Below are 1,100,027 nucleotides of genomic sequence, written 5' to 3'. Positions count from 1 at the left end.
TGTCTGTTCTCTGCTCCTTTTCATTTTGGGAGGAGGAGGAGGAGGAGGCAGGTCCTGGGACTTGAACTGAGATTCTGGGTGCTGGGTGCTGCCCCTAAGCTTTTGTGCTCAAGGCTAGTGCTCTTCCACTTTGAGCCACAGCTCCATTTCTGGCTTTTTGTTAGTTAATTGGAACTAAGAATCTCAAGGCCTTCCCTGCTCTGACTGGCTTCAAACTGTGATCCTCAAATCTCAGCCTCTTGAGTAGGTAGGATTACAGGAATCAGCCACTGGTGCCTGGCCTGTGCTCCTTCCTGAACCTAACAGGCTGATGGTTCCCAGGCCCCAGCCCTGGTGTCAGGATGGCAGCGTATTCTGGCATTTTCTAGCCAGTCCTGACTCTCAGCCAGTCCTGACTCTCATGTGGGCCCATTGTTGTGCCTCCCAGAGAACATGTGTCCTTGAGCACTGGAAACTCCATTGATTATCTTCACTGCTCATTCCCATCCCAATGCTGGACATGCAGTGGGTGCTTTAAAGACACTGGTCAGGATGAAGGTATGGGCATGTCCTGAGCCCGCAGCCTGGCTCAGGTGCCTCCCTACTGCAGAATCTTCTTAGTCAAGGCCTGCACAGGCCTGATGCCTTTTGTTCCCACCAATTAGGAAAAGGCTCAACTCCAGTTTTACCCAGAGGGCCCCTGAAAGGGCTAGACCCAGGGCGGCAGATTCTGACACCCCTCCCCATGCCACCCCACTCCCCCCACCCCCCTGCCCACCGTCCCCCCATTTCTTCAGCAGGCCTGGGCCCCAACTCTGGCCCAGAACACAAGAGCCAGAGCCAAGCACTTCTAGCATATACCACCACGGGTGATTTATTTAAGGGTCTCCAAATAATCACTTCAGTGTCACCATGGCAACCCTTCAGGTTGCCATGGAGACAGGAGCAGGAAACGTCCCCATGGAGACACCTGGGAGACTCTATAGGAAATCATTACCAGGTGGAGGGGGCTTAGGAAGGGGGAGCTGGGTAAATAAGGAGACAGCGCCATGGTCTGTGTGCTGGCCCAAGAAGCTGGCTAAAGGGGCAAAGTGGGGAGGACCAGCTTAGAAAGAAAGACTGGCGGTGGAGGCCAGGGGAATCATTATGAGACCTGGAAGAAAAGCAAGAGATTGGTAATGGTGGTGGTGGCTCCTAGAAAGACATTCAGAAAGATTTTTTTTTTGGGGGGGGGCAGTCGTGGGGCTTGAACTCAGGGCCTGCAGCCCCTCAGCCCCTGAGCTCTTTGGCTCTGCTACCACTTTGAGCCACAGCACTACTTCTGGTTTTCTGATGATTAATTGGAGATTAAATGGAGCCTGCTGCCCATGCTGGCTTTGAACTGCAATCCTCAGATCTCAGCTTCCTGAGTAGCTAGAGTTACAGGTTTGAGCCATTGGTGCCAGGCTCAGAAAGATTATTTTTTACTCTACATTCCTATGTAGTATTGGTATTTATTTTATCATAGTATATAAAGAATTATTCTTGGGCTGGGGATATGGCCTAGTGGCAAGAGTGCCTGCCTCATATACATGAGGCCCTGGGTTCGATTCCCCAGCACCACATATACAGAAAATGGCCAGAAGGGGCGCTGTGGCTCAAGTGGCAGAGTGCTAGCCTTGAGCAAAAAGAAGCCAGGGACAGTGCTCAGGCCCTGAGTCCAAGGCCCAGGAGTGGCCAAAAAAAAAAAAAATAGAATTATTCTTAAAATTGAAGAAGCCAGTTATGGAACATTAGCTATATTATTAAATACTTTGTGGCCCCAAACCAATCCTACATGTAGATCTTAGCTACCTTATGTAGATGAGGAAATTGCTCTTCAGAAAGGCCCAGGAAAGGCTGATGTCATGGCTCACACTTATAATCCCAGGTGCTGTGGAGGCAGAGAGTGGAAAGATCCACAATTCAAGGCCAGCATGAGTAAAAAGTTAGACCCCATGCCAACCAATACAAAGCTTGGTTGGGGAATGAAAAAATATAGCAGAGGGGCCCAACAGATGCACTGGACATTGATGAAAGTGAACTCAGAAACTCAAGGGTGGTGATGGAGGGAGGGAATGAGAAAGAAAGAGGGAACATGATACTAAGCAAAAGGAAAGAAATGTTCATATCACCTGATCTGGAAGAAATAGTTTTATTGTTAATGTTCGTAGAGTTAATAAGCTTTGTAGATTAGAATGATGATGTTCATCATTGTGAAAGTTAAAATGTGTACTGTGAAATTTATGTGTTACTTAATCTCAATAAAGAACAAAAAAAGCTTGCTTGGCATGCTGGCGTGTACTTGTCATCTCAGCAACTTGGGAAGCATAAGTAGGATTAAATTGTCCAGACTTGGCCTGGGCAAAAACATGAGGCCCTCCCTATTCAAAAGTAACTATAGCTAAAAGGTGAAGAGGCATGGCTCAAGTGACAAAGCACTTGACTAATGCCTGGCCCTGAGTTCAAAATTCAATCCCATCACAAAAGGGAAGGAAAGGAAGGAGGGATGGAGGGAGGGAGGGAAGCTGGAAGCCAGGTGTCTCTAGCTCACACCTGTAATCTTAGCTACTCAGGAGGCTGAGATCTGAGGATCACAGTTTAAAGCCGGCCTGAGCAGAAAAGTCTGTAAGACTCTTGTCTCCAACTAGCCAGCAAAACTCTGGAAGTGAAGCTATGACTCAAGTGTTAGAGCTCCATCCTTGATGGGAAAATGCAAAAGGCCAGCACCCAGGCCTTAAGTTCAAACCCTAATACTGGCCAAAAGAAAAAGCAAGTGGGCTCAGTGGGCCACCTCAGACCCACTGGTGTTTCAAATCTCAATGCCCTGTTTTTGGTAACGAGTCTACCTTGGCACCTGCTGTATTAATCAGAGTTTCTGGTGACAGAAAATAGAAACCAAATCTGACTAATGAAGCAGGAAGGTTTCGTTTTGCTTTGTTTATGGAAACGTGTCAGGCAGCTCACAGAATCATCTTGAAGGTTGGAAATCCAGGATGAGAAAATGGACACAAACCAAGAGTGACTGGCAGCAGGGACCCAGCTAGTCACACCTTGGCTTGATCTGGTCAGAACTCTGGTTACTGGCACAGTGGACCTAGCGCTGCCTCAGTCCTGACTGCCCAAGCAGGATTCTCCATTCTCCCTTGGATGAGGCATGGGTGTGACCAGGCTAGCCACCGAAGAACTGGGGACAAGGGAAAGGAGTACCTGTCATTCCTACCCTGCAGAATGGAAGGGGCAGTGGAGGAAAGGGGAATTGAGGTACCAGGTTGTTCAGAAAATGCCTTATCACTGAGGGTGACTGAGGGTACCAACAACTTTATTTCCATGAAGACAGCTGCCCGTGGCCGCCCTCTAGCCACTGGAGAGCATCTGCCGAGTGGCTTCTGCCCTGAGTCATCGGTGCTTTTATTTCTGGTACAAGAGCTTGAGCTCAGGGCCTTGCCCTCTTACTCAGCGTTTTCCATTACAGTTGGTGCTCTACCACTTAAGGCATACCTCTCCTTCCAGCTTTTTGCTGGTTCATTGGAGACAAACGTCTCAGATTTGTCTGCCTGACCTAGCTTCAAACCTTGATCCTCCCTCTCAGCGTCCTGAGTAGCTAGGACTACAGAGGTGAACCACTAGTGCCCAGCTAGAATATGGCTCTAACTATAGCACTATATAGGAAGGAAAAACAGGAAGGTAGAAAGTGGATCATGTTGAAGCACAATGCAATTATGGATGAAGATGGCAATGGGGACTGGGAGGGCAGAAAAAGAGAAAGCAATAGAGAACGTTATTCTGACTAAAATATATACACAACTGAAATATTGTGAAAATCCCCCTGGGTATAATTAATGCACACCAAACCAAAAAAAAAAAAAAAATCAGCCAGGAACTGATGGCTCAGGCCTGTAATCCTAGCTACTCATGAGGCTGAGATCTGAGGATCGTGGTTCAAAGCCAATCCGGGCAAGAAAGTCTATGAGACTCTTATCTCTGGAAAACTACTCAGAAAAAGCCCAAAGTGGCACTGTGGCTCAAGTGCTAGCCTTGAGAAAATGAGGCTTGGGACAGCGCAGGGTCCTGAGTGCAAGCCCCAGGACTGGCAAAAAAAAAAAAAAAAAAAAAAAAGCATGTCAGGAAAGCTTACCTTCCACAGGCCCCTCTCCAAATGCCTGTGCTCTGATGGACATGTTCCACCATAGCACCATCATACTTAACATAACCTTGAACTTTGACCTTCCAGGGTGCAGTCTAGTGCAGTCTAGTTTCCCAGGGCTGGAAGGTGGGAGCTGCCCTAGGGAACCTTTCCTGTTTCTCTCCATCCTCTGCTCCCTCCCCTCCAGCACCCTGCTCTGAACACTCTGGGAAGCCTTGCACAGAAGTATTGATTGACCTGTGTGCGTGTTTACAGAAATCAAACTTGCTGAGCAGACTGGCATGTGACTCAGAGCCTGCAGACAACCCTGGCTTTCTTTTTGCCCCTGCATCCTCGGCAGACAGCTCTGCCAACCCACCTGCGCAGCTTTCCCCAGACATTCCACATCCAGACGGCGGTGGTGCCGGAGTAAAGCTTCGGAGAAAAGGAAGGTATTAAGGGAGAATTAAGGCAAGGAAATGACTCAGCCCAGCATTAAGCCTGTAGGCATCCGGAGGAGTTCCCACGAGGCAGAGAAGGAGGGAGGGAGGGAGGGAGGGAGGGAGGGAGGGAGGGAGGGAGGGAGGGAGGGAGGGAGGGAGGGAGGGAGGGAGGGAGGGAGAGCGCTTCAGCTTTCAAGTTGATCTGGGAGAGTGGCTGAACTGGGGCTTACTCTGTCTGCCCCCTGAGCACAGGTCTGGGGAGGAAGGAGCCAGCCAGGCTCACCCAGAGGACAGTTGGTCATGGGCCTTTGGGGCTGGTATGTAAGACCAAACCCTTGGAGATTCAGAGGGAAGCCACCATTTTGTAGAGAACATACTTATGACAAGACCATTCATATTCAAGTAAGTGTGTGCGTGCATGCACACACCAGTACTGGAGCTTGAACTCAGAGCCTAGGTGTTTTCCTTTAGCTTTTTCACTTAAGACTGGCATCCTACCACTCGAGGCACAGCTCCACTTTTGGCTTTTTGCTGCGTTAGGGGTGAGTCCAACAAACTTTTCTGCCCAGGCTGGCTTTGAACTTCAGTCTTAATATCTCAACCTCTTAAGTAGTTATGATTACAGACAGACATGAGCCACCAGCACCTGGCCCAAATTCAAGTTGTTGACTGGACAAGATACTAGACTCAGAGTAATAGAGAGGGTGGAATTGTAACAGTGCAAATGTGTGGAGATGCAGTGATGAAATCCACCATCAATAACTAAGATAATTTAAGAAAACAAAATGTACTAGACTCTTGGAGACTGTTCTTCATTGAGCAAACCCAGCAGAACAAAATTACCATGCAGGTTGAATTCTTCCTTTTATCCCTTCCACGAATAGTTGAATGTGCCAGGGTATAGACTCAGTTTGGCAAGAATTTTAAAGAGTAAACCATCTCATCCCTGTGAAAGAGCCAGGCATGGAGAACACACATCGTAAGCCCAGGTAGGGATGTAGAGGCAGGAGGATTCCAAGTTGGAGGCCAGCCAAGACCACACATGGGAAACCTTATCTCAAAAATATAAACAAGTCAGGGCTGGGAATATGGCCTAGTGGCAAGAGTGCTTGCCTCGTATACCTGAAGCCCTGGGTTCGATTCCCCAGCACCACATATATGGAAAACGGCCAGAAGTGGCGCTGTGGCTCAAGTGGCAGAGTGCTAGCCTTGAGCAAAAAGAAGCCAGGGACAGTGCTCAGGCCCTGAGTCCAAGCCCAGGACTGGCAAAAAAAAAATAATAAAAATAAAAAAAAACATATATATATATATATATATATATATATATATATATATATATATATATATATATATATATATACAAGTCAGGCATGGTGGCTCAAACTCATAATCCTTGCTACTCAGAAGGGTGAGCTCTGAGGATTGCTGTTCAAAGCCAACCTGCACAGGAAAGTCTATGAGACTCTTCAGTTGACCAGAAAAAGCCAGAAGTGGAACTGTGGCTCAAGTGAGAAAGCTAAGCACAAGGCCTTGAGTTCAAGACCCTGTATCTACAACACAAAGAACAAGCACAGGACAGGAAGCAGAGAGGATTAGGCATCTAGTTTTTTGTGGGTGGGGAAGGTAGATTCTGGAAGAAAGATATAGAGTTGCTCTCTGGAGAGGAAATCTGACCAGACCAGAGAATTTTGGCTCTCGTGCTTAAGCAGTTTTAGGATTTGGGGGAAACTTCTCTGAATTCTTGAGCTTCAGTTTCCTTCTCTGTAAAAATAAGGAAAATACCAACACTCTGTAAGTGTAGTGAGGGATGAATAGAGAGTAACCTAACACAGGAGCTCTAGCATACAAATAGTCATTTAATGTAGCTTTCAGGATTGTTAAAGTCATTATTGGGGGGCTTAGTGGTAGAGTGCTTGCCTTGCATGCACAAAACCCTGGGTTCAATTCCTCAGCACCACATAAACAGAAAAAGCCAGAAGTGGCACTGTGGCTCAGGTAGTAGAGTGCTAGCCTTGAGCAAAAAGAAGCCAGGGACGGTGCTCAGGCCCTGAGTCCAAGGCCCAGGACTGGCAAAAAAAAAAAAAAAAGTCATTATTGTCCTTAATATATTTGTTGGGCAATGGTCACAGCCAAAGTTTAACTGATAGGTTAGTGTTTGACTATGAAGTACCTCACTGAGACCAGCCAAGAGTTGGAGCCCTCTCCCCAGCATTTAGGGGATTCTGGGACAAGAATGGATCCCCTCCTCCAGTTCGGTGTACATATGTACCCATGGATGTCCTGGGGGTGGATGTGGGGCTCAGCCACTGTGCAGCGTTTATGTTTTGTAGAGGCTGGGTGTAGGAGTTTCTTAGGAGAGGTGGACTGGAGAGGAGCCAAACAGAAATCCAGGGAGGAGGAAGGCAAGATGAAGGAGGGAAAGTCTGACTTAAACGGGCTGTGCGGGTACCCACACCTAGGCAATCTCGTAGTACCAAATGGCTTAGTTTTGCTAAATTCTAAATGTTAAATGTGTATGGTACTCTAACTAGCCTTTCCTCCCTCCCTTTATCCCCCCTCCCTCCCTTCCTTCCCTTCTCTCCCCTTCTTTCCCTTCCTCCCTTTTCCCCCTCTTTTCTCCCTTCTCCTTCTCCTTCTCTTTTCTCCCCATCTCTTTTCTTTCCTCTTTCTCCTCTCTCTCTGAGACTGGATTTCACTATGTAGCTCAGACTGGCCTAGAACACCCCACCTTCCTGCTTTAGCCTCCAGAATCCTGGGGTTACAGTCACACACCACAACTCTTGGCTTCTTTCCTTCTTCTTGTCTGCTATAATACAGATGTGATGGTTGAAGCTCAAGCAGCTCGACAGTGGAAGAAGAGCAAGGGAACCTGTACCATAGGGTACCATACAAGCTAGGAGAGCTGATTTCTGCCTTTCATTTCTGTGACAGAGTTAGTCTAGCATTACCTGGTGATTCCTGTCACTCACAAGAAAACAGTTTAAACTGTTGCAAGAACCAGTAAGCTTTGAACTTCCTCCCCTCTATGGTCTGTGCACCATTTTTCCCAGCTCCCCCCAGCTCTCACTCAGAAGAAAACATGGCATGGGAGTGTCATTGATCTTCCAGATGTAGGTCCAAACCCCTTAGAAAACAAGAAGCATTCTCTGGCAAAGATGAAAATCACAGGCTCCAGGGCTGGGAATATGGCCTAGTGGCAAGAGTGCTTGCCTCGTATACATGAAGCCCTGGGTTCGATTCCTCAGCACCACATATATAGAAAAGGCCTGAAGAGGCGCTGTGGCTCAACTGGCAGAGTGCTAGCCTTGAGCAAAAAGAAGCCAGGGACTATGCTCAGGATCTGAGTCCAAGTGCCAGGGCTGGCAAAAATTAAATAAAAATTAAATAAAATTAAATAAAAAAACAAGCCCCATAACCCACAAATTCCTCTTGCATATACTACATGGTGAGGGGATAGGACCCTTGTTAGTCCTCACTGATGATAGGAAACAATCCAAACGAGGAGGCCCCAGAGATGGCTGTTAGCTGGGGTGTGTGACCACGGGGGGGGGGGGGGGGGGGGGGAGAATTGATGAGCTGCCACACAATCATCCACAAGCAGAACTCCAGAATGTCCAAGTGCACAAAAGTAGCAGCAAGCCACAGAAGCAAACCTGCAGCTGTGGCAGATTCCAAACCAGGCAAGGTGCTACCCAGACACTCCTGGCCAGTAGTTAAGAGCTGCCACATCATGTTCCCACCCAGGTCCAGGACGGAGATGGGAGGAAGACAGAGAGAGGCCAGGGAAGGGCCATGGAGGGCTGCTTAAAAACTTTCATTCTTGTTTCTTTCCTTTCTTCCGTCCTCCCTTTATCTCTTCCTTCCCTCCTTCCCTTCTGCCCTCCCTCTCTCCCTCCCTCCCTCCCTTCCTCCCTTCTTCCCTTTCTTCCCCCTCCCTCCCTTTTTTTCCCTCCCTCCTTTCCTTCCTTCCTTCCTTCCTTCCTTCCTTCCTTCCTTCCTTCCTTCCTTCCTTCCTTCCTTCCTTCCTTCCTTCCTTCCTTCCTTCTTTCCTTTTCTTTCTCTCTTTGGTATGCCAGTACTAGAGCTTGAACTCAGGGCATGGATGCTGCCCTTGAGCTTTTTGCTCCAGGCTAGTGTTCTACTACTTGAACCACAAATCTACTTCTGACTTTTTTTGTGGTTAAAGATAAGAGTCTCATGGACTTTCCTGCCTGAACTAGCTTTGAACTGTGATCCTCAGATCTCAGCCTTCTGAGTAGCTAGGATTTCAAGTGTGAGCCACTGACACCCAGCAAGGTTCTATTTGTGTTCATTTTGTTTCTTTTCTTTTTCTTCCTTTCTCCCATACTTTTTTTTTCTGGTCCTGGCTTGAATGCTTGGCCTGGGCACTATCCCAGAGCTTTTGTGCTCAAGGCTAGCATTCTACCACTTGAGCCAGTGCTACACTTCTGGCTTTTTTTTTTTTTTCAGTAGTTTAGTTGAGCTAAGAGAGTCTCGTGGACTATTTTTTTTTTTTTTTGGCCTGGTTAGCTTTGAACTGTACTTGATTCTCAGATCTCAGGCTCCTGAGTAGCTAGGATTACCGTCATGTACCACCAACACTCAACCAGGTTCTATTTCTTACCTTGTTTCATAACTGCTGGGCAGGAAAGTCTGTGAGACTCTTATATGCAATTAGTCACCAAAAAGCCAGAAATGACTCAAGTAATAGAATGCTCAGGGCAACAGGGTGACAGTGGCTCATGCCTGGAAATCCTAGCTACTCAGGAGGCAGAAATCTGAGGATCACAATTCAAAGTTAGCTTGGGCAGGAAAGTCCATGAGACTTTTATCTCTAGTTAACCACCAGAAAACTGGAAGTCACACTGTGGTAGCCTTAAGCAGAAAAGCTCAGGGACAGCACCCAGGCCTGAGTTCAAGCCCCATAACCAACCAAAAAATCAAAACCAAACCTGTGGTGGCCCTGAACAGGCTTATGACTTGGCTTTTTCCTTTAGTGCTGGAGGAAGGAAACTAGAGAACAAGACTGTTTGATCAGAGACCTCTATAGGCAAAGACAGCCTTGGGTAAGTACTGAACTTTTGCTGTTTGGATGTCAGTATCCTCCCTGGGGAAAATAAAGGGGAGAAGTGACCTGAAGATATTTGAGGTATGTTCAGAACAAGAGGGACATGAGTGAAGGGGCAGCTAACCTGAGATCAGAGGTGACCTAGGCCATAGGGAAGCGTCAAGGAGCTCCCTCCCCGGCCTCCAAGGCTCCTCTCCCCATCCTCCAAGGCTCCTCCCCACCTAAAATATGGTCAGAACCATCTAATTTGCCGAGAAGCAATTGAGTCACAAATTGATTAAATCATTAGGCGATATAGAAATAAATAAAGCCCTACAAATAAAGTAAGTGTAGGCTATTTATTATGCCCAGCTCACTCTAGCAAGGGACTCAGCCATTGCCTCTGGTTTTCGACAGAGCTTCAGGCAGGCAGGGAAATGGGCAAGCATCACAGAGGTCAAGGGCAGCTTCAGGTGTGTCATGAAGGGCCTCTGGCATGGGGAAGGTGTAGGTCATCTAACAACCAGCAGGAAGGCCTATGGGATTGCTTAGGGGCACAGATTTGGCTTCCCCCACCCCCTATTGTTCCTAAGTTGCAAGAAGAGACAAAATTGGGAAGCTGGTAAGTATTGGTCAAATCTTGGCCATTTGAGGCTGGTTGCAGCAGGGACATTGCTGCTGACCTGGCTGCTGGCTCAGAGTTGTGTTTCACATATGGACTGCCCCTAGTCCATGTGTGTATTCATTCTGCCTGCCAGCTGGCAGCACCTCTGTCACAGACCTCCATCCCTTGCGTAGCTGGGCTGGCTTGAATGACTGCCTCCCCCCCCCCACCCCCCCCCCCCCCGCCCACCCAGTCCTCCTGACAGGTGCTTTCCATCCCAGGACAGCCAAGGAAAGCCGCATGGAGCTGGACAGCTCAGGCTGGAAGCTGAAGCCCCAGTGCATCTGGCCCCTGCTTTCCAGCTGTTGCCTTACACAAAGAAGGTTTGCTTTCTGAGAGGGGTGGCCTTGGTGGGGGTGGGGCTCCAGAGGCCTGGGATTCCATCACTTTCCAGCTTCATGCCACCTCCCCATCCTGAGCAGGCTGACTTGCTTCTTTGCACCTCATTGTGGTCCAGGGACATTGTTGCTGTGGGGTGGCACAGTGATTTCTGATTTACCCAAGCCAGAGTTCCCAGGCTCTATTGTCTATTTAACCTAGCTACAGTGACTTTTGAGAGTCTGACTAGGCCCAGCCCATAGGCTTATTTGCATCTGTGTTTATGCAAATACTTGTATAAATATGCATATATCTGAATGTGTCTATCTACCTTGTTCCCAGGAGGTTGATCTTATTCCCTAGATGGCAAATTAGTTCTGATGCTTTTTTAAAATCTCTCTGAACTCTCAGCCACTCCCTGGCATCAAAGATTGGAAGCTCACATACATTTCCAGAAGGGATGTGGAGTAGGCAGGTTACATCTCGCATCCAGACCTTTCCTGGTAGGTCCTGCCTATGAGTACAATGGACAGTCACTGGGAGCTGCAGGGAAGCGTCAGGACAGTCCTTGGAATAGAATTGGTGCTCCGGAAAGGGAGCTGTTCTGATTGGAGACACTGATCCTCTGTTGGGAGTTTCTAAGACCAACTGCCAACCACCCCAAACAGGCCATCTCCTCCTCAACCCCTTCCCCACACAATTCATTTTCTCAGCAAACAGCTTGAAGAAGTCCTGTCAGGCATCAGGCTGGATACTAGGGACATAGAGGCCAATCAGACAAGTGTACAGTCCAAGGGGATGGCCACTAAACATAGAGCCAGGAACCAGCAGCTCACAGCTGTAATTCTAACTACTCAGGAGTTTGAGATCCGATGATCCAGTTTCAAAGCCAGCCTGGGTAGAAAAGTCTGTGAGACAATTAATCATCAAAAAGTGGCTCAAGTGGGAAAAAGCTAAGGGACGGTGCCCAGGCCTTGAGTTCAAGCCCCAGAACTAGCACAGAACAAACAAAAAACAAAACATAGAACCACATCAAAAAGAAAATAAAGGGCTGGGAATATGGCCTAGTGGCAACAGTGCTTGCCTCGTATACATGAAGCCCTGGGTTCGATTCCCCAGCACCACATATATAGGAAACGACCAGAAGTGGCGCTGTGACTCAAGTGGCAGAGTGCTAGCCTTAAGCAAAAAGAAGCCAGGGACAGTTTATGACCCAGGACTGAAGAAAGAAAGAAAGAAAGAAAAAAAGAAAGAAAGAAAGAAAGAAAGAAAGAAAGCTCATGATGAATGAGTTATGGTGGCATAAGGAAGAAAGTCAATGGAGCACTGGTAGTACACCTGTAATCCTAGCTATCCAGGAGGCTGAGATCTGAGAATCGCAGTTCAAAGCCAGCCCAGGCAGGTAAGTCCATGGGACTCTTGTCTCCAATTAACCACCAGAAGCCAGAAGTGGCTCTGTGGCTCAAGTGGTAGAGCACTGCCCTTGAGCTGAAGAGCTCAGGAACAGCACCCAAATCCAGAGTTCAAGCCCTATGACAAAAAAAAAAAAAAGTTTCAAAGTCAGCCCAGGCTGACACATCTGACTCTTATCTTCAGTTGATCAGCAAAAAGCTAGAAGTGGAGCTGTGGTCCAAGAAGTGGTAGAGTACTAGCCTTGAGTGAAAAAGGTAAGGGACCACACTCAGGCCCTGCCTTCAAATCTCAGCACTGGCCCAATAAACAAAGGGGGAAATAGTTCACTGTACACTGGGGCTTCTGGGGATGGGAAGGATGGCTATAAGAATGAGAGGGTTTGGCTACACGAAGAGGAGGCAAAGAAGTGGGCAAGTGGTGAAGGAAGCTCTGGACTGGTGGAGACAGAGCAGGGGGTCCCAGAACACAGAGGATTTTTATAAGAGGTGAAGTTAGGTGACAGCAAACTTTGGATGTCTGACTAAGGATCTTCACTGTTCTGAAGGCAATGGAGAGCTAGTGTAGATTCCAGGGGAAGGAAGGAGTAGAATGGTGTTGCAAGGAGTCCAATCCTGCAGTGCATGCAGTGTGGATGGAAGGCGAGTCTGGCCAGGAAACAATCCACTTTCTGCTTGGTCCTTGGTCCAGCTCCATTGTTGTTAAATGGCCAGTCCTTTGACAGAAGCATCCAGAAAGACGTTTCCAAATGTGACATCAAACTAGTTTATGTGGAAGATGCTCCTTCAGAGTGTGAGCAGGAGCAAGAAATAGAGATGGGGAGCTGGGATTCAGGCCTGGCCTGGTTCCTGCAGAAATTTGTGTGGGTGTCTGGGAGGTAGAGGGCTCCAGTGGAAGGCCTAGGGCTCTACTGAGAACCAACCCAGGAGTAATTGGTTTGTGGTTTGGGGCAAGTCACTTCTCAGCCTTTCACTTGTGAAGCTGAGATGCATAGTAGCCTTAAGGCCTAACTCAAGAGTTATTTATTTCATTATTAATCATTAGTTAATCCTTCATTCAACATTTTCCATCTCTGATGCTAGAATTTTGCCTTATCCCAAGGCATCTGAGCAGGAGTCATTGCTAGATTGGAGAGAATGAGGGAAGGGTTAACAAGGATAAACTGATTGGCTGGATGGTAACTCCTTTGTACAATTACTTAAAGATAATAAAAATATAATTTAAAAAGAAAAAAGTTTCATTACTAGAAATAGGCCCCTGGTATCTTCCCTGTTGTAAAACCCAAGGCCGTCCTCTGACCCAGGAACAAATCACTCAGGAAGGAGGAGAGTTTCTTCATGATTTGAGAAGCTACTAAGAGCCAAGTTTAAGATCATCTGTTTGTGTGATAGGGTCTCACTGTGTATTCCAGACTGGCCTTGAACTCATGAGTCTCCTGCCACTGCCTCCTAAGTACTATGGTGACAGTGAGCAACACCATGCCAGTTTTTTCTAAGCCTGTCTAGCTTGTTTCATACTAACAGTATTCCTAAAAAGTTATGCAGAATACTGTTATTTTCACCATTGGAATTCCATTTTTAGCATTCTGGGCATGGGGCTCATTCTTTGAAAGAACTCTGCAAAAAATTCTTTGATGTAATGTCACATCTCAGATGTTGGACTGCTTGCAAGTGGGATGGGGGACCATTCCTAAGAAGGACTGCTCTCTCTCTCTCTCTCTCTCTCTCTCACATACACACACACACACACACACACACACACACACACACACACACACCCAGACTCCTGAGGTTTACCCTCACAGACACCCACACTGACATGGAAATGATCTGCACCTGCCCACAGTGTCCTCATCCTCTCGCACGCACATTCTGGCAAGCAGCCTGGCTTACTGCCAAAGAAGCTACATACACCCTTCGAGTAGCTGTGGCTTATTCATTAGAATCTGAAATCTGGGGTCAGAGGCCCCTAGGGACTCAGCTCAGTGAGCCTCCAGAGAAAGCCCAGTGTCTAGGTGTCTCTATTCAAAGCTTCCCCTCTACCAGTGGCTCATGCTCAGAATCCTAGATACACAGCCTTTTGTGAGCAGGTTAATATCCAAGGGTGGAAATGGGAAGAATGACTCTGAATCAAAGGGTAAGCATTCCCAGGCAGGCCTGGGCCTGCAGAAGGCTGGAAAGGGCCTCACCCTCAGGGCTCCTGGATACTTTGTGTAGAGCTCCAGCCTGCATGAAGAGGGGACAGTGTTAGAAGGACCACAGGCCACACTTCTACACAGGGCTAAGCAGGGGCTGGGGTGAAGGAAGGGCTACTTGTGCCTAGTAGTGGTGGCTGCTCTACAAATTCCTAAACAGCCACCAGCTTGCTCCCTGGGGCACTGGAGAGAGAGAGTCTTGATCTTCCCTCATGTTGCTTTTGATGCTTCTTTTCCAAGTGTTTTCCCTTCCAAGAATCCTTGTTTTGTTAATTACTTAATAATTATTATTTTGTTGCTGTTGTGCTGGTCCTGGGGCTTGAACTCAGGGCCTGAGTTTTTGTGGCCAAGGCTAATACTCTACCACTTGAATCACAGCTCCACTTTGGCTTTTTTTTTTTTTTTTTTTGGCCAGTCCTGGGCCTTGGACTCAGGGCCTAAGCACTGTCCCTGGCTTCTTCCCGCTCAAGGCTAGCACTCTGCCACTTGAGCCACAGCGCCACCTCTGGCCGTTTTCTGTATATGTGGTGCTGGGGAATCAAACCTAGGGCCTCGTGTATCCGAGGCAGGCACTCTTGCCACTAGGCTATATCCCCAGCCCCACTTTGGCTTTTTTGGTGATTAATTGGAGATAAAATTCTCAAGGAAGCAGGGCACTGGTGGCTCACACTTGTAATCCTAGCTACTCAGGAGGCTGAGCTCTGAAGATTGTGGTTCAAAGTCAGTTGGCGCAGAGAGAAGTCACCGAGCAACTCTTATCTCCAATTAGCCATTAAAAAAACCGGAAGTGGAGCTGTGGCTTAATTGATAGAGCACTAGCCTTGAGCACAAGGAGGCTCAAGGACAGCACTCAGGTCCTGAGTTCAAGCCCCATGACTGACCAAAATGAAAAAAAAAAAAAAAGATTCTCAAGGACTTTACTGCCTGGGCTGGCTTTGAACCATAATCCTCAGATCTCAGCCTAGAATTACAGGCATGAGCCACCAGAGTCTGGAGAGGAATCCTTGTTTAAAGCTGATGTGTGTGTGTATTGGGGGGAATGGGCATGAGGGGGGGGGGGGCGCTTGTGCTCAGGGCCCTGGCTCAAGGCTGAGCTTATCACTTGAACTATAGCTCCACTTACAGCTTTTTGATTGTTAGAGATGAGTATCACAGACTTGCCTGGTCTGGCTTCAAACCTTGATCCTCAGGTTTGAGCCTCCTGAGTAGCTAGGATTATAGGTGTGAGCCACCAGTACTGGGTGTTTCGTGTTTTTCCATAATGGTGAGGATCAATATACCCAGGGCCTCCCATGCCTATATCACTCAGTTACACTCTCCGGACTGCTGACATTCTTTTGAAGGAGAGCCTTAATTTAGAGTTCCTTAGCTCATTACACTCAGATGTTCATTTATTACCTAAAAAAAGAAAAAAAAATCCACTGAGCACCTGGCCTGTGGCTGGTTCAGTGCTGGGAGCAAGGAGGAGGCCCTTGTCTCGCCATCTGAACTCAGGCGACAGGGAACTCTTAGCTGGAGAGCAGCGACACGCACTCAGGAAACTGAAAACTTCTGTGTGAAATCTGAGCTACGTCTGGTGCTGGTGGACTTTTTCCTTTCCAAGGGAAACCAGAGCAGCAGTCCTTACTCCCATGGAGCAACTCTTTGATACTGAGGGGAAACTGAGGCACAGAGTTTTACCCAACATTTGGAAGCTAAGAAGTCACAATAGGCAGCATTTTAACTAGGTGCTCTGACCAGCAGAAATGCCATTTCAGAGTTGATAGAGTTGTAGAGGGCTTGGTTTAAGTCCCATCTTTTTTTTTTTTTTTTTTTTTTTTTAATGTCGGCCGATCGGTCATGGGGCTTGAACTCAGAGCCTCGGTGCTGTCCCGGGCTTTTGTGCTGAAGGTTAGTGCTATACCACTTTGAGCCACAGTGCCATTTCTGGCTTTCTAATGGTTAATTGGAGACAAGAGTCCCATAGCCCGCACGGTGGCTCACGCCTGTAATCCTAGCTAGTACTCAGGAGGCTGAGATCTGAGGATCATAGTTCAAAGCCAGCCTGGGCAGGAAAGTCTGTGAGACTCTTATCTCCAATAAACCTCTTAAAAACCAGAAGTGGAGCTGTGTCTCCTGTGGTAGAATGCTAGCCTTGAACTGAATAGCTCAGGGACAGTGCCCCGGCCCAGAGTTCAAGCCACAACTGACAAAAAAAGAAAAAAAAAAAAAAGGCTCACAGACGTTCCTGTCCAGACTGGCTTTGAAATGTGATCCTTAGATCTCAGCCTTTTGAGTAGTTAGGATTACAGGCATTCTCCTAAGCACCATACCCGAGGGTGATCCATGTGTCCAGTGTAGGGGCATTGAAATGAGGCTCAGGAAAGGCAAGTAACCAGCCTGGGAACACACAGTGAGGGTCACCTGTCACCCCCAAAGTACTTTCTCTATAGCAATGCAAGAGCATGGGGACACAGTAGGACTAAAGTCATGGAGAGAGAAGGAAGCCAGGGCAGGAGAGACAGCAGGAAGATGGGTTCATGAGGTGAAAGAGGTTGGCATGGGAAGAAGGGCAAGGAAAGGCTTTGAAAGGGCAACAGGAGGTGAATGGGGTAAGATTGGTTTTCGTGGGGAGTAGTGGTCAGCAGCAGGACTGTGAAGCCCCAGTCAGGAAGTGCTGATGTGGATGGGGGTCCCTTCCTAAGGACAGCAGAGAGGACGGGGAGGGCCTTGGGAATGGCGAGACTAAGTCTGACTATACCAAGTGAAAGGAGGGCGGAGCAGAGGTGGAGGTGGACAGTAAGTATGTGCACATGTGTGCTTGGGCTGGCATGCGTGTGCACACGCACGAAGGAACTGGATGGATTCAGAAGTATGGAAGAGCTCAGGAAGGGAGACACTCCTTTTTTTTTCTTAATTTTTATTTTTGCTGCTGGTACTGTTGCATTTGTCTCTTAGCTTTTTCACTCAAGGCTGGTGCTGTACCACTTGAACCACAACTCTACTTCTGGCTTCTTGGTGGTTAATTGGAGATAAGAGTCTCCTGAGCTTTCCTGCCCAGGATTTTTCTTTTCTTGTTTGTTGTGGGGCTTGAACGCAGGGCCTTGGCACTGCCCCTGAGCACTTTGGCTTAAGGCTAGTGCTCTACCACTTTGAGCTACAGCTCCACTTCCAGTTCTTTGGTGGTTAATTGGCGATAAGAGTTTCATGGACTTTCCTGTCCAGGCTGACTTTGAACCACCAAAGCCCTGGCTCCCAAAGAGAGAGAGAGAGAGAGAGAGAGAGAGAGAGAGAGAGAGAGAGAGAGAGAGAGAGAGAGAGAGAGAGAGAGAGAGAGAGAGAGAGCAGAAGCCAAGAAAGGTGGGTGAATTTACAAAGGAATTCTTAGGTAGCAGAAGAGTCAGGACACCATCCTCTCCTTCTCTCCTCTCTTTGTAAGAGGGTGTATATGCCCTTCCGGGGCCCTCAGTGACAAATTACCACCAAGTAAAGGTTTAAAACCAGAACTATGAGCTTTTCAGCTCATAGGGATCCTCCTGGAGGCGGTGAGGTCAAAACTGCTGCAGGCCTCTCCTTGTTCTGACTGGTGGTCACCCATGATCCCTTCTTGGGCTTGCAGTGTACCACTCCAGCCCCAGCCTCCTCTCCTATGTTGTTTTTCCTGTGGTATCTGGGTTCAAACTTCCTTTTTATAAGCACACAAGTCACTGGCTGAGGGCCATTCAAATCCAGCTGACCTCATTTTAACTGGATGGCATCTGCAAAGATCCTATCTCCAGATAAGGTCTCACTTTCCCAGGTACTGGGAGTTAGGAGTTGAATCTTTTTTTTTTGAGAGGGAGTGACACAATTCAACCCAGTGTAGGCACAAAGGAGGCAGAACATGAGAAGTTACCCTAAAGGGAATAAAAATATGGTACAGTATTAAAAAGTCAAAGCCGGGTGCTGCTGGCTCATGCCTGTAATCCTAGCTACGTGGGGTGGGGGTGGGGGGCTAAGATCTGAGGATCACGGTTCAAAGGCAGCCTGGGCAGTAAAGTCTGTGAGACTCTTATTTCCAATTAGCCACCAGAAAACTGGAAGTAGAGCTATCTATGGCTTGAAGTGGTAGAGTACCAGCCTTGAGCAAAAGAACTCAGGCACAGAGTCCAGGCCCTGAGTTCAAGCCCCATGACTGACAAAAAGAAAAAAAAAAGTCAAACTAAGGTAAAGAAACCTAAAATTGAGTATGGTTATGAACCTAACTATCTCCTCTAGTCTTTACATTTTGCATAAATTCCAAGAATTTCCAATAAAAGGTTATTGAAAGTGGTGTCCATTACTGCCCAGCTGCTGGGGAAAAACACTCTTACCCAACTGGGCTGTTTCTTGGGAAGGTTTCAGGGGAGAAACGCACATTCTCCATACCATCCTTGGAGAGTTACTGGGAGACTATATCCCACCTCCCCTCCCCCTCCTGCACCCTCCAGCATCCCAGTCTCAGGTATCCTTTGGATCATGGACTTACTCAGTTTGGTGTCCCCCACCTTGGCTGGTACTAGGACTTGAATGTAGAGTCTCCCAATCTCCCTTAGCTTTTTGTACTCAAAGTTGGCACTCTACCACTTAAGCCACACCTCCAATTCTGGCTCTTTGCTGGTTAATTGGAGATAAGGTCTCAGATTTGTCTGCCAGGCTGACTTTGAACCATGATCTTCAGATCTCAGCCTCTCAAGTTCTGAGTAGCTAGGATTCCAGGTGTGAGCTATCCCCCCCTCCCTCCCTCCCTTCATTTCTTTTGTGTTAGTACTGGGGCTTGAATTAAGGACCTGGACCCTGTCTCTGAGCTTTTGTACTCAAAGCTAGTGCTCTACCACTTGAGCAATAGCTCACTTTTTGGTGGCTAATTGGAGATAAGAGTTTCACAGACTTTGCTGCCTGGGCTGACTTTGAACAGTAATTAATCCTGAGATCTCAGCCCCCTGAGTAGCCAGGACTACAGGTGGTTGCTACTTATTTTTCTTCCTCTTTTTTTTCTTCTTCTTCTTCCTCTTCCTCCTCCTCCCCTCCTCCCCCCATCAGATTCTTTGATTCTGGGAGAAATGGAAGCATGGGGTGGCAATGACAGTCTTCAGAAGCTTCTGGGCCCTCACACTTGTAAATGAGATTCAGTGCTTGCAATGCAGACCTCTGAAGTGGCCCTTGGACCCCATGGAGGGGTTTTGGTGATCCTGATTCTGCAGTCAGGGGGTGGGGGTAAGGTGAGGCAAGTGGTCTGAATTTACTGAAGGCTGTAATAGAATAGGGAACATGTTCTTGGCTTAGAACCTGAGTACACCCTCTTGAAGTTATGGGGAAGACTAGGTAGCTCCCCGGTTTGCTACATGGAAGTGATATTTAGGGGAATGCACCTCCTGTGCTAGAAAGATCAAGGACTTCACGAGAAACCTCCACTATCCTTTCTCACTTCCCTTGCCAACACCAAACCCCTTTAGAATCTGGGGTCTGAATCTTGGTTAAAAGGTAGGTGAGGCTGGACTCTGTGTGGCTCATGCTTCTAATCCTAGCTACTCAGGAAGTGGAGATCTGAATGAGGACCACGCTCATGTCAGCCTCTTCAATTAACCAACAAGAAGCTAGAAGTGGGGCCAGGCTTCAGTGACAGAGCAGAAAAAGGAGGGCCAGAATCAGACCCTGAGTTCAAGCCCCAGTACATGTGAGAGGGGTGGGGCAGGTGGAAGGGGGACTGTTGGGAGAAGTGGACTAGGAGGGGAAAGATCTTAAGACAGTCTCAATTTAGGAAATTTTATTGGGAAATTTCTAAGTAAGACTGCTTGGGCCAGGAAAACCTCACAGATTCAAGGCAGATCTTAAATGGATGTCCAGGTTTAGGGGACCCCTCTCCCTCCATTGTGTCTAGACTTTGTTTAGGAGTCCTCAGGATAGGAGATCCCGAGTTGGGCCCCCGGGGGTTGGGGCGGGATTTGTGCGAGGTCTCCAGTACCTTCGGGGGGGAGACGGACCTGGCTGTGTGCCTGGCCTGACTCAGTGTCCCCGACTGGGTCTCGGGGAACCGGGAGAGCGCGGTCCCCGACTGGAGACCAGTGCGGGAGGAAGGGGGACCCCCTCCTCTCCGCCCCTTTCCTTTCCGCCGCCTCCCGGAGGGCAGGTCCGGGAAGGGAGAGGCCGGAGAGGCCGGCCGCGGCGGGGCGGGCGGCGATCACGGGGCCCCGGTGAGCCGGGACTGCGCCCGCGGGCCTCGGCGCGGGGCGCGGAGCCGTCGGGGACCCCGGTGAGGGCGGGGGGTTCGGCGGCGGGGCGGCCGCGCGCGGAGGCAGAGGGGGAGGGGGCATGCCCGGTTGGAGCCGGGCCTCCGGGCGCGCCCGGGCCGCCGTCCCCACCTCCGCCTCCTCCTTCTCCTCCTCCGTCTCCTCCTCCTCCGCCCCTTCCAGTCCCGCCGCCGCCGCCGCAGCCAACATGGCTGCGCTCCGGAGCCCGGCCGGCGGCCTCTGCTGAGCGCCGGTCCCCCGCGGCCCCGGGGCTCGCTCCCACCCCCAGGCGCGCAGACCCCCCCAGGCCCATGGCCCCCGCCGCCTCGCGCCTCCCTGCGCGCTAGGGCGGCCGCCCGGCCCGGCCGGGCCTCGGGGCGCCCCGGGGGTGCCGCGTCCGGCGGGGCGGGGGGTGGAGGCGGGGGGCGGCCCGCCGCCATGGAGCCCCGGCGCCGGGAGCTGCTCGCCCAGTGTCAGCAGAGCCTGGCGCAGGCCATGACCGAGGTGGAAGCGGTGCTCGGGCTGCTGGAGGCCGCGGGCGCGCTGAGCCCCGGCGAGCGGCGGCAGCTGGACGAGGAGGCGGCGGGAGGCGCCAAGGCGGAGCTGCTGCTCAAGCTGCTCCTGGCTAAGGAGCGGGACCACTTCCCGGACCTGCGCGCCGCGCTCGAGAAGACGCAGCCTCACCTGCTGCCCATCCTCTACCTGAACGGCGTGGTGGGGCCGCCGCCGCCGCCGCCGCCGCCCGCCGAGGGTGCGGGTGAGTGGCAGACGCCCCCGCCCCCGTCCCCGCCGGTCCCCCGCCTCCCCCCACCCCGGCGCGCCCCTCGGGGGACCGCGCCGCGGCCTTGGCTACCTGGCCCGGGCCGCGCCCCGGTGGCACCTGCCCTCCTTCTGTCCGTCTGGGGAGGGGCGAGGCCCCGCCGGCGAATTCACACCTCCTCCCCCAAGTCCCTCCGTCGCCGGGAACAATGCCCCCTCCCCCAGGGAAGGCCTCCCCTCTCCCTCTCCCCCTCAGGTGCTGCGGCGAGGAGCCCGCCCAAGGCCACCAGATCCGGTGGCCCGAGTGTGGGTGGGGTGGGGGAGACGGGGACCCCCCCCCCCCCCGCCATGCGCGTGGATCAGAGCTTTTTCTAAGGCTCTTCACCGTCTGCTGGTCGTCGGGGAGCCTGTGCTAGCCTTTGACCAGCGGTTCAATCTAGAAGGACGGGAAGGGGGGGATCTAGGCCAGGGACCACCGCCTCCCTCCCCCTCCTGCCACCCCGATTCACGACCACTGGTGCATTTTCTTTTTTACTTTGTGGTGTGTGCCAGCTTCCTTCCCCTGCCCAGGAAGAGTCGCAGTCTCTTTAACTGGCCCCCAGACTTGTGGTTGATTTATGCACAATGCCTGCCCAGGTTTCTTTGGGAACTGTGGGCCCGGAAAAGTTGGGGAAGTTGCGTTGCATCATGGGAAAATCCTAGTAGTGGTTGCTGGGACTCAGTTTTCTCCTCGAGAGCATGGAGCTGCCTGGGGAAGGAAGAGCTGGTGGCTGCTTCCCTGGCCTGGTGCCCTTTGGAACCCCTGTGTTCTTTGCTCGTGGAGGTGATTGATTTGTAAGTGTGTGTGTGTGTGTGTGTGTGTGTGTGTGTGTGTGTGTGTGTAGGGGGAGGGTACTTCTGGGAGTTGATGACTGGTGATAGTAAGGCTTGTCCAGGCCAGGTTAGACAAGGAGCAAAGGCATGGCACCAAGGAAGGAGAGCTACCTTTATTGTGCACCTACTACAGTGGCAGGCACTGGACTTTTATCATATTTGTTACTAACACCATGGGTTGCTAGCTAGCTTTAGTATTCTTGCTTTGCCAGAGAGAAAACTCTTGCTCAGAATAGTTAAAATGCCCAGAAAGATCTATTGTTCTATTTAACATGTTCAGAGCCAGGGCACAGAAGCTCCACATTTTCTGAGTCTTGTCCTTGACTTAAGAGTGAATCTATGTATGTATGTATGTATGTATGCATGCATCTATCTGTCTGTCTGTCTGTCTATCTATCTATCTATCTATCTATCTTATCTCATCTCATCTCAGTGGAGACTCTTATAAAAGCAGAGTGAAGCTAGAGAGCAGAAAACTGCCCTGAGCAACCTGTAGGTCAGAGGCAGAGGAGACCCGTTTATGTGGCTGTTAATAGCCTTACTTATTACTTATTAAGGGAGTGATTTTATAAGGTGTTCTGGTTGCAGCCTTCATGTGCACGGGCCATCCCAGCCTCAACCTTTTTTTTATAGCTTAAGGAAACTGACATACCGAGAACTAAACTATCAGCCACGTAGCAGGTCCTTCCATTGGTGGCTGTGCTGTCTCCTCCCCTTAGGGGGCTTCTGACTCTGACACCTCTGTCCCTCCAACCTACATTCTGTGCTTGAAAATGTGGCTGAATTGAGCGTTTGTGCCCATGGGTAGTCCTTTCCTGGGATAGTGCTTTGTGAGGTGTTATAAGAAGGGCCTATCAGATGTGGCCATGAGGATGAGGATGGTTGGATGGAGGGAGGGGTCTTGTCAGGCTCTTGTGTGTGTGTGCACGCATGTGCATGCACGCGTGTGCGTGTGCCTGTCCTGGGACTGGAACTTGGAGCCTGCTTAGCTTTTTTTCTGCTCAACTCTTCTAGTTGAGCCACACTTGCACCTCTGGCTTTATAAAAATCACTGGAGGTAAGTGTCTCATGGACTTTCCTGCCTGGGCTGGGCTTCCAGCCCTGATCCTTAGATCTCAGCCTCTGGTGTAGCTAGGATTACAAGTGTGAGCCATCAGCACCCAGCCCTATTTACTGTTGAAGGAGGAAGTTTATCAAAGATCTTTTTCCTGGTATCTTTTCAAGGTGGTATAGATATTAAAATGCAGGCTGGAAGTCCTCATTGGGATGCGGGTACATCAGCCTTAGCTTTAATCTCTGGACTAGAGAAATTAGTAGATGAATTCCATTAGATTTCATCTTTCCATGCTTGTGGAAGAAATGGAGTCTGAGTGCTATAGTTCTAGGAGCTAATCCTAACCTCTGAGTTCAGACACCTTTTCCCATGGTGCAGAATTCTGTGGCTTCGAAGAAGGTCATGAAATCCTTAGAAGGATGATCTTCAAGGGGAAGTTAAATTCATTTTATTTAATATAGTACAAAACGTTAAGCTAGCAATTGGTATGGCAAGATGCTACTTTGAGCCTTTTGGGAGGAGGGTGACAGGTTTTGTGTGTGTGTGTGTGTGTGTCTTCGTAAAGAATACATTACTCGGGGCTGGGGATATAGCCTAGTGGCAAGAGTGCCTGCCTCGGATACACGAGGCCCTAGGTTCGATTCCCCAGCACCACATATACAGAAAACGGCCAGAAGCGGCGCTGTGGCTCAAGTGGCAGAGTGCTAGCCTTGAGCGGGAAGAAGCCAGGGACAGTGCTCAGGCCCTGAGTCCAAGGCCCAGGACTGGCCAAAAAAAAAAAAAAAAAAAAAAAAAAAAAAAAAAAAAGAATACATTACTCTGCAGTGTTGGGGATCGAAACTAGAGCCTCACACTTGCTAGGCATGTACTTGACTGTGGAGCTACAGTATATCCTTTTCTTCTACCAGGGAGCTCTTCTCATGGGGCAAAGCTTAGCGCAAAAAGAGCTGCTCTGGTGGAGCAGGTGATGCACTAGTCTTCTCCCCAAGTGGCCGCAATCAAGGAAAAGCAGCTGTGCCTTCTGTCCCCTTCCACCTCTGGCACTCCCCTCCCTGGGTGTGGTTCTATAACTCTGTGAAGCAGTGAGGCCTCCCAGTGGAGCCCCAGAGAGGAACCAGCTGGCACTTCCAGGACCTAGAGCGTCAAGAGGAGCTAGCTGCTTTGTCCCCATCTCTCTAGTGGGAGATAGCATCATCTCCAGTTAGAACTTCTTGGCTGGACTCCGACCTTGTGGGCCTCTGTTCTAGGGTGCCCATCCCTGGTAGGCACTTGTGCGCTATGGAAGTCAGATCAGCAGGTTGTGGGCAGCCTATGTGGCCTCCGGAGCTGGAAGGAACCTGGGGAGAACATGTGCCTCTTGTTGCCTGGCAGGTGAGCAAAGCAAGCCTCTGGCCTAGCTAGATCCTGAACATTTATGACCCATCACCAGGCTCAGGCCTGGGGGTAAGGAAGTGACTAAGGTTGCTGGGTTTGGGGGCAGGAGGACTCCCATTCTGGTATTGATGGTTCAGAATTTGTTTCTTACTCTTCCCTCTCACTGATTCTGTGGCAACCCCAGTACACAGGACAGTGTCATAGAGTCTTCATTATGTTAGGTATGGGGAAGAAGTCACAGAGCTGTAAGGCACATGCGTCTTAGAGGCCAGCTCCCTCACTCCTGATTTCTTGTCTGGGAGCTGCTTTTCCTGTTACCTGACTAGCCCTTCTTACTCTGGTTTCAGGACATTTCCTGCCATTGGGGAATTCTGGGCTCCTGTAGTTTTTATTTTCTTGTCCCAGACCCGGTGGATCTGACCCTCCTCCAGTAAGAGAAGAGAGCTGCCCCTCTCTCCTGAGTGGCTCAAGGCTCAAGTCTCTGGTGGGGTGGCTTTTCTTCTGTCACAGTCATTTGGTCACTCCCTTTGTTCTCTTTTTGCATTCAGTTACAAGATCCTGCCTCTTCCCACCCACCTCCAGGGTGGGCCTCAGTGTCTTGACTATAAGGCCTTGCCTAGAGTGTTCGCCTGCCTTCGTCCCTGAGGCCCAGGGAGGATTGAGGCCTTGCACACTGGCATGTAGATGCACCCACGTGATTCTACCCACAGCTCAACACCTTGCTGGCAGGGGAGGGGTGATTTTGAGGCACTTAGTTGAAGGATAAAGATGCAGAAGAAGGCTTTCTGTTCTTCACAAGCTCTGTATACAGCGCTGTGTCCCCTGCAGCAGTGGCACTAGCTGCCGCCATGTAAACATGGAAACCTCCCCCTATCATTTTACACCAGACTTCTCTCAGGCAGGAACGGCAGAAGTTGGTGATGCCTGCTGGGCCTCTCCACCTGGTGTTTAGAGCTGAATGTTTCCATCCATTTTTTAATTATTATTACTTTGTGTGTGTGCTGGCCCTGGTTCTTGAACTCAGGGCCTGGGCACTATTATTGAGGTTTTTGTTGTCCACTCGAGCCACAGTTCTATGTCTGGTGTTTTTGCTGGTTAATTAGAGATAAAGAGTCTCACAGACTTTCCTGTTTGGGCTAGCTTTGAATCGTAATCCTCAGATCTGTTTCCTGAATAGTCGGATTATAGGCAGGAGCCACTGGTGCCTGTCTGAATGTTAATGTTCCTGTTCCTTCCCATCCCCTCACTCTACTCCACTTGTAAGTGGTTGATATGCTGTCACCAATGAGAACAGAGACAGCTGTGTCTGCTGAAGAAGCTGGAGAGGCTTCAGGGAGGGCCTGGCATTTGAGCTGGGGCTGAGAGTTTGGAACCCATAAAGGGCCAAAGATAGGGCCATCTGAGCGGCAGGCACAGCAAGATGATGTGTTTCCAGGATGCAGAAATTAGAGCAGCCTGCGCCAGGGGTGTGGCTGAAATGGTAGAGTGATCTTTCACACACCAAGCCCCGAGTTCAATCTCTCATACTTCCAAAAGCAGCTGGACCAGCCTGCCCAAAGAGGGGACTGATATTGGCCTTGGGTAGGAGGGAGATGGCAATGCAAAAGTAACCTGGAAGATTGTGCCTATGGTCTGGGAGCAATTCTTTTTTTTTTTTTTTTTGCCAGTCCTGGACCTTGGACTCAGGGCCTGAGCACTGTCCCTGGCTTCTTTTTGCTCAAGGCTATCACTCTTGCCACTTGAGCCACAGCGCCACTTCTGGCCGTTTTCTATATATATAGTGCTGGCAACTCGAACCCAGGGCTTCATGTGTACGAGGCAAGCACTCGGCCATATTCCTAGGCCATATTCCTAGCTCAGGAGCAATTCTTAAAAAGCCCTAATCCTGCCAGATTCTTCCAGCAAGACTAGGGTAGTTGGCTACTGGTTGTCATGTGTGGGTTGTTTTTTGTTTTTTGAGTAAGTAGAAGCTATGCTACCTAGACCTCTTGTCTCTCTAGTCCCTTTGGGCAACCGCCACCTTTTCTTCATTCACTCTGTCCTAGAAGGTCAGTCTGGGAAGGGGCACAAGGGAAATTCCTAACCATGGTAGCCTGCCTCCTCTACCCTCCCTTATCTTCTTTTTCTTGCTCTCTCCTTTCCCGTGCCACTGTAGTCCAGGCAGCCCCCAAACTATTGATTCTTCTACCACAGCCTATTGCGTGCTAGGATCCTAACAGGTGTGTGCTACCATGCCCAGCTTCTTTTTGGATTTTTAAATTGTGTTATTTGAGAAGAAGTGGCAGAGGAAGATGACAGTAACGGTTAAGAAGTTTGTCAGTGATTTTACTTCTCTCTGTTGTTAATAATACACTAATGTTCAGGGCACTTGTTTGCAAGTAACAGAAAGTTAGCTCAAACCATCTTAGGCAGAAAGGAGGAATGTGTTGGTTTAAATGCAGCTACTGTGTTGTGACATTTCAGTGACAGGATGTCTACACAGGAACCATCCAATCCAAGGACTATGTCACCTAGTGACACGTATGTAAGTCTATGGTGGTCACCCAACCCAGTGGATTAAGCCTCAGGTCCCTGCCTACCTCCATTCCTACCACCTGCCCCTGCCATGCCCCAGTGAATCCTGTGGCTCCCAGCATGGGAAGAATGATGGGCAAAATGATGTGGAAGAACAGGAAGAAAGCTTGGGAGAAGATATATAGACGCCACTTTCAGCATGACTTTCAGCAGTGACCCTCCCCGAGTACCTGGCCCTGTCTCTGGCTTGCTAGGGAGCATGGGAAGGTTGGCGGAGGCAGTCTTTTCCCCTGATTGGATAGATGTATATAGCTGAGCTGTGAATCAGGGGAGATGGTTTTGGGAGATGGTGAGCCCTATGAGCTAAATGCTAAAGACACATGTAAGATCTTAAAATGTGATTAAAAACAACCCTAAACTTTTTGTAATACTTGCAATTAGGAGTTTATTGTAGAAATTTAATTTGAAGCAAAGCCTGCTTTTTTTTTTTTTTAAATAATAGTGGTGCACTTGGGTGATTTAGTAGCACAGACATTTCTCAGCAGGCCTTTTCCTGACTGTGCTGGTGGCAAGGCTGCTGGGAAGTGGAGTCTAGCTGGCAGCTGATCCAGGCCCTGTCTTTGCTTTGTAATCTAATCAATCTCTCCTCCTTATCTCAATTTGCTATCTCAGATGTTTCTCTCATTTTGAAATTCTCTGTCCAAAACGGCTGTTTCTTTTGGGAAAAAGCAGAACAAAACATCCACTACTAGCTAAGTGTCTGTTGGCTTATTCCTATAATCCTAGATATTCAGGAGGCTGAGATGTGAGGCTCGAGATTCAAAGCCAGCTTAGGTAGGAAAGTTCGTGAGACTCTTAATTCCAGTGAGCAAACAAAAGCTGAAGTGGAGCTATGGTGCAAGTAGTAGAGCACCAGCTTTGATCAAAAAGCTAAGCAAAGAGAATAATATGGTCCTGAGTTCAAGCACTACTACCAGCACCAAAAACAAACAGACAGAGGGGCTAGGAATCTGGCCTAGTGGTGTAAAGTGCTCGCCTCCTATACATGAATCACCACATTCATAGAAAAAGCCAGAAGTGGCTCTGTGGCTCAAGTGGTAGAGCGCTAGCCTTGAGCAAAAAGAAGTCAGGGACAGTGCTCGGGCCCTGAGTTCAAGCCCCAGGATTGGCAAAAAGCAAAGCAAAACAAACAGACACATCAACTGCTTTATGATTTTGTGATGCTCTTTAACAATCCCTAGTAATAATAAAGGAGGGACATTTGTTACTGCAGTGAGCTCTGCAGAGTAACAGTGTTAGAGGAGACGTGAGTGCATTCTTACAACCAGGGAACGGAATTTCCTGAGACTTCTGAGGTGGTGGGACCTTATAAACAGGTTCAGTGGTTGTCAGGTGCTCATACTGTGGCTGTGGGCTTTTTTTTTTTTTTTTTTGGCTAGTACTGGGAATTGAACTCAGGGTTTCCCTCTCTTAGCTTCTTCCACTCAAGGCTGATATTCTACCACTCGAGCCACACATCCAGCCCTGGTTTTTCGCTGGTTAATTAGAGATAAGAGTCTCACAGACTATCTTATCATGTCAGCCCAGGCCAGCTTTGAACTGCAGTCCTCAAATCTCAGCCTTCAGAGTAGCTAGGATTACTGGCATGAGCCTCTTAGTTTCCTGGAGCTTCCCCCAATCCTCCCTCCCCCTCCCCCAGTTCAACAGTGAAATCAGAGGAGCAATAACTGCGGAGTTGCTCAGTCCTGAAGGCTTACAAACACTCCCTAGGTGTCTTCAGTCCCAGGCCACATGGAGATTGGGTTGGCCTAGGTTTCTGAGTCCTCCTGTACCAGCTTTCTACCATGATTGCCATTAATTTGATTTAGTGTTAGCAAGTAAGTGATTTTTCTTCTCTGGTTTTCTATTTCCTGAAAAAGTAAGCAGAGCAAGATAACTATTTTGTCTATGTTTTTGTCCTTCCTCATAACAAGCACCTGCCTATTCTGCAGCTCCACTGCAAGGGGTCCTGCAGTAATTTCTCTCCTGCAGTGCCTGGGAAGGCTGGAGCTCAGACCCAGCAGGCATTGCGCTAGAGTGCTAGGTTGCTTCTCCATCTGTGCAGCTGGCTGCTGGGTGTGTTCAGTGGAGAATTTTAAATGGGATGGATCTGGAGGGAAATGGTGTTTCCCCCCCCCCCCCTTAGCCATTTGCCTGAGACAGATTGCATATTTCTGTGTTGTGTGTCTATTGATCTTTTTGAGGTAGAGTTCCAGGAAAATGCTGCAGAACATTTTAAGCAGATACTTGGAATGTCTTTATGTTATCTATCATTGACCGGATGACCTTGACTTTCATTTTGTGCTAAGGGGGCATAGACCATTTGCTTGGAGTTTTTTAAATTGTTGGAAGGTTTATATAATGTAAGATTTTCCTTTGGGCTGTATTTTCCTTTTTTTCTTTTTCATTGTGACAACATATACAAAACATGAAATTTACTAGTTTTGAGGGCACAGTTCAGTGGTGTTAAATCCCATCTATCTCGAGAGCTTTTTCATCTTGCTGAATTGAAACTCTTGTATCCACTGAACAGTTAACTCTTTCTATACAACATTCACCTGGCACCCACCATTCTACTTTGTTTCCATGAATTTGAAATTACTTTGGATGTGCTTTATAAGTGGAGTGAGTATGTCTTCTTGTGACTGGTATATTATACTTAGTATGGTGTTCATCCATGTTGTGGTCAGTTTCATATGTGTGTGTGTGTGAAAGAGAGAGAGAGACAGAGAGAGAGAGAGAGAGAGAGAGAGAGAGAGAATATAATGGGGCTTGAACTCAGAGCCTAGGTACTGTTCCTGAACTTTTTTGCTCCAGGCTGGCACTCTGCCCACTTGAGTCAAAGCTGAACTTCTGGCTTTTTGCTAGTTATTGGAGCTAAGAATCTCATGGACTTTTCTGCCTAGGTTTGCTTTGAACTGTGATCTTTAGCTCTCAGCATCCTGAGTAGCTAGAATTAGAGGAGTAAGCCACCCAGTGCCCAGCTAAGAGGTTTTTTTTTTTGTTTCTTTGTTTTTTAAGGCTAATGAATGTATACCATGTTCCTCGGTTGATCTGTTGGTGAATACTATTTCTTTTCTTTTTGGCTATTGCAAGTCATGTAACTCTAAGCAGGAAATATACAGTATTCATGCCTGGTAGGCTGATATCTGTGGTTATATAATTCCAAGGAGATGCCATCAAGGAAAACTTGATATACTTAGGATGCATAGTTTAAGACTGATTCATTTTTCCCATAATGCCACCCAACTGCTGCTAAAGACTTGTTACCTTTCAACAAATAGCAAATTTTCACTGTATCACTGCAATTAAGCACATTAATGTGTGTGCCTTTTTGACTTGGAGGGAATTACCATTATGTTTGCCTGTTTGCTTTTTGGGAGGCATATTTTCACAAAATTAAAGCAGAGACAGACTCACAATCAGATAGTGATTTAAACACAACTGCCAATAACAAGAGACTGACAAGAGTTTCACACACAGAATGTGCAAGGAGTTTGAACGTTCTTGGTCTTGAAATTTTGTTCAATTTATAAAATTTATTCACTTTTTGACTGTGCTTGGTCGAAACCACATGTACTCTTCGAATAAGAAGGGCTTACTGTACAAATGTCTGCTTGGGCATGGAACCAGAAATGCAGTTGCTGGGTCATGTGGTAATTCTGCATTTAATGTTTGTGGTCCTGGAGGTGGAACTTAGGGCCTCTAGCTTCTAGGCAAGTGCTATACTACTTGAGCCATACACTAGGCCTATATTTAGTTGTGTGGAAGCATCACACACACATACATATACCATGTGGGAGGCTGAGGTAGGATCACAGGTTTGAGGCCAGCCTAGCTACCTAGTGACACCCTATCTTAAGAAAAGAAGTATGCAACTGTAAGGTCCACCCTCAGGAGGGCTCCATGAAGATGCCCACCACCTGTTAAGTCTGTGCCCAGTACCTATGTTACCTCGGTAACTGGCACACCTGGAAGTAGTTACCTCCCTCTTCTCTGAGGGCACATCCAACCCACCTGGCCATACTTCCCCTTTCCCTATATAATCGGGCTCAACACAAGCCCCTGGCTCTCTTTCCTTTTCCCTCTATTTCCTTTCCTCTCTTATTCTCTCTTGCTCCCTTTTTCTCTTTCCTTTTCTCTTCTTCCTTCCCCTCTGTCTCCCTGTGCCTCCATCTTGTGTGGGCCCCAATAAACTCCTTTCTCCTGGACCATGTGGCGGGTTTCCTTTCTGGCAAACCTTACATCTGGTGCTGAGATCCAGGAAAGGACAGAGTCAGGAGTCTCTGGATCATCTCCTCCCTCTTCTTTTTCTGTGGGTTAACCCACCTCCTTGACTGTCCCTCCTCGGACCAAATTGCCGAAAGCCAGAGGAAACTCACTTCATACTTCTCGTCTTTACCATTGCTGGCTACAAATCCACCACACCATCTCCTCTGTCTGGTGACTGACTCCGTTTACAGGTCCTCATTTGACTAACCATGCCAGAGGGACCCCTTATGCCTTTTTACCCAGTTTGTTCTCATTTCAGGGATGCCTGAATCAAGAATTTGACTCTACATCCTTGCAGATCCCCCTCTACATCTTTGCAGACCTCCCCACCCCCAACTATGTCCTTGTGGACCCCCATCTACATCCTTGTGGACCCCCCATCGATATGTCCTTGTGGACCCCCATTTATGTCCTTATGTACTCCTATGTCCTCAACCAGACTACTCCATAAAGTCAAGATGCCTCATAGGCTAGAAAATCAGTCTCAATGGCCTGACCTTTTGGCTTGTGCCCTTGAGAGTGTGACACAGGCTGGGTTCCAGGGACCCCTCCCCCACCCCTTACCCCTCTATGTTCCCTCTCAAAGGCTAGCCATTCTCGGTTTGATCTACTCCACAAGCTGAAGGAAAAAGCAAGCAGTTTTAGAGAAATAACTGACAAGTATTGTGGTTAATTCTTAATAAGTTATAGCTCCTGCCTCATGAGACTTCTTCTGGGCTTTATTCAAGGGCTGGCATCCACCACCAAGGGACAACTGCTGCTTGCCTTCTCTTGGAAGGGCCACACCTCCACCTTTTACCTTTAATTTTGATGCCCCTTGCCAGCAGGAAGTAGCCAGAGAGTCGGCTCCCTTTTTCATAATTATTAAAAGGCTGGAATGTAAGGTCCATCCCAGGAGGGCTCCATAAAGATGCCCCCCACCTGTTTAAGTCTGTGCCCAGTACCTGCGTTACCTAGGTAACTGGCACACCTAGAGGTAGTTGGTTACCTCCCACTTCTATGAGGTCACATCTGATCCACTTGGCCATACCTCTCACTTTTCCCTGTATAATCCGGCTCAACAGGAGTGCTCGCTCTCTTTCCTTTTTGCTTTCTTTCCTTTTCTCTCTTACTCTCTCTTTCCCTTTCTTTCTTTTTCTCTTCTTCCTTTTCCTCTTTCTCCCTGCCTCTCCATCTTGTGTGGCCTGGCAGTTGGCTCTCCCCCCAATAAACTCTTCTTGCCCGAACCATGTGGCAGGTTTCCTTTCTGGCAAACCTTACAGCAACCAATCAACCAGATCCCCCCCTAAACACTCCAAAAAAAACCCCCAAAACAACCAACACACACACGCAGACACAGACACAAAATGTGTGTATATATATATTTTCCTTATAATATGTTTTGGAAAGTCTCAGAACAGTTCTTTTGGGCTTCAAAGAAGGAGTTTAGTTTCAGTAGTTATTTGTGACTTTTGAGGGCAGAAGTTAACCATGTAATCCCAGCAGCATTACAAATGCTGGCAGTCCAAGGGCTGGTCACACATTTTCTTTATGTTTCTAGTGCTAGTATCTTTATCCCCAGAGGCTTTGAAGTATGTCAGTTATTTCTGCTTTGTAGACACTCCCTTAATCCATTCAGGGTTGGTTTGGTTTCTCGTCTTGAATCCAGGGTAACAGGCTGTGGAGATTTTCTTTCAAGAGGTCTTGCTCAGCATTTACCCAGGAAATATGTTCTGACAGGAGTTTGGTGGGTCTTTGATGCTGTCACTATCCGAGCACATTCTGTTGTTTGAAGCTTCTCTTTCGCTGATGGCTCTTGAGCATACTCCTGAGCAGTGTGCTTTGGGACTTGGCTAGAATGGTTGCAAACCATTTTTTTGTGGTGTGACCACAAAATCCTTTTGTCGTGAAGCATGGTACAACATCAGTGTTCAGAGGCATGCTTTTTTTTTTTTTTTTTTTTTTGGTGTGGGTCTTGGACCTTGAACTCAGGGCTTGACACTGTCCTAAAGCTTTATTGCTTATGGGTAGCATGCTACCACGTGAGCTAGAGCTCTACTTCTGGCTTTTTGGTGGTTAATTGGAGATAAGAGTCTTATGGACTATCTCATCAGGATGGCTTTGAACTGCAATCCTCTCAGTCTCCTGAGTGCCTAGGATTACAAGCCTGAATCACCCATGCCTGCGGAGAGGAATGCATTCTTTGAGAAATTTTGGCATTGCGCTTAGAATCTGGTCATCAGGGTACCATATCAGCATTTCCCCCATCCTCTTTGTCCAGAGCACCTCAACCTTGATCTTTCCCATTCTTTTCGATTTTGGTACCAGCTGAAATAGTCACATGTGAATCTGGGGACAGCAGCTGGTATTTATCTGTGTGTCCTCTTTGGGCCTCAGGTTCCCTCATGTGGCTGGACAGAAGGAAGTACGGTTTCTTGAGTATCATTCTTTTCTTTGAGATGGTGAATCCTCCTGAGGTCTTCCTTTGTGGCTTTGTGCCACTTTGGAAGAAGGTGTGGAAACTGTTTTGGAGGTTTAGTGTTTGCAGGTCTGGTGTCTGGTCACTGTTGGGCAGGACTTTCCTAAGCCCCCAAGAGGAGCTGGGCTGAGAATGATGGTCAGTCTTGAGAATGGTATGTTGCTTTATGGAGAATGAGTAACATGCATGAATAACATCTATAATTCTAGCTACTCAGGAGGCTGAGATCTGAGGATCACAGCTCGAAGCTAGCCTGGACAGGAAAGTCTGTGAGACTCTTATCTCTCACTAACCACTAAAAAGCTGCAAGTGGATCAGCGCTATAAGTGGTAGAGTGCCAATTGAGCAAAAAAGCTAAGAATCAGCACCCAGGCCCTGAGTTCAAGCCCCTGTATCAGCACAAATACACACACACACACACAATCCAGATACTATGTTACTTTACTCATAATACCTAAAAGTGATTTCTAAGAGATCTCTTCAAAACCAACCAAGAATATTAACTATAGTTTCAATCCCCAATCACCTGTATAATAATGCTTCTCTTGAAAACTCAATTGGACCTGGTCATAGTGTTGTCTGCTTGCATGAGATTCTGGAGCCTTTAGGGTAGAGCCAAACACAATTCAGACCTGCATTTATCTTCTGTCCATACTTTCCTCCTTGTCAATCTGTCCCTAGCCAGTACTCTGCTCTGTGCTGTCCACAGCTCTATCTAGGCTCTGGTAAGTGCTAAGCCAACAAAGATGAGAAGGACACCCAGACCCATCCTGAGTACCTCCAGCGTTAATGTCATCTAACCCTTGCTTGATATTCAGTTTTCCCTGTTCCAAAACTGTTCTTTTAATGAAGTCTTTGAAGTCATTGAATTACGTTGATGTCTTCTTTTGAGTTGTTTTTAAAAATTTTTAAATTTGTTTTATATATTTTATAGATACATATTTTGTTTCCTCTGCTGCCTTTTGAGTTGTTTTTATACCATGGGAGCTCTTCTTGCGCAGGCCTTTTGTTTTTGGGTATATACAAGTTCTCATTGTATTGCCCAGATTGGCCTGGAACTCATGATTCTCCTATCTCAGCCTCCCACGTGCTGGGATTGCAGGTGGAGTCCTACATCCATGTGAAGAAATCTTTACAATCTGTGCAGTCGAGCTATGGTGAACCATTCGGAGGGGTCACTGCCCTTCCCTGAAGGTACTACGCAGAGCCTCGGAGAGGAGAGAGTGGTTACTCTAGGGATGAACTGTGAAGTCTGTCCTTTAAACTGTGAAGCACTTTCAGAGTTGTTGTAAATCATTAAACATCTGAAGTGTAGGTATCCTCTGTGATTATTTATTTTTTAAAATAGCCTTCTGATCTTTTTTATTTCTTTTTAAAAAATCTTTTTGAAAAATTAACTGGACTCTTATGTGAACATCGGATGTGTAGCGTAGACAAGAAGAGCGTGATTGGGAGTGAGGGCCTGGAGTGTACCCCTTTCTCTTGTGGTCTTCTAGATGCCTCTCTTCAGGGTTCCAAGGAACACAGTTTAAAACCACTGGCCTGGATTTCATTTTCTGTTCTTTTCTGTCAGTTGTGGGGCTTGAACTCTGGGCCTGAGCACTGTCTCTGAGCTCTTATGCTCAAGGCTAGTACTCCACCACTTTGAGCCACAGTGCTACCTCGGGTTTTCTGATGGTTAATTGGAGATAAGAGTCTCCCAGACTCCTTTCCTGCCTGGGGTGGCTTTGAACTGCGATCCTCAGATCACAGCCTCCTGAGTAGCTAAGATTACAGGTGTGAGCACCTAGCAATGCTTTTGTTTTAAGATGCCTCTCCTGATGTGTGTATGAAAGAGAAGAGCCTCCTGAGAGCCTTATCTCCCTTCATCTGAGCCCAGGTGGTCTCAGAGGCTGCTGTTAGTGGCAGCCACGTTTTCATGGGTTCTCTGGTCTCTACTTGGTAGCTTTTTCTGTTTCTTTGTAGGTTCCTTTTGGAAATGAACCAATGGTTTAAAAAATGACAGATGACCCTAGTGTGGTTGGTAAAAAACCACTAATAAAAATCAGTACTCCTGGGGCTGGGAATATGGCCTAGTGGTAAAGTGCTCGCCTCCTACACATGAAGCCCTGGGTTCAATTCCTCAGCACCACATATATAGAAAAAGCCAGAAGTGGCGCTGTGGCTCAAGTGGCAGAGAGCTAGCCTTGAACAAAAAGAAGCTAGGGACAGTGCTCAGGCCCTGAGTCCAAGGCCCGGGACTGGCAAAAAACAAAACAAGAACAAAAATCAGTACTCCCCAGGACAGTGATGTGGAGACTGAAGCCTCAGGGAATGTCTAGAAAGGGGCTTTAAGAAGCAGTTATGTTTTGAAAATTTATTCTTGATGTAAAAAAAACAGATCTTGTCACTGGTTGGTTCTACTCTCCATTGCGTGCATGACCCATCCAGCCCCTGCTCTGGTGCAGCTTGCAGGAGGGTCTGCCACTGCCTGGATGGGAGGCTGAGCTCTTGGAGATGATTGTCTTGCTCTTGGAACTGACACCCTGGTGGCGGGCATGCACAGGGTCTGTGTTCTTTGGACAAGGGTGACCTCTCAGTCTACCTCAGTCTTACCTGTCTGAATGGTACCTGTCTAACTAAAGATGGCCTAGACCTTCAAATGAATTCACCTTGTTTGTGTGTGTGTGTGTGTGTGTGTGAGAGAGAGAGAGAGAGAGAGAGAGAGAGAGAGAGAGAGAGAGAGAGAGTATACTGGGGCTTGAACTCTGGGTCTTGGCTTGTGGCTTAGTTTTTTTTGCTCAAGGCTGGTGCTTTCCCACTGGAGCCACAGCTCTGCTTTCATCTTTTTGGTGACCAGGAAGAGTCTCATGAACTTTTCCTGCCCAGGCTGGCTTTGAACCACAGTCTTCAAACCTCAGTGTTTCAAGTAGCTAGGATGACAGGCGTAAGCTACCTGTGCCCATCAATTTTATTTATGTCTTTGTGAGTGTTGATACTGGGGTTTGAACTCAGGGCCTCATTTTCAATGTTTTGCTGGTTAATTGGAGATAAGAATATCTCAAACTTTTCTGCCTAGGCTGGCTTTAAACCTTCATCCTTAGATCTCAGCCTTCTGAGTCTCTGGGATTGTAGGTGTGAGCCTCCAGAACCTTGCTTATTCACATATTTTAATGTAAGAAGTGATTTTTTTAAAAAAAGATACTTATAGCCACCTCTCTTTTTCTCCACATCATCTTTCTTTTTCTCTGGTCACCATTTGTTTTTAAAATTTTTATTGTCAAATTGATGTACAGAGAGGTTACAGTGTCATACGTTAGGCATTGGATACATTTCTTGTACTGTTTGTTACCTCCTCCCTCATTCTCCCCTCCCCCTCCCCCTATCTTCTCCCCCCATGAGTTGTTCAGTTGATTTATATCAAACAGTTTTGCAAGTCTTGCTTTTGTAGTCATTTTTCTTTTTATCCTGTGTCTCTTGGTTTTGGTATTCCCTTTCGTTTTCCTAGTTCTAATATCAGTATACACAGTTTCCAATGTACTCAGATAAGATACAATGATAGTGCAGGTACAACCACAGGAAGGGGATACAAGAGGATCATCAACAATAGAAGCTACAGTTTCACATGGCATGTTGAAAGTAATTACAACAGTGATATAACAGTCGTTTCCATAACATGGAGTTCATTTCACTTAGCATCATCTTATGTAAAGTTCATAAGGGTATAGCTATTGGGTTCTTGTGATCCTCTGCTGTGACTAGCCTAAACCTGTGCTAATTATTCCCTATGAGGGAGACCATAGAGTCCATGTTTCTTTGGGTCTGGCTCACTTCACTTAGTATAATTTTTTCCAAGTCCTTCCATTTCCTTACGAATGGGGCAAAGGACATAGCTCGCAAGATAAATAGAAAGCCCACAGATTGGGAAAAGATCTTTACCGTCTATACAACAGACAAAGGCCTCATATCTAAAATATATGCAGAACTAAAAAAAATTACATTCCTCCAAAACAAAGAACCAATAGCCCCTTCAACAAGTGGGCTAAAGACTCAAAAAGAGACTTCTCTGATGAGGAAATGAGAACGGCCAAGAGACATATGAAAAAGTGCTCTACATCAGTGGCCATAAAAGAAATGCAAATCAAAACAACATTGAGATTCCATCTCATCCCAGTAAGAATGTCCTATATCAAGAAAGCTAACAATAACAAATGTTGGAGGGGATGTGGCCAAAAGGGAACCCTACTTCATTGTTGGTGGGAATGTAAACTGGTTCAGCCACTCTGGAAAACCATATGGAGATTCCTCAGAAGGTTAAACATAGAGCTCTCCTAAGACCCAGCAGCCCCACTTTTGGGCATCTACCCAAAAGACCACAAAGAAGAACACACTAAAGCCACCAGCACAACAATGCTCATCGCAGCACAATTTGTCATAGCTAAAATATGGAACCAACCCAGATGCCCCTCAGTAGACGAATGGATCAGGAAAATGTGGTACATATACACAATGGAATTTTATGCCTCTGGTCACCATTTGTGTTTTCCTATTTGCTTTGCTTAAGCAGCAGCCTACAATTGATTAGTACTATGTCAGGAAGGGACCTTGGCAGCTATTTTGTTCATATTTTTATTTCCCTTTTGGGAAAAAGCAGTCAAGGTTGCAAGGTGACTTGACTAGGCTCTTGTGATCTGCTGTGGGCAGGGCTGGACACAGGATCCAACAGCTCTCAGACCAAGAGCCGGCAGGGTGTGGGGTCTTGAAGCCTGGGCTGGTTTTTCTTGATTTGGGCCTGGTTTAGCAGCCACCGGTCCTTCCTTCCAGCAAGGACAGGCAAATAATGAATAGGACATTCCAGTTCACAGAGTTGTGCTCTATTCTCTCAGTCCTGTGCGTTGAACAAAATCTTGTCTCAGCCTGTGCAGTTTGTGTTTATGTCCTACAGATGGGCAAACTAGGCTGATCTTGATGGCTGGGCAGCTTGCTCAGGTGGCCAGCTGCTTGGGGGAGGAGGGCTGGAAATTTCCTTAATAAAGACCGTACTTGTTCTGTCCTAGGCTTTCCTGTGGAAGTCTGGGCTCACACCTTAGTGTCCTGAGCCCAGGACACTGCTCTCGCTTGCATCTCAGCATCCATTCCTCCCCATGCATGCTCTGAGCACCTGTCACACAGCGGGGTTTTCTGGATGTGAGCATAGGACATGACATCTAAATTTAGTGCTGAGTCAGGGAATGGGCTGACTTTGGCAGGAGGGACCTCCATGTGTCTTTCTTTTTGTGACGCAGCACAAACTCTGGGCCTGACTCCCATGACTTCTTCCTGCTTAGTCACAGGACAAAGTTCAAGCAGGAAAATGAGTTTCTGGCCCTGGGGGGGGGGGAGACCTTTTATAAAGATAAGAGGATAAGGCCCCAGGGACAGAGTTAGGGCTCACACCACAGCCAGATTCCTGCAACTGGATCCAGGAAAGAGTAAGAAAGTAAACAAAAACCAAAATGTGTTGATTTTATGACTCTGAAAGCAGCAGCTGACTCTGTGGTAGCTTAGGCTCAGACTGTGTGAGAATGTAATGAGCCCGTGTATTTTCCTTCTCATTTCCAGTAGAAAATGGAAGATGACTTCTATGTAGCTTGCCATAGTTCCCTCTTTCATGGGCTCAGGGAGAACAAAATAGTGAGTGGCCAGCTCCCTAGCTTTCTGTGAGCAGTTGTGACATCTCTAGTGTTTCATGCCTATAATCCTAGCTACTCAGGAGATCTGAGGACCCTGGTTCAAAGTGGGTCCAGGCAAGAAAGTCCTGAGAGTCTTATCTCCAATTAACCACCCAAAAGCTGGGAGTAGAGCTGTGGCTCAAGTGATAGAGCACCAGCCTTGAGCAAAATAGCTAAGGGACAGCACCTAGGCCCTGAGTTCAAGGCCTTGTACTGGTACACACACACACACACACACACACACACACACTCAACCAGTTGCATGTAACCCTCCTCTGTCCTCCTCTCTCCTAGTAAGGCTTCTTATGAAATGTCAGTGGAGCTGGTCACAGTGTCATCTGCTTGTGCTACATCCCATTCTTTTCCTGGTGGCTGGATTCAGACTCAGATTTTATCTATCTGTCCATCTCTCTCTTCCTCCATCTGTCAGCCTGCCCTCACCACTTCATACTAGGCTGTACGTGCTGAGCCCACAAAGATGACAAGGACCCTAGCATCATGAACACTGCTGTAGATCTGTACTGCTAAACTTGTTCTTTTAGTTGGAGTTGATGTTTTGTCTTGATCTTTCCCAAAGGCTTTACTTTTATTCTTTGTCTTTATTTTTTTCTTTTTGAAACCAGGTCTCACTATGTGGTCTAATTTGGCCTTGAACTTACAGTGTTCCTGTCTCTGCCTTCTGAGTGCTAGGATTACAGGTATGCCATACCATACCCAGCAAAGAACAACAAGTGCTGTGGTTCTAGATCTTCTAGAGATGCAGTAAAAGTAGTCAACATAGCCTACTGACTTCTTACCTTCCATTTTGTGGTTTGTAGTGCATGGCAAGGGTTTGTTTGTTGTTGTATATAAAACAAAGATTTTCAGAAGGTCAGCAAGCAGAAGATCCTATTTCTCCCCCCTTCCGCTCCCCTGAATTTGCCATCTTATTGGAAAGCCCAAGGATGAAGGGAAATGTGGGAGAGGATCCTTTCTGTGAATTGGAATCTGTGAGGGAGTCTTGGCTTTCCATCAGAGGTTTTTCTCACAGGCCCTGGGAGAATGAGGTCAGGTCACCAGCCTCTGGCTGCAGCTGGTACGGGATGCAGGCAGGCCTGACTGCTACTTCTCATCATCGTCTCCTGGGCTAGAGAGCAGCTGGGGTCAAGGGTGATTGTGTCCTGTTGAAGGAGGATGCCGTGGCCAGCGGGGGTAGGTGGGGATATAGACCAACCGCTCTTCTCACTCTTCCGTGGTCCCCTGATGAGTTTGGTTAGGACACCAAATCTTTGTGTGTTTCACGTCTGAGTGTGGTGGCTCCTGTATTTAGACGTAGGAGTCTCTTGGGGAGTTTGAGATGCATTTCCAGGTGGTAGTCTTCTTTATAAGGGAGGAGGAGGGTGTGGCTGAGGGGTGAGGTAGCTGAGGGGAAGGGAGTGATCACAGCTGTCCACCTTTGTCCCCACCACCAACTCCTATAATGTCTCCAGGCCTTGCTGTCCTCATCTCTCTAGGGGCATCCAAGATACTACCATCCCTAGGGGGTGCTGCAGGTGAATGGTCACATGCTCTTCAGGTGTGTGCTGGGAAGGTGATAGGTATTTGTGTTGCATGGGGAGGCTTTGTATTATTTTTGTATTGTTACTGTTTTTTTCCCCCCTTTTCTCCCATCAGCAACTCTTTAGCAACCTTTTTCTGGCCTTATAAGTGAGGACATGAAGGGATAGGCCAGGTTACTTGGGAGTCTGGTAGAATGATTGAAAGCCTAGACTTAATTAGTTCAAGGGCTAGTTGTGTGGCTGTCAGCCTGTTTCCTCCTCTGGGAAATGGGGGCAGTAAGTGGACCTGGTATGGTGAGGCTTAAAGGAGTTGCCGTTTTTGAAGTGGTAGGAGCCGTGCCTGGCGCCCAGGTCGGTGCGGTCAGCTCTCTTTGTTATTGTCACAGCTCTGTGGCTAATTGCCAAGGTGAACTGGAGCAGGGGACCAGCGTATTCACAGTCCCAGTGTTTGTTCACCTTTTACTCCCATAGTCGAGAAAGTCATTAAAAACACTCCTGTCCACCCCTCAATTGCGCATTCAGATTGTGGCCTTTTTTTTTTTTTTCCTTTGATGCTGGTCCTGAGGTTTGAACTCAGCACCTAGATGCTATCCTTCAGCTTTTTCACTCAGGGCTGCAGCTCTACTATTTGAGCCACAGTTCCATTTCTAGCTTTTTGGATGGTTAATTGGAGATAAGAGCCTTATGAACTTTTTTCTGGCTGGCTTTTTTTTCTGGTCAAGATCTTCAGATCTCAGTCTCCGGAAGAGCTAGAATTACTGGTGTGAACCATCAGTGCTCAGCTCAGGTGTGGCTTCTGACCAGAGCTTGTCTGCAGACCGGGTTCCTTGGTACTGGGGTCCTGGTCTGCGATCAAGTAAGTATGGGGATTGAGCAGGTTTTGTGACCTTTAGAGCAGTTTAACCTTGTGAGCCTCACTGGACTGGTAGAGAACACTTCAAGTGTGATCTGGTGGGTGTCATGTGATAGGAGCTGCACAGTCCTGCGCACTGGTGTAGAACCTGATGACTGCAACTAAAAAGGGGTGCTCTGTGTGGTTGCTGCCTGCCCTGGAGCCAGTGTCCTTGGGAGGGGCCTCGCCAGTAGAAGCAGCTGCTGGTTGTGGGCCGGTGTATGATGCTTTGCTCCAACAGCCTGTGACCACTCAAGGCTGTGTGGTCTCATGGTAGAGACTTGTTAATGAGCTGTCGTTTCCATTTCACGCCACTGACACGTCCTGTGGTAAATGCCTTCCTTGCTGTTGCCTTAGCAGGTGTGGCTCAGGCAGTTTAGTAAGAAGTCACTCTGGAACAGAGCCCAGTCTGCCTTGGAGACTGGGGGGGGAGATAGAGGTGGGGTAACGTTTGCTGCAGCCACTGTGGGGACATGGAAGCTCACAGTATTGCAGGTGCAACTGTCCTGGAGTCCCTGCCAGGGTTCGGCAAAGCCCTGTCCTCAGCCTCTCTCATGGGCTCCTTCAGGGTTCTGTGTGTGTCTTGAGGGGAAAGGCCTGGGTACTCACTGCTATGTGTGTGCTTGGTGTTCTCCCTTGAGCAGGATGGGCACGATGACTGTGAACCTGGTGAGACCCAGCCCTGCAAGCACGGTGAAACGTGGTCTATGAAAATGTGGGCAGTCAGGGCACTTCTACAAGCTGATGATGCAGAGCACCACCATTCCACAAGACCGCGAATATAGGCAAACACAGCGTCTGTGGTGTAGGAAGGGAAATGGGCATTAAGAGGAAATAAATGAAGCCTGGAGGAAAGAACCACACTGTGTCTTTGAGGGAGGGCCTCAGCTCTGCCCCATTACCTAGGTTGTGGTATTAGGGAGCTTGTGAATTGGGGCTGAACTGGTTAGTCCTCGTTAACATTCGCCCTGGAGTAACAGGGCTGGTTAAGTCCCCTGGCTATGAGGCAGTGGATGCACGGAGATGCCACCTAGATGATGATCTAGGTTGATTGTGGGAGCAGGTGGTTAACATGTGCTTGTTGTTGACATGCATTGTGCATACACTCCAGCTGCAGTGCACACCCCGCATTCTTTCCTGCTCATTGTGTAGGAGAATCAAGAGTTGCTGGATGTGGGTGGGTCACATCTGTAATCCTAGTTTACTCAGAAGGCTGAGAGCTGAGGACCACAGTTCAAAGCCAGCCCAGGCAGGAATATCTGTGTGACTCTTATCTTCAGTAACTACCACAAAGCTGGAAGTGGAGCTGAAAGCTCATGGACAGCACCCAGGTTCTGTGTTCACACCCCCGGATCCTGGGGAGGGGTGGAAAAGAAAAACAGTAGCCATCCATAATTTTAGTCAGTGAATTAGAAAAGCATTCTCTGTTTCATGTGTTTGCTGTGTACAACAAACCATGGATGACAGGGTGGCCAGAGATTTTGGCTTTAGAAGCATAAAGTCCTGCTCAGGATTGAGAGTAAGTTTTACTTTCCAGAACTTAGTGCTTCAAGGGGAAGGTGAGAGGAAGTGGGTATCCATTTGCTGGGAGGTTGTAACCTTAGCATGGTAGGGAAGGAGTTTGGTCAAGTTTCTGAGTGAGAGATAACCAGAGCTTACCAAACTGGGCTTAAGTTTATGTTTGACACTAAGAAAAAATTGCTGCGTTTGTGTGTGTGTGTGTGTGTGTGTGTGTGTGTGTGTGTGTGTGTGTGTGTGTGTGTGTGTTTGTTGCTTTAAAGAAATGGCAGGCACTGGTGGCTTATACCTGTGACCAACTAATAATAATAATAATAGTAGTAGTAGCAGGCTGAACATCCTTTGTCTCAAATGCATAGGACCAGAAGTGTTTCAGATTTGGAAGCATTTTGGGTTTTGGAATATTTAAATATAGACTTCATAGGTTGAACATCCCAAATTTAAAGTTGGAAATTCTCCAAAATATGAAACTTTGAGTTCCAGTATTCAGAAAGTTTTGGATCTTTGGAGCACTTTAAATTTGGGGTTTTCAGATCAGAGATGGCCAATTTAGGTATAAGTAGCAATGTCTGTCATCAAGAATTTAGAAAAGGGGCTGGGAAGGTGGCGTAGTGGTAGAGTGCTGCCTAGCATGCATGAAGTCCTGGGTTCAGTTCCTCGGTACCCCCATAAACACAAAAACCCGACAGTGGCTATGTGGCTCAAGTGATAGAGCACTAGCCTTGAACCTCAGGAACAGTGCCCAGGCCCTGAGTTTAAGCCCCAGGACTGGCAAAAAAAAAGAAAATATGAGATGAAAGAGAAATAAGTTGCAAGTGGTCATATTAACTGTAGTTGACTGCTATAAAGGCTCCCTCTTTCCCCCCTCCCCTTACTCTATCCCTCTATTTCCCCCATCCCCACCCCCTTTTTCTTTTGATCAGTGGTGGAGCTTGAACTCTGGGCCTGGGCACTGCCCCATGAGCTCTTTGCCCAGTTATCTGTGCCTACTTGCCTAAAAAGTTCTCTGAGGGAGAGCTGGGATATGAGGCCAGACAGAGGGACAGGAGGGGAGGAACGCCATGGTCATCATTTGTAACGTGGGTTTTAGTGTGGTTCTGTGAGTCTTCTGAGAGGAGTGCATAAACCTGGCTGCCATCATGAGGCAAGAAGCAACTCCCAGTTGCCTTTGGGACTGGCCGAGCCAGCTCTGGGAAAAGTGGGTCAGGACAGAGAGCTGTCTTTCCACGGCTTCCCCAAGGAGACCTCAGGCTGATACGCTGTTGGAGCTGGGTGCTACCATCCAGGTTTACCCAACTGTAGCTTCTTGCTGTCTAGATCAACAAAGAGGAGCTGCTTCTGCCTCTCAGCAGCTGTGTCCTATCCTAGGAATGGGAGTACCAGGCAGCCTGGGTGGACTCCCAACCAACCAGGGTCAGCACGACATAGATGAGGCCAGGTCCCCTCCCCTTGGTGACTCACAGTCGCCAACATGGCCTGCCATTGCTGCCCAGCGATGCTTTTCCTACCTTAACTTGATCCTGATAAGCAAAAGGGAGCAAGGGGGGAATTGGTGAGATTCTATCCCTTTGCCTTTGTGCTTGGGCAGTTATGTGTTTTTGAGAGAACTGTTAGTGTTGTGGCGGATTTGTGGGGTAGAGGAGCTAGAGGTGGAGCTAGAGATGGCCAAGGGCGTGGTGGGGAAGAGTCGTCCAGTGAAAACCTGCTCGTTTCCTTCTGAGGCAGCTTTGCTGGCTCCTCTCCTGCAGAGGATTCAGAAGGTGGTGGCCCGGGTTTGAAATATGTCCCTGGTGAGCCAGCTGCTTCTGAGGTAGCCTGCAGAGCTGGACACTTGCTGAGTGGGAGTGTGGCCATGAGAAAGTGGGATGAATGTCAGGAGAGCAGTAGAAAGCTGGCCCAGAGCCTGGAGCCAGTATCTACCACCCACTTACTGTGGTGCCAGGAGGCTGTGGTTCCTTCCCATCCCCCTCAGTGGCCCTAGTGCTGGTCTGATACTGTCCTCATTTTATGGATGTGGACACTGAGGCATGGAGTAGCTGAGGTAGCTGTCTTAAGTCTCAAGCCGGTGAGCCTGAGCTTTCCTTCCTTGGCTGCTGGCACCCGATGGCGTGCTTACCTGGCTGGGGTGGGGAGCCGCATCAGTATTCAGGGCTGTGATGATGGGAGGTTTTGGCCACCACTTTCTGCTGTCAGGTTTCAGTAGCCTGCAGGGTGGAGGAAGACTGGCCCCAGATGGGATAGTTGCCTCTATTTATATATTTTTTTTGCCAGTCCTGGGGCTTGAACTCCAGGCCTGAGCACTGTCCCTGGCTTCTTTTTGCTCAAGGCTAGCATTCTACCACTTGAGCCACAGTGCCCCTTCTGGCTTTTCTATTACGTGGTGCTGAGGAATGGAACCCAGGGCTTCATGTATAAGAGGCAAGCACTCTACCACTAGGCCATATTCCCAGCCCGTGGGATAGCTGCCTCTAGAGGCGGTGAGACCCCCAACCTGGGAGGTCTGGAAGGCCTCCTGGCCTAGCAGCTGTGGGAGTGAGTCAGTGCCTTCATTATTGGAGAGACAGGTTACGTGCTGCCCTAGTTCTTCCCATCCTCCTGGCTTCCCCGAGGTGTTCCCCAGACACACCCTTCCAAAGCTCCCCAGGAGAGCGGGCTCTTGTGGTCTGTAATCCTAGCTACTCAGAAGGCTGAGATCTGAGGATTTTGCAGTTTGAGGTTAGCCCAGGCAGGAAAGTCCAATGAGACTCTTTATCTCCAATTAATCACCTGAAAACCAGCATGGACCCATGTTCCCTGTCCTGTTCAATCCCTGCCCTACCCTCTCCCTCTTCCCCCAGCTTTAGTCAAGAATGGCCACTCTGAAGCTACAAACCCGACCACATGTGGGTAGGAGAGAGATCTTAGGATGGCCGCCCCATTCCTGAATGAGTTTTCCTCCTCAAGTCTGGGCATTCAGCATTTGGTGACCCCCGCATGGCCCGGCAGCTTTCCTCTACTTCCTCAGGAGCTCTGGGCAAGCCAGGGCCTGAAGGGACAGATCTCATGACTCACGTGCCCCGGGGAGCCCGCTCTCATGCCAGCCGGTGTCATCTGGGGGTCGGATTAAAAGATAACTCTGTTGGCAGGAGGAAGCAGGCCTTTGCTGCATTAGGAACAGATCCACGGTGGCTCTGCAGGATCTCTTGGTCCTGTCTCGCTGTCTCAGTACAGATGGTGCCCCCACCTCTGCCTCCTTCCTCATCACCAGCCTCTTCGTGGAGAGAGATAGGTGTTTAAGCGCTAGTGAGCACTCAATGGGATTTGCTTCCAGTTTCTTCTCTCTGGTCTCCTAGGAAAACAAAGGCCCAGGATGGCTGAGCTTCCTCTGTGGAAAGGTGCCTGGGCCTTTGGGGAGGTGCCGGGACACTGGCAGCTGGGTGAGCCTTGTCTCTTACACTGCCCCTTGCACTGGTGGGGCGGCAGTCACTACAGCCACAGGGGAAGCTGTTCTGGCACCCTTGCTGTGCTTGGCCAACAGGGGCTGGGCTGCCTGGTGAACAGTGCTTTCTTGCAGTTAGTTGTGTGCGTGTGGCCTCTCACTCCTGGACACTGAAGGGGAAGGCTAGACTTTGGAGGCCATCCTCTGGGGAGTGGGGGTGGAGGGGAGGGCCCTGCCTGGAAGTTCAGAATGTGGGTCAGGTGCCCCAGAGACAAAGCATACCTTCAGACTATTATTCTCTCTTAGCTCTTTCTGTGCAGGCCTTGTTTAGGGTGTCCCACATGCTTGGCTTTTCCTTTCTGCCACTCAGACTGGCTCGGTAGATTTTCTTTATGTGGTTGGTGGTTTTCCTTTTGGGTACATACAGCACAACAGCCCATGCAGTATCGCCTGCCTATTCTCAAATCAATTAAACAGCAGCAGTAGGCTAAATAAAGGTCTATTTGGACAGTGAAGTTATTTGTTTGCCCTTATGCTTGTTGAGTTTTTTTTGGTTTGATTTTTGTTTGATTTGAGATAGGGTCTCTTTATATAGGAGACTCTATAGAGTCTCCCTAGGCTGGCCTTGAACTCATGATCTTCTTGTCCTGAAAGCTGGAATTATAGACATACACTACTGAATACTGCTAGGTTTTTCTGTTTGAAACTGTGTGTCTGCGTGCGTGTGCATGCACACGTGTGTTGGTCCTGGGGCTTAAACTCAGGGCTAGAGCACTGTCTCTGAGTTTGTTTGTTGTTTTTTTGCCTGTTCTGGGGCTTGAACTCAGGGCCTGAGCACTGTCCCTGGCTTCTTTTTCCTCAAGGCTAGCACTCTACCACTTGAGCCACAGCGCCACTTCTGGCCTTTTCTATATATGTGGTGATGAGGAATTGAACCCAGGGCTTCATGTATACAAGGCAAGCACTTTACCAGTAGGCCATATTCCCAGCCTGAGCTTTATTTTTTATTTATTTATTTATTTTTGCCAGTCCTGGGCCTTGGACTCAGGGCCTGAGCACTGTCCCTGGCTTCTTTTTGCTCAAGGCTAGCACTCTGCCACTTGAGTCACACTTGAGGCAAGCACTCTTGCCACTAGGCTATATCCCCAGCCCCCTGAGCTTTATTTTTTTGCTCAAGATTGGCACTCTACCACTTGAGTCACAGCTCCACTTCTAGCTTCTTGATAGTTCATTGGAACTAAGAGTACCATGGACTTTCCTGACAGGACTGCCTTCAAACTGCAGTCCTCAAATCTCAGCCTCCTGAGTCGTTAGGATTATGGATGTGAGTACTGATACCTGCCTAAACATATTTTTAATAGTTACCTTTGTTTTTCACTCTTTTTTCCTCTTTAAATATTCAGACCCCTAGGAAGTTGCAGAGAATGGTGTGAGAGACAATTGTGTAATTTTCTTCTGGATTTATCAGGCTCAGCCTCTGCCCTGGGGCCCTTTCACTTTCCCTGTTATGTACAGGTTTTTTTTTTTTTTTTTTTTTTTTTTTTCTTCTCCTAATCCACTTGGAAATAAGTTGTAGCCTCAGGACACCTCATCCCTAGGCCCTGAAGAATTTGTCACACTGAAGCATCGTGGGACCAGGACACTTCCTTGCTTGAGTGACACATCACCTCTGTCATTCCCAAGAAACTCAACCCGGGTATAGCAGTATCTTCTAGTCTATTGTTCTCTTCCTTTGGTGATGGGAATTAAGCCTAGGGCTAAGGAGTGTGCTAGGCAAGTACTCTACTCCTAGCTTCACAGTTCTTTTTTTTTTTTTTTTTTTTTTTTGGCCAGTCCTGGGCCTTGGACTCAGGGCCTGAGCACTGTCCCTGGCTTCTTCCCGCTCAAGGCTAGCACTCTGCCTCTTGAGCCACAGCGCCACTTCTGGCCGTTTTCTGTATATGTGGTGCTGGGGAATCGAACCTAGGGCCTCGTGTATCCGAGGCAGGCGCTCTTGCCACTAGGCTATATCCCCAGCCCCAGCTTCACAGTTCTTTTAAATACCCAACCCTATTAACCTGTACAAGCCGTTTTGGTCAGTTGTGAGGCTTGAACTTGGGGCCTGCGCACTGTCACTGAGCTTTTTTTTTTTTTTGCTCAGGGCTAGTGCTCTACCACTTTGATCAACAGCATCACTTCTGGTTTTCTGGTGGTTAATTGGAGCTAAGTGTCTCATGGACTTTCCTACCCCCGCTGCATTTGAACCATAATCCTCAGATCTCAGCCCCCAGAGTAGCTAGGATTCCAGGCATGAGCCACCAGCGCTTGGCTGTACATGCCTTTTATATATGTGTGTGCTAATACTGGGACTTGAACCCTGTGGGGCCTCGGACACTTATTCAGCTTTCTTGTTTATGGCTGGTTGGCACTCCATACTTCTAGCCTGGCTTTTTGCTAGTTAATAAGATGGACTCTCATGGAATTTTCTTCAGAGGCTGGTTTCAAGCCTCCACCTTCCATATCTCTTGGCCTCCTGCATAGCTAGGATTACAGGTGTGAGCCACCAGTACCTGGTTTATATATGCCTTTTTATAGATATTTTAAAAGTTGAGGCTGGGCTGGGGAGATGGCCTAGTGGCAAGAGTGCTTGCCTTGTATACATGAAGCCCTGGGTTCGATTCCCCAGCACCACATATACAGAAAATGGCCAGAAGTGGTGTTGTGGTTCAAATGGCAGAGTGCTAGCCTTGAGCAAAACAGAAGCCAGGGACAGTGCTCAGGCCCTGCGAGTCCAAGGCCCAAGACTGGCAAAAAAAAAAAGTTGAGACTGTAATAATCCTGCTATACTTGGTTGTTATACTAGTGTTACTTTGAAAAGAAAGAATATGAATTGATTACAGGTGATTGACATCTTTGTTAGAACACATGGTTCTGATAGATACTCCTTGACACTGGGGATACTCCCTAAGCATTGGAGAGTTCTTGAAATTTGGCCAGGGTCTGGGAGATCTGCTTTCTTCTCTTTACAGACTCAGAAGTCAGAACCCCTGGAGAGACTTCACTAGAAGCCTTAGGATAAGCTCAGTTTATGCATTCTGAATGTCTTCTCTTTATGAAATCTGACACCTCTGAGTTTGGACATTTTAAACTATCCTGCTAAATTCTTTCAAGCCCTGGGCCCAAATGTGCTGTTGCCTGGAGGGTTACAGGTCATTTGACATAAAACAGAGAAAAGCCAGTCTTGTCTTTTACAAAGCTTAAACTTTCTCTCAGTCTTCAGTGTCCTTACCTCAGGTTCCCTCAGAGGGTTGGGCTGCCAGGGCTCCTTCAGGATAGGGCAGAGCTGGGGATGCGGAAGGGAGGAGGACGTGGGGGTAGAAGCCAGTGCTGGCCTGTCCTGGGCTCAGGTCTCTTGGCCCAGGCCTGCTGGGGCCTTCTGGGGCCATCCTTACAGGAACAGAATGGGACCACAAAATGAGCCTTGATGGAACTAAGTTTAGCCCTCTTACTGGGGCCATCCTTACAGGAACAGAATGGGACCACAAAATGAGCCTTGATGGAACTAAGTTTAGCCCTCTTATGGGACTGGTTATATTCTGGAAGGAGATAGGTACTGGGCCAGCAGGGAGGGCTTCTTGGAGAAGGTAGCCATTCTAAATGGAGGAGGTCTTTGGGGAGTCAGGGAGCTGAATAGGTCACCCGCCTCCAGCTGTACAAGTCTCTACTCTATTGATATCTCAGAAGAAATGGGGTAACAGGGCCTTTCAAGCCTTCGCGGTGTATTTGGAGGACAAGGTTACTTGGGATTTTTAATTACTCTTCCTGCTCCATCTCAAAACAATTAAAAAAAAACCCTTTATCCTTTACTGACAAAAGAGTGTGCAGTCATATAGAAAATTAGAAGAAAAAGAGAAGCATCTAGAATCCCAGAGGCAACCATCTTTCCCTTGAACTGGGTTTGGAAATGGAGCTCTTGAGGGTGCTAGGCATGGAACTAAGTGTGGTCTGGTTTCTGTTTCACTGTAGCCCTGGTAGATGGAGCTTTGTCATCTCTGTTTGCAGATGAGGTGATAGGGACACAGAGGAGGCACAGAATGGTTAAAGTGCTGAGACACATAGGCAGTCTCCACATGAGCTGGATTTTCTAGACAGATAGTTGGCCTCTGAAACCCTGGTGACCCTGGCAGCCATTTCAGTGGTTTCTGTGTATGTCCATGTTTGTCTCCCCTCAGGCTCCAGCTAGATGATGAAGCCTGGGACCCGACGCATTGGACAGCAGTAGACCTGGCAATTCTGTCCTGTCCCACAGACAAGGCCTATGACTGGTGGCTGGGGTTTCAGAACAAAGATTTGGCTACTTGCTCTGATTTTCCCATCAGTGAGAATTCAGGATGGCTGAATTGGAGGCAGGCAAAGTGTGTGGGGAGCAGAGAAAGGACTTAGCTCAAGGGAAGGAGTCTGGGCCACTGTTAATTGTATTTCTTTCATTAGTTAAATTTCTCCTGGGAAGAATGAGAAAGCAGGTAAGGGCTGTCTGTAGCCTTTTAGTCCTTGAAGTATGCTTTGGTTTGTTCCTTTTTGCTACTCATATGAGCTTCCTGCCCTTCCACTCCAGGGCCACATCAAATCCCTGGATGCAACTGGGAAGAACAGCTATGGACTGCCCGTGCTTTGGGGCTCTCTCTCTTCTGTGCTTGCTTTCCCATGTGAATTGAGTCTGAGTGTGTGCTCAGTACTCAACGAGGATACGGAAGAGGGGGACAATGGTGGCCTTACTAGGTGCTCCTCTGGGGAATCTCCCACCACGCACAAGCCTGTTAGGTCCCTCAGTGTATATTCACATTTTCTTCTCCCCCTTTTCTGGTGCTTCCTGATACTGGCAGGTAGGCAAGGTGAGGTCTGTTTTTCAACTGAGAAGAAACCAAGGCTCATGGAGTGGGCAGCCTAGGAGACCACACAGCCAGCTTGCTAGTGCCAGAGGTGGAGCTGGTGTCCAGTTCCTGCATCACATAGCATTGCCATTCTGAGATTGGTCATCTGGTCATTAGCACCTTCTGTGGGTCTTGTCTGAGAGGAGGACAGGAAGCCACAGCTCCTTGGTTTACCCTTAGCTGTGTGGTCCCCTCTCTTGGTCATTTACTGTCTGTCTGTCTCTGTCTGTCGGTCTATCTTCTATCATCTATCATTTCTTTTTCCTTCCTTTCATTCATCCATCATCCATCCATCCATCCATCCATCCATCCATCCATCCATCCATCCATCCATTAGTTTTTGGTGCTGAGAACAAATAGAACCAATTAGTATTCAGACCAGTCTTGGCTACATAAGGAAACTCTGTCTCAAAAAAGAAAACAAACAAGCAGGGTTAAGTAATGTACCACTGAGCTATACATGACCCTGGTGTGTGGGAACTCAACCTGAGTAGGTGCAGCTCACAGTGGTAATGCAGCGTACAGATGCAGGGCCCAGAGGTGGGCAGCACCTGACCCTGCTGGGACCTTGGTTTCCCCATCTATCGGAAGTGTGCATTGTATGACTTGATCCTTGAGGACCCTTTTGCCTTATGTCCCATGATTCTCCATGATGCCAGTGTTCTCCTGGAGGTTAAGCCACATCTAGTGGTATTGCAGGTGCACCCACGTCCGAGAGAGAGGGAGGAGCTGTGTTTTGCAGAACTATTTATCTTTTCATCAGCGGTTCCTCCTTCTCTGATGGGGCAGCTACATTTGTTTTGCGCCACCAAGGAGTGGTTTTTCACAGGTTGGCTTGGGTTGTGGCTGTGTTCCTGTGCCAGTAGGCTGACGTGGGTGACAGGGCAGGGGACAATGAAGGGCACATGTCAGGTGTGCTGCTGCCACTAGAGCAGGGTTGGGTGTTATTCCATTAGCTAGAGTGTCCCCCAGAAGCTGCTTTTGGTTCTTGGTTCTCGCTATTTGTCTGGGACGTGTGGGTACCCAGGGATGTGAGGGCAGGGCAAGATGGTTATTGGGGGAGGGGGTCCATGGTGCAGAGTCACCTGCAGGAAGACACAGGGATGGGCCCGAGGGTGGGGAAGAGGAGGGAAGTGCCCTGCCACCACGTGTTCCCTCTTTTGGGGTCTGGCTGAAGAGCTTGCTTGAGATCATACAGCCAGCACGAGGCAGAGCCAGATGCTCCCAAGACAGTGCACCTGTGTCCCAGAAGCGTGCTTCCCAGGGGGTGGGGTGATGGCAGAGGTGGGGTGAGGGAGCTCCTGCAGTGTGTGAGACACAACACCGAGCTGCCACCCTTCCACGGGCATCTAGTGCCTCTCTCATGGTGTTGTGTGGGAGTGATAAGTAGTGGGATGGTGGGAACAGTGTGAGCTGAATGACGTGGCTCTCTGGCCTTCTTGTCTGTGTGTCTGGGCGTGTGAAGGAGAGGAGCCAGCCCATCTGCACAGGGTGGCAGCCAATCCTGGAGCACAGAGTCGGAGGCTCACCCCTTTCCCTCCTGCCTCGAGTCCCTGGTGTGTCATGGGCTGGCTGTGGGTTGTGGCGATAACCCATCACGCCCTCCTTGAGAAGTCTTCAGTTCACGGTTTCCAAGCCCAGTGCCAAATGAAGATGGAGACTTTTGCTTCTGTATCCTTGTGGGTTTCAAGGCAGCAGCAGGGTGACAAGCCAAGCTTGGGGCCTTGTGAGAGTCCATAGCTCATACCACCCATCAGCCTGCCCTGGGCCCCAAGTGTGGGTGAAGCAGGCCTGGTAGAGTTTAGTCAGAACCATTCGGTAGCACACTAGGGTTCTTGGAGAGGAGATGAGTTCCAGCTATGAAACCTGGGAAGCACCCTTGGAGAGGTCCACTTGGAGCTGGGCCTGGAGAAATGGTGAGAGCAGATGGGAGACAGGAGTACCTGGCATGAGCTGAGAGAGCTTTGTAAGCAGAGGCCTGGACCCAGCCAGTGCAGACTCCAGAATGTCAGAAAAGGCAGCAAAGGGAGGCTGCATTCTGCAGCTGAAAGGAGAGGGTGCAGAGGTAGGTTTTTGGAAGTTCTTTTTGCAAGTGTGGCTCACCGAGTGTCCAGCAGTGCAGTGACTACTGGAGGTACTGTGAGACACTTAACTGCCAAGTGTCATTTGTCACATCCTCCTCTCCAAGCCATAATAGATAGGGAAGGGGGCTGGGAATATGGCCTAGTGGTAAAGTACTCATCTCGTATACATGAAGCCCTGGGTTCGATTCCTCATTACCACACATATATAGAAAAAGCCGGAAGTGGCGCTGTGGCTCAAGTGGCAGAATGCTAGCCTTGAGCAAAAAGAAACCAGGGACAGTGCTCAGGCCCTGAATTCAAGCCCCAGGCCTGGCAACAAAAACAAAACCAACCAAATAGATAGGGAAGCACAAATACAAGGAGGGACAGGGTATATGTCCATGGTGGGGATGGCAGAGCTGGGGTGCTGCAGGTGCACTGGAATGTGGGTGAAATCATTGAGCTTGAGAGGTGTCTTCAGATGATGATGGTGACAGGAAGTGATGAGCATGGGAGGGCTGCGGTCGGACAAGTGGACATGGATACCCAGCATCTCATGCTCAGGAGTTCCCGCAGCAGAAGGCCCCTTGCAGTCCTTGCGGATGCCCAGTGTCAATACCGACAGCATCACCCTGCTTTGGGAAAATGCTTGCCATTCTCACTGGTAAATCTTGCCAGCTGCTCTTTGTTTGACTTTCTCTAAGATTTTCCTTTATCTCCTTGGCCCCTTTGGGTCTTGTTGGGTATTCTTCCTGCCTCACCACCACGATCATTGTGACTTGATGCTGAATTTCAATGGCGCAAGTGTGGCTGGAGCAGCCGCAAGGGGTGGACCTGCCTCTCGAGGGGGTCTCAGCTGATGCTCTTGGCTTTGGAAGGTCCTGCACTTTGATGAGAATGTACGCCATCTCTGGTTTCTACCCAGAGCTTGATTGTGCCTGGCTCCATGACAGTGTCCACATGTCTCCACACAACCTCTAGGATGGCTGTACCTCCATCCTTGGAGCCTTCCCTGGCTATTCATGAGGTGCTTTGTATGCAGAAGCAGGCACAAAGACAACACAGCCTGGTCTCTTCTTCAGTCTAGAAGCAGAATCATGCTCATTCTCCTTCCTGGCAGTGGCCTTCTGAGCTTGGTAACTCAACACCACCTTGTTAATTATCTGCTGAGGTCACAGTGTGTCCTTGTCCCCACCCAGCCACCAGGACCACAGCACCTGGACTTGGCCAACTGGTTCCGTCACTGCTCTGGGCACTCATGGGAAACAAGTGGCCTTTGTGGTGAGCATGGACAGAGGGCACTGTCAGCCTGGATGAGCTGGCTGGACTGCTTGGAGCCAGAATAAACTCCTCTCCTTTTTTGTGTGTGTGTGGGGAGATGTTGGAGTGTACAGAATTGGAAAGAGTCTGTCCCCTCGGTTTCTAGGGAAGACTTGTCTCATGTTGTCTAGCTTGTACAAAGAAACTTCACCGCCAGCTGGAACGTGGCAGATCACCCCTATAATCCTAGCTACTTAGGAGGATGAGATCTGAGTATTGTGCTTTGAAGCCAGCCCAGACAGGATTGGGGCCTTGTAAATTTCCAGAATAAATGGATACAACTTATATAAAAGAAAACTGTACATTGCTTTGGGCCAGAAATTTTACCTATAAGAACCAACTTTTAGAATATGTGTACAAAAGACCATAAAGGCCAGACACTGGTAGCTGATGCCTGTGTCCTAGCTACTTAGAGGCTGAGATCTGAGGACAGAGACTCAAAGCCAGCCCAGACAGAAAAATCTCTGAGACCCTTTTCTCCAGTTAACCACCACAAAACCGTAAGTGGAGCTGTGCTTCAAGTGACAGAGTGCTAACCTTGAGCAAAACAGCTCAGGGAAAAGGCCCAGGCCCTGAGTTCAAGCTCTAGCTTGTGGTAGGGATGGTAGAGTTCCCAGGGGTAAAAGTACATGATATGTAATACACACACACACACACACACACACACACACACATATATGTATGTACATATATATATAGAGAGAGAGAGACAGAGGGAGAGAGAGACAGAGACAGACACAGAGACAGACAGACAGACACACAGAGACAGAGACTGACTTGCCCAGGCCTAGGAGCTTACTCTGTGGGCTCTGGCCATTTTCCTGGCCAGGTGTTCCCCTTGTCTCCTTGAAATGCATGATGCTGAGGGGAGCTGAGACTTGCAGACTTGAATGTTTCAATCTTGACAACTCTCCCTATTTTCCTGAAAGAGTCTTTCCATCACCCCCTCCCCAAACAAAACAAAACAAAAACAAATACCCTTCCCCACAACACATCACACATTACAAAAGACCCATGTCTCAGTTGAACTTGGCTAGTGTGACACGCAGCTTGAATGGCAAGTGTTTATTTATGGATTGGGATGGTCCTCACAGATGTCTTTGCTTTAGAATTCCGTTTGCCTGTACTCGGTGGTGGTGCGGAAGTAGGTTTGGGCACATTCCTTATCTGTCTGTTGAGACTATTTTAGGAGGTGCGAGTGAATGGTCCTAAATGAAAAAGTAGCTGGACCTTTAAAACAGTTTCAGACCAGTGTCATTAGCAAAAACTGCCTAGTAGATCTGCCTGATGAGTATTAGTAATCCTTTTTCTTTCTTTCCTTTTTTGTGTGCCAGTACTGTTTTCTTCTTTTTTGGTTGATCTTGGGGCTTGAACTCTGGGTCTGGGCGCTGTCCCTGAGCTCTTCAGCTCAAGGCTACTGCTTTACCACTTGAGCCACAGTGCCACTTCTGGTTTTCAGGTGGTTAATTGGAGATAAGAATCTCATGGCCTTTCCTGCTCAGGCTGGCTTTGAACTGTAATCCTCAGATCTCAGTCTCCCGAGTAGCAAGGATTACAGATAATGAGCCACTGGTCCCCGGCAGTACTCGGGTTTTGAACTCAGGTCCAGGTGCTGTCCTGTAGCTTTTTTGCTTGAGGTTGGTGCTCCATCATGTGATCTGCAATTCCACTTCTCACTTTTTTGCTGGTTAATTGGAGATAAAGAGTCTCTCTGATTTTCCTCCCCAGAATGGCTTTGAACTGTGATCCTCAGATCTCAGCCTCCAACCAGAGTATTAGCTAGGCATGAGACATCAGTACCTGGCTAGTTGCTTTTAACCCCTCTTTACCCTGTTCACCTGGGAATTCTACCATCCCTGCCACAGTTTTTTTGTGCATTCTTTGGTATTGCCCTTCCACGCTGGCTAATCCTGGGAAAAGATGTGATAACATGGTGGGGGCGGGGGAATGGGGGGACTTGAGCATCTCAGCTTCTCTTGCATTTTCCTCCTGCACTTTTTATTTGCTCTGTTGTGATGTCCCCACAGCCCTCCCCCTGCCCCCGGCCCATTTCATCTTTGATGTAGTCACCAAGGACAAAAAAAGCTCTTGGAAAATGAAAGACCAAGTTGTAGACTCAGAATATTTGCCCCCGAGGAAAACGCATGTTTGCACAAAATTCTTTCTGACAGTTTCCATTTAAGCTAAGAAGCTGGGAGCCCCTTGGGCCCTAGGAAATATAAAAATTGGCACTTGGTGGGGCTGCTGCTGCTGTTGGTGACACGGTGTGGGCCCCCCATCTGCCACAGGAGCTCTGAATTTTTCAGATGAGCATCGCTGGCTGGCTCTGAGTGGCTGTTGTTGCCCCAAGCACACACACTGCCTGTCGCTGCGGAGTCTGTCTGTCTGCCCCTCAAGGTCTCTGCTTTGTTTTTCTGAAATGTGATGAAATGAAACGTGCTTTAAAAATAGATGTTTTCTGGAGATGGTCTGGCTGGGCTCACTGGGCCCAGCAGCCTTGTTTCTGCCCCACGAGGCCCCTTATCTCATCTTGGTTGACGGGACATTGGCAAAGGAAGCTTGTATTTTTTTCTTTGTTTGTTCTTAGTTTTGATGACTTCTTTGCACACAAGCTGAAGACTTCATTGTGTTAGCTTAATTTTCTTTAACACACACGTATGTACACACACACACACACACATATATATAGTGATTATCAAAACAGTACAGTGCCTATTGAAATGAAAGGGAAGGGAAAAAGGAAAGGTATGAAGAGTAAGTCCAGAGCTATGGGAAGTAGAGGGTCTGGGTTTGTTTTAAGAATGTTTTGGGGCCTGAGTCTGGGGGTGTGGCGAGAAAGCAGGTGGCTTTTCAGCATTGCTCATCAGGTAGCCCAGGACTGGCTGTGTAGTGGCTGAGGAATGGGTGGGGAGGGGAGCTTAGGAGGCAGAGACAGCCTGGCTATTGCTACAGGCTCAGGCCTTCCTTGGAGGTGGTGAATCTGGTCATTCCTTTTTTGGCCATTGTAGGGCTTGAACTCTGGGCCTGGGCACTATCCTTGAGTTTATTTTGCTCAAGGCAAGCACTCTACCACTTGAACCACAGTAGCACTTCCTTTTTTTTTTTTTCCCCCCCTTGGAGAGAAGAATCTCACAGACTGTACTGTCCACACTGGCTTCGAACCACAATCCTCAAATCTTAGCCTCCTGAGTAGTTAAGATTACAGGTGTGAGCCACCAGTGCCAGGGTCCGTCTACTTCTTTCATGTTCCAAAAATCTTAGGGTTCATATCTGCAAAATGGAGCCAGTAGCAGAATCTCTCTCTCCCAGAGTGGTATGAGCTTTAAGTAAGACAACATCTACCTCTGATGGTGCTTCATGATGCCCATATGGATGGTGTATATGTGGGGAAGAGCTCTTACACAGGGGTTGGCATGACGAGGCACTGACTGACTGCTAGTCACGGTGTGATCTTGCCATAGCTGCCATAGCAGAGCACCACAGGCTTGGGGCTGAAATAACAGACTTCTGTTGTCTCACAGTTCTGGGGGCTTGAGGGCCAAGATCAAAGTGTTGGCAGGATCGGTGTCACCTAAGGCCTTTCTCCTTGGCTTTCCAGTGTCTGTCTTCTTCCTGTGTTTCACTTGAAGAGTCATTCTTCTTTTATAGCTATTCCTAATCTCCTCTCCTTATAAGGACCCCAGTCCTGTTGGATTAGGGCTTGTCCTGGCAGCTCTGTTTTAGTTCACCCACATCTTCCAATACAGTTGTTTTGTGCAGTTGTACTCTGATATGCCGAGGGTTAGGGCTTCAACATTAGAATTTGAGGGGGTGGGAATGGGAACATAGTTCAGCCTGTAACAGTCACTACCACTGTTCTTAGATGGTTTGTAGTCACAATGGCCTTGGGAGACTGGGCACTTCCAGCAAAGGGCAGGAAGGTCAAGCTGTGTGTATGGGCCTGGTAGGATTCCCCAGCCTTCCCTCCTTATCAGCAACATCTTTCAAATTTGGATTACTGGAGATGCTAAGGAGGAAGTGTCCTACAACTTGGCATTTCTAAACAGCAAGCTGGGTGATTCTGATGAACATCCAGGCTGGGAACCATTGGCCAGAATTGTGTTGACTAATATTCCTTTGGCTCTGAGAGCCTGGTCTGCTGAGAAACCATGGATCCTACCTTCTCTGTTCTGTATAGGCATTTGTAGGTGCAGAAGCTCGGGGTTGCAAGTGGTGATACAGGTAGAGGTCCTCGTCTCTTGAAAGGAAACTGGGCCTGTTTGCTGTCAGGGCTACTCACAGATATCCAGTGGTTTTGAATTCCCGGGACACTTGACTCCTAGGGGCCTAGTGTACTTTGGTTTTATTTGCTATCTTTTTACTCCTACCCCCCGCCCCCCTCGGTCCTGGAGCTTGAACTCAGGGCCTGGGTGCTATCCCTGACTCTCTGTGCTCGAGTGCTCCGGCAATTGAGCCACAGTACCACTTCCTATTTGCAATTTTTTTTTGGTCAGTTCTGAAGCTTGAACTTAGGGCCTGGGCTTCTTTTGCTTAAGGCTAGCACTCTAGCACTTGAGCCACTGGGCCACTTCTGGCTTTTTTTTGTGTATGTGTTACTGAGGACCGGAACCCAGGGCTTCATGAATGCTAGGCAAGCACTCTACCACTAAGCCACATTCCTAGCTCTTATTTGCTATCTTTTGAGGTTGATGTGGATTTTTCCCCCTCCTTATAAAAATAGGGGGATATTTTCTCCTGTTTTGTTGGTTGTGGAGCTTGAATTTAGGGCCTGGGCACTGTCCCTAAGCTCTTTTGCTCAAGGCTAGCACTCTACCACTTTGAGCCACAGCTCCATTTCCAGTTTCCTGGTGGTTTATTGAAAATAAGAATCTCATGGGGGGCTGGGAATATGGCCTAGTGGTAAAGTGCTTGCCTCGTATACATGAAGCACCGGGTTCGATTCCTCAGCACCACATATATAGAAAAAAAAAGCTGAAAGTAGCACTGTGGCTCAAGTGGTAGAGTGCTAGCCTTAAGCAAAGAGAAGCCAGGGGCAGTGCTCAGGCCTTGAGTTCAAGCCCCAGGACTGGCAAACAAGCAAAAGAATCTCATGGATTTTCCTGTCTAGGCTGGCTTTGAACTGTAATCCTCAGATCTCTGTCTCCTGAGTAGCTAGGATTATAGGCATGAGCCATCAGTGTCTGGATTCTTGTTACTTTCTTTTCTGTGGGTTGCTCATGTGTAATGACAACTCACTTCCTTTTGTGCATTTGAAATGCTTCCTTCCCCATTTTCTGTGGTTGACTTGGGGCAATTTGATGGCATTGTGTGGCCAGATTTTGCTGGGGTAAAGTGTGGGGGGGTGCTCTTTCAGAGTTTGAGGAGGAGGGAAGGGCTTGTCTCTGGGTATTGGAGGAGGCAGCGGCTGTGCACTTGAATTTCAGGTAAATGGGTCAGGGTTGGAGGGAAAGCAGCAGTTCTTTGTGGTGATAGAGCTGGTGCTGATTGATGGTCCCAGGGCCCCCTCTCTGCTTTTCCCCCCTCCATCCCTGACCTGGAGAGCATGGAAGTACTGAAAGGAAGAGGTGGTGACCCCAGGCACACGCTTGTGCTGATCCCCAGGCCTCCTCCAGGCCTCTGGCTGGCGGAGGAACAGCTGTCTGGCTGCTGTGATTCTTCAGAGACCTCCATCTTCTCTGTTTCTGTGCCAGTTAAACAAACACACACACACACACACACACACGCACACACACATACATGCACACATACATTTTGATCTTCCTCCTTTCAAGACAGCACTTAGCAGGAAAGGCCTTTATTTTATGAGTGGAATAATTAATTGTGGGTGTGCATGGTTAATTTTCCTTTCCTTGTCATATTTTAGCCTTGGGACATTCTTGATGTTTGAGGAGGGGACCCATAAAGGCAAAACTGAGATTCCTGAGGTTCAGGTGGGTCCGTTCCGTCCCTACCTGCTTCCCACATTTCTCTCCATCCACATCTGAGGTACACACTCCCATTTCTTGTTCCTCCTTTCAGAGGCTAGCCAGCCTGATAGTGACTTGAAGGTCGGGGATAGGGCCAATCTTATGCTGCTTTGCCAGGTTGGTTCTCAGACTGTATTCTGGCAGTTACAGGAACCCACATTCAATCCCCAAGTTCAAGCCAGGTGCCCATGCACACCTGTAATCCTAGAGTTACTCAGGAGGCTGAGATCTGAGGATTTGAGGTTTAAAGCCATGGTGGGCAGACAGATCCTTGAGACTCTTAATCTTCCAGCAAAAGCTGGAAGTGGGGCTGTGGCTCAAGGAGAGTGCTAGCCTTGAGGAAAAAAAAAAAAAAAAAAAAAAAAAGCCAGGGCACAGTGCCCAGGACTTGAGTTCAAGCCCCAGTACTAGTGCACACAAACACATGCATACACACACACAGACACTCTAAAGTGCAAATCTACAGCTTTGGGGTGAATTATGCACAGTGGGGGCAAACCAGGCTGCCTGAGGCTCGAGCTGTTTGTGCATCTGGGAAATCAGGGTCCTCTTGACCCAGGTCTGGCTCGTGAGACACAGAGATAGGGCCTGATTGACATGCCTCATGGCTGCTGCTTCCCAGGGTCTTCCTGAAGTGGCTGAATTTGTCAGCCTCCAGCTTTGGAGTCACAAGTTTGTGCAGCCTTGGCTGCACTGTCCTGAATGAAGTTCTGCATGGGAGTTTTCTATCAGGGAAGGAAAACCCCCAGGAGGCGAGCAACTGTCAGTACCTCCTTCTCATTTCTCTGCACTTGGAAGAGAGGCTTTGGAGAGAAGCTTGGCCAGCACCCTGGATCTACCTTTGCACCCAGCAGGGATCTCTTGAGGGCCATGAGGCTGCAGCTCCCCCAGCACCCTCCTCCCCCTTAATCCCTTGAATTGTGTGCACAGCCGGTTTGAGGTTTTGTCCTATTGTCTCCCGGTAGGTTTACCACAACTTTAAGCGAGTTGCATAACGTGACCTTCATTTCCTCCTCTGTAAAATGGACCCCTAAGGACAACCTCAGGGTTATTATGGAGTTAACTGAGCCATTGTACAGTCCCAGGACTGAACAGTGCTCGGTACTTATTAGCTGCTATAATTGTTACTATTAGAGTTCCCTGTTTGCTAGCGCTTTGCTTTACTCACTGTGACCTCATCACTGGGTCACAGCCTTCAATTTGGGCAGTACAGGAATGGAGAAGGGCAGGGTGGGAAGGGCCTTGGCTTGGCAGGCTGGCTCACCATGAGCATAACAGCACACGCTTGAGGCTGGCGATACAGCCCTGCAGAGACAATGCCAGGGATTTCTGTTCATCTCCCAGTATCTCTATGCTGAAAGCATTCCTTATCATCCTGTTCTACAGATAAGCACATGCAGGCACAGAGAGGATGGGGGACTTACCTGAGGGCACACAGCTAGTAATGGCAGAGTTGGGAATAAACTCAGGCAGGCTGGTCCCTAGGATCTCATTTGACCCCAGGCTCTGAGAGGGGGAGAGCCTTCTCCTGAGTCTCCCAGCAGCAGAGCATCCTCTGGTGTTCCTGGGCCTTAGCTGTTTCCTCTCAGAACTGGCCCAGAGTTATGCGGAGCATGGGACAGCTGTGGGGAGACCCAGCGGACATACATGCGGACACACATGAGTCTGGGAGTGGCAGGTGTGAGCTGAGGGTGGGGAGGTTGCTGTCAGCTCCTGATTTGGGGGTCCTTGAGCCTTCAGGGACAGCAGCTTTTCTTCTGCAGTGGCTGAAGGTGAGGCTAGCCTCCCTGTACCCTCTGCAGGGTCTCAGGTACCCCTTGTAAAGGACAGGAAGGCTGTGCTGGCTTGCCCAGTGCAGGTTACCAGGGTGGAAGTAGGAATCCCATGCTTCACAACTCCAGATGATGGAGGTGGAGGCGTGCAAGGGGTGCACTTCCATCCGGCCTGGCCAGGCTGCTTCAGGGGCTGGGTAGCCATAGGTTCCCTTATCACTTGAAGGATTTTACTGAAAGTTCTTTTGAAGTGGTCTTTGGGGCTGAGTCACACAGTAAACAGAATTAGCAAGCCTGGGCTCTTGCAGACAATGTCTCTGTCAGGGTTGTGCTGAGGGTCACAGGGCCAGCTGTCTCCCAGGAGCTTCTGCCTCCCCCTGGGCTTCTGTGAGCTTCCATTTGCATCCCAACTGCCAGTCCTGGTTACTCTTTATTGATAAGATTCATTTGATCACTCTTGTCAAAGGCACATAGAATGCATATCAACAGTGTATTTTAGCAGGTTATGCTTCATCCAGACACCACGGGTTGAGTGGAGAGAGTTAGCAGTGTTGGGCCCCACCCAGAGCTGCCCCATGTAGGACCTTGGGGCCCCTACTATCTGAGGCTGGCCTCACACTTGCCTTTTTTTTTTTTTTTTTTTTGCAATTAATTGAAAATATTTTTTAAGCTGTCCATGAAAAAATTAATTAATTTGTTGTCAAAGTGGTGTACAGAGGGGTTACAGTTTTATATGTAAGGCAGTGAGTACATTTCTTATCAAACTTGTTACCTCTTTCATTTTTCTCCCACCCCCCCCCCAACTCCTTCCCTCCCAGTTGTACAATTGGTTTACAGCATATTGTCTTGTATGTCTTGTAAGTATTGCTGCTGTGTTGGTTCACCTTTTACCCTTGTCTCTCCATTTTGGTGTTCGCCTCCCCTAGTTCCAATAAATGAATATACAATATCCAGGGTACCAAAGTCAGTTGCAGTGACATCAGGGGTAAAACCATGGGGAAGAAAGACAAAAGAAAAAGGCATCATTGCACATGGTACCTTGAAAATAACAACAATGATAGATCACTTATTTCCATAACGTGGAGTTCATTTTGCTTAGCATCATCATATCAATCTGTTTCCACAGCATTAAACTTTCCCCAGGTCTGCTCAAGAGCTCTGTAGGTGCTGTTCGGGGCCCTGCTGCCCTGTGGATGTGTGTGGTGGGGTAGTGGGACTGGCAACAGTCCCGCAGTCACCTAGGCCTCACTCAGGTGGTCTTGTCCTCCTGGGGTCTGGGGCCAGGTTCTGAGCTGCCTCAGGCCGTCAGTGTGGGGCAGAATTGTGTTCCCCTTGGATTGGGGGCCGTGCTGGGCATCAGAAGGTGCTGGGCTGAGCTGGGACTCCTGTTGGCCTCCAGACTTAATTGTGAAATCCCAGACACAGATGACGTCGGACACTCCCCCCCCCCCCCCCCGCCCGCCCCCCGGCCCCGCCCCCCCCAGCTCCTGGAAGCCACTGGTTTTTAGAAAGGACACCGTGTGACTTGGGGGAGTGACTCCTTTGCCTTTTCTTAACAGCCCTAACCACACAGGCCTTTAACACAACAATAGCCACAGAAACAAAGCAGGATCAAGACGTAGTCAGCACAGGGCCTTTTCCCCCTTGGTGACGTCCAAGGCTCTGGGAACATTGTAAAAACTGGGTCCTGTCCAATCTTAATCAGGAGCCCCCCACAAGCCTCAAGGAGCCTCGCCAGCTGCCTGGAGTGGGGGCCAGGACGATGCCTGAAGATGCAGATAAAGATGTCATGCTACCCCTGTGAACTTCCAAAGCCCAGTCAGGACTTTGGGGACTGGCAAGAGGGATAAAAATATGTTGGTTGGTGAACATCCCCCTTCCCCCTCCTCCCGCCAGTGAGGGAAGAAGCCTAGTGGAGAGAAAGGAGTGTGTCTGCCAAGCTTAATTAACAGTGGAAACTCGCCACGGGGGAGGAGAGAGACGATGTGGAGAGGAGGGGTGGTTTACTGGAAGATAGGGCACTGTGGGCGCCAGTACTAAGAAGAAGCAAGCGTTCCGTTCTGGCAGTGGTGGCTGGTTGCTGGCTGCTGGCGTAAGCCATACTGTCACAGGCTTGGTGGAGCTGAAGCAGAGATGGATGTCTGGAGGTGTGAGTGTGAGAGTTTATTCGTGCCTCCTTTCCTGAGTAGGTGTCTTTTCAAAACAATCCACCACATACCAGCTGGTCAGCCTTCCTTATTCTCATAGAGAAAAAAACAAAGCAAACATTTAATAAAAGCATGACAGTTGAGCTGAGAAAATAGACGTGGTGTTGGGTTTTTGTTCTGGGAGTTGTCCATGCGTTGGCTGATTGGATTTAATGAGTAGGGTATGGGAAGAGAGAGGATTTGAAGACAGGTATGGTGTTGTTTGTCCTATTGAGACAGAAATGTCAATGTACAGAGCTATCAGACTTGGCATTCAGGAATCTGGATGGGGTTCATTCGTTTTTCTAGTGAGGGCCAAATGTGGGAGTATTTTGGTTCTATCTCCCCTCAAATGATGTGTTAATGCCTGTTGTGAGGGCCAGACCAATGAATATGAGGACCCCCTGTGATCCCGCCCCCCTGGCCTTTCCTCTCCAGGCAGCTGTGTCAGTGTGGAGCTGTGGCCTCGTCCAGCGTAACCCACTGCTCCCAGCCCTGTTCTGGAGGACGGTCCTGCTGGACCACAGACCTAGCCATCTCCACCCCTGATCTTCCTCTTCAATGCATGCTAAGCAAGAGTCTTCTGAGACGTGGAGACAACTCAGTGCTGAGGCCACTGGTTCTAGATCTCACCATCCCTAGAGTTTCCTTTTTCCTGTTTTCTCTCTCCTTTGCTGGCACCCACATCTGCCAGCTAACTGGCTTCTGCCTCCTTATATAGTTTTCCCCTGTTCTCTAAAGGTCTCTCCTGTCTTCCCGATAGTCTCTTGATCCTGTCCCTGCCCTGTTTACCCCGTCTGTATATCTCTTGTCTTTACCTTCTGAGAGTACACAGGTCTTACATGGCAAGTCCAGAGTTGGGTTGGAAGAGACGCCCTGGCATCTGGCCCCGCATTTCCACTTCTGGAACCTGGGATCTCATCAGTTCTTGGCAGCTTTCTAACAGCAGGGCCCTGACATGTTCAATGCCTGTATTGCAAACATCCCACTCAGCCCAGCTGCACACCTCTTCATTGCATGGTTCTTTCCATTCTAGGAATAGAAGGTGCATCTCTCCCATTACCTGATGTGCTGTGACCTGCCATCTCTGCCTGTTGTACCTGTTCACGTCAGCTCCTAGTGGAGTTGGTTTTGCCCTTGTCTTTAGGATTAGGTCAACTTTCAGCCTTGGGGAGCAGTACCCACACTTTGTTTCCATTCTTCCTTGTGAAATATTGCTGAAAGGAGAGAGGCACAGAACTCTATCAATTAGGTGGCCGAACCTCATTGTGCAGGCTAGGAATCGGGTAGGCAGGCTGAGCACTGTACTCAGGGCCTGGACTTCCTGACTAGAGTTTCTTCTGATACCAGGCCTGTCCTGTCCTGTCCTGTCCTGTTCTGTTCTTCCTTCCCTCTCTCCTTCCCTCCCCCTCCCTTTTTCGTTCCCTCCTCCCTTCCTCTCTCCCATCCTTCCTATTTATTTTTGTGCCAGATCTGGGGCTTGAACTTGGAGAGGTCTGGGCACTGTTATTTAGCTTTTTCATTCAAGACTGGTGTTCTACCACTTGAGCCACACCTCTACTTTTGGCTTTTTGCTAGTTAATTGCAGTTAAGAGTCTCATGGACATTCCTGTCTGGGCTGGATTTAAACCAGGATCCTCAGATCTCAACCTTCTGAATAGCTAGAATTACAGACATGAGCTACTGGCACCTGGTGCCTATCTGGTTTTGAAAATACTTGAAACCAAACCATGATGGTTATATGCTCATAGCCAAAATTAACAGCATTAAGTGCAGATCCTGAAGCAAGCAAGCAAGCAAACAAGCAAACAAACAAAAATCCCCACGACTTCCTGGCTTTGGTAACAGTGTAATTGCCCATGATTTTTAAAGTGACTTGATCCCCCCGCCCTTCTCCCTTTCTCCTTCCCTCTTTCTCTTTCTCTTTTCCCCTTCTCTTTTGGCAGTACTGAGATTTGAACTCAGAGTGTTGTGCTTGTTAGGCAGGTACTACCTACAAGCCACATTTCCAGCCCTTTTCTTTTTTTCTTTGGTATTAGAGATTGGACTCAGGGCCTCGCACATGCTAGGCATGTACTCCACCAATTCTCCATACCCCAACCCAAGCCTAATGAGTAACTTGTATTGAGGGTTAGACACTGAATATCAAATTGCAAAGGATGGAGCTTGACTATGTTTAGAATGAAGGAGCAGAACAGCCAGGGAGAGAATGGGTAGTTGGGTTGGACTTCAGTGTGTTCTGTCGCTCCTGCATGGAAGTCAGAATTGTGCTGATAAAACTGCAGGGAATCCTCATACCCCATAGCACTGGGGCATGCTGCGCCTTAGCTGAATCTGTCCCAGGTATTCCAGCAAGAAGCCAGCTCCCCCCTGACCCTAGCCCTTTCTGTGTGTTGATCAGCTCTGGGGTGGAAAGGTGTGGGTGAATGAAGTAGAAGGCTGGGTGGAAATGTGTGTCTAGTTTATGCCCACCACACCTCCTGGGAACCTGGACTCGGGTTCCCTGATGTGGCAGTGGCTCCCGTAGCCTCACAGGGCCTGCAGAGCAGCTGGTCTGACAATGTTTGGGTTGTCAGTGCATGGCCCTTCTGGGTTAGTAACACATGGTCTCCCCTTCTATCTCTAGGCTCCACCTACAGTGTCCTGTCCATCATGCCGTCAGACTCGGAGAGCAGCAGCTCACTCAGCAGTGTGGGTGAGTAGCGTCCTCCTGGGAATACCAGATGGACCAGGGTTGGGGCACGAGTCAGGACAGGCCAGAAAGGGTCCCTGACATGGGAAGACAGTGGTCTCTCCTGTCCAGTTACTTGTGGAATCATCTTCTGTGGATGCTATGAACTTTTTTTTTTTTTTTGTCTCAGAAGTCTGACTCTGGCCGGGTGCTGGTGGCCCACGCCTATAACCCTAGCTATTCAGGAGGCTTAGATATGAGGATCAAGATTCAAAGCTTGCCTGGACAGGAACGTCCATGAAACCCTTATCTCTTATTAACTATCAAAAAGCCAAAAGTGGGGCTGGGAATATGGCCTAGTGGCAAGAGTGCTTGCCTCATATACATGAAGACCTGGGTTCAATTCCCCAGCACCACATATATAGAAAACGGCCAGAAGTGGCGCTGTGGCTCAAGTGGCAGAGTGCTAGCCTTGAGCAAAAAGAAGCCAGGGACAGTGCTCAGGCCCTGAGTCTAAGGCCCAGGACTGGCAAAAAGAAAAAGAAAAAAAGAAAAAAACAAAAGAAAATGACAGACTAGGAAAAGAAATTAAAAAAAAAAAAAAAAAAACCAAAAGTGGAGCTGTGGGGGCTGGGGATATGGCCTAGTGGCAAGAGTGCTTGCCTCATATACATGAGGCCCTAGGTTCGATTCCCCAGCACCACATATACAGAAAGCGGCCAGAAGTGGCGCTGTGGCTCAAGTGGCAGAGTGCTAGCCTTGAGCAAGAAGAAGCCAGGGACAGTGCTCAGGCCCTGAGTCTAAGCCCCAGGACTGGCCAAAAAAAAAAGTGGAGCTGTGGCTCAAGTGGTAGAGTGCTAGCCTTGAATGGAGTCTTGACTGTGGTGTTAGGAGGGAAGCCATTTCTTCATTTTAAGAGTGTCGGCTTTCTCGTGAGCCTGCTTCTTCATACCCTGAAAGACCTCGTTCAGTGAGACCAGCTCATTTTGAGGTCATCTTTTGTAGGAGGGGTGGTGTGTGGCTCCTGGGACAAGGGTAGCCAGCTGATGCTGGATCAGTTGTTTTCCGGTGTTTCAGAATCCTGTCAGGTGAGGCAAGCCCTGTCCCAGCTCACTAGGACAGCAGAAAGGACAGTGTTGTCCCTTTCTCACCTTCCCACACCTCTGAGCCCTGGTTACATCCCTCTGTCAGACACCCCTGATTGTCCCACCCCCAGGATGCTGGGCTTTTAGGTGTCCTGCCCAGATATCTGCTTTATGTCACGTGTATGGTGGGGGGGGGGCAGGGGATACTAGGATTTGATCTTAGGACCTTGGTGTTCTCCCTTAGCTTTTTTCATTCAAGGCTAGCATTTTACCATTTGAGCCCTAGCTCTACTCTGGCTTTTTGCTGGTTAATTGGAGATCAGAATGCCACAGACTTTTCTTCCTGGGCTGGCTTGGAACTGTGATTCTCAGATCTCAGCCTCCTGCATAGCTAGGATTAGTGTGAGCCACTCTGAATCTCTCTTGCTGGCCAGGGTTTGGGGAGTCCCCTGGAGAGCTTGGGTCCTCAGATGGTCCCTAGCTTCACCTGTGAGCAGGTCCTCACCCCTATGCCAATCACTTCAGGCTGCAGTGTCCTTCTGCAGAGGCCTCTTGGGGGGAGGGGTTGCTCAGCAAGACCCACACCCTATTCACTGTAACCTGCTCTTCCAACCTGCCCAGAGTGCTTGCTTGCTTCAAGAAGTGTGTCGTCTTCTTCTCCATTTATTCTGACCTAATTTTTCCTAGCCTGCTCATTCTCATCTTGGATAACTAGAGAGGTTTTAAGGAATGGGGAAGAGACATTACTGGGTACCATTTGCAAAATAAGCCTTAAATTCCATGCTGATTGAAGTAGCAGGTTTCTTATGAATGGACAAGTGCCTGGCTTGTTAGCAGAGCCTGAAGAACTCCTCCTGGGTCCCAGAGACAACTCCTTGGGAGGGGAGGCTCTGGTGTATTGGAGGAGGAAGGGAGTCGCCAGGAAGGCAGGAGCTGTTCCCTCTGACCTTTGACCACCCTTCCGGGGACGGCCTTTGGGGTTGGGAGCAATCCTGGGAAACATGCTTTTCTCAAGTCACCAGACATGTGGGAACATGCCCTCCTCTTGGAACATGTGTTCAGTGCCTACAGGGCTTGCCGAGAGGCAGGCTCCTGGGAGATGGAGGTGAGGGAGAGGGACAGAAAGAACAGCTCTGGGGAAGGTGAGTTCTGACCACAGGGAGCAGGCAGGGATGGCTTGCTTGCCTTGGGCCTTCTAGCAGTGCTCTGGTGCTGGGAGCCACTGGGAAGCAATTGGTTTTTGCTGCTGCTTGCTTTGGGTTCCTGAAAAGCAGAGCAGGAGTCAAGGATTCCAGCGCATTAGTGTCTGGCTGGAGAGCCAGAACTGGCAAGGCTGCAGCTGCTCTCCGGAATCCTCCCCTTCCATTCTGGGTAGGGGAAGAGCTGAGCTGGATGGAGGCTTGTTTAGAGCATGTGAGGGACGGAGTGGTCACTGCACTTCGTTTGTACCAGATGTCTGTACTTGCAGTGCCTTTGGGACAGAGAGCGGGGAGCCCGCTCTGGCCTGTAGATGCAGCTCTGGTCCAGGCCAGATGTAAAGTCTCAGACTTTACATCAGAATCAGAGGTACGTGGAGAGGAAAGATACCAAGTGCTGTGGACCAGGAGTGACCCAGGATTTCTGAGTCTGCATTGCTAAGGAATTCTGTAGTCTTGCTGAAGCTGACTAAGCAGTGATGGCTCTAGACACAGACTGTGCTGGCTAGTTCTGGACTGCAGGCAGGACTAGCCTGGTGCATCTGATGACCGTGCTCTGCCTCCATGCTACTCTCCTCTGGGTAGCCGGAGCCTGCTGGTGGCCAGAAGGGTTACCTGGGCATCCGCATTCCACCTGACCACTTTGGCTTGTGTGCCACTTTTCTCCTTGACTTCTACACCACAGGCCAACTTGAATACTGTCCAATTATAAACAAGGCCACCTGCTTCTTGCGTTTGCTTATAACATAGAAGGAATGTTCTCAGTGTGGCCTGCTTCCCCTGTGGTCCTATGAGGAGGCCTTTGAGGTAAAAATTATTTTGTTTGCTGGGCACTGATGGCTTACACCTATAATCCTCACTGCTCAGGAGGCTGAGTTCTGAGGGTTGTGGTTCAAAGTCAGCCTGAGCAGGAAAGTCTAAGACTCTTATCTCCAACTGACTGCCAGAAAACCAGAAGTGGAGCTGTGGCTCAAAGTGAAAGAGCACTAGCCTTGAGCAAAAAGAGCTCAGGGACAGCCCTGAGTTCAAGCCCTAGGAGCAACAATGCAAAAGAAAATGATTTCCAAAGAGTAGGATGTCTCCTGCCCTTTTCACTTTCCCTTCTTTACACAGGTATTGAGTGGGATTTTCCAAAAGGCTTCACTGCAGAGATGATACGTTAGCTGTCTTAGTGAAGCCAGACTATAGACATTACAAAGTACAAAGCTTGCTACTCTTTTCAGGACAGCCTTTTGTTCTCCAGTAGGAAGAAAGGGTAGTCATTGTTTCACTAAACTATCTTGGGTAGATTCATAGAGTTTTGGTTATTTAAAAATAAAAGGGCTGTGCACTGGTGGCTTACGTTTGTAACCTAGCTACTCCACAGGCCAAGCTCTGAAGATTGTAGTTCATTGCGAACTCAGGCACAAAAGTCCATTAGTACTCTTATCTCCAGTTAACTAGCAGAAAGCCAGCGTGGAAGTAGAGTTGTGGCTCAAGTGTTAGAGCACCAGACTTAAGTAGAAAAAGCCAAGTGAGAGCTTGAGGTCCTGCATTCAAGTGTCAGTACTAGAATTCACATGCACGTGTGTGTGTGTGCACACACATACTCACTATTAAATATTAAAAAAAAATTTTGGTTGGTTGTGGAGGTTGAACGCTTGAGTGCTATCTCTGAGCTCTTTTTGCTCAAGCCTAGTACTCTACTACTTTGAACCCTAGCTACTTCTGGTTTTCTGATGGGTAAGTGGAGACTTTCCTGCCTGGGTTGGCTTTGAACCACAATTCTCAGATCTCACCCTAAGTACCTAGGATTACAAGTGTGAGCCACTAGTGCTCGGCCAAAAATTCTTGATTCTCATCTCTAATCTGATATGTAACTTTTGGGTAGATACGGTGCATATTTAAAAAGCAGGAGCCAGGTATGGTGGTGCATCCCTGTAATCCCAGTACTTGGGAGGCCGGGAAAGGAGGTCCTTGCATTTAAGGCCGGTCTGGGCTGCACACTAAGATTTTGTTTCAACTGAAGAAGATGAAACAAATGAAAAATGTCTTGAAAAGCCTTTAGAAGTTGTTCCCAATTTTGAAGACTGTCTAGTGGTCCTCAGATCCAGAAATTTGGGCTGGGGGAGCATAACTTCAAACCCCCTCACTCCCATGTTGAACTCCTTGCCCTCCCTAGTTCTCCTAATCCTCCCTGGTTCTTCTAGAAGGTACAAGGCCCGGCTTTTGTCCCTGAAGCTAGCTTCATTTACCCAAGCCAGCAGCCCAACAAGGACCAGCAGAAGAGGGGTGGGCAGGACACCACAGACATACCCCTTGCATGTCCAGACAGGTGCTGTGTCCCCAGGGGTGGTTAAGCCCCCCTGAAGATGGCTGCCATGAGCTCCTCTGACCTTACCAAGGGTCTCCAAGACATAGGTGAGACACCAGGTGGATTTCTTTTGAAGTTCTGGGGATTGAATTTGCCAGGGTCTCTAGTGCTACCACTTGAGCCATATGCCCCTCAATCTTTTTTTTTTTTTTGGTCAGTTATAGGGCTTGAACTCAGGCTGGATGCTGTCCCTGAGCTCTTCAGAGCTCAAGTCTACTGTTCTACCACTTGAGCCATAGCGCCACTTCTGGTTTTCGGGTGGTTAATTGAAGATAAGAATCTCGCAGTCTTTTCTGCCTGGCCTGGCTTTGAACTGCGATCCTCAGATCTCAGCCTCCTGAGTAGTTAGGATTACAGGTGTGAGCCACCAGCGCCCAGCTCGCCTTAATCTTTTGTTTATTTGTTGAGATAGGGCCTCACTGACCTTATCCAGGCTGGTCTCTCAATCCACAACCCTCTTGCCTCTGCCTCTCAAGTAGCAGGGATTACAGATGTAAATAACCATGCCTAGCTTTCAGATGGACCTTGTTGAGTGGACTAGCTATAAAACCACCATTGATTAGTCTCTTTTCTGGGACATTTGAGTGGATGTGTGGGTTTCATTCTTCCTGGAGATGGATGTGGGTTTTGTCTGAGGCAGTCATGCTTTGTGAAAACACAAGGAGCACACAGTACTCTCTTTGGGTGCTGGTGGTGCTGGTGACATGTGCTAAGAACCTGGGTTGGCCTAGGCAGCCAAAGGCCCCAGGGCTTACCTGTGTTCCATCATATTTGGCTTGGATGTGAGCTGGCAGCCTCCTCCGAGCTGACGCAGCTAGGTTGGTTTGGAGCATGCTGGAGTCAGTAGGACTGCTGTGTAGTCTGAGCTGAGTGTCTAGTCATGGTGGGGGAGGATGGGGACCTGGCCTGTGGGTCCCAGCTTCTAGGCAGCTGTCCCGGTCCTTGGTGGTTTTACTGGGTCCCAAGTGTCCCCTCTTCCTCAGAGCTCCCAGGAGTCCTTTCTGCCTCTTGTGCCACATGTCTAGGGCTGAGTGACAGCCAGCATGTCCAGACTAGGCCAGGATGCGAAGATGAGGACCCTAAACCATTCCTGGAAGTGATAAAGCCAGATAGGGGGGAGTGTGGGTGTCCTTGGTGTCCACAGCCAAAGCCTGATGGTTCTGGACTCAGTTCTCAGCCCCACACCTCTGGCTGTCTGTGTTCTCGCCTGTGAAAAGGGGGCTGCCAGAGAACCCACCATTATCTCAGAATGAGGGGCTCAGAGCAACGTATCATCCCAACACAAGTTTGCTTACGGTCACCTGCCCCCAGGTACCACCGGGAAGGCACCATCGCCACCACCCCTCCTCACCGACCGACAGGTGAATGAGAAGGTGGAGAACCTCTCCATTCAGCTACGGCTGATGACTCGCGAGAGGAATGAACTGCGCAAGCGCCTGGCCTTTGCGACCCACGGGACAACCTTCGACAAGAGGTAGTAATGCCTCCCGGCTTCGTGTTGCCTGTGCATCTCCCCAGGCCTTGGGCTCATCTCTCCCTCGCTCTGGGCCTTCCCTGGTCCCCATGTCTTCTGCATCCCATTCCTAGGCCTGTGTGCACATCTGCCACTGTCTCCCAGAAGATCCCAGCCTGTCTCACTGTTGAGAGGGGCTCCCTATGCTCTATAAACACATGAACTGTTCCCTGCCATGTGTGTTCTTAGGAAGGGGAAATCTACCCAGGGCCCTTGTTTTGAAGAACATCATTGCTCTGCTTATTGGGTTTTAGAGGTAGCTACTGGGGCTGTGGAGTGGGGCAGGGAGAGAGTCTGTGTACTTGCTTGGTCCAGTGGCCTTCCTGCAGGAGGCAGTGGGACATGGAGCAGTTATTCCTTTCATTCCTACACTGGCAGGGGTCTGGTGAGGGGGCCTCATTCAAACATTAGGATTTAACCTCTGCTTTAGGAACGTTAAGAGTCAGTGTGTTTTTAGTCTGCGCCTTTAGGATGATGCCTGATTCCTGAGGCCATCTCTGTGAGGACAGGTCCCTTGGACGACACCAAGGCTGGGTGGGTGGATGTATGAATGTGTGAGCCCATGAGCCGGCACACTAGCCTGTCGTCATGCTCATCCACTCTGTGCTGTCTAAGGCTGTGTCTTGTGCAGCCAAGACAGAGTCCAAGTACTCATAATGGAAATTGTGGGTAGTCTGCAGAGCTCCAGGTATTTCCAGCTCTTGACCAAAAAAACAAACAAACAAAAAAACCAGTTTTCTGAACCTTTCTGTAGAACAAGGGGTCCCACATGCAAGTCTGCATGAGAATCTTCCAGCAAACTTGTAGAAACACAGGGGTCCACTTATCCTTCTCCACTCCAGGACAGGTGATTCTGGGGTCTGTGGTTGGGCCCGAGAACTTGCATGTCTGACACATTCCTGGATGACACAGTGCTGTATGTCTCGGGGGGAGGGGAAGGTATCCCCACTGTTCTTGGCCATTCTGAACCTGGGCTGCACCATGGCGTCCCCTGTGGAGTTTATGAAACAGTCCTAGGCTGGGGCTGTGTCTCTGTGGTAGAGCACTTGCTGAGCATGTGTGAAACCCTGGGCTCAGTTGTCAGCACTGCAAAAACAAAGCACTTGAAGAAACAACAACAACAAAATCTCATGTTTCAGTCTCAATACCTCCACCTTCCGGGATTTTAACATAATCAGTAAGGGATTGGTATTTTAATGTGTAGTCAAGAGTGAGAATCAGTGTTGTGAAGATAGTAGATCTGGGCTGATGTTGAGCAGTGCTCAACACTTACACCCAGGCAGGGCCCTCTGGTGCCAAGGCTCCCTCCATCAGAGGGGTCCTGCCCTGTGGGCTGAGAGAGGCCCCCATAGCCAAATTGTAACAAGTACCAGGTGGCTGTGGTATGCAGGCCAGGATGTAGGAGTCAAGGGGCTGGGAACACATAGGACACAGTCCTCGGTCATTGTGAACCTTGGGGTTTGTGTTCATGGGGGTGTTTTGCTCTCTGGGCCAGGCCCTACCACAGGCTAAATCCTGACTACGAGAGGCTGAAAATCCAATGTGTGCGGGCCATGTCTGACCTGCAGAGTCTGCAGAACCAGCACACCAATGCCTTGAAGAGGTGCGAGGAGGTGGCCAAGGAGACCGACTTCTATCAGTGAGTGTGCCTGTTTACCTGCGGCCCTGGCACCCACGGAACAGTTACCATCTGCCCTTCGCCTCTGGTCAAGCCAGGGGCCTGGGTTCTAGGCCTGCCTATGCCTCTTAGCAAGCAGATATTGGAGGAGTCCTGCCCTTGGGCCTATTTTTCTAGTGTAAAATAATTGCCAGCTTCTGAAGCCCATATGTAGAAGTGATTTATAACACCAGGCAGGAGCTCAGGCAGACCTGAGCCAGGGCTCTGGGCCTCTGTCTGAGGCCTTGCTGCAGCTTGTTTCTGTGGCACAGGCAGATGGGCCATGTGCTCCTTGGGTCTCCTGGTTGCCTCTCAGTCTTTGTCTGCCCACCTGCTGATGTTTGCATAGGCCCCAGTACTTGGAGGCACCAGGCCCTTACCCAGTGAGGGCTTATCTCTGTGCCTGGGGAGATACCTCTCCTCCTTTTGGTGTCAAGGTTTTAAAAAGTGATTTAAAAGCAGGTATGAGCTGCGGCCCATACCTGTAATCTTAGCTACTTGGGAGGATCAAGGTTCAAAGTCAGCCTAGAAAAGAAAAAAAGTCTTGTGAGACTCCATCTTGACAGAAGAAACTGAGCTTGGTGGTATGTGCCTGTTATCCCAGATATCAAGAAAAGCATAAAATAGGTGGATAATGGTTCAAGGATATGTGCAGTCAAAACTGGAGACCCTGTCTTAAATTAACTAGTGCAAAAATGGGCCGATGGCGAGGTTCAGCAATACAATGCTTAACTGACAAGCATGAAGCTCTGAGTCCAAACCCCAGACATCACCAAATAGAAAAGCAGCTTGAGGGCTGGGGATATGGCCTAGTGGCAAGAGAGCTTGCCTCATATACATGAGGCCCTGGGTTCGATTCCCCAGCACCACATATACAGAAAACGGCCAGAAGTGGCGCTGTGGCTCAAGTGGCAGAGTGCTAGCCTTGAGCAAAAGGAAGCCAGGGACAGTGCTCAGGCCCTGAGTCCAAGGCCCAGGACTGGCCAAAAAAAAAAAAGAAAAGAAAAGCAGCTTGAGTCTTTGGAGGTTGGCCTTTCGCTGGTTTTGGTCTGCTTCTGAGTCCTGCTGGCCTGGCCACTGTGGATTCTTGTCTGGGTCTTCATTGGTGATGTTGGGCCTGAGGGGTTGGTGAGGCCTCAGGGTGGAGGTGGGGGTGTGAGGCCAGCTGTGCTGACAGTGTATTTGTGGGGGGCTTTCAGCACACTCCACAGCCGGCTCCTGAGTGACCAGACTCAGCTGAAGGACGATGTGGATATGCTGAGGCGGGAAAACGGGCAGCTACTGCGGGAACGGAACCTGCTGCAGCAGTCCTGGGAAGACATGAAGCGGCTTCACGAGGAGGACCAGAAGGAGATTGGTGATCTCCGGGCCCAGCAGCAGCAGGTAGGGCTGGGTAGTCAGGGCTGCCCACATAATCCTTTAAGCAAGTATTTTTAGATGCCTGCCTCATGAATGACACAGGGGTATTGGGGAGCGAGGGCTCAGCCCTTTTTCTCCTGGAGGTCGCAGTCAGTGACAGGAGACCAGGTTAGTCACATCTTCACACACATTACACATCATCATGAGTATCACAGGGGCTTCCGGGAGGGGGTCAGAGGTGGTATACTATGTGGAGAGTAGCAGAGGGGTTAACTGAGGCTACGGTGAAGCACCTAGACCTCACTCCTCTGTATGGATCATGTGAGATTAAAGAGAAGGGAATTGCAAAACCATTTGGTGTAAACCAACTGAACAACTCATGGGAGGGAGAGGGAAAGGGGGAGGGGGGAGGGGGAATGAGGGAGGAGGTAACAAACAGTACAAGAAATGTACCCAAGGGGGGCTGGGGATATGGCCTGGTGGCAAGAGTGCTTGCCTCCTATACATGAGGCCCTGGGTTCAATTCCCCAGCACCACATATACAGAAAATGGCCAGAAGTGGCGCTGTGGCTCAAGTGGCAGAGTGCTAGCCTTGAGCAAAAGGAAGCCAGGGACAGTGCTCAGGCCCTGAGTCCAAGCCCCAGGACTGGAAAAAAAAAAAAAAAAAAGAAAGAAATGTACCCAAGGCCTAATGTATGAAACTGTAGCCTCTCAGTACATCACTTTGACAATAAATAAGAAAAAAAAAGGAGAGAAGGGAAATGGAGAGAGGAAGGGCAGGTGAATGCAGTCATTATAGTCTGGGTGCCTATGTACAAATGGAACCACGTGACTTGAGGGTGGTGAAAGGGGGGATGGAGTATGATGCTGGGTTAACATTGATCAAGATGCATTGTACTCATAACCTTGTTGAATTGAGACTCCTTTGTATAACTAATTAAAGATAATCTTAAAAAAATGAAGGGGGAAAAGAACTTGGAAATATTAGAGTCCTGTGCCCATGTGAACGGGAGTGATACTCTGTTACTGTTTGGGGAGTGGGTGTGGCCTGTGGCTCTTGATGATTCCTGGTCCCAAAGTAGCATCTTCACCTGGACAGAAGTATGAGTGGTAGTCTGCTGGAGCACTGGCTCCCGTGTGTGACACTGGGCACGTTCTTCTTTTTGTAGCTCCAGTCTGAACTGTTTTGGCTGCAGAAGGTTGTGGGAGTGGCTCATGACAGTCCCTATGTCTGTGGATGCTGGGAGAGACAGAGTTCTCCCTAGTGCTGAGGCATAGTCTGACTGACTATATATTCAAAACATAGGCTCCAGCAGAACATTTTTGGTCCCTGAGCAAAAGCAGAGCCTTGGGGTACTCTTAAAGCTGACGTGTCAGCGTAGCATTATCCTCATTGCCTTCTTTTCACTTAAATTGAAAAATAATTTTTTGGTGCCAATCCTGGGACTTGAACTCAGGGTCTGGGCACTCTTCTAAGATTTGTTTTTTGGCTCAGGGATAGCACTTCACCATTTAGGCCATAGCTCCACTTCTGGCTTTCTTTGGTACTTAACTAGAGATAAGAGTCTCCTGGACTTCTCTGCCTGGAATGGCTTCAAACCATGGTCCTCAAATCTGTTTTTGTTTTTGTTTTTGTTTTTTGCCAGTCCTGGGGCTTGGACTCAGGGCCTGAGCACTGTCCCTGGCTTCTTCTTGCTCAAGGCTAGCACTCTGCCACTTGAGCCACAGCGCCACTTCTGGCCATTTTCTGTATATGTGGTGCTGGGGAATTGAACCCAGGGCCTCATGTATAGGAGGCAAGCACTCTTGCCACTAGGCCATATCCCCAGCCCCCATGGTCCTCAAATCTGAATTTCTAGGATTATAGGTGTGAGCCACTGGTGCCCAACTGAAAAATGTGTGTGTGTGTGTCCCTAGTCCTTAAATTCAGGCTCTGAGCGCTATCCCTGAGCTTTATCTCTCAAGGCTAGCATTCTACCACTTTGAGCCACAGCTCCACTTTTGGCTTTTTGTGGTTAAGTGGGAGATAAGAGTCTCACGCACTTCTCTATCCAGGCTGGCTTTGAACTGCCATCCTTAGTTCTGAGCCTCCTGAGTAGCTAGGATTATAGGCATGAGCCACTGATAACTGGCTTTGAAAAACTTTTTATAACTGAAAAACTTACACAAAGTATGTAAGTCTTATTCCTGAAAATACCCTTCAAGACTAATTTGCCAGCTTTATGCCTCATCACACCCTCAAGTGTCTATGTATTTTTTAGAAACAAGGGCGCTTAGATACAATAGAAATGCAAACATTAAGTGCCACCCCCATCTGCTCATGTTATCCCACAGAGCCTTGCCAGTCTCAGGAGTATCTTCTGTAGTTGAGAGTGAAGCTTGGCATAGAGCTATCATGTCTCCTTTGGTCTCCTTTGGTTAGGAAGAGTTCCTTAGGCCTTCTTTGACATTCATCGCCTTGATGCTTCTGAAGGCCACAGACAGGCTGCTTTGTGGGGTCTCCCATAGCTTAGATTTGTCTGAAACTCATGGCTTGGTTTAATCTTTGCATCTGTGTGTGTGTGTATGTGTGTGTGCGTGTGTGTGTGTGTGTGTGTGTGTGGTGAGCTCATGCATGCGTGCATATACATACATACTGGTACAGGATGTTGAACTAAGGGTCTAGGTGTTGTCCCTTAGCTTTGGCACTCAAGGCTACCACTCTACCACTTGAACTATCGCTCCATTGCTGCTTTTTGGTAGTTGATTAGAGGTAGGAGTCAGATTTTCCTGCTCGGGGCTGACTTTAACCCTCAGTCCTCAGATCTCACTCTCCTAGGTAGTTAGGATTTACAGGCTGAACCACCAGCACTAGCTGCCTGGTGAATGATTAGGTGTTCTCCTTCAGTGGATGTGACACAGCATAAAAACATGGCAGATGCCTTTGCCTTCCACCAGGGTAACAAATGCCTGACATCTTCAGCTGATGAGGAGGGAAGATGTGTTTTGGCTCCTGTTTAGTGTTCAGTCCATGATTTTGGGGGCTCCTTGGTGCTGGGCCTGTGCTGGGCACATCCCTGTGGGAGAACTTGGCAGAAGAAACTTGCTCACCTCATGGCAGCTGAGGAGAAGAGAGAGATAGAGGACCGGGGTTTACTACCTTGCCGTGGTGCCCCAGGCTGAGAACCAAGTCTTTAGCACATGGGCCTCTGGTAAATGTTCTAGATCCAAACTACTGCAGCAAATGGAAGAAACTGGTCCCAAAGTAGCATGTGTTATGCTTCTGGGTATCTGAAGGGCTTAGAACAGGGATGTCCACCATTTGTGATGCTCTTGGGTTGGAGGAGGGGCAGTGACTGCAATGGGGTAGGTTTCTTTATAGAACCCTCATACATTGCTTGTGGTGATGTAAAATGGAAACACTCCTGAGAAAAACAGTGTCACAAGAATGTTCTGGAATTAGATAGTGGTAGTGTTGCACAAACTTGTGGATTCAAATCCTTGTACATACACCATAACTCCCCAAATTGCATGCTTTAAAAGTTACATACTGCACATTGTGTGGTATGTAACTCATAACTCAAGAGACAGAAAAAAAAGGAAAGATTTAAAATTTCAGCTTCTTAGGAAAAACAAAAATTTCTCAGGTTTAGTCTCTGTCTCCAGTTCTCTGGCTTTCTGAAGGCAAACATGGCTTTTTGAAACATTCAAGCATTGAGACTGTGACTATTCCCTTTCTCTTTCCCTTTCCTGTTTGTGCCCCTCTCCTAAAGGATGTGGGAAGTTTTTTCCTCTTTCTCCCCACATTGTTCCCCCCCCCCGCTTTTTTTTGCCAGTCCTGGGTCTTGAACTCAGGGCTTGGGCTCTGACATCGAGCCTCTCTGTGCTCAAGGCTCTACCACTTGAGCCACAGTGCCACTTCTGGCCTTTTCTGTTTATGTGGCACTGAGGAATCGAACCAAGGCTTCATACATGCTAGGCAAACACTCTACGGCTAAGCCACAATCCCAGTCCCAATCCCCTTTCTTTTTCTGTGGCTTTGGCCCTTGATGTTGGGAGTTACGTGGGTGGGATTCAGATCAGTCTTGGTTATTGTGGTTCACCAGCTTAGTTCTTCTAGACCCATTCTCTTTACTGAGACCTCACAGGGACCCTAGTAGGAGAGGAGACCAGGGAGAGCTAGGTGGGGTCTGTGAGCTGTCAGGCTCCCTGCTCCTCCGGCTGTCCTCTCACCAGGTCTGGAGTAGGTGCTTTCCTATGAGATACTCAGGTGATGGGTTGCCCACAGCTCTCCCGGGACATGTTCCCCTTTGGGCCTGAGGGCAGAGGACTATCTGGCTGGACAAGGCTGGTTTGGTTGCCTAGTTCCTCCCACGCCTTGTAAACTTGAAGAGGCCCTTGCAGGGTAAATGGTACTTACTTGTTTGACTTGTGTGTTTGCTGGAAGGATTTGTGGGGCCTCTTAGTCCTCTGCATGGTTTATCTCAGGAAATGAGGCTGTTCTGGGAGGGAGGGTAGATCTGGGCTTGGGCCTGGATCCCTCTGCCACTTGAGAGCAGCAGACAGGTGCTTTGTCCTTTGTGTATTTGTATGAGGGACACAAAAGCTGAGGGCCACAGCCCAGCCCTAGTACTGTCTTGTTTGTAGGTCACAGTACACCATCTTGTATTCCTCTGGTGTCCTGGGTAGAGACTGATAGATCTTAGTTGGGGAAGCAAAGCAGATGTTGTTTTTTTTTTTTTTTTACTATACTTTCTTTATTATTTATTATCTTTGGTTGCAAAAGGGGAAAAAAAAACAGAAGCCAAATCTTTTAGCAGTAATGGAGTTACTGACCCCCACCATAGCTCAATCTTAATTAGTAGAAGTGACCAACAGCCTCTGTGGAAGCCATGGGGCATATATCCATGCAGACTTCTTGTGTCATGATTAATATAAACAAAGTTCTGTTTTATTTCCTGGAACTTGCCTTTTAAAAGTTCTTTATTTTTTAAAATCTACAATATATCATGGCTCTCCTTGCATTTTCTGTTAATTCAAATATCTAACAAGAATTTCATGGTTTTGTTGTCAGTAATATATAAACACCACTCAATGTGTGAGGGTATTTTGATTGCTAGCACTCTTTATTATAAGCAATGTTTAGTAGACACACATATCTTCTTTGTTGCAGTTGGTCGTGGGGCTTAAACTCAGGGCTTAGGCACTGTCCCTGAGCTCTTATTGTTCAATGCTAGCACTCTATCACTTTGAACCAAAGTAGCTAGGATTACAGACATGAACCACCAGCATCCCACAATATGTTCTTATACTTGTCTCTCTGTCTGTCTCTGTGCCTGTTTGTCACTATTTTGTGCTGGTACTGAGGCTTGAGCTCTGTCCCTTAGTTTTTTTGCTTAAGACTAGTACACTACCACTTGAACCACAGCTCTGTGTACAGCTTTTAGGTGGTTAATTGGAGATATGAGTCTCACAGCCCCTGAGTAGCAAGGATACAGGTATCAGCCACTTTATTTTTTTGTACATATAGTCTAAAGTTTTATTCTTATAGGTAAAACTTAATGTCTAAGGCAGTGTACATTTTCTTTTAGGTAAGTTACACCAGTTACTTTGGAAACTTACAAAGCCCTAAGAGCTTTTCCTCTTTCCTCAGTCTTTAAAATTTACCTTTTTTCTCTTGTAACTTATAAAAGTCAACTTTCTTTTCCAAGGTATCCTAAATATTCTGCGTTCCATTACCCTTAGCTAGGAATTTGAATGTAACTCTGCGAGTTTGTGTGTACACGTGCATGAGGGACTCTACTGAGAACATAGTTTTCTATTGCTGAAAAGGAAAAGCAGATAGGATCATTCTTTGGCATTCATGTGGCCACAGTTTCCCCATGTTTTTCCCGAGGCTGTCAGTGACATAGTACAGACTATATTCAAAGCCCTCTTTTTTTTTTTTTTTGGCCAGTCCTGGGCCTTGGACTCAGGGCCTGAGCACTGTCCCTGGCTTCTTTTTGCTCAAGGCTAGCACTCTGCCACTTGAGCCACAGCGCCGCTTCTGGCCGTTTTCTGTATATGTGGTGCTGGGGAATCGAACCTAGGGCCTCGTGTATCCGAGGCAGGCACTCTTGCCACTAGGCGATATCCCCAGCCCCAAAGCCCTCTTTTTTTAATTTAATTTAATTTTTTTGGCCAGTCCTGGGCCTTGAACTCAGGGCCTGAGCACTGTCCCTGGCTTCTTTTTGCTCAAGGCTAGCACTCTGCCACTTGAGCCACAGCGCCACTTCTGGCCGCTTTCTGTATATGTGGTGCTGGGGAATTGAACCCAGGGCCTCATGTATACAAGGCAAGCACTCTTGCCACTAGGCCATATCCCTAGCCCCTCAAAGCCCTCTTGTAAGAGAGGACCTCGAGGCCTCTGTGCCTGTTGTGATGCCTGCATGCTGTCTTGTTGTTGGAGAATGACCCTTCAAGCCTCTGTGGCTGGTGTGGGGGCCAGAGGGCAGGGTGTGGGGGCCAGAGGGCAGGGCTTGGGAAGGTGGCATTTGGTTCCCAGTAAGCAATACCTCCTTGCAGGGTTTTTACCTGTAGAAGGGGCTGAGCCAGGGTAGTAATTATGATGGAAACAGAGCAGGGCTTGATCTCTGTCTCTGTCTCTCTTATCTCTTCTGAATCCAAGATCCCACCACATTATCAGAGCTGGGTTGAGAGCATCAGAAAGGATCCAGGGTTGCTTCTGGAATTTTCCCTGTCCTGTCTCTCAGGAATTTGTGGTGCATCGGCCCTGAATTTCTCCTGGATTATCATGTGGCCCTGGATCTAAGCTCTTCAAGGTCAGAGCACTCCAGGTTTTATTGTGGGTTGGCAATGGTGGCCTCTGCTGAGCTGCTCCTAAGCCAGGCCTCTGCTTCCTTCATCAAGGCCGCCTTGAAAATGAGTTTGTTTCTTAACAAAGCCTGGAGAACAGAGCCACTGTGGGAGAGCCTCTGGCTGTCCACTCACACCCAAGGCCTCCACCTTGCTGGACAGTAGACAGTGACCACAGAGGTTTCGTTCTGTATCCTCAAACCCCTTCTCATATGTCAGCTGGCTTATGAAAAGGAATAATGTATTTCTACTTTATACCATGCACAGAAGTCATTTAAATATTTAAATGGAACAAATAAAACTCAAATACTTGTAGAAGTAACAGTAGGAGAATATCTTTATGACCTCTAGATAGGGAGAAGAGAATTTCTTAAAACAACCAAAGCACAAATCACAAAGGAAGTCATTGATAGACTTTCCCCTCTATATTAAAATGTGAACCTTTAGCATAATAGAGGACACTACAGCAAATTAAGAAGCCATGCATTAGGAGAGGATATATGTAATGAGTATAACTTGGGAAGGGTTAGTTCCTATAGTTTAAAAGTAACTCTTGAAGGGGTAGGAGTATAGCTCAATGGGCAGTGTTTGCCAAGCATGCACAAGGCCCAGGTCAATCCCAGCACCGCAAAAACAGCCAACTACAGATTGAAGGAGAGAGAGGGAAAGAAGAGAAGGCAAGGGATAGGAATATACATTTCATAAAACATACATTCCACAAGCATGAAGAGAAAGTTGCCAGGGCTTTTTAGCAGTCAGTGATGTAAGTGATCTTGAGGATATTATGCTAAAAAAGATGCATACCATTTGATTCTCCTTCTAGAAATACAATAGATTAGCTGTGGGGGCTGGGGAGAGGGAAATGCAGAGTTGTTTAATGGGTACTATATGTTAGGTTTTTAAAGTAGGTAGCCGGTAAAGGAGAACGCCACGCGGTATTCAGGCAGGAGAGAACATTTATTACCGAACTGCTGGCCTGTGGCCAAGATGATCCATGGCCAGAGAGAAGGGAGAGAGAGAGAGAGAGACCCCCACCCAGCCCTGCTTTATTTAGGGCAGGGGCAAGGGGTGTGGCCAGGTGGATTAGGAGGTGACCTCAGGGAAAGGGGAGGTAACTGCCTCCAGGTCTGCAGGTTACCCAGGTAACTGGGTGGAGACTTAATGAGGTGGGGGCATCTGCATGTAGCCCTCAGGGAGAGGACCTAACACTAGCTAGTTCAGTTTTGCAAGAGGGAGAATGTTGTGGTGATTACTTGCACAATTTTGTGCACATACATAAAACTGTGTGCTCAAAGATGCTTAGAGTGACATGAAAGGCAAAACATATTATGGTTTTCCATAAATAAAAATTGAAAAAATAAGTGAATGTGCGATGTTCTCGGAGGTTGTGTTGGTAGCAGTCACTCAGAATTCCAATGGCAGCCGTTAGCGTAGCCACTTGGGGAGCAATTTGGTGTGCCTCCTAAATGTGAGTGAAAATCCATTTCCCAAGGTCTGGCCCCCTGCCTCCTTTAGATAGGCAAAGAAATTGTTATATGTGGGAGAATTGAAGGACAGCCTTGTGTGTGGCTGGGTTATTTCTGTTACCAAAACAGTGGCGACAGAGTCCATATCCCTGGGTCAGAGATAAAAGGGTGCTATGTACATTCGGTGAAATGCTTCTGGCACCCACCGGACTGAATGTCAAAGGCTCATGTGCCATTAAGTCACTAGGAGATTGACATAATGCGTTGGCCAGCGCTTGCACTCAATGCATTGGCCAGCTCTTGGCTGAGATGAGAAGAGAGGCTGCTCAGGTAAGAAGGGTGCACTGGGGGCTTGCACAGTCCCTGAGAAGTTAGGACTAATGTATAGTTTTTATTTTTTAAATTTTAAAGGAAGCTTTTAAATGACAGTGCAGGGCTCAGCTCCTGGGCCTTCCTGCTGCATCTGAGTATCGATTTCATTTCTATCATGAAGCATTTGTATGAAATAATTAAGGTCGAAGTGCCCAAGGAACCTACCTCTATAGCTTTTTACAGTGATTTCTGTCTTTGGTGTTCTTCTAACATTTCCTTTTATTAACAAGGAAAAGAGTGCTGGGTACCAGTGGCTCATACCTGTAAACCTAGCCATTCGGGAGGCTGAGATCTGAGGATCAAGGTTCAAAGCCCAGTACCACTCTGTGAGGCTCATCTCCAATTAACCACCAAAAAGTAGTGTGAAGCTGTGGCTCAAGTGATAGAGCAACAGGCTTGATCTGAGGTCAAGTTCCTATACCATCACAGAGAGGAGGAGGAAGGGGAGGGGGAGGGGGAGGGGGAGGGGGAGGGGGAGGGGGAAGAAAAGAGAGAGGGAAAGGGGAACGACAGGTGGGTGGAGCCTGCTGTCTAAGATGGCCTGGCTCCTCGGAAGTCTGTGTTTCATGCCTAATCCTGAGTCTCCAGGGAAGGAGTTTATATCTCTGCTTCTGCGGTTCTTTTTCTCACTCGGGTGCTGTTTGTGTGGTGTTTGTGTGGCTAGCTCTCCCTCCAGAGGGACTATTCCACAGTCCCAAGCGATCTTGTGATAAGTCAGGGCCCACGCAGTGAGCCAGGTGGTGGCTGGGCCGATGGAGCTGCCGGGCCTAAGCCAGCCTTTCCGGTTCTGTCCTGTCATTTGAGAAATAAGGAAACTGAAACCACAGAAGCAGTGACTCACTGAGTGCTCAGGTCCCCCTGGGTGCTCGGAAAGCCGGTGGGTCCCCAGGCAGGTGCTTCACCTATCTTGTCCTCCCACCCCCAGCTTGAACAGCACCACTCCAAGTTCACCTTCATGTAGAGAGATACTCCTGGATGTTTTTCCACCTCACTTAGATTGCACCTTCCCTGTGAGTCTTGAGGCTGTGCCCCCTTCTCCCTGCCTCTGCTTGAACCTACTTACCTTTGGACACCAGCCACCAATGGCAGCTACTCTGCCCTAACTCTTCTTGCTGTTCCCAAGTACTCAGCGCACGCGCGCGTGTGTGTGTCCGAGGCCTCCTGCCCTCCCCACTGCCCTCAGTGCTCAGGGCTCTGCTTTGAGTGTGTCCACACTCAGGGAACCTCCCAGGTTTCATCTCCTGTGCGGCCCTCCACTCCACTGCTCAGGAGTCTCTCCTGCACGGTATCTCATTCTGTTTATTTCTTAAAATGTTTGCTCTGAAGTTCCTGGGCTTGGTCTGTCTCTCTGTGTGTCCATATCCTCCGATGAGGCTATGGGGCCCATATGGTGCCCTCTGCTCTCTTTCTGTCCCACCCATCTTCACCAGCACCTGGAACAACACTGGACCATTTGAGGGGTCCTGTGATTTGCTAGGAGGACACGGAAGCCTGTGTGGTTAAGGTTTATAACCGCAGGACATAAAGCAGAGTCAACAAAGGGGAGGGGATGTCAGGAGGGACAGAGTTCAGAGGAAGCTGAGTGCTAGCTCTGCGGGTCCTTGCCCTTGTCCCACTGGAGTCCCAGCACACAGTGTGATAGCACAGGACATCCCAGCCCCTGGGGAGGCCTGGGGAACATGGGGGCCTGAGCTTCTACCCAGGGCTGGTCACATAGGTACCAGCAGGTAGAGCTCATAGAAGAAGGCTGGTGTTCAGCGCAGTCCTATTGTACAGACTAGGTGCTGTGGGCAAGGCTCATCACTTAGGCCAATACTTGCATCAGCATAGAGAGCCATTCGCTGTCAGGCTCCTCCAGCAGGCCTTGCAAAGGACAGAGGTGAAGTACCAGGCCTGCCACCTGAGCTTTCCTTTGCAGAACACTGTTGGCCTGTTTGCTTTGTGGCAGTGGGGATTCTCTGTATAATAATATGTATCTAAGAAAGGATGACTGTGTACAAACCAGCCCAGTGTGACGGCAGGGCATAGGTCAGACTTGATGACCCCTTAGGGCCCAAGAGTGACCCTTTGCCTGCTCACCACCAGCACCCGCAGACCAAGAAGCAGAGGGCGAGGTTGGCCCCGCCCCTCGGTAAACAGGATTTCCCCTGACCCCAGGTACTAAAGCACAACGGGTCATCAGAGATCCTGAACAAGCTGTACGACACGGCCATGGACAAGCTGGAGGTAGTCAAGAAGGACTACGACGCCCTGCGGAAGCGGTACAGTGAGAAGGTCGCCATCCACAACTCCGACCTGAGCCGCCTGGAGCAGCTGGGGGAGGAGAACCAGCGCCTGCTGAAGCAGACAGAGATGCTGACCCAGCAGAGGGACACGGCCATTCAGCTCCAGCACCAGTGCGCCCTGTCACTGAGAAGGTAGGGGCCGAGGGCAGAGCTGGCTGCCCATGCTCAAAGGAGTGGCCTGAGAGCCATGGGGTCCTGCCTTTGTGAACCTGCCATTAGCTCTAGTGCTCCCAGCCATGGCTCAGAGAAGCAGCAGCTCGGTTCTTTTGCTTTTTCCCTCCCTCCCTCCCTCCCTCCCTCCCTCCCTCCCTCCCTCCCTCCCTCCCTCCCTCCCTCCCTCCCTCCCTTCCTCTTTTCTTTCTTTTATCCTTCCTTCCTTCCTTCCTTCCTTCCTTCCTTCCTTCCTTCCTTCCTTCCTTCCTTCCTTCCTTCCTCCCTCCCTCCCTCCCTCCCTCTCTCCCTCCCTTCTTTCTTTCTCTCTCTCTCCTTCCTGTCTTCTTTCTTTCTCTCTGTCTTTTATTGTGCTGGTACCAGGGCTTGAACTCAAGGCCTTTTGTTTTGCTCTGCTTTTTAACTCATAGCGAGTGCTCTACCACTTGATCCATGCCTCAAGTCCAGCTTTTTTTTGCTGTTTAATTGGCAGGGTTTTCTGATTGTGCTGGTTTCCAATCGAAATTCTTAGATCTCAGCTTCCTGTTAGCTAGGCTTATAGGTATGAGCCACCTGCACCCACCTTGTACTCATGCCTCTCTCTTTCAATCAGGAACATAGCTGTTTTTGGTATGTGATGGAGTCCCATCAGAATTGGTGTGGTCAGGCACACTTTGGGGAAATAGTGGACTAGAATGGCCAACTACTTGTGTATAAGGCCTCCTGGCCTGGAACAACTGAGCTAATAACCTCAGGACCTTGGCCCGAAGCCCATGTTGCAAGGCCATGTCCTCCCTATCTGTGAAACGAGGTGCTCAGAACAAATCATCATTAAGGCCACTTTTATCCCTATCCTGTGATTTTGGCATTGCTTTTGTTTTGTCTTGTTTTTTTTTTTTTTCCCTGCCCCAAAATAATGTAGCTTGACTGTGGGAGAAATGCACTGTTTTTTCTAGTAGAGCAGAGGGCATGCAGTCCTCAATTCAACTTCTGGCGTTTGTAAAAGGCTGAGAAAAATTCCAAGCCCAGGGCACTAGTACTCCGTGACCGCTCTCCCTTGGGGGTACAGAGAATGACCTCACCCGAAACTTCATGCTTGACTGTCCAGCACAGTGGAGCTGGCAGGAGGTAGCAGTGCAGGCCAACAGCTGCCTGCATCTCCCTCCCTCCCATGTCCTGGCTGCTTTCCTCCTCCAGGTTCGAGGCAATCCACCATGAGCTAAATAAGGCTACAGCCCAGAACAAGGACCTGCAGTGGGAGATGGAGCTGCTGCAGTCAGAGCTGACGGAGCTGAGGACCACACAGGTGAAGACGGCCAAGGAATCGGAGAAGTACAAAGAGGAGCGAGATGCTGTGTACAGCGAGTACAAGCTCATCATGAGCGAGCGTGACCAGGTCATCTCTGAGCTGGACAAGCTGCAGACTGAGGTGGAGCTGGCTGAGTCCAAGCTTAAGAGCAGCACATCTGAGAAGAAGGCAGCCAGTGAGGAGATGGAGGCCCTGCGGCAGGTAGGTGGCTGTTCAGCAGGGGAGGCAGCTGCAGAGGGCATGGGGCAGGGGAGACGGCCTGATAGGAGTGGGAGGGTTCTCCTTGTAGGTCCAGTGCCAGCTCAGGCCCAGGGTGCAGCCCTAGTTGGGCTTCTGGGGAGAGGTGGGAGGGAGGTCTAGCTGTGGTCCTACATGGCATGCCCAGATGTGGTCCTAGCCAAACCCACACTTAACGTAGTCATGGATTGTCTGTGCTGCGAGGCAGTGATACCTCAGACTCCCTCGTTGTGAAGACCCAAGTTCTCAGAACCATAGATCCACTGTCCTTGCAGGATCTGAAGAGCCATTCTTGGGAGCCTGGGGTTGTAGCTCAGCGATAGAGCATTTGTTGGGCATACACAAGGCCCTGGGTTCAAAAAAGCAGAGAAGTGCCCCCTCAGGGACCTTTCCCCCAGCTGTGCACCTCTGCTCTGGGAAGGGGTGCTCAGGCTCTTTCTGGGGAAGCTGTGCTGCTGGGCTGACCTGGAGGCCTTTCTCCTACAGCCTTGCCCCAGGGGCTCTGGGAGCTGGGTCATTCAGTAGCATTGGGACTGGGCCGTTTTGCTCCTACCCTAAGTGATGAGTATGTATGGACTGTTTTCTTTCTCCCTGCTTACTCCCACCTCCTTGCTGATGTTCCCTTCCATGTATGTCCATGTATTTCCATGAATGCCCAGCTGGGCATGGACAGCCATGGACACTTCCGTCTGTCCTGACTGCCAGTGGTGAGGCTCTGATTAGAGTTTGTAGACTTGATTAATAGTTCTTTACTCCTGCTGCTTTTTTTGGGAGGGAGGGGGGAGTCAGTCATGGGGCTTGAACTCAGAGCCTTGGCACAGTTCCAGAGCTCTTTTTGCTCAAGGCTAGTACTCTACAACGTTGAGCCCCAGCACCACTTCTGTCTGTCTGGTAGTTAATTGGAGATAAGAGTCTCATGCACTTTCCTGCCTGAGCTGGCTTCGAACCATGATCCTCAGATCTCAGCCTCCTGAGTAGTTAGGATTATAGGCGTGTGCTACCAGTGCCCAGCTTACCCCTACCACTTGATTCTTTATTTCTGTGCTGGTCAGTTAGAATGCAGCTTTCAAAAGTGGAAGAAAGCAAAGTGTTAAAGGTCAAGTATATGGGCAGGAACAGTGTGCACAGAATGCTTTTGCCAGATCACTCGGTGATGGGCCTGAGGCAGTGCTGATGGCTGGTGGGTGACCAGGCTGGCCTTCCCACAGGCAGTGGTTCCTTCGATGTGCAGGCAGTGGGGTCTCTGGAGGTGTGAGGAATAAAGGCCTCCATAGTCATGGGACCCTCTTTCCCCTCTTCTCTTCTGCTGCCTCAGTTTCCTCGTCTGCAAGGTGGAAAGGATAAGGATAGTGCATCTGCTTCACAGGGTAGATGTGACGGTCTACTGACGTGATGTAGATGATCATTGAGTATTGGCCCACACAAGATAGGAGTGGTGGGTGTCTCCCTTACTACCCTGTTAGGATATGAAACTATTTCTGTTGGGAAATGGACCAAATAATGGCAATCCCAGACATACAGGCTGAGTCCTCTCACACCCTTGGAAGTCACGTGAAGAGGAGCATCCGCTGTGGTAACCCTTCACTTGGTTTGGTTTGGTTTCATGGTACTGGGGGTTGAACTCAGGACATTGTTCATGCCACCCGAGTATTCTACTTGGATAAAAAAATTTATTATTATTAAAAAGGTGATATATAGAGGGGTCACAGTTATATCAGTCAGATAATGAGTACATTTCTTTTTGGACAGTGTCACTCCCTTACCTACTCTCTCCTTGTTTTTCCCTCTCATCCTCACCCACAAGTTGTATGGTTCATTTTCAACAAGTGTCTAGTATCACTGCTGCATTTGTTCACCCTTTGTCCCTCTATTTCTGTGTGGATGAATTTTTTTATGTCGGTTGTGGGCCTTGAACTCTGAGCCTGGGAGCTGTCCCTGAGCTCTTCAACTCAAGGTTAGTGTTCTACCACTTAAGCCACATCACCTCTTCAAGTTTTCTGGTGGTTCATTGGAGATAAGTGTCTCACAGACTTTCCTGTCCAGGCTGGCTTTGAACCATGATCCTCAGATCTCATCTTCCTGAGTAGCTATGATTACAGCTGTGAGCCACCAGTGCCTGGCTTGGATGAAAGTTTTGATTGAATCACTATGCAAAGTAACTTTTTATAATAAGTTAAGGTAATGTACTAGAAGTTGGTAAATGTTCTACATAAATCTTTGAGTCTTTTTCTCATCCTGGTCATTGATGATTACTTGTTGGGAGACAGGTCTAAATAAAGAAATCAGAGTAATGGGAAGAAAACTTTGGAAATGACTGAATCAGTCGCCACAGTGAAGGTCCTGGAATGTTGAATGTACAGCAAACCCTCTCAATGGGTTATTGAGCTTTTAAGAGTTACACGTGCAGACTGGAAAGTGTGGGGAGCACTGAGGACTGTGGCTAGCCCAATTCCTTGGGGTACTAACTTCCAGTATGACGTGTGGCTGGGGTACAGACCTTGCCGCCGGAAGGCAGCCACCACTCCCCTGGCACTTGGGCATGCCCTCAGCCTGGAGCTGGGCTCTGACCTGTGCAGGGGCTGCTGGCCAGGTATCAAGTCACCTGCCGGGCAGGAATCTTTCCCAGGCATTGTTCAGTCAGCAGGCAGGAGAGGAGAACCCCCACCCCCTACCCCACCCCTGCAGTTCCTGGAGCTAAAATCCTCAGTTCCTCTTATAGCCTTGGCTCCATGCACAAGACCACTTGCCATCAGCCAGAGGGGACGGTCTGTGGCCGGGGCCATCTTGTCTAGGAGGTATGGATGGAGAGGAGTCAGCTCTTGGGTCAGGAGTCAGCTGTAAGCTGTCCAGCTGGTTGAGCTCCCTCACCACTGAACGTCTTCAGTCTGTTCAGCCCTGACAGTGCAGCTTTGTGATTCTGGATTTTGTGCTTCTAACTGCTTTCCTGCCCTCTCTCTGCATTCCTCCTCCCATCACATCTCTACTTCTTGTGTTATCTTGAGTGGCTTGAGGCAAAGAAGGGGTAGACAGTGGCACTGAGGGGTGGGGGATCTGGCAGAGTCTTAGTTCTTCCCCAGCTCCCAGAGTGGGAACAGGAAGAGGCCCTGGGCAGAGCTTCTGGAGGTGGAGCTGGTATGGCAGGCAGCAAGGGAGGACAGGAGAAGCACCGGGTAGAGTCGGCTCTCCACTAAGGATGGTGCCTTGGTCACCTCACACCGGGGATCTTGAAGCTGTCATCGGCATCATTAAGGGATCGAAGAGATCACTTGGGGTCCCCTCAGCTCCTCACTTCCACTGTCCCTTCTAAGAAAGCTTCTCCCTCTCCTCACTTCCTGCTAAAGCTTCTAGGAAACATTGCATCGGGGTGAATTCATTTTGGAAATGAGTAGAGTATGCGCCACCGAATGCCCTAGTGCTGGCCTTTATTTGTATTTTACCTCCAGCCCCAAGGGGATTTGTCACTCAGAGCAAGGTGACAGTACCTTTAGGAAACCAAGTATTAGAAGTAGTTTGAACATACAACTATACATCCGTATACTATCAAACAGCATGTATGAATTCTTAAAATGTGACTGTTAGCATTTATTGTAATAAGTTTTTTCACTGAGTTAATACAAACAACTCCCTAACTAGTGTGTGTGTGTGTATGTGTATGTGTGTGCGTGAAAATAGCACAGTAAACACATGTTCCACCCTGCATAAAAAGCAAGGGAGACACAAACTGAAAACATGAGCCCTGATTTTGGAATATGAGAGGGCCAGATCCCTGCCCTGGTGCTGTTTTGGGGTCAGTCCACACTTTCTGTCCAGCTTCCTCCAGCTCTTCGTGACTATGCATTTGAGATGAGATGTGATCATAAGCTAACTCCCGGTTTCAACTGTCTCCTTGATCCTCTTGGACACTCAGTGGGAACCTTGGAGACCTTTTTAAGTTTTCCTGTGGCCTGCATGTCTCCTGAGCCTGGTCATTTGGGGCAGGGGTTTTACCCATGTGGATAGCAGAGCCGGAGTGGAGCTTGCTTGCAATAGAGTATGTTAACTTTGAGCCCCTATGTCATCTAGGACTGGCATAAGCGTTGTGGGACTTCAATCTAGGGATTCTGAGTGTTTGATTTGAAATATTAAAAAGCCTGGCAAGACACAATACTTGAGATTTCTGCTTTGTGAAGAGATGGTACAGTACCTCACCAGTAGAAGTACTGGTGGTATACTTGATCTTTGACAATTAGTGTGTGTGGTCCCTGTATTGCAGACATGGCGGGGCTGAGTTGACCAGCCCTTGCCCCCTTCCCTGCCTCGAGTCACTGCTCTGTCACAAGAGCTCTTTGGAATGATGCAGTGGGCTCTGTGTAAGACCTGAACCTGCTAAGTGGCTGGGTGGGGCCTGGACGAAGCATTCCACAGGAGGCATTCCACCCAGCCAAGGCTGTGGTTCTGCTCCAGGCTTATGTGGGGCTGGCAGAGTCTGCCTTGGGCCCTCACCTTGTGCCTGGGTACAGGAAGGGGTATGCTGGCCTGGACATCCATCCTGCCCTCCAGAGTGTGAGCCACACCCCTTCACCGGTAGGTGGGCACTTATGATGCAGAAGGCTCAGTTTCCTCCCCCTCTGCTTGCTCTTTGATCCCAGATCAAAGAAACGGTGACCATGGATGCTGGGAGAGCCAACAAGGAGGTGGAGGTCCTTCGAAAGCAGTGCAAGGCTCTGTGCCAGGAGCTGAAGGAAGCCCTCCAGGAGGCAGATGTGGCCAAGTGCCGGCGGGACTGGGCCTTCCAGGAGCGTGACAAGATTGTGGCAGAGCGCGACAGCATCCGGTACGGGTGCCCTCTGGCAGGCATGGGTTCACGTCTCCCTAGGATGCACTGAGGTCTCTTGGGAGGGTCAAAATTGTTTGCCAGTGGATCAAGGCAAGATGCAGGGGCCTCCGAGCATCACCCCCGTCTGAGGCTGCAGCCCTGACTCTTGTCTTTGTGTCCCATTTCCCTGTTGCTTCACCCTGGATGTCCCAAATGTGTGCTGTATCCCGTGAGGCTTCTGTAAAGTGACACAGAGCCAACCTCTTTATTTTTGAGGGTCTCTGATGAGGGCAACACACGGGAAATGGATTCTCTCCACAAGTTCAAGAGGTGCCTGTGTGCCAGGATCTTTAGATCTCTTGGGCATGGAGACCTTGGGCGAGGCTCTCCAGTGCAAGCTCTCCCTGGGAAGGATCTGGGGCAGCCTAGACCACCCCCCCACGCATGAACATGGCATCTAGAGCCTCTGGCGGGATGTGGGGGGCACTTGGGCAGAAGGAAGTTTCCCTGTAGCATTGAGCTAGAATTTGAAGGATGAGTGGGGCTTGTTCAGGTGGCGACCAGGGAGGGAGGAGGGTGGGGTGCTCAGGGCAGGAGTGCGGTGTGCCTGTGGCCTGGTCCTGTAGCTGCGAATCAGGAGAGAGGCCCAGGAGGTCCTTGGGGGAGAGCAAAGGGGTGTGGGTGTGCTTCAGGGCTGGGGCAGAACGGGGATTGTCATGTGTTTGTTGACATGGGTGGGCGGGCTATGGGGGCATTCTGGAAGACCCCTTGTGGCTATGCAGAGGAAAGACCAGCACTGGTCAAGAAGTGGAGGTGGCAGTGCTACGCAGATGGAGCTCCTTGTCCTCTAGGGAGCGATCCTGCCTGGGCTGTGTGTGGGGAGGGTGGGCATATCTGATTCTGGGGTGACAGAACACAGCCCCCTGTGCAATGAGGTCATGCATCCCCACTCCCTTTCTGGGTGGTGGAGGTGGCCCAGGGGTTTCCTCCTTAGAGCCCATTGTGTCTGTCCAGAGCTTTGGGCCACAGAGATGGGTGAGACTGAGGCCTAGCTGAAGGGCCTTCCAGCTTGGTGGGAGGATGGCTTTGGAAACCCCTGCATGTGTGCCATTGAGACAAGTGGGTGATGGAGCATAGGGTCCTACCAGGGGACTGGGACTTCTCTGTAGAGGAGGGCCCCTGTGCTCCTAGAGCTGTGTTAGAATAGTGTGTGCAGAGCAGGGCCTCACCCCCAGGCACATCAAGATGAGTGGCAGTCTTGGAGTCTGACACCTGGTGACCGGCGTGTCTCTCCCAGGCATGCAGTGGGAATGGACTGGGTGGGCTTGCCCTTTGACTCCCAGGTGCTCTGTGTAGGAGTGAGGGGATGTCAGCAGGGGCTTGGGACCAGGGAGACGGGCTGCCAGGCTGTTGGCTACCCTTACCCCTCATGGTGACTTTGCCTTTGCCTGCCCTACCAGGACTCTGTGCGACAACCTGAGACGGGAGCGGGACCGGGCCGTGAGTGAGCTGGCCGAGGCCCTACGCAGCCTGGATGACACTCGGAAGCAGAAGAACGATGTCAGCCGGGAGCTTAAGGAGCTCAAGTAGGCTCGGGTGGGCACCTGCCTGGGGTGGGCATGGGCCTAGAGCATGGCATCCTCCTTTCCTTCAGGCTGAGACAGCCCCAGGTGTATCGGGCTTGTTCCTGTGTGCACCCCTTTCCCCCTGTCCCTGCACTCCACCTCGCTGCCGGTCTGTGGGATGGGGCCGCATGCAATTTCCTTGTCAGTTAACTAGAAATTTACAGCAGATGGCACCAAGCCTGATAAGTTTATGAAGGCGGGGCAGGCACCACACACCAAGGCATAGGGGAAGGAAGGTCTCAGCTCCTAGGCAGTCCATTTGAGACAGGCATGCAGGTAGCGTCCACCTTTTACTCTACAAAGCGAGTCTGCTCTGTTTAAGGAAGGGCCCATGAGAGGCACTTGGGAAATGGCACAAAACTTGGCACAGACCAAGTTGCTGCCCTAGCAGTGGTCATAAGGCACCAGAGGACACAGATGAGTGACATCTTTCACACAGGAGCAGCAGCCCCCCCACTTCCTCTAACCCCTCTCCTCCCTGCTCTGCCTTTGCCTCATTCTGTAAGCACTCCCTAGACCAACAGTTTCATCTATTAAATAGTACCCACAGGTGGTGGAGCGGCAGTACTCCAAGGCGGATTTGAAGTTCAGGGCCACAGCGACAGACTCTCCCCCAGGGAGGAGGCTTTGGATCTGGCATATGGTAGAATCAAGGGTGGACTTGCTTTACAGGAAAAGCCTGGAGCCTCCAGGAAGGCACGGGATGGGGTTGGCTTCTTGCTTGAGCTAGAGTGGCCCACCTGTGGAAGCATAGGCGCCCTCCATGGTGAGACAGACAGCATCAGTGCCCAGCGTGGGCGTGCTGGCCTGTGGGCTGTGACTTCCGCCGTGTCTCAGGAGAATAAGGCTTGGAGCTGAGTAGTGTTCTCAAACTGACCAGCTGGAGCCCAGCTCAGGCAAAGATGCAGATCCGGGAATCTGTCCTCTTGAACAGAAACACAAGCAGATCACATGTGTGCCAAGAGCTCGTGGATGAACTGGATCTTCCTCAAAGTTAAACTTTGAAATTTTGATGATGATGAAATCTAGTTAATTGATGTGTGTGTGCGCACGCACACGTGCACGCACACTCATTCACATGTCTCTATTGGGGCTTGAACTCAGGGCCTTGACCATTCATTTGGCTTTTTTGCTCAAGGCTGGCATTCTACCATATGAGTCACACCTTCACTTCCAGCTTTTTTGGTTAATTGGAGATAAGAGTCTCTCAGATTTGCCTGCCCAGGTTGGCTTCAAACTGTGATCCTCAGTTCCTAGCCTCCAGAGTAGCTAGGATTACAGTCATGAGTCACTGGTACCTGGAAAAATTTATTGATTGAAAACATTTTTTTCTTTCTGGCAGAACTGAGATTTGAACGCAGGGCTTTGTACTTGCTATGCAGATGCTCTACCACTTGAACATCCCAAACCACCTGTGCATGTGTGTGTGCATGCGTGTGTGTGTGTGTGTGTGTGTGTGTGTGTGTGTGGTGTGTGTGTGTGTGTGTGTGTGTGTGTTTGTGCCAGTACTGGGTCTTGAACTCAAGGTATGGGCACTATCCCTTAGCTTTTTTTGTCAAGGCTACTTGAGTCACAGTTCCCAAACCACACCTCCAATTTAAGGTAGTATCTTAAGTTTTTGCTCAGAGCTGACCTCAGATTATAATCCTTCTGATCCCTGCTTCCTGAGTAGCTGGGATTACGGGCTTAAGCCTCCACTCCCAGCCTGGTTTTTATAACATCTTAATGGATTCTGTTATATCTGTGGATTTCTTAATGTAGCTGTAGAGCTCAGAGATATCTATATTTGTTTGGCAAGTGCTTAGAATGGAACCCAGAGCTTTGCCTATGTTAAGCACACGTTGAATACTGAGCCCTTGGTCTTTAGAGATAGGGTCTTGCTATGTAGCTCAGACTAGTCTCAAACTCAAAATCCTTCAGCCTTGGCCTCCTGAGGGCTGGAATTACAAGTATGCACCACCACACCCAGCTTCTTTCTAGCAGTTTTATAGTTATGTCGTATGTTTCAGTCAGTGACCTATTTTGAGTTAATTTGTACATGAGATAAGGTGTTTGTTTTTGCTGTGGATGAGTGCTACTTGGTTAGTAGAGGGCTTGGATTACTTGTGCACTTTTGTATGCTTGTTGGGCTATTTCTAGGTTTCTTGTTCTTTTTGTAGGTCGGTGGGTCTCCATGCCAGTCCTGTGCAGACTCCAGTACAGTTGCCTTATAGTAAATCTTAGGAAGGGGATTTCTTCCACTTCATTCTTCATTCTAGATAAATTCAGGGAGCATTCCTGGTAGCTTTCACCTATAGTTGTAGCTACTCAGGAGGCTAAGATCTGAGGATTAAAGTTTGAAGCCAGCTTAAGCAGTAAAGTTTATGAGACTCTTATCTCAACCACTAAATGGTGAGAAGTAGAAGTGTGCTCAAGCGATAGAACAGTAGCATTGAACAAAAAAGCTCAGAGACAATGCCCAGGCCCTAGATTCAAGCCCTAGGACTGGCATATGCACGTATGTACACACACATAAACCAAAACCAACCAACCAAACAAACAAACAAAAACCATAACTATAAAAATCCACTGATAATCCAAGCAGCCTTTGCCTGCCCCTCCAGGCATTTTGGGGAGCTGATGTGGAATGCCAGAGGGAAGGAGCTTTGCTTAGAGTTCATGAATAGCTGCTTTGGTTGGAGCTGTGACTTGATGGGGTGTTTTGTTTCCCACAGGGCCATACCACATTTTCTCTGTTCACAGGGAACAGATGGAATCCCAGCTGGAAAAGGAGGCCCGGTTCCGGCAGCTGATGGCCCACAGCTCCCATGACTCTGCTATCGACACGGATTCGATGGAGTGGGAAACAGAAGTGGTTGAGTTTGAAAGGGAAACGGTAAGCTGCTTTGGGTGGATTTACTTCCCTGCTGTCTTCCACATGAAGACTTTGTGGGGAAGAGAGGATGGCTCTGTGGCAGTGCCCCCATTTCATTGGTGTTACTCTGGGGGACAGGAATGCATTCTTGCCCTGTAGCCGCCCAGGTTGGTTTCCTGTGTCTCACATTAGTGCTGGCACAGGGCAGAGAGGCTGGGACAAGGCAGAGCCGTGGAGATGCTTAGCAGTGGCCAGAGAGGCCGAAGGCAGCTTCTATGAGTAAAGATGAAAGATAGCTTCTCATTGTCAAGTGCTGCTGTTTTGACAGGAGGATGTTGATCTGAAGGCACTTGGGTTTGACATGGCAGAGGGTGTGAATGAGCCTTGTTTCCCTGGGGACTGTGGCATATTTGTCACTAAAGTGGACAAAGGAAGCATTGCTGATGGTCGCTTAAGGTAAGAAGTGAAGAGACCCAGGCCTTGGGGAGGAGGGGAGAAGGGCAGGGTCCTCCAATTGGACCCAAAGGATCCCCAGGGAGCCCAGTGGCAGTGAAATGAGTGTGCCCCCAACATCTGGCGACTCACAGAGTCTATCCAAGGTGTCAGGCTTAACTGAGATGCTCTTTGAGGAAGTTGCCTCTCTAGTGTCTGAGAATCTGGCTTTTTTCTGGGTGCCAGGTATTGTCTTTTGCTTCTCTGACTGGGTGGCAAAAGGTTCAGTGGTAGGTGGTGGGAGCCTAGGGCAGCCCCTCTTCTGTCACTGCATGAAGTAAGAGAAATCTACACAACCTAGATGCTGGTAGCTAAGAATCTCAGTTCAAAGCCAGCCTGGGCAGGAAAGTCCACACGACTCCTCTATCTAGTTAACCGCTATAAAGCTAAAAGTGTAGATGTGACTCGAGTGGTAGAGTACCACCCCTGAGGGAAGAGGCTAAGTAAAAGTACAAGGCCCCGAGTTCAAGCCTTAGTATTGGTACTGAAAAATCAAATGGCTTACATAGTCTTACTGCTTGCAGAATACTGGTGTAAGCATTTTATTTACTAATTCATTGATCTTTACAGTCCCATGAGGCGGGTTCAGTTGTTATTGTCCTCATGTTACAGATGAGGACTCTGAATGCCCAGAGGGAACTAGGGTAGCACAGCTGCTAAATGACAGAGCCAGGATTTGAATCATGGTCTACAAGCACACTTGTCTTTGGCCTTTTGCCACCCCTCCCCACATGGGAGTGGCAGGGGCTACCATGGGCCGTAGAGTCTGTGTGGGCACTGACCTGGGTGTATCCTTCCTCAGGGTCAATGACTGGCTGCTGAGGATCAATGATGTGGACCTCATCAACAAGGACAAGAAGCAGGCTATCAAGGCTCTTCTCCACGGGGAGGGAGCCATCAACATGGTTGTGCGGCGCAGGAAGTCCCTGGGGGGGAAGGTGGTCACACCCTTGCACATCAACCTCAGTGGACAGAAAGGTAGTGGACCTACCTGCTGGTGTGGCGAGTGCCCTTCTGGTGGCGAGGGAGAGATGGCACAGGGGTATAGTACTGATGTCATTTTATTGCCGCCCCTGTGCTCTCCTGGCAGGAGACTGTCTGGGTTCTGATTGTCTTGTTCACCAGGCCTGGTGGGATGAGGCTCAGTGGAGGTGGCTGGGTGGGGTGCTGGGCTGAGTATACTGTGTGAGGTCAGTCAATAGAGATGGGATGGGGGCCGCCCCACCAGCTCACCCAGGGCCCTCTTGTGGCTTGCAGACAGCGGCATCAGTCTGGAGAATGGAGTGTTTGCTGCTGCTGTGGTGCCAGGAAGCCCCGCCGCCAAAGAAGGGTCCCTTGTTGTGGGAGACAGGATTGTTGCAGTGAGTACCGAGGGCAGAGCCTGGCTCTCTGACACCCCTAGCGGCGACCTGAGAGCTTCGAGGACAGAGTCAGGGGCAGAGTTTTTATATCCACCTTGCTGTTGGGCCTTGCACTATGTGAACATGGAAAGAAAAACATTTTCCCTAATATGTGCTGAAATACTACGATGGTAAGTCCTGTGGACAATTAGGAACCACAGAAAATGCCAAGAAAGACTCATTTTTATTGCTAACACACATACACGTATATAAATAATCTAGCTTTTCTTCCGCAACTTTATACATAAATGTAGAGAAGGAACATTTTCCAAAAAATGAAGCAAGTCTATCAACATGTGATCTTTCAAAATACCTTTTGTGTGTTGGAGTGGGGGGAAGTTGTATATTTTTGAGGCAAAGTTGCTCAGGTTGGCTTCCACCAAATCCAAGTTCAAACCCTTGGACTCCAGCAATCTTCTTGCCTCAGGCTCCTGAGTAGCTGGGATTATAGGTACAAACCACTGTGCGTGAAATAACAATATGTTTTTTACTAAGTATCATATTTACTTTTAAGGTTTTTTTTTTTATTACCAAGATCAACCCTGTTTGTTGTAAAACAATGAAGTGACACAAAACTATTTAAAGTGGGAAGTGGCCTCCTTTCCCCTCCAAACTCTGCTCCTAGAGATCTCTGTCTGCTTGGATGTGTGTACTTTTCTGGAATTGGTTTGTTTTCTAAATAGGGATATGTGGTTTTCTTTCTTTTCTTTTTCCTTCCCTCCCTCCCTCCTCTATTTTTCTTTCGTTTTCTTTTCTTTTTGGTACTGGGGATCGAACTTTGCTACTGGGCTGCATCTCAACCCATGATTCTCATCCTATATTGTAGCTATCTTTCCAAGTCTATCTTAATTCATGTGTCACCCGCTCAATGTTGGGCTGTCAGTGTATGGTTTAGATCACCCCCTCCCGGGGGACTTGTGTATTTCCAATGTCTGCAATTGTACACAGGCCTACAGTGATGCCCACCTATGTGCATAGCCACTTCCAGGATACCTAATGGTATCTTGGTGACTAAACACTTAGAAATGCCAAGAGTTCACTGAGTCAAAGTGCGTGCATGGTTCAGACTTCTGACTGTCCTTCTGAAATTGAAAATGTCAAGCACCTTTCCTTGGCATGCATGCAAAATTCCAGTTATACAGTGGGCACATGACAATGCTTCCTTTGGTTCTAGACCCACCTACCTATTCCCAGACAAAAGCAATAGTTAGCATTATAGTGTTTTCTTCCAGAAACATCTCAAGGAACTCTGTGTGTGTGTGTGTGTGTGTGTGTGTGTGTGTGTGTGTGTGTGTGTGTGTGTGTGTGTACATTTTTTTTTTTCTTTTTGCCAGTCCTGGGGTTTGGCACTCAGGGCCTGAGCACTGTTTGTCCCTGGCTTCTATTTGCTCAAAGCTAATACTCTACCTCTTGAGCCACAGTGCTGCTTCTGGCTTTCTCTGTTTATGTCATGCTGAGGAATCGAACCCAGGGTTTCATGTATGCTAGGCAAGCACTCTACTGCTAAGCCACATTCCCAGCCCCTATTTTTATTGTATTTATTTGTCTTTGTTTTGTTGTAACCCAGATGGATTGCTCGCATTGCATTTTGTTTTTAATAACATGTTCTGGAGAGACTCAGAACTTCATATCTGCTTGAGTCCTTCCTTCCTTCCTTCTTTCCTTCCTTCCTTCCTTCCTTCCTTCCTTCCTTCCTTCCTTCCTTCCTTCCTTCCTGCCTGCCTGCCTGCCTGCCTGCCTTATTCCTGTTTTTTTTTTGAGGGGAGGTAGTTAATTGGATAAGATTGGATAAGACTCATGGATTTTCCTGATGAGGCTGGCTTTGAGCTATGATCCTCAGATCTCAGCCTCCTGAATAGTTAGGATGATGGGTGTGAGCCACCTGCACTTAGCCTTGTCTCATTTCCTTTTACGAAAGATTAGCTGTGTCTGGGAATGTGGCAGAGATGTGGGGAGGAGGCATCAAGAGACTGATTCTCAGTGACCTCGGGCAGTGCTGCATCTCATCTCATGGCTGTGGTCTTCCCAGTCCCCCCCCCTCCCCCCAGGCATATGGGTCTATCTGCCACTTCATAGACGATGGAGTGGGGCTGGAAGTTCTGAGCTGTAGCACTATGTGGGCAGGCAATTTCCCTGGGGTTCTTGGTATTCTGGCCCCAAAAGTATAAAAGGATATGAAGGGTTGTGATTTATCTGCCTTGGAAGCTCCTTGCTTGCCTTGGGCCTTACTATGGAGGGACATTCTCTCCTTTGCCAGTCCCTGATCTGGCACCTCATAGAACTGGGTCTGCTCTCCCCCATGGACTAGCAGAAGGGGCCTGTCAGTGGGGCTGAGGCTGCCCTGCCACAGACCTGATTGATTTTTTGCTTGGCCCTAGATCAATGGCATTGCACTGGACAACAAGTCTCTAAACGAATGTGAATCCCTACTGCGCAGCTGCCAGGACTCCTTGACCCTCTCCCTCCTGAAGGTAAGGACCCATACCTGCTCTGTTCCCACCTTCTGGAGGGAGGACAAAGCCCTAGCTTGGCATCAGCAGGAGCCCTGAAAACAGGATAGTGATTATAGAATGCAGGACGAACATGAAGTCTGGTTGGATCCTGGTTGAAAAGGAAAAGCCAGTTAGAAAAGCCGTGTTGGGGACAATTGGACACATTTGAATTTGGACTGGATAATTAGGTGGTCTCAAGTAATACTTAGTTTTTTTAGGTCTGGTGATGGCCTTGGTTATGTAGGAAATTGGCTTTATTTGAGGAAGTATAGGCTGAAGTGGTTAGGGGTGAAAGTCAAGGTATTCATGACTTTCCAGTGTCCTGCAGTACCAATACAGGTTCAAGGAGTGGGGAATGTCTGGCCCGTGGGCTTTATGTGACAGGACAGACTTGTGATACTTCTTGTCAGCTACCCTCGGCCTGACTGCCTGCATTCATCATTTTATATGGCTCATAATGATGTTATAAATATCCAAATGTCCATCAGCAGTAGCAAGGCTTCTCATCCCTGGACTGTAGATGATAAAGCCAATCTGATAAAACATTGAATTTAGTCAATGGGTTGATGTGCATCCATTTTATGTCCCTATTGTTTGTCTACCTGCTTAAAAAGATTAATAATAAAAGGCTGGAAAATAGACCCATTTACCTAAAAAAATACTAGAGACCTTTTCAGAAGCAGTTTTAGATTTTCAAAGCTGCTAGGCTGGTCCAGAGAATTACCACTTACTCTCTTACTCAGGCCCTCACTACTGCCCCTCCCTTGCTCCCTGTTATTGCTAAGCTACTTTTGTGTGGCACATAGTTATGAATGGCGAGTCAGTATGCTACCTGGTTTACATGACAGTTCCTTATGCTTCATTACATGGGGGTGTTGAAGGTTCTGTGGGTTCTGGCAAGTATGTACTAATGTATGGCCACCATTACAGTATTATGAAGATTCCCTGTGCTGTGCCCGTTTGTTCCCATCTCTCCTCAAGCTCCCAACTCCCCCACCCCATCCTCCTTCGTTTTGCCTTTCCCAGAATGCTGTGTGGTGGGAGCCCCACAGTATGTAGGCTCCTCAGACGACTTCTTTACTTAGTCACCTTCATTTATGGTTGTTCTCCTCGTGTCTTGGTGGCTTGGTAGCCCACTTCTGTTTAGCTCCGGTTAGTATTCCATGGCTTGGATGTGCCGTGGGGATTGACTGAATGCTTAGTGCAGGTGGTATGGACAGTAGTGCAAGTCAGGAGTACAATGATTGTTGTCTTGTGAGCTCAAAGCAGCCAGGTGCCATACGCGTGTGTGTGTGCCTGTCCATTGCTCCGCTGTGAGGATGGTTTTCAGCTCCTGATCCTGCAACTCTCCTTCCTTTTCGCTCCTCTGCCACGCCTGATCAGGTGTTCCCGCAGAGCTCCTCGTGGAGTGGCCAGAACATCTTTGAAAACGCCAAGGACACCGAAAAGTTGTTGGGCTTTCGAGTCCATGGGCCCGAGGTCCAGGTACACAATAAGCGGAACTTGGTACAGCACAATAACTCCACACAGACAGACATCTTCTACTTGGACCAGCTGGAGGACCGGAAGGACCTGGGCCTGGCTGGGGGCAGCAGCTCCTTTCTGCACAAGCCATTCCCCATCACCCCCCAGGCCTGCCCCAGCACTTCTGAGCGGAGCCTGAGTTCCTTCCGCTCCGATGCCTCTGGGGAGCGTGCCTATGGGCTGGCGGATATACGGAGCCGGCGGCCACTGCTGCCCTTCGAGACTGACATGGGGCCTTGTGGAGCAGTAGAGGCCCCCCTGGACAAGGTTGACCCTGAAGGTTCCAATAGCGGCGGGACCTGGCCTAAGGCTGTGCTCAGCTCAACAGCAGGGCCAGAAAAGCTGTCCGTCTACAAAAAGCCAAAGCAAAGAAAATCCATCTTTGACCCAAATACTTTCAAACGTCCCCAGACGCCCCCCAAAATAGAGTACCTGCTCCCAGGCCCTGGACCTGCTCACTCCCCCCAGCCCTCAAAGAGGGTGGGTCCTCTTACGCCCCCCAAACCACCCAGGAGGAGTGACTCAATCAAGTTCCAGCACAGACTGGAAACTAGTTCTGAGTCAGAGGCCACTTTGGTGGGCAGCTCCCCATCTACCAGCCCCCCAAGCGCCCCACCTCCTGACGTGGATCCTGGGGAACCCATGCATGCCTCACCCCCTCGCAAGGCCAGGGTCCGCATTGCCTCCAGCTACTACCATGAAGGAGATGGAGGGGACTCCTCCTGCCTACCGGCCAAGAAGTCCTGTGAGGAGGACCTCACATCCCAGAAGGCAGATGAGCTGGGGCAGAAGCGCCGTCGCCCCAAGTCCGCTCCCAGTTTCCGTCCCAAGCTTGCTCCGGTAGTGATTCCTGCTCAGTGTCTGGAGGTAGAGTTGAGCCCCAAGTGGGAGGGCCTGGCTGTGGGGATGCTGCAAAAAGGAGCTCTGGGCTAGGGCCTGGCCTGGACGGTGGGGAGCAGGTGGGTGTGAGGGGATGCCGGCAGGAAGCGGCCCCTGTAGGGAGGTGGGACATGGGGGTGGGGCGTGCACGGGAGTAGCAATGTGGCGTCAGAGAGAACATTCATGTTCTTGGGCAAGGGATTTGCTTCTCCTGTTCAACAAGAAGCTTTTGAACTTATACAACAAAGCCAGGTGCATGGCCTTGCCCTGTGGAGTTTGAGGGATGAATGACACACAGGAGACTGTTAGCTGGCGCCCCACCTCCAGATTGTGCGCACTCTAGTTTGCAGAAGGGGTGACTGAGTGTTGACACCCTCCCAGACACCAGCACAGCTACACCCACAGCCAGTGAGTTGTGCCCTTGTGCTGTGTCCTGAGGCACATGTCCTCTTACATACTCAGTATTTATTTGAAAGAAGGGAAGGTTTTGTCTGTAGTTGTCTTTTTTTTTTTTTAAATTTGTTTGCTGGTACGGAGACTTGAACTCAGGATCTGGGTGCTGTCCCTCAGCTCTTTTAATCAAGATTGCTACTCCTATTGTTTGAGCCGCACCCCCATTTTCACCTGGTGCCTTGCCATATGAGTCCCACCTCCATTTCTGGCTTTGTGTGGTGGTTCATTGGAGATAAGAGTCCCGCTGACTTTCCTGCCTGGGCTGCCTTTGAACTGGGATCCTGAGGTCCCAACCTCCTGAGTAGCTGGGATTCCAGGTACGAGCCGCAGGCGCCCAGCTTTGGTTGTCTTCTGAAGGGTGTGTAGAGGAAGGCAAGTCAGCATCTCCTGAGCCCGAGTGGGGGGAATGTGTACAGGGCAGCCCCCCAGCAAGTACTCCCTGTCTTGTCTGCAGGAACAGAAGTGCAGCCCAGCCAGTGGTGAGCTCTCCCCAGAGGCTCAGGAATGGTCCTCATACTCACCAGGGCACCCCAGCCGGCATGGCAATCCCCCACTGTATCCCAACAGGCCATCTGTGGGTGAGTTGGCGAGATGGGGGCTGGGAACAGGGTTGGCGTGGACTCTCAAGGCTGTGCGGGGGCTCCATAGAAGAGGAGCCCACTGTGGCTCCCAGCCCTCAGGCCTAGGGGGCCTGGAGCTGCTTCCCGTCTGCATCCCTGTCGTGTGCTCTCTCTCCATTGCAGCTGCAGTGATAGGAAGTCTGCAAGGGTTTTCTCTCTCTTTTTTTTTTAATACATGGGAAAAGGCCAAAGCCACAAAGGGAAACCAGTGCTTCAAACTCTTCCCCTTACAACCTTTTTCCTACAAGCCCGTGGTTGCTAGCTTGGTATATGAGGGAGGGTTTGCACCAGTCCAGGGCTATGTGCTTGTTTTGGGGCAATCATTCTTACCAGCCCATTTCTAGGCACTGTTCCTCGGAGCATGACACCCAGTACCACCGTGAGCTCCATCCTGAGAAACCCCATCTACACAGTGCGCAGCCACAGGGTCGGCCCCTGTAGCTCTCCACCCATACCTCGTGACGCTGGCCCCCAGGGCTTGCCTACCAGGTATGCAAAGGCACCTGCATCTCCTTGAGCCCCAACCCTCCTGCACTTAGAGTGAGGCCTTACTGGCTGCCCCGTGTGAGTCCCTTCTGCTGCCTGAAGGCCCTTGTTAGGTGCCACTCGTGAGAAGTGGCCAGGGGCAATCTGTTGTCCCCATCTGGGGAAGAGTGGCTCCTAGTCCGCCCCTGAGCTCAGGGAGGCCCAGGCAGTGAGCATGTCTGGCCCCAAGCTTTCTCCCCGACCCCTCACCTCTCTGATTCTCTTGCAGCGCCCAGCACCAGGGACGCCTGAGCCTGGACCTGAGCCACAGGGCCTGCGGTGACTACTCTGAGATGAGAGCCTCCCATGGCTCCAACTCACTGCCCTCCAGTGCCCGCCTTGGTAACTGCCACTCAGAACCCCACCATCCTGGGTGCTCCTGGTGGGCTCTCCTCCCTCCTGGGCCAACCCCTGCTCCTTCCCCTGGAGGGAGGACATCTTGGTCTGTTATGCCCATGGTGCTATGAGAACCACTTCCCTCCACCTGTAGCTTTCCTGGGTGGGGAGAGCCTTGCCCCTGTCCCTGGCTCATCTGTCATTCTTGGTGTTTGTACAGCCATTCACTCAGGAAAAATATAACTCAGAGGAGAGGCTCATGTGACTGGGAAAGGTGCTGGGCAGGACCTCTTAGGGGCTGGGGAGGGAAGAAAGCAGCTGCCCACATCACCTTGGTTCCAGTCAAGTCCCAGGCTGCCCGCATGGTGGTGGTCAGGTTGGGTTGAGGGTTCTTGTTCTGAAGCAATCTGTTTTCCCAGTGTCTCCAAGTCCTAGGAGCCAGGCACCCACTTTTCCCGACTCTTCCATCACAGGTCCCACAGGGGTGCTTGACAGTTTGAGCCTGTCACCCTTATGTCTGCTATATGATGGCAAGCTGTTGGGAGTGGTGTTTCATCATGAGATCTGAGGCTTTCTCTGTCTCCTTGCAATAGGGTCTTCTAGTAACTTGCAGTTCAAGGCAGAACGCATTAAGATCCCATTAACACCGAGATACCCCCGATCCGTCATGGGCTCTGACAGAGGTAAGAAGTGGACATGGCCTCTGGTGCGTGGCCTGCCATCCTGCCTTGTCCTCCTGGAACCTCTGGGTAGAGCTTCTGGTTTGCTTGTCATCTCGTTCAGTAAAGGCTTGCTGAGCTCTGCCTTAGGCCTGGTACTGAGCCCGGGCCCTGTGATTCTGTCCATATGGAGGCTATATCTGGACAGCAGAACATGGCTTCATTCCTTCCTCTCTCTCGGCAGGATCACTGTCACATTCTGAGTGCAGCACCCCTCCTCGGTCACCCCTGAGCGTCGACACCCTGTCCTCTTTTAGCCAGCCCCAGACCTCAGCCTCCACATTGCCCCGGATTGCCGTCAACCCTGCATCCCTTGGGGAACGGAGAAAAGACAGGTGAGTTGGGGGGTGGGCGTGGAATCTGTGGCCAAGATGAACAGTGGGCTAAAGCTTGGGCTTAGCTACAGGAGGAGCCAAGAGGGCCCCATTTTGGTTTGGTCCTGGGTCTAGCCACCCTAGTTTGGGTCACTCAGTAGCCAGTGGTATCCTGCTCATATGTCATTGGGACAGATTGTGGCACTCGGTACAGGGCTTAGCCCCAGTAAGGAGGCAAGGCATGTGTAGATGCAGGGAGGGAGAGCATGGGCTCCTCCCCCTGAGCCGTGACAAGTGATTCTGGAGATGACTTGGTGGTGACAGGGATGCCAGGGTTCCATCTACTATTTCCTAAGTCCACGTTTAGCATTTCACATATTTTCAGTTATGAAAGCCTCATAATTGCTCAGGACGTGTTATTGTTACTAGCCCTGTTTGACAGATGAGGAAGTTGGGTGACCTGTGTGGACATGGGATTTAGCAACTGTCCTGACTTATCTAGAGCCAGAACTCTTCCTTTCCCCATGCTTTCTGGTCCTAGATCTATTGGCTCTGTCTCTAGGTTCTCCTGCCCTGCTCACCCAAGGCTTTTTATTACAAGCTGCAGCACACGAGAAGCTAAGGGCGCAGCTTAGCCATTCATTGGTGTAGCAGTTTTAAGTGCAGGTGGTTTTGGAGCTCGGCTGCAGGTTCTCTTCCAGTAGGATGACCAGGAGCCTCCTCTGCAGTTCCTCTCCTTGCATGCCTCCCCTTCTCTGTCCTAAATGGAACTTTCTAGATCATATTTTTGTTCCTAGCAAGTGGAACAGCAGGAGTTGGAGGAAAGGTTCTAGCTAGATCATATTTGACTGGAGGACCTTAACTTGTGAGAGCATGGGCCCAGCAGGTATTCACCTAAGAGACTGAGGGGAGCAAAGGGTACTGAAATCCCAGATCAAGCCTGGGCAATCAGACTTTACCCAGGTGACACACATAGGTACATGCAGGGGTGGAATTAGTCATCCCCCCTCTGGCTTTCCTGAGTGAAATGTATACTCTTAGCTAGAGAAGCACCCCCTCACCTCCTCGCCATATACAAAGCTGGGAACTGCCCTGACTTGCAGTGCCCTGACACCATTAAGTATGGGTTTAACCTCTGCAACCTGTGCACAGCTTACTAATTGAAAGTAATACCTTTGTTTTTGTTGTTCTGGTCCTGGGGCTTGAACTTGTAGCCTGGGCATTGTCCCTGAATGGTTTCCCTAGTGGTTTTGGAGGTCAAGGTTAGAACTCTACCACCTAAGCCACAGTTCCACTTTTGCATTTTTTGGTGGTTAATTGGAGATACAAGTCTTAAAGACTTTCCTACCCAAGCTGGCTTCGAACTATGATCCTCCGATTTCAGCCTCCTGGGTAGCTAGAACTACAGGTGTGAACCATTGGCACCTGTCAAGGATAGTACCCTTTGTCCTGATTCTGAAGTTCACTGTCATGTACTCATTATGGAAAATTAGAAAAGTTAGGGAGAGAAAAGTTACATAGAATGTCTCCAACCAAACATTCAATTACTATTCACCTCTCTCTCTCTTTCTTGCTCTCTCTCTCTCTCTCTCTCTCTCACACACACACACACACACACACACACACACACACACACACACACATCCACACAGCACATTTGTATGGTACACGTAGGACTCTTACTCAGAGGTGAGGCACTAATGACATTCTATCACTTATCACTTGAGCCACAGTTTCACCTCTGGCTTTTTGCTGGGTTATTGGAAGGTCTCACAGATTTTCCTGCTTGGATTGGAAAGTCATCAGATCTCAGCTAGGACTAGAGGAACCACCAACACCCAGCTTAAAAAACTGTACTTAATGCTTGTTTTCTTTATATTATTTTACACACATAATTACATCCTTTTTAGTTAACATTATCTTTTCAGTGACTTGTGATTTTGTAAGTATATTATTATAAACCTATCTTAAAAGCACATTATTCCAAGAAGACTTAGTGCATAGTATCAAACATGTAAACCATCAGAGGACTCAAAAGTAAAATCAGACCACCTCCCTGAGACACGGGTATTGTGCATTTTTGGTCTGTTCTCTGTGGAGACCTGCGTGTGAATGCACACATACTTGTGTACTCACATTAGTGAACATGGAATTACCTATTGCCCTCTGCGTCTTGCCAGGTCAGGAAGCCGTGATGTATAGGCAAGTCAAGCAGCTTCTTGGCTTCTCTGGGGCTGTCATGTTGTCTTTCTTGCCTGCTCCTGTGTTGAGATAGACCTGTTGTGTGGAGATAAAGCAAACCAAAGGGCCATCTTGTGTGTGAGGAAGAAGGAACAGCTCATCCCCCCTGCTGGTGGCTGCGAGGGAGTGGCGTCCTCCCTCCCCTGTGCCCTGCTCCATCATTTCAGATTGGAGTGTGAGGATGGCATTCGGGTGGCTGTGTGGTAAGGGTTTTTGCCACTTGGAACCACTTGATGCCTTCTCACCGGTTGAGCTGTTAGGTGACTGCATGCAGAACTGGTGGATTTGGGAAGTGAAGATACCTGGGAGGCTTGGGGAGTGTAAGGACACTTTTAAAAGAATTTTAGTCTGCTGTTCCAAGAATGTAGGGACCTGTGGCCTGTGGAGCTTGGCAGCAGGGGTGCCTGGTTCGGGCCCCCCACCATATGGGTCTGTCCATGGGCCAGGAAGACCCAAGAAGTGAACACCAGACTGGTTCCCTCCTGCGGCCTTCGGCCTAGACTTGGTCCTGTATGCCCTGGAAGAAACAACAGGGCTGTGATGCTTAGCTCCCGTGTGGTCTTCCTGTTTTTTCTGTGTGCATGTTGCAGGTGTACAGGTTGTCTTCCTTCTCTGAGCTCCCTTCTCTTTGACCTTTGTCTATCCAGGTGTTTCTTCCACCACAGATCTCTTCTGAGGCTGCCCGTGGCCACCAGGCCCAGGTCCTCCTCGCTGAGGAGTCTGAGGTTGGCCTGACATGAGGCTCCCGTGCGCCCCTGCCCCTTGTGCTCTTGGGGCTGGTGGATGGCTCCTTGGGAAGCAAGGGCATGGTCACAGCCTTGCTCGGAGCCTCCCCGCTCCCCTTTTTCTCATGGCTTGGATTGGCAGCTGCTTACTTTCCATGATCAGTTCCCATCCCCCTATAGCCAGGAAACGTTAAAATGAATTGTTTCTCTCCTCTTTTCTAGAGGAGGAGTGTCATTCCAGAAGCCATCTCTGTTCCCTGAGGGTGTCTTGAGACTCCCTCTCCCCTGGGGGTTTACAAAGTGCATGTCCTGAGTCCACTCCTCTCAAAAACTCAAATGTTGTGTTGTCCCTGTGTTGGTGTTGTGTTCTGTCGGACTGTTGTCTGTTTCTGAGGCTGGGTGTTTCCATGTTTGTTTGGGTGCACTGTGTATGTATTGCATGACGTTTCAAGAACATGCATCTTTGACCATTTCTCCATCCAGCTGTGTCACTGAGGAGCACTGGGCTCTGAACCCTCCCTGCACGCATGCCTGCACGCCTCATCTCACATTCCCCATGCCTGTCCCCTGGCTCTGAGTCCCCCTGAACCTTTGTCTCTTTCCCAAGGCCCTATGTAGAAGAGCCACGCCACGTGAAGGTACAGAAGGGCTCAGAGCCCCTGGGCATCTCCATTGTGAGTGGAGAAAAGGGTGGCATCTATGTCTCCAAAGTGACTGTGGGGAGCATCGCGCACCAAGCTGGCCTTGAGTATGGGGACCAATTGCTTGAGGTGAGAGGGCATGGCCCCTTTTATCTTTCCCTTTTTTCCTCCTCTGAAAAGGCATTGTTTCCAGGCCTCAGCCCCTGTCCCCTGTCCCTGAACCCATCCTGGATGTCTCCCCAGTTCAATGGCATCAACCTGCGGAGCGCCACGGAGCAGCAGGCCCGGCTCATCATTGGGCAGCAGTGCGACACCATCACCATCCTGGCCCAGTACAACCCACAGATGCAGCAGCTCAGCAGCCACTCCCGCTCCAGGTGAGCCTCCTCCAGGTGCCCAGGGGGCGGGGTGGGGGAGGCAGGGGTACTGCTCACGTGAGGCGGGGGTCCAGTCCCTTTGGACTTGTGGTGGGGATGGGGAAGGGGGAAGAGGGCCCGACAGCTGCAAGTTCTGGGGATTCTGTTACTGGTGAAGGGAGGTGAGTAGCCTATAGGACTTGGGAGAATGGCCATCTATACAGAACATGTCTCCTGAAATGGGAAGCAGAAGGCTAGGGCCCAGTGCCCACAGCAGAGGGCTGTGACAGTCAAGGGCAGATGCCTTTGGGGATAAGATTGTGTGTGTGTGTGTGTGTGTGTGTGTGTGTGTGTGTGTGTGTGTACATATGTGCTTGCACTCGTGCTAGCTCTGGGGCTTGAACTCAGGACTTGGGTATGCTATCCCTGAGCTTTTTTTTTTAAAAAATTATTCATCTTTATTGGTAATATAGGATTTACACAGTTACATGCAGTTATATACATACTAAGACATAAATTTAAGACTATTTAAAACAAAAATGGGATGGAAAATGTACTAAACAACAAAGCAAGTGTCTTAACACAAAACCTTCAGATTATATACAAGCAAGAGGACCAACCATAAATTAACTTGTGCATAAAAAAATTACTTATCAAGTAATTCTTAATAAGAGAGCTGCCAAAACAAACTCTCAGACTTGATCACAACATCTAGCTTATTTTCTTTAATTCTCATTTGGTATAAAAGCTATTTGAATGAATGTGCCATTAAATTAAATACTTTCCTAAATACCAACAGATAAGTTTAAAAATAAAGAAATCATTTACATATAAAATATTATGGCCTCTGAATGAACTTATTTAATGATTTGGTCCTTTAGCCCTTCTCTGCTCATTCTGCCCAAATTTACCTCATTAACTCCAAATTGGAGAAAATTTCGTGAGAAGTTTCAATTTTACCAATATATGAAATTATACATCAAAACAACCATGTGAAGAAGTATCTAGTTTAACAAATTCTATGCTCAAAAGTAGAACCTTTCATCTGGGGTAACTTTAACATGTATAATATATTTAATCATATTTGATATTCTTTTATTTTAATGACTACTAACTTACAAAGTTAGGTTTCAAATGGCATTAAAGCATATTTATATCATTTGACTGTATACATGTGTTTTTAAAAACAAGAGACAAATACTTATAAATCCAGATCTTTACTCTTCCTTCCCACATGAAAAAAAAATTTTTCCTTCTTTTTTTGGGGGTTGGGGGGATTGGGGGGGCCTTGGGCCTTGAACTCAGTTCCTGGGTGTTGTCCCTGAGCCTCTTTGTGTTCAAGGCTAGCACTCTTACCACTTCCAGCTTTTTTTGAGCAGTTTACTGGAGATAAGAGACTGATGGATTTTCCTGCATGGGCTGGCTTTGAAACAGGATTACAGGTGTGAGCCACCATCATCCGGCTCCCACATTAAAGATTTTAAGAAAAATCTTACAGGTTTCAAGGACCAAATGGAATTTAAAAATTGGCCCAGAAACTTAAAAAAAAAAATCTTTTTCTCCCATCTCAAGAGTAATTACTTTAAAGAAATGGAGGTGGGGGGCTGGGGATATAGCCTAGTGGCAAGAGTGCCTGCCTCGGATACACGAGGCCCTAGGTTCGATTCCCCAGCACCACATATACAGAAAACGGCCAGAAGGGGCGCTGTGGCTCAAGTGGCAGAGTGCTAGCCTTGAGCGGGAAGAAGCCAGGGACAGTGCTCAGGCCCTGAGTCCAAGGCCCAGGACTGGCCAAAAAAAAAAAAAAAAAAAAAGAAATGGAGGTGGGGAGAAGTTACAGGAACTCTGGAGTACTGAGTTTACTTTGAAATGATCACACTTACCTTGCTTTATCAAACATTTCAACTCTATTGGCTAAATAAACTAATATACTTAAATAACCGGAAGAGAAAAAAATCATGTTTTCTTTTTTGTCAGCTGTAGGGCTTGAACTCAGGACCTGAGCAAAAAATTGTGTTTTCGTTAACTGAGAACCAAAACTTTTGGAGTAGTTGAACCTACTAAATATGTCTATTGTAAGATCTTCTTTCTTAGAAAGTAATATTCCTTCTCTTTTATTCCTGAAATTATATTTCATATAATCAAGTCATGGGCAACTATTAGCTAAATATTAGTGATATTAGCTCTAAGTAAATATTAGATCTAAGTAAATTACAAAGACTCATGGTACATATTTGTTATCTTGATACCAAACAGGGATAAACTGTAATCGTCCATTAAAAAAAGAACCATGACAAAAGCTTGTATTTTAGAACTGGGATAATTCTACAAAATTCCAAACATTTATTGGGAATGTTTTAGTTTATCTGCAAGTCATCTAGAAAAGTAACAGTACTGTTGTTGCTTTTGAGAAGAATTGCCTTGCTATGTTCAGCAGTCATTGTGAACATGTTTCACATTCAATCAATTTCTGCTTCTCAATTATATTTTGGAATAAGTTTTTTTTTTCTTGCCCCTGATTAGTGCTCTACCACTTGAGCCACAGTGGTACTTCCAGGGTTTTTGTTGTTGTTTGGTAGTTAATTGGAGATAAGGGTTTCCTGGGCTTTTAGGCCTCCCGAGTGGCTAGGATTACAGGTGTGAGTCAGGATTCTTGCTCGGTGACTGACTGTCCACAAGCGAGTGCTGGACACCTGCTCATGTCCATCCCCGTGCTCAGGGTCACAGAGCAGATGGTAGGGTGCATTCTCCAGGGCTGGACAGCGGGGCTTGTCTCCGTTGACAGACACTGAGGCAGAGGAAAAGGGACAGTGGCTCCAAGTGTCCCCTGGGCTGGGCACCTTTGGAGAGGACCTCCGAGTTGAGAACTGGCAGATCCTAGGGGCCTGGCGACACGAGTCCTCCTGTGTGTGCCTTGGCTCCGGGCACAGCTGTGTGGCCTGCGACCCAGGTAGGGGCTCAGGGTAGCTGCGTGCACCTTATGACTTCGGTCTTCCATCCCTAGCTCCCACCTGGACCCCGCTGGTGTCCACTCCACTCTTCAGAGCAGTGGTGCCACCACCCCGGAGCACCCCTCTGTCATCGACCCCCTGGTGGAGCAGGATGAGGGCCCTAGCACCCCTCCAGCCAAGCAGAGCGCTTCCAGCTCCAGGTGAGCAGATACAGGCTGTAGAAGCCCATATGCTCTTCTGCCTTTGTGAGGCTGAGCCATCTCTGAGGAGCGCAGGCACTGGGCACCCACCATACACCACGTTCTCAAAATCTGGGGGGGGGGAGGCAGGCGTGTTCTTCCCATTCCCCTACCCCCAACCCCCCCCCCCCCCCCGCTTCCCCTCCTATCTCGTGTCCTCACGACTCCTTTGTTACTTCCCCTCTTCAGTATCTCCTGTTCAGATACCGTCCCACAGTCATCACCAGCTAAGCCCTGAGGCTCTGGCTGTGGGCATTGTTGCTGTCCCCAAGGAGGTGCCAGGCTAGGGTCTGCGCGTGTGCGGCCAGCCACATGCTCAGTGGTCTGCCAGAGCATTCAGGAGTTGCATGGTCGCTGAGGCAGAGAGTGGAGACAGCTAGGTGCAGATGTCATGAGGAAGCCCTGCAGAGCAGCCAGGTAGAGGGAACAGTATCAGGGCTAGGCAGGTGCTCCTGAGAGCTGTGCATCTGCCAGCCTGGCCGGGGGTTAGAGGGGCCAGGAGAGGGCCGCCGAGGCCAGGGTGCAGAGCTGCCCCTCCTCAGTCCTGCTCAAGTCACTTCTTCAGCAAGGCCCCAGTGTCACCCAGAGGAGCTGGTTCCACACTGTCCACCAGGACCATGCCACACCGGAACATACCTGCTGCCAGATCTTAACCCCAGGCAGGCTTCTCCCCCTGGAGGCCTCCAAGGTCCTGCCTCCTTCACTCAGGTTGTCTACAGCCATCGCCAGCTTCCCTCCCCAAAGGTCTTGATGGCAAGGCCCCTACCTGAGCTGGCTTAGGGAGCGGCTGTGCACAGAGGCAGACGCACACAGTGCAGGGGGGAGGGATTTGGGGAGAGGAAGCAGGGCTGTGGGCCTCAGTTCTGCCCCTTACTGGCCTTGTGGCCTGGGGCCTTACTTCCACCTCACTGCCCCTTCTGCTCTTGCCCTGTCCATGAGTCAGTGAGACCTGAGCATAGGGCGCACCTCTCAGCCCCCTGGGGTTCTCAGGCCTTGGAAGCATACAGAGGCGGCCAGGGTGCCAGCCATTGCTTTGTCTCCTCCCTCTGTGTGAACCATGAGGTCCTTTATTTTCCTTCCTCAAAGGATGTTGGGAGATGCCAGCAAGAAGATGGCGGAGCCCCGAGTTGTCTCCCTCAAGAAGTCCCCGCTGGAGCTTGGAGTGCACGTGTGTGGTGGGAACCTGCGTGGGGTGTTTGTGGCTGAGGTGGAAGATGACAGTTCTGCCCGGGGGCCTGATGGCCTGGTGCCAGGAGACCTCATCCTCGAGGTAAGTCTGCTACCGAGAAGGCCGGCTGCCATCTGTCCTCTTGCATTGCCTCACCTGGAGACCCATGAGGGTTGCCGACTTGTCTTTGTAAACCTGCAAGGTTACCCAGTCCCTCTGGGAGGCCACTGGCAGTGAACAAGCCACCATGGCTTGGCTCATGGACAGCCAGAAGGAGATGTGCGTTATTGCGAGCAGCAGGCCTTGGAGCTGGTGGGAGGGTATCATCTCTCATCTCATTGAGGAGGTGGCACAGAGGTGGTACAGCTGCTGTTTTTTGTTTTTGTTGCCAGTCCTGGGGCTTGAACTCAGGGCCTGAGCACTGTCCCTGGCTTCTTTACTTGAGCCACAGCACCACTTCTGGCTTTTTCTATATATGTGGTGCTGAGGAATTGAACTCAGGGCTTCATGTATATGAGGCGAGCACTTTAACCACTAGGCCATATTCCCAGCCCCCCAGCTGCTGTTTTAAAAGCAGGACACAGGGCCCTTACTTGCTGGGAGCCTACTGAAGGCAGAGAAGATGCTCAGCAGGGGACCTGGTGGACAGGAACTATGCACAGGGCTAAGGCGCTGGGGAGACAGCAAGGATCCCACCTTTCCCACAGGGCTTGGGGAGGGCAGTCAGAATCAGATCCGGGGATGTGGACTCTGCCTTGATGCTATAACCGGCCACACCCTTCTCATCCCGGCCCCCTGTCCCTGGTCAGTATGGCAACCAGGAGGTGCGGAATAAGACTGTGGAGGAAGTATATGTGGAGATGCTGAAGCCCAAAGATGGCGTCCGCCTCAAGGTGCAGTACCGGCCCGAGGAATTTGCCAGGATCAAGGGCCTGCCTGGAGACAGCTTCTACATCAGGTGCCAGTAGAGGGGATGTGGGGTTAGGGGAGGGGCTCTCTGTGGAGATGGTGCTGGTGAATGGATCCTCCAAGGCTGGGCCATCATCCACATTACTCTTAGGAATTCTAGGGACATCCTTAGGGGACCACATGGACTCTTTGGGGTTTAGGGCTGTATAGTTGTCCTCTCCGTCCTCCTTCACCAGAGTCTTCAGAATCCTTTGCAGTAGATACGGATTTCAGGTGCCCACAGTGCCCCTAAGTGTCAGAAGAGCACAGCACAGATGGACAGCATCAGACATCCTCTAGGGTGGGCTCCGAGCCACTAGGATGCTCCCCGAGGCAGCTTTGAGACAGCAGGATGGGGCAGGGGCAGGAAGCAGTGACGCGAGTGGGAACCAGTGCGTTTCCATCTGAGGGAGTTCCATCACGGGCCCGAGGGCCTTCACTTTTCTGGCAGAGGTGGATAGGAAAGGCTCATTGGGAGTGAGCCCCAAGTCTTAGTGACGAAAATGGAGTGCTCGTGTCTTGTTCCATGAAGCCTGGGGCTCCCTCTTCTGAAAACCGTCCTAAGGATGGCTATCTTATGTCAGTGCCTGGAGACAGCCTGGAACCTGGCAGCAGACTTAGGAGCCCATCTCCCAAGGCTGCCTCCTGACGGAATGCCCTCTCCCGTGGTCCAGGGCCCTGTACGACCGGCTGGCAGAGGTGGAGCCCGAGCTGAGTTTCAAGAAAGATGACATCCTCTATGTGGACGACACCTTGCCCCAGGGCACGTTTGGGTCCTGGATGGCTTGGCAGCTGGACGAGAATGCTCAGAAGATTCAGCGTGGGCAGATTCCCAGCAAATATGTGTAAGTGTTCCCCATTTGTGGTGGGGGCCGGGCCCAGGCACTGGCACAGAGGTGAAGCTGGGTCTGGTGGCTGGGGGGCTGACTCTGCTGCTCACTCAGCTTCAGCGTTGTGCCAGCCACTAAAATCAATTTCCCAGCTAGGCTGAAGTGCTGTGTAGAAGCCTGGGAGCAAGCAGGAGCATGATACTTTTCTAAACAGAGCTGAAGTTCTACACCATACCACAGCCCCAATGTACAATTCAGTGGTCTTTAGTATATTTATAGATAGGTACATTTTAGTCATTTTATTGCCTCAAAAGGAAACTCCACACCCATTAGCAATTAGTATGTCAGTCTGTTTTCTATTGCTATAACAAAGAACCCCAAGTAAGAAAATTTACAAAGAAAACAGGTTTATTTAACTCTTACTTCTGGGTGCTGAGAGCGCATTGTCTGGGCCCCAACTGCTTACCCTCCAGCAAAGCCTCCTTGGCTGAGTCACAGTATGGTGGGAAACAGAAGGAGCCCGGGGTTGGTGGTGTAGCTCATGGTAGAGGCCAAGCCATTGAGCGAAAGCAATGGGTACTAAGTTTGAGTCTCAATCTTGGACCAAAAAAAAAAAAGCCGGGGGGGGGGGCGGTGGGACCAACCTTGTGCAGAAGGGAGAGGTCATTGGGCAGGGGAGAAAGAGGACAGTTATTATTCTCTTTCTGTAGCGACCCACTCCTGTGGGAACTCATGAGGCCCTGTGAGCGCTGTGTTAGTCTCTTCCATGGGCAGGGCATGCAGTGACCTCACCGTCTTCCACAGGGTCCCACCTCTTAAAGCTTCCCTCAGCTCCACATGGCCATACAGGGGACTGGGCTTCCTGCACACAGCCTTTGGGGGACACACGGACACCGTAGCACAGCTCTAGGCCTGGCCCCAGCCCGGGTGGGCTCCCCTCCCTCCGTGGCTGCCTGCTGGCAACTCCAGGAGGCCTGACGGGAGCTCAGGGGTGCCTGCCTTCCTGTGTACATGCGGTGCTTCCCAGCATTGATGTGTCCTGACTGCAGGATGGACCAAGAGTTCTCCAGGAGGCTCAGCATGTCTGAGGTGAAGGACGATAATGGCGCTGCAAAGACACTGTCGGCGGCTGCACGCCGGTCCTTCTTCCGCCGGAAACACAAGCACAAACGCAGTGGGTCTAAAGATGGCAAGGACCTCCTGGCCCTGGATACTTTTTCCAGTGACTCCCTTCCACTCTTCGAAGGCAAGTGGCGGAGCTTGTTTTGCCATGGGATCCTGGGTGGAGGGGTGTTGAAGTGTCATGTGGGGCTGAGCGATGTCATGTGTCACTGGGTGTTTTGCACACAGATCTGGAAGCGAGCCCTCAGAGACTTGATTTCTCTTACCGTGTCCGTGGCTCGGCTGGTGGGTGCTCTGTGGTGGCCACCATCTGGGAACCCGGGTTCCAAATGTCTTGTGGCTCTGCCCTATATCCTGAGGGTTGTTCTCATCTCCATGGTCAGAGCTGGCTCAAAGCCAGCATCCCTCAAATTCTGCCTCATGGGTGAGGGGCCAAGCAAAGGGTAAAACCTCTCCTGTTACTTCCTGGACAGTTCGGGGCTTCATGAGCATGCCTACCTGCAGGGGAGGCTGTGGCACCTGGTAAGCAGAGGAAAAAGGAGATGGGGGTGGATGCAGTGGGCAGAAGACACCTGAAACAGAAGAAAATGTAAGATGATGGGTCCGTGCCAGTTGGCTGCAGTGTCCGCAGAGGCAGGAGAAGCCTGTGCTTGACCCCATGAGTGATGGTGCCCATCGATGCCTGCTATTTGGGACTTCATGGTTACAGTTGGGGAAACCCCAGGCAGGGCCTGTGAGCTGCTCATTCTCCTGGCTCTGATTGGGGGAGTTAAAGACTGAAGTGAGCTCAGGGAGCGGAGGTTCCCAGGCCTGCCTCTGCCCAGGCTGAGCCCAGGACACCTATGTCTTTGCCCCTCAGATTCCGTGAGCCTGGCCTATCAGCGGGTCCAGAAGGTAGACTGCACCTCGCTGAGGCCAGTCCTGATTCTGGGGCCATTACTGGATGTGGTGAAGGAGATGCTGGTGAATGAGGCGCCTGGCAAGTTCTGCAGATGCCCACTTGGTAAGGGAGTCCTCCGTGCCCGCGGGGCTGTCCCCCTGCCCCCTGCCTCCAGGGCCATGGATGGTGGGCCACACACACAGCATCTCATGGCCATTGGAGGTCTCCAGCTCTCTGGGAGAGAGGACATTGGTGTGGCCCCCATGTTGCCCAGGCCCCCTCGTCCCTGCCCCGTCTGGCCTCCATGGGCCCAGGGCCTGACTTTTGCCTCTGTATGTACACTGCAGAGGTGATGAAGGCCTCCCAGCAGGCCATCGAGCGGGGTGTCAAGGACTGCCTGTTTGTCGACTACAAACGGAGGAGCGGCCATTTTGACGTGACCACCGTGGCTTCGATAAAGGAGATCACAGAAAAGGTACTAGTGGCGCTAGCCTGAGAGCTAGCCCTCCTCGCTGCCACATGTCCCTGGCCTTTGTGACTAGCACTTGGATCCCCTATGCGGGCCTGGGACTTCAGCGCACCTTGTGGTACCTGCTGCCTCTCCCTGCTGAGGGCATCGTGAAGCAGCTGCTTGGGAGGCTGAGGACCTGGCATTGCTCAGGCTCTGGCCCTGGGCTGCTCACCTCTCTGGGCTTAAGTTTTCTTCTCTGTTAAACAGTGGTGTCGGTTGTCACCGTGGCAGGTACTTAGTATGCAGCTGACGTGGATGAGCTCCATCCAGCCGGGGAGCTTCCTCCGGGGAGCTGCTGTGGGTTGTGGGTATTTTTGGGGGGGCTCTCACTCTGCCTGGTGTGTGGTGGATCCCATGGATGTATGACAGTCACAGACATGACAGGTACATGCCCCCCTCCTCTGCCACAGGCCCCTCTCATCCCTAACCAGCTCCTTCTCCATCAGAATAATGCTTGTGAGCCAGGTAGGGCTGCATGGAAGAAGAAACAGCACGAGATGTTGTGGAGTTGGGGCTGGCCAGACCCCACTCACCTGCTGCCTGCTGTTGGGGCAAATGGCAGTGGAGGGGAGGGTAGGACAGGATCCCCCTGGAGAAGGTCTCCCCTCTGTTGTTTGTGGGGATCTTTGTGAGGGACTGCTCTGTTGCCTCCTTTATGGAGGAAGGCGGACCAGTATGGGACCAGGGTGGGTCCCCTTGGTGACAGAAGATGTGTCCCTGCAAGGGCTGGTCCCCCTTGCCTGCCCTCCAGTGCTTACTTAGTGCCCTGCTCCCCAGAACCGGCACTGCCTCCTGGACATCGCCCCCCATGCCATCGAGCGTCTGCATCACATGCACATCTACCCCATCGTCATCTTCATCCACTACAAGAGTGCCAAGCACATCAAGTAGGTGCCTGGGCCTGGCTGGCGTGGGGCTGGGGCCCAGCCAGGGAGGGGCAGAGAACAGGAGTACCTATCTCCCCCTCCAGCCCATACCTGTGAACTCACCCATGGCGTCGCTTTCCCCTGCCCTGCCCCTGTCGGGGAGCCACCGTGGCTCCCCAGCATGGCCAGCTTTACCTGCCTAGCTCTCTTCCCACCATTCTTCTGGTCATGCTCTGCCAGAGGACAGCGCAGTGATGGAGGTGGGGGGAGGGGAGGGGAGGGAGAGGGCTGCTGCATCCAGCTCGCCCCCTGCTCACTAAGGCCTCTGTCCATCTGGCCTTTCTGTGCTGCTGAGCTCTGGGGTTGCCTATACTGAGGTTTCTGGGTTCCCCATCTGCCCAGAGCCCCTCCAGAGGGCCTGAGGTTATTGCTTTATGGGGCCACACCCAAGGCCTCAGGCCACAGCCCAGCCCTCCCTGCTTCGAAGGCCTTGGCCATGCTGGTCCCAAGAAGGGCAGAGGAGAACCTGGGAGGCCCTGGGCTCAGCCAGTGTCCCCCACTGTCCTGACAGGGAGCAGAGAGACCCTGTCTACCTGAGGGACAAGGTGACGCAGAGGCATTCCAAAGAGCAGTTTGAGACAGCTCAGAAGATCGAGCAGGAATACAGCAGGTACTTCACAGGTAGGTGCTTGGGGTCTGCACAGGACATGGATGTAGAGCGCCTTGGAGGGGGACAGTACTGTGCTGTGCCCTTTTGTTACAATGCCCTGAAGTCGCTGGCCACTGTCAGCATTTCCCCATGCTGCCGGGTTAAGCTCTCGGACACCTCTGGACGTCATTTTGACATCCATGTGCAGTGGCAGCTGTCTCTCAGCAGCACTGGGCACTGTCCCCAGCTGGACAGAAATCCCCATCCTCGAGGCCCTCCGTGAGCTCTCCGTGTAGGTGGCCACCTGTCCCCAGCAACCCCCAGGCAGGCCACTTGCTGTGGGGTTTACTGAGAAAAAAACTCACCGACGAGATACCACAGAAGTGTGGCCGCAGCATGCCTGCCACGTTCCGCCTGTAGGCTTCCTGCCTTGGGGGTTAAATCAGCCAGGTGTAGGGGTCAGGGCAGCTGCACAGAGATGGGACTGCGGTTGGAGCCATGTTGTGGGGAGCGCGGGACGTCCTATGGGCCAGATTGCTCCCGTGATTGTCCCATGTGCATGCACCTGCATGTTTTTTCCTTTCTAGGCTCACCACTGACACCAGTGGAGAAATGAAATTTAGCAACTCAGCAGATGTACACGTACACTGCCCTGTCTCTCAGGGCAGTTTCTAAGTGCTATGGCTGCTTTGTGACCCTGTCTCCTTTGTGGGGATCATACTCGGAGTGGCCAGGCCTGGCGTCCTCAGACGTGGCTGCCAGTGCTCGCCTTTGCTCCCACGGGCCTCTGGGCCCAGGACTCCTCCTTCCTTAGATCCCATCTGGCCTAGGATTGTGCCATGGGACCTGCTGCTGGCAGGGCCTTCACCACACGCTCCCAGACCACTTTCTTGCCGGTTGCCCCATACTTGGTCCTTGCCAATGCTAAGGCCAGCCCCTGCCAGACTTATCATCCTAATGTCAGTAGAGGTTTCTCCAGGGGGCAGTTTTCCTCTATTTGCTCTACCCCGTTTCCCAAGGAGGGAAGAGAGCTGGGTGGGGGGGGGCACTGAGATGCCACGTGCTGGCAGATAGGCAAGTGCTATAGCACAGCCTGAGGGTCTTTGCATGGAACTGAATGGTCTGGTGGGGGGGGGGCACTCTTCTACAGGAGTCATCCAAGGAGGGGCCCTGTCCAGCATCTGCGCTCAGATCTTGGCAATGGTCAGCCAAGAACAAAGCAAAGTCCTGTGGATCCCTGCCTGCCCACTCTAGAAGGCTGTACCAGGAGGCAACTCGGCCAGCCTGATGACTGGTGATGGGGAGGCCTGGCTCCCTCTTCTCCAGTGACTGAAGACAGGTCTGTCTGTCTGTCTGTCTGTGGACTGGCCAGGAAGGATGCAGAATCAGGACTCCACAAGCACCTCCCTCACAGCCTAAGGGCAGCAGCCACACCACCGGGATCCAGCCCCGGCCAGCAGGCTGCTCCTCCCAAGAGTGTGTTTACACGGTCATGTGACACAGGGGCTCAAGGCCCACCTTCCTATAGCCAGCCGACCAGAGATGCTGCACAGAGAACCTTCAGATCACACGTTTACAAGCCTTTTCTAAGTATTTGGTTGTTTATGTTTACTTGAATGGCTCCCTGCTGTGGGTGCCCAGCCCCTGCCCCGCCCCCGCCCCACCCATCCCTCTGTTGCTTTGGTTTTGCTTTTGTTCACGTCTGTCTTCAACAAAATGGCCCTGGAACCTCCTTGGGGGCCGCCTTACTTCCGGAGGTTCTTGTTGGTGGGACCAGAGCCATGTCGTGCCGTGGCAGGCCTCACTTCCTGGAGGGACACCGTTGACTGCAGGTGCTGGGACGGCTCCCTGGTGAGGGAGGATCAGTGCCTTGTGGGGCCAACTCACGGTAGCAGCATTTTCCCTCCCACGACGACGACTTACGGGAAGGCAGCTCTGGAGCTCCAATGCTCACCTGTCCGCCTGCTTCTCCTGGGCTCTCCTGCTTCCCCAGCTGTGGGGCTTTCGTGGCCAGGTGCCGGCCAGGCTCCACCCAGGTTCCGTGAGTCCTGGCCTCCTAAACGGTGCAATGTGCAGGGGGTCGTCCTGGCTCTGTCCAGCACAGAAGGTATATGCTTCTTCAGTATGAATCCACTCATGTTTCAGACTTTGAAAGGAGAGCTCTTAGGGGAAACGTAATGGCCACGAGCCTAGTGGAAAAATCTTGGACGAACACCCAGGACCTCAGCCTTCATCTTGGTTATAGTGCTCATAGCAGGAGCCTGACTCTGAGGATGTCTGCAGTCTGCATCAAATTTGTTTCTCTCTCTCTCTCTCTCTCTCTCTCTCTCTCTCACTCTCATTTGCACTTCTGATGCCAGGTACTCTTTCTTGGCTGAAGATTTGCGCTGGTTCCTTCCTTCAACTTTGTGTCCTGTTAATAGGTACTGTAAGCAGCTCCGTGCGTCATTAGGGGGGTAGGACCTATATTTTAATACTGTTCCTAACATTTCATTTTACTAGCAAGAAATCTTTGATTTCATTTTATTCTTTGTACTTTTAGACACTAGATTATAGTTTAGCCATTACTGACTTTTTTTTTAAAAAGGGATATATTTTCTTGCACAGTTGCTCAAAAAAAAAAAAAAAAAAGACAAGTTTCAGTCCTCAGTGCTGTCCTTATGTTTTTTACAGGTACAAGAGTTTTAGCTCAGACAAGTGAACTGTGTGCCACTCTGAGCACGGGGCTATTTTGTAGGCAGCAGGCTGAGCCGGGATGGGATTGGCAGTGCAGGCAGGTACGGATCTGACAGATGGATGTCCTGTGTCCTGTACTAAGATGTTACTTTGTATCAAAAGGTAAACAGACTTCAGTACAACAAATAAAGATCAAAGTCTGTGATCTGTCTATGTGTGATACCTGTGTGTCTTCTCTTCCTGAGCCTCCTCCCTCTCTTCCCCCCTAGCTTTCCCACCTCCTCTGCCGTGGGGGCAGAGGTCCTTGCTTGCTCTCGTGAGAATATGGAGTCCATTACCTCCTGCCTGTGTTGCATGGGGCAGTGGTGGCAGCTGGGCAGCTCTGTGTTCCTGTTCGGGCCTGCAGGTGTGGGCCAGGCTGTGGGATGCCCCGAGCAGCGAGCTGAGCCCTCTTCAGCCAGGGCTTTGTCCAGGACTGCCATGGGAAGGGGCCCATGTGGCACGGGATTGTGGGACCGTGGGCTCGTGCTCTGCATTTTCTGTATCTTCTGCAGGTTTCTCTTCCTCTCTCTCTAGCTTGGACAGTTATATTACTGAGATTCCAGGCCATTGATTCCTACCTGCATGGAGGCCTTGCAGGGAAGCCTTGAATATTCTACAGAGCAGTCCCTATAAGGGGACAATTCCCCTTTCCAATATGATCCTCCTATGTGGGTTGGGGGCGCAGCTGTATGGCAGCAGGGGTGTCTCAGCCCCAGAGTGATGTTTAGCTACAAGGCTCGGATCATGCTAGAAGGACGGGGCAGAGTTGGCGCTTTCTCCACCTTGGTGTTTGTCTTCAAAGATAGGGAAATGTATATGATTACTATGCCCCCTTCTCGTGCCAGCTTCTGTGATTCTGCGATGGATGTGAAATGCTCGAGTTTGGATCCCCCGAAAGACCTCCAGAGACCAAGACCAATGCAAGTAGCAAAAAGGGCATTTATTTCCAGCTAGCTCGGTCCTCCGCGCACTCAGCACGCTACTGACGCTAAAAGGCCCTGAGTATAGATTCAGCACAGGTTTTATACACTCTTTGGGGAAGGCAGGGACTTAAGCATACATCATAGCATCTTTTAACAAATCAACATACACCGCGGGAAAATTATAAAATAATTCTAAAGCATGTTTGGCGCATTTGTTGGCGGGAAGAAATCTGGGAAGGGTCATTGGTCAGATCAAGGGACTGACACATTTAAAATTGATTGGTTAAGCCATAGGGGTGTAGCAAGGGGGATATGTGCACAACTGAGGTTCTTAATTAGATACTGGTAACCACACCTGGGTGGGGGAGTCCTGGCATAACTCTAAAACTTGTTTTTCTTCTCTGCCGGTCACTCCTATGGGTGTTTATGGTTTTTTGGGTTTTTTTCTGAGAACTCTCTGTCCCAGGGCATTTTATGGTCTTTAGGACTTACAGTAAGGTCAGTCAGGTACAGAATGGGGTCTTAGTACAATATGGAGTTAGTCTGGTCCTTCACTCTGGCTCTACAGATGTGGAGGATTACTTGAGCTTCAGTTCTCTCCTGGCCTCACAGGGCAAGGCACGTCTCCCTACAAGGCTGGGGGAGGTGACCTGAGGCCTTGGAGGGGGGAGTAGGAACCAAGCAGGTCTGGAGTAGGAGCCATGTGTTGTTTGGAAAGAAGTTTGGGGCTTCTCTTCCTTAAGTTCCAAGCCATGAAGTTCACAGCAAAAGCAGATAGGGTACGTGGGTTTGCTCTGGGAAGGTAAGCGGCCACCACCTTTGGGGTTTATGAGCCCAGAAGACTACCTGGGTCATGGATGTCAGAGATGAAGGACACAGGGAAATGCAGAGTGAGGGCACACAGCATGAACAGCACTGGAGAGCTCGGGCTGGCATGGGGAGGGAGGGATCCAGGAGTCTAGGGCAGGATCCTGGCAGACCTGGCCCTTCTCTACTGCCCCTTCCACACCCTACATACTGACTTTTGGGCATGTGGTTCTGCCCCTCTAACTCATCTCAGCTGTCCTTGCTCTTTCATCTGCCCTCAACCATCCCGAATACAGGCTCTGGCCTCTTATGGTTCCCTCCAGCCCCCAATCATATCTCCATTTTTGCTATTATGTGCTTTTTGTCTTTTTTTTTTTCTGAATGTGGAATTTATCATCCATCCCATTTAGATCACCAAACACAAACATAGTTTACAAAATAACAGCCAGTGCATTCGCATTTAAGGAACGCGACTCTAAGCTTCCCTTCAGAAACCCTCCTGTGCCCACCACCCTGTTGAATTCCCTCCTCACCTCCGCCAAAGTAAGCACTAGAAGCATTTGTAACTTAATAATTTCTTTGCTGGCTGTGGTGACGCATGCCAGTAATCAATAAGGAGGGGGAGGCAGGAGGACCATGAGTTCGAGACTAGCCTGGACAAAACTTATTTTTCTTGCCTATGTGTGTAGTTAAGACTTCCAATGTAGACATCTATCTTCAAACAGCAGACTGTGTACTTTTGAAAGGACACATTTCTGGGAAAGTTCTTGGGAAGGCATGGTGTCACTAGGGTTGGGTTGGGTCTTCAGGCTGGTAGGAGGGGTCTCCATAGCCCCAGCTGGCACCACTGTGGTCAAGGGGGGGGGCTTCCTCTTTCTTTCTCTAGGGCACATCAGCTCCTAGAGCCTTTCAACAGTTGACGGAGGTCCACTGGATTGTCCTGGAGGCTTCCTCAGTACTGCCGGAGTAGAGGATTCAATCATAACCGCACAATAACCCTCCTGGCTTAACTTTCAGTTTATTAACAGGGTGATGACTAAGCCAAGTTGAGATATAAACGCCCATTTTCCTAAAACACAACAAGCATTTGGTTGTCTTTATAGGCTTGTCTTTACAGAAGCTTCTCTAGCGAGTTAATGGTTTATACATAAGGAGACATCCAGGCTTTACAAAGCCAGAGGGGTTGAAGAAGCTTGCCCTTGTCCCAGAGCTGCTGGCCAGCCTCTCGCTGAGCGGTCTCTTGCTGACAGGAAGTAAGCGTGGAGGTCACGCTCATCTCCCCACATTGTGACCCTTAAAAATGGGCAGAGGGTATGACAACCAAGAGTCTGTGAGGATAGATGGGGATGGCGGGTTGTCCCAAGTAAGAATGTACTAGACTGCCTCTCCACGCAAAGATGAAAATGACAAATATGTTACAGTGCTCAAGTCTTTGTGACAGCTTTCATTTTAACATTATCTACTAATAATTAGAGTAGAGGTCATAAACGCATGTTAACAGTTTATTTTTCTCTTCAAGTTTGGATTTTCTATTTTTAAAATGTATTTTATAATTTCTTAATTCCTTATCTTCTTAGAAACCAATTATTTGTTTTTTTTGGCTCCTCATCATATCCTACTGTATGTTTCTTATGACCTAAAGGCCTGGACCAGCAAGCAGCCTGCTTCTGGAGGTCATCGTCTACGGTACCTACAAACTATATGATTTAAAGCAGAATCAGCACCGCAGGTGCCCACACACTCAGCGTTAAGGATCAGCAGGCAGACAGGCTCCCTGTCTCAGGTGAAAGCCCCCTTTGGTTGGGCAGGGATGGCACCAAGGAAGCTGGTGAGAAGGGCTTGCACTGGGGGGGAAAATCTCCAGGTCTCTTCCCCTCAATTTCCACAGCAGTTGGAAGGGGATGGGGCTCAGTGCCTCAGAGTAGGGCTTACACCTGACCCACACAGATGCTTCACTCCTCCACTTGAGCTTGAGTTTTCTAGGGGTTGTACAACACATTCAGTCCTGCCGGTATTGATGGATCGGGTTACCACTCACTGGGCGAAGGCAGTGCCAGCCTGCCTTCAGGGCACTGGAGGTGATGAGATGGCTGCAAACATGTCCCTGAGGCAGTCTGCCATTGGTGGGTCGAGGGATTAAAGACAGTTGATGATTGGATACATTTAAAGAAGGCATGTATTGTTTGTTTCAGGGACGGTTGGGGCTCAAACACAGTATATGATGCTTATTGGCAGGTACCCTACTGCCTGAGCCATGCCTCTAACCCCGAGGTGGTTATAATCTTTATAGTGTCTGCCCATGGGTGGCACCTGATCAATGCTGAATTAGGGTCATCATACCAGCATTCCAGCTCCCAGGGAAGAACCTGGAACCAGGCCGGGGGCGTAGGTGGCTGGTACTGTCCAGCCGCGGCAGCTGACCTGTGCACGGCATTCTTCGCTGCACTAGAAGAGGGCTGAGAAGCCTTCCCTTGTCCTCAGGTGTCAGTGGGAGCCCTGTGGGGACCAAGGGCCTCCCATGCGGGGGGGGGGGGGGGAGGGGGGCTGCCCAGTTGTTCCAGAGCAGCCAGTTAGTGACATGAGAAACACGCATCCTGGCACATTGTCATCCTTGCACCAGAAAAGGACCCCGGGAATGGCCTACGCTCATGGCTGCCTTAGCAACCAGGGGTAAGTATGGACTCTGACATAGTACCCTCCGCTCCCTTCTCAACTGAGGTCCCGAAAGGCTGGTGGGAATTGGAGGCAGTGACCCAGAATCTATCTATAAGGAAGGGAAATGCAGGGAGAAGAGGAAGCTAGAGGCCCTCCCAGGCCTCCTCTGGGTGGTGCCCGGGGCTAGGATGCTGGGAGTTCAGTCACCACAAGGCTTCAGCTGGCCTCTGAGGGCCCTGTGGGGGCCTGGCTTCCCCATATCAGATTGTCTCCTTGGCTTAGAAGACCTCTCTCTGGAAGGATTTTGTGAGCAGACGGTCCTTGAGTGAACTCTGCTTTTCCTTGGCTTCAAAAACACAAAAGGTCCCACCAACAACAAGAAAATGTCCCCTCTCTGTCTCATACATTTGCTCTGCACCCCAGAAGGAAAACACGTTTTTATCAGGTTTGAGGTCCCTGCTTCTTTTCCTAAACACATACCTGGCTAAGTGAAATAGGAATCATACTCTTGATCATCTCACCCAGAAGGGAGAAAACACAGTGCTCGCCACCTCTGTTATATTGGTTCTTTTGTCTATATGAATGCAGAAAACATAGATACACCGTATTGCTGGCGCTCTTGGGGTAGCAAACGTTGCTGTCTGTTCAGACTGATGGATGGATGGAAGGCACTAAAGCTGCCGGACAAGCAGCCTAGAGACAAGAAGACACCTCTGTCAGATGAGAGCTTGGCAGAGGAGGGGCAACCAAGGATGCCCAAGCAGACCCTCAGAGAAAGCTGGGGGTGGGGGGTGGGGGGTGGGGGGAGAGTATATATACCAGGAGATGGAGGGGTACCTGGGGCTACGGGACCTGTTAGCATTTGCTTTTTTCTTTTTAATCTTTTAGGCATTTGAGAACGGAAAGTGGTTAGAAAAAGCCTTTCAAGATGCTTTTTTAAGAGCCCGAGATGTGACCCACCTTTATACCTGTGTGGGTAGAGGCCAGCCAGGGCCTGCTTGAGGACTGCTGAGAGGGTGGGGTTTTTTTTTTTGTGGAAAGCCAGCAAGGAAGAGTGCCTCGTGGGCACCACCGGCTCCCCTGGTGCCCCTGCCACTCTCTAGGCCTGGCACCTCGGGTGAGACTGATGAAGAAACTCAAGGACTTAGAAGGAGGGATGCTAGATGCTATGTTTCATTCCAGGACCTGGCAAAGAGGGTATCATGGCTGTCCCTGGGAGGGAGATGGGAGCCTTCCTGGGAGGGCCAGGAGAAGCAGGGACCCGAGCGGGGCCATGGGGCTGTCCTTCCGTGGCACACAGTGCACGGCATAGAAATGGCAAAATGGAAACCTTGCCCCCTGGCTCCTCGTAATCTTGTGCAGAGCACACCCCCATGGGAAAGGCGCCCAACACCAATCCCTGTCAGATACTACCCACAGATACTCTGTGTGGCCTGGGCTTTGAATTTTTCTCACGGTTAAAATGTTCATTTTCATTAAAAAAAAAAAAAATATATATATATATATATATATAGTGCCTTTGTCTGGCTTGTAACACCCCCTTTATTTCAAATAATGGTTAAAGAAAGGAAATCAGTTTAAATACTTATCTAATGAAAGGGTGACAAGCTTTACCATTTTATAATGCAGTAACAAGTCTGTTTTGACACAATGAGTTACATATGCAAAACTTGACTTTAAAAATAAAATGGCATACTTGGGACACACTGATTAAAATACATCTCGATGCAAAGACTATACCATCCTTTGATTGTGGATGTGAATACAGGTATCCAGAAAATGGCCAGACTGTATATAAGCAACCAAAGGGAGAAACTAAAAAGTCAAGAGTTCATAGCCGTTGGCCATGTGAGAGCTCTGGCTCTCGGCCCCTCTCTGTAGTATCACTCCACACCAGGAATAATGGATGATTTGAAGGAGAACTTGGCTCCTTATCCCCAAGTCTAATAGAGCAGGGCGGTCTGCCTGCGCCACTGGCCGTTGGAGAAGGTATGAATGGGCATAGGGCATGTCCTGGTTGGGGTGGGGAGGCTTTGGGAGGGCATCTTATACAGCTAGTCAGGAAGTCTACTCTGCTTTCTCTAGTTGACCCTACTATATTGGAAGCCTGGGCAAAGATTAGAGCAGCTGACAGGTTTTTTGTTTTTTAAACCAAGGCCTGGTCTTTGGCCATGATCACAAGAGTTGTTTGGCTCTGTGAGAACCATGGCCCAGAGTCCTGTATTTCGATATGGGCCAGCTATTTCCAGCTACTCCTCCATTCCCCCATTCTAGATGAAAGCCCCAGATAATATGATGATAAGATGCAACAGGAAGTAAACACGCAGCATCTGGGATGCGTTCTTGCCAAAAAAAAGTTTTGTCTATTTCTCATCCAGATTTTGAATCACTGGATTTGGGTCAGATTTTCTTTTTGGCATTGTGATAGACTACTCTCAGTTGTCTTTGTTTAGTACCAAACCACGTTGTTTTACATCCAGGCAGATGAATTATCTTACAATACTAAGGAAAAAAAAAAAAAAACACAACCAAGCAAGCACTTGCAAAGCATCCACTTCTAGATGAAACACAACCAATTTATGCGGCAAGGATCATTGCCCATAAAAACTGTACAAAAGAAATGTGAAAAACTAGAGTGATCAAGGTGGAAATAAGGAGTAGTCAACCTCAAGTGTGGTCAAGCTGGATTCATGTAGAATGGGGCAAGCCGGAGGAGGGTGTAGGAGGGAGGGCAGGAGCTAGTAGTGGATACATGAAAACAGGTGGTGGTAGTGAGCCGTGCCGTGTCCGGCAAAAGGCTCGAACCCCAGCTGACCGAGCCAGTCGTTGAGAGGTAGTCATTGAGAGGTGACTGGATCATGAGGGCTGTGGAGTAAAATTCACGGGTGGATTCCTCATTTGAATGGACAAGGAAAAGGTGGTGGAGGCTGAAGACTGATGACAGAATTGGGTGGCGGCTGAAGGTGTGGGGGGGTATCTCCAGAGGGCTGTCTTGCCACTGACTTCTTTCCCTCTGTCTCCCTGCTTCCCCCTCCTGGCTGGCGAGGACGAGCAGCTTCTTCTGCCTTTAACTCCCTGCTGCCACCACCTTTCTCACCTTAGACCCCAAAACTGTAGAGCCAGCTGACCTTTGTGAAGACTGAAACTTTAGGAACAGTGAGCCAATCTTTTCCTCCTCCTGGTTTTCTTTTGCAGGACTGAGAAACCCTGTAATTTATTTGTAATGTGATTGTCACTCCAAATTAGCTTTTATTATGTACTTAAAATTTTACATTATGGCATGGTGGGGTATGCCTGTAATGATAGCTGCTCCTAAATAGAGATTGAGAGGATCAAGTTCAAGGACAGCCTGGGCAGGAAGTTAGCCAGACCCTATCCCAAACAATAAGCTGGGTGAGGTGCGGGCACATCTCTAGTCCTAGGCTAGACAGGAGATGTAAATAGGATGTTTACCAACTGAGGCCATCCCTGGGCAAGAAACATGAGACCCTATTCAAAAAATAACTAAAGCAAAAAGGGGCTGGATCAGTGACTCAAAGTGGTAGCTAGTATGAGGCCTTGAGTTCAAATTTCAGTACCACTAAAGAAAAGAAGAGAGAAAAGATTTAAATCTGAAATAGCCTTCTGCCTCTTGCTTAGATTCAACATCATGGAAGAACATTGCTTGTCTCAGATTTGCCTACCTGCTTCTTTATTCAAGAGCCCAGTTGCATTATTTCATTTACTTGAGTCTCTTTCTCCTGCTTTCTCTCACCTTCTCTCCCATTCAGCTTACCTCCCTCTCCTCTCTCTCCCCCTCTCTGCTCTCTCTCTTTCTCTCCAATCTCAAAGTTTGTGTTGATCCTATTAGTCTCATTTACTCCGGCTCTCATCTCCATTATTTCTTCCCTTCTGCTGGCTCTAGCGCAGCCTGTTTCTGTTCTCATTTGACTTGAACTTTTTAATGTTCCCTGGGAGTCCCGCAGTGTCCCAGCACTTTCAGAACTCCACACAGCTTTGGCTGTCCTCAAAAGAGAGGCAAAGCATTGCTTCAGTTTTGTGAAATTGTTTCAACTTTTTAAGGCTGGCTTTGTGGCCTAAACATCAGGTCTCATCTGTACCCTAATGTGCGCTCTTGCAGCTGTCGGGAAAATATCCTAGAGACATCTGTGAAACCCATTTGGCATTCTTTTTTGGTCTGAGTGATCTATGCATTGATCACAGTGGGATAGTGCTAAGACTCCCCCAATATAATGGTATTGAAGTCTCTCACTTGGTGTCTGACTGTTCATTTTACCTGTTCCTTTCACTATTATGGACACAGGGTGCAAGAAAAGAGTCTGCAGAGGAGACCGTTACAGATTAGGAGTCTTAAGGGACTCATAAGCAAAAAGCATGGAATAAAATGTTTGGTAATGGGCATGGTGGTACACACCTGTAATCACAGCTACTCAGGAAGCAGAGATCTGGAGGATCACAATTTAAGGTCAACCCAGCCCAGGCAAAACATTTGCAAGGTCTCATCTCAACAAACAAGCCAGGCTTGGTGGTTCACATCTCTGTAATCCCAGTTATGTGGGAGGGAGTAGGTAGGAGCATTGTGATTTGAGGCTGGTCCTTGCAGTGAGGGGGTGAGAGTGGGGAAGAAAGCCACGAGACGCAATCTATAAAAAGGGCAAAGAAGGGCCTACGGCATGGCTCAAGTAGTGGAGCATCTGCCTAGCAAGTACTTCAAAAAATAAAAATAGAGGGTTCTTGGGAGACCATTGAGACTTGCAGTGACCTTAGGGAAACGTCCTAGGGTACCCGTGGCGTGGTGGAGGGGAGCCAGGGGCAGCAATGACAGCTCCACTCTTCACAGATGAGCAGCTAGTGCAATCCCCTCGGGGATGGTGTGTAAGAAGGTTTTGCTTCATGATTTAGGTGGTGGGCACGGGGCTCTTCACTCTCTAAACCAGGCTAGCCATTGCACATTCTGTAATTCTTAGGAAGAGAGTCCACCATCCTCCTTTATTCAAGTTATGACTTAACACAAGCAAAGCACAGGCTTGCCTTCCCTGACCCATTCACCTTTGACCTAACAGAATCATGCGCTGCCTACTTGCCCCCCACCCCCACCCCTGCCATGGAAATGTCCTCCTCTCGGAACCCGCGGCTTCTCCTCAGGCTATCCTTGTCGACATACATAAGCCTTTCGTTGGGGAACTGTGCTATCGCTCACTTAATACCCAGGACTGAGCTTTTTTTTTTTCCTCAGAGGCCCTCCCTTCTGCCATCGACAGCATCCTATAATCCTGTTCCAAAAGGAACAGTGAAGAAAAGTGTTCAAGACTATGGGCTGCACCCTCACTGCCTGGTCCCAAGACAGCATAGCTAAGTAACAGACAGACCCAGGCAGAGCAGAGCCCAGGGGCCTTTCGCTTAGACCATGCTGCCATCAAAACTCACTTACCCAGACTTCTCGGCAAGCAGCCCGCCACCTTGTAAGGTAGCGTTAGGGCACTAGAGGGGGCTGTGCATGGGGAGCACTGATTTGGGTTTGCTAGAAAGCAGATTCACCTGTGACTCTGCTTCTCTTTCTGTACCTTCCTTACAGGAGGAAGACCAAGCAGGGGACGCTGCTGGAGTGTCAGCCATCTATCACCACCATCAAGAAAGTGTGTGTCATTGCATATACCAGATGCCCTCTTCCCTGTTCGGGCCTTTCTGTAGCTGTGGCTGGCAGATCCCCGTGTCTGCCCTCACACATGCAAGCCTAAGAAGGCAGATTTGAGTTTCTGCTTGAAGTGGATGAGAGCAGGAGTGGCCTTGGGGCTGCCGGGAAGGGATGGACGCTCTCATCCATAGAGACACCGCCCCCCCCGCCCCCCCCTCCGCCCCCTCCATTTGACCGACAACAGAGGAGAAGACCAGGCAGGGCCCATCAAACTTTTTGAGCTAAGCGCCTTTGGGTGCAGGAGGCATTTTATAGCAACCAGTGATTGCTAGAATTGCCCAAGAGGCCCATTGGCTACCGTTTGGGGTACTTTGTTACTGGGAGTAACATGTACCTTACCATGTAAGGTGCATTCCTTAACAAGGCATCCTACTGCACCTGTTTACGTGGCTAGCATAGCCAGCGTCCAGCACACCAGCCGTGGAGTGGCTGATTCTCACCAGACAGCCATGGAGGGCCCTGACAGGAGCCCCCAGCCCGACTGCAGACACTTCTGTCCTTTCCCTGTGACCCCTCGCATCCTCCATGGACCTCATTCACCACTTGGAAAAATTTAAGTTTATAAGCTGCTTTTCCCTGAGTAGGGAAAATAGCCAGCCTTAAGGAGGAGCCGGGAAGTGGTAGGAAAAAAAACAACAACAAAGAAATGATCTCTTGCTCATTTTTTTTTTCTTTTCAACACTGCAATTTTTGTCAGCCAAGTTTTGGTGCTTTTGAAAGGGGAGGGCCTCACATCTGAAAAATAGCAGCTACTGGGTGATGGAGGAGACCGTCACTGGTAAGGTAAGATTTGGACTTGAGCCAACTCAAGGTTTTTGCTTTCCTGAGGTGGCTTAGGCCTGCCAAACATCAGTTCCTATTCAACGGCTGATTCCATGGCTTATTCCATGTCGTTTCTGTGGCTTCCAAGAGACCCACAGGAAGCTCAGATACCTTCTAGAACGAGTCAGGTCCTGACATGCCAGTACGAATGCCAGCCTTGTAGTTTAGGGCTGTCATCTGTCACTATCTGACACACCCAGAATGGCTGCTGGCTAGCAGGGTTGATTTGGAGTTTCTAGAAGCTTCTAGAAACCTCTAGAAGCTTCCTCAGCCTTTGTCAAACACTTCTTCCCCTGCACTCCATGAAAGGAAGTGAGTCAGATTTTCTAGTAGCTAAGAACAACTAAGGGAGATGAAGAAATCAGTACATTGTCCCCCAAAAGCAGTAATAATGGAAGTGGGCATATGTGGCCCTTTCTACGCACAGGGCCCCTTCCCCAGCAGTCTGTGGGTACTGGCTTTCTGAACCTTCATTCCAACCTTGTTTGGTAGGTACTCTTATCTCCTTTTACAGATGGAGAAACTGAGGCACAGAGCTATTGAGGAACTTACTGAAGGTCATACAGCTAGTCAGCAGCAGGGCCATGGTCTGTCTCCCACTTTCCCATGACACCTGCTCAGCTGAGCAGGTGGCCAGGGATGGCAACTAGCTGGCCCTTAAAGGGGAGGAGTGCCAGGGAGTGGAGGGCTGATCAAGTGTGCTCAAGGGACGCAGAGCCGGAGGGAAAGAGACACCCCACCAGAGTCCGGCTCCTGTTCCTCACCCCAGTCATTCTCAGTGAGGGCCACGACTTCTGAGGGCTTCCAGAGACAAGTCCCGAGTGCAGGAGTAGCTACCTTTCCAGCCTCCTTGTTCTTCCCCGAGAGGGCCTGGTTGGTGGCCGCCGGGTGGGCAGTCTCACTGGCGCAGGCAAGACTGTCATGTGCTATTATTAGGTATTAGGTGATTGCATCCTACACAAAAACAGCTTCCTATCTGGGACAATGACACGAGTTCTTCAAATGGCAAAAGTTGTCTTTTGGCAACCCACCAAGGATGGCACCCTCCCTCCACATTCATCCCTCCAACCCTGTCTTCCCACCCATACCTAGGCAGTCTAGGGGAGCCCCTCCCAAAGTGAGGTACTGCCAACTGTCGTGGAATTAGACTTCTTCAAAGTCTACGCAAGAGATGATTTTCCAGATACAAATTTTAGCACATTTAACTGCAAAAGGTTACTAGACATCTACACGAGGAGGCTGGACCATGGTGTAATGTGCTTTTCAAATATTTTGAATCAACAAAGCAGCCATTTTCCAGCATCCTGCTACTTCCAGTGTAGATGGGAGGCCGAGTTGGGGACCTTTGCTTGGGGACAGTGTCAAGCATTTAGAAGCCCAGCATCTGGGTATGGTGGGTGAAAAATCTTGGAGAAAACCTCCAAGTTCATGGGGACAGGTGGTTCGGTGTGCTTTCCTCGTGGGAGGCAGACTTCTTTCCCTTGGATTGGCGTCTTGTGCTTTTGCTGATTACCATCGCAAAGAACGGTCACCTGAGGAGGTGCTTGTGGCCAGGGCTTTGGCTGGCCCTGTGAAAAAGAGCCTAGAAACAAGACAGGGCAGCTGAGTGTAAAGGAATCTGTTGTGCACACCTGTAACCTCACCAGGGATCTGAACCATCAAGAACACCATCCTATTTGTGGGTAAAGAGTTCAGGGCTGTCCGTCTGGGGTCCGCAGAAACACTGCTCCCCAAACGCAGCTGACATCTGCTCTACAATTCTGCCAGGGAAAGAAAAGGCTGCATTCTTTCCTTGGATGGGGGTGAGGGTTGTGGGGGGGCACAAGGCTGAGCCTTCTTTTAGGAATTCTGGGGGCAAACTGAAGGGACCAAAAGACTCTAGGAATGATACTGGCCCTGCATACTGAATGGGGAGGCAGAAGGCCTGGGGTGGGCGGGGGGGGGGGGGTGTTAAAACACCCAAGTGCACAGTTGAGCCTGAACTCACAAAGTGACGTGCTGTTGCTTGTATGGAGGCCGGACATCTGAAGCTTCAGCAACTTGGCCTTCGGAATGAACCCTGTGGGTACACCCAAAAGCACTTTGACAGGTTTGAGTGGGGAATCGGGTAACAGACTACAAAATAACCAAAGGGGCCATCAGCAGCAGACCCAGGAGTGGAGTTCCAGGGGGCAGGTCCCCCTCAGTATGGGAAACACCTCTCCCTGGCCAGTGAGCAAGTTCCAAGACACCTACAGTTACTCAGACCCCAGGTTGTCTGGGTCACGGGTCCTGGACCTCCCAAAGGTCATTTTTAGGCCTGGTCCTTAGGCCAAGTTCATTCTTAAGCCTTAGTCCCATACTTGGGACTAGTACAAAGAACAAGGGCCCCTTATGCACATGTGCATCTGCATGAGTGAGCACACACACAGACGTTCCTTGTTAGCATTGTTCAGGTAGACAAGCCTGTCTCCCCCAGAAGAGATAGGGTGCCACCTCTGCTCCTGGGCCTCAAAGCCCTGCTGTGTCACACTGGTTACCTCCAAGACATGGACCTATGACATTTTCCCAAGCATTGATATGCAGGTGTTTGGTCAGAGAAGACGGGCCTTGCTGGGAGAAGAAGCTCAAGAGGCACATCCTAAGAGCCAACAAACAAATAAATGGTCAGACTTGTCCCTGACCTTTAAAGTACTGCAATGCTGGGGCTGGCTAGAGGCTAGCCAAGATTGGCCGCAGGCTACATGCAGCACCTCTAGCTCAGGCTCGGCACACATTAGTCAATTGATATCCTACAAGTGATCAGGTGTGTGACTAGCCAGCACCTGCCCACTGCTGTCCCACCTGCCCCTTAGGTAGCATTCTGCGTGTCTCTGAGGCTCTCGCTCACTCAGATGGCAGTGGTTTCATACCATCCTCCCTCCCCCAACTTGGACTTTGATCATGAAACTGTACACTTTCCACTTGTTCTGCTCAGGGATGCTACGATGACACACATCGCCCACAAAACAAGAAGTGGATTCTGTGCTTTCAAGAGCCAGGCAGGAATTCACAATGTATGAGTCCTTCCCTACCCCCGGCCCCACCCACATGAATCCCTGAATGGCTGGGATCCAGTCGTATTAACCACACCTCAACAGATCATTCCGGAAACATTGTTAATAGGGACCATCTTGTTGTGAAGTCAGGTTTAAGATGACCTCTCTTGTAGCCGCCAACATCTTCTTTCAGGGTTTTGATTCAATACAGATCTTAATACTCATCTTTGGTATCAAAAGTCCACTTGTGGTAGACTGCTTGAAAAGGTGCGTGGTTCCAAGGTTTCCCTAGGGGAAAGCTGCCAGTCATCCAGTGTGTCCTCCACACACAGCCACACTCTCCCATAGGTACAAAGACCAAGCCACAGGGAGGATTTATCCACAATGAAACCCCATCCTGTGAGGAATTCCTGAGACAAAACTCCCTTCCTTCTTACCCACAGAAGTGCAAAAAAAAAAAAAAAAAAAAAAAAAAGGATGCTCAGCCCATTCCTTAGGGCTGTGGAATTGCACTGCCTGTGGCCATGGCTTCCCTCCTAGGGGAGAGGCTCACCTCTATCCATGACTCCAGATGGTTCATGGGTACAAAAATGAAGCACATCCCAAGATGGCTGTTTATCACCCTCTTAAAAATGACAAGTAAACCATCTAAGTCCTACTTGAATCCTCATTTCATAAAGAAGCCAGTCAAAAGTAGGAGGACCCATCCAGGGAAGGGGAAGGGTGTTAAGTGTGCCTCCCCCTCTGTCCCAGGCTGAATCACAGAGAGACCCAGAGCTACAAGGTGGCCCAGCTTCCTCACTCAAGTGCCACTGAAAGCTAAAAGCTACCAAGCCAGTGAATGGGGTCCTGACCTCCCAAGGCGGGGTGTGCAGCCAGGAGAAGCGTCTGGTAAAGTGTTGCTCTAGGGATCCCCCTTTAAATGCCACAAATGTCCTGGAGTCAGGCTTCAAAGGGGCCTTGCCAGGGCCACTGTGACTTCAACGGAGTCCCCTGAGGCAAGGCATGGGGAGGCACCTCACATGGCAGTGCCTGCCCCTATGGGGGAGGGGTGTCCACAGTAGTCCATACAGTTGACCTGGGTGGGGGCACAGGGCACATCCCCCCCTCCCAACTTGGCCTGCTCTGGGCTGCTTGGCCTGTACATGGGGGCGCTGGAGCGCAGGGGGGCGGTGGTGACACCTGGTGGCTATGCCTAGCGGCCTAGACTAGTGTGGGGTGAGGCAAAGTCCCCTCGGGGTTAAACTAGCTCTAAGAGCATCACCTGACCACGGAGAGCAGGGACTGGCCTGTAGCCTGCGCACTCCAGCAGGGATGAGGCTGCCTTCCGGGGTCCCCTTGGCCTCTGCTCTGGAGGCCCTGCTCTGCCCCTGAAACCCTCCACTGCCTCCCTCCCTAGCACCGCAAAGCCAAGGACAGGACCTCTACACTCCAGTGGGCCAAAGGAAGACCGAATTATGACTCCCGTCCTACTGGGATTGAGACAAAAGGTTGAATTTTATGAAGCTATGTCTCTGTCAGCACAGAATAACCCCTGGCTGGCGATGCTCTCTCCAGGCTCATGGCTGCCTGGCCTGTGTTTCCATGTTTAATTCTTTTTGAAGTGGTAGTTTAAGTCTTAGAGGTAACCTGTAGTGGAGGGCTGGAACATCACAAAAGAATATAGAGATCTAGAGGGGAGAAAAGGAGGACGCCGCTGCCGCCCCCCTGCTGCCCCCAACACACACACACTGGGGAGCGAGGAGGATGGTCTAGAACTTTCCAGCCTTTCTCTGTCCAGGTAGGACTGCTAGGGGAATCTGCCCAGATCCTTCTCAATGTGTATGCATGCATTTCATCTTTTTACACATACAGGAGGTCATGCTGCATACATGGGCTTGCCCCCCCTTTTTTTTTTCTGAAATAAAGCAAAAACTAAGTTTATGTGAACTTACTGCAGTAAGCAAAAGCGTCCCTGGGGCAGGATCTGAGTGTCTCAAAAGAGTAGAGTCAGGAGTTGGGTAATTGTGAAGCTTTGAGAGTGTGGCAAGCATGGGGTGAGCCTCCTTTCCCATCAGCACCTAGGGGACAGCATGCCCGTGAGCCTCTTGGTGAGGGAGCCGCCCACTTGAATGCACTGACTGCAAGCATTTGCCTTCATTCCTGTCATCTCTAGCCTGACCTGGTTCCTTGTGTAGATGTACATTTCCAGCTGCTATCAACACCCCTCTGCCTCAAGATTTGCCAGGACTTTTCTCAGCTTTTTCTGGGGCTTGAAAAGTCTCTTTCACTTAAAAATAACTGTGTTGCTGAGTTTTCTTTGTAGTCCTTTAAAAAGCCAGTTGGTGTCTTGGAAGCCTCCCCTAGATGGAACGTATCTACTAATGTCATAGCAAAATAGTTTGTGTGTCCCATAGCCTCTAGCCTGAGTGTTAGCAATTTTACTGTAGATGACTATTGTTTCTCTAGTTTTGGGGTTCCCCCCCATACTCCATCTGTGATTTTCTGTGTCCTTTTTTACTTTCCCATTGAGATGAAACATATGACATACATAACCATTTTGCATAACATAACCATTTTAGAATTACAATTCAGTGGCATTTTGCACATTCACAATGAATACCTAACTCAAAAACAATTTCTTCACCCCCATCTGTCTTCCATCTGTCTGGTCCCTTCCCATCTCTCCCATTCCAGGCCCTAGCTAATAATCCCCTGTGTCTATGGGTCTACCTATTCTGGACACTTCATATTAATGGAGTTGTAGAATAGGTGGCATTTTTTGCGTCTTGCTTCTCTCACTTAGTGTAATGTTTCAGAAGTTCATCCGCACTATGGCATCTATTTACTTCATTCCTGCTTATAAACAATAATTTGCTATATATACCATTTCTTAACCGTTTGATCATTGATAAGACATTTGGGCAGTTATTACCTTTTTGCTATGAATATCCTGTTTGTTTCCATTTACTTTGAAAATGAAACAAAGGAGTGACTTGAGTTTGTGACTGAAACAACCTCCACAGGAGAGAAATCCAAAGTGCTTGTCTCTCAGGAGAACAAACTTCAAAAGGTTGAGCCAGCTGCCCCCTCCGTCATTTCCTCCCTCCACCAGATAGTCAGAAACAGATACAAGGGCTAGAGGAAGGGAGACCATCAAATCTGGGTGCTGATGATGGCTGGCACATTTCCAGCAATGCTCAATCGTCAACACTGTAATGACAGCATAAGAGGACACTTGTTTATTAAAGTTTATAAAATGTACTCCTGCACATTCTCTAGCATGCGTTAAAAGTGAGCTCACTCTCTCAAGTGACATCCTTGGGCTGCGTTCTGACTCATTGCACCAGACGAGGGGCTATTTTTCAAGATTATGGAGAAAGGGGAAAACTTAAATGGTGGTAGAGGATGTTTATTCATTATGCGAATGTGTAAATTAGCTGCAAGCAGCTGTAATTCATTTCCATGACACCTCTGTATAGCAAGGGGAAATGGTGAGCCCAGACTGTAAGCCTCCCAACAAACTGGCCTTTGTTCCTGGTGAGCAGGACTGAAGTCTGTGGCTGGGAAGGTAGAGGTGAGGGCAGGTGGCCTCCCCACTCCATCTGGCAGGAATGGGGTAGAGGATGCTACATGCCAAGGGCACACTGGGAAAGCTCTTGTTTGGAGCTAGCATGTTTTCTTAAAAATTGGAGTAAAGAATGCCAGAGAACAAAATGTGTATCTGTGTGTGTGTGTGTGTGTGTGTGTGTGTGTGTGTGTGTGTGTGTGTGTAGGGAGGAGCTGGGGAAGAATGAAAGAGAAGATTTGAGAAATTCAAACATTCTCAGAGTCACTAATAAGCTAAATCCCTCTTTAATTTTTACTCTTCCTAGGTGCTGGGGATTGAACAGGAGCCATCACAAAAGCGTGAACAGGTGTGTGTGTGTGTGTGTGTGTGTGTGTGTGTGTGTGTGTGTGTTTAAATAGTTACTCCAATTCCAGGTTTTAGAGTTTTTTGCTGTGTATCTTGAGTGAGAATATTGATCATGGAGTAATTCTCTTTTTGAAGGGCCTTATCTTCATTCATTTTTGGAAGACATTATATTGTTACAGGATCTGGGATGACCTTTTCTTTAGATTCTTAAAAAAATGACATGTCATTGCTTTCTGAGTAGTATGAGTTTCTTGGGTATATTTTGTTTGCCTTTGAGTTGGAAATTTTTTTTTTTGAGAAAAAAAATACAGTAGTGGGAATGAACACGTGGCCTTGCACTTGGCTAGGCAAGCACTGAACCACTTCAGCCATACCCTGGTTCTAATCTGAAAAACTTTTGGCCATTAATTCCCCAAATTTATCTTATGCTTTCTTTGTCTTTTCAAAGTCCAGCCATGCTAGATTGTTTGGCAAGTCTTTGGTCATTGTTTTCTGAGTGCTGTTTTCTTTCTCCTTGTTTCAATTTAGATTTTTTTCTGTGCACCTGTTCTTAGAGCTCGGCGCTGTCTCACTGAGCCTTTCAAAGCAATTCTTCACCTCTGACGTGTTTACTATATCAAGCATTTTCACTTCACTCCATTTCTGAAATCTCCCTCTGGTCACATATAGTCCTTTTTTTCCCAATCAGATTATTTAATATGTTGATTAATCACAGTAATTTCAAAGTTCCTATCTGGTAGTTCCAGAATTGAGTCATCTCTGAATCTAATTTTGTTGATGGGTTTGACCTTTGAAAACAGGTAGTTTAATCCTCTGTTTTACATTCTAAAAAAAAATTTACATTGGACATCATCTTACAAGACCAGAAGAGACTTGGATACTCATCAGGTAGGCCCACTACCGTCCTCCGGCTCTACCAACTGAGCTATCGAAGGGCACGTGAGACGTGGATAAATACTATTTATGCCCAGAAATGATGCTTCTGTTGTCAGCATGTGTGCACTCAAACCCATGTGTGTGTGTGTATGTGAAGGGAGTCAAGTCAACTTAGCCATGAGGTAGGCTGCTTTTTTCCTGGCTTTGGTTGATGGCCTCCCACTTCATGCATCACAGGCTTCAAAGTCCTTGAGCAGTGGGCTGCTGTTAACTTGTGCTTAGAGGGGGCCTAGGGTACCCCAATGTTTTACTCAGTATTCTCGCTTGTACTCAGAAGCTCCAGTAGTCCCAGCATGCCTGTAGCATGAGAGGCTGTCTGTCTATATCCTTGCCTTCCTCTTCAGTGGGAAATTGCAGTAGCTACTTATTGCTATGTCTTGGGGGCAATGGTAGGTTGTCATCTGCTGTCCTGGTCATCTTTACTACAGGCAGGCAGGGCTGTGTATGTTTTGGAAGTAGGTATCTCCCCCAAGTATTTCTGCTCCTTGTCCATGGTGACCAAATCGGCGTTGTATTTGTGGCTGGCTGTGCACAGAGCCACTTCCTACCACTCTTCCATGGCAGCAGTATGCTTCATAGAGGCATAGGATCTAGAGTTCAGAGAGTTTTTGCTTTTTTTCATTGCTGCCTAGTATGCCAGTACTAATGTGTGATCATGTATTTAATAATTCCCCTCCTGATGGACATATGTGGCATAAAACATCATCAAAAAACACCATAAGGTACTTTGTCCATGTGGCAGATCCCCTAGCATGCCTTGAAGCAGAATTTCTGCATTCAATTTTTACAAACGCTGAATTCCAATGAACTTTTACTGCCCTTTGCAAAAATGTAAAAAAAAAAAGACATTCTTACATTTTCTTAAATTTTCAGAAGCATTTACTTTACATTCATTTTCTTCTACATTAATAAAACAAACCACAAAGGATTTTGATTAAATGTCTCTGATATAACAAATATAAGCTGCATAGCTGATTCTTTTCCTGCAATTTCACTCTGCCTTGTACCACTGACTGAAGTCTGCCTCATATACACCTCTTGATAGTCTCTTTCAGCCTTGCTGGGTCAGAAAGAGCCTCTACCTCACAGCTACTGAGCTTTCCATCCAGGAGCCCAGAGCCCAGAAGTTCCTTCTCCACAGAGTCACAGCTCCTTTTCCCACTGTGCCATTCCCCAAGCTCCGAGTGGCAGATTCAGATCTGCTTGAAAATGTCCAGGCCATTATTATCGTTCTTTTATTTCTTCTCTTGTTGAGCCAAGGTCTCACTTTGTAGCCAGGCGGGCCCCAAACACGCATCGTAGTGCCTCATCCTTCCTTGTTTTGGATTACAGGTGTGACACTCATTGTTTATTTTTCTATGTTTTTTAAGGAAAACCTAGAATCTCACAAGTCTAAGAGGTCACTGAGGATATTTAGTAACCCCTCCTACTTATTTGCAGATGCTTTCGCCTAGCAATCTCACTTATCTCCATATATTTTCTGCCTCCCCAATTCTTAGTATCAACACATGCATATGTATATACTACTGTATCCTCACAATAACTTAAAACAACAACTGTTTCTTTCCATCCATCAGTCTATGAAGAGCTCTAGGGGTGAGAGTGGAAAGAATCTGGCCATAGGTCATGGCTCTAGAAAGTGGCAAATATGACTGAGAAATCATATTGCGCACGTCCATCTTCCCTTCCCCTCCAAAACTGTATGTCCTTCCTTGTGCTTTGGGAATGAGAAGCAGGGATTTAGGGTTGTGCTCCTGAATGAGAGAGGACCCTGCACCTATCAGCCCAGGCTCTGGAGATGAGGATTTGGCAGGGGGGGAGGGGGGAGGGGACCAAGAGAAGCCTGGCTCTACTCCCCATGAACCTCCACTTGGCTGGGAAGACAAGACACGCCTACAGAAAACAACAAGCTGAGTTGTCTTGGCCACTAAATTGTGCTGTTTTTCTTTCCAGCACCAGTCTTATCTGCACACCAGAAGTCGGTCACATGACCACCAGGCATGGGTGATCACACAGAGGCCTGCTCCTTCCTGTGGAGGTGGGCCGTGTGTGAGGGTGAATAGGGAGGCCCCAGGTAGGCCACCTAGACAAAGCTGGTTTCCAGTTGGCCTTGATACACAAGTACATCTCAGGTAAAGAGGACAAGAAAGGACAGGGAGCATCAGAGGTCCCTGTCCCTCTGCTCAGGCACTGAGGCATCTGTCTTCACATCTGCCTGGAAGGGCCAAGTTTACACCTGTCTCTCAAGTCCCCATCATGTCTGGAGATCCAAGCACAGGCTAGCAGAGGGTGGAGATCCAGGTTCTGTCCACCCGTGCTGGGCCCTCACTGGAGCTTCCAAAAGCAGTGGTTGCTTCAACACTTTTACTGCATGTGCCAGGCACAGGGGAACAAAGGTGAATAAGACATGGGCCTTGTTCCAGGAGGCTCTGTTGTGTGGAGTCCTGCCTGTCACTGGCTGTGTCTCTACCACCTGAGCTCCAAGGGTAGCCCTGTCTGTGTAGACAACTCCCGGGCTGCCTCTCACCTTCTCCGTGTAGCCAACATGGCCCTGTGGTGTGGCCTGGTCTCCCTGAGCCACAGAAGGGGTCCCTGAGTGCTTGTAGGCAGAGGATGTGGTCCCAGGATAGCTGAGGAACAGAGGAACAGAGAATGGGAGTGGAAGCTCCTGCCACCCAGTACCAATGTGCCCGTGGTTAGGTGCACTTCTGCAGATAGACCTGTGATTTCCCCTGGGGTTGTGGGTGCCCACAGCAGGTGGGGGAGGGCTGAAATGGGCTGAGGGACTCAACTGCCTGGCTGGGGAAAGTCTTGGTCAAAATATAGCCAGCTTAAATAATGTATATTAAGTACAGCATCACTCTTTTAAGATAAGAAAACTAGGGTTCCTGGAGTCTAATAGCCCAAGGGCCCTTACTGAAAATCTCAGTGTACAGTCTGGGCTGAAAGTCAAGGTCAGATTCCTCATGGGCACAAACACAAAAAGTGCTCAGCACTTCAGCACAATTCAGTGAATGGGTCTGAAGCACAATGTCAAGTACATCTACCTGGGCAATGCTTAGATGCCTGCCTTTGATATCATCAATCTTTGATGGGTTTTAGGTGGTAGGCAGTATCTTAAGGTCAAAGAATTGGATTAGCCCTAAGGAAAGTTTTTCTTTTGTTTTGTTTGTTTGTTTTAGAGAGGTATGCAAACAGGCAGTGAACCTTGAGCCTTTACGTGTGGGTCAGACACTGGATAGAGAGGGATACGATAATGGTCTCGAGTCCATTCAGTCTCCCTAGCCAAAGTAGCTTCAATTAAAAGACTAGATTCAGCATCCAGGGCAAGTCAACACTGTTAGGAAGGATTTCTATGTGATGTGTGGGAAACAAACACAGATAATGGTGTAAGGAATTCTCTGAGACCCCAGAGAGATCTTATTCTAAGAGTTACAGTTCCTAAAATATCCAACCAGGAGTACGTGTCCATAAATAATAGTTACGCATTAGAAGATGCGGTGCTGGGTGACTAAACACAGAAAGGAATCCATCCACCTTTCAGAAACTTTTATGCTGAAACAAACTCTTTTGATCATTGAAAAATGAAGATCTTTTGGGGATTTGGAGGCTTTAAAAAAAATTAGCTCTGTCCTGGCAGTTGTGGGTTGGGGGAGTCAAGCTGGGGCAGCCCTCTCCCTCCCCCTTCCGCCTCCCTCTTCCCCCTTGCCTGTGGTCCATGGTGGACTTATAGGGCTTGGATTTTGCCGGGGTTGGGGGAGCACGTGTTGCTCTGTAGCCTCTGGCTCAGCCTGCTGGCGCAGTGTGTCTTCGGGAGGTTTAGGGCACAGAGGCCCTGTCCTTGGGGTTACTAACGGTCACTTGCTGTGGTTGCACTACAGGGACCTACAAGAGTGCCATCTGCATGGGAGAGCGCAGTTGTCACTCACCCCTTCCCACCCACACCTTTTTCTTTTTTTTTCTCTTGCGGTCATGGGAAAATATCTTCAACTGGAACTGCAGTCTGGACTGTCTAATTGGGATGGTGGGTATATAATGGAAAATAGTATGTTTTACCTCTGGAGGGAGGGGAGAGCCAGCCTCCAGCCAGACCCAGGCCCGGAGATGGAGAGAACCCTAAAGGCGGGGGGGGGGGGGGTTGGGGGGACGGAGAAGGGTCGTGGTGTCTTGGGAGCAGAGTCCCCACAGTGCATGGGGCCCTCACGAGCAAGTGGCATAAGCTCCAGCCAGCAGAGGGATTGTCCACATGCATGACAAACAGCAGCACCTCTGAGACTGAGACTCAAGGAGAGGGCACATGAGTCGGGCAGTCTTTGAAGGGAGAGGCTGGTAGCTCTCGTTTAGCTTCTTAAAGGAATGTGTGGCACTCACTGGACCTCATTGGGGTAGTGGAAGGCAGTCTAGGCACCAAGTCCTGCCCTGGAGTGGCAGGTGCTAGGGATGTACAGATGAACAACATATAGATGCTGTTCTGCTTAGCCCTTATGTGAGAAGCATGCTCAAAGCTCCTTGAGGGTAGGAACCAGGCCCTGGGTGAGGGGAAGGGAGGAGATACTTCCAGGGAAAGCTAGACAGAGCTTCATAGAAGAAGTCAAAGAAGCTTGGAGCTACCACTGGAAGACCGAGTCTAATCTAGTACCGTAGAGGAGGAGGGAGGGGTTAAGTGGAGAAGCTGACAATACAGATCCAGGGGTCTGTGTGGGTTACTATCCAGAGCTGTGGTGGGACAAGCAGAAGGGAAGAGTGACACAGCTTTCATTTCCAGCTGGGGTCCTTTTTGGTCCAAGACCACAAGGCTCCAGGCAATCACACCAGAGGCCCGCTCCCTTCCTGTGGAGGCGGACTGTTGTGAGGGTGAATAGGGAGGCCCCAGATAGGCCACCTACACAAAGCTGGTTTCCAGTTGGCCTTGATAAACAAGTACATCTCAGGTAAAGAGGACAAGAAAGGACAGGGAGCATCAGATGACAGTTGTGCTCTGTAACAAATCCTTTGGGAAACTACTGAAATTTTCAAAAATGAGCATGTCATGGTCTACTTCTGGGAGCTAATGGCCGGGGAGTGAGCTACAGAGGGTGTGGGAGAACCCAGCTGGCCCCATCTGAGTCAAAATCAGTCACCTCGCTGCAGTCTCTAGGCCAGATCTGACTTGGAAATATTCCCTCCCTCTCTCTTGTCCTTCTCTTCCTGCCCTTTCTCTTCATTTTCTCTCTAAATTTTGTCATATGCAAGTATTAAAGGCAAAGACAGATACTTTCTTCCTCTGAAAACTGTGCTTTCAACCTGTTTGCTTTCAACATAGTCGCTCCTGGTATTTAACAATTTTTTTCATTTATTGTTTTAGGAAATATATTCAGGCTTCCTATCATTCTTATTTGGTTAGGTGCTGCTAAGAATTTCAGTTGTCTATGAGTCACTCTGTGATCATGGCTTTAAAGATCTCTACATTTTGAAATGTGTGATTTTCTCTGTGGTTTCATATTTGGAAGTTTTACTTTATTTTTTTTTCTTTAAAGAATGCAGCATGCCTCTGGGAAGGAACTGAATATGCAAAGACACCAAACTACACCAGGTTAGGCATGGTGCTGGCAGGGAATGTTCCTGAAAGAACACATGCCAATTCTAACAACAAGGCGCATGGCTACTTCCCTTGGCCATTCCGTTGTGCTATCCAGAGCTGGTCTGGGACAAGCAGAAGGGAAGAGTGACACAGCTTTCATTTCCAGCCGGGGTCCTGTTTGGCCCACGACCATGAGGCTCTGGGCCCGCTCCTTCCTGTGGAGGTGGGCCGTGTGTGAGGGTGAATAGGGAGGCCCCAGGTAGGCCACCTAGACAAAGTTGGTTTCCAGTTGGCCTTGATACACAAGTACATCTCAGGTAAAGAGGACAAGAAAGGACAGGGAGCATCAGAGGTCCCTGTCCCTCTGCTCAGGCACTGAGGCATCTGTCTTCACATCTGCCTGGAATGGCCGAGTTGACACCTGTCTCTCAAGTCCCCATCATGTCTGGAGATCAAAGCATAGGCTAGCAGAGGGTAGAGATCCAGGTTCTGTCCACCCGTGCTGGGCCCTCACTGGAGCCTCCAAAAGCAGTGGTTGCTTCAACACTTTTACTGCATGTGCCAGGCACAGGGGAACAAAGGTGAATAAGACATGGGCCTTGTTCCAGGAGGCTCTGTTGTGTGGAGTCCTGCCTGTCACTGGCTGTGTCTCTACCACCTGAGCTCCAAGGGTAGCCCTGTCTGTGTAGACAACTCCCGGGCTGCCTCTCGCCTTCTCTGTGTAGCCAACATGGCCCTGTGGTGTGGCCTGGTCTCCCTGAGCCACAGAAGGGGTCCCTGAGTGCTTGTAGGCAGAGGATGTGGTCCCAGGATAGCTGAGGAACAGAGAATGGGAGTGGAAGCTCCTGCCACCCAGTACCAATGTGTCCGTGGTTAGGTGCCATGGGCACTTCTGCAGATAGACCTGTGATTTCCCCTGGGGTTGTGGGTGCCCACAGCAGGTGGGGGAGGGCTGAAATGGGCTGAGGGACTCAACTCCTTGGCTGGGGAGAGAGTCCCTGTGAATTGGGTTTTCTGATGCAGATCTGCCTGCCTGACGCTTTGCAGGAAATCATCTCTGAGAGTCTACAACCCTTTTAGACATATGTTACCTAGCAAAGTTCTGTCAGGGATCCTATGGGACCAGGACAATGAGGAGAGGATGCTTTTTGATGGTAATGAAAAATACTTTTCACCTTTAGAGGAGCGCCATGCCTCGCTGGGCGATGAACAGGGTAGGGCTGGGTCGTTTGCTGCACAGACAGTAGCTGAACTGGGAGGAATGGCAACATAGCCTGGCATCGATGACAGCAGGGGGAGGACCTGCTGGGCATTGCAAGAGGGAGGGAGGGAGCCTGGCCTTAAGGGGGGGGGTGAAGGGCAGTTATCCATAGGTGTGTGTGGGGACTGGAATGTGGCCTTTTCTTCATAATTGACTTGAGATTTTAATAACAATGACTTTAACTGATCTGGGGTTCAGACAGCTTACAGCAGGTAGAGATCATGTTTATGTATATCCTGAGCCCTTTCACAATTTCTCAGTGCTTCTCCCTCCTTTCCTCCCCCCTTCCTCTGTCCCCTCTATTGGCCTCAACATCCAACATGGTTTTAAGTAGGCACAGAGACTGAATCTAGTGTCAGGAGGAAAATCACTCCAGAGTTAGCTGACAAGGCCAGTGGGGGCTTCGTGGGGAGCGGGGGACAGAAGACTCTCAGCCAAAACTGCTGTGTAGCCATCAGCACTTTGAGCAAGAAAAGGTCCTGAATTTAAGTCCTCTTGGCCCTGCTTCATTTCAGCTCTGGCCTCATGAGTCAGGTCTTTTTGCATGCATCTCTGAGCCATCTGGGTCATGACTGTGAATGCCAAGTGCGGGAACCAGAGGGTGTGCCAGGCTGGGGACACTGGTACCCTGTAGTGAGGGCAATTCCTATCTGTGAAAGCTGAGGGGTGAGGGTGGGGGGCTGTGAGCCCTGAGATTGGGTGGCTGTGGTCAGTGTTGCTCCTTTCCAAGGCCTCCGAGGACAAGTGTCAGCCTCGGCCAGACACATGTGGAGCCTTTGGTATCCTTCTGTATTGACTGCCCCCTCCTTCCCCAGCCCGGCTTCCTTGAATGCGAATCTGCAGAGAGCGAGCTAGAGATGTGTGGGTTAAACTGGGCCAGGAAAATGACATCCCCCCATGGACCACTGGTTTAATCTACATAGATCATCCATATGTGGATAAAGCACCGCGTGTTCCCGGCTCTGTGCAGAGTGCTTGTGATGCAAGGGTATTGGATCAGGCATGGGCTCTGCCCTCCAGCTGTTGGCAGCTGTCTGGTAAGGCCTCTGCTGTCAGGGAAGTCTCTCATGTTCACTCGTGGCCTGCGGGATGGGGGGTCAAGGGGAGGGGCATTTAGCCCTGTTAACAGTGTAAGAAAGTAGAGTAAGCTCCCAGCAAATCCACACCAAGAGCCCTGTTTGTTCTCTCTGCCCCTCTGACCATACCCAGGTGTTTACCTGCCTCACACCTTCGGTTCATGTAGAAGAGATCCTTATAGAACATTTTTGACCAAATGCTTTGGCCACATGTGGCTGCCTCCATCCCTCATGAATGCTAGATGCAATCCTGACATGGCCTCTCCCACCCCACCATCCTTTCCCCAAGAAGCAATCAAGCAATAACCATCTGTTTGAGGATCCTCTTGTTCATTAAGCCATTGTTTTTAAAAACAAACAAACAAACAAACCTGACTTCTCAGATGCTTTCTCTCAAATACTGTGGGTATGTATAGGAGAAATGGGGCCCAATTCTAATATTGCCAGTGTTAGCTGTAAGAAATAGCAACGCCAGCTGGGTATATGGCTCAACAGAAGAGCAGCTGCCTAGCAAGTATCAAGGTCCTGGGTCGAAAGCCCAATATTAAAAAAAAAAAAAAAAACCGCGAAGAGATTCCCCGCAGCCCCTCTGCCCTGTTACATTGAGTCCGAGGACCTATATCCTAGTCTTGACTATGGAGTGAGTTGGCCACAGGCTTTTCTTCTGAGCAATATTATATTATTGATAAGCTTGAGAGGATGGCAAGTCAGTGTGTACCTTATCCATGCGATCCTTTAGAGGAGTTCTAAGTACAAAACCACATACGGGAACTATGAAGAGCTCGGAAGCAACAAGATATGAACACCTAGCTCTTGGGGTCTATTCTGTATGTCAGGAACTTGTAGCTGAAGAGTGGGGTGGGAGCAGGAGGTGACGGGGTGCATTGTTCTTGTAGCTATGCTTCCTCTGGACTTGAACTCATCTGTTGTAGGGCCTTATCTGTGGCACTTTTATATGACTACGTTTATGACTAGGAAAGAGAGACCTTACATTTGCTCATACCTGGTCACTTAGGAAGATTACAGGATCAGAGTTAACGTCTCAGAGCATGTGTCTATTTACATGCCCAAACCTCTGAGTCCTAGACTTTCTCTGGGGGAAGGCACTCCTAGCCAGAGCTCAGGCTACGATAGAGAAATTTCCTTGTCTTCCTGTATGATAAAGTTCCCCTCCAATTTTCTGTGTTGGAAGAAAGGAGGTACTTTCATTGAACAATCTGGCAAGGCCAAAGGTTTCATTCTCCTTGAATACCCGGAGGGTATTAAAAGGCCAAGCTTCGTAAAAGAACAGTTCTGCCCTTCAACCTTCAGGTTGCTTCTGCCCCAGCTGCTTCTGCAGAACCCTCCAGCCACTCTCCTCCCTTTAGAGGTCTGGCTTTGGTGGGCTGGGGGTGGGGGTGGGGCGGTTACCATACCCTCTTACAAGCTCAGCTACGCAATAAAATCATGTTGGATCAACTGCACCCAACTCTTCAGGATTTTCTAGTCTGCCGGGACAGGAGCCTCATGGGCATCGGCAGCATTAGGTTCTCAGCGCCTCCAGAGGAGGAAGGCAGTGGATGGCTTGCTACAGAGCTACTAAGGTGGGGCAGGGGTGTGGCTAAGTCACTCATTCTCAAAGCCTGTAGTTTATTGAAATATTTCATTATCACCAAACAAAAGGACCTTCTTATCTAAGGTCCCTTTGTGCATGTAATTGAGAATAGCTTTGAGTTTGGGCAGTTTCCATCTTGGGGGGTGGGGCAAAGATGAGATTCTTCAATGTGAGGCCTTTTCAGGAGTCAAGACAAACTTAACTGCATGGATTCTGGACAATGGCAAGTTAATGGCAAAGCCCTGAGATTGTAGCCCCTTTCTCCTAGACCAGATGCCTGGTGAACCTAATTCAGCAATTCACACAGGGAGTCCTATTCCAGTGACCCACAACTAAACCAGCTCTTCTTGACAGTGGGATCCATTAATACAGAGGAGGGTGGGTGTGACCATTTACAGAAACGACTACAAATGTTCATTCTGCTCACGGCCTCAATACCATATCGCTACATTGGTAGCTGAGTGGCAATATGTAGGGAATTAATTTGATTGGTTTCCCTCCCTTTATTCATTCCTCCCAAGGTCCACCTTCACTCATAGCAGGTAAAGACAAATGCCTAAGGTCATAAAAGACACCCAAAAAGAGAAAGTAACGAGAGTTCAGGAACAACAGCTATCAGGAAGCTATGAACCACATCCCAGGTAGACTTTGAGTTCTCTATGCAAAGTTTGGCTGAAGATCACTTGACCTGCTGTTTGCTTGACTAAGAGACAAACCAACAAATCTTGAGGTTTTCAGATCTCCCATAGTCATAGCAACTTTGCTTTTCATTAAAAAAAATGTATTCTATACACTGAGCCAAGCTCAAAACAAAAGATGTTTTAAAGCAAGGAGATTGAATCACACACATTTCAGTGAAAGAGTTGTTAAATAAAAACAAGCCCATTCACGAGACTCTGTGTGTGTGTGTGTGTGTGTGTGTGTGTGTGTGTGTGTGTGTGTGTGTGTGTGTGTGTGTAGTGTGAAGGTCTTGCAAAAAAAACCAATAGCTCATTTTCCAGCATTCCACCAAACATACATCTTCATGCTGGAATGGAAGAGCTAAGTTTCCATCTATACCTTTAAAATTGCTGTCTGTCCCTGTCTGCGCCTGGCCACTGCCCGGCTCCACCCACTGACATCTTTGTTTCCCCATTTCTTCAGTTTCCAATGCTTGTAAAGCCATTCCAAACCAAGAGAACTACCTGAGGGAGCTCAGCTGGGCCGCATGGGGCTGCACTACCATCTTTCCAAGGGTCAAGTTTGGAAAGGCATTTCCTCTTTCTTCCTGACACCTACGGTTTTATGGATTGAAAAGATTTTGCAAAAGATCAGGCAACAGTAGAAGAAGTCTGGCTGTTCCCTTTAAGAGTCAAGCTTTCCTCTCCCCCACCTGTCTCCACAGCATTTATGCACCCCCCACCCCTGCCCCAGCTTGGGTATTCAGATCTTGTCTCACTTCCTTCAGAACCCAGGAGGTTTCCCCCTCATTGACTATCCTTCCATTTCATAAACTGATATCCTATTTACTGCCTGGAACATTTATTTTCTTCAAAAGGTCTTTCCTTATAGAATGTAATTTGTGGTCCCTGGAGATGCCATTCTCTTCAGACAGGGGTGCCATTGTGTGTGTGTGTGTGTGTGTGTGTGTGTGTGTGTGTGTGCGCACACAGTGACATTGGGGATAAGATACAGGATACCCACATGACAAGTCAGGTGAGTTGAATACTCTCTGGAAGACAACGAGGTGACAAGCGGCCACAGCCGACTCCCCCACTTTTTCCTCTACTTTTCCCACAAAGACAGTAAGGCTTGTCCAACTAGGCTCTCCTCTGTCTCTTTTCACTTGAGAAACTAAGTTTAATTCTTCAAAAGGAAAGGCTTATTGCATCTTGTATCTCCCTTTTGATGCCTAATATATGACTGGATGTGTGTTGAATGAACGAATGAATGTTCCTGTCAACAAGTGTGTCTCCCACATCCCAGCATCATGTGACTCAAATCCTCTCTAAAATGTCTAAAGTCCTCCTCTTCCATTTGTCCCCCTTCAAATCCACTTTCTTCCTTGGCATTTTGTTTCTCATAGTAGAACAATTACATAGTACAAACCTCCATTGTCTTGGATTCCTTTCCTGGATCTCAAATCAAATCCCACAGAACTAGTTCCTTCTCTATTTTTCAGCTGCCTAGCTACTACCCAGATTTCATCTAAAGCCCACATTCAGGCTCTTCTCATCCAGACCTGTACTTTCATTGACACCCTACGCTTAGGCCAGGCTAAACTACCTAAGACTTTCTAAAGTTCCAATAATTGGACTAGTTTAGAAATAAACACCATAGCTCCTGAAATGAGTGAAATGTAATTCAGATACCCGAGTGCCTGAACCATTTGAAGTCAGATAATTGCCTAGTCTCTCCTCCTTCCTTTTCTCCTCTGGTTCTTGAGGTAGAGTTTGTGCCTGAAGGGGCGGGGCGGGGTGGGGGGGTGGGGGTGGGGGTGGGGGTTGGGCAGGGAGAAGGTAGTTTGTTCACTGGTTCCCAGCCAGGTCTCTATCATTCTTCAATCTCTATGGTCTTCCTGGCTCAATTGCTCCTTTAATTTTAGTCTCTCTAGATCCCGCCTATTCTTCCAGGCAAAGCTTACATCCCAACATTTTGACATCTTTGCCAGCCACTTGCAAAGACCATTTATCATTAAAACTCTTGAATCTTTTAAGGAAAACAAGTTTTACTTAAAATGGAATATAATAAAATTAGCAGAAGAACTTGAAGTCTGTAAACCATAAAAAATGGAAATCAGATCTAAATTTTATTTAATTATTCATTTTTTAGATTTTATTTTGCTCCTAGGTCCATTGAATCTAATATACTTTTAACACAATTCTTACCCTAATCCCAGCTCTCTTCTTGCCACTCACCCCTAAAACTGGCAATGTTTTTGCTAAAATGAATACCAAGGACCCAACACAATCTGGAAAAAGAACTTTTAAAGCTTACTATTGGCCGATAAGCACCTGAAAAGATACTCAACATCATTAGCTATTAAGGAAATGCAAGTCAAAACTACAATACGAAACTCTTGGATCTCAGCCTCCAGAGTGCCTTGCTCCTGACCTCTGGACCTCATCTTACAATTTTTCTATTAATAATCCACTTCCTCAAGAAGGTCTCCTAAGGCAGCAAACCTCAATTCCTACGTAAAACCATCATCTACCCCTGCTCTTAATCCCAGCCCCTTAACTGAGCCCTTAACGTAGGGCTATGTCTCTTACACCTTATTATAATATAGCTAGAAGAGTGTGCTCAGAGTTCAACTCTGGGCCTCTTGATTTCTTCTATTCCTCATCTGGGCTTTCTAAATCCCAAGGGTACACTGAACATGTATTTTATCCAAGATTTAAGATACATATTATTGGGGATGGGGATATGGCCTAGTGGCAAGAGTGCCTGCCTCATATACATGAGGCCCTGGGTTCGATTCCCCAGTACCACATATACGGAAAATGGCCACAAGTGGCGCTGTGGCTCAAGTGGCAGAGTGCTAGCCTTGAGCAAAACAAAGCCAGGGACAGTGCTCAGGCCCTGAGTCTAAGCCCCAGGACTGGCCAAAAAAAAAAAAAAAAAAAAAAATACATATTATTGGGAGCCCTAACTACCAATGCTGTGAAGGGAGGCAGGGTACAAAAAACACCATGGGAAATTAAACAAAAGATGTCTCTAGGGCCCAGCATTTTTGTCCCACAGTATCCTCACACTCAAGGCAAATCTTCTAGGTGTGTATGGGGTATACAGTAATCAGACCCTCAGAGTGACAGTTAAGGGGGGGTGGGGCTTGGAGGCCGAGCCTCTAAATGACGGCTGACTGTTTGCCATCCTCTAGGCCCAAGCCTCCTTAAAGCAGCTGATATCTTTCCTCTAGTATTGGTACTTCATATCCAGCTTCTTCCTGGCTTCCCCAAAACTTATGGGTCTTTCAAGAAGTCAAAATATGTCCCACCCTAATTTCCCAACAAACAAATGTTTTGGGGGAGAGCACCCACTGCTTTGCCTTTTGTTCGAAAAAAGAAATCCCCATGTGTCTAGGAATTGAGAGTTTGTAAAACTCAAAGAAAGAAAAAGTTCAAATGCAACATTTTTTTCTAATCGAAAAAAGAAATCCCCATGTGTCTAGGAATTGAGAGTTTGTAAAACTCAAAGAAAGAAAAAGTTCAAATGCAACATTTTTTCTAAGAGTAGCCAGAGAAAAGGAAGAGAATTGCCAGGAAAGGATCTACAAATGTGAAGTCCTGAAGTCAAGTTTCATTAACTTCGAGGCTGCTGGCATCCAGTCAAGCTTGTCTTCTTTTTGAGCTAAAGTTGCCCCTTTGTGCCCCTCATTTCCCTCAGTGAGATCTTGGCACTCAAAGTTCTCTTTGCTCCAGATGCCAGATCCGTTTCAGGTGGAAAGGAAATATAAAGAGAAGCTATGATTTGTTGCCTTGTATAGGTCAAGAAAGCAATTTCCTTTAAAAAAAAAAAAAAAAAAGATACTAAAGGGGATGTTATGCCAAGTCGCGAAACGACCACCAAGAAGGCCACCGAGACTCAGACGTTCCAAAATGCAAAAGCAAGGCAAGACTTTATTCAGGCAAGCTGCAACTCAGGCCTCGTCCTACCCACCGACACAGCGGAGGTTAGGAGGAAGCCCCGAGCTGCGAATGCACAGGGCTTATAAAGGCAAAAAACAAAGTTACAGCCATCAGGTGTTCAAGCAAGACAGAAAACAAAATTACAACCATCCGGTGGTTCAAGCAAGCAAGATTAGGACACGGGTACAAATCTGATTGGCTCAGGGCTCGAGGCTCAGGGCTCGAGGCATTCTGGGGGCAGTTAGAGTTAAGCATTCCCAGCGGTTAGAGTTCTTGACCGGCTGGGCCCTAATAAGCTTGTCCTGGGTTTGCTCACAGGGCCTGCTTATCTCAGGTTCGTGTGGTAAAGTGGGGTTCGCGTGGTAAAGTGGGGCCTGACTTCAAAGTCTGGCTCTTCAGGGACTTCCTTCTCTTAGTCAAACTTGTCTAATGAGATCCATCTTCTTTCTCTGCTTTAGTTACCAACAAGTCCTAAGCTACATTTTTGTCTATGATTTGCGAGAGTACTTCTCTACACTCTTGACATTGCATTCCTTCTGTTTAAGTTTCCATTAACACTTTGATATCTTTATATTGGTCAATCCGAAAGGTTTTTTGCTGAAATCCCATTATACCATGACAGGGACCATTTCTCTCAGCTTCTAGAGATAATAGGCCACACCCAGGCAGGGACATGCAGAAGACAGGCTTCTTATTCTCCTCAGTAGTGGACTCACACTCTCCTCCAAGGCCAGGCAGCAGCCCTGGAGGTTCCTGGTGACCAGTCTTTGAAAGATTCCTAATGTGGGGGTCCTTCAGGGGGTCTACCCTTTTCTCTTTTCTCTGATATCCAAGCAGTTTCCTTGTTTCTGGAAGGTAAGCAGCACCCTTGAGGGCCCCTTCTCTAGCTCTTCTTTCCTCTTCTTCACTCTGCACCACACCCAGACACCTTTGCAACTGAGCCTGGGAGGCTGGGCCAGTCTAAAGAGTTTGGTTGCTCCAGCAACGAGGGCGGGGCTAAACGTACCAACTGCCGGCGGCGGTTATTCCTGGACTTTCAGTTGGTGCTCACCTGCCTGGAAGTCTGGCTGGGCGGTGCCTATTTTGAGAGGAAGGGGTGTGGCTTGACCCCAGGGTGGGTCAGGCTGGGAGTAAAACCCACTGAATCCCTGTGATCTTTCTCTCCACACTCAGCCATTGATATAGTTCAGTCCAGCCCCCAGTTGAATTCTGGGCCTGATAATTATGATGATGATGATGATGATAATAATAATAATAATGCAGGATAGACACAGAGAGTAAGTTTTCTAATGTTGTAATGAGAGGCCCCCAGAGCCAGAATTTTATCTAGGATGCTTGTTTCAAAAACTGAGCCCAGGGCCCTGCTACCTAGCCAGTCTCCTGTGGACTGAGTTTAGGAAGATTTTGTTTTTCTCCTGAGGCTTAATCTCAGCACTGTCCCTGAGCTCCAGGTTCCTGTTCTATCACTTTCTATTGTTTGTTTTGGTGGTTAATTGGAGATAAAAGTCTAACAGACTTTGGTGCCTTGCTTGTTGGTTTTGTTTTTTAAATAGTTGTTCTTAACTGAGTTGTATAAGTTTCCTTAAAAGATTCAGAGAATATCAGGATTATTGAATTTTTGCAAAATGCCTTTTCTGATTCAAATCATATAAATGTGTGATTTCTGAGCCAGGCACCAGTAGCTTAAACATACAATCCTAGCTGTTCAGGATGCTAAGGTGTGCAAGATCTCCTGGACACTGGAGGAGTGAAGATTTGGAGCACGGTGCTGGAAGGGATGCTAAAGAGTGTGCGAAGAGAAGGTGTAGCGTCTGAGAGGATTTTAGAGCAGGACAAATCGCCTATGTGTACTTGGGCTAATGGTCATTTTCTGAGTGCCCATGGAATTATCTTTTCTTAAATTCCATAATCTAAGGCAAATTGATGAAGGGAAGAGTGGACATATAATTTATTAACACCTCCTAAAATCTTACATCCCTCAAACACCTATATTCAGTAAGTACATCTATGACAGCCCGCCCCCCCTCCTCCCCCCCCTCCACAAGGGATATGTCTTTTTCTGATGGACACCTACCACTGCGGTCAGTACCAAGTCCTGCATATCTCTGTGTGTTTTCTTTTTCTCCCTACATATACATACCCATGACAGTTTAATTTAGAAATTAGGCAAATAAGAGATTAACCACAGCAATAATAAGATGATAATGAGGCCAAATATTGCAATGGAAATCATTTAAAACTTACAAGGTGTTTATTTCTGGGAATTTTCACTTAGTATTTTTGGACTATGGTTGACTTGACTGTGGGTAGCTGGAACCACAAATTCAGGGAGACTGCTGTATACGCATTTATAACCCAGTCCTCACCCTTCGGTGCATAGCTACCCCTTACTCAGAGAAAAGAAATGAAAAAGAACTTGATTTGCTGCTTTACGTCTGGTAGTCCATTGATATTCCATCCACATCAATAGTTATGCTACTCTTTTTCCTTTTGGTACTGAGTTGTTTTAAACTCAGTGTTGGGGTCAGCTGCACCTTTAAGGGGCCACAGCTGACCTCAGCCTGTCCCTCCCCTTCCTGTCTTTAACAGGAAGAGAAGGAAGTCTGACATCACTTGAGGGACAGCTCCTTGGGACCAATCAGGGGCCCTTCTCTTTTTTTTTTTTGGCCAGTCCTGGGCCTTGGACTCAGGGCCTGAGCACTGTCCCTGGCTTCTTCCCGCTCAAGGCTAGCACTCTGCCACTTGAGCCACAGCGCCGCTTCTGGCCGTTTTCTGTATATGTGGTGCTGGGGAATCGAACCTAGGGCCTCGTGTATCCGAGGCAGGCACTCTTGCCACTAGGCTATATCCCCAGCCCATGGGGCCCTTCTCTTGTGCCCGCCTTTAGGGTATATCTTGGAGGCTCCTCATTTGAAGAAACAGAAGCCCTAGAGGTTTTCTCCAGGGGCCACGCATCCCTGTCGTTCTTGGCGGTTTTGGGGCACCCTGCGACCACACGCCACCGAGGCTACCCGTGGCCATCGCTCCCGTGTGAGCGATAATGGACCACCCAGGAAGGGGCGGACAAGCCCCTTCCCCCCCAAGCGAGGGGAAGTCGAGAGAGAGAGAGAGCCCACAACTCAGGGCCTTGTACTTGCCTGGCTTGCTTGTGTAACTAGTGCTTATGACTTGAGTCACACCTCTAACCTGACATTTTTGTTAGTTTGGAGATGGAGTCTCATGGACTCTTTGGCCAGGGCTGGCCTGGAACCTCAATCCTCTGGACCTTCACCCCCTGAAGACCTAGAATTACAGGCACAAGCCACCAATTCTTGGCTTATTTCTACTACTGTCTTTAGAACTCAGAGGCTGTCATAGTTCTGCAACAAAATAAAGAAGTCCATGTGTTAAAATGCTTTTGCAGGAAGGCTTACTGGTGAAGACAGAGAGCTGTTGTTAATATTGACACTTCCACACACATTCTTGTTTCCCCATGTCTAGCAATCACTTCTCTGTGAGTATTTTCTTGACCTATAACAGAAAACATTGCATTTATTATTTTTTATTTCTTTTTTTGTCAGTTGTGGGACTTGAACTCAGAGCCCAGATGCTGTCCTTAATCTCTTTCAAAGCTAGTGTTCTACCACTGTGAGGCATAGTGCCACTTCCAGTTTTCTGGTGGTTAATTGGAGATAAGAGTCTCATAGACTTTTCTGCATGGACAGACTTTGAACCACAATCCTCAGATCTCAGCCTCTTTAGTAGCTAGGATTACATTGCATTTATTAGTAGCCAGTTAGAATATAATCTTTATAGGATTTACTGATGACACATATACTTTTATTTCATGCTTACACTTCCTAATCTTCCTGGGTCTCTTGATATTTGAGGGGTTAGTGAAGGATAGCAAAAGCTTAGAAATAAATATAAAACATGAGCTGCTTAAATAATGGGACATATCATTGTGGGAGACTACACACATGGAAAAGAATGGAGAGGCAGTTCACAGTCTACTGTGGAATCATCTTTCAGAACTATTAAGATAGTCATGCATAGAGGATGCAGAAAAAGTTCTTCCCCTGCCTCTTCTTTCTTTTTCTTGTTTCTTTTGCTGGTACTATGGCTTGAACTCAAGGCCTGGGCACTGTCCCTTAGCTTTTCTACTTAAGGCTGGCATTCTACCACTTGAGCCACGATAACTGGAGATAAGAGTCTCAAGAGCTGTCTGACTGGGCTGGCTCTGAACTGTTATCTCAGATCTCAACCTTCTAAGTAGCTAGGGTTACAGGTGAGAGCCCCCAGTGCCTGGCTTCCATATTTTGCACAAAGATGTTAGCACATCTTTGGCTTAAAGAGTGTGAAGTATCTCTTAAGAAGCTATATCCAAGAATGGAAAACACCTTTAAAACATGTCTTGGAAGGGAAGTTGTGTGCTGAGAGGGAGAAATTTTCAGTTTCTAATTTATATCTCTATATCTTTATATATTTCCTGAGTATAACTAGCACACAGTGAGCAATGCCTGGACATTTAACATTAATATACGTCATTCATGACAAAATTTCAGTTGTGGCAACACTTGCTTTGTAGTCTCCAGTTTAGGACTGTCTTAGCCCCTTCAAGCTGCTACAAGAAAACATTACAACTCCAGTGACTTGTAAACAACAGAGATTTATTGCCCAGAGTTCTGGAGACTGGGGAGTTTGACATTTGGTACAGAAGGTTAAAACAAAGTCACTTATATTTCCCATCAAACATTTCAGCATATATTCCCAACAGATAAGGATCAAAGAAATATGACCATGACTTTATTATTACACTCAACATTGCTTGAATAAAATCCAGAAATCTAAACACATCTCATTTGCAATCTCTCCAGAATGTGGTTTTACAGTTGGGTTTTTTTTTTTGTTTGTTTGTTTTGCATTAAGATGCAACAGTAGGCCATTCTGCTATGGCCTTAGGGGACAATCATGAAAGAAAACCTTCCCACCGGACAAGAACTGCAGGCAGTGCACCTGTTCCTACACTTACTAGAAGTAAGGATCTTCAGTGGTGGGGCGGGAGGGGGAGTGGCAAGGGGGTAGTGGCTGGCGTTCTGGCTGCATGGGGCTTTGAAGAAACATGGTTGGAAATCACAAAACCACAAGATAATGGATAGATCTCTCTCCTTGACTGGACGCAGAAGTGAAGATGCTTGCATCCATGTGGATGCACACATAGAGTACTGTCAGCAGAGGAAGGGTTTAGGGATTCAAGCAGTCAAGACAATCGGAATCAGCTAGCTTCTTTTCCCATATTCCTGGGTCCTTGACCAAAGGGCTCATAATCGCTGGGTACTTGTGGCTACTCAGGAGACTGAGACTTGAGGATCACTGTTCAGAGCAAGCACACACAGGAAAGTCCATGAGACTCTTCTTAAAAGACTGGAAGTGGAGCTGTGGTTTAAGTGATAGAGGGACAGCCTTGAGCAGAAAAGCTATAGACAGTGTCCAGGCCCTGAGTTCAAGCCCCAGAACTGGCACAGAGAGCTCATGAGTAAGGCCAGAGCAACTTGGCTGCTACTGCCTGCAATCCATCTGCTCACAGCCACTATTATGTGGCCAACTGCCAACAGCAGAGATCAACATGGAGTCCTCAGTATGACTCCAGCCCCTGGGGGAACTAGCTTGCTATCTCCCAAAATCTAACAGGTAGGTATTGGGTCACCTTGGCATCCTTATTTTGAATATGGGTTTACTTTCCCAGCTTGCATTACTTCTCCCCAAACTATTATCTATCCACACACACAGAGAATGTCTCATTCACCAGGGCAGCACGTTGCCTTGCCTTGCTTCTGACCAAGGAACTCGTCCCCCAGAATTTGGAGGGCGGCAGTGGACTCATGGAACTCGCTGGTCTATTATGATGTCTTTATTACTGAAGCTTTATAGGAAATGTGGAGATTGAACCCAGGCCTTACATATACCAGGTCAACATTCCATCACTGAGCTGCACACCCAGCCCCTCCCTTTGTTCTTTTTCCATTTGTCCTTGGCTATTCTAGGTTGGTCTTATGGATGTGTGTTTTCATGTTTTAGAATAAGCTCATAAATTGGCCCCCAGCTCCCCTCACCCCAGCAGCAATGAGCAGTGATATTGTAGACTCCATGGGCCATTTTGGAGAGAACTTGTCCTTCATGGTACCTGCCCTGACTGCTTTGCTCTGTGCCCACCAAGGACATAGCCCTGTGAGGTATCTTCTAGTGTTTCCCATTTCTCTCTCCAGGGTTTCATATTGTTATTGTCGAGCTCTTTCATATTCTTGGCGTTTTATCTCTTTGAATAGGATTATTTCCTTGCTTTCTTCCTAAGCATGTTTTTGTTACATGGAGACATGATGGTTGTTTCTATGTTGATTTTGTGTCCTACTTTGCTGCAAGTGTACATCAGATCAAAGAATTCCTCCCCTTTCTCTCCCCTCCCACCTCTCCTCTCTCCCCTTTCCCCATGTCCTTCAGGGCCTTTTAAGTGTTGGGTTGCCTCATAGGCAGCCAGGGATCATTTGACTTCTTCCTTTTTGAGCTGTATCCCTCTCTCTTGCCAGTTGCGGTGGCTAACATGGCCAGCACTACGCTGAATTGGAGCATTCGCAGCTTCAGTTCAGTGTTGCCTGTAGGATTGTCACAGATAGCCTTTATTATATGCAGGTGTGATCCCTCTATGTCTGGTTTCTTTAGACCTTTTATCAAGAGAGACACTGGATTTTTTTCTAAGGCCAATTTCCGCATCCATTGAGACAACCATGTGATTCTTGTCCTTGATTCTGTTTATGTGCTATATTACATTTATTGACTGGTGTATGATGAAGCATCGTGGTACCCCTGGAATGGTATCAACTTGATCATGGTGTCTGCCCTTTTAAATGTATCACCGAATTAAGTGTAAAAGTATTTTGTTGAAGGTTTTTGCATCCATGTTCATCAAAGGAATTAGTCAAGGAAACCATAAGGGTATTAGGTTCACCAAGGACATTTCCCTGCCAACCACCCAATTTTGTTCTCCTTATGGACAAATAATACACAGTCAAGGGTGTTTAACATTTCCTTGTGAATTTATTGTCCACTTGTATTTATTCTTAACAGAATAAGTACAATCACTTCAATGCATTTACCCATTTATTAATTGAATTATTTATTCTTTTGATATTTAATTTTTCTGGGTTCTTTATATTTTCTGGACACGAATTTCTTGTCAGATGAAAAGCTGGCAAAGATTCTTTTTCCTTATTCAATAGTCTGTCTCTCTGTTCTAGTAAGTCTTTCTTTTGATGTTCAGAGTCCTTTTTAAATTTTTTTATTAACATTCATTAATTATACAAAGTGTTTTCATTGTGCTATATCCATACATGCATACAATGTACTTTGAACAAAATCACCCTGTCTGGTACTCTTTCTTATCCCCATGCCTCCTTTGTAAAACAATTTGAATGGATTTGTTACTCTATTTTCACACATGCATTTAGAGGGCTTTGATTATATACACCCCCATATTCTCTTGTTACCTCCTCCCCTCTACCACCTTCTTTCTCTAAACAATCCCCACTTTAAAGCTGTGTGTCATTCCCCCCACATTCAATTCTGCAAAGAGAACATGCAGTATTTATCATTCTCAATCTAGTTTATTTGCTTAATCTGATCTTCAATTCCATCCATTTTCTTGCAAATGTAATTTCTTTCTCCTTTGTGGCTGAATAAAAAAGATGGATACACACACACACACAAACACACATTTTTTTTTTATTAATCAACTGATGAGTTTATCAACTGTATGTGGGGGGTGGGAAGGAGTGTAACCATTGTGGGGCCTGAACTCAGGGCCTAGGCCCTGACCCTGGGCTTTTATGCTCAAAGCTAGTGCTCTACCACTTGAGCCACAACTCCACCTCTGGCTGTTTTTCTGGTTAACTGGAGATAAAAATCTTACAGACTTTCCTGCCTGAGCTGGCTTCAAACTGTGATCCTCAGATCTCAGCCTGTTGAGTAGCTAGGATTACAGACATGAGCCACTGACCCACACCTCTCAACTGTGTTCTTGATGACAGCCATTCTATAGGATGAGATGGTGTTTCAAGGGAACTCAAGCAGCCAGATACAGAGAGGCCACACTTTAAGGGTCCAATCAAGGGTCTTTATGAGAAAGCCAGTGACTACAAGCAGACTAGCATCCCAAAGAACCTGCAGTGCCAAATGCTGTCAGCATAAAGTTTATAAAGGCCAAAAGTACAGACCAAGGCTGATGCTGCATGGTATGGGGATTAGAAAAATGTGTTTACTGAAGCAAAACAAGCCAGTTATGAGTTAACTCAGGGGGATAGTTAGGTTCCTTAGAAGTTAATTAGTGGGGACAATTGGAGAGTCTTAACAATCATGGCTAAAGGGTAGGGATTTCCCAGAATCTAACAATTCATGATACCTCTGCAGTTCTCAGAATGACCTAGGCTCCATCTATAGTTCTCAGAGAATTAAGTGAAAATGTACCTGTTACCTACTAAGACATTAAGATGGAGGTGGGGAAAGGATGGCATTGCTGGGCTGGGAATATGGCCTCATGGTAAAGTGCTCGCTTCATATACATGAAGCCCTGGGTTCGATTCCTCAGCACCACATATATAGAAAAAGCCGGAAGCGGCACTGTGGCTCAAGTGGCAGAGTCCTAGCCTTGAGCAAAAAGAAGCCAGGGACAGTGCTCAGGCCCTGAGTTCAAGCCCCAGGACTGGCAAAAAAAAAAAAAAAAGGATAGCATTGTGTTGGGGTTCAGCCTTGGCCTTGAGGGGGAAGGGCATTGGAGAGCACGCCCGAGATGCCGCCCTTTCCCCAGCCCTGGGGAATGCGGAAGCAGGCCACAATTCTCTGGGTCCGGAACCAGAAGAATAGGCTTTGCGAACAGCCCCCAAACTTTCTCGCCAGCCCATGTGCCCCCCAGTCTCGCGGGTTTTCCCCACCCTGGTGTGGTGCTATCCAAGTGATGTTAGCTCATGAGGGGGTCCTATGACAAGTTCGCAGCCAATCATCAGCCCTTGGTCGGTCACCCCTTCTCTTGTCACCTCCTACCATATCAGCCTTAGCCCATCCCTCATTAAATCAGATTTGCTCACGAAGCATCTCCGAGGTCCGTGTACGCCTGGCTTTCTTCACGGGTAAGGAGGGGAGTAAAGTGATCTCGTAAGGCCGTGTGCACCTGAGGTCTTTCCTGAGCCCCCCACTCCACCCTGGCCTTACCTGCGGGTCGGGTGACCAGGGGAGAGGGTGAGAAAGGGAGCTGTTAGCGGATAGCAGAGCCTGAATCCCCCCGCCAGGGGAGGCAACCGGAGCCCAGCAGCATTGCTTAGGCCCAGTATCTGTATTTCAATGGGATCTCAATGTAGTTTTGATTTGCACCTCTTTTATGGCTACAGATGTTGAAATTTCTTCATGTACTTATTGGCTGGTTGTACTTTTTTTGAGAAGGGTCTGTTCAATTCATTTGGCCATCTAGTAATTGGATTATTTGTTCTTTCAGTATTTAGTTAGAGCTCCTAGATAATATGGATATTCATCTTTTATCAAATAGCTGGCCATTCTGTAGGTTCTCTCTTGATTTAAACCACTATTTTAATTGTGATACAAAATCTTTTTAATTTGATGCAGTCCTATTTGTCAGTGCTTACTGTTATTTCCTAAGCAATTGGAGTCCTATTCAGAAAATAGTTGCCTATGACTATAACTTCAAAGGTTTTCCTTGAATCGTTTCAAGATTTCAGGTCTTCCATTAAAAACATAGATCCATTTTGAATTAATGATTTTGGTGTGCCAGTCCCAGGGCTTGAACTTAAGGCCTAGGTCTTATCCCTTAGCTCAATGTTAGCACTCTACTATTTGAACCAAAACTCTCCTCTGGCTTTTTTGGTGGTTAATTGGACATTTGACTCTCACAGACTTTTCTTCTCAGGCTGGGTTTGAAGCATAATCCTCAGATCTTAGCCTCCTGATTAGCTGGGATTACAGGCATGAGCCACCAGCCTCTGGCTATTTATTTATTTTTGTCTGATCCTGAGGCTTGAACTCAGGGTCTTGGCCCTGTCTCTAAGCTTATAGTGTTCAAAGCTAGTGCTCTACCACTTGAGCCACTTCCAGATTTTTTGGTAGTTAGCTAGAGACAAGAGTCTTGTGAATTTTCCTTCCTAGGCTGGCTTCAAACCATGACAATTCTCAGATCTCAACCTCTTGAATAACTAGGATTACAGGCACGAGACACTGACTCCCAGCTCTGAATTAATTTTTGACAGTGTGAGAGACAGAGATCTGGTTTCAGTCTTCTGTGTGCCCATATCCAATTTCCCTACCACAACTTGTTGATAAGATTATCCTCAGCATATGTTTTTGAACTTCTTTGTGAAAAATCAGATGGCTATAGCTGCATGGATTTTTTTTTTGTTCTATTGTTAGTCTTTGTGACTTTTTATGTAGGTACTGTGCTCTTTTTTTTTAAATTACTATGACTCAGTAGCATAATGTGTGTGTGTGTGTGTGTGTGTGTGTGAGTGCGCACGCGCGCACATTCGTGCGTGCGCGCTCTGGTATTGGGACTTGAACTCGGATTTTGTTTTTGCTTGGCTTTTTCACTCAAGGTTAACCATATCCCCACTTTCGGATTTTTTTTCTTAACTAGTTAATTGGAGATAAGAGTCTCCTGGACTTTTTCTTAACCTGGGTTGGCTTCAAACCTTGATCCTCAGATCTCAGCCTCCTGAGCAGCTGAGCTACTAATCTCTGGCTTTATACTAAAGTTAACTCTACCATTATGATAGATCCAACATTGCTTTTCTGCTCAGGGTTGTTTTTGTTAATTTGGATCTTTTGTGCTTCCTTATAGATTTTGCAAGTGATGTTGTTTTAAATGGAAAAATGGCAGGAGAATTTTTATGGGGGTTGCACTGAATCTGTTTAGCCACATTTACAATATTGATTCTGCCAACCTGTGAACATGGCGGGGTGGGGGGTGTCTTTCCATTTCCTAATGTCTTCTTCAGTTTTCACTGGTTTGGATAAAGGTTTGTCAATGTTGTCTATTGTTCTTTTCAAAAGAACCAACTCTGTTTCTTCCATTCATTGCCTTATTCTTTTTAGTTTCTTCTTCTTCTTCTTCTTCTTCTTCTTCTTCTTCTTCTTCTTCTTCTTCTTCTTCTTCTTCTTCTTCTTCTTCCTCTTCCTCTTCCTCTTCCTCTTCTTCTCAATCATGGGGCTTGAACTCAGGGCCTGGGTACTGTCCCTGAGCTCTTTTGCTCAAGGCTAGTGTTCTTCCACTTTGAGCCACACCTCCACTTCCAGTTTTCTGGTGGTTAATTGGAGATAAGAGTCTCACAGACTTTCCTCCTTGGCTGGCTTGGAACTGTAATCCTCAGATCTCAGCCTCCTGGGTAGCTAGGACCACAGCCACCAGTGCTTGGCATTTGTTCTTGTTTTTCTCGATCATGAGGTCATTTGAAATATCTGATTTTTTTTTTCTTCTGGTACTGGGGTTTGAACTCAGAGCCTCATGCTCTGACTTGGCTTTTTATTTTTTTTGCTCCAGGCTGGTGCCCTACCACTTGAGTCATACTGCCACTACTTCTGACTTTTGGGTGGTTAATTGGAGATAAGAGTCTCATGGGGTTTGGAGGCATGCATGGCTCAAATAGTAGAGCACCAGAAAATTGAGTGAAAGCATCAGATAACAAGTTCAAATCTCAGTCTTGGGCAGAAAAACAAAAAGGGATAAGAACCTCATAGACTTTTCTGCCTTGGCTGACTTCAAGTCTCAGTCCTCAGATCTCAACCTCCTGAGTAGCTAGTATTGTGAGACACTGGCACCTAGCAAGCTGCGGATTTCCGAAGCTTTCCTCTGCCCCACTGAGGGTTGGAACTGGGGCTCTTGGGGGGTGGGGAGCTTTGTACTTATAAACTTTAGTCTTGGATTCTCACTGATCAATCTTCTAAAATATGACTGCAAACACACCTTTCAAGATACTCAGTATCGTCTGGAACCCTCTAGTCCATCCTAAAATGTGTTTGGGAAACACATGAATCCTGGGAGGATTCCTAATGGCCATAAGTTATACAGCAGCCTATTTAGGCATAGATGGAGAAAGAAACTTGTAGATCTTCCACAGTAAACAGCAGTCCTAGGGGCTGATTGGTACTCAGAAGGAGCCACTTCAGCCCGTGAGCTAGGCATAGGCCAGGGCAGCGGTCACTCTGTACCCTAGAGAAGCCATGCTGAGACATCTTGTTCTTTGGTTGGGGGTGTGGATGTGTAGTCATTTAGAAAATTATTCCCGTTGGTACTTGCTTGAGAGGGTCATCCTTCATACAGGTTGTCCTAGGGGATTTTCTGTGCGTAAAGTCTTTGAGACCACAAGTTCAATTGCTCCCAGAAATATGAAGTCAGAAGGACTAAGTATGGCCCTGTTAGGTAAGAAAGAACAGTAAGAGACCCATCAGAAAGCTAAGTGTGTGTGTGTGCGCGCGCGCCTGTGTGCATGCGTGCATGTACATGTCAAGTCTAGTGTTATAGAACTGAGATACCGGGAGACTCTTTAGATCTGAAGCCTCCCCATCTGTCAGGTGATTCGAGAGCAACATCTAAGCACTTAGGCTAGAGCTAGAAAGCAAAATATTTTTAAAAATGTTGCCTTCCATAGGATTTATTATAATTATCATTACCATCATTTTAGCATTTTTAAAATCAGCTTGCATTAGTTATACAGAGAGGAATCTCAGTGCAACATTACCCCACGTTTACAAAGTATCCCAACCAAATCTCACTCCATCTTGTCTCTCTTCCCAGAAAAGCAAAAGCTCTGGGATCCCACTGTAGCTTGGGTAGGATCCTGAGCCAGCATCAACGGAGTCCCACTGTCATCCCACTAACAGATCCCTGGGGTCCACTCTGCAGGTTGGTCCTCAATAGTGACACCTCGTGGTAGCATCTGGCAATGGCAGCAGAGGTCTGAGCTTGCACGTTGCAGGTGGGATGCCAGGCAGCCACTCATGAAGATAGATTCTTGAGCAATGCAGAGGAGGGAGGAGGGCTCCGGAAGGAGGCCCTGGGCTTCCTGGCCACCTGCCACAGGGTGGGAAGCTGCTCAGGAAATTGTGAGAGGCGGCTCTGCTGAGTTCACCTTGTTCTGCTTCCATCTGTGAGAAGCTGGCAAGCTTCCCTGTATCTTTCTTCATTCTTACTTTTCAAGGTCGTGACATTAATAATGCCTTTCTCCTAAGGCTGTTGTGGGGATTAAATGAGCTGATGCATGTTAGAATAGTACCTGCGATATAGTAAAATATTCAGTAAATGTCGGATGCTGTTTGGATTATTAGGAAAGATCAAAAGAGATAAACTGGGTGCTGGTGGCTCACACCTATAATCTTAGCTACTCAGGAGGCTGAGATCTGAAGATTAGGGTTTGAAGCCAGCCTAGGCAAGAAAGGCCATGAGATTCTTATCTCCAATAAACTACTCAGAAAAAAAACAGCCAGAAGTGGTGCTGTGGCTCAAGTGGTAAAGTCATAGCCTTGAATAAAAAGAATCTCAGGTCCTGAGTTCAAGCCCCAGGACCAGCAGAGAGAGAGAGAGAGAGAGAGAGAGAGAGAGAGAGAGAAAGAGAGAGACAGAGACAGAGACAGAGACAGAGTCAGAGACAGAGACAGAGAGAGACAAAGAGAGACAGAGAGAGACAGAGAGACAGAGACAACCCTAGCACCCAAATTAGCCCTGAGAAGCTGCAGAGGTAGGTAGCATGACTGTCACTTTACAAAAGCTGACCTCAGAAAATGCATTGCCAGGGCGCTGGTTGCTCATGCCTGTAATCTTAGCTACTCAGGAGGCTCAGATCTGAGGATTAGGGTTCAAAGCCAGCCTTGGTAAGAAAGTCCATGAGACTCTTAATTCCAATAAATTACTCAGGTAACATCAGAAGTGGTGTGGTAGCTCAAGTGGTAGAGTGCTAGCCTTGAGCAAAAAGAAGCTCAGGTACAGCTCCCAGGCCCTGAATTCAAGCCCCAGGATCAGCACCAAAGAAAGAAAGAAAGGAAGGAAGGAAGGAAAGAAGGAAGTAAGGAGTCAAGGAAGGAAGGAAGGAAGGAAGGAAGGAAAAGAAAGAGAATGCAGACAACTCACTCCAGGACAGGCTTCATTTTGTCTGGTTGTCCCATATGATTTGCACATCCTGGAAGCTTGGAAATACCTAACCTAAAAACCAAACTTTCATGGTGTCCCAGCCACACTTAGAGTCCAAATTACTTTTAGGATAAAATTAAGTCCAAAGGAATCCCACAGGAAAACATCCCTAATCGTTTCTGACTTCTGTTCTCAAATATCCCTTTATCCATCTTCAGAGTATCTGCCTCAGTTTACCCTCATCTCCTCATTTCCTGCCTGCACTCTGTAGACATCTAACAGTCCTGCTGACCAGCAGCCCACCCTGTGTGCATGGTGAAGGGAATCTCTTTGTTGTTGTTCCAGAAGTATTTGGACCCATCTTCCCAAGTGCCCTTCACCCTGTGTTGTCTGCAGTGTGGTTGCCGGCCTTCCCGGGAAGCGGAATCCACCACAGCTGAGGATCCTATCTGCTCCACTAGAGTCCCCTGGAGATCTGGATGGCACCAAGCTTGGTGGTGTTGACGAGTGGGACACAGCATTCTTGAGGATCATTTGGGATTTAAAGGTGGTCACTTCATGAGTTTAGTATCAAATGCAACTCCTCATGTACCACAGGGGCAGGTAGGGAACAAACAGGAAGAAAATAAATGACCACACACTGTATGCATTCACGGACAAACCAAAATGGAATCCCTTTGTACATCTAATTGAAGCTAATGAAAAAAAAAAAAAAAAAGCTAGAGCTGAGTGCCAGTGGCTCATGCCTATAATCCTAGCTACTCAGGGGGCTGAGATCTGAAGATCACAGTTCAAAGCCAACTCAGACAGGGAAGTCCACAAGGCACTGTAACCAAGAGCCAGAAGTGGAGCTCAAGTCATAGAGCAGTAGCCTTGAGAAAGAAAAGCTCAAGGACAGTGCCCAGGCCCTGAGTTCAAGCAACAGAACCAGTACACACACACACACACACACACACACACACACACACACACACACACACACACACACACCCCTAAACCTTTGCTGTTAGGCAGAACACCAGAGCTCTGTAATCAACAACTACAGAAAAAAAAGGCTAGTATTTATGCCGGTATTTTGGGTATTTTGGGGTGATAGTTTAGACGCTTAGGTGGGTCCTTAGAACATAGGGGCAACCTGAAGACTTAAAGGACACACTAGACCATTAACAACAACTCCCCGCTCTTGTTTGTTAGGGATTCAGCAGAGGGGCTAGACACCTGTGAGCCGACTACCGGTGTTCAGGAATCATGTGACCACCTGTGTGACTTTGAATGTGTTCCTCAGTCCTGTGCGACCAGCACGACTCAAATGTAACCTCTCCCACAGTGACTGTGAGGAGAGAGTATTCAAAAAATTCTTAGAGCTGCCATGTGTGGCAGGTCTCGTATGGTGCACATGTTGTGGCTCTTATCATTGTTACCCCTGAAAACCCAGGCCTTGACCTGGGACCAGTAGCTCATACCTGTAACCCTAGCTACTCAGGAAGCTGAGATCGGAGGATCCTGATTCCATGCCAAGCCTGGGCAGAAAAGCCCTCGAGACTATTAGCTCCAAATTAGTCATCAAAAGTTGAGCTGGGACAGTGTTCTTTCTTTAGAGGCAACACAGTGCTTAAGCTGTGTCCACTGACTAATGACATACAGTGCATCTTTTCTAGCATCTTTCCCTTTATATCTTCCTGAGCAGGCTCTTTCATGAGCAAAATGTGTCCCCGTTTTCTTCCTTACCCTGGGCTTTGACCATGACATTTTCTGGGCTATGTGTGTCCAGACTTGAATTCAGAGCTTTGAGCTTTTGTTCAGCATTTCTTTTTTTTTTTTTTTTGCTGATGCTTTAACACTTGAGCCACCCTTTCACTCAGGCATTTTGCCAGTTAATTAGAAATAAGAATCTCAGTGGATTTTTCTGTTGGGGTTGGTTTTGAACTGTGATCCTCAGAGCTCAGCCTCCTGATTAGCTTTGATTCCAGGCTTAAGCCACTGGTCCCTAGCTGAGCATGGGGGAGTTTTATAGTAGGAAAGGACCTGATTCTGCATCGTAATCCCTTCATATGTTGGGGTCCACGAGCTCCTCTAAATGAGGTGCATGGGCCAAGGGCCTTTCTGGTGCACAAGTAAAAGCTTCTCACTTTTCTCCAGGTAAAGTCTGACATCTCTTTGGCTTCCGTTTTCTAGAGACCATTTTTGTTTGGAATCTGTGGACATTAGGCAGGCGGGATTTGCTCTAAGAAGCCCCAGAGCCCATCCAGCCTTGCCAATCAAAATGAGGTAATAAGTGATTGACTGATAAACGGAAACCTTGTCTGTCTGATCTGAGCCCTGGGAAAGAAGGATCAGGGCCAGAGGAGGGTGGGGTAGGTAAGGCCCTGGCTTGGGGCGGGGGTGGGGGGGTGGGGTGGGTGGGGTGGGTGGGGCTGGCTCCTGGAGTAGCTGGACATAGGCCTGGATCAGGAAACCTGGCCCTTGGAGAGCTCGGTTGGCTGGGTGACCTTCAGGTCCCATTTCTTCTGTCCGAAGATGAACACTCTCCTGTTTGCCCCTCCCTGTGTAGCTGAGTGCTACACGCACACGCTTGCACGCATGCATGCACGCACGCACGCACGCACGCACTCCTGACAGCAGCGCTGGGATAGGCTGATGGCGTATGCCTATTGGGCTGTTAGCAATTTGCCAAGCTGTCTTCATCCTGGTAATGTGGACCAGATGCTTCGGGTAGGCCTCGCTGACTCACCGCCAGCCCTGCCTGCTGGAGGACCTGGCCAGGGTCAGCACCCAGCCAGGCCGGCTGCCTTCCCATAAGTGCCCTGCCCAGGGGGGTGCGGGGGAGCAGGGCACAGGAGGAGCAAGCATTTAGGATTCTGAATGATGGGGACTTTTTCTAGTGGTTATGAAGATTCTTTTTTTTTTTTTTAAAGTGAGTCTTTTCTAAGGAGAAATAGGTATAAGTAAACATCTATGAGGAATTCAGAGGGTAGTTGAAAGCTGCATGCATTTGAGAGTGATGTCAAACCATACAATTTGCATGTTTAGTGGCTCTCTTCAGGGAGAAACATGTGCATTTGTCCTTACCTGGGGGGAGGGGGGATGGTAGGGGAGAGAAGGGAATGGTAAGACTGTAGCAGAGAGTGTGGGCATTCATCAGCCTCCCTTGAAATCATGGTTCTGCTTTCTAGGGACAGCCAGGATAGCTATGAAGGCCTCAGCCCTGCAGGACTCACAGATTTCGGCTACCCCCAAGCTGGGCACGGAGGCCTTTGTGTGCAGAGTGGGTACCCTGGGTAGGGACAGGCAGCAAAGCAGCTGAGCCCTTCCCTCAGCCTGGGGTCAGGAGAGCAGGAAGGTGGGAGGGAGGGAGGGTGGGCACAGCTTCTCAGAGGCCTCAGATTCCTTCAAATTGCAATAGAATAACCAGGGCATTCTCCTGACAGGATGGAGGATGACAAGGTCAACATAAATGTTGGCCTTGAGGGTACAGCAGTGCTAGAACACAGCACAGGTTCTGGGATACACCTCAGAGGTAGAGCTGCATGAGATCCTGGGTTTCATCCCCAGCAACTGCCTCAGAAACAGAATAATAGCATGATCATCTGGCTATTCTATGTAAGCTGAAGGCCTATGGACAAGAGGCCTGACCCTCCATGTCCTCTCAGAGCTCAGTGGTGCCAGCGCCCCCTGCTGTCCATGTCTGGTTCTCATCTGTAAACAGACAGCAGTGAACCTCAATGACCCTGAAGTTGCCTGGCAGCTCTATTCTCATAAGAAGTAAAAGGCAGAACTCTCCTCAGCCACGTGGGCAATTTAGGGCTGCTGTTTATCTACTCATTTTTCCCCCTTTCAATCATTTGAATCAGATGAATATGAGGTTTGCTGGGGACATAGATGATTGAGAAACAACTTATGCTTGATGTTGGAATTACACAGGGTAGGGCCTTCACCAAGCCCAGCCAGATAAAGGAGAGCTCCCTGGGAGAAGAAGCACTGGTGATGAGAGCTGAGGGCAAGGAGCTAGCCAGGCTTGGGAACTGAGGAGTGGGATTGGACAGAACCTCAGTTTTTCAAGGAGTTGGGGGCTGGCTGTATTCCATCCTTTTTTGGTGGCTCCTATTCCTCAGTAATAGACCCAAGGTCTCGAGAGGGGTGGCAGTGTGTCCGTCCATGTAGATAGGGGTGCTGTGCACAGAAGGACAAAGTGTTTGATTAAAACAACCATCCACACGTAGGAAGGCCTTCTGCCACGTGGAGAGATGCAGGGTGAACAGGTGCCTGAGACGGGGACGAAGAGGGATGAGAAAGGAAGAAAGACACAGAGAAAGCCTGAGGAATCAAAGTGGGGAAACACAGGGGGCCCTCCATCTCGGAGGACAAAGGGCACCAGTCCAGGCCCCAGGCAGCTTTTATTACCCAGCCTGACGCAGGAGGAATGGCAGTAAAGTTTGTACATAACTAATACTGGATGAATAAGTTTCTTCTCTAAAACAAACTGGGCCCCATTCTGGTAGAATAGTGACTCTGAGTGGAACAAGCTCTTAAGCTAACATCCTGGAGTCAACTAGCTGTCCACTTACCTTGGTTTGGTAGAAGAGTCAGGGATGGGCCCAGGGCCACTGTTCTCTGCGCTTGCCTAAGTCACCCTTGCCTATTAAGTATCCCTGGCATGGTGGCTCTGCATGTAGCCTTGCTCAGAGATATGAGTGGTCCCCAGCAGCCCTCCCCAGCTCTGCCCAGGTGCTGGTCAGGTTCTCATTGCTTGAGCCACTGTCCCACCAGCTGCCCAGGTGGCTCTGACTTATGTTTTTTTCTGCTGAGTTTTGCATTTAAGCAGGTTGAGGAGGGGATGGAGGTACCCAGCAATGCCCCCATTCCTCTCCTTGCTACCCTTAGAGTGGCCTCGCTTACAAGATACCTTCTGTTTCCAGAGGAGGAGACAAGCTTCCCTCTCCTCCTCAGCCAGCATTTCGGGGAAGCTGGAGGTGGTCAGCGTGGAGGGAGCTGTGTCCGGCTGGGCCTGCCACCCCCCCCCCCCCCCTGCCCCGTGCTTGCTTTATTCAAGGAAGCCAGTGATTTCTCTGACAGGAGACAGCAGCAGGATGGGCGGGCTACCGGTGCTCACACAAGGTGGCCAGGTTTCTTGTCTTGGTCCCTCTGTTTGATCAAAGACCTGCTGGCTCATCTCTTGTGAAAGCACTGAGGATGATGATGGACACCCCCCTCTCAGAGCAGAGGTTCTCAAAGGTAACTGCCTCAAAAGCACTTGGTCTCAGGAAGGCCTGTGTACCCGCCCAAAGGATTATGGGAGGTGGCTCCCTGGAAGCAAAGGAGCCTTGGAGTGAGAAGACTGAGGTGCTGGCCTGGTTAGCTCCTTACTAATGACAGGATTTTATAAAAGCCCTTCAAGGTATGATTCTGTGCCCTTCTGTGAAATAAAGCTACAGAACTCCCCCCCCCCCCCCATGACGTGGGGGTGCGGGAGAAGAGTCAGCGCAGTGATGGTCACCATAGTAATAAACGGGAGCTACAATGGGGCCAGGTTGGCTGCATATGGCTTTGCACATAGGACCCACCAAGGCCCATGGGCTCCTGTGGGAGCCTTTGGGAGCCATAACAGAGAGAGAGAGAGAGAGAGAGAGAGAGAGAGAGAGAGAGAGAGAGAGAGAGAGAGCGAGAGAGAGAGAGCGCGCTGAACACTGTCCTAGGCTCCCCACACCTGGCTGAGCTCCGTAGCAACCCCAGACCTCCTGTGTAGAAACCAGTCCATCTCTGCTTTGACAATAAGACACTGACAGAGATGATTCCCTAAGGCTAGGCTTCATCCATTAAAGTGGTCCGGGGAGATTACCATAAGAAGCCTGTCCAGGTGCTCAAGGCAGGGGAAAGGAAGAGAAGGGGTCTTGTAAAGGGTGACAGATAGGGGACAGGCGGCCTTTGTTCCCAGTGCCTAATTCTCTGAGAGTCCCAAGGCCATGGAGCTTCTTGGCAGTTGTTCTCAGCCCCCAGCACAGATGACTCAGAAGCAGGCAGGGACTCAAAACTCTTCTGTGAATGGGTCTCTCTCCTCTCACTTCTCGGGCAGCCAACCTAGCACGAGGCACCAGCCTCACCTGTCTGAAACAATAAAGATGAGGCATCATACGATGGTGGGAGTATGTGGTAGGGAAAAACGCTTCACCTCCTTAGCCAAGAGGCAAAACAAGAAGAGGAGAAAGGGACAGAGGTTGTACATTCTCCTCCAAATGCACACACCCAATGACCTAAAGTCCTCTCTCTAAGCCTTGCCTCTCTAAGTTTTCATTACCTCCCAGCAGCACCCCCTGGGGACCACTCCTTTGGGGACATTCAACAGTCAGTCTATAACCCATGTCCTTGCAGGCTACTTGGTTGCTGGTTCCTCTGACCCTATAGCGAGGAATCACAATGAATCAGACCTGAACTTCAAATTTGGATGCATGATTCTGGGTCTGACAACTCTGGGAAGGGAAAAGAAGTCACCCACGTTCATCTTTTACACTTCAGATTAGCTGAGAACAAAGAGTCAAGAAAGAAAAACAGGATCCAAATCCGTGTGGGAAGAATGTGAACAGCAAGGCTCAGAAAACTCCCAAGTGCTCACAGCCTGACCTCAGGTAGATGACTCTCCCTAGCTCTGCCAGCAGCAAGGGGAAGCCAGAGAGGCCACCCACAGGCCGAGAGCCAGGGGGACAGGCACTGTGTCTTCCAGGCCTCCTGGGCTGCTGGCCAATGACTGTCTCTGACTTTTCCCTGGGTCAAGGGAAGGACCCTGCAGGGATGAAGGTGGGAGCAGGGTGCCAGGATAAATGTCACAGCACAGGATGGCAGGCTTCCTGAGCCATCAAAGGGGAGAGAGGATGTCTTCAGTGCCCAGCAGGAAGAGATCTGCCTGCAGAGCCTGGAACCTATCATGTCTGTCCCCTCCCCGGGGGCCTGCGTACTTTAGTGTGCACTGATTGACAGCTGAGCAGGATGAAAGCAAAGGGCCTCAGAACCTGGACCCTAGGAAGTGGAGAGAGGGCAGCTGAGGACGCTGCAGACAGGAGGGAGATGATGGGCTACAACTGGGAGTGGCCCCAAGGGCTGCCAGAGGTAGCAGGGTCCTGAGGCTGATGGGAAGAAAGCAGGTGCAATGGGGATGGGCCAGGGTCTCTCCTGGCTGCAGGATCAGAGGCACATCTGAAAATGCATGTTGGAGAAGCCAGAAAGTGATAGACAAGGACACTTATTATGGGACAGATGGAGGAAGGGAGACCCTGTGTATTCATTAGGAAGGAGTGTGTGTGTGTGTGTGTGTGTGTGTGTGTGTGTGTGTGTGTATGTGTGTGTCATGAGTAGGGGGGAGAGAAAGAGAGAGACAGAGAGAGAGACAGAGAGGTGGGGGGAGAATCACATAACTAATTAGAGCCTGCTATCCATGTATCATCTTTTAGATTTTGACATGCCCTTGACCCATTTCATTATTTGTAAAGAAACACATGCATAAGGAACACTTGAAATCATGGAAGGAAAGCCAGAACGGTCATGTCGTAGACAAAGGAGAGCCCTGGCAACCCCGCACAGTGGGTGAGAATGGCTTAGTCAGTGTAAGCTAGATCCTTCCTGCTGCCTTCTCGTCCCTAGGTCAAAAGACAGACGGTGCCCATGGCGGCTCATGCTTGTAATCCTAGCTACCCAAGGTGGCTGAGATCTAAGGATTGCGGTTCAAAGCCAGCCTAGGCAGAAAAGTCCCAGACCCAGAGTTCAAGCCTCAGGACCAGTTAAAAAAAAAAAAAAAGGAGATGGGGGTGGGGACACCAAGTGTTAGGTGCAGAGACCCCTCCTTATAAGGAGATTCCCTCCTTCCCAAATAAAGGCTTTTTCCTGAGAGGATCAGAAGGACCAGGAATAAATTAATAATGAGTGGCCTCTCCCCATATGATCCCATCGAATGCCAGTATAGCCACCATGCCGATTCACCAATGGACTACTTGTCCCTTGAAGGACTCCTTTGCTCCACATTCCAATATTATGCCAGCTGTGAAACAAGACTTTTGGTTGGCGAATGACTTCTAGGGTCCCTTGTAGCCCTAACATCCTTCCTGACATCCCCTTCCTCTGCAGTTCCTCAGGGATGAGCTTTGTCTGCTGTCCTTGGGGGTGGGGGGAAAGGTGATTAATGGCAGCATCCGCCACTCTCGGGCCAAGCACCTGGCACCTCGCAGGCACCCAAACCTCTTTCCCCTCCTCATCTTCTCCGCTTCAGTCTGGCTCCTCTGAGTGCTTCATGTAGGCTTAAATGTCAGTTTGAAAAATAGGATTCCATTAAAAGATTACTATCTACCTTCTAACCCAGGTCCATGAGATAGAGTCGGTCCTTATTTGATTTGGTATGGGGGGGCATTTCAAAAGCAGGGTGTGTGTATGTGTTTGGGGGGAGCCAATTTATCATCCAGAGTGAGGCAGTCAGAAAGCAGGTTTCACTTGGGGCGTTGTGTATAAGTTGGCAAAGTGTTTCACAATGCATTCAGCGTCAGGCAGGCAGGCAGGCAGGCAGGCAGCAGGGGGGATGTCCGAGCTGAAGCACATCACCTGTGCCAGAGAATAGTTAACACCTGGCTGGATGCAAGTTCACATTGGGAAAAGGCCGGAGAAACACATGGTAAATGGGTAGGTAATTATGTATGGCAGACAGGAAGAGTTTCTACAAGGAATTCTTTAAACAGGCAATCCCTGGTGAGTTTTAACTAAATTTCTGTTATGTTTTTCCTCCCAGAGTGTGGTAAGGACTTCCTTAATAAGAGAGGCATGTTCTTAGAAGATTCATTTCATGGATGGGGCTTTCTCTGCGAATGACTAATCTGATTTTGGTCTCTACGGCGTGGCCTCTGCTGTGACTTTGATGGAAAGGTTTCTATATAACATGTGGCCTCTTGTGTCTACCTTCTTTCACTTCGCATAGGTTTTCTTTTTTCCTCCAATGTCCATCAAACTTTATCAGCTCTTTAATTTATGTACACATGTATTTGCAGTACGGGGGATTAAAACTTTTTGAATCTGCATGTCATGTCCATGTACTAGATATGGATATTCTACATACTGCACTATGTTAAATGAATTATACAATAAACATCAATATTACAAAAGCACAGGATAATATTTTCAAGGCTCAACCCAGTAGGTGACAATATTTCATGGTGTAACCACATCAAGTTTTAGTCTTCCTTTGGCTTATTGACGTGTGTGTGTGTGTATGTGTGTGTGTGTATGCATGTATGCATGGTGTGTGTATGCATGTGTGCATGTGTGTAGACTGGGGCTTGAATAGAGGTCTCTTAGCTTTTTCACTCAAGGTTGGTGCTTTACCACTTGAGCCATAGTTTTACTTCCAGCTTTGATAAGAGTCTCATGGACTTTACTGCCCTGGCTGGCTTCGAACTGTGCCCCTGGCTTCTAGGTTTAACTTTACATAAAATGTTGGAGGCTATTCGCCACTGCAGATGCACCCTTTCACCTCCCCACCAGCAATGTCTGAAGGCTCCAGCTTCCCTGAGCTCTGGCCAGCACTCCTCTTCATCTGTCTTTGGGTTCGGTCATGCTGGAGACTGTGACGGGCTATCTCCGTGTGCACTGAGTTGCATTTCCCTCATTCACTCTTGTGATGTATACCTATGTCTCTTGATCCTGAAATCCCTGCTTTATCTGCACCAACGAGGGGCAGAGATGAGAAGCACTGACTCGAGGGAAGAAAATCTTCCACCCTTCCCTCCTACTGTGGCTAGAGCGAGGGTTCCCTGTGTGAAAAAAGACATTGAACATAAGAGGAAAGGAAGTTGCTTTGAAGATACACAAGCGCTCAGACCAAAATAGACTTAAAAGATCAGGGCAGAGAAGACACCACGGAAGCGGAGAACTAATTCATTTAAGAAATAATTGACAAAAACGAAACAAACCCACTGGACAGTAATCCTTCTGACCCTAAGGGTTTTGTCCTGAGATTTCCCCCCCCCCACCCCAAGTAGTATGAATAGTACCAAACATACTAAAAATTTCCCTGAATGTACATGCCTATGCCCAATTTTAATTTATAAATCAGATGTAGTGAGAGATTATCAATAAGACACAGAAAGAGCAATTATGACAATGTACTAAAATCCAAGTTATGTGAATATGCTCTCTCTCTCCCCCTCATTCTCTAAGTATCTTACTGTGCTGTTCTTACCTTTCTTGTTGTGATATGAGTAACACCAAGTTTCTGTGATGGGATGAAATGAGGTGAAGGACATATGCATTGTGAAGTAGCATGAGCTTATTCATAAGTGTTACTTGAAGGTCAGGCACTGGTGGCTCTTGCCTGGAATCCTAGCTACTGAGGAGTCTGGGGTCTAGGGCATCACAGTACAAAGCCAGACAGAGCAGGAAAAGTCCATTAGACTCTTATCTCCAATTAACTACCAAAAAGCCAGAAGTGGAAGTATGGATCAAGAGGTAGATCACCAGAAAAACAAAACAGAATTAAGGGAGATCACTCCTGTACTCAACTGAGTTGGGGAACGCCCAGCCCAAGGGCCATAGAAAGCCTGGGAAATCATTGGCACATGGTGGAACAGACATGCATGCTTCTCCTATCTTTTTGTTGGCATCCGTGTCTGTCTTCCTGTTCTGACAGCTTTGTACAGTCTGTGGATGATGTTGTAAATATACAAGTGGCTCTTATAAGGTTCCCCTCCCCACTCGACATGATAAACCATCACAACTAGCAACAGCATAAACCAGCACCGAGATTCTCAAGGCCTGGAACCTTCACTCCTGCCCCTGCTCTTCACTGAAAGGCTCCCTGATGTCTTCAGCTACCACCTCTGCTTCACTGGGGTCTGGTTCCTTGGGGTTGTTAGGGGGCAAAATCAGTGCTGCTATCATAGCTATTTCACAGAACAATTACATCGCATGATTTTACATGTGAATTATCAGTCAATTGCAGATTGTACCAAAGAGCAAGTACTATAACTTTTCAGTCCTCAGTATCTGATAGCCTTTTGAACAATGCTTGTTGGAGCTCTCTGGCCATCCATCTTACAGTTCATCTACCTGTCCATCAACCCCTCCATCCACTCATCCATCAACTCATCTACTCATTGTCCATCCTTCCCTCCCTCCCTCCCTCTCTCTCCCTTCATCCACTCATCTATCCATCCACCTACCCATCCATCCATGCTTCTTTCCATTCCATTGACTCAGCTATCAGCTATCTGTTCATCCATCCATTATCTATCTCCCTTCTATCTGGCCATCTTCTCTCTCTCTTTCTATCTGCAACATACCCTTCAGTGATATCTTTGACCATGTACCAGTCATTTTTCTAACATAATATTTGTTTCTTACTACAGTTCTATTAACTGGAAGCTTATTTGCTTTCCCTCCCTCCCTCCCTCCCTTCCCTCCTTCCTCTTTCTCTTTCTTCCTTTTTTCTTTCCTTCTTTCTTTCATCTTTCTTTTGGCGCCAGTGCTGGGGCTTGAACCCAGGGGCTAGATGTTGTCCCTGAGCTTTTTTGCTCAAGGCTAGTGCTTTACCACTTGAGCCACAGTTCCATTGTTTTGGCAGCAAAGAGTCTTAATGGGCCTTCCTGCTTGGCTGGCTTTGAACTAGGGTCCTCAGATCTCAATCTTCTGAGTAGTTAGGATTATAGGCATGAGCTATTTGTGCCTAACTGGAAGTTTCTTTTCTTTTCTTTCTTTCTTTCTTTCTTTCTTTCTTTCTTTCTTTCTTTCTTTCTTTCTTTCTTTCTTTCTTTCTTTCTTTCTTTCTTTCTTCCTTTTTCTCTCTCTCTCTCCCTCCCTCCCTTCCTCCCTCCCTCCCTCTCTCTCTCTCTCTCTCTCTCTCTCTCTCTCTCTTTCTTGTCCAAGACTGGGACTTCAATTGGTACTTGCTGCTTTCCCTCATTGGTTAACACTCTACCAATGGAGCCATGCCTCCAACCCCTAGAAGTTACTTTTTTTGTGTGTACCTGGTCCTGGGGCTTGAACTCAGAGCCTGAGCACTGTCACAGAGCATCTTTTGCTCAAGGCTAGTGCTCTACCACTTGAGCCACAGTGCCACTTCGGGCTGTTTCTGAGTAGCTTGTTGGAGATAAGAGTCTCACATATTTTCCAGCCTGGGCTGGCTTTGAACTGTGGTCCTCAAATGTCAGTTTCCTGAGCAGCTAGGATTACATGTATGAGCCACTAGTGTCCAGTTGGAAGTTACTATTTTCACTTTATAGATGAGCAAACTGGGAACAGGGAAGTTAGAAAACTTGCCTAAAATCATACAACTAGTAGGGGGGAAAGCCAGAATCCGGACCCAGATAGGTTGCTGCAGCACACATGTGCCTGGTTCTGATACTATGGCCTTGTTGATGGACAGGAAACAAATGTGAACCTAGCAGAAGCTGGAGGTTTGTGCTGCTAGTGGCCTGGGTATTCTTCAGGTATTCATTGGGGCTGCTCTGCTTTGCATATACCTGTAATATCTAGATTGGCCACAAATTAGGAGGCCCATCAAAAATGGAGACAAGAAGAGTCTCTTGGAACCCACTTTGCTACTATTGGTTCTCACATGGTTGTCTCTACCCTTCATGGCTTCTGACATCATTTCCTTGAAGTTGGTCTCACCTGCTAGCCCTCTCTCTGCCCTTCCCTTAGAGGACTCTGTGGGGTCCACACCCATTGCTGCAGTGAGAGCTTGGGAGGCACAGACTTGATTGCTGAAGCTCTGGACTGCTCTGTATGCCTGGCCACCAGCATCCCCAGTATTGGGTAGGGAGCTCCGCAGAAGCTGCTGGAAGAAGGAGGAGGCAAGGCATCAGCGCCTGGATTTGGCCACATTTTCTCCCCAGCCCTGGTGAGTTACCTTCATCTTTGGATCTCCCTCACAGGCTGGTCTCAGCCCCTTTAGCTCAGGCCTTTTAAAAACAAGAGCTGCAAGAACTTTGTGGGTCAGGACTTAGGAGATGCGAAACATGCGGATGTAGCTTGGATTTGGAGTCTCCTCCAAGGGTTCATGCATGGAGAATTTGGTCCTTGATATGGACATGCTGGGAGGTGGTGGGAACTTTAAGGGTGGAGCCTTGTGTGAGATCACTACTTAGCCTGTCCCTTGCTCGGGCTTTGTGTCTTTGGGGTGAGCTCTCCCTTTTGCTGTGGCTCTGGTCATGGTGATGTCATCCACCACAAAGATTTTACCAGAGCAGAGCTGATGCTGGTACCATGCCCTTGTGAACCCTAGAACTATGAGTTAAATACTGTTTGTTTCTTTATAAAGTTATCAGCCACTGCTCTTTTTACATTTTAAATTAGCATCAATTATTGCGCTAAGGAATTCCATTTTGGTTTGTACATGAATGTATACAGTGTACCTTGATCAGACTCACCTCCTCCATCCCTCACCCTCTTCTCCTTTCTCCCCTTTCCAAAGAGATTTTTTTTGAAGGATACAGAATTGGCGATATAATGTAGAATGACCATTTATTTTCATCCTATTTTTTTATACCAAACTCACAGAGTGACCACCCTTAACTCCATAATGATTCTCAAGATTGGTGTGTCTACTTGTGGAAACAGCCCAGATGCCCCATAATAGATGGGTGGATCAAAAAAATATAGGACCTATACTCAATGGAATTTTACATAATCATTAGAAAGGATAACATTATGTCATTTGCAGGGAAATGGATGGACCTAGAACTAGTCACAGTAAGTAAGATAAGCCAAGCTCAGAGAGACAAAACATGCACGTTTTCTCTCACATGTGGAAGCTAGATCTAAAATACCCTGGGACATGGCAAATTATACAGATATCTTGGCATTCACACACAGTGAGACCAAAGGAGGATATTCTTAGGAGAGGAACACAATGGCACAATGCCTAAGTGCATCTGATCATACAAAATAATCCTTACTGAAATGAACTCCAGGAACTGGGAACAAGAGGTGGCCTTGGCCACTATGCTTCTATTCCAGAGCAGGCCCAAGGACCAAGTATGACTTGCAGGACCAGGTCTGACTTACTCTCTAGGCAAGGGCTGTGCACACAAGTTCTCAGGACATAGCAGTTGAATTGGACATCTGAAAGGAAATTAGACTCATCTACTCTAGTCCTTTCATTTTACAGGCATGGGAAACTGAGGCCCAATGAGGACAAGTGATTCGAACTAATATTTATAGCTAACAATGATGAGAGCCAGAGAACCAGGCCAGGCCTCACTGTGACTTTAGAAGCAGGGTTCTCTCTGTGGCACCAGGTGGCAGAGGCCCACAGGATACCTCTTCTCAGGAGATCCAAGCACAAAGACCCTGCCCTCCCCTGGCTCTGAGCTCTGGGAACATCTGGTGCTTAGCAATCAAATTGGAAGGCAGAGTGGCAGGGAGGGGCCAGCTAACCTTTGCAGTTTGAAATGCTTTCATAGGTGGAGAAGATAAAGAGCATTGGAAAAACAGGAGGATAGTGGCAACAATTATTCATGATTTATTAAAGACCTACTGCCAGCACACACACGTGTGTGTGTGTGTGTGTGTGTGTGTGTGTGTGTGTGTAGTGTAGGTTCTGGGGCTTGAACTTAAGGTATTCTTCTTGGATTTTTGACTCAAGGCTGGCACTCTACCACCCCATCCACACCTTCACTTCCTTTTTTTTTTTTTTTGCCATTCCTGAGCCTTGGACTCAGGGCCTGAGCACTGTCCCTGGCTTCTTTTTGCTCAAGGCTAGCACTCTGCCACTTGAGCCACAGTGCCACTTCTGGCTATTTTCTATATATGTGGTGCTGGGGAATCGAACTCAGGGCTTCATGTGTACGAGGCAAGCACTCTTGCCACTAGGCCATATTCCCAGCCCCCACTTCCTTATTTTTGATGATTAATTGGAGGTAAGAGTTTCATGGACTTTCTTGGCCTGGCTAGTTTTAAACCATGATTCTTAGATCTTAGCCTCCTGAATAGTTAGCATTACAGGTGTGAGCCTGTCCTCTTCTTTTTGGTGGTAGTGGTCTGTTTGTTTTTGCCAGTCATGGGCCTTGGATTCAGGGCCTGAGCACTATCCCTGGCTTCTTTTTGCTCAAGGTTAGCACTCTACCACTTGAGCCACAGCGCCACTTCTGGCCTTTTCCATATATGTGGTACTGAGGAATCGAACCCAGGGCTTCATGTACACGAGGTAAGCACTCTTGCCACTAGGCCATATTCCCAGCCTTGTCATCTTCTTTTTAACATGGGACAGAAATTCACAGTGCAGCCAGGAAGGCTGTCTGTCTGTCAGATACAGGTTCTCCTCTCTGTGTTATATAGAGTACCTGGGAAGAGATGTGTAGCTAAGGACTACATTTCCCAACCTCCTCTAAGGTAGGCTTAGCCATGTGGTTTACACAGAAAATTTTATTCCATCTAGAATTTATTTTGAGATAAGTTGTGATATAGGTTTCCACTGTATTCCTCCCATCATGGTTAAGCAGGTTATCTCATTCCAGTTCTCGAATGCCCTACTTTCTCATCTCTGCTTTGAATTACGCCTTTATGGTAATTATGCCTTCATTTGAATTATGCCTTTATAACTAGGCTCTGTTCTGCTTTGTGACTCGAATGGTCTATTAATGCACTGAGCCAAACTGTTTTAATTTCTATAGATTTAGGATAAATGATATAAATATTAGGTGAGGATGTCAATTTTTGTTTTTCTCTATCATTTTCCCCCCCAGATAATCTCATATTTGGTTTTTCCAGATGAGCTTCAGAGTAAGTTCTAGCCAAAAGAAATTAGTTGGATAATTTAACTGGGATTGCTTTGAATGAGAAAACTTTTTATAACACTGAAACGTTACCTTCAGGAATATGCATCATTTAACTTATTTAAGTACTATTAAAACTTCTCAGTGGAGTTTCAAGGTTTTCTTTTCCTAGAGACCCTGCATAGTTCCTATGTAATTGTTCTTGGATGTCTGGTCTATTTTTAAAAAAAAAAAACAATTACAAATGACATCTTTTCAGTATCTTTTCTTCGTCATCTGTAGTTTGTTTAAGCAGATGAGATCCAGGTCAGTTTGTTTTTCTGAAAAATTTCAGTTGACTTAGATATATAATCAAATCACTTGCAAATCACCCTAAATTTGCTTCCTCCGTTGTAATACAGTTACTTCTTATTTTCCTCCTTATCTAATTTCTCTGACTTGTGTTTGCAGAACAACCTTCAGCAGTGCTGAACTGCTGCTTTCCGAGATCCCTAGAGGCTCCTCAGTCACCGCTGGGTGCCATCAGCACCCTCAGGGGAAGAAGGGGGATGTGCTAAGAGTGGCCTCTGCGGAGAGGTAGTCACCTCACCCCGAGTTAGAGAGGACCTTCCTCACCCCCCAAGTCTGTGACCTCTGCCAGGGAACAATCTGTCCTCGGAATCCTTGACCTCTGCATCGCCCAAGTCAACCAACTGCAGATCGGAGACAGTCTAAGAAGCCTCCCATCTCTCCAGAACCTGCCCAGACCTTCTCCTGGATGCGATTTCCTAAATAATACAGCATGGCAGCTGCATCCATAGCATTCCCATTGCCTTTGGTATTATGAGTCATCTAGAGATGATTTCAGGTACATGAGGGAAGGTGCATAGATAAGAGACCAATAGCACATCACTTATATACTAGGGACTCCAGCATCTGCAGACTAAAGTATCTGCAGGAAGTCCTGGAACCAAACACTACCTGATACTGCAAGACAGGCATGTCTTTCCTCTTCACAGTAATCATACATCATGGGATGCATTCGATGTTGCTCTCCCCACTGGAGTGTGAGCTCTCCAGGGCACAGGTCTGTTTCTTGCTTGGCTATGCCCTGCCTGTCACTGAACAAACAGATTGTTAATATGTGTTTAATAAAATGACACAATAACAGACAACCCTTGGACTGCTTTGGGTAAAACATTTTCTTCCTAATAACTGCCTTTATCCTTTCACCCTTTGGTTATGCTGTTATCAAAAAAATAAACTCTGCAAATAAATCTATTCACAATAGCCACAGAGGTTGATATGGAATCAACTTCCACGTCCATCAGAAATAAAAACACCCAGAAGAGACATTTGTACACAAAGGAATACGATATAATCATAAAATGGATGAAAGGATCCTGTCATTGTGATAGCATGGACCCAACTGGAAGGAATTAAGTGAAACAAGTTGGGCATAGAAAGGCAAACACTATATATCCTTACTTATATATGTCAGCTAAAAAATAGATCTCAGAGAAGTAGAGAGTCGAATAGTGCTCACTGAAGGCTGGGAATTTTTTTTGAAGTTGTGTGTGTATGTGTGTGTGTGTGTGTGTGTGTGTGTGTGTGCGCGCACGCATGCCAGTACTGGGGCTGTCCTTGAGCTTTTATTTTTTTTTTCCCCTCAAGACTAGTGCTCTACCTCTTGAGCCATGGCTTCATTTCTGGCTTTTTGCCAGTTCATTGGAGGTAAGAGTCTCAGTACTTTCACTGCCTGGGCTGGCTTTGAACCACAATCCTCAGCAATCAGCCTCCTGAGTAGCTAGGATTACACATGTGAACCACCAGTGCCTGGCAAGGCCAAGAAGATTTAGAGAAGGTACAAAATGGTATAGGGGTACAGTTGGATAGAAGAATAATTTCATTTTTTATTATTTAAAAATTTTAAAGATGATCTCTAAATAGTTGTGCAAAGGGGTTTCAATTCAGCAAGTCAGTTTATGAGGACAATACATCTTGATCATTCTCCCTCATTTCTCCCAGCCCCCCATTACCCCCCCAAGTTACCTGTTTCCATTTTTACACATGCACCTCGAATACTGTGACTGTCTTACCCCATCCTTCTAAAGAATAACTCCTGGTGTTCAATAGCTTCATAAAGCAACTATGGTTGTCAGCACTTAACTGCATATTTCAAAGTGGCTAGGAGAAAAGATGTTGAATGTTTGCAACAGAAGGAAATGCCAAATGTGTGAGGTGAGGGGTATGCCTATTGCCCTGACCTGATCACTACTCACTATGTAACACTGAAATATTATACTCGATCCAATCATCATATGGAATTATTATGTATGTAAACCACCCAAATGGTTCTTCTCTCTCATAGGAAACAGGAGGTTCAGAGAAGGTAAGAGTTTGGCTCAAGATTGCTCAGCTCATAAATAGCAGAGCGAGAGATTCTGACTTCGTTTTCTTGTTCTTTCCATTGAATGGTATGTTGCTTCTTAGCTGACCACCCCTTAGGGTGATCTTTTGCAGAAGCTGTGAAGATTTTCCATTTTGATGATGAAATGTGACTTATTTTTAGTGAAATGTGACTTATTTTTAGCGGCTGATTGAAGGGAAAGAAGAAAGTGAATGTAAGAAATATTTGCTTCTTTCAGGTATTCTTGACCTTGCCCTGTGAGCAAGTCTTTCAGGATGAAATCTAGAAGTTTGTGTGGAAGTCTGGGAGGTAAGGAAGGCCGAGATTGTGATGGTGGCGGTGGTAATGTGTGTGTGTGTGTGTGTGTGTGTGTGTGTGTGTGTGTGTGTGTGTGTAAGAGGAGGGAGAGGACTAGAAGATGCAGCAGGCTGACATCCCTCACTCACTATCCAGATCCACAGGCCTCTGCTGCTGTAGTGCTGAGCCCTGGGGACAGTGACTCAACTTTGGCCCAGTTGGGGACAAGTGCCCGCCTCTTGGTTTGTGACCTTGCAGAGGATGACTCAGACTCCTGGGTCACTGGCTACTTGTCAGGTTTCCCTACATACACTTTGGGGATGTCCTGAAAGAGAATAAGAACACCCCAGTTCTTATCCCTCAGGATCCACATTCTGAAGGTGGAGAACTAGGTTAGCATTAAACTCCAATTCCACACTCACTTCCCCCTCATTCATTCATCATTTCAGTTACTTTCCACTGCCCCTCTGGAATTAACTCCCCTGACCTTCGTAAGTGAAGAATCAGAGGAAAGGTCACAAGATATCCCAGCTTCAGACATATCAGAGCTGGGGCTCCAACCTGGGGACTCTGACTGGCCCATGGTCAAAGGCAAGCAGAAAAGGCCAAGCCAGAGACCAGCAAATTCCGCGAGGGCAATACCAGGCCAGGCTGGCTCAAAGGTGAATTAGAGGAGGCTCGGGGAATGGCCCAGGGGAGTCTGAAAGGCAGGAGTCAGCAGGCTCCCTAGGGATGGACTAACAGTTTGATCTCACAGTAAGGAGAGAAGTGAGGGATTAAGCTCAGGCTCTGCCTTAAAGGGTACCTCTGAGTCAGCAACACAGAGGGCCAGGCTTCCCCTGAAAGGTGACCTTGGCAAAATGATGACATCAATAAATTTCAGCTACTTGTCACCCACCCTCCAGAGCTAAGCTGTGGTCTGACCCTACAAGGATCTACACTAAGCTTTGTGTCCATCTTCTGCTCCTCTCCCTTCTGCTCCCCCTACCCCCCGCACTCCAAGCTTCCCCTCCAACACCTCTGCAGATACTTAAGCTACCTATGGGGTTCTCAAAGACTCCCCAAAGCTCTCACACTGATGGTGAGGAAGGGTATCCTGGAAGGGATGTCTACAAGCACCCCTCGCTGCACGGGGGACCACTCTTTCTGCTTTGGGGTCCACACTAGTGATCTACAGGTTCAATAAAATGGAGTCCCCAGCCCAGGGGAGGGGGGCTTTCCCTGTCCCTGCCCTCCAAACAAGCAAAATGGAGCAGCCAGCCTGCCAGTGCTGACAGCCCTCGGCCACATGCCTCAATGTCACTATCAAAGTGGAAAATCTCCTGGGCTTATTTCTTTCCAGAGGGCTGGCCACCTCCCACCTCAGGCTGTATGAGTAGCTCCTCACCACGCAATCTAATATCCTGGTGAACATCACTCTGAAACCAAACCTGGTGTCCCCTGCCTGGCCCTAGTCCCTGTCAACCTTCTGCCCAGCTCCAAGCTGACCCAGCACTGGCGCCCTGTGGCTTGATCCTAAAAGGACTTGGCTTGAAAGTGACAGCTCATATTCAGATCTTCAGAGCAGGGACAAAGAGGCCAAATCTGAGGCCCTGGTCCTTGGGAACTTGGATCCTCTTAAAGCAGGTGATGAGTGATGTGCTCCCAGGTTCACTCTCAGGGACGTGGAAAGTCCTGTCATGGACCATCGCCACAGGTAGGGCCCTGTGAAGTCGGAAGACAGGGTCATAGTTAGGAACTATGCTTGTGGCAGGCTCCCTCGAACATTCCCAAAGCCAAAGGGTGTCATTAGTCCTCCAATCCCAGACCATTTTACCCTGTCTCTTGTTTTTAGGAAAACAAGAAGCTATGAGCACTATGAAGCCCTATCATGTGTGTGATCAAGGGGCCCTTGCACACACACACACACATGCACACATGCCTACCTCTGGCTTTTTTGGTCACCTTGCTTTACCCTCAATGAGAAATTGCTGCCCTATGAGACTAAACTTGCTTAGGAGAGTTGCTTCAAAGCAACAGGTTTCCTGCGGGTCCAGAGGCAGCCCCTGAGCTGACTTTCAAAACGACTTAAGCAATGACTTAAGTGACTTCAGTTATCAGTTTACACTCTGCTTAAGAACCTAAAATAGTACCCCTTTCTGCCACCCAACAGGTTAGATGATATTCAAGATCATTCTCCGCATCTCTAATGCTTTGCAATGTCCCCTTCCTCCTTTATACACAAACTCGTTCTGTCTCTCTCCCCTCCTCTTACCTCTGTTTCCATCTAACTCTTTCTCTTTTTTCTCTTCCATCTTCCCTCTTTCCTTATTTCTCATCTTATTCATTCATTCACTCTGTCTTTTCATGTTTCACTCTTCTCTTTTCCTCTCCCTTCTCTTTCCCTCTCCTCTTCTCTCCTTCCCCCTCCTTTTCTTCTTATCCTCCCTTGGTTGCTCTTTCTTAATTTCTGTTTCTACCCCTCTCCCTCTCCCTATCTCTCTCCCCCATTTATCTTCTTTCTCTTCCCTCTTTTCAGAAAGGTCATCCTTCTTGCTTCTGCTCCAGGCCCATGCTAGCTAAGCTGGGTTGGTTTTGCTTTTGTTCAAAATCATATCTTCTTCTGGGTCCCCTCCCTTCCTTCCTCCCTCCCTCCCTCCCTCCCTCCCTCCCTCCCTCCCTCCCTCCCTCCCTCCCTCCCTCCCTCCCTCCCTCCCTCCCTCCTTCCTTCCTTCCTTCCTTCCTTCCCTCCCTCCCTCCCTCCCTCTCCCTCCCTCCCTCCCTCTCCCTCCCTCTCCCTCCCTCCCTCCCTCCCTCCCTCCCTCCCTCCCTCCCTCCCTTCCTTCCTCCTTCCTTCCTTCCTTCCTTCCTTCCTTCCTTTCCTTCCTTCCTTCCTTCCTTCCTTCCTTCCTTCCTTCTTTCTTTCTTTCTTTCTTTCTTTCTTTCTTCTTTCTTTCTTTCTTTCTTTCTTTCTTTCTTTCTTTCTTTTGCCAGTCCTGGGGTTTGAACTCAGGACTGAGCACTGTCCCTGGCTTCTTTTTACTCAAGGCTAGCATTCTACCACTTGAGCCACAGAGCCACTCCTGGCCTTTTCTGTTTATGTGGTACTGAGGAATCGAACCCAGGGCTTCATGCATGTGAGGCAAGCACTCTACCACTAAGTGACAACCCCAGCCTAGGCCCCTTTCTTGTCAGGTTCCAGCAGTGTTCAAAACTGGCTGGGCCCTATTATCTTTCTCCATTTCTTGAGCTTCTTGTTCTAAGGGCACTGATCCCCTCTTTAACAAGACAATGAACTCTGTGAGGACATATGTTCTTCTGTTATTCTCCAGAGACAGCTAGCATAGGCACGACACACAGAGGCCATCTGGAAGCACTGAATATTTTGCTGAGACTTTTGGTTTGCAGGCATAATTTCTAGTTGCTTTAAAAAAATCCAAAAAAAGCAAAGCACAAGAAATGTAATCAGGAAGATTTTGGGTATTTCCCCCCACATAATGTTTAAAATGTTCTGAGTGCCTGTGTGTGTGTGTGTGTGTGTGTGTGTGTGTGTATGTGTGTGTGTGTGTGCACTCATACACATGCACATGATATGCTTGCTCTCAGAGGTGTACAGATAGTACTTCGGATCAAGACAAAATTAGGCTCATTAAGATGTTTGCTGACCATCTGCATGTGGGTGCCTCTACGCAGTCTTTAAATTGTCTTCATTTGAGATGCCTTTTTATTTTGCACATCGTAACAAACCCACAGTAATGACAGGGAGCCGAGGCTGGAATGCCTAATGAGCTGTGGCTGAAGAAATGATGTGATAGCAGCTTGCAGATTGTAATTAACACACGACCTCTATTATGTCCTATCAGAGTGGTATCTTCTTGCTGACAAGTAATTCCCTAAAATATAATCAGTTGTCTTTCCACATTTCCATGCAAAGACTAATTGGGAAGAGCTCTGCCTGGAAAGGCCACCCAGAGCAATCTAGGGACAATTACAAGGCACCAGTGGTGGCTGAGCACAATTACCTGGCTTTGAATACATTGTAAGAAGGGATGAGAGGGGCGAGGGTTTGGTTAGGCATTTAGACAGCATCTGCCCAGCACTTCCAGCTTCCTTAGGGGCTTCTGCAGAACCAACATGGCACCCTTGAGGAAAAGAGTAAAGCACTCCTCAAAGTTACATGAAAGGGCTAGAATCACTTTTTTTTTTCTTTTTGGAACAGGTACTGGAGCTTGAATATAGGCCTGGGCACTGTCCCTTATATTGGTTGCTCAAAGCTGGAGATCTATCCCTTGTGCAACACTTCCACTTCCAGCTTCTTGGCAATTAATTGGAGATAAGAGACTTTATTATTGCCCACATTGTCCCTGAGCCATAATCCTCAGATCTCAGCCTCCTGAGTAGCTAGGATTACAGGCGTGAGCCACCAGCACCTGGCTGGTCATTTCCTCCTTAAAGATACTAGTTAACATTAACTGTAGAAAAATATAAAATATTGGTAAATCATAAAACCACTACTAATGTCTTGATTCGTGTGGCTGTCACCACCATCATGGTCCTCATTGTTTTTGTTTACGAGCTTATATTCCCCTCCATGTACTTGGCTAAGTACCTTAATTAAGTATGCCATCTCTAGGTATAACACAGATTTTGCACAATAGGCAAGTAACTGTTGTCCACGTTAATAAATGGGAAAACTGAGACTTAGTTCTATTTCAGTCCATTCAAAACAATAGCTACAAGATATTTGGTTAGTTAGTTCCAATTCTGGGACTTAAATTGGGAGTCTGTGCACTGTCCCTTAGTTTATCTGCTAGTGTTCTCTCATCTAAGCCACAGCTCCATTTCTGACTTTTTGCTTTTTAATTGGAGATAAAAATTTGATGGATTTTACTTCCCAGACTGGCTTTGAACCACAATCATCTGATTTCAGCCTCCTGAGTAGCTAGGGTTACAGGTATGAACTGCTGGTGCTGCATATATATAAATTGTATAGGTCCTAGACTTAAACTTGGGGCTTAGGTGCTGTTGCTGAGCTTTTGTGCTCAGGGTTAGTGCTCTGCCACTTGAGCCACAGCTCTGCTTCTGGCTTTTTGGTGGTTAATTGGAGATAAGACTCTCATGGACTTTCCTGCCCAGGCTGACTTTGAACCATGATCTTCAGATCTCAGCCTCCTACATGGCTAGGATTACAGGCGTGAGCCACTGGCACCTGTCCTGGCTAGATATCTTATTCCAGTTCAAATTAGTGTCCCTATTACCGTGCTGTGTCTTCTTTTTCTATGACAAGAAATACACTCACTACCTTACATATGTGATTGTAACTCCTCTATACATCATCACCCTGACAATATTTTTTTTAAATGGGACTATGAATCCCTTTTTTCCTGGCTAACATAAAGTGTTGCCATGCCAGTGACATAAGAAGTGGGATGTGCAAGTGCTTTGCAGACAGGTGGCACCCATCCGGACAGCATACCTGCTGAATGTAAGTGGGTGCTACCCATCCAGTGGCATTTAATTGGTTCCCAACATGAAGCCTAGGAAGGTCTGAACAGTGTTTTGGTGAAGGCAAGGAAGGGAAGTGAGCGTTGTTGGCTATATGGGAACAGAACCCAAGGGAGAAAGAATGGCTTGGCCCAATGGGTAGGAGTGGCCAAATTGTGTCCTGCAATAGGGACCCCCTAATCTGTCCCATTATCATACCAGATAAGCATTTAGTCAGAATAAAAATGTGTCTTAGTATAAATACAGCTTCCTGACAAGTTCTTTAGCCCATCTTCCAACCCTACTGTCAACATATACAAGGTTTTGTTGTCCTCGCAGGTGCAGGACACCAGGAAATGCAGAATGGAAGATGAGGTAAACTCAGTTAGTGGTTAAAATGGGAGAAATGGGGCGACTCTTTTCTGCAGCCTGCCTCTCTAAGCTTCCTCTCTGCTGCCATTCTCTACTTCTTCCACCACGACTCATTCATTTAGAAATAGCAAAGCTCTGTCTTATGGGGTTGATGAGAGTGCTAGAGCCAGTAATAGATCCTCATGTTGAGAGATACCTCCGCATCCGAAGCGTCAGAACACCAGCCAGGTCTCCTGCCAGGCTTGGATGCGTGAGGTCCTGATGGCAACCTGGGAAATTAATTGAAGTTCTGTTGGGCAATTCTCTGCCAGGGCAACTCTCCAGCCCCCACTGTGGCTTTCGCATTTGTCTTGGAGGAAAACCAAACTGAAGCAGAGTTTGACCCAAAGTAGGTAGAACTGAATCATAATGGCCAACCTAGGCAGTTGAGAAGATGACTGGGGAGGGAAACTGGAGAACCTTAATGACCATGGGCTTTCTGAGTGGGAAGAAGAGGCAGCCACATCTGTTATGGACAGATGCCCATAATGTTTCCATCATGGTCAAGGCAAAGAACAGAGCTGAACTTGAACTCTCCTTCCATTCACTGGAAAAATGAACGCTTCCTGCCCCAAAGATCCATCACCCATCTCTCCCAGCCTGCAGAAATAACCATGAAGCTGTTTATACAAACAAACATCATACAATGGGCTCCATCTTCTATGTCTGAGAAACTGGGAGGCATAAGGAACCAGAGGTTGCTGTTGTGTTCACCACAGTGGTGGTGGCATCCTTAGGAGGGGCCATGAATGGGCATAGACTTGCTTTCAGTGCTGTGTTCTAAGTATCAAAGATCCTTCCTTCCTTCCCTCCCTTCCTCTTTCCTCCTCCCCCCTCCTTCCCCTCTCCTCCTCCTCCTCCTCCTCCTCCTCCTCCTCCTCCTCCTCCTCCTCCTCCTCCTCTTCCTCCTTCTCCTCCTCCTCCTCTTTCTCCTCCTCCTCCTTTGTTGGTAATGGGACTTGAACTCAGGGCCTGGGCAGTGTCCCTGAGCTCTTTTTTTTGCTCAAAGCTAGCACTCTACCACTTTGAGCCACAGCATCACTTCCAGTTTTCTGGTGGTAATTGGAGATAAGAGTCTCATGCACTTTCCTGCCCAAGCTGACTTTGAACTGCAATCCCCAGATCTCAGCCTCCTGAGTATCTAGGATTATGGGTGTGCCACTGGCACACAGCTTCAAAGATTATTTCTACCTTCCTTCTTGAAATCACTGCTGATCTTCATGGAGAAGGTGCTGTCAGTGTGGTATTTGCTCTAGTGAAATGTTATAGAGTGATACGCGGAGGAAGGATAATGGGTGGAGAATTTCTCAGTGGAAAATAATGCATGAGAACTTAGAAAATCAAGCCATCAGTAGTAGCAGTGAACATGTAGTTGGATAACCTGTGATTGAAAAAAGCTATCACTGAAGACTAAAACTGTGCAAAGGTGTAATGTGTCTATATCCTAATTGGTGTTCATACCATAGATCTTCCAACCCATTCGCCAGAATCATCACTACTAACCACTATCAATGACCAGTGATGTTGTTGGTGAGTTGTGGCTCTCTTAGAATCTCCAGGCTCTGAAGGATTTCCAGGGATGGGAGTAGAGACTAACCTTCACCTCCTTCTCCTACTATGTCTGGTGTGTTGTTCCTCAGCTCTGTCTGCACTGGCATGGAAGTGAAGAGTCTTCTTTTGGTTAGAGGTAAGACGTGGCCCCTGTAATGTGGAGTTCCAAGTCTTCATATCACAGCTTAACTCTCTCCCCACAGAGGGAGAAGGGCACTTTGGGAGCACATGGTGACACCTTCCTAACACCCTGCTTAGATGAGTTCCCATGGAGGTGAACCTCAGAAAAAGTAAATACCTAACAAAATACCCATGGCCTGGTCCTGAAGCCCTCGTGGATGATCTCCCTGAGCTGGGACCTGACAAACCATTTCTTTGAGTCTTTTTAACCCAAAAAGTCATTGCTTTCCTGTTTTCCCTGTCTCTAGCTCCATTAGATTCAACCCGCCCTTCACCTACTGTGCTCTGTCACCTTCAAAGGACAGGAGCCACTCCCCGCATCCCTGTTTCCAACTGTCAACGAACTTGAGCACCTTCCCCATCCTGACGCCTGTGGCTCAGGATCTTAAGTCTGAGGAGAGGGCAATGGTGGTAAGGAGGTCCCAAAGAAAGGCAAAGCCTCTCTCCCTCCCTCCCTCTCTCTCTCTCTCTCTCTCTCTCTCTCTCTCTCTCTCTCTCTCTCTCTCTCTCTCTCTCTCTCTCTCCTTCTCTCTCTATCTCCTTTCCTTCTTTCTCTCTCTTTCTTTTTGTTCTGGTACTGGTACTTGAGGGTCTGGGTGGGTCTGGGTGCTGTCCCTTAGCCTTTCTGTTCTACTACTTAAGCCATAACTTAGAGTAACTAGGACTAAAGACATGAGTCACCAGTGTGTGGCAGGGCTTTGTCTTTCTGAGTATCTTGCCCCACCCCCTTCACCACTACCTCTTGTGGCATCTTCCACCTGACCTATGGGGAGATTTGCCTATAGAAATGAATTATTCACACAGTTTCTGTGGAATAGAGAGAGCTGGGATTCTTCCAGGAGAGTTTTTCTACAAACCTGATCTATGGTGGCAGTCTTTGTTTTGCTTATTACTAAAGAATGTCATGGTTCAGGGGGCAAGTGGAAGTATGCCTGGGGGCTGGGCAGGAGACTTGTTTTTTGGATAGGTGCTAGTGGAGATAAAAATGGACTGGGGAGTGGGGAGTTATTGTCAGTGAGCACAGAGGCTTCATGTGGGGTGATGGAAATATTATGGAATTATGGTGGTGATGATCCTGTAACATTGTGAATGCATTTAAAGCCATTAAATTGTACATCTGAATATGGTTAACGTAGTTTTTGAAAAAGGAAAAGCAGGGGCTGGGAACATGGCCTAGTGGAAAGAGTGCTTGACTTGTATACATGAAGCCCTGGGTTCGATTCCTCAGCACCACATATATAGAAAACGGCAGGAAGTGGTGCTGTGGCTCAGAGGGCAGAGTGTTAGCCTTGAGCAAAGAGAAGCCAGGGACAGTGCTCAGGCCCTAAGTTCAAGGCCCAGGACTGGCAAAAAAGAAAGAAAAGCAAGGAAACAGTGGCTAAGCATAACATTTGGAGACATGACAGGGCATTAGTCCAGGAAACACTGGAAAGAGTCAAAGAGATGGCTTCCTCTTGTGCAGTGCCTGGCATGAGAGGGGTGTGCAGCATGGTGTAAGCCCTAAGGGGATCAATAGCTACAGGTGCTCATTTTCTTTGAGTCAGTGGTCTCTCAGCTGGAAATGCATTCTGAGGGCTCACTTCTACTTGCCCAAGATGAGAGAGGGCACAGGTGTTCCATGGTGCCAAGGTCAGCAGCAATACACGGTTGTATTTGGAAATAGCTCTAGTCTTCATCCAGAGGGAGCTGGTTAAATAAAGTAGGATAGAATTACAATATACAGTAGAGCTATGGCGTGTGTGTGTGTGTGTGTGTGTGTGTGTGTGTGTGTGTGTGACAGACAGAGAGACAGAGAGAAAGACAAATAGAGAGGGGGAGAGAGGAAGAGAAGAAAAACTTCCTACATACTAATGTTTACATTCTCCAGTAGGATCTGTTCACAGGAGGCTTTATGAAGTAAAAGCAGCATGGACAGAAGAGCAAGTCAGAGGTTTCACCTCTATGTAACAAGAGGAGAAATACAGAGTATGTCTGTTTGCACAAACACTGGAGGAAATGGTAGAAGCTAAGGAGAGTGGCCGTCCGAAGCAGGAGAGGCTGGATGAAGGCAGAAGGGTGAGCGAGACTCTCACTGTGGGATCCTATGTTGTTTTGATATTTTAAAAATATCAAACTGGCTTTTGAACCAAAATTCTTATTGTTTTTGTTTTTTTAAGTCATATAAATGAAGCAGTCAGAGCAGACAGAGCAGCCCTTTACAAACCCTAAAAGACTGTACAGACAAAAGAAGTTACTGGGAAAACAACAACATGGCCAGGTACTACTTTCTAAGAGGGAAATTCTGAGAGATGCATTGTGGGACAATTTTGCTATTGTGTGGACATCACAGAGTGAAATGAGGATGGCTACAGGATCACAAAGCAGTGTAAGGTCAGGGGACCACTGTCATGTATTTGTGATTTGTCACTGGCTAAAGTATGATTATGAGTGCATGACTACATCTTCATCTATTATTTCTTAAGTGCTTACCAGGTACTAGTGCTGTGTTAAGTACTTTATATGGGTCAAATTCTTTGATCTTTATACTACCTTCTCAGCACAATGATCTTCACCCTTCTATACAAGGAAACCATCAATCAAAGTAGTTAAACCGTCCAGGGTTATGTCTCAGAAGGACCAGAGCTGGGATTTGAATCCATATCTATTTGGCTGTGGACCTGTGGCTCTAGACTCTTCCCAGTCCTTTCCTTGTGCTATCTTCCCATAGCAGACTTTTTTACATGGGAGTTTTCTTTGTTTTATGCAATACGATAATTTGCCAAGAAAGTTTTCTCTTCTGTGTCATCCTTGGAAGAAAACCAACCATCTTGATACCACAACATAGACATGGTCTGTCCTCAGAAGCTATTTTTGGCCATAATTTTCCTACAATATCCAGATAAGTCATGATTAGGCACAGCACTTCTTTGTGGTTGTTCATGGGTTTCCGGAAATATCCATCTAGTACCCTGCTGGCTCCAACACCTTGGATGGAGCCCAGAAGAGGATTTGTATGGACTACATCTTTAAAGTGGCTAACAGTTTAGGAGTAACACACTTCTGAAGGCAACACTTGCACAAATGCATGGCAAAACCTGTTCCTGTGTTTAGATGACCTCAGAGTCAGGTACTTCAACATACAACTAGGTCTAGGTAATTACATACTCCCAGATGTGGCCCAACCATAAAATAAAAATGTAGTCATAAAAAAATTAGATCTCAGGGGGCTGGGGATATAGCCTAGTGGCAAGAGTGCCTGCCTCGGATACACGAGGCCCTAGGTTCAATTCCCCAGCACCACATATACAGAAAACGGCCAGAAGCGGCGCTGTGGCTCAAGTGGCAGAGTGCTAGCCTTGAGCGGGAAGAAGCCAGGGACAGTGCTCAGGCCCTGAGTCCAAGGCCCAGGACTGGCCAAAAAAAAAAAAAAAAAAAAAAAAAAATTAGATCTCAGAAGGTCTAAAAAATAGGATTCAAACTGGGCATTAGTGGATCATGCTTGTAATTCTAATGACTCAGGTAGCAGAGATCTGAAGATCAAGGCTTGAAGCCCAGGTAGGAGACTCTTATAAGGAGCCTGTGAGACTCTTATTTCCAATTAACCATCCAGAAAAAGAAAAAGAAAAGCTGGAAGTGAACCTGTAGCTCAAATGGTAGAGCACTAGCTTTGAGCACAAAAGCTCAGGGACAGTACCCAGGCCCTGAGATCAAGCTCCCAGGGTCAGCACACACTCACATAAACACACACATAAACACACACACAAACACACACACCACACACACACACACACACACACACACACCCCAGATTCAGAAATATGACTGCAGACTATCCTTGCAGTTGAGAAAAAGGACTCTATCCTTGCACTCCTGAGAAAGGACTTAAAATGGGGGCCCTCATAATGAAAACACTGAGAGTTGGGGATCAAAGCTTCAAGATGTATGTCGCAGGGCACAGACCTCTTGTAGGTAGAAAGGAAGGAGAGTTTTCAAATGACTCCACCAGGAAGTCTGCAACCTGCACGTACTCAGTGTGGAGTCCTAGCTGCCCTTTCTCATCCGGGCGCCATGCTGGATGACTGACTGGTCTCTCTCACAGTAGCTTGTGTGGTTCTGAAGTGAATGACGCTCTGTGCCCAGAAAGCTGGCAACTGACATGCAAGTTCTTCCCTGGAGAGGTGAGTGATGGGAGGTCTCCTAGAAACTGAAGGGCCAATTTGTTTCAGGATAAATGGCTTCTGTCTTATGTCCTGTTTGCCTTGTCGCAGCTGATTTTCCACTGCCAGACTAGAATGTCTGGGTCCAGCACTTGAGGTCAGAAGAAGAAACTCCTGATGATTGTTTTGTCTGTGCTGTAAGCAGCAGACAAGGTGTCCAGGAAGACTACCTCCAACAGGGCCAAGTCTCCACCCCTAACCATCCCCCCAGCTTATGAGGTCTAGGGTTCAGCTAGCATCCCTAGAAAAATCAAGTCTACTGTCTGTATCTGGATCTCTTCCTGATAAGGTTTGTTGGGGGTGAGGGGAGCTGGCTTTACTCTTGGTGACAGATGGCTTGAAGGTCAAAGGTGATTTCTAGAAAGAAGTCAAGGATCACCACATAATAGGAAGAATGAATTCTTTTCCCTTCTATATTTACCACTCTTTGACCACTGCTCTCCAATATGTATTTGTGTGTTCACACGTGTGTGTGCCTGTGCATATTATTCCTCCCTCTCCCTAATGACTACATTTCCTTCACCAGCTGGAGCAGAATCCTATACTTAAACTCAGTTCTGACATAATCTACCTGTCCAGAGTCACATACCACAGATGCAAGACTTAGTTAGCCCTGTGCCCAAGATTGTCTCCACATCAAATACCGGTTGCTGGGGCTCTAGGTTGCAGCAGGTGTTGCTGACTCTCTTGTTTTAAGTTGGAGGTCCTCACAGCTCAGCTCCAGCCCCAGATTTGATACTTTGCTAGACAGATCCCCAACCCAGGGAGGCATTTTATAGTTGCCCATTTACTCTAAAGGATTTTGTGATGGGTATGGATGAGCCGCCAGATGGAAGAAATGTACAGGGCAAGGAAGGTGCAGCTCCTGCACCCTCTCTAGGCATGGCATGCTCCAGGTACCGCCAGCAATTTGAAAGCACCCAAACCAGGAGGCTTCATTCCATAGGCACAGTTGATTCAATCCTGGGTCGCTGGTGATCAGCCAACTTTCAGCCTCTTTTCCCTTCCTGGAAACCAGGGGGATGCGTGTGGCCTGTTCCCCTGGCAACCAGCCCCATTCTAAGGCTTCCTGGGGGTCTCTATTCCTAGGTCATCTCATTGTCATACAAAAATGCCCAAATGCCTCACTTTGGAGACTTCAAGGGTTTTTCTTTTATAAGGAGCTATGTGCCAGGAAACCACTATGAAGATGAAATATGTATACTTCTTATAAATTACAAAATCACACTAGTGCTTGCCAAGATGGGGGAGAGAGAAATGCTCACCAGTAAGTTCTGGCAATTAGACAGTCTATCTGGCAATCTCAGTGAGAGTTTTCCTCAGCAGCTTTGGTAGCCTCGACTTCGGTTCAGGTCTGGGAGGCTGCTCCAGGACCAGGCTTCAGGAAGCCCAGGTGACCATGACTCAGCCAGTTGTGAGAGTTTCTATTCCACTCTATTGTGAGTAGTTTGTCTTTCCAATAGCAACTTTCAGAAACCCCCTTAGTACAGTGCTGCTCTTGATCTTGTGGATTCTCAATCTGCCTTGTAAGGGACCCTGCCTGCCTCTTGGTAGCCTCCTTCAGGAACTTGTTTGAATGTTCCTAGAGTTTGGGAAATGACCATAAAGACAGGTACACCCAGAGCTTGTTATTCCTCAAGGAAACGTTCCATGCTTGCAGAGAGAAATTGCCCATCCTTGCAGATCACATTTGGCCTTGGTGTCACTTGCTAAAAAATCTGTTCTCTTTCCTGTGTCTCACTGTGGACTAACCTGGAGACCTGAATCCCATGATCCTCTGCTTTGCTGCTGCTCCCTAGGACTGGCACACATTCAGTGGGATCCCCAAGTTCTTTCCAGATAGAGCTGGGTTCAGCAGAGCCCTATTCAACAAGCACAAATGGCAGGCATAGGTAGGCCTCAAGCTCCGAGAACCCATTTACGCTCCATCCACTCTCTCCATCCACTCGTTCCTTCTTTTTTTAAAAAAATTTAATTTATTTATTAGTTGAACACAAATTTTTTTGACAAGGTGTTGTCACTCGTTCCTTCTGAGGACATGGCATGGTTGTAATGTCCCTGCTGCAGGATGCAGGGGAAGCTGCATTCCACTGCAGGTTCTGGCTCCCCCATTCCTCTCGTGCCATCTTTCTTGACATGGTCATCAGGTTGGACCAGGTATTTCTTGGCTGCAAGGGCCTAAAGGATATTGCACAGTAGCCTGGCTTCTATCTACTAGGTGTTAGGAATAGCAGCACACTTGCCTTCCATACCCCAACCTCACCATCCAAAGATGCAGCAGCCAAAAAACACCAACAGCCTACAATGGGACCACTTAAGATGGTCACGCATCACTTGGCCCCAGTTTTCCTGAGTTAATTTAAAATCCTCTTGGTAACCAACAGCCCCCTCAACAAGTGGGCTAAGGACTTAAAAAGAGACTTCTCTGATGAGGAAATGAGAATGGCCAAGAGACATATGAAAAAGTACTCTACATCACTGGCCATAAAAGAATTGCAAACCAAAACAACATTGAGATTACACCTCACCCCAGTAAGAATGTCCTTTATTAAGAAAACTAACAATAATAAATGTTGGAGGGGATGTGGCCAAAAGGGAACCCTATTTCTTTGTTGGTGGGAATGTAAATTGGTTCAGCCACTCTGGAAAGCAGCATGGAGATTCCTCAGAAGGCTAAACATAGAGCTCTCCTATGACCCAGCAGTCCCACTTTTGGGCATCTACTCAAAAGACCACAAACAAGAAAACCCTAAATCTACCAGCACAACAATGTTCATCGCAGCACAATTTGCCATAGCTAAAATATGGAACCAACCCAGATGCCCCTCAGTAGACGAATGGATCAGGAAAATGTGGTACATATACACAATGGAATTTTATGCCTCTATCAGAAAGAATGACATTGCCCTATTTGTAAGGAAATGGAAGGACTTGGAAAAAATTATACTAAGTGAAGTGAGCCAGACCCAAAGAAACATGGACTCTATGGTCTCCCTCATAGGGAATAATTAGCACAGGTTTAGGCTAGTCACAGCAGAGAATCACAAGAGCCTAATAGCTATGCCTCTATGAATGCATAAGATGATGCTAAGTGAAATGAACACCATGTTATGGAAACGACTGTTATATCACTGTTGTAATTACTTTCAACATGCCATGTGAAACCGTAACTTCTATTGTTGATGATCCTCTTGTATCCCCTTCCTGTGGTTGTACCCGTGCTATCACTGTATCTCATCTGGGTACACTGGATACTGTATGTACTGGTATTAGAACTAGGGAAGTGAAAGGGACTATCAAAATCAAGAGACAAAGGCTAAAACGACAAACGACTCCAAAAGCAGTACTTGCAAAACCATTTGGTGTAAACCAACTGAACAACTTGTGGGGGGAGAGGAAGAAGGGGAGGGGGGAGGGGGGAATTAGGGAGGCAGTAACAAACAGTACAAGAAATGTACCCAAGGCCTAATGTATGAAACTGTAACCTCTCTGTACATCACTTTGACAATAAATAAGAAAAAAAATTCCTCTTGGTAGCATCTCCTGGGGAGTCTGTTGTCGGTGAGTGAGTCAGTTCTTAACTCTCAGGGGTCCATGGGTGCTTTTCAGAGGTCTGCAGTGTTGCTGTACAAATGGGTGTTTCCTTTTCCCTGGGTAGTTGGGACCTGTAGGTTTTTATGAACTTCCCAAATTAGTCTAAGAGATAAAAACATGAAAATAGATCAGATGCCAGTGGCTCACACCTGCAATCCTAGCTGCTCAGGAGGCTGAGATCTGAGGATCATTGTTCAAAGCCTGTGTAGGCAGCAAAGTCCATGAGACTTCTTGCCAATTAGCCAACAAAAAACTGGAAGTGGAGGTGTGGCTTAAGTGGCAGAGTGTCAACCTTGAGTGAAAAAAGCTCAGGGACAGTGCCTAGGCCCTGAGATCAAGCACCAGAACTGGCACAACACCCGCCCCCACCCCCCAAAAAATGGACACTCCCACTAGTGGCCAACTGGCTGTGGTAGGGAAGCGAGGAGCCATTGCTGGTGAAAGATGTGAAGTTGTTTGGGGGTGAATTACACAACACAAATGATCATTTCATGAGAGGAAAAAGAAGGAACTGGTTATACTAAGCAAAAGGAAAGAAATGCACATACCACCTGACCTGGAAGCAATTGTTGCATTGTTAATATTCATTGAGTTCATAAGCAATGTAGACTAGAATAGTGATGTCAATCATTGGTAAGGTTAAGAAAATGATGAAAGCAAGGGAGGGTGGGTTGGGGGGAGGGAAGACGGGAGAAAGATGAGAAAGGGGGTAACAAGTATGCCAAGAAATGTATATGTATTCACTACCTTAAGTATGTAAGTGTAACCCCTCTGTACCTCATCTTGACAATAAAAAATGATGATTTCAACAAGAGATCAGATGTGGTTCAAATTCACTGGTGTCTGAGGGGGGTGGCTCAGAGGGAGTCCTTGGCTGATGACTCTTGGTGCCTTGCTCCAAAGGCTTTAATAACTAAAGAAAAATGGTAAGTTGTAACCATTATTTGGTATCTTTCTTGAGAACTTTCTCTATGTGAAGTTCTATGTCGATTGCTTGGAGAGAAGTACAATTCAAGTTCAAGAACATTTCAAGTGTCAAGACCAGCATGCACGCACGCACGCACACACACACACACACACACACACACACACACATCTGTATTGAACATGGAAAGACTATTTTCCCTGTGATTATTCCTTGAGAAATACAGTGAAACACCTTTTATATAGTATTCACATTGTTCCAGGTACTGTAATCTAGGATCTAGAGACACACAGAGGGACAAGCAGAGGTTAAGTGCAACTGCTATGTGAGTTTACAGAAGGGCTTGAGCATCGATGGATGTGATTACTTGGATGGTCCTGGATCTAGTCCTCTATGGATTCTGGCAGATTGCTGAATATAGAACTGTCCACCGCCTAGATATTTGAAAACACACCCTTAAAAATAGTACATCATGTTACAATGGAACAGAACATCTATTTTAACTTGGATTTGAATTTGAACCACTGTAATTTTGGGGGCACAGATACTTTTTGTTCTTTTGTTCCTGGAATTCTCGTTGCTCTCTGGGACAAACCCCTTCTCCATTCACTACCATGTGAGGTGAGTTCCACTCATTCTTAGTCAGTTTGGCCTGATATTAAAACACTTCAACTCTTTTCTTTTTGTTTGAATCTGCCTGGCACATCTTTCCCCAGGCCTTTAGTTTCTGCTTTTCTGGCTTCTTCAATTACAGATAGATTCCTAGGAAATAGCACATTGTGGAACAATTTAAATCCACTCAGATACTTCTTTCTTTAAATTGGTGAGTGAAATCTCTTTACTGTAGTTTTAGGTATGTTTGGAAACAGCCTTCCATTGTCTCTTATTATTTCTCCTCCCTTCCTCCTTTAGGCTATTTCTTCTCCCTTCCTCCTTCCCTCCATCCCTTCCTCCCTCCCTCCCTCTCTCCTACCCTCCTTTCCTCCCTCCCCTTTCCCTCCTTCCCTTCCTTTATTTTTTGCCTTCTTTATTTTCCTGTTATCCCTTTTGGGTTTGAGAGTTATACATTTGATCTTTTTTTAAAAATTTGGGGCTAGGAATATGTCCTAGTGGAAGAGTGCTTGCCTCGCATACATGAAGCCCTGGGTTTGATTCCTCAGCACCACATAAACAGAAAACGCCAGAAGTGGCGCTGTGACTCAAGTGGTAGGGTGCTATCCTTGAGCAAAAGGAAGCCAGGGACAATGCTCAGGCCCTGGGTTCAAGCCCCAGGACTGGCAAAACAAACAAACAAAACCCCATAATTTTATTGTGATCGTTAGGACATTGTACAGAGGGCTTATCATTTCATAAATTAGGTAATGAGTACAGTTCTTTTTGGACAATGTCACCTCTTCTGGTTTCTCTTTTTCAAATTTATCCTTTGAGTATTCTTTTAGGGAGATTCTGTTGAGATAAAATTGTGTTTCAGTTTGCCTAAACATGTTTTATTTCTTCCAATAATAATAATGATAATAAGAATTATTATTATTATTTGACTGTGGGGCTTGAACTCAGAGCCTGGAACTGTCCTTGAGCTCTTTTTGCTCAAGGCTAGCTCTCTACCATTTTGAGCCACAGCACCATTTCTGATTTTCTGGTGGTTAATTGGAGGTAAGAGTCTCATGGACATTCCTTCCCAGGCTGGCTTTGAACCATGATCCTCAGATCTCAGTCTCCTGAGTAGCTAGGATGACAGGCATGAGCCACCAGTGCCTGGCTTCAGCTCTATGTTTGATTCACAAAGTAGTTCTGTGTGGACTTCAACATGGACACTTATTTACTTAAATTTTTTGTGCTGGGCCTGGGCTTGAATTGAAGGCCTGAATGCTGTCCTTGAGGTTTATTTTGCTCAAGGCTAAATACTATCACTTGTGCCACAGCTCCACTTCTGCCTTTTGGTTGGTTAACTGGAGATAAGATTCTTGTGGACTTTCCTGTTCAGGCTGATTTTGAAACCATGATCCTCAGCTGTCAGCCTCCTGAGTAGCTAGAATTACAGGTGTGAGCCACCAGCACCCAGTGTCACTTGCTTTTGTTTAGTCTTTTGAAGAAAAGTATTATCCCACTGGCCCTCATTTTAATTTTTTTGGTTGACCAGTTGGCTGACTCGTTGCCATGCCTCTGAAAGTAATTTTCCTTTTATCCTTGCTTTTGGTTTTTTACTTTTTAACTTAATGAATGATAATTTCTCTACAGATGTTTTTATTTGGGGTGGGGGAGGGAGGGATTAGGGTGGAGATAGGTCTTGCTAGGCATCTCAGATTGCCTAGAATTTACTACATAGCCCAGGGTGTCCTAAAACTCTTAGTTGTCCTACCTCTGCCCTTGAGTGCTGGGATTACAAGTGTGTATCACCATACTCAATTCTACAAGATTTTTTTAAAAACTGTATTCTGTTTAGAACTTGTGCACCCAGAATCTTAGTGTTCTTTGTCTCCATCCTATATAATCACTTTTCTAGAACTGTCAGGCATGTCATAAAAAAACTAGTTCTGGTTTCTAAAGCAAAAGTGATGTTAACAAGAAATGTTTTGCCTAAGCAAAAAATTTTCAAGACCCCATCTCAAAGCAATTAAAAGTTGAACATGACATGCCTGTCTGTCATTTCATCATTTGGGGAGTATAAACAGGAAGATTGAAGTCCAGACCAACTAAAGCATAAATAGAAAATCCTATTGAAATAAGAAGAAAGCAAAAAGGGTTAGGGGCATGGCACAAATGTTAGAGCACTTGCCTAACAACTATGAGACCCTGAGTTCAAACCCCAGTACTTCCAAAACATTAGCAAAATACAACTAAAGGCCTACATTACCTCTTAGCAGATACTGTGCTAAGAGCCCTTCATCAGAACTCTTCCATTTGATGCTCACACTGGATCGGGGAGGAGATGATTTTTTTTCTCCCTATGGTAGAGGAGAGGAACTTGAAATTGGAGAAACTAAGAAACTTGACCCATACCACACAGCCAGAGACAGAAGCAGAACTGAAATAGAGTAGAGTTCTGCAGAGCGGAAACAGCTTCCCTCCTGAGTGAGAGGTGGGGAGTCTAACCCAGCACTTAGGTTGGGTTATGATCTGAACTGTGTCAATCCATTTTGCAGCCCCCTTTTTTTGGGGGGGGGGTTTCCTGGCAGCAGTGGGGAGAGAGCTGCTACCAAGGAAGGACTTGGAGTTTTCAAATTGCTGAAAGCACAAAGCACATGACATAGGCTTACTAAATATTTACCTCATAAATAAATAATGGATTTTCCTTGTAGAACTGAGACTGAGCTCCAGAGACAGGGGAATAGGACACGTGCTGGTGAGATACTCTGTTCCAGTCTCTTCCTTTGGTTTAAAGCAAGTGCCTACTGAACTGGGGAGGCCAGTGTCATGTTCCAGACCCTGTGGCTGGCCAGGCCAGGGGCTGGGCTGGGTGGAATTGGCTTGAAATTCACCATGCAACAAGCCACTAGTGGTGACAGGGAGGCACTGTCCAGGCACTTGCAACCTCTCCTGCCTGGGTGGCAATGTCTAGACACTCTTTTGGCTGCCTCCGAGCCTTATCAATTCTTATCTTGGTGATGAGGATAAAGTGAAGGCAATTCCTACCTTGTCACTACTTCTAACACACAGCCTGAGCTCCTCTCCAGCCAGCACCACCCTGAAGATTCATGGGACTGGACTGTGGCTAGTGTGTGCTGCCCTAGTCAAGTGACCATGCCACATCCTAAATGTGTGTGTCCTAACTGGGAATTTATCAGAGATTCTGTGTCCTTCCTTCCTTCCTTCTTTCCTTCCTTCTTTCTTTTCTTCCTTCCTTCCTTCCTTCCTTCCTTCCTTCCTTCCTTCCTTCCTTCCTTCCTCCCTCCCTCCCTCCCTTCCTCCCTTCCCCTTCCTCCCTCCCTCCCTCCCTCCCCTCCCTCCCTCCCTCCCTCCCTCCCTCCCTTCCTTCCTCCCTTCCTTCCTTCCTTCCATGCCAGACCTATGGCTTGAACTCAGGGCTTAGGCACTGTCCCTGAGCTTTTGTGCTCAAGGCTAGCATTCTACCACTTGAGCCACACTTCCTCTTCCAGTCTCCACCCCCCCCATGCTTAATTGGAGAGATGAGTATCATGTATATTCATGTCTGGGCTGGCTTTGAACCATGATCCTTATATCTCAGCCTTCTAGGTAGCTAGAATTTTAGGAGGAAGCCACCAGTACCTGGCTTTGTGTCTTCCTTTTTAAAGAGAAAGTACTTGCCTGTACAAAGCCCCCCTCCACCACTTTTTTCCTCTACCACTTTTTATGACAGTCACATGCCATCTGTGGTTTGCTAGAGAAATAGAATGCCCAGGAGAGACCACCAACCCTGAGCAATGACAAGCCCCTTGCTCTTGTTCCTTGGGTTTCCCTAGTTTTCTCTCTGCTCCTGTGTGTCTCCTTGTCACCTTTCAGAGTTTGCTATCACCCACCCATGACTCATTCACACAAGATCTTCAAAGCTCCAGCCTGGCCTGTGTCTGGCCTGGTTCCCGTGAGAGCTGAGGAGCTGCGCTGCCAGCTGTACTGCTGAGTTGAAAGCCCCCCATAGGAGGCATTTCCTGAGCTCTAGGTCCCTGGTCTCTGTGGGAGTGCAGAGGCCCAGCGGCTGTGGCAGTAGCTCCCAGCATGTCTCTCCCAGCCTGGACACCCGTGAGGCTCTGGGTGCTGACTCACAGCTCAGCTTCCCTGCAATGGGGCTTCAACTGGGCAAAAGGCCCCAAGAATCCCCAAGGAGCCCTCAAGATCCTTTTAAAGAAAGGTCAACAAGAAAGAAGTCCCGAGGCCTGCTGGGAGCAGAAGAGTGGATAGAGAGGAAAGCTCTCCATCCAGCCCCAGCAGGCCCAGCAGCTGACGGATGGCATCTGAGAGGGTGGAAAGGGCATGGATCAGGATAGCTTCGGCTCAGCCATGGGGGGCAAAGAGGCTGGGAAGGGCGGGAATGGAGGCCACAGATAGCAGTTTTACATGCCATTCTGGGCCAGGTGTGTGCTCAACTTGCTTGAGTCTGTTTCCATATCATAGGTAATACTTCCCAGGGTGGCTCCTATACGAGTTAAATAAAGCAGGCAGGAAAGTGTTGTGATTCCCAGAAAATGGTACACCAAGGGTAAAGGATCTTGGTTCTCTGTGAAAAAGACACGCCCGTGCTCAATTCCAGAGTTCTTCTGGAACTCTGCTGCCACCCAGGCAGTCAGTCCCGGCCTCAGGTTAAGGGGGTCTCTAATGATGACCTCATGCTTGGACTTCAGGGTAGGTTTCCCATTCACTAGGTGAACTTTGACACTTAGGTTCTCCTTTAAAAAATGTTATTTCTTTTCTTTTTTTGCCAGTCCTGGGCCTTGGACTCAGGGCCTGGGCACTGTCCCTGGCTTCTTCCCACTCAAGGCTAGCACTCTGCCACTTGAGCCACAGCGCCCCTTCTGGCCGTTTTCCATATATATGGTGCTGGGGAATCGAACCGAGAGCTTCATGTGTAGGAGGCAAGCGCTCTTGCCACTAGGCCATATTCCCAGCCCCAAAAATGTTATTTCTTTTAACTTAATCTGTTGGAATTTATTTACCTTCGATATCTAGTGATGCTGGTTGTCCATGAAGCTGGAACTTGCCTTTGGAAATAAATTTCAGTGCATGGCAGTGTGTACTGAAAAACCAATAGGAAGTGAATGGTTGAAAAGGCACAGGTGGCCTGCCCTAAGAACTGGGGGGGGGGGGGGGCAGAGGGCTGTTTGAGGTAAATCTAGGAGCTGTGACACTTGCCTGACGTCATTGGTGGGTCACCAGTCCATGATGGCTGTTGAAAGGGCATGACCCTTCCATCTTTCCAGACCCAGGAGATGCTGAATTCACAAGACTCAGGGAAGAAGAGAAAACAGACACAGCCCTCAGGGGAAGTGCCCTGAGGGGACAAATTCTGTGTAGTCTTTACATTGGTTTTGATTCAAATGGTCTCCCACTGACTTTAATGGAAAGTCATTTTGGGGTTGGGCATATGATTAGAGACCATTGAATTTAATGGAAAGGCTTTTTCATAGGCTACCAGATGAAGACTCATCTCATTTCTACACTAATGATAAAGGGGCTGGAATTCCCATCGGAGCCATTATACCGGACACAAGCTATATATTGCCTTCTGAAATAGAGGCACTTATGCATACCAGCCAATCTGTCTCAGTACAGTGTCACCAAGACAGGTATTGGTAGAGGAGCCAAGAGAAAGTCCGATAAAAGGTCTAAGCTCACGAGTATTTCATCCCCCGTGGGGTTCCCAGGGCGGCTGGGGCAGTGAATGGTGTGTTTTGCCTGCCATACAGCTTTTAATTTTGTGACAAGGAGGGAACAACATGAGATGTATGGATGGCCAACAAGGAGTCTTGCTTGGCATGGCTTCCATTCTGCATAGCACCATGTTGGAAACCCACATGGCATGGTGTCCTGGTGCCCACCAGGGTGCTGCTAAGCAAGGGAGACAGTAGCATGCCTGCAGTGTCCTCCTCTAAGTCCACTGTGTTCTAGCCACACAGGGGTGGAGAGAGGCAAGGGCTCCTTCTGGAAGTCTGTGAAGTTTGTGGTCAAAGAGCTCCACATTAGAAGTAGCTATGGAGTTAGAGCCAATGAGATACTCAGCAGATGTCCCCATGAATGGATGGAATGTAAACCACTGTTCTGCCGTGGCACTTTCTAGAAGGACCAGGCATCTAACTGTGTTGTCTTTAGTTTGGCTTTGGGTCTGTGATGGCCATGGGAAAATGCTGCTGGTGACAGACTCAAGGAGCCAGGCGCTGGCCGGTGTAGAGGCTCCAGCTCTTTGTCCTGGTTTCAGGAAGCTTTCCTAGCCTGTGTCTCTTCCTTCTAGAAGTTGTATACCTCTTCTGGAAATGTGGCAAGCCTGTTCTAGAAATACATGATAAACTTCATTCTTGAAACTAGAGGCCGAGGCCAGCTTCATTGGTGGGCAGTGTGTGGGGGAAGTGGGGGTAGGGGGTGTGCATGCACATATGTGCCTGGTATTGGGGTTTGTACTCAGGAAACTGGGTGCTGTATCCTGAGCTTTTGTGCTCAGAGCTAGCACTCTACCACTTGAGCCACAGCACCACTTCTGGGTTTTTGTTCGTTTTTTTGAGTAGCTAATTGAAGATCCGAGTCTCACAGACTTCCCTGCTTGCACTGACTTCACACTGTGATGCTCAGATCTCAGGCTCCTTAGGCCTAGGATGACAGGTGTGAGCCACCCGGCCTTCTTGTGAGTGTGTACCTTGACAGGCAGGAGGGCCTGTGACTAAGGGGATTCGATGAGACCACGACACTACCACCTCCAAAGGCACTGGCTTGGATGTGCCAACAAAAGGAAGGGTTACTTTGAGGCTCTCATGAGCTGGCTCAAAAATTCTTCCATGGTGTTTTGGTGCAGCTACTTGGAAGGCAGAGGTCAGGGAGATCATGATGGGTTAGAGAAGCCCCATTCCCATCAATAAGCCAGGTGTGAACACAGCTGTAAGTCCAGCCATGTGAAAGATAGAGATGGGAGGACCCACATCTACGATTGACCCTGAGCAAAACCTGAAAGGCTTTTTGAAAAATGCCCAGTTATTAACTGATATACTAAACTAAAAGCTTGGGCTGACATGGTAAAAGCACCTGCCTGGCAAATGGGAGGCCCTGAGTTCAAGACCCACTACCAACAAAAGCAAGCACAGAAACAATCACAGAGAGCAAACAGAGGAGAGTGAATGTAGTGAAAACGTTTCATGCACGTGTTTGAAAATGGGACAGGGGAGCTTGTTGAAGTTGGTTTGGAAACAAAGAAGATGAGGTGAGGGAGAGTGGTGCAGAGGGTGGGTATGACCATGCCGCAGTGTTTGAATATATGAGTATGTAAACAAGGAATTACTTGGGTACCAGGTGCCAGTGGCTCAAACCTGCCATTCTGGGTACTCAGGAACCTGGGAACTGGCAGCCAGCCTAGGCAGGAAAAGTCGGTGAGACTCTTATGTTCAATTAACCACCCAAAAGCTGGCAGCGAAGCTGTGGTTCAAGTGGTAGAGTGCCACTCCTGAGCCAAAAAGCTAAGGGATAGTGAGTGCCCAGGACCAAGCCTAGTACTGGCACGCATACACGCAGGCGCACACACACCACATACACACGCACACTGAAATCCCTTTGTATATCAAGTGATGCTAATAAAATATGTAAAAGCCAAACTAAACAAAACATCTCCACTGGGAATATGCTACAGCCAGCTTGTCTCTCATTGTCCCTCTGTCCCTCACCTGCCTTCTCAAGGTGGCTGGGCCAGGGCCAGGGGGTGGAGCAGTGGAATCTTCTGAATATCTCTTGCCTGTGATAAGCCTTTGAACACAGTGTTAGAGTTACGTTAAAAACAGACTGTTTTGGAATAAGCCAGATGCCATCAGTGTGCCATCTGCTGGAATAATATTCAATTATTTTTCTTAAAAAGTGTTTCCCGTGATATTTAGCAACATGGAGAAAATGCTCGAAACTTCCTATCAAGAGACGAGAGGATAAATGCAAGTTGCTCAGTCTAAAACACCCAGGAGGAAACGTGTGAAATAAATATATAAAAACGTTAAGTTATCTGTGGGTGGTGAGATTCTAAGTTAAGTTACATATGCTTTTAGAAAACTTATATATTCCACATTCTTTATAATAAGTCTGAATTGCTCTTATAGGCAAAAAGAATTGCCTTGTAATCCCACCTGTCAATCTGTGCTCTATTTGCTATGCTTCAGTTCTATTCAGGAAGTTATTTCATCAGCCAATAAGTTCTAGAGTTTCCCACATTCTATCATAGAGAAGTCTCAGAGCTTCAGATTTTACATTGAGGTCATTGACTTGGTATTGGACCTGGGCGAGAGATAAGGATGCCATTGTACTCTTCTACATGTGGCCATCTAGCTCTCTATCTGTCAAAGAGGTGATCTTTCCTCCAGTGCATATTTTGAGCTCCTTGATTAAAAACTCAGTTGGCTGGAGGTATGTCTTCTGGTTTGTTTCCTTGATCTTCAGGTCTGTTTTTGTGCTGATACCATGTTTTTTTTTCTTTCAAATTTTTATCATCAAACTGATGTACAGAGAGGTTACAGTTTCATACGTTAGGCATTGGATACATTTCTTGTACTGTTACCTTGTCCCTCATACCCCCCCCCCACCTCCCCCTTTCCCTTTCCTCCCCTGAGGTGTTCAGTTCACTTACACCAAACAGTTTTGCAAGTATTGTTTTTGTAGTTGTTTGTCTTTTTTCACCCTGTGTCTCTCAATTTTGGTATTCCCTTTCAATTTCCTACTTCTAATACCAGTATACATGGTTTTCAGTATACTCAGATAAGATTACAGAGATAGTGTAGGTACAACCATATGGTTTTTATTTTATGGCTTTATAGGATAATCTCCAGCAATGACTCCCCCTGCCTCCTGTCTTTCTGCCAGTCCTGGGGTTTGAACTCACCCTAGGCACTGTCCCTGAGCTTCATTTTCCCCAGTGTAGTGCTTTACCACTTGAGCCACAGCTCTACTTCTGGCTTTTTTGGTAGTTTAGCAGAGATAAGAATCTCACAGACTGTCCTGCCTGGGCTGGCTTTGAACTGAGATCCTCAGATCTCAGCCTCCTGGGTAGTTAGGATTACAGACATGAGACACAAGAGCCAAGCTTTCTTTTCTTTTCTTTGTCATAAGATTCTAAGTATTTGTAGGAATAAATAACATTATAGCATGTTCTGAATCCATCTCTCCACCTTGGGAGCCAGGGATATCTCCTGTAACTCGAAGACCCTTTTGCCTGTTTAAAAAAATTATTATGATTGTTTAAATAATATTAATAATATTATTCACATGAATTTTATCCATTTGACTTTTAGCTAACTATGAATTGCAATATATCATATCAGACTAGGGAAGAAATGGGAGATTTCTTTTTCATTTAAATGTTACTTATCTCAGACAATTGGCCTCAATATAATTATTGCCTATCAGAGGTGTTTTTTTTTTTTTAAGATTTTTATTGTCAAGGTGATGTACAGAGGGGCAACAGTTAAAAAGTCAAGAACTGAGTACATTTCTCTTTGAGCAGTCACCTCTTCTCCCGTTTTCTTAGTTTTCCCCTCTGGATCCCTTTCCTCTGCAAGTTCATTTCCAGCAGTGCGTAGTGAGCATCACTGCTGAATGACTTCACCCTTTGTCCTACCGAAGCTTTGTTTTTAATTGTCATTTTTACTATGTAATCTTTCTTGTGGGAGAAGAGACTTCCCTGTTTGTATTTTCCTTTTGTCCTTGGAAAGAATTTACAAAAGTGAGCTTTTGATCTTCTGAGATATTTATGTCGAGTAGTCTGTATGGTGGCCAAGTCTACACCTACAGGCAAGGTAAACCGATGAACTGGACCTAATTTGATGGTGAAATCATATACTAAAGTAGCTAAGGGTGAAGTTAATTCTCTGTTGGTTTTGAAGAGCTCTTATGTTATTTTAGCCCTTATATTATTAGGTATAAGCTATGTATCACAAAATAGAGTCTGGCTTTTCTTCTGCAGAGTATTACCATTTCTCCTAAGATGATTTCTGAAAATGTAATTTTATTGCTATTATTTGGGTGCTGTACAGAGGGGCTGCCATTTCACAAGTCAGATAATGGAACCACGTCACCCCTTCCTTCGCCTTCCCCTGCTTCCCGCTCCCACCCCTACCCACATGACACATAGTTCACATTCCAGAGTACAAAATGCAGTGCTATGGCTGCATTTTGAATCTATTTTTTAAACAACATTATTGTCTTTAAGTAGTTCAAAGGAGATGTCATTTAACAAAAGCAGCTTATGAATTCAATGCACCTTGATCAGGGTCACCCCTTCAACGTCCCCATCCCCTTTGACCTATCTCTTCCCTCACTTTTCTTAATTGGTACATACAATGTGGTACACACAATGAATTCTTGATTGCACTCTACCCCTCCCCCCTTTATTCATCTACTTGGGCCATTTTTAAGAATTGTGCCTCCAAATTCCTCCTTATTATAAATCACAATAGCTCAATTGTCCCAGGGCATCAGACTCTCATGTCATGTCAAGAAACACTACAGGTTCAAGCCTCAGTCTACTTACCTGTAAATGGGAGATTAGCTACTGTGCTTTCTTACAGAGCCAAGAGTGCAGGAGGACTGAAGGAGGAGGGACAGGTTACTGTTGGCAGTTAGGAAAGACAGGCTATAAGGATTTGGGAGGATGAGGATTCCAGCAGAAGTTATAGCCAAGATCTGATGACAAGTTGTAGCTTTAGCATGAACCTTGCTATCTGTCCTCACCTGTGGTTTATACACTGTTAGGATTGATAAGTGGATCACTAATTTTTTTGATACACACATGGATATGCACATACACACATATATACGTATTTATACATATGTATATATTGCTTCCTCATCTCAAAATTATTCCTTTAAGTTGACAAAAATAATGTGTCTTGGAGAGAGAAAGAATGAGTGAATGCAGTTGTAATACCCAATGTAAGCATATGAAAATGGATGCCGATAAGCTGAGGGTTGGGAGAGATGGAGAGAATATCGAAGGGTAATGTTGGTCAAAATACATTGCACTCACAACGTGGTATGTTGATCTGAAACCCCTTTGTACAAATATGTAAAGATAATAAAAATTAAACCAAAAAAACCATGTTTTCACAGTATCTGTGATGTTCACTTACTTGTCCATTCTGCTGTTTTCAAGTATACAGGATGCAGTTGTTAGCTCATTCCTCCTGTCTAGTTGAAATTTGTATCCTTTGACCAGTTTCTCCTCAATCCATGCTTTCTCATCTTTATGGCTAGGACCTCCACCTCCCACCCTCAAATAGGGCAGTTTCTTCTGGGCATTTTTGTATTTCGAATTTCAGCTTGAATCAGTCCCTTTGTCACCAGTCAGGTGCCAGAAAAAATCCACCAGAGGGCGCTAGATCATTTAGTCACCAACTTGCCCTCTCTACAGCAGAGTCACAGATTTGCGGAAGCATTGTAACTGGGTCCTGGCCAGAGAAAACTAAATTCCAGTACACAGTAATTGTGCTGCCGGACTGACATCTAAGTAAATACCCTTCCTTTACCTTTTATAATCACTTTGATATTTTTTTCTTTATGTGCTTGTGCACTTAGTTGCCTTTATTTCTATTAAGTCAACTGGGATTGTTCAGATTAAGAACACTTAAGAAATCTGAAACCCCTGTTTTGCTTTGAAAGCTGCTATAGACATATGTGCACTTGGTAAAGAGCCTTCCTCTCTACCTGGGAAGCTTTTAAATGTATTTAAAGACAAATAAATGGCCCATGTTGTCTTTAGAGCAGAGTGAAGTTCCCACTTTTGTTCTGGCTTTAGTTTGAGCATAAATAGGGCTCGATTCCCAGCCTGTGGGTGCACCCTCAGTAGGTAAGGGTGTGCTGGGGCTATTAGCAGGTGCTTCTCCATACTCCACTTCCCAGGCTACCCGGGGGGGGGGGGCAAGACAATAGGGATGCATGGGTCATGGAACAGGATTGCTCACACAGGCTGGAGGGCCCTGCCATGCCCTGGAGTCTGTCTGTCTGTGGGGGCCTCTGGGCTGTTGCAGGTTACAGGGGTGACTGAATGATCCTGATCTCATCTACATCCTGACTGAGAGGCCTTGTGGGGTGCAGAACAGCAAACTGGAGACAGAGGATCCCCATCCCACCTGTATTCATTTCCTGTGGTGAAAGTGGTGGGAAATAAGAGGGTCTGGTATGAATTTGTACAACTTTTTTTTGGTGGGAGCGGGGGTCCTAGAGATTCCAGTCAAGATCTATATAAAGCTTTCTCCTTCATTATTTCACACAACCCATTGAGATAGACAGGCCTTGAATGAGAGAATACAATGAATGTGTGATACCTAAAATATCATTCTTAGTAAATAACCTTCCATACTTCCCTTTGCCTCTTATAATCACTTCTCCTTTTATGTGCCTGTGCACTTAGTTGCCTTTATTTCTATTAAGTCAGTTGGGATTGTTCACATTAGAATACTTAAGAAATCTTGTTTTAAGTTTGAGGTTCTGTGCAGTCTAGGCAGAATCCTTCCCTAAATTTGCACAGTCAGGTGCCAGGTTTGGAATGATACAGGAGTGTGTGTGTGAGGTGAAAAAGCTGGAGAGCACCAAGCAGAGGCTTGGTGATGGCTATTTCTGTATGACCATGGCACTGGCCATTCAGGGAGGAGGTGAGACACAGAGGGTGGTAGGAAGGAAAGGGTGCTGACTTAGAAAGTGAGAGTCTCCAACTTGGGGGGGGGAGGGAAGTCAAGGGGGAGAGAAGGTGGGAGAAATGAAGGAGAGGGTAACACTGTTGGAAAACAAAGGTACTCATTACCTTATACAACAGTAACCCCTCTGTACATCACCTTTACAATAAAAATAATTTAAAAAATTCTTACTGTATACCAAAAATGTTTGGAATAAAAGTTTATTCTGACTACAGAAAAAAAAAAAGCGAGCGTCTCTGATGAATTCCCATTGAGCCTGGGTTTGGGGTAACATGAGATTGCTAAAAGCTTCAGTCAGGCAAGGCTGGGGTAGGGGACAGCAGAAAGGGCTGCTATCTCCTGGGCCTTCAAGAAGGATGCTGAAATGATGAGGCCACACAGCTGGGGACTTACTTTGCAGTTTTGGGGACTGAAGGCAGGGTGGCCAGTTGTCTTTTATAATTATCCCAAGAGTGCCATTTTTTTGGGGAGAGGAATCCAGGCTGTTGGGGTTGTCTAGGAAAAGCTCAGAGGAATTGTTGGAAGTGCAGCTTTGTGGGTAGGCAGTCTTAATCCTTGGCTGCTCTTTTTCATGTTTTGGCTGTTCTGATTGAAATTGGACTTGATTTAAGGAAAGTCCCTAACTCTCTCCGCATATGCTGAAGGGCAAGGTACTGCCATATAGAGGACTAGTAAGTAAAGGAACCTCAGTGCTGCAGTTACTTCAAAGCCATTCTAAGGACAACTCCCTTGTCCTGGACTGGAAAAGCCCAGGGCTCCTGCATGTGTGGGGCTGATGTGGTAGAGAGATGCCTTAACTGGAGCTACCATTAGAGGTACATTGGATGACACACAGGGTGAGTAAGGGAATTACACTTTCTGGAAAATAATACCATTTGTAGTACTTTCCCTCTCCCAACCTACAATTCCTCTTCTCCCTGCCCTTCCTTCTCCCTGCCTCTCTTTTGTTCCCATGTTGGAATTTGAGCTCAGGTCCTTACAGTCTTGCTTAGCTTTTTGCTCAAGGTTGGTGCCCTACCACTTGAGTCACACCTTCACTTTTGGCTTTTTACTGGTTAATTAACGAGTCTCAGGGGCTTTCCTGCCCAGGCTGGCTTTGAACATTGATCCTCAAATCTCAGCCTTTTGAGTAGCTAGGATTGCAGGTGTGAGCCACCAGTGCCTGGCTCTGTAGCTCATTCACTTCCTGCTTTTTGGGGTGTTAAATTCTTAAGGGACTCTTCCTTTATCCCATTTCCCACTTTGACTTTGTCCTTCTCTCTTTTCTCTTGCACGTGTATACAGAGACTAATGAATGTGTTCTGAGTCAGTTAAAGCCTCTTCACTCAGCTTGGTGGTTCAGGGCCCCTTTTCCTCCCCGGTGTCCCAAGACCCAAGGGCAAGAGTGAGGCCAGCTTCGCATTTGGGCAGGTAGCATGTGTAGTTAAGGATGCTCACCTAGGCCAAAGTACCACGGGAAGAGCTGAAAGGAACTTGAGAATTCCAATTAGGCTTAAACTAATGAGCTGGAAACTTCGGGGAAATCTCTGTAGCAGTAAGGGGCGAATGTGATCATCTTCGTTTTAATTAGCACTGGAAAACCCTGTAGTTGGGCTGGGTAGCTGGAGGGAGGGTAGTGTCCAGAGGGAACACGTGTCTGAGAGCATCACAAGGGGGAATTCCGATGGTGGTGTGGGTACAGGGGCTGTGGAACAAGTCTGGGCTCCTGCATCTCTAGAGGGAGAGGAGGGAAGACCCTAATGGAGAAAGGCATCGTGGAGGAGTCTCCCCAGGAGCACTCCTTCCCCCAGATGCCCTCCTCACAGGATAGATGGGTGTCTGAAGCTACATAAAAGGGGAGCAGTCCCTTAAGGGTTGTCCATGGAGGCTGGCAGTGTGCAGGGAGCTAGGTCCCAGGTCCCTTCCATCATCTGGCCTGATTTCCCAGGCCGCCTCTGTGGCTTAATCAGGAAAAACACCTGCTGCTGTCAGAGTCACAGCCCACCCGCCAGCTCCCAGTTGGCCCTGCCCTTCAGCCACACACGGGGGGCCCTGGGGCACCTAGAACACTCTGAGAGGAGTGCCTCTCCTCTCAGTGGTGGTCTCTCTCCAGTGGTGGTCGGTCGGTGTGTATGTGTACCCTGTTGAAAGGTCCCCGTCGAGGGTCCCCCAAACCTTGCTGTCTTGGGTACTCCGCCCGTGGAACTGAGCTGCCAGCTTGCTCCTTCTGTTGTCCCCCACTGGGGGCTCCTTGGGGAGAAGGGGGCTGCCTGGGCTCCGGGGTTCTTCCCAGGCCCCCCACTGCGCACCTTGGGGAGAGACATGCTGAGTCTTGCGCCTAGGCTGGGGATGCTCCAGCCCCCGCTCTAGGGGATGAGGATGGAAGTCGGGGCGCTGGCTGAGCCATCACCGAGGGGTCCCTAAGCCCTGGCGAGTCGGCGAGGCCAGCCTCCTCCCTTCGGGCTTCGGGGCCGCCTGAGCCCGCGCCCGCTCCAGTTGCAGCAGCTGCCACTGCTGGCGGCTGCGGGGAGCGCGGGGCGCGCGCCGAAGGGCTCGGGTGGCGAGGACGGGGACGAGGAGCAGCCGGAGGAGGCGAGGAGGCCGAGAGCGCGGGAGGCCGAGGAGGCTCCGCGTCTTGGGAGACGCTGCTGGGGAGGGGGGAGGTCCCTGCGAGTCGGGGCTAGGTCGGCGGCGGTGGGCAGTGGCTGGGCTACGGGACGCCGAGAACCTGCCGGGGCCCTGCGCGCACCGGGGCGGCGATTGGGAAGCAGAGCGCAGCGGGGGGGTGGAGGCGGGCGGGCGGGCGCGGGGGGCACCGGGGGCACCCGGGGCTCCTTTTGCATTATTAACGCCTGGCCGCCGAAGAAGCCCCGAGCGGCGCGGGGCAGGCGCGGGGTCCCCGCTCGGAGCGCAGCGCACTCGCGTGGCGCACGGCGCGGCGCCGAGGATACCCGGGCCCGCGCGCGCAGAGTCGGGGCGGGCCCGGGGGTGGGAGCGGCGCAGAACCCCCCCTCCCGGGGGCACGAGCGGCCCGCGGCGCCCCCTGGGGCTCGCGGCGGCCCGGGGCGGCGGGGCGCAGGCCCGGGGAGGGGGAGCCGCCCGCCCGAGCGCGCCCCTCCCCCGCGGCCCGCTCCCCTCCCCCGGGCGGGCGGCGGCCGGCGGTATATATCCCCGCGCACCCCGCCAGGTCGCGCACGGCGCCCCGAGCCCCGGCGCCTCCCCGCCCCCCTCCCCGCGCCCCGCGCTCCGCGGCGGCGGCGGCGGCGGCAGTAGCGGCAACATGGCTGTCGATGGGTGCTCGGGGTGGCGCTGGCGGCGGGAGGAGCTCCCCCGAGCCCCGGCGCCGGCCGCCCGTTGCTAGCTATGGCAAATGGTGGCGGCAGCGGCGGCGGCGGCGGCAGCGGCGGCGGCGACGGCGGCGGCGGCGGAGGCAGCGGTTTTAGAATGAGTAGCAATATCCACGCGAACCATCTCAGCCTAGACGCGTCCTCCTCCTCCTCCTCCTCTTCCTCCTCCTCCTCCTCTTCCTCCTCCTCCTCCTCTTCTTCCTCCTCCTCCTCCTCTTCCTCCTCTTCCTCCTCGTCCTCGGTCCACGAGCCCAAGATGGATGCGCTCATCATACCGGTGACCATGGAGGTGCCGTGCGACAGCCGGGGCCAGCGCATGTGGTGGGCTTTCTTGGCCTCCTCCATGGTGACTTTCTTCGGGGGCCTCTTCATCATCTTGCTCTGGCGGACGCTCAAGTACCTGTGGACCGTGTGCTGCCACTGCGGGGGCAAGACCAAGGTAACGCGCGCCCCCCGCGCCCCGCCGCGCCCCGCGCCCCGCCGCCCGCAGCCCACCTCCCCGCGCGCCCGCACCCCTGGCCGCGCTCCCGTCCCTTCCCTTCCCTCGCGTTGCTTGCGTCCTGGGATTGGGGCAGCGGGCCGTGTGTGTGCGTGTGTGTGTGCGTGTGTGTGTGTGTGTGTGTAGGGGGTCCCCCCACCCCCAGCCGGTGCGCCCCGGGACGCGGACACCCGGACACCGGTGCTGTCTCGGTCCCCTTGTTTATGGTAGAGTAGTTGGCTACTGTGGCCGGGACCTGGATGGAAGACGCGCCCCTCTGGGGTGCCATGGTGCGGGGTTGAGGAGAGCCAACCCCGTGGGGATGGAGGAAGCGAGGGGCCCCCGCTAGGTGCGTGCCGCGCGGACCGCTCACCTGCCGCGGCCCTTTGGCGGTGGGCGAGGGGGCGCCCAGTGGTCCGCGCTTTCAGGAGCCTGTTGGGGAGATTGGAGTTTGTGGGGATCCGAAAGAAAGAAAGGTCCTTGGGCAAGGGAGAAAAAGAAAAAAGAATAATCGTTTGCATTAGGGAATCCCAGGGGAGAAACGTGGACAGAGGAAGTGGGGTGCTGCGGAGGTGTGTGGGGAGGTGTGGAAGGCAAGCAAAAGTTGGGGCGATCCATCCCAGAATTGAAGGCAACCCATTTGGGGCTGCCACTTTAGGAACGTGGTGAGGTCGCAAATCGGATGTCACCTTCCACTCCATCCCTTAGATTTTCTTGTACATCACCCCCTCTCACCCACACCCCTACTTCTTCGGTGTTCCCTGTATTCTCGCCCCTTTGGCCATCCGTCTTGGGTCCCCGGAAACATCACCAGCAGCGCGGGGCTGGAGCTTGAAAGCTGGCTGCTGGACTCCGGAGGCCACGGCTGGACGTTCCTTTAAGCTATTCCTAGCGCAGACGCCTACCAGCGCAGCAGCAGCAGTAGCGGCAGCGGCGGCGGCGGCAGCGACGGCAGCAGCCTTAAATGTATGGTTGCTAGGCTAACTTCCTGGGCTGTGGCCTTTCCCTAGATTTGTCCCTGTCCTCCATCCACAACTGGCTGGAGGTAAGGGACAGGGAAGGTATTTGAGAACTGCAGAAAATGATGATGATGATGATGATGATGATGATGATGATGATGATGATAACAATAATAGACCTGGTAAAAAGAAGCACTGAGCCTGCTCCTCGAAATTTCCATCAGAGAAGGACAAGAGCATCCAGAGTGTGGGGAAGGGGTATGATGCTTAGGGGAGTATTGCAAGACAGACATCTCCATCCCTAAATGTTAACAGCTTTCCCAGTAAAGTTAATCCCAGGACCCCTCTAACTTACGGGCACAGCAACTTGTGGCAGCTTAGTGGCTGCTGAGGGAAGGCAAGAGGTTGGAGGTGGAGGTGGGTGGGTGGGTGGGGGAGGCTGGCTGTAAAACCCCACGGGTGAAAGAAGCTCGTTCTCCCTGGTCATTAATTATACATCCTTGTTAGGTGCTGGAGCTCAGCTGTGTTTTGTGGCAGCACATTTGTGTTTTGGAAAATACTGATGTGTTGGAATAAGGGAGAAAAAGAAAAAAAATCCTTATCCTCCTCTGATTTCTCCCTGTTCCAGAGGCCTCCAGATGTTGGCTTACCAGCTGTATTTAGTGTTGGAGAGTCCCTCCTTTGTCAGGGAGAAAGACCTGGCACCTTCTAGAGAAGCCCCCAGACTAGGCAAGGCCCTAGGCACCTAGCAGGAAGCTGCCTTTACCATGGCTGGCATAGTATTCTTTACCCATTTCCTCTCCTCTACTTCCTCCCAAGCTCCAGTGCTGGGATTTTCTCCCTTTTACTGAGATTCACCAACTGTCCTCATGGGGAAACACTGCTCGGAGTCATATGTGTCTAAAGTATTTCTAGGCAGAGTGATATGTATGCCCTTAAAAGAACAACAACAACAACAACAACAACAAAAATCGCCTGTTTTGTTAAGAAACGGGCATTTTTGATCACTATGAACTTTACTTTTTTCTTTCAGTAAGTCAAAATAAGATGTGGTTCCGGGAGGTTGCAAATATAGCTTCCTATCTGTATTCAGGGTTACTTCATACAACTGCAGTGAATGAAACACTCATCAGATAGTTCATGTAGAGTCGCTCTTTCCTAAATGATGACCAAACAGAGCTTCTGTCAGTTTTCTAAAGATAATAGTTTAAAAAGATTTTTTTTTGGCAGTGATCATTAGAAGAAACAATCTGTACATATTTGGCTGTGTTTTGTACTTTCAAGACCAGCTGAGTGGACATAGCTGGCAGTTTCTAGAAAGAATCAACCTGGGATAAGAAGGGATTGTGGTTGATTGAAAAGATGTGCAGCCAGTATAGAATGAGACCAAGTTATTTTTTGCTATCATGAATCCATTTTTAAAACATCCCAGCGTCTCTTGATTTGCCCTTTGATTTGCTCAATTAAACTATGTATAATAAGCTCACTCTATCCAATAATGGTCATTCATGCCTTTTATAAGCTTTTCTTTCTACCTCTGAGGTTTGTATTCTTTGTGCAATCAGATTTTCTTTTTTTGTTCTTCGTTCCTTTTGCTTTCCGAGTATTTGATGGTTTTGTTGCAACTTGGTGCAGAAGAAAGTATTTGGCTTAAGTTTAGAACAATTATTTTCGTCTTCCCAAGCAGAGCTCAGCCGACTTTCCACAGAGCTCTGCTGGTCTTCACACATCTTCGTGGAGGTCTGAGGGAGCTTGAGGAGGAGCTGGAAACTTGGGTGTTTTCAATATCTGAGATTCCCAGTTAGAGAAGTTTCAGGAGAGAGCTCTGGTAACATTCTCTGACACATTTGGTCTTGGACTGAGCCTTTGTTTTGGATCAGAGGAACCCAGGACTGTTTATAAGCATCATGTGGCCCCGTCATTGGTACCTTTGGCCTCTGAACAGAACAGAGCACGTGACTTTAGTATGTGAAAGGAGTGGAATGTGGTCAATTTTAGGAAATAAAGGAAAAGCTACCACAGTTTCCCCTGTTGGAAACCTGGGCATTTCAGTCATTTTTTTGTGTGTGGTCCTTTCCCACATTATTGTTGTTGTTGTTATTTTCACTGTTGGATTTTGTCAAGAGCTCTCTGTGCAGTTGGCCGTGACATTTTGAGGTTCCATCCAGTTCTCCACTGTAGTGAACCGGGAGCTGCTGTATGCTATGGCAGCCTGGGTAAGGCCATGACTTTGAAGAAGTCACTTAACACCTCTGGTCTCTCTTTTCCCGTGTGTGCAATACGAGGGGTGAAATCTTTGCATTCTGTCTCTTCCTGGATTCCACATAAGAAAGTGGAAGGAGCAAGGCACCATGGGTAGAGCTTCTTTCAGCATGTCTCCTAGTTCCCTAGTTCTTGTAGGAATCCGGTCTGAGACCACTTTCATTTACGTCTACTGTTATGTTCTTATACAGGACCTCCTTGTCTGGGGAAACTGAGGCCACCCCCCTTGTTGGAGCTGTGGTTTGCAAGGTTGGGGAGGGGAGGTCTGTGTGTGGCTGGACATAAATTTATGGCTGTTGTCAGTTTGGGCTGTGGTCCTTTGCAGAAGCTTGGTCTTGCTCAAGGATGGTCTGCATGCATTGAATTATTGAGGTGTTGTTTCCATGGCTGTGTCTGAGAAAACAACACATTTTCTCTGTCAGGCTCATGACTAATATAAATATCAGATCCCATTACGGCTGGGTAATTACCCAGGGTCTGGCCTGGCACATTCAATCAGGGCTGTACCTTCAAGCGCCTTGGAACTCTTGATTCCAGATTAGCTCCAGTGCCTCCTCTCATCCTGTCCTGGCGATCTGCTGTAGCCATGACCTTCACATACTCCATTGCAGTTGGGTCACTTGAGGTGACCCAGAAGAAGTTCTTAGGTCCTTGTCATGGAGGAGCTCGGATGACCTGCCCTTGTTCAGAGAGATTGGGCCTCTCACGGCTGGTTTTCTTGCTGGAACTGCACCCTTTAGTACTTGGCAGATGGTAATCAACAGACCCAAGCTAAATGGTGGATCTCAGACTCATTGCCAGGGCCTCTTTCACTGATGATCAGGTAAAAAAAAGGTTTTGTTTCCTCATCTGTGAGGTACATACAATGATGGTCCTTCCCAGGATTCTTCTAAAGAGTAGCTGTGATAGGTAGACCAATAATTCAATATAGAGTATAGAGTAACTCAATATGTAATATATACTCACTCAATGTATCAACACCTCAATAATTCATTGCCTGGAGACCATCCCCAGCAAATATCTAGCACTTCGCAGGTGCTTGAAAGTGGAAGCTATCTTAGCTTTACAAATTGTGGGGCTTATTCTCTCTAGTTCATTGACCCGTGGGTCCCTGAAGGGCATAGATCGGAACAAATAGCATTTTTTTTTGAGCCAAAAGGTGCGTCTAGACCCCTGAAACCATGACTCATACAAACTGTCCTGTCGGACTGAGTTTTTTTTTTTTTTTTTTTTTTTTTTTTTTACTGTTGTAGTGTGAGATGATAGGACAGTCAGGGCAGCCAAGGAAGGCTCTGCAGATGAGGGCTTCCCAGGATGGTTGATGTGTTGTTGTTTTTGGTAGTGGCTAGGTAATGATGGTGTGGGGTCTTAGAGCTTTTGGAACTGTGTCATTTGGCTCGTGGCCATGGCGATGGAATGACGTGCCCTTGTAGAGGTACAATTCCCCTATCTGTTCTCCCAGGGCCTGAGCTCCTAGACCCATACCCCAAAATGATTTAACAGTATCCTGAACCCAGAACAGCTTTGCTGTGACAATCCCTGAGCAGGATTTCCCTAAATATGTTCTAGCATGCGCCTGTCCTTGAAGTTACCTTGAGCAAAATCTGCCATGTATGTATGGGTGAGCTGCCCCCCTTGGAGGATCACATGAGAAGCTTGAAGAAGTTGTGCGGGTGGAGAAACTGGTGGAATTGCCCTCCCTTTTTGTGCAGCCTTGCCCTAGCATCAGGTCCACTGTGTAGTGCCTAAGAGCCAGCCAATGACCTTGGACAAGGGCTTCAAGGCTTTGGGCCTCAATGTTCTCATTCCAGATTGGGGACTGTAATATTGCGGAGCCCTATGGGACAGATACTCTCATTAACCCTGCGGTAGGGCATGTCCCACGAGGGCATCAAGACCCGGGCTTCCTTTTGCAAGCCTTGGGTTGGCCTTGCTTCCAGGTGCCAAGGGAATTGGCCAAACATGCATTAGGAGGACAGGCAAAGCAATCCTACTGGAGAAGGAATTCCACAGACAAGGCCCGGTGGGCCATCTCTTCCGTGGAAAGAAACATTCATTGGGTGCCTGGTATCCTTTCTTTAAGTCTCTTTCTAGCTCTGTCTCTTTCTGTTTCTGTATTTGTATCTGTCTTTCTCTCTTTCTCTCTGTCTGTCTGCCTCACACATATGTAAACCTGATGCTACAGCAGTCAGGTTGACATTGGATTACAATGCCAAGACCTGTTTCCCAGAGTGGGTAGCGGGGGTGTTCCAGCTCACAGTGGTGGTGGCCACGCTAATCTGTGAGCCATAGTACCCAACACCACCTTTCCTTGCCCTCAGAACTGCAGAACCCCTGGAGGGATGCCTCTGTGGTTCTGGGGAACAAGACTTCGTTTGTGCTGTGACACTGGAGCCCTGGGGCTGTGAGGAGAACACTGTGCCTCATGGAGATATCTCTTGGGCTTCGGCAAGGCCAGGCTTCCCCAGGACCTCTGAGATTCCATTTCCGTGCTCAGCAGGAACATTCCAGCAGTGTCTCCTTAGAATATGTTGCAAGTGAGTGGCCCCTTGGTCCTGGGTATGCAGGGAAGGAGATAACAGAGTATCCTAGAGTTCTGCATAGAAAGATCCCCAAACAACAAGCAGCACTCTCAGATGTCTGCTCTCCAAGGCTGGGGCTGGAGAAGGCCTCTAGTGGTGCTTCTCCAGCCTTAAAATGCATGTACCTGGGTCGCTGTTGGCACATGCAGAGTCTCATTCACAAGGTCCAGGATGGGGCCTGAGACTCTGCCTTTCCGGCAGGACCCAGAGGAGGCAGGTGCTGTAACAGGGCACACGTCTTCTCAAGGATGTGGCTCATTCCTCAGCCATCCTCAGACAGACCCTCCCTGAAGACACTCGTGGTGAAGTATGGAAAGTTCCAGCTCCTCAATGGCAAGAAGGGACAGGAGTGAGAGCCTAGCTGTTCTGGCCAACCAGGGTGAGGGAGCCACTCTGGCCACTTTGATTTGCTTTGGCACCGCAGGGAAAGCTGACTCTTCAGATGCTTTCCCTCAAGGATCCCATAGTGGTGTTGGCCTGTGGCGGCCAGTGCAGCATTCTAGAATTTACAGGGTGTGGTCTATGTGTTGCCCATCAGTGTGTGGGCTCTCTCTCTTGCCAGTTGCTCACACCGTGAGGGGTGCGGCTTCCCGAAGTCCAGAATGGCAACTGAGCCAAACCACCAACTTGCAAAATTAAAGGCTAGGGGTGTAGCCAGGGCTGTGTGGTGGCGATACTCCCGGAAGCCAGCTGGTGGCCACACCTTCCAGAGCATTTGAAGTCAGCAGAATGACTGGCAGCCCTACTTTCCATAGGGATCTGGGTGGGCCTTACTGAATGCAAGGTTTGACTTCAAAGGGGCCTGGTGGGGGAGGGGGGCGGATGGGGACGTGGGGCCCTGTGCTGCCATGTCTTCCTTTGCAAGACCGGAGAATTTTTCTCAAGAATTCCAGCACACAACAGTGGAAGAAGCTTCTTTTCTCGCTGCAGCAAGGTTTCCACAGCTTCTACTGTCAGAGACTTTCTCCTCGAGATGTGCTTTTTATGTGGCACAACTGTCAGAGGGGAGACCCTACCTACATCTTAAGTATCTTTCAGCAGCCAGAGTGAAGAGGGACTAAGCGTAAGGGCCTGCTCACAGCAGGTTCTGGTCTTTTGGTTGTTGTTAGGCCGTTTTTAATACTGGAGATCAAATCAGGCCTCATGCTCGCTGCGGCATTTTTGCTCCAGCCATTTCACTTTTAGTTAGATTTTCATTTCATTGTTTTTGTTTTTGTTTGTTTTTTTTTGGATGGGGTCTTGTGCTACCTTGGTCCAAGCTGGCTTCAAACTTTGATCTGTCTACTTCTGCCTCCCGCGAAGCTGGGATTATGGGCATGTGCCACTCAGCTGGGCCTTTGGCTTTTGCTTTGATTGGTTTTTCAGTGCATACTTTGTGCCAGCAACTGAGGTAGGCACTAGAGGAAAAACGAATGACAGCTCAGTTTTGACTACCTGCTCATTTTGATTTTGGACTTTGGCTTGATGGAGTACGCAGACATGAAATCAGTTCTCTCCTCATGAGGTGACCACTCAGAGACCACTGAGTGGCACAGGAACTTCCTGAGGACAAGAACTTAGTCCTCAGAATAAACACAGACACACACACACACACACACGAACACACCCATACACAAGCACACACTCAAGCACACATATCCACACTTGCGCATACATGCACATTGCACACATGTGAATACACAAGACACACAAACAAATATACATGTGCACACCATATCCACACATACACACTCAAAGAGCCTCTTTCTTTTTTCATGGTGGTACTGGGGCCTAGACACTTAGCTTTTCCCCTAAAGGTTAGACCTCTATCACTGAAGCCATAACTCCACTTCCAGCTTTTTGCTGGGGATAAGACTCTTCAGAGATTTTCCTGCCTGGGCTGACTTTGAACTGGGATCCTTAGAACACAGCCTCCTGAGTAGTTAGGATTAGAGATGGGCCCACCAGCACCTGGTGGGGCCCTCTTTCTTGAGCTGTAGGCTGGGTAGGACTGTGATAAGGTACAAATACTGCTTTTTCTGGGTCATTTGTTTGAGGCTTTGGGCAAAATGGGTGGCTTGGTTTGGTGACCGAATGCTGTTTGAGTTATTCCTGGGTGTTAGTAAATCTTGCCATCTTGGACTCCCCTGACCAGTAGACGTTAGGGGTTTAGTTCATGTACATCAGCTGTTGGTGAGGCTGCTGAGTTAGGCAGGAGACGGAAGGTCAGTTTTGAAACAATGACTGCTTTAGGATGGAATTTGCTTTGTGTTTGGCATTATTTGGTGGTTGTCTTTGGGACATTATGTGTAATTGCCAATTTGGAAATGTAATTGGCACTCCTGGGCCAGAATGGATATATTTAACATCGTGAAACTGAGCCTGGGAACCATCTTGCTGCACGATCTCATTACCTGCATGACGAATGTTTTTTCTATGTGGCTAAAGATGAAATTATTTAAAACACCTCAATTGCTTTCTATTCTTTGTGTGTTTGTTTTTTTTATGATGCTGGGATGGAACCCAGGAGCTCATGCACACAAAGTGACTGCTCTACTACTGAGTCACACTCCTCCCCCTATTTCCTATATTTAATTTTTGTTTAATGTTTTCTTTTCTCTTTTGGAGACAGGGTCTTGCTATGTTTCCCATGCTGGTCTCAAACTCTTGATCCTCCTGTGTCAGCTTCCTGAGTGCTGGTATTACAGGTGTGCACCCCTGAGCCCTCCTTTCTTTCTTTGTGCTGTTTCATTGGCTTTCAAACTTGGAACTTTCATCTGATTGATTGTGAACATTTCAGAGAGAGCAGCAGAAAAGCCTGTACCCATTCAACCTGCCTTTCCCTCCATTGCTGGGTTTCTAACTTTGCTTCCTACTTTCTCATTCTCATTCTTGAGTACTCTGTTGGAAGTGGTGCCATCTCATTTTTGTTTCTAGCATAGTGTGGAGGATCACTTCTATTTGGAGAAGAGGTAACTGAGGGAAGCACTGGGAGTTTTCTTTTGCATGAGAAGGGAGGATTTCCACGCCCTCCGCCCCGACCCAAGGAAACTAGAATTTTAAAGCTGGACATGGTGGTGCCTAGCTGAAATCCTAGCACTTGGGAGGCCGAGGCAGGAGGATGCTGCATTTTAGGCCAACCTGTACTAGATAGCAAGACCCTGCCCTCCCACCTCCTAATTAGATTTGTCACTTGAAGTACAACATAGGTTTATGACCTGTTGATTTCTGGAACCATAGTATCTTTTTTAAAAAACAATTTTTTTTTTTTTTTTGCTTGTGTGGTAATAAGGAATCAAATGCCGGGCCTCATGTGTGCAAGGCAAGCACTCTACCACTGACCACATTCCCAGGCTACTACAATGTCTTTTGCAAAGAGCTTTATTATTATTATTTAAAAGTAATTGTACAAAGAGGTTTCAGTTCTGCAGGTCAGTTTATGAGTACAATGCATCTCGATCAGTGTCATCCGCAGAGTTTTTAAGGCAAGATTTCCAGTGATAGTCTGTTTGGGTTGAGTTCCGCCATGATGCATCTGCATGTTTGCAAATCATTGGGAGATTATCTATTAGCTACTGGGATGTCAGCACAGGCATTTCAGGTTGAGTATTCCTGTTTTCTGCCTTGTTCTTGCTCCCTTGTCTCTCTAGCAGATTCGGTTGTACTCTCACTCCTTGACTTTGAGACTGTACTTGGGGGTAGCGGTAGGGTAGGGCTGGAAATAGAGAGTGGCTTTGAAGGTTGAGGGCTTTCTGAAGTTTCAGGTTAGTGGACTCTGAGTAGGAACTTGATATAGACTTCACAGGCATGTGGCATTATAAATCATTGATGGGAGGGGACTTTGATTCCTTTGGTCTTTCTTCCTCCCAGCTCTGGGAGTTCTACTCCATCTCCAAGAGGGGCCAGTGTGTTCACAATCTCCTGAGATCACTATTCCATTGGAAATAAACTCTCCGTAGAAGGAACCTAGATCTTTCTTTTCTTTCCATTGCTTCTAGTCTTCTCTGGGACACACAGAACAAGTCTTGGTGGGTGACAGATTTCAAATTCTTAAATCCTCGCCCAGGAAGGTGCAGAGCTGGGTGGTTTAGATGTGGCAAAGTTGTTGAGACACTGAATGACTGCAGCTTTCCCTTTAGTTTCTCTGAATCCCCATCCTTTGAGACAGCCAGGTTCCTTTGCTCCACGTTTGGAACATGGCCCAGCATGGCTGTGGCTTCTTGAAATTTTCCCTCCAGGATCTGCTCATTTTTCTTTGATGCTGTGGAAAGCAGTTTTCCATTTTTCCTATGGTCTAAAGTCTCCTCTTTATCAATGGCCTGATACCTGTATTTCTGAGATGTGGCTTCTTCTGCAGGTTAGCCCTGGGGTTGGTGAATGGCAGGGTGATTTGGGGTGGGGGGTGGTGGCTGCATACTATTTATCAGATGTGGGACCTGGATTGTTTGCTGTGAAGCAAACACTCTGCTTTCTGGATGTCAGAATGGAGCTGCTCTTTAGAACTGAAGGCAGGCTTCTCCCCAGATTCTGATTTTTTTCCCTTGGGCTTCTGCTGCTGCCACTTTTCTCCCATACTCCACTGAACAGAAAGAAAGGAGAACCTATAAGAGGAGAGGTGGGGGCAGGAGAGAGAAGAGATGGTCACACCCAGGAAAATGGAGTTCTCGGGATCTGGAGCTGGGTAAATACAAATATAATAATCCCTCCCTCCCTCTCTCCCTTCTTCCCTCGGTCCCTCCCTCCTTTTCTTCTTTCCATCTTCCCTTTCCCTTTCCCCTTTTACTTTGTGCTGGTACTAGGGTTTGGACTTAGAGCCTGGGCACCTGTCCTTTAGCTTTTCACTCAAGACAAGTGCTCTACCATATGAGCCACAGCTCCACTTCTGGTTAAGTTCTGGTTAATTGGAGATAAGATTCTTTTGGATTTGTCTGCCTGGGCTGGCTTCAAACCATGATTCCCAGATCTCAACCTCCCGAGTAGCTAGGATTCCAGGTATATAACGCACTGGTGCCTGTTTTCTTTACCCTTTTTTTCTGGATGAGTAAGTCATATCAAGTGACCTTGCCTCCATGGAATAAGAGCCATGTGCAAAGACCTGTGCACTTTGGGAACATTTTGGCTTTCAAAGGAGAAGTTCCATGGGGCTAACTTGTAACCTGAGGCATGGTGGGGGTGGGGGTGGGCATGGGCTTCCCATATGAGGGTCACCAACCTTGTAAGGATCTTCTTTATTTGATTGTTATAGGTGAGTGGGGGCAATTCTCTCCTCTTGGGGGGAGGTTGCTGTATTGACTTTGCCTTTCCTTTATGTGGCTTGGAAAGGGGACCCCGTTAGTGTCCAGTGATGCTAATAAGAACTCCCCAAGCCTTAGAGGATAGATATAGAAGAGCAGGTGCATCTGATTGCTGGGGACTTCTGTAGCCAACATGAGCTGCAGCAGCTTTGGACGTTGTTTCCTCCTTTGTGCACCCGGGATGTTTGCCATGCTTGGAGGGAGAACGCTAGTGGCCCCTGAATTACGGCCACTTCTCCAGTGTATTGTGGCAGCCGCAGCCTGTCAGGTGACAGATTCTTAAAGAGTGTAGGAATGATGTCTGTAGCTGAACCCACAAGAGAACTCAACAGTTCGCCTCGGTCTTAAAAAAGAAATCTATTTCTTATGTTCATTTGCAACCTATTTTCCCCATAAGATTTATTTTTCAACTTCAGTGTTTTACATTTTTGTCCTTAATCCTCAGTGCACTGTATATTCATTGTAGAAAATGTAGGACACTTTCACACCTGTTAGGATGGCTACTATAAAAAACCAGCAAGTCACGAATGTTGGGTGAGGATGCAGAGAAATGAGAACCTGTGCTCTGCTTTGGAGAATGAAAAAATGGTGCATATACATGGACACAGGCATGGCATGGGTTTTTTTTTTTAATTAGAAATTGAATTGTCTTTGGTTGCCAATGCTCACACCCATAATCCTAGCTATTTGAGAGGCTGCGATCTGAGATCTGAGTATCTCAGTTCAAAGCCAGTTTAGGCAGTAAAATCCATGAGAGACTTTATCTCCAATTTATTACAAAAAAAAAATCTGGAAGTGGAGTTGTTGCTCAAGTGATAGAATACCATCCTGGAGCACAACGCAGGTCCTGAGATCAAGCCCCAGGACCAGTGACACACGCACATGCGCACACACACACCCCATTCAAATCTCCCCTCTGGAGGTGACCCACCATTGTTTCTGGGCATTTCCTCCTCTGTCTGGTTCATTCATCACTGGGACTTGGTCACAGACCCTTAAGGGGCACCAGGATGGCCTTGTTGGGGAGGATAGATCACTGATTGCAGAGAATTGAATGCAGCAGTCATTTTCTGTTATTGGCATCTATTCTTACTATGACTTTTTGTGGTGCTAGGATGGAGCCCAGGGCCTCACACGTGCCAGGCGTGTGCTCTGCTGCTGAACTACACTTCACCGAGTCTGCTCTTACAGTGAAGATACTGGACTGTGGAATTTTGATTCTGACTTACAAGTTACCATTGAAGAACTAAAGGTTCAGTGATTCAAGGCAGTGACTCAAGGGGCAGTTTTTGTTCTCCTCTAAATCGTAAGAATGGAATTTGATCGACATGTCCCCTGACCCTCAAGATTTACTTTGATGAGGTGACATAGTTAAGAATTGCAGCCAAGTGCTGGTGGGTCATGCCTGTAATCCTTCCTTCTCAGGAGGCTGAGATCTGAGGATCACAGTTTGAAGCCAGCTTGGGTAGACAGATCTGAGAGACTCTTATCTCCAGTTAGCCTACAAAAAACCAGAGGTGGAGATGTGGCTCAAGGGGAAGAGCACCTGTCTTGAGTAGAAAAGCTAAGTAAGAATATGGGGACTTGAACACAAACACACACACACACACACACACACACACACACACACACAGAGGAATTACCATCTGAGGACACAGTTCCATTGGAAATATTATCAAACCTATCATTTTTTAAAAAGACAGAAAGTCTCAGAAATAGGGTCTTGTTTTGGTGGCTCTGCACTTATTTCCAAAGACATAGCCACAGGAAAACTGTGGTTTTATTTTAATTTTCTGTGTTGGGGAAAGTTTGGAGACATCTTAGATTATAGACTATAAATAGGCTGTGATGATAGACTGTCTTGGTTGAGGTTGGGCATCAGAAACAACATCTGATTAAAGAGGAGGCTGTGCAAACCATCTTACTTTGATGCCCTCCCTTAACTCATCCCCAGAAGCAGCCTGGGAGCCAGGTCCTTCATCTCAGGCCTGGTCCATGGAGCAACCTGGCTACCTAGAGCAGGGATCTTGTTACCACTGCCTCCCCAGCCAGGAGGGAGCGTGCTAAAGGAATCCCCAAATAGTACTCTGAAATAACCCCCCCCCACCCCGCCCCTCAGCTGTAAGCAGCCAACCTACCAGAACTTACTGGAATAACTCTCTCAGGTTACATAATATCCATTTGATTATGTTACCAGGGCCACGCATTAAATTTTAACTTGTCACAGATAAATGATGTGAATACTTACAGATCCACAGAGTACCCAGTGGCTTTTGGGTTATTATTTAAGTGTGTTGGTGACTGCATAGGACATGAAGCAGCCTCACCATAAAAAACAAAAACAAGGTTCTTCCATGTTGGAGTTTACCCCTTATTAGGGGGTGCAAACACCCATCACGAATTTTTTTCCCCAAATAAACTAAACATTTAGACAGTAGCGATTGCAACTACAGAACCTGGGGACTTGTGGGCAAGAGCCAGCGATGACAGAGGTTTTGAAAACCATGGGAACCCGTTTATTTTCTGGTGATACATACTGCAAGCACAGTATTTTTAATGGATCCTCTAAGTCAGCAGCTGATGTGTTATCATGCAAATCTCTCCTGAGTTGCATGGAAACTAATAAAATCACAAAGTTTCTATTTGTGCTCTGTGCACACAGACTGCAATGAAACCAGAGCCACTATCTCCAGGCATGCTGTTATTTAAATGCCACGTGGGGTGGTAAAGCAATTTTAATAGTGGAAACAGAGAGCAGCAAGTGAGATGTCCCATCAGTGTCAGTTTCCTGCATCCTCTTTACTTCCCTACCTCAGAATTCGTTAAGGTGATTTTGTGTGTGTGTGTGTGTGTGTGTGTGTGTGTGTGTGTGTGTGTGTGTGTGTGCGCTTATATTGGGGTTGAATTTGGGACCTGGGTGCTGTCTCTTGGATGTTTGTTTGTTTGTTTTTTGGCTCAAAGCTTGCCCTCTACCACATGAGCCACAGCTCTACTTCTGGCTCTTTGGTGTGGTTACTTGGAGATAAGAGGCTCACAGACTTTCTTGTCCAGCAGGCTGGCTTTGAGTTAAATTGTGATCCTCAGCTCATGGTCTCCTGTGTAGCTAGGATTACAGGTGTGAACCACTGCCACCAGCTTTGTCTTTTTCTGCTCTAGCCTCATGTATACTTCGCTAGACAAGCACTACCACTGAGCTACCTCCTCAGCCTACAGGTAATTCATTTAGAACAAGACCCTCTACTCTCTGAGGCATCCAGTCTGTTGCTTACTTTAGAACAATTTTTTTGTTGTTCTTGTTCATGGGGCTTAAACTCAGGGCCTGGGAGCTGTCCCTGCTCTCTTCAATTCAAGGCTAGTGCTCTATCACTTAGAGCCACAGTGCTACTTCTGGTTTTCTGATGGTTAATTGGAGATAAAAGTCTCACAGACTTTCCTGCCTGGGCTGGCAGTAATACTCAGCCTCCTGAGTAGCTAGGGTTACAGATGTGACCCATCAGTGCCTGGCTAGAGTACGTTCTTGAGCTGCTGGTTCTCGAACATTCTCTCAACCCCTTTTTCTCTCATGTGTTAGGTCTCCTTTATGGAAGGATTTATGGAATGGAGGCAGGAATACGTTAGCTACCTTGCCAGGGCCCTCTTTTGGTGCAGGGCAGAGCCAGGTTTGAGTCTAGGCCAATGGGCAGTAGTGCTCAGACAACTCACCCCTCTGTGTCTCAGGTCGACATCTTGTCCTGTAGGGACTGGTACACTGGCTCTGCTCAGCTCATCCTGCTATTTGCTGAGGTGACATGGACAAAATTGAAAAGAGATGTTGCTGTGGAGATAGCAAGCACCATTTCTATATAAGATGGGAGGTCTCTGAACAAGTTCAGGGAATTCTCGACTGCCAGGATAGAAATGGACCTTCAGCATTATCTGGTCCTCTTAAACCATTGGAGTCACTGTTTTTCTTTCTGGAAAATGATATGCCCACCTTCTCTCCACCACCAAATAGGCAGGTGTTCAGTACATAGTTGTACAGATTGCTTACCATACACCTCCATGGCTGCTGTGAGATTCACATTGTATAATTCATTATTGTATTTGACATGCTATGGCACGTGTAACACACCCTTGAGTTGGGAGGGTACTTGCAGGTACAGAATAAATATTGGGACATTTTTTAAAGTCTTATCAGTCTTATTTGAGGTTTTGGAAGAAAACACTATTTTTAATCTTAATACATGCATGGAATATATTAGGATCAGGATGCAGAATTCAAGCATATTTTTTAAAAGATAAGAGATTATGTGAACACATACATGCACATGAGTGTGCACGTGTACACGTTTGTGCATGCATGTGTATGCATGCCCACATGTGCATGTATATGTGCGTATGCACACATGCAGTAGAACATGGAGTTGCAGAAGAGTTGGACCCCCATAACTGAGTTTTCTCATTGAACCATGACCTTGGGACCCTGGAAAGCACTGATGCTTCATTGTTCTCAGGAACCACCTGTTCCCCTCTCAGACTCCAAACCTGTCTTACCCAAAACATGGAAATCCTACCAAAGACAAATCAATTTATCTCAGTTCCCAGGGCTGTTAAAATTAAGTGCACTGAATGTTGGTGTGACCAAGGGCTCAGCCTGCATGCTTGGTGGGAGCTTGCACAGTCGCTGAGCTTTTTCCTTTGCTTTAGAAGGACTGATTCTCTGTTCTTCCCACACCCACGACCTGGGCACATGTTTTCATAGCTCAGTGCGGATCTCCTTCTAGATCATTAAGCATCATGGCAAACCTGACAAACTGCACGTGTGGAATATTTTGAAGCAGGAGATACCTTGGTCACTGAGCAAATCTTTGCTATCCTGACTGTCCTCTGGGGTCATGAGGTCATGCAAGGCAGGATTTTCTCACTGGCAATTGTGCCAGTGGCCATGTGTGATTCCAGGGGTACCATTCACATGGTAACCTCTGAAACTGTGCACAACCTCTGTGTGTGTGTGTGTGTGTGTGTGTGTGTGTGTGTGTGTCTTTTCTAGGCATCCATATAGCTTTGTTATAAGAGATGAAATTAGAAGCCCATTGTATGGACCATAATAGTCACTGTCAAAATGAATAAGAGAAATATCACAAACTTGGGATTCCAAGAAAATAGAATCGACGGGTGAAGGGTTGGCCAGAGAGAGTCCATTGGAACTATGTGCATGTGAAGACAGCTCCAGCCTGCCCTGAAAGCCCTTTTTTCCAACAGGCTTTTCCGGTGACTTCTGGCCCTGTGCATGCCTGATGGACATAGGTGATATCCTCAGCCCACGCTTGTTCTAAACCTGAGTCTTTGTGAAGGGTACAGGCTCAGGTGCCAGTCAGATGCGTCCTTGTGGCCCGTGGATGGTGAACAAGACCCTGAGGACTTAGGAGAGTTTTCCATCCTGCCAGTGATGCTATTTTTAGCTCCTCCCACGGCCCCTGCTGGCCCCAGGTGTTTGTCAGCACAGCAGACTGTGCAGGTGTGGAAAGTGGCTGTGGAGGCCTGGTTTGCCTTGTGTGTGCTATGGTAGTCCTGTTACCAGGCTGGGTAGCCAGGCAGTTCCCTGACTGTGACCAGGGCTGGTTGCATAATTGGCCTTTCTGTGCTGTGCTGGGTGAGGAGGCCAAGCCAGGGGAAAATCCGTGCGCTGTTCACTGTTCACTCTCCTAAGCGCTGGGGTGTTGGATGGGCTTGTGGACGTGGAATCTCCTGGCACCATGAGCTGCTGTTTTCGTTCTGGAGCTGTTGCCTGCGACTGCAGAGGGCCCCACGCTTGATTGATGTCTGTGTTGCTGGGAGACCTAGAGATTGCTTGGCATAGCTCAGGAAGGTCAGATGCAGAAGATGGGGCTGCCCTGCGCCTTCTCTTTTTTCCTCCCCATCCCTCAGAGCTTAGCTCATCTTGCTGGGGTGCCACCTCCCTGGGGGTCTTCTCCACCCCTCCATCGTCAGCCTCCTTCCTCTCCACCTTGGCTGGGGATCAGCCCTCTGACTCCACACTCTTGTTTCCTGTGCAGACACCCTGCCTCAGCTGCTGAAGACTCCTTGGGCACAGAGCTGGCAGTGTTTTCTCTTTTGTCCTGATTCTGACAGGTGGTCCTATGGGGTGGTCAGTGAGTCTCAGTTGATTAATGACCCTGTGGTCACTGGACTTCACAGAATGCCTTCAGCGAACCACAGCTCCCAGTATATTCACGTTCTGACCAGTGCCCCCAAATCAGGGCTGGCTCTGTGACTTGGTCCTCAATATAGTTAGGTGGAAGGGACCTTGTATGACTTCTCAGGCTAAGTAGAAAGAAATCTTGAGCCTTCCCTTTGGTCTCTTGCAACAAATTTTTTTTTGGGGGGGGGAAGCTAGCAGTCATATAAGTAGTAAGACTACCCTGAGAAAACCAAGCTGTGAAAGGGCCATGCCACACAGAAGTCTCTGAAGAAAGAGATGCTATTTATCAGGGAGTGGGGAGGAGAGAGGGGGGGTGAGGGAAAGAGACAGAGAGACTTTCCAAGGAGCACCAAGGCACAAGACATATGTGGACATATGTGAAGACACCATTTTGAAAGCGATCGTCTACTCCCCCTCCACCCACCCCACTGATACAGATCGGAGATGAACCAACCCTCTCTGAGTTCCTGACTTATAAAACATAATAAATCATCTAAAAATAAAATGTTTGTTTTAAGCCACCATGTATTGGGATGATTTGTTACATAGCAGCAGATAACTGGAACAAATACTATTTGGTGGGGACCTTCCCCGAGGCCCAGCTCTTACCTTTCAGGATTCTCTGAGCTCTCATTCATGGCTTTCTCCACTTAGCCACATTGTACAGCCTTTAGTTCATTAAAACATGTTGCTTTGTACCTCCTGCCTGTCAACTGTACTGGAATTTTCTTTCATTGTCTTTCCTGCTCTCTTCCACTTACTTGACTCCTCTTTATCCAGTGATCTAGTAAATGTCTTCCCTCTCCTCCCCCCCCACCCCCGCAACTTGATCCCTAGGGAGAAAAGTCCTTATTTGCAGTGCTTGCCAGTTCCCTTGGTGTAAATACTGTAGTTGATTTCCAGAGAGCACCATGAAGTCCCAGAGTGTGGAAGGAGATGTTATTAGCTGCATATTGCAGATGTGGGAGCTGAAGATACTGGGAGAAGTCCAGCCACCTTCCTGAGTAGACCACAGGCAGACGTGGACTCTGGCCCTGTAGACCACAGTCACTCTGTGCCACATGGCCTTCCTGGAAAACCCATGGCCTGCTGTGAGCACAGCAATGTGTCTTCTAGGCCGTGCTGATTTTTTGTTTTTAGACCAGTGGTCTTCCCATAGCTTTTCCTGTCTCTTTGCTTGGCTTGCCACACCTGGAAGGCCACAGCCATTCATTTATCTCATGGTGTCTGGTCTGCAGTGTGCCATGATCATGGGGATTTCGAGCCAGCAGACACCCGAGAATCTACCTTAAGGCCTGATTCGCGATGTATGTTAGTCAGTCTGGATCAGCTGCTGTCACAAGCAAACCCAACATGTCAGTGAGTTAACACAAAAGAACTGTACACAAAGCACCATGAACGGTATGTATTTGGGGCTGATGTAGGGCCTTGTTCCACACCATTCAGGGATCCTGGTTCCTTATGCCTGAAATCTCCCAAGGGTCTCTGAAGTTTCTCCTGGATCTTCTGTCTGGTGGTGAATGAACAGTTTGTTGGGAGTGGGGAGGGGGCACTTCTATCCACATTACATTTGTGCTTGCTTGGGCTGCCTCTTGCCCTATGGGGTTTGAATGTGTCATCATCTGCCACTCAGCTCTCTCTGGCTTTGACTGTGACCTTGAGTGGCCCTTCACCTGGAACATGCAGAACACAAAGGGGGATGGAGGACAGGAATTCCCACATCTCTTGTCTCGATCCCACGGTGGCATGCTGGACCCGTGGAAACAGCCTTTCACAGTAGCCCTTAACACCAGCTTCAGATTTGGTATTGGAGCCGAGTGGGTTCAAGAGTTCACTGCAGAGAAAATGGGGTCCAAGGTGAATAATCACTGAGCAGTAAGGCTGCTGTCCCGCAGTCCAGTGGCCTAGAACTTAACTGTCCAAATTAGGATCATCTCTCACTATAGTGAGTTCAGCGTGGCCACTGGGGGGTTGCCCTCATGGATCCAGTTTGCTGGCTTTCAATCACCGTCCTTCCTTCTGCTTGCTGACTTACAGACCTTGGGTGAACTGCCTGGCTTGGCTCCATCTCAGCTCACTCACCTGAAAAGCAGGGCTGAACATAGATAACCCTGTATGGACTTGTTGGAAAGACAGTGAATGTTAAAAGCTCAGACCAGCCCCGATACATGTCAAGTGTTGGTTACTATTGTTGCTTGTCAGGAGTCATCTAGGTGTTTGGTTGATCTCCATCTTCTGCGGTGACCCACCTCGGTTGGAGCGCATAGCTGTTCCCCCAGTTGGAATGGGGGCATTCCTGAATCCTGGGACTCTGTAGTTTTCACTTCTCATATGTAGATCCTGGAACTGCCAAGCTTACCTGACATGCTGTCCCCACACTGAGGGCTCCTTACAGGCAGGGGCCTGCTTATGCTCATCTCTGTTTCCTTAGCAACACAGAGCAGCACTCAGCAGCCTGACTGCAGGACAGAAAGAGGGTGTGGGTTCTTGAAAAGTGAGGGATAGGCTTGGTAGTGTTGATGCCATCTTTCAATGTTGTTGGGGTGTCCTCTCCTAAGTGTTTGAAATTCGCTTTGATATTTTACAATGCTGTCTGAGGAAGTTTTCTGTCAAGTGTAATGAATGAATGAACGAGTCAATGAATAAATGGGAGTGGAAGCCCATGTGGGTTGGGTATTTCTGGTCCTGCAAATGTGTAATGTTTTAAGTACTGAATCAGAAGGTTTTGGGTGCTTGTCAGTGAGTTCTGTGCTTGATGATTTCCAAAGAAAAGTTCTAGAGTTTTGACAGCATTGGAAATGCAAAGAGGCAGCATTCATTTTGAATGTTAATGTGGGTCTTTTAAATCCAGACTTGTGCACTTCATAGCTGATGCTGGAGTTGGACAAGGAGCTTTGAATCCCAGCTCTAGCCCTGCTCAGGGGCTTTGGACAAGGAACTTAACTTCAGAAGCTAACCTCACTTTCCGTGAATTCTACAAATACCTAGAGTTTTGGTGATGGCTTGGTGAGTGAGCATTTAGCACCTTGTAAGTGTTCAGCAAATGATACCTGCTGGGACTAGGTTGGCTGTTGTTCTAGATCTTTCTCCTCCCTCTGTAACCATGGCCTTGGTGACACCAGGGTGAAGAAGAGAAGGCTGCTGGAGAGACCTTGGTAGCTGGGGCCAGCACTAGAGATGGAGGCAGAGCTTAGGGTACAAGACAAATGATCCAGAAATACTCCCTTTCCTTCAGCCCTTATCACTCCCTGATGGAACCTCAGGAAGGAGAAGGAAAGGGGAAATGGAGGGGGAGGGAAGGAAGAATTTTGGAATATGAGAGGGCTCACTTTAAATGAATTAAATCTGGGGGTAGGGATGTGTGTGTTCAGTTTTCTCACCTGTAAAATGAGGATTGCAGGTAGTGATTCTAAGGGTCCCTGACACCCATAGTGCCCTGCATCTTTGGAAGAATCATTTTGTTCTTGACTGCTTTTTGTCGTACTGTCCACAGTCCACAGACTTTGTCAGATGGATACCAGCAAGGGCTAAAGGGGGCAGGCTGGGTGGAAGTCATGGAGGGTTCAGGAGGTCTTTCTCTCACCAGGCTGAGCTCTTTAGAGGCACTGGAGGGCCTGGGGGGCAGAACAGGAAGGGTCTGGCGGGCTCACCCTGTTTATCCCAAGGCTCTACCAAGAAGGATAGGAGCTGAGGTGCCAAGCAGGCAAGGAAGGCATAGCCTGCTTGTCTGATATCCTGATTTTTAGGTGGCAGTGGACCCTACCTGGGACTCTCTATCTTCTCTTTCTATGTGTTTTCTGATACACCAAGGTGGGCTGGGCACCTGTTCTAAGGTTTGCATAACATCTGGTATTTGTCCCCAAACATTGTCTTCTGTTGGGGATTGTGTGTTCTGAGCAATCCCAAACCTTCTTCCTGTAAGCAGAGTTCAATGAACAAATATTTTGCTCATTTATGTTTCATCCCATTGCCAGGTCTGGTGATGAGAAAGAGTCCAACTCTGTCATTGCCTATGCTGTTTCTATGGGAATCTTGCGATGGAGAGGGGGCTAGTGAGGATGGATGGAATGTAGTGAGGGAGAAAGGGCATGGATTGTGGGCACAGGGACTTGGGATCAGCCCTTGTCTCCCCTGCTGGGTGATCCTGGGTATCTTCCATTGGGCTGGGCAATTGCTTGCCCTTCCCAAACCCTGGCTTCTCTAAGTTGTAGGACGAAGACCACAGAGCTCTACCTGGCACGTGAGAACTCCTCAGAGAGTAATGGTCACCATTGCCATGGTGTATCTAAACACATTTGGTAGAAGTAGTTATATTCAAGCTCTACTCTGAGTCTGCTTTAGAGCAGGCATTGTAGAGAAAGGAAGATGAGCCTCCCCCCATCCCCCCAGTGAAGTCTACACTGCTCAGTCCTCAGCAGCTGGGTTGTAAGCTTCTAACTGGCTCCTGCAGGGTCCTGTGCACTCTGGGCTGCCGGCTGTTGGACAGGACGTGGGTCTCCTTCCTCCGTCTCCTCCCAGGGAGCACCCTGCAGACATTGGAAAGAAGAAGCTGGCACTTGGCAAACTCACCAGTAAATGCACTAGTATTGTACAGCACTGAAGTTTCTACTCGGGGCACCACATCTCGTCTGTGGCTTCTTGAGCTTGGAGGGTTTTTATTTCTGGAAGCCAAAGTGAAGCCTTTCAGACTTTCCCCAGATTCCAGGCTCCAAGAAGACGAGATGTCTGGGCAGTGCAGGGTATGGGAGATCTAGGGTGGTTGGACCTGCAAAGCTCCCCTCTCCTGTTTACCAGTGGCTTGGCACCACGTTCTAGAAGCGTCTCATGCCTGACTTCCCAAGAAGAAAGGACATTTTGTATGGTCTCTTGGTGTAAGTCTTGGACATCAGTTCCCTCTGGCAGACAAGCCCTCACCTGGGTTTGGTAAAATGACAGATCTGTTCTTTTCTTTCCCACCCACCCCCTCCATTCATGCTCCTTATGAAGAGGCCTCTGTCGGGTCGGCCACAGCCACAGGGAGAGGAGCCAGCTTCCTCCTTGAACCTTGCGGGGACCAGACTGTGGCAACTTGGATGGAGAAGGGAGGGGCCCCTCGAGAGGAAGGAAAACAGCCCATGGGAGAGCGGGGCAGTTTGAGCTTTTACTGCCCATGGGGAAATGGCAGCGTAGGGGTGAACTGTGACATCCGACCACTGGTGAACCCCTCTGTGCTCACATGTGGCAGCATGCAGCGTGGCTGCTTGCTGGAAGAACGTTTTCCTTTGTAGCCAAAATCAGTTGGCCCAAATGCCTTGGTGGGCTTCCTGTTCTATTCACTGGCTGCCCAGCAGAGTCTGATTTTTTTTTTTTTCAGGCCAATGCATTACTTGGGGGCCAGATAAGCTTGGAGATCTGACGGCGAGAGTGTTGGAGAAAGAGGCCCAGGACACTTAGAGGCAGGGTTGGTCAGCCCCCCGGCCAGCAGAGTTTCTTGAGCTCCTGGGAGATGCTGACCCCAATCTACCACGTGGGGAGGAGTGGGTGGTAGAGAGGCTGCTGATTATTGAGGACTCATCACATGCTTTTTTGTTGTTGACGTCACACTTGAGCTGTGAAGAGTCTACGGTAACCCTGAAGGACAGGTGCTGTCCAGGAGCTGAGACTCAGAGAGATTAGACTCTCACCTGGGGGTGGGGGGGGTGGGGAGAGGAGGTGTCACACAGCTGTGCCAGAGGTAGAGGTCAAACGTATACATTTAGTGAGAGTTCTCCATCATTTGTCATTTGTTTTCACCATAAGCAACTATTAAGCATCTATTGTATGCCAGTGTTCAGTGGAGGAAGTAAGGGGACAGTGGTCTGGAAATGGTGAACCCTAGTTTTCCCACCCAGGAACAAATTTTTGGTTTTAGAGCGGGGGTGTCCAATTTTATCCTGTGTTGGGAGAGCCAGGAGGTATGTCAGGGTTGTGTGGTGGAGACACAAGGGGGAGGTAGTGACAGTTCCTAGCTTCCGAGAGGAGAGGGTACCCCATATTTGAAACATGGCTCAAAGAATGAGAAGGGTCCTATCAGTGTTTTGGCTTTCTTTTGGGGAACACTACTGGGGTTTGAACTCAAGGCCTCCGACCTGCTTATGAGGCAGGTACTCTACCACCTGAACCACATCCTCAGCCTCTTTTGCTTTAGTTCTTTTTCTAAATAGGGTCTTGTGGTTTTGTCTGAGGCCAGCTTTGGACCACAATCCTCCCACCTATGCTTCCTTCCCATATAGCTAGGAAGACAGACACAAACCACCACGTTCCCACCTGTTGGTTGAACATTTTGCTAGGACTGGTCTCGAATCATTATCATCTCATTCTCTGCCTCCTGAATAGCTGGGATTATAGGCACGAGCCACTGTGCCCAATCCTACCTTTCACCGTTTAAATGAAGGCCTCTGTTTCAGGCAGGATGTGCCGTGTGAATTGGAGACATCGATGCTAGGCACTTATGTGTGTTGTGTAGCCCTCGGTTCTTGGAAGCTTGAACTCCATGTCTCATTCAGTTCAGAGACAATGGTGAAATGCAGACCGTGAGCACCGTGAAGGATTTGGAGGACTTGGAGCTCAGGGAACCCTCCCCAAAGCTTGTGTCCTTGGAAGGAAAAGCACGATGAATATTGGTGCATCTTTCTCTCTTCTTACATCCTTTGCATTTTGCGTGATAGGTCCTGGCCCTGTGAGCTAGAGCAGGTTGGTGACTGGCCTCTTCCTTTCCACTTTCCTTAACTACTCTCTCCCAGGCCCTGTGCGTCTCCCTGCTGCCTCTGCTGACTGAGTGGGGAGTTTCATCCCCTGAGGCTCTGGTGCTCAAAAGTCTCCTCTTCCTGTGTCACTGATTCAGGCTGAGGGTCTGGAGCAGCTGTGGTTTTTAAAGGGAAGTTTGGTTATTCACTTTTATGCCTTCTCCCATCTGGTGCTTATCTTGGCACATTTGAGGGGCTGTTGTCTAGTCCTGATGAAAACAATGATGTTGCTTTAATTTTTCTTTAAAAATTGGTTTAAAACTTTAAAAATGGGGCTGGGGATATAGCCTAGTGGCAAGAGTGCCTGCCTCGGATACACGAGGCCCTAGGTTTGATTCCCCAGCACCACATATACAGAAAACGGCCAGAAGCGGCGCTGTGGCTCAAGTGGCAGAGTGCTAGCCTTGAGCAGGAAGAAGCCAGGGACAGTGCTCGGGCCCTGAGTCCAAGGCCCAGGACTGGCCAAAAAAAAACTTTAAAAATGGATAAGAATAAAAATTGTCTATTTTTGTCATGTAGAACATGCTGTTTCAAAGTATGTATGCATGGAGCTTTAATTAACATATATTACATCACATACCTTTTTTTTGTGGTGAGAACACCCAAAACCCTTCCTAGCAAAGTTGAAGAATATGATACATTGCTATGATCTGTAGTTACTGTGTCAGCGGATCTCAGAGTTTCATCCTCCTATCTAACTGAAATTTTGTATTTTTGATCAGCCTTTCCCGTCCCCTGGGAACCCTTAGAAACCTTTTTAACAAAGTTGAAAAATATTCATTGTTATTTAGCTGTACTAGCATGTCAGCTGGGCTCTGAGTTTACTCCTCCTATCTCACTGAAAGTTTGTATTTTTGATCAACATTTCCTATGCCCTGGTAACCACCCTTCTCCTGCATTGCTTTGGGCTTTTCAACCACTTGTCATGTGAGATTGTGTCTTTCTTGTTCTGGGCCTGGCTTACTTCACTCAATTTTGTCCCCCAGCTTCATACATGTGGTCCTGAACATGTTGAATGCTATTCCATTCATAAAATAATATAATATTCCACGTTATAGAGCATGTCCTATGGACATACATGTAGGTTTTCTCCCCATGTTGTGAATAGTGTTGCAATAAACAGGTGCATTTTTGTTCTACTGATTTATTTCCTTTTCACTCAGTAGTGAGATTGCTTGATCAGATGATAGCTCTTGGTTTTTTTTTGGGGGGGGGGAGAGGGGAGGCAAGGTGATGGTGGTGGGGATTGAGACTAGGGCCCTGTGCATGTTAGGCAAGTGCTATACCACTGAGTTTCTTCTGGTAGTTCTATTTTAAACTTTTGATTAACCTTAATACTATTTCCCAATGTTTGAATGTGAGGAGAGGGCTGGGTGGAAGAGGGGCTGGGTGGAGGATGTGGATGAACCAGAAGGGAATAGGAAATAGATAAAGCCAGAATACGCAATGTACACATGTAGTACAGAAAGTGGGAAATATGACATGAGTCTGGGGGGAAGGGAACAGACCCGAATGGGGAGAATAATGAAAGGAGCTCTGACCAAGAAGCGCTAGGCACTTAGATGGACAGTTGCAACTTCTTTGCATAACAATGTGAAGTTTAGAAAAAAAACACACACTGCTTCCATAATGATTGCATCAATTTATGTTCATAATAACAGTGTGCAAGGGTTTCCTTTGCTCCACAACCTCTTGCCAACACTCTCACCTTTTGTATCTTAAATAATAGCACTTCTAAGGCAGGGAAGTGATAGCTCACGGTGGTTTTGATTTGCATTTCCCTGATGACTGGTGACAACAATAACACTTTTTATACACTCAATGGCCATTTGTGTATCTTTTCTTGAGAAGATGTCTTGTTTTGATAGAGAGGCTGAATCAAGCAGTGCTGGGCAGAGGGAAATGTGTGAGAGAACCTGGCCCGGGACAGACAGACAGAGAGCAGCAGCCCTGCCCTTCAGAGGCCTGAGCAGCTGCAGAGTCAGGGGCTGGGCTGGGCTGGGCAGATGCTTGTCTCATGTGAGAGATGATGGAATGTGGCAAACAGAAGTCGCCTGAGTGGGGGCTCAGGAGAGTTTCTATGGGTGACACCTGTAGGATGACTAGGCTTTAGCCAGTGTGGAGGGACCTGATGTCAGAGGGATGGGAACTGGAAGGAGGGGAAGGACGCAGAAAGACAGACTGCAGCATATTCCATATCCCAGGGCCCTAGGAGAGAGGGTGGAGGAGGAAAGAGAATGAGAGCAAGTGAAGGGAGGGCAGGACTGTGTCTCCATCTTACTGCTGAATATTTGATGGCCAGCATAGTGCTGAGCCCCAGATAACTTCTCAGGTGATAGAATGTATGTATTTTTTTTCTTCCACAAATTCAGTGCCTGAAGACAACACAAGTTATCCTTCCACAGTCCTTGGGGTCATCCTGCTGCCATCTGTCATTAGGGCTGGCTCTGCCCAGAGGATCTTTCTTACCTTTTGTAGTTCTGTCCTCCTTGTCTGTGAATTCCTCTTCAAAGCCCCTGGCTCCAGCCTCACTTCCTCTACTTCCTCTTTGGTGTCAGATCTCTCTCCACTTTCTCTTAGAAGGATTCTTGTGATTGTACCTAGGTCCCACCTGGAGGAAAATCCTGGATAATGTCTCCATGTTAGTACCACTAAGTTCATCACAGCCAGAGTCCCTTTTGCCAAAGGAAGGTGGTGTTCAAAGGTCCCTGGGGGTGTGGCTGTCAGTCTTTTGTCATTGTGACAAAATGCCTGACAGAAATAACCTAAGGGGAGAAGGACTCATTTGGACTCACTGTTCAGAGGTTCTAGTCCATCATGGCCAGGAAGGTGTAGCAGGACAGAGGTGCATGTGTTGGTACCCCGGAAGCAGAGGGAGAAGAGGAGAGGAAGGGGGGAGAAGGAGAGAGACAGGGAGAGAGGACAGGAGGGAAGGAGAGAGGAAGAGGGACACAGAGAGAATGAAAAAGAATGCCTGCTGTAGTGTGTTTTCCTCTGTTCCTCCTTGTATTCCCCGTGAGATCCCACTACCTGTGGAATGATCCTGCCATGTTCTTTCTTTTTTCGTTGGTCACGGTCTTTCCTTTAGTTAGTCCTCTCTGGAAGCACCTTTACAGACACACCCAGAGGTGTGCCCTCCTAGACAACTTCTCCATCTAAAAAAGCTGTCAAGAGTCATCATCCCACAGTTCAGTTGGGGGACCAGGGTGTTGCCCTGTACAGTGTTACAAAGGAATGGAGCTTTAAAGGGACAGAAAGTATGGAGGAGTCTAAGCAGCCTCATTAACCAGGGAGCAGTACCTCGGACTCACAGGTAAGAAGAGCCAGCCTTCAGTGTTTGCTACACTGGGGTCTTTCCCTGAGTGGGTCTCCCAGCTTTCTACACCTTTTTCAGCTACTCAGCTCCTTCCTTACCCTACACTCACCCTTCCTCTCATCTTCGCTCCCTTTTGATCTGATGATTCCTTCTAAGTATGTGATGAGAGGACCTAAAGATCTTCCCTCTAAGGCTCACTTCTGATCTGACTGGTTGGTGAGTCTGAGCTTGGAGTTGAGGGCACTGTGGTTTCTGCAAAGGAAGTTCTGAACAGGGGGATCCCAGCGACCACTGTTTAGGAAGGTTATCCATACTGGCTTCTGCAGAGGTCTTTGTGTCTGGTCAGGGTTCCTGTGGGGCTGAGAGAACACATGGCAGGAGTTTGTTGGCTGGACAAGAGAAGCCCTACTGCAGGAAGGGATGGCACTAAGTTACCTGAAGCACCCTGGTGAGGAAGTGACTGTGTACGCTGGTTAGCCTTCCGTCACTATAGCTAACACCTGAGAGAATCAACTAACAAATAGATGCAGTTGATTCTGGCTCATAGTTTTGGGGTTTCAGACTGTGCCATTGTTTGGCCTTATGTTGAAGCTGCATATCATGGTAGAAGCTTGTGATGGAAAAAGAAATGGCTTACTACATGATCAGGAAGTAAGGAAGAATGATGATCAGGTTAAGGTCCTTACAGTCCCCTTCAAAAGTCATATCCCCGACGACCTAAAGACCTTCCATTAGGCCATACCTTGTAAACACTGCCATCTTCAGGGTGTGCCACTCTGGGGCCACGTCTTAGTCACCTCGACCTATGGCACACAGTTCAGATCTCAACTATACCATGCTGTGTGCTCAGTTCCCTTCAATTTGGGGGCCCCAAGAAAAGGGCTTGGATGAGAAGCACTGTGGGTGCCAACTGGTCTTTCTAGGGAGGTTGCTCTAGATCTGGATCTTTCTCTGGAGGAGGCGCTTATTCTTAGGGCATCCTGGCTATTTAACAGCATTGCTTGTTATCTACAAAGGGATGAGGGCAGAGAGGGCTAGGGTGATTGGAGGTCTTCATCAAATGGGAAAACAGCTGGAGGAGAGTACAAAGCCATGGGAATTGTCATTCACATTCATGGGTGAGCTTTTTTTCCTGGGAGGAGCAGGGCAGGCAAAGCTTTGCAGAGAGGGGAGGAGATGGTTACTTAGCCTGTTCCCCAGTGATGGCTGGGCTGTAGGGAGGCCGCTTAGGACATGCACACTCTGAGGTACTCCTTGAGGCCGTCCCCGCAGGGGAAGGAGGCTGCTTTGAAGCACAGATGCTGCCCTGTGTTGGGAGAGACACAGCATAGGGCAGGAAGGTGTCCCACCCCCATCTTGCCCCCTGACAGCCCATCACTCAACCTCTTTGCAGTCTTTGAGACAGAATGAGAGGGCACAGCCAGGTACTGAGAGAGACAGGCCTGTCTTAGAACCTACTCTCTTCCTAGTAGTGTCACTTCCCAGGGCCTCAGATTCCCCAGCCCCCCGCAACTGTGAATATCACCAGACAGAGGCAAGGTTAGTGAAGCTTCCTTTTACACTCTTCATTTGGGGTCCTTGACTTCGATCGCAGAGTAAGAATTTCTGGACAAGTAACAATGGTAAGAAAACTTGACAGAGCTTTATTGAGTAAGTAAACAAGCAGGCAAGCAGACCAACAGACAAAAACCCAGAGAAACAGACGGTCAGAGACATATTCTAGCAGAGTGTGGGTGTTCTCATAGGTAGGTAGAGAAAGACACAGACATATAGACACACAGGGAGAGACAGGCCCAGAGAGAGAGGGGGACGCACCAAGAGACACCTAGAGAGAGACAGAGATAGAGTGACACACACACACACACACACACACACACACATACACGCACACCCAGAGAGATACACACACACAGAGACATAGACCCATAGAAATAAATAGGTCTTTGGGCTGTTGGGGTATTTACAGTGTAAAGGCAGGGGGTCTGGCTTTGAAATTATACAAAGACAGGTGCTTTGTCTTTGCTCTAATCATACCTGGTTATTCTCTGAGTTTCCAGGTAAGAATGCATCCTGCCACAAAAACAGATCCTTATCCTTGAGACCAGGAGGGGCCTGCTTTCTGCATTTTGGGGCAGGTGGCTTCAGTTTGGGTAAGCATTTTTCTCAGGAAGGCAGGCATAAATGCATCTCCCAGGGATGACTCCATCCCGTTGTCACTCTTGGAAGCAAAAGATAGCATTTCTAACTTTCTAAATACCTTATTTCTCAGTTGCCTTCACCAGGACTTAGTTTCCTTAAGTTATCCTGCCTCATGAGCACTCAGTAAGGAGCCTTTTCTCGTTGGGCAGCCTTGGAGAATCTCACAGTATTGTATCCCTAGCCTGTAGCTGGAGGGGGCTTTGAGGCATAATGTCGAATCACAGGGTGGGACGGACTGGAGCCAGCAGGTGGCTGTGGTAAGAGCTGTAGGTTTATGGTCTGTTGTGTTCTTGGGTGGGTTTAGGCCTTGGATCTCCTGGTGTGGTTGTGAACCTCAGTGACTTAGGCTGAGCACCTGCGTGACTGGAGCAGTGGGGCAAGGCAGGGAAGCCAGGACCCGAGTGTTCAGGTGAATCTGAGGCCAATCTGAGAGGAAAATGTTGCTTTCTAGTTGCCCATTTCTTGTCTGGTGACCCTGCTTCCTGAGCTCTTACGTAAGTCACTCTCAAAGGACCTGAGGAAGAGACTTTGCTAACCTTTAGAAACTAGTAAGTCTTGTGCCTGCCGACTGCTTTTGTTGAAAGAGACAACCCCCCAACCTTCCTTCAACAAGGAAGATTTCTGTGCCCATTCTGGGGGTTTTGCAAGAGGTAGCTGAGTGCTTGGATGATATCCTGCTGTCACTACCAACTGGTTTGACTGTCACCTACACTGAAGGAATGACTTCTGCTTCCCAGGAAGCCAAAGGGAGCCCCCGTCCTACCATGCACGGGCAGCCTGGGCCATCGAGAGTTGTTGGCTGTGAATGCAGGCAGCTTTTCTGGGGTGGCACTTGTTAGCACACCCCAGTGAGATCTAGCAAAGAGCACGGAACCTACACAGATGTTATGTACTATGAGGAGAACTTCCCCATGAAGTAAGGAACCTCCTCACGCTCATTTTATAAAAGGGGGAACTGAGGTCAAGTATCTCGTCCCGGGTCACCCAGCTAGTGAGTGAGAGGGCAGGATTTGAACTCGCATAGTCACACTCCACAGTCTGCTGTCAAGAATCAGCATCACTACAGAGCTGTGTCACTCCCTCGAGCCTGTCCATGTTCCCTGTTCCTGGAGTTGGGTAGTCCTGGGAGTAGGAGTGGAGTGTGAGGGGGGAGCCCCCCAACTGTTTCCTCTAGATGTACACCAGGAGGAACCCCAGAGAGGATGGAGGGGGTGTTCCTCCTTTTCTTCAACTCTGACACAAAGGCCCTTTCTCCTACAGGGACACAACACTTGGCCCATGTTAGGGTCCTCAGGAGGAAACCCACCTGCCTTGATGACAAGCAGGCATCTTCTTCCATACTGAGTCCCCTGTTGCCCTCCATGGCTGAGATGATGGAGATAAGGAGACCAGGGAAACTGCAGAGGCCTCCCAGCCAGCCTGGCTCTGCAGGGACTCCTGAGAACTCTGACATTACAAATGCCATTGCCTGTTGCTTTATTTTTAGCAGTAAGAGGGGCCCGGAGGGCAGCAGGGGGATGTGGGAATCCTATTTTTTGCTCTGTCTTGCTAATGGAACCTCTAGCAGTTTTTATGCCTGATTTATTTTTCTCTGAAATCTGTTATGCCTGCAGCCCCACATGGTACTTTTCCTTTGCTGCGGCTTAGAGGAACAAAATCGATGATGTCAACTGTTGGGCTTGCAAGCGAGTGTCTTCCCAGCTCTAGTTTCTCTGAGAAGGAAGGTGGCCATCACTCTGGTTTTCTTTCCTTCCCTGTCCTGGACTTGGGTAAGTCATGGTTGCCAAGAATCAGCTAGCTGTCCTGTGAGATGAACAAACATGCTCAGAGCTCCGAGGTGTTCCCTGGGGATGTTCAAGAATGTTCCCAGGACTGCCTCGATTGCCAGGCTTAGACCAGGACAGATCGGTATGTTTGGTTGTTGGTCCCACCCTGTAGGACTTGTAGAACTGAGGAGGGATATAAAGGTACAGGGCTGGAGAGACAGATGGTAAAATGTGGGACTATCTACTGGTTTGTTTCCATCAATTAACAAAATGGAAGCTTGAGGCCTGTTCAGTGGCTCATTCCTATAATCTCATCTATTTGGGAGGCTGAGGTTAGGAAGATTGCAGTTCAAGGGCAGCCCAAGCAAGATGTTCTTGAACCTCCCTCTTAACTAGTAAAAAGCTGCCAAGTACCTATCATCCTAGCTGGGTAGGAAGCATAAATATTTGGAGGATATTTTTTTCAGGTTCTTTTTATTTATTTATTTTTAATTAATTAATTAATTATTTATTTTTTTATATATTTTTTATTCTCAAACTGAATTACAGAGAGGTTACAGTTTCATACATTAGGCATTGGATACATTTCTTGTACTGTTTTTTGGAGGATCTTTGTCCAGGGTGGCCTACGCAAATAGTGAAATCCTATTAAAAAAATAACTAAAGTGAAAAGGGCTGGAGGGAGTGGCTCAAGTGGTAGATTCCCTGCCTAACCAACTCAGGGCTTTGAGTTCAAACCCCAGTACTGTCTAAAAGCAAACAACAAAGTAGCGTTATTAAGGTATTACTCATATGCTGTGCAGTAATCACCATTGCCTAATCCCAGGACATTTATCCTGCTTCTAAAAGAAACTCTTTCCTGTAAACAGCCAATCATTTCCCATTCCCTCTTCCCAATCCTGGCAGCTACTAATCTGCTCTCCCTCTGTGCTGAATTTCCTATGCTGAATATCCCATATATGTAGGATAGTACAATAAGTGGCTTCTCAGAGCTCTGGGTCCTGCTGCAGTAGCGAGCTCCTGACCTTTTCTCTGAACACATTTGTCTACAGCAGATGTGGGAGCCATCAGAATGGAAAGGGCTGGTGTCATGGGGGCATCTACATCTCTTAGCCGGGGCTTCAGTACCTGGGCAGGGAGTAGACAAATTCTGCTATCAAACATTGGTGAGTGATAAGGTGGAATCAATTCAGGAGCCCCTGGCTCATCACCAGGATTGTGAAATGCATGAAGGATAATCTCGCCTTGGTATCCTGTGGGGGAGGGTAATTCTGATGAGAAGCAGCCAGGTTAGCCTCTTAGGTAGATGGGGCTTTCTTGTAAACAGCGTTCAGCACTGCCTGAATCTAAACATTAATATCATTTGGGCCAGGAGTTGGTGGCTCAAGCCTGTCATCCTAGCTACTCAGGACTCTGGGGTCTAAGGATTGTGGTTCAATGCCAGCCTGGCACAAAAGTCAGTGAGATGCTTAAATCCAATTAACCAGCACAAAGTTAACATGAAAGGTGTGACTCAAGTGGTCAGGGACCAGCCTTGGGAAGAAAGCTAAGGAAACAGCACCCAGGCCCCTGAGTTCAAGCCCCAGTACACACATGCACAAATATCACCTGGGCCACCTGCTTTGATCCGGGGTCTAAATCATTTCCTCTGTCTCTGGACTAACTAGAACCTGGCTATGCCTTTGAAACCCAAGAGTTACCTGGTCCACTTCCTATCTGGTCGAGTCTCTGAGAAATCAGGTGGTCTTCGTGCTTCCAGGACCTTGGAGGGAGGGGAGGTAAACTGGTGATGACCTCCAACAACAAACCGACCATCGGGATTAGATGGTGGCCTCCAAAGTCCTGCTGACTCCTGCCTTGGAACCACTTGCAAAGGCTGCTTCTTCCTTAGGCTGAGGACAATACACCACCAGTGGATATTTTGGTGCCTAGATTATGATTGGAGAGCAGATGTCTACTCCAAGGGTGAGAGGGTTATGTGGTTTCCCATCAAAGCAATGGTGTTAATTGTGCTTGATTGGCTGGGCCCTGTGTAGGCTGCCTCCTATTGTACCAGACATGTATGGAATGGGTGTCACAGCCCTAGCCAGAATCATACATATGGATGGAACATATGTTCATTTGAATCTATGCTTTTAAATGGTATTTTTTCACCCGTGGGGATGTGGTTGGGACAGTGATTATGTTGGTGGCTGGTGTCCCTGGCCTTGAATGGGCTAGTCCAGTATGAGATCTCAGGCAGAAGCTTTACCTGGCATGTACCTGCCTCTCAGAGGTGAGGCACTTCAATGAGATCTTGTTTCTGAGTACATTTGGAAAAGGTGGAAAGGGCTGCCTGGGAAAGCCACGCAGTCAGACCTTCCTGTGCTCGAAGGGCTGGGTTGAAGTCTCATCTTTGCCTCGCAGATGAGAAAATTGCCTTTGCTCAGCGGGAGAGACCTTTGACCGTCTCGATTTGGGAAGAATCATTAAGTACCCATTATGTAGCTGTCGTTGTGCTAGGCAGCTTGACAAGCAGTTGAGTGTCTTGCAGCCTGGGAGGCTGAGCACTGAGCACTGGAGTGGAGTGGAATCAGCACGAGGAGTGGAGGGAGCAGGGTCCGTGTGGGGCCACCTGGGCTCTGTCACTTACTGACTATGATTGACCTTCAACCAGTGTCTGTAGAATTTTCTCTGTGTATTTGATACCCACTAGGGTGATTGTGAGGACTTCTTGGAAACGCTGACTCAACCCTACCTCCTGCTTGTCCTTTCCCTTTGCCCTCCATGCTTTTTGGTCTCACCACCTTCATTTTACAGTTGAGGAGACCTTGAGTCATCTTCATCTCAGCTAGAGATACCTCTGCAGTGAATGTCCTGGGGGAGCATTTTTATCCCCACTTAGATACCCATGGATGCAGGGAGCTCATCATCTCTAGAGACATTCTGTTTTCTACTGGGGTAATGGCACATAAACCTTAGAATACATGGAGATGGATGGTGAGGTATTTACATGGAAATAATGGGTTGTCCATCTTGAGAAAATGATATGGTCAGCTTGCTTCCTGTGGTGCAAGTGCAGAAGGATTTGTTGGGATGTGCAGATGGGTTGGCAGTGATGGCTTGATGACCCTCTTACTTAAGGGAGGCCTGTGTCACTTTAGGGACTAGTGAAAGTTTAGGATGGAGCAGAAAGTGATTAATGTAGAGTTACAGAGATAGGGAGGAAGGGTGTGGGGAGAGGAGATGGGGTGAAATGGATGTCAGGAGGGCTCTGGTTGTGGAGGGTGGAATGACAGTATGTCTAAGGCCACAGGCTCCATTTCTCCTCACCCTGAAAGTCAGTATTTGGCTTGTATCAACCAATGATTTGCAGTCCTCTTATCAAAAAAGACAAAGCTCTCTCTGATTGCTGGGGAAAAACATTTAGTGTATGCCAGCAGTCATATTTCATGATAAACCACTGCAAACTTGGCAATGGAATGCTTCCTTCATGTGATGACAGATTGCAACTAAAATGTAGAGTAAATGTTGTTCCTCAGAGGTGACCATGAGGCTCATTCTCTATGAGTCAGCTCTGTGTGACTGTGACCACTTTGAAAGAGGAGAGGTTAATTTTGGTTCCCTGTGCCTAGGTTTCCGTCCATTGGTTCGGTCTTGTGGCTCTGAGCCTTTGGTTGCACCGAGCATTGTGGTGGGAGGGTATAGAGGAGGAAGCCTGTTCCCTCATGGTGGCTCTGAAGCAAAGGCGAAGAAGAGAAGGAGCCAGGCTACTCCCCACAATGACCTAACTTCCTTCTACAAGGTCCCATCTCCCGAAGGTTCTACCTTCTAATATCACCACAGTCATTTAGCACAGCGCCTTTGGGATTCACCCAACTATAGCATATTCCATTCAAGCTAGGAATAAGATCCTAGCCGGCATCACCTCTCTCATTCAACATTGAGCCACAGGTCTGAGTTGATATAATAAGACAAGAAATAAGCAAGAAAGGTCTACAGATTGGAAAGGGCAAGATAATAGTATTTTTTAAAATCAATTCTTGTGGCTGGAGGAAATCCTAGACTCTGAATTTATAAATTATTAAGAGCATTGTAGCCCAACCGAGTAGCCAGATGTCAAATACAAAGATGCATGGTCTTCTACACAAGCCATTATCACAACGAAACCCCTGTGTATGCTTAACATATGCTAATAATGAAACCTCAAAAACAATGCATGGATTTCTAATGGACTATCAACAATGAATTGGAAAACACAGTGGAAGAAACAAGTCTGCATATATAGGGAGTGGGGGTTTGCTGTCACGTAATGGGACATCTGGGGTGCGAATGTCTTCCTCATTGCTGTTTGAACAGTAAGATGAAGCACTGTTGTGTACACTCAGCTCACTGGACAACATGGCTTTTACAGAGGAGGAACCTGTGGCCGGGAGCCTTTGTAGCCCCCTTGCTCAAGGTCACCCCGTGAAGAGGTGCAGCTGTGACCTTTCTCCTGTGTTTTCAGTAGTTACCATCTCCTATGATGTGTCTTGTCTTGCCAGCTTTTTCTTTGGCCTCCCCAATAGTGGCTGAGCCGGTAGGAGAGAGTCCAGGAGTATTTATATTGGTCGTTAGCATGTACTCTATGCTTTCTTTTATGAGCAACGGTTTGGTCTTTCTTATGTGCTTGGTGCATGTGGTACAGGCATGGCTGGCTTTCTTTCAAGAACACCGGCCTGAGATACACGGAGGGAAGAGAGGAGCAAGCAGTGGGGTGGCGAGGCTTTGGACTTCTAGGGACTTGTTGCTCTCTTTTCTTTTTTGTAAATATGTTTTAATTATCTTTATGTAGTTATACAAAGGAGTTACCACTAACATGTCAGTTTATGAGTACAATGCATCTTGAGTAGTAATCACCCTCTTCCTTGTTCTCCCCCACCCATCCCAAACCTCGTCATCCCCTCAATTTTCCTGTTTCCATTGGATATGCATTGAATATTATGACTTCTTTCTCCCCAATTCCTCTCCTCATCCATCTACTCCCTCCCCTTGACTGGCCCCCCTTCCCTACTGCCTTGTCTTCCTTCATGTCTTTGCTTTTTAACTTTACTGAATGACTCTTCAAAAGTTCTAAAGGTCGCATATGTTCACTACAGATGGGGAATTATGAGAGTAAAAGAAGATAGCCCTTTTCACTTCCTCTTTGATGGCTTGCTGATGCCACATGTTACTCTCCTAGGAGAAGCCCTTGAGAGGCTCTCCCACTCATTTCTTTAGGCTCCTGTCAAGATGCAATAGCAGATTTTCCATTCATCCACTGTGATTTGCTGAATGTTTACTCTGTGTTAGGTGCTTCAGGGAACAAGAGATAGAAAAATTCCAGTCCTTGGGATACTGAGAGTTCAGAGGGTTAGCCCATAGTGACGTATCTAAGGTACCAGTGAGCTGGGTGCTGGTGGCTCATACCTGTGATCCTCACTTAGATCTTAGGCTCGAGGCTCATGGCCAGGAATGTGCATGAAAGTGTTGGTCTCCAATTACCCAGAAAAAAAGCTAGACGTGGAGTTATGGCTCAAGTGGCAGACTGCCGCCCTTGAGTGAAAAAACTAAGGGACAGTGCCCAAACCCTGAGAACAAGCCCCGGCACCAACACACACACACACACACACACACACACACACACACACACACACACACACACACACACACACAGTACCAGCCACAATGGTAAATATGTTAGAGAAGAATAAAGAAGGGAAAAACTTCTCTCCACTCCTACACTTTGTAGTTTGAATTGAGGCCTCAGGGTGGAGTTCACCGAGAAGGTGAATTTTGTAGAGTCGTAAAGGACATAAACGGAAAGCCACAGGGATCTCTCGGGAGGAACACGGAGGCTGGGGACACGTTCAGAGGTCTTGAGGCAGGTGGGTACCTGCTCTTGTGCTATGTCAGCTGCAGCAGGAACAAGGTGGGTCAGGAAAATGGTAGGAAATGATGTCACAGATAAGGAAGGGAAGGAGCTGGTGGAGGGCAGAGTAGGGAGGGTGGTGTGGGCTTTTGGGTTATTTAATGGAAATAGGATCTTGTTATGAACTTCCTCCAGTTTCTTATTTATTAACCACCAAGAATCTTGTTCCTTTCGGGCTTATAGAATCTTCATGGTGGAAGTGTCCTGTAATCTACTCTATCTTTTTTTTTTTTAGGGTGGGGTAGACATTTAGGTTGTTTGGGGGGTCTCAACTCTTCTTTCTGCAGTAAACACATGCAGACAGGACACCTTCCCTTCTAGTGATTTTACTCTGTACGTTGGAAAGATTTTGAAGTAGATAGGTGAGTGTACACATTTAATTCTAACAGATGCTGATAGATGTCTCTCCAGAATGTAGATGGCATATTTTTGGAGGTGGGAGGAGTGGGTATAGAATTGTCTCTCTGATGCCTGGCTGAGCCCCTTACTAGCTTCCTTGTATTGACAGATGACACCTGGGGTGAGGTATATGGCCTTGGGAGTTAATGGGGACATTGCTTGCTCTTTTTTTAAAATCTTGTATTTATTTGCTGGTCGTGATGTCAGGAGAGCCGAGAAGATGAAAACACAGCTGTTGCCCTGCTGTTTGCATTACGGCTAATGTTCCATGTGCTCAAAATAAGCATAACACTGAGGAAGTACACAGAAACAGATTTACACCTTGTCAGATATTGAAGTGGGTTCCTGGAGCATCTTTTTTTTTTTTTTTTTTTTTTTTTTTGGCCAGTCCTGGGCCTTGGACTCAGGGCCTGAGCACTGTCCCTGGCTTCTTCTCGCTCAAGGCTAGCACTCTGCCACGTGAGCCACAGCGCCGCTTCTGGCCGTTTTTTCTGTATATGTGGTGCTGGGGAATCGAACCTAGGGCCTCGTGTATCCGAGGCAGGCACTCTTGCCACTAGGCTATATCCCCAGCCCTCCTGGAGCATCTTAAGGAGAGGGCTTTTCTACAGCATTCTGACTTGGTACCCCTGTAAGTGCCTACATCTACTCCCTCCCACACCCCTTATTCTACCCTGGGTCATTCCAGAGGGAGATCTTGTCAACTTTGAGGTTGACTTTTCATCTGTTTTGTGTACTCATGTGATTTGTACTGTTGGACATTTAGGCTGTTGCCCATCTGTTGCAGGTCAAACAATGAATAATCTTACACTTAAGTCTTTTTATACAGGGACAAGGATATACATTAGGTATGTTTCTAGATGTGGAAGAAACTGCATCAAAGACATTTGATGTTCACACACAGGTAAGTATAAAATCTGACTTCTGAAGGGAACCAGAGTTCCCATTCTTGGACAGTACATTGCTTCCATTCTCCTCGTGCCCAGTTCCAATAAGGGTTTTGTCATGCCATTTGATGTTTGCCAGCCTGACAGGTGAGGTGTTTTATATATATGGCACTGTCATTTTGTTTTGTTTTCCTTCTCATGACTCAGAGGAATCATCTTTTCCAATGTTCAAAAGCTGTTTCTGTGTTATGTTCATAGCTGTCTCATCTTCTCCCTGCCTTTTATTCTCCCTTGCAGATTGTTGATCTCTTGTCTGACCCCTTCCAACATGGCTCATCCACATCCTGAGGGTGTTGGACAATGTCATCAGATAACTGAACCTGCCTGACTAGCTAGAGGTTTATAGTCAAGTGTGGATGTCTAGGAGTTTGAGAGAAGGCAGTTCTCATCCCAACAGATTGCAGATCTGGGCTGCATTCAACGCCTGTCTGTGCTGTTCTTTGGCTCCTCAAGAGTCTAAACACAGATATCACAGAGAAATGGCTAGGTCCTGGAGTCCATCTTCTTGGTTATATCTTTTATAGGGCTTCATTTTCATCACTATTACTGGTTTGAGGAACTAGGAGGCTTGGCTGGCTGCTACTAAGATCCTTTCCTCCACTTGCTGGAATTTACAATGGCAGTGTGGGAGTTTCAGAACAATGGCTCTGCAGGGTCATTGAGCTCGTCAGGTGCTCAGGGCATATGACCCCACTCAGGAACACTACACAGGGGCTGTTTCCTACTTCTGTTGAATTGATTATTCACATGAACATGGGTGTTCCTAGTGGGACACTCTCCAAGCATTCACTGGGGGACATGGGTTCCTCAGACAGGGTTCTGCCTTATCTAGGCTCTCAGCATCCTCTGGCAGAAGGAAAAGAGAGAAGAGTACTGTGGGTGGGAGGATTTTACAGGTTATCTGCTCTACCCACACTCCTCAGACCCAGAACTTAGTCTCATGAATTAGCTGTGTGCCTGGCTGTCAGTCCTGACTCCAGGAGCATGGTGTGCTGCAGCTTATATTTTTATTTTATTTAAAGGACTACCTTTAAGTAATTGTACAAAAGGGTTTCAATTCAGCATGTCAGTTTATGAGTGCAGGGCAGGTTGGTCAATTTGCTCCTTCATCATTGTCCTCCCTCCATCTCTTCCAATCCTACCATCCCCTCTAGTTGCCCAGTGGCTCATATGTCCATTGAGCATCATGACGGCACTCACCCACCCTTCCCCTCTCCATTCGTCCCTCTCTCTCCCTCCTTTCCAGCCTAGGCCCCACCCCAAAAAAATGCATTTCAGCTTCCAGAATGTTAAACTACGTGCGTTCAAAGGAGTCACACCAGTGAAATCCTCCCCTCGTGCCATGTTTTTTCAGTGCCCATGTGTGACTTGCAAGTTTTCACATTGTCTCCTGTGGTGTGATCCCACTCCATCCTCGCAGCTCTGAGAGGAGGTACAGATCAGTGCTCATGACCTTGTTTAGAGCCGTGGAGGTGTGGTAGGTATAGAAAACCCGCACGAGTGTGTGTGGACATCAGCATGTGCAGAGAGGCCTCAGGAGCAAACTTTTACTCCAGAATGACAGAACGGTCGCTGACTCTGGGCTGACCTGGCCAGGCCTGGTCGTGTGCATGGTGGGAGTAGGAGAATAGGACTGGGAGACTCTGGGAAATTGGGGCCGGCTGGAGTGCATCCTGTGTCCCTGAGGGTGGCAAGAGTGTGAGGCATCTTGTGTCTTTGGAAAGATCAGTCAGGCACCTGGCTCATGGCAGGAAGATGTGGCCAGCGTGACCACATGGGATAACTTGTATCTCTAGGGGAGAGGACCACTCACCTTGGCTTTGGTCATGGTTCCTTTTTCGATCACCTGTGTGGAGCGTTAGCATTGGAATTGGGGCTTTTTCTTCACACTCTGATTTCCCTTTATTTCATTATTTCCAAGGCATCTGATGCTGCCGTGAGCTCAGCTGTGATGTCTCATCTGTTCTATTTCAGGCCATCAGAAAGCAAATGTGGGATGCTCTCCCCTCCCCTCTGGAGAAGGGCTGTGCTCTCAGGGGCCCACTGGATGGGTGAGCCCAGGCAGCTCCAGGCAACTCTGAATGCCTTTTCCTCCAGGAGAACCTTTGGGTTCCCCTACCATGAGTGACCAGTGGGAACTGTAGAGACAGTCATGGTTGGTGGTACAGGTCCTGGTGGCAGCAGAGACAGCAACAAGAAGCAGAAAGAAGACAAAGCCTTGTGTGACCCATGCTCAGGGCCCAATACTGCACTTCTAAGTGAATGGTCATTGAACTTTATTCTCTCTCATCTGTGCAGTAAAAATGCCTCCTATCCCACTGCTCTCACTGGGCTCTTCTGAGGATCATATAAGATGATGTATATAAAAATGCCTTGCAAATGGAAAATCACTCTGCAGTTGAAGGTATTATTATATGCATGGAACAATTGCATTTGCATCCTGGTGATTCATTTAGGGTAGGAGCCCTTGGAGCTAGTCACTGTTACCATCGTGACCCTGAGTTGTTCTCTGAAGCTGCAGTTACCATGCACAGTTTCTTTCGATGCTTTCCTGATCATGTGGTGTGAGCAGGGAGGCTTGGTTGAGGTCCCTGGAACTCAGGACTTCAGGCCAGTAGGCAGTGAGTTGTTTTGCTTTTGGTTGCTGGTGCCATGTCCTTTCTGAAGGGCTGGCACTCGGGGGCTTTGGGTGGGCCATTCATCCTTACTCATTAGGTGGAGTCTCAGCCTGACTCATGTCTGCTTGTTCATTCCAACTGTATTCTGAGCCCCACAGTTTGCAGTTCTGAGCAGCTTTGCACCATGCTCAGAGGAAGAGATCAGATGTGGAGAAGGGTGGACACAGAATCTAAGAGAGATGGGATTAGAATTCAAAGGGATTTGCTAATAAGAGAAGGTGAGGTAGAGGTGCCCTTGCTCCTGACCTTGCCCTTGCTGGGCCCAATCCTCTTCGTGTAATCTCTGTTCTTTTCTGGGGCTGTAACCACAATTTGGGGCCACTGCTTTGGGACTATGAGGCTCCCTCAAGAGAAGACCAAGGAGCACCCAACATGGCTATAAATATTCAGATGCTTGTCAGGCTAAAGTCTATTGGAAGTACTAGCAGGAAAGACTGACTTTGACCTCACCTGGATGGCATCTTCCTGCCTCCATAGTCTGTCATACATCTAGATAGAGGCACTCCCTTCTTAATCAATCAATCTCTCCTTCTCTTTCTGTCTATCTATTTTTTTTGTGCCAGTCCTGGGGCTTGGACTCAGGGCCTGGGAACTAGCTCGTCTAGTGCTAGTCACGGGTCCACTTCTGGCTTTTTGGTGGTTATTGGAAATAAGAGTCTCATGGAATTTCCTGCCTGCCTGGCTTTGAACTGTGATCCTCAGGACTCAGCAGTATTCTGAGCAGTTAGGATTTCAGATGTGAGTCAGTGGTGCCTGGCAGAAGCACCCCTTTTATAAATAAGCTATTTATGGGGCTGGGGATATGGCCTAGTGGCAAGAGTGCCTGCCTCATATACATGAGGCCCTGGGTTCGATTCCCCAGCACCACATATACAGAAAATGGCCAGAAGTGGCGCTGTGGCTCAAGTGGCAGAGTGCTAGCCTTGAGCAAAAAAAAGAAGCCAGGGACAGTGCTCAGGCCCTGAGTCCAAGCCCCAGGACTGGCCAAAACAAAACAAAAACAAAAAATAAATAAGCTATTTATACCATCTCTTTTACATTTGCCCCTTCTTTCTGTAGTGGATTAATCATTCAAAATATTATTCAGGAAAGTCATGAATTAGAGCAGAAGCTTCCTGTACACTCTCTGGCCAGCTTTTGGTAATGTCCACATCCTACTCAAACACTAGAAACCAAGAGTTCCATACGGGCATTCTGCTGTTCACCAAAGCAGAGACTCATTGAAGATCTTGCTTTTTGTCTTTTATTTTTCCTTCCCAGAGTCCATTCTAGGATCCCGGATTGTCTCCACCCATCAAGTCTCTTCATCTGTATCCTTCACCTTTCCTTATATGTCCTGACTTTGACACTTGCTAAGAGTATTCTTTACTGGTTCTCATGGATTGGCCCTATATTTGGGCTTGCCTGATGTTTCCTCAGTCAGTATACAGGGATGTTATTAGTGTTTATTGAATCTCTCCTTCAATGGGATGTCAGCTTCCTCACAGCAAGGGCCCTCGTCTATAGTTTGCTCTTGCTCATGAACATCTGTGTGCGCCTGGCACCTGCGATCAGTCAATATTTGCTGAGTGAATGGAGGAGGCTGTGAGCCTGGCGTTAACGATCATGAGGCGAGCGTCTTCCCGAAGTGTGAGTAACGCAGAATGGCATGTCACTGGCAGAGCCCTGACGGGAAGCTGGGCTGCCTGGATTTTCCAGCCCCCTTTCAGTCAGATCTTGTGATCTCCTGGTGGACCCAACCCTTATACAGATTGCTTGGTACACTGTCAGAGTGCTTAATTTACATGGTCTAGACTGGGAACTTGCATTTCCACTGACTTCATGGTGGCGTTGGTGCTGCTGCTCCTGCGACCCTTTTGGCTGTAGAAACATTGTTCTCCCAGTTCAGAGCAGAATCAGAGGAAGTCAGGAGGGCTTCCTGGAGAGGGAGGAGGGGACCAGTTGGGTCTGAGTGGAGTGGGAGAAGGTGTATAGCATCTTGCCACCATCACATCAAGCCTGTGATGCCTTTTCCTGTTGGAGTCTGCCTGCACTGTGGCCTTATCCAGCTTTTGTGGGATGCTTGATCTTGGCCAGGAGAGTCTGAGGCCCCAGAAGAGGAGGCTGACTAAGCCTCTGACTGTAGTTGACCTTGGCAGGAGCAGGTGGAGTCACTCTGAGACCTGGACGTGCCCTGTATTGCACAGGCTACCTAATGTGTTTATTTGCTGGAGCCCCACTCCTGGGCTGCTGGCACCATTGGAGGTGTTGCTGTTGGGCTCTGTGGCTCTATTTCTGTTTTCTAGTCTGGCACCAGCAGGGGCAGATGAGGTGTGTGGCCACCCTCGCTTTCCCATTCCTTCTTGGTCAAGTAGAAAAGTTGTGTCTCATCCAGGTGTCTGGAATAGGAAGCAGCTGGGTCCTGTTCAGGTCACAGAAGCTCTGTGGAGGAGGGAATAAGCCTCCTGGAAGCTAAACAGTTAAATGATATTTGGACTTAATAGACAGCTGTGGTAGGGGTGTGTGTGTGTGTGTGTGTGTGTGTGTGTGTGTCTAAACTTGCAGAATCACTTAAGAATTTTTATTCATTTTAAAATTTAATGTTAGAAGCTGGTGGATCATACATGTAATCCTAGCTAATCAAGACAGAGATCTGGGGGAACATAATTTGAAGCCACACACACACACACACACACACACACACACACACACACGATGGCTAGAGATCATCTGGAGAGACCACAATGTGAAACTGGAAGATTCTGAGCAGGAAGGTGGTAGAGCATCTCATCCAAATCACAGAAAGATGGAGAAGATGGGCCATCAGCATGCTTTCAATTCTGTCTTTTTCACTGGGCCCTAGGAAAGCAAAGCAGCACCTCCTCAGACTGAATTGCCCTATGTGCTTTGGGAGAATACAAAGGCATGGTTTTTAAGATCCACTTCTCTTTTGTATGTCTGCTTTACCCACCAAATTGGGGTAAAATCAGCAGATTATAGCTGGTGGAACAAATGTGGCCCACTACCTGTTTTTATAAATAAAGTTTTATTGAAACACAGCAGTGCCCATTTGTGTATGTACCATCCTGGACTGCTTTTATGCTTCAGTGGCCAAAGTCAGTCATTGCTACAGAGAGTGACTTCTTTTCATAGCCCAAAGTATTGACTCTCTGGTGTTTCCAGAATGATTTTGCCAGCCTCTGCATTAGTGGACAAGCTCCTTGGTAGTGGAAATGTGTTTCTTTGTGTCTTTCTCTGCCATGCTCATAGTAGGTGCTCCGTAAATACGTTGATTACTTTTGAAGCACCGTGGTTGGATTTGTCAAAGATGTGTACAGCTACCCGGCTGCCATCAGCATTTCCTTCCACTGTTAAGTCACTCTGTGGCCCAGTTTTCTCACTATAGAAAGAACATAATATTGTCTGTCTTGCTGAGTTCATTGATCTGTGGTGAATGTAGAGAAGGATATTAAAATTATTTATTAGAACCTCAGGCCTTGCTTTCAGGCTTCTGATCCCGAGCGTTGGGTCGTTCTCTCTGAAACTGTCTTTTCCTCCTGTCTCTACCCTTCTTTCAGTTGCCTTCTGACTCCAGGCTGAAGTATACACCTTGTTCATCCATGGTACTTCTTACATTGATTCTGACCTAGTTGTCCATCCTGATCTCTCACTCCTCCAGTGAAGCTTTCTACTTCATCCAGAATTTTCTCCACATTGTTCTCTGTGTAGGGGTTCCCTTTGCAAAGTTCTCTTTGTGTGGAACTCCATTACCCACTAAGCCCAAGCCCTTCTTCCCTCCTATTTCTATACTTCTTGTTTGCCTTTTGCAGCTACTTCTATATCTGAACTTGTGAAGTTTTTTTTTTTTTTTTTTTTTTGGCCAGTCCTGGGCCTTGGACTCAGGGCCTGAGCACTGTCTCTGGCTTCTTTTTGCTCAAGGCTAGTACTCTTCCACTTGAGCCACAGCTCCACTTCTGGCCGTTTTCTATGTATGTGGTGCTGGGGAATCGAACCCAGGGCTTCATGTATACGAGGCAAGCACTCTTGCCACTAGGCCATATTCCCAGCCCCATGATGTTTGTTTTTGGTTGATAGTGGGGCTTGAACTTGGGGCCTGGGCTTTGTTCCTGAGCTTTTTTGCTCAAGGGTAGTGCTCTACCACTTTGAGCAGTAATGCTACTTCTGGTTGTTAGGTGGTTAATTGGAGATAAGAGTCTCATGGTCTTTTCTGCTCAGGCTGGCTTTGAACGGCAATCCTCAGATCTCAGCCTTCTGAGTAGCTAGGATTACAGGCATGAACCACCAGTGCCCAGCTTGTGGAGTTCTTTGACTATGGCTAGCCTGAATCACTTTCTCATTTACCATGCAGCATAATATTTTATGTTGTTACTCTTATTCTTATTTTGGTTCCAGTCCTGAGGCTTGAACTCAGGGCCTAGGAAATGTCCCTGAGCTTCTTTCTCAAGACTAGAACTCTATCACCTGAGCCACAGTTCCACTTCCAACTTTTTGGAAGTTCACTGGAGATAAGAGTATTATGGACTTTCCTGCCCGAGCTAGCTTTGAACTGTTAACCTCAGATCCCAACCTACTAAGTAGCTAAGATTACAGGTGTGGGCAGTCAGCACCTGGCTGTTGTTAATTTCTAATTCTTGCTGTTGTTTGTTAAAAAAAAGAAACTACAGGGGGGTTTGGAATATAGACTAGTGGTAGAGTGCTTGCCTCGCATACATGAAGCCCTGGGGTTTGATTCCTTGGCATCACATATATAGAAAAAGCCAGAAGTGGCACTGTGACTTAAGTGGTAGTGTGCTAGCCTTGAGCAAAAAGAAGCCAGGGACAGTGCTCAGGCCCAGAGTTCAAGCCCCAGAACTGGCAAAAAAAAAAAAAAATACAGGGACCTTAACTCTAGACTCATGGGAACAGAACCTCCAAGGGGTAAAATCTAGACATCTAGACTTCTTTATTTGTCATGAAGCTCCTAAAGTGTTTTGATCCTGATCCAAGCTTGAAGACCACTTAGAGTGCTTGCAATATTATTTACCTTTCCATGGGCTCTTTCTTGAGTTTCCCAAACCAAAACACAACAACAGCAACAAACCTCACCACTCCCCAAACTCCATAGACAAAACCACACACATGTATATAGGCCTTATTATTACTTTTTTCAGACTAGCGCGCGCACACACGTGCGCGCACATATATATATATGTATATATATGAAGATAAAGGGAATGAGATGATTAGAATTAGAAGTAGGAACCCAATGAATGCTTGCCCGTTGATCTCTACAAGATCAGAATGTGCCTGCAAAGGAAAGGAGGCTCTAAAACCCAAGTTTATTACCAGGCTGGACTGGTGCTTTCCACAACCTCTGCTGAGGGTCGTACCTGCTGAGAAAGTCCATCTCTGCTCATTGAGCAGAACCTCTGGCCCTCTCTCGCTCGGTTCTCTCTTCTCTGATCTCTGGAAGCCTGTGAGACAAGGCTTCTTTCTTCTCCTCCTTGGCTTGTGTAAGCATTGCACAACTGTAGAAGTGCGCACTGCCAGGGAAAGTTTGTTTGGACACTTCAGAATGTAGAAGAGGGTTTCGCTTGTATAATGAGTTTTGCTTTCCCATTTCAGATGTCTGGAGAGAAATGCAAATGGTTTATCTCTGCCTCTTGAGGCATACTGCCTGTTTACACAAGCCTGTCTTTTGTGGCCTCTGAAGATACTTCTTGCTTGCTTCAGGGTATGATGATGCAACCTCATTGTTGAGTCTCTAAGCTAGAGATGGTGCTGGGACCTCACATGGCAGAGCACTATAGTCCAGAAAGAAATACATTCAAACAGTGCTTTGTTTGGAACCTTTGTGCAAGATTAAAACATACGATGCCATCCATCTATGGAGCAGGGAGAAGAAAGACCAGTGACCAATAATTAAAAACAGATGAAATATAAACAGAGCTAGGAGTTAGTAGTGAGGGTTAATTTACAGAATCTTCTCCATCCTTGGACACTTACAGGCAGCTCAGCAGAGGTGTGAGCCAGCATTTTGACTAATAACTCTTCTGATGGCATGCACACAGGATTTCCTCTACCTGCCATCCTCACCACATTCTGTGTGAGGGGAAAATGTAGACTCTAGAACTTCTTCCCTTTGCCCCTTATAATTCTACTCCATTAATATTAGGCTTGAATATTCCTATTCATTATGTTGAGGTTTTTGGCTTAATTTAAAAAATGGAGTGGATAATTATTAGCTTTTAATAAGCAATAACAGCTATCAGGGAGGGCTCATCTTTTAGTGTATCATTGCTTCTTCCTTTTGTTCATGAAACTCAATGAAAACTGTTCCCTATTTGAATCTCTACTGGTTTTTTTTTTTGTCTTTAAATAATTGTACAAATGGGCTCCTGTCCTGATCAGAGTCACTCCTTCCATCATTTTCCTCCTCTTCTAGCCCAACCCCACCCACTGGATCCATACTTCTTGTCTCAGTTCCACTGAACATGGACATGAGTGTGGCCTGCAGAGGATCCAGGCTGTGATTTTCTTTCTTTCTTTTCTTTACTTTTTGTGGAACACAAGAGTAGGCCATCTGGCATCCCACAATCTGCTTAGACTACAACTCCATTAGCCCCAGAACCAAGAACCCAATAGGAACAGCTCAGTAGAGAGACAGTGTGATGCAGTGTCCTAACTGAAGACAAAATCTGGCCCAGAGTCTCATTACCTTGGTTTTGGTCACAGGAACTGACTTAATGAAGGATAACATCTATGACATTCAGTCGTCACTCTGAGAAGTAGAGGGAAGAATGTATAAGGGTTGTTACTTGGTGTTCTAGCAAGCACTGTTCTGTTTCCCTTTGCAGGATTGGCATTCCATGCACACAGTAGAGCCTAGAAAAATTCATTCACCTGTCTTGCACAAGCTCAACATTCTATCCAGTTTTCTGTATTCTCATCACCTCTTCCATGACTGTTTATTTAATAGTGATGAGCTCATATGTCACATCATCTAAGGTGGTTTATGTACTTTTTGAGTGCGCATAGGAAGAGCTTTTTTATCCTGTCTCAGGATCTCTTCAGCATCCAAGAACTAAGGTACTACAGCCTTCTGTGTAGGTGTGTTACATGTCCTCATCAACACAAACACCGTGAAGACCATTGAGCCTCACACCTGCTTTTATTCTTCAAGGCATGTCTCTAGGGAGAGAATGGCTATTCATAGTAATGATGCTTCTGTAGGGAGAACTCCAAAACTGCCCCCCCACCAAACCTCCTTCCCATAGTGCCTTCCAGAACTTCTTTTCTGTCAGAAACGGGAGCCATTCTGACCACACACTCTGTCCCAATGAAACGCAATCTCTAAATCAACAACACATTTATCCATACACATGGTCTGTCTTTCAAAGGAGCGGAGGGTCCCGATTTTAATCCAGCATTTGTTCTGAAATCCATATATAAAAGTCTTCCACCCCTTAATCTGGTGGGAGTGAGACCATTTAGTTTCAGTACCGTGCTTGTTCTCGCATGACAGAAGAAATGGAGACACCTGTTGTTGTCTTCCTGTCCAGCGTGTCTGGACACTGTCTCTAGCAGCTTGTGTGACTCCCTTTGCCCTCACAGCCTTCAGCTGTGACACCATGAGTGGAGCATGAATGGAGCAGGTGAGAGGACTGTGAGCTGGGGGGTGGTGATGAAGAGCTTTCTGGTGTGCCCTTGGGTAGCTGGAGGAGCCACATGCAGGAAGATGGGGCAGAGTGCAGTGTCTCTGTGATACTTCTCAGAATTTGAAGAGCTGACCAAACCTCTGATCTCCAGGATGATACCACATAGCTAAGTCTTCTCCCTATTCATCCAGTGTTTCAGACAGAACTGGTCACTGAAAGGCCCTGGGCTGGGTTCCAGGGAGCGTGGACCATCTTCACTGCCCCACAGGGTTGTTCATAGGCTAATGCTCTTATCTGTGGATTAGATTGTTGGTGTTCATTGCTGAGGTTAGACTGTTCAGTGGGGAGGACTGAGAAATGGCCCACGGCAGCTGGTATGGACTGACAAGGTTTCTCTGACCTGGAGTTGCTGACATCTAGAGTCCCCAAATATGGCTCTTGGAGTTCTTGTAACTCAGTTGGACAATTAAAGAAATCACCAAATCAGATCATTGGTAAAATATGATAAAGCACAGCACAGGAGCTAAGGCACAGAGGTTGTCATCCCACCCCATAATTTCTGCTCATGTAATCTGTGTCACTTATGAATGAAACTTTATATATCATAAGTGGACATTTCTTAGTATTTCCTTCCTGAGATCACTCAGGAGTTGAGATTGGTGACCAGGAAGTTACCAATCACTTCCTTTAGGAAGTGGAGTTTTGTGCCCTTGCTCCATTTGTTGTTCCACCGCTGAGGCTGGACCTGGATAGTGGGTGTCTCTGGGAAAGCACTAAAGCTACAAATAGTCAACCCCTACCTCCTCTGCCACAGGCTAGGAAAGTTACCCAGAGGCCCAGGAGCAACTTGGATAAATTTAGTAGAAAGTCAAGTCATTTGTCAGAGTGAGGTGAGCCAGTTTCCCTCCAGGGTGGATTTGTGTCCTAGAGCTGGTCAGTAGTGCTTAGATGAATGATCTTAAAAATTAAAGATGTAAAAAAAGGACAAACAACTACAAAAGCAATACTTGCAAAACTGTTTGGTGTAAGTGAACTGAACACCTCAGGGGGGGGAAGGGAAAGGGGGAGGAGGGAGGGGGGTATGAGGGACAAGGTAACAAACAATACAAGAAATGTATCCAATGCCTAACATATGAAACTGTAACCTCTCTGTACATCAGTTTGATAATAAAAATTTGAAAAAAAAAATTAAAGATGCTCAGACTCCAAAGGCTACTCTTTCTAATGCATCCTACTAATCTTTTCTTGGGATGAGATTCTGGCATTACAACCAGGGCTCAAAGCCACCATCTGCCGTTGACCAGTGCCCTTGTGTGAGAAACGATCCCCACCCAGGCTCTCTGTCCAGCGTGTGTGTGCCAGGACCAGGATTCCAGTGGCCATTTGTGCCCCTATCCATCTTTCTGTACAAGCGGGCCAGTGATACATTGACCTCATTTCTGATGAATGACAACTGCTCATTGTGGGATCTGCTGTGGTCAGCCCAGGGTGGGGCTGACCATGGAGGGGCCCAAGTCTTCAAGTCCTTGGAACAGCAGCAAAGGTCAGGGACAGGGAGGAGTTGTCAGATCCACGAGGGATTGGCTGTGAGTGGTCAGAGGTCCCAACAGCAGTCTTGTTTGTGAGCTTGACATAGAGATGCAATTGGCCATGCCAACCCAGGGCCCAGGGGTGATATGTGTAGCCAAAAGAAAGCCAGGACTCCAGGGTGCTGCTGCTTGAAGCAGGAGGAGAGGGAGGTGCTAGAAAGATGTACCTTACCAGCATCAACTTTTCCCTGCATGTTCGTTAGGTGGCCGGTGGCTGGGTGTGGGTACAAGAGGATGGTAGAGGAAGTGGAGCCTCTCTGGCTGGCTGCTTGCTCTGAGTTTGTGGCTGTGCCCATAGCTAAGCAGTCCCTCATGTGTCACTGTGGGCTGAAGGTCTGATATGGAGGTGAATAGCGGACCAGGTGTCTGCCAAGGCCTCCACCACTCAGGTGAAGAAGGTCTTCTGAGGTGCCTTTGTGAGCATCCTTTTGGGGGCCCATGTTTCCTTAAACTTTTCTAGGAAGGGCAGTACTGCTTCCATGTCTCACGCATCCCAGAGGGGAACAATGTAGGACGTGGCAGGGTAGACTGCTTCCCTAAACAGAGCTTCAAGATGATAATACTAATTGTAGCAATTATTCAACTCTGATTCCACATCTTAACTTGTTTCTTCTTCATAATAATGATACCAGACAGGCATTGTTATTTCTGCATTATGGAGGTGGAAACCGAGGTCCATGGTCCCACGGTAACTTGTCTGGGCTAGCTACTGAATGAGTGTCAGGGCCAGGATTCAAACTCAGGTGGACTCGCTCCAGAGTCAGTGGCTCAATGTCTGTAATGATGTTCGTGACCTTGGAGGTAGATTCTACTTTTGGTACAATGGTTCTGGGTCTAGGTGGAGATACATTTTATTTGACCTCACTGCCAACATTTCTAGCCTCCCTACCTTTTTGAAAATACATGTGGAACTTCAGAGTAATATATCCTGAGGGCGTATCTTTTGGTTTGCTGAAGATTAAAAAAAACATTTTTACTTGGTGGTGGACTTTCTTGTCTGGAGGTCAGAGTCAGATGATAGCTTGCAGAATCGGCCCCTAATCCAGCTTGCTTCCTCCTCTTTGGAACTCAGTGCACTTTGATGCCTCCTGTCATCCATCCAGGAGTGGTGGGGCCGGGTCAAGTGTGGTGGGGCTTGTTGTTCCCGAGAGGCCACATCATGTATAGCCCTTCTGGTCACCATTGCACAGCAGCTTTGGGGTAAGTGGACATGATCTTGTGAGGAAGGACAAACAGACTGGAAGGAAGGCCTCCTTGTGCAGCAATAAGCATTTATTAAGGTTCCTGCCTGTCAAGGACTTGCTGCTGTGCTCGGCACAGTGTGGCCGTAGAAAGCACCCAGAGGCCTTGATCTGTGTTATTTGTATACAGAGCACAGACTGCGTGTACCAGTAGTCAGAGGAAGCTCAGGTTACCAGTAGAAAGGGTGCAAGGCAGGGGAATGGTCACAGGAATGACCTGGAAATCCGACTCTGGGTTCAAATCCTGGTTTGACTATAGACCAGCTGTGAGACCCTGGGGGATTTCCTTAGCTTCTCTTTTCTTTATTTTTCCCACCTGGAAAACAACGTTCTTCATTCCTATCTAATAAGGCCAGTGTAAGGATCAGAAGCACATATTTTTCAATATATGTGTAATTTATGTGTATTTGTGTGTATACGATTTAGGCTCACCTGGTCCATGAAGTGTAATGAAACTCTTGGTTGTTGTTTATGATCACGTGAAATGACGTGAAGATGGTTAGCGAGTGGCAATATACCCAAGAATGCACTGTCTTTCCCGGAAGCCTGGATCTTAGAGAAAGGCAGAGTCTGGTCCCTTCCAACTGTAGGTGAGGCAGGACGGTGCGGCAGTTAAGAATATAAGTTCTTCATCCTGGGGTGCAGTTACTTCTTGCTTGGTGTGCTACTTTAAATGTGTGAATTTCTGCTCTCCCTTGGTAGAACAGGGCATCATAATGTGTGAAATACAGAGCATTTCCTGGAGCCCTGGTGAAGACTTTGGAATATTCCCTCTGCAGAGCCTTGACTGCAAAGCCCAGCACAGTCATGTTGCTATTCTTCCCCTTGTATGCCATTGGCAGGTCACCAGCCACCTCCTGATGTAGTTCTCTAATCTGGAGAATGGGCTCAATCCCTCCTCAGGTGTAAGACTAGCAGTCTTGATCCCCAAAGATGGGAGGCTGTGCCTTCCTCCAATTCAGTTCTCTTGTTTCAGCTGTTTGTGTCACTCCCCTTGGGGCCCATAGCACCCTCTCTTACAGTGTTGATCGCTTCCGGTGTCTCTGCTATTGTGCTCAGCTGTGCTCTGAGCACCAGGTCCTTACCCAACACATGATGGGCACTCAGGAAGCTCAGTTCAGTGGAGAGCTCTGTCATGACAGGTTGAAGAATGAAAGGAACAGGTGTGTGTGTGTGTGTGTGTGTGTGTGTGTGTGTGTGTGTATACATGTGTGCACACAAGACTATATACACATAAGATTTTCTTTGTATGGAGGAAGAGAAGCCAGGAGATTCTGATAAGGACAACATATCTGGGAGCTCTGTCGTGAGAGGTATACACTCCCAGTCTCCTGTGACTCAGAGCAAGGACTCAGAGCAGCAGTTTCAAGGAGGCTAATGGCTGTTGGGGTGGTCAAGTTCCCTGATCTTATGCTAGTTTGCAGAAAGAGGCAAGGCATGGAGGTCTAGAGCTTTGCTACTCAAAGTAGTTGGAGAACCACCAGTGTGAGTCTCACCCAAGATCTATGGAGGCTAAGCCTGAATGTTCACCGATGCCTAGGTGTGCACACAGATAACTGAGAGCTGCTCTCCACCATTCCTGCTCAAGCTGGGATGCATTCTCCTTAGTCCACAGTCGAGGAGACAGGCCAGTCCCTGTTCTCAAGTTCTCAAGTTCTCAAGTTTTGAGCCTTTTCTTAGACCTAGACCAGCAGCATCAGCCTTACCTGGGAGCTTATTAGAAATGGAAACTCTCCAGTTCCAACCCGAACCAGGAGTCAGAGCCCGTGGGAGTGGGCATCGGTAAGATAGATAATCAGGAGCAAGGTCCTCTGACACTCTGTGCCCTCTCTGCATGTGGAATCATAAGGGGAGACCAAGAGACACATGTCTAGATAGAACTGAAGGGCACTTGGGTGTGACCCACACTGGGGACCCACAGAGCCCCATTATTGTACAGTCAGGATGGAGAACCCATGCCTATACCATGCACTAATGGCAGTTTACCTGGATGCTACTTAGGTAGACTAACACCTGTTTGCCTGCTAGTGACCTACTGTTTTGGGAGCATTATCATTGAGCTCTCTGGGAGCACAGAAAAGTACACAGGGAAATGGGTTTCCATCCGTCCCTCAAGAGGAAACTACGGTTGCCACCCTGGGGGAGGCTGGGCGGGAGGATACTCAGCACAGCCTCAGGAGCTGTATCATGGGTCCAAGTACTCGGTGCTGTAAAGACGATACTCTGCTTGATGCAATAGCCCTGTGCTAGAAATGGACATCGCTATGTGCTCCTTACCTTCAGCTCAGTTCTGGGGCTGATCTTGAGTGGGGTCTTTACTCTGCATCATCCCAGACCCTTGTATTAGAATGGTGGAACTGCCCCCTTTATTCTGGTGGTGGCAAGAATGAAGTTTAGAGAAATATTTACCCAAAGTAATCCCTTTGCTATGCTACTGCCTGTTGCCCAGGAAGCTGGGGAACAAACATTGAGTTCTCTTCATCATTGGAGGGGAGGAGCCGAGCTTTGCAAAAGCTAGGATGAGGCCCCTAGGGTAAGGAATGGTGGTGTGGTCCCAGCTCTTGCTGGGACGAGGAGTGTAGGGTACCCAAGGGCAACTACGTGCTCCAGTGGCTAAGAGGCAAGCTACAGGCGCTTCAGGTGCTACATTCCGGAGTCACTTGGCACACTAGGTATGGAGAGCCCTAACCTTATCGTAGAATCTAATTTGTAAGCACCATGCAGCTGTCTGGATTGACAACCCCTTTCGCTTGTCATTGCCCCTGAGACTTTGCTCAGAATCTTTTTGGTCATTTGCTGCCCTGCACTGTGGTTTCCCTGCCATACTTTTTCTCCTCCCATGAGCACCCTGTACCCACTGGGCCAGTGCTGGATAGCCTTTCTCTGGCCATCCTCTAGTCCAGAGCATCTCCTGATCTCTGTTCATTTCTGTCCCTTCTAAGAACCAGATTGTGCGCGTGTGTGAGTGTGTCAGAATATAGTTTTTTGAGATTAAATTCCATGGAGTTTGGATCTGTTGGACTTAAATGTGATTTTTTTTTTGTTTTTGGTGCCAGTCTTGGAGCTTGAATTCAGGGCCTTGGCACTGTCCCTGAGAATCTTCGACATATTTTGAATGATGGTGCATTTGTCTAGGTTCACAGCACTTTGTTTCCAGTTCTGAAGTCCCCCTAAATTCTGAATGTAATAATTGTTATTTAATTTGTGGGTTAACCAATCTGTCTGTCCTGAATGGATGAGAGGGGAGTTCTAGTCTTCATTCATCCAGTTTAGTCTGATACATGTCCCTGTAGAAATGTCTCTGTGTTTGATTCATCCAGCTTAAGACTCATAAATTTACCTTATTCACTCCCAAAGCTCCCAAACAGCTGGAATTCTAGAACACAACAAGTATGAAAGATTTGGGGTGAGGGTTTGTGGGCCTGAATATATGTACTTGGAGTATGATAATATGATTGATCAGTCAATGCCTGTGTTTTTGAGAGGAGGTGGTGATAGAGAGTGATAGAGGATTCTTCCAAGGGCTTTCAATGGCAGCAAGTAAGTAATGGCTATGAAGCACTTTGGAAACTCCGATTGATCTACATTTGTATGTATGAGGTATTGGGTATGGGCTTGTTTTTTGTTTTTGTTTTTTTAAGTCCCTGGGCTGGGAATAGATGGCCTAGTGGTAGAGTGCTTGCCTGATGTTTTTTTTTTTTTTTTTTTTTTTTTAGAAAAAGGTCTCAATTTTAGCCTCCATTGAAGAACTCACTGTCAGCTTTTACAGAAGCCCACATGTGTGTCTCTGGGGTGAAAAGGTGCCACTTGTTTGCTCTCCCCAGAGGAAGAATAGCCCAGAAAGGTACAAAGGCAGAAGGAAGCGTTCCTGCAGGCTTTGTAGATTCTGTCCCCGTATCTCTTGCTGTGTTTTAATATTTCTTTGTTCTTCATTCTTTATAATGTGCCAGGTTCCCATCAATGGGAATACACACAGGTAGGCACTTTTCTTACCCCTGGTTACCCTTATGTGTCAGTAAAAGAAAAATGCCCTCTGCTGTGGGTCCTTGCTCCTAGGGAAGCTTCAAAATTTTCAAAGCTTTTGCCTTGGAGGACCTGGATGAGTCGCCATGCCTGAGACTAGTCAAAGGTGTATCACTCTTTTAATTTGGCACAGGATAGGACCCAGATCTAGGGCCCAAGAGATATATGAAATGTCAAAAAGAACTGGATTTGAGGGGGTGTTGGGCTTTAAGCCAGGACTGAAAAGTATAGCCTTTACAAAACACACTAAGAACTGGGCACTGGTGGCTCATGCCTGAAATCCTAGCTACTCAGGAAGCTGAGACCTGAGGATCTAGGTTCAAAGCCAGTCTGGGCAGTTATCCACCAGAAAACCAGAGTGGTGCTATGGGTCAAGTAATAGAGCACTAGCTTTGAGTTGAAGAACTCAGGGACAGTGCCCAGGCCCAAGTTCAAGCCCCACAACCGACAAAATACAATACAATACAAAACAAAACAAAACACCCACTAAGGAGTCTGGCCAGGTGAAGTTTAGAAATGATTTCTCCAAATCTGGCTGTCCCTTGTCTAGGATACAGGGAACAGCTGGTTCAGTAGACGTGCGTAAGAGTGCCAAAGGAGACAGAAGACACGGGGAATTCTTTGTTTTGGCTCTGGGTTTGGTTGGAGATGTGGAGCAGAACCTCTTGTGAGAATGTCTCTTCATAGATCTGCCTTGAATGTTTATTATCTAGGTGACCCAGGCAACTCCAAGTTGTAAAAATTAAATTTGATGTAGTTTTGAGTTGGTAGCATCCCAGAGTATTTGTCAGAATCAAATACAAGCTCTTTCTAGAGGGCCATAGTCACAGATGGAGCTTTGAAGACTCCTGTAGGCAAAACCTAGTCTTTTAGATAGGAGCATTCATGTTCAGCATAAAACCTAATGAGGAAACCAGCCACCATGAGTGGTTAGCAGAAGCAATAAGCAGAGGGATCAGAGTCTACCAGTTTCAGATATGTGACTGATCATAGGTAGATAATGTCTTTAAAATATCAGAAAAAGGTGAGGAAGATACCTATACTATTTTTTTTAAATCCACGCATATATGAAGGAAAACAAGTAGAACTTCCAGAGATGAAAAATAAAACAACCAAAATTAAAAACACATACTCTTCAGCAATTGGAATATACTTTTACAGGTTTAATTTTGTCAGAAATAACAAGACACCAATTCTGAATAAGGATATGTCAAAGAGTAATTTGCACATTTTTTTAACAGGATGAATTTATTACAAGGCTTTGGAAGGAAAAAGACATTGGTCCCAAGCAGGCTTACTCCAGTCTAGAGTGATTCACTCCCATGCTGTGTAATGTTCAGTTCGATTGGGACTCTAGGATTCTCAATTTCTTCTTGTATACTCTGGCTCCATGTATTTATTTTGAGGGTTCATCTAGGTAGTTTGAAAAGGTCTTGTTTTTCTCTTTTCCTTTCCTTTCCTTGATTTTGAAGGTGCCATGATCTCTACCACCACTTCCCTTGGGAATGGTCCCAGTATTTGATTTCTTGTTTAGTTAATTTAGCCTTCAGGTGAATAAAAGGAATATGTCCATAACTGCCAACAGTTCCTCTCAGGACTGGTGTTGGTTGAGGAGTTACTCATATTTATCTGGGAGAAGCCAGTGAAGGCAGCTGGCCACTAGAAGGCAGGCCAGACGCCAGAGGGTCAGCTCTGGGCAGCCTGCTCTGGCCACGCTTCCCATCTGGGGGTAATGAGGAATGGCAGGATTCTGATCTTTAAGAGGGGTCTGAATGTGGCTAACATGGTGACAGATATGAATCTTAGCTGGACACAGCCTGTAAATTCCAATTAATCTGATCCCAACCCTTGGGAAATCTGCTTTGCATTGGACTTGAACACTGGTTCAGGTCTCAGGGCCCAGTCTGTTACATTGCCCAGCAAGCGTTCTGTCCCTTGTCCCCTTGGTTAGTTAGCTCTTCTAGAGGACAAGATCTGCCAGGATTGTCCCAGAGCTTGGGCTCCCTAGGCAGGGGGAGGGGAGGAGGAAATGGGAGCCATGCACGCAGAGATGCTCTAGGGCAGAAAGAGTCTGAGGTCAGACTTTTTCCCTTTCCTTTTTCCCCTTTATCCTCTCCCCCACCCCCCATCTTTCTCCTCATTATTTTTTATCCCATTGTCATCTGCCTTTGTCTGCTGTCTTTTTAAAAAAATTTTTCCTCTATCTTCTTTACTCTGCATAGAAGAAGAATGTAAGGTTATTTATTTTTTCCTTCTGTGAAATGAGCACAAGTGAGCATTTAGGGGGGTGGACTTCCTCTGAGTTTGCTTGGACCCAAGACAAAACTTGACACATGGTAAAATTTTCAAAGCAGGCAGTCAAATGGAATTGTCCTGGACATTGAAATAGCTTCTGACCCCTTTCCTGGTATGAGTCCAAGTTCTGATAATGGAATCCTACCCAGGAAGGGAAGCAGTGCCCACCTCCCACCTAAGGGAGGAAGTGGCAGTTCCTCCCCACCCCCCGGGGGGGAGGATGTTCAGCCAGCAGAAAACCTGCTGGGCCCAGCCTTGGAACTCAGCACGGTCATGCCTGTGGATGACGTCACCGGCCTTCCACGGGACAGCTGCAGCCAGCAGCAGGACACTCCAAGCATGCCAGTGGTAATTGGAAACCTTATTTTCAAATGCTTCCCACAGCATTCACGCATGGTGAGAAGAGCTTTTGCTGGGACACTTTCAGGTAGCTGCCCTGAGTGAGTCCCTTGGAGACTGGAGAGATCTGAGGTTGCCTTCCGCCTTCCCTGGGCCAGGGAAGATGGGGCAGGAGACAGTTTGTCAATAGGCTTTCATTTGGATAGACCCTCAGAGAGCCACAGTTTCTAGGCAATAATTGCCAATGCCTCTTCTTGCTAGTTCATGGGAAAACAATATTTCCTTTGTATTGACCTAGCATTGGTGCCTGGTCTTGTCTGTATATGTATCATGTGAATAGAAGACAAATTTAGGGGGAAGAAACATAAAAGGTTTAGAGAAGAAAATGTTTTATGCATTCACAAGTCTGAATGTGTACGAGGCAAAGAGATACCAGAGCTTGTAACCCTGTGTCCTCTGTTGAGAGAATTAGGTCTGTGAGGAGGCACAGAAACCTGGGAATCCCAGTGAAGATGGTAGGGAGGGGAGGGGAAGAAGCTCGTATTTACACACCTGTTGGATAGCCACAGTGCAGGGGGTGGGGGGTGGGGTGGGGGGGCTTGTACATGGAGACCTTGGAGTTTGTGCTTCAGAAAAGATTCTCCAGAATAGCATCTTTCATAGTACCACTCCAGTGCTGGTGCAGTGTCATATCAGATCTGCCCCTTTACTCTCATAGCTGCCTTCTTGGCTGGATGCTGTCACTAACACTTTTTGATAAGTGGGGGAAAGTGAGTCACTGAAGTCCAGTTGACACAGCTCAGTTGTTTAGGGCCTTCATTTGAATCAAAACCATCCCTAATGGCGCTCCTTGACTCCAGCTCTTTCCCACTAGGGTCTGCCTCTCTGTCTCTGTCTGTCTCTCTCTCTGTGTCATATGGGGGTGGGGGTGGGGATGGAACCCAGAGTCTTGCATATGTATTTGAATGCTCTACCATTCAACTACAGCCTCAGTCCCAGAATCTGTCTCAGAACCTGTTTTAATTGTGAGATAAACCCACAGCCCTTTATTTAATCCCTTTTACTCTGTTTCCTTTTGATCATCTTCTTAACCATCATATTCATCGATTACCACAAGATTGAACAGAGGCACTTTGGAGAAATGGGCTACAAAATGAAAGCTCTCTGCATTTCCACCCCCTGCCCCATGACTGTTTATCTCCCTGAAGTGAGGAGATTTGTCATCTAAAAATCTCATCAGCTTGGAGGTAATAGAGAGGGAGAAGGTAAACACTTGCAGGAGTGCAAGGAGGATAAGAAGACTAGGGGACACTTAAGGCCCAGTCAAAGGAAGAAAGTTCGAGGTTCAGGATTCAGCTGGGCGGGGTGTGGGGAGGGAGAGGGGAACAGTGGCATCTTGGCCTTTCTCACTGCTTTCTGGGTTATTGGGATTTCCTCTGGATGGCCCTGCCAGCAACCAAGTTGATCTCTCCAAAGACTTATTTCACATTGCAGCTCTGTCTTCTGCACTACCTGTTATGATGCTTAGAATCTCCAGCTCCTGTAGCCCAAAGTCAAGGTCTTTGCCTTCCAACCTAATTCCATTTCCAGATATCTCTGTGTCTCTCTCACCTGCCCCTTGACACTCTTTTTATTTTTTTTTAATATGGGATTCCCTTCTTCTTCTGGTTATCCCAGCTCCTGGTTTACTGGAAGCTTAGTTTATTGTTTTCATTCACTCAGCGCTCATAAAGCAGCTTGATGCTGGAAAAGAAGCTGGGAAAATCAGGACAGACAAAAGAGATCTCCTGACCTTGATGAGCTCTGGGTCTTGGGGAGGGATGCATAGGAAAGCGCCTTTGATCAGCTCTGTAAGATCCACTCCCCACCATAAATGATGCCCTCCTTTTCCATATAGCATTTTCTAGCCAGCTCTGTGGCTGTGAACTGGCCTTTCTCTAAAGCCCTGTGGATCCATGTCTCTGTCTCTTTTAGTTTCTTGTGTTCTGCCTAGTATAATCCACTTTCTTTTATTGCCAATATCTTTTGGATTTTAGCCTCAAGGAACATACCACTCTGCCTAGGACTGCACCATGTGTCTAATAATAGGAATGTACATTTATATCGAGCTTTGACTTTAAAGCTCGTCCACATCCGTGATTCCTCTTGCTTTCCCCAAACAACCCTAACAGGACAGGCAAGAAAAATGTGAGGAGCCTTGTTTTATAGCATGGGAGTGACTTGCTCAGATGCATACAGTTCCTAAGTAGCAGAGTTGTCAGCCTGGGCCTGGGGTCTTTCTGTGAGCTGACCACACAGTCCCATGGAATAGAGTCCCTTACATGGCCTCACACTGGACCTACATTCTTAAGGGATGCATCAGGAGACAAAAGGAAGTGAAAGGAGAATCCTGTGGCTGAAATTTAGGTGGTTCATTAATACAACAGGGAGGTACATGGGGCTGGTTGGATAAAGGGTGAGTTGTTCCTCTAGTTCTTCTTATCTGGATATTCTTTTTCCTCCATGAGCCTGGAGATAGCTGGTTGTAGTAACAGCAGAAGGAATCAAGGGTGGAGTTAGGGATAGAGCAGAAAAGATGGGCAGGAGAGCCAAATGTAGGGGTAGGTGACAGTGAGGGGCCTGTCAGTTCACCCTGTAGTGACACAGGATCTTGGGAGGGTTGATCACTCAAACTCACAACTTTCCTATCACCAGACATGAAGGAAAAACTATAGGTTTAACCACACTGCTTAAGTTTCAGAATCCTACATTCTTCTTCAAAGTATTTAGTGGAACTGGGGACGATGTGCACAGTAAGTAGAATCCCAGCTCCCTCTCACCTTGGCTGTTGATTTTCAGCTTGACAGGTGCAGTCAGGCTCTGGCCTATGAATGCTAGCCAGTTGGAAAGCTTGGGCCTTTGAAGCTCAGCTGTTTGAGCTACCTAGGTGTTAAAAAAAAATCTTACCTTGCTTTAACAAGAACAAAGTGTGTTTTCTTCAGCCTGGGCATGAATCAAAAAATAGTTGAACTTTTTTTTTCTTCTTCAAGTTTAAAAATAAAAAAAGTCACCTTTGGGCCAAGATCAAGAATGGAAAATTTCAAGACAGAGGAGTAATTTTTTTTCCATGTGCTCTGGGCAAGGGACGACAAGGCATTTTGATGGAAAGTTGTGTGTAAACATGAGCTGTGAGTCCTGCTACTTCATGAACCTTACAGTGTCAAATCCATTAAAATGCTGAGTCACAGTACCCTCCCCCTTCCTCCCCTCCCTCCCCACCCCCCACCACAAGGGAGTGTTCAGTGGGCCAGGTGACTGACCCTTGTGTAATTGGATACAAGCAACTAACAAAAGGAAAGGAAGAGGCAATTTAAAAGTCAGCTTCAGTGCTGGGAATATGGCCTAGTGGCAAGAGTGCTTGCCTCCTACACATGAAGCTCTTGGTTTGATTCCCCAGCACCACATATATGGAGAACGGCCAGAAGGGGCGCTGTGGCTCAGGTGGCAGAGTGCTAGCCTTAAGCGGGAAGAAGCCAGGGACAGTGCTCAGGCCCTGAGTCCAAGGCCCAGGACTGGCAAAAAAAAAAAAACAGCTTCAGCCTTGACCAAGGTGTCTCTGTCACACTAAGTGCAGGTTAGCACCTCACATGATCACACTGGAGGCCTCCTGTGGGGACAGGAATTCTGGCTACAGGGTGAAAGGAAGTGCTCTAGCTGTGTTCTGGAGGAAGGCTCCACGTGCACATGGCTGTAAGGTTTATTTGGGACTGTCGGGCTTTCTAGCAGGAAATGAGAAGCAGGTCTGGGCCAGGCAGTGGGAATGGCAGGTCATGGATTAGACACCTCCTCTCAGGGCCTTGTGGGAAGTGCTCTAGTGGGCGATCTGCCTCGCCCCACCCTAGCTCAATCCTATCTGGGATGCTGCACTGGTCAACATGTTTAATAATGGGAAAGGCAGGGCCATGATGTTCAAAAGAGGTCAACTGGCCAGGGCTGGAGACTCTGCTGTGCTGGAGACTCTCTGCTCTGCTGGAGGCTAAGTCTTTTGTATTTGTTCATAGGAAGGCCTTGAACTTCCAGGGAAGAGGAAGGTGATGACAAAGAACTCCAACGGAGGCTCTAATTTGGATGGTAACAGGTGTATAGAAAGGATGATGGTCCTACGAAACCCCACTGACAAGTGGGAGTGATGACGGGAACTTTTGGTAGTTCCATTATAACAAATCTGGAGAGATAGCCCCTGGCTGGCTGAGGTGAATACTGAAGGATATTATAGTTGCAGAGTTTTTGTTTGCAATCCTCTAGTTTCATAGTTCAATATTATTAATGTATGAAGACGTTTTTTATTTGTGTCAGTTTTACTGTTTCTGACAACAGCCTCTGAGGAAGTATACATTTGTGTGACAGACTGCCTCCAATGCTAATTCTAAATATAGAAACCGCCTCATAGATGCTGAAATCAGTCACACAAAATTCAGGTGGTGGCTCGGAAAAATATGAATACCCATGAGGCTGGCTTGGTCCCTGGTGGAAATTCGGGCAGCTGAGTCCCTCATTTAGGGCCCTGGAGTCGTCAGACCGTAGGCTGGCTCCTAGACACATGTAATCACATACATTTATGGACTGGAATCAGTGTGGATAGAGGAAGCCCCAAGCACCAACCAAACATCCTCAGAGTACAGTATGGGCACCTGAGTTTTCATCCTGACTCTTGCTTACCATCAATGTGTTCTGCTTGGTTTTCTAATGGTCCAAAGTGAGGATATTAAATTGTATATGCTCTGGGATCATTTCTTGATGTCAAACCCAGCAATTGGTAAAAACTTAGGTTATAGCTAAGAGCTGTAGCTCCTTTTTTTGTTGTTGGTTGTGCCAGGGATCAAACCCAGAGTATGTCACATACAAGGCGAGTGCTCTACCACTGGGCTACTTCCCTAACTACTCTAGCTCACTCTTATCTGGGATGTATAGTAGTCAACATATTTAATAGTCGGTAAAGCAGGGCTATAACTTTCAGAACAGACACGCTGGCCTAGGGTGGAGACTCCCTGCCATGCTTGATACTAAGTCTTTTGTAGCTTCTTATAGGGAAGTTTAGAAGCCTCCAGGGAAAGAGTAATATGATAGCAATGAACTTAGGGAATGGTCCACTCTAAGAGTAGAGAAGTCTTTCCATGTGTGACCACTAAAGCCAAAAGCCTATTCACTCTCTATGCCCAGAGTCAGCCCAGTCCCTGTTGCCTGGCAACACTTGGTAAGTGTTGGGATCATTCCAAGCTAGTCTAAAGCAGTGGAGTCTAATTGTGATGTCCTTGGGCCAACCCAAGACAATAGGGAGCACGGGCATGGATCTTGAAAGGTAGCTTATGATTCGGGCATCCTGTGGCCTTTGATCTTCTTCTAAGCAGCTCTGGCTGTGGACACAGGGGTCAAGTTTCCTGGATGCTAAGTAGCCCGCTCTTCAGCCCCCAAGAGCTGCACTTATGTGGTTTCTAGAGCCATTGAGCCTTTCCTTGGCAGGGTGGACCTTAGCAATTGACCTCCTAGCACTGGCCAGGAGCCATTGAGGGGAGGTGTTCAGTCCATGGCCTGCCATTTCCACAGCCTGGCTTAACCTCCACCTCACTTCCTTCTGCAAAGCTCAACAGCCCTAAATCAACCACAGAGCCATGGGTACGTTGGAGCCTTCCTCAAGCACACAGCTAGAGCTCTTCCAGAAAGCTACTTATATAAGGACCCCCTTATACTCTATAGAGTCCCTTATAAAAAGCCCCCTGTACTTTATGTTACAGATGGAGGGGGCGCTCTTAGTAATCCTAGAGAAGGCAAGAGATTCCTGACAGTGTATATGAGGAATCCATTCTTTCTTCTATCAGAAATAACATAGATTGAGGATAAGATGCTAAATGAAGCTATGGAAACATACAGCTACATTTTCCCCAATAGAATCTACCTCAGAAATAGTCAACATTGACTGAAAACTAAAAAATATTTGTCAAACATTGCTCCAGAGGCTTTGCATGAATTATCTGATTGATGTAGAATAAAGTTGTGTTATAATATATACAGTTGGATTTTGGTTTCTATTGATTCTACCCATATTCATGGATTCAAACTTGAAAATTTTTCAAAAACAATTGTGTCTGTACTAAACACATACAATTTCTTCTTTTTGTCATTATTCCCTAAACAGTACAGTACAACAACTAGATGCATAGCACTGACATTGTATTAGGTATCACAAACAATTTATAAATGATTTAAAACAAACTGGAGGGTATGCATAAGCTCTATGCAAAAACAGCGCCATTTACTGTGAGGGGCTTGAATATGTGTGGGGTTTAGTATGGGGCGGGGCTTCCTGAAACCAGTTCCCTAAGAGTGGTGAGGAAGAGCTATAATAAGGCCTGGTGATACAGGTGCCTGTATAATTCCACAGATAGCCACAGAGCTTTCACTTCTATTCTAAACAGTGTGTAAGGGCCACTTATGAAATGATATCACTGATGTCATCATCCCGCATTACGGGTAATAGATAGTGGTCGAAACCGCTGTTTGATTTGCCCAACACCACAGGGCTAGTAAGTGAGAGAACAAGGGCTTGAAAACGGCCTTTGAGCTCCATCCTCATACCATTCTCTACTTGCGATTAGATTAGCCCCATCTTCAGATGTAAAAGTAGAGGCTCAGAACAGGTAGATGATTTGTGTGGACCCCCATCCAGAGGCTGTACTTGTCCTTAGGCTATCTGTCAGCTGCTGGGCCACCATGTGTGACACATCAGTACTGGATTCAGGCTGGTGAACCAAGAGCTAAAGTTCTCAGTTCCAGCATCTTAGCTATTCCCCTCTCCATCCACCTCCCCTCCAGCATCTTTTTGATCAAGTTGCAAACGATGCAATAGCTGTTTGCTTGGGGGTCAATGAAGAGGGTATTTGGCTCATCTCTGCTTTGAGAAGTCTTCAGTCTTCAGGCTCCTAGGGTATCCTCCATCTTGGGAGGTATGCCTCTACTTGTGGTCATCGTTGTTGTTGTTGTTGGTCTCCTCTTCCAATTCCTCCTCCTCCTCCTCTGGTCTCCTTCTTCTGTTAGAATTATGACCCTTTCAGAAGTCAACTGGAATCAGAGGGAAAAGACTAAAGACTTCTGGGCCTTCTTCTCAACTACCTAGGGAGCTGAAGGCACCCTCTGCATAGATTTGCTGTGAATATCAGTTGAGATAGAGAATGTGAGGAGCTTTATAAATCATTTGTCTCCAGGTGAAAGAAAACAATTGATTATCATTAATTAATATTGCTACCACTTAACATTTATTAGCAGTTGCATACCCAAATGCCCCATATTCCTAGTAATTTTTCTGCACATTTAATCTGGGATACTAGCCTCCTTGGTTAGGGAATTTTATAAAGAGGAAAACAATTACTTCCTAGGCAATCTGAATTTCCTAACTTGCTTATGTTAATTGCAACTGTTTTTCTTTTTCCTGTTCTGGGGCTTGAACTCAAGACCTTACTCTGTAGCTTGACTTGTTTACTCAAGAATAGGACTTTTGGCTTTTGGCTGGTTAGTTGGGGATGAAGAGTTTCTCAGACTTTTCTGCCCAGGCTGACTTTGAACCATGATTCTCAGATGTTAGCTTCTTGAATAGCCAGGATTACAGGTGAGCCACCAGCACCTGCTTTAAACATTCTTGAAACTGTGGAAGTGGGAGATTCTGAATCATAGAGCCCCCTTTTCTCACTGTTTTTCGATACCTCCTGTTCCTTCCTGGGAACCCTGGAAAGAATAAGCATCATATTCTTTGTCACTACCCAAGAGTCCCCTGTGAATAGTATTGAACTGCACACTTGTCTCATAAACTCAGTAGGACCAATTTTATAGCCCTGTTTCTGTCACCTCTGGCTGTTTGGTATTTGTGTTGTCTACACATCCTTTATGCCCAGGACACACACAGGGTAGGAGAAGCTTTTGCCCTCCCATCTGGCTAATACTCATAACTCTGAATTCAACATGGGAGGACTAATTGTGGGCCTTGATTCATAGTGTTTCTAAAAGCTTTGGGGCAAGATTAAACTGCCCTTTGACAGTGATTGACAGCTTTCAAGATTGAAATAATGAGCCCAAAGCCCCAGGTCCCCTGCAAACCATTCTGGAGGTGATTTCTTTGTGTACCTCTCCTACATTTCAGAAACCTGCCTCTTGTGCTACTCAGTGCTCAATGGACACCACATTCATCTCCTGTTCTTTGGCTAGAATTAATTGCCAGACCATCTGAGGGAGTTATTTATATTAATACCACCCAGCTTGCTGCAGCTGGAGGACCATCAAGTGCAATGCCTGCTGTATTGCCTCAGTGACTGTAGTCCCAGCCCTGGCAGGGGCCAGTGGAGATCACTTTGAGGCATCAGGGTTTGATTGAGCCTGTGATTGATGGGCTCAAGGCTGGAGCTGGGGAAATAGCTCAGGAATTTCATTTCATTCAGGCATTTTGGCTTTCAGGTATATGTGTGATCATGGTATGGCAATTGGGTGATGATGGACGATGGTTTTGCTGAGTAGGCTGTGAGGCACTTGGTTGGGAGTGAACACCTGGGTAACTGTGCTTACCTTGATCCTCAGTGCTGAGTCCCTCTGGTCCATCTTTCTGGGGCCCTGGCTTCCATGTGATCCAATGTGATCATCGCTTTGAGACAAGGGAGGAATGTAGGCCCCACCTTACTGTATTACAGTCTCCATTATTGTCAGTTTCAAAGAGAGTACTTTAGAGATGACAGTAGTCTGTCACCTGAATTAGGACTCTGTGTGTGTGTGTGTGTGTGTGTGTGTGTGTGTGTGTGTGTGTGTGCGCGCGCATGCGCGCGCACCTGCTTGTATTGGGGCCTGAAATCGGGGCTTTGTCCCTTAGCTTCTCCCCCCCTCCACCCCCAATGCTGGTGCTCTGCCACTTGAGCCACAGCTCTACTTCCAGCTTTCTGGTGATTAACATGGACTTCCTTGCCCAGGCTGGCTTCAAACCATGATCCTCCGATCACAGCCTTCTGAGTAGCTAGGATTACAGGTGTAAACCACCAGCACCTGGCTCTGAATTAGGGCTTTTAATCCTCAAAAACATTGAGAACTACAAGTATATTTTTTAAAAGAAGAAACAGTATCAGAGAGGCTATGTGACTTGCCCAAAGCCCTTGGGTGGGGTGGCCAGAAACTAGATGCTACCTCTATAGATTCTTGCCCAGGCCTCTTTGGGAGGAGTATAGAACTTATTGGAAACCTACATTTTACTGTTGTTTCCTTAGAGACTGTTGATGTTGGTCTTAGGTCATTTTCTGGAAGCGATGATCAAGGAAGTAAAAGCTGAGCATGATTTACCTGGCTGGCTCCATCACAGAACCAGAGCCCTCCAAACACAACCAGGATTTCAGGGCACCTGAGCACCAACTTTATCTACAGTGCCACTTTAGTTAGGGGAGGAATTGGAGAGCTAAGTCTGGGTCTCTGTAATGTTCCATTAAAAAAAAAAATCTGTTCAGTACAGCCTCCAGAGTGTTGTGGCAATTTCCCTGTGCCAAATGGAAAATGGTGAAATGATGTTTTTACATTGATTCATACGTCATTCTTAACCCCAGCATGGAGGCTGGGGTGTTGGAACACTTGAAGACACTCAGCATAGGGCTCTGATTAAAGCTATGAGAAGCTCTTGGCTTGGACGACCTCCTCTTCCTCTTCCTCCTCTTCCTCCTCTTCCTCCTCCTCCTCCTCCTCTTCCTCCTCTCCTCCTTCTCCTTCAGTAAAACAGTTGTACAACTGTTTTTAAGTTCAGTTCAGAAAGTCAAGTTAGGAAAAAAAAATAGGCGACACTGATGTGTAATTGTAGTAAATAATTTTTCTTTTCTTGTTAGAAGGAAAGTTGGTTCTTTCTTGATTCTAAGATTAGTTCTCTAACACATACATTTCTGGATTTTTTTTTTCCCCCTTCTGCTCTGTAGGTCTTTGCTCTTGGGTACTCATTGATTCATTGAGTTCTATTTGGGCTTCAACCAATTCCCAGGAGACTCCAGGTGGTCTTGTAACATTGTCCTGTGGTCACTGTGGCGTGGCAGATGGGCCTGGCTCATTCTTTTCATGAAGTAGATCAGTTACACACTAAGGTTTTTCTGGTTCTCCAGCTACCAGGTCACTTCTGTAGCAAAAATGTTTTTCTCTTAAAGTCTAGACTGGATTGAAGATGGGATATTCCCTATGGTACATTTGCCTAGTGTGTACACCAGTGTGTGTGTGTGTGTGTGTGTGTGTGTGTGTGTGTGTGTGTGTGTTCATGAGCAGGTGCATGTGAGTGTACATGGATTTAGGACGTGGTTGGAGAAGAATTCTCATTAGGAAGTTTTCTGGGAAGGGAAATCATTATTATCTGATGGGAGCCAAGGAGAAATCAGCCCAGCTTGCACCCTCTTTGTGTGATCTCCTGGCTGTTCCTCTACCTTCCTTCATAAATCTCCCGTTTTCCTTGTGACTTTAAGCCTGGCCTAGCCCACGTGGCTGTGCCACTATGGTGGCTCTGGACATTCATCTAGCAATGGGGCTTCCCCACGTATAGAAGGGGTCTTTGGAGATGGGAAAGGAGAACTTTGAGGGAATGTAGGTTCCCCAGCTAGAGGCTCTTTGGGATTCTTTCAGGGATTTTTGTTGTTGTTCTTCATTTCCACATCGCAGAAGTGGTTGCTGGGCTATTTGCTTACCTTGTGAGAGAGGAAGGACAGCTCTTGTCAGGGGAGCCTTGGATGGTTTCTGTTCTGTGCCCTATGGCATTAACCCCAGCTTTCAGAGGGTGAAAAACAGCAGACCTGTCCCAGCTCTGGAAAATCTGGCTTTGGCCTGGCCCCAAGGAATTTGTTTGGTCTGCTTTGAAGAGCCTGCATTGCCTTTCCAAGGAACCCTGTGGGCTCCTCCTGTGAACTGTTGAGTGCCCTTGTTGGATGGTTCCCAATCACCTATTAGATTAACAATAGCCAAATAATGGATCCCCACAGAGTCCCACTCAACTGTGGTGGTGGGGGGGATTGAATACAGGACCCACATTATTTAAACTGGAGGCAGGATGCTTCTCTAGCCTGGAACCCCCTCCCCACCCTGCTGTTGATAGATGGTGAGGAAGGCAAGAGGAGGGGCCGGAGGGGGGTGGGGGCGGGGCACACAGTGTGCCAGGAGATCTTCTGTGCTTTTGGTCAAATTGAGCCCAGCGCCTGGCTGTGCCTCTATAGTGCTGTCTTGCTGTTGACATGGACCCCAGGATGGAGTTGGTGGGGTGCTTGGTGGGGTGTTAGCTAGGAGCAGTCTTGCTTTGGGTTGAGAGGGATACCCCTGAGGCTTGATAGCAGGGCTCCAGCTGTATGACTCAGCAGCAGCTTCTTCCGGCCTAGGGCGACTGCCGGCCCTGGCGAGATGTGCATTATGGATGAGCAGCTTCATTTTCAGGCAGGGTTGCCTGGTAACTGCCCGGCAGGCGGCTGGTGCATATCTTGGGTCAGCCAGCGCTTGCTCTGGTGGTGGGGAGCATTCGTTTTGTCCAGGAGTGCTGGGGCTACCACGGGCCATCTCTCGCCCTCTCCTCTCTCGAATGCCACTTTCCTCATTCATCTGAAGAGCCACTTGTATTTTATAAGGCCAGTGTAGGGATAGTTAAAATTCCTTTTCAAACTTGGAAGCCAAAAATAGGTTTATGGGAGTTCTGAGGTTGCAGAAAAATTTACAAAAAGATTTAAATTTCTGATTTGAGCCAATAAAAGGATGATATTGAGAAATTGGCACTGCTGTTTCATTACTAATGTTAATGTCTGTGCTGCTTGGGAAGTAAAATGCAGAGGTAGCATCTTTTTCTTTCTTCCTTTCTTTTTTGGCAGTCCTGGAGTTTGAACTCAGGGTTCTGTACTTGCCAGTCAGGTGCTGTGCTTGAGCCACACCCCTAGCCCCCTAGCATTTTGTGCTCTGGTTACTTGTTTGTTTGATTTTTGCCAGTCCTGGGGCTTGGACTCAGGGCCTGGACACTGTCCCTGGCTTCTTTTTGCTCAAAGTTAGCACTCTACCACTTTGAGCCACAGCACCACTTCTGGCTTTTTCTGTTTATGTGGTGCAGAGGAATCGAACCCAGGGCTTCATGCATGCAAGGCAAGCACTCTACCACTAAGCCATTTTCCCAGTCCTGTGCTCTGGTTACTTTTGAGATAAGGTCTTGCTTTTTGCCTTGGTCAACCTGGACCTTGACCCTTCTATTCCTGCTGCAGCTGGGACAACAGGCACACACCACTGTGCTCAGCTTTTCCAATTGAGATAGGGTGTCTTGCGAACTTTTCTGGTTGTTTGCTTTGGCTGGTCTCAAACCAGGATCCTCCCAATCTCAGCCTCCTGTGTAGGTGAGATGACAAATGTGAGCCACCACTGGCTTCAAGCTTCTTTGTGTATTTCTGAATGAGACCACACACTGCTTTAGGAAGCCAGTCCCCAGGGATCTTTGACAAAGAGACTATCATAAAGCATGGCAAAGGCAAGAGGGACAAAACCCCATCTTCTGGAGTGTGGAGGCCCAGCAGTTAAAAATTCCCAGTGCAAAACAGAACAGGGAGCAGAGGCGCACGCAGGTGCACTGTCCGGGTCGACACATGCTTTCTCTGAGTGTGCAAGGTGGAACTGAGTGCTGACCTGGCGTTAGCCGTTTTAGTCCTTCCCACATTCCTGCAGTATGCATGCACAGCCATTATCTGCCCTTGGAGAAGAGGAAAGAGACCCAGAGACTGACATTAAAATCCCACAACTGGGAACTGGAGGAATTAGAAGTCCAGCCCAGGACTGGCAGTGCCCTCCTGATCTCACGGGCTTAACCACAGCCCTGGGCTGCCTTTTTCAGCAGGAGAGGATCAGGCAATTATGGCAGCTGCTGCCCATGTGACAGCTTCAGCCCCTTTGCTCCCCCTTCATGCCTGCATGGCCTCTGCTTGTGGAGTTCTCTCCATCCCTTCACCTGCTAGCTTCTTATCCCCTCTGCTGGCCTTCCTACATCCAGACCCTCTCTCTACCCCTCCAGGCAATGAGAATGCTTGCAAATTGCAAACCTGTTTGGGAAGTTGTTCTGCTGTGGCTCAGAGGTCTTAGCATCTGTCCCTGACATTTGACCTCCTCCTTATCTCTCTGGCCCTTTGGGAATCTGTGAGCATATCCATAATCACATAACCTTGCATCCTCTCATGCCAGCTGAGCTAGATGGTGGGATGGCAAACTCCCCAGGCTCTACACATACCTGGCCAGGGTAGAGTGGTCCTTTCCCGATGGACTGAAGCTGCAGCATCAGCCGAACCCTGGCTGGTCTCTGATCATCCCTGTGTTTGTCAGAAATCTTCCATTCAGGCTGTATCTTGGCGTGCTACTGTGCCACCACTGGGCACTCCAATAACATTGGGAACAGTTTCTGGTCTCTTGGAGGGACAGATATAGGTTGGAAGGGTGAGACATTGGGAAGAGAATCCAGCATGGTGAACCCCAGCGTCTCAGAATCCAGTCTTCTTCTGCTCTTCTCTTTCTATGGGGCTCAAATGTCCCATTTGTAAAAGTGACCCATCAGAAATTTGGAGGTGTTTGGTTTTTTTTTTTTTTTTTTAAGATTGTCTTTATTTTTCTTTTATTATGCTGGTTCTAGAGCTTGAATTCGGGGTCTGGGCAGTGTCTCTTAGCTTTTTCACCCAACACTAGACTACAATTTGAATCACAGCTCTTTTTCTGGTGTTTTTTTTTTTGTTGTTGTTGTTGTTTGTTTTTTTCCCCTCATTAATTGGGGAGAAGAGAGTCTCACAGATTTTCCCGCCCAAGCTGGCTTTAAACTGCAATTCTCAGATCTCAGCCTCCTGAGTAGCTAGGATCATAGGAGTGAGCCATCAGCACCTAGCTGTCACTTGGGGCTTGTAAGAATTTTCTGCTGACCACACATGTACAGGGGAGTATTTTCCCACCATAGCTTGAGATGGTTTGTGCTTCTGTTGCTGAACATCACATGAATTTGAATATACAAAACTGTTTGATTTTTGTATAGTGCCAAGTTACTCCCTCTGAGCACAGTGTTTAATTAATAACATTTTGAGTTTTTTCCCATCACTCTGTGATAAATGCATTTGATATCATGTAAAAATAGAGTTCACACGCACACTTGAGTTAATTTCATGCCCCATTCTACTCCAGTATGTCCCCTGAGTGGCTTTGCATGCCCCATGGCACTGAAATCTAGTTGGAGGTCTTACATCTTGGAAAGCACAGTTTGGGGCAAGGGGGCTGTGAATCAGTTAGGTGGGGAAGGAAGCATATCCAGATAGTTTTCTACATTGATCACCTGTTTTGCATCCCTGGGCACTTATTTTCTCACTGATCACAGCCTCTCTCCACTTCAGACTTAATGGTTATGACAACATCTTACTGTAAAAGTGTTTCCCTCAGACAGTGAGCTCCATGTGTGTCCACACAGCCACCCTTCTGCTCAGACACAGCCAGCTCTGTTGGCTGGGGAGGCAGGCATGCCAGCCTCTGAGCTGCTTGCTTGGGAATGTTCTACAAGGGCTCCTTTCAGCACTTGCACCTCTCCGCGTCTGCGAGGTCACAAAGCTAATGTGGGCACGTTGACAACCTTGTAGATGGCAGAAAGCAATATGCAAATCCAAGAGACAAGAGGGAAAGTGAGGCAAGAGGGAGTGGGGCCCTAGGGACTTCTCTGGATTCTAGCAGCAAAAGGAAGGATAGCTCTGAATACATAGGCCCTCCTGGGAGTTAGCACAGGAAGTCTACGGTGTAGGTGCTGAGATAAACCCAGCCTCAGCCAGAGCTGTCTTCAGACAAGCCCCAGGGAAGGCTGATCTGCTTAGGCCTGCATGGGGCCAGATCTCTACCTTCTCCAGCCTGTCATCCTCCCAACCAAATGCTCTAGGACTTCCCTGAGAGATGGCCTTGTTTCTTCTTTTCTTTGTCCTTTGCTCTCCTCTGCCTTGCTGGTGAACAGACAAGGCTTGGATGTCACTACCAGGCTTGTTGAGAATCTCTTGAGTTTGCTGGGTTGGAGGTAGTCCCTGTGTAGTCCCTGAATTGCATACCTCTCCTCTCTACTTTTTTTTTTTTTTCAATGCCTTCTCTCTTAGCATCCTTCTCTTCTGAAAAGGCAGTTTTCTGAACAACCTAGTACTCGCCTGCCCCAGCAATAGTGGTGGGGAAAATGCTCCTTGTAGGAATCAGGTAATTCTGAGACATGGCTTTCCTGCAGTGGGCCTCAGGGTCCCTGTTTGTGGAGTGTGGTAGTCTGAGAACCTACCTCCGTGAGGGGATGTTTGTGATGGTGGAATTCAGACGTACAAGCTCCTACACTGTTCAGTGATTGGTTCTCCTGACTGGATGTGTGCGCCTCTAGTCTATTATTCCCAGACTGGAAAGACAGTATCACCCTCTCTGATGCCAGGGTAGAATGCCATGGCTTTGCAGAATCCTCATGCTGCATATGTTAGGCTCAGTGAGGCATGGAACTTGCCTTTCTTGTAGCTGCTCTATGCAAATGCCTAGAACAGTGTCTGGCCCTTGGTAGATGCTCAGTAGTTTTTGTCTGTGGTTGAGTTTTACAGGCTAGATGTAGAAACTAGCATTATCCCACTTGGCAAAAGCGACACCCCAGGCTTGGAGAAATGAAATGACTCTCCTACACTTGTGTACATGGTCAGTTGAGGGAAGACTCCAGGTGTCTGGAGTCCTAGTCCAGACTCCTTCCCCGTGGTTTGGCTGGAGAAGGAGCCCAAAACCTGGGCTACTGTCAGGTCAATTTCACAGATCCCGGTGTACTGCTTCCTTGGGTTTCCCCAGGAGACTTCTATCAAGCACACTGAGGGAGGGGGTGGTCATTTTCTTGAGCTGATAGGAAGGTAGTATCTTTGGAAGTCTTGGGGAAGCTTCTTTTTTTTTTTTTTTTGTACCAAATACATTCTAGAGATACTCTTTGCTCTTATAAAGGCCCAAGAGCCAGGTGGCCAGTGGCTCATACTATAAACCTAGCTACTCAGGAAGCTGAAATCTGAGGATCATGGTTTGCAGCCAGCCTGGCCAGAAAAGCCCTTGAGACTCTTCTCTCCAATTAACTACCAAAAAACCTGAAGTGAAGCTGTGGCTCAAGTAGCAGAGCATTGATCTTGAGTGAAAAAAACCAACTAAGAACATGAGCCCCTGAATTCAAGTCCCAGTATTAGTGTGTGTGCATGCGCATGCGTGTGCTCACACGCACACACACACTCAAAATTTCTTAAAGTTTTTCTAAACTAAGGATCATTTTTTTCTTCTCCTGTAAAAAGGGAGAGATTAATTTTTGGGGTACTGTGAGCCATCTACTAAAGTTACTCAACCAGCCCTGTGTAGTGTGGAATTAACTATAGACAATACAGAAAAGCTGAACATGGCTGTGTTGTAATAAAACTTTATTTACATAAGCAGACAGTGGCCCAGATTTGGCCTGTGCCTGCAGTATGTTGGTGTGCTAACCCCTGGTTTCAATGATTATCTTTGGGGTCATTTCCTTTGTCAGTCCTGGGCACTCTTTGAGCCAGCTATCCAAGGCAGAGGCAGTTTCATGTTTTGACTTCTTTCCTTGGCCTCTGCTTCACAGTCCTTTTCAATGAACATGCAGGAGAGGGTCTGGAAGGTTCTGGAAACAGTGCCTTCTTTGCAGAAGGCTTGTTCCTGTGCATGGAAAGACTTTCACTCCAAGTTCCAGTTTCACTGGAAAGGACACACTTAGGTGGGCTGGTCTGGGAGGCCCTGTCTTGGGTGAGGCTAGATTACTATAAATGTTCAAACACTTGGATTCTTGGCTTTTCTAAAGGTTCTTGCTTTCCTGAAGCCAAGAAAAATGAAAGGAAGGGCTGTCTGAGTTGAGGCATAATATTTAAGGTTTAGTGGGTAGGGTGACATAGAATCGACTAGTTCTGTTCATTCAGCCAAACCCGCATGTCTCCTTAATAATTTATGGTTATGGCTTACAGGCCTGTGGGGAACACAGTGGTATTGCTCAGAGCCTGGGGTAGATGTCTGGTTCCCACAAGGCACTATCTTTTGAGAAGACTATCCAGTATGATTCTCCCCCACCCCCCGGCCTCCCCCCTAGTTCCACTTTGCCCAGAGATTTGATGGAAATGTGAACTCTCCCAACCCCCATGTTATCGGTATCTTTCATTTTGACAGAGGAGTGTTGTTCTTCCGTGCTGGTGGATCATCCAGGCTGCGCAGGGTTCCTGGCTCTAGTTACGGGCCTTCTTTAGAAGACATGTTTGGCATAGTAGACAGATCATGGCTTCTGGGACAAGATTTATGTCTTGGTCATGAGTCATTACTTGAAATGGCCCTCAGGCAAGTTCTGGGGCCTCACTGAGGCTCACCTGCGTGAAGCAGGTGAGACAGTGCAGGTGGGACAGTGCAGCGGCACTGCTGTGTGATGCCGGGTGGGGGTTGGTCATGATTGTGGACCACAGTGCCTACCACATGGCTGGTGTCCACATAGGATAGGGGAGCTTGGGCTGTCTCACCATCTCTGGACGCATGCATGGGTGTGCATCCTTGAAGAGGAGCTGTGCAGTCATGTTTTGCAGTGGAAAGGATGGGAGACTACATACTGAGCAGGCTTTTCTGAGGGTCAGCTGTCCCTTCCTTTCCAGATGATCAGCCAGGATAGAAGCCAGGCAACACTGTGGAAGGGACAAAGGCCTGAGGATCTTGGATAATCTTATTTATCCACAAGAAGGGGGCAGCAGATCTGGGACTTGGGATCTCCTGGGCTGCCTTATTTGAAGGGCCAGTCTTGCTCTTTCTTGTCTTTGTTTTGGTGTTCTAGTAAATTCTGTAAGGCTAAGATGCTCCTTTCTTGTCCCTCTACAGGAAATGCCTTCTATGCAGGCATAGCCTACTTCCTCGTCTTCTGTTCTAATGGGGTAGTACCTGTCTCCTTTTTTCTGGCTGATGTACCGGAGCTTCTGGAGGGTTCCCAGTGGAGCTGGGTGGGGATGGGGGAGTTCTTAGCACACTGAATCAGTGATCTGGAAATTTGGTGGAGGAGTTAGGCCTTGAAGTATTGGAGGGGGAACAGGATAAAGAGGACAAAGAGGAGGCTGTAGAGGCTGTAGGCTGTAGAGATAGCACTCTCACTTACACAGACAGTGTGTGATCACAGGCAGCCCCACAGACTGTCCTCCAAATGCAAGAGCATTGGGGGTTGGTGAGAAAATGTAATTTCACTGTCTGGCTTCTGCTTGATTCCCTGTGGAGGTTCCTTCTGGGCTGTGTTGTTGGGTGTCTCCCTCCCCTGCTGGGACAGAAGGCCTGGAGTGAGAGCTCAGATGGTGCTCAGACTGGTCTCACAAGGGAGCTTGGGAGCCTTATGTATGCTCTGGGCCTGAGTGTGTGTGTGTGTGTGTGTGTGTGTGTGTGTGTGTGTGTGTGTGTGTGTGTGTGAATGCCTTGGATTTCAGGACATCAAGGACACTTCAGGGGGGATTTAGGGACAGGGCAGCAAGGTCAGCAGCCTGACTCAGTCCAGGCTGAGCTATATCGGGTCTCTGTTCCTAAGGCTGAGGCATGCTCACCCAGGCATGCAGCCATGTTTTCCAGGCCCCAGTCCATGGCCCTGCTGCCAACACAGGTGTGCATTTTGGTGAAGGCCATAGACCACTCTGCAGAATCAAAGCAGCAGACTATTTCCCTGGAGTCAGTGTTGTTCCTTTCTGGGAAGCTTGAAATCCTGGGAGAATGTTCCGGGCAAGGCTGGGGGCCTATGCCCAGATGCCTGTAGCTCTTGGCATAGGAGACACCAGGCTGTGTATGCTACTGGCCAGCCAGGCTAATGTACCTGGTGCAAATCAGACTCTGGGAGACTGTAAGCCCGAGAAAGTACCCACTCCAACTCTGCAGAGAGCCCACCCAGCCAGAGAGTAATCACGGTTCCTGCTAGAGGGCTCACACTTGGTAGAAAAATCTACTGAATGTTTTTATCCTCCACTTCCTCCCCTCACTGTCAGTGTATGTTAGGGGAGTAGAAACTCATTTGAATATGGGGCTATGAAAAAAATATCATTAAGAAGACAAATTGAAAAACACATATAATATACCTCTGTGCCAGATATAAGTTACTTTGCCCACACTACTGCGCCCATCCATTAACCTGGAGAGTTGGGAGTTGTCTGTGCTGTAAAACCCTCTTAGGAGGTATTCCCAAGTAACCTAACTACTGGAAACTCCTAAGAGCAGAACTTAAGGGGAAGCATCTAGGTAAGTGGATATTGGAATCTTGATGATTCTGTTAAATTACTCTACAATCTCATCACAAGTCAGAAGAAATACAGTCTCCTTTTGAGCACTTTTTATTAAAATTAAATTTTATTGATAAGGTGATATACAGAGAGGGTATAGTTACATAATAAGGTAGTGAGTACATTTCTTGTCATATTTGTTACACCCTTCTTCATTTTTCTTTCTCTTCCCCAGTTCAGATAAGCATATATACAATATCCAGTGTACCAGAATCTTATACAGTGACCACAGGGGGTATGTCACTTTTGCATCTGCTGTTGGGGTTATTATTTTTTTCTCTGGTATTGGGATTTGAACTCAGGGTCTGGATACTGTGCCTGAATATTCTTGCTCAATGCTGGCACTCTGTCACTTGATCCATACCTCTACTTCTGGATTTTTGGTGGTTAATTGGAGGTAAGAGTCTCACAGACTTTTCTGATGGTTTGCTTTGGACCACAATTCTCAGATCTCAGCCTCCTAAATAAGTAGGATTACAGGTGTGCCAGCTAACTACATCTCTTTTTAGATATTCTGGTCATTTGATGGCAACACTAAATGATTTCCTTGAGCCTATTTATCCCTAGTGGTAAATATTACCTCTCATCTATTTCTCCCTATGATACTAAGATTGCTTAATATTCCTTTTTTGTTCCTTTCTAATTTCATAATAGTATTATCATATTATCTGATTACATTCAAGGCTCTTTATGGACACACACACAATGTGCACACACACACACATGCACCTATGCGTGCACGCACACCCACCTACACACTCATAGAAGGGTACCTAGATCATCAAGTGATGGGAATTATTTTAAACATGAGATCACACTCTTCATTTTAACTTTGTGTAGTGACTTTGCTTAATTTTCAAAGAGGAAACAAATACATCTGAATGAAGTTTGTAGATCTGGACATATAGTTTTTCAGTGAAATGTATTTAAGGAAAAAAAAGTCACACTGAAATAACAAACAATATTAAAGAGTTGAAGTCATTATGTTCTGTTTATGGCTAATTTTAGGTTTAGACTTTGGATTCCATGCTATAAAAGATGAAGAAATAAACACTTGCATCCTTCCTCCTGCCTCCTACCTTCTTCCTTATTTTAGTAAAGGAATGAGTTAATGTAGTATCTCGTAAGTCCCAAAGTTGTTTCCCTCTGTAGGAATTCAACCTCTAATTGGTACTCTTCCTAATTTGTTTCTTAATATGAATTAGTATTATTTTGGTGCTTGTTTTATTCCTTTGGCCTGCAATCTAACTTTTCTTGTTTTACTGAATATATGTTCTTATTAATTTTATCAGGAACATAAGCACTTGGAAAGAATTTCCTGTTTCTTTTGGCTCCATTTTCTTCTAGGCAGAGTTCTTCATGTTCTGCAGGTTTCCAATTTTTTTCTTTCCCTTGTAATATGTGTCCTTTAATGCTGCAATTTAAAAATCTTGCTCATACTTAATTGGAGTAGCTCTGTCTGGTCCTAATTGTTTTGATTATATGAATAATACAAACACTTGATAACCAGTCTTTGGTATCTGACCTGAATCCTTAGTCTTTTGACATCTGAGCTGGAGTTTGAGATGATTTGTGATGCTTGCAAATTGTAAGGGGACCTGTGGGGTGGTGGAGGAGAAGACTCAGAGCTGTATATACCTCTGGATAACTACTTGCTGCCCTGAGATTTTTTTTTTCCTGGGCCTGACCTTGAACTCTGGGTCTGGCACTGTCCCTAAGCTCCTTTTGCTCAAGGCTAGCACTATACCACTTGAGCCATAGCATCAGTTCTAGCTTTTTCTGTGATTAATTAGGGATAAGAGTCTCATGAGCTTTGAAACGTGATCCTCAGATCTCAGCCTCTAATAGCTAGGATAATGGGGGAGAGCCACCCATGCCAGGCTTTACTCTGAGATTTTTGTTAAGTGCCCTATTCCAATGTTTTATTCCGCTAAGAGAAGGGGCTGGTATGCCATTTTCTGGGAGGTTGATATTGGATGAGTCTCTCAATTAAGCATTGAGCTCTGGAACCTATGCTTGTAGTAAGGGGGGTCTCCTAATTGTCCATGCTATTGTTTTAAGTTCTCTTCTCAGTTGTTCCTAGTTTGTCCCCCTCCAAGTTCTCTATATTGAGTCAGAGAAGGAGAAAATAGCAACTCCCCCATAGTCTGTCTCTCTCCAAATGCATAGGAATTAGTGGGAAACATCAGCATCTGGCCCTGGCAGTACTACTGCTCAGGGAAGGAGTGGGGTGAGGGGATGGCCAGTCTTCAAATTTCCAGACACCCCACATCTCCATGGGAGGTGTCAGTGGTACAAAGGGGAGCCAGTTCCTTGTTTGAGTGCTGCTGGTCTTCCTCCTTTGTTTAGTTTTTTCCCCACTTCATTATGGATTAGGACAGATAGTTATTATTGTGATCTGGCCCTACTTTGCCATCTTTTGTCAAAAGATTTCTGAGTATTATTTTTTTAAAACCTGCTTTCCCAGTTTCCACCTAGACATATAGAATCAGATGACACAGGAGATGGGGCAGAACAATTTATATTTTTACAGTTTTCAAGGCAATTCAAATAATTGGATAAGGGACTCATCTTACATTCCATTTAAGATTTTTTCCCCCATCCCTAAGATTCTGATTCCTTGTGTTCTTTTGAAGAAACAGGGATCAGTTAAGGTGTTGGCCCAGAGGTTCTCTCTAATATTCCCAGATGTGCCTTGCTATCACTGTAAAACAAGGGGCTTCATATCCCTACTTATCTAATGATTTCCTTTTGACTTTTGACTTGTAGATAGGAGGTGTCTCAGTGCATTTGAGATGTTGTGACTGAAGTGCTTTATACTGGGTGGCTATGAAACAACAGAAACGTTTCACAATTCTGGAGACTAGAAAGTGCAAGGTCAAGGCACTAGCAGCATCTCGCAGGAGCCTGCTGCCTGGTTCATAGATGAAGCCCTCTTTCTATGTCATCCTCACACTGTGGAAGGAATAAGGCATCTCTCTGGGGTCTCTTTCATGAGGGAACCAATCTCATTCAAAAGGGATGGGATTTCGGCCTGTGAATTTTGTTTTAGGGGGATGGGACATGAACATTCAAAGCGTAGAGAGAAGGCTGGAGAGTCTCCCAATGCCTTCTCTCCATGGTGATCTATAAATAACCTGCTAAGTTGTAGTGAACATCCCCTTGAATTCATGTGTATATAAGTGCATGTTAGAGTCACTTTGGAAGCATTTCAGATACAAATGTCTTCCTTGCTTGTGAATGGTACTATGAATGGCCCATGACCCCGGGTGTTCTTTGTGGCTTCCAGGACTGAGAGCCGATATGTTGCTTTTCCTTATTTCTTCAGTGACTCATGACCTATTCTCCACGGTCCTTCCTCATACTCCAAGCCTTGATTAGGGAACACATATTTTCCACTCACTGAATACTTTTCAAGGTTGTATGACCTAGAACAATGGGGTGTTGTGGTTGTAAGCATGAGTTTTAGAGCAATCAAAATCTGAATGAGGGTATGTTTTCTGCCCCTGCTGCCTATATTGATATGAACAAGTAACTCATGTTCTCTGTTCTCAAGTCTCCTTATGCAGAAGAGAGGTTTCAAATCTACCTTGCATTGTTTTGATGACAATACCTAGTTTTGAGCCAGATTAATCATAAGCTAAGTCAGTTTTCTTTTGGTTAGCATTTGCCTGGCATATTCTTTTCTGTCCCTTTCTTGCAAACATTTTACTAAGGGTTTGCTTTAGGTACAGATTTCATAATCATACAAAAGCCAATGCTTCACTTTTTTTTTTTTGCCAGTCCTGGGGTTTGAACTCAGGGCCTGAACACCGACCCTGGCTTCTTTTTGCTCAAGGCTAGCACTCTACCTCTTGAGCCACAGCGCCACTTATGGCTTTCTCTATGTATGTGGTGCTGAGGAATCAAACCCAGGGCTTCATGTATGAGGTAAGCACTCTACCACTAGGCCATATTCCCAGCATGCCTCACTTTTCAACCCAGGCAGATGATCTGTGTCTTTGAACAGGCAAATTTAATCCATGTATGTTTATTAAAATCTCTGGTATAGTATCTGAGTTCCCTCATGCTTCAGTTATTTCATTTTGGATTCTTGACTTCTCCTTTTCCCTTTCCTGTTTGATGTTGGATAGTTCAACACACACACACACACACACACACACACACACACACACACACTTTCCTTTGCCACTTCAGTAGCTATAGATCATATTTTATTTTTTTAGTGATTACTTAATTTTTTTTAACAGATGCACTTACCGTAAAATTTTCTCAGAACACTGAAAGTGACAGTCTTTTTATTAAAATTAATGTGCACAATCCCCAGCACAATGCTTGTCATTAAAGGGTATGAAATTCTAGTCACTACTATTCCTCTTACTACTGCCAACACTACAATGAATATTAACATCCCCATTTTGCCTAACTGAGCATTTCTATCCGTGAGTACCAAGAACCTGAGCAAGATGAAACTTGTGCAGAGGAGATCCTGGCTGGTGGTGCCATTTCTACCCACCCCCCCCCCCCGCCCCAAAAAAAAAGGAAGAATGGCAGGAGAGGCAGCATTCTGTCCTGGTTTATTTTGGTCCTAAGGCTCCAGGTAGCATCTCAATCACTTGTAAAATATTACACTGAGTGTTCAATAAGGCAAATGTGCAAAGCATTTAGCACATAGTAGGTAAAGGTAGTCCATAGCTCCTATATTAATATGAGTTGAACTTTCTCTTTTTTTATTTTTGTACCAATCCTGGAACTTGCACTCAGGGCTTGGGTGCTGTCCCTAAGCTTTTTGTGCTGAAAGGTTTTTTGTTTTTTAGGTGTTTAGTTGGAGATAAAAGTTTTACCGAGTTTCCTCCCCATATGTTGGCTTTGAAGTGCGATCCTCAGATTTCAGCCTCCCGGGTAGCTAGGACTGAACTTCCTTTTTAGAACATCTCACCTTTACCTAGTCTCCCTTCTACCCCCATCCCCAGCCAGGTCTGTGCCTGAGCTGCTCTTGGCTCTGACCCTTGACCCAAAGCTTCTGTGGACCGAGTATAACTATGGCTATGAAGTGTCTCGTGGTGATTCTAGGAGACATTCTTAGTGAATTAGGGATGAGGGACTGTCCAGATGGAGGTAGGTGTAAAGTGGAGCTTTGCTGGAGAGTGTTGTTTTTTGCACAACATATTGATCTCCTTAAGGTGGGAGAACAAGGAACCAGCCTCTCCTTTTTTGCTCTCAGCGTGTTGGTGGGAGACCAGGTGGGAGTGTGTGGCCCCCATGCTGGCTGTTTTTAGATGTACCATCAGGTGCTGCAGCTGCATGCCTGTGGCTCCCCTGGCAACGCAAAGGGCAGATTACGCAGAAGTAAGCTGTGTGTGCTCTGCTCTTCCCCAGCAGCCGCTGGCCGAGTTGGTGGGGGGCACAGATACTGTGAGGGGGGTGGGGATACATGTGCCAGAGACCACAGGTTGAGCACAGAATAGAGAATGAGGCCCTGAGTTCCCCATTGCTGATGGGCCCTGGAGAATGCGAGGGCCAGGAGTACGGCAAGGGATGGTTTGTGGACCCTGACATGCTGAGTTCTCTTCTTGCAGGTGTCCTGAAGTCTCTCCTTTGGGAGGATAGGGTTGTGGTATCTAGGTCTCTCAGTTTTGTATCATGTCTGGAGTCCACCATCAATGTGTTTCAGCCATCCCATCTGTGTAAAGCTATGTTATACAGATGTAACACAGAATGGCAGGTGTGTTCTGGGAGATGAACCCCAGGTTTTGAATCCACATGATCTCAGAAAAGCCACTGACTTGGGGACCTTTGCCATCTCGACAAGGCATATTCCTCCCCCCAGGGGTGGGGAAGTCAGCAGGATAGCAGATGGTAGACCTGCAGGCTCTCAAGGAGAGAGATGAGGAGCGAACAGGTCTGGAACATGGGCTTCTTAAACAGGTTGGGAGAGCTGGAACATGCAGGGTATAAATCCTTAAGTCCCCAGACTATTCCCCAGCACCTTGTCTTTAGCCATTGTGTATCTGCAGCCCCACTTATAGATGAAGGACCATGAATGGTAGTTGCAGGGGGCAGGTCACTGCTTAGCAGGAGGAAACTTGGTTGAGTAGGGACTCCTGGAGGGCTCTGGTCCAGTATCTGAACAATTATCCCTCACAGTGAAGGGCCTATCAGATTGATCCCTCTTGTGGTACCAGAACAGAGTTCTAGAGGCACACTGTTGGGTCAGCCCCTAAGGTGCTGAGAAGATCCGGAGAGTCCATACAGGAGTACCAGAATAGGAGGTACATGGGCTCAAGTACTGGAGGCCCATGGTCTAGCTGGGTTGGTGAGTACCTAGCTTCACATTAGCCTTGGAATTTAGGATTTGCATTCTCCACGACACACTGGAGGGAACTCAGGTTCAGAGAGTTTATGTGACTTTGCCAAGGCCACAGAACTGATAAGTAGTGGAGCTGAGATCCTATCTCAGCTATGATAGACTCAGGATCATGGATGAGGAGAATGAAGGCTCTGGTGTTACATAGTAAAGGGGGAGCAGGGAGATCATGGTGCTTCTTCAATGGCCACAAGACTTGGTGGAAAATCTTCACTCATAGGAGCATAATGGATTTTCCTGAGCTGATGGCCAAAAGTGAGTGTGTAAATATATGGGCTATGTAGGGTTTAAGATATGGCACATGTGAGCCGGGTAGGGTGTGTGTGAAGGAGACAGAGAGGAGAGGAAGAGGAGCGGAAAGAGCAAAGAAAGGAGAGAGAGAGAGAGAGAGAGAGAGAGAGAGAGAGAGAGAGAGAGAGAGAGAGAGGCAGGCTCCTGAAGTCTTGGCTCTGACTGTAACCCACTCATCCATCACTGAAGCCCATCCCATTTCTGATGAGCTCTGCCAAAACATCCAGAATATAAAGAGCAAAGGAATGGGCTGGGCTGCAGAGGATCGGCAGTGCCTGCTGTCTGAATGGCCCATTGCCATTGCCATGATTTGGCGCTGGAGCTCAGCGGGGCCACAGTGCTCCCCAGGAGCAGTCGTCATCTTAATAACAGATTGTTCCATGTACACAGGGCCAGGTTGTATTTCTTAAGCTTATTTCTTCCTTTAAAGGCAGACAAGAATGGAAAAGAGGGGGAGACAGAGAGTAAGTGAGATGGAGAGATTACAGGTATTCTTGACTAAGTTCCAAATTCTAGGGCAGAGGGAAGAGAGCGGTCAGAGTGATTTTTTTTTTTTTTTCACTTGTTGGCAAGCTCTGGAGTCACGCAGTACAGAGTTGCTTTATGAGTGAGCTCTCGTGCCTTGGTCTAGAGAAAAGTTATTTGCAGGCCAGTCCTGATATTTGCCTGTGGATTCAGGAATGAGAAGAAGGTGGCTTTGGGCCCTGTAAGATTGGAACTTGTTTTGCTGGTCAAAGGGCCCTTGTGGCAGCAGAGCAGATGCCCGGTGAGATGTGGAATCAGATAGACCAGAAGGAAGGCATCTCCTGCCATGGGAAGTGGAGAAGAAGTCCAACTCTAGAGAAATCCAGAGGACTGAGGAGTCCCGGAGTTGGAGGTCACTGATACTCTTTTAGAACTCTGGGGTTCCCTGTCTGTTCTTGGAGGTTTTAGAACGGATAATACCAAGTGTTCAGAGGCTGTTAAGGGAGAATCCACATACATGTGGAATAACTATGGAGTTGGGCCTGTGAAGGCAATGTACTACAGATAATAATTTTTCCTTTTCCTTTTTTTTGTTAAACCAGCCACAAAACACCTGAATGATAACTTCTCCTGCTTAGATTTTTCCAAGGGAGAGTGGTAAAGTCTTTGGACCAAATGCAGTGGCCAGCAGAAGTATAAGGTAGACATACAGGAGTACCGCGGGGCATTTTGACTTTTGAGTCCTGGTTAAAAAAAAAATTGGACATATTGGCTTTCCTTTCTAGAACCAAGATGACCTTAGTGGTTGTCATTAACGCATATGTACATGGTTCTCAGGAAATCATAGTAATTCCCTGACTCATGCTTTTATAAGGTCTTCATGTAAAGTTTGATATGCAGGTGAGCTCTGATCTTCACCATTCTCAGAGGAACCTTGTGGTTTTTCAGTGTAGGTTAGTTAGCTTGAGGGTCAGTTTGCATGCTATGAAGTGTAGGTACAGGGTGCAGGTTATTCATTATAGGTGTGTGTTGTTTGTATACATAGGTATATTTGGAGGTGTATTTTACAGACTGTAGATTGGGGTTACAGTTATAGGCTGTGAGCTGTAGGTAGAGGTTGGGAGATACAGGTTGGAGGTATAGATGTAAGTGGTAGGTATAGGTCAGAGGTTTTTGGTTGTAGGTAGAGGTTGCAGAGAAACAAATGACTTCCCAACAGGTCATGTACCATTGTAAATAGACAGAGCTGGACCTCAGAATTAAAACTTTTGATGTCAGAGTTCTTGATCTCTCTCAGAATATTATGTTTTCTCAGGGCAAATGATATGTTTCAAGTTAATATTTATGTTTTGCTGTTATAAAACAATAAATGTATGTATGTTTGGGTGCAAATAGAGGGAATACTTTATCTTTAGTTTCAACTGAGAGTCACTAATTCATTACCTTTGGTGCATTTTCTTGGGCCTTTTTATTTTGTAGCGATTCTGAATGACTTCAATGGTTACAGCTGTGATTATGCAGTTTATCCGGTTTGGGTGCTTCCCCCAATCTGGTAACAAATACTTCCCGTATAAATTCTCTTATGCAATGCTCTATGGGGTATCTGTATCATCATTTCTTAGTTTTTCTCATGTATAGGGCATTTAGGCTATTTATCCAAGTTGGCTGTTATAAATAATGTAATACCAATCATTTCTGAGCTAAATGTTTTCTTAATTTTGGGTGTTTTCCAAGCCATAGGAGAGGCTAGAAATGGCCTAGAGAGGCTCAGCTTGTGGCTACATGGCCACTGGTTCAAGAATGCTCTTGGCTGCGGCAGCATTAAGGTGGAGTGGTGTGGACCAGCCTTGGGGCAGCTGGAGGCTAGAGGGAAGGGTTCTTTCTTTGTAATCAGGAGCAGAACATTCAGGAATGGAGCCAAGGATAAAAAGAACTGGATTTGTGGAGCCAGCAGCAGTGTTGGCAAGAGGGGTAAGGAATAGCCACATTTTTATAACCTCCTTATTATTGGTCCATCTGACATTTTTGTCCTGAGTGGATCCTGACAATCAGCAGGTGATTCTGAACAGAGGGCCATCCTTCTCCTTTGGATTTGGGAAGCCCTCATTGTCATTGGCACTCATTAGAGAGGTCTTTGAAGTTATTGGTTGTCTGATAGACATCCTCATAGGGTTGGTGAGATCATGGAGAGGGTGGGGATGGACCGAGGCTGGCACACAAAGGCAGAGGGTCAAAGAGTATTGTTCTTGCACTCAAGGGAGTTGCAAGGCTCATGATTCCTACCTCCTGTTTTGCTGTTTCCCCCCTCCAGAGATGTGGGAAGTTGTACAAGTTCTGCACAACTCCTATGATTTGCCCAAGGCATATATAAGCTTCAGTGGTTTGGGAAACTAGACAAGGAGCCTCAGCTTTCAAGGTGTCCTTCCCTCATGTCACACAGCTCCCTACATGTGCTTCCTTGCTTTAGAAGTAGAGTCCTTGCTACTTGGAGTTAAGGTAGGATCTGACCTTGCTGAATTCCCCACATTAGCAGTCTCGAGTGATCCTGCAGAGTAAAGAAGACTCAGAGCCCATGAGGGTATAAAGGTGGAGCCCACCCTTGTTGAATGAACACATATACATCCACCCTACAAATCGTTCACTCCCTATGTCCCAAGAATAATGGCAGTGCTTTCATTCCTACAGGGGAGAACATATTTTAAGAGGAGCTATAGAATCTGCGAATTATAGCTGGTGGCAGAGCAGGGAAGAGTAACTTCAGGCTGTCAGGAGGATGTGAGTAGAGGGCATGACAGCTTTGGGGACCCTCTTCAGAATCACTAGGCTGTTGAAGATTGAGAGTCAAGGGGGGTTTGTTTCATAAATCTGGAATTTTTTATTTGGACTCTGGTTTTAAGTATTATTGACCCTCTAGGTTACTTTCAAAGAGTCATTTTCTCCTTTTTGTCTTGTTTACTTTCTCTCAAAAATGAAGAGGAGGGGCTGGGGATATGGCCTAGTGGCAAGAGTGGTTGCCTCATATACATGAGGCCCTGGGTTCGATTCCCCAGCACCACATATACAGAAAATGGCCAGAAGTGGCGCTGTGGCTCAGGTGGCAGAGTGCTAGCCTTGAGCAAAAAAGAAGCCAGGGACAGTGCTCAGGCCCTGAGTTCAAGCCCCAGGACTGACCAAAAAAAAATGAAGAGGTAATAGAATCTTGCTGCCAACCATGGAACCACCATTACCTCTTCCATGGCCACAATAGAAATGACCCTAGGAAATCCTGGCCCTGCTTAAAAAATGTTCTGCATTTGGAACCGTTTACCACATGTGGTGTCTATTGAGTGGGGCTCAGCCATTGGTTGGTTCTTGTTGGGAAACCTTGCAGGGAGTCTTTTCCAGGCTTAAAAATGAGTTAAAAAAAAAAAACAATGAGGGAAGAAGTAGACTGCCCCTAACTCCTTCCACTCAACAAGGGTGTTTGTATGGCGCATGTCTGTTTATTTGCTGGTCAGTCCCTTCACTGCCAGCCTCTTGCCTGCCTGGCTTGGCCAGATGTCCAAGCACCTATTGCCCTTCAGGGGAAAATCTTTTCCTCTTTCACACTAGGAGAGTCCAAGGCCACTTGTACGGAGTTACGTGGTGTGTATCAGTGCATGCCTGCGTGGGGAATTCTGCAGCTGGCACATTGCACAGTATGGGGATTTCTCACAAGGCTGAGATGCCCTGCAAGCCTCTTCTCCCTGCAGGCATGATTTGGTGTGCTTCCCCTGCAACTGCTGGTTTTATTTTGCAGGAGATGATTTCTGTTGCATATTGACTTGCTACTGGAAAACACTTTGGAGGGATAATGGGCTAGGTAGTTTTCCTCGTCATTTTTCTTTGTTGTTGTAGTTAAATTCATATGGGTAGCTGGGCTCTCCACTTAGACTTTATTGATTTCTGGATTTAGGAGATAGCTGTGTAATTGACAATTTCATCAGTGCTACGTGGGTGGAGAGAAACCCTGGACTTGGGGCTGCTGACTCGGCGCAAAGCTGCGTCAACCCTGCACACAGGCTGTGGCCAGGTTTGACATAGCTGGGTGACCTTGGGCAGATCCTTTTCACTATCCCTCTCTTGGCTCTCTCCTATGAAAGGCCAGATCAGATCATCTTATCATCAGCCTTCCTGGTTTGTGCATTTTCCAAGCTGTGTTTGTAGTGGGGTAGGGGAGGTCTTTTTCTTCAGTGCTCTGGGTGGGTATGAAGACTTGATGTCCTGTTTTTGAGATGGGCATCCTGTGTTTGAGTAGATACCACTGACTTCACAGGCTCTTGCCTCTCTGCTGTCTTCCCTGGAGGCTTGATGGCTGTGTATTTTGTCATGCACCTACACAGCTGAGTTCCTTGTGCCTAAGCTGAGTATGTTGCGGGGTCTGGTAGGGACAGTGGTATAACCTCTGGAAGGGGACAGGCTGACCCCAGACATTACCAGGGTAGGGAATAAACCTTGACCTTGTCAGTGTAAGTGGGCTGCGGCCACCTAGAGTTAGCCAGTGAGCACTCCAATGTGCCTCAGCTCTGTTTATGCACGCACAAATTACTCTTATTTCAGATTATCATGGAAAATCATGCCATTGAGTTTGTAGGATGGGATTAGATTGAAGAGGTGATAAAGATCATCAGTACTATTTACAACCCCTCAACTTTTATCCGTCCTTGTAACCCACAGACAAGCTAGCTGCTCCCAAGAGCAGCAAAGACGTGGGATCTGGAATCAGGCATGCCCCAAGTCTGCTGCTCAAAGCCCAGCCTGATGCTTTCTGTGGAGCCACTTTAAACTTGAGCCCCTCTTGAGTTTCCATTTATCTTCTCTAGAAAGGAAGAAGACAGGGAATGCGTAGGGCCCTGATTTGCAGCTCCTCCACCCTGGTGTAGAATATGCTGTGTGGAGCGACACAGATGAAGTTCTTATTATAGTTTGTATTTAAATGTGCTTGTGAAAAAATAGAACTAGCATATCAAAGCTCGTGATTTTACAGATATTATTTCCAGGACGATGCTATTTTTGAAAAAAGAAAGCAAGACAATTTCAAATTGACTTAAAGGATGATGTGTAGTGGTTACTAGCATAGGGCATGTGAACATTACAGAAGGTGGAAAGATCAGAGAGGACAGAATTTTGGATACTACTGAGCTACGCAACACTAAAAATCTCATATAGAATACACGTAGGTGTAGCTTTCTTTTCTGATACATTCCTGGAGCAGGGAATGTGTAGGACACTGGTGTAAGCAACTCCAGAGGAGTGTTGGTGGTGGCTAAACCTTGTGCATCCCATCAGCCTAGCAGTAAGGCCGTCTACCCCCATATGTGAGTGACTGTGGACAAGATGGCCCCTTTCTAGATCCTTCTGGGGGCAGTTGTTTATCTGATCATGTTAGAGCCCTTGATGAGATTTTTGGAGACAGTTTTTTCTATTTTAGGTTAGACTTAGATAATTTCAACTGTTTTTCTTTTCTTTCTTTCTTTCTTTCTTTCTTTTTTTTTTTTGAGATTGACACTGAGGCTTGAACTCAGGGCTTGGGTGATAACCTTTACCTTTTCCACTCAAGGCCAGTGTTCTTCCATTTGAGCCACAGCTCCACTTCTGGCTTTTCTTGATGGTTAATTGGAGACAGGAGTCTTATGGACTTTCCTGTTCAGGCTGGTTTTGAACCTTGATCCTTAGATCTCAGCCTCTTGCATAGTTAGGATTATAGGAATGACCCAATGGTGCTGGGAAATATCATTTTTCAGATAGAAAAACATAGAAATGTCCCAGAGAGATCTAGATGCACCCAAGAACACCCAAGGACACACACATGGAGGAGTAGCTGGGGTACCTCTCAGTTTGTCTTCTCCTAAGGGCGGCTCTTCCTGTCTGGCTTCTTATAATAATGGTCAGTACTTTATATTAGGAGTTCTTGGGATAGGACCTACCTGGACTAGGATGTGTAATTTCAGGACATTGAGGATCTGGTCTCCACCATTGCTTATGTCTCTGGTCTCTTGTGTTGGTGTATAGGCAGTGTAAGTAAAAATCATATCTTTAAAGCTCCATGTCTTGATTTTGATGTCTGACTTGTTGAATATCAGCTGGGTATGCTCCTGACTTCCCCATAAGATGAGTTTAACTTCCAAAGATTCGGGTGGGGTAGTAGTGAAAAGGGGCTGGCGCTTGGCTCCCTCTGTAAAAGAAATTGAGAATGAACTTGAAATCCTAGTGTCTGCCATCAATCAACTGCACTCAGGACCTCTCATTTCCCCAGGCTGTGGGTTGTTTGTCATGAACTATACCTGGAGTCTCAGGGTGTTTGTCCCTGTCAATCTTGGGGGTGGAGGTGGGGATAGGTTATCTAGGAACTGAGCTGCCCTAATTTATACTACTTTTTTAAAAATTAACTTTTTCATGATGTCTAGTTAACTGTTATTTTAACTCATTCAGTTACTTATGTATTTTGTGCTAGATATTTTGAGTGAATTGGATATCATCTTTTATCAAGCCTCTTCATAATTTAAGGTTAATCCACAGTGCAGAATATATGAGGACTGCATTTGTTCCTAGGGCTAAGTGGCATTCCACTGTGCGGCCATGCCAAGTTTTGTTTATCCCCTCTCTATGGATGAATGTTTGAGTTATTTCTTCTTTTGGCTATTATTAATAGGGCTGCTGTGTGTGTGTGTGTGTGTGTGTGCATACTTGCGTTTGATTCTTTGGGGTCTGTGCCTACAAGTGTAATTGCTGGGTCAGAGGTCATATTGTGTTTTATGTACTGAGGATGTTGCCGAGTTGTGAGAGTATACTTTTGCTCCACTCTGTTCAGAGGTACATCTTTCCCACTTGCTCTGTTGGGTGCAAGCTCCCGGGCACAGGTGGACATTTACAGTGCTAGACACTGGTTTTTGTCCCCGTTTGCCAATGAGGAGACTGAAGGGCAGTGCCTGAGTGGTCAGGCTAAGATCTGGACCCAGAGAGATGATTTCCAGAGCCCAGAAAGAAACACATGCCTCAGACATAGGAGTCCCCGCAGATAACATCAGCCGGAGCCCCAGGAGCTCCTGATTGTGACAGGAGGCTGTGTGTACTGCCTGGAGCCTGGGAGGGCCCCTGAGTGCATGAGCTGCATGAGGATCCACTCAACTGCATCTCGCCCTTTGGGTCTTTCCTCCCCTTGCCTCTGCTCCGCGTTTCTTTCTTGAAAAACCTCATCTTCTTCTCTACTCACAGATGGAAATGGTTTGTGGGCCATCCCAAAATAGAGCCAGGGAAGGACCCTGACATCTGGTAATGACTGAACGGAGAGAAGGTAGAGTAGGAGCTCTTCACATATTTAGGGGGTGTGCATAGGACCACGCAGAATGGGGGTTTTCATGGTAGGCTCCAAGTCTGCTGCACAGGTGACCTCAAGTTCAGCTGGTGCCAGTGTCCCAGGACACCTTTTCCTCCTCTTGTTATGGCCATAGCGCAGTATACCTCCTCCCCAATTGTGGAAGCAGTCCCCAGGAGGGGCAGGGGACACCATATTGCTCCAGAAGCCTGTGCATCCCTTGCCAAGGTGGAAGGTAGTGATTCCCGAGGCCTGGACTGGCCATGGAGAGAGGAAGCTCCCTGAAAGTGAAGAGAGAGCCCCAAAGTAGTATGTCCTGTGGAAGCTGGCCCCAATTGTGGCTCACAGTGCAGTCTGGAAGAGAGCCAGGACATATTAATACTGCATGAGGCAGTAAGGAGACCTTGGGCTTGAAACTGGAGCTATGGCCTAGAATGGAATCGGACAGTGGGCCTGTCTTAAAGGGACATGACATACTCCTGGAAGTATGTGGTGGTGGCATTATATCCCTTTAATGCTGCTTACTTACTATATTTGCACACAATGCCTCTGAGGGCAATGACAGTATCATGGGAGGTGTTTTTAATTGCACAGGGTGACATCAGTTAATGTCCCTTGACTTAATTGTTGTTTCTTTTGTTATTTTGGTAAGTGAGAGAGAGGGGAAAGAGGGAGAAGGAGAAGAAAAGTGGTGTGGAGGGAGGGGAGTGGTGGAGAGAGAGAGACAGAGAGAGAAAGAGAGAGAGAAGGAGAAAGAGACAGAGACAGAGAGACAGACAGACAGAGACAGAGACAGAGAAGAACATCTACATCTAACCCCCTTCAGTCTTTTGAACTCTCAGCTAGCAGGCAGATTGAGAGATGGTAGATTCATTCCCAGGTAGGCAAGAATAAATAGCCGTTCAGAGGCTCAGAACCACCAACACAGCAGCATCCCACCTCCAGGTGCCAATGTTGACTCTCTGGATGCTGTATCTGGATTTGTGGTATGCTCATCTCTCCATAGAAAAGGGTAAGTTCATTGTGAATGTTCAGGCCACTTACATTAATCTAGAATTCAAGCAATTAAAAGGCATTGATATCAGGTGAGATGCTACTGGCTTATGGCAAAGAAAGGATGCCAGGGACTTATTTGAAAGGGTGAGCTCTGCCTAGGTGGTGTCCTAGAGCATCTTCTGGTTATTGAAGGAAGATGGAGCTCTGTGTAGGAGCTACAGTGTTAAGATTGCTTTGGAGAGTCGAGTGTTATGGCTCACACCTGTAACCCTCGCAGCTCAGGAGGCTGACATCTGAGGAGACTGGTTCAAAGACAACCAAAGCAGGAATGTCTGTAAGACTCTTCAATGAACTGGCAAAAAGCTAGATGTGGAGGTGTGGTTCAAGTGGTAGAGCATCAGCCTTGAGGGATAAAGATAAAGAGTCAGCACCTAGGCTCTAACCTCAAAATCTAATACAGGAACAACAGCTAAAAAAGAATGCTTTTGACCACAAATAATGTCCAGTGTTGACGCAGATTGGCTTATGTGGTTAGGAACTACATCTCCCATATGTAGAGCATGGGTTAGTGAAAGGGGGCTCCCATGTGCAGAGGTCCCTCGTTCAGTGATGTGGTGACCTTGAAATTTCTTTGATTCTGTTTTTCTCATTGACAGCCTTGTGTTAAGCCAACTTCCTCATATGGCTGCAAGATGGCTGCCATTTTCCAGACATCACATCCAGACATAACAATGTACAGAAGAAGGGCAGGGGCCATCTCTTCTGGGGAGGGCTTTAGAGAGACAGGAAACCTTTTCCTCAACACCCCCAACAGTTTTTCCATTAGTCACAGTGACCAGAACAAAGTCACCAATCTGCCTTTGTGTCCGTCAGTGGCAGATGGAACATTCTGCTTGCTGTAGACTAGACAGATCTGGCTAGCCTGGGGAAGGAGTGGATGCAAAGTAGAGTAGAGGAGTGGAAATCAGAGCAAAATGAGGCCGTGCTGGTATAGGAAGGTAGGAGGAGCATGACACTTAGCTGTTTCTTGTGTCTATGAACAGCAAAACGTGGCTCCTGCCCACCTGGTCGTACCACAGAGGGATTTGGGAGGGAAATGAAACATCATCTTCTTGAATCTCCTTGAATCACCTCGGGTGTAGATGGAAACTAATCTCAAAAGTGGGGGTGGCTGCTGAAAGTGGCCTAATCCAGTCATTTGGGGTGTTCTGACTGATAGCTTGCAGCCCATGGAGCAGCACAGGAATCCAGGGCGGGAGAATGTTGGCAGGGCTTCTAGAAACTATTTTCAGGGCTTATTATTTTTAGTCAAGAAATGTATTGGCCCACCATTGAGTCTCTAGCCCTGCCCTCTGGGTTCTCTGGTTGATTGGGAGGGAAAATGGAGTGGAGGAATTGGTGGAGCACCCACAGGAGAGCCAGCCCCAGCCCTGGTGGGAATGTCCCGGCATGTCCAGTCCAATGCTGGGCATGTGGTCTGCTTCTCCACATTCTCACTGCCTCATTCCTAGGACTGAGTTACAACAGAGTTAGGAACACTATTGTCCTTCCACAAATGTGTGTCAGATTGTATCAATGACAAAGGCATGAGCCCCATGGGCGGGGGAAGGTTGATTTCATTTTACTTGTACCCTCCTGTACAAATCTGGCCACAAGATTAAGTCATAGTAGCTATTTCTAGACAAGCTTATCCAAATCAATCTGCCTTTTTGCAATGAATTCCTCTGTGGGTAGGAGTCTTGATGGTGGAGTGGCGATGGGTTCAGGAGTCAGGCAGGCAGCAGTGGAGGCTTGGTCTGCTGGCACTGATGAGGCTAGAAATTACGAGCTTATGTATCACTGTCTTTGATCCCAGCATGCAAAGGAAAATGGATGCTTCCCCTGTGTCTTCCTCTTCTTCATAACCCCCTGGGCGGTCTGCTTTCCCTGCATGCTTGTCTGTGGTGGTGTGTGGTGTGGGTGGGAAGGTAGCTCATGGGCGCCTGGAGCCCAGTCTCTCAGCCTTCGTAACGCAACACGGCAACCTGCAAGTGCACCAGGGTGCCCAGCATCGTCGCTTTTTCTTTTAGAACCACACCTCCTGGGCTGTCCATAATTGGACACTCAGACCTTTCCCTTTACTTAGAAGGTTCTAAGCCAGGATCCAGAGCCTGTGTAATTTGGGGAGTGTTGAAAATGTGAAGGAGTCTGGAGCAGTCTTGTCGGTATTCTGAGAGAGCTTGCCTGGCACATTCTTGGCTTCCTCGACATTTGGATGTTTGAGTCTAGCTGCTCTGGGGATGTGTTGTGCAAAGTTCTCCAGCTCTTTCATTCCTCAAGTACTGCAGTGCACCTTGCATGCTCCTTGCTGTCTGCTGTTCAGTATGGACAGATCTTAGGTTGCCGGTGTTGAGCTCTTTACAGATGACATTTTGTATTGACTTCACTTGGGCATTGAAGATAAATTTCCATGGTTGACTCATTTTCTCTGCCTTTCTCAACTGAACTATCCTGTGATATGAAGAAGTGGACAGGCCATACAGAAAAGAAGCAGAAAAACGGGAATGGTATCTATGACAGAAACACCCAAATCAGGAGAGGGCAGCTCTGCTGTCTCTCCAATGAGACGTCAGCTGGGGACAGACACAGCGTGCCTGTGTGGGTCTGACTGGTCCTCTTGCTCTCTGCAACCCCTTCTTGACATCAGCCTTGACAAACCATGGGACTTGTGTTCCTGGAGAGGGGCTACCTGGCTCTTGCTTCCTCTCGTAGCTTTCCTCTGTCTTCTTGTGTGGGTATTTGGACACAACTCAACATATGGGAAGCCGTATTTTCTGATGGGACTAACTCAAAGCAGAGTCTAATGCCAGTAATGCTTCCTCTCTTTTCTCCTCCTTTTGCTTTTCTCCCACCAGCACAGAGTAACATCTTTAAACCTTAAATATACTTCACAGTTACTCAGTCCCCAAATTCCTAGGGCTGCTGAGAAGTGGAGAGGTGAGCCGGGAAGGGAAAGTTATATCAGGGAAGGACAGTTGTCTGGAGGATCACGTGTCTCAGGCAGGAGGCATAAGCCCCTGAAGTATCAACCCCCCCCCCCCTCCGCCCTGTCCCAGCCTTCTCATGGTATTTCCTAATGGATGTGACCAGAAGATTCTGCTTACAGGAACTTTGAGGGCCTCCGAATCTTCCTGGGGTCTCTGGAGACTGTGGAGAGCAAGGATTTGGGTGGTAGTGATGACCATAGTCTAGGCCAGGGGTCTGGTGTTGGGGAATTTGGGACATACTAGGAGTGTCATTTTGTCTTGAGTTAAGGATAGTCACTTTGTGACTCCTTAGAGGTTTCCTTTGGCTAAGGGTGACAGAAAGGCTTCAGTCTGTCCACAGAGAACATGGTACACTCATTTCTACCTCTGGGGCTTTGTGTGTCCTTTTCTTTTTGGCTGTGGTTCCCCCTGCTGTTGTTATGCTGGCTCCTTCTTACCTGTCAGGTTTTAGCTGCAGAGCCCAACCTACAGTAGAGGTGCAATATAAATGCGTTGAGCCAACGAGTGAGGAGGAAAGCTCTTGAATGTTGAGGGAATAAGTACACAGAGATGTCAGTGAGATTTCTCTGCAGCTGAGTCTTTGGGGTTTTGATATCTCCCAAAGCCTGGGGCCATTGGGGGAAATGATGCTCAAGCCAACCCAGGACTTCATCTGTCACCATGAAGCCTAAGCTCGTATCACCACACGTCTTGGAGAAAGGCTTCTGTAGGTCTTCTAGGCTGCTGTCCCAAAGTAGGATAGGGGGCTGGGGATATAGCCTAGCGGCAAGAGTGCCTGCCTCGGATACACGAGGCCCTAGGTTCGATTCCCCAGCACCACATATACAGAAAACGGCCAGAAGCGGCGCTGTGGCTCAAGTGGCAGAGTGCTAGCCTTGAGCGGGAAGAAGCCAGGGACAGTGCTCAGGCCCTGAGTCCAAGGCCCAGGACTGGCAAAAAAAAAAAAAAAAAAAAAAAAAAGTAGGATAGGGGTGAAGGGAAGCGGACAGGTGTGAGGTGACTCCCAAGGCAGAGGGCTGGATACAATATGGGGTGGCTAGGGGTGACTGCTGGACATAGGGAAGTCTGAGGGAGAGCAAGGATGCTCCATTCCCCTCTGTGAGTATAAGAGTCCAGTGAGAGCTCATTGTTCCTTCTTAAGTTGGTAATGTCTTAATAATGACTACAGTAGTATCACTAATAGAGAGTGGTGGTATGTGCCAGGCGCGGTGCTGAGCTTGCGAAATCACTGAGGCTTCCCCAGTTTCTGTGCAATGCAAGGGCCTAGCTAGTGGAGTGACTCACCAGAGTCTACACACCTGGTGGGGCTGAGCCAGCCCTGACTTCATATAGACCCTCAGGTAAGACCCCTTTCTGATTTTCTCTGTCACCAAGCGGAGAGCATGTCTATTTCTAGGAGATTCTGAGCTTGAGCCTTAGAACACTTCCCCCCCCCCCCCAACCATCCTGTGTTTAACCAAGGAAGGGCTTAGCTGTTGAGATAATAGTAGAATTCCTGTGCTTTATAATTGCTCATGGTATTTATTGTTCTCATTGTTATTAATAAAAGCTGTCATTATTCAGCCTTTGGGTTAGTGAGTAGCAGCCAGCTCATTGACCTCGGTCATGATATTAATACTCTTTTTTAGTCACCTTTCAATTACCCAGGCTAATGGAAAGGAGACCAGTGCCCACAAATAATAATCATAAAACAAAAAAAAAATCAATTATCTGCCCACTGGAGTGTTGACTGACAAGTGGGTCCTAAGCCTTTGATGAGGCTGACCTTCAAACAAATATCTAGTTTCTGGCCACTTTTTGGGAAGTGTGAGGCAGGAAGTCGTCCATGCTCTGAATGCATGGATAGACAGAAAAGCAGATTTTTCCTGGGTCTGTCATCTCTGGGTAGAGATGGTATATGGATATCTTCAGTTGTCAAGGTGGGTATCGGAGTTGTTTTCCCCTTTCCTGAAGCAATTTAGGGGTGATGTAGCAAGTTGTCTTAATCCCCTTCTGAGCATTTGGCCCGCTGGTGTGGCCACATGGAAAATGTCAGCATACTGGCCCAAGCCAGGCGCAGACCCAAGCCAGTGAGCCTCGGAGCTCTGTGGGGCTGACGTGGTGTGCGGCTAGAAGCAAATGGAAAGGTCATAAAGGCCTGGGACAAGGGAGGGTATGGTGCCAAGAGTGCCGTCTGGTAACATTATATGCAGGATGAAACTGTAGTGAGGAGCGGAGAGATGCAGGGCTGGGAAAGAGACCTCAGCATTTTCCATGATTAACTTTCTAATAGTAACTGTGTGTGTGTGTACAGTAGTTGCTTAGCAACGGGGAGGCATCTTCTCGGGAGTGTGCATTAACATAGTACATGTGGCTTCCCATCCTCATCGGGTTTTCCCCTGCTTGCTGGGGGCAGGGATCAGATCACAGACCTGTTGTCCTTGGGACAGCTAAATGTGTCCCCTCTCCTAATTGATTCATTCCCTCTCCCTGGGAATCCTCAAGACTTAAGTGCCCTCAGAGCTTCTCCCCAGCAATAAGGCTACGTAGGGAGGTCATCACTGTAAGTCTGGGACAGAGCCCAGCTCTTGGATTTTCTTTTTCTTTTAAATGAACACCAGTTGGTTGTACATGGGCATCTTATTTTAATATGTCCCTTTATGATCGAAGTCACCTCCTCCATCATGTTCCTTCCTAATTCTTCCCCCTTTCCCAGGATAGCCCCATCCAGTATTTCCATTTTCTCTTAGTGCATAGAATTTTTTTTTTTTTTGGTGTGGTTGTGAGGCTTGAACTTAGGGGCCTGGGCACTATCCCTGAGCTCTTTTACTCAAGCCTAGTGCTCTATCACTTTGAGCCACAGTTCTACTTCTGCTTTTTGGGTGACTAATTGGAGATAAGAGTCTCACTGGGACTTTCCTGCCCAGGAAGAACCATGATATTCAGATCTCAGCCTCCTGAGTAGCTAGGATTACAAGCATGAGCCACCAGTGCCCAGCTCTTATGTTCATAGAATTTTTGTAGAACGATGTTTACCCTCCTTCCTCCTCGCTGTCTGCCTTCTCCCACTAGTATTCCATCAAGACATGTTTGAATTTCCTAATACATTAAATTATTGAAGTGGATATCACAATTGTATATGTATATCTGCATAGACCATGTTTTATTTATAACAGTTCTATCATTTATGATGCATCCATCTATCTGTCTATCTATCTATCTATCTATCTATCTATCTGTCTGTCTGTCTGTCTATCTACCTACCTATCTCTGTCTATCTATCTGTCTGTCTGTCTGTCTATCTACCTACCTACCTACCTCATCTATCCACTCATCTGTTCATCTGATCCTGCTTTTGTATATATATATATATATATGTATATATGTATATATATGCATCATATGTCTAGCAGTTCTTAGATTTTTAAGCAGCCCTAGAGATAAGTGATTGAGTCACACCAGGGTATTAGTAAGTTCACGTGCAGAAAAAGACACTTGGGGGCTAGAGGGCATTGCTATGAGTTTGACTGAACAGGCCCGCAGTATGTTGGCCTGTTCTAAGCACAGGACACAGACGGGAACAAGACCCAAATCTTCTCTCCTTTGGGACCCTATAATCCGGTGAGCAGGTGGCCAGGGAGGCAAATCTGAGGGAACAACATTCTGGGCATGTGGACTAGTCTCTGTAAAGTTCCTGCGAAGGGCACTTGGCAACTGGAGAGCTACTGTTGAACTTCCCAACCCTTCTTTCTGCCCTTTTCCCCTGTTTGATTTGCTTCGGCGGGGGCAGGGTGGGGGGGAACTTGTGGCCATCAGCCATACTTTCTGTTTGGCTTCTCAGTGTGCTTTAGTACTGCTTTCCCAACAGCAGCGCCTGGTCCAAGCTCACAGTGTGTTCCATGAGGCCAACGTTTTTGTCAGCTCTGGGTGGTGACACTTCCTTCTTCCTGTTGCAAGAGGAAATGAAGGAAAACGAGACAGTAGGAGGAGATACCTCATGCGAGGTGGGCTGGGGATGATGCTGTAGATATCTTGCATCCTTGTCTCCTGGGCCGGTGACTCAGCTGACAATCCAAGCAGGACTCTGTATCTCTTATGCGATAGACAGCTGACAGGTAAGTGCCCTGTTCCACCCTGGTGCCTCTGGCTTTCTGGATTCTCCAGGGAATCAGAGTCTCTGTCCTAATGCCATGTCACTGGAAGCCTAACCTCTTCTTGCAGGATGCCAAGGCCCCAGGGTATCTGTGGCATCCAAATGTGGGCCAGTTTTGTTTCTAGGGTCAGCTGTGCTGCCTAGGTGCTGCCGTGTGAGGCCTTTGAATCTTGTAGTGGGGGAGCCGTGGTATTCATTCTACACAGCTGGGCAGAGCAGAGTGCACATGGAAGCATTGTAGCTGGAGACACCAAGGCAGGGTCCTCCTTGTGTCTCATTTCTATCTCGTTTAGATCATCTTCTTCACCAACCTAGCCTTGCCCCCACCTAGGCATTGTCACTTGCACACATCCTTATGTTCCATGTGCCCAGATATCTTCAGCCCTCACCCCATCACCCACTTCCTGATGGTGCTCAATTGCTCAATTTCTTCCGCTCCTCCTTCTCAGTCTGCTGCGTACACCTGTTCCTTAGAGGACACCTGTCTTTACCTCTTACACTTATATCTGACCTGCTTGGAAGCACTGAGCACAGAAATGTGATGAGGGGAGAGAAGTGGAAAGTTCTGCAGGTGTCCTGACCACTGAGCAAAGGAGAAGGGAGGAGGAGCCTGAGTCACCTGCTTCTCAGCATGGGGTTTAGAGGCCCAAAGCAATGCTCTTTGGCAATGTCTCCCTTCTTCTTGATTTCCTTCATGAAGATGTGCACCCTGTGTCTCCCATGTATCAGGCCCTGTTTCATGCACTTGGGTTATAAGCTGAGAACAAAACGGACATGGGTCCTGCCCTGCATCCTGTGGGGTGCAAGTTCCAGTGGGGGAGATAGATTGTGCACAGCATTCATCGGGAAGCAGGTGGTGTCAGGGGCAAAAGCAAAGGGAAGAATGGTGACAATGGTAATGGAGAGGGACCCTTGTTCTTGAGGTGGGCTTTGGAGAGGTGTTAGGAAAGAGCAGAGGACCACCTATGGGCACTACCTATGGTCAGAGGATTGGCAAGAGCTAAAGGTATGGCTGAAACCAGGAAAGGCCAGGAGAAGTGGGTGCTGCAGGATAGTAATGATGGGGATGTCTTAAACACATGTCACTCAAAAGTCTGTAACTGGCGGAAGCCCCTGGGTGGGTGTGCTGTGGCTGGTGCTTAGCCAGCATGTGCCCCTTAGGGAGCTGCTTCTGATTTTCAAGCTCTGCCCTGGCTGCAGCTATGCCAAATAAATGGGTTGATGGACGGACGGACAGATGGATGGCTGGATGGAGAGGACTGGCTGCTCCCTAGGGGGCCATTGCTAGTGACAGCTCAGGGAGTGCTTGGAGCAGGGCATGCCAAGAGTTCTCATCTGAAAGCAGGGAGTTATGGGAGGAAGAAGACCTAGCTTTAGCGTGGGGAGGAGGAGACACTGAATCAGGATGAACCCCAAGGCTTGGGAGGTGGCAGATGAAGTGTGATGGAGGATTCCCATTTTTGTTACTTCCCTTGTCAAAGTGTGAGGCACCATGATTCTTGGCCTTTGCCTCTGACTGGAGCTGTATGTTTCGGGGGCAGCCAGGAATACCTCCCCTGGGAGAAGCAGGGAAGGATGGAGCCCTCTGCTCTGCCCTCCTCACAAGTACTACCACTTCTCTCTTTCTCAGTGGGAACAAACTGGGGGATGGGAGTGGGGGAATCTGCAAGAATGTGTGGCTCTGCCTCTATGGTTTCGTAGTTAATGTTTTTGCATTAATTACCTATACTTACAAAGTAGGAGGTTTGGGATTTTAAAAATCCGGGCTGTTAAGTTTTCTTTAAAAACAAAAACAGCAAAACAAAACAGAAAAAGGTTGGAGATCTGTGTGTGTGGCCTGTGTCCCCTCTGGGTGCTGACTGGCTGGCAGAGCAGTTAGCTCCACCCCCACCCCAGCACCTCTCACTTACCATAACAGGCTGGTTCCTTTGCAGCAGGAGCTTAGATCCCTTTTTTGGATTAAGGAAACAAAATTGTGGCTTGTGCCTCTTCAGGTTCTCAAGGATGGCTCTTGAGCCCTTAAGCTCTCTTTCCTCAGCTTGGAAGCCAGAGTTGGAGCCACAGGGACTAGGCAGGGCTCTGGGCTTCATCACTGAATGTCACAGGTCTTTTCTCCAGATTTTTGTCAAAAAGAAAAAAGAAAAAGGCATCTAAAAGTGAGTGGGTGCACAGGTAGAAGGTCAGAGGTCCATTGCAAATCTCAAAGGTTGAACACAGAGAAGCTCAAAGGCCCTGAAGAAATGACCTCAGCTTTCCTACTCCCTCTATCCCACTCTCTATGCTGGCACACAGGGAGTCTTTGTTGAAAGGAAGATGTGATCGCCAGATATTCCAAAGTATCTAATGACGAGTCTCTCTTCCTCCCTCTCTAGTCTGCAGCATGAGGTGGGATTTGCTTTGGCTCTAGTTCCTCAACCTAGGGGTGTGTGTGTGTGCTGATGGTAGTGGTGAGGGAGTTGGAGTCTTCTTGGGAACTCTGCTTCTTGTATGTGTGTTGTTCTTTCATTGTGGTCTATGTTGCAAGGGAGACATTCATTGTGCCTTTGTAGCAGGCTGGTCGGACAGGACCACACCTGGTTCAGGTCCTAGGTGACTGCTTCCATCCTCCAGTGTGTTAGTCCAGCAGCAAGGATGCAGAATGGCTTGCTTTCCCTGGCCGGAACTTTCCAGGCTAGCAAAGCCTGGCTGCCTCTGATGGACAGATGGGCATGTCTTTGAGTGCAGCACCACTTGGGGATCTGGAGGTGGCACTAACAGCTCCTTTGGACCCTAGGGAAGGCTTGCTGTGTTGGGGCAGGCGGAGGGACAAGTCACAACACTTTCCCATCACTGTTGTTACCAGGGAGGCACCAGACCCAGGTGCCAGGCGAGTAAATGGATTTTTCAGCCTGCGGAACTTCTAAACATAGGCTCCGCAGGGCCATCTGTGAATCACAGGCCCGCCTGCTGAGGGAGGGCAGGCCCAAGTTAGGAGCACCCAGATGCAAGGAGGGAGGCTAGCAAGATGGGATTGAGTCAGCCCCGCTGACAGGGTCTGGATCTCCTCCCAGGCCCCTAGGGAGGGGGTTCTATTGCCTGACTACGTACTAGAATGCCACAGCTGCTGGCAGTACTCGTGGCTGGGTGGAGCAGACCTGACCCAGGTGGAAGAATGGACTTTCAGTGTTAGTTTGTACCTTCTTGGCCTGCGGGCCTCGTGTATTTAACAAATGGGTTGCTTGATTTATTTTTTGAATCATTTTTTGTTGTTGCTGTTTTTGTTTTCTTTTTGTCTTGTTTGTTCATTTATCTGTCATGGGGAACGTAAGGGGAGGCACAGAAATGGAGGGACAGAGGGTGAACAAATGCAGCAGTAGTACCCACTAGACAGTATGTTGAAAATAAACTATATAACTTGTGGGTGGGGATAGGAGGGAAAACCTGGGAGAGAGTGAGGGAACAGGTGATACTGTCCAAAAAGAAATGTAGTCATTATCTGACTTATGTAACTTTAGCCCCTCTGCTCATCACCTTTATAATAACAATAAAACAATTTAAAAAGAATGATTCAGCTGTCTATTTGGGGATAGCTGTGACCCTCCCTTACTTATATTTATGTGACATTTTTGCAAAGCATTCTCCCATACCTTATCCAGGCTATCCATATCCCCTGAGCTTCCTTGAGGCCCCGGAAGAAGTGCGGGACTACAGATAACTAGAGGTTCTGCCCTTGGGCAGGTGATGGGCACTTACTGCTAACATCTAGGAAGACAATCATGTGAGGTGATAATGGGTATTTCTTTATGATGGTGGGAAAGGTATCTCTGAGGAGGTGATATTTGTCTGGAAAGTAAACTGGTAGGACTCTGGGGGAAGAGCATTTTGCATGAGAACAGATCCTACAAGGGCCCTGAGCTAGGAGAGTACTTGTTTTGAAAACTACAGATAATTCTCTGTTAGGAGTATAGGGCATGAGGGATATTAGCCCAGAGAGTGCTGAAAAGCTGTTTTTTATAGAGCTTTTCTGGTGATAGTGATGAGCATAGATTTCTACTTCAATACAACCATGGGACATTGAGAAACTATGATACTTTTGATGGGTGGCAGTGGCTCACACCTGTAATCCTAGTTATTCAGGAGGCTGAGATCTGAGGACTGTGGTTCAAAGCCAGCCTGAGAAAGGAAAGCCCATGAGACTCTTATCTCCAATTAAGAACCGAAAAGCCACAAGTGGAGCTGTGGCCCAAATGGTAGAGGCTTTGTGTGGAAAAGGAAAGGGACAACACCCAGGCTCTAAGTTCAAGCCCCAGGACACACACTTTCTCTCTCTTCTCTCTCTCTCTCTCTCTCTCTCTCTCTCTCTCACACACACACACATAAATACACACATGCACATGCAAACATGCACATCCATACACTCACAAATATAATTAATAATGGTAAGAATGGCACCTTTTATGTCATATATATTTAACCATGGAAAGGTGTAAAGATGAAAACAATTATATCCCAGAGATGATGTCTGTTAATATTTGGGTATAGTTCATAACAATCTCTTCTCTATGTAATCTCTCTTTGTCTCTGTACTGATCCTGGGGCTTGAACTCAGGGCCCGTATGCTGTCCCTGAGCTCTATCACTTGAGCCACAGCAACATATCCTGCTTTTTTGATGGTTAACTGGAGATAAGGGTCTCATGGACTTTCCTGCCTGGACTGGCTTTGAACCATGAATCACAGATCTCAGCCTCCTGAGTAACTAGGATTACAGGTTGAGCCACTAGTACCCGGCTGTCTTCTCTTTTTCAGTGACATGAAGTACTTTCTGAAGTAGGCCTACGGTGAGTGGTGTGTCTACGATCCCCCCTCCCCATTGTTATACCTGCCTGTTGTCTCCCCATTCTGTTTGAGATTATGCTGTGGTCAGGATCTACAGTAAGTGATTGGTTGTTCATTTCCATTCATATCACAGACTGTATTCTGAGCACAGATTCCTAGAGGCTGAACTTGATAAGCCAAAAGAATGTGCGTTATTATCATTTATTAATTATCATTATTCATATATATATATTATCAAGCTGCTTTCCAGAAAGATCTCATAGCGTTCATGAAGTCCTATCCAAAGTGTTCAAGACCCAGTGTCTTTTTCCCTTGACCTCCTCACTTACTTAGGAAGTCTGAAGGATGATGTAGAGAAAGCAAGGTAGCCTGGATCTGGGAGATCTCAGAGCTGAGGTAGCCTAGGCCCTGCATCTCAGTGCTGAGTTAGCCTGGGTCCTGCAGGTCTCAGAGCTGGGTTCAGGCCAGAGCACTGGCACCGGGTAGAATGTGGCACCTCATCAGAGCTGGGACAGAGCTAATTAGCACTCTGGCCCGCCAGGACCTGAGAGCTCGCCTGAAGGAAAGAACAGCCAGTTCAGGGATAATCCCTTGATATTGACGCTCTGGTTCCAGTCTAGAGATTTTTATCAGCACTGACGGCAAGTTCAGTTCTGGCAGGGCTGGTGTGCAAAGTCTGCTGAGCTGATTGGGCTCAGCTTTAAGATTCAGGCCTCAGGTGGCATTTTGGTGGCCCAAACTATAGGGGTGACTCTAATTTGCTTTCCTCCCCTCCCATAGATGGGGTACATTTGAACAAGCAAGGAACAACGTAGTCCCTGATGGCTCCTGAGCTTTCTCTCATTTCACAGAGAGCTAAAGGAACTGGCGAGAGTGCTTCTTTTCCTACAGTGTCCTGTGTAGTTATTTGCCCTCTCTTTGCATTTCCTCATTTTGAAATGGAGCATATGTTGTCTATTTGAGGGTTACCGCATGATGGTAGGGGTACACCTCAAGTGACGTGGTTCCTGTGGCAAAGTGGAAGAACATTTGTGTCACCATGCATAGGTTGGTTTGTGACAAGAGCCATGCTCAGCTACTTTTCAGGAAAAATCCCCAGTACACTTTTTTGAAACTGTAGTCCCCACACTGGGCATTAGACCCCTAAATTTGTTCCCTTGATGATTGTTTTGTATCTGAGATCTAAGACCCCCATTTCCCTTCCCCTCTTTCCTCTTCTGGTAGGAGCTACTTACTGTTTTATACTCTGTCCTGTGTGTATTTCACTTCTCCACATCTGTCTGTCTGTCTGTCTTTCTCCTTCATTTTGTGTCTCTCTGTCTTTCTTTGTGTCTCTTTATTTTTCTCTGTCTCCGTGTTTCTCTCTTGCCACTCTCTATACACACATATGTAAGCATGTATTTATATACAATATTTATGTACATTTATGTATATACATCTATTCTATACAGATATTCTAAATATAAGTGAGATCATGAAATACTTTTCTTTGTACTTACCTTATTATTTCATTTTTGCTTGGACTTCTGCCTTCCACATCCATCTGTGTAAATGGCAAAAGGCATTCATATTTAAATGAAAAAATTCACTTTGGAGTTGCAAAGTATTTCTGTTTATAAATTATTTTTCACTAGGCTATAAAAACAAATGTTTACTTGTCCTAGTCCACTTGGAAAATAGCACTGATCTTATCTTGAGCTGGTAGTCTAAACCTTGGTCTGGATTAAATGGCCTATGCTGAGAGGAAGATTTGTGATGACAGTGGGAGGGAGAAGAATGCTGAAGGGGACTAGTTTAGCTCATTCTTTTCCTCTCCTCTTTCTCTTTCGAAATTTCCACCCCCCCCCTCTCTCTCTCTCTCTCTCACACACACACACACACACACACACGCACACACACATACACACAAACACCCGCTACTTAAAAACATCTTAGGTATGCCGAGGCAAGTATGCAGGTATGGTGGTACATGCCTGTAATCCCAGTACTTGATGGGTGAGGGCTGAAGAGAAAGAATGGAGAGACTTTAAGGCCAGCCTGGGATAAGTAGGGAGACCTTGTCTTTAATAAAGGGGTGGATGCGACTGACTGACTGAATGAGACAGAACATCAACCTGACAATCTCTTTGATCTCTCTAAATGTAGGAACCCCAGACAGGGTTCTTTCTTTTGATTTTGGAATATGCCTGAAAGATAACTGGAGTGCCTGCCCATTCCTCCCTCATGGCCTGACCAACACTCTCTGTCCTAGGAGGCTCTACAAATTCCCAGAAGAGCTCTGAGGAGTTGTTCCCAGAGGGACATGACAGAGTAGGTTTCTCTCATGACATGTGGTTCTCTGGGATGTGCTTCCCTTGCCTTCTCTGGTCAGACCCTAGCAGTTTGCACCTCAGTGAGCCCCTGACGCACTTTCCTCCTGCCATTGCTGCTGTCCCTTGCATAGTTCAGGCCTCGGTTGCTGCTTGCTTGGGCTGTTGCAGCAATCTCTCATTTCTGATCAGTCGCTCACCTGACTAGCCACTGAAACTTTTAAATGTTAGCTGATGATCCCACATTCCTCATCAAAAACTCTTGCATGGCTCTTCATTAGCCAAAGGAAAACAAAAAGTCCCACAGAACACCATCCCTCTCAGTTTTATCTCCGTGTGTCCCTTGGCTCCAGCTGCCCAAGTATTTGCCTCTACTTTCCTGCCTTGTGGGATTCTTCATTCTACCCTTTTTGCTTCCTTGTCTTTGCGTCTGGGTTTCTTTAATCACACTAATTGTTCATGGATGGAGCCAAAGCCTGGTCTCCTAGAAGTTCAGTTTCTGGTGCACCAATAAGTAACCCCTTCCTCCTCTAAATATTCAGCTTCCGCCCCTTGCCGCTTCCTCTCTCAAAGCACTTTGTTTTTGTTGATGGTAGAATTTGAACTCAGGGCTTTGACTTCCCAGGCAAGTGTGCTACCACTTGAGCCATATCCCAGTTCTTTTTTTTTTTATTATTGTTTTAGTTATTTATTTCCATAAGGCCTCATTTTTTTTGACTGGGTGGGTCTCAAGCCATAATCCCTCTCCCTATATTCTTCCATATAGTGGGGATCACAGGAACGTACCATTAGGTTTCGTTTCTCTGTTGAGATGGAGTTTTGCTAACTTTTTGCCCAGGCTGGGCCTCAAACCTTGATCCTCCCAATCCCAAGCTGAAATCACCTGGCTAAGACAGCCTTTTATGTCTTCCTTTAGAGTTTCCTGACCCACCCACCCCCACTCCACCCACTCGTCGTACCTCTTCTGGCTGCTTAAGGACCTGGGTGCCCCCTTTGAGTGTTCCACATTGCAGGGTAAGGCAATACCCAGTAACTAATGGTTGGCCCCGAGTGGCCGGCGGTGGTGGTAAACCTTGGTTTTCATCCTTGCATTCATCTGCCTCAGCTTCTTCTGGGAGTTACACACTGCCTTGGCATACCTTACTCCAGCACGTGCAGGGGTGGCAGGCTAGTGATTCATGAGGAGGAGGTGGGAAAGGCCATCATTCTGGGAGCTGCTGACTCAGCTGCCAGCTGCCAGCCTGAGGCTCTTCCGGGCTGTGAATCAATGAATGGATGGCAGGAACGCACACATGGTCACCACGTTTGGCAGCTTTTGAGGGTACACATCCCAGGGTCTCACAGGGAATGCTCAAAGCTGCACTGTAAATATGGCTCACTGGCCGGGCGAAACAGATCTTGAACATTTAGGAATAGAAACACTTCAATCATATTTATAATGAATATTCTTTAATATCTGTCATGTGGAGCATGCATTTAAAAAGACAAGAGGTGACGTGTTATTGTTCCTGCTGCAGAATATTTGCTACCGATTACTGGTTGGATATCCAGCAGGTAGAAGGTAGGTTCTCCTATTGGCTTTCAGAGGCTGTGATGGAGAGGTTTGCAAAGGTCTGGGTCAGCCAGGCACCTGGCCTCTGTGGCTGCTCGTTTCTCTGTGGCCAGCTCCCTGCTATCCTCTAGGAAATAGTTCGTCTTCTCCAATGATTTTAAAGAATAAAAAGGCAGGAAGACAGGTTTGGAGTTCAGCAAGGAGCGGGCAGAAAAGTCTCATACCATTTACCTCTTGGTAGCTGATGGGTGAGTATGAATCCCTGAGTGGAGCCTCAGTGGGCCACTTACCCCCTGTGAGGCCTGAGCAGTCGGGAGGAGAGGTTTAAAGAACAGAATGAGAATAGTCAGGGCTTGTGAGTAAAAGGTCTATTACAAGAGCCCTGCTTACCCAGAAGCAAAAGTCACAGACTTCTCGAAGAGAAGAGATCCCATCACCCCAAAGATCAGTAATGTCTTTCTTCCCAGGTTTCTCCTTCTGGCTTTAGAAAACAGTCCCCTCCCTCACTCATATCTCAAGCTCAGTCCTTTCTTTGCAGGTTGGGGGCCAGAATGTGTCTGAGTTTCTGTGAGCATCCTCATTGGCTCCCCTGATTCAGAGCGCAGCCTGTATGGGGAAGCCTGGGAGTGCGCCCTAACAGGCTGGCTCTGGTCCAGGGGTCTCAGCTCCTTTCCCTTGGGAGCCAGCCTGGACCTTCTCTTTCCCCTCACTGCCTACTGCCTACACAGTTCCGAATCTCCCTAGTCCCCACCCATGCTGCTCCTGCGCAGAATGTGGTCAGGGAGGACAGGGAAAGTGGAGAGGCCTGGCCTCATCCCTGCAGCTGAACAGAGACCAAATCCAGAGGACATGGGAGGGGGCCTCTGCCTTTCCAGCAGAGGGAAATGAGTGCTGGAAACGTGATGCTAAATGGAACACGTCAGATAGCAGTGAAGGGCAAGCCCCAGCATCAGTTGGAAGAATATGTTCTTGTCAGGCAGGGACACAATGGAGAAAGAGCCCCTCTTCACATCAGTGTTTGACTGAGTAGCATTGAATCAGATGACCCCATGGGAAGAGCCCTCCAGCCAGTACTCAGTACCCTGCCCTCTGCACCCTTTGTGCCTTTACAAAATGAACCCTGGGCTAGGCACTGGTGGCTCATGCCTGTCATTCTAGCTACTCAGGAGGCTGAGATCTGAGGGTCTCTATTTGAAGCCAGTCAAGGCAGGAAAGTCCATGAGACTCTTATATCTAATTAATCAGCAAAAAAAAAAGCAAGAAGTCCAACTGTGGCTCAAGTGGTAGAGTGCAAGCCTTGAACAAGGAAAAATCTCAGTGACAGCATCCATGCCTCAAGTTTAAGCCCTGGTACCAACACACACACACACACACACACACACACACACCCCAGGCACAAAGCACATCCTTGTGCCAATGTCTAGATTGTTAAGTGAGTTTTGAGACACAAAGGTTTCAATGGCAAGGTGCAGCTGGTGGCTCTGGAGGCCTGGCCTCAGTCTCTTGGCATGTATTCTCATGAATGTAGACACCCCAGGGGCATATAGTTTCCCCTCTCCCCCTGCCCCCTCCCCGGAATAAAAGTGCCACAAGGAAAGGCACTTTCCTTGCCCAAATCACGATCCTTTGGTGGGGGTGTTAGGTGGAGATTTCTCTTCGTGACTTCTCTCTCTCTCTCTTCTCAAGGGCCTCCGCTGTTGTGTGTCATGGAAGCCTACAATAGCAGAAGGAAGCTGCTTGTGTAGTCCTCAGCTGTGTGGTTTAGTCCTTGTGGCTTGTTTGTTTTCTGCTGTGTGACCTCAGGGCTGTCTCAGCACATCTGGGTGCTTCCCCGTTTCACCTGTGAGCTAAGATTTCCTGGGGGTGATGTCTGTGGGCACTGAAAACCTTCCGTGGGTGATAGAACGGCAGTGATTTGCAGTCAGCCACAGAGAAATCCCCCGACACATCTCACATTTGAATTGCATCTTTGTGAGTGGAAAATTGTCTTCTGCCCCACAGGACATTTTGATTTAATTAGGTCACAGCTGACCCCGGTCTGCTTGCTGGTGCAGAGAATCTGCTGTGTGGTGCACACCTCTTGCCCATCCTGCCCTCTCCCCTTCCAGGGTGGTAGTGGGGCGATATCTTAGGCAGGATGTGCCTAGGACTCCACATGGTGCGTGCATGCGTGTGCCTTTCTCTTCTCTGCAGACCCTTGTGTGGGGGGGACGGGGGACGGGAGGGGATGGACTGCACCCAGTTCTGCAAGCTTACCGGGTGAGGAGGGGGAGGCAGAGATGGAGCGCGACGTGGGTGGGGAAGGAGGCCCTGAGATGACAAGCCGGGTGAGTCAGTCAGCTGCCTGCTCCAGCTGGAGATCCCCAGGGAGGGGTTGGTGGCACCGCCATATGCAGCAAGCGAGGACCAGCCCCGAGACGGTGTGGATTCGCTGTCAGGGGGCGGCACATCCGCTCTGGAAACAGGCACACATGAGTGGGTGCAGAAGCGGGTTTGCTGAGCAGGGGGCTGCAGAGCAGTGTGGTTCAAGGCACCCATCTGTGTTCTGTCCCTTCCAGAGATACCAAGAGGAGGGCTCTGAAGGTGGGCATCCTAGCTCCTCACCAGGCTGAGGTCAGAGCTCAGATCCCTGTTTGAAGCAAGCTGGGACAGAAAATTCCACAAGACTCTTATCTCCAATTAACCACCAAGAGAAAGCTGGAAGTGGAGCTGTGGCTCAACTGGTAGAGCACTAACACTAGCATAAAAACTCAGAGAGAGCATCCAGGCGCTGATTTCAACCCTTAGCATCAACACACACACACACACAGAAGGAGGCTCTGGTACTCTTTTATGTTTATGAATGGTGCATTGGAGGTCCAGAGAGGTTGAGACATTTGTGTAAAGTCATCCAGCAATGAAGAAATGGGGTAGGATTTGGCTGTGCCCTCTCTGGGGCCTCTGGACTCTGGTGGTTGCTAGGCTTGAACCCATATCTGATCCATCTGGGGAACTGCTTGGCTGCTCCTCAGGGCTTCTGACTCTGGTTGAGAAGCATATTTTATGAAGTTCCTGGGTGATGCTGGTGTGAAATCCAGGACCCAGGCTCTTCCTTGCCCTCTTTACTCACCTTCCCATCCTGGGTCTTCACTTTGTACCTGCTGGACAGTCCAGAGACCCTGTGTTACCCACCCATTCTCTCCGGTGTCTCTCCTGAATACCAGCCTTCTGGTCACTCAGTTGTGTCTTGTTTGGGTGACTTAATTTTAGGAACAAATAGCAGCTCTGCTGCTGTGTGTCTGTCATTTGTTTCCTTTATTTTTGACAATTTTCTCCTGTGGTTTGATGATTACTCAGTACATAACTTGGCTTTCAGACAATCACTTGGGATGATAGTATTCATTAAGCTAACTATCTATCTATCTATCTGTCTATCTGTTTGTCTATTGTCTATCTCTGAGACAAGGTCTGACTGTAGCCAAGTCTGGCCTGCAACTTGTTAATTTTGTACTTCTGCTTCCCAAATGCTGGTATTACAGGCATGAGCCATCACATGGAGCTTCTACTGTGTCTTATTTATCCTTCAGGTTTTACTTTCTTGGAAAGCAATGCCTCTCACCTGGCTTCTTTCACTTGATTTTTGCCTGGAATATTTTGGAATATTCTTTTGCTTGTACCTTTATTTTATCACTCTGCTTCAACTATGTTTCCTACAAAAACTATAGAGCTTTGGGTAGTTACAAATCACGTTAGGCCATCTTTTTGATGCTGTGTGTAATGTATGTCAAGTATGTTTTGGTCTTCTTTTTGGGGGGTGTGTTTCAGTGTCCTTTGTCTTTCTATATAGGAGTCATTTAAAAATTTCATCTCATACTTTTCTCTAGTAGATTGTGCTAGCTCAGCTTGTGTTGCTTCACGGGTGTTGGTAGTACTATTCAACCACACTGTGCTCATGGCTAATGCACAGGTGAAACAGCATCTTTTGACCCCTTGCCACATAAGGTACCAGCTTTTCTTCTTTCTCTTTCCTTATCCTCACGGTTATAGTCATGCTTCCTTTATGTAAACTTTAAACCTCTCTTGTATTATTACTATTATATTTTTTACAGCTTTACCTTTTCCTAAAGGAGGATTCATTTTCATTTGCACCTAAATAAACATTTCCTTCCCTTCCCTTTCTACTCCCTCCCCTCCCCCTTCCCCTTTCCCTTCCTTTCCTCCATACTCCCCCCCACCCCAATTTCCTCTCTGCTCAGGGATGGAACCTAGAGCCTTGTGCATGTGAGACAAAGCTCCATCACTGAGCTATATTGCTAGTCCTTGAAATTTGCTTCAAGTCTCATACCAGGCTTATGTGTCCTCCATTCAGAGTTCACCTGGCAGGCTTTCTTGAGTGCTTATGATTTTTCACCATGAAACTAAAACATGTGTATACATAGTAGTCAGGGAGACTTGGGACCTTCAGACCCAGCTTGGTGTCTTGAAAAGTTTTCTTGTATTTTTATTATGTTTCACTCTGGCTCATTTTGGATTGGCTGACTGCCCTCTTTGTCAGTCTTTTGTATGACTGGCCATTCTTTCTTAGGTGTCCTAGTATTTCTGCTTTTCTGTTTTTCCCTCTTTCTTTTGGGAGTGCTTGCTAAATGTGTCCTTCATAGTACGCCCTGTTTCAGAGATAAATGTTCTTGACTTCTTCTGCAGACTGAGTAGATGTTTTCCCAGTGCTTCACGAGTCCTTTCCTAGGCCCTGGCTATGGGCTATATCCTGTGTCCCTCTCAGAGTCCTCAGACCTACACTGAGTAACGGGTCTTAGTTGTGCTCACTGTATAGAGCAAAGAAACACATACTCAGCTCACCCTAGGCTCAGCCAGGGCCAGAGAAAGAGGGACCAGGGTTCAAGTCCAACCAGTTTCATACCAGAGCCTATGTCCTTGGCCATAGTTAGACTTCTACCCATCCCTTCCTGTTCAAATCTCCCTTCATTGTGTGCTAGTTTCTCTGCCTGGAACATTGCAGACAGGATGCCCTCACAGGTCTAGTGTCAGGCTCTTGAGGTTTTCTCCTCGTGGCAGGTAGAGTGCTGCGTGTGAATCTTCCACAGCAACCCTGGGAGGGGAAGTGTGTCTCACATGGTCCGGCCACGTGTGAGGCTGGACCGGTGAGCTGGAGACATCCGTGGCTCCAGCAGGCCCCTAATCCCTGTGACACGGATCTGCATTTCTTAAAGGCCACTGCACGGTGTGCCAACTGTTTGCATCTGGCTTGCTGTTTGACTTGGCCCCCATGCCAGGTACAGCCTGTGCTGGGACTTGTCCTTCCTGGAGCTGCCACCTGCCGTGTGGGGGACGAGCCCCTGCTCCAGCCAGTTTTCTTCTGCTGTACCTGCCACGTGATTCCTGGGACTTCCCAGAGTGGCCTCAGCTGCTGTGGATCCAGAGGGACCAGAGGGGTCCTGGGGGTCTTGTAGCTCCTCTGTTCCTGCCCAGCTCCCCTTCTTGGGCATTCCTGCTGCTTCTTGGGGAGTACCGTTCCCCAAGGAGCCCCCTTTCCTTCTGGCTTTCTATATCACTGATTTTTCTTTTCTTCCTCTGAGATTCCTTTGGATTATTGGAACCTGAGTGGCACCTGTTCCCAGCTTCCAGCTCTGTTGTGCGCATCTCAGGCTGGTTGTGTTCACCATCAGGGGGTCTCTGGGGCAGACGGCAGTATGTTCCTGTCACTGAGGGGCTCTTGTAAATGGCTGCTTCCCCTGAAGCCAGTTGTAGGAGGTTTCTTTCTCACTGCCTGTGCACGAGGAAATCTTCCTCCTGATCTTTAACTTTCTCCCTGCTCTTGGCCACAGACAGGAAATCATCATAGGAGAGGATCAAGCCCCTGAATTGGAGATTGAGGAAAAGGTGAGGTCTTTACAAAAGGGCCAGGATGCTTCAGTTCCATGCCAGTGCTGGTTCTGCCATCTGTGGAAGACTACACTCAGCTGTCCTTCAGGAGGGCAGGACGCTTTACAGTAAGGCACATGCTCCCTGCCAGCAGTAGTGCTTGAGTCACATGGTCTGAGGCTGGGGACTTGGTTTTTGAAATCTGTGTGGGGATTTCTGGTGCTCAGGTGTGGACACGCTAATACGACTTCATCCAGAGGCGAGGACAGCAGGTCAGGAAGGGACAGGCATGGACACAGTGGCAGTGTGTAAACTTACTCACCCTCCAGGGCATCCGGACTTGGCACTGCCTTGGGGCTCTGTCATGTCCTTGCTGTGTAGTTGATGGACAGTTGCTGCTACTCAGCTACCTGAGAGTTAGAGGGCTAGGATACGTTGTGTAAACAAAGGGCTTTTGCTTGCTCCAGTTTAAGCAGGGGTGTTCCCTTTGGACTTTGGTTGCTCATAAATGAAAGTAAGAAAGTACTGTCTGCTTTAGAAAACTCAGAAGCAAGACGAAATTGCGGGGTTCCCCCAATGAGAGCCTGGATAAAACCCAATAGAGGTCAGACACCCCAGGGTCAGCCATGAGGTCCTCCGGTGGCTGCTACATAAGCCACTGCTTGGCCCCTGGGGACGCAGGTCCTTCCATTGTCCTGGCCTGCAGAGTAGATTCTCACCACTTGTAAGATACAGGAGAAGGGAGGAGGGAAGCAAACATGCAGCTTGGGGAAGCAGCCCTTCAAAACTCTGGAGAGTAGGCTTTGAATTACCCTAGGGCACACAGCCATGGGACAAGCAATGACAATGGGAAAGGTATCCCCAGTGGTGTCTCCTGCCCGCTTTAGGTCTTGAGAAACTCATCTAACCCACTTGGCCTTCAGTTGTCTTGTCTATATAATGGGAACATGCACACAGCCCTTCACAGACTGCTGTGAAATCAAAGGTGCCAATAGATAGGGCCGTGTTTTGGGGTACCCACTGCTCTGATGATGTGCCGAACTGGTCCTCCGTGCCTTGAAGAGTGCTTCTTCCAGAACGTTCTTTGTACCATCCACAAAAGGTGCTTTTATGTTTACGACCAGCCTCTAGTAAGGAGTGCCTTGGTCGGAAGGGGGATGGAGAGGCAGGGAGGAGGAGGGATGGGTCTGGAGTCCAGGTTAGTGCTGAGGGAGGGCCAGGCTGTGTGGTCAGCTGCAGCAGCATGACTCAGGAACTCCGGGGAGGAACTGGGAGAAAGTCCTGGGGGACCTGCTTCTGAGGTGAGGCTCCCGGCCTCCAAGGCAGACTGTGTCCTTATCAGACTGATGCGCATCCAGAACCTCTGGCACACAGTCCCAGCCCGAGTGCTGGCTCGTTTACAGGCTGGGAGAAGGGCTTCAGTCTTGGGGCCTCTGGGAGAGCTATCAATTTCCTTTTCGGGTGAGGGGGCCTCTTCCTTGCCCTCTATGCTGCCTGGGTTGGCTCTCCTCTCCTCCTTTGCCTGCCTAACCCCCAGAATGGGACCCAAGCCAGGCCTATCACCAGAGTTGTAGGTAGCCAGGTGGGCCAGGGCCTTCCTGTCTTGTTGAGCCTGCACAGAAGGAGGTGGCATTTGTGTGGGTCTGTCTTTTAAACTGCTGCAGCAGGCCTGTCTGGGATTTTTTTTAAAAAAGAATTATTATTATTCCCTCCTTTTGCAGGGAGGAACCCCAGGCTCCAGGGTGCAAAGATTGGCTGTGTGCTTCAGTAGTGGATGAGCTAGGTGGAGGGGTTTCCCTGGTGCATAGTAGGCTCGTGGGAAAGAAACCCAATTACTTGATCAGCATGGCGTCAGGGTTTTCTGACCCTGTCCGTGTTCCTAGAGGCACCCATCTGTGCCCCTGACTAAGATGATGAGCCCTGTGTGCAGAGAAAATGCTTTCCTGCAGCCCCTGGGCTCTCTGCTCCGTGCTGCATGTGCTCCTTTCTCTGTGTACCTGTGTTGATGGATTGGTATGGTGTTAAACTTTTGGCTTTTTGTAGGCAACTCTAGGAGGGTGATGAGCTTTACAAATCTTCCCAGTGCCTAAAATTGAACCACACACATAATTCACTCACACACGCGCGGCTCAGTGGGCTTGCATTCTCCTGCTGTCTTGTCTCCAGCTCACGCTTGACACCTCAGAGTCTACACTTGGCCTCCAGCACACAACAGGGCCTGCCCTGGCTGGCCAGGACCAGATTCCTGACCTTTGCGCCTTGGGTCCCTGTGGGTAGCTTATTGCCATTCCAATTTCAAGCCCTCTGAGAGGCCACAGCAGGCCTCTCCAAGATGCCTTACTTCTACTTTCTAAGTACAGGGGTGGCTGAGAGAAGGGGTGATGGACAGGAGTACCCTGAGAGGGGGCCGGAGGCTGCCGCATGCATTTAGACAGCCTTGCCAGGGCTTGTACTTGCTACTGAGTCTGTTTACAGGGTTCTGAACCAGTGCCACAAAGTGTGTGGGGAGTCTGAGGAAATGAGCGCTCTGGACCACCCCTCCCTTACCATCTCCACATGGCCACACGTCCACACGGGGCCTTTGGAAGTGTTTTGCAGTGAAAGATGGAGGCATGGGCTGGTTCTAAGGAACTTGTCTGAAGTCCTGAAGTTTTAAGTTAGGGTTTAACCCACATCCCGAGTCCACATCTTTAGTAGCCTGCTACTTGATTTTCCCTAGACACCAGCCTACAAGGAAGCTTTTTGTACAACTTCCCTTATACCCCAGTTTCTTCACCTTTCACATACTGTATATTATCAAGTAGGAATTAGAGAAGTCCTTGAGCTTTTCTAGGCACGTGGAATGACGCTTGCCTTGTCCTATGCACTCAGCAATTGGCAACACTTAAAATAAGAAATACATGTACACAGGTGACCAAAAATAAAAGCTATTGGGTAAGGAAAACTGATGGGGTGACCCAGTTTTTCTAGTTTTGAATTAAATTGTGCAAGTATTGGGCCTTGAACTTGGGGGCCTAGGTGATCTCCCTTAGCTTTTTCACCACTTGACCTCCATGTCCAGCTTTTTGGTGGTTAATTAGAGATAAGAGTCTCACGGACTTTCCTGCTCTGATGGCTTCAAACCGTGATCCTCAGATCTCAGCCTCCTGTGTAGCTAGGATTACAGGCATGAGCCATTGGCATCAAACTTTTTATTTTAAAGTTTAATGTAGCAATGAAATTATTTGTATACTTATGGGGTACAGTGTGGTGCTTTGATACATGTAAGCATTCTATCCATTGATCATATCTATCACCTTAAACATCACTGTGAGATTCAAAGTCTTGTCTTCTAGCTATTTGGAAATACACAACACATTATCACTCTCTGTGGGCACCCTGCTCATGGCAGATCAATAGACAATGCAATGCCTCTTTATTACTGAGACAGAGTATGGAGTTCAGTGGGGTTGGGTTAGGAGAGAGGGTGGGGCTCACTTGGGCAGTAGAGACCAACTGGGAAAGAGCCAGGAGGCCGGTGTGCCACGAGCATAGAGCTGGGACTGATCACAAGAGACCTGTACTGGTTATGTGGATTTTGACCTATTGGCCACAGGTGAGCCTTGAGAGTTTTCATGAGTGTGTTGAGTGTCATTGGCCCAGATAGTCTCCTAGTTCATTTGACCTTGCAGCTCATCCCAGGGCAACAGATCAGCAGGTAGCACAAGGGGTTGGGGTGGAGGAAGTGGGGCACAAGAGATGCTCTCCATCAGAACTGGGCTTGGAGTATCCCTTGGCTCTGTGCACATCCAAGACTATAAGTTTATTACCTTTCAGCTGCTGTTTGTGTCACAAATGCCTGTCCCACTGGGGGCTCGTTAAAAATAACCTGGTGGCTAATAGCATTTCTCAAAATAACTGTCTGCACAGGGCTTTGCTGGGGCGAGTGGCTACTAAAATTAGATTTCTTAGGGATGGGGGTGGTAGTAGTTTGTGTGTGTGTATGTGTGTGTGTGGTTTCATGTATATGCATTTATATGTGTGTAAGAATTCATGTCATGCATTTGTGTGTGTGTGAGTTCATGCACATGCATTTGTGTGTGTGAGTTCATCTACATGCATTTGTGTGTGAGTCCATGTACATGCATTTATATGTGTGTGTGTGAATTCATGTACATGCATTTGTGTGTGAGTTCATATACATGCATTTGTGTGTGTTCATGTACATGCATTTATATATGTGTGTGTATGTGTATGTGTGAGAGAGAGTTAAACCCGTTTTCCCCCCGGGTGAGATTTACCTTTGTCTTCTTTTCCTTACGTGGTCCCTCTTTTCGTTGCTGGTGTCCTAGAGTGGAGTCCGCTGGGTCACCCTGTGGTCCCTGCTTCCTCTTGGGTCTGCAGCATGCTGGAGCAGTGTCCTCCCTTACCCCGCTGTGCTGCCCCAGAAGTGGGATGCTTGGAGGGTAGGGTGGCCTCGTTGCAGCTGCGGCCTCATTCTGTGGTGTGCCAGGTAATAATAGCACACCGTGGGGGGAACCTTGAGCAGTGCATCGTCCAAGGAGAAAACTGGGCCACGGAACGGTGTAGCAGCCCCACTCAAGGTGACCCAGTAACTGAGGGGTGTACATGATTTCCCAGGTGTTTATTCCAGACTAGAGACCCAGGAAGACATCAAGGCTCTCCCAAGCCTGTCCCTTGAAGGGACAGCAGACCCCAAGCTGACTCAAAGTCACTGGAGTAAGCGCCCAAGGATGGGTGGACCACACTGTGAACTGCACTTCAGAGAACTTGGGATGTAGGGAAACCTTGAGTTCATGTGAGAGCCAGTTTTCCCTTTGAATAGAAGAAAGGGATGGACTATTGGTTCAGTGGCACTTATTGAGTACCTGCTGTGGGCCTGGCTCTGCAGTAAGCACTGGGTTGCAATAACGTCCTAAACAAAGTTAAGAGGCCTTTACAAGCTGATGTGTTGGATGGACCAACAGTCCCTCACTTTTGATGGCTTGACTAAATGGTTCTTCGGCTTCATGATGAGGTGGAAGTGGTTTGCCTTCAGTAGAAATTGTGCTTTGAAGTTTTCAGTTTGCTTTTTCTCCTGGAATAGCAATACTGTATGAGACTCTTGTGATGTTGGATGCTGAATCTCCTACTTAGAAATTGCTGACTACATTAATGTGGCTTTTCCATTATCCAGCAATTAATTAAAAAAATTGTGGTAGTATTGGGGCTTGAACTCAGGGCCTCAGCTGCTGTTCTTGAGCTTTTTAAATTGTAGTTCAGCTGTGTGTATTAAGGGTGTGTAATGAATAACCATTCTGTTTTTCACTTTCTGCACAATATTCAATAAATTACATGAGATATTCAATACTTCATGCTTTTAAAAAATATAATGCCAGCACTGGGGCTTGGAATCAAAGCCAAAGTGCTGCCCCTTACCTTTTTCACTGAAGTCTCTAGCACTTGAGCCACAGCTCCACTTCTGACTTTTTGTTGGTTAATTGGAGATGAGTCTCAAGAATGATTCTTCTTAGAAAAATGATTCTCAGGTCTCACACTCCTGAGTGGCTAAGATTATAGGCATGAGCTACCAATGCCTAGCTTTAGCATTGTTATTTAAAAGACTTTTTGTTAGAAAATTTTGTCCAGCTACGGTTGGGCATAAGAGTTCTGAGCACATTTAAGCTAGGCTAGGCTAGGCCATATTTGGTAGGTTAGATCCAGTACATGCATATTTGATGTACCACATTTTCCTGTGATGCTAGGTTAATTGGGAAGTAAACCCTTATTGTTTGTTGAGGAGCATATGTATGTGGCAAACCCCAGGAGGATTGGGTCTCTGTGTGACCCTAAGTGAGAAAAGCACTCTCTAAACATGGGCTGGGTTTCTGTGCCTGATGGCCTTACATGGTTCTGGAGGGGACAGAGGCCCATGTTGGTGTGAACCTCCCCATTCCCTAAGGTATCTATCTGTATGAAGATGGAACATTCTCTTATGGAAAGAGACTCTGTGACCTTCGGCAAATTGCTTAACCTCTCTGAGCTTGTTGTTTTTTCAATGGCTAAATGTGAATAAGCACAGCACCAACCTCTAAAGGCTGCTGAAAAGATGGAAAAATGTAGCAGGTCTGGAGTACAAAATATAGCCACAATGTATGGTAGGACAGTGAAGACAATTGCTATTGGTAAAGACCCAATATTAATATTAAGCTCCTATAGGCTGGGTTTACCTAGAGGCAATACATCATTGTTTTTAATCAAGGTGATGACAACTCAAATTTTAAGTATTGTCAAGTTACTACTGCCTGGGAGGCCCCCTTGAGTTTTGGAGCTACTTACTGGAAGCTGGTTGGTTAATCTCTGAATTCCATGTGAAGAGGTGAGTGAGGCAGGGGTGCAACTTTTCAAAAGTTGACATGTAATCAAAGCATAATAATTTACACCCAGTGTTAGAGGGATCTTTCCCACGATCCCATGCATATGTCTACAGTAGGATATAGGACGTCTTAATCCAGTGGCTGTTATTAATGTGCTTTTGTCTCCCTTGAGACATTTGACCTGACTGGGGTGACTGCTATGGCATGTGGTAGGTAGAGACCAGGGTTGCTTTCAGTATCCTTCAATGTAGGGGGCAGCAGCTCTGTGGAACAAAATGGTAGTTGTGGTGTGGTTGAGGCATTCTGCTCAAATTTGAAGATGGAGAAGATACTTGAGGGTAGGGGAGTGACTTGATGAAGTTATCGAGAACCTAGCTCTTAGTTGGAGCTAGCATGCAAGTTAAGTCCGGTGACCAGAGGCAAGATCTTTTCCAAATTTGCCTGGGAAAATCAACATTCATTATGTTTGTGTGCTTTGCTGTAAGGCATTGCCACAGACTTTTTTCTTATACTGTCCTACGTTCTGCCTTGGGAAGTTTAATTCTGCCCTTGGATTGCTGATAGAAAGGGTTGGGCCAGGTAGCAAATGAAAATAGAGGATTCTTAATTACACTGGAATCTCATTTACTCGGTATGTATGTGCAGTACCTCTTCAGAAATATTTGGGGAATGTGCTAAACATTTATTTCTTATTTGTTCAAAGGTAAGGGGCATTCTGTCTTTTATCTGGTAACGAATGCAATTACATGAGACCCTAGGCTGGCTTCAGGCGTGTGGCCAGTGCGGGAGCTCCTGATGTTACTTCTAGACCCTCTCTCTGCCTGAGGAAGGCCTGGAACATTGAGCTGAGCTACATCCCTGGCAGCTCACCAGTTCCTGAGAGAGGGCCTGGCTGTCCGTGCTGGACCAAGGGTCTGTAAGATGAGAGTGTGATGAGTTGTCCTTTTTTTTTTTTTTTTTTTTAAATAACTGGAGAATAGTTTAAATGAAGTGTCAGCAAGTGACCCATGGTCTGGAACACCACGACTGGGGGGAAGTTATGGAGACTATTGCTTAATGAGGAGCCACGAGTCCTCTTCCTCTGGCTTCCAGGGGACAAGCAACCAGAGTCCAGGAACACTTGGCTGCAGTGTCTTCCACGACTCCAGCCCTGTCCCCATGTGGCCTCTGGGCTCTAAGCCTGCCCCTAGGTGCTGGAGCTGGGCAGCTGCACCTGGTCCAGGGGCAGAAGACAGGAACAAGTGATGCAGCCACAAACACTGGGGTTCAAAACAGGCAGCGACCTCCTGTTTCCCCCTCTGTATCCACACTGTAGGTCTGGGCCCCTGTCAGGTATCAGAATGGTACCCCTCTCCCAAGAGCATCTTCTTGATGGGGAGCCATGTATGCAGATACCCTGAAGGACACTCAGAAGGCCATGGCACCAACCTGGTGGCCTTGATTGTGATGAATCAGAACTGCTTTGAGAAGGGGTTGGGGATGAATGCTGTTCGCCAGCCCACTGGACATGCACCGGACAGCTGTTTGGGGATTCATTATGCTAACTGGCTGCAATGGTTGCCTGATATCCAGTAGCTGGTTGGCCCTGGCTTTTGTGAGGTAAATGCCCAGTTAAGTGTATGTTGAGTAAGTCATTGATGCAGGATTGTCAAGTATTGACTGAGCCAGAATCTTACAAGTTCTGAAGATGGGCTGAAGCCGCTACCTTCCAAACCCAAATGGGCTTCCGTATGATTGGGGTGGCCTTGCTCAAACACAGAGGATGGACCAACATGCTGACTTCTATCACCATCGATCTGGGCAGGACCATGACTTGGCCTTTCCTAATAGCTTCCAGATACTGCTGATGGTCGAAAGCCACACTTGGAGAAACACTGGCTTAAGTTACTGCCTTTTTCCAGACATCTCACATTTCAGTTCTGCTCTTATTAAAACATTCACTAATCAACACATTGAAAAAAGTCTTCATCAACTAGCTACCATGTTCCACGCACAAAGACTGGGAGCTAAAATGGTATCAGTAGCCAAGGAGCTCACAGTACATGAGGGAACTACATGGTACAACTGATTGCCACCCCATGGAATTGCTTCTATGGGGTCCTGTGTGGAAGAGGCAGCGGGCATGTGGGAGAAGGGCACAGGACAGAGTCCTTTGAAGACTAAAGTGATAGTGTCTCTGTGTGCACTTCTGTGTGGCCTTGTCTCCCCAGTTGACCTGTGAGATTTCTACCGCAGAAGATGAAATGACTCATGTGAATGTTTTGCGAGCTCAAATTCTATTGCCTATGTCTAGTTCTCAGGACATCCCTCCTGTCCCTACCTTCAACTTGTCACTGGAGTGTTTGGAGAATGCAGCCAACTTTCAAGCTTACAAGGAGACTAGAAACCTGCTCTGTACTCACAAAGTTCTTTTACAGGAGTCTAAAGTGGTCTTGGGCTACTGTTTAGCCAGGGGGAGTGACATGGCCTAAGGGCACCTCTTGAAGCCTAAGAAGGAGGCCTAGGAAACTTGCTCTTCACAACTTAGGAATGGGGGGAAGCCCATTCATGCTCCAAAGCCCAGAACAACAAGCTTCAACAGGGGAAAGGACAGTGTGCACTTGGTTCTGAACTGGCCTGGGAAGAACCCTGGGGCTGGACCTGGGGGCCAAGGCTGTTTCCCTTCCCGTTCTCCTCACACGTTCTTGTTCCTACTTTCTGGGCTTCGGGACTGACAGACAGGTGGAGAGCTAACCCAGCTCTATTCCTGGTTAATAGCACCAACATTCCCAACAGTGCATAGCTTATCCTCATCGAGAACTACTACATACATAGCAGTGTTGCTTGGGAATGCTTCAGATTGATGAACACATTGAAGAGGGTCAAAGAGGTCAAGTACAACCAATTATCTATCATCCATCTGTCTGTCTGTCTATCTGCTCTCACACACAGTTTGAAAGTATGTGCATACAGATCTTCATTCAATCTTTAGAACAACGCGGGGAGAGCAGGTGCAACCAGCCCCATTTTAAGGAAAAGAAAATTGAAGCAGCGGAAGTGGAGTGACTGTCCCCAAAGTACTCAGCATGTAAGCAGGTAGCAGGAAGTATGGATTCTGACAGGAAGACTCCCGGGCCTGAGGGCAGCGCCTGGGGTTCTGCTGCTCTTGGTAGAAGTGAGAGGTGGAGGAAAGGATGCAGTCCCTCTGTTCTCTTCCTCTGTGGACATCTGTACTTTCTCCAGAGTCTCCATCCTGGCCACTGCAATGTATGCTGTGCCTCTTTGCAATTGCATTTTGATCCACTATTGACATTTAGGTTATTAAGGTATTCCTCTTCTTCCTCCTCCAGTTCTTCCTCTTCGCCTTTCCCTTCCCTTCCTTCTTTTCCTCCAGCATCACCACCACCACCACCGTCATCACCATCACTATCACCATCACCATCCTCCTCCTCATCACCATCACCTTGTAGGATTGCAGCACTCTTGAGAGCAGTGCCTGACACCAGGCTCTCTCTGGATCTCCCAGGACACTAGAGAAGTCCCAGTTGGGCTGATAAACAATCAGTCTAACTCAGAGCCTGATGGGTACCCAGTCCACATCCAGGGTGACTGGCTGTCCAGGTTTACATGGAACTGTCCTGGGAGACCCCTCCATTGTGGGCCAGCTGGGCCATTTGGCCACCCATGATTATTAGTGGAGGCCCACTCCAGGGTCTGTCTGCTCTCTGGCTGCATGCCCAGTGCTCCTTCCCATGGCCTCTGGAGATGAGGATGCCCATCCCCCAATGCTGCCTTTACACCACAGACTTGTATGGGCGGCTATGGTCTTTATGGACACCTGGACACTTCTCACTCTGTTTTGGAGAAATGACCCTTCATAATCAAGAAGCTGAACCCTCACTTGGGTATGCTGGAGAGGCAGCATGTCTCCTTCAGGGGCTTGCCTTTAGCAAGAAGGAACTTTGTTTCCTCAGGAATTCCTCAGGCATGATCTGGCCACAGGGGCAAAGGGGCAGTGGACAGTCTCTCGTGGTCAGTTCAAATAGCAGTGGAATGCACAGGTCATTTTTTTAAACTGTTACAATAGTACAATATCTGTACATGAAAATGTTAAAGTATCTTGCTAGGCAAGCTCTTTACTACTTCAATACTTTGAGGCACACCTCTAGCCCTTTTTTCTAGATGATGATGATGATGATGATGATGATGGTTATTGATAGGGTCTTAGGGTCTCAGTGCACTTGTCTGGGCTGCCTCTGCCTCCTGAGTAGCTGGGATTATAAGTGTGGTCTATCATGCTCAACCCTAACATATCCATTTCTTTTTTTCTTTTTTTTCTTTCTTTTTGGCCAGTCCTGGGGCTAGGACTCAGGGACTGAGCACTGTCCCTGGCTTCTTTTTGCACAAGGCAAACACTCTGACACTTGAGCCACAGCGCCACTTCTGGCCATTTTCTGTATATGTGGTGCTGGGGAATTGAACCTAGGGCCTCATGAATAGGAGGCAGGCACTCTAGCCAGTAGGCCATATCCCCAGCCCCCATTTCTTTTTTTCTATCACCCTTTCTAATGATCATTACTTTACACATTGTGTCATGTATGCACTATTGGCACACATGGAGGTGTGTACACTGAGGAGAGAGACTCCTCCTTCATACATGGTTCCCACGTTGTAATGATAATGAGAAGGCTTGGCTCTAGATGGATATGAGGTTCACTTCCAGGAGAAAGTTAAGTTTAACATATAGTGGCTTAGATAATCTCTGCTAGTGATACTTAAGTGTCGTGAGATGTGTGTGCATACTACTTAAGGGCGTGTCCTGTGCACAGGGAGGGAATTTTATAGCAACAGTCTGTGTGTATCACTTTATGAGCTCTATACTAGGATGCTCAAGCTAGCTGGTGGATGATGGGAAGGTTAGACAGGGTACAGGTTCCCAGGTGAGCAGGCCTGCATGGTAGCATAAGCATCAACCTGCCAACTTGTTGGTGATGCAGATTCTTAGGTCCCCACCTCAGCTCTACCAAATCAGAGATGCTTTGTCGATGGCGACCCAGCTTACTTGTTTGAATTGTTCTCTCAGGCTATTCTGAGGCCTGAGTAAGACAGAAAACCACCGAGGTAGACTCACGGGCAGGAGCAGAGTGTGAATGCTGGCTTGCTCCCTGTTTATTCTGTGTCTTGAGGCAAGTTACAAGGAACCTGAAGCTTGATCTCCTCCTCTTACTGTGAGGCTCAGAATGGAAACAATTGATGTGATAGGCTTAGTGTTTTGCAGGGTGCACAAGAGGAACATAGCTGTGCTTATTATTTAGATTATTTATTACATCATAAAATGGTGTCTTCTAGAAGGAATGTGTTGATTTCTCTGTTCTTTCTTTCATTAGCTCTATGGCCTCGGGCAAGTCATTTTCCTTGCCTAGAAAACATGGATGACAACAGCCCCCCACAGGATCAAGTGACATGACACTTGACCAGGGCTTTGTGTTTGCAGAACTCCCAGACACATGTTTCTAGAGTTGTTCTCTGAAGTGGTAATTCTAGCTATTCAGGAGGCTGAGAGCTGAGCAGTGTGTGTGTGTGTGTGTGTGTGTGTGTGTGTGTGTGTGTGTGTGTGTGTGTGTACTGGGGCTAGAAAGTAGGACCTGGGCACTGTCTCTTTGCATTTTTTGTTGTTGTTAGTGGCTGGCACTCTGCCACTTGAGCCAGAGTTGCACTTCTGGATTTTTGGTAGTTGATTGGAGATAAAAAGTCTCATATATTTTGTTTGCCTGAGCTAGCTTCAAACCGTGGTTTTCAGCTCTCAGCATCCTGACTAGTTAGGATTATAGGCCTGAGCCACTGACACCCAGCCCTGTGAAACTCTTATCTCCATTTAACTACCAAGAAGCCAGAAGTTGAGCTGTGGTTCAAGTGGCACAGTACCAATCTTGAGGAAAAAAAAAGCTAAGGGACAATGCCCAGACCTTGAGTTCAAACCCCAGTACTGGAACACACATAAGCACAAAAATATATGTCTTCTGTGCCCAAATAGTAAATGAAAGAGGAGAAAGAATACAAGCAGAAATCTTACCACACCAGGTCCACAGGCTGAGACGCCAGGAGCTTTCTTACCCTGTGAGTTGCTTTGTTTTCTGTCTGTGGCCTCCGTCCTGGCCTCAGCCCACTTCCCCTGTGGCCTGATGTTGATCCCTTATTAAAATGTCACCTGCAACTCATGAAATCCCTGTGTGTTTTCCTGGTTGAGGCGAGGGTGGTGCTGCCTGCTCATTGTGTCTTTTTGTCACTGTGGTAATTGTTTAGGCCATGGTGCCAAGACATCCCATAAATTGCCTCCTCCCCTTCAGTGGCTCAGCGCTGTTTTTACAACACGAATAGTCCCAGTGCGGAGATAATCTGTGCTCATAATTTCACCAGTTCCTTAAGTGAGGGAAAAATGGGCAAGCAGCTTTCCTTTCCCTGCACACTCGTACACTTTCCGTGGTAGGGTCCAGTGACCACACACCCGTCTCCAAGAGGACTGCTGGGAGGTTGATGTCTGGCCCAAGAATCCCCAGAGCTCACGAGGTGCCTGCAGGGCAGAGATGGGGTGGGGAAGGTGGGAAGACAGCCTTGCTCCCTGCTCTTCTCTCCAGGAGGAGGACATGTGGCTCCTTTTTCACAGGCACCTGTCTCCCTGTGCTGTGCATGGACCGAGTGAGCAAGCACTTCTGTCACCACTCCATCTTCTCATGAGGCCCTGGTGAATAGGGACAGTGCGGAATGAGTTGGGCTCTGCAAATCATTTCTTTGCTTTCCTAACGAACTGCCTAGACACCTTGCTCCTGGAGGAGTTGTAGGCAATGGGGAAGAGGAGAAGGGTCAGAATGGAGAGGCTTCTGACAGTCTATTAGCAGGTAGAGGCAATTTGAAAGAAGCTAGAGTTGAATTCTATTCTGGTGGAAAATGTCTCCTTTCCAGACTCCTCTAGGCCCTGGGAAAAATTATTTGGGTGGATGTTCCACCTGGTGGGAACGTGTGTGTGTGTGTGTGTGTGTGTGTGTTGGTGTGGGGGTGAGAGAGACAGAGACAGACAGATAGAGAGGAGACAGAGACAGAGAGAAGACAGAAAGATAGAGATGGAGATAGAGGGAAAGAGAAAGATACAGAAAGATGGAGGGGGACAGAACGAGAGAAAAGGAAAGGGGCAGAGACAGAGAGAGAAAGAGGAGGACAGAGATAGTGACACAAAAGAGATAGAGGAGAGAGATAGACATGGAGAAAGACAGAGGGAGAAAGATACAAAGAGATAGAAGAGATAATGTGTGCTCAAGGTCTGTGGAAATGGATTCGGACATCTCGGGGTTGAAAAAATGTTTTGGGGGGTAGAGGAGAAAGAAAGAACTAGAATTCCATTTTGATTTTAACAAAAGGACCAAGAGAGCTCTGTAGACCTGAGGAAAGTATTCAGGTGATAGGGGCGGGGTGGATTCACAAGGAACCTGGGTTCCATACAGAAGACAAAGACCTTGCTGGCCAGGAAGTGAATCACTGAAGGGCGCGGGAAAGGTCTCAGATGGCCTCATGTGCTCTAGCTGGCAGAGATGGACAGAACGACCTTGTCCTTGTGCTGGGTGGCACATTTCAGTGGCAGGTGACTTGGAAGAGTCAGGAGGCACAGGCTACCTCCTTGTCCTGGTGTTGGGGCACTACTGTGACTTGGGCTCCTTCCCGACCTTGTCATGTTCTCAGACAGCTGTCCCTATGTCCGCTCCTTTCCTGTTCATAGATTGTCTTTAAGACGTAAACAGCGTCTGTGACCTTTGTCCTGGGCCCATGCGTGAGCATTTCACCCTAGTGAGGACAGGCGCTGAGTGGTGCTGCCTTTCCTCTGCCTTCTCAGCCAGCTGCTGCTCTGTCCTAGAAGGGCAGGGCCTCCCTGGAGCTGCTTCCTTCACTCACTGGAGCCATAAAAAATTAAACCTCAGGGTCATCAAATATTTAATCTGCCTGATGAATGAGTGAATACTTTTGCCAATCCTTATGAATTCTTTGCTTTGATTAAATAAAATTGAAGGATGAGCATTGTCTACCCAGTACTTTAGCTAAAGGCAACTCAGGGCAGTTGCCTTCTGCCAGGGCTCTGGCTTCAAGTATTGTAGAATCATTTGGTTCATGGCTCATTGCAGAGTCTTTGTGCTTCGGTAGTCGCCAAGAAGGACAGTGCTCAGCTCCAGTGTTCTCACATTCTTATCCTTATTTTTCTAATCTGCCACATGAGCATAACTACAACAACAACAACAATAGTAGTAATGATAATAATGATGCTAGTCAACTCACCTTTAAGATTGTATTTATCAAGAAACTCATCAAATGCTTAGGACCTGAAACCTAGCTAGTTCTAAGAAATTGTTAATACCATTATTGTTTAGTATGACTAGGTTCTTATTAGGAGAAACTATGCTTCCTTGGCTTGGGGGGAGGCTGAATCTGTCTAAGGACCTGTAGTCCTCTGGAATTTCAATTGACCTGTTCACTACCAAGTTTTCTTGTTCCTTCATTTATTAATTCAGAGCTCCTGAGTCCATTCTTCACCAAGATATGGAGCAAGACATTTGCTTTCCCTTAAGGAAGATATGCCTTCATTAGAGAAATAGCATGTGCGTACTGTGTGTGTGTGTGTGTGTGTGTGTGTGTGTGTGTGTGTGTGTTCATTGTGCAGGGACAGAGAGTTTATGCCATTGAGGAGACTGAGGACAGGGTCAGGAGGGAGGGACTGGCAGGAGGAAGAGGAATCAGCATAGGACAGCACCTTGGGGGAAGTCTGAACAGTTCCTATAGCATCAGAAGAGTTCAGAGGGAAGCCATACCTAGTCTTCATGTGTGCCCCATCTTCTTGTGCTTACTTAGAACTTAAGGATGTCCTTGTCTCCAGGCTAGCACTTGCTGAATTGCCAGTACTAGGGGGAGGGACTGCCTCCTTTTCCTTCTGGTGCTGTAATAGCCTAAAGCAAACAGACCCTTCCTGGATGCCATTGGCTTAGCTGAACGGAAATGGTGCCATTGCTGGTAAGGAGGTCCTGCTAGAAGTCCGGCCTGAGGCTGGTTCAGACCAGACCTTTATGACTATGCCACACCCAACCACAGACCAGAAACTGCAACCAGCATCTCTGTAGCCAGATGGGAGGTTATTGAGAGCTGTCCTGTCCCTGCCCTGCAGGCAACCCACTTCTGGTGGGAAACAAAAGGGATTCATTCTGATGTCTCAGTAACTTCTGATTTATTAGCCAATGGCTCAGTCATGCAAGGGACAGATGCCAATGCCACAGGTGACATACTTTGGCGTCCTAGTTGTCCAGGTCAGCCAGGTCCTCTGGGAGGCACAACCAGCTTCTGTTTTGGTTGCAGGCCAGAGTGCCCAGGAGACCATTGTCCTCTTTAACCTATTCAATCTGTTAATCGATGAGCAAGTACTTACGAGGCCAGAGGTGTCAGGTATTGGAGAAATCTCTAGGTGCCTTGGTAGGGGGCATGAGAAATTCTAAAGAGCTCACAGTTCAGTTGAGGGAAGCGAGGGACACAGGTTCCTGTAAAAGGTTAAACAACTTGTCCTAGCCAGAAAGACAAGACCCATGGGGAACAAGTCAGGAAATGTCACAGCTGGCTCTTCTCTATGAGAGGATATATATATATATATATATATATATATATATATATATATATATATCACATAGTGGCTTTTCTCCATCCCACAGAGCCAGAGGGAAGGGCACTTGGGGCCAGGAGGCCAGGGTGCAAGGCCTGTGGGATCTGGTGGTGACCTGTGACATCTTGACCACCTGGTTTTCTGAGTTTTTGTCTCTTTCTCAGGTGGGCCTGGCAGTACCTACCTGAGAGACATGACAAGGATTAGTATAGGACATAATGGATTGCCTGGTCAAGGGAAACCTTTCACTATGGAAGTTAAGTTACTGTTGTTGGCTTCAGAGGCCTGAGGATCTTTGGGGAAGGTGCTGAGCCCTGCCTTGCTTTGCCTGTTTTCTGGATAAGATATGGATGGAGACCATATGAAGAGGAAGACTGGCTAACCCCTGTGGAGAGTGAGGGTGGATGCCTGGCTCCCAGCACCAGAGAGCAAGTGCCTGCTATGGGCATCTTTCCTTCTGTTTGATCAGTTGCTCTGTATGAAAAGTGATAAACAATCTCTGTCTTCTTCTAAATCCCAACAAAGAGGAATAATATCTGTGCATCTTCCTTCCTGTTTCTTATGACTGTCCCAGTCCTTATCAAAGTCCTATGGGTGTACTGGAAACGGTTTACAAAGAACATAAGAATGCAAGGAAGCAGACATAAAAATCTCCCATAATCACAGCAAAAACATCCACTATTATTCATAGTTTGTTTTATATTCCCCAATGATATTATCGTACATTTTTCTTTATAATGCTGAGTTCTTAGAGTTAGGTTCAATTTAGTGTTCTGCTTTTTTTTACATCATCTGAACAGCATTTCTACATGCCTCTTTTTAATGACTGATATCTTATTATATTGACACTCACCTCTTTCTATTTGCTCTTTAGTCTTTCTTTCTTTCTTTCTGCTATTGTAAATGGCCTTGTATAGTATATCTTCTGCAGAGTTATATGCATTACCTCATTTGTTCTTATCAAACTTTGAGTACCTGTAGTGGGCAAGAAAATATGCAAGAAAAGTCCTGATAATGAAGCATCCATTAATGGGCCATTTGGCATTAAGAATAGTATAAGAAGACATTTTTAGGATGAAACCATGTGACATAGCAAGAAGACACACATATGAGATTCCACACATGCACACTTTTAAAAAAAATTCTTGATACATATTGACATTTATTACTTTCTGGGATGGTTGTACCAATTTGTCCTCCAACAAGCAATGCATTAGGGAATCCACACATGGACCCTTTTGTGATGTTATTTTCTGTTCTGTCCTGCTAGCTAGGGGAGAGGTCCATTGTTTTGGGCCTTGGTTTCCTCATCTGCATTCACTAGGAGGTTCTCAGCTGCCTCCTATCTGTGATTCTAACTACAAATATAAGCTCACCCAATGATCCATTTCTCTCATGACTCACTTAGGCTGTGTGTTTGCAGCCTTTCCTGGGGCACAGATGATGTTGTGGATGAGCTTGGACACAGTGTGTTCTCTTCCCCTCTCAAACACGATCAGAGTGTTCATTTGCTCAGCTCTTCTTTGTAAGGAGTTCAGGAGTTGATTGCAGCCTAGCTCTGCTGGCAATTGGGTAGAGCCTTTTTTTTTTTTTTTATATATAAGATTGTGAGCAGAACAATCAAGGAAGGAAAAGCGCTTCACCAAATCCTGACTTTCCAAGTGAGAAGTCCCATTTAAAACTCAGTTAGAGTAAGTCTTGGACAATTGGAACAACTCCTGCTAGGTAAAGTTCATTATAAAATCAGAGAATGTTATGGTCCTGAGAAATGGTGAGGGTGGAAAATAGGAAAGACTTCAATGATGCAATACAGTTCAAGGTCAGAGGGCATTTGATCCCTGCAGGATGTTTAGCTGAGTGATTCTATGGCAGTGCCCAGTATCTGCAGACCTTAGATGGTGACCGTATTATTCTCAGATCATAACATGACTGAGACTACCTAGAACACATCAGTCGAGACTAAAGGATTGCTCGCTTCCTAAAAATAGCACTTTCTTGATGGAGCTATGTCTGGCTTTGATAGCAACAAGAACTTACTTTTTAACAATTTACATAGAAGAAATCCAGTTCAGTTGACTCTTCAGTGACCAAGGGATACAAGTCTAAAGGCACACAGTAAGTGGTGTGAGTGATCTGTCAGTGTCACTTTCCTAGGTCACCCATTGCAACATTCCACGGTCCTAATCCTTACTCACAGTGGACAACCTTAATTTATCAGAGCCCTCTTTCTGACTAAGCCAAGATACCAGTCCTGATCTTTTCTAATGTGTTGCTCTAAGCAGCTATTACCAAACAATGGCGTTGATTTGCTCTTGTTTAAATAAAAATCTTCTTGCTGTCCCTAAGCATTGATGAATTCTTTGGCTATGAGCAGAACCTTATGGAAAAATGAAGTCACCTTCTAGAAGGTTCCTTGGCATGTATCCCCATAGGATGTGCTGGTAAATTGGTCTTCTCTAGTATAGGCTGTTTGTCAAGGACCTGAAGGCCATTTTAAGTCAGACCTATGAGTGTGAAGGCATGAATGTCCCTTCTGCCATCAGAGAGTAGAATCTGCACTGGTTCATGGGGTAGGGATGTATGTGTTGTTCCCAGAGTACCTGTCACCATGGTGTATCATGTATGTTCTATAGTAACATCTATGGCTATGCAAGGTCTGTTTGATCTCTGTGGCATAGGTGATGAAGGCTCAAGGAAGACAGAAAACCTGAAAGAAATTTTTCCTGAAGATCAGGTGTCCTGCTTCTCTCCATCAGTTCCCCAGGTGGTCTTTGTCATTTTGTGTTTTTAAGCTTTTTTTTTTTTTTAAGCTCTACTGTGACTTCCTGGAAGTCAGGGCCATGTCTTGCTTAATTCTGTGTCTTTAACTGCTATCTCTCCTCAGTCTCAACTACTATGACTAATAGAAAGGAAATGCTTGAGAAAATATTTATTGAGAAAATATTTATAGCATTCATAGCATTCATCTGTCCAATCATCCATCCATCCATCCATCCATCCATCCATCCATTCATCCAAGGAAGCAACAGGTATTTTTCCCCTTCCTCCTTTCTTCCAGTCCCACTAGGGCTGTCTTGGGTAAGAAGTTGCACTGCCCTCCCCCGACCCACACACATACTAGAGAAGAGGACATCAGTTTCTTGAAGTTTTTTGCTTCTCCACCAAGAGGCAAGGCATGAAGTGTGTAATTACAGCCCATGATGACAGGAGTCAAAAGTTCCCACCCAGCTTCATACCTGAGTTTAGAACTGTGTGGTTTCTGAGCAGTGGGCTCTCAATGTAGATACCTTGTCTAGATCACAAGGTAAGGAAGACATTAGAGCCAGGCTACAGGAGAGAAACTAGGGCCAAGAGAGACTAGGGTTCAGAAAGAGGAGACAGAATGGATTTAGAGCCATGGGAAAGAGTGGGAAGGCAAACAGCCCAGCTCTCCAATCATTTTCTGGGGCTGTCTTTGTTTTCTGACTTATAATGTGTTGCCTTTGGGGAATGGCCTTTTGACATGTGCTAATTATAAATTGTCCTTTGGTGCATTTTGAGAGTTCTAATAATTAGAATTTCTAATTTCAGCCCTTTGAACAGTTCCCAGCAGTCTCATCCTGTGAGAGTAGCACTTGACTAGTTTGCTCTTCTGCTCAAAATCCCTGCAGGAAGCCAACAGTCTGCACCTGGAGGAAGGATCTAGATTTGGAGGTGGATGGACACTTACAGTAACCCAATATAGTATATCTTAGAGAAGACCTTTCTCTTCTTTTGTATTTGTGCAATTTGGGGGTGGGGGGAGGATGTGTACAAATGTGTCAGTATTGAGGCTTGAACTCAGGACCTTGCACTCTTGCTTAGTTTTGTTTGTTTAAGGTGGGTAGTCCCATCTTTTTGCTGCTCAGTTGGAGATTTATCTCTCAGATTTATCTGCCTGAATTGACTTTGAACTGCAATCCTCAGATCTCAGCCTCTGGAGTACCTAGGATTATAGGTATGAGGCCTGGCAGTGTGTGCATGTTGTGTGTGTGCATGTTGTGTGTGTGTGTGTGTGTGTGTGTGTGTGTATGTGTGTGTGCATACTGATCCTGAGGCTTGAAATAATGGCCTGAGTACTGTCCCTGAGCTTTTTTGCTCAAGTTTAGCACTCTCCCACTTTAGCCATAGCTTCACATCTGGCTTGTTTGGAAGTTAATTGGAGATAAAATCTCATGGACTTTCCTGACTGGGCTGGCCTTGAACCACAGTCCTCAGATCCCAGCCTCCTAAGTAGTTAGGATTACAGGTGTGAGTCACTGGTGCTGACATAGTGTGCATTTTTAAAGAGAAAGTTTTTCAAGTCAAAACTACAGGGCAGAAGGTCTATAGAATAGAAAGAATGCTGGTTCTAGCTGGCCAGAGTCATGTTTTGGGCTCTTGTGCAACTTTGGGTTTCAGTTTACTGCCTCCAAGACTCTAGACCTGTGTTTGCCAAGTCTGCTCTAGACTTTGGTAGACTATTGGAGTCTACCAAATGTACTAATGATAAGCTCTGGTCATCATGAGTACTCTGCCAGTGTTAGTAGCTACATGGTTTTGTTGCAAGTGATTTGGTAACACTGTTACATAACTTTGTTTAAGGTCATGATAAAGCTCTGTAGGACTGTATAACAACTTGATAGCCAGTGTCAGGGAGATGAGGGCCTCATCAACTCCAACTCCATTTGAAGACCCTCTTGGGTATTTGAGGGGCTCCTACTTGATGTAGACATCAGCCTGAGAGGTCCCTTCCTTCCTGACACTCCCCTCCCTTCCTGACACTCCCCTTCCTTCCTGACAAGTCTCATAATGGCCATGTGTCAATACTCACACTTACAATGACATGAAAGGACATTTTACTGGCACATACCTGTTATCTCATTTACAGACCTGAGGTAGGGGGCAAAGCCAGATTATTGTTAAGTAGAGGAATCTAGATAAGATATGAAGATTCTAGGTTCAACAATCAGCCAAAAATTCTCCCCTTCTCCCTCCCCCCAGTTTCCAACATCACCCATCTATGTGCTTCTCTTGTGGTCCTCTCACCCTGGTCCTACTCATTGGCCCTGTTCTTCCTGTTACCAGGGATCCATTAAGCCTCAGAACTTGGATGGGTAAATATCAGTATTGAAGAGCCCTTTGAGTTCATTTGATTCAAATATTCCTGTTAACTGATGATGGAATCAGGGCCAAGATGACAGGGGAGTCCCAAAGACTACATAACTTCTTAAAGCATCTGGAATGAATCCATGAGATGATCTGCCTAGGACCAGGTGTCCTTTCTTATATATCATCCTGCTCGTTGTCCCTTGAAATACCCTCAGGTGGTCACGCAGAAGTGAAAGAGAAGTTTGAGGCATCATCGTTTTAGGCCAGTCTAGTCATTAAAAGAGAGAGCAAAACATTTAACCCACCCCCACCTCCTTACATAGGACAAGCACTATACCCTATGTGTTTGATAGAACTGCCATCTATTATCTCACAGTTTTGGAGGCTAGAAGGCCAAGGTCAAAGGGTTGACTGAGTTAGTTGATTTCCTCTGAGATTTCTTTCCCTGGCTTACAGGTGCCTATCATCCCCCTATCTTCATGTGGATTTCCCCACTGCCTTCAACCCAGTCTCCTCTTCTAAGGACACCATCATGTTGGGTTAGGAGTCATTCTCATGACTTCATTTGAATGTAATCAATTTTTTTAAAAGCCCCTGTCTCCAAATGCAGTCCCATTATAAAGCCCTGGGGCAGAGGAAGAAGCGAGGGAGTGGCTGACCTGAGCCCATAGCACTCTGTTTTACATTTCCTTGGGGTTGATGTTCACTTTTTGCTGTCTGTCTTTTTTGTTCACAGACATTTACATTTTATGCTTGTTTATTAGTGAATGTCAAGGAGAAAACCTGAGACCCCCAGCAGGAAATAAATGTGGTGGGGACATTAGAGAGGGAAGTAGAAGAGACTGTCCTATACCCACCCACCTTGGTTCCTATAAGTGCTCCAAGGACTGTTCCTGATGAGATAGGGGAGGAGAAAGCCCATTTAGCAGCAGTCAGGGCCGGGAGGGAGCTGGTGATCCTTCTAGGGAGCAAGGCTGATTAAGATAATTATATTAGCTGGCTCTCAAAGACACATATTTATAGCCTCAGCGGCACGTTATTAAGGACCTAATTTGGATCAGGACTCTGGGAATCTTATTTTTAGACCCAGTGGAGAACCTGGCAAGCAGGTGACCAGGAAATCTCTGGTAGCTCTGTTGAACCAGACTCTCAAGGTTGGAAGGAATGCAAAAGGTCATGGCAGTCACCCACCACGAGGCTTCTATCATTGCCCCAATCTCTTGCCTAGGGACCATCCAATCCTCTCTTAATTGCCATCTGGGCCAACGAGCCGGTTAACACACAAGAAGGCTCCTCATTCTATAAAAGTTAGGTTAAAGGAAAAGCCATAGGAAATTTTTTTTTCTTTATGAATCTTTGAACTATTGTTTTGGGCATCTTGGGAGGGAGAGAAGATTTCTAACCATTCAGTGTTTTACAAATCTTGGGGTGCCAGCCAGTGTTTCTCTCAGTTCTCATGGCTCTAGGCTGAGCGCCCTGAGTTTATCCTTCAGCTAGCTCAGGAGCTTCTACCACTCTGTCCTTGAGGGATGTGAATGTTCAGTTTGGGGACTGGAAACCCCACCAGGGCCTCCCATGTATAATACCAGGCCTCATGGCAGCTGTCATTCTGGATAGAGGTAGAATTTGGTGGCAGAAGCTGACTAGCCCTTGCTGAAAGCCATTGGGGAGAGGAGGCTATGGCTGAAAGGGCATTGCTCAACTGCCACTGAGGAAAACCATGACTGCTCAGGATACACAGAACTCAGCACTGTACTAAAGATGTTTCACTCATTTTCCCCATAACACCACCTAACTTCCACTGAAGATATACTGCCTTTCAGCAGATCCCAGACTTTTACTTTATCATTTCAATTGAGCAAATTAACGTATGTGTGTACGTGTGTGTGCCAGCATTAGAGCTTGAATTCAGAGCATGGGAATTGTCCCTTAGCTTTTCACTCAAGGCTGGTACTCTACCCCTTGAGCCACAGCTCCATTTCTGGCCTTTTTGGTGGTTAATTGGAAAGAGGAGTCTCACAGACATTTCTGCTTGAGCTGGCTTCCAACTGCAATCCTTAGGTCTCAGTCTCCTGAGTAGCCAAGATTACAGGTGTGAACCCCCAGCTCCCAGCAAGAACATTAACTTTTGACTTGCTTTCCAGGCATAATTTACTGTTGGGGAGTCATATTTTCACAAAATTAAGGACATTTAGTAGATCTCATATGGTTTAAATTCCTTCCTTCCTTCCTTCCTTCCTTCCTTCCTTCCTTCCTTCCTTCCTTCCTTCCTTCCTTCCTTCCTTCCTTCCTTCCTTCCTTCCTTCCTTCCTTCCTTCCTTCCTTCCTTCCTTCCTTCCTTCCTTCCTTCCTTCCTTCCTTCCTTCCTTCCTTCCTTCCTTCCTTCCTTCCTTCCTTCCTTCCTTCCTTCCTTCCTTCCTTCCTGATGCTTGGTCAAAACTGTAAAATCCACAAGTAAGGTGAGCTTACTGTTTATGTGCAGGTGAAGTGGGGGAGTATGTGGAAGTGTGTGTGTGTGTGTGTGTGATGCATTGTGTGTCAGTGGACAAGCTAGAGGTGCTTCTCTGGGACAGAGAGCTCTCTTATGACTCCCTTATCCATCACAGTTATTTTCCCTCCTCAGCCAGCAGAGCTGTGCTTAGATGACCTCAGGGAACAGTGTAGAAGAACCCAAGCTATAAGAAAAAACAAATGTGCAGAGATCGTGCTTCTTAGAAAGTAGCTTTTGGTGATTCTTCTAGAGAAACCAGGCTGCTTCAAATAAGATGAGAATTCCGTAAGTTAGATCCCAACAGGGTGTCAGATCCTGCAGGCTGGCTTTTCAAGATGATGAGGTGGCTTGTTTAGTGTGATCAGGCTTAGAGTGGAGTGGCTTCTTTCTACTCTTCGTCCTGCGTTGTGGCTAAAAATAAGACTCACAAATTAGATTTTTTTTTTCTTTTTCTTCACTAAAGAGAGCTGGCACAGAGCTGGAGGAGGCTCCTGATACTGAGACCCTGTGTGGGAGTGGAGTCCCTCCACAGCTCTCTTAGTCAGGGCATATGGTACTCTTTGCCATGTGGTTCTGGGGTAGAGCTCTGCCCAACCCTCCGCTCATGGGGCCACCGAGCCTTACCTTTGAGCAGCTGCAATGCCCGATTCTGACTGCTGTTTCCTTTGTTTGCCCCATCATGATGATTGCTGGGTTATCAGCGGTGTGAGCGGCACATCTAGGTCTATCTTGGTCTTCACTATGACCATGGCATCATGCAGGCAGGCTGTGGTCATGGGCCAGGTAAAGGAGGATATTTCCTTGCTGGGCGCCTTCTCCACAGTCAGCACAATCAAGGAAGGATTCACCTGCTTCTTTTCCCTGGCTCCCTTCAGTTGGTGAGCGGTGGTACATAGTTCACTGGGGTTTCTGCCTCTGCTCTAAATCCCACATCTTTCCAAAGGCCTGGGCAACAGGAAGCCAGAAGCTCAAGCAGGCACCCGACCTTGTCTCTGCTTATCTCTGCTGATGGATTAACAGAATCTTGGCAGCTTCCTAGGTCTTCATCTGCTATTAGCTGATTAAAATTAAAAAAGAAGAAGAAGAAAGGCAGAAAGAAATAAGTGTATCCTTGGATAGCTTTTTCCTTGCAGCACTGGATGACAGTCCAGCACTTGCAGCCACTTCCTGGCTGCTGCAGCCTGTTTTTTTGAATAGCTATTCTTCACCACCATCACTGGGAAAATGCATTAGCAAATTAAAAATTCCTATGTGAGTCAGAATGGAATGGCTTTGTTTTCTGGATTCTGAGTGACCTCAATTGTGGTGACCGGTGTCATACAAGTTTGGAAGAAGCATGTCACCAAACCTGTCCTAAATTGTTAAGATAGTGTGCTGCTGAGTGTGTGTGTACAGTTTGGCTAACCTCTGCCCTTGTGGGAGCCTTACCAACAGAGGTAGCTGTTGGTAAGTTCACACACATGTTCCAGTGAACATGTTCTAGGCCTCAGTGGGTCCTCTTTTGCTGTTTGTCATACTCAGGACCCTTTACAATACAAATGTCTTAACAAGACATAGGTCTGAAGTTGCTATCACCAGGCTGTATCTGCCTTGGGTGACTGGGTAGTTAGTTACAAGGGAGATTTCTTCTTGATTTTTATTTTTGTGCTAGTAATGGGGCTTGAACTGAGGGTCTAGGTGCTTACTCCCCTTAGCTCTTCGGCTCAAAGTTGGCACTTTACCACTAGAGCCCCAGCTCCACTTCCACAAGCTTTTTTTTTTTAACTGCTTAATTGGAGATATTAGAGTCTCATGGACTTTCCTGGCAGGCTGGCTTTGAACTACAATTTTTAGCACTCAGCCTCCTGAGTAGCTAGGATTTTAGGCATAAGCTCCCAATGCCTAGCATAAGGGTGACTTCTAACTTCCATGAAATGTTCATCGCTGTGGGCCTTGAGCTGCCTCCTCAGGTGTTCAACTTCACTAAACTAAGGAGAAGCAGGGGTCCTTGGTGGGCCTTTGAAGACCCTGAATATTATCTATCCCCTGGGGCTGTGGGTGAGCAGAATGGGTGCATGGAGTTGAGGGAAGGCCAAGGCCAGCACTTTAAGGGACTTGGAGTAAAGGGCTAGGGAAGGATGTGGATCTTAAAGGACCTGACGGCCTTTAGGACCTCACTGCCATGGGCTAGAGGCCCAGCCTCCTTCCTGACTCAGGAGAGTGAGTTTGAGATGTATCCCTCTTCTAGGACTTGGGTGGGAGGAGGCTCCTTATTAGAAGTAAGTGTGAGAAGCCTTTTGGAAATTGACTGCACTCCACCTACCTCTTTCCTCTGGGAGGAAGGTTTCCCTCAGGGAGAGAGTTGCTGGACCTGTGTAACACAGCACTACCAATGCGAAGACCTCAGGGCCACAAGTGGTTTCCTTGTAACTCCAGAGGCTGAGGTCTGAGACCCAGGAGCAGGCTGTAGTGTCTTCCTCCTGAGAATGAGATAGAGGATCAGCTCAGCTCCAAGTCTCTCTCTCTCTCTCTCTCTCTCTCTCTCTCTCTCTGTCTCTCATTGGCTTGTCGATCTGCAACTGACTTCAAAATAGTCTTATTTCTAGACATTCTATGTCCTGATTACTCCTATAAGGACACTGATCAGCTTGGATTACAGCTCACCCCAATGACCTTATTTTAACTTTACCACATCTTTAAAGATCTTATCCCAACATGTGGGCACATTCTGAAGTACTGCAGCTTTTGCCCTGACATAATGTCAGCCAATAAGAGGCACAGAGAGGCCAAGAAGCTTGTCTGTAGTCACACAGCTACAGATTTAGAAGTCAGGCAGTCTCACTCCAGAATCCTCAGGTTCTGATCATTTTGAATACAAAATAATAAAAAGGAGAAATCTCAAAGCAGAGTCGTGCAGATCATGTGTTCTATTTAAACATTTATATGAATTAAAGGAATGAGTTCTTTGGGGGAACCCCCCCAAACATCAAACACAATGGAATGGTACTATTCAGAGGATAAACTAATTGGTTATAGTAAGTAAATTATAATATGTAAATATAATATTCATTCTTACTGCACTGCCCAGTTGCGTCGTGGTAACAGTTTAAACTTCATGGTCCAGGTTGTCTTCTCTCTACTCCATTAGCATAGTTCTGTGAATATATTTATGGCTTTGGCAGAGATGGCTCCAGAGTTAAACTTCACATCCCTTGAGAATGCAGAACTGGACAAGGCTCCTCTTGTGCCTCTCTGGTCCCTTGGGAGGGACTTTCTGGAGCTGGTGGACCTTCTTTCCAATCTTTGGTCTTTGATCACTGCCCTCTGAAAAGTCTGGAGAGGTTGCCAGACACCGGTGGTGGCTCATGACTGTCATCCTAGCTACTCAGAGGCAGAGATGTGAGGATCACGATTTGAAGCCAGTCTAGGTAGGAAACTCTGTGAGACCCTTTTCTCCACCGAAAAGCTGGAAGTAGAAGTGTGGCTCAAGTGGTAGAGTGCCAACCTCGAACAAAAAGCTAAGGAACTAGGTCCTGATTTCAAGCCCCAGTACTGACACTCAAAAATGTTTTTTTTTTTAAATGTCTAGACAGGTAGGAATACACCTTGGCCAGGTTAGACAATATAGTACTTGCTTTCCCTACAGGTAAGGTGATAGTTACTGGTACAAAAGATGACCTTTCTGGGCTGTCTGTCCATATACCTCCATGTGTGCCTCAGAGTTCTGCCCCCCGATTCTCTGACTGAGAACTCAATTACAATGACTGGACCCCTGTTGGACTATGTATGCCCACTGGCACCCCAGCACCCTTGGGGCCTTCTAATTGCTCAGTGTCACATCTGCTGAACGCTGCTCAGCCATGCTGATTGCAGACGACGGCTTGGGAGATAGGCTTTCCATCGTGAACAAGTACAGTTGATAGAGAGGTGGATTAAAATGTAGTCATTTGGTGTGAAGCCTGTCCTGCCAACAGTGTGGCAATAAGCCATGAATTAAGATGAAAGCTGACACACGCACGAAGTGCAAGCCTCTGGGAAGCATCTGGAATGGAAGATTTTTCCTAACAGATGAATATATAAGGCCAAGAGCCATAGGAGGTGGTGGCGCATGTCAAATAGAAGTGGCACTGGTTTTATAATGTGATGACCTTCACAATCTGGCTTAGAGGTCACCTTGGAATCAGGAGACTGGCTCTGTCTTCTAGCTGGATTTTTTTTTTTAAAGCATACTATCCGCATTTCCCTCCTACCTTCCTCCTCCTCCAAGCTCTCTCCACTCTTCTTCTTTGGTGGTACTGGGGTTTGAACTCAAGGCCTTGTGCTTACTAAGCAGGTGCTCTATTGGGGACCCATCTCATCCTGCTTTTCCTTAGTTATTTTGAGATAGCACCTCCCTACCCAGGCATGTGCCTATATGGTCATATGGTCATTTGCCTGCTTTAGGCTTCCCACTATTCCTGGGACCACAGGGCACAATCCTATACAGGTCCAAATTCTTTCTGCTATGATGGAGTCTCACAGGCTGGCTTGGAATTGCAGCCTCTCCTCCCCCCGCCCTCCATCGTAATCTCTCACATAGGCTAGGATGGCAGGCATGCATCACTGTGCCCAGCTATGGGTTGAGAAAGGCCTTTGTGAACTTTTCTTTTCCTGGGCTAGCCTTGCACTGCAATCTTCCCATTTTCAGCTTCCTAAGTAGCTACAATTATAGGCATGGGTTACCAATGCTTGGGTCCTCTCCCTTCTTTTCAGTCTCCTTGGAAAGCCAGCTTCAAGCTTTTGAATCCAAGGTGGTAACTTGGGACACTCGTGGGATTCATCATTCCTCAGATCTGTGACCGGCACTGAGGTATACAGGTGTCTCTGGCATTTTCACTTTTCTTTCTTTTTTTTGTTAGTCCTAAAACTTGAATTCAAGGCCTGGGCACTGTCGCAGTGCTTTTGTGCTCAAGGCTAGCCTTCTACCACTTGAGCCATGGCTCCATTTGTAGATTATTGGTGATTAATTGGTGATAAGACTCTCATGGAATTTCTGGTCTGGGTTGACTTTGATTTGTGATCCTCAGATCTCAGCCTCTTGAGTAGCTAGGATTACAAGTATGAGCCACTGGCACCCAGTTTTTTCTTTCACCTTTCTGAACCTTATTCTTTTGTGAGAATTAGATTCCAACCTGGCTCTTGCAAGGTTAATGAAGTCTTCAGTGGCTGGTTATAAAATGCAGTGAAGGCCCTTTCTTTTTTGAAATTTAAAAGTCTAACATATATATATATATATATATATGTTATATAGATACTATATTTTTATATATAGCAAATATATATGGATTTTTTTCATTGTGTGCTCTCTCTCCCTATACATAGATATAGCTATAGATTTTTTTTTTTTTTTTTTTTTTTTTTGCCAGTCCTGGGCCTTGGACTCAGGGGCCTGAGCACCTTCCCTGGCTTCTTCCGGCTCAAGGCTAGCACTCTGCCACCTGAGCCACAGCGCCCCTTCTGGCCACTTTCCATATATGTGGAGCTGGGGAATCAAACCGAGAGCTTCATGTGTAGGAGGCAAGCACTCTTGCCACTAGGCCATATTCCCAGCCCATCTATAGATATTATTGTTGTTTATATACTCAGAAGACAAGACTATGTCCCCCACTGTAAGACTCTTGGAGCTTAGCACGGGGAAGTGGAGGTGTGGCTGAAGTAGTTAGGCACCAGCCTTGAGCGAAATAGCCAAGTGAGAGCAGGAGGTCCTGAGTTCAAGCCCCACTATGGGCACAAAGCTTAGCACAGTTTCTGGTATACAGTAGGTTCTGAATGCATGCATTCAGAAGCTAGGGTACATGGGTGGCTATGTCCGTTTTCCTTTTAGAGCTGAAGAAATAGATGGAGAGGTCGGGTTGGCAACCTACCTGCAACGAGACCATTCAGCCTTCATTGCAGTGTTCTCAGCTCCAGAGGGCCGGAGTTTACACATTTCTCCTCCCTATGTGGAGCTTACTATCAAACAGGAAAGACCTAGAGAAAGAGGAGGAGGGCTATGGGGGAGCCCTCCCTACTAGGCAGTGTGGGGAGTGAGGAGCAAGGGAAGCCAGATTCATGGGGTAAAGACTGGGGCACAGTGCATCCATGGGCCCCAAGGCCTGCCTTACCTCCCCCTTCAGTAGCTTGTAGTTGGTTCCTGATTCCCCTACCATGGGCACATCTTTACTGGGTTCCCACCCTCAGGCAGCTCTGTTCCTGTGTTTTCTTAGGCTGGTCTTGCGTCTTGCTCCCTGCCAGGGTAGACTTGGGTCTGTCCTTTCTCTTCCAGATGCCCTTGGGTGTCTTCACAGGTTGAGGCAGGGTGTAAATTTTCTAGCCCCAGAGGGCATCAAATACCTAGATCACGTGTGAGCAGCACCCCCTGTGGTTGTGCAGTGGAGCAACCTGGGGCTGAGGGAGGGAACTGGGAGCTTGACTTGGGCTGGTGCTCCCCTGTACTTTAACATACAGCCTGAGGACATTTCCAGGAAGGGCTGGCCTTGCATTATTAGTGTGTTTTACACAGGGTGTCTGGTATATGCTATTTTATTAATTCTCCCATAGTCTTGTAAGTCCTCCATTTTCCAGATGAGCAAGCTGAGAGCAGTGTATTTAAAGGCTTCACCTAAGGTGGGAACAGCATCTGGATTCTTCTTGAATTCTAAATCCCCACATGTTTCTGTATTGCCCTGAAGATTCTAAAACCCAGAAAAGCCAAGCAGCTTCAGAGATGGGAGGTGCCATCCAGAAGGCAGAAGAGAGGGCTGGACAAGGGTGCTTTTCCACCTGGAGTATGTCCTCTGAGCTGAAGACCGGCTGGTATCCCTGAGCCAGGGGCTAGCAACTTTGGGTTTAGTGGAACCTCCAGCCTGCAGGAAACTTTCCCGAAGCCCTGGGAAGGCTCACTGGTTTGCTCCCAGCATCCTTGGAAGCCAGGGTGGGAACACAGTCCTGGCTTATGAAGAGTTCTTCTTGCTGAGCATCATCAGATGTTTGGTTCCTGGGTAGAGACTGAGAAGAACCTAGGCCTGATCTTAGAACTCAACATCTGAATTCCTAGAATGTATGCAGGCTCCATTGGGTGTGTGTGTGTGTGTGTGTGTGTGTGTGTGTGTGTGTGTTTGTGTGTATGCACGCAAGGTGCGTGCGTCCGTGTGCTGACTCTTTCTTCTTATTTTGGCTCGGAATTTGCGCTTTGTTCTTTGGTTCTCTACCCAAGTAGGTGTATTCACCACTGTACTGCCAAATAGAAGACAGGTAGTTGGACACCTTAGGCCCTGGAGTTAATAACAGAAGGCAGCAATTAATTCTAGGAAGCAGGAAAAAGCAATAATTTAGAAACTTTCTATCTAGCCTCTGTGTTGTGATTTCTTTCCATGGCAGAGTTATCTCAATTCTGTTCAACTTAGATCAGAAACAGGGCGGCTCTCCCCTGCCTATCCTCACACAAGCCTAGGCTGACTCTCAAGAACATGATTAGGTAGGTTGAGTTTTTTGAAGAGAGTTTATCTTAGAAGGCTGGGAGCCTGTATTTTCATAAGGGCCCTGCTTCTCACTGGCTGTGTGACTCTGATATACTCACTTCACCTCTCTTAGCCTTGGAAGCCTCTTGTCTCAAATGAGAATTCAATCATGATTCTTGAGTTGCCAACATTCAAAGGGTAGAGCCAGGCTGAGGATTTCTAGCTAAGATGGTCTGGCTGACTTAGCAAAACTCAGCTTCACTGCTTCCTTGTTAAGCAAGAGGCTGCATCTTTTTTTCTTTTTTTTGACTTTTATTTTTAATTGAGAGACATTAGGCTTAAAATGAAATTAGGAAGCATTCTCCCTGATTGCAGCATGCCCTTCAAGGGTTGTCGCCCCATCTGCCTCTTTCTGCTGTAATGACTTCAAGATAGGAGAAAACTAGTAGCCTGGAGAAAATGGAATGCTAGGCACAGAAGGGCCTTTCACTTTTGTGCTGAAGGGTCTGCTTCCTATGAGAGAATCAAGACTCAGTCATTCCCTCACCCAGAGGAAGAAATCTCCTACCCAGAGAGCTCTAGCCTGTCCCACAGCCACACAGCAGCTAGCTGGCAATGGCTTCTCAGATTTTAATATGTTCAAGAGGCTCTCTTGAGGGTCTGTAAAAATGCAGATCTGGAGGTCTGGGGTGCAGCCTGAGAGTCTCTATTTCTGACAGAGCATCAAGAGTCCTCTCTTGGAGTAGTTAAGGGCCCCATAAAGCCCGGAGACTGGAGTTGAGGCAGCCAGTGTAGGAAGGAATAGCCCCTCATCCGGTGTAAGGTCTGGCTTACCTACAGCTTATTGTGTTCCATCTTTTCCTCGTTTCCTTTGTCTTCTGCTCCCCAGGCCTGGATGCCTTACTATCCTTGGCCTCCACAGCCCATTTCCTCCGCTTTCACCCTGCTCAGTTTATTTATTTATTTGTTTATTTATTTATTTATTTTTGGCCAGTCCTGGGCCTTGGACTCAGGGCCTGAACACTGCCCCTGGCTTCTTTTTGCTCAAGGCTAGCACTCTGTCACTTGAGCCACAACACCACTTCTGGCTGTTTTCTATATATGTGGTGCTATGGAATCGAACCCAGGGCTTCATGTATACAAGGCTAGCACTCTTGCCACTAGGCCATATTCCCAGCCCACGCTGCTCAGTCTTTAAGCAGAACATCTCAGCTGGTTTTGGAAAGGCCCCTGGCCCACCATCTTGCTGCTCTGCGCTTATGGCTCCTGTTCCATGGAGAGTTAAGTGCCCAAATTAACTCTCTCTTGGAGCAATAAGCCACCCTGAGTGCTAACCTAGTTGGTATTTTTAGAGCATGCTTCATCAATTACTTAACTTGCAGAGCGGCTCCTCCTTGCTCACTAGGGAGGTGCCACCAGAGAACGTTCCTCCTCAGGCTTTGCTGGCTGTACTTCTCCTTGGCTCCGGCTCCCAGGAGGTCAGGGCCCTTTCCCACTGCATCCTTACTGTTGAGGATGGACAGATCATCCACTCTCTTTTGTGGATGCTGATGAAGGTCAGGCCCAGAGAGGATATTGGATCAGGGCAGCATGGTGGTACCCAGCAGCAGCTCTCCTAAGTTTGGCTCTTGCCCGCTGAGCTGGGGAGAAGTCAGGGATAAAGGGGACCACAAAGATCTGGGACTCTCCTTCTTTCTGATGCACTGTTTGACAAGATGGCAGTCTGGAGGGAAGCCCAGTGGGGCTTGTGATCCTTGCCACCTCAGGAGCTGCAGAAAGTAGCCAGGGCCATGGTAGCCAATGGAATTTGCCACACCCTCTCCAGCTCAGGGAAACCTTCTGACTCCAGCCCCAGGCAAGTGGCCAAATGGCTTGGTTTGAGTAGCACAGTTCCTCCACCTCTGGCAGAGGTGTTAATGAGCTACCCTCTGCCATGAGGCTGGAGGGCCGGGATGAGCTGGAGAAGGCATCTCTGGGTTGGACTGAGGGAATGTGGCTTAGAAACCCACTTTGTCGGTTTTAACAGTACTCTGTGCATGAACCAGGGTTTGAGAGCATAAGTGATAAAACTTGAGCTACTGCTGTGTTGATGGCACCAGGCAAGATGCTGTGGGTGGCGAAGGCTCCAGGGAGTATGACCAGGACACCTTTTCTTTCTCAGCACCATGAGAATCAGCCTGAGAAAACCCACTTCTCTCTGTGTGCAAAGAAAAAGTTAGAAGCACCACGCAGGTGTGAGTGCATGGTGTGTGTGTATGTGTGTGTGTGTGTGTGTGCGTGCACATGTGTGCTCCTATGTGCATGTATATATGTGTTTGTTGGAGGGCACATATTTGTGTTTATGTGTGTAGATACATCTGTGAAAGTATGAGTATGTGTTTTTGTGTGAACATCTGTGTGTATGTGTGTGTGTTTAGATGTCTGTGGCACAAATGGGCACATATGCCCATTCTGTCTGTATATGCATGTTTATATGTCTGTATGTACGTATGTGCTCATGTGTAAATGTATGTGCTGGTGGCTGGTGCAAAAGTATGTATTTGTATATTTGCTTCTGTGTGTGCTTATGTATCTGTGTATTTGTCAGTGCGTGTCTGTGTCTGCTTGTGTTCATTATATGTGCTCATCTGTGTATGTGTGCATGTCTCGTGTGAATCTGTGGATTTAGGCTGAGACTCTGAAGAGTCCCCTCTGTGGTAGGCTGCAGCCCCAGCCTTCAGGTTGCTCTGGAGTCCACCATTGATAACCTGGATGGGGGACAGGACAGGACAGGACATGTTCCCTGTGGAAATTTCTCTTTATGTCTCTCTCTGCAGAAGATGTGGGGCAGGATTCAGTCTATACCTGGGCCCAGGCTGGGTACATGACAGACTGAAAGGGAGCCAGCCCTGTGGAGTGTAGGGGACCAGTCCTGCGAGTGCAGTACTGGAGAGGAGCAACGGTGGGAGATAAAGTTACTTTGGTGCAGGGAGCAGGACCAGCCTTAGGCTGAGGGTTGTGTGGTCCTAGAAAGGGATGAATGATGGGTGAGGATCTTACATTGACCAGTAATCTGCTTCTGACTGCCTCTGATACAAAAGACTTACTAAGCCTAATGCCATACTCAGTTAAGAATCCTGACTCTGCCTTTTACTATGTGATTTGGGGAAATGTTCTGTTAGCTGTGCTGTCTGCTATGGCAGCCAGCATCGCGGGTGGCTGTTGAGCTCTGGATATGTGGTGACTCAAGGACCATATGACTCAAGGACCATGTAAGAAACCAGAGTTCAGGTCAAGAGATCCAGGAGGAGTATAGGGGGAGCTGGTACTAAAGGTATCTGAAGACATAAAAAACTGAGCAGGAAGTGGAGAGGCAGCCCAGAGAAGGCTGACAACAGGAGGCGTTGAGCAGGAGGGAGAAGGGCACAATGGGGATGTCCAGGATCCAGTGGTGTCTAGTGGATGGTGAAACTCCAGAAAGTGGATGGGTTCCCTAAGGTCACAGACAGCAGGACTCTTGGGAGAGTAGGTGAAGGAATCACAATGCAGGAGACACCAGCCAGTGCAGAGACAGGAATGACTGAGTACCAGGTTTCTTCCCTTCTTGTTCCTGGCAGGCTTCTGTTGACATTTCAATTGGCCACACCTACCCAGAATACAGAGAGCAGGGGACTCTGGGAAATGTAGTCCATAGAAGAAGGATAGGGGCTAAGCAGGCAAACGAACAACAGGGTGGCCTGAGAGAGGCTTTGAGTGAGATGTTGGGGCCACTGAGTGCTCTTTAGGAAGTCTAATACACCTTACCACCCAAGAATGTAGCATATTTTGTCTGTATATATGTACATGCTTTACTCTGGAAGGAGCCTGCATTTTGCCTTAGATACTCAAGTTGGTCTGTGCCACCAAAGGGTTTATCATATATTCAAATTGTCTTAACACGTGGGAAATCTGAGAGACAGACACTCTCTTAGCAAGAGTGTCTACACTCTTGGTCTGGGGTCCTTTCACACAACTGGCTGTTGTTCTTCTATTGTTCCAGATGAGTGAGCTTGTTAGGGGAGTTCCCTGTGTGCTCTGCCTCTCCAGAGTCAGCTGCCTTTCTCCCTACATAGCCCTTCCCTGATCTCCCTCCAGCGTGCTCCCGCAGCTGGTGGCCACACCATCACAGACCTGGATCCTATTCTATAGGCACGGCCCGGTGCTCAGGGCAAGCAGAGCCGAGGCTGGACACGGAGCCTCACTCTCCTGCTTTCAGTCTCTCTCCATCCATGAACATTGCACCTGCCCTGTGCAGGTGGTCTGTTAATAGCAGGGGACATCCTGCTGATGGAGATAGATTATGACCTTGCTGTCATGGAGGTAGGGGCACAATCAGAAACATAAACAAGGGCACAAAGGCAGGAGCAAGACAATTTCCAGTCATTGTAGATACCAAGAAGATAATAGAACAGGATAATGAAGTGGAGTAGAGAGTGGAATTTCCTTTTAAGGGAAAGGTGTCTCCTAAGACAGACTTAGGAGATGTGAGGAGCTAGAAGGACGCAGCCTCTTTTCCAAGATCCTGAGAGAAACCTTGTCAGAGGAGGATAAGAACCTGTGCAGAGGCACCAAGGAAGGAATGAAAGAAGAAAAACCAGGTCGCTGCAGCTGAAGCCAAATGAAGCCTTTAACTCTAACTCTTCTGACTGCTCCTGCCCTGCTTCAGGCAGAATCCTCATGCGTCAGTGTGTGACTGGGTGGCAAAGACTCTCTTCCTAAACCACTCTCCATTCAACCAGGGCACTTGGCAGGTGGCTAGAAAGCCCGCTTTCTGCTTCCCAATGCCATCACTGAATTTTCACAGTGTCTCCAAGATACCAGGGGGACAGCAGATTGGTTCTGTGCAGTCCATCAGCCACACAAAAGCCCAGAGATCAAAGAGCACGGGCTTAATTTATTTTGTTTATATTGTAGAGAAAATAGCGCATCCTTGGGCTGAAAGCTCTGAAGACTAAAAGCTGAATGGAGAGGGGGAGCGTGGATTAAATGAATGGGCTGGCTGGGTCTGACCCAGTTTCCACTCAGCGCAGTGGTGATGGGGGAGGGATGGCATCCGGCTGTCTCTGGGGCTAGTCGTTTCTCCTCCTGCCCTTCATAGGAGATGGGCTTTCTGCACAAGTGAGATTTGATGGAAATGTCCTTGAAGGTGGCTGGCAAGGACGGGGGAGGGGCCCAGAGTGTAAAGGCCTCATATCCTGCTGAGTTGCCTTATACAATCCTATCAGCTTGGCAGTAGGGATAGCTACAGATATAGCTGAAACCCACCTAATTTTGTGTGTGTGTGCATGTGTGCTTGTACTAGGCCTTGAACTTGGGCCCCAGCACTGTCTCTTAGTTTTATGGCCAAGGCTAGTGCCCTGCCAACCTGAACCATAGTCCACTTCCAGTGCTTTGGTGGTTAATTGGAGATAAGAGTCTCACGGACTTCCCTGCCCAGGCTGGCTTCAAACCAATCCTCAGAGCTCAGCCTCCTGAGTCTCTAGGATTACAAGTGTCAGACGCTAGTACTTGGCTCTACTGAATTTTGTAGGTTCTCACCACATGAGAGTACAAAGAAACACATTGAGGGTGACAATTCTAAGAAAGCTGAGGGTGGACTGGGCAGGGCAGGCAGTAACCAGGTTGTGCTGTGTGTGGTGAATGAGACTTGGCCCAGAGAGCCTTGATTCTAGGAGTTCTCAGTTTAAGTTCCCTGGCTCCACCTTTCATTCGCTGTGTGACTTAGAGCGAGTTACTCAGTCTCTTCTATACCTCACTTTCTTGCCTCTAAAAGTCAGGGGATAATGATATGTGATGGTCCCACCTATCCAGGTGAGTTTCCAAAGGGATACAGTGCTCTAAAGTGCTGACTACCATGTAGTAGTAACTACTCAATTACAGTTGTTAGCCAAAATGAAAACCCACATGATGAGCTCAAAGGGACCAAGGATAATGTATGACTGTAGCCCTTGACAACTGTGAAGAAAAGGAGACAGGTGGAAATGGCAGGAAGTACAGGCAGTGGTGTCCACACAGGGAGGTAGGCCCTGTTCACAGACTGGGTGACTGAAAAGCACAGCTTTGGAATGCTCAGGCCTGTTGATGAGTTTTGTGCACCTCTAGATTGCTATACACAGCAATTCCTATGGGCACCTTAAAAGGAAGTATCACCCAAGAGTGATGGAAGACACTATCCACTATTTTGAATATCCACCACCAATTAAGGAATTAAACCTTCAATTTCTCACTCAAGGAAGGAAAATGCATCAAAAGAAGAGAATGTATCTGAACATAGTGATTGCTGAGGAACCCTGACTTGAATGATAGAATCTTACCAAGGGAGGATCCAGGAAGTCTAAGAGAGGTTGGAACACACTCAGCAGAAACCAAGTTTCAGCTCTGCAGAGGATAAAGCAGAGATCTTTATGACATTGCAAGCACAGAGTGAAAAGGACGAATGAGACAGGACAGAACTATTTCATGGTACAGGTGACTCTGTTAGCAAGCAGACCCAGTAAGAGTGGGTAGGATGGTAGCTTTCTTCTTCACCTAAAGTGGAAAAATTAAGTGGGGTCAATCTTCTAGAGAAACTGGGGAATCACTTTAAAAATACATTTGTAGGGCTGGGTGGGTTCTCCTGTATGGTCTTGAAGTACACCATAGATGTAACTGTAGACCTGGGGAGTCTCTGATTGTCTTTTCATAATGAGGCAATTCCCTCCCCCTTCTTTGAATGCCTAGTAATTGTTGGTTGGATGCTAAACATTTTACTTCATTGGGTGCTAGGTATTTTGATACTCTTATTTATTTATTTTTTTTTGCCAGTCCTGGGGCTTGGACTCAGGGCCTGAGCACTGTCCCTGGCTTCTTTTTGCTCAAGGCTAGCACTCTACCACTTGAGCCACAGCTCCACTTCTGGCTGTTTTCTATATATGTGGTGCTGAGGAATTGAACCCAGGGCTTCATGTATATGAGGCAAGCACTCTTGCCACTAGGCCATATTCCCAGCCCTTATTAATGTTCTTGAACTTTTATTCTGAAATATGGTTGAGTTATGTGCAGTTTGGTCCTGTGGGGTCTTGCTTTTAAGTGTTAGTAGATGTCACTAGTGGCCTTAACTGAAGGCTACTTTATTCCCACCCTGGAAGCAATGCTGTTTCTGAGTATTCCTTACAGTGACTTGGGAATCTGTCATTGGTGCTCTGGTCAGTGGGAACATAATCTATTCCTATCCAGTTCTGGGGGATTGTTCCCTTTGGTCCTTTGATTATGGGGCTTCTCTCCACGGCCTTGGGAAGTTGTCACAGAACTAACTCTGTGCTGAGGATATTTTACTAAAGAGTCAAGGACATCCTACAGCTGATTCCTGGAGCAGTCTGTGAGTGGCTCTCTCATGTCTGGGGACCTGTCCTGGGAATTCTACCCTCTTTGGTCTCCCGGCAACCCAGAGAGGAGGAAGTCAGTGCCGTCTTCTCTTTGCAGTAGCTGGGACACCCTTTTCAAGTGGGAACTGAGGCAATAGCTTGGGAATCGCTATCCTGCCTGGCCTGAGTTGCAGTATAGGAAGACTGTTGTTTAAAATGCTTTGTCAGGGCTGGGAATATGGCCTAGTGGCAAGAGTGCTTGCCTCTTATACATGAAGCCCTGGGTTCAATTCCCCAACACCACATATACAGAAAATGGCCAGAAGTGGTGCTGTGGCTCAAGTGGCAGAGTGCTAACCTTGAGCAAAAGAAAAAAAGAAGCCAGGAACAGTGCTCAGGCCCTGAGTCCAAGCCCTAGGACTGGCCAAAAGTTTTGTCAGGTGTGTGTGTGTGTGTGTGTGTGTGTGTGTGTGTGTGTGTGTGTGTTGTGGGAGGGTAAATCTGGTCCCTGCTACTTCCTTTGGAGTATCTTTGACTAGTAGGATAATACTGTTTTATGACCTGTAGAGTTCTGGAACTAGGAAGTTTGCTAAAATTTTTATTGGGCATTAGGATATGGGTTCTGGAATCTCCATGCTTTTCTGGCTCCTCCCTGGCTATGTTTTGGATTGGATTATCAAGATCAGGCTTTTGAGCCCTCAGAAAGCCCTCAGCCCCTCAAGTGCTGGCCAGCCAGAATGGCACATAAGCAGGACAAGTAGGAATCATCAATGCTCTTATGGAACCACTATCAACCTGTGGAGCTTCCTGAACAATGGCTCCACCCAAAGTGGAGCAATGATTTTATTTCTAGACTTGCCTTTGCACCAGGCTCTGTCCTCATGGAGGCCCAATTGCACAGATACCATTGCTTTTGTTCTCCAGGTGGAATGATGGAACTTCCTCAGATGCAGGGTTTGAATTCAGGAGCGTTTACCCCTAAACAAAATGCTGCAGTGCCCAGCACCTCTATCAGCATCTGAATTAGGGAGAACCTGAGAGCTGGAACTTAAATATGAACCAGTAGGACAAAATCAAGATGTCAGATGAGGGATCTTTCTTTGTGCCTGAAGGGAGAGCAGGAAGCATCACTGGAAGCAGATGGAGGCTCTCCTGGAGAAAGGCTGAATTTTAGAAGGAAACATAGAAATTACTGGGTCCCCATTTTATAGTTGTGGTTAGCAGAAGTCCAGTGGTCTAAGCTGTCACGTCAGTGTCACACTCATGTACAGACAGAAGCTCCTTGATAGGATTGTCCCTTAATGGTTTCCATTGTATTGAAGAACTTTTCTTTGTGCATTTCTAAATGATATAATTATCCCAGTAGCTTGACTCCACCTTGTTGATTATAAATAGATCACCACCTCGCCTCCTCATCACCATCCAATATGTCTTTCATGCTCAATTAAATGATCCCACTTACTTCATTTGCTAATCAACTTCTGCAAAAGTTAATTCTCCCAGTCTGTCTAGAAAAGACATCAGCCATACTTGATTTCCTGGGTCTCTACTTGATCCTTAAAGTTGAGCATAACTTCCTTTGTGTGATCATCTTGCCCGATTTGGGGTCGCACATGTGGTCTGAACTGTAGGCATTATTAGAGGGATCAGATGGGATTTAGAGTAGTAAGGGGACTTAGACTGCTCAAGGGGAAGAAATGATGGGGAGAAGACCTGGTCTGGTGACTGGTGACTCCCTCCTTCCTCTGGCCTGGTGGGGAGTGAGAGAAGGGAAAGGACTTACTGCTCATAGATATATAAGTGAAGATCATTAGGCAAATATGAGATCTGTGTTTCCCTGCTATTAGCAAAGCTTGGGGACTTAGGGGAAGAAGGTAAGGAGGAGAGAGTTTAGTCAGAGCAAGGAGTGCTCTATAGCCAAATGCTTGTTAGGCCTAGTTTGCTGCATGCAGGTAAGGTCTGTAATGACACACTCACTTCCCCTCTGTAGGTTTGTATTTAAGCTCTATGCCCTGCAGGGGGAGGGGGGGGACATGCAAGCTGTTGGTCTCTGGAAATGCAGGTCCCTGATGTTGTGGGCATCTGAGCAAGAGAAGCAGTTACTGGAACATATGTGTTATATGGACTGCTTAAACCTGTGCAGGTACACACGCAGCTTGTACTTGAATGTACCCAGACTAGACTTCAAGCCCAATTCCTGGGCTGCCTCCTCTGGAAGCTGTCTGTGTACCTAGCTACTCAATCCTCATGGGTGGGTTTAGGTCCCCCATTGATTCCTGCCTCAGGGTCTGAGGCACCTTTCTGCCATCTTACCCCTCACCTGCAGTGTACCTTCCTTTGGAGACAAAGTCCAGTGTGACCGGTACAGCTCCTTGCACACTTGTAGGGCATGAGACTCCTCATTTTATCTACCCAGTATCCTCTGGGGAGTGTATAGCTCAGTAAGATTGTTCCTTCTTTTTAATTCTGGGGTTGTTCTATATCAGAGTCCCTTGTATTTCCTGGGCCCAGGGCTGAGGGGTGAGGCTTTATTTGGGATTCTTGAGAAGACAGGGTTTAGTCCTATGCTTCAGATGGCCTTTGGTAGTGGATCTCAGAGCGCTGCTTCTGTCCTGTGGATTCTCCACTGTATGAGTGAGTCTGGGGTTGGTGATACTGAACTCCAGACTCTTCATGGTCCTTATTCGAGGTAGTACATTTTCTTATTCGCAGTGTGTTTTAAAAAGAGGCTTTTTATGATGACACATAAAAAGAATTAATGGTAATACATAAAAGTGTCTATAGTAGGAAATATGAGAAATGTGAAACATTATAAGGAGAAACCCGTATCATCTGTTATTCTACAGTGCAACGATTTCATTTGGGCATGTTTTATTATTAATACAAAGATACAGTTGTTGGACACTAGTGGCTCATGCCTATAATCCTAGCTACTCAGGAGGCTGAGATCTGGGGAGATATATATCTCCACCAGGCACCAGCAAGAAGCTGGAAGTGGAAGTGGCAGAGTACCTGCTGTAAGCAGAAAAGCTGAGAGACAGTGCCTAGGCCCCAAGTTCAAGTCCCAATACTAGCACAAAATAAATAAATAAATAAATAAATAAATAAATAAATAAAATCATTCTGAAAGTATTATTATTAGGTCTTAAGGTTTAAACAGAACTTTAGATATATTTAATTTTTATACACCAAAGTAACACATGTGATAAACATTCAAATAATTTATAAAGGAATAAAATGAAAAGTAAGTCTTCTACTCACATCCTTTCTAAATCTAATACCCTGAAACCTCTCTGTAAATTTATGGACTCTTTGCAGATTGTTCTGGGGGAGGAGAATACATATGCTAGTTTTTATACACTATAACACTTGGCCTATTTGTCACTTAAACTTTTCTTTATTGTCTTTAAGTAGTGTACAAAGAGATTTCAATTCAATATGTCAGTTAATGAGGACAATGCATCTTGACCAATGCCACCCTTTTCATCATTCTCCTTCATCTCTCCCAACCCCACCCATCCCCTCAAGCTATCTGGTCCCATTTTCACATTTGTACATTGAATATTATGGCCCATTTGGCCTCATGCATGCTAGGCAAGAGCTCTGTACTATGGAGCTACAAACTCAATCTTTACTTGTTACTTAAATCTTCAAAACTTGTTAAGAGCACTCTGGTCCTCCCTCCCCCAGCTCCCCATTTCATCAAGAAGCTATCCAGTCTCCATTCCTTGTTAGACATTGTACTTCTTTCAGTTCATTGAAAAAGGTAATAGTCCAGGCTAAAGACACTTTGCACATATAATTTTGTCCACTAATTGTTTTCAGAACAGATTTCTAGAATCTGTGGCATAGGATAGGAATTGTTATGGCTATTGGCAGATATTGTAAACTTATGATACATGTTTTCTTTTATGGAATAGGACCATTTCTCTTACCCCCTAAATTCTTTTTGCTGTTTGTAAGCTTTACAAAGTTATGTAGGAAGACTGAACTTTGCTAAAACATTCAGACATAAGTACAAGGAGTAAAAAGCAGAAGTCCCCTCTCCCCTCAGAAATAACCTGGATGACAGCCAAAGCAGGAATCGGAGGCCTGAATTCAAGTTTAGATGTTGCTGTTCATCAGCTTTGTGACACTGGATTAGTTACTTACTTACTGAGCCTTGGTCCTCTCATCTGTGAAGTAGCTGTGCCAACACTTGCTTTGTCAGACTGTCCTTGGCATAAAATAACTATGTGTAATTCCAGTTACTAGCACTGTTGATTGAAGGGTTAGCTGGTTTGTTGTTCTTCTTGTTGTTGTTCTTATATATGCTATAGTCTCAGGTTGAAGTGGTGCTAGGAAACCATTTCTTTGTGCTGCAAGATCACTTTAAAATCTGAGCCAACAGCATCCCCACACAAGTGGTAAACTGCCCACATAGGAGCTTGAAGCATAGCTGTGGTCTTTGAGCTTTGGCTTGTGTTTTAGTGTAGTTCTTCTCTTTGAGTTTAAAGGTCTTGTCACTCTTTAAAAAAAATGGATGCATCCTGGATTCTATTCCTGGGAACTTTGAGATCATAGAACTCAGGTAAGAGCAGTCTAGCTTGGGTGGGCATTCATTGAGTGTCCCCTGCAGAACCATTTTAGTCTGACACCCCAAACCCTGTTGCTTTAAACTCTACAAACATCTTTAGTAACACTAAGCCCTGGGTTGTTTTAACAGCATCTCTAATTATAACCTTTTTAATATTTATGGTGTTGTTACACTGCCCTGGTTAAAGTGCCATGGTGAGCAGTGTTGTTTTCACCAGGTGGAATCATTGCTGAGGAGGAGGTGTGGCCTTCCAGGGAATGAAGGGCTGGGCTTTTATGTGGGATGCGGAGCTTCCCATAGACCACTGCTCTGGATCCCAGGATCTGCAACACCCTAGCACAAGTCTCCCATTCAGCCTTTGGAAGCCAGAGAGCCGTGCTCCACTGATGCATTTCTGTGTCTCTGGCCTTGTGTTGTTTTTGTCTCCCCACTTAGCAGTTTGGGTCCATGCCGTGGGAAGAGAAGCAAGAGCTCCATCAACAAGTGAGGGGCTCAGCTGTTGGCTCCATATGCAAATCAAAGGCAAAAGCAAGGCTATGTGAACGTTGATGGATGATTGACTTGGTTAGAGGGGTTGGCCATGGGGTGTTTTTCCAGAACACCAAGTTTGGGCTCCAAATGTATGACAGTGCTTGAGAAAGAAGAGGCAGAGGCAGCCAGGAAGCTAGAGGGACAAGTCTAGGGCTCTGACATAAGCTTTGCAAAGCCTCAGCCAACCTAGCATGGAGCTCTGGGCTGAACTTGTCCAATGGAATTGATCCCTTGGAGCTGAAATCATTGGGATTCTGTACCCTACCACAGGTAGTGACAAGGTACAGTCATCCAAGGAAGGTGGCTTTGGGTGAGGCCGTGTTCAGCAGCCGAACCTGACTAGAAAGAATGTGGCATCCAGGAGCTGGCTACTGACTCATTCCCATACGTTCCTACTAGGCCATACGTTCTTACTTTCAGGAGACTGGGGCCAGCACAACTCCATGCCCTCCTAGATTGGTACAGGAGATTGAGGTCTATCTGGACCCTCAAGACCAGTTGAGAACCAGAGAAACTAGTCTGGAGAGCAGAGCAGTATGAACAAAGGAGTGGAGGTAGGGAACAGTGGGAGAAGAGCCGAACAGTGTGAGGAGCTCACAGCCTGAGCAGGAAGGCTGCCTCACTGCAAAATGGCCAGGGCCACCCAGTGGATTGCTTTACAGCTCTCTTCTGAAGCCACTGCTCCTACTCCTCTAAAGATGCCCAGCCAGCCTTCCATGTGCCTTCTCGAATGATATGGCATGGCCTTCATGCATGGCCCTCTAGCCACCTCTCCTTAGGCATCTGGGGGCATCAGCTGCCCCTTCCTGCACAGAGACTGGAGTTTCAAGGCTGTTTCTCCTTGAGAAGGCTAGATTGGCTTCTAGGACAGATGGCTGTAGCTTTGAACATTCGCTTGGACCCAGACACTTATCTCTCTTCAGGGGCTCTTCTGATCAAAGTATAGGGGATTTAGAGAGAAGGTAGAGGGCTCTGTGCTTGGAGAGGTCACCAGGGCCCTGTGGTTGGCATCTGAGCCAGGAGCTACTGGATGGGCAACCCGTGGTTTCGGGCATCAGTAGTCCCTCAGTGGAGGGAGAGCTGGTCTGCTGGCAGTGTACATCCCTCCTGACTCCCCAGAAAGCTCCACAGCTGTGGAGTCTTCACAGTTGAGTGGCTGTTCAGCTTCATGGGGTGAGGGGTAGAGTCCATGTGTCCTTAACCAAGAACACAAGACCCAAAGTACAGGACATGAGAACAAAGGCTTCATCCCGGGGTGAGGGGGGCAGGCGGCCTGGGCCTGGCCAAGTTTCTCTCCATACCTGCCCGCCCCAACACTGTCATCTTCTCTTTCCCCAGTGTCCTGTGTCTCCTGGGCTCTTGCGTCCATGTTGCCTCTTGGCGGCATACCTTCAGTCCTTGTCACATGCCTTTGGATTTCCTCTGTGTCCTCAGAGGCCCTGGCTTGGGTGTCATCATGGTATTTTGGGATTTGACGAAGGAGGAGAGATAGAGTCACCCTGTAGCCTGTTTGTGGATGGCCTCCTTGTGCCCTGAGTGATGGACCGTAGCAGGTTTCCCACAGTTATTCATATCAGCACCCAGGAAGCCAGGTCCCTGGCTGCCAATTGCTCTGGCTTGTACCTTAGCTGAGGCTGAGCGTCAGCTCTCTTCCTTGGGTCATCCTTCCCTCCCTCCCTCCCTCCCTCCCTCCCTCCCTCCCTCCCTCTCTCCCTGTGTCCTGTCCTGGGAAAAACAATAACAGCTCCTCTTACAGTAGATAGTAGAAGGGTATAAAGGGGCAGGTAATTAGAAGCTTCCCTTAAAGGATTTCTGATCTGCCAATTATCTACAAGCACATTTGAACAATGGTGTGAGATCTTTTTGTGTTTTATTTTCTTATCAATAACTGTGTATATATGTGTGTGAGTGTGTGTGTGTGTGTGTGTGTAAGAGAGAGAGTGGGGGGTGCTGGGGAAGAATTGGAAGAGGGAAAGAGAGAAAGGAGGAAGACAAGGAAACAGGAGGGGGAGAGAGAGGAAGGAAAGGAGAGAGGGAGGGAAGGAGCAAAGGAGAGAGAGAAAGAGGGAGGGAAGGGGAGAAGGTACAAGGAAATGAGGGAAGGAAAGAGAGAGGGAGGGGGCAGAGAGAAAGAGAGAGGATGCAGAAGACCTAGGTGGATTATCTCCTTTGAAAGTCCCCAGCACAGCTCAGCTCAGCTCCCCCATGGGGCCTGCATCAGCTCCATGTGCCAGCTTTATGTGGCAGATATTTATAGTTATTCACACAGAAAGCTGAGAACCTAGCCACCTGGTATTGCCTTGTGGCTTCTCTGATGTTTTCTAAACCTGAACAGAGCTGATTTCCCATCTCTAAACAATGCAAGGGGCACTGAGTTTGGGGCAAGCCTCAGACATCCCATAGGTGCTCAGACAACCTAGCTGTGTTGCCATAGAGACTGGAGTCTCTTGTCTGGTGCAGTGGCATGAGCCTGGTTACTTCTCCATGACCAGTCCCTGGAGAAACGGCACTGTTGACAATTAGTCACTGCTCAAGTCAGCAGCAAGGCAGGTGTATGCTTTTCTCTTTGCTCAGTGGGGGAGTTCACCCCAAGCTTTGCGGATGCCTGGGTAGGTCAGGGATGGTTTCCAGAGTGATTGAAGCCCTGGGGCTGGTCACTACCTGAGGACTGTCACCTCTGAATGGCAGACAAGAGAGGCACAGCTCCCAGACAAATGGATAGAACAGCACATATACTCATCATGTGACAAGTGAACTGGGCTCAAGTCAGCTAACAGGTGTCATTTCATTATTAATCCCAATCAAAGTCACTCATTGCTATTTAAGGATCTGGCTTCTTGGCCACCTACACCGTACCTCATCTGGCTGCCTGCAGCTTTGGCAACAGGAAAAAGTTTCCTTCTCTTCCCGCTCTGCCCTTGGAGAATTTACTCTGGTAAAACACTGGGTGTGAAGCTCAACCTTTCTCAAATGCAGGAGTAGGAGTAAATCACCCCAATAATTTGCCAGGCTGGCAAGTCAATGGCTACTGTGTGCTCATCACCGCTCTAGGTCACAGGCTTGTACTCTCAAGGCAGAGCTACATTTTCACCTTCATTTCTCAGGGGAAGAAATTGCAGCTCAGGTGGGCTAAAGGGATCCCAACACACACCTGGCACAGCTAAGCCTTCACCAAGGCCTCTGATTCCACAGCCCCCAAACCTCGTGCTCCACTGGAGAGCTCATGCAGGGCCAGGCAGGGCTAAGGTGGCTCACGGGGGTCTCAGTACATCACCAGGGGCCTAGAAGCATCTCGCCTGCCTTTGGGGATTTCTGTTCTTTTTTGTTTGTTTTTGTTGCCAGTCCTGGGGCTTGGACTCAGGGCCTGAGCACTGTCCCTGGCTTCTTTTGCTCAAGGCTAGCACTCTACCTCTTGAGCCACAGTGCCACTTCCGGCTTTTTTCTATATATGTGGTGCTGAGGAATCGAGCCCAGGGCTTCATGTATACGAGGTGAGCACTTTACCACTAGGCCATATTCCCAGCCCTTTGGGAGTTTCTGAACTCCTTTGAGGAGAATTTTCTAAGCTACTGACATACACAAGCTGGTGCTTGTGTCCATGAACACTGAAGAAACGTAGAGCCTAGTCTGCAGCTGGGACCTCAAAGCCCTGAGGACCCCCAAGGAGATCTTGGGGAACAATCATGGTCCCTTGAGAGGGGTGGCCCTTTCCCCCTCCTTGGGGGGTCAGCTAGCCCCTGTGGGGGCAGCTACGGGCCCTAGAGGCTTTCTTACTCACCTGGCTGCGCCTCAGTTGGGGGTGGGTGGGCATGTCCACTCAGGTCCTAGCCATCCTCACAGTGTGCATGGGGCAAACACCTGAGCTGAAAAGCCAACATGTGGTAGGAAGGAGGTGGCTCTCTCTCTTTTCATCCCTGTGTGCAGTGGGGACGTCTGAGCCAGGGAGGAAGGTGACCGGTAAGGAGTAGGAGGCAGATGCTTAGAGGTGTATTCAGGTTCACACTGGACCGTGTCCCAGGCTTCAGGACCAAGGTCACATGCACTAAGTAGACACTTCTGTCCCCCCGGTCTATCCTTGGGGGTAAAGAGGGGAGACCAGCAGTTTAGTGAGCGTGAGATGAGGCCAGTGAATAAAGGACACTGGGAGTTACTTGGACTCATAAGAGCTGTTGGTGACACACCTTTGAAAGCTGATTCTATGTCTTTTTCTCAAAGCCAGAGCCATCATTGCAACCACTGGACAGGTGTAGAAGCTGAGGTACTGAGCAAGCAAGCCACAGGCCTAAGCCCTTATAGCGAGTAAACAGTCAATTATTATTTTGTGCTGATCCTGGGGCTTGAACTCAGGGCTTGGGCACCGTCCCTGAGCTTTTGTACTCAAGATTAGTGTTCTACTCAGTACATAGCTCCACATCTGGTTTTTTGGTGGCTGATTAGAGATAAGTCTCTCACAGACTTTCCTGGCTAGGCTGGCTTTGAACTATGATCCTCAGATCTTAGCCTCCTGAGTAGCTAGGATTACAGGTGTGGGTGGCTGTCAGATCTTTAAGCCAACCTTATCTGGCTTCAGAGCTGGGACCCTGCTGGGACTGAGGGTGAGGTGGGTAGGAGGACAACCTTGGAGCAAGGTCAAGAGAAGCATTCAGGAGGCACCCACAGAGCCTGCTCTGGAGGATGAGACGGCTAGTGGACAGGAAGGATGGATGCTGGGGAGAAGTGTTAGACGGAGAGGAGAGGGGGCCCCTGGACCCCAAGCACCAGGAGTGACATTCAGCTCCCCTAGCCTGGGTCTGGGGGAGTGGGTGGTGCTGGGCAGTGATGATGAGGCAGAGGAGCCTCTGGTATGAACTAGCTATGCCTTGGCGCCATAAGCAAGAACACATCTAAGGCAAAGGTACTTTTCCAGTGTCCTGGGCCATCTCTTTCCTGACACCCTCCACTGTCTGAGATCACAAACCCCTCTGTGGAATCTGGAAGCAGGGACCCTGCTACCCTGAGAGCGTGGCAGCTCAAGTGGAGCAAGATGGACACTATGGGGTGAATGAACCCCTATTTTCTAGGTGTGTGTGTGTGTGTGTGTGTGTGTGTGTGTGTGTGTATGCAGGGGACCAGCCTTGTCTTCATTGGCAAGACTGAAAATAAAATCTTAACCTTTTGCCTAACACATCAATTTATAGCCATTAAATTGTGGGCAGGGGCCTCCTGGCTAGTAGACCCAATTCAGGGGTACAAGGGGGCCTTGTGCCTGATAGGAGGGATAAGAAGAGTGAGGGAAGGCAGCCTTGAGTGGATGTTCATGCTTCATTCCTTCCCAGTGTGTTTTCTGTCAACAGAAAGATTAAAAATAGCATGTAAGAATAAATATTCTCTTCACTGGATGTGGCTGGTGAGCCTTTGTATTCGATTTGCTTGCTTCCCCCAGGACTCAGAAAGATTACTTATAAACTGTTCCAGGAAGGAGCCCCGAGGAAGATTCTAGTGGTTCTCTTCCCTCACTGGCCTCTACTGTGCATTAGGACCTTGACCTCTTGCCTTCCCTTGAAGGCCCAAGAACTCCTAAGCTAATGCTTGTGAGATGACAGGGGCTTATACTTGGCTAGCGTGGCTTTAGCCCCTCAGGTCTGTACCCTGCTCTCCTAAGCCAGACGCAGCCTCCAGACATGTGGCTGCCCCTCGGAGTTTTGGTACTTCTTGGCACTCCACCCCCACTCCCGCCCCAAGCTCCCACCAATTTCCCACTCAGAGTTCAGATCTTGCTCACACGGAAAAAAAAAAAAAAAAAAAGCCAGATAACCTCCAACTCCTCTCATGTGATGTCACTTCCCCACATTCCCTTTTCCTTTTCTCGTCTTCTGAGCAATTAATCATATTCTCCCTGGCAGTCCTTCCTACGTTATCTCAAAGAGTTGCTCAAGTGTGATTAGTGTTGAAGCATCATCTCTGTTCTGAACCTTCACCTGGACCGTGGCTTCCTGGGTCCAGACAGTGGGCCCGACTGCATGGTGACCCTCCCAACCCCCACCCTGACTACTCCAGGGCTTGGTGGCTGAGCTCCATCCTTACTCTACCTCTTACTAACTGTAGGGTACATGGGAAGTTCTGACTCTCTGTGCCTCAGTTTCCTTACCAGTACGAGGCAGATAAAAATTGGCCCTTCTGGTGGTCTTGGGGCATGTTCACAAGGTTAGGAGCTGATGTAGCCCTCAGGGCTCAGGGAAATGTTTGGATGGTGTTCTACCTTATGTACCCTTTTCCCTGCGTTGTGATGAGGAGGAGGTAGAGCTGGCAGGATGTGTGTCCAGGATGTGTGCACACAAATGTTCCAGGTGCATGTCCTCTGTTGCGCCTGCCTCACCCTTCCCAGCCAGGAGGGAAGTGGTGAGAGTAGGTTGTAGATGACTTCTTCCTCCCTCCTGCCTTTCCTTCTCTCCTTCCCTTCTTTCCCTTCCCTTCTCTCCCTTCCTTCCTTGATAGTATTGGAATTTGAACTAAATAAAGACCTTGATTGAATGACACTTGACCACTTGAACCACCAGCCTAGGTTTTTTGTTGGTTATTTTAGTGCTGGAGTTTCATGGACTTTTTTGCCTGGGCTAGTTTTGAACCTTGAGCCTCTAGATCTCTGCCCTTTCTAGCTGTGTGACCCTGGCCCAATTAACCACACTAAGCCTCCTTCCCCTCATTTGTATAAATGAGGCTCATAGTCAAACCAACCAACTACAGGTGTGAAATGGTGCATTTGAAATACTTCTTAGGTAAGACTTAGGCATGACTGGTACACTCAACCGATAGACCTGATCCATCTTTACCAAATAGAGAACCATACTGGGGGACAATCTCAGAAGAGGTGACTGCCTTAAGGCATTACTTTCCAGAAAGAATCCTTGTTAGGAGCACAGAATGTCAGGGAGGGAAAGGCTTTGAGCTGAGAGCAGGGTGGGCAGAGAAAGAGGAAGAATCCAGGCAGCAAACAGTCTACAATTTGACAAAGACTTATTAACTGTAGGAAGGAGGTGGGGATGAGAGCCTGAGGGAGAACTGGAGGAGATGGGAGGAGGGGGGACGCCTTTGTGGGAGATAAGGGAGGAAAAGAGGGTTCCAGGTGAGCTTCTTACTCCTCACAGTGAGTTCCATGTCACTGAGTTCAAACCCTGTTGTCCACTGGATGTGGTTCTGGTTCTCCAGGAGGTTCCCTTCCCAGGGTGATTGTTCACCTTTGTACTTCAGATGCATCAAGCCTCCTCCCCCTCCCCCAAGAAGGCCTGGTCAGCTGTGGGCAACTCAGAAGCCTAGTTGGGGTATGGGCGGGGCCTCACTCAGCTCTCAGGCGTCTTGAAAGGCATGTTAGGAATTGTATGTAACCTGCTGTGTAAAGTTACCACAAACCACGTTCCCTTTGGTGGCTTATTCTGAATTTTTCTTTCTATAAGTGCCCTTCTATTTTTTGTTTTAAAACATCTTTTTTTTTTTTTTTGGCCAGTCCTGGGCCTTGGACTCAGGGCCTGAGCACTGTCCCTGGCTTCCTTTTGCTCAAGGCTAGCACTCTGCCACTTGAGCCACAGCGCCACTTCTGGCCGTTTTCTGTATATGTGGTGCTGGGGAATCGAACCCAGGGCCTCATGTATACGAGGCAAGTGCTCTTGCCACTAGGCCATATCCCCAGCCCATTTTAAAACATCTTATCAGTTGTAAAACTTCTATAATAGGAAATATCAAAGATAATTACCAAAGCAGCCCTAATCCCACCATCATAGCACAGGATGGCTGTCCTGATCTTTGATTTTTAGAAATGCTTTCAATTATAGTAAAATACATTTTAATCCTATACTATTGATAATATATTTTAAGCAAACTTCCTGCCTCTCACCCTCCCGCTCTCCTTCCCTTCCTCTCTTGTTCTTTTCAGCTCCTCCTATCCTTTTCCACTTGCTCTCTTTTGATATGTAATATTTCTATACTGCATCTAGTGTGTGTGTGTGTGTCCTGGGGCTTGAACCTAGGGTGCTGCTTCTGGGCACTGCCCCTGAGCCTTTGTGCTCCTGCTTTACCACTTGAGTCACACTCCACTTCCAGCTTTTTGGTGATTAATTGGAGATTAGTCTCATGGCCTTTTCTGCCTTGGCTGACTTTGAACTATGATCCTCTGAGCCTCTTGAGTAGCTAGGATTTCCAGGCCCCTATCCCTGGCCATAGAGCTTATTTCTTAATAGATTTCTTAATTGATATACATATCAATCCAGTCCTGCTCCATAGATCCCAGGCCAAGCCTATGGCATGTACTTTGGGTGCTACTGAATGATGGACAGATGGGTCTCAGATCCTGTCCTGGGGGGATTGGGGGTGGCAAAAGGATGCTGAAGACATGTGAAGAGAATTGGACATATGCTTTCAATGGTTTTCTTTTCCATCTGTCCAAGTAGAAGTTGTGTGTGTGTGTGTGCACATGCGCGTGCACATATACGTTCAAAGAAATCCCTACAATGATGTATGTCAGGGGGTTAGGCACTAGCAGTCTCTTTAAAGCTGTATACCCTCAACTTGGCTGTTGTGGCATTATTTTTCCTCCTATTAAAAAAATCAGCCTGTAATAATTGTATGTACTCAGGAGGTATACAGCAATAATTTGATGCATAGATACAATGTGCAGTGATCGGACAATTAGCACATCCACCTCCTTAAACATTGTCCTTTCTTTGCATTGGGAATCTTTGATGTTCTCACTTCTCCTCCCTCATCAACTACATAATAAATTGTCTTGAATTATGGCCACCCCACCATTCTATGGGACCGTGTCCCCAGGGGATTTTATGAGATTATTTCCGTTACTGCAGTCTTGCAGTGGGACACAGTTGGGTACTTGGTGATAGCATAAAACAAATGGCACGTCATCAGGGCGGCCATGCCTTTCTTGTGCTACTGAACACAGCTCCTGCTTTCAATGCTACATGATCTTGGGCAAGTCATGTATTTCTCTGTGCTCTTGTCCTTTTCTGTAAGAGAGATTCTCAACCCTGCCGAGGGGATAAATTAATGGAGACACTGTGAGCGAAGTACTTAGCACCAAGCCTGGTAGCCCAGTGTGACAGAGAGAAGACCCTTCCAGCCCTCCCTCCCTCCCCATCTTTCCTTACAGATTTCCTCTAGAGATTGAGAGACTTAATAGTTGGTGAACAAACACTCCAGTGTTTCAGGAAGCTCAGTGACAAAGGATTGCTTTTGGAGAGCGAAGAATCTGTGTAATGTAAGCATTCACATCCAGTTTAAGGTTTCCAATTTGGTAAGCCTGGAGTTGGTCACTCAGCTCCACCTGGCTAAGGTGGGTGCTGATGCTAGGTGAGGCTGGCATAGTGACTATGCTCAGAGGGGCTTCACAGTGGCTTCCCTAGCAGGACCCTGGGATGGACTGCCCTGCTTCTTTCACAATCCACCAATGTTCCATACCCACAGGCTCTTCACAGAGTCAACTGTCTCTACTATTTATCATTTGACTTAATTTTACTTTATTGACTTCATTCTTCTTTCTGAGACAGAATCTTGCTATGTAGCCTAGCCTGGCCTGAAACTATGATCTTCCTGTCTCAGCCTCCTGAGGAGTGCTGGTGTTGTAGGTGTGCATCACCCCACTCTGTTTGTACCTGAGAACCTTGTCTGTCTGACCTTCATCGGTGGTCTAGACTGTGGAGATAAATTATTTTAAGACCTGTTTTCCTCTTTGTAGGATTCTAGATCCCAGAGTAGGATGCAAGATGGAGAATTGATCTGGGTCACTGGACTCTCTGGGCTTTTCTGTCCTCCTCTGTAACATGGACACCAGTAGGAGAGACCTAACCAGAAAGTTGGGAGGTGGGATCCAGTCAGCAGATTTGTATTATTTCAGGGCTGTTGTTCCTGGGCGCGCTTGGTTTGCTTTGATATGAAGGAGTGTACTTGTGGTGTAGCTCTGGACAGTGAAGTAAATGTTAACATTTGTTTTGGGTTTGTGGTTGCTCTGAGTACAAGGTGCACCCTCAGGGTGTGCCAGCTCCTGTCTCGTGGGTAAGGCTTTGACTGCCAAGGAAGTCAGCCATCTTCCCTTTTTTTTCCAGCCCTGTTGGTCTTCTTGGGGAGAAAGTCTCTCCTGTTTTAAACACCTTTCACTCTCCTGTCACTGTCCTGACCAAAAGCAGAGCCAGCTTTGGGTGAGAGCTTTTGCCAGCCAGTTGTAGCTTCTAGCCAGAACTTAGCAACCTGCTTCTGTATTTCCTTGTGATTATTTTGAAGATTGTCTTCTCTATGTACTCTCTCAGCTGACATTACCCCAGTACATACAGGTGATAGCAGTTCTCATCTATAGCCCTGCCACAGACGTGCATCAATTGCAATTTATTTAGCTTACAAAATTCAAGTCCACTTAAAGACACAGGCTTAGTCACTAGTACAGAGAGGTGGAAGTTGAGAGGAGAGGGCCTTGTGGGTAACCCACTTAGGAAGCCAGTTCTGAACCAGATCTTCTCACTGCTTCCAGAAGCATTCACTGTATCTCCGACCCCACCAGTAACACATCACAAGGGGTGACTCCTATCAGCCCGAAAGTTCCTTGAGAGTGGAAGCATCTGTTTATTTAATTCTGATTTTGACTTATTTAATTTTTTTTTTTGTGTGCCAGGACTGTGGTTTGAACTCAGGGCCTTGGAATGTCACTTGACTTCCCTGCTCACAAGTGGGACCTTTTCACTGAGTCATGACTCCAGCCCAGTTTTTTGCTGGTTAATTAGAAATAGAGTCTCTTGGGGTTTTCTATCCAGGCTAGTCTCGAACTGAGATCCTCTAGGTCTCAGCCCTCCTGAGTAGCTGGGCTATCTTCAAAGGAGTGAGGTTGTTCAGCTTGGGAAGGCCAGTGTAGAAAAATGACCCAGGAAATTCTGAAAAGGACAGAATGGTGTTAGAAGTTTTATTATATTATCGATGTTTGTGAAGTATAATCCAGGTGTGTTGATGGACAAGACCTTGGCCGACAATATATTGCTTCCTCCAAACATAATTGAAGCTTGCTCTGTGCCAGCCACAACACAATGGGGGTATTCTCTGCATACAAAGATGACTTAGACTGTGACTGGTGGGAATTTCACAGAGCTTAGCAGGTGAGCCATGGAGGGCCGTGTGATAGAGTGGATGATACTGGCATGCATCCTGCTCAGGTGAGTACCCTGAGGAGGTCCTCCTTGGCTGGGCCCAATCCAGGTGAATGCGTTAGTGCTCCCCTGTGGAACAGGCAGGAAGTTGTCATCACTGGGTATATTTACTGGGTGGGAAGATCCAGATGGTGGTAGATCCGAGCTGTGTGAGGGTCCTGACGTACGTGTATCTTACATGGGCTGTGTAGCTCCTTTGTGTAATAGGAGGAATTAGACTGGAAGTGGGCCTCCAGGCTTCTGGACATGGGTCTGCTATGTATCCATTAATGATAGCTAGCCCAGTGACATGCTTATTGCTTCAGTTGATCTAGTAAATGTGGAAGTTGGACTGCCTGGCAGAGACACTTTACAGGCAGGTTTGTCATAATAGAGTCTTGGGAACGTTATTAACTCTGAAAGATGTAAATGGATGCTAGAAATAAAGAGGTAGGAAAGTTGGCAAAATGGTAGGCGAAGAAAAGTCATAAAACAGTTTTCTTCTTACCACAGGACTTTCCCATGCCTTTAATAGGCTGTTGTGGATAAATCATCAAGGTGGGGGTATGAAATGTACTGATTCTGAAACTCAGTTGACCGTGGAAGACTTATGTTATAGAGCAGGTGACCGACCTCATGTTTCTGGCCATCCAGGTTAGGAATCATGAGGCAAGAGACCAGTGGTTCCCACTTGGTGACAGATTTGGCTTTCTAGAGGATAGCTGTTCATGTCTGGGGACTTCACACTCTTCTCTTCCCTAGAGGGCAGGGAGGTGGCATCCCAGCAGCTCAGGGAAGGGTGGCAAGGTGAGAAGAATGCCATGTCTCCCTTTCCCCTGGTCTTGTTTCTACCTCAGCAGCCTAGCTGGGAGAAGCTTGCTTTGCTCAGGTGCCTGAGAAACTTGGCTTTCAGAGCCCATGACTGCCAAGAGAAGTTCCTGCAGATAGCTGAGATTCCAGGAAGACTCTCTCTGGCTCGTGGAGGCGCATTGTCTTTGCAAAGTGTGGAAACCACAGATGGTCATCAGGAAGATTCCCGGAGCTCCAGCCTCTCAGCCTTCATCTTTTTTTTTTAACTGCTATTATCTTTATTTTACAAATGAGGGATGGCCCAGGAATGTCGCCTCAGCCTTCATCTTGACCCCTGCTTTCCCCAAACACATTTTTTCCCCAGTAACCCAAATACACTAGATAATGGAAACTCCATCCAATGCTGACCCATAGGGGCCTAGATGGGACAGGGACACTTAGGTCTGAAGCACGGCTGTTAACAGTCCTCCATCCCAGGCAGAGTGCTGAGGCTCAGAGGCCAAAAACTGCTCAGGGACACATGGGTCAGGAACTATGAAAGGAAGGATTTGAACTTAGTTCTGCCAGAAGCTAGAGCTAAGCTCTTTGTATGTGCCCTTGAGGGCTGACTTGAAGCTGGTGCTTGGCTGCTATGTTTCTTGAAAGAAATTCCATGGCCCCAGGGACTCAGCCCAAACTCCAGGTGACAAACAGGCAGTGGTGTGCTGTCTGAGCCTCCAGGCCAGCAGGCTCTTGGCCCAGTTGAGTCCCATGCATCTTTAAACACCCTCCTGCCTTTGGAGGAAGTACCTGGGGAAATGTTGGAATTGAGCTGGAATTACGCCTGTAATCCTAGTTACTCAGGAGGCTGAGATCTGAGGCTTGCAGTTAGAAGCCAACCCAGGCAGAGAAGTTTGTGAGATTCTTACCTCCATTTAACCTCCAAAAAGCTGGAAGTGGAGTTCCAGCTCAACAGCTTCTAGGTCCTTGAGTTCAATTACTAGTACCAGCATGTACACACACACACACACACACCAACACACACACACACACACACACACCTGCCCCAGAAAAAACCAAAACTTGTTAGAGTGCTGTCTCGGGCCCCCCAACCATGTTTTACAAAGGGAGACCAACATTCAACAAATAAATCTGCACGTGGCTGTGGCATTTAAACTGCAGCTAGCCCAATGAAGGGGAGGATGGGTTGCTATGCGAAAGGAGAAGGGACGGGGGCCGCTAATTTAGACTGAGCCATGTTGTGTACATCTGTCAAAGCCAAACCCATCCTTCAAGGCCTGCAGAAATACCACCTCCCTCATTAAATCTGCCGGCTCCACAAACACTGTCTGCTGTCATTTAACAGGTCCTCCACCACACCACACACTCTTGTCTTCCTCTCTGGTGTCATCGTCTCCCTTTATTTAGTTTCAGGCGCTTGTCATGTTTACCCTGAGAGATTTTCAGCTCCTGGAAGGAAAGGTTGTGGGTTTGGAGGGAGCACTATGCTAGTGGGAGATGCGTGGTTGAAGAAGGGCCCAGGGAGTGGATGAGAACAGGCCTTCACTCCTCACCTCCTGCCACCTTTGTGGGGCAGCTGATCCTTGTGGGAAGAGCTATGGTTTCAGAGTCAGTTTTACCTAGGCTTAACTGGATCACTTGCTGGGTGACCACAGGCAGGTGGGTGCTTCCACTTCTCTGAGTCTCTTCATCTGAAGACTGAGACTTCATGGAGAGGGTTAGTGGAGCCTTGTAAGTTAGCAATGATGTGCCAGACCCCTCTAACGTCTTTCAAGGTCTACTCAAACCCACAGAGCATTTGTGGTGATTATCTTGTGGCTCAGAAAGATGAGGCTACAAAGGGCTTTTACTAACCAGTTCCAGATTGCACAGCAAACCAACCAATCAGCCAAAGATGGAATTGTGTCACTTTTTGGACAGTGTGCCAGGCCCCTCTTTAGTGAGTTCTCGAACTCTGTGATTGGAGGCTGGTACCACAGGTCTCACAGATCACTCTTTGGCCAGAGACTGACATGCTCTTCATGGATTGGCTGGGCGTTCAAGGTCAGCTGCTGACATTGGGAGCTGTGGGGGCTACTCAGGGGGCATCCCTGCTCCATTTGTCTTAGTCAGACCATCATTTCCTAGTGACCTCCCTCGAGTCTCCTTCCTGCAGTATGACTTGGATTACGCATACAGCATCAGGCTGTTCTCAAGTTCGCCTTCGACTCTGCTCCAGCTGCCAGCTATGTGCTGTCAGGGGTAGGAGAGGCAGGAAGGTGTTCAATTGGTTCTGATTTTTCATTCTGGCACCTCTTGAGAATACCAAGTTCCCACCCCCTGAGGTCCTGGTCCTCTCCATCAACAGCTTTCCTTTAGGGCTCCTTCCTGAGGTAGCAGACCCAGAACTATGTCTGCCTGCACTACTTTAGGGAATAAAAATTATACCTTTTATATCCCCCCCCCCAAAAAAAAAGAGAGCTATAATTTATGACTAAAACCAGGGTGCTCGGGCTGTGAAAATATCTACTGCTTAGTGGTTTCCATGTTGATTAGAGAAGCATTTATAGCTCAGATCGGGAGGAGATATGTCCTGTCAGTGACTCTGTGAGAAGCCAGAGCCCAGGATGGGGTGAAACTCAATCTCCCTAATTTATTCATTGACTTTTCTTTTTTAAACTGAAAATAAAGTCAGAGTTTTTTCCTTTGTTGTTGTTCAAAACCAGCCTAAGGTCATGAATCCCCTAGACTGTTAGATTATTTGATTTCCTCAGAGCCACCTCTCTCAAACACCCCACAGCTAGGGATGAGGATGAAGGGTCAGATAGCTGAATCTCAGTTTACTCTGAGTTCACACTGTCACCACCACCCCCCAAGATCAGCTCAGAGTTTCACCTGTCCTTGCCTTAGAGAATTCTGTTGGGTTTCCAAAACAAAATCCTAGAAAATGAGTGCCTTAAAAAAAAAATCACAGAAATGCCTTGTCTCACACTAGAGGGCAGACTTGACACCCAGATGTCCCCGTGAATTCTGGGGGAGAGACTTGTCTCTTCTGTGTTTCTGGGGTGGCCAGAAATCCTTGGCTTGCGGCCTCAGCACTCAGATCTCTAGTTCCATTGTCAGGTGACCTTCTCCTGGGTCCTTCACCTGGCATTATTCTTCCTATAGCATCTCCATTCTCTCCCGTGTCCTCGTTTGAGCTTGATGACAGCTACAAAGACTCTATGTCCAAATAAGGCCATATTCACTGATCTGGAAGGTCAAAACAAGTGAAATCCTTTGGCATATGCATTACTGCTCAGAACAAGTACTATGTCCTGGAGGAGTGGGTTAGAGTTTCTTCTGCCCATGTGGAGAAGCAGATAAGCTCGTAGAAATGAGATCACTGAAAGACACTCTCCGCCGGGCCACCCCCCCCCCCAATCTAAACTTTCACTGTATGTATAGCTTTGTACAGAAACAGTTTGGTGGGCCTGGTTCAGTGAGTCATGGGATCTTGCTAGTGTCTTGTTGGTCCCCCATAGGCCTCGGTGTTGAAGACTTGGTCTCCAATGGTGTCACTGGTGGAAGGTGGTGGATGTGAAGTCATTGGGAATATAACTTGAAGTGTTAGTGGAATCCTTGCCTGTTGCCTCTTTTTTTCCTTCCTGGTTGCCATGGGGTGAACAGACCTCCTTCACCATGGCTTCTACCATGATGTACAAACAGCTGGGCCAGGTGACCATGGACTGAAGGCTATGGAGTCCTGAGTCAAAAGATTCCTTTCTTCCTCTTAAATTGATTATCTTAGGCTATAAGATTACTTTGTAACCATGACAGAAACTGATTCACACAGGCATTGATCATGCATTTGCTGATGGGTTGAATATCCTGAAAGGGCAGGTACAAGAATCACAGGAGAGGGAGGTTGAATTAGCTGGTTGTGATGCTAATGGTTGTGCTGATGGGGATGAGTTAGGAGAGACTTTCTTGGAAAAATGCTCTTTAGGATGAATAGACAGGCTAGCCGGGGATGGGTGGAGAAGGTTACTATAGACAAGGGAAATAGTCCATGCAGCAGTCTGAGTGAGGAAATAGGGCTGCTCAGTGATAGAAGCCAGTTCCCACAGGGCTAGGACATAAAGAGAATTAGACCAAGGGTGACTGGATGCACAGTGGAGGCCAGAGACTCTAGAGCATCTCTGCAGGCCCCGCTGAGGATCCTGGACTTTACCCACAGGGCAGTGAGAATCACTAGGTAACCTAAGCAAAGGAATCATGAGGAAGACCAGAAATTTGCGTGGTCTTCCTGGCTTCAGTGTGAAGGGATGGCATAGCTTCATCCATGGAGCAAATGTGGACACCAGGGTGGTGCAAATAAGTAGAAGCTTAGTAGGCTGCTGGGGAGAGAAGTGGGATGGATTTGAGAGGTGAAGACTCCCTGTATTGCCTGCTCTTTCCTTGATAACCTAAGACCCTTGTTTCCTGGTTGATAGACCCTTGTTCCCTGCACCCTGATTCATTCATGAATATCAGTGACTTATTGCACAACTTCTAATTATTCATTAGGCCCAGTACTTTCATCTGTGAAATGTAAGAATTGCTTGATCTCAAAGGCTGACCTCAAGGTCCTTAGTGGGGCTAGGAGTGGGGGAAGTGGGGAGAGTTATATCCATGGGACTTACTTACAAGGAGCGGACTGAGGAACAATAATGCTCTTTAGGGAGAGCTCACCAACTCAGAGGTCTGGAGGAGCTCTTGGTGTAGGTGGCTTTTAAACTGTGTCTTAAAGAATGTGTAGGTGAATGCAGACATCATATTCCATGTGAAAAATGACACTAAGTAAATTGAGGGGATGGGTGGGGTTGGAAGAGATGGAGGAGAATGACAAAAAACGACCTTGATCAAGATTCATTGTACTCACAAACTGACCTGTTAAGCTGAAATCCCTTTGCAAACTACTTCAGCATTAACAAAACAAAAACCCAAATGCACGAGGTAACAAACAGTACAAGTAACAAGTAATCCAATGCCTAACATATGAAACTGTAACCTCTCTGTACATCAGTTTGATAATAGAAATTTGAAAAAAAAAAACCAAATGCATGAATAGGATTCAGCAAAGAATGAATGGTAATTAACCTACCACAATCAGCACAATAGGGTTGGGGACAAATTACAGTGGGTGCAGAAGAGAGCTAGGGGGTTCATGGGCTGATCAGGGTACAGAAGTGGCCCTGGGACTCCTACCTGGTTTGTAAAGGTGATTCAGACACCTTTGTGTTCCTGACACCTTAACCCACGCTGTAAGTAACCCCCAGTAACAGAGGTGCACCTGTGCTCTTGCTGTCTCTGTCTCTTTCCCTCTCTCCCTCTGTCCCTCTTTTCCCTCCTCCCCACTCCTTCCCACCGTCTTTTTCTTCCACTCTCTTCCTTCTTCCCTCTCTCTTTTTCTCTTTTTTTTTTCTCAAATTTTTATTATCAAACTGACGTACAGAAAGGTTACAGTATCATACGTTGGGCATTGGATACATTTCTTGTACTGTTTGTTGCCTTGTCCCTCATGCCCCCCTCCCTCCCCCCTTTCCCTCCCCCCCCCCCCAGGTGTTCAGTTCACTTACACCAAACAGTTTTGCAAGTATTGCTTTTGTAGTTATTTCTCTTTTTTTACCCTGTGTCTCTCGAATTTGGTATTCCCTTTGAATTTCCTACTTCCAATACCAGTAAACACGGTTTCCAATATACTCAGATAAGATTACAGAGATAGTGTAGGTACAAACATAGGAAGGTGATACAAAACATTATCAATAATAGAAACTACACATACACATAGGACGTTGAAAGTAGTTACAACTGTGATATATCACTTGTTTCCATAACATGGAGTTCATTTCAATTAGCATCATCTTATATGTTTCTAAGGGTATAGCTATTGGGCCTTGTGATGCTCTGCTATGGCTTGCCTAAACCTGTACTAATTATTCCCAATAAGGGAGGCCATAGAGTCCATGTTTCTTTGGGTCTGGCTCACTTCACTTAGTATAACTTTTTCCAAGTCCTTCCATTTCCTTACAAATGGAACAATGTCATTCTTTCTGATAGAGGCATAAAATTCCATTGTGTAAATGTACCACATTTTCCTGATCCATTCATCTATGGAGGGGCATCTGGGTTGGTTCCAGCTTCTCGCTATGACAAATTGTGCTGCGATGAACATTGTTGTGCTGGTGGCATTACTGTGATTTTGTTTGTGGGCTTTTGGATAGATACCCAACAGTGGGGCTGCTGGGTCATAGGGGAGTTCTATATTGAGCCTTCTGAGGAATCTCCATACTGCTTGCCAGAGTGGCTGAACCAGTTTACATTCCCACCAACAATGAAGTAGGGTTCCCTTTTGGGCACATCCCCTCCAACAATTGTTATTATTAGTTTTCTTGATATATGACATTCTTGTTGGGGTGAGATGGATCTTTTTCTCTTTTGAACTCTCTCTATCCCTACTTCCCCTTCTCTCCCTCCTTCTTCCAGTTTCTCCATCTCTCCCTTCCTCTCCCCCCTCCCCCTTCTTCTTTATCTTGGCTCTGCCTGCCTCATTTCATGGCCTTCCTAGGCAGGTACCAGCCATGAGTCACTTCCTCCTCCCCATGACCTCGTTTATAGTCAGAGCCCTGAACTTGAGCCAGCAACAAATTGTCATCTCCACAGGTCCTCTGGAGTCCTAGCCTCTTGATCCTGTGACTGTTTCTGGTCACCTTTGACCTCCCCAGCTTCCCCTCTGGCTGGTGTCCTGGGACCCATGGCTTTCACGGAGGTTTTCTCAAGCTTGTCATTTTGTGCTGGGCTGTGACACAGGGTTATGTGCAGGCTGAGGCTTCCATCCTGTGCTAGGAGAAACTTAATAAATGCTGCTGGTGGTGATGGCTCCCTTAAGAGCAATTTGGCCAATAAATTTTTAAAGGCCTTTTAAAATTAGTGAAATAAAATAGATATACAGAAAAGAATATCTTAAAAGTGCAAAATAGTTAATAATTATGAGAAAAATCTGCATCATTACCAACTGGGTAAAAAAATTAAGTGCAAAGGCCTGCATAATCATGGACCCTGCATCTGTGGGGGTCAGTCAACCATAGACCGAAAGTATCGGCCAGGAAGTGTCATGTCTGTACTGCCATGTAGATATTTTATTGCCAGGACTCCATGAACAATAGAGTATAATAATTATGTTGATTTTTTCTGCAATCTAAAGATGATTCAGTGTGTACAGGAGGATATAGACTGAGGTGTTCCACACTGGAGGATATGTGATGTGTATGGTTATGTGCATTACATACTAGTATACAAATATCAGTCCATTTTCTGCACTATGATAAAATATTTGAGGGGAAGTACTTTATAAAGAAAAGAAGTAGTGGGCACTAATGACTCATGCCTGCAATCTTCGCTACTCAAGAGGCTGAGATGTGAGGATCACAGTTCAAAGCCAGTCTGGGCAGGAAAGTCTGTGAGGCACTTACCTCCAATTAACCACCAGAAAACCAGAATTAGGGCTCTGGCTCAAAATGGCAGAGCCCTGGTCTTGAGCAAAAGAGCTCAGGGACAGCTTCCAGACCCTAAATTTAAGCTCTACAACCGCTCAAAAAAAGAAAAAAAAATGAAAAGAGGTTCTTGAGATTCAAGAGCATGGAGCCAGAATTTTCTGCTTCTCTATCTCGTAAGAAACCCTTGGCTGATTCAAACAAGCAGATAGTGTCATGGTAGAGAAATCACATGGTAAGACAGGAAACCAGGGGGAGATAAAGGGGCCAGGAAACCTTAACTCACTTTGGGAGACCAGCATGAATCCTTTTCAAGGGCACCCCCCAAAGACCTAAGCACCTGCCACTAGGCCCTGCCTCTTAAAGGTTCCTCCGTTTCAACATCACCACACTCTGTGGACCAGTCATCTGCCACACGGCCTCTAGGGCACCAGCTGTCTGTAGATTTTATAGCCTCTGAGTGAAGGGGTCCTGGAGCCACTCTTCTGGGTTACTCGCTGTATGGATGGTATTCTCAGAAGCTTGCTGATGGAGGGCTGACTTCTCCTCTCTGAGGACTCCAGACAAAGAAGTCTTAGTAACAACCATCTATGTATCACTCTTAATCAGCGGGAAAAGGAAATGAACAAGAGAGACTAGGGATTTAGACAACAATCTGACTTTTCTTCCACAGCTGCTCATACAAAAGAGGTCCCCCTATACATCAGTGCTAGGAACAGGAATGACAGTTGTTATAGAAACACACATCTTACAGAATTCCAGCTAAGGCAAGAACCGCAGCACTCAGACAGAGGCCCCTGTCCTACACGGCTCCTCTCTCCTGGCAGCCGTTAGAGTGTTGTCATGAGAGGTTTCTTAGATTTAGAATCTTCCCCTTTAGGGTTATCTGCTTCCCACTGCCTGCTTGGCAGGGCCTCATCCAGGCACAGAACACAGAGCCCTACACAGGCCCAGCATGTTGCTTTCATCTGGGGAGTTCGTGGGACCTCAGGCAGGAACATGACAGAAGTAAGAAGAGTTTGGTAATAACTAGTGGCCCAGACATTCAGATTTTAGACGACTTTGCAGAATTCATCTTATAACAGTTGTCTGGGCCCCAGTCTGGATAGTGTGTGTGTGTGTGTGTGTGTGTGTGTGTGTGTGTGTGTGTGTGTGTGTCAGTACTAGGACTTGAAATCAGGGCCTGAGTGCCATCCCTTAGCATTTTCACTCAGGCATTTTGATGGTGGATTGGACTTTCCTTTCCAATTGGCTTTGTAATTTGATCCTCAGATCTCAGCCTCCTGGGTAGCTAGGATTACAGGTGTGAGCCATGGGTGGCAGTGCCTTGCTTGGATAGATTCTTGTAGGAAGAGTCAAGTTTGATTGGGAATGAGGAGAAAACACCATCCACTAGAGTAGAAGTCTTATCATCTGAGAAATGTGTGTTACATGTACCTTTAGAAAGTTCATAGGTAGAGCTGCTTCCACTAGCAGCTCTTCAATGATATGTGCTGGGTGTGCTGGAGCCAAAGCACACATTGAGAAAGCTGATTAGGAAGTAGGGCTGGTGGGGAGAGGGGGTCCCCATACACAGGTGTGTGTCTAGAACTTTCAGCCTCCTGTTGGCTTGTTTTCTCCATCTGCTTTCATCTGAAGCTGCACCTACCACCTGACCAAGGTCTGCAGATGGAGAAAGGGTGCAAATGCTCTGGGTGTTGCTAGCCAACATTTCCAGATACTGGGTTGTTCTGGCTGGCTGGAAAACCTCATTGGAAGCCAGGCTGAATCACACCAGTTTCTAAGACATTCCTCAACCATGTTAGGCAAGAGTCCCCTGCTGACAAGCTGGGCTGGAAGGAAACCTGATAGAATTCTGCAAAAGCCAACCTAGAGACGGAAAGTTCTCACAGCTGCCCAGTCTCTTCCCAGGGTCCAGGGCTGGAGGGACTATGCAGAGGAGATTGATGAGCCTGGGGTCCCAAAGGGAGCCAAGGGTTTGCAGGACTGGGACACTGGCCTCTTCCTTATCCCACTCAATTGTAGACATCTAGAATTCAAAGGTTAACCAGATGTTAGCCAGTAGGCACAGTACTTGGCGAGCAAGGTTTTGACTCAGTCGGTTTTGACAGTTTTCATTGCACATTAGCAGTCCATCCGGGCTATCTTGTGTTTGGCTCCTGTGTTGGAAATCCAGATTCAAATTAGGTTGTGTGTCAGGACCCAGGGAGTGAGTATAGAAGCCTGAATTTGCTGACTCCAGGGTGCAAAAAAGCTTCTGGATCCCTGCAGGTCTGGTGTGACCTTCCTGCTAGCTGGGCAGAACTTCACATGGCTTGAGGCAGTCAATCCTAACTGACTTTGTATGCTCTGAAATCTGGCTATCTTCTGCTGCTCTCTTGCTCGGCCTTGGTTTCCCAAATGGAGGTCATGTTACAGGTTGGGAACGAAGGTCAGTGACCTAATTCCAACACCTTTTCTGACCTCAAGCCAAACCACGATCCAAGTCCAGCAATGGAAGAGGCAGGAAAATACCCAGTCGGTGAGGTGTGTAGACTCATAGTAGAGTGGGTCCTAAATCACCGTGGAATTTTTCCTGGAATGGGATGACTCCTTTTGTAAACAAGAACATTTGTCTTCTTTTGACTGACATGCCCGGTGAGGCGTGTGCCTGTCAGAAACCTCATGACTCTGATTTTGCTTGAGAGTTGGGTTGGCATTTGAAAATGGAGCTGGCTGCACAGAGACAGCCATTAGAGAGCCAGCCCCAGGTTAAGCGAGGAGGTAGGTCTGGAGAGCAGCCTGCTTTATCCAGATGCTAACCACTGGTTAACATAACTGCTTGCTGAGCAAGGTTTTAACTTTGTCAGTGTGTGCATAGTCACCCACATGAGTCTAATAAATTGCCTGCTGCTATCACTCAGATCTTCCATCCTAGCTAATTGGGAGGTGAGATTGGGGCATCTGTCCCTGTCTGTGTCCAGCCAAGGTACAAAATCAGGTGACTCCCAGCCCATGGCTGGGTGAGGTCGTTTGTGCTTGTCATCTAGCTATGGAGGAGCACAGTGGCTGGGCTCAGTGGCACACATGTGCCATCCCCAGAGACATAAGGAAGCGTAAGTGGGAGGATTGAAGGCCAGGTCAGCCTGAATATAAAGCAGAACCCTGCCTCTGAAAGAACCAAGACAAAAAAGGGGCTAGAGGCATGGTTCAGGCAGTAGAGCACCTGCCTAGCAAGAGAATGTGCTTTGTCGTCAAGGAGTTTCCAGGATAATCATGACATGTAGAGATGAAAAGACAAACTAAGGTTTCTAGTCCACACCTGCCCAGTGCTGAGATGGGGCGGGGGTGGTGCAGATTTGGATACCCAGATGAAGACAAGGGGAGCTCAGGGGGAAAGGGGCTGGTGGTGGGAGGGCTTCATTGACTATCTGGGATTTTTCTCAGGCTGGATGAAGATGGGTAGGGAACAATGGGGGAGGGAAATTCTAGGAAGAGGAATGGTCAGAAGAAGGGTGGGAGGGTGAGGAGGATCAGGTTCAATCCATGATGAGAACAGCTCGGGAAGGAGCCCCGAGAGAAGCAGGCTGAGCTGGAGGCCTTGAGGACCAGGTCTGGAGCACTGCAGGTTCTATGCTTTGAACAGTGTGCACTTGGCGGGATGTTTGAGATTCCAGACAGTCCAGGCAAAGAGTGGAAACATCCCAGACCAGAATGAAAACAAGGTTTGCTCATCATCCCTCCAATTTACCAAAAAGAGACTACAGTGTGCTAGGGGTGCTGTTCTGGGCTCTGAGCATGCGGCAGGGTCTTTGCTTGCATGCATGCTATTTACCAGAGAATAATCACACATGGATAAAAGAGGTGGCGCACAGGAGTTAGGAGGAAAAGCGCTGCAGGCTAAGGGAGAGGGTAACTTCTTTGTCAGCTGGGTGGTGGGCAGTGAGTGGCTGATGTTGCTCAGGAGTTCCTTATTGCCTTCTCCATGTTGTTTCTGTCTGTTGGCTGGGAGGGGACTATCCAGCCACAGGGCATTCATCCTACCTCTTGTCCACTGATGAGTTCTGTCTCCAAACCTTCCCTGGAGGGTGGCTTGGGGCCACTGCAACAACTGAAGTGTTTTCAGGGAGTGTGTTTGCGTTCTGTGCAATGCTAATAGTGAATTCCGGGCTCTGTGGTATGGCTGGAACCCACATGGGCCTTCTTCTCCACCAGTGCTCGCTGACTTTTGGAGCCCTGAGCACCAGAGGCCTAGGTTCTTCAGACCACTTTCCCTGACCCTTACCTATGTGACAGAGACACATAGGTAATGGCTGTGCTTCGCAGTGGGGAGCTTGGCCATTGGGAGAGTGGCATCTTAGGGCCTTCATTTTCCTACCAGATGAGGCATTAGAACTAGGCGAGTGTAGACTCTTCTTGGGATAGTCAATTAAACTTTAAAAACAGAGCGACTGTCTCACCAAGCTGTGAGCTTCTTATTTTGACAAGCAAGCCAGAGCAAAACAAAGAAACTGTCAAATGCCAGCTCTGCCATCATTGTCATTTCATTCAAAGGGCACATTGATACCCAACAAAGGAGTGAAGACAGAATGTCAAAGAAAAGGACAGTTCTTCCCGGAGAGGGCTGTTGTCTTCCCCTGGCTCATGCATGTTTTATTGTACTGATGCCTTTCCATTGAGAGAAAAAAATTCTGGGGCAGCACAGTTCTATGGCAATGGGACTGCAGTACTTTTGTGCCAATCTGCATGACCCTTTGCTGTGAAGGGTAAGGGCCTTTACCTGTATAAATTTCCTTGTCTCCGTGATAGCCTTGAGCTCCCCTTCCTTTTCTTCTCTCTTAAGGCTTTCCTAGTCTCTCAGTGGCCCCCTCTGGTGGCTTGGATGTCCCAAACCATCCTCAGGATTCTTTCTAGGAGTTGGGAGAAGGTAGGAGATGAGGAAGAGACAGTGTCTCCATTGACCAGGTAAATAAATCTCACCAACACCTGCTAAACTCCTCTAACTTTCAGTAGTGTCCCAACAACCTCCACCTTGTTTTAATTTGATTTGTCTTTTCTCCTCCAACCTTGACTGGTGAAGGTTAACTGAATCAGGGTAGCACAAAGTGTTCTGCCATCTTTTATGATCACATGGGCTGGGGAGTCCTGTGGGTTTCAACCACTTTGACAAAGAGGGGGAGAGATCAGTTTTCTTGTAGGTAAAGCATGGATTTTTAACCTCTTGGTGGGCAGAGCACTTCCCAAGGTTGTTCATTTGGGTTATGTGATACTAGGCTACTTAGAGAATCTTCACCATGTTTTTTTCATCATCATTGTGCTAGATACTTACAGCGACTATATGAAGAAAGTGTGTGTGTGTGTGTGTGTGTGTGTGTGTGTGTGTGTGTGTGTGTGTGTGTGTGCTGGTCCTGGGGCTTGAACTCAGGGCCTGGGCACTGTGCCTTAGCTTTTTTGCTCAAGACTGGTGCTTTTGCACTTGAGCCACATCTCAACTTCCATCCTGGGCTGGGAATATGGCCTAGTGGTAAAGTGCTCGCCTCATATGCATGAAGCCCTGGGTTCAATTCCTCAGCACCACGTATGTCGAAAAAAGCCAGAAGTGAAACTGTGACTCAAGAGGTAGAGTGCTAGCCTTGAGCGAAAAGAAGCCAGGGACAGTGCTCAGGCCCAGAGTCCACACCTCAGGACTGGCAACAAAAACAAAACAAATAAACTTCCATCCTTCTGCTGGTTAATTGCAGATAAAAGTCTTATGAATTTTTCTTTCTGGACTGGCTTTGAATAATGATCCTCAGATCTCAGCCTCTTGAGTAGCTAGGATTACAGGTATGAGCCACCAGTTTCCAGCAGGCAGGTATTTTTAAGCCTAGTTTGCTAATAATCAAATTGAGACCAGGATGAGATGGAGTGATATTCTCAAGGCTGCACATTTAAGTAAGAAAGGAACCAGAAGTCCAGACAACAATTCTTAGACAACACTACCTGGCCTTCCCATACTTCTTGATGCCATCTTTAATGAGCAGCTTGCTCCTCCTCTGAAGTCTGTGCCTCTTATGATACTAGGCTCCTCATTTCTAAGGCTCTGGAAACTCTGACTTATATATATAGCTTTGTAAGCTTCATCTCATCTAACATACACATGCAGTATATACATATATGCACATGCACACAAATATGCATTCACACATGTAAATGTATATATACATGCACTTTGCATACATATGAATATACATGCACACACATGTAGCCTGCATATCCACATGTATAAATACATATGTGCATGTGCACAGGAATGTGTATGCACACACATATACATCTTTACGCACAGAGACACGCACACGTGCGCGCGCACACACACACACATCTGCATTGAATAGAATGCATGGTTTCCTTGACCCAAGAAGCCATATTAAACTGCTTTCCTAAACATAAGGCAAGATTCTTCCAACAAGAAGCGTATTGGACCTAGTGGGTTTCTGTGGAACCTCCAGAGAGCCTCAGTGCCTTGTGGCTAGTCTTAAAAATTGAGGTAATAGTGCCTAACTTGCAATATTATTAACGAGATTCACTGAAATCACACAAAGCAATCAGAAAATTATATCCATTACTAATCCATCTGAACTTCTGGCCCTGACTCAGACCTGCTTGGTATGTTTACAGTTTTTCCACACTGGAAAATGTGCATGAGTTTTGTCGCCTAACTGGGGCCCAGTGATGGCTTCCTGTTGAGGTGGTTTTGAGCCATTTTCCTGGAGTAAGTAGGGTGGGAGCATTCTGTAGACTGTAGACTGTTCTGTTCTGTAAATTGGCATCTCCATCTTTGTGTTCTTGCAGATAACCAGGGTGTTCTGCACCTAACTGGGGACCCAGGCCCAAGAGTCATTGCTGAGGTCTCTGCTAATCCATTCCAAATCCTTATGGCCCCAATAGTGAACACACTGTCACTCTTTCTTATTTTATTAAGCTATTTGAAGAAGAGATTGCTGATTTACAAATGTGTTATACTGGTCAAGGTACATGCATTAGCCCTGAAAGTTTGGAGGCTGACTTGATTTTAGACAGCAAATGTGACTGTCAGCAAACATGCTGAATGTCTAATGGGTCCTTCTATTCCCAGGTTGGAATCCCCTCTCCTAGGCCCCTTTCTAAGTTCCTTTCCATACATGGCTGATCTGCCTAGTGCCGGTGGCTCATGCCTAACTACTCTGAGGCTGAGATCTGAAAAACAAGGTTTGAAGGCAGCTTGGGCAGATAAATCTGTGACACTCTTATCTCAAATTAACTACCAAAAAGCTGGAAGTGGAGCTTGAGTCCAGTGGTAGAGTGACAGCCTTAAGTGAAAAAGCTAAGAGACAGCATCCTGGCCCAGAGTCCAAGCACACACCAAACAAACAAACATAGACCCCCAAGCTAAACTAAACCAAAACTCAGTTTAGATGTCTATACCACAAACTTCTGTCATATAGAAGACATAGAAAATAAGATGATTGTTTTGGTAATAAGTTACTGCATTTCATAAGGAGAACAAAGCTCTTTCTAGCCCTCCCCCTTTCCTCCTTCCCTCCCTCCCTCTCTTCCTTCCTCCTTCTGCTCTTTCATTTGTTCTTGTTTTGGGCAGCATGAAAGAAAGAGTAAAGCCTGGCCTCTGAACTTAAGACTACAGGGGATTTTAATTTCAGCTCTGTCCCAGACAAGCAGTAATTACCCAGCCTTTCTGAGCTTTATAACATTCCTACCTTCAAGACTTGTCTGAGCATTAAATCCATGCAAAATGAGCAAGTAGCGAACATGGCCTGTAGATGCAGGAAGAGGATCAGGGACTTCCTGAGGACCAGCCATACCCCTTTAGAGAATGGTTTGCCTCTTAGAAGAGTGGATGGGTTCCCAGCCGCAGCCACATTCCCTACAATGGAAGTGATATCTGACGAACTTCCCAGGGCCACAGAACTGAGACGCCACGTGCAGGCCCAGTGAAAACTCTCTAGTACAAGTCTCAAAGTTGTAGAGCTCCTCAGGGAGCATTGGCACGTATGCTTCGATTCTGAGAGAAGGGAACCCTAGGCATAAAGACGGACTTATTAAGGGTCACCTGGCCTTTCTCCACCATCATTTTAAAAATTTTTTTTTTTTACCACAAAGACTTCTGAAGTGCAATTGTTAGCACAGAGTGCTTGGGAGCTTCGAAGGATGAAAACCTAGAAAGTAGGGACTGAAAAATCTCCTGAGGAGTAGGCATCTCAGGACAAGCAAGGACACTGCTTCACTCCCAAGCTTATCCAACTCCAGAGTGATGGGCTTTGCTGGGCCTTTGTTTGAAGCACCTGTGGCCTGTATTTATGGGCAGTGTGGATCCATGGACTCATGTCTCCAGAAGTGTGGTACAGGTTAACAAGCACAGAAGCTACTGGCTACCATCACCTGGTCCACATCTGTATCTGTTGCCCATGCGGGGAGCTCTGGTTGCATGGGGAGAGGTCTCCCTGAAGCCAGCAGCTGCCTGGCAATCTCTGAGCATCTGGGAAGAGGAGTCATAATTGAACTTCCCAAGGGCAGAGATGAACTCGGCCGCTGGCCCCTCCCAGCAGCTCTGGGAAGGGCGGTGGCAGGATTGTGTTATCTGAGTTCTCTTCTGCCCTATTTCTCTTCCCTGGAGTCTCAGAATGACCGTCTCCTCCTTCTCCATTCACAGAACTCTCACCATGAAAATCCCAGCTGGCGGTGCCCACATTATGCTTTATTTGCTTGAGCTGCTTTAGGTAATCTGCCTAATCCTCTAATATGCGGGATTATTGGTACCAGGGAGAATGGCTGGGTGGCCACCAGCCCAGGAGATGGAAGAGGCTGCCAGGGGTTTTCCTCCTCCTCTGCTGTTGGAACGGTGTGGGTGAGGGTGGTGGACCATTCCTCTGCCTCCAGGCCTGGGAACCCTCAGGCAAAAGGACCACAGCATTGTCTGCATGGAGATCTGGAGGCCTCAGGTCTGGAAAGGCTTGCAATCTAGTCATTCCTGGATCTTATGCCAAACTGTGCCACAGAGTGTCATCATCATCACCATCAGGACATAAAGTTACAACAGGCCTAGGAGTATTGACTCTGGAGATTCAAACATTTCCCCTCCAGAAATGAACTCTAGCAAGGGAAACAACTTAGGTGTATGGGGCGGGGGCGGTGTCTTTGATTTTCATGGACACCAGTTAGCATGGTCACTCATAGAAGCTTGGCTCTGCAGAACAGAAAATGGTGGGTTTAATGTTTCCCTAGCTTGAATTTCTCAGTCTCTGCTCAGAGGGGTTAAGTGGCTGTTGTAGACCCCACAGCCCATCCTTGGCAATGAAGTAACTTCCTACACTGAGATCCAGAACCCTTCATCCTGATGCTGTCTGCAGGAAAGTCCTTCTGCTATGTGTCCAGCTCAGGACAGCTGTGTTGGGGCCGTTGGCTCAGTGCTGCAGGAGAGGGGACTGGGAAAGGCAAACATGGCATTCCTGGGGACTGGTCTTAACTCAAGGCTTGGGTGAAGCTGGAAGTGGATCTGGAAGACTTGAGGACACAGGGAGACTGAGGCACAAGCAAAGCCCGGAAGGAAGTTTTCTAGCCCTTTCTCCTCCCACATCTTGGAATAACTCATGGCACCAGGTGCCCTGAGGGTTCAACACAGGGCTTCCAAGTACTGGAGATGCTCTCTGGCTCCATCCATCGCCCAGAGGAAATAGGAGAGGCGGGTCCCTGCCAGTCAGGCCAAGGTAGCCTCCTGACTCAGCTGAGTTCTCTGGAGCACTAGGTAGAGGAGCAAGTGTTCAGGGGCTCAGAATCAGCAAGGGGCAAGGGAGGAAGCCCCTTTTCATTGAGAAACATCTGCATAGAAAGCCTCAATTCTCTCTCTCTCTCTCTTTTTTTTTTGGTGGTGCCATTCTTGGAGCTTGAACTCAATATCTGGACACTGTTGCTTAGTGGTTTTGCTCAAGGCTGTTGCTCTACCACTTGAGCCACAGCTCTACTTCTGGCCTTTTAATGGTTAAATGGAAATAAGAATCTCACAGACTTTCTTACCTGAGCTGGCTTTAAGCCATGATCTTCAGATCTCAGCCTCCTGAGTAAAGCTAGGTATGAACCTGGGAATAGTTCAGGCAGAGAACCTCCATTTTTAGCAGGAGGGCCTAGCAGCCTGTTGGCGCAGTCATGTTCATTTCTCACTTGGTGTTGTGTACCTTGAAAAAGCTAGTTCAGCTGCCTTCCCAAGACACAGGGACCTGGACAATGGGTCACTGAGGTACACACACAGTAACCAGAAGTGGGGTGGATGGGGTGCTTGAAATGACAATCAGCCTCTCACTGTAGGGTCTGCTTTCTCTGCTCCGGCTCAAATGCTTATTTTCTCTCTTATTACCCTTGTATCGTCCTCTCCCCTAACCCTCGGCCTGCAGGTCTGTCAGGGTGAGACGTAGGGGCGGCTCCGGTCTGGCGTGCGCGCGACCCGCGTGGCAATGTGACCGTTATCCTACCCTGGGAGCTATGTACATAGACCATGGAGTCAGCTTCTGAGAGCGAACTAACTTTATTGAGAGAGGGACAAGGGGAGATGATCGGGGGAAGGGGGTTGGCCAGGATTCCCATAGGCCACGAGCTGTCAGGTGACCTCCAAGGGGCTGGTCACTTGACCTCCAAGGGGCTACGTCACTCTGAGCGTGCCAAACCAGGGCGGGGCTGGTAGGCGCCAGGCTGGCTGCCAGCTAAGTCGGGGGTCTCTTTGCCCGACCGGTTTCTCCGGATTCCAATGTAGAGAGGATGGAAAGGCCGCATTCCCCAGCTGGGGGAGGTGCCTCAGGCCCCTTCCATCTAGGGGGGAAGATGGACCCCAACATCTCACAGGTTCTTTGCCTGTCTTCTTGGGCTAACTGCTTTACCCTGCATCTATCAAATGGGGGCAGCAGTGCCTATCCCACAGGGCCTCTGTTATCATGCTCAGACATGGTAGCCAGTATTTACTGTTGGTACTTATTGGTAATATTATCTATTCTAGATATTGTTCTTGCTAAAAAGTGATTTCCCAGTGGCTTCAGCTCACCTCCTCTCCTTTCTCTCTTTCTACTCCTTTCTCCTCCACCAATGTCAGTACCTACTTCTGAGCTCATGATGGCCTAACATTGATGATGCAGCTTTGGACCAAATGGAGATTCTTTCCCTACTAGGGCTTTATGGAGACAATCCAAGCGCCAGGGCTTCCCATGGTGACAGAAATGTTCTGGAGAAATGAGCCCGGAGAGGGAGTTGTAGAGATGGGGTCACTTCCAATAGGACAGTCAGGGAAGTGCCCATGGATGATGAGGTGAGGCTGGAGCAAAAGGCCCTGGAGTGTTTGGAGAGCATGTCTGTATAAACAGACCTAAGATAGGAGTAGTCTTGGAAAGTTCTGGTAGCCCCCGGAGTGGCATGAGCAAGTTGCAGACTCACAGGATGGCAGAAAACAAAGGGACAGAATAGATGGGTGGGACTGTATGAATGAGAGACTGACATCCTGTGAGTGGGAGGGAAGGCCTCAGGAGGTTATGGGTACAGCAGTAATACTGAGTGAACTCAGAGCCCCGTACTTGCTCAGCTAACTTCTGCCACATGAGCCATGCTTCCAACTTGGCTTTCTGGCTGGTTATTCTGGAGATGGAATCTCATAAACCTTTCTGCCCAATCTTGTCTTGAACAACAGACCTCTAGATTTCAACCTCCTGAAGTAGCTAGGGCTATAAGCTACCAGCATGAGTTAGAGGGTTTAAAAAATGTCCTTCCTCCGAGATGACTGTTGCCTAAACAACTTCCCAGATGAAGAGCTCAGAAATTAAACTTGAGACAGACTTGTCAGCAGGGCAGGGCCTGGCCTCTTAATCCCCCTCCAGGCAGGCTCTGTGGGCCCGGCACCGCCAGTGCAGTCAGCTAGCAGGTGTGGTGCACCTGTGATGACTGTGGCGCCTGGCTCTGCAGACAGACAGGTGTGGAGACCTGGCAAGAGCAGATGTGGCATTCACTCACACTCCACAGGGAGGTGTGTCCAGCTCTGGGGCCTTGAGGAGAACTGGGAAATAAAACATCCTGATGGTCCAGAGACACTGTGACCTACTCTGCAAGGCACAGTTGGGTGGGGATGTTGGCCTGAGCCCTGGGCACTATGAAGCCCCTGGTTCTGGGATGCAGAGCTCCTTTCTCCAGACTAGCCCTACTTCCTTCCTAGAGCCAGAACTCAGAGATACTACTCCGACATTCCCTTTACAATGCTGTGAGTGCTTTGGGGAAGTGCTATGTCCTAAGTGACCAGGTTGTCTTTGTTCAGGATCTAATGTGGGGGGGGGGCGGCGGGGAGGCGGGGAGGCGGGGTGGTGGTGACAGGCAGGACTTACCCTTCCTAGAAGAAAACACAGAGCCTTCAAGAAGTTAGATGACTTTCTAGAGTCCACCCAGAAAGGCTAGTTTGGATCTGCATCACTTGATTATCAGAGTTCCTTCTCCTTCATCATGGCCTAGAGATTCCTACTGCCCTATCCAATTCAGAAAGGATGGGAGAGACACCCAGAGAGGAGAGCTGGGGTGTGAGGGGGGCTCTAGGATTAAAATGGGCTTTTGCCCTCCAGCTTTTTTCCCCAGGAAAGTCTGGGCCCTTCAAGGACAGCAGATTGGTCCCTGCTTTGAGGAGAGGAGAGACAGGGGCTCAGAGGATGCTGCTCTCTGGCCCTCAGTCTCCCTCATACTGGACATGGGAGGCTAGCCCAGTAGAGCTCAGAACCAGGGGGAATCTAAGAGGGACATTTGGTAATGGGCACACTCAGTATGGCAACCCCTTGCCAGACATCCTGGCTAGGGCCTCATGCTGCTGTTAAACTCGTCCCTCCCCCCCCAGGGGGGTATTGTTTAGTCAGAGGATAGCATCCCCAAGAGCCCATACTTGTCTAATATCCAATCTGCAGTTATTGAGGGGATACTCAGGGTCAGTGTCCCCCCCACCCCAAGGCCAAGCTGAGTTCGCCAGCCCCATGGCTGTGACCTTTGCACACTGAGCACTATGCTATGCCTTGCTGACCCACCACACTTCCCAACTAACCCACAGTGGGTGGGTGGGGGAGCACACCTGTCCCCACTGTGTACATACTGGGCCAAGCTACTGTGCTTGGGAGTCAGCTTGACTGTGAGGAAGTAGACTGAAGCCAAGGCTGGCTGGATGACATGCTCGCAGCTACTTGCTCTCAGGTACCCCAGCTCTAAAGTGAGGATGATTCCACCTGTCCAATGGATTTATTGAAAGGTTGAAACAGGATGATACACAGATGGGAATCACCTAATAAAATAGGCTTTTGATCTCCTGTTTTAATCTCTCTCTCTCTCTCTCTCTCTCTCTCTCTCTCTCTCTCTCTCTCTTTCTCTCTCACTCCTCTCTCTCTGGTTGTTTGTGGGCTTGAACTTGAAACCTTGGTGCTGTCCTTGAGCTTTTTCGCTCAAGGCTAGTGCTCTACCACTTTGAGCATAGCACCACTTCTGATTTTCTGGTGGTTAATTGGAGATAAGAGTCTCTTGGACTTTCCTACCCAGGCTGGCTTTGAACCATGATCCTGAGCCTCCTTAGTAGCTAGGATTACAGGCATGAGCCACTGGCACCAGGCTCTTGTGTTAAAAATTTCTTTGTCGCTGATACCCATTTCTGACTTGATATATGGTGGCTGTCACTGTTCTAATGGGCTGTGCCCTAGCCACCCTTACTGCTTCATGTCCCCAGCAGGAGCACTTAACCCTTCCCCCTGGCCCCTGGCCCTTTCCTGCAGTGGGTGGGTTAGAACACCTGCTGAGGACAGTTGAGGTCAATGGTGGAGAGCAGGGCCTCTCCTCTGGGATGAACCCGACTGTGGGATACACCAGGCTTGATACAGCTTCCTACTTCCCAAGCCCCTCCCCCAAGCCTGCCTCCCACATGTGGTAATTAAGCTCAGACATCTAGTGTAAGCAAATAATAACAAGGGCATTATCTCCCTTTAGTCTGTGTTTTTCCTTGCCTCTCATAAAGTAATTAAAATAATGAATGCCTTGTAAAACAATAGGTAACAGCGGCTAGCAAAATAGCATTGTCTTCCACACACCTCTTGTGCTGTGAATTATTGATGCGCTGAAGTTCCTGTGACCGCTGGGGACGCCCTGACTCCTGGCGCTTTTCATACTGATTTTCACTCTGCAGGCAGTGTCCTTGCCACCAGGAATGAGGGGCCCGGGGCCCAGCCCTTCTGGTCCCCAGGTGGCAGGCAGGGACCAGGCCAATAGGTGTGTCTCAAAAGCAAACACAAGACCAGGCACCCATGGCTCATCTCCTTAAATCCTAGCTGTTCAGGAGGCTGAGATCTGAGGATCAAGGTTCAAGCTTGGGCACGCAAAATCCAAGAGACTCAGATGTCCAATGAACCAGCAAAATGCTAAAAAAGTGGAAATATGTCATGAGTGGTAGAGAACTAGACTTGAGCAGAAAAATCTAAGCCAGAGCTGGTGGCCCTGAGTTCAAGCCCCAGTCCTGGCAAAACAGTTTTTGTTTTTCAAAAAAGCAAATGTAGAAGTCTTTGATTGGAGGGTCTGCTTCTTGCCCTGGCATCTTCCCCTTCCACTTATCTACTGCTCATTTCTGGAAAAGACACATGGTCCTGGTAGGAGGAGGAGGCCCAGGAAGAGCAGAGAGTGAGACCTGCCACCGATTTCAGATAAGAACAGGATTCATCCTGTGCTGCCAGTATGGCCAACTGCTGTGGTTTCCCAAATAGGGTCCCCCAGGCCAGCAGATGGGTGTTATCTGGGAGTTGGGTGGCAAACAAGCCCTCCACATGCTTGAGATGGCTGCTCTTTGGAGAACCTTGCTCTAACAGTGTCAATGTCAGTGTCAGGAGATGATGAGTGGAGCAGGTCATGGATGGATGGTGTGCCATTGGGCACTATGTGGTCTTGATGCTTGTGGAGCAGGAAATGCTCTTTCCATATCACAGAACTTCCCACAGTGACATGAGAGATGGAATCCCCTCTGAATCAAATCTGTGCCTCAGTTACTGGAACTGCCCACTTCCTCCTGGAGACCCACACATTTAGAGACACTGGTGGTTGAGATGGCAGGGAATCTGGGACCTAGATAAGTCCTGATAGGCCACTGAGACAGATCTGAGTTTGGACAGCAAGTGTGTCACATATCAGCATGTTTCATGGATACAGCCTGCTATTTGAACCCAGTTCCCTGTGTCTCAACATTCTCTCTCTCTCTCGCCAGGAGGTCCAGAAGATTAATAATGGCTCGAGCCAAGCAGATGGCACTCTCAAGCCAGTGGATGAAAAAGAGGAGGCAGTGGCAGCCGAAGTCGGCTGGATGACCTCCGTGAAGGACTGGGCAGGAGTGATGATATCTGCTCAGACGCTGACCGGCAGAGTTCTGGTAAGTCCCCAGCCCCTCCTACCCAGGAGGCCTTGCAGCTGGTTTGCGGCATGTGGCTTTGATTGTGAGATTTGTGATGTTGCATTGCATGGGTCTTCTCCATTCTAGTGAAACTTGGTGGTTGCATGAACAACCAGTGTTTAATAACAAGCTCTGTACTCTGAATTTGTAAGCCGGGAGCTTGCAATAGGGGTCTGCAGAGGAGCGTGGCTGGCATCCTGGACTATTGAAAGGATGTTCTGAGCTTTCTTTGCCAGCAAGACAGGTACACACACACACACACACACACACACACACACACACACACACACACACACAGAGAGAGAGAGAGAGAGAGAGAGAGAAAGAGAGAGAGAGAACAAGACTATCTTGGAATGAATCTAGGATTCAAGGAATTCTTTGAGTGTGCATCTCTGTGGTACCTTTTTGGCAAAGTTCCCACTGGCCTCTGTGCCACACAGACAACTCTCCTTGGAGCAGTGTCCTGACTCTCACTGTCTGAGATAAGGGGGCATTACTCTGGCACTATCTATCTACCTACCTACCTACCTACCTACCTACCTACCTATCTGTTAGTTCTGGGGATTGAACACAGGGCTTGGATGATGTTCTTTAGCTTTCTCTCTCAAGAGTAGTACTCCACCACTTAAGTCACATCTCTTTACTTCTTCTAACAGCTTTATGATGGTTAGTTGTGGATAAAAGTGTCAAGGATTTTCCTGCCAGGGATGGCTTTAAACTACAATAGTCAGATCTTAGCCTTCTGAGTAAGTAGGATTACAGTCACCAGCCACCAGCATCTGGTCATTAGGTGCCCTCATTTTTGATGAGGCTGTCACCTAGCCTGTATCACCTGCCGCTTCCCTATGCACTTCCTGCTCCTCTGTGATCTGCTTGTAGAGCTTGGATTCCCCGGTTGACTATGAGCTCCAGATTTGAAGCAGTGATCGTGGAGGAGTGGGGGACAGGGGAAAGGTCTGTGGTGACTGGCCATGCTAATGTTCCTGGGATGAAGGAGCATCTGGGATGTGAGTCAGTACAAAGACTAGGGAAGAACTGGGTGTCCCTGGGACCAGTTGCTTCCACCTGTCAGGCCCATGTACCTGCCACAAGCAGGCTCCTTCCTTGTGGTGGTAGCAGCACTGCCTACCAGCTTCCCTAGTCTTCCCTGGCTCGAGATTTTCTCTGGGAGCTGGCAGTGCTTTCTGAGTAACTTCTCATTGTGACTCGAGCAGTTTTGTGGGGGCTATCCTTCCTGGTTCAGTTAAGTATCCTTTGGCTTACCAACAGAAGCTGGGAACATGGCTCAAGTGATAGAGCACCTAAGTAGAAAGGCAAATCCCTGAGTTCAAAATCTCCCTTCCTCCCACCTCTTGCCCAGTGGAGAGAAAGAGTTCCAAGCTGTAGCGGAGAGGAGTACATCGTATTGTGGGAATAGAGGGTCCTCCAGTGAGATTGAGGGCTGCAAACACCGGCATTGACAACAAGGATGGCTAGGAGACCAGAGAGGTTGGAAACAGCTTGTTGTAGTCAAACTTATGAATGAGGAGGGTTGGAAGTTGGAGGTACCAAGAAAAGTCAGAGTGGTGAGCTACCGCCAAGTGATAGCACAAGAGGGGATTGCTATGGCCCTGAGGGACAAGGCTTGGACTGACACCAGGAGTGGAGGCAGGCAAATGGCTGTGGGTGATCTTTTGCAGGTAGATTTCCTAGGGTCAAGCATGCCTAGTAACCACTTTGACACTACTATCTCAGCCATCTTATCCAGAGCCTCTGTGAGCCAGGCAGCTGTGCTAATCGTGTACATCACCATCAATTTCAAGGGCAAGGACCACATCTCCTGTGTTGCTGGCATGGGTTAGGTGGTTATCACAAGGCAGCAAGCCAGTTACCTGGGCACCTAGCGCTCTAATAGTTGGGAAGATAAAAACACAGGGAGAGCCATGACTTGCCAAAAATATGCAGCTTTAAGTCACAGAGTTAGCCTGGTACCCAGGACCTCTAGTCTCCCAGTCTAGTGTTCTTTCTGTATGTTGAGTTCCCAGTTGAAGATAATGCCTTTTGTCTCCGAAGCCACCACCACTTGTCTTTGGCTGTGACACTTTGACATGATTACCCCAGCGCCAACTAGATCTAGACATCCCATGGCCTGTCCATTTTAACCTTTGCAGCTAGAGATGCTCTCTGCTCAGACCTCTTTGCTTGGGGCTGTATAAGGTGCCATTAGCTGTCTGAAGGTCTCTTGCAGAAACTTCCACTGGGGCCCTGCAGAATGCTGGGTGCCCAGCGAGCAGACCAGGGCAGCAGCCTTTTCTTTAGGAGACACAATTTTTCTGTACTCAAAGAATGGATTCTAATAAGGAAGTCTCAGCACACAGGAGAAAGCTGTCCTGCCTGTTCTGAACCCAAAGTTGTGTTTGTCTTGAGTTGTCCAAATATTTATCCCTGCAACATTGGGACCAGAGCAAGGCCAGATACTTGGCTGTTTGATTTCCTTTTTCAATTTCCAGTTTGTTCTCCTTGACAGATGCTCAGCAGCTTCCACATCTGGGACCCTTTCTCACCTGTCTGATTGTCACAAGTGATAGTCTCCAAGATAAGTAAGGCCCAGCGGGGAAGAATTTGCTCAAAGAGCCCTAGCTTATCATTGTAGGAGCTCTTAAGCAAGCACAGCATTGGTTGGATACTTTTTCTTACCTATACTTGGCTGGCACTCTGCTAGGCACAGGCAGAAAGCAGTGAGCAGTAGCAATTCAGGGTATGAATTATTATGTTGTTGAACTAAATAGAGAGAGTTCCAGAGCTCCATTTTAAAATGATAAGTGATCATCACTACTCAACAGAACCTTTTATAGTCAACACCTGGGGCCTCATCACCCATGTGATGAAATTCCTTGACCTTAGGGCTGCAAGTATCAGAATAGCCTTCTCTCTCTCTCTCTCTCTCTCTCTCTCTCTCTCTCTCTCTCTCTCTCTCTCTGTCCTTGGCACTAGGTTTAGCTGGACAAAAATAGCAAGTCTGGATAGATGAGCCCTCTTAGAAAGTTTTTCAAGGATTGCTGCTTCCTTTATCTTTATTTTTTGCCAGTACTGAGGCTTGAACTCAAGGTTTGGACACTGTCCTTCAGCATTTTTTGCTTAAGGCTGGTGGTGCTTTACCACTTGAGCCACAGATTCATTTTTGGCTTTTTGGTGGTTAATTAGAGATAAGAGACTCATAGACTTTTCTTCGCAGGCTGGCTTTGTACCATGATCCTCAGATAAGCCACTGGAACTGGCTTCCTTACTTTTTTTTTGTAATTAAAGCATATTTTTTTCTGATTATAAAAATACAGTTGACTTTCTTGTCTGCCAATTCTACATCCATGGGGTGGACAAACTCTATGTCAAAAATATTGGGAAAAGTTAAATTATATTGAGCATGTGTATTGTCTTGTTTGGGGTTGTCATTTCCTCATGAATACAGTATCTTCTGCCTTATAAAAACAGTGGACCAACTATTTACACAGCATCAACACGACATTACATATTTGAATACTATATGGATGGTTGAAAGGACCCCAGAACTTCTCTGCACTGCACCATTTATAGAAGGGACTTGAGCATTCTTGGGTTTTAGTGCACACATGAGCCCTGGAATCACACAACTACAGGCAGTCCATGCTTATTTTAGAATTCTAGAAAATGTTGGAGAAATTACTGATAAGATTCTAGGATGTGGAGCTGGCCCATATGGAGGGATATTTCAGTCTAGCAGTAAATATCACCAGGATTTTCCCCTTCTGTTCAGATTTTTCTGAGGACTTTCTTCCCTGTGTTTCATATAATCCCCCTTATGCATGGAGTCAGTAGTTATTTGTTCTAAAGGTTGTCTTGGGGCTGGGAATATGGCCTAGTGGCAAGAGTGCTTGCCTCCTACACATGAAGCTCTCGGTTCAATTCCCCAGCACCACATATATGGAAAATGGCCAGAAGGGGCGCTGTGGCTCAGGTGGCAGAGTGCTAGCCTTGAGCAGGAAGAAGCCAGGGATGGTGCTCAGGCCCTGAGTCCAAGGCCCAGGACTGGCCAATAAATAAATAAACAAACAAACAAATAAATAAATAAATAAATAAATGTTGTCTTGATTTTCCCAGTGAATACCAATGAACATCCTACATTGGAAAGAGGGGTCATGTGTTTTTCTGTGGGGGTTGTGATTGCAGGGGTCCCTGCACCCTGGGCACTCTCCCGACCAGCGGGAGAGGCGAGGAAGCGCACCCCACCGAGGGTGAACCCAGAATAGGTAATGAGCTGCGAGTCACCTGCACACAGCCCAACCCAACCTTTCTGCCGCGGTTAGACAGTTGACTAGGGAGAAGTTCAAGACTGCTCTCCCTTTATTGGCGCGAACCTGATCTTAAGTATGGGCAGTGGCGGCAGGAAGAGGAGGGGTGTAACGTACCTAGCCAGGGGCTACGATTGGTGGTCGGAGCTGTCAGTCAAGGGTGGAAGGCCATGGGACCTCCTTAAGGGGCAGCCTAAATCTATGTCACTACTAGCAGGACTGCCCCCAGGTTACCGCTGGCTGCCATCTTGCTGCACGTGGTCTTAAGGCTGGGAGGCTCGGCCAGCTAGAGCAGACTTTCCAGTTCCCGACCCAGAAGGCAGGCGGGGCTAGCCAGGATCCCTCTTCTGGGAGGTGGTGCAAACAAACACGCCCCCAGGGACTGAGGCAGGAGGGGGCTCTTCAGGGCCTCACTCCCAGGAGGTAGCGCCAACAGCCACACACCTCTGGGGAACAGGCGGGGCCATTCGGAGCGCCCCACAGTGATGAGACCCAGTCGGGGCCATTCGGAGCGCCCCACAGTGATGAGCCCAGTTGATGGTCTATGGAACTGCAGAGACTCTTAGGAATTTTCATTCTATGTTATGGTACCTCCCTTCACTTCCTCTGTTGTCTCTTTTCTTGTTTTCTTTTTGCCCTGAACTCCTGATTCCTTTGTTTGAAATGTATACATATGCATATGTGGTTATGAGCACTATACATGTCAAAAGTGAACCAGATTAAACTCTTTTAATGAGCTGGTATCTACATGTAGAGGACAAAAACACAGGGAGTTGCCACTTACATAGTTTGGTTACACTTTGTACAACCTTAAGTCCAAGTCAATAAAGGTATTAAGGTTTGTAAGTTTTCTGTAGCAAGTATATTAGGCTTTGTGGACTAGGTGGACTACCTGTGATGGTTGAACTGTGCCAATGACTCTGCCATTGTGGTGTGAAAGCAGTCACAAGCAGCCATGGCATGATGATTCTTTTTTTTTTTTTCTGCTGTCCTGGGGCTTGAACTCAGGGCCTGAGCACTGTCCCTGGCTTCTTTTTGCTCAAGGCTAGTACTCTGCCACTTGAGCCACAGTGCCACTTCTGGCCTTTTCTACATATGTGGTACTGAGGAATCGAACCCAGGACTTCATATATATGAGGCAAGCCCTCTTGCCACTAGGCCATATTCCGAGCTCTGGCATGATGGTTCTATAACAACTTTATTGACAGAAACAGATGATGAGCCAGATTTGTTTCATTAGGTCATGCTTTGCTGACACTTGGTCTAGTTTATCCCTTTGTCTTTAAAAAAAATTGTGTGCTGAGAGATAAAATATTTTCTAAGAGTAATGGAACAAGAGAAACTGTGTGGGTGTGTTTGCACGCACGCATGTATGCACTCGCACACAGTACACGCATTAGTACTGGGGCTTGAACTCAGGGCCTTACACACTTAGTATTTTTTTGTTCAAAGCTAATGCTCGACCACTTGAGCCACGTCTTCATTTCTGGCTTTTTGCTGGGTAATTGGATATGCAAGTTTCCTCAATTTGCCTTATTGGGCTGGTTTTGAACTGCAGTCCTCTGATCTCAGCCTCCTGAGTAGCTAAGATTTCAGGCATGGGTTTCTGGCACTTGGCCAGAGAACCCATTCATAAGGAGAAAAGTTACAAACACATAGGTAAACACAGGCACATACACACAATCATGCCTCCTCTATTGGCATCTAATTTCTGAATATTCTTGCTCATTTCTGTGTTGTTCTCAGGGCAACTGTCTTCTTAGGAAAATATGTCTGGTGGCCAAGGCCAAACCTTACCTCAAGGTAGGAACAAATATCTATACTTCCTCAATTTCCCCTCAACCCTGTAACAAAAACAGACTTGCCAACACAGCTACCAGCTCTTTAAGCAAAGGTAGGGCCCTTAGATTGACTGTGTTCAGTTACTTTCCACATTTTTTCCAAGCTACTACATTTGAATATAGCTCCAGGAAACACATGCATCTAATTCCACCAAGTGAAAACATTTGCTAAGTGCTGTAATGTCTGCGGGAATATTTATCAAGGCAAGGAGAAAGAAAGTGCCAGTCTCTTTCTTTATCTTTCTAAATACGTCACATGTGTGGCATTTATGTTACATACATAGCTTAGAACATTTTATTCTCATCCCCAATGTTTCAAAGGAGATATGTATCAACCATGCCTTTTAAATGGAAATAATAATCCTGCTGGCTTAATAACATTTAGTAGATGCACGCTCGCTATGAAATCAAACCAGATGAACCAAACAGATCTGCAACAAGCACAAGGTGAATCAGATCTGCTACATTCCTTATTGCAGTGATTTCTCTTAGGTGGCTCTTAGTCCTGGGATACTTCTCATTAGCATTTTTTTCAGTTTTCCCCCAGCGCTTGGTAGCCAATACATGCACAGCTCCCATGTCCATCTCTCTTCCTCTATGTCCCTTTTATTTTTACGTTTTTTTGGCGATTCTACTTAAAATTATTACATCATTTGCAAATGCTCTCTGGAACAGAAAGAGAAGTTTTTTTGGTAAGAATGGCCTGCCTATCAAGTAGGTATATCCTGCTTTCTATGCAAACAGGAGCAAACAGAGGGCTCATTTGTGCTAACACCCCTAAGGGAGGCTTCCCTTCAGAAGAGACATACTAAATTCCCTACCAGGACCGAAAAATTTGTCTTTACCTGTGCAGTTTACTCTGTGCAGAAATACAGAGTTCATACTTTGGGTATTAGTTAAAATGTCAAAGAAGCCAGGTGCTGGTGGCTCTTGCCTATAATCCTGGCTACTCAGAAGGCCAAGATCTGAGGATTCTGTTCAAAGACAGCCCAGGCAGTAAAGTCCATAAGACTCTTCTCTCCAATTAGCCACTGAAAAAAATGGACATGGAGATGTGCCTCAAGTGGTAGAGCCCCACCTTTGAGTGAAAAAAGCTAAGAGACAGCAGGCACAAAAAACAAACAAAAAACAAATGTCCAAGAAGTTAGATTGCATTTTTGCTATTAAACATGAAATTTTGTATTTATCTGATGAAAGATGGATTGTATTGACAATAGATTTGTGTTCCCACATCATTTACATGGATAGGAAAGCAAGAACGAAAAAAAGCATCAAGCAGGCTCCCAGGTCAGGTAGCTCGGAGCTGCCAATTACTGGAGATGGTCAAGGAGAGGCAGGCTTAGGGTTTAGCTACTGACAGTTGATCAGACTTGGCCCTCATTGTTTAATTAGTATACATGGAGCACCAGACCCAAGAGGTACTACAGGATAAAAAAAATGGTTCCTTGGGAACTTGGGTGGACTTCCTTTCTTGTCCCCTTTCTCTAGACCTGCCAAGGCATCCCGGCCTGCCAGTGCTCACAGAAGCACTACAAGGGAACAGAGGACTGATTTTACTTGCCCAGTAGTTTCCATTCTTATCTCCCCATGGGACCCTTTCCCCATGGGGCTGTGGACAGCATCTCACCAGCCCAGGGATGAACTAAGGATAGAGCCACCCCACTGTGGCTCATGGCTTCTTTTGTGTGGTTCATACGCTAGAGATACTTTTCCACTTTAAAATAAAGCTCCAGGGGAGAATATTTTTTAACTTGTGAAAATTATTTGAAATTCAAATTTCGGTGTCCATAAACAAAGTTCTATTTGGCATCTTGCCATGCTTGCTCATTTACATATTGTCTGTGCCTGCTTTTGTAACAGGAGACAACATAAGAGTGAGTAGTATCCACAGGGCCACAAGACAGCCTACAGTAATTACTGTCTGGCTCAGGAGAGGAGCGAGTTTCTTACCCCATCTGTGACTGGTGACATTCATTCTTCACTAAGTGGTTTATTTGCTGGGATTTGCTCCCAACTTATCCTCAGCACAAGACAATGAACAAGTTTATCAAATCTACCTCACTTCTCAGAGACACGCCTACATTTAATTCCACAAGCCCAACAAGATTTTATGTAGAGAGGAGGTAACAGAGGGGAGAGCAGGGGTGGGAAACCTAAGTTCCCAGGTTTCCATCCAGGATGAGTATATAAGCCTATTCTGTCCCCCCAATTTCAGAGGAATGTGCCTGAGAATTTGTAGCAGAATCACACCCCACATCTTCTCACTCCCCTTCCTGTCCTTCTCCAATCTTGCACACCATGCACACTCTCTCTCCCTCCCAGCTCAGAATCTAGTCCTTACTATAGAGAAAATCTTTGATGCAGGCCTGCAAGGCAATACTTAAGCTGGTCTGCAGGCTCTCCAGCATACTCTCTCAAGAGCAGCTGTTCATTTTGCATGCTGGTGTATTGGTTCCTTTGTTCTAACCTGGGTGATTGGGAAAATGAAGAAGCCTTTCAGAAATCAATCCTCTGGAGAGAGAAAGAGTTCTGGCTTAGCAGCTCCGTGCTGGCCACTGATCTCTGGCTTGGGAGGCGGGGGTTGGAGAGGTATCTTCTGAGGTCCCAGGAGAGGTACTATGCTGCTGTTACCCCTCCCTCTGGGATGTCAAGGCAAGGGAGGGTGCTGCTTTGTCCTTCCATCTCCCTTGCCCGTCTGTTCATTTCTCTGTATCCATTTACTTATATGTCCAATCACATCTGCTTATTGGTATTTCCCAGTGGAGCCGGCTCATCTGTGCCTCTGTTGGGCTGCCAAGCTGGATTGTCTGGGCTGAGCCTTCTGTCGTGGCTTCTTGCATTTCTTATTTATTTGTTTGGAACCCACAAGAAAGAAAGGTGGAGCCCCTCATGACATCAAACTTCTGTCTTCTGCTGCTCCTCCTTCCCAGGGAAGCTGCTCTGGCCCTCTGAACACAGTTGTTACAGCTGGGCAGTATAGTAAGGGCACAACATCCTCACCCTGCCTCTGTCCAGGGCTTTTATTCTGGGCACACTGCTTTATCTTGTGGAGCCTCAGTTTTCCCATCTGAAAGATGGGACTAAAGAGAGGCCTACCATCTTAATATTGTGGTAACGACCAAATGAATCAACATGAAAATTGTTTAGAGCAGTGCCTCTGGAGGGGGGCGGTGCTTGAAAAGTCTTGGCATCTTAGTTGGGAAATGCCATCCGTCTTGCTCCAGTTGACATGTTATGGCTGTTAGGGAGGCCCACGAGGTGGGAAAAAGAGAATAAATCCTTCCCTGGGTACAAAGATCAGACCCCAGATCATCACCTCTGACATCCTTTCCAATCGCTGAGCAGCTCTGGGCTTGGCCATCCAAAAGGCTTGAGCTGTACCCAGCAGGTCTTGGTTTAGGTTCAGCCACATGACAATGTTGGATCTGTGTTTATAGTTCATTCAGGCTCCTGCCAGCCTGACTCACCATGGTCAAGTTGGCCTGGAAATTCTCACTTCATCTAGCTCCCCAAGCTGACCAGGGCCCAGGGCTGGGCTCCTTCTGGAGCTATACATAGTGACTGTATGTGTCACAGGAACCACCTTGGCAAGAGGACAAATGAGTCTTGTGGAAAGAGGGTCAAGTAGTGCCTGCTGTGGTGCTCACACTCAGTCCTCCCAGGCTGTGGAGAGAGGCTGGCAGGACAGATTCAGGCTGGTTACACGGGCCAGATCAGCACTGGGATACCCAGAGGTATATTGAACAGCCATTTTGGTGGGATGTGGAACGAACATGGAGAGAGCATGCTGCACATGTGAACCATCTACTCTGAGCTTGAACTTGGGGCCTTACACTCTACCTTTTCTTTTTCACTCATGGTTGACATTCTGCCACTTAAGCAACCACCTCCACTTTGGGCTTTTTTTTTTTTTTTCTGTTTAGTTGGAGATAAGATCCCTCAGATTTGTCTTCCCAGGCTGGCTTTGAACTGTGATCCCCTGATCTCAGCTTTTTGAGTAGATAGGATTACAGGCATGAGCATGGTGCCTAGCTGTCCTTTAAACTCCTGATCCCTCCCCTCTAAACATTCCTCCAGACATTTCCAGAGGACCTTCTGGAAGCCAGGTGCCCTTCAAGGATTATGGGTACTTATCGGTTCTTCCAGAAAAAAAATCTGTAAAAGCGCAAACATCCAAATGTTGAAAGTGAAAATGTGAATGCTTCTGGGTGGCAAGGTTTCTGAAGTAGAGTTTGGTGATAAATCAGAGCCTGTCATCCATCTGTCAGTTTCTTGAGCAGCCCTGGGAGCTTGATTCTTCTCATCTTGTTCTCACATCCTGCGCATGTCTGTTGCTGGATCCCAGGGGTCTGAGTAAATAGGTTTACATGACTAGTGTTAACCAGACTCCCTCCTTTTCTTCTTTCCCTCCCTCCCAATCAGTAAAAACTGGCGCCCCCTGGAGGTTTTGTAGGATTTTTTTTTTAAACCTAGCTTTCTCAGAAAGGCCTCAGAGATTACTGATGGTTTACCAGTGTCAGATCAATATCCCAGAGGGCTGCGACTTTCCTTAGTGCTTCTATTCCAGCTGCGAGAATAGTTTATCAGGGAAACACAAAAATAGAGACAGAGGATGATGACAAAATTTGTCAGCTTTTGTTGTTGCTGGGAAACATGTGCTTGGAAAGTCACACGGGGGACCACACACAAGCTGATGCTTCCATGTTTAGGTTGCTGGACTATGTTTAGGAAAAGGCAGATGGACTCGTGTCTGTGGGCCCTGAAAAATCTCGATTGGGTGCACTAAGAGCCCCATTTTCAGGGTCTGAGTTCAGAATAAGGTTTCATTCCAGAAAAACAGTGATTTCAGGAGAACCACATTACCAGCATGCCACCACTTGTCCTAAAAACTTGTAATGTCAAAAATAGTTTCTTCTGTTTGAATAGATGCAGTGTTTGAACTTGGACGTGGCAGTTGCTGCTTCTCTGCCTTTGTGGGGGGTGGGGTGGGGGAGGGAGCTAGGCCTTGTCCCTTGGCTTTTTCACTCTACCATTTGAGCCATAGTTCCACTTCTAGCTGTTTGGTGATTAATTGGAAACAAGAGTCATGTGGTCTTCCCTGCCTAGGCTGAATTTTGAACTGACATACTCAGATCTCAATCTCCTGAGTAGTTTAGGATTATAGGCGTGATCCACTGATACCTGGATTTTCTGTCTTTCTTAAGGAATGAGGGCACTCCAAAACTCAGTTAAACATACCTGAGCCCCTTATGCTTCAGGGCTACGGAGTTCATAAACATGACCTTGTACTTACATGGATGGCCTTGGGAAAGGTGAGATGCCAGGAGGCCATGTGGCAGCTTGATTTCTAGTGTACCAGCCTGAAAAGGAAGTCTTTTGTCTTGCCCTGGAGCAGTGAAGATTCCTCTAAACCTGCTTGTACCTCTTTTCTGGGCAAGCAGATCTCTGGGCTTTCCATGCTTAGTGAAGGTGAGTTAATCCAGAAAATAAATGGAATGGACATACTGACTCCTGCCCCAGGACATGAGGCTTAGGACCTAGCAGAGTAATTAGAAAACTGGAGAAACCTTTACCTTCTCCAATCTGTTCCCAGGCTGTTCTAGCAAAGAGGCTCAAGTCTGACCTTTTTCTCATTCCCTTTTTAATATTCTTTTCTCTTTTTGTGACTATGTGTGGAGCACTTGTCCTGAGGGATAGAGAACAGTTCAGTGAATACTCAGGAGGATGAGGAACCTTGTATACATTGCCCTCCTGCAAATCCTATCTTCATTTGTTCTAACAATAGCTTGAAACAGAATCTGAAACAGGTTGGCTGGCCTTGTCTGTTGTGGAAACCTTCTAGGATCATTAGCCCCAAGTCTCTGACCAGAAAAGTATAGAGTGTGGAAGTGAAACCAGGTTTTTAGGTTCTAGGCCCAAAGTCCAGGAGTCCCAAGCTAGGTCTGGCCACTCACTGCCATATGACAAAGAGTTAGGAAGGACAAAGAGATCGATTTATTACATGGCAGCCATGGGAAGATAGCACTTTAGTACATTTTCAGCTGTCATTAACTTCAGCTGACATTAACTTCTGGTTAAATAGGGTGAACTAGGGGCGGGGAATGAGAAAGGTATGTATAGTTAATACAGATCCAAATCACAGGCATGGCTTGGTTAACCATTAGTTCAGCCTTTGTCCCTGGAGGAGCTCAGGAGAAGTTGCTACCACTTTATCACTGGAACAGAACAGAAACAAGATGGTCTCCTTAGCTTTCTGGGCTTCTTGCTGTGAGGTGATAAGAAGTCATTGCTTGTTGGAAGAGCAGTTTACCTTCCACACTGCCCCTTTCTGGTAACTGCAGAGTTGGCTGCTGCAGAGAATAGCTCAGATCAAAGGGCTCAGACACAAAGCTGGCTGGCTTTTAATTAATTCACAGGATCCAGCCAACACATCTTCTAAGTTGCCACTAACAGAAGCCCACCAGATTGTTTCCTCTGTGATGCATTGGACAGGGGTCTGTCCTGAGCTGGTTCTAGCAGCTGGGCATCCACTGAGCTGCCTGCCTGGGCTTGGGATCCAGTGTGAAAACAATTTCTGCAAAGGAAAATGGTTGTTTAGAGGAGCTGTGTGATCCCCTGAGGCCTGCATGGGCTCCCAGAGAAGCTGCCATGATGTTATTATCTTCCTCTGAGCCAGGAGCAGGACACCTTGGTTTCCGGGCTTCCTTGGTTTTCTTCAGGATGAATACTCAGTTGAGAAAGAGAGGAAATTGTTTTATCATGTAGGTCCATAATAGGTCTCTCTGAGCCTTGGGGTTTGGAGGCAGTGTTGGAGATCAATTCAAGATATAAGTGTGGAGGTGAGAATCACTTTTATCTGAGGACCTGTGGTCATCAGAATACTGTTCTAATCCTAGCTTGGCTGTAACTTTCCTAGGTGACCTTGGATAAGCCTTCCTCAAGGTTTTGGAGTCACCATGGGTAAAATTCCTATTAAGCGTTAAGTGTGTTCCTTTGTAGCCCCAAACACGGTTAGTTTATTCTTCCTCAAAGTCCTTTTATTAGGTCCTAGAGAGAGGCTACTGGAGAGATACCGTATGGAAGTCCCTTCATAGGACTAAGGATACCCAGTTTGCAAAGCCCTGGGTTTGTGTGCTGTTTCCCCAGAGAATGTGAGAACAGAGGCAGGTCTCCAGGGTCTCTGGGTTTGCAGGGGCTTAAAGATGGTCTTACAACAGACCTAGTGGAGGTGGTTCAGCAAGATAGTCTTTAGCAAACAGAGTTCTTCCTGCCTGGGCTGAGATAGAGACACCAAGACAGGGGAAAGAGGAACAAATAAGTAACCAGTTTCTCTTTCATTTAACTTTGCTTCAGAAACAACCTCTGGTGGTAATTATTTCTGCTATAGATTTTGTCAGACTCTTAATCCCTACCCTTTTGCCATAGGTGCATATTCTAGAGATACAAGGTGACATACAAAAACAATCTGCCTTCTGGAAAGATAATTTTGTGTACATTAAACAGACACATTAAGCCATTTAGAAGAGAGCTGTTTGTTCTCAGGAGACTAGAGGAAATCTGAATTTCTAATTCTGGGCTCTTTAATAATTTTCAAAAGAACTGAGGGTAATAATTAAATGTCTTTGAACTTCCGTGGGCTGTCTTCAATTCCATGACCTGAAAGCATTTGAAAAGGCATATAATTCACTCCCTTGATGTAGTTCTTAGGAGGGTAGAGTGGACGTTTGAATCGGGAGCCTAATGTCAAGTGGCTCAAAAAGTACCTAAGATCATTGTCAGAGCTGTGGACAGAATTGAGAAGAGCCTTGGTACTATTTTTAAAAATAGCCTTGGCTGCTCATTCTGGAAAGAAGGCCAGAGGAGAGAAAAGGTAGAACTTAGTTACGCATGTCCATAATGACAGAATACTTAGACACTCCATTTCTAATTCTAAGATTAGAAGAGAGCCAGTCCAGGATTGGCAACAAGATTATTTCCTGGTTCCATCCTGACTGATGCAAAGTACCCACAGAGGATTCAAAGTCCAGCCACAAGAGCCATCCAGGCTCTGCTCTAAAGAACACCGTTTGATTAGTGATGTCTGCCATGAGTGCCAGCTCAGAGGATGGCAGAATCAATGTTATATTTATGCCTTAGCTATTGGTTGTGGATTCTATTCCCTAGGCTTAACTTCCTGGGTGGCTTAGGTAGAGCTTGTCTGAGGCCATACCATCTGTCCCAGGCAGCATATGGGCTAGAACCCATGTCTGCTGACAATGATTAGCATTTGATGGCCCAGATTCATAGGTTGGGCCACAGAGGAACAAAGTTGTTGACTTCCTGTGTGAGCTTCCTTTTTCTTGTATTCCGCTCTTGCCTCCCCCCCCCCCCCCCGCCTCCCACCTCTGTATTGTAGCCTGACTTCAGATTTTTCCATCTGGAGACTCTTCAGTGTTTGGAGGAGCAGAGAGGTGTGGATTTCAGAGCCACTATTCTTTTGCAGACAAACACAAACACAAGGGCCTTTTCTCGCTCATTTGTTATGTCCACTCTGTTAGAATTCTCTTAGCAGGAAACACTCACAGAGCTCAGCCTTCCTCCTGCAATGCTTCCCAGCCTACTCCCGAGATCCATTCTCTCTCATCTCTGCAGCTGCCTTTCCTGCAACCCCCACCTTCAGCACCCTAAAATGCTTGTGGCAGGGGCTGATGCGTCATGGTGTCCTTCCTTCAGTCTCGCCTCCTATTTCTTCCTGATTTCCCTTTAGTGTTCTATCTCTTCAGCTATTCATGCTCACATCTTAATGGCTGTGCTTACAAAGATAAATCCATTTTGCCTCTGACCAAAAATAGTTTTCTGGCCTGACTTGAATTAAAAAGTCTGCCTGAGTTGCAGTCAGGAACCTGGGGCACCATCCTCAGTTTCGTCCGAGGAGCCATAAACGTTTGCTAAGAGTTTACCATCTCCATCAATATGAAAATGGGATTCCAAGACTTCAAATATGAAAGATAAATAACTAGGCAAATTTCAGCTTCTGTCAAAGCCAACATCTCTTCGCTGGTTTTATGAATCTACTTGCTGTGCCTTACCCTGGCAACATTTCCTTAAGAAATCACACAGAATCCTCTCCAAGGACATGTGCAAAACTGGGATGGGGTGGAGGATTTTAGGCAGTCAGTAGAGCTTGGAAGGAGGCTGACTGGTCCATCATGTTCCTGTGCTGTAACTCTCTTCAACTCTTCATTCTTCTTCCTCCCCTTCCAATATATTGGGAATTGGAATAGAGAACCCATAAGCTGGAAGACTTAAGCTAGCTTTCCCATTCTGGGGTTGTGATTTATCAGACACTGACACACAGGACAGTGTTTTGATGTCTCAGGCAATCTTTCACATTGAGGTGACCAGGAGGCTTTGTCAGGACTGACCTTGCTATCTTGTTTTCAGTGACCATTTGCATACAGGTCGGGGAGGCTTGGCTGGTGTTTTCATAGACCAAGGAGAGCATAGCACATTTTACCTTCTCTGGACACCAATCTTGTAGAGAGCCCAAGAGAGTTGGCCAATGAATGCTCCCTACGACTTTCTCCTGGTTGGGGTGAAACAGATAGAGACAGGCATGTGTGTGTGTGTGCACGTGTGTGTGCACATGTGTGTGTGCACATGTGTGTGTGTGTGTGTTGGTACTGGGGCTTGAATTTAAGGCCTGAGTGCTATCCCTTACCTTTTCCTCTCAAGGCTGGCACTCTACCACTTGATCCACAGCTTCACTTCCAGCTTTTTAGTGGCTATTTGGATATAAGAGTCACTCTCCTGCCCAGGCTAGCTTAGAACCATGATCCTCAGATCTCAGCTTACTGAGTAGCTAGGGTTATAGGCCTGAGCTGTGATTGGTACCTGGCTTGACACAGACATCATCCACCATAGCAGTAACCAAGTCCTCAGGGTTTGTTCTTTCTCCATTGTCCTGGAGCCCTGAACTTTCTTCTCACTCTAATGACTTCTATGCTGCTCTTCTCAACTGTCCCACCTCCCCCTGCACTCCATGTTGTACACCATTACCATGCGTTCTGAGGTTTCTCCATCCCCTGCAAACCTTCAGTCCTCTCTCATGGTTTAAAGACCACAATTTATGTGGACTGGTGGCACCCTGTCATCTGTCATTCCAACTGACCCATCCTTTGCTTTCCTTCACAGACTCTGGGGTCCAAACTCCACCTCTTCTGTCTGTCCCCTCTTTGAAAATCCAACAGTCATACATTCCATTTACCTACACTGGTGCCCAGGGCCCACACACATCTACCGCGCCCCCCCCCCCCAAAAAAAAAAAGTTCTTTTGCTGAATGGTTTAGGGCACAGGTTGTTGAGTCAGATTGGCTGAGTTTGACCTTGGCACTGGTTGGGCCAATGACAGAGGGCACTAATAGTAACCCTTTCATAGGGGTATTATGAAGATGAAATAACCCAACATTTGTAAAGGACTTAGAACAGTGTCTGGCAACAGACTAAGTATTATATAACTTGTTTGTTAATCAAAGACAATAAATGGTAAGTTCCTTGAGAAAAGGAAACATATTTTAGTTTTATAATCTCTTTTGTCTTATACTGAGATGAACCAGATTACTATGAAAATGAAAAAGAGAGAGAGAGAGAGAGAGAGAGAGAGAGAGAGAGAATTTTGTTATCTCTTCATTCAAATGATATTATCAAGTGTCTGGAAATACCAGAAATACTGTATGCTTGGTAGCGGTTGGTCACAAGAGAATGAGATATGGTCTCTGTCCTTAACATAAATCCATATTACACATGTTGAATGTAATGGTAGAAAACAGGTGATGGACATTATTTTTGTCTCATCCCCATGTTACACATGTGAGAAAACCAAGAAATAGAGAAGTTTTGATAACCTAGGTAAGATCATATGTCCAATAAACATTAGAGCAGGGATCCTAGATCTTGATGCCATTGGCCCTTTCTACTGTCTTCTGTGCATTTCATGAAATAATCAAGTAAGCATGTGAAAGTAGGAATGGAGGTACTTCCAAACACAGATGTCCCTTGCTATCAGACAGAGGACACGAGCAGGGAACCCAAGCCATGATGCCATAATTATTTGCCCAGTGGAAGTTTTACTATGGGGCACATGTGGGGAGCAGTTTCCTAGCTTCCGCCTCAGCCCCTGCTGCCTTCCCTTGATGTTGTTTGGCCATTTCTTTCTGTAGCAAGGTGATTTTTACTTTCTTCTCCTTTGAGCAATACCCAGGAAAGAAGGTGAATGTGACCGTAGGTGGGAAAAGCACGTCACCATTCCTGCTTTGATTGCCTTTCATCATCACAGGCCCCATTTGGAAGGTTTCCATAGGGACAGGGACATTACCTCTCCATTGGACTTCATCCATCACCAAATGATCAGAGCGCCAGGGAAGAAGTCTGGAGTGAGGCTGGCTGGTTTCCATGGCAACCGCTGCCTGCCTCAACCCTGCACACACACCTCCCTCTTCACGTAGGTGTGTGTTTATTTATTATTGGCTCGACCTGTGAGGGCTGAAGTGGCTACATAGGTGCCACCTTCACCTCCACGGCTGAGGTTATTACGGATGTGCAGCTGGGTGGTGGGGACAGAAGGGTTTGCGTGGTGAGGGAAACCTCTGGACCTTGTGTCGCCTGCCAGCATGATGACAGAGATCTCTAGGGAGAGGGCTGGACACGCTGATCTAGAACCAGTGGAGGCAGACACCATCTAGGCTGCACAGTGAATCACAACCTGTTTCCGGAGAACTGGTGGTGACGCACAGAGTTCCATAAACACACGGCTGGTTCCTCTCCCCTGGGGATGCCCAGGTGCTAGCTGAGCTGACACAGACCTAAGCAACTCTAGACATAGACTCTCCACCCTTTGCAGTGGCTACTGAGCACTGGAGAGATGGCCAGTCTGAATTAAGGTGTGCTGTATGTAGGAAATATAGTAGGAAAAGAAGATGACAGAATAACTTGTGTATTTCATTTCATATTAAATATTTGAAAATGGTAATGTTTGGGGTAGATTACATAAATATTATTATTAAAATTAATTTCAACTTTTTCTTTTTACTTAAAAAATATGCCTCTTAGTCTGGGTGTGGTGGTATACATCTCTAATCCCAGCACTTACAAGGTGAAAGGCAGAAGGATTAAGAATTCTAGGACGGCTAGGGCTATTAATAGATGGATGGAAGAAGAGGTGTTGTACAACAGTGAATTCTCTTAATACCACTGAACAGCTATATGAATAAAATGATAAATTCTGTCATGCAGATTTTACCTCATTGGTATCTATCTACTACCTATATACCATCTGTCTGTCTGTCTGTCTGTCCATCTGTGTCAGTGGGGGAACCATTCAGCGATGATCATGGCTGAGGGAAATGGTTCTCAGCATTAGAATTGGGCTGGACCCCTACAGAGCAACACAGGACTCAGATGGGAATCCAGTTTTGGGATAGACGTAGTGCATGTTAAGTCTCTGGGAGAAACAGAAGTTTTTTCCTTCTGTTGATACCCAACATGAGGAACAGGTTGCCAAGTATAATGCTTTCAGCCTAGTATGAACAAACTTCCAGGCAACAACTCAAAGATTTCCAAAATACTTTTGGTTCATCTGCACACACAATCCATTTTTCTTCTCTCTGGGAGTAACTGTTGCAGTCCTAGCTAGTAAGTGCTAATGTTCATTAAAGATGTACTAAGTGCTACCTAGGTGCTGATAGCTCATGCCTGAAATCCTCACTACTCAAGAGACTGAGATCTAAGTAAGGGACTTGGCTTAAAGCTAACTTGAGCAGGTAAGTCCATGAGACTCTTTTCTCCAATTAAGCCACAAGAAGACAGAAGTAAAGGTGTGGCTCAAATGGTAGACTGCCAGTCTTGAATGGAAAAGCTAAGGGACAGTACCCAGGCCCTGAATTTATGTCCCAGGATCATCATAACAAACAAACAAGTAAGAAGTGCCATACAAGTCAAATGTTTTCTTTGGGCTATATCTGTAGTTCTCCTATTGTTGCTCTAGGCATAGGTGACATATTCCTTCCCCTTCATTGATTTTGCCAGTGGAGGCACTGGTGTGAGTGGTAGATAACTTGTTTTAGTAATGGCAGACCTGGCAGAAATGCTGAACCAAAGGGACACTGAGTGTTTAATATTAAAAAATTGACTTAGCATGGCAGTATGGGTAAAGGATAGGTAATTATTCATCATGAGATGGACGGAGAGGTCTCAATGTGATTTTATTGCCTTAAGGCAGCCACTACCAATAGTAAAGTACTCTTTACTCTTGAAGTTGTAAATATGTGATCTAACTTTAAAATCTTGTGTTGATAGGCTTTCTGTATTCGTTTTCTTCCTTCTCTCTCTCTTTCTCTCTCTCTCTCTCTTTCTTTCTTTCTTTCTTTCTTTCTTTCTTTCTTTCTTTCTTTCTTTCTTTCTTTCTTTCTTTCTTTCTTTCTTTCTTTCTTTTTTGGTTGGTAATGGGGCTTTGAACTGCAGTCCTCAGATATCAGCCTCCTGAGTAGCTAGGATTACAGGCTAAGCCACCAGTGCTTGGAATATTCGTTTTCTTTAGGATTTGTGTGTTTCTTAGTTTTACTGTTGTTTGGTAGTTTTCTTTCTCTCTAGGTAGATGCTATTTATTGTTCTCAGTATTTTCTGCTTATTTTATTCTTTTTTGTGCTTATTTTATTTTACTTATTTTTGTGTACTAGGACTTGAATTCAGAGCCTGTGTGCAGTTCCTTAGCATTTGACTCCAGGTTGGCTCTCTCCCTCTTGAACCACACCTCTACTTCTGACTTTTTGGTGGTTAACTGGAGATAAGAGTCTCTCAGATTTGGCTGCCCAGGCTAACTTTGAGCCACAATCCTTATATCTTAGCCTTCTGGTTAGCTAGAATTATAGGTATGAGCCACTAGCACTCAGGCAAATTCTTTGTTCTCTCCTCCTGTATATTTATCTTGCTTTTTGCCTTTAGGCTTTACCTCTTAGCACCCCTTAATTATCTCTGAAAAACAATTCAAGGGAATTCTTACTGCTTGTTGGGTAAAAGAGAGGTTTCTATTTTAATTTAAAGGTAGTAGAAGATTTAATAATCTTCCTATCTTTAAAATATGATAACATGATGTTATCCTTTTACTTGGTTTATATCAGGAAAACATTGCAACTTCTTGCTGGACCAAGGTCTCTCATGAGATACAGAGAAGGCTTGATAGTCTGCTAATCTATTTGGCCAAGAAGTTCTTACTTGGTCTGTTGTCTTTCTTGGCTATTTATTATTCAATTTAACAGAAAAAAATAATGAAATCTACACCATTTTCAAAAGTGTCAGAGGAAGGCCTTTTATTTCCCAAACATCAGACAAAACATGTGCTTCTGCTTGTGAACCAAGAACTTCTGATTAGAAACAAGACAATTACCAAGGGTGTCAATGTATCTCATCTTGGTGTTTGTAATTGAACAATAAAAATGTGTGTGCATGGAATGAGACTTTTAATTTGAAGCAGAGGCTATGATGAAGAGCTCCCATTTACAACATTACACAAATAATCTTAGTATGGATAACAACTCTGTCCTAAAATTACATCCTTCTTGCCAAGTGAGTGCCGTAGATTGGGTGGTTTATGATTATGATAATGGTGCTTTATATTTGCATACAATTATCATAAAACTCCCACCCTGAGTTTCCTGGGTGGGATTCTGGATGTCTTTTGATCGCAGCACTATTGCATAGTGTTTTGCTTACTTTATCTCTTGGCCATGCCAGCACCAAGGGCAACTTGAAACCAGAGAATCCAGAACCACAGCTGCTCAGAGCATTACCTCCAGACTTAGCAGGCAGGGTCAATTAACAAACACTGACCAGGTGTGCTCATATAAAGGTCCCTATAAACTACCTTTGAGCTATAGTTGGGTGTCAAGGATGCTCACTAGGGAGTGCCCTAGGAACAAGTACCCAGGGGAAGAGGAAGAGGATGAAGGGTGCACTGAAGTTGTGCCATGATGCACAGTTGCTGTGATCTCAGCTGAGCTCATGGAGAATATTGAACCTAAGAGGAACTGTAAACATTGTCTACTCTAGGCTCACATGGCATTCATTCCCTTGACTTGATTAGTCATAGGAGATGGGTTGCTCCAAGGTTGTGACCCTGTCCAGGAAGCTCTCTACAACTGAGAATGCTGCAAGGAGGCTGGCCACGACTCTTCTAGCAATTGGGCACCAAGTCTTTCCTTGGAGGAGCCTCTGTCCATTACACTCTCACAGTGTCCAAGACACTGTGCTAAGGTTCTGCAGATGGTGTGCAGAACTGTGGCCTCTGTCTTCAGGGTGTTTGCAGAGCTGGGCTCAGCTCCCAGCAAGTCAGAAACTGTCATCAAGGCCTCTACCAGCCAGCTACTCAGTCACTGGCAGATAGGTACCAGTTTTGTGACTGCTTCTGAGTCCCCTGCACTCCAATGGCCCATGATTTTCTCAAGAAGCATATGAGGCCTTGCAGTGTTAAGCAATGCCAGGATGGAAGCTATAGGGCAGGACTTCCTGGATGGGATGGGAGTGTGTGTCACACAATGAGCCAGGAAACCAGGCTCACTCATAAGGCAGTGTACATCCCTGCACTCATAACCACCTTTGACAGTAGGTATGATGTGGTTCTGAGAACCCAGCAACTTCTGCTTTGCTGCCCTTGCCTATCTCCAGTGTCACCTGTGTAGTGTTCCCTCTGTGCTTGGGCTCAGCTGCCCCTGTCTGTGTTGTGCATCTCCATGCCTTCTCCATAAAGCCTTCATCACTTCCCCAGCCCACCTGCCTTCCTCCTCTTCTTGATTTCTCAGCACTCCTTGGTTGGTTGTAGCTATGTTCACTGATTGTTATCTTGCAAGTGTCCTACCCATCCTATAACATACACTTTCACATGGAACAGAGCTGTTATATACATATGAGTTGGGCCTTGAGTGAGGTTCCTGTGCTTATAGTTCTGATGGTCCTGCTGGGTGCTTCCTTCCCCTATCTTAGACACTGCTGTTCAGGCTCCTCTCTGGCCATCTGAGTCTTGAGATATTCTGGAACCCACCAATCCCTAGAGGTCTTGGAGAACCCATCAGCTTCCCATGAGGTTCACTAGCAATATGGCCTTATGCCTGTGTCTTTTGAGGGTCTATAATCTTTCTAACTCCAAGACAAAGGACACAGCAAAGCTTAGAAGTACAGTGACACTTGGATTCCTGAGAGGGAGTATGACATTGGATTGTATAAAGGTAGGCTTGGAGAATACCCAAAGATGGCTTTGGGCCTAAGGCCTTTCTGTCATCTAGCCCCTGTGACTAACACTTAATCAAATGGCCAAGGATGTGTTAAGAGGGAGAAATGTGTAAATGTTTAGAGTGTAGTGAGTTGTGAACTGCAAATGGCCCTGGCAGGCCTGTTTATAAGAAATGAACAGCTCAGGAATGAAATCCCAACAGCTCTTTTTGTTTGCTGGATAGAATTACCCAACTGATGGATGGAGGGAGTGTTCTGGTTGTTAAATATTTGGGCATTGGGAGTCTTTGATGTAGCATCTTATGACAACTGCTTGCAAAGTGAGCTCAGAGTAAGCTTAAAATAGCTCAGGGCCACGTGTTGGGAGAAGAATCCTCCGTGGTTGTTTGTAACTATACCTTGCAAGAGTACAGCAAGAATACAAGACTCTGGTAGATTGGACACTTGGAGAAGGAATTATCTCTGCCGTGTTCTACCACATAGGATACTTAAGGTTTGGGTGGTTGTGGAAAAGGCAGCCCACCAAGGAAAATGTTTAGTTAGCTACTGATATGCACTGAGACCAATTGACTCTTCTTCCCATCTCCCTTTCTCTTTATCTGCTTTTCTCAGTCGCCTTGCTTCCATTCCCTCATTGGGGAATTGAGGACCAAAGTTCCTCACCAAACTAGCCACATTCATTCATGAGTTAGAATGTGGCTGAAACTATGATAAAGGTCACACAGATGTAGACCTATAAGAATTTGACTTCCAAGAGAGAGAGACAGAGCTGGGCAAACAATTGCACTGCCATTTAACAATGACAGTGACAGAGAATTTAGGAGACCAGAGAATGATGGGTGGCTTGGCAGGATGAGGCAAGAGAAGAGGACCAAGGGAAGAACATCAGCCTGAGATTTCAAAGAGGCAGGTAGGTTTGGCAAAAAGGAAGGGCATGATGTGCTGGATAAACTAACTGCTTTTTAAGAAAGGTGTGAAGAATTAAAAGTGAGGCCTTTCTCATTTAATGCACTTATTGTGAGCTTTGATTGCCTGTGTTTGGCCCCAGGGCTTATGTAGGAAGTGGAGGGGATTACCACTCTCATGTGCCATGTGAAAAACAAGTTCTAGTGCTTCTGGAGTGATTCCATGGGACTTGGGCCATGGGCATATTTGGGAATGGGAAGACAAGGAGTTGCAGAGGAGAGACAGGGAGAGAACCTGACCTTTTGCTAAGCAGTAATACAGATGGTAAGCGATGATCAAGCCATTCATCTGTGTTCTGAACTTTATGTAGAACTTGCAGCCAGCCTTTTGGAAGGGCAAACAAGTGTAAGCATCTGGCAGTGCTCTGGGGTTGATAGTTTAGCTGGGAATACAATAGGCTCACAGGAAGGGCTGCTGTGTGTGATATGGATATAATAACTGCTCATGGCTTTGTGAGCAAGAGGGCTCTCTATGGCTTGGGTGGTCAGGAAGAATTTCTGCAGTGGAGATGCTCTTGATTAGTTAGGTCAGGCAGACCAAAGAACAGGAAGGGGCTGCAGGCAGGAACCTGGCTCCTAGTGGAGCCTGGAAGGTGGGATAGAAGTCCATGTTGCCTCAGGAGAAAGTGTGATGTGATAATGATAAAGGCTTGAGGGGTCAGGTGGCGAGGAGACTGGTAGAGGCTGGACCAACACAGCAAGAGTCTTGCCAGACGAAGAACACAGCTGCCTCTGAGATCTGGATAACTGTAGACATTTGATTAATTGTTTGTGATTATTTTTCCCCTTCAAGGGAGGTAAAAACTTTGCATTTTTGTGGAATCTCCTAATTTGTTACATGTTGTCAATTAAATAGAAAAATTCAAATCGTTGTGTGGGTCAAGAAATAGACTGCTGATCGGTAGGAGTAGCCCGTGGGGCTGCAGCCTGTGTGTTGTCTGTGTCCAGTGCAGTCACAGAGAGGCCTGAAGGCAGGTGTCACTGAGGGCAAGTGGTGGAGGGACATGGGCCAAAGCAACCGGGACAGGGCAACATGCCATTGTGACCCCGGGTCATATCATACTGTGCAGGGCCCACTCTGGCCAACACCTTCAGCCCAGAACAGACAGGTGGTAAAATAAAGAACAGAGAGTCACGGTGTTTGGTTCTAGGTTGGTGAGCAGTAAGCATCCAGTGTCTTTTCTCCATGGTCTTTAAAGAGGACAGGGGAAGGCTAGTCTGCACTTGGGAGGCGGGCAGGGGGATTTATCTGGGGATGCTTATTTAAATTGCTCAGGGGCCTCGTTGGTGAGACCGTGACATTAGCACCACACGAAGAGCAGGGAGATCTCAGCTCCAGAGTCACCTGAGCAGCAGGTCGCAGGTAGAGGAGGGAGATTTGGGCACCTATTGGATGTCAGGCACTTTCTGAACACTTCAAATAATTCTCCAAACTGTCCTGTAAAGTACTGAGCACTGTGGCTTTTAAGATCAGGGTTAGAGAGCCGCTTAGTGGCAAGGCTTGCATTGGAACTGGTTTGTGAAAGTCACGTGCATATCTGTATCCCCCCAACTACTGCACTGGTCCATGCTGTGTCCACCCTGTGTTCTATTTGTGCCTTATGGTGCGACCTTGGGTAAGTCCCCTCCTCCTTACGACAGAAAAGCAAGAGAGGAAAACCACAGTGCTTCTCTGCTCTCATCCCCCCCCCATGCTGTGCTCTATAATTGAGGCCTTTATAAAATGAAATCGTATGATTCTAAGAGTCTTTGAATGTCTCACTTCACACAAAGAGCTAGGATTCTGAGATGTGCTGGCCACATATTGAGAATGAACTTAGCATCCCTGTAGGAGAGAATATATTTTCACCATGCTTGGGAGAACTTTGTGTAGGAAATACATACACGGATATCTAAAAACCATTTTTCCAGCATGGTTGTCATTGAGGACCTGTCCTGGATGCCTAGAATACAGACTTGGCTATTATCATGTCTTCCTGCCCTTCTATACTCTCCAAATGTTCTTTTCCCTCTCCCCAAAGGATCTGCAGCTTCAAAGAGAAATATCATCAATGCAGCAAGGTCTATTTTTAACCTGCTGGGGTTGGTGCACATCCAAAGCAGAAGCATTAAGTTTTATATCTATTTTATCTACATCAGTTTCTTTGATCCCCAACTCCATTAAAAGATAAGCAAAACAGAGCTCTCTTCAGATAGCATTCAACTAGTTCATATTTTTTTTTTGGAGGGGGAGGACACCAAATGTGTCAGGTTCCAACTTGCTATGGCTGAGACATGCATTTAACATTTTCAAAGAAGCAAAGAAAAAGACAAGGAAAATGCTAATTACTCCTAGAGATTCAAGGAGGGTTTCCCTCCCAAATGTTCAACTGATTATTTGGTTTAGTAGATGGGGCAGGTGAAAGTGAAAAGTAAAGGTGTTATATTACCATGAAGCCAATATTTGAGATAATAGATCTTATCAATCATAGTCATGTGATTAGATTCTTCTCACATTCTTTCTTCTGTTTCTTCTTGCCTCAGTGTGTTCTAGAGAGACTTTCAAAAAAATAAGAGTTGGCCAGAAGATGTACCCTTGGAATGTTGTTCTAGTTCCTGGGCTGGGGAGGCAAAGTTCTCAAGGACAGGAGATGTGTGCATCAATCAGAGAAATATATCTGTCAAACAGAATTGCTCCTTGAAAGTTCCTTTGAAGTAATTCTTATCCTCAGCAGATTCTCATGTGGGTTAGAACCCTGTGGACATACAGGATTGAGAAGCAATGAACTGTAAGCATTATCAGATTGATAATGAGTGTGAGACCATAGCCATAGGAACCTAGATTGTTCTAATCCCTCTTCTGAATCTAGAGTAGAGCGTTGTACCTGGATGCCACTTGCAATCATTCCAGGAAAACTTCTAGTACCTACTCATCTTTAGAGATGGTCCATGAGAGTAAGGGGCTTATCTGATAAGTATTGGCGAGGCATAGACAGCTAGATTTTTATAAGTGTTCCCAGATAACTCCACTAGCATTTCCACTCTAGAGCAGTGATTCCCAAACTCTAATGAGCAGAGCAGTTTTTCTTGGGTTTTTGTTAGGATCCAGATTCTGAAGGTCTAGATAAATAACAAGGCATGTATCATGTTAGCGGACTGGAAGACTCATCATGATAACAATGTTTGTTCTCCCCCATATTTCTTGGTAGGTTTAACACAGTTCTAACCCAAACCTAAGCAGGACTTTTCATAGATACACGCAAGGCATTATTGCAGTTGATTTGGAAAAGTAAAAGAGCTAGAATGTTTGATGTCATCTTTCACAAAAAGAATATATATGGGAGACATCACACTACCTGATTTTAAGACCCAGTATAATGTTGTAATTAAGGCAATGCAGGGCTGACAAAAGGTAAAAAAATAGAATCTCAAAGTAGACAACAAGCATGGGAGATTGCTTCTTTTTTTTTTTCCTCTATAATTCTTTATTTTTTTTTCTCAAATTTTTATTATCAAACTGACGTACAGGGAGATTGCTTCTTAAAGGTTGGGGATGAATTGATGGAGAAGAACCGTCTCTTCTAAAAATGATGTTGAAACAATTAGACATCCAACAAGGAGAAAAAGACAAACCTCCACCTAGGCTTCAGACTGTACATAAATATTTATTCAGAATGAGTGTAGATGCAAAAGAAACTGTTAAAAGGAAAAGGTCATCAGCTTCTGTAGTCATCAGGGAAAAGCCAACTGAAGCCAAGATGAAGTCATAGATAGTGTCTGAAATAAAACAATATAACACAAAGGTGAAAATGGAAAGCAAGAGGAATACTTCTCAATTTTGGGAGGGGATGCACGATGGGACGGCCATTCAGGGAATGTCTGCAAGTTTGCTTAAAAGATAAACATATGTCTACTGTATGATAAGAATTACACTTCTGGGTAGCTACCAAAGGGAAGTGAAAATTTGTGTCTACATGAAAACATTCACAGACATGTTTATAGCGGCTCTATTTATGATCACTAAAAGTTGGGAACATCCCAAATATTTGTCCATGGGTGAATGGTAAAACCATTTGTAATACAACCTTGTGATGAATGATACTTACTGACAAAAAAGGTACAAACCACTGACGACACCAAACAAATCCTATGACTCTCAAAGACATTTTGCTAAGTTAGAGATGCCAATATTAAAAGATTGTATATTGTATGATTCCATTTATATAACTTTCTTGGAAAGATAAAATTGCAGTTATAAAGAACAAATCAGTGGTTATCAGGAGCTGGGAGAAGGAGGAAAGAGGATGTTAGTATATAAGATGGGGTTGGGTTTTTGTGTGTGTGTGTGTGTGTGTGTGTGTGTGTGTGTGTGTGTGTGTGCTAGTATTGGGGCTTGAAATGAGGGCCATGTGCTCTGGCTTGATTATTTTAATCAAGACTGGCACTTTATCACTTGAGCCACACTTCAAACATTTTACTGGTTGATTGGAGATAAAATTATCTTGGATTTATTTGCCTGGGGTGGCTTCAAATCAGGATCATCAGATCTCAGACTCCTGAGTAACTAGGTTTATAAGTGTGAGCTATTGGCATCTGGCACAAGATAGGTTTTTGGGGTGATGGAACCATTGTGATTGTGGTAGTGGCTACACAAATCTATACATGTATTAAAATTCTTGGAGTGGGGCTGGGAATGTGGGGCTTAGCAGTAGAGTGCTTGCCTAGCATGCATGAAGTGCTGGGTTTGATTCCTCAGTACCACAACAGAAAAAAACCAGAAGCGGCGCTGTGGCATAAGTGGTAGAGTGCCTTGAGCAAAAAGAAGCCAGGGACAGTGCTCAGGACCTGAGTCCAAGCCCCAGAACTGGCAAGAACAAACAAACAAACAAACAAAAACACCCAAAAAATTATTGGAGTGAAGGAGAAGGGAGACTGAGCAACAGGTCCTAAAGTTTAACTAGAAATAAGTTCAGGGGTTCTATTCCATTGTGTGTTGACTATAGGCATTGGTAATGTACTGAACAAGTTTCACAAACTCAAAAGGACCAGGTGTGTGATAGCTCATACCTGTAGCCACAGCTGCTCTGTAGGTAATGAGATCACAAGTTTAAGTACAGCCTGGGCACAGTTAGTGAAACTGCATGTCAAAAACGGAAGTGCTGGCATGTGGCTCAAGTAGTAGTGCAATTGCCCAGGAAAACTGAATTCAGTTCCCAGGGCTATGAAAAGGATTTTGAATGCTTTTTGTTGTTGTTGTTTTTGTTTTGTTGGTTTTTTTTGCCAGTCCTGGCACTTGGACTCAGGGCCTGAGCACTGTCCTTGGCTTCTTTTTTGCTCAAGGCTAGCACTCTGCCACTTGAGCCACAGCGCCACTTCTGGCCGTTTTCTATATATGAGGAATTGAATCCAGGGCTTCATGTGTACGGCAAGCGCTCTTGCCACTAGGCCATATTCCTAGCCCCCTGAATGTTTTAATCATGATTAATGTTTGAGAAGTTTGATATTTAACCTGATTTTAATATTATTTAATGTCTATGCACCAAACAGCTCATGATACCTTACATAATTTTTTATGTTAATAGAAAAATTATAGAATTGTTTGCCAGAATTAAAAAGGTTAATTCTGTTTGTAGTCTTTAAAATGGCTCTGCAAAGTGTAAATTGTGATTCAAAAAGTCTGGCGGTGAGGCCTGACACTCAGCATTTCTAACTAGCTCTTTCTTGGGTGCTACAGGTGCTGCTGGACGTATGGAGAAATGCTGTTCTTGGTAGAGTGAACTTTATAAAGACCCAACTTCAGCACATTTCATTCCTCTGCTGAAGCCTTTAATGATTCCATCCTTCCTCTGGGATGCTGTTTAAATACCTTACTAAAAGGCTCAGGAAATAACTCAGTGGTACAAACTTACCTACCACACACAAGGCCCCGGAGTTGATCCCTAGGATCTCAAAATAAAAAAGACCAATAACACTATTTCATTTAAATAGCTGCCAGTAAAAAGCAGGAAAGCATTAAAGTTTACTACGATCTTGAAAAAAGAAAACACACACCTTATCATTTCACAAACTACAAGGAAGCTTTTTGTACTGACATGTCCCATCTCACAGATGTCACTCATAGGAGTGGGTAGCTCTGCTGGGTGTGTAGATGATCGCACCCTCTTTCACCCTTCGTCGGGGTGAGTACCTTTACTCTCAGGCTGGCTAGAGAGGTGCCTTACCAGTGACACCCTCCTTGCCCCTGCATTTCCTGATCTTTCCCCTGCCCCATTGGGTGGCAGCCCTCCCAGTGTAGGGTAGACAATGGTTTCCTGCTCTCGGGCCTGTTTGGTTTCACAGGTCTTTCTTCTATGAATACCAGTGACTCAAGCCAGGACTTCTCATGAAGGAGGCTTAGTGTGCAGTGTTGTGCCTGGCCCAGAGTGAGGGTCACTGGGAGCTCAGAATAGGAAGACACACCTAATTCGGTAGAAACTGTGATCCAGTAGCAAGAAAGTATCTTGGTAGGATCTGGGGGGTGGGGTGGGGAGAATTAGGGACATTTTCAATCCTCTCAAGGCCAGAGAATGCATGGAAGGAAAGGAACTTTTCAAATCACACCCCATTGAACTTAGGCAAGGCCATCCAACACTCGCTGTGATTCCTTAGGGAGCTGGAGGTATAATCACTCTGAAACTTTCCTTCAGCCACTAGGCCACTGAGGACCCCTCTGCTGCCTCATAGATGGTGCCGCATGGACTTCTTTGTAGCTGCCTAAGCTTTCTCTGGCCAGCTCTAGATTTGTCCATCAGCCAGTGGGGGGCAGTGATTCTCGAAGTGTGGGGGCTTGGGCTGGGAGTATGGCTTAGTGGTAGAGTGCTTGCCTTGCATGCATGAAGCCCTGGGTTCGATTCCTCAGTACCACATAAACAGAAAAATCCGGAAGTGGTACTGTGGCTCAAGGTAGAGTGCTAGCCTTGATCAAAAGAAGTTCAGGGACAATGTCCAGGTCCCGAGTTCAAGCCCCAGGACTGGTTAAAAAAATAAGCGTGGGGACTTGCTGGACAGTTCATTGCTTTTTCCTCACCCAGATCCTACTCCATTAGAATGAATGCTGGGATGGGTCCCAGGAGGAATCCAAAAGGATGGCGATTTCATTCAATACCATGTCTGACAACTGAGAGAAGGGAAAGTCATATCTCTTTCTAGGCCTTTTGCTTTTTTTTTTCTTCAAATTTTTATTATCAAACTGATGTACAGAGAGGTTACAGTTTCATACATTAGGCATTGGATACATTTCTTGTACTGTTTGACACCTTGTCCCTCATTCCCCCTCCCTCCTCCCCCTTTCCCTTTCCCCTTCCCCTTCCCCATGAGGTGTTCAGTTCACTTACACCAAACAGTTTTTTGGTTTTTTTTGGCCAGTCCTGGGGCTTGGACTCAGGGCCTGAGCACCGTCCCTGGCCTCCTTCTGCTCAAGGCTAGCACTCTGCCACTTGAGCCACAGCGCCACTTCTGGCCATTTTCTGTATATGTGGTGCTGGGGAATCGAACCCAGGGCCTCATGTATATGAGGCAGGCACTCTTGCCACTAGGCCATATCCCCAGCCCCCACCAAACAGTTTTGCAAGTATTGCTTTTGTAGTTGTTTGTCTTTTTTTTACCCTGTGTCTCTCGATTTTGGTATTCCCTTTCAATTTCCTAGTTCTAATACCAGTATAGTCGGTTTCCAATATACTCAGATAAGATTACAGAGATAGTGTAGATACAACCACAGGAAGGTGATACAAGAACATCATCAATAGTAGAAGCTACAGATACGGCCTTTTGCTTTTATCAAGAGGGATGGAAGCACTGAGATGCTTAACAGTGGCCAGCTGTCCAGGTGTGGGTTGTTTGCCTGACTCTAATTGCCTTGGCCCCTTGGCCAAGAGCACTGTGACTTAGTTGCATGCTGGACTCTCAAGGCAGTCTCTGTACATATTGGCTGAATGCTTCATGTGACAGCCACAGCCCATCCCTTCCCTGCTCCTGTGCTATTTATTTCCCATGTAACTGCTTTCCTATTCCTATAACTAATGATCATCGTGTGTGTGTGTGTGTGTGTGTGTGTGTGTGTGTATCAGACCCTTCATGTGATTTAGTTTATGCAGTCTTCACACAATCCTATGAGGTGGGAAATATTACAGCCCTTTACAGCTGAGGCAGAGGGGTAGGGATCCACAACTTGGCCACCGTCACCCAAATGGCATCATGTGTTTCTGAGAGCCTACTGTGCACCCACCATCTAAGCATGAGGTACTCGGAACTTGGTCCAGAAGAGTGGGCTAACACGTGCAGATCGGGCCAATCAACCTGTGCAAGGATGTATGGGGCAGATGTGCTCGTGTCTGCTCCCACTGCTGTCACCTTTTCACCACTGTCTCGCTGCCTTGACTGCCCTCACCCCCATCTCCACCGTCCTCACTACTGTCCTTACCATCACCACCATCACCACCACCATCACCATCCTCACCACTGTCCTCACCATCACCACTATCACCACCATCATCACCGTCCTCACCATCACCACCATCATCACCATCATCGTCCTCATCACCATCACCACTGTCCTCACTATTGTCCTCACCATCATCACCATCACATCACCACTCACCACCATCACCACCGTCCTCACCATCACCATCCTCTCCACCATCCTCACCATCACCGTCCTCACCACCATCCTCACCATCACCACCGTCATGCCATCATCATTCATCAGCATCAGCATCATTTTATCCTCTCAGGGTATTACAATTTATGCATTGTGACAAAGATAATAAATCAAGAGCTTATTAGTGAAATACTAACAATGTTAGAACAGGCATGCACAGTGCTAGACGATTTGCAAAGCACTTCCTTAGAACTCAACTGCAGCTGAATATGGATGAAGGTACTGAATGGCTCACCTCACCACAGTCCGAGTTTATTCTTTTTCTAAGCCCTAATATATGATTCTCTTTGGAAATGCTACATATGTGTGGATCCTAGGCAGGGAGCTTCTCCACATTTTGCAGTAGTATGACTAAGACCCCGATAAATTAAAGTTATAGAGCTTGGTAGGGAAAAAGCCAGGAGGAAGCTGGTTTCTTAGTACCACCAGCATCCCTGTGAGAGGCAAGATGAATGGTCTGAACTATCTCTGGGCCAAGGGACAGAGAACAAGTTCTCAGGACTAGTGTAGGAAGCTGCCTACAAGTCCACATGCCAAAGCAAAGGAGGAACTTAATAGAATAGATGGAGATGAAGAATGAAGGGAAGACAAAGAGCGGATGAAACGATATATAGCCAGCCATAGATATGGCATCTGTCCCTACGAGAGGGACAGATAGTGCATTTTGTCCAATGCCTACCCTATGGGACCACCATACTGTCACCTACCCTGAATGACCTCCCCTCAACAGCCAAACCAGGTTGTGCAAGAAGTTTCTACCATGGGGGAGTGAGAGGCTCTTTAGGTTCAGAACTGTGGGTTTCAGTCTTGCTTTACCCACAGCTACCTTGTTGATTGGCCGTGAAACAGTCAATTAATGGAAACCATGTCTGTCTCTGGAAGGTTCTGGGAAGCATGTGGGTTGCTCAAGGGCTGGAAGTGGAAGATTTGCCATTGTGAGCTCAGAGTGGGTTATGAGGTCTTTCAGGGAGGCAGTGATGAGGTGCCCTTCATCCCCTGGTTGAATGTTGGGGTGTGAGGTAGTCTCTCAATCATTTGCCCTAATTTCCACTGCCTTCGGCTCTGCTTTGGTTAGTATAACCTTAGATTCTTTCATGCAGATGGCTCTTGCACCTCAATTTTTCTTTTGGCAGTGACTCCCTGGCAGTGCCCTCCTTGCTGCATAAACCTCAATTAATCCTTCATTAAAATGCAACAGAAACTAAAAGCCATCCCCCCCACCCCTTATTCCCCCTTTTTTCCCTGAGCAGATTAGATTTGTTGCGGCTCCATTGAAAAGGAAGTACTGAAAGCAGGTTCAGATTCTAGCCTGGCTCCTATTTATTTATAGCCTAAGTGATTTTAGCAACTGCTGTCAAGTAAAAACTGTTTAATTGGAGGCAGGTAAACACCCAATTCTGTCTCATGGCTAAGCAGCCCTCTCTGCTGGGGAGGGAGCATGGTGCCACACTGGAGACCACAGTGAATAGCCACTGCCGATTCAGGCTGTGACCCTTGGGTTAGAGTCACCCATGTCCTTGGGTAGAAAAAGCAAGAAGTTCTGGGGCTGAGCTCCCAATTCTGATTTGCCATTAATGATACTGCAAGGTATTGAGCTTCCTAGGAAAGAATTCCTTCACTAATTTAAAAAATGATCATCTTAGCCTGGCCTCAGTGGTTCATGCCTATAATTCTAGCTACTCAGGAGGCAGAAGTCAGGAAAATGTTCAAGCCAGCCCTAGCAAAAAGTGCTCAAGACCCCATCTCAACCAAGGGCTAGACCCACAGTTTTTGTCTGTCATCCTAACTATGTGGGAGCCTTAAAACAGGAGAATTATTATCCACGCTAGCCTGGGAGGCGGGAGTGGGGAAGCAAGGTCCCATCTCAAAAGCAACCAGAGCAAGAAGGACTAGAGGCATGGCTCAAGTGGTAGTGCCTGCCTAACAAGAGTGAAGTTCTGAGTTCACACCCCAGATCTACCATCAACACCAACAAATGTCATTAACTACTAATATCAACAAGCTGACAAGGCTCAATAGATGTGGCTTCTTAATTTGTGGTTCATGGAAAGCATAGAAACTGGCACTTTCATAATAAGTGACTGAATGAAGCCAGGCATTCGAGAATGGATCATTCGAGAATAGATCATTGAGGATCTACTAGGCTTCAGTTGCTATAGCAAATTGATGAAAAACATTAGGTAATGCCCTGGCTTTCAAGAGCTTACCTGGTGGCAAGGCAGTGGACAATAACCACAAAAAACTTGGTTCAAGGCATGTAGATAAGTCTCTTTAGATGAACAAGAAAGTGTAAGAGCGAAAATGGGTAGTAATAACTCATTAGGGGTGGTGAGGGAGTTTGCCTTAAAGAAGACATTTGAGCTAAGATCAGAAGGGAAAGTTGCCCAAAGAGCAGGAAGAGCATGTTTAGCTCTGGTGTGAAGAAAGAGCTGTGCAGAGCCCAGGAAGAAGAAGTAAGGGCAGGAAGGGCTGCATTGGCTAATGAAGCCAGTGTCTGGCAGGAAGGAGGCTGGGAGCAGGCCAAGGACCTGTTAGTCTTGTGGGCCAGAGGAAGCATTCTGTATTTTAGCCTGAGCACTCCGGAAAACTGTGGAAGGGCTTTAAGCAAAGAAGTAATGTGGTAATACTGTTTATTTGGACCAGATGGAATTGAATTGAATAAAAGGTTACTAAGAGTACAGATGCCATTTTTATGGGACGAGCTTCTGCACTTGTCCTGAAGACTGGTATAAGGTGAGGGTCGCAGGGAAGGAAGGTCTGGCTCTTTTTGGCTCTGGTTTCTGCTCTAGAGCTAGTGGACAGGGTCATGGTTGCTGCAGGCTCTAGAACTTTGGGGTCCTGCCCATCTGAAACCATAAATGTTCCCATAGCAGGACCCCTTATGCTTTTGTGTCTAAGAATCTCCAAGAGTGTGGGAATCCAGAAACTATGATCAGTTCTATGTTCTGAAACTAGAATCCCAATTTGATGGTTTAATCCCATGATTGATTAGAACTAAGCCACAGTATCAGGTGATGAAACATGGGTGAAGAAGTTTACCACATTGTTTTCAGGAGAAAAAAACACCAAACACCAACAAATCATAAAACTGCTTGCACTGCAGTGAGTCACCTTGACAGCACAAAGATTCGAATTATTTACCTCACAACCCGAGGATCTTGGTCCTCTTGGGAACCTACCTGTCCCTACTAGGAGATTGTTCAAGTCAAGCTGGCCTTGCATATCTTCCTTTCGCTGACGTGAGACCTCGGCTGCGTCATCTCCATATCTAGGGTGACTTGGTCTGCAGAATGGCAAGGGCTGTCTCTTTGCCCATCCAAACATAAGAGGTAGTCGGTGCAGCCCGTGGATGGATGCAAGTCTTCTTTCTAAGCTAACCACTAAGGAAAGAAAAGAGCCTCTGGACAAAGAGGGCTGATGGAGAGAAGAGTCAGTTCCAGGCACCCAGTGTTATAAACAGCATATGAGGCTCAGTGTCCTGTGGGATGGGTGGCTGGGTTCAAGGCAGGGTCTCAGGCAAAGTGTATCACCAAAAGCATCTCACATTTATTTATTTATTTATTTATTTATTTATTTATTTATTTATTTATTTATTTAATTGTTTATTGTCAAACTGATGTACAGAGTGGTTACAGTTTCATACGTTAGGCATTGGATACATTTCTTGTACTGTTTGTTACCTCCTCCCTTATTCCCCCTCCCCCTTCCCCCTTTCCCTCTCCCCCCATGAGTTGTTCAATTAGTTTACACCAAACAGTTCTGCAAGTATTGCTTTTGTAGTCGTTTGTCTTTTTATCCTGTCTCTCAATTTTGGTATTCCCTTTCACTTTCCTAGTTCTAATACCAGTATACACAGTTTACAATGTACTCAGATAAGATACAGTGATAGTGCAGGTACAACCACAGGAAGGGGATACAAGAGGATCATCAACAATAGAAGCTACGGTTTCACATGGCATGTTGAGAGTAATTACAACAGTGATATAATAGTCATTTCCATAACATGGAGTTCATTACACTTAGCATCATCTTATGTGTTCATAAGACCAAAGCTATTGGGCACTTGTGTTCCTCTGCTGTGACTAGCCTAAACCTTTGCTAATTATTCCCTATGAAGGAGATCATAGAGTCCATGTTTCTTTGGGTCTGGCTCACATTTATTTATTAAGTCCTGCTGTTTTCTGCATACTGTGCTTGACTCCAGTCACCTATGTATCCTTCCCGGGTCCATGAGATAGATGGGCCCACTGAGGCTCATCGTGTTATATACACTTCCCAAAGGCACACATATGTTCTTAGTTCTTTTGCTGTTGGGTCATAGCTTGTTCCTGCTTCCTGCATGTGTATATGGGGGATCAGCGATGCACCCTTTCCAATTGAGTGTTATAATGTGAAATCTTTCTCCTTGGGGTGTAGTGAAAAGCCCAGGGCTATTTTCTTGTGGCCTGTGAGTGTCCATCATGCTGTCCTTCACTATGCTGGGTCAGCCCAGCCTGCCCTCTGCCAGCTTGCTGGGGAGCTTGTGTTAGATAATGGATCTGCAAGGCCTTCAGGGAGGAGAGTGTGCAGGAGAGGTGGCTGAGGTGCTAATGGGCAGCTCCAATTGCTAGTAGCCTGCTGTGGGAGACCCTGGGCCTGGCACAGCTACAAATGGGCTCAGCTCCAAGGAATTCTCAACAGAGAGCTGGACCATGGTTTACCTGCACGGGGTCAGAAGTGGTGTTGCCTGAGCCTGTCACAAGCTCTGGTTTGCACAGCTAGGGAGGATCCTGAATGTCCCGCACTACTTGTTGACTGGCTCTGAGCATTGGGCAGGCCTCTTAGCTATGCTTCTCACAGACTAGCATCTGCCAGGGGTGCTTGATCTTTAGTATGGATTGTGTGGTCAGCAGGTACCTTGTCCTGCCCTATCACAGAAAGTGCCAGCTTGGTCTTGGGCTCCTAGAGACCTGGTTCACCTGCTCCTGCCCCTTGCTGCCCTGCTTCTGCTCTCTCTCTTCCTAGTAGTTGCTCTGAAGTGAGAAGGAACATTACTAGAGCAATTGGATAGAAATTGTACAGAAGTATACATCAAGTTTCCTCTAATCTTTGAGCTTTCCAAATCTCAGCTCATGGCTTGGAATTTCCAGTTGCCAATCTGGGGCCTGGCCTGAGATATGTCTGACAGTGATGATGGTGGTGATCACAATGATGATGCTGGCGAAGGAGGAGGAGGAGGAGGAGGAGGAGAAGAAGAAAAAGAAGAAAAAGAAGAAAAAGAAGAGGAAGAAACTATAGTTAAAATAGCTACCATTTGCCAGTTTTAACCAAGAGCAATTTAAACCTCATCACATTCAATTCTAACAACATCCTTGCAGGACAAGCATTAAAGTCATAGTAGAGATGTGAACATGAATTCTCAGAGAGAATTCTTGATTTTACCCAGATTGAAACAGCTGCAAGGTTACCGAGCTGAAGTTGACACCCACATCCTGAAGGACTTCAAAGCTGGGCTCTGCTCCCAGGGCACCTTGACTGTGATTTTCCCAAACCCCTGTATCCATCATCCAGAAGCTGTCAGTGCTGAGGGGGCCTCAGATCATTCCAGAAGTCTTCCCTTACCCTGACAGGGGAGAAGCTCAGGTTTCTGTCCTCCTCTGCTCTCCCTCTGTGTGGCTTCTGCTTTGCTTCTCCAGGGTCCTTTGGGCAGTGACAGAGACTCAAAGTGGCTACCTGCAGGTTCTTACCTGCATTTCTCTTTGGAGACTAGAAACACACTTGGGAAGTGAATGGCAAAATGAAAGGCAGTTAGTAAGATGAGCAGAGGAAGGCAGCAGCTCTTGGATGTGCAGAAGAACCCGTGTCACTCAGGCCCCCATTGGAGTTTGTCTTCAGAGTGGCTTTCAAGGAGTGGCCTCCTTGGCCTGGCAGACATCAAGGCAGAGGAAGATTCAGCCAGATTTGACAGAGCCTCTTTGAGAGACTCAGGGTCCAAAGAAAAGAAGACTTGGCCAGCTTGCCCATAGAGGGGAGGGCTGGAAAGCCCCGCAGCTCTTTGGCCTCTAGGCTGGAAGGTGACGAAGTTCTCAGAAGCTGTCCAATTGACGGCAGTGGCTTCCCTCCTTCTCCCCGGGAGCCCCCTTTCTTCAAGGAAGGCCTGCTCATCATCAATGCTCAGCAGAAACCCCCAGAATTATGGCTCTGGGTTTTTGAGTACCATTAACATTGGATTGTGTCTACTGGTTTATATGTGTTTTTTAAAGTATATTTTCTTTTATTTATAGACAAATCTATGCATCCCTTTAAGTCTAGGATGGCCCCTTCTTTCATGTGCAGTCAGTTCCAAGGATCATTTAAAAATGACTGGCATAATTCAGCATTCATAATGAAGTTATACTCTTGTGTATTTAGACCAGATGATTTCCCATGCCTTTGTAGTTGATATGATTAATTATTTGTCTTATCATTTTGTGCTGCTCAGATGTGTCACTTTTACATCTTTGCTTTCCCCCCTGTTTTGCCATTGTCTTGGCATTCACTCGTTCATTCAGCAGCTATACACTGAGCAGGTGCAGCATGCCAGGCCCAGGATACAGAAATGAACAACAAAACCCAACTGACTGGCAACTTAATCAAGAAGCAGAGGATTAGAGTTGATGTGGGGAAGCTTGATCACTGGCTCAGCAGTATTCTGTCTCAGAACTGACAGCTCTTGGGAGCTCTGTGGGTTCACTGGGAAACTGGGGCTGGGTGAAGAGGGGGGTACATTCCTAGTCTTTCTTGAATGGACTGAGAATCTGGTAATGAATGAGGCTGCCCAGGCTGGCACATACTGGTGCCTGGAGCTGGAGCTACTGTCTAAGGTTTCATCATGAGAGATTGCTTTTTATAGGGGAGCAGGTATGTGGTAGACTCTGGATTCCTACGTTGCTGCTCTCTTCTGATTATTCCCGGAGATCAGCACCTCTCCACTTGCGTTTGGCTGTGTCTGTGTTTGTCACCTTCAGCAAGGCTGTGTTGTTTGTTCCTGGAGTAGAGAGACATCTGTCATCCTCACTGAGCCTTGAACAGGTGCCACAGTCAAGACACTGGAGCCCATTGGGACACACACAACAGAAACAGCCCATCTTTGCTGTGCTTGCCTAGACATTGGCTGGGGGCAGGGGTGGGGGAAAACCTCCTGTTCCTGTGTGGCAGATTGTGTGTGCACCAATGGCTGGAAGACTTGAGCAAAAGGGCTCAAGACTTGTGGTGTGAAAGATCATCTTAACAGCAGAATTGCAAATTGTCAGTCTGCTAGGACGTGAATGCCTCGATACCTCTGCACGGAGGCAGGGTTATAGAGCTGATCTTAGCCATCATGAGGAAAGAGCAGTGTGGCACCTCACAGATGGAAAAGGGAGACGTCTCCTTTGGTCTGGTCTGAAACAAGTGCCGCGACCTTGCTATCTTCATGAACCAAGATTTGGTGAACACATACAGAAAATGGCACTGATGTTTAGCATTTAAAGGCTTTGCATAAGAGCAGGACAACTTGACTGAGGATGACTTCTAAAGCTAAACATAGAGGGATGAGGATAACAAGCAATGTGATAGGGTGGGAAGATAGAGAGCCAAGTGCAAATTCCCTTAGACTTGTAGGAAGATTCTGGAAATGGTTTCTGTGACAAACTATTTCCCCTTGGGAAATCACCTTTCTTTAGATTTTTTTAAATCTCTCCCTTCCTATGATCCAAAGCTAATGGTAGTTCCAGGCTTATTCTGGAGACGTCTGGACCAAGGGCAGGGTAGTAAGAACTATTGTGCTGCTTGACAGCTTCCTGTAAGCAACCTGGGAAAGCTGCTGGAGAGTTAGCTAATTAGAATTGAAGAGGGAAAACGGAAGAGGTGAGTCAAGCAATATTTTGGGAAAGAGTTGGTCTTTGTTAGGTCCTAAGCAGGGTGCTAGTACCTTATCCCAGGAAGAATGTGGGGTGACACTTGTCTGTAGATGGCACCTTGCTCTGATGCCTGGGATCTGGGGAGATGGAGGACAATGGACTATATCCAGATCTGTTACACTAGCTGATAGGCTAAGTCCTACTTTTTACCATGTGAGCTTAAAAAGAACCACTGGTAGGAAATGACTGGTCGGACTATGAACGCATCCTTGGAGGATTTCCAGTTAGCGTAGCCCACCCAAGCTTTCCATCAGGGTCTTGGGTATTTGGGGACACTATGAAGGGAGGTCTGGTCTCATAGTTTTTAACTGGGCTGTGCTGATCCTGAGGGATTTTAGCCAATCCTCACTCAGCCTCCTAAACTTCTCTCCCAAGGAGCTAGGCCACTTGGACCTTTTTTCCTATGCAATTCTTGTGCATAAATATTTTATTGAGACAAAGGCATCAGGAACTGGGATGTCTCCTTATATCCTGGACCAATTCATCTGCCAGCTCTCTGTGACTTTATGCTGATTCTGTGACTTGGTAGCTCCAGACCCCCAGTGAGCCTTCCCTCATCTTGCTTTTTTTTTTTTATTTCTAAGCGTCTCCTTTCTTTCTTGAGCTGACATTTGCATTCATAGCTTGTTCTTTCTGCATTTCCCCCAGATTATATTGTGACTCATCCTCCTCGTGTTGTGTTAAGTCATGAAGAGAATCTGAGCCCAGCAGTGTAACGGAGAGCCGTCTGCATAACGGGAGAAAGTTTCTGGCATCTATAAAACATCAATTTGAATACAGGATACTGAAGTAGAAGAAAGACTAGCTTTTCCCTTCATTTAAATTACTGTATCTCATAGGAGAATTAATTTAAAAAATAGCATATTCCAATAAAAGAGAAAGCTCTGCTAGATAAACAATGAAGATGTTTTCTTTAAAGAAACAATCCTTTATTCAGCTAGTGAGGAAATAAGGGAATAGAGAAAGATAAAATGGGTGGAATGTCCAGAACTAGGTTTTCACACCAGGGCTAAATTCTTCAGTGGGCTTCAAGCGGGGTCAGGCAGATTCCTTGGACCATCCATCTTGGCTCTGTCATCCTTGATTCTGAAGTCTATGGGTAACTATAAGTGCAAAGCCAGGCTCTGTTAACTGATAGGAGGCCTTGCCAGAATCAGTGCAGAATAGCATCTGGGAATCTTTATGTGTAAGTGAGAGCTATAGTTAAAGTTGCTAAGTTAATAAAAGGTTTGGAGATATAGATGTGGCTTCAGCACTAGAGTGCCAGCCTTAAGTGAAAAGCTGAGCCAGAGTACAAGGACCTGGGTTTGAGTCTTAGTACTGACACACAGAAAAAGGAGTGTGTGGTGGTGGTGGTTGGAAGTTGACATCTCAGATAATTGTTGCATGGAAGTTTTAAGACCCTTCATTTAAAAAAAGATAGTTTGTTAATCCAAATGGGAAAGGAAAACCATGCAAGGGAAGTAGTGAGGCTTCCCATTCAGAGAAGGGCTCCAATGGTAGGTCTAATAGAATCCTATCAGTGGGTGGGTGTTTTAGTGCCTCCTCCCATATCTCCTCATCTGGGCTGAATGTTCTTCACTGATGACCTGTGCATGAGCCACCCTGGCTCCTGTCATTGATTCAGTGGGTAACCAGGGCATTATGGGTAGAAGAAGCATTTGAGTGCAAGGACTCATAGCATTATTAAATTCATTCTTTTCCCCTGAAGATTATATAACTTCTAGTCTATGAAGCAGACTGACAATAGACAGGTAACGGGAAAAAAGACATACAAATTTTATTCATTGCCTAAGGCAAGGAGTAATGAGACTCATGAATGTGACTCAAAGAAGGACAGCTGAATATTACCTGGCACTTGAAGGGCTGCTGAGGGTCTCGGGTTTCCTGGGTGGGGGGAAGGGCTGATGCAGGCTCTAGAAGGTGGGGGTGGACCTGTGTAGTGAGTATAGTGAGTGTGAGTTGTTTTCTGATGTAGATGATTCCAGTCCTGGAGTCTCTTGCTGCCATTGGTTTGCTCTGGTTCTTCTTTCATCTCACACCTCTGCTTTCTAGTTTTATACTTGGTGTTGGTTTTATAGTTGAGCTGCCTTCCTCCAGATGGGATTTCATAGCAGAACCAAATTGTGTGTGTGTGTGTGTGTGTGTGTGTGTGTGTGTGTGTGTGTGTGTGTGTGAGTGATATTCATTTCTTACTATAAGTAGAAAACTCCTAAGTGGAAATACAGCTTCTCTTTTACATACAGAAGTTTGAGCAAAAAAATCTCAGCAGTAATACTCAGCGGGACAGATTGGTTGGCATGCATGTTTCTGAATCAGTCCCAATGGCCAGGACGAGAGGTCTGGTGGGCTTATGGGCAAACCTGAGCAGATATCCTTTCTTGGAGATGGATGGCAGACAGAGAGAACATTCCCAAACCAGAGGTATTGAGAGGAAGAAATGGCATGGGTTTCATTTCCAGAAGTAGCAGTAGCTTCTTGGCAGGTAAGGGTTTAGCTATGCACAGTGATGCCATGTGATCCAGTAGAAATGAAAGGCTAGCCCCAGGGAAGTCCTGGGGTGATGTGTGTTTTCCTTTTGATCCTGTTAGGTGATTTATTTCTGCTTATTTTCTTGCAATATTCCTACTCCTGCCATTTCACTCCTAGATGTCAGAAAGGCCATCCAGAACTTAATTTACCAACATGGATTTGATTTCCTAGAAAGCAGAGACAGGCTCTGGGGTTTATAGTTGAGCTTGATTGACAGGAGAGAAAACATGGTCAGAGTAGTATACAATTGTCATAATCTATGCAATGTAAAGCATCTCACACTTATATGTTTGTGCTTAGTTTGATACACAAAGAGATAAATAGGACATGTTCTTTGCTTCTGAGCTGTATGAAATTGCTTTGTGTTTATATTTACAGAAGAGAAAGAGTAATGTATTTCAATGGGAAGGAAGCAGAGGGAAGTGATGGATTTTGCCTGATCATAGAATAGGAAATGGAAAGAGACATTTGAGTGAGTTTTGATGGGTGAGTCGGAGTTTCCCATGTGGATATGCTGCAGAAGGAAACTGCTCTTTGACTAATGCATGAGTTTTATATGAGTTGGAGCTGCCAGGCTTAGGGAATATGCTATTATTACCTTGGTTCTGCCTTTCATTTATCAGATGGATGGTCTCAAAGATCCACATTTCTTTCCTTTAGATGTTTTCAACTGCAAACAACAGACACCCTAACAAACTGACTTAAATAATGAAAAAAGATTTATCATCTCATCATTTGGAAAGCACAGAATTGGACTCACTTAAGGTGAAGCTTACTCCATTGGGTCAACACTATCACTAAGGTTCTATCCATCTCTCTGTTCCATTTTACATCACGGTGTCTTCCTCAAATGCTGGCTCATTTGGGGGCCTTCAGATGACCAGCAAATCTTGTGCAGTTATATTACACTCTCCTTTTTAGTATGCTCAACAAGAAGGAAATGGTGTCTTTGTCCTAGTATTTCCAACAGCAGGCCCAGGGGTGACCTCAGTTGATCTGCCTTAAGTCACATGACCATATCTGAACCAATCATTTTGTTGCTGAAGGAAGATAAAAGATGGAATCAGTTGTCCTGGAGCTGCATGAAGCTCCAAATGCAATTTTGGGGACTAGTGGGAGGAAGAAAGGATAGTGGGTACTAGAAACATATCCACTGAGGGGAAAACATCAAACAGTTGTTTAACACAACATTTAGGTTAGTATGTTATCCCTTTGTTGGGATAGTAAAGACTGCATATAACTCCCTCAACGAATCTTTTTTTTTTTTTTGCCAGTCCTGGGCCTTGGACTTAGGGCCTGAGCACTGTCCCTGGCTTCTTTTTTCTTAAGGCTAGAACTCTGCCACTTGAGCCACAGTGCCACTTCTGGCCTTTTCTATATATGTGGTGCTGAGGAATAGAATCCAGGGCTTCATGCATGCTAGGGAAGCACTCTTGCCACTAGACCATATTCCCAGTCCCCCCTCAAAGAATCTTTGATGCTCAGTCTGTGGCCTTTCAAACTTGAGACTGCCTTGGTTAAGCCTACCATTGAACTATTTCCTTTTCTCTTTGTAGTCTCTTGCATTGTCCAGGTAAACTCACACTCTCTGTTAGTTGATGATGAATTTTTTATACAAACAAAGGAAGTTGGCACAATGGCCTAAGAGCCACACAGATTGATCTAGATTCTTGCATCATGCAATATCATAGACTGATTTCTTCAAAGAAGGTAACAGATTTGATGCAGCATTTCTTAAGCTTTCCTACCCTTCAAAATGATACCTCCTCCTTTCATGCAAAGGTAGCTGATTTCATTTTCATTCATGTAACAGCAAATAAAGACATTCCCACAATGCCTCATACTGATGAAGAGAACTATTTGAAGACATTAGCCAGTGGTGGCAAATTATATGTGAATTATAGCAGACATAAGCTGGCCCATGGGGAGACTAAGTGGCTGGAGAGAGCAGGCAGACTTGGCAATTAAGTTGGCATTACTAGGTTTTAAACAGACATATACCATGAAGACAAAGAATATATTGTATAGATAGACTGAGTTTCAATGCTAGTTCTGTCACTTATGAGCTGGGTCTGGGTGCAAGACCCAACTCTAGGTCTGGATCATGACTTAGTCATCAAGTTCTAATCTTTCATTCAAGGGATTTTCTCATGTCTTCTCTTGCCTCCAACTTAGCTTGGAAGATGGTGGTTGTCACTTTTGGCCTCAGATGTTTTACATTTATATATATATATATATTACGTGCATATACATATATATACCCATATATTTGTTTACCTGTTGTTATAATTACATGTGTAATTATAAAACTTTAATGTAATATATGCATATGCACATGTATACACACATAGATGTATATACATACTATATCTGTCTGTGTGCGTGTGTGTATCTGTGTACATACATACAATAACATGGAGTACACTTGAAACAGCCTCTGATAAGCCACCATAGGTGTGGTTAGTTATAAGCTTTGGAGACATTGCAGATATTGTCTGCACACAGCAGACACATGATAAATGTTAGACATTATAACAATAATCATGTTGATTGAACTGCTTAATAATAATGAGACTCATCTGGATAGAGCTTGATGGTTCCTGGAGCACTTGCTACCAAGACTGTCGTGCTTGGACCTCGTTACTACTTGGTGAGTTTGTCTTCCTGGGTCTGTGGGAAGGCTGAATGTCTCCCCAGGGTCTTGTGGCCAGGTGGTCACTATCAAGTCTAGGGCATAAACTGTGGTAAGGAGCTCCATAGTCCAGGACGTATTCTGCATCTCCTCATTCCCCATTCTGGAGGCTTCCCGGCCATTTGTCACAGCCTTGTTTGAAATGCATGTGGTTCTCATCTGTAATATTCTGATTGTCCCATTAATCTCCTTTAAGCTTCATGAAAAATACAAAGGGCTGGATCTCAAATAGTTACCAAGTTGTAATTTTGCATTCAGGGGGTTGTTTTCCATGGACGTGAAGAGACTCATGTTTTCCATTTGGCAATTGGCTTTCCCATTAAGTTAGGAAGAGCTGTCGCTTTCTGAATTACCAACCATTTTGAAAGCTTGCATCTATATATCTTCTATGTTGCTGTACTTTTTGTTATTTCTCTACCTTCATGTGTTCTCTTTTTTAATGGAGTTGTTTTATAGCAGTGACCAGAGGGGATGATAGGGAAATTTCTTTGGCTGCATTAAAGAAGCCTAGGACATCTAGTCACCCCATGTTGCTGGGACCCTGGTCACAGAGCAGTGCACAACAGAAATGGTAGCATTTGCTTTTTGTATATACATCACACAGATGTGCACACACACATGCATTATCATTGTCCTTCTAGGTCCTGGATTTTAGACTTAGTTCACAAATTTAATATGGTAGCCACTTGCCACATGTTGTTCAAATTCAGATCAAATGACAAGTTCAGTTGCTTATTTGCACTAACCACATTTCAAGTAGTCAATATTTTGAACACCCCCACGTAGAGGACATTTCTATCAGTTCAGGAAAATGTACCAATGTTTAGCAGGAAGAGAAGGGTCAGGAATTCGCTCAGGGGTGCTGAGCATTCAGTTTCACAGTATCAGAGATCAACTAGGGAGTATTTGTCGTTCATCGAGTGCCCCTCTCATTTCTAGAAGATTCATGTCCAGATAAATGAAAGCCTCTTATTCTTGTTTCCTATTGTAGCACCAGTATTCAATGACAGTAGGATTTTTTTCTGTCTTAGAGAGGAATATCAATGCATATTCTGTGACCTAATTTGAGCCTAACAGTTGGACAACATGCTACATATATTTTTATCCATTAGTAACTAGTATGAATATCAGAAGAAAGTCAATATAGACCAGCTTCACTTGCTTTAGAGAAATTCAGAAGAACTATCCAGCTATGTTGGCACTACTCAAACACTTACAAATGTATAATCCATACTGAACTTTAAAATATCTATCTGTGGATCACTCTAGTAGACTAATCTAATTTGGATAACTCTGTCTACTCATTCAACTCCAAAAGGTACATGCCAGAAATGACTGGAAGATCAGACTTGCCTTGGGTTATATCAAGTATCTATTTGTTGCTGTTTGGTTTTTAAATACTCAGATCACTGAGTTCTATATAACAGATGCAAGGAGGTTACGTCTCATTGCATGAATATCACAAGAAACCCATGATCTCTCTTGGGGTCCATCCAGACCTAGCTCTGAGAATGGCTTGTTAAGTCAGTTTGGAGAGTGTAACACACATCCTCAGACAAAGGTTCTGGATTCTTCTGTCCTTGGAAGGGAAGACAAGCAAGGATGGCTGCAGCTGCCTGGCCTACCGGAGCAAGGACAGTACCACAGCTGTTCCCGAGACCTGAAATCTGAGTGACAGAGTCTTGTTCAAGCAAGAGCTGACATGGCTACCTGAAATGGGGCTTGACCAGTCGTGCTCAGGGCCTCTGGCGAGTATCAGGGTCACTGTGTTCTCAGTCATCTGTGGCTGCTTTACCAGACAGGCTGGAGTCTGGCACCAAATGTCTGTAGATTTTTCCAGAGACCAGAATCTCAGAACAAGAAGATAATCTTCCCAAGGTGTCCTGGTAGTTTGAGTTGATTGTAGCTGTGGTAAGGACTTCCTTCCACCTGTGTTAGGGCCAGTGCTTGGGCATCTTTTTAACCTCTTACTCCTTTCAGAGTCCACTGGTATCAGGAAAATGAGAATCTCCTCACCACTGTCACTGACAAAGATTTCTAACATAGCTCAGAAGTAACTGCAATGGCTCTTTACATTTTCGTAGCCTTTTGGTTAAAGCCTTTAAGAGGCATTGTCACAGGGGTTTTCAAATGCTTCCCTTTGGTCCTATGACATCTTATCTAGACCCACAACTCATAGCACAGATAACAGTGGAGCTTGGACCAAAGAGAGAAAAGGATGCAACTCAGCCCACTGGACCTCTGTTCTCACCCCCACACCTTCCTCCGGCAGCTGAGTCAGCCCCTGAGTCACCACTGAGCAATCACTGTACCCCTGGAGCATTATCCCACCAAGTCGCACAAGCACCAGGTAGGACTGTGAGGTCATCACGGTGACTCGGTGCTGCCCCTGGGCAAGTGAGGCTGCCGAAGAGGGGAGTGTATCCCCCCAAACATTGCTGGACCCCGCTCAAGGAGGGCCTGCAGTCACAGGAAGGATCCCAATGGTTGGGATGGAGGTTGGAATCTGGGTAGAACTTTTCTAGGATAGAGCATATTTCTTACTAGTTCTGTGGAGGTGTTCAAGGCAAACTGCGAGTTACTGAACGCTGGCCTGACACACTAGCACTGTTCAAACACTTTCAGATGTTCCTGTCCCAACTGACTTCAACGAGGCTGTGTGTGCCTCTGGCACATGCTACTCTGAACACCTTCAGAGGATTTTTCTATCTTGCCTAGGATTGTATCTCAGGTTCCTTTGTCAACCTATGCTTGAGTACCTGGAAGCCCCTGCTAGGGTCTATATGCTGAATGCAAGGTCCGTGAACAGAATTAGATTGTCTGTGGGCAGGTGCATTTGCTTCTTAAGTAAGGATGAAGAGTTGCCCTTTGAGGACTCATTCATCCTTATGACTGTAACAAGTCATGTGCCAGGTGCCTCAGCATTCTGGCCTGTGTATGACTCACTGAAAGACTATAGCTTTCCTTGGAAACAGACAATTACAAGTTTTCCCAAATAAATGCTGGTATTAGATAGAACCAACCAATTAGTTGAAGTGACTATAAGCCATCATATTTCAGAACCTATTACTACCAACGCAATATAAAATTTGATTGCTGCTCTTATTCAGATCTGAACCTGAGGAAAGCAAAGACCTGGCCTATGGTCTAACCTTGGCTAATGATGTTCAGATTGACTAGATGTAGAAGAGCTGCCAATTGCTTTCATATGCAGAAAGGCAGAGGCTTAGAAGAAAACGAACTGGGCTCATTTTCGAACCTTGATTTCCTTGTTAACAAACAATGTTTTTGGAGCAGCTTGCTGGCTACTGGGATCTACATATCCATCCTAGAGATGGTATTGGTATGCACATCAGTGAGAGGACAGAGCAGTGACTTTGTTTAGTCAAGCTGTTCTCACAAACTGTCACTTATGAGTGACTTACGAGCAACAGAAATTCTTTTCACACAGTTCTGCTGTCTGAAAGTCAAGGAGCTAGAAGGTTCAGTATCTGTGAGGGCCCCATTTTCTGGTTCCTAGGAGACACCTAGGTGAAGTCCTCTAGGACATTTAAAGTAAGAGCACTCTGTGACTCGATCGCTTCCCAAAGGTTCACCTACTAATGCTATCACATTGGTCCTTCCTTCCTTCTTTCTTTTCTCCCTTCTTTCCTTCCTTCTTTCCTTCCTTCCTTCCTTCCTTCCTTCCTTCCTTCCTTCCTTCCTTCCTTCCTTCCTTCCTCCCTCCCTCCCTCCCTCCTTCCCTCCCTCCCTCCCTTCCTCTCTCCCTCCCTCCCTTTCTTCCTTCCCTAATACTGGGGATTAAACTCTGGACCATGTGATCATTTTGCAAATGTTCTACCACATAAGCTAGACCTCCAATCCTTTTTTCTTTCTTTTTTTTTTTTTGCCAGTCCTGGGGCTTGAACTCAGGGCCTGAGCACCATCCTTGAGCTCTTTTTGCTCAAGGCTAGCACTCTACCACTTGAGCCACAGCAGCACTTCTGGCTTTTTCCCTGCTTGTGGTACCGAGAAATCGAACCTAGGACTTCGTGAATGCTTGGCAAGCACTCTACCACTAGGCCAAACTCCCAGCCCTTAGACCTCTAATCTTGATTGCAGTTTGGTTTTGCCTGAGTCAGTCTTAGGCTGAGATCCTACCTTTCCCTTCTAAGTAGCTGGGGTTACAGGTGTGAGCCAACAGTCGTGACTCCTTACTGGTGACTTCAACGTATGAATGTGGAGGATCACAAACATTCAGACCATAGCAGTAAGAATGTGAATAATTGCATTAAGCAAGTGATTTTAGAGCAAAGTAACTCATCTTCAAAGGCTAATCTTTTGCTTTGAAATAATCTTTTGAAAAGCTTTCTTGGTTTGAAAATCAGCTCAGAGGAATTTAGGAAGAGACTGTAGATTTGCTTCGAGAGAGGGAAAAATGTACTGTTTTGTCTAGAATTCCAGTATTTTCTTTGCTCTGCAAAGGCATATCTCAAAGAACAGTGGCAGCCTATCCTCAGAACAAAAGCACTTAACTTCAGGAAATTGCTGGAATTTCTAGGAGTCATTGGGAAATAATTCAGCAGCTAACGAATATCACCCATTCCTCTCAGAATATTCAGTGTTCACAGCTGTCATCAAAGGGAATTGCAAAAATAAATGTTCGGAGCTTGTTTGGTGATATGGGCAGAGATATAAAAATATATGTATATAAACCTCTGTCTTTCTCACCTGGGAGGCTCCAGTAGCCCAAGTGGATGCCATAGTAGGTCTGGGTGTCTGCTTTCCAGGGCTGTTCCATGCTGAGCTCCTTTTCCTGGTCCTACCTTTGTTACTACCTCTTTGGACCTCTGTGAGAATTCAGATTTCTGACTAGCACATTTCTGCCAATCTAGACTAGAGGACAAAGAACAGCAGCAGCAGCAGCAGCAGCAGCAACAACAACAACAACAACCCCATAGAATGGATAATGGCTTCTCCCTTCTTTTTCCTTGTACTATATAGTGTTTCCCAGAACTGGTGGGAGGTGGTTCTAGCCTAATATAAATAAATATTTCTTGGATTATATGGCATGTCACACTGGTCCCCTCAAAGTTTAGGAGAGGATGAATATTTTATTGCCTTGTGATGGCTTCTCATTGACATATTGATGATGTTTCAAAGTACAGGACCCTCCTGCTCATGTACCCTAGTGGGATTCAATGGACCTTGACTGCCAGTGTCCCAGATAGCAGAGTACTACCCAGGTACTCACCTGGCTCAACCAGGACTTTAAATAACATTTGCACTCAGCCAGGTGAGTAACAGGACTCCGTTTTCAACATCTGAGTTTTTGGCTTTGAGCAGGTTATCTGTTACATGCCTCAGTTTTCTCAACTATAAATGAAGGAAATAAAAAGTATCTACCTCAGAGGGATGCTAGGAGCGTGAGCTGCTATAATTACACTCAGCACAGTTTCTAAATCATAATACTTTCTACATGTGTTAGTAGTTAACTACTACTAGTAATAATTAGTAGTTTGTTATTTGCTGAAGGTTTTTAACAGCATGCTAAGTGCTGTATTGTCTTGTCTTCATGTTACAGAATATGCTATCAGAATCCTACCATGGCTGAAAGACCACAAAGCTACATTGTTTCCTTTAATGCTACTCATAGTCTTTCAAGGATGATGGCGTCATCTATGATTCACAGACCAGGAAGGTCAAATATACTGGCATTGTAAGGAGACCAGCCTGAGTCACCCAGCAAATGCAGTACTCACACCCAAACCTCTGAGCCCACTGCACTGTCCTCAAACTTCTCTGTAGAGCTGCCCAGGGTCCCTAAGAGGGACCCAAATCCAGCAGCCTGGTCTCAGCCCTCCTCCTTACATAAATAAGGGAGACCTGAGTTAATTCTGCCCATCCCTAGCTTCTTGCCTTTGTACAAGTTACCTCTCTGATGTTGACTTTACTCTGTTGTGAGACAGTGATGGTGGTACCTATTCCCTATGAGTATAGAGGCTAAATGCGGTAACAGGTGCAGAGTTCAAGTACAAGATGTGGTATGTATTAGTGCTCTGTGAGTCCCCACTGACAACTACACCGAATGCCAGGTCTCCTGCTAGGGCACCTTCCATGCACAATCCCATGTAATCCCCACACCATTACCAGGAAAAAGGGACTCTTCATTTTTCACATGGTGAAATGGAGGATCCATAAGGTCAAGTGACTTACCCAAGTTGTTAGGGAGCAGACTTTCTCGATGGAGGCATCTTGCCCCTTCTTCCTCTTTAGATCCTTCATGCAATTCATTCCGTGGTTGTCAGGACCCTGCACTAGAGGACATGTTCATCCTGTCTGTGCTGGGCAGTGCTGTCATCTGGGCTTGAAGGCAGTGTTCTTGGCCCAGAAGAAGGTAGCAAAAATCTAGCAGTGTTTCACCAGGAGGGATGCACTGACAGTGCTATTGGTGTGCATCCTGGACTGGGGCTGGGGTCTTCCCCTATCAAGACCCAGCATCCCCAGTGAGTCTGTGTAGTTATTAAAACAGTCACGATGAGCAAAAGAAGCACTTTCTTGTGAGATCATTTGGAGGAAAGTATGGGCCAAACTCCCAACTGATCAGGGAGACAGCGCTTTACAGGAAGCGCAGGAACACACGGGATGCATTCCTCATCTGAATTCTCAAGATAAGCTCTAGTTAGCAATGTTAAAATTGTGGGCGCCCTTCAGTTTGAGGGACAGGAACCAAATAAATGACCTGAGGTAGCAGCCTCAAGACGTCTGAGTCACAGAGAAGGGAGGAAAAGGACAACAGGTGTGTTTTCCCCACCAAGCTGACTCAAAATCAAGGGGAAGAAGGGGGGTGGGTTACAAAGGGAGTATTTGTTTGGATGTTTTTTGTTTCCTGGTCATGAAAACACATTTGACTTTGCATGACTGGGTTTGAAATTGCTTACCTGCATCACTTGGTGCTGGCCCGTGTCTATGAGAAAGATTTCTGTAATGTTTGCTTTTCCCCCTCACGAGTGGGTGGGGGACCAAGAGCAGGTTCTAGTGTTCAGCTGAAGTGCTTTCCCCAGGGTAGCCCTGTTTCACCTTCCTTGGTGCTGGGAAGAGGAGTATGTGTACAAGGAAACTAGTATGGCTATGGTAAAAATCTGGGTGCCCATGGAGATGGGACCTGTAAGTCACAGGCAGAGCCATGAGGGAACAGGGCTGAAGGGGAAGCTAAGGCCAGGAGGGATGGGATGGAGGGGAACTATCATTTATTTGTCCAGTCAGCACTGTCTGAGCACTGACTGTATGCCAGACACTGTCAGGCAAGGCATGAGCATAGAGCAGTGATGAGTGAGGTCCAGTGGACACACAGTCACGTGTGGATGTGGGCGTGTGGAAACCGCAGAGTGTGTGTGTGTGTGTGTGTGTGTGTGTGTGTGTGTGTGTGTGTGACGGATTGGGAAACAAAGCCTGCTGGTGCCATTGTTTACGTGGTTATCCACCTTGCCTCTCCTCCACCCTGCCTAGTTAGTATGAAAAGCACTTTCTTCCTTTCCTCCCTCGCACTCTAGCATCTATCAGTTAGTACTCTAGGGTATTCATTTTGCCTTTATCCCTCCAGAGAAAGGGCAGACACAAGAATGAAATCTACCACTTCATTTTGCTGGGATTCATGTTTTAGATAGAAAAGAGACCACCATTTATGGATGCCTTGAATAAGAATCTTTCTTTCTGAGTCTCCTCCTCTCCCCTCTCTTCCTCCTCTCTCCTTCTATCCCTCCCTCTTCCTCCTCACCCTTTTTCTGGCCTGCTTTCTTTCTTTCTCTTTCTCCTTTTCCCTCCTCTCTCTTCCCCTCCCCTCCCCTCCCTTCCCTTCCTCTCTTCTCTGCTCCCCTCCCCACTCCTTTTTCAGTACTGGAAATTTAGTACTAGAATTGAACTCAGAGCCTGGAGCTTCCAGGGCAAGCACTCTACCACTTGAGCCCATCTCCCATTAGGAGTTTTAGATTTGAGTTTGTTTTCTGGACAGTGTCTTGTGCTTTTCAACTGGCCTGGCCTTGGCCAGTGGTTCCCCCTGCCCCCCAACTCCTCCATCCTAAGTAACTAGGATTACAGATGTCCAACCTCACACAAGCTTTGGCTCTTCTTTTGAAGTTGACCATGCTAGAAAAGGAGGAGTTGGACAATGAGGGGTAATGGTGAGTGCTACACTTAGGACAGGTCACACAGAGAGCTGGTAGGTTGAGGGTTCAACTATATAAAGAATTTAGAGCCATGTGTGGTACCCAGGAGACTAAATAAAAAGGTTGGGTAAACTCTGGAAGCAAATCAGGAAAACGCAAGGCAGCCATTTACTCACCATCCACTCATTCAGTCCGCTCATATTTGTCATAATACATCAAAAATTAAGGATTGAAAAAAATAGGACTGCTTGGCCTTCTTGATATTTACTATCTATGTAACCTTGAACAATTTACTAAATTATTCTCCATGTCTCAGGTTCTTCATTTGTAAAATTGGAACAAGCACTCTGAATAAAGGGAGGTTATTAGGAGGAATAAAAGTAGCTAACCATTATGATCTTTGCTCTTAGGATCCTCGTGTTCATTTGCTTTTCTGTGTCATTAGTCTTTTGAGTAACATTGGTCTGGTGTTGCGCAGGTATCCCCTTAAGGCAGGCACTGGTCTGTTGTTGAGCAAGTGACTCCTAAAGGCAGGTGAGGGCCCTAATTTGACCCATCGTACATCCTAATGGGGGAAAAAGTTTTATTTAAAAGCCAATAAATCAGTGCATAACATACTTTAGGATAGTGACAGGTTCTATGATGGTAACAGAAGATGATGAGTAAGGACCAGTGATTCCCAGAGAGGACTAGGGAAGAGGGACAGTCGTCCCTCCACACAAACATATTTATATTGAAAAATATGAAATGACTATTTGGGTATTTGAAGAGAGAGACAGATGGACAGGCAGACAGAGACAGAGAGACAGAAAGACAGTGGAAAAAGAAAGAGAGAGACAAAGAGACAGAGATAAAGAAAGGAGAAACCTTGATGTTCAAAGAGAGGAATGAGCATCCCCAAATTAATAGTTAAATAAGACTGATTCTGGGGCCAAATAAGGTTCAGGATAATTGTTTTTCCTATAGAGAGTCACTATAGCTCACAAATGAATTCATCTTTTTCTGTTTTCAGTACCAAATGTCCTTGGTAGATGCATTAATCCTCCTTTTTGCCTCGCTTCCTCCACCTGACCCACTCACCTCTGCTTGAATTGAAATTAAGGCCATTCATTTGGAAAACCTATGACTACCCTGCCTGTAGACAACTTACTTCCCACTCAGACTGGCTCTGCCACACTCCAGGCTGTGAGCCCTCAGGTATCTCTGCTGTCTCTATTAGTGTCCCTCTTAGACCAGTGGCTGAGGTGGTAAAGGTCAGTGAATGTTCCATTATTTCAGGATACTTCCAAGTCAGTTCCCATGGTTAGCTGGACATAGGAACTAAGAGACCTGCACTGCTTCTAGACTGAGGTGAGGATCCCTGGTGGAGAGTGTGACTTACATTCCCCTGATGGTACAGTGCAAGATGGTGGAAATTCCTTCTACCTGGGCCCTGGAGTGGGTGGTGGAGTGGAGCTACTTCTGTGCCATCAGGTTCTTGAACTTTCTGGATTCTGGCTGCCTTTGTAACTGGCTTCTGTTGTGTTTTATAGGTGATTGAAAACCTTTGAACAAATGAGTTGTTCTGTTTTAGATAGTTTTGCTCCAACACAGTTTTCAAAGGCTTTGAAAGTTCACTTTTTTTTTCCCTTTCTAAAACAACTTCCATATTTCTTCCTGCCCTGGTTACTGTAATTTGGGTTTTTTTTTCTAGAATATATTTCTCAAGATCTATGGTTGACTTATTTGTTCACATGCACATATAATATTATATAATTATGTATTATATGTAATATCATATATAATAAATAAATTATAGAAATATACAATAAACATTATATTTTATAATATACTACTATATAATAATTATATTATATATTATATAATGTAGCATTTACATTGTCTTAGTATGTTCATTTATATCACATATATTTATGATGGGAATATATGCACATTACATATATTCATATTATAAAAGTATTTGTATATATATACATATATATATAATTTCTCCTTCTGTATCCTTGATGCCTCCAATAGCACCTTACAAAGAGAGATGGTTGCTAAAAATGTGAATGAATGAATGAATGAATGCCAATCAAAGAGGAAGATATCTAGTGTCTTCAGTTCACTCATCCCCTTCCTTCACTGTTTAGGGCTGGGATGTGTAGTTTATAATGGCAGTTGATGCATGTTTAGAATGACAGCTTCAGAGCCAGATTGCCCATGCTCAAATACGACTTTCTGCCAGATGACAAATGAATCTGGGTTCGCCTCAGTTTCCTCAGTTGCCTCAGTAGTGGTAACTATTGCAGGGGAAGATGAAAAGTCTCAGGATAATGTCTGATTCATAGGAAGAGCCAAAGATGCATTACCATTCTATCAGCTGTTGGAAAGAAATGATCCCTTCCCCTGCCCTCAGTAACCTTGTCATGTGGCTTCAATGTTCACCTATGGTCCCTGGGGTCCATTAGGCAGGAAAGCACAGCCACACTGCTGCCCATTGTTACTTAACCCACCAAGTCTAGCAGAGGTGTCCCCAAAGAAAATGACCATCCTGGGTGGGGACTGAGGGTCTTTTCTTAGGGTTGAAACTCTCTGAGTCTTAGTAGGACCTTTCTCCTCAGCCTCTGTCCTTACCACTGACCTTCAGCAATATTTCCATAATTTTATTAAAAGCTAGTGTGTGCCGGCCTCCTGAGTGACACTTCACAGTGATGGGGCTCTGCTCTGCTCTGCATCGAGAACCTGTTCAATTATATGCTGCCTCTGTGGTGGACCCAACCACAGGCACACATTAGCTTCTGATGATAGCTTTGTCATGTCTCTCTTGACAGGAAGGAAATGAATTTACCTCGTGTCACCTCTGTAGGTTGCCAGCAGCCTCTGATAATAGCAGCTTTCATGTTTTCCAATTTCTATAAGAAGGAAACTTTCTGGCAGTGGCCAGTCCTGGTAGCCTGCATGTGGAGCATGCTTACCATGAGCTGGTCCTCATGGTGATGGGTGCTGCAATGGCTCATAGGGAAGTGATTGGGAATGGTGGTTTAAATTATAGATTAAGTCTTAATTTAATCTATCGATTAAGATTTGCCTCATGGGCTGGGAATATGGCCTAGTGGCAAGAGCGCTTGCCTCCTACACATGAAGCTCTGGGTTCGATTCCCCAGTACCACATATATGGAAAACGGCCAGAAGGGGCGCTGTGGCTCAGGTGGCAGAGTGCTAGCCTTGAGCGGGAAGAAGCCAGGGACAGTGCTCAGGCCCTGAGTCCAAGGCCCAGGACTGGCCAAAAAAAAAAAAAAAAAAAAAAAAAAAAAAAATTGCCTCGTAAGAGTAGAAAGCCTTGACCATTGCAAAGAGAAGAGTCCTAGACCTGTGGTGGTATAGGGTTTTGTTTCACTGATGCCTTGGGCAAATTTCTGAGTCTCCCTTGGTTTCTCTTTCCATTTGTAGAGCAGGCACAGTAATTACCTCCTAGGCTTAAGTGAGAGTAAATGAGCTGATACATACAAAGCCAGAGCTTAGCCATATGTAGAAAACTCAAAGTAGACCCAAGCCTAGCAGAAAACTCAAAGTAGACCCAAGCCTATCACCATGCACCAAGATCAACTCAAAATGGATCATGGACCTCAATATCAGACCTGAATCCTTGAAACTACTGAAGGACAGAGTAGGAAAGATGCTAGAACTTATAGGCACAGGAAGAAAATTCCTGAATATAGTCCCAGGGGCACAACAAATAGGGGAGAGACTCGACAAATGGGACTACTACAAATTAAAAAGTTTCTGCACAGCTAAAGACATAGCCACCAAAATAGAAAGACAGCCAACCATATGGGAAAAGATCTTTACCAGCACAGCAACAAAAGCCTAATATCTGTCATCTACAGAGAACTCAAAAAAATAAGCCCCTCCAAGCCCAATAAACCAAGTAGGAAATGGGCAAAGGAGCTAAACAGAGACTTCACAAGAGAAGAGATAAAAATGGCAAAGAAACATATGAGGAAATGTTCAACATCCCTGGTAGTGAAGGAAATGCAAATAAAAACAACCCTGAGATACCACTTCATTCCAGTTAGAATGGCCTATACTCTGAACTCAGGCAACAACAAATGCTGGAGGGGGTTCGGGGAAAGAGGTCCCTGTTGGTGGGAGTGCAAATTAGTACAACCACTTTGGAGAACAGTATGGAAGTTTCTCAAAAAGCTCAATATAGACCTACCCTATGACCCAGCCATACCACTCCTAGGCATCTATCCTGGACAACAGGTCCCAAGATATCAAAAAGACATTTGTACTTCCATGTTTATCGCTGCACAATTCACAATAGCCAAAATATGGAAACAACCCAGATGCCCATCCACAGATGAATGGATCCAAAAAATATGGTACCTATACACAATGGAATACTACATAGCGATTAGGAATGGTGAAATACTGTTATTCGCAGGGAAATGATCAGAACTTGAACAAATAATGTTGAGCGAGACAAGCCTAGAACACAGAAAACAAAGGGGCGTGATCTTCCTGATATATGACTGTTAAGATGGGGTGATGGAGAGACAGTAGAGACCAGGTCTGTGAAACCAAAAACTGCTTGTCAAATGGTATTTCCCACAGGATTGGGTCAGTGACCCAACATTATGTAACTAAAACCAAACAACTGCTCAACATATAAAGGTCAAAAATTGACCTCTCAGTGGAATACAACAGCTCAAAAGCTATGTATATACGTTCTTATAAGACTACTGTCGACATATTATCTAATGTCGACATTACATTCAAAGTCCTAGGCGAATTTTCTTTGGCGTAGGCCACGTGGCTACTGTATATGTTCTTGATACATTGTGTATTGTATCTACCTATTGTATTGTATATACCTATTGTGTATATGTCTACCTGACCTAGGGAAGGGAAAGAAAAACAGGGTGTAAGATACCACAAGAAATGTACACACTGCCCTACTATGTAACTGTACCCTTTTTTGCACAACACCTTATCAAAAAATTTCTGTTTAATTAATAAATAAATTTAAATTAAAAAAAGCCAGAGCTGTGGCTCAAGCAAAAAGGCCAAGTGAGTGAGGCCTTAAGTTCAAGCCTTGCTCCTGGCACCCACAGATTCACACAGGTGTGTGTGTGTGTGCACGCACACACACACACAACTATTTTTGCTATTGTTGTTATAAAAGGGACAGAACTAAAATTGAAATGTGTCTTTGCCATTTAGTAGCTATATGGCCTTGGATTCCTGTGGGCCATTTGTGAGATGAGAGGAGGGTAGATCATCCCTCGGGGTAGCTGTGAGGATCTAGTGAGTAGCCTATGAAATGCACGTAGAGCAGCTTGGCAGTGAGGAAGCTGAGGAGGTGCATCTAACCATCAGTCAGTCATCATCCGCTTGGGGGCGGGGAGCAGGTGAGCTGTCTCCTCACTCTATGGGAAGGTGGAGTAGAGGGAGCCTAGAGAGGCAAAGAGAACAGAGGTTGTCCGTAGTTCATGAAGGCTTTACCAGGGAGAGTTGTCCATCTCTAACCATACCACATTCCATGTTGGTCCAAGGAAACCTGACCCAGACCAGTCCGCGAGGCAAGAGGGATTCTGGGTATAGTGTGACTCCTCCTACCACTCTCAGGCTTGGCTGATAAATCCAGCCAGAAGGGCTGTAGTTCTGTGGCAGGCAGCAGATGCTCTATATGCTAAGAAGCCCATCTTTTGTCTACTTCTCACCTTTCCCTAGAGCAGTGCTGACAGCCAGGGCCATGCCTGTGGATAGAGAGAAGACAGAATTCCATGGTGCCTTGGAAACATCAACAAGCCAATTTTCTCTCAACCATTTTCTTGCTGTTTGATTTTTTAAAGTTGATATATTTCCAGTCTCCAGTTAATTCTCAATGGCAGTGTCAGCTCGTTCAGGAGAGTCCCTGTGCAAGAGGGGGTGATGAGGCTTTGGAAGGCACTTAAATCTGATTTCTGATTCAGAGTTGAAACAGGATACAAACTTTGGGCCCTTTCCTGCCTTTGTAGGATCTGCAGGGACACAAATTGCATCTGAGAAAGTTCAGCCTCAGGTGCTAGGCCTTGAGGCCTCTTTGAGGTCCAAGGGTTGTGGCTGCTGGATCCTTCTTGTTCTCTGAGACCACAACTTCAGCCAAACCCAGCAGCAAGAGCCCTTGTTTCCACCGAAGCCCAGGCTGCTGTGTTTGGGGACTTGGTGTTAATACATATGAGGGCGGTGCCCTCCAGAGTGCTAGTTAGACCAGGTGAATTGTTGTGTTCTTCCACAGTGAAAATGAGTGGGACGAGGGGGTGAGGGAGAAAGAGCCAGTTACAGACACATGCAGAGAAATAAAGAGAGAGGAGAGAGCCAGAGATGTGGTAACAAGAAAACTTAGACTACAAGTCAGGAAATGAGACAGACAAACTCATAGAAGGAGGCAGATGTGCAAGTAGAAAAGCATCATGATAGCTCCTAAGTATTGAGACTGGTGCCAGGCATTGACATACGATCTTGACATGCATCCGGCAGTCTTTGTAGCAATCTTGTAAAATTAAGATTATTGTCAATGCCATGTTATAGTTAAAACACTGAACACTCAGAAATGTAAACTGTTTTATGTAAGGCCCCCAACCTCTGTGAGGGAAATCAGGTTAGAAACCAGGTCTACTTGACTTCCAGAGCCCAGTTGCTCAGCTCCCTGCAAAGAGATCATGGCACTGAAGTGCCACTAAAGGGCACTGAGAGGCCCTGGCACTCCCTCTTACAACAGGGATGTGTTTGTAAAGAGGCACTGGGGAAGAAAGTGGGGGAATATTACACCTCTCTCTCTCTCTCTTGACTTCAGTGTTCATTAGACTTGAGTAATGGAAGAGCATATTTTCCCCAACAAGAAGCCTAGATGCAGGTTTGAACTGGGGTGAACAAGGCTGTTTCATCATGTCAGGACTGACTTCTCCAGTTTAGATCCTCCCAACTCTTTGATAGATGGGCAGTTTCAGGCTTTGGGTCTATTTCCAGGTAGGAAGAAGAGGGAAGGGCACCACTAGGGAAAACTGTGCCCTCTTCCCAATTGCACATCTTCAGAGCATGTACCATGTCCAGCTGTACATTCCCACAGCTGCAAGGAAGGCTGGAACATAATTATGGGCTTTGTTTCTGCTATGACAGGCACGCTAGAAATCCTTCTGTAGCTCAACAGTGGGGCCAAGGCTCAGCTTCTCCTGTAGCCCTCATACTTCATTCTATTCGAAGTTGTAGGCACATTCCTTGACTTGAGATGCTATTCTGAACTGACCTGATACAGGAGGTGGGAGAGGCAGTGCCCTCAGCTCTTTCCCCTTTCCATGTGGCTGGAGGTGGCACAAACACATTCCCATCTGTCATGTCTGAAAAAAATCAAGACCCAAGTCTCTCAGCTCTCAGATGCCTGCTTTCTGTGCAGCTGACGGCACGGCTCGCATCCCAGGGGAAGAGCGGATTAGCTCATCCAAGGAGCAAAGAGGCCAGGAAAGGGGGTGGAGGAGGCAGGGATGTGGAATTTTTCAAAATGTCATTTTATTGATTTGAAAGAGACATGGTAGAAGAAATGTGAGAGGTGGGTAAGAAGGGGCTCGGTGGAAGGGTGGAGTCTGACTCTCAACCGGCTTGTGTTTGGATTGGAGCCATCTTTAGACCAGTATTCCTCAACTGCACTTTAATTATTGATCAAGTGTTCACATATACCTTGCAAATATTTTTTCCTTAATGATTCCCTCGATGAGATTTTTATACCAAAGATGCATCCTTAATCTATTTATATACTGTATGGACATCTATGTTGCTCTGTAAGAGGAGTAAGCTAATTTTTTTCCACCCCAGATCAAAGTTTTATCTGCTCAGAGGACATTTTGCTTCCAGGGAGAATGTAGGCTTTAGCCTCTTCTCTGGGGCACATCTAGTTTTCCCTAGGGAAGGATAAGCTGGAACCCACCCCTCTAGGCTCAAAAGCAGAGCTGCCAATAGGAGTGACACAGATCTTGAACACCTATAACATGTCAGGCACCTGAAGGGACATGCTTCACATTCATTGCCTCCATCTGCTACTTGTGGGAGCTTTGAGTGGTCAGAGCTGGAATCTCTTTGACAAGTGAGGCTCTCAAAAATAAGAGCTTCACCCGTCCTGGAAGAGGTACACCTTGCCTGGGCAGAGGAGCTAACACTATTCCTATCATGGGTGGCTAAGTGTCACATGGAATTATGGCTTGGATATGAAGTATCCCCACAGAAGGCTCCAGTACTGTATTGAAGACTTGGTTTCCCAGATGGTGGCAGTCTCCTGAGAATTTTGGGAACTCTCTGGAGCCTTTAGGAGGTGGGGCTTAACTGGAGGAACTAGGTCACTAGGGATGTGTCCTTTGAGGGCTCTATCTTGTCACCCGTGGATACCTCTTCATTGCTTTTTCTCTGTTTCCTGCCTACCATGAGGTGAACAGCTTCTGTCACATGGTGTCTCATGATATTCTACCTCACCATGGCCTCATAATCAACAAGGTCAAGGACTATAGACTGAAACTCTAAAACCGTAAGCCAGAATAAATCCCTCCTCCCTTCACTTGTTTGGGTCAGGAATTTTATCCCTGTGACTAAAGTCTGATCATCAAGGAAAGATGGGATCAGAGCCAGTGGCTTGAGCAGAGAACCAAATGGACTGGAGTCAACAGTGGGCATTGTGTAGGCAAGGGCATGTGAACAGTCCCCAAAGGAGACATTGGGATAAAAAAGGGAGTTAATCTAAGGGGGAAACATAAGGAGCAGGAGTTTAGGACTTACAAGGGTCTCTAGCTGTAGAAGGGGTCTTTCAGTGCAGTGCTGTGAGATCCTCAGACAGAGGCCTGGATGGGGCTTATTTTCCCTGGGTGTTGGTTGTAGCATGGTATTGAGCTGGGGGCCCAGCCTGAGCCTGCCTTGCACCATCTTCACACAGTCCAAAAGCATTCTTTACAGGTTAGGATGAGAGAGTAGAGACATAAAAGTCAGGAATCTGGGGTTTCTAACTTAGAGTCTTCTAGAAATAGAGTGGTATTTTTAGAGTATCCAAATGGAGGAAATCTTCAAAGGAAAGGAGACTCTCTTTTACCAAAACACAGTGAGAATCTTGTTCCTTCATTCCTAAGGTCCTTCTAGCTCACTTACCTTCCCCTACAGACATTCGCAGCACTATTTACTGATGTAGTCATTGATATTTTATTAGCAAGAATAGGCTCCAGTAACAAAAGACCCCAAACTCATGGGTTGCTTCAAAAAATGACAACAACAAAGCTGTACCCCTTGGTAGTCATCGTCTCTGTTCAGCTAGTACTATAACCCAGGCTTTTGGAGCCTATATTTCCTCTACCCTAAGGCCTTTATTTTTTATTTTGCCAGGCTTGGGCCTTGAACTCAGGGCTTGGGCACTGTTCCTGAGCTTTTTGCTCAAGGCTAGTAATCTACCACTTGAGAGATTAATTGAGGATCAGAGTCTCATGGGGACTTTTCTGCCTGGGCTGGCTTTGAACTGTGATCATCAGATCCCAGCCTCCTGAATAGCTAGGATTATAGGCATGAGTTACTGGTGGCCCTGCTAAGGCCTTCATTTTAACATGCACTCCCACTATCATTGTACCAGGAGAAGAGGATATGGAGAATTGTGCATAGCTTCTGATGTTTCTGTCTAGGGTGACACATGCCATGTCCATTGATGAGACATGTTAGGCTTAGACTAACTTCAAAGGTTTCAGAGAGATGTCCTCTTGACTTGCGCTCAGGATGTAAAGTAATTAATTGTTGGCAGAACTAAAATTGACCACAGTGATGATAGCACATGAAAAAAATGTTAAACTGTTTCCTCAAGATGGAGTAGTAATGGTTTTAATGATCTCACCATCACCATGTGCCATGGGTTTTCTTTCTTTTCAAAGCACTCTGATGGAGTGAAATTTGGTGAACATTTCTTGGTTGACCCAACTGAGAGCAGTACCCATGGGCAAGGAATATGGTGAAGGAAGGAAATACAGTGTTTATTAAGTCTCATCTCTACAGCTAGCACAGCAGTAGATATACGGAGGAAAATCCCAGTCTCTGAGGGTGGGAGGTCTACTGAAGGTTACAAATGACTGGCCTCTAGATTCCAGAACATCCTCAGTCTGCCTCCATCCTGGTGCCAAGTATTCCTCTTGCTTGTTGATTGACTCTCTTACAAGACAGAGTAGGGAAGCTTCAAGAAGGAGATGGCCCATGAACCAGTGTCCCACAGGTAACAGATGGATGGTGTGTCCTTGGCCATCACAGTACTTTGCTTTGAATGTTGGCTTACTCAACTCCTTTCTCATTTGTTTCTAGTAGGGCAGGTATCGTTAGTCCCATTCAACAGACAAGAAAACAGAGTCATACATGGTGTATCATCTGGGTCTGCAGTGTTCTTTGAGGATGAGCATTCATCTCCTCTCTAGCTGTGTCAGTCAATCTGGACCTGCCAAATCTCAGCTTTTCCATCACTCAGCACCCAGTACTATCAATCAAGTGTTCTCAAATTGGTGGAGCTTAAAAATGACAGCCATTTGAAATGGAGTAGAATTCAGTATTATTAAAATAGCATTCTAAATTTTAATCTCACACATTGACTTTTTAATAGCTTCTACTTTCACTAAAAATTATGGGCCATGCTCACAGACATTCAATTTAAATACTGTCAGGCAAGATTGATTTCTTTTCCAGCATTACCAGATTTTCTTTCTTCTTTCTTTCCTTTAATTTTTGTAAAGAAATAAATGAGTTAACATTTTTACTACTTGGGAATTTTACCAGATACAAAATCTTTTCTTAAAAAAGAGTTTATCATTGTTTATAACACTTGTTCTTCAAGAAAATACTGAGGATTGAACTCTTAGATCTTGATGCTTACTAAGCAGATGCTCTACCACTTGGGCCATACCTTCTGACTATTTTGCTTTAGCAGGTAGAGTCTTGTGCTTTTACCTTCACTGGCCTTGGCTCATGATCCTAGCATCATCGGAGTAGTCGCGATTACTGGTGTGAGACACCGTGCTCATCTCCCTTTTATTATTTATGTTCTACTTTCTGGTCTTCTTTCCAGCCTATTCTCTGATAAGTAGAGAAAGTTCCTGAAAAGTGGTATGGGTTTTTTCCCCAGTGATCGTGCAGTGGTCAGTATGGGTTCCTTTGCTCCTTCCAGACTAAATCTCTCCCAAACTTGCCAAATCTCCCAGGAGATATCTAAGAAAGACATTCCTCTTTCACTGCTGTACCCTATGCTATTTTCCCAACTCTCTCTTGCACCTTTTCCCCTTGTTGTCTTCATGTACCCATTCACATTTCTATTTCTTACCTTGAACTAAGATTGGAAGAGCAGGGAGAGAAGAGATCTTGATAATGAGACACCAATAGGTGATGAGAAAAGTTGCGTAGAGGGCTTGAAGTCAGACCTGATCTAGATCTGAGTCTCTATTTTGTCAGTTGTGACTGTAAACTTCCCTCAGCTTGTCAGAGCTTTGGTTTTTCTCACTTGGAAATTGGACTTAGTGATATCTATCACACGATTTTATAGTATGGACCTAGGAGGAGTAGAGTGGTTACCAGGGAGTTGTAGCACTGTGATTAATGACTTTCATAGCTAATGGACCATTTTTTTCCCCTCTCTACTCTGGAGTCTGACACCCCAGCCCAGCAGTGCTCAGTTCTAGATACATATTAGACTCATCTAGGAGCCTTTTAAAAAGTGCCCAAGACCCCAGGCTTCACTCTAGAAAATCAAGTCAGAATCTGGGTGGGGAAGGTGTGCTTGATAAAAATTCTCTCCAGATGAATCAGATGCACGTGAGGTTGAAGAATGACTCTTCAGTTCCCAGGGTTGCCTAGAGCCTGGACACCTTTTCCTTTTTCGACCAGAAGAATCTTCTTTTAGTGCTTATGGGAAAAGGCCTAGATCTCCAATTAACAGTGGGCTGGCATTTTAGCTTTTCCTAACTCCCTAAGACAACCAAGAGAAGGGGTGGGGTGAAATGTAGAATCAGTGGGTGAGACACGTGTGTCACTCCTGCTTTCACCACTGTTATTTCCACACCATGGAGCAGAGAGGGGGAAAATGGATAAGGAAAAGAGGAGCATGAAAGAAGGGAGGCAGAGGGGCTGCCCTCATGGGACCTTCAGAAGCCCACTTAGATGATCTCCATTTCTGTACTCTGAAAGCACGTTAAGGGAGACCCAGTATGTGTCCACTAGCCATATCCAGTTAATGGACACCTGAAATCTGGTTTGTTTGAGTGAAGATGTTGTTGTGATGTATGTATATTCCAAAACTAATTTCCAAAAGTGAATTTTAGTAGCAAAAAAGAATTAAAAATATTGAATGCACATGGAAATGGTACTGTTTTGGATGTGGTAGGTTATGAAACTAGTTGGAGTTAACCTCACCTGCTCCTTTTTACTTTTCAGTGTTCTGCTAGAAACTTTCAAATGACCTCTAGAGCTCTCCTTATTGTATTTCTATCAGCACTGACCGAGCCTCTCTCTCGTTCAGTGCTCAATGGACATTTCACATGGTAATAGTCTTCATGCTTCCATGAGATAAACAATGAGGAACCTCAGCATCCCATATATGTTATGTTCCCCAAACACCATCACCAGCGTGCTCTGTACCCAGTAGGAAGTTGGTAGATATCTTCTGCATTTGTGAATAATGATATAATGGTGATAATGAAGATGATGATGTAAAAAAGGGTGATGTGAAAAGGTTTATAAGTTTTGTTTATTGAGAGTTTGTACAAAGCAAAACCATGCAAGATGAAACAGTCACATTTTCATTCTGAAGAAGCATCTTCCAATACTTCTTAATTTTTAAAATAATTTATGTACATAAAGATCCTTAGTATTGGGAGTGGAAATGTCTCTCATAATTTCTATTTAGAGTAATTTTTTTTTTAGTAAGAATGTTCCTAAAATATGTAGCAAACTCTTTCTGTGGGCCATTACTAACCAGTGAATGAATGAGACAAAAACCCAGTGCCTTTGGACCTTATCCTGTATGTGAAAGACAACACATCTCCAAGTAAAATGTTGACCTGTCAGGCAGATAAGCAATATCTCAGAGAAAAATAAGCAAAAGAAAATAAAGGGAAAGAGGTGTGGGTGCAGACAGGCGAATAACTTGTGAATCATGCATAGTGAATGCTTGATGTTAAGTAATAACTGGCCAGATTATAAGAGAAGATGAACAACTTTCTTGGCGTTCACTTGAGGCTCCGTTGACCTTCTTGTTTCAGCAGTCCCTCTAATGTTCTGTGTTCCTTTGTTTATTCATTCAACCAATGCAAGCATTGAAATCCTACTGTGTACTTCAGGCAATAGCGACATAGAGACTCAAGTTTCACCACACTGGGAGCTCCTTGCTTAGCCTCAGAAGCAGGAAGATAAGGCAGTTGTACCTCATACTCACTGCAAGCATCCTCTATCAGGCGACACTTCAGCAGTTGCAGAATCCATTGTTAGCCTCCAAAGGTAGCCCAAGCATTCCTCATCTGAACTGTTTTGGAATGCAGAGAGTGATGGAAAGTCCTTTTTGGGAGCCCAAGTCCTCAGCAAGTGCAGTGATGCTCTGATCATCATTTTGAGTCTGAAATGAGTTGAGGCCTAGAAAGAATGCAATTGCAATATAGTCTGAATTTGGACACAAAAGTGAGTTAATTTACCAAGAGAGGCACTAACCGCTGTGCAAAGTGATTCGAGATGATAGGATTCACATCTTGTCCTTTTCCATCTATTTTCTATCATTGTGATTTTACCTTTGGAACTGGATGACAGAATTGCGCCCTTCTCTAACTAAAGAAAGCTATTCCAGAACTCCAGGCAGGAAGCAAAATAAAACATGTGCTTCTGCCGGGAGCCTGTGGCTCATATCTGCAATTCTAGCTACTCAGAAGGCTGTGATCTGAGGATCACAGTTCTAAGCCAGTCTGGGTAGGAAAGTCGGTGAGACTCTTTTATCTTCAGTTATCCACCCAAAAGTCAGAGGTGGAGGAGCTGTGGCTCAAGTGGTAGAGTGTCAGCCTTGAGCAAAAAAGCTCAGGGACAACACCTAGAGCCTGAATTCAAGTCCTGGTTCCCACACAAAACAAACAAACAAAAATATGAAAACAAGGTCTATAGCCTATGTTGGCTGGCTGGACAAGAGTAGTATTTTACGTGTGTGTGTGTATGTGTGTGTGTGTGTGTGTGTGTGTGTGTGTGTATGTTCTCTTGGTAAACCCCCTCCACACTTAGACTTGGTTCTTTATTTCACTGTTGAATCCAGTGAAATTGTCTTAATGAGACCCACTCCCAGGCTCATTGCTCAATCAGTCTGTTGTCTTTCTGCAGTGGTCTGAATCAGACCGACTAAAGGATTTCCTTCTGAGAGCCATGAGATTTTTTTTTTCTGGTTTCAGTTTCTCTTCTCTCAATCCCTCTGGCTTCCTCACCCTGATCCCACACTGTCATTCCAAGACACTCCTAGCTCCACCTGCCTTTCCCACAATCCCCGGAACCATGCCTGATGCTCTGGGGCGGGAGGCAGATGGTAGAGCTGGCCATCTTGCCACACTGGGAGGCAGATGAAGGCAGCTAAGGTGACAGCAACAGGTGGGAAGGTGGAGTTTCTGAACAGAGTCTGCAGGAGACAACAAAACACCAATGACCCCTGAACAGAATAGCTCATTTGGCACCAGTGCTGCTGGCGCAAGGTGGCAGCAGCTACCTCAGCTCCTGTCCAAGCAGAGAATAATGTTGGGCAAATGGCTGGAAGTTTGGTATTTATGGCATTTTTGTATTATGGCATTGATGTCTGAATGGAGGTCCCTGAGCTCTGTTACAAATAAGACTTTTTGCCTCCATATTGTCCTGACCCAGAGCAACTTCTTCTCATTTTCCTCCCCTTTCCCTAACCAACTCCTGTGTACCCTTTGGGTATTAGCTTTAAGCCCCACATCCAGGGAAAGCACTCTTTATCTGTGCTTCCCAATCCCACATCCTGTCCGCCACACTGTTCCATATTCAATTCAGTTATCTGCTTCCCACACTGGGCTGTGCCCTCAATGACAAGAAGGCCTTTGTCTTGCTCCGAATTGTATTCCAGGGACTGAAAATGCATCCTGGGTTCTGTCAATATTTGTAAACTTACACGTATACCATCTGGGCACAAGCCATCATTCAGTTAATTATGGCTATCTCTTGATTATCCATTAAGGGAAGGAAGTAGCCATTTTGATAAGCCAAATGAGCAGATAATCCACAATTTATTTCTTTTAGGCTTTGAATCATTCCCCAGGAAAATTTTGGAGCAGAGACAGGTTGTCTGTCTTCTTGGTCATCCTGTATTTATTAAATAAATGTGAATATTGATAATTAGAAGATACCTTTCACTGTTTCCTGCTTCAGCATCCGTTTTCCTTCATGGGGATAGCCAACTAGAGTACAAGGGTGTTCTATGGAGATGGACATATCTTTATTGACCTACTATTGCCACAGTGCCAAGATACCAGAAAGCAATATTATAGAAAATCAGCATAAGGATACAAGAAGTTATTACTCATCATTAGCTAATATGTTCCTTATGCTCAGAACTACCAGTTTTTGGAGACCCAAGAGCGTGCCAAGTGTGTGTGGAAGCACATCATGGGATGTGTGCTCTGTGGGAATCATCCATGATAACTGAGCTCTCTGTGGTTCAGGCCTGGGGTTGGCAAAGCACAATAGTGCCCCAGAATGTTGTTGAAGACAGTGCATGCTGATGATGCCTCTTTTAGTCTAGGTTTCAGGTGATGTGATATGTTGTTGTTGGAGAGAGAATAAGGCTGGCCCAACAATAGCACTGACAAATGAAAGCATCTTTGTATTTCTGAAAAAACTTGGAATTTTCCCAGATTGTTATTCACCCTCTAGCACCGTGAGTGGACAGTACTATTTCATTTGACAAATGAAGAAAATCAATCCACCTAGGGGAAATTGTTTTCTGCAAGTAGTATAAGTAACAAGTAGTGGAGATTCAAGGATGTTCTTCCTGATTGCTTTGCCCACTAAACATTACTTCCTAGGTTTGCCATGCACTGGTGGATGTGTAATTTAGCAAGCCACATCAGTCTCTGGGCCTCTTCTACTTATTCTATACTCTCTCTGTCTCTCTGTCTCTGTCTCTGTCTCTGTCTGTCTCTCTCTGTCTCTCTCTCTCTCTGTGTGTGTGTGTGTGTGTGTGTGTGTGTGTGTGTGTGTGTGTGTGTGTTGACTGGGCTTACACTCAGGTCCTTATACTCTTGATTGGCTTTTTTTCACTCAAATTGGTGCTTTACCACTTGAGTTACACCTCTACTTTTGGCTTTTTGCTGGCTACTTGGAAATAATAGTTTCTTAGATTTATCTGTACAGGCTAGCTTCAAGGAGCAATCCTCAAGTTTCAGCCTCCTGAATAGCTAGGGGTAGAGGCAGCTAATACTGTACTCCCTACTTTTGAGAGTTGGTAAGATGAGTAAGGAACTAAGTTGCTTGACAGTGTTCAGGAAGGCTTTCGAGTTTAGGATATGGGGACATCTTTGTCACTGGTTGATTTCCAAAGGGGTCCCTGGAGCTTCTGTGTCATGGATGGCAGTATTGAGCCAAGAGCAAACATTCTTCAAAGGAGTGAGTCAGCTAAGGTCTTGCTCTGTTGATCTTCACAGCCTGAAAGAGCCCTGGGGCTCATGGGGCTCCTTCAGAAGCTGACAGAGAGAGGAGGAAGCAGGTAGGAATGGCCCTGAGCATGACAAGGAAGGAGGTGGAGAGCAGCTCTGTTGTGATATGACAGAAGGCAAGTAACTGTGTCACAGCTTTCCTGCAAATTATGGCCTCTTTTTAAAATAAAAATTTTGGAATTCTTTTTTATGTTGAAATGAATGTGAGAATAAATAAAGCATACTTCCCTCAGCTCATATTATCTGCTCACAATGTATTGAGTAGGGTAACTGGAGGGGCTACATATTAGAAAATACAGAGAAGATGGGAGGAAGGAGAGAAAGGACTTCTGTGTTAAGCCTGATTTGGAGCAATAGCAGTAACTACAGAAACAACTACCGCCATCAGTCTGTTTCCATGGATGTTTGTTCCAGAATCTCTTGGAGATCCCAAATCCACACATGCTCAAGTCCCTTATATAATCCAACCTCCTTTTTTGGCATATAACCTACACATATCTTCTCATATACTTCAAATTATCTCTACAGTACTTACAATATCTGGCTTGATGTTAATGGTATGCAAATATTTGTGACACCATATAGCTAGTGAATAATGACAAGAAAAAAGCCCATGAAATCAATTCAGACATGTTTTTTAAGTATCTTTTATCTGCAGTTGTTGCATCTGCAGTTATAGGGGCCCTAAATTTGCAGGGCTAATTGCATAATAGTAATAATAACTTTTCCTAGACTTTCACATGCCAGGCACTTTCTCAGCTCTGCGGGCACATTATTTTACTCTAAAAATTCCTAATACCATCACATGGTTAAATTTGGGAAGATGTTAATATCCTCTCCTTAGCAGGAGCAAATGGTTTCTCATGAGAGTCCTGGGGCTTGAACTCAGGGTTTGGGCACTGTTCCTGTGCTTTTTTGCTCAAGGCTAGTTCTCTACCCCTTGAGCCACAGCTCTACTTGTGGCTTTTTGATGATTAATTAGAGATAAGCATCTCATGGACTTTCCTCCTTTGGCTGTCTTCAAACTGTGATCCTCATATCTTAGCCTCCTGAGTAGCTAGGATTACAGTTGTAAGCCACTGGTGCCTAGCAAGAGCTTTTGAAATTTAATTTGGAATCAGGCTACAAGAGTGAGAAAGCCTAGTTCTTAATCCAAAACATGTTTATTCTCAATAGTTGTGTTTATTTGAACATAGAACCAAATAATCTTGAAAATCTCATAGAAGATATGAACTTTGGCTTCTATTTATCCCTCTAAATATGTGTTTTTGAGCAAGGCACTGGTGGCTCATGCTTATAATACCAGATACGCTGGAGACTGAAATCTGAAAATCACAGTTTGAAGCCAGCTCAGGCAAGAAAGTCCATTAAATTTCTATCTTTATAATAAGTCACCAAAAAGCCTGAAGTCACTGTGGAGCTCAAGTTGTAGAACCTTGAGCAAAAATGCTAAGGGACAGTACCCAGGTCCTGAATTCAAAACCCAGTACTAGCACAAAAATGTATATTTTCTTATTAAATACTATTGGCATTAATAAATTTTTCATGTGGTTGTAAGGTCTCTCTCCTCCCCCATACACATATAAAAAGGATGACCTTCTGTCAGCCTTTGGCCATTTGTTTCTTTCAGAACCATGGACAGGGACCTACATGTTTGCAAATGTTACTTGAGCTAAACCCTGTCCTTAGCTCCATTTATCATCCTTGGCTTGTTTTTGTACTTGTTGTGGGGAGTCACACCAGTGCTGTCTGTGTACACACCTGCTGACACGAGACTGGATGATGCTGTAAGCCTTTTCCAAGAATAGCCTGCAGAGCGGGTAACTGACCTTTGTTGTTGTTTGATTTGTTTTCTGTGCCTTTATTGGGACCTGACATGAACAATCCTTTGCCTTAGATGTGATGTGCCAGCCTGAGATTTGGTTGGTCACTGTAGTTGGTGCCGAAAATCAAAGCAAGTAATGGTCATTCCTCTGTTTCTCCATCATCAAATGATGATGATGACACCGATGATGCTGTGAATCTTCATTGTGTGATTACATTAAGCTGGGCACTGTCTTGATGAATGCTTTGCGTGTACTATTTGATTCAATACTCAGAACTGCATAATTTTAGAGACGGAGAAAACGAGATAGACAGGGAATGCGAGTTGTTCAAGATGATCCAGTTAGGCTTTAGGCAGTGGAGTAGCATCTCCATGCTGACCCTGAGATTATTCTCTGTGCACGGCAGCAGAGTCTTCAGGGTGGACAAAGGAGCTGACTTCTAAACACCTGTCCTCAATGCAGTGCAATGCTGTGACGAGAATTCTCCTTTATAGTTAGGGAAGAATGAGAGAGTAGTCACTGACTTGCCTGGGATCACACATATTATACAGAGGTAAATTCCTTCTCCTCTGTGATCTTCCCCTTCTTCCCAGTGGGTTGTGCTCTTCCCCCATAACAGACAGTCCTACTTTACCACAATGTCTACTTTTTCACTCTGGAGGGGGAGGTAGAAGATGCAGTTGGGATTTGATAGGATGTAGTGCTCAGCTCTCTGCTTTGCTTAGGACCCAAGCTTTCATAGACAAGGGGGTGTTGATTGTCTAGAGGTCAGGATGGCAGGAAAAGTTGAACCCAGAAGCAAACCTGAACAAGGGCTGATAAGTACCCCCAGCCTGGCTGCCTTTGCTGCACCCGCTGTTGCTGGCCTGCTGCTGGGAGAGGAATGTGAACCAGGGCTGGGCAGAGGAGCTTTTCTTTTTTTTTTTTTGGCCAGTCCTGGGGCTTGGACTCAGGGCCTGAGCACTGTCCCTGGCTTCTTCCCGCTCAAGGCTAGCACTCTGCCACTTGAGCCACAGCGCCGCTTCTGGCCATTTTCTGTATATGTGGTGCTGGGGAATCGAACCTAGGGCCTCGTGTATCCGAGGCAGGCACTCTTGCCACTAGGCTATATCCCCAGCCCCCAGAGGAGCTTTTCAAACAACCAAGCACACCATGTGCCTGTGGCAAGCAAGGGCTGGCAGTCCTCCTGTCGGCTGCTATGAATCCTCACTGGGGTATGGGAGCCCAGATTTGACCTTGTGGGGGTGGGGGAAGGCTGGTCTCACCTTGGTGTGGACTAGTTTTATGGACAACCTCAAAACGGAAACACCACCACCTGGTGGGCACCTAGGTCATTCTAGAGAACTCATTAAAGTACAACTGAGGAAGCATGGGAGAGCAGGACGGAGTGTCAGTGTCGGGTCCTCATCCAGTGGTCTTTCCACACAAATTTGATTACTACCCACAACAGGAAAATGTGATCAGTATTGTTGATTGCCAGTAAAACTTCAACCGGAAATCAAGCTTTGAGCTATACGCTTTGAAATTTGTGAGGATAAAGGAAACAATGGTCCTTTCTCTCAGAGAATGGATTGATGGCTTGAAGTATGAGATACAAAGCAGACCACAACTACCATCATCACCAACTGGTATTAGTGTTAAAACCAAAGTGAGATCACCCTCCATGCATAAGCTTAAACCTGGGATCCCAGATACCTTCTCCATCACCACCACCACCACCACCACCACCACCACCACCATCATCATCATCATCATCATCATCATCATCATCATCATCATCAAACCTATTGTAAGCACTCCCTGTGTGTCTGGCTCTGTACAACATTATTTGTATTATGTCTTCACTTAAAATTGATGGCAACCTTATTAGTAATCATACTTAGAGATTGGGTTCAAAGTGCTAAGTAGCTATTTTAAAAGCCCTCCATTATGAAACCCCACATGGGGAAGAGAGTTAATTAGGCACAAACAATAGAAACTTAGAAAAGGCAAAATCATGTGGATGTTTTGTAGCGATGGTGAGACTTGGGGTGTGGGACTTGAGACTTGTTTTCTATCAAGCTAAGGGAGATTTGAAAACAAAGTCTATTTTCTCCAAGCTACAGTGAGATTTGGACAGTGAAAACAGATAAGTAGAGTGGACAGACTTTGTAGGAAGGAGCTACCTAAAGGAAAGGCTAAAGCTTACACTAGGGAGCAATGTGGCCAGATCCCAGGTGAGCGTATGACCCAATTGCTATATAGCACATTCCTTATTCTAGACCATGCACAAGACTCTAAGCATGCAGTGAGGTAATGACCCTGTACTTAGGGTTGGGAGAGATGGTCCCCTAATCAGACGACCTTTACCACAGCTGGTAAGCACTGAACAAAGGCAACCTCCAATGTGTTCAGAGGAATGGAATCCAATTCAGTCCTCAGTATTTATAGTAAAGACCAGAGGAAGTCATGGGAGGACTCTGAATTGGTAAGGGCCCTGGATCAGACCATTTATTTGGTGAGATATTGCTAGAACTGTGGACAGTAGCCTTCGGGGACAAGGAAACCTATTGAGACAATGCAGGCACAAGCAACAAAGCCTTAACAAAATTTGGGTGGGCATCAGTGAGGAGCAACAAGGCAGGAAGGATCAAAAATGATATTCAGTAGATGGTGGAAGGGTAAGAGATGGACCCCAGCAGGCTTTCATGGAGTATATGTTAGGAGGCAGCTGGTCATTGACCTTAAGATCATTCTCTCCCCTTCCCTGCTCATTCTCTGGCTGGGATGGGGGAAACTATTAGTGACATTCCCTGGCTTGCTCAAGATGCATCCAAAGAGCCCAGAGCTGTAACACAAAGCTAGAGCTTCGGACTGTCGAGGGATATAATTCCACTCAAAGGCTGTCTCCTGTAGTCAGATTGGTCATGTTTACATGCACTGTGCCAGCCATGTCTGTTTTCCTCAATTCCCAGTGCCGAGGCTAGTGGCTGTTGGCAGGTGGGCGCTGGGAATCTTGGCTCGCTGTGGCAGGCAAGGAGGGAGACACAGCTGAAGCCAAGAGAAATATTAACTTGACATTTAGCAAAAGGATGAATCCATTTACTGCACTGAAACAATGAGGTGTTTGCATCCTGCCTTGGCTTCTGCTTTCTTGGCTCTTTTTTTGTTTGTTTGTTTGTTTGTTTTACTTCCCAGTGGTCTGGCTAGGATGCAGTCTTGGTCATATAAATCCTTCCAGTTAGTTTAAATTCAACTGGGATACTTGGATATGCGTGTGAGTTGGGTTTTTTTGTTTTGTTTTGTTGTTTTTTGTGGGGTTTTTTTTGGTTGGTTGGTTGATTTTGGTTTTGGTTTTTGAAGACAGGGTGTAGGCTATTTTGAAACTTAAGATCATCCCACCCCAATCTTGTACATGCTGAGATTGCAGGCATTCACCACCACAGCTGGCTGGGCTCACAGACTTTAAAACAGGCTTCCTTGAACTCCTGCTGCATCTGCCCTGTCTCGGTTTTCCAGAAACTGCTTGTAGGCAGGAAGGAGCACAGGCTGAATTCCTTGGGAATGTTGAGAGCACAGGAATTTAGTACTTACAGGGATTCTGTTATTCATCACCTTGCTGTGGCTCACTGAGATAGGCAGCAGAGGTGCCCTTCTAGGGCAGAAAACAAAGTCTAGGGCTCCTGGATGTTCTATGCCAGGATTGATATTGAACACTTTATGTATCACTTAATTCTCATCAGGACACAACAGTTGGCCCATTTTTTAGTTGAGGAAACTGGAAGAGTTTAAGGGTTTTTTTCAGCTTGGGATTGGCTGGGCCAGGAAGGAAGCCATATCTGCCTGACTCTTTGATAGTTGTACCACTGTCCAGGTGGTAGCATGGACAAGCCTCAAGAATGGACACAGTGACTGGACAGTGCTGTACTTCCTGGTTCCTGTCCTCTCCAGTAGCACAATCTTGATGGAACACGGTGTGTTCAAGAGTCAGGAAACGGTCATTCAACCTCAGTGCCCACCCCACCCCACATTCCAGAGGACACATCGTGTCTTCTCTTCTTGTCTTCCCCACCCTGGATCCATATCGTATTCTGCCTTCTACCATTTAGAAAATCACAGTATATTCTCTCCAGAAATCACTTCCTGGCAGACTCTACCCCTTATGGCCTGGCCTTGGATAGCTCTACTACTTGAGCCCAGTTCATAATCTGAAACACTCTTATTCCTTTTCCCCCACACCCCTCCCTCTGTGTCAGGACCAAGATCCAAAAGGCATGACATGATACTGGGCCTCTAAAATGTACAATGATGCATACAATGAGAGAGATAGACAGAGGTACAAAACACATCGTAATTTATCTGTAGGTTACTTAACTTTTCTTCAGTATTCAGATCTCATTCACGACTCTACCCAGGCTGTCTGTATACTGACAATTCATCCCACAGCTCATGTGTCTGATATATCCCTTGTCATAAAGTCACCCTCTTGTACCATAATGGGCCTGGCCATGGGTGGGATGAAGAGAAGCCAAACCAGGCTCTGCTCCTCTAAATGACATCTTTGACATCTTCATGGCTCACTGTGTCCCTACTGAGTCAGTTACCAAGCTTGCACAGGATGCAAAGGTGATTAGCAAAGGCTTTCCTGGTTAGAATCAGTGTCTCACCTCAATCCTACTCTTCCACGCACATTGGCATCTTTGTAGAGTTCAACTTGTCACTAACAGAAAAACCTAATTCCTGAGAGTCGTGGTTTCCAAACAAGGGATAAGTTGCCTCTGACAGCCAATCTGTTCTCAAGGTGACACTAGTGTCAGCCCCTTGGCCTCCATCAACTATTGATTGGGAGTCCAATGGTCTCCTGACCTAAAGGAACAAATATGCTTCTCGTTGCACATGAGGAAGTATTTGCCAGATGCTCTGTGGGAATGCGAAGGCCATGCTCCTCCATTTAAAGGCGATGCTTGCATATTGGAGTAGAATTTGTCCTGAAGACTAGCTCTGGGATTATGAATTCTGACCTTGGCTGGTTGAAATCAACAGTTTGGCCTAGATTCTCATTTTAGTGGTAAATCAGTCTTCAGAAGTAAACCCTTTGCATGTACTCCTACCTCAGGAAATCTCAGAGCCAGTGAGGATCTTGGACATTCTTCAAGTGTAAAAGCTGCAAAAAGAGATTTTGTACACTGGGATGTCGTGAGGGTGTTGCAGCCTGGATGGACTGAATTAAAATTTCTGCAGTCAGTATTTTATTTTTAATAGTTATTACTCCTTCCATTGCTTGGGAACAATTATCTGGCTTATCTCCCAGCTCTCAGGCAGAGAAGAATTTACAACTAAATTCTCCCAGTGTGAGTACTCTTACGGCCAGTCCTCACAATAATAATTCCCATTCTGATTCTGATTCTGAGGAGCAAAACTCTCACCAAAAGCTCAGGGTGACCCTCCTCTGGTTGGTTCCTCTCTTCCCCAAATATAGCAGGTCCTCTCATGTGGCATTTTCACGGTGCTCATAGGACAAAAGCAAAAGAGGGAACTTTCAGGTTCTGACAAACACATACATCCTGCGCATCTGGCCAGCTGCTCAGTGTTCTGGAACCCTTCTTCACCTGTGGTAATTATTTAATGATAAACTTGGAATTCAGACGTTGGTTGGGATACAAGAGTGGCTAAGTAAAATGATAACAACATAAAAGTCTCTTAACACTACAAAGTGATAACCAATGTAGAGAGATGTTTAATCATCATCTCATGCATTGCAATGTGCTATGGTAGAGGATATCTGTGGAGATGATGGAACTGAAAGATGAAACCAGCTTCAACCCGAGTCAGGTCTGCACAGAGATACCGTGGAGAACCAGCAGACTTCAGGGGATTCTGAATGAGTAAGAAATAGTGAGTTTTAAGCCTTGAAATTTTAGGGACCATTTGTTATGGCAGCATAGCATTGCCTCTCCTGGTTGACACAGTTGGTATCGTCTTGCAACAGACTCCCTTGTGGATAAGTTTCTAGTTCCTGGCATTTGTGGGATGCTTCTTCTCCTAAAATCTGAATGGAACTAGAACTTTCTAGGAACCCTGTCAAGCTGCAGTAATGATTTATTGAAGCAGAAAGAACATGGTTATTTTGAGCCATAGAAGAAAAAAAAAGAATTGTTGTCTTTCCACCAGAAATAAATTAAAATACAGGCAGAAAAATGACAAAGGAGGAAAAAACCCTAACAGCAATGCCCGATTTGTGAATGTGCTCTTTGAAAGTATTAATTACATGCTCATGCCATTTAAAAATATTAATTTAAATGCATACAGCTTGCAGAGCTCTTTTTTTTTTGTATGCTTGATGACTTTGGACAAAGCTAGCTGAGAATTAATTGATTAATAACAAGTTGTGGCTGTGTATGTTTTCACTGACAATATCCTTGATACCGGCTTCTTGGAGCTTGGCTTCTGACTGTGGGAGATGTGGTTTCCTCTGTAGGGAAATTGTATCACTTATCAGTGCTATCTCATAAGATCCTTTTTCCTCTGGCAAAGGCAAAAGTCACCTATTTGAGAATGGATGCACGTGTGTTGTTTTTTAGAGTTGTTTTAAAAGGTCTGTTTGGCACGTGTGATATACAGAATGATATGTAGGATGAGGCACTCCTACATCATGACCTATTACAAGCTGTAACATTTTACCCTGAGTAGTGCGTGCCATAGTATAAGAGATATGGCATTCTCCGGAAGTGAGTTGACTATATATAAACACCTTGCCTAGGGAGGGGAAAATATTAGAGTATTATATGAAATTTCCTTAGAAAATTTCTGGGAGAATAGGAGACAAGTCAGACACGTTGCGATGGGAGATGTGAAGTAGGGTGGGAGCTCCTCCAAGTCGAGTAGTGCAGAATGAGCATAAGCTGAGCGCTAGGGGATCTGCTCGGCCCTACAGCATTATTCCTGGAGGTGGACAAGGCTGTGGGTGGTACTAGGGCATGAACTCAGGGATTCTCACTTGCTGCTGATGACAAATTCTGATTTGCTTGGGGTGAGTGGTGAATGCCTGCCTCAGTGTGTCATAAAGGGTCGATTGATTTCTTTCACACAACACACAAGATTAGTTTAGATAAACACAGAATGGGTTAGAACTGTAGTCAGGTTTGTCTAGACCCTCTCAGGCTGGCGCTATGTTTATAGCTCCATATGACCATTATATAGGCCAAGCAATCTGTCTGAATCCTCGAATGTGGTGTGGCTTCAGGTGAAAAGGAGACATAAGAGAGGAAAGGTGCAGACAAGAAATCGGTCCCTTTGTGTATCCCAGCCTGGGGTTGTGAGAGGACAGAAGTAAGTAGGTCTACCCAGGCTGGAACAGTTGAATGACAAGAATCCAGAGGGGCAACATTAATCAAGATGGATTATACTGACAAATGGACATGTTGAATTGAAACCCCTTTATCCAACTACTTAAGGATAATAACCATGACAATCCAGAATCCAGAGATGCAGATTGTTGGATGTCACTGGGATTCCTCCTTCCTTCATCAAGTTTGCCTGAGGTCTTAGTCTCAGCTTTAAAGTCCACAGTCTCATTCCAACTAGATTCCTCATGGATGGTTCCATTCCTCACAGAGATCCCTGCACGTAGATGTCATTTCCCTTTGGAAGTCACCTTGTGTCCAGGTTAACTCTGCAGTCTCCTGTGTCCTTGCTGTGCCCACTTTTCTCATGGCATTTACCAGAGCAGATTTCTGTGCTGTTAGAAATTCTTCTTCAGGATTACTTGGTGGTGGTGCTGGTGGTAAAAATGAAAGGAAGATTCCATGGGCTAACTTTACAGACATGGAAAAGCTGAAGTTTGCTTGTAAGTCAAGAGAAGCTGAATTGTTCAATTATTCTTTATCAAAGAGAGCTACATCAGTCAGGTTTAGCCATGATCTACTACAGTAACAAGCATCCCAAATAGAGGCATAACTCCTCCCCCCACCAAAAAATGTTCATTTTATTTCTTGTAGAATATAGGTATATATGAGTTGTGGAGGGGAGGGCAGAGAGAGGTGACATGCATCATAGTGTGCAAAATGCATTAGCTGAGAAAACCACCTGGCCACACCTAGTTTCAAAGGAGACGAGAAGGCACAAACCTGCCAAATGCAAAGAGAGGAAAGAGCAAGGGTATTTGTAAACATCTCTGATAGCTGCCACAATGGGTGGAAGATGAGGGTCAGGAAGCTTTTTCAGGGAGAGTAGAGAACTTGCACTTCTTGGCTCACACTTCTCCCTAGAGGGGCTATGAGTGCCGGGGGCAGGGAAGGAAAGACTTGGTTCTGCCTTGGGTTAGAAGGAGCTAATGCCATGAGCTATGCGATTCGTGTCCCTTTCCCTACCTTTCCTGTCTCTGTTGCTTCTAAATACAATATATTGGAGTGTTGGATGGAGTAGCATTAGGTTGGGGCTTGGTGAACAAGAGAGAGTGTCTTAAGTCAATGCCACATGTTGGATAAACAAATAATTTGGGATGAAAATAAAAGCAGTACACCAAGGCCCAGGTACTAGATGAGCCAGCACAGCTGACATCTGGGTTGATGTTGTGATTTTGTTTCTCCTAAATTGTTCAAGGTCAAGGCATGTTTCTTGTTTGTGTGTATGTCCCCTGCAGAGCCCAAAACTGCCGTAGGTGAAGTTGCTGCTTAATTGCTTGTGGTATGTTTGTGGGTGAATGAGTAAGTCACAGATTCACTGCCACCTCCTTCCCCGCGCTCAGAGCCCTGCAGGTGGCCAGCAATCAGGAAGGTGTGGAATGGGCCAGTACTCCGCTCAGAAAGTGGAGCCCTCCATTCTGCATCCAACACTGGCCTCTCAGCCTGTCCCACTGCCCTCAAAGGGAAATGCAAAAGCCTCCCTCCATTCCCCTCACCTGCTAAGGTGAGGAGAGCTAGAACAGTGCAAAACACTGGGTTTGAGGAGCTGATTTGGGAGGAGGAGGTAGGGAAGGGGATGGTCAGGACACTGATTTTGGTTCTTTGGCTTGACTTTCCCACACATTCATGTGCTCATTTCCTCCTTTCACTTATTTATTCATCTCTCTACCATACACAAAGAAGACATGTGGTGGCTCTGCTTGATTCTTCATTGCAGTATTTCCAGCACACTTGCTCTGTGCCCAGCATTGTGCCAAACTCTAGAGGGAGAATCAAGAAGAGACAACACACAAAGCCTCTGTCAGCAGAGAGCAGCAGGAATCGGTGCTGTTACTTTATGTTTGTTTATTTATTTTTGTCAGTCATGGGGTTTGAACTCCAGGCCTGGGAGCTATCTCTGAGCTCTTTGTGCCACAGCACCCCTTCCACTTTTCTGGTGGTTAATTGGAGATAAGAGTCTCACAGACTTTCTTGCCCTAGCTAGCCTTGAACCACAATCTTCAGATCTCAGCCTCCTGAGTAGCTAGGATTACAGGCATGAGCCAGTAGTGCCTGGCTCAATGTTGTTACTTTAAAGTGACATAGTTCCCCTTACTTGTGGGGACCTGTCTTTGATGGTCTGAGCTGAAAATATTATGTAGGTAAATCTAGAAATAAACTATTTCTTTTCTAAACAGCTTGTATTACTATATATTATTATAACCGTTTCAGTTTGTCACTGGTTATTCATCTCTTACTGTGCCTACTTTATAAATTAAACTTTACCATAGGTGTGTAGGCCAAGAAAAGACAGTATTCTAAGCAGGGTTGGTACTATTCATGCCTTTAGGGGTCTTGGAGTGAATCTCCCATCAATAAGAGAGTATGGTTGTGTTTCTGATGTTCTAGAAATCTATGGAAATTGGCAGTATAGTCTAGTTCTACTAGGATACTAAATACTGGTGGGAGATGAAGCATGCACATTTGGAATGTGAACCAAAGAAACAGTCTATGCAGGAGCCTCAAAGTCCCTGGGGTTGTGACTTTCAGACCCGATTGAAAACTTCAGGGCCCTACCTGGGCAGAGGGGCAGTGAAGGCTCTTGGTCGGGATGGGGGCAGATTAAAACTATGACTGCTATACCCCATAATAGATTGACACCTAGTTTGGAGCAAGGAATCTACCTCCTTGTGCTCCTTTTCTATTTTAGAAGATCTCATGAAGCTGATGCGAGGTGCTGCTTTGTACAGTTCTTGTTGGTGTATCACTGAGTAACACCTGTGTTGGTTACATCTACAATGGGTGGAAGAGGTAGGCTTGGAGGATTACTATTGGAAGGAAGCCAGGGAAGGAGAGAGTACTAAGGGCACAGAAATACAAGGGGCCACTGGAAGTCTGCTCACAGGCCCTTGCTCTAGGGGACATTTACTTTTCCTCCATTCAAGCTCCCTCTCTCTGACTTTCTCATTGGCTCTGTGTGGTATCTGGTTTCTCTTTGCCTGCATGATGCCAGTTTAGTGCCAGGAAAGATGGAGGGTGTGGAAACATTGTAAAATGGATAGGCAAAATTTTTTTTCTTATCGTATCTTGATGACTTTTGTACAACTTCTACTCAAAAACTGGCTTCCAGGTCCCTGAAAGCAACAAGCTTTCAGCATCCTCAATACAGTTCCAGGCTGCTGCCAGTCCTGAGGACAGTCAACGGTATTCATCGTCACCACCCCCACCCCCACTGTCATCATCATCATGGCATCAGCAAATGCATTTGAAGTGGAGAGTCCCAGTTACCCAACACTGTACCTTCTTTGAGGCACATGGTTTCCCTGATGCAGCCTTAGTCCCAGGGCCAATTTCAGAGGTCACCTGAAGATAGACCCATGTGAGTCCACAAGGTGGGCTTCTTGCAGCTCCGCTAGTGGGTGGGCTCTGTCTTCATGAGGGAAGGGACAGGCAACAAGTGCCAAGGAGTTACCCCAAACAGTGAGCCTCCACCCAAGCTTTCAGTGGAACGGAGACCCCGTGGCTCGCAATAGTAACCACCCACCCACTAGTGTATCCTTCCTAGCTTCTTGCTTGCTAGGTCTTGCTTCCTGACTCCTTGAGTTTCCCTTCACTACCTTCCAGGTACGTAGTTTGCACCAGCTCTTTGCCTTTCAGTCTACTTGTAGCAGGAATCCAATCAAAGATTAACGTGATCCCTACATTATAGATGTAGGAAAAGATATCACATCCTGAAGCAGTAGCTTGAGGACTGTTCTCTGCCTTGGTTCTCAGCCCTGCCCTGACCATCTGTATTCCTTTTCTCCCACTCTCTCCATTATTATTATTATTTGTGTGTGCATGTGCATGCTTGTGCGTGTGTGTGCCACTACCAGGAATTGAACTCAGAGCCTTTCACTCTTGCTTGGCATTTTCATTCAAGGCTGATGTACTCTACCACTTGAGCCACAACTCCCGTGCAGTATTTTTCTGGTTAAAGGAAGGCAGAGCCTCTAGGACTTTCCTGCTTGGGTTGGCTTTGAAACTCATTAGATTTCAGCCTCCTGAATAAGTGGAGTAGAATTAGAGGTGTGAGCCACTGGCACCCAGCTTGGGCCTTAATTTTTAACTGAGGCACTGTAGACACCTTGTTCTGAGTCCTGGGGCTCTGACAGCTGACCCAAATTGCCCATGCATCTCTAGCTTGGCATCCTTGAGGTGAGCTCAGGCCCTAGCACTGACGGGTCCAGCTCAGCTTCTTTCTTTTCTATCAAGTAGCTGCCAACCCATTTCCCCCTGTTAGTATTTGTTGGCTAGACAGTGAAAGCATTCCTGAATTAAAGGCACAGAGAAATGACACTTGAATTCTCTGGGGAACAATTCTATGATGATGGATAAACATGTTAATTACTCAGAATTTAACCTCCAGCTGCTGCTTTTTCTTAGCTCTCTCCTTGGGCCCAGTACTTGGGTCCTGGCACACCGGATTCTCCGGAGCTCTCTGGCCTTGGAGAATCTCTCGTATTTCCCAAATCTGGGCAGTCATGTCGATGGGGGCCCTAGGAGTAGACAGGCAGGCCCCACCTGGGAGACAGTGAGTGGACAGGTAGATAAGTTAAGCCCTGGTTTTCCATGATGTGAGTTCAAATCTCAGCTCTTTCACACCTGTCGCTTGCTATTCCTCACTTCTCCAGGCTGTTGAATGGGTTGTTCTGAGGATTCAATATGTTCCTTGCTGGGAAGGACTTAAAATATACTTGCTGTACTAGGAATGATTTACTGTTATTATGATGACACGTCCTATGAAGATGGCCACCGTGGTGCCTCCCCCTCCTCTCCACAGGGTTTATCGGTTCATCTGTTTGTTCTTTCTTTAGTGTCCCTAAGACCTTGCTTCATACTCCCTTAGATAACTTTGCAACTCAGTTTTCTCCCCCTGAGCCTAACGTTAGCTCTCCGAGAGGAGAAGAGTGAGGCATCTTCATATAGATTCCTGGGACATGGTTGGGCCTTCTGCACATCAATTGATTTCTTTTATTAAACATTTAAAAATGGTTTGCAGGTGCTAGGTCCTATGCTAACGCACGGGCCCTGGTTGCAAGCAGCTTTTGGAAGTGAAGGCAGGATAGGGGAGTGATGCTCCAAAGCAAAGGGGGTGTGGCACAATGTGTGCCAGAGGTCCTTTCTGCTTGAGGGTTTGCTGTAACAAGAGCAAGTTCTGGAGCATGAGTTCTGGAACCCAGCACAAACATGGATTTCAGCATTGGCCATGCATCTTAGTGTATAATCTTGAAGAATACTCTAAACTCTGTAAAATGTGGGCAGTCCTGCTTCACTGTGATGCATTTGTTGTAAACGTGAGAAGTGAAAATACGAATAAGATCCTGAACTCTGTCACAGAGGAAGCACCAAGTGCCAGTCAATACAATGATGCTAATATTGCTGATGATAGCCTGTTGGGCATACAGTCCTTGTACTAAAAGGTACCTTCCCTCTCTGAGATTAGGATAACAGAATGACATGATCTGTATAAGACACATAACACTTTCTGAATGGCAAACTTTATCAGGTAACATTTACCCCAGGCTCTTTTTTTTTTTTTTTGGTCATTGCTTCTTTTCCATCTGTTCCTGTTTCCTCTGGGATATCAAGAGGGGTCCCCAAGTTGAAGGGTTGAGCTCTGTTCCCTAAGAAGCTGATCAAGGAGTTTCCAGCCATCAGGGTGCATTCCAGAGAAGTGTGGGGGTCTCCAGGCTGGGAATGGCTCACTGCTGATAGAATGTGTGAGAGTGCCAGCCAGATCCTACAGCTGCATTCAGAGGTTTATTAATATCGCCTAGAATTTACCTTCCCTGTTGGGAAAATTCCACTAGCATCTGATAAAAATGTAATGTGTGGCGGTCTTGTGCCAACGAGAGCCCTTGCCCTGTCTGCAGCTGTTAGAAAGTTTGTGCGGAGAGCTGCTGTACCTGCAGTGACTAAGGAACACAGAACAGGAAAAAAGGCTTCACATCTTCAAGGAGGAATTTGAGTTTCACACTTCATCTCATCAGGAGGGTCCCTCACACACGGCCACCCAACTTGGTGGTAAAAATGAACTTGAGAACTCCATCTCTTTCTCAAGGTACAGATTCTTTCACTAGGTGCTCAGCTGAGCACCCCACTCCCAATGGACACACTGGCCCCCTGGAAACAGTCCAAGGGACCTCACTTAGCTCCTTGTCTAGAATACAACCATGGAGAGTATCACTGAGAGGGATACTTGGTTGGCTGCAAATGACAGGAGCAGAAACCATAGTGGAGCACAGTAGTATTTCAGCCAGAAGGATCTCATGTGAGCTGTCCTGGAACTTGATCTTCCTAGTGGACACTATTAGAGGCAGATGGGGGACTCCTGCAGTCTTGCAGGAGAGTCCAGGGGAGAAGAACCAAGCTGTGTTTTCAAAGCAAACTGGAGCATGGCCCTGGGAAGTCCCATGTGATAGGGGTGTATGGTAGGGTGGTAGGTATGAGATAGCCCTTCTGATAGGTGATGTTTGTAATTAAGTCAGCAACAGAGAGCTCTGGAATCTTCTAGGTCAGAGTCACCTTTAGCCTGTTATAAAATGTCCAACGTCCTCACCCCAAAGGGAAAAGTCACTTGCTTAGTGTTGCATATGAAGTCAGTAGAAGGGAGCAGGGATAAACTAGAACAGTGTCTGGCTGCTCGTTATGATAGTCTTTCCACCACAATCCTGCCTTTCTTCCTTATGTGCTTACTGTTTCATTGGTTGGCTGGTTTTGTGCCAATAATTTGAGCTTAAACTCGGGACCTGGGCACCATCCCTTAGCCTTTTCTACTCAAGGCTGGTGCTCTACACCTTGAGCAACACCTCCGCCTCTGGCTTTTTGTTGGTTAGTGGGATGTAAGTCTCACAGGCTTTCCTATTTAGGCTGGCTTTGAATCATGACTCTTATATATCAGCTCCCCCCGTGCCCCTGCCAGCAGCTAAGATTTCAAGCATGAGTCACTATCAACCATCATGCAGTTATCTTTAATCTAGCCCCTTCTACCTGCCAGGCACCCTCCAAAGCAATCCATGTTTTTTGACCTTCACAGCACCCTTGCACTTGTGCATAGATTTGACCTTTGGTGTCACAGGTTGGAAGAGCTGCATAGGTTTGACCTTTGGTGTCACAGGTTGGAAGAGCTGCAAGGACTTCTCTCAAGTTAGAGACTCAAGTAGTAGATTCAGAGCTCTATCCTTGATGGGTGGCTCCTTGGACCATGATTGTAATGAGTAGGTTGTACAGTACTTCTCAAAGTTAGGTGCCTAGAAGAGCAGCCTCATCTGGAGCTTGCTGGAATGAGGATGTCCTGAATCATGAACTGTGGAATGGGTCCAGTCTTGTTTGCTCAAGCCTTTCTGGTGATTTAGAGGCAAGCTCAAGTTTGAGTTGGTCTAAGTATTGAATTGGTCTGGTAAAATTCTCCATTTGTACAGTGAGTCTCCTTTTCTGTGTTTATAAACCAAATTGCTGCCTTCTCACCATTCCTAAGGTCTTTGCTACCTTTTAGTTGCCCAGTTTGTAATGGTCCCTTGTAACCATGGCTTCTTCAGGATGCATGAGATTGGCATAAATTCTCTACTGCCCAGCAGGGATCTCTGTTCTTGAAGGCAGAAGAAATGGTGTTGTTGAGCCTTCTGTTGGCCAGAGGGGATTTTGAGAGTCCTGTCTGCTTTCACGCAGACTTGGACAATTTGATCCAGTCAAGTGGAAAATTAACAAACCAGAAAGGAAGGAGGCATGATTTGAGACACCAAATGTTCATTGCAAGCAGGGTGCTTCCAGATATCTTAGAATGGTGTTGGTGAGACCAGGAGGAATCCTATATCTGGAGATATTTTCCCATGGATTCAATAAATATTCATCTTGTCCTTGCCAAATGTCAGGCCCTTTGCTTTGCACTAGGATTATAAAGATGAAGCAATGCAGTCCTTGCCCACAGGGAGACCACCATCCAGTGTGATTATCTGGTGATGGGATTCTCCCACCAGAGAAAATGCAGTGGCTTTTAATTGTTGCAGTCGATGACGTGTGCTTAATGGAGTATCACCTACAAATAAATCCCCTGGTTATCCCATTGGTAGTCAGTGGCACTGAATGCTAATGAAGGCAGCTTTTTTTGGTGGTATGGGGTAGAAGAATTACAGCCCAGTGAAGGAGAGTCTGATGAAGACTTTATTATTTAATGAACCATGTCGTTGTGAACAGCTGTGGTATAACCCAGCCAGGACAATTATGCAAGTTGGATTATGTCTCCAGTAAATTGATTCTCCTTTATTTGATTAGGTTGATTCTCTAAAGACAAATTATTCCAGGTTGAATGAGAGTTAAAATAAATCACTATCTAAACTTTGCTTCTAAACTTTTAATCCTTGCCTTGTTTCTTGCTTTCAAATCTTCAGAGGAAGCATACAACAGCCACTCTACTGTTATCAGCAAGAGAACCAAGAATAATCGTGGATCTGTAATAGCTATTAGTGTGCTGTGTAAAAGACTCACACTGTCTTTTCTCTATGTGCTTGCTCAGGAGGGTGATAAGAGACAGGCAGGAAACCAAGACAATTTTTCTGTGAGCCCTCCAAAAAGCAGGGATCCAGTTCACCAAGCTGTTATCTTCCTTTACACACCACCAAATGCAAGCACACATTGTGAACAGAAATGGGCTCTACGTGAAATCCTTCCCAGACTCCTATTTGTGTCATTTTCAGTGTGCTAGGGCTGCCATCAGTCAGTGCAGTGCATTGTGGGTCATTGTGTACCTGGAACTTGTGATATCTGATTAGTGGGTCATCACAGTTGCCCTGGAAAAATGAAGCAATTTAGTGTCACAGTACATTTCATTATATGTACTATTGTTTGATGGATTTGTGTGTGTGTGTATGAGAGAGAGAGAGAGAGAAAGAGAGAGAGAGACACAGAGAGACATAGAGAGAGACACAGAGAGAGAAAATAGAGTGGGAGGGAAGAGAGAGAGAAGGAAAGGGAGAGGTATAGGAAGAAGTGGGAGGGCTGGGAATGTGGCTTATCAGTAGAGTGCTTGCCTTGCATGCATGAAACCGTGGGTTCGATTCCTCAGCACCACATAAACAGAAAAAGCCAGAAGTGGTGCTGTGGCTCAAGAGGTAGAGTGCTAGCTAGCCTTGAGCAAAAAGAAGCCAAGGACAGTGCTCAGGCTCTGAGTCCAAGCCCCAGGACTGGAAAAAAAAAGAGGAAGAAGTAGGAGAGGGAGATATGTATGTTCTAAATGGTGTTAGAAAGTATTTCAGGGGAGAGTTGTGGTCAAAACAGTTGAAAAATATTGAATATTGATAGCTCAGGCTCTTTCTTGGTTCACAGAGAAGGAATCAGGACATCACAGTTAGCTGCATAGGGACACAGACTTTGGGACAGATGGTGTGAGAACATTTAGGTACAGTTGGGGTCATGACCTGATGCTGGAATAGGTTCACCAAGTCCACAGCCTGGACCAGCTGGAGATCAGATGTTTGGCAGCATGGCAAACTTCACTCCAGGAGTCACTGATAAGCTGGACTTACATCAACACTGCCAAGTTGGCTAATGAGCAGATACAAGGCAGCTTCTCATGAAAACAATGCTTGTGTGTGTGTGCTGATACTGGAGCTTGACCTCAGCGTCTGTGTTTCCCTTACCTTTTTTGGCTCAAGGAAGGCATTCTACACTTGAGCCACAGCTCCACTTCCAGCTCTTTGGTTGTGAATTAGAGATAAGAGTTTTATGTTGAATCATGATCCTCTGATCACAGCCTCCTGAATAGCTAGAATTACAGATGGGAGCTGAAAGAGTCAAAGCTGTTCCTACTCTTCTCACAATCATTCTGAATAAATAGTATTTGTGTTAATCTAGGAAACTTCTTGTTTTTATAGCATTTCTGATTGACCGCAATTCCCAAAAGAATACTTGTGGATGAAATCTGTTTCCTGAAACAAGGGGAGCCCAAGAAGGCTGGGAGCTCACTTGTTTGGGATGTGACCTTTGAAGGAGTAGGTACCCCATGAATGGTTGGATTCGTTAAAAACTTCTAGCCTTGTTAAGACAGTGTATACCCATTGCAATATATCTGCTGTCTAGAAATATAAACCTGGCTTACTCTTACGACTTGTGACACATTTGAGGATCATTTTACTTCTAGAATACTCTTTTTTATCCTGTGTTTTACTCTACCCAACTCTTTCTTATTCTCCATTGCATTTACAGAATGATGGTCAAGGCTCACTAAATTGATTTCATGATCCACTAATAAGTTGAAACCTGCAATTTTAAAACTACCATATTTGATTATATTAAGAGTCTCTTTCAATCCTCAAATCCTGTGAGTCCATTATAAGTCACCACTATAATATTAGGGGCGTGAAATTGTATAGGCGACAGGCTTCCAGATAAAGTGGCTGAGTGACTGAAACCATCTGTTATTCATTCACTTACTCATTGATTCAGTTGCACGTTCATTCTGTTTATTTCTTGCCAGGATCCCGGTACCATAATTCACAGGCAGGGCCATGGTAATATTGATTAAATAAAGCAAAATCCTAGCCCTTGACAAAGTCTTAGTTTGATGCGCAGGTCTCCTGGCATTGGCAGGATTCCAGTGGCTGCTCATCCTGGGATGATTTGAGTAAGGACCACTCCCCTTGACCTTGATGTTCAACATATCTTCCTTTCTCTTCTTGTGTGAAATATTTAATCTTAAATCTTGGTCCAGTAGTAAAGGATTTCACATCCTGTACTTGATTTTTAAAAGAAAGGCCCCCAAATGAATATAGACTGTAAGACAAAGACTGGCAGGGCTGTGGAGGCCCAGTCTTCATGGATCCTGAACCAAATGGTCTAACGGGGAGAGAAGGAGCCCTAATTACTTGTTTCTATATTGGTTCATTTTTCACATAGACCACTATTCCTGCAAACCACCTGTCAGAGCCTCACAAATGAGATTGTTAGTGTTGAGAGCTACTCAGATTTCTTCTATTTTATTTTATTTTTGGCTGTGGGACTTATATTTGGTGCTAGGCACTGTCCCTGAGCTCTTTTGCTCAAGGTTAGTGCTCTATCACTTTGAGCCACAGTGCCACTTCTAGCTTTCTGGTGGTTAATTGGAGATAAGTGTCTCATAGATTTATCTCCCTGGGTTGATTTTTGAACCACGATCCTCAGATCTCAGCCTCCTGAGCAGCTAGGATTAGAGGCATGAACCACTGGCTCCCGGCTGCTACTCAGATTTCTTATGCTTAGGCTAGCTCTGTGTTCCAGTTAAAGGAGTCCCAGATGCAGGCAAGAGAAGAGTCTCTGCTTAACTATTTTTCAGCAAATGGCAATCCATCACAGACTAACCGAGTTAAAGAGGTTAAATGCAGGTTGTGCCCCGTGACTGCAGGCTCCTAGCCTTGTGTATGGTTTGCCCTTTGCCTGGGATGCTTCTCTGCCACTGCTTGCTCCCCCTCTTCACCCTGCCACTCTGTATCCTGAGTGAGTGATCTCTTCCTGTGATCTTCTCCCCGGATTTCTTCCCTTGAGGGATTATAACTGACTACTTCCTAGAGGATTGACTATACAAATCTCATTTGGGGGTTGAACCTAATGCCAGCTATAGAGAATGGAGCACCATGACATTCTTCTGCCTCATCTGCAATGCCATGTGAGCCCCAGAAAACACATGTTCTCCCAGGTATATGTTTGAAGGGTCCACTGAGATGATCTCCCAAAATGGGAGCAAAGCATTATCAGGGAGGAGAATGGCAAAGGGAATAAATAAGGCTCAGGAGTCTGAACAAGGGAAATAGACTCCCGTCTTGCAGAAGGCCATGCTCACTAATGTCCTCTGCGCAGAGGGTTGGATGATGAGACCAAGCCATGCCCAGTGTCTGCTCTAGTAAGGAAAGTCATTGGCACCAGGGACACTGGAAATACAGGATCATCCGTGATCCAGACCTCTCCTTTTGCCACCACCAGACCAAGGCTCAGAGCTGCAGAATGGCTTGCCTGTGGTCACTGTGAGAGTTGTATCCACTAAGACCAAGAGCAGTGGCTGCCTTGAAGGCTTTGAGGAAAAGGGCAACCGTCATCACTTCTCTTTTCCCTCTTATCTACTATCTTCTCTTGGGTATCTTTGTCCTTCCCTGGAGCTGGGAGACAGGGAGGTAGAAGCACCCATTGCCATGGAAACCAGCCGACAGCACTATGGTGAGCTTCTTTCTTCCTGGTGGTGGCTGTTGGTTGCACTGCTGGGCCTTGATGAGGACACCCAGGCCAGGCACAGCCATATTTACCACAGCAGAGGGCAGCAAGGACAACACATGACTTCAACAGAAATCGCCAGACTCAGTGAAGGGGCTGAGTCTGTAATTTTGCCTTCTCAAACCAGTTTCTCAGCCAGAGATCCCTGACAGAATTTAAGAATCTCTTCAAGAAGGAGATCAATCTTCAACAGAATTTGGCTTTTAGATACCAGAACTAAACTGTTCAACAGACAGTAGCTGTGGCTAGCAAGGCTCTGTTTGTCAGTCTTGCCAGAAGAAAATCCAAAATGAAGAGTTACAATTGAAAGAGAGAGGGAAAAGGAGGAAACTTACTTTACTTGCACACATATTTGAGTCTCCTAAACCTTCTAGGAGTTAAGTTAAGGCTTTCACAATAAATACTCTTCTCTGTTCATGAAGGACTGAGGATGGAGAGTGCAGGGGCTGGGAAGGTCCTTATTAGGTCATCTCATCTATCCTTCTGCTTCTGGGCCTATCCTAGTCCCACTTGTTTATAAAACACTCTGGAAAAGGTGATTTCATAAGCTCCCACAATAATTTGTTCCACTGTCTAACAATGCTTAATCTTAAAACCATCTTTCTTGTGGCAGGGCCAAATTCCTCCCACTGCTTCCAAAGCCCATCTATCTGTAGGCCAAGGACACTCAGAGGCAGCTGGGAATTGTGCACCAGGCATGGACTTAACCATCTGCACTCAAGTGTGCTGCCATTTTCACTCTTAGTTCAGGTGATGTTAGACAAGCCTGTTTCTTCCTGTGAAAAGGTTGGTGCAAAGGTATCAGGCCTTGCTATGTATCAGGAACCCAAACATGGCACCTGATCCACACAGATCCCACTCAGCATGTTCTGCTGCTTTGGGTTGTCCCAGGTGCCTTTGGTTCAAGTCTCAGGCATTAACACTTCGGAATTTGGGTCATGGGTCAATGTGAGGGGTGGAGGATGGCAGCACAAACGCAGGTAAGGGGAACTCATAGGTCCTGACCATTGGCCTTTTACTAACCAGTACAATCTGACTATACTAATGCATCAGCCTGAGTGGTTCCTTAAACATTACCAAGCAAATTCCTACCTCCAAGTCTTTGTGTCACTCATTCATGTTCATCAAGCTTTCATCGTCTCTGGAATCCCTCTAAACACAGAAAGACCCAATTAGAATCCATCTGTATGCAGGAATGTGATACAGCTCCAAACTCATGTGCCTGCTATCATGAAGGGAGGGAGAAGTTGATCCTGCATGGCTGGAGCATCAGTGGGCTGTTTCTGCCAAGGAAGAACCTCAGCCACCACCCAGCTGGCAAATGGTAGATGAGGAACTAAGGCCAAACTGGCCATCCTGGGTGTCAGCAGCAGGTCTAGAGCCTCAGGCTTGTATTCATAACTGTCTCAGGACTGGGGCTATTCCTAAAGCATGTGTAATGGGGTGGTACTGAGTCACACAGAAGGGAGATGGGTGGGGAGGGGTACATGTGGGGAGGCGGAGCATGTGGCAGTGTAGATAAATGAAACCAGGCAGTCAAGGTGCATGGTTATTTCTCATCCAGGTGCCTACCCCAGCATTCACTCCAGAGTTTGGATTCTGGAAGTAATAAAAAGCACTGATGCCAGGCACCAGTGGCTCATGCCTGAAATCCTAACTTCTTTTTTTTTTTTTTTTTTTTTGGCCAGTCCTGGGCCTTGGACTCAGGGCCTAAGCACTGTCCCTGGCTTCTTCCCGCTCAAGGCTAGCACTCTGCCACTTGAGCCACAGCGCCGCTTCTGGCCGTTTTCTGTATATGTGGTGCTGGGGAATCGAACCTAGGGCCTCGTGTATCTGAGGCAGGCACTCTTGCCACTAGGCTATGTCCCCAGCCCCTGAAATCCTAACTTCTTAGGAGGCTGAGATCTAAGGATCACTGTTTGAAGCAAAGAAATATGAGAGACTCTTATCTCCAATTAACTAGCAAAAAGCCAGAGATGGATGTATGGCTCAAGTGATAGAGCTCCATCCCGGAGCAAAAAAAGCTAAGGGAAAAACTCTCAGGCCATGAGTTCAAGTACCAGCAAACACACACACACACACACACACACACACACACACACACACACACAGAGCGAGAGAGCGAGCGAGCGAGAGAGAGAGAGAGAGAGAGAGAGAGCATTCATGACTTTCTTATCCCCCAACCTTTTGGGAGACAGCTGACTTGAATCCACATGTTGGGAAACTGGCAGGTTTATTGTTGATTATGGATGTTGCTTGGCTTGGCTTTTATAGGATTTGTTTTTTAAATGGAAAATTTCCCCTTTTATTTTCTTGTCTCTTTTCAAAAATTATCCTTAAGTAGTTGTACATAGGAGTTTCAGTTCAATCTGTCAGTTTATGAGTACAATCCATCTTGATCAAATTCTTGCTTTCCATCATTCTCTCCTATCTCTCTTAGCCCAGACATCCCCACAATTTACCTAGCTCTATTTTCACCTTTGCACATTGAGGACATTTCTTATATAGACTTGCTCTGTTGTTGGGGAGGTGCTGATCAGCCTTGGTGCACCTGCATGATAGAAACATCTAGAGAGTTTGGTTTAGGCTGGGAGGCTAGGAGAGAGCTATGTGAGGGTAGATGTGCGCATGTGTGTCTGTGATCCCCTTTGCTGCCTTCAAATTCTGTCATCGTGTCAAGGAAGCATCCTTCCTAAGGAAAGTAGCAGGTGCAAAGATGCTGACGCTAGATCCACTGAGGAAATACAGTTTTGATCACAGAAATGGTATTTATACATTCGGCTGGCACATGGTTGGCCCAGATGGGACAAATACTGTTGAGATGACAGGCCTCCTTTGGGCAAGGGAGAGGAAGTGGCTGTGAGAGCTCTGGGGAGGGATGCATAGTGCCCTGGAACTCAGGGGATTGTCATTCAAATCATGACCTTGCTGCACATTTACTTTGTGCTCCTGGGCAGCTGTTGAACAACTTGAACTTGTTTCTGGCTGGGTGCTCATCCGTCATTGGGGGTCCATTTCAGGGGAATTTATAGGCTCAGCTAAAATTAACATCTCTGGGGTGTGAGATACAGAGTTTTGAGCCCTCCAGCCTTAATCATCAGGGTGGACTCAGCAGATAAAGGTATGAACAGTGGTAGAGAGACCTACACATAAAGTGGCCACCAGTTTGGCCACATGTTGGTGTTAGGAAACTGCCAGGTGGCAGCCGGCGAGCGCCTTCTTTGCTATGATCTGAAACAGCTGCTGGGATTTAACAGTGCACTTAGAGGAATTACCTGGAATCACAGCAGGCATGATGGCATGGGAATGCATCTCTGTAAGCCAAGGCAAATGTCAGAGGGCAAGAAGCAGAGGCTTTACTGCCTTGCTGGGGGAAATGTAAATACAAGACTGAGATACTGCTCTAAATAGGAGCAGTGATTTCATCCAGGTTGTGCTTAGCTTGAAACCCTGGTTGTACAGCATGCAAAAAAGAGGAGCTGGACATGATTGGGGCCTATTTTCAGATCAAATGTTCAGGGAGTCCACGTTCTCTGGGCACCTGTGGGTGACCGCTGTTTTGGCCAGGCTTTAAAGGTAACACTGGGTAGCATGGAGCTGACCTCATTCATCTACTGTTTCTCCTACTTATCTGTCTCAGAACATGCCCAGGTTAGCCTCTCTTCCGAGTCCAGAGAGTTCCATCCACTGTATGCAGCATATGCTCATCTGTGATATTACACAGGCAGGCGCACTATGCCTGTGTTCTGGTGGCTTAAAGTCTTCTTGGGAGAGGTGAATAATGAGTTTGCAATGACTAGATGACAATGAAGATCACATTATCATGGAGATAAAAGAAATCTAGGCCAGATAAATATGCAGAGAGCTGATATGAATGTCCTCAGAGCTTGGAGTAATATAGGGGTGATATTAGCCTTGCGTGAGCCTTGTACAGCCTGACTGGAAGGTGCACCAGACTCAGATCCATGCCCCTTTCTGTCCTTGCAGTTGATGGACTTTGAACTTCAGGCAATAGGAGAGCTTGAGTTAGGTAGAAGGAAAAAGTTCTACCTATGTACCCTTTGGTAGGCCCAGAGGTCTATTTGACTGAAGATGCCTTGGGGCAGGATGGCTTGACTAGGTGGTGACTTGACTGAGGATCAACACTGGCTTCTCAGTGGCTTCCACTATGACCTGGCTAATGAGATTGGATCCTAAATGCTTTGCAAGTGCTAATAAGCCTAACCACACGATCCACTGTGTAACCCCTAAGTACCTCGTCCTTCTAGCATAAGCTGAGGCTGATGGCCCATCACCCCAACGTCTTAAATGTCACTGTGGTACACTTACCCCTTTCCTAGCTTGGTCTACTGTCACACCCTGTATAAACAATGCTATAGTGTCCTAAAACCTGCCAACATTCCATCCCAGACATCTTCTCCCCACCAAGATGATTGTTCTAGCTGCAGCCGTCAAGAACCTTCCTAAATGCCTTCCCAGTCACGTTAGTTTAATTTCCTCCTTAAAGCTCTTCTCTTGTCCCCAGTGTTCTTAGATGGAAGTCCTTATCATGAAATTCTCAGAAAACCAAATCCTTAGATGGAAATCTCCTTACAGTGTTGGAGGTGGCAGTTGTTTGATCTGGAATTTTGCCATTCTCGATGTGTTACTCCTAATGTGACTTAAGGACATAGAGATCATGGTCCTTTGGGTGGGGACTAGGATGCTATTCTTATTCTATTCCTTACAGATAGCTGGGCTTTTTCTTTGTCGCACTTAAGGAACTACTCTGTGTTACCTGTGCAGTCAGTGTTTGCTTAATGATTAATATCTGCTGTAGTTTGTGTCTGAAATATCTCCCCCCACCCCAAATAAAAGGCCCAGGTCCTCAACCTATTGGGAGGTGATGGAACCTGCAGCCCAAATCATTAGGGGTGGGAGGAGTACCCTCAAAGGGCATTGTGGGACTCTGGTCTCTTGCTCTCTGTTTTTCACTTTCTGGTCAACCATGAGGTAAGCATCTCATTCTACCAGGTTGCCCCCTCCTATATTAGAGACCCTAATGTAACAGAACCAATTGACTGTGGAATGAAACTATGAGCCAAAAGAAATTTTTCTTTTTAAAAAATAATTTAATTATCTGAGGCATTTTATTACAGAACTGACAACCTAACTCACACACTGTCTTCTTCCATTCACTCATAAGATCCCCGAGGACAGGGATCTTCGCAGCTTATTGTCTACTGCTGAAGACCCAGCACAGAAGCTTGTACCTTAAACAGGATTTCAGGACATGTTTGTAGAGGTAGTAAGTAGGTCCTTTGGATTTCTTCTGTGCTGTGTGCCCCATTGGCTAGAAAACCATCTAAGGTCATGTGAGCACCAGGCAACTCAGCCAGGTATTTCCTTCTTTAGATAAGCTTTATGCCTAGGTGTGTAGCAGAAGAGAGGCTTTCTACTCATAAACCAGCAAATTTGTAGTAGAAATCAGTGGGAGAGAATAAATATGAATCCCCATGATGGAATTTTATGGGCTGTTTTGTAGATTGTAATCACCCACTTAGAGTTTGCAAGCTGTTAATTTTGTTTGTAGTGAGGCCCAGGACTCTTGGGGAAGGGGTGTACAATATACAGGTCTGTAGTGTCAGATGCATGTATTTATGCCTCGAACCCCTGAGGGATTTGAAAAGAGATTGACAAGTGGGCTTTGGGGTGGCTGAAACCTTGGGGGCCTTTCCTCTAATTCTTCCCCTGGATGTGGTTCTGAAAACATTTGCCCATTGTTCTAGTGTTTTAATTTTACCCCAGTCTTCAGCTTCTCTCCTTCCTTTGGGCCAAGGGACTGTGCAGTTTTGTTTCCAATCCTTTGAAGAGCAAGTTCTGTCTTTTAAGAAAGTGATGAGCCCTAAAGAGGAGCAACATGGGTCAGAGGTGACAGGCTGTATTCCAGCTCGACTCTTTGGCTTGTGATCTCTAGCCACTTTGTCATTGCTGTTAATTTTTTGAAACACTTTTTCTTTCTCTACAAATTGAGACCAGTGCCCCAACTTCAAAGGGTGATTGTAGAGATAGAGGAGATGAAATAGGTGAAATGTATCATCCATAAAATACAGTTCAAAACTAAGAGTTTATGTAAATAGATAAAAATTATAGTTCATAAAGTGATTGTGAGGGTTGCTGTCTTAACATGAGCTCAGTACAGCTGAAACTAAGTGGTCCTATCTCTGTCAATGACAGGTTGGACAGCATCAGAATTAGCTTCCCTGGTCTAAGAGTCTGCATCAGTAAAATGAAAGGTTTATCCTCAATGACTTCTAAGTTGTTGCTACTCAAACTGGGGACTGTGAGGCAGCATCACCTGGGGACTTCCTAGAAATGCATATCCTCAAGCTGAATGTGGGTGGCTCATGCCTGTAATTCTAGCTACTCGGGGGACTTAGATCTGAGGATGGAAGTTCTAAGCCAGCCTGGGCAGATAAATCTTAAGACTCTTACATCCAATTAACCAAAAAAAAGTCAGAAATGGAGGTGTGGCTCAAGTGACAGTCATTGCAGGTTAACCTGAAAAGCTACTGTGTGCCACACCACCTCCGCCTTTCCTGTATCATTCTAGGAGTCTTTGCTTTCCATCCACATGTTTCTACCTTGAAGTTGCTTTGGAGTCTCAATTTGGTTTGTGGATTTATTAGGTGCATCAGGTATCCACATCAACAGGTGAACTGGGTGTCTACATCCGTAGGATAATGGAGCTGGATCTTATCCTGGCCCCTTTCTGCATTTCCCTTTCTCTACTTCCTGTCAACCATGACATGAACTGCTCTGGTCTTCTCTGCCATATGCTCTTCATCATGAAGGACTGATACTTCAGAAACTGTGAGCTAGAATAAATCTATACTCCTTTAAGTTGTTTTCTCTGGTATTTGGGTCATGGAGATACAAAGTAATGAATACATCTGAGCTCCATCTCTTTCTTCCATCTCTTTCATTGAATGAACCAGAAGAGCCCTCGTGAGCCAGGTGCCAGCGGCTCAGGCCTGTAATCCTAGCTACTCAGGAGGCTGAAATCTGAGGATCACAGTTTGGAACCTTCCCTGTGCAGAGAGTCTGTAAGACTTTATCTCCAATAAACTACTCAGAAAAAGCTAGAAGTAGAGTGCTAGCCTTGGGCACAAAGAGACTCAGGGACAGTGCCCAGACCCCAAGTTCAAGCCTTAGGACAGGCAAAGAAAAAAAAAGAGGTCTTGTCATAAGGTCATCTACATTTTACCATTTGTAAAGAATAAAAATAAATACATTCTCTCATTAGGACACAGCACTGTCCAGATATGAACAATCCAAAGGGGAGACAAATGTAAATCAGGTTTTCTAGGGTTTATCCTACCACACATTTTAGAGCCAGAAGTGCATGTATAACATCTTTAGTCAGATGGAGTAGGTTCCACCCCTTAGGCAAATGTTAGCTGGTGCTTGGGGCTGCACTGAGTTTAAGTACCAAGTCTTTCAGGAACTATGAATGACCAGGATCAGGAGTCTTCCAGTGAGGAATCTGCTCCTGGATGGACATCAGGTAGAAGCAAATATTGTTTTATTAATTCACCACCAAATGCTCTCCTCTTCCTTTAACTATTGAAATACACATCTGCTCTCTCTGGGAGACATGTCCTAGAACCCAGCAAACAGGATCAGGGCCCCCTTTCTGTCACTGTGAGTTTCCTGCTTCATATCCTGCAGCTTGGCTGCTGCTGAGATCTGAGGGCCCAAGTTAGAGGAAGAACAATTATATTCTGAGGTTCCCCTGTCCTGTATGGAGGTAAAGACAGGAAATGTGGGTTGGGATCCTAAGTGGGATCATCTGTCTCTACAGTTGTCCTTAAGTGATAGCAGAAAGATGCTTCATTTCCAGTCTCTTCGCTAATAGCATGCAATCATTCCTCAGAAAGCTCCCTAGTTGGGAAAAACACCTGCTGGGTGAAGACAATGGCCTCATTCTTTCTCATTCCTGTTTTCTCCTCTTACCATTTTCCCTTTCCCAGAGTTCCATCTTCCAGTGCAGGGAAATTAGGTTGTTGAGGTGAAACCATTCATGGTTTTGTAGCCCATCAACTTGCCCCATTGGCTCCTTAATATTACTTCCAAGGCCTATGTTTGTTACTCTTTTGGGAAAAGCCATAAGGACATCTGCGAAATGCCAGTCTTATGTCCCAATAGGGGAAATAGTATCTGTGAAGGGTGATAAACTAATGCTATGTGAAAACTGATAATGTTTTAAAGTCATTAGAGGATTGGAGCTGGCAATGGCTAGATTGCAATGAGTGTCATCTTTAGTCTTATTGCTGATGGAGACAAATGGAGCGGTGTTGTGGTTAAGAGTGCAGGTCCTGGAGTAATAGTTCATGGGTTCATGTTCTGAGTTTATGGATCTTGAACCCAACACTTTGTGTTTTTAACTTAATGCCACATGTGGAAACCAAGGTTAGGACACAGGGTAGTAGGCCTGTGCTGTCAACTGAGGTCCACAATAGAAGGTTGTGGAATCCCAGGGGTGACATGGGATTTAGAATAACTGACATCAACTATGAGTTTTTCTATCACAGAGGTTAAAGGTTGGGAAGTAGATAGATGCATTAAGTAACAGAAGTCTGTCAGAGGCTCCTTCTGTTCAAGAAACGCTCTCAGCAGGCTTCAGAATCTATCAGAATGAGGTTGGACCTAGACCAGGATCCTGAGTGGTGAGAGAAGAACAAGAGCTTTCCTGAAGGAGTTGAAACAGGGCTGCTCAGGTCCATATTAAAAGTGGGAGGATGGATATCAGTTTCCAACACCCTCCAAGGTGGACTCCTTTAATGTTTGCAGCCCAGCAGGCATTACTAATCCCATTTCAAAGCTGGAGAGGAGAGGCCAGAGGGGTTAGGTGACCTGTGGGAGGTTGCACAGCTTGGTGGCAGAATGAGGATTTGAGCTCAAGACGGATGTTACAGGATAGCACTGCTCAAATGTTCAGGGATATTGTGATATAAGGATGTTGGGGACACAGAGAGAGAGAGAGAGAGAGAGAGTGACAGAGACAGAGAGACAGAGAGACAGAGAGAGAGAGAGAGAGAGAGAGAGAGAGAGGGAGGGAGGGAGAATATGTATTCTCAGCCAGAAGCTCTGGAATGCAGAGCAGCCCTCCTCACGTCTGGATCCAAGGGCTTGGAGCAAGTTGTTCTACCTTTTGGTAAAAAGAGACTTGGAAGGCAGAGAACTAGGCCAGCTGAATATTGTGCTGTCTCTTAGTGAAAGGGCAGTCCTATAAGCACATGGAGACACCAACCTATCACCTGGCACACAGTGCAGTCACAGTAATTGATAGTTCTTCCCTGATGGACCCACTGCATCCCTGCCCCCCACGCCTGGCAGTTAAGATGGAAGGTCTCCTGCTTGCTTTTAATTGGCTTTGATTTGCCACCTTTCTTGATGGGTATGCCAGAACTGTGCATTCAGATGGGCTAAAAACATTAAAGCTGACTGAGATGCTCCGTTACTGTCATTTAAAAGTGTTTCAAGGCCTTTCTCACTATATTGCCAATTTCTCAGAGAAATAAACATTTAATGCCTTAATCAGATCTTGTCCTAGGCTGCATACACATAGAAATGCATGAGCATCCTCTAGGGGCTGTTGAAGCTAGCTTACTCCAAGTCTCCCATACGCAGTAGCAGCCTTGCATTGCAGTTGGTGACATGAATAATGCTCATAATTTGTTCCGCGTGGGATGTGGAGGGATAGCAAGATCTGCCATAGAGAGAAATGCCTGAGTTGGACACAAGAGGAAAAAAGGAAGGTTGGAAATAATCCCTTGGATGTGCATCTGGTTTACCTCAAAATGGATTTACCTTAAACATTAGAAGAAATTGGTTTCTCGTGGTTATCCTCACCACTTGCCATTTCTTCTAGACTCATACCTGCATGGATGTTATCTTGCATTCTAAGCATAGTCGCTTTGGAGAATTAGGTCATTTGTAGATCAAAACTTTACAGAAGTTGAGGTGTGTTTCTAGATTTCCAAGCGTAGCTGGCTTTAGAAAGGAAGGCTTAGTTTAAGGCAGGTTCCTTCATCTCCCAGCTTAGCTTTGACTGTGAGGGCTTAACCCACCTCAAAACAAGAAATGCATGGCCTGAGGAAGAGTTGCTAGGTTTTTGTAAGTGAGCTAAATCTTGATTCTCATAGAATTTGAGATGAGTATGGCCAGCTCCGTGTTACCTGGGAGGAATTCAGACTTTGAAGGGAAATGGGACTGACTAGAGCCAGAATGCATGCGACATTCATCTAGTGACTATTTAAAAATCCCAATACTCAAATCCCACTAATTAAATCAGAACATCCAGGACTATGGCGCTCACTAGGATCACAGAATTTCAGCCAGGGCTGCAAACCACTTAGCTACCTAAGATTCTCTTGCAAGTGTTTAGGAGTTGAGGTTTAAGAGTACCGTCATAAAGGATCCATAGGGCCTGGGGTGGAAAGGGCATGATGGCTTGGATGTCTTCTCAGTTCCCAGGGCTGTTAATGGAGACTAGGTTAGGTAGCTAGATTCTCCTGAAGAAAGAGCATCTTTAACACTGCTTCTGTGCCTATGCATGAAATGGTAATTAAAGATCATATTTCCTTGATTCTAAACGTGTATTGATTACCAAGATGCACAAGCAACTTAATATCTGCTCCCCCCACCAGGATTAGGGTAGGGAAAAACCTCTGTTAAATATGTATTAAATTATGCACTGATTGTGAGCTAGACCTTAATTTCACAATCATTGTATGCTGGGAAAAATATGACTGTTGGAATTGATCTAACAACATAATGATATAGTGCTTTACATAAATTAGCTTATTTAATCCTTACAATAATTTCTACCTGTGAAACAGGTGCTATTTCTCACCCCATTTTACACAGGAGGGAGTTGAGGCGCAAAGCAAGGTTAAAGATAGTATCTCAGGCTGGTTAGCTATGGGACTGGAATTATAAGTTTGATTTTTCAGAGGTAACTCAGTAAAAGTAACAAGAGCTGGGGCCACACCTCCTTAGGTTTCTTTCCTTCTCTAGTATCTAAGGAATTGGTATGGCCTTAATCAAGGCTCAGAACCCCCATATAAAAGAACTTTTAGCTGGAGTTGTTCCTGTTGAGCATTGCACAAGGATATTTGGCATAGGGAATGGGTGAGAATAGAGTCTGACTTGAGGTCCTTCACTAGGCCTTGATTCCAAAGAATTACTTCTAATTCCAAAATGGCTGAGCTGGAACTGCCCAAGGGAGAGAAGATGCAGCATAGGGCTGAGCAGAGAGCACCAAGCAAGCAATGGGCAGGGCCCCTCCCTGCTTCCTGGGGCTTCTTTCACTTTGCTGGACTCAGCTTCTAGAAGAGTGACTCCACTGGTCCTACTTGATCCGGGTAGATCCTTGTAACATGGGGGCTAGAGGTGGGAGGCACTCTGCTTGAGCACCTAGGTCTGGGCAGAGAGTGGTGATGCCGACCAATCCTTAGAGAGTGCTAAGTAAGGCAGGGGGGAGTTCAGGTCTGGGTGGAGGACATTCTGCTGATGCATCTGGGGGCTGCAAGCTGCCCAGGAAAATGAAGTGGCGAGGCTGAGGACCTGATATGGAGGAAATGCTAACAAGTTACAGTAGCATAAGTTGGGTAATGAGTACTTTTCTTTTTAAACAGTGTCACGTCTTCTCTCACTTCTCCCAGTTTTTTCCTCCGGATCCCTCTTCCCCACAAGTTGTATAGTTCATTTTCAGCATAGTATCTAGTGAGTACCACTGCTGCATTTGTTCACCCTAACCTTCCCCCAAATAGATAAACTTACATACAAGATAAAAGGTACAGAAATAAAAAACAGCAACAAAAGAGAAAACACACAAACCCAAACAAAAAGCAAAAGAACCCTCCTGTTTTCATTTCTTGGAGTTCATTTTAATGTGCATCATTTTATATTATCATATACATAGCTATTGCGCATTGTGGTCCTCTCCTAAGCGCATCCTCCTTTGGTCTCACTGTGTGAATGTTTAGAGGCCCGTATAATGGAAGGTCTTGGAAGGCTGTGTGGATCTGGGGCCCCTGGGGCCGAGCCTCAGGACAGGACTCCCTGGTTTTCCTGCTTTTTGCTCTGGCAAGGTGAGTGGACATGGCACAGAGGATACTGGGGCGGGCAGGGCCCACAGAACCCAGCAGCTCCTGGGTTCTAGAAATCAGTCCCGCTGGTTCAGGTTTCCTCCTCCTTTGCCCCCGCCCCCATTCTCCTGCTCTTTGGTGGGAAGGGAAAGCAGAACCTCTTAGTTACATTCCAGAACAACTTGGGTAATGGAAAGTACAAAAACAACTTAAACTTGTTTCCAAAGCTTGACAGGTCACACCGACTTCTCAGAAAGTGTCTGTTTGGACCCACAAAATGAAATAACATTTGGAGGCTTGCTGAAGGAGGGGTGAGGGGCTGCGGGTGACACAATTGCAGACACAGGCCAGATGAGAAATCCAGGCCCTGGCTGGACAGCGAGGTCCTTTCTGCTGCTAGCTTAAACAATCAAAGTAGCCGGAATCTTGGGACCCTGCTCTATAACACATTGCACCTGGGGATGGAAGGAAAGGGTTCATCCATGCTAAAGTTAGCTGTCATTGGAATGATGCCTTGTTTTCTTTTTTCAAAGAAGGAGGTGAGGTACAGCAGGAAGGCAAGGAAGGGGTGTTGTAGAGTGTGAGCTATCCTTACCACAACAACATTCAGCCAGCTCTGAAGAAAGTGCCCTGCTCTTCTCACATGCAGTAAGCCTGAATGACTACAGGGGCAGAATAAGTGAATATGTAGTATTATGAGATCGACCAAAAATCAGTGTTCTGATGACTCATTTAGCATTAGGGAAGCAGGGAGGCTTGTTCAATGCTCTGGGTGCCTGTGCAGTGGGGTTTCCGGTACCATGCTTCAGCCCCTTCCCCAGTGAATACCTTTACAGAATCTCCTCCTGCCCCCCACGCAGAGGGTACCCTCTGCAGCTTTGAGCTTATGACCATCGTGTGGGTGCATGGCACTTTTCTCTCAACCTGTTGGCTCTCAGGTCTTAGGAATGGCAGGAATTCTCAAATAAGGGGCCCTGGAGGCTGTCAGGGTGGTGGTAGTACTTTGGTTCAGTGGGGTATTTGATTCATGCCATCTGTAGAGAGTAGGTTTGGAGTAGAACCTGAAGTGTGTGTGTGTGTGTGTGTGTGTGTGTGTGTGTGTGTGTGTGTGTGTGCCCGCGCGCGCGCGCATGCGCTACATGCATGCACCAGTAAGGGGGCTTAAACTCAGGGTCTCTTGCTGTTGCTTAGCTTTATCACTCAAGTCTGGTATTCTACCATTTGAATCACACTTCCAGTTCCAACATTTTGCTGGTTAGGTGGAGATAATACTCCCATGAACTTTTCTGACTAGGATGACTTCAAACTGTGATTCTCAGATCTCAGCCTTCTGGGTAGCTAGACTTACAGGAATGAGCCGCCAGCGCCTGGCTAACTCTCTATTTTAAATCAGCTCCTCTGTAACTTCTCAGTTCTGGGAGTCCCCTGACCAGCCAGGACTCTGAGAGGACAACTGTCATCTCTTTGTTGACAAGTTCTGTCTGTTTTAGCAGAAGCACACAGAATTACTGGTGCATTTTTTTTTTACTTCATTTTGATAAATGTTATTTTTTATGATAAGAGGCACATAGGTATTGTACCTTTGTGTTCCTCTTCTAAGAGTATCCTCCTTTGGTCTCACTGTGTGTGCATCTGGTGTACTTTTATGATGTAACTCACGAATATAAAAGCAAAGGGTTGTATATAAAAGCATAGGGTTGCTAGCGTCTCAATGCCATCCAGGGTCTGAGATATGAGGAAGAGGCCAGCTAAAGGCCTCTGGGTGCCGATTGATGCTTTTGTTGTGCTATTTGGTGTAGCTCTTAGGAGTCCTGTGTGCACTCTCTTAAGGGCCAGCTGTCACATAGATGTCTTCATTTAGGTCTCCCTGTTGGATTGCAGGCAGGAGAAATGACCAAGCTGTGAAATGCATCTTCTCACTCCACTTCTGTTATGTCCTGATCTTAGGAATAAAGAAACTGAGCAATGAGAGAGCAGACATAACTCAGCTCAAAAAAGAATGTGTGCTTTTCTTTATTCTTCTCCCTTTCATAGATAGAGGCTTCCTCTTTTCTACCATTGGCCTTCGAGAGCAGTCAAATTAATGAGTGGATGTAGAGCCATACTAGCCTTGCCTCCAGACAGGAGCGCAGCACCTTGCCGTTTACAAACTAGGCTCACATACTAATCTTGTTTGACTTAATGAGATGATGATTCTACTGGTTATAAATCATCATAGCTGCACCATGTGTCATGCTTGACAACCACAGAGCTGGAATGAAGCTGTCACTAGAGTGAACAGAATGGATAGACACTGCTCCTAAGCAGAAAAGAGAAAGTCACGAAAATGGAGCCACGGAGGCTCTTGCTGTTGAATCTTTGGCCCTTCAGTAGTTCACGTGGAAGATGGCCCACACGATTGGCTACCAGATCAGATTCTGACGCTGAAAGGGACTTGAAGACGGTTGCTTGGGCTCCAAGTTGGAGCATATGGGTGGGGTAGGGTCTCCTGGTTTGTCGTTCTTGGGACAAAAAAGGCGATGGGAATGTGTCCTGATTTGTAGCTCTCTGGAAGCCAGTAGCATGCTGTGATTGTGCACTCCCCTCCACTCCACAGATAGTTTGCTGCAACCTCATCCAGGACTTCTCAACCAGGCACAAGACCCTCAGTCCTCCAAAATGGAGGTAGCTGAAACTGAGAAAAGTGAACACTTAGTTGGATATCTTAGGTGTGTGGTTTAAAGGTAGGTCAAGTTCTGGAAGATCTTCATTCATCTTCACCTTGACCTTCTAAACATTCTTCTTACATTTCATAACCACTAACTGGTTCTCATGAGCTTCTTCATAGAGCCACATCACCTTCTTGACAAATGGGACTGGCACATGCTCAGGTAGAAGTGTTATTCTGCTAAGAGAGCAGCAGTAGGGCTCTATCTAGGGTCCTTCTGCCATCAGTCTGTCTTCATTAGAGCTGGTGAGCTGCAAGGTTGGGCAGCCGGGCTACTGTCCTTCTGAAACTGACATTGGGCTTCAGTTGTTTTCAAACTTGTGTCTCTGTATGAGTTTCCTGTTGCTGCTGTAACAAATCACCATGGACTCAGTGGCTTAAAATAACAAGAACTTACCTTACAGCTTTGAACTCCGAAGCCTCACATCAGTCTCTCTGGGTGACACAAAGTGTCCATAGGAACTCAGGCACAGTGCGTGTGAGAGGACCTGCTTCCTTGATTCGTCTAGTTTATATAGGTTGGCTGCACTTGTGGTCTGCGTCCCCTTTTCATTCCACTCTGACTTTTGCTTCTGTTACCACATTTCCTTCTCTGCCTCAGAATCATTCTGCCTCCCTCTTGTGAGGACCCTGGGATGGCCTTATGCCAACTGATAGTCCGGTTAGCCTTTCTCATCGCAAGATCTTCAACTTAAATGGGCGCCGGTGGCTCACACCTGTAATCCTAGTTACTCAGGAGGCTGAGATCTGAGGATTGCAGTTTGAAGCCAGTACGGGCAGAAAAGTCTCTGTGAGACTCTTATCTCCAATTAACCACTCAAATAGCCAGAAGTGGTGCTGTATCTCAAATGGTAGAGCACTAGCCTTGAACACAAAAAGGTTCATGGACAGCACCAGGCCTTGAGTTCAAGCCCAAGGAACAGAATAAAAAAAAGATCCTTCAACTTAATGACACCAGAAAACCCCTCCTGCTAGGAAAGACTACATAGTCCCAGTGCTAGGGATAAAAAAAAAAAAAGGATGCATTTCATCAGTAGCCAAAGAACAATTCTACAACAAAGTTCAAGCTCAGACTGACATTTATTAGCAGTTCATGGATCAAGCAGTCTCCCTTGTGAGAAATAGATAGGTATGCGGATGAGCTGAGTAGAAAAGAGCAGAAAGGAAGAGAAAAAACTGTGAGTCTTCTAAACCTGTTTTTGTTTGTTTGTTTGTTTGTTTGTTTTGGGGTTTTTTGGAGAGTTAAAGCAGGAGAGACTTAATTATGCTGGCTCAAGCAGGCTGGGCCTTTTCTGGTTGGTTGCTCTGAATCTCCTGGTTATTTTTGTTTGCTGGTTTAAGCTGTCAAGAGTTCAGTTCAGCTTGATTGCCTGGCATCTGGAATGAGTGAGTCTAATCTAGTTGGGTCTGGTCCCTTGGAAACTTGGCCAATATATGCCTTTTTATAGTTGTCTTTTCCTACACATGTTACTGTATCTGTGGGATTAAAGGGGGGAGTATCTCACAACCTAGGGTGGATTCTAGAGTTACAACCAGACTACACAAGAGAGAGCCATTAAAAAACATATACCAAGCCAAGTGCCAAGCCTAGCTACTCAGGAGGCTGAGATGTGAGGATCAAGGTTTAAAGTCAATTCATGTAGTAAATTTCAGAAGACTTTGACCTCTAATTAACTAACAAAAAGTCACAAATGGAACTATGGCTCAAGTGATAGAGCAGGAGCTTTGGAGTGTAAACAGGACAGCATCCCAGCCCTGAGTTCAAGCCCCAGTACTGGCACTCACACAAAAAAGCAGATGCCAAGATGCCATGTCACATGCTAGGGGGAACACCCTAGGTCTCTTTGAGAATCACTAATTTGAAGGGACTTTCCATGTCAAAAATTGAGGCAGGGTGGGAATTTGGATCTGAGGGCTGTGGTGGAGCCCCATTCTAGGAGGAACAGGCCTGGCAGGGGCACAACATGCTCTGGGAGAGTGCAGCCACACTGGCTGTGGCCAGACTGCGTGGATGTGACACAGCTATTGTTTGTGAAAGAGATTTGACACTTCATTAGAGAAAAACTGTGTACAGAAACGTGGCAGAGGTTTCTTAACGGCCTTCTGATTAAAGAAGCAAACAGCCTAAATGCCAGATTAGTAGCATTTGGGGGAAGAATGCACGATGAGGACTGCATTTCTATTTTCTCCTTTCCCTCCGCCTTGCTTGGTGGCGTGCATTTTTCACTTTGAGGAAATGAGAAAGGGGCTGGCTGATGGGGCAGAGAAGGAGGTGGGAAACAGAGCAAAGCCTGGAAATAATGGCTCTCTTGTAGCCCCTGGGAGAGGGGGTAGGTTGTAGCTCCTGATTCAGTATGTTCAATTCCCAGAGTCCTGAAATGAAATCTGGTCAGCCTATGTGTGGCCTCAGAATGTAAGGGTTGGCTGCTGGGCCTGGGCCTTTCTACCAAGAACCTTCCAGAATGGTTGAGGAGGGGATTTCCAGGGCTTTCAGGGTAGTATAAAGGTGTGTTATTTTTGATCAGAGAATATACTAAAGGCAAGATGTCTCCCCTAAAACCATCCTTCTGAACCTGTGGCTGTCCATGTATCCCCCCTCCTATCTGGCCATGGTGGGGTGGGGAGTTAGTTTACTTTGACCTTCAAGATGCAGTGGTACATCTGGACAAGGAAATTATTTGGCAGAGTGAGGAGGATGCAGTATTAATATCTGATGTACATATATGAAAATGGAACTAGGAAAAGGGAGAGAATGGGTGGGGTTGTGACAGATAGGGGAGAACAATGACAGGAGTGACACTGATCATGATGCCCGTGTACTTACAGAGTGACATGTTGAATTGAAATCCCTTTGTAGAACTACTGAAAGATAATTTTTAAAAATAAAGACCTCTGGACAATGAAAAAACATCCTGTTCATTGACCAAAATGATCTTCTAAAATGTCAACCATCTGTAAATCCCCAACTCTTTGTCGTGGTCTTACTTCTAACCATATCATTGTGTAACGCCCACCTTTCACTCATGCTTTTAATTGTACCTACTTAGTTCCTGCCTAGAGCCCCTGGTCTTGTAGTTTCCCCTTCCAAGACTGTTTTTCCCTGGACATTTCCTGGGAGAACTCCACTGTAGTCTTCAGAATTTAGCTATGTGAAATGCCTCCTTGCTCCCTATGACATGGCTGATCACCCCTCAACTCCTGCCACCCCTCTCCTGTTTTTCTTTGTAGTCCTCCTTGCTTATAGTTGTAAGTAATGACTGTTTGCCTGGTGATGTGATTGCTTCTTTGATGACCATGTTTCTCCCCACTGAAATGTGACTTCTCAGAGGCAGTGGTCTGGTCGGTTGTAGTCAATTTCCCTAGAGGTTAGCATCCAGGCCACTTTCAGTAGGGGAGAAGATGTCATGTAGGGAGCTAGGTATGCTGGCTCAGGACAAGTAGAAAGGCCAGTTAGGCCACCGTTGGGATAGGCAAGAGCAGAAATTCAGAAATGAAAAGACAGAAGGAGGTGTCATGGAGGGGATTCATCCAGTCACTGCTGAAGACCTGAGAAAACCAGAGATGGAAGATAGACTTGGAGCTTCTCCCTTTCTTCTACTCTCAGGCTCCCTGCCACCCCTGCTCCCTCATAATTCCATTGGCTGAACTCAGAGTGAGCTATTGGCAAGAGTGTCTGGGTGACACAGTTCTTTGGAGGTTAGCCCCAGTCATCAAGAACATGGGGAAGAAGGTGGGAACCAACAAATCACTCCAGTGACTGGAGCTTTATCCGTCATCTCTCACAATCCCTGCACAAAGGAGGTTTTCAATACATAATGATTGAATGAATGAATGAAACACACCAGTTCACAGCAGTCAGTTCCACTGTCAATTCCAATGTGACCTATCGTGTCCTGATATTAAAATACCAGAGTCTAAGGTGGAGCTTTGAGGGAGGAGCGCTGAGAGCTGGAGTTCCTCAGTTATATCTTCTGTCCCATGTATGCCTTGTGCCTGGTGTGCTAGCTCTCGCTGCTACTCTGGCCCTGAGGAGAGAAAAGGATTTTTATTTCTGGAAATAACAGTCTTTCATGAGCCCTTTAATCTGAGTTCTCTGACACGTGTTATGTGCAGCCTTGTGTTATGTGAAGAATTTCCTTTGAAGACAGTTTTCAGCTTCCATTCCTTCTTTCAGTTTTAAAATTTGTAATGTCTGGGACCCTTCCCAGAACCCTGGTTTTATTACTGGTGTCCGAGTGTTAAGAGAAGAAGGTGCTTGGAGCGGAATTCCACATTTCCACAGATCCCTATCTGGTGACCTGGGGAATTTATTTCACATAGTAGAGCCTTGATTTGGTCTGTAAGGTGGAGCTAACAGCACCTTGGCAGGAACATGAAATAATGAAATAAAAGATCCAAGGAAATAACTGACCATAAAAGGCACTTGAAAATGTTATTCATTTTCTCCAAGCACTGGGAAAGGGCCCAGGGTCTTGAACCATCCCACCAACAGCTCATTCCAGTCTCTGTTCTGATGTTCAGGGTTCTTTCCCTTGGTTTTCCTCCATGGAAGAATTTGCTGTGGCAAAGGAGATGGTTGGCCATTTATTAATGCATCTTTTTATCCTCATGACATTGTGTCCCTCCAAAGGAGTAAATAAAGGTTTTATGAATCCCTCTAAGGATTTTTTACATGTAAAAAAATTATAATCTGCCTAAACTGATTTATGTGGGTCATTTGTGGAGTGCCTGCTTTTCTTTGTTCTCTTTTTCCTCTTGCTTTTTGCTGAGATTAGCTACCCGTTTCCAGAGTTTTGCATGAGGGATGATTTTTTTGAAGGGCAATATTTAGATGTTAGCATTGAATGGGACACTAGCAAAGCTATGTAAGTCTATTTTATTATAAGGAAATCTCAGCAGGTTAGAACCCAGGGACTTTTATTTAAACCTCTAATGGAGCAATGACAGCAGCCTGTAATTAAGGTATGTCTGAAAAGTGAGTGAAATTGAGTTGTAGAAAGGAAGGTAATAACCCATGGGGCTGGTGGTAAATTCAGAGGAAAAAGTTGCCAGGCAAGTGAGACTGGGAGGAAGTACTTCTGCGTGGGGTGAGGCATGGGTGTGTTAATGTTCCTGGACTTCAGTCTCAATTGCTGCTGTGGTAGTAGGTAAAAAGGCATCCTTTTAAAGAACACAGTGTGTCTGGTAGACACCCAGTTGTATTGATTTTCCAGATCTTTTCACTGCTTTTCCTGATCAGCCTCATGAGACAGGGATAGGAAATGAGCTATAGCCTTCAAAACAGTCACACAGACCCTTGTGCTTGCACAGCGCTGGGCTTAGTTAGGCTTAGGACAACACAGTTCTTCCTTTGTTTAAAAAAAAAAAAAAGACCAGTAAAGCTTCTTTGAACCTTGCTCTTCAAAGACAGACTCATTGTGCCATTCTTTTTTTTTTTTTTTTTTGAGGCACCCACAGAACTGACAGAAAGTGGAATTTCCCACACAAGACTAGGATTTCATCCACCTTTGTTTATGACCTTCATCTTTGCACTGTGTGTGTGCATGCGTGTGTGTGTGTGTGTGTGCGCCTATGTGTCTCTGTGTGTGCCAGTACTAAGGCATGAGCTCAGGCCTCCTTCATGCTCTGGCTTGGCAGTCTACTTGGAGCATACCTCTTCTTCTGGCTTTGTGGTTAATTCGTGATAAACACACACACACACACACACACACACACACACACACACACACAAAAAAAAAACCCTCACAGTCTCTTTTCTGCCTGCTCTGGCTACACACTGGACCCTCAGATCTCAGCCTTCTGAGTAACTAGTATTACAGGCGTGCACTACCAGTGCACGGGCTAGTCCTTGCAGTTTTGAAGGACAAATTTGAGTGTTGAAGGGAAGTGGCTTACTCCCAATTACGGGTCTGTGCACTTGAACAATCATAATGGAATGGAAGTGCAGGGAGACTCAGTTCCTCCGCCTTGGAGGACACAGGAGGACAGAACCTCCAGGGCAGTGGACCCCTACAGGAGAGGTGGGGACCCAGGCCTTTTGGGGCCCTTCTTCTGTGGAGGTGTCAAGACTAATTTGGCTTCTTTTGGCAGTACTACCCATTCCTCTGACCTGATCCCCGCCCTTTGTGTTTTAAAAGCACTTTAAGATGTTATTCTGTTTAAGCTCCACTACAACTTCATCCTTTTAAAATTCTGACCAATCAATATTGTTGTAAATATAACCCAGTTTAGTAAAAAGAAATGAAGAGCAATTTATTTCCAGGCCTCTTACTGATTTTTTTGTTTTTAAAAAACGATTATATAGTCAAAATGACTCTTTTCTTTTTTCATTATGTTGGGTGAAAGGTTTTTAAAAGCACACGTGTGGGTGGATGTGTGAGAGTGTCACCAGACTCAGGCCTAGGACTAGCTCTTTAACACGCCCCCCCTTCCATTTTGAACCCCTGACCACCAAAGACCTGCTTTCTGTTACTACAGTTTTCTTTTTTTCAAGAAAGGAAAATAATGGCAGATATGGTAACGCACGCCTGCCATCCTAGCTCAAAAAGCTGAAGCAGAAGGATTTTAAGGTTGAGACCAGCCTAGGCTACATAGCAAGATCCTATCTGAAGAATCACAAAAATTCCAAATAAGCATAATCCAAAGTGTGTGACATTTTGAAATTAGCTCTCCTATGGACCTTTTTTTTTTAGAGGTGGGATTTTTTTTAATTGGCAATAAACAATCAGAGCCGGAGGCATGGCTCAGATGGTAAAATGCTAGCCTCACAAGTGTAAGGCCCAGAGTTCAATCTCCAGTAACACAGAATTCAACTAACTGAACCAACCAAAACATGCATTTGATTGCACCTCTCTGTTAGCAAGCATGAACTATGAATAATCATACTCGGCTACCTATTTCATTGTAAAAGAAAAATTTTATGTGATATGTATTTTAAAGTGTCTATTTAAAGTCCCTTATATTTATGCTTCCTAGTTATACCTACTAAATTTGTGTCATGTTGAGATAGCATCTGTGAAAATCTAATAAAGTAAAATGAAATTTTACATCTTATGGTATAGGTATTCGTCAGGTCCTCTATTATTTCATTTAGGCAAATGAACACACTCTGGGAGGGGTGTTCCTGGCATCATGCCATTGTTTTCTCCTTTTATTCAAGCTTGGGGGAGTCTGAAAACCTCCTTAAAAGGCAATTTCACCAGGATTTAGTCATGAGGACTATCTGGTGTCTGTGAGATCTTCATCTCTGTTCTAGATACTGACACCTAGTGGACACTGAGTAACTTTGTCTGGCTGCAGTCCATCCCTTACCTAAGTACAGGTGGCCGGTGTGTGCTTGGAGGGAGGCCAGCTGGAGTTCCAGATGCTTGCTGATAATCAGAGCATTATCGATGTAGTGAAGCATGAGGGAGTCCTCTCACACGCCGGCCACATGCTGCTTGGGTAAACCCGAGCTTTGGGGCTGTTGGCTGCTGGGAGATCCCAGTCAATGGCTAGAAGGTTCTATGTGGGAAAAGAGCTGCCACAGAGGCAATTGGGAGAATGGATTTGATGATTTCCATCTGACACCCACCAGGATGCTTCCCAGGGAGCGGGAGAAGATAAACCTGTCTGTTACAGGCTCCCTTCTGCTTCAGACTCAAGACTGTCACTGCGAATGGACAGGGCTTTGTGGTCCCCAGAGGAGAGTGGGCTATGTGCAGTGTTCCTTTTCAAAGTGTAGAGGGCTCAGAGATGTCAAGGCCACACTGGGTGAATCAGCCTTTCTTCTGGCCCAGTCAGAAACTGGTATTTACTTCTGAGATACAATCTTGGGGTTATTAGGAAACCCTGTTTCTTTTTCTTTCAAGGAAGGTGGTTGAAATGTAAGTAAGAGTCACATTGGGGCTGGGAATATGGCCTAGTGGTAGAGTGCTTGCCTTGCATACATGAAGCCCTGGGTTCAATTCCTCAGCACCACATATATAGAAAAAGCCAGAAATAGTGCTGTGACTCAAATGGTAGAGTGCTAGCCTTGAGCATAAAGAAGCCAGAGACAGTGCCCAGGCCCTGAGTTCAAGGCCCAGGACTGGCCCAAAAAAAAAAAAAAAAAAAAAAAAAGGAGTCACTTTGTATGCTGAGCCTCAAATCTTCTGGAATTGGTTGATCAGTCAGTCAATTGGCTATAACAGACAGCTGTTATTAACCATTGCTGAGAGGTGCCAGGCTATTAGGAGTCAAGTATCAAGAAGCAGTGCTTAGGAAACATCTGTCTTCCAACTTTAGCATCTGACTAGATGATTTCTGTGTCCACTGTCAACCTTTTTCAAAAACAAAATATTTTTTTGTTTCTGGTATTGGGATTTGGAGTCAGTGCTTGGGTACTATGTTGTAGCTTTTTCACTCAAGACTAGCACTCTACCACTTGAGCCACAGCTCCACTTCTGGCTTTTTGGTGGCTAATTGGAGATAAGACTCTCATAGACATTTCTCCCTGAGTTGGCATTGAACCTCTATCCTTAGAACTCAACCTCCTTACTAGCTAGGATTATAAGCGTGAGACATTGGTGCCTGGCAAGTGCCGACCCTTCTGAACCTTGGTCTCTCCATCTGCAAAATGGGGGTGGCCACAGCACATCCTTTATCAGCTTGTTATGCAGATTGAATTGGTTGATATGTGCTAGGTAATTAACAGTCAGCAATCTATCCTTGTAAGTTACATTAGGGACTCCATGTTGGCTACTTCTACTGATCTTAGGCTGAGAACTGCTAGTGAAAGTGATAGTCTCACTGTGTAGGGAAAGAAGCTGAGGTTAACACAGGCTTAGTGTTGTGCCCCAGAGGGGTTGGTGCCAGAGTTGTCCCTTGACTCTTCACCTCTTTCTTCCCATTGCAGAGTAGAAAGATGCTGATCTGTACCAACACTTTGCTGTTGGGCATATTGTTGACTGGAAATCTCTATTAGCTTGGACTTTCATCAAGACAATAGTAGCTGCAAGTCACTGAAGAAGGATGTCACTGGCTGTAGTAGAGTTCAGCATATTTCTGCTGTGCTCATTTATCTGCATAATGACCACTCGTGTCGGTTTAAGAGGCAGTTGATAGTTAACTGGAATGTGTGCTTAGCTTCCATTTGCCAGCCAGGAGTGATAACAGAGTTCATTGCCACTTGATCCCCTGGGCCAGCCCTTCTCTGTCAATTTCTTTTTCCCTGGTGTTTGCCTTTTCCATCCAATTGTTCCAGTGACTAAGCCTGGCTTGGTGATGACAAGTTTGTTAATAGGGAACTCAAGATAAGGCAGCAGTAACTCCCTTCACCCTGAGAGTTTGCTGCCTGCCTGGTGAGTGACCCAGGGGCCTGTCAGTCCTTCCAGTGGATGGGTATGAGGCACTGGGGAGCAGGGAGGACCCTGGGCTTGACATTCGCTTGCACACATGGTGGCCTGTGCTCAACCTCCCCTCCCTCACCTCTCTCCTTGTACAAGTTCCTCCTGCCAACCCCCATGTGATTACTTTGGAAACGTGTTTTCTTTATATACTCAGACAGTGATTCAAGTCTGGCAGTTTGGTCAGTCCACAAGCCAGATAACTAGATCTCAGTTGCTAACACAAATGATCAGTCATCTGACTGAGGATCCCAAATCACTGCTCCTGTTACCTGAGTTTCTGGATCAGGCAGTGTTATCTAATGTTGCTAGGTAGATGTGGTGACATCATAGAGGTGGAATAACATGGCTGCATCTCTCTGCAGTTGTAGCTTTGGCTTTCTCCGTGCAGGCTCTACCAGTGTGAGGATTGTTGCTGGGCATGTGTGTGCTGCTCTGACTTCTCTCTGCCTGGTGTTTGTCTCTTTGAGTGCAAAGATGTGATGGTTGTTTATGCATACATGGAGGAGGGCTTGGGCCCATGGGCGAGACTTCCCCTGCATTCATTGTCACATTCCACTCCTCCTATTCGAGCAGTCAGAGCAAACCTTGAGAGAGAATGAACTAGTGGGTGTGAGTGAACAAATTCAGATCTGCTGAGCAGGCTACTTCCAGAAGCCGCCCTCAATTCCCCTGCCACTTGCCGAATGGACACCTTTCCTAAATGAGTGTGGCATTTGTACAGGGTGAAGGCCGTAGCTCAGGATGAAACGTGATTGCGTGCCTATTCCAATCCTTGCAGGGTGACTTTCCACTTAGGGTATTTTAAAGCACACATGTGGTGTTGGACCCATATAATAGTTGAGACTAGGAATATATAGGGTAGTCTGGACCCTAATCTCTGGTGCAATTTAGTTTGATGCATAAAGCTTCTGTAATCCCCCACACCTCCACTTACTGATCAGTTAATAACAGTGTGCTAGAGGGAATCACTGGTCTATAAATTCCATGAATTCAAATGTCTAACTCTAAATTTCTAGAATTCATTGGGAAGTCTGACTTTCAAGAGAGTTTTGGAAGTCTGAGTCTGACTTCAGTGAGAATCCCTCTGCATCACTTTGTGCAAGATGGACATTGTGGTGTGATTTGAGGCAGTGCCTTGGGTCAGCCCCCATGCTGTAGGCTCCCTGGTGAGCAGGATGAGTTTCATTTCACATTCTCTTGTGATCACAGGAAGAAACCTTCCCCTGAATTCTGCTGGTCCGCAACACCTCTCTAGATTTAATCAGCCTCAAGCCTCAGGTTCCAGGTCTTGGCCAGATGACTGCATCAGGATGGAACCAAACTTATCTGTCTCTTCTTGTCTGTTCTTCTCTCTCGTTATAGCCAACAAGAGCAGAAACCCATTTCAGTTAGTAATGTAGGGCTCCATGTTAAAAACAGGCTGGGCATCATTGGCTCACACCTCTCTCTTAACTTTTTCACTCAGGGCTGGAGCTCGCCCACTTGAGCCATAAATCCACTTCGGGCTTTTTGGTGGTTAATTGGAGATATGATTTTCCTGCCTGGGCTAGCTTTAAACCATGATCCTGGGATCTCAGCCTCTTGAGTAGCTTAAGATGATAGGCATGACCAACTCCCTCTGGGCTGAAGGTGTCTTTGTTTTTATACTTTTTGTTTATAGCTAAGCTTTTATACCTAGACTTGGTGTGGAGTCCATTAGAAGTGTGTTTACATATGTACCATGCATGTAGGGTACCCTTTGCTTTCTATAAACATTCAGCTCAATTAAATGCCTTTATTTTTTTTCTGAGTAAATTTTAAGACCATGAGCTACTGCTTACATTGGTAGGTCTTATTAAGCCACCAAGAGTATCATTAACTCATTTTATAAATTGCAAATGCTTACAGAATGCAGAAGAAATGAGACTACTTGAGGCCCATTCATGAGACAACAGAAAAGACAATTTGTTAATGCTGGCCTTTTTTTTGTGATTGTGTGAGAAATAAATGGATGCTTATATTAAGTGACTGTAAACTTAATTTAAGAATTCTTTATAAAGCAATTAAGTATATTCACAGAGGAATATTTCTGGTATTTTGTTCAGTATTTTCAGTGTAACCATGTCCTTTGAAGAAGGATAACAAAATCATTTCAAGCCCAAACTTGTCTCTACCAGCCTTCACACATCCTTGCTCTCCTTTCTCTTCTCCCCTACAACATGCATCTTTAACTTGAGGGTGCCACCTCAAGGGCTTTCTTTTGCCTTGCACTTTTGTTAGTAGCTCTACTGGAATTGTGTTCAGCTCCCCCATGCTCTTGACTTAGCCCAAGGTCAGATGTTATAGAGCAGATTGCTGGGTGAATGAACAAACCAAAAGTTCCCTGAGTTTGCTACAAGTCTCTCCTCAGTACCTAAGTCAGCACCAAACACACAAGAAGCACCTGATTAGGTATTTAATCTAAGGGGAGGCCTCCTGCTAGTCTTCCCCTAGTACCAAGAAATCTAGTTCTCCATCCATATTCCTTAAATTCTGATTTTGAGCCGTGGAGGGGTTGGATATGATGAGCTTACAGACTTCTCGGCCTGTACTGAACTTTCTCAGGACACTAACAGGAAATGCACTGTCCCTTCTCAAGCTACTGAGTCGACAAGTGTCATCTTTCTTTGAGGTGTGGCCCTTGAGGCTGCTTTCTAGAAGCTTATGGCTTCATTTGTGGGGGCTGGCTGATCTAAAAATGTTGCCTGCCCCCTAGGGCCCTTCTGCAGTGACAGCCAGGGATCTATCTGGACAGTTTGAGATGGAGGAAAGAGAAGTTACAATAGCCTTGTGGGAATCATTAATGCCAAAAGAAGGTAACTGATGGAGAAGGAAAATGGACATTTCCTACCTATATTTAGTATTGTGTGGCCAGTTGCTCTACCTCCCTAATTCATTCACAGTCACAGGTGAGCATGGGCCAACAGTGAGCAAAGGGCACACGAGGCCAGTCCATTCCTTGTGTTTTCCATTAGGGTACCATCCAGGAAGGAGTTATGGCCCTTTCTGTATTAACTCAGAAGAGGGAAAACCTCCCTGCCAGAGAGAGGAGTATGCTGGGGTTCAGGAGTCTGGGCTGAGTCCTTGTGTTCTTCACCCACCAATCTAATCTTTGTTGTTCCAGGCTGCATCCTGGGAAGAGGGGTGGGGATGGAGGGGTGGTCAGGGCTCCCAGTAGGGAGAATGGATGCTCAGGTGTGCCTTAGAAGAGGCTATCCTGTGTCTTTGGCCACCACCTATTCACCACCCATACACAAAGATGACTTGTTGCTCTGAGAGCCGAGGGGGTCCAAATTCAGCAAAGGATTCTTTTTTTTGTTTTTACTGCTAATAAAATTTTTATTATGAAATATTTATGGATTCGCCATACAAAAAATAAGATTACAGTGGATTTCATGTATACGTCTCTCAGCTTTCTCCATTGCGTACCTAGCTACATTTCCTTGATCCATTCGTGCCTTGATTGGCACATAGGCTGATTCTATGCATTAGTTATTATGAACAGCACCAAAATACACATGTGTTTATATAGTCTCTTCCAAGGAGGTGTATTACATTTCCCTTTTTATTGTCATTTGTTAATTTCTCATTGTCAGGGTTTTCATCATGATATTTCCATACATGCATATAATATACCAGCTTATCTATTACTCTTTTTTTATCCCCTCCATCTCTTTCTTCTTTTCCCTCATTTCCCCCTTATGATATTGAAATATATCTTTTTTTATTATCAAACTAAGTTACAGGGAGGTTACAGTTTCATACCTTTGGCATTGGATACATTTCTTGTACTGTTTGTTATCTCGTCCCTCATTCCCCCTCCCCCCTCCCCTTTCCCTCCCCCCCCCATGATTTGTTCAGTTCATTTACACCAAACAGTTTTGCAAGTATTGCTTTTGTAGTTGTTTATCTTTTTTTACTCTGTGTCTCTCGAATTTGGTATTCCCTTTCAATTTCCTAGTTCTAATACCAGTATACACGGTTTCCAATATACTCAGATAAGATACAGAGATAGTGTAGGTACAACCATAGGAAGCGGATACAAGAAGATCATCAGTGGGGCTGAGGATATGGCCTAGTGGCAAGAGTGCTTGCCTCGTATACATGAGGCCCTGGGTTCGATTCCCCAGCACCACATATACAGAAAATGGCCAGAAGTGGCGCTGTGGCTCAAGTGGCAGAGTGCTAGCCTTGAGCAAGAAGAAGCCAGGGACAGTGCTCAGGCCCTGAGTTCAAGCCCCAGGACTGGCCAAAAAAAAAAAAAAAAAAAAAGATCATCAGTAATAGAAGCTACAGTTACACATAGCACGTTGAAAGTAGTTACAACTGTGATATAGCAATTGTTTCCATAACATAGAGTTCATTTCACTTAGCATCATCTTATGTGTTCATAAGGGTATAGCTATTGGGCTCTTGTGATCCTCTTCAGCAAAGGATTCTTAGCAGGATGCTTGGCGGGAGACCACGTGAGGGGTCATCTGATCAAAGGAGCTTGGATGCGGGGGACAGGAGAGAATGTCCTAATGCAGAGGAGAACACGTATATGGTTTAGTGTGGGCACAGTAAAGGCACAGTTGAGTCACAGAGGAGCACCCAGTGTGTCTGGAGCTCATAGGAAGAAGAGACCAGAGGCCAGGCATCAGGTTGTACAAGCCACCATGGGGACCCAGACTATTTCTCGATTTATTTTCCTGCTGTGCTGTTGGAAAGAGAACAAAGCAATGAGAGGTGGGATAGAAAGGATGGAAGGAAGTGGGAAAACCTTGGAGGAGAAAAACAAAGTGATATTAATTGAAAATAAGATTTCCAAGTACAGTGGCAGCTGGGGCCAGGAAAGCAGAACATCCCTGGATTCCACCCAGCCCCAGCCATCCAGCCTTTAGAATCCACTCATCCATTTATGTAGCTTTGCTTTTATTCCCCCTGGATGTTTAATATAGTCATACGATATGTACTCTATCGTGTCTGGCTTTTCTCATGCAATGTAATGGTTTCCAGGCTCATCTGTAGTTGCGCTTCATTCCCTTTTTATTGATACTTAGGTCCTTCTTGACCCTCTGAAAAAATGCACTCTGTTTGTTCCTAGGCTGTCACTGCAGTCAGTGATTGTCTTCTGTCTTGTTGGATAACAGTGTCTGGATCAAGTCAGCCTAGATACAGGACATTTTCTAGCAGCTATTCTCTAGCTCTGCATTTCTGCTATGGCCCTGTGTTCTGGATCCTGAGGGCTCCTTCTATCTGGAGCAGCCATGTACAATTGCATAGGTTATGCACTTCACAGAGATGCCCAGATGAAGTACAAGATAGGATTCAAATATAATCCATACCCTATATACCAAGCCACCGACTACAGAATGAACCTGTGTCCATCTGGAGTTGAGGGGAGGGCTCCTTTGATTGACTGGTCTTTTTTAAGTCACCTAAGGGTATTCCAAATGGTTTATGGCAGTCCTTGGGGTGGCCTGCTGCCAGGTTGCAGACTTAATCACAGCTGAGGTCTTGGGAACTGTTTACATCTTTTATTTGAATCAAGACTGAGGTGGTAACCAGGCACTGGTGGCTCACACCTGTGATCCTAGCCACTCAGGAGGCTGAGACCTGAGGATCATGGTTCAAAGCCAGCCCAGGCAGGAGAGTCCACTCTTATTTCCAATTATCCACCAAAATGCCAGAAGCAAAGCTATGGCTCAAGTGGTAAAGCACCAACCTTGAGTGTAAAAACCAGGGACAGCATCCAGGCCCTGAGTTCAAGCCCCAGTCCTGGCACACACAGACAATAAAAGTCTGAGATGGTGACAAGATAGAAGATAAAAAGTACACAGATTTGTGTAAACAGATTAATGTGCAGATTTGATCCTACAAGGAAAACTTCCCTACTTTGTGCTCAGGATTTGGCAGCTCCCTGAGAGCAAGAGAGACCTTTCTGTTTCTCCCAGAAGCTTGCTCCTGAGATCTGACACCTCTGCTTCCCTCTGTATCTCCAACTTTCAAGCAGAACGTTTCTGAGATTGCACTGATGCGAAAAATGAGTTCTTCACAGAAGGGTCCAGTCATGGCTCTCAGATACCAAAATGAGTGTGTGGTAAAAGGTTTATTCTACCTCTTAGTCAGTGGGAGGAACCAGGCATGTGTATGATCATTTGAAAAATCCAGACTTAGTGGTAGATGAGGAATAGGTGGAAAGAAATACAAAAGTGTTTGCTCTGCCAGAGGAGATGGGAGATGTCAAGCGCATGGTGCCTGGAAAGAAGCAGAATTCTTTATGGGAGTTATGTAGACTGTAAAAACACCTTCAAGGTGGGGATGGGGTCTTACATGACCTTCTTTTCTGTGGAATCAGTTCCCCTGGTGTTGGCCCCAATTTGAGCTGCTTCTAGCACATTCCTGAACCTAGGTATGTTTGTGTTCTGGGTGAAACTTAAGCAAAGGTTGCTTTCAGGTTCCAAGTGGTCTTTGGTATGGAAGCTTACTTGTGGAGGAGGAAGACTAGCAACGTGCAAAGGGACCATGGTCAGGACAAAGGGGAAGCAAGTTTGGAGTGCAGCATCTGTTATTGTAGTCTGGGAACCATGGGCTGGATTGTATTCTCACCATCACTACCTATGTCCTCTGTGACCTTAGGGCTTGCTATCGATTTCTTTGCCTCTGTGTGACAGAAAAATAGGCATTATCTGTAAGCCTCATTGAAGGTCTCTCATTCGAAGTCCTGGTTAACTCTAGAGGGATTAATTTGCTTAGCTGTGCCATTTGTTTTCGTGTGGCGATCCTGACAATCTTGAAGTAAAGTGATCATCCACACCCTCCGTTTCTTCTATCTTACTATCCTTACTTTGCTGCCACAAATTACTTCCGCAGGTAGAGCCATTCCATGGGATTAAGTGTATCAAAGGTGAAGTTGGGAATCTTCTGTTCACCCCTGAAAAATCTAGTATGAGAAACCTTAAACCTTCTCTGGAGTTTCTTTCCATTTCTTCCAACTATCTAGTAGTTGAGGAATAATTTTTCTAAATGGAGTAGAACTTGCTGTTAAACTGGGTGCAGTGGCTTGCATCTGTAATCTGTGCTGTTCAGGAGGCTGAGAGTAGGAGGGTTTCGGTTTGAAGACAGCCTGAGCAAAAAAGTTCTCAAGACCATATCACAACCAGTAAAAAACTGGTATGTGATGGTATATGCCTATTTTGTGCAGGAAGTATCCATAGGAGAATTGTAATCCAGGCTTGCGCAGGCAAAAAGTGAGACCTTATTTGAAAAAATAATGAACACCAAAAAGATGTGGGGGATGTGCCTCAAGTGGTAGAGCCCTTGCCTAGTCAGCATAAAACTTTGAGTTCAGACAAGACCATACAAAAACCAGGAATGAAGCCAAGTGAAGCTGAAGCTCTGGAATACTTCTAAGATCTCCTTATGTTGAAATATACCATTCCTATTCATTGCAAGGGCCTCTTCAGGTATATTTTCCCTCCATGAAAAAAAGCCATTTTGATAGGAGCATCTATAACGGATTTACAATGTAATGTGTTGTGTCTATTCATTTTGCTGTACCTCACAAAGCTAGCCTTCAGAGGTATGGGTAATAGGGTAATAGTAGCCTGAAGAGGTTCTTTTCCTATTGGCCGTGACGCACTAATGACTTCACTTTCTGTCCATTTTCCTCCTGGGCTGGCAGAGGTAATATTCTTTCACAAATTAAGTCATCTGTTTCTTACTTTCACCACATCACATCATATATACCACATGTTAATCACCAAATTTCTTTGTCTCCACTGTCCCTATGCATTTTGACAATCTTGGGTTGAGGATGGACTTTGGAAAATGTTTTGTTCTTTTGTTTTCTTTTTGCCAGTCCTGGCGCTTGGACTCAGGGCCTGAACACTGTCCCTGGCTTCTTTTTGCTCAAGGCTAGCACTTTACCTCTTGAGCCACAGTGCCACTTCTGGCTCTTTCTATAAAGGTCATGCTAAGGAATTGAACCCAGGGCTTCATGTATGCAAGACAAGCACTCTACCACTAAGCCATATTCCCAGCCCATTTTATTCTTTTTCAGGTACAGGAGTGAAGAACAGCAGCCCCATCTCAGTTCAGCACACCTCATATCTGAGGTCTACTGGGATCTAGTGCCAAAGCTCGCATGTACTTCACATCCTTATAATTTTGTGTACATTGTTTTGTGTGCAAGTTCTAGGGCTTGAACTCAGGGTTTGGGTGCTGTTCTTTAGCTTTATTTCTTAAGGCTATAGTGCTCTACCACTTGAGCCACAGCTCCACTTCTGGCTGTTTTATTGGTGACTAGATGTAGATAAGAGTCTCATGAACCTTTCTGCCTGGGCTGGCTATGAGCCATGATCCTCAGATTTCAGCCTCCTGAGTAGTTAGTATGACAAATGTGAGCCACAGGTACCTAGTTTTATCTACTTTTGACAGATAATTTCCCCAGCCATTTTAGCACATGCCTGATCTGCTCCTCAATTCCTACAGTGTTTATTTTCTATCGCTCCTACTGATTCCTGTCTAACCAGACAGTCTGATGACATTGTCCATGCATTTGTTAGGTATTCATTGTGTCTCCCCACGAGAAATACATATTTCTTAAAAGACAGAGTTATACTGATACATTATCCATATTTATAGTTACTTCTCTATAGCACCCAGCAGGTTCAGGAGTCATGAGAGGTGCTGAGCTCATTCTTTTCCAGTTACCTGACTGGTACTAAGAGGCACAGCTCCTCACACAGCCCTGCAACAGAGCTCGCTGATGACAATGTCTCAATGGCAGAAGAGAGAAATGGCTTGCTTCTGAGTGGGAATGGGCTTTCAGAGCAAATGGAGATGGTGGTATGAACTTAGCTGAAAGAGCCCCTCTTGGCATTGAAGAAGGGCAGGAAAGAAACCTGTGATTGTTTGGATGGAAAGGAAACCTCTCTAGAGCCCTGTTTTCCTTGGAGCCTTAGAGGCAGAAAGGTCTCAACAGATCCTGTCTTCTGGGGATAAATGTGGACACCTCAGGCAGCCTTGAGAACTGCTGTGGTGCTGGGAACCAGGCGTACCGCAGGGGGAGTGTTTAGAAGGCAGTTGTTCCAGCCTGGTGTAAGGAGATGGCTCCATGAACCCGCTGTGCTGCAGTGTTGCTGGCGAGAAGGTGTTCTGTGGGATCCTGTTTGGGTTACAGAGCCAACTGCACAAATAACAAACCAGGGGCCTTTTTTGCAACATGATATGTGGTGGTATGTGCCATCCAAGAAAAAATGCCATCCTCAGTTTCTTGGAAGCCAGATATTTGGAGCACAGATTGAGTGCTGGTGTTGCGATCAGACCTGGCATCTCTGACAGGTTGGCATGCAGATTGTATATTGGCTGTACATACCTGAGGTTCCCCTAGGTAATTCCTTTCCCTGGGGAGGTACTGTCAATCATTTAGAAGCTTCTCAAATGCAGCAGCACTTTGGACAGTTGCATGCATAATGGAAGAAGGCATCATGTTGGCTGTGTTTGCATTTAGCAGTTGTTGACCTGTTTATTGTGAAAGGCCAGCATCAGAGCCCTAGGAATGCTCTTTCTTGTTCTCATTTGGCCTACAGCACAGCCCCCACACCCACTGCAAAGGCAACCTGTCATGGGCTCCTTATCTCTGCCCCTTGCTCCCTGAGGAGGGAGGGCTTGGTTCCCAGGAGAGTCTGCTCATGGCAGCAGATCCAGGACAGAGACGACAGACAGAAGAGATGAGCCCCACAGCTGGCTGGCATCTCAGGAAGGACTGGTACTTTGGAAGATCACAACTGTGGGCCCTTTACTGGCTGCGGGATGTTCAGTGGGGGTGGCGGGGTGGGGGTGGGGGTTACCTAACATCTCTGAGCCTTAATTTACGCAAATGTAAAACAAAGATTATCACAATAGGAACTATCTCTGAAAATATTTTTGGGGTGATGCAAAATGTATACTATATTTTGCTTGCTATTCATATTTTATGATAGAACTTAAGATATTACATGTTTTCCTATATTTAGTACAGACAGACAGATGAACAGACACGCATTATTGGTATATTCTTAAGCTAGGTCCAGTCACTACACTTTGGATAGCTCCCCACTGTGGACTTGGCTGAGATTTGTTACTTGTTTAGTCTGTGTAACTCTTGGAAGGACCTTACTCATTATACAGGGCACATCAAATTGATTATAATAGTCCCCTCTCACTAAGTAGTCATGAAATATGCCTTTTTGCTCCATCCTGAACCATCCTCAGGTTTTCCACACTGTATATCCTATCCACCAGTTCAAAACTATTGTGCCTTCCTGCTCTATCCTGCCCGGATGTGAGCCATCGCCATGTGTCAATACTGTGTATAATGTCCATCTGCCTTGGTTAACATACAAATGTCACTGTATCATAGTGCTTATGTTCAAGTCTAATACTCTACTATTTGAGCCATGGATCTACTTCAGCTTTTTGGTGGTTAATTGAAGATAAGAATTTCATCAACTTTCCTGCCCAGGTTGGCTTCAAACTGTGATTGTCAGATCTCAGCTTTCTGAGTAGCTAGGATTCCAGGCATGGGCTTCTGGCTCAGTGACTTTTAAGTTTGATGCTGGAGTTCTGCGTGGTGTCCAATTTCCTTGGCTTTCCTGTCCTCTAATTAAGAGGTCTTGGACTTAGAGATCAGATTTCCTGCACTCCTCTGAACCTCCTGCTCATCTGCAGTGAATGATACAGTCAGTAGGACAGTCTTGAAGCCTAGGACCTTTACTCAAACCTCAGCCCATGAACTTTAGGCCAGCACAGGCTCTCAAAAGGATCTGTATTCCAAAATGAAATTTTATGCCCTATTAGAAATAATGACATTGCCCCATTCGTAAGGAAATGGAAGGACTTGGAAAAAATTACACTAAGTGAACTGAGCCAGACCCAAAGAAACATGGACTCTATGGTCTCCCTCATAGGGAATAATTAGCACAGGTTTAGGCTAGTCACACCAGAGGATCACAAGAGCCCAATAGCTACACCTTTATGAACACATAAGATGATGCTAAGTGAAATGAACTCCATGTTATGGAAATGACTGTTATATCACTGTTGTAATTACTTTCAACATGTGATGTGAAACCGTAGTTTCTATTATTGATGACCCTCTTGTATCCCCCTCCTGTGGTTGTACCTGCACTATCTCTGTATCTTATCTGAGTACATTGGAAACTGTGTATACTGGTATTAGAACTAGGAAACTGAAAGGGAATACCAAAATCGAGAGACATAGGGTAAAAAGACAAATGACTACAAAAGCAATACTTGAAAAACTGTTTGGTGTAAGCCAACTGAACAACTCATGGGGGGAAAAGGGGAGGAGGGAGAGGAAATGAGGGAGGAGGTAACAAACAGTACGAGAAATGCATCCAATGCCTAACGTATGAAACTGTAACCTCTCTGTACATAAGTTTAACAATAATTTTTTAAAAGGATCTATATTCTATGTGGTCCATTCAGTGATAATCCATTCAAGAGACTAATGAAAATCCCTTTTACATCAAGATAACCATTGCCAAAAAGTTGGGTTGAAAAGGGATCTAAGGACTCATCTATGTGTTCACTGCACAGGATATGATGGGAGGAAAAGTCCACCCTGCCCACCTCTACCTGCCCTCCTCCATTCTCACCTGCTTATCCAGAGATGGCTTCTGGGGTCATGAGGTTCACCTTTCAACAGAAAGGAAATCTGGTGATAGTTGGCCAACTGGCCAGATTTATGCCATTTCCTCTGACAGTCGCTAATTGTTCATCACTTACACTCCTCCAAAGCCTGTAAACTCACCTCCCTTTTGTGTCTTTAGGGCAGTAAATGGTGTTGTGTGAACCAGCTGGGCTTTTGTGGTCTCCAGCACACACTGCTTGTGCTCTTGTCCCCTTATGTGCCTTGGCTTGGATGAAATAGTGGGCTTTCACCATGCACGGCTCAGCAGTGGTCTGTGTTTTATTGGACAATAAATTAATGCAGAACATTGCCATGGAAGCAGATAAATGGATAGGTCAGCAAAACACATCTTTTAAAGCAGGAAAATGGCCTTTTTTTCTCAGTAGCACCATTTAAATGATTAGCTCAGATATCATGAAGGTTACTTGACTGTGGAGGGGAGAGGGACCCAGTTTAAACACATTTCAGGAAACAGCAGCTTCTTCTCCAGGGATTGAGATGGGGTGGGAGGTGGGAATTTGTTTAGCATCCTAAGTTGCGGTAGTTGATTGGGTTTGTCATATGAATCTTACCTGAGTTTTAGGCCTATATGTAATACTTGGTTCAAAGCTTGCCATACCTACAGACTATAATCAGAATAGTCACACTTGAAGGAATTAAGAGAAATGTTTTATGATTTGTAGTAGACATTACCTGCCTGCCCATGGTTTTAATAATGGCATGACGGAAGGGGACTCTGAGAGAATATTCCTCATTTCAACACAAGTCTCACAGCACCAGGAAAAAGTATAGTCATTATCACAAAGGAAACAGAAGAGAGAAGACGTGTTCCTCCCTTCAATCCTGGATGTGTGTGTGTGTGTGTGTGTGTGTGTGTGTGTGTGTGTGTGTGCAAACATCTGGTTTTGCATGGCTTTTTATTACTCAGTTCTACAGGGCCTTTTTCTACCGAAACAGCAGCTCTGTAGGATATTTGCGGTGCTTAGCATATAATAAAAGATCAATATATATGTATTGAAAAATACAATTATGAACAGGTCGTTTTCACTCTCCAGTTCCATCCAGTATTTCCTTATAGCTTAACCACACTTCCATCAGCTCCTTCCCCAGTCCTGAGTTATTGCTGTCTTTCCTGCTCACCTGAGTAACTCTTTTTTTTTTTTCTCATTGCAAATGACAGCCTTGCTCTGGACCATATTTTCTATTGTCTCAATTTGACATTAAAATATTCTCATATTGATCTTTTCCTTTTCTTTTTTTAAATATCTATTCCACAAACCTTTTCAAGTTGCTATAAATTTTTTATCTGTTTCCGTAGGGCTAACTGAATTGCACAAGAGTGAACTCAATTCATCTTGCAAGAATAATAGCTTATCATACATAATAGTCTCTTCATGTAATGAGAGAAGAGCTCCAGAAAGTAATTTAGTGTTTTCTGGATTTTTTTTCCCCACCTCACTTCAAATGATTGGTCTCTATGCTTAATCACTCAAAAATTTGGCTTTCTGATAGAAATTGAATTTCCATTTTCATGTGACCAACCTACTGGTTTTTATTTTAGAAAGAGGGTAACAGAATGAGAGAGAGGCAAGATGAGAGACAACCCCCCACCCCAAAGGGTATGTACTCCCATGTCCATAATTTCATTTGAGTAAGTTTTGAGGGCTTATTCACAACTATCTTAGTAAGGATATTTACAAGATATAAATGTTATAAGATGTGAAATCAGAGAAAAGGGAAGATAGTTAATGCTTTTTGGATTTAGGGAATTAGTCCTGCTATTTTTTTTTTGTATGCATGTGTGTTTGCTGTGTGTGTGTGTGTGTGTGTGTGTGTGTGTGTGTGTGTGTGCACGCTAGTAGTGGGCCTTGAACTCAGGGCCTGGGTACTGTCTCAGCTTTTTTTCTCAAAGCTAGCACTCTACCACTTGGGCCTCATCTTCATTTTGAGCTTCTTTGTAGTTGATTAGAGATAAGAGTCTAGTGCACTTTTCTGCTTGGACTGGCTTTCAACTGCTATCCTCAAATCTCAGCCTCCAAGTAGCTCGGGTAATAGGCAGGGGCCACCTGTGCCTGGTTTGAGTCTTGGTTACTTTTGATCAAGGGAACTTTCCAATATTTTGAATTTCTGTTGCTTAGCATATTTCTAAGTGTGTTTTTTTCCTTCATTGATGTGGGTGAGAAGAAATGGCAGGTCTTGTCAAGAGATTGCTTTATTGGGACAGCCATCTACAGTAGAAATGTGTTTAAAAAGATAAGCGCCATTTTGAACACAGTGTGCTGTGTCCTTGGCAAGGAATCTGAAAGATGACTCAAAAGCTTTCTTGAAACACTGCCATATAATTAAAGAAAACCAACTTAATGATCTAACATTTAGCATTATCCTTTATAGTTTTGCTGGTGGACTGGAAAGCAGCGGCAAAAATAGCTTCATTTAATTAGGATGAGAAACATAACAAACACATGTAGATGCATGGGTGTGTGTATTTACTTCATTTGAGAAATCATTATTTGTAGAAATAGTCCACTATGTATGAGCAAGAAAATTAATTAAAGGTCTGTGCATTGTCCTCCCCATTTATTCATCAACAAGCATTCGCTGAGGATGAGTCTTGTGCTGTGCATAAAGAGGATCACAGGAAGGCTGCTGCAATATCCAGGCCTAGCCTGCAGGGGCTTATGTCTCATTGGGAAAACAAGTCACACACAGAAAAAGCAATGTATACTCCAGGTAGCATGGAATTGAGTGCCCTGCGAAAGATGCAAAGGGATCTACTATAATGAGTAAGGGCAAACAGGAATCTTTAGGTAGAAATTTCCTTTCTCCTGCCCTTGTTTCTCCCTCTTTCCTCCTTCTCTCCCTTCCTTTTTCTTCCATCTCTCTCACTTTCCTTCCACCCTCCTCTCTCCTTCCCTCCTTCCTTCCCCCACTTTGTCCTCCCCCTTCTTCCCTTCCTTCCTTCCTTCCTTCCTTCCTTCCTTCCTTCTTTCTTTCCTTCCTCCTCCTTCCCTCCCTTCCTCTTTTGCTCCTCTCTCCCTCCCTCCTTTCTTTCTTCTTCTTCCTCCCCACTTCCTCCCTTCCTTCTTTATCACTTCCTTCCTATTTCCTCCCTTCCTGTTTCTCACTCTCCCTTTCTCTCTACTCCCCTTTTGTCCTTCCATCCTTCCCTCCCTCCCTCCTTTCCTCTCTCTCCCTTTCTTTGTTCCTGACTGGGATAATAGTTACAATGCAGATGGCATTTGTTACAGTGTAGTGGGATTCAGGTTGTCCACATGATTTTCACCATCCAATTATTAATCTTTAATATTAAGTACATGATTAAATAAAATATTGTGGGCACATTGATTTAAATATGTATTTTAAACATGAATATCATCTATCTTTTTATTGTGGCTGATTAGAATATTTTAAATGACAAATGTGACTTGAATTCTGTGCTGATTGGAGGGCTCTCTGCTCAAGGCACATGTGAACTTCTGGCCTGAAGTCCCCCACACCCCGTGTCTCAAGAAACAAGGGTTTGAGTGATGAGGGAATCCCCGCTGTGTACTGGGGACCCTGAGATAGTGTCCAGAGGACCAGTTCTCCATAGCCCCAAATTCCCCCCAGCACCCATTTGCTTATTCCAGTTCTCCTTACTGGGATCAGCAGGTGTGATTTTTTCCCCCCTTAGATTTCACAGCGGGAGTGGTACAAGAGAGCTTGGAACTCATCTTGCACATGACCTCCATTTTGCTCAGAAAGATGTGGGTTTGGCTAGAATTGGTTGGTCTTTTAGCCCTGTTCTACTCATATCTGCTTCCTCTTGACAGCCCCTTAATGATTGACACCTGCATTGATTGCCACTAGTGGGAAATGACAGGCAGCAGCTGTCCACCCATCCTGATGCTTCAGGGCCAAGCTCATAGGTGCCTCGGAGTGGGAGGTGACAGGACCTGTGCTTGCTTGCAGGATCCTGCAGAGCCAGGCAGCCCCTGAAGCAACTTAGGCTTCTGAAGTCCAGACAGCAGCTAATGGTTCACTCATTGATGTGTTCTGATTCAGTCCTGGCCATCACATTAGTCAGTCCTGCAGTGCCAAGGAAGAGTATGGGTGTGTTTAGAAGGAGGCATTGCTCCTCAGTGGCTGCCTTGACTAATGAGCACTCGATGCTGATGAGCGTTCAAGGTCAAGCAAGTGGAGACATTGGAGAGCAGGGGAGTGCCCTCTTTGCTCACACAGACCTGATTCTCTTGGGCATCTAGGCTCCTGACTTCTTTGTCCCTGCTGCTTAAATGTTGTCCACTTTCAAACACATGCTATCAGTGGTTCTCAGACTTATCCGTACATTGGAATTTCTGATACAACAGGAAAATATTAATAATGCCTATCCTGGTCCCAGAAGTCTTGTAGGTATAACCTAGCTTTTAAAGATTATTAAATCCTTCCCTGAGAGGATCTGATACATTAAAATACTTTTGTCAAAAGGGTATCAGAATTACAGGGGAACAGAGTATAAGGTACCTATGTTTATCAGGTCTTTGGAATCAGAACACTTGGAAATGCACTTTTAACCAACACCCTAAGTGAATATTCAGTGCATTATAAGTTCATCACGCTTCATATGATTTTCTTCATGATTCCTAATGCTTTTTAAGAAGGCCAAGAAAAACAATGACAATAAAACTGAAAGGAAGTCCTCTAATGGTAAAATGTCAAGATCTTAGATGGGAGATGTTTGGGAAACAGACGGTTCTTAAGAAATTCTAAACGTCTCTGAAATGAGAAGCTCTAAAATTCCCTGAAATGATGACATGGAGGTGAGCAGCCTTCCAGGCAGCTACTCAGTTCTGTGCACTGGAAGGATGGCTGATGTCTTCTTTGGGTCTTTCTCTTCCTCATGGCTATGGATGTCTGAGGGCAACATCCAGATAAATGGGTCATGAATTAAAAACATCATTAGTTCAAAATCCACTTAATTTATCCAGCCCACCAAACATCTTAGCCAGGGGTTAACTGTTTCCAGTCATAATCTCATGGCTCAAGGCCACTGCCCAGCATTGCAAGACATTGTTCTTCTCAGTAGCTCAGGGAAAGAGACAAACTCAAAATGCACATTTCTGCCTAATTCATTTTGCTTTCCCACCATCATCAAGTAATGAAATCCTAGGCTGAACTGTGTGTGTGTGTGTGTGTGTGTGTGTGTGTGTGTGTGTGTGTGTGTGTGTGTAGCATCCATATAGAACTCTCCAGCTTTCTGTGTTTGGTACTTTCTATTTTTGTTGGAATTCAGAGACTCCTCAGACACATTCTCACAAGTCTTGCTTGTAATGCTGAATGGAAGCATGTCTTCAAAAATCTAAACCTGTCAAATTCAAGTGAGGATTTTAATAGTTTTATTAGCACTGGTGACATTCTATTTAATCTCTGCAGTACCTTCCTAGGGAGAAGACATCAGCTTCAGTTAAAAACAAGAAGACCTTTCTGGCCTTATCAAATCCATCTACCTAGACTCTAAAAACGATTTCTGGCTAGTTCAGGATTTTTTAAGACTAGAGGTAATTTTCTATTTTTCTGCTTTTTTGTGAGTTGTTGAACTCAAGATCTCATGCTCCATAGGCAGGGTCTTCTGTCACTTGAATCCTCACCCTGTTTCTTTTTGCTTTTGCTATACTTTAGATAGAATCTTGTGCCTTTGTTCCAGCTGGCCTCATTCTGTGATCCTCCTATCTCTGCCTCCCAAGTAACTGAGATTACAGGCTTGAACACCATGCTAGCTTGAAATGTCTTTTAATAGACTTTCACTATGAGGCTGGGGCTTATCAGCAACCATCAGCTTATGGTAGTGCTGAAAGCTATAACATTTCCCCCAATGGAAATCCATCTTGTCATAGATACCTTATGGGGATTTCGTCCACATAGCACATATCAACAATGTATTTGTACACCCGTATTCAGTGACAACACAAACTATCTCAAAAGGATTCTTTTCTTTTAAATGATGGTGTTAGATAGCCATCTACCAAGATAGTTTGGTGGAAATGCAGATTCTTGCCCCTCCCCCATGCCCTGAGTCCAAGGCTATAGGACATCAAGTCTGTCTTCAAAGCACCCCTTTCAGATAACTCCAATGGAGACCTGTGGTAATTGCTATCTCCCCAGACATCCAAAGGAGCAGATGCTCAGCTATCCCCTAGGCCTCTGTCAACCTGTACATTGAGGACTGCGGGGGAGTTCAGTGTACACATGTGAAAAGGGAGTTTGTAGAGTTAAGAGAGCTGGGACAGAATGCTGGAAGGGATGGCAGTGTACTTATAAACTGAAAAGTTGAATTGTAAACCCTTGTACCACTATTAAAATATATACATATGAATGGAAAGTGGAGTTCAAGTTGCACAGTAGGGTACATCTGTCTTCTACTCTCTGTTCCCTGCTGACTCAGCCCTGGGCCTCTAGGAAACAGATACTAATGAGTGAAGCAAGCAGAACTGTACAACAGAGGGAAAGCTTACGGAAATGAATTCTTGTTCCTAGCAATCCCTTTTTTGTTATTGTTGTTAGTCATAAGGCTTGAACTCAGGGCTTTAATGCTGTCCCTGAGATTTTCTGCTCAAGGCTAACACTCTACCACTTTGAGCCATAGCATCACTTCTGGTTTTCTGGTGGTTAATTGGAGATAAGCGTCTCATGGACTTTCCTGCTTGGGCTGGCTTTGAATCGCAATCCTCAGATTTCAGCCTCCTGAGTAGCTAGGATTAGGGGCATGAGCCACCAGCACAGAGCTTGCTGGCAGTTTCTTAATGTAATACAATGAGGAGTGGTTATGGGTGATATCTTCAGCTGTCCTGAAATTCACAGCCCAAGCTCTGGTAAGGCCATACTTGGCTCCATATATACTTGGGAAACACAGAAAAACTGCAAGAAGCACCAGGAAGCCTCACAGTTTTGATCTCTCCCTGGAAAAACTGTTGAAGCTCTTAAAAATATGAAAGAGATGTTGGGCTCTGGTGGCTTCTGCCTGTAATCCTAGTTACTCAGGAGGCTGAGATCTGAGGATTGCAGTTGGAAGTAAGTGTGGACAGGAAAGTCTGTGAGACTCTTATCTGTATCCCCCCCCCCAAAAAAAAACAGAAGTAGAGATGTGGCTCAAATGGTTAAGTGCTAGCCTTAGCCTTGAGTATAAAAGCTCAGTGACAACATTCAGGCCATGAGTTCAAGCCTCAAGACTGGCACCAAATATCACACAGACACACATATGTATATATGTTCCTATGTGTATATATATATATATACATGTATATGTGTATATGAGAGATTTATATGTCTAATATATATCATATATTATATGTATATATACATATATATATGAGAGAGAAAGCTCTGTGTAGATTTTCTGTCCTTGCTGGTGGCATGGTAGAGAATCTTGCTGATGCCCTAACCATGCACCTGGTGTGCCTGTGGAAGATGCTGATGTATGAATCTCATACATATGCTCTTCCTCCCGGTACATATGCTCTTCTGACACTCAGTGACCTTGAAGAGACCATAAAGGACATTCCACTATGTCCTTTTCTTCTCTTTAGTTTGCACAAAACAGTGTGATGCTAAGAAAGACAAGAAAACTTTGCATCCTCTCACCCCCAAACAGAACAGCTCATATGTGTGAGAGGAGGATTAGGAGGCAGAACTCCAGCTCCCCAGATCCTATCCCTCTTTCCAACCCTTACTGGCTGACAGAGATCTGTGAGGTGGTTGCAGAATATGCAAAGACACCCAGGTGGGACAGCTCATCCTTTCTAAGTCAACAGCACTGCCATATTGGCTGGGGTATCTGCCCTCACTCAGAGCCATGTATTGCTGGCTCTGGCTCGTGAAAGGGTGTGACCAGGTCTTGACTGTCCACGCCTTTGAGGCTTTGACTGGAGAGGGGAATCTCAGCGTCCACACCAGGTCTCTGTGGCCTCACAACCCACCCAAAACAAACAAACACTAAAAGTGAAATACACCAGACACTAAAGTGATAAATGCTGTAAAATTTCATTCCCATGAGGTCAGTAAGATAGCTCAGTTCATACAAAGGGAAATTGGAATGATCATTCCCAGAGGTTGTGGGCAGCGGGGATGGAGACTTATAGAGTACAGAGGTTACGTTTTACATCATACGGAGTTCTGGGGAAGGAGGATGGAGATGGTTGTACAACTCTGAGTGTACTGATTTATGTACATGGCTGCTTACAAGTGGCTGAAATGGCAAATCATATGCATGGCATACAATATGTAACACATATGAACACATTACAATTGTGTTAAAGTAGACAGACAGACAGACAGACAGACAGACAGACAGACAGACAGATAGATAGATAGATAGATAGATAGATAGATAGATAGATAGATAGATAGATAGATAGACAGATAATTGAAGAACCTACAGGATTTGACAAGTTGGGCAAAGATGGCTATACATTGAATCCTTGATGACTGTGAGTAGTGATTGATGACCTATAGACAATTTCTCATCTTGCAAATCTAATTAAATTTCAAATCCAGTTGGCCAAACTAACATGCATATAAGCCAGATGATTGCTCACTATGCTCGTTAGCTGCAGACTTGGGAGTACCACCCACAGAAAGTGGTTTTCCTCCAGGTTTTCAATAATTAGACAAGAAAGTTCCTTCAGACCTTACCTGTAAAATGTAGATTTTTTTTTATTTTACCAATATACTGGTTTCAATGTTGGTAAAATTATACAACCCCTTCAGTTTTATGATGCAGTGATATAAGATTTCAGTGTCATTAATCTTGACTTTGGGAGAGACGTAGGTTTTAGGGGAATTGTCTGACTTTACTGTTATGATTGTTTTTCTTCATTTCACTTTCTGATTTCATTTATAAGTTAGGACCCCAGAGGAACAGCTTTGACTTTTCTGTATTTTTAATTTGGGCAAAAGGAAATAAGCATTGGCAAAATCCAGGAGGTACGAAGAGTCTTGAGACAACTGGGGACCACTAACCAGCAGAAAACCATGTTTGGCTCAAAAGCAAGGTCACCCCGGTTTCTTACAAGGAGAAACATAAGGCAACTAGGTTGTAATAATGTCCCAGAGTCGACTTTGGAGAACATTAAACATCAAGAAGAGCTAGGCACAGGTGACTCAATGCCTGTAATCCTATCTACTTAAACAGGCTGAGATCTAAGGATCACTGTTCAAAGCCAGCCCAGGCAGGAAAGTCTGTGGGAGTCTTATCTCCAATTACCTACCAAAAATAGGAAGAGGAGTTGTGACTCACTCAAGTGGTAGAAGGTTAGCCTTAAGCAAGAAAAGCTCAGGAATAGTGTGTAGTCCCTGAGTTCATGTTCTAGTACCAGCACAAAATACATTACAAAACAGAGGAGGGAGGGAGAGAAAAGGTGAGGGAGGAGGAGCTGGAGGAGGAAGAGAATTCAAGCCCTTCACCTCTATCTGTATTAGTCATATCTATCTCAGCCCTCTCCCCCAATCCATTATGGCACTTCACTTTGTATATATGCCAGCAGATATGTGATTTATAAGAAACTGGGTCTTTGTAGTTTACACTAAGAAGTTGTCTGATTATTTTCCAAGGCTACACTTTTTTTTCATTTCATTTTTCCTATCGACAGTAATTTTGAAATGAAATGATCTTGTTTTTTGTGGGGTTTTTTTCCAGTAGTAGGGCTTGAACTCTGGACCTGGGCACTATCGCTGAGATAAGAATCTCACAGACTTTCCTTCCCCAGGCTGGCTTTGAACCACAATCCTCAGATCTCAGCCTCCTGAGTAGCTGGGATTACAGGTGTGAGCCACTAACGCCCAGCGACCTTGTTTAAAACACAGGCAGAGAAGCATTGCTGAGCATGTAACTCGTTAATAAATATTGGTAGAGTTTAAGCATTTGTGATTAGCAGTCTATCAGTTTATCTCTGTGTTTCTTGTGGTGTGTACAAGTATATTGATATTTATATACAGGCGCTGTCCATGTTCATTTATGATGTGAATGCTGATTTTTCATCATTTCATATCTCTGTGCCCCCCCCCTTTACATCATATGCTTCACTTAGCCCTTTCAGATTCCTAGCCCTGATGTACATCTCACTACTCCATTTTTTCACTCCCCTACATCTTCTGCCATGGTCCGTGGTCCTCATGTCTCTCTGTAAGGCTGTTGATCTCTAGCATTTTGGCTTTCCATGGACCCCTATTCTTTTTGTGTATGTGTGCTAGTAGTGGGGGCTTGAACTCAGAGCCTTATGCTCTTGTTTGGCTTTTTCTGCTCAAGGTTGGCACTCCACCACTTCAGCTACACCTCCACTTCTGATTTCTTGCTGGTTAATTGGCAGTAGGGGCCTCTGGGATTTATCTGTCTGGGCTGATCTCAGCACCTGAGTAGCTAGGATTACAGACTTCCAATGGGGCCTCCACTCTTGTTCAAAACCTTTTCTCTCGTGACAATTGTCAATGTGATATGGCCACCTCCCTCTCTCCTTCCTACCCCTTCCATTCTACCCTCTCTCCTTCCTCCTTCCCATTCTCCATCCAGGGCTTACCCATTATTCCCTGATGACTTCCACTGTCCATTCTTTCTGATCCAGACTCCATATCTATGCACAAGAGTCTCCCATTAACCCTGTTTATGCACAGTGCACCCTCATTCTCCACTGTGATACTCTTCATCCCCACTCCAGTCTGGGTCCTGCTATCACCCAGAAATACATCCCTGTGCCTGTATCTTACTACTAAATCTACGTAGTAAGATGGTCCATGTCCTTCTATCCTTCTTTTGCTTACACTACATGAAATCTCCAAACTTACTGTCCGCACTGAAAGCATAGGTCCTGGCCATCCCAGAGGACCATGCGTAGATAACACAGGCAGGAGAAGAAAGTTCATAAGGAGGTTTATTAGTGGGGCCATAGTTCCCACGGGAGAGGGAGCTACCTGGCATCTGCACCTTATCCAGGTGGCAGCTTCTCTCTAGGGAGGTAAAGGGGAAGTAGTTAAGTAGTGAGTAGGAGTGGCTCATTAGATATGGGTGGATCTGGGGGCTAGTGGGAGGAGCTGAGGACCTGAGGCTAGGGAAATGCTAACATGCACTTTCCCCAGATATCTCTACTTAACAAATACTACTTCAACCTTGCAGTTTAGTGCTGACTGAAGATGAATGTGTAATCTACCTTCATAGAGCTTGCAGTCCTGCAGAGAAAGCAGATGATTGAGTGATAGTAAAGAGCAGTGTGAAACCGTGGATGTACTAACTGCTACAAAATCAGACTATGACTGGGCAGCAGTGGCTCAGGTCTCGTAATACAAGCTACTCAGGAGGCTGTGATCTGAGGGTGGCAGTTCAAAGCCTTTCTAGGCAGGAAAGTCCATGAGACTCTTATCTCCAATTATCTACCAAAGAAGCCAGAGTTGGTGGAACACTAACTTGGAACACAAAAGCTCATAGATAACACCCAGGCCCTGAGGTAAAATCCCAGTACTGGCGCGCGCACACACACACACACACACACACACACACACACACACACACACACACACACACACACATCAGCCCATGGTTATGGGTAACTTTTTACATTAGAGGGTCAAGAAATAGCAGTAGAGCTGATTTCTGGTGGATGGGTAGCCTGTGAGATGGAGCAAGGCTTCTAAGAGCGGGAAAATGCTGTGCCAAGGCCCTTTGGTGTAGGTAGGGATAGAGTATACCAGAGTGAAAGAGAACTGAATGTGCCATGTAATTGAAATCTGGACAAGGAAGAAGAATGTGCAAAGAGAAGAGGAAAAGATGACTCTTCAAGCTCTTCTCCCTATCAGAAGCTATGGAAGTCATTTGGAGCTATATAAGGAGGGATTTTTTAAATTTTGTGCATCTCCTGAAAAATCCTATCCAGGCTGGGAATATAGCCTAGTGGCAAGAGTGCTTGCATCATATACATGAAGCCCTGGGTTTGATTCCCCAGCACCACATATATAGAAAACGGCCAGAAGTGGCGCTGTGGCTCAAGTGGTAGAGTGCTAGCCTTGAGCAAAAAGAAGCCAGGGACAGTGCTCAGGCCCTGAGTCTAAGGCCCAGGACTGGCAAAAAAAAAAAAAAAAATTCTATCCAGTGTATACTGTACATAGCTTCAAAGTATTATAATTTTGAACTACCAGATCCAACTGCCTGTTAGACCATAGGTATTTTTCCTAGGCTTTCTTATATGTGAATGTGGGGTTGGGAAATTATGTGCTTAGCCTGTGCAAATGTGCAAAGCTCTGCACTGAACAACAGCAATAAGCCCCAGACTCGAAACCTCATATGTGGGTGCCCCACACTGGTCTCTTCTTGGAAACTCTGTGCATTGCATTTTAGTTCTGAGATTTCACACACCAACCGCTGAAAACAGCTCTTTATCCTTTCTTTCCTCTTGAACATGTTTCCCCCTAAAGCATCGTTTGGAGTGTTGGCTTACAGAGATCAAATCACAACATTTTGTTTTTTGCACTTCTGTAAGTCAAACGTTGTGTGCCAGGATGTCAGGCAAGGGCTTTGAAGCAACTTTGGATGTGTAACTAGTACCATCAAAATAATTTTCTTTTCTTCTTACTTTTTGTCTGTCATGGGGCTTGAACTCTGGGCCTGGGCATTGTCCCTGAGCTCTTCAGCTCAAAGGTAGTGCTCTATTACTTTGGGCCACAGTGCTGCTTCCAGTTTTCTGGTGGTTAATTGGAGATAAGAGTGTTATGGACTCTGCCCAGGCTGGCTTTGAAATGCAGTCCTCAGATCTCAGCCTCCTGAGTAGCTAAGATTGCAGGTGTGAGTTACTGGTGCCAAGCTCAAAATACTTTTCACACTTTCAAAATCTTGTTTTTTAAATATGATAGCAAAATTATCTTTGGTGGTAGCAATAGTCTATCTTCTTCTGTTGGGACCCATTAATGATTTAGGAACATGAGAACATACTGTAATATTTGCTTGACTATAAAAAGTGAATTCTTCCCTTTCTTCTTCAGTAAGAACATTAAGACTCAGAGCTGTAAAATCTGCAGAAGCACAAGCTTTCTACAGACTCCCAAAGGCAGGAGGGAAGGGACAGACCCTCACTCACATGCTTGTAGTGATGACAGAACTGAGCCCAAACTGGAGAGAGTGCAGGAATAGCCCTTCATTCGACTCTAGCATTAGTCCTGTGGGCCAACAACTGCATAATCAGGTGATTTAACCAGTCTCTAGTTTGTGCATGGAATTTTATGAAAGAGATTTCTACACAGATTTTGTACCAAGCATTATTATCATTTTCATCATATCACCATGCTGAATTATAATTACATACAAAAGACATATCAATGCTGCCTTCTCAAAGTTTTTAGGAATTCTGCCATTTGCATTATCTGCCAAGGTCCCTACCTACTTGTCCTCTGTTCCAACTCATCATTGCACAGATTGGCAGACACAGTCCCAGAGAGATTCAGTGACACATTGCAGATCATACCGCTTCACAGGGTCCTGTGTTCACCTCTGCACACATCCTTATTCTCTGTGCCTGGAGTCTCTTCTCCTGCCTAGCACAGCCTGGAGAGGATATAGGGTATCAGGAAATCTTTTCTTTTTCTGGATTTTTTCATCCTCCTCCATTCTTTCCTTTCCATACTGGGAGTTTGTAGTGACAAGGATGTCACGTCTATATCTGAGCCTTCCTTTGACATCCCGAAAGCATCTGTCTGTGTGTCACATTTCTTATATCTACAAGGGACTCCTGAGTGATTTCAACTTCTGCATTCTTTGCTGGCAGAAGGCAAAGGCCAGGCCTGATACTGCTATTTTAGCTTTTGTTATTTCCCTGTCTCTTGCTGTGGGCCTTGGACATTTCTGTTCAAATAAATGTTTGTTGGAGTTGTTAAATTCACTGGACCAAACATTATAATTTAGATGTTGGAATAATATTATCTCTCAGAAACAAAATGTTCCCAGATGGTTTTGCCTTGGGATTTATTCTGTCTGTTTTTTCTCTATGTATTGTCAATTTTATTGTATGTAAATCAAACAAAAAAATACCCTCATTGCAAAACTGTCTATTTTCCGAGAAAGGGCTCTGCTACCTATAGCTGAGGCTACATCAAACATGGGCACTCATTAATTAGGGTCATTTGTTCTGCTGTGAGCTAAGGAGAATGTGGAAGGCCTGCTCAAGAGAGAATTAATTCATCCTTCTCTCTGTGCTTTCTTGAGTACTCCTTGCAGATTCTCCAAGCCTGCAGGCCTCATACATATGTTTTAATGGGCTAATTGTTGAGGCGACATTTGTAAATTAATCTTTGACTTGAGCTAAGTGGTTTCCCCTAATGGTTTTAACTCAGCAACTCCCACACTTGGCAACAAGTCAGATCCCTGGGAGAATCTGTTAAAAACAGAGATGCCAGGCCCCATTCTACAAGGCTCTGGTACCAAGGTGGGACAAGGGAACTTCTGGATGTTATATTTTGTTTGGTACAGGTATTGGGGCTTGAACTAGGCACTATTCTCTTCCTTAGCTTTTTTTTTGCTCAAGGCTGGTGCTCTACCAATTGAACCACTTCAAGCTTTTTGCTTGTTAATCAGAGATAAGAGTTTCATGGACTTAATGCTCTAGTTGGCTTTGAACTGTGGTTCTCAGATCTCAGTTAGGATCCTTAGATCCTAGGATTATAGACATGAGCGACTGGCGCCCTGTTGGGACCTTTGCTTTTATAAAGTCCTCCTTCTAGCATAGCACTTTAGGCTTGTCACCTTTGGACCCTTAGCTATGACTCCATTTCTGAAGATGATGAAAAGCGTTTGGACCTCAGTTGGAGTCAAGGGTCTTGAAGAAGCTCTGAAGATGCTCCTTTCCAGAATTGGTCATCTCTGTGTACACATTGCTGAGTCTGTCTTTTTCTGTCAGCTCTGATCAGTTATATACTTGGCCGTACTGTTTTCTATCTTTGTGACTTTTCTCTGGCATTTCAAAAATCTGGCCTGTTGTGATTTCCACCTAGGAAAATAGTTGTAAACTGCTTTCCACTCTCCGCCTATCACCAGAACCCACTGGAAGAAGGAGGACAAACTTTTGTTTTGTTTTAACACACTGTGTACGTTCCTTGGCATTCTTCTGTGCAAACACTTGTCATGTGTCATCTTGAGTTATAAAAATAGGTGAGTCATGAGCACTATTGTTCCAATGACATTTATCAAATTGCTTTTGTTTTAAGATCCCTGGCACTCTGGAAATATCACTCAGTGTTCCAATATCACCACGCAGCGTATGGGTATTTTCAGTAAATCCCAGCGCATGCAGCAAGTACCATCCAAGATAACTGAGGTGACAGGGTGAGTCTGGTCTAGGAGAAGTCAGACAAGTTGGACAGATCCTGGTGAAAGCTGGCAGAAGCCTTGTCTTGAGTGGTGATAGGCAAATGACACCTTAGGTCTCCAGACTCTGGTGTGGGATGGGCTTGGTCAAGGACGTTGAGGGACAGGTATCAGGGATACAAAGCGGCTGAGACAAAGATCCACATGGCAGGAAAGTTGGTCACTGTAAGGGTCATTCTGTGACTGCCCCCCACCCCCAGAAGGGCAAGTGTGTTTTGCTATCTGGGGTATTATGCTTTTGCTTGACCTCATCTTACCATCTCCCTTGGGTTTTGGTCCTCTTTTTATCTCCGGGTTTATAGAGGCAGGCATATAGAAAGATCCACAGCAGCCCTACCCCTTCCTGGATACTTTGAGAATTAAGGGATTCCCTGGTTTCCACCCTCTACTTACTCAGAACCCACTTGTTCAAAAGCTTGTTATGCATTTGCTATACTTACACAGTATAATTTGGTCACAAATTGCACAACAACATAGGATTAGTCTATGCAAATTTTCCTTCTGCTCTTAGCCTATCTGAGAGATGCTGATATTTGAGTTTGCATCTGAAGAGGCTAGCAGGGTCTCCTTTCACTTTGTCACTGGCTGATTTGCTTAAATAGATTAAATCTATGTACATATACTCAAAGCATATGGAATCTCTCAATTGATAAAGTGTATTTTAATAGTCCAAAGGGAACGTCAGTCTTATTTCTCTTAGGCCTTATGCACTGTATGTTACATGAATACTTAGATGAAGTATATTACTGTATAGTAATACTGCAACATAACTGTTATCACTTAAACTAAAATCTAGTCATTTTGTATCCTTAAGATTCACATATGGTGGGTATTTGTTAGAGTTAGAGAAAGAGTGAGAGTAGACTCTTTCTTCTGGTGGCTTTACTGGGGCCACATGGAAGGAATCTCTGCTGGATTGACATTTCCAGGGCTAAGTTGTTGTGTTTCTGTAGCACTTGGATCCAGGTTAACAGTGTAATCAAGACCAACATGATAAGAAGCAATCTAGCAAGTAAAGGTTACATCCATCCCCCTCCATACTGGGAAACCCTTGTTCCCTATCAGCTGGTGGTGGTGAGAGGTAAGAAGGACAGTCTGGAGTCCCCTTAGCTCTCAGGAAAGAAAAAGCCTTGCAGAAGGATGTTGTGGACCCAGGCATAAGACCACTAGACAGAGCAGCAGCCAGGGCCAGTTCCTGGCTCTCTCAGCCTACCTGGGAGACTCTGGTATTTGAGTTTGCATCTTAAGAGGCTAGAAGGATTGCTTCCCTCCTCTAGTCACTGGCTGATTTGCTTAAATAAGTGACACATTATCCCCCATCACACATGCCAAGAGGGAGGCAGCTGGGACAAATTAGTGACAGTTACTCAGGACAGCCTGATGTTGGGAAACCTTTGCCTTTGCAGAAGTGCCAAGATTTTAATTCTTCGTGAATGGCACAGATGCTACCTGCAAGGAATTCAATTTTCCTTTCCTGCCACGGCGGCTTTTAGTGACTTAGGGCTCGATAGCGAGCTGATAGAGGCTCAGCATTCACAGATACACAGAGCCAAATTGACAGGGATTAATCCTGGATCTGCTGTTTATGAATGAAGAGATCCCTCCCTTCTTTTCTGGCCACACCCTTTTCCCTTTGCAGCTTTTTGAGAATGAGGTCAGGCCCAGGATCTAACTGCTTATGTCTCAAAAATAGCAGCACAGTTCCAAATTAATCTCAAGCGATTTGTTTTGCTGTCTTCTTCAGTTAATAGAGGAAAAAAGCAAATACTCCCACCCCCTCTCTTTCTGTACCTTTGCAAGAAATACAGGAATGAATATGGGTGCGGAGAGAAATGGAGAATGATCCAGTCAAGAGGGATTCTAATGGGTAGCTAGCTGGTAATGACTGACAGAATGCATGAGTGGCCTTGGATTCAATTGGATCATGTTTTGGATTTTAATCCAAAACGGAAGGATAAAAGGAACCCCCAGTAGTGCATTGCTATAATACTTTTTTTTTTTTCCAAAATGAGATTTTAGCAGTTGCTGTGTAAGCTGCACATTTCTTACACCATGCCGTGGTTGGACCGTGGTTGTCTGTACTGTGTGACTTACTTTCCCTGTCTAGTAGACCTGCCATGAGTGAAATGAGTATTTCAAGCTGACTTGATTTCATTGTCCATCCTGTGAAATAGAAAGATGTGCAACTTCTCTCTCTGTTGCACACATATTCTGACACATAGAAAGAGAAGGAAAGGAGAGAGTGTGAGAGTGAGAGAACGAAAGAGAGGGAAGAAGAGGGGGAAAAGAGAGGTAGAGAGAGGAGAGACTTAAGAGGCATGCACAGATTGACTTTACTTAAATTGAGCTTCACCTCTAACCATTATCCAATGTCAGTGGGATGTCAGTACATGGATATCCCAGAGACTGAAGCTCCTCAGGCTTTCCCCTCAGCAGCTTCTCTAGGATATTAACATATCTAAAGGGTATTTGTTGACTGGCAGGTGGGCATTGTGAGCCCTGGTGCTGTTTACTTTCTGTTTCCAACTTCCATTATTGTCTGGAAGCTTCTTTTTATGCTGGACTATCCTTTATTTGCATTCATAGTCTCCTTTGTGAAAGCATTAAATAAAGACATTAGAACCTTGAGTGTGGAGAGAAGTGTCAGTTATCAGGCTAATCTGCTACATATTCATTAGATGGACTTCGGAGTGACAGAATCCATCGAAGGTGGTGCTCAAACTGTCATTTGTGTCAAAGGTGATTCATTTTGAATGGAGAGTGTAAAGTAGTAGATGAATTGCCATATAACTGGCTGAATGTATTGTCTAATGTGGCACCTAAGTTGTTTTCACTAAACAAGTAAGAAGTATTATAACAGAAGATATGATTTTAAATATGTGGTATATATGCAATGAAGGTATCTGTATCTTGCATATCTATCTAAATCTATCATTTGTCATGTATAATTATCTATGTATCGGACATTTATACAAACAAATATGTAATTTTCAACTGGATATCTCTTGTATTGAGACAGAAAGTAGATTAGTGATGCTTGGGAGATGGACAGGACTAACTTAACAGACATGAGGGCCCAATGAGATCCCAAGAAGGGATTAAAAAAAGTGATCTGAAATGATCATGATGATCACACAATTTGGTAAATTTACTAAGTCATTGAAGAAGTATATGCTTAAAATATAGTATAGCAATTATCATGCAGGAAAGCTATTAACAATTAGTATTCCGGAACTTGAGTCCCTTTAGGTGCTAGGTTATGTATAATATGAGGATAATATCACCTTGAATTTTACCTGGTCTCTCTCCTCCTGAGGTTTCATGACTTCAGCTGCAAAGACTTTGGGCCTTGATAAGACAGGGTCAGATAAAAACCCAGTGCTGGGCTGGGAATATGGCCTAGTTGGCAAGAGTGCTTGCCTCATATACATGAAGCCCTGGCACCACATATATAGAAAAAGCCAGAGTGGCGATGTGGCTTGAATGCTAGCCTTGAGCAAAAAGAAGCCAGGGACAGTGCTCAGGCCCTGAGTCCAAGCCCCATGACTGGCAAAAAACAAAAACAAAACAAAACAAACAAACAAAAAACAGTCCCTAAGTTGTAAAAGTCTTCCCTGACCCCTGTTGGCCAGGAGTGAGGTTGCTGTCCACTACCAGGTAGAGTCAGCTTCAAGGTTTTCTGTGAGGCAGAAATGGCACAAAATTTCAAGCAGGGCCTGCCCTTCACAACTGCTGATGTATATCGAAAACACAAACATCTGCTGCTCGCCTCTTAAGTGATGGCATTCTCTCTTCTTTTGCAGGTTGTCTTAGTCTTTGCTCTCAGCATTGGTGCACTTGTAATATACTTCATAGATTCATCAAAGTAAGTATTCAAATGGGTTGTCCTGCTCTTTTTCCCCCTGAAACAATCATGACCCTTTACACTGGTGAATTTACTTACCTGAATACCAACCTTTGAGGGAACCTCCTGAGGGCCAAAGGCATTGCAAGGAAGGCAGTCTGATCTGTGCCCATTTTCAGAGCGGGAAAGAAAGGAAATCTTCAGAGGGAAGGTGACTGCTGGGTATTATTTATTTTTAAATAGCTTTTTCCATATGAGGCATTTGTGCTGAAGATGTCATGAAGCTAAGAGGGCTTTGGTGAAAATTTAAGCCTCTGGGAGGGCAACAGATGAGAGTTTGAGCTAGTCTGGTTGTATTGTAGGATCCCTGTCTCTTTGGGGTTTCCTGTGTTTTGATCTTATTGGAGGCTAATTTAGAAAACATGGTGCTCATATTTCACCTGCCACCTGAACATTCAGCCAAAACACCATTCACTGATGCTTCTTAGTTCATGAGGACTTCAGCGGTGGGGTGAGTTTTCCCATGGGCTCTCAGCGTGGACACTAGAGCAAACCCCTGGGTGTAGTTGAGAGCCTGGGCCACAGAGGGGGGAGACCTAGAGCTGAAGAGAGTACCCACTAGGGCTGCTAAGTGGTGCTGTCTGCCTTGGCTCCTGCAAGGGCTCCCCTGGGTGCCTCATGAGCTTCAACTCTCCTGGGAAATGAACAGTGCTGGAATTTGACTTGATTTTCTGTTCTGACGTAAACATGACAACTCAGGCCACGGACAGTGGCTTTGAACTTGCTGCCTTCTCATTCTGTGAGTTTTGTTTTTTTTAAACTCCATTAACTCTATCCCTGGTAGACACTACTAGATCTTTGATCCTAAGAAACCAGCCTGGTGTCCCTGTTGGCTTGGGACTGTGGGGGTGCCCAAGTGTTGGATTTAGTGTTCTTTTCCCGTGGCTCAGAGTGGTGGTCATTTTGCGCATACCTAAACACTGAGTTTCTCAGAGTCCTCTGAGACTTGTGTTCAGTTGAGAGCAGAGGGAAAGTGTCACGTCAGGGAAATAAAGAAGCAACATTACCAACTCTACTCACCTGTCTCTGAGAGTCATCTAAAACTGAGGCTGTCAGAATTCCCAGAGTCCACTCCATGCCCAAGACTTTCACCCAGCTCAGATGGAGAGTGCTTTAAACACTCCATGGCATGAGATTTCACAGGCTTCCTCCATCAGAAATTCTTAACCAAGAAGAAGAGTGCTCCTAAGTTCGGGAGATCTCAATTGATGGACCACTGAAGGTAAGTTCCATTTTTGACCTTTTTCTGGACTATATTAGAATTGAACTAAAGATTTCTCAAGACCTGGCCTCATGTCTTTACTCTCTCTCTCTAGAGATTTTCTCAACATGTGGCAGATTGCATACCCTGTTGATGCTCATGCCGAGGGCTCAGGAAAGAGGTTTGGACATAAACTCTGTCTCCCATGTGGAGGTGAGCATGCTGGGCCATTGAAAGGACAGATTCCCGGCCTCACCTTCATTCCCTTCACCTCCCTTTTCAACTATTTGTATTATTTTTTTTTGAAATAAAGTTCTATGAGATGGGTTGAGATGGTGTCCTTTTTTTAAAAGAAAGAAAGAAAGTTTTGCCTGGTGTCAGGTGTTCTTTGGCTGTGCGGATTCTTATGTCCTTGTCTCTAGGGAAGAGGTTGGGAAAGTATGAAGCCCCCATTGTAGACACACTGCCCCCATACCTTGCTTACTCCCATGTCCTGTGGATTTAATTCTGATGCAGAGAATCCTAGAGAAGCTGGCATTTGCTTTCCAATTATGATTTTAAAAAATTAAGTCTGTTCTCAGCTCTCTTTTACTATGCCAGAAAAAGAAATAATAAAACGGAGACCATCCTCATCCTCCCTAGTGACTACAGAGCCTTATCTTAACTTCAGTCTTTCTTCTGTGACACAGAACTCTGTGGTTTACTGTAGCAAGACTGTGGCTATAAGATGACATGGTATTTACAAGCTCCTGTCTGCTCGTCATGTGCACTACTTCATTTGGTCCTCAGATTGTCTCTCAAGGCTCTCAACCCCAGGAGCTCAGTCAACAGTCAGAGCAAAGATGCCTTCTGTCTTCCTGAAGAAGGCCAGCAATCACACTCTGTTTAAGTGGAAGAATTAAGGTGGTGTCTGTAAAGCCACCATTATTGGTAGCCCACAGGTTTCCATATTTAAAACCAAATGAAGCCTGTTGGATAGATCATAATCAATCTTAGTGAGCAAGATAAAATGAAATTTTATCCACATGACAATGCAGATAGAAAGAAGATAAGAAAATAGAATGAAAATTCTTAAAATTCATTTTTTTAAAAGATTTACAACGATTACCAGTTTAACAGATGATTTGGCTGGCCGTTTGGGCACCTTGGAGAGCAGTTCTAACTTCTCTTGGGAGCTCTACCAAGTCATCAATCTGGTATTCTTGAGATGAATTTCAGTTACTATTTCCTCCATCCAAATAGATAAACCAGAAATGAACCTGATTAGCCTGATGTTATCCATGAAAGGGCTTGTCTCTGCAATTAAACAGAGCTGGCCTCACTAAAATGTTAGGCATTTTCTAGTTGTATATGCAAGCTCAAGATGTGAGGCATTCTGCACTCTGCCCATCGGAAAGTGTGTAAAGCAGGCTACAGTGGCCAGCCCCTCTGAGCTCAGGGAAGCCCCTATAGTATGCACACATAGTCAAAAGACTCAGATCCCACCTCTGTGTGTCAGGTGAAGGATGTTTAGATACATGGCAGATAAATAATTAGATAAAAAAACTGATGCTTGATGATCTTTTTACCTTTGGAAGTTCAGTTCACTCTCAAGAGATGGAGGATAAGTCACTTCCAAAGGCATCTTCGTTTGTGTGTCTTTTGTGTTGAGCTCTTAGGTAGAGACAGATAGAACCCTGAGTGGGTCTTCCTCACTTAAGGATCTGGGAAGTCCTCCTTTGAGTCTTAATTTTCCTCTAGAGATCACTACAGAAGAACCATTTGTGTATCCTCAAGTGATTACTGTATAAGGCAGATGGTCCGCAGAGTTCCTGGAGTTGAGAGACAAAGAGAATTACAGTCAAGTGTGCCGAAACGATGCTTCATCGCCCCAGTGGATGATGTCTGCAAAGACCTAGACGAGGAGAGATATTCCACAAGGGCTTTGGGCAGACATAAATATCTGTGCTTTCACCAACACTGAGACACTTGACCCACTTGCCCTCACAGGGAGCCTATCCGGCATGTCCCCCTTAGCCACTCGATGCACATATTGTCCAAAGGAATTTTCTTTTCCATTCTTTTCAAAAGGCCCTCCTACCCAATCCCTGTCACACGTCACTGCAGCTTCTAATTCTGTCATTTTTCTAGTGCCTCCACAGGTACCTTTTCTCCCATGCATTCTGTCTGGTGCCTGTGAAGCAAAGATTTAAAATAAAACAACAACAAAAATAAATTTGTATGACCACGTCAAAAGTGCCTTGCAGTACAAGTGAGGGCCAGCGTCACTGATGCCAGTTCCCCAGGACACAGGAACAGTAATTCTTACCTAATAGCTATGGGAGGAAAAAGGAAAAGAAAGGATGGGGATGTCAGGGTGAGGGCAGGATTTATGGGTTGCATAATGCAGCAGTCCCATTGTTTTCTTTTTTCCAGAATTTCAGGTGCAAGCTGGAACAGACAGCGGCTGGAGCTCTGCATATTTGCATTTTTGTTCCAGGGGCATTCTGGGAAAGGATGACTCATATATGTGAAGATATTTATTCATTTTGATTCATGTTTAAATGCTGCTATTCCTTATGCTGCCCTTACGTGGGTTATGAATATTTAATGCTGCATATACAGCAAACGAAGGTCAAGTTCTGATCATTGGTGACTTCAAGGCAGGCTCTTGTCTCTAAGAGGCATGCTACCTGCTGTTAGCAGAGTAAAACTGAAAGGTTATGCATTGTTAAATTTTTCCTTAATGACTTTATCTGCTCCAAAATGGTTGGTACACAGTAAGGGCGCCTGCTGGTTTTGCCAGCCTCTGCTCTTGGCTTCTGGTTTCTGCACTGCTGGTTGGAGAATACGGACATTAGAAAGGAGGAGGGAATCACAGCACAAATTTTGTAGAGCTTTGAACCCAAGTGCTCCATAGCCTGGGAAACAGTGATATTGTGAATGGAAAATTTCTCTCCTCGGTCTTTAAAGTTTTGCCTTTTGTATTCACTCATTCATTCATTCACTCATTCATTCCTACAAATTCACTTATTTGTTCATGCAAGACATCTTGAGTGTGATGATGTTGAATACTTGCTAATAACTGAAATTTCTTATGGCTGAGCAAGGTTAAGGAAAACTCTAAGGTTGCAATCGGAATTGTCCAGACTGATTTTAGTTTCTAAAATAACACTGACACTGTTGTTGTAATGAGAATGCTTAGAACTTTAATAGGACCAGGTAGTCATGTCACAGTTTTATCTGTCTGTATCTATCTCACGTAACCTTTCATGCCACTGCTGAAAAATTTTTACCTTGCAAAAAAGGAAAAGAGGATAGATGGTTGAAGCAACTAGCAGTTGCTACCGATGTGCAGTGTGTGAGCTACAGTACTAGGCATTTTAAAATAAAAGACATGTGCAGCTCCAATGGATTCTCTTGACCACTTCCTTGGATCAATAGTACCATCTCAACTTTATAGATGAGGAGTCTGAAGCCGCAAATGTTGCTCCAAACCACATTGTTAATAAATGGAAGAAACAGGGTCTGAGTCAGCCTCACTCATTCGAAAACCATATTTCTCCCAAGGCCAAGAAGTATAATTCCAGATTGGGGCAGTAACTAAAGCCCTTTTGAGGGCTTTAGTGCGATGTTGCAAGAAGTGTAAGTGGCATTTCCTTAGCCCGCCAAGTCTTCTCTTTTCTGTTTTCTTTTGTTCTCCACGTCCTCATTCTTGCCCTTGATCAGAGTCTACAGTGGACAGTGTTTAGGAAGGTCCCAACATATGTTTCCCCATAAGATTCTTCCATTGGTCATGGACTGTCAGATTTCTCTTTGGGATTTGATTCCTTCCCACTAATGGCTTAATAAGACCCTCTTCTTCTTTTGCTTTTTATCTTAGAAACACGTTGTGATGAAACAGTGGCATAAGGTCAAGGACATTAGTGGTGCAGGCCTCCTAATCTTGCCACTCATGAGGTTGAGATCTGAGGATCATGGTTTGAAGCTAGTCCATGTAGTAAACTCCATGAGAGTCTTTGTTTCCAATTAAGATAGCAAAAAGCTGGAAGTAAAGCTATGGCTCAAATGGTAGAACACCAGCCATGAATGAAAAAGCTAAGGGACAGCACCCAGACCCTGAGTTTAAGTATCACTGTTGGTATGTGAGCACACACACACACACACACACACATACACACACACACACACACACACACACACACACACACACGATCAAGTTAGCCAAAAATGGGAGAGTTCACTATTCATTCTAAGTAGAAAGATCCTAAGTTTCCCCATTTTGACCTTGTTCTTGGTTCCCGTTATTTCACACACTGGACTAGATTATGAGATATTTCTTCTTTCTTGTTCAATAAATTCGTCTCTCCCTTTAGAGTTGGCAAGATTTAGCTATTGTGATTTTGTACTAGGTAGCAGCCAAGCATAGGGAAGGAAGCATTTCAGCTTGTCTTCGTTCCTGGCTCTCTCAATGGATCAGGGCCTTTCTAGGTGTTGTTCTAAATAATTAGTTGTAGCATTCTGCTTTTGTGTCTTGTTTAAGAAGCCATGGCAGACATTTAACCTTTGTTGAAGAAGTCAACACAAACCACTGTGCCTGCAAAGCATCTCTCTACTCTTTTTCTTCTTTTCCTTTGTAAAATACTCTCCCCTCAATTTTCTCCATCCCTCCCTGACATTTTTATTGCTAGGCTTAGGTTTGGAAAATTATGGGTAAGGAAAGTTCAAGGGCAGGATGTTCAGAACAGCCCTGCACATCTGTGAAGGGAACACAACAGGAGAGCCAGCAGCTGTTGAAAGAATAGAATGTCAGATGGTAGAGGAGCCTAGCCCCTGGGGGAAGGGGAAGAGGAGACTCCTTCCGGGCAGAGATGCTCTAAATAACTCCCAATCGGAAGTCCTTGTCTGCTCTCAGAATTTAACCTTCGATGGCACCACTCAATCCTCTGATATGGGAGGAATCCTAACTCAACCTTTCTAACTCAACAGGTCTTTCCAGAAACCATTCTTCCACTAATTAAGAATAAATCTAAATGAGAAGATGGGTAGAGAGTACATCTAGTAAGAGAGCCAATTTCTCTGTGTGTGTTTTTGTCTCCATGTGGGTAGATCTGGGGATAAGCGTTCTTTCATGGTATAGCAGATTGGCTCTATTTGTCTCAGAGTTCCAACCTTTCAAGGTTGTGAGGCAGTCTCTGACACCTTAGTAATTTCTCACTGCATGTGTTTATTTATTTCTCATCCCTAAGCACTGCAATACAACAACTGCTTACATGGCATTTATTTTCTTTTCAGTATTATTTGTAACCTAGAGAGGATACAACGTATCTGGGGAAAGGTATATACATTATATATACAAGTACTACACCATTTGAATATTTTTATTTTATTTTCTCTTTCAATTCAGTGTGTTAGTTTGTGGGTATCGTGCATCCTGATCAATGTCGCCCCTGCCATCATTCTTCCCTTACTATAACATTTTAAATAAGGAGCATGGGCATCCCTGGTTTTTGGCATCTGTGGGGAATCCTGTAACAAGGTAAAATATCAGAGCATGAAGACATCAGAGGCCTTTCCGTGCCACTTTCCCTGTACCTCAGTATCTTTTTTGGTGAACAAAGGCTAGGTAAGAAGTTCAAGGACACCTAAGTATCCAGGAGCAGAGATACATCCAGAAGCCAGAGCTCTTCCCTTCAAGCCCAGCCCCTTTTCTACATGAACTCTTGGGTCCTTTGTTCAAAATTTAAATGGCAAAGACAATAGCCTACCCTCTGAATACAAAGCATACGTTGGCTTTTTATGCCAATTCTGGATTCTCAGGCCTTCACCATGAGGCAAAGTTTAGAGCCAAAGGCTAGCACAAAAATCTTCGCAGGTGAAACCAAGGCCAGTGGCTTTTGGGATTAGTTTATTTCATCTCCATTGGTAGGGGGCCTTGAATTCCTTGGTGTGCATGGCCCTATGCTGTTTCCCTCTGTCTCTCTGTCTCTCTGTGTACTGTTTTAGGGTGAGTGATGAGTTCAGCTTTGTCACAGAAGGCTAACAAGACTGAATACTGTGGCGTGGTGGGTTTGGAATTTGATGTTCATTGATTTTTGAGGATATTTTGCCCACTGATCATTTTTAGTCTGATGGCTGTGTCTATAAACCCATATTTACTCTACATTCAAGGTGAGATTGGGTTATTTCTATCTTGACCACTGCTCCCCACAACTTAAAACAAATATCTTAGATGACCTGATGCTCTCTGTGCCTTCTTTGAAAATAATGGTTATTTCAGGGAAAACAAGGGAGATGCACCCCTCCTTTCAGACCCTGTAGTTCTTCTTGTCCTCTGCAATTAGCAAGAGCTTATGCCACAAGAGGGTTGAATCTTCCTCCTGGCATCAGAGGAGGCTCTCCCTAATGTCACAGACTGGACTGAGAGTCAGAGGATCCCAAAGGTCAGAGTAGGAGCCAGCTGGAGTAAAATGCTGTGGTGTGAAATTCAAACCAGGGCAGAGTTTGTGCCTAACATGGCCATCCATGGTGGCACTAGGTAGTGGCCACTGGTACAGCTTCATTATGGGGCTAAGGGGCTGGAGGAGATGTGACCTTTTGCTTGCCTTTTATCCCTTGTCCTTTGTCCTGACAGCTTGACAAATGGTAGCTAGCCAGTGATGAGTTATTTGTGCATTAAAATTAGAATACTTTGCAGCAAGTATGCTTTTGGGACTTTTTAATGCATATGTCATTGTTTGCAGAATTTGCCTGCCTACATGTGTACATGTGTATGAAGAGAAATCATGTTTCCCCCTGTAAGTGAAGTTGGAAGGCAGAACATGGGGGTTACTGACACCAGACTCATGACAATAGTAGACAAGCTGGGATCGTGTGTGATCAGAGGCCTCAAAGGTGTCAGTCAGATCTGTCAATTAGATCTCTATTGACTATACAGGACATTTTGTTTGTTCTTGGGCATATTGATTGCTACAAGTAAGGCTGAATTTTTTCAATTGAGATATTTTAATTTATGTTTTTAGGAAGGTCAGTAAGACCAAGTGAAATAACAAAATAAATGTACGAGAATCAGTAGGCAGTGTATTATATAATCTATAGTATATCAGCTATTATATATGTGCTCTTGGTGCTGAGCACAGAAGGAGATGAGACATGGCTGGATTTGGACACTCTGGAAAACTGAGATGAGACAGAAGACTCAATCTCTTGACCCCCATGAAACCATAATGAGAGTGACATTCATTATAGTCTTCACCCTAAAATTTTCACTTTTATAAGTAAGCCAAGTCAAACCCTATCTTGAAGTTGGCACAGAGAACAGGAAATCAGGAAGTTGTGTATCAGGAAGGTTTACTGTCTTCAGTGATCCCAGTTTGCAAGAGCATACAACTGAAACTGTTGGGAAGTTTTGCAAGTGGCTGGAAGATGCCCACTCTATCTTCTAAAACTGAGTTCAGCCAGCTTTACAGGCATCTTACTTATGGGCTTGCCACATGCAGAGCATGGCAGAGATGACATAGGGAGGAAGGTAGGCCACAAAATGAGGCCACACAAGTGGCCTCCAGGCCATTCCTGGGCCCAGGATGCTAGGAAGAGACCAGCATCTGCCCCAGGGTTCCACTGCAATTTTCCTGACTTCTCACTTCTGTCTCTTTGGGTCCTTTCCTCATCTAGAATACTAAAAGATATATCTTGTAGTTACTTTCATATAAAAACAAACAGAGGAATATGGTCTAGTGGTAGAGTGCTTGCCTAGCATGTATGAAGCCCTGGGTTCGATTCCTCAGCACCACCTATATAGAAGAAGCTGGAAGTGGCGCTGTGGCTCAACTGGTAGAGAGCTAGCCTTGAGCAAAAAGAAGCCAGGGACAGTGCTTGGGCCCTGCGTTCAAGCCTCAGTTCTGGCAAAACAAACAAACAGAATCCATGCTGGATTCATTAATAACATTTTACTCACTTATTGGTTGCTATTGGTTATGTTTTTGGTTTCTAAGGAAGTTAACATTAAGGCATTCTTATGGATCTCTAGAAGCATGTTCCTAACCTCTACACCTATTCTACCTCATGGAGAAGTTGACTCTATTTCTTTCTCTTTGTCCCAACCTTCCCTCTAGAAGTTTCCAGATAAGAGAACACATTCGGAGATAGATGCCTTTGACCACAGTTATCTGGATGCCATCAAAGTGTTGCAGAGGAGAAAATAAATATTCTATCTAGGCACCGGTGGCTCACGCATTTAATCCTAGCTACTCCTGAGACTAAGGTCTAAGGATCGTGGTTCAAATCCAGCCCAGGCAAAAATGTCTGTGAGACTCTTACCTCCAATACACTACTCAGAAAAAATTGGAAGTAGTGCTATGGCTCAAGTGGTACAGTGCTAGCCTTGAACAAAAGAAACTCAGGAATGGTACTCAGGAACTCAGGCCCTGAGTTCAAGCCCCAGGATGGGCACAAAAAAATCCACTTATTATATAAGCCTTCTCTTACAACCTAATTTTGGTAAGTACTCACCTCAGCCATCCAGTATTGTAACAAGTGGCACCTGTGGCCCAATCTACCAAAAAACTTAAGAAAACCTAATATTGTTGCTGTTCTCCATTTTGGGAAAACATGCTTTTCCTATTCTTATATCTCAAAACTGTCTTTACTGGTTTAAGAGATCTGTTTCACTGTGAGAGGCAATATTTTGTCCATCAGAGGGCTGTAAGCCTACCTAGACAGGCAGGGCAGATGTTAAAATGGAAGGAGGCAAATGTGATAAGGACCAGGACAATCTGAGAGTGTGGGTCTGTCCTATATGGGCACAGTCCTTGCCAATCACTTCCAAGCAGAAATGTAGACTCCAGCAGCCAAGCCTGTTTCTGAGAAAAGCAAGCCTGTATATTTCATCTCCAGTTAAAAAATATTGGACATTAATTCAAAACATTTAAAGGCCTCTCCAGGCCAAGCAAAACACCTCTGGCAGGCCAGATTTGGCCCTCCTATTTTCAACTTTTGTTCTAAACTTTCAAAATCTCTCTCTCTTTCTGTCTCTCTCTGTCTCTCTCTCTCTCACTCTGTCTCTCTCTCCCTCACCCCCCCCCCCCCTGCTTGAATTAGCTCTGCTTCCTGCTTGCCAGAAAATATTCTTAACTCTTGCTTCTCTCTCTCCCCAAACAGGTCCCCTTTTCCCTCCAAGGCGGGGAATTCTTAGTCTCTGGATGCTTAGAATCATTTCCTGTCTATCACCTTTTCAAACACTGCTTAGTGAACTGTCCACTTTTTCTCTAGGAAAATACTATATTCCACCACCATAAATCAACTACAACTTACTATAAAGCCCTAGCGTGACATATCACTAGATCTACGTCATCTCTGAAAATAACGTCGTTAGAACCTCATAAACATACACTGTTTGTTTAAGAACTACAAGAGCTTTTTAAACATGGTTGCTAAGTCACAGGGCATATTTTCCAGGGCATAAATGGAAGCAAACCTATCCTTCTCAAATTATCCAATTCTTTATAAGAAGAGAGGCCCATTCTGCTCATGGATTAACTCGACCAAAACAGTGTTGATGATTGTTGGAGACTATCTTACTTAGCTAAGTGGACTTGTGATACAAAACACAGCTTCATTTCTAGTCTAGGTAGATATAAGGCATGAGTCGACATAGATTAATTCTGGCCACACATAAAAGCTCAGTTTATTGAATGTTCAGTATTTACTGATGACACTCTTGTGGTATCTTTTCTCCATAAAACAACATCAGATTTGGTTCCAGGTCTGGGCTACAGCCCTATGACTGACCTTTCTCTTTTCCCATGGAAACTTGGCATTTCATGCTAGGGTAGCATTAGGCTTTGTTTGAATATGGTGCCTTGAGCTCAGATATTTTCAGAACTGGGGAAAATGATAGCCAAATGATGTCAGTCAGCCAGTTCATTCCAGTAGAGCTGCTTCTCCTGTGTGGCTTCTGCGTGGAAAACACCACGACCACTTTGTAGCTATCCAGACACTCAGAAAGAAGCTGCAGGAAGGGCACATGTTGGAATTCAAGGTGACTTTCACCAGGATGCTCTGCTTCTTGTGCCTTTCTGTTCCTAGCAGTAAGGGAACTTGGTTCTGAGGAGATGATATTTTCCTATGCTTCATCACCCCATGCCACAAAGTATAAAGAATGAACCCATAGCCTAGTTTGAGAATCATTTGATCTCGGTGCCCTAAAGGGCACTGCGGGGATGGGATGTAGAAAAGGCGGAAGAAGCATAGGTGTAATTAGGTGACTCCACCTGCAAGTGCTTTTCCTCTAGGAGCAGTCAGAAGTGCGGGAGGAGTGCATGAAGGACCATGCCCTCTGCATAATAGGATAAACAGGAATAATAAGGCCAGGTCTGTAAAGAGCAGCATTAATAATTGAGATGTGCACCAGGCAGCTGTGCAGCCTGCCAGTGCCTTCCAGCACAATCTGTTATCAGGAAAGGGCAGGGCGGGGGGAAAGGGGGGGAGGCGGTGAAGAAAGGGGGGCAGGTTTGGTGTCTGTGTGTACGCATGTGCATATGGTTCTGCCAGGAAGCACGAATGAGTAGAGCTTTGGCAGCTTCAGCAAGTGAATGCAGAGAAGGCAATGGGTGTAGCTCACTTCCCATGTAGATATGTGTGGGGGGGAGGGGTGCTTTTGTGGGTCAAGGAAGTCACCCTAATTTGACAGAAAGCAGAAAAGCATCTGGGGCCCCAAGAGACCTTCTCTCCTCTGAATTCTCTGCTTCCTCCAGATCCCATTCTATTCCAATGAAAACTACAGACATTCTTTGTTTTTCAAAGACCCTAACCTCAGTTCTTAGGACCACGTAGTGATCGCCTTAAAACCCTCACTGATGTCCTTGGGAACCCCACTGATGTCCTTGGAATTCCCACTAATGACCTTGGACCCCTCCCACTAAGAATTGCTAGTCTGTAAGTTTCCTTCCTTAGCTCAGTCGTCCCTGTTCCTTCTTCCAGGAAGATCCTGGACTCCACAGAGGGCTGTCTCCATACTCTATAAAGCCAAATGAATTTCATTTGGGAACTTGGTCCTTTTTGGTTGTTGAACATGTCCAAGTGTAGCCCCTTCAACTCCCCCTCATTGGCCATGAAGAAACAATATTGGTGAAGCCAGGGAAGGGAGAGTCTTGCTTCATAGCTCTTCCTTCTGTTTCCTGCAGCACAGAAAGGAAGAGGTGAGGTGACTATACTGGGAAGAGCTCAGAGCTCTTTGCTTTGGGCTTCTCTTAGGCCTGTGAGTTGCCACCTGTTCTTAGGGAACAGGCTCCTCTTTAGGCTGTGATTCAGGTGTGCAAGCCATCTGCAGCTGGCCACTCCACCTGAGACCCCTTGCTGCTGAGCCAGGACCCAGAAACCCTTGGGGTGTCCAAACAGACACACACACAGCTGCTACCTCTTTGCCTTGAATCCTCCACCCACCGGGGGGAGGAAGAGGCAGATGTGGGGAGTCCCTGGGGATACCTGCTAGCCCACCGGCCATTCTCCAGTCTGATCTGACAGAAAGCAGAAAGAACAGCTCAGGCAGGGAAAGGCCCCCACTCTCCTCTGAATTCTCTGCTTCCTTCGGATTCTTCCCTGCCCTCACCTGTCTCCCAGCCAGCCAACTGTGACAGTTTAATTGGTGCAAGGAAGGCAAGGCAGCAGGAAGCAGGCAGTGGTGACCAGCGTTCTGGAAGACAGAGACTCCCCGGAGACGTCCAGGGGAACCATGACAGACAGGCCTTAAAGCACTGCATGTGGGCAGAAAGAAATGCTGCCCAGCTTCCTCCTCCTTGGATGGGTTAGGCATTTTATTAGTTGGAAGGACCCTCTTTATGGAGGGCCAAAAGCTCTGTTCGGAAATCAAGATTGGTGGGAAAGATGCCTACTGGTTAGTTGAAGAGTTTGGAAGCCGCCCTGCCCTGCTTTGTTTTTCTCTCCCCTCCTCCCGCTCCCCTTTTTATCTGTGTAGCTCTGGGTAAGCTCGTTAACCTTTCCAAGTAAGATGGGGTCAGAGCAGTGATGAGCAACAGAAATAATACCTACCTGAGCACAGTGTACGGATAAATGTAGAGGGGGCGTGGAAACGTTCTCAGCACCATGCCTGTATATTGGACATTTTGATGCAGGATTTGCTTGGAAGCTCGTTGTCAGGTCTTGGGCAAGGTGTGAGGATAGCAAAGCTAAGAGGCAAGGTTTTCATGGCGCAGCAGTGATGAGGATCAGTTATCGAGGGCTGTGGACAAGACCACTGCTTCTGAGAACTGCAATCTCAACTCCTGAATGCTTTGTGAGAGCAGTAAAGGAGCCACTGCATGTTCCAAAGACGGGTCTGTGCAACCTGGAGTCAAAGTTCAACTATGAAGCTCTGGATTATTTGGTCCAGATGATTTTGTGGCTTTTGTTTCAGTCATATCTATAGATCCATATACACTAAAAACATGTGTGTGCACTGGCCTGCAATGACATTTCTGCAGAAATGCCTATGGTAACAAGTAGCTTGAGGAACACTAGATTTGAGTCCAGAAGAGAGAGTCTATGCCTCCTGGTGCAGTAATTTGGGGAAACTTTAGGGAAGAAGACAGGCTAATTATGATGGCTCCCATAATTGGATAATGCAGAATTAGATGATTCTCACTTTTGACACCAGCTGCAAGTTTAGAGGGGAGTGTTAAGCCATTTCCCAAACTGCTATTAGCTTTATTAATTTGCTAGGAGAAACAGAACTCATGATAGCAATAGAATTCACGGTTACAATTTATTACAGGGAAAGGACTTTGATTAAAATCAGCCAAGGGAACAACAGAATCTAGAAAGGATTCAGACACGGAGTTCCCATTATTTCCTCCCCGTGGAGTCCGTGCTTTCTTTCCAGCAGCACTGGGTAACTGCATTAGCAAGAGCATTGCCAATCAGAAGGAGCTTTGCCTGAGCCCCTGTGTTCAGAGGTTTTTCTGAGCGCACACTAGGTGGTTGCTCTCATGGCCAGTCAAAATCTCCACTCTGGAGGTTGGCTGATGCTCCATGACCCCAAATCACACTGTTAACACCACAAATCATATCGTTAAACTTTCTGTCGTATTCAGCACTCCCCCACCCCGTGCTGCTGCCTAGAATTAGATTGTGACCCATATTGCTGGCTCAAGACTCCAGGAAAAGACATTCTTATCAAGTGTGATATTTCAAGATACACTGTGACAAAGGCCAGAGCTTTCTTTGGAAAAAAAAACAAAAACCCTTAATATCTTTGTAAAACTGTCAGTGAGGGACCTTGCTGGCCAGAAGAGGAGCCTTTCCTGGGAAGGATTGGGAGTGGGTCCTTCAACTGAAAAGAGACTTTCCAAATCCTTGGGTGAGAAGGATTGCTCAGAGATCTGTCTTGGTATAAGAACTCAAAAGGAAGCACATACAGGAAAGGATGGCTTTGGAAATGACTTCTCCATCTTTTTATTTTATTATTATTGCTATTAAGTAGTGCTACAAAGGAGTTACAATTCCACCAAGTCAGGTTATTAATAAGTCAGCAGTTCCATACAATTCCATCAGTCAGCTTTTTGGTCAGTGTCACCCCTTCCTTTATTCTCTTCCATTTTCCCTCTCCCATCCAGCCCTCCACTCAAGTTACATAGTATCCTCCATCTCTTGCAGGAGCTCTGAAAGGGGAGAGTATCATCAAGCACCCACCTGAAACACAGAAGTGAACTCATCAGAGTCCACTGTCTACTTGTGCAACCCGCGTACACCGAACACAGGGAAATGCTACTTTCCTAACTTGGGTGCCTCAAGGCTCTAGGAATGTCAGCACCCTCACTGATGAAAATACGACACATCATGCACGACCATGCAGAATAGCCTGCCAGAGGAACCTGTGGCAGGGGAACCTGCGGCAGGGGAACCTGTAGCAGGAGACAGGAGAGGGGCTGCCTGCATGCACACGCCCCGTGTAGGAGAGTTACTCTTGGAATGGGCCTTTGCAGATGAGGAGGGCTTCCTATGCCTTTGTCCTCTGTGGACCTGGTCGATGTGGATGGCTGTCTATCTCCCGGCATTCTCAGCATCTCTAGAGAGGAGAATGTCTGTCTCCCTGCTCCACTTTCATTTCCCTGCTATAAAATGGGGTGAGGTCCAAGTCAAAGAACATGGGCCATCCAGCTGGGAACAAGAACAGAGCTGCCATGACACTGGGCCACTCTGCCCTCTTGCAGCCTGACCAATGATACAACCTCCAGCAAGGAACAATCATAACTGTGCAATCAAATTAACTTGAATTCCAGCTTAATGAAGTGCTTAATGCCCCGAATGAGGCTGAGCCCTAATATTTAGAGAAGCAAGCTGGGCCCTAGGAAAGGAGTAAACAGGCTTTGGATAATGCCTGTTAGTATTAACTGTGCTTACAAAACCAATCTTTCCTGAAATTTATCCTCTCAAAGGAGGATAACCCATTAACACCCAATTCTGCTGTATATTTTTTTTGTGGTCAAAACCTGATAGTATAAAGCTAGGGCATAGTGGTTACAAATACTGATTCTGTCAATTATTGGCTGTGTGGCTTTGGATAGGAAATTAACTTCTCTGAACCTTAGTTGCCTCAACTGTAAACATTAGCAACACATTCCTGTCCCTTAGTAGTGAGAGCTGTGAATAACATTCTGATACAAGACCTTAGACACACCAGTATCTGTTCTACTTGATAATAATCATGATGATAATGATCATGATGATGATGATGATCTTGATCATGATCATGGCAAATATATGAAGCTATTTTCAGCATGAATTACACATCACTAATTTGGTATCTGCCTACTTTATTTTCATTAAGCTGATGACTTAGCTCTTGTTTAGGAAATTACTGCTGATTCTGAAATGGACTCAATATTTATTGCATCTCCATATGTTTCCAGGCACCATTTTAGGCCCTAATAAATGTTAGTGCCAGGGAGTGACAGGCAATAGACAAATTGAAAAATAAATAAAGGAGATGGTCTCAGTTAAAGATAAGTGGCAGAACTCAGGGATACTATCTCTCACCTCTTTGTTCTCAAGGCTGACCTGGTGGGCCACCAAAGTCTCTGCCTACTTCTCAGAATGTTATTATCTATAAATGCATAACTTACGAGCATCAGAGAACAAGTAAGCCAATTATACAGAAATGCTGCTAATAGAATACAATAAACAAATTTATAGTTGAATCTGCTTGCTTCTCGATTAACGTGCTCTTTTTTTTTGAGCTCTAATACCAGTTCTAACATAATATCACAATTTTAAAATGGAATCAATGTATTTTTTTTTTTTTTTGGCCAGTCCTGGGCCTTGGACTCAGGGCCTGAGCACTGTCCCTGGCTTCTTCCCGCTCAAGGCTAGCACTCCGCCACTTGAGCCACAGCGCCGCTTCTGGCCGTTTTCTGAATATGTGGTGCTGGGGAATCGAACCTAGGGCCTCGTGTATCCGAGGCAGGCACTCTTGCCACTAGGCTATATCCCCAGCCCGGAATCAATGTATTTTGAAGTAGCTGCCACAATTATAATCTGGGGTCTCTGCTTTTAGCAAAATCAAAAATACCATTAACAATATTCTAGTCTGTTGGCTGCCTTTGTACTTAAAACAGTGAATCTGAATTAGATGTTAATAAAAATAACGATTTTTTCCTCATGCATATTCATGGTATCTCTAAATACTGTCCCTGTTCCTGTCAGGAGACAGTGGTACCAGGTTAAGAACCCTTAGAATAGAGAGTTATGGCTTGAGCTGTGACTTCAGAGAGATATTTTTTTAATATAAAAAGAATTTCCTCCTTTTAAAAGTCAGTATGGTTGCCTCGTATACATGAGGCCCTGGGTTCAATTCCCCAGCACCACATATACAGAAAACGGCCAGAAGTGGCGCTGTGGCTCAAGTGGCAGAGTGCTAGCCTTGAGCAAAAGGAAGCCAGGGACAGTGCTCAGGCCCTGAGTTCAAGGCCCAGGACTGGCCAAAAAAAAAAAAAAAGTCAGTATGGACCAGGCATAATGGCTCATACCTGTATTTCCAGTTGCTCAGAAGGCAAACATTAGGAGGATCATAGTCTAAGGCCAGCATAGGCAAAAAAAAAAAAAAAAAAAAGCTAGTAAGACTCTATTTCAATCAGTAAGCTAAATGTGGTGCTGGACCTATCATCTCAGCTATGAGGGAGACTATAGTTAAGAGGGGTGAAGACTGAAGCTGGGCATGGACAAAAGCATGAAACTTTCTCTGAAAAATAACTAGAGCAAAAACTGACTCAAGTGATAGAGCATCTGCCTACAAGTGTGATATACTGAATTCAAACCCTAGTACCAAAAACTAAATAGTAAGGACAATTGGATAGCCATATGTAAAGGAGTAAAGTGGGAAGCTTACCTTACACCACAGACAAAATTAACTCAAAATGGGTTAAGGACCTACCTAAAAAGCAAAACTGTCTAACAGGAGAAAACTTAAGGATAAGCTTTTAAAATATTGGTATTTTTCTGTTCAAAGAAACACTTTTGTGTTTCAAAGGACTTTACAAAGAAATTGGAAATATAACATGAAGATTTGGGCTAAATATGACATACCATATATCTGATAACAGTCTTCTATCTGGATTGTATAATGAACGCTTACAGTTCAGTAATGAAAAGATAGCCCAGTACAAATGTAGGCAGAGACCACAAATAGATCATTCTCTAAAAAAGGCATAAAAATGGCCAGAAAATACATGAAAGAATGTTCAGCGCAGTAGTCATCAGGGAACTGCAGCTAAAATATACAGCAAGAAGCCACTTCACACTCAGCGAGCTATCTACAACAGACAAGACAGATCATAGCAAGCATTGGCAAGGATGTGGACAAATTGCAACCCTCTGGGGACAAATGACAACTTTCATGTGTTGCTCTTGGGAGTGTAAAATGATGTAAACATTTTAAAGATGGGCTAACAATTGCTCAAAAATCTAAATACAGAGTTTTCATAGGACATAATCCTACTCGCCCAAGAGAAACAAAAACATATGTCCACACAAAACATGTACCTGAGTATTCATGTCATTAGTCATAATAGCTAAGAAGTCCCGGGCAGGGACAGGCACAGACATACAGACATCCTGGGAACTTGAGCTTTCAGCCAAAAGGGGAGCAGGCACTTCTCCATTATGTTTTATTTTAACTGTATGAGAATTATATTATATTTATTTATTTTCTTATTTATTGTCAATGTACAGAGAGGTTACGATTTCATACGTTAGGCCTTGGGTACATTTCTTTTTTTTTTTTTTTTTTTGGCCAGTCCTGGGCCTTGGACTCAGGGCCTGAGCACTGTCCCTGGCTTCTTCCCGCTCAAGGCTAGCACTCTGCCACGTGAGCCACAGCGCCGCTTCTGGCCGTTTTTTCTGTATATGTGGTGCTGGGGAATCGAACCTAGGGCCTCGTGTATCCGAGGCAGGCACTCTTGCCACTAGGCTATATCCCCAGCCCCTTGGGTACATTTCTTATACTGTTTGTTACCTCCTCCCTCATTCCCACTTCCCCCTCCCCCTTTCCCTCTCCCTCCATGAGTTGTTCAGTTGGTTTACCCCAAATGGTTTTGCAAGTATTGCTTTTATAGTCGTTTCTCTTTTTATCCTTTGTCTCTCGATTTTGATAAGGCCATTTATTTCCTCCCTTCTCTCCACTGAGAGCCCAGCTGCTAGTTCCTTTAAATGAAGTAAGAGAGGTTTGATTTCTATCCCCAGACTTTGCCAGTAAGATTTTAGCTGGATAATTCCAGGTCAGACAGATGTGCACAGCTGGTTTTTCTCATCTGTAGAGGAATGAGTGTATTAGACAGCTTCTGAAACATCCTCTTCGATACTTCTTCATCCATTTGTCAGGGGTGGGGAACATTCAGCCCATTGGGCCATCTCAGGCCCAACAGATCATCTGGTATAGCCTCGACAAGGCAAATGTAGATGGGATTTGAAATTCCTGGAGCCCTTTTCAAAGCAAAATTTTATAAGTCTAGGCCCACAAATGATAATATATATATATATCCAAATGGGCCTTGTCAAGTAAAACATCTCCATTCCTGCTTAAATGCTCTTCCACATCAGTGTTTGGCATCAACAGAAAAAAGGATGTGGTCTTCAAACCATCTGCCTTTAAATGTACTTTATCAGGGTATTTTTTGCGCCAAATTATACTGGATTAATATTTAAATGTTAATGTTGGTTCTTGGGATCAGTTGATGGAGGTGAGGCAGATTGAGCTGCATGACAAATGGAGAAAGTGACCTGTACGTGTTAGTTTTACTCGTCTTAGTTACTTTTGTTTACTTTCCATCCTGTCCATGATCCAGGATAGACAAACTTGAAATAGTTATTGCTCTTCACATTCATCCCAGAACATGGCCTTCATACTCATCCTTAATCAGGAAGAAGAATTCTTGAACACCAACCTACTTTACTTTGGAGGAACCAATGGTATTTACCAACTACTTGCAATGCATGCATGCACTCTATCTCCCCAGTAGTGTGTACTGCATCCCAGTGAAGTCACTTACTCTTCTCTTGGGTCAAGCATGCTGGCTCTCCATTCATCATGTGCCGAGGGCCACTCCTCTCTCAAGGTCATCCCAATGATAGTAAGGGTCTGGTACCATGTAAGAGGCTGGCACTTTGGGTCTACAGTTAGCCCCAGGTAGAATTTCTGATCCCTGAGTGCGGTCAAGCAGAGGAACAGATTGACCATGATCCTCCTCCCTCTCCCTCCCAAGTAGGTGAGGTTATAGGCACAATACCACTATGCCAGTTTGAATTCAAGATAGCATCTGGCTAACTTTTCTTTTTTTTTTTTGGCCTAGGCTGTCCTCAAACCATAATTCTCCCATTTCTACCTTCAGCATACTTGGAATTATGGGTGTGAGCCACCATGCCTGGCCAAATTGTGCTTTTTCTTTTCTGTTGGCTTAATACTGATTTAGCAGAGACTATGCTTTGTGTGGGGAAAGGGAAGGAGAAAGAGGGAGAAAAGTGTCACTGAAAGCTGCTTTGGGGCATTAGTGTCTCATAGTAGTTCAGAGCCTGTCTTCTTGGTCATGGAATTGTGTATTGGGGAGTCTCGCCCTCAGAAGGAGCTTTTACAAGTCTTCTTCCTGGTCCGGTGCTATGAGTATTCTCCCTGCAAATCTGACTTTTCCATCCTGCTCCTGCTTCAGTGATCTCTTGGGCACCTTGTGTGCGTACTGCCAAGAAGCTAACCAGTTGGCAAAAATAGCCTGCCCCTAATTCATTTCTGGCAGAGAGTTTTCAAAAATAATTTTTAATTAAATGAGTACTTGAGGGAAGGCACGGTGCTAAAAGCCCCTTGCAAATATCATCTAATTCAATCCTCATAATAGCCAAGAAAGCTGAGATGAGTGTCAGTCTCAGCATCCAGCGGGGGAAGCCAAGGCATGGAGAGGCTTGCTTTCTGGGACAGAAGTGGCAGAAGTTGGAATTGACCCCAACTTTAATCTCTGCCTTTCACTTGGGCAAAAATCCCACAGTACTTCTTTCAAAGTTGGGGTTCCAGATTCCTGAAAATGACAACAGAGTGAAGGCAGGCTAAGAATGATCTCACCCTAATACTTTGCAGGTAGCAAACTGGGTGATTAGTTTCTGGATGGAGATCGGTGTAATAGTCATCTGGAATGCAAGTCTTTTCAAGACCAGCCCATCTCTAAAGAAGATTCCATTATGATCTGGCTCCCCCAAAGGATAGCATGTATGTCACCTGGTGCATCAGGGAGCACCTTGCAAGTCTCCTGCTGTCTGTAGGCTTATGCTGAAAGCTTAGGGTGACAGAGATTTGAAAACCACAAGTATCGCCTGGGACCCTTGGACTTTCCAAGCCAGAACCTAGGTTTCATCAGACACTCAGCACAGAAGAGAGTCCATCACTAGAATATTTGTGATTGTTTGGTGGGCGGGGGGAGACTAATATAGACCAAAAACTTGATGCAGAGAATTTTCTCTTTTCGGTTTTTCTCTGTGGATCCGAAATTGCTTGATACTGTTTCCAAAATGCTGACAGCAGTGGAAATAGCATTCATAGAATAATTATCTAACATGCCACGACCTCCAGCCTCAGGCCTGGCAGGGGAAACAAAGCCTTGGGCAGAGGGGAAGTCTCTCTCTATCTCTCTCTCTCTGCATTAGCATTTCCATAAGAAGGAGATATCTGGCTTTTAGGATGAACTAAAAGTACAAGTGGAGCATATTCTACAATGCACCTCTCTGAGTGCCTTCTGATTCTTCTCTTGGACTTGGGCCACTAATAAAATAGAAGTGACGGAGAGCCTCCCACTGCGCATGCAGGAGTGTGCAATTGTTCCGGGAGCCTCTCGTTTTCTTCTGAACCCCCCTCAGAGCAGTAACAATCTATTCTTCATTTCTGTTCAACATGTCCAGTCCCGAGCTGGACCAGGGCAAGATAAATGTCTCCCAGTGGCTGCGTTGTAGATTACTGAGTGCCACTTGTCACTGCTTTTCTCCCTGGGAAAGGTTTGAAATGAGATTGTTGTCGACAGACTGTCCGTGATAAATGATTTGGGGAGTAAGAAAATGCTTTCAGAGTGGAACCTCACCATATCACTCTGACAAATGTTGGTGGCCACAGAGAATGATCCAGTGCACACTCAGGCTTGTGGAAGTAGGAGGCCATGGTTTCAAGCCAGGATGGGTCAAGTAGGATGACTTCCCAGGAAAAGACCAAGGGAGGCAGGGAATTTTGGTTCTGCAATTAATAACAAAGCCCAGAGTATTTTTGATCAGAGGAAGATCCATAGGCTAAGGGCAGAGTACATCTCCCGGCTCTGGACTGCACTTTGTTCACGTATAGCTGTTAGAAACGGGGCGACCGACACAGGCTATAAATAGAGCTGGGACAGGGACACGCAGCAAGGGCAAGAACCTCCAGGCAGCACTCTCCACCTGTTATTTGTCGGTGACCCTTTCTGAAAAATCATAAAAATAGGATGCCCTTCTTCTAATATTGTTTGCTATTTCAAAACAGTTTAAATGCCATGTTTAAGAATCACAATGGACTGATAGAATTTTCTTTTTCCAGCTATACAGGGTTCCACGTCCCCTTCTGTATCCAGGGACGGGATAGAGAGGGGGCAACACGAAATAGCTTGCCAACAGAAGCCCCAGAGCCCTGACAGGACTCCTCTACATTCAGACTCAACGGTGGCATGCTGGGGTTTCTTTCTTAGAACAAGGTCCTGGAAAAGGGGTCTGTGGAGCCATCAAAGGGGCAGCCAGCAGCGGTTCTTGGTTTTGTTTTGGTTTTTGGTTTTGTGAGGCTGTTTTAGGTTGTTGTTGTTGGTGGTGGTGGTGGTAGTGTGGTGTGTGTGTGCTGGTACTGGGGCTTGAACTCAGGGCCTGGGCCATGTCATTTAGCATTTTTGTTCAAGGCTAGCACTCTATCACTTGAACCACCACTCAACTTCTGGCTTTTTGCTAGTTAATTTCTAGGTAAGCATGTCACAGCCTTTTCTGCCCAGGCTAAGCTTCAAACTGTGATCCTCGGATCTTAAGTAGCTAGTATTGCAGGCACAAGTCACTGGCACCCAGCAATTCTAGTTTCTTGAAGATTGCTGCTCTCCTCCATTTGGAAATGTAGCACCACAGCCTCCCGGTGCCTGCTGGGTCCCAAACAGTGACTCCTCCTGAGGCCTCAGGAGGAAGGACACATTTCCCTGTGGTGGCTCCATGCCCAAGGCCAGCCTGGGCACAGCCAGTGGCAGGTACAGCAGTGTTACCTGCTGCATGGGTTTTGAAGGGAGGCCGAGTGCTACGCTTTGCGGATCTTTGCTGAAGAGGATCTTTGCTCTGAGGTGGGAAAGGAGAGCCAACTAACTCACCCCAGAGAATTTCGGGGAATGCCAGAATTGGCTTTTGCCATGACATCAGAGCAGCGCCTGCTGGTTTTTCTCGGCCAGGGAGAAGTCTTCTGCAGCAGTTGGAGAGAGATGGGCTGTGCTCCTCCTACCCATCTTGTCCTTCCTGGATGATGCATCCTTTTTCTAAGGCATTCAGTGTTTGTTAGAAGAGCAGATGGACTGATGGAGGCCTGAGAGGGAAATATGTGCCAAGACCAACATTTTGGTCATCTCCAGTGCCAGCTCTTTTGCTGCAAAGTCTATGCCCCTTGTCCATCCCAGACTGCTCAGTTTCTCTGCCTTTTGTGCCTAGCCAATGACATCATGCTCTTTCCTCCCTCCTTCCCTCTGTTCCTTCCTTTTCTTTCCTTCCTTCCTCCTTTCCTTCCTTTCTTCCTTTTTGTGTCATTGCTGGGCTTTAACATCAGAAACTGGGCACTGAACTTTTTGCTGAAAACCAGTCTTCTACCACTAACTCCACTTCTGGCTTTTTGGTGGATAATTGGAAATAAGAGTCTCAAGACTTCCCTGCCTGAGCTGTCTTTGACCCATGATCTTGATATTTCAGCCTCCTGAGTAGCAGGGATTATAGGCATGAGCCACCAGCACCTGACATCCTCTCCTTTGAGTTACTGGAAGGCCATTTCCAGAGATTTCTTTTGGGCTCTATGGTGAGGAGAGAGGAGGATGGGAAGGGGCAGAAGAAACAAGCTAGAAGGCAAGTGTTGAGGAATTATCTAGCAAACAGTAAAAATTATCTGCACTATGCATAATTATGGTGGTTCAACCCACTAGGCTGAAGCACCATTAGAACCTCTCTCTTCAGATTAAAATTAATTGGAATCTTGGTTTATTTATCTTTTCCGTTGGTGAACCCTGACTCCTCCTGATTTTATTAAAATCATTGAGTAGACTAGTGAGGAGACTCATCAGTGATTTCATTGAATTCCACAAGGCCATTATGGGCCAGACCCACTTTACTAGTGGCCCATCAGGGACTCCTAGAGATTTCTGAGCCCCTGATTATTCCTGTTTTTGTTTTACAAAAACAGAAAATAGGTAGCCACATGAATTTAGGTGTCATTTATGTCTTGAGATAGACTTTTTGCAGAAACCAGAATATGTGGCTAGAGGGGTGAGGAGGATCAGATCCAAAAGCTTGAGGAATTTTCAATTTCAAACCAGCAGAAGGAGAAGCAAAGGGTTCCAGGAAGTAGAGCTATGACTGCAATGGAAGAGCACTAGTCTTGAGCAAAAAAGGCCAACTGAAGATCTTGGGGCCTTGAATTCAAGCCCCAGTACAGACATTCCCCCCTCCCCCCTTTACACAATATGATACAACCTTTTGTTCCTTGTGTCCAGAAAGTAGTCTTAGAGAATACTGTTAAAATGGCTGTTTTAATGCAAAAAAAGACCCAAATGCCCTTCAACTCACTCTTCTCCCCTGTTGGAAGTTTCCCATTTAGTCTCCAGAAATATCAGAAAGAATGAAGACATTTTTCTTGCCCAACTCTAAGGAAGCCAGTACTTCTATCTTCAGAGACACAGCAGAGATGGGAGCCCAGAGTCACAGGGCAGCCTCAGAGTGTGGGTGTCTCCTTGAATCTGTGGATTCTCAATCCCTGGGTGGACTCTTAGCCCTAACCTGGAAATGATGATGAGTAAGTCAGTCCATAATCAAAGCACAAATTGCCCGAATCTGAATTCTACCTCATCACTTACCAGCCAAGAGAACTTGGAAGCGTTGCATAACCTCTTTGTGCCTCTAATTCCTCATCTGTAACAGGAAGCTAAGATGCATACAAGACATCACAACACATGAAGTTGTCCTGGTTTAATTTAGAGCAGTATATGGAGGGAAACTGGCCTGAATTCTATTTATTGTTGTTAATAATATTATTTACACTCCACAGGTTTCAGGTCCTCTACTTGTAGAGGAGATAATGGGTCCTCTACTTGCAGCTGGAGATAATGGGGTCAGGGTGAGGCTGTTGGTTGAGTGTACATACAGTGAGTGCTCAGAGCATGCTGACAGAGCATGAAGGACATGTCTGGGCTTGGCAACAATGAGTCATGAAATCTACTGACAAGAAACAGACCAGGGGCCATCTTGACAGCTCCAACGTGGACAATGAGATCGGGGAATTGCATAAACCCCCGAGTGAGTGAGAACCCTTGAAATACTCATCTTCCTTGACCTGTGTTCTCAAACACTTTCTACAGATGAAAGCTGCCAGGGTGGAGACCAGGCCACACAGCCAGCACAACTGTAGGAGCCCAAGACTGCCATGATGGCACAGGAATGGAATGGTTTGAGCACAATGAACCAGAATAGCCTCAGTCCTTTGTCTGGGAAATTTCTGTTGTCAGTTCTTTGGTGGTAGTGCTGAAAAGCAAATGTGTTAGGTTTCTCCTCAGGAGAATAACAGTTAGACTGTAGTTTACTGATGGGAAACAGAAAGAACAAAACCCATATGCTTTTCTAGGCCTTGTGGTTTGAAATGGTGATTGTCCCTGGATGGCACTTCAGGAACACAGTATCTGAAAGAACTTGGGAGAGGCCTATTTTTTTTTTAAAAAAAAGGGTAGAGCATTAGTGTCATAAAATGTGTAAGTATTAGAGAAGGGAGCCTTCTGCCTATGGCATCTCTGAGTTCCTGGGGGAAATAGATAGAATGAAACCTCCCCTCTGTAGAAGTAGTAGCTGAGGGGCTGGGAACATGGCCTAGTGGCAAGAGTGCTTGCCTTGCATACATGAAGTCCTGGGTTCGATTCCTCAGCACCACATATATAGAAAAGGCCATGAGTGGTGCTGTGGCGCAAGTGGTAGAGTGCTAACCATAAGCAAAAAGAAGCCAGGGAGTGCTCAGGCCCTGAGTTCAAGCACCTGGACTGGCAAAAAAAAAAAAGTAGTAGCTGACCCCATAGTGGAGGGGCTTAACTCTGAAAGACCTTTGTGTGGCCAAAGAAAAAATGCCTATGGGATGCTTGGTGTTGATGGTTCATGCATGTTGTCCTGGTAGCTCCAGAGGCTGAGATCCAGAGGATTGTGGTTTGAGGCCAGCTTAGGCAGAAAAGCTCTCCAAAGTCTAGCTCCAAAATAATCAGCAAAAAGACAGGCTGGAGGCATGGTTCACATGATAGAGTGCCAGCTGAGCAAGACTAAGACCTTTAGGCCTTTAGCTCAAACCTCAGTACTGCCAATAAATTTTACAAAATATAAAAAAATAATATATAAGTATATAAGCAACTCCATATTGGTTGTATTGTCCTAAGAAGGGATGGGGACCAGGGAACCTGCCTGTATGGGGCATGGCTTACCTTCAGTGAGTGAATTTGGCATCCTTTGACTGTTGAAGATGACCAAGGAGTTAGAGACTTCATATTTACAAGGAGATCATAGGAGCCATTTGAGAATGAGGTCGTAGACGTTTTCCATTTTGCCACCCCTCCACTGTCAAAAGGATACATTTTTCTCTAAGTCTCTCCTCCTCTGCTCTCCTATCTCCAATGCTGGCCTTGGGATTCCATTCCTGGACTCGCACTTGCTCATTGTCTTTCAGGGAGCAGCCCCTCAGCACTCCTGTGATGCTGAGATGTGTATTGAAAGCATTACAGAAATGTCTGTGAAGACTAGGGTAGACAGGTAAAAACTGTTAAGCCTTTATAAAACATTTTGGTACCATGACATTCCTGTACATCAAGAGTCCCAGATGGGGCCTGGGGATGCATCTCCAGGAACAGAGCACCTGCCTAGCAAGTGCAAGTTCCTGCTTTCAAACCCCATAACAACCTTCTTCCAAAATAAAGAGCACAAGGTAGTCTGAGGAGGAGTATATATAGATGACCACCACGTGGAAAGCAAAAAACGAATGACCCAAATTCAAACCAGAGATTAGGAATCGACTGTTTTCAGCAACGGAAATTCTTGTTGATTTCAGGATAGAGACTACTGTGTAAATCCATTGGAGCTGCACATAATTTCCAGAAATAAAGTGGCGTATGACAGCATACCACACTGCTTTTCTTCTCATCTTATTTTTCCTTTTCTATTTCCTTCCATCTGGGCCATACTTTGGTTCATTCAGGTTTTCATTCTTGCAGCCCTTGGAAAGAAACACCTCAAGTATTAAAGGTAGAAAATGCAAAGGTATCTGTTGGGATCTGAACGATCCCTTTCTCCCCAAATTCTCGGGGAGAATGGTCCGAACCTCAAAACGCTACGAGAGAGCACTCGACCTTATCTTCCGCCCGCAGAAGGTGAGGGAATGCTCTCGCTGGTCTGCGTTTAGCCGAGGAGAGTGAACTACTGAAGCCCCCCGTCCCTGCCCCTCCTCACGTGTCGACGATCGGCGCAGAGAAAGAGAGACTCCAGGGAGACGGTCTGAGGTTATGAACCGAACTCACCGCCCAAGGGGCGGGGGAAGGTTTTTATTGTGGTGGGTAAGGCGGGAAGGTGGGCTTCGCTAATTGGCTGAACTGGGCTGTCTCGGTCAGAGTGGCACCTGGGACTCCCCCCATGGGCTGACGTCACGCCCCAATAGGACCGCCCCTTGGCACCGGCGGCGCCATCTTGGAGGCATCCACGTGGGCCTGAAATCGAGATGGGAGGCGGGCCAAGCCAGAACTACTCCTTCCGGTTCCGGACCCGGGAGGGGTAGGAGTGGCTTCCGGCCATTTGCTCCCAAGGCGGGAAGAAGGGTGGTCGATCGGGGACCGCCCCTCTACATGTCCGGCCAGCATCCCCACAGGTATCCAAAAATATTCTTATAAAAGTAAATAAAACTTGAAAAAAGAAAGCAAACAAACACATTAAAAACAACAACAACAACAAAACAGGTGCAGTAGAACATACTTGTAGCCCCAGTTACTCCAGAGACTGAGACAGGAGAATCTCTTGAGCCAAGAAGTTCCAGGCTAGCCTAGGCAGATTCAATCTCAGGCTTCTTGCAGCTTTTTAATTTCTTCTGTCTAGGTTTTACATTAAAATAATGCCTCAACTTTTTAAAAATTAATGGCAGCTTATAGTTGAGTACTATCTGCACTGTTAAAGAGAGTAGAGGTATGTGTTACATGTGTGTGATGTTTTATGTGTATCTGAAGCCTTGACCTAAGCCATCTCCTATGGTGTGGGCATCAGGAGGACAGGTAGTGATTTTGGCAAGCCCTGCAGACTTCTCACTGAACTTTTGTGTGCGAAATGTCCCCATGCACAGCTAGGAAATTCAGTAACAGTAACTTTCCTGAAGACTGCCCAGATGAGTGTTTGATCATGAGTTCTTCATCTTCATCTCCTACTTACCCAGTCCTCTCCTTTCCTCTGTCTTTCTAGACAGTCTTGTTCACTGCTGGCTCATAAAGGAGTCTACTGAGCAGGCAACTTCAGCTACACCGCTTTTCTTCCTCCTCCCCTGCCTGTCATCCTTCTCTCCATCTTCCTCTCCTTCCTCTTCTCTCTTCTTCCCATCTTTATTGTGATGCTATCATAAACCATAGCATTCACACATCTAAATGGATGGTATCTTTTTAGTATATGCAGAGCTATGTGACCATCACCACCACCTAATTCAGGATATTTTTAACAATCTTCAAAGAAAACCTTGAGCACTCATTCTACTCCACACCCAAATCTTGCGAGGTCCCTCTAGGCATTGCTCCACTCTCTGCAGTTATCAGTGGAGCGTGATGGGACAGGAAACTGGTCATGGGGGTGAGGGGTGAGTAAAACTAATGGTCATAAGTGCACAGATTTGAGAGTCCAGTGTTTCTGATGGTCTGTGTATCTCTATGGATAAGACAGGCATTAGGGTGGCCTGGGAAAGCAGAGCCTGGAACTGAGTCTAGTCATTGCTCTCAGGCCCATTTGTAAGGATGTGGGTGTTTTTTTCTACTACCTTGTTTCCTGTGCACTGTCCACACTCTCAGATTTAAAATAAGCACATAGGAATGGTGATTTCAGATTTTTAAGTCCATCACCAACAGCTCTTGCTTCATGTCTAAGGATGACTGTTTGATGATCCAGTTCTTCGAGAACCGGGATCTTCTGTTCTCATGAGTGCCTTCTGGAAACTTCTTTGGCTGCACCCTGGAACTTCTGTCCTCACAAATGCTTTCTGATGATTTGCATAGATCATAAATATCATTGTTAGATTATGAAGACAAGCTGGGAGTTGGTGGCTCAGGCCTATAACCCTAGCTACTCAGGAAGCTAAGAGCTGAGGATCACAGTTCAAAGCCAGCCAATCAGGAAAGTCTGTGAGACTCTTATCTCCAATTAACCACTAAAATGTCAGAAGTGGAACTGTGGCTCAAGTGACAGACCACTAGCTTTGAGGAAAAACAACAACAACAACCAAAAAACACTCAGGGACAGCGCCTATTCCCTGAGTTCAAGCTCCAGGACTGGCACAAACAAACAAACAAAAAATTAGTGAGACAGACATGACTAGAAAATCCAAGTATAGATGCTGACAGTTGCTGACCAAGGCTTCTGCCTTTGCTGAGCCACATCCCAGGCAAGCCAAGGGCTGGCACCCTTTGCCCGGTACCCTGGGCACATTTCTATATCATTCCATATCATAACTGTATGATTATACATCATAACAATGGGATTTCAACAGTTATTATTACACATTCTAATTATGTGATTACTCAGTCTTTCACCAATTATGTAATTAGATTTAATTACACCAATTGCACAAATAAACGATAGTCAACTACAAATTACTTAAAAATAAAAACCAGAACTCTTTGTATGTCGGCAGTTGCCCCAAAAACAAGAATAGAAGGCGAGGAATGGAAGAAAGTTTAGGAAACCAATCAGCAAGTGAAAGGGCAGAAGGAACTGGGATATGGGGAGATCCTTAAGGAGAACCTCAGGACATCATCTTATAGGGAAGTTTTGTTTTTCCCTCCTATGATTGAGGGGTAGGAACTAGAGACAGGAGCACAGGAAATGCTGAATTCCCTTTGCTGTGACTTAGTTCTCCAACTGCATAGCTCACCAAGAAAGGAGGAAAGAAAACAATGAGAATGAAGTTAGAATGGAGGGAAGGGAGGGAGAAGCAGAGGAGGAGATGAAGAGAGAGAGAGAATATATCAAGTTTCACGTGAAATTAAAATGACAGTCCAGCCAGGCATTGGTGGCTCACGCCTGTAATCCTAGCTACTCAGGAGGCTGAGGTCTGAGGGTCCTGTTGGAAGCCAACCCCAGGCAGGAAAGTCCTTGAGATTTTTTTTTTAAATGAAATGTATTTATTTTGCCAGTCCTGGGCCTTCGACTCAGGTCCTGAGCACTGTCTCTGGCTTCTTTTTTTTTTTGCTCAAGGCTGAGCCACAGCGCCTCTTCTGGCCATTTTCTATACATGTGGTGCTGGGGAATCGAACCCAGGGCCTCATGTATATGAGGCAAGCACTCTTGCCAGTAGGTCATATTCCCAGCTCCTTGAGATTCTTACCTCCAGTTAACAATCAAAGAACTGGAAGCCAAGCTGTGGCTCCAGTGGTAGAGTACTACCATTTATCAACAAATGTTCAAAGACAGCGCCTAGGCCCTGAGTTCAAGTACCAGGACCTTCATGAAGGAATAAAATAGAATCAATTATAGTATATTTTAATGAGGAGCAGAGCATCACTGCTAGGATAGTTCAAATTCGCTGTGATGCTTAGTCCTTACTTAACTCCTTGTGCTATATCTGCTTTTGTTTTTCTCTCTTTTGCTCTTGATTTCATTTCCCATATCACTTCTTCCTCTTATTAGAGACTAGAACTTCCAGACTGGTGGCCTATCAAATTTTTTGCGAGTATAATATGTCAGACCAAAAACAAATAGGTGAGAAATTTGGTCTTTAGTGAAAGAAGTAATGTCATTCTGTACCGTTTTTCTTTGGCATTATCTTGGATAATTGGGTGGTTTGAACAAGTAGGCCTATACAAACATTAAGACTTGGGGCTCAACCACAGATGGACACCTCTTCTCTTTTTTTCTTCAGAGACATTCCTGAAGAATAGGTTTTCTCTGGCTTCGCTCTCAGAGCTAGCATGGAGAATAGTGGTGTGCATGCCCAATGGAATATCATTCTTCCATAAAGCAGCACCAAGGATGGAACTGGAGACCTCACATTAAATGATACACACTAGGTATAGAAAGACAGGTACCACACATTCTGCCTCATATGTGAGAGCTAAAAACGTTGATATGAATATAAAATACTGATGACTTGAGGCTGAGCAATGTAGAAAGGATAAGGATGAACCAAGATTTGTTGGCTAGCAAGTACCAAAACATAGCGAAATGGGAGAAGTAAATTATGGTGTTCCTCAGCACAGTTTGGTGACTAGTCGATAGTAACCTATTATATAGCTGATACAGGTCCAGAAGAGAGGAGTGTGAAAGCAGCCGACCTAACAATATGACAAGGAGAGAGAAATTCTAATTACCTGCTTTGAGCTGGACAATTATATACATGTGTCAAACTATCAGACTGAACTTTATGAATATGTGCAATTAATACACAGTAATAAAACAAGTAAATAATAGAGAACAGAGACAGCTGTGTTTGACAAGGGCTCCATCTCAGCTGCTCCTGTGCCCTGCACTGCTGGAGGGGAGAGGAACGAGCCCTCTGTGGGGGTGGGCGCAGGCACACATCTGGGGGGCTGGGTTCGCCGCCTTCACAAGCCTCCAAAGAGAACTAATTGTTAGTGCTGCTTCAGTGCCTATATACTTAGGGAAAATTATGCATGGGGCTTGGCTGGGTACTGATAATCACCAAGCATCAGGATTGCTCAACACCTGCCCTAGGAACTCAGAGGGTTGACAGGATGAGGATTACTCCAAAAGTACACATAATGGCTTCATACTGCTACATAAATAAGCTGTGGTGCTATTGAGGGACATGTTGGGGGCTCAGCATAGTTGAGCAGCTCTTGCCTACATATGAAAAATTAACCAATGGCAAACCTTCAGCAACACAGTGAGGAGAAAATGCATTCTTATGTCGTAATTTAAAAAAAAAACACAACAACTTTTGAATCCATTCTCTTCTACTGTCCATGGAAGCAAGTGGGGATGGGCTCTAGGTGTTTCTGTCTGTCCTATGGTTTCAGCAAAGACCTAGGAACATGCCTCATGGCTTTGTTCTTCTGCAACAGGCCTTTTCTACCTACGTGTGCATTTATACCTGGGGAGACTCACCTATAGCCAGGTGGAACCTGGAACAGTGGTGTTAGAAATTTGAGCAAGCAGACCATAGGAAACCGGGACCAAGGGAGGGGAATTAGGATGGAACCATGCAGCTTAAATAGCTTTCCTAGTCTCCAAAAAGTTGCCCCAAGACAGGGGGAGAGGCTTGACAGCAGGCTTGTTATGTTGGCCTGGTGTTCCAATCTCCGCTTTCTCTGTCATGTGCTAGGAAGGTGCATAGTGGGTGACACCCAGACACAAAGCAGCCGAAAGCATTTTCTCAATTAAGAGCAAAGCAGCAAGGCAGTTTCCTACAGCAAGGGAAATTGCTAAGCAGATGTGGCATTATTACAGATGCTCAGCTCAGCTGGTCATTCCTAGTTTGTGATTCCCAAAGGAAGCATCAGAGAGAAGGTTAAAGTTCACTGGTGCATAAGGCTTGGACAGGAACCTGCACCTGTGTCTGTCTGTTTAGTGTGTGTGTGTGTGTGTGTGTGTGTGTGTGTGTGTGTGTGTGTGTGTCTGTGTGTGTGTGTGTGTGTGTCTGTGTGTCTGTGTGTCTGTGTGTGTATGTATGCATTTAGGTACTGGGACTTGAACTCGGGACCTCTCACCCTTGCTTGGCTTTTACATTCAAGGCACTCAGTAGGGTGCCACAGGCTCCACTTCTAGCTTTTTGGTGGCTATTAGAGATAAGAGTGTCATGGACTCTTCTGTGCCCTGGATAGCTTTGAACTACAATCAGATCTCAGCCTCCTGAGTAGCTAGGATTACAGGCGTGAGCCACCAGCACCCAGCAGAATCTGCATATTATAGAAACCTTTTCCTCAAGTGTTACCGTGTTCCTGCAGTGCTGGCTGTCTTAAACGCAAGGAGAGTTGCTCCAGAATGCCTTAGATCATGGTAGGAAAAGCAGTACCCCCTGGACAGGCATCCCTGAGGAAGGGAGGGGAGAATTGCCACATGGTCATGGCCAGCCATAGCCATTCACCCAGCAAGTTTTCATCATCTGATGTTGGAAATTCAAGCTATCTACTCCTTGGAAACCGGGACTAAGAGTACTCAACACCAGTGTGGCAGTATGCCACTGGGGAATCACATTGTTTTTGTGTATCTGCCGCTCCTGAGATTTGAACTAAGGGCCTGGGCACTGTCCCTGAACTATCATTCTCATGGCTAGTGCTCTACTGCTCTATCCATAGCTCTACTTCTGGCTTTTTGGTGGGTAATTGGAGATAAGAGTCTCACAAACTTTCCTGCCTGGACTGGCTTTCTACCACAATCCTCAGATCTCAGCCTCCTGGATAGCCAGGATTACAGGCATGAGTCACTGGTACCTGGATCCTACCTCACTTTTATGCTCTCTAACTCCACAAGTAGTTTTTATGTTTATTTAACTTACAATATGCATAGAGTGCCAAGATAAGTCCATTGCAAACACAATTCCATTTGGTTTTTTCCATTTGATGATACTTCAGAAGGATTAAGTACATTGCTGAGGTCACATGGTCAGTGACTGAAGCTGGAATTTGAGCCCTTGGTCTGAATCCAGATTCTTAATCCTTAGATTAAACATTCTGGTCTATTCTAATATCTACAGACCTCAGGCCAGCTTCCCCCATTGTAGCTGTACTTTTAAGCCTGAAACTAAAATTTATGGAATGACACTCCTTTAAATATACATATGGAATGACACTCCTTTAAATATACATAATAAGCAAAGATTTGCATCCACACTGAACAGGCTGTCAATTTCTTCTTCACCTAACCTAGAAAAGTAATTGACCAGCATATATTCTGTTTTGCTTTCAAGTAAGATTGCAAGTATGTGGTTCAGTGTGTCAAAAACTGAATGTTGAACATCTCTCTGGAAACAAGTATTTTATAGACTGTTGCCATACCAAGTGAAGACAGTCGCCCGTGGCTCACACCTGTTATCTTAGCTCCTCAGGAAGCTGAGGTCTGAGGATCATAGTCAAAGCCAGCCCAAGCAGGAAAGTCTATGAGACTCTTATCTCCAGTTAACCACCCACAAATATGGAAGTGGAGCTGTGGCTCAAGTGGTAGAGCATTAGCTTTGAGCACAAAAGCTCAGGGACAGTGCCTAGGCCCTAAGTTCAAGCCCAAGGATCATAATTTTAAAAAATTGCAAAGAAGTCTTCTTTGTAGCCAGATCTTTCCAAGAGCAGATGGGAGCTTTACATTAAGCAGTGATCATATGATCCTTTCCTCAGTGCCAGTCTCTCTAAGAACTTGTCATATCTCAATTCATTTAAACTTCACAATTCCATGCGATGGATTTTAAAACATCCCTATTGATTTGAAAAACAGTGCATTTCATGTCATCTTGATACTTTTCAAGAACTCCTTACTGAATGAACATTGAGTCAGGACATAATGAGATTAAAATCTTTTATTTTCAATGTCAGACAGTGATGCTCCTGTACTAATTTAATTCTCTTAGCGTTAATAGATCACTTTAAACTGAGGGAAAACATTTAGCATTTATGTGATTGTTTTTGTCCTTTTGTATGTGTTTATTGAGTTTCATTATGATACTTTCATAATTGTATATAGTGCACTTTGATACTATTGAGTCACCATCATCCTCTTTATTCCACCTATTCTCTCCCACTTGTTGCCCTCCTTTTTCATATAGTTTCTTTTCTACTTTAATTAGAAAAAAATCTTGCTGGGCACCAATGTCTTATGCCTATAATTCTAGCTATATAAGAGGCTGAGATCTGAGGACTGTGGTTCAAAGCCAGCCCAGGCAGGAAAGTCTTACCGCAAATTGATCAGCGAAAAGCCAGAAATGGAGTTCTGCCTCAAGTGGTAGAGTGCCAGCCTTGAGCAAAAGAGCTCAGGGCCAATGTGTAGTCCCTGAGTTCAAGCCCCAGTACTGGCACACACACACACACACACACACACACACACACACACACACACACACACAAAACAAAACAAAAATCTAGGGGCTGGGGATATGGCCTAGTGGCAAGAGAGCTTGCCTCGTATACATGAGGCCCTGGGTTCGATTCCCCAGCACCACATATGCAGAAAACGGCCAGAAGTGGCGCTGTGGCTCAAGTGGCAGAGTGCTAGCCTTGAGCAAAAGGAAGCCAGGGACAGTGCTCAGGCCCTGAGTCCAAGGCCCAGGACTGGCCAAAAAATAAAATAAAATCTAGATATACTACATATATCATAAAACATACAATACCATGTCTAACAAAAGAAAATAGCCTCTGCCTGAGTGGTGAATGCTGGAATAGAAATACCCATAATGCCAAGTGCAAGCCCAGGAAAGAGCTCAGTTTGCCCTGGATAAGGGAAAGATCAGGGAAATCTTCCTGGAAGAGGTAGCCACTAAAATGAGTGTTCAGACATTGCTGAGAAGAGTTTTAAAGGGACCCATATGGATATGAAACAGAGGGGTGAGTGCTACCAATCATTCATTCTTAATTATGTGTTGACTCTTGGAGTAGTCAGATCTTCCTGGGAGTCTTCTGTCCTGGTTAGGAAAAGCTCACACGAAAGTATCGGAATCAGCATTGCTCTTTCTCCTCTTTCAGCAGGTGTGTCCAGTTCTGGTGAATGCTTTGAATACCTCATATGTCCCCAGATCAAGTTGTTCTTCTTCTTTATGCTTTAAAGGGTGAAAGGAGGGCATTCCAGACTCTTCTCCATGGATCCAACACACCTACCTGCAGGTGGCAGCAGGCAGGTTAACAGCAGAGACGCATCTTGTATTCCAGGAAGGATTGAACCTCTCTTGCTGCGTTCTCTTCCACTGAGACTTCAGTTCCAGGAGATTTTTGTTCTTTGCACATTTCTTCCTTTCCCTTTCATCCCTCGCTAAGGAAGTTTCTCAGAAAGATAAAAATGATTGTCATGTTCCTTGTGAAGTCTTTGGTATTCTCAGGATTCAGTCTTAAGGTCGATTTTCAGTCTTCTTGTTCCTTCAAACAGAAATGATTAGAAACAAACACTACTTCAGTGGATGAGGTAGATGGCACCCATGTGTGATTTGGGGGAAAGGGGAAGTGCTGCAATGATACCTATATTCTCCTGCCTTTGGAACATGTTGAAATGTCATGATTAGAACATCTAAATGTATGGAAGAACACCTATTCATTCTAGAAGGCTTTTCAGTACTTGGTACCTAGTAGGTCGCAGTCTCACCTTGAACTTGAATTAAGTAGGTATGTGTTATTGGCTTCTTAGGAAGGTGGCCACTGAGTTTAGTTCCTGACTAGACTAATTCAAAGGAAAAGCTCTTAGAACCTCGTAGCTTTACTCAAGCACAGCTAATTAGTTACCAGGGATCTGTTTACCTACAATTGCTCTGGATTCATTCGTAGGAATTTCTTTATCACATCACATTAATGACTTCTATTTATGGGGTGCTGATTCTGCCTTGTCTGAGATTTCTTGCAGTGGATAAATGATGCCTTTGATTCCGTGAGTTTCCTTTTGAGAAAAGAAAGAAGATAGTTAATTTTCATCTCTATAATTCCTCGTGCCTCTCTGTATCTTTTGGAATTAAATCCAATACTCCACGTGTAACAGCTTTCTAAAGACAGCAGTTTGCAGATTTGTTCAAGGCCTATATCATCACAAATAAATGGCTGGCCTGGCCCCTGGCTCCTGTGAAACCAAACAGGTGAAAAACTGATTTAAAAACAGCAACAACAACAACAACAACAATATTTTGCAGTAGTTTAGGATTTGAAATTCACAAGAAGATGTCAAAAGAGTACAGTTTTCCTGGGTGCCCCCCATCTTGTCTCCCCAGTGACAATACTGTTATACCCAGGAACAGCACCCTCAGCAGGCAACTGATACAGGCCCTGGACTGTTATCTCAGAAATAGACCGTCGCTTTTTCATTTTGCCAGTTTTCCAGCCAATTTCTCCTTTTGGCTATATGGTTACAGGACATTTCATTCCTTGGAGACTTTTGTTTTATCTTCCTCAATCAGCATACAGAACTCTTGTAACATCACAAAGTAACTCTTACGAGGAAATGATTTTTATTTTAGTTACTTATTTTGGCAATACTGGGATTTGAATTTGGGTGCAGGCACTCTGTCCCAGCTTTATTTGCTTAAAGCTGGTGCTCTACCATGCAAGCCATGACTCCAGTCCAGTTTATTTTTATGTTTTTTGTTAATTGGAAAAAAGAATCTTATAGACTTTCCTGCCCAGGCTGGCTGAAAACTGTGCTGCTCAGATCTCAACTTCCTGAGTAGCTAGGACAGGGGCAAGCCACCAATGCCTGGCTTGCTGGTTACTTTTGAAGGTCTCATTTTTTGCTGTGCCCCGTCTTAGACTTTCCCTTAGCTAAGACAGCAGGCATATGCTACTAAATCCAGCTTCTCACTGAGAAGTTATCTCTGGAACCTTTTTCTGCCCAGGTTAGTCTTGGCCCATGCATGATCCAAACAATCTCATTCTCCCAAGTAGCAAGGCATGAGCCACAGGCATAAGACTCCAAATTGTTTTTAAAGAAAGCAACATTAAAAAAAATGTTTATTTTCAAACTTATGTACAGAGAGGTTACAGTTTCATATGTTAGGCATTGGATACATTTCTTTTACTGTTTGTTACCTCCTCCCTCATTCCCTCCTCCCCTCTCCCCCTTTCCCTCCCCCCCCCCAAGAGTTGTTCAGTTCATTTACACCAAACAGTTTTGCAAGTAAAGAAAGCAACATTTTTTAAAAAGACATATACGGTCATATTAATGAATTTTAAAATGCTACTAATTTCAAAATGATAGATTGCAATTTAAAATGTGACTTAACAATCTTTTTAAAATGCTACTCAGCTAATCATAAACATAAGGCTGTTTTTTTTTTAAATTATCCATTTGCTTGTTCAACTCTTCTTCTCCCCCATCCCATCTAATAAAAGAATCCCTAAATAAGTTAGTCTAGTGTAGGTGTACTGTACCCTGCAGTTATTCTGGCTTTGGTGTGCTCACCTAAGGTCCCTCACAGAGCCATCTGCATAGAGGAGCATGGGGTCTCTCAGGTCCTCAGGCCTGGGGAGGACCTGCTGGCACTCAAGGAGCTACTGAGAATGATAAGGATCCCTGTGCATAGGAGCCCTTCCTCCCTGTGACTCACAGGAACGTGGCCTGGGGCAGGTGACTCTAATGCCATCTCCTATGCTTGCACACATGGTGTCGGTATACATTTGTGCACAGTTAGCACAGTCACATTCAGGAAGGAGGAAACAGTTTGGGTTGAGCTGTTATCATTTTACCCATTCAGGAGAGAAAGGAGAGGGAATATCAGGAAGTTGAGAATAATTCACATTCTTCCCAGGCCCAGACTCATCCTTTCTCTGCTTTCCAATGGTGAATTACTAGTATTGTCAACCAGAGGTCTAAGTTAAGTGTTTTCAGCATGAGAAGTCCAGCCATTCATCTCAACACTCCAATGATAAGGACTGGGTAGTGGTGAAGGGTGAAAAAGATTATTAGTGCTTAGGCAAGAGAAAGAGGAAACATTTGGCCCATTTTTGGGGTGCTGGCATGAGGTTTAAAGGAAGACTTGGAGTGGGGAAGACAGGTGTGCATAATTAAGCTGTTCCAAGTAAAGTGCAGTCCGTTTGATTATTATTTGAGTTCTGGTTCTCGAAAATAGCCAGAAGTCCTTGTCGCTTGAGGGGGACAGTCTGGTCCCCTTGAGATAATTGCTCCTGCTGCAGGGTGTAGCCTCATCATCAGAGATGATTGTCCTCATCTGTGAGGGTGATTGGTCCTCCTTGAGTGGGAGTAGTTAGGCTTCCTGGTCATGAAGACATTATTGATCAGACTCTCTGTTCAAGGAATCCAAGGCGACTGCAGAAGAGAATGGCTCAGAGCATTGGAAACGTGAACAATGGAGGCCAAGATGTCAACCTTTTTAATCCTGCTTTGGGTTAACTTTGGGCTCACGTGAGGAAGCCAGTGCTTTTCAATGAAACGCGGTTTCTAGGTACCTGTTATTGTGACAGCCACCTGGGTTGTATATTTTCTTTCCAGCCTTAGTTAAGACTGGCCACACTGTCTTCTGAAAAAGGATGCTCTAGGGACCACCCTTTCCTGCTGAGCAATCCCTGCCCAGAGCATCTTCCAGGCAGCCTGCTAAGCAGTGAGGTGGGCATGGTCGGAGGGGATGTGTCTGTGATCCTAAGGTGAGCTCAGGGAATCATGTAGGTTTTCTCCACAAAGCTGTGTGAAGAGGGTTCTCATTCCCCAAGTCAGCAAGTGGACACTCTTCCTGGCTTCATGGACATCCCTCTAGAATAGATTTGAAACAAAGGGAAACCTACCTAACAAGTGTGATCACGCAATCACAGCGATACGGAGACAAGACTCCAGGTTTCTGCTTCATTAGCTGAGGGTGTATGGTTCCCATGATGTCTGCACTTGAAGGTAGAGTTTAACTGGACACCCATCAAACACATTTGGTCCCTTTTTAAGGAGAAAAGCATGTGGTTAGAAAATAGCATCTTCCCCCTTATTTTCCTGACTCCAACAGCAAGAACAAAAGAAGGCTCAGGCACATTGAATATAACTCAAAGAGCCATGTAGTTTAATCTTAGCTTGGAAGTCTTCCCTCTTGGCTCTGGCCATTACACAAAATCTGAAGATGCTGCCTGATATCTCAGGCAACCTTCTGGAATTGGCAATATCTGAACTCCTGGAGCACAGGACTCGTGTAGAAAAATTATCTTATTATGCACTCTCCTTAGAGCCTAACTGTACCTAGGGTTAGGTGAGCATTTAGAAGGTGGTGGAGCTTAATAGCTTGGTAGTATCACTATGGTCTTCAAGAAGTGAGCCATGAAGGCCAAGGGTCAGCCATGATTGTTCCATTGGCTGGAACTTTGACTGCTGTAGTTTGTCCATGGGTTTAGCAAGCACATATGTATGTCTGCTTTGTGTAGATTCTTGTTATCATTTGGAGACTGCTTTCCAAGTAGAAAAAGACGAGCCTTGGAGTAGGAAGGTTATTTCAAAAGATAAAGAACCATGTGCTTTAATTTCTTTGTGATACAAAGACTACTGCAGTAGAACATGGACTGCTATGGCTCAGATAATCACTTTAGTGGCATTGTGGCTGTAGTCCTTGCCCTTGAAGACCCCCTATAGCAGCAGGCCCTGAAGAGGGAATACTGGTGGATGTGAAGGTACTTGAATTGTGCTACAGTAACAATTTTCAGCTTAGAGTTTTCATAGGTGACATTTTTCCTTTGGAGTTCAATTTGACAACTTGAACTCCTGATTTCCATGTTCTCCTACTTCCGCTTCATTTTCTATGTTGCCCTCAGAGTTGACTCGCTGTAAAACAATGGCATCATTTCCCTGCATTTGAACTTCTGCCCATGTGGTCAAACTAGTCAGGCTACCCATATGGGGAGCCCATGAGCTTCACCATTTCCTGACTGGCCTCCTCCAGTCCTGCACTGATCATCCTTTAACTCTGTTTCTGCCCACACTATCCCTGCGTGAGTGTCTGATCTTAGCATTTCTTCCCAGTGGGTGTCTGCTCATCACCAAGGCCTATCTCAGACATTCATCAGAGACTGGTTTCTGATTCCAGAGCCCACCTTCTGATTCCCGATCCCTTTGGCGTTTCTTTTAGCCTAAATTTAAGTATTCATCATCATGATCAGAATAGCCATTGCTGACATAGCATCCACCATGTGCTGCCCACTAACAAAGCTGTTAACATTTACTAAGTCATTGACTTGACTGAACAACTTCCCAAGGTAGGCATTTTTCGTATTTGTGGGTGAGGAGTTTGAAGCACAGAGAGAGAAGTGATTTCACAGAACTAGCTAGTAGAATTCTGTGTTGACAGAAATTAAAATCTGGGTAAATTCCCATACTTAATGGAAAGGTGTTCAAAAGCAGGAGCTATGTTTTCTGTTCCATAAAACTAACCACTGCAGAGCTTATCACTGAAAAAGTACCCTGGAGATGTTTGTTGAGTGAATAATAATATTGACTTTATCTTAGCATGCAAAACTGTACTTTAAACTGGACACCCAGTGGCTCTTGACTATAATCCTAACTATATAGAAGACAGATCTAAGAACAATAGTTCGATGCCAGCTCAAGCAGGAAAGTCTATGAGATGCTTATCGATACTTAACCACCAAAATGCTGAAAGTGGAGCTATGGCTCCAGGGGTAGAGTGCCAGCATTAAACAAAGCACACTAAGGGAAAAGTGGCCAGGTTCAAGGAGTTCAAGCCCTGATACTGGCACCAAAATAGCAACAAACAAAACTAAAGCAAAAAACTGTAATCTGCATGAAAGTATGTTATTCAATTTAAGCCCTTAAGTTTTAATTTTTATTTTTAATTTTAATTTAATTTTGTGACAGTCTGAGGCCTTGAACTCAGGGTCTCATATTCTCCTTTGACAGTTTCACTCAAAGTTGGTATTCTACCACCTGAGCCACACCTCAACTTCTGGCTTTTTGCTGATTAATTGGGGATAAGAGTCTCTCAAACTTTTCTGCCCAGGCTGGCTTTGAGCCATGATCCCCAGATCTCAGCCTCCTGAGTAGCTAGGACAAAAAGGTATGAGCCATTGGCACCTGGCAAGCCCCTTAATATATGAAAGGGAAGAAGTTGTGACCAAATGGAAGCAGTGGCATGGGAAGGGATGAGGAAAGAGCCTTGTGCAGCCAATCTACTTGCTTGTGTCTCCCTATCTGGGCAGAGCCTGGGTCCTGGTGTGTTCAGCTCACGGTGTTCAGCTCCTTCAAGTTGACAGTCAAAGCTGTCACCACGGGGAATGAGAACCCCGGCTTCCAGGAAAGCATGTGAAAAGCCATGGCTAACCACGAGGCTGTCTTTCCCATCATTTACAACCAGAGCCAGTCAGGAGGAATTCCAAGCTAGGATTAAAACACTTGGCTCTTTGAGTTGTGTCCAGTATATCTGGGGTCACAAAAGGCAGAAAGATTAGGGGGAAATGTGTGAAGCAGGTTACTGAGAAGAAAGCATTCTTCATGGCTAATGTTGCCTTGGTATTAGAAGAGAGCTTGACAGACCTCTGCTGAATCAAAGAACTTCAAGCTTTTTAACTTCTTAGTGGTTCACTGATCATTTTGAAACCCGTATACACACACGCATGCATGTGCATATGCTTACACACATTTGGAGTGTGATTCGTATCTAAGTTTCCATTAAGTGCTTGATATACATGGGGTAAACTCACAGTTTGACCTTCCACTGCCATGCCTTCTGAGATGAAGGAAAGAGGGATTTGTTGGGAGTGAGTATAAATTTGGGTCATAGGTGGCTCTGGTAAGGAGACCTGAGCTTTCACAACTGTTGTGTTCCCTAAACACCATGTTCCATCCTGAGAGTCCTCGTGAACACTGTAACCTCATTGTGAAGGGTATTGGCAATTGACTGAATCTTATTTACCTGCTCAAACTCAACTTTGCTTCTGTAATAAACATGGTGTGTATCTAACTGATGCCTCACTCTTCCTGAGTTTGCAAAAACATCTTAACAATTATTGTAAATATTAAAAGCAAAATGTTAAAGCAAAAGACACCATGTAAAAATATGGAAGAATGTATGCATATGAAACTATGACTGGGGAAACCATCTCATCAGAGTAACAACCAGTTCTGTCCTCCCCAGCCCTTCTGTCTCTCCCCTTCTCTGCCCCAAAGCTGCCTCTACGCGCGTGTAATGCCAGTGCTCTGTACCGTGTTCTGTTTATAGTGGTTTGAACCTTTTTTCTGCCTGTGTCTCTCATTGCTGAAGTAACACACTTCTCTCATATCAACTCTTACCCAGGAGCCGCACAGCAGACTCTTTGATGTAGGTCTTTTCTGCATGGCAGCCAAGGCCAAGTCATGGTTTACATTGCATGATGCAACCTCACCCTTTTGGTTGTCACCTTCAGGTTAATTAGATCCTCTCCCTGCACTGCACATGCATGCGACGTGCTTTTCCTGTTGTCCCTGAATGTAGCAAGCACTGGACGCATGCATGGAATTAAAGCGACGAGCATTTCAATACATTGGAAGCACCAGAAGCTAGGATTCTTCTCGGAAATCCTTGGGACACCTAATGTATCAGACGAGATCGGACGCGTTCAGGGTGGTATGGCCGTAGACCCTAATGTATCAATGTACCACAAAAGGGACTCTGTCCCTTGGAATTTCAACAGTGGAACTTTGGGAAAAGAAAAAGGAATCACTTGTTAGGTTTGTGCCCAGTCCACCCTAATGACCACAAATTTAGCTGAAATCCCTTTTCTAATAAAAGTAGCAACTTACCTAATGACTACTAGGCCCCTTCCCAATTCTATGTGGATGTACTAAAGTCACCAGTTTTACCGTTCCCTTTTACATCATTCTGGGAATTGTTGTCTAGTTTGGTTTGGCATAGACCTAGTAAATATATAGACTTTTAAAAAACCTAATACCTCTTAAGTAGAATGCCCTATGAAATGCAATCATTTACTTTTCCAATAGTGTGTGTAAGGCTATCATTAATTAGACTTTAAAAAGCATAAAAATAATAATACAATAAAGGAGTATTATGTTCATTGGAAGCATGTTGACATGGCATTCAGTAATATTGATGAATATGTATGATCATTTTTCAACTTGTTGAAATACACATTTTTTTTTGCTGCAGGGTTGCCTAATAACTTTCTTTTACAAGTGATTTTTATTTTCCTGTGCTGTTTCCTTTCTTTTTCAGTATTTTTCCTTTTTGAACATGTAATTTTTTTCTTCCTTATATTCTCAGAATGACCTCTTTAAAAAAAACAAACCAAACCTGATTATAAAGATCTGTTTTTCTTACTTGATTTTCTGAAGTTTCAGGAATATAGGCACTTTACATTTTAGACATACATTGTCTGCAACTTGAGAAAAGTTGAAAAATGGGGCTTTATCCAGCTCTGGTGATCCTAGAGAAGGAATGAAAATCTCTGGTGGTGCATTTTGTCAGAGCCCCTTATACCAAACATGCGTATAACCAGTCAGACTAATAGCTGAATGCTTCTCATCTTATTGGTCTCGTGTTATGTTTGCCTCACATCTGGGGTAAGAGCAGTGGGTTTAAACTCTTCCTACTTTCCTCTTCCCCTCATTCTGTTAAACACACTCTATTCACTCTACTGAAATGGACTTCACTTGACATTGCATAATGTGCTCTTTTGGTAGTGAGTAAAGAAGTTCTGTGAGTGGGAACGTTTTCCTTCCTTAAAGGAGCTTACAAGGGATTTACAGTACAGACTGTGCAGGCCAGTGGTTCTGACCAGTGTGTTGGAATGTTCTGCCTTACTTGTGAGAGCTTTCATTTAAGACTTTGGTAAAGCTAATGTCTGAATCTTTTTGTGAGGTTCTGCAGAACAGAGCCATTTTCCTGTTTCTCAGAAAAACATAAGCTTCCTGATACAGTGAGAGGGCAGTGGAGAGTGAGGATAAGTGGATCCACTCACTGACAAGGGACAAAATCCTACGAAATTTACCTCGTAGGCCCTCACAGAAATGTTTCTTCAGCAATGGGGACAACAACCCTAGAGAGCAATCAAAGATGTTTGATTCTATTGAGCTAAAAAGGAACTGCAGGAGGGAACCAAGGAAAAGAAGCTTCACCCAATGAGCAGAGGAATCACAATATTCTTTCTAACTTGGATCTGAAAGTCAAGTGGACACCCATTGGCGTGGTAGAGTTATTTGTTGGCATAATCAGGGGAAAAATCAATTTTGATAAAGTAATGATTTTCAGTACTTACCAGAAGCAAAAGGGATATAATATACAAGGAAAAAACTGCACCAGGAATGAAGAAAATCTTTTCATAAAATGATTAAAAATGAAATGAGAAGAGTATCTATCTATCTATATATCCTTAAATATATGACTGTCTGGTGACAGGAATTCGAATTCATTGTCCTTTCCCCCATTCACAAAGGGAGGTGGCTTGTTTCTAAAGGTGACTTGTCCCATCTGACTTCCCATTGTGGTATTGGGTCTCCACTGCCCAGGTTGCTTTATGACATTCCTAAGAAATGACACCCTCTTTGTGCTCAGGAGATTCATGACTACTAATAATTACATCCCCGACTCTCCTTTTTGGCTGTGAGGCTGCTGGGCTTGCAACAAAACTCCTAAATAGGAATACATACAAACTGTCCATGCCTCAGCCATCCACCAAAGACAGAGCTAGTTTTTTCCTTGTGCAGTAAGAGTATAATTGTTTTCTGTGCTCCATGTCAGAAAGACCTGTGCTACGTCTATTCCTCCACCATTAAAAAAAAAAAATCTTCGGTAACAATACAACCTCAGAATATCAGAAACAGAGCTATCGTAACTATCCCTTAGCATTGCATATAAATTCATGTGTAACTTTTAGCAAACTAGCATCCTTGTGTTGAATAAATACATTGTGTGACATTGCCTTTTTACTCTTGAAAGAGAAGCAGCAGATAAGGGGAGCAACTGTTCCTTTGCATCATTATTTTTTCTCCAGATGCTTTCAGAGTTTCTGATTGACAGGTCTTCCACAGTGGGATTTTGCTAATGTAGGAACTAGAAGGGACTGCTCTAATGCCTTCTAGATGTAGTTGGGTTGGAACTGTCATGGGCCGCTTAGGATGTTGGCTGAGGTTGTGGTTCCTCAAAGAGAACAGGGAAAGGATCTGCCACGTACATCCCCAACACCCCCTTTGGATTAGATTCCAAGAACATGCTAGGTATGGCTGTGGAGTTGGCAGTGTGGGCTTCCCCATCTTAGTCCCTGCAGGTTGACATATAGCAATGTAGCAATGCCCAGTTCAGGCTGCCTAGGTCTGTCAGAATTACGTCCAAGGAAAGGAGGAGGATAAGGGAAGAGAGCATAGGGGTTAGTTATATATGGGGCCAGTGCAAGTCTCTGCAAATCAAAGACCAACATGTGAAGAAGAAGGCCTAAGTGTCAGAGCTTGATGTCTGCACAACACTTCAGTAACAACTCAAAGAAGTCCCACAAAGATGTAACAGCTTACTGTGTGATAGAAAAATCTCAATCTACTTGCTCAACTTTGCCCTGATGGGCAGTTCATAGCCAGCCTTTAGCAAAAGAGGACTACTGCTTTTCTTTAGGCCCCTCTATAATAATGAGACCTAGCACAAGAAGGCTTAAAGCCCAAGTGAAGTGCATTGAAACTGTGTTCCTTTACAAATGGGAGCACTGGACCATTGATATCCAGTGCTTGTTGGTTATTACTGTAGAGATGATTGCTTATGGGCCTTTTAATGTATTTGTGACAACATTTAGTATCCAGAAGAAAAGCCATTGGCAGCAACTGGATGAATCTTCTATTCTTGCCCAAGTAAATGTTCCTGAAGGGGGGAAGGGAGCAAAACACACACACACACACACACACACACACACACACACACCATGCTTGGTGTGTTTTGGTTCCCAGATTTCCATCAGAAACTGGGAAATTTTTTCTGGCCCCTTTTCTCTATATCTAATCACTTCACCTAGACCCTCCACTTTGTGAATGGGCTCAGAGTGGGGTTGTAGTTGGAGTAAAAACCTATATTTGTAGTGAAGGGTTCTGGATATGTGTGTCCATGCATGTGTGCCCACCCACAAGTACCACCACATAGCTATACATGGCTTATTGACCCTGCTCGTGAGGAATTTTAGTGTTTTGGTATGTTCATGAGTATGAATTCATGTAGTATTCTTCAAATCATCTACTCCATCATTTCCCTCTACTGCATGAGAACTTGTTAAAGAAGCGATGGTCAGAATTAGTGGACGTAGGGAAATGGGTGTATAAGAATGAATCCTTATGATTCCTCTGGAAATGTAGTGCAAACTAAATCTAGCAGTTCTTGTTTGGCAAGACTTAGTTTTATGTAATAGCTGGACTCTGATTTATTACATAAAAGTTGCTGGCAAATACGAGTACTAATTCTACTCTGGTAACCACTGTGATTGAAATAATTGTAATATGTAGATATGCTAGAGAAAATAAGCATTAGTGGGTAGGTTGTCTTGGACATCATTCCAAGATCCCAACAGTGAAGAAATACATATTACAGAAGTAGAATTGGAAAAGATATTTAGAAGATGCATGGTTGTCTCATCCTTTGCCTCTCCTCCAGATCTGCTTAAAGCCAGATCTACTTTAAATGAATTTCTTTTCTCCCTAAAGACCTGGGGATAAGAGGAATGCCCATCTTCCTGTGAACACTCAGTAAAATGATTTGTGGTTTTCTCTGTCAGGAAATATTGGTTAACTATTTAATAGACTGCCAAAGTGAAGCTGCCTTCCCTGTGTTTCTTTAATATAACCCGAATCAATACTTAATATCACACCAAGAGTAGTGAGATCTCCAATCAAGAGCTCATAGCACATCTTATCAGCCAGTTGAATCACATTAGAACACTTGATAGGATACAATAAATCATATATAAATGGAGACACAACTTAGAAATAATGGATTGTGCTGTGTGTGGCTCACAAGAGGCTGAGATCTGAAGATTTCAATTTGATGCCAGCTTAGATAGGAAAGTCACTGGAATGGCAGATGTAGAAGTATGGCTCAAGGAGTAGAGCACCAGGGAAGAAAGGAGGAAAGGGGAGGAAGGGAGGAAGGAAGAGAGGGAGGGAGGGAGGGAAAGAGGGAGGGAGGGAAAGGAGAGGAGAAAAAGATTGATTCTGTTAATCTCCATTTATTTTGATCACTACCACTTTGGGGACAATTTCTATAAACTGTTATTTCTATGATCACCATTTTAAATAGTTTTAAGCATACCTCTTACTTGTTGAAGTGTTCTTACCTACTTATCTGACACCATCCTTACAACAGCTTCTGAAATTTGTGTCTTTATCCCCAGTTTACAGACAGGAAAACCAAACTTGGAGAAGTCAACTCATTTTCCCAAGATAATATAAAGCTATCAGTGCTACTGGTGGAATTTTAATTCATCCATTGGTATCCAAAACTGACCAACTTGCTGACTGTTGTAGAGGTTGACTTGTTCATATTTTGCATTTGATTAACATGCATTAGTATATTAAAAATAGAGAATGAAGATGAAAATGGGGCCTCAAAGCTTCTACACCTTCTTGAAAGAAAATGTTGAGGAGCTTCAATAAGAAACAGCAGGGAGTTTCATGGAAACAAATTATATATACCTGTTCCATTGAGAAACCCAGTATGCGAGAAACTGACATGTTTTGTTTTCTCCATCAACCATCTGTGTCATTCTCTTTGTTTCCTAGAACAATACCTCATCCTCAGGACCAATTACACAGGTAGACACCCAGTGCTATACAATTCCTCTGAAGTCTATTGCTAGCATCCTGCCAGTGTTCTCTGTATTCAGAGAGCAGCAGCTAGGGTTTATATGCCTCAATTTATGTCAACACGCTTCCAACCATGCATATGTTTATGGCCACTGGACCCTTCTTGTTGTTAGAACAGAGGCATAATTAGAAGCTGCTGTCAGAAAGATGAATGGATCTAGTGATACAAATCAGAACTGAGGACTTCCCGAAAAGCCATTTAACCGGCGAACTTGGAATCGTGGTAGATCAATACCACAGAGTAACACAAAGTATTTTCTAGTCACACTAGTACCATTGTGATGTCCAGGAAAAGTGTTTTGTGATTAAACATTGATCCCATTTTGATGTAATTATTATTAGTATTGATTAGTCATTGAACACAAACCCATTTGTCAAGTATAGCAGCTTAGAAGACACCTACCTCGCTATGTCTGTCCTGTGATAAAGTCATTGCTGATCTAGGATACTTGCCTCAGTAAAGATAAAAGAAGGCACGGCTTATTGAACATATGTCCCCACCCCCATATAAATAGTAAAGGTAAACTCTGAAGTGCACAGCTATGGTTAGGTGATTGGAATTGGCCCTGCGAAAAGCAGATACATTCAAAACTTCCATTTAGGACTTAAAAGTTTTGGGGTGCTATCCATTTGGGGAGACAATGTTCTATTTAAGTGGCAGTTCTTTTCTCAATACTTAATTAGTATCACATCATTCACACTAAATCCATTATTGTTATTAGTTCAGAAGATACTTTCCTGAGGCCTAAAGACATATAAATAATAACACTGCTTTTTAGACGGAGGTACATGGCAAAGACTTTCCCTTTAAAAATCAGTGCCAATCTGAATAGTGGAGATTTTATATTCCTAGTTTTGTAAGCAGGTAAATTGAGGAACTTTGTTTGCCCAATATACCAGATATTAACAGGAAAAAAGACCTTGGAAATCACTCAGATCTGTCCACTCCTGAGCTGTGGATAAATCCCAAGGAATGTGTGTCTACGTGATGATTTTTCCTTTCTATTCTGGTTGGATGGAATGGGATGCCAGACTTGTTGTTGAGTTCATAATTAGGAGTGATCAAAGAATCTAAACAGTATCAGCTTTCCCTATGCTCACTTTTGCTCTAGAATAAGAGAAGGTGAGGGAAATTGGAGCATGTTGAGGGTCATGAGCCAGCAGATGTATTCATTACTAGGAACCATTGCCATATAATGGAAGAGCTTCCCCTCAGCAGAAAGGACTGTTCTCTCTCATGGTAGTCAATCAGAGAGGCAAAGTGGTGTAGCAGCAAGGCTAACTGGTCTCTAACCCAACTCTACCACCCAGCTACCCATTTAACTTGGTAGGTATTTGAATCTCTGCCTTTCTGTCTGTAGAGCAGATATTTTAACCAAGTATCTATTTTTAGATTTCCCTACCATGAGGACCAAATGCAATAGTCCCTATATAACTATTACCTGGGGTTATAATATTGAATTGCAGAAGACTTGACCATGCTCTGAATGAAGCACATAGGAATTGTAATGCTGTAGAGATTCAAAGACAAGCGAGGCAGAAAAGGGCACACATTATTTGCAAAAGCCAAGCCTTTAGGTTGGCCTTGAATGCTGCCTGAGATCTGAATGTATGGGTAGAAAAGCATTTGAAGAGGTCACAGCAAAATTATAGATGGAGAACTGAGGATACCCGAGTCCCATTTATGAAGGCAGCAATTCCTGGTGGCAAGGGGTTTGGACAGAAACCCAGTAGCAAGATGAGAGATGCGAAGGGAAGTAGGAGGTCTGGAGGATCTTTACAGCCAGGCTTAGAGTTGGTGCACGAGGCAGGTGGTGCCAGGGTGCTGCAGAAATGACAGCTTTTAATTAGATTCATCTGGCAATATTGTAGAGTTGAGAAGAGTCTGCCGTCATTAATTTTATTGAATTGATTCAAGTCTGTGGTGCCAGAGGGGCCAGAACTCTGTTGGTCTCTAATTCTGATGGGAGTCAACAGGACCCCGTTCAGTTTAAAAAGGGACTGGTTGCAAGAGTGAGGAGATTCTGAATGTAGGGAATTATTTCAGAAAGTGCTATTTTGTTCCTCAGCCAGTCCCTTGCCTATTAAATCCTCTGGAGTGTTTGTTGTTGCTTCACATTTCTTTATCCCTATAAATCACCATCTCTGTAGCCCCTCCCCATCTAGACCTCATCATTTCTCCTTTTAATCTGAGAGTGAAAAATGTGCTCAGCAGGTGCTCTCTGATCGTTAATTGCAACGTCCACTGGTGACGCTTGCACGGTGGCGTCGTAATTACTTCCCTGTATCCTTTTAATTTTTTCCTCCTCTTGTTCACATCTGAAACTGAAAATATCTGTTCAACCCCTTGATCTGAACAATTAGTTAAGTGGTATGCAGCTGGCTATCCGGAGGCGGCTCACACCCTTACTCATCTCTGTTCAGGTTTGAATAGGAATCTTCTTAAACAGCAATGCCTGTAATTAGCACGCAGTTGAAATAAAATTCTTAAGAAGTGATGTTTCTCAAAGTGGGGTCCCCAGGTAAACAGCATTGGCATTTTGGGGAGGGAAACCATTAGAAGAACAAATAGCTCAGAAACAGGGGCACAAGCATAGAACTTAAGAAGCCCTCCAAGTACATGCCATAGCCAAAGTTTGAGAAGCACTATTGTGGAGAAGTAATGTCACAGGATTGGGCAGCCAGACACAAAGAGGAAACCAGACCCGGGCAGGGGGGAGCAGTCCAGTGGAGAAGCTGAGAAGGGCCAGTTCCAACTTCTCATAGAAGATACCGACCTCCAGAGGAACCACTGTCAGCAGGGAGATTATTGTCTTTGGCCTTCTCTGCTGGTTGGAAGAAAACCTGGGTCAGCCCTTGCTTCAAGGCCTTGTGCCTTTGGAAGTTCCAAAGTCAGTCTTCAGGAAGATCCGTTTGTTGAATCTTCCTGCTCAGGGACTTATATTGGAAATTATATTGGTGAATAGATGAAGAGTTATGTTTCCCATATTGGCTGAGTCTTATTTTGTCTCCCTAGAGATATCTATACGGAAAATACTGTGTTTGGAGGGTAAAGAGGAAATAAGAGTTTGTAGTTTCGCCTCAATCCTAGGCTGAAGTTTTTTTAATTTTATATATATATATTTATTATCAAACTGAATTACAGAGAGGTTACAGTTTCATACATTAGGCATTGGATACATTTCTTGTACTGTTTGTTACCTCGTCCCTCATTCCCCCCTCCCCCTCCCCCATTCCCTTCCCCCTCACCCCCCCATGAGTTGTTCAGTTGTTCAGTTCATTTTACCTATAAGAAAAAGCTCTTCATTGAGTTTTCTTTAAATGCACTCCTAGGCTCTTGGTCAAAACCCTACATTTGTCTAAGGTTTTAGCATCACACTGGCTCTCCAGATGAGAAGACCCTAGGAATGAATAGTCTACCAGCTACTGAGAATCATTAAGTCCTCAAAGTCTATGCCATCAGTTAACCAAGGATGCAAGCCAGTCTGCCACTCCCAGAGTCAGAATTAAGAGCTTTCCATTCTTAAAATACCACATTTGCATTTTCCTACTGGCAACATGCACCCACCTAAAGCCTTCGCTGAGGTGGGCAGGGCATCAGGAGAACAGAGCTATAAATTCAAGAGCATGACCCAGAATAGCTAGCTGTCTTTTGTGGTTTAAAATGGCACCACTATCTCCTTGCTCATACTCAAAAATTCCTTGTTTCTGAACAAGGAAACTCTCCTGATTTATATGAAGAGGAAGAGGAGTTTACATTTCATTCTCTTCCTATTACTCATTAAGAAGAAGACTCTTGGAGAGAAAAATACATCCCAGTCGGTCAAGCTTTTGATTATTGAATGATGTATTCTCTTTTTACAAGCTCAGTGGACTTCCCCCTGGGTTGTTTCCATGTGAGGAATGAAATAATGGGGCTTTGGAATCTCTGTTCTGGGCCTCTGATTGCGTGAGTGTATGAACTATAGGTACTTAGAGGGTTTATCTCAGAGGGGATCCTGGTAAACAGTTCTGATGCCACTTGAAAAACCAGGTCAGGGCATTGCTCCTGGGTCTCCTGTGGTAAGCAAGAAATAGCTAAAAGGAAAGTAAAAGACATTCCCTCATCACTCTGTTCCTCCTGCGCCTCAATGCCTAGCTATTTTGTCTCCTCTCCCACCGGTTCATGTGTTAGGGTGGAGTAGCACATACTACCTGTGAGCTTAGCAACAGCTAGAACTCTAGAAATCATCATGAGATGCTGTTGCAGTCAGTTCTAAATCATTAAAAGCATAGGGAGAAGGGGTCTGTTACATTTTCTATCTTGTTTTCTGCACACTGGGGGAGGGGTGTTGAGGTATATTTTTCAGCACAGTATTATCTGGCTTGAAGCCTTTTCACTATTGTTCTGGGGTATGAACAATACAGAGGGAACAACAGAAATGATCAAAAAGTAAAGAATGACAGACATTTACTACAGCCAGGTTACAGCTCTAGTAGCCAGGGTGTCTGATAGGGTTACACCTTGCAGGTCTTGTTCTGGAAATTAACAACTCATCACCATAGCTGGAGATTTTAGAAGTGAACCTCATTCACTCAGGTCCTGGCTTTCCCTTTTTCTTCCCTTCATTTATATGCACACCTATGTAGGTGAGCAGCCAGAGAGCAGTGATGGGCTATGATACTTAGTGCCTTTTTGCTTCTGTCTCCTTTTGGCATAAGCAAACTCCACATTGTCTTTTCTTCCATTTCCCCACCTTAGTGAGAACCAGGCTGTTACAATGACTTTTGCAAAAGCACTGTGTTCAGTGCAGTTGTTTTTGTGCAGTCTGCTTAGTTTGTAAACACAGATGTAGTATACTCTTCCTGCTTGTCTGGGGGTTTTACCACATCTTGGTGGCTTGGGAGATGACTAGGGGCATGACTGACCTGTAATTGGGATGAAGAATGGAGAAAGCCAGTGCATGTAACTTGAGTAGAGAACCCCATGGACTGATGTACTATGCCTCTAGGTGGGCCTTGCATTTCCTGCCCTGCACATCCCTGCCTGTTGAATAGCAAGCATTGTCTTGACTGAAGTACAACTATACTAACTGGTATTGCCTACAATAATTTCCAAAGCCCATGCTGCTTGGAAATCCTTCATCTCTTGACTAGCAAGGAAGATCTTTCCCTAGGTGCTTCCCAACTAGGGGAAAGTATTTTGGTTTTCTCTTCCTCTTTCCCTCACCTCACTTAGTTTTTTTGTTCCTGGCCTGGGTGCTATCTGCTTATGGATAACAGTACACCATGAATTCTCATTCACAGCTTTGAGATGGTTAGGAGGCTTTCCTGCTTCCCGCTCCGTTCAAACCTTGGGATGTTTTACACACTGAACCTCTGATCAGTTGGCCTTGGCAAAGTACATGGGAGTGATGTACCAGTTTGTATAGTGGTGTCCTTATGAACTGCCTACTGAAGAAAATAGAGTGTGCTGGGGATATGCATTGGCTGCTTGACATACATATAGAGCCAGTTTACTTGCATGCCAGAGCAAACAAAAATTAACCCTTAGAGTACTGCTTCAACACTTTGGTTTAACCACCTTGAATTTTATGGGTTGAGTCATGGTTTCATCTCTAGATCGGAGTATCTCACAGAAAGTCCATATTCAGTCTCCTTGATGGTTTGCTTGAAGATGCTCCCAGGTTCTTTATTTACTAACCCACAGATGGCTCTTTTATAAAATTCCAAACATGGCCCCCGTATTGATGGAAAATATGCTGGAAGGCACAAGAGATAGATTTTTTTTTTTTGCCATGGCATCTGTCCTCTTAAAGAAGGAAGTCAGTTCTTTAAGGGTTAATGTGAAATCAAGGAACTTTATGATCATCTCTCCTGCTTGTCCTTCCTCCAAGGTGTTTGCATGATCCTCTTTAGACTCTTAGTTCAACTGTTGGATGATGATTAAAAAAATAATACATATATAAACACTTTCCCAAGCCTAAAAATCAAAGCAAAGAACAAAACACTGAATGATTGAATGGAAAGCCCCTTGGCAATGCTTGCTTGATTATCACAGAGGGTAGAAAAACCAAATGTCTTATTTGATGAACATTCATTTCATCCTCTGCCCTGTGTAGCATCATTTCTCGGCATTGTGGGAGCTGTGATGATGTTTTTCCATTTACCTCTTGCTTTTTGTTTTCTTCCTGTTAATAGCCCAATAGAATCCTGCCAGAATTTCTACAAAGATTTCACATTACAGATCGACATGGCTTTCAACGTGTTCTTCCTTCTCTACTTTGGCTTGCGGGTAAGTTTGGTATTAGCATTCAGTACTCTTAAACCCCGGGATCATCCTCGATCTGCATTGGCTCTCACAGGCAAAGTGAAGCCCAAGGTCTCTTCATGACAGACAACATACTTGCATTCTGATTTTCCAGTCTGTGAGAGAACCCCTTCCTTAACTAGGATATGTTAATGTTATGTCAAGGGGAAGAAACAAATTGAAATAATGATGATACTGCTATTGGACAACTATTTGTTTTTCCTCCCTCTTTTCAAACATACATGCATTGCTTTCTTTAAAATTAAATGGAACAAGGGCTGGGAATATGGCCTAGTGGCAAGAGTGTTTGCCTCGTATATATGAAGCCCTGGGTTCAATTCCCCAGCACCACATATATAGAAAACGGCCAGAAGTAGCGCTGTGGCTCAAGTGGCAGAGTGCTAGCCTTGAGCAAAAAGAAGCCAGGGACAGTGCTCAGGCCCTGAATTCAAGGCCCAGGACTGGCAAAAAATAAGAATAAATGGAACAAGCCCTTTAGTTCTTAAAAATCATAGCTAGCTCTGCCCACTCAGCTCAGAGAGCAGCTGAGAGAGAGAGCCAGGAAAGTAGACTGGCATGATTTGAAGCTTGAAGAACATGAACTAGACCCTATTGCACAAGTACTGTCCAAAATCTGAATTACATAGATGTGTGTGTGTGTGTACAAAATTATATTTATATTAGAGAGTTGAGACTGCTCAACATTCTCTATGAGGCTGTTGAAAACTACAAAGACTATATCATCTGGTTAGCATATAGTCCCTTTCTAGAAATGGCTGTGTGTCCAAGAAAATAAGCATGTGACTGACGTAAGAGAGCATATGAGATGAATAGAACATCTTTCAGACCCTGACAGAAACCCAACGTTTATTCTCTGGCAAAAGAATATAGATTGAATGTCAACACAACACCATGATTCTCATTTCCCCCCTCTCTCCTGTTTCTTCTTTCCCAAAGTTCATTGCAGCCAATGACAAGCTGTGGTTCTGGCTGGAGGTGAACTCTGTAGTAGACTTCTTCACGGTCCCTCCTGTGTTTGTGTCAGTGTACTTGAACAGAAGTTGGCTTGGTAAGTCCATCTCTTTTGCCTTCTTGTTACTAATTCCTGAGCCATGGCCAAATTATAGAATCTAGGGTGGATAAGGAGTCTGGGCTTGTCCTGTGCAGAGAAAGTTTTGTGTATTAAGATGAACAACTCTTTTGGAGTTGGGGAAGTGCTGGTGACTCTTCTCTTTGGGGACAGAAGTTCAGTAGGATCTGTGCATTTAGTGCTATGGTTTTATTAGTGTTGAAGCTCAGGGGCCATCTTTGTCACGGCCAATATTTCTACTCATGGTTCTGTCACTATTCATTCAGAAACTTGGAGTCAGGATTGATTAAAGAAGTCCATGGGCACAAGGCCAGCTTTCAGAGTGACTGACTTCGGTGCCCAAGATGGCTTGCCTGCCAGAGTTAGCTTCTGCCTACTTCTTAATCTATGCATGGCTTACTTATAATTGTGAATTCCTTTGTGAGGCAGGGCAAAGTGAAGCTGCTTAAGCCACCTCTGACATTCCAGGAGAGTAAGCTCTCTTCATGTATAAGGGAGACTTTTTACTGGTACTGTTAGTAGATCACTTCCTATACTTGCTCGATAGGTCACTTCCTGTGCCTTCCCAAGAAGTCATTTCCTATTTCTCCTCAAGAGGGAACTTTTTGTGTCAGGATTAGGACAATTAGATGGGAAAAGAACTTATTGAGAATATGGTCATGGAAGCAAAGGGCTTAGAGCCACAGCTTCACCTTTTACTTGCTGCATTTTTAAAAAAATTGTTAAGCAATTGTGGAAGTGTTTCTCCTTCCATGTTATCTACTGAGGCAGAAGGGAAGCTGAAATAAGACTTGGAGGAGTCTTTGGGGGTTCCTTCTGTCTTTATATTTTAGATTTTTTTACTTAATTCCACCCACCCCCCCCGCAGAGAAATGCATACGTAGTATAACCAGTGAAGATATTGAAAGATGCGCAAAGAAAATAGCAGCCATCTCTTTTGTTCTCACCCCTGTAGACTTTGCCCTTGAGATGTTTTATGTCCACACACCTCCACAACTTTCTCCCATGCTCATTCCAACACAAAGTGATCGTGGGTGGGAATGAGTAACAGCATTTGAGGAGGATGCTATTTACATTGAAAACGGAGTCAATCACACTGCACTGAAGTTTGGCTCTCCTTGTGAATATGTAACAGACATCCTTTCAGCTCTGTAACAATTGGTTTTATAAAATTTTATGACAGTTGTGAAAAACTCGATTATTTTTTTGTAGCACAGAAGACATTGTCATAAACCTAGTTGATGGCCACCTGAATGTTTTCATTTTTTTCTCCCTCATTATAAGCAATGTTATAATAACCTCTTTCCATCCATATATTTGTGCATATATCTGTCTCTATTGTTTCACATTCCTGGAAAATAAATTGCTGCATCAAAGAATACTATATTTTATTTCATAGGTGTTGATATAAAACATTTTAAAAATGTTATTTCAAGATGTACTTACTTCTAGTAGCAATATGTTTTGATATTTTGGTAGCATTGTGAATTTATTACATACCCAGTGTCAAGTTTTTAAATAAGTGTCTTAAATATGTGATCACACTCATGCACCTGCATGTATGTGTGGACATGTGTGTGTGGGGGGGGTGTATCCATCTAAGGATTCCATTTCCTATTGGATTTCTCATTGTGACTAAATTTACCTGCTACGTGGAGACATTTTCATCTTTGGTCAGAGATGAGCTGTGTCTACTGGGTTTTCTATCCAACAGGTAGAAAGACACACACAAACTCCCCATGTATTTGAGTGGACCCTATATGTGTCTGTGAGAGGAGGATCCCAGCTGTCCCCCATCCACACTGTTAACTGGCATTATGACCTGGGGACTTGCTTTTCTTCACCCTGCCTTTTGTTTTTCTTCTGTAACATAGAATTTGGACTCTGATTTCTAAGATACTTTCAGCTGTCTTTAAGAAGAGTCTTGAAGAGACTGGGAAGTTAAGTTACTTGAGTCAAAATTATGTGAGGTTTTTTTTTTTTTTTCCCTGTACTTGAGCTTGAACTCAGTGCCTGTGCTTGCTAGGCAGGTGTTTACCACCACTTCAGTTTTATCATCCATACCTTTTGCTTTAAATTATTTTTCAGGTAAAGTCTTGATTTGTGTTCTGAATATTCTGTACTATTCTTCCCAGGCTCTTCTGAACTATGATCCTTTGGATCTCAGCCTACTGAGTAGGTAGGATTAAAGACATTAGCCACTAGCACCTGCCTCATTAAACATGTTTAATTGGAAACGTACTTTCCATCAGGCATGAGTCCAGATGACTGGGAAATAATACTAATTATTAAAATTGCCATGGGGCCAGGAGCGGTGAAAACCATGGGCCTAAAATATAAGTAAATAAATAAGCGATGCTGTATACCAGGAAGCATTTGTACTATCAAAACCGAAGTGCAGACCAATGCTCGTTGGGATCATGAGATAGCATCTTCTCTCTTGTAAAAGGGAACACCTTTAATGAAACACTTTGGGTTTCTTTGATCGCTCATCTTGGGTAAGATCCCAAACAGATCTGTCTATTATGAGAGATAATTGTTCAGTATAATAGTGTTTTCAGGAGAATTCTCTGCCCGATTTAATACTGGGTAATTACATCATGGAACAATTATTATACCAATGAGCTGCCAGAGACAAAAATGAACATTTCCAGGAGATCCACTCTACCAAGTAGAAGAAGTGATCCCTTAAGACAAGGGCACTGCGGGCAGCTCTGTAGCCTGGACAGCGGAAGGGTCCAGCTTTTGCTGGCTGAGCTTTGGGAGACGATGTAAAAAACAAGTCCATTCCCATCCCACACACTTTGGAAAGTGAAGGCCTGGGCGATTGCTGCCGCCAGGGTGAATAAACTCCAGAGTGAAAGCCAACGCCCTAGCCCTGACCTTTTTCAATGCACAACCCACACCACATTTCTTGCCAGGCACATAGGCTGGCCTGTTAAATGGCACATTATATATGTAATTTATCTTAGCTCACTCAACACTGGGTTCACAGAAACACAGCTGTGTATTCCGTTTCTGCAGCATGCCTGGCACTTTGCTGAGTCCCTCGCCTACATCAACTCAATCTTCAGAGTAAACCTATGGGGTGGAATTGCTATGTACCCTATAGACCCTATAGTTCTCTTGTTCAAGGTCACACAGCCCTGATGTGTCAAAGGGTCAGCTTATCCCGGATTTTGTCCATACCTGCCTTCTGTCTTTGCACCTCTGACTTTACCCTTGGACGATTTGGGATTTTGAGACCCGGACTGGGAATGACTGAGTCCTTCCATCTCTTCTTACTCATGCAGGACTTCCCTTGAGGCAAGACAAGAGGAGGAGAGGTCTTCTTTAAGAATAAGCATTATCATTCGGCATGGCATTGTAGTCCTATGATTCGAATACTGGGGAGGCTGAGGCAGAAGGATCATGAGTTTGAGGTTAGACTGAGCAATATAGGGAGATCTTGTCCAAAACAAACAAAAACAAGTGAACATTCTCATGTCTCCATTTTCCCCCTGGAAGTGGCACATCTCCAGTTTCTAGAACTACCATGAGAGCCAGGGCAGTGATGGGATGTATTTGAGCATATTGGAAATCCAGTCTGCTGCACCTGGGACATGGACCAATAGCTCTCACCCTTCCTCCATCCTCCATTAATAGAGAAATGGGTCTTGGTCAAGCTCGGGGCTCACCCAACTCATTTCTCCTTGCCTTTAGCCACTTACTAGTGGGTCCCTTTGAGCAAGGTCATTTTACCCACTGTAGGCTCAGATGCATCAGTCTTACCCCCTGTAAAATTGGGCAATAATAATAGGCACCTGCAGGGCTCAATGCAGGGCTCTGCTAAGGGAATGTGAACAGTGAAGCAGGTACATAGCTTGCATTTAGTGTGCAGAAGCCATAACTAAGCCCTGCCCCTTCTTCCCAGACTGCTCGTTATACATTTTAAAGCACCAGAGGAGAAGACCAACTCAAGTGGAACCAAAAATAAGGCCGCAGGATGTAAAGACATCCATGTCTCTGGCGGCAAGTTGCTGCTTATTTTAATCCCTGTTCCCACACGCCTGCTTATTCAATGTTGTTTCCCTTGCAAGATCCTTCCCCCTACCTAGCTAAAATAAGTGCACTTTAAAAGATGGATCTTATTTTGAGACCTGAAGCACATGCTCTGGAGAAGGCCCATGGGTTTGTTTGTCTTGTTCTTTTAAGGAACAGTGTCCCCAGAAGAGAGCAGGGGACTCTGTGCTTCTTTCTTTCCCTTGAGTGTTTTGGTTGAGGGTCCTCTGAGATGGTTAGAGAAACTCCTACTCACTGGGCAGGTATCTAATGCCACTTTAACTTATTACTCTTTTGGTGCTTGGGGCAGTTGAAGGTGGGGAGGGGACGTTTATCCTAGGGCCTTGTCCATTCTAGATAAATACTCCATCACAACTGAGCTACACCTTCAGCCCTCTGTACCCCACTGCTATTGAACATTGATTGTAATCCTCAGCCCTGGGATAAGAGGAATACAGACCTAATTGCCCCCTTTCCAAGTTGCACTTTGGTTCCCAACAGGTGTCGCCCTGACTAATACAATTGAGATACAGTCAGGAGCACAGTCCCTAAAACAATATGGAAGACTGTTCGTCTGACTTTCTTGTCCATGTAGGATCTGGCCTTAGAACTTACAGTTTCCAGTAAACTCCTATCCCAAAATAGAAAACTGCTAAAATATACAAAAATACGTTAGTGCCCAGTCACAGGGCAATTAAAATAATTTAGGTACCTACTTATAAATATGTGCCTGGGCTGTCCTTTTTCATGTGTCACAAGGTGATAAAAACAGGATTATAAAAAGAAAAGTACAGGGTCTTAAAAACAACAACAATAGGACAAAGTGTAGATCTCTCATTAGTGGCTAAGGTTTCAATCTTACTTCGGAACCAAAATAAACATGCACAGTGACAGCACGTTACACCACCTGCTGTATAATTAAGTCCGAAATGTCTAGGTGAGGGGCGGAAAGGCCGTGAGAGTTCAGGGAAGGGGGCTGGGGGGGAGAGAACTCATGTGGGTGGAGGAGTAGGAGTGGCTCCCACAGGAGGCTGAGCCTCTACTGAGGCCTGTAGGGCAGGGGGAGGATGGCAGAGAGGGAGGAAGCCAATTTTGCTCAGCTTACAGAAGCCCACCCCACCTGGCAGGTGGCTGATGCCCACAATGACATCATCTCCCCCCGCCCCCAGGTCCCCAATAATATGCTGTGCCTTTGATTTCTCTCATTGCAGCAATGGATAACCCTGACACTGCCTTAAAGCCACCCAGGTGGATTTTCTCACAGCTGGGTGGGTTCGAAGTCTCACAGGGACCTCTCTAAGGTAAAGATCAAGATGCTTTCAGGGCTGACTCTTCTCTGGAGACTCCAGGAAGACAGCCTTTCCTTTTCTAGCTTTAGGTGGCCATTTCTGTCCCGGCTCATTTCTCCTTGGTCCACCATCAAAGCCAACAAGAGTTGGCACTGTTGGGATCTCCTATTCTATCACCTCCTCTTCCGTTTCTCCTTTTCTACTTTCAAGGACCCTTGTGGTTACACTGGCTCACCTTGGTAGCAGGACAATCTCTCCAACTCAGGATTTGTTGCTTGGCAGCAGGAATATGTCTGATGGCTATCTTCCTTTGCCATGTAAGATACTGCAGTTACAGGTCCTGCAGGTTCATGTGGGCATTTCTGAGAAGCCATCATCCCTCCTGCCGATGAGGGTCTTATAACTCCCATTCTATCGAAGGGAAAACGCAAGGCTTAGAGAGGTTAAGTCTTTGCCCCTAGTCCTAGCTCCACAAAGAACCTCATCTGGGAACTAGTGGCCCCATTCAGATCTGCCAGTGCTGCAGCATAGCCCTTCACAACTCAGGGCTTCTGGCAGAACTCAGGGCTCCACCATCTCCCCTTGCTGTAGTGGTCCAGCTGGATGGTTTCAGTTTGATTGCTTTTGTGGTTGCTTGGGTTGTTTGAGTCTTGCTGCATAGCCCAGGCTGCCCTTGAACTCACAATCCTTTGTCCTCAGCTTTCTAAGTACTGAAACCGCAGGTGTATGTGAGCCCCCACCCCCAGCTTGTCAAGCGTGTTTGGAAAGGAGACCTTGGGGAAGTCTGTACTCTGCTCCTCTGTGGTGGCTGTTTTCTTATGCATGGAAATAGATGCACTAGTAGGCAGACTTGCACACTGTTGCTTCCTTGGTTGGCACCTCCCTGTGCGGCTCCCGCAACCAAGGGGAATGTGCTGGTCTCCATGTTCCTGCATCAAAGCCCTCTTCTCTTTCTTTCTTTCTTTTTTTAATTGTTATTGTAAAGATGATGTACAGAGGGGTTACAGTTACATAAGTCAGGTAAAAAGTACATCTCCTTCTTAACAGTGTCACCCCTTAAAAGCCCTCTTTTTGGGGGAATCATGACTTCTTGCTTCTATGGAGTTGGCAAGGCAAAGGGTCATGATGGCATACCATTGTTGTGAGAAGGAGAGTGATGTCAAAAGTCAGAACTCTACCCTTCCTCTTTCATAGTTGCCTCCTGAGCTCTACTGAAGTCCAGGGCGTCTTCCTGTGACCTCCATGGCCACTCTACACTGGGCAGGGGTGGGGGATGTGCCTCCCTTCAGGTCAGTGTTGCTCTGTTAAGATCGAGATTTTCATTGATCGGCTTCTGCATCGGGTAAGAATATTTCATCAAGATATACAATATTGGCCAAGCTGGGAAGTTGTGGACCGATTTCAGGTTTTTATGATGTCAGTAATTTGCAGCATATTGGAAAACTTACAAACATACAAGCCAAAAGCCAAAATGAGATTTATTCATAATGTGTGAAGCCCCAGAAGACATCCAGGACTCCCAGCCTCCCCTCCTCCTGCAATGCCCGGCTCTGCCCTCAGCTCCTTCCCCTCATGCTGTGAGAAAGTTCCCCCCTCTCTACCCTGTACCCCTCTCCACTATGCCCCCTTTTGTGCTCTATCTGCCGCGCGCTGCTCCCCCATTCTCCCAGTAGGAATGTGTTCATCTTTTGACTTTTTCCATCCTCCAATGATGAGTGTTCTAAGCATGCGTAAGTTGTCGGCTTTGTGCCATAGGGTGGATATCCTTGTGCACACATGGCAGGGACCTTGTCTGCCTGGTGTTTTGGCTGAGTTCCTCACACCTCAAACAGTGCCTGGCACATAGGTCTTGCTTGTTGAGCGAATGAATAAGCAAGTGTTCTTAGGAGAGTATTTAACAATTACTGAGAGCTCAGCAAGAGCTGGCACTGCACATCTTATAGGCATTTGTTAAGTTAATATCTACAATAACTTAAGGAATAGAATCTCTTATCGTAGTTGAGGAAGCTTGGGTTCAGGGATGAAAATAACTTTCCCAGGTGGGAAGTTACTAGAACCAAGAACCCTTCCAAGGGCAGTCTGATTCTGAACACCTTGCATTTAAAACACAAGGTCAATGTTTCTCAAAGAGTGGTTTCCATTGAACATATGAGACATGAAGAGTCTTAGAAGCCAATTCTGACCCATAAATCAGAAACTGGATGATCTTCAAAGCCAGCCCAGGCAGGAAAGTCCATGAGACTCTTCTCTCCAGTTAACCACCAGAAAACCAGAAGTGATGCTATGACTCAAAGTGATAGAGAGCTAGCCTTGAGCAAAAAGAGCTGAGGGATAGAGCCCAAGTCCTGAGATCAACCCCCACAATGAACAATAAATACATAAGTAAATAGCACCAGAAAGCTTCCAAAACTCGACACAGAGGCCATATTCCTAAGCAATTACAGCAGGATCTTTGGGTTGGAGGTGGAGTGATCTGAACATTCTCTTTCTCTCTCTCTCTCTCTCTCTCTCTCTCTCTCTCTCTCTCATATATATATATATGTACACACACACACACACACACACACACACATATCATCCAGTTGTGCCTAAAGTGCAGGATGGCTGAGAAGCACTTGTATCACTCTCCTATGAATTTTGAGTTAATTACTTCCTGAAGAGTGCTTTCTAAGTGTTCAGGTACATTTGAAGCACGGGGAGAGCTAGTTAGGATAGACTTTTTAGGTCAGTGGAGTGGGGGGGGGGTCTGCATATTTATCAGCATCTGGGCATAGCCTGAGGCCCAGGCTTTAAGTTGCCAGGCTTGGCAGCCTAGACTAGTCTGATCACGATGCAAGCTCTTTAGCCACATTATATTTCAGTGTTGGTAAAATCAAGTCAAGTTAAATTAAAAATCCAGTACCTCCAAAAACCTGCATTTCAACTGTCCAGTAGCTCAATGTGGCTAGTGCTTACTGTGTCAGGTGGCACAAATATAGAGTTCTTCCCATTATTCTAGAAAGTTCTATCCAGCTATGCTGCCTTAGGATGGGAATATGGGGTGTGTCATAAGCACCATGATTTCTCACTTTGGAAATGCAGTAGAGGTTTAGAGAAACTTTTGAAATAGTAGTTAAAGTACCACTGGTGGCAAGCCTATATTCAAAGGAATCAAAGACTCTTCTTGAATGGGTGATAACAAAATCACTAGTTTAAAAGTCATCTTTAGCTGGGAATATGGCCTAGTGGCAAGAGTGCTTGCCTTGTATACATGAAGCCATGGGTTCGATTCCTCAGCACCACATATATAGAAAATGGCCAGAAGTGGCACTGTGGCTCAAGTGGCAGAGTGCTAGCCTTGAGCAGAAAGAAACCATGGACAGTGCTCAGGCCCCGAGTTCAAACCCCAGGACTGGCAAAAAAAAGTCATCTTTAAAAACACCCTACCACACTATACACATTCTGTTACATCTGTCTAAGGGCTTGGCAAGCAATTGTCTACAAAAGAAACACATTGGAGTCCAGCATCTGTAATCCTAGCTGCTCAGGAGGCTGAGATCTGAGGCTCATGGTTTGAGGCCAGCCTGGACAGGAAAGTGCATAGGATTCTTTGCTCCAGTTAATCACCAAAAAGTTGGGAGAAGAGCTGTGGTTCCATTGGTAGGAGCGCTCAGGGACCGCACCTAAGCCCTGAGTTTAAACCCTGGGATCCTAGCTCCAGCCTCTTCCTCGGCTTCAGCTTTGGAGTGGCCTTTGGAGCACTACAGATGGTCTCTGGCGCCTTCTAGAGGATGGTCATAGAATTTCTGGATTCATTTGTGATGAAGAAGCCAGGGAAGGAAGAGGAACACAGTCGCTCCTGTCCAGAGGTGACCACTAGTGGTTGTCAGGGTGGAACAGGCTCGCCCTGGATTCCCACCAGTAATCTGGCATCTGCTAACTGAACCTGACTCCACCGCTGTGACCGTGAGCACCCTTCACCCCCCACTCCCCTTCTGAGATTCTTGGACTGTCTTATACAATTAGCCAAATTAACAAAAATTATCCTTACAACTACTCTCAGACTGTCTTGAAATAATATCATTTTAAAGATCATGGGTGAACTGAATGTGTTTCTCAAAATTCCTTAGTTAAAGCTTAATTCCAGCACAGGTGTGAACTTCCCAGCCTTCAAAAAGGTGAGCAATCCATTTCTGTCATAAATTACCTAGACTAAGGTATTTTGTTGGAGGCTTCCAAATGGACTAAAGCATGGGGCTCCGCGCTTTGCCAGAGCTTTCTGTTGTTTTTGTTTGAAGCAGGGATAACTCAGGCAGGGCACCCTGGGTGTGGTATTGAGGGTGAATGACTGAAGTGTGGCAAGATAAACAGCCTTATGTTTGGTCCCTGTGAATGGGCTTTAGAGAAGGAAGCCCCAGCAATGCAGAATGATTAAGTTTGGATAGATTTCAGAGAGCTGCTGTGGCAGCTTAAAAAGTGCTTCTCAAGAAATTACACCTCCCTAAGAGATTTCCAGTTGTGTTCTCTTGATATTGCTTCGTCGGGGACATGCTTTAAATAAGATGCCCTCTGTAGGTAACAGAAGTTCCAAATCCTCATCGACTTGCATGGCTCTGTGAAGCGCCAAATTGGTAATAACTTCCTAAAATGAATGTCTTCAAGGAATGAATTCAGCAGTAGGTTTCCACAGATGCCAGCACTTCCCCAGATGGCTGTACTTCATCTGGGATGTTCTAAGAGCAGCCTCCTTCTGCAACCTCCATCTTTAAGACTGGATATCTATTTACCTTGGCATCATCTTTATATTTACACTGATCCTTTATTCTTTTCCATGAGATTCTGGCCAGCACAGATTTACCTGACTAGTGAGTCAGGCAGGAAGCAACAAACAACAGGAAGGCGCTCAGGGGCAGAACAACCTCATTTATCCCACTAAACCTGCACACAAATGGCTCACAGACAGGGAAACCACAGATCTTGCCTTCATGAGATGGTGATAATTTAATCAAGTAGACACTGTTTAAGGAAGAACTGTAAGTTTATAGGAATTTGGAGGAAGAGCAGATGGGAGGAAGTGGACCAGCCCAGCCGAAAGGAGATTCCAGGTATCTAAAAAAAATCACCATATTTTAAAATTAATTTATTATCAAAGTTATGTACAGAGGGGTTACAGTGCCCTACATAAGGCAATGAGTACATTTCCTATCCAGCTTGTTACCTCCTCCCTTATTTTTTTCTCCCACCTTCCGCCCTCTCCATTTCCCTCCTCCCCATGAGTTGTACAGTTGGTTTATATCATATAGTTTCGCAAGTATTGCTATTGCATTGGTTTGTCTTTTTATACTTTGTCTCTCAGTTTTGATGCTCCCCTTCCCTTCCCTAGTTCTGATAAACATATATAAAATACCCAGGGTACCAAAATCAGTTACAGTGGCATTAGGGGCAAAAATGTGGGAAAGAAAGACAAAAGAAAAAGGCATAATTTCACATGATATGTTGAAAATAACAACACCAATGTTAAGCACTTGTTTCTATGACTTGGAGTTCATTTCACTTGGCATCATCTTATGTGTTCATATGGACGTAGCTATTGTGATCTTCTGTTAGGATTATCCTAGATGTGTACTAATTGTTCCCAATAAGGGAAACCATAGAGTCCATGTTTCTTTGGGTCTGGCTCAAGGGTCTGACTGTATTCTCACTACAGCATCATTGCTCATGGTGTGCAATCTTCAGGCAAGCACACGACTGGGAAGCTTATTAGAAAGGAAAATCCTCAGAGTATCCAGAAACCTGCCAAATCTTGCAGAGCAAGATCTGAGGAAGTTTGTTCTAACAACCCCCCAGGGTGGCTCTTTTACAGGTCAAAGTCACCTTGACAGTCTATGAGAATTATTTGGGGGAGCTTGGCCATTTCTTGTTGTCCTGGTCAGACTGAACTTCAGTCCCAGGACATGAGAATTGCTGGGGTGGAACGCAGCCATGGAAATGATTTCAAGTTCCCCCAAAATTTCACTGTGAGTTGAGGGCCATTTTAAAACCAGAGCCTCTGAACAGTGATGGTTCTTAAACCAGAGGAGCATACCCCAAAACAGGAGACATTAATAAAAACTAAAACCCCCCAAACCTAAGTTTCTACAAAACTAAGTTTCTTACAAAAAAAAAAAATCTATTGAGCCAGCCCTTCTGGACATCTGATTAAGGACAGCCACTGTTGGACGCAGATCCACACAGTCTAGATCAGCACTTCGCAAGTTTCATTGTGCATCCTGGGCAGTAGGAAGTCGGCTTAAGACATAGGTGTCTAGGGGCTGGGAATATGGCCTAGTGGCAAGAGTGCTTGATTTGTATACATGAAGCCCTAGGTTCGATTCCCCAGCACCACATATATAGAAAATGGCCAGAAGTGGCGCCGTGGCTCAAGTGGCAGAGTGCTAGCCTTGAGCAAAGAGAAGCCAGAGACAGTGCTCAGGCCCTGAGACCAAGGCCCAGGACTGGCAAAAAAAAAAAAAAGACATAGGTCTCTAGAGGTGGGGCCTGATTTTCCAACCTGTTCCCAAGTGATGGTTCTGCAGTTGGGTGGAGACCACATCTGGAGCCCTGAACAGGAATCTGAGGCGGGGCTTGCTGCTGTGCCCTTTTTCAGGAGTCTGCTACTTGAGTAACCCTTGCTATTTTTTTTTTAACCCTTGCTATTTTTATGCATCCCAAACATCAGTATCTTTCCTGACATATTTCAGCATTTGGGGAAGCTGTTTGACATTTAAATCATAAGCATTTCCATCTTAGGACAGACCCAGCTCACTCAGCTTGAACTGAGGAGCTACTGGAAAACCTCTGGCCTTCCACGCCACCATCCCCTCATGTGTTCTGTATCTTGGCTTCCTGGTGGCACAGGGGACAGCCTTGTTTGTTTAATGTTCTCTACTGTCTCCTCCAGAGCCAGTTTGTTTATCTTTTTCTAACCACCAGGAATTAGGAAGTGAATTTAAGAAAATGGGAAGTGGAGGTTAGAGAAGGAAAAGGAGCAGGGAGGCCCCACAACCCAATTCCCAGCCCTTTCCCTGGAGGCTGGCTTCCTCTCCCCCCAGCCCTTCAGCTCGCTCCTCCAGGGGAAGCAGGCTCTGAGGACCTGGGTCCTCCCCAACTCCAAGACCATTTATTCTAATAAACCTCCCTTCCTATCCTCTTAGCACCTAGAGAGCCTGGTCCTAGACTCAGGGGTGCTTGCACATGTAAGAGTGGATGATGCGTGATGAGCATCTTCAGATTTTATGAAATGTATTGCAGAATTCTGAATAGATAACCAATCCTTGAAAAGCACTGCTGTGTCCTGGCATCTCAGTTATAAGACTCAACTTCTCTGTTTAAGTAAGATAGGGATTCAGCAGGTGTTCCAACTGCTAACTTGCTATATTCCTGGTGGATTGTAAAACTTGTCCTGGTCAGATTGAGGTCACAGTATTCCTTCCTTCCTTCCTTCCTTCCTTCCTTCCTTCCTTCCTTCCTTCCTTCCTTCCTTCCTTCCTTCCTTCCTTCCTTCCTCCCTCCCTCCCTCCCTCCCTCCCTCCCTCCCTTCCTGTCTTCCACTCCCAAGCCACTCTTGATCATAAAGGAACTGTGGAAACTTACGGTGCCCTGATGCACACGTCCTGGGTCACCAGTTACACCTGCAGTTGACCAATCCATCCCACAATCTGTTTTTGTAAGTAAAGTTTTATTAGAACCCAGATACACAAATTCATTGACACATTGTCCATGGCGATGAAATGAAGACATAGGGCCCAACAAGTCTAAAATATTTACTATGTTGCTCTTTACAGAAAGCCTATGAATAGCAACTGTGCTATATATTCTTTATGTTATGTTTGCTACTAATCAGTTGTGTGTGTGTGTGTGTGTGTGTGTGTGTGTGTGTGTGTGTATCAGTACTAGGACTTAAACTCAGAGCCTCACACTCTCACTTGGCTTTTGTGCTTATGGCTGGTGCTGTACCACTTCGGCCATGCCTCGAATCTAGCTTTTTTTGTTGGCTAACTGCAGATGAGAGTCTTCTAACTTTCCTGCCTGGGCTGACTTCCTTGGATCTCAGCCTTCTGAGTAGCTAGGATTACAGGCTTGAGCCACCCAAACCTGACAATTATCATTATGTTCCTTAGCCTTTAGAAACTGGTATGGCTTTGCAGCACTATTTTTCTGCTTGAGACACTTGTAATCCTGGTGTTTCCTCTATAGGAAATGGTCATATTAAGCTATTTTCCTTCTTACCCTATCTATTGTCTAGTATCTGTTGCAAAGCCTATCATTTGGCACCTGCTGACAATAACAAACAGCCCACATCAGATAAATAAACCAACAAATATTTATTCCCTGGGGTGAGTGAATATTTTAGCAAACTTAAAACACTGTCACTTGAATTTGCAAACGGGGCCAGAAATCCTTTCAAGTGTTATGAGCTAAGTGTAAGTTGTCTGAGGACTTCTTATATTCCTCCCCCTCCCGTTTTATAAAGAAATGACTGTACTTATTTTTTGCCATGGTGGCCTTACTTGCCTTAAAGACCAGTGTCTCCCATAGGGTGGGAAGGATGGAACCAGGCTTCACTGGGTGACAGCAGAGAGCACAGGCTATCTCATGCACCCACTTGACCTAGGTGTGTGGCTTCCTCCAGTCCTAGGTTAGCTCTGGTCCTTCTAGAGCTCTACTTCATTTTCCAGGCCACCATCTGGAAAGATTTTCTGTCCAGCACTGCCACCTAGTGACAGAAAGCAGGAATTGAAAACATGCTGCAGCCCTCCCATTTCTGTTTCCTTCAATTCTGGCTGATTGACCTCAGTTGAAAGAAAACCTTAACATATTAATAACCTTAAGGTATCAATTATTTATTGATTGATGGGGTACTAGGGTTTACACTCAGGGGCTAGGTGCTATCTTCATATTTTTCATTCAAGGCTGGTGCTCTACTACTTGAGCCACACCTCTGCTTCTGGTTTTTGGTGATTAGCTGCAGGTAAGAGACTCACAGACTTTCCTGCCCAGGCTGGCTTTGAACTGAGAGCCTCAGCTTCCTGATTGGCTAGGATTACAGATGTGAGCCACCAGCACCTGATCTGGTTAGTTTTTAACTTTTTGAAAGTAACACGTCCCTTAAGAAGTCTCTTGCCAAATGGGTATGGGGTGACTCACGCCTGTAATTCTAGCTTACTCAGGAGGCTGAGATCTGAGAATCATGGTTCAAAGCCAGTCCAGGCAGGAAAGTCCCTGACACTCTTATCTTCATTAGCCAACCAATAGCCAGAAGTACAGCTGTGGCTTAAGTGATTGAATGCTAACCTTGAGTGAAAACAGCTCAGGGACCAGGCCCAGGCCCTGAGTTCAGACCCCAACACACACACACACACACACACACACACACACACACACACACACACACACTGTCTCCAGCCTGTGTGGAGCAAAGCCTTGACTGAAACCAGCTTTCTATGCAAAGTAAATCTATGTGGACAACTAGGGCAGGCAGGGCAGGGATCACCCCGATTCTGTCACATAGATGGCATTGCTTTCCATTAAAATGAGGAACAACCTCCTAGGCTTTTGAAATCCTTTTAAGGTAAGATAGTTTTCTTCTTTTTCTTTCTTTCTTTTTTTTTTTTTTTGGCTGAATTCATTTTGAATTGGAAAGAGATTTTGGCATGATCTGTGACTACATTTTGCATATCAAACTGATGGCTTAAAAAAAACGAAAGAAGTCACAGATTCTGAGTAGATATATTTATGAGGTCTAAGCAGAAATAGGAACTTTCTTATTAAACCTGAGTCTACTCATAATATGTGTACCTCAGCGCAGCGGAAGCAATTTATGAGCCAGAACTAGAGCGTTTGAATGTGAACCATGTGGCACCATTCCTGTGATAAGTGCTATTATTTCATTCTTTGTCCATGGGAGGGAGGCTAGTGCAATATTACAATAGCCATTGGGCAGGGCCTAAAGGTCATTTCTGTGCAAGATAACAGGGCTTTTCAAATGCTAGGACTGCAGCTGCTAGCAGATGCCACATGATAGAAAAGACTAGCAAACATAGTGACTGTTTTAATTTCTTGTTATTATTAAGGAGTTGAACAAAGGGGTTAGAATTCCATAAGTCAGTTAATGAGTACAAGACTTCTTGGACAATGTCCCCTTTAATTGTGACAATTTTTATCCTGAGTTGTTTGAGCTTGTATCAAGTAATCTCTTTCTTTCTTTCTTTCTTTCTTTCTTTCTTTCTTTCTTTCTTTCTTTCTTTCTTTCTTTCTTTCTTTCTTTTCTTTCCCTCCCTCCCTCCCTCCCTCTCCCCCTTCCCTCCCTCCCTCCCTCCCTCCTTCCTCCTATCACGACATTTCTGTCATTTTCTTCGACTCCCTGGCTATTGCTAAGTATATTTTAGATAGAAAAAAAGTTGGTAAGAAACTGAATGAGAGGTTTATGACACGAGAATTACAACTCTGGATTTCTTATTGTTATATGGGAAGTTTAGGATTTTCAGGAAAGAAACCCTATGTGGGCAGTAGGCTTTGTTAATCTGGAACTAATAGGGATCCTGGCTATAGGGTGGTCAGAGAGTACACTGGTGAGGAGGTTAGAGCTGTGGCAGGACCAGGCAGTTATTAGGGAAAGCAAAGCAAATGACCCATGGGTGTAAACAGACCTTTGTCAAAACCATGTTTGTGGGGTCTGTATAGAAAGGAAAGCAACTGCATCCCGGGCAGGCAGGATCTACAAAACAACCCTGGAATCAGGGTCCAGGGCTCCTGTGTTCTACATTCTTAAAAAAGTATCAATAGCCTGTTTTGGAGTGGAAGAGAGAGAGGGAGAGAGAGATTTATGGGTATGTGAGTATGTTTTAAAATAGCCATCTGTCTTGAAATAGCAACTTTAGAAATATGTGTAGAAAGAAAACCTTCATGATTCTTAGCTCTAATGGGCCAGTTTATGAAGTCAGTGTCCTCTCTGTTCCCTGGTGCTGTCTGTTCAGCCTGGCCACCATTATGACAGAAACCTTGAGGAGACCTTGGCTAAAACCCCAAGGTCTACTCCCTGTCCTCTGTCAGCTCTGATCTGTGCACTCGCTGGTGTGGGCTGCTTCGCCCTGGGCAGGGCTCCCCTGTCACTCAGGAGGAGATGCACTGGGGAGGTGGAGCGAGGCTGCCTCAGGTCCACAGAGATGAATGAATCAGAAAGCCAGATGGGGGCCCGCTCTCAGGGCATGAGGAAAGACAGGGGGCTAATGGCAGAGGGGTTGGAGACACCATATCCCTCCTTTATTTTAGTTGTGAGAAAACAGAGATACAAGCATGCCAAGGGATTTGTTCACTCATGAAACATTTCTTTCATTTATTCAACAATAGTGCTCTTCGGGTCTCCCGTGCATCAGGCTTCACTCTAGGGGTTGGGATTGTGAAGAGGAATGGAGCATTGTAGGGAGCTGAAAGAAGCCTGTCATGAAGTTATCTACCAGACAAACATGACTGAGAATGCAAAGGGTTTTAGGGCAGAAAAGAGAAGGGACAAAAAAAAAATAAGCCCACCTTAGAACTCCAGTTTGACTTAACACTAGGTGGTAACAATAATGGATTTTGGTGTAAAATGGAAGGCTGCCCTGCGTAGCATGAGTATACTGTACTTGCTAAGAGACTTGGAGATTATATGTTCCTCCAGACCAGGATTGTAGGGTCATGATGATGGCCATCTTCTCACTATCATGTTTGATTCCCAGAACTGAGCAGAGCACTAGACATAAGGAAGAAACCAACTGATGTCCCTAAATGAGCAACAAAATCAATGACAAAACAGTCAGCGCACCTGAATTCTATTCCATAGGATATTAATCAACAAAATTCTTCAGTGACTTGCCAGATAGGAAATCTTTTCAGCATTGGGGGCATCCAATCACTTTGTCACTATTTACCTCTTACTTTAGATGAATCACCTATAGGTAATACGTAGAAGAATGGATACAACTCTGTGCCAATTAACCTTTATTCATGGACACTGAATTTTGGATTTCTGTTTTTGTGTTTCTTGAAATACTTATTCTAAGCTGAGTGCTACTGGCTCATGCCTATAATCAAAACTACTTAGGAAGCTGACAAAGGGAGAATCACAGTTCCAGGTTAGCCTAGGCAGAAAAGTTGGTGATGTTTCATCTCAGTGGAAGAATCTGGGCAATGATGGCTTGTACTTGTCACTCCAGTTACAAATGAATGCCTAAAATAGGTGGATCACAGTCTAGACTCAGGCCTAGGCAGAAAGCAAGGCCCTATCTTAAAAATAAGCAGTGCAAAAATGGGAGGGGGAGATTGGAGGCATAGTTCAGTGGTAGAGTACCTACCTAGCCAATATGAGGCCTAGAATTCAAACTCCATGCATATATATATATATATATATATATGTGTGTGTGTGTATGTATATATGCATTATAAATATACATATATATGCATTCATACATTTAAATAGTATACCTACTTAGTATCCACATATCTTATATGTAGTTCAAATATTTTAAATATATATCCTACATATTTATCTTATATATAGTTCTAATACTTTCCACTACTTAAAAATATGGAATAAAAACCACACACTTAATGTATGTCCTTTGTGTAAAAGCTGGTAATAAGCCATGGATTACCAAGCCTACTGCAGCAGGGTTAAGGTAGAAATTTTGTGATGCATTTAATTGATTCGTCCATTCATCCACTTGAGCATTTACTGTGTACTTTCTGTGTGCCACAGTCTGTACTAGGCACTGGATGTACAAACAGAATTATTAGTCACCAGTATAAAACTATGATGATTATCCCTTGAAGGATGAGTCACAGCTGTGTAGTAAATAAGAATCCCACAATCTGTTTAATTAATGTCTACTGAGTGCCCTAAAAGTAATTGGGTTTTTCAATATCACACCTTCCACCTGCCACAGCATTATTTTGCAGAATGGAAAAATCAGTGGCGATGAGTGATTACCCCATCAAGTCCAAGTAATATTTTTTGTCCAGTGCTCAGCAACTTCCTGCTAGCTCTGTCTCGTTCTTGCCTATTGGAGAGTGTCAGGGAGTTTGCAGATCATTTACCATGAGATCAGGGAGAAAGATTTAGGAAAAAACAATTCATCTTCTCTCATGTAGCTTGGGTCTTCTCAAGCCTAATCTCAATCATAATTAGAGACCAAGATGCCACCATCTCTGGTTTGTAGGCAGAAAGCAATACAAATCCTTGGCTAGTGTACTTTTGGAAGATAAAGTTCACAGGGCTGGGAATATGGACTAGTGGTAGAGTGCTTGCCTTGTATACATGAAGCCCTGGGCTCGATTCCTCAGCACCACATATATAGAAAAAGCCAGAAGTGGCTTTGTGGCTCAAGTGGCAGAGTGCTAGCCTTGAGCAAAAAGAAGCCAGGGACCATGCTCATGTTACCCTGAGTTCAAGCCCCAGGACTGACCAAAAAAAAAAAAGTAGTCCACAAAAATATTAATTAAAGTAGAAGCAAAGTTAAGATTAGAACCTTAAAAAAGTTTTTCATACTTCCCTTGTTTGCTTGCTTCTGATCTGTCTTCATTCCATATTCTGCTCCAGGAAGTAATTTCTTTCTCCATCGCCACCAATTTTGTAATTGTTCTGAATCCTTTGGGGAAACTCCAGAGCAAATGGCCTTAAATAGGAACTTAATTGTCTAAGAAATTTTTATTTGCTTATGAGAGTGGTTTGGTCTACTGCATTAACTGCATGGTGAATAACTCCCTTAGCTGCAGTGAGTTTTATAGCCTCTTGGTTGTAGGATTATAGTTCTTACAGAAAAGGATGCTTGCTGTGGGGTGACCTAAAGTGCTTTAACTGGGTACAAAGTGCCTTTAACTGGGTACAAAGCAATAACAACTTATTAGAATCAAAATGCCTCTGGAGGTCTGACCATGGCAGAAAGAGGAAAGAGCAGAATTTGCAGATGTTATGTAGGACTGATAAAGGACTCGTTCAACAGACATACTAATCACAACTGTACCTATTATGCATAGCATACTGTAAGATGTAAGACACCATTTGGTCTAGAGTAGCTTAATCTAGTTATAATGTGAGAATTCAAGATACTTTTTCTAAAATGAGAATTTAAATTCGCTGGTGAGCAAATATAACAGAGGGATGAATAAACAGTGAAATAATACACTGAAGAGGAAATGTTAGATATACATTTAAACACATGCAAATGCACTTTACCTTTGGATATATTTCAGGTGCTAATTATGTGATATATACATACTTCCACACATATAAAACACATGTCAATGCATGTACATAAAGAAGATAGTGATGGAATCTCTTATGCCTAACTTTTTTCAGAACAGCTCTTTGGCTAGCATGATTCTATAACTAATATTAAAGCCAGTAAAATAGCCATTATTTCCTTATTCCACATCCCTTATTCTTGAAGGCCATCTCATGGTCAAGGGCCATGGTGTGGACAATGTTTCCATCAAGGGAAGTACTAACCAAGCCTGTGGCTTACCATATTATGTAGATGAAAAGAGCTTATGTAGGGAGACAAGTCCTTGTAGAAAAATAGGCTAGTAAGTCAAGATCAGGCTGTCGGCAATGTGTGTGTTTCATGGTGAGAGAGCAAGCAGGCCTAAGTTCTGCGTTGCTGAGTCTCCTGCTTGGATCTCTTTGATTCTTAGTTTGAAGGGGAACAAAGCATAGTGAAAGAATGGCCTCCTTGGCTAGTAGGTGGGATCTACCAGGATTTCTTGAGTTTACTTAGGCAATAGGACTGTTGAGCCAGTAGAAAACATTTAGCAAATGCTTTTGTGCTTGATGGGCTTCCTGGAGTGAGGGCTCTTGTTATTCAACATTGTTAGGGATGGACGAAAATGATCTAAGAAGTCTGTGATAGAGCTAATATTGAACAACTAGCAAACAATATAGCTAGGCCTGGAATTAGGACCTGTTAACAGATGACACTCCCAATATAAGAGTTACCCTGTGTCCCTGATCTGCCTTATGGTTGTGGACCAGTTAGCTTAGTTGAATATCCAGATGAGATAAGTTATTACATGATTTGGAGTGATAGATATTGTGTGCTGTAAGTAGAGAGCAGGTAGATGAGCCTGTGGCCATGGGATTTTGTAGGAGAGGTGAACTGAGGGGTCCTTAAAGCTCAGGTGGAGTGTAGCTGAAAGAGAAGGAGGGGGCAAGGGCAATGAGAAGAGAGAGAACGCAACTGGAGGAGGAATTGCACACTGCTTTTTGGAACCCCTAAGTAGCCTCAGAGGGGTGTTTGAGATGGTGTGGGTATGGAGTGGCTGATGGTGGGTGCTCACAGTATGTGGTAGTCTGTGGAAACCTTTGCGGAAGAGTGGGGGTAATTGGAAATGACCCCACTGTAACTTGGTCTCTGACGCCCTCTTGTGGATGCACATCAGATGGAATTCTTCTACCTCTCCAGCTCTTAAGCCATTCTTTTCATGTTATTTGCATTCATTCAAAAGGTATTTGAACATCCCAGGCCCCGTGTTAAATCTCAGCCAAGCTATTCACAGCATAGCTTGCTTAATGTTTGGCGACTTTATACAGGAATGAAAGAGCAAAAGGAGAGGCTCACATTCCTAGGAGAGACAGTGTTGGGGTGGGGGGGCAAGCAGCAAAAAGACAACCTAAGTCCTCAAGGAAATCTCTACTGAAATTTAAAAGAAAACAAAACAAAGGGGTAGTATTTTGGTGAGTTCACGGATTCTGAAGGAGAACTTAACTAACTAGAGAAGAGGAGAAATAGGCAAAGCAAGGCCAACCTGAGGGTAAGGATTTGCCTACTAGACAAAGGCTAAAGTCGTGTAAAAGCAAGAAACTAGGTGTTGGGTTGGAGGTAGGAGTAAGGGAAGGATAGAGGATGCAGGATAAATATTTCCAGGTCAGATGGAACAGGACCATCTGGCCCAAGGTGATTGCTGCCTCCCCTTAGGCAAGCCCTGGGCAGAAATGGTGCAGTTCTGGGAAGTTTTCCAACTCAAAGCCCAAGACAAAGTCCATCTTTGCCATGGAGATGGCACATCTCTCCAAGACCAGTAATTTAAGAAGAAAGAAAAAAAACAGCAGTGATACCATATAGAAGAAAAGATAGAAATGGGTAGATGGTATTCCTAGACTATTGTTTGCCTAACATAAAAGCAAGAAATGAACTATCTTTTAATAGCTCACCATTCTGGGGTTTAGTGGGGGAAAATCAAAATATACTAGTGCCCTCCCAGACCTTGGATGGTTAATGACAGCACCTGAAATTTCGTGTAAAATTATAACCTTGTAATTCAAAGCTGTGTCATATATTTTCTAGCCTATAGTGTAAATTATGTACAAATTGGAAAAGAATCAGAGAAAATCCTACACAACACAAAGCTTACCAAGTGTTGTTATTCTTCATGTATGTGTTAAGTATAAACCTGTGTTAAAAAATGAGGGAAGGGTCTTTTGGTCAAGATCAGTACCACATTTTGTTCAGGACTGGATGGGGAGCTGCTCAGACTACCCCAGGCTACCTACCATACCAAGAGTACACAGCCCTCTCTACTCTCTTCTCTTTCTCCTTTGAAGAGCTCTCACCTTAAGCCCTCTCTTCTCCTGACACAAAGCGTGGGCACCTACCTCAGCTTGAACTTGACTCAGACTTTAAATCCAGGCACGAGCCTTTTCCTCTGCCTTGGAAAAAGAATCCTCCCCAGGAAACCAAAGGCTCAGGCGGGACACTTTATTTGAAAGCCACGATTGGGATTTCTGCAAAACTCCAGGAAGGCATTGACACTAGCTGTGGAGGAGGAAAGGAAGGGAGCTAGGAGTAAGCCAGGACTCAGGGAAGAGGAGCTTCCCCGAGAAGGTGCAGGGGGTAAGGGAGAAGGACCTTCAGTGATCAGGAGAGAAAAAGCCTGAGCCTGAGGCCTGAGAAACCCCTGAGGTCCAGGCTGCAGCACTGCCCACCTTGTTGACCTTGAACCACAAAGTATCTTCTCAGGATCCAGCCACCTTAATGAAAAGAGGCACTCTGGCTTTCACTACCTGAGAGAATTACCGGGAACATCAAAGGAAGAATCCCATGTTTTAATCCTGAGCCAAAGACCAGGGGACATCATTCTTTAGCTCTGCCTGTTCTGGTTTTCTCACATTGCCTGAAGCCCTGTTCCCTTAAAGAAGAGTCTTCAGGACAATGGGCTGACTCAACTTCCTTTCTCCCTAAGCCCCTTTCCTTTTGTTTGGGCTACTTTTTATCTTTATAATTATTCCTGAACATTTTCTCTGAACCTGTTGGAAATTTGATCTCATCCCTGTTTATAATCCGTCTGCGACATGATTACCATTTTCCGGATTTGAATCTTAACTTTTCCGAGTCACTCTCCACCTGCCCCTACCCCTGCGCACCAGAAGTGGGAAGGGAAGCAGCTCAGACAGAGAAGCCTGCTGGGGAGGTGGCCATGCAGGTCACAGGGACTGGAGCTCGCCCTTGTGGTCCTGGAGCAGGTGCCAGGATGCAGTTCCCATGAAAGGCAGTGGAGCTTGGAGACACTGCAGCCTCGTGCTCAGTGTCGCAAGCTGTGGAATTTGTCCTCACTCAAAGAAAGACAAGGATGTTTTGCTTGATACATTGTGTCCCCGGAACCATAATCCTCCAATCCTCCCCCCTTTTCCAAGTTAAAGGAGCCCTTATTTTGTTCTAGAATGAAGGAGATTGTGTTTTACAGGATAGAGTAAAAAAAAAAAAGGCTAAAAACCAAAGTGTAGATACCTTCATTCTGTATTTTCAAGGTAATTCTATTTAGAAATAGAAGTACTCAGAAAATTCAAAGCGGGAGTGCACATATAATGCAAAACAATTTGATTGCATTAGGTGAAAATCATTTTAAATATCATTCCATCTACTACATAAAGAAGCTCTACAAAGACAAAGTTATATAAAATGAGCTTAGACTATTTTTGGCTGTTTAAAATAAAAATTTTAATTTAATTTATTTAAGAAATAAGAAATGCTGGACTTACAGTTCTGAAAGCAATTAAGAAAAAAAAATGGCCAGGTGCTGATGGCTCACAGCTGTAATCCTAGCTACTCAGGAGGCTGAGAACTAAGGATGGTAGTGAGAAGCCAGCCCAGCCAGGGAAGAAAGTCCATGAGACTTTTATCTACCATTAACTACCAAAAAGTCAGAAGTAGAGGTGTGGCTCAAGTGGTAGACTGCTAAGCCTTGAGTGAAAAGCTAAAGAAAGGACTGTGCCCAGGCCGAGTTCAAGCCTCAGTACCAACACACACACACACACACACACACACACACACACACACACACACACACACAGGAAAGTGGACTTAGGCTTTCTTCATTTTAGTTTTTATTGTGCTTTGTGTTAAGCTTTGTGTTGTGAGAGGAGGACATGACCACGCCCTCCTTTCCTGCCAACCTCTCCCCTCCTCTTTCCATTTTAACATGGAGTTCTGCTGGGGCTACCGCTCCTATTTTTACTTGCTCTTAAGTGAGTGCTTTTCAGTGTCCAGAACTTGTCCCAGAACTTGTTTTTCATAGTGCCTTTTGCTGTTTCAGCTCAGATCCTGTCGGTGGGGAATCTATCTCCAGGAGAGTGGGAAGAGGATGTTGGGTAGAGGTGAAGAATTTTGATGGATGATATCCATGGGGCATTGTGCGAGAGGCCGCCTGAGTAGTAACTGAGCATGTTTAGAACAAAGCAGCAGTGGACTAGCCGTAACCTGACTCTGTAGTCTTGAGCCCCTGCCTGTCCTCCTATTGCAGAGTAACTGTGGACAAGCTATCTATCCTCTCCATACCTCAATTGCCATATCAATAACACCCACAGCCACTTCTTGTAAGATGTTGTGTGGATTAAATGAACTACTGGGGAAAAAAAAACAGATTAGAAAAGTATTCAATCCACCATAAGGGTTAGTGCTTATTATAGAGTCACACTTCCTAAAGATCAGTAGCAGGCGGAAGGGAGTGTTCTAACAAATCTCACACTTATCTCTCTTTTCTAGTCCTTCTCAGGGACCTTTTAAAATGTCAAGTCATTTTTAAATAAATCTGATTGTACTGTTCATCTCTGTTTTTAAAAATTAAATATTTTAATTGCTATCATAAAGGTAATATATGAGGGGTTACCATTTCGTAAGTCAGGTAACGAGTACATTTCTTTTTGGACAATGTCACCCCTTCCTTTGCTCTGTCTGTATAGTTTACTTCTTTATGCTCCTTTCTGGCTTTCTTCTCCTCACTGTTGTTATGGAGGACAGCACCCCTCCTCTTTCCTGGACTCAGAACTTCCTAGCAAAAGCTGTTCCCCGGCACCCATGGAACTTCTCCCCTTGTTGGATAGCCTCCCCCTCCCCCATTGTATGATACTGGTCCCTGCTTCTCCCAGAAATGGCGCTCTTTCATCCTTTGGTTCTCGGTTTGATTTGTAAGCACTTGTAGAAATTCCAAATGACTTGGTTAATTGCTTGGTTGATAGTTTTTGTGTGGTTACTCTTCTCTGCCCATCAGACTGTAAACTTCTTTGAAGGCTTGGAATCCTGTCTGTCCTCCCCAGGGGCTTGTCTTCCACAGTAGGCAACACCTGGCACTGGCTTCTGCCCTATAAATGTATCCAGTGAGCTGTGGTATCTCCATACGTCCCCGGGGATATCCCCACCTCTCCATGTATGTATAGATGGACTTACCTTCCTGTATGCAGGTGCTAGTTATCTCTAAGCATATAGATACTGACTTATCCAGGCAACATTCCAGCCCTTTCATTATTGCTTTTCTCTTCGCATGGCAATGATCTAAGTCATGAAGTACCTGAACCAGGGCTGGGGGGCAGGGCATAGAAGAAAAGATTTGAAAGGCCAGTGTCAGTCCATGGATATACTGAGCTGAATGCAGTTTCATTCCATAGTTTCAGCAACCTGGGAACTATTAGGTCTTCCCTGGAGAGCATCCCCCTCCCCACTTCAGCCCATGAAAGGTAGTATGTGTAGCCTTACCAGAAATCATCTGCCTGAAAACAGTAATCACCTGTCAATCACCTGACTATGAGTCAGCAAAGGACCCCAGACTCTGGGATCACATCCTCATCCACTGAGGTCACTTCCTGAACCTCCCTGGTCATGTCTCCTTCAGACAGTGAGGGGCTCCCCAGGCTCTGAGATCACTTCCGCATCTGCTGTGGTCACACCTCCTCCTCACCTTTCCCTATATAATCCCTCTCAACCACAAGTTCACTCTCTTCCTCTTCTTTTCCTCTCTTTCCTCCTCTCTTCTTCTCTCTCTGCCTGCCTCCATCTTGTGTGGGCTGGCAGTTTGCTCTCCCTCCAATAAGCCCTTTTCTGCCTGAACCACATGGTGGTCTCCTTTTGCCCAACCTTAGGGGAAGTAGAGTTCTTTTTGCCCCTGCCAAACCCTTTGCCCTCACTTCTAGCTAGTGATGGATTTTGAATTGCCAGCATGACTATCCTTTGCTGAAGGGCTTGTGCAGTCACTGAAGGCCTGCGGGCCTGCCTTCTGCTCTTCAGGGTTAGGTAGTTGGTGCTCTACTCAAGCTAGGAGGTGATGGATGAAGTCTCAGTGTCCTTTTCCTCAATGAGAAAACTCTGCTGTGTACATGTGTAGTTATGTGTGGGGAAGTCACTGAATAACCCCCTCCCCCCAAGAATCTATTTATAATCAAGTCAATCTCTCAGGTTCTGCTTTAGAGCACCCCATTTTATAAAACAATAAGGAATTTTCCCTCTCTCTCTTTCTGTGTCTCCCTCTCCAAGAGATTGCAGAATCAATCAAAAGCACAGCATATAAATGGCAGAAACAGGATTTAAATTAAATCAATGAATTTATTGAGCATCTACTATGGGCACTGGACTCTCCTAGGTGCTGAAATGAGAAGGTGAAAAAGATTATCTTCTTTTTTATTTATATTTTTTTTCATTTTTTAATTGTTACTACAAAGATGATGTACCAGTTACATGAGTCAGGTAGAGAGTACATTTCTTTTTGGACAATGCCACCTCTTCCCTCTCTCACCCTCAGTTTTTCCCTCTTGTCCCCACCTACAAGTTATGTAGTCCATTTTCAACATAATGTCTAGTAATTGCTGCATTTGTTCACCCTTTGTCTCTCCATTTCTGTGTCCCACTTACCTTCCCTAAGACAGATAAATGAACAAACAAGACAAAAAGAAAACAAAAGCAACAACAAAGAAAGAAACCTCTTGTTTCCATTCCTGAAGTTGATTTCAATATTCTTTTGTATGATCAGAGGTACAGAGGCATTGTACCTTTGTGTTCCTCCCCCAAGAATATCCTCCTTTGGTCTCACTGTGTGTGAATGCCTAGAGTCCTACATAATGAATCATCTTCTTTTTTATTTATGTGTTTTTGTTTTTTTTTTGGCCAGTCCTGGGCCTTGGACTCAGGGCCTGAGCACTGTCCCTGGCTTCTTCCCGCTCAAGGCTAGCACTCTGCCACTTGAGCCACAGCGCCGCTTCTGGCCGTTTTTTTCTGTATATGTGGTGCTGGGGAATCGAACCTAGGGCCTCGTGTATCCGAGGCAGGCACTCTTGCCACTAGGCTATATCCCCAGCCCCTATTTATATGTTGTTTTTTTTTAAAAAAAAAAAAAACACCAAAAAAACCTATTTTTATTGAGTAACTGTACAAAGGAAGGGGTTTCAATTCCAGAATTTAGGTTATAAGTAAATGCATCTTAATCAAAGTCACCTGGAAAAGAACAATCTTAAGCCTGACCTCTGTCTTAAACAGTTCGTAGAGATAAAATTAGTCGTAAATGTTCGAAGTCTCTGCTCTTAATCACAATTTTCTACTAAAATGGTGATTGCCCGCCCCCCTTTGCAGTGGAAGCTCTTTTCTGTAAGAAGCTTGTGAGATTCCAGCTCCTCTTCAGCCTTGAGATCACAAGAAAACTATGCTTTCTCAGATTAAAGCTTTTGGTTCATGATACAAGCTGGAGAAAACTGCAAGATTTGCTGATTCAATGACATTGTTGCCCAGTATCATAAAAATCTTTCTTCATTAGTGAGTGCAATTAGCATTCACAAAAAGAAATCATTCCACAAGGAGAGCCCACTGAGATGTAACATCTTGTTCTGTTTGCTATTCTCCTGATGTTGAGTGGGATCATTCAAAAATTCAGTCTCCTGATAAATTCACTGGTCCATGTTCAAGTGTATCTGGTCCAGCTGGGAGGGCAGAGACTGTGTCAGTCGTGAGGTAATTCACAGGAGTAATTCAGTACTCCATGTATAGGATAACATTTGTGCGTACTTTCAAAAGAACAACAGAAATTGCATATTCTGAGAATGATTTTTATTTTCCTTTCCTGGTCTGTTTTAAATCAGTAATGTTTCTTTGTTGGCAAGTGACCTTCAGCAGCAGACAGCCACATCATTCTAGGCCTTGGAGCTTCTGTTAGCTCTCTGCTGCAATGATAAAATACTTACGCAACGTAAAGCAGTGGTGTTTTATTTTTAGCTCACAGGTTCAGAAGTTTTAATCCATCATCATTTGGCCCTGTTGCCTTTGGGCCTGTGATGAGGCAAAACATGTTGGTGGGAGCACACCTCCTGGTGGCCAGGAAGCAAAGAGAGACAGGAAAGGACTAGGGTTTCAAACTCCCCTTCAAGGGTGCCATCTCAGTGACCTAACTTCTGCCCACTCTGTTCCGCTAAGGTTGTTGTGAGCTTTAGGGGACGTTCCAGACCCACTTTATACCAGATCTGAAAGGGACATTTGAGATTATCAGCTACCAACTATTGCAGGCACTCCTTTTCTCCTTCCCTTATTTAGTTCCTTATTACAAACCTGGTCACAAAGAGTGAAGATGACTTGTGTCAGGTGATAGGGAGTTGAAATTATCCTGAAACTAAAACCTATTTTGATTTTTCAAATTGGCATATACTTCTCTCCACAGCCAATAAAATTAATTTTTTTTCTTAAGTGTTACTAGGGTCATAAAGTCAGAGCCTCATGCCAGCTAGGTAAATGCTCTACCGGTTGAACCACCCCTTCAGCCCTTTTTGCTGTATTTCTGAGATAAGTTTTCATGTTCTTGCCTAGGGCTACATGAACTACTCTTCCTCCAACTTCCATTTTTTCCATAGCAGGGGTGACAGGCGTGGGCCATGACACGCATTTCTTTTTCTTGCTGAGATGAAATCTTGCAAACTTTTTGTCTGAGTTGGCTTCAAGTGGATATCCTCCTAATTTCTTCCTCCTGAGTATCTGAGATAATAAGGGTGATCACTATGTCCTATATCACTTTTAAAAGATACCTAATCAGTCCCAATAAATTACTGTGATTACTCATTTACTGTTTTTATTTTTAATTACTTTTTGTCATGGTTTATATTTATATGTTTAGTGGCAGAGGGAATCAGTCTTTTACTCTTTTTGGCTCTAATAGTCCAAAAAAGAAGTTAACTGAAAAAGAAGCAGCATCCTATTATTAACCAGTACATGTTTGTACCCATGGTCTTCTCCTTTGCCATTGGGAATATCTGCTTATTTATATCATCTGCTGTCCATTGCTGTGGCTGGGAGATAGGCATTTGATGGCAGAAGAAGAGAGGGTTTGACCTGTTTCACCCCCTAATTGGATAATCAGTCCAGAATAATGGTGGTTTGATTTGATTTGCAAACCTATACCTCAGGCAATTGGCAAAGAAAAACAGTGAGAGGCAGGAGGTGAGGGTGGTACTTATTTCCACTCTGGCAGGAAGGGGGAATCCACTTATTGCTAATGATAAAGTAGTAGACCTATCTTATTTATTTTCCCATAAATCATGTCTTGATAGGCATTTTCCTAGTCTGAGCCTAACTTGCTGGAGCTTTCTTATCTAAGCGATTTTTCCTGTTGTGTGGGGATTGTTTTGCGAGGATCAAGAATCTCTGCTTCGGTGTGATCCATCTTCATCAGTGAAGTCATATGCTGTAAGACATTATCTGTTGCCATGTGAACGTGGAGCAGATGCTCTTGGGCCTCTCACACTGGTGCTGTGAAAGGATGGAGTCTCCATCCTGGAATCCCACACAGAGATGGATGAGAGAGAATTGGTAGGTCAATGAAGCCTGTCCTTCAAATTCAGACCAGGGATTTCCTCTCCTCAGGAGCAAATTGGGCTTTGGGCAGCAACACCGGATTATTTTGTAAGACAGTGCTAAAAGTTGTTTTGAACCTAGCACACCATCTTGCCTAGCACAGTTCTTTTAACTACCTGAGCCAGATGGTAAAGACTTTACGATAATAAGGAGTTCATGTGCTAAGGTCAGTTTATATTCATTCCCCCATTTGTTCAACAATGTTTGTCTTGCCACATAGCCCCAGATGTCTTGGAACTTACAATATATCCAGTCTAGCCTTGAATTTGAGGTCTTTTTGCCTCAGCCTCATGAGTGCTGAGATTATAGGTGTGAGCCAACATGCTCACACCTATGTTTCAACACATATTTAGTGAGTGTCAATATAAACTGGCCATTGGTAATAGGACCAGAAATAAAAAGAATTACTCAGCCATTTATATAGAGCAGAACATCTGATGAAATATGGACTTTGGCCAGAGATTTTACAATTAGAAAATAGGACTTCTAGGTCAGGTGCTGGTGCTCACACCTGTAATCCTAGCTTCTCAGAAGGCTGAGGTCTGAGGATCTGGTTTCAAAGCTAGACTATTCAGCAAAGTCCATGAAACTCTTACCTAGAGTTAACCACCAAAAAGTCCAAAGTGGAAGTGTGATTCTAGTGGTAGAGTGCTAGCGTTGAATGAAAAACCTAAGGGATACCCCCCAGGCCTTAGTTCAAGCCTCAATACTGGCATTCCCTCCCTGCGCCCCCCACCCCCCGCCGCCCCAGGCCTCAAAAAAAAAAAAAGACAAGAAAAATAGTATTTCCAATTTGTTTTGGACCATTTATAAGCGAGGCATCTATAGGAGGGGGAGTATCTAACAATTCATCTTTTGTAAGGTATTTATTCTCCTATTAGGTTAAATAGATCTTGAAATCCTAACCGGTCAAAATCAGAGAATTACCCTAATTGAGCATTGGGAAAACTCACTTTAAGCATTGATGACGTTCCTGGCCATGCTAGTTGCTACAGACTTGGCACAAACACTACACAAAGACCCTCATTTCTATGAGGTCATTATTTCTATGTACCTGAATTAAACTAGGAAAATATAGTGGAGTCTTAGGTGCTCGAGTGTGTGCTGCAGGGAGAAGAAGCCTTCCCTGTACGTTGTTCCCTTCAGACATCCACATTGCACGGCCTACATGCACCTCTTGTTGGCAAATGAGCCTCCTTTTCTCCCTCCAGAGTAATACTGAGATCTGGGGTTGACAATCGATGGCCTAAATGCTAAATCCAGATGGTTGTCTACTTTTGGAAATCAACCTTTATTGTAACATATTGTCTGGGGACAGTTCTTGCAAGACAATAGCTAAGCTGAGTACTTCTGTAGAGATCTTGGGGGCTTGCAAAGCCTGAAATATTTGCTCTCTGGCCCTTGACCTAAAACCCTTTTCCATCTCCTGGTTTTGATTATCTGTGTTGATCCTGGTGTTAATATAGAGCATCACCACAAAACAGCTGGGGTGTACCTAAGGGAAAAAAATCAATCCCCATTCCTAATCAGACACTCCATTTCCATGTTCCAAGTTGTCCTTAAATTAATTCTGAGCATCAAAACTAAACTGAACCAAATCCATGATGCCTGAGGCCCATCATGATTTTTTTCGCCAGCCTGAGATTCGGTATTATGCTTTCTGCCTTTATGGAGAACTAAATCAAGAGTCCCCATTTGGAAAGAGTGCTCCGTTCTTTGTAAACTGTAATTGAAGACATAATTCACAGTGTTTTTCGGTCTTTATTCATAAGCCACCAGCACAGAAATACTGCTGGAGTTTAATTTGCAGATAAAGTTGCTCTTTGAATTGACTTTATGGGTTTTCCCAGCTCACCATCAGCATAGCTTGGTGTGTTTCCCTCCTGTCACAGGTAACATAAAAGCACAGAGACAATTTCAGCAATGGGCTTCACAGTCAGATCTTCGCAGGCAACAGAGCTGATACCAAGTTGAGCAAAGCAGAGGGCTGGACACACATTCTAAGGAAACCTTCAGTCTCAGGACTGTGTAAGGCACAATCAGCCCCCATAAGGGGTGTCTCATAACATGCTGTACCTGAAGTGTATCTCTGGCTCTCATCTCAGTGTTAGCTGGCACCCAGGCACATCCAGCTTTCCCCTTTTGGAACCTGGTGACTCCCCTTACACAGGCCTTTCTTAACCACATAAATGCATTTGGATCTTCCCTGTGGTGGCTAGAGATGCAGCTCTCGCAGATCAAACCCATAGGCACTTGAGTGGCCCGAGATGACCATCTGTCACCTATGGATGCAAATGTCAGGCAAGCTGGAAGCTTGCGGCTGCGTGTCAGCTTCCCAGATGGGGCTCCCCATAGGAAGTAGGATTAGAGAGCCTGATTCCAGTCTGTTCTTGAAGCTCATCTTGGGGAGGAGGAGAGGAGATTGGATGACAGTGGATTTATTTGTACCCAACATCACGCATGCTGTGCCAGGACAGAATGTACCTCAGAAGCAGTTTCCTTGGGAATAGACGAAACTATAGGGACAAGAAGTTGGTGACGTTTCACACCAGCTGGTGGTGAGAGGAGGAGGAGGTGGGAGGAATGAGCCAAATTAGAGACTGCCCACCCTTCTGATGGTTAGTTCTTAGGAGGAAGGAGACAAAGAGGCGAGGGAGGTTTCTGGGGTGGAGGGAATGGAGGAACTGGAGATTAGGAAAGAGGTTTTTGTACAGTCTAATCAGAGAGCAAAAGAAAGCATCTTTTCCCCTTGTTCTTCAAGGCCTTCTACAGATACTACGGGCATCTGCTTCCCAGTCATAGTAAGAGTAAGAGCATGATGGAGAGGTAGCCCAAAAGTAATTCACACAAACAGCCTAGGATTCTGAGAATAAATTACAGTATAAGTAATACATGCCTGATCCTTTAACACGTGTTCTTTTTTTGTTGCAAATTTCAGACACTGGCTGCTAAGAATAGGACTGAGCAATGCTTGCTAACAAATAGATATTTGGTCATTATTGGCCTCCCAGTGAGTCCCTTCCTGCCCCCTCCCTCTGTATATGCCACCTGCCTAAGGCCAGGGAGTTTGGTAGTTTGCTTTCCCATTCATATTTCTCAACGAGAGATAAATGACTCCCAGGGAGATGTTTCATTGATATCACTCAGTCCATTAGATCCAAGGAAGTGGGGGGGATATAAGCAGGAAAGTTTAAAGTAGACCAGGAAATGGTGCTTATGTTGCACGTTCTGTATGACAGGCATTTAAAAACACACACAGGAATGATTCATTATCATCAACATATCCTTAGAGGCAAACAGGTGTACAGGTAAACAGTCACAACATCCTAGGGGGGAAAGATGCAAAGCCAGGATTCAAGCACATGTGTCTGGAGAAGCCTTTCTTATTGGGTAGGTGGCAAATACAGAGGAAGGGATGCAGTGTATCTGCTTGATCATAGTATATGTATTTTTTTAAAACAGATTTTTTAAAGTTTTTATTATAAAACTGATGTACAGAGAGGTTACAGTTTCATACGTTAGGCATTGGATACATTTCTTGTACTATTCGTGACCTTGTCCCTCATACCCCCCTCCCCCTCCCCCTTACCCTTTCCCCCCTGAGGTGTTCAGTTCACTTACACCAAACAGTTTTGCAAGTATTGCTTTTGTAGTTGTTTCTCTTTTTTTACCCTGTGTCTCTCAATTTTGGTATTCCCTTTCAATTTCCTAGTTCTAATACCAGTATACACAGTTTCCAATATACTCAGATAAGATTACAGAGATAGTGTAGATACAATCACAGGAAGGTGATACAAGAACATCATCAACAGTAGAAGCTACAGATACACATGGGATGTTGAAAGTAGTTACAACGATATAACAATTGTCTCCATAACTTGGAGTTCATTTCACTTAGCATCATCTTATGTCATCATAAGGGCATAGCTATTGGGCTCTTGTGATCCTCTGCTGTGACTTGCCTAAACCTGTGCTAATTATTCCCAATAAGGGAGACCATAGAGTCCATGTTTCTTTGGGTCTGGCTCACTTCACTTAGTATAATTTTTTCCAAGTCCTTCCATTTACTTACAAATGGGGCAATGTCATTCTTTCTGATAGAGGCATAAAATTCCATTGTGTATATGTACCACATTTTCCTGATCCATTCGTCTACGGAGGGGCATCTGGGTTGGTTCCAGATTCTCGCTATGACAAATTGCGCTGCAATGAACATTGTTGTGCTGGTGGCTTTACTCTGATTTTGTTTGTGGTTTTTTGGATAGATAACCAAAAGTGGGGTTGCTGGGTCATAGGGGAGTTCTACATTTAGCCTTCTGAGGAATCTCCATACTGCTTGCCAGAGTGGCTGAACCAGTTTACATTCCCACCAACAATGAAGTAGGGTTCCCTTTTGGCCACATCCCTCCAACAATTGTTGTTGTTAGTTTTCTTGATATATGACATTCTTACTGGGGTGAGATGGAATCTCAATGTTGTTTTGATTTGCATTTCTTTTATGGCCAGTGATGTAGAGCACTTTTTCATATGTCTCTTGGCCATTCTCATTTCCTCATCAGAGAAGTCTCTTTGTAAGTCTTTAGCCCACTTGATGAACGGGCTATTGGTTCTTCGCGGTTTTGTTTTGGAAGAAGGTAATTTTTTTAGTTCTGCATATATTTTAGATATGAGGCCTTTGTCCATTGAATGGCCGGTAAAGATCTTCTCCCAGTCTGTGGGCTTTCTGTTTATCTTGCGAGCTATGTCCTTTGCCATGCAGAAGCTCTGCAGTTTGATGCAGTCCCTTTTGTCCAACCTTTCTTTGATTTGTAGCCTTTCTGGGTCTTTGTTAAGGAAGTTCCGTCCTGCGCCAAGCAGTCCAAGTGTTTCTCCTACTCCTTCCTTTAGTGTTTTCAGGGTGTCTGTTTTGATTTCGAGGTCTTTAATCCATTTGGAATTGATTTTGGTGCAGGGTGATATATAAGGATCTAGTTTTAGTTTGTTGCATGTGTTGAGCCAGTTTTTCCAGCACCATTTGTTAAAGAGGTTATCTTTCTTCCAAACTATTGTTTTAGCCCCTTTATCAAAGATTAAGTAGGCGTAGTTTTGTGGGTTCATTCCCGGGTCTTCAATTCTGTTCCATTGGTCTTCAGGCCTGTTCTGGTGCCAATACCAAGCTGTTTTTATTACTATAGCTTTATAATACAACTTGAAGTTGGGTATTGTAATTCCTCCAGCACTGTTTTTTCTGCTTAGGATTGTTTTTGCTATTCTAGGTCTTTTATTGTTCCATATGAATTTCTGGATTGCTTCCTCTATTTCATCAAAAAATGGTGTTGGGATATTAATGGGTATTGCATTGAATTTGTAGATAGCCTTTGGCAATATTGCCATTTTGATTATATTAATCCTCCCAATCCAGGAGCATGGGAGTTTTTTCCATTTCCTTAGTTCTGACTTAATTTCGTTTTTCAAAGTTTTAAAGTTCTCCTCAAAGAGGTCTTTCACTTCTTTGGTTAAGGTTATTCCTAGGTATTTTATGTTTTGGGGGGCTATTGCAAAGGGAGTTGCTTTCCTGATATCAGCCTCGGTCTTTGGGTCGTTAGCATAGAGAAAGGCCGTTGATTTTTGAAGGTTTATTTTATATCCTGCCACTTTGCCAAAGTTTTGGATCAGCTCTAGTAGCTTGGGGGTAGAGTCTATGGGATTCTTTAGGTATAGGATCATGTCATCTGCGAAGAGAGAAAGTTTAACTTCATCTTTACCTACTTGGATCCCCTTTATATTTTCTTCTTGCCTGATTGCTCTGGCTAGGAATTCTAGTACTATGTTGAAGAGCAGGGGAGAGAGTGGACATCCCTGCCTTGTTCCTGATTTTAAAGGGAATACCTTTAGTTTTACACCATTTAGAGTTATGCTTGCTGTTGGTTTGTCATAAACTGCCTTGATTATATTCAGGAATGTTCCCTGGAATCCCAGTTTTCCAGGGCTTTTAGCATAAATGGGTGCTGGATTTTATCAAACGCTTTTTCTGCATCCAGAGATAAAACCATGTGGTTCTTTAGCTTGCTCCGGTTGATGTGGTGGATTACATTAATTGACTTGCGTATATTACACCAACTTTGCATCCCTAGGATGAATCCAGTTTGATCGTGGTGTATGATTTTTTTGATGACCTGTTGAAGTCGATTGGCCAGAATTTTGTTGAGAATTTTTGCGTCTATGTTCATCAGGGAGATCGGTCTATAGTCCTCCTTCCGTGATGAGTCCCTGCCTGGTTTTGGGATGAGGGTTATACTGGCTTCATAGAATGAGTCTGGAAGTGAACGTTCTCTTTCAATTTCATTGAAGAGTTTGAGAAATATTGGTGTGAGTTCTGTTTTGAAGGCCTTGTAGAATTCTGCAGTGAACCCGTCTGGACCTGGGCTTTTCTTGGATGGGAGATCATTTATTGCCATTTCTATTTCAATACTGGATATGGGTCTGTTTAGAAGGTTTAAATCTTCATGGTTCAGTTTGGGGATATGAATTTTTTCTAGGAAATCATCCATTTCTTCCAAGTTCTCGAATTTGTTGGCATAAAGGATTGCAAAATAGTCCCTTATTATTTTCTGAATTTCGGTTATTTCTGTGGTGATGTTACCTGTTTTATCTCTTATCTTGTTTATTTGAGTGTGCTGCCTTTGTTTTTTGGTCAGGTTTGCCAGGGGTCTGTCTATCTTGTTGATTTTTTCAAAGAACCAACTCTTTGTTTTGTTGATTCTTTCGATGGTTTTTTCATCTCTAATTGATTTAATTCTGATTTGATTTTAATTATTTGCTTCCGTCTATTGATTTGGGGTTTGGCTTGTTGTTCTCTCTCAAGGAAATTAAGGTGCTTCCTTAAATTATTGAGTTGCTGTTTCTCCAGTTTGTTGATGTATGCACTCAGAGATATAAATTTTCCTCTGAGTACTGCCTTTGCTGTGTACCAAAGGGGCTGGTACTTTGTGTCCTCAACTTGGTTGAATTCCATAAACATTTGAATTTCCATTTTAATTTCTTCAGTGACCCTCTGATGGTTCAGCAGTGTGTTGTTTAGTCTCCATGAATTGTAGCAATTTCTGTAGTGGCTGTTTGAGTTGAGCTCTAATTTTATTCCATTGTGATCTGAGAGAATGCAGGGAATGGTTTTGATACTTCTGAATTTGTACAGATTTTCTTTGTGCCCTAAGATGTGATCTATTTTGGAGAATGTTCCATGTGCTGCCGAAAAGAATGTGTATTCTGTCCTTGCTGGGTGGAATATTCTGTAGATGTCGATTAAGTCTAGTTGGTCTATGCAATTGTTTAGTTCTGTGGTTTCTTTGTTCATTTTTTGGCGTGTTGATCTGTCCAGAGGTGATAGTGGAGTGTTAAAGTCCCCAACTCTCAATGTGTTTGGGTCTATGAGTGTTTTTAGAGTCAGTAGTGTTTGTTTGATGAAGTTGGGTGCTCCTGCATTTGGTGTGTAGATATTTAGAATGGTTATATCTTCCTGTAGGAGAGATCCCTTTACTAGTATGTAGTAACCTTCTTTGTCTCTTCTTACCTTTTTTAATTTGAAGTCAATTTTGTCTGATACTAGGATTGCAACTCCAGCCTGCTTATGGGGGCCATTTGCTTGATAGATTTGTTTCCAGCCTTTCACTTTTAGAAGATGTTTACTTTTGCTGGATAGATGTGTCTCTTGGAGGCAGCAGAAAGATGGATCTTGATTTTTTTTTTTTTTTTTTTTGGCCAGTCCTGGGCCTTGGACTCAGGGCCTGAGCACTGTCCCTGGCTTCTTCCCACTCAAGGCTAGCACTCTGCCACTTGAGCCACAGCGCCGCTTCTGGCCATTTTCTGTATATGTGGTGCTGGGGAATCGAACCTAGGGCCTCGTGTATCCGAGGCAGGCACTCTTGCCACTAGGCTATATCCCCAGCCCATGGATCTTGATTTTTGATCCAACTTATGAGCCTATGTCATTTGATTGGAGAATTAAGTCCATTAATGTTGACAGTTAGGATTGAGAGATGATCGTTTGTTCCTTTCATTATCACTATCTTGTTTAAAGCTGTGTCTTCCCATTTCTTGATTTGATGTTTACTAATAGGGTTCATGTCTCTCTCTGTATTGGGATCTTGATTATTATCCCTGTATAGTACATCTTTGAGGATTTTCTGTAAAGCTGGTTTGGTGGAGATATATTGTTTCAGTTTTTCCTTACTGTGGAAGACTTTTATTTGACCTTCGGCTATGAATGAGAGTTTGGCTGGGTACAGAATTCTTGGTTGGTAGTTATTTTTATTTAGTGTTTGGTATACTTCATTCCAGGCTCTCCTTGCTTTCATGGTCTCTGCTGAGAAGTCTGGGGTAATTCAAAACATTTTTTTTGCCATTTCATTATTAACCATTTTAGGGTGTGGTGTCTATGCTGATGTGTACATTTTTTCACATAATGTCTTTATCAGATTTTGGTTTCATGGCTGTACTGGCCCCATAAAACTCATGGTGAAGCATTTGCTTTTCCTCTATTTTCTGCAAGAATTTATGCAAAATTAGTATTATTCTTCCATCAGAAGAAAGCACCTGAACCTCATTGTTTCTTTGCAGGAATGTTTTCAATTGAAAATTCAATTTATTTAACATGTATACAGTATTGTAGATTTTGTATTTCTACTTTGGTCAGTTTGAAAAGGTTGTGCTTTTAAGAGTTTTTTTTTCTTGGTTTTTATCAGTCACAAGGCTTGAACTCAGGATCTGGGGGCTGTCCCTGAGCTTTTTCATTCAGTGTAGTGCTCCACCACTGTGAGTCACAGCGCCACTTCCAGTTTTTCTGGTGGTTCCTTGGAGATAAGAGTCTCACAGACTTCTCTGCCTAGGCTGGCTTCTAACAATGATTCTCAGATCTCAGCCTCCTGAGTGGCTAGGATTACAGGTGTGAACTGCTGGCACCTGCCTTTCCATTTCATTTGTTTATCAAATTTGTGGATATAACAACTATTCATAAAGTTTCATTTCTCTCCTCTTTTCCACATGGTACCAGAAGTTTATCTGTCATTTCAACATCAGTGCTGATAAGTCAGCCTCCCACAATATTTTTCATCAAAACACCCTGAGTTCTTCCATATTGGGAGCAGGTGACTTTCCTCCCTTCAAATTATTTGTCATCCAGTCCCTCAACCTGAAAACATTGCCATCACCACAGTCCTCCTCTTTTTAACTGCCTGTCTAGCCTCATGTATTAGTTTCTAATGTGCAGTCCTTTCTGATATGTACATTGCGATTTGGTTCACACGCGTGCATGTTTATGTAGAGCACACTGACATGCATATTTGACTATGCAGGAGGCATAACATGCATACTTACCTTTGCATTTCATTCGCAGCACCTTACTCAAATCACTAATTAATTACAGTGTGATAGAGCCTTTATATTGCTCCATCATCCCATGTGCTAAAAATGCCACCATGGCTGGATCTGTACGATTTCTACAAACCACCGAGTTACCCAACACTGAGCACAGTGCTCAACATAAAACAGGTGGTCTGCACATCATGACCTGGCAAGTACACTAAACTAAATGATGCTGGGGAGAATTAAGTGATTCTTGGAAAATTCTGTCTAATAATCTTAGCTTTGCAAGAAGGCTAGAAACAAAGATGGGGACCAAGCTGGAGTCTTACAGAGTCCAGATCTTTCTCTGCTTGCCTTGCCAGCCTTTCCTCTCCTTTTGTTCCTTCTATGTTTTGGTTTTTATCCGTGCAGTGGGATGGAGCCGTGTGATCTCTGGGAGTGACATGACAGAATAGAATAGCTTGGTCAGCCTGCACTGCACAGATTCCTTTTTGGACAGTTCCAGAGGCTGGAAGTTCACGATCAGGTGGCTGTATGGTCAGGAATGTCTTTCCAGACAGCAGGTGGCTATGCCTGGTCTTCATGTGGCAGAAGGAAGGAAAGAACAATCTCTCCCATATAGTATCTCTTCTTAGGAGGGCTTTAGCTCCATCCTGATGGTCTCATGAGCCTTATGACCCCATATGCACTCAAATACTCTCAGAGGTCCCTCTTGTAAATAGTATCCCCATACTGTTAGAGATCAAACAGAGGAATTTAAGGTGTGAGGCCATTTCAGTGTTCACCATGCCTGAAGATGGACCCAGAGGTGTAATCAGCAGAGATGCTGAAAAGGAGAGGATGAGGAGGTGTGGAGTGCTGGCTCTGGTGGCAGAGAGTTCGCCTCGCTTCCTCTGGAAAGCCTGCGTCCTCCTTCGAGGATCAGCAGGAGGTTTGCCAACTTGGGTCACCTGGGAGGAGGGGGACCATTTTCCTTGTAGTAGAGTGTGGGATGCTGAAGCAGGAGTCCTCCCCATGCCTCCTTGAAGGCAAAGCAGGATCAGGAACATAGATGTGACTCAGTGGGTCCAGACTGCATCCTCTCTCTCTCACACCCTGCTCTGCACCACCCAATCAGAGAGATTACTTCTCCTTCCAGCCCCCTACACCATGTCCAAAGGAGCTTACATGGTAATTTCCAGAATGAAGCCGCAGGATCAGCTTGTCGGACACAGCGGATCAGAGCCCCCCCCCCCTCCCCACGACCTCCCTCTGACGAGCCTGGCGCATTGCATGCCCACAGCGCGGCGGGTTCCTGCCAGAGGGGTGGTAGGTGAGGGAGGAAAGGCTATCAGCTCCACCAAGTGATAGTTGCTGTTGAGTCTCTGCCGGGGGCAGGAGGAGCACAGAATTTTCTAGAACATCAGCTTGGTGCAGGAAGCGAGCCAAGGGGTGCCCACAGCTCTCCGCCTGGCACCTCGGCCATGATCCCCAGTAAGCTTCTGGTGTACCATCACCCAGCCAGCACCAGCACCGCTGAGGCGGGCACCCCCAGCAGGCGCCGCAAGAAGTCCCTGGGGGACTTGTTCCACAAGGGCTACCGGGTGAGGTCCGGGCCCCCCGCCCTCGAGAAGGAGGAACCTGAGAGCTTCTGGCAGTCGGTGGCATCTTGCTGCAGGGTTTGTGCCTCCTGGGGTAAGGTTTCCCCCCAACCACAGCGCCTCTCCTCCTCCGTGGACCCTGTATGTCCAGAGGCAAGAGACAAGTGCTGTCACCCGGGGCTGGAATTGGGGAGGTGCTTAGCATCATCCTTTCCTGCTTCATGGGAGTATCCACAGAACTCAGGTGGGTGGGGGGTGGGGGGAGAAAAAGAGAGGCAAAAACACCCTCTTTTCTTGGTGAACTTACATGGCCTCTGGCACTCCTGGATGGTAGGAAGCCATTAGGAGAGGCACATCTCAGAAGCACCAGGGAAAGTTTGGCAAGTGACTGCAGCAAGCTCTTCCTGTTATTAAGTGGCAATAAAGTGCAGTGAGTCAGCCTTTCCAGGGAGGGAGGTGCTTTTGAACTATTGATGTTGCCTTTTGGAGGACAACACTGGAAATTGCATTTTCTTTCCTTTTGTGCTTGAACTGGGCTGTGGTGCTTGAACTGGGCTGTGAGATTCTGCCCTGGTCTGTCATGGGGGTTGCTGCCTTATTCATTCCTAGAAAAAAATCCTAAGTTCTCTAGGTAGATTTTCTTTTCTCAATTACCTTCTGATAATAGGGATCTGGTTTTATTTGGGTATACATAATGCATAGAGTTTCAAATATATAGCTTAAATTTACATTTCCAGACCTAAAAATTCCAGTCTTAGATGAGGAGCAGCTTTATTTCCAGAAGAGCTAGTGGAAATGTAAGCATCTTTAAAATGAAATATGGTCCCTTTGAAACTCAGCTTAAGATTCTGGTGGGGAGCATGTCCTGTTCAAATGCCTCTATAGGATGTCGTTAGGCACAGCAAACTTCCAATTAACAAGCGATAGGCAAATCTAGTCAATTATATATATGTATGTATGAATGTATGTATGTATGTATATATATATATATATATATATATATATATATATACACACACACACACGCACTGGCAAAAAGGCTTCCTTTGCACAAATAGAATACCTGGAATCTAAATATTAATGTGGCTCTAATAGGTCTTATTGCCTCTCCACTGTTGTCATGAAATGCTGTGGCAGTATTAAAGCAGCAAGGGAAAGAAGTGTGTAGGATAGGTACCTCAACTAAGAGAAATAAGACTATTTCACAAGGCAAAATTAGTAAAGTTATGAGCTTAACTTTGTGTCCAACAGCCTTCTACTTTTTCCCTTCCCTTCCCCCCTTCCCGTTCCCTTCCCTTCTCCTGTTTTTTTTTTTTTTTTTTTTTTTTTTTTTTTTTGTCAGTCCTGACCCTTGAACTCAGGGTCTAAGCACTGTCCCTGACTTTTTTTTGCTCGAGGATAGCACTCTACCACTTGAGCCACAGTACCACTTACAGCTTTTCCTATATATGTGGTGCTGAGGAATTGAACCCAGGGCTTCATGTATATGAGGCGAGCACTTTACTACTAGGCCATATTCCCAGCCCCCACTTCTCTTCTCTTCTCTCTCCTTTCTTCTCTTCTGATTTCCTCTCCTCTTCTAGTCTCTCCTCTTCTCCCTTCCCATTCTCTCTTCTCATCTCTCCTCTCTTCTCCCCTCTTCTCTCCTGTCCCTTTATTGTACCAGAGCTGTGGCTTGACCACACAACTTTGAGCTCTTGCTTGGCTTATTTTCACTAAAGGCGGTCATTTCACCACTTGAGCCACAGTTCTACTTCTGGGTTTTGGGGGGAGTTAAACGGAGATAAGAAACAGTCTTTTCTGCTTGGTCTGGCTTTGAACAGCCCTGAGACCTCAGCCTCCTGAATAGCTAGGATTATAGGTGTGATCTGCTGGGGCCAGGCTCTGGCTCTTTCTGAAAAGCTGGCGTGAAGTCTGATGGACTGTAGGGCGGCAAGCAAGCAGGAAACTAAGCCTGTGGCTAATGGGTAATGGCAGTTTGGCCTGTGATTCGAGACATGGAGAGGAAAAAGTCAAGTTATGTTGCCTGCATTGAAGAGTAAAGTTAACAAGGCCATTTCCTTTTTCAAAATGTATTTCTCTACCTTTGGGATCCTCTGTTCATACAGAAGACCCTGGGAGCAGGAGTTTCATCCTTGACCCTTTGCTGTCTAGAGCCAAGTGGTTGGCATAGAGCAAGAACTCAGTACTCATGTGAGGGACCAGTCAATGAATAGATCAGGGAACACATCAATGAGCAGGTAACAATCCCAGTGTGAACATTAACTGATACTTGGTATTCATCAGATCAGGAGCTTGGACTGGGAGAAAGCAGGATATACAACAGCCTAAATAATTGCCCATGGGAAAGAGTGACAAGGCCGGTCGAGGCAGATCCATTCATAGAACAGGCTTTGAGGCAGATCCGTTCATAGAACAGGCTGTGAGTGGAGGACTGAAAGCCCACAGACATTACAGAGTGGGAAAGATAGTTCTCTCTGCTCCAGCTGAAAGGAGAGTATCACAGTTGCAGTGTGCTGGGCTCAGAAGCAAACCCCAGCTAGAATGCAAGGTGGGTCCAGAAAGATGTGGCAATCACTCCAAGCGAGCTTCCACCCTGATAATCTGGCCCTTGGTTTAATCCTCAGGCTGCAAGGCCAGATGACAATGACCTTGTCAGACACCACAAAAATAATTACTCTTCAGGATTTGCTGGGAGAGAGGTCCTGCAGGGATTGGAAAGGGCAAGGGATGATTGAGCCTTTCAGCTTTTTGGATTTAAAGATTAAGGAGGGAAAGGGAAAGGAAAGCAGCAGATTGGAAAGCCCTGATGGGCTTTCCAGCATGGGCCAGGATGTGCTCGCACTTGCTCATTCTCTCTTCACTTTTGAGTCTCTTAGGCTGGGGGAAGGAGAAACCTGAAGAGTGAAAGCTATATTGTGTATCTGCATATTCCTTTGTCTTGGGCAATAAGGCAATTCTCTATCTGTCTATGAAAAGGAGTCCTAACCTGTCCAGTTGGTTACTGTTGAAATTCCCTCACTCTAGCCTTCAGACAATCTTCACCTGGTGTTCAGGTCCTAGGTACCAAGGCTGACTCTCTGAGGCATAGCACAGGCTGGGGTTGGAGGTACCTATGGGCCTCAGGTGACTGAATCCTGAATGCAAGTGCAAGACTCAGAGTCCTGACTTGCTAGTGACTTTAGAACCACACAGAAACCTTCAGGATAGGTAGAAATGTTAGTGCAAATCTTACAAAATGTTTTATAAACCAAAGCAAAGTTTTAACAATAAAATAATTCCTACAAAAAGGAAGCTACCACAGTTGTCCCTTTATGTAAGTTTTCATTTCTCATAGGCCTATTGGTTTTATGGTTTTGTCATTGGTTATTGGTTATATGTACTTTATATTTACTTTTTAAAGTTTGATTGCTTGCTTCTTTCTCTTTCTTTCTTTCTTTCTTTTTTTCTTTCTTTCTTTCTTTCTTTCTTTTCTTCCCTCTCTTACTCTTCCCACCTTCCCTCTATCCCCTTTCTTTCTCCCTTTCCTTTCAGTGCCAGGGTTTGAACTCAGGGCCTTGTACTTGCTATGCAGGTTCTCTACTACTTGAGCCATGACACTACCACTTTCCTCTTCAGGATCTTTTAAAAAATTTCCTCCTGGGCAAGCCTTGATTATGATCTTCCTTCTCATGCCTCCATCTTCTTCTCATTCTCATGCCTTCACATATTCCTTCTCATGCCTTCCAGCTGGTATGACAGATTTGAACCACTATGCCCAGTTGGTTGTTGTTGAGATGGGATTCTCAATATATTTTCCCCTAAGCTGGTCTTAAACTTCCAATCTTCACCTCCAAAGTAGCTAGGGTTCCAGGTGCAAGTCACTGTGCCTGGCTAGTGTTTCCAGCTTTATATTTTAATTTGTGGAGGGGGGGAACAAAGGACATACAACATGAAATTTACTATCTTAATTATTTTAAATGTACAATTCAGCAAGACTAGTATATTTGCATTGTGTCAAGAATGCATCCAACTTTCAACCCTGGACGTTTACCCTCATTTAAATAATTCCCATTTTTACCCTACTCCAGTTTCTGGTAATCCTTATTATATGTATGGTGGGGAGAGTAAGAGAGGGAAGTAAGGTAAGAGGGAGGGAAAGAAAGAAAGAAGGAAGCAAGCAAGCAAACCAGAAACCAAGAAAAAAGTAAATATAAAGTACATATAACCAATGACAAAACCATAATATATATAATATATATAATATATATATGCAATGGCACTATATATATTATGGATATATATATATTTTTTTTTAATGGAATGCAGGGCCATATGCTTCCTAAGCTGGTATTCGACCACTTGAGCAACACTTTCATTCCTGAGTTTTGTTGATTATTCTTGAGCCAGAATCTTGAGAACTTTTCTGCTCAGGCTGGTCTTGAATCTTGGTACTTCCACTCTCAGGTTCCAAGTAGCTGGGATTACAGATATGAGCCACTGGTGCCTGGCCACTATTACAGTTTTCTTTGTCCTATTTAAAATTTTAACATAAGCATTTTCCTGATTTGATTTTTTTCAACATAAGGAAGTTGTCCTAAAGTTAAAAAAAAATCAACTTTTAGGTTTTAAGCTGTTAATTTCTTTCTTATCAAATGAATTATTTTTGCAATGAAGGTCTTTGTTCCTGTAGCATTTTCCTGTATTTTGATCTATTTTCTTAGGCGACACATAATAGGATTAGCTTGATTAATAATGCTGAATTACTTTTTGAAAAGTTTTTAAAATCAATTTATAATCCCACTGCCAAATTATAAGACCATCTCATTGCACAGTCCTAAGGCAAAACTCAAATATATTGCTAATTATGTGTAATAAATAAAATGCTTACTGTGTTATGCTGAATTTACACTTATTTTATTTTTTAAATTTCAAGACATTTTCATAAGCCATTCTGTTGTTTAATATATCTATTGAATTTATATTTATTCTACTGAATGGAAAATTTGTATCCTTGGCCCTTCCTTACACCAGCAGCTGCTCTAGCCCTAGAAATACAAGATTAACCCTTTCAGATTCCATGTGAGATTATGCAGTATTCCTATCTCTAGGTGTGGCTCATCTCACTTAACATAATGTCCTCAGGTTCATCCATGTTTTTCCAAATGGCAGGATTTTCTCCTTTTTGTATATATTGGCATGCCATTGTGTATTGTAGACCATATGTTCAAAGGCCCACTCATCCATTAGGCACATGGATTGATTCCATATAGATCGAATGATGCTTCAGTAAGTATGGATGAAAGTTGTCTCTTCCACATACCAATTTCAGTGCTCTGTGGATACAGATCTAGTAATAGGATTGCTGGATTGGATGGTACATGCATTTTTCACTTTTGGAAGGACACCATTACTGTTTTGCATAGTTCCTGTACTCACTTACACACAAAGGTTTCCTTATTATGCATTCTTATCCCTGTTTCTTTTTCTTTGATCTTTTTGATATGGCCAGTCTACCTGGTAGAAGATGGTATGTCAATTGTGGTTTGTAAACTTTTAAAAAAAATTTTGAGGTAAAGTCACACTGTGTCACTCAGGCTGCCCTCCAACTTTACATCTTCTTGCTTCTGTTTCCAGAGTTTTAGGATAACAGATGTACACCTCCATGCCTGGCTTTCTCACTGTGATTTCATTTTATGATTTTTTATAACTAATGCTACCCTATTTATGTCATCACTCTGTTTTCTCCATTTCTGTTAGTGTTAGTCTTGTATGAAATTTCCAACTTTTTTATTTCGAACATTCCTGGGTTTTCAAGGTGACTTTGGTAAGCAGCACAGATCTGGAATTTGTTATTGTTGCTTTTACATGTTAGCTCGGTCTCTGTCTTCTCATAGAATGAATTTAACCCACTTGCTTTTATCGTGCTTATGAATATATTTGGGCTTTTGTTCTTTTGATTTCTTTATAATTAACTCACTCTGGGGGACTTTTGCTTTCAGTTATATCAGTTAATTTCCTATGTTCTTTTATTCCACTTTGATTAAACTTTGTTTTCTTTTCTATCTTCCTAAAGGTTTGGAATGATTAGTTTCAAAATACATTCTTAAGTTTTTTGTTTTTTGTCAGTCATGGGGCTTGAACTCTGGGCCTGAGCACTGTCCCTGAGCTCTTCAGCTCAAGGCTAGCACTCTACTACTTGAGCTACAGCGCCATTTCCAGTTTTCTTGTGATTAATTAGAGATAAGAGTCTCATGGACTTTACTGCCGGAGCTGTCTTTGAACTGCAATCCTTAGATCTTAGCCTCCTGAGTAGCTAGGATTACAGGCATGAGCCACCAGCACCTGCATATTCTTAAGTTTTAGGCATATGTACTGCTTAAAGCAGCATTCTTCTTTTTGTGAAAGCATTGCGATTTGAACTCAGGGCCTCCTGCTTGCTTGGCAAGTGTTCTACCACTTGAGCCACACCTCTAACTCCTTCTTTTCATTTGTTGTTTTTTAAGATAGAGACTCAATTTATGCCCAGGCCAGCCTGGGCTACAATCCTCTTACTTGGGCTTTCCTGAGTCACTGAGGTGGACAAACATGCATCACTGTATCCAGGGGTTTTGCTTCCTCTTCTAGCAAGGGTGGCAGGAGCACACCCCTGTACCCAGCCATTGAGTGAGATGAAGTCCGAAAACTTTTTTTTTTTTTTTGGCCAGTCCTGGGCCTTGGACTCAGGGCCTGAGCACTGTCCCTGGCTTCTTTTTTTGCTCAAGGCTAGCACTCTGCCACTTGAGCCACAGTGCCACTTCTGGCCGTTTTCTGTATATGTGGTGCTGGGGAATCGAACCCAGGGCCTCATGTATACGAGGCAGGCTCTCTCGCCACTAGGCCATATCCCCAGCCCAACCGAAAACTTTTTGTGACCAGGCTGGTTTTGAAATATGACCCCTTGATCTCTGCCTCTCAAGTATCAAGGATGACAGGCTTGTGAAAATGCTCCCAGCTGCAAGCACTGTGCTCAAGTTCCCCACCCACATACTCAAAACTAATTTTATGTTGAAATAGGTCAGTAATAGCATTTTCCCTTGAAACAAGATGAGAATGTTAACATATCTTTCTTTCTTCTGCTGCCCCTACATGCTTCCATCTTCTAGGTAGATTCTGAGATTTTAATTTAAGATTAATGCTAGTGTTATTTATAAAATACTCATTTAACAACTAAGCCATTCAGATATTTTGTCTTTTTTAGTATCTATCATTCATGTATGTAGGTATGTATGTATGTATCTACTTACCTACCTACCTATCTGTTTATTTTGTGCTGGTCCTAGAGCTTGAACTCAGGGCCTGGGTGCTGTCTTTGAGCTATTTTGCTCAAGAATGGTGCTCTACCACTTGATCCACAGCTCCACTTCTGGCCTTTTGCTGCTTAATTGGAGAGAAGCGTCTCACAAACATTCCTGACTGGGCTAGCTTTGAACCATGATCTTCCAATCTCAGCCTCCTGAGTAGCTAGGATTAAATATACTACCAGTGCCCCAGATTCAGTAATATTTTCTGTGTCATACTTTTTTTGGTTCTGTTTTCTTTTTAGACAGCTATGAATAGGTACATTACTTTGCTCCAATTAATTCTCCTGGGAACTGTGAGGGAATCTGATGTCAGTTTTCCTGCGTGCATTGTAACCTAGATATTTGTGACAATATTTGTTTCCCATTGCTACAAAGGGTTTTTCTTTCTCCTCCTGTAGGTTATGAAATGTTACCATTATCTGCTTGTGCTTTTGAAATACAATATCTTTTTTTTTTTTTTTTTTTTTTTTTGGCCAGTCCTGGGCCTTGGACTCAGGGCCTAAGCACTGTCTCTGGCTTCTTCCCGCTCAAGGCTAGCACTCTGCCACTTGAGCCACAGCGCCACTTCTGGCCGTTTTCTGTATATGTGGTGCTGGGGAATCGAACCTAGGGCCTCGTGTATCCGAGGCAGGCACTCTTGCCACTAGGCTATATCCCCAGCCTGAAATACAATATCTTTGAAATATAGTCTGCTGGACATTCTATGGGACTTTGAAATCTGAAGACACAAGTCCATTTGTTTTTTCTAGGAAACTGCATTCTAATATTATCAACTCTGTTTCCTGTTCTTGATTTCCTTTGTTTCTCCTGACTATTAGGTAGCATGAGTTTTGAATATTCTCTGTCTTCCATGACTTTTAACTTTTCTTTCAAGCTTTTCACCTTGTTTGAATCCAGCCTTGGAGGTTGCTGGCTATGTGTGTCCCCTTAGCTCTGTCTGAAGGTTGCTGGCTATGCGTGTTCCCCCTAGCTCTATCTATTCTGCTGGCCTGTCGAAGTTTTGATATGGAACATTTTAACTTACAAGATGTTGTGTTTTTTTCTACTTTTTGAGTTGACATATCTTCTCACATCATTTTATGTTTTTTCAATTTGACTTTTTCTCTAAAGCCATTTTCCCAAATAGCTTTGTTATAGCTACACTAATCCTTAAGTGTGTGTTTACTGGAAGATAGGCCTATTTCTGAGTAAAGCTTGATTCTTGCAATATTCTCATAGATTTGGTTTTGTGCTCACCAAGGAGCTGGGGATTTTCTGTAGCCTCTCTGTGATAATGCCTGTTTATGGCTGCTTGTCTGGAGAGCTCCTGTCTTCTCAAAAGCTGGTTTCGTTTTGCCAGGGCACTCTGGAATTTGCCCTGCTCTAATACCTGCATTGCCTCTCTGCCTGCCCTGTCCACCTCTTTACACCTCTGCTCCACTGATTGCTCCAGTTCTGCACTCCAGGCAATCAGATCCCAAATCACTCCTTTCCTTCTTGTTTGGGGCTGTCCTTTCCCCCCTCACTGTGGTCTTCTTGCTTCACCACCTCCTCAGCCTCCCTCTGAGGGAGATAAGGCTCACATTCTCCTGTAATTATGAAAACACTTAGCCACAGTTACCCTCCAGTAACCCACAAGGCATGGATTCCAGGTCTCCCATCAAATGGCACAGTGTCTTCATATACCTTACACATATTCTCCTGGGTACTTTAAATCATAACTAATATAATAGAGCTGCGGAACTATATTGTTTAGAAAATAATGCAAAAAAAGAGTGTGTACCCTGTTTAGTATAAATACAGTTGTTGTTTTTCCCCCCAAGTGTTTTCAATCCCAGGGTAGTTGACTCTGAGGATAAGTGTTCTATGGATATAGTATTTTTCCTTATTTGTGTACTCATATGAAGCTAGAGTTTCCAGCTTTGCTAAGTTCATTTTCAACATAGTATATACTTTTGTTGGCAGTATTATGGTTGATGTTCAACCTCAGGGCCTCATGCTTGTTAGGCGGGTACTTTATCACTTGAGTTACAAGTCTCAGCCCTAGTTAGCTTTCAGTTATTCTTTGGTTGGGTCTTTACTGCCCCTCTACCACTTTAGGATTATATTCATGAGATCTATAGACAAACCACTGTGTCCAATCTTCCATGTTTATCCAATTGTCCATGTTTTCATTCATGAATGAATTGTATAGGTGGTATATTCTTTAAAGTTAGGTAGATAGGCAGTGTGCTAAGTGGATCAATGATTAGTTTTAGGTTACTCAGCGATTACTCATGAACAGAGAAAATTGCATTGAAAGAGCAAAATGAATCTTGGACCTTTTGACATGTTATTAACCAAAATAAATAAATCAATATGGAATAATAAAAGTTAAGAGAAGAGAAAATAGTTCATAACTAGAATTTTTGTATCTCTTATCTTAGTGATATGAGAATAGTTTATTTAGGTGTACTGAAGATCAGCTTTTGGTACCAAATTTATGTTTGTTTTTGTATCAGTTCTGGGGTCTGAGGCTCAGGGCCTGCGTGCTGTCTTTGAGCTTTTTTGTTCAAAGCGAGTGTTCTACCAGTTTACCCACAACTCCACTTCTGGCTTTTTGGTGGTAAATTGATGAGAAGAGTCTCACAGACTTTTCTGGATAGCTTGGCTTTGAACCATGATCCTCAGATCTCAGCCTTCTAAGTAGCTAGGATTATAGGTATGAGTCATCAGCACCTGGCTAGTTTTTTTTTTTTTTTTTAACAAAGTAAAGTCAATTATTTTCCATCTTTTTTTAAAAAAGATATTGGAATCATAATAAAATATAAATGTTTAAAAAAATTCTGTGACAATTGTGAACAGGCTTCAAGGAAAGCTATGACTACAGTTTTCAATTTCTGTTTCTGTTTCAATTTATGGTTTTCTGTTCTTATATTTATCAAGTTTCAAAATTTATATGATAATAAGTCATTGTTCTTAGGTTACCAGTTTTATTAACAAATAATTACAGGTAACTTTTTTTATTGGATCAACCAGATGTAAATACTACTTTCCTCTCCAAATCTTGCACTGAATTCATTATATTATAAGAAACCTCTTATCATACTATTGATTCTCTTTATTTATAGCTACGTGGTATATTCTTTAAAATTAACTTAGGCAGTGTGCTAAGTGGGTCAGTTATTGGTTTTAAGTTATTCAGTGATTATTCATGAACAGGGAGAATTGCTTTGAGAAGGCAAAATAAAGCTTAATTGTTTAATATGCTATTAACAATAAATAAAGAAATAAACATATCAACATGGAATAATAAATTAAAAGGAAAGAAAACAGAAAATAGTCCAAATCAGAGGCCCCCAAATATGGTTGTCCATTAACATTGGACCTCTTTTTTTTTTTTTTAAGTACTAGGCATTGAGCTCAGGGCTTTCATCTTTCAAGGCAGGTACTGCACCATCCGAGCCACACCTCCAGCCCCTTTTGGCATTGGTTTATTTTCAAGGTAGCGTCTCACTTTATGCTCAGGCTGGCCTGGACTTCCATCTTCCTCCTGCATCAGGCAGGATGACAGTGACAGTGACTGACACTACGCTTCCCCCTTAGTGGGGATAAGAGATGAGTGCCTCCAAGCCCAGCCACTGATGGAGATGGAGTCTTGCTAACTTTTCTGCCTTGAACAAGGATCCTCAATTCTCTACCTCCCAAGTGGTTAGGACTACAAGCTTGGGTCAGTTGTGTTGTAGGGGAACTCAGTTGTGAGAAACAGAGAAGCCACATTTTGAGAGGTTGAATTGGGTGTCTTTATTGGAAAGCTGGTGACTGTAGGGAGACTCCTGTCACAAAGACCTGCAGCCCCACGAATACACTTGCGACTGTTAGAAACTGAGCCATGGCAGTAGTAAAACAAAGAAGATTCAGAAAAACAATATCAACAAACCAGGTAAACTCTAAAGGAGAGCTAAAGTGGGACAGGCACCATGGAGACTGAAAGAGAGCGAGGAGACAGGAGATAGGCAACATGGCACAATTGTGCTTGGGCTGGTCTGGGCCTAAATAGTGTCAGGATCAGGATGCAGAGTCACAGGAAAATAGAGTCTCGGGAGTTCGAGGCACAGGACTGACAGGTCCAGTAACCTATTGTCCAAGTCCCTGCACCTGCCTCTAGGAATTCAGGCATACATATCACCTGGGGGTGGGACTTCCTGCCTTTACCATGAAGACAAGATGGTGCCAGTTCCTTATCATCTACCACATGGCCAATATAGTGCCAGTTAGACCCAGTACCCTTATTTCAATTGCATCTGGTAGGATTGGGAATTTTTAAAGATTTCAACGCCCAAGTTATTGCCTGACTAATTAAGGCAGGATACCAAGGGCTGGGAGCAGAATCCATGCTGTTAAAAAAATCCCCAGCTGGCTGTAGCTGTGGTCGCCATGTCTGGAAATCACAGACCTGCAACCTTGCTTTGTCAGACGGAGTGAAGTCAGTGGCTCCAGACACAACTTACTGCTTGTTTCCAGGTGCACAGTGGCCCACCCCACCTACGACTCTCTCAGACCAAACATGGATGCTTACAGAGCACAGGAACTCTATGTACACTGGACTGGCAGGTTTCCAAGGCAGGTATAAGCTATTAGTCCCCCTGGCCTTTTAATATGAAGAAAATTTCACTGGAAGAAGCCACATCCCACTTGTTTACATGTCCTTTAAGCAAACTGAGTCCTTGTGATAGACTCTAAATTAGTTACTATTTGCCCACTTAGAAAAATAGTCTGCAGTGCTCCTCCACCTTGATGATTGCAGAGTTTTGAGACTCTCTGTCTGGCTTAGACACATCCTTAAGTCAGTGGAGGGGGTTGGGGCTGAGACCCACAGACCAACCATTCCGGAAGGTTCCCAGGAGATTTAAGTGTATGTAACATACAGAGGAGGTTCAGCAATACTGCCCTGCAACCAGGAAGAAAAAAATGCAGATGTGATAAAAGAAAGCAGAATGCTGGGGATAGTCTTCTGAATTGTTAGAAAGAAAGAAAGAAAGAAAGAAAGAAAGGAAGGAAGGAAGGAAGGAAGGAAGGAAGGAAGGAAGGAAAGAAGGAAGGAAGGAAGAAAGAAGCCAGGATCCAGTGGCTCACACCTGTAATCCCAACTACTTAGGAGGTTGAGATCTGAGGATCAGGTTCAAAACCAGCAGGGGTAGGGAAGTCTTCTTGTCTCCACTTAACCAACAAAAAACCAAAAGTGGAATTGTGGCTCAGGTTGTTAGAGCACCAGCCTTGCGTGTGAGAAAGCCAAGTGAAAGCACAAGGCCCCTAGTTCAAGCCTCAGGACCAGCCCAAGTAAAAATAAAAAGAACCAAAGATACATTCGAACATGTGATAAATTTTAGAGTGAGGGGGGCAACCTAAGCAAAATTGTAGACTTAAAAAGAAGGAAAAAACCCTTAAACAATACTGAAAGATGAATGGTGGACTGGGGGATAGTATATACTACATAATACTCTTGTAAAAGCACTTGAATACAGTTGTAAGAATGAATGTAGAGGCAAATTGGCTAGTGCTATTATAAAGCTCATAAGTAAAGTGAGTCATGATTATATAAAAATATTTAACTTCATTTGTTAACGTAGAAAAGCAAAATAAAAAAAAACAATGGGCTTTTCTTGGGGGGGGGGCTATTATGTTTGAGCTTTTGCTTAACTCCTCTCCCTAGCCCTCCTTCCTTCTTCCCTCCCTTCCCTCATCCCTCTCACACTTCCTTTCCTCCCTTCTTCCCTTCCCTTCTCCTTCCCTCTTTCCCTCACTCAGCCTTCTTCCTTCTTTTCCTTCTCATCCTCCTTTCCTCTTTCTCTTTCTCCTTTTCTCCTCCCTTCCTCTTTCCCTTTTTCCTTTTCTCCTCCATTCCTCTTTCCCTCCCTCACAGTACTCAATGCAGTGAGGAATGTAGCAAAAAAAAAAAATCAACTTACACGCTAGTTGAAAATGCAGATTGCTCAGACACGTTGACAAGATGCATCCTATGCCAAGTGCCAGAGGTTCATGCCTGCAATCCTAGCTACTTGGAGGCTGAGATTTGAGGTTTGTGGTTCAAAGCCAGCCCGGGCAGGAAAGTCAGTGAGATTCTTATCTCCAATTGACTTCCAAAGATCCAGAAGTGGAGCTATAACTCAAGTGGTGGTAGAACACTACCCATGGGGGGGAAAAAAAAAAGCTCAGGGACAGTGCCTAGACCCTGAATTCAAGCCCCAAGACCAGATGGCATACACACAGCATATCTGTGCTATCGTTCAAATCTGCAATGTCTCTTAATGGCTCATGTCTTAAAGCTAACTTCCAACCATCCTACTTCATTTTTAAACTCTTTAATTTATCTCATAGAGATAGGCAAGCACAGTGCTGGTGGGAGATTACCTGGTGGGCTGGAGGCTTCAGTGGAAACCTTCAAAAACATTCTTCCCAGCCCATGATTCCTAGATCCCCATTCTGATTCAATGCATCTTTTCAAACTCCTTGAAAAAAATTCTTTTGCACAAACTGAGAAAAAGTACATTTGTTAGAAGTTGGGACTTTCAAAAATAAAAATTGTTGTTGTTTTCTCTTGAATGACCACTTGACTAGATACAGACGTCTTGGGATAGACTATCTGAAAACTGAACACTGTCCCAATTATTATTTGTGTCAGTCAGGTCCCCAGTGCTGTGACAAAGTAAACAACTGGCGAATAAATCCTGATGTGACCTGGAAGAAGGGTGTATTTGGGTTCAAGTTTCCAAGGATTTTGTCTAGGGCTACTTGGCCATGTTGCCCTGGGCCTGTGGCAGGGCCGAGCAGTGGGTGGGCAATGTGTAGTCCAGCAAAGCTAGTCACCTCATGGTGGTTGGGGAGCATAAAAGAAAAAATGAGGGCTGGGTGCTGGAGGTTTATGCCTATAATCTTAGCTACTCAGGAGGCTGAGATCTGAGAATCATGGCTCAAAGCCAGTCCAGGCAGGAAACTCCATGAGACTCTTATCTCCAACAAACTACTCAAAACAAAACAACAACTGGAAGTGGCACTGTGGCTCAAGTGGTAGAGCATTCATTGGCCTTGAACAAAAGAAGCTCAGGGATGGGGGGGGGAAGGGCAAGGGGGAGGTGGGAAGGGGGTCTGAGGGACAAGGTAACAAACAGTACAAGAAATGTATCCAATGCCTAACATATGAAACTGTAACCTCTCTGTACATCAGTTTGATAATAAAAATTTGAAAAAAAAAAAAAAAAAAGAAGCTCAGGGACAATACCCAGGCCCAGAGTTCAAGCCCCAGGACTGGAAGGGGGGCATAGTTCCCAGCATCCCATTCATCCCCCTTAAGGGCACATCCCCAATGATCTAACTTTCTCCCACTAGGCCCCACCTCTTAAAAGTTCTAGCAACTTTCACAGGTTAGAGGTCATACCGTTACCTATGAACTTTTTGGGAATTTTAAGATCCAGATCATAACATTATTTAACATTTAAGCTACATAAATTGCCTTACTGGTAAATACTATACTATACTATACTATACTAATTTCTGGAATAATCTTGTGTTCAGCAAGACATATTCTTTTTTTTCCGATTTTTTATTATCAAACGGATGTATAGAGAGGTTACAGTTTCATACGTTAGGCATTGGATACATTTCTTGTACTGTTTGTTACCTTGTCCCTCATACCCCCCTCCCTTCTCCCCCTTTCCCTTCCCCCCACCCCAGGTGTTCAGTTCACTTACACCAAACAGTTTTGCAAGTATTGCTTTTGTAGTTGTTTGTCTTTTCTTTCTTTTTTTTTTTTTACCCCGTGTCTCTCAATTTTGGTATTCCCTTTCAATTTCCTAGTTCCAATACCAGTATACACGGTTTCCAATATACTCAGATAAGATTACAGAGATAGTGTAGGTACAACCACAGGAAGGTGATAAAAGAACATCATCAATAATAGATGCTACAGATACACATGGGATGTTGAAAGTAGTTACAACTGTGATATAACAATTGTTTCCATAACATGGAGTTCATTTCACTTAGCATCATCTTATGTGTTCATAAGGGTATAGCTATTGGGCCTTGTGATGCTCTGCTATGACTTGCCTAAACCTGTACTAATTATTCCCAATAAGGGAGACCATAGAGTCCATGTTTCTTTGGGTCTGGCTCACTTCACTTAGTATAATGTTTTCCAAGTCCTTTCATTTCCTTACAAATGGGACAATGTCATTCTTTCTGATAGAGGCATGACATTCCATTGTGTATATGTACCACATTTTCCTCATCTATTCGTCTACTGAGGGGCATCTGGGTTGGTTCCAGATTCTAGCTATGACAAACTGTGCTGCGATGAACATTGTTGTGCTGGTGGCATTACTGTGATTTTGTTTGTGGTCTTTTGGATAGATATCCAAAAGTGGGGTTGCTGGGTCATAGGGGAGTTCTACATTTAGCCTTCTGAGGAATCTCCATACTGCTTGCCAGAGTGGCTAAACCAGTTTACATTCCCACCAACAATGAAGTAGGGTTCCCTTTTGGCCACATCCCTCCAACAATTGTTATTGTTAGTTTTCTTGATATATGACATTCTTACTGGGGTGAGATGGAATCTCAATGTTGGTTTGATTTGCATTTCTTTTATGGCCAGTGATATAGAGCATTTTTTCATATGTCTCTTGGCCATTCTCATTTCCTCATCAGAGAAGTCTCTTTGTAAGTCTTTAGCCCACTTGATGAGGGGGCTATTGGTTCTTTGCGGTTTTGTTTTGGAAGAAGGTAATTTTTTTAGTTCTGCATATATTTTAGATATGAGGCCTTTGTCCGTTGAATGGCCGGTAAAGATCTTCTCCCAGTCTGTGGGCTTTCTGTTTATCTTGTGACCTATGTCCTTTGCCATGCAGAAGCTCTGCAGTTTGATGCAGTCCCATTTGTCCAACCTTTCTTTGATTTGTATCCTTTCTGGGTCTTTGTTAAGGAAGTTCCATCCTGCGCCAAGGAGCCCAAGTGTTTCTCCTACTCCTTCCTTTAGTGTTTTCAGGGTGTCTGTTTTGATTTCAAGGTCTTTAATCCATTTGGAATTGATTTTGGTGCAGGGTGATATATAAGGATCTAGTTTTAGTTTGTTGCATGTGTTGAGCCAGTTTTTCCAGCACCACTTGTTAAAGAGGCTATCTTTCTTCCATACTATTGTTTTAGCTCCTTTATCAAAGATTAAATAGGCATAGTTCTGTGGGTCCATTTCTTGGTCTTCAATTCTGTTCCATTGGTCTTCAGGCCTGTTCTGGTGCCAATACCAAGCTGTTTTTGTTACTATAGCTTTATAATACAGCTTGAAGTTGGGTATTGTAATTCCTCCCGCACTGTTCTTTCTGCTTAGGATTGTTTTTGCTATTCTAGGTCTTTTATTGTTCCATATGAATTTCTGGATTGCTTCCTCTATTTCATTAAAAAATGGTGTTAGGACATATTCTTTTCAGATGAAAAATTGTCCTTTTAAGTCTTTGACATTTTCTCCCTCTCCCTTCATACTATCAGCCCCTCCTCCCTGAGTGTCAAGTTTGGTCTTCCTTATTTCCAAAATAGTTCCATTGTGGACCACTTAGAAGACTCCTTGTTCAAACAGAAGGGAGGGAACTTCATCCTGGGATCCCTGGTGAATTCCCAGTGCTTCTTCCCATCCTGTATTAGATTCCCCATCATGCATTGCATGGGGGTGAAGCTGTCTGTCAATTTAACCCGCTGACTCTTGGTTCCATATCTGGTACCTGAAGGGGGTGGAACATTTTATGAAATGCTTTTGAAAACATGGAAAAGGAAATTGCTTTGGGAGTGGGTATGATATTCAATGTGCCTTGATGCTGGATAGTCAGCCATTTGTACATAAATTCTCCCATGGGGTGTGCAAGGTGTTAGGCCCATGGTTGACCTCATAGGGTTTTGACTCCTGACTTTGACTGCAATAAAAATTAAGTTTTCTCTTGGCTATGAAAACACAATCATATTTTGTGCTTTAAAGAGTTCCTTCATTGTGTTTTCCTTTTCTGTCTCTGCCTCTGGCTCTGTCTGTCTCTCTCTTTCTCTCTCTGTCATTTTTTCTTTCCCACCTAAAGCCACAGCCTCACTCAAGGGGAGGTTGAGTGGATTTATAAAGGACACATATTCATCCTGACATTTGTAAAAATGCTGTTATTTAAGTTAAATTGTGGGATCTTACTGATCTCTCCCTCTCACACACACTTTCTTTTCTTTTTTCTTTTGGGAGAAAATATAAACTCTTACAGAAAAGCTAGACAATGTTATGGCCCTTCCTCCTCATTTTAGAGGGCTGAAAATAAAGATGAAAAAATTCCAAGCAAAGACATGGATGATCCGATTTAGTCTTAATCTGCTTTTAGCACAAGGGTTACACTGAGCAGTCACAACTCCCAGTATTCTTCAGAGATAAAATCCTGTCAGGCCTCCAGGTAACTTAGAAACAGTGCTCAAATCACAGCTCACCAAAGGGAAGGGAAGCCATTAACCTGGGCCCTCCCCAGGCCTTTCTCCTTTAAGTGGCTCCAAATAGACTTCCTTTGATGAGAAAGCCAGTTTACCTACTGAAATTAAAGCAGTCAAGAATCAGCATGAAGGAATGTGTCCAAGGTACCAGGCTATTTATCTTCTGCAAGGACTCCTTATCCCTCCAACCCCAAAATGGTAGACTGTGGACATTAAATCCACATTATTGAAGATAATTGTTTAATTTCTCTTTCCAGGTTTGAGATTTTTACGAGCCCTCAGACTGATACAGTTTTCAGAAATCTTGCAGTTTCTGAATATCCTGAAAACCAGGTAAGATGTTCTTTCTCCTGCTTTTCCCTATCATGGCACCTGGTACCAACCTGTAAAACAAATGTCAAATGCATTTGATTTCATCCTGGTATTGTTAGAGTCCTGCTAGTCACAGAGAGAGGGACCTACGGCAGAGACAGAGAGAAACCAGACCAGGGCGTGTGTTGTCATCTTTAGCAAAGACAAGGAGGGAGCTAACTGGAATGGGCAGATGGGGAAGCAGGGTGGTTTGGGTTGGAGGAACCGATATCTGGGTGCTGAGTGGGGTTGTTCAGTGATGAGGCTCTGTGTCCCATCCACAGGAGTTGAGGGATGGATTTGCTCATTGATCGCAGAGCCCTGGCAGCCAGGTCCTAAATTGCAACTTTATGACACCACTAAATAAGAAATTGAACTTGGTCATAAAGGCAAGAAAAGCAATGCTCTTTGAAAGGCAATCACAAGCCCCGTACGGCAAACAGAAAATCATTTCATTTCTAAGTACATTTTAGATGTTCACTTTATATCTAGAGAGCCCTTGGGGCTTGCTGGGTGAATTGCCTTCTGGGGAAACCCTAAAAACCTCCAGCCAAATGCAGCGTGACTGTTTGTGTTAACTCTGTTATGATGTAGAGAACGCAAACTGGACCAGGAGCAAAACTCTCCTGGGGATACCCTGGCTGATGACCTGCCTTTCGCACAGCTGGCCTGAGCCCAGGGCTGTGCTGATAAATACACTAATAAAAGGCGTTAGACGTACTCTAATGGAGAATAAGTACAGGGCATAAATTTCTCTTCTAGGAAATTGCACTTTAAGGAGCTTGCTGCTAATGTTCCGTTTCCTCTTTCTTTGGTTGGCCTTAACATGTTTGATAAATGACTGGAAAACAGGACACCTTTGTATTTAGTGATTTATAATTAGTAAAACTGCATGTCTGAGGTCTGGATTCAGCATAGTTTTCTCAGTTACAAAGGTTGGGGAGTTGGCTTTGTGAGTCTGACACAGTCCAACAAACTCAACCAGCTTCTTTTGTGTGTTTGTGTTTTGATTTCTTTTGTTACTGCTATTGTTTTGCAATGCATCTTGACCAGTGTCACCCCTCCACTAGGCTCCCACATTTCCCAACCCTAATCACCCCTCAATTTTCCTGGTTCCGTTTTCACATATGTACATTGAATGTTGTGACTGCAGTCCAGATTATCGTCACCTTTCCAACTATTTACCAATTTAAATGTGAGATAAAATTTACTTACTATAGGTTGAATTCAAAGTGAAAGTTGCCATTGAAGTCTTAAAGTATGTCCTGTCCCTTCCATTTCATTGTCTGTAGTAGGGATCTCTGTTTATTTGCACACAATATTACTCAGTGCACATTGTTTGACTTCAAATCCTCTGAGCCACAACAGTCTTATGGCTCTTCTGTTCTGTAGACTCATAGTACTCTTGAAATCTCAATGATCAACAAAACAAAGCCAACACCACAATATTTATCTATATCACACTTACTCCATAGACTCTGTGTGTGTGTGTGTGTGTGTGTGTGTGTGTGAGAGAGAGAGAGAGAGAGAGAGAGAGAGAGAGAGAGAGGGCCTTCAATTCAGGCACTTGCAATTTGGCTTAGATTTTTTCATTCAAGGCTCACACTCTACCAGTTGCTTCTGGCTTTTCGCTGGTTAATGGGAGATAAGAGTCTCCTCTGATCTCAGCCTCCTGAGAGGCTAGGAGTACAAGTGTGAGCCATCAGTCCATGGCTTAGACTGTGTGTTTAAAGATAGAATTGGTAAACACCCACAACAAGCACGGGTTTTGTCCCAAGAGGTTTTCTTTCTAGTGGGGTGTTGTTATACAGAGTCAGGGACACACTTGGGTCACGCTCCCTGTTTCACACTTACTGACTGACATGAACATTTTAAGAGAGGTTGCTAGCCCTGCTCTGAGGAACAAGGTGAAGGAAGAGAGAGCTGTGGTTGGAATCAGGAACGATAATCAAGTTCTGAGTTCCTGCTAGGGGCTCACCCGTTTTCCACTCCATGGCAAAGATTCCTTTCCTTCCTTCCAGTGAGGAATAAGCTCAGGCTTCCCAGAGGACAGCCCCCTGTGACTATGCACTTAAGGTGCTTCATTTCCCAATGTAGATGGCAGAAAGTGGAAGCAGCCAGCTGCAGGAAGAGAAGATACTGCACTGAGAAACAGCAGGCCAAGGGAAGAGGCATGGGGTGGCAGCTGGTTGGTCATCTCCCATCCTGGCCCTCAATAACTTTTCTCCAGAATTCTACTTCCCACTAAAGTAACTTCTGTGTTGGCTGATGTGCCTCACCACTGGGATCGCACAACTGGGATGTCCCTGAGTGCCTATGATTCCTAGTCAGGAACAAGTATTGCATGAATCGTAGGAGCCTGAAGTCAGTGCCCATTTGTACTGGCAGCATGATGAATGCTGAGATAGGTGCATAGTGAGGAAAGCCCCAGCCTGGCTGCTGTCTGGTGTTCTGGGTATGAAGGTAGCCATGTGCCCAGGTACTGAGTGCCATTGAAGAGCAGCATTGAGCCAGGCTGGGCAGGGGCTGTGGGTTCAGGCAAGGATCATTGCAAGGAGAAGGAGATGTTGCAGGTAAATCTTATAGAAAACTAGGTGTCTGTCATTCTGGGATTGTGGTGTGTGTGGGGTGGGGGTGAGGGAATTCTAAGAAGCCTGGAGGCTTTAAGACAACTTTCAGAAAACCTCTGTCCCCAGGTGGCTGGCTAGTCCAGCCTCTTTTCTTCTGCCACCCCCAAGCACAGATCCTGGAAGTTCTCTGCAGAGTCATAAAACCTGGACTCTTAGGGGTTTGCCTCTGGAGGGGTGGAATTATTTGATTCCTCCATTCTCTGCTACTTGCATGGAGACCTTCTGTGTGTGTGAGAGATCAAGGAGATTTGTCTGGCTTTCTGCAACGGTGAATCCTTGACAATTTGTGACATTTGGTGAGGATGGAGGCTCTGCAAGTGCGAGGCTATGGGACGATTTGAACTTGCAGCTTCCCGTTGTTCAGTCCTTCCACTGCTTGGTTGAGCTGAGAGCTGGATGCATCAGGCCAGAGAGGTGCATGGGGAGGGGGAGTGGTGAAGACTCAGGACAGCAGGAGGAAAACCAGACTGAAAAGGATGATGCTAGCAAGTCTTACTTATGTGACCAGTATGAGGGCAGGTCATCATCAAATTGCAAGCCAACAAGAGAGCCTAGAGTATTCCATATCCTGACATGGCTTGTTTAAGGGAGTCTGGGAGTCTTCAGGTCATTGTCTGAGCTTTGGGAAGTTCCTCAGTTACCTACCCTACAGACTGGTGAACTAGCATAGAGGTACTGGATCACTTAGTCGTGGTCAGAGTCACATAGGCAGCTCTGGTTCTGGGCTGCAAACCCGTATCCTGCTGCATGTTGATGGTGATGAGTGGTGCATGGTTCACCTAGCACACACACACTCTCTCTCTCTCTCTCTCTCTCTCTCTCTCTCTCTCTCTCTCTCTGTCTCTCTCTCTCCATATATATACATATATACAATCAAGAAGAAAATTGCTTTATTCTTTTTAGTAATTACAAAAGTAAAATATTTCAACAATACAGGAAAGTATGAATGGTGAAGTAAAATCGTTCCCATATTGCACCATTTTGAGGTAACCATTGGTATCTACCATGTCTCCTTTATGACATATAGCATTTGTATGTGTCATCCCTCACCTGTGTTAATACATTTGAGAGGGGCATTTAGACATTAAAATTTTATGATCTCTATGACTTTAGAAATGGCTTCAGCCAGGTAGTGATGGCTAATGCCTGTTATCCTAAGTCCTCAGGAAACTGAGATCTGAAGATCACAGTTTAAAGAGAACTGGCAGGAAAGTCCATGAGACGATTACCTCCATGATCCTCATATCTCAGCTCCTGGGTATCTAACCAGCAAAAAGATGGAAGTGGAACTGTGGCTCAAGTGGTGGAACACCAGCGCCCAGGCCCTGAATTCAAGCTGCAATATCAGCACCAAAGGGGACAAAATAAAAGGATAAGGAGAGGCCAAATCACAAAAGCTCTTAGATTCATGGATTTTTACTGAGAGCAAGATGGTATTGAACGATTTTAATCAAGAGAGGAAATGTGATGAGATTTACATTCTGGAATGATTCACTATTCTATCATTGGTATAGAGAGTAGGTTTGGAGTGTGTAAGACCTCACAGTCCAGAGAAGAAATACGAAGTGGCTGGAGGAGGAGAAGGGGTGTACAGTTGTCTAAAGACAAAATTTGATTTTGTTTCACAACATAGCTTATGATTCAGACCATTTATCTCAGTAAGGTACAGTCCAGTTGACTTTTCAGGGTTGAAATGTTTAACATCTTCCCAGCTCCAGTAGCAATAAAACATGATAGAACCACTGGCACCTGGCTATACCCTCAGCCAGAAACAGGGAGGAAAATTGAAGATGTAATTATTATAAATGATGGAATGTTGGTGCTTCTGTTCTCTCTTAATGCCACAGATGGGAATTAGGGAAGCAAATCATTGCTTCCTTGGGTAAAGTAGATACCTTGTTAAGTAGCCTGAGGACAAAGATGGCACTTGGTAGCTTTGGTTTGCAGCTGTCATGGCAGCAGTCTGGCTCTCTCCCAGCATCCACACATCCACAGTCCTGGAGGAGATTCCTGTGCCTGCTCACTGAGGAACTGCTGTTGACCACTGATGTAGCTTCCTTCATTGGCTGGGAAGAGCTCATGGAGCTGGAGTTCAGAAGTTGTAATGGCCTTCTTTAGGTGGGTTGGGTTCTCATGATAAAAGCACAACCCATCCTCTCAGAACAAGAAAGAAACCAGAATCTGAACGATCCTAATAATTCTCTCTCTCTCTCTCTCTCTCTTTCTGTGTGTGTGTGTGTGTGTGTGTGTGTGTGTGTGTGTGTGTGTGTGTACTGAGGCTTGAACTCAGGGCCTGAGCTCTGTCCCTTAGCATTTGTGCTCAAGGCTGGTGCTCTACCACTTGAGCCACAGCTCCACTACCAGCTTCTTGGTAGTTTACTGGAAATAAGAGTCTTACAATAGTTTTCTGCCTGGGCTGACTTTGAACTATGAGTCTCATATCTCCACTCCCTGAGCAGGTAGGATCACTAAACACTCAGGATACTCGTATCTAGGATTACTCGTTTCTAGGTATGAGCCACCAGCACCTGGTCACTTTCACCATGGGTGATTTCATGTTTTGTCCAATTTCTTGGCTGTGAAGGCTTTGTTTGGCTATCCCCATGGTTAGTTTGCCATGAGAGCACAACCTTGCTCCTGACAACCCCTCATTGCTCCCAAGGAAACTCACTCAGGCTAACAAGGGCCACATTTTAGGGGATGGAGAAGGTCCACTGAGGGTTAATCTTGCATCTCTTGCACATAGCTTTTAGATGATTGCTTGGTCATAGAGTTTAATTTGGAAAGCAAATTCCTAATCGTGGGGATCTGTGACACTGTTGATGTCATACAAATAATCAGATTTCACAGCAGAACATGCACTGTTTCAGCAAGGATGATTAAATGTTCCCCACACAGCGAGCACTCCCTCAAGCCCCATCAGTATCCCTGGGACAATGATTTAGAGACTAATAATCACCATACTTAGGTCATTTTCCAAAAGCACCAAGAGACTTAGAGATGCCCGACCGAGCTAATATCTTGAAATGGCTCAGTGTGGTTGTTGCTGGCTCCATGCTCTGTGAAGGCCCCGAGGATTTGGGAGTTTGTAAGTGAATCAATTTGGTGTTTAATTCTCCCCCGAGGAAAGGAATTGTGCATGCTTCTCTGAGATCTCTCCCTTTGCCTCTGTCTTCATGTTCCTTATCTTTTCCTTATTCTCTAGTGTTGAGGCACAGCTTAGAGGGGCTGAAAAGGCAGCAGAGGAAGAAGATCTTTCTCTGTTTTGATTTTCTGTTGAGAAGCCTGTTGGGGGCAGGAGGTGATGATAATGTGGCCCAAACTCAGGCAGCTCCTGGATCATCATGGTTGCTCTCCCTGGTAGGGGTCACTGGGTACATCCCTAATAGCTGTTCCCTTTATCTTTACTCTCCTAATCTCTGGTAGGTAGGATTACTCTTCCAGAGGCTGTGGAGAGGGCTATCTCTTGAAGGAAGAGATGAAGGGCATATCGCAAGGTGACCGGAAAAAAAGGCCCAAGTGCTAACCAGCTTCACATCACTACAACTAATTCTCTGAGACAATCAACCTACCCAGGGTTCGTGGTTTTAGAAGATCCAGACCATACTCATTTGTCCCCATTGTTTTGGGCGGGTGGTGGTGTAGCACATGGTGGTGGGAGTGTGTGTGGAACAGCATTTCTCACTTCATGACCAGGAAACAGAAGCGGGGAGGGGAGGAGCTGGAGTCCCACAGTCCCCTTCCAGGGGACATTGTGGGGACTGCTACAGACCTCCCACAGGGCCCTACCTGTCTAGGGTTCCAGGATGTCCCCAAAACATAGCCTGGGACCACCTCTCCAATGCCTGGGCCTGTAAGGGGGTGGGGGGGGACAGTCCAGATATGAATGGGAGCAACCATCATGGAGACATTCTCCTTGATGCCAGTCTGAGCATTTAGATCCTGGAAACAAAGTACCTGAGTCCACATCTCAGCTCTGCTGCTTCCTGCACTCCAGGATGGTCCACAGGGGCATTTCAGGGCTCAGAAGAGTTGTAACACAAGGCCTTTAGAAGATGGAGCATGTATTGAGCACCTCACATGAGCTGTAGAAGTGTCCTCTCATGTCATTTCTATGACACTAACCTCTTAAGGAGTGGACACCTGGTTCCCCAAAAGAAAGAGATGGCCAGGGAGAGGGCAGGGGTGCCACGGATGGGTTGACCCAGAGAGGTGGGCTGAGCGTCTCTTGAACCTGTACAACAAGGCTCCAACTGGGAGAAACAAAAAGGTAGCAAACAGACTTCTCTTCTGCAAGGCATAGCAGGGATCACAAGTGCCAGGTAACCATCTAAAACGTGACCAGAAGGTCCTGAGACAGTGGGATTCATGACCAGTGAATAGCTGGAGGTGAGAGCCTGGAAGGAAAGTCACTTTGTCTTGGAAGTATTGCATTGTATCATATCGTATCGTATCATGTTGTATTGAAAGAAAGCTTTATTTGAGGGAGAGGTGGGGAGTGAATCTGCCTCAGAGGAATGGAAACTAGATAGATGAGCAAGGTTTTGTGGTTTGGTAGTAGTGACCAGTCATCCATAGCCTTGGATCTATGATGACAGGTGCAGTTGTTCACATGGAAGGGTCAGGTTGTAGCAGGAGATGCTGGGGCTTCCGGGGTTATTGATGACAGGAGGGTTGGAGTTGGGTGTCACCATGGATGTCACCTGTTGGCATCAGCACTCTACTCTGCCCCTTGAGAATGAGCAGGATGAAGTTTAGTGGATGACCACAGAGGAAGAGATGGATTTACTCTGTAGCTATTTACAGAGGTCCTACTGTTCCTGGGATCCAGACAGAAAAGACCCCCAATTTCTTAGAGCTTAAAGTTTAACGAGTGGTAGGTGAATCATCCAGGGAACACCAGTGGATAAGAACACTACTAGTTATAAGGTTCTGGGATGCTGGCCATGTCTGTGGTCTCAGCGTCTCACCCCAAGATGCTGTATAAACTACAGAGGGAAATGGGGCGGGGGGGGGGGGAAGCGGGTTGCAGAGAGGAGATCTGGTGTTTCTGCCTTAGCTAAGTGAGTGGGTCTCACATCTATTAGTTCAGGTTTCCCAGCAGAGACACTTAACAGAAATGATTAAATAGGATTTAATCCTGAAGAAACAATCAGACAAATCTAGAATCTAGAATATTCTATAAGACAGCTTGAGTTCACCTCGAATTAAACGTCATTCAGAGCAAAGTTTTAAAGAGGGGCGGGGGCACAGGGTAGAGGTGAGTGTTACTTGTAGATTAAAAGAGGCTAAAATAGGGACTGGCAAGCTATAGTTTGTGGGCTAATGCAGTCTGATGTCTGTGTGAAGTTTTAGTGAAGCACAACCACACCTATTCTATCATGTATTTTTCTCAGCTGCTTTCAAATTATAATCACTAGAGTTGAGTAGTGGCAACAGCCATTGTATAGCCTGCAAAACCTCAAGCATTCAATAACTCTCTGTACAGAGAAAACATCCTGACCTCTGGATTAAAGCCACATATATATCCAGATGTGAAGCTCGGCCTTGATCCATTCCCAGATGGGGGCGGAGGTGGGAGGAAAACATCAATGATGCCTGAGAACTGGTGGTATATTTAAATAAGGATTGCCTGTTAGATGAGGTGAAGGAACCCGTGCTCGTTTTCTTAGATGTGACACTATATTGCACTTAGATCCCAACCTGTCTTCTTTCAGGAACTGAATGCTGAGATATTTGTAGAGATTGTCTTGTGACGTCTACAACTTATGTGTCAATAAAGTCAATTGAATAACAATGGGAAGTGAAAGGACAAGAAAATGAAGACTATGTAGAGATAAGCTAGACAGAGTGCCTGGGGGCCTTAATTGGTGGGAAGTTTTCTTTGCATTTCCCATTGGATTTGAAGTGTTTCCAAAGTAGAAGTCAAGTTCTAACAAAATGGAGAGGGTCCTTTCTGGAATGGCTCTGAGTAGCCCAGATGCAGTCAGTCTCCCTGTAGGCTGTGCTGTGACTCTAGGAGCTAATTCCCTGCCAGTGGCCGAGCCTACCTTAGTTCACTGGCAGGCAGCTCCTACAAGGGTCTTCCTCTGTAACATGGGGTCTCTACTTGTTGTCTCTTTCCCACAGCAATTCCATCAAGCTGGTGAATTTACTCTCCATATTTATCAGCACGTGGCTGACTGCCGCTGGCTTCATTCATTTGGTAAGTAAAGACCCTTCAGCTTGGAACAGAGCAAGGCCCTTGGCAAATCCCATTAGAGAGATGTGTTAGCTCAGTTGTAGATGGGGAATTGGGAAGCAGACACTTCATGGCCTTAGTTTCTAACGCTTCAATTTCAGACTAGTTCTAAATGATAAGTGACCAATAACCTGCCTTTTCCAGCTCACCAGGCTTGCTTGCTTTGGGAGACTTCAGATTCCTTTTAAATTCTGACTGCAGTACTCAGAGTAAGCCACAAGATGGCAGTGAATCCACAGTTTTAAAAAATTGCTCCAAATAGCTCTGGGGCTAAGGTTGAAAGTTTGACCCACATCTCTTTGTAAACAAATTCAGATCCCTTAAATTTTTTCCCTCCACTTCGCTCTTACTAAACGATGCTTTTGATTCTTTTGTATGATTAGTTGTCGTTATTTTATACCTCAAAAATGTTAATTTTGTTTTTTTTATTAATATCTTTGAAAGCCTTCTATTATTAAGTCAAACTCTTCTCACCTCCCCAAGGCAGATTTTTTTCTCTCTGCATTTAGTGAGCATAGCAATTGTTGGAAGTGCCTTTCATACAAACATAGACATAGGGGGCTGGGAGCTGGGAGTATGGCCTAGTGGTAAAGTGCTCGCCTTGTATGCATGAAGCCCTGGGTTCGATTCCTCAGCACCGCATATATAGAAAAAGCCACAAATGGCGCTGTGGCTCAAGTGGTGAAGTGCTAGCCTTGAGCAAAAGAAGTCAGGCACAGTGCTCAGGCCCTGAGTTCAAGCCCCAGGACTGGCAAAAAACAAACCTAGACATAGTACCAGAAGATGCTCCATCATAACAGGCAATTCTGAATACAGATGATGACCTTTCCTATCTGATCTAGGGGTCATTACACAACCCTGTAGGCTGGTGGGATTCTTGGTGGAGCTTACCCCTCATTTATCTGATTCTTGAACCCTAGCACCAAAATGCCAGAATTACAGCCGTGGAAGGGATAATTGTCTTCAAGGAGTTGGTGACCTCATCTTACCGTTTAAGGAACTACCTTCTAGTGCACCAGGAAGCCTTTTGTCACCTAGGGGGCAAACTAGCTTTCGACAGAGGCCAAGTTCCAGAACATTCTGAAGAGGCAGAACTAACCTGGGCACTGACAGCCCCATAGGCCTTTGCAGGGGGAGTCGTGAGCATTGGCTCCTTGTACTGTGGCCCCACGGTTACTTCAGATGGAGGACAGGACTATATGTCTAAACAGCCCTGGGCCCAAGCTTTCCCAGTGCCACCATGTCTGTTTGGCATCCCCTGCTAGTTCTAGTGACAGCTGCCCAGATGGGTACTTGTGTCAGACACACAGACCTGTCTGTCTCACAAAACTAGAAATACTGCGTGGTCCTGTGGAGAGAGTTTGCAGACCCCTGGCCTAAGTTGCTGTGCAAAAGCAAATTGTACCCCTGAGTTCAGTCTTTGTGCTCCCGGGAAAAGCCCTGAGACTGAGGCGCTAAACCGTGGTTGGCGTTTTACAGAGGAGGCCATGCAGGATCCAACTCAGAGGTTATGTTTGGGGTTTGGGCAGATCTACAGGAGAAAGGCCCACTTGGCATTGGTCAAAACAATGAATGAACGCTCCCCGACCCTCACCCCCCCACCTTCCCCCGGTCCCTGTGGAAGGTTTGGGAGTTCTGCAGAGCTAGGATTTCTGAGCGCCAGATCCTCAGAGACTTAGTGGGAAGAAGGTGGGAGGAAGCCTCAGCAGCTCCTTCCTGGAGAGAGTGCTGTACACATTGGAAGAGCCAATGTCCTGTTTTACTGGGTGTCAGACTCTTTGCAAGGCAGAGAATATTGGACAGCACGACTCTCTGTGCTTCTTGCTCTCTGTCCCAGCCCGCTGGAGGCCATCCTCATGGTCCCTGCCTCCTCTATCCAGGCAGCGGCCGGTCTTCCTGCGCTCCAGGGATCGAAGCTCCTTGTGCTGAGAGTGAGGAGCTTGAGGAGGTTGCCTCTGGAACCTCGCTGCCTGGGCTGTGTGCAGGTGTCTGTGACTACATGCTTCTTTTCTCTCCTTTATCCCCCCTGCTTTAGGTGGAGAATTCAGGGGACCCATGGGAAAATTTCCAAAACAACCAGGCACTCACCTACTGGGAATGCGTCTATTTACTCATGGTCACCATGTCCACCGTGGGTTATGGAGACGTTTATGCCAAAACTACACTTGGGCGCCTCTTCATGGTCTTCTTCATCCTCGGGGGACTGGTAAAGAAAAAAAATCAAACTCTTTGATATTCCTGTTCATTTTTTACGTTCACTGCTATTTTCTACTTCCCGAAGGCTCTGTATTTGCAGTACCACATTTTGGTATTGGAAGCAAGTGATTGCCTTTGTACTGCAATCAAGCTAAGTAAATCCGAACTCCATGATGACTGCCCTGCAGGGCCCCTCATGTTATGCTTGTCCCAAGGGCCCAGGCAGGTCAGCCTGATTTGGGGACCTCCATGTAGCCAGGGGCAAGCCTAATTGTCTTAAGGAAAGGATGACATTAGCAAGTGAGAGTGCTTGTCCCTTAAGAATGCAACTCGACTGTCCTTGACAGTTGTGGTCACCTGACCCCAGCAGTTGCTGTCTGCGCTCCGGACAGCTTGCGGTTTCCACAGCTCCCTTTCCCCTTCTGCTCCTCGCCCCCCATCCCAGACTCCCAACAAACACTGTGGCTGGTGCCTGCCCGAAAGAGAAGCGGCCCCCTCCCAGAGGGCAGAGAACCACATCACCACGAGCAAAGCGTGGTTTTGTCCACACTTCTCTCCACTCCACAGTGACCCCTTGGCATGTTGTCCCTCTTTCCTAAGTCAGAAAGGTGCAGAATGCGCAGCTCCTTGTGTAACAGTCAGCTATTCATCATGGTGCAATATTAGGGGATTTCTGGCAACCCATTGGTGTTTCTGGTGGTTTGCCTTTTGAAGTAGAATAGTTTAATTTGTCCTGTGTATGTATGAGGTAAGTGCTTCAAATTTTAACTCCCTGACAGCTTGTACCTATGTGCACCATGCACACATTTATATGAAGTGAAGCATACACACCTCTCTCGGTTTTGTATGCAGGGGTCATGTACTTTTCAACAAATGCATATAAATGTGGTGTGTGTGTGTGCATTAGCCACGGCTTTGCTGTAGCATTTTTGAGGAGTTAGGAAACTGATTTATTTACCCAGCCACAGGAAGATGTTTGTTGGACAAAACATGGCACATTTGTGTTTCCCTTGCTATCTTTTCCTCTCGTGTAATTTCTTAAATTGACCTGTTGTGCTTTTTGAGTCCATCTTTTTAAAGTGGAAAAGATTATTTTTTAAATTTTCCTTTTGGCATTTATTGTCTTCAATAAATCACTCATATAAAGTATTAATGTTCTTTTGCATGTTAATAGGAAGAAAGGTCTTCTTTTCAAAATGAGTGTGTGTGTGTGTGTGTGTGTGTGTGTGTGTGTGTGTGTGTGTGTGTGTGCAATTTTGCCAGGGAAGAACTCTGTTATGTACTTTTCTTTAGGAACAAGAGTTAGATGTCAGTTTATTTATTCTTGTCTCCTATGTATTTTTCTTGACTGATTTTTTTTTTCAGTTTTCTTTTTTCTGCCCCCTAGCTGTCTGGGTTGGCTAATGGTTGTGTGTCTTGTGTATTTTCAAGAACTTGCCCCCCTTTTGTCCCTTATTTATATTTTTATAATCCAACATATTAATATGTACTTCTACAGATCCAATCCTTTTGTGTTTTCAGATCTTAGTATCCGTTCCCCCTTTCTGAAAAGGTCATCCCCCTTCTTTGGCCTGTCTTTTTAGTCTCTCTTCTGTCTCCCCTCTTCTCCTCAGGCCATGTTTGCCAGCTACGTCCCTGAAATCATAGAGTTAATAGGAAACCGCAAGAAATACGGGGGCTCCTATAGTGCGGTTAGTGGAAGAAAGTAAGTACGCCAAGAGGTTTTGCTGCCTCTCCTGTGGTGCAATCCTCTCTGCATGCCTTTTTTTTTTTTTTTTTTTTTTGGCTCTTGTTTCTTTGTTTCATGCATGTAGGCAATGTTTGCCCGCTACGTGCCCGAAATTGCTGCTCTCATCCTGAATCGGAATAAATTCGGCGGGACTTTTAACAAACATGGAGGCAGAAAGTAAGTCAGTTGTACCAGAGAAGATGTGATTGAGTGGTTTTGGTTTCCTTAGAGTCCCTGGGGTGGTGACCTTGAATGCGGCCCCCCTCCCAGCTGATCTGGGAGCTTCCCTGCTAAGGCCAGTTCATGGTCTGCAGGGGGATCCCAGATCATGCCTGGCTGAAGTTGTCACAGGCAAATACTTACCATGGCTTTGTTACTATTTACAATTCCCGAGAGAGAATGGATTCACCTTAAAGGGGTTCGTACAGAACTAGAACCATATTTTCTCTTCTGATCCTGAATTAATGGACCAAGTTCGTTCATTATTCACACCATCTGACCATGTGATGGAATTCTGGTCCCTGCACTGTGGCAATGCCCTGTGAGGGTGGTTTCTGTGTCACAGTCATGAAGGAGGCAGGAACGGGTCACTCAGTCCAGATCAGAGGCCTGGTGGCCACTAGGACACGAGTTCTGCTCCTCAGAGGGGTGGATGGCTCAGTTCTGGCTTCTTCTGGATAGCAAACATTCTCTTCCCAATACAGGAAGCTCCCGATGAGCCTGTGTTCTGCTTTGGAGACAAGGGTTCTTCCTTCTCAGGAGCCATTTTAATTTGTACTCTGGCCATGTCATTAATATTGATATCATCAGTCAACCAATACTAATGTTGATATCAATGCACAGGTCCAATATCAATGAGACATTCCACTTCCATGTTAGTGACAAGGCCATCCCTTCTCCATCCTCTGCCACAGCATCGTCTTTATAGGACAGTGTTAAGGGGTGGTGAAGGTAGTGGCTTTTCATTTATTTATTTTTAAAGCCTCAGGGTGGGGAGGGGGGACGGACACTGGGCCCACTTTCTTAGTGTGTGCTGTGCTCCACACACACCCCGATGTGGACATCTCCAGCCCCCACTCTCGAGGAGTCTTCTCTCCTAACCTTATGACTTTATCATCCTTATTAATAACCTTATAATCTAAGATTCCAATATCCGGGTGACAAGGGGGAGCATGCGTCATTGCTCACGGGCCCTTGCAGTCATGGAGTCTCCCACCATGGACATTATTTTTGCTTTGTTTTCTTCCTCCTTTTATCATCTGCTTATTAGCTTATTTTATCTTTTATGAAACTATAAACTATACATGCAGCCAGTAAATTCTCTTTTCCCTCCATGACTGTGCCCCACTCTTGCCTTGACAGCCAGCCGTTGCTGGATGGAGCGGAGCCCTCGCTCTCTCTGGTCATTGCTTCCAGTGCATCCTGAGCTCAGGTGTCCAGACCTCCGTTCAGAAAATGAGGAGGTGGAGAACAGGGCTCATTTCCTTGAACTACCCACAGGACACTCGTTTCCTGTCAGAGGCACAAAGGGCAGTGGAGGGAGAGGAGGCCAGTTGGCATCTCTCCGGTGAGCGATCCACCTCCTTCCATCTTCCTCAAATGGGCCCCTCCCTCCTTTCCCGATTACCTTAACGACCCTGGAAGCCACCCTGGATACGGTTAGAACCAAGCTGTTCTGATTTCTGGGCCATTGGTTGGATCCAAAAGGCCAAATAAGTCCAGCGATTCCCTTTGGTCATTTGTCTCATGCCAAGAGGAGAAAGAAAACAGAGCTTCTCAATTTGGTTTCCTTTAAGATGTGGATAGGTTGCTGGACAGCAGAAGGTGTTCTGAGGGCCCTGGGATGGGGGTGGGGTGGGGTGGGCTACTCTTTTGATGGCCTCCTCATCCCATTGTCTCAGCTAGTATTTCTTTATCACGACCCCCAAGGAGTCAATAAAATCAATTGCTCTGGAGCCTGGGTTGAAAATATTTCTTACCTTTCACTTCAGGTGAAAGTTTTTTCTTTTCTTTTCTTTTTTCTAGTATAGTATGCCTGGCCCCATGTGGGTGGGCTGGTGGCCAGCTGCCTTTGTTGATGGGTGGGCCAAAGGCATCCCTGAGACCAAGACTCCCTGTTTGCCTCAGGTCTGATGGGAGCAGCCCCATGCCCTGCCATTTCCACTCAAATGCCCACCTGCTGATGACTGCAGACCACAGACTTCCTGTGGCTTTGTTCTGGCTCTATAACCTTTTATCACCACTTTCAGGCTGGTTTCTGTCTCTTCACTCTCTCTTTTTTCTTCTCCCTTTATGAAAATGTACTTTGCTTTTCATGTTCTCTTTGGGTCTCCCCACCTCCCACCCCCCCTTGACCTTATGGACCAAGAGTCCCTCCTGTCATCAATCCTGGGACCATTCCACTTTACTTTATGCATTGTTTCCTGGTTCAAAAGCTAATTACTAAGTAGTTTAAAGAAGCCTTTTGGTCACTTAGATCTTTCATCGGAAAAATATAAGCTTGGGAAAGAAATGGTAATAAAGGGCCATTAGCACCCTTTGTTTGATGTTGTTTTTCCAGTCAGTAGAACAAGATTGATGAAATGTTATGTTTGGCCAAAATTTGAGTTTTCATTTGGAATTCAGTGTTGAGAGAATGGGCTGTCAGAATCAATAAGTTTTCTTTCACTTGGGATGTGGGCATGTGGTAGTAATTAGCAATATAAGGTCTTTAGTTGAGCAACCGAGCATGGATTCTGGCAGCAAATGTAATGAGAAACTACAGTTGTTCTATTTCTAATGTCAAAAAGTTTCCAGATAAAATTAAATGCATTTGCAAGAGGAAAGCAGCTAAACTTTGCAGAAAGATAGAGTTCAGACTCTTAAAATAGCATGCAGCGCTCTGAGGTTTTGTATATGCAAAATATGTATATGCTTTATCCATGGGCACACATTACATACACTCTGTTCTCCAGGACCGAGTCAAACAAATGCCGAGAAAGTAATTAAAACATATACATAGTTAAAGGATTTGTTTATGGGTGCATATTATATTTAGAAGTAACCTCTCTAAGAATACATTAACTTGTCAGAGAACCCAAGGTAACTCATGACCTAAAACTAGAGAGACACAAAACTTTGAAATCCAAAGATTATTCAGAAATTAAAAAGATCAGGCAGAGCAGTTCAGAACTTTGTTTACATAACACCCATGTTCAGGATATTGGAGCATATGAAGATTTCATTGACACTTCATTTCCACTTTTAATCAATGTTTTGGCATAATGTAAATACTTCATGGAACAGCCTTAAAACCTCCTTCTCCTCCACACACAGTCCAAGTCCCAGGGTGGCTTACTCATACATTTTCAGCACCTCCCATGCTCCAGTGTGTGCATGCCTATGTGCTTGCATACTTGTGTGCATGCTCTGTCATGCAATTGATAGAACTGCAATTATTACCTCCTAAGAATAGGGACTTGGGTGTCGACTATCAACGGTTCAGTAAGTGGCCCAAGCAGACAATTTCACCTAATCAAGACAGCGGGGGACAATTAACCTCTTGAGCTGAGACCCTGAATCTTATTCTAAAGAACAGTCCTTCTGCAGGAGTAGCCCCTTGTGCCTCCAAGGGCCACAGCTTCTTTTCCTTCATGTGAGGCCAAAGCTGCTCAGAGGTGGGGGAAGCATAAGGGATGCTGAGGCTCCCATGGCCTTTGAGTCCCCAGCTTCTTCTCGTTCCTCCCACAGTGTGTGTGTGCCTTCCCTAGAGGCTTACTCTCTTAAGTGTGATTCATCCCACTGCTGGTTAGTTTATGAGAACTGACAAGATCATGATCTGAGGTCATGTGGCCAAGGGCCATGGAAAATAATTGGCCACAGAGTGGAATCCAACTGCTGTAACCCCCTGGATAGAGTCGGCCCAGCTGAGTCCCTTGTGTTTTCCACGATGGGACTTTGGGGACCCCAAAATGGAGGTGTTCCAAGGCCAGGTGTTTGGAGAGGAGAATGGGATGCATTTACAGTGTCTCATTTTTTTTTTTTGGTAGCAAAGTGTTGGAGGATATGTAGAAAAGAACCAGTGATACAATAGTAGGAGTAAGCAGAGGGTGACTGGAAAGTGAATTAGACAGTCATGGCAGAAAATACCCCAGGATGGTGATGTTATAGTCACAATCTGGTTTGGAGAATAGATATCAAGACAAACCCATCTATTGTTATAATTCAGGATAGCTGCTTAAGAGCTCTGTGCCAGCCATGGAGGAATACAGGATGAACCCATTTTATCTGAGGAGTCTGAGCATCAGCAGAGTTTGGTATCTGTGAGGGATCTGGACTCCAATCTCCCAGGATGCAGATCGATGACTCTACTTCCCTCCCAGGTTCTAATTGCTGGTTCCTGAGGACAGGGCCTTGGACATCATCTCCTAGTTGCTTACCATTGAATCTTCATTTAGCTGTGTTTTTCCTCTTATCAGAAATAGACTATTGAGCTCACTCACATCCTTTCTTCCTTTCCTCCTATCTGTCATGTGTCAACATGAAGCTTCAACCCACACATTCCATCACACTCAGTTTGGTCCACTGTAGTGGTTCTAGACCCATTTTTAAATGACTTGGAATTGAAAAGGGGCTGTGTTCTACCAGAACATGGCTATTTCTTCACCAAAACTCATTGAATCTGTCCAACCTCCCCTCCATAGTCCACACTTGCATTTGAAGAGATTTAACAGGAGTCATGCCTTCATGTCCATCCATGACACATATGTCTCTTGACTGCTCACCACCAGGGAGATGGATTCCTGCACCTCATAAAACCTGCCAACCATGCCACAGCTCACTCTCTCTCTCTCTCTCCAAGCTCTATGCTATACTGTTTGCCCACATAAGTGGTTAGGAAGTTCAGCCTCACAGCTTATTTAAACTTCCTCAGGTTCCCCAAGGTGAGAGCCTTCCTGTAACACCATTTCCATGTCTTCTCTTTCTGAGAAGGCCTCTGGCCTCCAGCACTCATGAACAGGGTCTGGTGATTCATGTGGTGCTGACTCGGGCCAATACCACAGGCCCCTTTTCCTTTCCTGTTTACGTGCATCTCCAGCAACACTCACTCTAGCTTCTCCTGGGGCTGTGAGGGGCCCAACTGCTCTTGTGAGGCATGTTTCCTCTAGGATGTCATTTACGATTTCTCTATCTCAGGCATCACTCTGGTTGAAATGTGACCGAAGCTTTGCATTTTACACAAATCTTTGATCCCTTGTCAAGTAAGCCAGTCAGCTCACTCGCTTTGCGGCCCACGTGTCTCCCCAGCAATGTCTTCAGATTCCTAGATTTTAAAAAGCCATAAATTAGCAAATCATCAACATATCGCCAGGAAGGATCATCTGGTAGCGATTCTAGTCAGAAGGAAACATGGGCCCCAATAACTGATCTTCACAGAGATATGAAGAACTGTAGACAGACAGATACAGTAAATAGGAAGACAAATAGATAATTCAAGTTGACAGATCATCTTGGACTGATTAGGCATTCTGCTTTGATTAGCATTAAACTTTTGGGGAACAGAGGGAAAAAAAAGGAGATTGTCCTAATACTTTGGGAAAATGACCCCTTGACTACTTCTGAAATTCGGCACTGAGAGGCAGATTCCAAAAGTACTTGTCATCTGATTCTGTATCACAAAATGCAGTGTGCCAGGTATTCTTTTCCAAAGACAGGGGGTCTTGGTGAGTGTGGATGGGGGTACTTCTTGCCTTGGCATCTGTTTCAGATTCATCTAAGCCACATCTTCAGTCCCTTTCAAACTTGAAGCTCTATTAAAAGAGACTTGGATGCATATTAAATCAATTTCCTGATCATGCCGATGGGATGAAGGCTTGCTCCCCCATCCCCCACCCCCTCCCCACATTCTTGCCGTCTGTCTTCCTTTCCACACACTTATCAAAATGTTCCCGCTATTGTTCTAAAAACAAGAATAGAAATGTAGGTGGGAGATGAACTGTGTACCTAAAAAAAATATATTCAAGCCTAGATTTTTGCTCTCAAATATTCTTTCTTTCATTACAAAAAAAAGCCCCACTGAACCTAAATTTTGATTATGACTTTGCTAATTTTAATCCCTGAAGATTCTTTCTGTTCAGCTTCACACTTGATGGAGTGAGTTCTTACTGGGTAGATTTAGAATCCCAGGCATCCGAGACAAAGCTGTACCGGGCTTTCTGTCTTCCTGGTATGTCATTCATTCTGATAGAAGTCTTTCCAGAGCTGTGACAAGCAGTTCCTCTTAGATTTGGGGTTCACCCCACAGTGGCTGTCATCATACTCTGAAAATAAACCAGGAAACTTTCTAACTGGCCAAGTCCAGTGTCTCATTTTATTAAAATACGATAGAAGCCAATGCGGTGTGAAAGTCATAGAAATCTGATTCTGTTGCTGTCAGGACTGAGCTGCCACATCTAGTTCTGGTGTTATACAACCATGGCCTGAACCCCAAAATGATGAGGACAGCTCCAGATGTAGGCAGCACTTGTCAGAAAAAGTAGTCTCTATGTCCTCCTCCCTTCCCTGTGCTTTTCTGAGAAAGAGATATAGGGGCAGGTCAGAGATAGATGCATATCCATCCATCCATTGAGAAAGGTTTTTATGACTTTAGTCATTGTCTTAAATGTACATGCCAGGGAGAATAAAGGGCAAATTTGGAAAATACTCATTCTAGCACTTTGCCTCAACAAATGATTAGTTGAATGCCTACCATGTGCCAAGCACTGTGTGGGCTTTGAGGTTAAGGGGTTGAACATGACAATCTAATTCTTGCTTTCCTGGGGAGTATCCAAGACTTCCACAAATCAGAACCACCCACGGAGTCAGTAAGCTAATTAGAAGCTGGATTACATAGGAGCATCCTCCCAGTGAAATGCTCTTTTGACAGGAATTTTGTCCAACAAAACCATGAAGGTGTGAAGTAATCATGAAAGCCTGAAGTGCATTAGCAGGAAGGCTCCTGAGAAGTATGTGAGCATTCCTGTCACCGAAGGGACCCAGGAGAGCAGTTAAGACAGAGGCACCATCAGAGCACCTTAAAAACTTAGGCCCCTAAAATGTCATGAGTGGACCTAGGAAAAGAGGGATGCAGAGGCATTTGAGAGGGTGGGGGAGCTGCTGATGCTACCCTGAAGTCTACTGCTTTCCAGACCCCACAGTGCTTCAGCAAGCCTTTGAACGTGTGACTGAGACTTTTGCAAGTGCACATGGTACATGGTCACTGACCAGCGATGGATTTATATCCAGCAAGCCCATTAGAGATAATAAATGCTGTAGTCAGAAAATGTACCCAACAATTGCTCAAAATTATTTTACACTAAGCCTTTTTCATTCTACAGTATTGAGGTTTGAACTCAAAACTTTGTTCGTGCTTGGTAAGTGCTCTCTCTCTCTCTCTCTCTCTGTGTCTCGCCACAACCCTAGCCCCTTTTGCTTTTCTTAGTTATTTTTCAAATGCAGTCTCATGTTTTTGTCCAAGCTAGCCCTAGTTTGTGATCATCCAAACTATAATTCCCATGCAGCTGGGACCATCAAGCCTAGCTTAGTTGTTTTAGTTGAGGTCTTGCTATTTCCTCCCATCCTTCACCTTCTGAGGCTGGCCTTGAACTACCAGTCCCTCAATCTCTGCCTCCAGATCAGCTGAGATTATAGACATGAACTACCCTGCTCAGACACACAAAGATTTATTTATAATCAGGTGTTTAATATTCCATATAATGTAACCTTGCACTGAAAATGAGCAACAGAATGGTTGCACAAGTACACTTTTTTTTTTTTGCATCATCACCACATGGAAAAACTTTTAAGTAGAACCATCTTAGGTTGGGGACCATCTGAAGGTATGTTGAGTTGACTCAGTGTGACTGTTCCTGTTCAGTCAAGGCAACACCTGGAGTTTGGCTGGAGAGCAGGGGTGGATGTGGTGACTTGAGTGTCACTGTAGGAGGTGAGTCCCAACCACACAGCATGTGCTCTGGGTCCATGAAGTATGACTTACCAGATATGTTAACTCCTAGAGATGATGGTCACTTCTCAAATCAAAATGCTTTTCACAGCAGAGTTAAGAACTGTTTTTGGTGTGGTCTCATTCCCCCTGTAATCCACCTTTATTCCCAAAGAGCAAATCAAATATTTGCCTGCCTCAGTCTTCACATTTTTCAATCCCTACTTGTTGAAACTCAATATTGTCTCATAGAGACAGGCAAGTAGTTTTTGGTTTGAGGAGAGAAAGGTGGTACTCAGGTCCCAGTTTCTGTGTAAGAACTGAGAACCATTTTAGGATTGAAAAAGTCAGGTTAAGGGTAGCATGATTTATTCTAAAACGGCTAAGAGCAGGGTGCCAGTGGCTCATGCATGTAATCTTCGATACACATGAGGCTGAGATAAAGGGTCACAGTTCAATGCCAGGCTCTTATCTCTAACCACGAAAAGCTAGAATCTCAAGTGGTGGAGCTCCAATCTTGAGCACAAAAACTCAAGGACAGCATCTAGGCCCTGAGTTAAAATCCAAAGTCTAGTACAAAAAAATAAAAATAAAAATCTACCAGCACAAACATGTTCATTACAGAATTACTTACCATAGCCAAGAGATGGAATCAGCCCAGCTGCCCCTCGATGGATGAATGGATTAAGAAAATGTGATAAATACCACATAAACGCACACAATGGAGTTCTACTCATCTGTCAGAAAGAATAATATTGTACAATTTGTAAGGAAATAGAAAGACTTGGAAAAAATTATATTAAGCGAAGTAAGCCAGACCCAGGAAAACATAGGTTACATGGTTTCCCTCATTTGTGGTACCTAGAAGGTGCCTATAAATCTACAAGTACACAATGGGTGATAAGCAAGGGGTTACAAATGAATTAACTAAAGTATAATTGATCATGGAGAGCACAAATGGTATAATTCTTTAGAAAGACTAAGTCAAAGCCCAACAAAATAAGTATCAGGAAATGGGCATTCATAAGAAGAGAGAGTAGGGCAAAACCAGCGAAGTCTCTCACATTGAGCTTCTGATGATTTATTAAGACTTGGACTAAGCTTCATTGTAGGATACAAGCTACATCTTTGTGTGGTCATTCCTCCTTCATGGTCTGACTATAATCCAGTGTATGGTCTAATCATGGATGCCTCATTATGATTTGTATCACGGATCCAAAGACACTACGGGGTGTCTTAGGTCCCAACTACAAGTGATAAGTTGTGCAGGTGCTCCAGGTCTGGTTAGGACCTCTCAGTGTGTGTTATTGGCTCCGCCAGCATCTCTGCTCTGTCTTTGGGGCTCTGTTTTACAGAGGTGCTTTTGCTACACTGTTGGGGTCTGTTTGCTCAGGCTTCTGCCCCCACTTAGGGAGACAGCAAAACAGCCTGCCTTCTGTAGAATAGCTCTGTTGACAGCTGGATACCATGATTACTTCATTCTCTTCCTCACTAGGAGGGAGAATGCATTGCTATCCATTTTGATTAGCAAAGTAGCAGATATGGCCAAGGGTAGGAAATCATCTTAACATTGAACCTCTTTGGGCTCCTTCCTTCCTTCCTTCCTTCCTTCCTTCCTTCCTTCCTTCCTTCCTTCCTTCCTTCCTTCCTTCCTCTCTTCCTTCCCTCCCTCCCTCCCTTCCTTTCTTCCTTCTTTCCCTTCCTTCCTTCCTCCCTTCCTTCCCTCCCTCCCTCTCTTCCTTTATTCCTTTCTTCTTTCTGTTTTTCCTTTCCCTCCCTTCCTGTCTCTCTCCCTCACTTCATAGGGTCATAGTGAAGCTTTGGGATTCCTTTACAAAGTTGAAATAAGGGAGTAGGTTTGAGGTGGTAGAATCAGCCAGTATTGCAATTAATGAACAGTTCAATTTCTTCTGTGCTTTCCAAGGCATAGGTAGGTGTCTAAGCTAAACTGAGCCTATTTTTCTAGGCTGTCCATGGCTCAACAAATAGGTATTGAAAGGCTTGCAAGTTTTGGAGGCCTTGAGCTAGGTACTAGAGTAGGGAGCAAAGCTGATCCCCATTGCCTGAGGTTAGTCTTTGCTGGTGACAAAAACCCACACATATAAGTCACTCCTTTGGGGACGGGCTCTCCTTGGAGGTGAAAGTGGGGAGATGTGAATTAAATTTGCCTGCTGCCACTTTTGCGGTGGGGCTATGAGCCTGCGGGAGAGAGCTGAGAAGCAGTGATCCTAAAAGACAAGAAAGGGAGAGCTGCGTTAAGACAAAGCAGCCAGAAGTAAGGCCCACTCAGGATGGAACATGAAGCCTGATTTGCATGAGTCTCACGGAGATGCAGAGCCTTGAAGATCCATGTGAAATCTAGTAGGGAAAACTGACCGCTGTGTGGCTGGGTCATTGGGCCTCTAACCACTCCGCTTCTTGTCTGATAAAATACTGTCCATCCTCCTTGATGAAGGTGTCTTAAAACCCATTCCCCTCTTGTCAAGGGTTACCAGCAGCATGCACACTACGAGAGGTGGGGTGAGGAAGGCATGATTAGAAGACTCAGCAGAAAGACAGAAGAGAGTCGAGCATATGTATTTGATATAAATATTATAGTTTTACAGAGACATCTAGATCAATATATGCCACATTTCATCTACCTCTTTGACAAAGTGAGCACAATGTATTCAGAGAAAGCTGTATAGGATTTTCAATTTACTCTCTATGATTTATTGTGACAGGATAGCTATGGGTTTTTTAAGTTCTTTATACTTGTTCCAGTAAAAATGGATATAGTATCTTTAAAAATAAACAGCTCAGAGCTGTGCATTTTACGTTGTCTTCCTGGAGCGAGGCTCTGCGAAGGAGAGATCTAAGATGCCCCCTCCCTCATGAGGCCTGATTGAAGTCAGATTTGCTGCAGTCACCTTCAAGGAGGGTAGGTGGTACTCGGGATGGTGGGGGCTGCAAACAAGGAAATCAATTAAGAAGCAATTGCTGACATCTAGACATGATAAAATGATGGTGTAAAGTAGAGTGGGAGGCTCAGCGGTGGTTGATAGGCACAGCCCCATCCCAGGCTCCTTTACCTGGTACCAGCTACGCCTTCTCTTTAGAAGCATCAAACAGACATAGAGAAAGAAAGAGATGGAAGGAGATATCCACCTATATATGACACTCGCCACATCACTGGACCTCAGTTTCCCCATTAAACCAATAAAAGCACTAGGCTAAGCATTTGCTGATGGCTAAGATAATCCTGTCATGATCTTACTGTCACAATTGCTCTTTTCAAAAGCCAGTGGCTCTAAGAACCACTTCCTGATCTTTTTTTTTTTTTTTTAAGTGTGTAGGCTTTCACTCTTACGGAACTAAACTCATGCTCATTGACTCTCTGGATGCCTCATTCATGACAGCTTTCTGAAGCCCTTTCTGGTGGCTGCTGACTCATCCTTCTGTTGTGCTTTCTGCCCTAAGTGTATCCTAAAAGTGATTTGCTGAACTGAGCTCTGAAACTGGGGTTCTGGCTCACACAGGCACCGAGAGAAGTAGAATGACAGGGAAATGCATGAGGCCATACTGGAGAGGTGAAAATGTTTCATGACAGAATAGCCACAACTATTTAGTGAGGATCAGCCCATCAAACAAGGGAGTGGCGATTTCCTGGTGATCCCTAATAATAGAGTATTGTTTTTCGGCTATGAAATCACACACCTTTTGATGCCGTGTCTGTTCTGTGGTCTACAGGTGGTACCCATTCCTAATTGGCCCTGTCTGGGGGATCCATTCTGAATGCCAGGCACTTCTTATTCCTTTCCGGAAAGTATCCTCTTATCACTAAGATGCTTCCTGTGCATCTGAGATGGATCTTTTCACCCAACACATTAATATTACTTTATGTCTAATGTTACTTTTGCCTAAGAAATACTTGTTCACAGAGCTCAGTGGAGTTTTAAAACTGGGAGGTTGTAGATAGAATGCTTATCTAGAATGTGCAAGGGCCTGGGTTCAGTCCCTAGAACAGAAAACAAAAAGTTACTATGATCTGTTAAAGTTACTACAAAGTTACTGTGGAGTTCCTTTGAAAGTATTGTATCTTTAGTGGGCATGACAGGGCACACCTATGAGCCCAGCACTAGGAGCCTGAGGCAGAGGGAGTGTGAGTTCAAGGTTAGCCCAGGCTACAAAGCAAGACTGTCTTAAACAAACAAAATCCAAGTCCATAAAATCGAATGAATATAAAGTAGATTGGCTTAGGTCTCTTGGCCATCTTCATCAACAGATTGGTTAAGCATAGAAATCAGACAAGAAGACCACCAGGGGCTGAAAATGTTCCCACACAGAGCCGCATGGGAGCAGCTTTTCTGTATCTTCTCAGCTTAGTTGTCCTGGTTGTTCTCTGTTGTAAATGGATCACATAGATTGTTATTATTCTTTGGGCTTTTGGGCTGCTGAGAAAGTGTTGATCTAGGCAGGACATAAAATGACTTAAAGAGATCTTTAAGTTATTTTCAAGCCTCTTGGCTTGCCAAATTGAGTGACTAAAGTTAAAATTTGGTTTAGAGTTCCTGGATTGGTGTGATGGATGATTTATTATATTATTCAGACTTTTCTGCCTTGAGCCATCTAGCCCAACTAGATGCAGCCACAATCAACTGATACTATATCCTGGATCCGTCATGTTTACTTCCTGTGCTATGTCAGACAGGCAGCTTTAGGAAACTGAAGTTCAGAAAGGTTACCTGAAAAGACAGGACACACTTTTGCTTGAGGATTATGGTACATGTGCATTGCACAGCATGTTGCAACTGCTGTAAACTAGTGTACAAATGTCGCAGGGCCTCGATCATTTTATAATATTGCAATGGGCAACCCCTTTTCTACTCCTCACATGTATTATCTCCTCATATTATCTCAGTCTTTGTGACAACCTTTTGAATCAGGTTCCAGTCTCCAGCTCCTCAAAAGTTCTAATTTATTAGTTTGAGAATGTAACATTGGTACCCAAGACTAGTCACCAAGTGTCTGATGATGTATCTCACTTTGTAGTTATGTACATATCATGGAATCCAACAAGGATCATCTTGGATAAAGGTCTTTCTGGCTTCTTCAAATCATGTTGTAAATTAATTATGGTTGTGTCCATGCAGGGAAGGTACTTCTGATCTCACTTAGGATATTTTCAGTTATATTTTGAATAATGGAGGATACAATAAATTTTGCTTTTCATCTCCTTGCCATGATATCCTTCTTCAAACTAATGTCCCACAAGCTCTGGCTACAGTGCTGAGAATATTTCTGGAAAACAAATCTTCCCTATTTTCCACACATCCCTCATATTCCTACAGGACCTGTGTCTCTTGCAGGGAGAGGGGCTGGAGGGGTAGATCTGACAGGGTGGCTGCTGGTGAGAGAGGCTGCCTCTCTCTTCCCAGCCATCAATTCTGACTGCATTCAAACATTTTCAATCTGTGGACTCCTTGATAACTTCCACTGTATGGGAAACAAAATGGAGGGAAATGATTATTGGCACAAAAGGGGGAGGCTGTAAATCTTCAAATCAGATACAGGACAGATTGGAACAATATGGGCTCTTCAAGGTTGCCATGATAATGTACCTAATAACTCTCCCTGGGCAAAAAGGCAATCTGCTTTCAATCAATCTTGCTTTTTTTTTTCCCCTGAGCAAAAATACCAATTATGTTGAAGGAAGATTTTTTTTCTTCCGTTTTTGATAAGGACTGTTCTCCATACTAGAAATCATGCTATAGCTAAAAGATATATATTTTCAGTTGTCTAGAATAGTATTGGACAGCTAGCACCGAATGAAAAAAAAGTCAATCTTTTTATTTTCTTCTGTCCTTTCCTGCCAGCATCTGTCTACTTCTTAAGAGAAGTGAAAGCTAATTAAAGGCTTAAAGGGTAATATTGATTGCATCAGAATATATTTTATATGTACCCGGCACATTTTCAAGTAAGAGAACCCTGACGTTTTTTTCTAAGGCTGAATAAATCAGCTGGGTGAGCATTTGATTCAAGGGTGAGGTACAGGGGAGGTGGGGAGCTCATCTCCTCCCCATTCACCTCACACTTATCTGCCTGAGGATGAATGACTTCAGAAGAGCAAGTGGGGTTGCTGGCAGACATTCATTCCCGTCTCTGTGTGTTGGATAGGAAGAATGAATCTTCGAGCATTGCCCCAGACCTATCATTGACTTGCACCCAGCATTGAATAATAAGTAGAAATATGTTAGTGCAGAACTTTGAACTTTGCAATGTCTGGTATAGGAGGCTACCTGGGTGACAGTAACCTCTCAGGTTCTCAGGCCTTGGATGGGAATAAGTACCTTTTCCAGAATCTCACACAGTCTCGGTAACAGAGGGAAAACCATATCTGACTTACTTTTTCCTTCACGCCATATTGTCGATTTTGAGAAGAGCTGTCTGTGGGATTCATGTTAGTGTTGTTGGAAGTCTCCAGGGAAAAAGCATTAGAATGACACCAGACAATTCCATTGTTATTTGTGGTGAGGTCAAGTCTGGAAGAGAATTTCCACAAGCAGCATTTTGAAGATATAATAGAAAACGTATACAAGCAGCCTAGGGCTGGTGGCTCATACCTACAATCCTAGCTACTTGGGGAACTGCAAACAGGAGGATTGCCTGCCATTTTAGACCAACTTGGATAGGAAAGCCTCCCAGAATCCATCTCATTTGAAAGAACTCAGATGTGGTCCTGCATGTCTGTCAGTCCAGCTACCACTGGGAAGTAAAAAAATAAAAATAAAAAAGGCAATCATGGTCTAGGAACACACTTGAGAAGGAAGTAAGGCACTATTTCAGAAATAACCAGCACAAAATGGGCTGGAGACAAAACTCAGTGTTAGAGCATCTGCCGACTGAGTGTAAGACCCTATGTTCAAGCCCCAGTATCATCAGAGTATCACTTATCTAATCTAAGTGTTGAGATTATATCACATCTTCTGATAAACTGTATATTCTTTAGTCTTATACTAAGGGAAAATTCAAGGAGGTAGGCTTTAGGCATGAAGTTTGGATGAGTAGACAGGGGACCTTTGCTAATTTAGCAGGTACAGGCTAAGAGCAAAGTGACCAGGTTATGGTATCTTTCTTGAAGTAGCCCATTTATGGTCACAGCTTCCTTCCCCTTCCTGGCCATCCCTTGCCTGATCATTACTTGTACCTCCATAACAATAACAGTTCATAATGGCTATGTTATTAACTACCTCGTGCATATTATTGATTTACTCTTTGTTCTGCACCATTACTCTTTCCCCAGTGAGTTTACTACATTATTCTCACATACTCAGTCAGGCACCAAATTACCATGAAAGGGAAGATTCGTGTAATGGCATCTCATGGGACATCACCTAAGCCATCGTCACTGCCTCTGTGTCAGAGCTGCCTCCAGCCAAAGGGCTTTGTGCACAGAGCAATTATGAAGTGCAAGGGATCTGGCCCTTCTAGGTCTTAGGCAGCAAATTGCTTCACCCTATGCAATGTGCTCCACTTGCAAAGTACAACTAAAGATCCACCCTGTGTCACTACAGACCGAGGGGCCCAAGGAGATGAGTTAATCCTCTTGCTACATACAGTGGCGTTTGCTAGAAAGCCAGTTTGTAGCTAGCTCCATAGATAAATCTCAGCTTTTGTCCCAGAGTTAATTCTTACGTTCAAGTGCTTTCTCCTAGTTGAGCATCAAGAGGCAAATATAAATGGGCATGAGACAGCCTGGTGCCGAGGTCATTTTACTTGAGGAGTAGAAAGATGGTAAAGGAACTATTCATCTCAGTAGTTCTGGACAAGAGGTTCACCTTCCCTGGAGACAGACCATCCTAGAACAAAGCCAGCATTTCCAGCCTCCTGTCTTTCTAGCTTCTTCGTGTCTCTCAGGGAATCTGTTTAACTCTCATGGAAATCCCAAGCACCCTCATTTGGTAGCCTCTGGAGCCAACACAACCAGCATCACAATCTCCGATTCTATATGCATCCCATGCCCATTTAGCCCTGAGTAATGCTCACTTACTGTAAAGTGTTACATGGCCCCATTGTCAGAGAAGTTATGGTGGAAAAATGCAAAAATTTCCTTTTTACTGCTTATGGCCAGCTGAGCCTATAACTTGTCAAGCTGCACATTAGCCACCCTGATAAAAGTCCGCTTTCTTACACACAAAATCATCGTTTCAGCAAGATTTGTTATCTCATTACCTGATAAGCTCTATGTCATAAACCAAGACTCATACAGTAAATCTCCCGGGAGGACGCTTTGTGGGCAGAAAGGGAGAGATATGAATCTGGAAGGGACTTGATAATGCAGCATTTAAGCCGCAAGCATAATGTCACTTATTGTTAAATGCATAAAACCACTTGGCCAAACGGTTGGGCTTTTAATAGGATTTTGTGTGTGTGTGTGCAGCATCAGGTGAACAGCCATATGCTTTTTCTTTCTTTCTTTATTTTTTTTCTGTCTGGGAGTCTCTGAGCACCTGCTAGCACTGCTGCTTTGCCTCATAGCCCTCTGGGGACAGGCATGGTGGCTTTCATTGAAGTGGAGGGAGGAGATGGAGGCCCTCCCACCCGCCGCCACCCACAGCTGCTTGCTTCTGCTGCCTTGCTGGAGATGGGGGTGTGAGGGTGACATCCGTGGGGCTTGGCCTGATTTCACTGACGTCTCCCATTCAGGCACATTGTGGTCTGTGGACACATCACTCTGGAGAGTGTTTCCAACTTCCTGAAGGACTTCCTGCACAAGGACCGGGATGATGTCAATGTGGAGATCGTCTTTCTTCACAAGTAAGAGCCTGCTGAAGACTGTCCATGCTGCCACACACTCCAGGCTGGCTGCCTGAGGACTCGCAGCCATGGTGATGGGAGTGGTTAGATATGGAGGCAGAGATGAATAAGTCAGGAGGTTCTGGAGAGGATGTTACCCATTCAGTGGGAGAGGAATCAGCACACAAGTGGGTCCCCTGGCCAACACAGAGCCTGCCTCCATGCAGGCGGTTCTGGGACCCCATCTGAGTTTCTCTCAGGAAGAAATGTCAGTGGGGTTCACTGTGGCTCCCACCTAGCATTGCTGTTCCCTGGGCAGTACAGCCCAGGTGTGTGTGTGTGTGTGTGTGTGTGTGTGTGTGTGTGTGTGTGTGTGTAGCTCCTGGTGCAGAATATTAGCCTGATAATGTGGGTCCTGTAGGAAGAGCACAGGCATAGAGAGTGACCAAGCAAGACAGCTGCAGAGGAGGAAGCTGGGGATTAGGTCATGATTAGGTCTGCTGTGTCTGAGAGTCTCTGAGCACCCCTCACTAGCACTCCACCAGCAGTCTCTTAACCCATCGCAGAGTAGGGTGCATCTTCAGTCTGAATCCCACCTCAACCCATTGTTGGAGGAGCCAGTTACTGCATCTTCCCCGTGCCTCCCGTTCCATACCCATAAATCAGGGAAATAAAAACGCCTCCTTCTTGGACTGTTGTGAGAGTGTAATGAAACGATTCATGTATGGCAGGGAATGCTCGATGGAGGCGAGCTATTGTCATAAAAGGGAAAAGGGAGTAAGAGTGCTTCATCAGTCAGGAGGTGTGTGTCATGGGCATTGTGTGGGGAGAAGAGCAAGAGACCGTCTTTCTACTCAATACAATGGCTCCTGCTGTAGCCGATTCTCTTTTGAGGACACAAGATGAGAGAGGGTTTGGGGCCTCTGCTATGCTGACATGAGTGGTCCCATAACTGTCTTCTTTGCTGCGAAGCTGAGTAAGGCCATTCCTGGCACATTGTCAAAGGGCCAGCATAAAGCACATTTGTTGGTGTAGGCTTGACAGGGTGTTGGCCACCCTAAGACTCAGTCTTCCTCTGGGAGTCTCCGAGGTTAAAATCCCAGGAGCTCTCAGTTCCAGGGCGTATATTTTTCCCTCTGGCATTTGTTTACACGATGGCCTACTTCTGAATCGTCACTTTGTAAGAAGAGGAATATTTTTTTCTTCACCATATTGCAAACAGGTAGATTGAGCCCTGGGGACTGAGTCAGTGCCTGGCTGCTGCTGACCAGCTGTGGGTGGGGCCAGTTCTCTGTGGAGGGAATGTTCTAGAGATATGTAAAGCCTGTAAGTTCTGCCCTCTCCATGGCCGAACATTTCATTGTGAGCACACAGACAACTAGATGAAAATAACATTGAGCTTGTGTTGATTAGCTTAGTTTAGTGAAGTGATAGAACTGCAAGGGACATCTCTCTCAAAGACAGGCCAGTGCTACCCACATGACCACCGAGTGATTAAAAGGACTAGTTGATATTTGTACAGACAGCTAATCTTCACTACTGTTTAAATTGTGTTTAACAAGTAGGCTTCTAATGATTTAATTGTTAGGGTTCATCTTTGTGTCCCTAGACTCTATCAGTGTCACCCTTATCATAGGTGGCCCAATTAATTAATCCCTCAAAGTTCTGGGTCAATAGAATACCATCCCATTGGGTTGTTAGGAGATTCAAATGAGTTAATGGTTGTCAAGGGTTTTGAAGGCTTTCTATAAATAGGAGACACTCTATAAAGGTTATCAATGATTATAACTACATGCTTAACACATGTTTGGTAAGTGGTACTTTAGAAAGGTTGTTGGCACATCAGAGTTGTAACTCAACATCCTCTCTCCTGTTACCCAGTACCATCTCTGTAGGTGGTATGCAGTTCTCATATCTGCAGAATTAGTAAATGAAAGTAGGTGAACTGCTTGTTTGATTCTAGTCCTTCGAGGGGAAAGCTCCCCCCCCCCCCAAGTGGATTCAATGAAGTCTAATCACCTTTAAGGAGCTTGCTGATTCCTGTTCTAGCTTCATGCAGAAAACACCCCACAGGCACACAGAAATAATGCCTAGTCGGGCATCTCCTGGTGTCCCAGTCAAGTTGACACAAAAATATACATCACCGTGATGTTGCAGCTCTAGCTTCTCCAATAAAATCAGAGACAAGAAAATGGGCAATATTCCTGTATGTTCCATAGGCCCCCAGCCTCCTCTACTAGACTTGGTCTTTAGTTAAAGGATGTGTCTTTGAAGGTCAAGAACTTTCACCACATCATCCTGTGGTGATTGGAGGAAAGGGAGGCACGGAGGCTAAACTCCTGAATCCTTATATTAATGGCTGTTTCTCTTCCTCCCATGCAGCATCTCCCCTAACCTGGAGCTCGAGGCTCTGTTCAAACGACATTTTACTCAGGTGGAGTTTTATCAGGGTTCAGTCCTCAATCCACATGATCTAGCACGAGTCAAGGTAAGAAGGAAGAGAAGTGAATGTGGGGGCGGGGTGGGACTCTGTGCTCAGGGAACATACCTGTCAGGATGACCAATAACAATCTCCAGAATCTCTAAAAAGATAACTCAGATACCACCAACCTTGACTTTACCCTTCTACTGTGCCCAGGAGTTTGCTCTGCTGGTACATGCCAGGCCATTGAGGAACATTCCACAGTTAGACTACTCTTAATCTAAAGCTAATTTTAGTGATTGCTGGGCATACCTAAGAGTCTTAATACAATATAGCAATCAATTGATTCCCATTGTGAATACATGAGTGGGATTCAATATAGCTCCAACATTCATTCATCACATCTGAAAGAAAAAATAAAGGAAAAAAATAAAATCTTACAAAGCCATAGAACTTTGGCTCTGAACCTTTTTCCTCAGCAAAGACTCAAAGTGCAAAACTTAACTTGAAAGGTACCTGGCATCATTTGGTAATAAGCTAATTGTTTCCCCGCCCCCCCCCCCCCGGAACCTGCTAAATTAGCATCTTCTTCCAAAACGCCTTCAAAATTTAGAAGCGACAGTGACATGATAGCAAAATGGAATCTGTTACTTAATTTGTTTCACATAGATTTTGTAAGCTTGTTCAATAGCCACATGCCAGTGGGTATTCATCAATATGGCTGAAGCCACTGAAATTTAAATGCTAACTATGGTCACCACATATTTCTATAAATACTATAATTGACAAGCATACATAATCCAAGAGGATCTGCATAAATTCTTTGCATTACTAAGGAAATCTACAGACAATTTATGACATACCACGGAGGCAACCGTGCCCTCCCACCCATGCAGGAATGGTCTAGTAAGTACAACATACCAAGGAGATAGATTGCAGATCAGGGACACCATCAGAATTCTCATGCTTATTTAGGCCACTTAATATTATCCAGACATGACCCAAGTTATGGTTAATGTGAAATCTTAGAAGAACAGTGAAAAGAGGGTTTTTTTTTTTGTGTGTGTGTGTGTTCATGGACCTAATTTAAATGCAAGCAGTTATTGCCCTATCAGATTCATGGGCAGCTCTAGGCAATAAACCCCTCTTGGTTCATGTTTAGATATGTTTGTAGGTTGAAATTTGAGTTCATCTGTAACATATCATTACATATATATATACATACATACATATACACATGCATACACATTTATATAGGTCTGCTGTCTTTTGAATATCTGAATACTAAACAACACAGAGCTATCACCTACATTAGAACTCTGGCCTTTTCTTAGTCCATAGATGATGATGATGCTTAAAAAAAAAGCTTAGGTGAAGGCTTTGGAAGCTAAATTTCTGAATCCGCAACTGCTCAGTTAACTTGCTAATGTGAGGGAAGAGACATAGTCCAGCAACATCTATTTTTCTGTCTAGAAACTTAGTTTGATGGCGCAGATAATTGAGCAAGGAGGTGAGGAGGGAATTAAAAGGCTTAATTAATCGCATTTAAGGAACCTGGCAATCCACATGTAAGTGGCTATGCCAAAGTCTAATTGCCAGCAACAATAAGATGAAATGTTTATCCCTTAATGAGAACCTGCAGCCTACACATTTAACAAAAACTATAATCATCAAGGATTGCTTTTTCTTTTCTTTTCTTGCAAAAACACAAGGTTTTAAACCAACTGAACAACTCATGGGGGGGGGGAGAGAAAGGGGGAAGGGGGAGGGAGGAATGAAGGAGGGGGTAACAAACAGTACAAGAAATGTATCCAGTGCCTAACCTATGAAACTGTAACCTCTCTGTACATCACTTTGACAATAAATAAGAAAAAACACACAAAGGTTCTCTAAGAGCTGACAACAGAGAGAGAGAGAGAGAGAGAGAGAGAGAGAGAGAAAGAGAGAGAGAGAGAGAGAGAACAGTGCAGTGTGGCTGTTTATATGCTTGTGTTCTGTGATTTTTTTTTTCCTTTTGGTGTCTCAGATAGAGTCAGCAGACGCGTGCCTGATCCTTGCCAATAAGTACTGCGCTGACCCGGATGCTGAGGATGCCTCCAACATCATGAGGTAATGCTGGGGTTACGTCTGGGGAAGGCCTGAGGCTCAACCCTCGGTGGTTCAGTCCTCCGTGGCTGATTTACAGTCTTTTTGGGATGTGCACAGGGTATTCACTAACTTTGCAGGATCATCTTTCTCACATCAGCTGCTCCACCATTGGTACCCTCGTGATGTCTTCAATTGCTGTCACTAGGGGGCAGTCTTGCTGGTCTCTGGAGGAGGGAGACAGGGAGACTACTAAACCTGCCCAGGGCGGGTATTACCTAGAGAATTATCTAGCCCCAAAATTTCAACAGTGTTAGAGCCAGCCCAGTGTTCACAGCAGGTTGATTAGTATCACCCCAAATTGGTGATTGAGTACTCAGTGTGTGTCAACCCATTTCCCCAAATGAGTATTGTTCACTGAACACATTTTCAGTGATTCTATTAACAAGAATCTCAGAGACATTGTAACAGTGAGTGCTTCTTAAGCCTTTTTGGCTACAGATGCCTACCTGTGTTTCTTTAGGTATAATAGTTCTCGGGGAGAACCCCCTGTAAAACACCTCCCAGAGCCTTTTAGGACATGGTTAGCTCTTTCTAGCTTTAATTTGGCTCCAATGTTAATGTTATACTTTTTTCTCATTGCAGAAGAGTATCTATTCAATGTTTGTTCTCTCCCTAGACCTGTAGTCACAACTCAGGACTCTGAAATGCCTAAAAAGCCAAGATGCTTTGCTTTTTTGGAATGTGTCTCTTCTCCAGCACGAACTGAGGAATAGCTGAACAGGGTTAAAGAGACTCTTCTGGAGATGGGAGGAGCTAGGAGAAGGCATTTCACTCATGCTGTGTTCCCAGGCACTTGTGCTTAGTTGTGAACACCCACCTTGTGATCCACACAAAGGTCCCCCTCTCCCTGCAGCTTGCTTCACTGTGTGTCCTGGAAATAACCTGATGATGGAGGTTGGGAAGTTTTCCCTGTGTCTTTGTCACATTCTCAGTTACTTTGTTTTTGTTTGAAGTCAATGGCCTCAGGTGACATGATCTTTCTTATCAGTGATGCAGAGGAATTCCTTTGGTGCATTTGGGATGAGCAGGTCCCCAGCACAGCCTGTGGTCCTTGTGTCCGGCAGGCGAGATCTGGCACAACCTTCACTTTCCTTTGGCAATAGGGCTTAGAGCAGTGTTTTTAGGAAGTCATTGCATGGACTCTTACAAGCCTTGGGCTTGCAGGGCTATAGAAAAAGTGGAGTGAGAATAGGCTTCAGACTTGGCCCGCCTGTAACAAGTGACTATATTGGAAAAGCTGAGTGTCACTGGTCCCTTTTTAAAGCAAGTGGTATTTGCATCCTTTGATGTATTTTTTTCATTGCTGTTTGATGCCATTTGAAGTAATGTAAATGTAATCTTTAAGGAACCAGGCTTCCTTATCTTTAAAATTTCAAGCAAACTAACAAACAGAAACCCAGAAGATGACCTCACAGAGGAGTTTAAGACTCAAAAGATGAGTGATAGAATAATAATGATGGTAAATAAATAAATAATAATAGTAATGAGAGAAATTATAGCTTTGAAATAGGTCTGTCTCTTGTGACATTTTAATTAAACCCTGAATGTAATAGGGTTAATATAAACACAAATAGGTACCGGGGTATAGAAATTTTCCACTATAGGTAATATCAGAAATGTATTGGAGCCATGCAGCTAGAACTAGAATTAAGGCCTACAATGAAATGGGAAGCCCAGGGTTAAAAATGGGTTCTCTTTTTTTCTCTTATTTGTGTATTTCCCCTTCTCCTTAGTGTAATAAGGCCCAGTCTGCCCCTTTTGAAATTAAAATGTTAAAGAGCCACTTGAAAAGAGCTAACGCAGCTAACTGGCCAATGCTGTGAGTTGTACTGAGAGCTTGACAGAGGTTCAAAGTCTGTGAGTTATAAGCAGAGCCCAGCACAACACTTTTTCAAAAACAAAATGAGATCCTTCAAGTGCAAAAGCCCAGAGTAGATTTGCAGGGAGAGGCCCTTTCTTGATCTATTTCCTAAATTCACAAGTGACAGCTTTTTTGGAGAAAGCTGTTTCTGGGCTGCCTTCTTCTCCATCTTTATACAAAAGGGGGCAAAGTGGCTGGCAATGCTTGATAGGAATTTTGTGGGGGCAGTTGGAGTAAATACATTTATTTAAAAAATCTAGCTTAGGAGGTGGGCCTTTCTGTGGAATTCCATTCTTTAGCCTTCTTTGTCACAGAAGGAAATGCACAATGTCACCTCTGACAGGGTTGGTAATGACAAAAACCATAACTTACAAGTAGAGAGAGCTTTTAATGATTTCAAAGCATTTTCACATCTGGTCTCCCATTTGCTCCTCATACCAAGCTTGTGAAGTAAATAAAGCAGGTACCATTGCCTACCCCATGTCCAGATGAGGAAGAAGGAACAGAAAGCCCAGGGATTTCCTGAAGGTCACTGGTTCATTAACACACTAGCTGGAGTGGGAGCCAGGTGTTTCCATTCATCTTCTCCCCGCACTTCCCCTTTCAGCCCTGTGATGGACAGCAGGAGGACTCCTGGCGAGGAGCAGACTTAGGGTGGCTGTTGCCCAGGATGGACTGAGGGCATTGGGTGGGAATTACTTCCAAGATTATGACTTCTGCAAGGCACTAGCACTTGTGTCTGACCAACACTTGAGTCATTCTCTAACTATGGAAAGTTGAGCCTTTCCAGATCATATTTTCAGAGTGAGAGTAGACAAGTATGTTGACAATAAGAACTGTTCCTTGGGAGGCTTATTTATTTACCATTATTATCTCCAAGTTGTTAACTTGGAGAATGGGACTCATAGCAGATGGTTTGGGGGCTGGGTCCTGAGGTTTGGGAGATTCTGCACCTCCATAGACCCCAGGATTGCAGCTTACCTCCGGTGAAGGCGGTGACTGTGCTGCAGACACTCCCACCTTTAGTCTATACACGTATAGTGCCTGTCAGCCAGGCATTACAGGGCCCCTCATGTTTTATAATGCCCAAGACATGCACTGCAGTCTGGTGATTTCTTTGAAGCATTATCAAGAGGTATGGTTGTAGTTATTCAGCTTAATTTGGAGCAGTGATTGCAGTCACTCTGCATGGCTGTAGCTGCTAGCCTTCCCAGTGTCCTATTTAAAGATAATGAAATGAATCCTCCTTGGATTCACTTTATCATAAGGAAAGGCTACTTAAACTCTGCTTTTCTCTCTTTTTTCAGAGTGATCTCTATAAAGAACTACCACCCGAAGATCAGAATCATCACTCAGATGCTGCAGTACCACAACAAGGTATGAGGGTGGACTGTTTTCTGAGTCCAGTCTCTTCTCCTTCACGAAACACACACACACACACACACACACACACACACACACACACACACACACACCCCCTGGTATTGAGGAAAGGTCTAGTAAAGACATATGATGGTTAAAAATTTTTCCCTGGGCTTTTCTTCAGCCAAGTAACTTGTGTGCAATGGGCTCCTGACAGAACACCTTCATATATTCTGTTCATTCATTCTGGAAGCATCTGTACAACTCCTTGATTCAAATATTTATATATTCTTAGATTATATCCATACCTACATTCAAAGAGCTTTCATTTCTATGGATGGCAGCCATTTCACCAAATAATATGTAGTGGTACTTATAGTGTGATTAGCATCTCCCTGACCCCCATATGGATACTAGTGAAGCAAGTCTTATTTTGTGACCTCAGAAACTTAGCAGGTGAAGTATGGAGTGTTCTAGGTGAGTGTCAGGGCCTAGCTATCTGAGACCAGATGAACTCGAAGGAACAAAATGCAAGTCATGTGGTGAAAGTGGAACCTGAAATTTTCGAATTTGAACTGAGACTTCGAAGGGTTGAATTCAGGAACTGAGGTGGCTATCCAAAGATTAAACCCAGAGGAATGATCCTAATATTAGAGCCGACAATGGAGGTTGAGTGGAAAGAACTAAACCACAGAGTGTATGTTATCTTCTTGTGATTGCTACTTGGTGAGTCAGTGGAAAGCCTCTCATCCAAAGGCAGTGTTCCTTTGCTCAGCCTGACAGTAAAGTCCCTGGAAAACAGCTTTGGGGGAGGAAAGGTGGCACCTTGCTCTATTTGATATGGTACCAGTTATCTCCTTAATGAAGCTTAGAAGCTGGAGGATGCTTTGGTACCTGGGGCCAGGTGTCCTGTCTGAACAGAATAACTCCCTGCTGGGTTGTGAGGGAGAACATGTACCATCTTATAGGCCATATTACCTATGAAATAGGCAGTCAGGTGACCCAGAAAAAACCCCATTCTGCCAAAGGCACCAGCACCATGCCATTATTTCTTAATTGCTGGCAATTGCTGGCCCATTTTGCTGTGTGGAGGCCCATCAGAGGCCATCGTGGAGTGGAGCCTGCTGTCGGCAACTGGCCCACTGCTTGAAACTGCTGCCCAGTGCCAATCATTGCCCAACCCTCGGCAGGTGGCTCCACTGCAGAGCATGTGGCTCTTCAGTCAGTGGGTTTGGTGGTGGGCACCCAAGGTCACATTCCCTTGTTTGCCCCTGGAAATCTGAAGAGATAAAGTAAGGATATTGGTAACTCGCAGGTGTCAATCTGGAGAAGGGTTTCGATGGCAGTCCCTGTGGGAAGAGGTGAATTTTATTAGCCAGACTGTGGCTGGTGACAGCTCCTGCCTCGAGGAACACTATTTCTTTCATTTGTGATTTGAAATTTCATTTAGAGTAGGAGTGCTTTAAGCTGTTGTTTAGCTTTTCGGCTGGATTTAGACTGAATTGGAAAAATTAATGTTGTATGTTTAGAAAGGGATGTCAGTTCCTTTTTTTCTCTTTCCAGTGGTGCTGATGTAGCATCTTCAAGAAATTAAGAATGATTTTCAGCTATGTAGTTCTTGTCAAACTCCAAGCAGCGCAACTAGCCTAAAGGTCCAGATGGTACCTGATCACTAATCACATGAGCACAGCATCCGGAATGTCTTGGCCGGCCTTCTGCATTGTAGATTTTTTGCAGAAATGACGACATCAGCAGACCCACGATTATTTGCTTAAAACACATCTTGTTTAGAATCATCCCAGACTATTTGGGTTTCAGGGTCAGGCAAAAAAAATCAGATGCAGAACTCTGTAAGATTGGTAAGGATATGAGGGATAATTTTGACATAAGGTGTTTTTCCCCTCTATTATCTCATCTCTCCATTTTAGAGCAGGAGTAGAAAGTCCACCTGTCATGTGCTTCCTTGTGGCGTTTCAAGAGGACAGTTCATCACTGCATCACAGCTTTACTCTTCCCCTTCCTCCAAGCTTTTCTCCCTCTTCTCTTTCAATATCTTTTCCTTTCTCTCTTGGCACCTTCTCTGTATCCATCCTAGATGCCCATAGATCTACACTCATTTAAGCCTGCTTAAATGGGCAAAACTGGAGTGTGTGTGTGTGAGAGAGAGAGAGAGTGTGTGTGTGTGTGTGTGTGTGTGTGTGTGTGTGTAACTATGTTGCTATGAACACATTCCAAAAGACAGTTGATCCCATAATTGGACACAAGACTTGAAACAGAAACAGTGTCTATCTTCTATGATATAATGGTGGTTGATATCTAGATCCTAGAAGGATAGAGGAAAAATGTCTCCTTTCTTTTCATCAGAACTATTCTTGAGTCTGTCTTCATAATAATTACGGGTATTTTTATCCTATTTTATGGGCTTAAAGGAGCTTTGACTTTCCTGATCTAACTTAGTCCTCATTGGGCCATCTGTGCATTGTAGCATTCTAGTGTAACTTCAGACTATGGGTGTGACATGGAAAGAATAGCTCTGGTGAGTGCAGAGACCTGTCATGTGGCAGTCAGAGAGCTAGGACACAATAGTAAATTGCCACCTCTTGAAATGGTGTCAAAGCTCCTTGAACCAAGCTGTGGTTCTTAAGAGCAGCTTTATAGAAGGTCCAAAGTAAATCTCTCTAGTATTTCCACGTTTTATGGACAGAAGCGATTTCAGTTTGGCTATCTCTGAAAAGACAAGAGAAATGGTGCTTGTGCTGTTTGGAGTGTAGATGCTTTGGAACTCTTCAAGCAAAGAACAATTTGTGACATTTTAGAAAAGTGTCACTCCTAATGATCTGTCAATTAATGGATTTCTTTTCCCAGCAGATGGGAGCAAAAGAGGACTTGAAAGCCAAAGTGGCATTTTCTCTAACTTGGAAACCAAGTCCCAACTAACTGTCCCATGCAATACAAGATTGTTGAGCTTTCTACCAACCCTTAGCAGTGGGCAGTAGTTGTGTTAGTCAGTGGTAGTCACAACTGCCTGAGATAATCAACTTGTAATGAGCAAAATGATCTTTTTGCTTACATTTTGGAGGTTTTAGTACAAGATTAAATGGTGCTGCTCCTTAGCCCTTTGGTGACTTTGTATATCATCACAGAAGACTGTAGTGAAATAAAATTGCTTAGCTCAGAGCCAAAAACTAAGAGAGACGAGGCTTCCAGCTATCCACTTCAGGGCACACCCCCAATAACCTAGGGAGTACCTGGTGGGCCTTACCCTCACAAAAGCTGTATCATCCTCAATAGCACCACCTAGAGATCAAACTTTGATCACCTGGGCTTTGACAGGCCATTTAAAGATTTTAATGTCATCAGTGTTTTTCCTCTTTATTGGTCTTCTTTATTTCTCCTGGTGCTTCCTCAATGTTTTATATGTGGTAAGAGGTGGGTCTGGAATTAATCTCTGTTGGTTTCTTCTTGAGGTGATGGGTGATCCAGTAGCAGAGAAATGGAGGGAGGTCCTGGTTTGCAGAGACCTGCTCTTTGTCTCCTTTGAGTTAGAGAGGAAGTGTCTCCAGACTCTTTTGTGGTGATGTTGGCATTTCCTATCAGTCCCAACTTCCCTCAAGTGAAAGAGGAACAAAATGTTTGAGTTAGTGGGTCAGTCTCTCCTCCTGGTTTTATGCACACAGCCTTTCCTCCCAGCCTTTGGCACATCCACCTCACTTTCTGCCCCAAGATTGGAGGAAATATGATGGCCAAGGAAAGAAGCCATGGATCCTGAAACAAACGTGACTTTTATGTGTAATAACATGAGAAATATGCCTAAAAAACTCAAACCAGATGGGTCCTCATGAGGGACCCACGACTGAAATGTCTGGGCTTCATACCCTGCACGGCACAGGGGGATTTGACAGGCGATCTGGAAAAGGTTTTCCTTGTTTGTCGCAAGGTAGCATGAAGGTGATGTGGTGTCTCTCTAGGGCTTGGACCACCCGGATTTCCTGTTCTGCACATGTTCATTGCTTGAGTGAAAACTTCTCCTCATTGATGATGTCGCTACACATGAAATACTTCTTCCCTTCAGTTAATGCTTTCTCTTATAATGCCAGGAAAGTAAAGGGGAGCCAGTGAAGAGTTGGGGAAGAGATGTGAGGAAGAGGAACGTGAATTGTCCTAACTGAGCACAGGGTGTGGGGTTAGCCCCTGGTACTTGCCTCTGTAGGAATCACCATCTGCTCCTGTCCCCACAGGGGCTGCATTCACAATGTTCTCACTGGGGAGCATGTGGGCATCTCTGAGGGAGGATTAACCACGGCTGCTTTAGGACTCATAAGATTGTCCCAGAAGTAGCTGTTGCGAGAAGGGATTTTGTAGGAGTGGTGTTTCTACACAAAGAGCATGGAACCCTTGGCCTTGCTCTTTATTTCTACAATGTGGTCTTTCATCCTACTTGTATAACTCACCTAATTGCCCGAAAAGAGAAGAAAAGCCTCCCTCAGAATCTCTCATTTGCTGATAGGTGGAAAGAAGTCATTTCAGAGTTATAGAATCTTGGCAAGGGCTTAGACAGGCCCTGGGACTCAAAAGCCTATGCAAATCAGGACATTTTTTTTCTGCAACAAGTTGGGGCAATAATACTTCTAAAGTATGAAGACCTTGTGTTTTTGAGGCAAGCCTCTCCATTTATTAGAGAGAGTACATCCTGAGAAAGCCCTTTTATCAAGTAAGCCAAATACTTGCTCTATGTAATATATTCTATTTCCAGCCACTGGAATAAAGCCAGTCTAACACAACAGCACCTGAGCTACTCAGATGGAATCATCCTGATGCTGTAAGGAGGGGTGGCCCTTCTATAGACGAGACATTTCTGGCTCTTTACTGTTCCTCCAAAGATCTATTTCAGAACAGTCACCTCCTCTTGTCTCTGTCCTTTTCCTTTGGAAGCTGTTTGATTAATCATTTTCCTTCCTTAAACCTGACTGCTAAAACTGGAATTTGTCTGACCTGTTTACACACAATGAAACACTAATTTCTCTTGCTCTAGAGACAGTTTCTAACATGCAAACATTAGCTTTCTCTGTAATATGTCACATGGCTTCTATTTGAGGGTTTAGTTAGCCACAGACTTCTTATCCCCTCTCTCTCTCGTTCTCTCTCTCTCTCTGTTTCTCTCCCATTTGTGTGTATTTTTTGTGTCTTCTGCCAAATTAGATGTTCTCATTTCAAATTAATATACTTGATTAATTTGAACTTAAATGCTAAACCTACTTTTTGCTTTTTAAACTAAACTTTTGTTCAACTATAGATTGTTTCTGAATTTATACTTCTTTATTTTAGTATATGACCTGTGACTCTCCACTTAAAATTAATTGTACCAGTTTGCATCTGGGCCATGTCTTGGGATCTGACTTAATTGTTTTTTTAAAAAAAGACCAGTCTGGGCTGAGAATATGGCCTAGTGGCAAGAGTGCTTGACTCGTATACATGAAGCCCTGGGTTCGATTCCCCAGTACCACATATATAGAAAATGACCAGAAGCGATGCTGTGGCTCAAGTGGCAGAGTGCTAGCCTTGAGCAAAGAGAAGCCAGGGACAGTGCTCAGGCCCTGAGTCCAAAGCCTAGGACTGGCAAAAAAAAAAAAAAAAAAAAAAAAGACCAGTCTGTCTGCAACAGGTTGTAAGATGTGTAGGATGTATTTTTCAGATAATTTAGGGTAGTGTTTCTTAAGGTGTGCCCCCCACCCCTGACCAGAATCACTGGCCTCCTTACTGCATTACTCTGATGCCTCTGTGAACAAAATGCCTAAAAGAATAACCTAAAAGAGAGATTAGCTGGGCACTAGTGGGTCACATTTGTAATCCTAGCTATTCAGTATGCTGAGACCTGTGGATCACAGTTCAAAGCCAGCCAGGGCAGAAAAAATGTATGAGACTCTCATCTCCAAATCAAACATCGAAGTCCTGTAAGTACAACTGTGGCTAAAGTGGTAGAGTACAAGGCTCGAGCAAAAGAAGCTCAGGGACAGAGCCTGGCCCCGGCTCTGAGTTCAAGCCCCAGGAATGGCATAAAAAAAGAACAAGAAGAAGAAGAAGAGGAGGAGGAAGAGGAGGAGGAGGAGGAGGAAGAGGAGGAAGAGGAGGAGGAGGAGGAGGAGAAGAAGATTCATTTAGACTCACAGCTTGAGAGGTGTCAGTCTGTCGTTGTAGGCAGGGCAGGGTGGAGGCAGAGTAGTTCACATCATGGCAGCTGGGACTCAGAGAGAAAGGAATCTATACAGGGTTAGAGGGTAATAGAGGATATGCCTTTCCAGACAGACTTTATCTGACTAGGACCCAAATAGAGGATATGCCTCTCCAGACAGACTTTATCTGACTGGGACCCACTTCCTACCATAAATTGTTTCATTCGGTTTGAGCCCTCATGTTCTAATTATCTCTGAAAATACCCTCTCAGACCACCTCAGAAGCAGCCTTGATTAATCTTCTAGGTGTTTCCTAATTACAGTCAAGGTGACTATTAAGATTATCACACATCGAAAAATGACCAATTCTCTGGCCCCTCCCCATGTCTTCAGAATGAGAAGTCTGTGGTTTTATAAACTCTGCAAGTGAGTCTGATGTGTACTCAAATTTTGGAGTCACTGACCTAGAGTACTGGGGAGGTGGGCAAGGAAGAAATCAAGGACACACAGGCTCCTGGCAGTCCTGGGCTATTTGAGGAGCCAATTTATGAACAAGCTAGCCAGACCTCCTAGTGCTAGTGTGAGTTGATGTGTCTACCACCAGAGAAAACTCCCTCTAGGCCTCTGTATTTGGCTACTTGACAAACATGGGAGAGCTAAGGCTTGGTGGTGCAGAGACATCATTGCAAAGAGCTGGAGGTCTGATGGACAGAAGTGCAGAACAAAACACCAAGCACCAGATCCAAGCAAGGGAAAGAAAGGAAACATCTGAATGACCCGAAGTACCTGGGCAATTGGCCGTATTTCCCAGGAGAGATTTGAGGCAATCAAGCATGTAACGAAGCAAGGTCTCATACCTGTGTTTGTTTCCACAGGCCCATCTGCTAAACATCCCGAGCTGGAATTGGAAAGAGGGCGATGATGCAATATGCCTTGCAGAGCTGAAGTTGGGTTTCATAGCCCAGAGCTGCCTGGCTCAAGGCCTCTCCACGATGCTCGCCAACCTCTTCTCCATGAGGTCATTCATAAAGGTAACGTCTTGTCTTATTAGAGCACATTAGCCCAGGATTCCATTTGTCCTGGGGTTGAGCAGAGCGCAGCTTAAACTCAAAACAGATCGACGGGCTTTAACCACTTTGGTTAAGGAGAAATTCCTTGTTAGAGGTTTGGGCATGAAGCCAGCTCTTTTCAAAATTATGTTTTTATTTTTATTTGGCACATCCACGGCCATTAAATGATTGTTCAAAGCACAATCCTCTCTCTTTTTTTTTAGATAAACCACATGTTTATCTATCAACAAAGCCTCCGCTGTTAAAACAAAAATATGATTTATATACATTCCATATGGCACCAGAGCGCCTAAAGAAAAGAATTATCATTTTGCTCTTTTATATCAAGTGGCTGGTGGACCTCTCACTGTGTGGATAAATGCAGACCATGTGTTTGTGCTGGAGCCCAAACCCCAACAACATAATTCATTTATTTATTTCTGCACAATCAAGGAGGCCAGCAAGGCTGACATGCCATGGCTATTTGAATGGAGAGCGAAACAATGAGGGGAGTCGTTTACCCCTTGAGGCCTGGCAGTCTGGATACATTCATCTCCTCAGAGCTGCCTGCACAGACACTGCCTGAGGACCAGCTTAGGCCCAGAGAGACTAGACCAATGTGTCCTCATAGGCCAGAGGAGTCTGATTGGGAGTGGGATCTAGAACATTGTACTGGGGGTCCAGCCTCTCCTACTCAGAAGGCTTCGGGAGCTTGAAATAACAGTAACTCCATTCCTTGTCCTTAGGTTGCTCTTCACTTAGGCAAACTGGAACACCAAGTATGGCCAACCCTGCCAACTTTGGGCCTGTCTTATTTATTAGTACTGGTGTCAATTGACTCCAGAACTAGCTTTGCATCTTCCTTCCTGCTCTGGAAGCAGTAGAATTAGGAGTGGTCAAAGTGGGAAATTAGTTAGCCAACCAAGGAGGTCCTGCAAAAGAGGTCAGAAAGCCTGAAATTAAAAGCTGGAGACTTCTTGCCTTTTGCCCTCATGGCTGCTATAGCCACTGCCAGCAAGTGGCTTTGGTTGTGGTAAGAGGGGTGGGAGCGAGAAGATGCATATGTGAGTATGCTCACCCTGTATGTCTCTTGAGTTGTGTTGTAAAGAGCAGGGGTTTGCTGGGTCATTGCCCACTGTGCCCATTATGTAGCCGGCATTATGTAGCCAATAGTTACATGACTTTACAAAAAAAGGAACAAATTGTGTTGGGGCCCCTTCAGTCACTTCAGCAGCACTCCTAGTAATTGATATTTTGATTTAACACCTTTCTCTCCTCTGGTTATTATGGTGCCCCAAGCCTCGAGGCTCAATCCCGTTTGCAAATAAGGACATTGCATTCCTTCACATTTCTTTGGAAATCCAGGCAGCCATTGTCCTGCCTGGATCAAACTGAATGCAGGCAAACTCGAAGCAACAGGGAGGTCTGTGTGGCTTTGTTTAGAAACAGGCCTCAAGGCCAGATGTAGCCAGATGTAGAGTCCCAGAACTCTTCTCTTCCATGCAAGAAGCTCAGACCCAGGATAAAGGGCTGTCACCGCAAGAACTCCTCTGGCTCCTTCCACCAGGCTCTGGTGGTTTTCTTCATGGAGGGGACTGCTTGCAGGCCCGGGCACCTGGTCTGAGTTGCAGGGCTCTGCTTCCTCGTGTTGATGTGACATGGGTCTTGGCAGAGCCCCATCGCAGATGGGCCCACTTGACATGCGTCTGTTTTGATTTTGTGGTGCCTTCATGGTAACTAGAGCTGCCTGTCAGGAAAATTAATAAAATGGATGTGATGCTGTTATTACCAGCGGGGAGAGCTTCGGCCCAACTTTCCTCAGGACCCTAATGGGCCTCACCTCTAAAGCCAAGGACATCCCCTCCCACTCTGCTGATCCCATTGCCAAGTTCCTATTTAGGAAGAGCCTGTGGGAAAGGCGGGACCCTGCCCTGGTGTAACTGAAAACACATTTCCCTCCCAGGGTTATGTTACTGCAGTATTTTTTTGTCTGGGAGCCAACTCCCCTGTGTTTGGGAGTAGCTGTCTGAATATTGCCATTTGACATTGAAGTGGTCTCTGTGTTGCAATTCACAAAGGGGCATGACCTGAAAATGACAAGGCTCCCCCTTCCTCTAGTTTCCATGTAGAGTAAGCTCAGCCTTCTTCATCCATTCCCATTCTGTCCTCTTTCCCTAGTGTATGCTCCAGGCCCCAGGACCTCTTTTAGGACACAGTGAACAGTGTCAATGTTCTCTTTGGAGTGTTTTACATATTATGTGTTACATTTCACATAAACTTTTTTTTAATATATTGTGTGTTATTCATTCTGGAAATCACAAAGGCCTGGGCTAGTTTTCTTTGGGGATGGGAACAGGTGGAGAAGGAAATCTGCAAAAGGATTGTTGTTTGCAGAAATTGCTTCCTTCCCCAGTGACCCTGTGTACTCCGGTGGAGAAATGATCAGTATTTCCTTGGGGAGAGACATACTGTATGGATGGAGATGGAAGGGAGGTGACCTTGGCAGCACAGAATCCTTTGGGAATACTTAGCATTTTTGGAAGCCAAAGGTCAAGTGTGAGCTCACCTTCTCCTTTGCCCTGGGCTTTCAGGATCTGCTTTTTTGTTCTGCAGTATATGTTATACTCTATTGCTGCCCCCAAAAAGGGAGTCAAGACAATTATAGTATATCACAGGTGGCATTGTGGCCATCCACTGGGCCTTGTATTGGGCATGGCACCAAAAGGGCATAACCTAAGGTAATAAAGTTACACAAAAGAGAAAGGGAGTCCTGGAATATCGGAATTACAGCATAGCAGTGTCCAGAAATACAATAGCACGTATGTTTATCCCTCACCCATGCCATTCACAGATGCTAACCACATGGACCTAAGGCATTGCCCCATAAAACCTAGTTCTCATTTGGATATGTTATTGCTGAATTGATCTAAACATGAGGGGAATCAATTTATAATCATAACTCAACTCTTCAGGTGTTATGAACTTTTTTCGTGTGTGTGTGTGTGTGTGTGTGTGTGTGTGTGTGTGTGTTTGTGTACTGGTACTGGAGTTTGAACTGGAGGTTCTATTCCTTAGCTTTCTCTTTCAAGACTGACACTCAACCACTTGGATCACAGCTCCACTTCTGGCTTTTTGGTACTTAATTGGAGATAAGACTCTTACAGACTTTCCTGCCTGGGCTGGCTTTGGACCAGGATCCTCAGATCCCAGCCTCTTAAGTTGCTAGGATTAAAATCATGAGCTACCATACCAACACCCATCAGGGTGATTAACTCTTACCATTGTTTTTCATTTTACATCAAAACTTCCACCATAGCACATTTAAATATTTCTTAGGCTTGCTATCATTTTAATTTTGCTAATCTCTCATTTTACACACACGCAAACACACTAACACATGTGCACATATTCATGCACAACCTCCAATTTAGCATGCAGTCTCCAGTTGTTTCTCTCTTAAGTCAGTTATGAAGAATGGGGAAAAAGTGTGACATGTTTCTGTATTTTGTATTTTCCTCCCCATGTTCAATATTTGGACAGGGTGAAGTGTTACTAATCACAGTCCAGCTTATCTGTTATTTTCTACTTCTGAAGAAGGAAGCACTGAGGAAACCTGGCTCTTGCCTTTCATATCACAGATTTGCTGTGTTCATGGCTGGACCCACACATGATTTGTTTATTATTTTGCTTACTATTGTATGATAAATGTTCGACAATACATAGTCCTCACACAAATTGTAGATAAGGGAATCGTTTCATTTCTTTCTTCTTTTTTTTTTTTTGTAGCCTGAAATTCATTTTGTTTTTGAAGCTGGGCTTGATGTCTTAGGCCCAAGTGATCCTCCAACCTCAACTTCCCAAGTAGTTGAAAACACAGACAATGTGCTACCAGGCATGGTTAAAGGAATCCGTTTTAATATCCCTAGTTTGGGTTGTATTTGTGCATATATGTGTTTTTATACATGTACATATATAAAAACAACCTGGCTTATAGGCTGAAAATATAAATCAAGAGCCTTTAATAATTGCCAAAATATACTGAATCCTAACTATGTGCAAAGCCTTATACTTAATGGTATATGTACATACATAAACATGCAAACATAGGTATGTATATTATGTGTATATGTATATGTGTGTATACACACACACACACACACACATGCTCTATTTATTTCTTTTTTTTTTTTTTTTTTTTTTTTTTTTTCTCAAATTTTTATTTTCAAACTGACGTACAGAGAGGTTACAGTATCATACGTTGGGCGTTGGATACATTTCTTGTACTGTTTGTTGCCTTGTCCCTCATGTCCCCCTCCCTCCCCCCCTTCCCTCCCCCCCGCCCAGTTGTTCAGTTCACTTACACCAAACAGTTTTGCAAGTATTGCTTTTGTAGTTATTTCTCTTTTTTTTACCCCGTGTCTCTCGAATTTGGTATTCCCTTTGAATTTCCTACTTCCAATACCAGTAAACACGGTTTCCAATATACTCAGATAAGATTACAGAGGTAGTGTAGGTACAAACATAGGAAGGTGATACAAAACATCATCAATAATAGAAACTACACATTCACATAGGACATTGAAAGTAGTTATAACTGTGATATATCACTTGTTTCCATATCATGGAGTTCATTTCACTTAGCATCATCTTATGTGTTCCTAAGGGTATAGCTATTGGGCCTTGTGATGCTCTGCTATGGCTTGCCTAAACCTGTACTAATTATTCCCAATAAGGGAGGCCATAGAGTCCATGTTTCTTTGGGTCTGGCTCACTTCACTTAGTATAACTTTTTCCAAGTCCTTCCATTTCCTTACAAATGGAACAATGTCATTCTTTCTGATAGAGGCATAAAATTCCATTGTGTAAATGTACCACATTTTCCTGATCCATTCATCTATGGAGGGGCATCTGGGTTGGTTCCAGCTTCTCGCTATGACAAATTGTGCTGCGATGAACATTGTTGTGCTGGTGGCATTACTGTGATTTTGTTTGTGGTCTTTTGGATAGATACCCAACAGTGGGGCTGCTGGGTCATAGGGGAGTTCTATATTGAGCCTTCTGAGGAATCTCCATACTGCTTGCCAGAGTGGCTGAACCAGTTTACATTCCCACCAACAATGAAGTAGGGTTCCCTTTTGGCCACATCCCCTCCAACAATTGTTATTATTAGTTTTCTTGATATATGACATTCTTGCTGGGGTGAGATGGAATCTCAATGTTGTTTTGATTTGCATTTCCTTTATGGCCAGTGATGTAGAGCATTTTTTCATATGTCTATTGGCCATTCTCATTTCCTCATCAGAGAAGTTTCTTTGTAAGTCTTTAGCCCACTTGATGAGGGGGCTGTTGGTTCTTTGCAGTTTTGTTTTGGAAGAAGGTAATTTTTTTAGTTCTGCATATATTTTAGAGATGAGGCCTTTGTCTGTTGAATGTCCGGTAAAGATTTTCTCCCAGTCTGTGGGCTTTCTGTTTATCTTGAGAGCTATGTCCTTTGCCGTGCAGAAGCTCTGGAGTTTGATGCAATCCCATTTGTCCAACCTTTCTTTGATTTGTAGCCTTTCAGGGTCTTTGTTAAGGAAGTTCTGTCCTGTGCCAAGGAGCCCAAGTGTTTCTCCTACTCCTTCCTTTAGTGTCTTCAGGGTGCCTGTTTTGATTTCAAGGTCTTTAATCCATTTGGAATTGATTTTGGTGCAGGGTGATATATAAGGATCTAGTTTTAGTTTGTTGCATGTGTTGAGCCAGTTTTGCCAGCACCACTTGTTAAAGAGGCTATCTTTCTTCCATACTATTGTTTTAGCTCCTTTATCAAAGATTAAGTAGGCATAGTTCTGTGGGTTTAATTCTGGGTCTTCAATTCTGTTCCATTGGTCTTCAGGCCTGTTCCGGTGCCAATACCAAGCTGTTTTTATTACTATAGCTTTATAATACAGCTTGAAGTTGGGTATTGTAATTCCTCCAGCACTGTTCTTTCTGCTTAGGAGTGTTTTTGCTATTCTAGGTCTTTTATTGTTCCATATGAATTTCTGGATTGCTTCCTCTATTTCATTAAAGAATGGTGTTGGGATATTAATGGGTATTGCATTGAATTTGTAGATAGCCTTTGGCAATATTGCCATTTTGATTATATTAATCCTCCCAATCCAGGAGCATGGGAGGTTTTTCCATTTTCTTAGTTCTGACTTAATTTCATTTTTCAAGCTTTTAAAGTTCTCTTCAAAGAGGTCTTTCACTTCTTTGGTTAAGGTTATTCCTAGGTATTTTATGTTTTTGGGGGCTATTGCAAAAGGAGTTGCTTTCCTGATTTCAGCCTCGGTCTTCGGGTTGTTAGCATAGAGAAAGGCCGTTGATTTTTGAAGGTTTATTTTATATCCTGCGACTTTGCCAAAGTTTTGTATCAGCTCTAGTAGCTTGGGGGTAGAGTCTATGGGATTCTTTAGGTATAGGATCATGTCATCTGCGAAGAGAGAAAGTTTAACTTCATCTTTTCCTATTTGGATCCCCTTTATATTCTCTTCTTGCCTAATTGCTCTGGCTAGGAATTCTAGTACTATGTTGAAGAGCAGGGGAGAGAGTGGACATCCCTGCCTTGTTCCTGATTTTAAAGGGAATGGCTTTAGTTTTTCACCATTTAGAGTTATGCTTGCTGTTGGTTTGTCATAAACTGCCTTGATTATATTCAGGAATGTTCCCTGGAATCCCATTTTTTCCAGGGCTTTTAGCATAAATGGGTGCTGGATTTTATCGAACGCTTTTTCCGCATCCAGCGATAAAACCATGTGGTTCTTTACCTTGCTCCGGTTGATGTGGTGGATTACATTAATTGACTTGCGTATATTAAACCAGCTTTGCATCCCTGGGATGAATCCAGTTTGATCGTGGTGTATGATTTTTTTGATGACTTGTTGAAGTCGATTGGCCAGAATTTTGTTGAGAATTTTTGCATCTATGTTCATCAGGGAGATTGGTCTGTAGTCCTCTTTCCGTGATGAGTCCCTGCCTGGTTTTGGGATGAGGGTTATACTGGCTTCATAAAATGAGTCTGGCAGTGAACGTTCTCTTTCAATTTCATTGAAGAGTTTGAGAAATATTGGAGTGAGTTCTGTTTTGAAGGCCTTGTAGAATTCTGCTGTGAATCCATCTGGACCTGGGCTTTTCTTGGATGGGAGATCATTTATTGCTGTTTCTATTTCAATACTGGATATGGGTCTGTTTAGAAGGTTTAAGTCTTCATAGTTGAGTTTGGGGGTATCAATTTTTTCTAGGAAATCATCCATTTCTTCCAAGTTCTCGAATTTGTTGGCATAAAGGTTTGCAAAATAGTCCCTTATTATTTTCTGAATTTCGGTTATTTCTGTGGTGATGCTACCTGTTTCATCTCTTATCTTGTTTATTTGAGTGTGCTGCCTTCGTTCTTTGGTCAGGTTTGCCAGGGGTCTGTCTATCTTGTTGATTTTTTCAAAGAACCAACTCTTTGTTTTGTTGATTCTTTCGATGGTTTTTTTCGTCTCTAATTGATTTAATTCTGATTTGATTTTAATTATTTGCTTCCGTCTATTGACTTGGGGTTTGGCTTGCTGTTCTCTCTCCAGAAAATTAAGGTGCTTCCTTAAATTACTGAGTTGCTGTTTCTCCAGTTTGTTGATGTATGTACTCAGAGATATAAATTTTCCTCTAAGTACTGCCTTTGCTGTGTCCCAAAGGAGCTGGTACTTTGTGCCCTCAACTTGGTTGAAGTCCATAAACATTTGAATTTCTGTTTTAATTTCTTCAATGATCCACTGATGGTTCAGCAGTGTGTTCTTTAGTCTCCATGAATTGTGGGGTTTTCTGTGGTGGCTGAATGAGTTGAGCTCTAATTTTATTCCATTGTGGTCTGAAAGAATGCAGGGAATGATTTTGATACTTCTGAATTTGTACAGATTTTCTTTGTGCCCTAAGATGTGATCTATTTTGGAGAATGTTCCGTGTGCTGCCGAAAAGAATGTGTATTCTGTCCTTGCTGGGTGGAATATTCTGTAGATGTCGATTAAGTCTAGTTGGTCTATGCAATTGTTTAGTTCTGTGGTTTCTTTGTTCAGTTTTTGGCGTGTTGATCTGTCCAGAGGTGATAGTGGAGTGTTAAAGTCCCCCACTATCATTGTGTTTGGGTCTATGAATGTTTTTAGAGCCAGTAGTGTTTGTTTGATGAAGTTGGGTGCTCCTGCATTTGGCGTGTAGATATTTAGGATGGTTATTTCTTCCTGTTGGAGAGATCCTTTTACTAGTATGTAGTAACCTTCTTTGTCTCTTCTTACCTTTTTTAATTTGAAGTCAATTTTGTCTGATACTAGGATTGCAACTCCAGCCTGCTTATGGGGGCCATTTGCTTGATAGATTTGTTTCCAGCCTTTCACTTTTAGAAGATGTTTACTTTTGCTGGATAGATGTGTCTCTTGGAGGCAGCAGAAAGATGGATCTTGATTTTTGATCCAACTTATGAGCCTATGTCGTTTGATTGGAGAATTAAGTCCATTAATGTTGACAGTTAGGATTGAGAGGTGATCGTTTGTTCCTTTCATTATCACTGTCTTGTTTGAAGCTGTGTCTTCCCATTTCTTGATCTAGTGTTTACTAATTAGGGTTCATTTCTCTGTCTGTGTTGGGATCCTGATTATTTTCCCTGTATAGTACATCTTTAAGGATTTTGTGTAAAGCTGGTTTGGTGGAGATATATTGTTTCAGTTTTTCCTTATTGTGGAAGACTTTTATTTGACCTTCGGCTATGAAGGAGAGTTTGGCGGGGTACAGAATTCTTGGTTGGTAGTTATTTTTATTTAGAGTTTGGTATACTTCATTCCAGGCTCTCCTTGCTTTCATGGTCTCTGCTGAGAAGTCTGGGGTAATTCTGATTGCTTTTCCCTTATATGTGATTGTTTTCTTTGCCCTAACAGCTTTGAGTATTTTTTCCTTGCACTCTGCAGAAGCTGTTTTGATCACAATGTGTCGATGGGAAGTCCTATTCTGGTCTGGTCGATTTGGGGTTCTAAATGCTTCTTGTATCTGTATAGGCCTTTCCTTCTGGATATTTGGGAAGTTCTCAGCTAATATTCTGTTAAATAGGTTGCCTATCCCATTAACCTCTTTCTCCAAGTTTTCCTCAATACCTATTATCCTTAAATTGGGCTTCCTGATTGTGTCTTGAATCTCCTGTAGCGATCTGTTTTGTTGCTTGGACTGGATTTGTATTGATTTTTGATCTTTCTCCATAGAATCTAAGGAATCTTCAGCTCCTGAGATTCGATCCTCTGCTTCAGTTAGTCGGGACTGTAGGCTAACTACTTGATTTCGAATCTCTTTTCCTTCTGACTGGTCTTTCCTGATGTTTTCCATGTCATTTCTTAGGTCCTGTATGGACTTCTTTACTTCATTAACTTCATTACTTTGGTTTTGAGTGTTGTCTCTCAAATCTTTAAGTTGGGTAGCTATCTTTTCACTTGACTCTTGAAGCTCACTTATCTTTCTATTTGTGGATGCCATGAAATTCTCCATTAATTTTTGCTTTGCCTCCTCACGCTCTAACATAATTGACTGAAGAGATTCAAACTTTTCATTTATCATGTTTATCAGTAAACTTTGTAGAGCATTTTGGGGGTTTTCTTCTATGTTTTTGATTGACTGCTCTGCTTCCTGCTTGTTTTGGGTGGGGGATAAGACTTCATTATTTGCCATCTTTCTTGTGTTTCTTCTGCCCATTTGAATTGGGAATGCCAACCTACCAGCACCTGTGAGCACTGTTTAAGACCCAAAGCAGCCCTTACCAAGCACTGTTGTGTAAATCTTACAATTTCACAATTATAAACAGATAACTTGTATACCTGTCTCTAAAGTTAGATTTGGTGTTCTAAAGAATACAATTTCAATATAACATCTGATCCTGGGCCCTGTATTCAGTAGTTACTTATTTACTGTTACAACCTTATACGCAATTCTTGTTTTTATATTAAGTTCTTTTAGGACTGGCTTTCTCTGTGAACCCCTTTGATTCACTCGTATTAAGCTGTGATATCCTCTATCCAATAACCAGAAGTCAATGGAACCTGGAGGTCCAGGCAGTAAGTCCGGAGGGTAAGTTGGAGGTAGTAAAGAGAATAGAGTAAACTGTATTGGGGGGGTGGTGGTGGTGATTTTGGTTTAGTTTCAGTGACGTGGAAATGTGGAGAAGAGTAGAATCAGTAGAAAGAACATTCATAAAATGACAGACGCTGGAGAGTTATCAGAAAAGGGTGTAGGTGTTATTTATAGGAAAGTAATTTTATAGGAAGAGGACGCAATGAGAGAAATGAAGTAAAAATACTGGAAGACAGATACACAAAACAGAGAAAAATTATTTAACAAGGAAGTATAAGTAAATAAAAAGGAAAATAACCGAAAAGGAACAAACCTAGCAAATAAACAAACACACAAAAAAACTTGATACAACAAACCAGTAAAAATGGAAAACAAACAAACAAACCAAAAAAAAAAAAAACAAAAACAAAAGAAAAAACAGCCAATGATGTTTCAGGTGTGAAAAAATTAAAAAGAAAATTTAAAAGAAAAGTTAAAAAAAAAATGTTTGAAAAGAAAAAGAAACCAGTCTCTCGTTTCCCTGCAATGGACTGCAGTCTATTTTCCTGATTGGCTGATTTGACTTGATTTCAGTTGGCAAGGGGTGGTTCTGTTCTGACTTTCTCCCCTGTTGGTGCAATCGTGGGTCTCTGAGGTTCGCACAGCTTGCAGGCAGGCCTTGGGCGTCCTCTGTCGATGGGGACGTGGGCAGTCACAGGAACTGTGGCTCCTCTGTCTGCTGTTGGGCCGCTGCCTTTGATGCCTGGTCTTGACTAGACTGTGAACTCAGCAGAGCATGGCGCCTCTAGCCTGTTTTGCTCCACTAAGAGTTGCTTGCCTGAGGGAGGCGGCCTCCTTGGCATAGGTAGCTATGGAATGCAGCTCCGTTTTGGGCTGGGAATTAGTTTCCTCTGTGACGGGACCGTTTAGCTGTCCCCGGAACTGTTTGTTCCTCCTTCTGTTGTTTCCGTGCCCCTGGTAGCTGCTCGCAGCTTTTGCTTTAAGTTTAGAAGTTCCGGCGGGCAGGGCGGGGCTTCTCTGGCTAGGCCCCGGACTCGCCTCCCACCAGGGCAGGGGGCGTTCTTCTGGGCGGAGCTGGTTCTCACTGATTCCGCCCCTCCTGCCCTTTTCAAAGATGGCTTTTTTGACCTCGCTTTCCCCAGGCCCGCTTCAGTTTCAGTCTGGTCTGACCCTATGCCAGTGGCAAAGATGGCGCTTTGCTCTGGCGGTGGGGACAGGGATGCCTTCCAGAAGCTGGACTGTGGGCACAAGCGAAAATAATTTTTTTTTTTTTTTTTTGCGGGGTACTCACGCGGTCTCTGCGATGTCAGGTCCTCCGTGCTCGGCTGCCGTCTGGAGTATTTCTCGCTTTAGCTGCGTGGAGTGCTGGGGGCTGTGCCCGGCACTGTGCCGGAGCCGGCGTTGGCGCCGCGGCGGGACGCCGCCTGGAGCTCAAAACTGTGTTTTCAGACCAGCAAAGTCGATTTTTCCTTCCTTGTACACCTTGACCAGCATGCATTTAATCACACCACATGGAATGCTCTGTTCCCAGCAAGCGCTGTCAGCATGGGGTTCTTCCTCCCACACCACCGCAGGACAAGGCCTCATCTGAGCACCGTCTATTTATTTCTTATTGTGATTGCAGTCTGAATGGGGCTGCATATAGCTTGCAGTTGACCAGTCAAAATGATCACATGCAAGCAGACTGGTTCCAGCTTTGTCCTTGAGTCTTTTAGGAGGAAATAAATGATAAGCAGAATGCTTATCTTGTAGTGCAAGTCTTACCCTTCTGGAATTGGTTTTATGGAAACCATCAGTTCAATAGAGATTTCATAGGTATCTACTGGATTTCAGACAGTGTGCTCCACATACCAACATGTTTGGAGCTGGTAGCCACCATTAAGCTTTAGAAAACTTCTGTTCTGACTGGGCTGTGCAAGCCCACATGTGCATAGCTCCATCCTGTGGCTTTTGTTCATCTTTTTCTGTAAGAACAGAGGGCAGTGCATGGTGACAGGTAATGAACTAGCTAAGTCTAGGCTGAAGCAGGATAAGGACTGAATTAACCTCATGAAGTGGGTGGTATAGGTCAATGTTCCTAGAAGAAAGTGAGTGCATTTGAGTTCTCTGGAGAAACAGAACCCATTGTGTGTGTGTGTGTGTGTGTGTGTGTATGTGTGTGTGCATGTGTGTACATGTATACATGTGTGTGTTTGTCCATTCAACCATACACTGCATATAAAACAGTGGTCCTGGGAGAATGGAAGCGTTGAGAAGCCAGGGCTACTTAATGAGGCCTCAGTACCTAGACAGCGACAGAGTCTAAGTAGAAGTGGAGGAAACATTTGTTGAATAAATGAGCGAATGAGTAGGCTTGTTCTGTCTGGCAGGCCTCTGTTACAGACAGCTTGGGCAGGGCCAGGACTAACAAGGACTAACAAGTGGGTATGGTTTTTGAGTCTGGAAACTTGTTTGCTACTGTATGTGGTTCCTGTTGCCAAATGAAAGAGCTTAGTTAGATTCATTGTAGAAGCCTGAAATGCAAAGCTTTACAATGTGGGGCGAGGACTGTGATGGAGGCGGCCTAGATTTGGTTCTAAACCATCCTGACTGCCAGAAAATCCTGCCTGTGTGTTGTTTAAATTCACAGATCAAAATAAACAGCCGTGAACGGAGATGAATTTGCTAAGCCTCAACACCCGATTTGAGTGAGCACCATCACAGGCACTCTCCTTCTTCCTACCTGCATAGGTTTAGATCAGAGGCTTTGGTTGAAGAGACCTCCTCCTCCTCTTCCTCCACCACTCTCTTTGCCCAAGAGAAATGGGAAGTCCAGCCATTTCCATGAGAAGGCATTCAAATAAAGAGAGAGGTAATCCATGAGCTATTAACAGAGATTCCCTTTCCCCCATGGTCCTGGTAATTTCTAGAACATTGAATTAAAGAATCCTCAGACCTTTACAAATTCTCAAGGCAAACATTATTAGCAAAGAAGAAGCTCCGACAGCATATTAGAAGATTACCGGAAAATGCCAGTGGAACTTCTGAATACAATAAAAGAAGTTGAACCTCTCTCTTCCCCCATCTTTCCTCTTTCTCCCTCCCTCCTTCTCTCTAACATGATTAGAAAGTCATTTCATGTGTCTTATACATTTGGTCAGTCAAAGGCAAACGTACATGATTGATGGTGACAGGGGACACATTTAACTCGTTATTCTTTCCTTCGGAGCAAAATGATTTGTGTAAACTGTCTGTCTAGCATTAAAGGTAAAACAAACTTAGAAACCCCAAAATGTTATATTTTCATCTAATATTTTCCTTTTGGTTTTTATAGCTGTAATCACATATGGATTCTTTTATTTGCTTCTTGGCATGGACTGAACAAAAGGAAAGGCAGCCCAGAAAGATTATATAGCATACAGACCTCAGTGCCCAGTGAGGACGGGCTCATGAAAGCCATGATCGTCAAGACTTAATGTGACAAGCAGGAGAAGCTGGGGCTGTCCCTGGCCTGTCCCTGGTGGCAGAATAGTGTCACTCCTGTGAAATCAGGACCATCTTCTTGAGCAAGCCTGCTGTCAAATATCACACTGTGCTCTCTCAGATGTTATGGGCTTTTCATTAGCTGGGTGGATTCCAAATCAAGCAAACACCATTGATTGTATACAGTGGGTATTTTGTCAAGAATTTCACAATAATAAGAGTATCTTAGGCATGTGTATAGCTCTTTGCAGTTTACAAGATGCACACTTGTATGCTAATAGTAGGGCTTGAACTAGGGCCTGGAGACCATCGGTTGGCATTTACCCACAAGGCTGGCTGGCACTCTACCACTTGAGTCACAACTCCAATGGTTTCCAGCTTTTTGGTGGTTAATTGGAGATATGAGTCTCATAGACTTTTGTGCTGGGGCTGGCTTACAACTGCTATCCTCATGTCTTAGCTTCCTGAGTAGTTTTATAGATGTCAGCCACCACCATGGGCTAAGATACATGTATTTTTACTTTTCTTTCTGAAGTTATTCTTTTTATACTTATTTATTGTCAAAGTGATGTACAGAGAGGTTACAGTTTCATACGTTAGGCCTTGGGTACATTTCTTGTACTGTTTATTACCTCCTCCCTCATTGCCCCCTCCCCCTTTCCCTCTCCCTCCAGGAGTTGTTCACTTGGTTTACACCACATGGTTTTGCAAGTATTGCTTTTGGAGTCGTTTGTCTTTTTATCCTTTGTCTCTCGATTTTGATATTCCCTTTCACTTTCCTAGTTCTAATACCAGTATATACAGTATCCAGTGTACTCAGATGAGATACAGTGATAGAGCGGGTACAACCACAGGGAGGGGATACAAGAGGACCATCAACAATAGAAGCTACGGTTTCACATGGCATGTTGAAAGTAATTACAACAGTGATATAACAGTCGTTTCCATAACATGGGGTTCATTTCACTTAGCATCATCTTATGCGTTCACAAGGGCATAGCTATTAGGCTCTTGTGATCCTCTGCTGTGACTAGCCTAAACCTGTGCTAATTATTTACTATGAGGGAGACTATAGAGTCCATGTTTCTTTGGGTCTGGCTCAGTTCACTTAGTATAATTTTTCCAAGTCCTTCCATTTCCTTACTAGTGGGGCAATGCCATTCTTTCTAATAGAGGAATAAAATTCCATTGTGTATATGTACATTTTCCTGATCCATTCGTACACTGAGGGGAATCTGGGTTGGTTCCATATTTTAGCTATGACAAATTGTGCTACAATGAACATTGTTGTGCTGGTGGCTTTAGTGTGTTTTTGTTTGTGGTCATATAGATGGCCAAAAGTGGGGCTGCTGGGCCATAGGGGAACTCTATGGTTAGCCTTCTGAGGAATCTCCAAACTACTTTCCAGAGTGGCTGAACCAGCTCACATTCCCACCAACAATGAAGTAGGGTTCCCTTTTGGCTACATTCCCCTCCAACATTTGTTCTTGCTAGTTTTCTTGATAAAGGACCTTCTTACTGGGGTGAGGTAGAATCTCAATGTTGTTTTGATTAGCATTTCTTTTATGGCCAATGACATAGAGCACTTTTTCATATGTCTCTTCGCCATTCTCATTTCCTCATCAGAGAAGTCTCTTTTTAAGTCTTTAGCCCACTTGTTGAGGGGGCTATTGGGTCTTTGCAGTTTTGGTTTGAAAGAATGTAATTTTTTTAGTTCTGAATACATTTTAGATATGAGGCCTTTGTCCATTGTATGGCCGGTAAAGATCTTTTTCCAATCTGTGGGCTTTCTGTTTGTCTTGCAAGCTATGCCCTTTGCCCTGCAGAAGCTCTGAAGTTTGATGCAGTCCCATTTGTCCAACCTTTCTTTGATTTGTGGCATTTTTGGGTCTCTATTAAGGAAGTTTTGTCCTCTGCCAAGGAGCCCAAGTATTTCTCCTACTTCTTCTTTTAGTGTTTTCAGGGTATCTGTTTTAATTTCGAGGTGTTTGATTCATTTGGAATTGATTTTGGTGCAGGGTGATATATAAGGATCTAGTTTTAGTTTGTTGCAGGTGTTGAGCCAGTTTTGCCAGCACCATTTGTTAAAGACGCTATCTTTCTTTCATCCTATTTTTTTAGCTCCTTTATCAAAGATTAAGTAGGCATAGTTCTGTGGGTTCATTTCTGGGTCCTCAGTCCTGTTCCATTGGTCTTCAGGCCTGTTCCTGTGCCAATACCATGCTGTTTCTATTACTATAGCTTTGTAATACAGCTTGAAGTTTGGAATTGTAATTCCTCCAGCAATGTTCTTTCTGCTTAGGATTGTTTTTGCTATTCGTGGTCTTTTATTCCATATGAATTTCTGGATTGCTTCCTCTATTTCATTAAAAAATGGTGTTGGGGGCTGGGGATATGGCCTAGTGGTAAGAGTGCTTGCCTCCTATACATGAAGCCCTGTGTTCAATTCCCCAGCACCACATATATAGAAAATGGCTAGAAGTGGCGCTGTGGCTCAAGTGGCAGAGTGCTAGCCTTGAGCAAAAAGAAGCTAGGGACAGTGCTCAGGCCCTGAGTCCAAGGCCCAGGACTGGCAAAGAAAAAAAAAAGAAAAAAAATGGTGTTGGGATATTAATGGGTATTGCATTGAATTTGTAGATAGCCTTTGGCAATATTGCCATTTTGAGGATTAATATAATTAATACTCCCAATCCAGGAACATTGGAGGTTTTACCATTTCCTTAGTTCCGCCTTAATTTCCTTTTTTCATGTTTCTAAAGTCCTCATCATAGAGGTCTTTCACTTCTTTGGTTAAGGCTATTCCTAGGTATTTTATGTTTTTTGAGGCTACTGCAAAAGGAGTTTGCTTTCCTGATTTTGGCCTTGGTCCTCAGGTCATTAGCATATAGAAAGGCCATTGATTTTTGAGGGTTTATTTTATATCCTGCAACTTTGCCAATGTTTTGGATCAGCTCTAGTAGCTTGGGAGTAGAGTCTATGGGGTTCTTTAGGTATACGATCATGTCCTCTGCGAAGAGAGAAAGTTTAACTTCATCTTTTCCTATTTGGATCCCTTTTATGTTTTCTTCTTGCCTAATTGCTCTGGCTAGGAATTCTAGTACTAAACCAAATTCTAGTACCAAAAACAAATCAATAGCAAAATAAAATCATCATGTTATGTTCATGAATATATGCAGTTATTACTTGTAGATTATACTTCAATAAATTGAAAATATGTTGAAGAGGAGAGGAGAGAGCAGACATCCCTGTCTTGCTCCTGATTTTAATGGGAATGGCTTTAGCTTTTCACCATTTAGAATTATGCTTGCTGTTGGTTTGTCACAGACTGCCTTTATTATATTCAGGAATGTTCCCTAGAATCCTAGTTTTTCCAGGGCTTTTATCATAAATGGGTGCTGGATTTTATCGAACACCTTTTCTGCATCTAGAGGTATAACCATGTGATTTTTACCTTGCTCCATCAATCCGGTGGTGGATTACATTAATTGACTTATGTATATTGAACCAACTTTGCATCCCTGGGATGAATCCCGTTTGATCATGGTGTATGATTTTTTTGATGACCTGTTGAAGTCAATTGGCCAGAATTTTGTTGAGAGTTTTTGCATCAATGTTCATCAGGGAAATCGGTCTATAGTTTTCTTTCCATGATGAGTCCCTGCCTGGTTTTGGGATGAGGGTTATACTGGCTTCATAGAATGTGTTTGGTAGTGAACTTTCTCTTTCAAGTTCATTGAAGAGTTTGAGAAATATTGGTGTGAGTTCTGTTTTGAAGGCCTTGTAGAATTCTGCTGTGAATCCATCTGGACCTGGGCTTTGCTTGGATGGGAGATCTCTTATTGCTGTTTCTATTTCAATGCTGGATATGGGTCTGTTTAGAAGGTTTAAATCTTCATGGTTAAGTTTGGGGATATCAATTTTTGTTAGGAAATCGTTCATTTCTTCCAGGTTCTTGAATTTGTTGGCGTAAAGCTTTGCAAAATAGTCCTTTATTTTGTTCTGAATTTTGGTTGTGTCTGTGGTCATGTTACCTATTTCATCTCTAATCTTGTTTATTTGGGCGTTCTGCCTTCGTTTTGGTCAGGTTTTCTAGGGGTCTGTCTATCTTGTTAATTTTTTCAAAGAACCAAGTCTTCATTTTGTTGATTCTTTCGATGTTTTTTTTTTTTTACTCTAAATCATTTAATTCTGATTTGATTTTAATTATTTGCTTCCATCTATTGACTTGGGGTTTGGCTTGTTCTCTTTCGAGGAGCTTAAGGTGCTTCCCTAAGTAGTTGAGTTGTTGTTTCTCCAGTTTGCTGGTGTATTCACTCAGAGATATAAATTTTCCTCTGAGTACTGCCTTTGCTGTGTCCCAAAGGAGCTGGTACTTTGTGTACTCATCTTGGTTTAATTCCATAAACATTTGAATTTCTGTTTTAGTTACTTCAATGACCCACTGATGACTCAGCAGTGTGTTGCTTAATCTCCATGAATTGTAGGATTTCCTGTGGTGGCTGTTTGAGTTGAGCTCTAATTTTATTCCTTTGTGGTCTGAGAGAATGCAGGGAATGATTTCGATACTTCTGAATTTGTACAGATTTGCTTTGTGTCCCAAGATGTGATCTATTTTGGAGAATGTTCCATGTGCTGCTGAAAAGAATGTGCATTATGGTGTTGCTGGATGGAATATTCTGTAGATGTCTGTTATGTCTAGTTGGTCTAGCAGTTGTTTAGTTCTGTGGTTTCTTTGCTCAGTTTTTGGTGTGTTATTCTGTCCAGAGGTGATAGTGGAGTGTAGCTATTATGAAAGGAACAAACGATCATCTGTCAATCCTAACTCACATTAATGGACTTTATTCTCCAATTAAATGACATAGGCTCATAAGTTGGATCAGGAATCAAGATCCATCTTTCTGCTGCCTCCAAGAGACACATCTATCCAGCAAAAGCAAACACCTTCTAAAAGTGAAAGGCTGGAATAAAATCTACCAAGCAAATGGAACCCATAAGCAGGCAGGAGTTGCAATTCTAGTATCAGATAAAATTGACTTCAAATTAAAATAGGTAAGAAGACACCAAGAAGGTTACTACATACTAATAAAAGGATCTCTCCGACAGGAGGATATAACCATCCTAAATATCTACACACCAAATACAGGAGCACCCAACTTCATCAAACACTACTGACTCTAAAAACACTCATAGACCCAAACACATTGATAGTTGAAGTTAATTTTTATTTTTTTTAGATACATGAGCATTTGATGGAATCTCATCTGGGAAATATGCTAGATGAAAAGTAGCTAGTGTCTCTGATGCTTTCTCAACTGTGACTGGAGTAGGAAGTGTTATGCCTAGATTTCCGGTCCCCAGAGACCACCAGGGAGCCGATAACGGTGCAAATGCACGAGAGTCTTTATTGCAAGCTCGAACCTGGACTCCCAACCATCACTGAAGCAGCAGATCTGGATTGAGAATCCCGACCCTCAGATAGGCAGGGTTTTTATTGTGATCACAACAGGGGCAGGGTATTTCCAACTTGGCAGATTGGATGGCATTTAGCAAGCAAGTTTTGTCCTATTTCTATTGGCTATGTACGCTTTCAGTTATCTATTTTGGCTTTGATAGTGGGAACTGGCCTCGATATCAGGAACTGACAACACGTGGTCACGTAGCACTGATACAGGGGGTTAGTGCAGGGGGTAGAGCAAGTCACAAATGGGTTAAACAAGCCGTTTACAGAAGCAGAATATTGTGGTCAGGCTGACCTAGTACCAACTTTATTTTAACAATTGCAACCATGTTTTTCCATTACTACTAAGCAAGCTTGAGTGGGCTAAAACAATCCAGTACTCAATCATAAGTAAACTAACCCAACAGTTACCATGGCATTTCTACTACTATTATTGTTATTTCTATAGTCTATGATCATTTTTACTGTCTGTTACCATGGTTGCTACCCAGGTACAGAGGTGAATAAGTGCTCCCTATATTTTTAAATGTCAAACTATAAGAAACTAGTCTCACGGGTGGGGGTGCATCCCTCTATCATGGAGTCATCACCAGGATTTAGACGCTGTTAGAATTTTAACACTAAAACTTATATTTAGTTACTCCAGTTTTCAAGTCAGCCCCAACAGAAGAACCAGAACATGTGCCACTCCCTTCTTTGGGAAGGCAGAAATCAGAAGGTGATGCACTTCTGGCTGCCCCTCTGGCTGGGAAGAATAAAGCCAAAGCCAGCACTCCACTGAATTTTGGGGTTCTTAATATTCCCTGTTATTCCATATCACTGCCTCTAGAAAAAAATGTTTCAACCATAAACACTGCTTCATTTTTGTTGTTGTTGTTTGCCAGTCCTGGCGCTTGAACTCGGGGCTTGAGTGCTGTTCCAGAGCTTTTTGTGAAAAAGGCTGGTGCTCTACCACTTGAGCCACAGTGCCACTTCCAGCTTTTTCTGAGGACTTTATTGGAAATAGTCTTACCAACCTTCCTGCTTGGGCTGGCTTGGAACCAAGATCCTCAGATCTCAGACTCCTGAATAACTAGGATTACAGGCATGAGCCACCAGCTCCTGGCTACTGCTTGGCTTTATATACAAATCAATAGCTTCTGTGAATAGAAACTTCTTTTCAATACCTGTAACCAAAATAATATTGCTGCCAACATTGCCAAACTGCATAAATGGAGATAGTGTTCAAAGATAGGAAATAGTCTGATCACTTCCTCTGTGATGGCTTAATGTGGAAAAGATCCAGACAGTTGTATCTTTCTAGAATACATGATGAAAGGACCTGTTGCTTAACTCAGATGCTTCAATGGAGAGGGAAGAGAGTGGGTGATGTGTTTGCTGAGGAGTATGTGAGAAAGAGGATATGCTTACTTTTTACTACCTGAAGGAAGGAAAAGGTTAGAATGCAGTATGGTAGCCTGGGATGGGAAAGTTAGTAAAGAAGTAAGATCCAGAAGAACTAAGCAGTATTAACAAAGGAAGAAAGGAACACTCGGAACACAGACACTCTATGTGTGTGTGTGTGTGTGTGTTTGTGTGTGTTTGTGTGCAGGTAATGTGGCTTGAATGCAGGGACTTGCATGCTCCCTTAGTGTTTTTGCTCAAGGCTAGACCCCTACCACTTGATGCACAGCTCCATTACCAGCTTTCTACTGGTTAATTGGAGATAAGAGTGTCATAGATGGTTTCACCCAAGCTGGCTTTAAACTGAAATATTGAAATCTCAGCCTCCTGAATAGCTAGGATTATAGGCTTGAGGCACTGGAACCTGGTTAACTTGATGCTTTATAGAATAAGTTTATGTTTAACTTTAAAAGAAATTCCCTGATGGTTTCTCAGAATGGCCATGCCATTTGTTTGTCAGCAATGCATGAGTTCCTGTTGCTCCTTGTTAACACTTGCTATTGTCAGCATTTTATTTCAGTCAATCTAGCAGATATATAATCATGTCTCCTAAGGTTTTAATATGTATTTCCCCAGTGGATACTGCTCTTGGACACCTCTTTATGTGGTTATTAGCCCTCGAATCCCCTTTCTAGTAAATACTTGGTCCATTTTTTAATTAGGTTGATTTTTACATTTTTATTATGGAGGAATTCCTTAGTCTAATTACATGGTTAGGAATACAATTAGTAGACATTTCCTTCTACTCTGCAAATTATCTTTTGCCACATTTTAAACACTGTCTTTCCCAGGGAAAAGTTTTTGGAATTACTCTAGAAACGTTCAATGTAGAGTTACCATATGATCCAGCATTTCCACTCCTTAGGTATTGACTCAGAAGAAATGGAATAATTCGAGGTATTTTTTTTTACCTCAAACCTAGGTACTTAAAACAGTAGTTTTATTCTTTTCTGCTTTTTTGGAGGCCTGAAGTCCACAGACTAAACTCAAACTACAGGCAGTCTTGTTCCTTCTGGCAGCTTCAGATGAGAATCTGACTGCTTGTATTTTCTAATTGCCATGGGCTTCTTACTTTCCTTGCTCATGACCTGTTATATCACTCCAGAGTTTTGCGTCCTCTGTCATCTCTTTTCTATTCTTTATTCAAGTCTCCTTGGCTATAGATTCCCCCTGCAAGGGCATTTGAGATTTTATTTAGGGTTCACCGGATCGTTCAGGATAACCTGTCCATCTCAGGCTTGAATGCAGTACTCCTTTTGCCACGTGAAGTAATAATATTCACAACTTTCAGGAATTAGGGTGTGGCCTCTTTGGGGGCCATTATCCAGCCTGCCATAGTCTGCCCTCTGGCACTTCAAGATCTCACTTGCCAAATACATTCATGACACCCCAGTTCCTCCCAAACATCTTAGTCCTGAAGTCTCAGCTGAAGTCTAAACTGTCATCGAAAGGTCATCAAGTTGGAGTATAATCCGTCCTGGGAAAACTTCCTATCTATATGTGGATCTCTGTAGTTGAAAAGGCAAGTACAGTCATGAGACTAAAGAATAATGGAACTAAAATCCCTCTCCCCTGGTGACATAATAGCTGCACCCATTGCTCCTGTGATGCTTGTGTAAACAAACTGACTATGCTGCTATTTGTATAAAAGTGCATTTCACAGTTGTGTACAGTACAGAATACTTCATCCTTTACTGTTGACTTTTACTATTCTATGTTCTTTTGTTACCTTAAGAGTTAACTATAGCTGGACACTGGTGGGTCACACCTGCAATCCTAACTACACAGGAGGCTAAGATCCAAGGCTCACTGTTCAACGCCAGCATGGAGAGAAATGTCTGTGAGACTCTTATCTCCAGTTATCCACCAAAAAGCCAGAAGTGGAACTGTCATGCAAGTGGTAGAATATGAACTTTGAGTAGAAAAAGCTAATGGACAGCACCCAAGCCCTCAGTTCAAGCTCCAGTATTGGCCTGTGCACGCACGTGCACCAGGAGTTAACTTTTACTTATAAAATTGTTTTGGCTATAAAATAGTATGGCATCTTATGCCTGTAGCAGCTTCACAGTTCTCATATCCATTCATTAAGAGGTTGTAGCCAGTGACTGACCTGTGCCTTGTAGGTCTGTGTAATGCACTCGCTGATGCCTCTTTCAGAATGTAACCTGGTTGTGAAATGATGCACAGAAACACACTGGAGGACAGCTGTAGACACTTCCATTCCAGAAAAGAGAAAATGGAAGGAAGACACAGATTTCAGGCGATTTCAAAATTCATTCGGACAAACTTAATTTTCAAACTTAATTTAGCCCTCCATGGCTTAAAATTGGCGTTAAGTAGCGTGACCCCTCCAAATGCATTCTTTTAAAAAATTGCTGTCTATTCTCAAGTCTCTTGTTTTTCCATGTAAATCGTGGAGTCAGCTTATCAATATCTACAAAATTCCTGCTGCTATTTTGATTGGAATCATATTAAACCTGTGGCTAACTTAGTGGGGCATTGTGGCATTGTCATTTTCATTATATTGAATCTTTCTATCCATGAATGTGGCTTTCCCAGTTACTTAAGTCATTAAAGTGTTCTGTAGGTTTCAGGATAAAGAATCTGTACATGTTTGGTTAGATTATAATTCAACCTTACAGCTTTGGGAGCTGTCGAAAAGGTACCATAACATTTTGTTTTCCAATTGTTTTATGGTAGTTTGTAGGTAGATGAATTTTTTTTTATGTTGGCCTTGTCTTCTGCAACTATAGTGCACTGGGTACTATTCCTTGAAGAGTAAAGATGGGGCTGGTAATAAAGCCCAGTGGTAGAGAACTTGCCTAGCATGCAATAGGTCCTGGCCTAGTACGTCGGAGACTCTGAGTTCCATGCTCAGTGCCACCAAAGTAAAGAAAAGATGAGTGAGAATAGACTTCATTCTGTCATTCTCAGTCTTAGAGGAAATGTTTGACCTTCTGTTATGCATAGCATTAGCTATAGATATTTTGGAAAACACAGTTCTTTTTTAGTTCTAGTTTTATGAGTGGTGTGTGTGTGTGTGTGTGTGTGTGTGTGTGTGTGTGTGTGTGTGTGTGTGTGTGTGTTTGAAAGCCAGAAATAGATATTCAATTTTGCTTGCTCTGCATCAATTGATGCCATATTTTTCTTCTTCAGATTGTAATATGATAGATAACATTGATCAGAGTTGGAGCTATGGGACTAGACACTGAGCACACCTGAATTAAGTCCCCGTTAGTTGGTCAGTGTGATAAGATATATTGATGGGTTTTATTTGCTAATCTTTTTTATGAATTTCCTTTTTTCTAATTAGTGTATGGAGGAATGTTGGTTCACAGATATCTATATTTTTTATGGTTTGAATTTAGGACCTTGTATTTGCTAAGGAAGGTGCTCTACCACTGAGCCATACCTCCAGTTCCAGGGTATTTTTTGTTGGTTAGTTGGAGAATCTCACAAACTCTTCTACCCAGGTTGACTTTGAATTTCAATCCTTAGATCTCAGCTTCCTGAGTAGTCAGGATTACAGGCATGAGCTACAGCTTCCCAGTCCTTTATTGTCTTTTTGACCTATAGGGTCTGTACTGATAACTCCTCTTTCATTAATGTTTTTGTCTCTGTCTCTGTCTCTCTGTCTCTCTCTTTCTCATTGTGGAGCTTGTACTTAGGGCCTGAGCACTGTCTTTGAGCTTTTTCTGCTCAAAGCTAATATTCTTCCACTTAGAACCACAGCACCACTTTTCTAGTGGTTAACTGGAAAGATAAGAGTCTCATGGGCTTTCTGGTGTGGGATGGCTTTGAACTGTGATCCTCAGATCTCAGCTTCCTGAGTACCAAGGGTTATAAGTGTGAGCCACTAATGCCAGGTTTTTCTCTCTTGTTACTTATCACTTTTCTAGTTATAAATTTTGCTGATATGTTCAACAAATCAGTGTTGATTTCCTTATTTCCTTTAATTTTTCTTTCTGCTTCCTTTTTTATTATTTTGCTCTTCTTTTCTAGCTTCTTAAAATTAAATTACAGATTTGAGACTCCTCATTCTTCATGCAGTCATTTGATGCTATACATTACTTTTCCGTTTTGGCTACATTTTGAGACTTTAATTAATTGTATATTTTCAATTGTTTCTCAGTTAAAATATTTTCTAATTTTACTTAAGACTTCTATTATCCATGGATTACTTAGAAGTATGTTGCTTAATTTCAAAGTATTTGGAAATATTTGTATTATTGATTCCAATATGGTTAAATATGAGTCTGTTTTCTCTAATTTCAGTTCTTTTTCTTTTTTTTTGCTAGGCCAGGGCCTTGGACTCAGGGCCTGAGCACTGTCCCTGGCTTCTTTTTGCTCAAGGCTAGCACTCTACCACTTGAGCCACAGTGCCACTTCTGGCCATTTTCTATATATATATGGTGCTGGGGACTCGAATCCAGAGCTTCATGTATATGAGGCAAGCACTCTTGCCACTAGGCCATATTCCAAGCCCCTTCAGTTCATTTTTATAAGGTATAGTTTTTGAGGCTGAGTCTCACCTCTGGTTCCTTTCAAGTTTTCTCTTTATCTTTGTTTTCTATTGTCTAATTGCCATATATTTGGGCATTATTCCTTTGTGTTTTCCTCTGGGGATTCTTTGCTCTTTGGGTGAAATATTGGAAGTTTTCATTCATTATTTCTGCTGTTACTGCTCTGTACCATAGTCTTTCTGCTTTCCTTAGATTCCTGTAGCCCAAATGGTGGATCTTTTCCTAATGTTTCACAGTATTCAAAGGCTTTGTTCTAAAAAATTCTGTCTGTTGTTCAAATTGTACAACATAATGAATGCCCTGTATTTAAATTAATTCATTCTTCTATCATCTCCATTCCGCTACTGAGCCCAACCAAGGAATGTTTTAGTCAACTGATCATTCAGTTCTGCAATTGCCATTTGGTTTTTCTTTTTGTTTTATTTCTTTACAAAAGACATTTGCCTTTTAATTTTTTACCAAAGTGTTCCCCCTTAGTTGTTGAGATGTTTTCAGGACAGCTGCATTAAAATCTTTGTCGGATAACACCCACATCTGTGCAGCTAGTACTTAGCATCTGCTAATTGTGTTTTCTCATGCGAGTTGAGATTTTCCTGGTGCTTCTTCTTCTTTATTGTATCCTGGAGATCTTCATTCTTTTATCATGAAACTTTGAGTATTGTTTAAATCTTACAAGATGGTTGATCATTTTATTTTAGGTTGTAATTGCCCTGATTGATTTTAGGCTATACATTCTTATCAGACTTCGGTGGGTTGTGATTCCAATGTTATTTGTGTTTTCAAGGCATTAACAATGCCATCTGCATCTGTCCCACATCAACAGCAGCCTGAATCAAGGTCTCACTCTAGCCCTCCAAGTCTGTATGTACTATCTAAAACCAGTTCTATCCAGGAACAACTGAGGGTGAGCCCAAGAGTTTGCTAAAGGTCTATTTTCCAAGACTTCTCTCATTGGTCTCCCAGGAATTTCAGGTCCATGACTTCTTTTAAAAAATACATACATACATACATACATACATACATATCATGCTTTGTTGTACTGTTCCTGTGACTGGGTGTGTATTTGGGGGTCACCTTGTGGAAGAGCAGAGAGAAACAAATGACAGTGAGAAGTGGGGGATTCATCCTCACTGCCTGGGACCTCAGGCTCTCCTTTCATCTGTGTTTTCACTGCCACTACTGCTGCTCCCCCTTCCCCCCACTAGATGGGTAGGGGTGTGAGTTGCAAGGGAAAAGAAGACTCAGAGAGAAAGAAAAACCAATCAGTGACTTGTCATTTTTCTTTTCTATCTTCTGAATCAGAATGGGGGCTTCTTCTCGATTATTCTCTATCTACATTCTGGGGACTACTCCCAGGTCTTGAGTTCAGATCAGAGGCTACAAGTGGAAAATAGTTGTAGATAGTTTGTGAGTTTTTTGGCTCTTTCAATATGGTTCTTCTTCCTTATCTCCCTACTACTCTTTCCAGAGACTTCAACTAGCTGCAGCAAGCATTCTGCCCAGGTCTAATGGCTGCATTTAGTGGGAGTGACTGGATGGACTGTTTCTGCTTCATCTTATCCAGAACTAGAAAGCCTAATGTCCTCAGAAAGCTATATTCTACATTTGTCCTCAGATTCAAATTCATTTAGCTGATTAATAGAGGCTTGGGGGTACCAAAGTTGCTGAGGTCAATTTTAGTATCCATGTGCCGTCTTGGAAAATAACATCCTACAGAACCTTTCAATTGAATATTCTCTCTCTCTGTCTCTCTCTGTCTCTCTCTGTCTCTCTCTCTGTCTCTCTCTCTGTCTCTCTCTCTGTCTGTCTGTCTGTCTCTCTCTCTCTCTCTGTGTGTGTGTGTGTGTGTGTGTGTTTGACCATTAACTGCCAAATGTATTTCATGGTCACAAGAGTGATGCAGGCCTGATGGTTAAGTACATTTCAAGTTCAGAGAAATACAGACTTGAGGTTTGTAGGCCATTTGCATTGCATGATGAGACAGTGGAATTAGTTGGCATATATGAATGAGAGATATGATTTTCTCTCTTTAAAAAAATGCCCTTTCTGTAGCTAGGGCATCTCTGCACTGTTGAAATACCACGTGCCTCCCTGCTCACTGCCTGGATATGCGATAGCTTTTTATTTTTGGTTTGGCTGCAGAAGTCTGGATTCATCCCTAGCCTCCATAGGTATGGATCAGGTTTGAAGCATTGACTTGATTGTTTTCTTCTTTTTCTAGATTGCAGCAAAAGAGTTATCACAACTTTTTTTTTTTTGCCAGTCCTGGGGGTTGAACTCAGGGCCTGAGCACTGTCCCTGGCTTCTTTTTGCTCAAGACTAGCACTCTACCACTTGAACCACAGTACCACTTCCAACTCTTTCTGCTTATATGGTGCTGAGGAATTGAACCCAGGGCTTCATGCATGGTAGGCAAGCACTCTACTGCTATACCACATTCCCAGCCTAGATATTGCAACTTCTGCTTTCTTGTTTGGGTGACGGTTTGGCAAGGAGGAGGTGCTTTTCTTCAGTGGATGGCTATTTCTCCTTCTCTTTGAATAGACTAGTAAGGAAAACCCCAGAGAAAGAGAGGCCTATTCAGTGTCCCTTACAGAATAGGATTATGGATCCTGGTCTAGTCACAATTAGACTCAATTATTCACAGAGAGGATCTCAGTTGGTGTTTCCCTATCCATATCTGCCGGTGATCACAATTTTATACAAGTCCATTTCCACAGCCCTCCTCCTTCCCGTTCACCTGCTCTTGTAAAGTACAAGGGTTGTTATACAGCTGGACATTTGTCAGGAGGATGAGGAGGATTTTAAGACTATGACTGAGGAAATGACATCCCATAAGACCTTGAGCAGGTTACTCACCTTTCTGATTTTACTTGTTGTTAAAAAAAAAAGAACTTAAGGGATAACAATATGTGAAACCCCCTAACCCTTTGTTTATACATTTTTGCATTCTTCCTTCTCAGGGGTGGGTAGTCTGTACTATGTGGGTTTATGCTTTGTGACTGTGTTAGAACTAAGTCATTGATGAGCAAAGACAACGGAATAAGGCTGATATCAAATTCTCCTTTAGGGTGGCATAAAGACATCCTTATGTATATTGCTTACAATTTTGTGTCACTAACGTTTTTGTAGGTGACTGGCATTGGGGAGGAGGTCCTTAGAATTCTTAATGATAAGATATAGAATCAGCAGCATTTCTTGACTGCGTACATTTTTTTCTTTTCAGGGCAGCAGTATTGTTCATTCGCTTAAATGACACAGGTTCCCCCAATCTTCCCAGCCTTTCTGTCAATCTCCATCTTGCTCAAAGGTAGATAATTTTATCTGCACATATAGGTGAGAACGAGGTGCATCTGTGTAGCTTTTCTTCAGGCCTTTTATGCCAGTGGAGCTTGCTGACTATCCTTTCTCCTGTATTAATGAAATCACACCTGGCAAGTGTGACTGTGTTCAAGACAGAGAACCCTGCAATGTAGTGGCTAGGAGGAGAACAGCTGCATTGGAATGAGTCACCTGCAGAGAATTCAGAGAGGGTAGCAGCCTCCCAGGTCCTGTCCAGGGATTGAAATGTATTATCGACTTGAACTTGTTCATAAGTCAAGTGAGCCCAGGGCCAGAGAGACCTTCCCTGCTAAACAGGTTCATTGCAAGTCACCCATGTCATCTCATCGAATGCCATCTGTGAGATGAGGGCACACTTAAAGATTTTTCTAGGCCTACTGACCTATAATGAGTGCTAAAACCTTTCCAGAAACGCAGTGAGAGGGAGAAAAATGTGTTTCTCAGATCTCTTCTCAAAAGGCCTAAAGTTTATGGCTACATAGAATACTTTTGTCAGCTAATTGGGGTGGGAGAGATTAGTCCCTCTTTTTCCAAGAGGCATACTCAAAGTAATGTCTTGCTTTTGAAAAATCTTGGGTTTGCTTGCCTTAAATCTTGTCTTTAGCTGAGAAGAGAATGCACAATTGAACCAGGATTGAATTACCAGGGCAATTACCAGCTTGAGGGCTCTAACTAGGAGTTGTCTAACCTGGGAGTTGTTCCTCTGTCTTACCACCCTACTGATTGGTTATCCTTTCTTCCAAATACAAGTTGAGCAGGTTTTACTTTCTTTCTTTCTTTTGTTTTTTTTTTTTTGAAATGCTGTCATGAAAAAGTAGTAGTTTATTAGCATGCTCATTATGTGGACCAAAAATATGCCAAGCATCATTTCAAAATTAGCCTGGGAGATCAAGCTGCAAGTATGGAGCCAAGGTGATTTGATAAGAAAACGATGAAAGATGAGAACAGAGTTTAGGGAGAACCAACTGGGTTGTGTTGGCAAGCATCAAACCTAAAAGCCAGCAGGAGCTTGTTAGCGCCGGCCACCAGGTCCTTGCTCCCAACTCTTTTCAGAAGGCTAGATTGGGCCATGCTGTATCAGTGTAATGGTGCTGCTGTCAGGGGACTCCTATTTAGGAAAACTATCAAGTCTTTCAAATACTTAACTCCTCTCCCATGATTGTTTTTTGACTCAGAATTCACTTACTTGTCCTTAGGGAAGTCCTCAGAGGGAAGGGAAGACTTCCATAGAACACTTGCAGCCCTCTGGGGACAAATTTCTTAGCATTTCTCCTCCAGATGATGATCAGGGGTGCTCCAACTTCTTCCCACAATAGGAAGCCATGAAGCAGAGGCCCACCATCTAATTGGTTCCTGTTCCTGTTTGGACAATAGAGAAATCTTCATTATCATCATTGCTATCATCACTTCTTATGCTGATATGTACATTTGAGAGCAGACTCTCACCAGATTATGGATTGCCTACAAAGTGCACACTCAATAAATACTCTCTTTTAGTATGATTATATCACATGTACCTTCACAAATACAGCCTTTTCCCAGGCTGCATATTTCTGTATATCTATTATCTTATTCCAGCTACCTTCCTAGAGATAGGTATTATTGATGAAGATGAGGGGATTCATGCTTAGAACCATTGGCTCAGAGACACATGATGAAACTGGGGTTTGAACCCTGATTGTGCCTTTACTTAGGATTTTTGCTATTTGCTAGTATATGCAGGAAGCACTCAGGATCATACTATCTGTCCTCCCTCCCCCCATCTTCCAAGCCCACCACAATACCTTAGCAATTTTTAGACTGCCTGCGTCCAATCTCTGGACCGAATGTCTTTTTGATGAAACCTAAAATTCACTCTAGGAAGCCACCGAAGGGGAATTTCTGAAGTCATTTCTAACTTCCTGTGAAAATATTCTCTAACTGGCAAGAGATTGTCCAGATAACAATGAATACACAATAAACCTGGTGCCTCTGCCTTTGATACCTGGCTCACAAATAACCCATTTGGCTTCCCAATCACTCTGATACCTAAAGCTAGCAGAATTTATGCTGGAGGCTGGAATGACTCTGTTCAGCCAGAAAGCAAAAGTTTATGACCAAACCCTTTGCTCTGAAATGAAATCTAGTCTCTTTGGCTCGACTTTATTAGGCCATATTGTACAGCGATAGGAGACATAAGTACCCAGAATCTGCTGTCACTAAAACAGAACTGGGTTGGCAAGCAATGGTATCCTCACTCCCAATATGCCTTCCTAAACTGGAAAGTTGAATAGAAATTATGGATGCAAATCCGGGCTATTTCTCAAACTTTATTTTTAATTGATTTAAGTACAGGCATGATATATTGTTACTGTATCTACATAGTACACATTCAAATGGAGATGGAGCTATTATTGAGGTCATTGGGTCAATGGAGAGAGACTGAGGAGATAAACGGACCCCTGAAATCTTGTTTAGACCAGTTACCACAACAATCCAAACACTAGGATACCCACATTATACCTAATTATTCACAAGCTTTATCTGTAAATAGCTCCAATATTTGGTGGTATTAAAGAAAAAAAGAGAGAATTTTGATCTGTAACTCAAATCCCTCAGGTTTCAATGGATTTTCCCCTAATCTCTGGTCCTCAGAGACTAAATGGAGAATCATTGTTTCCTGTTCCTCACTGTTTGTGGCATTTGCTCCTTGACACTCCAAGTGGGGTCCATGTATGCCCAACATTAGCATTATCTAGGAACATATTAGAAGACCTTAGACCATACTCCTACATTATGGCATCAGCGCTTCATTTTTCCAAGTATATACACATATATATGTATATGTATTGTGTATGTATATGTATGTGTGTGTGTGTGTGTGTGTGTGTGTGTGTGTGTGTGTAGGTGATGTACATCCAAGTTTGGGAAGTGCTTGAAGATTTGGAGGACTTTCAAGTAAAATCTCAGACCCATCCACTATAAGGTATGACTGCTTGCTAACCTAGTTAACCAATAGTCTAAAATTCTGAACATTCTCCCAAGTCATAGATAATTCTCTAGTTGTTTGTGTTATCAAAAGCAAGCTCATATGGTCACTGATAGTTCACACCTATAATTCTGACTACTCTGAAGGCTGAGATCTGACATTTGAGGTCCCAAGCCAGCCTTGAGCTGTAAAGCCTGTGAGATTCATAACTCCAGTTAAGCACCCAAAAGCCAGAAGAAAAAAAAAATCTTCACAGTTATTCTTGGCGTTCATTTTAGAATTTAGCAGTAATGAAATTGCTAAATATAGATTTCTGTGTTCTCAGATGATTTGCTTTTGAATTGTTGTTTGACTTGACATTGGAATCCAAACACTGAAGAGGCAAAGGTAAAGAGAGAATGAGTCCTCTGAGGAGGAGCACATAGCCTGGGGCTAGGAGAAAGGGATGAGGGAGGATTTCTTGGGGGAAGAAAGCTTCCTGTTGGTTTGGTGCGGAGGCACCAGTTCTTGAAGAGTTCTTTCTTTCAAACTCAGATCTCCAAATTATTGGATTTAAATTTTAGGAAACAGTAAGCCATTTGCTAAGTTGTTCTGTGATTACAATGTTTTTCCCAGGAAATGTGGTGCATTGTAAGAAGTTGTTTGGGAAGTTTTAAAAATGACCCAATTATACACATTCTCTGTTAGACTACAGAATTTTCCAGCCCATAGAGGCAAAAAGAAAAGGTTTGTTTCATGCTCTAACACTAAATGATGTGAAATTATTCCTGCAAATATATGTTTAGAAGTGCTTATTTCTTTGCATCTTGATCTCCTGTTTCCTCCTGATTAGCTCAACTCAACAAATATCCATCAAGTGTCATTTATTTGCAAGGCGTGATGCTTCTTCTTCTAGAAGATAGAGTTGAAGAAAATCATCTTAAGGGACCTGCAATTGAACCAGAGGGGCTCACATTCTGATTGCTGCTTTATTGTAGTTACTGTTAGATGTTAGAAGAATCAGATACTCTGAGAGTAACAAATGGCAACTAGAGCCCAGAGAGCACTTGCTGTGCAGTAGCTCATGTCCTAAGCACTCAGAGCCCTTCATCTCCTTCAGTATTTCCAGCTTCCATTAAAGCAAAGTGGATGTTGGGTGCTGGTAGCTTACAACTATAATCTTAGCTACTTAATAGGCTGTGGTCTGAGGATCATGGTTCAAAGACAGCTCAGACAGGAAAGTCCTTAAGACTTTTATGTACAATTCACCACCAGAAAGCCAGAAGTAAAGCTGTGGCTCCAGATACAGGACTAGCCATGAATGAAAAAGCTAAGAGGCGATGCCCAGACCCCAAGTGCAAGCCCCAATACCAGCACAGAAGAAGAAGAAAAAATTTACATGTTGAAAACGGTACTCATCTCCTGTCACATAGATATTCTAATTTCTAGGTAGTTTTTTTTTTTCAAAGTTTGCATGGTTCTCTTTGTACTCACTATTCCTTTGTCTTTAATTTGCCTGGCTTTTTTTTTTTTTTTTTGATGCCTGAACTGGGACTTGAACTTTGGACCTGATCTGAATGCTATCCCTGAGCTTTGTGTTCAGGGCTAGCACTCTACCACCTTAGTGACAGCTCCACTTCCAGCCTTTTTTGGTGCTTAACTGGAGATAAGAGTCTCACAGACTTCCATGCCCAAGCTAACTTTGAACTGTAATCTTCAGATCTCAGCCTCTTGAGTAGCTAGGATTACAGATGTGAGCCATTGGTGCCTGGCTGCATTGCCTATTATTTCTTATTGCTCCACAAATAATCTGGGTTAGAGCTCTGTTGTGAGGAAAATGCCATGTATTTGACTGCTTTTGCCTGTGGTGTGGTCTGGTAAATTCTATGTAAATCTTATGTGAATTGATTTTTTCCTCCTATTACCTGATGGAAGAAATCTCATTTGATAATCTGCAGTCCACTTGTCTGGGAGCATAAGGAATTTGGCTCAAGTCCACCCCCTAAATTAATCTTTGGAGTTGTTTATTTACTCTTTCTCTGCCGAAGCAACCAGTTAGCTGGAAACACATCAAATCTACAATAATTTGTTTTAATCGACATTGTTCTGAGGCCTTTGGAAAAAAAATCTGAGAACCTTTCATCCTATTCATTCTTTCTGGAAAATGTGATGTGAAATAGGCCATAATCACGAATGCCAAATTGTTATGGAGTCTGTGAAAACTAGTGCCCTGCTCTCAGAAAGGCTGCTGACCTGAGCCCTCATCCAAGAAGCACAGAATTGTGATAGGCCATTTGGCACAGAGTAGAAGTACATTCTGGAAAGGTGCAAATCATCATTCTCCTCTGCTTTCTTCCTCGGGCTCCCACTTTATCACTGGTTCACTGTGCCCCAGAAAGCCGTGCAGGGAGCCATTCTGTGAGCTGCACCAGGAAGAGCCCAACACACATGATTCCCATGTTTGATTTTTTTTAAAACCTATTAGTTGCTTTTAGGATGCTTCATATTGAACAGTGCAGTTGCTAGGAAGGGACTGGAAAGAATTAATCACAATTTCTTTGATCAACATGGTGACAAAGTTCACAGGTACCGGAGCACAGAAAGAAATAGAGGAGAGATTCCAAACAGCTTGGTGAAGTCTGGACAATGCCCTGTTTTCCATAACATTGTTTTTCTTTTTCCCCCCAGCAAGAAATGAGGGTTTGCATCATTCTATCAGCTTTTGCCCAGTGCCTGAGCCCTGATGGGTATGCCAGATCTCACTCATTTTAGTTAGCAAGTCTATGCAGTGGTCAGCTAAGAACACACAAATTCAGATACCAAGTTTATTGTTGAAGCCAAAAGAGGTGAACACCTCCTGTGGGTGCTGTCCCATCTCTGTCAGAATAAATAGGTTTTTATGGCTTCTACACTAATGTCAGCCAGTTTGTGTCACTGAACTCTGTTTTAGACTGTCACATTAGAAAGGACTGTGACAATGCATTGTGTAATTTATATATCTGAGCATCCATTCTTAGGTTAATTCTATTAAAACACTGCTATGATTTAAAACTGCATCTCTTAGAAGAAGATGGTTCACTGAGAATTCAGAGAGATTATTTTAAAATAATAAATGTAATAAAATGCTGAAACACTAACCCCCTACTCTCCATTTTGGGCAGCCATAGTATGTAGATGTTACGACTCATTTCTTCTTAGTGCAGCTATTAACATAATGATCATTGGTTTCTACAATTTCCTTTTAGTTCTTTATTTTTGATGTGCATAATATTATATATCTATACATATATGTTTGGATTAAAGCAATGTGCTTGTTTTCAATTAAATAAGGATTGGTGTATGATCATTTTGGGGATTCATTGTATGGCTTCAGAGGCAGGGGTAGATTTTTTTTTTTTTTCAGAATTGTTTTGGCTTCAACTAAGAGAATTCTTCAGACTCTTTACTGGGAACAGAAATCACAGTGACTATCACAGACCTCAGCCAGGAGAGCTGAAATGTTCACATTCACCAGGCTGTTAGCATTAGAGAAACACACTTTCCCCCTAATCAAAGGAAGCATAAAAAATAAAAGGCATCATTACATACTGATCATTGGTAACACACACAGAATCGGCAATCAGGAAGGTGAGATTGTGCCAGGAGTTAGGACTGGTATTTCCAGTTGGAAGGTAAATCTGCTCTGTGGTGGAGCTGTCTGCCCATGGATGGTGTTAAAACCATTTGCTTGGGAGGTTAAACTAGACTGGTTGAAAAATTAGATAATGAAAGGTAGATAAATAAAGCCATGAGAGGGGTAGAGAAGCTAGCCCAATGGCTCATTCCCTTTCCTCCCTGATGACGCTGGGTGGGTTTGATGAATAAGAACCCACAGCACATCACCTGCTCATCCTTGCTGGGCATTCTGTGGAAACAGCTGGGGCAGGATATGACAACCAGAGGATAAATGCGGCCTTAGGAAATGGTTTGCCTTTGACTGATTGCGGAATGGCTGGAAAATTAATTTTGGCACCTTTCTCCTAGTCATTTTGGCCACATTTCTTCATTTTCCCCCCCCTTTGCTGGGTGTGTCTTCGCATTACTGTTAAAAATACGTTGACAACACAAATGTGGAGAAAAGCCTGCAACTATTTTCAGGAAGAACTTGTAGGCTGGGTTGGTTCCATTTTCTCTGATAGAATCAATGCTTCCATGCTTTGACCGGAGGCCTGTTATTTGTCAAAGGGGAATTTCAACGGCCGGCCATAACAATCTTCACTTCTCCAGAGATCTCTATTCACTGTCATGTTTTTGGTGTTAAGCACAAGGTTGTAAGACAACAAGCAATCCATCTCTCATCCTATTTGCCAATAAAATAAGTCATAATACTAGTGCTCTCCTGAAAGTTCTGTAGTGTAAATCTTTTCCTAATGCATACTAAAATTTCTTCAGATCCGTTAAAATCAGTGGATATCTTCCTTAAGGCAAATTATTGAGATTTTTTTGAGTTGAGGGAATTCAGAAGTTCACTCATTGCAGTTCACTTTTTGAAGTCAAACCATTTAGCAACAGAAATGGTTGAGTGACTATTTTTTTAAGGTCCCATTCTAGGAAAGACTAATTTGTGGATAACTAGCACACGCTCAGGAATACCACAGTTCCTATCTAACCTGTAAGAGTAGGTTGAAAACTGTTCTTTCTAATGAAGTCAGCCTGTGCGATCTAACCACCCAGACTGTGGACAAAGCAGACAAATGGCAGTGACGCAGGAAGCATCCAGTTTATTTGTACATTTGTTTTCTGGCTTTTTGTATGCCAGAGTGTCACCAACATATGATGGCTGTGTCCTTTCATGCTTTCCACCCACATTTCCGTCCCATCCAAATGTTGTATTTTGCCCAGTTCGTTGAGAATTCAGTCATGGACAAGATGCTTTTACATAAGAACAGGATAAGCAGTGTTTACAGAGCAGGGTATAGTGATGCCTTCCAGTAACCGCGGGAGGCAAAGGCAGGAACAGGTGGAGTTTGAGGCCTACATTTTAAAAGGAAGATTTGGGCAGCTCATACCTGTAATACTAGCTATTCAAAAGGCTGAAATTTGAAGATCGTAGTTCACATCCAGCCTGAGCAGAAAAATCAGTAAGACTCTTATCTTTAACCCCCAAAAAGCCTGAAGTAGAGCTGTAGCACAAGTGGCAGTGCACTAGACTTGAATAAAAAGCACCTAGGCTCTGAGTTCATGCCCTAATACTGGCACAGTGATTTGGGTGGGGGGAGAGAAAAAGACAGAGCGTGAGGGAGAGAGAGAGATCCTCAGCTCAAGGGGGCATTCTAAGATTTTGCCTCCCTCCCTCCCTCCCTCCCTCCTTCCCTCCTTCTCCCCTGCTCTCTTTTTCCCTCCCTCCCTCCCTTCCTCTCTTCCTTCCTCCTTTTCTCCCTCTTTCACTCCCTCTGTTCCTCCCTTCTTCCCTTCCTCCCTTCCTTTCCTCCCTCCCTTCTTCCCTTCCCCATCCCTTTCTTCTACATCCCCCCCCCCGTTTTTGCTAGATTACTTTCAAAGTTTGATTCCAATGTAAAATCCTTCTAGAAATGCCTAGCATAAAGAAATTTGTTGAGAAAACCAGTTCAACTCAGTTAGGAGAAGATACTTATTACAATGAAATTTGGGATAAGAACCCTCTGAAACTACATTTTTGTTATGATATTCAAGGTAGAGTGTCTTTTTCTCTAGAGAACTGTTCTGTTTCGCTGTAATATGTGTATGCTCTTAAAAGCCTTTAAGACATTATGGGAATCTGTATCATTCCAGCCCTCAGGAATCTCTCTGTTCGGATATAAACTTTCCTAATATTTTTTGCAGTTTTATGAACATATAGATAACTATACCGTGTTTTTTAAGAATAGGACTAGACTATGCACATTGTTTTGTGATGTACCTTTTAATTTCCATGAAGAGATATTTTATCATAACCTTTTCATCATTTTTCAGTATTCTGTTGTAAAAGTATGCCACTTGTGGATTTTTTTTCCTTTTTTTTCATGAGTAGAAAGCCTTATAGATATCTTTGTGTTTACCTGCTTATATCTTTGTTATTGCTATATTTAAAAAGTACATATTTACACAAGCTTTGGAAGCAACTGCAGAGCTACTCTCTGGAAAATGTTGAAGCCCGTGATCTGCCCATCATTATTGTGGGCTAGTGCTATGAATCCACAGTTGTAGAAATGACTGAGGTTTCAGAACATGTAGTGTTTGAAGAGAGTACATCTCAAGCCCATGAGCTCCACCTCATTAAACGCTTCCCGTCGGTGCTGTGGAAGTGTTTCTGTTGCTAAGAAGGTCATCAGCCAGGAAGGTTAGCGCTGTATAAGTAGCGCATTCCTGGGTTTGTCAGACTGTAACTCAAGTTCTCCTCTTAGAGTCTATAGTTGTACTTTAAATCCTTGTCTTCTGTGTTCTTGCTTAGATTGAAGAAGACACCTGGCAGAAATACTACTTGGAAGGAGTCTCCAATGAAATGTACACAGAATATCTCTCCAGTGCCTTCGTGGGTCTATCCTTCCCTACTGTTTGTGAGTAAGTGACAGTTCATCGGATGCTCTCTGGCTCCTGGGGATGTGTCCTGTGCTCCTTGCAGAAGGCTTTCTGCCACTTGGTGATCACTGGGGAGGGTTTTGGGTGCTCAGCTCTGCACATTTTGACACATAGCAAAGCGATCATGATGTAGTCCCTGCCTTGAAGGTTTCCACTGACTCCAATTTTTCTTGCAAGCCTGAGAATCTTGGGTGTGGCTGCATCATTTCTACTAAACTTAGCAATTGTATTTAACCTTCATATTTTGAATTACACTTCCATGGTGTAGACATTTGTATGAAGGCTGTTAGGAAGCCATGCCTCTTTGATTTTCTTCTCTTTCCTTCCTTCCCTTCTCTTTTCTTCATTTTTTTGTTTTCTTCTCTTTTCTATTTTCTTCCCTTCCTTTTTTCCTTTCTTCTTTCTTCCTTTCTTTTATCCTCCCTCTCTCCCTTCCTCCCTTGCTCACTTGCTCCCTTCCTTCCTTCCATCCTTCCTTGTGGTAGGGATTAATCCAGGTTCTGGCACATACTAAGCATGCACTATACCATCCTCATTTTTTTGGGAAAAAAACAAATCTTTCCAGCCCCTGGATAAAGGGATTTTAATCTGCCATCTACTCAAGACAGATTATGGTGACCTTAAAGACCCAGTGGCAATGAAGACATTGCAAGTATTTTTGCCATGGGCTGAGGAAATGTGGAACCAAGTGTACAGAGAGAGCTTGGAACAGGCCTCAGCCAAGTAGCCCCCACAGGGCCCCATACCATGTTATAGAGCACCAAGGCTTAGCTTCTTGTACTGGTTGGTGCACAAGATAGACCCGAGGTTGGCAGCCACAGCTTTCCAGTCTCCCAGGCTGAACAATGGTCCTTTAGGAGCTGACCTGGCCTCAGGAGCTCCAGGTGTCCCGACTGAGGCATGATGCTGTCTCTCAGACTGTCCACTTAGAACCTCAGTGGTTGGGTTCAAGTCAAACTAAATGGAAACACAATTTCCCCGAGGATGGTGGAACTTTAATCATGGCCCACTGACCCTGGCAAAGGGTTTGGCATCTGGTCTCACTGTTAAAACCTGAGAAGAAATGGGGATCTGGAAGCCCTAGGGTTGAGGAAGAAAAGGGTCATTTCCTTGTGCTCTGTGTTTAATTAGGAAGGAAGTCTAGCTTCTGGAATGAAATGTCTGAAGGTGTCCAATGAAACCAGAGCACCCTTTACAATAAAGGGGAGAGGGAAGGAGTTTTGAGCTCTTGGGGCTATGGGGCCTGTTCTCCACACAGCAGGGAGGGACAAGGAGGGCTTCTGTTTACCTGGAGACTCCCCTCAGTGTGCACAGCAGGTGTTCTATGCCAGTCCCTAGGACCAGACCCCAAGCACTCCAAAATAGTTTGGCTGTTTACTGAAATTTCTCACCCTTGTCTGTAAGTGAAAGTTTAAATGTTAAATGGACTGGAAAAGTGAATAGGTAATTGATTCAGAAGGAGTTATTTTCTGAAAATGGATGCCCTGCTGTAATGGCCATGTGTTCCTTTCTTGGAGAGCTATTTCTTTCTTTTCTTTTTCGTTTTCTTTTTTTAACTGTGAGAAGAAGTTAACCATTCAGAGGCCCTGGGACCCTGAAGCTGTTCCCAGGAGACTTTCTTCTCCTTGGAGTTCATCCTGCCTAGGAGGAAAATCCAGACCTACAGCAGGTCTTAACAGATCCTGGCAATATGTAAATGTGACTGAAGCTGCAAGTGTGCCACATAGAAATAGTCTGAGCAGCATAGCATACCTGGTAGGAGGCAGGTTCTATGGTATTAGAAGTGTGAGGATCACGAAGTACCTTTTGTTTGCCCATTGTGTTTTCTAGGTTTGAATAGTATTTATGAGTGAAAAGTATTTCCCCCAAAGTCCCTTGGAACTCTCCTGTCACCCTCCTCTTTTTTTTTAAATTAACTTTTTATTGTCCTTACATAGTTGTCCAAAGGGGTTTCAATTCAATATGACATTTTGTGAATATAATACATCTTGATTAATGTCACCCCTTTCATCTTTCTTTCCTATCTCTTTCAACCTCACCCATCTCCTCAGTTAAGTGAAGTAAATCAGGCTCAGAGAGATAAAGGATGCATGTTATTTTTTCTCATCTGTAGAACTTAGATCTAAATTATAAATACATACTAAAATGTTTATATGCATATAAACACAAACATGTCAACTAAAATATTGTATACGCAGGGGAGGAACAACTAACTTAACTTACAATTTAACAAAATGTCTTTTGGGGAGGCTAGTTGGAGGTCAAGGGGTAGGGCAGCTGACATGCAGAGAGGAATGGGTGGGCAAATGCAGTCATCATATTCAATGTCCCTTTGTGAAAATGGACCTAGGCACCATCTTCTGCCCTTGGAAACCAGGTTAGCTCATTGTAAGATAGGTGAGGACTGCTCTCCCTAGAGGTTATAACTGGGATAGACACAGTGGTGCATTGGGTCTATGGCAATGTTTAATTTTTTGAAGGCTATGTTTGCTAACATTTCAAAGTAGTGATATTTCACATAAGAACTAAATTCTAAACCCTCTTGTAAACTTGAGATGGCCACCAAGGACATGCACATCTATTAAATGCTAACTGGCTCCAAAGAGATGTATAGTCCCTCCTACCCTGATGTCTTAAACAAGGCCAGATTTCCATCAATAATTCCAGGTCTGGTGGTATAGACAGGTGATTTTGCTAACCTTGATCTTCTAGGTGGTGTGATACTTCACTGGCCTTCGGTCTAACAGCCTGGTCTAGAGGATTTAGAGACTCCTCCAATATTTCCCTTGATTGATTTTCCTATTTAGAACGTCCCAAGAAGGGGTGGGGAGGAGGGGAGAGGAATCTTTCAGAACTACCTTATTGTCAGAGAATTTAGTATTTGGTCAGTAAAGCTTCTGCATTACAATACAAAAAAAAGAGCAACTTCTGATGTGAGTGAGAATGTATTTAACTTAGTGCTATTATTCCTTTAATGCAGTGATTCAGCAGAGGTGCAACTAATCAATAAAGAAAGGACACTTAATGAGATTTAGGAACATCCCAAAACATTGAAGCTCTTCTCAAGCATTTGATTATCTGGAGGCTTAATTATCTGTGTTTTCTACTTTAAATTAAAGAAAAGCCATAACTCAAAGTTACCAGCAGTTTAATGATAACACTCTTCAATTCAGGTTAATTAAAGCACAGCAGTAATTAGAGTGTAGTGTTGTACATCACCGGGCTGGGGCATAAGTATTTTCATTACAGTAAGAATTGGCTATTCAATTTCCAGATGACATAAAGGATGCCAAAATATATTTTAAGCTGGTTTGTGGAGAATTAAAAAAAAAAAAAAAGAATCGGGGGCGGGGGGGGGAGCATTCTGGGTATAATAAAGCACAGATAAAATATACAGATTTTTCAGAGCAGTTTCTGTAATTATGTGCTGCACTAAAACAATATGTGGCCAATAATGTCTAAAAGCATGAAAAGAAATAAATTTACTCTTCCCCTGGGCTGGCAGAGTGCCACCCTACAGGCTGGGATCGCTGCGTGGGATTGCTTGTAGCTTTCTCGGGGGTTGAGAGAGTCACCCTATGAGCAGATAAGAGAGATACCTCTGTAGGTGAAATTCAAGTCATTTCCCCAAAGATCAGGAAGGGGGCTGGATGGAGATGAGGGAGGGGCAGAGGCCCAAACTAGCTTTTCAAAAATTTCAAGCCTCCTGTGTGTTGGTGGCTCTTACCTGTAATCCTAGCTACTCGGGAAACAGTGCTGAGGATCATGGTTGGAAACCAGCCCAGGTAGGGAAGTTCATGAAATTCTTATCACCAATTACCACTCCCCCCCCACACACACAAGAAAAAGCTGGAAGTAGAGCTGTGGCTCCAGTGTGAGACTGTAGCCTTGGGCAAAAGAAGCTCAGGAAGAGGGCCTAGGTTTTTAAGTTCGAGCCCCAGGATTGGCATGCTCTCATGTGCGTACACACATACAATTCATGCCAGTGATGAGACATCAAGTACATACATTGACTGCATACAGTCCAGCATTTGGGGCCATGAATGTACATGATCAAAAGAGATGTCTTTGCCCTAAAACAAGAAGATAATTTAGACAAAATGTAAAATTACTCTAACCTTTTCTCTCCATTTGCTCATTTATCCACTTCCCCCCTTAACAGTTCTGTGATGTTTATATTAATGTAGCTGTCCCTGTTTTATATAAACAAGGGTACTGTGGTTCAGGGGACACAGGTACTCCTGTGTCCAGTCATTTGGAGGGCAATTACTGGAGCCAGGATTTCAAGGTGTAGTCTTTGTTCCATTAGGAACCACTCAGACTATGTGCTAGTTGAATAGTGAATGGTTCATTAAGACCCGCCTAGGAGCATATACAATGGAGCAATAGGCAGCCTCCATCTCCAGATGTTAATCACTGGATTAAGTCCTGAAGTCTGCATTCTGACCAACAAACTGCATGAATCTGACTCAAAGTCTGAGTCCTGGAAACACCTATTTCATATCAGGCCTCTACCTCACACTCTTTCTGTGCTCTGCACCCCATCACTGGAATGGGTTAGCCAATCCTTAGCACGGTCGATGGGCTTTGTTGCACGTGCGAGGGTTAAAATGGTGATCTCCACGTGTGCTTCTTTCTTCCCTTCCCTCCTTCCTCCTGTAGGGTGTTCTGCAGTCTCCAGGGGCAGAGGAATGAGTCTGTCCTCTGCTGTGCCATGCAGATCCCTGACTGCCCTTCCCATACTCCCTGCTTAATCTTAACCAGGACAGGGAAAAGAAGTGGGGACCTGGACCCTTCCGTGCCCACGGTCAGTTCTCTTTACTGGACAGGTAAAAGAGCTCCTGCTTGAGAAGAGCAAAGAAGCCATCGAGCAGAGAAGTCCAGGGGAAGCAAGGGTCCTTCATGGTTCTACCTCAGAGTCATCATCTCAGGGACTTTTTTTTTGGAAATCATGGTGGACACAGCCTTTACCTTCCCAGGATGCTGGGAAGAATGTACTCTTTGCTTAAAAGGAACCAGTCATTGTGCTCTTGGTTTTGCCTTGGCTCCTTGGCCCTGGGCTCTGTGGCAGTAGTGTTGCAGCAGAAGAGTTTGAGATGTGCGGGAGAGAGATTATTTGCTGATAGCTGACACCAGCTCCCTTTCCATCTGGCTCCTCACTGACTTCTGCAAGCCGCCTTGAGGAAGCAGGTGGCTAGTGCCCAGCCTGCAGAAAGAAGGCTAGGGCTAGGATGCCATCTGAGATCACTTTGTGATTTATATGGTGAGAGTCACAGAGGACTGGGGTCAAAATCCCCAATCAGCCACTTGCTGGATATGTGACTTGCGGCGAGATACTTGATTTCTGTGCACCTCCTTCTGTGCACCTCCTTCTGTGCACCTCCTTCTCTCCCGAGTCAGCAGCCTGACTTTGGACTTGGTGCCTACTCCCAGTTTCCTCATCTGTAAAAACAGAATGGCCCTTGCAGCTCTCAGCAGATTATATCCTTTCTTCCCCTTCCATCTTTTCCCCATACCCTCAAATAGAAGCAACTACAAGGAAAGATGCATTATAGTATTCCTAACTTTTATTAACTCTCTCTCTCTCTTTTTTTTTTGGTATGTGTATGTACCAATACTGGGGCCTAAACTCAGGGCTTGGGTGCTGTCCCTGAGCTCTTCAGCCCAAGACTAGTGCTTTACCACTTGAACCACAGCTCTACTTCCAGTTTTTCTTTTTAGGTGATTAACTGGAGATAAGCGTGGCAAGGGCTTTCCTGCCCCGGCTGTCTTCCATTCACAATCCTGAGATCCCAGTCTCCCTAGTAGCTAGGATTACAGGTGTGAGCCACCAGCATCCAGCTTCTGTTTACTATTGTTTAGTAAGTTCTCCGGTCAATTTGCCACTAGTCAGTGGGCTAGATATCTAATAAACTGGGAATATTGTCACCATTTTGCCGAGCTTAGAGCCAGTTCTGGAGAAACTTGCAGTTTGTTCACATACATGCACACGAAGAAATTAGTGATAATACAAATATCAAATAAAGGGGTTGGTTTCCCTTTCAGTCCCACCTTCAGAGTTCGCCATCTGGTTGGGGGCAGTATTGCCCATCTTCAGGGATTCCAGATATGCATGGGGGGGTGGGGGTACAGACATGTGGAGCCCAGAGCTGAACTTTCTAGAGTATCCTCCCATGGAAGTCACCAGGAGAGGCTTCCTGGAAACAAGGCCATCTGCCCTATGCCTTATAAGGAGGTTGGATGCAATTAGGAGGGAAAGAGGGGAGTGGGTATTCTAAACAGTCCAGGACAGAGAGTAGCAACAGAAGGCCTCATAGTCCATCAGAATATTCTGGACACACAAACCTCTGAGATTTGCCAGGGAGAACACATGGGTTCCCCCCTTAGAAGGGAGAGGAAATCACATCAGATATATTTCCATGTATGTTGCTTTGGGGGAAGTAGGGGTAATATTTTCAACACAAGAGTTTGTGATGGTGAGGATGCCCTCACCTGCCCCCCGGTAGGTAATGTATAGAGGAGGGAGGTGGACAGAAGGAGCTGGAGGAACATAAAGCTTCAGCAATTCAGCTGACCAGGGGGAGAACACTGTGTTCCAGGCTCTGAGCCTCATAGTGAGCCTATTAGGCAGTCACTCACCATTTGCCAAGTATAAAAGCTTAATTGTATCAGACTTTACAGCTCAGAGGGGATTAGGACAAAAGATGTATTTAAAAATATGATGTGTCTCTTGCCCCTTTGCAGTTGATGGAGCAGTTAAAATTCACATTTGATGTGGAGTATTTAATTTGGGGAACTCCAGTCAACTCTCCCCATCGGCTGTCTTAAAGGGCAGGAATTCTGTGCCCTCAATCAGCTGCAAGTGGGGGTGCTCCCAGCTGCTCATGGGGTGTGTGTGTGTGTGTGTGTGTGTGTGTGTGTGTGTGTGTGTGTGTGATATATTTAAGAGTAGCCCTTCCATTTTACCATTAACAAAGATGTTATGAAACCTAGTTTAGCTGGGCCTGGGCACTGGTGGCTGACCACTTATAATCCTAGCTATCCAGGAGGCTGAGTCTTACAAAGTTTCAAAACAAGTCTTGTAACTAGACATTTTATCCCAAGAAGCTATCATTTTGAAACAAGGCTCTTGAAGATGAATGTGCTCCATTTTAACCCCTTGATGGTACATGCCTACTTTCCCAAGCCATCATGTGTACCTAACATCAACTCTGATCATTCAGTCAGCCTGCCGTTCTTAAGGCTTCTGGGTGGCTGGAGAGGGGCAGGTGCTTCCTAGAGGAGGATCCAGGGGCAGAGGGCGTGATGGAGGCTGCTTCTCTCCCCTGACACCATCCTGGTGGAAAGCTCATCTTTAACCACTCCAAACCCATCCTTACAGACTTTTCCTGGGCATAGAAGATGGCACAAACTCTGTGACAAGTTTCCATGCTTGATTCACACCAGCAAGTAATCTTTCCACTCAAGGGGGGCTGATTTAATGGCAAGAACAATTTATTTCACCCTGGTAGGTAGAAACCGTTGGACTCAAATTCTTAAGAGCCTTTGTTCCAGGAACATCTGGGCTGAAACTACTATAGTTAATAGATGATGCTAAGAAAAAAAAAGAAAGGAAGGAAGGAAGAAATAGAGGACTTTGTATAATGTCATTGTCAAATTTGGTAAGCCTCTACTTAACAATGATCAGGAAAGCAATCTAATCTTGTTGTTACAACAGTTTTAGTGCAGATTGCTGGTTTAAGACCTTTTTGTTACAAGTGACATTTATTTTTCTGAAGACAGAAGTTATTTGATTTCCCTTGTAATTATGTTTGCATTCAGCTACAACTTTTTTTTCCAAAGGAGGTCTAGGATATTTTAGTTTAAAAACCAAGAATTAAATTCTTGCTAACTTATGGCTCATTTTGTTCTTCTGGTCACATTGTGAAGCCTGTCTTGCTTTCTCCTTCCCTGGACCCTAATCATCCTTCCTGAACTCATATCAGTCCTGTATACCCTGACATCCACAGCCCAGATCCACACAGAAGAATCTGTTCAAAGCTAGTGCTCTGCCACTCTGAGCCACAGAGCCACTTCTAGCTTTTTCTGTGATTAATTGGAGATAAAGAATCTTATGGACATTTATGTCTGGGCTGACTTTGAACAGCGATCCTCAGATCTCAGCCTCCTGAGTAGTTAGAATCCTAACAAACATGAGCCACCAGCTCCAAGCTTGCATTCTTCCTTTTCAATCTGTTGGCTTCTAATAAACAACACAAATTAAGAAGCATTTTGTGTTGGGGTCCTATACTCACTTCCTGTGCTCTGCTCAGACTTTCCTAGTTTTCTTTCCCTCTTTGTATGTTCTCCTTTGCTCCAGAAAATGCTGCTGGTGTTTACTTACCCAGTTATTTAATGAACTTTTATTGAAAGCTTACAGTTTTTACTTCCCAAATTCCAGAGAGGCAAAACATGCATCTATACTGAAGAGCTCAATCTAGACAGTAAACTAGGGCTCACTACAGTAGCTTCCCTTATTATCTGCACAAGTCTGGCCTCTCCCCTTAGGCCCTCTGTGTTGGTCTGCTCTCCCCTCCTTGGTTCTCCTACACCAGAGGCTCAAACTTCCTCTACCTCTTTAAGCCCACACTCCTGACAACTCTGCATGGCAGGTTCACTCCCAGAGGGAAACCACGTTTCTGCTTCCAGTCTAAATCATTGTTTATCATTCAGTGTAGTTTGTCAGTACCCAGAGTCTACCTGTTAGAGCAAGGTTTAAAGACGTGGACCCCTATAGAGCTCGGGCAATTAGCAACAAAGGGAGAAGACTGAGGTTGTCTAAGCAGTCAGAGTGGTGGGAACTGTGGCACTTTGGAGAATACATTTCCCTCCTGGCAACGTAAAGGCTCATGGTTCCAGTCACTTCAGCCCTATGGACTGCTGTTCTGGTGTGGCCATGTTTTATTAAAAGGTATACCTTTTAATGTCTCTTTTCCAGCTCTGTGTGTGTGTGTGTGTGTGTGTGTGTGTGTGTGTGTACAGGCATTGGAGCCTTATGTTCTTGTTTAGTTTTTTACCCCCATAAGGCTAGTGCTCTACCACTTGCATCATGCTCCACTTCCAGCTTTTTGCTGGTTAATTGAAGATAAGCATCTCACAGAGTTTGCCAGGGTGCAGACGTGATCCCGAATTTTAAGAACACTGTGCTGTCCACACAGTGAGTGTCTGTCTGGTATCTGCTCGTGTGAGAAATGCCTGCACAGCACACTGCATCAAGACCTCATTTTCATTTCACTTCTTTCTTTTAAAAAAAAATGCAAAAGCTGTTTGATCTTAAGCCAGTTTCTTCATCTTCTTTAGCTTAGGACTTGCATTTTTCCTCTTCTGCGTAAGATCAGGATCAGTCAGTTTGTAGCACCCAACTCTGTAAATGCATGAAGTGGCCTCCTTTACCTATGTCCATGTGGCTTGCATCCCTTGGTCTCTCTCCCCTCCCATCTGTGACTAGTGAGCTCCAGCTCATTTGGGGTTAAAGGGCTCCTTAAGAAAAGAAAGTTTCTGTCTGGCTCTGTCAGGATCACCTTAGGTAGGAATCTGGAAGTCAGGAAGCTATAATTTTAAAACCAGAAGACACTCAGAGATCTTCTGGCCCTCCATCAGTGAGACTAAGGAATGTGTACCAGGCTGTGTGGATTTTGTTGTCTTCTGCCTCAGGAAGCTCCTCCCCAGTTGGTAAATAGCATGGTAGTAAGAAATAATTCACCATTACTATGAACCAATTCTTCCTCTTCGTAGACCAGGTCTATAGAAGTAATTAAGATCTTTGATCCCGTGAACTACTAGAATCCCAAATTGGAATGATTATTGCTCATAGGATATCAACAAATTAACTTTCTCATGAGCCATGCTAGCCTTGACTTTTTGGCATATAACTACTATTTACATTAGATAATGATTACCCTAATCTGGTAATTTGGTCCAATAAACATAATATAAACTACATGATTTTTTTTAAAAAACCAACAATTTAAGCTTCAGAAGGAACAACTCCCACAAAGGGAGCATGTGAGTGGAGCTCTAGGGGACATAAAAGAAGAAGGGCATTTCCCCACACTGTTGGATATGTGTGTTGGTGTTACAGTGAGTCACATAATCGGCACAAAGTTCAAGTCATTAAAGTCTGCTGGTGGGAATCAGAAAACCTGCAAATCACTGGGAGAGCCCCACTAGGCCTGGATGGAAGTGCTCCTTTGAAATCCAGCTGTCTGTTGAAGGCAAGGCCAGGGAATCATGACCTTGCATGTAGAAAACAGTAACTGATCTCACTCCATGTGGAGAGACTGAGGTCTCTACAAGCACCTTTCTTACAAGTAACAAATCGCATGTCCAGCCTGTTTGCTGATGATACCTCTTTGTTTTATATTAACTGAAGGCCTTTTCCACGCACTTGGAATCAGTTTGTAAACCCTGTGCGGTGGCAAGCAAAGTCACACGACCCTGTTTTCCTACCCCTGCTCTCTGATCTCCTGAACTATGTGTGGATTTTGTTCACTCAGCTTCAGCTCTGCAGGCTTTACTGTTGGTTCTCCAACGCTCAAAGCTGTTGCCTGCCTAAAGGCCTTTGTACTAGTCTTGTCTACTCCCTATAAAACTCTTTCCCCGCTGGGAATATGGCCTAATGGCAAGAGTGCTTGCCTCGTATACATGAAGCCCTGGGTTCGATTCCTCAGAACCACATATATAGAAAAGGCCAGAAGTGGCGCTGTGGTTCAAGAGGCAGAGTGCTAGCCTTGAGCAAAAAGAAGCCAGGGACAGTGCTCAGGCCCAGAGTTCAAGCTCCAGGACTGGTGAAAGAAAGAAAGAGAGAAAGGAAGAAAGAAAGAAAGAAAGAAAGAAAGAAAGAAAGAAAGAAAGAAAGAAAGAAAGAAAGAAAGAAAGAAAGAAAGAAAGAAACTCTTTCCCCTTATCTTCTCATTGGTGCTTCCTCCTCCTTCTCCAGTGTTCTCTGAATCCTCACAGAATGGGCCTCCTGAACCAGCCAGCATCAATGGACCACCCATTGTGCAGTTACTCTTTAGTCCCATTTATGCTGTTTTTTTATGATTATTTGTTTCTTGGGTAGGCCTTGTTATCATCTTGAAATTCATTGCTTATTCATGAGTATATTTCACTTACTACCTATCTCTCCCAATGCAAAATCAGCTTTACACGAGTTGAAGCTATTGTATATCTTGCCTGCAAGAGACCTAAAACAAGTTAAATGGTTTTTAGGAGCCTTAGTTTTGCTACTTGTAAAACAGAGATATCTACAGAAGTCTGAATAGAAGAGTAATATTTCTTTCAAGGATCTTGTGGGGGAACAAATAGAGCTATCAGAAAACCCCCACCTTTCAACTAATTCTTCATCTCTTTACCATTCTGGAACTAAATAACCATTAACATATTTTTCAGTCAACTAATCTTTTGTTTTTCAAAAAATTCTTAAAGGAGAGGGGAGGGGTGGAGAGGGAGACAATAAAAAAAAAGTTTTTAAAGTACTCAGGGCACTAATGGCTCACTCTTGTTATCCTATCTACTCTGGCAGCTGGGATTTGGGGGTCATAGTTCAAAGCCAGTCTGGGCAGGAAAGTCTGTGAAACTCTAATCTCCAATGAACCAGCAAAACGCCAAAAGTGAAGCAAGCTGTGGCTCATCTGATAGAATGCCAGCCTTGACTGAAAAAGCTAAAGGACAGTTCAGGCCCTGAGTTTAAGCCCCAGTACCAGCCAACACACACACACACACACACACCCACACACACACACACACACCCACCCACACACACACCCCTTAAAACATAAATGATAATGCTCATTGTAGAAATTTCTAAAATATTTGATTCATTTTATTGCTTATGAGTATTTATTTCTATGAGTATCTATTTCTATATATTTTATGAGTACATATTTATTTCCACCTAATTGTATCATTATTTACATGTGTAATCTTTTATATAATATTAATTGTTAATCTCATACCTTGACACATTCTTCAAAAAGTCATTTTCAATGCTGTCTGACACCATATTACTGGACATTGAGGTTGCTTTTGATTTGTGCACTCTATAAATAACACTACCCTGAACATCTTTATGCACAAGTACCTTATAACTCCTCTTTTACTCAGGCATGAAACCCAGTGAATGGTAATCATTCATTTTCTGAGCTTCTGTATATTGAAGGGTCCATTCCTTGTGCACCAGGAAGAATTCCATGAAGTCCAAAACTCTTCAAAAAGTTGCTCTGCTTCAGGAGGGAAAGCCCAGACACATGAAAACAGTAGGGAGCAATCCACTGGGCCTAACAACAAGGCAATCGTTGGGTCATATGGCATTGGATAATATTCAAAATGGCCAGTGGAAAATTGGCTATGTGTTTCAGCAGCAGCCAGAGTGCTGGAGGAGTCTTGAAAATTTAAAAAAAAAAAAAAGTCAGAGATAAGCAGTAGCTGGAGAAGACCTACTGTGTGGAAGGCTAGATGGGTCCATGTCTGGGAGGATGGTCAGGAGGAGAGGAGGAGGCATTGGGGCTGGGGGAAGTGCCATGCAAGACTGAAGGTGGGGAGGCAGGGCCCAGGCAGCCTCCCAACAGTCTGGTCTGCTCTTGGGAGCTCCGGACAGACAAGGTGAGACAGCTTGGGTAGAGCCAGAAGCGCCAGAGATCTAGTCACGTGCTGGGCACTTAGAGGCTAGGTCTTATTACCCTCATTCTTAGCACACAGGGGTCTGCTTGGAACAACAATATGAGCCATTTGTACAAAAGACCAAAATGGAATCCAAATGACATGTCCAGCTGCTCCAAATCTCTCCCTCCCTCTGCAGTTAACATTTTACTACCCGACCAAGTAACTAATGAATCTGGCCCGCTGCAAATCCCTGGGTGCCAGTCCGCGCTCAGGCTCTGTGTCTAGACATCCAGACCCGAGTTTCCATTTTCACGTGGTGCACTCAGCACCTTATCACTTGGGAGAAATCAGGTTTCATGGGGGGAGGTGGGGAGGTGCTGTTTGCACCCCTTCCCTTGGGCACTGGGTGGTGGGTGGAGGATCCCTTTGGATAATGACTGTGTCAGAAAGACTGGCAGGCAGTATTGGTGTTCATCCCGAAGCACTGACCAGGAGACTTCTCCATTTCATTTCAGGCTGTGTTTTGTGAAGCTAAAGCTCCTAATGATAGCCATTGAGTACAAGTCCGCCAACCGAGAGAGCCGGTAAGTGTGTTCGTGACCCAGTGGCCTGTTGGCATTTATGGTACGAGTGCACTTTGGGAATGGTTGCTTTACTCTCCTTCTTGCACATGAGTTATTTGCTTGGAGGCTGATGCAGCACCTCTTGGCCGCTGCATATTAAGGCACATGGCTTCTATCTCAGGCCAGTCTGGCTTCTTCAGCCCTACTAGGTGTCCAGAAAGGATTTCTCCTGAGGAAGGGGAGGAGCCAGTCAAGGTGTCACCCAGTCGTTCCAACTTGTGCTTGCCACACAGTGTAAAAGCAGAGTGAGGTGCTTGAAACCCTTTTTTAACTACTGTGGGCAAGAATGCAGGTGGACTATGGTCTCCATTACAGCAGGCCTGAGGTAGAGCCATGATGGGAGACCCCCCCCAGCTCTCTCCATAGCCAAATTACAAGCAGCCTATTGTGTACCATATGTGCTTTTTTTCCCAAACAGCCGAAATCCAGGTGGCAGAATATCAGCTTCATGTAAATTATCCAGAAGAGCAGAGCTTAGAGACACGATTGCTCTTTATTTATTTATTTTGCACTTAATTATGTGCAAATCATACTGAAGAGGGATGGGGTCTGGGTGACATAGATAACACCCAGTCAATACAAGCCCTCACCGTTGGAAGGGGCCGTGTCATGTTAGCAGAGCGTGTGGTTGATGGGGTACTGGATGGATTACAGATGAACTAGACATAATTTTTGCTCCCTAAATCTTATAAACAGTTTTGGAAGAAAGCTGGTTGAAAGATGTTCTGGCTTTTGTTGTCTGAATGATATATCCAAATGTCTGTTTCTGCTTTAATAAATCATTTGTTCCAACAGATGCACAAGTGTAGGGCATGGATAATCCTGTGCCTCATGCCTTTGTAACTGAGTAGAGTTCAGAACAAGACTCAAGGGTCCTTGCTGATGTCATTTAAGGGGTTTTCATTGTCTGGATGAATAACCCCAATGAAGCTAGACTTCTCAATGTATAGTCTATGACTGTGACAAAAACCAAAAACACTGGATGGGACACAAGTCATTCCAATGTTTTCTCTGACCTTCACTGCCAGATCTGATTGCATACAAAGCCAATCTGATCAAATTCTGAGCTATTTCTTTCTGAAAATTCAAAATCTACCAAAAGGAAGACAAATGGTAGATTTACTGGCCATAGGTAGAGCATGGCCATAGCAGCTGACAAATCTATATGTAGCTATACATTTTTCTTCTCTGTGTTGGTGAAGTGAAGAATATTATTTGCAAAACTTTGAGCTAGGGCTGGGGATATGGCCTAGTGGCAAGAGCGCTTGCCTCATATACTTGAAGCCCTGGGTTCGATTCCCCAGCACCACATATACAGAAAATGGCCAGAAGTGGCACTGTGACTCAAGTGGCAGAGTGCTAGCCTTGAGCAAAAAAAAAAAAAAAAAAAAAAAAAAAAAGAAGCCAGGGACAGTGCTCAGGCCCTGAGTCCAAGGCCCTGGACTGGCAAAAAAAACAAAACAAAACAAACAAAAAAAAACTAACAAAAACAAAAAAAACAACTTTGAGCTAGTCTGGCCATTCGCTCTTCGACAAAAAAGGTAGACCGTTCTGGGGTTACCTTGGCCATACTTTTGCCCTTCCTCATTGTACCTGTGCAGTGGGGGCGGGAGAGTTGTACAGAGGAGGATTTTGCAAATGATATTCTTTGTGTTGCCAAGTCAGTAAATCTTTGTGGAATGGCCTGTTCTATTGATTTGAGCATCTCAACAACAACAGCAACAAAAAGTGTCATGATGTAGGTGTTGCTAATGTTAAGTAGTTTTTTTTTCTTCTTTTTGACCATTCTGGAAAATTTTCATGGCAGGAAAGACCTGTACCATGAACCTTGATCATTTGTCTCCTATTAGCCAGCTTTGGGTTACAGGGAAAGAGAGGGAAAGGCAGCTTATGAATCCCTGTGAATCTGCTGTCACCATTGTGAGAAAATGAACCAGCACTATCCCTGAAGACAACCAGCTTTTCTTTGAGTGCCCTATAAAGCCATCTGTATATGGACGTTAGGGTACTTTTTTTCCAGAAAAAGGATAGAAAGGACATGTTTGGCTTTGCTGAGGCTTTCTGTGTGCCATTGCTGCGTTGGTCCACATTCTGGCTTGGTGTTGGTATATAAGTACATTGGTGCTTGTGGAAAAAGGAAATGTGAGCATCCCCCTCAGGACACAAGACATACCCACATCACATCTGGGTCCAAAATATGGTATTTTGACCCTTGCTGAGAAAACAATTTTAATTTTCTTCACTTACAAAGTGTCCTTGCCTTCTCCTCTGACATTTTTAACTGACCAGGTGTTAAAATTCAGAGAAGCCCGATTCTCCTTTCCAGTCCCTTACCTTCAACCTGTGTATAACTCCCTCCTCTGTCGTTGATTTCACCCCATAATACTGTTTTCATGCTTTGCTGAAAAACAAACAACACAATAACAAAAAAACAAAAACCTTGTTTTCACATGCATCCTTCCAATGATTTGAAACAAAGGTTTTATTTCTTCTTTCCTTCTGGTGTCAGTCAATTTATTATCAAAGTGTTTGATTTTTAAATTCTTTTCTTGTCGTTTTTGCAGAAGCCGAAAGCGGTATGCACTCTCCGTTAACTTTCCTTCAAACCTCCACCCTCTGTCTTCACTCCTAAGCACAGGACTAACCATTTGCCAAGAATTCAAGAAGAAAGATTATATACTTGGATATATAATCTCATTCCCTTGTCTAGTATATATGTATATGATATATATATGTATGTATCACACACATATATATATATATACACACACCTTTCTCCAACTAGAGTATCTAAAAAGTTGAAAGTAGCTTACTGCTGTCCTTGTTTGGTTTGTTGGTTCTTTTAGATGATGCACTAACTTCTTCGCAGGAAACCTTTAAAAAAAAAAAAGGAAAAAAGACATAGTCCTGTTTTCAGTCAAGGCACCAATGATGGGAACAAATGCTTAAAATGAAAAGGAGGACGCTTCTCTTCAGCCCTTTGTGTCTGTTTTCTGTATTGTCCTGTTGTGTTTTGGTGTCCACCAGATGTGGGTGCCATCTTGTCTGCATCCCATATCCACATCCCCAGTGACCTCTTCCTCCCTGTGTTGACTTTCCAGAACAGTTTCTGTCCTTTATCCACAAACAGAGACCAAGCTCTTACACTGCTATTTCCCCTCGTGCTTCTTTTGGCAATCTCCTGCTGAATATTTAATTTCTTGGGCAGTGCTCAGGAAGAACTCAGAATGCTGCTGTTGAATTGCTAGATGATCACACTCTAGCTGAATGAGTACTGTTTATTGGGATGAACTCATGGCTTTTTCCTCTAGTGTGTCTGGACATCTTTCTGAATATGCAGTATCTCAACTTTCACCATGTGATTTTGCCCTGTTTTGATGTTGTTTTATGTTGCATGAAGCATGACTACATCATTTTTTTTTCTAAAGGTGGCTTTCTGGGTTAAAATTTCCCAGCATAGTTGTTCTTCTTTTTCAATAATATGTTCTCTAAGACAGTATTATTGAAAACAGATTATTGAGATGCCGATGTGTTCATCTTTTCAAGAGTTGCTTTTCTCTGTGGTTGTAGTCACTGTTATATGTTTTTATTTACTGTGTGTGTGTGTGTGTGTGTGTGTGTGTGTGTGTGTATTTGTCTGGAACTCTTTCCAAAGTCAGCTTTTCTGTGACTCTTTGAGTAGATACGTATAAATAGAGGTGGCTTCCTGTCAGTTTGGCATTGTTGATATGATCCAACTGCAAGAAGTTACTGCAACACTGAATCTTCAAAGGTCCACAGTGGTTGCACCTCTGCTGTTGGCCTTTGGCCCTGGAGTCCTCTGACCTTGTGGTGAAGGCATGTTGTGGTGTAGGCATGACTTGTTCTAAAGTGTACTCTATAGAAAGTGACATGGCTTGCTCCCAGAACCAATTACTCAACACTCTTCTTCCTAGATTAGCTATTTCTACTGACCTATGTGGCTATTCTTTTCTATCATGTGCAAAAATGCATTTTGAAATTTCACTTTGGAAATTATTGACATGAATTCGGTTATGTAAGTCATTGCCAATGTCATTGGCTGACCGCAGTGGCCATTTGAGTCCTCTCGACTGGGAGCAACCTTTATTTTGCTGTCTCTCTGTAAGTGCATTGGGCTTAACTAAGTTGAAGCATGGAATACACACCTGTGTCTCCTGCACATATTCTACAGTACAAGTGTGCGTCTAGCTGTGTGGGACTTCAGCAGTGCATATTGAAAGCCCAGATGAAAAGTTCCAGAAGGGTGGCAAGGTTTGAGATTGGCTAGGAGGGTGAGCTAAGGGGTCCTCTGTATCCTAACACCACCACAAAGTACAATTCAGTTATACCTCTGAGAGGGGACACAATGGTCATTCAAGTTCCAACTAAAAACAAGTGTATAGGAACTCATTTGCTTAGAAAGACCTTTTATCACTGGAACAATTTCATCTGGGCATGACATGAATGGAAGTCCTCAGTGGTTCTTATTTGCTTGCTCTAGTTAATGAAGTCCCAATACCTTGCTAGACACAAGTATAACTACCATGTTATCTACTGTAAACTTTATCCTCACATGAGTTGGGATATTTTCTCGGTTGCTTGAGGAATGGTACATAACACCTATCCAAAAACGGAGGGAAGTGGGAAAAAAATACACCACTACCATATTTATTCATAATGATGGAGGCTTTCTTTAAATACAAAATCTGGTTCTGTTGGATAACCAGTCACTGGTTGGGTTGTAACACACAACAACAAATACATAAGATTATTGATGATTGAAGAAGAGATCATTAGATATTTCCAGTTATGATGCATGTTAGGGAAGGGGAAAAAATCATTTCTTCCCTACCTGTCCTGGTCTTCCATTCTGCCTCAAATTCAGCCATTGCTGTCCAATTCAGCAAGAGATGCCCAATGAAATGCCATACATATTACTACTTCTCAAAGGCCTTGGGCAGGCATCTTCCCATTGCCTGGAGACCTGCTACTCCAAGTGGATGTGTTCTGTTCTTAGGGACACAGATCTCAGCTCTAAGGGATTTGCTTTCAGTGTTGACATCAATTGTTTTAGTTTCTCAGTCAACTGTTTTAACTTCCCCAAAGTGTCCCAAGTGGGTAACTATTTATCTATCAGCATACTTTCATATTCATACTGAATGCCTCTGGGACACTTTTAGCTCAGTGGCAAATCTCCTAGAGGATATGGGTCACCCTGACAGATGAGAACTGCAGCTTGGTTTTTTGAGAGAATAGAGGCACTTCCCCTTCCCCGTATTAGAGAAAAAGAAAAAAACTATTAGAACCAAAATCAATGACTTCTCTCTTTTTTTTTTTTATTCATTCAACAAAAATGCTGAAAAGCACTTGTTGCATGCTGGGCTCTATTCCTTGCTACTATGTAAGACTCAAAGGTAAACCTGGTAGCATTTTTTTCACCCTCTATTTTTAGGGTTTTCTTGCAGAAAATATGTGTTTTCTCTGTATAGTGGGTAGTCACAGAGAAAGTTTACATAGAACTAGCCCAAGAGTGAGAGAAAAGGAGAGAGTAAGGAACCTTGGAGAAGGGACCAACTACACCGGCCCTGGGACCCAGCTGTCACTCAGTGTCTTCAGTAGAAATTGGCAAGGTCAGAGGGGAAAAAGGGAATGAGTTATGTGTTCCTTCAAATGAGGGAATGCCTACCCCTGCCAAGAAGATGTCCTTAATGGGATTCTGTTAATGGATATATGGGCTTTTTTTTTTTTGGTAAAAATTTTCCTGATTCCTCACTTGACAGATTTTGAAGTTTATTTCTGTTAAGCTAGTGAATTAGTCCAAGTTGGAGCCAGAGGCCTGATTTAAAGGGGCACACAGGGAGAGAGATTTCTGGAAGTCATGAGAACCAAACAAACTTGACATTTTATATTCTCCTGAAAAGACCAGAGATCTCTGGGGAAAAATATGTATTTTCCATTAGAAATTCCATAACAAGTTTTATGAGTGGTAGGAATTTTTCAGGAGGAAAAAAAAAAGGATGGGTAAGGGAGAGGAACTCTTACTGTTTTACGTTTAACTTATGGGGGTCTAGGGAGCACAGGGAGCATCTTTATGCATCTAGTCATGGTTTTTTCCTTTCTTCAAAGTCTGGATATATTCTTCTGAATTCCATCCAGAAAACATGTCTTATCTTACCTTTTTTTTTTTTTTTTTGCTGGTCTAGGGGCTTGAACTCAAGGCCTGAGCACCATCCCTGGCTTCTTTTTGCTCAAGGCTAGCACTCTGTCACTTGAGCCACAGCACCACTTCTGGCTGTTTTCTGTATATGTGGTGCTGGGGAATTGAACCCAGGCCTTCATGTATAGGAGGCAAGCACTCTTGCCACTAGGCCATATTCCCAGCCCTCTTAGCTTATCTTGCTATCTATAAATAGCACAGCTTCACCCCTTACACCAAAATTAGCTGAGTCTTTCACTCCCTCCACAGTAAACACAGAAGCAACTGTATGGAACAGGAATTGGCCTCCTGTGAAACTTTTTTTTTTTTTTTTTTTTTTTTTGCCAGTCCTGGGGCTTGATTGAACTCAGGGCCTGAGCACTGTCCCTGGCTTCTTCCCGCTCAAGGCTAGCACTCTGCCGCTTGAGCCACAGCACCGCTTCTGGCGGTTTTCTGTATATGTGGTGCTGGGGAATCGAACCTAGGGCCTCGTGTATCTGAGGCAGGCACTCTTGCCACTAGGCTATATCCCCAGCCCTCCTGTGAAACTTTTGAGCTTGGCATTCTAAGTTGAGATAACTCTTACGGGTTTCAAACTTCTTTTGTTTTTCCCACATGAAGTTCCTAGTGTTTGAACTCAGGGCCCGAATGTTGTCCCTGAGCTGTTGTGCTTAAGGCTAGTGCTCTACCACATGAACCACAGCTCCCTTTACGTCTTTTTGGAGATAGAAGTTTCATAGACTTTCCTGCTGAGGCCTGTTTTGAACCATGATCCTCAAATCACAGTGTCCTGAATAGGTAGGATTACGTGCATAAGCCACTGGCACCTGGCAAGGATCTAACTCTTAAGGCTCCAGCAGTACAGAATACTTTGTGAACACCCTTATGCAGTATTCTGCAGTGTACTTTAACCTGTAACATCATCTTGATTTGGGTAAGGTGCTTGATAAGGAGCACTGGATCACTGCACATCTCTTCATAGAAAACAAAATTTATCTGGGCATTTTGTGCAAGAATAAAAATAACAGTAACCAAGATACCACTAAGCCATTTGTATTTGATCCCTCTTAATTCTCTGAAGAAAAGCTGTATTTATCATGTATTTCCTCCTATTCGAGGAAAACAATTGAGTTCTAGTGAGGGTTTAGTAATTCTAAGCTATGTACATTCTGGTCCATTCTCTTCAAGATGGCAGAAAATCAGAGGACTTGTGATATCAAAATGGGAGTTGGCAGAGGGGTAATTAAGAAGAAGCTGAATGAAACTGTGCTATCAAGATATTCTGTCACTTTCTCACTGAGAAGAAATCTCATTATTGCCTGTGATTCTGGGGCAGAACAGTCAAGTCTTCAGACTCTTACTATACTTTAGTGTTAATAACAGCAACAATACAAGCTAGCTTTCCTTTTGTTGGGTCATGTTATAAGGAATGGTGGATGTTCTTGTAACCACTAGCAATTATTTTTAGCAGTAATGATCTGCTCTGAGTTCTCCCTACAGAACAAAAGTTCACCTGAGTCCTTCCTGTGTTGATATATATATATAATATGTTGATATATATATATATCACTCTGATGATAGCAACACTTTTCAGGAATGGTTTTACCAAGAGAAAAAAAAGATTACATGTTAATTGCAACGTTCCGTTTTGATTGCTTTGGATAGCCAAGGACTTCCTTTAGCTTGACTCCAAATAGCTGTTACCTTGATCATCAGCTTTTCAGATCAAAGAAAATTTTTGTTGTCTCTTGCTTGGTTTCCAGTCCTGACATTTAGCAATCCATTAAGCCCAAAACCTCATCTCTGACTCTGAGTAGGAAAGTCCTGGATTTTGCTTTTTATCTGTAGAAAATTAAACTTGTTTGTTTCATCCATTTATTAGATTATGATTCATTTATCTGCACTGTCAATCCAAACACAACTTGGTCAGCTAATCTGTTTAGAATGCTTTGAAACAGGACATTGTATATATAGATCCTTTTCTCTAGGGCAAAAGTTGTTTTAGTGATAATTTTCATTTTTCTTCTATCGTTTGCTCCAGTTAGGACATGCTAGGCATACATCTTCTTCAAAAATCTCACATGTTTTTACAAACAGCCCACTGGACATATTTAAGTATAGTTAAGTGCTGCTGTTCTTTTTCACTGTTTGTATGGATCCATTCTTCCCTACATGGGCTCCAGTTAGAAGTCTCCTTCCATGTCCTTACCCAAGTTCTGAATGTGTTTACTTGGCTTCTGCATTGATTATGGGTGTCTTGTACCATTCCCCACAGCAACATTTCCTATGTATACATGTATGTTTCTGTATACATATAGGGGTTCCATTAATGCTCAGTCATCTTATGGAAAATTGGTATCACTAGAGTTTCCTTAGAACAGTAATGTTCCAACGCTTACTGCCCATAGTACTGTCCATAGTTTCGAAAAGAACACATTGCAAGGAAGTTTGCTTCAAGTCAAATGCCTACCATGGAAGCTAGACTGTTCCATTATGCAAACACAGGCCCTACAACCAAGATTTGTTTTGAGTTCCTCAACAGAAGTATGCCAGCCTGAGAATTAAACAAGAAAACGTCATAATGGCACGGTCAAACTAAGTGTATGGGCCAGTGAACTTTAGGCTCTAGAAAAAAATCTTTGGGGGAAAGCGTTAGACTAGTGGGGCCCCTATAAGAAAAACAACAGTGTAGTGTTGCCTTCATGGTTTTATTCAGAACATGAGCTCACATGTGTGTCTTCTTTATTTGTTTTTGTTCTTTTTTTTTCCCACTGAGCAGTATATTAATTAATCCTGGAAACCACCTTAAGATCCAAGAAGGTACTTTAGGATTTTTCATCGCAAGTGATGCCAAAGAAGTTAAAAGGTAAGAGTTTAATTTTCATCTGTCTTCTTTTCAGTCTTCGAGGTGGACTTTCTGGTCTGCTGAGGTGAACATACTTTCATACGCACAGGGCTCTTACTGACCACCCCCACCCCCAACCTCTGCACAATCCTATAGGCAACAGATGGTACCAGGTTTTAGGAAAGAGACTGGGCTTTCAAAAGTCTCCATGTTTTCACAGAGGTGATTCTTTGTTTTCAAAGACGAATATTAAAGTTTTACAACTTGGAAGCCTAGTTATCTTTTCCTTTATCTTCAAGGCCCAGATAGATAACTATTATGTGCTAGCACAACAGGATAACCTCTTCCTTGTTCAGGGCTCTTTTCATAATATTCCTTGGGCAAATAGACTTGAGAATGACAAACTCTCTATGGTAGATGCAAAATGAAAGTGGGATTAATTTTAGATCAAACATTAAATTACTTGTGTTCCTATTTGAGATTTTCCTAGTGAGGGACTGAAGTTGTCAGCTTCCGTTGTAAAAGGCTTTGACAGATACAGTACAGGATTTCATTGACCTCAGTTTTTCATGACTTGTGTTAGTAATGTCCTTATGCCTTTTAAGGGACTCATAAGGTTTTCCATAACAACTTAGAGTATTATTGTAATTCATGCCACTTATTTTTCAACTTGGGACATTTTACCAGAAGAGAATAGGATGGAAATAACCAGACAGGTCACTCAATGCAGTAATACGACACAGTTTAATTCAATTATTGATAGTTTGGGGTCTGAAATTGCTTATGGAAGCCCCCTTTGTCTTCATTTGATAAGTTCTTACTCTAAGGCAGGCCTATGCTAGGTGTGCTAACATTGTCTGTTTCTGCTCCTCAAAATTACCCTGGAAGGTAAGTCTTGTTAAACACTCAAGGCTTTGGTTTTCTTGTCGGTAATATTGAGATAAATGGCTGTACACAGACCATGCAGCACATAAGCCAGTGGCAAAGCCCAGAATGGAGCTGATCTTTCCTTTCCTTTCCACCAGATGTGATGATGTACACATGCTTATGTGGAAGGCTCACTCGTCATTCTCTCGGTACTGATGAGTCTTGCTGCTTACTCATGAATTCACTCACGACCTTCTGAGAAGGCTAGCATTACTCTTTCCTGGTTTCCATATGAGGAAACGGAGGCACAATTTCTTAAACAACACGCCTCACATTACACTACTAGAGAGTAATAAAGCCAGGATTTAAATCCAGGAGGTCCAGTCCGAGGGCATGTACACTTAATTATATAAAGGAACATGCATCTGACATGCTGAGAACAGAATAAGGATATTTGACAACCAATACTTAGGCCTTTTTCCCCCTCTTCCTACCTATTCTAAAAACTTTCAGAAAAAGCAGTATATGAGTTAGAGCAACATACCATCTTAAAAAATGAGTTCTTCAATAACTTAAATTTAGTCCCATAAATTGGGAAAATATTCCCTTTATTCACTTGTGGGAAGGAAATACCCCCCTACTTAGTTGATGGAACTTCATGGCTCTTCAAGAGTACCTTGAGACTGAAGGTCATATAAAAGGAAAGTGGGGGTGAGTGGGGTCAACTCTCACTACTGTCAGATCGCTGGAGAAGAAAATCATGTTCTCATCCTGATACAGGACACAAAAGCTCCAAGAAGCCATGTGCTCACACCTATGGTCCTAGCTACTCAACAGGCTGAGACCTGAGGATCATGGTTCAAAGCTAATCCGAGCGGACAAATCCAAGACCCTCTTATCTACAATTAACCAGCAAAAAATCAGAAGTGTAGGTATGGCTCAAGTGGTAGAGCACCAGCCTTGAGCAAAAAAAGCCAAGCAAGCATGTTAGGCCCTGAGTTCAAGCGCCAGTACCAGCAGTTAAGCAAGCAAACAAAGAAACAACTTGAAGCAGCATCCCAGCTCTCAGCAAGGGAGACTGAGAGCCCTGCAGCACTGTGCAGCAGGCTTACCTCCCAGATAGCAAATATGCAGTGAAGTTTCCATTCGTGTAATTCTATTTCTTATTTCATCTCTCACTAATGAATGTCACAAATACCAGGCAGTCCAAAGAACAAATTACCTCCTCTATTAGAGAGCACAGCATGTCTCATTTCGGTGCTTTATGGTATTCACAAATACAAGCTGACACCATCAGCTACAACTACAGCCTGTGTAGGGTATGTTAGAGCAAATGCTATCAGTGAGGGCATTTCAAATAGATGGAGATGTAGAAACCCACAGGGAGGACATTGGAGCTCTGAATGAAACGAAACAAGTTTTGTACAAATGAGAAAGGAAATTATGATGATCTAGTACTAAAAATGTAACAATAACAACAAAAAACCCAAAAGCAACTAAAAGAATTTAATGAATTCTAGCTCAGAGAAACTTCCAGATTCAGGGCTTTAGAAATAGACACACGAACCCTTTCAATACCAGTCTTTAAGTATTTTCCATTTTCAGTAACCTTAGAACATAATCCAGAAGCACATTGACTCTTGAAGACATCATTTTTGTTTGAGTTATAATTAAAAAAATTAACTAGTTGCCACATTGAAAAAAGTCACTTGCGTTTATATATAAACCTTTATGACTGTTTTTTCTCCTGAAAACTAGGCTTACCTTATGCCAGAAAGCATTCCCATACTCATTTATTCATTTATTCATTCATTCATTCGTTCATTCATTCATTCATCAAATGTCCAGAAGTCAGCCCAGGCTATGGAGGCTTTGTACATGGTGCCAAGAATCCTTTGAGGCTCACCTTCTAGAATGGAGAGAATTTTAGGATGCTTATTTTTTTTATTTATTTTTTTTTTTTGCCAGTCCTGGGGCTTGGACTCAGGGCCTGAGTACTGTCCCTGGCTTCTTTTTGCTCAAGGCTAGTACTCTGCCACTTGAGCCACAGCGCCCCTTCTGGCCATTTTCTGTATATGTGGTGCTGGGGAATTGAACCCAGGGCCTCATGTATAGGAGGCAAGCACTCTTGCCACTAGGCCATATCCCCAGCCCTAGGATGCTTATTTTTAAAATTCATAGTGAAACAACACATGATTTTCATTGGAAATAAGAGAAGGCTGCTCCAAGGAGGTGTCAGCTGAGCACTGAGAGGAATGAAGGACAATAATCTATCAAGCAAAGATCAGCCATGAAAAGGACATAGTGTGAGAAGAAATTAATTGTGTGCAGAGACCCCACCACATAAAGTGTGGCTGTGGAATAGAGGAAGGAAAGAGCATTAAGAGATGAGATCAGAAAGAAAAAGGCTGATTTCCTAACACTCTACGAAGAAGAAGTTGTTACAAAGGGAAAGGTTTAAGCTGGTTTTAAAGGTTTGAGGCTGTTTTGCCTGCATCACAGGTAACTCATTACCTTATTTGTCTGACCCTGGGAGAGATCATGCTAAATAAAAGAAGCCAGATGCAGAAATTCAAGTTCCTCATGGTCTTACTTATATGTACAGTCTAAAAATGTCAAAACTATAGGAGCAAGAAATAGAGCAGTGGGGCTGGGAATATGGCCTAGTGGCAAGAGTGCTTGCCTCCTACACATGAAGCTCTTGGTTCAATTCTCCAGCACCACATATATGGAAAACGGCCAGAAAGGGCACTGTGGCTCAAGTGGCAGAGTGCTAGCCTTGAGCAGGAAGAAGCCAGGGACACTGCTTAGGCCCTGAGTCCAAGGCCCAGGACTGGCCAAAAAAAAAAGTAAAGAAATAGAGCAGTGGTTACTAGGGATCAGTTGGTTAAACTGAAGAATTGATGATCAAGGCATATAAAACTCCCATGAGACAGTAGAAACAAATTCAAGAGATCTATTGTACAGCCTGGTGACCATAGATTAAAACCAGGCATTGAATTCTTGAAAATTGCCCAAAGAATACTGACTAAGGAATGTCATTACAAAAAAATGACAAGTATGTAAAGTAATATGCATCAATTAGCTTGATTTACCCATTCTATAATATAAACATATTTCAAAATATCATGGCATATATCCCAAAGCATCTATAATTTTGTCAGTTGAAAATAAAAGTTTTAAAAGGATCCAGCTTTTATCCATTCCGACTCATCATCTCTTTGGTAGAGGTATATTTAAGACCTTGGACTCAGGGATTTGAGACCTGGCTTTGCCCCTTGGAGCTGTGTAAGTGATGGCAGGTCATTTAAATCTTTCTATGCTTCAGTTTCCTGATCTGTAAAACAGAGGTAAAAATGGTACCTTGTTCAAAGTGTTGTTTGAAGATTAAATATGGTAAAACATCTAGAAAACATCTAGAATAAGGCCTGGCCTGTCATCTGCCCTCTACAAGGATTAGCTATCATTATAGTTTCTATTATTACTAACTACAAGACCATCGCATAGGACAGAAAATGGCCAAAGTGGATATGAAGTTACTTGGTTTGATATGATGCTTGATTTCTTATCTGTCAGGCCTGGCAAGGCAGATCACCACCCACTGCATCTTAACCACTGTGCCACACAGGGCAATCAGACATGTCCTTCACTTTTCTCACAAATCGGATGAAAACTGGCGTATAAAAAAGGGCATTGCGCTTGGAGAGTTCCTGGGCTAGCTGAGTGGTAGCCTGGCAAAACTTTGAGCAAGTCATGATGACCTCCTCAATTTACCCGTGAGAACAGAGATTTGGCTGCCGTATCTCCACCCTCCCTTCCAAATCTAAAAGCCATTATTACACTAGTATCCAATCAGTACCTACCAGAATTGCAAGTCTTGTGAAAATCCTAAGGAGGAACTTAGCAATCAAAAGGTCAAGAATTGTGTTTATTACTTTAGCCCCAGTCAAGAAATGACCATGTTTACCCTTGGTATTCAATTTAATGTTGGGAGTAGTGAAGGTGCTAAGCCAGGGATTTTTGTTTGTTTGTTCCTGGATCCAGAAGTTTATGAGATTGTTCCAATGAATTTTATCACCTCTCCAGTATAGATACTCTCTACATATAATAGGACTGAGTTCCAATAAACCCCTCATAAGTTGAAAATCTCAGAATTCAAAAATACATTTAAGATTGGGTGCTGGTGGCTCATATCTGTAATCCTAGTTACTCAGGAAGTTGAAATCTGAGGACCCAGTTCTAAGCCAATCACAGGCAGAAAATTCCCTGAGACTCTTATCACCAATTAACCACCAAGAAAAAAAAACCAAAACAAAACAGAAGTAGAGCTGTGCTTCAAGTGTTAGAGCACTAGCTTTGAGTAATAAAGAGCTCAGGGACAGCACACAGAACAAGTTCAAGCCCCAAGACCTGCACACACACAAAAATACATTTAATACAACTAACTTGCCATATATTGTAGGTTAGCTTAGCCTAAGCTTGGAACACTAATGGAGGAAAATCATGTAACACAAATTCCATTTTAGATTATTATTCATGTTGAGTATGTCATGTGATTTATTAAATCCTGTACTGAAAGTGAGCCTCTGAATGCTGGTATAGTTACACTCTCACAAATTCTAAATCAAGGACCAGCTATGCTGAAGGGAACAGACAGCCCAGGCTGTATGGATTTTAAATGGTGCTCCAATGACATCATTTTACCTCATTACTGGTATTATTTTTTTGAGCTCAAGACCTTGTATTTGCTCAGATTTGCTGTTCCACAGCTCCTTTGCAGATGGAGGTTTGAAGACTTTTCTGCCCAAGCTGGCTCTGGATCCTCCAGATCTCAGCCTCCTGAGTGTCTAGCATTACAGATAGGAGCCTCTGGTTTCCACCTCACCCGATGTTATCTTTGAATAGCCTATGCATTTGATGCATGTTGTAATAATCTTGTATTGACACTTAAATCAGATAAGGGGATTTCCCCTCCATTGTTGCTATTGTTTACTTATCCTAGGCCTCCTTCTACCTATGCCATTGCTCACCCCAGTCCAATGGGCAACTCCAGTGAGATGAAAACCTTCATTAATTACCTGTGCTTAAGGGGTCAACATAATGGAAATGAGGCCACTAGTTTCGGAATGAAATGGGTTATCAATCGCCAGAGGGACCCCTGGACCCACTGCCTTTGTGGCTTCCTCTCCTTCCTCCTTCTCAACCCTCTTTTACTCTAACAAGAAAAGGTGCTTTCAAAGTGTCAAGGTTAATATTTGTATTTGACTGAGGACTGGTACCCTCCTGTTTCCTTTAACATGTATTTGACTGAACTGTGGGGATTTTAGAGCTATATTTAATCCTCTCACCTCCACAAAGGCTCTGGGCGCTCGTGTCCCAAAGTCCAGCATTAAATATTGTTCTCAACAGTGAAAATCAAGGGAGCAAACATGAGCAAACTTTCTCCCTGATTTTATTTTATTTTTTTCCCTTTCTAATGGGAGTTTATGAAAAGAGGAATTAACTCAAATCACAGAATCCTGTTTGAAATAAATGGGTCTTGCAACAAACATTTCCGTCTGCAAACGTCTAAACTTTTCAAAAGATTAAAGGAAATTAGTGCTGGCATGTTTCATTAATTTGGCACCACGGTGGAGGAAATGTGGTACTCATTTCATTTGGGCAGATTATGGAATGTGTCAGTTTTTCCATTCTCTTTCTCCAGGGCATATTTTTACTGCAAGGCCTGTCATGATGACATCACAGATCCCAAAAGAATTAAAAAATGCGGCTGCAAAAGGCGTAAGTAGTGTTTCTTTTCCCTCCCAGCTCTCCTTCCTAGTCCCCAGTTCCTTTTCCTTCTCCTCTTCCTGGTAGAGAAACATGAACCATTAAGAAGGTTCTCTTCAATGTTTATGTTTCTCCCCGCAGTTTAAAGAGACATGAAATAAATGCTCATCCTCATTTGCTAGAGCAGAAGATGAAAACTCATTCCCATGAGTACCAGGGTGTGAAATGAATACGTCCTCTCTATTTCTTAACTCTAGAGGAACATCTAGTGTCCACTAATAAGCACAGTGGCTAGAAAGGAGGGCACCGAAAATCATAGAGGAGGGAAATCTTTGAGTACCCATTTCTAGTGGATAAGAGGCCACCAAATATAAAGGTGGCAAACCAGAACATTGAGTCTCAGGAACTTAGTCTCCAAGACGGGATGTTGACAGTCTTTCCAGTAGCAATTCCTATAGGCCTTCATATCAAAAGTCAGAAATTTGGATTCTGATTTCCAGGAGTTGCCTCAAGGAAAGAATGCTGCCCTGTGGGGGACTGTTTAGCATAGTCCTCAAGGTGAACCTGAAGCACATTTCTTTTTGGGGGTGTTCTAGACTGAGTTCAGGAGCCCCCAGCACAGCCTGTCTCTCTGTGTATCTCCTCTAGCACCTTATGCACTAATGAAAATGAAAATATTGCCTGGTGAGTGCTGCAGATACCCTGGCTTAAATCATCCTTACCTGGGGAAGACCATTCATTTAGCAGCAATTAGGACACGTTGCCTAATTGAAACTGTACTGAGCCCTACTGAAAAAGAAAAATGATTCCTTCTCTCCTGTGGTGATTTAGTGTCCTAAAAGTTCTTTGTGGTAGTGGCTTTGATCCTTACCATAACCCTGTGTAATTGCCAGGGGCTATTGTGAATCCCATTTTACACAGAGAGACCCAAAGCTTCTGATTGTCAAGGGAATGAGAGTGCTGAGAATCACACAGCCAACACACAGGGTTCCAGGTCCTCTCTTGGGGATGTTCTCTGAGTGCCATCATCTTGTATAAAGGAGAGATTAACTAGATGGGTGACCTTGACCTCAGGTCAGATGAGAAGGAGCAGGGTGCTAAAAGCTCAACTCAGTGGAGATACACTAACTGAAACAGAGGCCTTTGTCACTGCCTTGCTAAGGGGGCACATAGCGTTTGATGCCTAAAATGTTAGACACAAAGATGGCACTGCTGGGCATAAAGCCATTACTCAGTCTCGGGTATCTCAGTTATCTCCTGGCTTGGAGAAATTTCTGCAAAAATCCTCCCAGGCTGGCTACAAAACTAGCTCAGGCCTTCTGTTTGCCTCTCATCTTCTCTGCTACTTCACATATTCACTTCCAGCTTCTCAAAACCCATCGCCCTACAGAGACGAGCATTTACTGATTGAGGCCCAAGAAATTCCAATTTCAATATCCTACCAAGATGAGTGAGTAAGATGCAGAAGAAGCCTAGCCCCCATCCCATCTCCCAGGCTCCAAGGCTCGCTAGCCTTCTCAGGGTGTCCACCCAGCCCTGCTCAATTGACTGTGAATGCAGAAGCATAGCTCAGTTGACCAGGAATCCCCCAGCTCCTTCTCATCCAAGGAAATAGGACATCTTGAGAGTAGAGACAATTGTGTGCACACACACACAAGAGAGAGAGAGAGCAAGAGAGGAGAGAGGAGGGAGGGAGGGAGAGAGAGGAAAAGGAGGAAGGGAGAGAGAGACAGAGGAGAGAGGAGGGAGGGAGAGAGAGAGGAGAGAGGAGGGAGAGAAAGAGACAAATGTAAGAAGATGAACTCTTTTGTAAGGAAACTCTTGTAGGGAGGGGTTGAGAATGGTAGAGTACAGAGGCCAATCATTGATGAGAAGAAATTTCAAAAGAACCTCATTCCACAGAGACATCAACAAAATGTCCAGACTATGATTTACTAATGTATTTCCGAGTGTCCTCCATTCAAGGTGCATCCTTGGTGTCAAGGATGAACTGGGGAGTGAGATAAAGTCCTTTGCTCCCACAGAACTTCACTCTAGTGAATGGAGACAGAGTTTCATCATGTAAGCAGCTGAATAAATTCACTGAGTGAGAGCTAAGTGCAAGAAGAAAAACAAGACTACCTGAGTGTGTGAGGAATTTTGTTAGGATGCTAGCTATCATAGGTTGTACTCCAAAAGACTGCATTTGGGAGGTGACATTGAAGCTGAGACTTAATCCTAGTAGGTGGAAGAACTAGGCAATAGGCCCAAAGGCAGGAATTCATTTTTTTTTTTTTTTTGCCAGTCCTGGGACTTGGACTCAGGGCCTGAGCACTGTCCCTGGCTTCTTTTTGCTCAAGGCTAGCACTCTGCCACTTGAGTCACAGCGCCACTTCTGGCCATTTTCTATATATGTGGTGCTGGGGAATTGAACCCAGGGCCTCATGTATACGGTGCAAGCACTCTTGCCACTAGGCCATATCCCCAGCCCCAGAAATTAATTTTTGTAACAGTTGATAGAAAGATATAAAGGCTGATGAGGCAAATGACACTGGGGAAAGAGTGGTGTAAGATGAGATCAGAGATCAGAGCAGGGACCATGGTAAGAATCTGGGGTTTAGTTCTATAGGAGGAAGTCATTGGAAAATTTCAAGCAAGGAAATGACATCCGTTCTCAGTCAAAAAGATCTTTCTGGTGTCTAGATAGAGATGATCGGGAAGCACAGGTAGAAGAGAATGTATACAGAGAGAGAGCCTCTTTAACTCAAAGAAACTGAAATGACAGTGTCATGACAGACCAATTTCATGAGTTTTTACAAGCAAAGAGCTGACTTCCAGGGTACTTTTCAGTCTTGGTTCCATGCAAGCAAATAGTAGTAAATTTTAGCTTTATTCTGGGGAAGAAAGGGTCGTCATCATTTAAAAGAACTTTATATTACCTTTGTTTCCCCTAAAGTTTGTTGAGCTAGTGAAGTATATGTTCTACCATGAAGCTGGGCCCCGTTGCTCTGAAACTAGAGCTACCACCAACCCTTGCCAGTGTGGCAAGGCCCTCAGCAGTGAGGCTCATGTTTTGACAGCAGTCAGAACTGTCCATATGTCATTCTTCTTTATTAAAAGGCCATAACCCAGAGTATGGAATGCAGATATGGGTGGGATTATGAATTATTGAATATAAACCCCCATGTACATGCTGGACAAGTAAGGAAGTAGAAGATAGGTTTGGACTGTAAAGACATTTTGGTTAGAGAGACATAGGATTATTAATAGCATACTAGGGTGGTCACCAAGTCGATGGATGGTACTCTGTTTTAAAGATGTCAGTGGGCCCATCTGATCATTTATCTAAATCTATTAGTCTATGTATGGATAATTCACCCTAAAATGGTAAGTAGCAGTGAGGGTGCAGTTATTGACAGTCTCCCACCTTTATCCACCGTGCCCTAACCACTTTCCCCAATCCAATTCTTCTCCCTTTCTTCCTCACCCCACTCCTTATTCCCCTCCATCCAATAACCTTCGACATCTCATGCCACATTACCTAGAGATATGGAGTGTGGACATTCCATTTCTGGAAGTCGTGTGGTAGTATATTTTAACAAAGTTTGCATTTCTTTCCACTTATTCATAGCTCTCCATGCAGGAAGTGAGTTCAATTCAGCTGTCTGGCCAACGAGCAGGCTCTTAGAGCCTACCATTTATCCATTTTCTTTTTTCTGTATAACAGACCTGGTCTAATGATTTATTTTCCCTCCCAGCCTCTGAAAATTTGCCCAGGGTAGACTCCTAAGGGACCAAGTCATGTTTAGACTGATGTGTTTGTAGGAATTTTCTTGAACTTCTAATTATTGATGTATCTTTGATTTTTTTTTTCCCTCTTTGCTGCCTCGGAATTCGGCCCCTACTCTATTTTAACTGCACACTGGTAGTGATCTATTGTGAGTAAAACAAGTTCCCAGTAGCCCGAAGTCCAGTTCCCCTTTGTCTTTCTTTAGTGGAGACACTTCTTTTATTTTCCGTACAGCTTCAGTTTCATTTGAGTTTTTGGTATTCATGTTGCATGTAGCAGTGACATCATTCTCCCACTCACTCATGCCCTGCCCTAGTCTGCGGAGCAGCCTAATGTTGGAGAGTCTTCCGAACCCACTCCCCACACCTCCACCCACTTCCTACCTCCAAAGAGCTTCTGATGTGGTCTTATTTTTCCATTTGAAAATAAGACCTTGACAACAGTGTGTTTCTCTTGAAGGCCTTGTCTCAGGACTTTTAAGGGACACTGATGAGGCTGGGGTAGTTACCACTCTAGCTCAAGATACTTCCTCCATCAAGAGTCATTGTCATGCCTGCCTTTAATGAGTTATAATGGGTCTCCCCAGCTGTGGAGCTTAAAGTCCTCCCCTTGAGAAAACACCTAGTAGGCTACATATATATTCCTGTGTTGTGAGATATATATGACATGCGCCAATACTTTATATGTAAAAATGTATATTTTTATATATAAGCATAGAAAATACTCCACAGAGAGAGGAATGTGCTCATTACAGTATGTGTTGTGCCTCTCTATCAAGAAGGCACTTGCTAGAGAATTAACTGGCTACCTGACTCTAGGACTTTAAGGACCTGAACTACCTTCCTGAAGATAAGTATTTCTAAGGGGGTAATTATGTACTACAGTCTGTGAGGTTCTCTTGCTTTAAAATAACGTTTCTCCTTTATGAGTCAGTCCTGTGCAGTGCCTCCATGATTGTTAGGCAGATATCTTGGAGGATCTATGTATTTGTTACAGAAATAAAATCTGGTTTAAGGAGAATGCACTAACAAGAGGTCTGAACAGGTTCTTGTCCGTCTTCAGGCCTCTTAACTTACTTGAAGCCAAGAATTCCTTTTCACACAACCAGATCTGACAGAGGAAGAGGAGCTTTTAAAGACACTGTTTCCATGGGTAACTTGGCCATCTTGCTCTCAGTAGCCATCAGAGTTGGGTTTTTGCTCATGAATATAAATGCCCGATGAAAGCAAAATGAGATCCTGTCTGTAGCTCACTTGGTCCAACGGCTCTGGAACTTGGAGAAGAATGTTCCAGCACTCAATCCTCTTATATTTCTTTGCAGCAGAAGAAGTAAGTTGGCCATCTGATTTTGGCTAGTCTTCTATGTTTGGAGGGTATAAAATGACAATGTTAAAAAACAAACTCAAACACTGACCTTCTTTTCAACACAAGCCTGCCTATATGGACTCGGTGGCTCCCTTCTTCCATAGATTATCTTATTGCTTTGAAGCATGGCCCAGGGTATGAGCCTTATTCCATACCTGCAGATTTTCGCATACTTTTTAACACATCTTCAGAATTACAGGGAAATGGGATGCCAATCAACAGATAAATGCAGTCAAATTCTTCTACCTGTCCCAGCTACAACGTGAGTGTTGAGGGCTGAATCAATAGCTCCAAGCTCTGTGATGCTGACATTAACAAGCTTTGTTTTTTTCCTCTCTTACTGTTCTTAAAAGACTTGAAGACTTTTCTTCCTCCTCCAAAAGGTAATAGGAAGATTTTTCTAAGTGAAGACATCATTCTTCCTTCATAGGACCTGAAACAATGTTCTCCAATTCTCAGTGTCACATCAAACAAAGCACCTCAAACTTAAACCTTAGTGGACTCCTCTCCTATGGAAATTTTTGTTTATAATTTTGGTTGTTAGTTTCATGCTTGGGAATAATATGTCCCTCCGAGGCAGATTTGAAAAGTGAGGTTGTGATCTGAAAAGTGTCTATTAATTGAATGGCAGATATTTTTTTCCCCTTCCCTTGCATTTGCTCCAGTTTGATACCTAAAATATTTCTCTCCCAGCACTTGGAAAGCTTCTACCTGGATCTCTCTTTCCAGGACTACTTTTCCTGCCCCTTCCAATCCACCCTGGAAATTAACATCCTACAATTGCAAATTGGCTGTCCATTTGGTTGCTGCTCCAGGAGGCAGATGGTGCAGAGGGCAGGATAGCTTCCAGCTTTCCCTTCCTTTCCAGGTTTGGCTTGGAAAGGCTCAGCAGAGCTTAAACAGCACAGAACCTGGGTCTGACTGCTGATTGTCAGTTTGTTCCCAGTAACTGTGGTACATCTGCAGCAGGTTTCATCTTTGCTCACCATGACCTCTAAAGATAGAACAACAACAACAAAAAATCAGTTGTCCAAGCTCCTGTCTGAGAAATCTTTCCATTTTAAACACTCAAGAGTAAACAGATACTTTTGATGGTGTCCATTATGGAAATACTTTCATTTCAACGCTATAAATACTACTAGGAAGTCATAATGGAAATACTGGATGAATATCAATTTTATGGTGGTGAAGAAAGGCGCACATAAAAGCCATTTCTCAAAATTTGAAACTTCTCAACCATAGTTTTTCTTCTTTTTTGGAGGAAGGTGAGACCCAAAGTCTAATTCTTGGCAACCACATAACTTCTTTGAATCTGTGGCACTGCTCCAAGAACAAGAACCTTATGATGTGGGCCAATGAGAAAGCAGAGTCCCTGGAGACTTACATTTTTGCTTTTTCAGAGTTAAGTTGGCCTATGGAGGGCAATTAATTGAGCATAAAGTTCCAAGAGACTTAAGAAAGAATGACAAGTAGCTACAGGCTTCACACCTGCAGAGATGCCCTCTTGTCTGTGCTCAGTCTCAGGAAGCTGCAGCAAAGAATAGGTTTGCAAGACACCATTATTGATCGCTCAAAGATCATCTCTTAAGACCTCTCATCCCTTTGTCCCAGAACATCTGTTGTTCATTGGAATATCCATTGAGTTGAAATTGCATTGCACACATTTCGATTCTGAGGGCACAGTAGGGCCCTCTTGTTGCTCCTTTCAGAGAAAGGCCAGCAAGTTCAGCTTGATGCCTATGATGTTCAGCTGCAAGCCCATTCCGGCCCACTAGATGTCCTCATAGATCTACTTTGTATTGCCATTGAAATCCTTTGGAAAATCTTTCTCCAAGGATTTGGGGAGAGAGCAACAAATAACTACTAAGAAAAATAAATCAGCAAACACTACTGAGGTGGTGTGGGGGAGTGCTTTGTATGGCCATAGAATAGATAAGAGACTTACTTCCTTTTTAAACAAATACTGAAACTTTCCAAGTGGCTTTTGGTTACCTAAACTTGAGAGTTTAAAGTTACTCTCTCTGATTCCTAAAATTAATCTTCTAGCCCAGGTCAGTTTTAGAAAAGGCAACAATCACCAATAAAATACTATTGATTCTGAATATCCATGAAACGCAAGGAGAAGGAAGCCTAGAAGTGTTGAAGTAATCCCCAATTAGGAGAGTAACCACAACATGTGAACCAATTTCACATTTCAACTCAGGAGTATGTGTAATTTTACACACGGCGTATCTACAGCTTCTGAAACACTTACCATCAGGGAGGGAGATATACCTCTTAATTAAGGAGTTTGTCCATGACTTGAATCATTTCCCAAAGGCAATCTCTTCCTAGCTGGTACATATATCCTTCAAGCCTGACGGATCACTCTGCAAGATGGAAGGTTAGTTAGCCTTCCCTTTTAGGAAAGTGGGCCTGGAAATACATAGGGAAGACACCAATGTGGGAGAAAGGGTCAACGCACATGGATTCTTCCAGAAGTAGAGAAGGAGTCACCCTCCAAACTGGTGGACCCTGATCTAGCCATTGTGTTTCATGAAGGTTTGTCAACATCTGGGGCTCAATCGTTTTTAACTGTTTCTGTCTTGTCTCTGAGCCTCTCATTGATCATTCTTGCTGGTGTGTGTGTGTGTGTGTGTGTGTGTGTGTGTGTGTGTGTGTGTGTGTTGTGTATAGTTTGTCTTTTGATATTTCTAATTTGCATTTGGTGTGAATGTAAAAATGACTCAGAAGGAATGACGAGTAATAGCATGTTTTCCTTTTTATGTATATGCTGCTTTGGAATGTGACTGCTTATAATTAACAGTTAATCTTCTTATAGCAAATGGTGTGGTTTGGTTTGATTTTTTTTGTTGTTGTTTCTTGCTGCTTTGATTACCAGTTTCAGCCTGTTCCTGCATGTTAACAGTATGAAATTTTAGAACAATGCATGGTCTCCGGAACAGCCAACCATGACAGTTGCAAACAGTCCCTGAGAGCCACTGGGTTTGATGTTCTGTTTCTTTCTGAACACTTACAAAGTAAGAGGTTTAAATCCCTCATTGTGATGGGATTACCTCTGACCAAATACTTTCAAGAGTTGCTCTATTTCTATCTTAATGACTGTACATTATATATATATGTGGGGGGTGTATATATATATATATATATATATATATATAATGTACAAGAACTCTCTTTCCCCATCAGTGTGTCAGATTTCATTATTGTGCATGAACCTAAAATGCCAGTATGGAAATGAAAACCAGGGACTGTTGCTAATGAGAAGCATAGCATTTCTGAGTTTGATGGGCTGCTCTTCTGCTACAGCATTTGATTAATTTTTTTTCAAAACAACTTATCTACAGGGAAACAAAATACCATCCTCATTTTTCTCTCCTCTGTATAAATAACAAATCAATATTTCCAGTCAAAAAACTAAGAAAAGAAAAACAAAGCATTGCTTCTCCAACTTGTATACCAGATCTGGATTCATTCAACTTGTATACCAGATCTGGATTCATTAAAAAAAAATGTTTTCATGTCTTTACTGGAGGACTTCTCCCCACTGCCACTGTTTCGTGATTTCAGCCACTCTTCTTTGTTTGGGATGTCTGGACATTCAAAGTTATGCGTTTAAAATTCCAAATTCCTCTGAATCAAATGCTATAGTGGGAGTTTTTTTTTTTTTTTAAGCTAAGCCTGAGGGAATGATGTACAGTGCGTTGAACAGGGCTGGGGTTGCACGATGATCTCAATGAGCCCGGATGCTAAAAGAACCTGTCACTAAAAATGTGAGCCAAGTTCACAGGAATGCAGATGCTACTGAAAAGTTCTCTCCATCTCCCCCAGTGCCTGTTCTTCACAATCATAACGTTACCTTTGCTTGACAAATATACTGGATGGCAAGTCATATAAAGGTCTTAGAACAGGACTTGACCCATTTGAGAGATTTAAACCCCTTTCCTGGTGACTGTAACCTTCAAAGAGGGCAAAACCATAAGCTGTATTTTAAAATTAGAGGGCAGCCATTCTCTCTACAAAGGGCAAGAAAGAGGGTGGAAGCTGAGTTTCCATATGAAACATATGGTCCCGGGGGATTACACAGATCCAGTTTGAGTGCACTGTTTGACTGTGATCCTTGAAATAAGTAATGGAGTCTTCTCCCACCTTGTGGGTTCTTGCTAAGTGATTAAAACACATTTGCCTGTTGTAGCATCAAAATATACAGAAAGCTTCTCTGGTACTGAAATATAAATTGACTTGAAGGGTAGAAGTGAAGGCCACTGGAAAGTACCATAGTACTTGGAGAAACTTTTGCAGGTCAATCTCTGGGAGGAATCCCAAGGCAGCACACAACCATCTACCTTCCCAAGAGCCTTCACGGGAGCGTGCAAACATCAATCAACTATTTCCCTGTTCTTTGGTTTCCTATTTTGTCATTTTGTATTTATTTTGGCCACTATTTCCTATACAAGTAAAAGAAATATGATGGACACATGGATTGCTTTCTGAATTTTTGATGTGTGTGTGTGGAGGGATAGGCATATGGAAATCTCAGATTTAGCTTTAAGCAAAACAAGCTCCCATAAGTAGCTAAACACATTCCAGTAGCACAGTGTCTCATATACATTTGGTCATTTCTTATTTGTGAACTTTCTTGAATGGGAAGTATGCAGTGTTTACCTTGAGTAGCTGCATTTCTTATATGGACAAATTTGGATATTTGTTCTGTCAAGAGTAAATTTAAATTCCTGTAGCTATCATGTAAACTCCTCCCGGGAAGTTCAGCAAAGGCCTTCTCAGATTCCATATTAACACATTAACATGTAGTCATTTCACATTTAATTTGGTGAAAGTTTGTCCCAGACTCTGCCTGGTGCCTGGAAATGGATGGAAATGTGGAAAGCCTATGGATTAGATACGTTTGCATCTTGAAAGAACCATTTATAACATACCAAATAAGCAATTACTGAATTGATGACCTGTGTGTTTCTATTGTCCTCCCACATTGTTTGTGCCAGGTGGGGTTGTGTGGGTTACTTTTTTTGCTGTTTATAATTTCTTATTGTTTTCATCCATGAGTCTAGATGTATTTAGCTATGCCCTTTTCCTATGGTTACTGCTTCACCAAAGAGAGAAAGAGAGAGAAAAAAATTAATATGCAGCAGCCTTGGGGGATGATAAAGACAATTTATAATTTCACTGATTTTCTTTCTTTTTTATGTATCAACAAACTGTTACCAAGAATCACTATGCATTTATTTATTTTTTTTTCTGGGTCAAGACTGTTAATGTGAACTAAGACCTGTGTTCAATCCCTCCAGCGCCCCTTGCAGCTACCTAGCTGTGTGTGACCTTGCCATTAACTGCCGCTCTTCCTCTCCTCCCACCCATCCACGTGGTTATAGCCAAGATGTCTATCTACAAGAGAATGAGCCGGGCATGTTGTTTTGATTGCGGACGTTCTGAGCGTGACTGCTCGTGCATGTCAGGCCGTGTGCGTGGTAACGTGGACACCCTTGAAAGAGCCTTCCCACTCTCTTCTGTCTCTGTGAATGAGTGCTCCACCACTTTCCGTGCCTGTAAGTTCAACCTCAACATACACAGTTCTGTGTCTGTGTCGTCTGTGGTCAGTCCCGTCCGTGGGTGTTGTGTCCTGTGTCGGGCTGGTGTTTTCTTCCCCATGTGACCTTGTATGTGGTGTGTGTTGTCCCTGGCTGCCTGTGTCTCTGTGTACATGCAGAAGAGGGTCACCCTTCTGATCTTGCTGGCTTTACTGTACTTCTGAAAATCATGAACAAACTGGAAAGAACAATCTGCTGCTATTCTTCTTTTCTCTTGGCTCAATAAGTGGAAAGGTAAAGTTTAAGTGACAGCCATAGGAAATACTAGATTCATACCGAACTATGTGACAATGTATATCTTTATGTCTTGGAGATGGCTATAAATTGGATTGGATTGATAGGGAGAACAAGATAGCCCTGGCATTCCAAAGCAGAGCAGGATTTAGATGCAGTTATGTGAATAAAAATCTACCTATCCATCTAGCTATAGATCTATCAATCTATGTATCTATATCTTCCTATCTTCCTTCCTTCCCCTCTTCCTTCTTCCTCTCTTTCTCTGTCTCTCTCTTCTTTCTCTCTCTTTCTTTCTTTTTCCTTCTCTTTGTTCTTTTTCTGTTTTTCTAATTACATCTCATTCCCTAGTCCCAGATTTTTATCTTATGCTCTAGAAATTAGTATTTATTTTACTTATTGACAGTACTGGTGCTTTAACTCAAAGCTTCACACTCTTGCTTAGCTTTTTCACACTCTACTACTTGAGCTACAGATCCACTTCTGACTTTATGCTAGTTAATGGGAGGTAGGAATTTCATGGACTTTTCTGCCCCAGGCTTGCTTTGAACCTCAGCCCTCAGATCTCAGCCTCCTGAGTAGCTAGGATTATAGTATGACCCATTCATTACCCAGCTGAAAAGAGTATTTTAAATTCAACAACTTGTGAAGGTTCTAGAGTTTTCCCTTAAAGAGATGACTAATTCAAAGGATGATTCCATTAATACCTTTCCTCTTTGAAGAATATAGCTGTATTTAACTAAGATATTGCAGCAATTGTGAGTCTAAGTAGCAAGTAAAAAAAGTCTTGAATCTCTGGGGTTTGTTTGGGTTCTTTTTTCTTTAGTCTATAGCATATAACTTTGTTGCTTGCAAGCTCAGTGATGAAGAACCTGGTGTCATGCAGCTGGTTTTGGGTGAGGTGCACATTCTTAACTCATGTGTCCCAGTGTGGAAGGTAAACCCCAGTTTGTGCAGTGGTGATGGAAGCTAGTCCCAGTTTGTGCATTGGTGATGCACAAGGACTTACTGAGTAAGGGAACTCCAACTCTGCTTTACACACTGAACTGTGAGCCAGGCTCAGTGCTTGCTGATGTTCCAACTTGTAATTCAGATCTGAGGCAGGACCTATACATTGAGTTGTATTGGAGGCATTTGGAAAAGGTCGTTCTAGAACCGGAGAACCATCCTCTGATTTATGACTTGCTAGTTCTCTAGAATAATTCCACGGGACAATATTGACTTACGGGTGACAACAAAGGAGGTTGCTTGGGGAGGAGTCAGGAAGCACCAACCACATTTGCCTAAACTATTGGAAAGGAAGCATCCTATGAAGTCTTTCTTAAGAAAGCCACAATATGAGTTCTTTTCCCTTTATTTACCTGCATGAGTTCTTTCTCATTTATATGCTACTCTGCAGATGACCCAGGTCACAGCTGCACAGAGAATTTCATGACATCTGGCAAGTCATGAGGTTCAAAGACAGATGGGGATGAAGATAAGGAGGTGAACTGTAGATGTACCAATGGGCTACCTCTCTTTGATTGTCAGTGGTGCGTGTAACTACCAACCATCTTCTACCTAAGACACAACTTCTATTCTCAGGTAATCAATTAGGCTCTAAAACCTGGGCCTCAGATTCAGTGGAACAAAGGGAGGAGCTACTTTGGCTTCGGGTTAGAGCTCCCAAGCTCATGTCTTAGGACTGGCCCTCTGTACCAGTCACAGCATAGTCTGTGTTCCCATTCAAGGACCATGATGCCCAGTGTGTGTCATTTCCATTTAATTCCAGAGAAGCCATAGAGGGACTTTTCAGCTCTGCAACTGAACCCAAGCATTGATGGAGACCAAGAGAAGAATCACTGGGGTTGGGGTTTTCCTGCCTTCTCAGAAACACTCTGCACAGGACCTTCTTCTTGTCCTTTTGTGTCTCTGCCTTCAGCCTCCGTCATGGAAACTCGAGGCTTTGGGCTGTGTGTTGAAGCCCTAACTGGTAGTGACAGCTCAGGGGGAGGTTTGCCTTCTCTGTTTCCTTCTCTTCCCACCGTCATCACTCCATCAAACAAAAGCAGACTTCATCCATCCCTGTGTGAGACCACTCACCTTTGACCGCTAATAATAAGTTAGAAAAATCCATTCCAATTTGAGCCCCTTCATGTGCCCACATAAGCCCTTCTTCTCCAATTAAAACATGCCTCTGCCTTTGCTGAACCCCACCACTGGCAGAGCGCCATGCTGACCCCCGACGTTCCTCGCTGGTGGCGGCGCTGGGTGATACCCATTTGACAGAGTGAGTTGACTCACAGAGCAGTGGTGAGAGTGGTCTTTTCATTAAATATGAGCAGATGTGAGATGTAGAGGCTCTGACAATTAGAAATGGCAGGAGAAGGGCCCTGGAATCAAAGTGAGGTCAGATGGGCGGATCAGATTACTTCTCTTACATTCTTTAGTTGTTCTGAAAATCATTTTGAATTAGTGTCAGTGGAGCCATGATGGGTTTTGCCCTTTGTCTTTTATGCCGAGGCTGTATTGTTTCCCAAGATACTCATTAAAGGTCATTATACTATTATGGAGCTTTCTTTGGTCGCTGGTTCCCAGTTGAGCCCGGTGTGCTTAGGAGGCAGCTTAATTCGTTTCTTCTTCGTCTTCCTCTCTCACTTGGCTTTCTTTCTTTTTTAAAATAATTTCTTATAAAGGGAAAAATTTCCGTTTTTCAAGGGACATTAAACTGAAACATAAAGTGCCATTACTAGTGGGAAGAGAGGTAGCTGGCTCCCAGAGGAGTAGTAACATATTAAAAGTGTTCACATTATTTTACAAACATGCCTTCTCACACCCCCCACCTCTCCCTCTGATTTCACACATCCTCCATTGGAGGTGTGGCCCGTGACCTAGGACCAGTCATTGCTGACTCCTAGGCTAAGGAACCAGGTGCCCCCTTCTATTGAACTCATAAGGAAATGGTAAGTCAGAATGTGTGGCTGTAAAGACCTGCAGGGTGGAAGGACTCTTTTAGAAACCATTCCCCAAATAAATAAACAAATAACATAAAACACAAGTGTCAGAAAAGACAGTGAACAAGAATATTTTAATGTTACTTAAGAATCTTAGCATTGTTTAATCAATTGTTTAAAATTCATTTAAGTAAAATGATACAACAAACTTAATATTATTAACAATAGTGCAAGACTATTGTAATATGGGTAGGAATGAATTGTTCAGAGGCTATTATCATTTTCTAATTGCTTTGACTTTTATCTCTGCTTCAGATGGTCCTCCACAGGAGTCTAAACTCTCATCAAAGATACCAGGAGAGAGCTGTGTACAATGGCTCACGCCTGTAATCCTAATTACTTTAGAGGCTGAGATCTGAGGTCATGGCTTAGAGGTAGATAGCTCAGTCAGGAAAGCCCATGAGAGTCTTCACTCCAATTAAACAGCAAATAGCTAGAAGTAGAGCCAGGGCTCGACTGGTAGAGCACCATCCTTGAGCAACAAAGCTAAGGGACAGTGCCCAGGTGTTGAGTTCAAGCCCCAGTCTCAGCATTAAAGGAAATAAAAAGATATCAGAATGGTGTGTGGCCCAGGTTTTTCACATGTAGTACCTTGTTTACACAAAAATGTAGTGTTCTAGCACTATCTAGTGTACAAAGTAAACATCGAGCAACATAGTACACATTTGTGTAGGTGTAAATTCTGGTCCATTTCACTATTCCTGGTACCATTTTGTGAAACTCACCTTGTCTCTCTTTGGAGGTTTATTCTTGTGCTTTTTGTTCTTGCCTAATATCTGATGGCTTGATATAATAGAAAGAGACGAGTAAAATTATGATGCCGTGACAACCTAGGGCCATCTTGCCTCAGACCTGCTGAGACCTACCTGATGTGGTTCTGGTCGCAGGCTGTCAGCAATGCTGGTTACAAGCAAATTAATAGTGTGGTAGAAGATGAGCAGGGTTTGTGCTTGAACTTGGAACTACTTTGAGCTCAAGTACGCAGGCGCTCACTCATGCCCACCTTTCAATTTACCAATGGCTTAAACCTGCAAGATTACATACACAATTTGCAAACTACTGATATCTAACTTTAAATTGTGTATGACTTTTATTTGGGATATAAATGTAACATAGGGAGGCATTGGGTTAGGATGGTGAAACTGAGAGGCAGAGTCCAATACAGTTAGGTTGAAGGGAGACATACCCAAATTGCTTTAGAGTAATCTTGAGGCTTGTCAGATAATAAACAAAAATCAGCTTTTGCAGAGTGGCCTTTGGTTTGTGTGGGAAGAGAATTAACATTGCCAATGGTCACTTTAGTGAACTAATGGCATTTTAAAGAACATAAAATCAGGTACTAGGGCAAGGGATGGAAATGAGTTCACAGGACACACCTATGCTGAACGTCTCCAGTACCTGCGAAAGCAGAAGAGATTTAAGATGCCACCTTTAAAGACCAGCAGTCTGTAATTATCTCATTCCTCTTATGTATAGTTTGGGGATCTAATCAGACTCCCCAGTCCTAGATTTTATTTATGCTACTTCTGGGTCTTGGAAACAAATGAGTCCATCTTCTCACTACTACTACACCGGCAAGAGAAAGATAGATAAAGGAAAGAGAGAAGAAGTATTCTTAGCACTGGTCAGTTTTTTTATTTATTTTATTTTATTTTATTTTTGCCAGTCCTGGGGCTTGAACTCAAGGCCTGGGCACTGTCTTTTGCTCAAGGCTATCGTTCTACCACTTGAGGTACAACACTACTTCCTGCTTTTTCTGCATAGTTAATCTGAGATAAGATTCTCAGGGACTTTCCTACCTAGGCTGGCTTTGAACTACTACTCTCAGATGCCAGCCTCCAGAGTAGCTAGGATGATAGGCGTGAGCCCCTCGCACCTGGATAGCACTGGTCAATTTTAATGTTAGTTCCCATAAATTTTGAAATTGTGATACAGTGCCACAAATGCATATGGTACAATGTGAGTTTTGTATTTGTGTCTATGTATATGGATTGTATCACTTCAGTCATGGACCATATATTTCTTTGTGGTGAGACAAAATGTCATCTTGTAGTTATTTTGAAATATACACTAAACTGTTGCCAGCTGTAGTCACCCTACTGTACAACAGAACACTAGAACAAATTCCTCCTAACTTGGTGCCCATTGGTCAGCCTCTTCTTTCTAGCATGTGGTTTTTTTTTGGGAGGGGGAGGGTTGTTTTGAGCCCCTGTATCCAAGTCTCTAGTTTTCCATTTTTTCATCCCATCCCTGCTGGTGTGAATCTCTGTCTCCCTGTCTCTTTCCCAGATCCTTTCTTTGTCAACATCCTGGCCATGCGTTTACTTCAAACAGTACAGGAGATTCTCACTTCACTCCTTTTAGTCAACCTCAATCTGTGAATCTTGATTTGCTATTATTTCATTACAGAAAAAGGAAGCAGAAAGGCAGATGGGTCTAGGCCACCATTTAGTCATTCCATATAGTTGAGATAATGTCCCCAAGAGGAGCCTTTTGTAGGATCTCATGCAAGACTTGTTCTCTGTAGGCCCCCGGAGCAGTGGGCTGGTTGGAAATATGCCTTCTTATGGGCATTGAGTCTATATATGGTCAGCTTTCCAAATCAGCATTGAGCCAGTTTCAGGAGTGTTTTTTAAACATGCTGGTACAAAATTTCCTTTGAGAAAAATCCCTCAGATGATTGTCTCTAGAGAACACCAGACAAGCCCCATTTTCACCTGGAACAAATGTTTACTGAGGTCTCATGTCAGGGAAAGTATTCAATTTGCATTTAGGAGCTTTGTTGTACCTTCACTTCTTAATCTCCCGGTTCCCCCAAAGTATTGCTGAATTCCTTAAATTAAATATACTATTGACAATGGACCGTATACAGGTGAAAACTAAGGGAGCAGTAGGCTAAATCATTTTCCAAAAGATATTCTTCAAAATAGAACTGAGAGATCAGAAGAATGAAGGTTGGAAGGAGGGGAAAGCAAAGGATCCTTTGTGTGTACCCTTGTCTCTTAGACTCCCCCCCTCCCCCAGCCATTTCTAGGGATCTGATGCTATAAAAATGTCTTTGCTCTTTAAAGATGAACTAGAAAAGACGTTGGCATGCCACATATATGCCAGGCAGAGGTCCTTATGAAAGGTGACATGGAGATTATGTTTGCGTTTTTATTTCAGGACGGTGGCTGGTTGTCGGGAGACTCATGGTGACAGCTTCCACCACCAGGCGAGGGTTCCTCCCTCCTGCCTCCATGGTGGAGGACAGATGTGGCCAGTTAGCACTCCATCTCCCCTCCTCCCCCACGATCTCAGGTGACAGATGCCAGGGCTAGACTGCCTTCCACTTGAGCTTTCTTGTCAAGGCTCTGCCTTGAGCCCAAATCCTGACCTTTACCGTATGAAATAAAGTACTGATGAACAAGCAGAGGTTTGAATTAGAGCAGGCTTGGAGCAAATGTCAAGTCCATCTTCTGCCTCCTTCCTCCACCTGCAAGGAACCTACATTAGGCCCAGTCTGGAGTCACCAGCGCCTTAGGCTTTATGAGTCTGGGGAGACATAACTTATTAACAAAGAGTTATTAAATTTTTATCAATTTTACAACACAATGTAAATGCCTCCGATGAATCTACATTGTATTCATTATCATTTAAAACGTTAATTAAGTCAAAGTTGCATTTAATTTCTCTCTAAATGGGCCTCTGGGAAGAGGCTTTTAGAAACATCTGTGGGAGTGTGCAGCTGTGGAGCTGGGAATCCCCCTGCCTATATTCAGGATAGCCCCCCGAGTTGATTTCTATGGTTTGTCTGCAGCTAATTTGTGGTGATGTGTTTGGGCATTGTCTCAAATTAGTATCAGGCTGATAATGGTGTAAAGGCACTGGGGGAGGGGCTCCTGAGCCCACAGTGCAGGCTTCACTCTATCCTGCCTTCCAATCCCATCCAAACTGGAACCAGCCACTTGATGTGTGGTTCCTCTTCTCTCCATCATGCCTTGGGATGTCCCTTCTTCATATGGTGCCCATCATTTCAGCTAGATTACTTCCTTTATCCGAGACGGACCATTGTCATCTGGCCCAGTCAATGAGGGATGTTTGCCAGTGCGCTCATACAAAAAGATCTTAGCATTTGGGATCTTTGACTCTCACTAAAGATTCAAAGTATCAGTGGCTGAATGGAAAGTATTTTCAGGATTGAATGGATATAGAAATTATAAACAGGTCATGTTCATTAATGAGGAAAGACAAAGAGGAAGCATACTTAGGGGTGTGTGTGTGTGTGTGTGTGTGTGTATAATTGCTTTTCCCTTTTAAGGTAAGGATAATGTATCAGGGCCATGGGCCAAACAGAATCTCTAATTATTATTGTATAGGCCAAGCAGAGATTTGTTACTATGAGGAAACTAGGAAGTGGCCAGGTGGCTAACCTGGATTCCTATTAAGACTTAGTGTGATTTCCTCTCTGCCTTGTGCAAGGCGCTCTGTCAACAGAGCAAGGAGGTGTATGCCTGTACCATTGTGGTGCTGAACACATGTAATATTGTGACTCCATGTCTTTGACAAGACACTGATAATTCAGTCTCTACTATTTGTAGTACTGAGTATTTGCAGGTACTATAAACTGAGGCAGGTATAAAAAGGCCCATATGCAGATGATACAGATAAGGCTGAGAAGTTTGAAAGAGCTGTTAAGGGATGAAGCAGTAGAGGTGAGGTTAGGAAACAAGTTGTGTGGCTTCATCTTCTCTGGAGTCCATTGGGGCTCTTAATGACTGGTGCAGTTGACTAGGATTATTTCTCTGTGCACGCTGGTACTAGGGCTTTAGCTCAGGTACTAGGTACCTGTCATTTTGCTCTTTTTACTCCAGGCTGGTTCTCTATCACTTGAGTCACATTTCTACTTTTAATTTTTTTCTTGCTAATTGGAGATAAGAATCTCAGATACTTTTCTGCCTGGGCTGGCTTTGAACCATGATCCTCAGATCCCAGCCTCCTGATTTATTATGATTACATCTGTGCCCCACTCAGTTGACTAAGATTGCTATGTCAATGGGAAAGAAGGAAAAGACTAGAGGAGCCACAGACTGGAGGCAGCTTGTCACCCCAGTAAGGCTGGGACCTAAGAGAGCAGTCCAAGGAGAGGATCCCCTCTCTGGGGTATTAGGGCTCCATCCTTGGTTAGGCCAAGTTTATTTTTGTTTTCTTTTTGCTACTCCTGGGGCTTGAACTCAGGGCCTGAGTACTGTCTCTGGCTTCTTTCTGCTCAAGGCTAGCACTCTACCACTTGAGCCACAGCACCACTTCTGGCTTTTTCTATATATGTAGTGCTGAGGAATTGAACCCAGGGCTTCATGTATGGGAGGCAAGCACTCTACCACTGGGCCATATTCCCAGCCCTAGGCCAAGGTTTTTGTTTATCATCTCTAATACAATAGAAAGCACTTAAGCTGTTTGATCAGGGAAATGAATCACAGTCACTTTGTTTTAGGAATACGAAAGTGGCAGCCATAATGAAGGGGCTAGCAATGATTGGAAGGCTACTGAGAGTCCTGCTTTCAGCTGGGAGAAGTCAAAGAGTTAGTAAAGCTGTGAAAGGAGGAGGGAGGACCCAGCTCTTCAGAGCAGCTTTTATAAGAGGATGCATCCCCCTTATCCACTAGGCATTCTTGCAGCTGAAAGGCTTTATCCACAGGCAAGTCTAAGAAGTTTCAGAATTTTCTTTTCTTTTAAGAAAGTTTAATTAGTGGCCCTGAAGCAATTGAATTCTATTAGTTAAATTTTATGAACTTAACTCTTTCCAACTGACCAGTAGCCATTAGATCCGCTTAGGCTTACCCGCGTGCCAAGACTGGAGACCTCCTCAGCTCTATTCACTCCCACTGGCCTGGAGGATCTACTCCACCCAAGTGCTTCCCTCCCCTGAATATCTTATTCTGCTCTCAACATCTTCCCAAGTGGAATAACTCACATCTTGAGTATGCTCAGCTTCAACCACTGGTGCAAGAGAATGTGGGTCCAGGCCGAGCCATAGACACAAGTGTAACCACCAGCTACAACCTGGGACCAGTTCTGAACATGCTGGCACCAAATACATGGCTACAGCTCATGAGAATCACCTTTTCTAATCCCCACATATGGTATTGAGACTTCTGTCCTCCTGTCTTTTTGAGGGAGACAGCATGTCTTCTATCTATGGATGGGGAGAAAACCTAAGTAGTTCACATCCTATTCACTGAAAATCCACTGTAGTTTTCAACCACTTATCCCACTCCAGTGGAAATACAAAACACATTTCCTGTGAAGTACTGCCACACAAAATGTTAGGAAGCCATGGGGCATTTCTAAGTACCATGGTACAATTTTCTTTTCCATTCTATTTCTTTGTGTGTGCAACCTTTGTCTGTGTTCATGATGTTTCTATGTGAGCATCCGTGACTACAGCATTTGCGTACATCATCAACCCAAAGAGGCATTAAAACAGCATGGGAGGAGAAGCACTTGAGTCCCAGGTCTCGCTATAGCAGTTGGGTGTGCCTGCTGCCAATGCTAATGTCTGGAAGTGAAATGTGGCAAAATGCACTCAGCCAATGAGCTGTGTTCTCCTCCTCTCTTGAAGGCTTTCTCCTAAAGCAACATGTTGAATTACTTAATCGGGGCATCCTCTCTCTTCATTCTCTATTTGCTGAGAAGAGTTCTGCTTTCCCCTGCAAGGAACCTATGTGAACAGAGCCAAGTCTGACATGGTTATTGTCAGACCAGATTCATATTGAAAATCTCTGAGGGAGTGGAAAAGACTGCTTTGTAAATAGTTGGAGAGTGCTTGGTTTGGAGGGAGATTATACCCAGAGATGTTTGTTCTGAGATCCTCTATTGGGCTCACAAGTCTACCTTTCTTTTGTGACCCTCTCATTTGGCCATTTTTAAGAGGAACTGTCTTCTCATATTCAAGAGAAATAATGAGACAAGATGTTCCTGGATCCTTCTCACCTACTGGAAAGCTTCTGTCATATTTTGAATATCATCCAGGGTCCCTAGGGCTATAGAAGGGACCCTAATGAACACAGGGCTGAATCATTTGAAGCAGATCTGCTACAGTGATGATCAATTGCCCTGAGAGACTTTTCCATGAAATGAGAAGACTCGAGGCTCAGGCTGGAACATTTCCTTAACCTCTGTTTTGGGCCAACATCAACTTTATTGAGCTGGAACCCATTGGATTGCCTTCAGTCAAGAATAGGCCTGGAGGCTTTCTTCCTTCTCTCCAGTGTCAGAAATGTAGTAGGCTGGCATCCTTGGCTGGCATGCCTGTATTGGCAAGAATACTTAAGTGGGAAATAGCCGGAAGGATTCCAGTTTAGTAAATGTTTGATGAGTAAGAGAATGAATAAATGAAGTGACTCTCAGCCATTCAAGAGTACGCAGTACGCCAGAGCCGACTGATCTAAGATCCATGAAGTTTCCCGAAGCTTTCTAAGCGGCTTACCATGGAGAGTATGCCCATCAACATGAAGACCTAAGATGCACAAGAAGATGAAGAAAGGGAATCGTACTAAGAAACAAAGGCAAAACATGAAAAGCATCTATTAGTAGATCAAGTCAGTATTCCTTGTACAGGGTAAACCCTGGGGAAGAAGGTCTAGGAAGAGTCGCAAAGGGAGAAAAGTGAACTATCAGACTGGCAAAGATCTGTGTTTTCAAGTCAGGAGTGGTAGGGATCCTACCACATGTGGAGTATTTAGAAAAGTGAATGACTTGAGATGTTTGCAGTTCCTTTTTTACTAATTTCAGCAGACCTGGTCATAGTCCTGTGAGTTAGGATGGCACAAAGGCAAAGCACTGGGTAGGCAGCTCTACAGTAGGCTCATGGAGGAAAGAGCTCTAATTAATTATCTATAGGTAACGCCACCAAGCTGCTCAAATGGGAGGAACATGGAAGGCCTCTCCCGACCATTCGGACCACTGACTTTGTAGACTGAATCCAACAGCGGCACTTAGGTGACACTTGTCCCACTCCGGGGATATTGAGTATCCCATAGCTATTTTCTCTCTGTCATTTGTGTATTCTGCTTGAGACAAAGAAGAGGACACAAATGTTGCTGACTGCTCTCAGATCGCTCTCTGTCTGCACCAAGCACCCCCTGACCTTCCAGTGTCTCCGAGGTGCTCCCTGTAGTGGTCAGTGCTGAGCTGCCCTTTCTTCACTGCAGGTCTATATGTTTCCATGGTTGGCTTTTAACACATCCGACTGAGGGTGCACATCCCACAGGGATGCTTCACAGACAAAAGAATACCCAGTGTTACTGAAAAGGCAGGTAGAATGACCTGCAGAGAAGAGACCCCGAGTGAGCAGATGACAGATTCCAGAAATGGAGACAAGAGATAAAGACTCTGAGGCCGGAGGGGGTCTGGAAGTCTTGGCACTTGAGTGTGAAATCATCAGGCATTTGTTGGGGGAATCCTGCTTCTTTTCAGATTGCAGCTAAGGAGACAAAGATGCTAGTCACTTAGGAGGACATTGTTTTTTGCCTTTTTTCTATGTTAGTAGATTCTCAAGCCATTCTCCCTCACTGTGCAGTCATGAAAATAATCTCATGAGCAGTTAAAGACTGAAAATTCTAGAGGCTCTCTGAACAGGGAAAGAGACACTGGTTGAGATTTATGTGTTTTCTGGGGACTTAAAAGTTATTCCTGGGGTGGCCAAGGTTTGGATCTGTGGATGCTCAGTGGCTGCTGGTTGCTCCAGGAAGAGTTTGTTCTCTACCCTGGTGAGAGGCCCTGCCCTTTGCTCATTTGCCTTGGGCAACCCTAACATCTACCCTTCTGACTACCGTGAGGCTCTGCTCACTGGAGGATAGAAACGTTGTAGATCAGTGTTCAAACATTGTTGTGGATCAGTGTTCGCTTCTGGGATAGGGTCTAGAGATAGAGAGAAAGCCCACAAGTTTTTTTTTTTTTTTTTTTTACAGGTTTGTCCTTTAATATTAGCTGTTCTTTTTTAATCTCTCTCTCTTTTCCCCTAGGAGGGGAGGAAGTACCCTTTTCCCTAGGATATATGGTTTTTCTAAATTTTCTGCTGGCTACTGAGGATTCCAAAGAAAACAAACAAACACCTTCTCATGGTCTTCGAACACCAGTGGTCATTCAAGACAGGATAACCTTTAGCCTTCTGTTGTTAGATTTAATATGATTCTCAAAATGCTTTACAGTCTAGTTTCAGTAAACACTCTTCTTTTATGCAAGTACTGGGGCTTGAACTTGGGGCCTGGGAGCGCTACCTTAGCTTTTTTTCTTCAAGGCTGGTGTTCTGCCACTTTGAGCCACAGCTCCACTTCTAGATTTTTCACTGGCTGATTGGAGATAGTTTCACAGACTTTTTTGCTTGAGCTGGTTTGAAACCTTACTCCTCAGATCTCAGCCTCTTGAGTAACTAGGATTATAGGCATGAGCTCCTGAAGCCTGGCTTCCAGTCATTTTTTTAGTTACATTTCCCACCTCAGTAGTCTCTATGTATATCATCTCCAAAAATCTCCTCTTCTTATTACATGATGCTCTTCTAATGTTATCTTGTGCTCATTTCTTTTCTTCACCTCTTCAAGCTGGTGGCAATTTTCTCTTTAAAGTAGAGGTCAGCAGACCACAGCCCAGAGCTACATGGTCTGAGTGTGTAGTTTTAGTGTGCCACCACCACATCCTTTGTCTGCCTGTTGTCCCTGGCTGCTTTTAAGGTGCACAGCCAAGCTGCATGCGTAGCTGCGACCGAGACCATATGGCTCCAGCTCTCTGGTACACAAAAAGCTTTTACTACTTGACCTGGTAAGGAGAAAGCTTGCCAATCCTTGCTTTGCTCAAAGATGGCCATGGTTAGGAAGCCAAACTCCAAGTCAGAATTAATAGGTCTCTTCTGTAAGCCGGTATTTCTAAGTTAGTCCCACCGAGAGCCAGCAGGGCCTTTTTGTCCAGACTGGCTGCAAACCTGAATACTCCACATCTCAACCTCCTGAGTAGGCAGGGTTATAAGCATGAGCCATGGGTGCTCAGCTAGTTGATCACTTTTTAAAAAAATCAACAACTCTTTATTGAGTTGGGTTTTTCAAGAAGCAAATAATCACAACAAACAAAAAGTCTTCTTGGCCTTTCACGGTCTCAACACGTGGCACACAGTAGCCAAGAACACAGTGGGAATTCAACGGATTCTGGCAGAATGACACTTAAACCCTGTTGGGGAATCAGGTGTTCATAGTTTAGAGAAGAAGATCTCTTCTTCCTTCTTTGTTGCCTTCCTTTGTGTAGAACAGAATGGTCGTGTAATTAGATCCTTTGGCTGCTGGGCAGCTCTTGAATAGATTGATCTAGAATTGCTGCTTCTGCCGGTGTCACGTGACTTCTTTTGTTTCTGCTGTCAGACATACAGTGTTGGGGCTCCTTGGAGGTCCTGTGGGGTGTTGATACATTCCCTTCTGTAAGTCCTTGCAGGTTTAAGCCTCAGTAGGAGGCATGATAAGGCGACCAGCCCTGTAGTGTCACTCCTTCCTGAACAGTCTCCGCCTCTCCTCGGGATCCATAATCCATCAAGTTCTTCTCGTCCAACTGTGATTCCTTATGGACTTGAATTTAACTCAGTTTCTCTGAAGGCAAGACAGACTTCTAATCCATTGGGCCCTAGCCAGCTGCCTAGACATAATTACCTTGCTTGCCTAAGACATTGATTATGCAGGTCTTTCACACCTCCTGGAAACTCATCCTGATCATCATGTGTCTCCAATAGCTGGGAGAGGAGAAGCAGCCCTTTGCCTGTGCCCCTGACCCTACCAAGTTCCTCTTGTAGCTATCAGGAGGCACTCTGGGATCAAAGGTCACCGAGAGGCATTCTGGCATTTGATTGGCTTTCACCCTGCTGGGACTGATGGAGGCACAGGGTCCCACAGCCACTAGTGGAGACAGTCCAGTTATATGTGTATATCTTAAAATCCACTCTTGGTTGCCACATGCCTCACTTTTTGTTGGGTAGGGGTTAAATTTCAGTAGCTCCTTTTATTAAGAGTGTGTTCTCCACCAGCTGAATAGGGCATTTGCCTGCCTCTCAGAGCAACTGACAAGCCTCTCCTTCTCCTTCCTCTTCAAAGCCTGTGTTACCAGAGCAGTGGTTTTGCATCACATCAGATGAGGACAACATAACAACTGTCATTTTAAAAACAGTTCTTGGGGCTCTTGGATCAGATTTGGGGTTTGTTTGTTCCTAGTGAAAAGTCTGATCTCAATTGCATTAGCCTATCCTTTAAGCTACATTTTAACTCTTTTTTTTTTCAGCTAGAGATGAAATCAGAGTTTTAAGGAGTGTCCTCATTGGATATGAACCACCTGATTTCACAGCCCATGCCTTAGTTCTGTTCTGACAAAATCAGCCTTCTCTGTCACATAGGGGTCACTTGCACTGATGATACAAGATGCCTTTGGTCGGTACCTGGGTGTTAATTTGTTTCACAGTTTCTTTTGCAGATACAATCAGGGACAGTATCACATTCTTGTTTCTCTTTATTGTGTTCCTCTGCTATCACATTTGTGTGATCTTTTTTTCTCCTTCTGAAAAATGACAGGTAATGTTTCTCTGTATCAGTGACTTATATTCCCTACAACTTCCTTATTGCCATTTAAAAAATGTAACATTTTATAGATGCAATCTTAGTTATTTATAGCTCAGCCTTTGTTATAAGAGAAAATACCCTAAATGACATCCAGCTTAGTTACATTTTTTTAAAGAAAGGGGAAAAATTCTTTGAGAAACATTTTCCTCTCAATTGTAAATGAAGGAAAAGTTCTCAGTTAATAAGCTCAAAATACATTTTCCCCTGATTTCTTTGTACATCGAAATGGATGAACATTACTGTTATGTAAGTGATCAAGTTGTAGTGCTTAATAACACGTTGTTAGAACAAAAGTTGCTCTCCCTTTTGATTTATTTGGGTCTTTACTGGGTGACAATGCTTTACATATTAGAATTGCGTTGTCAACAATTAACATTCTAGCTTTTTATATAACCCATACGCCAGGTAATAGAGGATTATTAAATTGCATCCAGTGTGTTAGAAATCTACCGACTGGTAATAAAATTCTTATGTATAACAGCAGCTGAGAAATATTGCTGTATATTTATGCATAGATTGCAAGATAGATAGTCCTCAATGGCAAAGTGAGTTCAAAATTCAGGTCTGCCAGCAGGTGGCGCTGCTTCTCTATGAATGAAACCCCCTGCCTGGAAGATGTGTTCATAGTACCTCTTCTACTTTTGTACCTCTTCTCTTTTCCATGATTCTTTCTGATGTTTCATTACATTATTTCTCTAAAACAAATATCCCTGATGGGTTTTAAAGAGGTATATGTTTATTAAGACAACACCTCCCAATTGCTAATATATAGAGAGGTGGATATATGATAGGTAGATAGGTAGGTAGGTAGATAGATAGATAGATAGATATTTTTAAATATGAGTTGCACGGCATAAGACTGGCTTGGAGCAAGTCCTGGTTAAACCAATGTGATAATGTGTTTCAAAAGTAATTGCCCCAAACCAGATTCTCACTCTAAAATTGGCTACTATCGATCGTTGCTATGTGGCAAAACCCCACATTTGTTTATTTATATGAATGAATTTCCAAGATACTAGTCCACCCCCCAAAAATGAGGAACGTCTTTAGAAAGATGTCTATGTACTCTATCAACTTCCTCTATAAAATAATGCTTGCTGGATGCTCTTTCTTCAGGAATTACTAATTTAGATTCCAAGTATATCAAAGAATGTTGCTTTCCTCTCTGAGCCAAAACTAAATTTTGGGAAATGGGGTAAGTTTGATGTTTGTTTTTAAAATAGGGTTTTTCATAGAAAACCTGACCAACTCATTAACTTGAGTATCTAGTGAACTCAAAACACAGGCATATAGGCAAGCAACATTTTGATTCTTTTCTTCACCCATACCCTGGTTTTTGACTTAAAAAGAACAACACATCTACTTAAAAAGAAACAATTTTAAAAGAATCTACAATATGTATATATTGTATAGTAAGATGTTTGGGCATAAACACTGGCCTGCACGAGAGACAGATGGTGGATTCATTGAGGGTACAGAAGGAGAGAATTCAAATACATTGCAGGAAAACTCATTCATTTGTTTCTCTCATTATTAAGTTCTCCCTGTCAGACTGTAAAGAACTTGGAATATATAGATTTTTTACATGGTTCATAATGTCATCATTTGAAACCCTTCACTTTGAGAATCTATTAGGAGTTTTCTGTTTTGAGGTTTTAAAATCTCAGACTTTTGGGTGGGGGGGCAGATAGAGATCTAAATAATATAATGTACATTTTCATTCATTCTACCTGTGTGCTTTAGAAAGTTACATGGGGGAAAATTTCCTTCTCTGTGAATTTGCTTTCTTGGAGAAGGAAAAGTGTTTGACAGTGGTTCTGGGAGCTATGGGTGGCTGTCAGTTGTTAGGTTAAAGTCGCACCCAGTGGCCCTCCTTATACTTCTCTGCATGGCAGATGGGGTCCAGTTGCAGCAGAAGGGAGGCATTGGCCATCCTGAACTCACTGCATGGTCCACTTGGCCCATCTCTAAGAAGTCAATTTCTGAAGCTCACAGGCCTGCGTATTCTGTCAAATCTACTTCCCAGGCTAAAACTGGGCCCCCAGAGTGGAAATAGGCATTGCAGTTAATTCCATGTGCTTTCCTAGGCATCATTCAGACCTTATGCCATTCAAGCAGCCTGAAAGCAAGAGGACTGAGCTCAGCAGGGTTTGAGAGACTTTTCCAAGCTGAAAACCCTACTCACTACCATCTTTGAATCTGAATGTTTAGAACAAAGTAGGGTCCCTGTCAGAGGATAGAAATTCTTCTCAGATATATTTTCCAGTTGTTCCTTTCGGGATTAAAGCCTTTACACTTTCAGCTCTTAGTCCCTCCCCTACCCTCCATAGATTTTCCAACTCAAGCCAAACTAGCTTCCTTATAATCTCCCAAGTTCATGTTTTCCGACCTCCTAGCCTCTATTTAATTTGCCTCTTCTGTCTGGCATGCCCTTCCCAAACTTTGTGGCCAATCCTTGCTTCATTCCACCTACTGTAACCCACGCACTCCATAGGTCTTCATCTTTGTTGACATTTATGTAAGTCTACTGTCTCTGAGATGAGGGTTCTAAAGCATGGAGCCATCTGCTACTAGACGCCAGCTCATAGCAAGAGGCAAGAAGGATTGTGGGCATGCCTCACACCAGGTCTGTGCCATCCAAGAGTCAGACCAACATCTTGGTCCATCCTGATCTTGTTGAAAATCCTCCTACCTTGTCCTGAACATCTGCTCTCCTGAACATCTGCTCTCTGTACTTACCCACCAGGAATCCACTTCGTCCTTGTTTAACATTAACATACAGCATCTTCTGTATGGTTTTCTTTCTATAATTCGTAAATTATCATGCACATTTTTGGGATGCAACTGTCTCATTTCTTCAGCTATGGCCCTCTCTTATTGTATATGTTCAAAAAGCTTTTTTTTTTAAAAGAAAAGTAGAAGACAGACAAAGCAATAACCCCATTTCACCCCCTCAGTTTTTTTCATTGAATAAGTAGGCATGGATCCTCCACAAAGTTCCCTAGTCCTCCTGTCCTTCCCTCTACCTCAACCCTAGGACCTCCCACCAGAAACTCCAGGGAGCTGGAACTTCCTGCCATCCAGAACAAACAGTGGGGTTTCTCCCAAGTTTCCTCTTGGATTCCATTTGTGCCTTTCCAGCTTTTTCCAGTTGAGACCCATTGAAATACTTTCTGGCTCTGTTTTTAGGACACTTGCCAAGGTGGGTCACTTGGCCTGAGGAATTCATAGGGGCCACATGATCCCTGGGCAAAGGATGGGGGTGGGGTGGGGAACCCCTGCCTCACTGCACCTCACTGCCATCCTTGGATAGGGCACTGGTTGCTTGGAAGATGGGGGAGAGTAAGAATCATTTCAATAACTTGCCACCAAAAGATAGATGTCTGCCACGTAGACAAGGACTCCATAGCAAAGAGCTCCCAGTCCTTGGACTCTTCCAAGCCAAGAAAATAAGGCAGTGTGCTGTTAAGAGCTTGCTAAATTCTTATAAGCACTTTTTTATATTTCTGGTCCCTTCCCAGGATGATCTTATGAGTCAGGTGTTCCTATTTTGTACAGGAGACAACAGAAGCTTGGTGATCAGCCAGCCACATAGTTTAGACCCAGCCATGGAGTTCCACAGCCATTATCCTACCCTACCTGCCTCTTGGTATGAGGTGATGTTTAGTAGATGGCAGTTTATTCCAGCCCTCTGACACAGGTGGTACCTTCCTAGAATAGAGACTTGGCTTTCTACAAGACTTTCAAATAGAAGTTAGAAATTTATGCACCAACTTTCAACTTGAAGATTGTTGTCTTCCTGTCCCTTGAACTCTGTAGACATACACGATGGGGCTGAGCAGAGCCAGCCCGTGACAGGTGAAAGCATTTTGTCCCTTGGCTGTCATACTATGGCCTGTGGTTGTTACATTGAATCCCATGGAATCTCTGAAACATGTTGTCTTCATTTGTCCAGCAGGGATAGCAACAGATCTTTGAACATCAGTGTATTGAGTAACTTCTGTGAGATCAGGGCTGGAATGAGGGTCATAGCTGAGACCTGGGCTGGTGGCCCAGTTCCAGAAGCTCAGATTCTCATGCTGCTAGGATGGGCACAGATCTGGTGGCAAATGATCTAGGTTCCAACCAACAGGACTAGGCTCTCGTTCTAGGTTTGCATGGGAGGATAGCTTTGTATGGCCCAAAGTGCTGTTCCACTGCTACAGCGTGCCTCACTCGCTCACTGTGCAGAGCAGGAAGGGCCCACCGCACACAAACAATTTAAAATGCTGCATGGGAACTGTCTGATGATAAATTATAGTAGAAGCAGATAATGATTTTATAGTTCAAGAGCATCTTTAGAAGGTGACTATGTCCTTAAGAAATACACTAAATGCTGTGTTTAGTGCAAAATCACAATCCAGACTGGTCCTTACCTCCCAAGGTTAAAAACATACTGTATTTCTAAAGTGTGCTGGCAGCACATTCTTCATCACGCACCTGGGCTGCCCGAAGGATCCATGCGTTTACCTTTATCGGAGTTTCTGAGCAAGTATCAGGGTGAGCATCTGGAATACATATTAGAATTCTGTGGGGCTCTTGACACCCTGCGCTCAATGGCAGATAAAGCATTTATAGATGAGACCATAATAATAAAGGTAATAATAATAATAATAATGGCCCTTATCTGTACATCCTATGACTCAGAAAACTTTTTTTTTTACATCTCTGCAGTTAGATTCTAGACTGGTTTTCCACTAGCCAAATCCGTTGGGGCAAGCGTTCATTTTCACAATTGTAAAGTGAGAACGGAAATGAAAGTATAATCGACATTTCCTGCCAGTGTTTAGTTCCAACTCTTGGAGGGGGGTGGGGTCAGGGAAATAAAAACAGAGGCAGAAAGTAAGATCTGAGTCAAAAGGTAGCCGCAAATAAAAACTGCCCCTACTCCCCAAGTGAAGACTTAAAGCAACCATTGTGTGAGCCAGGAGAATTTGATAAGGGGTTGAAATAAAGCCCAGGAGCTGAGACCCAACCCCCTTCTCTGGTTTCTGTTTCTCACCTCTGGCAGGTGGCAAAGCGCTGCTTTCTGAGGCAGTGTGATCTTTTCTCTACCCCTCCTGATAACTGACAATTTGTAAATCCAGGAGGAAGCACAGTGGCCAGGCCATTCCCTCACGATCTCATGCAAACAGCATGAAGTGATTGAAAGAAATAATTTGTGTTTCAAAATCACCTTGTTCGGTGCTGTTGGACTGGTAGAAACAGCACCTCTGAGACTCTCAGGAGACAGGGCCAGGGACATGACAGAATTGGTATGAGGCGTGGGAGCACTTGCTTTGGGTTCAAAGTTTCAGAGTGTAAGCCATTTCCTTAAGGAACCGAGGGAATGAGTCATAGCATCTTTGGGATGAGTCTTACATAATACCTAAGAAATACCTTGGAAATACTTTAGAAATATCTCAACAGAAAAGCTGTGTATAGTGTAAAACCACAATCCAGAGTGGTCCTTACCTCCAAGGTTAAAAAACGTACCTGTATTTCCATGAAGAAAATGTCATAATTTTAAATGACAACATAATTAATAGTGACATGAATGTTAGGATTGGAGCACTGAAGACGGAGAGGACATGAGAGAAGGAGGGGCTGTGGGCCAGGACTGTGTGTGACATCCTGCATACATTTTCTCTCGATACATTTCAGAGGGACCTGATTTTACCCACAGCAAATCCTAATCTTTGTGATAATAAACCACAGTACAAAAAACTTCTTTTGTAGGCTCCCTAAATTCTGTTACATTCTGCTCTGTCTTGGTTAAATGTCTGGATTGTAAAAACAAAACAAAACAAAAATCCACCATCTCTTAATTCCCAATGATCGTTTTAGATACACAGCTCAGAAAGATCAGCATTAACTTTAAACAACAACAAAAAGTATTAGCTTGGTGCTCTGATCTTTAAACACTATTGCTTTGTAAGCTCCAACTGATGATTTTTTTAAGGATACTGCAAGGAAAGGGTGGGTAGGAGGAGACAGCATAATTATAAATTCATAAATATATAATTCCATGGCTTTAATGGGCTAGACATGGGGTTGTCTGCTCCTTTAAGAAAATAACAGATGTCCTGATGGAACCCATAATCTGGGCTGTATGAAATTCTAGCCAAACGGATGGGCACATTTCCTTTTCTTTTCTTTTTTTTTTCCCCCCGAAACTACCTTTGATAAGAAATGCATTACAAACTCATCAGTTTGGCTTCCTGTTAACAAAGAGACAGCAGCCGTCTGGATCATTCTGGATTCCCGGTGAAGCTGCCAGGCCCGGTATCCTCTAACTACAGCCTCGCTGCCTTGACAAGGGGCAGATGAATTCAGGAGTTATTGTGCAGGGGTTTAAATCTATGCGGCAGCTGACGGTTGAAATAATCATCTATATATCGCTCTGAGCGAGCCGGGGAAAGGTTGAAGCTGTATATTTTCAGCATATCTAGTCTAATGGTTAATCTGTTGTCTCGTACGGGGGGCGCTGGCAGGGTAGACCGGCAGAGCACGCTGACAGCCGGGAGGAATGGCTCACGCAAGATGTGTTTTGTTTCCATTCTCCAAGTACTGGGTGGAGGGAGCTAACTTAGCTGAAGTCAGACAATGTGAAAACACCTGACTCAAGTCCTCATGCCCCAGGGGGAAAACAGGCCTCTCAGAGCTGGCTGGCTGGTAGGAACATTTAGGGGGTCACTTGACCACCTCTAGTGGTCCCCCTCCCCAGGCCCCCAGATCAGTGCATTCCAAGTGAATTCTGTATGAAGTTCTAACTGGCAGGTGGTAGGCAGGGATGGACACTGTCCTTTAGGAAACACAGAAAAATAAAGCAAAATGTGTGAAGAATAAACTGTTGTTGTTCTGTGAGGGGTCAGCTGGGGAACAGCTCAGCTCCATGGCTTTCCTCACAGCTTCCTGCTGAGGGCAGAGGGGGGAGAGCAGTTGTGATGTGATCACATCCACTTACCCACTCACCAAGCGTCCTCCCTTCTCCTCTTGCTCTCCTCCTTCTCTCCCTCCCTCCTTCCCTCCCTCCCTCCCTCCCTTCCTTCCTTTCTTCCTTCCTTCCTTCCTTCCTTCCTCTCTCCCTACCTTTCTTCCTTCCCTCCCTCCTCCCTTCCATTCCTTGTCTTCCTCCCTCCCTCCCTCCCTCCCTTCCTTCCTCCCTCCCTCCCTCCCTTCCTTCCTTCCTTCCTCCCTCCCTCCCTTCCTCCTTCCCTCCCTCCCTTCCTCCCTCATCCCTCCCTTCCTTCCTCCCTCATCCCTCCCTCCCTCCCTTCCTTCCTTCCTTCCTTCCTTCCTTCCTTCCTTCCTTCCTTCCTTCCTTCCTTCCTTTCTTCCTTCCATCCTTTCTTTCTTCCTTCCTTCTTTTCTTTTCTTTCTTTCTTAGAACTAGTGTTTTAACCTGGACCTTGTGCTTGCTAGGCAAATGTTCTACCATGGGACACACACACACACACACAGCCCTTTGTACCTTGGTTATTTCTCAGTCTTCTGCTTCTGGCTCTGGCTAGCTTGGAGTACCATCCTCCTAAATAGATCCCACGCATAGCTGGGATCACAGGTGCAAGCCACCAACTGTGGCTTGTTGGTTGAGATGGGTTCTCATTAACATTTGCCTGGGCTGGTCTCAAACTAAGATCCTCCCATCTCTTCTTGAATAGCTTTGGCTTTTCATATATGTGACCCACTATGTCCAGCCTGTGTTTGTTTTTCTTGAGACAGGGACTTGCTATGTAGCTTAGGCTGACCTTCACTTGGACCTTCCTATCTCAACCTTCTGATGCTGGTATTAGAGGCAAGTACCACTACCTGCAATCTACCTGGCTCTCATAGCACTTTAATATGCTAAGAAATATTATCCTTCTTGAATCTGTATCCCCAACTATATAAAAGTAACCTAGCTCATGGACTACACAAAAGCAAATGGTTGCTTGTGCTGATCAAGAGAAAGGCAAGAAGAAAGTAGCTGTTCAAGCCAGGGATGTGCAAATTCCATTTCTACTTACACATCCTCCACAAGCGTGTACTCTGCATGCTAGGGATAGAGCAGGAGCCAGTCCAGCCTTGAACTGAAAGGCTCTACCAGTTGGTGTGGAACAGGGAGGCAAGGAAAGGAAAATAGAAAAGGGGCTATTCTTATCTAATTCTTTGGAGCTGGATTCAAAGTCAAAATTATCTTCCCTCAACTACTCTTTCCAATCTTCAAACGGTATTGTAGTAATTCAGGGATGCTCTTGACTTTCTTATTTCAATTGTGCATTTCCTCTTAGTATTTCAGGGTTCATATCTGAATTTTTCTTGGGAATGGAGAGTGAGAGGGAAGGAGTAAGGGAGAAAAGGGAAGGGAAGAAGAAAAGGGAGAAAGGAAAGGATGAAGGAAAGGGAAAGATCAAAGGCAACCACATCTCCAAAAAGGATTTTCTACTCAATCCTGGCAGTATTGGCAAAGAATTAGGGCAGGTGCAGTTTATTTAATTGATTGATTGATTCATTCATTCATGAGGATGCCTGCCAGAGCTGAAGTTCTACAGGGACCTTTGGTAAATGCTGGAATCGGTATACACATAAGACAGAAGGCCTGTAGCTTAAGATGGGGCTGAGGATAGCTGGGTACCCTTGGTACATTGCATCTCCCCCACTTCATTTCAGAGGATCCTTTAGGCCTGCAGTATTTGTGTACAGAACATTGCACTCCAGGTTGTGTGAATTCTGTTTGTGGATTTGTATATTTTTGTACTATATACATATATATTTATACATATATAATATATATTTATATATTTATTTATATTTTATTTATATTTATTTATATTATTTTATTTATATTTATATATTTATATATATATTTTTCCTTTTATCCCTTATAGGAGATAGATTCTTTCATTACTCCGGGTTTTTACACTCAACACTTTAACAGTTCAGGTTTCTTGGGCAGTGATCGGAGCCAGAAAGATGCCCTGTGATTAACTTCTACATAACCTGTGCTTCCCGAAAGTCTCCTGTCTATCCTCCCATGTGCAGCACAAAAGCCAGAGATGGGGAAGCATGAGTAGCACACCATGGGGCTGGTGATCCCTCTGCCTACCCCTAGTAGCACAAGAAGGGCCACTGCAAATCATTTCTTCCTGTATCTATCCTCAGTATCCTCATTAACTGTATCTTCATTATACAGAATGACAGATTTCATTTTTTTTTAAATCTACACTCTCTAGGTTTTCCAAATAAATACTTCCCTACTTCTTAGGTACAGGCTGTGAAAATTTTCTGCCCCATAACGTGTACGTGTGAAAATGTGACCATTCCATTTTGAAGAGTTTTAGATATTTGAGATCTTGGGATTGGTAGGGATGCTGCTTTGTTCTCTTTTTGTGCAGGTCTTAGGACTTGAACTCAGGGCCTGGGTGCTGTTTCTTAATTTTTCTACTTGAGGCCAACACTCTGCTACTTGAGACATAGCTCTACTGCCAGCTTTTTGGTAGTTAATTGGAGATAAGAGTCTCATGGACTTCCCTGCTTGGGCTGCCTTCAAACTGTGATCCACAGATCACGGCTTCCTGAGTAGCTAGGATTAAGATGTGAGCCCTAAGCACTCGGTGTGGGGCTGTTTTTTGAGGGGTAGCACTGTTCATCTTTTTATTGCCTAGATGTCATTGTCTTCCAGAATCTTTCAAAAATACATGTATAGACTGGTTCTATTCATGTTGCAGCAAAGCATTCTTGTGAATGAGTAGTTTCCCAAGATTGTTAGAACCAGGAAACTCTCATTCTAAATATTTCACCCACACTATGTCCCCTGCGCTCTAGTTTAAGCTACTCACCGCCTGTCCACACAGTAGTTAGATCCTAGCCACACTTGCACAATCAAGGCAGTGATGGGCACATGGCATTCACCAAGAAGGGATTCACCCAGAAACGTCAGTCACCTGGTCCTGCCTAATTTGTAATTACATGACACCCAACTCACAGTATGGTCACTTACCCAGTATGTGTTGCTGTTGTTCATTTTCCACACTTGCCTGTGGAAGATTCCGTGTCCTCTCAGCAGTTCCATCTATGTGACAGGCAGCAGGGCCTCTGAGGGGCCTCAGTGACAGCCCAGGAGGCATTCCTGGGCAGAGTAGGCAGCGTTCCATGCTCCCACCCCAGCATCGCCCTCTAGTGGCCTCACTCTGAAGCCTGGACTTCCTGGTGGAAGTGGGGTGGATGTGTGAGAGGAAAGCCAGGTCAGCCAGGGAAGTTCTGTCCCCAGCAAAATCACGTATGGCAAATGGTGGTTTATTTCGATGTTGATGGTTTCTCTTGGGGAAAAGTTTAATAGACACACAGAAGACAGGAAGCCCTCTGGTAGAACTCTGTCCCAGCAATTGTGCCCTTGCTCTTTGCCCCCCTCCCCAATTTTAGAGAAACAGCATCAGAATCTGGAACCCACTCCACGCACACACTTTCTCCCCCATGTCACTGATGAAGCAAAGAGACAATACATATCACTCTTCCTTCCTTTCCTGCCTCTAGAAGGTGGTATGAGGATGGAACCCAGGGCGTCACACATACCAAGCAAGCACTACCACTGAGCTAGTACCCTAATTCTAACTATCACTCTCTCCGAGGGCGTGGCAAAGCCTGGGCATTCAATGTAAGCTAAGTGGCAGTATCATAACCGAGGGGGCTGAGCAGGCCAGCACTCTGAGATGAAAAGCAGTAGTTGAACACAGAGAGATAACAACTTGAAATAGAGTGATTATTTGGCTGTATACCTTTTAGTAGTTTTCAGGAGATAGTAGGTCTGGGCCTACTGCTACACTGAGTTTTCTGTACATTGTCAGAGAGGAGAGGCACTCTGGATATTTGGGGGATTTCACAGGTATCACCCCTCCTGACATCAAGGATGATGTTGTAGCAAACAGTGTTCTGAGAAGTCATCAGGGTAAAAGAAAAGGAAATTCAAAACAAAAAGCCCGTAATTCAGCTTTGAGGGAGAGACCTCCATTTTTCATCCAAAGCTACGATTAGATTTGATATGAAAATTGGTCTGGGAGTTTGTTTTTTTGTTTTTGTTTTTTTTTTGGTTTTGGTTTTTTTTTTTTTGTAATGAAGATTTCACTAAGGATTAATTTCCATTTTCTTTTCTCATTGTTTGGCAGTCAAGGCTGAAGCTAGATCACGCTATCACAAAGACCCATTTGAGTCCAGGAATGCAACTCCCATTTCTCGGCTTGTGACCGAGCCAGGTGAAGAAGTGGCTGGGAGACCCCTCCCAATAATTTAACAAGAATTGCCCTATGACCCTCAGTGTTTCACCTTAACATGGCTAAACACAACGGGAGAAGAGAGCTCTACTACCATAGATTTCAGCATGTGTTTAGTTTGTTGGGCAACAAAATAGCAAACTGGGAAAAAAAAAACCAAACAACAACAGCATTAAAAAAAACAATAAATAATCATGAAAATGACCCCACTCTCAATCTTTCAGCTTGCTGCAGACAGTAATCAGAAGCCCCGTTAGTTAGATGCCTTTGTGTTCAAACCGCTTTGCATGAGTCTTAACTCTGAGCGGTTCCAGTGTGAATATGACATTACTAATGATCTGCTAAGTGTGTACAGATGTGAGTTTCTCCAGATGCAGTGATTAATAACGTAATGGAGATAGCTGGTTGACTCATGTTAATGGCTTGTTTGCCTTTTATTACTTTTGTGAGTTTATTTGCTTTGAACTTTTTTTTTTACTCTAGCCAACAAACTCACCTTGAAGTCTTAAAGGAGTTTATTGTTATTAATCTTGGGGTAAGGTTGAAGGGGACAGAGAAGGAGGGATGTACCCCAGGCTGGAGCTGAGGATTCCATCGAAGACACACATTAGGAAAGCCAAAAGCCATAGTCTTTGTCCCCTGTAGTTTCAAAGCTGTATGGGTGAACCTTGACACAATGTTTGCAACTTGGTGAGGCAGATAAAGGAAGAGATTTTTCTTTAAAAAAAAAAAATCTAGTAAAATACGTGATCATTTTGGAGTAAGGCCAGATCTCTGGCCGGTGTTTCTGGAAGAAGCTGCCTTTGCTCTTGCTTGTGAAAGGAATTCTGATGAAAAGTCAAATGAAATGTTGTTACAGATGTTCAACTCGGCATTAAGGCTGTTGGAATTACCACCCCATCTTAAATCAATTCCCAGAACATTGTCTGGAGGTTATGTCACTGAAATAATGAATCCTCTTTAGTCAAGTCTAAGCAAACATGTTAAAACATCATTGTAACTTTAAATTAAACTCTCGCGCAAACCAGGGGATCCGAAGCCTCATTAGACTTGCCTGACATTTTTCTAGCGCCTGAGTCTTCACCAACTGTAAAACTGTTAGATTCGGAGCCTATTAGACAAGGGAGCGTGGGGGAAGTTACAACAGAACATTAAGTGTTATACTTAGGGATGTACAAAAACAAGCCCTTGAATTTTATGAGTTACTTGGAGATTGGATAGAGTTCAGCTCCCATAAAACAAGTCTGCATTCGATTCCTGAACTTGTTTGTTTTAAAAAGAGCTGGTACATCAAGTTTCTTTGAAGGCTCCCATCTTCCTGTGACTCACTCCACCCAGGGACAAGTGGAAATGTGAGAGAGAAAAAGAGAGGTGTATCGCCTTTAGTCCGAAGTAGGTTAAATATGAGCCCATAAATGTGCCTTGTCATGAGGTAGAACCCGTTACCTCAACACATTTGTCTTTTATGAACGTGAGTTAAATTTAAGTCTCCCTTTTTAATTCCACTTTGTCATTCCTCTCATGGAGCTACAGAAGCCATGAAATGAAAATTATATTTTATGGCTGAACTAAAAGTTTTCCCTTAAATGTGCTTTCTTTAAATATGCATGGATGGATAGGAATCCATATAAAGGAGAATAATTAAATATGCTTTATGTCCTCCTTACGACAAAGAAGTTGTCCCTTGCTTCTCTTGGGAGATGGAAGCCATATGTCATGGCTTCTATCACAAACATTCACCGATGCTCCAGTCTCTTCAGAGAGCAAAATTCCAGGCCCTAAGCACAGGAGGAATGCTTTGAACACGGTTTCATGGATGACAGCAAACCCCAGTTTAAATACAGTATGATTATGATGAATGGTCTCTGTGAGTTGCACTGAAAACACATAGTCTCCTTGCACACAAGGAGGCATACTTTCCTATCACTGTGAGGCATCTGTCTGGGGCTGGCTGATGTGTGTGAACCAGCCAGCTCTCCCATCCGAAGCTCCATGCCAGCAAACAGCCCAGGGGCAGGGTACAGGATGACGGACACTCAACCCAAGACTACCATCTCTCGTCAATGCAGTACAATGAGGAAGCGAAAGAACCCCCACAGGAACACTGGGGACCATGCCTTCTGCCTGGGTCTTCACTAGTACAGATTGATCGCACCTCCAGACACCATCCTAGTGATACGGAGTCACCTTGAAGAGAGCTGGGTTCAAGAAAAGATCTCCATGTCGGTTGCAAAGCCTGGTGTGAAAGAGGAGAACAGAACTCACACCCTCACTGGACCCACCACTCAAGCACACACACACACACACACACACGTGTGTGTGTCATCCAGCCTTTATAAAAAGGTGACCTTGTTCAGAAGAGAAAGTGTAAGGCTACACTGTGTACAATTCTCTTTGCCCCTCCCTCCTTTCCTCCTATCTTCTCTCCCTCCTTCTTTTCTCTTTTCTTTCCTCTCTCTTTCTCTCTCTCTTTCACATACTCTCTCTCCCTCCCTCTCTCTCTCTCTCTCTCTCTCTCTCTCTCTCTCTCTCTCACACACACACACACACACACACACACACACACTCCCACTGCTACCCTATTATTGCCTTGGACATCCAGTCCCCTATCTTGTGAAAGGAAGATGAATTTAGGTCAAGCCCGGAGTGCCTGTTTGCTTGCTGAGAGATGCATATCACCTCTAAGTGATTTTTTTTCCAATACCATTTATGTGGCTTGTATTTATTTCCTTTAATCTTTTAAGTGCTGTTTAGTCTCTGTGTGATTTGCTGTGGTTACTCATTTCTGATAAGATGCGATATCTTCACAGCCACCCAGTCCCTGCCTGGAGCCCTCTGTGATGGGTCTGGTCACAGCCTGAGCCCCCTCCGGGCTGGGCAGGGTGGGGGGAGCAGGTGGTGAAGGGAAGGAGCTGTGAGCCTTGGCGGAAGCTTTCGTACCTCTAGCTTTCCTGCTATCCATCTTATTTCACACCAAATTCTTATTCCCTTTCCCTGGGCCCACTAGTATGAGGCAATCCCAGATTGACAGTAGAAGCAGGGTGTATAAAAAGCGCTCTCCTCTCCTCTGAGACAAGTGTGGACTGTGGTTGGAGTATTACGATCCCTTCAGGACCGTGGATCATAACCTACTAAATGTATTTAAGGTTTTCAAGGAAGTAACATATAATGCATGCTATGGGATGGGCCATTCTGGGTAATACTAAATAGTTGGGATGATTCTTTTCTCCTGTTATCTAAAGATTCCTGTGCTATTAATCTGTATATCTCAAGTGTCTTCTGATGTTGCTTTTGCTATACTGTTAATGTTTCTCTTCTTAGATTGAAGGTGACCTCCTACATTCTGAGTTTCAGGGCTGTTTCCTCCTAGTCTCTGTGGCAGTGGCAGTCGACCTACCCTAAGAATCTAAGGATCCGATTTTTCCTTCTTGACATTACAGCATTAGCCTGGATCATGGGGGCTGGGAAGAGCAGGGCTAGAATTTTGCAGCTGAGGCCCTTGGGTGACAGGTTGTGGGGTGGGGGTGGGGGGTATGCGTGTGCATCTTGCTAATTATCAAGCAGCGCTCTTAAAAAGAAGCATGGTGCCAGCGTCTACAGCTACAAAGCTTGTTAGTAGGTGTCTTGGGGCAAAGCAGTAGTGTGCTGCGTTGTGAGTGAAGCTTCCTATTGCTTAGCAGTCTGTGTGGTTTCCAATCTCTTCTGCTGGCCCCTCATCACTTCATCAGAGATTCCATTCAATGGTAGGTGCGCCCTGCATCCCACTACTCTCCTGTCCTGGCTGGTCCTCCGGTCTTAGCAAGCTGATCAGCCCCACATGCCTCCTCACTGGGTGCTGGGAAGATGAGAGCTGGGCTGGGGATTCTTGAGCCCACCCGTGCCAATGTTCTGAGTCCTGACACTGGAACATTGGTTCTTAAGGCCTAGAATCCTTCGCCTCTCTTCAGAGCTCTTTCTGTGGTGTTAAGGGGTTAGGAAGCTAGGAAGCTGGACCCTTAGGAGAAGCAGCAGGTGATTTCCAACACAACCTTACTTCTGATATTGGTTATGAGAAGACGCCTTCGATTAACCCAGCAAAGCAAAGTTACCAAAACGAACTCTGAAGAGTAACCATCGACCGTGTCACACACACACATGTTTATTTTTTGTATGCAGACAAATCCTGGTTTCTTTTTTCTTTGTTGTTGTTTCTGTCATTTTCTTTCTTAGTTCAGGGCATTTACAAACTGTTGTAGTCTGTTTCAAGTGCATGCTCAAGTGCTAGAGCCGTAAAGATGTGTTTTGCTTCAACTCTTTTGAGCCGGCCTCCTTTCACTAATGCATTTGGTCTTTGTCACTGGGGTCCTAAAAGACAGCCCTGAATTCCTAGTGAGTGACTGAGCCTTGAGTGTGTGACTATGCTATCTTGCCTGTATTTCAGTCTACCCTCAAACTGTTCATAATCTCATGAGCTACCTATATTTCCAGTTGAAGACGAGCAGCCATCAACACTGTCACCCAAAAAAAAACAACGCAACGGGGGCATGAGGAATTCACCCAACACCTCTCCGAAGCTGATGAGGTAAGCAAGGTTCCTCCTCCACACACATGGTGTGTCCCCTCTCCTCCTTCTTCTCCCTTGGACTGGCCCCCTCCCCAGCCTGCCTAGGCCCCAGATTCTCCTCCTTCACCGGCAATCATGGGGGAGGGGAGCAAGATCGTTCTATGGCTTCTTAAAGGCTGGAGTATTTATTCTGTCAGCTTGTCAGCACTTAATGATAGAGCTGAAAAAATTCTGTCATGAAAAACAGTTTGAAAAGCTGTTTGAAAAATACATAGGCTTTAAAGTCTTAGCTGTCACCATGTCCTGTCTGTGTGTAGTTTCTAAACAGCAGTGGCACTAATGACGCTGGGAACCAATCAGAGCAACTCTGTGGTTAGTTTGCCTGCGGCAAGTCTCTTTCTGCTGGAGTCCCTCGGAGGACTGTTTTCTGTACTTAAGGCCATATGTGAGATGTATCATCACAATCAAAAATGAACCTGAAGATTACCTTCCTTTTATCCTGTCGATTGAAATCAAATTTCTGCTAATTGATTTTGACTGAAGAAAAAAAGTCTAATAATCTGTGGACTTGCCAACGTAAAGTTCAAAAGTAATCTAGTTGTGCTCAGAGTAAAAGCAATATTAATTATGAAATTAATTATGAATTCCTTCCTTCCTTCTTTCCTTCCTTCCTTCCTTCCTTCCTTCCTTCCTTCCTTCCTTCCTTCCTTCCTTCCTTCCTTCTTTCCTTCCTTCCTTCCCTTCCTTTCCTTCTCCTCTTCTCTCTCTTTCCTTCTCTCTGCCTTCCTTCCTTCCTTTCTAAATGGAAGAAGTCTAGACATAGAACTTATCCTCTAGAGATACTAAGTGAAACTAACTTTCCACAGAGTTCTACCAGTTCCTTTTCTTGGCCTATTCGTCTCTCATCTCCCCTTTGTGTAATTCATCTGCCAATGCCAATACTTTGTTCTCCTGACCTCCAAGTCCTCTAATATCTGCATAATCCAAGGGTGATTGCAGATTTGCACTGCTTCCCCAATGGGTCCTTGCCATGGGGACGCCAGCCACCTTGACAGGACTTTTCTTTTTTCCAAGAGGGACCATTGCCATTGGCCCTTATTCCTCTTCTGGTTATTGAGATGCAGTAATGTTGCTCTCCATTCTTCTTGGTCACATTTCAATCTCCTTAGCCCTCCAATCTGCCCATTTGCCCAGGACCTAGTGCCCGAGCTGTCTTTCTTCAGCCGTGGTACACTTGCCTTCCTTCCTTCCTTCCTTCCTTCCTTCCTTCCTTCCTTCCTTCCTTCCTTCCTTCCTTCCCTCCATCCTTTCCCCCCTCCCTCCCTCCCTCCCTCTTTTTTTCTTCCTTCCTTCCTTCCTTCCTTCCTTCCTTCCTTCCTTCCTTCCTTCCTTCCTCCCTCCCTCCCTCCCTCCCTCCCTCCCTCCCTCCCTCCCTCCCTCCCTCCCTCCCTCCCTCTTTCTTTCTTTCTTTCTTTCTTTCTTTCTTTCTTTCTTTCTTTCTTTCTTTCTTTCTTTCTTTCTTCCTTTCTTTCTTTCTTTTTTTTTTTTTTTGCCAGTCCTGGGGCTTGGACTCAGGGCCTGAACACTGTCCCTGGCTTCTTCCCGCTCAAGGCTAGCACTCTGCCACTTGAGCCACAGCGCCGCTTCTGGCCGTTTTCTGTATGTGTGGTGCTGGGGAATCGAACCTAGGGCCTCGTGTATCCGAGGCAGGCACTCTTGCCACTAGGCTATATCCCCAGCCCTCTTTCTTTCTTTTTGTCCATCCTGGGGCTTGAACTCAGGGCCTGGGTGCTGTCCCTGAGCTTCATTTAGCTCAGAGCTAGCACTCTACCACTTGAGCCACAGCGCCACTTCCAGCTTTTTCTGTTTATGTGATACTGTGGAATGGAACCCAGGGTTTCATGCATGCTAGGCAAGCACTCTACCACTGAGCCACATTCCCAGCCTTCGCGTTTCTTGATGGCAGTTTCACTAGCACCATCTCCTTTGCCTTTATGACCATCTCCGCTGAAGAGTTCTCTTCTGTCCCCCAGCTCAGCCATGCTGGAATATGGCTGATTTACATGCTTGTTTACAGTTTATAAGGGGGAATAAAATACTCCCAACTGCCAAGCTGCTCGTTTTTTATGACACTGGCTGTCACCCTAGCCTTGCCTTCCTATTTACTCACCTTGAAGTAATCGACTTATCTAATGCTAATAGTTTTCTCCATTTAAGGGAGGGAAAAAGAGAGAGAGGGAACACCCATTACACTTCTTTTGCCTAAATTTAGAGGAGCAAATAAATAAATAAAGAGAAGCCTGGAAAAATCTGAACCCTTTGGAGCCCAATTCTCTGTCCCTGTTTGCTATGTAAAGTATGGCTCATTGCTTTGATCTTGAGCAATAATAATTCTAAGGAGTTATACTGTTTTCATATGCTTCAAAGCTGTGTCAAAGTTTTGCAGCTTAAGGGTACTTCTTTATTCTGTTGGCTCTTGGGTACCAAGATGACAGGTCTCCTGTATGAGGTGGAGGCCTTTTTAAGTCGTAGCCTTCAGCAAAACATCAAATTACCAAATCCAGGGTAACATACTTCTACACAAATGCCTTTCCTGTAGATATATTATACCATATATATTAAATACTTTAGTGTTACACGCTCCATTTTATGTGCAATAGAAAGTGATGGTTTGAGGTAGCCTGGGGTGGGGGGAAGGACTCTTTTTTTTTCCACAAGCAGAAAAAGCTAGTGTATACCATATCAAGTATGGTTTTTACAGGACTTTCTGCCCGAAGGCCTTTGTAAATAAGTAATGATCAACAGATTGGCTGTGGGTTTTTGAAAAGCATGCCTATGTCAGTTTGCATGATGGGGGAGAATTTTCAAAGTGGATCTTGCTTTCATTGCCTGCCGGATAGGGGCTGTGGGAGACAGTCATCCCAGGCCAGAGCTGTCTGCTTCATCGTACATCAGAATTGCTAAACGGGGGTCAGGTGTGAGCTAAACCTGCCAAGCTACAGAACTCGGGGCTTCAAATATTGGTGCCTGTGGGATGCTACTGCCACCGTGGCGATATTCACCGGGAGTTTTCATACCACCTGCCCACAATGCTCTCTGTCGAGGCTCAGCTGGATTGGGCCAGGAAGTGTTAGACACTCCCCCAGACCCAGACTTCCTATCTCCTAGGCACTTCACATCCTCTGACTGAGGTCAGAGGAGCAAGGATAGGGTCTCTGCTGAGCTGAGCCCTGCCTATTCGGTAACTTCTGTAACTTCTAACCTCTACATGAAGGCCCTATCTGGAGGGCCTTTGGGTGTGCTTTGGAATATCCAGGACCAGCCGTGAGCCTGGGGAAACTATTTTTGTTAGATTCCTCTTGTTGATTGGCAGAAAACAGAGGGGTATGCTCAGCTTCTTCTGGCTTTCTCATTTGCCCCTATCCCCACCCCTTTCTACTCTTCAAAAGGCAGGGGGCCTCTGAGGTCCTATTCCTTATGAGCTAAAAAAATCCATAAAGGAAGCTAATGGCTTATTTGAGGTGGGTTTTTTGACATGACTTTGCAGCTCACTGTTGGAGCAGAAATCAATCACCCCGAGTGTGGGCAGGTTTTAGTGGCCTATGGACAGTGATAGGAACAGCCCCAAGAGAAACCCCAAAGCCCAGAATGGGCCAAGATGGGCTCTAATTTACCACCATAGCTTCTGCAAATAAAACAGACTTGGCTGTGAGGGTTCCTTCTAATCATCTGCCAGCAGGAAATGCCATGGGGACTTTTCACTAATGGGTCCTTGTCTCCCTGTTGTTCCAGTACCAGGCTTGGCTTGGTGTTTTAGTGTCACTTAATTCTCTGCACCATCATTAGGTGAACAGCCTTGCTTTGTGTCTGTATGGGGAAGTAGTGTTGTTTCATCATCCCCGACAGAAAAACAACTCTCCCAGGCAGAGCCACATGGTAAGAGTCTGTGTGCCAGACCATGTCATAACCATTGGCTCCCGCCCACTGAGGAGCAAGCTGTGCCTGTCCCAGGCTCCTGACTCCATGCACGCATCTATTATGTCCCTTTGTTGGTGGTCACATAATATGAAATCATTGCCTGAGTTTCTTTTAGCTTTCTACCCAAATCACCAAGCCCTTGTCGCCCTCACCCAGGCTTCCCTCTTTTGTAGATTGGCACCTTGCAAGGACTGCCTTTCCATAGTTGCAGAAAGCTCTGGAGAGAAATAACTTATTCTCTAAATAGTAATGGAAAGGGCTCTTAATTTGGTGTTTTGCAGATCCTTTTCTATGAATACCCTCTGGAAAGTCTCTCTAGGAAAGACACACACACACACACACACACACACACACACACACACACACACACACACAAAACAAGTATATTGAGCTGGGCACTGGTAGCTCATGCCTGTCTTAGCTATTTAGGGAGGCTGGGACCTAAAGATCACTGTTCAAAGCCAGCCAGAGCAGGAAAGTTTGTGAAACTCTTATCTTCAGTTAACCACCAAAAAGCCAGAAGTAGAGGTGTGTCTCAAGTGGCACAGAGCCAACTGGAGTGGTAGAGGCTGGGGAACAGCTATGGGGCTCTGAGATCAAGCCCCAGTCCACTGAAAATTACGCCGCCTACACTTACAACAGATTCATAGGTTTTTGAAATTCCCACTTCTGAATTGCATGTCCAACTTCAAGCAGTTTTATCAGCAGGTGCATTTTAGGTGGTGAGAATATTTCTCTAGAGGATAGGGGACATACAGTACATACTGTGTGCCCTTGCCTAGGGCCCCAAAAGTCTGTCTACCTCAGCTGCATGTTTCAATTCAATTTTCTTCCTTTTAAAATTAAATTAAGGTGTGTGTGTGTGTGTGTGTGTGTGTGTGTGTGTGTGTGTGTGTGTTTAATTTTATTTATTGCCAGTCCTGGGACTTGAACTCTGAGCCTGGGTACTGTTCTGAGCTTTTGTGCTCAAGGATAGCACTCTCCTACTTGAGCCACAGCTCCACTTCTGGCTTTCTGTGGTTAACTGGAGATAAGAGTCTTACAGACTTTCATGACTAGGCTGGCTTTGAACCTTGATCCTCAGATCACAGCCTTCTGAGTAGCTAGTATTACAGGTGTGATCCATCGACAACAGCTGAATTTTTTAATCATTATTTTTAAGCAGTTGTACAAAGGGGTTTCAATTTAATGTAACAATGTATGAGTACAGTGCATCAAATTTCCAGCTAGAAAAAAATTATTGGGAGCCTGCCAGTTTTCAGGGGGTTGTGGAAGGTCTTGAAGGATTTAAAGTAAGATGGAATGGAAGAGATCCTTGTCTTTAAAATGCTGACAGTTTAATGTTGGAGACAGGGAAAACACACACACAGCAGAACAGCGTTAGAATAGCTTAAGAATTCTATCAGCAGGGGATATGAGAACAGTACCTGACACTAATTTTTGAAGGAGGTCTCATTTTCTCTAGCCCAGAGGAAAATCTGTGTCTAATACTAGTATGTGCTCTTCCTCATGGTTTACTCTAACCCCTATTTAACAGATGAGGAAACTGAAGCATGGGCAAGGACAAGCATATCTTGTAATCTGGACTAGGAAGGTGAAGAAAATAGCAGAAGCTCTCCAATGACAATAAATGTCTTAGTAGGCTACAGCAAGGGGTGTTTTGTGTGACATCACTGGAGTTGAAAATTTGGGAGATTTTTATCTGGCTTCCAGTCATGGAGGATCTTGCCTTTGGAAGGCTATGAGGAACACATGCATGTTTGGGAGGAAGTGATGATCCAAACTGATCATTAATAGTGACATAAGGATGGGTTTACAATCCTCCATTAGGGCCTTTCTGAGACCCATCAGCACAGAAGTGAGAGGGAGAGGGCCCTCCCAGCCCCAGCCTCTGCCCAGGTCCTTTGGGCACCACAGAACTCAGGGTTTGCAATAGGGGACTATGGGACAGTCCAGGCTAGACATTTTTCCCATGAAGGATGCATAGCATTTCTGACATCAGTTCTGAGATTTGCAATAAGGTAAAAAAGCATAGACCACGAGAACTGATGTAGGATGTGTCAGGCAGACAATTTACACAAAGAGATAACTCTCAGCTGGGCCAAGCCAGGATAATTGACGATACCCCAAACAGAGAAATTGAACACTTTGAGGAGAGTTTTATGTCATGAGACCCAGGAAATATTAGACCTTCCTTTCCTGAATGGGAGGGCAGATATGATTTGAGGAGAACAGATTACCCTCTCGGGCATTGACTGATCATTAGGTGGAGTACGCGCATCTGCCTGTTAAGTCTCATTCCCTCTCTTTTGACTCATACCTTTCACGGGGACTTTCTGTTAAGGCTTCCCACATCAGAGCCTGCCAGGGTGACAGATCCCACTAATAGAAAATGGCAAAATGGCCTAGAGCCAACTCATGGATAGAATGCCACCCTTACAATTCCTTCCATTGTCAGGAGGAGAAGGAAGTCAGGGACAAGCATAGCTAAGAAAATTCACCTCCTAATGTATAAACTAATAGCAAATGACAGTCCCCTATGGGAGCAGAGAAGAAGGAAATCATGGGTGTCATGATAGCAAAGTTTGGGTGGACTTGACACAGGTCCCTGGACAAGTTCATGCTCAGCAGAGCATAATTAATTATCCTGTCTTCTTGCTTCAGAAGAATTTCATACAGTCTCCTCCAGGACTCAGGACCAACTCAATGTCTTCCCAACATAAAGGTATTCATTTCTGTCCTCTAAGAATGGTGGATGCCTAACGGAAAGAAGTGCATTAGATGGGAACAGGATTTTTTAAAAATTCAAGTAGTCCCAGAGAAGCTACAAAGGGACCTAGGTTTGCTAGGTTTGCTGACTGAAGTTTTGCCATGGCAACTCCATGGATGGCCATCTAGTGAAAGGTGAAGGCAAAGCGCCGGGAAGGCCTGTCTCAGGGGCAGAGACTTCAGGTAGGTACAGTGTTGAGAGACTGGCTAAGGCAGGAATTAGAATTCCAAAGCAGGATCCTTGCAGAGTGATACTAAGCAGTAAACATCCACAACTAACAGGCACACAGAAATGAGGCAGGTCTAGTTGGAGCTGTGTATGGGAACTGAGCATACAAATACGATTCCTTCAGAGAACTCCTGAGTGCTAACCCAATATCTTGTGTCTGAAACTGGCATCTTGTGTCTGAAACTGGCAAAGAACCAGGTATGTGACATGACACTTGAAAGTTGTACTCATGGATGTAAAGACTGGGCATCAGGCTGTCTTCTACAAAACAGAAGAAGAGATAGGAAGAATGAAGGTCAGGGGGATTGTCCTGCACATACAATAACCAGTGTATAATTTGCTTCCTAAATTTGTTGCTTGTCTTATGGGAATTCAGGTCTGTAAGAGAGTCATTAGTGTAGAAGTGTACAAGTGAAGGCTTCCTGTCAAGGCTTGACATAGATCTTTCAAGGTCCAGAGTCACCTAGAGTCAGAAGAGATGACTGGCTCAATATATTCTCGTCCCCAGTCCCTCCATTTGAATCTCAGGGTCAGGATGAGGGTGAGAGGCATCTGAGGGATCTCCTTATGTTCTGTGGTCCCGACACCTGACTGTGTCCTTCTAGAATTGGTTCCTGAACGAAAGCACAGCCTTCCAGTCTGTGTGCTGATGACAGATGCTAGCTTCAAACCCATTTAGATGTTTGCTTTAAGCACAACTTTAGGGCTTGTTTTCAAACTTTAGTGGGCCTTCAGAATGGACTTGGTTATAGAACTATTTGTTGCAGCTCTACAGGTTCCATGGATCTGAATTTGCATCTCTGCCAGGCTTTCAGGGGATGCTGGTCCTGCAGGCCTATGGCCGGTGACATTTTGAGACCTCCCTTCCTATGCATCAGAGCGGCGAGAGAGGCTTGTAGTCACAGGCCTTGCCTCTCACAAGTCTTCAGACACTGCACTGGAACACCGAGTATTTCCTTCATTAGGACTCTGCCTGGACCGCTGTGGCTATCACAGGTGATCCGTCCCTGTTGATTAGTTTGGTCAGTGGCTCCAGGCAAACTCGAGGCAGTCTTGAGTGGCCAGAGACAAATTTTCTTGTTTCCTTATCATGGTGAATACCCTGTGTCCTGACTCAAAAACCGTTTCTGGATGCAAAAGTTAATGCAATAGATAAAAACAAACTGTCGCAAGATAACAAAAGTGAATACAGCTGGCTGCTGGTGGCTCCTGCCTGTAATATTAGCTATACAGGACCTGGAGGAACTCAGTTCAGATCCAACCTGGGTAGACTAATCTGGGAGACTATTACCTTTAATTAACCACTAGCAAGCCAGAAGTGGAGCTGCCAATCAAGGGGCAGAGCACCAGCTTTGAGTGACAAAGCTAAGCAAGAATTCAATTTACTGAGTCCAAGCCTCAGTGTTGGTACACACACACACACACACACACACACACACACACACACACACACACGATTATCACTGGGAACACATACTAAATCTTTATTGAATGATTCAAGAGTATTGAGAGACTGAGATAACTGAACTTTTTTAAAATTTGGTTGTTTATGAGCATCTACTCTACCTTCTACTAGATTCTGATACATAGGGGAAAAAAAGTAGGAGACCTAAGGAAGCTGCCATCTAATGGATGAACCTGGTGTGTACTTTATCACTGAAGAACATCTATCACCTGAGTTGACAGACTTTTGATCCAAACTGTGAGGTCCAAGAAACTCCTTAGCATCTATAACATTGTGTCTGATGTAATAGATGCTCAGTAAATCAGGATTTGCCACTTTGATGAAAGACCTACTGAGGAATAAAGTATTTATCTATATGTTATCAACCTTCTAATTTCTTGGGGTAACCCATGAAGGGTAAGCCCCCACTTGGGAGGATGTTTGCCAAGACAGAAAAAGACTTCTCAGGTAATGAGATCTGACAATCAGGAAGGGTACAATTCAGAAGTCAGTCTAGAAGTTTCTTCTTTCACAACTTGTTACTTGGTGTGTGTGTGTGTGTGTGTGTGTGTGTGTGTGTGTGTGTGTGTGTGTGTGCACATGCACGCGCAGGTGCTGGGGTTTGAATTCAGATCCTAGGTGCTGTCCCTTAGCCTTTTCTCTCAAAGCTGATGCTCAGTCACTTGAGCCACACCTCCATTTATGTCTTTTTGTTGGGTAATGGATGCGTAGAGTCTCATAGACTTTCTTGCTCCAGCCTTCTTTGAGCCAGGATTTTCAAATCTCAGTCTCTTAAGTAGGTAGGATTTCAGACAGGAGCCACTGGCACCTGGATTGCTTATTTGTATTTAAATATAAATTTCTGAAGTCCATGGTTGAACCCAGTGCTCAAAAAAAAAAAGGCACAGATATTTTCTGTATTTGCCTGCAAGGAGAACTGTGCTCTTTAAAATATAATCCTGGCTTCCACACAGCAAGTCTGGTAGAAAAGGGTTTTGTGGTTTAGCTCTAGGCTGTTGTCTTCAAGGCAAGCTTTTTGTGTTTCTGCTGTAGCAGGGCATTTAGTTCACTTCCTGAGATTAATTGATGGCAAGTGTCATTCCTGGCTCTGCAAACCCTCCAAAGAAAGATCTTTTTTCTCTTTTACTTGAAGTCAGGCATGCTTAATTTCAAGCTGGGACTTTGGAGGCATGAGCTGAGATGCAGGGAGCAGGGATATAAAAAATGTAACACAACTGGGGTTTTTCTGTTGTTCTTAAAAAGAAAAAAAAGATGGGCATTCCTAAACCAGTCTTCAGATATTTGGAATGCAACCAAGAATTGCTTAGCATTAATTGACTTCTGAGTCTCTCCTTAGCCCATTATCCTAACAAGGGCTCATGGAGTGATTTTTTTCTACTGAGTATTCACCCAAGCTGTATATGCTGGCGCAGATGATTGTTCTCTCTTTATAGTTCAGTGTTCTTGGACTTAGACTGCAACAGAGAATGTGCAAAAAGGGATGGTGAAGGATGAGGCCCTTCCTCACCAATCTTGTCTCTCTTGTCACATAATATGGTACCTGAATCATGACACACACACACACATACTCTTTCCCATGGATACACACAGAAATGACCTACAAGTATGACTCTAATGACTCAGAATAATGTTTCAGTCATCGTAAGGGTTTAACTCATGGTTGGTGTTCCTCAGAGCATCCACAATCCTAGTTCCCTGTAGCCAAAGGTGCAGTAGTGACCCCGTGTTTTTATGATGGGACTTCTGTACCTTGCTGGACTCTTTCCACCATCACTACAGCTACAAATACATGACTAGATCCCAAGCCAAGTATGGAAAAGGGTAATGCTGATAACAAAGATGCCAATGACCATTCCAATTCCAATATAATAATAAGACCAATACAGAAACAATAATAGTCTATATTTCTTCTAGATGTTCTCACAGGATTCATGTTGCATATGTAATATGTGTGTAACTGTGCAATCCTCAAGCCCACTGATTAATGGTGGTATTAACATTCTCATTTTGTGCAGGGAACAACTGGGCAAGCAATAGGGAAACCCAAGCTTGAAGACAGACATGTTGGTTCCAGAGCCTTTAACCTTATGCGACACTGTCACTTTAGGTTTTTATGGTAAGAGGTAAAGACAGCATTGGGGAAGGCAGGGACATTGGCCCACTCTCTGAAGATGCTGTGTAGTTTTGATATATTTCCATGCATTGCTAAAATGATTACAGAGCACCATCCTCCCTTCCCTGAACAGGCAAGACAGGAAGCTCAAGGAACACCAGGCAGTCAGCTGAGGACTCTGGGGCGTGACATGCCTGCTTTTCTTCAGGGTGGACTACTGTATTAATTTCCTCATCATGTTGTACCAAACAAAAAGCCACAGACTTGGTTCTTAAACAGCCAGGATTTACTTTCTCACAGTTTTGGAGGGTAAATGTCCAAAATCAAGGTCTTTTCAGGGTTACTTACTTCTGGGGCTATTAGGGAGGATCTGCTCTAGGTTCTCTCCTGACTTGTAGATAGCCCTCCCTCCTTCATTCCCTCCTTCTCTTCTTTTCTCACCCCTTCCCTTCTTCCTCCTCCTCTTTTCCCTCCTTCTCCTCTTCTTCCCAGTCTCCTGTCTCCTCTCCCCTCTCCCCTCTCTCCTCTCTAATACTGGGAATTAAACCCAGGAACTCATGCACGCTAAAAGTGCTGTATCACTTTGAACCACACTTCCAACCCTTTTGTTCTTACCTTATTTTTGAGATTGAATGTCTCTAACTTTGCCCAGTCTGGAATTCATGATGTTCCTTCCTGTATCTCTAGAGTATCTTAGATTACAAGTATGTGCCACTATCTCTGTCCTGGCCAGATCAGTGTCTTTGTTCTGACCATCAGATCAGTTTGCTGCTTAAAGAGTCACTTTGAGCCTTTGCAAATGGTGCTCTCCATCATCCTGCAAACTAACCATGTTGGAATGCCTTGCTCAGGGAGCTTCCTCTTATTTCTTCCAATTCCTCTGGGTCTCCCCCTACCACAGCAATATTGATTCGTGTGCATGATGGCACATACTTGGACTTTCTTCTAATTATACAAACCCCAGAATCCTTGATTTAGAAGCAGAAGAGCTTCAGACCACCTGCCTCTTCACTTTCCCTGTAAGGCAAGGATCTGTCAACAACTGAAGCCAAAATAAGCACTAGAAATTACTACAGGATCAGGCATGGTAAACATTATCTTCTCCTGCCCGTAGTAATCACTAATACTTCTTTTCCTGGAGTTGCTTACCCTCTAAACACCCTCCCATACACAAGGATCCAGTGAATTTGGAACAACGCTGGTCTTTAATGGAACGATATATAAATCAATCCTCCATGCTTCTTACCTCCCATCTTTGTCCCCATAACATTTCTTCACCCATTCCCCCTTGGACTTTTACTGCCCCAAAGTGGTCCAGTTGTTCTGAACTCCTTCCAGCTGCTTGGCTCCCAAGGAGAGCTACTGCTTCAAAAGATCGTCTAGGCTCACCCAACATTTGCAGCTAAATCCTTCTCCCATCCCCAGCTATTCTAGAATATCTCAAACGACAGGAAGCCCACTGCCTTGGGAAACAACTCATTTTGATTCTGAAAGACATTTCATTTTTATGATGTGCTTCTGTATTTTTTAAAGCATAATCTTGGTTTTACCAAAATTCGATTCAGCATTGGCCATACTCGAACAGTCGGCATCATCTTCCATTTGGCTGAAGATCTCTGGCATTCCTGGGCCTTAGGTTAGGCCACACCATGGCTTAGGCACTATTTTGTTTTTGATCCTTTTTGATTTGGGCCTTATTTCTCAGAATGGGTCCTAAGAGAGTCACTGGTGGAACAACAGAATGTGTGGAGATTCACTCCCAGATTGCCTGGTTCAGGTCAAATGCTGATTGCTTTATGAAGCCTGCTTTCATGCCCATCAAGGCCAGCCAGGGAACCGCATCGTTCTTGGTGCCTTCCCTACTTAGTCTATGCTATGTATGTTACTTTGCCCTAATATGTACCATGATGGTTTGCATTTTCTGCCTCCTGCGGCCTTGTGCAGCCTCCCTTTGGCTAGACATTCTATCTTAATCATGACTGTATCTTCCTTTCCTGGCTCAGAATAGGAGATTCATGTTTATTGATCGCTTTGCTGATTAAAGAAACCAAAGTTAGCCTTCCAGGTCCTATGGCTGGTCTGAAAAGGAAATATGTGTGTTCAGGGAGATTTTTGATGTGTCTCAGAGTAAATCCTGTGGGAGAAAATCTGGATGATGTATATAGAAATTATCCAAGCCAGCCCAAGAGATTTGAGGAGCGGAAAAAGAATGTAAAATGGAGTGTGCCAGATACTTCCTGCCTACTTCTGGGTGTCCCAGTACAAGTCATGGTTTATAAAACGAGTGTCAAATTACCTGCTTTATCTGGACCTCTACCCCAATTAGTGAAACTCCCCATTCATTGTCTTCCTCTTATGATTGATAGAGATTGATGATCAGGCATTCTCATTTTCTAAGATGAAGGTTAAAGGTCACTGCCACCAAGAAATTCTTCTTTCCCCAAAAGAACCAAACCAAAACACACCTCTTCTCTTCTAGGCATGGATTTTATAAAATGAGCTTTTTGTCAACTAATTCCTGTGTTTTCTTTATGTGGACTTAGTCTTTTAAGCCCTGAATGTACTGGAGATGGATCACAGTCTTTTCTGAGTTCACACTTTCTCTCCAGCCAAGAAACAAGGGCAGGAGGATTTGAACTTGGCTCTTTATTTTCAGAATGAGTTTATTAGACCCTTTTTTTGGGGGGGGGGAGTGGCATAATGTTTTCATCAAGGGCTAGGGAAAATTCATTTGATTCCATTTTTCCAAACCTTTTCTCTGGGAACTGTTTCCATGGAATATATTGTCTATCTATGGAATTATTGAAAAAAATTTTCAAGAACTAAAGGAAAACCCTGAAAATTTGCTTGCTACCCAGTTTGTGACCAGTTCTTTTCAGCAACTGTCCTTTTATTTTAGCCTTCTTGACTCATCTCTCAGTATGTGAGAGGTAACCTGGTGATTCCCAACACCTGAAGATCTCCTAAAAACCTGGTCATGGAGGTGCTACTCTGAGTTAGTTTGTTCTTCTTTTGCAGAATTTTCTCATATGGTATTTGTCATCTCCTGTGGCCTAAAAGCAAATCTGCAGGAAAAGTGTTTTCCTGTCTCCGTGGGGATAAAGAAGACTAGCCAGTCATAGTATATAGATATCCAAGAGCTTAATTATAGGTCTTTGAATAAAATTAAAGACATTATTATATTACTGTCCTACTTTATGCATTCTGGGTAGATTTCCAAGGGGAAAATATTAAAACAAAAATAAAAATTATCCTTCAGTGTCGGAATTAAGACTGTTTTAATGACAGAATCACTTCATCATACATTTATGAATAATGTAGACCTATTTCTTTAAAAAAATCTTGACTTGGCAATATTATTTGGGCTGGTTACCTTCAGCATGAGAATAGTTCAGTCAGGTCTGCCTGGGAACATGTCTTAGTTTTATGTAGTTGGCCTTATAGAAACCAAGAATGGCTTCCCTCCAAACTAGCATGTGTACTTCTATCAGAAATAGGATTATGAATAGAATCATGCATGGTAATGTAGAAGCTTTTTGTTTTTTGTTTTTGTTTTTGCTGGTCCTGGGGCTTGGGCTCTGTCCTTGAGCCTCTGTATTCATAGCTAGGCTAGCGCTCTACCACTTGAGCCACAGCACCACTTCCGGCTTTTTTTGAGTAGTTTATTGGAAGTCTCATGGACTTTCCTGCCCAGGCTGGCTTTGAACTTCAATCCCCAAATCTCAGCCTCCTGAGTAGCTAGGATTATAGATGTGAGCCCTGGTGCCCAGCTGGCTTTTTTTAATGTTATGGAACAGTTACATCTTCCTGATTTTATTGTCATTGCTAATGTAATCCAGGAGGTTCTGCCTACCCACTGGAGGCGAGGCATCTATGAGCCCTCTTGTTTTGCTACCTACAGACAAGGCAAGAGGATGGTGCATAGAGCCCTGAGGATTGGAGACAGGTTTATTAAGATGCATCTGAGCTTGAGGCTCTCATCCACAGGATGCTGCATTGGGAAGGGGGAGAGGCATCATCGGATGCTTAGTGCAAATACAGTTGTCAAGGCGAGGAGTGAGGGTGTTGTTTAGTATTGAAATCATGTATTCCAGATGTGGGCATTTGGTAGTCAATCTGTTCTGAAGTGACATGCTGCTGAATCTTTAAAGGGCTTCAGCCAGAGAGAGCAAAATCTGATTGGGCAAATTGCTAAAATATTTAAAGTGCAGCCTGTTAAAGCTTTTACTGCGAAGAGCATCACGTCAGAAGTTGTAGTCAGAAAGAGTGAGTAATTGGCTTTCCATCCTGATGCCAGTCAGCCAGCATGAGACTCTATTCCTATTCCTTCCTCTTCATTGCCAATGCTAATAGCAACCCTTTGTGCGTGTGTGTGTGTGTGTGTGTGTGTACGTGTGTGCATGTGTGGGCACGCACACACACATGCTGAGGAAATTGGATATCTGGTAAAACTAGAGAATGAGGAGTATAATGGTCTTATAAGGGGAAACTGAAGCCACAAAATGGCACGAGGCCAGGCATGAGGCAAGAGCCAGGCACAAATATTACTGGAAAAAGGTCAAGCAAGTGCCCTTCTAGGTGGATGGTCATGGTTTGGGGCAATTGTCTTTGATGAGGTGGGTGCTGCAAGCAAGGAATGTACATGAGTAGCAGCCAGTTTCTCAGCATCGTTCATCGCCTCTGAGATGTCACTCAGGGGGCACTTTCCATATATAATTTATCACATTTTCCACTCAGCGTTGCCTGTCCTTTTCTCCCCAGGCACGACCCCTTGTTAATTCCTGGCAATGATCAGATTGACAACATGGACTCTAACGTGAAGAAGTATGACTCTACTGGGATGTTTCACTGGTGTGCACCCAAGGAGATTGAGAAAGTCATTCTGGTGAGTGACCAGTGCCATCCACTTCCGCCCTCTGTGATGCTTACTTGGAGTGAGATTTTTCTCAAGTAGATAATGGATGATATCTTCCAGGGTCTCAGTTATTTTTGGTGACTGAAATTCTGCACAGAGACTCAAGCAGCTAAAAGCCTGATCAGAACATGAGCCAAGAGCAGAATTTTCTACCTCTAAATATTTATCAGCTTGTTGCAATAGTGCTACTGTAAAGCATCATGGGAGGAAAGATGTGTATCATTACGCTCCATGTCACTCTAAGGGCATCTTAGATGCCTGTGTCACCTAGTGGCCACATGGCCTTGGGCACTTCTCTCCTCTCTCCTCTCTTGGTAGTATATCCATGGATTGATAATAATAACTATTATTATTGTTGCTTCGGCTCACTCATGTGTAAGAAGATAAAGTGAGAATGGTCCTCACTAATAGGGTTATTAGGGAAATTAAATTCCAGCATATGGCTCCATAGAATTGCCTATACCATTTCCTGTTTTTAATAATAATATTAGCACTATTATCCTTCAGTGCCACCAACTGTTATCCTTCACTGCCATCCTGCAATGTTACCTGCGCTATTGCTTATTCACAGGCATGTCTTTGAATCCTTACAGATACAAACCTCACACATCTGTGGTCCACCTTAGTGGGTGTTGTAGGCAGGCAAGTGCATTTGCTCATGACACTGTAGAACCAGGATCCACGGTGGACAGGATGATGCTCAGATCCCAAGTTCATGGGTGGTACATGAGCCCCCTCAAAGCAGCAGTGTGCCCAGGAGATAACAGTCCATTCTACTCTAGGGTATCCACCCTATTAACAGCTTTAGGTTTCAATGCTTGCATTGGCTTTCCTAGAGGTTATTGTCTTGCTCGTCCATGAAAAATGGCTGAATAATTGGGAAAGTCAAATGGAAATGTTCTTTCTTCCTTCTGCCTCTAATCCTCAGATGGCCAGGGACCTCCTCCTGTGTCAGCTAGGAAAATCCTATCATTTCTGAGGTCCTGGCCACCTTCCCTAACAAGGGCTTTCCAGGTCCCCAGAATGGCTTTGTATGCTAATCCGCTAGATATTTTTCCACCATGTTTTATTGAGTGTATGTTTTCTCAGCATAATTATCAAGGAGCATTTAACACCAGTGAAGTATCTGACTGGAGGCTGTCTCCAAGTCAGGAAAGCTACAGACAAAAGTCTAGGAAGTGAAAATTCTTGGCAAACTGTCATTGTGCTACTTACCAGGAGTGAGAATGTTCTAAGCACTGAACTTTTTTTTTTTTCTGTGAGTTTCTTTCTTTTGTCCTGGCCACACATTGACCTTATTGGTCTGAATTCTTGACGTTCCCCTCTTGTGGTGCTGAATGCTGAGTGCTACATCTGGGAGCCAGCGTTTTAATAGTTTGCCCAGACTTTCCTGAGCAATGTCATTGACTGGAAAGAAAGACTGCAGAGAGACAAGTTCTTCTGAAAATGAGATCGTTTTAGAAAATATTTGGTGCAAGCCTACTATGTATTAGGCACTCTTGTTCCAGAGGAATAATACCTACAGCTTGTAGTCTACAGAGCACTTCTTAGGCAAGTGAGCACACAAGAATATTTCAGATGTTAATGAAGGGCTATGAGGGAAAGAAAGCAGGGTCTTGGATTAGAAAAGGACAGGGAGGCGCTGTGTAGACAGGGTGATCTACCAAGGCTCCTCTGTAACAGCACTGGAGTAGTGGAGAATGACGTGAAAAATCAGCATTGTGAATTGGTGTTGACCCATTGGGTGCAGGACGTTATGGCTTTTGGAATTACAATATAGAAGAGATCATCCCAATCTTGAGGCAACGATGGAATATAGAAATGTAGCCATAGAATAACCTACTAAGACTGAAGAGCTGTGGGGCACAGAGTGCTATTCAGACATCAGGGAGATGTACTGGTGTGTGTTTAATATAAATAGGTGTTGTCAGAAGGGCCTTACAGCTATGAAGTCCCAGCTTAGGGCAGGCCTTGAAGGACAGATGCCCAGAGAACATGTGAGTCATTTTTCTAATGTGTCTTAAACTTGGAAGAATTACTCTCCCAGGGCTGAGAAATGTGGATTTTTTTTAAAGTTGTTTGGAGGATATTGTCATGGAACATTTGAGAATTTGGTATTTTGATCCCAGCTTGAAGTTTCTAGGGTCAACATCTGGATCTGGGACGCTCTAGTCACTGGTGCCTATCCAATCCTGGATTCTAGATTTCTGTCTTCCATTCTGGACCCATTCCTGTTCCCTCTGGCTTAGGGAGGACAGCCAACCTCCCAGGTGATCAGGCCAATTAAAAATCATTAGGATTCCCCATCCCAGAACACCATAGATTGGTTGACTCTCTGCTTGTGATACCATGCGCTGTCAATGTCCATGCAGCCCAGGTAACCAACTCCAGTCCTTCTCCATGAGTCACAGGAGATGTGAGCTCCCCACAGGGTCTTCTTTGGTCACAGTTTATAAAGCATTTCTTACAGCCCATGTCTCAGGTTCCCTTGCACTGTTACAGAGAGAAACCAATAATGGTGACAGCCTCTGCTTTATTCTAACGATCAGGGAATGAATGCTTGCTTCCTCCTCTCCTTGGAGGTTACTATAATAACCCTGACATCGTTGTGAATTGCAATATTGGCATTTAAACAATCAATACACTGGTCAATGCTAGGGATTAAATCAAGCAGAGTTTGATATGTGCAGTGGACATTAATATGCCTCCCCCAAAGCATTGTTAGCCACATGGGGCCAGCCAGGCATGCAGCGGGTATACAGAGAGGACTGCAGGCACTACAGGAAGCACTGGGTTAGAAGAGGCAGAGAAAAGACCGCAGCTAGCTTTCTTGCATTGTACTCTTCACTGGCCCTATGTGCCAAACAGACATGGTGGACAAGCATTTCTACTTCCTAGGAAACTGAAGACTTCCACATTGAAGTTTTTGTCTCCTTTGTGGATATAGATCTGGAGTGGGGGGAAGAGTTTGTTTCTCTTTCTGATTTGTCTTTAAACGTTTCAGTGATATTGTTGGAGGGTTCTTTCTTTTATGTGGTAAGCACCTCCAGGAATGACCCTGGAAACCCCAGGACAGCATTGGACAGGAGTCAACAATCCTTTCCTGTAAATAAATGATTTAGATCTCAAGGGCCATATGTTCTGTGCAACTTGCATGAAGGCAGCCATAGAAAGTACTTACATGTATGAACTGGGCTGTGTTCCAATGAAACTTTATTGGAAGTTAAATTTCATATCATGGTTGCCTATGATGACATGTTCGGTTTGGATTTATTTCAACCATATTGAAGTTCAGTAGCTATACAGGCTCAATGGTCACACAAACTGCAATAGAGTGGACCAGACAAAGTCTGCAAGCTATGGTAGCCAGCTCCTCACTTTGGATATCACATTCTATCCTCTATGCCATCATGAACTATAATACTTCACCAAGAATTCTAAACCTAAAGACTCAGATTCCTTAAGCTGAGACCTGCAAGGCATCCAACCAATTTAGAAAAGAGCCTGGAAAAGCATCTCATTTTAATCAACAATATCATGGAAACAAAGACTTCCTTTACTAACTTGCAAGAACGATTGCTTTCTTCTCACTTTCTTCCTGATGATCATTGTGAAATATCTTTTGTTCACATAGATGTATGACATACCTTTCTTCAATCTCTTGCCAGAGAAGGTAGTGATGGATTAATACATGTTTGCCTGTATTTGTTGTATAAATACAATTTCTACATATATACTCAAATATATAGAGCACCTTGATATAACGAAATAGCTGCATAAGGAAAATGCAGTACTATAATGAAATACCAGAGGCAGCTAACTTATAAAGAGCAAAGTCTAGCTCCCTGTTTTAGAGATTCAAAGTCCAAAACTGGGCTCCTTGTTTGTTTGGTCTCTGGTGAGAGGAATGGAGGATATCATATCTTAGCAGGAGCATACAGGAGAAACAAAACAATCATATTTGGAACAAGGGCAGAGGCTAAGCATAACCAGGGTTTCTCCTTTGGTGTTTTTTACTGATCCTCTTGCAAACTCAAGGGTTGTGAACTACAAAAGACATGACACCTAAGCTGTCTCACAATGATCTAAGTACCTTCCATTAGGTCCCACTCCCAAAGTTTCACTATATAATAGTGCATCCTGAGTACCAAGCCTTCAATTACCATGGCTTCTTGGGGGATATTCAGACAACAACCAAGCCAAAGCACTATTCTATAACAAGCACTCAACCAGTAATTGCTTGACTCTTTGCACCAATGATGTTTTCTGTCCTTACACAAATGCCATAAGGTCTTTTTGCCAATGCTCCTGCCTTTTTTCCCTCATTTCAGACTCGAAGCGAAGCAGCCATGACTGTCCTGAGTGGCCACGTGGTGGTCTGCATCTTTGGGGATGTCAGCTCCGCCCTGATTGGCCTGCGGAACCTGGTGATGCCACTCAGGGCCAGCAACTTCCACTACCACGAGCTCAAGCACATTGTGTTTGTGGGCTCTATCGAGTACCTCAAGCGGGAATGGGAGACGCTTCACAACTTCCCTAAAGTGTCCATATTGCCTGTAAGTCCAAGATCACATTATTGATGCTTTTTCTCTTATTTTTACTCACAAAAGGAAATAAAAATCCCAGATGGATGTAATCGTTGAAGCTTTGATCACGTCTCTGCTTCTTCATCTGGGTTTGGGCCTGAGGACGCAGTCCTTCTCTGGCGCACTGTCTAGGAAAATCCAAACCCTAGGAGACCTTATTAAAAGGGAATGTGAAGCCCAGCGCAGTCTCTCATCAGGCCTGGAGTTGAGCTGGTATCACATCTATTAACCATGTCAGCATCTAAACTCTCTCTTGCCTACACAAAGCATTGTGTTTCCACATTGTGAGGCTTACACAAGGAGTTTACATGTAGAAGTGTTGGTGGCATTTTACATAAGACACTGTTAATGCTTTCATTCTGAGCCACCTTCTGCTTTTGCCAAATAAATGTAAGTAACAGGGTTCTTTATTTCTGCTGTACATAAAGCTAGCCTTCTCTGTGGGCCACCCCAATCCATTTGCTTAAAAGTCCAGCAATGTTTCCATGGCTCCATATATGTGTGTGTATGCATGTAAGTGTGCAAGTCTACATGCATACACACACACACACACACACAAATGCCTGTCATATTCTTGATCATGAATACTAAGACCTCCATCTATAAAGAAGAATTCGGAATCCTCACAATTTAGTGTGAGTGCATTGGATACATTATTTAGGAGTCAGATAACTACTTTCTAACCATATTCAATGTTTACTTTTGTAAAGCTGTGGAGTATTATGGTTTTCAACACTTGACATGGTGGCTCACCAATTAATAGCAGCAATTCTTTTCTTCAGACATTTTCCTTGTAAATTTATACCTCCTGATATGGAATAAGGTGGAATTCTCTATCTGTGGAGAGGCCCATCTTTTCCTCTACTTGTAAAATCAAAAGACATTATTTCTGTTATGAACTTCCAGAACTTTAGGGATGAAAAAATTAATCTAAGTAATATTATGCATTTAAAAACATGTAAGCCTCCATCTGCCAACAGTACACTTAAGTTACCCCCATTTGCCTCATAGAACCGGCCCAGTAGGTCCTCAATAAATATTTAAAGGAATAAAACATCTCAGATAAATCTCTTTGTGATGCAGGGATGGAAACCAAATGTGTAAGTGAATGCATGTAGTTAAAGAGAGTCACTGAAAGACAAACGAATGTCTCACATTGACATTTACTGTTTATAGTTTGCTAATTTCAGAGGAAAATGGTAGATTTTATTTAATATTACATTTGCTGTTCCAAGTAATTCCTTGACCTCCAAAATTATCTTTGTCAATAGTTGTTTGATGGTGTGTGTGTGTGTGTGTGTGTGTGTGTGTGTGTGTGTGTGTGTGTGTGTGTGTGTTTTCTGTAGGTCCCTGTATACATTTGCCCACCTACCTCCATGGCCATTAATAAGATCTTATATTTACAGATCTTTTACAAACCCTCTAAAATTTATCACATTCAAACACAACAGATTTGTACAAAATGGGTCTTGGCCTTTTTCTTTTCATATTTCTTTATTTAAACAGAATGAGTGCTGGTGGCTCATGTCTGTAACCCAAGCTACTCAGGGGGCTGAGATCTGAGGATTCCGATTCCAAACCAGCCCAGAAAGGTTCCCATGAGATGCTTATTGCCAATTATCCACTCAAAACACTAGAACAGGAGCTGTGACTCAAAGTCGTAGATCACTAGTTTTGAGCAAAAGAATTCAGGGACAGCACCTAGGCTCTGAGTTCAAGCCCTACAATTGATAAAAAAAAAAAATTAAACAGTACCCCGTGTATAGCTCCAGTCCAGAGGGACAAGAAAGCTTTTTGTGTGTATCATTTTTTGTTGTTTGAAATCATATATCTCTAGCTGTACAGGGATTGTTATATCACAGTTGTGCAGGATTCTCTACAAGATGAAAATGAAAAGAATATGGATGAAGGCAACTGAGGTTTATGCACTGACAATCCAATGCAGGAAACTGACCAGACTTATTTTATACCAAGAAAGCATAGAAAATGACATTCTTTTCCTTTTCCCAGTAGTTGCTACATCAGCACCTGGCCACAGTAACTTCTCAGCACCCCTATCACTAGATGCCATTCAGCCATGGCACTAGCTTGAAGCAATAATTGGGGGAATAGACCTGGAATAGAATCATGACTGCCACTGAGTCATAAAGGAAGGTTAACGGGCTCCATATTGTCTGTCTTCCCACTTCTTCAAGTCATTTCTTCAAGAAAGCTGAGAAAGGAAGACAACAGAGATACATGAAGCACTTAAGAAGTCCTGGGTTTGTGTAGCCTGTATATTGAATACAACTAGGGTCAGCAGTCAGGCAAGGGGACACTAATTTCAGGCTGGAGACTATACCCAAGGAGGACGGGGGCTAGATGAGAGTCCCAAAGTGGTGTCGCATGGTTCTGGGGAGCTCTGCCATGGATGGCCTCATTGGTTAAGCTGGACCCTGCCTGAGGACACAGAGCCTGTGGAACCCAAAGCCTTCCCCTCATTTATACCTGTTACAGTCCTAGACTGTCATTAACTCTCAATGTGGATTTTTCCATTGTCTTATGTTGCTATAGGGATTAAAAAAATCTGTTTACTGGCTTATTTATTTTTAATTACACTGGTAATATACAAATATGTTCTCTTTATAAAAATTTAAACAATGTAGAAATATATGAAGTAAAAAAGCAAACTTTCCCTTTCATCTCTTCCATTCTTTTCCTCTCCCTAGAGGTAATTACTGTTATTAGTTTAGTATGTATTTTTTCCTGAGTTTTCTCCTTTGAATTTGCATATATTTATAAATATGTTTATAAATATCTAATTTTATTTTGAGTTTTTTGTTACTATAAATGAAGCTAAAGTTTTCCAATTGTTCTAGAACTTTTTTTACTTATCGCCCTATCTTAGAGATGATTCCGTCACAGACTGAAAAGAGCTAGATTTGCCCCTGCTTGTTGTAGACTCTTTATTGTGTCCATGACTAATAGTATAACTATTTCTATGTAGCTGTGTAATCGTGTGAGTTGTTTTTAGTTCTTGCTGAAAATAAGCAAAAAAAAAAAATACGTGACTGGATTTTCTCCTTCCAGTCTCCCCTTCTTGAGATGAAGATAGCCTCTACTTCTTCCCACCTTCTCCAGATTGAGCAGAGCTCTGAGCCCTGACATGCCACACCCTGCTACCTGGGCAACCTTGGCTGCACTGGAAATTCTAGTTGGAACTGCCATCTTTTGCTGGAGACAGAAGTGACCTGCTAGTAAATAAACAGGCATTCAAAACCCACCCCCTCGTTACATTGTGAAAGCCAGAGGTTGCCACAGGACACTTCCTTAAATCAAGACAATTTCCAGGCAGGAAGAAGATGTAGACCCTGGCATTATTCCTCCTTCGTTTGTTAGTAATGGCTTGATTGAGTATTGAGAGCCGGCCTGAAATGCTGCCATCAGCACTGACTACCCTTTAGATTAGCACACAGCCCCTATTCCCTGAAATGTAGTTAGGCCAGCTTAATGTCAAGGCATAAAAAAGATACTTGTTAAATAATTTCCCAAAGCTCCAGCTCAGTCTTTAATTTGTTTTTTTTCTCCCTTCTCCCCTCCCCTCTCTCTCTTCTTCCCCCTCCTTCCCTTCTTCCCTCCCTCCCTCTCTCCCTCCCTCCCTCCTTTTATTTTTCTTTCCTCTATGCCAAAGGGTACGCCATTAAGTCGGGCTGATTTAAGGGCTGTCAACATCAACCTCTGTGACATGTGTGTTATCCTGTCAGCCAATCAGAATAATATTGATGATACTTCGCTGCAGGACAAGGAATGCATCTTGGCGTCACTCAACATCAAATCTATGCAGTTTGATGACAGCATCGGGGTCTTGCAGGCTAATTCCCAAGGTAAGGACAGCCTGTAATACTTCTCTGCTGTGCCTACGGGGGACAGGGGCTGGCAAGAGGGATATCCTTCACTCAGTAATTCAAAAAGGCTCATGTCAGCCTGCCTGCCAGTGAAACTTGTGGTGGTGGCCGTGATGTCTTTCAGAGCAGCATCTGCTCCTCTTCCTGCCATCCCAGGATGCCAGCCTGATCCCTGATTTATGCCTCCATCCAAAATGCACACTAGGTTGCTCCACAGACAATAAACAAGTTTTTAAATGACCATTCCCTCGGCCTTTCCCAACAGTGGCTTTCTGGCCAGGGTCACCAGCTAAGTGTCAGAGAATTGGAAAAAAATGCTAGGTGTACAATTTCCTATCAAACTGAGATGGCAATGTTAACTTGTTCCATTCTTAGGGCTGCAGCTAAGACTCTGCTGACCAAGGGCTGGTGATCTTTGGAAAGGACACTAAAAGTCATTTAGCAAGAAGTGACACTTGTCAGCCCATATGTTTTCCTGGAGGTGGTGCGACAGCTTTAAATGACACCCAGTTGCCTTCTTCTCTGCCCCCAATCTTCCCTGTCATTTACTTTGGGATCCTGGGCAGGTGGTTACAAGTGAAGATGTCATCTCAGAGCCCCAGAGAGGCAGCATAACAAAAGCACCATAACAAATGACCTCTGAAGTCAGGAGATAGATGGATGGATAGTGTGTGAGATGTCTCCTCTTGAATGACACCTTGGTATGGGATTACCATGGAATATGGAGTGGTTGTCATGTGTGGCCTAGTGGATGGGTGTGGTTGGCTGGTTGATGGGGGCTTGAGTCCAATCATTCTAGGATGCGGAATGAGATGGTCCATGAGCACTGCAGTTGCTGGATGGTCACCTTACTGGAGGTTGGGCAAAGATTCACATACAGGGCTTCCTGGAAGCTCAGCTTGCTCATCCACTATCTTAAAAAAAATTCTTTTTAATAGTCCTGGGGCTTGAACTCAGGGCCTAGGCACTGTCCCTGAGACTCTTTGTGCTTAAGGCTAGCACTGTATATCACTTGAGTAACAACACCGCTTTGGAGATGAGTCTCAAGGACTTTGCTGCCCTGGCTTCAAGCCACGATCCTCAGCTCTCAGCCTCCTGAGTAGCTAGGATTACAAGTGTGAGCCACTGGTCCTGGCTACCCATTATCTTTGACAACTTGGCATCACTACCCCTTTCTCAATTCTGCTCAGCATTGCAGTGAAGCTAGGAGCAGTGGTTTCTGGGATCCTCTTTCCTAGTGGTGACTTTCTGGCCTGGGTTCTGGCATGGAGAGGAGAGCTGGCCTCTCAAAGAAGAGCCCTGAGATGACATTGGGAAAACAGAGGCAAAAGAGAGGGCTTGGTTCTTTGGAGGTTCAAAGCCAGGCTTACAAGGGATCATGGCTTTGTTGCTGGGGACTGAGGAGGAGGTGGGGGCTTCCCTGGAGATCCAGAGATTCACAGCTATTTCTGGGGAGGTAAGAAGAACCTTCTGATTTGGTGTTGACTGGGAGAAGACAAAGGTGGCCTCTTTGGCTTTGATTTCTCCAGCCCTTCTAGTGGTTATCATAACCTCAGTTTTCCACATCATGTGGAATTCATGTTGAAATAATGTAGCATCCATTCTTCTGCCATTATTACCTTGGGTGAGGCCTGATTTTGACCTCTCCACCATTCTCCCCGTTCCCCTTAAATCAAAATCTTAGCATCTGTTTAGATGTGCAAGAGAGCACCATACCATGCCAAGGCCTTGGCAGAGGCCTTGAGCTCTGACTGGCCACCCATGAGGGTGGCAAAGCCTCTTGTTCCCTGTATGGCCTGCAGGGCAGCACTGAGAGAAAGGATGTGAGAAGACCATAAGGTGTTCTTCCAGGAAGTGAAGGAGGAAGGCAGGAATGCTGGCCTTGTCTTTGAAGCCCTTGCTGTTCAGTGTATCTTCCACCATCTTCACGCCAGCACAAGCATCACTCGGAGAATTCTGTGGGAGATAGAGAATCTCATGGCCCACACCAAACCTACCTGTCAGAAGTGCATTATAACAAGGTCTTAGGTGACTTAGATGTGCCCCTTTAAGCCACAGCAAGTCTCTCTATACCAGAAACCTGGTACAATGAACATACAACCAGAACAGACATATCTCTGGTCCCAGGGAGGCAGCATGAGAGGAAACAGAGGCAGGACATTGGGTAGAGGTGAAATGGAGGATGCAAGACGGGCAGGAACACACCCTTTTCTTCAGCATGGCTAGGTTCTCCCAATTCAATCATCTTGACTTTCTGTAGATGAGAATCTAAATGTATAATCCATTGGCATGTACATCTGACAGAAGTGTGTCTTTTCACCCTTTTTAACCTTAGCCTGCCTCTCAAATCTGGTACAATGACCAAGCTGCCAACAATGTTTCCACTCTTCTCAAAAGCCTTGCTTATTATTTTTAGCAAGGAAAATAGATTTGGTCAAGAGATATGAAGGAAAGAGAAAGGGAACTCCCATTTCATGTGAGGAAGGAAAGAAAGGCCTTGTTTCTTTTGTATATGTTTGTGTTCACACCTCTGTGTTCTGAATGTTGGAGCCTCCCTCAGAATTCATGCAGTGAAATCTGAGAGCCCTCAATGTGCTAAGATTAGGAGGCAGAGAGTGGTGGGAGGTGATTAGGTCACAAGAGGGAGCCCTCATGAATGGGATTAGAGCCTTATGCAAGAGGACTGACAAACTCCAGACCCCTCTCTGCCACATGGAGACAGAACTACAGGATGTCATTTATGAACCAGAAATTGGGCTCCCTCAGACACCAAAAAAACCCTGATCACATGATCTCGAACTTCTCAGCTTCCAGAACTGTGAGAAGTAAACCTCTGTCATGCATTAGCCACCAGTTGTTATAGCAGCTCCATGGACTAAGAAACATATGCAATCCAAGTAGCCCCGGGGTGGGGGCCTATGACCAGGAGTCATTCTCCTGGTTTTCCGGATAGCAGTGGAGAGGAATATGTTTATCCCAGAACCTGCGGCCATTCTGTTCTGCTTTTCAGGACAGAATGGTGAAACTTAGGCAGGGAAGCCCACACTTCCCCCTTATTTTCTTGTCCTGTCTGTCTGTGATTTCTACACTGTACTTTGGGGACACTGTAGCCTTCCAAAGGCAGCATGTATCTGGCCATCAACACAGAGAGATCAACTTCTCCCCAGTGCTCACATCTGGGTCTAGCCTCATACTTGGCTCTTTGGGTCCCTTCCAGCCCATGGCTAGCTAAATAAAGTGAGTGTCCCTTTTCTGAGAGCCTTTTGGTTAACTGGAGTGTCCAATGGTGGCCTTAGATACTTGGAGGATTTCTAAGCTCCAAGGGAACAAAGGATTTCCTAGCCTGAGGGTGTGCCTCAAGTGCTACAAGTGCCTGCCTAACAAGCATGAGGCCCCAAGTTCAAACCTCAGTATCACCGAAAGAAAGAAAAAGAGAGGGCTGGGGATATGGCCTAGTGGCAAGAGTGTCTGCCTTGGATACACGAGGCCCTAGGTTCGATTCCCCAGCACCACATATACAGAAAACGGCCAGAAGCGGTGCTGTGGCTCAAGTGGCAGAGTGCTAGCCTTGAGCGGGAAGAAGCCAGGGACAGTGCTCAGGCCCTGAGTCCAAGGCCCAGGACTGGCAAAAAAAAAAAAAAAAAAAAAAAAAAGAAAAAGAGAAATGGATTTTGTTACTTTCATTTTAGGAAACAAATACATCTCTACTCCAACTGATAATTATACAGATTCCTTGCTTCTCCAACTGCATCTTTTATCATTATGTATTCTGTGGTACTTTATGAAACCCTGTCTTCTACTTCGTTAGGAGACGGAGTTCCCATTTCTTTATAATCCAGCCACATGGAAACCTGGACTTGGGATAAGTGATGTGCCCTTGGGCCAGAATATTCATATAATCTTATGAACAGTTTTTCTAACATGAAAAATGTCTTCACACCGAGATTAGTGGTCAGTCACTGCATGTTACTATGTCCTGTCCCTTTTCTCTTCATTTCCCTCTTCATTGTGCACATCTTCTAGTGTCACTTTTCTAGCCCACATGGTGTCAGAACTAACCTAGCCGAGGGATTCTGGGCCAGACACTTTCTGCAAGGATGGGAGATGTGATGGTTGGTTGTCAAAAACAATTACAGGAGAAGGTGGCGTACCCCATGCTGGATGGTACATCCAATGTGACATTTGGGTCTATGAGATGCAGTTTTAATATACAGCAGGCAAAACTGCAGTGACAATTATATAAAGCAGGTGAAGCCGCTTCTTGCTGGTCAGCAAACATCAGCTCAGAACCACTTTACAGCTCTTTACCAGCAACTAAGTGCCTTTATTTACAGAGTGCCTGTCATTTCCCTTTGGCTGCAGAGCTGGTGTATTATTTAGCACGCATTTATCTGGGGAAAACATTTCAATTTAAATCAGCTGGTACAACAGTGGCTCTTGCCAGACTGTTTCCCTGTGGTTGTAAAAGACAAGAAGTGTGTCTGATCTTGAAGAGAGGGTAAGCAAGGAAAGCTCCATTGTTGGAGAGCCTCAGGGGTCAGTACCTGAATAAATATAGCACAGGATGGAGTTTTTCATTCTTCTTTAAAAAAAAAATAGCAACATGTAAAATGAGCATCTTAGAGCTTATTCCCACATCTTCCAGTAAGGGGTAACTCTTAAGGGAACAAAATAAGTGGAATTAGGTGTGTCCACATACATTGTTACCACAAAGGCCAAGGAGCCTCTAATTCAGTCTCTCCATAGTCCTGAAGAGGAGACAGGCTGGTCAACCATGACAATACAAGGAGATAGGAGCCATGTTTGCATAGAGGTCTTCATTTTACCTTCTGAGGCCTTCAGATGTTTTCTAAGAAGAGAGGACAGCTATGGGTGGGTTGGTATTAGAACTAGGGAAGTGAAAGGGCATATCAAAATCGAGAGACAAAGGATAAAAAGACAAACAACTCCAAAAGTAATACTTGCAAAACCATTTGGTGTAAACCAACTGAACAACTCATGGAGGGAGAGGGAGAGGGGGAAGTAGAAGGGGATAGTGAGGGAGGAGGTAACAAACAGTACAAGAAATATACCCAAGGCCTAACGTATAAAACTGTAACCTCTCTGTACATCACTTTGACAATAAATAAGAAAAAAACAAATACTTCAATTGTCCAAAAAAAAAAAAGAAAGAAAGTATGTGGTTAACAAACACTTGAAATTAGGAACTAAGGAGTTTAATGTCTTTGTAGATTTAAATTGTTTTTTTTAAGGCTTATCACGTTTTTTATTAAATTTTACTGACAATGTGATGTACAGAAGGGGTACAGTTACATAAGGTAGTGATTACACTTCTTACCATATTTGTTACACTCTCCCTCATTTTTCTTTCCACTCCCTAGTTCAGATAAGCATATATACAGTATCAAGTGTACCAAAATCATAAACAGGAATCACATGGGGTACGCCACAGGAAATTCACCTCGTACATAAAACCTAATGACAATGATAAAAATCCTCCTATTTCCCTCTCTTGGTGTTCATTTTGCTTAGCCTCATGTAGATTTAAATTGTCACATGTGGCTAGTGGCTACCATACTGGATAGATTAACTGTAGAGCATAGATTTGATGTTGTGCTATTTGGATTTAGGAGAGACCTTAAAGATTTATAAATTACCTTTGAAAACAATGATAATAGGCAAAAAAAAAAAAGCATGGCTAAAGATGGGAAGAGACACAGGCACGAACGATGCAGAAAAGTATTGCAGTGGTTCAGGAAGGGCTGGAAGGGAGGCTGACAATCCGAGCAAAAGTTAACAAGACTCTATCAGAATCAAACTGGCATGGTAGTTCGTGCCTGTGCTCCTGGCTCTTCACGATGAGGAGATAGGAGGTTCAAGACCAGTTAGGGAAGAGTTAGCCTGAGGACCTTTGTCTGAAAAACAAATTTAAAGCAAAGGATTGGGGGTGTGACCCAAGTGGTATAGAATGCTTTCTAGAAAGCATGAGTTTCCCTCAGTTTTGCAAAAAGGGAAGGGGAGGGGAGAGGAGAGGCGAGGAGGGGATGGAAACGAAGGGACATGCATTTCTTCAATCACTCCCTTCAATCCAGGATGCATGTACTAGTCACATGAGATACTTTAAAAACTGTTGACCCCTACGTTGCACCTGAGCGGTTATGATTTGTGTAGCCTGAGGTGTACCTGACATCAAGAGCTTTGTAGTTTCTAGATGATCCTCACAAACAGCCATAGATGAGGAGGCTGCTCTAGGCGGTCCTGAGAGTTCTGAGAGGTAAGGAGGTTACTGTTTCTGTTGTCCGGATGAGGAGACTTTAGGCCGGAGCAGTCGAGGCATGATCTAACTGGGCTCTCTTTGCCTTGGCTTCTGGGGATTCATCTGTGGTGTTGCTTCCTCAGGACAATTCTGTTAGCTTGACTTGATGATCCAGCCTCTTCCTTCCATATTTTTTGGATTTCATCAGAGTTCCTAGGGACTTGAAGTGACTTAAGTACAGAAAAAAAATGGGGTAGGGGATGGAGAATGGAGCTACTTTCTGTTCAACTGGCTGTGTTTATCATGTGTTTCGGGGTGATAAGTGTAGGATGCTAGCTGCCCAGCAGTCCAAGCTTCCAGTTCACAGTCTTTGGTAGGTGATAGCGCTGAGATCCAAAACTTACATTGCTGTCCATCATCTTAAAGCCAGCAGGTTTGCTCCCACAAAGGAAGCCTAATTGGGCTTTCATGTTGGGGTATTTGATGTTCATAAATATGAACGTTGATGTCAATATTCCTCTGTTCCTTTTCCTGTTCTATGCCCTGCATTAATCTGATTCATGTTTCCTACCCCATAGGTGTCAGCCCAACTTCACAAACACTTACCGAGATTGTGCATGGTAGGCACTGCTAGCTAGACATGGAACATGAAACACATTCTTGGCACTCCAACCTCCTGTATAATGGTGATAGTTCTGTTCCACAATATTGCAATTGGATTGCAGTTGGTAGGAGTTCATGTTGGGGATAGAAACAAGAGGCTATGAGTTTGAGAGAGATGCTTTGAAAAATTTGCATGGAGTTGCAGCAGGTGGAGAGGAGTGCTGGCTTGAGTCAAAGAGAATAGAAATGAGAATGTGGGGGTATGTGGAGATGGATTAAAGAGACAGAAATAAGTACAATTTGGCTGCAGTGCAATGAATACATGACAGAAGGAAGAGGTAAAGTAAAAGGTGGGTCAGGAAATAAGAAATAACTTTTTTCTGAATTAGGAAACTGTAAATATTTTTATGAGTTTACAACTTAAGGAGCCATGGGTAATTCATTTGGCTCTGGGGAGCCACAGAAGGCTTCAGGGCACAAGAGTGATAGCACTGGACCTGCGCTTCAGGGAGATTGATCTGGCAATGGGAACTCTGTGTTGAATAGGAAAACAAAAGCAGAAGATGCAGAGATGTTGATTAGAAGCTGGGGCTATCCAGAAGGAAGAGAAGAAAACCTTGAACTAAAAAAGGTAATGAGAGGTTGTAGCATGAGACACTGCAGAGGTAAGACAGACCTCAAGGACAGCATGTGGCCTTCCTCCCAGTGAGGAGACCACCCACCTGTAAGAGGAGGCCTGCAGAACAGACAGGCAGGCTGTAGGAGAAGGCAGTTTGGGTGAGGTTGGTTAGGTGTGGCTCATTTCCTCAGAGATGACAGGGAAAATGCAAGTAGGCCCTAAAACAGATGGGGTAAAAATGGAGTCTCAAGTCCGGGAGCCATTGGAGCATCAGAGGAGGAAGGGCAGGTGGTGCAAAGTTGGAATCTGAGGACCAACTCAGAATTGGGATCCAGAAGGGACTATTGATAGAGGCTAAGGCCTGATCACCAACATCCCAGGGGAGAAGCCGAGACATCAAACCCAGGGTACCTGAGTATGGCCTGGTTTTCCTTACCTCCTCCACATCAAATATTCTATATTCTGTGCCTCTTTATAGCCACTTACTTAAAAAAAGATAGTCTTATATGCATGCACACTCACACATACAAACACACACACAGACACAGACACACACACACACACACACACACACACACACACACACACACACACAGCCCTCTGTTACCTGAAGCTGTGATTACACAAAATGAATGCCCAGACATAAACAGGTGCTCTTCTTTGTCTGTATTTCAGCGAATGTTAAAAGCCTCCAGCAGGATATGATTTTTTCTTTATAAGCATGGCAGCAGCCCTTGAGATAGAGTGTTAATTGGGCACATAGGGTCTGCCCTCTCTATCCTAAAGTCTGAGATACTCTTTATGGTTTCAGAGAAGAAAGTGAGACTTCTGTCTCAGCTTTGGGTAGACAATGTGAATTAGGATCTCTAAATTAGTAGATAACAAACAGAAGGGTTCTCAAGGACTTTTCCTCAAACGAAACTCTGAGAAAAAGCACAGGATGGAATTCAGTGAGGACCACTGAGCGCTAATTTTTACGTGATTGCTGAAGACAGGCTGGATACATCTTGTTGATGAAAATTGTGTGATTTGTTTTGAGAAGGGATCATTTCATTGTGGTCAGTATGAGGCATATGTCAAAAGCTATGAAGATTTGAAGGGAAAAACGTGACACAATGAAGAATGTTGGGAAGGAAACAATGAGATTGTCCCTGCGCATGTCACTTACCCTAAGAAGCTAAGAGTAGCAGACTTTGTCACTTACTGCATTGGACAAAAACCAGGAACAATGGCTAATGATGAAAGAGAACCAGATCATCGTCCAACATAAGGAAGACATTTCCTGAAGAGAGTGGATTGCCTCAAAATATACTGAGTGTCCTACCATTTGCCAAAGGGAAGTTATTGCCAGGCTCTTCCCAATGGGAGGGAGACAGGATGAGATGAATCCTGTGGTCCTTTTATAACTGAGGGTCTTGGGTATGTCTTGATTTTTTTTTTATTACATCAGGATCTGCATTTATACGATCTGCATTGTTGCTCCAGAGGGAGAGCTATGGTGTTTGGCAGGACTGGGGTCATGAGTCTTTTAGTGGAAACACTCACATCCTTCCTGAATGGTGCTTTGTCTTTATGTCTGAAGATGCAGAATGTCCAGCACTGGGTGAGCAGCTGTACATCTGGCTTTTCCATTACAGTGACAGACCACCCTATCCCCAATTCCCATGCCACTCTTCAACACCTACCCTTCCCACTTTTCTCCCCTTTCCACTTCCCCAGGCCCAACATCCCGCACTCTCAGAAGATCCCTCTCCCCTGGAGACAAACCTAAACACATCATCTCCTACACATCCTCCTTTCCCAAAGCCTTCTGCTCCCATATAGCATTTCATTACCACCACATTCCCTCTCAATTCTGGAACGGCAGTGGGGGCAGGGGGAGGAGAAGCCATTTCTCTTTATACCCACCGAAAGGACAAAGCTCAGTGCAAAAATCTTTTCCTTCCATTGTAACTGAAACTGCACATTGGCTTTCATCCCAAAAACCAGAAAGACAATTATACTTAACTGTTTCAGAGATTTATAAATACCACACTAGAGTAGCCTCAAGGTAGTAACTTTAGATACCCAGCCCAATAATTTTCTTTTATTGGTTTGTGATTTAGATCTTATTTTGAGTCCTCTATAATAAGAGTAGTACATTTCATTAAAAGAGCTTACTAAACAATAAAGAAAAATCTGGCTTAGGGCTCTGAGCGGGTCTGGAGTACAGAAAAAGGGGTCTGCCCTGTGGCATTTCTTCTGTGGACATCACAAGATGAATCTCAGCACCTGTATTTCAGCAAAGCAACCCTTAGAAATGTTTTCCTCTTTTTCCAACAACTTCAACCTAAGAGAATTTATCCTAGGCAGCACATTTTTTATCATATGAGAGATCCTCTTTCTAAGATTGCCATTTGCCATTTTGTAACCAATTCCTAATGAAAAACAAGAAATAACGGCAGATAAATAACAATACTAAAGATTGAGAACCACAGAGGGCTTTCACACTTCTCAGAAATGAAGATCTTTCTAGAAGATTGTCATCAGGGACAAAATAAATCATTGTTCTCCTTTTACCTGCATACAGAACATATTACTTCCCCATTCAGACTGTGCCCATTGCAGTAAGAGGAAATCTCAGCCTTACAGACAGAAAACAGATGTGGAGTAGTGTTAAGATGGACTGAACTCAGCACCTTAGCATCAGGCTCTCACATTTTAGCTTTCTCTCAAAAGAAGTGTGCCTGGTTTGTACCTTTAAAAATAAATAGTTGAATTAAAAAAATCTCATCTAATCTCCCCAATGACCTGTTTAGACAGAAGTTGTTTTCTTATGGATGACAAACAGAGGCTCAGGCAAACCAAGCGCCTTTTTCAAAGGTTTATAGCTAGTCAAGAGCACATGGACTAGATCCCCAAATGATTTGATTACAAACCTATGCTTTCCTCAGGACATCAGACTGCTCCAGGAAAGACAACGGTGCCTGTATTCTGAAGAGACAGATCCCACATCTGTCCATCTCTGTTGTGGGAGCATTTCTGAGAATGTGCCTTCAAGGGACATACATAAGATGCGTCTACTTCACCTCCAAATAACCCTTGTACCCCTAGGATTGAAGCTTGTTTGGAATCTTTCTCATCTTTAGGAACTTCACTGTTGAAAGGGGAGAAGGGTCCAGGGGTATCCCTGGTCTTACCCATCAAAATAGTGGAATATACCAAGATTCCCTTTGAGTCTTTCTTGCTAGAATCCATGAAGCCAAGAGTAGAGTTGAAGGAAATAGGAAGCATTCTATTTAGTCTACTCATGACTTGTACTACAAGTGGGTTCTTAGTGTGTGTGTGTGTGTGTGTGTGTGTGTGTGTGTGTGTGTGTGTGTGTGTGCTGGGAGTGAGACTAGAACTTCGGGTCTGGAATGGCACTCTACTTCTGTTTTGTTGTTTTACTAGTTAATTGCAGATAAGAGTCTTATGGTCTTTTTTGCCCAGACTGGTTTCAAGCTGCAGTCCTCAAATCTCAGCCTCCTGGGTAGTTAGGATTACAGGCAAGAGCCAATATCACCTGGCTTCCCTCTTAATGTGGATTGCATAATTAGATTTTAAAGATGTCTGGAAAGGGGTGGAATATTTCAGGCCCAGCCATTGCTTTCTTCCATCAAGAAACATACAGAGCATTCCCAAGGTTATCTGCTTGTTTCTTTCCCCAGGTGGATGTTTCTGAAAATATCCACAGAAGACAGAATGAAAACAGAAGATGATAGTAAACAGATCCCTTCATCCTTCAAAGCTTAGGATTTTAGGCAGGATATTAGGCTTGAAATTTTCCAGAGAGATGGCCCTGTGGGAGCCAGGCAGAATTGTGTAATCAAAGGAAGGAGAAAGAAGTCCTGTCATCCTATGTACTTCCTATGGTCCATGATGAAATTCTGGATAACGATAGATCCAGCATCCTTTTCCTGAGCATCAGTTTGCCTTATATACTTTATGCCTGAGGCCAAGGATTGCTCTTTGCATAGGCTCTGCCATCATGGAGCTAATTGGATCCACAGACAGAAGTGACAGACATATAAAATAAGCTGTATGGCATAATTTGGATGCACATATTTAATAATATAGGACTTGGAGCATTCCAGGGCACCTTGTAAAGTTCATAATATGAGCCATTTGTAACTTTCTGAGGCATAGATTTAATCCACATGCTGTGGAAATAGCATGCATGCCTTGCGCTAGCAAATGAGCCCAGCCAATCATCCAGTGCATTTTTGTCTCTACCCATCTTTTTATAGGCAAAAGCTCATGTGACATTCTCAAACTCTTGTTGCTTTTTTCTCCTAGGCGGCCCCCAAAAGAAGACAACTGATTTATAAATGACTTTAGTTCTGGATTTATAGAGTATTTAAAGATATAAATGATCCTTAAATGCTTCAATTACATTTTATGAAGTGTTTTGGCAGAAAATTATTTCCTCAGATTTTAGGACAGTATATTAGTCATTAGGCATGTGCTACATATCCCTAGTAAAGATTTTCCTACCAGATACTTGAAGTGCCAGGTGGATGGTGCCATGGGTGGGTCAGGAGATGACAGAGACAGCTTTGGGCTACCCACTCTCAGGGGAGTTCCCACAGTCAAAGTGGACTGGAATCTTAAAGCAAGTGATTAGTCTAAGTCTAAGTCAAGCGACTAGCAGGCATTTGGAAGGCGTCAAAGCTGGGTGAGAGCCGGCACGTGATCAGGAAAGGCCTCATGTATTTCTCAAAGGGTACCTTGTCTGTGTCTACTCATTGTGCTACCAAGAAACTAAAGAGGGCACCTTTGTTGATAAATCTGCTATTAACATGAATATACCTCACAAAAATGACTGTTGACTGATCTCCCCACCCCTACTGACTGCAGAAATGTATCTAAATGTTTAGTCTAGGTTCTCAGATGTAAGAGACACTTAGCAGAGATTTAGCAAGTGAATGACTGAAGGATTTACTCCTGTTATCTGCTCTTTGCAGTCTGCTCTCTTTTAGCATGCCTACAAATGGGATGACATAGTTCCATACCTTTTAAAATACCACATACAACTGGGGACTAGGCAAGAATTAAAGACTGTTTGGTATTAACATTGAATTTTTCTGTAGGCACTTTGGTCAGACAGCCAAGCCTCCTCTAAATACAAACTGTCCCATTCCTGTAACCTTTGCTAATAGCTTCTGACCCTCAGCCTTTTGGCTGCCCTCATTGGATATATGATTACATAATGCCAATGTAAGGCCTGAAGAGACTGTGGGATTAAAATCTCAGAGTTCAACAAAGGACAGACAACATCTCCACTTTCTGCTCCAGAAAGTGTTGGTTGGCCCTTGCGAACTCCCTGGCTATGTAAGAATGTTTCAACAAAAGACTGGGGAGAGGGGTACTCATAAGATAAGCTTGGCTGGACTGGTTTCTGATGGCAAATCACAAAAGTGCAGGCCCTACTGAAGGTACAGTCATGCAGTGTCAAAGGAGCAGGCTTTAAGTCCTTCTTCTGTCCACCATATGTAACTTGGTTAAAGTCACCTCACCTAAAAAACCCTTAGGAATCATCCTGTGAATATAAAAGATACCGGCTGCAGAGAGTTCTGTTAAGAAAAGTAAATCGTCCAGGGCTTTAGAAATAGTCTTGTAGTCTGTTTAATCATGGCACATTAAGGTAGTCTTTGGACAGACAGCTTGGGATGCTAGCTCTGCCTCTTAGTTGGCCCACATCAATGATTTACCCTCTCCATGCTTCCTTTTTCACACTGAGAGTATTAATAGCACCTGGGTCACTGGGTTGCTCTGAGAATCAAATGAGGGGCAGAGCTTTCTAAAGTCCATACAGTAGTGTTAAGTGTCCAAAAAAGTTATTCTTTTACTTTGATTAGCTAATGTGCAGTATTTAGCCTTTATACCACATACAGCATCTATGGGTAAGTGGATGAGAAGCACTTTGTACCTGGGATGTAGTTAGAGATCAAGCAGCATTAACTACTGCTGTTGTGATTGTTACCACTCCAAAATGATGACTGAATATCTTGCGATTAGAATTACTGTTCACTTTACTTGTCTGTAAATACACACAGGCAATACAGCATGATGAAAAAAGGCAGGACACCATTGGGTAGTGCGAGGCCCAGGTAAGGCAGTACAAAGGTCTACAGAGTTGAGGAAGAATTGGGAAGATTGACAGTGGCCGCTGAGATTTTCCTTGCATAGAGAGGTTAGCATGGTGCCACACAGTGGAGCTGCTTCACGAAGCAGAGGTGAGGCCTGGAGCAGCTCCGTGATGAAAGGTCTCTTAAAATGGTCCCCTGTGGTGATTGGTTATGGCAGGTGTCCTAATGTTCAGTGAAAGGACAGAACTGCTGCTAGGGTGCTATTCTGGCTAGATATCAGGGGTCCCTCATTTCTTCTTTTGCCTCTTTTTATTTTCCCCCTAGTTAGGAATGTATAGCAGGTTAGGATTGAATTAGAGGTAAGATCTGGACTTGCCCTAATAAAACGATGCATCTTTTCTCTGTCCCTCTACTTACTCCCTCATACGAAGATATTGGTGCATGCAAATTCAAGAGGTTTTCCTAGCCCACTGGCTTTCCCCCCACCTCCAGCTGTATTATACTATATGGGACAAATAAAAGATTATATATATTTAAGGTGATAATTCAATATACATATCCATTGTGAAATGAACACCATAGTTATAAACAGGAGGGGGGTATTTGATACTCTATTAGAAAATTTCAACTACCCTAGACAGTATTACTAACTATAAAATCACCACTCTGTATGCTAGATCCCAGAATCTATTTGTCTTCTAACTGAAATATTGTATACATGGCTCAACATTGACCCCATTCCCTTCAGTCTCCAATCATCACTGTGCTGTCTCTCTGCTTCTATGAGTCTGGCTTTTTTTAAGATTCTATATATACATGAGATTACTCAGTATTTGTCTTGCTATCACTTAGTATGGTATCTTTTCAAGTTCATCCATCTTTCTGCAGATGTCACAGAGCCCATGTTGAGAAGCATGGGCCCTTAATATCTGGTGTTCCATAGTGAACCATCTTCATTTAATTATCATCACCCCGCTGATTCACTAAAGCTGATCTCTCAATAGACACAGAAGCCTTGTCAGGGAGGTTGCTAGAAAGTTTGGACAGCATTTAATAGACATTATGGAAATACAGGATATAATGAGACTTACACATTGATTCACAAACTTATACACAGTTCTTGCCTTCTACATTCTAATCCAAAGAGAGCAGGGAAAATCAACTAGTGGAAAAAGCCCACTTGAGACATCAATGTAGGTGGGCACAAGTACTTTTTTGAATATCTCATTGGCATAGGAAATGGAGGAATTCTGAGAATCCATCAGGCTACAGTTTCAAAGGCAAGCAAGAAGGGCAAATAATGAGAATATCAGGATTGAAGTTTCACACTTAATCCATAAACCTTTGTTCCAGTTGTAGGGCTTGAAGTCAGGGCTTGGGTGCTGTCTCTGAGCTGTTGTACTCAAGCATAGCACTCTACCACTTGTGCCATGCTTCCACTTGCAGCTTTTTGGTGCGTAATTGGAGAAAAGAGTCTCATGAACTTTTCCTCCTCAGCTGGCTTCAAACCATGATCCTCAGATCTCAGCCTTCTGAGTAGCTAGGATTGCAGAGCAGGTGTGAGCTACTGTAGACCCAGTTTAAACCTCCTTTTGTAGGCCTCCAGATGATTATAAATTCACTATAGCTTTCTTTTTATTGGTATTTTTGGGGGTGTTCACAGTTGTAAAGGACGTCTTTTTTATTGAGCAGGTATGTCTCATTTACTTATTTATTTGCAATTAAAATACTAAGGAACTTTTAAAAAGGAACTGTTTTCAATGAGTATTAATTATATACCATGCACGGAAGCAATTCCCTCTATGTTATGAAATATTAAATCAAAATGTCTACTGTTCCCACTTGTCCCAGAGATAAATACAGCAGTATTTTGAAGCCCCTCTTGGAGCTGTTTTTGCCTGCAAATTTATTGTTTTGTCTCCATTTTCAGAAAGCCCTGTTTTCTGTGAAGTATAGCACTCTAGGTAGTTTTTAAGGCACAAACTCCTCTGGAGTCGCCTGTGTCGGCAACAACTCTTATGTAGATGGCACACGAGGGATGGTGGGTTGATCGGCTCCTTTAAGATGACGAATGGGCAGAGAGTGTTATTGTCTTTGATTGCACGCCTTACATCATCTGTATGGAGGAATAAGAGGGCCATACTTTATCTTTAGCCATTTTATAAATATTTTAAGTCCTTATCGTTGCCTAAAGATATTAAAGCATATTTTATAGTAGTCGGAATATAAATATTATATATAGCACAAGATACCAAAGTAGTTTAATGAATTCATAATTTTCTGGTCACATTTATTGGGAATGTGTTTTATGTTCCAAAAGTTCCATTTAAAGAATAAGATGCCATTCTGCTCCCTGACAACAGGGAGGTTCCAACCTATGAAAGATTCCATTATGAAGCAAAGAGGCCAGAAATCCAGGCCCTGGGAGAGACTTTTCTCAATCTCTACATTTAAAAGTATCCATACAAATAATTTTTTGAATAAATAGTTTGAGTGCTTGTTTAATTCATATAGTATCTCCAACAGAAGGCTTTATTTATTTATTTATTTAGTCCTGGTACTGGGGCTTGAACTCAGGGCCACCTATCCCTTTGCTTTTTTGCTCAAGGTTGGCATTCTACTGCATTAATCATAATTCTACTTCCTGCTTTTTGCTGGTTAATTGGAAATAAGAGTCTCATAAAAGCCAGGTGCCCATGGCTCATGCCTGGAAGCCTAGCTACTCTGGAGGCTGAGATCTAAGGATCATGGTTTGAAGCCAGCCCATGCATAAAAAGTCCATGAGACACTCATCTCCAATTAATAACAGAAAAAGCTGGAAGTAGTAGTGTGGCTCACGTGGTAGAGTGCTAGCCTTGAGCCAAAAGGAGCTCAGAGAGAGTGCCGAAGTCCAGAGTTCAGGCCCTATGACCCACAAAAAAAATAAAAGAGTCTCCAGGACTTTCTGCCCAGGCTGGTTTCAAACTGTGATAATCAGGTCTTAACCTCCAGGGTAGGTAACTGAATAGTTAGTATTACAGGTGTGAACCACTAGCAGTGCCTGGCCAAATGGGAGACTTTTAATAGTCCTTTCCCTCTGTTTCCAAGAGATGGATTCCAAAACTCTAAGTAAGATGATAAAAATGAAATTTTAAACTTGCCAACCTATCCCTCTCTAGTTCCTTTTTATAAACCGAATAGGGACACTGTTTGCTATGATGATGACATGATTATTAGGCAGTTGATAGGGCCAGTGGCTTCCCAATGCACTCTGAATAGATCACCCTAAAGTAAAGAGTACTAAGTTGCTTTTTCCTTTTCTGATATGCAAGGGTGTGACAGGTAGAATATGACTGCACCTCTTTTCAATTTCCCACTGAAATATAAAGATTTTCTTGTTTAATATTTCACAAAGTTTCTCCAGCTCCCAGTGGGAGTCCATGCTGGGTAATGCTTGCTAATTACCAACAACAAAACTAGACATACAACGCTGGTAAATTACCTGACCCTTTCCATTTTAATGAGACAACAAGGATTTCTCCAAGTGATGTTGTTTCACTGGTTAATGGTGTCAGCAATGTTGTAATTGTGGGTTGAGACACATTAGCTGAACAACCCCATGTAGAAAGGGCTCTCTCTCAACGAGCCCTTTGGAGACGACGACCATATTATCATTAAGCCTTTGTCATTTGCATGTTGCTAATCACTTACTTTATTATCCTGCATAACCATTGTCTTTCTTTAATTGCTCTTTAAATTAAAATTAAAAATAGTTCTAAAGCCCACAATGGCTGGAATAGCATCTTGATTATGAAGATATCTTCACAGAAATGAAACAACTGGTAATAGATGGCTAGGATTACGAGAGAGTCTTACCGTTATGTACTGTGCTTGCTGGCCTCAGGGGCCTAATTGTGGCGGTTTCTCTTCCTTTAGCCCATACTGTTTGTTTAATAAATGGTTATTTATGGCCTTTTTGATCATTATAGCAACTTCGGAGAAAGTACATTCTTTTCATTGGCTTGTGCACTGAAGTTGCATTCTCTTAGGCACAGGGATAGAGCTGATTCGGAAGGCAGGCTCTGTGTTACAGTTTGTGAGGGCATCCAAAGAAAGACTCTCCATTTCCCTAGCCTAGCTTCTTCTGGGACAGCTAATTTTTTTTTTTTTTTTTGGCCAGTCCTGGGCCTTGGACTCAGGGCCTGAGCACCGTCCCTGGCTTCTTCCCGCTCAAGGCTAGCATACTCTGCCACCTGAGCCACAGCACCCCTTCTGGCCATTTTCCATATATGTGGTTCTGGGGAATCGAACCGAGAGCTTCATGTGTAGGAGGCAAGCTCTCTTGCCACTAGGCCATATTCCCAGCCTGGGACAGCTAATTTTTAATGCATAGGATCTATATGTCAGGACTGAAAGGGATCCTAGAGTCATTCCCATTGCACAGATGAAGAAACAGGATCAGAGCAGTTGCTGTAACGATGACCACACAGCAACAAACAAATCCATGCTTTAGAGGTCATGCCCCAGAAGAAGGAAGTGGTCAAGCCTGGGGTTGTGATGTGAGGGTTTTCCGTTTCTCTTATATGCATATAGCCAAGTGTTTGTTGACAGAATACCAGATCTTCCTTAAACAAATCCATGAAGGCCTCTGCAGCCACTCTTCACTATGGATAAACCAAAGCCAGAATTATCAGGGCTCCAATATTATGTATGGTACTCCTAACTAGAAGAACTTTGCGGGTATTGTCTTGGCCTCGTTTTATGGATAGGAAAACCAAGTATGGGTTGTACAATCAATGTACACACACGTACTCACATGTGTGAGTTAGGGTCTGATGTGTGCTAAACTCTGTTGTGTCTTTGACTTTCTCTGTTGGCACTACTTCCCTATCATTGATGGATATTAAGTTAATACTTACAGAGTGCTTAATCTGTGCTAGACATTGTTGTAAGCAATTTCATTGTGCTATTTTAACCCATTTAATCTTCCTACCATATTCTATTTCCATTTTACAGATGGGGAAACTGAGGCACAGAATTTCAATAAACTTTCCTAGATCAGAGAGATTGAGATAGGTTGGAATCATGAAGACTGGTTCAGTCTGATTCTAGCGTTAAAGCTCTTGCCTATGATGTTGGGATTCATTTGAGGTTGTGGTTAAAGAGTAGTTAATGAGCATACTGTGAACAGGGTTTGCCAGAATCAAACTAGCTCCAAAGCACATTCTCCTTTAGTGAGAATGTGTGTATACACACATGTGCGTGCCTGGCTCCAAGATTCAAGATACTAGTTCTATGTGCACCCACTAGCATAGACATAGATGCAGAAAATTCCTTCATGCTAAAAACAAACACTTAAAATTAATTCTCTTTAAGGATCATCAGATGCTTGCAAGCTCAGCCACTGTTTTAGGCTGGGTATGCCATTGCTAGAATCACCCAGAGACAGCTGGCTGAAAGTCCTTAAGTGATGAGATTCTGCTTTTCCGAACTGTGTGGCAATGCCTTGGATCACTTAACAAATCTGTCTTTTACAGCTACTTAATTTTCTGTGCACTTAAGATACGGGCATTTTAGTCTCCTTGTGATTTTGTAGCATTGGGTTTTGCTACTTTGGCCACTGGCTCACAGGAAACCAAACAACTGGGACCCATTTGGCATTTGGTGTTTTTAAATGTAAGAGGACATTTGAACTCCATGACAAATGCTGAAAAACAAAGCCCATAGCTCTGAGAGCAGAAAGGAACTGTTTATAATGAAAAGGTGGTTCCATTTTCAGTCAATCTATCACTTTAATGAGCTCTTTGCATTTCTTTGATTAATGCCCACCAAACGAGGAGGGAAAAAATTGATGTAATGGAAACAAAATGGTATATAGTCTTGGCAGCACAAGGGGGGATTTCTGTGTTTTATTGGTACCCACGTCATATCACCATCTTGCAGTGTATATGTCTGCATGTTCTCTGGCATAGAAATCCCTTAGTTTACTAGAAATGTGAGTCAGTATGAAAACAGAGTTGCTGTGTCACTGCCTGAACAGCATTTGTCATTTCCAATAGGAATTAAAGAATAAACAGATAATGATAAGGAAAGGTTCGATAAACTCTCTTATTGAAACAAGGATTTCAATAGGTGAATGAAGGTCAAGAAACAATGATGAAAAACATTTCATCATTAGCAGGTGATAAAATTAATGGGTAATTACCATTCATTCATGTTGAGATTGAAACAATGCAGGTGAAGACAACCATATGATTAACTAAATTCAAGAAGTCAAGGTTGGCTTCCTGAAGGAGATGACATGATGGAGAGGCAAGAGCTGGGCAGGGGAAAAGGAGGACAGTATGTGTGAAGCGGGTAAGCATGGTGGGAGTGGAAACTAGAATCAGAAGCTATCACTTTTCATCTCTTCTAAAAACCGACATGGCACATGTAGCTTTTCGTGGGCTTCTTACAGTGGCAAAGAAGGCTTCCCATAATCATATTCTGGTCACGGTGCTGAGATCCAGTGGCTCTTTTTTCTAACCACAATAAGTTGAAGTTCTGTTTCATTTAAATTAATTTTCATTTTGATTGTCACAAGTTTGAATGGCTCTTGTTAAATGTTGGGAGGTTGAAACATAGAGGCCGGAGAATCTTGAGAACTCCCCTCCCCCCCGCCCCCCACTCTTTTATTCTGTAACCTTGAACTGGTCACTTCCCCCTGAGAATTTTTGGTCTCTCAAAGACATTTTGGATCCTCTAGATCCAGAAGGCCTGCTCAATACCATGTCAACCCCCACTGCCAGCATGACAAGATCACACAAAGCTTTGCTATTTCGGGGGTTTTATTTTTCTTCTGCTAGTTTGTATTTGTGAATTGTTTCACAAATAAAATAGCTTGAAAAATTATTACACAAATGAATATTTAGTTTAAGCTGGGCACTCACTGGTGGCTTTCACCTGTAATCCTATCTACTTAGGAGACTGAGATGAGGATCATAGTTTGAAGCCATCTGGGGCAGGAATGTTCATGAGACTCTTACCTCCAATTAACTATCAAAAAAAAACTGAAAGTGGGAGCTGTGGATCAAGTGGTAGTGCACCAGCCTTGAGCAAAGAGGCTGAGGGACAGCACTTAGGCTCTGAGTTCAAGCCCCCCATTCTGGCGCGCACACACACACACACACACACACACACACACACAAATATTCAATTTAGGAACTCATGTAAGCAAAAGGGGAAATATACATTTTTACTACTTTACTACCTACACCTAAGAAATATGACTAATTAATCATGTAGCTGTAATACTTCTCCCCTCAAAGTAATGAATCCTATATCATTTTCCTGTGTCATTAAGTGTCTTTCTGCAATACTTTTAGTGGATACACAATTTTATCATAATCTATTTCCTAAAACTTGACACTTGTTTTCCAGTTTAACATTGTTATTGAATAATTATGAAAGAAACATTGCAGTCCAATCATTAAGATGTGGAGGTTACCTAATGTATGAAATTGTAACCTCTCTGTACATCAGTTTGATAATAAAAATTTGAAGAAAAAAGATGTGGAGGTTATGATTACTTACATATTTTTGAATGTGATAGTTTTAGGTAAAATTTTAAGCCATTTGATTCATACTGACAGAGCATGTCTTAGATTGAACATTGTAAGATGAATAAAGAGAGAACTAAAATCAGTTGAGAAATTTTGAGGAACAAGGTCTTGGTCAAATGAAGACATTAAACCAAGTGAACATTAGGTTTCTTTCCAAATCTATAGCTATACTTGTGTTTGAGTTGGGATTGGTTTTATTTAGTTTTTCCCTTCTCTTCCATCAACCATGCCCTTTGAGAGACAAATATTAGACCATATGTTCCTTAAATTAACTTTAAAGAAAGAGACTGTCTTCTTGGAAAGATGACTCTTGGAAATATATTTGTTTCATGTATAAGATTTGTGTAAGTACTCAATATATCTTACAAAGTTTAATGGACAAATAGCTATGGAGAAGTTTTGTTTGGTTGGTTTCATTTGCTTTGGTTTGGGTTGAATCCAAAATGTAAACTCTGAAAAGGATGAGCTGTACTATTTGGTGGGTACAGCCAGCTCTCCAAGGCAATAATCAAATACAAGCTCTACAAAAATGTACCATTAAAAAGTGTCATTGTTAGCTAGGCACCAGTGGCTCATGCCTGTCATCCTAGTTACTACTCAGGAGGCTGAGATCTGGAGAATGGTAGTTTCTTCCCAGGCAAAAATGTTCATGAGACTTTGTCTCCAAAATAACCAGCAAAAATCCTTGCTGTAAAATGGGACAAGTGGTAGAGAACCAGCTGTAAGCAAGCAAGCCAAGCAAGCAGAGTGATCCCAGAATTCAGATCTAAGCACTACCAAATAAATAAATAAGAGTCAATGTTACTTATTGTAAATAGAAATAAATAGGGACAGCAGAACCAACCCAATGCTGTCAACGGTCACTAGTCACAGTGAGAGGTAAACCTTAAATAAGGAAGCAGTCATTATTTTTTGATAGAAAATCTGATTCTTGTGAACAATTATCAATACCAGAAGACCATACTATCTAGGGGCTTTGGTTTCAGGGTATAAAGAAGGATTAAAAGAGTCACCAGACTGCAGTGCCTCTGGCTTTAGGATGTCAGAGCTTTGTGCCCCAGACTCCTCAGTTCTTGATTTATTTGCCTCCTTTTCACCCCATGGTGAACAAAGTGGATATCAGTAGCCATTATATGCAACCACAGCCTTTTTTAACGTCTTTTACCTAAGGTCCTCAAGGACCTAGATTGGACCCAGGTTGATGAGGACAGGCCCATCAGTGCTGAAGCCAGGATGATGGAGGACTGTCTTTCGGGGTCTGGGAAGTCCGGCTCTTGGCTTCATGGTATCCCTTCTGTGTCCAGAATGGGAACAAAGTTGTTCCCATCCACCATCACTGCAGAATGGGTTCAAGTCCATAATAACTGGTAACAACTATTCTGTTTCTGCAACTGTCTAATTTTGTGACCTAGGAACCAATAACTTTTCAGCTCTCAGCCTCGGTTTCTTCCTCTACAAAGTAGAGTGATTTATTAGAGGACTTCCCATACTCCTGCATCTCTAACATAGAATGATGGCTGAAGAGTCTATATTGGTGGATCCAATCCACCACTGGTGGATGGTGTAGTTGAGGTTTCACTGAGTTGTCTGTTTATGTGGTTTCCAAGCCCTGTCTTTATGCTCTGGTCAGAGGAAAATGACCATCTTCAGCCTTTGTACCAAGTAAGGGTTATTTGGCCTAAAACAGATATCGACACAGACAAAAGTTGTAGGAGAGTCCTCCTCTGTCCTCCTTGACATTGACTTCTAGTGTCCTATTTCTTCCAGGTGGAAAGTGGTCAGTTAATTGCGTTGGTAAATGTTCTTTTCTTGAGTATACATAGTCAATTTCCTAGCTTTCCTGACTCTGGACTCCATGTTGGTGGGAAGCCACTGAAACTACTCTTAAAAAAAATAACAAGGATAACCTGAGACATTTCTTTTTTCAGTATGGAGATTTGAATATAGGATGCCTGCCCCGCTTGCTAAGCAGTTGTTTTACCACTGAGCCATATCTTCAGTCCTTTTTGCACTGCTTATTTTTGAGATAGGTTCTTGCTTCCTGGCTGAGCACATACCTGCTGCAATCTGCCTATTTTAAGAGACTTTCTGTCATTGTTGGGATAGCATGTATGCCTCGCCACACCAGCTTCTTTCTGATGAGGTGTAAACTCAGAAAACTTTCTGCCTACTTGCCTTAGGACCGTGACTCTCCCAAGCTCCCACATAGATAAGATAACTGATTACCACTAAAACTAACTATATGCATACAAAGGATTTTGTGATTTTTCTGCCCTGGCTGGCTTTGAACCACAATCTGCCTGGTCTTCGCTTCCTAAGTAGTTAGCATACAAAGCATGAAACACTGGCACCTAGTTTGAGGGTTTTTCCTTAACTAGATTCTTCTTATAGTTTTTTCCAAAAACTGCTTTCTGAAATCAACACTGTGTGCATAGATTCCCACCTCCCCCCAAGTGAGAAGGCAATTGTGCTTCTCTACATGGAATTTTCTGTACTTGAGCTGCTGAAGAATTTGTTGGAATACATACTGCAAAAATGACTGCTGTGGCTATTACTGAAGTTGCTCAGGGGAGCTATTCAGATGCCTCATTTATTGGAGCTTAATAGATTAAAAGTCCAAATTGAGTCTCATGATATAAGCCTAATCAAGTTCTAATCTGCATAATTTTCCCATAACCAGCAATGGGAAATTTGGATAATTTATGTTCTAGCAGTTGCCAATCATGTGTTAAATAGCATTGTTGCATTTACTTATCAAAATATTTTTATTGATCTTCGCTTCATCTGGCATTTGGCTTTGGGATTCTTTTTTATTTTTTTTCCTGGACTTAACAGCAAATTTAATTCATCTCCTAGATGATGTAATATGAGATGTTTCTCTTGATTTTAACACGTCTTTATAGATCATTTTTAACAGTGATCTTTCCCTTTTACAACTTCATATTGAATACCTGTCTCAGCAAACCTAGATGACTGGGCCTAATTTATTTCCCTAGTTTAACGTAGCATATGGATTTCTAACCATCATTTATATGCATACAATAAAAGATAATTTGGCTTGCCACTTGAACCAATTCCTTTATGTTAAATCTACAGGGTTGGAGAAAGCACTTACCTTCATTTTTCCATTTAGTCTAGGGGAGGTGATAGATAAGAATTTCCACTTCCCTCTCTCCCTGGAAAGGCTTGAGGATCTAACTAGGGAAGATTTAGAAAGTACTTTGTATTTCCCCTATGGAAAAGTACTGTAATAAAGCATTTATTATATGTACTGAGTTGTACATGCTGCCGTATCAAAGCAAGTTAAGCCTAACTAAAATGGGTCCCCGTTGTTGTCTGCTATTGTTTAAAAGTAAAAACAATACCAGTAAAAAAAAAAAAAAAAGCAACATTGGCTCAGTCCTGGAAATTGCTTGCCAGAGTTGGTACCTGAAAAGAGAGACCACCCCTGGATTAGGAAATGGAACTTGGAGGGCAGTGGCTGTAGGAGAGACAGTGTCTGGCTGTGTCAACCAGATCTGTCCAGTGCCAACTGGTTATGGCATGGCCAAGTTGTATGAATGCTCTGAATATATATATATAGTGTCTGTCTTGGGGCTTGAACTTAAGGCTGAGCACTGCCTCTGAGCTTTTTTGGCTTAAGGCTAGAGTTCTACCACTTAAGCCATAGTTCCACTTCTGGCTTCTTTTGGTAGCTACATAGAGATATGAGTCTCAAAATTTTCCCGCCCAGGCTGGCTTTGAGCCACTGTCTTCAGATCTCAGCCTCCTGAGTGGCATGAGCCACTGGTACATGGCAACTGCTCTGAATCTTATTGACCTCTGTACAAAATGGAGAGATTAATAGTCCCTCAACTCATAGGGTTGTGAAGAGGAAGAAACGAGATGATCTATGAGGAAAAGCTTTTAGCCCAGACTGGCCTAAGGAGAAACAATGTGGCATGCTGTCTTAGAGGGGACTGTGGATCTAGTTTAGTGAGTTTAAAACTGGGGGCTGCACCTTTGGGCAAGTTGCTTATCTTCTCTATGTTTTATTTTGCCTCATGGGCAAAATGTCTCCTTAGGATAGTTCAGAGAACTGATTATATTAGGTGGGTAGAGTTTAGGACATCATAAGCACTCAATAAATGTTGACTGTTATGCTGGAGGCATGACTCAGTAGTGGAGCACCTGCCTAGCAAAAATGAAGCCTTTGAGTTCAACACCTCTCTGCCCAGTACTGCCAAAGAATTGCTAACTGTTACAGTTTTTATTTCCTTCAGGTTCTATGCAAGCCCCCTTCTTCATTCTCACTTCCCTTCACCAGTCTAGCTGTAGCACATTTCTGACTTGGCTTTGAGTTCCAGGACATTGAGCCCTTCCTCTTTTCTAACTCACAGATGGACACACCCTCCTACATCCTCATGTAGTGTCTCTTAGATGTCACGTACATATGGCAGCATAGGTCCCAAACAATTAAATTCTTTAAAATAATCTTGTTATTTACTGTGTCTTTTCTCCTGACCTTTTTTTTTTTCAGGAATAGGTCAAGTATTTGTGTTAGATTCTTTAGTCCCAAGCTATCCTAACTGAAATACCACTGTCTGAACATTTCGTTAAAGGGCACTTAGCCTTTCCCAAGCCACCTCAACGAGGTCCAGTTTTACCAAGCCTTGGGAATAAATAACCAGTCTTACCAAAATAATACTAAACTCTGCTGACTTTTGTTTAACTGAATCTGATCAGAGTGCATGTGGTACTCCTTAAATTAAAGGAGCAGGAGATGGGGTCTGGAAAATAGAAGGCCCCAGAAAGCTAAGAAGCTTTCTTCATGAAAACTGGTCACCAGTTTTCTATATACCTAAAGGAAATCCCAGCACTCCCTATGTCTAGACTCAACCTTTCTTAGATACTTAGTGCTGAATTGTTATTGCAGGGCTAATCTGATTATTTTAAATGAAATACATCTACAGTACTTCTTAGCTTCTCATTAATTTTCTAGTCTATTCTTTTTTGTGAAATTTCTAATCCTTCTTCAGTTCTTTATCCTTAGGGAATGGTTATCATTGGTGTTGTGCCTCTCCATAAATATTTGTTTGTTACCTGGTAAAATATTACCATTGATAGCCAGCATTTTTGAGTGCTTGCTTTATACTCAGCATTGTACTTTCCTGCTTAGCTTACAACTGCCCTAACATAGCAGGCATTATGGCTTGTGAATAAAAAAAACAGGGTAGAGAGATTCTGTGCAATGCTTATAGTTACAAAGCTAAGAAGTGGATGGTGTGTGTGTGTGTGTGTGTGTGTGTGTGTGTGTGTGTGTGTACGTACATGAATGCACCAGTACTGGGATTTGAACTGAGGGCCTGGCCTTGTTCCTTCGTTTTTCCACTCAAGGCTACTGCTCTACCACTTGAGTCATATCTCTTAATTCTGGCTTTTGGCTGGCTTATGGAGGATAAGGGTCTTACAGACTTTCTACAGAGGCTGGTTTTGAGATGCAATCCTCAGATATGAGTGGCTAGGATTACATGTGTGAGCCACCGGTGTCCAGCCAGATGGACCAATTTTAACTGCAGATATCTGACTTAAGGCCAGGGCTCTTTAATATTCCTTTCTATTTTTTCCACATGCCAAGAACTTTCTATACAATCCAGAGGTTTGAATAAACAAGAAAACCCTATCTCTTGTCTAAGTTCTTCCCTGGCATTCAAAATGAAAATATTTGGCATGAATTGCTCAAAAGATTTATGGATCATACTCAAAGCCTAAAACAGATAAAGGACACCCATCATGCCTGCCTCTGAGGACTGGGATGGGGAGGGAGGGGCCTTCTCTTGAAGAGACAAAGTGGCTTTTAGAAGTGATTTTTAGCACAAAATTTGTCTCCATGCTCATGCTCCATGGACAGCAATGAGGACATGCCTGAAGAATCAGGAGTACGTCTCAGCTAGAGGCTTGAACTGTAGTAGATGAATTAAACAAGTATTTTCCTGAGAACTTTATTCTCTCTCTCTCTCTCTCTCTCTCTCCCTTCCTCCCCCTCTCCCTCCCTCCACCCTCAGACTGATATTCTTAGTGGCTTCTTTGGTAAAATATGAGTTTGTTTCTAAAATTAGCTCAACGGTTAGCTTAACAAAGGAAGGGAACCTTGCCCAGCTCCCCTGTCCTCTGAGCTGCCAGGTATGTGGAGCGCATTCCGCGTGCAGGTGTGTGCACACAGAGCTCAAGCAGTGTGCCATGTGGAGACTCAGAGTGCTGCCAACTCTAACATGGTGAGGGGTGAGACAGCCAAGGAGCTGGTCATAATTGAGAACTGCGACTCAATGAGGGGTGACAATGCCATCACTCGCCCTCTGAGGCCAGACTGCCTTGTCCCTTCTTGATGGAAGGTGCCTGGATCTCTCTTCTCTCCAAAGTCATTTAGGAAATTTGGGTCGAGTCTGATGTTTCAGGCAATAATTTTACCATTTCGGACTCCCTAAGAAGACAAAAATGCAGTCAATTTTGCTCATCTTCACTAGAACTCTACAGTCTAGGAAAATAAGAAGTCTATTTCTAGTTGTGGTAGTTGATGTTGTGTGTGTGTGTGTGTGTGTGTGTTTGTGTGTGTGTGTGTGTGTGTGTGTGCGCCAGTCCTGAGCTTGCACTCAGGTCCTGGGCACTGTCCTTTGAGCTATTTGGTTCAAAGATAGCACTCTACCTCTTGAGCCACAGCTCCATTTCTGGCTTTTTTGGTGGTTAATTGGAGCTAAGAGTCTCACAGACTTTGCTGCCTGGGCATAGCTTCGAATTTGATCCTCAGGTCTCAGATTCTTAAGCAGCTAGGATTATAGGCATGAGACAGCTGGTGCCTAGCTTGATATATACCTCTTAAAATATGCTACTAAAAAAGTAGCAAAATAAGGCCAGGCACTGGTGGCTCATACCTGTAATTCTAGCTACTCAGAAGGCTGAGCTCTGAGAATTGTGGTTTGAAGCCATCCCTAGCAGAAAACTCTGTGGGTCTCTTATCTCCAGTTGACCAGCAAGAAGCCAGAAGTGGAAGTATGTAGAGTGCCAAGCCTTGAGAGAAAAAGCTAAGGGAAAGAGCGAGGTCCTGAGTTCAAGCCTTAGTAGCAACACAGACAAACCAAAAGGAGGTATTATTCTTGCTGAGGTTTTGTCATCAACAAAAGCAAGCTGTTTGTTGGGTTGCACATGGGTGGAGGGAGAGAAAGACCTTCAGTGGAAGGATGTCTTTGTGGACACCTCCTAGTTTGTCAGTTGCAAATGCTAATGGAGGCAGCCTTGGTGACTGAAGGGGAAAATGGAATATGAAAGCCAATGGAAAGAGGCCTCTGAAGCAGGCATGTCATTTCTAAATGAAGGTTTCATGCAAAAGAATTGAGTCTTTTTTTCCCTACAGTTGAAAATGGAATCTTTAAATAAGATAAAATAAAAGGATGCCTTGGCTGGTTGCAAGTCCCATAATGAAATACAGATTTCCTAATACTGCGTGACCTGCATTTCTCCCTGCTTTATGGGTGCTATTCCTTGACGTACAAACCCATATTTTCTCAAGTCAGCATTTGATGATGGATGTCAAAATACAGTCCATGTATTATGCATATAGCATTACCGATTTAAGGTGTTTACTTGTCAAGTTGAAGAAATTCAAAAACGTCACATCCACTGAATCTGCACAGCTGTCATATGCAGTTTTTCATGCTCTTGAATGAAACTTCTGATGAAAACAGTTTAGTTTCCCCCCTTTCTATTCTAGGGGAAGAAAACAGCTAGCATTTAAAATGTGTGTTTGTAGTTATGGGCTTGGCTTGAAAACACACAAGTTCTAAAGTTGAGGAAGATGGACACTATAATGTCATTCAAACTGACTTACCCTGTTCACAGTGAATTCACATAAAGAACAAAGTAAAGTGCAATCATGAAAAGGTACTATGGAAAACTACTTTTCTTCCAGAAAAAAAAAGTTTGCCACTTGATAGGAAATTTATACCCAGGAGAGCAGAAAACAATAATAAAAAAAAGCCCTTATATATATTTTTCTGGCATTTCATGCATTATATACTTCCAAAACAACAGGCAATTATTGAGTACCTGCCATATCATTCCTGATTCACACATGCCCCAAATGCCAGATTCAACCCATCTTGTCATTTTATTGGGTATGGAGTCAAATCCGGTCACATCATCTATTTGAAGTTATGTCCTCAGAAACTTAGTGAGTGACTTTGTGCCTGTGAGACTCAAGTTTGCCAAGGAAGCCCATGTGCAATTTACCGACGGTGAAGGGGAGAAACCAAGTTGCTGTCCTCTAAGGCTGGAGGTAGGCAAGTTACCTCACAACCAGCACGGGGCCAATGGCTCCATATGTCCTAGGCTAGCTTCCTCCCACTTAATGTATGAAGCCAGTAAGTTTCTCATATGTCTCTATATGTATCCTAAGGAAGCAGTCATTAGGCTTGGCTGTGATGATGTCTCACTACTCTCATTAAACTTGAACTTAAAGTTGTGTGTGTGTGTGTGTGTGTGTGTGTGTGTGTGTGTGTGTAAAACCTTTTTGTTTTTTTTTGTCCTAGTACTGTGGTCTCTAGCACTCTACTGCTTGAACTACAGCTTCATTTCTGGCTTTTTGCTGGCTAATTGGAGATAAAAGTCTCACAGGCTCTGCTGTAGCTAGCCTAAACCTGTGCTAATTATTCCCTATGAGGGAGACCATAGAGTCCATGTTTCTTTGGGTCTGGCTCAGTTCACTTAGTATAATTTTTTCCAAGTCCTTCCATTTCCTTATGAATGGGCCAATGTCATTCTTTCTGATAGAGGCATTAAATTCCATTGTGTATATGTACCACATTTTCCTGATCCATTCGTCTACTGAGGAGCATCAGGGTTGGTTCCATATTTTAACTATGACAAATTGTTCTGCGATGAACATTGTTGTGCTGGTGGCTTTAGTGTGTTCTTGTTTGTGGTTTTTTGTGTAGATGACCAAAAGTGGGGCTGCTGGGTCATAGGAGAGCTCTATGTTTAGCCTTCTGAGGAATCTCCATACTGTTTTCCAGAGTGGCTGAACCAGCTCACATTCCCACCAACAATGAAGTAGGAATCCCTTTTGGCCACATCCCCTCCAACATTTATTATTGTTAGTTTTCTTGATAAAGGACATTCTTATTGGGCTGAGGTGGAGCCTAATAGCTATGCCCCTATGAACACATAAGATGATGCTAAGTGAAATGAACTCCATGTTATGGAAACGACTGTTATATCACTGTTGTAATTACTTTCAACATGCCATGTGAAACCATAGCTTCTATTGTTGATGATTCTCTTGTATCCCCTTCCTGTGGTTGTACCTGCACTATCACTATCTCATCTGAGTACACTGGATAGTGTATATACTGGTATTAGAACTAGGGAAGTGAAAGGGAATATCAAAATCAAGAGACAAAGGATAAAAAGACAACTCCAAAAGCAATTCTTGCAAAACCATTTGGTGTAAACCAACTTAACAACTCATGGGGGAAGAGGGAAAGGGGGAGAAGAGAAGGGGAATCGAGGGAAAAGGCAATAAACAGTACAAGAAATGTACCCAAGGCCTAACATATGAAACTGTAACCTCTCTGTACATCACTTTGACAATAAATAAGAAAAAAAGTCTCACAGGCTGTTTTGCTTGGAATGTCTTAAAATTAGGATCCTCAGATCTCAGCTTTCTGAGTAGCTAGGATTATAGGCGTAAGCCACTAGTTGCCCTGTCCTCCCCCACCTAAAATATTACCTCTTAAGAAATCCTACTGGGCACTGTGGCTCCTCATCTCAGGAGGCAGAGATTTGGTGGGTCACATTTTCAGGCAAACCCAGGAAAAAGTTAGGGAGTGCCTCATCTCTATATAACAAGGCAGGTATGGGGGTCCCCATCTCTCAACCCAGCTACACAGGTGGCATAAATAGAAATAGCTTGTTTCAGGCCAATCCAGGCAAAAATGAGAAACACTATTTGAAAAATAACTTAAAAAAAAGAAGATGGTGTGTGGCTCAGGGGGTAGAGTGCCTGTTTAGCATGCATAAGGCCCTGAGTTCAAGCCCCTGTACCACCAAGAAGAAGAAATCTTGAGAAAGGTTGGTTTTAGGGTGGCTACCTTAAGGAACTTTTCTGTCCCTCAGTTCAGCCAGGATCATTCTGTTTTGTCTGGGGCTGGTGTTCTGTATTGATGGTGACCACCACAAGTCTTTGTACTGCAGAAATATGTAGAGCAGAGAGAATCTCTTCTTCAGTGATTCAGATTCCCCCCTGACATCTCAACACCCTGAACTCTGTCAAATGCCAGGCCTCCGGCATTCCCTGGCAGGAGGATAACCAATCAATTTGTTTAAGCCAACAGTCAGACTGGGTTAGGTTATGCTGTGGTAATGACAAAAACAAACATATCTCAGTTGGTTTAAAGCAATATGATTTTCTTTTTCATTCAGACCAAATGCTTTGTGGGTCGGGGTAACTCTCCAGAGTTGTTGTCTAGCCTTCATCTCCATGGTAACCTGTGTCCCACAGTTTCTGTAACATGGGAAAAGGAAGACAGCAAGGGCATACTTGTATCAGAAGTGATTTCACTTTGCTCTGCTCACTTCTCATGGGCCAGAGTATTTCATGTTCTGTGTGGTTGAATTTGGCTTCAAGGGGTCAGAAGTCAATCTTCCTGTGTGTGTGGAAGGTAAGGTGTATCAAGTCTGTAAGCTGCATAAATCACTGACATGGCTTAGGGTCTTAGGGAACTGTCACAGTGGGTTGGAATTGCACTGGTTTCTTTTGTTATCCTAAAAAATAGCTCATCAGAGTTGCTGCTGGAAGTGCTAATTATTGACCTATAAATAACACATAAGCTACGTTTTACAGGGGCGGGAGTTGTGCATTTCTCTGATTGCACTTTCTTCTCTCTTCTGTTCCCACTAGGATTCACACCTCCGGGAATGGACAGATCCTCTCCAGATAACAGCCCAGTGCACGGGATGTTGCGCCAGCCATCCATCACTACTGGGGTCAACATCCCTATCATCACTGAACTCGGTAGGGGTCATTGTCAACTCTGGGTACGCGCACACGCACACACACACACACACACACACACACATATAATCTTTATTTTATCCTCCCAGATCATACAGGATATGAGGATGATGGCCTGTGTCTAGTCCTTTGTAGCTTCATAGGCTACAGTGGAGTTTGTTAGGGGAAAGGGTTAGAGAGAAGGTATGGATAGAACTATAGTAGATTACTTGAAGGAAAAACTGATCTTTCTTTCCTCTGAGATGAATAGACAGTTTCCTTGGTACTGACCACTGCTTTCAAAGGAGTGTAAGATGATGGCTTTAAAATCGGGGAATCTGTTGGCGAAGTGGGGAGAATGAAGGAAAGGCTTTGTTCCGAGATTCTTTCTGGTGATTTTTTTCACCAGAGCCAAACTTTTGGATCCATCTGTCTGGATGGCTCCTGCATTGTGAACCCTCTGCTGATACACTAAACCTCGAGTCAAAGCCAAGCCTGTTCTGAGAAGGAGATAGAGCACTAGGCTGATATGTACAACTCTTCATTTAATTTTTCCTAGTTGAATTTCTCAACCAAAAGCCATTTTTAGCAGGTAACTACTCTATTCCAGAAAAAAAAAAAAGAGGGGATTTTGAGAGTCGCCTTGGTGGCCTGTGGAATCTACTTCTATTGTGGCCAGCCTGGTCCTAAGATACTAAGTATGAATTTGCTAAACTAAGCTGAGTGGTTCTTTCCCCACAAGACAAATACCAACTAAACTGCCCGTGGTCCTGGGTCCTTTTACTTTAGAATGTTTTCTCTGTTGTTCCCTCACTCTGTTCTTTTTCTGTACTTTCCTCCACTCCCTTTCCCCTAACCCTGAAATGCCCTATCCAATTAGCTAAACCGGGCAAGTTGCCTTTGGTATCTGTCAATCAGGAAAAAAACAGTGGGACGCACATTCTAATGATAACTGAACTGGGTAAGAAGCACTGCTTTTCCTTGCTATCAGTATCTCCTTTTGTTTTGTTCTTGATGTTTCTGATGATCATTGGCTTGGGGTTTTTTGTTGTTGTTTCTATTTTATTTTTTATTTTTATTTCACTGGGCTGTAACAGAAAGCACTACCCCATGGCACTGCTTTGAATGTGTTTTTATTTGTGGCTCTGGTTGGAATCGACTGTCTTGTTCTCGCGTTTCTTAATGATTTCCCCCCCCTCACCCCCACAGCATCAGTCTACCTTTGATCACACCCATCTGACCTGGCAGTTGTTTCCAAAGCATCTTTGCTTCTAATTCATTTTCTGTGGCCTGAGCCTTTTTTTTTTTTTTTTGCACATGTGCCCTGCACTCCTGCCTTCTCTCTCTATTCCTCTTCCAACACACTGTCAGTTTGACTGACATGTCTTCACAGCTCTCAGAGGAAGTCAAAGGAGGAATATAAAAATTTTAAGATAAGAAACCTAAGACGGCACTTTCCCTCCAGCTGTTTATTTTCCTTTATTCTGACTTTATTTGCCTTTTTTTCCCTCTACTAGGCCCTTTCTCAGAAGCTCTGGTTCTGAAATCATAAAAGCAGCTCCTTCCTAGGGGATCCTCTCTACCTAAAGCTAGATTTCGAGTGAGGTATAGAAGATGAGGTCAGCAGCCCTGCACTCTGACTCTCAACCCCAGGTGGCCCAGAGCCCTCTCTGAGAGGTTCATAGTGGATTTGTCTGGAAGATAAAGAGCTCTGGTCATAACTGTATTTGTCAGGCCTTTCCACAGTTGCCATGACTTGGTTAACAACCTCCATGAAGGGCACCCATCAGTAGCAGGTCTCAGAACTGGGGATTGATCTTCTAAATAGAGACAGGGAGAAGGCTGCCAGCAGAGGTATAGATGGAGAGGTGGAGAGAGCTCCTGCCTTCAAATGACTCACAAATGAAAGGAGCACTCTATTTTCTTGGCCCCAAAATATATTTCAAAATAAGAGAGCAGGCTTTTAACACAGTAATCTTACTCGTGAGGTGTCTAGAAAGGAAGGAATAAATTGTCCACCATTCACTACTGCCTTATTGTTGACGTAGCTATTTATCAGGACAAATTCACTCAGGTCAAGGAGTACCACACTATTTTCTGTTTCCAAGCCTAGGAGAGGTATCTTTTTCATGTTTAGTGGGGTTGGCTAAAAGCCTAGGTTTCTAGATTGCTCGTCTCAGAGCTATAGGGGTCATAAGAGACCCAGGGAGCTCATGTGGCCCAGATTTCTGGTTGAAAAATTCACCCAAACATCTCCATCTCGGAAACCTATAGCAGTATTTCAAAAACATCAATTCCAGGAATTTCTTCTGCCAGTTGGAATTCATGGCCACTCACTGACTACAATATCCTGGTTTGTGATTAGTGGTTAGGTGAGGGGAGCTTTGTTTAGCTCTGAGTCAATAATTTGAATAATTTGGTTATTTGAGAAGCATAGGGACTGTCCTAAAGATCTTCACTAGATGCCTTGTTTGTATTCAAAGAGGTACTCTGGTGCTCATACCTCTTCCTTCTGCCTTAAACCCTATTTCTCTGGTAGTCATACTATTATCCTCTGAACAAGTCTCTTCCTACCCCACACCCCACAGATATTAGCCATTTATCCACATATTCTGAGATGTGTACTTTATAACACTAGGTCAGTCTTCATCTGCCTGGAGATTTTCAATGAATGTTAGCATAGCAAAGCTTCCTCAGAGTTCCACTAGGAAAAAAATAGAAAAAAAAAAACACCTTAGTTTGGAGCTGTTTAACACACTGTCTCCCAACGGTATTTGTGTTACTGTTCTGGGAGGTAGGTTTTGAGCCATCTTGGTTGTTTTCCTGAGAATGGACAGTCCAAAACAATAGACAAGATTTTTCCCTGAACCCTGGCTAGTGTTTCAGAGTCCTTTTTCAAGGGTATACTTCCCCAAATTATTGAAAATCTAGAATCTCCTCTATAGGTGTAGCCATTTAACCCCCCTATTTAATGCCATCCTCTCTCTGTCCCTTGAAAAGAAATAACAGATACTATGACACTATAGATACATATATACATCACCAGCAGCTGTTATAAGTAAGCACATTTTTTTCACATCTGGACTCTAGCTTATATTTCCTGATCTCAAAAGAAGAATGCCCAAGGCCAACAACATGCTTTTTGACTGTAAAAGACAAAATTACATCTGGGCACCAGTGGTGGCTTATACCTACAATCTTAACTATTCAGGAAGCTGAGATTTGAGGATTACAATTTGAAGCTAGCCTGGGCAGAAAAATCCCATAAGACTTTTATCTCCATTTAACCACACACAGAAAAACTGAACATGGAATTGTGGCTCAAGTGCTAGAGTGCTAGCCTCAAGCACAAAAACTCAGGGACAGCACCCAAGCTCTGAGTTCAAGCCCCACAACTAACATGCACATACACACAAAAAATATTACAGCAAACTAGTTTTGAAGTATTATTTAACATTATTTACAATTCTAAAATGGGGCAGTAGCTCAAGCCCAGAATACAGACAAGTGATAGCCATAGCCAGATAAAAAGGAAAGGAAATAGAGAACAGGGAGGTAAGGTATAGAGAGAGTCTGATTAGTTACAGGTAACATCAATCATATCTTAACCTAGTTGGATTGGCTTCTTGTGATTGGCTGAGACTCAGCTACTTGTTACAGGGATAGGTTACAGTGTTTACATATCAAGTTTACATATCAAGGTTACAGGTCCATATATATGGAAACACTGGTAGGCCAAACTTGAAATATGTATGAATTAGCTTTAAACCACACTTACTTAGTTTGACAGGAAAAACAGAGGTAAGGGAGGAAAAGCTAACATTTGAAGGATCCACTAAAGCAAAACGTCAGTGTCTCTTAGAGAGGCAGAGGGAAGCCGAGTATCTTCACAGTGTAATGAGTTAGCAGACCTTTGACATCAGAAGGGCAATTGTGACAATAGCTCCTGTTTATCCAGCACATGGCATGACCTAGGGCCTGTGCCAGGTCTGATCTTATCGAGTCTCTTAACAATCTCATGAGAAAACTGCCATACCTTCCCCCATTTTACAGGTAGAGCAACTGAGGTATAGGATCATGCAGTACTTTGCACAAGGATGTTGGTGACAGAGATTGAACTTAAAGTCTGCCTATTTTTCAGAAGCTAGAAACTAAGAAACTGTGATCCGCCTGCTGCTAAAGCAGCAGAGACCACAATGTGATCAACTTTGGAAAAACGAAGCAAAGATTTCCATTAGAGTCTTTCTCTAGGGAAAAAAGATGGTGTCATTTAAAAATAATTCCATGCCTAGCCATTTATCCTATTACCATTTATTCTGCCTCATGCAATAAACAAAGTTTTTTTGCGTTTTTTTAAAGAGAAAGTTATCAAGAAAGTTACTTTAAAAATTAAAACAATAACTCTAGAAATGAGAATTAGCTGCTGATACATACAGGAAGGATTCAGAGAAAGCAAACCTCATCTATTGTCTTCTTAAAAGCACCATAATTATTCCAGAACTCACATGTGCCTTCCTTCCCGCCCCCTGACGACACTTCCCCTATTACTTGCTCTGCAAAAGTGATAATTTCTGAAGCCAAGATGGGAATGGAAATTAATTTGTCATTTAATTTTTAATGAGCTAAAGACATCTGAGTGACACAACTAATCAGTCTGTGCCTGTGTGCAGGAGGAATCCTTGAGGGCTCCTCAAATGGAAATGAAATACAACATCCAGTGCTACCGTACCTGCTGAAGGAGCACAGAAAAGACTGAGCTGGGGCTGGGAATATGGCCTAGTGGCAAGAGTGCTCGCCTCCCATACATGAAGTCCTGGGTTCGATTCCCCAGCACCACGTATACAGAAAATGGCCAGAGGTGGTGCTGTGGCCTAAGTGGCAGAGTGCTAGCCTTGAGCAAAGAAAAGCCAGGGACAGTGCTCAGGCCCTGAGTCCAAGCCCCAGGACTGGCAAAAAAAAAAAAAAAAAGGAAAGACTGAGCTGTTTCAGAAGGGGAATGGGAGAACGTGGGTGGAGCCTGGCAACTTAGAATTCAGAGAAAACCCTTGTCAGCAAGTAGCAGAAGGCAACTGGGATCCAGCCCCACCCCCTTGGGGATTCCTGAGGGTTCCACAAGACCTGTTCATTGGATGCCTCAATTCAAGACCCATGGACATCCAGGCACTCACCACACAGGCAATCCCCAGGGCAGACTATGGATCTTGCTATTTGCCTTTGCTGTGCCTCTGGTCCATTGCTCTTTTCCTCTGAATATGTTGCTTTCTTTGCTCTGTGGCTTATTATCCCAGCATGGCTACTCATCATTGAAATATGTTCATCTCTCAAAGGACTTGGCTACCAAAAAAACGCTAAAAGGTGTTTTTCAGTCATGATTCTGAAACTATGCCAAAGGACTAGTCAGTATATGCTACTAGTCCCCAGCAGCCTTCCACGGAGCAAGTCTGCTACACTACATTGCTCTTCAGGTCTCAGAAATTGAGACAACCCAACAGAAGCAGTCCGTTGAGTCCCACTGGTTCCCAGCCCCAAGATCCATCAACAGCTTCCCTCTGCTTTTGTTTCCTTTGTAGTGATTTCCATGTCTCTAAACCAGTCTCCTGGTCTCGCTCTCTGGCGCCACTAGCCTTGTGTCTCTTAGGTTCTCATTCTTACCTTCTACTTTTTCTAGTGAATGACACAAATGTTCAGTTTTTGGACCAAGACGATGACGATGACCCCGACACAGAACTGTACCTCACACAGCCCTTCGCTTGTGGGACAGCCTTTGCCGTCAGTGTCCTGGACTCACTCATGAGTGCGGTAAGTCTGTCCAGTTCCCTCCTTCCTTATTCCATGGGTGGGGAATGTGCCTATGGCCACCTCCAGTGTCAGAGGCAATAACCAGAGCTTGCACTATGGCAGCCAGCACAGAAAGCCATCAGGAAGTTTTATGCTGACATTAATCAAACCATCATACAAGTAAACATTTGGGTATACAAATTCTTAAAAAAACAAAAAACAAGAGAAGCAGGAAAGAATAGAACCTGGTCTTGGGGGATCTGAGAAAGATTGCTCAAGAAAATAATGCATACTTTATAACAAGATCTGAGCCCTAGAGAAGGGAGATTTTTGAGTGGAGTATATGCCCCAGAGGAGAGGGTCTGGTGGTAATGGGGAACCAACTTTCTCAAGGAAGGCAAAGAATGCCTGCATGCTGTGTGTTCTACCATAGTACAAGACAGGGCAAATGGGCCAAGATTAGATGTATAGGAAAACAAAACCCATTCTCAAGAGCAACAAGGAGTCAATAAAGTTGAAGAGTGCTGTAATGAGCTCATGGAGTAGGGGATTACCTTACCTGGTTTTCTGAGAATGGCTTGGATGGGCAAGAAGGCAGCAGAAAGGTCTGAATAAGTGGTTATTGTACCTAGGACTAAGGTGAAGTTGTAGAGATAGGGGAAGGTGGTTAGATTTAAGTAGTATTTTTGGTAAAATTGATAAGATTTTGTGACTAGATTAAACATAATCAGTAGGTAGAAAGAACAATGTGCCTTCCACAAGTAACTCTGGAGTCTTTGTCAGTGAGAAAGCAATCTGGATTTACCAGGCATGGGCAAGGCTTGACTGGTTTTCTGTTGCAGGATGGCAAAGAGAGGTGGATAGCTGAGAGATTGAAGGCAGCTCTGTTGTATTTTTTTTTATTTTTTCAAATAGCTTGATGTGTATCAATTGGTCAAGACATTTCTTTTCTCCATTTTTGCACCCTAAAGCAAATAACAATTAAAAGAATGGATTCCAGGTTAATGGAGCCATCTTTCACCACAAAAGGCAAAAGCAGACATTTAGAATGGGTCATAGCCTGGGTATTGTGAAGCCTTCCCACTGAGCGTCTTTATTTACTGTATAGAAATCCTGTTCATTTTTGAGTTCTCAAGCTCCCAATTTGTAAAACCGCAGACATAGGCTGGATAAAAACTGACCTTTGGAGAATCCATGAAGCAGAGTTTTATTGAACACATTAAAACCATAAACATAACTCACAGAGTCTTTATATACATACATTTCTTAAACTGCTTAAGAAGGTTATTCTCTTGAATGTGTTAAACAACTGATATGCTAATTATGCATTATTCTCATCTATTCATTAAAGCTAATTCCAGAAGGACCTCTATTTGAGGAAAGAAAAAAAAAACTCATAGTGTGTTTTAAGACTAATTTAGGTTATTCTATATCCCCAAATGTGGTCCAGCTGCAAGTATATCTCAGTTAAAAATCAGAATTATGGATATAAAAATAACAATGCAATGACTTTCATCTGAATTAAAATTGAGTGGGCATCATTCCATGGCATTGCTTTCCAAAGCAGCAGGATATAAAATAGGCCGTAGGGAGAATACTCCTGGCTTTCTTAGGGCTCATGAACCAGCCAGTTGATATTAAGACTGACTTCCTACTCATAATACCTAGTAATGATGGGCTCAGCTTTGAGAAATTGGAGCAGGTTGGAAGGAACCATAGAAGATATACAATGTATTCTGTAATGCACAAGATTCTGTCAGGCCACATCAACTCGAAATCAGACTTTGACTCATCTCTTTCAAAATGTTTTCTTTTCATTATGATCCTAGTTGGAGAGATTTCAGAACACTGTTTTCACTTTTAAAAAAAAAAACCTCACGAATACCTGTTTACTGTCATTATTTTCTTAGAACTAAAAAGTATTTTTGGTTAAAAATTTTTATATTTACACAATGATCTAACACGTATGCGTATTGGACAATCAATGTATTCTGGGATAGGACTAGCTACACCATTGGCAAAGTGTTTTGTTTTTTTTCCGTAGATTATTAAGAGTTTTAAAATGTTGTCAGCAGAATATTAAAGCAATATAGGGCCCCTGCTGAGCACAGACCCTGTTCAAACACTCAGACAGCCCACCCTAGTTCTAAGGAATGCAGTGGATTGAGTAGCCAAGAGCTTCTACACAGCAAGAGGGACATATGGTGGCCCTAGTGTGGAGGGAAGGAACACATCTGGATTTGAGTTTCACAGATAGCTAGATCATAACTAGGGAGTTCAATTCCAGAAATTTACATGAAAGATCAAGGGGAATTGGTTTGAAATAATGGTTTATAAAAGCCATATCTAATGTCCTTTGGAAATCCAAATTAAAATGTTTAGGAAAGAGTGGGTAGAAAAAGGATGGATACAATGGTAGGAGTACGAGAGCAGTAACTCTTTTGCAATTCTAGCCTGGAATAAGGGGGATCAGGAACCCAGAGTTTGCCATGGAATTAACTAGCAGCAGCCATATTTACTCTGGGCCTAGAACTGTGTCAGGCACTTCTGATCTTTCCGACAGTCATGTGACTTGACCAGGCTTAAAGGTTGAAGACAGACTTCCCAACTGGCCTATTGACAGTGACTTTTCAGATCAATCATCAGCATTCCTATCAAATCAATGCAGAGCTTGTTTTCATTGTGTCAGATGAACAAGCTGTGGAGTGAGGTTCTGAACTGGGTCTAGTGCAACAGACCCAATATATACCTAGATCTTTTGATAAAGTATTACCTGTGATTTCTTTTATTTTCTCACCCAAATGTAATCTCTGAAAAAACAGATAAGTCATGTACCCAAGCAGTAACTAGAAGGAACTAAAAGGCAGGAATACAAACAGCAGGAGCCTGAGGTAAGCTTCCATCTCAGGCATTCCCTCACAGGCACCATTGCAACAGCCACACAAATCTCTGTAGATGTCAATGGTCTTCTTTTTCGAGCATTCCTCCCCAAATTGCCACTTAATCATGTGTCTAAACATTCCCTGAATATTGTCCTTCATAACTCAACTCCTGCTGCTTACTGCTTCATTTGTTAAAAGAATAATGTTTTGATTCATCACAGCCATTCCTGGAACAGATAGGGATGTTTGAGACATGGCCTTGTGCCTTCATCCTACAAATCAAAGGCAGAAACTCACTGTGAGGAGGAATAATTACCCTTATGGGTAGAGGAAGAACACAACTTAGAGGTGTATTTTTTTCAGAGTGATCTCAGCCTGCTGCTTTCTTGCTTTTCCTTTCCCTCTTTCTGCCCTTATCTCTGTCTCTATCTTTGTCTATCTCACTCTCTGTCCGTTTCTCTCAATCTCTTTCAATATCTCTTTCTCTCTCTCGTGCGTGCACGCGTGGCAAGGAAGCCTGTTTATTTTTAGGGCTGAAACTAGCTTGTGAGTGTTCAGGTATCTTTTGCACCTGGATACCACCTCTCTTTCCCCCCAAACCAATCTAAGTTCTACCAGGAACACCCTAGAAAGAGAAGATAAGATGTGGACCCCAGAGTGGGGCTGTTTGGACCCAGACAACTTACTATGTAATCTGAAACTCTCCCTGCAGACAGACAGACACATAACAGTCCATGAACTGGGCCACAACAAAAGAGCTGTCCCCATGTTCTGTCCCTCTGGCAAACCAGTTCTTCTGAACCCATGAACATACCCCTACTCTCACACCATGCCAGGCAGACCTGTGTTAGAGGGAGAGGGAAACCCAATAGTTCTCATCTCTCATGGAAGGAAAATACTAAAAATAAAAATCCACACCAGGAAAACTAGCAAATATAAAAAATGGCAGCTATGACATGGAAAATGACAATTTTAGAGCAATTATAAACGAAAGGCAGAGTGCCATTAAAGTTAAGGCAATGTTATTAAAAGATGTGTTAATTTTCAGTTAAATTTTCTATAAAAGACCAATTAGTTTAAAAGGCTTGACAGCATTAACTGTGAAACATAAGCTCCGGTAATTATCCTTTAAAAAAAATAAGGAGAGGAAGATGTTCAAGCTTGGTGGCGGGGGAGACTCATGGGGGAAGGATGGCACCAGGCGGGCATTAGGTGGCACTGGTAGGCCGGATGGTCTAACACAGGCTAGATGGCGTTGGGGGCTCAGGTTTCCCTGTGGCAGTGCCTTGCTCCTTGGGCTGGCATTTCATAGTTTCCTGTTTCCTTATGTAACCTAGGGATCACTCGGATTTACAGGCCAAGGGCATATCAATGTGGAGCTCTCTGCATTAGGCCTAGGAACACAGATGCATGGAAAGAGGACATTTCTAAGTTAGATGCACTGCTAGTGCTTTTTTTCTTTAATTTCTGGTAATGCAGGTTTGAACTCAGGGCTTCTCACTTAAGTAAATGAGAAGCTTGGCTTACTTGCTTGGCTGATGCTCCACTATTTGACTCATGCCTCCAGACTTCTTTTTGCTGCTTATTTTGGAGACAAAGTGTCAGAGACTTTTTGGCTCAAGCTGGCTTTGAAGCTCAATCCTCCAGAGTTCACACTTCTAAGTAGCTAGGATTACAGGTGTGAGCCATGGTCATTCAACTGGTTGATCATTCTTTTTACCAACAACCGTTTATCAGTTGTACGTAAGAACTTATACAAATGATCTCTCATTTAACAAGCTATTGGTTTTTCATCCAAGTCTGAGACAGAAAAGTTACATAACGTTCCCATTGATTCTTTGTTTTTTTTCCTTTCTTCTTTCCTCTTTCTTTCTTTTCTTTCTTTCTTTTTGTCAGTCATAACTCTTGAACTCAGGCCTGGGCAACTGTCTCTGAGCTCTTTTGCTCAAGGTTAATGCTCTACCACTTGGAGCCACAGCACCACTCCCAGTTTCTGATGGTTCATTAGAGATAAGAGTCTCATGATCTTTCTTTCTCAGACCACCAGGATCCTTAGATCTCAGCATCCTGAATAGGTAGGATTACAGGATTACTGGCACCTGGCTTTTTTTTTTTTTCTATTCTTCCTTCGTTACATTCTCTCTTCCTCCCTCCTGCCTCCCAGTTCTTTCTCTCTTTTCTTTCTTTCTTTTTCCTTTCTCTTTCTCCCTTCATTTGTTTCTTCCTTCGTTCCTTCCTTCGTTCCTTCCTTCTTTCCTTCCTTCCCTCGTCTCTTTTTTCTTCCTTTCTTCCTTTTTTCTGTGATACTAGGGTTTGAACTTAGGCTTCATGATTGCTAGGCAGGAGCTCTACCACTTAAGTCACATTTCAGTACTTTTTTGTTCTCTCTGTCTATCTGTCTCTGTCTCTCTCTGTTTCTCTCTCTCTCTCTCTCTCTCTCTCTCTCTTTCTCTCTCTCTCTCTCATAGTCTCACTTTTTGTTCAGGGCTAGCCTGGACTATAATATATTTATGTTCTCACAATAGCTTGGATGACAGGCATGCATGAACACACCACCATGCTGAGTTATTGTTGAGACAGAACTTACTGTTCTCAAACCACCATCCTTAAAGGACTTCCTTAAGGACTTTTTAAAAAATATATTGTACCCTATAACTATAGGTAATTTTATTTCTTTGTATCTTATATGGTTGTCTTTTATTTCTTTGAGCTTGGCTAGCATCTCTGGCAAATTGTTGAAGAAATGGTATGAGAGTTCCCTCCTTGTTGTCCTTCTGGTCCTTAAAGGAAAACATCAATTCTTTTTGCCATTAAGTCTTACATGTTAACTGTGGGCTTTTCTTCTGTGCTCTATATGAGGGTGAAGAAGTTGCCTCTGTCCCAGTATGTTGTAAGCTTATGAAAGAGGACTGGATTCTGTTACCTGCTTCTTTGGTCCACTGGAATTCCTTCATCTTACTCCAAAAAGGAGAACTGATTCAATGTGTAAAGTCAGCTTTCCTGTCATTTAATCTTTTACTATTTCTGATATGTAGTCCAAATGTTTTACAATTTTATTCTGATGTCTATGTAAATTCTTTCTACATTTTTCTTTCATTTCTTCTCGGAATTATTTAGCCAGTCTAAAGGATTAAAGGATGCATTTCCTTTATATCTTGAACACTGTATTTCTCTATTTTAGGCATTTGGGCCATTCTCTCCTCTCTTCCTCTCTCCTCTCTTTCTCTCTCCTCTCTTCCCCCCTCCTCCCCTGGCATGCTCTTTCTCTTTCTAATTTTGAGCTAGGAGCTAGGTGTGGTCAGTTTTCCAGTCTGCTCTGCCATCCATCCACCTTACATACAGTTAGAATTTTCCCCTCGGTCTTGATGTAGGATGTTAATTGTAACACAAAAGCCTTCATCAACGTTCTGTGACCTGCTCTTATCTTACTTATTTCATGGGGTAGGCATGGCTGAGGAATAGCATCCTGCTTGTGAAGATGGGTGGTCTGACGTTGGGAAGATGAATTCCCCTTGGCCATTTGGAAAATGTCTGCACAGGCTCTGTAGAATACCATTCCCTTAGTCTCTTCAGCTGCTGATTCATCCAGAATGAGATTCCCCACCCTTCTCCAACTCCACCCAGAGAGATTTGCTGTCCAGTTCCCGAGTCTGGAAGGAACTTTGGAGGGGAAGCACAGGTTTAAGTACCAAACAACATGGCCTTTGTGGTCCAAAGCCCTGCAGGGAACACACGAACCCAAAAGACTGACCAAAAAAGGGAAGGCTGGCGATGAGGGAGTGAGGCTGTGTCATTGGCGAAGGCCCTGCATCTCTGATACTAGGCCAGAAGTTTGTATCAGAGAGCCCAGGTACTTAGTGCTTCAGGAAGATTGAGGCATCCAGTCCCCATGGTCCCCTATTATTCCAGATGATGACATTGAAGCACAAAAGTGTGAAATAACTTTCCAAGGCCACACGGCTCCCGAGAGGAGGAGGCAGCATTTCCCTGGCAGCCCAACTCCACCTCGGGCAGACACATCCCCTCTTCTAGGCATCCTTGCTCTTCTCTCCCACATGTCCCAGCTCCAATCTGGGCATCAGTTCTCCTCAAGGCCTAGCAGGCTTTGAACAGTTTCGTCCATTTACTTTGCAGTTGGTATTTTGTAAATTTGAGTGAGTATTTTCATGAGAAATTGTGAAATACAGACTCAGTGGTAACACCGTCTTCTCACAAGTCCTCATGGGACTCTTTGTGTTATAACCTTAACCTTCATGACTGTGTTTAGTTTATGACTGAGAAAAAAATGAAGCCCAGGGTACTTAGGCATCATTTCATGCCTCCACGTCATCCTTTGTCTTGACAAAGGATTGCCAAGAAGGGTGAGGGTGACCCTCACTGGGCTTCGTCCTCCTTCATTCTCCAGGTAGCCCAAGAGCTACTGAATTACAGTGCACCTGTAATTCACCCTCCCCACCAGAGGTCATCAGTTATCAAACCCCAGAGCAAAGAGTTGGTTTGATTTTTCTTATTATCCCACTTGATTTCTCCTTACACAGGAAAATGGAATGCAACGCCTTGAACAGAGATTTCCCTCAAATTAGGCTGGGTGACAAATGTCTTTTTAAGCTCTTTCATTTGACATCCTATTAATTTTTTAAAGCTCTCATTGTTTCCTTCCCAACAGACCTGTTAGGTTTCAGATGTGAGACAAATGTACACTTAGAGGGAAAATTCTTTAATAAGCTCTATTTTCCTCAGACGACTGAGGTTAGTTTAACAAACACAAGCCAAACTCCACACAGCGGGACTCTTACTTCTTCATAAATTTACCTGGCTTATTTATTGATGGAGACTTCTTGTTTAGACTGTTAACAAAGCATATGATAAATTGTTTCATGTGTGGCATTAGTGATTCTTTTGGTATCTCATTCCTGCATAGAAAGACATGGTGCCATTTGTGGGGTGGGGTTAGCAGCTTCCTAGCCCATGGGTGACAGGATCTTAAGGGCAGTTCTGCCTCGATTAGCCATCTAGGCATGCTAGTTTATTACTTGTGTCACAAGTCCTAGAGTTGGCAAGGAAATTTGCAAAGAGACAAGACAGGGTTTGCGTCCCTACCAATACTAGTGATGGTAAACACCACTTATTTCAGACTTTAGCCCTTTAAATAAAATCCCTTGAGGTTTTTTTTTTCTTCTTAAGTCAGTCTCTTGTGGTGGAGTCAAGCAAGAGAGAAAAGAATGGAATAATTGGAGGCTGCTGTCTTTTCACTTCCCACATAAAATTATTTGAAGAGACAGGCCAGAACTTTACATGGGCGATACTAAGAAAACTTGTAATTTGGATGTCGGCTGTCATGACTTTAGGATGTGTTGCTGAAGGGTGTCCCCCCCCCCCCATCTTCCCACAGACATACTTCAATGACAATATCCTCACCCTGATACGGACTCTGGTGACCGGAGGAGCTACACCAGAACTGGAGGCTCTCATTGCTGAGGAGAATGCACTTCGAGGGGGCTACAGCACCCCTCAGACGCTGGCCAATAGGGACCGCTGTCGTGTGGCCCAGTTAGCGCTGCTGGATGGGCCCTTTGCAGACTTGGGGGTGAGTTCACTTTCTAGAGGCTGCCTGACTCCATTGATCCAAATGAAGTTGATGTCACATTAGACAATCTGTCTTTTCTCCCTCTGGAAACAAGAAATGAGAGATATGATGTGCTATGCACTGGGTGCTACTTTGTGCTTAGTGACTCATTTGAATTCTCCAGGATTCTTAGTGTCTGTGTCTTTACAACCAAGACGCGGATGACTTTCAAAACACTAAGGGCAGGTGTGAGCACCTAGCACCCACAGGATTTGTTAGATCCTTCAGATGCTTCTTATTCAAAACCTAGGTCTTATCATATCTGAGGCTAGACTTGGTCGCTCTTTCCTCTTCCCCTTCCTGTGACAGAGGTGACCCACTTCTCCCGTTGGGTGCTGTTCACAGCTATATATACACATCCAGCAGCCCAAAAGATGTGTCCAGTGGATGGAACCATGAAACTCAGCAACCAAGAAAAATACACTACACAGTGTTGTGCACGATGTTCAAGAGTAGAAAGATTTTTCTCCATGTGCTGAGACACACTGATGCCTACTTTCAGATTAATTGTGAGCTGGGGCCTACGTTTGACTAAACTTTTCCCCCCTCTCTCAGTTCATGGATTTGAACTTGGGGCTTTGTACTTGCTAGGCACTCTACTACTTAAGTCATGACTCTACCCAGTTTGTGGCCTATTTGTGGCCAGTTTGTGGTTTATTTGTTCTGCCAATCCTAGGGCTTGAACTCAGGGCCTAGGTGCTATCCTTGAGTTTTGTTTTTTTTTTTCCTTAAGTCTAGCACTCAACGACTTGAACCCCACTTTCACTTCCTGCTTTTTGGTGGTTGATTGGAGATAGGAATGTCATGGACTATTTTGTCCGGGCTGTGTTTGAACAGTGATCTTCAGAGCTCAATCTCCTGAGTACCTAGGATTACAGGTACAAGCCACTGGAGCCCAGCCTGTTCTGGTTATTTTTGAAAGAAGAAACTTGCTTTTCACCCAGGCCAGCCTAGACTGTGATTGTCCTATTTATACTTCCCACTGTAGCTGGGATGACAGATGCACCCCATCATCTTGGACTTCTTCTGTTGCGATAAAAGGGCCTCACAAACATTCTTGCCTGGGCTGGCTTAGAACCTCTATCCTCCCTATCTTACCCTTCCATGTAATTGGGGTGACAAGTCTGTACGACTGTTCCCAGCTAATACTTAAGATTGGATCTTGTGAACTTTTTGTGCAAGGGTAACCACAAACTCTGTCTTAGCCTCCTAAGTAGCTAGAATGACAGACATGCGCCACTGTACTTGGTTTAGAGTGAACTTATTTTTGAAAGACAATTTTCATAATTGGTGAATCTTTTATTATTTTCTTTAAGTAGTTGTACAAGAGTTTCCATTTAACAAAGCAGTTTATGAATACATTATATCTTGATCGATGTCACCCCTTTTAACATTCTCACCAATCCCTCCCCTAACTTTGTGACTCTTTATAACTATTATTTATTTACATACATAACGGAACAGGAAAAATACTTTAAATTATGGCAGTATATGGCCCCATTTTGTAATGTGACATCCTTATGAAAATCCCACTGATGGGAAGGACAATCCCAGTCCCAGGATCTCCGAGACCCTTCCTATGTTATAGCATCCACTTGGAGCCCCTGGCCTGGCTGTATGAAGCTGACATTGCATCTCCAAGTGGCTGTGTTTGCTTTCACCTTCTGAGTCAGGTCTTAGACTTGGGAGAGGTGATTGGGAACTGATCAGAACTGTGAATCCCAGTTTTTCTATCTGCAGACCCGTAAGCTCCTGAGGAAACACTTGCTCTTCCCCCTTGCCATCTCTGAGGTCTGCAAATTGTGCTTTTCACACAGCCCTTCCCTGAAAGTCTGTCACCCTAGGAAGTGGTGGGGTCTTCTCTCCTTGTAGTGATTTTCATTATCACTTGGGCCGTTTTGACAACAAGATCGGCTGTAGTGGACACAGCTGAGCTGGGGCAAACACATAATCACTGTGGTGCAGAGCTTGTTTCTTTTCCTCAGTCGACATACATTTGAGACCTTTAGGTGTGACACCCTCACTTCCAGTAAGTGAATGGCACTTAGAGCTGCCATTGCCGTAGGTGGAAAACTGGAGGGACCCTAGAGGAAACCTTTCATTGTCAGATCCCTCAAATCAGCTCCACTGGATGTAGGCTGTTAACCATGTGGATTTCTTCAGCCACAACCCAGAGGCACAGACCCTCCAATTCACAAGACAACAAAACAAGCTTTTATGAAAAGCCTCTCTTCCCCCTGGACCTGGACTTGCAGGCAAATAAAAAGGATGTTTCTCTCTGTTCTTTTGTTATCTCCCAGGATGGTGGTTGTTATGGTGATCTGTTCTGCAAAGCTCTGAAAACCTATAACATGCTTTGCTTTGGAATTTACCGGCTGAGAGATGCCCACCTCAGCACCCCCAGCCAGTGTACAAAGAGGTGAGTGTCTTTGCGCTGTCTGTGGTGAGCACCACCCAAACACAGAGACTGACACCTTCTGTCCCCTACGGGCGAGGGGATGGTACATAGGCGTTCATGTTCACAACATGCAAATCAATCTGCTCAATGCAAATCACTCTGCTCACATTAAACTTGACAGTGATCTTGAAACCTAATAAGCAGAGGATGTTGTAGGCACTGTGGGAAGAATTCAAGTTTTGTAAAATAAATATACAAAAGCCAAGACCTGCAACTTCAGTGAATGGTACCCTTTGGTACCCAGTGACAAAGATATTGCACATAGCTAGTATTTAAGATAGAGATATATCCTAAACTTATTTATTTAAGATCAGTGTGTTCTATCTTGGACTTGTGTATTTCACTTCATATACGTTTCACTGACTCTTTTCCTTTTATGTTTTTAAGAAAATTAACAATTTAAGTAGTAAAGTAACAGCTTAGGCATGCTAGTTATGTTTGGCTAGCATGTGTTTAAATAAATTTATGGCAGGCAGAAATTAAGAGTTCATTTCAGAATTATTCAAAGCAATGAATTTGTATAACATACCTCAGGAAGCAATGGTACATAGGTAAGTTTTTTTCAGTTCTGCATGTCAGACCTACTCTGGGAACTTAAAAAAAAAATCAATATTTTGAGCCAGGCCCTGGTGTCTCACACCTATAATCCTAGCTACTCAGGAGGCTGAGACCAGCTCAGGCAGGAATGGCCATAGACCCTGATCTCCAATTAATCACCAGAAATCCAGAAGTGGTTTTGGTGGTGCTCTAACTCAGTGGTAGAGCTCTAGTCTTGAGCAAAAAAGCTCAGGGACAACACATAGGCCCCAAGTTCAAGTCCCACAATGGACAAAAAAAAAAATTAAAACATTATTTTATTTTAACTGGTGTGTAAGAAACACACACAAACACACACATGTCTAGAAATGCATACAACTTTATGTATCTGTACCCAGGAATTACAGCATGTAGCCAGATAACAATTGCCACAGACCAGTGAGCTTCCAAAGCTTAGCAAACACGAGTCTCACATGCCCTTGCCCTTATGAAGAACAAAGTTCTGAGCCTAACACATTGGATCATGCCTATAATCTCAGTTATTTAGGAGGAGATAGGAAGATCATGGTCTATGGCTAGCCTGGGAAAAGGTGTGGAAAGAAAGCCTAACGGAACAACCCTAAAAGCAGAAGGACTCGGGGAGAAGGGTAATAGAGGCTTGCCTAGAGAGTGGAAGGCCCTTGAGTTCAATCCCCAGTAGAATATGATTTTTCCTGAGGCTCTCAGGTGGTGCTTATCTGTCTGGCCTTGAAGAACATATGGAGATTTGCTGGTATCAAGAAAAAATGGTGATTTCTGTGGTTTTTGCCTGGTGTTAGCCAGCACCTCTGCCTGGCCCCATGGCTGGCTGCTTTGGTGGAGATATAAAGTAGTAAATATCACTGAACTTGAAAGAGAAGTTGAGGGGCGCTTTGGACCAGCTCATCTCAAATCCATTTACGCAACCCCATTCCTTTTCCACTTCAAGGAGCATTGAGTTCTCTACCTGTTCACTTCAGACTGTGACACCTCTGCTTTCCCTGCCTAGGTATGTCATCACCAACCCCCCCTATGAGTTTGAGCTCGTGCCGACAGATCTGATCTTCTGCTTGATGCAGTTTGACCACAACGCCGGCCAGTCCCGGGCCAGCCTGTCCCATTCCTCTCAGTCTTCACAGTCCTCCAGCAAGAAGAGCTCGTCCGTCCACTCTATCCCATCCACAGCAAACAGGCAGAACCGGCCCAAGTCCAGAGAATCGCGGGACAAACAGAAGTACGTGCAGGAAGAGCGGCTTTGATTTGTGCATCCACCGCCACCGTGTGTGAAACTGTATCCGCCACTCATTTTTCCAGTTGGTGTTTCCAACAAAGTAACTTTCCCAGTTTTCCCTGTAGTCCTCCCCTCTTTTATTTTTTTACACATATTTGCATATGTATGATAGTGTGCATGTGGTTGTCATTTTTATTTCACCACCATAAAACCCTTGAGCACAACAACAAATAAGCAGACGGACCAAAAAAAGTTATTTATGATTCTAGGAGAAATATAACCCAAAGGCATGCTCCAGACATAAATAGCTCACTTCAAGAATGAGTGCACAGATTAGAAAAGAACACTCATGATCAATGTTAGGTAAAGCCAGGTGTATTTAACGTGCAAGAAAAGTTGATTCTGATTTATCAGGATAATCAGGGTGCTTTGGGTTTTGATTTTGTTGGTTTGTTTTCCTTTAGTGCTCTCTCTCTTTCTCTCTCTCTTTCTATTTCAACACATACACCATAAGTTAACACACATTTATTTGAAAGAAGACACCAAAAAGCAATGAAAATGTATTGATCATTTCTACTGTCTGGGCTGAAGTATCACAAAGCATTTGAAAAGCTTTCACACATTGTGGGGATAATTATTAAATACCTGCTTGTTGCAAGATAGCATCGAAGATGGTGTTTTTTTTTTTTTCCAGTTACTCAGTAAGGGCTTTTGTCCCAAAGCTAGCTTCCTTTGGGAGTTTATATGAACATTTCTAACTTAATACAGAGGCGAATGTATCCAATCCCAGTCATTTAAGGGAGAAGAGGTTTGATTGCATATTCAATTGTTTCCTGCTCCTTAGGCTGCCATATGAATAGCTATTTTTTTCCTTTACTTTTGACATTTGGGATGAAAAGCCATATGTATCATAAATATCAGATGTAAACCATTAGAAACTGCCTTCCTGGGACTTTTACATCTTTAAAAGGTGAAGTACTTACCTTATGTACAGAATAAATAATGCTCAGGAAAGAGCAAGTATTTTTCCATGAGCTCTCAGGGGACCTTTTTACTCCCCTTTGTTTGATTAGTGAGAGCCCCAATGCCAGGTAGAAGCTGGGGCCACGGTGATGGTGGAATGAGAGGAAGATAAACCCAGAAGTAGAAATGTTTCTGTAGGAGCAATCTGCTAAGTAAGCCAGGATATTGGAGGAGCAAGCCACAATTGGCTAAGAAAACAAAAGCTGGTGACTACCTTCAATTCTTGGTACAGCTGCATGACGCTTGGTCCCAAAGCAGAAAACAGGTGGGAAAAAGTTGTTCATTCTCTATTTCTTTTTTCTTTCTTTCTCTATTTTTTTTTGTGCAGGTACTAAGGTTTGAACTCAGGGCCTGGGCATTGACTGTCCTTTAGCTTTTTTGCTCAAGGCTGCCACTGTGCCACTTGAGCCACATTTCCACTCTGGCTTTTTGATGGTTAAGTGGATATAAGAGTCTCATAGACTTTTCTGTCCAGGCTCACTTTGAACTGGGATTCTCAGATCTCAGCCCCCTGAGGAGCTAGGATTCACAGGTGTGAGCCACCAGTTCCCAGCTCGCCCTCCATTTCTTAAACATAGCCAATTCACTTAGGCAGGCAAGTGACAATAATAGAGAATTGCTCCTCGTTATTGTAAGATGAGGGATAAGAAAGGTGCAACAGTGAGCCAAACACATTTTAGTATGCTTCTCTTTTGTTTGCTTTCCTTTATTTTTTTAACAGTACACATGGGAGGAAAATTAGAAAAAAAAAACACCCTGTTTTTCAAAATATAGTTGTCAGATATTTTATGCATGCAAAATCATATTTTAGGTAATGCAACAGTTCTTTAAAAATTGGCCATTTACTACCATAACCAAATTCTTGTATGGATAGACTAGCCCTGTGCTAGTTTAAACCTATTTGAGATGTTTAATTAAAAAAAAATCCATATGTTAGGAGCAGAAAGGAGGAAGGGAAAAAAATACTACAGCTGTACCATCTCTAAAAAGGTGTTTTTATGGTGAATGTTTTGGGTTTAGATTTTTGGACCCCCCTGTCCCCTTCAGCATGATAGTTTTGGAGATTTGCTTGCTGTGTGAATTGACAAGCACTTTTACTGACAAAAATATGGTGAAGCTGAGTCAGAACCACGTTTCCCCACCCACATACACACCAAAGACAGAGACAACACAGCTTTCAAACCAGTGATAAGGTGGGGACTACTGTATACATGTATATTTAATAGCCCTATGAGTGGAAGACATTTTTTCAAATTATTTTTGTCCCTATATATTTTGATTTATATATGATGTATAAGTATCTATCTCTTTATATATAACTATATATATATGTAACTATATATATAACTATATATAATACCCCCTAGTTTGGGATCATAAGGAGCTCTTTCTTCATGCATTCTTTGCAAAGGAGGTTAAAAAATTATGCCCTCCAAACATTTATAACGCTAAGAATCTGCCAGTTAAAGTGCTCAACAGGAAATATGACAGTTTCAAAGCATTGTAAAACTCACATAGCTTACTTCTCTCTCTAAAGTGCGACAAGGATGAATAGAATGGGCCAAGGTATGACAATTAATGGTTTTGCATGACCTAGCCACTGCTGGGGGTTTTCTTCTATAACGTTGTCCTTGTGAAAACTTTGTGAAATTAAAAAAAAAAGGAGTTACCAATTTTATTCTGTTATTGGTTTATTTTTTTTAATTTATATTGTTCTGTTTGTGGTTTTAGTTATTTTGTTTTGCTTTTTCTCTGCCCCTCTTCCCATTTCCCTCTCTTTTTACCCCTTCCTTCTTCTTTCTTCCTCCACTTTTTCAATTGCTCAGCGCCATGAGGCTGTGTTGCTGCTATGGCCTTAGAGTTTGTTTTGATGTTCTTGGATTGGGGGTGTGGTTGGTTAATTGGGGCGGGGGGGGACTTTCTCTCCATCTGGCTTGCCTTCAAATCTGCACGTGGCCTCCCTGCCCACCTTGGTACCTTGCTCCAAGTCCAAAAGCATTTTCCCATTGAGAAACCCAGCTTCCTCCACTCCCCCTCCCATCACCACCACCCTAACCCAGCTCCCCATTGGTCTGTTCACATCTCTGTGTTTTATCTTGGCAAGACCTACCAAATCAAAAATGATGCTAGTTGATGCTAAACTTTCCAGAAAAAGCTTGGCAGCCATCCCAAGCCTGCTCCTCTGTAATTATTGTATCCTCCTGTTAGTTAAACCAGGTGGGCTATTGATGGCACAGCATTGATCACCTTTTAGTCCAAACAGTCTGATATAAAGTTAAGACTGTTCAGCTGTATGAATCAACTTGAGACCCATGTCCAGTTGTCAGGGGGCTGATGGCTCAGTTTTTATATTACCCCAATGTCCCCTGCCACTTATCTTTGGCTGTTGGCTAAATCCCCAGCAGAGATTGGGCAGATAGAAGTCAATCCAAAGTTTTCTGTGCAATCTTGTTAGCAAATCGAATGAGATTATATTGCATTTGTGATGGGACTGGAATGGGAACAGACTATGACATGAGATGAAATTTGGGTGTCTTCCCGGGATTTGGGGCACACAACCCCCAGCTAGCAGATAACTGAGACTGGATCATAGGTGGGTAATGATGTGCTTGATGATGGAAAAGCTGTCTTGATTATTTCTACTTTACTAGCTGATGTTTCTGTATTATATTTGCCTTAGCACACTGAAGATTCTTCCCCATTGTTTTCTGTATTGATTCTAAGCTTCCCCTTTCTCCTTCAGGGGAACATCAGCTCATTTAAGAAGGAAGCATAACAAGCTTCTTACATTATATCTCTTCCCTACTCCTTCTCTGAAAACAGAAACAAAAAACATGTCAAGGGAAAGGGTGAGAGATTTCTTTGAGAAGAAAGTGCCTACCTGCAGGTAACATCAAGCACATATAGGAATCCACAGGTCTGGATTGTAGAAGAGTCACAGTTCTTAAGCCATTTGCTCCAGGTTGCTTCAGCTACTCAGCCTCAATCATCTAATGATCATAGAGGCATCAGTGTCCCTAACAATTACAATTGAGGTCTTTCCCAAAGTCCTCCCAAACAGATCTTTATGCTTACCTAAATTCCTGCCACGATTAGGACAGGTTTCTAGTTCTATCATAAATACTGAGGATAATGATCCAGAACCTTAGAATAGGTGCTAGGTATATCTGAAAGAAATTTGATCTGGAAATTTTTAATCCCTTTAGCTTTCAAAAAATAGTTATCATTATGCCCTTGGCTTATCTTGAAACAAAATTTCAATGAATACTTGGAAGCGCTCCACATAAACTCCACTTCATGGTATATCAAATTCAGGAGCTGGGTGTGGCTTTCAACCTAGGGGATGGTCCTGTAATCTCAGATAATAGAGACACTGACTGTGCCTGCTGGCAACATTGTTAGGATCCAAGATGACCAGAATTTTTAAAAAAAAATGTTTTTGACTGATTCTTCTTCAGCATGGGAAAAGCCTAAATAAAGGTGTCTGTATCCCAATAGAGACAATTAAATCAACCTAGTCAGTTCCTATGGCAACAGGCTCCTTAAAGGAGAAACTCTAGGGGCTGGAGAAGTCAAGACAGGGTAAAAATCAATTCCTCCATCAGTTTCTTTGACTCCACTCCTACTTTATCCTAATATGTTAAAGAATAAGCACCTGCCATTAAGTTGGTTGACTATGGAGATGCATTTCCACAGAGAGGAAAAGGGTGAAGAGTCTGTCCTTAGGGCTTTGGCTGGTCACAGGACCACAGAGGGTAGGTGAGCAAGTAAAGGGTGGAGAGGCAGTGTGCTCAGGGAATTAGTCAAAAGAGACACAGAGTCACAGTAGCACACTGCAAAGAAAATGAGATTGACCCCAACCCCCTGTGGTTCTGGCATAAACAATTTCCATCGTTCTGGAATAGCCATATTCTGTCCAAGGAGAGGAGAAGAGACAGTGGGTGGGGTTGGGAGTCATCAAGGTTTGGAGAGCAGAAGAAGGAAGCCACATTTTACACCTAGGAAGTGCTCAGCATTTTGCTGTGAAGGTTTGTTAGCCTTTACTTGCTCACCTACCCTCTATCCAAACAGATCTTTCCCTTCCATACCTTCATTCTCTAATCCTTGGCTTGTGGGCTTGTGGAGAACAGGACTAATTATTCTGAATGCCTTTACTGTGTCATGCTCTCCCCTTTTCTGCAGTCTTCTCTGGGGAGTAGTAATATGAAAGGCTAATTCCCACAGAGCCAGCGAGAGCTGGCTGTCCAATACAGCCTGCCTCTTCCTCTGCCTGTCATACACCACATAGTTTAGCCCTTCCTTACCATAGCACTCCTCAGTGGACCCTGCTCACCTGGAGCCCTGTGGCTGAAGGAATTGCTAACTCTGGCTCTAGATCTTATTATCTCAAGGAAGACACTAGTTATGAGAGGCATCAATAGACCACAGTGAGACATAGAGAGGCACTCCAGAACAGCCACATTCCTGAGCTCTCCAATATAACACCATCACCCTGTCTTTTCCTTCACCTTCCAGATGAGGAAAACCTCTCACCATATTCTCCCATATCATCTCTACAGCCACAATTCCCACTCTTCAGGCCTTCCTCCCCCACAGACACACACACACACACACACACACACACACACACACACACACACATTCTCCAAGTCCTGGCTCCTCTGTTGAAGAGCTTCATTAGCAATCACATTCAGAGAGTATTACCTCTCTTTATGGAATCCTCCAGTACCTTTAGTACTCAAATCAATTCTATCCTTAGACTAAAAGTTAAGACCTTACTTCCTACAGGAGTCTAGCCATTCTTCTCAGTACATTACTGACATTACCACGTTTAATTCTGTGATCATCGTACAGGATCTGACAGAATCTCCATTTGGCGGATGTGGAAATGGAGACACACACAGTCTATATAGTTAGCCACTATGATATGATGCCCCTAACATTATTAATGATATGAATAATATTAATGACTGACTTAATTTGCTTGCCCTGTAGCTAAACTTCTAGTAAGTGAGTGCTGCGTGTGCACCAAATCCTCCCCCTACTGAAACAACAATCCTCAGTCCTATGCTGCACAAGAGAAATGATGCTAAGATAAATTATGCAACATTACTTGCTCAACTCATGCAATTAGTGTGTGAGTGAGCCAGACCTTTTTGAATTTAACCTACCCCTGTCACCATTTCCTGAGCCACCTCTTCATGGTGCATTCATGGTGGACAGCTTGCAGCATAGCTGATCTGGAAAAATGACTTCTCCCTAGAGCAATGCCAATTTCTTTTTCAACCATTTTAAAATTTTGTTCTGCTAGTTCACTTGCCACAGACCGGGACCCTTCATAGTCCACTAACTGTTTTGTGACTGAAACTCCTGGCGGGTCCTACATTGAGCTGAGAGTAATGACATCATGCATTGTATCTCCTACAAGGGTAGGAAATAAACAGGGCTGTTTTACTCTGTCCATGGGAGGCTCTTCATATTTTAGGACTGAAAATCCAACTCCCAGAAATCTTTCTGTCTTGTGGAAGAAGGTAGAGAGTAGAACTAAATGCAAGGGATTGGATTTCACCTTGGCCACATCAACATTGATTTGAATTCCTGCTCAGAATTCCTTCTTCCTCCTGGTCATTTTTGCAGCCACCAATTGGCACAGGTTCTTCTCTGGCAGACAAGAGTCAGCCAAATTGTCACTCTCAAACTTGAAGCGGCCTATATGGAGCCAAGGATATGGCGACCATTAAAATGTGTGCTCCTCTGAAACTTCCGAGGATGCTTCATAAAATACCTTTTCAGGAAAATATCGAGAGCATACACATATTTCCATTTCCTCAACACTTTGGAGATTCGGCGTGTTGAAGGCTAATCAAGTCTCTACTGAATTCACACATTCCTGTCTTAGGAGCCCCCAGAATGAAATAGCTGTGTTCTCAGACCTGATGAGAATCTTACTTCTTCACCAGGAAGTGGCTTCCTATGACCCCTTCTTTGTCCCGAAGCTGTATGGGTGAAACACAGGGCCTCCGCTGCTTAGATTAGACTTGATGCAGAGGTTCAGGCAAGAAATCCAAAGAGAAAGAGAGAAGTTTCAATAGGGGAATAACACTCTTTTTTTTTTTATAGAAATTGATATTCTCTGTGGTAAAAGATCAATGAGCCAATGGTAAAGACTAAATTCTGAACAATTATTCCCTGAAACAATTGTTTAAATTTTTTTTAATGAATTACAGTTGTTAGAGCTTTTACCACAAAGACCTCCTCCTTTTCCATCAGAAGAGTTACTGTTCAAAGATGGCATGCCCAACCTAGCTCTTAAATCTCTCTGCAAATTCATTCTACAAAACAGAACAACCAAAGCCAAGGGTGACTCTGGAAAACAGAGCACAAACATCAGGCTTCGCGCTGAACGTCATCTTTACACATATACTGTTTGGAAGAAATCATAGTTTGAAATTGTTTCAGAAGCTTGGCAATGCTTTTAAAACATGATAACCATCACACTTTACTCTTCCCTGAAAGGTTAGTTTAATCGTAGATCACAAAAAATTGGTTTCCACAAATGCATAATGGTTCATCTATGTCACACTTGAACTAAATGGTTTTTTAAATGGAGCTGAAATTATTTTGATGTGTACACAGACCCAGATTTCTATACAACCTTTTTTATCCAGCCCATCAGGAGTCTTGCCTCTAAAGCCTCATTAATAATTCAGATGTGCTGATGACTTTAAAAGATCTATGGAATTGAAGCTTAGGGGGAAAAAACCCTCTGCTTGACAAAAAGATAAATGAATGTAGAAAGAAGCTGTAGGAATCTGGCAAGCTGTAGATCATCTCAGAACAGATTGTAACTTTATCATTCTGTCAGTGGGAATAATTTAAAGCACTTAATCAGTTAGCTTCACTGTGAGGATGTAGCATTATGAATTCCTATCGTCCAATCTGTTCAAATCAAAGTGAACTTAATTATAATAGGTGAGAGAGCTAGAGCAGGAGGGAGTGTGAGAGAGAACTAGGCAAGTGGTAACAAGTGTCCTGAGGGCTAAACTGAACTGTGGAACAAAAGGTGGTGAGGCTTTTTCCAGGAATATCCCTCTCCCAGTAACCAACCATCAACAGCAGCATTGAGGGCACACGAAGTAGTAACAGTATGAACCCACAAGAAACAAGCAGAATTGTCATGATCTAATCATAGATGTTTAGTTTATGTGCTATTATACACACACACACACACACACACACACACACACACCCCACACCAGCCAGATGAGTGATCTTTTACTAACATGTCAGTCTAGAGCCATCTACAAAGCAGTTGTGAAGTCTTAGTTGGCAGAAAAGGAAACTGGAGCAATCATTAATGAACTCTCTAACAGTGATTGTGCTTAAAAGCTGTTTTCCAGTAAAGGTATGATTCCCAAGCAAGGGGGCTCTGTGTGTTCAGTCCCTTCCTATCTATGCATATGGCCAATTTCCTGGAAATTTTCAATCCTAGGAAAAGACAGGGGTGAGTCCTAAATAGCTCTGCATTGCTGAGCAGAGCTAGATCATGCCTAACCTCCCTACTGCCTAAGCCTGCAGTACCTTGCAGTTCTCCTCAGCCATTTCTTGTATCTAGGGTGAAAATGACAAGCCAGCATTGAGCTCCCTTATTAACAGCTTGTTTTATTACAGTCCATTTGGCTATTGCCACTTGAAACTCTTATCATAACTTTATACCCACTAGAGTTCTCTTTCAAAGCCCTCTTCTAAAACGTTGCTCGTTATTCTCGTGTTCACTCCCATTGGCCAGCAAAGTCACTGGGTTTCCTTTAAGCTCTCTAAAGCTGGCTGTGAAAGAGTTGATAATGTGCTTTTGAATCTGCTGGTAATAAAGCCAAGTCAAGGCAAGGGAAAAGAGGCAACATGGAAGATTCTAGATTGCTTGATCTGAGTCAGAAAAGATACCCCTGCACTCTAACTGGTACATGCTCAGATCTTTCCTCAGACACAAGGTCTACCCCAATTCCTGATTCACTCAGAGTCTCCTGGCCACTAAAACGTTTCAGACCATTAAAATGACTCCAGAGAACATTGCCAGAGTTCATCTTCCAACCCTTCCTTGGTCTCTGAGGTTCCCCTCTGGCCCTGGAGCCTCTAAGTCTCCATGGCACATTTTTTCCCTCCTTGTTACAGGAAGCAGAGGTATGTTTCAGGTTCTGGGTCCTCCCTCCACCGCACAATCTCTTAGCAATTACTCACTGTCGGCTTCCATCGATTACCTTTTTGCATTTTTTTTTCAATGAACTTTCCAAAAGCTTTACTCTAGGACTAATTAAGCTTCTCATTTCTCCTTCTTGTTCTCTATCCATTTACCCTTTAGCAGAAAAGAAATGGTTTACAGATGAACCGGATAATGCCTATCCCAGAAACATTCAAATCAAGCCCATGAGTACCCACATGGTTAACCAGATCAACCAATACAAATCCACAAGCAGCTTGATTCCTCCAATCAGAGAAGTCGAAGATGAATGTTGACTCCCAGGAGACCAGAACTATTTTTTTAAAGCCTGACAAACTTCACAAATGGTGACGTGACTTTTTCTTCCTCTTACATGATGAATCACTAGTGGGAACATTAGGATAAGCAAGAACTGCAAGAAAATAAAGTAGACAGGATTGCTCTCTTTGTCTGCCTTGAATATTGCTTCCATGTATTTTGGAAAAGAAAATTATTTCATTTATAAATGAACATACTAAAATAGTCATGTATAGCCTCTATCATTTAAAATTATTTTTATTTATTAGAAAATATATTTTTCTTTTCATTTTCATTGTCAAATATCTTCCCTATATCTAAACAATGCAAAATCAACATGGAGAAGTGGCCAGACTCCTTTGTGCATATTTCTCTTCCTTCTCTCTCTTTGCTTTGAGGAGGATGATGGTCACCACCTCATCTAATTGTATTTAAGGGAAATGGATTATTAAAGTAATTTGAAAGTGGTTCACAATGTATCCATATATTTGGGGAAATCCAGAACAGAATATGAAAGGGGGCAGCTTGAACAGCTACTTCTTTTCTGGATGGGTGTGTATTTTGATCTGCGTTGACACCAGCTCTTAATAAATCAAAACGTATTTATTTTCACAGTTTTAAAAAATCAAGTTTTTGTAGCTTTAGCTTTCATTCTGTATTCCTCATCCCTTTGTTCCTATAGTTAAGGAGAAGACCTTCTTGCTTCCTCTCCTACAGCTCCAGATCAGGTTTGCCCAGACATCTGTCAATGCTGGGAGGACTGTGGAATTTCCACCTGGGATACGATGTTAAGGACCAGATTTGTACAAACATGGCTTGATTTGCTCTGATGGTGGGGACTCCTAAATGCTGTTATGATTCTCATTTCATATTCCCAAACTACTCAAGCAAGTGATTTCAATTTTAACAGGATCTGGTGAACTCTCCTTCTAATCCTTCCCCAAGTCTCAGAGCTTCGTAGCCTGAAAGTTTGGGAACACCAATGAACAGTTTTACTTAAGAACAGGATCTGAGTTGCACTCATTCTTCTCACTGAGTTTTTGTTGGAAAGCCAGAAAGTGTCTATCTACCATTATGGAGATGATTTTCGCCCAGATTTTAATTTGCTGGCTTGCCTTGATTTAATTGCTGGGACAATACACACACACACACAGACACACACACACACACACACACACACACACACACACACACACTGCTAAAACAAGTAAAATAATAATATCAAAAAAAGAAAGTAACTGATGCACTTAATACAGACTGTTAGAAAAAGGCCTTTGAAAAAACAATTACCAGCAATGAAATAAACTGTATCAGCCACTTCAAACTGTGGTCAACAGATTTTTTTTTTCCTAACCACAAGAAACAATTAAGATGTCTTAGAAACTCTGCTGTTGCTTGCATGCTCAGTGTACAATTGCCCCAACAACTGTTTTGTTCCAATGACTTAACAAGTCTTTCAACTTCAAAACTGTCGATTTTCCACAACCATCAGGGTCTCTGGAGAAGCATGGATGTGATAGTGACTTTTTATGTTCTTAAAAATGTAAACTGTGGATAATTAACCAAACTAGTCAAAATATTTCCCCAAAGTCTCATGGTATCTATTTCATTAACTTTTTAGGCCATGACCCTGTGTTACTAGTTATGATAGTGCAAACCAGATCAGAGCAAAGCAATGAAATCACCATGAAAACACATGTCCACTAAGTCCTCCAATTACCAACATAAGCCAAATGAGCTTCCACCTCTGTCTACTCCCTGCAGAGCCAATGTAGTCGTGCTTGCACCTCGTAGGCATTGTCCTGCAGTGACTTGTTGGACTGTGGTTACTCTGTTGTCACGTTTTGTAGAATTAGTTCTATAAAAGTATTGTGAATATAATGTATGTCCAATTGGATTGTTTAAAAAACAGTACTTATAATCAATCACTAGTCTACTCAGCTGATTGAATGATGTCAACGGTCTCTATTCAGGCTTATACACATTTCTTGGTTTCCAATAAAATCAAAAGTGTTTGTGGGGAGAGCCCCCCCACCCCCCGGCTAGGATACCAGAGAGCTTTTCTGAAAGCTAGGCCTTCTTTGACATAATGATTTTGCATTGGGGTCACCTAAGTACATTCACACTAATCCACGCTCTTCTTTCCTTCATGAGCCATGGTGGACTCTTCTTCATTCTCCTTCCTGATAACCACCTCTGAAATTGTGGTAGGTCTTTGGGAATCACCTCAAGAAACTTCCCTTGGAGGAATATCAGGCACAATGCTCAGTGTCCTCCTCTTTCTCGTGTTCCTCTGTATCAAGGTAATGTGGAAGTAGCAGAGTTCTCCATCCCCATCTCAGGTTTATTTATGATATCCTACAAAAACAAAGATGGTAGAAATTTATTTTCTCATGTGGTAGGGCACTAGGCTCATGGTCATGAATTATTCTGAGCCAGAAAATAAAATTGGGCATGGCTTTAGAAGATATCCAAAATAAAATAGATGGTGGCCCCTTTGGTAAAAACTGGTGCCTGTGAAGTTGAAAAGGAAATGAAAACAGAAGCAACATTTCTAGACAAATGGAAAAATCTAGGAAATACCAGAGCTTCCTAATTTCTATTTATTGACTTCTGAGTCTTCACCCATCTCTGTTGTGAAAGGCTATCTTCCTGTTTGCATTCACTTTAATCCAATGACAGTCTTATTCAACATATTGCAGGATATAAGATTCTGAACTTCCATCCCAGTTTCGGGTTCCAGAAAAGCCATTTTCCCATACTAATGATGCTTGGGTGCTTTGGAACTCAGATTCACCAACAAGCTGTTTACAAAGCAGAAAGTCCTTACTATACGTGCATTACCACTAATGCTACCTTTCCCATTGAGAAAACTGCTATTTCATTCAGCTTGAAAACCAGCTTTGGTTAATCCTGTTATCTCCATTACATGCATACAATGACTAATATGTAATTCAAATCTCAACACCCCTAAGTTCCTGCTATGTTCCCACTCAAGACCTGGGCTTCAAGAAGTGGTCAGTCTAACTTTTCACTTCATTTTCCGTTCACATGACTTTTCTTCACACTAACTATCTCTCTGCTACTAGCATTCACAAATGTAACTTTGATCAGTTAGTCTCATCATCAGAAAGAACCCTGCAAGAAAAAAGGAAAGAGGAACAAATAGAGAAAGGTATAAAGAGGAAGAGAACAAGAATATCAAATACAGTGATTATGAGGCACCTTGACTTCCAATCAACTCCATCCAACTTGGACATTGAGTCTGGATGTAGTCTGTTCACATTTCATTTGCTGCTGTTTGCTGCTTTTGGAACAGTGATAAATGGTAAAAATCACCAGTTCACATGGCCACAGTGAGGGAAAGACCATCACTACTTATGGCTTGACTCACCCTGCTTAAAAAGCCAAAGGAATTGAGAAATCACTTTCAACTCTGCTAGTAAAATATCTTGTCTTACCTGTTGTGTTTGCTCTATATTCCCAATGGGTATTTTTCTTCTGCTTGGAAGAGATGATTTAACATTTAAATTCTGTGATCATTGGAGGAAGTGATTAGGCCCTTTGGATTTACTTATGAGAGTAAAGTAGTTAAAAATCACTTCCCCCTAATTGTACTAATGTGGCCACCATGATTGTTTAAGTGTTTCTTTTTCTGACTGATTTTTGCCCCAAAATATATGGGTTACTAGTAATTTTAATATTGCCATAAAATAAGGTAGTGTGGAGAATTTTTTATTTATTTAAGAAAATATAAAGCCTAACTTGTCATTGTTATGGTAAGATTGCTTAAATCAGGCTGAAAGCATAGCTCAGTGGTAGAGTGTCTAACATTTGAGAAGTCCCAGGCTTAATCCCTATCACCAATAGAAAAACATAGATTGCTCAAAATATATTCAGGATGGAGCCCAAGTGCCCAAATATAGCAGCCCCTGGAAATAGTTGTAAATTTCATAATAGTAGACCTTCATATCAGTGGATTGGAGAAAGTATTCTCAATTAGATGACTTATACAAGATTGCCCTATTTTACTATTTGCTTTTTAAAATTGTTGTTGTTTGTATGAAAATGGCCCCCAGGTTATCTCCAGAGGAAACAAGACATTCATCTAGCAGCTGGGTAGAAAGAATATATATCATTTCAAACTACCAAGAGCCAGGTCATGGGTATTCTGCTAAGACCTAGTTCTTTGGTTGGAAGAAGAGCTTATATTGGACTGTGGCTTGGGAAGAATGCACACAAATATAATACTGGTGGGCACTAGAGGCATTTCTGTGGGAAACGGGAGGCTGAGCTATGAGGGTTTGCCAGAGATGGATGACTTAGTGGCGTATAATGCATTGACGGGGTATTTCAGTGTAGAGACCACTTTGCCTTGGTGGCATGATTATGTAGAAAAACTAAGAAAAACTAAATTGAGCTCTCATGAAAAGAGCTTTAAAGTAAATAGTCTAAGGGTGCAGCTAAGAAGTTCAAAGTTCATTTTGAAAGTCCTAGGCAATTGGTAAAATTTTAAGCAAAACAACAACAACAACAACAAAAGAGATGCAGCCAGGCACTGGTGGCTCACAACTGTAATCCTAGCTAATTGGAAGGCTTAGATCTAAGAATTACGGTTCAAAGCCAGCCTGGGCAGGAAAGTCCTTGAGACTAGTATCTCTAATTAATCACCAGAAAACCAGAGGTAGAGCTGTAGCTCAAAGTGGTAAAGTGCTAACCTTGAGCAGAAAAGGTCAGGGACAGCACTTAGGCACTGAGTTCAAGCCCTATGACAGAGAGAGAGAGAGAGAGACAGAGAGAGACAGAGACAGAGACAGAGAGACAGACAGAGACAGAGAGAGACAGAGACAGGCATAGAGATAGAGAGAGATGGGCTGCAACAATTGTGCATTTTGTAGACTGAAAGTTTTGAGGTATCACTTCTTCCCAGAAGTCACCATGAAAGTGTAGCCCATAAAACCAAATCTATTCTCAGAAACACCGAGGTTTACAGGCCTCACATTTTATGACAACAACTCACCCCTCATGCAACTCCAACCTTCCTCACTGGGTTTCCTACCTGCCAGACACAGGATGTCCCTACCCTACTTAATTACTAGGATGTCAGCCACAGATCCACTAAATAAATTAGAGGAAAAGAATGGATCCCTATGAACCTGCCAATAATCCATGGTGGGAGGCATTAATATAATAACACCAGGTAAGTCATCAACAAATTGTAGAGTATAATCAATAGTCCAGAACAGTCTAATATGAATTATCACTATTAAAACACCTTGTCAGGAAATTAGGTAGACTGTACTTAGTGATGACTTAGCCCTCAGTAAATATGTGTAAGTGGAATGGAGCAGGACAAAGGAATGAACATATCTTTTGCTATCAGTATAAAACAACAACAGTAGCCACTGATGGCAGGACTGCCATTCCATGTGGCTGAGATAAAACAAGGAGCCATGCTCTGGCTTGAAGTCATTTAGCAGGATTGTCTTCTAGAGCACAGGGGTGTACGTGTTAGGTAAGTAGAAGGACAGCATGCTAGTTGTGACAGCAGGACCACTGGGTGTGTGACATGGCAGGTGCTGTTCATCACTATCAGCTAATGGATATTTATTGAGTAGCTGTTTGGGTGTTGTTGTTTTTTAAAGGAAAATGACCTACCTGCCTCACAAGGAACACAACATGCACATATATTAAAATGAGCATATTGCATAAAACAGGTGTTCAATAAATAACTTTTGAATAGATGTGAAAATCGCATAGCAAATAAAGAGCATGGGTCAAAACAGCTGTAGAAGCTTGCTTGGCTTGGTAGGGATGGGTGTGGGTGCAATAGCTCTGGGTCTGATAAGGTTCTTTGAGAAGGGAATGCAAATTCCAGACCTCAAGGGCAGAATTATGTAGAGGAATAGGAAAGAAGAACAGAAGGCAGGAGGGGAAGGTGGCAGATGATTCTCCTGGGGGTAAAAGGCTGCGTTCATCCTGGGTGGAAGAAGCAGAGGGTGTTCCAGACAGGGGAGCCAGGAAAAGGTATTGAAGGCCCGACAATGTGGAAGCCAGAGCTGTGCCAGTACGCCACATGTGAGAACTTAGGTGAATTCGCCAAAGGAGAGAGTCTAGGCTTAGAAGACAGATTGTTAGATCAACAGTTGGTAGCTCCAATCATATTTTTAGGGGCTAAAAGAAGGTAGCTAAGTAGACACTTTTGAGACGGGAATTGTGGCATATTTTAGTACGAGGAAAATGGGAAGCACAGGGGAATTACACAAAAGAAAAATCATCTATGGGGCTGGAGATGAAAGTCATTGGAGACAGTGACTCTGAAGGAAAAGTAGGAGACTAGGGACTCATTTTCTTTATCCCACAAGCTTACCATTAGGCCTGGCCTGCTCTGGTGCCACATTACCCAGCCACTGTGTGTCACTCTGAAGGTCTTGGGAACAGACCTGACCAGGGACATCTAGGACACTGTACTTGTTTTAAGGGGCTCCAAAGAGAGGGCTTTTGAGCTGGCCTCGCCTTTCATCTGCTCACATCTCCACATCTTTCCTCATCCTTCACCACAGAGAAGACACCAGACACTGGTTTTGAGCGACTCAAACACTTCCGTCTTTGTGCTTCTTCCATGGCTTTTCTGGAACAGCAGTGTGAAGAGTTTGGGGCCAGGTGAACATAGCCTTTATTGGTAGGGAGAATTTTTAAATTTATAAAAGTTTCACCCGGTCTTGAGTTTAAAGACTTCTATGTTTCTTCTTCTCCTCCACTTTGCCATGCAGTAGAACATGGTGAAGGTGAGCCCGATCTCAAGGGTCTGCTGAGGAGGCGCTGCCGCCCCTGCACTGTGTAGAGTCTTAGATGGAAATGCAGACATGCTTCACACATGCCTGCCACAGAGACCCAGAGCTTCTGTCTGTGGGGCTTAGGGTCAATGTGAAAAGACAGGCTGCAGGGAAGGAGCTCCATCAAGAGAGTGGACCAAACTCCACTTCTACACGAAACCAGAGCCCTGCCACTCCCCCCCTTCCCTCAACCCCCAGAGTGGAGCCTTCCTCTCAAAACCAATATGACCAGAACGGCAACATTTCACACACAATCCAAGATATGCCTGGAAAATCCTAAATGAAAACGTTCCATTCCCAGGTGGCATGGGGCCATATCCTGCTGAAAACTTCTGACCCACACCCCACCACCCAGGGGCTAAAAAGAACCCTTCCCTCCTCCCCCATTCAACACCCAAATTTAACACTGGGGGTTTTCTTCAGGGGACAAATTAAAATACAAAGAAATGACACCCACACAGAGGTCAGTCACCATGTTCATGAAGGAAGAAGAGCGTGGGTTCTTCATCTGTCTTTCACACCTTGGTTGTTGGCATGATGATTGTGGTGATGATGAATTCTATGACTGGACAGGAATTGGAGAACAGAATAAAACGCTGGTGCTCTGAAATGATCTACCCAACTCTGTCATCCGTAACAACCAGTGATAACTCTCTTGTCTTGTAAAAAGGGTTTGTACATAACTTGTACATGGTTTCATTTTGTATTTTTCGCAGATTAAAAATTTATGTATTTGTGTTCTAAAATAAGGAGTGTTTCTTGTGTCTTTGTAGCAATCACAAGACCCAAGGGGGTGGGAGAGTTGCAGGGACAAAAAGTCCCCATGGTCACTTTGTCACTTGGATGTTTCTCTCTCCTCTCTCTCTCTTTCTCTCATAGGAGGGCAGTTTGGACAGGAGTTCACTCTTTTCTTAATCTGACTTTTCTCCCTCATTTTTTCCTCTCTCTCTCTCTCCCCCCTTCCTTTCCATTTCTTTCCTTTCCCTTTTCCCCTCTTTTCTCTTACATCCCTGTCCTTCCATCAGTCTCTCTCTTTCTCCATCTCCTTCCCTCTCTCTCTCTCTCTCTCATACATACATACATACATACATACATACATACATACATACCCCCCCCACACACATACAGAAGATGAGGGCAGTTGGATAGAGGTTACTCTCTTTCCTCTCTCTTCTCTGATATCTCACACTCATTTTATTCTCTCTCTCCTTCCTTTCCATGTCACTCCCTTCCCTTCCCTTTCCTCCCCCCAACCCCCTCAGATGAGGGCAATGTTTGGACTGACAGCCACCATGAGCTTACTATAAGTGCAAACAGCCCCGCACCCCTCCTTGGAGAGCGAGTGCTGCCCAAGATTGTAGTGAGCAGTGGAGAGAGGGAGAGCTGCTGCTTCCCATAGTCCTTGAGGCACCCATGTGGCTCCACTACAGGTAGAGGGCCATTTGTTACCACTGAAAACTCTGGCAAGCTGGCTCTAAAGGAATGGAAGGCCATTGATAGGCCCTGAGAAGCAAGGATGGGCTCCCTTCAGCTCCTCTCCTCACACTGGTTATACTTTCTTGCCATTTGCACAGAGAAGCAATGTGTGTTTTCCCCTGCCTTTGGTTTCTTGAAACACACTTCCCTGCTCCAAGTGTGAGTTATCTTGCCAAAGACTCACTCCCAACAGGGCCATGGCTGAATTTCATGAGTTTGAACTCTTTGCGGGAGACTAGACTCCCTAGACAAAGGCTGACTTTGTTTCAAGTTAAAGAAAGAGCTGAAGATGGAGGAAAGGCTACCCAGATTACATAAAGGTTATATACACAGCCTATTGATATTTATTGCTTTTAGAGACTGTCTCATTCATTCATTACCCAAATCTTAATGTTCACATTCCTCTACTGAGAGCTAGGATACAATCCTGAGTGACATCATGATTCCTGCCCTCTAGTCAGGGGAGGGAGGACACCAACAAATAAGAGGGTAATAGTCACATATTAAAAAATGATTTGTAGGAGTAAGTACAGGATGCCATTGGGAAGACATCAGAGAGGCACTTAGCTATTTGAAGAACAGCCCGTCTATTGATCAATATGTTCCCTTCTACTTAAAACAACCACTGCCTGATCCAGAACTCATTCTCAGGGGTCAGGAAATGCAGGCTAACCTGTCAGAAGTTGCCAATTCCTGACAGTCCTTTGAGCTCCAGATTCTCGATTCATCTTTTCCAATATTTGCTAACAAGTCGGCATGTTGTTGGAGGAATGACATTGCCCAGCATATGGTCTCCATTAGTTAGGCAAAAGGCACTGCCAAATTCAACTCCAATGAAGGGGTCTGCAGAAACGATGCTGCATGAGGGAAAGATTGACAGTGACAGAGAAGGCAAAGAAAAGAGATGCAACAGTGAGTTACAAAAGAGCAGGCTTGGCAAACCCAGCGCCAGTACTGTGGAACATATTTTTCTATTTGTTGAGAAAATAACACATGTGATTTTGTACTGAAATCTCTCTGTAGCAAAAATCAAAGAAGATCATTCACCAAAATCAATGTTAACTGCCTCATGTCAGATAAGATAGATTCTGCCTGGGAGGAAAAATGTGGGATGAATGGAAGAGACAATCTTGCTGAAAAAGTATGGTAGAAATGAGATGAAAATTTGACTATGGCCAGGGGCTGGTGGCTCATTCCTATAATCCTGGATGCTCAGGAGGCTGAGAGAACACATATCAGAGTTCTAGGCCAGCACAGGCAAAGTCTGAGATATCTTTTTCTCCAAAGCATAAAACATAGCACAAATAAGTTTACTTATTATAAAATAAACAAGAACCAAACTATACCAAAAACCAGAGCTGAAGGTATGCCTCAAGTGGTAGGGCACCAGCCTAACAAATGCAAAGTCCTGCATTTAAATCCTTGCACACTAAATAAAAAAGGTATAAGTAAAGAAGTACATAGAATTAAAACACTTCAAATCTCATCAAGACAGGGCCTTTGCCAGGAGAAACAGGAAACCCTGCTTGCTAATCTTACATGTTCTGAATATGCAGGCTAAGGAGTCAAAGTTAAAAAGGAACTCTCAAACCCAGAAAATAAATTTAGGCAAGGCAAAAATTAGTTGTTTTTAGTCTTTCACTAATTTATCCACATCTTCAGTGAGTATCTTTGTGCATGTATCGTTGTACAGAGATGTGCATGCTACAGAGTTAGCTTCAAGAAGAAGACTTGCTCTTACTGAAACAAAAATATTTCAAGCAATTTTGACATTGCCATAATATCCTCCAAAGAAGACACCTTAAATCGTAACTCTCCCTCTTTGGTTTTCCAAGTTCTCTTCAGAGTGAAGGGTTTTATGAACCAGGATGTCTTGATTCCTTGGCTGGAAGTTGGTCCTGAAAATGGAAAGAAGTTGGACGTAGGGCTGGTGCTGTACCTCTGCTCCATATTGGTAGTAAGAATCCAAGGGCATCAAGTGCAGAGGCTTACACCTGTCATCTTAGTTACTCAGGAGGCTGAGATCTAAGGATTGCAATTTGAAGCCAGCAGGTCAGGAAAAAATGTTAAAATTATTAAAAACATGAAAAAATAGAAAAACAGAAAGGTAGAAGTAAAGCTGTGGCTCAAGTGGTTGAGCACTAGCCTTGAGCAATAAAGCTCAGGGACAGTACTGAAGTCCTGAGTTCAAGTCCCAGGATCAGCACACACACACAAAACAAAACACAAAAAAGACTAACAAAGAACCACAAACAAACAAACAACCTCAGGTGCTTTCCACTTTCATAGGTGACTATCTCCGTGTGCTAGTGATGACCAGGGCCTTGGTCAAAGGGTGGCTGCCCAAGCTATTTCAGTGTTCATATGCAGATACAAGGTCCTGCAATAAAGGAGATGGTATTTCTCCCATGATCCTCTTGTTATTACAAAAGAAACTCGTCTACTCACCGGCACACTTCCCTCCTGGCCCATGTAGAGACCCAGAACCGAAGCCAAGATAACCGGAAAAGGACATGGTGACTGGGTGACTTAGATTGTCAGTCCCCAGCATCAACCCACTTTAGATAAATAAAATAAAATTATTTTCTTCAAAAAAAAAAAAAGAATCCAGGAAACAAAGCACAAGAAGTGACCACAAGACAGGTCAACCAATGGAGGCAAATTTGAGGGAGGAAAAAGTAAATTTCATTGTCACTTATACTAAAGTTTTTAAACTTCAAACATACTAATGTATCTTTTTGTATTTTTGCCATCCATATTTTCATTTATATTGTTCTTCCTAAGATTCCTATATTGTTTGTTTTAAAAAGTGATTTTCTTTCGTTAATGAAATTTCCTTAAAATTTTAAAATTAGAGCATACAAATAGTAAAAAGTTAAAGATAATCTCTTTATTTCCTTTGCTAAACATACTAGGATTTAAGGGCCTCACACTTACTAAGGAGATGTTCTACCACTTAAGCCATGTCCTCACCCCTTTTGTACTTATTTTTCAGATAGGGCCATATATCTTTAGCCAGATTTAGACTTCGACCTCGATCCTTCTAGCATGCTTTCTATCTAGCTGAGATACAGGTATGAACCAACCACCAAGGTTGGATTCTCTCTAAATGGAATCTCTCTAAATTTTTCCTGACAGAAAGGTACATCAGACTCCATTTCAAAAAATGACCATCAAGAAGCCACATCACAGGTGTGGCTCAAGTGGTAGAGCACCATCTGAGCAAGTATGAGGTAATGAGTTTCAACCCTGTTTGGAGGGAGGGAGGGAAGGAGGGAGGGAGGGAGGGAGGGAGGGAGGGAGGGAGGAAAGAAGGAAGGAAGGAAGGAAGGAAGGAAGGAAGGAAGAAAGGAAGGAAGGAAGGAAGGAAGAGAGGGAGGGAGGGAGGGAGGAAGGGAAGGGAGAGAGGGAGGGAAAGAAATAGAAAAAGCAAAAGAAAAAAGGGAAAGGAAGATGTAAGTAAATATAAATGCAAAGGAAACAGTTCACCTTGAGATGAGAATTTTGGGTGGATACAGGGCTATATTTCTATTGGTTGAGTTTTGACATTTGCTGTTAAAAACTATTTGTTTGACAATGCAACAAAACTTTTGTTGTGACAACACAACAAATCTTTCAGTAAGGATTTGGAGCAACAAGCACTCCTATATTCCTTGGAGAAAGAAATGAGTTGCTTTGGAGTAGAAGTAGCCTGTGAGGCATATTTGAAAGCATATGTAACCTCCAAGCAAACAATCCTGTCCCTTCCCCTGTAGCGTTGGCTAGGTACACTGGCCCCGCACACATGTGCCAGGAGGCAGGCAAAGCCTCTCAGTGTAGTGCACTGTTACAAGTATCAAGAACTGGAAGCAACTTAGCTGTCCATCAATAGGAGAATAGACAGATCATATTACATTCATCAAGTATACTTCAATTGGGCAGTAAAACTTAATGAGCTAGAGCTTCATAAATCAACTCTGATGATTCTCAGCACAAGTGTGAGACTGAAAAAAAAAAAGAAAAGCCAAAAGCAACTTTTAGAAGGACCCATATATTTTATATATGATGCTTTAAACATACTTAACAATATTATGTTCACACAGGTATGAGTCATTGCAGCTGCTATAAAATCATAATGATATGCAAAGGAATAGCTGGTATGAAGTCATGGGTGCTGGGTGAGGACCTGTTGGTTGAGGGAGAATGGGCTTGGAGAAGTGTACATTGTGGGTTTACAATGTATCAGTATTATGTTCCTTGTCAAAAATCCATCATACACATGTTCCATAAATGTTTATTTGAGTAACAGTTTCTATGTACAAAGTTTCATTTTTTTTTAAGTATCAGGGTGTCTGAACTCACCTGAAGATAATGAGCAAGTAGAGTATGGCTCAAAAGAAAGAGTGCAGACTCAGCCTTAAGTAGTGACAGAAAGCTCCTTGGATATTTGGGGTGTTGCCTACAGGAAGAAAATGAAGTAAATATTTTCTGCTAAGATAAATAAAACATTCTAAAGGCAGTACACTTTTTGATAGAGCTTTCAGGCTGAATCAGGTTGAACTAATTCAACAATGATACTCACTAGACACTAAGTTGGAAATGAACTTTACAACTTGGGGGGGGGGGAAGAGTGGGGAATCGAAAGTGAGAGAAAGTGAGAGAGAGGGTAACAGTGTCCACTAGACAGCAGCAGGTGAATTCTTCTACACTCCCTTTCTGTGTGTGAGATGACAGCTCATTAACACTTTTCCAGAGCTGGTTTTGTTTTGTTTTGTTTTGTTTTGTTGCCAGTCATGGGGCTTGAACTCAGGGCCTGAGCTGTCCCTGGCTTCTTTTTGCTCAAGGCTACTACACTCTACCACTTGAGCCACAGCGCCACTTCTGGCTTTTTCTATATATGTGGTGCTGAGGAATCGAACCCAGGGCTTAATGTATACGAGGTGAACACTTTACCACTAGGCTCCCAGCCCCTCCAGGCTGGTTTTGAACTGAAAATTTCCCAATCTTGACTTCCCAAGTAGCTGGGATTATAGCTGTGAATCACCACCATGTCTGGCCCAGATATATGTTTCAATTACAAACCACAGTCAATTAATACTGCAGTCAAAGTAAAAATGATGCTGTTGAAATATGAAAAATGACTAGCCAGAAAAAAGGAAATGTAGAGAAGTGTGGATCTGGGTGGAGATGAAAATCATACATCACAGGTAAAATAGCTCATTGTAACGGTCATAAGGTTCTTAAGGCAAATTCATAGTAGTGATAGATGGCGATGGATGGAGATTCAAAGAGAAGGGAGGACTACATTGGTATAGATTGATTCAGGACACTTGGAATTAGCAGATCACTGGTGAAGAGGTTCAGGTAGGGTGGAAACGATTCCAGGATGTAGCCAATTGCTACCTCCTGTGGTTAAAGGACTCCCCGATGCAATGGCCTCTAAGGACTCCTTCCAGCATCCAGTGACAAGATAGGTGGAAGGCTGGATGGTCAAAGACAGATATGAGCATTCCAGGGGGTTCCTAACTTAGACATAGGCAGAACACAGCTGGCGCCTTTTGTTCTTTCCTTCACAATTGAGTCCAGGTTTCTTCTGATTGTTGCAGAGAACTGGCCACTCCCAATATGGGAACAAATTACTGGGGAAACTGGAAATTCCAACCCTTTTCGGTAATCCTGTAATTGACTGTTTGTTCTTGCTTTATCCGAGTCTGCTCTTCCCCACAATACATGGCTCTGTCATCTAGTTGCACCTATCCACTTGTGAATTTCTTTTGCTTATCTAGAAAAAAATAATTTTCTCTGTGTTTCACTGTCATTAGAGATGTACTCTTTACACACTTTGAGATAGACTCCTTGTGATACCCTAGCACTTGATCACACTATGGTGTTTGAAGCCCAAACACAAGACTTTCAGACTCATAAGCAAAGAGATCAGTCTTTTGTTTAAGGTAGTTTTAGGAACCACTTAAGGCATAACCATTTAAAAATATGAAAACCATTCTTAGCTCCCTGGCTATTTTCACTTCCTTCTGAATGGGGTGATGCTGTTCTTTCTGGTAGAAGCATAGAATTCCATTGTGGATACTACCACATTTTCTTGACTCATTCATCTACTGAAGGGCAGCTGGGTAGGTTCCATATCTTAGCTATGGTAAATAATACAGCAATGAACATGTTTGTGCTGGTAGCTTTACTAGGGACTTGTTTGTGATTGTATGGGTAAATGCCCAGGGGTGGGATTGCTGGGTCATAGGGGAACTCTATGTTTAGCCTTTTGAGGAACCTCCATATTGCTTTCCTGAGTGGCTGAACAAGTGTATACTTCCCCCAAGAGTACAGTATCATTCCCTTTTAGGCACATCTTTGCCAGCATCTGTTATTATTTCTTGATAATGGGCATTCTAACTGGGATGAGGTGGAATCTCAATGTTGTTTAGATTTGCATTTCTTTTATGGTCAGAAACTTCAAACATTTCTTTATGTGCCTATTGGCTATTTTTATTTCCTCTTCATAGATGTCTCTTTTCAAGTCTTTAGCCCACTTGTTAATGGGGTTATTGTTTCTGTGAGAATTTGTTTTTGAAGTAGTTAGTTTCTTGACCTCTAAGTATGTTTTAGATATGAGGCCCTTATCTATTGTAAAGTTAGTGAAAATCTTCTCCCAATCTGTAGGCTTTCTATTTATCCTACTAGCTATGTCCTTTTCTATGCAGAAGCTCTGCAGTTTAATGCAGTCTCATTTATCTAACCCTTCTCTGATGTGTTGTGTTTCTGGGTCTTTGTTAAGAAAGTTTCGACCTGTGCCAGGGAGTCCTAGTGTTTTCCCTATTCCATCCAGCAATATTTTTTATGGTATCTGCTTTTACCTCAAGGTCACTGATCTATTTGGAATTGAGTCTGGTGCAGGGTGATCTGCCAGCACCATTTGTTGAACAGGCTGTCTTACTTCCATCCTGTTTCTTTGGCTTCCTTATCAAAGATTAAGTGGCCATAGGTCTGTGGGTTCATTTCTGGGTCTTCAGTTATATTCCATTGGTCCTCAGACCTGTTCTTGTGCCAGTACCAAGCTGTTTGTATTACTATGGCTTTGTAATAGAGTTTGAAGTTTGATATTGGTATTCCTCCAACTCTGTTCTTTCTGCTAAGGATTTTTTTGCTATTTGGAGTCTTCTATTATTCTATATGGATTTTTAGATAGCTTCTTTTTATTTCATTAAAGAATAATGTTGGGATATTGATGGGTATTGCATTGAATTTGTAGCTAGCTTTTGCCATTTTCATGATGTTAATCCTCCCAATCCAGGACCATGTGAGTTTTTCCACTTCCTTAGATCTGCTTTAACTTCCCTTTGCAGGTTTTTAAAGTTTTTGTTATAAAGGTCTTTCACTTTCTTGGTTGAGTTAATTTCTAGGCACCTTTTTAGGCTATTACAAAAGGAGTTGCTTTCCTGATTTCAGCCTCACTCTTCTTATTATTGGCATACAGAAAAACTATTGATTTTTGTGGATTGCTCTTATATTCTGCTGCTTTGCCAGAATTTCAGATTATTTCAAGTAATTTGAGTCTATGGGGTTTTAAAAATATAAGATCATGTCATCTGCAAAGATGACATTTCCCTATTTGGATCCCTTTTATGTTTGCTTCTTGCTTTATTGCTCTAGCTAGGAATTCTAATACTATATTGGAGAGATGTGGAGAGAGTGGACATCCTCGTCTTGTTCTGATTTTAGAGGAAATGGCTTTAACTTTTCACCATTAAGTATAGTGCTGACTCTAAGTTTGTCATATACAGCCTTTATTATATTGAAAAATGTCCCATGGATTCCTAGTTTCTCCAGAGCTTTCATCGTAAAGTGGTGTTGGATGCTGTCAAATGCCTTTTCTGCCACTATGATGATCATGTGGTTCTTGCCCTTGCCTCTATTGATGTGTTGGCTTACATTAATTGACTTGCACATATTGAACCAGGTTTGCATCCCTGGAATGAATCTTGTTTGATCATAGTGTATAATTTTTTGATGAGTTGTTGAAGCTGGTTGGCCTGAGTTTTATTGAGAAGTTTTGCACCAATGTCCATCAAAGAAATGGGACTCTAGTTCTCTTTCTTTGATGAATCCCTGTCTGGTTCGGGGATGAGGGTTATGCTGGCTTCATAGAGTGAGTTTGGTAGTGTACTTTCATTTCAATTTCATTGAAGTGCTTCAGGAGTATTGGAATGAGTCCTCTTTTGAAGGCCTTATAGAATTCTAGCCCATGACTTTTTAAAAATGAGCAAGAGTCAATCTGTTTCTCTATAGTTTCATAAGACTGCAGGAAGCTTTGTGAGTTTTTAAGAGCCTCCTTATCTCCATCTACTCTCCACTTCAATCAAGGATTCTGAGTGCAGAACATACATTTTGCCCATATCTGGGACAGAAAGATATCTGCCAGTGGCTCATCACCCAGGACCCACCATGGTGCCATTAGTACCTCCACTTTTCCTGTCTTTCAGATTTCTAAGAACCAGAGATACAAATTTGTTTGCTTTCAAATTTCCCTAAAGCAAGTTATTTTTGAAAATTAAAAGTCTAAGCTCTTTAAAATCAAAAGCCTTTTTATCACAACATCTGTTCTGTGAGTCAACGGATGCCTCATGGGAGTAGGCAATGGGCAGGGGAGAAATGATGGGGAAATGTCAGTCATTATTTCAAAGCCTCACAGTCAAATGGATAAAGCAGGATGTAATTATGTTTATGCTTACTGTGAGGATGAAATGTCATGAGACAGGGTAACTTCCCGCAATGTTTGATTTAGAATAGCTATTGGATAGATATAAGTCCCTTACCCCTTAGTTTCTCCTACCTTTCTCTCTGTTTTGTCTTTTTCTCCATGACATTTCTTCCCCTATCTTGTCTTTAAATCCAGTGAGTCCTTACTGTGTATATTCTCTGAAGACATTCTTAAAATCCTCCAGGATTTTAAAAGCCAGGCATTGGTGCCTACTGTATAATCCTAGCTACTTAGGAGATTGAGATCTAAGGATCACAGTTCAAAGCCAGCCCAGGCAGAAAAGTCCTTGAGATCCTTATTTCCTATTAACCACATACACAAAAAGCACTAGAAACAGAGGTGTGGCTCAAGTGGTCAACCTCCAACTTTGGGTGAAAAATAAAGCAAAGAGACAGTATTTAAACACTAGTACTGGTGCGCGCGCGCACACACACACACACACACACACACACACACACACACACACCTCCTCCTGAATGCCTCTCAGATACCTCATACTCTCTTGTCAGGATCATTCCCTAAATTTATCCCTCCTTCTAGATCTTCAGTGTCCATACAAGCACAACATTCACAACTTTGCTGAAGACAGAGGCCTAAGCACCAATCAAGGAGTCCACCCAACTTCCTCCTTTCTATTCTTACAACTGCTGGCAGAGCCAAGTTCCTCAACATCATTTTTGACACACTTATCCTCCTAACTCACCTCCTATCTCCATATTTTTGTCCGTCCACTATGACTATCCTATTTCTAAACTTAGATGGAGCTATGTCATTCTGACTGTGATATAGCACAAGAATTTTACTACCAGTGAAAAATTAGAGGCATAGAATGCATATGTACACTCAGTGAATTCCTTAAATATTGTCACATTCATAGATTCAGAAAGAGAAATAAAGAAAAGACAGGCAGAATGTCAATATCCTAGACATAACAGCATGGACTTTATTGCATACTTCAGTGCTTAGAAAATGCAAATTTCTTAAGCAAAAATTAAAGTCTGAAGAAATAGAAGTCTGCTTAGACTTTGCTGCTGTGTCCTCTATTCCTTTTTGGGGCACTTCTGTTGGACAATCATCACACAGTATGACTCTTGGGTACAGTGCTGCTGGGAAGACCCTTTGGCCACCCCAATCTCTTATGTTTTCCATTTGATCTAATCATACTCACTTTTCACATTCAGGTGGCCTAGGTTGAACTATCATTGACCCTGACAATAATTTCCTCTTACGAGAGGTATCAGTCATTTCTTTCCTTGTTATTTCACATCATGTTATGTTGGTGCTTGGATTGGTTAGTTGTTCTACATATTAGAGTCTTATTCTTCAAATACAAAGTAAGCTTCTACAGAGCTTCTCTTTCCCTCTTGTTTCCAGCACTCATCGCAGGTACTCCATAAATTTATGTTTGCTTTAATGGAGTGGAGAACTTGAGGGCAACAGCACCAAGGGTTGTTCACACATCCACACACAGAGAACAGGTACACTTGTGTTTCATATTTCAGTAAACATGTGATGGCTTGCCTCTCTAGGATAGTGGAACCATCTTGATCTAATAATATTTTCTGCTTCCCATTTACTCATCTGTCCTAGACTCAACAGGTATCCAGGTACTTGATCCTCTGGGAGTTTTTCAAGGAACAACAGACTACAAATCCACTTCAAACACTGAACACTCAAGAGAAGCATCAGCTCTAATGCAGAAGACACTCTGTCCAAATGAGCTATAATGTAGAGTGAGCATGGCACAAGACAATGGGAGGTTTGCCACAGAAAGTCAAGGAAATCCTGCCCTCTGCACCCCAGATCTTAGGATTGTGTTGTAGTTCTGGGGACACAACACATGCTTCCTTTCTCTGTGAGCAGTTGAACTCTGGTCTAGTTATTTGGAAGGAAAACATATTTCCCTACCTGTTGTTAACAATGTCAAAGATAAGCACTTATTGGCAAATTTTCCAATTCTAGCTAGAGTTGACCCTGATGCTTCTCCATAATCCTTGGGTTCCCATTTGTGTCTTCCTAGTGAGGGGAAAAAGACACTTGGGGAATTTTGTCAAGATATTTATCCTGAAGGACTGAACTGAAAATTGTAGCATCATCCAGAAGAGCACTAGCTACACTCCAGCTGCTCTCAAACCCCACCCCTCAATAATATGAAAGCTAATTACTAAAGCCATGTCCTTCTTCATTCAAGGTCTTTGAGTGGACAGCTAGAGGCTTGGCCATCATTTTACACCAGTCAGGCTATCAATCAACTGGAGAAAAAAAACCAAAACATTTGTACGTCCATCAAGAAATCCTTGGGGAGGTTGTAACCTGTTATGATGCATTAGCCTTTGACCACTATGACTTGAAGTCTGCGGTGTTAAAGAGCATGTGTCAGAAATAATTAGAAGCTAATCTTAATTGCATTCTCATTTAAATGAAGCATTGAATGCTGCACTGTTTATACTATCTGGTGAAGAAAGCTGAGGAGTCTTTGTGCCCTTATACCACCATTAGCATCACTATTAATCAAATATTGTAGGTTGAGATTCAAAGCTATTTCCTTCACGCTGCAAATATTTAACACCCATGTGGTTACTATTATCCTGCACTAATGCCATGCCATAAGTACAACAAGACCAATGTAGCTAATTTTCTATGCCCCCAGCACTCCATGGTGAAGGAGATAGATTTCCTGGGAAACAGGCATTATGGAATACAGCAATATATAGGGCCAAGGTTGGCCTTCCACATTTCAGTGGTTATAGAAATGTCTCCCCCCACCCTGATGAGTTACACCTCACCGAGCCCTGACACTGAATCACCTTATCTTGCCCAGTTACTGCTCTGTTGTGCCTGGCTCAGGGGCATTCATCTGAATGACACTGACCTCAAAATCGGAATTTGGACTCTAAATCTTGAGTATGTGATGTTTTTCTTTATGGGCCAGATTTCAGAGCGCTTCAAAGAAGAGAGAGAATCACCAACATATACCTGGCTTGGACCTGTTCACAACTCATCTCAGCCATCGCAACATCCTGTCCTTAGAATGACCTTACAGAAGAGAAGAGCTGAAGGGAATAGCTACAAAAATAAGAATAGTTGAGGAATAAATAAAGCCAGCAGGAAAGGAGGAAGGGGACGCAATGCCCAGACAGGATCAGAATAAAACAAATTCATTAGACTATAAATTGTCCACTCTCTTTGGGGGTCTATTATGGGAAGTTTGTGAGACCTAGGAAGGTGTGTGTGTGTGTGTGTGTGTGTGTGTGTGTGTCTGTGTGTGTGTGTGTACTCCAAAGTTCATTGATCACTCTCAAATCCCTGGAGCTAGGAAATCTAACTCATGATGGATTGCTCATAGTTGTATAGAGTAGATAAATTAACCCATCCCTCCCCAGCTAGCCCTGTCTATTGTGTGAAGTACATTATATAAGTCCTTCTACTTTTGGGCTGTGAATTCTTGAGGACAACTCACCATTCTGAGGGCTTCCAAGAAGGTCTAGTGTTCAGTCTGCTACTATCTTTCAAAGATTGTCCTGAGGACTTACAGCACTGAACAAGTTATGCTCAGAGTAGGCACTCCATAGCATCAGTAAGTCAGAAGCTGTCCTGGCATCTCCACTATTCAACCTTCTCTCCTCCACCACACAGTGGACAGTCCACATTCCAAGTTTTCTCTTTCTCGTACCATTCATTCAGTTAGCAAATATTGATCCAGTAGTTGTTCCATGTTAAGTGCTGTTAATCAGTGGTCTGGGGTCTTCTAAAAGCTCTAGCACTAAATAGATCTGGATTCAAATTCCAGCATCCTTGTATTGAGAAAATTCCTTGGTGTCCCCTTTAGTGATTTCCGCTTCTGTAAAATAAGCACAGCAGTGATGCCTTCTTAAGGTTACTGTGAGGGTTAAGTTCATGCAGTGATACCTTAAACACAGAGTGGTGGCTGTAGCAGCCTCCAGATCCAACCTAAATCTAACTATCACAGTGAGCTCTGCCTGGCTTGCCCAGTGATATTATTCACATGATATTTATTGAATGTTCTATACATTTAGTTTTTGAAGTTTTCATGTTCTTGGTTGGCTTTCTGCTTCTCTTGCCCATTGTTCCAAAAATCCTTAACTTATTCTTTTCCCAGGAAAAGGCATAATCATCAAGAACCCTAAATTAGGTAAAAATTCTGAACTGGAGATTGAATCTAGTTGAGTGTCAATGTAGGGAAAAAAGTCATCTCCACAGTAGTAGAGTGGAGGAAGATGAATAGTCTTGGAGGGATTACAAGGAAGTGACTAAGAAGGAAGGAAATGGTTAAGTCCTTCAAGGTTATCCTGAAGACAGCAAGGTAGATTTTTGTAGAATGGGGATTGCTTACAGTACCAGAATTCAGCAGTGCTGAAGAGGTTAGCTGTGGACAGATTTTCCTTGTGTGTAACAGGACTGTGATTACACATGATCTTGGACCAGGGGGTTGGAGGTGTGGTTCATGTGGTAGGACACCTGCCAGTGAGCATAGGTATCAGATAGTGAGTTCATGTCCCTAGCAATTCCAATCCTGGGCATTTATCCAATAGAACACAAACAAGGCCACACTAAAGACACCAGCACAACCATGTCTAATGTTTGTGGCAGCATTGTTTACCGTAGCTAAGATATGGAATCAACCCAGAGGCCCCTCAGTGGATGAATGGATCAAGAAAATGTGGTATCTATACATCGAGTTCTAGTCATCCATCAGAAAGAACAATGTTGTACCATTCATAAGAAAGACAAAGACTTGGAAAAAATTGTATTAAGGAAAGTAATACAGCTTGAAGTTTGGTATTGAAATTCCCCCAGCACTGTTCTTTCTACTTAGATTGTTTTCTCTATTTGGGGTCTTTTATGGTTCCATATGAATTTCTGGATTGCTTCCTATATTTCATTAAAGAATGGTGTTGGGATATTGATGTGTATTGCATTGAATTTGTGGATAGCCTTTGGCAATACTGCCATTTTCACAATGTTAATCCTCCCAATCCAGGAGCATGGGGGAGGTTTGTCCATTTCCTAAGTTCTGCCTTAATTTCCTTTTTCAGGTTTTTAAAGTTCTCATCATAGAGATCTTTCACTTCTTTGGTTAAGGTTATTCCTAACTATTTTATGTTTTTGAGGCTATTGCAAAAGGTGTTGCTTCCCTGATTTCAGCCTCACTCTTAGGGTTGTTGGCATATATAAAAGCCATTGATTTTTGAAGATTTATTTTACATCCTGCTACTTTGCCAAAGTTTTGGATCAGCTCAAGTACCTTGGGAGTAGAGTCTATGGGGTTCTTTAGATACAGGATCATGTCATCTGCAAAGAGAGAGAGTTTAACTTCTTTTCCTTTTTGGATCCCCTTTAGGGCTACCTCTTGCCTTATTGCTCTGGCTAGGAATTCTAGTACTATGTTGAAGAGGAGAGAAGAGAGCCAACAACCCTGTCTTGATACTGATTTTAGAGGAAATGGCTTTAACTTTTCACCATTAAGAATAATGCTCGCTGTGGGTTTGTCATAGACAGCCTTACTTATATTTAGTAATGTTCCCTGGTATCTTAGTTTCTCCAAAGCTTTTATCATAAATGGATGCTAGATTTTATCAAACACTTTCTTCGCATCTAGTGAAATAATCATGTGATTCTTGACCTTTCTCTGGTTGATGTGGTGGATTACATTGATTGATTTGCATATATTGAACCAGCGTGCATCCCTGAAATGAATCCAGTTTGATCATAGTGTATGATTTTTTTTTTACGACTTGTTGAAGTCGATTGGCCAGAATTTTGTTGAGAATTTTTGCATCAGTGTTCAAGGAAATGTGTCTATAGTTCTCTTTCTTTGATGAGTCCTTGTCTGGTTTTGGGATAAGGGTTATATTGGCATCATAAAATGTGTTTGGTAGCCAACTTTCAATTTCATTGAAGAGCGTGAGAAATAATGGTGTGAGTTCTGTTTTGAAGGCCTTGTAGAATTCTGCTGTGAATCCATCTGGACCTGGGCTTTTCTTGGGTGGGAGATCTCTTATGGCAGGCTAGACCCAAAGAAACATAGGTTGCATGGTTTTCCTCATTTGTGGTAACCAGAATGTGCCTATAAATACTGGATGGAAAAAGGAAAAAAATACACTGGGGCATGATAAACTAGGTCTCTAGGCACTCATACAATGAGACCATAGGAAGACATTCTTAGGAGAGGATTACCAAGGTACAGTAATTATGTACATCTCACCATATAAAATAATATTTCTTAGAATTAAATCTAGAAAATTGAAACAAAAAAGGTTGTGTCTTCTTTGTTGCTGTTTTGTTTTCATTTTCATTTTTTCTTACTTGTTCATTTGTCTCTCTTTGAGAGAGTAAGGGGAACAGTGCTACTCACAAGATGCTGTGTTGAAAACAATCTATATGACTCCTGGGTGGGGACGGAAGGGCAAAATTGGGAGGCAGTGAGGGAAGGGGTGACGTTCTTCAAAAAGAAATGTACCCATTGTCTGACTTATGTAACCATAACTCCTCTGTACATCACCTTTACAAAAAAGAAATTAAAAAAAAAAAAAAAAGAAAAACACAACCTGAGACCAGGCACTGGTCACTCAGTCATCTCATCGTCTTCAGAGGTAGAGGCTCCTTCTCTCCCACAATGTGGTAAATGGGAGACTATCAGACTGTTCTCCCATTTTCCCTTATTCCTTATCTTTTCCTTTGTTCAGGATTAATCTCAGGGCTTTACTCATACTGGGTAAGTGCTCTACCTCTTAGGCACACATTGTAGCCTTGTCCTTTCTTTCCTTCCATCTAATATTCCATTGCAAGCACTTCTCTGGGTGCTGCCATCACAGCAATAAGAAGGACACACTCAGGCCCTGCCCTCAGCTGGCTTACCGCCTAGTCCAAAAGCTATTTGCTTTATATTGTGCATTTGCTTCTTTAAGCTCTGGGGAAGAGTGCTGTAAGGCGGCAAGCCACAGCAACCAACCTGGAATGTTGTATGTCTGTGGCACCACGAGGCACTGAGAAGTCTGAGCACAGTGAGTGGGTGGAAGAGGGGATTGGTTAATGAGAGAGAAGATTCTAAAGCCCATCGTGGCTGAAACTAGAAGTTTGGGGTACTTGGGAAGGTGTGTATATAATTATCAGGACAAAGGAACTGACAGATGGAGAAGCTGGAGAGGCAGGCAAATGCCCGCAAGAGTGTAAAGATCAGACTTTTATAAATGAGCTCTGGAGAGCCACTTGTAGTGGGAGAATATGGATGAACATTTCACCCTCTACCATGTCAGAGGGGTGAATAGGAAGGAGGCCAGCACAGGTGAGAGGAGGATAAATAGGGAGATGTGGCAGAGGTCCAGGTAGAGAATATCTGCTTTGAACTAGCAGAAGGGCAAAACTATAGGGAGAAATGGAGGGAGTGTCTAGGAAATCACACATCACTCACCTTAAGGGAGAGAGGCATGCACGAGCTCTAAGAGACTGTGCTCAAGGCTTTGTGTTTCTGCCATCCCCATAAGGGCCAGGGAAGTAGGGATCACCTTCTCTAGTGCCATAGTACATGCTCTTTCCTGCAAATGTGCTCTCAGTGAGGAATTTCTCATCCACAACAGGAAATGCGCCTGCAGTGGTAAGCACCAGTGGAGACTTACTTTTTTGCATAAAATAATAAGTTAATGCCAATAATATCAGAGCCAATGCCAATATGGCATTCCCTGATTGTCACAGGAGGCATCTGTGGCCATATCATCAATACATCCAATGGAGTAGAAAGTCTATGTTGGTATTCTGTGTCCTTGTCTCAAGAGAAAAAAGAAATTTTTACAAAGAGACTTCAGGCACCCTGCCCACTCCTGGTTGCATGGGGAACTGCCATGGTGAGAATCACTTTTCTGAACTGAATAGAAGGAGATGAATTTATGAGTAACTGTCTAGCAGCCAATCAACAGTGTTAGCTACAACCATCTTGCAAGCCCTGGTTATATTTATGAAAGGGAGGGAGAAGCTGTAGAAGCAAGGATCTAGCAAAGGTCAGCGACAGTCATGAATTTTATGAAAGGTTTGCTGGGGAACTACATTTAAGAAAATATATAAGGTGACTGATTCCCGCGACAGTATGACCAAGTGATTTGCAATGTACTTGCTTTTCATGGCCCTCGTTCCAAGTGCTGTCACTCGCTTTCATGTCAGACTTGAGTTGTTTCAAAATCACCAGGCTGGCCCACTATTATATTACACACACGTGCACACACGCTCACAGAGACTCTTTAGAAGTCCCCGGTGGACAGCTGAGATGTGCACTTGCTCTTCTGATGGCTGCAGCATCAACACTATTGATTTCCTTGGGCAAATACACTTCTTTACAAGACCGGAACTCAAGGGAGATTAATACCGCTCTCTGCCCCTCATCTCTCTCCAAGCACTGGAGTCTAAATTCCATTACTTTTCCACCTGTGCTCACATTCGATTCTCATGACCATCTTGCAGAGAAAGCTTTGTTTTTGGTTTTTGTTTTTTATTTTCCTTACCAACTTAGAAGGGGGTAACTGACCCAAAGAAAAAAATTGGCTTCCTCAGGATGACCTAGTAGATAGTGTATGGGGATGATAGGGGAGGGGAGAGTTCAGCTGCACTTTCTGAGTTCCAATTGAAGCCACGTCTAATCCTGGATCATTCAAGATTGTCAGGATAGCAAGGAAGCAAAAACACTGAAGGATGTAGGAAGGGCTATGCTGATATCCTTAATTACAATTGTAGCTTCAGAAGATCTGGGAAAACGTTCTGCTCTATTCATTGGTGTTAATAAATCATCTAAAAATTTAGTTGCATATAGCAGCAATTCTTCAATGGGATTCAGGAGTCTGTGGTACAGGAGCTCAGGCCACAGTGAAGATTATAGTTTGTCTGATTCTGAGAGTGTCTAGGGAGATTTTAATGGCTATGTGTTGTTCCTTGGTTGATGCTGGTATCATCTAAAGTCTGCCACTCACACTTATGTCTTCTGGATTAAGTAACTCAGATGGGACCACTGCCTTGAATGACCAGGCCTTGCCTCCCTGTGTGGCTTGGACTTCCTTCTGACATGTCTACTTCAGGATTTTTGGAATTTCATGTGTCCACATGAGTTCTAAAAGAATGTATTCTGGATCAAGAAACTGTGGCATACATATACAATGGAATTCTATGCTTCTATCATGAAGAATGATATTTCCCCATTCATAAGGAAATGAAAAGACTTGGGAGAAAAATCATACTAAGTGAAGTGAGCCAGACCCAAAGATACATAGACGCTATGGTTTCCTTCACTGGTAATAATTAGTATATGTCTAGGATAATCCTAGCAGAAGATCACAATAGCTCAATAGCTATGTACATGGTGATCACGTAAGATAATGCTAAGTGAAATGAACTCCAAGATATGGAAATAAGCAGTTTACCATTGTTGTTGTTATTTTTAATGTACTATGTGAAATTGTTTCATTTATCTCCTGTTTATCTTCCTATGGTTTAGCCCCTGCTGTCACTGTATTTGATTTTGGTACCTTGAATATTGTATATATGTTTGTCTGAATTATGGAAGGGAAGGAGGACATCAGAATGGTGAGACAAATGGTAAAAGGTGAAACAATGCAATAGCAATACTTACAAGACAACATATTGTAAACTAACTGTACAACTCGGGAGGGGGGATTGGGGAGGAGGAACAGTGGAGAAAAATGAGGGAGGAGGTAACAAGTTTGACAAGAAATGTACTCATTACCTTATGTATATAACTGTAACTCCTCTGCGTATCATCTTAACAATAATGTTTTTTAAGAAGAACATTTTAAAAAATAATATAAGAATGTCTTCCAACAAGGCAGGAAAAATCTGAGTGTTCCTTTATGTTTTAGTCATAGAAGTCATGTAGTGTCTCTTTTATCAAACTCCATTGGATGAAATCATCTCAACTCCACTTAGGCTCAAGAGGAGGAGATGCTTTGTGATGGAGGAAATGTCAAATAATTTTTCAGCCATGCATTGAAAGTAGTGCAAGTCTAATCTATGCTGATTACCTTTCTTTTGCATGGGTAGTAGACAGGAGGAATGCATTGTACTTCCATTTGGAAACTTTCTACCTCTAAATGTATTTGTCTGGTCCTGCTATTGTCAGTGACTTGGTTACCATAGAAATGATACCTAAGTCTTTTGACTTCTAAATGCTATGTCTTTAAAATAGTGCAAGTTATTCTGGGCAAAAATCTATAATCCTATCTGAAAAATAACTAAGGATAAAAAGAGCTGTGGCTCATGTGGTAGAGTGCTTGCTTAAAAAGATTTAAAAGGTATTTTAAAGTAAATATTGGACAATTCAGGTAATTAGTAAAGGAAAACATTCACATTCAATCAAACAAATTAAATGAAGGGAAAATTTAAATGTAACAGGCCACAATTCACAAAATTCAAAAATTTCAATCCATAGTACAAAGATCTGCTCTAGATTTTTTCCACATTTGAGAATCAATGCTTTTATTATTTTGTACAAAGGAGTTCCAATTCAACCTGTCAGTTTGTGAGTACAACACATCTTACTCTAAAATATACCGCACCTCCAGGAAGACAAATCTATAGTAAATGTAAGAATACATTCTATTGGTGGTATATTTTAATGTACCAGTTTCAGTATAAAAACTATCAAGGGGACAAAAGTGTATAAGGACATAGAAGATCTAAAATAGATTATATATCTCCTGTATCTTATGAATACATATAGTTTTACATGCTGTTGTAGGGTGAACTGTGTCTCCACATCAAAGAAAATATGCTGGAGTCTTGAACTTGATTTTGTTTCCTGATTTTGTTAATTATGCTATTGATATTGGTAGAATCTGGATGTGTTGACAGAGGAATTCTTTGCATTGTTTTAGCAACATTCTTGGTAAGTTGGAAATTACTTCATAATAAGAAGTTAAGGAATGAGATAGCTGGGAATATGGCCTAGTGGTAGAGTGCTTGCCTCGTATACATGAAGCCCTGGGTTTGATTCCTCAGTACCACAAACATAGAAAAAGCCAGAAGTGGCACTGTGGATCAAATGGTAGAATGCTAGCCTTGAGCAAAAAAAAGCTAGTGACAGTGCTCAAGCCCTGAGTTCAAGCTCCAGGAATGGCAAAAAAAAAAAAAAAAAATGAGAGAAAGAGATAAGTGCAGGAATCCACTTTCTCTTTGGTGTCTAGCATCTGTTGAAGTGACATACACAATTGCATTTTCTTTCTTTTGTATTCTGTGCAATTATGTAAGAAACTTTTGCTTTTGGTTCTCTCTACTGATCCTGTAGACTTTTCTAAATGTGTAGTTGTTAGAAAAAAATAAATGCAACTTATCATTTAGAAATTCATGTTTCTTAGCTGAAATTCATTTTTCTGAATATGTGCATCTTGCTTTCTATTTGGGACAATTATTGGCTATTGACTAGATGCCTCTCTGATTTAAGAATAAAAGAAACACTCTTCTTATCTGGAAGTTTTTTAGTACTAAACACATTTTTCCATTAGTCAAAAAAATAGTAAATGCTCAAGACTACACTAAAAATATTTTCTCTATTTTGTGCATTGAAAACTTCAAATACAGAGTTCCTTTCCAAAGCAATATTTGGATTCTGGGTTCTTTCTGTGGGCTCTCAGCAATGTTTCCTGAGGAAGGGTATTGTTAACTGTTCTGTTCTTGCAAGAGACAAAGCAATATTAGCTCATGGGCTGAATTAGAAATTCCAAAATGTGCTTAAAGAAAATCTGATCTTTGTGCATGTGTCTGGGCCCTTCCTAGCATTCACTTTGCTCCATCTCAAAACGATCTGAGCTAGCTCGTCTAGCCCAACACCACATTGGATCGATATCAGTGCTGCATATAAAGTTAAGTCTTACAGGATGTCAATATTAACCTTTCAAGTGTGCGTCTTTCATGATTTATCCATCAATAGCTCTCCTAAATATGTTTGATACGCTGCAAGCACTTGTTTTTAGCAGGCAGAGAAACTGGTATTTCAAAGCTAACTCCCTTTCCATGAAGACGTTTACCTACTGGAATCAGGACTTCATCTCACTAGCAAGGCCAAAGCTGGGTTAAGTAAATACTCCATAAAACCTGCAAATTGACTTCGCCACAAGCCTAAATCTCTTTAGTTTTATCATTAATTACTGAACATTTTTAATGTTTATACTATACTTTAAAAATCACTGGACACATTAGGTTACTGGCTTAAGGCTTCTCCAAATAACATCATTTCATTTAATTTTCAGAAAACTTTGGCACAGTAGATAATGTTATCTACACGTGTGTGTGTATGTGTGTATGTGTACACGCACGCACTTGTGTGAACATGCATGGTACTCTTCAGGCTTGAACTCAGGGCCTTGGTATTGTCCCTGAATTTTTTGTTCAAGGCTGGCACTCTACCAGTTGAACTACAACTCCACTTTCAGATTTTTTTGGTAGTTAATTGGAGCTAATTGGAGTCTCATGGGCTTTCTTGCCCAGGCTGGCTCTGAACATGATCCACAGATCTCAATCTCCTGAGTAGCTAGCATTACAGGTACAAGCCACTGATGCCTGGCTTGTTATCTTTTTTAAAAAAAGAGATACTAAACAGGTAGAATTTACTTCCCTGAAGTCACTTAATGTCAGTTGGATAGCCAGTCATTGCCACCATGTCTGGTATGAATTTGATAATCAATCATTATCATACAGTCAACACCCCTTTTGTGAATAGAACTTGGAACTTCGCAACCCCGGTATGTATTTCTGGCCTGTAGTTGGGATAATTGTGTGCTTTTAATCTGTCTCTAAGGGTCCTTTGTGGAGGATCTTAGATAATAAAATTGGAAATTGTAGCTGGGTGCTGGTGGCTCACACCTGCAATCCTAGATACTTGAGAGGCCGAGATGTGAGAACTGTAGTTCAAAGCCAGTCTGGGTAGGGAGAGTGCCAGCCTTGAGCAAAAAAGCTATGGGATAGTGTTCTGGCCCTAAGTTCATGTTCCAATACTGGAGAAAGAAAGAAGGAAAGAAAGGAAAGAGGGAAGGAGGAAGGGAGGAAGAGAGGGAGGGAGGGAGGAAGAGAAGAAGGAAGGAAGGAAGGAAGGAAGGAAGGAAGGAAGGAAGGAAGGAAATCAGAAGAGGAAGTACTTCAGAAATATTAAGACCCTTGACTCTATTGAACATTCACTGTCTACAACCATCTTCTGAGCATAGAGAAGTGCCCTGGGCACTTTAGGGTACCTTTAAAGACCTAAAGAAGACCAAAGGTGAAATAATATGTATTCATGCAACCATCCTTAGCTGTCTTCCAGGATTATTAAGTGCCCAACACTGTAAACTCCTACTTGTTTCTTTAAAAATTGTTAAAGCAGAAATGCCAGCATGTCAATAGCAGAGTAATATCCAAATCATATATTATTCCTTCCAAGAGGCTGGAAACAGGCTGTGTGCAATCCCCCTCATGAGGACAAGACTAATCATAGAGCAGCAGTGCCAAGCCTGGGGAGATTTCCCTGGAGAGCCCATCATTTTATCACACGTCACAGTTTCTCTCTGTCAGCATGCTCTTCAGAGCAGCTCCTCTGCCCTCCATGAGTACCGCCATTTTGGCAAGAGAGCTTTCTAAAATTCTACCAAGTATAGGGCTACCTTGGTGCTGGGAACCATGGGAGCAACACAGTAAGGAAACAGGAAGATGGACATCTCTCAGTGGCAGAGGCTCTGTCTTCCACCAGCTTCTAGATCAGTACTTAGTAATTCACAGAAGCTACTCCTTTACTAATTTTTGAGTACCTAAGCAAAACAATTCTGATGTGAAAACCTGCATGACACTCTTCCTTGTAGTGTTATCTTCCTCCTCCTTCTGAATGCAGGTTAGTGAGTTTACTCGTATGCATGTGTCTGTGCACACATACAGACATGCTGAGACACATAAGAGATACAGGCATATGGGCACAGACAAACACTTAGAAGGCCAGCTACCAGTACAGTGTGCCACCTCACTTTTAAAATCCATGCCTAGCTAGCTCCATATGCATAACTTTTGTAATCATCAGAAGACTGCAAGATTAACACAACCATTGCCTTTCTCCTACACATAGACTTTGCAGGTAGGTTAATATTCCCATCCCCCCGCCCCCCTATCAATCTAAAAGCAAAATCTCCTCTCACCTGATAGTGTGTTTGAGTGTGTGCTAGTCTTGAGGCTTGAACTCAGGGCCTTTGTTCTGTCCCTGAGCTTTTGTGTTCAAGGCTAGCTCGATAGCACTTGAGCCACCACCGCTGGTCTGGAGAAATGCATGCATTCATCCGTTTAGTATAGGAACAATTGAATCTTTGATGGTGGAGAGTCTCGTGCGATGTCAGCATGCCAAGTGTTGAGAAATCATGGAAGCACCTTGGTGGGCATGATAGGCGTCACCAGAACCAGCAGATAGAGGCCTGGGCAGATGGCAGGATGGACAATAGAACCTGAATGGGGAGCCATAGCAGCCACTGGTATGTAGAATCCCAGTGTTCTTTGGGGCTCCCAAGAAGTCCACAGACCTCTTCCCAGCTCCAAAACTCCATAGCTGTGGCTCAGCAGTCTCCATCTAATCAGCCGCCAAAAGTTAAATGTTCACTGACGTGGCACTGAATTGATGCGGCGAGAGATTGTAATGTGCTTTCTGTCCTTTGTTCTGGCAGGTTCCACTGCACTTCTTCAGCCCACACATCTTAGACAGCCCAGATGGACAACAGGATGCTGTTAAAATATCCTGTTGACATGGAGTAGAAAGGAAGAGATTGTCAGCAAAGACATCTTGTAAAGGTGGAGGGGACACAGGAGAGGGCCATTGTTTTCCGAAGTACAGTTGTCACTCTGTGTTAATAACTGCACATGACCTTTCCGTGACAAGAGTGTTTTGCTGGGATCCACACAAATGGCCAGAAGAGTTTGAAATTTAAGCTCTGACAACAACCGACAGTCCATTTTGTGAGAACACAACACAACACTTAGTTTCCTCCGCCGCTGTTGCCTCTCATGGAAGCTCAGTGGCAGTCAAGAAAGAAAGGTGAAAAATAGCACAAGTGCCACTCCCCAAAGCATACTGTGCTTGGTAACTCAAGAGTTTTCTGTTTAAAACTTCCATGGAAGGTCTTTATTTTTTTTAATCAACAGAAGTTCTATTTCTGTTTGCCTCATGGATCAATGACTAAAAATATAAATATTCGTGGGCCCCTCCCTACTGCCTAGACTCAGCCTTATCTCTTCTTCCATTAAAATAGATTTCTTTCTTCAACTTCAACTCTTAAATTAATGTCTTCAGCCAATTCTTGCTTTGCATTCTATTCTCATTCATTTATTTACTTACTTATTTATCTGTCTATCTATTTATTTACTTCCAGAACTGGGGCTTGAATTCAGGGTGCCACACCTCTGTGTCATTGTGTAGGGGAGAGGGTTTGTTTTTGTTTCGCTGGTTCATCAGAAACAATTTTTTGTGTGTGTTTTTCCAATGTGTCTGGTTTGGCACTGAGATCCTCAGATTTTGGCTTCCTGAACAGCTCAGATTATAGGTATGAATCACCAGCACCAGATTAGCTTCACATTGCCATTCGAGCTTGAAGAGTGCTCCCAGCTGAGGTCAGCAGGGGAGCAGGATTCGAGTGCTGAGAGTTCTTCACTGCACCTGAGGGTGTCCACCAGAGGGTGAAAAGGTGCAAGGTTTTGTTCTTGATGGGGACCAGCGGTCAGGAGTTGGTAAGAATGAGGACACACTTCACGACTGATGACATAGAGTCAGGTCTGTGCTTCGCAGCTTGGAAGTGCTTCACTTTCATGTAAGTCTCACTATAGCCCAATAACTTGGATCTCTGTGGGAGTTTTTTCCTCCTGGTTTCTATATGTGGAAAATAAGAGACTAAATAGCCTTTCCTGAGATATAGTGTGTTAGGGTTAATCAGACTGTCAATTTGATTGGATTGAGAATCCCCTAGGGGACTGGTAAAGCCCGCCTCGGGGGTGTCTGTGAGAATTTTGACATCAGCAAGGCTCTGATCTCATCAACTGCCCAATGCATAGGTGAATTCAGCTTGTGTCCCTGTAGAAGGTGTGGTCTGTGGGAAGCCATCACTGGGGCATGTTCTCGGAGGCCATACCTTGCCCCCGCTTCTTCCCATTATTGCTCCACTCAGCTTCTTGTCCCCCAGGAAATGATCAGCCTCCTTGCTCACATGCTCCTGGCACAGATGTTTTGCCTCACATAGCCCACTATCAAGGGAGCCAAGGACTGCAGGATAAAATATATGAAGCCATGAACAAAATGCGTCATTCTTCCAAACTATATATGCCAGGCATTCTGTCACAGTGACAATGAACACTGACTAATACACAGTGGGTGGGGTAGTCTGAGAAGTCAATAGTTGCCTACCACATTCTGAGCACTTTGGGCCCACACTGTTCTTCATATGACTTTAGTAAATTAAGAAGAAAATAAGCTACCATGAGGTTTAGAACTCTATTGTGTGCATGGGTTCTTCCCTCTTTGTGAATCCCAAACCTGTCATTTTTCTGGATGGGGTCTCTAGGAATCATTAAAAGCATAAATCACAGACTGGATTATTCTCTAATGGTCCTTGATTCTCTCACTTATAAAATGAGAGGGTTGGATAAAATAATCTTGATGGTTTCTTCTGGTTCTTACAGCCCATTATTCCATACAAGGATTCCTATCCTCAAAGACTGTAAGTTTCTATGCTCTTCAGCAACCCTAAAGAGGAAGAAAAGGAATGAAGAATTGATTGCATGCTTGTGCAAATTTAAGTAATAGAGTTCGGATATGCTACCCTTGTGAATTCCCGGGGTGATATGCATGACTTGGATAAAGAAAAGTGTTTCATGCAATACCACAGAGCATCTTTAGCTCAGCCCTTCTTCCTGAAATAAAAATACAACCGGGTTTTTCAAGTTAGTTGGTTGATGTATCATCTTGTTCCCTCTCATCATTCTTGTACGATTCAACAAACATTAGAGAGAAATTCTTCTGCTTAAATTCTTGCCTGCAACAGAAGTAAATATCTTACTTTTATAAAAATACCTTTCTTAAAGATAAAATACAGTTCTACAATGCTGTTTCAAATAGATTTGCCATAAGTCAGATACTCTCGTTCAAATAATGGACTGTGAGCATAATCTGTCTCTGCGAGTCAAGAAGTATAGAATTCGGTCTTATTAAGGTGCTCTGTTATGAAGGCCAGTTGCAGATACAATGAATTGTTTTACAACTGGGCTGTGGCTGCTACTAGGAGTCTTCAGCTTGAAAGAAAAGGCAATTAAGAAAGGAACAAGAGCAAGAATCTCAAAGGAAGTGCTCTTCCTTTCCCATTTCTAACAGAATTAAAATGGGGTGTGACATAAGTGAGATTAACCATATCTCAGGAAACTCTCCAGAGCCATTTGATTCTTACCTTTCTTTCTAGGAGAAGTTTTTGCTAAGGCCTAGTAAACTGTAGATGGGCAAAGGAAAGGTGGAATTTCCCGAGTTCCCAATTTGTGAGCTTCAGCTCGAGAGCCAGTGAGTTCTGAAGAACTCAAGTACTCTCAGCTGCTTTTTACAAGAGCTGTCAAACAGAGTGTTCAGAACCCACAGCTCAGCTTAGTATCTTCTGTAAGTGTGATAAGAAAGCTCTGGTTTTCTAAGTAGGCCATACATTGTACCCCATCAAAATCCACATTAGCAATCAAGATGCAATTCATTTACAAATTGCTTTGTTGAATGGCAACTCCTCTGTACAGCCATTGAAAGATAATATTTTTTTTTTAATGAAGCTGAATCAGGTGCCAGTGGCTCATGCCTGTAATCCTAGTTACTCAGGAGGCTGAGATCTGTGGATCAAGGTTTGAAGCCAGTCCCAGCAGAGAAGTCCCTGAGACTCTTATCTCCAATTAACTACTTAGAAAAAGGCAAAAGTGATGCTATGGCTTAAAGTGATAGGGGGCTAGCTTTGAACAAAAGAAGCTCAGGGGCAGTGCCCAGACCAGAGTCCAAACCCCAGGACTAGAACAAAGAAAAGCAAAAAGAAAAGATGAGGAAAAAAAGAGAACCAAGTTACAAATCTATTGCTGCACGTACAACTCAACTTGGTGACCTGACAATGGCAGATTTATTATTTCGAAGTTCTTCGGGTCAGGAATCAGAGCCTGGCTTACACAGGCCATCAATGTAAAGGTCTCTCACAAAGATGCAATCAAGATTCATCTGCAATGTTGGGTGTCTATATGTGAAAATGGAACTACTAAGATAATTGAAGGAATGGTATGGGTTAGGAGAGTTAGGAGAAATTATAAAGGGGGGTGACATTGTACTCATAAACTAATATGTTGAACTGAAACCTTTTTATAGATCTACTTAAAGATAATTATTTAAAAACCCAAAATGCACACAAGAAAGGGTTCAAATGTAGCAGGGTTTGCTTTGTAGTTCACTTAGTGGGTACTGTCAGGCTTCGATGCCTTGAAGGTGGCTGCCTGTTGGTTGGAGGCCATCCTCTTCCTTTGCCAAGGAGGCATTTCCAAAATGGCAGCATGTGTCATGAAGGCCACAACACAGGGGGTCTCCTGGCAGCCTTCTGTAACCTAATCATAGAATTGATATTGCTGTATTCTTAGGGTAAAAAGCCAATCACTCATTCATCACTCTACCCTCAAGGGGAAAATGTTACACAAGAACGTGAATACGGAGAGTTAGAGGATGGAAATTGTTTGAAAGTCATTTTAGAAGTTGTCCTCCCAAGAATAAGTAAGATTTTTAAGGTTTGACCATCCCCAAACGATAATTAGAGAATTATGTCTAAGGAATTAAATCTCCTTATGATTGTCCCTGAAAATTACCATCAAAAAGAATTACAATCACACATTCACTTCCATTATTTTTTATGCATTGTGATAGTCATAGCTAATGCTTAGAAATGGAATTTTACTTGGCTAAAATCACACTACTGTATCATTTCTCACCAAGTTTTTAATAATAAATCTTATGGTTTAGTTTTTATTGTGACTTAAGTGTATAAAATGATTCTGAACCTATCAATAAATTCCTGTGGAAAGACACTTTCCTACTTTGTACCTAAATTTCCTTAACTGAAAAACAAGTTCATATTAAATCTCAACTAGGGTTCCTGTGGCTTTGCCATTACATTACTGTTAGGTTTTTTTAAAGTAGGTAGCCGGTAAAAGAGAATGCCACGCGGTCTTCAGGCAGGAGAGAAAAGTTTATTCTACTGACCTGCTCCCAAGTTCAAGGTGCACGAGGTAGGCAAGAGAGCGAGCCACCCTGGGGGTGGGGGGGATGCCTTATGTAGGGCAGGGATGGGGAGGTGTGGCCAGGATGTGACTTCAGGGAAGGGGGAGGTAACTGCCTCCAGGTCTGCTGGTTACCCCGTAACTGGGTGGAAACTTAATGGGGGGGCATCTGCATGTAGCCCTCAGGGAAAGGACCTTACAGTTACTTTCTTTTGAAAGAATACTATTTAGAGCTGCCTAAATTTCTTATGGTCGATACAGAATTAATATTAACAAGTATATCAATATTTAATATGACATATAATGTATTTTCCATTTAATTATGCATATAATTAGATGTTCTGCAACTTTTTAAACTGTTACTTGGCATTACACAGTTACCATTTCCATCTCACCAATGAGGAAGCTAAAGTCAACAGAATTTAATTTCTTGTCCAATGGTAAGTCATCATCTCTGGACTAGAAAATTGACCTCTGGTTATTTAATCCAGTTCTAATTTATTAAAGGGCCTCCTCCATATGCTCCAAATGACTCTTCTTTCTTTCTTCTTCTAGTGAATGGTGTAATAGATAGAAATAATGGACCCCCAAATATGCTCCCTCTAGTTCTGGTAGCTGTAAAGATAATACTTACGTAGAAAAGATGAATTATGTTTGTAGACAGGATTAAGGTTCACATTAACATAGGAGGGTTTTTCTGGGTTGTCTGATGGATTTAATGTGGTAGTGAAAGGAGAGATTCAAAGTGGTGATATATACCTGCGATTGTAGGATTCGGGAGGCTGAGGATACAGGACCACAAATGAAGGTCTGAGCTAAATAGTGGGACCCTGTGTCCAAAATAAATAAATAAATAAATAAATAAATAAATAAATAAATAAATAAATAATAAAATTTAAAAATCTGGATATTGGTAGGCCATGCCTATAATCCTTGCTATTTGGGAGGCTAAGAATGAGAAGCTTGTAGTTTGAGGCTAGCCTGGGCAAAATAAATAAATAAAATAAGCTCCTGAGATCCCTTTTCATCCCCTGCTGCTTGCAGTGGTACATGGGAGAGGCCAAGGATGATTGCAATACCAGACTAGCCAAGGCAAGAATGCCTGTGACCATCTCTACAGAGGTAGGCTAGGTGCAGTAGCCCATGCTTATGGTCCTAGTGATGACAGGAAACCTAAAACTAGGTGGACTGCTGTTGTGGTGCCCACCTAAGCAGGAAGTGAGACTCAACCCTATTACTAACCAGTGAAAAACAAGGCTGGAGGTGTGGTTCATTAGTATCACACCAGGGTAGCAAGTGGAGGCCCTGAAACAAAATAACAACACAACCAAATAAGCAAAATCAGCAAACACAGAAGAGGAAAGCAGGAGAAGGTCAGAGGGAGCTAGGACTATGGAAGAAAGATCTGAGACCTGCAGCATTGCTGCCATTGATGTTGGAAGACAGGGGCCACAAGCCAAAGAATGAAAGTAAGGTTTAGAACAGCACAGCTGACATTTTGGACTTCTGACCTCTGTAAGATCATAAATTTGCACTAAGCCACTAAGTTGGTAGGAATTTTTCTAGAGGACCCATAGGAAACCAATACAGATAGATATCTCTCCACTTTCCCCAACACCCCCTACATTCGAAATCTTGCTAGGCAGTGTAGATGAAGGAACTAAGTTGACCAGCCTTTACTGACTTTGAAGTGCATATATGGTGTCTGGCCTCAAATCCTCTTGAATGAGCACATTCTAATCCATCAAGGCCAGAAGGCATAGCAGATCTTGCTACCACAATTTGCCTGGGCTGGCTCAGTTTGAACACCCTCTCAAATGTGGTGGTGCCTAATGTCTTGAGTTTCCTTTGGGTTCTTAAAAATTCTGGCACCCAGATATACTGATCAATTAAATTTCTTGGTTGACTGACAAAAAAAATAATTAATGAAGTTGAAGACTTACTTAAATCATCATTCCTAATCTCTGCCCTGGACATTCTCAATAGGGATTTTTAAAGAGAGCTTTTTTTTTTTTTAAGTTTACTAGCCTTGAAATGTTAGAGAGGATATGAACAAGTAATCAAACTACATGATTACATATTAATGTTAGATTTCATACTTGGTTATACTTATTGTATTCCCACTTAATGCACATAAAGTATAATATTAGAAATACTTAGATAGGTACATAGAGATGCCGGGGTTGTAATTTAAGAAAAGTGGGCCTGATTTTTCTGTGCACCCCTTTGTTTACTTGTAGGAACCACAAGATGCTTTTCTAATTTTGCTGAGATGTGACTGTTGTTAAAAGATCACAAATTAAACAGCAAGAACCAATGGCAACCTGGAACTCTTTTTTTCAGAGAGAGCAATCTTAGAGCTTGGAGAATTCATAAACCAAGTAAACCTTCTGACATAACTATAAAATGTGGTATAAACCCTTGAAAAAAATGGCCATCTTGAAAGGGTAACAGCACTTTTATGAGAATTCCAACCGCACCATGGCAACATCAACCCGTCAAAGCAAATGAAGGGTAGTAAAAGTAAAATTAAACATGATGAAGGGGACACCAGCTTGCTAACAGCTTTCCAAGCAGTAAAGCTTTCAAATGCTATCTCTTCATTGGTCTGTCCAATCACACATGCCTGCTACCAAGCTTTATCGTATTATGTATCTTTCTCATCACTGAAGCCTGCCACGGGTTTGATGGACTTGTCTGTATGTTCACAAAGGAGAGGAGGAGGCGCCCCTGTCTCTCATGTAGCACCTCTCCTTGCCTAGGCTCACTTCTCTCCTGTAATTCTTCTCTCACGCCATCCTCCCCTGCTGTTGTCCTAGTGTGCAACATGGGTCTCTTGTGTGCAGCTAGACCCACAGAGGACAAAGTATAAACCCAAAATCCCACGCTACTCTCAGTCATCCTATAAATCGATTCCAACGTGAGTCTGACCTTATTTTCTCTCTTTGCTTCCCCAAATCGTCATCTTCTGGGTGCCAGTGGGTCCTGAGATCTGAGGGGTGAAGTTCATAGCCAGCCCAGGCAGGAAAGTCCATGACTCTTATATCCAATTAATCACCAAAATGTGTGGCTCGCGTGGTAGAGCACTAGCCTTAAACAAAAAAAAGCTAAAGGACAGCATACAGGCTCTGAGTTCAAGCCTCTGTATCAGCCCACATACACACAGAGACACACACTGAGACACAGACACACACAGAGACACAGACACACATACAGATCATTCTTCCTTAGGATCCTTTCTCTTTCCAAATAATTCCTCTTGCTTACTTCTTTTGCAACCTCCTGCAGGGAAAATTGTGAAGGCTTTTTTATGTGTTAACTCTCAGCCTAGCTAATCCCTTGGTCTGAGTACCTTTTTTGTTGTTGTTGTTTGTTTGTTTGGTGGTACTACAGTTTGAACTCAGGACTTCCTGCTTGCTTGACAGGTGCTTTGCCACTGAGGCCCCCCCTCCCCTCTCCCCCCCCCTCCAGTTCTAGTTCACACCTATAATTCCAACACTCAGGAGACTGAAGCAGGAAGTTCAAGGTCAGCCTGGGAGACTTGGCAGGATCCTGTCCCACACAAACAACAGTAACAACAAAAGAAAACAGCAACAAATATCTACCCAAATTTTTATATAAAGGTATAGCCTTTATCTCCCTCCCTCCCTCCCTCCCTCCCTCCCTCCCTCCCTCCCTCCCTCCCTCCCTCCCTCCTTCCTTCCCTTTCTTCCATCTTTCTTTGCTTCCTTGCTGTCTTTATTTCTTCTGGCTCCTGATAGCAATAATGAAACATATTTAGATTCTTGGTAGTTTATTCAGAGGGAGACTGTGCCTTACTATACTTCCTCTGGGGACATCTGCAAAGGAAATTTTTGTTGAAGAAAGGGGACTTAAAGGGAGATTTTGCAGAAACCTGGGAAATCTCACAGTGGTCAAGGGGATCCGGCCCATGACTCGTGGGTATGACAGCAAGTGTGACTGCACAGGGCCTGATGCTGAGTCACCCCTTAGGAGCGGGGAGCTGAGCCCGGAGAAGGAAGCTAAGGGGAGAGAGGTGTGGGCCCAGAGCTCTCCTGGAAAACTCTGCTATCCAAGAAACGTTTAATTAATTAATTACTTAGTTAATTAACCAATTGATTTTGGTGATACTAGGGATGGAACCCAAGGAAGGTCTCACACATTCTAGGCACATATTCTATACTACTAAGCTCCAGCAGACAATTTTTTTTATTAATGTGTTCTTATGTGAGGCTCTTGGGACACAATTCAGATCCTGTTAGACAGAAGTTACTATCCTTACGTTCTGTTCTTGAACAAGTCACATCAGTTGGTCTAGGCACTTGTTAGACAGCAGGTTCTTAGGGACCCTTGACTTCCTGAAATAAATGCTGAGATGAAGTCTAGAGCTCTGTCTCCCACAAGCCTTCCAGGAGAAAATTCTAGCCCTTTCTTTCAATGTTGAAAATCTCCCCCTACTTCTACTTCCCAGTTTGAAACAAATAAGGTTCTTATTCACAGTGTGTGTGTGTGTGGGGGGGTGTGTGGTGTTCCTACATGCCAAATTCCTTAGTCTTCAGATCATATATGAGTTATTGAATAAGTTCTTCTCTGAGAAAAAAGCAAAAAGAATGACAAATGACTTGAACAAGCAACTTAGGCTTCTCATAACCCACACAGGGAGAAGGGACTATAAAAAGCTGGGCTGCCCTGCTGTGATGCTTACAAATAATCAATAAGGAAAAGAAGAAACCAAGGAAAGAAAGGCAACATAGCCACAGGCAAGTGTCTCACAAAATTGGCTCTGGTTTAGCCCAGTATATTGTGTGTTCCTCACTGAATTCTCTCCTATGAGTTGCCCTGTGGGCCAACTTCCCCTTTCTAGGTTTTTGTCAACATTCAAGTAGGTTCCCATTTAAATCAGCTCCTTTGATTCATTCATCCACTTAACAAATGTATTATGCCTCAACTGCTTGTAGAGTTCAGGCATAGAATTCCTTTGAAGTCTGAGGAAGAGCCAAATAGAACATAACCATGAGGACTCCTACCAACATTCTTCCTGTCTTCGTGTGTTTGCCCTGTGCAGGCCAATCTGGGGCACTTGGTGGGCCTTGCACTAGTCTCCTGTCTTTGCTGATTTTCACTCTCTCTCCTTATAGGATTACTACTATCTCCTTATAATTGTTGCTTGAAGAAAAGGCATTGGTATAGTTTGAGTGTGCTTAAAGGATGAATGAGAGCATGATTCTGAGAGGAATCATGTGACTGTGTGCATACATGTATGAGCGTACACAAGCATGCAAAGGTACACCTGCTGAGTTCATTGGTAATTCACTTGATCCTAATGCAATCAACATCTTCTCCCAGAGTATAACAAATTGGATATAGATATTTAGAATCCAGCACATTGTGCAACTTCCAATTGGCAGGGAGTCTGCATATACACAAAAGGTCGGTGCCGTGTACTCTCAATGTGGTTGCTTGATCACAGCTGGTACTCTACCACTTGAGTCATGTCTCCAGCCCAGCTTTTTGCTTATTAATTAGAGATGGAATCTCATGGACTTTTCTGCCTGGGCTGTCTTTGAACTGCAATCCTCTTCCAAGTGTCAGCATCCTGAGTAGATAGGATTATAGACATGAGCCAAAGACACCTGGTTTGTAATGACTTTTGTTTTTCTAATTACATTTCTAAATTCTAAATTTCTAATTTTGTTTCTCTAATTTTGCTTTTCTAATTAATTTCTTCCACTGAGTAGCGCTGTGGCTTTGGACTAGTCACTTTTGTTTAAAATTCAGACTTAGCTGGAAATGTAGCTTAATTGTTCGACACTTGCCTAGCATGCATGAGGCTCTGGTTTGACCGTTAGCATCGATACACACACATACACACACACACACACACACACACACACTTGCTCACAGTGTATATACATCATCTAGAGAAATGTGATTGTGAGTCAGTTGAATCCTTAACTGGATTAAATTGAACCTATGTGAGCTTTGGGAAATTATGTAGGTCTTTACTCTCTTGTGGTTCCTGGTAGAAAAGACACTGAATCTGTCTTTTCATGGTATATCTTGATAGGATGATCAAATACACTTTAAATGACTGGAACATCATTACAAAGGAATAAATGGATAATACCCAGAAGTGCTAACTTCTATCCCTCCAGCCATGTTTCCATCTGGATAAACAGAAGAATGTTAGACTAAATCTTCTCTAACATTTTGCTCAAGAATCAAATGAGAGGAGAGAAAGATGGCGCCGAAAGAATAGGGAGGCACCCCGACTCGCACCAACTGAATAGTGAGCTGGGAACTCCAACACCCAACACCCCACCAAGAACCCAGCAAAACCAGCATCCAGAAGCAGTGGAGAAACGGAGGAAAACAAAAAGGAGCAAAAAAGAAGAACCGAAAACCTACACGGAGCCGGAGATTCACCGGGGCACCCTCCCCCCACCAGCCGACCCTGGCCCAAACAGGGTCAGGCTGGGAAAGGGGAACCCGGCGATCGGCAGACAGGTTGCCAGGAGCGCAGAATCCATATAGCGGGAGACCCCACGGACACAAGGCAGGGTGCAGACCAAGACACACACCTGCAGCGACGAGAAGTTCGGGTCCACACCGGATTCGGACAAGGGAACCCAGAGCGGCAGAAAGAGGGAACGGGGGAAGCCACCACAACACTTCGCCAACCCCTGAAGGGCCAACGGCTGCGTGGGACACACACACAAAGCAGCAAAAGTGAGTCCCCCATAATCCCTTCCCCCAACGGGAGACCCAAGCCCGACAAAGAAGCTATATCTCCCTCCCTCCCCCTCCCCACTCCCGTGGGAACAAAGAACCCCCAAATCAGGCAGGAAGCTCCCATCAGGCGGTGGGAAGCCAGTCTAGCAGGGGAAGGGCGGAACAGCCCCAAGCCCCCAAAGGTTCCTGAACTGGCAGAAACAGCCCCGTCACCTTCCCAACAGGGGCTGGGGGGACGGCCGGCAGGGCAAGCCCCACCTGAGGCGCCTGGACCTTGCGGACTCTTACAACTAAAATCACAGGCGCTGGTGGGCAATACCAGCCCAGCAGGGTCACCTGAGCCTGATCTCGTTCCCCCTCCTCGCAGCGGAGGCGAGGTCTGAGGGTGCCAAGCCACACCCGGACAGTCGATCCCACTGGGCCCCACACATACTGCCTCCCCCCCCAATGGACTCGCGGAGGGCGCAAGCACAACCCAACAACCCAGGGCTCGCTCTGGGAGGCAGACCCCGCTAAAGTGCCTGTTGTAGGGGACTCACAGTGCACAGGAGGGCGGGGCCCCGGCAAAAGCGCCCGCTCTGGTAGGCGTGCCCTGCACTGGTGGGCGGGGCCACAGCGACAGTACCTGCTGCCGTAGACACGCCTACACAGAAGGGAGGGAAGATCTACACAGACCTCCAGATGCGCAAATCACAAAGAAACATAACTCAATTCATCAAAGGACAAGCCAACTCGCCAGCTCCAAAAAGCAGCACGACTGAAGAGGAGATGGAGAATAAAAAAGCAAATGAGGCCATGTTAACAGGAATGATCGAAAGCGTCAGAAATGAAATCAGAAAACAATTCCAGGAGTTTAGAGCGGAAATCTGGAAGGACACCCAGGAAGCCAAGAAAGAAATGGAAGCAAAACTGGATACAATGCAAGCCTCGTTTAAAGAAATGGAAGCAAAAATGGATACAATGCAAGCTGCCTTTAAAGAAAATCTCCACACCCTGAGAATTGAAATGCATGAAAAAATAGATTTAAAATACAACTCTTTAAAGGAAGAAATTTCCACGATCAGAGCTGATATGACAACCATGAATAGCTCTCTGACATCCATAAACTCCGCAATTGAAACCATAACACAAAGAGTTGACCATATGGAATCCAGAATCTCTCGCCTGGACGATGAAGCAGCTGACAACAACCAGAAAATGACCACACTCCAAGAAAAGGTGAAGCTTCAGGGGAGATTAATCCAGGAACTAATGGACAAAGACAAGAGATATAATCTGCGCATAATTGGAATAGAAGAAGGAGCCGAATATCAGAGCAGAGGGCTTAATCATGTTCTCAATAAAGTTATTGCAGAAAACTTCCCCAATCTCACAGGGGACCCCATCGAAGCCTATAGGACACCTGGCAGGCCAGACCCCAGGAAAACCACCCCAAGGCACATAATATTCAAGACTACAGACCTCAAGATTAAAGAGCAAATTCTGAATTCAGCCAAAGCGAAGAAACAAACTTTTTTCAATGGGAAGAGGATTCGAATAACATCCGACTTATCCACAAAAACTTACCAAGCTCGAAGTGAGTGGAAGAACACCATCCAAGTACTTCAGAATAACAATTTACAACCTCGGATCAAATATCCAGCGAAACTGGAGTTCACATTCGAAGGGAGAACCAGATCTTTCCACACCAAAGAGGAGCTAAAGGAGTATGTGAATAAAAAACCAGCCCTACAGCGAATATTAAGAGGGGAAGCCCACCCAACAGAGATCGTAAAAGACACACAGACAGAATCAGAAAGAAACTTCAATAGCCAAAGTCCAGCAGAAAGACCAGCTCACTAAAGACAAGAAGAAAAAAAAAAAAAAACAGGAATAAACAGCCCAACAAGAAAATGGAAGGAGAAAAAACACCCTTATCCTTAATCTCTTTAAATATAAATGGCTTAAACTCCCTGATTAAGAGGAGCAGACTGGCAGAATGGATCTGCAAACAAAAAGTTGACATCTCCTGTCTACAAGAGACCCACCTTACAGCAAGGGACAAAAACAGGCTTCGAATGAAAGGATGGAGCAAGATCTACCAAGCAAATGCACCCACCAAAACGGCAGGTGTAGCCATTCTGATCTCAGACAAGCTGGACTTCTCTTTAAAGTCCACTCAAAAAGACAAAGAAGGACACTACATATTAATACAAGGAAAAATCCAGAATCAAGACATCACGGTGATAAATGTATACTCACCAAACAAAAGAGGCCCGACATATGTCAAGCAAATTCTCATAGAATTACAGAGCAAGATAGATGCAAACACAATCATAGTGGGTTACTTTAATACTCCTCTCTCTCCAAGAGACAGATCCAACACCCAGAGGATTAGTAAGGGAGCTGAGGACCTAAATAACACCATTTCCCAAATGGATCTAACAGATCTATATAGAACCTTCCACCCTACAGAGACCCAATACACCTTCTTTTCAGCAGCCCATGGATCATATTCCAAAATAGACAACGTCATAGCCCACACAAAGAACCTCAGCAAATACAAAAGTATTGACATCATCCCATGTATTATATCTGATCACAGTGGATTAAAGGTAACCCTCAACAACAAAGGATACCACAGAGCCTATACACACTCTTGGAGACTAAACCCCACGCTGCTATCCAACACTTGGGCCACAGATCAAATTAAAGATGAAATCAAGGAATTCATAAGCCACAATGACAAAGAAAACACATCACAAAGAAACCTATGGGACACAGCTAAGGCAGTACTGAGGGGCAAGATCATTGCACTCAGTACCCACATTAAAAGAATGGAAGCAGAGCAGGTGAATACCCTCACGATGAAACTAAAACAACTGGAGAAACAAGAAATGACAGAATCTAAAACGACTAGGAGGGGAGAGATTACAAAGATTAAAGAAGAGATAAATCTGATTGAAAATAGAAAGACCATTCAACAAATAAATAAGACTAAAAGCTGGTTCTTTGAGAAAATAAACAAAATTGACAGACCCCTTGCAAGACTCACAAAAAAAAAGAGAAGAGACTCATATTCATAAAATCAGGGACTCCACAGGAAAAATTACAACAAGTACACACGATATTCAAACAATCATAAGGAGCTATTTCCAAAACCTCTACTCAGCAAAAAACAATAATTGTACAGAAATGGATCAATTCTTAGAGAAGTACAAACTGCCCAAACTGAACCAAGAAGAAATAAATCAACTAAATAAACCAATAACTTACGGTGAGATACAAGAGGTAATCAAGAACCTCCCTACTAAGAAAAGCCCAGGCCCAGATGGATTCACCAACGAATTCTACAAAACCTTTAGTGTGGAGCTAATTCCAATACTCCTCAAACTCTTCCGCGAAATAGAAACGGAGGGAGAAATCCCAAACTCATTCTACGAAGCTAATATCATACTCATCCCCAAACCAGGCAAAGATCCAACGAAAAAAGAGAACTACAGACCAATATCACTAATGAACACAGATGCAAAGCTCCTCAATAAAATATTAGCTAACAGGATCCAGAAACTGATTAAGAATATCAAACATCATGACCAAGTAGGCTTCATCCCTCAGTCACAAGGATGGTTCAACATCTGTAAATCAATCAATGTAATTTACCACATAAACAGAACTAAAATCAAGAATCACATTGTTATCTCAGTCGATGCCCAAAAAGCCTTCGACAAAATACAACATCCATACCTATTAAAAGCTTTGGAGAGAACAGGAATAGATGGAACATTCCTCAAAACAATAAAAGCCATATACAACAGACCAACTGCTAATATCATATTAAATGGAGAGAAATTTAAATCATTCCCCCTAAACACAGGAACAAGACAAGGATGCCCACTCTCCCCACTTCTGTTCAACATAGTGCTGGAATCCCTAGCCATAGCAATAAGGCAAGAGGAGGACATCAAAGGGATCCACATCGGCAAGGAAGAAATCAAGTTATCCCTATTCGCAGACGACATGATCTTATATCTCAAGGACCCGAAAAACTCAGTACCCAAACTCCTACATCTAATAAACCAATTTGGCAAAGTAGCAGGATACAAAATCAATCCACAAAAGTCAGCAGCTTTTCTGTACACCAGCAATAGACAAACAGAAAAGGAAATTATGGAAACAATTCCATTTACAGTAGCCAAAAAAAGAATAAAGTACCTAGGGATCAACTTAACCAAGGACGTGATGGACCTATTCAATGAAAACTACAAAAATCTAATAAGGGAAATCAAAGAAGACACAAGGAGATGGAAAGACCTCCCATGCTCATGGGTAGGCAGAATCAATATAGTGAAAATGGCCAAATTGCCCAAATTGTTATACAAATTCAATGCAATACCTATCAAAATCCCAGCCACATTCTTCACTGAAATAGAGAAACCAATCCATAAATTCATATGGAACAGCAAAAAACCTAGAAGAGTCAAAACAATTCTAGGAAAAAAAAAATAGTGCAGGAGGTATCACCATACCAGACTTCAAGCTCTACTACAAGGCCATCATAACAAAAACAGCATGGTATTGGTATAAAAACAGATCGGAAGACCAGTGGATTAGAATTGAAGACCCAGAAATAAAACCGCACTCTTACAGCCAACTGATATTCGACAAAGGAGCTAAAGACATACAATGGAATAAACATAGCCTCTTCAACTACTGGTGCTGGGAGAACTGGGCAGCCATATGCAGAAAATTCAAAGTAGACCCAAGCCTATCACCATGCACCAAGATCAACTCAAAATGGATCAAGGACCTCAACATCAGACCTGAATCCTTGAAACTACTGAAGGACAGAGTAGGAAAGACACTAGAACTTATAGGCACAGGAAGGAACTTCCTGAATAGAGTCCCAGGGGCACAACAAATAGGGGAAAGACTCAACAAATGGGACTACTACAAATTAAAAAGTTTCTGCACAGCTAAAGACATAGCCACCAAAATAGAAAGACAGCCAACCATATGGGAAAGGATATTTACCAGCACAGCAACAGACAAAGGCCTGATATCTGTCATCTACAGAGAACTCAAAAAACTAAGCCCCTCCAAGCCCAATAAACCTATTAGGAAATGGGCAAAAGAGCTAAAGAGAGACTTCACAAGAGAAGATATAAAAATGGCAAAGAAACACATGAGGAAATGATCAACATCCCTGCTAGTAAAGGAAATGCAAATAAAAACAACCCTGAGATACCACCTCACCCCAGTTAGAATGGCCTATACTCTGAACTCAGGAAACAACAAATGCTGGAGGGGCTGTGGGGAAAGAGGAACCCTTCTCCATTGTTGGTGGGAGTGCAAATTAGTACAACCACTTTGGAGAACAGTATGGAGGTTTCTCAAAAAGCTCAATATAGTCCTACCCTATGACCCAGCCATACCACTCCTAGGCATCTATCCTAAACAGCAAAACCCAAGATATCAAAAGGACATTTGTACTTCCATGTTTATCGCGGCACAATTCACAATAGCCAAAATTTGGAAACAACCCAGATGCCCCTCCACAGATGAATGGATCCAAAAAATATGGTACTTATACACAATGGAATACTACATAGCGATTAGGAATGGTGAAATATTGTTATTCTCAGGGAAATGGTCAGAACTCGAACAAATAATGTTGAGTGAGACAAGCCTAGAACACAGAAAACAAAGGGGCATGATCTCCCTGATATATGACTGTTAACAAAGGGAGACGGAGAGACAGTAGAGACCAAGTCTGTGAACACTGTATATGTGCTTGATACATTGTATATTGCATATGGGTCTACCTGACCTAGACAAGGGATGGAAAAACAGGTTGTAAGATATCACAAGAAATGTACACACTGCCCTACTATGTAACTGCACCCTCTTTGCACAACACCTTGTAAAAAAAATTTTATGTTCAATTAATAATAAAAAAAATTTTTTTAAAAAAAGAATCAAATGAACTACAACAGTTTGAGTAAATGCTCACAGGTCATTCTTTTTTTTTTTTTTCCGCCAGTCCTGGGCCTTGGACTCAGGGCCTGAGCACTGTCTCTGGCTTCTTTTTGCTCAAGGCTAGCACTCTGCCACTTGAGCCACAGCACCCCCTCTGGCTGTTTTCTATATATGTGGTGCTGAGGAATCAAACCCAGGGTTTCATGTATCCGAGGCAAACACTCTTGCCACTAGGCCATATTCCCAGCCCCTCACAGGTCATTCTTATACTAGTCTAAATTACCAGTGCTATTTGAAACATGGGTTTAGGAGCCACATGGCCTGGGTTAGATTCTTAGATTTGCCACTTCCTGCTTATATGCCCTTAACTAGATCACTAAACCTCACTCTGCTTGAGTTTTCTCAACATTAAAATGGGGTTACCTGCACCAAAATCAACTCCAAATGGATCAAAGACCTGGAAAAAATCAGACACCCTGAAAACTCTACAAGAAGAAACAGGAGAAACTCCAGGACTCCTTGGCACTGGAAGAAACTTCCTCAAACAAAGGCCCAGAAATCCAACAAATCAAAGAAAGGCTGGACAAGTGGGACTGTATCAAACTGCAGAGCTTCTTCAGGGCAAAAGATATAGCTTCCAAGATAAATAGAAAGCCCACAGATTGGGAAAAGATCTTCACCAGCCATACAATGGACAAAGGCCTGATATCTAAAATATACACAGAACTCAAAAAGTTAAATTCCTCCAAAATAAACAATCAACAAATGGCTCAACAAATGGGTTAAAGAGCTAAAAAGAGACTTCTCTGAAGAGGAAATGAAAATGGCCAAGAGTCACATGAAAAAGTGCTCTACATCACTGGCCATAAAAGAAATGCAAATCAAACCAACATCGAGATACCACCTCACCCCAGTAAGAATGTCTACTATCAGGAAATCTAATAATAACAAATGCTGGAGAAGATGTGGCCAAAAGGGAACTCTACTACATTGTTGGTGGGTATGCAAACTTGTTCAACCCCATTGGAAAGCAGTGTAGAGGTTCCTAAGAAGGCAAGCATAGAGCTCCCCTACGCCCCAGCAGCCCCACTTTTGGGTGTCTACCCAAAAGATTACAAGCAAGAGCACACTAAAGCCACCAGCACAACAATGTTCATCACAGCACAATTTGTCATTGCTAAAACATGGAACCAACCTAGATGCCCCTCAGTAGACGACTGGATCAGGAAAATGTGATACATATTCACAATGGAATTCTATGCCTCCATCACAAGGAATGACACTGCCCCATTCGCAAGGAAATGGAAGCACTTGGAAAAAATCATACTAAGTGCAGTGACCCAGACCCAAAGAAACAAACCCTATGGTGTTCCTCAGGGAATAGCTAGTACAGGAATAGGCTAGTCATGGTAGAAGACCAAAATACCCCAATAACTACACCCATATGACCACATAAGAAGATGCCAAGTGAAATGAACGTTACGGAAACAAGAGTTGTGCCACTGTTGTGATTGTTGTCAGCATGCCATGTGAACTCGTACTACTTTTTTCTCTTTTTTTCCTTGTCAGTTTGACTGAGTGGTTTGTCTAGTTTTGTTTCTCTTGTAGTCCCTTCCTGTGGCTGTACCCTGGCTACCACTGTACTACATCCAAGTACCCCGGATATTGTCTGATACGGGTAGTAGAACTGGGGAAGGGAGAGGGAATACAAGGATCGAGAGACAAAGAACAAAAAGACAAACAATTAAAAAAGCAACACTTAGAAACCATTTGATGTAAACCAACAACTCTTGGGGGGAGAGGAAAAGGGGGACGGGGAGGAGGAAAATGAGGGAGTAGGTAACAAGTAGAACAAGAAATGTGCTCACTGCCTTTCATATGAATCTGAAACCACTCTGTATCACACTTTGACAATAAAAAAAGAAAAATAAATAAAATGGGGTTAATAATGCTTATATTCATATATCATTATGAAAATTAAATGAGTCAATATTTGCAAAGTACTTAAAACACATATCTGGTAGATAATGGGTACTATTTTGTGTTGAATATATTTTTTAATATAAATCCACACACATAAAACTAAGTATTCAGGTCTTCATGCATATAGCTTTCATTTAACTATAAATATGTGAAATTACTCAGTTTAAAGAAAAGTAATGGAAAAGTATATAATGTAAATTCGATGTGATAAACAATATTGCTTTTGTTGGAACTAAATCTTAGTTATCATTAATTATGTAAAATTAACCTCACAGCAAGTTCTATATTGAATCCATTTCTGCAACATTGGCTTTGATATTACCAAAATGCAAGAAGACTGTGCATAAGTTAATTTTTCAGGGAGCTTTGAAAAGTCTTTAAGACATAACTGATCAGAGCGACCAGAGCCATTCTTTCTCAGTACTCTACCGGTGAATGACTTGTCCAGAAATGACTACTTTAATTAAATGTAATGTTGTCATTATACTATCAGTGAAACCTGTATGAAATTGTTCTCTAGTTTACCATATTTCTCAAGTCCAGGGGCCTTTCATAATGTCTCTCTCTATATTGCTAAACTTGCATTCAAGTCCTTCTAACAAATTTGCCTTCAATATATTCTCCGATTCATCAGATGATGGTGGCTTAAGCCTATAATCCTAGAGACAGATGATGACTTAGATCTGAGGATCAAGTTCAAAGCCAGCCTGGACAGGGAAGTCTATGAGATTCTTATCTCCAATTAAGCAGCAGCAAAGAGCTGGAAGTGGAGCGCTGGCTCTAATGGTAGAATGCCAAGCCTTGAGGGGAAAGCTAATAGTGAGTAAGGCCCTGAGCTCAAGCCACACCACACACACACACACACACACACACACACACACGGCCCAGCATTACTGGGAATGGCTCATCTTCCCAACCTCTACTGAGGCATTCTTCTCACACTCCACCTGAAGCCATGCCAGTCTGCGTTCATTTCCTCCCCACTGTCTCCTTCATACTTTCTAACCGCCCCCCCCAGACCCCCCAACTTGGCCTCTCCTCTCTGTTTGGGATACTCACTCCTCATGCTGCATCCTTCTCATCCTTCAGATATCTGTGACAATGTGTCAACTTCTTCAGAGAAGCCTTCTCAGACCACTCTAATGACCTTGTCGCAGTCCCCTGGGCTCATTGTGATCTCCATCACATTTCATCATCTCATTTTCCCAGAGCACTTGTCACAACTTATAATCATGTGCTGACTCATTTGTTTCTTTATTTTCTATCACCTATGCCAGAGGGTCAGCAGCCTGGGTTCAGGCGTTAGTTCTCAGATCTAGGCATACCCAGTTACCAACCATGATAATAAGCACTTAAACATATTTGAGGAATAAATGTTTACTCTAAACCCATTATGGATGGAATTCAGACCAGAAGTTCTTCATCCTGTATTGATTACATTAACTATGATATGCCCACTATGCTGGGCTATTTGAAGACAAAGTTAAGGTAACCCATATTGAATGTGAATGCAGCCTTTAGCTCCCCTGTTGCCAGTTTGTTTGCATTTAACATTTAAGGCTCCTATAATTCTGTATCCAACTTCTTATAATTTTCATAATTCTGTATCAAAATTACCATAAACATAGCAGCTTGAAGACAACGTAGAGTTGTAAGTCTGACATGAAGCTCCGTGGGCTAAAATCAAGATAAGCAGTGAGTGGGTCAGCATACCTTTCCAGAGATTTAAATAGGAAGTGTTTCCTCATTCCATTCTAGTTCCTACAGGCTGATCCCATCCCTTTCCTGCGCCCTCACCACCTCAGCTTCAAAGGCAGCCAGCAGTGAGCTGAGCCCTCCTCCTCACCTTGTGTTTCTCTCCATTGTTAGTGGTGTCTCTCTGACCAATGATTCTGAACTTTTTTGGAACTCATGGTTAGACTGGAGCCATGGGGAAAGATCTAGAATAATCCTCCACCACAGAGTCCATCACTTCAATCATACCCATGAAGTCCCTTTACCATGGAAGGGCATATTGCTTGGACATTGAAGGACATCACTTGGGTTTGGTGATAACTTTCTCAACTGTCTTTTACTTTCTTTATCTTCTTTTGTGCTGGTTCTGGGGCTTGAACTTGGGGCCTGGGTATTATTGTTTCCTAGCTTTTACTCTCAAGGCTGGGACTCTACAACTTGAGCCACAATTCCACTTCTGGCTTTTTGCTAGTTATTTGGAGACGAGAGTCTCATGGACTTCTCTGCCCGCCTGGCTTCAAACTGTGGTCCTCAGATCCCAGCTTCTTAGAGTAGATAGCTAGGATTACGGTGTGAGCCACTAGCACTTGATGACATTTGTATTTTTATTGCGTACCTATGTGTATGTGTACGCATTCACACACATATTGCAATAACATATATCATGCATTGCAAAACTACTATGGGCCAAGTATTGTGACAACCAGTTTTCATCCTTGTAACAGCCCTTCAATACTCGTGTTATTATCCCCATTCTAAATGGAAGCAACTAAGTCCTGGAGAGAGCCATGTCAAATAACCACCCAGAAGTATAGGGATCCTGAGCTGGAAATTCTTTGGAAGAATTCTCAAGACATATTTGCTCAGCTTCCAACAGACTTGTTCACATCTTGCATCTTCCCTGATTTCTGTGATGAGTTATGGCCCACGACCAGAACAAGAATATCCAACCTGAAGGGTGGGCAAATAGGAACCAAGCAACTGAGTGCAACACTTGGAGCATAACACTGAAGCCCTGTCATCTGAGACCAGCCAAGGCCCCAGAGAAAGGCAGTTTGCCTAAAGTCATAGGAGCATTGCCATGATTCGCTTCAAATTCCCAGTATTGTTTTCAGCTTTTTACCTCACTCCACTCAGCCTTCCCTCACAGCATTCACATAGGGTGCTGATTATTTAAGTCATTTACAGAAAAGGTAAAACAGATGCCAAAGAAAGCAGAGGTAATTTTCCTAAAGACACAGAAGTGCATGGCAGCAAGAGAGGATACTGGAGCCCAGGCAAAACTAGATTTAGCCACTGAGTGCTTAACTCCTACATGGTTAACAATGACTTCTGTGCACCTATTGTCTCCTTAAATCCTGCTCTTCTCTGACTGCCAAGTGTTCATAAATCCTGGGTTCCTCCGAACCATGTTATGTGTTGTAGCCATTACCTTGCATTGTTTCATTACTGTAACTGTCTCCCAAGTGGCTGTAAGCTGGCTCTCCCATCTGCACTTCCATGAACTCCCATGGAAGCTTCTGGGCCACAGGCGTTCAGCTGCTCTCTCTTTGCAGTCCAATTTTACTCCTCCCCACTGCTTAAGCTACTCCTGGAGTTTTGCCTTCTGATGCAAGATTTACCAGGGAGGCATAATCACACAATTACCCTCCTCCACACAGCACGGACAATGTGATCATCTGTCAGGAAATGCCCTGAGTGGCTCTTGCGAAGGGCAGTCTGGACCACATGGCAAAATCCGCTTGTTACCAACATGTCTCCTAACTACAGGAGAACAATAGAGCTCTAAGTTAGCGTGAGTATGTCTTTTCGTTTTGTGTTGTTTTTATTTTCTTGCTTTCCTACCCACCTACTGAGATTCCAATCAAAGCTACAAAGGAAGGGGGAAAGATCTCAAGACAAAAAAAAATGCCTTTGTCTAATATTTTAACTAAAAAGAGTGGAACCAGTTTGCCAAAGGGTCTTTGAAACCAATTGCATTTTCCTCCTCCCAAGGAGTAAGTTCCTTCCTCATGCTTTCTTGTACGCTTGCTTTCCAAAGAGCCAAAATGTAGTCAATGAGTAGGGGAGAGAAGATAAGACTTAGAGACCAGTGGGACATTCAGGCAGGGCACAGAACTCTGGTATATTATTAAAGCTGAGTAAATAAAGAGGACTCCATCTCACTGTATCTATGTATATGTTTGGGTATGGATATGTGTTGGATGTATATGTATATAATTTCATAATACAGTATATTATGAAAACATACACACATAAAAGTTGGAGCCATCTATATCCTGCCCCTTAAATAAGCATCTATATTGTGCCCCTTAAATTTCCCAGTTAAATATTTTTATTATGACCTTGTTTTATGTCTTAACTACAAGTAATCTAGTCCTTTATCCAGCTAGCAGTTCATCTCATTTTACAATATACTTTGAAGTAAACTGCTGACTTTGTTATACTCTGCCAAACACCCATCACTAATTAAATTCAGTATTTATTTATACTCCTGTCTTATTTTTCAGTTTTGAGGTAAAGTTTTTCATGCATTGTAATGTCAGGATCTTGAATGGAGTCTTCACTGAGTGTTAACATATGCTTCCATCTGTGTAATCCAGATCTCTATGAAGATACAGAACTGGACCACCACTCTAGAAGCTTCTTTATGCCACAACCCCAAGCAATCGGCCTTGCTCACCTCTGTAGAGGCAAGCACCATCTAAGGATTTTTCTCCACTTGAGTTTTGTTCGTTAGTATCTCATGCAAATGGAACTAGAGTGTAAGGTCACTTCCTTCAGTATGATGCTTTTGAGATGCAGCTATGTTGGTGTTGTTGCACATTGCCATAAACCAGTGCTTTTCCTTGATGACACCTTTATGTGGGCATAGCACAATCTATTTACCCAGCACCTGTAGAGGAACACTTGGTCTGTTCCAGATCTGAGTGGTTGATATGACAGCTGTTATGAATACCTGTGTCAAAGTCCGTTCTCATTTCCCTTGGGCAAGTCCACCTGGGATGGGGCAGCTGTAGGTTTGGTTTCTGCCAGGTTTCAATGTACTTATACCATTTTTACTCCTGCCAGCCATGTTGGTAATTTCTGTTTGGTCTCACTCCTCATCAACATTGGACATTGTCAGTCATTTATTATGGATTTCCTCCCATTTTAGTTATCTGATGATAATGCCAGTACCATCCTGAGGTATTAATTTCCAAAATGACTACTAAGATGCTCATGGCCATCAATGTATCTTCTCTTGTGAGTTATTCCACTCTTTTGCTCATTTCTGTTTCCTAAGTGACAGCCTTGACTCTACTTTCCAGGGAGAACAACACATAGCACATATGCATCTGTGCATGCTTTAGGACACCCCAGCTCATCCCCACATCTCCACCCCCTGCTCAGGCTCAAAAGAACCTGAAGAGATAATTTTTGAATAAATGTTGGTTGCATTCCTCATTTGCTGGGTGCTGCCAACAGGCAGCAGGACTTGACGGCTTGTTAGTAAAGCCTGGCCCCTTTGTGAGATGTTTTCAGAATGATTGATTTACAATAAAGTGGTTCCTGGTGGGTGCATGCAGGTGGAACTGATGGGGATCGATTCCAGGGGCGCTAACTAATCAGCTGTTTAAACTGGCAGGAAGAATGCTCAGTGACAGACACGTGAGGCGCCACCATCATTTTCCCCCTAAGATTACAAATTAACTTGTTCGGGTGTGCTGGTGTGTGTGACAACTTGGGGCTGGCCTCAGAGGAGGGGAGGGCAAGGGAGCTGTGGTTCCGGGATTGGCTTTTCCTTTGAGGCTGGCCCAGTGCACATGGCTAGAGGAAAAGACCTCACTGCAGAAGATGTAAGGATTTTATTCCGCAATTGACGTTAAAGCCCCGCCCTCCCTAGGTGATGGGATGAGCTGAATTTTACAGGGTGCGTCCCTCTCTTATTTTTACTATTAATTACGTGCTTGATCCTGTGGCAGGCTCATTTTTTCCCTCCTGCCTCTCTCCACACAGGATGAGCACAGAAGGAACTGACCTCTGCTTCTGAAAAAAATCCAGTATTGCCAGATCTAAGACCTTCAATTTGAAAAAGAGTTGTTAGGATTTTGTTTTGTTCAGATTGTTTTTTAAGATGCTTTACCTTCTTTTAAAAATTTATTTATTGTCAAAGTGATGTGCAGAAGAGTAAGATGCTTTATTTTCTCTCAGGATTCAAGTGTGATATTTTAAATAGCTTAGATATCTTTCTTTTTATACCAATCTAAAAAATGGCCTTGGAAACTAGGACACTGTAGCCAAATTGTGCAGGTAAGATCTGAGTAGAGGTGGTAAACCTGAAGGGTGGACATGAGCATGGCCCAGTCACAACTACCAATAAGAAGGCCACACCTAGTAGTCAACCTCAGAGCAAGTCCTGATCTACTTATTGCATTCCACTGAGACATCACAACCCCAAAATAGCTTTGTGATAGATCATCTTATCTTTATGATAAATAGCTCACTGAGAAACATGTGGCTGTTCCTTAATTTCTAAGAAGTATGAATTAAATGACACCCTCAGGTAGAAACTGAAAGTGACAGGATAGCACTTCAAATGCAGGACTTTGGATGATAGCATCTTTAAGAACAGTTCTGGAAGACTGAGTAAAGCAAGCTGAAAGATAAGTGTAGTCTATGAATGTCTGAAATGGCATTCCAGTGTTAGAAAACAAATGTATTAGGCTCTGAATTAACATTGCACATAGATTGATTTGTTTCTTCAGAACTTGATACTAGTAATCTGAAGTGTTGCTGTTTTTTTGTTTTGTTTTTGGTTTTTTTTTTTTTTTTGGAGGAGGGAAGGAGAGAGGAATAACTAGTTAAGAAACCAGATAGACTATATCCAGATATTAAAATTTAGGATGAGTTCTAATCAGTATGTATGCTCTTGGAGATGAATAATAAAACAGAAATAAATAAGTAAAATAAATAAAAGACAGAATGAATGAGTAGAAAATGTGGTGTATTTATCATCTAACTAGTATTTGTTAAAAGCAAAATGTGAATGAAGGAGGCATAAAAACTTTGAGAGGGGATGGAAAGGATTTAATAGCAGGTGGCTCTAATGCAATTGAACAATTGTTAAGAAAACATGGTATAGAGATATCATATGTACATCCTTAACAAAATTCCACTGTGTTCCAAATCAGTATCAAATATTTCCATATTTGTGTAGAAATCTGAATGGTAAAAACTTTCAAAACATTTTAAGTGATTATTCAAACCTTTGAAAAAGACTATAAAACTAAAAGCAAAGTCAAAACAACAAATGAGAATGTAATTTTATTGCATTAGAAAATAATGTATTTTTAAGCTGTGCACCTTGGTGGCTCATACCTTTAGTCCTCACTACTTAGAAGGCTGAGATATGAGGATCATGGTTGTAAGCTAGTGCAGGCAGGAAACTCTGTGAAACTCCAATTATCCCTCAAAAAACTGGAAAAGGAGCTATGGTTCAAGTAGTAAAGCACTAGACTTGATTACAAAGCTTAGGAATAGCACCCAGGACCTGAGTTCAAGCCCCAAGACTGGCACACACACACATACACACACACATACACACACTCACACACACACAAAATGTATTTTTATTGTGTCATATTTTTTTGCTTCCATAAAATAAAATAGAGATTAAAGGTCAACAATCAACTAGAAGGGATATTTTTAAGACTTATACTGGAGGATTAATATCACTTATTCTATAAAATTTTGCTCTAATACATAAGAAAAACAGAAACCTGGATAGATAAATCGAGTCTTAGGATATGAAGAGTTAAGTCATAATGGGATAAGTAAATATATGAATTTACCTTCATTGCAAGTTTACTAGTTAACAAGTAATTTGAAACTGAGATAAAAGGATATAATTCTTCATCTGTCAAATTAGCAAAGATGTAAATATGATAATGCTCAGTGCTGGCAATCATATGATATACTTACCACATGTGTGGATAGAAGAAGGGTAAGTTGTATCATTTTCTGGCCTGCATGTAGTGTTGTCTCTATTGATTTCTCCAGGGTCATCTCACATTGCTTTCTCCATTGCTGGGTTCCACAGTAGGGAGATGTTGTCTTACTTTCCATCACAAGTCTTTTTCCATGCACCTAGAAAAGCCCTTGACTTCCTCTTCCTCTCCCTCTTTTGCTTTTTCCTGCTTCTTTCTTTGACATTCTCTCTCATTTCCTTCCTCCTTCCGTCAGCTATGTTTATGCCTTTCATTCTCTCTCCTCCTCTACTTTTCCATTTTCCAAGCTTCCTGGTTGAGGCTTGCTCATCCTTGAAATCTCAGATTAAACAACACTTGCTCAGATGGAGCCTCCTGATTTTCCCTCACATTATCGGTTCCTTTTTTTTTTGCTGTCATACTTTGAAACTTTTACTACCAATAATAATCATAATTAAATCGTATCAACTTATCATAATTAATACCTTTCTCCCTTGTAGGATTATATACACTGTGTCACCTATTCATCACAATACAACACTGGTGTTAGCAATTGCCAGAAGCTTATATATTTCTTGGACATCTTGAACACTAACTTCCCAAAAGGCCACTAGAACAAACTTGCCAAAACAAAACAGAGTTTATTAAAACTACTATAATAACAGAGAACAGTCACTTAACAAAACCTAAATTATTTCCTAAAAGAGGATAATCAGTGGTAGATACCCTCAGAGCATGGGATGTGGCTCAAGTGGTCTAGGGCAGGTATCAGCATGAGGCTTTGAATGGGAATGGTTTGGATATGTAATATCTTACATAGGCTCATGTTCACTGCTTGCTTGGCCATCAGTTGGTGGCCCATTTTGGGGAAATTCTGGAAACTTGGTATATAGGGCCTAGTTGGAGATATAAATCATGAAGGTGTATGCCTTTTAAGGTCCTAATTCCCTTTGACTCTCTCTTATTACCACTCTCTGTCTCTGTCTATCTCTGTCTCTCTCTCCTGGCATGAGGTAAGTAATCTCTGCTACATTCTCCGCCACTGTGATGGTTGGCCTTACCCTACAGCCAGAATGAACATTATGAACTCTGAAATCCTGGGCCAAAGTATATCCTTCTTCCCTGGAGTCATTTATGTCAGACATTTTGTCACTGCAGTGAAGTATCTGACCAACAATGGTCAAAGTTGGGGACATAATAATTTAAGATAGGTAATAATGATAAATAAAATAGTGAGAATAAAGACTTTCAGCAAGTCTTGGCCATATAATGTAGTTTGATACATGAGCTATTTGCACTCACCTATTGGTTTAAGAAGAGGTCTAGATGTTTGTCTAGATGTACAAATTACTTATTCACATAACTAAGTTTTCCATTTTTCAGAAGCTACCATTGAAGTTATTTATTGGTTTACAGTGTTATCTTAATGGTCAAAAATTTCCTAGATGGAAGAATAAAATCATATTGATTCAGCTAGCGTCAATTCTCAGTCCTGAAAGTCCAGATACATGGATGAAGGTAGAGTGAATACAATGTCATTTGGGCAATATGCATTAAAGTCCTTAAAACTATTTTCACAGTATTTCATAATGGTCCTTTACTAAGAGTATCATCTAAAATATCAAACATATGAAGTTTTATGTACAAGATTTGGAATTGTCCCTACAGGAATTCAGGCAACTATTAAGAAGTATGATGACTTAAACTTTGTAAGAAAAAAAATAACTAGAGTTCAAGGAGGGAGAGGTGCAGATGACTGCAAAGAATTTTTATGCAGTTTTTTTCCCATTTAGGGAAACTATTTTCAACATGCATTGAGGATTTCTTCTCTTCTCCACCCAAAGCTGTTCACATTGCTAAGAAATGCACAGAGATGAATCAAGCTCTGGGAATTTTACACACATATATAATATATAATTATATATAATTACATATTATGTATGTAATTCCTGACTCCAGAAACCATTATTTACATATGTATATATGCATATATATCAATAGATATCAAATATGTATAGAAATAAATGGTTATATGTCTATACGTGTATACACACATGTATATATACATATATGTGTAAACATATATATGTACATATGCACATATATAATAGGTTTTGGATCTGGGCAAATCACGGAAGCATACAAACTAAACTTAAAACCATTACTCTGTATCTTTTATTTTTCTAACTATATTTTTATTACCTTTAAGTAGCTTTCCAAAGGGATTACCCTTCAACAAATGTATTTATGAGTACAATGTGTCTTGATGGATATCCCCCCTTCCATCATCTTTATGTCTTGTAAATGATTTCATTCAGGGATTCAAAACTGAGAGGCTGAATAAAGATAATTTTCAAAGTATCATGAAGAGAGCTGAATCTCCAAGGAACTTTTTTCTAGATATAGTACATGCGGTATGGCATTTGTTGGTTGACTCTAAAAGTTGGTTGGAATCTTAAAGTGGAATAATTCCAGCCTAATTGTACATAGGCTGGAAAATGTTTTCTTCTCTTACCCACCCCCCACTACCCCTTGCTTAGAGAGCCTGAATTTCATATGTATGCAGGAAATGAGGAACCAAGCAAACCCTTCATTTCCATGTCTCTAAGAAGACGGTGTGAGCTTGACAAGCAAAGGCAAGTAAGGGATGTAAAAATCACCCTCCACGATTCATGCTGAGGACACTCTTCCTAAGAGCTATATAGAGACAGGAGTACAAGAGGGGTTTCTTCCTAGGTGGAAAGAGGTGATAATTAAACATAATTTGTAGGAGAAAATTAATAGTGATGGACTTGAATCCTTTATGGCAAATGTAAATTTCAAAGCAATTTTGTGTGGAGAAGTAAAAAGCTATAATATATGGCTGAGTGGTATAGGCTGACAGTAATGGCCCTCTTGTGCTGTGAGTTATTAAAGACTTTCATCTCGTGGTTTTCAATAATGAAAAGGGAGGCAGTTTGGGGGCATTTTCTGAGATATGTCCCTAGTGTTGATTTAGCTTGTATGATCAGTAAGTTATCTCAACAGCTATGTGGAAAAGGTTAAATTTACTAAGGAAGGAGAGCTCTAAAATGCGAGAAGCATGCTATTTTTAAAAGATGTATTATTTTTTTCTCACATACTACAAACAAACTACGGTCATGGGCAAGTCATTTAAACTCTTAGGAATACCATATCTTGGCCACAGATATTGTAGATGGATTTTCCCAACTCCAGTAATTTATGATTCTTCCATCAAGTGTGTGTGTGTGTGTGTGTGTGTTTGTGTGTAGTGTAGTGTGCTGGAGGTCGAACTCACAGCTCAAAGCTTTCCCTTTCCTTTTTTTCTCACAGATGGTGCTCTGCCACGTGACTTCCATTTCCAAACCAGCTTTTTGGCTGGCTAACTGGAGATAAAGTTCTGGACTTTTCTTTTATGGGTTAGCTTTGAACTATGATCATCAGATCTCTTGAGTAGCAAGGATTATAGACATAAACCACTGGACCCTGATTTTATTTCATCTATTTAATTAGAAAGATCTTGGAATATTCCTTGCTTTCCCTCTTCACTAAGTTTGCTCTGAAGTCAAGAGCTCAGGGATACTCAGGGTATAGTCATATTTTTTTCTATCAGTTTTCTCTAGGACTGTATACTTCCTTCACTGAGCTGGCTGTGTAGAATGTGAAGAGACAGTAGCAAATTGCAAAGTCTGTTGCTCAAGCTTTTACAAAGAACTGAAGAAGGAAAAAAATCTGGAAGCTAACAGTTCTGCTTAACTGGGTCGCGAAACATGTAACTCTGAATTTGAACTGTTCAAAAATGTCCCTGGCTGTGAAGCTTGAACAACAAAGGGGTGACAGAAAGAATCGCAAAGAAGGAAGAGATCACATATATTTTTTAACAGTGTCCTGTATCTATTAAACTTCAAGGAGTTAATTATAGGGCCTAATGATTATAGATTTTCTAGACCTTAATAAACAATGATTATGCTAGTGCAGAGATAAACAGCTATCTTGTAATAATATGATATTTGTCAAGACTAATTAACCAATAACTCATTATTGCTAATTGAAGTCCAAACTTCGATCAAATTTACACAGTTGTTAACTTAATATTGTTTGTGTGTGTGTGTGTTTCAGGATTTCCCCAGCACATAATATTACATTTGTTTATCCTAATTCTCCCCTTAGGGCTCTCTTGACTGTGACAGTTTCTTAGCTATCCCTTGTCTTTGATGACCTGGACACTTCAGAAAACTACTGGTCAGGGATTAGGCAATGGGTTTCTTAATTGGGTCTTTCCAATATTTTTCCTCACGATTGGATTGTCACTGTGGGTCCTTGAAATATCACAGAGTTTGTAAAGTGCCATCTTTTATCATATTGAATGTGTCCATGCTGTCCACATGACTTATTACTGGTGGTGTTAAACTTGATGGCGTGGCTGAGGTAATGTCTGTCAGGACTCTCCACTGTATGGCTGTGCCCTCCCCTTTCCACTACCCACCTTCTGCACTGCCTGGAAGAAGGGCATTTCAGGCAGCCTCTGGGTAGATACACAAATTGTTTGGAATTATTCTATGTGATAGAATTGTCCATTCCCATCTATTCATGTTATTTAAAAAAACATTGACTCATGAATATGGTATTTATTTTATACTTTGGGTCATATTCCAATACATGTTCTTTATTTTTCTGCTCAAATGTTCTAGCTGTGCCTACTGGAAGCTCTTCCCATTGCCTCCTGGATGCTGCTGACATAACCTCATTGTTTGGCTTTCTTTTCAACACCTCTTTTCCTTCTGAAATCACAAGATGCTCCAGGATCATCTGATCTGTTCTGTCATCTGCCATGTGTCTAGAAACTCTGCTTCTTTTATTGAATGGTGGTGTAATGGGGTTGGGGGTGTGGGGAGGGAATCCCTCATCCCTCCAAGAGTCCACCACTCAGAGACAGTCTCAAGTAAAAAGATGGATTTATTGGGGAAGTTCCAGATGGATCGGTCCCAGGTCAAAACATTTAACACAAAACAGGACAGCGGCACAGAGACTTACTTCCGGAAGATTTCTAAGTACCAACAAACCAATTCAGCTCCAATGGAGAGCTGAATTGGGATACCATTGGGATGAGACACCAGCCGCGAACATGTGGCATGTCATCATGGCGCCTGAGCTGGCCTGCCCCTAAATAGGGTCAGGTCAGAGGACTGGGTCACAGGAAGCTCACAGCCCCAAGCAGGCCATGTGCCTGCCCCTGTCTCTTGGGATTTAGCAACTCCCATTACCTGGGGGTGGGACTTCCCTTCCTGTAGGAATCCAGACACGCCCATCAAGACAAGATTTTAGAAATGCCACATGGTCAAGCTTGCCATGTGACCAATATGGCGCTGGCCAGATCTGACCTCCATATTACAATGGTATTTGAAATCAAGAGTCTTTTTTTCTTTTTGGTGGGGGGAAGAGGAAAGCTTGGTATTCTTTGTTAAGAACTATTTATTGTTTTTAGTCACTCTCTGTGAAATGAGGTTGGAAGTATTTATGTCTAGTCGAACCTATGCACACACATTGCTATTCTTATTTAGGCATTTATTTATGTACACCTATGTCAAATGTAAATTCACATGGGCATTTCTAACTCCCATTAGGTATATAACCTGATTGATTCTTAAACTCTCTCCCTCTCTCTTTGAAGCCACTAACTTATTATTTCTTTTTTCTTTTCTTTTATTTATCTTCCCTATGGTTTAGCCTCTGTTGTCACTGTATTTGATTTTGATACCCTGGGTAGTGCATATATCTTTGCCAGAATCAAGGAAGGGAAGGGGAACATCAAAATGGTGAGACAAAGGGTAAAAGGCAAACCAGTGCAACAGCAATACTTACAAGACAATATGTTGTAAAACAATTGGGAGGAAGGTGGGTGGGAGAAAAAGGAGGGAGGAGGTAACAAGTTTGACTCACTACCTTACTTATGTAACTGTAACCCCTCTGTATATCATCTTGACAATCAAAATTTTTAAAAAGAAACCTGACTCTCAAAATCTGCCATCCTTTTGGTTACATGCTGGACTTCACCATGTATGTATGCATAATGCTTTGAGATGTTAACCCATGTCTGCAAGCATTACCAATCTGAGCACTGTGCTGGGAGACCATTTCTTTTGTCTTTAGTAGTAAACTACCAATTCACTTGCAAAGTGACTGAAGTCAGCATTTCTTTCCCCCTCTCACTTTTACTAGGGTTACAGTGACATTATTATGTTTTTATTTCTTTATTTTGTCAGTCACAGGGCTTGAATTCAGGGCCTGGGCACTGTTCCTGAGCATTTTTGCTCAAGGCTAGCACTCTACCACTGTGATCCATGGCACCACTTTTCAGTTTTCTGGTGGTAAATTGGAGAAGAGTCTCACGGACTTTCCTGTCTGGGCTGGCTCTGAACTGTGATCTTCAGTTTCTGAGATCTTAGCCTCCTGAGTAGATGCGATTACAGGTGTGAGCCACCGGAGCCCAGCTAACAGTTAGATTTATTTGACACAGTCTGTATTTAATTCTGTTATCCCAACTCTCTTTATTTAAATAAAACACACACATACACACACACACACACACACACACACATATATATATATAAAACAGATATTATTGTTCATGCTTTGCACTGTAAAATTTCTTAGGTATTTAAAAATTCATTGTGTCCTCTCTCTCCAATTACATGGTTGTGGGGAATAGTTCCATCACCCTGGGAAATCTTCTGTGATTCACATGGAAGCCCTAACATGGAAGCACTCTAAAGACCTCTGGCTCTAGGATTCTATTCAGAACCAAATAATACATTTAGTCAACAGGATTTTTTTTTTTTTACAGTTTCTTGTCTCTAGTAATTTCTCTGAAATTCCATGTTTTTTGTTGATAAACCTCTAATCTACTTTTTATCTTCTTTTGCCTTTTCTAGAATGTTGTATAAATGGAATAGAGTAATTTGTGTTGCTTTCCATCTGGTTCTTTCATTTAGCAATGTACATTTAAGACACATCCACGTAGCTGTTTACATTCTATTCCCTTTTATTGCTAAGCAACATTTCACTGTAGATATATACCTCATTTGTTTAGCCACTAGCTTTTTGAAGGACATTTTGATTGTTTCCAGTTTTAGTAATTATGGTTTTTGTGTGGACCTACACTATCAGATCATTTGGGTAGATGTCTGGGAGAATAATTGATGAATTGTATGGTGAGACTATGTTTAGCGTTGTAAGAAGAAATGCCAAGATGAAAGAATTCAAAGTAACAATTTGCACAGAAGTTTGAACGTCAATGTTCATAGCATAACTATTCACAGTTGCCTAGAAGTACAAACACATATGTGTCTATCAACATAAAAATATATAAAACTTGGTATAAGCATCAATGAAATATTATCTAGCCTTTAATATAACTCAATACTACTTCATATGCAAGACCAGGTGTTAGAACAAAGGATTTCAAAGTCCTCTCACTACCTTTATGAAATCCATAGGCTATAGTTACACAATTCATTGTTGCTATTTCTTTAAAAGTACTTTAATTTAGATGAATTAAGAATAAAAAGGCTGGGATGTAGCTCAGTGGCAAAGCGCTTGCCTAGCAAGTGCAATGTCCTGGGTTTGATCCCCAGTACCAAAAAAGAAAAGACAAAAAAAAATACAGCTAAAAAAACCCAACCAAGAATAATAAAATATGCCAGGTACCATCAGGCTCACACCTGTAATCCTAGCAATTAGGAGGCTGAGATCTAAGTATCAAATGTCAAAGCTATCCTGGGTAGGAAAGTCCTTTGAGATTCTTCTCTCCATTTGCTCACTAAAAAGCTATAGGAGAAAAAAAAAAAAAGCTATAGGAGCTGTGGCTCAAGTGGTAGAACACTAGCTTTGAGCATAAAAGCTTAGGGACAGCACCCAGGCCTTGTGTTCAAGCCCCAGGACTGGCATAAACAGGCAAATAATAATAATTAAATACATATGTGTATATATATATACATATAAATAAATATATAAATTATATATATGTTTTGTTTTGTCAGTTGTGTGGTTGAACTTAGGGCCTGGGTGTGGTCCCTGAGTTCTTCAGCTCAAAGCTAGCACTCTACCACTTGAGCTATAGCACCACTTCCAGTTTTCTGGTGGTTTATTGGAGATAAGAATCTCACAGACTTTCCTGCTGGTGATGGCTTTGAACCACAATCCTCTGACCTCAGCCTCCTGAGTAACTAGGATTACAGGTGTGAGCCACCAGCTCCTGGCAAGATCTATATTTTTGATGTACATAATTTTTCATTTGCGTGGAAAACCTTTAGTGTGTTTAATGTATTAATGTTCACATCTGTTCTACTGACCACAAATTTCTTCAGTTCTTAGTATCTGGGAAAACCTGGCACTTGAACTTGGGGCCTCACATTCTTGCTTGTTCAGCATTGTTGCTCACAGACGGTGCTCTACCCCTTGAGCAAAGTCTCCAGTTTAGCTTTTTGTTGGTTAACTGGAGATAAGATTCTCTGGAACTTTCCTGCCTGGGCTGACTTTAAGCCTCTACCTCAGATCTCAGTCCCTTGGGTAATTAGGAGTACAGGTCTAAACCACCAGAGCCCTTTTATTCTCTTTTTGCCAGTCCGGGGAAGTCTGAGCACTGTCCCTGGCTTCTTTTTGCTCAAGGCTAGCACTCTACCACTTGAACCACAGCGCCATTTCTGGCTTTTTCTGTTTATGTGGTGCTGAGGAATTGAACCCAGGGCTTCATGTATACAAGGCAAGTACTCTACCACCAGGTAGAGCCCCCACCAGAGCCCTTTTGAAGGATGATTTTGAGAAACAGAGTTCTGTGATAGTATTTTTCTTTCCCAGTGCTTTATACCCTCACTGTATCCTCTTCTTGCTTACATGGGCTATGATTAGTCTGCTCTGTTCTTATCTGTCAAAATTTCCTGTGAAATAATTGGGTCTACAAATGGCTACACTGGATTCTATTTCAGGCAAACAAATCTTGATCAGTGTACCTCTCTGGCTGTAACCATCCCTCCATCCCTCCAGATAGCACAGTGGCAGTTCCCTGGTGGGTTCAAAACCAGCTGTTGATTTTAAATCTACTCAGTTTTTTTTTAATCTACAAAGGTGATGACTCTGAACACCTGACATATCATATTTATAATGGGGACTAATAGACTGTCCATTTGAAGGGGAAAAATTAATTTGCTCTGCTTCAATCCAGAGACTCCCATACCTGATACAAATAGGAAGATATATCAACTGAACAATTAAATAACTTTATATAACATAGCATATATATATAGATATAACAATAGATATAAAGAGCAATAATTCCATATGTAATACAAGTTTATTATACTCACCTAAAGATGAAGAGATTTCAGAGGGAAGGTTGGTGGAGAAAAAAAATGCTTCTCTGGGGAAAGTTGCATTTATTATAATGCACTTAGCTACATTTTTTACTTTGTGCTGTTACTGTACTCAAACTCTCATAAATAGAACAAAATTGCAGAACAGAAAAACATCTATCTAAAGAAATAAAGACTAAATCAAAAGGCCCATGGAAACACATAGAAACAGCTTACCTGGAATAGGCTCTTTAGCTGAGGGAGTAGCTCTTCTGTATCCTTGCTTGGCAAACAATCACAAATAAAATCTTTTGGTTCACTGAACTACAACCTGCAGCTTTGATTTGTTTCATACCATATGTTCTGGTCTAGTAAAATGTTTCTTTACTTGAATCTGTAATGTTACAATAACACTTCATAGAGTAAATTTACCTTAGTATGTTTCTCTTTACCAAAAAAGTCCTGATAGGAAAAAGGAAAGGAATTGTGTCCTGAAAATGGTATACAACACACACACACACACACACACACACACACACACACACACACATTTTCAGGAATTATTATAGAAAAATATCATTAACTAAGTAATCCCTATGTAGAGTAATTCTGTCATTCTTTATAGTTTTGATTTCTTTTCAACTCTGGGAGCAGTTAATTAGTAACTATATTTTCTCCAGAGCAATGTTAAAGTCCTAGCACACTGAAATTTCTCTCTACTTTGCTCTTAGCCTCTATCAATACCCATGTAGCAACCCCCTCACATTATTATTGCTAGAGGTCTTTCCTTTTTATAATAAATACTTATTTAGGCCTAACCACAGTGGTTCTCGCTGCTTTGCGGACTAGTTCTTCACATGGACTCCTGCTTCTTTCTGGAATCATTTCTTTGTTCTTGAAGTCACTTATCCTCTTATGAAACATTATTTTATACACAACTTATAACTGATAGATCTCACAACCCAAACTCACATTTAATTACAATGTATGTGAGGTCAGAGTTGTAGTTTCATCATATTTTTATTTTGCAGTTTCAAGATACTGATCCATGATCTTCTTGAATAGTGCAGATAAAAACCTACTGGAATCTTACTTCTTGAAGCAAAGTGCTTGAGGCAAAGATGTGAGAGTGGTCTATTTGGGAGATGACCCCAGGAAACATTGTTAAGATGTGACTAAGGGAAAGAAGTCTCCAAAGTGTGAATGATTAAAGTAGTCACAAAATGTGGGCAAATGTGGGTTCAGTAGGACATCAGTCTCCTGAATGAGTCAGAGAAACAAACTTTCAGAGCAACAACCAAATCAAAGAGCTTTGACTTTGTAGCCTTGAGTTCATTCTTCAACATCCCTTACTTAACACAAATGTACGTCCCATTGCATCATTCATGCTGGTGTACTATACAAGCTTAAACTTACATGTAAATATTTGCCCATATTAGAACATAGCACAGTTGGAACTCTGAGAACCTTATCAGTCAAATATGATCCTTGGGTAAGTTAAGAGTTGTTTTACTCAAGTTTAACCCTCCAGGTTGTACTTTCACAGGAATTTGTGAAGCTGAGGTATTAAAATCCCATTGTAAGCATGTTAGAGAAGATCATAGAACATAAGCAGCTCTTAAAAGTGATTCTTAAAAGTACTGAAGATTATTCAAATTTTCTTACAAGTATCAGTCCTACTATACAATGTCCTTGCAAAGTAGCATGGGAACTTGAAACAAAATCAAGAGACTATTCCAGGAAGGTTTTGCACATGGACTCTTGCTTGTGGCAAAAGCATCTCTCATCCTTATTGAGACTACTGCAACTGTACAGAAGCCGGAAGGACTGTTAAGATGATTCAATGCACATTTAATGGTTGTTCCAGTAGCATCTTGACAAACATTTTAATTTTATATCCCTCAAGTAAGCCCATAAAACAGCATGATCTAAAAATTCTTAACAAATAATATTAATAAAAATTTAAACATGCATGGATTGCTTTCGCTGTTTTGAGTTAATTACACAGTAATATTGCCTTGTGTACACCTTAATTAGATTAAATATTGATCGGCTCACTTTCCATTGATATTTCATTAACACACAATAACTGTCTTGTTATATCTAGATGTAACTTTAAATTAACTTAAGTCTGGCTTGAAATGAAAAGTTATGGAAAAACATACCAAGCCAGCCCTCTGAAACAGGAACAACAACAACAAGAATAGACTGCAAAACTGAGCCTCTGAATTAAAGCAGTGAAGAAAAATTTAACTCTCTACCTATTTTAAGGTTTTAAAGTAATTAGACAGAAGAACAACTACCCACAATAAATTTCCCACAATTTTTTTTCAGTTGTAATCTTAGTTACGATAAGTTCATCTATCACTCTGTGTTAAAGAGGAAGCTATGAAATATTGCAATTATTTCCACGGATGATGGTCTTTGTTTATTTCAAAAAGAACTGAGGTTCTAAACAGCACCATAGATTTCTTAACATGTGAGGAAAGCTGTTTATTTTCATGCTGATGAGCAGAGAGATGTTTCAATGGAGGAGATGGTGTAATTTTCCCATGATCTGGAAAATAATTCATGGCACTTTTATGTTGTCATTAACTGTCACATCTCTTGAGTTAAATATGAGCCCTGTCATTTGGAAGTCAGAAAGCAGCTCCTAAATTTCTCAATTTCATTAGCAATTGATTCAAATCATTTCCCGAAAATAGTCTGAATTGACATATGAATTGTAGTGGTTCCTCAGCTTGGTGATTAATTAATCAAGCCATCAGGTTCACATTAAACTATTTATCAATCTTACGATTTCCTGCTTTTCAGGAAAAAAATTAAGAAGCACTCTAATGATATTTTATGAGTTTGGGGAAAAAATTAAAGTGGAACCAGAAAATGTAATCTGTTCTTCCTAATTTGGAACCCCCATGATGCCAAAGTCTGTAAGCCAAAATGCACAAAAAAATGACCTTGGCTGGAATCTCCACCATGGGGATAACATTACAGTTCCTTCTGCAGACCTCAATTTGTTCCTCTGCAAAATAAGGTAATTGAGCTTTGGAAATTAAGTCACTTCATCAAAATGTATTTTGCTGGACACCAGTAGGTCATGCCTGTAAACCTTGCTACTCAGGAAGCTGGGATCCAAGGACCATGGTTCAAAGTCAGCCTAGGCAAGGAGTCTGTGAGGCTGTCATCTTCAAGTAGCCACCAAGTTGATGAAAGTGGAGCTATGGCTCAAGTTGGAAAGTAACCGCTGTAAGTCAAAAAAGCTAAGGGACTGTGTCCAGGCCCTGAGTTCAAGCCCCAATCAGTAATGGCACATACAAAAAAAATGGTGCTATTGTGCTATTTTTATTATACATTTGTATGCCTGATATCTTTACGTTAAAAGAAAACCAAGAAAATTCACTGACAGAGCCTCAAAGACTCCAAATTATGACTGTAATTGATGTCCTTGGAGCCACATTGGCCACTGTTCTGCAATTTGCCTTTGAAATTCTACTTTCCATTAAAGGCCAAGTTGTCTGGGTCTCTTCTACTCAGCTAAATAACAAGGGCCCGCAGATGATTACTTCATTCCAGAATGACAGTATCAACCCCTTCCACGTCTGGACCTCACCAAGAGCTATTTGTTAGCTGAGTAAACAGTTGGCAAAGCATCAAGTCATTTGCTTATTTAATTTCACTGCTATTTTTCTGAGTTCAATTAGTAGTCAGTTCTTTTTCCAAATAAATGCCTAGCCAACTATATCCAGCCCCTTTTCTTTCAAAATTGCTGTGCATATAACCACAAACTGAATGTCTCATTCAATGCAAATTCCTCTGTGGTTATTTTAAAGCAAACTGAGGTTTCTTTCTTAAGAGCTAATTTCATTGTAAGTTCTGGGCTTCCTCTGCTTTTCTGGAGCAGAGAATGAGCCACACAAAAGTGATGCCCCAATGTTGGGTAAATCCTGCCCTTCCATCACCTGGCTGTGGTTTCAGAGAATTACCAAAGGCTCTGGGGTGGAAAAAAGATGCAGGCATTTTAACAGTGTCATCCTCATAGTCAATTCCTTCTCAAGAAGCTCATGAAGATGTATAGACATAAAGTTTTTTTTTTCCCCTACCCCATTTGTTGGGATTCTCTTGGAGATTCCACACTGCAGAGAGAGATAGTGTGCAGGTGAGAGGAAAGCAGTTTTCTGGGAAGTTTGGGTGGTCAGCAACAAAGACCTTTCTTCTGGGCACTGGTTGGTTCATCTGTAATCCTAGCTACTGTAGTGACTGAGATCTGAGAATCACAGTTTGAAGCCAGCCTGGACAGAAAACTCTATCAAACTCTTATCTCAAATTAACCATCCACCAACCAACCCCCCAAAAATAACCTAGAAGTAAAGCTGTGGCTCAAGTGGTAGCGGGCCAACTATGAGCAAAATAGCTAAGTAAGAGTAAAGTTCTGAGGTCAAGCCCCAGTAGTAGCACACACAGAAAGAATAGGACTCCAACTATGCTGAGGGAAAAAAGTGTAGGGCAGCGCTCATCAGCCCGGAGTTACAAGAAGAGATGCTAGCCTTAGACCACAGCAGCTCTGAGAGTATCCCATTCCTGTGCCTGCCACCCACATATTCACATTTTACAGAAAGAGTTGACATGGGAGAAGGCACCTTGCTCAAGAACAAAACTTTTTTTCAATTGTCATTCTTTACAAAGAAAAAATTTAACCAATAATAGCATGTATTTTAGGGATATGCTTTGATACATGTACTCATGATGACATGATTAAGTCAAGCTAATTAACACACCCGTCACCTCACATACTTAGCATTCCTTAAAGGTTAAAAAAATATGTATTAACTTAGCTTTGGCCCACTGGGTGATAGAGTAGATATGGGAAGGCAGAAAAGGAACTAAACACCCTAACCCATAAGGGACCTCACGGTATATGCTTTATTTCCAGATGAAATTATTTCCATAACTCTAATTAAAGAAAGAATGAAGGGAGAAAAACAAAGTTCAGCTCATAGCCAGAAACTTTCATTGCATTATGGAAGCCTCATTTGATCAGTTCTGTGACTATGTGTGCCCAGTGAAATAATAGTGCATTGTCTTAACAGAGAGTTCATTTGTTGAATGCAACCACTTGAAAAATCTCATAGGACTTTCATAACCCTGTTTCAATATTTCTCCTTTGTGATTTTTCTCTATAGCCTCAAGATAATGGAGAAGCTCAGGGGCCCTCTGAGGCCTCGCACAGTTACACTGTGCATTCTTCATTTTAATCTCTGTATTGCTGGAGTCCCACCCGGTTGGAAGACAAAGCCTTGTAGTAAAAGGAAAATAACCTATGAGAAAAGCACATTACACGTATCAAGTGAATGACCTAAGCCCTGGAACAGCCTTGGTACATTGCCAAAGACACCTCCAATTATAGTACTGAGGAAAAAGAAGAGTCCCCTCCTGTAGATCATATCCAACTCCTGCTACTTGGGTATAAAGCACTTGTAATGCATTGCTATCCCTAGCCCTTTCTGGAATATTCCATGCTTTCAAATTCTTAGGCTAGGATGAAACGGAATTGCATTTGCAAATGTCAGCCTACCTCATCCATCTACCCTCATTCAAACAATATGTATTCGAGGTTCAGCAATCGGAGTTATATATTTTTCCTTAATGTTGTTGTAAGGTAATGGTTCTCTTATCTGAAATTCATCAGCCTGCTATAAATTTAAACTCCATTACTGCCAATAGAGAAAAGCTAAGCACCAAACCACTTTCAATAAATTTGCACTTATGCAATTGAACTGATACGGCCTCTGAGGAAAAGGTGAAACTCGTCTTGAGATATTTAAGTTAGTCTGAGTCACTGCTTCGTCTGGTGTTAAATTGGATCCATCGAGAAATTGTAGGGCAGCACTCATCAGCCCTGAGTTATAAGAAGAGATTTCAGCCTGAAAAAATATACATATATTCTGTCTCCAGCATTCATTATTAGATGGCATAATTTTAAGAAACCACTAGCTGGCTCTGTTATTTGGCACAACTAACTGCTACAAATGGAAACCCTGATGGATGAATATTTTTATGAACAATGTTAATCAGGATCAGGCCAGTCCAAGCCCTGGAGATTTGTCATGTCCACTTGAGAAGCTGTAAGTGAAGATGTCTCTACACTCAGGGCAAAAAAGTTAATTACCAACATTTGCATGGGGTTTCCTATGTATAGAAACTATCACTTCTAGTTATGGAACCACCCTGTGTTCACCAATTATTTGCCATCCTTTAATTCTGATGAGGAAACAGACTCAGATATATGCGGTGACTCTCTTTCCTGGTTGGGTAGCAGCTGTATCTTGGTATGGGGGGGTCCTCCTACCTCTGTGACTTTGGCAGTGGAAGATTGAGAATACCCCCAATTGAGCAGCCTCAAAAGACCTGCTAAGCCAGGTGCAGGTGGCTCACATCTGTAATTCTAGCTCCTCAAGAGACTGAAATCTAAGGATAGAGGTTCAAAGCCAGCGCATGTAGGACAAATCCTTGAGTCTTTATTTCCAATTAATCCACAAAAATAAAAGCCAAAGGTGAAGATGTGGCATATCTGAGTTCAAGCTCCAGGATCATCTCTCTCTCTCCTCTCTCTCTCTGTCTCTCTCTCTCTCTCATACACACACACACACACACACACACACACACACACACACACACACACACACACACAGCCTGTGAGCATCTCTTAATGAAAAGGAGTGCCTTAATAAGAAGGCAAAAGAAGAAAAGGAGCTACCCACAGAGTCACTACTGTGGCTTCTTCGAATGGAGGCCTCTGGAGGCAATGTAGCCTTTGGGGGCTGGGAAAGATTGCAGGCCAATTAGACTTGACTTGTTGGCAAGCAGAGGACAGGGTGACCAACAAGAGCTCCTGGGCTATTAAGGAGAAGGTTTGGGGACTTCAAAATTTAAGATTAGTTCTATTTATGGTTGAAAAAAATCTCACATCTCTCTGGACTCAAGCATAGGAAGTTTAACTTCCAGGACATAATGAGCATCTATAGGCTGTGAAGGACACACACACACACACACACACACACACACACACACACATACACACACACGTGCGAGAGCCTCTCAAGCCCTCCTCCTAACCCCCAGCCTTGGTGCCCATGCTAAGGCCAGAACTGGCATCACATACTAGTTGCAAGAACCTAACAACATTTGCACTTAATTGGATGATATACATTATTCATAAGTCTTGAGTCCGTGATGATTTTTGGCATTCATTAGGGGGTAAAAAATGGGGCATTCGTTTTCTTGGTACAAAACATTTTGTATTAAACTTCATTTGCAATCCACTTTTCAATGTGAGAAATTAGAAATGCTTTTTAGCCAAGTTAGGGAATGTGAAAGTATCTGAGAGACTTGAAGAGGGAGAGGAAAAGAGTAAGAGGTGAAAAATTTCAAGCTCTGCACATAAGGGAGGAAGAGTCACCTTGAAATCCAAACAGACTAATAGTCATATTGATAAATGTGTGTAGGTATTTGTATATGCCGGTACGTACTCTATATGAATATATAACATATGAATATAGATCACACATGGATATATATATACTCAATACTTATTTTGAAGCACTGGGTAGTTGTAGGGCATTTCATTTGACTCTAGTTTTCAAAATAAGAGCCATCATTGTCTGAGAGAGGCCCCTCTAAGGGCCCTAGTTTAGGACCCTAGGGCATTCCTCTTTACTGCATTTAGAATAGACTTCAAAACCTACCAGAAACTTTTGTGCACTTGAGCTTGAATCCCGCTTTGTTTTCTTTCCCAAATGTATCTAGAATTCCTGAACCAAGATGAACTAAATCACATGCTTTGTTTTAGAAATAAAGAAATGAAACAGAGGCACTGTGAATGAGCTAGGATTCCCGATGGGTCTGCAGATGGGAGCTGGAGAAAACTGGGCCAATATCATGGGCTATCCCGACCCACCATGGCCACAGATCTCTGGGAAAACCAGAGATTTGGCTATGAAGTCAAACATCTCTGGGACCAAACATGATGGAATCATGAGCAACTTCATCACCATGTTGTTTTGATTCTTCAATTCAAATAAGAAGAGAGGCTCTTCATTTTTTTTTAAATTCTTCAATTGCAAAATGAAGAGAAATCATGTGCATTTGTTATAAGGTTTTGAGCAGGTAATGTCAGGCTATTCTAAAACAGAATCTGGCATGCACTAGACCTCCATTTTCATGGCTGTGTCTTTGTTTGGTTTGACTTTGTTATTTTTCAGGTAGGGTTTCACATTTCTTTGCCTGTGGTTGACCTGGATGACAACCATTATGTGTGGCTGGATGACAGGCAAATACAACCATAGCTGGATCATTTGTTGGAATAGAGTCTCCCTAAGTTTTTTCCTGGACTGTCCTTGAGCCTCTAATCTCCTGCTCTTTGCCGCCTTGAGTACCTGGGATTGCAGGCATAAGCCACCAGGGCATTTGTCTTTTATTAAATTATAAAGCCTGGATACACAATTCACGGAATATTCTTGCTATCACATTTATTTGTACACTGGAGACATTACATTAAACACTGTGTTGCTTATATGAGAGTCAACTTTTTACATTATATTTAAGTTTATATTTTACATTATGTTTTCCAACTCTAATTCAAGCAATAGAAGCTTAGAACTGCATGCGTTCGAATCATTACAATATACAATCTTTTCACATGTACCCTATGGGTGATGGCATATCTGCCATCAGGAACCAGTGCCAGCTCCATGCAGAAAGTCCCATGTATTAGAATAATGACAAGCCACATTCCCCCATTTTGTTTCAGGGCCTGCTCACAAGGACCCAGGCAAGTAGTTACCCCCATTTCCATTCAATAGAGGAAGAGATCAACTTCAGGGGGAGCAGGAATGATGAGCTTTGAAATCTAGCCAACAAAGGGGTGGGGCTGGAAAGGAAAGTCAAATTACCCAGCTTCCATCTTTCTAGGAGACATGCATGCACCCCCAGTCCATTGTTTGGGGTTGAACTCCAGAGTGTATGGTGCTTTTGCAGAAAAGCAAAGAAACAAGAATGTTGAGGACTAGAAACAAATGCAGAGAAAAAGCTCAAATACACCCTGTGCTGTAGGGGGTGGGATTTGCCAGCCCCATAGGCAGACATTAAAGTGTTGGTGGAAACAGAAGCATGCCTTATGAATGCATGCTTCACACGTGCATGTGTGTGGTGCCTAATCTGTACACCATGAGAACTGGGAACTCTGATATGAGATACACCTGGGACGAGACCTTAGCTTAAAATTAATATTTTTCATCTGTGAGTGGGTTGGCCAGTCTACTCCCAAATCAGGAGTAAAGCAATTTGTCTGCCACTGAGACTGTGAAGCATAGCCCAAGAGGCTCATCACAAGAGTGAATGAAATTTCTCTAACGTTTCCCATTCAAAATGACACCCATTTCCATTCAACTTTAAGGTATGTCCATGTTTGTTTTGTTTTATTATTTTATTTTTGGGGTCAGTTGTGGGACTTGAACTCAGGACCTGGGTGCTGTCACTAAGCTTTTTTGGCTCAAGGCTAGTATTCTACTACCTTGAGCTACAGCTCCACTTTCAGTTTTCTGGTGCTTAGCTGGAGATAAGAGTCTCATGTGCTTTCGTGCCTGGGCTGACTCTGAACCAGGATCCTCAGATCTCAGCCTCCTGAGTAGCTAGGATTACAGGTGTGAGACACCAGCACCCACCTTATCCATGTTTATTTTAATACACATTTACCTCTTAAATCTTTAGTACAATAAGCATTTCCCCCAAAATGTATCATGCTTCTCTTAGAGTTCTGAGAACCAGTAGCCCACATGTGAGATGAGGAAGAACAGTTGAGGAGATCTTCTTTCCCACCATTTGTCTCTGAATCTCGCCTGAAGCCTGGGTGTGTAATGACCCCCTGCTCCTTCATCATTGGGGCACAGTGAATGGGCCTTGGGGAGGGCATGCCACCTGGCTACCAGCTGACCCACTTGTCAGTTTTTCTTAAGGAGCTACCAAGCTTTCTCTCCTCCCCACAAAAGACCTGAAAGCAGCTAAACTCATTTCTCTCCTGTCCATGTGTATTAATTCCCGCTTCAGTAATGAGATACAGGAAAGAGAAAAAGAGGAAGAAGACTGATTGGGTCCGATGAGTTATGGAGCTTGCCTTCTCATCAGCCATGTAAAACAGCTCTGGCTCTATTTACTGCCGCTGTCAGCAGGATCGATAAATAACCCCTCTGTGACATGAGGAGGGAAAGCGTGCGCTCAATGAAATGAGGGGGACCCAGAGGTAGACGCAGACAATGGCCCCCTTTTCTCTTTCTGCCCTGTCAGGAGTCACTTGTTTGACCCTTGAGGGCTGGGGACAGGAGGTGGGGGTGGGGGAAGGGGAACATACATTTAATTTGACTTTGAATGAAGGAGGAGGGGGGAACATCTCCAGAGCAGCAGAGAAGTCCTCTGATGAGAGGAGAGACAAAGAAAGACATGATCCTTTGTCATCGTAACTTCTATCCTTTACACAGCCACACCCTCATCTTAGTCTACAAACTGTCAATTGAACCCGGTGAGCAAGGCCCCATTCATCTTTTTGCTCACTTTAGGGAGGTCTATGTTAGGAGGTCTCCAGGGTTTGGCTGAAATCCATGTTTGTTTGTTTGCTATATGACAGAAGACAATGATTGTCAAAAAAATACTTCCGAGGTAGGGGAAGATGAGGATGGGTAGTAGCTTTAGAATTTAGCAGAACTCTGGTCCCTCCAACAAGCGTTTGTAATGTCAGGAGCCAGTGGCTCACACCTGTAATCCCAGGTACTCAGGAGGCTGAAACCTGAGGATCACATTTCAAGGCCAGTCTGAACAGACAAATCCAGTCTGAACAGACAAATCCAAGAGGCTGTTATCTGTATTTAACCAGCCAGAAGTGGAGCAGAGGTGTGACTCAAGTGGTAGTGCACCAGCCTTGAGCAGGAAAAGCCAAGTGGGAGTGCAAGGTCCTGAATTCAAGCCCCAGGACGGACACCCCTCTTCTCCCGCAAAACAAGGTGTAGTCACTAGATAACACACTTGAAGGAAATCTCTGATGTCATCTCAGTCAACCATGCACTGAATGTAAGAATCACCTTACTAGCCCATGGCACAGTGGGGTCACCACTTCCAGAGGCAGCTCTCTCCAGTAGAGGCTTCCTGGACTTGAAGCCCATGGTACAAGTCAGGTGCCCCAGTGTGCCATGAGGTGGGTGCTGGCCTGTCAGCCTTGGGAAACCCACAATACCAAAGGCAGCCTCCTAAAGCGCCGCAGCCAAGTCCCAGGAAAGAAACCCAATCTTAGTTTTGGTGAACAAAATAATTTTCAGAGCTTCATTAACTTTACTTTTTTTTTTTCTCCTGACATTTTACTAGCCCATTCATTTGGGCTCTCAGCTGTGTGTGGTTGAGAGTGATTTAAAACTGTGGTCTATCTCAGGATCTCTGTGGCCTTTAAAAGTTTGGGCAGAAACCCACTGTAATCGCAGCGGAGGCATTTGGAGAGAGAAAGGAAGAGAAGGGAGTCATGAGGGGAGGAGTAGAGAATAATGGTAGGTAGAGAGGGGTTGAGGAGAAAGAAAAGAGAAGAGATAGAGGAGAGGGAGTGTGTGGCATACAGAGAAACAGAGAGAGTGTCGGAAAGACAAAGAAAGACAAAGAGATACACACAAAGAGAGAGACACACACACAAAGACAGAGACACACAGAAAAAGACATAGGGAGAGCCATGAAGAGGGATACAGAGAGAAACACACAGAGAGACAGAAGAGAGACAGACAGAGAGAAACAGGGGGAGGGCAGGGAAAGGGAGAGAGAAAGAGGAGGAGGACACGGAGGAGGAGGAGGAGGAGAAGAAACAAGAGACCACTCAACAAATCCCTGCTTTCATCAGCAGTACTTCACATTTATAAACACTGTTAATTGGGTGGGAAACAACATGATCAGAAGGAGCTCTTCTTTGGACACTGTGTTGAAAAGCTCCAAGACATAAAGTCAGAATTAGGACACACACACATGCAAATGTATATATGTATGTATATATACATATATTCATTCCATATATTCATTTCTGATTCTGGTTACAAGTATCCTCTGTGAAAATCTCATGAATTCCATCTGAGAGCCATATCAAGGATTCAAATTCTTCTGAATTCTTTTCCATACTAGAATTGCAAGGTGCTAACTAGATGTTGTGCATTGTTCAAAGTATTTTCCCAGCTCAACCTCCAACTCATAGACAAAGCCTATGCAATCGGGTTCATTGGCATCTATCTCTCTTTCAGCAGGAGACACAGAGGCTGAATAAACTATAGGACCACCAGGAGGGAAAGGGCCAAGACTCCAACCCAGGCAGTGTCTCTCCAAAGCTTGGATGTTTCTAATTCACTTTGGAATCACTCATTCAATCAACTGGTATTTGCTGAGCTTCCACTAGAAGTCAGGCTTGGAATTTTCTCCAGTATCACACATGCCACAGGATAGAGTCTGATTTGAAGGACAAGTGTTAAGACCTTATAATGAATGGTAATTGCTTTACCATTTGTTTCCCTGCTGAAAAAGGACAATATAAGACAGGTCACAAGGATTTGCCTTTCTAACAAGCTCCACATGATATCCATGTTACTGATTTTTGTTTCTGTTGCTGTTGTGTGCTGGTCTTGGACCTTGAACTCAGGGCCTTGGGCTCTGTCTCTGAGCTTTTGTGCTCAAGGCTGGGAGCTCTATCACTTGAGCCACAGTTCCACTTCCAGCTTTTTAGTGGTCTCATGGACTTTTCTGCCCAGGTTGGCTGGTTTTGAACCATGATCCTCAGAGCCCAACCTCTTGAAAGTAGTTACAATTATAGGCAGGTTTAAAGGCATGAGTTACCGGCACTAGAGGTATTGTTCTAAGCCAAAGAGCAGAGTGCAAGGTTTATAATATGGCTGAAAGACTTTCTGATGAAGAGAAAAGAAGGGACATGTCTATAGAACTGCAGGTAACAGGCAGGCAAACGTGACTCTGAGAAATGAAGGAAATGATGTATGGCTGGAGTATGAAGGTTAAAGTTAATGAATGCAAAAAAAAAGTGGTATGGCAGCCAATTTCAAATCCCTCAGCCAGTCTCAGAGGGGGCCATGTTCTTCTTAAGCTCTCTTTGGAGAACTAAACAGGGTCAGTTGTTCCTGAGAGGCAGAGCCATTGGTTGATGTAAAAGTCAATTCAGATTTCTCATTTTTCCTCAATGTGTTTATATTTATTTTATGTTTTATTTATCTGTAAGTAGTAGTACAAAGAGGTTTCAATTCAACATGTCAGTTTCTGAGTGCAATGCTTCTTCATAATTGTTACCCCTCCATCATTCTCCCTCATCTCTCCCAACTCCACCCATCCTCTCCGTTTTCCTACTCCTGTTTTTCACATGTATACTTCGAATGCTCTGGCAAATAAAATGTTTAATCACTTATTTGTTCTGCCCTCTCTTTCTAGGGGGATCTGATCTAGACTAGCTCAATCTTAAGTGTCTCTTACTACATGATACTAGTCAACTGAGACTTAGAAACACAGCAAGTTGGTTATATGGCTTTGTGATCAGAGTAAGGTTTGTATAGAAGCCACAGAGGTGTCTGGCTTGAGAAGAACCAAAAAGTCTCACTGATCTACCCAAGAGATTCCAGTGTCCACTACTGATAGCATTCATTTGTGTGAAATGATTGGAGCACTCATGACTCCTATTAATATGCAATTGTGTACATTCAGTACTACCATAATCCTTATGAATATAGTTTTAGGGAGAAATATATCAGATTATCAACATTATTTGGGCCTGGGGAGAAGAGAGTCTGTCTCAGCATTCTCTGATGAGGGCCCAACACACCTTGAGACCATCTGTGTTTTTGGTGATTTAGACTGTAACAGTCATGATTCCACAGCTGTGTCCAGGGTTATCCGGCACACACATCTGACCTGACATTCATTGGCCATTTTGTTTTAACCCATGTGAGAGTTGCCTGCAGTAGATAGACACATTCTCTGCAGAATTCTTCAATGAATCAAGCCAGACATATCTTAGGCATAGAATGTCAGAGTTGTACCTAAAGGTGTGGTCAGTAAGAATAAGTGGAAAGAATGAGGAAGGGAAAGGTAGTATATCCTTAATGCGAAATGAAAGTTATGAAAGTGACAGAAAGAGAGAGGGGAAAAATAGACAACAGAACAACAGGGTGACCATGGATGAAGAGTGAAAAATGCAGTCATTATATCCAATCTACATTATGTAAATATGGAACTATGTAACTTGAGGGTAAGGACGGGGGTGGGAAATGGGAGGGAATGATAGAAGCAATGACAATCATAAAGATTCATTGTGCTCATAACCTAAAGTCTCTGTGTACAACTACTTAGTAATAATAAAAAAGAAATCAAGCGATTGGAATTTCCTGGTTAGATCAGATTTGTTGTTGTGTAACCTAGTTGGAAGTGGGGGCATAGCACAGATGGCTTTAGGCCTATCTGGTTTCAAGTACGGAAATGGCATAGGGGCTCTGACCAGCTTGCTGTCAAGCTTCTTCCCTCTTTGAGTCTGTGCCATTCAGAGAATCATGGCTATTGGTAGCCCCAGGAAAAGAGAAATATTCCTTCTCCTGGTGATCACAGGTAGAATAGCAAGGGACACTGACTGGTTCTATTTGAGGTAAATCCACCACACTTAAGTGTCATCACTGGATTTGCTTACACTTCCCATGATAACATGACCCTAGCTTAGGGCAAGGGGATTAAATGGGGTTCAGGAAGTTGTGTGTGTGTGTGTGTGTGTGTGTGTGTGTGTGTGTGTGTTGAAAAGCAGAGACTCTCCTACAGAGGCATTGACTAGAAATAGAAAGCACCTTTCCAACTAACCTATGCAGGTGACTAAAGTCAGGTAATCATCTCCTCCAATTTCACCACACCTGGGAATCTCCACTCCTTTACTGAGACACCTAGGTCTCAACTACCTACCCCACCCCACCCAAGCATCTAAATCACAGCTGAAGTCGTTCAGGACATTCCCGGAGATAAAAACACTCACAAGGCCAAGAAACTTTAAAATAAGGCAGTAAAGGATGGGCACATGATCCCCATTAGAGAGTCTTAGGAAAGGAGCCAGATAGTCTTCATGCTTGAAATAAGCACCAAGCAAACATCAGACATCCATAAAGATGGGTTCAGCTTAAGACCCTGGGCTGGATCCTTGGGAGGAGAGAGAAACTTGCTCCCCTCCTGTTTCCTTGTGTGTTGCCTTAGGCCCTAAATGACTTTATATGCAGGGGCTGAAAGTCAGCCTCCTGTGTGAGCAACATGGAGCTGGGGCTTGAACACGAAGGTAAGATGGAGCTGTGGTAGTGATGGCATGGCAAACTACCCAACTGCAGTAGATTGGGTTTATCTCTATGTACAGTTGGTTAGCAGCCTGCCAGTGTTTATTCCGTGGGACAGTCTGGGGAAGTCAATTGTTTAATCCTTTGAAGAGTCAATTTCTGGGTCTGTGTAAGTGGAAGGAAGAGCCCAGAATCTCCCACTGTCCGTCTCATGATCCAGCCTGTTCTTCTTTATAACCCTAGTGCAAGTCAGGGTAATAAAAATGCATTAATGCGTGTGTGTGTGTGTGTGTGTGTGTGTGTGTGTGTGTATGTGTGTGCTGGTCCTGGGGCTTGAACTCAGGCCCTCAGATTTTTGCCAGCGTAAGGCCAGCATTATGAGTACTTTGAGCAGCAGCTCCATTTCCAGCATTTTGGTAATTGAAGATAGAGTCTCACAGACTTTCATGCCTGGGATGACTTTGAAACATGATCCTAAGATCTCAGCTTTCTGAGTCGCTAGGATTACAGGGGTGCACTACCAGTGATTGGTGAGGTGTCTGAGCTGCTGAACCAATGCCAGCAAGCTCTTGCTTTGTTCTGTAAGGAAATGATGCAACTGGAAATGGTGTAAGTTTGCAATATGCAATTGTATAAGTCTGCAATACTCAGTCTAAGATACTTGCTGCTGTTTGTTCATTCTAGAGACTGTGGCTCAAAGATTTCCTCTCTGTTATGTCACAAATGCCACACTAGGCTGTCAACAAAAGTAAATTGTGGCTGGGCACCTGTGGCTCAAGCCTATATGTAATCCCAGCTACTCAGGAAACAGATCTGAGCATCACAGTTCAAAGTCAGCTTGGGCAGCAAAGTCTGTGAGACTCTTACATTCAATAAACTACTAAAATGCTAGAAGTGGCTTAAGTGGTAGAGTGCTAGCTTTAAGCACAAATACTCATGAATGGCAGCCAGGCCTTGACCAGCACAAATAAATAAACTATAGATTTCTAAGATGTACCCAATTTCTGAAATGTTAGGATAGCAGCATTGTTTATCTTAGAGTTGGTGAACTGTGATAATAAGAGCAGCTCACATTCTTATTCACACATGTAATGAATGGTGCCTACCACACTGGGAGTTCAGGGACACAGTCCAGCTAGGAATTCTTCCTTCAGCACTGCTCTACCACCTGAGCCACACCCCTAGCCTTTCTGCTTTTAGTTTATGTTTCAGATAAGGTTTCCCACTTTTGACTGGCTTTGGGATAGGACCCTTCTCCAATCTGTGCTGGGATCATAGGCATGCACCACCATATCCAGCCCTAAGGGGCAGCATCTTTCAGTAACAGATGCCATGAGTTCTAAGTGGTGGGCCCTAACCAAACAGTTCTTTCTGATACAAAACATGAGTTCTGGAAACACTACAAATGAGTTTGGTAACAAACTCACTTTTATTGGAACTTGACAAAGGCTGGTTCTCTAATTCTGGTTGGCTTTTCAAAGCAGGTCTGGTTAATGGACTGGAATTAGGACTATTGGGACAGATCAGTTCATTGAAATATTCAGAGTCTCCTATCAATGTCACCCTCTTACCCAGGCCCACTGGGGCAGCGTTGTTTCCATGACAATGCCGTACATTTAGTCAGCAGCACCTCCCCGAGTAAACAGTAATCCTTCAGAAAAACAAGAAGGTCATTACAGCAACTTGTCAAATCAATGCAGAGGGTGTCTGGGCCGATTAAGGCATCTTCTCTGGAAGCTGACATGGTGTCAATAGTACTGGGCCACCAGTGCTAGGGAAGATGATTGAAGTGAAGTGTCCATCAGTCAGGGCATGGAGGTGGACTAACGATTCCCCACGCTGCCTATTAGAGCTGCATGACAACTCAATCCTGCTGGCTGGCAAATAGAGAGAAGAGAGAGGAATGAGAGAGGGAGAGAGAGAGGGAAAAGGTGTGGGGGGGAGGGAGAATGGTGACCTTGTTGCTTTGTTTGAAGCTGAATTAAATTGACAAGAGCAGCTAATCTTTACCTAGGGCGATTAGCAGCATTAAGGACCATATCAATTGTACTGAAGGTATTAAAAATGTCTATGCAAAGGTTCAAGGATGTTTATGATGTGAGGTGCTCTGCTAGAAAACTCAGCCATCCACATACATACGTACGTACATACATACATACATGTGTATGTATATATGTATAATTTTTTTCCCTGGGTCCAGCCTTCTCCAAATGAAGCATGGTAATCCAATTAACACCCTGCCAAAGCTACACAGAAGGATGCAAGGCTCTTTCCCAACATGCTTCTTCCCATAGAAGCCTGGGCTTCCGCTCTCGCCAGTGGCAAGGACTGATTATTTTAGACTTATGAATCTGGGCTGGGGAGAGTCATAAAAACACATGGCTGTTAAATATATTTCCCTGGAGAAATAGTTTGCTTTATTTTAAATCTTCTAAACCCATGATTCCATAAGCATATGTTTTTATTTTTTCCTTTTTGTGTCCTATCATGTAATGGTTCATCAAAAAAAAAAGAAGAAAGAAAGAAAGAAAGAAAGAAAGAAAGGAAAAGAAGGAAAGAAAGAAAGGAAGGAAGGAAGGAAGGAAGAAAGAAAAAAAGGCAGACAAAAGTGCTTTGTGACAGAGAAAAAAAATCTAAAAGGAGCAATTTGAGCAGTTGCTTGGGGAGAAATATGCTTTTTTTTTCTCCTCTCATTCCCTGGAATTTTACATCCCTGATACCATTAAAGGCATGGAAGCCACCATGGGTTTTTTTTTGTTTGTTTGTTTGTTTTTCCAGGCAAATTTGGAACAATGATATCAAGGATGAATATTTTACTTCTACATAAAAATGCATTAAATGTTTAGTAAGAACATTTCAGAACCAAAGCAGAGGTCATCCCCTCTCCCCAGCCCCCTTATCATTTCCTTTCTTACAAAGGGCTAGAGAGTAAATAGTTCAGGTTCTGTGGACCTTGTCACCTTTTTGAAACTACTCAGCCATTGTAGCATGCAAAAAGGCAACAACTAAATGAAAATGGATTGGGATCGTTTATATTTAAAAAGCAGGCAACGGGTCTGGGTGTGGGCTATGGGCTGCAGTTTGTGGAACCCTGATCAAAGAAAAATAGAGCAATTCCAGGCAGTAGTCAATCATGAAGGGCTTTCTGCTTGTCGGCTGTGAGGGAAGAAAGACAGGACCAAAACAGTTCATGGGTGAAAAACTTTAAGTGTGAGAGAGAAGACAGAGACATGAATGTCCCATTACAGAGTAATACCTAAGATACTGCGGTTAAAAGAATATCATGAAAGTAATATCTTCTTCCTAGGGCAAAGAGACCAGATAGCCACTGATAACAGAAGATTTTAGAATTTTTAGGTAAGTGTATTACAGTGTGAGTATAGCCTGAGGGTTTGTTTGTGTGTGAATGAGACAGAGAGAGAGAGAGAGAGACCAGACACACAGAAATAAACAGAAACAGAGGGGAGCCAAACACAGATAAAAATAGAGAGAAAAATAAAGAAAATGAGAGAAAGAGATAGAGGATACAGAGAGACAGAGTTGTATATGTGTGTGAGAGAGAGAGACAAACAGAAGGGAGAGACAAGGAGAAAACAGAAATAGAATGAGTGAAAGAATATATAGAGAAAAGGAAACAGAGAGAAAGAAAAACCAACAAGCTATATAATGAGGCAGGCAGAGTAGGAAGAAAAGATTCTGGTGGAACAAAGTGGTTAGAGAAAAGACTAGAGAGGTATATTGGGGTCAGATGAAGGGATTAAATGGCAAGGACAAGATTTCAGAGTTATCAGTCTCAGTAATAAAGATCAATTAAGTAGCGGTCTCTAAGCTGTGGAACATACACAGCATCTGGTTGTGAGAAGACAAGGAAGTAGTAGGCAGGGACTAATACAATAGTTCTAGGCAATAAAATAAAACTGGATTTAGAGTTAGCCAGGGAATTGAGAAAGGACAGAGATAGAAGACATGTTTTATAAATAGAATCTGTCAAGTGCCTGCTCTTAGGGATAGGGCAAATATGACTGGAGGTTTGCCATAGCATCTGTTCCAAGAAATTTGGTCTTGGGGGAAATGTAGGACCTTGAGAAGAATTTGCACAGTGCTAACCAAGGCAACACAGCTAAGAGAGAAATGTAGTCTAAGAGGATATCCAAGAACATCACCATGGAAACAGTCTCCCAGAGCCAAATATGGAGGATGATCCAAAGGTAAAAGGGAGGTCATAGATCACTGAGGTGAGAAACTCAGGAGATTTAATGGAGGTCAGAAAGCAGGGCCAGAAATACAGTTGGATCAAATTATTCAGGATTGAAGTGAGCAGGGAGTAGGTCCTTCAGCGTGATTGGACACTCCCCACATACATTCATATATAAGGAATGGCAGCAGGAATTATTCCAAGAATTCTACCTGGGCCAATTCAAAGCAAGGTGATACTAACCGAGGTGTTAAGAACAGTGGTGGAATTCTTGGGCATGATGAATCAGATCCGCCTACATGCTAATCTAACAGGTGGTTTGTCCAGTATAAGAAAGTAGAGCTTAGGATTCGAGATAACATCTTGAGACAAGTCAAATACATACAGTATCACTGAAGCCCTGAGAATGGATGAAAATCAAACTGAAAAGATGCAGCAGGGAACAAGGAAGAAAATAGAAACTTCTGAAGAACACTTGGGAAGAGTAGGGTAGAGCGTGGTAACCTCACTAAAAGAAATGGAGAACAGCTAATAAGAATAGTAAAAAGGTCAAGACTCTCCAAATCAGTGATCTCATCAGAAGGCCCTGGGATCTGAGAGTTAAGAATCATCCCAGGTGAGTCGCACATGCAGGCTGGCGGGGAAGTTGCTCTCAGAACACTATGTTGTACTTGTGATCTGAACAGTGGTTCACATATTTGACTTCTTGTTGAAATAAAATAATTTTAAAAAAATCATGCTGGCTCTCTGTCCAAGAGGTGCTGATTTAGTTGGTCTGGGGTTCTACCAGAGAGTTGGGAATCTTACCACTTCCCCATAAGATTCTAATGCATAGGCAAATTTGAGACATAGGCTGAGCAAAGAAGATCAATTGGGATGACTTGGACGAAGGGAGTGGACAGAATAGAGGGAATGGCGCAATAAGGATGCCCTGACATCTTTTTCCAGCAGAGCCAACTATTTAGAAACAGAACAGCTGGGTAGACCTCATGATGGATTGACAATGTAAATGCAGCAATTAAAAAGAATCATTATTATTATTTTGTTAAGGAGGAATGGGACAGAGTTGTATTAACTTTATTTCACAAGGAAGGCCATGAGGTAGATATAATTTGTATGAAAATAACATAGAGGTTCCTCCAAAAATTCAAGGCTGAACTGCTATCTGCCTTCTAGATGTATATCTCAAGGATAAGAAACCAGAACCTTATATAGGTACTCCTGTGTACATGTCGGTACTATTACTATTTTTTGTTATCATTTGTTAATTAAGTAGTTGTACAAAGGGGTTTCAATTCCACAAAGGGGTTGCAATGATTGGTATTCAGTACAGCCAAGATAACAGTCTAAGTGTTCATCAATGGTTGAATGCATAAGAAAAAAATGGCATATATACGTGTGTATATATCAATATATACAAACAGGTGTATGTATGTATATATATATATACATCTATGCCTATGTGTACATATATAAAATGTTTTCATATACATATGGATGCACACATACATGTATGTATGTATATATTATATAATACATGTATTAACTATATACTTATATATAAAACACATATATGTAAATATATAATAAATATATACATTAAATATTAAAGAAGGAAATATTGCCATTTGCCACAACATGAATTTGCCTGGAGCATATTATACTAACTAAAATAAGCCAGCCACAAAAAGAAAAAAATTGCATGATCTCCTTTATATGGAAAATCTAAAAGTGTCTAGCACGTAGGAATTAGAGCACAATGGTGAATACCAGAGATGGGCGGAAGGAGGAAGGATAGGGAGATGTAGACCAAAGAAGAAAAATTCATAATTCAGTAACAAGAATGTTATAGAGATATAATTTACAGCTCTAAAATTGTGGATGGTAGTATTACATTATATGTTGGAAATTCAGTAAGGGAATGGATTGTAGATGCTGTTCATCATAAAAAATTTCAAAAGACCTTAAAACCTAACTGTAAGATAGGTGTTGTACAAATGGTTCAAAACATTCTGGTGCATATCTCCAATACATGTAACAGATATAAATAAATAATAAAGGAGACAGATGGAAGTAAGCAATAAAGGAGACATAATTCCAGAAATACTGTGTAATTAGTAAGTCATGATTGAGTTTATGATCCTGGAATCTCAAGTTTTCAAAGTATGGTGACAGAGATGGCTTGCTCAGATAAAGTAAAAGGTAAATAATTTTGAGTTGGTTAGGGTATGAAATTTGACCTTTGGAGCTACAATTCCTTCATGAGAGTTCAAAACTTTGAAATCTAGATTTCTTAAACCTGGCTCCTTCACTTACTAGCTGTATAACCCTGAACAAGTTATTCAAGCCACAGATGCCTCAACTTGTCTATATAATGGGAATCATAATAACGGCTTAAAAGAACTTGACAAGTGGGTGATCAACAATTTCAAAGCCTGGAGAGAGGATCCAGGAGGGCAAGAAATAAAAAGGCTTATAAATTGATCATTGATAATTTTGTTATTAAATCATTGGATATTGAATGATTGAGTCATTTAATAAATATAAAGAGAGCCATCAGGAAGGAGCTAAGTCCCAATGTGCTGCAAATGACAAATTCTCACCTTCTCAAGAAGTATAGTGGAGCAAATGAGATGGAGATATTTTGTGGTAATTTTAGGCAGTCCTTTGTTCATGGAAGACTTGTCAGATGATCGTGATGGCTCAGGTAAATGTTGCATATAAATCATTTATTCTGATGATGATGATGATGAATATTACTAATACTACTAGTACTGCTATGCTTGCAATAACCCAGTTTTGTGATGGCAGTAACTGTATTAGAGAAATTAGAATATTGTTTGCTTTAAGAGTCAGATGATGGTGTTAAACAAATGGAAAATTTACAACATTGGCCTGAAATGGAAAAAATATATTTAAAATTAGAAACATGTTCTATGTGGCAATTATACAAAAAAGCAAAGCCTGTCAATGTTCTGTTTTTTTTTAATCATTCTTGCTGCTGAAATGGAGTTCCATATAAGACTCTATATAATTTTATTTTGTGTGCCAGTACTGGGGCTTGAACTTAGGGCCTGGGCACTAACTCTTTTCGCTGAAAGGTATTGCTCTACCCGTTGAGCTATAGCTCTACTTACAGGTTTTTTTGGCTAGTTAATTGGAGATAAGAGTCTCATAGACTTTCCTGCATGGGCTGGCTTTGAACCACAACCCTCAGCTCTCAGTCTCATAAGTAACTAGGATCACAACCACCAGTGTTCAGCCACTCACTTATCTCTTAAGCTTAGAGAAATTTTACTTATTTGATGAAAGCCTTCATGTCTATATCATGTTTTTATATAGCTAATCAGCTTTAGTTGAAGGATTGGACTAAGTGGATGGAAGCTGACAGAATGGAGAAATGTCAGGTCAGCCACAGATTTCACAGTGGGGGGTGATAATAGCCTTCTTGGGCAATAGTAAACTTTTTTTTTTTTTTTTTTTTTGGCCAGTCCTGGGCCTTGGACTCAGGGCCTGAGCACTGTCCCTGGCTTCTTCCCGCTCAAGGCTAGCACTCTGCCACTTGAGCCACAGCGCAGCTTCTGGCCGTTTTCTGTATATGTGGTGCTGGGGAATCGAACCTAGGGCCTCGTGTATCCGAGGCAGGCACTCTTGCCACTAGGCTATATCCCCAGCCCCAATAGTAAACTTTTTGTGCTTGTTTGTTTGCAATTAGAAACCCAAAAGATAAAATAAACAATCAATTTCTGAGACATGAGCAGAGGGGCTTAAGCATCCAATGAGATCTTAGACTCAGATATTTGTGAGACCTTAGACGCAGATATTTGTTCTGACTCTGAAAAATTATGGTCCAACATATGATACACACATATCAGAATAAATACTTTTCTTTATGATTTGCCAAGATGGGTTGGTCAGTGCTCTTCCGACTTTGTAGGCAGCAGGACAAGAGGGAAGGACTCTTGGAAGTGTTTGTTAGGAAACATTTTGGAGGGGGGAAATGGGCTTTGTAGTTATTGATCCATATTGTGTTAGGAAATATACTCCAGACTTTTTATAGTGGGTCTTATTTAATTGTCACTACAGAGTGATGAAGTGGAAGAAGGTAATGAAGGGTTAGAGTCGTTAAGTAAGCCATCATGATCCCATAGTTACAAAACCAATATCTACACCAGATTTATCATCCCATCATCCCATGCAGTCTGGGATCTTAATCCCTCTCTGCCTGATGTGGCTCTCAGCATCTCTTTACTGACTCACTGCTTGTTTTGAGGTATATTGCTCACATGGATGGCCGCATCGTAGCCTTTTATTATAACATAAGAGATATATAGTACTGGGTAGCTAAAAATAATAACAACTTAGGTATCTCCCCAAGTTACTTGGAGAACAATAGAAAAGAACAAAGAAACTCCACAAAACTTATATGCTCACATAACTAGGAGACAGAGATTGACCAAACTTCAAAATCACTCTTGGTGAAAAGGAAAAAAAATATGTCAGTGAGTTATCACTCATATTCCCACTGAAAGCTTTTTGAAATGACAGGGCAGCTTGAAAAAAATAACCCTACCAAAAAAAGCTGATGATGTGCACAAATCTATGGCCAGAAAGAGGAAGTTTACCTTGAGTGTAAAAATACCAAAAACAAAAAGTCTATTGCTAGATCTCATTACTGATAACAAGAAAAGTTCTTCAAATTCCACATGACTTGAAATAACATTATTTGATTTGTGTGTGTGCGCGTATGCACGTGCCCCAGTACTGAGGCTTGAACCCAAAACCTGAGTCCAGTTTTTAGCTTTTTTACCCAAGGTTAGCACTGTACCACTTGAGTCATACCTCCACTTCTGACTTTATTGTTGGTTAATTGCAGAGTCCCCTGGATTTTTCTGCCCAGGCTGGCTTTGAACCACAATTCAGAGATCTCAGTCTCCTGAGTAGTTAGGATTATGGCTGTGAGCCCATAAATATAAATTTGTCTATATATCTTATTAGCTATATAGTGATGGATATAAATTTATATTTGTATAGATAAAACCCACATGGCTAAATGCATAGAAAATATATACATGTATTTGTAATATAAATACTAATAATTATTTTATAATTTATATAATTTTATATATTTTAATATTTATATATTTTTAATTTTGTATTTTATAATTTATATATTTTTATAATTTATAATAAAAGTTACATAAATGTACATGAACATATAGCCCATGCTGGCTTCCAACCATAATCCAATCTCTATCTCTGATATAGCTACAAATACAGGCATGAGCCACTGGGCCAAGCCCCAATCAAATCATTACTAATGCTTCTCTTTTCTATGGAATAAAATGTTATTTTAGTTGAAATCAGATAATATGTGTTAATATTATTTCCCTTATGTACTAACTAGCTTGAAAAAAATCAGTTCACAATTTTTAAATGAGAATAATGTGAATTTAGATGGTTCTATTCAAATCTACAAGCTTCTGTATGCATTCAAATCTATCCTTACCTGTTAAAAAAACCAAAATCCCAAACTAGTTACTATCCTTGTACCCATTGCTTAATTCAACTGTAATTCAACTCAAGAGGCTGAGATATGAAGGATCAAGGTTTGCAGTCAGTCCAGGCAGAAAAATCTGTGAGAATCCATCTTCAAAATAACTAGCAAAAAGCCAGGCTGGAGGCATGGCTCAAGTGCAAGTACTAGGCCTTGAGATAAAAACCAAGTCTCAACACTAACAAACAAAAAACAATTGCCCCTTGTAGTTGGTACCATTTCTCGGTTGTTATTTTGAACATAAATAATCACATAGCATTAAGTAACTCTCCTTTCTTCCTTTTTGTGGTGGGGTGGGGTGGGGTGCGAGGGATGGACTATATCACTGAGAATCCTCAGAATTAACCTGTGTGAATGGATGTAGAGGAATGTGAATGTTTCTTAAGAGCAAGTGTGCTCATTTCCTCCTTACCTAGGTAGGGTTTGGATTTCAGTGGGGAACCCCTGCAATTATTTAGAGCTTAGATTAACAAATGATTTTAGGAGGAAGGAGAGTTGATCACTAACATTTTTTTTTGAGTTGCCATCCTATGGTGATAATAAAAATAAGCTTATTTTTTAGTTGATTCCTTTATCATGTTTAATTTCTCCATAATGTTCCTAATTTCTCCCCTATCCTGCCCCCAGATGGTACCCCAGGCATCCTTCTCTCTTCTCTCTTCCCTCTTGCTTTGTAATCATTTACCAACACATTGTTTTCCTTCAAGATATTGTGAGCTATTTAAAAACAGAGACAATGCTTTCTTTATTCATTTCTATTGCCTTCATGCTCCATAGGTGAAAAATAGATTCTCAATTAATCGATTGCCAGTAAAAGACTGGTGAATAGTCACATACAAAAACTGGATATGATCACTGCCTAAATACCCCTAGAAGAGTTTTTTTTAAACCCTTTCAACTTTAAAATTGTCCAAAGTCTCAAGTCTTTCAAGGGTGTCTGTGTAGACTTCTGATTAAGCAAATGAGGTGATCCCAACCCAAAAGAGCTCCTTTATCTGTTCAACAAATACTGGTGCAGGGAAAAGTGGTAAAGAACTACAAGTTGGTGTCAGGTGACAGTGGGTTTATATCCTGGCGATATTTCGAAGAGTTGGAACCCTGCTCCACCCCATGAGTTTCAATTTTCTCATCACTGAGAGTGGGCCTCATCCCGACACCACCTCAAGTTCTTGTGATAGAAGCATGATGAAATGGTCTGTTGTCATTTCAGGGGCTACAGTCTGACTGTAGTCGTCCCATTCTGCTCTTTTTCACTGACAAATGATGCTTAAACACACTCCAAATTCATCTCTCCTACATCATAAAATCCAAAAGACATCTTCAGTGTAGCATGACATTTTGTTTAACATATGAGACATCTATTACGGTTTGGGGATGTGGCAGTTGTAAATACTTTTCATCAGTTACAAGAAGATGCAGCCCTGGATCTCTGGGCTTCTCTGATGCTCTCAGGAGTATCAGGGAGCCTGGTGGATGCAGGAAGTGGAGAGCGCTTTCCTAAACATCTGCTGAAGGTCTGCAGAAAACCAACTGGCGGCAGGGCATGGAGTCCAAGAACAACCCAGTGTCCTGTTCTCTTCTTTCACTAGATATTTCCTGTGCATCTGATAAACAATTTCACCATCTTCCAATAATCACAACTTATTTTTCAAGGTAATTTGACATGGTTAGATGAAGAGGAAAGAGAACATACAGGAAGAATAGGGGAGGTAGGCATACCAATGGATACTCTTTTGTTTTTCCTTGCAGGTATTGAGTTTAAACTCAACCGTATACTTACTCAGAGTGCTTGCTCAGCTGAGGCTCTCCCATTTGAGCCATGCCTTCAGCCCAGCTTTTTGCTGGTTAATGGAGATGGAGAATTCTGGTTTCTGTCTTGCTCTTGGCTTCTGTCTGGAGGCACAGACCCTCCATTGCCATATGCCTCTGCCACCATAGTGTTTGGCCATGCAAAGGTGGCCAAGAAACTGAACTGAATCTCCTGAAACCGTGACTTAAAATCAATCTTTTCTCTACTAAGTTGTCTTCCTGAGTACTGTGGTTATAGCTACATAAAAGTAACTCATACAGTATCTCATTTTTCTTACTTTAATTGATCAAATGTAACAACACTTTGTCTAAATAATAGTACATGCAATATAATAGGAATTATTGCTTATATATAAGCAATATGTATGAGAAGAATTCGATTTCTTTTATAAAGCGACTTTATTTCTATGAAATGATATAGTGTTATTTGAAACTACTCAACAGTGTAATGGCATAATATTTTTTAATTTAATTTTATTGTCCAGGTGATGTACAGAGGGGTTACAGTTACATACGTAAAGTAGTGAGAATGTTTCCTGTCAAACTTGTTACCCCTCCCTTATTTTTCTTCCACTTTCCTCCCCCCCACATAATATTTTTAATTAGTTGTAAATTTATATTTAGCCATAAAGGAGCCATAAGTATTTTAAAATACAATTTTTATGATGAGAGGAAAGAAAATAGGACTACAAAGTGTTCTATTAAAAGCAGAAAAGGCAAAAAAATGTGGAAGGCATAAAAGAAATAAAGAGCAATCAATAGAAAACAATTACAAATAGAACAAATAAAGTAGACATAGGCTAATTAATGAATAGCCCTTTTAAATATGAAGGCTTTAATTATATCACTGAGTGGATAGAGATTGTCAAAATGTATTAGAGCCCAGAAATGATCCAACTACAGTCTATCTAGAAGAAATACATTTAACAAATAAAGACATTGAAGTATGAGAAGTAAATGGATACAGAAAGATATATCATGTTGACAATAGCCATATGAAAATTGTAGAGATTATACTAATTCAGACAAAGCAGGATTTGGAGCAAGGAATAAAGATGAGCATTGTTTATTAATTAAGGTATCACTTGTACGGGAATGTAGCAATTCTTAGTGATCTGTACAATGGAGCATCAAAATATCTGAATTGAATCTAATAGGCCTAGAAGAAGAAAGACAAATTCACTCACTGCTATAGTTGAAGATTGCAGCATAATTCAGGTGGTAAGGGATAGATCCAGAAATCAACTGTATAATGGTAGTTGAACAGTACAGCATCAGAAATCAATTAACTCTAGTTGACATTTATATAATATTTCATGTAACAGCAGTTCTTTTGAAGCTCATGTAGAATATTTACCAAGACAACCAATATTTTAGGCAGTATAAAACTTGAACAGTGGCAGAAGAATAAAGATTTAAATAATTGGGAAATTCCAAAGTATGTGAAGATTAAATAGCACGTTTTTAATGAGGGAAAAGTGACACTGTTCAAAAGGAAATGGACTCATGCCAGGCACCAGTGGCTCAAGCCTGTAATCCTAGCTACTCAGGAGGCTAAGATCTGAGGATCATGGTTCAAAGCCTGCCCAGGCAGGAAAGTCCATGAGATTCTCATCTCCAATTAACCACCAGAATGGAAATGGCACTGTGACTCAAGTGGTAGAGCAATAGTCTAGAGCTGAAGAGCTCAGGGACAGCACCCAGGCCAGGAGTTCAAGCCCATGACTGACAAAAACAAAAGAAAGAAAGAAACGGGCTCATTACCTGACTTATGTAACTATAACCATTTTCTGTATATCATCTTTACAATAAAATTTTTAAACCAAAAAATAAAATAGCACATTTTCAAGACATGAATCAAATATGAAATATCAAAAGAAAGTTTAAAATATCTAAAAATATAATGGAATAGGTATTAGTTTATTTTTCAAATGTGTTTTCTACATTCATTGATATATTTTACAGATTATTTTTCCATTGCCTCTTGATACACTAAATTGCACTATTTGATTTTAGAATGTACTGAACCATCCTTGAATACTTATAGTAAGTATTAATTGCTCATTGTATATAATTCTGTTTATACATGGTTGGACTCAATTGCTAACATTTTATTGAGTGTTTTAAATTTATATTTATCAGAGATGTTTTTCTATAGTGTTCCCTTTCTGTGTTATCTTTTTCTGGTCTTAGTATCAGAATAATGTTGACCTTGTACAATGTGGTATGAATTACTCTCTGTACTTCTGTCTTTTGGACATGGTATGGATAAGTGTCATAATTTCTTCCCTAAATGTTTGATATATTTATCAGTAAAACCATATAAACCAGGTGTTTGCATTTTTAGAAGAGATACAAAAGGGATATAAAAACATTTTCTCTTTTGGAAAAGAGTAGCATTAAATAAGTACTCAATTTCTATTAAAATATCTTGATGAGTATCATCTATATTAATTTGTGTGAGCTTTGGTAAATTTGAGTCATCTGAAGAATTAGTCCATTTTGTCTAAGTTATCCAATGTATAAGCTTTTAATATCCATGGGATTGGAAGTTATGGCTCTTTTTTCATTTTAAGTTTATTATTTTATGCCTGTGCCTATACTAGGGCTTGAGCTAAGGGCCTCATGCTCTTGTTTGTTTGTTTCATTCTAAGCTGGCTCACTGCCACTTGAGCCACACTTCCACTTCTGGCTTTTTGCTAGTTACTTGGAGATCAAAGTCTATCAGATTTTTCTACCCAGGCTGGCTTCAAACCACGATCCTTAGATCTCAGTCTCCTGAGTACCCAGGGTTCCAGGCATGAGCCTCTTGTGCCTCGCCTTTCATTTCTGAGAATTAGTGATTTACATCTTCTCTTTTTTTCTTCCTTTGTTGGGCCTGGTTAGAGGATTATCTTACTATTTCATTAATTTTTAAAAAATAGCATTTAAAGTTGATTCTTCCCTAATAATTTTGTTTTTCAAATTTATTTACCCTGTAATTATTTTTCTTTCTTTGCTTGTGATTACTTTCCTCTTGTTTTCATAGTTTCCTAAGGTGGAAGTTAGTTACTGATCTTGATCTTTCTTCTCTTAGCATGTACATTTCTAAGCTTAGGGAGGAGCATTGGACACAAGCCCATAGTTGACAGTGCTCTCCCATTGCGCCACTCCATGTATGATTAAGATACTGCAGATGAGAAAAGCTAGAGTCCTTAAAAAAGAATCACAAGGAAGATTATCACAGGAAGTTGCAGAAAAACCTTACCATGAGTAAACAAACTGCAAAACCATTTCCTGGCCACTGTCTTTCCACCACCCTGAAATGAATTCCATGGTTTATTGACATGGTATCCTTCCCTGATATTGATGAAGTTGTGTGGATAAGAGAGAAAGACCTGAGGTCATCTGACCTTGGTTTATTTCTGATCCCACCATTGAGTTGTTGAGTGATACTGGATAGTGTCATGGAGTTGTGACGTTCATGCCAGGTATTTGCAGCATCACCTAGAACACACCATTGGGCTCTTACTGAGGCCCAGGGCCAGCAGCAAGCAGGACACATTGCTGTCCTTATTAATCTGCAACCTGGCAGCTCCACCTGGCTCTTTTCTTTACCTTCATTTTACATGCATTCTTTAGGTTGCCAGCATGATCTCAGAAAACCCTAGGAAATGCTCTTCAGGAATTTTGCATTCAATGTTTGAATCACTTATGCGAACACTGGCTTCTGGCAAAGAGCATTGCATGGTCAAAATATTTGGTAAACTCCACACCATTTTGGAGATGCACAGAAAATGTTCTTAATCACAAGACTTCTAAATGCATATGTCAGTAAGAGGAAATATTTGAGTAAACAATCTATCTTTGTTTAATTAGTGACTATTAATATCCTCCCAAATGCACATTCCTTGGAAAATACTTTGAGAAATGACAACTCACTCGGTACCCCTTGCTTATTTTCTTTACCTTCTTTGCTACCATTGTTCATGTGTTCTCAGTAAGAATCGAAATCTCTTCCATTTCCTCTGCTTGTTGGATGAATTTTCCCTTGAAGAAAGAGACATTGGAAGAAAGGGGCCCTTCCTTGTCATCTCCTGCTTGATGTGATCTCTGCTAGCCCATCTCAATATTGTCTGCATGGGTAACCTGCCACGCATAAAGTTCTATGTCAATTGCCAGTCATGTACCAGATGTGACAGACAGAAAGTATTCTATAAAAACTGGTACCATAAATTTTAGGAAATTATAGAAAAGCTTCTTGCCAAGAGTGCTTAGGGGCCACAAGTTGAAGGACAATAAGAAATTAAAGGTGAGAAGAAGCCAGCTCTTTTAAGGCTGACTCACCCCTCTTTCTGCATTTTTTTTTTAAAAAAAAACAAAACTCCCATCACACAATGGCCAAGTTCCAAACAAACTATCACTAAGGAAATAAAACAAATGACAGCTAGCAGAGCTACATTGTTAGCAAAGAAAAGGCAATTTCTACCAGTTGTTTTTCTGGTTAGCCTTAAAAGGAAGCATTGGTCTGTCCAATGTGGTCCAGAATTCAGAGCTAGTAAATATGTACCAGACATGGCACACCCTTGAGGCTGTCAAAAGGAATTAGAGGCCCTACGAGTTGGGAAAAGCACTTTTCTAGGTGGCAGGCACTTATCTTGCTCAATTCCATGTCAATATGACCACACACCAGGGAGGCTCACATGCTACACATGAAAGACATAATCCCACCCAGGAAGATCCCATTGCTTCCCCCTGTGTGAGTCACTTGAGGTCAGACTCATATGGACAGCATTTGCAGAGGGTTTATATGAAAACTATGAAATTTAACTTAATAGACTCAAGGCAATAATAAAATAAACAAGAAATGATTTTTTTTTTAAAGAACGAATTGCAACAGGTTTACAGTTGCTTTTAGGATCTCCCGCAGGAATGCCATCCTTCTCAAATCACATTCCTTTGGAACAGAAGAATTGAGCAAAGACGTCCTAGAAGAAAAGCTTAGCTCACCATCAATGCAGAATAATTTGTATTTCATTTTTTTCTACTGGAAAATGTAGGACAATGAGAGTCCTAGAATGAAAACACACAACGATAGAGTTTCATTTTGTAAAATGTGAAGAGAACATATATTAAAACATTCATCTCTGAGCCAATCAGAGGACCAGGAAAATTCACAAGATTGATTGACTAGACCTGAATTGTAAAACTTCTGGAAATAGAATAGCTCTATAGAAATTATTGAAGACTAAGGTTTAAAATAAGTCATCAAACAAAACTCAGGGCTTATATTGTAGAAACAATTCAAATACCAGAAAGTAAAAAAAAAAAAAAAAGAACAAATTCTTCAACAGAAATTGAAAACAAATGGCAACTCTTAGAGCCACTATAAATAAAAATGGAAGCCCACTCCTGTAATTCTAGCCACTGAAGAGATCAAAGCCAGCCTGGGCAAGAAAGTCCTTGAGACTCCTATCTCCACTTAACCACCCAAAAGCCAAAAGTGGGAGTGAGAGAGAGAGAGGAAGGAAGAAGGAGGAGGAGGGGGAGGGAGAGAGAATAGTGAGTTCTTACTTTTCATTAAGCAGAGTTCTAAGTGCTTCTTCTGAATTAATTCATTATACTTTTCACAAGTCACTTGTAAGGAGACATGATTAACATCTCCATTTTAGAGAAGAGGAAAATGAAGATACAGAAGTTGCCTAAGTGAACCTCAGTGCTGCCCGGACAGCAAGTATCTGGGCTGTGAGTTCAGCCACCACCAGCCAGCTCCTGGGGCAACATTGCAGCTGCTGTGTTCTTGTCATTGCTAGTAGCTTCCTTCTATCCAGAAATTAACAGATGGGTACCTGCCTCAGGAAAATATTATTTTATTTAATCAAAGATAATAATATCTAACAGAGTAACAGCCATTTCTCTAACAAAGGCAGAGCATGGAAATCACATGAAATCTCAGGGTAGTGAGTGGCCACCTATGCCTGGGTGGAGCCCATAGGAAGGCAACATCGAGGAAGTGTTAAGGTACTCATCTTTGAAATACAAATAGGACTTTTGCCTTTGGAAAGGGTAGAAGGATATTCCAGAAAATATGTACAAGGAAAAACAGTGTATGTTTTATTTTAAAAAACATGTACAGCTTTTTATTTCCTATCACTTCCTTCATCTCCATAGCTTCCACAATAATACAGTATTATTCTCAGTCCTCCTACCAACCAAAGAGCTCATCCTTTCCTTCATGTCATATCCTTCCCTGCCCCTCCTGCCAAACACACAAAGGATGAAGAAACTGCTTTTCATAAGGAACCATAGTGATAATAATAATCACAATGAGAACTAAGAATGACTGAACACAAACTATGTGCTAGTGTTACACTAAAAGCATGATGTTCATTTGGCCATTCATCCTCTTAAAAGACACTATTGTTATTGACTATGATTATTGAAAAGAGTTATTGTCCCATTTTATAGACAAGATCACTGAGGCCTGCAATAGTGGAGAACATGCCAAGGTTCCTCAACTCATGAATGAAAAAAACTGGAATTTCAACCCATCACAGACAGAATGAAGAACTAAGCCCTACCCAGTAGAGGTGTCACATAGATTTGCCAGGACTCCCTGATCCTCTGCCCAGCATGCCCCTGTGGTCTGAACATCCCTTGCCCACCCTCTTCTCTCCCTCAACCATACTGAGGTCTGAGTCAAGGGGAGAATAACGGTAACTGGGATGAAAAGTGTGATGATCACTTCTCTTATTTAAACAATGGAGAGGGAGTCTCCTAATGGAGAACTTTCAAGGAAATGAAAGATGACACTAGCATTCAAGCAAAGTTTGGCACTACACAGACTGGTCTGTCAGCCCTTTGTCATTGGAGCAAAAAGATAGAAATGGAAGACATTTGTTCTTGGTAAGATCATGTTTGCATTATGAGCAGGACAAATCTTGATCATGAGTAAGAATGGGGCCCTTGTGTACCCATAATGAATAACCACACTGCGGGCTGGGAATATGGCCTAGTGGCAAGAGTGCTTGCCTCTTTTACATGAAGCCCTGGGTTCAATTCCTCAGCATCACATATATAGAAAAGGCCAGAAGTGGTGCTGTGGCTCAAGTGGCAGAGTGCTAGCCTTGAGCAAAAAGAAGCCAGGGACAGTACTCAGGCCCTGAGTCCAAACCCCAGGACTGGCAAATAAATAAATAACCACAATGAACTCAACAATCACAGCCTGATGAAGGTATCAGTGTGGCCTGTTGGACAATCATTAATTAACTATGTCACTGCAGGTGTAATATCCACCAGCCTCAGTGTCCTCATCTCTAGACTGAGATTAACAAGATATAGGCTTTATGGGGGAATTAAATTTGTAGCACAGTATAAAATAGCCGCTGTTCTGGGTGACACAGAAGAGAAACTCCTATTGATCTCTTCTCTGTGCTCTCGTAACCCTGTAGAACATTAAGATTGGCTATGGAAAATGAAAAGAAGCACACATGTGCAGGACTGAGGGGTTAGCAGGATTGCCAAGGAACCAGCCCACCTGAGTGCACTGGTGATAATTCAGGGGCGATATGGGTTGATAAACCTGAGGATATCTTCTCCTTCGGCCTTCCTTCCAACATTCAGCAATCCAAACTGAGGGTGAGAGGAAAGGAAGAGTAGGGAAGGGGCAGTATGTTCTTATTGGTTGATATGGATGGAGCCAGGGTGGTTCTAGTGGAAGTTTCTGTCATCTTTCTTCTCTCTGGGCCCTCTCTTGGCAGTGATGGCTTTGGTGAGAAATGCTTAAATCGCATGGGACCTACCGTTAGCCAACAGCATTCTTCAAGTAAATCACATTTAATGTCTTTCATAACTGGCACTGCCTCAAAGGATAGGAGTTAAATGTTGATTTATAACATGTTATTGCCTTTCTCTCATAATCCAATGCTGTTTGGAATCTAATTTCTGATCTTAACACTGACATGATTCTCTAGGGAATTGTCAGCAGCATCCATTTACAGGGGTTGGGGAACCTCCCAGCCCTTCCCCTTGAATTCACCAGAAGTCACTGAATGGGCTCTGACCTGCCAGGGTCATCTTGACCTGAGTGCTGTCCATTTCCCCTTGCCAGACACAGGTGTTTTCCATGATTGGACCACTTGCCCACCTCCTGGAGCTCACAGCCACTAAGCTGAAAGGTGACCCCACAGCTCAGATGTGATGCAGTGAGCATGGGTTTTGATCCCAGTTACCCCTACCCTGGGGCCACACACCCTTTCCCAATGACTGGGTCATGAGCCTTTGGAACTATGGCAAAACTGAATTAGTCAGCTCAGATCGCCAAACAAAATACCAGAGTCTCTGTTTAAACAACTCGGATGCATTGTCTCACAGTTCTGGAGACTGGAGCTCTGTGAGCAATGTGCCAGTCTGGTCTGTTTCAAATGAGGGCTTTCCTGCTAGCCTCCAACTGTGTCCTCATATGGCCTCTCCTAGGTGTGTGTGTGTGTGTGTGTGTGTGTGTGTGTGTGTGTGTGTGTGTGTGTATGTATGTGTCAGGGCAGGGGCTCTTCCTCATCTTATAGGCTTATCAATTCAATCAGACTGATGATTTGCCCTCATATCCTTAATACCTTAATAACTTTAATACTTCCGAAAATATCTGCAAATACAGCTACATGGAGGCAGGGTCAGGACTTCAATACATAAATGGGGGGGGGGGACACAACTGGGCCCATAGTCATGACTGTATCCTGTTTTTGTTTTTTTTTTAGGCTCCCCCTCTCTTTTCCTCAGATGCTGTTTCTTACAGCCATTCCACACTCTGGTTTTCTACTTACCTTGTTCATTATCACATTCTTACTTCTGGTAGCACACTGTGCCAGCTCACCCACAAGGAGACAGTGACTCTGGTGCATGTGAGGTATGGTGTGGCTCCTGGCCTTCCCACTTCAGAGTGGGAGAGAGTGAGTCAGAGGTGAGGAACTTCCCCTGCTGTCCCTCCTTGCTGTATTGAGCACTACAGCTGACAATTTAAGCGAGGGTGAAGAGGAAGAGTAGGAAAGTTTGCCACTAGAAGGGAAAGATCTAGAACCTGAGTCTAGAGAAGAGGCAAAAAATGAGATGAGAGACTTTATGACAACAAAGAAATGGAGTATTTATTTAGCTCTTGTACAGTACACACAAGATTCTAGATGAGTGGGTTATAAATGAGGAGATGAAGGTAAAGTCACAGGTTCCCACAGGAAGAAGGTTTGGGGGCACTAGACTGAGGCACATGTGTGCGTGTGTATGTGTGTCTGCACGCACACACACATTTATATAAAACTTCATAAAAATGTGTGTAGTGTCTTTGAGTAGAGGAATGCTAATATAAAATATAAAAACAGAGGAGGTAATGAACAGTACAAGAAATGTACCTAAGGCCTAATGTATGAAACTGTAACCACTCTGTACATCACTTTGACAATAAATAAGAAAAAAAATAAAAACAGATTTGTATAAGATTAACTCAAGACAGCCCCATCAGAGACAACTAAAGCACAACTGTGGTGAGAACAGGGTAACCAAACAGCATTGTGTTAGGAGAGGAAAACACCAACATTTCTGTATTTGGAAGGCCTCTGCTGTATTCAATGGCAGCTGCTGTAAGAACAGAAAAGAGATAAGTTCAGAGTCATTTCCATTGTTCTTTTTTGTTTCAAAGTCACAATTTTGCCCCTTAATGCACCAAACTATGGAAATGACCAAGGCATGTCTCTGCTACAATGGAGACCTCGTGGTGTGTGCTGGCTTTCCCTTGGCTTTGTGAATGCTGAGAGTCTTGGCTCTTTCAAGTTCTGGAGGACTGAGCCCTGACACCACCGAAATAAAACACAGAGAAGCAGTGCCGAGGGTCTGAGAATGCCATAAACCAGAGGGCTCAGTACAGAGGGTGACAACATGGAACAGATGGCTGAGTCTTTCACCAGGTCGGGCACAGCCCCCGACCATAATCACTCTGCTGTCTTCGTTTCTGCAGATGAAAAGCTGGACAGGACTCTAATAGCTGGCTAATGAGCATGATTAAAACCTGGTAATTACTCATCCTGGGAGAAAATGTTCAATCCTGCAGAATACATTCTGCTTTATTATCTGTGAACTTCTAGCTGATGAGGACTGGAGATTGACGGACTTCCATTATGTGGAGAGTACGTGGCTAGCCAGAAATGGATGGTACCTTCAAATTGTCACTGCTGGAGACTTGTGATGCAGTTCTGCAGAAGGAGGAGTCCCTCCCAGGGATGTCAGAGGAGCACTTTTATTTGTTCCCCGTCTCCACCCCCATCCCACTTAAAGTCCCAGCCTCTGATGTGGCAAGACTTGTTGAGACTAAACAGAAATGTATTGTTTTCTGCTTAGATTTGATTAACATGGTGCTGTCGAGCCTTTACGGTCAGGGCAGATTATATTACAGTCATGACAAGTAGTTAATGAATTTACATTGACTAATCCATACAATGCTAAAGATTTTTCTGTCAGGATTAATACCCAAAATGTGCAGGACAGTCTGTCTGAAGCATAGCTCTGCCCCTTGTACCTGTGTGATGGGTGGCTGGTGTTTAATGTCCCATGATCAGGGCTAAGTGACAGGCAGGAACTGCGCGCAGTACAACTCAGGAATGCTTGGAGAGTTTGATAAACAAGTACCAGGGCTGGTACATTGCATTCCCAGAACATCTCTAGAAATGACCATCCCTTTTGCTAGCTCCTTATCTGCCTCCCTAACTTTTGCCCACTGCTTGCTCAGGCCCTCTGTTCCTTCCCATGTCTACTCAATATGATTCTGATTTCTTGTCTTCTGACTTTAGATATCCTCCACTCTAAGTGTAACACACTCCAGACAGCTCTGCCTTTACCAGGCCCTCACCCTACCTGCTAGTCTTAAATTCAGACCTTCCCACACACATCTTCATTCCAGAAATAAGATGGCTAACATATCTGATGCTGGTGATCAGCCCTGGGTTGTAATTACCAAAGCACAAGGGCTGTCACCATCATCTGGAGAACACTGCCTACCCATTACATCCACACAGACTCCCTGCACAACAGATTCCTCATGCTTAATAAAAAGGAGTTCACGACACACAATGGAAGGATCAAGGATGGCTCTTCTCAGGCCATCTCCAGAAAGGTCCTGTCCCTTGACAGCGATGTCTACACTAACAAGCTGATTGATAAAGGGTTGTGGGTAGAGACAGTCATTATGGGATCTACTGTCTAAGAGCAGACTCTCCCCATATGATACACATTCTGGTCTTTCCCATCGCTTGATCCAAGACCTAAGCCTACAAAAGATCAAAAGCTTTCACTACCACATTCCTTCTTTACCCTCAAGTTCTGATGATCCTGATGTGATCCTAACTCAATAGTATCCTTTGGGGAGAGAATATCTGAGAGATAATCCTAGTGGACCTCTGGCAGGCAAGATAAGGAGGGACTGAGTGCTGGCAATCTTTTTGCTCCCTTCACTTGTCCATGTGTGTCTCACTTAGCTATAAGTCTGTGGCTCACATGAAACTTAAAAAAGCCCACAACGTTTGGATTGCATGCCATTCAAATGGAAGCTGGGTAAGAAGAGAATATCACTATAGACAGAGAACAGTAGCCTGAAGTGGGCCCGCTAGCACTCCCCGTGTGACCTCTTGGTGAAATAACTGGCTTGTACTGAGGACCTGATGGTGCCTAGGAGTCTGCCTTTGCTCATCCCAGCAACGCTGTGTCACAGTGAGATTGTTCCTTCTACCCCCCGGAGCAAGTACAGATTCAGAGACTAAGTGCCCCATGCTACCATGTGAGAAGAAGCAGGACTCAAACTCAGGCCAGCCCTGCAAGATCTTATTCATTGAAGACATACATCAAAGACATTGAGTCAGCAAGAGCTTTCTGTCTACAAAACTGTTATCACCCTTAACTCTTACCTGCTACCTTCCTTCTGGGGGATGATACTGTATCTGTTAGGCTTCTGTGTTTGTTAGCTTCTTCTGAAGCCAGAGTAGAACTGCTGAACTACTGGGGTGTATTAGTCAAGCAGAATGGCAAGAATTATTGCCATCACATTTAGTAATTACTCGATAGCAGTGCCTTAAATGCACAGCATTGCTTTTTTCTAAGTAAATCACAGTGTTTTAGCTATATAATTCTTTTTAGAAATTCTGAAGGTTAAGTGGACATAAGCTATCTTCTTTCTCTCTTCGTTTATTGCTCCTCATCCTTCCCCTCCTTCCTTCTTTTCTTTCCTCCTTCCTTCCTTCCTTCCTTCCTTCCTTCCTTCCTTCCTTGATACTGAGCATGGATTCAGAGTCCTACTCTTGCTAGGCATTAAATGTTCTACCACTTGAGCCATGCCTTCTCCATCCTTTTTGCTTTAGTTTGTTTTTCAGATAAGATTTCATGCTTTCCCCCTGGCCAGCCTCTAACCCTCATACTTTCATCTGCTGAATGGCTGGAATTACTAACATGTATCAACCACTACACTTGGTCTATCTTCTGTCATTTTTTTTGCATTTGAATTTCAGCTCAAATAACCCTTCTCTATAAAGTCTTCATGTTCTGTAATTGTGGTTTGCCCCTTTCCTCTGTGCCCTTCAAGGTTATTTCTGGGTACATTACATGTTCTGCCATTGCAGCTGCTTGGCTGTATACCCAGTTGCCCCTTCCAGACTGTACATGCCTAAAGGGAAAGAATTTGAGTTTCTTCCTTTTTGTTCAAAGCCAATGATGGTGATTAAATTCACAAATGGGGAATAAACTATATTGCTAGAATTTTGCTAGATTTGATTCTTTGCTCAGGGCCTTATATTTATTATCACACACACACACACACACACACACACACACACACACACACACTGATCTGATTTTAGATTCAGAGAAGTAAAATAATTACAAATATGCCTTGCAGGGGGTTGATGGAGAGCCTGTGGTTGGCAGAAATGCAGACAGCTACGTCAGCACCTCTGCCTGGGTGTCTGAAGTCTACCCAGCCCAGACTCAAAAAGACAGAGCTGGGCATCTGGGAAGATTAATTCTTTTCATTTCTCTCTGCCACAAGTGGGTCACTGCTGTGTGGTTAAACTGGACCGTAGGCATGTTCTTTCTTACAGCATGCCAATTCAGTGACCCTGTGCTTGTCCTTTCTCAGGAGGGCATTGTCATACTGCAGCACCCCCATCCTGTGTCCTCTGAATTGCTCCTCACTCTCTGTGTGTCATTTTCTACTTTCCAAGATCTGAAACACAGCCTAGAAGAAACTCCTGGTACCTCTCCAAGGCTGGCCCCAGCCTGTGTATCCCAGCTGTGAGGCTGACTCATAAAGGGGCCAGTTGTAACATTCACGCTTCCTCACGTCACACTCTTGTGTCTCAATTCGTTTTGGCTAAGAGGATGGTTGGCCAAGCACAGGGAGGCAGACATATTTCCCAAGGGCAGACCCTGTCACTGGCACTGTGGGGGACCTCAGTGGGAGACCCCTTCAAGGATTTCCCAAAGTGGCTCCCTTAGCATTCCTGGCATTCGTAGTCTCACAGTCATTGTATATGGATGTTGTATGATGTCTGTTTGCATGTTTGAGACAGTCCTCCCTGGATTACAAAGCCATTTTTGAGCCACAGGGTTTTTATTTGTGTGTTTGTAAGAGCAAAGAAGTTTCCTTTAAGCAGAATTGCTGAAAGGTCTTGCTTATCCAGCATTTACCTCCTATGAGAGGAGAAAAGCATATCAAAACAAGACTTTTCTCCCCAGGCTTGAGATGGTTTACGAAAACACTAGCTCTGTGTCTAACTTGGGAATCAGTCAGTACTTCAGTATTTACACATTTGACTGAAAGTTATTAAACACCACCCCTCTCACACACATTTGGCATCATACAGGGTGCCAATATACCTGAAAGCAAAATAAAGTCCTTGCTTTAGGGGAGTGTCCCGACAAGATGCAGATGCTAAATCTTTCCCCAAGATGAAGCAGGGAATTGAACTTTCCAAGCAATGAAGGATACACTACTCATGGACCCTTCATGGAAAATTCCTATGTCCTAGCTCAATGTCAGTAGATAATGGTGTGGATAATGGATGGTATTTGCACATACAGGTGAAATATTTACTTGTGAAGAAACACACACACACATATGCATGTACTGCTCTGTGGAGAAGAATCTATAGTTTACTGAGACCCTCAAAGGTCCCTCAAATAAACTTCACTGTGTTTGAAGTAATTTCCCACTTGAGTCTCAGGGCTTTGCTCTGTTCCTGGCTAAACTGTGTCAAAGTAGATGGAGTCATCTTGTCTGTCTAATGGCCTTTGTTTATCTTCCACCTTGGATTCTGAGAGAGGGCTATATCAGATTCAACTTACTGAAGTATTGTTAATCTATGTATTAGGTGCATATATTTAAACCTAAAGGGAGAAATGTGTTCTTTTTGGGGGAAGGATTTCATTAATGAGTGTCTACCAACTACATTCTATATCATTAGCAAATTCTCTTTTCTGGCTTGGCCAGGCATAGAGACATTTTATTCCTCGCAAAACCAGAAAGACATTGGTTTATAATATGACTATGTCTTAAGTAAATTTTCTCCTCCCAAAAGGGGGAGAAAAGTTTTTGTCTTAAAATGATTTAGCCTCTGTATAACTATTTAAGGATAATTTAAAAATTTGGAAAAAAATGCTTTAGCATCTAAAACAAACAAAAGACCTCTGGATTTTAGAGAGCCAACATTTCATCTAATTATCACTGAGTATAACAAATTGTAATAACTAATCATGACCTAATTCCTAGGCCATCTGTGAGCTATCTCCAGTGATAAGGCAAATGGTAACTTGGTAGATGGTGGCTTGGGTGGGGTGCCGATGGATGATCTAGAGTCATATAACATGGTGCTCCAGTTATGGCTCAGAAAGCTCTTTCTTACACTATTGCCCTGTATCATGACATGCTAGACTTGTACTGTGCCTTGTGGAGTCACCTAGAACAAAAGGTGAAGAGGTTGCTTTTGTGAAGAGGTTGCTTTCTCCTGGCTGATGTTTCAGCATAAAGAGAAATGAGGGAACACAAGAATAATAGAATCAAGGAGAATGTGTCCTAGAAAAGAAATCATACACAGAATGGACAGAATTAGTGGTTCAGAGCTTGCGAGCTAAGTTCATGGTTGCTGGCAACTCATTTTTAGTTCACTTCTTTTTAACCTCCAGTCTCTAGTGTCTATGTCAGTGGTAGATTAGATGAGTAATTAGAGTACAGGAGCAAAAAGAAAGACTTTTCTTCTTGTAATTATTCATTAAAAATATAACATGGCAGATATCTGATATTTGTATCACATTTGTATGGTATTAGGTACCACAAGTAATCTAGAGTTGAAGCGTAAAGTGGGACATACAGGGTTAGATACAAATAACTATGTCATTTTATACAAAGAATTGTGTATGGAAGATTCTGGTATTTATTGGGCATCCTGGAACCAATTACCTGGGGATATTATACTTTCTCTTTCAGCAATCCCTAGCCCTGCCTCTCTGTGCTTCATATTTAAAACCTATCTCTTCATTCCAACCCAGGCTCCTGAGGCATGGTAAACCTTATCCAAAAGGATATTTCCATTCTTCTTCTCCAAAATCCTCATTTAAGAGGGAAAAACCCAGCACAAACATTACTCCTTCAGCAAACCAGCAGCCCAAGGGGAACAAGGTATACTTACAAACTATGAAGCTCTTGAGTGCACACGCTTCTGAAAGCAGTAGTTTAAAAGTTAGGCCACACTAATTGTTTAACCTTGATCATGAAGCCTTCCTACAAATTATTCATTAACATTTACGAGCTTTAAACTTCTCAACAGGAAAATGTATTTTGAAATTCCGGGGGGGGGGGGGGGGGGGCAGAATTCTTATCCCAATTAGGAAAACGACAAACCCAACAGGTACTTTATCACTTAAACCTCTTTTTTTCTTTTTCTTGGAGATATACATGGATATCTAGATATATATGGATATATATCTTATATTTGCACATTAATTCTGTAATAAATGGCTATAAAATATATGAAATTTGTACGAGGAAAAGACTATCCAACACACTTTGAAAGGATTGTTTTTATTTGTCTGACAAATGTGTCTAAGACCCTTGTATACTACACACAACAGGGACTAATACTGCCTGGGTTCTCGCCCTCTGTGGTGTCTGCCATCTAGGGAAAGGCATCAACATGATGTCAAGAATTGACAAATGTTCCTACCCTGAATTCTTGTTTTACAGATCAGTGATGGAATACTGTCGCTTAACTTTGCTTACCTTGTTTTCCTTAGTTTGATTTTTGGAGTCCCCTGCTTCTTAAAGTCCTTGTTCTTTTATCTTTACAAACAATCCATCTATTTTGGCTGAACTAACTGAGAAAAGATGACTAAACCTAGCAGGCATTATTTTAGCTACTTGACTAAATAGGCCACCTCATTTCAAATAGACTACCTGACGTGTGTTTTAGAGAACTATCCATTAACAAGGTGTTCCAACAAGCTCATTGGACTTGTTCAAGCCTTTTTTGTCATTTGTACCAAATAGCCTCAGCTGTCTCACCCCAGTCTGTCCATTGTATCCTTGGCTGGCTAGGTGGGGTGATGGAGAAGGAATCTAAAGGAGCAGGAAGGAAAGGAGTGGGTGACTTTGATGCTATACATAAATTTGCTTTCTTAAGAACTGATTTCTGCTACCTATTCTCTGTGTCCAACTGTTTCTTATTGCTTATGTCCTTCCCAGAAAGAGCAAAGCCATTAAAGAAGAGACAAATAATCTTATTTTGAAAAGTGAAAGATAATTTCCTGTCACTATGCTAATGAAGCAATAAAGTTAGATTTCACAATGTGTTGTATTTAATGACAATACTGTCAAGAAAGGATTTAAGTATGGTTCATTAGAAAATACCCACCCACACATGGCTCTTCCTTCTGCAAGTATGTGGATACTGGTTCTTATACATTTTAGTCTATGATAGAAAAATCTCTGTTCTCAGTATACTAGCATATCTTATACTTGAATTGCCTCCCAGACTCACCAACAGGCAGGTATCCATCTCTCCTTGGAAACAGAATGCTGCCCCATTGTCAGCCAACTTGTCTTACTTGAGCAAAAAATTTAATTTGAGTTCCATACAAAAGCTTCAAAGGATTAGTAAATCCCAGAGACATAAACACCTTCATATCAAAGATTTATTTATGAAGAGATTATATTCTTTTTTTTAACTTGTCTCTCTTGGTTGTTTGGGTATTATGACAAATGTTTACAAAAAATTGCTCTTTCTAGGATCCTGGGGTACATGCTATGCATGGTTAATTTTGTGACTTTCCTTTCTGTCTACTCTACGATTATGTGAATTTTGAAGTTCTTGTCACTAAAGAAGCAAGGGTATATTGGCATTCCTGGAATGTGTGTGGGTTTAGTTCTATGATTCTGACTCATCAAAAGAAGAAAAGAGTACGTGCATCACTTCCAAGCACAGGCCTCAAGAGACATGTGTTTATGCTTGCTCTCTTTAGCTCTCACAATAGCAAAGTTTCTCAAGCCTGGGTGGGTGATCCCAGGAAGAGGGTGGAAAGATCCTAAGCTACCTTGAGACATGGTGCCCCAGCTCAGAGCAGCATCCATACACAAGCTCTGTGCACATGAAAAGCCCTGTGGAGATAAGCCACATCTGGCATTATTTGGGAATATGCATCTCCCCATAGATAGGTGAGATAGGAATGATAGCTTATTGCTGTTTTAAGCCACTGAATTTGGGTTAATTTGTTACCCAAGTCATAGCTAACTCTACATGAGCAGAGATTTCCTGGCCTGCTCTGAAGTACCAATGATTGCCTAAATCCTTTTGCTTTAAATCCTTTCTTGACAGTATTGTCATTGCCTAGCAATCTAGACATGTCCTCTACTTCCATTTTTGATAGTTTTTCTCTGTATATGTCACATATATACAGATACTGAGAATAATGTGTAATTCTTCCAGAATTGTTCTACTAGAGTCCTCTGGTAAGGTCACCTGATATCTTTGTTTTACACACACACACACACACACACACACACACACACACACTAAATCTTTCACTACAGACCAAACTTGTGCAATATAAACCCTATCATTTTTGTAGCTTCAGTCTCTATGTCAGCAATAGTAGGAAACTATCACCATATTGCCTTCTCTGATGAGTTTTTGCTCATCCAGATTCATATAAACATCAATTTTTAACTTCAAAAGTGTCACTAAAAACTGTGCAGCCCCAACACTTTATGAAAGAGAAAACAGAGTCCTAGACAGATAAAGTAAGTTGCCTGTGCTCATCCGGCAAGCTAGCAGCAGGGCTGAAGTGGGTGCAAGACCTCTTTCTTTGCAGTGTTGTCCGTCATTCAGCTTCTTTAAAAATAAGGAGTTGCACCAAGAATTGGAAACATGAGGTTCTTTTTATGTCCTGTATACATTTATTCCTATTTTTTGCTTCTGTTTTGGTTTTCTGTACCCTCTGTCTTTTTTTTAAATTTAATTTATTTATTAATTGAACACAAATTTTTTTGACAAGGTGCTGTGCAAAAAGGGTACAGTTACATAGTAAGGCAGTGTGTACATTTCTTGTGATATCTTACGCCCTGTTTTTCTTTCCCTTCTCTAGGTCAGGTAGACATATAGACAATATACAATGTATCAAGAACATATACAGTAGCCACGTGGCCAAGCCCAAGAAAATTCACTTAGGGCTTTAAATGTAATGTCAATATTAGACAATATGTCGACATTAGTCTTATATGAACGTACATACATAGCTTTTGAGCTATTGTATTCCACTGAGAGGTCAATTTTTGACCTTTATATATTGAGTAGTTGTTTGGTTTTAGTTACATACTGTTGGGCCACTGCCCCAATCCTGTGGGAAATACCATTTGACAAGCAGTTTTTGGTTTCACAGACCTGGTCTCTACTGTCTCTCCATTTCCCTTTCTTAACAGTCATATATCAGGGAGATCATGCCCCTTTGTTTTCTGTGTTCTAGGCTTGTCTCGCTCAACATTATTTGTTCGAGTTCTGACCATTTCCCTGCGAATAACAATATTTCACCACTCCTAATCGCTATGTAGTATTCCATTGTATATAGGTACCATATTTTTTGGATCCATTCATCTGTGGAGGGGCATCTGGGTTGTTTCCATATTTTGGCTATTGTGAATTGTGCAGCGATAAACATGGAAGTACAAATGTCTTTTTGGTATCTTGGGACTTGCTGTTTAGGATAGATGCCTAGGAGTGGTATGGCTGGGTCATAGGGTAGGTCTATATTGAGCTTTTTGAGAAACCTCCATACTGTTCTCCAAAGTGGTTGTACTAATTTGCACTCCCACCAACAATGGAGAAGGGTTCCTCTTTCCCTGCACCCCCTCCAGCATTTGTTGTTGCCTGAGTTCAGAGTATAGGCCATTCTAACTGGAGAGAGGTGGTTTCTCAGGGTTGTTTTTATTTGCATTTCCTTTACTACCAGGGATGTTAAACATTTCCTCATATGTTTCTTTGCCATTTTTATTTCTTCTCTTGTGAAGTCTCTCTTTAGCTCCTTTGCCCATTTCCTAATTGGTTTATTGGGCTTGGAGGGGCTTAGTTTTTTGAGTTCTCTGTAGATGACAGATATTAGGCCTTTGTCTGTTGCTGTGCTGGTAAAGATCCTTTCCCATATGGTTGGCTGTCTTTCTATTTTGGTGGCTATGTCCTTAACTGTGCAGAAACTTTTTAATTTGTAGTAGTCCCATTTGTCGAGTCTCTCCCCTTTTTGTTGTGCCCCTGGGACTATTCAGGAAGTTCCTTCCTGTGCCTATAAGTTATAGCGTCTTTCCTACTCTGTCCTTCAGTAGTTTCAAGGATTCAGGTCTGAGATTGAGGTCCTTTATCCATTTTGAGTTGATCTTGGTGCATGGTGATAGGCTTGGGTCTACTTTGAGTTTTCTGCATATAGCTGCCCAGTTCTCCCAGCACCAGTAGTTGAAGAGGCTCTGTTTTGTCCATTGTATGTCTTTAGCTCCTTTGTCGAGTATCAACTGACTGTAAGACTGCGGTTTTATTTCTGGATCTTCAGTTCTAATCCATTAGTCTTCTGATCTGTTTTTGTACCAAGACCAGATTGTTTTTGTTATGATGGCCCTGTAGTAAAGCTTGAAGTCTGGTATTGTGATACCTCCTGCACTGTTTCTTTTGCCTAGAATTGCTTTGGCTATTCTAGGTCTTTTGCTGTTCCATATGAATTTATGGATTGCTTTCTCTATTTCAGTGAAGAATGTGATTGGGATTTTGATAGGGATTGCATTGAATTTGTATAACAATTTGGGCAATCGGCCATTTTCACTATATTGATTCTGCCTACCCATGAGCATGGGAGGTCTTTCCATCTCCTTGTGTCTTCTTTGATTTCCCTTATTAGATTTTTATAGTTTTCATTAAATAGGTCCGTCAAGTCCTTGGTTAAGTTGATCCCTAGGTACTTTATTCTTTTTTTGGCCACTGTAAATTGAATTACTTCCATAATTTCCTTTTCTGTTTGTATATTGCTGGTGTACAGAAAAGCTGCTGACTTTTGTGGATTGATTTTGTATCCTGCTACTTTGCCAAAATGGTTCATTAGGTGTAGGAGTTTGGGGACTGAGTTTTTCGGGTCCTTCAGATATAAGATCATGTCGTCTGCGAATAGGGATAACTTGATTTCTTCCTTGCCGATGTGGATCCCTTTGATGTCCTCCTCTTGCCTTATTGCTATGGCTAGGGATTCCAGCACTATGTTGAAAAGAAGTGGGGAGAGTGGGCATCCTTGTCTTGTTCCTGAGTTTAGGAGGAATGATTTAACTTTCTCTCCATTTAATATGATGTTAGCAGTTGGTCTGTTGTATATGGCTTTTATTGTTTTGAGGAATGTTCCATCTATTCCTGTTCTCTCCAAAGCTTTTAATAAGTATGGATGTTGTATTTTGTCAAAGCCTTTTTGGGCATCAACTGAGATAACAATGTGATTCTTGATTTTAGTTCTGTTTATGTGGTGAATTACGTTGATTGATTTATGGATGTTGAACCATCCTTGCGACTGTGGGATGAAGCCTACTTGGTCATGATGTATAATTTTCTTGATCAGTTTCTGGATCCTGTTAGCTAATATTTTATTGAGGAGCTTTGCATCTGTGTTCATTAGTGATATTGGTCTGTAGTTCACTTTTTTTGTTGGGTCTTTGTCTGGTTTGGGAATGAGTATGATATTAGCTTCATAGAATGAGTTTGGGATTGCTCCCACTGTTTCTATTTTGCGGAAGAGTTTGCGGAGTATTGGTATTAGCTCCTCACTAAAGGTTTTGTAGAATTCGTTGGTGAATCCATCTGGGCCTGGGCTTTTCTTTGTTGGGAGGTTCTTGATTACCTCCTGTATCTCACTGTAAGTTATTGGTTTATTTAGTTGATTTATTTCTTCTTGGTTCAGTTTGGGCAGTTTATACTTCTCTAAGAATTGATTTATTTCTGTAAAATTATTGTTTTTTACTGAATAGAGGTTCTGCAAATAGCTCCTTATGATTGTTTGAACATCATGTGTACTTGTAATTTTTCCGGTGGAGTCCCTGATTTTACGTATATGAGCCTCTTCTCTCCTCTTTTTTTGTAAGTCTTGCGAGGGGTCTGTCAATTTTATTTATATTCTCAAAGAACAAGCTTTTAGTTTTCTTTATTTGTTGAATGGTCTTTCTATTTTCAATCAGATTTATCTCTTCTTTAATCTTTGTGATTTCTCTCCTCCTAGTCATTTTAGATTCTGTCATTTCTTGTTTCTCCAGTTGTTTTAGTTTCATCGTGAGGTTATTCACCTGCTCTGCTTCCATTCTTTTAATGTGAGTGCTGAGGGCAATGATCTTGCCCCTCAGTACTGCCTTAGCTGTGTCCCATAGGTTTCTTTGTGCTCTATTTTCATTGTCATTGTGTCTTATGAATTTGTTGATTTCATCTTTAATTTGGTCTGTGGCCCATGTGTTGGATAACAGTGTGGAGTTTAGCCTCCAAGAATGTGTATAGCCTCTGTGGTAACCATTGTTATTGAGGGTGACCTTTAATCCACTGTGATTAAATATAATACATGGGATGACGACAATACTTTTGTATTTGCTGAGGTTCTTTGTGTGGGCTATGACATGGTCTATTTTGGAGTATGATCCATGTGCTGATGAGAAGAAGGTGTATTGGGTCTCTGTAGGGTGGAAGATTCTGTATAGATCTGTCAGATCCATTTGGGATATGGTGTTACTTAGGTCCTCAGCTCCCTTGCTGATCCTCTGGGTGTTGGATCTGTCTCTTGAGGAGAGTGGGGTATTTAGGTCTCCCACTATGATTGTGTTTGCGTCTATCTTGTTCTGTAATTCTGTGAGAATTTGCTTGACATATGTGGGGCCTCTTTTGTTCGGTGAGTATACATTTATCACTGTGATGTCTTGATTCTGGATTTTTCCTTGTATTAAAATGTAGTGTCCTTCTTTGTCTTTTTCAGTTGATTTTAATGAAAAGTCCAGCTTGTCTGAGATCAGGATGGCTACATCTGCCGTTTTGGTAGGTGCGTTTGCTTGGAAGACCTTGCTCCATCCTTTCATTCGGAGCCTGTTTTTGTCCCTTGCTGTAAGGTGGGTCTCTTGTAAACAACAGATGCCAACTTTTTGTTTGTGGATCCATTCTGCCAGTCTGCTCCTCTTTATCAGAGAGTTTATACCATTTATATTCAAAGAGATCAAGGATACGAGTGTTTTTTCTCCTTCCATTTTCTTGTTGGGCTGTTCTTTCCTCTTTTTTTTTTTTCCCTTGTCTTTAGTGAGCTGCTTTTTCTGTTTCTGTTTCTGTTGTGTGTCCTGTACAATCTCTGTTGCTTGGGATTCCCTCTTAGAATTCGCTGTAGGGCTGGTTTTATATTCACATACTCCTTTAGATCCTCTTTGCTATGGAAAGATCTGGTTTTCCCTTCGAATGTGAATTCCAATTTCACTGGATATTTAATCCTAGCTTGCATATTGTTGGCCTGTAGAACTTGGATGGTGTTCTTCCACTCATTTCGTGCTTGGTAGGTTTGTGTGGAGAGGTCTGCTGTTATTCGGATCCTCTTCCCATTGTAGAAAATGTCTTTCTTCATTTTGGCTGCATTCAGAATTTGCTCTTTATTCTTGAGATCTGAAGTCTTGAATATTATGTGCCTTGGGGTGGCTTTTCTGGGGTCTGGCCTTCCAGGTGTCCTATAGGCTTTGGTTACCTGGATGGGGTCCCTTGTGAGATTGGGAAAGTTTTCTGCAATAACTTTATTGAGAATATGATGAAGCCCTCTGCTCTAGTATTCAGCTCCTTCTTCTATTCCAATTATGCGCAGATTATATCTCTTGTCTTTGTCCATTAGTTCCTGGATTAATCTGCCCTGAAGCTTCACCGTTTCTTGGAGTGTGGTAATTTTCTGGTTGTTGTCAGCTGCTTCATCGCCCAAGAGAGAGATTCTGGATTCCATATGGTCAATTCTTTGTGCTGTGGATTCAATTGCGGGGTTTATGGATGTCAGAGAGCTATTTATGGTTGTCAGATCAGCTCTGATCATGGAAATTTCTTCCTTTAAAGAGTTGTATTTTAAATCTATTTTTTTCATGCATTTCACTTCTCAGGATGTTAAGGTCTTCTTTAACGGAGGTTTGCATTGTATCCATTTTTGCTTCCATTTCTTTCTTGGCTTCCTGGATGTCCTTCAAGACTTCCACTCTAAACTCCTGGAATTGTTTTCTAATTTCGTTTCTGACACTTTCCATCATTTCTGTTAACATGGCCTCATTTGCTTTTTTATTCTCCATCTCCTCTTCAGTCGTGCTGCTTTTTGGAGCTGGAGAGTTGGCTTGCCCTTTGATGAACTGTGTTATATTTCTTTGTGATTTGCACATCTGGAGATCTGTGGGTGGCTTCTCTGGTTTGGTTTTGTGTTGGCTCCCGCTGGTCCGTCAGTGGGAGCCTTGTGCCCTGGTATCCTGGCTCTGGGTTTGGGTTTGGCTGTTGGACCTTGCTTCCCAATGGGTGAGCATGACCTTCTTGGTTGTTGCTGAGGTGGTCACTCTCCCTGCACTTGGGGGCTGGTAGGTTCTATGTCTTTCTCTGCGGGACAGTGTCCTGCCGCTGTGCTGTGCTGACCCTAGCGTGCCCCTGTTGGGGGTTTGTTGGTCGCTGATTCAGCGTGGCGTGGAGGTTTATCTCTTCTTTGGTTCTTTTTTCCACTCTGTATCTTGGTCAGAGGAGCTCACCTCTCAGGCAGTTCATCTTCCTATGTGGACCACTCCAGGGCCGGTGTTGTTGGGTTGTGGCCCACCCACTTGTGCAAATTGCACCAAACTGAGTGGGCACGGGCCGATGGAGAGCTCTGCCCTCCTGTGTAGGCGCGCCTACCAGAGCGGGCGCTGTGGCTGTGGCCCCACCCACTAGAGCAGGGTATCAGAGTGGGCGCTGTCACCAGGGTCCCTGCCCACCTGTGCACTGTGCACCCACTACAACAGGCACTGCTGCTGTCGCCCCATCCACCTGAGCAGGGTACGCCTACCAGAGCGAGCTCTGGGTTGTTGGGTTGTGCTTGCGCCCTCCCACGAGTCCGCTGTGGGGGGCGGTATGTGTGGAGCTCAGTGGGATCAACTGTCCAGGTGCGGGTTAGCGCCCTCATACTGCACCTCCACTGCAAGGGGGGCGGTGTGTGATCAGGCTGTGCTGGTATTGCCCACCAGCACCTGTGATTTTAGTTGTAAAGTTCCGCGAGGTCCAGGCGCCTCAGGTGGGGCTTGCACTGCCAGCCGTCCCCCCCCCCCCCGCCCCTGTTGGGAAGGGGGCAGGGCCGGTTCAGCCCGTTCGGCCTTGGGCCTTGGGCCTTGGGGCTGCTTCGCCCTTCGCCTGCTAAACTCCTGTGACTTCCCAGCACCTGATGGGAGCTTCCCCCCTGATTTGGGAGTTCTTTGTTCCCTCGGGGTGGGGAAGGGGAGGATGGGAGCTCTAGCTTCTTTGTAGGGTTTGGGTCTCTGATAGCTGGTCTCCCGTTGGAGGAGGGGGTAATGGGGGACTCACTGGTCCTGGATTGTGTGTGTGTCCCCCACCGCCGTTGGTCCTTCGGGTGTGGTGAAAGGTTGTGGTGGCGTCCCTGGCTTTCCTCTTCTGCACCACTGGGTTCCCCAGCCACTTATGTCCGTTCCCAGTGTGGACCCAAACTTCCCGTCACTGCCGTGTGTCTTGGTCCGCACTCTCCCTGGTGACCACGAAGTCCTGCTGTCTGGACTCTGTGCTCCCGGCAGTCGGTCTGCCGATCGCCGGGTCCCCTTTCCCAGCCTGGCCCTGTTTGGGCCAGAGTCGGCTGGTGGGGGGAGGGTGCCCCGGAGATTCTCCGGCTCTGTGTAGGTTTTCAGCTCTTCTTTTTTGCTCCTTTTTGTTTTCCTGCATTTCTCCACTGCTTCTGGCTGCTGGTTTTGCTGGGTTCTTGATGGGGTGTTGGGTGCTGGAGTTCCCAGCTCGCTATTCAGTTGGAGCGAGTTGGGGTGCCTCCCTACTGTGGCGGCTCCATCTTTACAACTGTACCCTCTGTCTTGTATGTAAGTTTATCTGATCTGTGGACGGGAAGGGAATCACAGAAACAGCAGGACAAAGGATGAACTGATGCAACAATGATACTCACTTGACACTATGTTGGAAAGGAACTTTACAATTTGGCTGGGGGAAGTGGGAAATAGTAGGCCTGAGAAAATGAGGGAGGGGTAACAGTATTTTAAAAGAAATGTATTCATTACCTTACTTTTGTAGCTGTAAACTTCCTGTTCATCACCTTTATAATAAATTTTAAACAATTGAAAATTAAGAGTGAATTGGGCACCTGTGGCTCACTCCTGTAGACCTAACAACTCAGAAAGCCAACATCTGAGAATCACAGTTCAAAACCAGCCTGTGCAAGAAAGTCTGTGTGACTATCTCCAATTAATCACCAAAAAAAAAAGCTGAAAGTGGAGTTGTGGCTCAAATGGTAGAGTACTAACTTTGAGAAAAACAAAACCCTCAGGTACAGAGTTCAGGCCCTGAGTTCAAGCCTCAGGATTGGCATCAAAAGAAAAGAAGAATAAGGAATAGCTTCAGATTCATCACTTTTGTCTTTAGCCACATGATCCCAGAATTGTAATCAACACCCAGTAAATCTCAGCAAATACTTGTTGACTTGAACTGGGAATGAGGAAAGCACTCATTCTACTGCCAAGAGCCAACTTTGGGAGTCTGTTCAGTCAAGAGAACATGACTGCCACAATTCCCATTTCTTGGGAGTCTTTCTGCCTGCAGGAGAAGCATGAGCATGCAGGACCAGCCTCTTAAGTTAAACTTTGGATCAAAGAGCCAAAGCAGCTCCTTATCCAGCACTAGGTTGACATCACTGGGTCGTCCAACACCACCACTGCTTTCATGGGGGCCTGGTGGACAATTTACACGTAATTTCTCACTCACAGTTTAGCCTTTGAGAGAAAAGATGGACTGTGAGCAAGGAAATATGGCATTGTATTTAGGCGGGCCACCACAAAAATGTGTGTTTCAGAGGGAGCTAAAGCTTCCCTGACCAAAAAAAAATGTAAATATAATTATAATATGTACCCACCAGGAAGGTAAAATGAGGAGGTAATAAACAATTAATTGAGAGCCAGACTTGGATTACTATTTGTCATGGTCCTAAATAGTCTCTTCTCCCAATTTTGGAGGGGTGAAAAGCTGTATATGGTCCCCTTCTGGGTGCTTTGCTGTTGAAATGAAAAGGAGAGTCCCACCTCATTCTGGCCTGCATGCTGGGGAACCACATTAATAAAATTCAGAATCTCCTCCCTTCACCCCCTCCCCATCAGCCCCCTAACACTTCTAGCACTTCATGGGCACTAATTGTGCTTCATAATAAGGAAATTATAGAAACATTGTCCTGTTTTCTGACATGTTTGAGAAGACTGAAGGATTTTTTTTCAAGTTTATTTTCATAATTATGTTACAATTAGATACTATTTGATTTAGTAAAAGGAATATTTGACACATATGTTTTGAAGCTTAATGGTCAAAAAAATGAGAATGTTTACAATATTCATCTTGCCTACTTGTGAACACTTCTCCACTTTCCTTCAGTGACCTGTGTGTACGTGTATGTTTGTATGTGTATACATATATATTTTCCCCAGGATTCCATGATATTAGGTTGCCCCATAATGAGCTTATTTGGAGTGGTTCTAATTGCTTATAGGAGCAGAGTACCTGAAAAACAATATTTTTCTAGGACGTTTACACATCACTATATAGGTGGTTTACAAGAGTTCCCAGGATTTTGCAATCAATCACCACTTAGTACTGTGAAACTTAATTTTTGAAATCTAATTGGTATAAAATTGTATCTTTTTGTGATGGTAATTTGAATGTCTCCAATTACTAATTAATTTCATCTTTTTAACTTTTAATTTACCACTATAATAAAACTCTTTTGTGAAAAGGCTTTTTGAGTGCTTGGACCATTGTTGTTTTATAATTGTGGTAAAATACATATAATCAAATTTACCATTTTACAGTTCCCATATATATGCATATACTTATATACATATATGTAATATGTACACACATATGCACATATATGGTCATATGTGTATCTATACACCCCCATGTAAACAAACACATAGATTTATGCACATATGTACATCTATACATAGATGACATATACACACAGGCATACATATATATACATACATACATATATACATACATACATGCATATAGATATACCATACCTATATACACATGCCTATATCCCAGATACACACACATACTTGTACTATATATACACATATTCCCACATGCATACATGTATATATGTGTGTGTATACCGTATGATATATATGTACAATAATGTTAAGTGTGAGCAACTTTTGTGCCACCCATCTTTCCCAAAAATGGAAAACTCAATACTCAGTAAACAGCTTTCTGTTTTCTCCTTTACTCAGATATTGCATCTTCAGGTTTACCTCATCTGTGTGAATGTTACTATTCTAGAAAACTTCCATTTAAGGTATCATACAATGTTTGTCTTTTAGGCTTGTTTCACTTCTCATGACATTCTCAAGGTTCATATCAGCAGTATTCCTGCCTTTAAATGGAAAGACATGAAAAAAAATTATATTAAGCAAAGCAAGCCAAACCCAAGAAACATAGGCTGCATGGTTTCCCTCAGTTGTAATAACTATAATATGACTATGATATTCTTAGCAGAGAATCACAGTAGTTCAATATAACATGATCATATAAGGAAGCTTATCAAAATTAACTCCAAGAAATGGAAATAAGTTTTTACAATGTACTGTGTACAGTTATTTCATTTTTCTTTCTTTTCCCCCCCTTTGATTTATGCTCTGCTGTCACCATTTTTTATTTCTGTACATTTTGTCTTGTATATAATTTTATCTGATTTGTGGAAGGGAAGGGAATTCGCAGAAATGGTAGGACAAAGGGTAAACCAATGCAACAGTGATAAGCACTAGACACTATGTTGGAAACTAACTTTACAATTTGGGGAAAGGGGAGCCAGGGGGGAATGGGAGAAAATGAGGGAGAAAATGGGGGAGTGTTAAAAAAATTCACTCATCACTTTACTTATATAACTGTAACCTCTCTGTACATCACCTTTATAATAAAAAAGAATTTCCTTCCTTTGTAAGATTAGATAATATGCTATTGCATACATATATACCACACTTTAAAGTCTCTTTATCAATTGCTAGACATTTGGGTTGCTTCCACAACTGTATTCAGGGCCTTGAACTTGCCAGAAATGAGCTATTCCACTGAGCTAAATCCCCCACCCCAATTTCCACTTTTTGATTCTTGTAAATAATGATGTTATATATATATGGGTGTGCAAATATTTTCTTGAGATGCCTCTTTCAAATGTTTTGAGCTTATATCAGAATGGAATTGTTGTAGTCTATGGTCACTCTACATCTACATTTGCTTCTTTATTATTTTTGGAGAACCAGCATGCTATTTCCCATTGCATTCATATTATATACATGCATTCTCATATGCAGAGCTCCAATTTCTCTAACACCATGCCAGAACCTAGTATATTTGTTTTCCGAGAGAAGCTATTCTATTGGATATGAAGCAGTATCTCATTAGTGTTTTAATTCCCTAACCATAAGTGAACATTTTTCAAAGGAAGGTTGGTCCTGTGTGTGTGTGTGTGTTTGTGTGTGTGTGTGTGTGTGTGTGTGTTAGAGAAATACCGACTCAATTCATTTCCCCAATTTGAGGTGTATTATATGTCATTGATGAGTTAGATGAGTTGTCTTTAAGTCTACATTTTAACTGCCTATCAGATATAGTATTGACAAGTATATGATTCTATAGATTTTCTTTTCACTTTGTAGACTTTTATCCTTTGATGCACAGAGGTTTTTTGTTTTGATACAGTCAAATGTATCTACTTTTATTTTTTATATCACAACTAAGAAATGATTGTCAAATTAGTGTCATTAGGCTTTTCTCCTGCTTCTTTCTAGGAGTTAAGAGTTTTACATCTTCTGTTTACAGTCTTTGTTTGACTCAAGTTTGAATTTGTTTATGAGTAAAGGATAAGGTAAGAATACAAATTCATTCCTTTACACACACATATCTAATATTCTTCACATTTCTTTGAAAAGAATCTCCTTTCCCTACTTAATGGTATTGGCACATTTATGAAAAATTGACAATTGGGGCTATGATTTAGTTCTCTAATCTATTGATTTATTTGTTTGTCTTAAGGCTAGTGCCACACTATTTTAAATACAGTAGCTTGGTAATAAATTTTGAAGTGAGGAAGTATGAGAGTTTCAGCTTTGTTCTTTTTTCTTTTGTTTACTTTGAGGATTCTTTTGGATGCTATTGTCCATGGGAGTATTTATTTTCTATTTCTGTTAAGATTCATTGTTAGCATAGAAAAATAGATTCTTGTATGTTGATTTTGTTTCAAAACTTGCCTGAAGTTGTTCATTAGTCCTAATCTGTGCGGGGGCAGTCTTTAATTTCCCAAAATAATTTCAAATTGCCCCCTTTTTAATTTGGATAAGTTTACAATGCTTTTTTCTTCAGTTGTTAATCTTTCATCAGAGATGTACAACATAACAACTACTGTGTTTTGTAGCTTGTGTCTCTCATTTTGTTTGGGTATTGCTGGAGGAATAGAAACACTTATTTTAATGTGGTTGAATTTAGATGCTTAGCAATGTTTGACTTTTGTTTGAGGAATCATTTTTTGGCTCAATTTGGTCACAATGTATACCCTAATTTTTAATTGTTAATGTGTGCATTTATGTATTTAACTCATCTTGCTTAATTGCAGGGTATGAAGTAATTTTATTTATTTTTATATATTTATTTCCTAAGTGGAATCACCTTCTCCACTGTCCCATCTACCTTCTAATTCCTCTGGTAATGAAACATTCCTTGTTTGGCATAGATCAAGTGTTCATCTATGCCTGGGATTCTGTCTGAACTCTTTATTTTGTTTCAAATTAGTTTTTCTGCATAATAGCAGCATTACCTTAATTATTTTGCCTTAAAATAAGTTTTTATATCTGGTAGGGAATAGCCCCTCTCCCATTCATCTTATTTAGGAGAGCCTTGGCTAATTGGGGGCATCTGCTCTTTCATATACATTCTAGAATTGGCTTATTAAGTTGCCTAAAAACCTCAATTGGAATTTTTATTGAAATCACATTAAATCTGTAATTTGGGGAGAACTGCTGTCTTTGGAACTGTGAGTCTCTTAATTTATTAACAAGGAATGTTCTCCATTTATTTAAGTCTCTTTAAGCCTCTTAATGTAGATATTTAATATTTCTTCATCAAGGAATGGCAGATGGTTTGTAAAATTAATTCCTGGATGTTTATTACTTGCTGGTATTGTAAATTGTTACCTTTTATTTAACTTATGTCACATTTGTTATTTGTATAAGGTGATGCAATTGATTTTTTAAATTTTCTATCTGACATGCATTATCTTATATATTATAGACTATAGTATAATAATGCCAAATATGTAGAAAATGTGTAATCATCAACAAAAGGAAATTAGCACTTCCCTTATTCTTATGTATTATTGTTTTCTATGTGTTAGAAAATTTAGAACACCTCTTTTCTAGTTATATTAAAATATACCTAGGTTTTCTAGTTATATTAAAATATAAATTGTTGTAGACAGTAGTTACCTTATTGTGCTGTAAAACACAGAAGTAATTCTTCCTCTCTAAATATATTTTGGTGCCTGAAGTTTAACCTCTCCATTCCCCTGTGCCCTTCCTTGTTACCCACACAAGTATTTTACTCTATTCAGTTATGAGATAAATATTCTTAGGTTCTGAAAATTAGAGGACATACATGTTTTCTACTATGCCTGATGAATCTCATTTAACATAGTTGTCAATATGAGTTGTTAGAGTTCCTTACATTGTTCTGAATATTAATCCCTGGATGTAGAGTTTGGAAATAAGTTTCCCCTCATTCTGCTACTTTTATTTTCACCCTGTCCATTGCTTCTTTTTCTGTACAGTAGGCTTTTAGTTTGTTATGATTTCATTTGTCAACCTTTGCCTTTGTTTCCTGTGATTTGGGAAAGTTAAACAAAAACATCTTTGCCTCTATCCATTTTTATCTTTTGCAGTTTTTCAAAGTTTTGTTCTAGCAGTTTCATAGTTTTAAGTCTTCTTTCATGGTTTATGTTCCATTTAAATTTATTTTGACATATGGCGAGAGATTAGTTTCATTCCTCTGCAATATTGATGTCTGGTTTTTCTGGCACCATTTACTGAAGAAATTCTTGTTTCCAACATGTGTTCTTGGCACCAATTGGCTCTTAAGTATGAACTAATGTCTACATTGTCTATTCTGTCTGTTAGTCTACATTCTGTTTTTATGTCTGAACCAGATTGTTTTGGTTACTACAGCTTTATAGTATGTTTTGAAATCAATTGTCATGTCATTTTCTTTCTTCTCATGATCACTTTGGCTATCTTCCCTGGATTCCTGTGATTTTTTTTTTCTTTTCTTTTTTGAGTTAAAAAAAATATTGTGCTGGTACTGGAGCTTGAACTCAGGGCCTGAGCAATGTCCCGTAGCTTTTTCATTCAAGTCTAGCACTCTGCCACTTGAACCATATCTCTCCTCTCAGCTTTTTGGTTGCTAATTAGAGATAAAAAGTTTCATGGACTTTGCTATCTGAGCTGGCTTTGAACCTCGTTTCTCAAATCTCAGCTTCTTTAGTCAGTGGGATTATAAGCATGAGCCACCACTGCTGTGCATTGAGGCCCATAATTTTTAAGGTTGTTTTTTATTATTATTTCTATGAAGAACATGATACATGGCATTTGTTGAATGCTTTCAGTGGTTCATGGAAAAAATTTAGACATTTAGGTAAGCTTTGTGTCTTTCAACCAATGAACTTTTTGTATTATGTTGATGTTATATAGTGCCACTTTAGAAAATGCATTTTTATAACTCATCTCTAGATCCCTTAAAATTGTCAGTGTAGTCTCTTGTATCATCTCTGTGTTATTTTCCTATTTCACCATTATACTATTTCTTACCCTCTCATTGGCTAGAAATTCCATTATGATGTTGAGCAAAAAATGATATTGGAACTCTTCTCATCCTAAGTTCTTGGAGAATAGCTGAAACTTCACTGTAAGCATGACATCTGCTATATGTTTTGGGTTTTTTGTTTTTTTTTTTTTTGGTAAATACTGTTTGCAAAGTAAAGGAAGGATATTTCTGTCTTTAAGAATTTTTTGGGGCTGGGGATATAGCCTAGTGGCAAGAGTGCCTGCCTCGGATACACGAGGCCCTAGGTTCGATTCCCCAGCACCACATATACAGAAAACGGCCAGAAGCGGCGCTGTGGCTCAAGTGGCAGAGTGCTAGCCTTGAGCGGGAAGAAGCCAGGGACAGTGCTCAGGCCCTGAGTCCAAGGCCCAGGACTGGCCAAAAAAAAAGAAGAATTTTTTGTTCATTTATTTTGCCAGGTTTGTGTTTCTATTCTTCTAATAATTGCCAAGCTTTATCACAAGATTTTTCTTTTAAAATAATTCAGCACTTTTCTTTTAAATAATTATATATTCAAAGTCCTTTCATTGTATAGTTTTTAATATGTTTGTGTATCCAAATGAGAAGATTTTTGTTTAAGAAGTTTGAGAATTACCAGTCTTTTTTCTGGCTACACGATCTGGCTACACGGCTTCAATTTACATCTTTTTTTCTTCTTGAGAAGGGAAACTTGTATATCTGGATAAACTACTTTGAAATTTTAGTGATATTTGTTTGGGTCTTTTTTGATATTGATTAAATATTCTAATGGCCTATTGTCTTTGGTTTGGAGTCAATGTTCATACATTATGCTTTTAAAGAATGTACCCGTTTCACCCCAAATTTCATAAGACCTTATCTCACTGGATGTGTGATTTGTCATGACTAGGAGTCTTTACTTGTAATTCATATGGGCATGTATTAGAATTTAGTCAGTTTAACCTTATCTTTCTCTCTCTCTCTCTCTCTCTCTCTCTCTCTCTCTCTCTCTCTCTCTCTCTCTCTCTCCCCCCCCCCCCATCTTCTTCCCATCCTCCTGCCTTCCCGCCTTCCCATTGTTCAATAGCTTTCAGTGGGATTCTTTTCATTAGAAGTTTTAATTCTTTTAAACCTGTCTTTAAAGCACCAACTTTATTGATCACATAGCCATACTGCTTCTTTTGAATGTTCTTAGCATTCTCTTTACTGTACTTCTACTATCATTGAGCTTCTTTTTCTTTTTTTTTTTTTTTGGCCAGTCCTGGGCCTTGGACTCAGGGCCTGAGCACTGTCCCTGGCTTCTTTTTGCTCAAGGCTAGCACTCTGCCACTTGAGCCACAGCGCCACTTCTGGCCATTTTCCATATATGTGGTGCTGAGGAATCGAACCCAGGGCCTCATGTATATGAAGCAGGCACTCTTGCCACTAGGCCATATCCCCAGCCCCCTCATTGAGCTTATTTTTCTAACCTTAATTTGAATGATTACAACTTTAATTTTTTTCATTTTAACTAGAATGTTTACATCACTGATCATGAGCCATTTTTTTAGTATAAGATTCATGGTATAAATTTCCTCTTGCATTCAACTTCTGGTATGTCCTAAAAGTTTATTGTTATTTCATGTTGTTTATTTATGTATTTTCTTGTTTGATATTTTATTTATTGGAAGCATCATATTTTATAGTTCTTACATCTCCCTCTCATTATTCCTAATATTATTTTATCCTGCTTTATGTAATAAGGTAAATATATAAAACATACTATAATATTATATATTTAGATATATACCTATATAATGTATTATATAGTGTATGTAATATAAATATATATAATATTTTAGTATATAATGATAAAATATTCTGAGTTTCTTTGGCTTCAATATCTATTTAAAAATTATTAGGGGAAGTTTACATATACTGAAATAGACAAAATATAAGCTTCTATAAACATATACCCAATTAAAACAATTATTAAAATATTAAAATTTTGAAATACATTTTCAACATCTTCCCATTCATTTTTCTAGATCCTAGTGTTCATGTGTATTTTGTGTCTATTTTAAGTATATTTTTGCTATTTTTCACTATCATTCTCTCTTCTGCCTTTGAGTGCTGAGATTACACATATTCATTGTAGTATTGGTGTTTTAGAATTATTTCAAATTCCTAATTTGTGATTTGTCTTGCATTTCCTATTATTTTAATTCTTCTTTCATACTTTTATAATTATTATTTTGTCCTAAATTCATACTACCTTAATATAATTATTATAAACTTTTAAATTTAATTTGACTTTAAAATTACTATCTTAACTCTTTCCAAATAAGATATGAAGTTTAGAACACTTTTACCATGAACATTTTTATATTAATATACCATACCTCTTATTACAATGTCTACCACTTTGTTTCATCATTATGTGGGGTGGGGGTAACTGGGAGCTGAGTGCTTTTCTTGAGCTTTTTTTTTTTCCTCAATGTAGGCCTTCTACTACTTGAGCTGCAGTTCCATTAACAGCTTTTTGCTGTTTAATTGGAGATAAGCACCTCAGGGGCTTTCTTGCCCAAGTTGGCTTCAAATCACAGTCCCCAGGTCTCAGCCTGCTGAGTAGTTAGGATTACAAGTGTGAGCCACTGGCACTTGTTTTCGTTCTACTTTTAAAATCTCATAAAATATCCTTTAATCTCATTACCTACACAAGTATCTTACAGAGATGCTGCATGTTTATGGTTAATGTATGTATTTAATAGTTTATATACAATTATGTCCACATATTTATAGGTCAAAAGACTCTTAGAAGTGAATTTCTCTTTTTTATTTTTTGTTTTTGCTGGTCCTAGCACTTGAACCCAGAGCATGGGCCCTATCCCTGACCTTCTTTTGCTCAAAGTTAGTGCTCTACCACTTGAGCCAGATTTTTCTGAGTAGCTTATTGGAGGTAGGAGTTTCATAGGCTTTCCTATCTGGGCTGGCTTCAAACCATGATCCTCAGAGCTCAGCTTCTTGAGTACCTAGGATTACAGGCATGGGTTACCAGCTTCTGGCAGAAGTGAATTTCTATTGATAGGAATTGTCTGAAAAATTCTCCCTTCCTCTTCCATTGTTATTTTGGGAAGATTCTTCATTAGGCACACAATTCAGCATTACATATGTACTAATCATTATAAGTAGGCTTCCATTCATGCTATTGCTGTCACCTCATTATACATTTTAATGTCTGATTTTTTATTCTTTGTTGATGTTTTTAAGATTTCTTGTCTTTGATGTGATGCAGTTTTAGTATATTATTTATTATGGTTGTTATTATTGTGTGAACTTCCTGTCACTACCAAGCCTCCATATTCCAGTATTTGTGGATTTATTAGTCTGATGAGATTTTCAAACTTCTCAGCCAATATATCTTTAGGTTTTTTTCTACTCCTTTATTACCACTAATATCTTTCTCTGGGACTTTTATACTTTAGATTATAGACAATGTTATTTTATTCTTTATGTTTCAATATCTCTTTTACATTTCTCATCTCCTTTTTTCCTTTCCCTACATTCTGGCAAATTTCCTCAGATCTAATTCCAACGTGTGTGTGTGTGTGTGTGTGTGTGTGTGAGAGAGAGAGAGAGAGAGAGAGAGAGAGAGAGAGAGAGAGAGAGAGAGAAAGAGAGCGCACACATTCTTTTAGGTGGTACGTACAAACTGTTTTGTAAATCAGTTTACTCATTATTGTGAACAACTAGCTCTTTTATCTTTAAATTACTATTAGTAATCTTTGTTTTGCATGAAGCTTTAAAATTACTGAAACACATCACATCACATTTTTTTCTGCAATATATCTGAAGCTCCTGTGTTTTTAGTCTTTGGTAATCTATATCTATTGTGCCTTTTTTCTTTCTTCTTCTTTTTCCATGTTTGGTGGATTAAATAGTGAATTCACATGTTATTCTTCATCTGAGGGAAGCTGAGGAGAAAATGGCAGTTTCTGTCTTCCAAAGAACACTAGCGATGGCTTCTGTTGGAGGCTGTTGACCATCATCAGGTCTCTGCCTTGGCAAGGATTCCCTGGACTCAGGTGCCCCTCTTTACCGAGATGGGAAATTTTCTTTCTATTCACTCTTATTCCTGTGCCAATTTCCTTTCCTGCAAATCCTGAAGATTTAATTTACTCTTCATTGATCCTGTAGATACTTGGATTAAATTACTATTTGTGGTATGTATATGGCTAATTGAAATGTTAGAAAAGGCACCAGATTGTCAAGTGTGGAAGGTAAGTCTCTTTAACACATGGTACCATGACAACAGGTTTGTGCATTATAGATACATTACCTCAAAATGGACCAATGGCCTGAGGACATATAGCTAAAATGTAAAAAAAAAATCTTTGAAAAAATACAATGGCAAATCAACATGGTCTGGAATTTGGTACTGGATTTTCTGATAGAACATAAAGAGCCTGATGTTATGAACTGAACGTTTGCTTGTCTCCAAAGTCTCTACGGTATTGAGAGGCAGGATGTTTTAGTAACAAAGTTTAGATGAGGTAATAAGGGTGAGGCCCCCTTGAAGACATTAGAGTATATGAAAATATTCTACACAGCATCATTTATAGAAGCCAAGAGATAGCAAATGTCCAAACATAATGGACATACAGATATGTAATGGATATATAGATACACACACAACAGTCCATAAAATGGAATGAACTGACCCATGCTACAATGTAGATGAACCTCAAAAGCATTGTGCTAAGAGAAGCTGGATCCTAAAGTCCACATGTTGCATGATCCTATGTATATAAAATGTCAGAACAGTTTAAGTCTATAGGGCACAAAGCAGATAGGCAGAAGCCAAAGCGTTGGTTGAAGGGAGTAGAGAATAGAGACTGATTGCCTCATAAGTACAGGCATTTTCTTCAGGATAATAAAACTTTGGAGCTAGGCAGATACAGTGGTAATAGGACATTAAGAATGCTCCCAATGCCACTGAATCATGCACTATAAAATTAACTGACATAAACATAGCCAATACCATGTTACATGACTAGCACCTTAATAAAACTATTGTTTGTTATAATTTTCCCAATTCTATATGTGCTTCAGCAAGTGGCGATGTCTGTGTATAAACCCACTAAACTGTAAGATCCCTCAGATGCTCCAACATACAACTGTGCATTCACCCCTACCAACTAAGAGGCAGGGTACGGAGGACCTGGAAGGGAGGAAGCTGGTATGGGAAAGACAGCCTGGGAACCAAGGAGGCAGAAACATGGTGGGGGAAGTAGGGGAGTGATCATGGCAGTCTTTCTGATAGCTGTTGTGGTTATAGTAATGATGAACACCTTGAGTGCATCGATTGTTCCAGGTTCTTTACTACTGTCAACTCATAGAATACTTAGAACAACAGTATGAGGAGGTGTTAGAAGGTGTTGAATACTGTCACCTCTATGATCACATAATGGACCAGAGTCTCAGCTGTAAACCCATATCACGTTGGGTTCAGTGTAACCCTTGGGTTTCCCCGCCAACAAATAGGGATAGGTGGAAGGAAGTTCCCTTGAGTTGAACATTCACAGCTAGGCTCTGTCAAGGCTTCTGAAGCCCTTGAACACTGAACAAAGCAGAGAAAGGCAGCTGAGGAACCGGCACATTAGCTCCATGAGGAAGTTAGGAATGCAGAAAGTTTCTGATTCCTCCATTCATCTGTAAGCCTTCACTTCCCCCATGTCCTTGTTCTACAGCCCTTTCTTTTTTTTTCCTTTGCCTCAGCTCAAACTCATGGACTCCTATCTCTCAATTATGGTGATATATATATATATATCCACACATATATATGCATACATTATATAGTTGCATGCATATATAAGCCCTCTAATGTGCCTATCATGTAGGCATGAACCCCAGGTTTGGTCTGCTTTGGTGAGGAGGGCTTAATGTTTCTGTGTTCCTTTAAGAATGCACACTGTAGTGCTAATTCAGTCTGGGCACTGGTACCAGGAAAGGAGGTCGACTTGGGATTGACAAATTTGCCTCCTGTGCCTACCGGTAACCTGCTCCTCAGCCTCCTCTCCACGGACTCCCATCACCCTCGGCTCCATCCATCACAGCTGCAGCTCAGCCCGGTGATGTATTACACTAACATATCATTAGTGCAACGGCAGAGCAAGGAGCTTTGATGATGTATTGGGGCCATACATCATCAGAATGAGTCACTCTGATGATGTATAACTCAAAAGATGGTACTATCCAGGGGAATGCGGACATACCATAAATCAGGGACAATGTTAAAGAAGAAAACCCAGGACAGCCTCGGAAGGAAAATAAAGGTTCAGGGGGTCCCCCACAGTAGGGGTTGAAAGACCAAAAAAAAAAAAAAACCCTAGTAAATTCTTAACGGCTCAGATTGAAGCTTTGTTAGCTGTGGCTTTCTTAATGACGAAACCAGACCGTCAGCATCCCACTCCCCGGTGCACTTGGATTTCCTCTCCATCTGGAGTTCTGTTTGGCTTCTGCTTTCCTGCAAAGCCTCCAGGTTCTTCTGGGGATGTGGAGTCTTGTCAGATCAAACAGAAAAAGGCACGGGGTGGGGGACGGGAGAGGGACTGTGTTCTATCCGGGTTCTTCTGGGATCCTCATAAGGTGGATCACAGGGGATTTCCCAACAGTGTTGGCTCAACATGCTTCCTTTTTTTTTTTTTTTCTCTCCCCAGAAGTATTCAGCCTTTAGCCATTGATTGCTGAAATTACTTTGATTCCCCAAAGAATGAGAAATGGACATTCAATTGTAACCATCAAGTGACAAGAAGAACCCTTACTTAGCGCTAAGAGTTTTCTATGCTCAGAACCTAACCGAGGATTTCTATGTGTGAGCAGTATAGATCTGGATCAAACTGGTTTCTCTTCTTTCACAAATCAAGAGGAAGGGGAGGGAGCCCATGTACTGTCTAACTTGAAGCACAGAAGGAATAAAAAACAGAATTTGATGCTTGGGCTACTAACTATTGATTGGACTACGAGTGTCAGTACTTCAGAATGGGGCCTTCATGGCCATCCCTACCATTCCCATTTTTATTCCATCCACGAGGAGATAAATCAGTGAAATGGTGAGCCTCCGTTCTATATCTGAAGATGGGGAGTGTTTGTGGCATTTTCATGGTCAAGAGTATAAAGCTCTTTGTAACTTTTCAAAGTAGGAGAAAAAGCCTATAAGGGAAGGGAGTTAAGGACCAAAGGGCAAAGGGGGAGGTAAGACCACACACAGGCAACATTGGGAGGGAAAAAAAATAACGTTTATATTTAATGCTTTATTTAATACCAAGCTGTCAGCTTGAGATTTGAGCTCAAGCATATTGATTCTACCCCTCCCCACCCACAGAAAATAAAATCAAAGCCTAGGTGCTTCGGGACTGGAGAATATCACCACTCAACCCTTGGCATATGGGATCCATTATAGGCTAGAAGGCTTTTTCTGGGAGGGGGGGTGTCCTTCTCCTGGTCCCCACCCACAAGCTAGCAAAGGAGGGGGAAAGTCAGGGAAGGCTTTTCCAGCCAGTCCTGCTCATTTGGTAGTGACTCATTGCCTTTGTTTATTGCAAGTTGTGCTGTGGGCTCTGTCCTGGAGGGCAACATAGTTGAAGGGCTCTCTTTGGGGATGGACTGGAGAAAGGCCTGAGCCAACCATAAAACTCAATGGGCCCTCCTCTCTGTGGGGAGGAAAGAGGTAGAAGGGGCCTCATCACCTGAGCAGCAGTTAAGAGAACAAAACACTGCTTTTTTTTATTGTTCTCAAATAGTTGTGCCTTCAAAGGCTTTTAAATGTTGAAGCAAAACAGATCATGCCTCTGCTCTTTATTTATATTTTGGTGGGAGTCAGGGGAAAATGAAGGAGCTGATAAAAGCAGCACATTCCTTGGGAATTGTTTATAAAGGAGAGGCACTGCAAGGGGCCCCCTAATGGCTTAGGGTTGTCATCTACATATGTCTGCAGGGTCTCCTGGGCCTGTGCCCAGCAGAATCCAGAGGTCTGGGGCATGGAGCACCAGATGGGAAAACCAAGGATCAGGTGAGAAGGCCCATGGGACAATATAACTCAATAGTCAGCATTAGGTGAAAACAGAGGCACAGGGAATTTTCTGTGACTGCAGCCATGGATACTAGGGCCAGTTGGCCTCATTTACAAATGTCTTGAGCCCAGCTGTGAGGTATTTCCACCACCCATGGAACTTGGAGATTTGACCCTTTTGGTTTGCAGCTCAGTGCTGTGTTCAACTTCTCTCAACAATGAAAGGAGGAGAAATGGTAGCAAGAGGTACCATGATTTATTGTTTCTCCATCTTCACAAGACTTCCTCATGTTGAGGAGGAAAGCAAGGCTAGTGGTGGCACAGATCCATTCTGCAGCCCCACAACTAGAAAGTGGCTGAGCAGATTTGAGTCTCAGAGCCTTGGGCTTCATGGCCTCTAGGTTTCTTTAGTACCATGTGACCTGTGTTGCCATCCAAAGCTAGCATGGAGGTCCCCAGTTGCTTTATTACTGTTCACCTTTAGGAAAGATTCAAACATACATGCCCAACCTCTGTAAAATCTGGAGCAAGAATTCTTTTCTCTTAAACCCCTGTTAAGAATCATTCCCTTCTATCCACAGCTCTTCCTTCACCAATTCATCCAATTCAAGGCTTGAAAATATTTGGAAAAACAATCACCCATATGGAATATTTACACATTTGTCATTGTCCCCTAAATAATACAAAATCAAAACTCTTTATGTAGCATTTGCATTGCATTAGGCATTATAAGCAATCTAGAGATGTACATGGGATGAAATACTACACTATTTTGTATAAAGGTCTTGAACATGCATAGATTTGAGTATTTGTGGAGGATTTTGGTACCAAGTCTCTTCCTATATAGAGAGATGGTAAGTTTGTGTATGAATTAAATAAAAGACATTGTCCTCAATACTGAAGACCACTATCCCAAAGGTACAAAATAAAGAAGCCAAGTGGATGGGTCTGCTGGGTTGGCTGCTCTTTGCTTCATTACATCCCTGAGGGGGATTGTGCTTGAGTTTCCAGCATCACCTCTGAAACTGGACTCCAACCTGTGGGCAGAAGTGAATAGATCCACCTTTCCATTTCCCCCAGAGGCCAGAGGCCAGAGGCCAACAGAATCACACAAAAAGAAAACAACTTCTTAAATTCCTCAAATCTCCAAAATAAAAAAAATAACAGTAACAAAAAAAGATTCCCAGACTGTGTTATTTAGTGTCCCCCCTTCAACATAATAATACATAGTTTTACAAGATGGAGGTGCAAGAAGTGATAAAATATATGGTTTAATTAACTAAACTTATGCTGTAATCCACATTAGAAGGCCATGATTTAGCATGCACTCTCATCCCCAGGACAGAATAATGCAAACAGCATAATTAAAAGTTGATGAGAAGTATATTTATTGGGCACACAGAAAGAAGAGACACCCAGATTTATGACACATAAAGTAAACCTTTAGTTTACAATATAATTAATATTTTAAAAACCACTGCGTGCATATAATGCACCCGAAAAGCAGTCTTTGGCGGAAGGATAATTTCTTTCGGTGCTGATGTTGGCCTCGTTTAACAGTAAATTATGTTCCTGAGCATATACAAATGTAACATGATCTATTATGATCTAGAGATGATGCTCATTGAGATGTCTGCAGAAGTGATAGATCAGGGCCGTGCGTCTCTGAAGACATGGAGGATGGTTGAAGGGCCAATTATTTATCTGTGGCATGAATTCCATGGCTATTCGTCACACAGCCAGTGACGCAAAATGAGGGTATGCCACTACATTTTAATCAATCCCCGCTGAAGAAAATCTCTCATTAGCACCGAGCTGAGGACATCCAGAGTTTGCTGGAGAAGAGGGAAGATGTAGGAAAGGAGGAAGGCCAGGTCAGCAGCACTGGCTTAGAATAGCATAGAGAACCCAACAGCTGCCTTGGAAATGAGGACTTTCTGATCTTGGTTGGGCCAAGGGTTTAATCTTATGCAATTTTATCATTTCCCTGGGTGGTAGGTGCTACTTATTATTAGGCTTGTTTCATAGATGAAAACACTAAGGATAGGAGAGACTCACATGCCAGTAAGGGCAGAAAAAGGATTCCTAGCCAGAAGCTAGCCAAGCCAGGATCCCTCAGGACTCAACTCTGGCCTAGGACTCAACTCTGTTCTACTCCAGAAGCCAGTTTAGAGAGAGGGAGGCAATATTTCTCTCCAGGCCAGTCCACATTCCTTCCTCTTAAAAGCTTAGGAGGTCCTTCTGTCTTCATTCTGTTTCCCCTCAGGCATATGTTCTAGATTACCCTCTTTCAGACAAATATTTGCCAACACTCATCTGCTACCCTTTCCTACTTATTACAAAGACATAGTGGTCTCCCAAAATCTCACCTGGACTCCAGGGTCAAGGAAATCCTAGTACTGTCATGGGAAGGAAATTCTAATACTCAACTGATGAAACTACCAGGCACTGGTGGATACCTGTTAATCTTAGCTACTCAGGAGACTGAGATCTGAGGATCATGGTTCAAAGCAAATATAGAGACCCTCTTACCCAAAGACTCATAGACTAGAGTGGGTCCAACAACATCACTACACTCTCTACCTACTCAACTGATTCAAAGAAGAACCCACATGGCTTCCTTAACCCTAGCAGGAATCCATTTGAGGGCTGAGAGAGGATTCATTGAATCCTGAGAGGCATGAAGTCTCATGTCTTCTGTCATTAATGATTTGGTCAAGATCATCTTGCTTTGAAAGCAAGATAATTGCCAGGTTTCAATGGAACTAACTGAAATGTTTTTCTCAAATTCTAATGTGGGAACCATTCCCCGGGAAGATGAATGCAAAGGAAATATACAAAATAAATTAAGTACAAAGTGGATAAAGAAAATAACATGAGTTCGTCTCCATTATCTGCTCCATTACACTTTTTAGTGCTTATTAAAATCGTTGTTAAATGATTTAATTTTGTTTCGGAAAAAATGTGGATGAGAAGGGAATAAGAGATTCAAGAGATAAAGTGCTGAGGTTTCCATTTTGGAGCTGTTTGCAGGGAGGCTACAATGAGAAAATTAATTTGTAGGTCTCTCTGGAGGAGCAGTCAACACCAGGCCCCACAACACATGCTATTTGCCTTATTTTTTTGCTTAATTGGCATGGCCTTCTCTGGGGAGAGCTCAAGATAGGCCAAGTAAGAGGATAAATCACCTTTAGTGTGGCCCTTTTGGGTCATGGATAATTTTTCTGACAGCCATGTCAGATCAGGCTGCAAGTGTATCAGCTAACTTCTCAGAATACTAGCATTGAGAGTGTATTTTCCTTGCTATTAGCTCATGTAGGCACACACACGTTCCCCAGAGTGGTTTAATGAATGTTTTTAGTGTGGACATGGGGCAGAACAGTTCCTGGAGAGCCCAGGATGTTCTTGGCTAGGGTGGATGGCAGTCTTTGCGTCTACAAACGCACTTCTATCTGGGGCTTCTTAGCTCCAAGAGCATTTGTTTCATTTCATTAGGGGTAATGTAATATCTTTTTCTTTTTTTTATTGCCAGTCCTAGGGCTTGAACTCAGGGCTTAGGAGCTGTCCCTGAGCTTTTGTGCTCAAGCTAGTGCTCTACCACTTGAGCCACACTTCTGCTTCCAGCTTTTTTTTGTGGTTAATTGGACACAGAAGTCTCATAGACTTTTCTGCCTGGGCTGGCTTTGAATTGCAATCCTCAGATCTCAGCCTCCTGAGCAGCTAGGATTACAGATATGAGCCACTGGTGCACAGAGAGATGATAGTTGCTGGAGAAGTTCTGGGGTGTGTGTGTGTGTATGTGTGTGTGTGTGTGCGCACGCGTGCATGCACACGTGTGACTATGAGGGGGGTGGGTGGGGTCTGGTACTTGATAGAAGTGGTAGATGTCTGACTATTTTTTCATGACAGGTAACATAGGACGCACTGTGACTACCATGTACTGTTATTTGAATGTGGTTTGAATTTGCCTCCCATGCTCTTATGTGCTAGACTCTGGGTCCCCACAGTGGCAGTGTGAAGATGGTAGTGCACTTTAGAATAAGGCCTTAGAATGTAATCAGGTCCTAGGGACATGGCCTTCTGAGGGGCTGAATATTGTTAGTCTTCAGAAGCGAGTGAGTTCTTAGGTGTATGGGTTGCTGTAAAGCAAGTTGGGCTCATCAGCCCTCTTTCTTGTTTCCTGCTTCACCATGGGATCTCTCCCTTCCACACAGTGCTGATTTATTTTCTATTTTTCTGCCATTTTTTGATGTGGCCAGGTTGAGGGGGAGGGAGGCCCTTGCTATGTCCTCTCCATCCAGCAGAATTGTAAACCAAATTAAGCTTTTACTCTATATATTATCCAGCATCAAGTATTTTGTTGTTGTACCTTTGAAAAATGGATTCATACACCAGATAAAATACCAGGAGCTTATTAAACATGTTTAAAACACCCATACTTGAACCCATATGAATAACACCAATGCTGGAAATGTTGAGTCTGAAGACAAACTCACAGAAAAGTATCAGGACAAGGGACAATGGGTGCTTTTCAAAGCACAGCAAGTAACCTCTTAAAGACCACATTAAAACTCTATGAGTGACAGTTCTGATCTCCTGGAGATGGCTACAGATACTTGCAGATCCAAATAGGCTTCATAAAGATAATTTTTAAAAGAAGTAGGTCCTTTTAGATCCAGTCCTGTGAGTATCAAATATCAGTGTGAAGTTCTGGGTAAGAATTTGAAAGTGCTCTTCACTTCCTGGCCTATCAAGCTTTCTACTCTCATTTCAACTCTGACCACCCTTTGATCCTAATTGATAGTCACATCAAAGTGTTTGATGTCACTTGACTATTCTGGTCCTGTGGCTAAGAGAATCCCCTCCCCCCTTCTGTGTGTGTGTGTGTGTGTGTGTGTGTGTGTGTGTGTATGCATGTATGCTTATTTGCTCACATCTCAATAAATGAGTACTTAGATGATCTCTCTCATCATTAGGTTATAGGCTCCCTGAGGGCAGGGGCCATGGTTTTATTAGGTATATAAAGTGCATATTTTAGATATCATTGGAACTACCAAGTTTTAGGCTCTGATAAATATTGAATGGCTTAAAGAAGATAGGATAGACCCTTCCTTCCCTTAAGGGAAAACAGAGCATATACGAAATCTTAGGACTACTTCCAAGCCAGTGTAGCAAGTACCAAATTTCTTTAGAGTAGGACATGTCTTTAAAAGCATGGCAGTTCAGTAGAGGCCAGAGGTGAGTTCTGCTGTGAGCACCAGCAATTCTAAGAGGCACAGATGCTATGACCAGAGGGTGTAGCAAGTCAGGGATGATGCTGGGTACAGGTTGCGGAGTCCTGTGTATATAGGGAGTCTTGGATACAAAGCATCTACTCTTTGAATCCTCAAAATTCTGCCCAGAATAACTTCTTCAATGATAGGAATCCCTCATTCATATCAAATCGATTGAATCTTTGGCTCATATCCAATGAGAAGACCTTTAGCAATCTAGCCAATGGATGAAAGAACTCCCACCATACAACCATGAGGCTGATAATAATGATTCCTCTGACCACAGAAGAAAACTGATTCAATAGACCAGTGGCCTGGGATATCATTGGCAGTGAGGGCTCAATGCCCAATAGAGCAATACTTAACTCATTGCCAGTCCATCTTGGGTGAAGTGGATTTGCCATGTCCTTTGCTAGATAGACCTCATGTCTGACTCACATCTCTTCTGCATCCACTAGACTTTCCCCCACTGTTCAAAGTAAGCATGACATCCGTAGGATGGGAAGAAAGGGAAGTTTCTTGTCCTGACCATCAGCAGAAGCAGAGAAAGGGTTACGCTGACACGAGGGAGCAGGGCTAGCTGGGCAGGTGCCAGCGATGAACGAAGAGAAATCTTTGCTTTTTCCTGTTGCCTCACCTTCCAAGAGTCTTCGGTCTCCATTACTAAATCCTCAACAAACTGCAGTGAGGGCAAAAAGCCAGTCTCTCTGCCTTTCATAATAGATTTGGACCTAAATGAGGATGGCTCCTAGGTAACTCACTCTGCCCTACTTTCTTCTACCTGCTTTCTCATAAAGTTAACCAGAGAACAAACAGGATTTAAAACAGAACAATCCTCCCTTTCATGGCGCCTGCACTTTTAAATAAGTATTCTGTATTTATACAGCATATTAAAAGCCAAAACCTACAGTAATGCAACATTAAAGTCAAGAGATGCAAAAGTGAAGGGTTTATGGCATTGTTAGTTTGCCTACATGGTTCATTCTGCATAACGAACCTCAACTTGAAATTCAAGCCATATACCATTGCAGCTGAATTCACCCCACCAGGCAAACCTTAAACCTTTTGCATTTTGTGAATTTCATTACCTCCAATTGCAATATTAATAACTAAAGTGTGCAGCTAAGAAAATGCTAATTTTCTGCTTTTCTTTTTATTTTTTTCATTCATCTATTTCCCCCTCTAATTAAAAAAGTGGAGAAGGCAAAGAAATAAGGAGATGGAGGGGGAAGGGTGGAAAGGAAAGTTTTCACATGAATTCTGAATCTTAGACAACTTTATGAGGAGGAGAAACTGAGGCCACAGGGGAATAACAACACAATTGTGTGTGTGTGTGTGTGTGTGTGTGTGTGTGTGTGTGTGTGTGTGTGAACTCAGTTAGGTCCTGACATTAGAGTGAATTTCTCATTGCAAACTCAGGGGGCATTGGTTATCTGCCAATTCTTTTTGAGGCCACCTAACACTCGATAAGGAAGTGGATCTAACAGCAGAGAAAAAATGTGGAAGTCAAAACTTTTTGGAGCCTAGAACTGTTTTTACCTCCATTTATACTGTCATCTGGTTTGTCATCACAGCCTAACTCTGATCTGCAGTGGTACACAGCAACTATAGACAACTGGCATTCAAAAAAGGTTCATGTTGCAAGCAATAGAAAAATGTTTATGGGGCTGGGATGTAGCTCCGTGGCAAAGCGCTTGCCTAGCAAGTGCAACATGCCGGGTTTGATCCCCAGTACCAAAAAAGAAAAGACAAAAAAAAAAAAATACAGTTAGAAAATGATTATGTAACAGAAATTTGACCTTAGAGCATGCATTTTTCAGTTTCCTGGAAAGCCATGCCTACTTAGCAAATGTTAGTTCAAGTAGAGGGAGACAAGAGACATTTGAACACCCATCCCTGAACCCCAGAAAAAAAAAAAGTGTCCCTAGGTGCCAAGCATTGACTTCTGGAAATTTCCTCACCTACCTTAGAGAGCTTGGAGTCATTTCTGCTTTGTGAGATGGTTTGGTGTACTGTTCTGTGATTGGAAGCTAGAGGCCCTTCCAACCATGCCCTTACTGAAAAGATATCGATAAAGAGGGTAGCAATTCCTGGGTAGTGTTCCAGCTCCAACTCTGACCCCTGGGGCAATGAGAACCTACTGTTCAACTAAGAGAGACAGAGAAAGAGAGGACTGCCTCCAAGAGGAAAATGTTGCTAAATGATCCAGAACTCCAATGCATACAAGGAAAACTGATTTAATGAGGCAGGAGAAGGGGAAAAGAAGAAATATCCAAGAGTGGTAGATAAAAGTTAGAAATGAATGCCTATCAAACAAGAGACAAGAGGAAAGCGGGTTTTCGTCACTCCATCAATCCTGGTCGGAAGTGGCTTACCCTGTCTTGGTCAGTGTATTGACTCCAAAAGGTGCTTACCTCAGCCAGGGCAGGCTGCCCTCCCTTCCCCCACTTCTCCTCATAGGTCTATGCTCTCCTCCTAACAGATGGAAGCATACACGAGCATTTTTTTTCACTTCTGATGCTGAGCATGATTTACAGGCTTGAGTTATTATTTATCATTATTCATTTTCTGTCAGCAGTGCATTGAAGGTTAATAGAAATGCCAGCATGCTCACTGATTTACTTAGTAAAATATTTGTTCCAAGGTTTAGGTCATCTGATTGGTGTCTGAGTGAGTTTCAGGTTTATGCATTATGAAAAGCAAGATGACTTGACCTTCAGCCACCAACACTAGCACCATATATTACTTTAGTGAGTGACCTTCAGAGACCTGAGACGCAGTCAATGTATTCAACACATGTTAGCCTCCTCCATATTGCCAGCATTGTATACATACCAGTGGAGTTTATGTGGTGGAAGCTGAGCCCTGGAGCCTATCTAATGAACGGGAGGCAGATGAGATGTAAACTCAGGCTAGCCCAGACCTACTTCTTAAGATAATAAACTGGCTTTGCAGCCCAGCTGTGCTTGAAGCTGTATGTACACATAGGGACAAATAGCTTCACGTTGCCTCCTGGGCTTCATGCAGCTCTGCAGAGAGAAGGAAGCAGAGAAAAAGAGAGTTTGAAAAGGAAGCTGAACTGGGAGCGTGGGCTTGGAAGAGCCCCGCCATGCTGGTGCTGTGCAGCAAAGGCAGGCTGAGCTGGCAAGGCAAAGAGATGGCTCAGCACAAAGGGACATGAGTTCTGAGCCTTGGTCTCTAAAAGTTTGGAGTCAGGTTGACAGAAGAGACTTAAATGACTGTGCTGTAAGCATGAAAACCATACTAAAGACCAACAATGAATAATTATTTTCTAAAGGTCCAGCTGTGACCCACACTGTAGCATAATGCCAAGTCACAGTGCCGTGAGTTTGAGTCACAGACACAGATTTAGGCTGTGTAAGTCTGAGTCCCATTTTCACGGAACAAGTTGACTTAACTCTTTCCTTCCTTCTTTTCCTTTCCTTGTTCCTTCTTTCTTTCATTCCTTTCTCCCCTTTCTTTCTTTTCCTTCCTCTCATTTCCTTTCTTCTTTCTTTTCCTTTCCTTTCCATCCCTGTCCTTTCCTTTCCTTTTTTCTTTTCTTCACCTCCACCTTCTTTTTCCCCAGTACTAACTAAGGCTTGAACTCAGGGCCTGGACAATGTCCTCAGATCTCAACCTTCTCTGGAATAGCACCCAGATAAGTTGATTTAATTTCTTTAGGCCACGTTTTTCTTGTTAAAATGGAAAGTAATACTTGCACTGACCTTTTGAGGCTGTTGAGAAGGACAATTGTGATGATATACATAATGCAACAATGATACAGTGCATGCAATACTTGTGTGCTTAGCAGAGGCTTATATATGCCCAGGATGTTCATCATTACCACGAATTCTATGAATGGGGAGTAAAGAATTTTCTAAGAAAAACTGGAAAGTCCTAATGACCGAAACCAGACTTTATCTGAGAGTGGAGAAGAAATGATATTGGTTGGTAGAGAAGAGTGGATTCTGAGTAAGCATGAAGTGTGTTGCATGCCAGGAATGGGTCACATTCTGGAGCTAGAAATGGGCAGTAGAATGTGTAAGGGCCTAATTCACTCCTTTCTATCTCCAAACTAAATCCCTTAAATTCTGCAGAACCCATCAATGTCCCTTATCAATAGTTCCCTAATTCTCCCTTAATTTCAAATCCAAAGAAACTTCTTTAGGCCTTTAGAATGCCCCTAGGTAGAGTTTTAAAATCCAGTGGTCCACTGACAGTCTCCAATCCCAGTACAATCTGTTCTTTGCCCTGATTGCTATTGGGTATGGTCCCATTGTCAGCTGGAATTCCCACCTTACCAGTGACAGGCTAGATTTAAATCCACTCCCCCGGATTTAAGTGACTAGCCCTTATTTTCAGTGACTCATGCCAATGGAAGGAAGTACATTGGTCCTCAGAACCTCATCCACTTCCCCTGAAAGGGGAATGGCCTCTTTCCCATCTGTAGTAATATAAAAGAATAGCTGATGTAGGTCATGAATCAGAGAGGGTAAATTAACAGCAATTGCAGTCCCCTAACTAAGAACCAGACACCAAGCAGACATCTCCACAGAAAGAAAACATTGGAAATGGATCCAGAGATTTCTTGTGCATCAGCAGAAAGTAGAAGACAATGTTGTATGTGAGATTAAAATAAAAGGCAATGCTGACTGAACTAGATCCAATCTACAAAGAATGGAAGGGTGCCCATTGGTTATACATGTACTCATTAATTCTAGACAGTAGGCTTGCCACTGGGTGTGCAGAAGGACTTCCTTAATGCAAAGAATTGTCTCATTCTAATAATCAGAGTCCTTAGGACAAGGCCAAATACTAGGACTGTGAGCTTCATACATACTCATTTGTTTGTATTGACAGGGTCTTGCTATGTAGTCCAAAGTAGCTTCAAACTCCTGATCCTCTTACATCAGCTTTCAGAGTGCTAGGATTACAGCCATACCCATACCCACCCATACTTACCATTTATGATTGAATTATAGTCTTAGCAAGACTTGACAAGTCTTGACAAGATCTGAGAGATTGTTAGATCTAATCTTTCCCCTTTGCCAATAAGTATGCCAATGCCTACATTTATTGGTTGGTGATAGATAATGGCAGAGATGGTCCTGGAGCACAGATGTTTTGGCTCCTGAGGTGCTCTGTGGCCATCTCCATTTACCTCTCTAGCCCAGAACTAGCCCTAGTGATAAACTGATTACTAGCCTCTATCTGTCCAAATGATAGGCCTGCTCTTGAAGAGCTATATTCCTTCCCCTTGAGCAAGGGTAGAAATGCCCAAAAATGAAAGAAAAAAAATCTAACATGTGTCAGAAATGTTGATGGTAAAATACCGCAATGTAATAACAAAGGCAACCTTCAGAGGAATAAGGAAACAAAGCAATTTAAATCTCATTTAAATAATTTTTCCTACTCACCCCCCACCTCCCCTTCTTCACCATAGACAGTTTAGTGAGCCCATCTGAATTCTGAGGACATGTTCACTGTCCCGCCATGGGGGTTGAGCGCTGGAAATGTCCTTTCATTTAATTTCCAGTACTAGCTAAATTATCTATTGCCATGATCTGTGATTGATTTAGTTTTTATTGCTCTTGGCTGGGACAATCTATAAGGACCCAGCTGATTTTCCCTTTTTGGAGGTTTTAGGCTTTATTGCTATCATTTTAATGACAGATATTAAACACAAAGAATTCTCATCTGTATTGTCTCCAACAGGCTTAACTGTGCGCTGCACTTGAACATGAAATGAGCCTAGGAACTATTCTTTCCAAAGTCTCCTTCCCTGATTCACTCCATGCACCCAGGCCAGGAGCCCAGGACAGTTCCAAGGAAGCTGATTCCATTCTCACACAACCAAAGAACAGCCAATATTGAATAAATGTATGTTTTTATTGCCATATATATTAACTGTACAAAATCATGGCTTTCATTGTGGCATTTTTATATGTGCATGAGATATACAAATATTTGATGCATGGCTTAAAGAAGACTTTGTTAACTCATTGGCAGGTGGACGGCTCTATGAATCTGCCATAAATCCTCATTTCTCATTGCTAATGGAGCACCTGGGTGCAAGGAATTTTGCTAGGTGTAAGAAAATTCAAGGAATGAAAGGATTGCCAACTTGAAATTTATTAGTAGAAACCATATGTGTATATTAAAAGTCTTAAAAGATTGCGAAGTTCCCAGGAATATGCAAGAAGGAGATATTCCCTTTGGTTGGGGAAGACAAGAGAAGGGTAGGATGGAAAAGCTAAACAAGAAAGAAAACCACCTTCTTTTATCTGCTATAGAAGACAGAGCCCTAATCCACATGAGTTTACTGGCTCAGGTGACTGACTCCACCACAGCTTAGGTAAGGGCTAACATGACATCATAGGAACCTAAAACGCATGTCACTAGAAAGACTGGAGAAAGGATTGTTTGAGCCTAGCCTACATCTGTATTTCTTTTTTAAGGAATTTCCAATTAAATGCTTTGTTCTTCAATTATGGACACAGCCTATTCCATATAAGAAATGAAAAAGAAGTAATTTGCTTTTAAAATGAGATGCCTTCTTAATTCTAGAAAATAGATTTTTCAACTCAGGCTGAAATCCAAGGGCAGCAGCTGAGCCAAGTAAAGAAAGAAGATGACAGATAAAAGGTTTGAAAGCCCAGAATTCATCCCTGCATTCTGTTTACCAATGGCATGGTGGTGCAAACAGGTCATCTCCCCTCTTTATCATACACACATTCATGAGGTGCATTGCTCCCTTAAATCTTAACACTGGCTCTTGGAGGCTGCTCTTGAGAATGTTTGCATCTGTGGAAAAAAATACCTCTCAGACATTAATTTTAGGTGTCCATTCAGGGAATAAACTGTGAGGAGAGACGTAAATTTATTTTAAGGAAAAGGGAGAGATGAAGGAAGATTGATCAATAGGTACCACTTTACAGGTAGATTAAAAAAAAATAAGAAGTTCTAGTGTGCTATAATCAGGTGACTCCAGATAACAATCTTCCAAAAAGCTAGAAGGAAGAATTCTGAATATTTAAACATAAAGAAATGGCAAATAAGAACATATGTTTAACCGGACTTAGATATTATACAGCATACACATGTATCAAAACATCATATAATACATCATCTATATATAACTTTTATGTTATTTGCATTAGTATATAGAGAAATTTTTAAAAGGAAATGTATTTCTCCTTGGCCATTATTTATAGATAGTAGAGGTGAAAAGAAAAGATTTATCATCTAAAATTGTAATAACCCACAAAATTGGGAGTTTTGACTAGTTAGGATGTATAGAAATTAAGTATAAGTAGTAATCAAATGTATATTTAAGTGCCAAGTGCCAGTGGCTCATGCCTATAATCCTAGCTACTTAGGAGGCTGAGATCTGAGAACTGAAGTTCAAAACCAGCCAGGGAAGGAAAATCTATGAAACTCTTATCCCCAATAAACTATTCAGAAAAAGCTGGAAGTGGAGCACTGGCTCAAGTGGTAGAATGCTAGGCTTGAGCAAAAGAAGCTCAGGGACACAGCCCAGGCTGAGAGTTCAAGCCCCTATACCAGTAAATAAATGAATAAAAGAATAAATAAATATTTAATATAAGAATATGTGTAAATATTATACCATAGATGGTTAAAAAAAGGATGACTTCAAAATGTTTCTCTTGATACTCCTGTACAAAGACACAAATAATCACAAGGAAGGTCTGCTTTCCAAATTGACTGATGATACAGAACTTGGACAAATATTCAACATCTATAGGGATGCCTACAACAACTTCTCAGTATTCTCAATTCAGAATGCACATGATGAAAATGAAATTAAATATTAAGTTCCTCTGTTTTCTGCCACTTCTCACCCCTCAAAAAAAGTTGTTTTAAGTCAGTTCCACTACAAGCCGAAACTTATAGACAGACAGACAGCAGCATTGTCTGTTGAGAAGAGAGCTTGGTCATTTGAAAGGATTCCATGTGACCTCATATTTTGGAGGTGAGGAGTTCATTTTGTCTTTGGAAACTTGGTTTTCCACATTCAGGGGAAAGAGACTGGACATCTGAAATTTCTAAGTGCCCAAGTTAAATCAAGTTAAATAATTCATTCAACAAACATTTATTGGGTGTTTCTGATGTGCCATTTACTGTTTTAGGACAGGGATCTATTGTCAACTAAAATTGGTAAAGTGTTCTGTCCTGTAGCCACAAAGAGTAATTTCAGTAGTGGTCTTGAGAGTTCATCTCTGCTCTTAGAAGGGCTCTAGCCAGCATAGGACCCCAGCAGAAGACTGAGCTGTCTCAACTGAATCCAAGATTCATTCAGAGGACTTTGTTCCAACACAAGCAATGAGAAAAGTAATCATCACAACTTACCATGTCCCCATTATCACAGATTACAGTGTGCGTGTTATATGGTATCTCCAACTTGAACTTAAAAGTTAAAAAAAATAGAATACTGCGAGCTATGTCCTTTGCCCTGCAGAAGCTCTGCAGTTTCATGCAGTCCCATTTGTCCATCCTTTCTTTGATTTGTCGCATTTCTGGGTCGTTGTTAAGAAAGTTCTGTCCTGTGCCAAGGTGCCCAAGTGTTTCTCTTACTCCTTCTTTTTGTGTTTTCAGGATATCTGTTTTAATTTCGAGGTGTTTGATCCATTTGGAATTGATTTTGGTGCAGGGTGATATATAAGGATCTAGTTTTAGTTTGTTGCAGGTGTTGAACCAGTTTTGCCAGCACCATTTGTTAAAGAGGCTGTCTTTCTTCCATCCTATTTTTTAGCTCCTTTATCAAAGATTAAGTAGGCATAGTTCTGTGGGTTCATTTCTGGGTCTTCAATTCTGTTCCATTGGTCTTCAGGCCTGTTCCGGTGCCAATACCAAGCTGTTTTTATTACTATAGCTTTATAATACAGCTTGAAGTTGGGTATTGTAATTCCTCCAGCACTGTTCTTTCTGCTTAGGATTGTTTTTGCTATTCTAGGCCTTTTATTGTTCCATATAAATTTCTGGATTGCTTCCTCTATTTCATTAAAAAATTGTGTTGGGATATTAATGGGTATTGCATTGAATTTGTAGATAGCCTTTGGCAATATTGCCATTTTGATTATATTAATCCTCCCAATCCAGGAGCATGGGAGGTTTATCCATTTCTTCAGTTCTGCCTTAATTTCGTTTTTCATGTTTTTAAAGTTCTCATCATAGAGGTCTTTCACTTCTTTGGTTAAGGTTAGTTATTCCTAGGTACTTTATGATTTTTGAGGCTATTGCAAAAGGAGTTGCTTTCCTGATTTCAGCCTTGGCGTTCGGGTCATTAGCATATAGAAATGCCATTGATTTTTGAGAGTTTATTTTATATCCTGCAACTTTGCCAAAGTTTTGGATCAGCTCTAGTAGGTTGGGAGTAGAGTCAATAGAAAGCCCACAGATTAGGAAAAGGTCTTTACCAGTCATACAACAGACAAAGGCCTCATATCTAAAATATATGCAGAACTAAAAAAATTACATGCTTCCAAAACAAAACCGCAAAGAACCTATAGCCCCCTCAAAAAGTGGGCTAAAGACTTGAAGAGACTTCTCTGATGAGGAAATGAGAATGGCCAAGAGACATATGAAAAAGTGCTCTACATCACTGGCCATAAAAGAAATGCAAATCAAAACAACATTGAGCTTCTATCTCACCCCAGTAAGAATGTCCTGTATCAAGAAAACTAACAATGACAAATGTTGGAGGGGATGTGGCCAAAAGGGAACCCTACTTCATTGTTGGTGGGAATGTAAACTGGTTCAGCCACTCTGGAAAACGGTATGGAGATTCCTCAGAAGACTAAACATAGAGCTCCCCTATGACCCAGTGGCCCCACTTTTGGTCATCTACCCAAAAGACCACAAACAAGAATACACTAAAGCCTCCAGCACAACAATGTTCATTGCAGCACAATTTGTCATAGCTAGAATTTGGAACCAACCCCAATGCCCCTCAGTAGACAAATGGATCAGAAAATGTGGTACATATACACAATGGAATTTTATGCCTCTATCAGAAAGAATGGCATTGCCCCATTTGTATGGAAATGGAAGGTCTTGGAAAAAATTATACTAAGTGAAGTGAGCCAGACCCAAAGAAACATGGACTCTATAGTCTCCCTCATAGGGAATAATTAGCACAGGTTTAGGCTAGTCACAGCAGAGGATCACAGGAGCCCAATAGCTATGCCCTTATGAATGCATAAGATGATGCTAAGTGAAATGAACTCCATGTTATGGAAACGACTGTTATATCACTGTTGTAATTACTTTCAACATACCATGTGAAACCATAGCTTCTATTGTTGATGATCTTCTTGTATCCCCTTTCTGTGGTTGTACCTGCACTATCTCTGTATCCTATCTGAGTACAATGGATACTGTATATACAGGTATTAGAACTAGGAAACTGAATGGGAATACCAAAATTGAGAGACACAGGGTAAAAAAGACAAACGATTACAAAAGCAATACTTGCAAAACTGTTTAGTGTAAATCTACTGAACAACTCATGGGGGGAAAGGGGAAGGAGGAAGGGGAGGGGAGAATGAGGGAGGAGGTAACAAACAGTACAAAAAATGTACCCAAAGCCTAATGTATGAAAATGTAACTGCTCTGTATATCAGTCTGACAATAAAAATTAAAAAAAATAGAATCCTATCTGTGACCATTTGCCTGTGACTTGATTAAAGTGTGTATATTGTACTTCTAGCGCTATTATTATTACGACTGCTCTGCAATCAATACCCTGACAGGTAAACATTTTAGAATGTTGCTTAACGCCTTACCAAGTATCTGTGACTATACACATTACATCAAATGCAAAAATAGTAAAATGAAAGCAAAACAGAATTGAAAAACTATCCTGTAGGTTTGGCCAAGATTACATGGGAAGAACACGATAGGACTAAACTTGGAGATGAATTTTGTTTGATCCCCACACCACTGGATTTACCCAATAATTTGTAACAGCCATAGAGTAGACAGGAATCTGGTATTTTAGAATCTGGTTCCTTTACTCCTCCCTGACCACTGACAGGTGCAGGTGTGGGTTTTTGTTGTTGTTGTTATTGTTGTTGTTTGTTTTCATTCTCTCCCAAACCCTGAGACTCCATGATTCCATTCCCGATAGCCCACTTCAAGGAATACAGGCCTAGTGGCTTCATGTAGACACATAACATTTTGGTAGACCCTGAAGGCCCCCAGTTTGGGAGAGTGTTTTTAAGCCCCACCAGTACTGAGGTGTCTCTGACACAAAGGCTACATCATTGAAACCCTGCTTTGTGAATATGTGGCATCAGATGAGAGGTAGTGCTGTGAGAAGATCCACATCATCTTTGCCTCCAGATTGCCAACTCTTCTGCATTACAAGTAGCCAGGGCAACTCTTCCATCATTGCCCCTCACCCACCTCTCAAGCACAGAAAACTGGGAGCCTTCTCTCTTCTTGGAAGAAGATCAACCTCAAACACAGTCTCCTATTTGGGGCAAATAACAGTTTGACAATCATAAAGAGTTTCATCCTTTAATTGCATTCTGTCCACTAATTTTTATTCAGGTCTTTGTGTGCCTTGGATATTTGTTTAGTACCTTTTTACAGCAACTCTCTGAGATAAGCACTTTTTCTAGAAGGAAAAACCTGGATTGGAATAGCCCAGAGTCCTTGGAGAGGAAAACCAGGCTGGGATCTGAACCCAGGCCTTTGTGATTCCATAGTGATGCACCTCTCACAGGGGCCCCTGCTGAAGAGGGAGCTGCAGCTGCAGCCCAGGTCTTGGCTGAGAGACCCTGTAAGCACCCGTTTCCTTTCTGATTGTGAAGGAGGAAGAAGGGGTAGAGCCACAGCTTCTTCGGCTCTGAGGTGTTTGAGGTTTAGAGGACTAGACTCTGGCTTTACCATTCTTCCTACAGCCTGGCTGTGTCTTGCTGAAGCAGCAGGAAATACAGCTGGTATTACCGTGGCACCAGGTGAAGGTAGTGTGCAGAGGTCATCTGTGTCCAGTCTAAAATGAAAGAGACCTCTCTAGATGGTGCCATTTACCCATAGAACACAGGATGTACACCCTCCCAGACCCTGTCCCAAGTGGTCCCCAGAACCCATTGAGGACCAGCTGCCAAGCGCAGGCACCCAGTCAACACCACCTCCCCTCCCTTCTCCAACCCCCAAGCAAAGGCCCTTTGTTCTCTTGAAAAGTTGCCTTTGTTGGCTGGGAGGTTGCTATTGTTGTGGTCTTGGGAGGGAGGAAAATGCCTACATCTCCAGTTTTTAATATGGTAAATGTCAGTGTTTATGCCTGCATGGGTTGGTCTAATTATCCCTCGTCCTCTAAAATCCCTTGCTGTAATTACCACTCACCGCAGTGACACACACCCACTGCTGAAGGGAGAGCCCTGGGCGGCAGGAGCGCCCAGCCGAGCCCTGCTCAGCAAACTGCGTGCCACTTGAGCAGCTGTTTCTGGTTTTGAAACGGTGAGAGCTTCATGAGCCATTTTCCCTGGTCCCTCCTGAATATATGCCACCATGGTTCGAAATGTTGGAAAGGTTTGTCAGGCCTGGAACAAAGCTGCGAATGAACACCACAGTAATTTGTCTTCCCACAATCCCCTTCCTTTCTCTAAACCAGCCACTGAGAGGAAAACAGATGGCACTGGAGCAAGAAAACTTATTTTTTTTTAAAAAATGACGATTAGCCCTAGTGATAGCTGGTATGTAGTTGCTAGGATGGGTGTAAATATACATAAGGACTAGGTGGCACAGAAAAGTGGCTGAGGAGTCTCAGATAGCTCATGAGACTAGCTTTTAAGCCCACAGGTCATATCAAAGAGACTGATCTTCCTTCTGGAAAAAGAAAATCACAACGCTCATTAGCACACATGGGTAGTGTCAAACTATGCTTTCTGTGTAGAAGAGAGTAGTTTGGCCTGGCTTCTACGTCTGAAATTTTGCAAAGGAAGACAGAAGTAAAAAGAAAAAAAAAAAAAGAGGAGGAAGAGACGGGGAAAAAAATCAATGATTTCAGTGTAAGCAAAGTCATAGCAACCTTTAAAATAATAAGACAAATCCATTTATTTCACAAATGTCTTCATTTCCAAATGCCATTGTTTGGGGGCACTCTGTGTCATTGTCCATGACATTTTCGAAAACTTGGCTCTTAATCATTTAGGTGCAGCCTGAGTTCTCCTGCAGTCACCAAGTTAAAAGATGATACATTCCCCCTGCTGCTCCAGCAGGGAAGATCGACTTTCACAGTCTTGTTCTGTGGGGGTGAAGGAGGGAGGCTGGCAGTGGGGGGATAGAGGGCTTGGAGAAAGACAAGGCTTAAATATGGACAGAAAAGCTCAGCTGTATTGCGATATACAATGAAAAGTAATTACAGAGAAAAATGAAAGCTGTTTCTTGCTGTTAGCAGGAAGAATAAGAGAATTCTGTACCTTTTTAAAGCTCTGAGTCCATTTTGATGTAATTGGTTCTAGAATTATTTATGACATTAATTGCTGCACTATCGACTGCCTGTCAGTGGCTCTGGCAGTTAGTCCATCTTTCTTAGCAGACACAGCCTGCTCAGCCCAAACTAGACTGACAAGCTAATTATACCCATCTTCCCCTTCAATGACAAATGCTGCTCATCGGAAACCTTTCTAGAAATAAGCTCTCATTCTTTTCCCTTTTCCCTGAGCCAGACACAACGGATATCTCAAGGTGCAGATCACAGCTAAAACTCAGCTCACAGGGCTATTAGCTCTGAACATCTCACTTGAGCCAAAAAACCTAAGCATCTTATGTTATCAAACTGTATGTCATTCCCTGATGCTGGTTTGCGGGGATGAACAGGGGCCCAGCCTGTCAGTCAGAGCAGGGCAGAGAGAACCTGGCTGCCTGAATTAGCCAAGCTCTGCTTTGCCAGCCACTGATCAGGCTCAGGTGAGGATAAGGAGGCTGGTGTAATGGAAGGAAGAAAATGCTTACATTCAATTCAAATAGTATTTTAAGTAGGTATTTACACTTGCTCACTGGCTGCATCTTCAGGGGGTACTAGAAACAATACCCCCATGCCTACTGAAGAATGACTCTATATAAACCTGTGGAGGGGGACTCTCACAGTCTCCTTGTGTTTCTGCTTCATTGACAAAGTGCTGATGGAATCATTTCCTGAGGGAAGTACTAGGTGCTTTTTGGGATTACTCATCATTCCTCTGGTGCAAAAATACTAGAGGAGAATGATTTTCACAAAAGGAATCTGTGTGTGAGAAGCACTCAGGCACTGTGCCCCACAAAGACCAAGACATAGTCTTACAAACACAAGATCTGATTTTTATGTTGTATAAAGCATTGGAGAAGAATAAAGTGTGAAAGCTGAGTTCCTCTGATGTTAAACACCTGAGTTTTTCCAAAACACCTAATGCTTATGTAACTAGAAAATGAAGTTTGTTTTCATGTGGATGGTTGATGCTCTACCTGTAAGTTAGTGGTCTACCAAGGAGTATAAATAATAGTGGAGAATCATTATGTTTTCTTAATTTTCAGAGATTCATGGAACGTGGGGCCTTTGCTCCTAACCCCTGGGGTTATCCTAAAAGTAAGGCAGGGTTTTTGCATTAAGAGTCTGCAAATAGAGAATTATAGTTTTAATCCCTTGGGGTTTGTTTCCTCACCGCTACCATAGTTAATCAGAAGGTAAATTGTTTAAATACAAGTAAGACATTTCCCCTAGTTCTTAACAAATGCCAACAACACATATTGTTATTGATAGTAACACTTCACAACAGGAATACATAGGAATACGTAAAATTATAACGAACAAAATGCAGGTGTGGAGGAATGCGTGCGGAGTGAGGCTTAAAACATGTGCTTGCCAGAGTGGGTGGGGACCCAAGATGTGATGAGCTGCAGGGCCTGTGTTCATTTATTCAGTGGGAGCTTCCAACTCTGTGACAGGCACTAGGCTGAGAGCCAGGGTTCTACAAATCAAATGGATTTTTAATTGATACATAAAAACATAGATTTATTCATATTAACCATGTACCATGCGATGTTTTGATGCATAAGTGCATTGTTTAATGCTTAAATCAGATTAAACATATCTATCTCCCCATTTATCTTTTGATTACCATAAAAAACATTCAGAATACTTCCAGCTTTGTGAAACATAGTGTAGTGCATGATCATCATCTGTTTAAGGCACTCCAGGATTCCCTACTCCTGCCTGCCTGTGACTTTGTACCCAGTGATCAACCTTTTCCCATTCCTCCCTTGTTTTCCCCAGCCCTTGTGGAATTAGCCGCCTTTCTATTCTCTTCTATGACATGGACATTTTCTGGATCCATCTGCGTGAGATCATGTGGTTTGATTTGGTGAAATCAAGTAGACATTTCTCCCTACCTTTAGGGTGCTTTCAATCTACTTGGAGAGTCAAATGTAAAAAAAGAAAAGAAAAAGCATGGGGCGGGAGAGGGGAGGAGAAACAAGTGCATGTCCAAGAGAAAACTCTGTGAGAGTCAGAATGTAGACGGAATCATCACAGAGGTCTGAGACCTCTGATGAAGTTCATTAAAAATAACTTTTTACACAGGAAGAGGAGGAGACAGCCAGCCAAGAAGGAGGGAGAAAAGGAGTCCACATCAGTAAGGGACAAATTCAGAGATGAGGAGGGATTTCAGTTGGGCTTTGAAGACAAGGCCAGGTTTTAGTAGAGTCAGAATGAAAGCCCATTATGGGACCTTCTGCTTCTTTACCAGTACAGGTTGAGTATCCTCTATCCAAAATGCCTGGGACCAGAAGGGTCTCAAATTTCAAAACACTTGTATAATCTGTTAGAGATGGGGCCTCAGCCTAAACATACAATGCATTTGTATTTCACATACATTTCAGACCATGTATATAAGGAATATTATGACGTGTGTGTATGTGTATGTGTGTGTGTATGTGTGTATGTGTATAAATTTTGAGCCAATCTTGGGGCTTGAACTCAGGGCCTGGGCATTATCCATGCGCTCCCCTGCCGTGTCGTGTCCCCCTCCCCCACCAGCTTCAAGGCTAGCACCCTACCACTTGAGCCACAGCTCCACTTCTGCCTTCCTTCCTTCCTTCCTTCCTTCCTTTCTTCCTTCCTTCCTTCCTTCCTTCCTTCCTTTCTTCCTTCCTTCCTTTCTTTTTTTGGTGGTGGTTAGTTGATTCTTATCAGAATGTCACTGACTTTCCTGCTTGGGCTGGCCTCGAACTGTGATCCTCAGATCTCAGCCTTCTGAGAAGCTAGGATTATAGACATGAGCCACTGGCGCCCAGCTACACAACATATCAATATATATTTTTAAATATTCATGCATGCAAATAAGTTTCATGGCATGTCTTTTCTACTTGTAATATCAGGTCAATATTCAACAGATTTCAGTGCATTTTAAATTCTGGGATTAGGGCTGCTGGATTTGTATTGGAAATATTTTTCCCTCATTTCTAGATGTCATATTTCTTTTTATAAGATAAACTGGGTCAACTGAATGATGTATCTGGAGAAATTTGGTTGATTTGATTGGATGTGCTGAAGAAGATTGAACAAATAAGAACCAAAAGCCATTTAGCCATTAAACCAGAGCATCTTGCCTGAACTGGAGGAAAGGACCAGGTTTCTATAGTCACTGCCCACTTATTGAATGGACTGAGATGGTGTAAAGGCTTTTCGACTTTACTGAGGGTGCCAATTAGGACTCCCCAGGGATATATCTGTTGCATGAGTTGGCCTCTTTAGGAATCATTTGTGCTTCTTATTTTCAGTGAATGATTTCAGCATATCAGAGAAAAGGAGTTTCCCTTTAAGAAGTTCCCTTTTTTCTAGAAGGGAGAAGATAACTGAATAGCTAAACTGTGGACATTTTACACTATATATACATTTTCTTTCTCCAGTAAACTCCTTGAAATCCCCACATAAATTTTAACATGAAGCTTTAAAATAATTGGCTTCTTAAAGCCACTTTCTGTCTATAAATTGTGTGGTACAGCGGGTTTCTTTCTTAGGCTATTCTTTTTCTTAAATGTTCAGGGCTTTGGAAATAGGTAAATCAGGAAGATGATATACAACTATCCACCCATCCTCTGGCAATGAAAGGCTCGGTTTCTGGACTTCTCTCTCAAAATTGCCAGAAAGGAAGGAAATTAGGACTTCCCTGAGGACCTGAAGGGAATCTGTGAGAAAGAGGACTCCTGCTGTGTCCTAGATGCCTGGCCCCAAGCCTGGCTCAAAGCAAATGTGGGATTGTCCTTTTAACTTCAATTAACTTCAAGCCAAGACCTGGTCTGGATTAACCTGGCTAGTGTGGAGGAATGGCCAGACTGGGAAGTAGCTAGGGATCTGACACTTAGCAAAAAAAGGAGGCTGTAAGTCAAGTTGTAGGAGAGGCTGCCTCCTGGGACCCTCAAGAAGGTGACCTTGATTCAGGTAACTGTCCTTTGGTCTGATTTCTTTAGGTAAAATTTCTCTCCTAACTGGAAAAATATCAAGAAGGTAAGAGGAAGAGATAAAGAAATAGAAGGGAGGGAGTAAGAAAGGAAGGAAAGAAAGAGAGAACTGGTCAGACAGCCTTTTAATTCTGTAGCATACACTTTCAATTTCACATTTTTTAGAATGCTATAGGATGGGTCAAACCTAACCCTGATGAAGACAGAAAACATCTAGCAATTGCAATAAAAATACCCATACTATCTAATAGTTGCTAAACATATCCTGGACTCCAAAATCCTTTTATATACACTATCCCACTGAAAATGGCACAACTTTTATGCTTCAACGTGGACTGGGGCTAGAAGGAGCTTTATTTTATCACTGTATTCTCCTCCCTTCAATAAATACATATATTGAGTAGATCAATGACAGCTAATAGATGTGGAGGCTTAGAAATGCTCTGCAATTTTTCCCATTGTCAAATTGTTCATAAATGACAGAGTGGCTACTTATCAGCAGAGAACATTTTCCAGGTGGGCTCATAACCCAACTTCCACCTATAGCCACAGGGCAGGTGGCCTCACTTTCAACTTCTCCAGGCAGGTAGCATTGAAGAACTGGAAAATAATTTTAGATTTTAATGGAAAATATAGAAAGACAGAAAGCCCAGTATCATCTGTTTTATAGAAACCAGCTCACAAATCTAAAAGAATACCAGGTATCAGTGTATCATTAATATGTTATATCTTACACTGTATGAGTTCATATTTTCGGGTCAATTATTTGATTAAAATACTCAATATCTGCTTCCTAAAAAAACTATTCACAAATTTCTTTAGGAACTCTTTAGGAATTTCTGTCAAAATATCCTTTGACTAAATTTGAGCAACCAGGCAGATAATATCTTTCATCTTTAAGAATAATATCACTACTTGGAAAAAATTTATACTAAGTGAAGTGAGCCAGGCCCAAAGAAACATGGACTCTATGGTTTCCCTCATAGGGAATAATTAGCACAGGTTTAGGCTAGTCACAGCAGAGGATCACAAGAGCCCAATAGCTATGCCCTTATGAACACATAAGATGATGCTAAGTGAAATGAACTCCATGTTATGGAAACGATTGTTATATCACTGTTGTAATTACTTTCAACATGCCATGTGAAACCTTAGCTTCTTTTCTTGATGATCCTTTTGTATCCCCTTCCTGCGGTTGTCTCCGTGCTATCACTGTATCTCATCTGAGTACACTGGATACTGTATATACTGGTATTAGAACTAGGGAAGTGAAAGGGAATATCAAAATCAAGAGACAAAGGATAAAAAGACAAATGACTCCAAAAGCAAAACTTACAAAACCATTTGGTGTAAACCAACTGAACAACTCATGGGGGGAGAGGGAAAAGGGGATGGGGGAGGGGGGAATGAGGGAGGAGGTAACAAATAGTACAAGAAATGTACCCATGGCCAAAAGTATGAAACTATAACCCCTCTGTACATCACTTTGACAACAAATAAGTATTATTTTTTTTAAAAAAGAATAATATCACTTAGCACTCCACCCTTGACTTAGGAAATGATCTTTTGTATGTTTCTGTGCTGCCCCTGACTGAGGAAATCCATACCTTCCTCTTATCTGTCTTTGGGATGGTGGAGTGAATGGATCTTTATATCTAGCCAAGAACTAAAAGGCTGCACCCCTGAGCTCCCAGGAAACAAGGGTAATCAGTAGTACTTTTCTCTTTGTAAATTCTGAATTTAAAGCTGCTCTTGACAGGAGGAAAATAAAGGGGACTCCCTATTCCCCCTTTGTCGATTAGCTCTCATCCTCTTGCCCAGTATTCAGATATTATCTTCACTCAGGACAGGTGGTGGAAGGGGTGGTTTGTTCCTGTCCTTTTAAGTTTCCAACCATTTTGAAACACATGCCATATATATATATTTCCTCCACTGAATTCCACAAGAGATCTTTTAGAAGATGCATTTGTTTTTTAGTTCTAATTAATCAGGATAACATCTCTCTCAACCATTAGACAGTAAAATCAATAGCTCAGGCAGCTGCTCTGCCAGTTAGACTTACACACCAATACGATTATTGGCAAATCAGTGATGTATTTAGCTATGTTGTACTCTATCATTTTATAATATGTGAATGGTGTGAGTATGTTGTGGGTATAGAGAAAGGATGATTTCTGTGCCTAGAACCAGCATTGGGATTTTTACTACATCTTGACCCCTGGCCCACTACCTCCCATCCACTCCCCACCCCAAAGTAGAGTTAATGATTTCTCAGACTGTGACTGGCACGAAACTCCTCAGCTCATTATCCTAGATACCAGAATTCCAGGATATAGGAAACACAGGGAAAGCAAAGATTTGGGGCAAACAGGCGGAGTATATGGAGAATGTTCCTTTATATTGAAATCTTTGGCTTCGTTCTTGTCCCCACTGTCTATCCTGAGGCCCCATTGTCCAACTGAGTGTGATGAAGAGGAGGGAAGGGCTAATGTGAAGTCCTTTTCTGGAAGTAGCGATGGAGGATCTCAGAGGCATAGTTGAGAAGAGAATGCATTTGTGGGAGATCACTGTAGAATGTGCACTTGACATAAACCCAGTTTGAGATGGAAACCACTAAATCAAGAGCTTTATTAGAGGGTGAGGGCTTTGTTCTTGGGGCAGCGTGTTGCCTTCCCCTGATCCAGACATATGGTAGTTGGCACATCCTGCAATCCAACATTGCTGAGAAACTGTGAACTCAGGGAAAAGCGGGGTCGAGATGCCTGTCCCAGGGCCCCTGCTGCCAGCCCTCTTTGGTTGCTCTACCAGGGGGGCCTGAGTCTCATCCCTCTGATGGATTGCCCACCTTCCATGGGCAAGACTCTGGACATCCCTAGTACTAGCTTATCTAGCTTGGAGGTGAGGAGGCAGGTTCACATTTCCCTCTTGATGACATTACTTTCATAAGCTACCTTTATATTATCTTGAGCAATATGGTTTGTCCCATTTAAATCAGAAAGTCCTAGGACAACCACAATGCCCATTGAGGAAATAAACTCGGGTTTCAACTGGTTTCTTGGGGGAATCTTTGCCTTAAGATCTAATCTCACCTAACCCTTAATTTATTACCACATGACCATGCACTAAGGATTGGAAAATCGTGGTTGTCTAGCTGACATTTAAATTCTGCCACTTGTCTGCAACATGATATGAAAGGCAAGCCATCTTTTGATAAGAAATACTTTGAAGATGCCTAGAGCTTTATTAGTAGTGCAATGAAAACACTCTCTTGTTATTGTTGGTCATGGGGCTCAAACTCTGGGACTGGGCTTTCTCCCTGAGGTGTTTTTTTTTTTTTTTTTCTTCTCAAGGCTACTGCTCTATCACTTTGGGCCACAGCACCACTTCTACTTTTCTGGTGGCTCATTGGAGATAAGAATCTCAAGGACTTTCCTGCCCAGGCTGGCTTTCAACCGTGATCCTTAGATCTCAGTCTCCTGAGTAGCTAGGATTACAGGCGTGGGCCAACAGTGCTCCACTTAGTTTTCATTTTTAAATTTAAATTATTTCAAGTATTAGTATTGCTGAACATGGTTTCTGTGCTCTTATTTACTGTTTACACAAAGTTTATCGATAACAATAATCCTATTAATATTTTGAAAGGACTCCAGTAGTTTATATTTAGTTCCATAGCAAAACTGTCTCTATATATTTATCACATCTATCTCAACCATCCAATGCTATTTGCCAATCAGTCTTCTAACTCTTATCTATCTATAGCTACATGAACAAACTAGTCTTTTAATCCTGAGTTCATGTTTCAAATCCTATTGGTTTGAATCCCTTAGTATCTGTTAGCGAGTCAAAGAAATATGGGCCAGTCAGGGAATCTTTGTCTCATACTCTTCTAGGACTCACTTCAGTGTTGTTCCTCTTTAGCTTTCTGGGTCCTGTAATACAAGCCCCTCCTTTCCCTGTCCAGGCTACACCAGACCACCTGCTCTGATCCAACCACCAATGGCAACCATAAGTGGCTTTCTCACATTCATCCTTTATCTTTGCATTTATCCACTTAGGCACTTAACAAATATTGGCTAAGTATCTACTCTGTGCTAGATGTTAGGGATAAAGTTATGATTATGATTGCCATAGTTCTTATATTCATGAGCTCTAGAATTTATTGGGAGAGATAAATAGTAATCAAGTACATAAAAACAAAAATGTCCTTGTAAATCATCTTAAGTGCCCAAAGGGAAAGCAATAACATGCTATAAAAACAAATAACATGAGCTCTACTTGAGATGGACGTGTGGGAGTCAGCCTATAGATTTTTTTTTTTTACTTTGTGATTAAGGAGCTAATCATCTCCTTAATCCTGGGGAAACTACTTTCAGCTGAAGAGAGTTTCTCTCTTTCTGGAGTGCTTACATCCAAAGACTTGCCTACATGAGGATAGTAGCATCTGAGCCCCTTGTCTAAAGTAGGACATCTCTGAAGACTCATGTAACCCAGACCCCCGCTGGGGTCAGCAGTACAGACACTGTTGAACATCCCTCTCTTTTCTGTCTGTCTCTCTCTTTCGGTGTGTCTCTGCCATCTCCCCCCCACCCCTCACCTAGTGCTGCTTCTCTCTTTATCTCATAGGACTTATACCAAATAACCCCCTTCCCATAAACTTGTAAGTAAACCTGAGAGCTTAGTTCTTACTGCCTGACTTAAAACTCAGACCACACCAAGAAATGGCATTGAGTGGAGGCCAGCAATGGCAAGAATGAAGACATACCTCCTGTAAGCAAAAACAAACAAACAAACAAAAAACCCAAAAGCATCTGCATGTCTAGAAGGAAAGGCTGTGGAGTGGAGGGGCTGCTGCTTTGAGGCCCTCCTTCCCACACCAACCCCGGGTCCTACTGCTTTGACCTGCCTTTCTCATTCATGTGTCTCCTGATGAACTCTTTCCCCACCCAACCACACATTGCTCAGTCCAAACCAGCCTCTCCCCTGTTCCAGGGCTCTCAACTCTTGTAGCCTCAGTCCATCCTCTTGCCTTGTCAATTGCCACCTTCACTAATAAAAATAAAATGGATCCCAAGCTGATTATCTGACTAGTGGTTAAATATTAATCATTCTATTTCATGCTCTTCTTTGATTATTAGGACTTAAGAATATATGATGAAGCTGGAAGATGGTGGTTTATGCCCATAATCCTAGCTACTCAGGAGGCTGAGACCTGAGGATTGTAGTTAAAGCCAGCCCAGTCAGGAAAGACCATGAGACTCTTGTCTTCAGTTGACTAGCAAAAAGCCAGAAGTGGATCTGTGGCTCAAGTTATAGAATATTAGCCATGAGCAGTAAAGCTAGGGAGAGTAAGCAGGTTCTGAGTTCAAGTCCCAGACACACACACAGAGAAAACAAAACTATTTTGCAACTGAGACTAAAAGATCATGGGAAGTATTTGACAGCTTCAAAATAATTTTGACTGTGTAGAGTGCTGAGGGAGTGATGGACTGTTCTAAAGAGCCAGATCTAGTATGGTTAGCTTGAGACATGATCTTCAGATGTGTTACCTTGTTTCCAGTATCAGGGACAGCAAGAGAAGCAGGTGAAGGATATTTCATAGGAAATGGGGCTTCCCTATGGGCTGGGGGGGGGGGGGGAACTATCACTACCGTGTGTCTGGAACTTTGCAACTCCTACACAGCCCTGATGTCCAGTCTCAGGTGATGTTACCCCAAACACCTCCCCCATAAACCCCTAGAATGGGGACATTGTCTTCACTGACCCAATCCATGTTGCTCAAGCTATCTGCTCGGTGGAGCCCACATCACATGGCTGTTCTGTAAGAGAAACTGGGAAACACACATCAGGCTTTGACTTTGGGCATTATGGAGTCATAGGTGGGAAGACTGGATGCTTAGGATAGGCTTGCGGAATGGACTCAGGTCCACTTGATGCGAAAAAGGAGAAAGGTTTTAATTGGTTGATTTATTGATTGATTGATGGCTAAATTTTAGGGTCTTTTCTACTAGCCCAGGATGCCCAGCCTCTTGGAGTCATTACCAACTTGGTTCTTACATATTACACCTTATTATGTATTTTATGTACATTCTTGTTCACGTCTTACTGTGCCCACGTGTGCTTGCCTCTTGCCGGGCATCCTACAGATCAGAATGGGCAGATTCAAATATGCATAGTTTTGGTAGAACAATTTACTAAATGAAGTTTCTAAGTGCTTATACTGATTTACCCTCTAACCAAAGTGTATGAGAGAGACTTGGTGTTTGGGCTAGCTACACATACCATGTAGGATTGGTGCTAGTTATTTCTGAAATGCTGGCAGAAATCACCAGGAACCCCTCCTCCTCTTCCTTTTGCTCATCTTCCTTTGAGGACAAAGTTTTAAGTACTGATTCATCTATAGACGGTTGCCAACTTCCAATGGTTAACTTACTGTCTTTGTAACTTTGGTGTGAGGACAGTATGCTTTTTGTAGAAACTAGGCGCAAATTTTGACTTTGGATCTTTTGACAGAGTGGTGAGATGAGACATGACACCTGCTTGCAATGCAGGCTGAAAGCAGGGAGCTACCCGTCCCTCCTTTGTCAGCCACTTGATCCCAACTTCACAGAGGACTGAAGGCTGAAGATGGAGTGCATTAAATGCATGTCTAGGATAGTCCCACCCCCGTGGGTTTATTGGGATGTAACCTTCGTGTAAGCGAAGGAACAGATGTGCTTTACAAGACATAGGGATATTCAATTTATTATTTCTCCTTGAGAGAGTTTTGGTACTTTTGGGGTTTTGAGGAATGAATCCACTTCATCTACCATGTAGATTTTCATAGGCATAAACCTGTCTATAGTATTGTCTTCTTTTAATGTTTGTATAACACTTAGAAATAGCCTTGCTTTCCTTGCACATTTGGCAATGTATGTATTTTCCCATTGTTTTTATTGCTTCTGGAATTACAAACTATAACCGTCTACTGAGAATCAATATTTTATGGCTTTCATATGGGCTATTGGACGCATATACCCCGGTGCGGGACCCTTTGCCCTCCCTGCTCAGGGGACATTTGCTATATACATTGTAAGTCCCTTGGAACACATTTTTAGTTTTGGTGTTTTTGGGTTTTTTTTTTTTCCCAGTGGACTAATACCCTTTTAAAGGATCCATTGGAAAAGGACAGTGCATTCTGTTTACCCAAAATATGTAACATTTCTTTCACTTTTCCTTCTTTCCTGTAGCTCATGGTAGAGAGAGCACAAAGACATGACTGGACAACCCAGCCCTGGAACCTGGGAGAGCTAAGGATTCGGCCACAGCACTCCTTCCAGTATGTGAGTACAACGAACTCCACCTGCTCCTTTGTTTGAAATCTCTTACTTTTTTTTGTATGTAGAGAAATTGTACATATTTCATTAGACATATTCCTCAGTATTTGATTTTTTCAAGGATGCTCTTTTAAGTGGTATGTTTGAAACTTCGTTTTCTGAATACATCTGTGGTAACAGAATTCTTTTTCTTTAATGTTGGTCTTCTTTCTTGCATTCTGGGTGAATTCATTCACTGATGCTAACATTTCATGGATTGGTATTGGAAACATTTCTACAAGACAATCATATAAATACTACCACTTTATTCCTTTCTAAACTTGTTCTCTTGTACTTCTATACCTCTGCTATTGAATTGCCTGGTCTGAGTGAAGAAAGAAAATGTTTTCCATTGTTCTATAACAATGCATTTTTTATTTTTATTAATTGCAGTGCTGGGGATTGAACTCAGAGCCTTTAATATTAGGCATATGCTCTATTATTGAGCTGCATCTCTACCCCTAAACTGTGTTTTCATTTTTAATAGACACATATAATTGTTTATACTTGCGAGGTATAGTGTGAAATTTGAATAAATGTATTAAAGTGAGAAATTATTAGTTCAAGGTATATTTATTACCTCACATACTTATCATTTCTTAGTATGAAAAATTTCAAAATCCTCTCTACTGGCTAGTTTGAAATATTTAAATATTGTCAACTATAGTCACCTTTCTGTGCTTCAAATAGCAGAAGTTATTTTACCAATCAGCGGTAGCCTTGGACCCATTAACAATACTTTCTTATGCCCCATCTCTCACCCCCTTTCCAAGCTCTGGAAACCACTATTCTCTTCGATGGGATCAAATGTCCATGCCTCATTTGTTGACTTTTTGTTGCACTGTACTTCTGCCTATATTATTGAAAATGACAGAATTTGATTTTTTTATGGCTAAATACTATTTCCTTGTGTGACTATACCACACATGGTATTGTACTTACTTGGGGGTATGTCCTCAGTAAGAGGATTAATGAGTCAAATGGTAAATCTATTTTTAGGTTTTTGAGAAATTCTCCATACTGTTTTCCATAATGGCGATACCAAATTACATGCCCATAAAGCATGTGTGATAGTTCTTTCTACATCCTTACCAATATTTTATGTCTTTTGTATTTTTGATAATGGCTACTCTCTCTGGGTGATGTGACAACTCATAGGTCTTGGTTTACATTTTCTTGATGATTTAGTGATGTCATCAATTTGTTGACCATCTGTATTTTGTCTTTTGAGAAACGTCTACTCCAGTCAGAAGCTCATTTTTTGTTTGTTTACTATTGAGTTGTTTGCGGTTTTTTTGTCGTATTAATCTCTGAAAGTATTTTCTTCCATTCTCTAGGTTATATATTTTTTTTAACTGTACAGAAGTTTTTTTTTTTTTTTTTTTTTTTTTTTTTGTCAGCTTTTCTTTTGTTGCTGGTGCTTTTGGGGCTCAATCCAAAAACATGCCCTAGACCAGTGTCACACAGCAGTTCCCATTTTCTTTAGTAGGGTTGTTTGGTTTTGTTTTTTTTAAATGTTGTTGTTGTTTGGGGGCTTACAAGTCTTTGGGAAAAAAAAGCTACCAATTATTATATGTTAATTTTTAGGTTTTGCATTCTTTTTTTTTTTTTTGCCAGTCCTGGGCCTTGAACTCAGGACCTGAGCACTGTCCCTGGCTTCTTTTTGCTCAAGGCTAGCACTCTGCCACTTGAGCCACAGCGCCCCTTCTGGCCATTTCTATATATGTGGTGGTGAGGAAATGAACCCAGGGCTTCATGTATAGGAGGCAAGTACTGTTGCCACTAGGCCATATTCCCAGCCCAGGTCTTGCATTCTTATACTGAATTCATCAGTTCTAATATATTTTGGGTAGAGCCTTTTTATTTTTTAATATGTAAAATTGTGTCATCTGAAAACAGGGTTAATCTGGCCTTTTCTTATTTAAACACTACTTATTTATTTCTCTTGCCATAATGTGCTAGCTAAGATGTCTGATATTGGGTAAAAGAGGTAAAAATGGATATTCCTTGTCTTATTTCTAATCTAGTGGAAATTATTTCAGTTTCTTACCTACTTATTATGATGTTGATTATGTCATGAATAGTCCTTTTGTTGAGGTAATCTGTGTGTATAAGTTTGGGAAGGTTTTGTATGTGAAGTTATGTTGAATTTGAGAAAATATTTTTATTTCCCATGCTATGATCATATGCTTTTTTGCCATAGTGTGTTAATGTGGAAGATAGATAGATTTATGCATATGTTGTGTTTGTTTCTGAAATTTTTTTTTATCATGAAAGTAAACTGAATTTTGTTGTGCACTTTTGTATGCTTATTGGGGTGAGCTTGTGGTTTTGCCTTATATTCTATTATTGTGGTTTATTACATGTGTTGATTCATGTATGTTGCACTATCCTTATGTCCCTGGGATAAACCCTACTTGATCATGGTGAACAATTCATTGGATGTGTTGCTGGATTTGCTTACTAGTGTTTTCTTGAAATATTTTGAACCTATATTCACCAAACATGCTATTCTGTACTTTTCGCTTTAATCTTTGGTTTTGGTATCAGGGTAATGAGAGACTGACAGAATACTGGGGAAGTTTTCAAAAAACATTTGCAGGAGACAAAGTGCTAAAATTGGCTAACATTTGGTGTTGAGTATATCGTTGCTTGTTGCTTGTTAGGTATTTTTCTCTAATCTTCAAATATATTTTGTGATAAAATAACGATGGAATTATCTGTCTTGAAAAAAAGCAAGATAAAGAAATCTGATTTTTACAATAGACAAGAAAAATATGTAAGAAAATTGTAGAAGTAACAGCTAATTCACATAGAAGAGCAATATGAATATATTTCTAAGCATGATTGTTGAGCAAACATCCTCTTAATCCTCTCTTGGGGTCTTTTTTGAGTAAGTGGGGTGAGAATAGGTAGTTCTGTGATGAAATCCTGCCAAACTAAAAGAAAATGTATTGGGGCTGGGAATATGGCCTAGTGGTAAAGTGCTTGCTTCATATACATGAAGCCCTAGGTTCGATTCCTGAGCACCACATATATAGAAAAATCCAGAAATGGAGCTGTGGCTCAAGTGATACAGAGTGCTAGTCTTGAGCATAAAGAAGCCATGGACAATGCTCAGGCCCTGAGTTCAAGGCCCAGGACTGGCAAAAAAAAAAAAAAGTATTGTGATAGTGACAAGATTATGCAATTTTATTTGGGATATTTAATTTTTTTGTTTTGGCTGTATTTTCCTACTTTATGCTTCTATATTTTGTTTGGAAAGTTCACCATGAACATGGGTACTTATATCTTGTTTTTCTAAGCCCAGTCATTTATTTCTCCTTTCCTTGAATTAACTTTGAACATAAGCAAATTTAGGGCCTCTGTTATCCTCAGGGACTCACCAATTATGTCTTTAAAAGAAAAAGTCTAAGCACATAACATTTGTACATACTTCTGAGGTACAGTGTGATAATTTAATATATGTATCCAGTGTGTAATGATCAGAATGAGGTAATTCGCATTTCCATCTCCACAAATCTTGTTTTCACGTGTTGGAGATCCTTGGACTCCTACTTTGAAATACATCATAGATGATTGTAGACTATTGTTACTTCACTAGGCTATCTAACACCAGAAGCAGTTACTCCTATCTAACTATAGATGGGTATGTGTTTTCTCTCCCTTCCTACCTTCTTTGCTCCGCCCATTCTTTACTGACTCTATCCCATTCTCTCAATCTATGGGATAGATTCACAAAAGACTTGGAGCATTCTCTTCTTGTGCTTGCTTTCTTTTGGCATAATGCCTAGTTCATCCATTTTGAAGAAAATGGCCATTCTGTTTATGGTTAAATAATATTCCATTGCTTGTGTGTTTGTGTGCATATATATATATATGTATATATACATATATGACATTTTCTTTATCCTTTCATCTGTCAGTGAATATTTTGGGGGTTTCCATACTTAGACTACTACAAACCATGCTGCAGTAGCACAGGACAGAAGATTTCTGTTTGATATGCTACTTTCATTTACACACATACCTAGATAGTTGGCTTCTGAGAAATGTCTAAATTAGGTCATTCATTCATTTTAAAGTCAGATTATTTGAGGTTGTCTGCTGTGATATAATTTGACACTATAATCCTTTGTGAAATGAGTAATTGGCAAATATTTTCTCCCCTACTCTACAGGTTGTCTCTTTTTTGATGTTCAGAACCATTGCTTTTGATTGCATTTGCCAAAGCTCTTTGTGTTGCCAGTGTTATGAGGGAATTATAGCCAAAGAATATTTTGCCAAAATCAGCATCTTTAGGTATTTTCTCTGTATTCTCATCCAGTAGTTTGATAGTTTTGAGACACACACACACACACACACATACACACACACACACACACACACAACACACACGTTTGTTTTTTGTCAGTTGTGAGGTTTGAACTCAGGGCCTAGGTGCTGTCCCTGAGCTTCTTTATGTTCAAGGATTCACTCTACCACTTTAAGCCACTTCTGCTTTTTGGAGATGTGGACTTTTCTGCCCTGGCTGGCTTCAAACTGTGATCCTCAGATCTCAGTCTCCTGAGTAGCTAGGAGTACAGGTGTGAGCCACCAGTGCCCTACTAGGGAATTATATTTAATTCTTTGATCCACTTTGTGTTGACTTTTTAATATATTGTGAGACAAGGGTGTACATTTTTGTTTTGTTTTAATTTCTGGCTTCTGTATAATGATATAATTTTCCTATCACCATTTACTGAAGAGACTCTCCTTGCTGTAAGGCATGTTCTTGGTGCCTTTATCAAAATTAATTGGCTGCCACTAGGTAAATTATAAGTAGTTACATATATATTAAATATAAATTAATATCTAAGTTTTCTGCTCTGTCCCACTAGTCTGTGTATTTGTTTTATGCCAATGCCATGCTGTTTTGAGAATGTGTAATTTTAGAAAATGAACTATAAAACATCATTTCTAAAATTAAAATGGGGAACAGATGCAGGTTTAATGTAACCATAAATCTTGGTATGGGAACAAAGGAAAAGGGGATCTCAGTGTTGGACTGAGATTTCGAGGCTGGGCCAGAGAGAGAATGGCAGGATCAGGACGAACACCAGAAGCCGGTAGAGAACAGGCTTGAGAAGTTTTGTTCTGCCCAGGATGTGGACATGTCGGGGGCATCGTCAGTACAGAGATGCGGGGCTAGAGGTTGGAGGACAAAACTGGGCAGAATGACCTATTTAGGAGTCAATGTCAGCTGGACTCATGGGAAAGAATGGAATTGCATGTGTGGTCCATGCATGGGGAAAGCCAGTGGGTTTCATCGGGTTACACCATCATTGTTTTCAGGTAGACTTTCTAAAACCACTCTGCTGAAAGGGTCATGACTGGGCGCCAAGCACATAACCTCGGAAGGAAGTAGATGAAGGTAAGATATAACTACCTGTGTTATAGATATAAAAGCACCTATATTATCACAGTCAGTTTATCTTTACATTCCATGGAGAGTGTTCCAATAAAAATACCTACCCTGGGCCTTTGCTTTTCTCAAATGTCAACTGAGCCACAAAGAGGCCAGAACTCTTCTTTCCACTTGCACGTTGACTCGTGGCATTTGGAGGGTGACACCCACAACATGGTTGATTTATCACCATGCTTAGGGCCTCCAGGAATGTTGGTAGAAACCAGACTTGGAGCCTATGTATGCTGCTGACTATTTTGTCAAATAAATTTTTGTCAAGTTCTTTGTAAGTGAATGTACTTATCAAGTCCTCCTGCTATTTGAAATTGCTTTACTACAAGCCAATACATCAACTTAAGAACTATTAAATAAATACATCCCTTGTTAGTGGGCTGGAAGCCTGGAATAAAGATGATACACACATCTGCTGTCATCCATCACGCCTTAATGCCAGTGAACCATCATTTCTGGGATGGAGCTAATTTCACCAGGCTCTTCCACTAGGTGAACTCGCTCACCACCTGTTACTTTGGCTACATAAGGGGCCTGCCCATGGACTTTTATTTAGCAAAAATATTTGACTTTGGCAGACTGTTAAAAGAAGTAATATTTCAAAATAATGTTGGGGAACAATATTTATAAAACTATTCACACATTGTTACTGTGAAGCTAGAGTTCCTTTCCCATTGTAAATCATTTGCCAGCTGGATTAGAAGATTGGTTTCACCAAATATTTAGATTCTGGAGGATCTTCCACTGAGATCATTATATAAAGAAAACAATTTTCAAAACAAATCACTCGCGACACCAATGGCTCATGCCTATAATGCTAGAGACTCAGGAGACTGAGATCTGAGGATTGCAGGTTAAAGCCAGCCTTGACTCTTATTCTCAGTTAACCAGAAAAAGCCAGAATTAGAGTTGTGGTTCAAGTGGTAAAGCAGCAGCTTTGAGCAAAAAAGCTAAGGATCAGTGCCCAGGCCTTGAGTTCAAGCCCTAGTATCAGCACACACAAGAACAAAAATGTATTGTAAGTTATTGGAGAAGAAAAAGGCTGGCAATATATTTATGCACACAAATACAGTAATAAAGAACTCAGTGTTTGAAACCTATAGCTCAGAAGACAATGAGAGAATAAGCAGAGAAAACATCAAACCAGAGTGACAGGCCTTGCTTCTCCCCACTTACCAGGTGTGTACAAGGTACCCGAAATGGCGCGCAATGCTCCATGAAAGCAGCTTCATAACAACACTGTCAGGAATAGATGTTTTAAAGTTTCTCAAACCTTTCCCACTTGCTCTGTCCATTTGTAGATACTATTCTAGAGTTGGGATGTGACAAGGATTAGAATTGACAGCCACCAAACTCCGCATATCCTGGAGCCAGCCTCGATGGCTCTGCCACTGTCACATCACGCTCCGATCCTTGCGGCCACTCAGCATCAGCCCCCATGACACCTGTCAGAAACTTTCAAGTGTCTGCTCTTCTTTATCAGGATCGCCTGCACAGCCTGGGCAAAGAAGGGATGACATTTGGGAAGAGGGAGGGTAGACAGGGCCTTCCCCCTCCTTCAACTGTCAACTTGGGTTTTCTCTCCACATTTCAAAATTTACACCCAGTTGCCTTGAAATTTAGAAATGCGTGCAGCAGAGAGCATGTTTACAAACAGTGTGGGAAAGAGGACTTGAGCCGGGAGAGGATGTATCAGGAGGAAATTAAACAAGAGAGGCATCGCACAAGGCTATCCCTGCCCTTTCGAGATGTGCTGCTTGGGAGATGGGTGAATGCACGCAATCCATCTGTGCACATGAATTCCTGGGCACTCTCTTGCTTTCTCTATCTAGTGGAATCATCAGGCACATGAGTTACCCCTACACAGCGGAGAGTTCCTTGGTGGGAGGTTTTAGACCTCTATTATTATTTTTCTACTTCTTAATTATGCTTTTATTTTAATAGATGAGATGAAAAGAAAATCATCTATGTATACCTTAAAACTACATCTTCACGTATATATAGCTGGTATATATATGGATCTGTATCTATATACTATATACTGTATTTTCTTTTACCTATGGTCACTATTAGGACATATATGTAGGTAAAGAGGTGGTGTTTCTGACCCATTCTCTTTGTCCCTATTTGGGTTTACTTGCAGGGATAGAGAGCCTTTGGCCACTGGGCTATGTAAGGCCTGTGAAATCTCTTATTCCTGCCAAAACAACTAGAACTAGAACTCCAAAGTCAATACATTTAGGAGCTTTTGTTTTCCATAGCAACCTAAATTTATATTAAGTAAATCATTATCCCCGATGTTACTTTTGAGCAACAAGCAAGAAATGTTCAGGAAAAAAAAAAGGTCCCTGACTCCTACTGGTAATGGAAAATTGAGCAGTTCCTTGGCCAGTCCTTTAACAGGACAAATGTTTGTTTCCTTTCCCACTTAGTACCTCTGAGCTATTATAACTTTCCAAAGAGATTTCACAGAGTTAAACAGCATCATTCAACTGTTTGATCTCCCTTCTCCCACTGAGCTTTTTCTCTAGTTCCAAAATGTTGCCCAACCTTTCTATACTACTTTTTAGTATACATATACACAGATGTGTATATATATATACTAAATATATATTATATATTGTATACATGTAGAATATATATTTATATAAATATGTATACTATTTATGTACTTAAAAAGTAGCATGTGCATATATATATTAGCTCATATATATATACACTATATATATTCACACACACACACACACACACATACATATATGGATCCACAATTCATGGAACTAAAGGACACATCAGCAGCAGTGTTCCCTTTCTGGCCTGTTAGCTCCTCTTACCTCACATGGGGTGTAAGGCACTTGTGAGAACAGAGCTTCACAGGGCAAAAGCAAATCTGCAGGGCAGTCACCTCTCTCCATGCCCTGCTGTCTGCAATGTCTGGCCCTACAGAGAGCCAGCCTCCAAGGTGAGGAAATGATGACCATGGGCTGGGACTTGTGTAGATGGATGGACAGGTGCTTCAGGTGTGGCCTGTGTGCTCAAGTCCTCCTGCTCTTGAGGCTGGCAAGGGCAGGGGACTTAGTGTCTGCTTGCGTATACAGGACCAAGTTGGGGGACTATTCTCTCCTCTAATGGCAATCTTCTTTGGCTGAGAAAATGGCAAATGGTGATAGTTTCTCTTTAGAGTATAACTCAGTTCATCCCCAGAGAGAGGTGTATGTGACTTGGAAAATTAGGACTCTGACTTTAGAACTCTCTCGCTCTCTTGCTCTCTCTCTCGCTCTCTCTTTCTCTCTCTCTCCCTCTCCCTTCTTCTCCTTCCCTCCCTCCCTCTCCCCCTCTCTCTCTTTACCCCTCTCCCTCCCTCTCTCCTGCTACCCACCTGCCTGCTACAGGGAAGTTACTTTGTTATTTTGCATTTTATTCTGGTTGGCAAGGGGTAGGTGAGTGCTCACAGAAGCAGAGCATGCCCTATGCCCCTCACCTTGCACCTGGTACACAGGCATCTGGATCCATGCCCAATATTTTAGTTGAATGAAATCAATCATAAAATAGATATGTGTGTCTGTATCTGACTCCTCTATCTATTTAAAATTATTTTTGACTCCAAGAAGGGAGAATTCTTTCTGATCTGAATAGGAGATTCTTGCCAGTAAGCAGAAGTACAGGAAATGATTTGAAGAGAATGGGAGGTTGAGTCTCAGAGGCTATGCGCCAGTTACAGGCCACACACTAACTCCTGAACCATCTCCCCACCACTCCAGTGGGACCTGCACTGTATTGAAAATGACTTTTTGTGTTGGAAGTGGGAGCTTATACTAACTTCTAAAAGTAAAAATTCATGAGTAAAACATTCTAAAAGGCAAAGTAGACAGATACACACTGAGAGAGCGTCGCTCCTAATGGAGACATAGCCCATGTAAAGAAAATTAAAGTTTGATGGCCATCTCTAGGACTAGGAAATCTAAGAGCCAAGACGAATGTCACAAAAAACTAGTTGGAGTCCCATCCTCTTCATCCTCCATCCCAGTGTTTAGAGGGGAGGCAGAACTGGACAATCTGAGTAGACTGAAGAAAATGGAAGCAGTCTCAGTAGACAATGCTAACCCAATGGTAAGCACCATTTTACCCTCTACTTCAACTAGATCAACTTCAGATTCTACGCACAAATGACTATTGTACTAGATCGGTCTTCCTATGGGACAGTGAACACTGAACCCACTAGAGTATTGCTAATATTTTGCTGAGGATTTTTGCATTTGATATCAAGGATACTAGCCTATAGCTTTCTTTTTTGTGTGTGTATGTATCCTTTTCTGTGTGTGTGTGTGTGTGTGTGTGTGTGTGTGTGATCAAATGAGTTTAGAAGAATACCTTTCTTTTGAAATTTTTGGTACAAAAATTGATATTCTTTTTAAAAATACAATGGTATAGCCATCTAATCTCGATGGCGGGGGAGGGGTTGGTAGATTGTTTTGTTGTTACTGATTCATTGTGGTTTCTAATAGGTTTGTTTTTTGTCCGATGTCATGATGATTCAATATTAGTAGGTATATTTGGGGATTTATCCATGTCTTGCATTAAATGTGTTGGCACACATTTATTTGTAATCATCTCTGGTGGCTCTTCATATTTCTGTGGTGTCATTTGTAATGTCTGCCTTTTCATCTCCTATTTTCAGTCCTCTCAATAAGGGTTTGTCTATTATCACTTTTGTCAGTGAACTAGTTCTTTGTCTTCTTCATATTTTGTAATGTTTTCTAAAATCAATTTCATTTATTTTGGCTTTTTTTTTTCTTCTCATTCTGGCTTGACTTGCTCTTGGGTGTTTTCTGTTGTTGTTTTTGTTTTGTTTCTGGTGTACAGTGACAGGTAACTTGAGCCTTTTCTACTTTCTTGATTACTTTCAACTTCTCTCTCTGGTACTACTTATGCTGAATCCAGTGGGTGTCCATTTTCATTAGTACCAAGAAATCTTTTCATTTTATTTAAGAAGCAAGTTGTTTGATCTCTGTGTTTTTGTATAGTTTCACATTTATTGTTGTTATTATTATGGATTTCTAGTTTGGTTGACTGTAGTCAGGAAAAATAATCTCATTGAAATTGTTGACTTGTTTTCATTTGGCCAATGAATGTTCTATGTTCCCAAGAAATCTTTTCATGCTTTATTTTTTAAAATATAATTGTTATTATTAAGGTGTTAGAGGGTTTAGCATTTCACAATTCAGTCAATGCATACATTTCTCTTTTGAACAATGTCACACCTTCCCTCATTTCCTTTTAAGCAACAAATACTAGGTCCCTATTTTTTATCCCCACTTATTCGCTAAATATCTTTTATTTGAAGAGTTCAGTCAGTATACATTCAAGAAAACTACAGATAACTGAAGTCTCATGTGGAGCAATTTGTAACCCATTTTCCTAGTTTTATTGAGTTTATTTGTTTTTTCTCCTCTTATAGTCTTTTATAGTTAAGTGATTTATTCTGGTAATTTGATTTTTTTTTGGCCAGTCCTGGGACTTGAACTCAGGGCCTGAGGACTGTCCCTGGCTTCTTTTTGCTCAAGGCTAGCACTATACCACTTGAGCCACAGCACTACTTTGAGCTTTTTCTCTATATGGGGTGCTGTGGAAATAAACCCGGGGCTTCAGGTATATGAGGCAAGCAATCTACCACTAGACCAAATTCCCAGCCCTGGTTGCTTATTTTGAATTTGCTTATTATACACTTTTTCCCTTTGTGAGTACCATTAGGCTTATAAAACACATTTTTTTGGCTATAACAAGCTACTCTGAAATGATATCGACAATGTTGAATTGTAAAAATTTTCAAGAAACAAAAATAAAAATATTAATTAAAATCATTATATTTGCTCTTCATTCCTCTCCACATTTTGAATTTTTTTCCCCTATTTTTTCTCAAAGTGATATACAGAGATGTTACAGTTTCATATATTAGGCCTTGGATACATTGCTTGAACTGTTTGTTACCTCCTCTCTCATTCCCCCTTCCCCCTCCTTCTTTCCCTCTCCCCCCATGAGTTGTTCAGTTGGTTTACACCAAACAGTTTTGCAAGTATTGCTTTTGGAGTCGTTTGTCTTTTTATCCTTGGTCTCTCGATTTTCATATTCCCTTTTACATCCCCAGTTCTAATACCAGTATATACACTATCCAGTGTACTCAGATGAGATAGTGATAGTGCAAGTACAACCACAGGAAGGGGATACAAGAGGATCATCAACAATAGAAGATATGGTTTCACATGGCATGTTGAAAGTAATTACAACAGTGATATAACAGTCATTTCCATAACATGGAGTTCATTTCACTTAGCATCATCTTATGCATTCATAAGGGCATAGCTATTAGACTCTTGTGATCCTCTGCTGTGACTAGCCTAAACCTGTGCTAATTATTCCCTATGAGGGAGACCATAGAGTCCATGTTTTTTGGGTCTGGTTCACTTCACTTAGTATAATTTTTTCCAAGTCCTTCCATTTCCTTACGAATGGGGCAATGCCATTCTTTCTGCTGGAGGCATAAAATTCCATTGGGTATATGTACCATATTTTCTTGATCCATTCGTCTACTGAGGGGCATTGGGGTTGGTTTCATATTTTAGCTACGACAGACAAATTGTGCTGCGATGAACACTGTTGTGCTGGTGGCTTTAGTGTATTCTTGTTTGTGGTCTTTTGGGTAGATTCCCAAAAATGGGGCTGCTGGGTCATAGGGGAGCTCTACATTTAGCCTTCTGAGAAATCTCCATACTGTTTTCCAGAGTGGCTGAACCAGTTTACATTCCCACCAACAATGAAGTAGGGTTCCCTTTTGGCCACATCCCCTCATAGAGGAAGCAATCCAGAAATTCATATGGAACAATAAAAGACCACGAATAGCAAAAACAATCCTAAGCAGAAAGAACAGTGCTGGAGGAATTACAATACCCAACTTCAAGCTGTATTATAAAGCTATAGTAATAAAAACAGCTTGGTATTGGCACCGGAACAGGCCTGAAGACCAATGGAACAGAATTGAAGACCCAGAAATGAACCCACAGAACTATGCCTACTTAATCTTTGATAAAGGGGCTAAAAAAATAGGTTGGAAGAAAGATAGCCTATTTAACAAATGGTGCTGGCAAATGGGTTCAACACCTGCAACAAACTAAAACTATATCCTTATATATCACCCTGTACCAAAATCAACTCCAAATGGATCAAAACCTTAAAATTAAAACAGATATCCTGAAAACACTAAAAGAAGGAGTAGGAGAAACACATGGGCTCCTTGGCACAGGATGGAACTTCCTTAACAAAGACCCAGAAATGCTACAAATCAAAGAAAGGATGGACAAATGGGACTGCATCAAACTGCAGAGCTTCTGCACGACAAAGGATATAGCTTGCAAGATAAACAGAAAGCCCACAGATTGAGAGAAGATCTTTACCGGCCATACAATAGACAAGGCCTCATATCTAAAATATATGCAGAACTAAAAAAATTAAATTTCTCCAAAACAAAACCTCAAAGAACCAACAGCCCCCTTAACAAGTGGGCTAAAGACTTAAAAAGAGACTTCTTTGATGAGGAAATGAGAATGGCCAAGAGACATATGAAAAGTGCTCTACATCACTGGCCATAAAAGAAATGCAAATCAAAACAACACTGAGATTCCATCTCACCCCAGTAAGAATGTCCTTTATCAAGAAAACTAAGATTTTGAAATTTTGATGTCCCATTTTACATTTTTCTCTATTACCTATATCTGAACAGATCAATAACTGTTTTTATTTTTAGTTTTCTACAAAAGATATGAATGGTTTATGTGCCGTGATTACAATGTTAGAAGAAGGTACCTATCAAGTTACTCTTCCCAATTTGTTTTAAACCTCGTGATAGTTTTCTTACTCATTAGCATATCCTCTTCTCAGTTTAAAGAATTCCTTTTAGTAATTCCTGTAGGGCAGTCTTGGTCTGAAATATCTTTCTATCATCTTCATATGTAATAGATACCTTTCTCAGTGCTGTGTTCTCAGTTGGCACTTTTTCCGTCAGTATTCTGAACATGTCACCTGATTGTCACCTGGCTTCAAGACATTGAGGAGACCTTATTATTAATTTCTTTTGCATCCTTAAAAGTCCTTTCTTCATTATATTTAACCCTGAATGGCTAGATTGTTATATGTCTTGGCATAGACTTGATTTGCTGACCTTTGAACTTCTTGTATTTGGAGTGTCATATATTCCTCTAGGTTTTGATGTTTTTTTTCAATAAGCTTTCTTCTGTTTGATCTAGTCTAGAATTGATTTTGTTGTGCTTTGGATTTTAAATATCTTTTGGCTTTCTGAAGACACTCTGAGTCCTCATTATTCAAATGTTTGCTTGGGTCCTAACCACTCTTTTCATGCTTTCTCAAAGTCCCTCTAAGCTTTCCTTTATTCCTCTTCCCTGTTTCCCAATTTATTCCTTTAGTTGTATATCTTCAGGTGATCTTCCTTTGAGCTCACTGTTTCTTTCTTCTGTTTTGTCTGGTCTAATACTAAGTTTGTTATGGTTTGGATCTTATATGTCTACAAAGGCTCAATATTCTAAAGGCTTGGTTGTCAGGCTATGGTACTGTTGGGAGGCCCTGGCAGTTTATGCCATAGAGCCTAGAGGAAGGAAGGGATTATTAACACCTCAGTCTCTTTGTTTCTAGGCTACCAGGAAGCAAGCAACTTTGCTCCAACGTGGGATCCACAATATGCTGCCTTATAAAGACCAAAGACAACTAGACAGCTGACCATGGACTGAAACCTCTGAATCCATGAGCCAAAACAATGTTTCTTTTGAGTTATCTTAGGTATTTTTTTTGTCACAGAAATGAAAATCTGGCTAATATAGACCCTTAGGTTTTAAATTTTATTATATTACTTGAATCTGTGTTAAATATCTGTTAGAGAATTAAATCGTTTCTCTGAGTTTTCTTGAAGTTTTGTTGCATTTCCTTAAAAATCACATTGGAATTCTCCATCTGAGAGGTTGCAAATATCAGTTTCTATATGGTCAGGTGCTGGTACGTTGTTTGGTAGATTAGGTCATGAATTCCTGAAAGATCTTCATACTTGTTGGAATATATCATCTGTGTGTGAGAGGATTAAGTGTTTATTCCAGTCCTCACAATCTGGCTTTGTACCTGTCCTTCCTAAACCTCTTAAGCCATCTGCTTAACTCTTTGAACCTATGGACACTCTTCGTTTCAGCACTAGAAGGTGCCCTCAATCAAGTTCTGCTGCAAGTCCTCTGTTGATGTGTTTATGCTGTTGCAATAATAGAGGGCAACCCAAGCCTAGGTTTCTCCCACATATTCAGTTGATGAGTTGTTCAGGGTGAACAAGGGGGAAAGTCTGAAAGATTAGGTGGCAGGATATGTCCATTGCCCCATTGGCTTGTGGTCAGGCATTGCAGAGTTCTGTCTAGCTCTAAATCTTACCATGCAGGAGCAAGCCATAGGCTCTTATGTTATGACTTTCCATTTACCTCCCATGCAAACAACCACTTTCTCCCTGTCATGCTACCTAATTCTGAGGGAGCATGATGTGAACAGTCCTATGGCCACCAATGCCACACAGTTAGATCATATTCAAATTCTACAGACCATCGAGACCACCATGGTAAGATCAAGCCTCACACTGCTATGAATTGTTAGCTGCTGAGGCAGAGACTCATGGTCTGAGCCATTTTATTAGTCATGAAATGCTGGCCAGCATGTAAATTCAACCAGCAGGGCTGTGTCAATGTGACTCCAGAGATTCTATCCTTAGGCCCTGGACTGGAGAATTGCTTGGTGATGGGTTTTGCTAGCATAGCACTGAAATCCAGCCCACACCCCACACTCACTTTTCTACCATATCCCTTGCATGTAGAGTCTTACCCTTACTATCTGGGGAGAATGGGGAGGGAGTAATGAGGGAGGAGGTAACAAACAGTACAAGAAATGTACCCAAGGCCTAATGTATGAAATTCTAACCTCTCTGTACATCGCTTTGACAATAAATAAGAAAAAAAAAAGAGTAGAGATGGGAAGGTGAGGGCAGTCTTGAATGCCCAGCTGACACTGGGCTGAATCACACCGGTGTCTCATAGTCACAGGTACCTCAGTTGGGATATGTCCTCCCCAAGCCTTTGTGTGGCTGTAAGTGATGTAGACCAAGACACAGGGTGTGGCTTTCCATCTGGTACTCCACCTGTGAACACTGGCCTAAGGACAGAAGCCTGTGGGGTCTTCCTAGAGCTCCAAGGCAAAAATCCTCCACTCACTTTCCTGTCCTACTGCCTAGTAACCCAGAGCTTTGCTCCTTGCTGTGCTGCCTGGTACTGAGGAAGGGGAGTAGCTGTAGTCACTTGGCTCGGACTTCAGAGCTTCAGTCTGCAAACACTGGCATGAGGCTGGGAGCTGAGGACCACCCACTGCCACCGAAACTTCTTCGGGCAAGCCTGAGACAAGGTTTCAAGTAGAAAGTCTGGACTTAATTCTCTTTCATTCCTCTGGGAGGTGAGAGAATATTCTCTCTTCAAACTTCATCACTTGTGTTGGGGAAGAGATGACATGACCAACTCTTTCTTTCTGCCTTCAATGTGTTTGTGTGTGTGTATGTGTGTGGGTGTGTGTGTGTGCACGTGCGTGCATGCATGCATATGTGCATGTGTGCCAGTCCTAGGGCTTGAACTCAGGGCCAGGTTACTGTCCCTGAGCTTCTTTTGTTCAAGGCTGGAGATCACTACTTGAGACACAGCTCTACCTCTGGCTTTTTGAGTAGTTTATTACAAAGAATCTCAGACTTTCCTGCCTGGGCAAGCTTCAAATCATGGTCTTTAAATCTCAGCCTTTTAAGTAGCTAGGATTACAGGCATGAGCCACTGGTATCAGCTTCCATGTGTATCTTTGTTTTTTTTTTTAATCATGTTAGAACCAAGGAAGTTGGTCTCCTGGATGGCTTCTGCAGATTTGGTCAGGGTAGATTGGTACATGAAAAACTGTTCAAATTCACGTCTCTTGTGGGATTATGGTTGCTAGATTACTTTATTTAGCTACTATTTTGCTACCCCCACACACACACTTTGTGCCAGTACTGAGACTTGAACTCACTACCTTTTATTCTCACTCAGCTTTTTTCCCTCATGGCTGACACTCCTACATGCAGTCCAGCCTTTTTGCAGGTTAATTGCAGTAAAAGTCTCATAGACTTTTCAGTGTAGCTAGCTTTGAACCTCAATCCTCAAATCTCAACCTTGTGAGTAGCTAGGATGATAGGCATGAGATACCAGTGTCTGGCTTTTCTTCACCTTTTTTATTTACTAGTTCATTATTTGAGGTTATCCTGCTGACTTTTATTTGATAAATGTTACTAAATGGTGACTATTAGACACTCAAATATTCTTGATATAGTGAGGACATGATCAATACTATTATTACATTATTATGATTAACCACATTGCAATAACAGGCGATAGTAAATACTAGAAAAGTCTTTTTGTAATACAGCTTGTTGACAAAATTCTTCTTGATGTGGCAATATTTCTCTTTAGCAATTCATCAAGGGTTGCACATAGTATACTGTGCAACCTCGCACTGCTTTCTAGTTCTCAAGAAGAATGGTTATGTTTTAAAGTTTAGCAAAGATGCTCATATCTGTTAGCATTTTATAATCCCCCAAACATTGCTAAGGTAGACATTTTCTTGATGAGAAACCTAATGCTCAGGGGTAAGGAAGGACATGTTCAAGGACACAACCCAGCAAGTAGCCAAGCCTTAAATCAAGGACAAGACCCAGGAATTGTAAGCAGCACCATCTTTCTACCATATGTCAAAGACTCCTGTGAATGGCCCATGTGAAAAGAAGAAAGGTTGTGGGCTTTCATATGGCCCAATTTGTCAGATCCACCTATACCTTACTTCCCCATATGTCTCCCTTCCTCAAGTTCTCAATGCAGTAGAACTGATTGTTCACAGAAGCGATGGCTCTGGTTTGCCTGGATGCTGAGCTGATGATGATGCTCCGTGAACATGACCACAGAATAACTTGTCTTTATAAATATCCATTCCTCCCAGGCTTGTGAAACTACTCACTTGAAGTCTGAGTCTATTTGGCAGGAAGACAGGGACAGGGCAGCTGTAGGTTGGCTCAGACACCAGAGGCTAGTCCATCACAAGCTGTCTCACTTAAAGGGGGACTGGAGGCTGGTGTCGGGATTTAATACCAGGACCGCTGGCAGCTCCCACCTTGTGACCTGAGATTGCAAGGTGATCTGTGAAAAGAGGTCCCCAAATATCATCAGACACACTTCTATGATACACTGGCTGCTGCTTACATGCTTTGGAGAAGGGACATCTATTAACTGTGTTCAGTATTCCTTCTCTTTTTTTTTTTTTTTTTTTTTTTTGCCAGTCCTGGGCCTTGGACTCAGGGCCTGAGCACTGTCCCTGGCTTCTTCCCGCTCAAAGCTAGCACTCTGCCACTTGAGCCACAGCGCCGCTTCTGGCTGTTTTCTGTATATGTGGTGCTGGGGAATCGAACCTAGGGCCTCGTGTATCCAAGGCAGGCACTCTTGCCGCTAGGCTATATCCCCAGCCCCCAGTATTCCTTCTCTTTTGATCACATCTTCTATCACTGTTTCCCTTTTTCAGTATTAAAGAAACCACATTTCTATAACTTTCTTACATTAACTCATTTAATATGCATGAACCTCTAAGATGTGACTGATAGCTGGGCTAAGGTCTGGGAATATAGAAACGAAAAAATACAGTTGATGCAATTAGTGAGTCACAATCTCATGAGAAAGACAAAACCTAGGCAAGCAAATAACCTAAAGAGTAATTATAATTAGTACTATTGTTATATTTTGAAATATAACGGGTAGTGCTGAAGCAGTTTTAATGATCAAGCACATATGCGTAACAATCATATATACAAAAAGTTCTCCCAAGCTGTTTGACCTACAAGGGACTCAGCATATATTTAGTAAATTCATAAAAAAGTGTCAACATTTAAATAAATCCAGGAGAAACTTTGTGCAGTGATTGTCTGAGCTTGACTAAAGATCCCTACCAGATTGTA

At 44.3% G+C, this 1,100,027-nt stretch overlaps 2 protein-coding genes across 16 annotated transcripts; both read left to right on the top strand.

Moving 5' to 3' along the window:
- Positions 1-20,847: 20,847 nt before the first annotated feature.
- On the top strand, positions 20,848-125,571 carry Dlg5 (discs large MAGUK scaffold protein 5). Of its 4 annotated transcripts, none has more exons than XM_048339124.1 (32): positions 20,848-21,183; positions 67,669-67,737; positions 73,659-73,821; positions 75,356-75,499; positions 76,717-76,900; positions 87,706-87,965; positions 89,181-89,493; positions 94,158-94,342; positions 95,785-95,910; positions 98,692-98,824; positions 99,132-99,259; positions 100,098-100,273; positions 100,553-100,656; positions 103,074-103,166; positions 104,571-105,578; positions 106,498-106,621; positions 107,008-107,152; positions 107,418-107,530; positions 108,118-108,207; positions 108,428-108,578; positions 112,131-112,293; positions 112,408-112,541; positions 115,525-115,671; positions 116,797-116,980; positions 117,688-117,836; positions 118,501-118,671; positions 119,706-119,902; positions 120,638-120,781; positions 121,006-121,133; positions 121,947-122,056; positions 122,607-122,716; positions 123,835-125,571. In XM_048339124.1, the coding sequence occupies exons 1-32, from the start codon at positions 20,865-20,867 to the stop codon at positions 123,936-123,938; spliced, it is 5,769 nt and encodes a 1,922-aa protein (XP_048195081.1). In that variant the 5' UTR covers positions 20,848-20,864; the 3' UTR covers positions 123,939-125,571. The 4 variants fall into 4 exon arrangements, with proteins under 4 accessions (XP_048195081.1, XP_048195084.1, XP_048195083.1 ...); XM_048339127.1 differs by lacking the exon at positions 20,848-21,183 and adding an exon at positions 41,756-41,853; XM_048339126.1 differs by lacking the exon at positions 20,848-21,183 and adding an exon at positions 46,227-46,823.
- Positions 125,572-223,759: 98,188 nt separating this feature from the next.
- Kcnma1 (potassium calcium-activated channel subfamily M alpha 1) lies at positions 223,760-915,891 on the top strand. Of its 12 annotated transcripts, XM_048339122.1 has the most exons (30): positions 223,760-224,232; positions 417,379-417,540; positions 564,145-564,206; positions 619,039-619,132; positions 620,105-620,216; positions 678,667-678,742; positions 687,520-687,595; positions 689,667-689,837; positions 691,441-691,532; positions 708,202-708,312; positions 710,674-710,779; positions 712,740-712,822; positions 716,030-716,099; positions 723,130-723,285; positions 761,034-761,143; positions 774,319-774,387; positions 783,402-783,488; positions 790,039-790,115; positions 800,628-800,801; positions 831,432-831,525; positions 846,823-846,946; positions 851,308-851,532; positions 855,233-855,425; positions 887,545-887,658; positions 893,306-893,436; positions 901,690-901,884; positions 904,224-904,342; positions 905,946-906,170; positions 908,728-908,756; positions 915,553-915,891. In XM_048339122.1, the coding sequence occupies exons 1-30, from the start codon at positions 223,810-223,812 to the stop codon at positions 915,702-915,704; spliced, it is 3,912 nt and encodes a 1,303-aa protein (XP_048195079.1). In that variant the 5' UTR covers positions 223,760-223,809; the 3' UTR covers positions 915,705-915,891. The 12 variants fall into 12 exon arrangements, with proteins under 12 accessions (XP_048195079.1, XP_048195080.1, XP_048195077.1 ...); XM_048339123.1 differs by lacking the exons at positions 691,441-691,532; positions 800,628-800,801 and adding an exon at positions 691,642-691,733; XM_048339120.1 differs by lacking the exon at positions 800,628-800,801.
- Positions 915,892-1,100,027: the final 184,136 nt, after the last annotated feature.

The sequence above is a fragment of the Perognathus longimembris genome, chromosome 2, assembly GCF_023159225.1.
Source record: "Perognathus longimembris pacificus isolate PPM17 chromosome 2, ASM2315922v1, whole genome shotgun sequence".
In the NCBI taxonomy this organism is placed as follows: domain Eukaryota; kingdom Metazoa; phylum Chordata; class Mammalia; order Rodentia; family Heteromyidae; genus Perognathus; species Perognathus longimembris.
This window is presented reverse-complemented; position numbering and strand designations above follow the sequence as displayed.

Excerpts from the sequence above, each read along its gene's own strand:
- Kcnma1 (XM_048339122.1), top strand. The coding sequence starts at position 223,810 with ATGGCAAATGGTGGCGGCAGCGGCGGCGGCGGCGGCAGCGGCGGCGGC. Across the intron at positions 761,144-774,318 it reads TCCTTCCCTACTGTTTGTGA|GCTGTGTTTTGTGAAGCTAA; the intron begins GTAAGTGACAGT and ends ATTTCATTTCAG. Across the intron at positions 790,116-800,627 it reads AAAATGCGGCTGCAAAAGGC|CCAAGATGTCTATCTACAAG; the intron begins GTAAGTAGTGTT and ends ACGTGGTTATAG.
- Dlg5 (XM_048339124.1), top strand. The coding sequence starts at position 20,865 with ATGGAGCCCCGGCGCCGGGAGCTGCTCGCCCAGTGTCAGCAGAGCCTG. Across the intron at positions 121,134-121,946 it reads TAAAGGAGATCACAGAAAAG|AACCGGCACTGCCTCCTGGA; the intron begins GTACTAGTGGCG and ends CCTGCTCCCCAG. Across the intron at positions 122,057-122,606 it reads AAGAGTGCCAAGCACATCAA|GGAGCAGAGAGACCCTGTCT; the intron begins GTAGGTGCCTGG and ends CTGTCCTGACAG.